Source organism: Passer domesticus, chromosome 3 (genome assembly GCF_036417665.1).
Source record: "Passer domesticus isolate bPasDom1 chromosome 3, bPasDom1.hap1, whole genome shotgun sequence".
Taxonomy (NCBI): domain Eukaryota; kingdom Metazoa; phylum Chordata; class Aves; order Passeriformes; family Passeridae; genus Passer; species Passer domesticus.
This window is the reverse complement of record NC_087476.1, coordinates 103,476,729-104,417,904: the sequence shown is the minus strand read 5'-3', so window position 1 is coordinate 104,417,904 and position 941,176 is coordinate 103,476,729. Positions and strand designations below refer to the sequence as shown.

Here is a 941,176-nt window from a genome sequence, read left to right as displayed (position 1 = left end):
AGCCCTTCTTCCCCACCTCAGCAGGATTACTACTCACATCAGCAAACTTGTGGTTCCTGAAGTGAGACTTGTTACACTTGAGCAGCTGTACTGCAAGGTTACAGTCCTGTCGATAGCGTTCCTGCAAGAGAGGGCACAGGTGTGCAACACTGTCAGACTCACCCAAACTCTTACCCAAAAAGGCACCAACTGACCAGATACTGTTTGAACAGAAGCCAGAAGAGGCATCTGATGAATCGTTCATGAGGGCACTGCCATTCCCCTCTCCCCATACTTTTATGTATTTTCTTACCTCAGTCTTTCAACTCCAGTCCTTGTTCCTGCATATCCTCTGCCAGTGTATCAAGCCCCTCTCCCTCTGGGATTTTAACTATCCCCAAAAATCCCACTTTTTCTCCCCCATCCCACAGCTCAGCTCTATCTAATGATGCAGACAGATTGGAAGGAGTTGAGAGCAGTTAATAGAGACAAGCACTGGATCCAGGAACTTCTATATTAATGGTGTAGAAAAGGCATCAGCTCCCTCCCAGCTCTGGAGTGAATGACCCCTCCTTAGGTACAGCCCAGACTCAAGTCAAACCCCAACCTTAAAAGAGCGAATACATCAAACTTGAAGATCTGTTCTTCCCTCAGACCCCCTTCTGTTTGTCCCTGCTATCCTGTGCAGCACTTTCATACACACTGGAGTCATTCATGTGCTCCTTTACACTAATGTCTTTGAACAAAAGGAAAAGCCCACACCTCACACACTTTCACAACCATTTGCAGACTGACACTTACATTGAGTTCCTCCAGCTTATTGATGGTGGTTTTGGCATCAAGCAATTTATTAGTGAGCTCTACAATCTCCCAGTCCAGCGTCTTGCGGTCCATTTCTGCCTTTTTAATCTGGGATGCAAGAATACTGGGTTTAAAACTCCCTAGCACAGAACCTGGCTGTACCACCCACCTCAGCCCAAGCATAGCACAATGACATGTTCAGCTGGGATACAAAAAACTTACAGACAGACAGAAACAGACACAGACAAGGGAGACAACCCTCTTCAAAGGAAGGTGATTCCAAAAGCCAAATGGGACCAGCTGCTCTGCTAGCTACAGAGACAACAGGTTGAGTCTGAACCTCCTTAATGCAGTATCTCTTCTTGCAGCACCAGCATGTTTCCTCTCTGCCCCTGGTTCCCATGGTGCCTCACAAAAAGCTAGTGGCTTTGAGTGATCAATCCCAACCTGCCACTGAAAGCAAAGACCTCTGAGATTGATACCCAGCCGTCCTTCCTGGGGAAACCAAAACAAGAATACTGCCAGAAAAGACCCAACAGTCAATACTGAATGGACAAAAAGGGGAATGCACCATCTTGCAAGAGTTTAAGCCTTGCTCTCGTAAGTAAAAGGACCTGTTGCTTCATTTGAAGTTCAGCTAATGTCCTCCATAAAGCAGGCAACCTTGCCTCTTCAGACTCCCTAACAGTTCAGGTACAGGGCTGACAGAGCCTCAGATGTAACAGCAAAGAGGGACAACACCTCAGAACAACTAAGCTGTCACTGTCTCAAGAAGTTCTTCCAAACTGCCCAAGGGTGTTGTGAGGCTGTGACCAGCAGGGCCAGCTGTGCATCACAGGTACAGCACAGCAACAGGCAGGCAGATAAGGGAGCCAGTACTTCAGCAGTATGCAGCCTCTTCAGGCACCACAATGAATAACTGGTAGTGAATATTAACCCAAGAAATTCAAGTTCTGGCACCAAAGAAATCTCATCCTGGGCTACACAGAGCCAATCAGCACCTCATCTATTTGACTTGCCTGCTCACAGCTCAGGAGGGGAAGGAAAGGGAGCAAACAAGGCTCACAGCCATCCACACCTTATGCAGTGCTGCAGTTTATGGGCACCACTTCCCAACATGTCATGCTCCAGCTGGCTCAGAGTCAAACACTCTTAAGATGGAGCCCTGCAAGCTAGGACCTGCTGCATCTGCGGGCAGCTGCTGGATACCAGGTGAGCCCTCGGCTGGACGAGGGCTGGGGCCCCTCCATCTGAGATGGTGTATGTGGGACTGACAATGAGACCAACAGGCCGAGACACGTAAAGAGGAAAAAGGAAAAACACACAAACGAAAAGACGCAACTGCAAAAATCCAGCTTTGGCTGAGAGAGGCCTGAGAGGTGAGTGCGCCCAGAGTGTGCCAGCGGCAGCGTGGGGAGGAGAAAGAGAGAGAGGGGGAGGGAGAGAAAAGAAACAGCCATGAGTGTTATGAATGCACACAACAGACATACACGCACATTGGCTCTGCTCTGACTGCCCCCGTCCTCCCAGGATGACCACCCCAGGAGTAGCTGACACATCCCTGGCACTTTGAGAGGGACTGAAGCAACATGACGGAATACCATGCAATTATGTTGTGAGGAACCAAAGCTCTCATGCATGACCAAGTACAGGCTCAGTAAATCAAGAAAACCACTCATGACACCAGCCAGAACGGGGAGTAGATGATCATGGCCAAAACCTCACCCCTCACCCACTGCCACATCTGCTGGGTAAAGACAGGGCCCCTTCCCCCATCTGCTCCTAACACATACTGGTCTCTTGCACCTCATCTCTCTAGTGACTTAACAGGGCACTCACCAGGGCATGCAGCTTCTCTTCCAGGTCTTGGTTGGTTCTCTGGGAAGCAGTGTAGCTGTTCTGCAATCTATAGAAACAAGTTTGTATGCTTAGGAATGGATCTCAGGCACCTACTCAAGCTGGCTTCACAGGTGCCAAGAAAACCACCAACTCTGGAACTCATAAAGACTGCTACTAAGACAACCAGGCGTATTAACTATGCTTCACCCCTGACACATGATGGCTTTCAGACCTCAAGTCACTGGAGGCAAGATGAGGCTGGCACGGTGAAAGGATCCTGCAGGAGGGGATGTAGATGACTTTGGAAGACTCCTCTGAGCTATGTCACATCTGAGCACATGACCGGTGACTGGCACTGATTTTTAAGTGAGGTACTTTTCAGGTAAAGCAATGATGTATTTTTCGGCAGCCACCAGTGGCTTTTTTTGCACACATGCTTACATCCCACAGATGAAGAATTCCCTGTCATCAGCCTTTCATGCTGGCAGCATTCCTACACTGTGCCTGGGAAGAAGTAATGGTTGCAGAGCCTTTATCTCCCCTCGAGTTTGGAGGTGCACCTTTTCAAGGATGCAGCACACCTTTGATTTGCACAACAGGGCACAACCTGCTCACGCCAGCTGAGGGAGTCTTTGGTGTGAGGGATCTTTCTAACTCTATCCCTCTCATTTTCTTTGTCATACCTACGGAATTTGTCCTTGAACTTCTCCAGCTCCTCACGGTTTTGGCCCAGTTCCATCTCCAGGTAGTCCTGACCTGACTCCAGTTCCCTCTCCATTGCCTCCATTTTGTTAGTCACGTATGTCAGCCGTCGACGAAGCTCCTCATTCTCATGCTGCAGCAGCCTGGGGCAGGAACCAGGAGCAAGGTACCACTGAGTGCACAAGGAGTATTCCACACCAGCCCCCCACCCCACTGCCCTGCACTAGAGCCCCAGAGCCCTCACAGGGGCCCCAGGAAGTCAGGAACTGAACACTCAGGAAATTCCAACGCATGAAGCAAGAGGTACATCTCTGTCAGGACAGACAGACAAACACTCTTGGAGCAGGGGCAAAGAAGTACATGCCAGCTGGCCAGCCATAGCTCCTAGCTCCCTCTCAGGTTACAGCGCTTGCATAAAGACAGATGAGCTGCACAGCTTCAGTGTCCCTCACTGATGAATGAAAACCAATCAATAATTTATCCCAGTCCAGGTTGGATGAATAGAAGGGAAAAATCCTCTCTCCATCTCTGTTAAAGACTTCATCTACTTTCTTTCACACCCACCAACTCCTCTGCCTGCACCTGCACTGGGGATCCATGTTCCCTCCTCCTCCAGCGGGAGGGACATGCAAGGCACAGGTTGGCAAGGCACAGACCAAAGCTCTGCCCACACGGCCCCAAGAAGATTGAAGATGTGAGAGGAGCCTGCAGGGCCAGTCAGCTTCACTGCGCAGGTGGCACAAGCAGGATGTGAGGAATCAGCACCCACACAGTTGCAGTATGACAGGCATAAAGGGGGAGCAGGACACTTACTTCATCCTTTCTGCATCCGTCAAGGGTTCCTGCACAGGGAAGAAAACAGCTGTGAGATTCTTTTAGAAGAGTTGGTCTCTCACACTGTCTGTCCTAAAAGGCAGTCTTGGTGGCTAGACCCTAGCTGTGACTCTTCCTCCCCTGCCCTGACAGTTCATACTAGGCAAGCTTTGAACTACAAGGATTTGTATACACTGCTCAGCTGCCTGATACCAAAACACACTGTGCTCTGGTTCAGGGTAGAAGACTAGAAACCACCACACAAGTTAGGCAACTTTACCCTCCCATGGTGCAATCTCAGCATCTCTTTGGTAACATCACCACCTTAGCAGGTCTTTCAGCTTCCTCCACATTCACAGCTGGTGGGCAGCAGGAATCTCACAGGCCAGCATACACAGGATTCACTAGTCACCACAGCAATTACTTGTGGGGCCCCTGAAGTCCCACAAAAAATCAGGACTGAGAATCATTTGGGAGCTGAAAAATGTGGCTACCAATTATATGACCCAGATTGTGCTGCAAAAAAAGGTTTCTTTATGCAGACCTGAAACCAGCCACTGTAACTATTATAGGATAGCAGAAGAAATGCTAAAGGCCAGGAAAGGCTGTAAAAGAAAATGTTATGGGCAAGATCCCCAGAGATAGCTGGTGCAGGGCCCTGCAGAACAAGGAGACAGAGAGCAGTGACAAGAGCACACAGCTCAGCTATTCTGAACTCTCTGTGCTAACCCATGAGATGGCTGCTGCCTGCCAGGATTGCTGGGAGATATTTAATTAGCATGAGAAACAACTTTTTTTTTTTGTGAAAGCCAAGACTCTGACCATTCCCACAAAGTTCAAAAGGCCCATGGATTATTTTTGGTACTTGATACCAAGAGCACTTCACAAACCCAAGTGCACCCAGTGTCACAGTCAGCTCTGGTCTGAGAGACCATGTCAGACAGCCAAGGACAAGGCTGTTGAGCTGCTAACAATTCCATAAAGTACACCATCCCAGTTCTGGCCTTAAGACATCATGGGACTGCTTTCTTTATTAATTCACACTTTAAAAGAAAGGTCTTTAACACCTGTGTTTACCCTCCTGTTCCTAAGGGCAAAGCATCAATCTATTCTTTTCTTACCTCCTGACTCCACATGGCAATTGGTTAATTCTGATTAACTGCCTCCCCTGTCCCCACATATACACAAACAGCAGATGATAGTGACCAGGCAAAGGGGATAATGTGATTCCTATTAATACAGGGTAATGGCATTGCCTGAAAGCAGGCTAGAGAAAAGAGGAGAAAGCTTAAACGACCTGAAACAACCATCATACAAAAATCAAGTATGCTGAGGCAGCCAGGCACGGGGCACACACAAAGCACTAGGAACATCCCAGCACCTCCTGACAATGGAGCTGCCTGCCTCCTGCACACGCCTACTAGTCAGCAGCCTGAAGGGCCTCCAACCACCAAACACCCGGGAAGTTTGCAGCAGGGAGAACAGCACCAGTTTCTACCTTCCTTAACTCCTGGGGCCAAAGGGAAGCTGGTTACTCCCAGGACTATATACCCAGCCTCTAGCACAGCCATGAGTGGCTCCCACAAGAGAGCAACTTCTGATGATTAAGCACCCACAACACGAGGTCTGGGGGCCTGCTCTCAGTCTCTGCCCTGGCATTACAGACTAGATGAGATCCAGGTAGGGGTTTGGCCTTTGTGAGAGCCCTGCCTGCAAGTTGGTGACCCTGGCACCTACCTTGTTTAGTGCCAGGTTGAAGGAAGGGGAGGATCTAGATGGGGTAGGCCCCTCCTCCCGACTCCAGCATGTTGGAGTGGAGCAGGATCCTTTCTCTGGGTAGTTCGGCTCCACTGTATGCTTCTGCCCAAGCTTAGCACACTGATGGTGTGGCTGTAATAGCTGTGAACAGGGACTGCTTTCATCCCTTCTGCCCTCTGCACTGCTTTTCCATGAAGACAGTGAATGCTGCTGCCCAGAGGATGTCCCTGCCAGCCCCAAGTCTGCCAGCTGCTGCAGCTCATACTGACACAGATCTACTACCCTTCTCTCCAAGGAAAGGAGTTTTCCCTTACTGTCCTTCCTCCCAAGGACAGGTTTCTTTCTTAGTCTGGAAACTCTCTCAGCTTCCTCAGCATACTTTCTCTGGCCCGAAGCCATTCCCAGCCCCTCACTTTTCTTTTCTGCTTTTCTTCTGCTTGGGCAGGGGGATCTTTCAGTTGCATGCTTGGTTTTGACCCCTTTTAGGCGACCTTCCCCTTGGCCTTCTGGCACGGAGCTTCTGGGGAAAAGGGGAGAGTTCTGGTCTTGTTCTGCTCCCCTGGTCTCTCCCAGTGAGCGCAAGCGGTAGGGACTCAGCACCCGCTGGGTAATCTCATCCAGGAATTTGGAGAACTGCAGTTTTTCCTCTGTGATCTTCTCCCTGCGCTTGACAGAGGCAGGGGCCCTGCTGCTGCTTTGCTCCAGGGAGCGCTTCTCCCTAGGGCTGAGGCAGAGCTGAGGATCACTGCATTTGCGTGAGCCACGACCATGGCAAAGTGTCTCTACTGAGCGGGACTTGCATAAGCTCTCAGGGCATGAGCCAGTCATGTTGGTCTGCTTCAGGATCCCTTTGAGAGGCAGGTGTGTAGCGGAGACACGGAACTTCCTCGGTGTCAGGACTTCAGGAGGCTCTTTAAATATAAGTGAGCGTTCCAGGCTTCTGCTCTTGAAAGAGCAAGTGGGATGGTGTCCTTCATCTCCAGACACCAGAACTGTCTCCATGCTACGGCTCACAAATTTGCTGCGGTGCCCACGACTGCGGTTCGGGCACCGCTTCCCACTTCGCTGCCCCATCTTCCCACCACGCTGAAGTGCTGGAGAGACAGTCTGGCTCTTGACGTTCAACTCTGCTCTGCACCCTGCCACTTCCTTCTCACTGCTGGACTCCAGGGACCACGATGAGGAGAAGTTCAGGTTGCAAACCTCAAACCCCTCTGCCTGCTCGAGCTGGCCTGCCTCGGTGTAACTAAACCCTATTTGCTGGTGCAATGGTGTTAAGCCCTTTGTCACCCGGCAAGTTGTTACCTGACTCTGCTCAGCCAAGATCACTCCGTCCTGGTCGTCACGAATGATGGGCACCTCATGTCGGATTTCGCGATGCTGCGGGGGCGCCTTGCGGTAAGGCTTCTTTGACGGGGCTGTGCTCGACATCCTCCCACCTGCGTGGCTCCGAAAGCAGGTTACCTACCAACAGCAGAAAGGGCACAGAACAGAGACTTGCGGCTGCTCCATCGAACCCTGGAAGTGACCCAGCAGGAATTTGGCTCCCCTGAAGTCCCGGAGCAGGTCCCCATGCAGAGTGCTAATAGAGCAAGTAAAGGATGTAGCCACAAGCCTTGAGCAGCAGCTGCAGGAGAGGGAGCAAAGTAAGAGGCAGCTGTGTCCTTCTCCCAGCTAGGGAGAGCAGAGGGCTGGCACATCCTCTCCCCCCTCTACACACGCTCACTCACGTAGTTGTGTGTCCGGATTATATATAGCAAATGAGAACAGACCTCACAGCAGCATATTGATTAGGCTCTTTAGGAAAGGCCTTTTTCAATATGGAAACTGCAAGCCTTACAGGCAGCACTGACAGCTGGAGCAGGAGTTATTGATCATGTCCTGTCACTGTCAGCAGGGACTGTGTGGGAGGAGACTTCAGCCATTAAAGAGCCCAGAATTTTTTGGCTTACACTGGGACTAATGCAGCAGACCACACGAGATTTGTTAGGAGGAGAACTGATTACTCTGGCAGAAAAGACAAAGACAACCCCCAAGTCACAGGTGGCATCAAATTAGGGAGTAATGGTTTTGACACCTTGGTATTTAAGGCCAGATTTTGCAACACAGAATCACAGAATGGTTTGGGTTGGAAGGGACCTTAAAGATCATCTCATTCCAACGCCCCTGCCATGGACAGGGACACCTTCCACTAGACCAGGTTTCTTAGAGCCCCATCCAGGCTGGCCTCAAACCTCCAGGGATGAGGAGTTCACAACCTCTCCAGGCAACTTGTTCCAGTGCCTCACCACCCCTAGAGGGAATAAGTACACAATATGCAGACATGAAGCTGTACCACTAGTGGAAATATTTGTTCCCTCACCCTAGCTATGCTGAGATTCTTCCTGCTGCCAGAACAGTACAAGAGCAAAAACAGGGTAGAACAAAAGCAGCTGTCTTGTATACGTGGAAAAACACCTTTCTTTCCATCTTCTAGGTCTGCAGTTGAGGGCAGGAAGACTTCCCTACAAGCACCCAAAATGTCAACCACCCTGCTGTACACAAGACAAGAAGTCTCAGAGCTATCAATCAGGTGCTGCAGAGCCCAGTACCAGACTTTCCTCAGTGACAACAACATATGCATCATTCATAGCTGTCCTATTTGGAGTAAGTGCCAAATTCTTATTCCCCTTGCAAGACCCTACACTCAGCAACTGACCTGCAGCCCTTCAAAGTGCAGGACCTGTGTCCACTCAGATCACACTCTCTCCCCACTTCAACAAGCAGGGCCACACAACTCCCTTTTACATACCTGAGTCGATGGCTACCACAGGGCCTGGAACAAGCCGACTTCACTCGCTTTGTGTGTTGGACAGTGGCGTTTTACATGGTAAGAGTCTAAACAGAGCCTTGAGAATTCTCTCCAATTCTTATCTAGCTGCCTCTTTTGACACCCAGAGTTCCCCGAGAGGAAGGCAAGTGGGAGGTGTCTGCACCAAGCACAGAGCAGTCCCAAGCCATAACAGGCTTTACACTTCACAGGTACATTTGCAAGCCATCCTTCACTCTGCTATAAACACGAGCTCACAAAAGTTTCTCACACCTTTCCACAAACACAAAACTTCCTAGGACTAACCTGTAAATCTCTCTTATCAGAATGCTGGGAACTTCCCCTTGCTGCAGTCATTCCTTCAAAGTCCCTTTTCCTAAGAAGACTCAAGTAGATGCAGAGATCTCTAATATTTTAGAAAAATTACATCCATAATAGTGAACACACATTTCACTGTATTCCTAAGCAAACAGATAGGTCTGATTTGCTGGGAAGACATTTCTCTCTTTCAAAATGAAAAGCCAGAAGAAGGTTTGTAAATGGGCCGCTATCAAACAGGTGATCTAGGGGACTCTTCTGTCAATTTCTGCCAGGCTAAGGACAGGAGATGTGCATGAAGATATGCCCAGATGAAATCACAATCATTTCTCTAGTTCATAAGGATATGAGCACTTACCAGCCTGGGCTTAAATTCAAAGCCTCATGAAGTCAGGACACTCACTCAGATGACCTGAAGAAGAGAAACCAATAGCTTAGCATCCACCAAAACAGCCAGCTTGAAATCTCATCCCATAAATATGTAATGCATAGGGAATATTTATAGCCAAGCACAACTGGGATGGCCACCTCATTCCAGATACGTGCCTCAACCCACATCAGATCTTCTGAAAGTAAAGAAAATGAACTTACAAATACCTGGCCACACAGCCCAGCAAGAGCCAGAAAGGCACATGGCAAGGAAATATTCAAGGCACTCAGGCAACTGGAATCACATAAACTCAAAATTCATGAAGCAATGGCTTCAAAGCAACGTTGGTTCCAGAAAGGACTAAACAAACCTCCTTTAGAATGGGACCCTCCCAGCTAATCTTCCCTGCCACTGCAGAGAGATGCTAACTGTGAAGCCTTCAGTACAGAAGTTTGGTGATGCTAACAATTATCTCACTCACCCTTTCAAGTCAGTGTTTTTCACCCACAAATGAGCTGGCAATTATCAGGCTTTTGTTTGAGCCAAAACATTTGTGCCTAGAGCTGTGATAACCCACATCTCCACAAGGGAGGAGGGCAAGCTACTCTCTGATTGCCATCAAGCAATATATCATACTCTACCTTGCTGTTAACAGACTTCTGTAAAATATCCAGCCAACCATGGATACGAAACAGGAACAGACACAACCTTCCTCTCTGGTCAAAGCCTGGGGTATTTAACTGAGGTTTTGTCTGGGATAGAGTTAATTTTCTTCCTAACAGCTAACAAGTGCTGTGCTTTGGATTTCGGATGAGAATAATGTTGATATCACACTGATGTTTTAGATGTTGCTAAGCAGTGTTTGCATTAAAGCAAAGATTCTTCAGCTTCTCACCCTATCAGTGAGTAGGATGAGGGGCACAAGAAGCTGAGAGGTGACATGTCAGGACAGCTGACCCCCACTGTCCAAAGGGATGTCCCATAGCATATGGTATTATGGTCAGTACACAAACTATGGGGAAAGGTGGCCATGCACCACCGCTCAGGAACTGGCTGGGCATTGGTCAGCAGGTGGTGAGCAATTGCACTGTGCATCCCTTGTTTTGTATATTCTACTTATTTTATTATGATCCCTTCCTTTTCTGTCCCATTTTGCTGTCAGTATCTCAACCAACAAAATTTTACTTCTTTCCAAAATCTCTCCCCATTCCACTGAGGGGTAAGAAGTGAGCCAACAGCTTTGTGATGCTTAGTTACCAGTGGAAATCAAACCACAACAGGTACCCATCACTACAAGAAAAGAGTTGGGTTAATCTGGGTTAGTCAGCTAAGAGAGTAGCTTTGTAGCCATCACTCTGCCACTGGCATGAGAGTAAAGACTTCAGTAAAGCCTTCCTTTCCCTGAAGCACTGTTGCTGCTGTGCTACTTTTTCCATGTCAGTGGCATGAAGCCCTGGGAGGTGGGACAGGAGGCAGGGTGTGGAGCAGCTATACACATGCAGGGAGAGTCAGACTGAAGGTGAAAGGAACAAGCAGGCAACCAGGACCATGCAAAATCAAGTTCTGCCAAAACAAATTGAAGTTCTGGCCCTGCCCCAACAAGCTGTCTGGCCACTTTCCTCGCTACAATGCTGGAGTCGGGTTTCAACTAGCACACAGAAAAACAGCTTCACAGCAGTGGAACTGCTCTGTGGGGCAAACTGCAAATTATGACAGGAGAAAGAAAGGGAGAAAATGCACCTCCAGGAAGGATCAGACCAGCATAGCTTGAATCTGCTTTCCATCAACTCCCAGCAGAAGCTGGTTCAGCATCACGGCGTAACCACCAGCCACATGGCAGGCAGACAGACAGAGGTTTCCAGGAACAGCTGCACCCATGGGTCCATGCATGTTTCCACTGCAGCTGTGCTCAGAACAAACATGCCAAAGGCATCCCTGTCTCCCAGCACACTGTTCCTCAGGCTCAAACAGAACTATCCTGCTTCCTACCCTAGAGGCAGTAACTATGCTACCTGCCATCTCATCCCCACTTACCTGGAAAAGATACAGGATTTGAAATCTACCCTCATGATCTGAGAATTTCCATAGATAGTTAAAAACTCACAGAGCTGCCAGGCAACTTTCCCTCAAACAAGGACTTACAGATCCAAAGTGACGACGTGTCCAAACATTTCTGGTCGTTTGTCTCCGAATCAGCTTTCTCCTGTAAGTATTCAGCAGCATCTGGCCAACAGCTCCTGAAACATGAGAAAGGAAACTTGGTGTCAGTCACCTATCAGCACAAAACATGGAAACAACCAGGCATGCTCAGAGCAACCCATAGCCAGGTGACAGGGCAGAAGTCAACAGCAAACTGCTGCACCATCAGACCACTATCTAATGCCAGGTAGAATGCCTTCACTGTAAAAGCTCCAAGTCTTCACTGCATCCCAGAAAGCACAGGTATTTTAACCATCTCTTCACCAAGCAGGATGCCTGTGCAGACCAGTAACTGACCATGGAAAGGCAGCTGGTTTTTCTACATAGCTCCAGGGGTCCCTGCTTCCCCACCTGCATTCCTGTCCACCATCCAGAATCCAATTGCTGTCATTCTGCTCCAACCACTCTTCCACACAAACCTAATTTTGTTTTGCAGACATCCCTGCAGTGAACAGCACAGCAAAGGCCTCCTCATCTACAATAACTGCGCATCTCTTGCGGCCACAGAGTGAGAATCCTGAGGTGGCTCGATTCACCACACCTCTGTTCAGAGAGGAGCAGATACTCTCTGCAGAACAGATGGACCTTCTGCTCCAAAGCAGAACTGGATATAGGTAATATCCAGAAATAGAAGAAGGCACTAATTCTGCTCATCACACTATTCACAAGTCTCTCTCTGAAGGAGCTTGCTGTCAAGTCCACATTAAGACTACCCTGCAGAAGCTCAATTTTAGCCTGGAGCTACAGCAGAAGGCAGCTCTTCAGCTATTTCAATTAGCACTGTAATACAAGAGGAAACTAAAACTCCTAGTTCTTTTTATCCATCCTTTCCACCTCTCATCAGTAATGCTCCTTAGCATTTACAGTCATCTTTCTACCAGTCTATCACCTGCAGTAGCAAGTCTATTGTCTTCTAGCTATTACCCACTGTTGTTCCAGTAGGATTTCTTAGGTCACTGACAGCTTCACTGGAATGGCTTACTAAGGGCCACGAGGCTCACACTGACAAAACACACAAACTCTTTCTTCACAGGGACACCATGTCCTGGTTACAGATGAGACAGAGTTAATTTTCTTTCTGGTAACTGGTACAGTTATGTGGTTTGGATTTGGGATGAGAATGATGTTGGTAACACTCTGATGGTTTAGCTGTTACTATGCAGTGCTTACTCTAACTCAAGGAATTTTCAATTTCTTGTGCCAGTGACAAGGTGCATGAGAAGCTGGGAGAAAGCATAGTCAGGACAGCTGACCAAGCTCAGAGGGAGCACAGTCAGGACAGCTGACTCAAAACAAGCAACAGAATATTCCATACTTAATGGCACCATGCTCAGTACATAAACTGGGGGGAGTTGCTGGGAAGGGCCAACTGCTGCTTGGGTAGAGGCTGGGCATTGCTCAGTGGGTGGTGACCAACTGCACTGTGCATCCTTTGTTTTTCTTGGGTTTTATTCCCCTCTCCTTCTCTCCATTACAATTGTTATTATATTTTACTTTATTTAAATTATTAAACAGCTCTAATCCCAACCCACAAGTTTTACTTTTTTCCAGTTCTATCCCCATCCCCCTGGGAGCAGAGGGGAGAATGACCAAGTGCCTGTGTGGTGCTTGGCTGCCAGCTGGGATTAACCACAACACTGTGACAGGGTGCAGCTGCACAGGCAGCACACAGGCTTGACCCTAGCTGACTTTGCCAGAGAGCACCCCTCAGTGTAAAATCCACTTGCAGGGTAGTTCTGTTCTCTGTGTGATCTGAGAAAGCCAAAACCTTTACCACACACCACAAATAGATGTCATCTCACACTGAATTGCTTAAGACAGTTCTGTGGGCCCTCTACAGAATAAACAGCCACTTGGCATGCATACAAAACCACATCACCACCCATGAGCATTGCTTTATCTCCAGTAACAAGAAAGAGGTCCCTAGCAGAGAAAGGAAGGTTCAAACAGGAATGCTTTGGACAAAAAGGGAAAGAACAGAAGAAATAAAAAAGGCAACATTTATAGGCACCTAGTGTCTTCCTCATATTTGGCAAGTCCCTTGAGGCCTGAGGTAGCCAACACTTGGGTTCTAAGATGCACACAACTTCTGCCTGCTTGTAGTTGCAGCAGCTGAACACTCCCTGCAAAGAGGCAGAGGACTTGCAGGCATTTCCTCATCATCATCTTCTCCTGTGTTGCCTTTTCTGACCTTATAAAACAGCCTTCTTACCACTGCTGAGGGCCAGCAGGGTCCCTTCCTCAAGGGAAATACAGTGATTATGATGCAGATACAGTTTCTTATTTCAGGTACTGTATCACCTTTCCAGCTTTTTCCTCTTAACAGCAGCATTTCTTTAGCACTGCTGTTTATTCAGAAAGATAAAATTGTATTAATGAAAAAATACATTCCATAACACAATCACAGTCACATTTGTTTCTAATGCAACACTACAGAAAGATTTTTTTTGTGGCTAACAGCGTCAGCACACTCCAAAAACTTGCAGATACAATACCTACAAGTAACAAAACCAAATGTCCTGTGACATAGATCTGATCACCACAGTTAATCTGGAATATTGCTCTATGTGGGCCAACCTATATTTTGCATGCATATCCAATACAGGATATTGGCACATCCTGCTTTAGGAGGTATCAATATTTCCTAACTTCATGAAAAGCAAACACAAGAGTTTTGTCTAGTTGCCTTCCTGTGCTTATGGATAGAGGAAACCTTAGATTTCAGAAGTCCCAAGACAGACTACCTGAGAAGCTGCTCCAGAAAGCCTGACCAAGACAACTAACCAGGGAGATGGACAATGCAATAACTGCACCAAGGGATGCTTGTCCAGGACACAAAAACAAGCTGTGTGAAATTAAAAACAGCACCTGTAGACTGCTGGTGCCAAGCACAATAGAAAAGGACTGCAAGGTTATTAAAGGGCCCTTTAACATTTAATGAGAGAGATCTTTTCATTCAGAGAAGGCATCTCAAAAGAATGCTCAGATCCATTCTACTGCTGGCTATGTTGAAGCTCATTTTTAAAATAAAAGGATGACAGCTCCAATGCAGACTCACATCTCAGTACTGCTTGTATGTTAATGCTCACGATTCACATCTGAGTAATAGCATTATAGGGACTCTTGGATTAAAATAGAATTTCAGGAGGATTATTGCTCATTCCTGCTTTTCCATACCAATTAACCTTGACTTAGGCAGAAACCTCAGTTCCCTGCATGGGAACAATTCCAAGAGCTGTCAAGAAAAAGGGATCAGGCTAGCTGTTGAACAACAGTCCATGTAACAAGCCCTACTTAACACCTAACACATTTCCAAAGAAAATGAAACCCCTGGACTCCAGTCATACATAGTTCCTGTTGAATGGAAATACCACAGGACATATCATGTATCAGTCACATCCACTGCACCATGCAGAATTCTCTTAAAAATATCAGAATCACACTTTTCTTACAGTCCTGCTCTCTCCTTCCACAATACAAAGATCTCAGTCCCATAATTCAGTTGCACTCCACGCCCTTAAATGTGCATTTTATTATCTACTCTCTGCTGTGTCAAGAGTAGCTTAGCTTCCCTAATTCTTTTATAGAAGCCAGGACTGGTCAACATTGACCAAGAAATGCTAGCATCACTAACATGTAACTGGAATAGAATGCAACAGCTGATTAACATCTGAACAGGAACAGGACAGGAAGCAAAGGACCAGAATTCAATCCCCAGAAGGAATGTTAATGGAGAATAAAAATACCCAGGGGAGCTTTTGACCAGGAAATGAGCACCAGCTTTTTAATACATACAAAGCATAGAACCACCATTAATGGCTACACCTGAAATGGCACAAGAGCCAGCTCAGCAAAAGGTCATTTACCAAACCACCTTTAGCACAGACTACATCAAGGGCTAATGACAGCTTCTCATTCAGAACTGCTGACACACCAGAAGCGTGTTTAGTTTGTTCAGTGATCCTTCCAACTCTCACAAGGTAGTTTAGGCTACAAACTTTCAAAGTCTCTTCATCTCAGCACGCTGGGTTTCATGTCCTTCCTCACTCTGTCTTCTTACCTGTTCTTTTAAGATCTCCCATGAGAAGACTTCTGGAATATATTGCTCAGAAATTTAAAGAAATACCAGAACATTAGATAAAAACTCATGGAGATTAGGAGAACTCTCAAAGTTTCTGAAAGTGTCTGGACCCAGCTGGAAAAAGCAAATCTTGATACTCTAACAACATGTATCTGGATAAAGCTGATACTTCACGTGAAAGAAATTTGGGAGTTAAGGCCTTAAACTTTCTCCAACACAAGCAAGGGAATGGCTACCACAAGCAACCATTTGAAGAGAAGTGGAAGAGGGAGATTTCTGTAGAAAATCATCATGCAGGAATTCCTTTCCCAGATCTCTGTCATATCCTGTGCTGTGTAGGAGGGGAAGAAGTGGGGGAAAATCATACATTACCTCCCTAGAGCATACAATCAAAAGGCATTTAATTAGGACAAGGTGGAAGCAGCTTAAATTTTTCAAGGGCAGACTACTGAAGGGCAGACTCTCAGCCCCTGTAAGTATTCCCTGAGTCTCACACAACCCCCAGCAATTAATATCAGCAGTCCTCTTGTTTCAAGCTTTGGTTCAGAAGTTCTGGGCAAACAGCAAACTCCATCTCTTCAGTGCCAGGAACTGAATGTCACTGAGCTGCCCCTCTAGCACAGACACAGCAATGTCACAGAATGCTCCATTGCTGGAGCATTCAACGATACACTTGCCACAATCCACTCCCCAAAACATGCCCTCTGTCCGAGACTCTCAGTGATGCACAGATGGCTGACACACTATGCACTATCTACACAGTGGGACAATGGAGCAGAGGACATTATTTGCATTATTTACAGGGGACAGATGGACAAGTTGCTACAGTGACCTAGCCTACAGAGCATCTGCAATGCTGAGGAGGCGCTAAGCCCAGCTCTAATGCTTGCAGGTGCTAACAAAAACAAATTCAAAAAATAAAACAGCTCTTTACAGCAGTCAGCTTTATTCTGAAACGTTATCACTACAACCACGCTTGCAGAGTAATTCACATGCCAGTTTTGTTCCCACAGAGCCTTTACCAGCAAGCAGAACATAAGATGTATTGACTAGATTTATCCTTTTCAACCAGAAAGAGAACTGGCATCTGCAGTACTTACTTATTCCTTGGCCATAAATTCTGTATGTGTGTAAGTCACCACATATAGCAGGTGGCACATACTGTTGGGAGACACATCCCAGGAAGGAAACAGTATCAAAATTGGGTGACATTTATTTCAAGCTATGTACGAAGAAAAGTAACAAAATTCAGCTCAAACCTGCGCAGCCATCTGATTTTTTTCAAACATTAAACATTTGTGCCAGGTTTTAAGATGTTGCTTTTGCTGACTGAACAGACAGGACACTAACCACATTGCAGGCACTTTTATTGGTAGGCAGAGGACAAATCTTAACATTACAGGGGTCTCACACCTGCTCTAGACAGGAAAAGGCCTCATTTACAAGGAGGATCAACCTACGTTAACTGAACACCACAGCTAAGAATGACCAAGTCGTACAAAGGCTCACAATGATCAGTTTGCCCATCCTCCACCCACATGCACCACAACAGGCTCTTTCATTCCATGATCACATGGCTGCAGCCAAACATGACAGACTGTTCAGCAAGTAATAAAAAGGATCAGCTTTTTCCCCAAGGTCTTGTCTGCATATACACTGTACTAAATTAAATTGACTTAGAAAATAATATAAAGCAGTATAACGCTCCTGGGCAAATGTTCTTAATTCAGTTTAAGAGCACTTTACATTGAAACAACTTAAGTTAAATAGATAGATACAAGACACAAACTAAATTAAGGATGCCTATACAGGAATGCTGCACTAATATAATCACAGCTGTCTCTAATCTGATTAAGTTAAATCAGTACAACTTCCCTGCAATGGCAAAATCCTTACTGATATTGACGTTAACCCTTTTTTGCACTTTTCTCCTTCCAAAGGTTTTGTTGGTTTTGTGTTTGGTTTGGGGTTTTTTCTTCAAAAAAAGCCCAAACCCACAACAGTGTGGCCTCTCTCACAATCTAAATAAGCTAACTACACTATACAAGGTATATTAACACACTAAAGGTCTTGACATTTATATGTCCTGAAAAATTTATTAATCCAAATAAACACTGTAACAATGCTCAAACCAGTGCAGCTTAATATTTTCTTTACTTTCCCCAAGCAAAATGGAAAAGGTGATCAGAAATACTCACACTGTACATTGTTTTCCATACTCCCACACAGCTTTTGCTTGCTGATGTCCAACATCCCTGGAGCAATTCTGGGAAGACAATGTTCCCCACTTGCCCATTCCTAAGGGTATGGCTCACCAACAGTTTATCTGAGCCAGCTGGAGTGTGGGGTTAGAGCAGTTATCTAACTGCCCCCAGGCACGGTCTCACTACTGACCCTCTTCTACCAGCATATGCTCTCCTGCTAACTGTGGGGCAGGCACAGGCACAAACCAACTCCTAGGTCACAGACCTAATATGCTACAAACCCACACTCTAACATCATCTCTCATCTCCTCAGTTCCCACAGCGTTTCCCCAGGAAACATATCTGTCAAAATTGAATTTCAACAATTCTAAAATTAGTTCATTCCTTATTAAAAACTATTCGAACTTTTCCTCCTGGATACCAAGATTAAATTTATCTTCATTCTCTTGGCACTCTTTCATCCCTAGCCACTTTTTCAATTGTGTCTCTTCGAGCTTACCAGGCTTCCTCACATCCATACCAGCAACACAACCACTTCTCTCTCCTCAGGGCCACCTCCTACTGCTGCCTCTGAGCTACTGTGTGTAGAACTAACTTCCTCTTCAGTGCAAATTTTCCAAGTTTAGCACAGAAAGACATCATCAAGCATCCTCTCAGAGCCCCTTGCAGAGAACTAAATCCCTCATTGGCCTTCAGAAACTAAATGGTGCCACAACTTTGAATAAAGTGGAGAACTGTCACTTGAGTACACAGAGCAGCTCTGAAATCAACCTGAGTTGTAAGTTCTTTTCTTTTTTTTTTTCTTTTTTTTTTTGAAAGCTGTTTTGAAGCCCAGATGACACAGCATAGAAGATTGTAGATACACAAGAGTTCAGCTGCTAAGGGAACCACACTTACACAATTTTTGTTTTATAAGATTTAAACTTCTATTCTCAAAGGGCTGCAGTATATTTTTGCAATAAACTGTCTGGTATTAAGACTCAGATTCACACTGGTGCAACTATAAAGTTATGTGGCCCCACACCAAGTCTAGGATTCACTGTCACCATAAATACATGCAAAGAAGGTAGGAACAATTTTCATTCCAGAAGTAGAGGAATTGAGGCACTAGGACAAAAAAAACCCAGTTTTCTACACTGGTTTTACATTAAGTCGCAAGTTGAAGAAAAACAGACTCAGCTGTCATAAGAACTGAAAAAAAAAATCAGCAAGACAGTCTTATTTCTTGCACCTAAAACAAGAATGATCTGGGATAGAAAAGAGAAAGGAAAGTGTGCATGAGCTAAACACCTACCTGACAGCAACTGAGTTGAATAGCTGCAATTCTTTATAAGAACAAATAAAGCAGCAGCCCTGATCCAGCAGTAGAACAATATTTGTACTATACTCAATTTTTTTCTGCTGCTGGGGTTTAATCCCAGCAAGAATTGTTTTGGTTTAATTAGCTTTTCCCTAGCAGATGGTCAGATATGAGAGGCAGAGAATGGCACAGGCTTAACTGTTGGGTGATTGTGCAGCTGCATCTGTAGCTGAACAGTTAAGCATGTCCAGGGGTCCAGCTGTAGTTTGCATGACACAGGCCATCTCTGCCATTAGCCAAATGTCAGCTTCCTCTTTTTCCAGATTATATATCAGACAGAGGCACATCCAAAGGCAGGCAAACAAATAATATGCAGCATTACCACCATCCCCTTTCTCAGACAAAATCCTCAAATCTTCATCATCTGGAAGTCCCTCTTTCTTTGGTGACAGAAGCACATTCAGAAGCATTGCCATGGGAACTCAAGACATCTTCTGTGCTATTCATCAGAGAAAATTTAGCACAGAAATATTTTATGATCTCTATGGCACTGAATACATACAGCAGTCAGCTGAAGTAGAACTAGTGACACCAGTGTTGTGTGAGGATAGCAGTGGGGTGCTTTCAACCAAGCTGCCTGAACCTCACATCCCCTACAATAAGCAATAACTTGCTGTAAGCTGGCAGGGAAAAGCAGAGCAGCACTTAGAGATGCACAGTGGTGTTTGAGGAGTAAAACTATCCAGCCAAAAGGATAAAAGAGAAAAGGGGTCATCACAGCCCTTTCCCAAAGCTGATTATATCCTGGCCCTTTCTCTTTCCAGAGGTTACTAGTGGCGTTGCTACCGACTCCTTTGCAAAGCAGGATTCCTACCAGGCACAGAGATCTCCCACGTAACCCTGCCCACAGCCACTGCCTACTTTGGAGGCTAAAACAAGTATTCCTGATTGCCTTCACTCAGCCTCTGTATCCAGGCACAATGCTGAGTGTTAGAGCATCCACTCCTGTACACTCTGGCAGTAGTCATCTCAACAGGCCACAAAGGCAGAACAAGGAGATTGCTTTCAAATCCATGCTTTTGGCCTAGCAGATCCAGAGCATGAGCCACGGGCAGGGACAAGCACAAAACTTGTCTCAACTCTGTAAACAATACAGCAGCATGGTTCCTGATGCAGCATGTAACCCTGGAGCATCTTTCCTCTTTTTTGTGGTGTGGTCCTGTAGTTAATCTGCCTCAGTTTGTTTGGTTTTTTTGGGTTTGGTTGGGTTTTTTTAATGATTCTCTTAGTCTTCAGCACCACTGAATTACTGAGAGATTTCATTCTGAGTTCAGTCACAGAAATATAACATGGCTTAATCCAGCTTAGGAAAAACAAACAGATCCACCCATCTATCTTTCACTGATGACCTGTGTAAAGCACGCAACTGACTACGGCTCCTCTCTCCCTGTTCCCCTGGGCTCCAGTCATTCCTTTTAACAGCAGGATCCCAGCCACAGCAGAGGGGATTCACACCTCCACCCCCTGCCCTGCACAGGGAGGCTGCCTGTCACCAGCAGTCATGGGCTGCCTGCTTGTCCTTCTGTACATACTGCATTGTACCTCCTAGGTTCACCTTCCTCCCTCGGAGGGGGATAACCACAGACTCCCCACTTGTGACCAAGCTGGGCTGCAGCTCTTCCCTCAGACACAACTTCTCTTTGTGGCAGATGAGTCAGAGAGAGTTCCCATTAACTACCTCCCTCCACATATATCACCATTGCTGTTCTTCAGCTGGAGCTAATTACCAGCATCAATTGTCTCAAGGGGCAATTGCAGCAAAGGCCCATCACTTCAGTTTTACCACAAGGTCAGCTTCTCCAGTCTACTTCACATCTCCTGCCTGGCATTGCTCTTGTAAAGCTGAAATGCCTTTACCACTGTTGTCTTTTGGGATAGCATAAGTCCATTTATTATTCTAAGATTAAAGAAAACCACCCCTTCTTAGTAATTCTAAACAGATAAGCTCCTCCCCTACACAGGGCTCCCTCCTGTAGATCCCCTGTAAGTAAACCCTATGCAGCTCTTCAGAGAGCTAGCAGGGAATGAGAAACAGTTGAGCTACAAGTGAAAGCACCTATCCTCAAAGGGGCCCTATAAACCCCAGATATCTTAAATAAGGATTAATAACCCCCAGATATCCTAAAGAAAGCAATCCACCACATTCCAGATACCTTTTTTTGTCAAGTGTGAGACAAGAACCCAGAGAGCTAGCAGCTCACTGCTAATGTAAGGCAAAGACCATGGAGGAATGCCAGCACACAGCCAGGCAGATGCTGCACGGACAAGGTGTTTGCTCAGGAGTGAGCTGTTCACTCACGCCTTCAGCTCATGCAGCTGCACGAGCACGGCTCTGCCGAGCCTGTGACTCTGGACTAAGGAATGTCTCAACTGGACAAAGAGCACATCTGCTGCCGGCTCAAGGTGCCCAGGATCACACCAATTCCCAATTTTACCGCCCAGCCGTAGCAGTGCCTTCTGCTCTCTATTCCACCAGGGGGAGATCTAGCTACTTGGGAGGGTTACAGCTCTAGCCAGAGGAACACATACAGGAGCATACAGGAGCACAGAGGCCTGGATTCCTATCCTTGAAGTCCAGAGCAGGGAAGCCAAAACAAGGACATAGTGACTTTCTCTCCACAACACATTAAAACTCACTGACAGGATGGAAAAAGACCAATAATCAGCTGTACTTCCTCCTTGGCCAATGTCACATCTATTTCATTCTTATTCCCTCGCTCCTTTCTGGGCAACTGGAAAGTGTCAGCAGAAGCAGTATGTAATCCAAAACAAGACCTCCATCTCTGCAGCCACAGCCCGTATCGCATGACAAAGCTGAAACAGGCAGTATGGCAATGATTATACACACTTAAATCAGCAAGCATCAGTAATCTGCCACACAACTCAATTTTAGACTTACTTATATTTTGCTACTACCTCCTGCTGCTGCAGGGCATATTGTCCAGTCTACAGTACAGAGGAAGGAAAACGAAGATTCAGGCAACACACTCACTCAGCATCCAGGCCCTAACAGTCACATATGGCAGCTAGTTTGAAATGAAATGCACACTTTACATGAAACCAAAAGAGAAGAGAGCCCAATGTGAATAATTTCCAACTGTTTCACAATGCTAAGAGCGTTGGAACAAGAAACATTCCCTTAAACACCTATCACTGAGATCCTGCTTTGAAAGTGACACAGCCTTCTGGAGAGGGTGGCAGGACTTCTTTATGGTGAGCTCTGCAGTGACTCACGTGGTGAGTCTAAAAAGCAAAAACTAAGCTATAAAGCCAGAGAACTTCTGAGAGCAAATTCTTTCATTCCTGCTACTATCTAAGGATGGCAGTTAGGAGGTCTTCTGCAGAAGACTAACTTTAATCAGGAATGACTGGTAGGTCACAGAATTCCAGGCTACTAGGAATTGCCAAAAGGGAAACTGCAAAAGATCCAAGCAAATGGGGTAATGAACAGCCCAGGGCTTACCCAGAACACAGAAGATGTCTGCTGTTACTTCCACAAGCCTTGCCTATGGGCTGCCCATAATGACACTACCAAACAGGACCACATTTTCCTGTGCCAGGCAAATGAAAGAGTTGTAGAGAGGACAAGGATCGTTTGCATGATGGGTACACAGCAAACCAGTGACTATCTCAAAACAGATATCATGTCAAGGATCTCAAAATAACAACTACATCCTGATCTGCCATCCTTCAGCAAACTCCCTGTCCTCAGTTCTTGGGGTACCAGCTAGAAAAAGAAAGATTTTCCAGAACAAGTTGGAACAGAACATTTACCCACCAACTGGGGGAAGCACTCCTGCCTGGGTTAAATCCCAGAGCCATTCCATCTCCAGGCAGACATCTCGTGTACTGAGCAGAGCTGCATAGCACGAACCACTCAATCATCTACTGATTGCCAAGAGCACACAGGCTGCAGGGGGGACCAGCCAACCTTAATTGGCCTTATCAGTGTAAATTAAACCGTACAACACACCCAAGCAAACAGTCAGTTCCTTTGGAGAAGCAGGCATGAGTTATTTTGCTGCAGCTATAAAGGAAACATTGCTGCTAGGACATGCCCCTGGAGTGACTGTGCCGCTCAGCTCTCCCGGTGCATTCCTGGGGTTGTTTAGCATGGATTCAGCTCCAGCCTTTCCACAAGCAAGAAGTCTGAACCCTGAATGCCATCTGCAAACACAGCCAGACTCCACCTCCTGCATGCCTGCAGGCCACCAGGTGTGGCCAGGAATGGCACAAGCTACACACTAAACACACCTTTGATGTGGAGCTGAAAGCATGTAGCCACGGGGCATGAACAGCACGCCGCCCGCCGCCGTGCTGACTCCCACTGCAGGAATGCGGCTGCAACCACAGGCCAAGGAAGGCAAACACATTGCATTCCTCACCAGGCAGAGAAGGAAAACAAGTAGCAAGCCCACACACCCACCCTGCTGACACCCGCCATGCTCCCTCCCCACGCTGCCTGCACGGCCACTGTCAGGACCTCAAGGACGGCTTCAGCCCCGAATTCATTTGTGCGAGGGTCAAGTTCTCCAGGCAATTTCTTGAGCCAACGGGACAAGATAAACAGAGCAAGGCAGGAGAGCTCTCAATTGGGCATGCAAGCCACAGAGAGACGTGCTGCCACCCGCGCTGGAAAGTAGCCACAGTCCAGGGCAGGAACAGCTCTGTGCACTAGGCTGGGAAGGGAATTTCCCTGACTTGTCCTATAAGACAAGGGACAAACATAACACTGAGACCTCTTGAGCTGAGGAGGCAGGGCTGAATAAGAAGTTGACTTTGGGCAACAGGGATGCTTGAAAGGATCCAGATCTTTTTCTACCCCTAGAAAACCATCCTTCCTTAAGTCAAGTAGCTTTTCTGGGATGGAGGCACTTCCTGAGTACCCCAAAATCCTTCTGTAAATGCTTGTCTACACTGCCCACATACACAGATTTGACCTTCACTGTACAACATTCCTCCACCACAGCACTGACACCGGGTCATTTCAGTGATCAAGTGAAGAAAAACTTAATGTAGAAATATCCAAGACATCAGGCAACCTCTTATCTCAGAACCTCATAATTTTAGAGCTGCAAAGAGTCTCTGTGCTCTAGTCAGAAAAAAAACATTATTCCTCCTTCATGAGACACTCCTACAAATCCTAAAGCTTTCCAAAGAATTTGCATTCTCAAATATGAAGTTACTCTGAAGGATGCCTCAGATGTGAAACTGTCAGCAGAATTCTCAAGACTATATTGTGAACTCCCCACACTGTGAATCTGCACTTACTCTGTACAACATAAGTAAACAACCCACTCCTGAAAACCTTAAAAATCCATCCCAGTGCTAAGGACTAACTCCGAGTCTCAATAGCCAGTGCTCTCTCAGCACCAAACAGGAAAACCAGCACTCTCAAGAGCACTGCAGCAGGAATATAGCTGACTTCCATGTAACAGACGCAAAACAGTGTCAGGAAATTCACAGAGAACCAATTAAGGGCTGAAACACTGTAACCTCTAGGGAACCTCCAAGGGGAAAGGTCACTGTAGCCATAAGCTCCAGAGACATACCCATGCATCTAGCAGGCTGCTGGAGCAGGAATGATTTATAAGGCTTGCGGCCCAGCTGCTCCACACCCCACATGTGCATTTCAATGCCCTCACAGAGGGAAATGATCTGATATTAAGTAACAAGACCAGACCAGACCGAGGTCCAGCAGACTTTCTCATGCCTGTTGAAATTCAAGGCCTCAGGCTACCTGTTCCCTGCATAAGCTGCAGTAGCTCCAGTACTTGGAAGAATGAGGCATGGAAGGCCAAATTTACCAATAGATTTATATCCACAGATATAAATAGAAGCCTGGCAGGATTTACAGATTAGGTGTCTAAATCACTGCATGCAGGAGAATGGGCTTCTCCCCTTGTAACTACTCCATACCTCTCCAAGCCTAGCCACCAAAAGAAAACCCATTTTAGACAGGATGGAAGTCCCTGCTGTTCTACACATTGCCAAGGGCCATCCCTGTGCAATCCTTTCCATGGTGACAGCACCCAAACTCCACAAGTCTCAACAGTGCAACCTGCAATGGCTGCAGCTCTCACAGAATGTAGGTCTGCCTGTTTCCCAGAATAGGAGCTGCCTCTATAGCCTCTCCTCTCCCTTCCCCCACTACGTCTTTACTTTTCATAGACTCAACACTGTTTCAAGGTACCCTCATCCTGCCACCGGTGGGTGGGTGAGTGGGGGAAAGGGGCCCTTTATAATTGTAGTGTTGCAATCTGCCAGCCCGGCCAGGCAGCCTGTTCCCGCCTGCACTGTATTAAATACCTTATAACTGATTACACCCCCATGGGGCATGATTAGCAGTCTTCAGAGAACAAAGTCTACTTTCATAAGAATAAGAACAGACACGTACTGCTAACCTACTACACAGCTGGGCAGGTGAGGAAACAGGGAAGAAAGGAGGGGGGGGGGGGGATGAGTTAACTGTACTAACTCTATTCCTCCCCTTCCCTATCCTGGCTGAGTTGATTTCCATTGCCCTGAACAGTAGGACCCCTCAGACCCACACCACAAGAGTCACATAACAAAAGCTCATAAACAAACTGTTGCCAGTAGAAGTCAGGCAAAGTCCTAACCCGGAAAGGCAGGGCCTCGAGGCATTGAGCGGATTGAGCTTTGCTCTGGGTGACAGCAATTCCTTCACATCAGCTCCCAGGGAAAGGGAAGGGTGAATTCCAGCTTCAGTACCAAAAACACGGAGAAGGAGGGAAAGCTCAAAACACGATCACATATCCACGCCCCTCTCTAACCTCTGTATCCATCTGAGAGGTCTACATAAGTAACAGCAAAACATCCCGTTCAATCTGGAGGTTAACAGCTCTCCAGGTGATGATTTTTTTCTTGTGGGGAGAGAGGAAGTAGCAAAGAGGAGGAAAGCCCTCTCCATCTGAGACAGGTAATAGGGATCCCCAAACATACACAGTCCTTATGCATTGCCGCAACAAAGAACCAGCTCAATGGAAACTCAGCCAATCTGACATGAAATGACCTACAGCTCATTAGCAAAGTGCCTTCCAAATCTCAAAATGCCCACACAAACAGCCACAAATATATTTGGTGCTATCTGGCCTCCATCTCAGCAGATGGAGCCTTTCCCCAAAAGCAGTAAGAAAAATAAGCCTAGGATCAGCCCTTACAGCTACTCCTCCCAAAAGCTCCAACAGAAGCGAGCACAGCAGAAAGCTCCAGGAACATGGTCTCATTTGAGAGAGAAGCCCATGCAGAAGCTTCAATAAAACAGTAAGAAGTCTCCTAATTGTGTCGTATTGGAAAAAATCACCTGCTTTACCCAGAGCCCACTGCCTCTGCCCGTGGTCCCACGGATGCTCATGGCACAGTCTGGAAGCACTCGCATTCAGCTGATGCATCTAGAGGGGACACCCTGCTGACACATTCCACCTGGATTCTTACCCAACCCACCCAAGAAAGGATTTGTTAATGAGTAACCAACCCAGCTGGAAATTATCTACTCATGTCTGCTTTACTCAGCAGCTGGTCCTTCAGCCAGCACACACATCTCTGAACTGTACTGTCTAGTGCCATCTGTACAGCAAAACCTGCATGTTCTCTTTATTACAGGAAGACTTAAAGGTACCAATGTAGGTATGAGGCTGCGATGTACTTGCCATTGATATAAAGCATCAATACATTAAGAGTTCCATTACCAAACAGATTGTGCTTTCAGGGTTTGGATAAATGGAAGCTTTCACCATAAACACGAGTTAGTCATTAGAAGCTGCAGGAGGTAATTTAAATTATCGCAGCCAGCACAAAAATAGTTTTCCTTTGGGAGCTGAAGTTGCAAAGCTGTAATAAATCCAAGTGGCACAGTAAAACTTCTTATAAAAGCTTAAAATTAGTTGTGAAGCCTCAAATGGCCTTGCATATAATTTGATTCTGCTACCGTGGGCTAGCAAAAGGGAAATCACTCTTCACACTGTAAAAAACACCACTGAAAAACTCTATCATCCTTCGGCTCCTAGGAGACAGAAGAGGTAGGCTTACATTTCGTGTCTCTATATATATGTGTAAAATACGTAGAAATAATAAATATATAGATAAAATGTTAAACCCACAGAACTAACAATGACTTGTTCAATCCCACACAGTGCTGGGCAGCTATCAATCAGCCTTCAGAGCTCAAACTGGAGCATTGCAATCCAAGGCTGCTGCACCCCCACAGATACCCTGTACCCACCCCCATTCCCAGAGTAAATTGCCTTCCACTGTCGAGAAGCACTCCTGCTATTCCAACACTGGTATTCACCACCAGAGCAAGAGACCCTAATTTAGCCCCGCACGGGCCTTCTGCAAACTGCTAATCCCCACTCCACAGCTGCTTTTCAAATGTACGGGCATGAGCAAACCATAAACGATTTATGGCGCGTGGCAGGAAGACTCCTGGCTCCCTGCGTAGGCGGGGTTTTGGGACAAGATCATGCTTGGACTAATGTTTATATTGCGAGCTGTCAGTCAGGCAGTAAATCACCTCTGGAGCTGCACAGTAACACAGCCCCATCCAGCTGGGGCCTTGACGACTCTGAATTCTGTTACAGCCATTTCAGATACACCAGGGACCTATTTGGAAAGGCATCGTCTAATCATGGAAAAAATGAATACGTTTATAAGTAGAAACTACCAAAATTCTGCAGCCCAGCAAGGGTGATTTGCTTTCAGGAATCAAACCAAACTGGTATGAGATGTTTGCCAAAAATGACGCTCCACATCAGTCGTAGAAGAAATTGGATTGAGTGCCTACACAGACATCAAAAACAGAGTGCATCTCTAGCAAAATGCAGTTACCTGAGAAAACCCTTCTGAGAAAAGTTTTCATTTCCCAGTATTCACATAACTGTAGTGTAAGGAATGCTTAAATTTTAAAAGGGAAATAAAGATATTTTGCATACTTTAGTACACACGACACTTTCTGCTCAGAAAAATAAATGTGCTTAAAGGCAGGATGTAAGTTTGAAGTCCATTCTCAAGAAAGGTTACTTAAAACAACTTAATTTTAAGCACAAACGTCCTGTCATTTTTCATTTTTGTCCCCCATTTGAAAATACTTTTCATACAATACACTGGGTACGAATCTCCCAAAGATAAAAGAGAAGGGAGAACAGTTTTCCATAATGAAAAAATTATAAATAAAATACTCAAGGGAAAAAACCCAGAATAGTAGCTTTAACTGCAATCACTATTCAATTGTGAGAGACCAGATTTCAACTCATCTCCCTAGAATATTTTTAATCCTCCTGCTGGGCAGCAGCAGAGTCATCACTAATGAACACTAAAGCTGCAGGAAGAAATCTGATGCAGGAGACAGAGCAACAAGGCATCTCTGAAAATTGCAGAGAGCTTGTGAAGTAAGACACATGCAGGTCCAAAACCAGTTACTCTGAGTAGCATATGCCAAAATCATGGTCAAAAACCTTACAGCCACAACAATTATCTAATTATTACCTTGGGAAAATAACTTATATTCTTTTGAAACAAATGCTATAAAGTAAAACTCGCCTCAGGCTTTTTATGAGCCTCTGTGTAATTCCTCAATAGTTAGAGAGACCACCTTATCTGTCTCTTTTGATTTCAGAACCATTTGTGCATGAGTGTTACATTAACACAGCTGGACAACTGAGCCTTTAACACAAGAGTGAGAAGATCCAGTTATGACTCCTACAACACTCCCAAAGCCAGCTTTATCACAGAGCTAAAATATAAATACAGAACTCAACCAAAGACACAGAAGTCACTGTGGGACTTCCAGGTCTGAATTTACTAACCCTTAAGAAATCAAAAATTTAAACCAGTTGTCTTTTGCTACCAGAAGCTGGTCAGATACTCTCTGCCTAAAAATCAGTCTAAGTCTTGCAGGAAAACTTACTTTCCAATCCCAACCATTTCACTTTAACAGCAAAACTTCTGTGAAAGTCAGTAACTGTTTATTCTCAGCTGTTAGCCCTGCCACAAAAGGGTTAAGGACATGTGCCCTAAAGCACATGTTGTTCCCAAAGAAGCCCATAGGGCCCATACAGGGATCGTGTGCTTCTGTCTCTGAAAATACACAGACTCTTCCCTTCAGTTCCCCTTGCATTTAGGCAAACCTTACAAACACACAGCTTTTTATACATATCTTCATGCCACTGCCATTTATCTTTATTAGCCTGTGCATCAAATTGAATTTATACCTACTTGCAGCACCGATGATTCTCCTGATCCTCAACAGACTGGACATGAGCTCAGGACACAAACTGTCTTCACAGACATTAGTACACTGAGGCTCATGCTACAACATACCAGAACTCAGCCTTAAAGCCCTGCCTTTCAGACACCTTACTGACCAAAGTCCACAACAAGACTGCAACGTGGAGAGGCCAAACTCCACACATTCTTTCCCCTCTAACAAACAAAGGGAAGAAGCAGCAAGTGCTCTGCCTGACCACTCAGCATGAAAAGACAACAGCTGCATATCTCCACGTTTATCAGTAAGGCAGTCCTCCTCTAGGAACCGCACTATCTTTCCACAGACCCTGCTCGTCACCAGCTTAAAATCCTCAACTACCAGGACTAATCAGAGCAGCTGCAGTGCTTTGTGGATTTGTTCTCTGGTTGGTGATTTGTTGTTTTGTTGGTTTTTTTTTTTCCCTAATGCAGTTACCACAAAAAGCAAGGTCAGCAAGCAACCTAACATAGCACGTAAGTGATTCAATACCTTGCCCCTGACACACACCAATACATTAAGGTGGTTTAGTAGCTGCAGCAAGAAGCCTCAGTGGACAATTGTGGAACACACTGCCATTTCTTGAAACTTTTAACTATTAAGAGATTGGATTAGGTCTGAAAAATACACCTTCTAAAACAAGCTCTTTAACTAAAGCAAGTCTGAACATTTCCACTCCTAAGTGCTTGATCTTTTCTGAATCCCGCTCAGCTCTTAGCCTCAGTGCTATTATGTGGTAGTGAATTTCCACAGATTAGACATCATGTGAAAATACTTTAAAATCATTATTCAGTTTGATGCCTATCAGTTTTACTGAATTGCATTCACCTCAACTGAAGAATACATTCCAGCTCCTTCACCCCTGTACAGCAGTCTTCCTCAGGCTTGGCATCCAGCATCATTGAAAAGCAAAGGAAAACTGAGCCCACCCAAGTGATGCTTATATACTGCATTCCAACCATTGCAAAGCTATTCTCACACTCCTACATGGTTTTCCACGCCATTTCCTTCCTAAGAGCAGCTTGTCCCAGGAGGACACTCCGGAGAGGCTGGCTCATGTCATTCCAACTACAAAACATCCTGCAAGCTACTGCTTTTGGCTCTCTCTGGCTGAGTATATTTGGAATAAAACCATACATGAACATCCTGACAACGAAGAGAATGGTTTCTGAGAATGGAACAAACAACAAAGCAAAAAAGAGAAAATTGTCATTGAAGTAAAAAAGATTCAGGCAAGGTTAGACGTGACCAAAACAAGGAAATAGTTCCTGGGAAGCAAAAATGGTGAGGTCTCAGCGTGCCCACTTGCCTTGAACAAGGCAGAGCCTGACTTGCACTCACAGCAACTTCACTATGCTACAGAATACACAGGACAATGGATCACACAGCGGTCTGCTTCATTTTGAAGTCAGAGCTTGAAACACTCTTTTCATTTCTCTGCCACCGAGCTTTACTAAAGCATTCAACACCACAGTATCCAAGCATCTACACAGTTATGGGCTCATCCTCAAATCCCTAGTGAGACTAGTGTTAATCTTTTCTGAGCAAAGAATGAAGAGTAAGGAACAGTAATGATCTGAACACAATAAATCTGTGGTAGAAATCAGGAATCTTTCTGACCACAGCATCGCCCTTCCCCTCCAATGAGCTGTAAAGGTATTTCAACTTTAAAAAGTAACATTCTTCCTACTACAGTTACAGACTCAGCCAATCTAGATCTGAGGAAAAGCCCTCAGGTAGGGGAACTGGCAGGGAAACAGGATGGATGATTTCATGCCCTAAGGCATTTGTCCTGTTTGCATAGTTCCTCTGCAGTCCTGTGTAAAAGAATCTCAGAGAGGATCCTATTTACCCAGTTACTGGTGATCTGAAATGCACACAGCTGGCAGGAACGCCAGCAAAGCTCAGGGTGTCATACAGAAAGGAGACACCTTCCCAAACAAAAGCCCTCAAGCAAGGAGATGAATATACCCAGTTTCAGGACCTTAAATTTACTCTCAAAGCATTAATCAAGTCAAATGGTCAAGAAAATCTGCTCTATTATGAGAATTCCAGATCCTGACAAGCCCAGTAAAAAGAGCAAGATTAAACAAAAAGGTGTCAAGCCAGATCCTCATTTACTAGCAGAGGAGTCCTACCCTCAATCTGTATCACATGCAGGCTCATTTGAGACCTCTACATGTTGCATTTCTCCCAGCAAGACATAAGGCAGAGAGCTCTGCTGTCACTCTGTGCTGGAGAAGCAAGGTCCACAAATACATAACTCAGAAAATTAGTCAGGACCTAACCTCCAGAACTGCTTCTTGGGTCTACACTGCAGATGTGGTGACACATGGAAATCTCAGAATCCAGGGGATTCTCTGTAAAACGTGGCAGACATTTTAACAGGTTTGGGAGCTCACCTTCAGAAAAACCATCAGCCTCTACGACTCACAAGCATGAAATCAACTACCAAAAAATACAGTTACATTTTACTAAAACTTTCTTTCTTTGCTAACTTTCAAATAGCTTGGCTTTCTTCACCTTTTTAAAAACCCCTTATATGCCACACCAGGTGCCACAAGCCCTTTTTCCCAGTCAGCTCTGATACCATTCAGACCAGCATGCTGAACAAAAATCATCTGTCCCATCTGACTTGATTTGTTCTGCTTGGGACAAGAAGCAGGCAGACTTGCAAAAGACTGCACCTTTTTCAAAGCTTTAGCCTATCTCCCTGACAAGCTATACCCTGACTGTGTTTAGAGTGGATGGCAGAGATAAGAGCTGAGGGTTTGCTGGCTGCAAAGCAAGTGACTTAGCAGCAGCCAACAAACAACTTGAAACAGAGTGGAAAAGCATGCAAGGTCATCTTTAGTTCAGAAAGCTGGTTTGGAGAGTGAAGAGGCAGCAGGTCTTGGCAAGTAACTCATCCCCTCCTGACCCAATGCCTTGTTAATATTAAAGATGAAGATAACCATGGGCTGCCCTTTGGAACTCCACTGGCCCTGCTGAAATGCATTCACGAGATTTCAAGAGCACTGAGTGCCTGGGAAGGAATGAAAAATTTGTCTCAGTACCACAGCTAAGACCTGGTAGCTTAAATGCTGGTTTAACACCCAGAAGCTAAACCACATGTATGCAAAGCACTGCTGGGATATGGGTGCTTTCTGCTGTGATCCACCAGCACAGTTGTTATCAAGGTGGTCTGACTGTGTACAATCAAAAAGCAGCTGCTGGGTAGCAAACAACAGCTCCTCTAAACTGGATCTCAGCAGTGAGTTCGGGTACATCTGCACCACCCATCAGCAGAACAGTTAAAATTTGTGTGGAAAAACAATGTGGTGGAACAAACAACCTGACAGAACACGGGGGCACTAGAACCACCTAACTTGGACATTGCCATTACTGCAAGAGCAGGATCACCAGAAAGGATTTCATTTGGATTATGGCTGGGCAGATCCCTTGTGAATTACACAGGCAGCACAGCTACTTTTGCACTGACAGAGCACATTTCAGACTGCTCTCCCAGATGGCATGTCAAGAGCACTGGCTTACATCTTTAATTGAACTTTTCTTTCCAGAAGCTCCTGCTGAATTTCTCAGGGTCACTCCCATTTCACTGACACCCCTGGCCTCTCAATCCCAGCAACACAGGCCTACTGAAATGCAGAGAACACCACAAAGAGAGCCACTGTTTCAGCTACGTGGTTCACATGCTCTCAAAAAATTCAAGCAGTGGTACAAAAGGAGCACAGTCTGACTCAGCATCAGCTCATTCCTGGATTTCTTACCTGCTGTCTGAAGATTTAGTAAGGATTCATGGCTTCATTTTATATGGGCCCTTTATGCCGGTTCCTTCTCTGGATCTGTAAAACAGAAGGGCACAGCTCTGAAAAGCTTTCACTGGCACAGAACCATCTACCTGTGATGGATGATTCTTTTCAGTGGACAAGATCCACCTGGCATCTCTCACATCTAGGTCATTCTCAGCCCTGCCAGATCTGTGCATCATTTGCACATCCTACCAATGGAACCTCATGCACACCCAAAAATCTGTGTGTTAGCACTCAGCCCTTTGCTCTGCTCTAGGCAGAGGGCTCAAGCTCAGAGCCACAAGCAGTACAGCATTTACTGTTCACCTCTTTTCCTTTAAAGCCTCCCCATGCTCCTAGAGGCTGCACAGTGCTTCTACAGGGGGAAGCATCCCTTGCACTAGAGAGGATGTCCTGAGACATCCTGGCAGAGAATTTCCCATTAACCCCGCCGAGTCTGACACCAGAGGAATGCTGATTCTTCCCTTCCAACCCTGCCTCTGCCAGAATCAGGGTTACTCTCCAGCTCTTTAACACAGCTGCTGGCCCAGACTTGTTCTGCTTTGCAGCTCCTACTCCAGCAAGGCTCCCTGCAGAGACACTGCCTTCTCATCCCCCACACCACCTAACTCTCCATCACTCAGAAACAGCTGCACCCTGCCTGGACCAGGTTCTGCGTGCGGATCCCGTGCCTGCTGCTCCCTGACACGGGTCTCTCCGCGGCAGGAAGAGCTCCGTAACGCCCTGATGGCCGAGGCAGTGGCACCACCACCCTTCCCCACGGAGCCCGTCCCTTCCCTGGGGCCGGGGCTGTGCCCTCGCCGTCCCCCCGCACCCGGCCCCGCCCCACCTGGCTGACCCCCCCGGCCACGGTGCGACCCGCCCGAACCCGCTGTCCTCGGGGAACTCTGCAATTCCTCGCCACACACGTGGCAGAAAGGCCCACCCCGCTCGCTGGGCACCGTCCGAAGCCCGCGGAGGCCCAGGAGCGCAGGGGGCCCCGCCCGGGGCTTCGTCCCCAGCCGGTCGCGCTCCCCGCTCCCAGCCCCCGGAGCCCCAGCCCGGCTCTGACCCGGTCGGGCTCGGCTCCACCAGGGCTCCCAGTGACTTTGCGGCCGGTTCGGCGCCGGTTCGGCCCCGCCTCGGGCCCGCCCCAAACTTTGCCCCCGCCCGGCCCCGGCCCCGCGCTCTCGCCTCAGGCCGCCATTTTGCCGCGGGGCACGCCGGGTAATCCGGCGGAATCCCCACGTCGCGGCGCGGCTGCGTCATCGGACGGCACGCGCGGGGGGCGGGGCGGGGCGGGGCGGGGCGGGAGGGGAACTGCCAATGGCAGTGCCAGGGATGGGACCCGGGAACACCCTGAGGGAACTGCCAGAGCCAGGGATGGGACCCGGGAACACCCTGAGGGAACTGCCAATGGCAGTGCCAGGGATGGGACCCGGGAACACCCTGAGGGAACTGCCAGAGCCAGGGATGGGACCCGGGAACACCCTGAGGGAACTGCCAGTGCCAGGGATGGGACCCGGGAACACCCTGAGGGAGCTGCCAATGGCAGTGCCAGGAATGGGACCCGGGAACACCCTGAGGGAACTGCCAGTGCCAGGGATGGGACCCGGGAACACCCTGAGGGAGCTGCCAATGGCAGTGCCAGGAATGGGACCCGGGAACACCCTGAGGGAACTGCCAGAGCCAGGGATGGGACCCGGGAACACCCTGAGGGAACTGCCAATGGCAGTGCCAGGGATGGGACCCGGGAACACCCTGAGGGAACTGCCAGAGCCAGGGATGGGACCCGGGAACACCCTGAGGGAACTGCCAGTGCCAGGGATGGGACCCGGGAACACCCTGAGGGAGCTGCCAATGGCAGTGCCAGGAATGGGACCCGGGAACACCCTGAGGGAACTGCCAGTGCCAGGGATGGGACCCGGGAACACCCTGAGGGAGCTGCCAATGGCAGTGCCAGGAATGGGACCCGGGAACACCCTGAGGGAACTGCCAGTGCCAGTGCCAGGGATGGGACCCGGGAACACCCTGAGGGAACTGCCAGTGCCAGGGATGGGACCCGGGAACACCCTGAGGGAACTGCCAGTGCCAGGGATGGGACCCGGGAACACCCTGAGGGAACTGCCAGTGCCAGTGCCAGGGATGGGACCCGGGAACACCCTGAGGGAACTGCCAGTGCCAGTGACAGGGATGGGACCCGGGAACACCCTGAGGGAACTGCCAATGGCAGTGCCAGGGATGGGACCCGGGAACACCCTGAGGGAACTGCCAGTGCCAGAGCCAGGGATGGGACCCGGGAACACCCTGAGGGAACTGCCAATGGCAGAGCCAGGGATGGGACCCGGGAATGCCCTGAGGGAACTGCCAGTGCCAGTGCCAGGGATGGGACCCGGGAACACCCTGAGGGAACTGCCAATGGCAGTGCCAGGGATGGGACCCGGGAACACCCTGAGGGAACTGCCAGTGCCAGAGCCAGGGATGGGACCCGGGAACACCCTGAGGGAACTGCCAGTGCCAGTGACAGGGATGGGACCCGGGAACACCCTGAGGGAACTGCCAGTGTCAGTGCCAGGAATGGGACCCGGGAACACCCTGAGGGAACTGCCAGTGCCAGGGATGGGACCCGGGAACACCCTGAGGGAACTGCCAGTGTCAGTGCTAGGGATGGGACCCGGGAATACCCTGAGGGAACTGCCAGAGCCAGGGATGGGACCCGGGAACACCCTGAGGGAACTGCCAGTGCCAGAGCCAGGGATGGGACCCGGGAACACCCTGAGGGAACTGCCAATGGCAGTGCCAGGGATGGGACCCGGGAACACCCTGAGGGAACTGCCAATGGCAGTGCCAGGGATGGGACCCGGGAACACCCTGAGGGAACTGCCAATGGCAGATCCAGGGATGGGACCCGGGAACACCCTGAGGGAACTGCCAGTGCCAGTGCCAGGGATGGGACCCGGGAACACCCTGAGGGAGCCGCCAGTGCCAGTTCCAGGGGCCGGGACCCGCTCCTGCCCCGGGACACGGGAACACCCTGAAGGTGCTACCAGTGTCAGTGCCAGGGTCGGGACCCGCTCCTGCCCCTCCCTACGTGTCCCGTGTTCTGAGAAAGGACCCGACAGCCTGGGGCGTATCCCAGCCTGTCGCTAGGGAAACAGAAACCCAACCGTGGGACCAGGTGGAGAGGGAGGGAAAAAGGTAGAGCAGTAAATGGAGAAACCCACCTGAAACCCCCCAAGGACAACTGTCTGCTTCTTAAAGGAGAGGTGCTGAGGACAGCGTGTGCCAGGCAAGAGCTAGTCAAACCCTGACACAATTTGTGAGTGTCCTTTGGTATTCATTTGCAAAACCTTCCACTACGTTGTCCTAGCCTTGGTTCTTTGAAAAGTCAGTACATTTTAATTTCTAACCAAATCATCCCATTTATTCAACCCTGAGTGCAGACAGGTACTTTTTCCATTGCCTTTCATGCCCAGCGCATAGACTTACTCACCCACTGCTTCCATTTCCTGTTATCCTTTCTTTCACAAACATCTCATGAATTGATGATTCACACAGTAAACAATGGAGCCTAGTTCTGAGGAAATTTGCCCAGTTCAGAAAAGTCCTGATAGAACTTACATGACATTCTTCAATGTACTACTACATTTACAAAGCCCTCGGATTTACATTCAGGTATTACCAGGCTCACAGTCCTGCAAACTCTGCCCAAATGGTCCCCTCTCTTACACAATAAAAGACAGGTGCTCAGCAGGACCCCACTTCCACGACCTTGGGAATATTGTGCAAAAACGTCTGCTGAGTGCCCAGCGAGTGCCGTCTGCACCACACCACGCGTCAGCCAGGGATATTTCGAGAAACTCTTCGCTGCTTGTGCCCCCATAAATTCTCCAAATCCTCCCTGTGCTGGAGTCAGATAACAAGCAGAAGGACAATGGCTCCAAGAATCCAGGCTGCCCATCTGCTCTGCACTTCCAGATTCTTGCTTCCACAGCGCCAGCTGATGAAATTTTCATCGCTGATGAGGTTTCTCATTTCCACCGGGTCTTGCTGCCCTGAAGCCTTCACAGCTGTGGTCCGTTCAGGTTTCCGTGGGTGAGCACTGATGGCAGCAATGATTAGAGTACTTGGCTCTCTTTTTTTGTGATTTGTCAGAGTAGGATCTTCAAACTTTTCACAAGTCTAGGTGAAATAAGCCCTCAATGAAGAAGAGAGAGGGATTTTCAGATGGTCTTGTCATTTACTGCTTCCATTAAACTCAACTCTTCTCAAAATGAGATGTCAAGGTCAGACCACCAAAGGGAGAGAGGAACTTGACTTGGGCTGCCTGAGAACCAGTCACCTGCTCTGAGCACCAAAAACCACTCTTCCCTCAGACCCCAAAGGCCTTGATTCCCAGTCCTGCTTCCTCCCCACATACATCCTCCCTGCCTTTCCCCATATCCGCTCTGCTTGTGAGCTGGACTCACCACTGCCCTGAGCCCAGAGATGTGACATGATGCAGAAGCATGACGCTAGGTTACATTAGATTCATTTATATAACACCATTAATGCCAAAGTGCAGCTCCCTGCTACAGCCAGTTGCTCGCCAAAGCCTCTGAAGTTCAATTAACAAGCACCAGGTAATCTAACACTTGACTCCCAATAATCCTTTTATTTTAAGGGGCCTCTGGCGGATGTAAAGCCCTCAGCAAACAGTCCTGGAAGTACATTTGAGATTCTCTCAAATACCAGCTGAATTTATGACCCTTAGTGAAGAGCAGGGAGGAATCTCTTCAAAATACTTTCCAGCTGGCAGCACTTTATATAGACCCTTGTAACTGAATAAAAGGAACCCCTGGAGGGGCAGGTGCCACCCTGTGGAAGGACAAATCCCTCTGAAGTGCCTGTGGTCTTGGCTAGTGAAAAAGCAGATGCCAGAAATAATGTCTCCCCACCAGAAGAAGGCAGTGCAGGCTCGGTCCTCTCAAGTTTTCCATCAAACCTGGTCAAGTGAGGAAGAATGCGGCTGCTGGACAGCCCCTTGGTGGCTGACTTGGAGGCTGTCACCTGCCTGAGAGATGCAGTGGTGAAGGGACCTATGAAACACTTACCTCCTCAGCTACTTCTCTAACTCCAGTTGCACAGAGGATTCCCCAGTAGACATCAGCTGGGAAACCCTCGTAGGCAAAAGATGTTTCTTGGATGGATGAGCCCACCAAAATCAAAAGACCTGCGACTTAGTTTGAGCAGTGTTTTCACTCTGAGATATGCCAATACAAGAGGAGCCCAGCATCCAAAACTAACAGCACTTCAGGAACAATAAGATCAGTGAAATAGTGCCAGCCTGTGACAGTCAAACAAGTCTGTGGATGCCGAATTGGACAGCCAAACACCTTCTGCCAGTATGCCTGGAGCATACACCTACCAGACAAATGCAGCCAACCCACCAATAAAACAGTTGCTAAAAACATACCCACGTGTATAGTTCAGGCCATCCCACCACGTAAGAGTGAGGGCTGGGACCCAATTTTGAGTTTAATAGAGATTCAGCCCTCAAAAAACCACTGGAGTCTTTTCACAAGCAAACAGCTTCCCTAGCATCAGTGGCAGAAGAACAAAACAGTGCTGACCCAACCCAACCCACCCCAACCCAAAATGCTGTTTGTCTTATGGGGCTGCCCAAAGGCACCCACTGGGGCTGGGATGTAGCTGTGCTGGGCACTGCACAGAAAGACAAGCAGACACAATTTCCTGCCCTCCAGGCTCTGAATCTTTTGAATCTCTCTCAAAGCACCTCTGTGAATATGAAATGGAAGGCAAAAGCAGAACTGGGGAACAATGACAAAAATCCACCATTGCAGCACCCCGGTGCTTGGCACAGCTCGGTGGTTTCATGCCCTCATGGGTTTGAGCAGAGCACGATGTACAGCTCACACTGGTATTTCAGACACACATAGGAGCACTTTCCCCTAGCATCTGAAGAATACACTGCACATCAACACTTGCCCATTACAATTGCTGCCTATGCAAGTCTTCTGTGTATTTATAAATGTGTGTATATAAAAATAGAATTAAATAAATATATATCAGTGACCCCTGCTGGCCATTTCTAACTAGCCACAAAATTGTGTAGCAACAGTGAGCTCTTCCCTCTAGCCGAGGTGCAGTATTTCGATGTGAGGCACAGAGCACAGAGCCTGTTAGAGGTGTATTTGTGCTCTTTACACTCACTTTGTGCTGGCTGCATCACTCCTGGGGGCAGGCAGCTGAAATCGGGATTTTCTGACCTCAAGTATTTGTTTGTGGCATCCCACTCATTTCTCTGCTCACCGCCAGCTCCATGCCACGATCCCAGCTTTTGTATGGAGCCCTGTACAGGTGCCTTCAGCTCTTACTCTGCATAGTTGCAGAGCTCTGCAAGGGACCAGGGATTGGGCTATGACCTTATAAAATAGGTATTTTTTCCAGAAAAATTCAATTCCCAGCTGGGACCTACACCACAGATACCACAATTCCTCGAGGTCAGCTCCCTACAGCAGGAGCTGCCCCAGCACTGCACAGTTTCTCCTCCTGGCAGCCTCACCTTAGCCCCACCAAAGCTCACTGTAAATTTTTCACCCCACTGGGTGCTAAATCCAGCATGAGTGCTGCTGTGCAGCAAGACTGAAGGGCCCTCCTGGACTGGTGATTTACCGTGGTGAAGGTGTGGAGAGAATGTGCGTGACAGGCAGGATGGCTGCTCCAATGCAAGGCAAAACCCCACGGGAAGAAAAGGCTTCCCACTGTGTCAGCCTCAGACCAGGACTCAAGGGGCTCTGCCTCCCTTCCCCTTCGTCAAAACTTGTTTATCTTGTCATGCTAATAAGGCGTTTGAAATGAACTGAGTTAAAAGTATGTGGAGAGGAAGGGGGAGGATGTCTTCTGGGGCATATGGGGAGGCGGCAGAGGGCTAGGTGTAACACCAGCTCTCCTTGGTGTGTGCAGGCAGACAGGGCTTCACCCAGGTGTGGGCACAGTGCAAGGGGAGGACACCACACACTGGTGTGCAGGGGTTGGCACTACACTGTGGTACACAACTGGGGAGGGAGTAGCTGATCCTCCAAGCCCTCTGAGGCAGAGCAGGGACTCGTGGACTCTATGATGTAGACACACATGGCTGTGTGTTGTCTCTCAAAAAACCCTTCTGTGTGGCTAGCATGCACCTCCAACTCACAGAGACTTTTTTTTTTTTTCATGAAATCTGCAGCACTGCTCTCCCCGTGGAGCTCTTGGTGTTTATAGGGACGGGTCCAGGCAGGCCAGGGAGGAATTACCTTTCCCTAGGACACGCTTGGTGCTTGGCTGAGCACACCGCTTCTCCGCTTCACGGGAGCTGCTGAAGGCCAAGGAGACAGTCAGTCTACAATTAGCCTCCCTCCCAACACTCGTCCACATCCCCTGGGGCTGCTAATTATGGACTCCTCTGTAGCCAGGGTTCAAGTCTTTCTAAGCACAGGCCATAGTTTCATGAAATGACCTTGACATTCTCTGCAACAGGCTCGCCTGCCAGGTTTCACTGCAAACACCAAGATGTGCCATCCCCTGTAAACACCCAGGACCAAGCTCAGAGGCAAGCACCGAGAAAGCACAAAAGATTTGCTTCAAGAGTCTCCCATTAAATGCTTGTGTGCTCCTGGTGAGATTAAGAGGTTTCATTGCTAGAGCTGCCAGCTGGAAAGGCAAAGGGAGACCACATAGCTGGAGATGGGCTTTGAGGCACCCATGGGTGTGTGCCAGCAAAGGGAAAGCCTGGCAGACATCTCCTTCCCACTCCAGCCCTTCCAGACCTCCTCCTGGCAGCAGGAGGCAGGTGGGGGGAACGGATACACCCCTGAATCAGTGCCCTTGGGAGAGCCCTGACATTAGCTGTTGTACGTGCACCCAGAGGGAAGCCAGAAATCACAGGGCAAAACAAGATCCTACACCTTCTCATGAACTCATAAGGGTTTTTTGAAGGGGATTTACTCAGCGGTTTGAGCTGTGGGGACACAGGTAAAACCTCTTTTCTCTAACAGCCCTCCATATATATGTCTCTCTCTCTTCCTCCCTTTTCAAGTCTAGGTATTTTTCCTCTAGTATTTAATCTTTCTTTCAATTTTTTTTCCCCCTGGTACATTTGTCTTGTCGTGGATTGAAGTACTGAGGGTGGATTTGAGAAATCTGTATCTCAAAATAACATGTGACTTAAGCTTACTTTTGCTGCTCCTCACAGCAGGTTTGAAGGCTGTCAGGTACTGAACTCGGGTCCATCACAATGCCACGTGCATTCTCCCACACTCAGAGGATCTGTTTTAGTGGAGCAGTCCAGCAGGCAGTCAGATCTTAGTTAGTCCCAGCAGAGCAGCTGCCTGGAGGCCAGTTGAGAGTGCAGACCACCCCTCAGGAGGCAGCAGCCCTGGTGATGAGAACTCCCTGCATCTGGCTCTGAGAGGATGAGAAGCAATCTGATGATCAGAAGCTTGGATGAAGGCTGACACTTGGCTTCAAGCAGCTGGGAATCACCTCTCCAGGACATCTCACAGGCACCACCAGGGCATCCACACAGCTCATCCTGCCTCGACCTTGCTAATGGTCAATGTGTGCAGTGGGTATCATGGATGGTGCCTACCCATGCCCAGCATCCTTTGTCTCCCAGGGCTGGGCCTGCATGGCTCAGGGAAAGGTACAAACATTGCCCTGCACAAAATTACTGCAGAATCTGCCCTTGTGGAAAGCTGCTCCTTATACCATTGCCTAGAACTCATCTTCAATGCCCTGGAGCAAGAGGGTTTATAGCTCTTTGGAGTTCATTCCTATTTATTCTCATTGTCTAGTCAGGGTTTTTTTAATGAATGCCTTTTCTTGTTACCCAGTGGCAATGAGTTCACTGGATCATCAGTGTTTAGGATGAAAGTAATCCTCCCTGTCATTCATTTTGATTGCACTTTTTTCTCCTTTTGCCTTATATCCTGGCAGGTGACAAAAGAAGCAAATAAAAGAAGCTCATGCCAAGTCTAGGCAGTGCTCCCAGATACTATGGGGTCACAGGGACTGTGACATCGGACTTGGGCAGCATTCCTGGAGGCTTTGGGCAAATACAAAATACATATTGGGGTAGCCCAGGATGGCTACTCTTAGTGCAGTACTGGAATGTAGGAAGGTGAATCCAAGGGCAGCTCCCATTCCCTGAGGCACCCCTTTGCAAAGCCACCAGGATGGAGGAATTGGGTACTTCCAAGGGACATTTCTGGTGGTTTCAGCCTAGGAAGATTTGAAGAGTTTTTGGAGGCTTAGCTGCACTTTTGCCACCAGAGAGCAAAACTTGGGGCAGGATAACACCAGACAGAGTCACCAAGACCACATCTTGTCCTTTTTTCCATCATTCCTCAGATATGCCATCAGTTCCACTGCTGAGTGCATGCATTGCTGTCTGCCATGCTCCACAGTGTGGCAGAGCATCGAGATGGTGCAAATAGTGAGAAAAGAGCCAGGAGGTTTTCTACCTTCAACTCCCTCCCCCCTCCCTGCTTCTCTTTTGCCTGCCCCCTCCACTTCCCCGCTGAAGGCACAAACACCTACTGCCCATGGAAGCTATTTCTAAGCAATCCCGGGCATCTGGGGAATGAGGCTCTGAACAAATATCAGAGCGTGTGTGTGCAGAGAGTGCACACACATGCACACACACACACACATGCACAGCCACGGTGCTGCTGCAAAGTCAAATATAGACCTTGTGGAAAGGGAACAATGGCCGGGGTTGGGTTACATGGCTGTAGGGCCAGCGAGCTGCTGTTTGTTGTGGGCTGGGGTGGAATTGGAAAAGCAAGGGGGGTGGGATGGGGGAGAACATTTGTTTTAACCTAGAGACCCCGGGCTGGTGCTGTGCGTAAGGCGGAGAGGGTGACCCAGGGGAAGAGCTGAAGAGGATGATCATTTGAGTTGGCAGCTCAGAGGTTTTTGCAGCCTTTCTCCAGCTTCTTTGTGCTACTTTTTTGCTTTTCTTGAGGAATTAGAGTGAGCAGGAAGGGGTGAATTTCTCTGGGCTTCTGCACAGGGAAGAGTTTCTGCTTGGAGAAGGCTTCTGTGTGAAGAAGAGGCAACATTATCTGTTTTCTCAGCCCACCATCTGCTTCTTGTCCCTGATGTCTGGCTGCCTCCAAGGTGCAGGTTCCAGACTCCGGAAGAAAGGGAAGCAGCTTCAGCTGGTTTTGACAGGTAATTCCTCCCTCTGTCTGTGAGTGGTGACGGTGTGTTGGGATGATGGCGGGGGAGGGAGTCTTCATCTGGCATGCATTGGAAGGAAAACCATGACAAGAAGTTGCTCCAGTCCCCACTCCAGGTCCCTGCTTTGGGGGATTTCCTTCACTGGACGGAAGAGCCATGGAGGGACTCTTATGGCTAGGAAAAAATCCTTCCTAATTCTGATCCAGCAGCTGTTCCATCTGAGACGCCTCTAGGGATGGCACGGCAGGGATCAGAGCCTAGTAGAGCAGGGTCTAAGCCAAGCACAGGAATCCCCTCAATGCCCACTTCTTGGGTCTGCAAATAGAGCTGCTCTGATTAAATAGTACTGGGCAGTCCACGGACTGACACAGCGAACCCGAGACACAGGATTGTGCCTGGGGATGGGACTGGGGCCCTTCAGTGTGGAGGAAGGAGTGGACCTGAGGTCCATATTGCATGAGTCTCTTCTCCCTCCTCTGTATTCCCTTTTTACTCCCATCCATCCCTGCCTGCTTCTCTCTGTGATACTCACAAGCAAAGCCAAACCTCAAGCCACAAAACACATTTCCTCAGATATCCCATCTTCTGAAATCCCACCCTGGATTTTGTTCTTCATTCCCCTTCCTTGTGGCTCAGATCTTCAGCAACCAAGTTTATCTCCTCAGCCGGGACAGCCCTCACTTGTGCAGCTCTCACCTCCAAGAGAGGCAGCACAGGGAGAGCCACGTGTCCCATTCTGCTGCAACCTGGCCCCATCTCCCTCTCCCACAGAGCTCGTGCTGTGGGCACAGATACTTACGGATATCAGCATATGTCAGGGTCCCTCTGCAGACCCCTCCTATCAGCCCATTCAAACGCACACACGGCATCCAGAGGGTTTTCTTAGGCACGTTTAAGCAAGTGAGGTTTAAAAGCACTGGGGCAATGACGTTGCAGTGCAGTGCGGTCAGGGCCAGGGCAGATCCCAGCAGAGGAATGCGGGAGCAGATGAGGATGTTGCAGGAGGTAGTGCTCTATCTGACACAGCTGGTGAAGGTATTAGGATTTCAAGGAGGAGGTGAGGGTGAGGCTGAGCAGCCTACACTCAGTGTTGGAGGTGTCGCCAGTAAACTCTTGGCCTCCAACCACAACTGGCAAAGAGTGCAAGGCAAGGTGTTGTGGGTGTCAGAGCAGAAATGTGGATGGTTGGATGGTTCCAGGTCCTAGAGCTGTAGTGATGGAAGGAGAGGCTGTCTGGTTTTAAACCAAGTACCAGAAGCTGTGCTTTGTCTTCAGCCTTCCCCTCTCCTTTTTGCTGTAAGCTCCAGACATGGTAGGAATCAGGGCTCAAAAGCAGGCTGAGCTGGCTGTGAGGGATGGCGGGATGAGAATGGATGTAGAATCACAGGATAGAGCTGGTGCACACCTGTCTCATAAATATCTGAAGAGCTGATGGAACAACCTAAGCAGGAGGTTTGTACTTCTCCGTTCCTCTGTCTGTGGGGTGATAGAGACAGGAGGAGGAAGAGGGCAAGGAAAGGAACAGGGCTCCTGGCTGACAGGACAGCAGGAAGGAGGCAGGTCCTGCAGAGGTGGGCAGGGTGGTAGGCCCCCATTTTATTGCTCCATCACGTTGTGTTGTCCAGGCATGCCAAGGATGGGGCAGGGGTAGGGGTCCCTGCTCAGAGCTGGCAGAGACCTTGGCTTTGATGGGGTTGCTGCCTGGGCTCTTACTGGGTCTGGGACCTGCAGAGATGCCCATGGCTGCCATGGGGTGCTGACAGGGCTGCAGAGGGCTGGGGGGACTGGAGAAGGTGAGAGCAGGGATGGTTGAGCTTTGTCTAATGAGATGAGATGGAGTGTGAAAGCATCCATTAAGTGCCTGTAGGACATGGTTCTTCTTCCTTCCTGGTGAAAAACAGCAAACCTTGTGGTATACAGGGGTGGAAAAGAGCTGACTGATGTGAGCTTGTAATCTAATTAAGGATTGCTAGGACCTTTGAAGGTGACGGCTGTGATCTTGTCAAGCAGCAGAAAGGCCATGCAAGGTGAGGAGGAGAGCGGGCAGCTGTTTCATCTGAAGATGTGACAGCCCAGACCCTCTCCCACAGTTGCCTTATTGTTCCTTATTGTCCACTGAAGTGCTGATGTCCACATCTCATGAGTGGCAGCAAGAAAAATACTGGGGACCACAGCTTCTCTGGATGGCTTCTTTTTTGTGGGGTGGCTACTACAAGTTGAGCCTTTATTTTAAGGATGGGGCTTCTTAACCCTACAGTTTGCCAGTGGAGGTGTTTTAGTGGACCCCGGAGACATCAGGGAGGGGCTGCAGGAGGTGTTTTTCCTTATTCGCATTATTTCAGATAATCTGAGCAAAACGAAGGCTCGGGTCATGGCGCACCTATTTCTGAGCGGGGCGCCAGGCTGGGAGGCTCAGTGCCCCGAGCCCCTGCCCAGGGGAGAGCAGCGGGCGCTGCGGCCCCGGGCCCCGGGCGGGGGTACCCCGGCAAGGGCGCGCCCCCGCGGGCATCGCCGGCCCGGGGCAGCTCTGCGCGCTGTGCCATCGCTGCTGGGGGCCGCGGCCGGCCAGCCCTGGCAGCCGCAGCTCCCGGGGCGGTGGGGGCGGGCGGGGCCGTGCCGGGGTCCCCCCGCCCCCGGCGGCGGGAGCAGGGCAGGGGTGAGCGGGCCGGGGTGAGCGGGCAGGGCGGGCCGGGCCGGGGGCTGCCTGCGGTTTGGGGCGGCGGGAGGCGGGATGTCCCGGGGAGGGAGCGGGGATGTGCAGGCACACGCAGCCGCTGGCAGGCGGCCGGGGCTGCTCGGCGGCGGCGGCGGCGGCGGGCGGAGCGGCGCGGCACACGCGGCGGCAGCTCCCTCCGCAGCCCCGCGCCTCCCAGCCCCGCCGCCGCCGCACCGGGCATGGCCGCCCCCCGCCGCCGCGCCCCGCGATAGCCCCACGAGCCGCCGCGTCGCCGAGGTGAGCAGGGGCCGGGGACCCGCGGCGCCCCAGCCCCGCCGGCCCCCCTTTCCCCGCCGCCGCCCCGGCCGCAGGGGCTCCGGCGGGGTCCGCGGAGGGTCCCCCCCGGGGGCAGCCTGGGGTGGGGTGGGATGGGGGAAAGGCGAACCCCCCGTGGCCGTGCCCCTCCGGGGGGCACTGAGGCTTGGGGTGATCCCAGAGCCCCGGGGGAGGGGGGCGGGGGGACAGGCGCGGCGAGCTGAGCGGCGCGGCATCCCCCGGGATCCCAGCCCTGCCCCGGAGGGGTTCCGATGGCCTCCAGGCTGGGGGCAGTGCCTGATAGCCCACGTCCTGCGGATGTCCCTGGTAGTCCCCGAGCGCGCAGAGGTCCCTGATACCCTCGAAAGGGAGGTCAGTAGACTCGGGGGTCGTCCTCGCAGCACCCGGAGGTCTGGTAGCCCCCAGCCCGGCCAGGCAGAGGTGGACGAGTGGGACGGAGGGAGCTCCCTCTCCCGTGTCCTTGTGACCCAAAGGCAGGCCTGCCCAGGTGGGAGCTGCTCACACCTCTCCCGGGCACCAGCTGCCGCCCAGGATGCCGGGGTCCGGGTCTATCCCGGGCGTTCTGGTGGGAGCAGCACCCACGGGGTGACTAGGTCAGGAGGCCCCACTCCTCGAGTGGGGAGCAGTGGGGGAAAATCAGCCTTTGCAATGGGGAAAACAGCCTTTGCAACGGCACATGATCGGAGCTTGTGCTTCTCACAGCCCTGAAGGAACATGATACTCACTCTTCAGCCCTAAATTATTTTATAAGTTTCATAGCAATTGCTTCACCCTCCTCTGAAATGCAGCAGCTGTTTGCCACTGCCCAATGTTTAGGGGCAGGAGGTGAAGGAGGGTCCTGCAAGCATGTTGTCAAAGGGACTGTGGGGAGGGAAGATGCAGCAATCCGTGGTGGGGTTTGGCTGGGTCAGTGGCAGTAGCATTCTGTAGCCCCTCTGAAAATGCTGCATCCTTCGTTGGTGGTGGTTTGTTTGCTGGAGAGATGCTTCAAAGCAACAGCATTGCTTTTATGGGCTATTTTGTCCAGTCCAGGCAGGTGAAGCTCTTAGCAAGGACCCCAAAACCTCTTCCTGCAATGCATGTGTACGTGTGAGTGGGAGGACTTCTGTCCTCACCTTAAAAGTCTCTCACTCAACTATGGACCAAACATAACCTTCCAGAACTGAAGAGTCAAGCTGAAAGTGGAATGGCCCCTGTTCATCACACCCACGCAGCTGGATAGAGTCTGCTCCATACCTTCACCGTTCTCTTAACTGTTTAACCCCTCCCATCTCATTACAGTAATATATTTATGATATCACCCTTGAATTTCCTGCCCTTAACAACCCCAGAAGGCTGGGAGGGAATGAAGCATTTTTGGAAAGTATTTAATGCTACTTCAAGAGGGCAGGAGGCGGTCGGAAAATAGATGGGTGCAGGAACATCGGGCTGACGGGGCTCTCTGCAGGACAGCTGAGGAAAAGGACTGCACCTAGTGAGAGGTGTGCTTCACATTTCCTGCCTGGGGCTGCAGCCCAGCTCTAGTGCCTGCTGCTGCACTCTCTTGCTTGGACAGTGAAAGAGGGCTGCTGTTTTCTGCCTGCTCCTCTGCTAGATCTACTGGACTCCCTGCTCTCCTGCAGGGCTTGAAAAGCAGCCTGGGCACTGTGGAGAACACTCAGCCCATCCATTCATGCAAATGTGCACAGCAGGACCTTATTTAACACGAAGCTGAAGCGTCCCAGATCTAGGGAGGGAAGATGAAGGTCCCACAGCTGGGTGGGTATTTCTGGGTTTCTGATCTGACAGCAGCTACCAGGGCAGGTGCTCCAAGATGTGCTGCAACAGCCTGAGCTATTACACACTCAGGACTGAGTCTGCACACTAGGTTCTCCTGTACACACATTTTCAAAAGCTTTTTAATTCTTAGTGCCCCAACGCTGACTTAGAAGAAGGAGTCTGGATGGAACAGAGGGGAGTGTGGTGACAAGGCTGTATAAAACTGGATGGTTCAACTCAAGCTGCCATGCAGTAGAGAGGAGCTGTGGTGTCAGCCAAGGGATTTTGCTGATCTTGCTCTTTTTCTCTCTGTAGGTGTTCATCTCGGTGGGGCCACACTGACCATGCTCAGGAGCTTCTGTCTCCAGCTCATGTCCTTGATTTGGATCCTCTTGGCCCATCACCAGCTTGTGCAAGGTGAGTCTTTGTAGACATGGGTCCATCTTTTTCATATCCATTTTTCCAAACCTGTCCTTGGCATTGCTGAAGTCTCCTCAGTTTTCCATGCAAAATAGAGATGGTCTGACTTGGAAAAGCAGAAAATGCTGCCTGGTTGTTAAATCACCTGAGTGTGACACTGGAGGCACCTCAGAAACTCTTGCCCACAGGGATGGCAGTGCCTGAGCAGACTGGCAGAGACATCCCTGCTGCTCTCTTTCAGTTAGGGTGAATGGGTTCCCAAACCAATGAGCTTGCTCAGGGGGAAGGAGGTCCCAAAAATGAACAGCTAACCCTGGATCCAGTGAGACAAACTCCTTTCCCAAAGATTAGTTTATTCTATCCCTGCTCTGGATAAGCAATGAATTCCCAAAGACATGTGCCAGGAGAAATGGTTACAAATAGGAAAGGTGGCAATTCCCAGGCTTGGGGCTGAGCAGTCCCAGGATGCTGCTCCAGCTCCATAGTGACTTGTTTTAGGAGGCTCTGACCCTGTGCAGTGGGACCTGCTGCCTCACTGCAGCAAAACTGCATGCACAGGGGATTTCTTCCCCTGCTCATTCTCCCAGGCAGCACGAAATGCTGCTTGGGAAATCCTGAATGCACCTCTAGGCATGGGGGCTTTAATCTGTTTCAGTCCAAGAGGGAGGGGCTCAGGTAAGGACATTCACCTCCTGGGCCTGGCCTGCACAAGACTTGCACAAGACTTCTGGAGAAGCCTCCCTGCTTCTTGACATCTGCTCTAGTTCTGCTGCTCGTGGAGCCAGAGTGAACCAGCTCCCCTGTGGAGCTAAGATGCAAGCAAGTGATGGGGAAGAGAGGAAGGTGGAGATGAAAGGGAACACCTGGCACAAAGGAGAGGATGAGAAGTGGCACAGTGAGGCCATGGCTCAGTTACAGCTTCTGTGGCTTTTAAATAAATAAACAGAACTGGATACCTGGCCCCATGTGATGCCAAGTCCTTCTTCCCTGTACTGGGAGGGGAGTGCTGGCAACCAGGTCCCAGAAGAGGGCAGGAGCCCCTGTCAGACCACTCTGTGCCAGAAGCTGTCATTGGAGATGGTGACATCCTGGGAGGTAAAGAAGAACCATTCTTTCCATTTACATTCTTGTACCCCTTGCAGTACTTTGCCCTGAGCTTTCCCACCATACTTGCTGCCAGACTGTGGGACTGAGGTCCCAAGTGGGTCAGTCCCTATTACACAGCTTGTCTTAATGCACGGGCAACCCCAGCTCTTGCCCAGAAGGGCCCAAAATCTAAGGGAGGCAGCAGAGAAAAGGTGAGAAAGATGACCAGAGACTGGGTAGTTTTGAAGCAGAGCCCCATTTCTCAATAAAGACAGTGTTACAGACAATGGACTGTGAAATCTTCATTTCTTGTGTGGTATTCAGTGAGTGAAAGGAAGGTCTCCCTTACAGTTCTGGGGAGAGGTAGGCTGAGCACTTAAGGAAACACCCAGGGCCACGGGCAGATCTGGAATCATCTATAGTCTCTGCTTAATCCAAGTGCCCATGTCTCTTGTCTTGTAGGGGATGACTGCAGTGAGCGCTGCAATCTTGCCCACGGCTGCTGTGACCAGGATGGGAAGTGCAGGTATGCCTTGTCGTGGGCTCTGGTGCTCCTGACTAACTGCTCTCCCTCCCTTGACACCGTGTCCCTGGTGCCTACACCCCTGCCCCGAGCTGAAGCACCTCCTTCTCCACTCACCCACACCTGGAACCGATGACTCTGCTCTCTTCTTACCTGACACCCTCTGGAGTGAGAGATTTTGATGCCTCAGCCTCTTGCTGGTCACCTCTAGCCTTTGCTCCAGTCCTTGCAGGGTGCCCACCTTCACACACTGACCACTGTTATTCTGCTCAGCCCTTTCTGTCTAGAGGGAAGCCTGGCCATGCCTGGGTGATGGGAAGCAGCCTTTAGGCTCAGATATGATGGGGGAAAGTCATCAGGCAGCAGGGCAGGCATAAGGGCTGGCCAGCTTGCTGGGCCTCCTTGCTGATTGAGGTGGAGGTGCTCTCCCTGGGGCATGGAAGAGAAAGGCTTCCAGCCATGCATATAACCGAGGGCTTCAGGGGTCCCCTCTCAGAAGCCTGAGCTGTGGTGGGGATCTCTGGATGTTTTTCATAAAGGGTTTACCAGCAAGCTGTGAACTACAGCAGCAGAAGTGCATATGGTGGTACTTGGCATCCCAGCTCCAGCTGGCGCCCAGATCCCGCAGGGTCCAAGATGAGAGCCTGACCCTGCACTTCAGCCTGGGAAACACCACATGACTGCCCTGGGCTGCCACAGCCCCACTGCCTGTTGTCCCACTCTAGGGCCATCTGGAGTCCCCGCTCTATAAGGCAGCACCAGGAGGCAAGGGCTGGCTTTGGGCTGGCTGGGACACGTGTGGCTGCAAGGGGACAGACTGCACAATGCCACCCTGTTCTCCTCACCAGGGCATGGTCAGTCCCCTTTCACAGAACAGCCCCTGGTGTCCCACCACACCTGGGCCACTTCTTGTTCTTGCTGACTGCTGCATCAGGCTGTGTCCAGCCCTGGTTTGGCCGGACCCCGTTTGCAGCTGCACAGAGCTCCTCCCTGAGCCCTTTCAGCAGCTGTGGCTGGCTGGGCGAGCAGGGCTGCAAAGCCCCAGTGAGAAAGGCCACATGTCACCATGTGGCAGGTGTCCCAGCCGCAGATCTTTCTGCACGTGAGTTGCTGCTGCTGGTTTCAGGCCTCCAGACCATTTCCTGAACCTTGTGGCTTGGCAGTACCTCAAAATCACCTCAAACTCAGGGAGACTTTGCTGCTTACCTGACCCCCTTCCTGGCAATTTTTTAAGCTCCCTTTTAGAGTAGTGGAAGAGTTGATAGCACCTGCTCTTTGCAGGTACTGGGGGGTAGGGGTGTCCACATCCCTCTGCTCAGGGCTGTCCAGGTATGAATATATTTCCCCAGACATACCAGACACATGGTATCACATCCAGTCCCATTGAAAAGCCTCTAATTAATATATATGTGTGTGTATATATATATATTTTTTACCATTTTCCTCACTCCTCATCTCTTTGGAACAACATACAGATAACAACAGGCATCCCAGGTTTGAAAGTGCAGCTGTGGGCTAGCCCCAAAAAACTGCAATCACCACACATTGTGCTGAAATTAGCCCCAGCCATGAAAATGAACCCCCTTCCTTACTCTAGGAACTGTGTTGTTTTCATTGGGTTTCATTTTGTGCTGGTTTGAGTATATCTTGCGTTGTGGCTTGGTGCCACCTCCACTCAGCTCTCATCTTGTTATCACTTGCTTTCTGCCTTGGAGCTGGCAGGTCTGAGGGATGCCTGCCACTGGAGCAATGCAGCTTAGCTTTGCTTGGGCATTGCCACTGCCCTGCCCTTCTGGGGCCAGAAGGCTCGCTGTGTGCTGCAGGCTCTCCCACTGTGCTGCCCTTGTGGGCTGGCTGAGAAGTCTGTTCTGCGCACCAGCCTCAGCCAGCAAGGTTTCACAGCTGGCTTACAGTGCACTCCAGACAAAAAAATGACACACATTATTATGCAGAGACTAGCAGTGGAACACAGGGACCTCAGCAGCCTCCTGGCCCTTTCCCTAAGGAAGCTCAGGGTTAGGGATGGGTTTTTCTCTGCCTGTCAGAGTGGCTGCCTGCTATGGGAGGTAAGGGAATTGCTGAGCTAATGCAGCGGTGTGTACGGAGTGGCTGGTTGGAGGAGAGCAGAGGGATGTGAAAGTGAAGCTGCTGAGCTCTGCTGCTGGCCACTCACTCTCCCTGGCTGCAGGGGTGTCTGCTCCTGCTCTGTCTGCTTGCTTCCTTGGACGGATGAGATGCCAGTACTTACCTCTGGAGGAGGGAGCTAGGAAGTCCATGGGGATTTTGTGAGGGTTTCTGAGCACTGCTGTTTCTGTAGGAGCCCTGCACAGCACACAGACAGCTTTTCTGCAGCGCCTGCCTGGATTTGATTTGATTTGATTTGATTTGATTTGATTTGATTTGATTTGATTTGAATATGCTGCCATGCCCTGTCCTCCTGCAGGTGTGACCCCGGCTGGGAGGGGGAGTACTGCGAGGAGTGCGTGCGTATGCCGGGCTGCCTTCACGGCACGTGCCACCAGCCTTGGCAGTGCATCTGTCACTCCGGCTGGGCTGGCAAGTTCTGTGACAAAGGTGAGTCGTGGGCTCGAATCCCTGCCTCTGGTGCTGAGGGCAGAAGCCCAGCACACCCTCATGGATATCTCAGCCAGCGTAGCCAGGTTGAGATGGGGTGATGCCGTTTTGGCTGCTGGGGAGATGGGATGTTGCCTGGCAGCCACAGCTGGGACCATTCCCTTCCTGCAAGAGAGATCAGACTGCTGTCGCTTGTTCCCTGTTTGTATGGCAAGAGCTGGCATGACACTGGCCAGCCTCAGGAAATGGAGCAGATGAGCTTATTGCATTTCCCGTGCTGCATCAGGACTCCGAGCAGCATCCCCTGCTTTCCCCAATGCTTCCTGCCTTCAGCAGGTGGCTGGGGACTCCCCTTCTCCAGCCCCAGGGACTTGTCTGTACCTGGGGGTCTCCGCTGGTCAGACTGTTGGCATGCACTGCATCTTCACAACCACACAGGCACTGCACTTCTGTTGCTGCAGGTGCATATTGGAGGGGAGAAGAGAGAAGCTCCTGCCATATCTCCATCCCCAGGGGGTTTGGTGGGTTGTGTTTGCACTGAGTTGGCCACATCAGCCCTCTTTTCTCCCTAATTCACACCATTTTTTTTCCCCTCAGACATACACATCTGTGAGCACCAGTCCCCCTGCCAGAACGGGGCACAGTGCATCTACGATCGGGATGGGGAGTATTCCTGCTTGTGTCCAGAAGGCTTCCACGGGAAGGACTGTGAGATGAAGACAGGGCCATGTGAGAAGGCAGGGTGAGACACTGCAGTGAGATTACAGACAGCATTAACTTTGGGTCACACACTGCTAACTGGAGGCCCAGCTTGGCTCTTTACATGTGAATTTCCATACAGTAATGGAGATAAGCCAAAATCATCTTTGGCTTTGGTTTAGCAGAGTGCAGTGCACGGCCCCACCAGGGTAAGGGCTTTGTTGCAATCTGAACAGATGTCCTTGCTGTAGGAGGATGGGAGTTTGTTCATCATGCCTGGGACATCCTATCTCCTAGGCAGCCAAACTGCTGTAGGCATGATGAGCTGACATCCATGATGCTCTTGGGGAGCATCAGGAGGGCATGTTTCCTCTTCAGATCATTTGGCTGAAGACCCTCCCTGGTGGGTGGTGGGCCTGTGCACAGCCACAGCCTTTGAGAAGGTCCCACAGCCTCCCACTCAAGGAGACAGAAACTCCCATCCAGTCTTCTCCTAGAGATAGCTGCCTCTACAGAGAGAGCTGGACACACTGACCATGCAAGCAGCTCTGCGTGTTTACCTGAGGTACACCCCTGGGGTAGGGGAAGCTGCTTGGTTTCTAGGGCCATGACCTGTCCTTGCTCTCTGCACACAGGTCTCCCTGCAAGAATGGTGGGCAATGCCAAGACGAAAATGGCTTTGCCAGTAACTTCACCTGCCGGTGTCTGGCTGGCTTTGTGGGGGCTCTCTGTGAGCACGACGTGGACGACTGCCTGATGCGCCCCTGTGCCAACGGGGCCACCTGCCACGACGGCGTCAACCGCTTCTCCTGCCAGTGCCAGGTGGGCTTTGAAGGGCGTTTCTGCACCATCAACATCAACGACTGCGCCAGCCAGCCGTGCAAAAACGGGGCAAAGTGCTATGACCGCATCAATGACTATGACTGCTTGTGTCCTGACCGTTTCACTGGCAAAACCTGTGAGATATCCGTCCCCGAGCCCACCTGGTCTCCTCCCTACCACCCTGCAAACCATGAGAATGCTGGAGGTGTGAAAAGCACCACTAGTGAGACGCCGGAGGTAACGCAGCCAGAGCCCATCAGGACTGTGGTCACAGGGCGGCGTGTGGCCAACCACAGCGAGAAAGAGCCGGGGGGAGGGTTGTTGAAAATCTCTGTGAAGGAGGTGGTGACCCAAAGGGACTCAGGGCTGAGTGAAGCCCAGCTAGTGACAGTGCTGGTGTTCGGGGTGCTGACAGCAGTGCTGGTCCTCATCACTGTCCTGCTAATGCTGAGGAACTGGCAGAGAGGCCGTCAAAGGTCAAACTGGTGCCAAAGCCCTTCTCAGGCTGCAAGAAAGCTCCAAGACCAGGAGTGTCAGGTGGGCATGCTCAACACCATCTTGATTGAGCCAAGGAAGACCACAGAGCTGTGAGCTGCGAGGACTCCGAAGCAGGCCCTGGCAGGTCATCATGCTGGCAAACCCCTCGAACTGCGCCCTGCGGAGCCACGTCGGCACCGACTGGGCAGCGGGGAAGGGCTCCCAGGGCAGAAAACATGTCAACAAAACCTTGGGCGTTGAGCATTGGTGTGATGGGCCTGCCTGGGTCTGAGCTGTCTCCTGTCTGGCTGGCTCAGCTGGCACGCAGGGGCATTTGAAGGCAAGGCTGTGCTGGGCCAGCCCTGCAGGGGAGCAGTGGTGTGCTGCCCGCAGCAGCCCGTGCCACACAAGCACTGCTACCATCTGCTCCAGCACTCAGAAACAGGACACGTAGTGCTGAGGAGGGCACAGCCCTCTTGCAAGCCCAAATACTGCCAGACCCTTTGTAACTCCTCTCTGTGACTACGGGAAGGGGCTTTATCCTCATTTCTGCTGGTGTTGGGATGCTTCTTCTGGGGCCTTTGATACAGTTGTGGCTGCATGGGTCTCCCTGCCACAGTACTGTATGGGGTAGTTCCTGGCTGTTTCTGGAGGCTGTCATTTCAGATGCCATGTCCCTAGGGAGTGAGCAAACACCCTTGCTCCCTGGCCTTGTGGTTCTATGAGCCAGTTCAAAGAGACTTCAAAAATCATTGCAGGTCTCATGCCCTTCTTCTGCCCTGGCTGATGCACCCTCCTCTTGCTTGTCAGACTTGGGGGTTACAAATGGGTTCTGTACTTTCCTCCTGATAATCCAGGGGTCTCTTTGACTCACTTACTAAGCCGTCCTTTCTGGTCTGGCCACAAATGACCAAGATCCTTTGCCTCTGCAGTGTGCACTTCTGCCTCACTATTTGCTCTCCTCTGGGCCTGAGCTGGTCCTTCTCATGTCCTCATAAGTGAAGCTGGAGATGGACAAGGCTGTGCTGTGGCTGGTTCAGGAGCAATAGAGGATCCAGGTCCTCCTTTGCTGTCCCATTGATTCTGAGGCAGGCAGCTATCTCTAACCTCAAATCACTGCAGCATTTCTCAATAAAACAAAGGCTGAACTCCCCACAGTGGATGTGAGCCTGGGATGTGCACAGGAAACAGACACAAAACTGCCTTCTCCACCATTGCTAAAATATGGCTAAGAGACAGCAGATGGTTAGGTCACTTAGCCTGTGTAAAAGATCTATTCCTGCCTGTGCTGGTCTGGTGTGCAGCAATCAGTGTCTCTCCCCCAGGACCAGGGATTTCTGTGCCTCCTCATGGGCACAGGTGGCTAAGCAGTGGGGCAAAACTCTCCACAACCCAAACCCTACTTGTAGGGCTTGTAGGGCTGCAGAGCTGGGTTCAAGGTGGTGTGAAGTGAGCCAAGAAGTGACTGCTCAGGCAGGAGTGAGACCTGGGAGAGGGGACTGAGGCTTCATCAGAAAGATTATTTTTTTAATACATGGATGGATTATGTACCTTTATCAAATAAAACAAGTACAAGCTCAGAAACAGTGTATCAGAGAATCATAAAACGTTGTAGGTTGCAAGGGACCTCTGAACACCAACCTCTTGCTCTCAGCAGATCCAAGTAGATTGGGTTGCTCAGCAACTTGCTGAGTATCTCCATCACTTCCCTCAAGAATGCAAAGCCAGACCGTGGCAGCACAGGAGTTGCCCTGCATTATTCTCTGTCTGCAGGAATGGGAATGGCTCCTAGTTTCAGGGAAAGGAATGGCACCTATCCCTGGACAGCATAGCAAAGGTGTGGGCTAGGCATTGCCTTAAGAATGTTGGCAAGAAGGGGTCCCAGGTGCCTGTGGCAAAAGGAAGATCCTAAAACTGAAAGCAGCTGTGGGTTTTGTGCAGCTGGGAGCAGGGCAGGAGGGACAGAGAATTTCCCCTGAGAGGGTGGTCTTCAAATAAACTAGCCTTAGAGGCCTTTAATGCAATTGCATTCTAGCCCCTTCAGGGAAAGGCCTTCTCCACTGAAAACCAGAGGAAAAGTAGCAAGGTCCCTGGGTGCAACCTTCAGGGCTTGGAAAAGCCTTCTGGGAATAGTAGAGAGTAGGTAGGGTTGTCTTCCTGTAGAGAGGGCCCCACTCTTGTATCTCATAAGGAAATAAGTGTCTGTTGAGGAAAAGGGCCAAGGACCTGAATCAACAGCTTCACAAGCATATTTCCACTTTATTTTACATTGTATATGTCAGACTAAGTCTCAAACTAAGAGTTCCTGATTCTTCAGTGAGTAGAAAATCCCTCTGTAATCTCAAAGGGAAGCCTTGGAGAGGAGCAGGATTCCACCAACCAGGCTTGCATAAGTCTAAACAGAAGGTCACATCTTCCCTACTAAAGGAAAGGCCACAGTGCCATACTCCTGTCCCTGAGGACACACAGCTGCTGCCTGCAGGCAGGAACAAGCTCCTCCCTCACCTCAGCAGCTCCTGGCGCTGCAGGAACAGGGCTGGTGTCTGAGGTGCAAGGAAAGCCAGGCACCCAGCTGGAAGGGCTGCCTGGGCTGAGCCCAGGAGGGAGATCATAGCTGCCTGCTGTGCAGGAGGTTCTGGAACAAGGATCCATCTTTCTGGCTTAGGCGGGCAGGTGAATCCAGCTCTGCCACTCTCCCAGCTTGCATCACCAGCACGCGGTCTGAGTCCAGGATGGTGTTCAGCCTGTGACAACAAATGCCAGGACACACGTTGTTGGATCTGAGGAGAAGCTTTGGATACTGCTTCCCCTGCTGTTAAGGGCAGCCCAAGACATGCCCAGCATTAGGAGCTGTGGAAGATCTCCCTTTGCACTCAAGGTGACAGTGCAGCTCCCCAGAGAGCCTCTGCTCACTGCTGAAATGCAGCACCTCTTAGGAGAGCATAGTGATGCCTTCCAGTTCTGGGCATGGCAGGGCACCAGGAGTGCAGGGGGAAGTTCTGTGGGGGGAAGCTCAGGGCATACCTGATTCTGGGGTTGCACAAAATGTCTCCATCCCTGCAGGGGTTAGTGAGTTGCTTTATTTGCCCCAACATTTCCTCACCTGCCACCTCCCCAGGGCATCAGCTGTTATTCCCCTGCAGTCTACCATCTTTGCTTATGCTACCACCACCACTGGATTTGTACTTGCCAGACAGCCAACCACAGGACCCACTGCACACATATGTGCCCAGGTCTGCCCAGACTGCCAGCAGAACAGCAACCTCTGGATAGGGAAGACAGGACAGCAGGAATGTTTTTGCACAGTCATGCACCATTCAGCCCTATGAAGCTGCAGATCACAAGGAAGACACTATTCAGGATTTGAGCAGGTAAAAGGCATTATGGAGTTCAAGACTGGTTACAGCACTGGAAATGGCTTGGAGGGACAAGAGACAAGTACAGAATAACCTCCCCTCCTGGATTTTACCCAAAGCTGAATGGCATGGAAAAACCATGGATACAAATCAACCCCATCATCACCTTTCTCTCCTTACTGTTCTCCCCCATTGCTCTTTGTCCCATGGAAAAGGGGCTGGAGCCATCTTCAACTCAGTCTTGCTGCTTTGCCTTCTGCCACTCCTTCCTCTGCTGTTTCTCCTCTTTAATTACTCCCCCATCAAAGGTGGCCTCCCCACACCCAGCCCAAACACACACCTCAGCCCACAATGCCCTTGCATTTCTACTCTATTTATGCCTAACATCCCTAGTGTAGGAACCACATTCTTTTCACACTCCTCCTGCCTCCCTCCTACATAATGTATTTAACAAGACCCACTTGATTCACTTGCCAGGCCCAGCCCACCCTGCCTGTCATCCATCACTCCCACTCCTGTGCAGCAGGACATCAGCCCCTGCCACCTGCTCATTTGATTTTTATTTTTGTGGTAACCTCTGTGCTTTGGAAACACCCTCCATACAATTGCATAACCCTCCTCCAAACACTCCTCCACTTGGCAAGAGTAAGAGCAGAGAACACCACCTAATGCTGATCCATCCCTTCTCTGCAGTATTCATGTTTTGCCCTCCTCACTCTGGCTGCAACCATCCACTGATTCTACTCTCCATCTCTCAGATGTGAGACAGTCACTGTTGTCCTGTCCTGCCTGGGCAGTGTCTATCTCACTGGGATAAGGTGCAGGCTGGAGCTAAAACTCAGGATTTTGGAAGACACAACCATCCAGTGGCTGGCTGCAGCCCTTTGCTGCTGGCTGTCCTGCACTGCCCTCTACTGAGCCAGGGACACCTGCTCCTCCACTGGCTCCACATTGCCCCTTTCCATAGGATAGTTTTCCATTATGCCTCGCCATAATGTGGCAGAACCACAAGGAACAATTCACCTGCCCTACTGATGCCAGCAGGCAGTGCCCAGGAAGAGAAATCTGTGACAGGATGTTGCATTTTGCCCTTTGCTGGCACCAACTTCTGGGTACAAGAAGTTGTTCCCAGTACCCAGCAGAAAAGGCAAAAGGCAAGTTCCAACTTTGGCACTTGAAAAGCCTTATCACAGAGACCTCTGTGCTCAGCTTGAGGCCCAGGCATGGCACGTGCAGCCACCTGTCCCGTGAGTGGCAGGATGACTTTGGGCACAGAGGTTCTTCCATACCTGTGAGCAATTGTCAAAACAGTTTTGTCAGCGAAGCGCTGGCGGATGGTCTGCTGCAGCAGCTGGTCTGTCTTCTGATCCACACTGGCTGTGGCCTCATCGATGCACAGCACCTGCCAGGGACAGAGAGGGAAGGGAGCTTCCAATCAGCACAGCAGAGACCCCACTCCCTGGCTAGAGACAGCCTGAGAGGTTAGCACAGGGTATGTGTTCCCATGACACCTCCAGCTCTGCAGTGCTCTGCTCTGCTGTCCCCAGACAGCCACCAGCAGGTCCCCTCCCCCTTGCTCCAATGGAGGCAGTGAACTCACCTTGGCCTGTGTCAGGATGGCTCTGGCCAGACACACCAGCTGCCTCTGTCCCACAGACAAACTCTTTCCCCTCTCTCCCAGCTCGCTGTCCAATCCACCTGCAGGGATCGAGATTAGCAGTCACCTGCATCATCCACACAGGGCCCCAAACAGCTCCACCAGTCCAAGATTTTCCCAGTAGCACACAAAATCCCCATTCTGCTCAGGCCCAGGCCTTAGGAACTAGAGCCTTTACACTTAAAAATGAGCAACATCTGGCACAGTTCCCTTAGAATTAAGGCCTGGCTTATCTTTCTGCTACTCCTCTAACCCACTGAGGCCTGGTCTCACCAGCAAACTTCTGCCACCCAATCCATCACCTGCCAGTCCATTTGCCTCCAAATGCCACATAATGCCACTGGCTCCCACTGACCTGTTCCCACACTGGCTCTAACCTTGCCTAACCCATTCCCTACTGCATCCACCTCAGCTCCCTGCCTGAGCTAAGGCCTTCTCTCCTCTTGCAGAACACGCACTCATCAGCTGCTTCTCAGTGGTTTCCAACTCACCCATCTGAGTAACAGCATCCCACAGGTGGCACTGCTCCAGCACCTCGCGGAGCTCAGCATCCATCCGTTTTCCTTGGGGGTCCAGGTTTTCTCTGATTGAGCCACTGAACAAAAATGGATCCTGCGGGATGATGGCCAGCCTAGATCTGCAAGCAAACAAAAGCTGAGGGCTCATGGGATGGGTTCTGCAGAAAAGCAAAGATCTGCTACTTCTTTTTTCATGGGTTGTCTTAGTTTGCTACAAATCTTAGAGTCACAGAGATATAGGTCACATATTCAACCTGGTTTCCTTAGCACAACTGTTGAGAAACAACAGAGAGACTTGTAAAAAGCTACCACATTCAGAAAAGGGGGTGCCAAAACAGTCAGTCCTTTGCTCCTCACTCTTTACTTTGGCATCCAGCCACTGACAGCTCTCAGCTACCCTTCACTCTGCTCAGCCATACCTCAGCTCCTCCAAGCCCACCAGCTGGCTGTCAACACCATCGAGGAGAATCTGGCCTGATTTCATCTCCATCATACGGAAAAGGGCCAAGAAAAGGGTGGATTTCCCAGATCCTGTGCGACCCACAATGCCCAGCTTCTCTCCAGGGTAAACAGTGAAGCTCACACCATCAAGTGCATTAGGCAAGCCTGGTCTGTATGCCAGGACCACCTGCTGGAACTCCACAAGCCCTTCACTTGGCCAGTCAGCAGAAACCTAAGAGGGATACCCAGGTGAGAAAGGTATGATAATGACTGATTGTCATCCTCAGCATCACCTCCCCACAGTCCAAGCCCCACCCTTCCCTTTAGACGGTTGCTTGGACTCTGAGCAGAACCAACACACAGCCCAGTCCCACCTCCAGCCCATTCCTAGGCTTGTTCTTCAATCACAGCTTGTTATCTAGCACCCATTCTGCTTCCCTAATCCTTCCCATCACTCCCACCTTCACAGTTTCTGCTGGAGATTCATCCTCCCCAGGAGATACACTAGTAAAACATGAGTGATCAAGGTGGTTCCTGTGGTGAGGACCCTCCACCCATTCTCTGAAACCCCGTGGTCTCCCCAGGGGACAAGTGCAGGGCAAAGATCCAGAAATGGGCCAGTACCAGAGAACACATTTGAGCTTTTACCTGGACCAATTTATCCTGAGGCTCCATGGGGATGTCTGTGGTGTACTCCTCTGTCCGCTCCACACTCACCATCATCATCTCTGTGTGAGTGAAACTGTTAATGAGTTCTGAGAGCAGGTTTGTGACAGACAGGGCATATGATAGTGCCAGGCCCACAAGTCCTGTGAGGACAAAAGCACAAGCAAAAGTGTTAGTGGCAGGGAAGCAGCTGACATCTTGGTGGGCAGACAAAAAAAAACAAAGGAAAAGTCAGGACTGTGAAGTCTGGGGTCACACTTGAGGTTGGGGACACACAGGAGCAGAGACAGAAACTGAAGCACTACACTGTGGGTGACTTGCTAGCGACAGGAAGCAGGAGCTCTGGATCTTACCCCAGTGTAGGAAAATGTGTAGCTCTGGGCTGGGAGAGGAGGAACCCCTTGGGCACAGACTAGGAGTGGACACAGATCAGTCTCTGGCAGCCCACCTGGATTTCCCAGCTGCTTCTGGTGCTGGATGATGGCAATCCCTGCTATAGCAGTAACCACAGCAACCCCAATCATCTGCAAGCGGATGTCCAGCCACTCCATCACTGTTTTGCTGGCAAAGAGACAGCGCTGGTTCTGCTCCAGATGCAGCTGATTCTCCAACTCAAACCTGTCAGGCACACAACAGAGATTTGCATCACTCAAATTCCTCTCCTACTGCCCCGGACAAAGGGCATTCCAGCCACCCTATAACCAGCCCCACAAGAGGAAGGCCTTGACCTATAAAGCCAAAGCTCTGAGCTCTGTCTCTCTGGGTGCTTGTGCTTCCTGCTCACCTCTTTGCTGCCCGCATGGCTCGGATAGTGCTCAGTCCTGAGAGGGTCTCTGAGAAGTGGGTGTAAATGGGAGACAAGGTGATGCTCTGGAGGCGCTTGAGCTCCCGGGACGTGAATCGGTAATAGCGCTGAACGAAGAAGTAGACTACAGCCAGAGGGAGCAGGACCAGGCCAATCCAAGGGAGGCCATAGGTCATTATCACCAGCATGCCCAAGAGCCCGTAGATGTTGGCTAGGAAGATGTTGAGGATAAATGGCAGGCTGTCATCCACGCAGTACACGTCGGAGGAGAAGCGGTTCAGGATCCGGCCTGTTGGTGTGGTGTCAAAGAAGGTGACTGTGGCCTGGCAATAAGGGAACCAGACAGTAAGAGCCAGTCAGCTGCGCTGAGATTCAACCCAGAACAGTGTGCAGGAGAGCAGCTCCAAGGGGAGCAGATAAGGCCACAAGGAGGTGGCCACCACAAGCCACTTCCTTACCTCAGCCTCCACAGCCAGCATCCACTAGCAGCCAAACAACTCACATATTGTTTGTATGGTAAAAGGAAGCACTCCTCCTGCATCAAATGGCTGACAGCTACTGAGAAAGCAGGCACTCAGACACCATGATGGCCCAATAGTAGTGAGGCAAATCTAATCTGAACTTCCATCCCCTAATCATAAGCCTGAGGACCCAAGGAAGCCAAAAACATTAAGTTAACTGACATCTGCCAGCATCAGCCCTAGATCTTGCTTAATAACTCCTTCCAATCTCATCTAAACCTGAACTCACCATCCTGTAAAAGCTACTTTGACTTGACTGGCTATACATCTAAGGCTAATGAGTGAACAGATACAGGTGGGAGCTGTAAATCATCCTTCCATGGAATGAACAGGACACATTTTGAACCCCACTCATTGGCCCCTTGTGCTGGCTGTGGTGCAGCCCTTTTTGAATACAGTCCTACCAGCCAATACCAACAGAAACCTTAATCTATCTCCCACACCCATACTCCCAGCTATGAGAAGAATGGCAGCTTGCAGGAGCCTCAGCCTGCTCTGGACTTTGTGCCCATTACCTTTAGAACCCTTTGGAGCAGTCGGTTGTGAATGACAGTGGCAGCACGGAGAGCACCACAAGCAAAGAGGAAGGCCCGAGTAATGGTGAAGAGGGAATTGGCCCCTGCAATGCTCCCATAAACTATCAGGTAGAAATTCACATCCACTGAGCCGTTGGGAGGGGCTGGGGTCTTGTCCAGATCTTGAATGGGGGAACTGGAAAAAAGGAGGAAGATTATGAATCTGCCAACATCTTCCTGACAGTAAACTCACAGACAGGGCATGAGAACCCAAGACCATACTCCAGGGGAAATCAGGACACTTTAGCCTGATACTCCTGTCACACCCCTTTGGCATGCTGGGACAAATACTCCAATTACTATGCAGCTAGGGGTCTTCCATCAGTCCCAGACAATGTGCCTTTTTGGCACATTATCAGGTCAGGCATTTTGATTCTCTTCGTCAAAGCAGCCACACATATTCCCTGAAGTGAAGTGGTCAGTTTATCTATCCCTACTCTCCAGGATCTTCACAGGAAATGCACTTAAGGACATTTCCTGCTCCCTTTGGCACCTCTGGACCATATTCACTTACACAAGCCCAGCAGTGGAGAAGAGAAGCAGCTCTGGGGAAGGCAGGGAAGCTGAGCAGGCCATCACAGAGGTATTTGCTGTCTGGGATATGCTGGAGATCCAGTATGACAGCCACCAATCTGAGATATTTCTGGATGCTACAGAGAAAGACAGACTATGTAAGGAGAAATTCTGCTTCTGAATCAGCAAACATGAAGCTGACAAGCTGAAGGGGAAGCTGCTGGACAACCTTTTGCTCAATCTTGCTGCTCAGTATAGTCTTCCCCATTAGTAGTAGAGCAGGAGCAAGGGAACAGCCTTGAGGTGCAGCAGTGACACAGCACTGCTACAGAGGTGAGTGTTTAAAGCCCTGCTGTGTTTCCTTCTGGACTCCATGCAATCAGGGAATGAGACAAAAGGAGAAGAGTGTCTAAAGAGAGATGTGCTGCTGGGTCACTGCCTTACCTTGCATTAGGAACAGTGAGAAGAGGATTGATATTGCTAAGCAGCTGCCCATTGCCATCCAATAGGCCTTGTACACCTGAAAAGCCACTGCCCCTTCTTTCTTCTCTTCCTCCTTGTGGATGAGATAATTGTTTTGGGTTGGTTCTTCTGCCTCTGTCTTTATGGCCTCTTCCCGTCCCTGTTCATTAGGGGCTGTGGGTATGGATGTAAAAGCAAAGGTCAGTGCAGTGTTAAATTTTTCCTGCAGCTGTTCTTAAATGTGAACAGAGCAAGTCTAAACTATGAGGCACACTTTTTTTCCCTCCTCTCTTCTCTTTCAAGACAGGTGCACCACCCCTGGCAGTTCTTCATCCAAAACTGGACTACAAGTGGATCAACAGGTTCAAATACTGCTCCAGACCAATACCCAATGATATGTGAGCCTTCTGTCCTTCTGTGTATACACCACCCACATATCAGCACTGCCACAGCAGAACAAGATGATGGGAGTTCTGCTCTAAAGCCAGCATCCATCAGGTACAGGTTCTGTCTGGAAGGTCAGCTATGCTGTCCCAGCTACCCTTAAGCTCATCAGGAACAGACCTTTATCCTTATCCTCCTTGTCTGTATCCTTGAACTTGGGGAAGGCTTCAACAAGTGGCAGGATATCAGCTGGTGTGCCTGCAAAGAGAGACGTGCAAATTCTTCAGCATCTGTGAGGAGCAGGTGACAACTTTCCACCTTCCCACTGCCTCTTGCTCTGAAATGACCCAGTTTTGTTCTCTCATAAGACTCCTTAGGTCATACAGCAACTGTACCCTTGAAGGTTCTGCTCCATTCAACCTGTTACTCTTTCTGCCTCATCAGCTCCCCACATCTAGGGCTGTCCTGTTTTATCTGTACATCTGCACATTCTCTTCCACCCCATCTTTGCACACATGCAGTGTTTTCAGTGTCCTCTTTTAACACTGGGTTCCCCACTAGTTAATCCTAATCCCCTCAAGCCATTCCAAGACACAAGTGAATGCCTGAGAAGACAGTGTACCTGTCTTAACTATCCTGCCATTGTCCATCAGCAACAAGGCATCGGCCTTCTCCAGAAACTCTGTCCTGTGGGTGCAAAGGACCCTGGTCTTATGTTTGAGAACTCCAAAAATGCATTTCCGCATAATATGGTTGGCTACATCTGCATCAACAGCAGCCAGGGGATCATCAAGGAGGTAAAGTTCTTTCTCCTGGGAGGGGGACAAAAGAAAAAAGGATACAGCTGCTGGCCCTGCTGAAGCAGGCAGTGCTGTAAAGTCCAAGTGTCTCCATGTGGCAGCACCTTTAGGCTCAATGTGCTTTAAAGACATGCTACCAGAACTCACTGCACAGCTGAGTGCTTCCAGACTCTTTATATTTGACTCAGCAAGATCTGCCACAGAGTAACTCCTTTATTATTTACCTGGTAAACAGCTCTGGCAAGGGCTATTCGAGCCTTCTGTCCCCCGCTGAGTGTCACACCATTTTCACCCACCTCTGTCTGGTCACCTGCTGGTAAAATCTGAAATATTCAAGAAAATAATTTAGAAAGGGACAAAAAACTGTTTTGGGACCCAAAACCAGGACACAGAGGCCCCTCTCCAGTCTCTGGCAGTAATTTCTAAGGCTGACACCCTACTAATAGCCAAACAATGCAACAATCTATACACTGGTTCTACAGACAACTGGGAAGGTTTATTTATGCAACAAAAATCTCTTACACTCCAGAATAGGGTGGTCACATCTTAACTAACCATTGAGATCAACTTCTGGTCCAAGGTAACTGCACACAGTAATCTTCTGTGAGAACAAGAGCTCTGCCTGCATCAAAATTACGCCAGGGTCCTTCCAAACAGCGTAGCAGTAAAAATGACTAAATTTCAGTATCTGGAAATAAGTTTCCTCTTAGTTTGGTAGCAGAGGTGTATTTTACAAAATCTCCAATAAAAATCGTGCTTTTACAGAGTATTCATAGGTCTGGCCAAAAAATAGGTGCTGCTAAAACTTGGTACTTCAGAAAATCAGGCATTAGCTTACAAACTGGGAGAAGTCTAGATTCCTACCATATATACAGCCAGGTTTACTGGCTAATACAGTCATAAACCTCAAATTTAGAATATATGTCAGGAGCACTGACTCAGCCCTTCAAAACCCCATAGAATTTGCTTCTGATCCTCCCCCCAAAAAAGCATAAGCTGCTGACAGGTTCTGCCTGAAAAACCCAACAGTCATCAGCTCTGCAAGAACAACTCCTTTCCCCAGCATGAAGAGCTTTTGGCTCAGCAGCAGAAGAAACCACCCCAAGTGCTACAAGAGTGACTTCACACCTTAAAGAAGTATGGGCACGCTAGGAATGGTGTGGGCTTGGTAATCAGAGCAACACTGTGTGATGGGACATTGGAGCAGCAGTCTACACCCTGAAGCAATAAACACTGATCCCATTGGGGCTCGGGATGGATGCAAAAGCCTGCCAAGAAGGCCCAGACAGGTTTCCTGCCTAGGCACTCACATTTAGGTCCTCGGAGAGGGCACAGGCTTCCAGCACCTCCTCGAACAGCCTGGCATCATACTCCCGTCCAAAAAGGATGTTTTTGCGGACAGTGGTAAACTGTATCCAAGGCTCCTGTGTGGCCAGACCAAACCCTTGCTCCAGGTCACAAACGTACACTCGTCCACCTTGTCTGCAAGCACAACAGAAGTGGGTATAAAGGGCAACAAACAAAAACTGCTGGCAGGTCAAAATTACCCACAAGTTGGGATAGCACAATTCTCACCTGCCGTGGCATGGAGGGACCAGGCAAGGAAAACTCTTTAGGCTACTTACTTAATGAGCTCTCCAGTGATGGCTGCAAGCAGAGAGCTTTTGCCAGAGCCAACCTTCCCAACAACGCCCAGGAGCATTCCCTGCAAAGGGAAATGAAAAGAAGCAACCTGATGTGCTTATGCTAATTCTTGAGCCACATGTAGCCTGTAAGGAAGCTGACTGCTAGGACCATCTCATGTTCAGCAGGGCAGCTGGGAACAGTTGTCAGGTAAACCAGACTCCTGATATGATAGGACACAGATTTGCAAGGTGTTAACTCTAGAGCCCTGCTTTGTTCCCTGCCCAGTTGTCTCCAGCAATAGTAGAAAGCAGAGAGAACTAGTTCATCTCCTGTCTGTAAGCCATGGATGTTCTCTAGAGCCTTTCAGTGTCCCGTGCCTCTTGACCAAGAGAAGATTTTGATGCACAGCTCCTAGACTGAGGAAAACGTGCCACCTCTGCTCCATTATTTTTATTTTCCAGTATTTTTTCTCTAGTGCCATTTTTCTGTATTACCTCCCATGTCCTTGCTCACCTTCCTCACTGACAGGTGCTCGATGTGCAGTTGCAGAGTGCCTGTGGATGAGGGCTGACTGGTGCTTTCCTCCTGAACTGGCACCCATGAGAAGGCTGCACATTGCATCTCCATGGCAGTATCAGCATCTGAAGGGCTATCTACAAGTGAAAACCCAAACAGCAAAGCACTGCTATGAGAAGACCACAAAATTAAAGGCACCTGGCATCACAAACATCATCAGTTTTGTTCTGAAATGCAGAGACCATGGATGTGGCACTGCATGTTGCCCCTAACTCAACCACAGAATGAGACTCTTGCCTACTGACTTGCCCTTAAACTTATGCATCCCTTCTTCCAACCCTTCTGTCTCCAGCTCACACCAGACACACATGGCTGTCAGGGAGACACTGTAAGGATGTAACCTGCTTTTATTATTGCTGAAGGTAAAAGAATGGCAGGGAGCTGACCAAAGGCAATGAAAGAAGGAAAGGGAACTAATATGGCTCAGGAGAGGGACAGCCACTCAAGCCTTTTGGCCACGTGAAGCCAAGTTTGTTGATGGCTTCAGTGTCACAAGAGCTTTGGTCGAGGACAGAGCTGCTTGTTCTACTGGGACATTGTTGGCTTTGTTGGGACACGCAGTGGCTTTTGGTTGATAAAGTGAAATGTTATAGCCTTGTCTCCTGCTTTCCACAGAAATTAAGAGAAGTGTCTCCACTCCACCTCTACCCAACTGAACATCTTGAATCACAGGGTGACAGCCAGCTGCCCTGCAGCAGTGCCCCTAGGCCTTGCTCCTCAGCTCTCTGCTCTGAATGTCTGCTGGCCAGAGTCTCAGGCCTGACAGATTCCTTAACCGTTACCTAGGGCATAATAAGCTTCCAGGTCCTGGTCCACGAGTTCAAAGAATTGCTGGATTCGATCCAGGGAAACTTTGGCCTCCAAGATCCCATTCAACACCCATGGGAAGGCATTGAGGGGTAGAATAAGCATCCCAACAAGGGCCAATGCTGTGAACACCTGCAAGGATAAGCAAACAGCCATGAGCTGGAGCCAGCACCTCCCCCGTATCCTCCAAACATCTTCACCAGTGAGAGCCTGAAGAGCTGTGGAGAGACATAGCTGGGTTTATTTCCCAGAGAAGATGCCTCAGGATTGCAGATCCACTGCAGACTGTGTTCTGCATAAGTCAAGTCTGGACCTCTCCCTAATACCTACTCACCTTTGTGGCAGTGAGCTGGTGACCCAACAGGACATAGGTGACAAAGATGGCAATGGAGACAACAACAGGGAGTGCTGCCCACATGTACACGCACAAAGCATCCAGGTAACTGATGGCCCGTAACTTCTGCAGCTCTTTAGCCCGACAGGATTTTATCTTGGTGCTGAAGTGCGTCTCCCAGGCATAAAACTTGATCACACGAATGCCACACAGGAATTCTGTCATTAGCTGCAGGCAACGAGGAAAAGAACATCAAGCAAACAGTGCCCAGGCAACCTGGGCTGTGCCTGGGTGTGTAGCTGTCTCCTGCTAAGGGTCAAGACAGAGATGTCAGGACCATTTATTACTAACAAAGGCATAAACTTAAGTAACAGCTACTGGAAACTTTGTGCTCATCCATCCCACCAGGTTTTTCAGCCACCCATGCTGTGCACAACCAAGGAAAAGGCAAAATATTACACCACTTTCCAAGTGAAAGATGAACAACACAGGTGAAGGGATGTGTGGAATTGCTAGCTCCAGCCTGGATACTATTTACTTGTGTTGACTTGACAGTGCCTTGAGATAACATCTGACTCTCAGGCCTGGTCCTGCCCTGACACAGCTGGTTTGTATCCAGAGCCTGGCTGGTTCATTTCCAGAACTCTGGTGCCCCTGCAGGATTGGAGTCCTTTCATTTCTGTTCTCAGGTCAGCATATGTAGAGCAAGCTGACTGCGTCTCTGCCCAACATTAAAAAAAACTAACAAGAGAGACTTTATTCAGCAAACCAGTCTTACAACAGTTGGAGAAAGTTCAGCATAATCAGATACTACTCTGGTAGATGCACCTACTGTTGGGAAAGTAAGTATTTTTAAAGCTGCCAACAGTTCTGACAGGGAGTTGCCCTATGTTTCATGCTTCCAAAGCATGAGTGAAACTGCTGTCCCCTCAAATTAGATACAATGCTAAAAGGTGGGAACCAAGTGTCTGACATGTGGAGAGACAGCACTACAAATAGGGGAAAAGGAGTGAAAAAGATGACTGAAAGTGCCATACAAAATTACATCCATGATCATTGCCTTTGTCCAGACTGACAGCCACTTCATCACTGATGGCATCACTGGAGAAATAGGATGGATGCATATCTAGAGGAAGCCATCGGGAGTCTTACCTTTACTACACACAGAAAAGAAACTTGCAAGGGAACCTAAATTAGGGGACAAGATAAGCATTAAAGGTTCATGATCTTATGGGTGGTGAAACTACATCACCCTGAAATACTTTTGACCAAAAGGTGTGTGTGGGTGTGTGAGTGCCCCTTCTGACATTTCTCTCAACAGCTGTGATTCCATTAATCTGCCTTGGACCATGGCTAGCTGCCAAGAAGCCAACGTTCTGGGACAAACAGGGGAAAAATACAAACTCAGAGAAACACCAGTGCCCCTCACCTTGACTCGTGTGTCCTTGTGTTTTAGCATCTGCTTGTTGTTCTCCATGATGAGGTTAGCTATGATCTTGTTGATGGGCACCAGCAGCAGAGCCAGGGCCACGCCTCCCAGAAAGGCTATCCCCACTTGCTGGTACAGGAGGTAGAGGGTAATGCCAAGCTGGACGGGCAGGCTCCACAACTCATGGAAGCTGTAGCAGAAGTTGACCAACCTATTGGTGTCCGTGCTCATGAAGTTGACAATTTCCCCCAGAGTGAAGCGGGCAAGGCTGGTGCTGCTGACACGCAGAGCCTTGCGGTAGATGGCGGAGATGACGGCGGCCCGCACCATCAGCGCCACCTTGTTCATCTCGTACCTGAACTGGCTCCGCAAGACAGCGCCCAGGAAGGAGCCAGCAAAGAGCCCAAGGGCATACAGAATCCCATGGCTCAGGGGCTCCTGCCGTGACTCCATGAAGTTCACCAGCAAGTTCAGAAGCAGAGGACCTGAAAAATTCAGCAGACTGTCAGCCAGCTGGAGAAGTCCAAGGGTGTAGAAACGAAGCCCAAAGGCCGCATGAAGGACGGACAAGAGGCGCACAGCTTCCTGGGCGTGGTGTGGGCTCTCTGGAGCACCACTACTGCCATCACCTCCAGCAATGATTGGGCTGGTAAGAGACACTGTCTCCTCCTCTGCTTGCTGAAGAGCTGCCTTCTTCTGCCAGCAAGAGTAGAACCGGTCACAGACCCTGGCAGCCCGGAGCTGGCGAGGAAGCACGTAGACGTCCTGTGGCTGGTTCAGCTTCTGCTGGTAGCCACGCCTCATAAGGGGGTTCATCCAGGTGTAAAAGAAGCGTGAGAGCCAGCTCTCACCATCTTCTGCCACTCTCTGCTGGTCAGGCACTGGGATCCCTGGCTCTGAGATGGGCTGGTCCTGTTGCCAGGAATGATTGATGGAGAGGAATTCTTGCCTGCCAGCAGCGGGGAAGAGGTAGCTCACCACATAGGCAAGCAGGGAGGCCAGCTGCAGACAGAGAATGGCGAACCTGGAGGAGGCACCGGGGCGGGCAGGGGTCCAAGCTGTGCCACTCTGGCAGTACCACACCAGTGTGATGATGAAGGAAGGTAGGGGAAAGAGAGTGAGGAGAGCCAGGGCTGCAGGGCCCCTGGTAAAGCTGTGAATGGACCTGCAGAGCACGAGAAGAGCGAAGCCATGCACCAGCCATGTCAGGGCAGCGGTGCCATTGGCCAGCACTTCCAGGGACACAGGGCCCAGCTCCTGCTGGGAGATGGTGGCTGGGATGGTGTCAGCAAGGAACAAGCCAGCAAGTACAAAGGAGGCAGCGATTCTCCACCTCCAGCTTGGCCTGCAAGGCACACCAGAGCCAGACCTTGAGGAGGAAAGAGCAGTGAAAAAAATCACAGTTGGAATTTCACGACCTCTCAGTCAGTACTGTCCTTTCTTCCTCTACTCTTTCCCATGTTTGTACATCCACTCCTACTTAACGTTCTGGATGTACCTCCCTAGATCTTTAACTTTTTCTGACTTAGGCATTGCTAAACTACATCACATCAATATAGCCCACTCTGGTCAACACCAGAGATTTAGATGCTACCAAAGAAAAACATTTCTTTACAGAAATTTGTTTGCAAACTATTATTTTGTGGTCAAATCAAACTCCAGTCCTTGAGGATTAACAACAAGAAAATAACATAAATTTTGAATTATTAAATTCTCTCTGTCACATCTCTGACCCTTGATTTCCTTGTCTGTTGGATTTTTTTTTTAGAAACATTATTTTTATCACTGTGAGTTTCAGTGGTGCTGTGCTTGTAAGGTCTATAATCTATTGCCCATCCAAAATACTTCATTATCACTGGATTCTCTGGGGCCTTTCAGTATCACTGAATGTTGTCATGTTTAGGAAGTTCAGAAGAGGGTAAGCAGAAAAACAATTTTGCATTTCTCTAAACTCCTTATTGCCATATATACATCTTCTATGCCACCTTGGATTTATATCCTCTACCAGAATACTCCCAGTTTCCCCAGTCCTCACTCATTGAAAAGTTTCTAATTACTTTCTGTGATTTTATGCCCACAATCCCCTCTATTCTTTCTGCATTCCTTTCTGTACACTGAATTAAAATGGATGCTGACAAACACACTAGCATTATAATATTGTGTCCTTCCCTAATTACACATTCAGCACATGATAGGGAGATACAATTTCCAGCCTTTCCACCCCACCTCCAGTCCTGCATGGTAATCAAGAGCCAGATGAGTCAGTTGTCATACCTCGGAGTGCCAAGGAAGCAGGCACTGACCACTGCAAGGATCACATGAGGAATCACACTTAGTGTCAGCTGGTTAAAGCAATGGCCAACGCTGCCATGAACCCACACAGGGAGAGGATCTTCTGGGCTGGTCCCACACAAACTAGCCAGGATGTTCTCCATCCTCTGCTGGTAGTTCAGTGTGAGAGACAGGATGCCCTAGGGTAAAGAAAATGCAGCATGAGGTAAAAAACATAAGAACTACAGCCCCAGTCCAAGATGGAGTGACGAGTAATTAACAGAGAGCTAGAAGCAAGTTCCTGGGTCATAGTCCAAGCTCAGCTATTGTTCACTCACTATCTTATAATCTACTTCATAAAACTATCAGGCTCCAGCTGAAAATAAATTATCTTGTTTATTCCCTTAAGTCACCCCAGGACCGCAATGCCCTGTGAGTTTGAAGCTTTCTTATTCCCAGGTTGATTTTTTTCTTTCCCATGGCAAGTTTACACTCTATAAGTAGTATAAAGAAGTATGGATTGGCATGAAAAATATTTTGAGCTGCTTAAACAATAACCTATTCATTGTATTCACAAGACTTCCCACCAGGGTACTCCTTAAGGCAGTGTAACACGAAACACCCAAACATTCCCCAGGCGGCAGGGGAGGATGCCGGTGCCATCCTGAGGAGCAGGATCCCTGTGAGCTACACACGACTGGCGAACCAGCCCGCTCTGCGTGCCGCCCCGCGGGCTGGGTGAAGCACCCCTGGCACTGCCCGCGCTTCCCAAGGGCTCTTCTGCTCGCACCAGCCCGTCCCATCTCCCGCCCGCGGCCGGCTCAGCGCCACGGGCCGGCGCCGCTCCGAGCTGGGCGCGCAGGGGGGGCCCTGCAGCACCCCCGGCACGGCATCCCGGCACACGGCACCCCGGCACACGGCACCCCGGCACACGGCACCCCGGCACACGGCACCCCGGCACACGGCACCCCCGGCACACGGCACCCCGGCACACGGCACCCCGGCACACGGCACCCCGGCACACCGGGCCCGGCCCGGTGCCAGCCCGCGGCGTTCCCGCCGCGCGGGGCGGGCGCTGCGGCCGCCACGTGCCCGCGCCGCGCGCCCCCGCCGCCCCCCGGCCCGTACCTCGCTCCCCGCGGCGCGGGCCCCGCGCCCCCTGGCGGCCCGGAGGACGCGCCGCGGCCCCGGCAGGATCCGGGCCCCGGCGGCCCTCTCAGACTTCAGCCTTCCCCTTAAAAAATACACACGACCCAAACGAAGAGCTAGGCTCCAGCCATGAACGAGGGTGATTTTCCCCAAAATTCCTCTAGTTCTGTCCTGGTGATCATGTCCCTCCCTTCCTTCTCCTATGGTTTTTGGCTCACAGACGTCAGATGCACATTACAGACTTGCACTGTCACCGTGTCAACCAGCACAGGAATATTTATGGACCACTGTGTTATCCAAACATCAGCACGTATAGCCCAGGCGGTGCTTTTACAGCTATAAATGTACTTTTACTGGTACAGCATTCTTTGCTTGCAGGCAGTACTACAAGATGAAAATAACACCACTATAAGAGCATCTTGCCAATAACACATCAGTCTGCTCACAGTGGCAGAGGTCTCCTGGCATAGTGAGAGATGGTGATGTTAACCTGACACAACCATCTGAATAACACAGGGCAAACTAATCCTCTCTGGTTTGCCTGTGTTGTGTTCAGTGACTGTCTGGAGCATGAATACACATACAAGCAGCACCACCAAAATGTGACACTCGTTCTTTACTATATGAGTATGTTGCTATACTATACATACTCTTATATTAACTATAAGAGTATTGGGTTGGGGGAGTAAATGCACAACTTTCCAGATGAGAGAAAGTAAATCTGAGAGGACATCCAGCTCCATCTGCTCTGGGCTGTTATACAGTAAACAGGAAAGGGCTGTTAATGTCACCACACTACCAAGCCATTTTAGCTGCTACTGGTGATTTTTATAGCAGATCATCTGAATGCTTCAACTGTCCCAAACCCTTCCTCAGTACTCTCTTGCCAGGGAAAATAAGCATATAACCACCACAGGTAGAAAACTTTACTTTCAACATGCAGCTCACCAGAGACACAAAAATCGTTCTCTGAGCTTGGAGGTGTTATCAGTGCAGTGCTGAGGAAGGAAAATATCAGTGGCATTCCTGAGACAATAGAGCAATCTGGCTAAGGGAGTGTGGAACAGCAGCTAAGAGCAAGAGCTCAGTGACCACACTACTCTCTAATCGTAGCTTCCTTGAAAGGAGCAGGAGAGTGCATTTTCTGCAAGTCTCTCTCTCTCTCCCCCTCCCTCCTTGTTTAATAATCTTTTCTCACATGCCTGACAGCAATCTTTGTGTGTCAGGGTTGAAATGTTGCCTTTACATGACCAAGCTACTCATACTGTACACTGTATTTGGCCAGCCTGCTCTTTTCCACAGGTCAGCCAAAGGTTTCTAGACTCAACTTTCCTGAAGAGGCCTTGAGAGTAAGTTTTATGTCCTCTCTGCTCAGGGAAGCTTCCCTTCAGTGAAAATGCTGTGAAAGCAGCAAACTCTCAAAACAGCAAGTAGGGGTTGTGTGAGGTTGAAGCACTGAATTGCACACAAGTGAAGCTGATTTCAGATTTCATGGTTCTGATGTCTTATTTATTTCCAAATGAAAACAAACAAACAAACCCAAGCAATTTAAAAATGTCCAAAACCAACCAAACAAGTACTTTCTGTGTCTTAATAAGATATCAGAGAAATTCTCAGCTAACAACAAAGGACAACCTTTCTCCCCTGAACTAATCACTCTCAGAGCTTTTCCATTCAGCCACTGTGTATTTTAGCATTCTCTTTTTTCACGTGCTGCATCCTGCTTGCTCATCTCTCCTAACCTCTTCAGGTTCAAAACCATTAACTTTATCACTTCACCTGAAAGATGGAAAACTTTCATGTGCCACAGATTCCTTTTTGGCCCAGACAGCATTGCCTACACTCATTCGGAAAAACAAACACAAAGGGTATTAAAAAAAAGAACTCCAGGAAAATACCAATCCACCCCAACTGATCTGAAATGACTTTGCCTGTTCTGCATAAGTGCATTTAAATAGCACGACAGCAAGAATTTAAGTAGATATTCCTCCTTTTCCTGCTTCCTTTTGGCTATTTCTCCTGCTCCTGAATATTGCTGCCTACACCATTTACTGCTACATATTTGACAGATTTAAGATCTGCAGGCACATGGAGTGGTGGCTATATTGCATACGAAGTACCTTGCACACTATAAATAATCATACACCTGGCAATTATAAAAAAAATCAGAACATTCAAAATTGAAAAAAAAACCCCACAAACGTTGGGTTTAATTTAATCCACCCCTAGAGGCCATGCAGGCCAGATTTTATTCACTATTATCCAGAGTTTGTTAATGCTCTAGGTTGATAAATCCCAGTGAGGAAGCACTATCTGGCAGAGGGAGACTGCCCCCCCTTTTCTGATGAATTTGTTTTGTAACAGATTACTTAATACCAATCCCAGGACTCAGGGAATCAGTGTAGGCTGCATGCCCATTCCACTTCCCAGCTATAAGTAAATATTGAGCTGAAACAGAAGCCAGCCTAGACAAGCCTTAAATTCAGAAATATCAGCCTTGTAATTATAGATGTAAAATCTCTGAAAGCAATTGTCTGTTTGGATGTGTTTTCTGTGCTCCCAGCCAGGACTCTGCTATCAGTGGAACCATCCTCAAATTCCATGACGACACAGCCGAGGAAGGTTTGATTACTTGGCTCAGTCCAAAATTTTTCATGAACAGGCTGCTTTGCCTGGACCTGAAGGCACAAAATAGATATTGTGCCCTGTTTTCCAGGGAGAAATTTAATGCCAAGTTCAGAAGACAGATGAGTATCTTCTACTGCATCTCCTCATGAGAACACCAATTCTGTCATAGAAACACAGAAACTGCCTTTGTTGTTACTCATAGCCTAGCCATTCAACATTAGATGGTTGTCTCATGCCCCGGATCTAGTCTTGACTCAGACAAGAAGGTAAAAAATTATAATTAAGGTATCACGTTTTTCTCTTTACTGGTGTGCTTCTTAACCTAATGGTCCAACCTGAATTAACTTCAATTCTGATTTCTGTTTACTTGTTTACACAAAGCTACTCCTAACTTTTCTTATTCTGTTCTTTCTGAATGTCATTTGCTTCCCTTTCTTATTTGGGGCCTAATGAGCATTCAGAGATACCTTATTACCCCAACATTGCCCTCAGCATCCAATTAGCTAAAACCTCTGCAAGCAGCAGCTAATTGCAAGTTCAACTATGAGCCTTGGAATTCCAAAGAGGAGTTCAGGAGCTGAACTTCTACCAGAACAGACTGACTGGCACCTCTGTCATCCACCGAGAATCTAGAATACCAACTGCAGGGATGTTACAAAAACCTCTGCAAAGCAGGTAAGGACCTTGCCTGACTTTTTAAATCCCTGAGACAAACTGCAGTGCTTCCTCTTCCAAAGATGTGACAAGTCTCAATTTGCTCTGCACCATTGGGCCCAGATTTCAGTACTGATTTTAAGAATGATTTAACTGGATCCCACTAGGGATGCTCAGTCCCTTTAAAAACTTAGCTTCGTAAGGGATGTGGTTAAAAGATGATACTACATCTAGTTGAAAATTAGTTTATAAATTGCAATTATAAATTGTAATTGTAAGGCAATGCTCAGTAAGATGACAAGGTGCTAGAAAATGTTAATGAGCACTGGTCAGTCTCCAACAAATGGAATTTTTCTCTTAGGAACACTTTTAACATCACACACACAGAGTGTTTGCTTTCTTTCTACCACTTCTCCCATGAGCAATTTTCTTACTGATGTGCAGATCAGACACTTGAATGAACTTTCTCTTCAGTTTTTATTATCTGGATTCTTTCACCTTCCAAATGCCACTGAAATCTATGATGAGAAACCACCAGAATATTTCCTGTAGACCTCCTTTGGCTACAAGGCAAAACAGTTTGAAAAAAAATTATTTTCTGGCATCTTGCAAAAATTTTTAGTTATTAGATGCACAACTAATAGAGAGAACAATGTAAAAATGTTTTGCAGAGTTTTTTGGGCTTGTGGCTTTTTATTTGTCCATTTAAAAACCAAACTATAGTTAAAAACTGATGTAAAGAAAGCAACAGCATGGAAGAGATGTCCAAAACTAAACAAATAATTTTTCTCACTCTTTTTATCACACTCAGCTATTTTTATTTATTTCAGTTGGTGAAACCGAGTGCTTGATGCAGACACCTGACACTAAGGCCTGAATACATGTTCCTCCTTTGGATAAAGTAACAGAACATATTGAACATATTTGGGTAACAATATATGCCTTACACCGATAAACTATTTGCATGGGATCCACCACAGAAAAACAGAGGGGAAATTCCAAAATACACATCAGTTTTGTGGTTATCTTAAAGTGTTCTGCTTCTCTGGGCATCACTGAGTCTGCTGTTTAGGGCAGTTAATTGGAACAGGTCGAGCATCCATTGGTCCCACAGGAGGTGGGCTCACAGTCTACTGCACATCCACAAAGATAAAAATCTTATCCCAGGAATTCTTACAGTTGAATTAAGGTCACTGATAAACACTGCAAGCCTTAGGACAGAAAGGTGAAAAGAGGACAATGGTAACAGAAAATAAGTCTTTATATAGCTCATGCTTATTTTGATGACTGAGTGCATTTCCTGAGCCTGGGTAGTGATGCACTCATTCAGAAAACCTTAAAGGGGGTCAGTTTTAATACAATTGTGGTAAACCACTAGCAGCAGAAATACCTTATCAGACAGATCACCATCCTGCTGCTCTTTAGTGCTACTACTTATAAATAGTATACTTCAAAATGGTGTGTATGTTCAAGCAATTACATTCCCAAAAGCAAGATTTCAGCCAAAATGGACTGGCGCTTCAAATAAAATCCCTCACATGTCATTCAGCTAAGAACGAATTACAAATCAAGATATAAAAGCTTGTGGATTTTGGAAACGAAGCTGAAGAGCTTTATGAGAGCCTTCATTTCTCTGTTTTCACTTCTTTTGACCGCTACCCCATCTTAGTCAACTGAAAACCCCCTTCCTCTCTGGAGACAGCCCCAGAACCACGGAAGGGAAATGTTTCTGGAGACACCTCCCAGAAGCACGGAAGAGAAGTGCTCCCGGGGTCGCACGGGAGTGGAAGCTGTCCCGGGCTCTGTCCCGGGCTCTGTCCCGCTGGAAGCGCGGTCGGTGGCCGGCGCTCAGGTAGGAGGGAGGATGCGGGAAGCCATTTCCCACCCTGCCATCCCTGCTGCCTCGAGCACGGAAAGTGGTTCAGGAGCTTTGTGAGCTGGAGGCTCAGCCTCGGCACCGCCGGATCGATCAGGCAAGGATGGCTTTCGAACACGCTTCTGCTTGAGGGCAACACCGCCTGCACCGACCTGCTCCACAGCACAGTGCGTGCGTGTAGGGGAGGGAACAAAAACCAACAAAAGCAAACAAAAAAAAAATCCCAAACAACAGAAAACCGCCAAAGCCGAACGTGCCCCAGTCACGGCCGTTGGGGTCCGAACGGCGGAGAGAGGTAAAAAGGAGCTGCACAGCCGAACGCGGCAGCTCCCGACTCCCGCCCCACCGGCGGCCGCCATTTTGTGCGGGCGTCCCCAGGCACCGCCCCCCCCGCCCGGGCTCCCCCTCCCGGCCCGGCTCGGGAGCGCGCAGGGCGGCGGGAGCGCGCACGCCGGGGGGGCCGGTCCGGAGGAGCCGCGGGACCCCCGGGCCGCTGGCGCCATCATGTACCGCTCCGGCAGCGGCCGCTCCGGCCCTTCGTCCTCCTCCTCCTCCTCCTCCTCCCACCGGCTGAAGGAGGGCGGCTCGTCGGCGTCCCGCGCCTCCCGCTTCAGCGCATCGGGGCCGGGGCCAGGCCACGGCCGGCCTCCCCCGCCGATGCCCGCCGCCGCTTGCGCCGCCGCCTCGCCGCCGCGCTCCGCTTCGCCCCGTCCGCCGCCGCTCCGCCGCCACCGCTCCCCATCGGGGCACCGCGGGCCCTGCCGCCGGTCCCCGTCGCCGCACCGCAGCCGGAGGTTGCCGTCGCCGCCGGGAGGAGCGGGGCTCGGCGGGCCCCGGGGCCGCCGGGGCAGCGAGCACGGAGACGGCGGCAGCAGCCGGGTAAATACTGCCGTGCGCCGGCGGGTCGGGGCCGGCCTGCCGCTCGCCCGGGGGCTGTCAGAGCCCCAGAGCTGGCCCGGCCAGGTCCTTGCAAATTACACCGGCCCCGGGCGCTCCCTGTGCGGAGGGAGAGCCGCAATTTCCCTCTATTCCTTAGAGAGCCAAATGGGAAAAAAAAATGCATTTTAAGTGATGTTTTCCCACTGCATTTTAATTGCATTTTTTCCATTGCATTTTTATTTGTCTTACTGGCTAGAGCCATTTTAGAGAAGGTTGGAAGATGATGCTGTCTTTTCTCTAAGGCAGAGGATGGCATTTTCCTCCATTTAACACATTGGGTTGTGTTAGTGCATAAATATCGTTTAACTTATGCGAATACAACTTTTTGGATAGCATGTTGAATGAGTACTTTGTCTGAATTCTTCCTGCTGTCACGGCGGGCGTACAAAGAGGGCTGATACCGATTTATATCTTTGAGAGGTATTCTTTGGTAGGCACCGCTTTGTAGCTGGGGCTGTGCACAGGGTATTCCAGTCTTCTCACTTTGTCTTGGCAAAGTCTGACTTGGGCATGCGAAGCTGTTTTGGTATCTGTGGTGGATGGCATCTTGGATGCAGGCACCTTCGTAATAAATCAAAGTGTGAAGACTTTTTTTTTTTTTTTTGCGTGAGTGGGATTCGCTGACTTAGGTTTCTGTTCCTGCTCCTTGGTGCAGTGATTGTTGTGTCTGGTGACTCTGAGCTGTGCTGTGTAGTAAGTCCATGGTGCATTTGCACTACCATGGAAGAAGAGATTTCCCTGCTGGGGTACCCTAGGCAGTGCTTGCATGGTCACTCAATCCAGGACACATAGAGTGCAAAGAACGGCATCCCCTCCTTTCCCACTGCTTTGCAGGATATTCAACCCTCTCCCCTGTGCTCAGCCTGGATTTGTGAGTTGCGGGGTGGGCTGATGTGGGGGAACAACGTAGCTGAAAGTCGGTCCAGCAAAAGTGTGTTATCTGCTGGTTCATCTCCTGGTGGGACTCCCGAGGGAGAATGGGGGTTGCCCTTTCTCCTGGTGATACAGGTTCTTACTGCATTTCTTTGGAGCTGCAGCCATAGGTCATGGGTGATTGTAGTGGCATTAAAATTCAGGTTATTTGTGTTATTTCTTATTGAAAGGTGGGTTGCCCTGGAGATGCAGGAAGATAATGTTGTCTTGGACTGTTAAGCCAAGCCAGGCTAAGCAACTTGCCTCTGGCCAGTTGTTTTCATGCGGTATTTCACCCTTATCTCCATCCTCTTTTGTTTCCTGTATGGTAGACTTGCAAATTGCATTACTAATAATATCCACGATGAAAATAAGTAGTTTTTAAAAAGGAAATGTTTTTCTGTCTGATTCATATAAATTTGTGTTTGATGATGTGTTTGGCTTGATGGACAGTTGTATGTTGACAACTGGTGAGTGGAAACCTGGGATACGGGACAGAACTTTCTTAAGCTGACTTCACCATCACTCAGTCTCCCATTTCACTGTATCCATGACAGGCTGTGAACCTGTGCTGCTGTAACAAAACTTTCAGAGCTGACTGTTGGTGGTTTAGACTTTGAGAAATTTGATGTAGGAGTTTTGACTAGAAGCCTCCTACTCCCTCATTGATTGGGGGAAAGGCCACCAAAAACGTCCACTTTACACTAACATTATTTTTGACAAACGCTGCTCTTCTGGTGTTACTTTGCACCCTCCTGGCTCAAGTTAAATCAGTCACCTCAGCAAATTGTTACAGATTAATTATTTTTTCTTGCCTGTTCTAACTTCAGAGAAGAATTGAAAAACTAGAAATTAGGCATTAGCAGGTTAGCTGATGCTGTACTGATGAGCCAAATGGATTTTTTGTTTATTTACAGGATTACTGCATTTAAGGAAAGCCCTTCTGTAGGAAGCAATTGTCACAATAAGAGATCTTGAGACAATTAAATAGAGTTCTTCAACCTATATTGTGCTGACTCTTGCGTTTGCTAAAGCCCAGTGTAAGTAATTCTTAGAGTGTAAACATCCACATTTTTTCCCTGGAAGCTTTTGTCCCCCAACAGGTGTTTGACTGACAACTGACACTACTTCTTCAAAAGTGATGTTACAAAGCATAAAATACGTATGTAGGTTTGTTTTATTTTTTAAAAGTACTGTCTACAAAAGTAGTGTTAATTAGAGAATGATAAAGCTGGGATTATGCTGTCATTTTCCAAAGAGTGGCATTAAATATGATGGAAACAGAGCAGACAGCAGATATGTTGGGTTATCATGACTAGTTAGGGTAAAGTTTTAATAAAATTTTTGGGATTTTATGACTTAAGACCCTCTCTTCCCTTCAGAAGCTTCAGAATACGAAATGTGAAGATATGGGAAGTTACACAAATATATCAGAAAGTGGGATTTTGGAGCTGTCACTGAAAGGACATGAATTCAGAAGCCCGAGGAAGAGGAATTTAGGTTGCAGCAAGAAAAGAGGACTTGAAAGGGGAGTATATGCATAAGGGTAGGAGATGTAATATGTAGAATGAAGACACTGATGGAATAAGGGCATGGGGTTGAAATGGAGAAAATAATTTGGTTTTGTACAAGTTCCAGGTTATTGTCCCTATCCTACAGCAGCTTTAGAGATTTCTTACTAATTTTTCTTGTTTCTGGGAGTTGTTTTGGTTTGTTTTTTTGTTGTTGTTGTGATTTTTAAAAAGTATAATTATTTGTGAGATGGAGTACATGCATTTCCAAGTTACAGCATTGTTGCACATTTTGTTGTGCATAACTGAGATGCTGGCAGTGGAGCCATGTATAGGGTGTTTTAAGTAGGAATAGTGTTAGTTTCTTAATAGCTGAGGAAAACTTTGTGGTGATTGTGGAGAACACTGGAATGACAGCAAAGGTTTGGGGCAAGTACTGAGAAATGTTATTGAGGAGAGGAAGGTCAGGGCTTTACAGTGAGAGATTTTGGCAGACTTTTATTTGTTCTTGCAAGGCTGACACGTGCTGCTTTTATTTATCCCTGCTGACCTGCGTGCTTGTTCTTTTTAAAGGTTTGTTTTAGCTTCTTTGCTTTCTTGTAAGAAAATTGGCTGAGATTAGAGGACTGGAGCATGTGGGGTCAACAGAGGATGGAGAAATGACAAGGAGGTATGCAACCTGTTCAGTAATATGGCAGTGGTAACTGTGGTTTAGGTGGCAGAACAGGAAGGGAGAAAAATGTAGTGCATTGCACACATAGGTATGACTAGTGGTGGTATTCAGTGCTCCAGATACAAAAACCTTTTAAAAGTGGAACTTCTCCAGTTCAAAAAAATACATTACAAAATCATGAAGTTCTAATATTTGCCGCCATAATGGCCATCTCTGGGCAATTTGTATAGATCAGTCATGAGCAATCCAAACATCCCCATCATTCTGAATGTAAACTGTTTCTTTCCTTTGCCCAGAGTTTGTTCTGGGATGTAATCATCACTTCTGTGTCTTCAGTGGAGGTGATTGTCATCTGTGTGCCCACAGTCTTGATGACGAGAAGGTGGCCTTGAAGATTGTAATTCATTGAGGCAGCCCTCAGAATTCAGTGTTACAATGGGCCCAAGTCAGGATGTGTTTGTATGAGACACATGCACCTTGAATATGTTGTATCTCATCCAGGCTGTTGCAGGATCGTATTGTGCTGGACAAGACAGTTGGTCTTCAAAAGTCATTAACATATGTTCTGATAAATGCTGGGATTCAGCATAATGAACAAAACAGAAGTCACTAATACCTTAGTGATCATTAATACCTTAATCACTATTACCTTAGAATAAAGCTATATGCACAATGGATTCTAGTAAAAATTTGTACTGCAAGTGGATTTTGTTAGGTAAACTTGTAAAGGCATTTTTTTGCTTTTGTTGGAGATTATGTACTGTTCCTTTGGTCCCTTGGAGGATTGAGCTGAACCTGCTGCATGTTCTCAGGGCGGATGTGGACAATTCAGTGCACCTGCTGCTTGCTACTGCCATTTTCAGCAGTGAAAGTGGTGTGCAGTGCATGACTGGTTTGGCAGAACTGAAGCTGGTTCACTGCTTCGTGTTAGGCAGAATCTATATTGTGTTGGTTTAAAAAAGCAAATCAAGTATCTCTGCCTTTAGGCAGTCTCACCTGTTTTTTATGGATCTCCCCTTAACTCTGTTCACTCCTGTACTCCAGTGCTATATTGTAGAAGAATGTGGGGCATAACTAGTTAAACATAATTTACCAGTGATGGTAAATCACTGTGTAAATTTTGTGTACTGTGTATGTGTATGAAGGAAGGTCTGTGCAGAGGCAGTGAGCTTAGGTCTTCTCTGCTGTAGATTTTACAGAGGCCACTTTATTTAGTTTACTCTGGTTTATCTCTGCCAGCTTTCAAGAATGGTAATGGGAATTTTAGACCCTATAGAAGGTTTCTAGTGGGATTGGTGTTTTTAGTATTATGTTGTGCTTTTCTGCTGAAAACAGCAGGAGGTGAGAAAAACTGTTAAAAACATCACTGCTAGGAAAATCTTTGTTTACACTGGTTCATGTTGTTACTAAAGTTGTAAAGGGCCAGAAATCCAGACACTTTATTCAGAAATTCCTGGCACTGTTTTTTATGCAATGTTTATTTAGCTGCTTCTTCTCTACAAAGAAAGGAGAACAGCAGCAAATTTGTGACTTTGTGACTTTCTCTTTGGTTTTATATCTTCCAAAATGGTGCTTTATGAAATGTCTTTTTGAGTTGAAAATTTCTAGATAATTTAAATATAGACCATGTTATCAGCACCTGGGATGAGAAGTTGAATGCAGTCAGTACCCTCCCCTTCCTTTAGTAACAAAATAGAATTGAAGTATTTGGAACAGTTGTTCTTCTAGTTTGATTTTGTAATTGATCCATCCCCCCAAGTCGAATTTATTAAGCAGAGCAGAATCACTTTCCGTTCTGTAGCTGAGATGAAAATCCCCTGATTGATGGGCTTGCATCTTTCTTCGATTTACAGAGGCGTTCACCGAGTCTGCGCTCGGAAGCTTCCCTGGAGCACAGTTTGCGCATTACCGTGGGCAATGACCGCTATTGCATTGGCACGCCGGAGCGGAGGAGGCTGCCCGACAGACTGGGCTCACCAGCTGATAACCTGAGTGACAGGTATGGTCCTCTGCAGCTGGGGATTCACGTGGGTGAAACAGCCTGGGAAGGGCTCTACTGGTTGAGATCAAACATCTCATTAGCCCACTGAATGCCTAGGGAATGAGGGTAAGCATGTAGTGGTGCTTCCCAGGAATATTCCCCCAGCCTCTTGCAAGTTGTGATACAGAGAATTCCTGAATGAAAGTCTCTGTTTAGAGTTACACAGGCAGAGACATCTTCTCTAATTTTTGTCAGCTGCTTCTAAATCCCATATAAACTAAGCGTGCACATCATATATTGCAGGAGGGAGTGTGATGTCAATCCCTTGGGTACTTCCTTCCCCTTAAGGGTGGGATGTCACATGGAGAGACTTTATTTGACATTTCACTGCTCCAGTCACCTTCTGTTTCTTATGAACCTACCTCGTCCTTACTGAAAGGAAGGTTGTTTAGGATAAGGATAGTGTAAAGCTTCAACTTCCTCACTTACTGGGAGAAATTGTCTACTTTCCTGATTTTTGAGACTAGTCTGGAAAGAAACTCTAAAGCACCTTGAAAGATATTATTATTTTGACTTTAAAAACATTGAAGAAGAATATAGTCAGACAGTCTCATACATTATAAAGGAAATGTTAGAATTCTTAGGATCCCTTGACTGAAATTTGAGAGAAAGCGTTAATGGAGAGAATTATTTTGTGTTAAAATACTTCACTGCTGTGAACAGTGAAGTGTAAATATTAGTAGATACAATTAGGAACTCTTTGCCTTCAGTAGGAGAACCAGTATAATCTGGCGAAAGAAAGAAAATTGGAAAACTGCAAATAATTCTCTTTGTCTTGAATTGCAAATTAAAGATGGCATAGCTTGTGCCCCAGAGCATACAGTTGCACTTTTAGGTCAGAGATAAACATCCAGCACAGGAAAAACCATTACCACTTCCATTTTTGATGCAAATATCATCAACTGTTTAAAAAAAAAAAAGAGAGGGAAGTGAGAAGAAGAAATTAATTTCCTGTCTTTCTCAGGTGTAAAGTTAAGTTTCAGCAGGTGCAGAAAACCAAATGAGAGTTTGGTTTTTGGTACTGTCACTTTTATGCCTTTACCTCAGTTCTCCTGGCATCAGTGTTTGATTTGTAAATCCCCTGTGCAGTTTGAGTGTGTATGCTCAGGGAGAGTACAATGGTTGGAAGGAAAAGGAAGTGATATGTTGGGAACTGGCACTTATCTGGCAAATTAGGAGCATTTGAGGACAGGGGATGGTGGTGTTGGTCCCATTGCTTCATGTTCTCAGGTGAGATTTTAGATTTAACCTGTTCTGTGGTCCTGATGCATGGTTAGAAGTAACATCAAGTATAGCGCAGTTTATTTAATGTAAGAGTGATTTATTTAAATCACAAAAGTTGACTTCTCTATTACAGAACCCATAGATGTGAAACAGAATGGTAAGAATAGACTCCAGAGAAGGTTTAAAAGTGACAGATGAGTTAGAAGAAGATAAAGTGAGACCATGTAGACTTTAATCTTTAAGTGACTTCCTTGTATTTGTAGTGTAAGTATGCAAGAACTTTGTCTTGTTACATTTGCTTTTTTTTTGTCTAATCTGTGCTGGCTGCACTTTTCTGAGTGATGCCCATTGTTCAGAAGCTTAAAATATGTGACGACCAAGTCACCTGTTAGCTTTTCCTAAATCATCTAGGTACTATTTCTGAATTCTAAGTTTCCACACTGCTAACCATTTTATTTGTTTTCAAAAGACATATGGTTTTTGATTAAGGACATTGTTTATCAAATATTTTTCATCATGTATTTTTTCCTTTCTCTGAGAGGCTGCCCTGATACCGGGATGCAGACTTTATGTCTCTCACTGGGCTGTAAAATGGTCTTTATTGTTACTGCTCACATTTTTATTTTTCATGTGATATGTTCTCATTCTAATTAAAAAAAAGGCAAAAGAAAAAAGTGTTTCCTGAAGATGTCTTTTCAAATTTTGAAGTAATTGGAGCAAATAATTCTGAATTTAGTTATTCTCAGCTATTTTTGCTAACTACTCTACTATTATTACTATTACTCTACTATTATATTTCAAGCAATCACTTTGACACATTATTCTCTGTAGTTTGTAGGGCCTTGGGATGGTAGAGAGGTTCATTAGTCTATAAAGGAAATAAAATACCAAAGAAGGGAAATCAGGGAGGCTTTCAGAGTCTCTTGCAGCAGTGGATTTTCAAGATACTCGAGGAGACTTTCTTAGGGTATGTATTCCCATGGAGGTCTGTCCTAAAACATCTGTAAGAACTTGCCCCGTGTTTCTAGGGCAGCTGGTCTCCTGCACATGTCTAAATAGGCACACTGAATGCTGCTGCTCTGTGTCTTCAAGGTCACCTAAGCAGCTTCAGTCTCCTGCTTGGACCAATAAGTGTTATTTTGTCTTCCAGAATCTCAGTCTGTCAAAGTGAAAAATAAAATCTTTTTCTCTCTCCCTGTCTTCCATCTGTTAGGCTCTCAGTATTTTTAAGACATTCTACTACTGTCTGAGCTGGCACAAGCTATAGAGAGCATCCCACCAGTTCTTTCATCTGAGGTTAATACAAAAGATAGACCAAATCACTGCAGAGACTTGGTCTGCATTGAGCTGTGCTCTGAAATAGTGTTTTTTGGCATGATATCAAGAGTAACAGTTGGCTAGAATATGAACAGCTCATCTGACTCCCTGTTCAAAGACTGTGTGTTAAAGTGGAGTCCTGTTGATTGCTGGCAGCAGAATACCACTCTTTATTTCTATTTCTGTGTATATGAATAAACATGCTAAAAAGTAAATTACCTTACACTAGTTGTAGGTCTCTGAGGCATCATGTGTGTGTAGCCTGTGGTCTGTTTTCCATCTCTGAAACTGCAAATTCCAGTGATTCTTGGGTTCTTTATTGGTGAAGGAATTGGGATGGTCACAATACCAATGGGATACCACTTGTATCCTCTCTTGAGGTTGCAGTAGCTGGGAGTGGACATCACTGGCTGAGAGCATGCAAAAATTAAGAGGGATGTAACTCTGTAGGACTGTATGCACAGAAAACATGTTTCAAAGAATCCTGTAAGGCAAGTAATCATTTTTCCCACAGCTGTATTTAATTTTCAGGTTTTAAATTTGTATTTTATCTTTCAAAATGTATTTGGAATGTCTTGCTAGTTTTAGTAGATTTGCTGTTCCTTTCTTTCCAAAGTGTGATTAAAAATTCCTGTGCTTTGTTACTGCAGTCAGTTTGAATTGTAGGTGACAGCTGCCAGACATGCATCTAAATAATTTTATTTGCACAAAAATCAGCTGAAGGTGTATGGTTAAACACAGGTGTTGCTCCATCAGATGTGTCCATGCAGCTTGTACAGGTTTATCAGGCTCTCAGAAAATGTGCCACTGGGAATAGACATACCTTTATGTAGGCTGTGAAAACAACATTTGTTTATGAAATTTAATTTAGCTATTTGTAGATATTTTTGTGCTTTTGGAGGAGGTGGATATGTGTAGTTTGCTGAAAACTGGAAAGATACCATGTAATACAAAGGGTACAGGTACATTCCAGATTTGTTTTATAAGATGTATTGGACCAATAAAGTATCTAGTAAATTCTTTGCAATGATGCAAGGTAAAGTGAAGTTTTTTGGTTTTGTTCTTAAATATGCATGTGTAAACTATTAAAATAACCAGGAAAAAGACCTAGTCTGTGCATCTCTGTTATTCTTTAGTCTGTTGTGAATAACTGGGGCTGTAATTTATTTGCAGATTTTTTTGAAGCTGTCTTCTGGCATGACTTGATTTGTCCCTTCTCAAATCTATGGAGGGACCTTATAGAGTAGGAGGAGGTGATTTTTGTGGATTCAGGCCATTATACATAGTTTATTTCAAATTGATTCTCTCATGAAAGAGTCTTCTGTCTCATTGATGTCACTTAGGGAGCACATTTTCTTTCTTGGATGATCTTGCTAGATTTTGAAATATCAATGAGTGAAACCAGCAGCTGGTAGCTTTTAAAGTGGTTTGGTTTGTTTCTGCCTTATCTAAAGAAAAGTCCCAGAAAAGTTTTTAGGTATCAGGAAAAAGGCCTTAGTCAAAACAGTACCCCTATTTGTAGGTGTCTGTAGGAATTGGTCCAAAAGTAGATACTCCAAGAGAAGAAGCTGGTTATTCTGATGTTGTGATAGTTGCACATCCACTATGTGTAATAATGCAGGGGCTGGCACAGAAGAACTATACCATTACACTTAAATCACCTTGGTTTATACAGAAACTGAGCTTCTTTTTAGTTACGGGGTTCATGTGATTAGTGACAGTGCTGTCTGCATATCTGTTGCAAAAGAAAATGTTGGTAGAATTTGTGGTCTTTGTCAACGGCTGAAGGTAAAAAGAGGATCTGGTTGCATTTGCCAGTGTGAAACTTGGAATAATTCATAGGAAATCTGACCTCGGCATCTTACTGGGAGAGGCAAGGAAAGGGATTGTGGTCTGAAATATGATAGTAAGGGGTTTTTAAAACATGTAGTCTCTCACATTCACAGAAACAAATCCATCCTATCCATTTTTCAAGGCTCTAATTCCTCAGTATGAGTTGAATTGTTCATGTCACTGCATTTGCAGGTAACTTCCTAGGACAGGATGTACAGTACCATTACAAATAATTCTCCCTCTCCACCCTGCATTTTAAGTACATAAAATGTTGGTTCTGTTTAGTAAGGGAGATGTTATTTTGAAACTGGTTTGGAAATTTCTTACCCTTGAGTAGGAGTAAGACTTTGTTTAATCTGATTCAAGTGCTTACGTGTTTCTCTCACACAGGGATGATGTGGCTGACGGTCCAATATTCACTAAAGGCCTCACGTGTCCTCGCGGCCTTGAGAGGTACCCAGCTCATGAGGATCAGCCGTCGAGTCCCTTCCTTCCGAGGCATGACGAGGACTACCGCAGCCGAGACGTCCTGCACCGGCCAGAGTACAGTCCACACTATGGCCGTCGGGAGGAGCTGCCTCGAGCCGACAGGGATGGCGACAAACTCAGGAGATCCCCCTACCCACTGAGGCCGGAGGAGAGGGGACGAGAAATAAAGCGTCCGCGGTATGAAAAGGATGAGAAGATGCATGGTGTGAGTGGAGAGCATCAGGGTTTCTCATCAGGAACACGAAACTACCGCAGGCGAAGCCGCAGCCGTAGCAGAAGCCTGAGCCCATCATACCTGAATGAAGAATTCCGAGAGCTTGACCGTGCAAGGAGGAAAAGAGAAGAAGAAGAGCGCAGTCGAAACTTGAATCATGATATTTCAGGCAGTGGCTACACGATCCCTGGCTTGACTAACACATTACAGACTCCTGAGCCTCGGTACACATACAGGCCTGAAGAAATCCCACCCATGCCCAAAAAATCTATTTTGAAGAAACGAGTAGAGATGGAAGTAGAGTCTGCTGTTCAGGTTTGGTCTCTGTGTATCTGTCTACATGCTTCTACTTCTCAAAACAGTTACTTCATGATACAGAATATTAAGTTTGATTTCCAGAACAGGAAAGCCAAATCTTTGTTTCCCTTTCCTTAAGAGGACAGGTATCTTTCTGCAAGGTGGTATAAGTTTGAAATCCATTAGAAACTTTAAATGGTTATGGCATTTAAGCAGGAATCATATATATATACACCTATATATATATATTCACACACACACCTATAAATAAATGAATAAATAAATAAATATAGTCTTAGAATAAAATGTGTTTGTGGAAATTCAACCCATGAGGCAGAGATCTGGGCCAGCTTTCAAAGAAAAGCTGGCTCTCATAGTACCACAGGCAGTTAGGATATTGATTGAAGCTCTTCCCCTGTCACAGTGTATCTTTCTTGTTTCTTTATAGACTTAGAGAACTGCCTAATGCATCTTCAGTACCTCTGTTTGAAAACAACTTTTAGATTTCCTTATTTTTCCCTTTGAACTATAGGCTGGGATCAGCCCTACTTAATTTGTACCAAACCTATACCAATTGATTCTCAAAATTAGAGCAATGGACAGATAAGTGGCTGTGACTACTGTGATAAACTGGCTTTTTGTGTTTAACACATCGCTTTGATTTGCCTGTTTTACTGATCAGTGTTGGTTTGACAGTGACATATTTATCTCAGGAGTGCTCAGATACTGAGCATCCCATTCCCTACCTATTGCTGGAAATGCTATTTAATATGGCATTAATTATGACTATCTGAAGAAGTGACTGAGACTAACCCCAGTGTAGTAGTTTTTATCTGACTTAAGGTATTGAAATCCTATGTGACTATGACTAAACTCAAAGCATATCCAAAATGATATAACAGGATTTCAATTTAAAAGTTTCAGTTCTTACGCTTGCAAAAAGTTTGTGAAATATTATTGTGATTTTGGTTATTCTCTGAGATAAGCATTCATTGTTGGACATGGCATTCCAGGATCATCAGGCAACTTGGTTTGTAATCTTTTGTGTTCTCTTTCAACTGCATATTGTCTCTTCTAACACTTTTATTCAGCTGTGAACTCTAGGAGAAATGAACACGTTCTGTTGTTCTGTGAGGTGCATAGTACCTTAGAAGTAAATAGTATCTTCTCTCTTTCAGCCCGAGAGCTTTTCAAGCAGTCCAGCCCCCAGCAAGGATCTTCCTCTTCTTTCTAGTCAGTCTTCTTTGCCCCAGACCAACAACATAGCTCCTTTTGCTTCTGAAGTGGAAAACTTTCTCAAACGGTTTAACAAAGGCTCTCTTGTGGAGGCTTCAGACAAGGAGTTGCATGAAGGTTTGTGTGAGTGGAACCCACTCTCTGGGCCTCCCAAAGACAATTTGGTGTTTGAAGAGAACTTTGGAAGCTTCTTAAGTCACAAAGAAAAAGTAGAACCCAAGGCAGAGCCCACTGATCGCCATACTGACTTCCTGCTGCCTCATGAGAGGGCCAGTCAGGATGGCAGTGGTTTCTCCCGAATTCTGGGCATGATGGCTGATTCTGTCAGTGCTCAGGAGAAGAGGAGGCGTAGCTTTCCTGACATTGAGGACGAAGAGAAATTTCTTTATGGTGATGAGGATGAAGAGACCAAAACTGAATCTCTCCCCATAGAGAAGCCCCCGGTAAGTTGTGGCAATGAGATAATAATACAGAAAATGAGCCCACCTCCTTCTCCTGCTCCAGCTGTCAAGATGGATCCTTTAGAAGAGCCAAACGCAGAGTATGCAAAGATCCACGACTTACTCAAAACCATTGGACTTGACATTGGTGTTGCTGAAATTGGAAAACTGGCCGTTCGTACCCAGGAGCGCCTTCACGGCAAAAAGCTGGCGTCTCGTTCTCCGGAGCGCCGCTCTGCCGACACTCGCCGACTGGACGCCTGGGAGCTGCGCCGCAGCCGCAGTGACACCCGCTCTCCTGAGTCCGGCCAGCAGCGCTCAGCGTCACCCCCGGGCTCTTTCCAGCAGCCCAAAGATGCAGCCTCTCTTCAGAAACCAGACTATGCTATGGACAAGCTGGTGGGACAGGAGATAGCTCTACCTGCACCTGAACAGTGTCTTCCTTCTGTCTCTCTCATTCCTGCAATTCCACCAACCCCTGCTAGTTTGCCACCTACACCTACTTCTGTTTCCCAGTACCAAATTCCCAGCTATTCCCACTACACTGCTGCTCAAATGCCCCAAAACTATGCCTCTCCCACAATGGCTCCTCCAGGATATGATGCATATGGGCACTATATGGCATATGCAGCCTCTGGGTGGCCCATGTACTCCCCTGCCCAGCAGCCTAATCCTACGCTACCAGAAGCTCATGGTCTTCTTACCATGGCCATGTCAGCAAACCCCACTCGTCCCAATCTCCGGGTGATTGAGACAGTCTCTCTGGGAAAGGATGTTCCTGATGTAAAAAGAGATGGTTCTGTGCTTGTTCAAGTCCCTACCACTCCTTCTCATTCCAAAACACCCCTTCGTCTGTCATCACACCCTCTGAAAAATACCTCAGAAAGGATGTCGGATGAAAAAAATCGGGCAGCTCAAAAGCAGAAGGTATGTGAGGTATTCTGATACTTCAGAATGTGTTGGATTGCATGATTGGTGGTGTGGAAGCTTTTTCTCTTCAGGTGCATCTTTCTTTTTCTGAGTTGCTCCAGTTTAAAAATAGTTTGACCTAGTTTACTTCTGTTAAAGATTTCTAAGCATTTGTCTGTATTATTCCCTGACACTTGTAAAAAATGCATTTTAAATCTCCCAAAGTTGTATGCCACTGGCTGTGGCAGAACAGATGAAATCAAAAACAAAGTTGAATTTCTTTGATCCAGCCGAAATCTTACAGAGAAAACACATGGTGGCCACAGCCTGGCTTTATTCTGCTGAGAGTTAGGTATTGAAATACCTGAAGATATCTGGGGATATGTTAAAATCTGAAGGGACAGTGTAAAGAAAATTAAATGGATTTTCTTACTGATGTCCAGTGGCAGAACAAGAGGTCACTGAAACACAGGAGGCTTCATCTGGACATGCTATATTGTGCAAAATACCATGGTTATACCTGTCTTAGACATTCTTAAATACATACTAAAGGATATCATCATTCACCATCACATACAATCTTCTCTCTACATTTGTATTAATTCTCTTACAAAAATCACAAAATAAGAAGAATTTATGGGAAACTACTTGGAGGCTCTGACACCAGTTCAGGCAATACATGTTAGTGTTTTTCTTTTCTAATTATCTTGGTCTGTACAATAATTAGAGAGTAGTGGGGAAGAATGTATTTTAAAATAGGAAACTGTAGTTACATAATTGTCAAAGAACTGGTTGATTCCCAAAAGTTGTTTGAGTTTTCAGACTGGTGTCCACTTGGTCTTTGTTGTGAAAATAAGGGCATAGAATTATATGGGTATGGGGGGACAATTAAAAATCATCTCGTTCCAGCCCCACTGCCATAGGCAGGGACACATTCCACTAGACCAGATTGCTCAGAGCCCCATCCAACCTAGCCTTGAAGACTTCAGGGCTGGAGAGTCCACAGTCTCTATGGACAATCTGTTTCCATGCCTCACCATCCACATTGTAAAGAAATGCTTCCTTTATATCTAGTTTAAAATCTACCCTCTTTTAGTTTGAAACTGTTGCCACTTTTCCTGTGATTTACAGACCTTGGTAAAATATCTGTACCCATTTTTCTTTCAAACCTCCTTTAGGTATTGAGGCTGCAATATCATCTTTTATTATAAGAGCCTTTTCTTCACTTGTATGAAGTGCTATGTCACCAAATAAGTGAGCTTCCACTTCTTGCAGGAAAAATAATTTCTTCAGCTGAAACAGCTGAAATTTTATTCTTAATGAAATTTAATATGTTTGGAAGAGCTCTCTTGGCTAAAGGTGTGTGCTTTTCTCCTGCCCTGACATACCTTGGTAGCTCATCTGTGCATCTTGGTAGAACTTCTAAGGCTTTGTCTGCACTACAGAAATCTTTTTCTAGGGCTTAGTCCACTGGTATTTTGCTGGGATGGTTTGGAATATAAAAATTTGGATGTTCCACTTGACGCCCCCATGCTGCAGAAAGCTCAGAAGGAGAGAATGGTGCTTTGATGATAAAAAAAAGCATACAAAGCCAAAATAATAATAAAAAAACTTATTATGTTGTTTAAGATGTAGCTTAACTGTGTTGATAGAACTACTTCAGGAAGGATTCAGGGATCCTGCCAACATTGGCATTGCTGTCGTAGAAATTATTGTCTAGGGAAGTCAAGATGACTTGTTAAGGGAGGAGTCTGTAGTAAGCTTTAAGAGCCTTGTGAAGGTAACAAAATTGAGATTTGTGTTGAAAAATGAAGCTGGAAAAGAAACTGAAAGAACTTTCCAGGTTTCATTTTACCATATTGCTTTGTTTCCTTCTATGAGAATCAATGAAAACCAGTGAAAAAAGGATTTGTGAGCTCCTCATGCCACTGTTTTTACCTTATTGAACAAGAAACAAATTTCATCCTGATGTTTTATGTCAGATTGAAGCAAAACCTAACAGCTAAAATGAGCCAGAGTCAAAGCAGATGGCAAGGTGAAGGGCTGTGTGGGCTGATGGAGCAGGCTAGCTGTAGAGATTCTGCATGAGTTTTGAGTTTCAGCTACTTGTCATTGATCTTGATTAGCCCTGTAGAAGATAGTCAGCTGAGCCTAAGGGCATTGGGAAGTGCTGCAACAAACAGGGCAGTTAGAGGAATACACTGCCCAAAAGCAAAAAAAAAAATTGCCCACAAACTGGGTTGAAGCATGACCACACAATACAGTTACTTTCACATACAGAGGGAGAGGTGTATTTATTGTGTTAAAATACTCAAGAACATTTTGGGAATAGCGAGCAGTGTTCTGTGTCTGGAAAGCTGAGGTCTTCCTGTTATTCTTGCAAGACTGTTTAACTTGGGAAGAGAAGAAAATCCAGACACCTTCCAATTTATTTAGGTGATAGAAGAGAGAGAAAAACTGAAGACGGATCGAGAAGCACGGCAGAAGAAGCTTTACTATCTCAAGACTGAATTGGACAGGCTTCGTAAACAGCAAGGTAAAGTGCATTACCACCCTCCCTGCCCCTGCTTTTTCCTTCCCCCTTGGGATGTGTCACAAGTCCTGGTATCTAACAGGAGGAGGAGAACCAAAATAAGAATAGTCCATAATGTATTTTCATACTCCTGGCAATGCACAACTCTTGAAAAAGCAGTGACCTAGTTACTATATTAAGATCAATTACATCAAAATTTGAGCAGACAGTTGCTCTTGCATCTTCTTGGCTTGATAAGCTAAAGGAATTGTACTTTATGCATTTTAGTGCTTCTTTAGAAGAAGTGAGAAATAGTGACTGAAGATGTTATTGTGCCTTTCAATTTTTCATGAAACTTATCTGGAGATGGAAAAGTCCTCTCTCAAGAGAGCTAATTTTTTGTGTCTTTAAAACTTGTTCGGTCCAAGTAAATACTTAATTCCCTCACCTTTGGAAAATGATACTTTCAGGTTAGAATAGGCAATTTAACTTTTGCTTGTTTTGTCACACAGGGAAATAGTGATTATAAATTGATGCTCTGGAGGATTGTGGTTCCTCTCTTAGGGTGTGTGTTATGGTAATCCTTATGGAGGCACATCATGCAGATTTAGTGATGCTGTACCTGAGAGTCAATTTCATCTTTACAGTGAAGATTTACCCATAATATTTTGTATTAGTATTTTACTTGTTGCTGGAATTATTGTACAGATCTAAAGTCAGTTTTCCTGTTGCATTTCTGACTCTTCTGCTTCCTTGATTGGCTCAGGTGAGATGTTGAGGAAAAAACGTCGTGAGAAGGACGGACACAAAGACCCCTTGTTGGTTGAGGTGAACAGACTGCAAGAGAATATTATGAAGGAGATTGCGGAGCTGCATAAAGAATCTGATGCAGCTGACAAGAAGCAGTCTGAGCTTGACAAAGTAGCACAAATCCTGGGGATTAACATATTTGAAAAACCCCGGAAACCATCTGTGGAAACTAAAGATTCCTCGGAAAAGAACAGCAAGTCAGAAAATGCAAAAGGCGTAGAGAAAACATCTTCCTCCAACAAGGTAAAGTCTAAAAGTTTGTGTGCTAATAATTTTAATAAGAGAAGAGGGCACTGGGCAGACAGCTGGTCCCAGACATTTACTAAAGGATCATTTGATGTCATTTGTTACCACATGTCATACACTGACTTCGATGGTGCATGCAGGTGATAGTCAATGCATCAGTGTATATATAATGCCCCTCAGGTTTTGTGCAGTTCAGCACCACTTACTGTTTTTATTTTGGTATTGCTGAGGTGTTGGTTGGATTGAACAGTATCATGACTGTGTATAGCTGTTTGGTCTCAATACCATGCCAGGAGGACAGACTTTTTTTTTCTCCACAAAATTTCTGTCATGGCCTTTCAGACCATGTTTATAGGAGTGTTTATAGCAGCAAAGCTCTCTGAAAGTTGGGAGCATGTCGGTGTTCTCACTAGGTAATGATAGTAAATCACAAGACTTAAAGATGATGGTCACCATAAGATGTTTTTATGTACAGATATTCTCTCTTCAGAAATGTCACTATGCATCAGTATGGTCTCTCTGGTGTGGTCTGTACTGCTCTGGGCTGGATGTACCAGCACAGGCTTACTGCATTGCAGAAGATCATTTTACTTTGAAAGTAGGATGGATACTACCATCTGAAAGGTTATGCTTGTATTCAGGAAATCAATTATCCTGCTTTTCAGATGTTTATTCAAATATGTAACAGAAATAGCTAATGGGAAATTGTAGATTAATTTTGTGTCGATCTTAGCATATATATTTTTTGCAGAGAGGAAAATATTAGTAGGGTAAGAGGTATAAGGAAAACTGAAATGGCACTTCATCAATTTATCTGAAGGGAGGATGTCAAGAGCATGGAGCCAGGTTCTTCTCAGTGGTGCTGAGCAATAGGACAAGAGGCAATGGGCAGAAACTGATGCACAGGAAGTTCCAGCTGAATGTGAGGAACAACTTCTTCACTGTGTGGGTGACTGAGCACTGGAACATATTGCCCAGAGAGGTTGTGGAGTCTTCCTCACTGGAGATATTCCAGTACCATCTGGACACAATCCTGTGCCATGTGCTCTGGGATAACCCTGCTTGAGCACGGAGGTTGGACCACATGACCCACTGTGGTCCCTTCCAACCTTACACATTTTGTGATTCTGGATTTCCTCCAAAGCCACTCAAATCTGTTTATCCTGTAAAATTTTCCTTATGCTTTATTGTGGTCTGAGAACTCATTAGGTAACTTTAATTTATAGACTTGCTTTTGGTTTTTTTTTGTTGTTTCTTGAAACATTTCTGAAGTTTACTGTTCACTTACTTTAACAAATCGTTTGCTTCAGTCACCACTTCATAAAACTGAAGTAGACAAAAATGTTAAGTCCTACATTGCATTAAGGTATATTGTTTTCTTTTCTTGAGATATGGCACATGTGAATATATTTCTCATTATTTTAATTTGCATTGTCTGTGTTGTCCAAACCTGTAATGACTTGATTTCCTTTTCATAGTTCCTTATTTTAACATGGAAAATTGTGAGTTCTGGACAGGAACATTTAATATTTTCATACATGTGTAGGCACATAGGACACAGCCTTCACATTGTAGTTCTGATTAACTTTTTCTCATGAAAAGAAAGATGGTGCTGGCCTTTCAACACTGACATTGGTTGACTCTGCCAACCTGAGGGCAAAAGCCTTTGCCTTTCTGCTTATTTGCAAGGCACCTTGTAGTCCCTTGCTGCTGATCCTGTGTCTGTGTGTTGTAGTTACACAGTCAGTGCAGAGGTGAAGCCAGTGTTGCTGTGCTAAACAGGCAGATCACCCTGTCTGGGCTCTAAATAGTAGCAAATTATAAAGGCATCTTTGAGCTGGGGTAATGCACAAACTGGAGTTAAGAGTGGGCTGTCACCTGTCTCTCTGAGAAGCATTGTCTTTTTAAAGTTTTGATTGAGATAGTATTTTTATAGATGTATGTCTATAAATAACATAAACATTGATGCTTGTGTGACATTGTGAACATCCTTCCATGCACATCCTGCAGATCATAAGCTGATCTCATTGTTCAAGAGAATGTCTGCTATGTTCTTGCTGACAGAATACGTGCAAATATTCCTGGGGTCACTTCTTATTCTGCTACCAAGAACTAGATTATATTGGGATATGGATATCTGTGGGGTGCATAGTGGCCTGGCTGTCTCTTCATTCTTTGATTTACATGTGCATGTTGTGGGGGGTGGTGTTAAGGAATTTAACGTAAGGCAGATGTTATTTGACAATTTTGAATCTGCTTGAATAAATTTGTTCAGTGCTCGTAGTGAATAACTTGGAAATCATGCAACCAACTCGAGTCTGCTAAATTAACATGCTGTTCTTTCCAAAGTGCCGTGAAAAATGGTAATATGATGGACTTTATGCCATTGAAAACATAACTCAGAACTCAAAATACATCTAGTACTATTGTAATCTAAATTACGAGGGCTCATTCATGGTATATTTCAGATAATATTTGTTTTGCTACAAGTTTAATTTAGTATTAATTTTGGATAGAGTCCTGAAATGTCTGTATATCAATATATGGCGTCTTTCTGTACAGATCAATGTAAGTGCAAATATCACATGTTTAAATCACAAGATCCTTCACCCTGTATACTTAGGTAATTAACAAAACACCATATTTCTTTTATTATTAAACAATAAGTTTTCTGGAGAATTTAGGAACACTCAAATAATCTGATAAAACTGATGGAGTTAAATACTTTTAGTCACCTGATTTTTCTTCCTTTTCCATTCTGCTTTCATCCAAACTACTTTTACAGTAATTTCTGAATGCCTCTAGGGGAACTATTTGAGGTCTTCTGGGCACTGTTTGGCTAGTATGGTAAATTTGAACTGTTATGTGAAACCAATAAAGTGGGAAAGGGTGCATGCCAAGGGAATTTGCTCATTTGGTTCCTTGATTACCTACAACCATCCAGCCATTACATCTGGGACCCTTATTGGAAACTCTTCACTGCAGCCACGCAGCATCTTAGTCGGCAATACCAGCTCTCTGAAACAGTGGAATTAACCTGGGCGCTGAAAAGCAGGTGATATATTTTTTTTGTGTGTATGGCTTCTTCTGGAGGCAGGTTCTGAATTCTAGAGCATTTTGTCTGTCCTGCCTTGTCTTAGAGAAGTGTTTCCTTCTGTTCAATTTAGGAATCAAAAACTCCTAATGAAAAATCGAGAGGTAGAAGCCCGAAGCCAGCAGAATCCTCTTCACAGTCCTCCAAACATCCTTTCCAGTTGGCCAATATTTATGAATATTATGATGCAGGGAACCACTGGTGCAAAGACTGCAATACCATCTGCGGGACCATGTTTGACTTTTTCACACACATGCATAATAAGAAACACAGACAGGTATGTTGCAGGCTTCCTTCACTAAGTGCATTTCATATTGCTCTGAATATTAACACTAAAACATACATCACAGGACTACATTTTACAAGAGAACCTGAAGTAATAACGAACCCAAGAAGTAACTTAGCAAATTATTTTCCCCTAACATTGGACTTGAGCAGTTGTACAGCTACTGGTGTATTCCAAATAGTGTAAATGGGGTCTGTGTTCAGTTTGCTCAGGTTTGTCACTTGTGTTTCACATGTTTACCTATTCTTTGCAGTCATTTACATTTTACACTTTTCACAGGTTATTTTGTCATTGTAAATTGCAAAGTGGGAGGGAAAAGAGAGGAAAATAAGTTGTTGTAAATATTTGCACGTTGATTTTAATGTTCAGTGTTCTAAAAGGATATTAAAAAGGAAAAAGACAAGTGTACTTGCCTTGCTAGTGTAATATATGAGCCTATATACCTCTGTCACTGTGCAAATAGACCCTGGATCCTTACAACAGACCTTGGGCTTCGAAGACCCAGAGCGAGACCAAACAAGAGTCCATAAAACGCATTGATAAGATAACGGTTCCTGCCAAAGGTATGTTAATTTTTATTAACTCGGCTATCATCCCTCTTTGCCCTCCAGCACTTTGTCCCACTTGTTCAGAGAAAGGAATTTTTAAAACTTTGCCTTGGTGTAGGAGCACATATAGATACTGTATTATTAGGAAAAAGGCAAATTATTTAGTTTCTTGACTGTTTTTGTATAAAAGGTCTTGAAGCAGGACTGTAGAAAAGTGTGGTTTCTTCTCTTTTTAGAGATTAGTTTTTTATTTTGATTACCAGTTGTCTTTCGGTGTAGTTCTGAAGTAATTTTTGCCAATATATTAGAATTCAGAGCATGACCACAATAGTTGGCAGTATTTGGGTAGATCTTGCGCAGTATTCCACACAGTCTTGTAGTAGACTTTTCCATTCAGTACATTTTTAGCAGAGGTCTCCCTGAAAATTGACTGATGAGTACTTGTTATAGTGCAGATACAGAGAATCTGAGACAGACATATAGAAGGAACTGTAACTGAGCTGAAATTTAATATAGGATTTAAAATATGAATGTCTAAAAGGCCTGCCAGTGATCAACTCATTTTATTAATCTGTTACATATTTCTTGTAGTGCCCACTAAAGAAAAATCTGCTGTGTCTTAGATAACTGTTGCAGGTTCTGTGACACAAGGATGCAGTCTTGCTGAACTTCAACAAAAATAATTGTGTTCTGTTTAATAAGCTAGATATTTAGTATTTGAGCAGACTATACCAGAAAGATGGAAAATAGATCAAGGCTGTAGGAAATGTTAACCTACTTGAATACTCAATTACCTTAATACCATGAAGAGCACTTTAATCTTGAACCATAGTAATAAACTTCTTCACTTTGCATGTTTGTTCCTGGTAGTGGTGGTTCCTATGTAACTGCAAGGAGAGCAGCATTTACTGTTCCAAAAAGAACATTACTGGAAGTTTTGCTGTTGTTCTTTGACCAACTTTGTTAAGAGCTTGGCATGTATTAGGTTTTGTTTCTCTGATAATTTTCTTTGGCCTTTTCAGGCTCTGAGTTTCTGATTCCCATCACTGGATATTATTGCCAGCTCTGTCATGAATTTTTTGGAGATCAGATCTCAGCAGAGCAGCATGTGAAAAGTCATCCCCACAATGAGAAGTATAAGGTTGGTAACTGATGTACTAGGAAAGAGACATTCCCTACCTTAGCTTCTGCTTGTTCAGTCTTCCTTGCCTGAAGAATGACATTTAACTCCTTGGAATACATGTATTAAGTTATCTTCACTACATTCTACTGAACTAAATAAGTGTAACTTCCCACTACACCAGTACATAGAGATATTTTATCTGCATGAAGCTGAAAGTGACAGCACTGCTGCAAGCAGTTTATAGTACCTCAGTTTCTTGGCAGGAAGAAGTTCCCTGTTCTCTTAGCATTGAGATGGCACTTACTGAGCAAGTCAAAACTGTCAGAGAGCTGCATTTATTTATTTATTTTTCATGGAAATGAAAAATGGTGGCTAAAATGTTGCTGATTATTTCCACAGAAACACATAGATGAAAACCCACTCTATGAAGAGAGGAGAAATCTGGACCGTCAGGCTGGATTGGCTGTAGTTCTGGAAACAGAGCGCCGGCGGCAAAATGAGCTGAAACGGAAACTGGTTGAGAAACAGAAGGAAGAGAAGGATGAGAAAACCCCAAAAATAATAAAGAAGGAGGAAGTAAAGAGCATCCCAGAGTCAGGAGAAGGGAATAATGAAACTCAAGGCAAAATGGATTCTTCTGGGCGAAAAATGGGTATCACAGTAAAGCTAAAGAAGGAAGAGAAGACAGAGGAGAAAAAAGAAGAAAAGAAAGAGGAATTGAAAAAGGAATCACCAAGCCAGACCTCCTTTGGGAAATTCAGCTGGAAAAAGACTGAGAGAGAGGATAAAACTCCAGGAGCTATTCCAAAGGAAGAGAATACAGAAGGAAACAAAGAGGAGAACAAATGTCAGCCCGTGAAATCCCATATCAAGCCCATTGAAATCAAGCTGTCTGGGAAAACTGTTATTCCACACACGAGCCCATGGATACCAGTTGTTTCCACTCCGACACCAACAAAAATTCTCCCCAATCTACCAGTCCCCACCATGATTTTCAGGAAGTCTACTACTGCAACAGTTAGTAAACCACCACCTCTGAACACCTTTTTATCCATAAAATCCTCTGGAACTACCACCAAACCACTGCCAGTGGTAAAAGAAACAAATGCAGATCTTCTACTGCCTCCGGATATCATATCAAAAGCTTTTGGAGGAGAAGAAGTAATTTTAAAAGGCTCAGAAGAGGATTTGAAAGCAGCAGAGAAAAATGAGTCTTCTCAGACTGCAGAGAAACCTCCTCCACCTCATCCTCCCCCAGCAGTCCAGCCAGCAGCTGTCATCCCTGCAGATGAAGTAGCTCCAGGTGTGTCTGAAAGTGAACAGACAATGTTGGCAACGCCTGTGAGACCACCACCACCTTCAACTACTTTCAGTGAACAAGCAAAAAAGATAGAGAAACGAAATTCTTGCTTGGCCACAGCCAATGCTAAAGATCTCTATGATATTTTCTACAGTAGTGGTGGAAAGGGTTCAGCTGACAGCAAGCTTGCAAGTTCTGCGCTTCCAAATGGAGAAAACCCTAACTTGACAAAACCTGCAGATTTATCTGCAAATCACAGAACAAATAGTAGCTCATCCTCGTTGAAGGAGGATTCTGAGAATGTGGATTCCTCACAGTGCAATAATCAAGTGACAGGGAGTTTGGTTCCTGTTGAAAATCAGGCTGAAATGAACAAGAAATCACTTCAGTCTCCCCTGTCAGAAATTTCAGTCACAGAATTACCAGAAAAAAACCCTGTTTCTGGTATCCAGATGCCTGCAAAAATTGGGCGTGTTGATACAGGAGGTGGAGAGCAGGCAGGCAGTCTGGAATTCTGTGATCTACAGAAAACTGAGGTCCAAGAGAAGGTTGGACAGGAAGATGGAAATAAAACTCCAGTTACAAACACAAATATTCCTGGTACCTTGGAGACAGAGACAAAAAACTGGGAAATAAAAGCAGTAAAGCCTAAGCATAGCCTACATGCAAAGACTTTGTTACCTGAGACACAGAACAAAATTAAAAGTTTGGGAAATTCCCATTTGGTAAATGTAAATGATAACTGTAGAACTCACTCAGAAACTGATAGTCCAGACTTGCTCTGGGGCAATTCTAGAACTAGTAATGGAAAAGAACAGATAGTCACAACTCATTCTGGTTCTGATGAGGTTGATGCTTCAGAATTGATAGAGGGACAGACAGAAACTAAAAGTACTCTATTAGAAACTCAAGAAAAAGTTCAACCTAAACCTTCAGGCCATATAGTGTTAGATAACCAAACCCAGAAGCAGGGAGTTGAACGGTTAGTCAGTACCTGCTCAAACATTGCTGAACTCAGATCCAATCTGGAATTAGCAGCTGAAAATGAAAAAAAGTCATTAGGACACACTGGGTCTGATGCAAGATTAGATAATTTTCTTTTCAAGAGACCATCAGAGGATGTGAAACACATCAAGATTCCCTCCCAGAAAGCAGAGCTTGAGTTGAAAAGCACTGATTTCAGTTTGGGAGACAACAAGGTAAAACATGAATGTTTCAGCATCCTTTCAGAAGGACTTTTAAAGGAAAATACAGAAGAAGTCACAAAAGTAGAAACTATTGCGTCCATTAAGCTAGAGTCTAGTAAACTTAAAAAACTGGGCATTGAAAGAACAGTGAATGAAACAGAGATTAGTGATATTGTTACATTGACTTCTGGTAGTTGTGAAGATAAAATTTGCACACGGATTTCTCAGAAACCTATGCTGCAGCCTGGATCACAGACCTCAAATAGTGACACTACAGAAGTGGTCATGCCAGTTCTAGAAATGCAGGGCATTTCACCCACGTCTGAGGTACGTGTGCAAGTGAAGGACAGCAAAGATGGCACTGTTGAAATGCTGTCACTAAGTTGTGACAGAGGCAGCACAGAAAGTCAGGCTTCTGGGTGCGTGCAAACTTTAATGCCTGGGCTCAAAGAAACACATGGGAAGGTGGGTGGCTCAGGAGGCAAGGGAATGTGCACCATCCAGAGCAAGAAGACTGAGCAAACAGAAGCTCCTGACGGTAGTTTGGAAGCTACGGTGAATTCAGGAATTGCTGAAAACATAGCAGAAAGCCCAATGGGTTGAAGTAAACCCAGCCAGTCCCAATATTTGAGGAGCCAGAGCTGGGATTATGTATATGGTTTTTGTTTGTTTTTCTTTTTGTTCCAGCTGAGATTTTTGGGTGTATTTTGCATTCTGTGGTAGGACTTGACTAAAGTGAAACGTAAGTCATCAGAAGGCAGTCACATACTTTATTCTGTATATAATTAATTGTGTAAAATGTTTTTTCATGTGAATTTTGTTGCCAATTTCTTTTCTACACTCTGCTATTAAAATGGAATCTCGTTTATAATGCGTGCGTCTTCTTTATTTTGGGGGCTTTATTCTTTGACCATTCCTGGGTGATTTCCAGCTCACCCAGTTTGTGTCAGTAGCACCGTGAGTAGCCCAGCTGCTGAGACAAGCTCAAGAACAGCAATTTAGAACTGAGGAAATGGAGACTTGCAGAAGACCTAAACTGAAAATTTCTTTGAACTGTAATGCATGGGTTTGTTTACTTTTGTTGTTTGAAATGCAAGAATGTGTTTAGAGTTGATTTTGTTTGTCTGTTTATCTGTCTCTGTGCTTTGTAATTGCTGTTGTATTACATCTGTACTTAAGGTGTTTCACTGTATTGTATAAGCACATGTATGGATGCCACATCACTAAGCGAGGGGAGAAAATCTGTCCCGCCTGGCTTTTGGAGAAGAAAACTAATCGGTAAGGCTCTGTGGCCTGACACCTGGACCAGACATATTGAGGTCACTTACATGATTTGAAATGGGCTTTCTTTCATTTTATTGTGATCCAGTAACTATTTGTGTTAAATCATTTAGCAGCTGACCAGCTCTGAAGAAGTAGAAGATCAGAACCCTGGTGTCAGGAATTGGACTCGCTTCATGTGATACAGACACATGCATGCCTACCCTGAATGGTCCTTGAGCTATTGAGTGTGATGGTTCTCATTTGTATAGCTTGTTAAAGAGTAAAGTATTAAATGTGTTTCCTTGGATAAATATAACATTTTTATTTGTAAATTGTTTAAAAAATAAACATATGGAGGTGAACAAGGCTTTCTTCTTGGTTTTCTTTTTTTCCTTAACTCAGTAAAAGTGGTTTTCTTTCAATTAGTTTCTGACTCCTGTAGTAGTTGATGAAATTGAGAAACTGTAGGGGATGAAGATACTCAACAGTTAGCCTGCTCAATAAAAACCAGTTAATTCCCAGCTGAAGTCAATGGAAGGACTACTGTCAACATCATCAGTGGAAGTCTGTTTGAAGTCCTGAACCCTGTGTAAAACCAGAGGTGGGGCATCAGGGAGGGACCCCAGAAGAGCTTGAATTTCTGTAATCACTACCTGCACATGGACCTCTGGAGAACGCAAAATCACCATTTCTCTTTGTTTGCCGTGACTGTGTGTGAAGAAGGTATGAAATGTTTCTCAGAGTCTTACGGTGTTTTCATAGCAGAAATGTAAGAACTGTCTAAGTTGAATTTGGAAATCTAGTATAAATGGTCAAGTCAACAGTAAAAAAGGTAATTAAGAAGGGAAGAGAGTTTTGAGAAAATCTCTTTGAGCTGGTTTTATGATAAGCAGTTACTGCATTGAATATAGGAAGTCTTTGTTAGTATTGTTGCCCTACTTTTATCAGATAGCTGATTGACTGTCAAAACCAAAGCAAGCAAGGTTTGACATGCTTTGATAGTTTAAAATGGAGTTGGGCAATGAGTAGAGATTGCGTAAATCCTGATTTATAAAAAACTCCTTTGTAGTTTCTTCTTGGTTTTCTCCTGTATTTTTTATCATATACTTGAGTTTGTTTGTTTGCATGTGACAGATAAATTTTCCCCCATGTTTTCTTTCCAATTTTTTCAGTAAAATGCTTGGTCTCTTATAAATCCACAGAGGAGGAGGGGAATTGATTTTCTTACCTGTCTTGTATTGAGAGATACAAGTGCAGGGAAGGGAAATATTAAAGGGAAGGCTGAATTTTTCTAGAATTCTGCACTTTAGATAGTGCTGTTTTGAAGTACACACATGCTTTCTGGTTAGTTTCCTTCTGCAGATTGGTTTTCATGAAGGTTTCAGTGCATACAGTGGCAAACAGTAATCTGGACAGTCTTCTTCAGACAACCTTATTCAATGCTGTGTTATCTGTGTGGAACTTAATTTTAAAAGTTAACTTTATTTTTGGGGAAAGGACAATATAATTCTGTTATCCTTGTTCTGTGCTCTGCAGTTGCTTCTACAAGTAATGGTAGTGGTCAGTGCTGAACATGAATGGTGAGGAGCTAGCCAAGGGCAAGCAAGAACTTTGCAAAGGTGAAACTGGAAGTTGTCACCCCATATATGTCTAAAGCTTTCCAGAATCTGAACTTTCCTGTGGTCTAAATTAAATGCTACTTCTCTTCATGCCCTTTAATCTATCCGTGAGAGGAGGTAGGGCTCTTTACTCCTGGAAGGAAGATTAACTCGGTCTCTTTTGGGGAAGAAGTAATCCTTGAACGTCTGGAATGGACAAGAACGTAATGGGTGGTGTAGGTGATGACATCTAGGCAGATTGGCAGACAAGAGGCATTTGAGACTGTAATTTCATGGAATGGCATGTATTTTTATTTATGTATTTTTTTCTTTCTTTTTTTTTTCCTGTTTTTTTTTTCCCCCTGTGGTTTCCAGAGGCTTGCAGTAAATGATTTATCCACTGTACTCGTTCCCTGTGCTGGCAGAGCTGTAGCATAGTGCACTGACTGGGAAGCCAAATTTCTAGGCTGGCCTTCGACTCTTCCAGATCCTCAGGAGGAGGGGTGAGTTAATGGGGATTTACTTGTCTGTTTGAATGGTGCAATACATTACCTCTCCTTCCTGACATGCTTCTCCAAAAACTGCATAAAGCATAAGAAGTTACCTTTTTCCTGGTTTTCAGAAACCTTCTGATAGGAAGGAATCAAATGTAGTTTGAATGTTTCTATCTTTACACTACTTCAAACCAGGCACAAATACCTAGTAAATTTAAAGAACAGTGGACTAACTCTTAAATAATTTGATGCTGTAACCTTTAGTTTGACATGGTGAAGGCTGGTCCTTTCTCCTGGATTAAGTTTGTTGGAACACCAAGCTTGATTAAGAAGGAGTGGGAGAAGAGACATAGAAAAGCTGCAGTCATCCTATCAATTTGTTTTAAGGCCAGGTGGATTTTTAATTCTTCTGCCAGTCTCTTTGAATGTACATTTGGAAAGGAGAAGAAACCTTCAAATGTTTTAGGCAAAACACAGCAATTTTTCTTGGGGTAGTCTTTTGAGTAGGTAAACCTTGCTTCTAGCTTGCTGGAATCTTGTCTTTGACTAAGTTTTAACTAAGCAGTAGATAGGCTTTTGGGGGGATTTTTTGTTTGGTTTAGAATTTTAAATAGCATGTGAGCAAGGAAGAAATGTAGCAACCATCATTCTGTTAGTAAATTTTTTCCAAATGTATTTGTGCTCTAGTGGTAAAAAGTATAAGTAGTAGATTAAGATGTAAGGTCTCTGCTGTTCGGCAGAATCATCATCATGTTTCTGGAATCATCATCCCTGGAAGTGTTCAACAGACACGTGGATGTGACACTTGGGGACATGTGTCAGTGGTGAACTCAATGGTGCTGGGTTAATGGTTGGACTCAGTGATCTTAGAAGTCTTTTCCAATCTTTGTAGTTTTATGATTCCTTAATTTTTGCCAAGGGTGGAAATAAATGCCTAATTCTTATCTAAGAGAAGCTTCACAAAGAAATTAAATTTTGTCATGGAAACAGTAGGAAATGTGGGCAAAGGTGAATTATTTTTTTATCCTGGTAAACTCCAAACAGTTTTTAGAAATACCTATGAAAGTAAGTGATGATAGCAGAAGATAAAAAAAAAAAAAACAAAAAACACAACCATCCACCAAACCAGTGCATCCCAAAGCATGACAAAACTATATTTCATTAGTGCGGAGGGCAAGAGAAGTCACCAGACAGGTTTTGATGTGGCACCTGATGTAATACTGTGCTGGTTTATTATTCTCTCAGAGCATTACAAGAGGTTAAAGGGGGCAAAATCATTCTCTGAGACAGACCTCAGTCCTTTTGTGCCTGATGCACAGTATGTGCAAACAGCCTACGTGCCAGCAGTGTGGGAGTACAAAGCAGCCATAAAATTTATTTGACTTGACTCCTCTGCTTGTGTCTGGCATGAAAAAGAAGAGGGAGAAGCAAGTTCTGGTTGCTAGACTATCCTTTCTGTCAGCTCTTTTCAGACAATATGGACGTATTCATGTTTGTAACCAACTTGAGCAGAATAACACAGCTGCAGACTGTTACATTCTGCCTTAGAGCAGAAATCCAAGGCTCCACAGTTTGAATTAGTTTCTGGATTTTGTTTTCTCATCCCACCTCCACCTCTTCTTGGGCTGTCATCTTGCTTGATGAGAAGGCTGATGACCGTATGTTAGCAGTTCTAGGCTCTGGTAAAATGAGTCAAGCTGCTGCTACAATTCCCATGAAGCTGTCCATCAATGTGGATGCAGAGAGCAGAGCCATTAGAATTGGTTGGACAGGTGGTGGAGAATAGCTGAACACCTGTGGGAAATAAAACCTGAATCAGAGCTGCTTCAAGGCAAGCATTATTCCCTTTTCCAGCAGCCTGACTGAAGAATCTTCATTTTACAGACAGTAGAGTATACAAGGTAATGTTTTAAATTCTTAATCAAATACCATTTTTGTTCAAGAAGCTGCTTTTGTGGGGGAGTTTCAGCCAGCACCTAAGAAACACTGAAATATTATGAGCCATTTGTGTTACCACCCTGTTTAATTTGCTTACAAACTTTAGATGGATGTGGAAACAAAATAACACTTTAGAAGCCATGGTAGCTGTGATGCATGAAATAGCCCTGTAATAGCTATCTGGTAAAGAAATTATAGGCATGGTCTTCATATCAGATCTCACATTAAGCTGTATTCATATCCTGTCAGAGATTAAAAAAAAAAACAGGAATTAAATGTAAGTGCCAATAATTAGATGAGAGGAGTCTTGTAGCTAGGCACCTGCAAGATGGGTATATCATGCTTGATTAGTGGGGGGAAAAGAAAAGTCCATTAGCAAAGGAATATCTGTCAGTGCATTTTCTCTTAAAAACTGAAGGCTAAATGCAATTAAACCCATTTAATATGTTGTTTTCCAGGTACTGTTTAAACTTCATGTCCTCTACAAGTTAGTTTCACATGTTATATTGCTTTACCAAGGTGAGGGAATGGTTCAAAACCAGTGTATCCCTGTCGTGTCCAAGCCAGGGTTACAAAGGTAATTCACACTTCTATTGTATGTATTCAGTGGAATGAAGTCATGCAATGGATTCACTTTGGCTGTGTGTAAAAAACATCCCATATTTGCATTGCTAGAGCCCTTCATCATTCACTTTTGATCTGTCTGGCATTTGATACAAGATACAGGCACGACAACCTGTCTCAAGCTGCTACAAGGTCTACAGAAGAGAGATCATCCAAGATAGTGAGTGTAATTACTTCTCCAAGAGTTGAATTTGTGCGTCAGAATACAAGAAAGGCTTAAAGTTTGAAGGTTTATTTCAGGTTTGTAAGATAAAACCTAATGCTTTATATGTTTAACATCCTAGACTAAAGCATCAAATACATGGCTTTTAGTTATCCTACTTCTTACAAATCCCTTCTCCCAGTGAACTGTCTATCTTCACAGTGTGTTCATTGACAGCTGTTTTCATTTTGTATTCCCTGAAGGTGGGGTAAGTGAAGTTCTTGTTAATAATACATCCCTTGGGGTGGATTAGAGTGAAATGACACTAAATTACCAGTGTTTATAAACATACATATATATTTATATATATATGCCAGGTTTTTTTCAGAATAATTTGGTTGCAAAGGATGGGAGGTATGTAGGTTTGATTACTATCTGTAGAAATATAACAATACAGACACGTAAAAATAACATGTAAGAAAATGTAAAAAGAAAAGAAAAAAGAGAGAGGACAGGTGAAAGCCTCAGAAATTAGTTTGAGGGCACTTTGGGGGTCTCTGTGGTTTATGACACCTTCTAAGACATGACAGCAGATTTTATGCTCTGTCTTGAGGGATGAACACCTTCAGGCCTATGTGTGAATGTCCCAGTGCTTCCCCAGCTACCCCACTTCCAGAGGGTCTTTTTATCAGCCTTGTCCCTTATCTGGCTCAAACCTCATCTGTAGCCCCCTCTGCACCTGGGCTGTGATGATGCACATCACAGCAAAAGCACCCAAGTGGCTCATGGTTTGAGTCATTGTCCACTAACATTTCAGTCTAGCAGCTTGCCAAATTCCTCCCAGACCAGCTGTTTAGCTATTGAAGGGTTTTGATGCAGAGGGGAGGGAAACAATTAAAAGGGCCTAAGATTTGGGATTTTAACAGTCAAACCCACCAGATGCTCCAGCAAGTGGGATTTTAGAATGAACTTATTTTGCTGTAAAAAATCTTTGCCTCTTTGTCTCTTGATTACTTTCCACAGGAGCTAAGAAAATGTTATCTTGAATTGCCAGACTTCTGGAAACCTGTTCTGAGAAGGTGAGTGGAGATTTGCATGACTGGAATGGTGTCTTCTGCACCTCTCTTTGAAGGGCACATTCTTTTTCTTCTAATTAATGTGACTAATCAGTGAAACTTTCTCTGTATTCTTACTGGTAAACCTGCTGGTCATGGGTATTTCTCTAATTTAAGTTCTTTTGCCAGCATCCAAGAAGACTCTGTATGTGTGGATTCCTTTCTCTCGATTAAGTAGTGTTATTTTAAAAACAAACATTAAACTTTTATGAAATTATATAGATTCCTGAGTGTTTTTTGTTTAAAAATTATTCTCTAAAGAGGATTTAAAAAGTTCAGGCTACTATGAGGTATTAATAGTGGCAAGAGAGTGTGCTGGATTCTGAAGCTTCTTGATTCATAGGACCTTTAGAGGCCTTTCTGTATCCCTTGGAAAAGCTGCTTAAAGTAGGGGAAAAGGCTTTTTAAAGCTCCTGTCTCTATACTTAATTTGGAATCTTGCAGCTATTTTTGATCTTAGCTACCCTGTTAAATTATTCATGCAAACTTCTTTGTCATGTGTTCACAGAAGTGCCTTGTTAACTCTTGTCACAAGTATTTCATCTCAGGGGAAGTGGTGTTGTGTTTCACCAACAAAAATATCCTGACAGCAGCTGCCAGGCATGTAAAATAATAAAGACAGCCCGCGCTTATTTTTTTTCCCCAAAGATTTATTATAACTGTTGATTTTTCTTGAAAATAATGTGTGAGAGATCACTTTACAGTGTGTAGGTAGACTCATCCTGCTTTATCTATGACTAAACCCCCACAAACTAGCTTGTTGCTGCTGCTCAGGGAAGAACATTTTAGAAATTCTTATTTTTGCCACACAAATTTCACACAGCCAGTCATACCCATCAGTGTAATCCTAAGTATTGAATTGTCAGCTCTTAGCTTGTTGTGTTTTAGATCCACTTTCTCCTTCCTTAATTGCTGCTGCAGAGGCTGACTGGTGAACTAATTACCGTAGCATTGACATCCTTTGGCTAACAGAGGTGAATCCTGAATCCAGGGGTGGATTCAAACAGCCTGCCTAGAAGGGATTGCTTGTACTTGAATCATAATTAAAACATCTGGCTGCTGTAGAAAATATTAAGGAACATGGTCTGTACAGCTATTGAAAAAATTATTTGACACACAAAGGCTGCATTTTAACCATGTTCTTTAGCAGAAATTACCTCCTGCCTGCAGTAGAAGTGTTGGTTGGAGTTGATAAACCTGGTAGCCCAATAGAAGTGAAGCTGCCTGCATCTTTGTCTCACCAGGTCCAGGCAGCATGAGGGCTGTGTGTGTACTCCCAGTAGGCACACAAACACACCTCTGTGTGTGCACATGGCCAGCCACACAGGCAAACACATGTAAAACCAGAAAACTCAGAAAACAGCACTTCTGCAAAGCAATGCCATAATCTTCTTCTCCTCTCTGGAATGAAGGTCTGCAGTGGAACATCCAGAGAAGACATACAGCATGGGCCTCCTTAGTAACAGGACAGATGCTCATTTATCCAGTAGCCAGCCCTGGATCCTTGTTCCCTCCAGATGCAGATACTTGATCATGTGTCTTAGTTTGGAAAGAGAGGTGTCTGCTAAGGAAGGCAGGAGCCTCCCCTGAAATGGAAAATGTAAACCACCTCCCTCTGAATTGTTATAAAATTGAAATTAAGGGGCTCTCGAGCAAAAATATGGGAGCAGGAATAACAGTTCTTTATTAGGGAAGAAAATGATAAAATAAACAATGCAGTAAACCAAAACAACATTGACAGAGTCAGAACATGACCTGACACCCTGTTGGTCAGGGTGCTGGTAGCAGTCCAATTGGAATTGTGGCTGCAGTCCTCCTGGAGTAGCAGTGTGGTTCTGTTGGAGTAGAGATCCTGTAGAAAAGGGTGTGGTCTTCCTCTGAAGATCGAGTGGAAGAGGCAGCTGTTCCTCTGGGAAATCCAGTGGAGAAGCCGTGTCGGTGCTCCAGATGTCAAGATTATATCCAGGTAGGAATGCTTGACTCCTCCCTCTGGGCAGAGCATCTCCCAATGGGATGCTGTGGTCCTTATCAGTTGTGCATTGGCATTCAATAGCCTGTTAGCAGCAGATGTCTCCCTGGAGGGAGGATTGGTTGTGTTAGAGATAATGAAAACTGCCCACTTAACAGAAGACAACTGCCATACAGATGGCAAATAGAATAGAATTTGCTTGGCAATCCAGGACATTATGGAAGACCTCAAGGCTCACTGCCCCGCTCAGCTTGCTGGCAGCCCCAAAGAGGCACCCACAGCCTGGATCCACTCCATGACCAGCCTTGGGCAGGCCCGCTGCCCTGGCACCCTCTGGTCTCTGATCCTCTCAGGCAGAACCCATGGCACAGCAGCAAAGACTGAAGAAATTCCGGAGAGCTGAAAGTAGTCAGAGGGTGGGTGAGTGGTAGGGGAAGTGTCATTTGTCATTGTCCTGCTCTTGGTCTTTCATGGGATCTGGTTTCCTTCAGTACTACCAGCAGGCCAACCAGAGCATGCTCTGAGCCAGAGCTGGCATTCCTCAATACCTGGCAAATCCAGCTGGCAGACAGTAGGCTTTTAGCTGTAGCACAGTGGCTGGATTCTTTTGTATCCAGACACTGAAGAAACTGCAGCATCCTCATCCTCAGAGAAATCAGTAAAAAAATCGATTTTGATACAAAAGTGCTTAACAGCACTTTACCACTCTGCACTTGGTAACACTCATGTGTGTTTCATGCTGTTCTGCAAGTACAGATTTCATATTTCACGGGATTTTTGACAATCACAGAGCCAACCTGAGGCGGGGCAGGACCTGAGGTGGGGTGGTGTAAACCATGTGGAAAGAATTGGTTTGTAATGAAATAAAGCCTGCCTTAGAGTTGTTGTTTTTGGCTAGCTTTCCTATGGAAGTGAGGTTTAAGCCATCAGGGTGTGTCTTCAGTGACCTGGGCAAGTTCAACAAGCCTCCTCCACACTGATGACAGGTTCTTTCGGTGCAAAGCTGAAGGAGGGGCTGCAGCCTTACTTTATTAGCTGTGAGAGAATGTGCACAGGAGGAAGTCGTTTATCTTCAGTCAGAGCTCACAGCATCTCAAACACCAAAACCAATCACAAAAGGCAAGTACACAGGAAACCAATTGTCTTTGTTTAATGACAACTGGCATCCAAGCAGTGGAGCACCTCACACCTCTCAGAATAAATATATTTGGGCAGCAGAGCCTCAGGCTGTGCATGGGCTGCCAACTTCCTTAACCTGTATGTAACAGCCTGGGAGCACCTGACCAATATCCACCACACACATCCCCATCCCTCCAGGGCTCAAGGGGCTGGGAGGGGTTTGCAGGGCTCCCATGGAGATGACAGCAGCAGTCTGGGCTAGTCTTCTTCCCATAGGAGAAACCAGCCTAGATGGCTTTTCCAGTGGTGGCACAGTGCAGGGAGTCATGTATGGCTCCAGCCAGGACATGGCAGTCAAGCTGCCTGAGGGACATTGGACTCCCAGTCCTCCAGCTCTCTGTGAGTGAGGGCAGGGAGAGAAGTAGGTGTAACAAACCTACCCCAGCGAGAGAACAACCCAAGGAGAGCTGAACTCAGTTCTGCAGCTTGACAGGTCTGCAGAGCCTTGTGTAGCCTAAGGAAATCTATCCCAGTTACAGCCCTTCCCTGAGCCAAAAGCCCAAGTGGCTCCTGCTTTTCAGAAGTAATCTGTCTGCAGAGCTCTGGATCTCACTGTGCAACAGCAAACTGCTGAAGACAATATTATTTTGTTCAAGAAGCACTTGTACTCAAAAACTGTCCAGTATCAAAATTAATTTCTTCCAGGGGGGCCAGGATGCTGCACAGTGGCCATTCACACCTCCCATGCCTCCAAAATTTGCATGATGAAACTATGTTGGTAGGAAAATAAAAAATCATGACTGATAAGAGACAATGACAAAGCAAAGCTCTCATCCCTGTACCCAGGAGAAAATTGTAGCTGCAGGTTAGTATCACACCTTCCAACTGTTCTCCCCTGCCACAAGATCCTTGTTTTCCAAGAAACTGCTGGTCCTCACAGCACAGAAGGGACATTAAAGCAGTTATGGAGCTGAGTGATACGGACTGGAGAAGATGCCCTCCAAACTGTCCCTGCCCTGCAGTGTTGGCACAACTGAGCCCAAGAGAGAAATACATTTATTTGTTTCACAAGGCAGATGTCATCTGCTGGGTGCCAAGATGATTATGACCCTTCTGTGCCAATGCTTATCTGAGCAGTAAATGTAAGATGACAGCAAATGTCCTCCTGAAATTAGCACAAAATCCTCACTTCTCCACATGTGCAGATTCAGGAGTGGACTCAGGAACAGTGTCAATGTGACAAAAGGAATTATTTCATGTACTGCTTGCTCCTGTGAATGCTTTTAAACCCTATATTTAGGGCAAGAAAAAAGAAGGCTCAGAAATAAGGGCTAAACATTCTCATGACCACAAGCAGCAGCAGCAGCTGAGCAGGGTCAGGCTGTGGATGTAGTGCCCAGCTTTGTGCACTTCCACCTGTGCAAGCGAGGAATCATTACATAAAATCAATCATTACATTAAAACAAACAACAAAAAACAAACCAAAAACAAAACAACAAAAAAAACCCCCAAAGCACAATAACAAAACCAAAACCAAACAGAACCCCCCAATTAACCAAACAAGCAAAAGGCTGCAAGCTTTCAGCAGCAGTGTTGAATTTGTGAGGAAACCCACCCAGGCAAGGCTCCCAAGCACAACACCTGAGATGCTTTGAATGGAAAATGAATGGACTAAAGGAAAATCAGGTAATTCTCACAGGACAGCAGTGACGAGGCAGCTTGCCAGAAGCCTTTATTTCTTTTCTTTTTAATAAATTTAAACGTGCTGTGGCTATGCTGTACTAACCACCATACAGCCAGAAGCAAATACACAAAGCAGAACACCAATATTATTCCCTTGACATTAAGATTTTAGTCTTAAGGAGGCAATTTTCCTCCAAATGTGTAGATTGACATGTCTTTAGTAGTAGAACTGGTGACTAAGATCCCTGCTTTTTATTCTCCTACCTATCTTGAGGCTACAAGATCCTTCATATTTTGACTGCTGCTTTTCTTCTTTGTGCCTGACAAGAGCAGTTTCATGAAGAACATTGTGAAAAATGCGTATTTTATGACTGGCTTTTTGCAAATATTAAAATTATATGTGGTATGTTAGAAAGTTATGCTGTATTAATTCTCTTAAGTAATGTGTTGAATATAGTTTTAGGTTATAACATAATGTTAAAACAGAAATGTAAGATACTCTTTAACTAGCTCAAGAAAGAGATGAGATAACCAAGAAATTCCTTGCACAGAGATAACAGCGACAAGCCCCAAGAAAAGAAATACTGCCTCATTATCAGAAAAGACAAACTTTCTTCCACCTCCTTTTCTTTGAGGTGCCAAGAGGATTAAGGAGGAAAGCTGACAATAACCAGAGAAATCCCTAGTTTGAAAGGAATGTATGCATCATGTATGAGACATATGAATATGCAAGAGGCTGTTGCTTTTAAGGGTTAATCCTCTGTTAGCGAGCCGTGCTTTTTTTTAGGAAAGCACCTGAACGTTCAAATTCTTTGCCTTTATTGTCCTTTATTGTCCTAACTCTGATTGTCCAAATTCTTATTGCTCTAATTTGTATTACTATTTTTATAACCATTTGATCACTATTAAACCTTTAAAATTTTAAAACAAGTGATTGGCGTATTGCACAACATGACTCCCCTCCTGCAGCACCAGCTCACATCATTTTTGGCACGAGTGCTTTTGGCTTTCCCTAGCATGGCATTAACCATCCCAACACATCCTTTTATCCTTCCAGGGCTGCTGTGTCCCCAGGATTATCCCCTCTGGCCCCATACCTGAGCTGGCTTTCCTACCGATGTGTGAAAAACGCCAATCACTTGTTTTTAAAATGTTAAAAGTTGAATAATAATAAAATGGTTATAAAGATAGTAATAAATTTAGGGTAATAAAGATTCGGACAATTAGGACAATGCAAGACAATAAAAACAAAGAGTTATGGACAGTCCAGGTACCTTTTTCTGGGCAAAATAAGCCCGAAAAAGGACCCACGTTAACAGAGGATTAACCCTTAAAAGCAATAGCCTGTTGCATATTCATACATCTCATACACGATGCATAACTTCCATTCAAACACAGGATTCTGTCTGGTCACTGTCAACTTCTTCCTCTTAATCCTGATGGCAGCATCTCCATGGCTGAGCGAGGCAGGAAGAAGTTGGTTTCTTCTGATAAGGGAGCAATAAATTCTTTTTCTCTGAAAGATTTAAGTGTCCTGTGGTTGCTGTCTCGGTGGGAGTACCTCATTCCTCTCTTTAAAAAAAGTATCTTACATAGCAGTTTCTATTTTAACATTATGTTAATACCTAAAACTATATTTAACACACTACTTAAGAGAATTAATACGGCATAACTTTCTAACATACCACATATAATATTCATTTTAATATTTGCGAAAAGCCGATCATAAAACACGCGTTTTTCACACGATGGATGTGCAGCCACGTGCACGGCTTTCCCTCGGAACACGGAAAGAGTGCCCGCTGTTACACCCGAACACAATTTAACACCATTCCTAGGGACGCTTCCCGAGCGCCGCCTGAGGGGTTTCCCCACAGAGGGAGCGGCCTCAGCGCCCCCAAACGCCGCTCCAGCCCGCGCCGCCAGGCCACGCGGCAGAGGGGGAAGCGAGAATTCTAATTCCATGTAGAATTGAGCTGAATCGGCTTCGATTTATAAATTTTATTGATTTTATTCGGCACCGAGCGCCCCGGCGAAAGGCTCCGTGGCGCGCAAGGCATGCCGGGATTTGTGGTCCTGGCCGCGGCGCTGCAGGGTGGGGACGCACTCTCGCTCCCTGGCGCGGTTTGACCCTTCCGCCGCCCCGTCCTCTCCCCGTGCCCCCGCCCGTTGCCGCGACGCCGCCCGCCGCAGCACATTCCTGCGCGGACTGGCGGTGGGCAGGGAGGAGTGCTGCTTCCGGGTCTGCCCGTGCCGGCGCCTGAACACAAAAGTGAGATCCTTGGCTCGTCCCGGGCTCCTCTCCCACAAAAACGGCCCGTTCTCCGGCCTCGCGCCGGTGCCCCAGTTTAACAATAGCGCTCCGCTCGGCGGATAGGCGGGGACCGCCGCGGACGGGGGCGGTGCCGGTCAGGCACCGGGGAGGGCGGCCCGGGAGAAGCCGGGTGTAGAGGGCGGCCGGGGGCCTGCGCGCGGCGCTCCCCGCCCTGAGATGCCAGCCCGGCAGTCGGCGGCGCAGCTGCGAGCGCGGTGCGTGCGGCTGTGGGGCCCGAGCGGGGCGGGCACGGCAGCGCGGGGACGGGGAGGGCGGCGCGGCAGCTCTGCCTCCCCGCACAGCGCGGGGCGAGAGCCCAGCCTCCGCCACGAGGCCGGGGTGGGCTGGCGAAGGGGGGCATGGCGGGCGGTGGGAGGGCGAGAACCGGTGGCGCTGAGTCCCGCTGTCGCGCAGGTCCGCCCCTCGTGCCCCGCCGCAGGATGGAGTTCGAGCTCCTGGAGAACGACGTGCTGGAGTCGCTGGAGGACCTGGGGTGCGTGTCCGAGCGCCGGGACCGGGCCCTTGCCGGCAGAGCGGGGCTGGGGAGGCTGCCCCGGGGCAGACGGGAGGGCTGGTAGCCGCACGGCCCTGGCGAGTGTGCCGCTTCTCCGTGCGAGCTGAGCCCCTCATCCTGGGGTGCCGCCGCTCTGTTCTGCACAGCGGCCCTGGGAGGGTGCGGCGGGATAAAGAGATCGTCAGACAAGAAGAAAACTTTCGGGCTTCATATTTAGTGGGGGGGGGGGGTGGGGAGGTGAAAAGAAGTGCAAATGAGCAAGTGTTTTTCTTCTTTATATTTTTTAAAGGGTGATATAGCCCAGGAAACTTCTGCTGTGTAGACCTGTTACTTTGTCAGAGTCAGTAAAAGTTGCATAAGTATCAAAGGGAGAGCATGAAATCCTGCTGTAAGCTCCCATGTCTGTAAACTGTTGAGAGTTCAGAGGACAGGCAGCTACAATTTCACTTCTACTGCTGGGTCTGTGCAAACAGCTGTATTTACTCACATTGGCCCCATTCCCATGAATCACTTTGTGGCTAGAGTCATTATGCTCCAACAAAGATTGTATTTCCAGGCTAAGTTAGTGATGATAGTTGCAAAGCTTGACAAGTAGGCTTCTGTTTTAGCAGGTATTTCTCTGACTGAAACATGAAAAGGCAGCTCTGCCACAATGAAAACTGTGATTGGCTTCTTTTTTCTGTCATATGTTTGAAAGAATACTAGTGGCTTGAAGGAGTTGTGATTTGTGCAGTTGCAGACAGAAAGTGTTGTTGATTTTTGACATAAGTAAAGCAAACAGTGAAAGTAGGTGAACAAATAAGTTATATGAAGCAAAATTGACAGCAGTGAAACAAAGAAAATGTGGAGGATGAAAGACATGAGACCTCAGCAATATTGGTAACGACTGGGAAAACCATTGCATGTGTCTGAAGGACTTTTGATTCTTTGTGTCTGGAAAGACTGGGGTGGTTGGGGCTTTCTGCTTTGGGCAGTAGCTCTGTGGTCTTCATGGTTCAACTTACTTTTTCTCATCAGATACTGAAGATATTCCTAATATCTCACTTGGTTTTTTTTTTCCCTTTTGTTTCTGTAATTGTGTTTGAGGTGTTCAGGTGGTGGCCTCTTGTCTCGTAAATCAGTTTGTTGAACTGTTGAAAAAGCAAAGAGATGGGACAGCACGATGTTACCAAGCATAGCTCTGGGACATGTGCCATTGGCAGAAGCAGAAGGAAAAAGCTGCTTGCAGTTAGGGATCTGCAGGGTGGATTATTGGCCAGATTGATGTGTAGCTGAAGAAGTCATAATTATAAGAAATAACGCGCTCAAGATGTCACCTCTCTTAAAGGTGCCTCTAGAAGATCTGAGCAGGGACTTGACTCCCAACCCTGCCGAAGCAGAAGGATTGCCATTGCTTCCTTTCTACTTTGACCTATAACTGGATGCTTCTGTTCTGAGTCCCAGATGTTCCCAGACCTGCACACGCAGGCCTGGGATGTCTGTGGGATGGGACAGGAGCTGCTCTGATTAGCCCCTTGAAGCCTCCAGCCTAAGTGGGCATGCAGGAGGGTTGTAATACATGAGATTACAGCTTCCCACCAGCTGACAGCAGATTAACTGTGTCACCAACCAAGCTGCTCTGTGAGGTAAAAGTTATTTTTGAGTGTGGCTTCTTCCTTTTACTCGGCTGAAGCAACAGGCCACGACGGTGAAGGCCAAATCCTTTGTATGTGGTATTAAGCACAGGAGCAGAGTAAGGAGAATTTAATTTCAATTTGAGATGTCTTTTTATTGCTGAGGTTTGCCAAGAGTTGCCTGGACTCACTGGATTTTTGTGAGGTAGTGGATGACTTCACGTGGAATTCCCAAGAGAGATTTTGTTCGGTTATGAGCACTCTTGGGTATCTTTCTCTTTTGGGGATGGTATATCAAAATAATATTGTACCTGTTTTTTCTAAAATATTGAGGTAAACTCTGACTTGTGGTTCAGCCTGGTTAATAAGGCAGCCTTCTCCCTACTCTTCATTCTCCCCCTGAGAGATTATCAGTACACAGGTGTCCTGAAAACGACGTTTTCTGAGATCTGATCTATAAACTCATGCTTTCTTTCACGAGGTCTGATTTTTGGCTTACTTGGTTATGCAAAGAACCAATTCCATTAATTTTTCTTGTTTATATTTAGGAAGGTTGGTTTTTTAAAAGATTATATTGTTGTCCAGATCACTTTTGTAATACTTCTGTTAAAGGCTTTGTTTTGTAAGGCAGCCTTTTCATACGTGATAGGAAATGCCAGGAAAGATGCACTTGTTCAGCAGTAATTATCCAAGATGTAGAGCTCAGGAAGGATTCTTTGGGACTGCAGTTGCCCTGGATAGGTCTGTTGTCAGTAACATCTTCAGGAGGTGGAGGCAGAGGAGTTGCCGCTGTAAATGGTAACATTCTCCAGGAGGATACCTTTGATGTTATGTTGTGACACAGTCTCTGTGATGGTAAGTCAAGGTGCACAGAAATTCTGAGTTTACTTTGAAGTTTTCAGTGTGGTTCTTGCTACACTTCAGTCCAGGAATCACCATTCCATGAGATCAGCACTGCAGATGTGTTGTGGTTGTAGCTCTCAGTACATATACAGCATAAAATAAATCTGTCAAAGGACATTTGCCACAGCAAACATTAATAAACTGTGCTTTTGTTTGACTTCTCAGTTACAAAGGTCCATTGTTGGACGAGGGAGCGCTGGCTCAGGCAGTCTCCCATGGAGCCAGTTCTCCTGAATTCACCAAACTCTGTGCTTGGCTGGTGTCTGAGTTACGGCTCTTCTGCAAACTGGAGGAGAACGTGCAGGCCACCAACAGTAAGTAGTCATAACTCCAGCACAAACGTGCACTTCATGTGTGCTCTTGCATGACACAGAGATTAGGGCTGGCCATGTCTGTTGTACCAGGGAGTGTTGTCTGCACACTGTCAGATTTTGGATATTTTCCACCTCAAATTTGCCTAATGAACAGCCAGTAGAGGTTGAAATAATAGTGGTAGTCAAACAGTCTTTCTTCTGAAATTAGCTTTTTCTGTTAATTTTTCAACCATATTGTTTTTTAAAGTTCTTCGATGGATTTAGGGAAACATTCATGCTAGTGGGGTTTTTACAAGATCGTGAGAATACTTTTATTTCAATGCTTCTATTTCTAATTTTGTTGTCAGTATACTACTTTTTAAGGTAACATTATCATGACTATGGTAACCATATCTTCTTTTTACTCTTATTTCCATTAACTCTGTGTTTGCTATGAACTTTTGAGAAGGATCCTGAAAATGATTGTTTTTCATTTTGGTAGAGGAAGCAAACTGTAGCTTTCAGGAAAAAAAAACTTAATTTTGGTCAGCTAGTCATGACAATCTACAAGATTAGATTATTAAATTGGTGTGCTAACCCATATTCCTGAATATCCAGTATATTAACTCATAATGCCTTTATGAGCTTAGCTTTGTATTTACTCAGTGGCCAAAGGTTGCTGACTTTTACCTCAACATCTGTTACTTCCCTTTCTCTCTGTTTTTGACATATTCATTCTTTCTTCTTTGAGTGTATTTCATATTCTTTCTCTGTAACAATACAGTATCTCACCCCTTCCAGTAGTATAAGATTCCTGTTCTTTGTTTTGTGTAAAAATCCAATCCAGAAGTCTTCCAACACCTATCTCAAATTCTTTAAACCACAGTGACAGAAACATCTTAGCTGGAGTACCATGAAGTCCTACCTTCATTTTGTATGTCTTGAGTTTAGGAATAACATACATTTCAGATTGAAGTCTCTTTCCAAAAAATAAAAAAGTGTTATTTCTCATAACTTTTTTTTTTTTTAAGCTAACAAATTCTGATTAGTTTCAGTAATTTTTGACAGAAATATTATTCAAAAGTTTGGTTGATGTGACTTCCTTATTTTTAAAGGATATTGATGTGAAATAAAATCAGTTGACAAATGTGAGCTTACAGGCAGAAATAACAGGAAAAAGTGAGAACTCATAAGCCATATTTATTATTCACAATAGTTTTTAATGTCCCCTTTAATTGTAGAAGTTGCTTGTGCCTGTCTGTTGTAGCTTGGAAAAGCTGCCAGTGAAACATAATTTTGTATTAATGGAGCATATCATGGTTCCAGATAGATTGTGCTGTGTCTTGGAGGAACCCAAGAAATGCACTTGGCCTCCAGTAAAATTGGGTCTTAATGTTAAATGACAACTCGAGCAAAATAGGTATTTTTTAAAATAGCTAATTCATTCTAATCATACCTCCTATATATTAGCAGTGAATGAATTATTATTCTTTTCTTTCTAAGGTCCAAATGAAGCAGAAGAATTTCAGCTTGAAATGAGTGGGTTGCTGTCTGAAATGAACTGTCCTTATGCATCATTAACATCAGGAGATGTGACAAAACGCCTTCATAATCAAAAGAACTGTCTCTTGCTGCTTAGTAAGTTAAAAGGGTGCTTGCAAGCAAACCTGATTTTCTGCAAGATTTATGGTATTGTTTCTTACACTTAATGAGATACTGGATACTTTACCACAATGTACTACAATGTAGTTATCTAAAAATATGCATTATTTTTACTGTAGTTCACAGCATCAGAGTATTCTGCTTCTGGGTTTACCAGTCAATGCATACCCAGTATATGAGGGAAAATATCTGAGTGTTAATCTTTTTCACATTCATGAGCAAAGAGCCTGTCCTGTTACTTCTCAAAAGGCACAACAAAGAGGGAATTATTTGAAGACTTCTGCCAGGATTTAGCCACTGAACTCTACTTAGCATGGTTGTAAAAATGACCACTAACATCAGACACATCATAATTTTAGAGGCTCCCAGTGTGATGAGTTGCAAGGTGCAACAAAACTTGCATTTTCCTACACTGGCAGCAGTTGGAATTGTTAAGAAAGAGAGAATGTTTTATCCCAACTCTTAGTTCTTTTGATCAACATCCTTAGTAAATAGCTTCACTGTTGCTTTCTCCTGATTGAAAGGAAATTAACATTAGCAATGGTGATGTCTTCCCTTTTCCACCCATCAGATCTCAATAGCTAAATTGTTTTTTTTTCTCCTTATGAAATGTTAGAAGAGAGGAAATAGTACTTGAGTTTGTAAAAGGTGTGTGATACTAATTTACATTACAATAAAAAAATACAAGCTTGAGTTAGAAACTGTAGTACTAATTTTAATCTAATTTTAAATCAAGATGAGTTAATGTTTTATTTGCCTCCTCAGTTGCTGCTGATTCTTTAACTTTTCAAAACAGAAATTTAGTTCTGCCTTTTTCTGAGATACAAGAAATTATTTACAGAGTATGTTCCTGTATTTCAGCAGTAGGAGAAAGATGATTAGACTTAATACTTCTTATAGTATGTTTGAAAATGTCAGATGAAGTGAGGTAGTTGTTTCATTTAAAATAGTTTGTAGCTCAAACAATCTTCTCTTCAGCTTGTTTTCTGTAAGCCAAGCCATTCAATAAATTTGGCTTGTCTGTGACACACAGTTTATCCCAGAGGTCCTTTGTGATGTACATTTTGGTAATATAAGGCTGTGTCCAGGCTGTGCTAATGAACTCTGGTATCCCATCTGGCAGGAATGCTGTGTTTACTGTCAAATTGAAATTGCACTAGTGCCAAATTCCTTTTTTGTGTACCACCATAGTTGCATGGCTTTCTTTAGCTGAGTTAAGTGAACTTATTAGGTATCCTGTTGTATGTGAGCCATAAAAGTATTTTTTTTCAGAAGAAAGAGGATGACCCTCTGTAGTGAAATGCCAGGCTATTTTACATTTTAATGAAATGCAGCACAGTTTATGTCATTTGGAAGATGTAGCAGTATTGCTGGGAGATGAAAGCACCAAATAAACCCAAGTAGTTAGGATTGATTGTCCTAATGTGCAGCATCACTAGAGTACAATGTTAGGCACGAGCATCTGCAAAACAAAAAGTACAAGAGTTTCAGGCTGGTTCAGCAAAGTTGTGCAAAAAAAGAATTGCTATCTAAAGAACATTCATCTTAGTGGGAGACTTAAAAATTTCTGTCATTGTTAGAGGAGGTTGAAGATAGCTTAAATGTGATCTCTACATTTTTGAAACAAAATTCTCCTGCTAGTTTTTTTCAGTAGGCCTGAAAAGAGTGTAAATGATTGAAAGTTCAGTGTGAGAAAAACCTGTGTAAAGTGTTGCTGAAAGAACTTGCAAAGGATGCTTCAATGTTTTATGTATTCCAAGAATCTTTTTATTTATAAGGTATTCTGTATCTTTAGCAGATGACATTCTAGAAATCAGTAAAATGCTGTCTTCTTTTCTTAATCTTCTTATCTGTCCAGTTTTATAAATAATAATATTTTTTGTATATCTGTGGGTTTACTTCCCTGCTCACAAGTGTGTCTGCAGTATCAGTTTTTCTTATTTTTAGAAGTGTTTGTGTATGTTATTGCTATGGTCACTCACTATGATTAATGAGAAAAGTATTGTTAAACTTGTGCTTTTTTTTTTTTTTAAATTCACACCTTAAAGTTGTGACACCTGCAAACAAAAGCTGTTTATATAATTGTAAATTTATATCACTGTAAATGACACCTGATGCTGAAATTCTGGGCATGTACTGTGTTCAGAAATTGTGATTTTGATTTTTCTCTTTTTGTTTGATGAAGGAGTTACATGCAATAATAGGCTCTTACAGTTCTGATATTGAAGAAAACTTCAGCCATTCTAGTTTCTATTCCATCAGTTACAGCTTTCCTTTCTGAAGTTACTGTAAACATGAATTCTCAGTAGTACTTCTCAGTGGGATTATTCTTCCATTCTGCCTTTTGTGTGGGCAAGTAGAGGAGATTCATCTGACATTTCACTTCTCTCTACTTGTTACCTTGCTTGTTTCCTAGAGCCTCAAGAAGTGCTTGCTTGTCTACCCTAAAATGCACATCCAGTCCCTCATCCTGCTTGTTTCCATCTTCCTAGTTTCTTGTGGGAAAAACCTGAAGGAAAAGAGCTGTGCTCTCTTGAACTCTAGGATTAATACTTGTTGGAATCATAGGGATTTTTTCTAGGCTTTAGTTGGTTGTACTAAACCTTTCCTCTGTTTGTTGTGTTTCTAGCACTGAACTCAGTAATTGTAAATACGAGTGTTCTGGAGACACAAAATTTCTATCCCTCACTCTATCCAAAGCAGTCAGTTTGCACATTTGTTCGTTGTAAGCGCTCGACTTTTCACTGGCTCTAAAGTACCTCGTTTATATCTGATGGTTAAATTTAATTTTTTTTATCCCAGCATACCTCATCTCAGAACTGGAAGCTGCCAGAATGCTGTGTGTGAATGCCCCTCCTAAAAAAGCCCAGGAAGGGGGTGGCAGTGAAGTCTTTCAGGAGCTAAAAGGCATCTGTATTGCTTTAGGCATGTCCAAGCCTCCTGCCAACATAACCATGTTCCAGTTCTTCAGCGGAATTGAAAAAAAAGTAAGATCTAAAGGAAGAAAAATTTGAATATTTATGATGTTATTGTTTTGATGGAAAATAGTTCTGCTACCTGAGTGAGATTTGTCTCTTGTGAAACTCCAGTGTTTGAATTGTGAAGGAGAATTAATGTGTGTTTTACTGCCTGTACAAAGGGGCAGAATTCTGAAATTGTTTCAAAGGCTTTTTCCAAGCCAAGGCATGAGGTCAGGAACTGTTGCTATCACTGCTTTCCAGGGTGACTGCTCTAGGTTTTGATGCCATCACTTGTTGCAGAAGACATAGCAAATACTCATCTTAGGCCTTAGGAGGAATGTTAAAGAGAAATGTTTTTCAAGAAATGCACTTAAACAAATTTGTATGGGAACATAATGTTTTAAAGATGTTTTGGTTAAAGGTGGTGTAACTAAAGTAAAACTTAAGACATTCTCCCTCAGCCTTCAACATTTCTTGTGATTCCATTTATTTTTATTCCTTACATGTGTGTATTCTCCAGGCTGTTGTGATTTTTTTTAAAAATTAATTATGAGTAAATTTTATAGATCAGAGAAATTAAAAGGAGTGGACTGTCCTGTACACAGACCAATGGTTGGGGACAGAAAGCTTTTAAATCACTTTTAGTGACTTAATTTTCAGGATAGGGGAGAGCAGAACAGCAGAAGACAGCCCATAACTTTAAAGAACAGGGATGGGGCCCTTCTAATGCAGAATATTCTGTGATTGCAAAGTTCCTCAAAACACTTTTGGAGTTTGACAGACCTTTTAGTTGCATTTTACTTAAACAAAACCAAGAAACTGAAAATAGTGTTTTCTTTTTATGCATATCAGTTTGGTTTGACCCATTTAAGAAGAGGAGGAGCATTGTTTTGCATTAGAAGTCCAAGGTGTAGAATGAAAGCAGTTTGTTTTCTGGTTTTGGAATTATTATGGGCACTACACAGACACATAAGAAATGCTGTGCCTTTATTTTATATAAAAGGTAAAAAATAATAATGGACAATGCTAGGAAGCTTTGCTGTTGAAAGAGACTCTCTAAAAATGCAGGATATAAAGTAGATTAAAATCCTTTAAATCTGGGGCTTCTTTTATGTTTTCGTAACGTACTTGTCTTTTACATTGTCTAGTAAGGTTCAATGCATATTCTTTCAGGGACTTATATAAACCTCCCTCCTCCTTAACCATCCTTACAGTGTAGTGAAGTGCAATCAAGAATTTCTAACCTACAGCTTTAGTAGAAATGACATATAACTTATATATACACAAGTCTGAATACTTCACATTAGCAGTATTTGAGAATGAGAAAGTAAAGCTGACTAATAACTGAAAAAGTTATTTCACTTTGTAAGTGAAAATACATCACAGTGTTCTTGTTTTTAAAAAGTGAGTCTTAGAATGGCAATATTCTGATTTAATGTGTGAAAATCAACTTTTTCTTCACATATATGTAGTACAGTTTGGAATAGGATCTTTATGTAGTTGGCTCTCTTTGTTAATCATCCACCACATTAAAAAAAGGAGTTGTTGATATTGAATGAACTGCCTCTGCTATTTGAAAGCACTTAGGTTTAAAATCTGAAATAAATTTGGCTCAGTACCATTGGAAAACCAGGTCACTGAATGTGTTAGATCACATGCTGGAATGAACAGGTTGGTGTTTTTTTTCCAAACTACTTTGGAAGTTTTTATCATTGCCACTCCATTTCTTCCCCTTGGAGTCCTAAGAAATTTTGAGATGAGATAGATAATTTGTGTCCAAATTCCTAAAATGCAAGACAGAGTTAAAATTTCATACTAAAGATTTTTCTCCTTTTGATTGTAAAGAGGGGTCCTTCTTTGGGTCATGTTATATTTTACATCATCTTAAAATAAGCTTTTTGATACAACTGTGGGTTCTTTCCTGAATTAAAGAGATGATGTGTAGAATAATCCCTCTGGCTTAAAGAGTAAGCAGTACCTCATGGTGTCTGTTTTTGCTGCTGATCTATTCTGTAGTCCCTTCTCTTAATTTTTAAATCATTACTGCTGAGACTACCAGAAATCTAAAAACAGTTGCTTTCCAACAGAAGTGTGCTTGGCTCTCTGTTCCAGAGAAAATAACTTGATATTGGAGGTTGCTGTGTCATGCCTTTCACTGTCCAACAGTCCTCTCCTTTAATCTGAATCTTGTAAAACTATTTTTTTAGCCAAGGCTTTTATTTTTATATGTCTCCTAACAGCTGAAGGAAACTCTAGCAAAGGTTCCACCTAATCATGTTGGAAAACCTTTACTAAAGAAACAACTGGGACCAGCTCACTGGGTGAGTAGTTGCATGTATTAGAGCCCATTTCCCCTTTTCAAGTGTACAAAGTATTGATCCTGATTCTGTGTGTTGCAAAATGATTTTTCATCTTTCTGAAGATGAGAAGATAATTTCTTGCAGTATAAAGTATATTTTGGTGCAATAAATGTGCAGCAACTGGTAAGATCTTAGGCTCATCAATCTCTGGGTCCTGGTGCAGGCTAGACTTTTCCAAAATGAGAGACCTACAGTGATGGTGCTGAGCAGCATCCTTGTGCAGTAGCTTAAACCTTCCTCTCCTGCCCTTTACCAGCACTGTCTGTGTGACGTAGTTCTGATGAGATGGTGTCATGTCTGCTTCTGAGGCTTCTTTTCAGTTAAGCTGTGGGTCTGTTTGTATGTCCCCCTCTTTAGTCACTTGGAGTAGTCTGCTTCCTTCATAGCCTCTCCAAGAGGCAGTGAGTATGCAGGTAGGAGCTGGGAGAGACCTTGTACACCCAGGCTGCAGAGCTGTGATCTTCCCCAGCTGGGATTTGTCACCTCCTGTACTAGGAGCATGGTGCCTGGTTAGTCACTGCTGCTGCACCAGGCTCAAAGCTATGGCTGCTGCTGCAAGACTTCAGGTCTCTATTGTCTCTCTCACGTAAGGCTGAAGCACATTTTCCCCCAGCAGTCTGCTTCCTTCAGTGCTTGTATTGTTGAGACTGAAGATGGGCCCTGCTGCCCTCCCTGCAGCCAGGCCCCTTTAAATATACATATTATTTCTCTGATGGTGCATATCTTACCTGCTGCTCTAACTAAACAACTGTCTGCTACGAGGTGTTGCCAATGATGACTTTTTCCTATAGGGCACTTTATTGTTTTGCCTGTGTGTAGATTGTGCTTTAATCAAGAGCCTCTTGCAGTACTTTACGTACTTACACAGTACTTATCTTTGCTCTATCTTCATGCCTTCTTAAAAAGTAGAAAGCTTAAGGATAAACATCCTGTTTCTTAGGAGTTATGTATGCCCTTGCTTCAGCTTGTTGCCTATATATATATATACTCTCTTCCATTCACATAGTTTATTAAGTAGAAACACTTTAATCTATATATTGTTTGCAAATTTTTGTTTCAGGAGAAAATTGAAGCAATTAATCAAGCCATAGCCAACGAATACGAAGTCCGAAGAAAACTGTTAGTCAAACGTTTGGATGTTACTGTGCAATCCTTCGGCTGGTCAGACAGAGCTAAGGTACAGACAGCTTGCTGTGAGCTTCTGGTTGATGGTAACCCTTTATAATAAGTATCTCTGGGAAACTGCATCACTGTTTTGTCTTTCATGAGTCAAAAATAATCCCAGGAGTTGTCTGGCTTTGTTTTGAGTTTCTAAATAGCTTTATGACAGTGGAAGTTGAGTAAAAATATTTCACTTAGAACTGTTGGATTTTAAATCAGTCTGTAAAATGAGAAGTCAGACTGTGTGTAACTACACACCAAAGCTACTGGAAAAAGTAGAGATTACTGATCCTGCTGTGTTCAGAGCACCATAATGTGAACCATTAAGTGCTGTGTCTCGTGTTATGGTAGAAAAGCACCTTCCTGTTGGCCATCCCACATCTTTGTGCTGTCCACAGTGATCAGATTTCCGTAGCTCAAAGTGTGTCTTCAATCACAACTCTACAGATGCACGTGAGAAAAGCTGCTATGGCACTGCTTGTTCTTACCTTAGAGACAGAGTAATGCTTTATTGTGCTTCTTTGAACCATGCAAGTGGCTGTGACATGAGATCTGTTCTCCCTTGAGTACGTGATACATATTCTGCTTTTAGAAATAATTGCATGATTTCCCTATTTCCTATGTGTCAGAAATTACAGGATTTTAAAAAATAGTACATATAATTTATTTTCCAGGACTAAACCAGATCTGCTAACGTGGTGTTAAGTATACAGCTGACAGTGTTTGAGACAGTTATTAGTGCTAAACTGTGACACATAGAATCACTGAGTGTTTTTTTGTTGATAAGAGTTTTTTCAAAAAGAAACTTGACTTTAATAATAAACTGTGACCTATCCCATTTTGTTTCATCATCTGAGTAGGACTTCTACTGGTGTATTCTCTGTTAAAACTTGTATTCTTCAGGTTTTTTAGTAGTTGACTGAAGAACTAGTTGACTGTTTAAATGTTTTAATAGCGAAAATGAACAAAAGTGTTTAAAAAGTGTTAAAAAAACCCGATTTCTAATTGTCTTACTTTATCTTTATCCATGTGGTTTTGTGTTTTTTCCTAGGAATTCTCAGATACTTTTGAACTTGACTAGCTACACAAAATATTTTCACAAAACCCACAAGTTGTGTATATGCACTTACATCTATTAAAATGCAAATATTTTTTAGAAGCATAAAAATAAAAATTTGGACACTGTTGCTGTAGTATTCCAGACATACAATGCAGTTTGTTTTCACAGTAACTTTTAGCAAGATGATAATTTTATTTTTTATTTGAAAGGTATCAGAATATAATCGTATGACTAAATAGCCGCTTCTCCAGATAATGGAAACACCAGGAAAAAAAACCCAAAAAAACAAAACAACCTTGCAGTCTATTATTAGGGATTTTTTTTTAAATTTAAAACTTCCAAGTTTCACCTAAAACAGTATCATAGGACCAAAATATTGTGCTCAGAGCTCAGTCAAACTTACCAGGGAAAAACACACTAGTACTAGAAAAACACACTGGTGAATAATTTTGCTTCTCCTGCTTTTAGCCAGTGCCATATTCCAGTTTTCTGCCTTTGGATGGAAAACAAGATTTTTTTAGGATTTTAAAATGTGCTTCTAAGTTTTTGCACTGTTAAGAGATGTTGGAAAACCTGGTTTGGCTGTTCCCACTGCCATCATCTGCATTCAGATGGCAATCTGGTTTATCCTTGCTGCATCACTACAGTCTGTTGATAACTGAAGAGAGATGTAACTTGTGTAGTAGCTCATGTATGGTAGCACAGCTTTCTCCTGTGTCTCAGCTTGAAAACTTTTGAGGTGTTCAAGAAAGCCAGAGTGGTTAATACTGAAAGGCAGTAGAAGAGACATTGCATACAAGGCAAATTGAGTGTAGGATCTCATTTCTAGCTCTGCCAGGCCTCTTGGTGCCTTGTCTTTGTGAAGAAGCTGACTGGAATGAAGAGTGAAACGAGTTAACAGGACCTTCTTCTGCTGCTAAGTGCTGGAGATGGGTGATGCTGGCCCAGTTGGAATGGGTGCAGGTCAGGGTGAAGGCACAGAAGGCAGAATGGAGGCTAAACACAGATGTTTTTTGCTTTCAGTGTCTTCTGGATTGTAGCAGTAATTCATGTAACTCTATGGCACACTTCTATTCTGTGTTTGACTGCCTGGGAGTAATACAGTCTGCATGTATATGTTGTTGAAATTGTCACCTCATTGGTGTCTTGGCATTCCAGTCAGAATTGTGCTTCCTATTTACTTAAGAAATTAATGTGACAAGTGCTAGTTTGATTGAATTAATCCTCAGTTATAAAGTGGTTCTCACTGATTTTATGTTAACTTTTTGTTCTGTTTGCAGCAGTGGCTTGTTATTCGGTGCTGATCTTTTCATGAGATGTCCCATTGCTTTAACTGACTGGGTTTTATTTTTCTTTGCTCCAACAGAGTCAAACAGAAAAACTGGCTAAAGTCTACCAGCCAAAACGTGCCCTCTTATCTACTAAGTGCACTATATCAATTGCAAATCTCTTGGCAGCTCGGCAGGATCTGTCAAAGATTATGAGAACGAGCAGCGGATCCATCCGAGAGAAGACTGCATGTGCCATTAATAAGGTACCTTTGGTGACAAATGTCTTGTTCTTTTAGGAATATTTAAGTAACTTCAATGTAGTAATAAATCCCTTTTTTTTTTGGTCAGGATTGTAAGTGGAATTTGGAAATAAAGACTAAGATACTTGGTGTTTATATATTGCAGATAATGCATCAGTTGTGTCCATCATTGTGGACAGTTTCAGCTGTTGAGGTTCACAGTGTCCCTTCTCTGGGGCAGTAAAAATTGCTGAAATACCTTGGGTTACTTTTAGTGGGAGTAGTCCTGCTCTGTTTTACCAGAATTATTGAAGCCATTACCCTCCTGCTACCTGATTCTGTCACCTTGTCTAAAATAGCATCTGCATAGTAACTGTGTTTCTGGTCTGTGTAAATAGAATGCACTAAAATCACAAGGCAAGGATCCCACAAATTAGATTGCCCTGGGTACATAAATAGATTACAGTCAAGTGTATAGTTCTAATAATGACATAGGAGAAAAATTATTTAGACTAAAGAATTTTCCTTGTTTCAAAAATTATGATTTTACAAGAGTAATAGGCTCAAAAAAGTATATATGCTGAACTTGCAGCTCAGTAGCTATGTACAGCAGCATACTTGGTGCTTTAAAATTGTGGAGATAGGTGCATGCTCTTCTACCTTTTGAGTACCAACTGTACCTCTGGTAGAGTTCTAATTAATTTAGGAGGGAACAGTGGTGTGCTGATTTGGCCACAGCCCATTCCACCCAAATAATCTCTGCACCTTTTTAGTGTTGTTGTTGTGAAAGAAATGAAGTAGTAAGACAGGTTGACTATCATCAGACTGTATGTATGTTTTAGTAGGAATGCAAGTACTGCCCTGCTGCTGATGTATAATCTGTTAATTTATCTCCATCAATATTAAATGTTTTCCAAGATAGCAGCATGAAATAGCAAAGTAACCTACTTCCACTGAAGTTTCTTTGTTATGTTGCTTCAAAACTTCAAGCAGTACAAATGTCCTGTCCCATTTTGCCTTGCTAAATTTTTAAGGTCACACCATCATTAGACAGGTAAAGAACTCTAGAATCTTGTTCCACTCTGATTGGTGCTGTCTCACACCTCTCTGTTTTTAAGTTTCTGTAATGAAAAACAGAATTTTTTGCCCTTTATTTACCAAGTTAATGGTTTCTACAGGGATTCAGAGCACTAGTTAGGAGAGAGAGTGTGTTGCATTGTACTTGTGCTTATTTGAGTTTAGCACTCTGCAGTAATAAAGAGTTAAGTGAAAGACTGTGTTGGTGCTGCCCATGGTGATGTGCCTGCTGTTTGAACACAACGCACAGGTCTCCTGACTTGTCTTGTCAGCCGTGCTTCAAGTACTAGATAATCCCTGTTTAACTTTATTAACTGGACTCAGAGGTCTCTCACATTCAAACACACAAAATTTGGATGTAAAAACCTTGGAGTGGCTGCTGTCTGTGGTGTGTCTCAGTAAACATGGCTCTTGTGTGAGGTGTCACAGCTCCTATGGCAGTTTTCCCTTTCCCTTTGCAGGTGCTAATGGGCAGAGTGCCTGACAGAGGAGGAAGGCCCAATGAAATTGAACCTCCACCTCCTGAGATGCCACCGTGGCAGAAAAGACCAGAGGGTGGCTCGCAGCAAGGCGGTGGCAGAGGAGGCAGAGGTGGCTACGACTCTTCCTATGGAGGGCGGGGAGGCTATGACCACGGAGGTCATGACCGAGGAGGAAGAGGAGGCTATGACTCATCCTACGGAGGGCGAGGAGGTCATGAACAGGGAAGCCATGATCGAGGGGGACGAGGAGGACGTGGTGGTTATGATCATGGTGGCAGAGGAGGAGGAAGAGGAAACAAGCTTCAAGGAGGCTGGACAGATGGCGGAAGCGGTGGCTACCAGGATGGCGGCTACAGGGAGAGCAACTACAGAGATGCAGGTTTTCAAACAGGTGGCTACCATGGTGGTGGTGGCTACCAAGGAGGAGGCTATGGTGGCTACCAGTCGTCTTCTTATTCTGGAAGTGGCTACCAAGGGGGTGGTGGTGGTGGTTACCAGCAAGACAACAGATACCAAGATGGTGGGTCCCACAGTGACCGAGGGGGTGGGCGCGGAGGAGGGAGGGGTGGCCGTGGCGGTCGCGGTGGCCGAGGAGGTCAAGGAGGTGGCTGGGGGGGCAGAGGTGGACAGAATTTTAATCAAGGAGGGCAGTTTGAGCAGCACTTCCAGCATGGAGGTTATCAGTATAATCAATCTGGCTTTGGACAAGGAAGACACTTCACCAGCTGAGGCTGCTAAAAATTTACACTTCAGCAGAGCTCACATAATAGAAACCTGGTTTCAGAGGCCTGACTTAAATGCTGCTTGAATTAGTACAGGTATGTACACAGCAGGTGGAATCTCTTTGGGTGGGATGTTTTGCATAGAGCAAAGCACAATTTTGTGTGGATGAAAATTGTCCACACCCCACCTCTACCTGTCTGAATGAAAGACATTATCACTACCCCCTGCACCCTAAACATCAACTAATAGCCATGCTTTTTGGATGTTGGACTGGCTCCTTCTGCTCAAAACACTTGTTCTAAATATGCCTGTTGTGTTTGCCTTCTATTTTGATTTGGAGAAATACCAAGACCTGTCAAATTTGTCTGTTATAGACACAGTAGAACTTCTGCATTTTGCCCCCCAAATCACTGTTGAGTTCCATGTTCTAAACCAGTCTGGAGTGTTGCTTTTCTTCTTGCTGACCTCTTGTTTCAGTCACGATGCCGTTACGGCGCGTGTGTGCGCGCACAGGGAACTCCTCTGCCAAGTGGGGTTTTGTGTTATCTGAGCTCTGCTGGGGATGCCATGTTCAGTAGCCTTATCTCCTGCTAAACCACGTTTTCCCACCTGCTCAACTCTGAAGACTGACCGCCGCCAAAATCTGCAAAGATCATTTCAAACTAAGCTAAATTGTGAACCGATAGTGTGTGTAGGCCTGTAGTTAGGTGTAGCAATTCAAACTGACCTGCATCCATCCAAAACAAGTTGCTCCTCCTCCAAACCTAATTTTTACTTGAAATCAGCTAGAAGAAGTGACAAACTGAAGTTTATTTTATTTGCAAGTTAAATACCACTGGCTCAGCAAATTTAGGGCAATTTGTTTTGGGGGTTGTCTTTTTAAAGAAATGCACTACGGCCTGGGAAGATTAGTTCCTGCCTGGAGGAAGCCCTTTTATTATTGCTGCAGAAAACAAAACCTGGCTGAGTTTGGTGTTCTAATGTTTGGGTTTTTTCTTTACTGAAAGCCACATAATGCTTCTTGCTGGGTTTTTTTGTGTACATAAACATTGTCAAAAAGCTGTGAAAGAAAATGGCTGAAGGTGTGCTGTTGTATAAAAGGTGAGCAATAAAAGTATCTGTATGTTCTGTTTGCTTTAGTTTCTTTTCCTTGACAGTGAAAAGCGGTTGATACAGTAGCTGGGAATTCATGGGGATTTCTTCATCTTCTTCATCTCTTTTTTTATTGTAATCTATTTTATATTTTGTAGTTGTCCCAGCTGTATGCATTCTGCCCTTTCAGGGGCTGTCAGAACAGCAGCAGGTGGGAGGAACTGATCTTCAGTTGCTCTGATTTTTGTTCTGTTCCTCCCTCTGAGCTGGTTGTAACAGCTCATAGTACTCTCTCTTGCTGTGTAAAGTTATTCTTGGGCTCTGTGAGCACGTCTCCCATGTTATGCTCCTGCATGCCATGTGAACTTGGTATGCTGCTTCTGGGAACTTCCTGATGCTCTCCAGCCTTGTGGAAATGTAGGTTCTTGCTACCATGCTCAGATCACTGTAGCAGAGGCTGTGATGATGGCAGAGGCTACCTGTTGTGTCCTCAGGGATGAATCCAGATTGATGTAGGCAGGAGGAGTTCTGTGGCTTACAGTAATAGCATGAGTATCTGAGAGTATCACTGTAATGCTAGTGTTGCTGTAATTCAAGGTAGTGATGTAAATAACCTAAAAACCATAATTTAGAGGTGATTTGCCTGTATTTCATGCCACAATCAACCTGAAAATCTGTTTGATTTATTGCAGCCACTAGATGCTGCTAGTGCTTCACGGGTTTAGAAGCAAAGGTCCCTGAGAAAGGCACTTGGGAATCTGACTTAATGGCTTTTCTCCTTTAGTGTTTCAAACAAATTTAACAAGCCTGATGAGGGAAAAACTTTCTGTATTGAATTCATGTCTTTGAGATCACTGATACAGATCTATCTGTGTCTAACACCGTTCAAATTATCAGCATCTAAAACTGAATGTTGCTGCTTCACAAAGGTCTATTGATGATTTCTTACAGCAGCAATCTCCAGAGAAGGTGTCTCCCCTGTAATATTTTGTCATGACCATTAGCTGGTGACTAGCTGCATTCCTGCAAAAATAATTAGTGGGATGTTTTTTAAGAATTAGGGTTCCTACAGTGGGGTCAGTCCTGGACTAGCAAATGCAAAGATATTGACAAATTAAAAGAGCCTGTTGCTGGGAATGTAGTCTTTTCAAGCTGACAGCTTCTGCTTTTCTTCACACTCCTCCCTGCAAAGAGGATGGTGCTTTCTGCAGTGCATTAAGAGTGCTGTAAACGTGTTCCTAGCAAGAGGGGATGCAGGAGGCTCTTCAGAGAGCCCCTGCTCGAGTTACATCAGCACCTTCAGAGATTGGCAGCTCTGGCACAGAAAGCAGTTGCTCTGCAAGACTCTAGCTGTTGCTGCAGTGGAGAGTCTCACCTTTGCACACTGTGACATGGTGAATTGGTGCTGGGGTGGGGTAGGAGCTTCCCCTTCCTCCTCCCAGATAGCTTTTTCACATCAAAATACGTTCCTTCTTCCTCTTCCAGGACTTAGGGTAAGCCAAGTCCCAATTTATTCCTGTTTGAGGGGGAAAGTTAAAAAAAAAAATCAGAAGTCAAAACCAGGAGGCTTTACTCTTCCAACAGGAAAGAAAACACTTTGCTTCTGCCAGCTGTTGTTTTTCCTTACTCTATTGTTTCCTCCTAGTGTGCTGTGACTTCTTTGTTTCCCAGAGAAAACAAGCTTTGTGTATGTGGAGAGAGCAGCTTTGATTAATGAAAGCAAACAGCCACTGCTTTGTTATTCTCTGTATGATGCTCTGATATTTGCTGTTTTCCAAACATGGTTTCTACACTGCTGCACTGGGAGGAATCTCTTAAATAGAAACTGGGAGAAGAGAGATGGGTTGTGGATGTTATTAGACTGTGGTGGATTGGATATACATGTTTGATTTCATTGTGCATCATGATCAAAAGCAGAACTCCAGCAGACTAAAAAGGCAAGCAAGTGAGGGAAACAGTGTTTTTCCTCTTGGCCTTCCTGTTCTTGCCACTCTTCTCCCACAAGCTGTAGGCATCTTGTTCTGTTTTTTTCCATCTGCCTTTTTTTCCTCTAGCAGCTTTTGTTTCCTAAAGGCTTTGCTTGCATTGCCTTTCCATTCCCTGTGTTAGGATCACTGTCTCTCAAGGATTGTCACTGTGCAGTAACAAAACTATGGGGAGAGACAGCCACACTTGCTTCCCACAGCAGGTGCATTACTACCTGACTTGGAATACCATGATCCATATGCACTGTAGTCATAGCTGGATTTTCCTTGCAGGTTTGAAGAAGAGATAAAAATTTATTTCTACTCTGAGTAAAGGAGTACCACAACAAGGGAAAGTGGGTCAAACTGAGCTTGCACCATACATAACTCACCCCAGAGAGCCTTTTGGCTTGTAGCTGTTCCCTGAGTAGTTTTCTCTTTAGCTGGCTGGAAATCTCTCACTTGATGAGATTCCTCTACTTCAGCAGCCAAAATCCTGGCTCCAGGTGATGTGCCATGATGGCTGATGGCTCTAGAGAGGCTCCTCAAGCTATGGATTAGGCTTCTGAGCCAGAGCCTGTGGGTAACCTGCCTTAAGGCTTTGGATGTCTGTCTCCAGGAAACTGCAGCTGAGTTCAGGAAAGTGACAAGTGCCTCAACCAACCTCAGGCTCAGCTAGAACCTACAGGCTTACCTGTCAACTATCTAAGATAGAACTGGGGAGAAGGGAAGCAAGATTCATGGCAGCAGATATTTATGAGTAATGGTTGGAGCTTGAAAAGTCCTGTGGTGTAGGAGTATTCCCTGTGACAGGTTATGCACCTAGAAAAGTAAAATTAAACTGCTGCAGTGGAAAGAATGCTGTGGGGAATAAGGATTATCACTGGGATCTGATGACTTTTGAGCGTCCAAAAGGCTTGTGTCAATTCTTTTGGTACTAGAAGTTAATTCAGCTCCCTGTTAGGTTAATGAAGACCTGCAAACAAAAGCCCTCAGATACCTTTTTATTGCACATAATTTAGTCTTAGTTCTGCCACATTTGGACTGCAGTAGAGAGTCCAAGTGTTGTTCACTGTTAGGCTTGTGATTCTGCTCTCTCTCAACTTCTGATTTCCCTGGACAACAGGAATAGTACAGATGTATCAATACATTTGTAAGGTGTTGAGCAGGATTTAGCAGTCCCAAACAAGCTGGCTCATGCTGAACTCCAAGGTTGCTTTATCAGTCTTCTAGCAAACCCTTAGGTTAGAGTCACATCAGTGTTGTGATTGGAGAGCAGCATGCCAAGGTGTTTTCCCTGTGTAGGCTCTCGACATACTCATGTGCTTGCTTGGTTCAGGTTATGACTTTTCAAGGGGACATGGTCTGAAAAAGCAAGTGCTATTACCAGCTGTAAACATTGCCTTCTCCCCTCCTTGGCTGAAAATAAGTCACAGCTCTAATGGCTTGACAAACAAGCGTAGAAGGGAAAAAATATTTTTCCTTTGTGTTTACTTGGTGCTTTTTATAGCTCTGACTGCTGTCAGTGTCATTGTTTCCCCTTTATTGTCCAGTAATTTCCTCTCTTGTCCACGTGGGTCTTTCCCACAACAGAGGAGAGAAAAACAAGTACAAAAAGTAGGAAAACACTATTGTAATACCAAAGAAAGAGGGAGTCTGCCTATGCTGTGGGCAGGTGGAAGGTCATAACTCGTTTTCACACATGGAGCAGAGATGAAGGTGATAAGGCCTCTTTAAACTTTCCGGCATTAGTTCCACTCATGGAAAAAGCAGACTTTTTGGCTAAATTTCATACTGCCCCAGCGGTAGCCTTTTGCTGATGGCTTTTCTGTCTCCTAGGACCAGATTGTCCACAGCTGTAAACAGCACTTTAAAGTTCAGTGCACAGATTTTCCAATGAGTTTACCCTGTTGGCTGCAATGCTTATTTTGAAAATCCAGATCAGTGCTGATAATTCAAAAACTTTTTCCAAAGTTGCATCCATTTATTCTATGACCCTGTCAGCTCTTTTGTCAAGGCTTTCTTGAGAAGTACTTGGAATTATTTTTTGTGCTGTACAGACGTTTTCATCAGTTAGTAGGCTGATGTTGAATGAAGCAAACGTTGATTAGTTTTTCTTTGCACTATAATAGTCACAAAACAAACAACCCTGTTTCTCCTACCTCTACAAAACCAACCTTCCTTCCCTTCCTTCCCTTCCTTCCCTTCCTTCCCTTCCTTCCCTTCCTTCCCTTCCTTCCCTTCCTTCCCTTCCTTCCCTTCCTTCCCTTCCTTCCCTTCCTTCCCTTCCTTCCCTTCCTTCCCTTCCTTCCCTTCCTTCCCTTCCTTCCCCTCCTTCCCTTCCTTTCCTTCCCTCCTTTCCTTCCCATTGGGATCCCCTTCCATTCTTGGTGTCACATAGAGAAAGAGGTCTCTTAGTGTGCTTCTTCCTGCATTTACTCTTTGTCTGTCTTGTTATTTGTTCTCTGTTTTTGGTGGGGTTTGTTTTGTTTTGGGTTGGTTGTTTTTGTAGGGTTTGTTTTGCTGGTTTTTTCCAGCCTCTGTCCAGTATACTTCACATGCAGCTTTCTTTCATATGAAATCTGTATTTCCTATACAGATGCCTAAAGCTTCTAGAACTAGTGTCCAAGGCTGCAAGGATCCTCCTGTGGCTGCTCAGCCAAAGGCTTCTGGGCTTCCCATAAGGAAGACCTTGGGGGAGCACGTAGGGCATGCTTTCACTTTGACTTCTGTAGAGGAGTCCTTGAGCAACAGCCACAGAAGTGACAGGCTGTTTAATTTTGGAAAAATGTAAAATTTTAGCTAATGGCTGCCCGTAACCTTGCTCTGCAGCTCAGCTCATCTGCTGTACTGAAAGGAAAATGGCTCACCTTTCCCAGCTGGGGAAAATCCATGCTTCAGACTAGTTCTGGTCAGCAGGCATATTCTCCCTGCCCCTTCCCGAGCCTTCACCTGCCTGAGGAAGGTGCCTCTGAGAAGATAGCTTCTGTCTAGGAAGATGTTTCTTTGTGAAGCTGGGTTATTCTTTTAAAGCCTAAAAGCTGAGTAGGACTGGGGGTGGGGGGCCAGAGGAGGGCAAGACTCTGGAGAGGTTTAGAGCAGAGGAGAGAGCTGGGGTTCAAACCTGACTTTGCATTTCCCTCTGAGGGAGCCAGATATCCCCCTGACTCCTTGAGAAGCACTCAAGCACTTTACTCCATAAAGTTGGAAGCAGAGCTGAATCTCCCGTATGGGCAACATGAGGCTTTGCCGAGGTTTTAAACAAGCACAGAAAGTCCTAGTGGGTTTGGCTCAAACAGCCAAATAATCTCTTACAGGGTCCATGCAAGCACTTGCATTTTTCACCTACTCTTGTTGCTTGTATTCTTTGGCATTTGCAGACCAAGCTGTAAATAAGATTTGACATAATCTTCCTTCTTTCCACTGTGTGGTGTTTTGGAGAGTTTGTTTTTTGAACAATCCCTAGGTCTCCCCCCGTGTTTTTTAAAAGATCCTGAGACAGGAGAGAATGGATGGGTTGGAAGTATCCGGCATCATTTGGGATTGTATCTGACTTTAGCTACTTCATTAATCCAGCATTCTTGTCATTATGACACAGTTTCTCCTGGACACTCTCCTGGAATTGCTGTACTTCTAGCAGGCAGGATTTCACCAAGACTAGCAAAGACACATAGATCAGGCAGGAACTCTCATGGCTGATGCTTTCTGCATTTTGTTAAGCTAGAGAGACCAAACAAGGAACTCTTTGTTCCTTTGCCTAGATTGGGTAACTAAAATTGTTTTTGTGAAGAAAAGTCTTTCCCTTGTTCAGAAAAAAGATGTCCACTTGAAATAAGAAAAGAAAAAGATTTTTAAAATTACCTATATTCAGGCCTCCCCACAGGGGGAAAAAAAACAACCCCTCATATCAACTTCTTAAAAAGTTTCTTCAAGCCCTGTGAGCTCTCCCTACTCAGATTCTTGTTGTGGAACTCGACATTCTGTAAACAGTCTGTGAATGCTTTTTTAATAAATAATTGCATTGTATAAGATAAATCTTTGTTTTTAAATACCCTTTTTGGGCAGTGAGGGGTGTGTGTGTATGAAAAATGGTTGCATTTCTACCCAGTTTTCTTGTTTTCAATTTTCAATTTCTTGTACTGCCAATAACACGCTCTGGGTTCCCCTTCCTTAAATGTCTGAAACAAAGGGTTTCCAGCTGTACCAGGTGCTTGAAATTTTCACCTATTCTTTCTCAATTTCATGAAGAATTTCAGGAAGAATTTCTTCATCATCAGGGTTGTAAAGCATTGGATGGTGACTCCACCACCTCCCTGGTGGAGTCACCATCCTTGGGCATGTTCAAGAAACAACTGGATGTGGCATTTAGTGCATGGTTTAGTTGACAAGGTGATTGGTCAAAGGTTGGACTTGCTGATCTTATAGGTCTTTTCCAACCTTAATGATTTTGTGATCCTCCTTGGAGGCTCCATTATTTTGCTTAGCAGGATCAGTTGTGTGAGCCTGCAGACTATCCTTGATCTGCAACTGCAGATAGACTGAAGCTACCAGGCTTGCAAGAGATTTATTGATGAGATGAGTAAGTCAAGAGCCACAAATAACTTTTAAAAGCCTGCAAGAAAGGAGCTGAGGTCTACAGACTAAATGCTGGTCAAAACTATGTGATGTCAAGAATGAAGTTGCTCATGAACATTTCATTTATAGAGCATTAAGAGGCTTATCTCAACAGCCTGGATGGTAACCAAATGTGTGTATTCAAATTCTCCGGCGCACCGTTGTCGCGGTGCGCAAGCTGCGCGCTGTAACGGTGGCTGTGCGGGCAGCCGGCTGGGACCCAGCCCCTGACCCACCACAGGAAACCAGCACCTTGCTTTGCTCGTGCTTGCTCTTTGCCCACAGAAGTGCAAGAATGAAGTGTGCTTCTGGCCCTCGTCCTCGTTTGGAAACCAGTGCTTATTTCTCTTGAATTTACAAGAGTAAAGAGAATGGTTTTAAACATTTTTTTTTTTATTTCCACAGATTTACTATTTACTATTGATACTGGTTGTGCTGGAAAACAAACCTGAAGGATGCAAACCTGGGCAGGTATCACGTAGTCCCAGTGGACTTTACAGTCAAATAATCACAGAGGAGTGCAACTGTCATTTTTGTGTTAGGGAAGTCTATGAAATTACTCTCATCTTGAAGGATTATAATCTGTTGAAGGGTGCAATGAGTTGAATTTTGTAAGACATCTTATAACTGGGTTTTAAATCAGAGTGTGTGCTACATATGCACACACCCACCCCTGTTGTTGTGGGGAGATGGGAAAAGAAAGCTAACATGTGTGCCAGTTTTTCAGCTTTGAGCTTTGTGGTGTTTTGTTTTTCTCTCTTTCTCCAGATGAGCACTGCCCTCTTTCAATAACTTAACAGTTCTGGGAAATTCAACTTCAAACCAGACCATTATAATTCAGGTGATAGATCCTACCTTAGCAATCTGCTGATTTGGAGATTGTTCTTCAGAACATTTAGTTTTAACATGTACAGCTTTCTAACCAGAGAAAAGTACCACATCCACATATATACACAGACACAAACACACACACACTTAAAACTAAAGTGTTTATTGCATGCTAATGTTACCATAATCAGTGCTGGCAAAGGTCACCCTTCTCCACTGTGGTGTAACCAGAAAAACACATAGTGTCTTGGAATTCCTTCAGTCTCAGCCAGCTGCTGCCTATTTGAAGGATCCCCAGTCTGGGAACCGATATCACTGTGCTGAACACCAAACGTTCACTGCAGCAATGGAAACATGGCCAAAATTCAAAACCCCAGGTGCGTGAAGAATTCAGTATAGAGGATTTTGTGAGAGATTTTTGTTTGAGGTTTAATCAACATGCACACCTACTTCTTTCCTTAAATTATCATTACAAGCCTTGGGAAAGGAGTGTTATTGAACAAACTTGGATGCTTGGCTTCTGTCCTCACCATTGCTGTTGCTGGCAGTCACACTGAAATGATGCAGTGCATTTAAAGAAGGCCGAGTATATCCTCACTGGCATGTGGAGGAAGTTTCCACAGAAGTCATGCAAAAGAAAACACTGAGCACAGAGATCTGTGCTGCTGTGGCTGGGCGATGTTCATCGAAATGGCTTATTACTTGTGAGAAAATAAATAGTGCCTTATAACACCTTTCAGCTAAGAAAACAGGGCAATGGTTGGGTTTAAAAGGATGAGGTATGGGAGCACTCCTTATGGCCAAATGTGGTCTGTGACAGTCCATCAATACTTGCTGTAGTTGTCATCTTTAGTTTTCTGTGCTTCAGGGTGTGCAATCAGCTATCCTGTAAGCAGAAGAAAACATTTACATACTGGCAGAGATGGTCAATAAAAGCATGAGGCTTTGGAAGTATAAATATTATGGATGACAGCAACAGACATCATCAGATCAATGCCCTGCCCTGGCCTGGACCCCTGTATTTGTCAGAATGGTAATTGTGAGTCTCATGGAGCCCTGAACTGTGCACTGCAAGGGTACAACAGCACACAAGGTGGCCAGATATCCACCAGGCCATTTTAATGGTTTTCAAAATGAGAAGTAACCAACTACTAAAAATCATACACTGACACCAGAAACCAGACTGCCAGTTACGTGTCTTAGTGCACGTGTAGTGCAGTGTAGAAAACAGAGATCCGTGGATGATTTAGCATTCTTCTGAAAGTGACTCTTGTGCAAAAAACAATGACAAATTTGAATGAAAAATCATCCTGAAATCCATCAAATAACCCTATGAGACATCAGACTATAGCAGATTTTAAACTGTCTTGGCTTCTTTTGGAACTCACCTCAGATTCTTGTCTTTCTGGGAGAGTTTCTATTCCATTGTGATCCTGTATATCCTGTGGGGCCTCGGCTTCTTGCTCTACATCAGCCTGCATGCTGGGCTTTTCATTCTCCCACTTTGCAAAGCCTTTGTTCTTCCCAGCTTTTCCGTGGAATTTGGACTTCATTTTGGGGAAAGTATGGGAACCTGAATCATTCCAACCGGGCTCATGCCAGAGTGGTTCTGTCTGTGTTGCTTGGCTGGTGGTCACCCGCTGCAGCCGCACGGAAATTTTCTGTGAAGAGCCAGTGACAAGGGTGATAGCTCTGCCATCAAGGTCCTGGTGTTCTGCAGCAACACTGGGAAATTCAAACACTTCATCTTGGACTGAAAGAGAGGGTGGAATTGTTTTGTTTAAGTATTCTGATGTTTACAAAAAGGTAACAAGCCTCGGGGAGGGTGGGGAGGTAACCCCTTGTATGAAGCTGTGCTATAATTATCAATATCCTTATGCTGCTTGGAAACTGTTTCTGACACTGTGTGCACAGATCTTATTGCCTCACCATCTGCATGCTCGGGGGGTAAGACAGTGCTAGAATTGTGCCCTGTATCTCCTTGCTCCTAAGTGACAAAAAAGGAGAAATATAATTTCATTTCTTTTCAGCTGGGATAGAGGTGTTGGTAAGGAGGATAGTGAGCCTTAGATAGGACACTAAGGCCATCACTGGAGACAAGGATGTTTTAATCTGAGGAGTGAACACAAGCCATAGTAAAAAAGGACAGGTGTTGCTTTGTGTGTTTATACAAAGGAAAAATTAAAGATGGCAGCAAAAGCATTGGCCATTAGAGAGGATTCCAGAAATGATTTAAAATAGGAGAAAAACTGTTCTCACCTGGAGGCAGAGATGGACTGCTAGGCAGAGACCCATGGTTGCTGCCTACTGAAGTTCCTCTGGAAAATTTCCTGCAAGCCAGCACAAGCAGGTCTCTGCATTGCTTGTGACAGTTGGCACCGCAATCTGTAAAAAAAGAAATTGTCAAGTCATCAAATGGAAAGCTACAACTATCTGGTAATCTCTCAGGGCTATTAGCAGGCAGACACCAAGAAAGGACTTTGAAGGAACAAAAAGTTTGACAGAAGTTGTGAAGGATGTTACAGAAATGGATCACTTGGTGTGAAGTGCATTACAAAAAAAATATGGATCATTTCCATGACAGCCATTAGTAGAAAAATGGCAGCAGAAGAGAGAAGATGATATTTTAATAATAAAATAGTCTCAAGGAAGAGATGTGGAATGATATGATCCTGTATAAAACTTCTGCTCCACTGCATGAGTTCCCCCAAGAGGGGGCCATTATTTATTTGGCTGGCTTTTATTTGACCCAGCAGGGCCCATTATAGTAAACAGGTTTGGTTAGAAGACACCAGAGCATCCATACCCTGAGTGTCTGGAAGGACTGCTGGAGGTCTGTATAGACTACTGTAGTTTAAAACTAGTCTAAGTAGCTCAGTGAGCAACATTAGCACATGAATGAGCTCTGCAGAAGTGTTTTATTCACTCAGAAAAGACTTTTTGAGTATCTGCACTCCAAGCCTCTGCTGGGATTTAAATCACTGTGGAAATGTCATGACTAGGTGCATTTATCTGAAGTGTGGCTGGAGTATGGATCTTATATGCAAGAAGGGGCTGAAGGGTGGAGGATGTGCCCCAAACACAACCTCTCTCTCCTCTGTGTCCTTTTCCATCGTTTAAAAACTCCCATCTCCCTTATTTCTCTTCTGCTGCTCCATAGCTCCATAGCCTGACATTTTGTTCTAGGTGAGCAGATACACTAAAGATTCCTCTAGAAGTGCAGGACTCCTATCACTTGCAGACCATGCAGTCTACCTCATTACTCACAGTGCTGGGGTAAGCAGCAGACCTGGAAGAAGGATCTCCCTCCCTCCCCCTGCTGTGTTCAAACAGAGGATGACAGCTCTGTGCTAAAGGCAGAGCTCATCCCTAAAGGGTGTCACACTGCAGTGATGCTGGAACACAGAGCAGCTGGTAGCTGCTGCAACAAAAGGCAGGCACCCTCACACTTTTGGCCGCTGCAGGATCTGGGTGAGCAGCTCTGCTCTCCTACTTTCATGCTTCATTGCCTGTAACTTTGACTTTACAGAACCACTTTTGCTCAGCCTCCACTGGGCCGCTGCTACAGGCAGTGATGCAGGGCAGAAGCTCAACTTTCAGATCTCAGATTGAGTTTACAGGTTGGTGTGACAAAACTTTACCTTCCTTTCCTCATCTTACCAATAAAACTATAGACTGCAACCAGCCCTTTCAAAGCTTCTAAGATGACAGTATTCAGGAATATCTGAATTACATGTGTTGATCCAGCCATGGACATTTTCCCCATCCCACTCTGAGGAAGAAGTTTGTGGCTGGAGAGAGAGACAGGAGTATGGTGTATCCTAAAAAAAAATTACTGTGGATTCTTTATCCTTCTCCTTGGAGTTTGTGTAAGACTAAGTGAAAAGAGTACAAATGTGAATCTTCCCCTTTGAATAACTGAGATGCAGCTACAGCTATGAAAATCAACACTGCCCTTCAGCCAGAGTTGGGCTGCTTGAGAAATAAATAGGTCCAGTATTTAAAAGCCAATGAAGATCACTATAAAGCCCTTTTGGGTCTGAGCTGCTTAATAGAGTACAAGTACTGCATAAGAAATTAAGTGTTTTATGAAGGCAAGGGAGAGAGATGTAAGAGCTCTAGCATTTTTTGTAGTTGAATGTCTGAAGAACATCTTGCAATGAGATCTGCTGGGCAGTCTAGGAATTAAATATTTCTCTATTTCTAGCTCAGCCACTATTAAATTGCATGTAGGCTTCACTACAGGCACATGGATGTACATGGATGTACACACTGTTGCCAGCAGACTTTTTCCTGACCTGAGTCTCAGGGGATATATTTCAGGATCTTTCAGTGTTAGGATAAGAACACCTGGTTTTCAAATTTACAAGGTCTTTACTGGTAGAAAGTTACAGCTCATGGAGTAAGGGGCTGCTTTGGACCTTTATCTCACAGAATCTGTGCATTCCTACTGCATTCTAATGCAGTAATGTGCATTCTGATGCAGTGAAACTTCATAGTGTGCCAGCAGTCACTGCTCATGGACAATACCAAATGTAGATGCAAGATGTGTTTGAACATATGCCATTTTGGTTACAGGTATGGTTGACTAACTGGTATTACAACCCACCACCCACAGCTTAAAAAATTCCTTGTAGTATTTATTTACCTTTACATTTGTAGCCTTGTTTGATTATACCCCAGAGCTGCAAAGAAAGACAAAAGAACGTCAAGGAATCAGAAAAGAAAGCTGGAAGGAAAACAAGGTCACAATGAGGAAGTACCAATGGCTACAAAAGCACAAACAGGATACAACTGCTCTTAACACCCTTCCTGTCAGGCAGACCTCCCCCTCTAGTTGTGATAAGACTTGTGTGGCTTCTCCCTTACTTCTGCTACTTACTTGTAGTAATGGGACTACCAGAGAAGGAGAGACACAGAGGAATTTTGCTTCCAGGAATGGGTTAAAATGTGCTGTCATGTCAAGCTTAATGAAAACAGCAGAGTACTTTCTTCTGCTTCTAGACTCCCTTAATGTTATTTGCAGGATAACTTCCTGCGTACATCCATTCTCCAGATGCATCACTGACCCATAACATTCAAACAGAGCAGAAGAAAACACCACTGGGGATAAAAAATAGGTTTTTGGTTCCTATACTGTTTCCCAGCACACCTATATTGCCATAGCAATCTGATTTGTGCACCTGCCTTTTCCAACTTAAAAAAAACCCAACCCAAACAGATGAAGAATGAAACAGGCAGAAAAGCCACTAAATTCAATCTTTGCCTTTCCTCAGAAGCTGTTCTTGTCAACATACACTTGCAACTACCAAATGCTAAACATCCAAGGGCCACTGTGTGTGGTCCCACTTTTGGGAAGCTTTCACTGCCACATGAACAGGATTGCTTGGAAACAGGGAAACTCCTTAGCAAATTGTTTTCTATGTACTCAGAAGCACTGTATCTACAGCCACGGCATTATAAAAACAAGCATTTCCATTCTTGAGAGGCAGTGAGAGGAAGGGGCAGTTTTTCTAACTGTAGCATAAAAGGAAAAAAAATGGGGACTCTGGTGTTTATTTTTCCTGAACTCATTCAGCAGGGAGGGTGAGCACATCCAGGCAACTGAAACTGCGTGTGGCTCCTCACCAGATTTATAAGTATCCATGCACAGAGAGCAGTGGGTGAATATGGTCATTAAAGAAAGGCTCAAAAGGAAGAGATGAAGATCATTCAGAGTACAAAGGAAAGAGTAAAATAAACAGAACAGAAAGATTCTGGGTGAAAAAAACCCAACCACCCCATAGACTGCACAAAAGAAATAGCAAGCAAAAATGGGGCTCTGGAGAGGGCAGAAATAGATTAGACAAGGTAGAAGAATGGTGAACAAAATGATAGAAAGGACAACAGTGGGAGCTGGGTCCATAGAAGGCCTGTGGCTTATTCTTTTCTTGCTAATGCCATATATGTGCACAGCGAATGCAGTTGCTGTGCTCAGGCAGCAACTGGGAGCAGCCCCGTCCCTCCTGAGAAAGCAGAGATGACCTGTTTTCCCAGATCTCTTTCACAGGATCCCTGTAAGAGACATGGATTGTTACTTGTTTCATTTAAGCTCTAATCTGTTCTCACTGCAGGCCTCTCTACTCACTCCTCACCTTCTTATCTCTGTACCTTCCTCCTACTCAAATTTGGCACCACTGTTGTGGCTACACACCACAGTGGAAGCTTAGCTGAAGTGTCATGTCACAAGTTCTGACCTAAAGCTTTGAATGTGTCTGACACAGCTTTGCTGCAAAGCTGGCTTGAGCCAGCTCCAAGGTAAGAGGATCTGTGCAAATTCAGATTATAAAGCTTAGCAGGATGGCCAGTCACCTACCCTGCCACGTGGTGCAACTCAAGCTGTGGAACGGAACTGCGACTGGCCATGGGCATATCAACTTTATGCTGCTTAGTGGCATTAGGTCTTAGCCTGACCTTCAAAGTTTGTAGCGTTCTAATAACTGTGTGCATTGCACTGTCATGTCAATTCATCCTGCTGCATGGTCAGTGCACATTATTTTGACTGGATAAGTGCATCAGTTTGAAATTAGGTTTCCACCCGTGGATGAGTAGCACTGAAATGCAGAACAAATATGCTGCAGATTCTGTAGTTGGTTCCTGTCCTATCAGTCCAACTCATCCACAGAACAATGCCAATGACTTCAGTGAGCTGACAGGAAAAATGACCTTATTTCCATTTCCTGTACAACCCCTTACTCATTTGTATTCCTGCACTGGATGTAATCAGGGAGACGTGAAAAATCTAACAATGGCCAATTAGAGAATTGATGCAGGAGAAAAATATCTGCAGGAGAGGACGTTTCAGGGCAGTCCTTGGGCCTTGCTTTGCTGTGGAAGCCTTCCAAACACGCACTGAGTGTCACGAACGCAATGACGTCTTCCCAAGGCAGCCTGGAACAACAGGCTCAGGTCGGTGGCTGTCCCTGCCCCGTGGGTCTGCTGGAGCTGCCACCAGCACACTCCTACGTCAGCACTGACCATGTCACCGCCAGAGCTTCTGCAGCTCTGGCGGAAATAGGCGGAATTCCTTCTTGCCCCTGGCATGAATCAGTGGCAGCGGATGCGATAGGGGCTTCAGGCATCCAAACAAAACTGACACGTCGCAAAAGGAGTGAGTGGAAAATGGGAGCATGGGCTAGAGCAGGAGCCCAGAGAGGGTCTGAAAGGAGGCACGTTTTTGTGCTTTGCAGTGCTGCTGTTGTTACTTTCAGCCATGAAGAAATACTGATTAGTGGAAAAGATCATGGAATAAAGTTACTGCCGAGTGCAGAGGCAGATCTGTTCTGGAGAGCAGGGACAGGGTCTGAGTTTACAGCCTGTTATGTGAGCCACACACACACAAACAGAGGACATGGCCCTCTGCCCTTACTGCTTGAGCTGTCTAAATGTGGACATTTGATTTCAGCCAAATGCGTCCATTAAAGTAACTTCTGTATCATAGCAATTCTTTACTATATTTGGGTTGAAGTGGAAAACTTAGAGAAGGTTTACAAGCAACACAAATGTCCACAAAATGAATCCTTTCCCAGATATGTAAAGAGCACTCTAACAAGTGATATCTGATAAGCTGTGGCTGAGAAAAAAAGCAAATTAAAAAAAAACCTCCAACTAATAAATTTTAAAATTTCTTATCATACAGAACTGCTGGAAGCACTTTTGATTTCTTTACCACATTAGAAGATCTGTTAATTCAATAGAGGGAAAATTAGGGCTGTTACAGCCATTCAGAGAATTATGAACATATCTATGTTGCCATGTGCAATTTCCTGAGAAAGAACAGCTTTTGCCTCATCTACATCCTCTGCTCCAGACATCTATTTTCCCTTGAGCTTGTTTACATGGGAAATCAAGCCAAATTAAAGAACTTAAGATAAACCAAGTGAGACCATTCATATAGTCTCTAACACCCTTTAGCTAACATAATTTTTTCTCCCCAACAGAAATTCTTACAAACGGCAGTTTTCAGAAACCACTAAATCAAAACTGGATAGCACAGCTACAACATGAATAAATGTTTTGTGCTTCTGCACGCCGCGAGATATTATTTGGCCAAGACACTTTAGCAATGTATGGAGCCAGTTCCACCCCATACACGTTAAAGGCTAAAAGTCATTTTTATTATATGCTATTATTAAAATCATACTTACAAATCCTGCACAGTGCTCGCAGAAAGTTGGTTTAAGGTAGGTCATTTCCTGAAAGTTGTGAATAAACCCTGGTCCCATTTTACACTGGAACTGTGATTTAGCTCTTAGAAAGTAAGCCATCATTTCTTCTTTGCTTATAAGACCATCTCTGCAAGGGAAATAAAAAGTAGAGTAGATTTGTCACTGCTCATGGTACTGAAAAATTTGGGGTTTTCTCATTGCAGAAGGCACGCAGCACACAAAGCACATCCTTTGAAAGAGCTGCAACAGTCCTGGAGGGAAAAAGCTCTTACAGCCTTTGTGGTTCTTATATTTCTTTAAACAGTAACACTGAACCTTATTATCTCACCTGTTAGCAGTATGAGAACATAGACCAGGCCACTAAATGAAGGAACTTGACTTACTGCTCACACAGAACATGTGTTATGCCTCTGGCTGGCCATCAGCCTTACAGTCAAAGAGGTTCTGGATACAAAGAATTATCAAGCCAAATTGGCTAGGAAATGGATGTTATATATACCTTCTAGAGTACTTGTTACTCCCTCTGCTACGTGCACCCATTTTCCATGTGCTGTCAGAACTTATTTGTTTTATCAGTCTGGTGCCTGGTCTGGATAGAGTATCTCCACTGCAGTTTCACAGTACTCTGGGGTTTTGACTCAGTCCCAGCAGGAAATTGTCATTAAGCTATTACACAAATGATTTTTAAATTACCAGGTAAAGCAGGACTCCAACCTAGGACTTAAAGAAGTGACTAGAGTATAAGAATTTAAATGATAACAGAATTTGGCTTTCAGTAGTCTTGTCAGGCACAAGAAACTTGGGAGACACTGTTTCTTCAATATTTGTATTTTCTGAATTTTTAAATTAAGGAAAATGGGAAAAAACCACCACAAAGAGATCTCCAAGCTTACTGGTCTTTGTCCAGCACACAGAAAGAGTCCAAGAATGGGAAGTTGGCAGCTATACTCTCAAAGTCTTCCTGAGATATATAACCATCATGGTCATGGTCGTAGTTCCTAAAGACAGACTGGGGAGAAAAAAAAAATAATTATTGTACTATTATCTAGCTTATCCTGAGTTTGTAGCAGCCTCTTCAACATTATAACCACATGTAAATCAATGTTTTATTCAGCTATTCAGATGCTCTGTTGCATCTGTTTTATTCCTTTTATTTTCCTTAGTATTTCAATATGCATATTATTAGACTCTATGGGAAAAATGGCTGATTTAAAAAAAAAAACCTTGACATCAGCATTTATCTAATGACGATCCTCCACACATCTTCACACATAATTATTCTCGCTTTACTTTTCTTCTTTGATGGAAATGTCACTATAATTCTGCCCCAGGTGATGATATATTCCCTTTGCTTCATTAAGTATATTTTTAGTAATTAAAAAAAAAGAAATAAAAAAACCCCCAGCAGCTTTCCCATGACTATTTCAGATGGTTTTGGCTTCATTTTTCTTTTGGGTGGTCACCTCTACTCTGCCACAGTACTGTTTCAATCTATTTTGTTTACTGATATTTTGATGCCGCAACCACGAGCAATTTGTGTCTAACAACTATTCTCTTCCATCAACCACCCCAATCCACCACCAAGTAAAAACAGATATGGGATCAAATTTAAAGGTCACATAGAGTGAGGGGTGCCCTCCTTAGCTGCTAAGGAGTTACTGTGATGTTAAAGCTACATGTGATACTGATGGGAAAAACACGAGTGCTAAAGTCAACATGGCTATCTGAGAGGCTCATTGTGAAGTACAGGCTCCTTCATTAGATTAAAATGTTGTTGATGAAGACATTACATCAATGTACTGAGACCCCTGAAAGGCGTCTGGAGTGTCTTTGTTTTAACAAGAACTTGATGAAACCCATTTCTATTAAATGACTGTAACCAATGACTGGCAGACCTCAAAAAAACATCATAAAGACGGAACTAAAACACAAACACAAGTAGTATTCAACACTTTTTGTAATAAAAACAATGGCTAAAAGCACAATTCAAAGCAGCAAGTAAACAACAAATACTGGCAAAGTGAAAACAGCTGTACAAAGTGGTGTCACCCTTTTAGTAAGCTGTATCCATAAAAGCCCAAACCATGTTTTAATCCTGTCAAACTCAAATCATATGTCCTGAACCAGGCCAAAATTGTGGAATGGGGAACTTCAACTCCCTGAACTATAGGAACAAACATAAACTCCCACCCAGCTCATTCTGGAAAGATTAGGGAGTTGTGGCAGACTTCCTATTTTACAAGCTATCAAGGAGAGGTTTGGATGTTCACTCATTTTTATCAACACATATGGCACTGACAAAAGCAATTCAGGAACAGCATGTGCATTTCTGCCATCCCACATTAGAAGAAAAATGAAACTTGTTTTAAAAAAGAGCATGTACAAAAAGTAAACTACAAGATATATTTGAACTCTGGGTGAAAGAAGTGAAGAGTTTGTTTAGGTTATCTTAACAACATAACCCCAATTAGTGATCTGTAACACAAACAAAATCAGAATTTAATAGTTCCTCCCAGACATACTTATTAATTTGTAAAAAGGAGAAAGACAAGTTCAGTCTCTGCAAAGGAATCTGGGGGTGTTTAGCTTTGTTTATATTACCTAGCACAGCATATCACCTTCTAAACTGGGGCTAGAAGATCTCAGCTCTAATTCTGCATGACCTCGTGTCCACATTTTTAAAGTGACATCAAGACAACGCTATCTTTACTATACATAACATGCTCTGGACAGTAAACTAACAGCATGTTTAAAACCAGAAATAGAGTTTCTGGAAAAGTTAATTTGACCTATTAATGTATGAGACCTTATTTCTGAGTTGCTTTCTTTTCAGTTCTCTGTTACCAGACACGAGCTGTGTGGCTAGAGCTGCAGAAACTAAACTTTGCACTCTGAAATTATATTTGCTAGACAAACCTATTAAACAGCAGCCAGGTTTTGGATGCTTCTGCAAGTCTGCTCATTTGCACCCAGAAACCTGTTTACTAGTCCATTGCTGATTGCAGGAATGAAATAGATATTTCTGAACATATCAGTAACAGCTCAAATTTTTGATGATATGTCTGAAATTCACCCCAACCATAACAATCTCATTATAAGCTTGAAATTAATTATCATGATGAAAATATAAAATCTACCATTCTCTTAGAGCAGTGTGATGGTCCAAATACTTACATCCACCAGTTTCCGGATGTGCTTGTTGATGACTGTAGGGTCAGGTTTGGGTACCACTCCAGATGCCCACTCCAGTGGCACTACTGGCTTGTTGGGGGTGGTCGGGGAGGTAGGCTGCTGAGAGATGGATCAGAACACAAGGATTTTCAAATCTCAGTTAAAGAGATTAATTTCCAGTAAAAGCAGCTCAAAATGTCAGAGCTACAGCGGCAAACTACTGGAGTACTTGTGCTGTAAAAATGTGCTTAACCAAACATCAGGCAAGGTTTTTAAGGGCTGCTCGTCTTCACTAACAGCTTCAGCCAGGCTCTCTGTGGCACCTCACAGCTCCACTGCCACCCAGGGAGCTCAGCAGCAAACCCCCACTGACATCTCCAGAGGGCTCAACAGCAATGAGACTTGAAGGAAGAGGGAAGGAAGCAGGGTCTGTACGGTTTGTGAACACACTGGGCATCAGAAATAGGTAAGCCCAGAAACCTGATTTGCTCCTTTGTAAAACCTGTGAGGAGATCAGGACAGTCTGCCCCCAGCTCCCTGCTGGAGGGACCAAGCCCAGAAGCCACACGAGGAACTACCTTAACCTGAATAAGTTCATGCTCCTGCTCTGTGTGCCACCAGCAAGACAGCAGGATGCAGAAGCAGGGCAGAACTGTGCTCAGCAATCCTGCTGGTTTCCAGCTGACATGTGCCAGGATGCACAGCTTAATTCATCTAAGTAGCTTGAGCAGAAAGGCTCTAATCTTTGACTTGTTCTGCAGATAACACCAGCCATCCAGACTATTTTATTTTAAAAATGTCTTGGTCTTGACAAAACAGCAGCTGACGGCTCACTGGATGCACAGACTTCACAACATGACTCTCTCCATACCACTACAGTGCTTTGGGAGCAGCTCTGGAATGCAGCTCAGATCCTTCAAGTAGAAAATATAGGACAAACCTGAACAAATTTTCAGGTAAGGATTCAAAAAATAACAAATTAGCATGGACAATGCTGCAAGACAAACTGGCCTTTCCCTGCATCTGCCACTGGACATCTAGCAGGTAAAGCTGTGTCAAGCAGAAAAAAATCAATGTGTTTTGGATCAGAAGGCCCCTGTGTTAGCTGATGAGCAAAGAATCTGGGTCTCATTTGTCTTGCTCTGAATTGGTGTGACTGGAAAGGGAGACAATTAAGACATGTAAAGATGTTACATGTATCATTGTGTATAGCAATGGTATTGTAGACTTTGACATCCAGATGAGAAATGGTCACAGGTTCATATTTGTCTGTGTTTGGTTGGAAAAGAAAAAAAGGGTTTGTTAGTGGGTTGCTTTATTAATTTGGCTTTTCCTTTTTCAAGTGTTAGAACAGCTTTTATCAACACCTTGATAGATTTTGACCCATACAAATTTAAATGTGCTTGAGTAAGTTTGGGAGTAACCTATATCAACAAAATTCAGTTTTCATAAGAAAACACCCCTATACCAACAGAATTCAATTTTCGTAAGAAGTACAGTGAATCTGAACATCCAGCTCTATCTGCCAAAAGCACAGACTCAAAGCATCTGTGTTGAAAGTGTCACTGTGGTGCTAGACTACCAAGACCTGACAGAGAGCTTTTAACATCTGCTGGTCTGAGTGCACAGTGTCAGAAAGATGCTGAATTCACTGGAGCCTTCCTCTTCCTTCTGGGCTATTTCATTTGAAGTCTCATTAAAGTTTTATGGTTTTTTGACAAGTTGCAATGAAATCCTTATGTTACTGACCACTAACCAAAGGGAAATATTTGTTCTTCTATTACACTCATAGTCTCAAATGAATAACCATGACTTTATTTATGTATTTGAAATGCATCCTATGAGGAAAGGTGCTAACTGGCTGTCCAGAGACTACCAAGCTGAATTTATTAAATGTTCCAGAACACTATCTGACCATGCAGTTTGTGATTCAGACTGTATCTCCCATTTATTTCACCAGCACAGGGACCATGGTATTGAAGACTGAGAAAGCATTTTCAGATGTTTGCAAACACCTATGTATTTTGGCATTGAAGTGAATTCTACTGAAAACAAAAAAAAATTACCTAAGTGCATCATCAGTGGTATAATTGCACCAGGCAGATTTGTCCTCCAGATAACAGCTGTATTAGTGTGAACTCCTAACAAGAAGATCACTAATGGGCATGGAAAATCAGACACTATGACAAGGAGGTGCTATACCACAGCTGGTGGTCATTTCTCAGAGTTTTTTTAGGCTGCTATACTGTCTGAAGGGTCTACTCCCAGTTTTAGCAGAAGGAAAGTCTTGCTCAAGTCCCTGTTGACAGCAGACTGATATGCTAACAGATCAGCTCCACTTTTGCCTCGAAAATGATTGCAGCAGCATGAGGCATTTCCCTCACAGTGCACCTGCATGGGAGTGGTACCCAAATAACAATAAATCAAGGAGCAGTTGGAATGACATAACTATGCTCTCACATTGCCTTTGACAAATTTTTCCACATACAAAAGCCCTACAGATTCTTTCCCCTGTAATAGAGCCTGTGTGCTTTGGCACTCCATCAAAGAGAAGAAAGCTTCAAATAGTCTGGCTTCTGTCGGTTCAGCTGCAGCTTTTTACCCATCAGGGTGCTGCAACAGCTCAGTGTCACTGCCTACTCATTGATCCTGATGCAGGAGACTCCCACAACTGCTGGGCACTGTTAAAGTTCACAGCATTGTTTCTATTGCTTTTGTCCTGCTTAAAGCTCAGGCTGGAGATCAAAGCAGCAATGTGATAATTTTCATTTACAGTAGCGGTCCATTAGTTCTTCCACAGCATAGGGCTGTGGCATTTCACCTTTGCTGGCAGTAATGAGAGCATGAGGGACCCAGAAGGACTAAAATAAACAGCTGTTGTGGTCAAATCATATCCAACAAGGGCTGGACATTCAGTAATAAAATTTCAAATGTTCAAGCTGAGCTAGTGTTTACTGTGGAAATATTTATTAGTTTCCTTATCATTGCTCATGATGCATCACTGGCAGCACACACACATAGTCCTCAAACTGGTCTCCAAGAGTGATTAACAATTTTGAACCCCAGAGAAGACTTATACATGGAAATTTAAGGGTTCTGATCCTTGCTGGTTTTTAAGAATGCTTCAAAACCTTAAAAAGAACTGGAATGCATCATCTCAGACTCCTGGACCTTCCTCTCACACCCTGTGAAGAATTTCCAGCCTGTCTCAGCTTCTGATGCTGTCAGACTTGAGAGGTCTCAGCCTGAGAGCATCACAGGCTGGATATGAAAGGTAATAAGAACGTTAATACACTGAAGAAATGCTCAGAGGAAAGTGGAGTCCCCAGTCTTTGGCAGGAGAAGAAAGTGAATTATTAATACCTGAGTGGAACTCAACTATTAATTATGAGGTTTATCCGTATCCTTTGACTTTCAAGAATAAAGAAAAATGCATGAATGCAGCATTATTTTTAGTTGCACATAACCAAATAAAGATTAATATCTATTCTCATCTGTTTAAACATTGCTTGAGAGCCCAAGAGGCAGCCAATTATACCTAAGCAAACAGTTTTAAAATACTACAGTAATTATTTGCTTTGCCTTAAACAAACCTTTTAACTCAGTGTTATTCTATGTAACTGCACCAGCATCCAGAAAATCAGCTAAGGGTCACACAATAAGTAATTGATATAAACTTATAAACTTATAAAGGATTATATATCTAAAGCAGAACTTTGTTTTCCAGGACTTGCAGAGGTTTTGTTGAAAAATAATTAACAGTGATATCTGGCATGTTCCACTATTTATTTTTCCCAATATGCACTAAAACCTATAAATAGTTCCTGTGTTTTCTACACAAATATAATACTAAAAAGCTTTATATACACATGAATAAGGAAACACATTAACTGTCATTTAAAAATTAAATCAACAGCATAAGCAATATCTCAAAATGCAGTAAAAGATGACGTACAGATTTGGAGTTCCTTGGCTCCAGCACCAGCGAGAGCTTGTAGATATCATCCTCAGTGTGGTAGAGGTCCAGGGACAGCTATATGTAAGAAAGAATGGAAAACAGTAATATTTACTAGTCTGGGCTGGATATTACAGGCTTTTAAGCTGAGATATACCTTCCACTGAAGGCAAACACAACATTTTGCTACTCTGAGTTTGGGAGACAGGCCAAAGCCTCGTGCAGCTGCTGGGGAAGTGGATTTCTACAGAGAGAACACAACCCAGGCTGGTGAAGAACACGCTGCTGCCATGTCAGGCACTGCTCTTGAGGGCTGGCACAACCCTGACCCCAGGGGTGAGAGGGGCTGTGTGCTTCCCTCGTGCACAGAGGGACATGGGCTCCAGAGACCACCCCTACACAAACCGCTTTCTTCTAGCAAAGAAGGGAGAACGCAAAAACTTCAGCACAGTAGTCATAGAGGGGCTAGGCTGGAAGATTTCGGATTTTATTCCAGTCAAATTTTGTTCCTCAAGAAGGGTCATAGTAGTGCAGCTCTTCTACAAAGATCAGCCCGTAGAGCAAATGTCTCTTTGCAAAACCCTGGGCAGACAGAGGCCAGGGAGAGGCAGGCTGGGTTTGCCACTTCTGTTGATGCAGAAAAGTGCTCCACTGAGAGCAGTCCCAGCTTAGCCTGCTCCTGGCTGCCTCTCAGCAAGTCAGGCAAATTGCCTTCCAGCTGTTTCTAGATAAGTGAAAGATTTTTCTATCATGTTCTCATTCTTTTCCCTGGAGGATTTATTGAGAAAAAAAAAGAATGTACATAAATATACTTAAAGTAGGATGAATCAGTTTTTACTTTGGCAGCTGGGGTCTTGCACTGATCAATGTCTGCAGTGAACTCCTCCTCCTTTGGAGTGATGAAGGAGAAAGGTAATCAACACTGCAGCTAATGTTCTACAATGAGAGGAAGCAAACACTGCATGTTTCCTGTGATCATGTTCCTGCATTAACTGGCTTTGAAGAATTTACACGATTTGAAGTTATCATCCACCTTGCAAATCCCCAGTTAAGCTAAGATTGAGTTAAAAGGATTTTTTGCTGCTCCCAAGCAGACAGATGGAATTACAACTGACTAAATAACTGTGACAGGTTATTTTTAGAGAATCTGAAGTGCCAAGTAAGTAGCAAGAAGGACCAGTAACACCTACTGCAAAACCACCTTTAGGAACCACTCTCTTTTAGGCAAAATTTTGTGTGATGAGTAAGACACAAGCCGTGCCCTTTCCCAAGATAGGTTCCCAAAGCAAACACATGGCTTTAGAGAAGTCTGGAGATCACATTATTCATTTTGTCTAGCTGAAACATTGCTGATTTTTGCACGTTGTAATTAAGGGCACAGTGAAAGGCTGTGCATCCTGTCCTGCAGGTTCCTTTACCCAGCCAGCATGCTGCTGTCACAGGGTTAGGTAAGGGCCTGTCCTAAAGACAAAATTGAACCAGAAAGTGCTGTAGTAAATATTGTCCATGTGGTGAGATGTTCAGTGACTGTATTCTGAGGTTCCTTGGTGGCATAAAATAAGCAGCACTCAGGTGGAGTGCATGATGTAATCTGGTCAGACTGGGAGAGCAGCAGTGGTAGTTCAAAAGGTGTTGTCTGGCTCCTGTGAAAGAGCACAGTTTTCTCAGCAGGTCAGATGAGCTGGGTGTGGATTTGGGAGTGGAAATGTATTAGTATTTATTGAGCAAACTTGTATCTCTCCCTCCCTGAATTATCTTAAGCAGATATAACTTCATTAGGCACAATGTGTAAGCACGCAGTAGGTAATGTATTGTCTAGGTCAGAAGTTTCATACATTAGCACAAAATTACAAGCATGATGATTATGCAGTTATGTAAGTATTCATTTTATATTTTATTTACAGTTTTGCTATGACAAATAAGGTATAATAAGACTTTTCCTAGAATAAGCTTTACAGTGAGTTTCTGTTCTAATTTGACTATCATTGCTATCCTATTTTTTTTCTGAGCAATTTGGAGGGGCATTGAGAAAGGTAGGGGAGTGATCAGAAACACATGACTTTTTTCTTTTTTTCCTAAGTGGAACTTACTGAACACAAGTTAAGGAGGGTGACTTTCAATTTGATTGTTTAGGTAGTTCTCATTCTCTTCACCAGATTGTACAAAAGCCTGGGACTTTCCAGTCATTTGCATACAGTCTCAGAACAGGTTAGATAAATAGATACTGAGGGATTAAAATAGCAAGGGAAAAATGGTGGTACCAAATAGGTTTTAATATTGTTCATACAAATACACTGTGGTTTAGCTGAGAAACTGAGATCCACTTCCAATCCACAGAAAGTGATGAAATATGTACCCACAGGTTTTTATTCACATTGTGCAAAAAACCCAAACCAATGCACAGCAGGTAAGGTTAAGAATCCTTACCAAATATAAGTTTTCTAAAGGCAAAAAGCTGTTTTTCCTCTCTGCTGCACTGCCAAGCTTGTGTTTAGGTCCTCTTTCACTACATGTCAGCTCCACATGGTACAGAACCAGGTACAAGATTCAGTGAAGGTGGAGCAAGTACGGCCAGCAAGTCAGGAAAGGAGGAATAATCACAGACTAAGAGAAACCATGCACTAAGAACTGAGTCCATCTTCATGTCAGGGACTCTGGCTCACTGGAGCTGAACTGTAACACATTTACTTTGCTTGCCCATGTAACTCAGACTCATTTACACAGCCCAAGTCAGGACTTGCATCCCTCTGAGCTTTCGTAGTCTCCTGTGCCAATAAACCTGGCATGTGTCCCTGCTGTCCATACACCAAAACTTTCCCTTGTTTGTGGCATGCTAACTTTCATGCAAAATGCTGACTTCTTTCAGCTTGCTCAAAGCTAAAATTCTGTGAGCTAGAAGCTGACTTTTTATGCTTACAAAAAGATGAGGAGGGGTGTGGGGATGGTTGAAAGCAGACTCTAAGTTTGTGTGCAGATATTTAAGGCACAAGAAAACCAACTTTCCAAACTGTTGACCCTTCAGCAGCTACCACTGAAACCAAGAGTCCTCTTGTTCCCCATGAACCCTTTTGTCTAGACTCAAAATAATATCTTTAAAATGCCTGTAAGCCTCTTGAGGACTTGGCCTGAAGTTTACTACCCACCTCTCACTCAAGCATTTAACCCAAGTTCTTACTTCATAGCTCTTATCAAAGTCACCCCAAACATCACCATTTCCAAGCCACTTGAAAGGTATCATCTCTCTTAGAGCAAACAGGACTCTACCACTGAGGAAGAGAAAAACCTGGCCAAATTCCCACATGCCCATGAAATGCCCATTTTATCTTTTTGTGCAAGTTGTTGGACTAGCAAACCAGTACCCAGTGATTTACTTGTCAAGCAAGCACAGGCCAGGCTCTTGCTAAGTGTGGTGTAAAAGGCAACACTGCAAGGGAGGGAGGCCAGGCAGGAGATTCGCACATTGCTTATCGGGACAAGGGACCAACTAAAAGCTTGCCCAGATAAAAGCTGCTCAATGGCAAAACAGCAGAAGGGAAGAAACAGTTGGGTCAGCCAATTCACACACAACTGAATGGAAAGCATCCTACACATTTATATTCATTTACTAGATTTCAAAGGGAGCTTCTCTAAATAAGGTAAAGATGGAAAAAATTTTTACAGTTGACATTAGAGAGATAAGACCTAGCAATAAAAGGAATTGTTAATTCTTCACGCTCTGAAAACTGAAGATGATGTAGGCAGCAGGGGAGGCTAAATCTGCTAATAGACCATTTGCACATAGCAAGGTCAACTGGTCTGAGTTGTCAGTCCTTCTCAACTTTGGGCTGCAACCCTTTCCTTGTCCTCTTTCTCTGAACCCAGCCAGTGACTTAAAACTTTCTTTTCAACAAAAATATAGAAACATTTAATCTACAATATAAATCCATTATTTCTATTTAAGAGACTAGCATTAAAAAAAAATCTTGTATTCATATACACTGATAAGGACAAAATCTACATACAGGAAGAAAAATGAGAATATTCATATTATGGTATGTATCAAAATTCCAGTCCAGGAACTTTTGATAGAAATTTGTTATTTTTTCCCTTTCCAGAAGTCACTATTTTAAATCAATACTCCCACACAAACCCACTTGATCCACAACTACACTTGCAGTGACTGATGTGAAGACAGAATCACCCTGGAAATGTCTTAGGTTACCTACACATATCTACCTTATTTATAACCCCTGATCAGGTCTGGAATCAACATTGCAGAATGAAACTTCATTTTTTTCAATCAGATTGGCTCAACTGTAACAAAGTCAGCAGAGTTATATTATGAATGAATGCATCAGAATATCACAAGTGAGAAAGTACCCATCATGTACTCAATTGCTTCTCCTAGTAAATGGAATACACTGAAAGAAATACAAAAATACAAATAAAATCCCTGTCATTTTGCTGAAAAAAAAGAAAACAAGAAAAAAAATTGAAAAACAGATAAGCATGTGAGCTCAGGCTGATACAATGATGAACATATGAAGACCTGCAAGGTCTTAAAAAAATCTTTAGCTTTCTGCTCCTTTTGGAAAATAGGCTGTCACCAAGAAGAAAGAGCAGCTAATGAAAGTGGTAGCAGCAGTTCAGCTTCCATCTCTCACTTCACATTGTCTAATTTCTATCCTTTTGGACTCACTTTTTTTTTGCTCAGTTCCCCAAAACCCGAGGTTCCACTTCCCCTTATTCAAAGCCAAGCTTGTAAGAAATGGGAAAGGGAAAGAGTGTCACAAGAAAGCAGCTCTCAGTCATTACAAAAACAAAACAAGACAATAAATATCTACCTTTATAACTTTTGTACTTCAAAATTCAAGTTAAAGGATTGTTGTAGGGTTCAACATCTGGTGCCTGCTCTTTCCTGTCCCACTAACCAGGATTAAGACTTGTTCCCAGGTTGTTCCAAACAAGGCACAAGGGAAGAAGGTTTTCCAAATTCCCCAGACTTTCCCAGTCCTCATTACACTGAAGCCATAGGTATATCCACACCAGTTTGGTTTCTCCAAGCTCAGGCTCATATTTGTCAGCTTCCTTAGCGTAAAGCTCTGTACCTGATAAGCCCCAGTACAAATCCATCACATTTTTATTTACTGGACAGGAAGGGTACTGTGTCACATGGAAAGCAAAACCAGAATGATGCTCAGGCTGGAATTTCTCTTGTGTGTTGATGCCAGCATGTCTCCCAGTTGTTCCAGAGGAGACATAAACCTCCACTCTAAGTACTCAGAACTGAATTTTACTTTTCAAAACTGAGATAAAAATATGCACTTAACTTTATAGATATGAGTATTCCTACTGATACTCAACATTTGAATCACAGCAGTGAATTGAAACACGTTCAATACTTACGGTTAGCAGGTTAATTAAATCCAAATTAGGCTCTAAATGATGAGAAGCAGTTTGCAGAGAAACCAGTTCACTCAAGGTGATGGAGAGCTGCTGCATTTTCACTATGTTAACTTTGTTCTCATCTATCCAGTCAGGAAAAATGACATGGACAGCAATCAAGTCTTTCAAATGGACTCCTAAAATAGGAATTTTGAAGCCAACACAGTCAGCAAAAGCCTTGCGGTAGTTGCAGTAGTTTCCATTGGAAGAGACCAGCTCTGTCATTTCGTTCCAGTCCTACAAACAGCCAGAGAAGCAAGTCCCTGTGAAAGCATTCATTGCATTTCTTTATCTGTTTTAAATGAGCACAACTCTTGTCAGGATGTCGACAGTGTTAATTTTCTCTCTGGCACAGGCAATCAACCAGAGCATCTCTGTGAACTTATCCTGCTCCATCAAGAGGAATGCAACCAAGTGCCTTTCAGGATGCTCTGCCATAATCCAAATGTGTGCTGGTGAGACACCTGCACTGCAGAACCCATCAGACCTCAAAGAGGTGATGTTCACCTCAATATGTCTGCATTCTGGAGTCCATCATACCTTTGTGACTTCCGAGGACAGATGAGAATGAGTCTCTTTCAGGCGAGAAATAGAGCTGTGGCTTAGACCTCCCACAACTGCCATCAGTGTGTTGAAGTTCTGGAGGTGAAGGAGCTTCTGCAGGAGAGATTAATCATGCAGAATTAAAAATTAATGAAATACAAGCAGCAGCCACTCAGTGTCACACGCAACAAGTTAAAGGAGACAACCCAACATGGTTAAATCAGTAAAGCAGGGCACATAACAGAATGGTTCAGCATTTCATTTTTTAATTAGTTTAGGTCCAGAAGAAGCACACAGTAGTGACAGCTGCCAAGTGGAATATAATAAAGAAAATGATTATAAAGTTATGTCTGCTAGTTAAAAAATGCAGACACACCACACTTGAACAAGTAACCTCTAGTGGTGTTGAACAGGCTATTCACTGAGGAAATAACACAAAGAGCATCATGTTTACTGTAATCTCCATTTATATTCCTGCTTTGTATTGGAAGAAAAAGGCTCATCTGCAAGACTTACCTGTGCAACATTGATAAACTTTGTGATTACTTCTGCTCTTTGCTGGGGTGTTGGTTTGCTGAGAACCATGAGCTGGACCCATTTAGAGATACCATTAAATAAAGCAATAGATCTCTCCAGAGTGGGATTGTTTTCCAAGCAGCCATGGATCACATAGCTTTGGTAATCTGTGAACTAACAGAGAAAAGACACTTCCAGTAAAACAGTGGACAAACTGGAGAATCAAATTGAAACTTTGATACTTTTCTTTCTAAGGCTCCTCTTGTTTAGAAAGTGACCATGATTCAGGGTCAGCAGACCCTGCTGCACAACATCTCCTCCTTAAAATCTTTTTGCTGTTGTTTTGGTGTGGCTTTTCCTTAAATGTCAACTTAGAACACGTTTGTGTGTCAGGAAATACAGAAGCCTGCAAGATGAGTGTGATCTCTACTTCCATCTTTCCCATAATTTGCTCAACACATGTTATTCTGTGTAATTATATTTGACACCTTCAAGCCAGGGTACTGTATAGGATCCCAAAAATTAAATTTCCCTGAATGTTTGAAAAACAGTTTTCAGCTGTCCCTTAAATGGAAGTTTTCAGTAATTTAGAACATTTTATCTTGTGTAGTGAGTTGCTAGTGATGCCAGATGAGATGGGGTTAGCTGATCAAAACCAGCCTGCTAGAAAAACATGAGGGCATACTCTAACACAACACGTGCTTGTCTCCTAACTGCAGATAGACAGTGTTTCAGTGTTCAGATAATTTAATTTTTTTTGTTATAGTTAACGCTGCCCTTCCTTCTCCCCCATTTTTTTAAAGATTAAAACCAAACACAGGATTCAGACTAAACATATTCTACAATTACATATATTTGAGAGAACAAGTGGTACAAGATCAATTAACTCTCACTGGTTGCAGAGAATCACCTGTGACAGCAAAATTCAAGCTGAAGATTTAACAGAGAAGCTAGAAACAGCAAGGAAAAACCAGAAAATTCATTGCAGGTTTGAGTTTTCTTCCTGGAATCCCCAAAGGAATTTAAATGCATCTTAAATCTAATTAGAAATCCATGCCTTTTTTCTTGTCCTTCCCTCCTTCTCTGAGGTTAGCATTGCACGGATCACAGTAGGTGTTTTCCTACGATTTGAAGTCTAGAGTAATTAACCTTTGAACATTATTAAGCGACATCAAAAGTGATTCTATTTAGACTGGTCTCAGCTCCTCATTGATCTCTTTTTCCTTCCTCCCTTGAACCAAACAAAAAAAACTCATACATTTTTCTTAGTTTGGGAGTTTGATTTCTCTCATGTTTCTGAACACTTAAAAAAGTCTCATTTGTCATCTTGAGAACTTACTGCTTCCATTTGTCACCCGATACAGTAACATCACATAACCCTTTCATATGGATATTTGCCAGCAGAAATCACAGCATTTCTTTTGGCATTTGTCTTACTCATTTGTTTTGTTTTAGCTTCAACTTTAATTTTCATCCACTTTTGCCTCTTGCCCTTGTACAATCCTCTGTGAAAAGAAGCAACTGTGCCTGAATTTCCCTCAGCATCAAAAATCATTAGGCACAAAAAGGTCCAGGAAGTGCATGGCTAAGTATATGGAGAGAGTATAAAGATTCACTACACTGAAATGTTGAGAAAAAAGTCACAAATGTGAAACCATGTGAACACTCTTTAAAGACAGGCTCCTAATTGCAAGTGACAAAGTTGTGGGCTTCTTACAGAAATTCTCCTAAAAGATTTATGCTCCAGAAAAGTGAGATGTTCAGCTAGTTCAATGGGCTCCAGATGGTCAAACAGCAGGCAGGCTTTTCCTTTCTTGGAAATCTTCTTCCTCTGTGTAACTCTTCTCATCCAGTCGTAGGAAGGACTGCAACAGAATAAGAATAAGTCTCAGTTCTGTTTGGGTGTATTGTCAGTGCAGCTCACAGCTGGAACATGTCGTGTAAAACTGACCACAGAAGGACCATGAGACTTCTGCTCTGTGACACCCAGCACAGTGCAAACACTTGGAATGAGACCTGTTCAAGAGTGCAACAGGAGCTGGGAGTTTTGCAGGCATTACTCCAAGTGATAAATAATAGCAGCTTTCTACAACAACAAAAGGACAACATATTCTTCCCCATGATACAGGAAGACATAATTAAGGATATTTAAAATACAAGAACAGCTCAAAACAAATTCTGACACAGAGTAAAAACATGCTTGAATAACATCAAGGATTAATTTTTCCTCTGTAAGTCCACAGGTCCCTGAAGTAATGGAACAACAGAGACAGCCAAATACTGTGCATATGCCATATTTTAAAATAAAAGCTACAATATCAGATGAGATGCAAAAGAATGTGTAGTGATATTTTAAAAGCAACTTTCATTCCAGATTGTCAAGGAAATAGTAGTTGTAATAATTTTGATGTAATGCAACTACATATGTGAATGCTAAAAATGATCCAGTTAAATAATAGAAAATATTGCAAAAAACTCGAATAGATTATGGATGAGAAGACAAGAAAGCTTTCCTGAGAAGATCTAAGATTTAAACAGCATACCAGTCACTACATTGATTGCTATTTTGTATGAAAACTTGTAGAAGAAAAGTAATGCTAATCACTTAATTGGCACTTGCCTTGTCAGAAAAATAATTCATTTCCTGTTTATATGAAAAATTTACATACAGATAGGAGTCTTCTCTTTACTGTGTAAATATAACTTCAAATTTTTAGTGGCTTCAAATTTAAAGACAATTTTGCAAGTGTTTTTTTTGCTCTCTTGAGACCAAGATGGGCCTTAATATTTTTGTACTTTGTACAGAACTAAGATTCTGCTGTTCCAGACACAAAGATGTCCTTGACATGACATCCTTACATGCTGGAGATATCAATGAGATGGATGTGATCCTCATATCCAAGCTGGCTGGCTACTTCTTGAAACTCTTCAGTCAAACGAATCAGCCCAAGATCCAAGTTAAACTCTGCAGGGAATTCCAAAATCCAGTATCTGAAATTCAGAGACAGCAGTTAAGAAATGCCCAGAGACTCAGGTATAACATTCAGTGGCTGCGTATATTTTACACACACTTTTTTCATAGGACTTATTTCAGGTCCACTGTTTAGACAGAGGGAGTGAACTCAGCCTGTTTCCTCTGTAATTATTTGTGACACACAAGTGGCAAAAGCCACTTTATATTTTAAATTTTTTTGCTTAACTCACAACAGCACAACAAAGCAGCATTCTATTGAAATGCAAAACTGAAGTGGTGATTCAGGTGAGACCCACAGGAGGCACACACAGTGTCCTGACTCAGGCTGCCAGGACACCCAGATTACATTTGCACTTAGCCCCTGTCCAAGTGAGACAACTTTGTCTGCTCAGAAAAGATTTTTCAATGAAAATGCAGACGTGCATTTGGGTGGCAGCTCCACCAGGATAACTGTGTAAAGCAGATGTAAGCCACATAAACTTACATGCAAAACATGCAAGCCCCTCCTCTATGGAAGGGGGAATGGAAAAGGCTTTATCAGCCCTGACTTCTGTAACCCTCTCATTTTCTTCTCAGTGATGTAACTTCATCCAGAGGAAGGAGGAAAAAGCATTTGTTTGAGTGAAGCAAGTTTGTGATTACTTAAAAATTCATTCTTTCTCTTTTACAGAGAAATGTTCCTACATCAGAACAGCCCAACACATGAAAGCTTTCCCATGGAAACAAGGTCAGAGCAGCTGTTGCAAGGTCTGGAACACACCCAGTGTGTAAAAACCTCGGCGTCACTAACACACTCCTGTCACCATAAATTATGTAGGGATTGCAAAGGACTGCATGAACTGAAGTCTACAACCCTGAGACAATTTTTTTCTCCCACACTAAGTTACAGCTGGGAGCAAAATGTGTCTCCCGTCTGTGTGGCAGTGAACTTGTTGCTCTCTGGGAGGCTGATAAATCATAACACTCATGAGCCAGATTAATAATAACTCAAGTTTGCTGTCAGCTTTTGAGCTCGATGCAGTTAAGTGTCTTAAAAGCTGGATGGCTCAACTTAATTGTTTTAAACACACAGAAATTCCCTCTTCACTGTAGAATGGAGACCAAGTGAAAAACCCAAACAAAATTACATTGATAGAATTAACAGAACCATAAAACCAAAGTGCTAGAAGACCAGAAATGTATTTACCTCATGAAGTAGCAGATTTTCAATCTGAATTCATTGCAGTTCTCCCCATCAGCATCTCTGTAAGTATGTCAGCTAAAGAAAGCTTTGTGTGTGTGCCTTGACTCAGCAATGTTGTTTTTATTCACTGGAGGCTAATACTAGAGCAGCTGAATTTACAAAAGTATTAAACTTTTCTTCTAGAGATAACCACATTATGCCTCTGATTTTTCATTCACTTTCACAATGTCTTAGGGGCAGAGACTATTTCCTGGCTGCCCCTTTTTTTCCCCCCTATCAAAAATGCCTCTGTTCTACAGGTCTGAATATTCTGCTGAAAAGCTTCTTGCCAGCTCTGGCTAAGCAAATATGATAATAGTTATGATTACTGAGTTAAGAGGTATAAATGATAGGTACGTACTTAGATATCACTGAAAAGTCATAGTACTCAAAGGTCAGCCTGCTGTGATACACTTGAAAAATTATCTTAGCCTCATATTTACAGTAATTCAAGGTTGATGCATAGTTACTATTCTTGTACATACACAGAAAGCCTACAAAGTCTTTATGTGAGCATAAAGAAGTTCATGAACTTCCACCTTCTAGGTTGAAAATTCTCCTCTAAACCTTGTCATTAATTAATTGGCACATTTTTACAAGCAGTCAGGAGAACAATCTGCTTTGGACACTGTGATGCCAACTTGCAGCACTTTGTGAAAGGATATGTGGACAGAAGCTTGCCAGCCAGCTCTGTCGAAGGCAGATACCACCGGTGCATTAAAAGAAAGGTTCTTGGCAAATGGCTGGAGCACGGGTCTCCTTTGTCATCTGCAAAAGAGAAACAATGAGTTAACCCCACCACAGAAGAGGGGAGCTTTTACTCTTCAAGCACAGTCAGACAGAAGGGATCAAAAGTGGAAATGTTGACTCGTTATCTAACAAAAGGGTAGGAAAGAACACCAGAGCACAAAAATGCCCCTTGAACAGCAGCTTGCTAGAATGCAGTCACAATTATTTAAACAAAGGAAAAAACCCAAACCAGTTCAGATAACAGGCCACAGCTGAAAAAAATAGGGCATGGGCAGCACTGTGCTAACTTTATATAAAGACAGTGTCAGCAATCTAAGGGACAAATCCAAAATTAGTCCATCAAGAGGGCGGGAAGATGATTTATGTACAACTACTTCCAATATTTATTTTATTGCAGCCTTATAGCTTTAAGTTAGCAGTTGAATTATTTTGAAAAATGGATCTGCTTCAAGCAATTCAATGTTAAAGCAGCACCTGGCACCTCATATCTGTGCCCAAGGTCACATCTCCAGCTGCCTAATAGAGACTCTTGTGTCTTTGCAGTGTAGCCACTGAAACTACACAGAGTTATTCCCTGGCAGATTGGCTGACCATCAGTCTTCCCCAACATCTGCAACATTAGATTATTCTGTCTGTCACTTTTTTGGGAGGCAGTAGATGATGTGATGTATGAAAACAGGAGCCACATATGGACTGTGCTTGTTAAGAAATTGTGTATACAAGGAAGAGACACTATTTCCAGACAGCAGACAACAAGTGCATGGGACCTGCTAATACTTAAATGAAGTTCTGAGCAACCAGTTTGATGGTGGCCTACAGAAATGGATGTATGGGATTCACTGCAGCTGGTAGCAAGGCCTGTCCATCCATCAGTTGTTCAATCTCTCTCACCTCTAGATGCTTGTTTCTCTCCACATGGCATATAAAATTAGTACTTCATTCCAATCAAAATCTGTACTGCATCTCCAAGGAATCTAAATGTAGCTTTGTGAATTAAAGCCCCATTTGAAAACACTTAAGATCATCCATGAACTCATTTGACTGTAATGTGACCAATAATCATGATTAATGGTGTTATGGATCAAGGTCTTTTTCATCACTTCTTTCCCTCAGATCTGGTACCTCACATTCTAACAAGAGTAAAAAGATTACATGAGCCTTAGGTCATATTCTTACCAATTATTGCATGACGATTTGGAAAACCTTTAAAAAAATGACTGGTCAAAACCACAGCTGTGTAACCACTCAAGACAAAGATCAATGCCAGAAATAACTCCTTGAATAATTCATCTAAACATTTCTCTTGGTAAAGGCCAGTATTGTAAAAACCACCATACCCACAATTGTGCATTATCTGTATTAAGAAAATTTAATACAGTATGCATGTGATTAAAATTCTGGCTTGCATGATTCTGAGCCAAATTGAAACATGGAAAATTTTACAGAACAGAAATGTTCTTAGCCAAGAGAAAAACTGGCTAAACCAGAGAACAGCAGGACTTATATTAAAAGATTAATTTCAATAACAAAATAATAAAATATTGAAAGAGCATACCAAACATTTCAATACAAGTGTTCAAAAGCTCATCTAATGTTGCAGCCTTTCCAAGAGTGTTTGACCCCATTGTCTTTTAATCGTTGTCAAAAAATAAGAGACATTTTCACCAAGTAGAAGGATGCTTCTTCAAATGCCCAGCTTTTTCACTTTATTTTGTTGGTTGCATTCTTAGCTGGACTTCAATGAAAATCTGAAGAAAGTAAAAGAAATCATAATTATATGACTATAAGGAAGAATTCTCAGGATGCAATTCTTACAGTTCAACTCATCTTTTCTACAAACTGCTTTTTCCCCCACATGAGCATGTGAAAGATAGCCATAAGCTTTCCCTACATTCCAGCTTGTGTTTTTATGCATTGTCCAATTGTTTGTCCACTAGCACAAAATAAATCCATAGCTGGGGTGATAAAACAGAAACCAGATGGCAAACGAGGGCCTGCATGTACAATGACGCACATTTTGTTCAAGTCATTCTATTTACACTTGATAAGTCACTTTTTGTTAATAACTCTGCTTTTATGTTTTTAAGCATAACCATTTTTCCCCCTGAGGTTACTGGTTCATGATAATGCTAATGGTCTTAATTGGCACAGAGCACATAAAGTGTTTAATGAAGTTCATAGCAAACATTAAACTAGCAGGCAATTTTTCTGAGGACCATAAGATCAGCTTTTTAAAATAAAATAAATCTTCCCACAGTAGCTGGGCAGTCACAGAGACCTGAACACATACAAAAACTTCTAATAATTTTATTATACATCTACTATGCATTTAAATATCAAATATCCGTTTACCTGAAGATGCACAGAATACTCTGTTACAAGTTTTCAGAAGTAATTTTACAGGTTATATGTAAAGAACAAATCAGTACTTTATTATCTATCTGTCACTACTGCCTGATCACACCAAGTGTTTGAAATGTGACAAACAAGTACATCCAGCAACTTGTCTAGAAAACAATAAGCAAAGAGTAGAACTGAAATAGTCCTTGAAGTGAAACAACAGGAATTTAGGAAATTCATTTTCAGAAGTCATTGCCCATAACATCAACTTTTTAAAGCTGGTCATGCAAAGCACTGATGAACTGTATACCTGCTATAATTCACCTGCAAATGCCAAGTTTTCTAAACCAACTGTAACACAGAATTCACACTGCAAACCCTGTCCTGGTAGGGCTGGCATTCTTCACCCTTTTTACAAAACCACCCTGGCCCCCTTGCCACTGGCCAGCGTTGCAATGAACACAGAGTGACACACTGAGCTGTGTCTCTGTCTGCTTGCAGCCCTGCAAATGCCACTGTGGTCTGGCCACCCAAGGGACACCAGGCAGTGGCAGCTTTAGTGGCCCTGCTGGTGCTACTTCAGCCAGCCAGCTCACACCCACAGCACAGGCAGGCGTGCTCCTTCTTCAGCAGAAGGCAGGGCCAACACATCCTGACACCACTCCCAGAAAGAGGAGAAATCCCTTCTCATTCAGGGCAGGTCTGCACTGCTGAGCTGATCTGGCATGACTGGCCTGCAGCTCCGTCAGTGAAGTCTCTCATGTTCCAAACAGGCTTGGCATGTGCCAGCTGCTCATTGCTGGTCTATGCTAGGTGCCACCTGCACCTCACCTCCATTTAGGACACCACTGACTGGCCAGGGGTGCTCTGGCAGCACAGTGCACTGCATCCCAGCACCTGGAAAATGTCCTGCATTGGACACTTCTTTATAGACCCAGCCTCTGAGTCCTGCAGTGCTGAGCCTGTTTGAAGCATGCAACAGTGTTTTGCTTGGAAGAACTTCAAAATATTCTGTTCAGCCAAAGATGCAAGTCCTGTGGGGAGTGGCTGAGAGAGCTGGCATTTTTTAGTCTGAAAAAAAGGTGGACTTAAGGGACACCTTACCCTGAAAGGAGCTGGTAGCAGATGGGGGTTGGCCTCTTGTCCCAGGGAACAAACAAAAGAATGAGAGGAAATTGTTCAAGTTCCACCAGGGGACAAATTTAGATTGGATATTAGGGAAAACTTCTTCACTTGCAGGCTGGCCAAGCACATGCTGCCCAGGGAAGTGGTCCCCATCCCTGGAGGCATATAAAAGATGAGTAGATGTGGCTCTTAGGGACATGGTTTGGTGATGGACTTGGCAGTGTTTTGTTTTAAGTGTCTTAAAGTCGTCTTTTCCAACCTAAACAATCCTACGATTCTGTAGCATTATTTTTAGCTGTGTTCCTACAGCCAGGTTCTTTCTGGTCCCATCCAGCAACGAATTCAGACATGACACTCTCTTCCCTGAAGCCGAGAGGATCCTGGAGGATGTAAGCACAGCTCATGGAACAGGGAGTTTCTACCAGTCAGTGCACACACAATGCCTCAGTCCAAGCCAGCCAACAAGAAACTTGATCAGAGAGGTGCAAACATTAAATCCTGCCCCTTCCTCCTAGGTGGAAGAAAGCACTCTCCTCTGAATTTGGTGGTGCAGAGCCCTCACTTTAAAGAACATGTCTGTTTTTCTAGGAATCACACAGAGATGCTACTTGCAATGAACAGAGGGGGAACTAAACTAATCCTTTCACACAACAGTAAACAGTAAACAGTTAGTCTTTCTTCCCAAGACTGTTTATGTATCTAAAGTGAAAAAATTAATAAGTAATCGGAGCATTTGTTTGGTTTGCTTTCAGAGTTAACCAGCAGCTGTGCAGTGTTTTTCAAGATTACAACCTTGTACGCATAACTTTTGCTAGAATTGCACTTTGAACATTTTTTCCCCTTTTTGACCAGACCCAAATCCTTCTCTAAGTGCTTTAATAACTGGTGTAATTTTCACAAAGCCAGCTATCTAGCTCTTGCAGATTTATCTGACTTAGGTTTTCTTTCAAGAGGAGAAAAATAAAATTATTTGCCATTTCAAATATTTTTTAGTCAGTGCTTAAAAAAATGAAAAGGGGGAAAACTATTGCATTTTCTGTCTAAGCCTAGAAAATTGCTGAGCATGAGCTGTAGAAAAGATTTGATCTGGCTTTTGAATTCTGTTGGCATTACCATCATCCGTAAAATATAGCATAGGACAGGTCATCTCTGTCTTCCATTGACAACAGTATAAATGCAGCCATATGGTAATTAACAAGTAATTCACCTGGGTAAAATTGAAGGTTTGGTGTTTTTCTTCAATTTTACAACAACTACATGAGTAGCAGACACCTAGATCCTGACAGTCCAGAGGTGTCCTGCCAGACAGCCTATCTGACTTCTAAAGGTCAGAGCATTATTATTATAATGCTTCTTAAAGAAGAATAAAGCATTTCCACCCAGTGAAGAACTGGCTGACTGGGTCTGAGTCAAAACCTGCTATCACATCTCTTGACTGCAGACTCCAAAACCCACAACCATTGCATCATTACTTGTGTGATCAAGCACTGCTGTTCTACTAAAACAATAAGGAATTGTCTATAACCATGCCACAATGGTATCCAACCACACACCTGTAGAGATGGATGAGTAAAATACAACTCTAAATATCATCTACATAAATTAAATAAACTATATTCTGTAAACAGTTCAGTGCAGCAAAGACACAAAATTAAAATAAAATAGAATCATCACAGAGGATTTTTTAGAAATAAACATTTTAAAAGTTTGAAATATGTGGCTATTATTAAAAAAATTTGATTGCCAAAAATGCAGTTGGACTTTCAAACAAAGATAACTTTGAAAATCTCTGCCTTCCACTGCTTTCCAGCATAACACTTAAATATCTAATTGCGATCCAACTGTTTCAGGGAATAATTGCTCACTAGAATGAAACAAATAAATTTTTGCCTCATAATGGAATTATGAACCCAATTGGGTTTACTGTGATTAACATGGGCTGTTAAGGACACAAGAGGCACACAGTCCTCCACAGCCACTCATCGTCATTTCTTTATCAAGCCACTTGGAATGACAGTCTTCCCTGCAAGTCTTGCTGCTAACCCACCCCATGCTGGGAAGGGATTTCAGGGGATAATCAGGAGTAGGTGAAGACTGAATCAGCAATACCATCAACATAGACCTTAGCACTCACTCAAAGCCAACAGCTTTTTCTCCTTCATTTAGACAATAGAAACAACCATAATATCCCTATGAACCAAGTCACGGTGTCAGGCATGTCATGCTTTATTTTATGCAATATTTCTATCATGGGACGTGCACTTGCTCCCTAGGAGGAAAGCAGAAACAACTGCAGTGATGTGCTTAGAGGTTAGAAGTTTGCCATGGACTGAACTACAAAACAGAGTTCCTTCCAAGTCCTGCCATCACCCCAAGTGCCACATGCACATGGTTCATCTGAGCAGATGGGTTTCCTTAGTATTTTGTGCAGTGTAATTGCATTTTGTGTTCAACATTTTGGAAGTCTTGAGATGGTGTTATTGTGGACTGTCCTGATAGATACTTGAAACAAGTATGTAGGCTGTGAGCTCTTGAGACAGATGTGGTCAGGTGCAATACATTAGTTTTTAGAAGAAAAAGGATACCCTGCTAGCAAACTTGTAATCTTTTACAAAAGCACCAAGTGATGTAAACAGCATGAAGCCAAGGTTTAAACCAGTAAAACCAAAAGACTTCAGTTCTACTGCTGGAGGTTACTAAGGGGGGGTCCACACCCACAACCTACAGCAGTTTAAATAATATTAAAATGTCAAGCCTGTACAAATCCATGTGTGGGCACTCCGTGTGTGGATTTCAGGCAAATTGCATCGTTTACAGGTGCAAGCTAAATCAATAAGCCAGTTTTAAATAGGTCTAAATTTGACATATGGGGTAATATTTATTCAGCTAAATTAAATTCAAGCAGCTTTTTAGTAAGGCCAAATTAAATGTACCTGTAGTATTTCCCCCATTTATTAAAAGTGGGCTACTTTCCTTCTACTTAAAGCCAATAAATAGTGGCACACACAGAGTCCCACCTTGCTACAGAGGTGCCTCTATGGGTCCCAGTTTATCCATAAAGTTTCCAGACACCCCCACACACAAGTCTCGTATTCTTTACAAGATTAGGATATTCTTGGGTCTTTAAATAAGCCAGACCTCCCCTCCTTCAAGCCTACAAAACACATCAGTGAATGCTTGCATTAAACAGCTTCCATCTGGCAGCTGGAGGACTGCTAAGTGGGAGCAGCTCAACAGGGAAATGCAATCAGTAGCAGTATGCAGAAAAAGAAGTTGAGAAGAAATCATGAGTCTCATGAGACAGTTTAAGGATCCCTTCCCTTGCTACACCTCTTTCCATTATTCTGCCTTGATCAAATCCAGGGCAAGCTCGTCAGGACAGAGGTCATCTGCTACCCTGTAGATATAATGGAGGCTCTCACAGTAAGACCCTTTCCTGTTATTAGTCTCCACAAATATTAGTGTAATTACCATAATAAGAATCCCAGCTGGGACTGCACCTTTGCCTACACAGATGCAAGCAAGACATCTGTTTGGGCTCAAGTCAGCACAGATCTTAGGTTGCCTACTGTGTGGTTCCTGGAGTTTGTTCTCTCCCAGCAGTTTTGTATTTCTTGTAGCTGGTCAGTACCAGTTCACTTATTACAGTGGTCTATTTATTATTTATCCTTTATTTATTACATATTTATTATATATATATATAAAAAACATATATATATATATATATATATGTTTTATTTATTACACAGTTCTATTTCTAGAAAACTCTGACCGAGTGACACGGGGTCAGGTTTCTTCAGGGTGTGATACAGGCAGGAGCTGGACACAGGACAGGGCAGAGATGCTGGGCTGTCAGGGAGCCCAGTGCCATTGCTTGTGCCCAGCCCATGACCTCAGCCACCACATGCAGCTGGCTGCAGGATGGCACATCTGGCTTGCCAATGACATTTGTTCTATGGAACAGGGACACAGAACAAGGGAGACATTGTGGCACTGCTCCATGAATGCAAGATACAAGTTATGCTGTGGGCAGGAGAGAAATGAAAATGGAATATGGGAGTCCTGGGCTCACCTGACTTCCCAGGGCCCATTCACCTTCGTTGCACACCTTCAGATCATAGTTACACAATAAACCACAGTGTCTACAGCCGATTGCTTTGATTCACTTTTTTGTTGTTTTTGGATCAAAGGGAAACTTCAAAAGACACTGAACAACAGAGTGGAAGTCTGTCTTTGAAAAGAAGATAGGACAGGTGGCTGGCTGAAGCCAATCCTTTGGTGAGACAACCAGCAGTGCACGAGGTCAGGGTTTGTACTCAGCAGTTTCTCTCCACTGCTGTTCCCTTCTCACTCTGGTCCTATGCTCCAGCATGGGTTCTCTGTGGGCCACAGTCCCTTCAGAGGACTTACTCTTACTTAATCTTCCATGAACTTAGCAATGGGCCAGAGGCTCTTTAGGGAAGTTCCTGCTCTGCCACAGAGCACCTGCTTGTCCTCTGACCTTATTATTCCCTCTCTTCTTCCCTCCTCCTGTCCATTCCCTTGTTTTCTCTGTGTTTCCACCCTCCTCAGAATTTTCTGCCTTTTCTTAAATATGTTTCTCCAGAGGTGTTACAAACTTGGCTGATGGTTTCAGCTGCATGGGGTCCCTTGCAATGACAGCTGGAAGTGGCTGTGTCTGACACAAGGCAGCCCCTGGCCTTCTCCCACAGAGGCCATTCCTGTAGAGTGTCTGCTCCCAAAACCTGGTTGTTTTCATCCAATATAGCCTCTAAGGGAAGAGCACTTGTGCCTTAGCACAAAAGTATTCAAGTTACAAATACTCAAAATATGTTTTATTATGCTTAATTTTGAGAGATGGCTCCACTAAGCTTAATATTTACTTTCACAAGTCACCCAATCAACACAGAAGGGTATCATAAGCCATTTCAAGCCCTAGACATGTAGTTTTTGATGAAAACAGACATTAAATTAATAGGGCCACAGGTAAGAGACCAAGTGGATATATGTATCCACTCCCATGGACTACCCAGGTGTTAGTTCAGACCCACACACATAAGACCATGGTGTCTTGTACAAGTTCATAAATTAGTATATGGAGTACAATACATGCTGACCTAAGGTAAAAGAGAAGCTTACAGAAATCATGAGGAATGCCAATGGACAGTCACACAACCAAAAACTTTCAGTAATCAGAAAGTCACTTGATTAAGGCTTGAGCTGCTTAGATACCATTTTGTTTATCATTCTTCCTGAAACATAACCAAGGGGGTTTCAGAGACAACATAACACCTCTATCACCACCACCCCCCGGTTTTCTCATTATAATTCACCTAAAATAATAGACAGCTCAATAACTGGATTTGTAAAAACAACAAAGGTTACATTTCCAATTGCAATACTAGCATTTTATCGAATTGGTTATCTACCATACTTTAGGTTTGTCCCATCCACTTCTATATTTGTTTCCTGTATTTACTTTGTTGGTATTTGCCTCTGTAATTTAACTCCAGCTAATAAATTGCAGGAAAATCTCAGCAGACATCCTTGGTTTTTTCCATATACTATGCTGATGACATCTTCCACTTTCCATGGGTCAAGGTTGCCCAGAATGCATCAGGTTAAAAGGGAGAGCTAAGGAAGACTTTAGTTTGTTTTCAAAAGAAGGAAAACTCCCAGCCATATTTCTCAGTAGATTTGTCATGATTTTGCTATTCCCAGTAAAGTCAAATGATCAACATTAGACATTTGATTAACACTGTGACACCAGGGGTGCAGGTGTTCTGAGAATCTTTGTGCTTCAGACACATCAGAGATCTCCAGCACCGAGGGAGAGGACAGCAACAGCAGTAAGAGTTTCACACACTCTAACTCAATCTTTTTTCAGAAGCCAAGCAGGACACCATCAATACCTCCTACAAGTTATGCTACTGCCTGTAAGCCTTCTGAGAAACTCTTGGCAAGAGTAAGTCTGCTTTGTTAGTCTAGTCAAGTCAGGGTTAAAATACATCAGCATATATTCACAATTCAATACACTGTTACATGCCTGTAATAAGGCTGGTCCAGCCCAAGTAAAAACCAATAATTTCAGTTATTTTTAAAAAAATCCAGGGAAGTAATCAACCCTTCAGTTCTGAAAGACAAATCCCCAGAATATTTATTACCATATATCTGTTACAAAATATTTTAATATTTTATTATTGTTTACCTTAACCAGCTATGTTCTCTTCAAGACAAGCTAGAAAAATCACATTTATTAATTAGATTACTAAGAAATCCTAGGCCCTATCTGCCTAGACCTTCTCGTATGTTCAGCTTGAAAATCTACCACAACACTTGTTATGTCTTATTTTTAACTTGGCCAAAATTTTTCAGTAGTAGCATAGTCCCTGGGCAGTGACCTCTTTCAAGCTATGAAATATTCCAAGAGTTAGGACAGTTTTAGAAATCAGCACTGCTTTTAGTTTCACACAACTTTTCAATCAATTCTAAGGCAAAGAAGAGTCATAAGAGCATGTAACTCGTATTAGAATTCAGTAAGTTATCAAGGTATCAAGTTCTTGTCTAATAAACCCATAGCTCCTAAATAATTTTTTCCCTTAGAAAAAGCTTTTTTCATTCCATATCATCCTGTAATTTCCAGTTGTTTCCCTCTGTGGACTAATTACTCATGGAACTTTCTGGGCCCCACGCTGGGGGACAGCCACACTGCAAACATCGGTGCCACCCTTTGTAATGATGCCACAGGAATTACAGACACATATGGAGCTTCTCAAGCCCACCAAACTCTACAGGCTTCTGCTGGTCACCCAAACAGTAGAGATTATAGCTGTGTCCCAAAAAGTAAAATTTTAAAACACTTCCCCTCTTGCACTGACCATGTCTGCAGCTATGCATCAAGGTAAAACAAAATCATTATCTGCAGTCACAGATACCACTAGGCAGAATTCACCACCTCCTGCTTACCTGCTATCATTTTCAGCAATGATGATCACATTTGTTTTCTCACTCTTTCTGGTTCCTGGCCTTTCCCAAACTGAAGAGCTGCAGCTACTGTACATCTACTAAAAGCAAGGATATCACCTTGTGAAAAGGGGAGGCTAAGTGCATGTTCCATTTTTTCTTCTTCAGTCCTGTTAACCCCTATATTCCCTCACATCTCTCCTATGAATTCACAATCTATACATACCCTAGTGTGAGGAGTGGGCTCCCTGTGTAGTGAGAGCAGTTTTGCTGCTGACCTTTCCTCCTGTGACTGCAATCAAAACCTAGATTGGCTTCAGAAATGTCTCGACCACATATTTACAGCCTGGGAAGTACTTATCAGCGCCGTAAATTGAGGGCAGCAACTGGTAAAACAATAAAGGCAGGAAGAGGCTTTCAGAGACTTAAGTAATGGGAAACTGGATGTCTGAGATGGAGCAAGACAGAGTTAAAAGGACAGGGGACAGGACAGAGCTTTGGCTGCTTTCACTCATTTGGCTGTTACTGTGCATTTGTAATCGGATAATCCTTTGTTTTCCCTTTGATGAGCATAGAAAATGGTTCACATGTAGCTGCTATTTCCCCACAGACCTGTTAATAGATCCCACACGAGGAGTGTGGCTGGGCCAGTTGCTAATGGCCAGCAACCCTTCCCGGTCCCTGGCGGCAGCTGCCATCCATGGGGAGCCCTTGCTCTTTAGGGAGAGAATGCAAATGGCACGCTAGGAAGGGGTGACAGACACGCATGGCACAGACAGACAGACCTGCTGTGTGACCCTTGGAGCCCATGCAAATTGCAGCCTCCTGCACGCTCACACAAAGCAGGGCGCCTGGCTCGGGTGGTTTTGCAGCTGCAGAAGTCACCAGTGGCTCACAGGCAAGCAGGCCTGCAGGGAGCTGGTAGAGTGAAAACACAGCCCGAGGTCAGGAGAGAGACAGTATCTTTCTTTTTGGAATTCTGTCAGCAGATGCTGGGCATCAAAATACATAAGCAGTTTCTCACCTCTGGTTATTATTTTTGAGTTTCCCTTGGGAAGATGGGTGAAACAATGGCAGCTTCAGATTTCTTAGTGATGAAAAGAGATTTTAAACACAGACATACAGTGCTTCTTGGGCCACTTCAGAGTTTTTTTAAATACTAAGCCTCCAAGAGAGAGGAGCAGCAAAGAGGTTATTAGCTGGTTTCAGTGCATCTGACTAGATTTTGTACTCTTTTTTTCAGAGGTAACAAAGCAACCATCAGTGAGCTGAGTAAACTTTGCTTCCTCACAAAGCAGTCTGCTAAGAAACATGCACTGGTTAGTACAAACGTGAAGAAGCAGCAAACCTCTAAAGCTGTTTGTGATACAAGAAGTCTACAGAGTACAGGATATGAGAACAGTGTCCCCACAGTACAGGATATGAGAACAGTGTCACCTATATTCCTCTATCCAAGCTCTTGGACCAGAGTGAGTTTTATTAATAACCACATACCTTCCTAACAATAAGACAGCTTGCAGCCAACAAGTTAAATGCCTTCTTTAAAAAGCGAGTAATGTGCTGTATATAAAAATATACAGAACAGCAAGATAACTTGAAAAAGGGGAAGGAGCAGTGTAAAAACAAAATCTCATAAAAAAAGAGGAAAAGCGTCTCACAGTTCCTGCTTTAATAAGTAATACTTCAAACAAGCAACTTTGATATTTATTTTGCCAATATTATTTTGGCAGTTATATATTTATTGCATGAAAAAATATCTAACACAGGATTGAAGCTACAAAAATATCCCACTTCCACAGACACAGAACACACTACTACCACAGGACTCCAGAAAAACAAACCTTATCAACACCCTTTGGTTAAGTCTGCAAAGTTCATGTCTTAAGATAAGATGCAACACTGTAATTCTTTAGAGCTCATGGATGCTATGGATTCACCATTATTTGAAAAGCAGCAAGAGCAGTTGCTGTAGCTGTAACAGCTGAGAATCACATACTGCACCCAGTACACTTTTGGTGTGGTAGATAAAACCCTGCCAGTTAATTGGTGGTATAACAACTTTGCAGTGGCCAGTTCAGACCATCCCAAGCAACTTGAAAGACTCTTATTGAATTAATCCAAACGTGTTTGTTTTGAATTCATAGAGGACACCCATAACTCTTTACTCCTTAGCATATAATAATCAAATTTAAAGAACCTTATCAGGATTTCCTTACAGATATGCTAAACTCCAGTAATTAAAAAAACCCATATATATATATATCCTGCAGCTATGTAGTAAAGGTAATATCAAATGAAAAATGTGGTCAAGTAAAGGGAAGAAATTAAAGGGTGAAAGATCTTGATTTAAAAGCTGATTTAGAGGCTTAGAGACTTGTTTTTCTTCCCTCAGTGTTTACCATTGAAAGACTGGCTGCCGTCCTTTTCAAGCTTACTTACAGGAGCAAACTATATTTCTATAAGCACTGGTAAACCAGGTAACCATGCTCAAGTCAAATTTTACACCAATTTCTAATTCAATATCATTAAATCAGTTCAAGTATTCAAAAAGGAGATGGTTTTGAAACACAGACAAGAGGCAAACTTAAGATACATTAATCTGAAAACCACATCTCTTATTTTAGTTCTGCAACATGAGCTGAGAACTAGATGCAAAAGAAGGATTAAGAGCCCAAATCCTGGTTCCCATTTACTTCTACAGCCTGATGCCAGGGGTATGTTGCTCAGCCTGGTCTCCCACTTCTCACCTCCTCACCCCAAAGGCGACTGTCTAGAGCTTGTAAGCTCTTTCTGCACTCTTGATACCAAAGTCTGAGTCAGTAACATCAAGAAGCTCCCTCCTTAGGCCACTCCTAAATCCTTTTGGGATCTGTACACATGAAAGTCCCCTGCCTTGTCTGTGTTAAGCATCCTTTAGTCACACCTAACATGTCAATCCCACACTACATAGGTGCAGTCACGATGCCCAAATTCTTTTTCCAAGAGCTCTGAACACTCCTTAAAGCTATGAGAGGTACAGGACCAACTCTTCCAGCTAATGGAAGGATTGCAGACCTCACACTATCTTGGCTGAGACTAGAGAGGAGATTTATCATCCTCAGAACCTCAGTTTAATTCCATATGACTTGAAATAATGAAGTCTCTTTAGTCTGCAGGGAGCAAGCAAGCAAGAGCATGACTTGTAATCTAAGGGGATGAGCATTCACTCAAGAGGAGGGGAAAAAGGTGAATTCTAGTTCCTGCCCCAATTCCCACTTAAGATAAAAATATACAGACAGTCAGTCAGTAGGGCAGGGCCTGGAAACCAAGAGTTTTAGGAAGGGTGGCAGCTGTTCCAGGAAGTATGTGTTCATGAATTCAGCAAAGTAGAACATGAGTAAGCAAGCTAAAGCAGGCAAGACATCTTTAGCAGAGGAGATTGTTAGTCTTTTAAGGAAGCTATTTCATGAACAGTGTGATAAGGCTGGAATGTCATGGCTATTCTGATTTGGAGGACAAAAATCACTATATATATATATATATATATATATATATATATATATACAGATAATGAGCTGACTCAAGCCTTAATTCAGCAAATTCTTTCTGATGTAGTTTTCTCCACTGGTAATCAAGTATGAATTTGCATAAGCTGGGCTTTTTTTACTTCCCACTAGCAACACCAGAATTTTCCAAACACCAGAAATTTCCCAACAAGCTCTGGGCTCAAACAATGCATTGCTGTGAAACAACCAATTTACCAATGTGTGCCACACAAACCAGCACCAGGATTATGGACTGGGTGGACCAAAGTGAATTATGGGTTATGAATAGAAGCCTTTCTGTAATAATGCTACTTCAGATCAGGGAAATTCAATTTGTTGAGAGCAGAGTTTAAGCTGGAGAAATGTTCATCTTTCTAAAGAACATGAACAAGAACACAGCATTACGACAAAGAAGATATGAACCTTTGGTCATGTGTCAAAGGCAGCCTTATCAACATGTTTAGCAAGCATGCAAATACCACCCATACAAGCCCTATTCAGTTTATTTGACCATATAATGTATGACTTACTTAAATTCCAGTCTCTAAGACTAATTTCCATGTTGAAAATCTTCAACCTGTTTCAGGCATGGGGAGTAAAATATACTTCAGAAATAATGGAGAGTCCTTGTTCATCTCAAAGATATTGCACTCCAGACCCCCTTGCACAAGCCCATCACTGCTCTGAGTGGGACAGGTTTCCACAGAAGGGGTTGAAAAGAGAGGCAGTTTTAGCAGGAGTGGAAGGGGTTGTAAATGGAAATATACTGATATATATAACATGTAATATCAATATGTGTATATCAGCTACTGTATATTAAGCTTGGTATGACTTTTGTGGTAGTCCAAAGTAAACATACTCCTGGGTCATTAACATTAAACTTATGTTAATTTAAGATTATACAGTTATTTTCTCTTTGCAGGAACTAAATATACGAGGTCTCTGAACAAGAATAGCTCAGGTGTCACTAATTTTGCACATATTATTATGCCTGGCAGGTTCTGAAGATGCTGAAGCCCACTCCCCTTGCCTGAGAAACTCCACATCATTAGTAAGGAGCATATGCATAAATCACAGGTGGGAGAGTACTCTGTAGAGAGAGTCAAACCATTTCACTTATTTGAATGTGGTCAAGGGGAGCAGTTATTCAGAGAAGTGAGACAGCAGATGGCCACCAAAACAACCAGAGCAGTTCTCAGGGGTAATTGTATTTTCTGCTGAGCTGTAAACATCAGCCTTGTGGGTATTTCCACACACCTACACGTTGATCCACACACTTAGAGGTTAGCTGAGCTTTCTGATGGGATCTCTCATGAATTCAGCTCAGCAAATACCTATGTATTTGCAGGATTAGTCTTTGTAGCTGAGCTGGACTCACCAAATCTGTTTTGTTGATGTTGCTAGTGCTTGTAGCTGTTAATCTTTTACATCCATTACAAGAGAAAAGCTCCCCCCTGTCACAAAACCTCTATTCTGGTGGTTAGGTGGTTTTTAGATATGTTATACCAATAAGAAAACCTATTAATGAAAAAGTACTACTTCACTGGCTATTCACATTGAATAGAAAAACACAGAGAAAAGCAAAGAAGAGCAAAACCAGAAGACCTGAGAAATTGTTTCAGGCTTTTGATTCTAACTCTAAACCTTGCTATTTCTGACTTGTAAGAAAGGGCCAACTTGAAAACAAATTTATCAAATTCAGCAGCAAAAAGTGAATATGCCATAAATATGTTAAAAGGAAACACTCAGTGCAAGTTGTTTAGAGTACCTGTACAAATGTATTGTAGCTAGGCCTGGGTGGCTTAGGAAGAAAAGAAAACGACACAAGTGCCCTTACAGTATTTTTAAAAGTAGTTTCCTCTCTTTATTCAAGAATATCCTGGGAGTGGCTCCCTGGTACAATGGCGTTTTCAACTAGAGAGAGGGGCTAGCACAACTGCAGCTGCTCCTCAGTGCATGTTTTGATATGGAGCAAAAATATACCCACAAGAGAACTGCCAGGCTTCCCTGATCATTTCCTCAGAGTAAAGGGAAAAGATTTAACAGGAATCTTATGATGCTGTCAATGATCAGGGTCTGCAGTGAGCTTCTGCACAGGGACAGCAATGTCCTCACTGTTACCCAATGTCCCATACAACAGAATAAAAAACAATTCAGGAGGAACTTTCAGTTACATATTGGGCTTTCTAGAGGCCCATCAAGGGGAAATGCAAGGGCAGAGCCCTTCCAAACAAAGAATGCTGAGATTTAATTAATGTGCTTCATGCCTATGCAGACCTGCCTTGACTTACATTAACTTAATGAGGGTGTATATTCAAGAAGCTGAGCATTGTTTTTTATGAGATCAGGATTTTATAAAATAGTCTAAAAAGGTAGTGGTACAGAGGCTGTGTTTTCTGCTCAAGTGCAAAATCAGTGTGTGCCCCAGTGGTGCTCCATGTCTAATGTTGCAGTGACAGATATTGCAGTTAGAATTCACGAGAAAAGCCAAAAAGTGAGGAGAGCCTGAAGACTGCACTTATTTCTCAAAGTACACTGGCTGTGTTTAACAGTAAATATTCTTGACAAAATGAGTTAGTGATAAGGATTGAAACAGTTACACTCTTGAGAATCTTGCGATGGTGATCAAGTTTTCTTCATTTTGTGGACAGAGAATTGAAAAGTCTCATCATGAGCCCTGAATTTAATTCAGAATCAGATACAGTAATGACAGCTGGAAGCTGTAAATAAAGCAGGGTTTTTTTGTCTTAAACTTTGCAGATCCAAGTGATGAGTTATTCTCCTTGATTGCAAGTTACCTTTATAACCAACAGTAAAGAGGCACAAAACTGAGCTCTCCCACCACATTTCTTTGCGACAATTTGCTACCACTATAACAAGATGTGTTAAGACATTACCTGAAGACAAGTTCAGTAGTGCAGTTATCCAGTGTTTACTTTGTAATCATCATTTTGTCTCTTTTAAATTACACCCAATTCCCAGCTGTGCAGGAGAATTAATCAGCTGCACAAGAGGTGTGTATAGGTGGCTCACAGTCCAGCAGGTGCAGAGCCATGTGGCTTTACATCAACCTCCTGCACCAACACTGGCACTGTGCTTGTGGAGAAGCAGGGAGGAAGAAGTTACAGCAGGTATGGACTGAGCTCATATCTGTTTTCTGGTGGATTTGGGGTTTAACTTTTGTTTACAACAAGTCCTGGCGAGTTTGCTTATCACAGAGCACTCATTACAAATACAAAATACAGTGTCTGCAAACAAGGACACCACGGCATAATCTTACTCAAAATCAGAATTCCTACAGTTCTGAAGAAAAATAAACTTATTCTGCGATCAGTAATGAAAAGTGACAGGAAACAAGTTATTCTCCCTGCCCCACATGGAATGAGGATGGGGACAGGCTGGAGGGGCCCCATTGCAGCCAAGGTGCCCAGGGCGCCATGGGCTCCTGAGACAACACTGGGTACCCCAGGAGCTGTAGGCCTGCTCCATTAGTGGTGTTCCACAGCATCCCCATGGGATGCTGCAGTGTGCTGAGAGTGCTTCAGTTCTTGGTTCAAAGGCAGTCTACCCTTGGAGACACAGGCAGGAAGCCACACAGACTTCTGGTTTTGTGAACAATTGAAACCGATTGACATTTTCCCATAAAATTTCCAATTAACTGTCAAAATCATAAACTATGGTTTAAAAGAAAAGTCCTCAAAAATTAATGTTTCATTTTCTTATGAAAGAAATATTTCAAAAGCTTATTCTTCCAATGTTTAAAGGAGAGACTGCATGCAACCTGTCAGTTTTTACTCTTAGACCTTCCCCAACAGGACCCCACTGCTCTGTCTGCCCCTCTTTAACCTTCCCCAGAGCACCTTAGTCATATCACATATCCATCACTCATTCACCTGTTCCTGTTCCTCCTAAGTCTTCCTCCAAAGAAACCTGATTCATCTCTATGTAAATAATTAATCAAAACTTCCTTTTTATGTATCCTACACTCTGGTTTTGAAAGAAAACTTCAGACCGTAAGAGTCAAAAATTATCAGACAGGGACATCAATCATTCATGAAGCAAAACCACAAAACATGCAAGTATCCAAAAAGAAATTGAACTAAGAACTTAGAAATTTAGGAGACTCCCTCCCTGTTTTTTACATTTTTTCAATCTTCACAATCTAATTATGCATTATTATTCAGAATGGCTCAATAATATCTTAATCAGTACATCTTCAGTCTTCCTGCATTTCTCTACTTGTACCTTTTCCATTAAAAAAAAAACCAAACCCTCTCTCATTGACCCTCAGAAAGTAACCAGTCACAAGCAATTTTGCTCAGATTGATCATACTGTTTTGAGGGAGCACCTCTATCAATTCCTTACACTAGTACTTTTAAGGCAAACACTGAAATTTCTCTATACTCGAGTTGCATCACCACCTATTGACTAGCTCTACAGAGAAAGGAAAATACATAATGTGCAAAAGTCATCATAAACAGCCTCCTCCCTCCATCATCTGAGTAAATAAGCACCATAGTCCCTTCCTGGCTAACACGAGGGTAAAACACTTTACCTGCCTTGTTCCTGCGAGACCAAAAACAATGCTGTTGATCACAGGTCAGAAAAATGCAGGCAATCTGAGCATGAATGACTGCTTATCAGTCAAGTTTCAGAAATATGCTTCACTCTTTCAAGCATTTTTATGAAAGGTCTAGGATGAAAATGGGACAACGACAAAGCAGTGACAGTTTAGGAGAAAAAAAATCAAAAACAGAGAAAATCACTTACTGTACTTGGTTCTGCAGAGGTATTCAACACAAACATCACCCTTCCTTGTCCAGCTGCCAAGTGCTAAAGCATGAAATGAGCAGCTGTTTCCTTCAAGCTGGGGCTGTGTGTCTTAACCAGTCACATGCCCCTCCTGATAAATCTCACTGCCGTGCCAGGAGGTTAGAATCTGAAGATCATTATTCCCCCTATTAGAAAATCCTTTTCATAATAGCAGCCTTTGCTAAAGCATTTGACTGGAACGCGGCACTATGTGCTCCATAACTTCTGGTTTTTTGTTGGTAGGTTTTTTTTTTAATGACTAACACCAAACTGTAGATAAGCCTTAATCGACAGTAGGGGCAGCACAAGTGGAAAGTTAAACACATCCCCGCTGATGGCTTCAGGGTTTTTTCTGACTTCAGATTTTGCTGTGTTTTAGTACAGGATTTTAAACAGCAACAGTAAAATTTAAAACTGTTGTGTTCTTAATGTCTTTAACACCAGGCCACTCCAGTGATCATGCAAATTATATGAACAATCCCCACTTTTTTGGGGATTAGGTGTTCTTAAGGATAATATTACGATCTTTTATGTTTGGACAGTAGAGTGATGAATATTAATACTAGAGATAATTTTAATTTTGGCATCTGACGTTTTTACATCACGGATTATTTGGCTGTATTTTGCCAGACATTGTATAGTCAGACTGAGACAGACCCTTTGAGGTGAGGACTATCAGTGTAAACAGAGAGACCAAAAAAAAAGCATCCTTATGCCCATGTTCCCAGATGTAGGACAAATGAAGGAGAAATGCTGAAAGGAAGAACAAGAAAGGAACAGGTTTTGCTGGAATTTTCCAGGGTGATATGTAGTCACACATTACTGAAATTCACCTGAGACTTTACACTTAACTCCCTTTAGCTTGGTCACACATTTAAAGATATTTAGGTATTTAAAGAAAAAAAGGCGTATAGTCAATGGTATTTCAAGGGTGAGGTGCAAAAGATCATTTTCTGAATTTCTGAATTTCTCCTCCCACATATAGGATACACTGTGCTGAAACCCTGGCAGTACTGCAAAATGGCGAGATTGGAAGTACATCACTACAGGACAGGGTAATGGTATTTGGATGTTTGGTAAGCAATCCAGATCCTGCAAGACAGCACGGTCTCATTGGATTACAAAGGGCATTGTAGGGTATTTTTCTGAAATGCAAACTGCACCAATAGATAGCGCTGCAATCAAGATTTGGGCAAATTAAAGGAATTTCTCAGAGCCAGGTGCCTGTTTTTAAAATGGTTAAAATAGAATAGCATATCTAACTGGCACACCTATCAGAGTCCAATGAAAGCCAGCAAATCCCTGAAGATGAAGTCTGCAGTGACAAAGGGTAACTCGGGTCGCTTCCTTCGACCTTACCCAGCTCTTCATATTATATAAACCAGCACATGGTTACAAAACCATGCAGCCACCAGTGCTGCCAGCATAGCCTGGAGCAGGGAAGGAGCCCTTGTGCTAATTACCCATGCCTGCCCTTGTGAGCTTCTCCTGTTTCCTGGGACTCTGGAGAAACAAATTTCCAGAGAACAAACTCCTGCCTTGAAGGAGCTCTGGCAACCGGGCCAGGATTGGGTGTATCCAGCTTGTCCCAGCCTGGGGGCGAAGGAGCTGTGGGATTGGGGTTCCTCCTCCAAGAGCCTGAGCTTTGTATGAGACCTGGCCTCCTCTTGGCCCGAGGAAGGTCAGAGCAGAGGGAGGAGGAAGGCCTGGGAAACAGGGAATGTTTGCTGCAGGTGTGTCCTGGTGTGCAGTCAGGCTGGCAGCACCTCAGCCAGCTGCTCCAAGAGACTGTCGCAGGGCATGGGGCTCTGTGACCCAGCACAGCTGCTGAGGAGGCTTTAAAAAGGGAGGCTGTAAAAACCAAGAATTCAAAAATGAAAAATAAACCCACGAGGAATGAGATAATTTAAATTTAGGCCACGGAGGAATGGTAATTTCCAAGGGGGACCGAGAGCTGCCCTGGCAAAACTGAGTTGGAAGTTCCAGCAGGCCCTGGCCATGGATCACAGAACTGGGTGCGAGCACCTGGCCTCGCTCAGACAAAGGAGAAGGCACTCACTGTGCTTTAAGGCACAGCCCATTGACCAAATGAGTTATCCTTGACAAATGCCATTTCATTTCCCCTAAAATGCACTGAGATCAAGGGCAAGAGAACTTCACATGCAACTTTAAAATTAAATTAAATACTAAATTTCTTTACAACTTTGAGAAAAATTACTCCTTGTTGATGCTGAAGAAAACATGACTGAAATGTGTTCCAAAATAATCTATTTGTCCACAAATACAATTTTTATTACTTTGTCCATTTCTCTGATTATGCAATATCAACTGCACTCTTTTCCATTTATCAGCACCCATTCATATAATTGATTAAATACAGGTAGTGCCTGGGCCATTTGAAATAGCACAGAGTACAATGTCATCACTCTGCACTGAATAGCTGTCTCTATTTCGTAGCCATGCTCCACATAGGAACATAATTTGATGATAATGACTGAATGGCAATATTCTACAAACAACTTGGGATACACTCCCTAAAAAGAAAAGTAGCCTTTGTACTTTCTGAAATGAGTAGCCAAATAAATTGACTTTTATGGATCTGTAAATACTTCCATAAACTGCAGTTTATGTGGGAAAAAGTTTATCTATCCTCATGCTAGACAGACAGCTTCAAGTCATTGTGAAACAGAACAGAGAAATAATTTGGGTGTAATTCCTGAAAATCAAGGTCTTTAAATTTTTGTGGAGGTTTTCTTTTTTTTTTTTTTTTTTTTCTATTCTTTCCTGTTTGTTAAAAGAAATACTGACATACAAAAGAAGATCAGGTAGTTAATGCAGCTACAAAAAAATTGTGTTCTTCCATCTATCAGATAGCATCTTAAATATGAAAAAGCTTTGCTGTGTGGAATACAACAGTATTCTGCCTTCTCTTTCTGCTGAGAAAACAAATGAAGACTGGATTGAAAAGGGTGCATTTCTTTCTCCATGGACATTCATTTGTGAGCAGGACACGATGATCCTTGTGGGTTCCTTACAACTCCAAAGATTCTATGATTAATGCCTCAAATAAAAACTGACAGATTTCTCAGCCATGCTGAAATGAGACATGAGAAGTACTGAAAAGAAACAACAAAAAAATAAGCACAGTTAGCACTGAATTGTGATAGGAATGTGTAAGGTAAAATTTTTAATGTCACATAGTATAGATAGCTTTTAGAATAGCCTCAAGGAACTAAAGAATGGAACAGCTGTCCATTTTGGTTTGGGTTGAGATCAGGAAGATTTCTGCTTTTACTGATGCTGGATAAATAGATCCAGAGCCTCTCCTTATGGTAGGAGAGGGTTTATTTAATGGGTTTTTTTTAACTGCTGTTTCTCTCTTTCTATATTCTATTCTCCATATGGCAGTTATGGACCTCTGTTTTGTGGGTTGCCTAAAAATGTCTCTTTTCTGTTAACATGTTCTTCTGGAATGTATGGAACAGGTGCAAGACTCTCAGTGGACATAAATGTCAGGTTATACTAACTGCAAGTCTGTGTTACTACATTTGTTTACTAAATGGCTGCACTGTATTTGGCCTTTTAGGACACACAGAACTCAAACGTAACAGACAAACTGCCTGCTTTGCTGCTCTGCCTCACTGTCCAGACATTACATAGCCTTCACTATCAGCTGAAGTGAATGGAAGCAGACCATGGAAGCCTTCACCAGACACGATGCTTTATAAATACCTAAGTCTGACTAAAGGGGCTGCTATAAATAGTGCAACAGCTCTTGCACACAGCTTCCAGCTGAAGGACATATGAGGGGCATATCAGATAGGAAATTTTGCTGAAAATACTGCATATAAGGCTCTCAACCTTACCTTACATTAAATCAGTGTTAAACATTTATGGGCAATATTACATCCCTAGCCATCTAAGTCAGTTCCAGGCTCTTCAATGTAATGCTCTAGGGGGCACAGGAGTACTGCAAATGCCCACTGCACTCCCCTTTCGTGCCCAAGGGTGCACCCAGTAGTCACATTACCTCTAAGAGACTAAGAGTTGAGAGGATCAGTTATTAAATTAGGGCATCCCTGGATATAACTCTTGAAATCAATGCTTCCTTTATATCATCAATTAAATGTCATAAGGTGAGCCTAGAGCAATGCTTAGAGGCAAGGCTGCTGCTTGCTTTTCATTGGAAAACAGTGCCCATCAATGATTTAAGTATATGAGAAGATAATAATTTAAATGGAAGTTTGATATGTTGTGTACCCATCTGAAATGTAGAGTTTGTGAATTAAGCTAAAATAACCAATTCAACCCAGTTATAAGCCTCTGACAAAGGTTTTCATTTTTTACTGTGACTCCTGAATTCTCTGGGAATTAAGCCACTTGCCAGTAGTCTGTGCCCTCAGTGCTCATCATGCCACATTCCAGAGGGGCTCTGGCTTGTCCTCTAGGCTGTCTTTCTGCCACTTTTGGATGGGTCTTAGTTTTCTCCTAGGCACTTGGTCTGTTTAGTGGAAAACCCAGAAGCAGAATGCCTGGAATGGAAAGGATAGGAGAGGGAATGGAATGGAATGGAATGGAATGGAATGGAATGGAATGGAATAGAATAATCTCAGTTAGAAGTGACCTGTGAGGATCACCTGTTTGGATGAACGTCATCCAGCTGTAAAGAGCACACCTATAAGAGTAAAGGAGAGAGGATCCAGGAGGTAAAGATCCTAGGTGGAAGGGTGAAGCTTAATGATAAAAGTGGAATGCAGCCTTTTCTCTCATGTACATTACTGGTGGGACCTCCCTCCTTTTCCTTCTTTCCTCCTCTTGATGTCCACCTTGGAATCTGTACACTGGTTTGTGGAAATGCTGTGCACTCACAGCTGCAAGTTAATGGGAATTGTATATTAACTTATGTGATATTTTTTTAAAGAAGTATAGGGACATACTAGACTTTAGGGATTACAAATTTGGCATGAAAAATGGGGGATGGTCTTATTTTATCTCTGTCTTTGGTTCTCAGATTTAGAAGGGGGATGGCAATGACTGATGGGATGAATGAAAACCTCAAACCGACTCAAACAAAAATACCCCCATACACAAGACAACCCTTATCACACTTATTCCTGCCTTTCCAAAGCCCACAGTACTCACAGAGGAGCTGGAAATTCTCAGTTTCTTCCTTATATAGATGTGTAAGAAATTTTAATTATTAAAATTGTTACTATTATTGTAAGAGTACTGTTCTTTATTTTCTGTTCACTTTACTTGATTTTGTTTCACCTTGAAGTACAGAGGTGGAATGAAAAATAAAAGTTGTTCTGCACTCTGAATGCTAAAGCAGGCTGACATCTCCCTTGCTAAGAGACAGGGTGAAATTGTGCCATGCAGTGATAGCAGGCACTAAGGACAGCTTCTCTAGCAGTGACAATAGACCCATGATTGCAAAAAACCAAAAAACCAAAACAACAAAAGCTCTTCATTGTCGGTTACCAACTACATTGAATAGTTAATTTCCACAGGGTGGATATGCTCATTTCAGAAACAGAGCTTGAAGAGTGTTCAGTAATTCTAGGCTTAGATACAGTAGCACAAAAGCACATCTGTCATAAAGGTGGTTTTTTTCAATACTGTCTAGATTGAAGTTTTCTAAACAGACTTGTGTATTTGGAAGAGATTTGTTCTCCAGGTTTCCTTAGCCATCCTCATGGTGAGTGATGTGCTGAACAAGGATGGACATTGCTGTGATGTTGAATGTACAGCAGCTCTCAGTTTTTGTTGTCTTTTCTGCATGGGGTAAGTTTGAACTAATCAGTAGTTCCTTTACCATTTAAAAATCTCCAGTAAGTATGGGTTTTTTCCCACACTTGGTGCAAATGAATACAAGAGACCAAGAATATGACATCAGGGCTTTTTTCTGAGTTCTTAATGACATCCTCTCTCAGACTTTAAATGAAATTATAGTTGCTCAGAAAGTCTTCAATTTATATTTAAAACATATGTTTTAAAATGCATTTACTTCTGTTTTACTGAGAGTATCTAGCTTACTGCATTTTACTTGTCTCTCCTAGTGTAAGTTCAACTGCTCTCAACTTTGTCTTGTATAAATAATTTCTGAGAATTATTTTCACTCAAATTTTACAGAGAAAACAAACAGAGAAAATATCTGCCAAATTTGTATTACACATGAATAGCAAAAAAGTTTAAGTTTTTTCACTTTACTAATTTTGACAAACATGTTGTCACCACTGATGTCACAGTGCTTCTTGGTTTGGCAAGTCAGTCTTTCCTCAGTGACGCAGCTCAGGCTGGTACTGAGTATCTAAATACCAGCTTAGAGCACTACATGCCAAATTGCAGCAGGACATAGTCCATTTGCATTGACATTGCAAGAGTGGAAACAATGGAGACTAGTAACAGACCCAGAAAAGAGGAAAAAAACCAAGCCTATTTCCTTCTTCGCTCTGACCTTTTTTTAACAGTTTCTGTCAAAATACTAAAAAATTAATGCACTGCTCACTTATGAACAGTAGCATTTTTATGCACTGTAAAGTGAGGCATGGATCACAAATGCCTACCTGGACAGAACTGTCAGGCAGGATCTCCACTTACTCCAACACACAGCATGTTTGTCAGTCAGACTCTGATATCCAGCAGCCTGATTGAAATTTGCTGCAAATGTCTCAGGGTTCATGCTCCCAGCTTACTCTGGGATGAGTGAATTTGCATGCATCTCTGCCTTCCTACTATGTATGAAGCATTCAGTGCAAAGACAAGAGAGAGTCTATTGCTTCCATGCTCCTTAGTTGAGAGGAGATTTGCTTATTATAGTTACAACACTTAATATTTTGTATGACAGAGCCCCTTGGGGCCAAGGTCTCTATATATAACTGCTGGATTTATTGCACTTGTTTTACTCTGGGGCCTTCTCTGTTGTTAGTTCCAGTTCAAGTTCTTTTAGTGTTATAAGGACATTATCCTCCTCTTTTACATTTTTACTGCTTTTAACTATTGCTTAAGACAGTTATTCCTAATGGAATATATCTGGATGAAAAACATTATATCAGAGTGATGTGCTGGGTCCAGAATTCCACACAGACTGTGTTCAGTATAAAACCACAGCACTATATGAAGGCAGTTTGAAAGTTCTTTTTCATTTTTTTTTTAAGAGAGAAAGAAGAGACTATCCATGCTTGGGAAGGAGGTCAAGCAGCATGGAAAAATTCAGCATTAATCCACTTCTCTCTCTTGCTGTTCCCGTTTATGAAGTTATGAAGCATATTTTGTAGTTCAATTGAGACTGAATTTGGTTTTCCTTTTCCCTTTAGTAATGACCTCATCTTTGAAGATTTATCTTTGTCTCTAGCCTTCCAAGATAATTGTGGTACGGTAATAATCCAAAATAACAATGGAACACTATGCTGGAACACTATGCTGGAAAAAAAGGTGTGTTAGAATATAAAGGATTCTAAGAATGCTGAGCTGTCTAAACAGAGATGTTGGTACTCATTAATTTCTGCTCTTTCTAACTCAAGTGAATTACAGCTCTATAATAAAAACAGTCATTAATCAATTAGTGAGACAATGCCAGACCCGTTAGCTTGACTTCAAATTCCTCCATCCAGCCCCTCCAATGGAGTTATTTGGTGCATGGCTGGGCCATGCTGGCAGAGCAGACTGCACACAGAGCTCTGTGTCACACCAAAACTGCTCTGGCTGCTCACTGCATTTCTCCTATCTGGACCAAGTGGCACATCCTCCTTGCAATACTGGCAAGAGGGTGGCCACTTTGCATCTTCATTTTCCTGGGGCTGTGTGGTGCTGCACTACAGAACCATTGGAGCAGGGCTGTGTTTTGCACTGTGCAGTTTTTTGAGTCCAGAGTTTGTTTGGGACCATTGTGAGAGATGGGTCTGCAATCATCCCTAGACAGAGAGCTGGGAAGGGACACTTCAGAGATGGCATCCACATGAGAGCAAATTGCTGCACTGAGTTTAGAGAAGAGCAGAGGACCTGAATCTACTTCTACATAAGTTAGAGTGTTTGTCATTTCCCCCTGCTGCCAAAAGCTGTGAAAAGCTTTTCCTTCCCCTAGAGTACCCATCTGCTTCCCAGGAAGTACTATACTAAGTAACCAGGAGATTACCAACCCTGAAACTCAATTTACATAAGAAGAAGATAAAGAAGATAAAGACAAAAATACTTCTCAACACAATTTTTTTTGTAACCTAAGACATTAAGATACCTGCATGATCAGGTGGACTTGTACTCCAAGACAGTCTTTCTTGTTCCCCCTCTTCTTTTTTTTGTTAATACCATATATTGTACATATCCTTCCAACACCACTTCTGCTGCTGTGTGTTCATGCAGCAGAAATCCACTGTTATTAATCCTTGGAAAGGAGACCCCAGGTCATGTCTCCCACTTTTTCTCATCTGTTGTTCAGATAATCAGTCTTTTTAAACTGCCTAGGTGTGACCAAGTAGGAGATTTGACAAATTCATTCTAGATGTATTTTTCTATTTGGTTAATGTAGCTATGTTTCATCTGTTCCTGAACAATGGCTCCTTATTTTTTACCACAATTTGCACATGGTCTGGGGTAAATGAGAGAACTTTAGGTAAAAAAATATATCTGCACTTTGGCATAAAGCTTGATTTTAAAGAAGCTTTTTTTGAAACCCATGTTTATGCAACAGTACTTTTCTAGTCCACTAGAAGACTAGGAAAGCAACCAAAGTAAAGTTAATGGCTTTTTCTGATAGCACAGAGACTTCTGGGAGAAACAGTCCATCCTCCACACACACACTGACCTTCACCCTTGTGCAGTAAGTTGGTGCAAAGCCTGCACATTTAATTCCCATTTGAGCTGAAGGATTTGTGTCAGCCTGAGCAATTCTCACTGTTGTGGATTGCTACTCACGTGTGTAGAACATTGTGATCTTCCCCTTAAACTTTTATCCATACTCTTCTGTTGCAAGCAGGAAAGCTTTTGGATTTTGGATATGAGAAATGGTGAAATTAACATGCTGTGTTTGTAGTCAGACTGGATGATCTAATGACTCTGCCAGGCTTTAAATTTTATCAGTCTGTTGAAATAATTTTGCTTGAAATCAATGAAACTATCCATATGCTTAAATTTAAGCACCTGCATAAACATTTCCATGAGTCAGGATGCTATTCAGCACATAGTTATGAGCTAGGTGTTTTAAACATTATCAACAAAATTTATTTGTTAACACTAACAATTCTGTTGTGTTGAACAGCTGCATCTCTTTGTAGAACTATTCTGATGCTATCCAATACTGAATGTTGATGTCTTAATGTGTTTTAACTGGGTTTCTTTTCATGTTCCCTCTTCCCCAGTTCTGTTTCTTGAGTGACACTGTACTGTAGACTGTACATGAGTTATTGAAAAGTCTTGCTTTGACTACTCCAAACACTTGTAATTCTGTGCTCTTTTTTCCTATAATGTTAGTGGGCCCTACTAAATGGTGACTTGGAGCACAAAGCTTCCTTGTAAGAGTGTCTGGTAGTGCAATAAGGGCTTAGAGAGAAATTAAGATGCTTACACTGGAGAAATTGCATGAGGAATAATAAATCTTACTAAACCTGAGCTAGCTTTGCAGGAAAGCATGGCATGACTTGTCACCCAAAGTGCATTACTTTTTAAGTCATGTGATTTTTCTTCAAGTCAGTCAGCTTTCCTGGAACCAGAAATCCATACTGTCCACACAGTAGTGACAGCTGACTGAGGTATTTATTTGACAACTCTAAACCTCTTTAATTACGTGGTAAAATAATGTCAGGGTAGGAAGCATGTGAACCTCAACTTCCTTCTGGTATATCAAATTCTCATATTTAATTTTTAGCTTGGAGCTTTAATAATTGCAGCTCTGTTAGTACTTGTGAACACTCAAAAGTGTTTATGTAGAAAGAATCTCCTGCAGAGTAATTAGACCCTAGCAGGTGGTAAGATTTTATAAGGTGCTGGGGTGTAAATTTCATTCTAAGCCTTCTGAAATCACAGAATAAACTAGGCTGGAAAAGACCTTTGAGATCATGGAGTCCCAGCCTGTGAGCAACCATTACCTTATCAGCTAAACCATGGCACTGAGTGCCTCATCAAGTCTTTTTTTAAACACCTCCAGGGACAGTGACTCAACCACCTCCCTGGGCAGCCCATTTCAGTGTCCAGTCACTCTTTCAGTGAAGTATTTTTTCCTCACAATTCTATTTATCCCAAATAGAGGGATAAAACCCTCTATTTGCAAACTTTGAACTCATCAACATGTGAACGCTTGCAGTTTAGAAACAAATCTTTATATGTGTGTGTTTATTAAGAGTATTAATTAGGGAATTTTGAAGTATCATCTGTAGTATTTTTTCCAAAGGCAAATGTGCATCAGTATGCTTTTGATCACCTTTCCCTGTAATCTACAATGTAACTGGCTGATTTGTAAAGATCTTCTCCTCATGGCTAAGGAAATGTTTCTGTTTTGCTACATTCATGCAGTGCTACCAAGCTTTAAAATAATGTGGTGAGTCCTGCTGACCTGAATAAATCTGAATTATATGGCGTGTACTGTGTAGCTGTGTTACAGTCGCTGTGAAACCAACATCTCATGAAAATGATTGTGTTTATTCAAAACCAGAAACTGCAATGTTTACTAAATTTTTAAATTAAACCACTATTTTTTTCTGTTTCTGTTTAGTTTTTGTGCAGGACAATCAGTGACTGAAATGGAAAACAAGGAATGTTACCTGCATGAGAGCATGCTATGCTAGTTACTCAAATTTCATTCTAAAGAGCTTTCTCTTGCAAAGCTTCTAGTTTTACTGCCATTTTAGTCTTCACAAGACCAGGCTTATAACCACCGAGAACTACTGTAAATTACTGAGAATCACTGTAAATGCTGAGTACTTTGAAATCACACCAAGAAAGGCCCTATCCTTTCCATGAGCCTTGCCTTACTTCAGCTTCATTGGGATTGCTGCTTGGCACCTCCCTGGATCAGGGTTCAGCTGACTGCTGCTGTTTACAATTGTCCTGTCGAGGCTTTTCACCTACATGGGTGACATCCTGCCTTGCTATCTTCACAATAGCAGACTCTAAACATAATAGCATCCTATGGGGATACAGTAGAATAACAACACATCACACTTCCTTTTTAGTCACCAGCAACTTTTTACCATAAACCACTAATCCTAGACAACATCTGAATAACAAATTAATCATCTGAATAGCACATGCTTAGAGGCAATGTGTTAACACAAATGAGACTAATACAAAGGTCATTCTCACAGATCTTTCAAAGAACATGAAATTTGCATGATGAAAACCCGAGTCTGTTATTCTACAGCTTCTATTCTGCTGCCTGCAAATCACAACAGTGTTCCCTTCGTTAGAAGTGCAAAGGACATGTTGAGAGTTGAAGAAATCAAATACAATCTTGTAAAACTCAATTTTTCCATCTTGGAAGTGTGTCTTGTTGATGGCAACTCAGTGAATTAATGTGGTGTGTAAACTGATTATCTTAAAATGAAGTTTTTTACACACTCAGTCATGATAGCGTGATATTGTGTATAGTACCTGAAAGAAATTTTCAGGTACTTTAATTCAGGCTAAGTTGCTACCTTCAAGTTTACATTATAAGACTAAATTATCACAAAACTTGCATTATATACATTTTGATATATTTCTATATTCCGTATTAATAGCTCTTGTATAAATATATATTTAATATACTTCTCCCTCCCTCTGTCTTTCTCTAAATCTATATTTTTAAGTGAATGCAGAATTGGCATCACATTTTCCTTTGGGGCACAGATTTACCACAACATTTCTCTGGTACTTAATCACAATCTGTAAGATGAACATGACACCAGTCAGGAAAACAGCAGTTATGTCATGGATTTATGGCAAAGGTTTCTTTTGCTTTAGAACAGTTCTGAGGAATCCATGAGTGAATTCAGATTTCTTTATCTAAAAATCAGCCATCCTGCTAAACCTTTATCTAAAAGTCAGTAGCCATTCCTTCTCCAAAGCTCATTCTTTTTTCCTGTACCAGCCTGGCCACACCTGAGAAGAAGTGGAGCATGCAGCAAGCAGAAATGCCAGAAGGAGGCACTTACCTTAATTTGACAGGTATCCAACTTGCATCACTCTCCTTTTTTCAACGAGTTCTTCTCAGGATATGGAGATGCTGAGGTTATTTGCTCCCAGCAGTGTCCTGCCCATGGCTCTTCCACTCAGCAGCCCTGGAGAGAGAAGCAGGATTGTGCTCTGCTCCCTCCCAGCAGCTTCACTGGGGCTGGGGCTCCTTTCAGCTCAATTAGTTCTAGATTGTTTGGCTAAATTGCAGCCACACTTCCTTCTATTCTTTCCCAACTTAGTTTTCCTGCCTCCAGTGGTGCTTTTTCCTTTCTTTGGGCTATAAATAGGCCTGTCACAACACAGTCTACAGCAGTAAGGAAGGCAGGAAATGCATTTAAACAAAGGAAAGATCTTAGGGGGTTTTGCCCTCCCCTGCCAATAGAAGTAAAAGAATTTGATAGGGATTGGTCTGCAGTTCTCTTTGCATGAGGAGAACACTTGCTCAAAAACATGCTAGGATGTCATCTTTTGTACTCCACAAAAAATGAGGAGGCACACCAGCAGTAGGCCTTAGTGTCTTGAGTAATTACTACTTCTTTAAAGGATTTCATTATGGTTAAATATTTGAATTTCTTTGGGATTGGAGTGTTGGAAAAAGAATTTTTTTTTTAGCTTAGAAAAGAGGACGAAATTGGCTAACATGTTTTAAGAAGACAAAATATGTCTAACAGGATGTGCAAATCTTCCATGGTTAAGAATGACATTTAAAGTCTATGAATCTTCATTTTGTCTGAGTACTCTCTTCCTCAAGGGAACTTATCCAGTAGACTAGAAGTGTTTAAGCAAACTAGGTGTGTTTACATGCAGGGAAACAGAATTGCTATGCATGTATTTAATGAAGATGGCTGTGCAGCTATAGCTCTCAGATGGCAACTATGCTGAAATCCTCAAATATGTTCCATTAATTAATTTGATATGCCTTTTAAAAAAAAACACAATTTCCAATTTAATTATTTTCAGCTTAGTGGTCTTAAAGATACATACCAAGCTTCCAAGACTCTCTCAAGCCTGAAAAAAAAATAATTTAATGATTTTCAGATTATACTCAGTTAAAATGGAATATAGTGTGGTATTTCTTTATCTTTTTGCCCTATCCCAACATTTTCTGTTCTCAAGGGTACATGCCTTTCCTTCACTTTATATAAATAAAGTAAATTGCTGTAAAAAACCTTTCTGCTGCTTTTTACATCCGTAGTTTTTATGTTAGAATAGCTGTGTGTTTACTGAAGACCCTAATGAATGGTTTGGGATTGGTGATTATTTTAGTGGGAAGGTAGAGACTTGAAAGACAGCTGGTGCTATGTGGATGAAAAATATTTCTTCTGTTTAAGATTATACAGATGAGGGGTCAGGCTGGAAGTGGTGAGAGTTAAGGACCTGTGGCACTTAAGGAATTTGGAGAATGTTAAACCTTTTGTTTCAGATATTATGTAGGCAAGGATTGTGATTGTTAGCCAGTATGCTGTTTGTATACAAACTAGTAAATCTGTGTTATCCTTAGGTAGACTACACGATGCCAGAGCAATTTCTATAAAAATCATCTTCAGGAAAGTTCCTGCCTTGTTCAGAACTTTGCAAAGATCCTGTCTGCCATGACAAGAAAGTGATTGTTTATGAAAAAGAAGAGACATACTAGTCGTGTGTGAATAAACATTGTTGTTGGTTTTTTGAGACTTAATAGTGACCCAGGACCAAGGTTTTCCTTGAAAGCACCTTTTAAAATAAAGTTAAACAAAAATGGAATCTTTCAAGCAAAACTCCTTTCAAAATCAATAATTTAATTTATAGAAGGACCTGAAAGTTATAATACTTACAGTACATCTTTCTTGTGTTAATAATCATATTTAGGATAAAGCTTTTGGAGGATGTTGATCTTTGCAGATCATGCTCAACAAATCTGACTAAGAGAAGTATAATTCTTTGTAGTGAACAGTGGATCAAATACTAACTTCAGCTGAAACACAGAACTAGATTTTGCTTAAAAGATTCTGTCATGGATAGGACTGAAGGCAGGCTGCAGTCTTTCTGGCTCTTTTGGACCCCAGACCAAGGCTGAAGGACTGGCAATGTGTAAAAGATGGAGCAGCTGTGGAATAGGCTCTGTTTCTGAAATGCAAATCTGCTTAGCACTAATAAACTTGCACATACCTTTATTCAGATGTAGTTTAGTTGAAATCCTAAATCCTCTCAATGAGTTACCAGTGGTTACAGAGTTGAATTTGCACCACACGTGCTCTGTGTGCTGTTAGCACCAAGCAGTGCCAGAGCCCTGGAGAGGCTTAGCCTGGAATAGCTGCTTGCATTGTGTAAGCACCGTGCCAGCAGAGCCCAATTACACAAGATTGCTTGCACCGATTTTGTTGGTAGCCTTTCTTTCAAAACCACACACATATTTTCTCAGTGTCATTCAAAACATCTCCAAACATTAAAAATAGATTACAAAGTTAAAGCAGAATTACTCTCCTCAGTCGTTCTGACTTTGCATGCTGGAAGAAATTCTCACTCAGTGTGCAAATTTTCTCACTGCCACTGCACCATTTCAGTCTTGAGGAGAGTCTGTTTTAAAAGAGTTTTCACTGCAGACTTTCCCCTGGGAATTGATCAGGTAGCTGGTGGAGCAGGGTGAGAAGTGACCCTGGAACAGGGTGAGAAATTGCTGCTAAGGGCAGATGCTTGTAAAGTGCAGTGAATTTTTCCTGTGTCAAAGCTGCAGAGATGTATTTTCTCTATCTCATTTTTACTCATCCTTATGCATTAGCCTCTAGGACAAACAATGATTACATGAGCAGATACAGGGAAACACTCTGGTGTCCAGAAGTTTTGGGATGTGCTTGGTTCCCTGGAATTCAAAGCAGTTCATTTACATTCTGTGCCCTGAAAATACATGTGTGCATGTGTTACAGACATAAACAAGCCCTTTTCAGTGACTTCCTGAGTGCAGATGCAGCTTCTTCAAAGTAAGGACAATCATAAATTCCTCACCACAGGATACTTAAGACTGAGTTATCACATGACAAAAGCACTGCTTTTTGCTGGACATCCCAGAAGGGCTTTGCACAAATAATATTGATTTCTACCACAGAGCACCAAACATGAATTTTTCACTATTCACTACCACTATTCACTAAACATGAATTTAGATGCATTGATATGATCTCCCCTCACCACTTCTCCATCCCCTTCCCCCTGTGCTGATTGCTGGGCTAGTTTTAACTCTGCATCTGGCCTTTAACAATTGGAATGCTAACAATGGTATCCAACTTCCTGTGAAAGTTGAATATGGAAGATTTCAATATAGCTTCCAAAATAAAAAGCTGAACTACCTGAACCTTCTCCTCTGCTTTTATGCTGCCCCTCCCTTGGGCTGCTGAGCAGCATTGTGTAATGCCACTCTTTCCACTGACATCAGTGGGAATGGGTTTGACATCAATTCAGCATGAGCAGGGAAGCACACTTTAGTGTCTGTAATTCATTAAGTAGCTTGAATTCCTTATTCTGTTATTCCTGTCCTTCTTACCTCCTCAGTTGTCTCCTTCTTGCCTTCACATTTCATTGCCTCGTGGAATACGTTGCACAAAATTACATAACTTTTCCTGGTAAACTATACAGAAAAAGAAACAAAGAACTAGTTTTTATCTTCTATAGCTCTTGTTTAGTCTACCTGACTTAACACCATGAAAATCACTTGTCTCAGTAATACTGAGTACATTGTAAAGACTTTCCTTTTGATTTCTGATTCTGTTAAACACAGATGGTCTTTCTGGACCACAGCACAGGCTGTGGGCCAGATCCCCAGCTTCTACAAATTGGGGCTGCTTCATAAGCTTCAGTGGAGTGACACTGATTTGAGCTGCCTGAGGAATCCTGCCAATTAGTTTTAATGTATCTGTGCCAATTCACAGCAGCTGAGGAGCTGTGGGTTTGAGGGCCTTTCTAATTGTAGCTTATGTTCACTGTATAGAAGATTTATTGGCTTTCTTCCCTCTGCCACTCAAGCAAATCGCCAAAACATAGACACATCCCAAAAGATCTGCTGCTTACAGCCATGGGGCAAGGTGAAGAAATGTTCATGGTGATCTTAAAAAAAAAGGAAGGGAAAACCACAGGTCAGACCCAGGCTGATTGTGTCCCTGTGTGTTTGTGGCCTCCTGGGTTTAGCACAGCTGGGGGCTACAATCCCTTATGCCATAACCTATCTCTCTGTGCTTTTGGTTGGTTGTGTGGTCATGAAGGGTGACCACAAACAGAAGGCTAATTTATTCTTCACCTGCTTGCTTAGCAAAACAGAATGTATATTTTTTCATTCCATATGTTAAAGAACATGTCTTAAACCTGATGGCAGCATAATAGTGAAGATTAAAGTTAAAACTTCCCTTACAGAATGTTGACATTCTTAAGGCACAAATCTTCTGTACACCCCCACCACCTTTCTCTGTGATTGATTTCTTTACAATCAGGAGTTTAAAGTTTTTAGGGGTGTAGTGACAGCAGGAAACATTATCTCCATGGTATTGATGGAGAAACAGAGTAATTTGCCAAAGGTCTCACAGGAAGTAATACTTTTATTTGGAAAGCTTATGCTGTTTGTTGTTCTTGCTTTTAATTTTTTTTTTCCAATTGTATTTTGTGTTTCTCCTGTTCCGTTTTCAGTCACATCTTTATATTCAAGGTTCTTTGTGTGCTACTTCTGTCCTGCTCAGGGTATGTCTAATTTGGTTTGCTTCCAGACAGCTCACAATTTCATGTTGTTTCCACTTGTAAAATGTTCATGCAAGCACCCATGTTCTTTCTTTCCCCCTTCTGGAAAGCTGCTGCAAACAAGTGCCACATTACAACACTGTTTGGCAAAACTCTCCTTCGTGCCACGATCCTCCAAAAATGTCAACACTGTTGCTGGAGGGCAGCAGGAGGTGTTTTGTTCCAGGAATGTAAAAGGGGCTACGTAAAATTTCAACAAGTTCTTGGACTGTCAGAAATTCTCTCAAACAGGTTCTTCTGGTAATGCCCATCTTTGTGGGTGGTGTCTCTGCTCTCCTGACTGCTCAGGATGCCATGCCAGAAATCCCCATTCCTGGTGACATCCCGTGTTTGTACAGGGTGGGCAGCTGCTCTCACTGTTACTAGTGTTATCTCATTTATTTGCATACTTTTTCCACCTCTATCCATCTCATTTTCCCATTTGATACCTCTGTTGAGAGAAACTCTTTTTTACAGCACTTGGCTCAGCAAGGTGTCTGTTTTTGACTCCCAAACACTATGACTCAAAGGTATTAGTAATGGGTAGATGACCTCAGGCAATACAGTCCTGCACTTTCAACTTTAGATATTTTCTACTCTTGCATTTATTATAATGTGTGTCTTTTAGAACTGATGTTTCCAAGGGAAAAAAAAGTGAGAAAGCACAGAGCAGTGACAATTTTTTTCCTCCTTTATATATAATATATTAAAGAAAGAGTGATAATATATTTTACAGCTAATGCATCCGTGGCAAAAATACTTCCTACAGGAATCAGTTGACTTTTTCATGGTTGCTACAAGCTGTGTGCACATCATTTTACTTATCCTCAGAGTCAGATATAGACTAGAGAAGAAAATAATTTTAAATGGCTAAAATATTTCTGCTTTTTGTTTGGGATATGGAATTAGGTTCTTATTTACACTAGTTTCACTTAGTTATAGTTCATTGACCAAGATGAGTTATTTCCCCATATGTCTGTATGAATTTATTCTCCTGGTTTCCTTTGCCACTATGCCAAGAGGTGAAACCAACTGCTGACCAAACATTTTGGATTTCAAAGGGTTGATTTCCTGCATCTGCCAGAACAGGGAGACAGGTTAGGTTAAGTTGTGCTAAATGTCTTTGCCTGAGTTTATGGAAAGATTGCAGACCAAGTTTCTTTGCTGCCATTTGAGGTAGGGCAGCCTGTTCTAAATGGCTTTTTGGGTATTGCTATGCAGTTCTTTGTTGGAGCCTGAGTCATGCTTACAAAACTTGTGCTCTTCTGCTAGAGCGGTGGGTTGAACACCAGAAATGCTACCAGAACATGTGCGAGGAGGGGAAGTGACTAATTTGATTGCCACAAGGTGACATTTCTTCAGCGCCAAATCTCTCTCCCTTGCACCTGTCTTGAGAGCAGATGACTGCTGCAGTCTCCTCTTCTAAAGGGAAGAGGAAGAGCTGCTCCACCACGATTCCCATCAGGTGCTGTGGTGGCTGTCACCTCCTGGCTGGTCGTGCTGGAGGGTGAGCCCCCCAGGACAGGGCTGATGGCAGAGAGAGCCGCAGATCACGAGGTTTATTCAGTGACATCAAGGATCACAGTGGATATCTGTTTCCTTATGTTGGGAAGATGAGTGTCTGTTCCTTTTTTTTATTCAGGACTGGTTCCAGAGCAGTTAATGCTTTCCCTGTTTCCTTGTCCTGCATGTATGAGCTAGATTTACATGAGCCAGACCAGCTGTTCTCAGCCTGGGCTAGGAATTTTGTTACGCAGGGAGATTAAGCAGTTTATTTTTCATGCATCAGGAAGAGCCCTCGGAGTGTTAGTGAGCTGGACTTGTTAGGTGACAGCTTCTACCTTAGGCTAATGGCTTTTCAAAAATAGCCATTGTTACACTTCATTGCTCCGCGGGAAACTTGCAGCTTCCAGAGTGCTTTTATGCCGATTTTGGGTTCAAGCTTTCCCGTTCCATCTATGTTCTTCTTTTTGCGGGGCTTCCCGTTGCAGAAACAAAAATTCTGTCTTGGAGGGGTTTCATAAGACCAGATTGCCTCTGGGAGCTGGGGCTTTTCTTAACATTCCTGAAAGGATTGCAGCGCGGCACAGCAGGGGCTGCGCTGACCTCTAGTGACAGGCCAGGACAGAAAGGGTCTTTGCTGTTCGAGCAGCTTCCCTCGGAGCATCCCCCTTCCCTGCAGCGTTCAGCCCGAACTAATCCTAAGGGCTCCATCTCTCCCACAGTATCTCCAAGCCTTTATAATATTTGATTAAATTTCTGTCCAGTTGTTGAAGAGCTGGTGTCGGACTCAGATCTTCTTCTGGCTGTGCAATGGCAGAATTATATTAATTTTTATTAGTACTTACTAATTATAAAATGAACAGATTTTGCAAGTTGATGATGCTTCATTCCATTTATAATCCTACAATAAAATTATTTATATGAAGATAACTAACCCTTGAAACTCAGATTTTAAAAAGCTTGTTTTGACTCTTACAATTTGCCTTTTAACTACATTTCAGTCCATACGTCTTGTTGCCAACAGGGGAGTTGGAAGGGTTCAGTGAGATACTACTTGTTATGAAACACAGAGAAAAAGGTTATAATTAGCAAATGTCTCTAGGGTTGCTAGATCTCTTTCAAAAGGTTTTAGACATTTCATGCCTCACAGTTTTAAATGTTTTCATTTTTAAAATTTTGAAGTGTTAGAAAATTGCCTATAAAGTGGGAGCAGAGTTGTTCCCTGTGTGAGTCACTGAAGTCAGATGAGTGCACCAAAAATCGAGTTGCACCAAAATTAGGTAGGACAGTATTCATATTAACAGATACTGTCAACTGTACTTGTACAGAAGAAATGAAGAGATGACAGTGGAAATCACAGGAAACTAAACCAGAAACATTAGAAGCATAAGGGAATCAAAATGTGAGAGAGACACTGCAGGGACCTTTTTTTTGGCCTGCCCTGGAGCCCGGTAGATCATGTGCAAGAGGCTTTTGTTCGAGGTCCTTGCCCTTGAGTCCTGGATGCTCCTGGGTCCCTAGGACCTGCTTTGAGTTAGGTGTTTAGACAGGGAAAATACCCCTATTGTCCTTGGGGTACACATTTGCAAGTGTTTTGTCAGGTCTCATATATAGTAGATGTAATGTGTTTAGCAAACCCTCAAACATAAACTGAATTTTACTGGATGAGGTAAGGGCCATTTTGGCTAAAAATAGTTATTGCTGCCTTCTGGTGGAATAACCCAATACCAGAACTATTACCAGATGCAAAATTAAAATATATGTCTCAATGCAGTATGCACTCAGTAGTGAAATCCTCAAAAGCTCCCTATCATCTGCTTTGGTTTATCTCCAGTGTGCTACAATGAACCAACATCATAATCACTAATACAGTTAATGTAGTTCCTTTTTTCCTTAGCAGCCTAAGGGAATTCAATAATAATAATAATTCTCCTTTTTTAAAAAAGAAAAAGTATAATCATGAGCAAATGTGAATGAAAATTCCATGTTCATTCAGCTCACTGTTGTGCACAGCAAAGGATTTCCCTTTCCTGTCTTATTTTTGAAACTTCCTTATTCTATGTTTGCTGTTCAGCTCAGTTTGGTGATGCTGCATGCCAAAGAACACATTCATTGCTAAAGGCATGTTTGAAATTTCTTGCTTATGGTAAAAGAAAGACAAAGATGCCACATCTCTCTGGGTAGTTTTGCTACTTGGTGGTGGTGGCTTCTATTCCAGTGAGGAGAGGGATCACTGGGAGGGAAATGATCGGTTTACCTTGGCAGAAGGGCTTCCCAAGTACCGGAGGGCAGCTATCGATTTCACCACATGCCAAGTCTTTATTTAGAGACTGAAAACTACTTTTGTGGCCTCCAATGCCAACGAACAGGAAGGATGGGATACATGAGATGCTGAGGCTTTGGATCACGAGCAAATGACAGGATGTGCTGCAAGCAAAATAGCAAAAGCAGGACTTCAGTGAAGACAGCTCCTGGAAGAGGGTATCAAATTGAACAGAAAATGGGGAATGCCCTTGTGCCCTGAGATGAGCTAGGTGGCTGCCTGCAGCAAGAAGGACAGATGGGTTACATCCTGAGAATAGTGCCCACTCACAAAGTTACAGGGACTGACCTGATAACAGTAAAGTTTATTTCAGTTTTAGTTGAAAACAGACAATATCCTGCTGGGGATTTTGGAACATGTCTTACCCACTCTTCTGGGCAGCTACTGCTGGGATGAGAAGTGGTAGAAATTGAACTTTTAATGTGAAAGAAACAAAAAATCTGCTTAGCTGCACTCAAAACTTTTCTGCCAGAGACATTCCTCATTAGACACACATGGTGGGATTTTTTTCAAAAGAGTTTGGCACAGCCTTTTCCCTGCTCCCACTGGAATCCATGTAGGTGCCACAGGTTTCAGTGGGAGGAGAGCTAAATCAATACGGAGTGCTTTGGAAAAATGCAGCTCAGAATGGATCCTGGCAGCCTGAGTAGATAGGGATTGGAGGTGATGCTGACATTGTCACGTAGAAATTTTCCATGCTGGCTAGCATTATCCTCTCCATCCTCCTCACTTCAGAGCTAATGGAAAGCAGTGTGTGGCAAAGCATGACTTGAGGGGAAGGGAAAGTCAGTGTGAATAAAATAAGAATACCCTAATTTCCTCTCTCCTCTGTGTCTTTTATCAGGACAAAAATTGCAGAACTTCCCTTCTGCCTGAGGTTGCCACTTAACTCTTCAAGAGCACAGGGGTTAATTGCAAGCAACAGCGCACATTGTGCAGGCTGCTCCTTCTGGAGGGGATTCTCCTGATGTGGGCTGAGCAGGCTGGGGCTCTGCTCTCTCCAAAGTGCACCTGACACATGCTCAGGTGTGGGACAAGTAGGGGAGGAGGTGAAGTTCCCTCTGCCCCCTTACCTATCTCACGTAAGGACAGGCAGCAGAGACTGCTGTGCCAGGTTGCATGTCTCATGGAAAAATGTAGCTTGGAAGGGACCTCAGGAGGTCCCTACTGCAATCTCCTACCTTGGGCAGAGCAAACTTGAGACACACAGCAGTAATTTCTCCAGTCTAGAGAGGAAAGAGCAAAGTGAGCACAGACCTCAGATGTATGTGGGACAAAACATGCAGCCTGAAGACTGTAGAAACCAGATAGATATTTGGTGATCCAGTGGTCTTGAAGGAAACCTGACACAGCTGGCATCCTGCATTTCTGTGGTTTATGTCATTCTTTCCCCACAGGTAGGAAAATCTTTTATTAATACAGGTTGTCACAGGATACTCCTGTTTCATTACATGTTCCCTTGTTGGCACACGGGCACTGAAGTGGTAAACGTTGGTGAGGGGTGAAGTGGTGCTTGGATTCAAGATCTTGCACAGCTGTGCCAGCTGTGGAGGTGGTGCCCCACATGGGTGCAGATTTTCTAGTCCTTTTGTTGTGTGAGGTTATTCCTGCAGCTGAAAGTAGTGACAGTAGGCCAGTCCTGTAGTAGCCTCTGTTAGTCTCACAAGGTGACATTGTCACTCATTGAGAAACCTTCAGCAAGTGGCTGATTTTCCTCATTCCTTCAGTTATTCTGCTTCTCTTTTGGATACTCAGCTTCCCTCGGTAAATTTCAGATCTTCTGATAGAAAAAGGTAGACAAATACCAAATAATCACAGAATCAATCAGTTTGAAAAAGACCTCTGAGATCACTGAGTCCAACCCATGGTCAAACACCACCATGTGAACTGGACCATGGCACTGAATGCCACATCCAGTCTTTCCTTAAACACTCCCAGGGACAGTGACTACACCAGTCATGGCCTCAGAAGTGAGCAGTAGCCTCTGTTACACACAGCAATTCACCCCTTCTTTGCTTGAATGACTCCTTAATAACTCCTTTGGCCTGCTTGGTGTTAAAAGAGGCCCCAGCAGCACAAACTGCCCTTCAAAGTGGGTGGCATTGTTAAAAGAACAATACTGTAGTGTCTTCTAGAGGCAGCAGCGGGGTTCCTGAGTTTGCCATGCACTTTGAAGGAATGCACTGTGGTTTAATTGCTGCCCAGATGAGGCCTGTGACATGCTCTAATTGGGTCTGTTACCTTTTTTTTTGAGGAATTAGTAAAGCGCCAAAGCCAGGAGCCCCTCCCCTGCCAAACTCAGATTCAACCCACACAAGGGTGATGATCAATGTGAGCTAATAGGTCATGACAACTCCTTCGGTGCCTTTAGCATTCTAGGACTTCTCTTAGTCAGGAATTTACTTGAGTATGTCAGTTGCCACTGACTAGCTGAATATTTTTCATCACTCTCAGTTTTGTCTCTTGGACCCAAACCATCTGTCCAGCTGTGAGAGTTTTTTCCCAAAGAATGTTAGCGTTCACTTTGATAGTTTTAACACTGGCTAATTTTTTCACTGAATAGCATCTTAACATGAAAGTATCTGTTCATAACAAATAACTTTCTAGCTGAAATGCACGTAACTTCAGTTCCATAGTAACTTCATTCTCATTAGCACAGCAGCATTAAAAGGGAACTAGCAAAATTCAGTTCTACCATGTCAGCAATTTTATTTTTTGTAGCAAGGAAATGTCTGCCTGAAAAATGACTGATTTTTTTTAGAGGATCCATATGGATATATAAAGTATTGGTGCCATTTGGTATAAATTGTAATCAGTTCCAGATTCTGCTGTACTCAGAAACTTGAATCATGGAACTGTACGTGGTGGTTTCTGTATTTTGAAGGCTCTCACCTAAACCGCAGTTCTTGTAACAACTAAAATGGCTACACCCATGGTGTCCAATCCCTTGTCTTAATCATGTTAAGAAAATGTTTGTTTAACTATGAATCAAAATTGTATTCCTAAGCCCTGCAGCTTTTCAGGTGAAATGACAGAACCAGCCTCGCTATACTGGGGCAAAGTAGGTGGGCTCCAGAGGCTGAATTTCACTTAATTCCTCCAATTGTGGTTCCTTTGTCAAAGCATTTCTGAAGGCCTGGAGCCAGGCAACGTGGAATACTAAGCACTGGGATGTAAGCGGGATTTAGGCTGCTTGGTCTGCTTTTGGCTCCCTGTGTGTGTTTTAAGGCATATTAGAGGTACAAAGAGGTGGAAGGGAAAGGCACAAGCACGCATAAAGTCTGCTGCCTGCTTATATAGTGTCTGTGATTGATAAAAGTGTGTGGCTGTAATGAGCACATGGCTATTGAACCAGCAGAATGTTTCAACCTTCATTCAGGGCTTGGGTCAACTGTTGCCCTCTTGAATTAGGTAGGGGAGATGGAAGATGGCTGGACACACCAAAATGTTTTTTGTGAATTGTTGCTAGCAGAAACTGATAGGTGAAGAGACAGTTTAGGTTTGCTGGGGGATTTGTTATCCATGGAACCAGAGGCAGTTCACCACTCTGAACCTACTGGTAGCTTTCAATGCCGTGACCAATTTCAGTGATGTCTGTAAGGCAAACCAGAGCAAAAGGCCAGCACAATCTGAGGTCTGTGAACTTTGATGAACAGCTAGCAACAAATGACCTAACTAATCCTCCCTGCTGAGAGCAAGGACAACATTTGGCAGCAGTTGCACCAATGCATCTGCATCTGTCAGCCTGTCCTGGCACTCACACCTGCAAACAGGTGCCACCCGGGTATGAATTGATGGAGTACTGGGATGCTGAGAATCTGAGGCTGGGGTGAGAGCTGCAGTGGTGGCTTGGGCCCTGGGCTGTCTTGCAGAGATGACCACAGCTGGTTACTGGAGCAGGAGGAGGTGAGAGTCTGGAGTGCATTGTCTTGTCCATGAATTTTCATGGTGGCTGAGAGCAGCCCAGGGCTCATCCTGAACCCAGTGAAAGGTTGTAACTGTGACCTGGCTCTTTACTCAAATTATAGGATTAACCTCAAGCAGGACAACCAAGAGCTCTTTAGTTACAGCATGTACTACCAAGACTAGACCTTCCTTCCTTCTTCCTTAACCACAGCAGGTAAGCAAGAGTTATTTTTGTGAGTGCAATTATAGACCAGCTCTAGTGTTTGCAATCCACCTCTTTTTGACTAGAAGAGTAACTGGCCTTCCACCCTCTCCTGCCTAATTCTAGAAAAGTAAAGAGAGCTCAGCACTTCACAAAGAATCTCTTCCCTAAAGATCCCTCTTTCCAGAGGTTTATTGAGAATGTTATACTACATTTTGACACGGACTTTAGTAAGATCTACTGTAGTGCAGAACTGAAAGGGATAGAGCTTATGATATTTTCGGTTCAGTGGCTGACCTGAATATTGGAAAATAAATTTTATTCTGAATAAAAACAAGTGGTAGTTTTTTTTTGGGTTTGGTTTTGTTTTTTTTTTTTTTGGTGAAATGAGAAATAACCTAATTTTTGGACAATTGGACTGAATTTGACTCACTTTAAAAAATCTCAAGTTATCCTTTCTCTTTTTAATGCAGGGTAGGTCTAGAAGACACAGCAAAACATTTCATGTGAAAAATATGAAAAGGACCTGTTTCAGGATTTCTGAAAGAAACTCTTTCAATCTGGAGAAGGTCAGAGTGAAACATCTGTCACTCTCCTAAGCTCTCTCTCCTTCCACTGAAAAATAAGAGCTGATGGGAAGGTACAGTTCATCAAGAAAAGGAAATTCTCCCCCTTCTCTTCAGTATTTCTGAAAACCAGGCCATCATACTGTGGAGTGTTATTTGCAGATTTAGTGGGAAACATGCCTAAACCAGGAAAGAAAAAAAAATTCCATGTGAATCAGCTTCCAAGTCAAACAGTTTCTGTAGGTCTGTGTTTGAAATCTTCCCCCTGGAAGCCTAACTTCAGGCATTAACTAATTCAGGTTCTGGTCTTATTAAAACAGCATGAGAAGGAAAAACCAGCCAGACAACTCCCTAAGACTATTGTAATGTAAATTAAATCTAGTACTGAGAGGCTAACTGTTGTAAACACCTGAGGGCTGATTCCTGTACAACAAACACACACACAAAAAAAAGGGGAGGGGAGGAGGAAAGGAGCTAAAATTAGCATATAGTACTTTTTTTTTTTTTCTAAAAAAAGGTGATTTTATTGAGTTGTAATATACAGCTTTAATATGTTAGGGTAATCATACAAGATCTCTCTTGTGTTCAATTTACATATTACAATAGAGATGTGAGCTAAAATCTTTTGGTTTAATGTACAAAAGGAATCCAATGTTGTCCACTAGCAGCTTTGAACTTGGCAAGAAAGGTTCTAAAGACTTTAAGTGCAGTAACAACCATACAGGATACAAAATGAATATAAGGACTTTTCGCCAAGGTATATAAAACATTTGAAAACAAATGGTGCCTGCTCCACAGGGCAGACAACTAGCAAATTAAAAAAAAAGTCACTGACCAAAGTTCCAGGGAAGGAGGAGCATCACCCTGTGTAACAGTTCTTATAAAATGGACTAAGAATATCTGTATCATAGAATTTGTACTGATCAGAAAAAAGGTCTGAAAAGAAACAGTAGGCAAGGAAATGAACAATCAAAAAAATGACATAGTAATATAAAATATTTCCATCACTATTTAAATGCCAAATTTATCAAGCAATAGTAAAAAAAATCCAAAACAAAACAAAAAACAAAAAAACCAAAGCTCTTCTGTTTCAAATAACAGCACTGTTTTTGATTATTTTCAAAGATTTTTTTCATGAACACACTATATACTTGTTTTCTTCATACAGAGCAATGTGTCCATTTGGTCTGTCACTTCAGTGAAGCCGATAAACAACCAACAAATCATGTCTCACCTTTGATACACTTTAACCCTTTTCTCCCCTTTTGTTTGCTACTCTGGTGCCTTCTCTTCTCAAGTTAAATACATTTCTTCCTTTTCTTTATACAGTGCAGAGTATATGGGCTTAGGATATGGAGATTTTCCTCTACTCCAGTTCACTCTCTGGCTCTGAGTTCAGTGGTGTGCAGTAGTTTGGTTTGTCTGAAGGCACGTACCCAGGGAGACACAAACACTTGTAGGACCCTTCCGTGTTAATGCACTTGGCATTCTTGCAGAGGGACATCCTGTTGTTCAGCTCGTTGCACTCATTCACATCTGCAAAAAGGAGACATCAAAAGACACATGTGCTAAGTCTGGTGTGTAGTTAATACTCATTTAGTTCCAGCATTGTTAGAACTAGAACAATCTGCACCAATGCCCTGAGAACTTTATTTTCAGTTCCGATTGGGTAGAATTAGGCTGGGCCAAAGTTCTAAAAGATGAACTGAAAAGAGGTGGAAGTTATCATAGGAAATCAATAGGGTATTAAAGGGCTTTAAACTGTTACATTACCAAGTCCACATTCAGCCCAGCTGCACAACAAAATTAAGTAACCACTTACATGTGTTTATCTGATGACTGAAAAGGAACTTTTAAGAAAGAATCTCGAAGTTCTTAGCACAACATTTGTATTTTACCAATTGAATACTTGAGGAGCTGCTGGTGCTGTCACCTGAATAGTTGTGAGGACAAACTACCTGCACTCAACACCACACTGCTTTGTCCTGACATGCACAGCAGCTACATCTTTTCCTGCTAAGGAGGCCAGCTCGCCATGAAGTCCTGAAGATTACAAAGCACATAGGCAGCTCCTCCTCATAGAGCTGGGAGATTTCAGCTGTGTCTCACAAAGCAAAATGCTAAACAAGATTAGTGCAGACCTTAAACTGAAATAATCACACAGTTTGTACCAGGCTTCCATACTGAAGGGCAGTTGTTTTGCTTCATCTTCTCACCGATATTTGCTGTTCCCATGTTTAGTTGTTTTAATTGGAGATATAGATGCCTTGGTTAATAAATGTGCAGATTTACTAGTTTGAGAGTGAGAGAAATAGTTGAGTGTGCTGACTGTTGAAATCTATGAAAATCAGGGGCCAAACCTCACCAGCTGGTTATATGCATATTTAGGCAATCACTATGAATCCACTCTGAAAATCCACTCCTAAAATCACTCTTCTGCTCTGGATCCAGTTCCATCCTCCTAGCTTACTAAAGCCTTTGAAAAACATTTGGTCTGTACACTGAAGTCTTGATATAAGTTTAAGCTTCATTCCACAAATGTGTGTTTGTTCACTTTAACTGAACACAGCTGTGGTGACCAAGATGCACTGAGAAACACCAAGATATTTTTGTAACAATAATTACTAGCCTTTGCAGTAAACAAAACAAAGCTTGGATCTTTAATACAATTCAGGTGATCATCCCTAAATCCTTTGTTCGAGGCCTCCTAAGGTCAAGTGACTGAGTAAACTGAGAGATAACAGGGGATATAACAGGTGATATGCTATCCTCACCAACACAGGTCATTTTGGCCATGTCCAGGTGATAACCATCAAAGCAGTCACAGGTGTAGCCCTCCTGGACTCTTACACATCGGCCATTTTCACATCCATTCAGAATACCACATTCCTCTGCTTGCAGCTCCTCAAAGCTGTTCAGGAAACCTGGGAGGAAAAGGAATTGCAAATAAGTAGGTTACAAAGCTATTGAATCAGTATACCCAAATATATAGTGGGAGACTGAAATTCTCTCAGAAGTTTACTGGAATGGGACTTGACTTTGCAGAAAATAGGTCAGCTTTAGCAGAGCTGCACCATCTGGAGTTTTAAATGTACCAGAGAAGTGCTGTGATATGTTTCAAGATGGAAACTGAATAACTCGGTTAACTCTTAAGTATTATTTTGTGTTAAAAAAATCTGTGATTTTTTTGAAAAATGGAAACTCCATAATTTCATTGTTTATTTTTTAAAGGGTAAGTCAGTGTTTTCTAAATAGCACCTTTTATTTCAATTGTTATGTTTATCAGCCTTCAAGGAAACAAGTGGTCACGCAATTTGGGAAAGTTTCTTAAAACAGGATTGTAGAAAAATAAGGTGTGTGTGTGTAGAGGGGTAAGAGATGCATTATAATTTATCCAGAAGAAAACATATTAAAAAAAAATCAATCCCAGCTGCCATAAGGAAAATAAGAAGAAATCAGAGACTGCTTTCCTGTTGCGGTTTTTCGTTAACAGCCCTTTGGCTTGTGCCTCAGTGACTGGTGCCAGTACAAATACCTATAATCTACCAATTCCTCCTTGTCATAATTCTAGATGGTGAGCAGTCAAAGCTCAAAGAGTTGAGCTTTTTTTTTTTTTTTCACCTCTTATACAAAGAGTTGTCTTTGTATTCAGTGGTTTGTATAATCACTTTTTGTGCTCCCTGCCTTAGGGCTTTTGTGACAGTTATGCTTTTCTATGTAAGGAAGGATTTATACTTACAAAATTATTTTACATTCATTATTATTTTACATTTTCACATGTTCAGAGATTGTCTGTAGAACTGAACTGTTCCTCTAAGTCGTAAGTTTTTTTCACTAGCTTTCTGCTCATGGAGCAGTGATGTAACAGGACTGCAGATGGCAGCCCATCACATCAAACAGACTTCTGTGGAAAAAGCTGAGGATGTTTGAGTCATAAGTTTAATAGCACAATGAATATAGAGGGGAAATTGGAGCTGGAGTGGACTAGAGTAGGACATATCTCTCCATGTGTCCTGTAACAGGCAGTGGCTCCTCCAATAAGTTAGCAACTTATTGAAAAACTGTTTACTGGTTCATATTGCAACAGCTGTGATACACATATCTGCTAAGCTACCTAGGAATATGATTTTCTCCCTTCCTTATGTTTTTTTTTCTCTCTTGTCTTTTCTTATTTACTCCATCCTGTCTTGGTCCTTGAGGCCCTCTTTTCTACTGACCTGCTTTTTCCTTTCCTACTCTGCCCTTTCCATACCTTTGTCCATTTAACTTCCATACTGCCATGTCCACTGCCCCTCTCTTTGACTACAAATACTGTTCCTATCCTGGGTTTCCTAGCATGGAGGGCTTCTGAGTAAGGATCAAGCTGGTCAGTAACAGGCTAAGTGGATTCTGAAGACACTGAACACATAATGTGAAGTAAGTACTTGCTGACAGATGTCACGTCTCAATACACAGGATGTATACAAGTGTACATTAAATGGGAAACACTGCAGCCTTTTTCATGAGCCTTGTAAATCACTTCTCAGTGCAATAGTATTGAGGATATTGAGCACCATCATGATGTAGGTAACCAAGTTTCATTACTTGCTGGAGTCCTCTGGCAGAGCTTGTAGAGGGCTCAGGAGAGACCTTTAAAATAAAGACCTTTTCTAATTTAGAAAACAGTGCCAAGAAAGGGAAAGGAGTCCTCCCAAACACAGAGATATTTTTCAAATTTAAAAAAACCCCCCATAATTTATTAGAAATACAGCTTATATGTAGGCATATATGCATGTGCATAATCATATGTACACACATTTTTTTCTCTCCGTCTCTATCATGAATAAAGTATGTTGTAATTTTAACTAGCTAAAACTAAATGTATCATTCACAGCAAGTCCTACTTCACAAAATATACTCTAGTTCAAAACAGCTCGATGGGACCTGCATGGTAATTCTGAGGTATGCATTTGCTTCTGTAGAAACTGAATGCACAATGACAAATATTGCCCTGAAGTACTTGGCCCTGCCATGGGATGGGATGTATTGTTGTATTCTTCACACAGCTGCAGAAGCATTATAATCTTGAAGTCTCTGATGTCCCAGACAAGATGCCCCATCTGATTCAGTGATAGGATGGGAGCAAAAGGCATGAGCTCTGTCCCTCAGTGGTCAGAACTAGATGATCTTTAAGGTCCCTTCCCACTGCAGCCATTCTATGATGTGGTCTCAGCTGTGGATTCAACACTTTCCACAATTTATCGTATTTATTTACCACTAAATTATATACCTTGTTTATGCCTTGTGAAATGCTTCTTTCCATATTTCTTACCCAGTCAGTGCTCTGGGTTTCATGGAGTAACCAGCAGTTTTTAGCAGTGTGACATTTCAGTTACACATCAACACTCAGTAATGCTGACTGTGGAAGAGCAGAGTCGCAGCTTGCAGACTATACATATGTAAAGCACAAGAAATTACAGCTCCTTCTGATACTTCCACTTTTCTTCTCTAAAACCATGATAAATTGAATGGATCTGTACAGGTTGCCTGATTTTGAGGAAGATGCTGAAATCTGTAAGCATTTCTCTCCTGCAAATTTTAGCAGTCAGCTGGGCCCAACCTAACACAGAGCCCTGATATTCCTCAAGCACAAGCGAGATGCTGTGTACAATTCTCACACCCTGCTTGGCAGGCACAGCATCCAGCCTGAAGTCCACACCTCTGTGTATTCTCTAATCATACTGTGCTGTACATTTGCTCTGTTGAGCAAGAATGATTTGCATGCTCTCATTTCACTCATGCAAGTTCTGCTGGGAAATCATGGAAAGATGAAGAGTTTTTTTGTTCTTCTAAATTTAATGCACTCTGGAGAAAACTGTCCCATGCTCCAAAGGAAAATCAATTTGTGAGAAGGAAAATTGGCAAGCCTTTTGACCTTGAGCTGTATAACTGTTGGTAAACACAAATTTAGTACACTTGGCACAAACTGTTTCACTAGATTAAAAATTAGTTGTACACTGAGCCCAACTAGACTCTCATACAAACCTGGCTCTTGAAGTGGAACACCTCACTGAAAGCTAGTGTCATAGGAATAACTAAAGCATAAATAGGCCACACTACCCAGAAGCAAAGAGAAGAATGAAACTAGCTACAAGGAAAAAAAACTTGAAGTAAAAATCTCATTTCAAGTCTTTTACATAAGAGAGAATCTCGCTTACGGTCTTCAACGAAGTATGGATTGGTTTCTGGAGTGTAGTGCTCCTCAAAGTCAACTAAAGCATCCTGTCCATATGGCCGTCGAGCTCCTGGAACAGGAATGTTGCACAGCTGGGCGTAATCCTCTGAGGGGGGAAAGAAAATAAGATATAAAAGTAAACACACTTGTAACACAGGCTGCATTACATTAGTCCCAGAGAGCTGTGGTTCATGCTTGCTGGAAATAAACTTATCTTCCTAGAAACACCATAAATCTGCAGAAAAGATAATTTCCAGAAAGCATTCTCTCTTCAAAAAGGATGTCATTAAAATGTTAATGAGCCAAATATATACTATTAAGTCATAATAGGGATAACACCAGGGATAGATTTGAGTCAATAACTGTACAAAAAGTTATAGGTCAGGTTCTTCTGCTCTGCATGGGAAGCAAGAGCCAAGGGATGCTGTGCATGCCACTGCTGATACACTTCTCTCCAGGGCTACCTCTGTTTATACTCCTCGTTCTGTGGAACAAAGGCTACCCCAGACCATCATGGCTGCTAGCAGAAACCTCCCCAAAGGAAGTAAATTGGGGCAGGTACTACCAATATTTCTGGCACTGGCAGCCAACCTGCAGAATTCAGCATGAAAAATACTTCTGAAATAGCCCACACTTATCTACAAACTGGGTCTTCAACCCACAGGCTTGGAAGTGTGAGTGCTGTTCCAAGTCTCCTTGGCTGTGAAGCTCAGAGCATAGGGAAACACACAGGAGAAAGAGTCACATCTGATTTTGTGCCTCTCTCTAAAAGCTGGACAACACAAGTTGAGACCAAAGCAGCTCTTCATTTTAGGTGTCAGAGTCCATGTCTGAAATGCTTATGCAGAGTTTGAGTCTTTTATAAATCAAATAAAGACTGTGTCAATTCTGTTCTACTACCCTTTACTAAAAGACATACAATACAATTTATTTGAAAACAGAAATATTGTTAAAATACAGCAATCCAGGCACTCCCTTACTGTTGCTACAGTCTGTTTAGCTTCTGGTTCTGTGAAGATTGCCTGGTGTTCTGAGAATCAGGCAGAGAAAGGACGGGAAAGAAAAACCACCAAAAGAGAGGGAGGAAAAAAAGCCCTAAGCAGATACACAATCCAAGAATTGCAGATGGTTGCAGAGCCAGAAACCTCATGCTGTGTAGAACTGTCCCAGACAGCAAATAGTTGGATAAGTCCAGACTGCCTCTAGACAGTGCAGAGCACAGCCCTACTTGCTGTCCAGCACTGTAATTTTATTTTTACAGGTAGTATCTCCTCCACCTGGAATGATTTTATTTTGTACTGAAAACACCAAAGTGTTCAAATAGTCTGTTTGAATTCTGTGGTCAACAGCTTGGCCCTTTGAGAGCACAAGACGGAGCAGTACAGGCAAAGCTTGTCTGTGCACACCCAGGGCTGCCATGGCTGACAGTCCAAGTCTGCAGCATGAACTCCCAAGAGAACTGAAAAATCATTGTAAATCCCACCACATTCTGCTGCAAGAACAAAGTGGTTTCCTTTGAGGTATGTCCTCCAGAATGTATTTATATACAGTAATAATATTCAAACACCACTTTCCTCTCCCAGAGAACAAAGCACACTGCCCAAGAGCAACATCCCAGGGCACAGGAAACAAAGCCATCATGGCAAAATAAACTACATATAGCAAAGGTTACTTACATCCCTGACTGCACAGCTTCCCACTGAGGTACTGTGATAATGAGCACAGTTTTAAGAGTTGTCATAGGACCAGAAACACCCCATTCTTTCTTCCCCACATCTAACCCCAGATTAACATCCACGCATAGGGACAGCTTATCATCTCAGAATGATCCCTTCATTCATATGGAATGGACACACAGGACAGCTATGCGGAATAGTAACAGCACTTTCTCACAGATGCCCACAAATGTTCTTGGCAAAGGAAATCTGTGTTCTACCACAAAATACTAATTCATCTGGCTTGTGTGGAAGAAACTACCACATAAATACAGTCAGTGAAAGGCAAAGGGACAAGCAGCTATTGCGGATCTTAGGGATCACTGCCTCTTCCACATGAATGTGATCTGATGGGGAGAGCTGAGCAGAACCTGTACACCAGCTTCCCAGATTACTCAGTGCTAATTGTGCCATTAGTGATACTGGTAGTATAAACAGTGTTTTAGTTCTGAAGAAAGCAGTTGGAACTTTTGAAAATCCATAGAGCTGGAGCTCTCATGTACACGAGAGTTGTGTTGTTTGATGATTGTGCAAGCCTATTTTATATTGCATGGCCGCCAGTGCAAAGTTGTTCAACATCTAAGGAAGAATTAAGAAATGTTGACAACAGAAACTTGTCTCCTGTCCCACTGGTCTCTGAAAAATCAAGTTCTGAATGCCTGCATTTTTAGGTCTTATACCTGTAACACTCTCTTAATACTGTATGTTCTGTTTAGCTGTCCAAGTAGTATAGACTAAACCCCTTGTCTTTATAATGTGTTGATTCAGTCACTAGGTGCTCAGGCAATAAACCCAAGAGGAGCAACAGCAGCTCACCTAAGAAACCAACAGTAGAAATTCAGGACCAGTAACAATGGTAAGTTATCTATTCCACCTTTCTCAGCTTGTCTTTTTCTTTCTTTTTTTTTCCTTTTTTTCCCCCAGGGAAAAAAAGGGTGCGCAGAGAGGAGAGTACAAAGACTGAAAAGTATGCAGGGGGCCACAATCTGGAAAGGTCATCAGAACTGGTGTTTTGAAATAAGGTAGACTTGAGACTTGGATCCCTGACAGAAATGAACCCATCATAGTGCCCCTGTGGAGGACAGGACAAGTTACAGCAATGACACTTTCTGTTGTTTTAAACTTTCCTCCTTGTTATGCTATGTTCCTACAGTTCAAATTAAAAACAATGTATTTGGGGTCACTGTGATGTGTGTTGGTTACAGTTTTCCAGGGAAGGGAACTACATGGATAGTGCGCTGTAGGATTTGTGGGTGAAAGCATGACTGTTGTACAGAAACTTGCAGGCAAGTATTCAAATGGGAGAACAGCATGACATTGCCCTTGGGAGATGACAACAGGAGACTGAGATCAAGAAGGTGGTAAGCGGGCAGAGACCAAGACAGAATATGTAACTATCCCTGAATGACAGAAGCATTTTATGTCACAGAAATCAATGCTCACTTTGAAGTGAATCTTTCAAGTAAAGTTGAAAGAAAATATTCTATAATTCACAATGAATGAAGAAACCTTTTTCTATATGGGTTTATTTTTTCTGTTCACTCATCTCTTGGCTGTGATCAGGGACAATATAACTACAGTTCAAGAGAAAAAAAACAAAACCGCTTTGTTTTTAATATATCTTAGTCTACATTGGTCCATATGTTTCTAAGTTTTTCTCATAACTTGCAAATGAAGCATACAGACAGCTTGTTGTATAACTTAGGGTGGCTATTATAAAAGGAAGCTGATGTATGCCTCCAAAAATGTAAAGGACATTTTTAAAGTCAGAAGTATTGCCTATTAAACAAGTGTTAGGGGATTACATCTAGACACACATGTGTACTGGCACAGATGTTAGCTGTAATTGGTGATGAAAGCTTGGCTGACAGAGATGACACAATATAAATTGTATGGACTGACTGGCTTTTAGGTGCTTGTTAGCAAAAATGCAGCTGTGCAAATGTGCATCTGATTTGCATAGATAGTTGTAACTGAGCAAGCCCTTGTGAATCTTACTGGCACCCAGAGGCCTAAAAATCCTAATGTCAGAAACATTATTCCATATTTCGTGTATTTAAAGCAAAATATTATATAAAAGCTTTTCCTGACACAACCATTAAACAACTACACCACAGCCAGTCCAGCTCCTGTCCATAAAGAAAGCTTTATTTCTGTTCCAGCTCCTCAGAACTGTCACCATCACACACACAAATTAAGCCAAGACTAAGAAACCAAGCCAGATCCTTCAAATTATTTAAGAATGCAACAGTTTCACCAAAGGTTGTGGACATCAATCTAAATTGGTTAAGTTTATGCTGTCTCAGGAGATTGTATCATATGAGAACCAAAGCTAAAGGTATTTCTGCTCTATATTTAGATCATGCTATTTTACAATTTTGAAAACTTCATTGATGTTGCCCATGGATGGATGCTAAGGTTTGCAGTGAATGGCAGTGATATATATTCTATAGCACAAGAAAAAAGGTCAGGGTGTCAGTCTTAAAGGTTATTTTTCATTAGTTATTTTCATTTTTCATATATTCATATCCTTTAATGAACACACTCTAAACGAAATCCCTGAAAAAAAGATTCACAGTGGATGTAAAGCTCTTGCTAAACTGAAATAATTACCAAATTGATTATCTCAAAACCTCTTGGTAGTGACCTTTTGTTCCTCTACTAATGCTGCTCGAGCTTCCTAAAATGATCTTCCCATTCCTTTCGCTCCAAGTAGATAGTTAAAAGTTGTAGTAAAAGTCAGGTTGTTTCTGACAGAACTTTGCACATGCCTGACTCCTTGCTGATTTCCATGTGCACTTGGAATGTGAGGTTCCATGAGAAAGAACCTTTAGCCAAAACTACTCTACTCTCTCCTAACCTTCAGAAAAAGCACTGAAACTCTGCATCAACAGAAACTAAATTAGCCAAAAATCTGCACAACCGAACACAAGAATTTGAATGTTCAAGGCCCAATCACTTCAATATTTTAAGCCCAGAGGATAGAATCCATTTGACCAGTCCTTATCACAAAGGAAGGAGACACAATGCCATCCTAAATGGAAAGATGAGCAATGATCTACAGAAATGAATCCAGTGCCTCCCTGCTGATCTTTACCATCCCAAAAGAGGAGAGATGAAAACTCATGCTTTACACACATTGGCTTTCCCTGTACTTCCAGATCTACATGAGTGACATTAGCCAGAACTTAAAGGGAACACTATGTTCTCATAATGTGGAAGCTCAGCCCAGAACTAACTCATAATGTTTACAAAGGATACACAGAGTTCCTTTGTAACAAAAATGCAATCCAAACAATCTGTTCTGCCAGAAATGGGCAGAATTCAACTCCATGTAGGCATCTCTGAACGTCTGCATCTGAATTAGTTGTTCATTGTCCATTTTAATCCATGGAAAGAGAGAAACACTTCTAGGACAGAATCTCATTGTAAAGCATGTGTCTAGAACAGGTCAGGGGAATATATTGCTCAGGATGCTGATTTATCTTTCCTGATGGAAGGAAAAACTGGCAGCACTGATGTGGGTTTCTGTATAAAAACCACAATATGAAATTGTCCAAGAGAAATCCTACATTATACAACACCCCAGGTGATCCACATTACCCACTACTCTCAGCGTTCTCCCAGCATGGATTTTGCAAATGGTAAGGTGGAGATAAAGATAAACTTCAAATACAATATGAACAGCAGTTCTTTATGTGACTTCTAATCCGACAGAACATCTGAAACATCTACTGACTGGAGATCTGTCATTGTCTTTTCTGCAGATCTTCTAAACATAAAGTGGTTCCATAAAACCCCACAAAGTCATAGAATTCAAAATTTAAGAGTAGAAAAAAATATTTCTAAGGATACACAAATAAGCAGGCTGATAAACTGAATGCTGGTGCCTTTTCCAGTTGCCTAAGAATGTGTTCATGACATTATCTTAGTACTCACACCAACAAAAATGTCTAAGTCACAGATGTAGTAATGTACCCCCACTCTCAACAGTTATTAAAACATCTGCTAAAGCTGCTGAGTCCCAGACCTACCTCACCCTGTTTTTCTGTATGAAAGCTTCCCCAGGCAACCAGCTACAGAAAAGAAAGTACCCTCCTTAACTGACTGACATCTCCTTAGTTCAGGGGCTCCTAATACCAACCTTACCAGCATCTTAAGGTGTTACTGAAGCAAACGTGGTACTGTTCTGTAATAGCCTCAAAACTATAATTTTGCAATCAAAAAATAGGCTGTCTCTGTAAATTAAATGCTGACCCCAGCATACCACATTACTCAACATTTTCTAGCTGTTAGTTCTATCTCCTCTCTTCTAATTTCCTGTAACCATACACCTAGCCTAAAATCCATTCCAGTTCCCTAAGGGTCGCACAGGAGTTTCTGGAGTCTCAGAACATTTATAGTTCAGGTCCTACAAGTTCAAGTTAACTTGAGGTATATATGGCTTTATTTTAGATTTCACATTTTTTTCAGTCTGGGCCAGTTGCTCTGTTTTCTGGCACAGAGGCTTTTACCCAGCTACTAAACCAACTGGAGCCAGCTACCAGTCACTAGACCATGGGCTCTGGATGGTGAGAGTTGGGCTGGTAGGCACTAACAGTAAATTGACCAAGGAAGCAGAATTTCCAAAGGCCAGGCATCCGACATGTATTTTTTAGGTGGATGCAATGAGAAAGGATGTTTTGCTGTTGTTTTCTAAACTGAAAAGTGTCCAATTTTCTAATTTTCCTCAACTTGTCAATTTCTACAGATTGCCAATGACAAACCTCAAATAACACAGAAGTTTTTAAAAAATAATTACTAAACTGTTATTACTGTTCTTTGGGCAAATAAAGACTAATGACACTGTGAGCACAGAGAGAATAAACTTCAGTAGCCAACATTTTGGTACTGATGAAATCTGTGAAAGTCTTTATCCGCAATGATGATATAGTAAAATAATTGAAATAATTAATCGTAAGATAATTGAATGTAATTGAAGACAATGTCTTTACATTCCTTGTTTGCATGAGTCAGAGGTACTCAAGCACAGCACTACAGCTCATGTTTGCAGTATTTTGATCAGGACTTTGAACCAACATTTTGAGTTTGTTCTTCAGTGTTGTCATCAAAATACTTATCAGTCTTACTGTTGTGATGATGTTGCTGCTGATATTTGTTGCAATATCAAAAAATGCTACTTATTTTTGTCTCAGTCTCTGAATGTTTGGAGTAATTTCAGTGGAGTTTGTTTAATTAAGCACTGAGTAGTAGTTTTTAGAAACAGTAGCAACAATTAAGTTCTATTTCCAAGCTGATATAAGATTGCATTTCTTTTTGCTTAATATGGATAAATTCTTACAAGAGTGCTCTATCTTCTCACTGGTTTTTTTGCTGGATCCTACTCAAACAGCATATTTAAATCTTGTAATGAAAAATGGAAGCACTTTAAAGACAAGTTGGGTTAGAAAAGCTAGCGGTTATTTTTAATAAAGAATTAATATCTTTAGAAGGGACTTGCAAAAGTATCACTTATGGTGGTAGGCCTGTATTTCCTTCTTTCTAAGAGTGGTGACTAGATCTTCAAATACAATGGAACTATAAACAAGGTAAAAGGAAACCACAGATCTGTGCTATATTCAACTCATTTCATGGTGAAAGTTTTGAGGTGGCAATGCTTTTCACATCGGCAGGTCTCCTTTAACATGTGTTAAAAATCTTCAGAATGCCCCAAACTGGGGAAATAAGCAAACACCTTCAGTAGTAAACCTGGCCAACACAATACCTAAGTATTTAAAAATGGAGAAATTCCCAGTTCCCCAGCCAGGACTTGAACCTGTGACCTGATGGCCTGGAGGCGTGAAAGCGCTCTCTTGAGCCAATGATATCACTTTAAGTGCTACAGACTGAAGACATGTCAAATGAATCATTTATTCAGTTCAGTCAGCTTTAAATTTTTCTTGGTAAATGTTCCTGAACACAGAGAAAGGCTTCCAGGTTTCTGTGTGGGTGAGTGCACATGCGTGTGAGGACAAATGAGCACATACCATCTCCACTATGAAATGAGAGCTTGCGTGTTTGTTCTGATATAATAAACATTCAATATGCTTTTATTTTTAGCTATGTTCCAATCTATAAGGATAATTTAAAGTATTTGGGATCAAAGTATGCCTCAGTTGCAGTTAAAGCAGATACTTCTCAAAGCAAATGAAACATCACATAAAAGTTATCTTGTGTCTGGAGGGAAAAAGATTTTATTATCCAACATAATGCTCTTCAGCTTTGACTAAGGATCATCCAACTGATGTTTAGGATGTTATCCATTGGGAACCTCCATGTAATTATTAAAATTAATTTCTCAATTTTCTTCGCAGAGCTATTGGGGATTTGCACCCCACTGTTGGCACAGGATCCAGAATCCTGTGTTCCAAATGACCAAAATAAATCTAGTATTTTCAGACTGAAATAGTTCCAATTTCTTTTCCTGCACTTTTGTTGAAATTAAAAGCTTCTGGGAATCCTCCATGATTGTGCTCTAGAGGAGAGTCTTAGAATCTGCAGCCTTTGTTCTGCAGCTATGTTTGAAATTTTTCATCTTCCCTTGTGAGGCAGGTTCTCTTTGCCTGACCATGTTGGTGGTCCTTCTCTCCTTCTTTTCAGATTTATCCTGCTTTAAATGTAACTAGCTAGAAATCTCCAGAAGTAAATCTTGTACCTAATTTAACTCTAACAGGAACAGCTTTTCTTTGCTCTCTCAGGATTGCGTGCTTGTATGACACAGATGGGTCACTCTCACCATGTGATGAACTTTGTAAGAAGAAAAACTCCTTTAATCTGCTCAATCTTTCCACTTGAGGAGTTCCAGGCCACAGCAATGATTCTTGCTATTAGCTGTTGCCCTGTGTTTCTCTTTCAAATATAGGGCAACATTACATTTCTTTCCATTGCATTTGTTATTCTAGCAGGTATAGTAATTTGATGTCCTCATATAAGATTTGTTCTGACAAAGACATTTCAGAGATTTCCAAATCTTATAAATCAAGCTGCTGTCATGCCCTGTTTTTTTTCTTCAGTCTCTTCCTGGGGTAAGCATCGGCCAGCAGTTACTCCAGCCAACATCATCAAAATCATATGCTTTTTTTTCAGCTGCAGCAATTCCAAAGCAAACTCAAACAAGTAAAGATATCTAAGAACAGGTTCAAGGACCTTGCAAGTAAATTATAAAAGCATACAACCAAAGAAGGCAGAAACAACCACATTAATGCTTCACTGAGCTTCTCTACGTAGTTTTTTATTTCCTGGGTTTTTCCTACAAGTAAAACACGTATTGCTTTAGCCACAACATTACCATTAGGGTAACAAAGACCCAAGTGAAAATCCAGGAATGTTCACAACAAAATGCTTTACCAGTGCAGGTTGGTATTCCTACATGGAAAGATATGTCACTGAAAGACACATTTATAGTAAGAAAGCTGCATCCAAACTAGACCTTGGAACAGTTTATACAGGGGAGGCAGGAAGTTTGCGTCATGCCACCAGACTGTGTAACCAGGCCTGATGTATCCCAGGCAAAGCATGACGTATACCTATGCTGCTTCCACTAGCCCCTTCTCCAGTCCCCAGAAATAAATCTGAGTGTCAATGACATTCTCTCTGTATCCATTCAGCTTTTGTAGTCACCACAATTAACACCTTCCACCTGAAGTGTCATGGAAGAGTATCTGATTTCCAAACACGTAAACAAAATACAGTCTTTTAAAAATACAACAGCCAGCTTTCTATTTAACACTAAGACATATTCCTTGGGAATTTTTCAGTCCATGTTGGTAACCCATTTCCCTTAACCTGAGGGGCTAGGGGTTTTTTGTTCTTTCTCAGGTCATTGGCGCAGGTACAAATGCAAGGGATGGAAGGGGTGAGGTGCTCCAGGTTCTGGGCAGCGGCGGGTGTGTTTCCTTACCTGACTCCTTCATGGGACACAGCGCGCACTGCATGCCCCAGGCCTCCCCGTACAGGCAGCAGCACTCCGTGTACGTGGTCTGCTTCCCAACCAGCGGCCGACTGCAGACAAAGTCATCGCTCAGGTGCTGCCAGCAAAGGTCCTGGTAGACCTCAGCTTCTTCAGTTTGTTCTGATGGAGAAGACAGGATTAGGTCATCATCACAGCACTGTTATTTAAATATGATGTTGGTATAATGATAAATTTTGTAAATTTAGATTAGAAAAATATCTTAGCTTTATAGACTTTGCTGAATACAAATTTAAGCTTAGAAGTCATGACCTTTTTTAAGTGCTTGAGGTGGCTCATCCCTTGAATGTTCAGCTTTGGAAAAATCTTAAAAGGTTCTGAGTTGTCACATTAGGCCAATTTAAAAGCACATTGTGTTGGATATTCAAAACCAAGATCTTTCTAAATCATAGTCATTCCTGAGCACTTAACAGGGATTCAGCTCAGCTCCCATGGAAGTTAACAGAGCTTGACAAAAACCAGCATTGGGAGAGAGGTGAATGTTTGGGGAACTCCATCCACACAATAGATCTTTAAAAGTTGTTATTTTGTTTTTCTTATATTGCCGTCAATGCATCTGAAAGAACTTTTACAACTAGGGCAGAGCTGAACAAAAATTTTACATGGGCTCCCTGGGAGACTGGACAAATACTTGGAAGAGAGAAGCCCATTAACTAAACAGACAAACTACATCAGTCTCAGGAAATCCCCTGAGCTGAAAATAGCTGGAGGCTGAGAGAGCGCTGGGGAGGGTGAAGAGAAGTATTGTTTATCTGCCCTCCTGGTCTCTAATCATCCACTTACAGCTATTGTTAAAGACAGAACACTGCTGTGAACTACTGTCACATTCTTATGAACATTAACAAAAATCTGTATTTTTGTCAAGGCTGGAATATTTCAGAGGCATAATAGTTTTGACACAGATCTCAAAAGAAACCATTCCCAGTCCCAGCAAGTTCTGATCACTGCTGATCAGAAGGAGAGGAACTGTAAACTTAATCTTCCACTTGGAATGTAAAAACCTCAGCACAATTGTTTTGTGCAGACATCTGCAAGGTTTTGATTTTGTTCCAACTCAGAGTGAAAAATAAGTATTGTCACAAACCAAGGTTCTGTTTTGTCTATGCATATCCATTTACTGCATTTTTACATTATTCATTGGCGAGCACAGAACTGAAACCTCGCTCAAGAACAAAACTGAGTTCTGAAAGCACGAAGGTGATCACAGCTTAGATACCTATTCTACTAAGAGCTTGCCAGGCTATGCAGTGAAAAGCAGCAGTGGGTCTCTGCAACTGACTCCAAATTCTGCTGGCAACAAAAGAACCAGCCTGCCCCCTCCCCTCTGCGTGAGGGGGACATTGCCAGTAGCGATACAAGGCGTGAGTGCTCTGTGCTGGCTGAGATGATCACTGCTGTGTCAGCCGAATGTCTCATCACAGAAGACCCTTTGGGCTCTTGCATTCTCTTCACATCCTAGACGAACCCAAAGGACAATCCTGCCTTTGGTTTGTTTAACTGAAGATGGAACAATAGGAATGCTGTGGTTCTTTCACAGTTCCACGCAACAGGGCAACCACATTACTCCTCAAAATATCAGCCTTACAATTTGGAGTGATTAAAGCAGGCATTCAGTCTGTATTCCCATTTCCTTTTACAGAAGCATCTCAGGAAAATTCACTGCAAGTTGCAGGAACCAGAGGTCTGGATTTATGGCTATACAGTGCCAGCATTAAATCAAACCCATTGTAACGATTCTTTCAAAGACATGAGTGGCATAAACAAAGCTGTGCAGACTGCATAACACTCTGGATTTCTGAGAGGTTTCCATGAATCTCATAATTTTTTTTGAATCTCTAACATTTTTTTCTCAAATAAGTGTCTATTGAAATTAAAAGAACACACAAAAAAGTTACTTTAACAGCAATGTTGAAGTGCACAGCTTGAAACTGTGAGCTCAATGTACTTTCAAAGTTAATCAATTTAAAGCACACACACAATTTTAGCTATTTCCTCCTATATCCTGTCATTCCTGTTTTTATTTTGCCTTGGTGGAACTGAATCTCGAGACTTAGCCTGCAGCCAAACCCCAGCCTTACTGAGACAGCAAGCAGGCTGTGCCTCATTACCTACAAGGCTGGACAAGGCAGACGCAGAGCTGGTGAACTGGCTGAAGACTCCTCAGCCCGAGCCTAATCTCACAATACTTCCAGCAATGTCCTGTCTGTATAGGCAAAGTGGAGCACTGTGGAGTCCTACATCATGGTGCCTTCTGGATCAACAGACGACGGTCCAAGCATTGCCTTCCAAAATCCTCCAGAAGAGCAGGCTCATCCAAGGATGACCCAGTCTAAGCTTAGACTTTGGGTCTGTAGCCATGTCAGCACCACCTCGTAGAGGTGTACTCACTTCAGTAATATGTATAATGGATCATACCACTTGAATCTGCTGGTCTGATGCATCGCTTTTCTGTTGCGTCCAAAACCATTGGGTGTGTACAGAAACAGTTGTAAGATCCTTCTGTGTTAATGCACTGGCCATCAATACAGCTGTTTGGGTCCTGACATTCATCCGTGTCTTTAAAATGGAAGGAAATGTATCAAGGAAAGCCAGCACAAAGTATTTGCATTGTGTTAATCTATGTTTCTATTTTCCTATATTAGGAGCAGACTTCCCTGTGTGCCTTCTGTAAATGACCACAAATACCCACTGCTGGCAAAAAAATCCTGCCTGTGCCCATGGAGAAGGACAGACATCTGAAGGATGCTGACCCCTGATCCTCAAGACTTAGGGAGCTAGTATGGAGAAGTACTAGGGAGGATAAAGAGGTTTGTTGGAAGGGGTGCAATGCCAGGAATACCTGCACCCAGTATAGCAGCTACCGCTTCCCAAATTCCTCTCTTTTTAGGACAATACCAGCAGGCATTAGAGGTGGGCATACTCTTATGATTCTTCGTGAGCTTATCAGAAGAAGGGATCACGTTACCTAGCCATGGTAGTTATTTTTCTTAGTTTGTCTTGGAAAGCAAAAGCTGAAATTTAGCTCAAAGGGAAGAGCAGGCCACTTCAGATAAATTACATTTAATCAGCTAAAATCCCACCCTTTGTAAAGAATAATCATAGAATCCCAAGGTAAAAGGCTCTCTTATTACAGTTGCAAAAATTGCTTCCTTTCATTATGCTAATCTGCACATTCTACATGGTTCTCTGCTTACAAAGCAAAAGCCAGGGTCATGGTCATAAGTAATTTTCAGTTGAATACCAGAACCAAAAGAGTACAAGGTTGTGCAGGCTAAAATGAGCTTATCAATGACCTCAACTGTAATTTCACATTGCATATTAACCCCTTGGGGAAAATAGCTGTCCTTGAAACAAAAAAAAAACCCAAAAAACAAAAAAGTTTGTGTTACTTTGATTTAATATAGTAAACCCAGAACACTTACCAAATGACAGGTGAGCTTCAATATACAGGATTTCACTGTTCACCCCATACACAAAGAAGAGAAGGCTAAACTGTACCGTGGCAGAGTGAAGCAGCAGTGTGCATGTAAGGAGGGAGCCCCCTCTGATGACTTTGTGCTGCCTGCATTAAGGCTGGCACCAGCTCTTGACTGTGCCCTCAAAGGAGCACAAAAGGCTGTTCTGGAGATGCAGACTCCTGGGATTAATTTGCTGAAAAAGGAGGCAAATCAAGCAAGCCCTGCTCTACATGCCACAGCTATGTCATTCAGAATGGCTGCTCAGCCAAGCAGAAGGAAGGGAAATGACCCAATGCATCTTACAAAACTGCTACAGGAGTCCAGAGGCCCAGTGTTTCTCCCTTTACTGGAAATGCCACAGTTCTGATGGGAATCCTGCTGTAGGATTCTGCTTGTTTTGCCCATCTGCATACCATTACAGTGACAAGACCACTTTAAATAAACTTACCAAAGCACTGGAGCTTAACAGGGTCATAGTATGTGCCTTGTTTGCAGTAGCACTCATAACCTGGCTGTGTATTCAAACAGAAGCCATTTTTACAGATTTCTTGTCCAAAGAGTTGGCATTCATCAGCATCTGGAGAGAAAACATTAAAGGCTGTGTTACCACTGCTATTACGATGTCATGTAGACAAGCAAGATGGAATAAATCCTATAGACTTCTCTGTTCAAGCAAACTTCAGTTTAAACAGAAAATCCCAGGAGCACAGATATCCACAGAAAAAAACGTGCTCAGACAACTGGTGTGAAAGAGGCTATATAGCCAGAATGGAAAAGGAAAAATTGTGGACTGTTACCTCCCCTTGTCAGAATTAAGTGGCACACAGAGACTGGAATAATCTGCAGCTTTCCTTTCATTCCTTTGGTATCACATTGCCCCTAACTCTAATCAAAACAGATGAACAATATAGCCTGTATTTGCCAATATAATTTGCTTTACTGAAGGTATTCCCACCATGGATCTAATCTAAGCACCCCATCTGGTTACCAAACTAAGCAGTTATGCTTATGGATGGACTCTGTGACTGCTCTTTTCTTTACACAGAGTTTGGTGACTCTGCTGTGCATGGTAGGAAATCTTCCTGTCTGCACTGCTCATGGCTTTGTTGCTCAAAGCACAACTCCAGTGCAGCCTTCCCCCTCACAGGACCAGTTGTGTCTGTGGCTGAACACAGGGTGGCAATCACTACAGAACTAGTGACGGCTGACAAAGAGACTCTACCAAGCTTTCACATGAGGCTAAACGTGTTCAGGGAGGTTTCATGGAAAATATATGCCAGCTCATATATTGCTTTTCACAGTTGTACACATTTTTCCCCAGTCTTATATTTATGTATTTGTTACTGTTGGAATTCCATTCACTTCCTTTTTTCCAGCCTACTTTTCATTTGCTAGACCTGCTCAGAGTAATCTGTTAAAGCTAGGTTGGTAGTAAAAATGGCAATAAAAAGCACAACTTAAAGTAGGTGATTCTTCTCTCAATACCAATTGTTTTAATCCACTGTCTTCTATATATTTACTCCCCATTTATTCTGGGGCACCACAGATTTTATCCAAAGCTGTACAGTAGTTTTAAAGATGAATCATTTAAATGCTTCTTTTTTTTTTCCAGAGGAACTGAAAGATCTAGAAAATTATTTATTTTTACATCCATTCCAGCCACTAAGTGGCTACAAACATTAAATATTTTGACTGCTTAGCAGCAAGAATAATGTACAGATTAGTAAGAAATGTCATGTTCACATCTGTGTTTTTCCTGTGGAACATGGATTTGTGTCAGGAGAAAAATGGGAAAGGCTGGAAGCAAAACCAAGGAAGGTTAGCAGGCTATTCACTTCTGACAGGTAATTCCAATAAGAAAACAGGAATTGCTCCTGCAAGCAGAAGCTTGTGGACAAAAGCAAGAGTGACATTTAAGCTAATGTAACAGAGAAAGACCACATTACAAAAAGAGCACATTAGTAAAAGTTATTTATCTGTTTACTGTTTGTCTTTGTGCCATTCCTAAGGTTTTACACCAAAAATTTACTGAAAAGGGAAGTCTTATTATGGCAGGGATTTGTGCCCAGGTGAACTATTTCCACATTTAAGTATTTATAGCAGCTAGAGATATTACCAACCCTGAGATAGCACAAAAACAACACAGATTTTATCTGAGACTAATTTGGATATGCTGCACAGATAGCAAGTTCCAAACCCCCATTGTGAATGTACACAGAAATCTTAGGTCTGTAAAGATAAACAACGCCCTTAAACAATCCCTCAACAAAAATATTCTCAGAGACTTTAAGATGAGCTCTGTGACTGTCTTAAAAATTATTAATATTGATGGCTACTTGTCAAAACTGAAAAGAAATTTTGCTGATCTCACTTTTCCTTCTTGGTGATAGCAGCTTCCTCTCACCCACATTCACCAACTTCTATCACTCTGTTTTCTTTACTACCACTGGACTACCACCTGTAATTATTCCATGAAGTTCTGTAATGAAAATATCATTGCTTAACTTCTCTTTGGTTTTAATATTCATTCATCCTTGCAGGCCAAATGTTCAACAGAACTCTCTCTTCTCTTCCAACTCCTCATACATATATTTACAAGTTTAAGCTGGCATTGTATTCCATATGTAAACAAGTATCTGTGGTTTGTGGTCACAGCACCTATTCTCACAGTATATAGCACTTAGTAGAAATTAAACCAGAATATAACAGAGTCTGTGTAATTGACATTCTTAACAACCTGATTTTCAGTAATGTTTTGTACTACAAACTGTTTTTATCACCTAATAAAATTTGAATTAGTATGCTTATATTCCTGGTTCACATTTCTAGTCAATCAACTACCAGAACTTCTGAAATAATTAAACTTAATACAAATCAGTACTGACCTTTGTAATTCTGAGCAAGAAGCCCGTAAGATGATTCTCCAGAGGGAATGAAACCTTTTCCTTCAGGACACAAATCAGTAAATTCAGCTGGGAAAGAAAGGAAAAAAAATGTTGTTAAGAAGAAGGTATTCACATATATAGTGTTACATGTATTTCAGGGTACTTTGAGATATTAGCCTTGTTTGCATCTATCAGGCAATCATACACACCTTTAATTTAATGGGGGACGTTAAATGAGACAACCTGACTTTCCCCTGCTCTCAGTTTGCAGAGAAAAAACCTAATTAGGGTGCCTACAGCATCACACAGCTCCAGGCAAACTCATTTCTCTTGCTTTTTGGCAGGAGAATGTGGTCCTTACTAGGTTTCATGGTGCACTGCAGTTATAACAATACCAGTAGCCAAATTATATTAATTAAAGCTAGCATGGGCCTCTCTGAGCTGGGCATACTCCAACTGAGATACAAACCCCTGTCCACATTCTTCAGTCCTCATACAGGAAAAACACTAATTGACTGCAACAGGAGAACATGGTGTGCATTACAGAGAGAAATTATTTCAAGTGTCTTGGAGACTATACAGAATCAAACAAACCTATCCAAGCAGAGAGGCCCCTTTTTCATTTTGCATTTCATTTCAATTTGACAGTTTCTAAGGTATAGTTAAAACAGCAATTAAACATGATGATGCATTTCTGTGAAAAGTAATCTTTATCATTTAATCTCAGGTTTACACGTGTTCCCTCTTATGTGATTTTTTTCCAGCTGGATTCTGAATTTCAGCCATCCCTGTTTATGTTTCAAGTACTGTTTTTAAAATTTGTGACAAATATCACATGGCCCTGTTTGTCTAATTTAATATTAAGAGGTTAAATAATGGTCTGCAGAGAACATTATTAACTGATGTTCTGTAAGTTGCAAAGCTGTAAGGTGCTGTAGAAACAGCACTACAAAGTACAGCTGCAGTCTCAAAAATGTTGCAATGGTTACCTTTGTTTTTCAGCTTGTGGGAAAAATCTGAAGTGTTACCACAGCATCTGGAAAAAGCTCTTGTGAGAATCCATATTTGCTTAAAATCACTGTTCTGTAACATGCTCTTTTAATCCCTAGGGCAACAGCAGAGAAGCCAATGGATTTACACCATGTGCAAATTATTCTTATCACCCTTTCCTCCATGGAGTGTTCCTATGGATAAGTCATGACTAAATACTACAAAATATGGGATTTAATGGGCAAGCCTTCTCTAAAGGCTAAGCACACTCTGTTAACACAAACACAACACTTCAAAAGCTTGCAAAGGGACAGAAGGCCTCCTCTTACCAGTTCCAACGACAGGGCATGGGAAGATTTCACAGTTATCACCCCAACCAGCACCCAAGGTACAGCAGCATTCCTGTTTGGTTACATTGGACGTAAGCACGTTGTCACAGAAATTAGCATCATTCAGATTGTAGTAGCACTCCTTCTTTCCATCTTCCTGTTGATCAGCCTCTACTGGCATTTCTGAGGTAGAAAAGAAAACATAAACCACACAAGATGACACATGAAATTAGTCACTCTTCCAGGAGGTCAAAAGAGCAGAGAAGAAAATGGCTAAGTACAAATTTTGGTTTGACTTCTTGACATTAGAAAGAATGGTGGAAGTCGATGACTTTCCTTTTGCTTTTTCGGACCTGTTCTCCAACTTGACCATAAAAGGATTCCTCCAATTTGCACTTCTATGATTTTTAAGCAATGCATGAAGTACCTACTCTCATGTTCTGCTACTAATGGACATGGCCAGCTTTTGACAGGATGCTCATATGAATCCAAAAGCTCTTCACAGAAGTAAGCAAATATTACAACCTCATTTTTTCAGATAAGGGAGCAAAGGCATGAACTGAAAAGACTCATTTTTCAAAAGAATGAGCATTTACCACCCCTTTTAATTTCACTGTGAAAAAGCATGCTCCACATTTGAATACAATGCCCTTTATAATTTTTGCAAAAGTAACTTACTGACTCCATGGTAAGGAATATAATACAGATGTCAAGTTAACTGACTCTGTGTTTTCCTTTAAAATAGGAATCCAGCCAAGAAGGCAGATTTATTGCCTTAAGCACTGAGTGGGTCCTCTCACAATATTTATATGGACTGAAGGCAAAATAGTTGTCCCACAGATCCAATAAATACCCTATTACTATAATAGTCAAAGACCTTTTACAATCAAGGCACTCCTAAAATACACCAAGAAGCAATTTGGAAAAGAAAACCTATTTACAGCTTCTGTGTTTGCAGAACTCTGTCTAGCTAACATTTCACTTCACAAAAATTATCATCAAAGGTTCAGAAGTGGGAACTAACATGTAAAATTGTTATTCACACTTGATTGATATGAAAAACTTTTCACAGACCATCAGTAAAGTCACCAATTTCTAAAATTTCCTATGCTCACATTTATCAATCAAACCCAAGACTTTATTCAGGAATTTTAGATAGATAAATCTTGAGGCGATTAGCTAATTTCCTTTTTAGCTAGGGAAATTCTTTATGCTTAGTACTTAACAAATATTTAACTCACAAAAAAACTATGAAAATTATTCCATGTTGGCTGATGTCTCACTCTTTGAGATTTCACTGATTTTTACTCAGGCTCTTGCACAATAAGGTAAGCATGAGACATTTCTCAAGAAACACAGCTACTGAGGCAGGAATCAGAACCTCTATTTTATAGAATGGCAATGCATTTCAAGATGCTACTGCAACAAATGCTGGCTCCATAGTGCAGCAGGAAAACTGGAACAGAGTTGCTACCAGAGTCATGGTGAGATGACTCACACAACTGGAGCACTGCAATGGATGGCTGCAAACCCTTGAGAAGGGACAGGCAGGGAAAGAGAGACAGTGGGGTAGCCCTATGTGTTAGAGAGTGTCTCAGTTGCATGGAGTTGAACAATGAGGACGTTAGGGTGGAGTGTTTATGGGTAAGAATCAGGGGAAAGGCAGAAGAAATATTCCGTAAGTAGATGGGATAAGTCTTATGACCCCTGGCCCTTACTGTTGTGGCAGGCTTCAGCATACCAGATGTCTGACAGAAAATACAACACAGAGAGGAAGCAGTCTGGGAGATTCCTGGATTGTGTGGAAGAGAACTTCCTGACATATCTGGTGAGGAAGCCAACCAGGGGAGGTGCCCCAGGTGACTTGCTGTTTGTGAACAGAGGAGGACTGGCGGGTGATGTGATGGTCAGAGGCCATCGTGGGAAAAGCAATCGGGAAATGACAGTGATTGTGACTCTTTGCAAGTGAGGAGGGGTGCCAGCAGATCTGCCACCTTGGACTTCCAGAGGGCAGACTTTCACCTCTTTAGGAGACTGATTGAGAGACTCTCTAAGGCAGCAGTCTAAGGCAGCAGGGCAAAAGAGTCTGGGAGGGCTGGATGTACTTTAGGAAGAAAACCTTAAAGGTGCAGGAGCAGGCCATGCCCATGTGTCAAAAGATGGGACAGGGGGGAAGATGATCAGCCTGCCTGAACAGACAGCTTTGGCTGGACCTTGGGAAAAAACAGTGAATCACCTTTGAAACAAGAGGCAAGCAACTCTGGAATGGGTTTTTAGATCTCACTTAAGAAGTGTTTGTGAGGTGGGAGCTTGAAGATAGTGATGTCCAACAAATGCTGAAGGAATTAAATGAACTTCAACTCTTGCTATTTCAATCTTATTATCACTGCCCACCCACATTCCCCAAAACAGATGGAGCAAGGGAATTTTAGTGAGCATACAAATACCAGATTCATTTGGAGAAAAGCAGATTTAAAAATGTCAGCATGGATTGCCTATTATTGCACTTCAATAGTATGAACATGTGTAATAGTTCTTTTGGTTTCTAATTAGACACAGACAATTGGATTTACTCCTATTTTCCTCAGAAAAGTGACTTCAGTTTTGGAAGTCTGGCAGACACCTCCATTCAAATTCAGTATAATGTTGCCACCTACAAGGCTTTGCAGTTTTGCCAATATAACTAAATCATACATTAAAGGATACACCCAGCTGGCTGCTTATTTCAGCTTTGTTAATTTAGCCTGTGGTCAACCCTCATCTGATAATTACAATTTTCCATAATGTGTTGAATTTCATCAGTTGAGGTGGTTTTGTGGTATCAGTTGTTATCCCAATAGGAACTATATTAAGACTATCATATCACAGAAATGCAGCTGAACTAAATCTGCCATTCCAAGGTGCGAGAGCAGTACTTCAGTCACCAATTTATACATTTTCCTTGGCCATTTGCCATCTGTCTAGCTGAATTAAAGCCAAATCTTCATTAGAAGAGAAAGCATGGCTTTTTTGATGCTGTTTATCAGAGACAGAACACCAGAAGCTGCCCTGGGAGGGAGGGGACATAGTCTCATCATGTCCTTGTTTATTCCCATTTTACATATGATGTGTTGGTTTCTCCTCCCATTATCTGTTCAGCAGCTTAAATGGCTGTTGTTTACACAGCTGTAAGCGAGGCTTAGTCAAGAAGGTGTCATGAATGTTTGGAAAGCAAATGAGACGCAAACCTTTTTTTCCTTTTTTAACCAAGACCAGTCTATGTCTACAAGCTTATAATTTCTCTGTCATAGATTATTAACCATTTAGCAAACAGGCTGTCTCTGAAAGTGATTTCATTAGGTATGTTGATAAAATACTATAAGAGAATGAATCATTGTAGTTTGGGTCTTTTTTGTTAGAAAATGTAAAGTATCTATACCTAAGACATGCTGGTGAAGGAAAATAATTTTACCATATTTTTGATACAACTGTTCTATCAATAGCCTATGAGAGGAATTCTGTATAGCTGCTGCTGGATTGGATTCTGAAGTATTTCTTAAAAATAGATTTATATACCTTAGCATAAACATGATCCTACAATATGCTTAGCATATGTTTGATGCAAAAAAATGCATCAGTAATATAGGATTCAGTGGATAATATGGATTAGCATATGCTTAGACTTCAGCATATACTGAAATATTTGCCTAAATAGTGTTCTGTTAACAACTGTGATCTGAAAAAACCCAAAACACAGAACTGACAGGATCTTAAATACTGCAACTGCATACCAACAATGCTTACAGATGCAATCAGAAAACTGGTTGCAAAAATGAAAAATAGTCATCATAACTTCATGACTTCTAAAAACTCAGCAAATGATAACTCTGAGCAAACAGCTTGAGTAAGAATTCCAGTAAGAATTCTCACTTCCAGAATCTGACTTTCAAGAATACAGTAAAAGTATATTGGTATGTGCCTATTGTCAGGGTGTACTTGTTCAGATTTCTCAACTGACCCCACATGTGACAAGCTAACACGTGTGTGTACAGTGCATATACATGCATATATACAATTCAGGGATTGTTCAAGTGATGCACATATAAAACTTACAGCTAAGACTTTGACCACAGACAACTGAAACTCACTTAACAATTAGAAAGCCCGTAATGTTTAGGAAATTCAGAATCTGTACTCATGCACCAAATTTTTAGCCTTAAAGAACCTTTAGGATCAAATTTATTAACTGTTACTTGGCAGACTGAATTTTTTTGTGCTGGTGGTTGGTTAGATTGTAGGGGGGACTAATTTTCTTTCAATATTAATCAGTCTAGAAGGGACTTACGGTTTTTGCCACCAAAACCATGATTTTCACTTATAAATCCCAACTTAATTACTGTTAAACATATTGCCATAAATAACTGGTTGTATTTCATGAAGCCAGGAGAAATCAACGTCTAAATTAGCTGTAGGTACCTAAGTGGGCCCAGGTACCTTAGTGGAGATCTTCATGGTGATGCTGTGCCTGATGCACCCTGGGACAGAGTTGCCCTCCTGGCTGCCAGGGCACTGCTGACTCTTGTTCAACTTGCCATCAACCTGGACCCCCAGGTCACTTTCTGTGGCACTGCTCTCCAGCATCTCATTGCCCAGCCTGTCATTACATCCAGGGTTGTCCCATCCCAGGTACAGAATCTGACACTTTCCCTTATTAAACTCCATACAGTTGGTGGTTGCCCAGCTCTCTGATTTGCCATTGTCTCCCTGCAGGTTCTCTCTGCCCTCAAGGGACTCAACAGCTCCTCCCAGTTCTGTATCCTCTGTGAATTCGCTCTGTATCCCTTCCAGTCCTGCATCCAAGTCATTTATGAATGGCAGGGCAGAGAAGAGGGGAATGAGACAATCAATCCTTGCACAATTTTTTGCAGTTTTTCGGGTTTTTTTTGACTGGAAAGTGATAATAGGGGCTTAAATTCCTGATAGATACACTGGGAGGATTGTTTCAAGGCACAGCTAACAACAGACAAATTTCCAGCAAGTGGAATCTAAATAAAAGGAAGTCTTGAGAGCCCTAAGGGTAAGTAAAGAAAAGCGTGAACACACAGCACTCCACAAATCCCTTGGCCTTTAACCACATGTAAGAAAAGTGCTAAATTAAAGTAGCATTTGAACAAATGTCACCTATTTGCATTTCATACAAGGGGGGGCAAACATTTCTTTATGCACAAAAATGAAGAATGAGAAATAAGCAAGACCTGGGTGAGCCAGTCTGAATTATGGATATCTGTAACAGGATAACAAAGATTAAGTTCTTCCTCTCTGCCTTCTAAGCTGTGCTTTTCATAAGCATGGTGCAAACTAATGCTGACAGATGATGTCCATCTGCACCACGGGAGCTCTGGAAGCACCACGCCTGACTTGAGTACGTGCCTTGTCAAAGCTGGAGAGGATGTGTGGCTAATCCAGCATTCTTTGCAGCAAGAATAATTTATAAGAAGAACTAACAATGTCTTTTCTTCTTTCACTTTGGAAGAAAAGAGGAGAGTAAGACATACTGCCATTTTGCCTTACTCTAGTCCAAGACCATATGACGTAAAGTACTTCGCATTAGCTCCTTGTGCTTTCCTATGAGAGATCTTGATGACCTTATCAGAGAAGAGACAGAGGCAAAGCATGTGTTTTGTTAGAGCCTGATGAAGCCTGGAGGGGAAGGAAGAACAGTTACTTTCCAGACTGATCACAGCAGCGCTGTGCTCACTGCTGATAGCATCATGGAACAAGTACGGACAGTGGAGTATCCATCTGTTTACAGTACAATCGGTCATACTGTGCTCTTCATCCCCTTCCTCCCACAGCAATGTTAGGGTATGTCCTCAAATGTCCCTTGGATGTGAGTTCTTTCTACATGACTCAGGTCCTGTGCTAATTTTTTAGTTCTGGTTTTGTTTCATCAGCTAGCTGAGCTCTCCTGAGTACTGCCTCCTCACAGGCCCAGAACATTCATCAATCAGCTGTTAATGATATTTCACAGGCAACTTCTTGAGTGCTGCTGAGTGCTGCATTCAGTGATCTAAATATTTGTGACAATTAGGTCATGGATATTTCAACCCTCCTTACAAGACTGAAAGATCATGAGTGATAGGAGAAAATAGCCACAGCCTGGAAGCTGTAAAGTCAGCATCCTGGCAAAAAAGCCGATTCCTCTAAGGCTTTCCGGAAGTTACATCAGCCTGCAGTGTAAGAAAACAAGGAAAAAATACCAAGATTTGCATTCTGGAGGGGAAAAAAGCTGTGCAAGTAAATCCTGTCATTTCTTGTGCTCTTTTCACCCTCCTGTGAATTTGTTCCTTTCGCCAAACTGGATCAGTATAGAAATGTGAAGGCAGCCTTAAGAGCTCTAAACTAATTTTCAGTTAATGTATTTCCAGTAGTATTTTCAACACCCAAAACACTTTATAAGAAAAGCTCAAAGATCCAGTAAAATGGACTAGTAGGAAAAACAGGAGTAAACCAGGCAGGGACTCTTCAAGAGAGACTGACAACAGAGGTAGTTTAACACCAATGTAGTGGCTTGGTTTTTGCTTTCCCAACAACCTTCACTAAGGACTAATATTAATTCTAGATAATGCTAATAAAGTAAGGCTATTGTGCTGATTTTGGCTGGTACAGAGTTCTTCACTGTGGCTGGTATGGGTTTGGTTTTTGGATTTGGGTTGATAATACAGGGTTTTTGTTATTGCTGAGCAGGGCTTACAAAGAGCCAAAGCCTGTTCTGCTTTTTGTTCTGCCACACTGGTGATGAAGTTGGGGGTTCATGGGAGGTTGGAAGGAGAAACAGCCAGGACAAGTGACCCAAACTGACCAAACGGATATTCCAGACTGAATGACATCATGCTCATTATATTAAATGAGGAGAAGAAGGAGGAAGAGGGGGGATGTTTGGAGTAATGGCATTTGTCTTCCCAAGTCACTGCTATGTGTGATGGGGCGCTGCTCTCCTGGAGATGGCTGAACACCTGCCTGCCCATGGGAAGCAGTCAATTCCTTGATTTGCTTTGCTTGTGTGCATGGCTTTTGCTTTCCCTATTAATCTATCTTTATCTCAACCCATGAGCTTTCTAGGGGAGTGAGTAAGTCGCTGCCTGGGGCTTGGTTGCCATCTGGGGTGTAACCGCAACAACCAAATATAACTCCTGGTTTTAATAATATGCTCCCTTAAACATTGTCCAAGTATACTAATGGGTGTTTGTAAAAGTTTGGACAAAAACCGAAATCACTCAGGCCATAGATTTGATTCCGTATCAGATTTCACTCATACTGTACATTCAATGAGACCATTTACTCTTACCTGTAGTAACTGCTCAGTATTACTGCCAAGTTTGTTGATGTATAACATTTAGAAGGTGCTTCTGCTATATTTTCCCTGCTAATGATTCACTGATAACATTTTCTGTCCTAGAAAAACCTCCTCTTACGCACACACTTTCAAGACAATGACGAAGTTTTAAATTTTCCTCCTCTAGTTAAAGCAACACTGATACTGGAACCAGCTTTGCCTTTCAATGGTTCTGTGTGCAGCTGAGATCGTGCCAAGCATGCAAACACCCGCTGGCGTTTTACCTGGTGAGGTACGGAAGCGACACTGCCCGGTCATGGGATCGTACTCCTGGTTCTCGTCAGAGCACAGACACAGGAAAGAACCGTCAACATTTTCACAGAGCGCTTCGCCACATACTCCACTCAACATTTCACATTCATTCACATCTGGGGAAAAAATCCAAAACATAAATCAACTGAGACCCACTACCGACTGTTCTTTTATCTGCCGTATCTGTGCCAATATTGTCTGCCAGATTACAGATGTGATCTCTGGGGAAGGATTAAAAACTCACTAATACCTAAGTGGATTCATAAACAAGTAGTAAGTCCTTTGAAATAAAGATCCCTGAAAGTCACAGTACAGTTTATAGACTATTAATGTTGATTAGGTGCTGATTGTGGACCAGAACAGTTTTTTTTGTTTTTCTCATTCTTAAATACTTGCTTTTCTGTCTATTCTCTTATTGGGATTTAAGACTCAGAGTAATTTAATTTGTTTTCTTATCTTTATTATCAAACTTTCACTAAACTCAAGGAGCAAAATGAACAGGTTTTGTTGAGATTCAGACTGCACTACAAAAAAGACAATTCATTTTCCTTCCCAAAATACCATTTTTCTTGTAAACAACCACCAAACAAAGAATTCCCCAGTCCCACTGCAACAATATATCTATGCATGGACTCACAGGCTGCTCTGGGACCCACAGAAGTTGTGCCCAGGTCACCCAGGGACCACTGCTGAACACTGCAAAATCCCTCCCTCCGAAAAATTCCACATATTTTTAACTTGGATTCCATACACCTGCTAACTAGCCAACCTGAAATGCTTTTTTGACTGATAGAATTGTCTGTTGTTTAAGCAAGAATTACCAAATACTACCAAGATCATTTAACATTACTTTCTTTTTAGTTGCTAACGTTGACGTTTGAAAATCTACTTCTAATGAGAGAATCTCATTAATGGACAGAAATTATGCTGGTTAATATCAGAAATAGTAATTTCTGTATCACAATTCAGAAACTCCTATAACTGAGTGTGGTCTAACTTGTGAAGTAGTATTTAATCCTTTTTACCTCTTGCCTATCAAAATCTGAATGAAGATTGATTTGTGTGTGTTTTTATACAAATATGGATTTTAACTTAGAGTTTGCTCACATTCAAAAAATGCATTCAGATTTTTCTTTATCTTTTTACTGGATTCCTGTCATAGGGAATAAGTCTTCTTTGGGGAACACTGCCTAGTCAGGAACTAGAGACTTAATTTTTCCTTAAATTGTTTTGGCTGATAACTGGCTTCAAAATTTATAAGAGTATTATATACTATACAGTATTATACAAGAAAATAAATTAACAAATGCATTATTTTGTGGTTCCAAATTACTTCAGTGTGAACTCAAAATTAAATTTAGTTTCACACCATCCTTTCCTTTCCCCTTTTATTTTTTACTTTCTTTGCTTCATTTGTTTTCATCCATGAAAAGTCACAAAATATACTTTGGCATGTAGCAAAGTAAGTGCAAATGGCACAAAGAATTTTGTAACAAAACTACTTAATATATTAGAAAATGCACACAAACACTCTGTGAAACTTCTAATTCCTCCTCTCTGTTTGGTATTCCATTTAGGTCTCTGTTACTGGTAAATGTGCTTCATCCTGAGTCTGGCTTGAAGAAATTGCTTAATGAATACCTCTCCTTGATCTGGTATTAATTTTATATTACAAACTTGTGCTGCCTCAAGTGGTTCTCCAGCCATCACTATTAATAACAGATATGGAAACCTATTAGTCACAAAAGAAATGTGCAGTATTTACACATCTACAAAAATCCCACATCATTTCAAGGTGATAGGTGTCTTTCCTGGAGCTGGAAGTTAATGTTAAAATCTGCTTAAACACCATATGCCTAGGGAGGTGCCATCTAATTCAGCCTGGCTGCGCCACATTCCAGATGTTATTTCCTGCAGGGGGTAGTGCAGGGTTCTGCTTACTCAGCTAAGAGACTAAACAGATGTAGCACTTAAATAGGCTAAGATATTAAATTCATGCTATTATATTTGTGAATGGTCCTGATATCCACAAACAAGGAAGTTTCTTGGCTTTTTTAAAAGAAATAAGTGGTTCAGCTTATTTGCTGTTGGCTTCTGTTTGTCCTAATAACAGGTTTTCATTAAATAGATACAAAGTAAAGTTTACATCTGGCAGAAAGTTCAGTGAGTAAAGAAGAGCTCAACCCTATTTCACTAGTAAGTGGCATAACTTTAATAAAAATGTCAGAAAACAAAAATGTGAAATGCGTTTTGTTGGAATGCTGTTCCAGCTCTCCTGAGCTTTGCAGCAGTGAGTACCAGCACCGTGAGCTCACCTGTACACCCCTGCCCATCCTGTGTGTCCTGGTAGCCTTGGTAACAGAGGCAGCGGTAGGAGCCATCCATGTTTTCACAGAACCCGTGGGTGCCACACACCGTGCCGTTCGTACATTCATCCACATCTGCAAGGAAGAATTTTATCATCAGACAGGCTGTGTGACAGCCAAAGGCCGACATTCACAAAGAGTGCAGAACACCCACAGATGGGCCACTTTGCAAACAGATGCAGCTATACCTCAACACATTGGGAAAGAACACAAGGACAAGATGCAAAAATTAATGGAAGCACACAAACAATTTAAGAAATTCTTTCAGTGTTAGCTTTGCAGTTAGCATGCCAGCAATGGTCACTTGCCTCCACCAATCTGTTTCACCAAACTTGCTAACCACAGCATGATGTTACATACCACAGACTAAGGCATGGCTTAAATAATTTCTCTGACTGACTTACAGATTCTACCAGTGCAGTATTATACAGTCAACAACATGAATGAAACTGAACTCACTGTGCCTACAAAAAGAGTTCAAGGGTATAGCTACATCCCCTGTTCAGAAGTGCTGCACAGATATCATTCTGGCTCTTTGTACAGATCACAGTTTCATAGTGTAAGTGGTAAGCATCTGTGGACTGAGCCTTCTGTCTGAAGTCCTGTAATTCTACACGTACAAGTCATCTTACTCAGGTACACAAAGTAATGCCAATGCCAGAATGTCTTCTGTGCTGGCCTTTTCATTTTTAGTTCCAGTTTTGGTTTGCTGGCCTTACAAGTAAGTCCCTTTCACATGTAACTGTGTTCTTTGACTCAGCTGCCCATCAAATTACAATGAAGCAGAGCTGCTTGTGGCAGACTGTGCTTTATTTTTGTAAGTGTATTACAAGTGCTAGGAATGCATTCTTTTTATCTCCACTCAAAGTAAGACCTAAACCCAAAACCCTGGCCATATGTGGTCATGAAAGATGTCATGAGGTGCTTTTCAAGAGGAAGACCATTAGCTGAAATTGTGAACTGCCAGGACACTAGGATTAGTACCTTATGCCTTCTGTATTCCTCTGCAGTCTGAAGCAGAGAAATTACTGCTGTATTTCTTTCCTAAAAAACATTATGCTGTTAAGTAAGGCTCCTGTCTGCTTTCCTTCGGCATATTTCCTCAAGGGATAATTGCATTTTAAATGGGGAATAAAGTGATTTGAGCGCTTGTTATTGCACATTTTGGTAGCCCTTCATGTGATGGAGCCTATCACCATTTTTCCTCCAGTGAAGGTCTTTGGCACTCCCTAAACTAAAGAACTGCTGGAACTGAATCCTGCAGTGCCACAGAGAGAAGCCTTCTCCAAACAGGTGAGCAGCACCTGGTGCTTTTCTGTAAGGACAAAGTAGGGCTCAAATGTAGTCCTGCCTACTCCTCCAGTTCTCCACAGCTGCGTCAAACAAAATCCTAGAGAACTCAGCAAAGATGCACTGCATTCTTATCCTGACAGTACTCACCAACCAAAGACATTTTTACTTTTAAATTTTGTTTTATGCTCAGCTGAAAGGGAACTCTTGATCTTTGAACTCTGTGGTCACAGCCCCCCAAGCTACCAAAATTTGAGCAGCACATCATTACCATCCACACCTGTTATCTATTGTGCTACCCTCTTGCAACCCAAGTGCTCAAATTTATCTACACAAGCTTTGTGTGCTTCAGGGACTGGTGTTTTTGGGATCTCGAAAACCAGGTTTTCCTGTGTGCTGTGGTGGGGTCTGAACAGGTTTGGAATCACATGTAGACTTTTAAGGCCAGAAGAGTCTATCCAGAACCTCTTAAAAAGGCTAAAAAACCTGTCTCTGGCAATTTCTGTACCAATGGAACAAACTGAAATTTTAACATTTTTCTCAGAAAGTCATGTAGTTTCATGTTAGGGTGTTTAAGTGATGGAAAACTCACTTCTCCTGTTGAACTGATCCACCGGTTAACAAACTTCAGCCTACATACAAAATGCAGGCAAAAACTGTATGCACTAAATACACCAAAATCTAGGACACATCTATGACTATAACTGATGATTATAAAAAAGTACTTGCAGATGAAACTGGCAGAAAAATTTATTTGGTTTGTAAGTTTTGTAGTAAAGATTTTAATGGTATTTACATCTTGATTTATTAAGCAAAGGAAAAATATTCAAGGAATTTATTTTAGAAAGGGCTATTGTATTTGGCAAAGAATACAATAGCCAGTGTGCTTATTCTCAAGGAATTGAATACAAAAATTTGGACGGTTTCTGGATATTGAACTTATTGAAACCTACCACAAACCCTTCCTAGTAGAATTAATTCAGCAACGTGAATAAGCAACTTATCTGTTTTAAAGACTCTCAGAGGTGAAGGGTCAAGAGCTACTTTTTATACCTTTTTCTTTTCAAGTCCCCACAGTGACAGAATTATAAAAAGATGCATATGGAGTTACTGGGAGGAAGACAAAAATTGTTTACAGCTGTGTTTTTCTGGTCCCTCCTTCTTGCTTTAATTACATATTAAATATGTAACGCTGTGCACTGTCCCTGCATTACATATTTAATATTAATAGTCTCATATGATCAGCAGAGTTTCACATATCTAGTAAAAAAATCTGAATACTCTGTCTCTTAATCAGAAAACTCTGTTAAGAAAAGGAATTCAAAATGAGTAAACAATGGTGGCTTGACTGCCTGGAATTTCAGACAACACATAACATGGTGTTTGTGCTTTCAGTGAACAACTATGGTTAAATAACAAAAAGTTCCTGAGCCACGGGACAGTTACTGTTAAAGACCTACACAGAAGAAACTACAACTGGACATTTCAGAATTACCCAAATTACAGAACTCTTCTTACTTAAAACCTAAATGTTAAAGGAAACAGGGGAATGGTTCATGCTGCTGGTTCTTCACAGGTAAAACAAGGTCATTGACTAAAAAAGCTGCAGAAACAAAACTTGTGATTGTAGCAAGTGTCCTAATTCAGCACATAACACAACCACAGAAGACAGTTTTTTTTTCTAAAAAGTACAGTCTGAACATCTTCCGGTGCATGGGATATTACAGAGAAGGTCCGAGCACTAAATATTTTTCCTTGTCTAGACAGTTCACTCAAAGGACTCTTTTTTACAGCCGGAAAGGACATTTGTTTCTTTAATCACCCCATAAAGAGTGAGACTTGTAATCGGCAATTCTCTTGCTACATGGAAGCAAAGTCAGGGGAAAAAACTAAGTATGAAACTAATATATCCTATGTCTATAGAGTGACTAAAGCAGTTCTCTGTAATTAAAACCTATTTTAGAATCCATTAATCAGTGCTGCCTGCTTTAATCAAAAGGCAAGATGTGTGCACTCGCGCACACTTTTTTACAGTTCAACACTGTACTCCTGTTTTCTGACAACCTGAACAAGATGAAGGCAACCTCTACCTCAGCCACAATAATTAAATCTCACTGCAATCTCCTTACTTAGCAACATATCTGGAAGAGGAACTGGTTCCTAAGAGAGGTCTGTAGTGATTAGAGAAGCAGAGCTCTGATTCTGAAACTTCCAGGGCTACCCATAACATGCATACATAAAAAGGAAGAAGTAGAGATCAGAGAGCTCTGATGGGATAAGTTTTTTTAGACTGCCTGTTGCAGCAGTGAGAAGCCAGTGAGAGACACATGGGATGGGACATGGAGACAGAAGAGATGCTTGAGGCAGAGTACTGACTTAAACATCAGAGAACCTCTAACTTGAGGTTTTGCCAACACATTTGACTAGTAGCCAGCTGGGTAAAACACCATCTTTACACGAACCCCAGAGAGCTCAACAAGGAACTAAGGAGCACTCGGAGAGCCTCCAGTTCAGAGAGCCCGGTGCAGTCAAATTTCTCAGCCTGGGGCCAGACTGCAGTGGAATGTCACTGCTGCAACAAAAGTTTGTCTACACCTTGGGAGAAGACACAGTCTCCACAGCTGTTCAGTTTACTTTGGCCAATGGCCACAAAAACTCCACACCAGAACTAAACCACATGAGGTCCTTAAATGTTTTATGCTGTTGTTGTTTCAAACTTGAAAAAAACCCAAGTCAAACTCATACAAAAAAAAAGTCTGGAGATATGGAAAATCTGCTTCCCAGGTACAGAGAGGTGTGTGAATCCAGGAAAATTTTCTCAGGTTCTTCCTCTGATGGTATAAACAGTTATTCTCACTCACTTAACTAGAATTAAATTCACAGAGGCACTTAGTGTAAAGAACAGTAGCTCCTGCGGCTGGAAGCCACATGCTTTCTCAGTATGTCACACATTCCTTTTGTTTCGTCTTGCCTTTGAGCATGAAGCTGACACCACTACAAATATTGACACTGATGCCATCAGTGCTCCCTTAAAATGAGTTTTTTTCAAAACTATGGAGTTGTTTTTATTAAAATGACAGAATGGAGAAACTAATTGTGGTGGAAAAGGAGTGCTGCTGCTTCAGAGACTAGAAGTACCCTTGCTTTGCCAAGTTATTAAAATACTTTTCCAAGTGCTGAATATGAAGTCTGATCTGTATTCCATACACAACACCAATTACTTGTGAAGCATGCTCAACTGGTTTTGTACTCGTTTTATTCTTCATTAAAAAGTTCCAAAACTAGTCACAATCCTGGAAATAAGATTTTGTGATTTCATCTTTTTCTATTTAGTAAAAGTTTGGCTTTTTCATTCTAATGGAGATTAATTTTGTATTACTTCATCACATATGATAGCAACCTTTCCCTGGAAACTGATATTTTATTAAATGTCAGAGATGCAGAGGAGCTCATTGTTTCTGGTACATCTCCTAACAGTAGACGGTAATGACTTTGGATGGTTTTTTTACAGTTGTGTTCCTTTTCAGTTGTGCTTTTTTAATTTCTGGGAGCTTGATTTCACAAGGTTAATAAGCGTTCTTCAAAGTCAATTTTGAAATTAAGTGTTTGGCTTCTACAAAGAGAAGGTTGTATTCTTTTCTAGCCACTTTTTTCCCCCTCTTTTATGGCTATGCTCAAGAGTGAGGAAAAACACCTGCTACTACTTTTCTTGCAGAGCAATTGAAGACATGTGGCCATATCCTTCCCGAACACTGGTTGAAAGGTATACATGCTGATCAGAGAGTCCACTAACTGCTTTGGAATTATCCCCATTACTTAAAATCATAAAATACTGCCTCCTCCATGAATCAGTGGAGTTACTCAGATTTGCTCTCTGCAGCCTCCTTGACCAGGCTTTTGTCTTGGCAATAAGAGAATATTTCTTTCAACTTATGCCATGATTACAAAATGAAGTAAATGTTTGGAGAGAAAAAAGCACTAAAGGGCACTGGAGAAGTTTTTATAATTATCAATAATAATTAAAACACAAATGGTGTGTTTGATGTTATACTATATCTAAATATACAGCACTTATTCCCTGACATCAACCATAGCAGTGTTCCTGCCAGCACAGTATTTCATTTCATGAGAGATCACATTACTAAATATATGGCAGGTTATACGCCAGCTTCAGTAATAAAGCTGTAATGCTCATTTTCCTCTGGTATAAGCAGGGAGCTACAACAGTCAGACACAAGTTTCAGTGTACTTCATCTACCAAAGGAGAAATGTTTTCACTATAGTTCACTAAGCGAACTATGAGAGGAATTAACCTGTGAAAACCAATCACATATGGATTTACTGGCCTATAATTTGGGAGAGAGAATGTTGCTTACTTCTTGGGTGCTTGAGATCCTCTTCCCATTGGTTCTAAGACTGAGCTATCATCTGCTCAGTGCTTCTCCTCAGCGTGCATCCAGCTGAAATACTACCATATCATTTTTTCCCCTTCTGAACTTTTCTGACAAGACTTACTGTCTTGAACACTCCTCTCAACCATTCAATAGCCATTCTTAATCTAGTTAGGGAAGTGTTTATTTTCCATCAGCATCACTGACTTCACAAAGCCACATACCTTCTTGGTATCACTGGGCACAAGTGTCCTGGTTTAAATTCAGTGGAGGAGAGCAGCATCACTTGCAAACGTGTGTACATCAATATCAACAGGATATATTCTCATGACATAGCAACATAAAAAACATAGTTACCCTGAATTCCAGGCTCCTGGTTGATGTTTCTATAAAGATCTAATTACTGCTATTAACTCCACTTCTGCCATCTCAAAATGCCTGAAGTTCTATGATAGAGCTACTGGATTTCACAACAACTTCTCACTGGAGTTACTGTTCTGTTGCTTAATCTGCATATTTTCAATAAAAGTTTAGACAAACAAGGTTCTGTTGTCTTCCACACAGCAGTGACAACATTCAGGTAGCTCAGGCTTGCTGATAGCTTCAAATTAGATAATCCTAAATATTCAAGCGTGTCTTACCCATAGAAACTTAAGTGGCAGATTTTAGAGTTAGTAGTGACTGACTGACTACTTTTCTCACCCTCCTAACAACAGCAAATCAACAGGAATGAATTATTATAGCTTGTCTCACCTTCGCATGTTCGGCCATCTGCAGACACAGAAAAGCCCCGCTCACATATGCACTGGTAGGAGCCATCCGTGTTTAGACACTCTCCATGTGGAGAGCAGAGGTCAGATCTCTCACATTCATTGATATCTGAAAGCACAGAGACATTAAGAGCTTTGCAAATCATCACAGCCTTAATATTAAGCCTAAGTTCAATTAATCTTAAAAGCAGCTTCTATTTCCACTGGCTATGTAAACAGTGGTGTGAATGGCTCATCTTCCAGAGCAACCAAATCTCCTGGGATCACTTTTAAACTCTGTATAAATATCAGTATGTTCTGCTGCATCTTACTCTTGCTACATCACTCTGTGATGAGGATGAGCAGAGAGTGATTTGTGGGAAATCAGCATAAGCCCCACCCTAGCCAACATTTTTTCTGTGTTACAGGTATTCTCAGCCTCACCTCACTGCTTTCTGACGGCTGCACACTGGTCAACTTGGGCATCTGACTCCACATGTTACTAGCAGGTTTGGAGCTGCATCTTTCTCAGAAGGCTGATTTTACATAATTTAAAGCCAAATGCTCTTTCTTGCTGATGGGGAGTGGGAATGATCCCAAAAGATTGCTATATAAGAGTTTATCATAGTCTCTTTTGCTTTGTTCTATTTTTAACTTAGAAAGCATTTTTTAAACTTGTGAATCTGAAAAACAAGTATTTCCTTTTGATTGATGTCTCATGTTAGCAACCAAATCTGGCCTCAGAACTTAAGGACTTTATTATTTCATTAAGTTATTACCAATTCTATATCAATTATCATTCACATTGTAATTGTACTTCTGTATTTTTTGCTTTACAAAAACCCATTAAGAAGCATTCAGTACCATGCTGAGACCAAAGACAAATTTACAAACAAAACTGACCCATGAGGCTTATTCATCCCTTATCCAAACACTAGAATTTCTCATTCTTAACTGTACTTTTTTCTGGTTACAGCAATCCAGAATCTATCAAAGTAGCCAGCAATTTGATATACTTGAGAAATTATGATTTCAAGATCATCATCTCAAGACCATCCACTATAGAATTTTCTCTAGCTACAAACTGATTCTACCTGTGTGTAAACCTTCCGATCAGTGTCCTGAAATCATGGCCATAAGAGGAAAGAAAAGAAGGAGCAGCTTGGGGAAGTTGTATCTGCATGAGGTGCCTAAGGAAAACTAAGTGCACTGTGCTGAACATGACACCTACATGTATAAAGCTTTCTCTGAATTCATAGCAAGTGCAAACCATCAACTACTTCCTGAAGCCCTCTGAAAGTTGGGAATAGTGGGAGATCAGCAATGACAAGGACAGTATTGTACTTTCTCATAGTGTACACAAGACTCAGCTGTCTTAAAACTGCCAGAAAAATACTGGAAACTGAACCAGCTGATTACACAAAGTAGAATGATGTATTAAAAAACAGGAAAACAAAATTACCAGTGTTAGGGAAACTGAGTATAATACCTCTGAAAGAGCAAACTGCAGTTTCTCGTATTTTGGAGTCTTTTCAACTTTCTCCTTACCAAAATGCATATCCCTAACTTCTAGTCTAGTCCAGATTCAACTTGCAGACACTGCATCCTGTGATAAATTTGCCAGTTTAATTCAATAGATCTCTGTTTGCACTGTCTGTCCCTTAGCTGGCTCATAAGTGCTTTCAGTTTTGTTACATTTATCCATTTAAAATATGAGGCATATATCTACTACTTTAGATGGCAAAGTGAAGAGATTAGAGGGGTATCAAAGCTGCCATTGATTTCAGCTTGCGGTCAATTCTCTTCCATCTGCTAAAACAAGGTCTAATACAGCACTTCTGTATGCTGAATGCAACATTTTCTGAATTAGAAAGCACTCACATAGAATACTCAGAACTTCTACAGGGAATTTAGTGTTTGTTGCAGAAGACCTTCAAAGTGAATGAGCTGGAATCCAGTTTCTTAGTTCAAGACTAAACTGTGCATAAGTGAGCAGCAAAAGCAAAGCCCAGTCCAGTGTTCTGGTCCTTCAGCCATTTAGAACATGAACATGTTATCACTTTCCAGCTCTAATACCATGGTTTCTGTCTCACAAAAATGGTGGGCAAAAGTGATGAGGCATGCCTGGGTCTTGTGCCAACATGAAAATGAGATTGTTCAGAACTAAAACCTGGAAGTGTTTTCCTGGGTTTGGCAATGCTGACTCAGTTCAGATAACACATTCTCTTCCTCCCCACCCATCCTCCACAAAGTACTGCAAGTATTTTATAGAGGCAATATCTAATGTGAGTTGATGCGAACAATGCAGTTCTTGTTACAGCTCTGATTCATAACACATACTGTCAAAATAAATGTTTCCAGGATTCAGGAAAAAGCAGCACTGCATCTCTGTTAGTTCTAACAGAGATTCTTTTCAAGTTATGAAGGCTGAAACTTCAGCCTCTTGAAATAATTTCTCTGCATATATTTACAGAGAGAAGAAAATGCATGAGAATAGAAAATAAGAAAAGCAAGAAAGTACTGCAAATGATAAATGAGTTTCTCTTCCTTAGCATGATCTGTGACTATCACAAGTTACACTTACAAACCTGCACTTTTACAATAATGATCCAGGTATTCTTGACACCTATTTCATACCTTGACATCCCCTATTTGCTATCTGCTGGAAACCATCTGGACAAGTGCATTTGTAAGACCCTTCAGTGTTTATGCAGCTTCCTCTTAGGCAAACATTGCTGTCTTGAAGGCATTCATCAACATCTGAAATAAAAAGGCAACTGAATTATTAGATGATGTCAAAACTGATGAAACTTTTAATAGTTTCAACATAACTTGAAGCAACTGTGTGCATACATGGAAATCAAGTTTACTACGCTTTAAGATTCTTTGTTATTTTCCCTTCATCGTGTCATCAAACTTCTCATATTTCCAGAGGGCTTTGAAATTTGAGTTTGTATATGATTTACTCCTAGCAAATATGACTGATCTGCCATCTGCATCTATCACAAAAGCACATCATAACAGTAATGCAGTTTAAAAGAAATCCAAGCTGCACATTTAGAAGACAGACACAAAAGATACCTACTAATGCAAATTTAAAATAGTCTTCTTTGGACATGTTTAAACCTCCACACAGAAACCCCTGAGCTGAAGTGACCTGACTCAGGCGTGCCCCTGAGAGCAGGCAAGTCCAAGCAGAGCTGGTGTGTCACACCAGCCAGGACGTGCCTGGGGACACTGCTCACACCACAGCCCCGTGGGACAGGGACCACACTGTGGGCCCTCCTGTGCTGATGGGTGGCTTTTCATGCAGCTCACCAGATGCAACACAGCCATTTCAGGCTTTTAGCAGCTGGGTCATGCAGCTGAATGGCTGCTTTTGCACAGTGCTGCACCCCCGCCATAAATCCAGCTCCAGAGTCCAGGCACACAGGATCTTGTTTCCCAGCTGCCTATACACCATGTTCAGGATCAAGCCTCAGCCTGTACACTCCGCCCTAGTGGCTCGATATCCATGGGATAAACGGCTGACACATAGCAGGGAAGGTTTCAGGATACAAACTAGACACGAGATAATGAAATATTTCAAGAACAGGATGCTGGCATTGTGTCCACCTAAAGTCTTTTCTTCCCGTTGTCTTTCAAAGGACTTAAAGGCAGCACAGTGGAGGAAACAGAGTACAGCTACTATGGGTACAGGACTAAGTCAGCAAGTGCCGACATTCCAGTGATATTATACAGTTTTGGTTTCACTGCAGCTAAAGATCACAAGGTATTTGGTGCCTGTGCCTCTAAGTTTTAAAAGCAAACAGAAAGTGAGAGTTGAATCAAAAAAACTGTCTCATAAGCAACTTCCCTCAGCCTTCACAGAACCCTATTTAATAATCTACCCAGTCTATTGCTTTGATAGTGTAGTTAGCTTCCTTTGAAAAACAGTAATCAAAGACTTTTCCCAGTACCTTTGATTAATCTGAATTCTTAAGTGTGTATTTTAGCTGATTAGAATTTAACTTTTTCCTGTGCTGAAGGAATGAATAGCAATTGTAATTAAAAAGAGGACATGACCTCATTTCTATATGTGTCTTTGGAAGCACATGCTATATCATTCTCCTTGGGATTTAATTTATTTAATAAAAGTAAGAAATAGGGATAGCTTTCTTACACAAATGAATATTTTTGAAGATAAAATTGCACTTAATGTTGACAAAGTTGTGACCTTTAGATAACCACATGTTTTATAACCATTTTCAACTGCGAAATAAATTGTGGCTTATTTAAAAAGCAATTAATTTTGACTAGGAGCATGAGAAAAATTAATGAGTCCCTTGTGCTAAGTTAATGCCAAGTCTCACAACAAGAAGGTATCTTCTGCCAAATTCAGTAAAAATGCATTATTTTCCATATAGGATGCAAACCTCCCTCTCTCTGATGCAACTCTTCATGGACCCCATGAGTGCTGCATGAGAATCCTCAGAAAAATCAGAGGCAGTAACTCATGCTTGAGGCATTCGATGCTTTTTTACTACCCTTTACACATGTATGTCTTGAACATTTTGGCTAGCAAAATCTCTGAAACCTCTAGGAGAACACTGGACACTTATGCTTCAGACTTCCTCCCAGTAACGCAGGTTCTCTGAGATGCCCAGCCTGTAAGTAAGTCCCTCTGGAGCACATTCCCACTCCCTGTTGGTTCAGACAAGGCCTCACAGGTGCCCTCACACGTCATGTTCCCTCTTATTCAGGGCAACAATGAACAGAAAGTCTCAATGTCACTTCATCTCAAGAGCAAGATGCCGAATGAACAGACTTAAGGCAGAAGATAAACATGCATGTGGGTGTGTATCTTGAAGATATACTGTATGTATGCTTGTATACATCGATGTATACAAGTTATTTGCAAATAACTTTTATTCTTACACAAGTAAAACACTGCACAAGGGCTTCCAGACCAAAACTTCAGCCAGGGAGTTGCAAAAAGCACAACTGAAAATGAGCACACCATAATTCTGTTGAATTCTGCAATACCCCTAGAAGTTTGCCCAAGTTATAATGATCAAACCAGCAAAATGCTTCTTGCATGCAACATCTGTAAGAAAATATCTGCACCAGAAGAAAATCTAACTAAACAAACACATTTCTTGCAAGTAGTTTGCTAATTACATTTGTTTTAAAGAATCATACATTTTTGGGTATCCTCTGGTGTGACAAATGTCCATACCTGGGGGTCTTTGAGAAACTGGACAAAATTTGAACCACTTTGTTCTTTCTAGGCAATTGTGCTGTGCTATGCCCACAGTTTTTGTCATCTCTTTTCTGCTTTCTCTATGAAGTGTTATAAAACATTGAGGTAAATAGGTTAATCCAAAAATCAGAGGCCATTTTGTGGAAAAACACTGAACGTCTTCTTAAGGTGATTTTCTCTTCAGTTTCCAAGGTGCAAAAAACAGTCTACAATATGCTGTACTTCAGAAAATTTTGAAGGGTTATAATGAAAGCACAGAAGAACTTCTTCCATTTCAAGAGATTGTTTTTGCAGGACTTGCAATATTTACAGAAGTCTTCAGCGGACAAACTGTGGCTACAGAAATTAACCACTCTGTCACTGGGTGGAGAAGCTGTAAATTTGGTTGCAGATTTTAAATTAGACAAAGATCCTGGGGTAAGGGAATGGTTTTGCACTTTTCCCTTGTTTGATTCAATCCCTCTTCTTTTGTCTTGAAAGTGTCTAAAACTATATTGTCTTGAAAAACTGCCTTTGAGCAGGATCAAGAAAAAGTTAAAGCATGGACCTATCCTGACAGGCCAGGTGATGGAGAGCTGCAACAGCTGCCATGACTTCTTGGGCTGTTTGAAATGCACCAAAGCAGTCTGAAATCTCATCTGAAGTCTACTCAGGGCAAGTTAGATGAGTAGTCATCAGGAACGATACCATATTATCTGTTTTGTCTTTAGGAGGCAGAAGGACCTGTGATCCATTACACCACATTTTTCTTTGATTCTTGACAGAGTATCTCTACATCTGCTGCAATTCATGAAGATCTTGAAACCAGATGAGAGCAAAATTACTTGATGCAAATTTCTAGTGCATTGCATCATCTGCGCACATTTCTTGAAGCTGATGCAAGAGATGCTGGTACACAGCATGAATGATGAGAAGACTGTGTTAAGTTCTTCCATGAACATATTCTCCAAACAGCTCAGGACCAAAGACCATCAATGTGCTGAGGAGATTTTATAAGATATTCTTATTCTTTGTTGATGAGTACTTTAAGAGATGCTGTCACTCATGAAATGTGGACAATCCATTATAATCACTTCTGATAGAGTCTGTTACAAGTTTGTCTTGAGAAAACAGCATTTGGTTAGCCCAGGGGGAACTGTTCTTCTGCCTGCATCACTTGAAGAGGAGAATTCCTGACCTATTGCTGTGAGGGAGAAGGTGAGGACTCCCTTCCAAATGCTGTGTGGAGGATAACCTAGCAGCAGAACTATTTGATAGAACAGCAGTAAGAAGCTTTATCTTGCAAGGTATCAACAGTTACAGAAAGCACACCAGAGACCAAAAAGCTTTTATGAGCTAATGCCACATGTACAGTGTAACAAAGAGCTAATTCTCACTGCGAGTGTGAGATAAGAAAGCAACTGAGGTGGAATCTTTCCTGGAGCTTGCTAGTAAGTAATCTTGCATTCTCAAGGTGATCATGAGTAGTGCAGCAGATGTACCATATCAGATGGTATAGCCAACAACAGAGAGGAGGGAGTAGCTTTGAAATGCTTCATTTGAAAAAAATATCAGCTTGCCAATTACTGGACAATTAAATTGTTTCACTTGAGTGATAAGAGAATGTTTTTTCTCTATAACACAGCATTTCTTTCACATCTTTCACTTCGTACTTTTGTTTTTGAAAGCTCAGTACCTAGACTGTATTTTGAGGCAGTGCAAGCTGTGAGCTCCAGTAGATCCTGCTGGAACTTGTCATCTACTAAATACTTTCTCTTGCCAGTGCACATGTGTGATTGTGGTGGCTGGCTGCAGGTTCCCAAAACCAGCTGGAGAAGAAGTTTGAACTAGCAGGTCCCCACGAGAATAGCACATACTGGCAGAAGCTTTTGTAATACAGAGCCTCTGTGTCAGAACTTAAACAACAAGGTTTGGAAAGGCTGACTTGTTCTCAGTAATAATATCAACTGGTCTTCCAATCTTACTGTTGGAAGCACATGTCCTAAGTTTTTGTATGAGGAAAGACGACAGGGACTGTTTCTGAGAATCCATTAAATTTGTGGCTGTGTTGATGGGAACAAATGGTTGGCAGTGTAGAGAAAGAAAGAGAGGCAATATATATTTCTTCTCCATTCTTAAAAGAGTTCACAGCTATAGCTGAAATACTCAAGATCTTATTGAAAAAAATTAGTCAGTAGCTGAAGTCCCTAAGCTTACCTTCACACTGATCTCCAGCAGATGACAACGCGTAGCCTTGGCTACAGATACATCTGAAAGATCCCTCTGTGTTCCTGCAGCGTCCATTCGTACAGAGCGATCGCTGCTGGCATTCATTAATATCTGCAGAGACAGTGAAATGGGTAAACATCTGAAAATACCAATTACAAGTGGCACAAAGATCAAGTCTGAACAAAACAACAAAGCACAGCATCAGTATCCAGTACTGCTTAACTTGTTTGTATTTATTAAATACAGACAATCAATGTAATGCATAAAATTATATGAAACTGCAGACTGTGTTTTCCTTGAGATGACTGTGTACAACATTCTCTCCTGTAACATCAATTTATCCCTCATGCACAACTGGGTACACACAGACTCACAAATACACACACACGCTGCCTGAGAGCTGCTTTTGTTTCTGTTGTATCTGGCAGAGGTAACAAGTCAGCCGCTCCAGTGAATCAGCAAAACCCACAAAATACTTTCCAGCAGGATCACCACCTTTTAACAGGGTGTGGTTTTCAGATGCACACTGACAGGCTAATCCCCTATTAAGTTAAGGCTCTTTAAAATTCTTGCCTTGTAGCAGTATTAATCATCTAACAGTGGGGAAATGTCTCTTTGCTTCCACAACACTGCTAATCCCTCTGCGCTTCATTTCTCATAAACTGGGGTCAGCCTGAGCTAACAGATGGATTTGAACATCAAACTTAAATTTTCCTATGGAAAACTCAAAGTATTGGAGGGAAGTGGCAGTTTGAATTCAGAATATAGCACATGCCTTGTTTGAGCTAGGAAGCCTATTTTCCCTCTGTTATTTGTAAAATATTCATTAAGAAGCAGTATTTGAATTGACATGGCAAGTTCTTGGTCACATCTAGCATTTTGGCACAGCTGGATGTCTTTCTGGAAATACACTTCAATTCAAGCAGGAGAATGTTACTCAATGAGGTTTTTCAGGTCTGTGTTATGGCTGAACAGTCTGACCTCTTAAGTAACGGTTCCTTGCAACCACAGAAGTGTAGAATTTAAGGATCACTGAAATCTGTGGGGCTCCATGAAGCAGCTGGGCATGTGTACGGGTCCTCACTTTAGAAGGGTGCACTTTAAGAAGAACAGTCTGCACATGCCAGCTCAGCTTGGCAAGGGCTCTTTTCCATGAAAGGCTCAGAGGAAGCAGTCAAATTTTGTCTACATATTTTCCCCAAGATCAGTCTGCTGTATGTCCTGCACAGCACATTTAACTCACTCAAGACACTTAACTTACACTGATGTTTTGTTTCAAACTTCCTGACAAACTTATATGAACGATCATTTAGTTTTACTGTATTATTTTTAGCACTCAGAAGTCTGAAAGTGGTGCTGTACAGAGACACTTAGGGAAGGCTGAGAGAAAGGAAAAAGAAGGAAATCCAACGTCTGACAAGAAACATGTAGGTTTCTGTGCACTTCCACAGCCTGGAGATACTGTCCCAGATTTACACCATTAGGGAAAAGTTTCAAGTACCCTCTAATTAAGGAGAGGAATAGTCATACCTCCTGTATATGCTCTAGGTTCTCCCTCACACTACTTCACTCAAACTTCAGACCTAATTTTGTTCCACTGGAGCAGTCCTGATGGGGATTTTAGACGTGGAAGAAATGTGGAAACTGACACTTTGGAGGTTCAGGAACCGTTCCCAGGAATACACCCCCAAGCTCCCTCTCTCTCAGTGTACTACTGGAAACACAGAGACACCAGTGCAGGCGGGGTTAACTGCTCAGTGGTAACTGACACTGCTGGGCTCCAAAGGGGAGCAGCCTAGGTTTTTTGATTCCACTCACCCACATGGTAGGGGAAAAAAAAAAAAAGAAAGAAAGAAAAGCAAAAGCCACTGTCCTTAAATCTCTGAAATGCCAGATATACCACGGATTTTGCAAAAATTCCAGTTTAGCAATATAGATATTATTACATGTTCTTGACTGACTTTATAACACATGTCAAAATCTACAATGTGATCACAGAAACCATGAAATGGAAATACACATTCTTACATTTCTGTGTTTTTAGCATCAGTGTTGTATATTTAAAAGCAAGATTAAAAAAAAATATCTAAAAGGTAAAATGCAACCTTATGGATTTTAATAATATTCTTTCTTACCTTCACACTGATCCTTTGATGCAGAAAGTTTGAAACCCTGGGCACAAAAACACCTGAAGGATCCCTCTGTATTTTCACAACGTCCATTTGTACAGTGATTTCCATACTGACATTCATTTATATCTGTGAAAGATATAGAAAGAAAGAAATCAACTAGGGTACAACCACCTTTCAGTTGAGCTTGGGAATATATTCAAATTACATAATAAGCATGATTATTATTCCTGAAGAATTTATTTCAATGGGATTTTCGCACTTCATGCAGGTGCCTCTGTAAGGCTACTCTACATACTCATCAAGGAACTTAACTGGATTATGCAAAATCTCTCTTCCTAGTCACAAACCATCCTTTATTTAGAAGGACGTGAAAGCAGCTTTTATTTCCTATAAGCCTATCCCAAGACATCTACTTTCATCCTTCTCTGAAAGGTATTAATTAGATGAGCCACTTTCTTTAGCCAACATGAAAATTGCTGTGTTGCTACTTAGCAGTAATTTTCAAGAATTCCTTCTGAATGCAATTTGTATAAATCAACAAAGCCAAAACAAAACCAAAAAAAAAAAAGGAAACATATTTTGCTATAAATCCAGACAGAATTAATTCTGTATTGTAAAATAACAATTACTGGTCTTCTTCTAGCAGTGGTTTTCAAGGAAAAAAACATTTAGTTTTCTGATTTTATTTCTTTATTTCACGGCTGCAGTAATCAGCAAATGTCCTTCTTTTAAGGAAAAATGCTATACTGATGCAGGAAAATAACTACTCTTTGTTTTTATGTGCCAGAAATCATATTGCTCCCAATTATCCTGTCTTTTGCCACCACAAAGCACACAAAACCTATCAGCATAAAAAAGTGCTAATTATTTGAGGCACTTGAGCCATTTAGACAGCTGTAGCACAGGGAGAGGTGGAAGATCAGACATCTTTAAACCATCATCATAAGCCTTATTAGCTATTGTGAATACATGCAGTAACTATTTTCTTCACATGTATTTAGAGGCATGGCTCTTTGCAAGCTCCTGTACCACCTGCCTTTGGCAAAGCCCATCTTTCCCCCAGACACAAACGAAATCACCTTTATCATCCACATTCCCTACTACTCTCAGTTCCTCACTTGAGCCCCTAGCTCTGTAAATAAGATGTCCTGCTGCAGCCTGGCTAAGCAGAGATTACAGACCTACAGGTGCTGTGCTATGGCATTCAGTAGGTGTTACTCCTTATTCCTTTCTCCAAGGCTTATTTCCTACCTCACTACTATTGCAAAATGTGCTTGCTCTACAAAACACAATCTTTGCTCTCAATGTACACCATCAATGCTCTAACTGGAGAATCAGTTCAAACACAGAGAACCCAATTCAAGCACACAAATTTCCAAACAAACAACAAAAGTGCTTCTTACAGATTCACTTTCATCTCCAAGCTGCTTGACAAATAAACCTGGAATACTATTTCTGAGTTTTGGATGAAACTCAAAGATCAAGAGATGCCCCCATAAAGCCAGCAGAAAAGCCAGGAACAGAACTTAAATTTTCTGAGATGAAATCCAGAGTTATAACTGATTCTGTTGGTGCTCCCTACAGTAGGGCTAGAGGTATTTGGATTAGCTCTGCTTACCTCTGTATTAGTTTTGGTATCTTCTAATGGGATCCTTAAAACTGTACATGCTGAATATTGACAGTTAACCATGCAGCTTCAAAACCCACCACACTGATAACCATGAGGATGAAGTGATCTAGAAAGTTTTGTCAATGTATTTTTTATATTTGTTCATCAATACACAGAAGTGTGCTTTAGATACATCATGATATCTGCCTTTATTTGAATGTGAAAATGTGCAGAGAGAAAAATTGAGTAAAAATTAATCAGTGGTTGAAAGTAAACTTAAAAACCAATTAATTATTTCAAATAGTCCCTCTAAAACACAAATTCACTGGGGAACCTGGGACAGTGACAATTTCAAGACAATGAGGAGGCAGGCTGTGCAGGTGTCCTTTTCCATTTTTTCCAACATGCATTGAACATTAAATACCTAAACTCCAGTTAAATGTAGTCTACCCAAGTTTGAAGTGAACTGATTGACTTGGCTTAATGAAACAGAAATGGCTATGTTCCTGGCTTTAAACCCTGGAAGATTACAATATAAATGGCATCAAAGATCTATCTGTAGGATTGTTACATTAGATTTTCTATGGCATGAAGTGCAGGCAGAGGAATGAAGTGAGGTAAAAAAATACTGAAAACAGCACTGTGTAAAAACAGAAGAGCTGCAACTGATCTAAACTAACAGGAGAAACAAATGAATTTATGGAACAATGTATTTAAATACCCTTCACAGAGAATGGGAAATATTTTCCTTTTTGGTGTATTTAAATGGTGCCATATTGCAGAACTACAGATTTAGGAAAAATTGTCTGCATTACATTTTCTAAAATATGTATGGCTCATTTCCAACATGATGTAAGCCTAGGATAAACAAAAAATGTACTGATCACATCACTAATGAAGTGAGTAAGAGTGCCTAGGATTAGAACATTTCATAAAACAAAGGAAAAAAGAGAAGCTGCATGCAGTAATACTAGGAAAAAAATTATCACTTTAAACCAAGACATACTCCTTGCATGACTTAATTCTGAGCAAAGAACTGACTTCTCTCATTTCCCTCCTACTAACCTGGTTATCAAGAATGAAACAACTGAAAGTTATGTCAGGGAATATTCAACCAGGCAATTTTCATAAATAGGTACAGAAATAAAGCTTAATATTGGGGAAAAAAGCCAAAATTAGGCCAACATTTAAAAAAAAAAAAAAAGGAGTTAAGTAAAAGAGTTCTAACAGAGTACATATGCCACATTCTTTGCAACAACACCACAAATCCAGGCAGGTGTGAAGCAATAAAACAAAGATCAGTGTGGAGTAATTTGTGTAATTAATTTTTTGTAAACATTTTGTAGCTTGTTACAACTCCATTAAAATCCATGAAACTACCTGAGAAATACATTCCTCCACAGTAAGTCAAATGACAAGGCCAAATATGCAGCTATGACATGGCAGACCTGTTCAGACAGTATGACTTCAGAAAACAGGGTAGTTGAAAACGGTGTAATCTGCACAGAAAAATTGGTGCTGAGGTTCTGACAGCCACACCACTGCTTCACTGCAACTTGGCTCTAATCCTGATCCACAGATCAGCATCACACTTGCAGCTGGAGCACAGCAGATCCCAGCCAGCAGCGCTGTTTCAACCAAATCCTGCTCTTAGACTGCTTTGTGAGCTGAATCACAGAAGTGGGAGCCCTTAGAGAGTAAGCCATGGCAGTACACTGACAATGTGCCCTACAACAGTAATGCAAACACCCTCTGTGTAGGTTGTTGTACACGTGTTTAGGTAACATGGCTATTCCAACAATCACAAATTATAGGGCATGTGTTTCATGGAGTGGGCAGGAACATTCACAACAGATAGCAGATCCTTTACAACTGATGCTAAATTTAAGTTTTTGGCAGTGTCCCAAAAAGTGGCACTCAAAACTGCAAAAGATTATTTCCTTTTGCACAATGGATTAGTTTGCTCTTTCTTACCTCAATTTCAAATAGTCAAAACTGGTTTTGAAAAAAAAAAAAACCAAACTACCATTTACAAGCAAATCAACAAAAGTAAAACGTGAGAAATCTGTCCTAAATGCCTAAGCTAAAGTTACACAAGGGACTTGAGGATATGCTAATATTTTGCTAGAAGTACAGATAATAAAGGAGTTTAATTAACATGCTTTGTGAGCAAAGTCCCATATTCTACTGAAAATCCTGAGTCACACTGATGTATTAGCAGTCACTTGTCTTTCCATTTCCAAACAACAGCCTACTAGAATTTCACTGACCATAGATCCTCTTTCTGTTCCGTATTTTCTATTTCAAGAATTTTGTTTTGTAATTATGTAATTTGTAGTCTAGATTCAGTGCTCATTTCTCTATAGTAAAACAAGATTTCCTCTTCTGTACTGTGTCTGAGAAGATAAAGTAATTTCAAAAATCTCATATTTTCAGTTATTCTTGAATGAAATGGGGACCCAGGGCACAGTGCTGTCATCAGGTCAGTACACTGATTGAATATGAAATACAGCACCTCAGAACAAGAACTATAACCAGAAAGACAAAGAGCACCAAACATACCATGGCACTGTCCGTTCCAGCCTCTGAACCCCACTCTGCAAGGAATGCACTGGTAAGAGCCAGGAGCATTAAGGCACTGTGCATCTGGACAGGTCGTTGGAGTCAGGCACTCATCGATGTCTTCAAAAGAGAAGATAAAAGGAAATACTGGTCAAAGCCATAGAAGAGCACTGAACAATAATCTGGTTAATCTGACTCTCCTTCTGTGATACTAAAGCATTTAAGGAGTTGTGTAATTTATCTGGTAGAGACACAGGAAAGAACAAGTTCACACAGATTTGTACCAGCAAAGGGGCATCTCTGAGAAATATACTATATATACACACTAATATATGTGTATTATGTACCTCATAATACATACATCTGAATCTGAATTCTCTGTTATACTAAAAATCTTTGGTAGGTCTTCCAGAACATACAATACACCAGGTATCTGGCTACCACAGGTAAAAATAGCTTTCCTCATGTTTACCATATTGAAGCGCCTGAGATTCTTCCTATAGTAAGACTTTGGCAGTTCAGAGTGACAGTAAAATTGTAACTCTGGCTTCCAAAAGCAAAGCACAATTTGGTATTCTCCAATGCTGCAGAGTTATTCAGCATGCAAGTGCTATTGGGACTAAAGCCACGATTGTGTGAATGAGACTCAAAGATGCTTACATGGAGAAAGGAGTTAATTTTATCTGAAAGAAGGCACAAGCCACATCCCTGGGGTTGGCAAAGTTTAGGGTGAGAGAGGGACTTTCTGCATCAGGTAAGGTCCTAGATTGCCCATGATAAGAAGAGATAGGTCCTGAAAAAGTCATGGAACTCATGTTCAGGCTCTGAGCAAGAACACTTCTTATCCTGCCCCAAGGAAACCCAGAATACATCCAACATATGCAATCTAGAGGAGACTGCACACAAAAAACAACATTCAAAGATAAGTTGCTGTTAAGTGACCAATGATCAGAAGATACAGGAATTAAAACTGTGTAGGCAGCCTCCTCGCAGTCTGCTTGCATGTGTGAGATAACTTTATAATATGGTATTTGATTACACAATAATTATAATCTTTCCCATTAAATACTTTCTTCATGCAGTGCACAGAACTAATTAAATTGTCAGTCACCTCTATACTCAGCTTCCTAAGCTTCCCTCCTTTTCCTGCTCCAGGCCTAGCAGTTTTGTCTTCTGCAATTAAGGACTGCTACCTTGAGCACAGATCATCGGGAGGGAATTCACTCCTAGCTTTGATAACAAGCTCATAGAACTCAGGAGCTCCCAACACTTGCAATTTAACTGCAAGTTAAATGCTCCAAGCTTGAGAGAATTGAACATCCCAGCTCCAAACAACTCACTGGATGTAGGCAAATCACAATTTTTCATAGAGTCACAATTGTCCAACTTAGAATGCTTTCTTGTAAAAACACCAAGAGGCTTCTGCAGCTGCTACAATGCAGACCTGCAAAAGTTTCTCAGGAAACTACTGTGGGAATTTATTTTTTACTTAATTAACAAAGAAAATTACACTTCTGTTGTAATTTCTTCTCAGAACTGTCTGGACTGTGTCTGTCCTCAAAACATAGAACATGAATGATGTACTTAGTACAGACATTTTTAGTCAAAATAAAACATAAATGTGGCAAACTGTAAAAAAAAAATCACAAGAAAATTCTCCAAGAATTCCTCATCCTATGCAATGATGTTCAGCTATGACTACAACACTGTTTTACATAAACAATAGAATCTACAAGAACACATATGTACTCTTCACAGTCCCCTGGCCAGGCCTGTGACAGACCTTGTGTGAGTACAGCTTGAAGGCAGAATGAGGATGAGGCAAGGAACTGCAAGTGAACTGTGAGTATTGTGTGCAGCTTGGAGGATTCTTGCTTTTGTTTTTGAACTGTGGAGGGGGTGGAAGGAAGTTTTTTGTGAAATCAGAAATCTGTCAGTGGAGTGATGACACGGTGAAATAATTCCCCCAATATGTGATTTCCTTGGTTTGATGGATTAATGTAGGAGGATCTTCCCCTTAAGCAACCTTAAATAACTTCCAACAGAGAATCTGGTTTCAGAAATTACATTCTCTTAAGTAAAATTACAGAGGACTACCACCACACTATTTAAAATACAAGTTAATTAACAAATTTGATGTAGTGTAATAGTCTGATTTCTAGCCTAACTGAATTACAGATTCCCTAGTCACAGAGAAGAGTTACAAAGACTAGTTGTAAAAGTAGAGTCTGTGAAACATTTAAATAAATTTAAAAAAAATGGAAAGAAGACTCTTAGCATTGTTCAGAGCAGCAAATATATCCATGGCAGCTTTAAGTTGCTTATTTGCCAGGCTGTCCTATGTAACTTACACTAAAGGATAAACAAAATCATGTTTAAAATGAAATGTCTTCTTGGGGTTTTTAGTTCACCATTCAAGTTGAAAATGAAAAAAATACCAGGAAAAAAAGACCAAAATATACACTAAAAAGTAAGCTGAAGCTTTGAAGGTCAGCTATGCTAGGATCTCCTGAACATGAAATATCTGCTTGATACAGATATTAAAAAGTCAACCTATCATTTGCTACCTGATAGAATATAGGGAAAAATAACTTTTATTTATTTTTTTTACAAAAACTTGGCAAGCAGGTAAGGGCTAACAATGAAGTTAGTGATTCCATGGCAAGAGATGATAAAATGGCTGTTCCAAGATGGTTCTGTACACAGTGGGGGCACTCCTTTGCAGCATCTTAAATTTAAATAGCAGGAATTGAATTGCAGTTCCAGACACCAAATAATGACAAAGATTGAAGAGTACTCACAAAGACTTCTTGTTTAAGATTGCACCCTCTGAGATTTGCCCCTTTGCAGCTCAAGCTGCAATGCAAAGCTTCCCTTGAATAGCAGGGAACATTAATCATTCCAAACAGCAGTAGTTTGGCACTGCTTTTGTGCTATCAATAAATGGTGCTATGAAGTGCTATCAGTATCAATCACCACTGCCACTAGGGAAGAGTCCAAACCTACCTTCACATTCCCCTCTCCTGTTCATTTGGTATCCACTATCACAATATTCACATCTGTATGAGCCAAGAGTGTTTATACAAAATCCTTCTCCACAAGTGTGAGGTCTTGAACATTCATCAAAATCTGCAGGTTACAAAGAGAAGAGAAGCTGCTTTACCACCAAAATATTGAACGCTTGTATCTCCTCAAAACTCTGCTTTAACTAAACACTGAGTAGTAAGTTTGGATTTTTGAAGCTGTTTGCAAGCCACCTCACTATTTGTAATCACAGAGAGAGTGAGTCTGAGAAACTGGCAGGGTACAGAACGTGGCCTGGGAGCATCCCAATGGCTGCAAACACAATGTGAGTTGCTGCAGGTATGCAGTGCCTAACCTAAGGCAGACCCCAACCCCTTCAGGCCATGTGTGTTGCTTTGTGAAGCCTCTGGCTGTTTGCAGTTTTATTTAAAAATATGGTTTGTTTCAGCTTCTACTCATTGAAAGAGTGTTGAATATTTGTATCTTACACAGCAGGTGTTTTTACTAATTGATAGTTTTCCTAAACACTGATGTACTGAATAAATTCTTGTTTTTCAACAAACAAATATTTGGAAAAGGAATATCAGCTAAACAGGTGCTTTGCTCACCACAACACCAGGTGAGAGACAGTGAAATATACTTCCAGACATCAGTCCAGTACCACTGACATTGGGGAAAAAAAGAGTTGAAAAGGGGACTTTAGGAGGGTTTAGCTATGCTTCTTGAATAATTTTGATATTTTTATTTTCTATAAAGGAGACTAGTTATTACCAATGCAGTCAGTTCCATCTTCACTGGCCATGAATCCAGCTTGGCAAATACATAGGAAACTTCCTTCTGTATTTTCACAGCGTCCAAGGGAACAGAGATGTGGTGCCTGATCACACTCATTAATATCTGTAAAAGAAATGAAAACATAAAACTATAGAATAGAGTATATAGTTGTGATTCTTTTTGTGCATTCTATGCCATGCATTTGAAAAGACTGATCTTGCAATTATTTAACTATTGGAAAAGGTATATATGTTTTCTCTCAGAGATGAAAAAAAAGATGGATTAACTAGGTTTGGTTGGAGAAAAATGCTCTTATTGGCTTAGACTGTAAGAATATTGCATTGGCCTGAAGAACGTGACATGATTACAGCTGAAATCACTACACTGTGTGCAACATGAGCACTGCAAGCATGGAATGTTAATAAAATTTGGATGAAATAAAGGGATTCTAAGTTGCCATTTGGATGTGTTTCATAATTTATTTTTCAATACTATAGTTGCACCTGACAGCATGTGTTACAGCGTGAAGCTACTGAGCTTTATATGCTATAAAATGTTCATAGCACCAATCCGTAGATACAATACACCCTTTCTGATCCAAGTTACAGAGGAACCAGCATATTCTGAATGAAATAAAGATACCAATACAGCTGCTTCCAAATCCGAAACGGCTCATGTAGGACCCCTTTGTGCTCTGCCTTATGTTCATCAGAGAATCATCATCTAGAATTTACTAGGTTAAAAGGGGATGGAGACCTTACTTAGCAGATCTCTCACTGTGCTTCTGGGCTGTTTATGATATTCTTTCTCTTTTCAGTAGCAGGCTGAAAGGAATGACCTAACAAAATGCCTGGGCTTAGTCTGCCTGCAGAGCTGGTAGCTGGGTAAATCATTGTGAGAAACAGGCACATTTCTTCCTAGCAGTTTGACTTTTAGATACCTGATACACAGCTGCGAGGAGATGGTCTGCCTAATCACTTTTTCTCTCACATCACAATGGGAGACGTTTTCATTCCATTTCATTAAATTCACACTCATTTCAGAGCAGCTGAATTAGGGACTACCTAGCAAATTTAATTTGGCATTAAAAAAAAAAAATCCTTGCAGTTTGGAAGCATTCAACAGAGGAAAGAATGCCTGACTGCTCTGTAGAGATTTCCCCTAACCAGACTCTTGATTTCAAGCATTTCAAAGCACGGTTATTTCAGATTTTAGAAAGCGCAATTTCATACCAATGCACTTTGTCTGCTGATCATTAAGCTTGTACCCCTTGTAGCAGATGCAAGTGTATCCCACAGGCAAATTAACACAGTGTCCTGCTCCACAGATATCAGGATTAACTGTACATTCGTTGATTTCTAAGCAAAGAGAAATTTAATGTTAAACTTACATAGTTCAGTAAGTGCACAATACCCTGAAATCCAGGTAGAAAGCTCAGTATAAAAACAACTGTAAATCAAGTTTGCAACTCCTGAATTTCTCTAATGGATATCTTATCTGGAAGAATCTAAAAACCATCTGCGCTTTTCCTAGTGACATAATCTTATGTCCCATCCAAGGTCTATAAGTCAGTATATAAAATTTAAAGTAAAATGAAGATAAGATAAAACAAAAAAATACATATGGCTCAAACTTTGCATCGCACATTAAGAAAGTAACTGCAATGGATCCCCGATTACAGTGGGTATCCTGATTTACAGAATACTCATCTACTAATGCCTTGGATGTATTTTGGAAGATAGGGAGATTCAGATACGGGCAGCATTGGATGCTAAATCCTTACAGCAGTTTTAGAAATTCCCTAAGTATACGTGTTACTGCAGAAAATACTAATGACTGTCTTCAGTTGTAACAAATACTGCAGTATGGAATCGTAATTCCCAAAAAAAGAAGAAATTAACTGTAAAGAATTTTTAATCTAGACTATTTAGAAAAAGGTCACATTTAAATTTAACTAAATTTTAAATTAAAGAAGTAAGACACTCAAAAACTTTTCAGCTTGAACTGCAGTCAGTTTTTTTAAATCCGGTTTAGGATTTTGTCCTACAAATCTTACTGCACTTCTACTTTATTATCGCTGAACAATATATTGATTTATAGTACACAGCAATTTCTAGTTCTACTAATTTTCCTGAGAAAATAAAAACCAGAACATGGAAAATTACCATTTTCCTTTTATTAACTGATGTGAGCTCCCAGCAAGGTAACTTTCTCTCCCTATAAAGAAACTGGGAGCTGGCTGGCAGAAGGGACACAGTCACAGAAGAGCTGACTTCCAAATTCTAGTTTGATGATCACAACTATTTCAACCTTTGTATGGGATTGATTAATTGTAATTACAGCAACTGAAGACAGCAGTTGAATGCTTACATAAGGACAGGATACTTTCTCTACTCTTACAGTACATTCAGGAGGATGCAACTGCAGATAGAATTGTACAAACAACTGGGTGATTTAGACCCTGTGTGCATTGCATCAATTCAAAAGTCCATTCCTGCATGAAGGAATGCCATTTTGAAGAGTTAATTTTTTATTAAAGTATGTGAAATTTCTCCCTCCGAATGGAAACCAGGAAACCTCTTTGTAGGCCTAAATATCTCTACCATATACAAGATATGCATTTTACAGTATTTACCAGGATATTGCAATCATTTCAAAGACTGTGTTCATTCTGGTTCATTCTAACAAATGTGAATTGTAATGCTCTCATGTATACAAATATGGTACATTCACCTTTTTTTTTCTATATGCATAGCAAAAGAAATTTTGATGTCTTTTTGACACAGCTGTCATTTAGACAAATTTCAGCTATGGCAGGTGCATTACTTGCATTTCTGTTATTTTCACTTCTTGATACATAGATGTAGATGAGGCAACTCTAATACACCAAAAAAGGATGGAGCACAAACATCAAAATAATGTTTCAAAATGATCTTACAGTAATGTCTCACCTGCTTTTTGTAGAACATTCTGATCTACATCCCTTGAACTCTACATCCCTCAATGAACATAGTCATGTATACTTCATGAAAACACATGTAAGACTGTCTCACAACCTGACTTGTATTCAAGAAGTATTCAGTTCTGGACTTGCCCTGCAGATCTGCAAAGAAAATCCAGAACTGAATCTGAGGTGAATGATTAATTTTATCTTCTATCCTTTACTAGTGCATACAAAAATGGCAGGTACATCCTGGAAGGACCTGGTCCTGGCTCTCTTGATAGCAGCCTCATTGTTTTGCTGTTCTGCACTTTCTCCAGAATATTACTCCTGTTCTACAACAATGTTCTCTTCACTATGGTAATTCAGCAACAGCACAGAACAATAGTGTCAGGCACTCAGCAATTTCATAATTTATTGCAATTCTAAAAGAGAAGTACAATACCTGTAACCTGAGTAGGTGCAATAACTTGACTTGCACTTGAAGTAGAGACTTCGGGAGCAACTTCAACAGGCAAAGGAGGGGATGTTTTCTCAATCACTACTGTGTGACATGGAATGGAAATCAATTACATTCAAAAAACCTACCTTAAAGCATTCAAAAAACATAACCCTTAAAGAATTCACACATGAATAAGCTAGGCACTATAGAGATTTTTGTTTATTCTGCTTTGACCTACAGTAGAAAAAAAACCTGTGTAATTGGTGTTTTCATCTTTCTACTGCTTGTGAAAAAAAAACACTGAGGTGCTAAAGAAAGCAAACACAGTTGCAAAACTTTTGCAGCAAAAGTTATGCACAAATCTGCAAAGAGCCACCTAAGCATAGTTTCCTCTTGAAAGGAGTACAAGGCTTCACATCTACTGACATTAAAATTCTCATGCACATAATCCAGGATACCATTTCTTCTTAAAATATGTCTTTATCTCCTAAACAAGTCACCAGGCCAATGCCAACCTCTCCATTCCTCCCACTTCTGCTTCTATGATTTTTTTTTATCATGGAGAAATTGCTTTTGAAGCACCAATCATTTTTTCATTAACCTCTGTTAGAATTGCTACTTTTCCATTATTTTAAGAATTGTAAGCACTCTCTCACACTGAAAGAAAAGATAAAATAAGTTACCTGGAAACTGTGGATGCAGGTTAATTGTTGAAATTCCAGGAGAAAGCTGAGGCTGCCCAGGCTCCAGATAAGGCTGCTTTTCTTGATCAATGGAAGCTAATTCCTAGAACAATAAAAAAAATATAACATCCTGAAAAGATTCTCTCAATTCTCTTAATAGCTACCCACAAAAAACTCCTGGCTTGAGACACTGCTAATATTCTCTCATGAGTGGCTTTTGATAGCAGATCATTAATCACCACAAATTTAAACCTGAATGAACATGGAATACTATGTTTATACAACAGCACACAATTTAACATTGATTTTACTTGAAGCAGCCATTTCCTAGAGCTTCTAAGTGTATCTTTGGCTTTGTCCCTCCATAATTCTCCCATTCTCTGCTCTTTAATTGCTTACAAATGGCATTTGAATGCAGTTCACATCACACAAAGGTATACAATCACATCTAAGTGTCTGACAACTGTGAAAGGTTCCTTCTTAGCTACTGAACCCATCATCTTATTTTCACAGAAATGTTAGATGCTTGTATGTTTTTAGGAAAATTAAATGGAGCACGGCTGCAATTATTCACAACAAATCTCATTATCTCCAGCACAGAGAACCTGAAACCTCCAGAATGGGGGACTTCACACAGATACACACTTGCTCTTCTCCAATGAGCACAGTACACCCTAAACAATGAAATTAACTTAGGCACTAATACCAGTCTCATAAGCAGGTGTCGTAAATGCTTCTCAAAGCTTCATAACGTTTCTCTCTGATTTATTTTCTCTAGCTGTTAGTATCTGTGTCTCTTCTTCATACTCTCTGCATTTTTCATCATCCTCTTTAAAATACAGTCACCAGAACAGGACAGAGCAACATATACCAGACCCCCAGTACATGCCTCTAAGGGAGGTTAAAGTAAAGTAATCTCTTTCCTATACCTCACTACCTGCCTGCTGTTGTACAATATAACAACATGAGCTCTTTTTGCCTCAGCATTTGAGCACTAAGTCCACAGTGACTTGTTTATTCATCATTAATACCAAATCCTTTCACTTATCTGTATCCCATCTCATACATGGTCTGCATTCTAATTTCTACATAAATTATATCATGTTTTACCTGATCAGGAGCTGCAGTTGCCACTAAAACCAGAAAGAAAAAAGAAAATTAATCACTTTCCTCAAAACATTTTATTACGTATTTAGTTACATTTGAAAGTGGTCGCTGTCACCACGCAAAAATTCAGGCTCAAACCTCATTCCAAAATAGTGGAAACAAGAAATCATGTTCCTGGAGCAAGTGTAAAAACTAACCTGAAACCAGAATAAGATTCTACACACCTAATGTAGAATTCTACACACCTAATGTAGACCTAAACAGTCTAATGTTTATTTACTCAGTATTCAGCTCCCTTGTAGATGTCTTAATTGTTTACCTGCTTCCTCAGAAAGAATTTGACAAGCACAAAGGTTATTAACTCGCTGATGAAACCTTTTCAATTCCTTCCAAGGAATTACATCTGTAAACACTTTAAAAGTAAATTAATGTCATAATGGTATATAATTTGCCACTAACAAATTTGCAAGATTTATCAAAGAAAAAAAAAATTTAAAAATTTATCTTTTCTTTAGACAAGTAAGAGTGGTTTGGGGTTTTATTTCCTCCACAAATATTACTTTTTTTCTGGGAAGAGTGGTAGTAATTTCATATAAATTCTTATTTTCCATTGCACCTTTCCTTTTTAGAATTCATAAATATATATGTTTTTTAAGTCTTACAAAAAATATGTACTATTTCCGATCATAAAAATGACTGAGATTAAAGCAGTCTCGCTCTCTCTCCACAGTGTCAGCACCTGGCAGGACCTACCCACAACCTGTGGGAGGTAAATCCCGAGATGCACCACACTGGGCACCGTGGCATGCTCTGCTGTGGGCAGCGGCGCCTCTCCGCCCTGCACTGTCTGCAGCTGCCATGCAAAGAAACAAACCATGGAAGACACATGCACAGAAACAGAGAAAGACTAAATTGCCCCACTCTCACCTTCTTGTACAGCCATCTCAGTCTCACTTTTCTGTGAGAAGGTCAGTGCCTCCACTGGCTCTTCCTTTGCTGGGAGAGGTGGAGGAGAAGTACCTTTAGCAACAGGTTGAGTAATCGGGGTCTTGCCAATGGCAGGTGGCTGTACTCTAACTGCAGGGTGATGATATAGCTTGTTTCTGTGAGGGCCAGAAACCGTATAACCCATTCCACCAGGGCAGATTTCCTTAAAAGCAGCTAGATTTGGGATGGGAAAATATTCCTTTTAGGAGTCTAAAAGTGCAATATGTTGACATAGTGGAAAATATAATGACTACCACTAAGAAATTTAATCTCATATTGTATAAACATATTCACAAAAAACTTCTTAAAGAGAAGCTATGCATAGCATGCTAACACGATTGAGCATTCTCCCAAAAGCATGTTCTGGCTGTTTTTCCCAGGAGGTTTCCACTCCAGTTTACCATTTTTCTTCAGTTATGCTTATCTGTCAATATAGCAAGATATTTTTTTTAGTTAATCCCCTCCAAACAGTATATCCTTTCTATGTATTAACTTAAATGTGCAAATAGTCTTTATCATCTATACTGCATAATGAATGAAGATCACTACTGCTATCATTTTCTTTTTTGTAGAAATCAAAGGGAAAAAGCTCACCAGCCCTGCACTAGAGAAGCAGATCACTATCAACCAGTATCAACACTGGCCCAGAGGATCCCACCTGACTACATCAGAGGCCTCATACCAGTCCAGATCCAAATTCCACTGATTTGAAAAAGGCTGGCTAAAAACAAGATGAGGATCATAAGAAGCTACTTCCAGAATCACTACTGGAAGAGAGGGGAAATAACCTTATTTATAAAGCTGCTACAGAAAAAATTAATTAAAGTCAGGCAACAGCACTTGCTCTATCTCTACAGCTGCTCTATATAAGCATCATGTTTTGCTGTTCTACTGGAAGAGTAAAATGAGAAAGAAATACAAGTTCCTCCTCCTCAAAGAGAATAGTTATACTCCTGACAGGGTCAGGGAGACCTTTAGGAGTCTTGGGGGGGCAGTGCTTCATTGTCCTTATTGCTCTAGGTAAAGCCATGTTGGGATGAAAGAGAAAAGATTTAGTCGCCTGTGTGGGAATTCTTATGGCTGCCTGAGGGATCCGTCAAGTGGGGCATTGGTAAGTTCACAAATCCTGCTTTGAACACATCAGGGTTTTAAAATGAATTAGCATCTAAAATAAAAGCAGAAAACACTAGCTAAAAGCTCTCCAGAGCTGAGTTAAACTATACATTAATCAGTATGCATTAACTGCACAATGTGTTCTGATGGTGTCTTAGCAATAGAAAACATGAAGGGTCAAACTAATTAAATTGAGTGGATTCAGAATAAGGAAATACTTTTTACTGGGACATCTAAATATCAAAACATGCCATAAAAACACTCAACTACTGAGGGTGGGGATTCTGGTCAAAGGAGTAAGACAGAAAATTTGATGTCTGTCCCTTCAGATGCATATTTAGGATGTCCCTTCAGATGCATATTTAGGATGCTTCAGATCATTCTTTCAAATGAAAAATAGAAATGTGAGCCTTATTCTACCACAGCTCTGATAAGAGCTCTCAACACTTGGGCACACAAATCTGGTCTCTCAGTGTCTCTTTAGGAGATGATTTACTTTGTATGAATATTTTAGAGGCTTTTATACTAACATGGGATGCTGCAGTAAATACATTACCCCCTTCTGGAGTATCCCACTTTCACACATTTTTCATAGAAAACTCTGAAACATTATGAATTTAACCTGTTACAGAAAGGAACATGTTTTAAATCATGCAAGTATTCATTAAATGGGAAAAGCTCACAAAAATTTTCTACTAACGGATTTTCTCTCTAAAGTCTTTTCATTAAGAAAAAAATCACTAAAATAACCAATTCCATATGATACTCAGTATATTTTTTGTGACTGTATAGCAGTCAACATAAGGATGTATTCTGTGCTCTACTATATACACTATTGGGCATAAAGCCTCATGCAATATTCTCACAGATGTGAAACACCTGTACTTAAATTACAAGTCATCTCATAAGAATAAATTTTTTCTCCATTAAAAAGCCACAGAAATATTATTTATCCAAAAGTGTTTTAATGGAGTTTTAAAAAGCTGATCAATGATCTAGTCACCCAATGGAAACAGTGGCTTTAAAATTCTATTGAAATGCTCAAAACTATTGGTCACTTTCATTTCTGTAAGTGAAACTTCAGGAAGTAAGGAATCTGCTCATCATATCTCACAATACCTCTGATAGTAGCTGTGGATTTCCCAAAGCAACTAGCTGGTTTGAGAATGTAAATCTTTACAAAATACTTCAGAGAAATACATGACCTGTATCATGATAGTGACATCTGCAGCAGCAGCTTCAAGTGGATTGTCACTACAAATACCTGGGCTAAAATACTCGAGAGACTGGACATGTATATTACAACAACAAATGATGCTGCTAAAACAGATTAAGTTGATCATATATTCGGGGAAAAAAGGCAATATTAAATTGATTTTGATTGAAGACTCCATGTGCATTTAAGTTTTAAGCAACATCAGGGAATAACAAGTACTTGAAAACAGCGATTGGTATGTGGTATCTTAATATATAACCTGCCAAAGTGAGAGTAGTGACCAAGCAGGCTGATATTTTTGAATTCCTTATATATTTAAATAACAGCAGAATTCCAAGGGAACATTGATAATAGAAGAGAGCTTTATGTATCAAGTAAGGAATAGCACATTCCTCAAAATGGACGGTAAAATATGAAGGAAGGTGAGGAAGCCTAGATATTAACCATGCATGTCCTACTATCTGTAATACAAACTACATCCCATGTTGCTCTGCAACTGAATTCTCAAAGGCTGCCATCGTTTCACCAGAGCCTTTAACAAATGAAGAGTATTCACTACATTTTGGGTTACTTTTCTTCTATCTAAAGTATATCCTCTGGTGGTTGTTTTGTTGTTTTGTTGTTTTTTTTTTTTTTTTTTAAAGCATGCATAACAAATGAGGGGGCAGGGGGCAAGAGTGTGTTTTTAGTGGGAAGTTCTTACCTGTTCCTGGGAGCGGACACTTCTCACAATGTGGGCCCCAGGCTTTGCCAACACTGCAACAGCAAAGCTGCTTGCTGAGCTGCACAGAAAGAGGATGCATGCATTGCTTTCCTGCACTAACAAACCGGTAGCAGGGTCCTTTCTCTTCAGCAACTACAGGGTTATCAGCTGCAATGAAAGTGGAAGAGAGGATGGCACTGTTCACATGAAAAGCAAAACAGAGAAATACCACTAGATTTCCAAAACCACTTAAACAGATTAATATTCTGTCAGCAGAAGTTTTATTTCAAACACCCATCTCGGATGAGAATCACAACATTAAAAATTCTTATTTTGCATCAAACACTCCTGAATTCCAGCTTACTCTAGATCAAGGATAAGAAGTATTTGAAAGAAAAACAACAACAGAAAGTAAATTCAAAACCAGGAGTTGCCATGCTGCCACAATAAATAGTGAGAATTGTCTATCTCACTAGCACACAGCTGCTGAAGATCAGCCACTGGCACTACACAGCTGTGCCAAGCTGTAAAGCCAGAGGAATGTCCATCTATAACTAGGCTATGCCAATAAGTCTGCAAAAGCTTTAAGTATCATACATTACTTTTTTTTCCTAAAAGAGACAATTACATACCTACATTTTGTTATGCTTAGTTGTAATGTGGAAGAGCCATAAGCTGTGATTAGTATGAGGTAAGAGAAAGCTAAGATCCACCCAGTTTTCTAATTTATACATCCACACTAACATAAAGTTAACACTTCTGGATAACATGTTCACATAACTCAAAAAAGACAGGCACCTGATTTGCAACATGACATGTAAAAGCAAAACCAAAACCCAACAACCAACTCCTTTCTTCTGGTGTTCAACTGCAAAGCAGAATGAAGTTCTTCAAACTGCTGAGAAACTCTCAGCAATTGAGTGTTATTAACTAGTAGCATAAGATAGTTAAGCTAGGAAAAAAAAAAAAGAAAGAAACTCACCTATGGCTTTACTATATATGGCTTTACCTATACTTTATTTTATAAATGTAAAGATAGCTCAGAGAAAGCACTTAGGATTATAGCTATTTTTCACTTGTACATATTCTTCACAAAAAAACCCCATTCTTTACATTGTCTTTTCTTCTTATAGAGGTCATTGATTGTAACCAAAGTAAAAGCCAACTAATAGAGGGAAATATTTGCATTGATGTCATTAACAACTTTTTCCTTCTCCTAATTATCTCTTAATTTTCAATTCTTCTTAATTAAAAGGAAAATGTGCCAAAGACCATCCTGGGCTAAATCTTTATTAGTGGAAACAGCCCAGATCAAAGCTGCAGAGGTGGAAAAGAGGAGAGCAGGATACAAAGATGATTTTGGCCAAAACTAGCAGAGAAGGGGAATAAAAAAAGTGAAAACTCCAGGCTCCTGAAAAATGTACATGGGAGCTGGAGATGGCCTTGAAGATTTGGTGACAAGAAAATGAAGAAAAGATAAAAAGGATCCTGGGCAGCCACTGGTAGAGACCAAGGTTTCCAGGACACAGAAACAGAAAAGAGGCAGAAGCACAAAGACTGAGGAAATAAAGAAAATAAACTGAGAGCATGAGTTGGGGACAGAAAAAGAAAGTTGTCAGATGAGAATAGTTGGGCCCAGTCAAATAAATCTTCATTGGAAATGTAACTAAGTATCTAATTTGGTACTTTGATTAGCAGTATTACTTACGTATGCATCTTGAGAGGGTAGGATCTGGAACAAATCCCATTTTGCACGTACATCTGTAGCTGCCCATGGTATTCAAGCATTCACCATTAGGGCACACTCCCTGTAACTGACACTCATTGATATCTGTGGGAAAATTAAAAGAAAATCAGATGCTGAAACATGTACTAATATTTTTCCTTTTTCAGAAGTTCTCTCTTTTTTAAAAAATATATGAAGGATAACTGTTACAAGTTAACACTCTAATCAACACTTTTCCCCATACTGACATGTGATTTATAACCTTTTAAAACACTGCTGAGAACATAACAGAAACACAATTATATTTATACATCATTCTTAAGTACTCTGAATTAGAAAAACAAATACACTTTGACCGGCTTATCAACCCTTCTTCTGACTAGATGACTGCTTGCAGAGCTCAACATAGCTCACAAGAAACACGTTTTAATCAATCTAGTATATTTTACAAAGGGTAGAATATGCTTGCCACATTTAATACATATCTTAGTATTTATATTTAAGAGTGCTCAATGCTTCATTATGTTGAAAGAAGCACAATGCAAAAACATCATCTGTAGCCCAAAGGAACCTGATGGCAAGAACACACTTCAGGGAGCACAGAACACACCTGACATGGAAAGAATTGCAGCTATGGCAGCAGCAACACAACTTTTTAACAATTATGATGAACCTGAGTCAGCAGTGCCCTGGCAGCCAGGAGGGCCAACCCCGTCCTGGGGGCATCAGGCACAGCATCACCAGCCAGGCAGGGGAGGGGATTGTCCTGCTCTGCTCTGAGCTGGGGCAGCCTCACCTCAAGTGCTGGGGGCAATTCTGGTCGCCATAATGTAAAAAAGACACTAAACTATTAGAGAGTGTCCAAAGGAGGACCATGAGGATGGTGAAGGGTCTTGAGGAGCAGCTGAGGTCACTTGGTCTGTTCAGCCTGGAGGAGACTGAGGGGAGACCTCACTGCAGCTACAGCTTCCTTGTGAGGGGAACAGGAGGGGCAGGCTCAGATCTCTGCTCTGTGGTGAGCAGGGACAGGACCTGAGGGAATGGCCTGAAGTTGTGTCAGGGGAGGTTTAGGTTGGATATTTGCAAAAAGATTCTTCAGCCAGAGGGCACTGGAACAGGCTCCCCAGGGAAGTGACCACAGCACCAAGGCTGACAGAGTTCAAGAAGGGTTTGAAGAACACTCTTGGGAACCTGGTGTGACTCCTGGGGATGATGCAGGTCCAGGAGCTTGACTCTATGATCCTTGTGGGTCCCTTCCAACTCTGTGTGTTCTGTAATTCTGTGAACTGCTTTAATAAAGTTTGCTGTTACTAGGCCACCTGTGCAAGTGTTGCTTTCAGGGTCTGACTGAATAATCCTCCCATGCTCCAAGCATTCGGCCTCAGGTTTATCTCACACTCATGGTTGCACTTGTAGTTCACTTACTCTTAAAACAGGACCTGTCTAATAAGCATCTGGATACCATTTGTAACTAAGTCAGTCAAACTAGGATTTTATTTCAGGGGACAGCAACAACATGGTTTGCACTGATAATCCAACTGTCAAAATAGTAACAAAAATAAAATTTAAAAATCCTCTAATTCATAATTATCTGTGTCATAAATTGCAGTCCCCTCTTTCAGAAAAATTGTGAGAGTAGATTGAAATACCTTAAAATATTTACACCTATTATTTTTCCATCAGATTTTTCCTCCCTATCTTCAAGGCTAGGAAACAACACCTACCCTGCTGGGTAAACAAACTTCTTATGGAAGTTAGAAATTCCATCAAGTTCTTTGAAAATTAGTGATCATTTATCTAAAATATATAATATTTATTATCTTTCCTTTTAGCTTTTATAATATCAACCTCATTATATTTGACCTCATTGTATGTTGCTTCCTAATTCGACACCATCACTAAGGGTAAGAGGTTGAATACACAAAATGTAACAGATATGCCAAAGTTTGCATTTGGAAACCTATAGAAAGAATCTTTCTTGTTCATTTTTCTCCATACGTTTGGCTACCTGTCCCATGCACAAGAGTTTACAGTACAGCAGACTCTGGCAGTTGCCATATCAGCCACATTTTTTTTTTCCCCAAATACTCAGTATTGAGCTTATCCTTCAGCTCTTCCAGTGCTCTACCTAATATAATATCTTGACACCACCTGGATAAACTTCACTTCTATGCACTTATGCGTGTGACAAGGAGTAATAATTTATATCCTAGGGCTTTGGATGAAATGTGATGGAAACCACATGAATTACAAAGGATCAGCTCTGCCTCAAAGGAATTTTCAAGTGAAATTCCCAGACTATATGACTTTCTGACCTCAGAGGGAGTGGACTATTTAAAGAGGAGAATGGTATAAGAAAAGAGAAGAAAAAACAGCTGAAATATTTTTGTACAGCAGTCTACTTTTTGTCCCGTCCAATGTTTAAGCGGGATGACATCCCATATAAGAACAGGAGGATCTTATTTAAGGATTGCATTAATACAGAGTATTTACCAAGCTAGACATTTTCACATGCACTTGAATTTTATGAAGTTCTTCATCAGACTAGGTTCTTTCTATTACCCTGAAATCTCAAAATATTATTGAAAGCATCTACACAGTCCAAACTGACCCCAGAAGTTAGATTATCATTATTTCAGTACCATTATAATTTGTGAGTATTAAAGAAATGAACTTAAATCTTAACAATTAGCAAACTAAAGACATTATTGAAACATCTCTAAATAGAAATATAGTGATGCTGCTCTAAAGTTGTTGGGAAGAAAGGGAATATTACTAATGTTCTATTTTCTAAAATTAGGCTCAGCTAGGACCTGATGGAACAAAAGACTGAAATATCTAGAAGTTAATACAAAGAGAATACTGGAACACTCAAGAACCCTCTATTGAATTTTCTATCTGTTGGCAATTTGGGTTATCAGACCAGTCTTCAAATGCTAAACCACAAAATGATTCTACTTGCTTTGAGAAAGCATTTTCTCTGATGTCAGAAATAAGCTAGAGGAAGAGATAGTATCCTTTACTCTGAGTACAGGAAAAATGTCATTATCTAGGTTCATTTCAAAATGAAAATCCTTAACACAATTACACAGATTACACATACACTTATGAACAAAAACCACATACAGATTTTGCAGGAAGAGGAAAATACAGGAGAAAATGATACACATAATGAAAATAATTTCTCTACTTCCTACATTGTAATATCCACTTTAAAACAACTTTCTCCCTTTCCAAATTCTCAGTACACGTTTTTCTTTACAGGAAAAGTAACATATACAACTGGGGAAAATGGGGACTGTCTGCCAGGCGACATACATAATGTATCACTTTTTTGATCACTTTTCTGGAATTAGAATTAGCAGAAATACTTTGTCTCATGAAAACAGCATTTAAGTTTTATATCAGTAAAGAAGACTGCTCATTTTAAATAATGACAATTTGACTTAGATTTTTCAATTCTTATTTTCAGTAAAAAGACTAAGTCTCTTGTTTGTTAACCATCAAAATACTATTGCTATTTACATATGTGTCAGCATGAAATGCATGGCACTTTTTCTTTCTATCTAGGACAATAATTCTACCCTTCTACATGTTTTTAAGCAAGGTAATTAATTACATGCCAAGCAAGGTAAGTAATCACTTACTTAACATAAGTGTATTTGTATTTTAAATGCTAAAAATTATTAATGATGCATTCTTCACTTACAGATAATATAACTTCACTCATTTGCACCCACCTTCATTTTAAAGAATGTTGAAAATATTTATATATGGATAAACTTTATTATTTTAATATTAGAAGTATAAATGTTTCAAGGCATTATTTCCTGGAGTGGCTGGTCTGTGGATACATGGGATCATCCTACAATTCTTGAATATACAGTCATTCTTTTTTTGAAATGGTTCAACTATTCTGCAGGAAACATTCATAAATGCTGTCATTATTGCCTCAGTATTCAATCTCTTTACAGATGAACTGTTCTTGTATGCCTTGTACTAAAAACATAATTTCCCATTCACATGAGCTCTGCTATTGGTATTTAGTGTGGACACTGCTACATTTAAGTACCAGCTTATACATATGTGACTATCACCTAACATTCCTTCTAGAGTTACTGATACAGATATTCCTTCTGCTAAATTTGTCCCATTTTTAAAGTTAACTTCATTGTGCATGTGCCAGTGCCTCAGCATAACCAAATTACAGTGCATTTTAATGCCTCTTTTCCTGGTCATGTCTACTCAATGAGCTCATAGAATATGAGCTGATGCTCTATGCTGAATTACACAAGCTTGTCTGGGGATTCCACAGAAACAAGCCAGAAGCTGATAAAAAAAGGAAAAAAAACCCCTCAAATTTTCAAAAGAAACATACATATACATAGAAACAGTGTTTAACAACTTGAGCAGAAAAAAAAAATTCCTCCCAGATTTACTATCCACTTCATTTCAGACTGTGGTAAAAGGCCACCTATCCAAAATGTTTCCTAACACCTGCCAGCCTGCCCAGCTGTGCAAATTGCATTGGAATCAACTTGTTCAAGCAGCTCAAAAGGAAATCTGATTCAATATTAGCAGACTTTTTTTTTTAGCCCTCTATTTCTTGTATATGGACATGAAAAATATTTCAATTTTACATTAGTAAAGGAGTAAGAATTCATTTGATCTATTGTAAAAACTAGAGAAAAATGTCTGAATAATGTCCTGTGCAGAAATACAAACTGACAGCATGCTTGAGGAGTATGATCAAATGAGTATTTGAGTATTTGATCAAAAGCCTTCATCTACACAGAGGAACTACTAAGGGGCTAGGTAGCAGTACTATAAAATGATACATATGTAAATAAAGCTTTCCAAAGACCAACTCAATATAGACTTTCAGTTTTTGAGAAAAGGAGAGCAATTAAGTTCCATTGCTAGAAAGCCTCTGTTCCAGTGATACAAAAGAAAAGAGAATTTAAACTAGGAGATATTCCACACAGCACCTCACATTGCTGCATAAAGAATTCTCCCAGTAAGCACTGTCATTCATAATTTATGCGGAACTGGTAAATAAATAATTGATTTTTTAACAGTTGGTGTTTGCTAACATGAATGACTGAATGACAGCCTGACCCTTTGCTGTTACCCTTTAGTACTATCCATGCCAAATATGTGGAACTAGTCCTTGGCACACGGTGTCCCTGGAATTAGTGGTCCATCCCATGAAAGCCTGACTCATCCTCACAATCAGTTGAGATGGCAGTGGAAGCCAAATGCCATCCCAGGGGCCCTGGTGGTGACTGTTCTCACAAGTTCACCCAGAAGCTGGTCACAACCAGGGTTTTAACAGTGATGCTGCAGCACTGTACACATGAGGCTGCTGTGCCTCAGCTCCTCCTGTACCCTTTTCTAAGCACAGCTTGCTATATGGTGAGGTCAGCCACCACGCTGTCCAGAGCCACCACCGTGCTCCCAGCTTCAAACAACCCAGACACGGTAACCAAACTGCTGCTAATCTATCTCACTAAGGAGAATTTAAAACAGGGCTCTCTTAACAACAACAGTTGGTGTTTGATACCTTCCCACACATTTTTATAGGTCTTCTGGGTGTTAGGTCAGCCTGCTCTCAGAAAATGCAATGTGTTAATGACTCACTGCCACTGAATTTCCTGGTGAAAAAAAGCAAGCTGTAACAGCCATTTTCTAACTGCATGCCTGTCTGCTTATGTGGAGAGTACAACTAGGAAGCCCTATCTTAATGAATTAAGAAAAACCCCACCAACAACAAGAAAAAAACAACCTTCAAAACCAACCAAGCAAAGCAGGAAGGTGGGAATAATATAAGATGCTGTTCATTTAAACAAGTAAGCACACAGTAACATTGAACTTGTTATAAACCATGATAACTATACAGCTTTACTAAGTCCAAAACCAGATTCATCTTCAAAGAACTTTATATCCATTATTAGAAGATAAAAGATGGGGATAAGTCAGATAACAAAAAGAAAATTTACTTTCCCCACCTTTTTTTTCTGCTTGCTTTTTATGAAGGTTCACAAAGAAATTTTATTTGAATTTTTGTCCAGTGCAAGGCAATCATCAAGGTTTCATACTAGAAATATCCCAAAGCACTTCACTAGAATCTTGGTCCACATGTATTTAACACAATCAGATGAAGAATTGTTTTTACTCATGACCACACATAGACATTTGCTTGGGATGACATTTGCATTTGCTTTAGTATCACCATACTAAACTAAATTTTGTTCAGTTTAAGTGCAGGCAACAGTTAGTATCACGTATTTTCTTCCAGTAACTGTGATTTAGAGAAGGACTAAACTCCAGAAGAAAAAAATAAATACAGGAAGCTTCTGAAAAACAACCTCATCCTTATCTGTTACTCTTCTCTAAACAGTTCTTGCTTGCCTAAAGATTAAAACCCCCAGAGATTTTTCAACATCTCCACCTGTATTTCCTCAAGTACGGATTTACTTGTTCAGCTCTCTTACACTGCACACTGGGGAAATGCCATGACTGAAAAAGAAATGCATCAATCAAAACTTCAAATTCTGTCCTAAGATGCTTAAATTTCAGTGACAAGCATTTTCACACCTAATGGAAGGTTTCCCTCTCACTGATGTAAAGGTGTTTTTGTACAGAATAGTACAATGCAGTAGAATCTCTTTCTCAGCTGAATGACAATACACAGAACACTCTGCTGGAGGGGAGGATGTGCTGCAGAGGGTCTTAACTTCCAATATTCTGCTTGCATCCTCCAATTCTACACTGGCTTTTCAATTAGATTAAAACAGTGTTTGTGACTGCATTAGCTGCTGTCCAACAGTACGTTGGTTCTTTACTGGAAACCTATAAGCAACTTCTCTCACATTTCCTTGAGCAATGTTATACCTAATTCAATCACATCCAGGAAGTGAATCATTTCAGCTTTAGTCCAGGATTAATGACATTTAATACAGCCTGAGTATCCTTTATCCAAGAATAACAAACCATGCTAAGTGTAAACATCCAATCCTAGGAAACATTCCTGTGCCTGCTTAAAATGAGATCTGTACCTGTCACTTTCTGTTGAAAGAATATGCTTTGCTTGGTTACTGTAAAACATGACGAGTTATTTACTACACCATAAAGCCCCTTCAATTTCCCCTTTTACTGAAATACCAAGCAAATATGGAAATGCCTCAGAGTCTGCTTCTGTTCTACACATTAACAGGCCAACACAGCCTGAAGGTGATGGCTGCTACAGTTGAGCAAAGTGCAGAAGGACTCATGATCAGCAGAGAGCTGCTCTGCTACAGAGCACCCTACAAAAGCTGATGGCTGCAGCATCAGCTCTGCAGTGTTTCCCTTTGGCAGCTTCCAGCTGTAAGGCTATTTAGGAAGAGAAGTTCACTGTGTTTTGGCTGTGTCAACCATTACAACAGCTTCCCAGACCACCCAGGCCCAGCTGGCCTAATGCAGAAATGCTGAGGTGGTGTAAAGCTGTCTGCTCTGCCTCCAGACTAGTAAGTCATTGGGACACACCGAGCAAGGCCACTGCCCACCCTTTTCAGATAGTGAGCAATGTCCATATTTGGTCACAGAATGCTGGAATTTGAAACATTCCTATAAAATTAAATTCATTCTTTCATTTCCAGGCTTAGCACATTGAATTTATGCTTACCAAAATCATTGCTGTTTGGAAATTTTAACCACATTTAAGTATTATGTTAAAATTCTACAACCGAGCGTACATGTTTATTACTGTGTTCTGCAATCTTCTGATATTATATTATTTAAATCTATAGATTCATTTTAAAGAAAACATTTTTACTCAAGAAAAGCAATCTGTGAATTAAGAAAGGTCAGGGGTTACTGCAAGAATTTTGAACAAGGTAAATGCAAAAAAAAATAGCCTTTGTTTTTTGAAAGAAACCACTGCTACTATTGATTTAATAATGCATTCAAATTTCTTTTCAGGAGAACTGACAGTTTGGAAATGATAGGTTCCACTGTCAAAATGGGACTGGGAGTTGATTTTATTACTATTTTATGCTGAATTAGCTATAAAAGGCACTTAAAATTTTCATAAACAAAGCTGAAGAATGTTAAGTAATTTAGTATAAATTAAAAAAATAATCTTCTGAAACAATAGATCTCACTTGTATCATTGAGTTTGCTATATTACAAATTTGGTAGGTGATTTTTGATTACATGAATTAATATGACTCAAAAAACAATGAACAAGTCCTGTTTTCAAAGTCACATTACATGCACTAGAAGCAAACAACATATAATTTCACAATTTTTAAGACAACATATAACAAGCCATGGAAAACTAAGTATGCAACTGCTTTCAGCTAAGACAGTCATGATATCCAGAAGGTTCCTATAAAATTTGGACCAAGAATAGGAACTTCTAGAAGCAGGGATTTCAAGTCAGACCACCAAAGACCTGGTAACTTCACTGAACTGTGCAGAATAAACTCGTGGCTGGAGTTGTACTGCAGCCCATCTCACCCACTCTGCCCCAGGTGGCTGCTGCTGGAGGACACAAGCAATCTCAATAGCTGACTACAGGCCTAAGCACTGTGGAAAGATAAATTTCGCAAGGGGGACTTCTACACTTAGCTCTGAAATCCCACCACTATGCTTATCAAAAACTGACTTTGTTTAAATTGCTAAGTAATAAAACCAAATGAAACATATTTGTCCCCTTCTGACGCAAAGAGAACAACTTGCCATTCAATAAGACCCTTGCACCCTTAAAGCACTCTGCTGCATTTAAGCAAAGAAAGCTGTCTAGATCAATTATATACTAATTATAATTTGCCAAAGTATTTAGGCAACTTCTTAATTAAAAGTGACCTAGTGGTCAGTCATTAAATATTATTTAGTACTACTTGCCTTGATAGATGTTTTCATGCTGTGCTTTAATATGCATAATAAATCATGCTGTGAATTTAGACTGGAACATATAATTTATGTCACCTGTGAAAATTTGATACATTCTGGTAAGTTAAATACCAGGCTTCACTGTGAGTGCCATCTGACTGACTGAACTCCAAATTGACTCAGTATGCAGGCATCGGTTTTAATTCTCCTTGTGAAATATCAATTACAATCAATTACCTATTAACACCATAGAAAATACTGTTCCAATTGTTTCTGCTATAGCTACATTAACCACTACTGATATCCTCTAAGAAAAATACAATATCCAGATTTTCCTGCCCCCATTATAGTTGATTCTTTCAATAGTAACTTGATTAGTGAGAATGAGAGAAAAAAGAAACAAAAAAGAAGGTTTTCTTGCTAATTAAACTATTGCAATGCTTTTTAAAATCACAGAAAAAACAGTTGCTTATTCTAAGAAATGACCCACTGATTTCTGTGAGCCAGCAGAATAGCAGCAGAAGAAATCAGTCCAACTCGTTTTGTGCCTTTGCGTGGAATTTACCGGAAAGCCAGTTTGCAGAGCCACGCTTCTCAAACACATAATCAGTGTCCAAACAGCAACCCAGCCCAGTTTCTGGAGATACATTTATTTCTCACTATGATCATCACAAAAGAACTTCTTTGAAAGACGGTTGTTGACTTAGTAACATTAAACAGCATTTCTTATTAATGAAGCTCTTTTATTACTTAAAAGGAGGAAAATAAATATACAACATGCAGAGAAAACAAATTTATTACTGCATTTTAGGGACAAATGTAGGAGGGAAGAACACACCTTCAAAATTTATCTTAAATCATGATGAATCCAAGGGAAAAGTGCTTCAAGCCCCCCAAGCATGTGATTACAGAATGTGATCTATCAACATACAAGTACTAGTTTCTGCAAAGCTCATAAACATTTAATTTTAAGAATATAGGGACTTTCCAAGAACTTCCATGCACTTTTTACTTCATTGCAAAACAACAAGTTTTCAGGTATTTTTCTAGTTCTTCAAGATAAGATTTCTAAAGTGCTCTGCTGGCAATATGTTAGTTTCCTGAAAAATGAATCCAACCTTTTCACCAGCTGTTTTTTCCATTCTATTTCAGTTTTCCAAGAAAACCATTAGCAGACTAAGGAAACAGTAAGTATAACTTTAAGCAGGGAACCAGAAATTAGCATTGCATGTGGATTCTAACAAAGAAGTTGCAACACTGATAAGCTGTATTTTGGCTCTAATGACAGCCTTAGGGCATCCATGTGTGTACATGTAATAAATCACCCCATTGAAAAGATAATTACTGAGGGGGAAAAAAGATTTCTTCATAGTAATTACACTAAACTTCCTGAATTAACATACCCACAGATGGTTCTTTGTGGTCCTACTTACACATTAGAGAGAAGAATGCTTGATTACATTAGTTCACTCACTTGAAAGGAAAAAAATTAATGATCTGGTAATTATTCATACTAATACTCCTTAGTTGGTGAAGCCTATGTAGACTTTTGACCGCAAAACCAAAGAACAAAAGGTTAATTAGGCTTTTAGGCCTGAATTTTCAAAGGCAGTGAAAGTTGGACAACATCTAGGTGAAAAAAACCATCTCTTTTAGCTGCAGGCAGGGATTCAGAAATATATCCCCATTACTATTTGGTCTGGCAGCCCTGGCCCTTTCTAAGCATGGACACAGCATGTGTACCCTTTCAGCAAAGAATAATTTAATTAAAACTTACACTTGCATATGGACATGCTGTTCCACTCCCTTCCAATTTAATTGTAAAGGATCTTAAAGGAATATGAATACTCCCACGCCAGCAGCTTAAACAGTTTTCTTCTACCATCAGCGGCTGTCTGTGTTAGTGATATGGACAGCTTTCTCCATTAGCCCTGGCTTCTTCTCTCCCAGAAAAGCATGTCTGCTTCACATAAACAAACAGGACACTTCTGGCTGACCCATTGAGAAGCACATGCTAATGACCTTTTCAGGGCTGAAATGCACCCTGCCAGCAGCTTTCACATAAGAAGCTAGCTTTCTTGAAGAACGCTCAAACAGAGGTCAAAATCCTGACCCTCTGAAAGAAAATGGTAATCTTGTTACTTCAATAGGACTAAATTCCATCGTGGCTTTGTTTCATGGGGATTCCTTTTCCCATTTGTATCTCCTTATTGGAATGTGTTAGTGAGCAAATTACAGAGGAGCAATTTAAACCTCAGAAAAGCAATAAAGGGATCTTTCAACAGAAAGTTAGGAGATTGTCTCCATCCTAAATTCATCAACAGTCTGGTAAAATAATCCTGCTATCATTTTATGATTAAACACTACATTATAAAATTCCATGCATCAACTACAAGTTGATAATTAGAGTCTACAGCTCACTCTCTTCTGGGACAGTGACAGCAGTATAAAACAAATTGTTTAAAGCCTCATATTTCTTCCCGTTTTAGTCATGCAGTACAAAAATGTGTCGGGGGAAGAATTATCAAAACCCAATGATTAGCCTACCAGGTACAGATCTATTTCTGCACACTACTGTGGTGGTACTCAGTTCCCTCTTATGCTCCTACCCACAGATATGTGTTCTCTCTCTATCAGCCTGTCACTGCTGAGTGAAACAACTTTCTGGCCTATTTCTGGCAACCTTCACAACAACCAGACCATTTCTAACTGTCCATAAGCCCTGAAAAAGGATCTTAGTTCCCATGAAATAAAGTTTGCCAACACCTAGGTTCAATCTCTTGAACCAAACTGAATGCCCTACTCACCTTTAAATGCCTGCTGGGTTGCTGCTGTCTGAAACCATTGTGTGTTCTGTGGGGTATACATACGACTACTGAAGATATCAAAAGCTCCTGCCTCTCCTGGGTCATGCTCAGAGGGTTGCATGAGGGCAATAATCCATCATGGCATCTTCTAGACACTTTCCAGGGTCAAAGTTAGAAAACCTCTCTTTTGCAGACTCTGAAAAACCTCATGACTTGTTCCTCGTGGAACAAGACAATCTCTTTCAAAATAGATGGAACTGTCTTGCTGAAATACATCCATCACCTGCATGTTCAATTTGAGGCATAAAAGGGCTGCCCATTTATATCTGATACTCGCTTCCTTCACCTTTTCACTTTGCAGTCCTCATTACCAAATTGCCATCAACATCTCCCCATCTCTTTTGTTAAGAGGACTTTAGTCTTCCACTGCAGAGCAGGGAACAAGCTCTTGAGATGCAATTGGCAGCTCTCCTCCATTTACTTTTTTAGTGTTTTGACCCATCCAGACCTTGCCCCTACCCTGCAAGCTGGTAAACCACTAGGTAGAGTCCTGAGCAACAGGTAGGCTCAGGTAGCTGCAGATAGAAGCTCACATCTCCCTCAGCAGTGAAACAGCATAATGTTTGTGTTTAGTGCTCTACAAATATTATTTTGGTGGGCAAATAATGTCTTTCTGCAACTGGCTATTGTACATTCCCTTACTAGTATGCAAAGTGAAAATTTTCAGTTAAATAAGATTAAATTTATGTCCAAAATGCCTACAAATATCCTTTAATATCAACTATTCTTTCATTTTATCCAGCTCTCCACCAGCACTACTATTTGTTGGGATCTCTTTATCCCTTGCAGTATCAACACTGATCAAGAAACCTGGCCACAGCAGTATCAGCTTCACTTGAACTTGTTTTCCCTTTCTTCCCAAATCTCTCTCCTGAATACTACTGCAAGATTGCTTACATCATCTCACAGCTCCTTGTTCCTGTTTACTTGTGCTGTGCCAAACCAGTCAGACAAGCAATTAAGCTTTTTCCTACATCCTCACCAGGCACCTCTGTGCAGTGCTCCAAGATACATCGAAAGAATGAGCATTTGTCTGTGGCCATCTCTTCAGCTGGTCAGACAGAGATGCTACAGACCAGCAGAATCCAAATGCCAAGTGTCTCAAACCTTGCTTTGTAGCTGCACGATCATGCAGACCCCACAACTCTGTATGTTTTGGTAACTTCTGTATTTGCCTGCAGGCAATAATAATCTCGAGTAACACAACTAGCCTGTGTCTAACTCCATACATCCTCACCTGCACTGTGCACATTCTGGAAACAGGTGGGTCACTTTACATGGCAGCCCAGTACTCATTCTTTTCATCTCCACTTGCCAGAGATGTTATCTGGCTTTTCACAGTACTGTTGTGCCTAGTCTCTGGAGTCCAGAAGAATTGTTCTCTCATTACTCTACACTTTCATCATAACAAAAATTGTTCTGCATTGCTCCTTTCATCTGACTTAACTGAATATGTCCACAGATTCACTGCTTAACAAAAAAACCTGACAAAACAATGTATTTCTACAGAAAAACAAAGTAAAAGAATCCTTATGAAGTCATCTTTATGCATCATCAAAGAAAATGAGGGTATACATAAAAGTTTCAGAAGTTATTTTCTCTGGAGGAAAAAAATCTCACAGAGTTGTCAATATTTGGAAAGAGTCAAAAGTATACTCAACATTTTTTCCCAAATATAAATCAATGGACCAGATTAATTCATCTAAATCATCATTATCAAATAAGCTGTCACAGAAAGCCAATACTAAAAATAAACACAACCAATTTGGGTGCTATCATACCTTGACAAAATGTAGCATTGATTCTCTTGTAGCCTTGTGGGCATTCCATCATAGGACCATATCCATGGTAAGCTGAAAAAAACCAAAACATAAGTTAAATACTGATAACTTATATCCTTGCAGAGTCTGACAGCTAAATTATTATGTAACTATATTAAAAAAATTGTAAGGCTTTGTGAAAAAATGGTTAAGCAAAAAAGACAAAGAAATTAAAATTAAAGGTTGTACAGGCAACTTTAATTCCATCTTTTTAAATATGGGTACCACTAAAGTCTTCAGTTATCCAGTCAAATTTGTGTTAAAAAACAAAACAAATCTTTGAAATCAGGATACCTTTCATTCTATTTGTTCAGAAATATTCAAATAATTACTTTTGCAAATCAGCTACAAACACACCATATTTGGAAAAGATAAAGTGAAGACTCATTATGGAAACATCTAGGATTTACCTAACAGAGCTGTTGAATTTCAGAATAATAAACTTCACTTAACTTACTGGCTGATCAGTGAAAACAGACACAGATATAACAACACTGCAAAATAAATACTGGACTCAATTTTGCCAAAGTAGAAAGTTTTCAGTTAACCAGCTTTTTATTTCTATTTATTGTTTTTTTTCCTCCACTTAAGGTTGCTTTTCAGACTACAGAAAACCATTTATTGATTCTTAAACATCATAAATGAGAGCAGTAACTTCTTTGTATGGTTATGCACTAAAAGCTAACTTCTTGGCAGAGCCCAGTACTTTATTAAGCATATAGGACTAAACTTTTGGCAATATGATCACATAAATGCTTTTAATAAGAGTCAAGAGAGTTTTTCATAATTTGAATGTTACAACAGAGGTACCTTACATTTTGTCAGATCTTTTGTTTCATTTCAAAAGTGTTCCAAATGTTCAACAAACCTCCCCAAAACCTACCAGGTTCATTCATTTCCATCTTTAGGGTATATGAACTGTCAAGACAGAACAACCAAGTTGCCATTGATTGGCTTCCCTTCACACAATGCCCGAATCACACATTTATCCCTGCAGCTTACTTTAAAACTGGCACTTGGTTGATTGTAATGATGGAAAAAAAGGAAAAGGAAAATTGTTTTAACTAGTTATAAAGCTTTGCCTATTATTTGGAAAAATTTAAGTGATGATCTTGAGTAGCAGGATTTGGAGTGAGAGTTTTATTTCAAATATCAGTGAATAATTTAAAATAATTGCTTAAATAAAACACAGAGTCTCCTTAGATATCGTATAAAGTGTAAAATGATTAAACACACATAGTAAAAATACAGCAACGTTATTACAGTTCTGAACACATACTTTTCCATCTTTACACTGACTACAATAATTTTAACACCAACTACAACGTGAAAATTGTGCCTCTCTACTCAAGTGGCAGCTACACATTTAGTTTCCAAGGAAGATTTTTCCAGTCTTTTCCTAATGTTAATATTAAAACTAGTTGAAATTGAAAGGTACTTCCAAAAGCACAATGCATTAGTCTACTTCTGGTCCCCAAAAGTGTCAATGAAACTCCTAGTACTCATGTTGGCAGATTCAAACTCACAATTGCACTCATTACGTCCTAACTGATTTGTGTTTCCCATAACAGACCTGCTTTGATCCACACTAAAACCAGGAGAGTCTCTAACTTTCTGTGGGCAGGAATGGTACCCTGTAGTGCAGACTGCTGAATGAAAACAGCTCCCATTTGTAGATGGAGACCAGCCCATAATCTATGCCAGGTCTTTTCCAGGGCTGCAACACATTTTCCCTCCCAGGGTGACTCAGCTGCTCTAGAAAGTGCAGTGGTGGACTGAGGTCAGATATTTTAACCTTTCCCTCCTTCCTCATCCTCCTACTCCCACAACAAACAGGAAACTGGCAGCTCACTAGCAGCTGTTTTCTTCTTTTCAACAAAGAGCAGAAATGTAAGCAAGTCACAGCAGAGAAAAAGCTTGTTCAGTGATGGCTGCTGATCCATGTGGGAGCTGGATGGAGTCTGACATAACTTACCCTTTATTCACCTAAACAACATGTTTGCAATTACTAAGTTAGCAAGAAGCCTGACCAATCACAACATCCCCCATGTAACACAGAAAGACTCTTCTTCTTAAAAGCTGTTTTCTGTTAGAAGCCCTGAAAAATGGAGATCTGTTCCAAAACTTCCTTTGGTTTTCAGTAATACTGAACAACCCATGAACTTAAAGACATGGCAGCTGTCTCAGGTCAAGGCACTTAAATCTGCAACAGGACAGGAGCCCTGACTGAGCAGTGCCTGTTACTCAAAATACTCAAGTCCTTACAAAGATGACAGAACCCTCTCTAAGACCATGGGAACAAGACATGCAAACTTAGGCATGTCCTTAAGTAGTTGATTGAAGAGGGAAGTACCTGCTAGTGACACTAAAGTATATGCTTAAATATTTTGCTGAAGTTTTTAACCCAGAAATATTTTCTGGGTTATGCAGAAGATCACAACCTGATTACATATTATTATAAAAACATGTCCACTTTTAATGAAGTTTATGAGGCATAAAACCATAAAAGCAAAAGGAAATCTGTTTGCTTCCAAAACATCTACAATAAAAAGGGTAATACCAATTTAATGAAATATCAGGTCAGAATTATATGGGAAGAATGTGGGACTAACTTAACTTGTTGAGACACATGTGTAGATATCACTTAACTGACAACTTACTATTTATTGACTCCCAAGCTTTTCTATCCAATATCATATAAATTTATGTATACAATATATGCATATTCCTCTTACCACTGAAGCATTCTCAGTGTTGCAAAATAAAAACATTTGATTAATATAAATCCTTCAGCATCTACTGTAGATTTCCATTAAAACGTCTAATAAATTGACATTTATCTTTGGAAATTGTTTACTCTACAGAACCATAACACTTTGATACTGTCATGAGGTTTAGTTTGACACCTATGCCCAAAAGATACTTTGACCTACATCCAGAAGAGATTTTTGGTTTTCAGGTTTTGTGCCAAAGCTTAAACTGAACACTTATAACATTTTAAGATGCTGTAAGATCACTTAAACACCTGCAACACACTAAACGTATCACCTTCAATTCTTAAAAATCTAAAAATTCACCATTTGCATCCATGTAGAATTGCCATAACATATGGCATGATTAAACAGCATCATGCTTAGACTCATTCCTTAAAAAACATACATCATTACTAAGCCTTTGTGACAGATTCAATGAATACTCTTGAAGCATACACCTACCAAATCACACTCTTGATATAATGACACTGTATTTTAATCTGCATAAAATACACAGTGTACCCTTCTCCTCCTCCCTTAAAACACTAACATACAGTGAGAGCTCCCACCTAGAAAAATGAGAAATGTGTCCTATTATGTCTAGAAGACACAAATCCTTACTTTCCAGGAATGCTTTAATCAGAAGAAGAGGATTATTCCAAGTGGCACCATTCTCTGTCTCTTCCTGAAATCATACAGTTACATTAAAAAAACCAATTCCAAATTGAGCCAGAAAGCAGGAGTGAGCATGACTCATACTGTGAGTAATTAAGGGCTCTGGGAAAGAGACTGGATCCATGATCTGTTCCAAGAATTGTTTCTACATTTTATGGGTTAGGGCATCTCCTCATAGGTATAAAATGTAGATTAGAAACTATTCTGGCAGATAAAGGAACTCTGAAGTGTCCCATCTTGAGCAAGCATGCTAGTCATTAAACTTTTTTATAACAAAAGGACATTGCTCATCTCATTAGCATTTAAACAAATTATTCAGTGCTTTGAAAAAAGAGTGGTGGACTTCCTTTTAGGAGAGGTTTTTAGGTTGAGTTTAAGCACTTCAGTGTACCCACTTAGGAAGCATCTGTGGATCAGAAGTTTGTCACAGTTTCCCTGTTTGCTTACTTTTAACACTGTGCTGAGCACCATGCCAGTAAGCAGCTGCCTGATCTACACATCTACTGTGGATTCCAGGCTGAGACAATCAGTATTTTACCTGAACTATGAAGAACTAGCAAGTGTGCTTCCTTTCAAACCAGGCACCAAAAATTTGTATTAGTAGTTCCAACCAATTTTTGGTTGAAACACATTTCAGGCTTTTGTGATTTTTCTCATAGCAAACCTACATCCCAAATAAGCAACATTTCACTTGCCACTATGATTCCGATGAACTAGATTTCAGCTGTAGCTCAATTGCATTGCCTGAATGCTTCACAAAATCTGTCAGGCTGGTGCTGTGACCACTGCCCTGGGGAACTGTTCCAGCACCCAGTCACCCTCTGGGAGAAGAACCTTTTCCTAATAACCAATTTAAACCTCCCCTGACACAACTTCAGGCCATTCCCTTGGGTCCTGTCACTGTCACCACAGAGAAGAGATCAGTGTCTGCTCCCCCTCTTCCCTCACAAGGAAGTTGTAACTGCAATGAGGTCTCCCCTCAGTCTCCTCCAGGCTGAACAGACCGAGTGACCTCAGCCATTCCCTTTACAGCTTCCCCTCAAGGCCCTTCATCATCCTTGTTGCCCTCGTTTGGACACTCTCTAATAATTTAATGTCTTTTTACATTGTGGATCCCAAAGCTGCCCCCAGCACTCGAGGTGAGGCTGCCCCAGCTCAGAGCAGAGCAGGACAATCCCCTCCCTTGCCTGGCTGGTGATGCTGTGCCTGATGCTCCCAGGACAGGGTTGGTCGTTCTGGCTGCCAGGGCACTGCTGGCTCAGGTTCAACTTTCCCTGCTCTCCAGCCTCTCACTCTGCAGTCTGTACAGAAATCCTGGGCTGCCCGGGGCCAGGTGCAGAACCTGGCCCTTGTCTTTGTTAAATTTTATACAGTTGGCATGTATGCTCCTTTTAGAAACTGTATTTACATGCTACAGGAATAAAATAGATAACTGAGTCTTATTAACTGTGACCTTTAAACAACCAAGGAGGCTCTCTTTCCAAAGCATGTCAGAAGATAGACATATTCAAACGCACAAAATGTTTCAGAAACTAGCAAATCAAATTGAGTCACCATAAATTTATATCAGAGTCTCCTATGGAAGGAGGAGTCGGAGAAATAGGAATAATAGCAGATTTTCTGCTGGAATTCTGTTTACATCCATATCAAGACTTTCAGAGAAACACACGCTTCCAAAAAATCAAACACTGAACATATTTCCAGCATTGCTATCTGAATAACAGGGTCCTTAGAAGAACTAGGTAAGAATGACTGCAATTTAATGATCTATTTTTGGCCCAGTAAATGCAGGTCCACTCCATCTGCAAAACAGAGATCACGTTATCTTTTCCCATCTTTTATTTAATGCTGAAAATATGACATGACACAGAAGTATTCTTATTCCCGTGCAACAATAATGTAATTCACAAAAAGTTCAAGAGATTATCCTTACCAATCATGCAAATAGTTCTAAATTCTTTTCTCATTATAATACGATGTCAAATCATAATAAAATGCTGAAGAAAGTCTTTGTCATTGTCTAATTGTTGGGGAAGATATTTCAAAAGCAGAGGAAAAAAAGCAACCAGCAATTTAGAGCCTGGAAGACTTTGGCTCCAAACATGAAATTTCATCTGCAGTCCCGAGAGGTCACTGCATTCTCTCCAAGCAGAAACTGGCGCCTCTATAATTCAAGATTTCTGTGCAAACTTAAAAAAAAAAGAAGTCCAGCTGGAAAATCAATGTGATTACTCTTCCTGCACTGAGTAAATGCAACAGTCCATCACTGGCTCAAAGGAGGAAGAAGCAGGGGAAAAAACCCTATGATGTCAACTTTGCTGGCTGCACCAAGCGCCTGCATATTGTAACTCTGCTGGCATGCAAGGGAATTCCAGTTTCTACAACCTGTCCCTAAATCAAATCATAGCACATTTTTTCTACTAGGTTCCTTTGGTATTTTTCCCCTCTGAAAAAAAGGAAAATACTAATTGAGGGGGAAAAGCCACAAGAATAACAATAAAATAGCACTTACACGGCTTCTTGGGACATTTCTGGCATTTGTTAAAACCCCAGGAAGTACCCACGGTTCCACAGCAGTCTTCTTGCTTGGAAAGGCCAGGAAGTGCTTTGCCACACTGAAACAGTCAGGTAAAGAATACTCTGGTTAATGATACTGTACAACACTCACTGCCAGTACAATGTTCTTTTTCAGTCATTTTGGGTGAACCTCTTGCTGAGACACTGAAGATTGAGTGGAGCTCTTAACTGGACTTAAATGGTGCTCACACATTGCAGAAGCTCTCTACACAGGTATGAGTAAATTAAGTGACATTATTACCTTTCCCCATGACACTTTGAAAAGGAGAAAAAAACAGAAGAAACCAGTATGACATAGGAATGAGTGAGCATATTTCTGAGGTAATAACTCACCATTGGCAGCTATCATTTTCATTATAAAAACATGCTTACCCACTTTTTCAAAAGCTATATGAATTATCTCAAATACCTTATTATTTCTGAGGTCAATTTCCATGTCTCCACCAATCAATACCATACTTGTTATGCTTTATAATGATAAGACTATTAATATTTGGAAGCTTAGAACACCCTAGTTATTGTAATTTTCTTCCATTTTGCATGGTAAAGAAAGCTTAAATATATTTCAGCTTCAGACATTAAAAAGACCCCCCCCAAACATCTAAAGATGCCAATTAGGCATACAATGGAACACACAAAGCCCAGGAGAAGTCCACAACAGCTGCACTTAGTAATACTTTCAAAGCAAATGTGATATAAATAGGCACTGCAGAAACAATTCTAATGTGCTGAAGTGTGAATCCTCAGTATGGCGTGAATAGACTTTCCCTAATCTAACTCTGCTTTCTGACAGCGTGTAAACCTCTGACCCAAATGTGCCTCGCCACATAGCTTTCAGCTCAAGATAGCTGCCTCATCCTATGCCACAGGCTGTGCTCCCACTTAGCTGGTAACAGAGTCACTCTGCAGTGCACACACATGCTGAATGCACAGGCACTGACAGCTTCCTTCAGCTTTCCCAAAATTTTTCCAGTGTGCTCTTAATCATACTGCCACACAAGCCAATGATATTTCTAAAGCAAATTTACCCTGTGTAGCTTTACAGTGTGACTACTAACAGGACAGCAAGCTACTCTACAAGGGTTCTGACTCATCAGAGGGTCCCTCTGCATGGGGAGGCCCAGCAAAGCATCATCCCAGCCATTTTCTCTGTCCCTTTTTCACAGATACTCCCGAGACACATCCTGAAGTATCTCGACAAATTAAAAGCAGCGCCAGTTCACTATTTAAACAGCAGACTGCAGCTCAGCATGTGCAGCACGTGATGCTTAGATCTGTCTCAAGGGATGTGTGAGAAGTCTGAAGTGTCTTTCATCTCAGTGACAGCCAGCCACACACGTCCAAGTTTTTAGCACCAGAACAACTTGGCATGGCTATGGTGTGCCCCTGCCTACTATATCCTAACATATCCATGTTAGTATCACCTGTACTTTGAGCCTCAGTTTGGCATGACACATGAACAGCAAAAAGAACAGAGTGGCCAAACAGCTTCAAACAGACTGCTCTGTTATTGTGCAACTTTAGGAGTATATTTTCACATTACTGTCTGGAGTGGGTCTGATGAAAAATTTTCCTATGTTGCAAGGGATGGGAAATGGTCTTTGCCTGGATGGTATTTGGCTGTGCTAAAACAGTGGAGTATCTCAGCAAGTCCCACCTTTCAGATGAATGCCCAGGCTTACCCTAGGTGAATGCATATCTCTCAGCTGTCTTGCACTCCTCTGGACCAGTGGGATTAATAAAAGGCTGACCATTAGAGTCCACTGAGTTCTGCTTCCATAAGCAACTCCCAGCCTGGTACTTCAGAAATACCATCAAGATGCATAAACGGGGAATTCTGTACAATTTCCTCTGCCATAGGAACTCTGCTGTTTTCAAAACTGAAATAAACTCTTCCAACTGCCCCAAGCTAGAGGATACACAGATCGTGCTGCATGTCCCAGAAGCTCAAAAAATCTTTCAACTGGAGAGTACTCATAGTGCCTCCTCTATGTGATTACCCTAAAACCTTAGACAGTTCAAGTCACATCTTTACACAATGCTGGTTTTCTCAACGTGCCTCCCAGGCAGGCATGCTCCAGGAAGGACCCTTTTACTTAATAACCACAGCTACCTTTGCTTTATAGATACAGATGCTCCACCCCTTTTCTAGAGCTTCTTCCAAGACAGAGAAGACACTTGCTAAAGTCATGCACTGTGGCTGTTATTGAGTCAGCTAAAGCATTTTGCACCCAGCTCTTCTCTCCCCACTGTACCTCGGCTTTCCAACTCTCCCCTCTGCAAAAAGAAATGGGAGGAATCGAGGCTGGGGTTGCATCTCCCCTTATGATCTCAGAAATGGAGCATTTGGGCAGTGAGGCACATTACCTAACACCCAGTGTTTCTCTTCAAGGTCAAAACTTCAAGGACACATCCCAGGAGCTTGCATGTGTCAAGGCAAGATTCCACTAACATGAGAGCCAACATGTCATCATGAACTGCCCCCCCCCGCCACTTTTTTTTTCTCCTTTTCCCCAAAATAGAAAATGTGTAATCTAATAGTAACAAGCTAAAAGAGAAGAAGGAGGAAAAAAAGGAGAGGAGAAGGAGGAAGATGGACTAAAGCCCACTTATAATTTAGGTGTGGTGCTACAGTATTTGTACTCTACTGAAAATCATGATCTTTGTGGTCATAACTTTTTCGAATTTCCATATAAAAATCATGAGCAAAAATAAGGATGCCAAAGTCTGAGTCATCTGGCAACTGTGGTTTGCAGTTTTGTCAGTAAAAGCTGGCAATGATTAAAGCTGCTGCTCCCTCTGCCTCTATGGTGAATTAAAGCTTGAAGAATCAATGATAATTTGGTTAACATCCAGATCATTGTAGAAACTGGGCAACAAGGAAAAGCAACTCCCACATGGGGCTCCTATTGCCTTAAGATCTGTGTAATTTTGGAGCTATGCATCACAAAACATGAGTGCTCTGCAAAGTCCTAATCCAAGCAGAAACAGAGTTCTTCTATGGCTACTAAACCCTGATTTCCCTGGTACATATAGTAGTGCTTCAGATACTCTAAACACTCATGGCACTGCACAAACTGTTCCCCAGCCAGCTATGTTTTCTTAAGGTGCTCACTCCTTTCAGCAACCTTAAGCATATAGGAATTGGAGTTCCATTTCTACAGGTCTCAAAAACTTTTATAGGTAATTCCTTTCCACTTCAAAAGACTTACACACTCCCTACAACCAAGATGAACTTCAGACAGTCTTTTTCAGTCTCTGACTCACAAGTGACTGGAAAAGTCACTTGGAGGAATTCGTAACTATTTTTTAGTTTGTTTCACCATTCTACACAACTCCAACATATACTTATGAGCCTAAAATAAGCAGGAAAGCTAAACACAGGCATGCTGGACTACTCATAAAGATAATGCCATTCTTTAAGCCTAGGTTTACACTTTTCTATCCATCATCTACATCTACTTTTAAACTAATCTAGTCTGTATTCTTGAGGGCTCCTGAAAAATAGCACAGATTTTCATGAATGATATCTCTGTCATAAGCTTATGATTTGGAAATAAGTCTCACTGGTTCAGAAGGCAAAGAAGTCATGAAGGTTTGGTATAAAAGAGCTCAACTGTGCTGAAAGAGGCTCAGCAGTAGCAGCAGTATGATGCACACATGGTACTGCTATAAAACAAAGTTCTTCCTGGGTAAAGCACTCAGAGACACTGAAAGTATTGTTTCAAATCCACATATTTTTCCTCATGCGTGCCTGGGCTCCGATGCCAATATTTTATATAACTGAAGGAAGTACTGAATATTCCCACTGGAAGACTGAAATTCTGGCTGACCCTGTGCTGGTGCACAAAAGCCACCCCAAGCCACATCACCTCTTTGTTACCCAGTCCAGACCTCCAGCCTCTGCCCCATCTCCACAGTCCTAGAGTGCTAAGCTGTGTACTGCCACCAGTGCTGCATGCATTTTCCAGTGCCAGGGAAAAGGAAGGGTTATATCCTTGCAACTCATCTGCTAAGGCAGCAGAGGAAATTTATTCAGCTCCCTGTAAAGTGCAGTAGGGAGCCCAGTCTGGCAATTACTACCAGGGCAACCGCAGAGGATTCTGGTCAAGGGACCACAAGGTTTCCTGGGACTCCTATTCCTGCATGACCCATCTACAAATCCCTGTCACAAGCTGTTAGTTAAAACCACAATACAGACATAAATAAAGGAGTGTCACATGATTAACTATGATTGAAATTGATAGGTGCTTTGCCTGAGCTAATGACTCTGGGATTCAGCTCAAAAGACTGCATTTCACATACCACAATAGCACAAGTGAATGGATACACTGTTTAACTTTCTGCAAACTATTCAACAGGCACAGACCTTGGATTGTTGCTTCTTTTTTTTTTTCCTATAGGAACGACAAACAGAGCAAGAAACCTCAAACTTAATACACTGTATTACTGAAACAATTAACAGACATTCTTAATTAGCTTCCTGACCAGCTGAATGACAGGTTGTTACAAATGAAGAGTGTTATCCCATGCAGCACTGGCTCACTAACAGGCATTGTCTCACAAGCAGAGGATAGAAACTTAAATACTTCCAGACTTTCCAGAAGAACTGGTAAAGAATTTGTTTTGGCTTAAGCAGAACATTCTTCATAAGCAAGTAAAAATTGTCCACCTTTCTTCTTTTTGAGTAATTAAAACAATGTTTGGTGTTTTTGGTATCTGATACATCTTTAATCCTCTGATATTTCAGAGTATTGATCTTGCAAAGAAACTACTGCAAATGAAACATTAATCCTGCAAATGAATCTACACCAATTTCTGACAGTCTATTTGTTTAAGAACTTCAGAAGCCAAACCATGAGCTTCAAGGAATTCCAGACAGTTATTTTATTTTATGAGATGGTATTTTAAAGACTATTCTAAAGAAAAGAGGTTTTAAAAGTGCTCTAAGAGAAAAAGTACCAGTACGAAGCACAGAATTGTATCATTTCTCCTGCCTAAAGAAGATAAATACCAAAGTTCATTTCACACAGCTGTCAAAAAAAGAAAATACCTGAAATTCACCTCCCCAGGAAATATTTTCTTAAATCTGAAGTTCGACAGGGATGCTTATGCAGTTGAATGAATAACTTCAACAGACATATTACTGCTGTCATCACCTCCACACTACGCTATGATTGTACTGCACACAGTAGCATCAGTACTTTAGGTTAGGCTTTAAACACTATCAACACATTTTGCTGTTCTGATTTCTAACTCAAGAACGTTGATGTCTTTGTTTAATATTTCCCATCATGAAAAACTCATCAACTATCTAAGCCCAGCTTTTAAAAACTGTATGCATATTCTCAAAGGTAAGTACCCAGTCAGTGTATGTCCATGTCTGAATGAAGTAAATGCTTAATCAGAATCTTGCCCATGATACAATGTTGATAATTTCTGACCTTCTCCAGCTGCCACCTATCACTTGGTTTTATTTGGTATTCTATTAAGTCTGACAGCAGACAGAAATGTGTTGCTCAAACCAAAACAAACATTTCCTGTAAAAGACATTGCTGAAACAAAGTATTAAATAAACTGTCTCCATAGAAATTTATCCCACTTAAGATGTTGGTTAACTAATATCTGTTGATCAGACATACTAAGCAGCATTTGAAACACATTTGAATGCATATATGAGAGTTTTGATTGCACTGAAAAATGGACAATCCTTATAATTTTCAAAAGTCCTTGCTAGTGTTCATCATTAATGTTATTTATTAAACCATTTAAATAATTAAAACCAGTTAATTAAACCCATTCATCTATCAAAATATGCTTCTTTTGTCTGCTATAGATGCTCTATTGTGATTTTCTTTAAGATGATTTTTTAAAGTATCACTATAATCCACCAAATTTCACTTCATGATACCAAAACAACTCCAATTCAGGTGTCCTTTTGAACAAAGCTGTAACAAGTATGGACCCTTTTCTGCAACACCTTTTAAAGCACTTTGCAAGGGAAGCACAAAGCATCACGCAGCAAACCACTGGATAGTGAGGAATGGAACATATACCCATAGCACCCAACACAGCAACCTGGAGCTCACTTGAATTTGAAGTACCACAAGAAGAAGGGGGGATCAGAAGACAGTATTTCTGACATTCTTGCAGTGATTATTTCAGAGCAGTCCAGCTCCTCTCAGCAGTTACATGAGGAGGAACAAGCATAGGCAGACATGACTTCATAGCCAGCTTCTGTTCTGGACATTTTGCTATGTGTTCCCTTTATCAAGGAAAGCAATTTCAGTATCTGTCTCTCTCTAGAATAACAATGGTTTTTAATTTTGGTTTTAAACTACAGATGCCGAGATCACTAGAAGCCTCCTTCCATAAACCTAACATCCAAAAATGTCTGTGGAAGAGAACAGCATTACATGTGAATCTAGACAGAAAGAGCCTGATTTAGATGAATTTTTTGCAGTACCAGCTTCTTCAATTTCCTGCTGTTTTGCAAATTTTTTTACATTGAAGCAAAGAAGAGCCCCAAACAACTCTGAGGAAAAAAAAATCCCATTTTTTAGTGATAATACTGCAATGCAGTAACCATAGGAAAACAGAAAACACATGAATATACTTAGTAAACACTTCAAAGTGGTCTTAAGGGGTGAAAAAAGTAGTGCTCCATTATCTTTATATGGATTTTTATGGACAGTAGGCAAGTGCATTATTTTCTTGATTTAAATGTAAAGAAATTATATGCAAAATCAACAGGATTCAAGAATACCAACACAGCCTTTACTAAGTACACCACTGACGCTCTAGAAGGGTTTTGGGAAATAAGATATCCTGTGTCATAATAAAGGCATTTTTATTAGAGCTAAAATGAAAATCATCTGAAGACGAGGAATTAAAGAGGAACAAAATCTTCCTTATTTGCTTGCTTTCTAAGTAGGACTTAGTGAATCAGTGCTCTAAGATGACCAGTTCCTTGGATTTCAGAAATAAAGGACCGCATGGCTGTAAAATATTTTCAGGACACTACGCCCAGTCTCCAGCTTTTGAAGGCACCATTATAGAGTGCTCTCCAAAAGTTACTGCTCTCCATCTTAATTGGGATTTTTGTCCTACTGCTTCCATTATGTCTGTTTCCCAACTTCAAGTCTCTATTTCTCCTACACCATTTTTCTATGTAACAATGGGCAAGTTTAGGTAAAGGTTTGTTTCCTATATCTTTATGTCAACAGCAAGTTTATGGTCTGCAGCTTAACATGGTTTATGATATACCCTGAAAAAAATCTTTGTGGTACTAGGAAAGAGTTTGATGAGCCACAACTTTTTTGTGGGACGTATCATTGTGGGCTACCATGTAATATGATACGTTATCCTGGAGCAATCACCATTAACATCTCCTAGAGGAGAAATAAATGCTGAGTGTTCCACTCAGAGAAAAGAGAGGCAGCCAGGAAAAGTGAATTGACTTGAGAAAAAAACAGAACTATTTGCTTCCTATAATATCTTTTAAAAATTCAAATAGTAATGATACTTTTGTAGTTTTCTTTCCACTTTACTTCACAGTGCTGAGAAACACATACTTCAGAAAACAATCACAATTAAACAGCACATACATACATACATGTGTACATGTATTTACAAAAATACAAGTCTTTATTTATCTATTCTTATTAAACTGGGAAATTTCATTCCTCTTGTCCCTCTACTCTCCCTGTCCTTCTGAGCTGGTAGACTGACATCTTTTCACTCACCTTTTACTAGCTTATTCTCATGGTTGCCGTCTTTGGTTACAATCACTTATGATACCACAGACAGCTAAGGAAAGAGGTCTGAAAAAAATCCTATGTCATTAATTGTGTGAAAAGTGATTGTAGGCCTGGAAATATGACCAGATTCTTCAATTGTCTGTGCCCTAATGTCCTCTGAACTTCAGTTCAAGGTGGCTCCAGCTGCTTAAATGTAACAGCACGCACTTGCTTAGAAATTCACTGCAGAAAATGCACTCTGTCTTGGAAATTGAGTGTCCTACTGGTTTTGAATGAGATACATTAAGGGAATTTAACTAAGGTGGGGCAAGGAAGAATGTGGTGGGAGATGAAAAATATTCCACAGAAGATTATGAAAAAAACCTCAGAGCACTAAAATCAAAGGACCTGTAACTAAAGAGCAGCTGAAATTCAAGGAAGAAGAAGGAGAGAAGAAGAGATAGGGAGAAACACAGAAAAGGAGAAGTTACACTTGCACACAAAACCACAAAAGAGATCCTGATACAGTTTTAATCCTGTGCTTTTAGTGTAGACCAAGAGTAAGTTCAGCAAAGCCCTAATCAACTTAGTTGATTTGTCTACAAGAGGCCACACACAAATCCTTCAACCAATCTGCTCTACAGAGAGTAATCTCAGGATCCCAGGATATTTAATAAAACATTTCTGAAGCCAAATACACAATCCACCCCGCAAAAAAATGTATAAACACTGATGATTGTTGAACTAAGTATGGGTATCAAAATTATCCAGCATCAGCTCCAGAAAGGACTTGCAACACATTGCTACTAATAGGGAAAGCTCATTTAAGTATCACATCTGAACAAACAGAGAGAACCCACAGAGATATCAAAGCAGATATGAAAAACTGAAAAGCTAATTCTTTAAGAGTAGGTCTATTAAGCACTTCAAAAACCCCCATCTTTCCCAGTTCAAGGCATATTTAATATTAACATTAACATAAGCATTGACTGGTTGCAGGAAAAACAGTAACATTTCAGATTCAAAATTGAAAGGTAAATGAGTCACTTAGATCTATATTTGACCTATATTTATGGCAAGGTCTTAAATGAATGTTCTACAAAATGCCATTCTATAACTCCAATTCTAAATTGAACCATCACTCTAACAGAATGCCTCTGAAATCCTTACTATGCTCTTCTTCAAGTTTGACACTGAGCAATGAAATTTGTAAAAACTGAGATCATGCACTGTTCTAAACTAGGAGGCAATACCCTTTCTTGAGTATTTCCAGGGAAATACTGAAAAAAAAGTTATAAAAATTGGGGACTAAGCATTTAGTAGGATTCCAAGTCAGATATGAGAGTAATGCAAGCTTATTTTCCCTTTTCTCCCCCTTTAAAAGGAGACAGGAGATAAAACAGCGTGCACTCCAAAGAGTAAGACCAAGAAAGTAACTTTGTATTCCTTTATATATGAGTACAAAAAGAAATATCAAAAAATAAAAAAACCCAACTATTAATTATCACACTTATTTCCAGATTTTTAGGATTGCACATTATGATGCCAAGCTTCTTAGATGGCTCATTTTAGGAAATAGAGAGAAATGGTCGTAAACACAGGCCCTGTTTCATTTTTCCATGTAAAATCCATTTGACCATGTGCTTTAATACTTGTTGAAAAAAAAAAGATTTTTACATGCTTGAAACAGACAAGCACAAAGAACTCACCAGTGTAAATTAAAACTGTAGATCCCAAACCAATAATTTGAAAATTACTAAAGTCTAGCCTTTAATGTTCCACATGCAAACTTAACTCTGGTCTTCTAAAAAATCTTTGATGTGCAGTGACATTTAAATCAACTCCCTCCATTGGATTTTGCAGAATCTTTTTTTAAGCATCCTCATGTCAACTTGTTAGAGATGGCAGGAGACTGAGACTAAGGAACTTTGATTTCAAGCTCAACATTCTGCCCTCAGCAGGTGGAGTTCAGTACCTTAGGACCTGACAGCTCTGTCACCCTCACCCTGCTTCTGACTGCATCCTACTTCTGCTCCTGTCTGTTCCCCAATCCTGATCCTTTCCAAACTCCTTGCCCATCTGTGAGTAAGGGATTGAGGTCTCTTCCCTCTTTTTTTTTTTTTTTGTGGGGTGAATGCAGGGGTGGCACACAACTTAAAAGCCTTTAAAAAATCCACTGACAGCTGGAAGACACAGCCAGAAGAAACACTTGCAAAGGGCATTTTGCTCCAGTCCTACATCTCAGGAGCGATGGGTGATGTCCCTTTGAGGGGAAGGCACGCTCTGTGCCAGTGAATTCTTTGGATAATTTGGGTGCCAACATCTAAACAGCATTTGTGAAATATACTGGAAATACATACAATATGCAATGCTTGAAAATTGGCTAACTTTAGGTGCATATTACTGGAAGGACCAAAAGCAAAGCAACCCTTGTGATAAACTTAAAACTCACATGTTTGATGATAGAGTCATAAAGTATTTTTTAGCCTGAAAAACAACATATTTATTCTCTAACATTACCTCCCAAAACAAGTGATTTTTCCTAAAACCTCACGCATTATTTCAGTCTGAGGCATGCATTCACCTTAAAGACATTTGATCTGAAAAGCCAAATTTCAAAAAGGTAATAAGCAATAAATAACAGGATTTTACTGACTTCTTAATCATCTTTTCACATATCCTTATAATCTCTCTCTCTATATATAGATATATGTATATTCAAATATATATGCAAATATAAAACCACATGCTTTCAGGATTGAAAGAAGATACACAATTTTGAATAGTTATATGAAAAACATGGTGTGAATATACTATTAAGTGAACTAAGGTTTTAATGTTCTAGTGAACAATCAGTTGGCTTTCATGATTTTTTTACACCATTCAATGGTCACATTTCAACAGACTCAAAATATCAGTCTAAAATACTGTAAAACATATAAAGTTGCTGAATAGGAATTTCCATGAGAAAAAGAAAAAGCTATGGAAAAAATAATTGAAACCAAAATGTCAGGGTCCCAAGTCCAGAAAATAAAGACATGATCTTGAAGGAGAAAGAGGTTCAGAAAAATGTTACTTAAAAAAAGGTTACATTCTCAAAATAATTTTCTTGCAGAAAAGGATGTCAAATGTGTCCTTTCCCTCCAACTGTTGGATTTGTCAATTTTTTTTTCATTCCTTTAATAGAGTTTTAAAGCTACCTGTCTCAGCAAGCCTTAGCAAACATTTCTTACCTGTGTCCCAACAGTCTCCTGAAAGCAGCGCCCAAGCTGAGTTTTAACTGAAACAGGAAACATATGAGGAATGGGTTGTTGATTTGTGTAAGTTGTATGTCCTTTCTGGGTCTTCTGATACGGAAGACCTTGGTAAGAGACCTGTGGATGTACTGGCTGAGGAACTTTCGCTTTTTGTCCTGTTGATGTGCTGTCAATCCTTGACACTTGGTGGATCTGAACTGAGGCTTCAGGGGGATGTTTCACATGGATATTCACTATGTTAGGAGGGAACTTCACTAAAATAATTGAAGGAAAAACACATAAGAGAAATTGGTAATAAAATATGTGAAAAAGACATCTTAGGCACCTCTAAGACATTTCTTTTTTGTACATCAGAATTTTTTACAGAGTGCCTTGAAGTGACTGAAATATAAATGAAGCCCAAATTTGGGGGTTAGGGGGAAGGCTAAAGAACACATTGAGTCTCATAAACAAAGCAAGAAAATGAAAAATCTTCATGAAAGAAGGAACAATATTATAGGATTGTAAAGACTGCAAGATAAACATGGATGTCCAAATTGGCTGGTATCACATTAATATTTGTGGTCATACTGTGTAATAAGAATCCCATTCAAAGTTCCAGAATTCATACTCTACTAGGTTATTTTTGGATATATAGTAAGCTTTATTTTCATTTTCAGATCCATCATCTTTCTCTGGAACACAGAAAAAAGATTCAGATTTCATCCCTTCATCTTTATATACCTGCCAAGTCCCAAGCTCGCCCCTGCAAGAGCTGCCAGCATCTCAACCATCTAAAATCACCACTCCCTTTGTTGAACTTTGAATTCGGGGTTTGGCAGATAAAGGGGGAGGAAATGATTTTCAGACACTTCCGTTTTTAAATATGGTTGCAGTTGTAAGTCTAATCTGGGTATGTAGACTGAGACCCTCCAGTCAATGAAATCTGCCCAGAACTGCTTGTGACCCCTAAGCCTCTTTTCACTGGAACACAAAATGCCCTTTAAAGTAAACCAAATTATTATTGGGGTGGGCAGGGTGGAGAGGTGTGTAGCAAGCTGTGGAGTTTGTAAGCTGCATAACTAAGTTATCCTTTCTTATGTCTGCCTGGGCCTCTCTCATCAGCAAGTACTGCACAGGCTACTCAAGGCCACACAGTCCATCAGAGGCAGCACCCCTTCCAAACATCAACAGCCAAAAATACCATTTGATACAACTTTCTCTATAATGCACACTGCATTGTTCAGTCTTCTGGATTATCTCCTTGTCTCTTGAAGTTTGAACTGTTCTTTAGAAACTTGATTAGGTATTTTCTCAGGAGGCATATTTCATCTATTGGAGCGACTTGAAAATTATAATATTTTAGATAAATGCTTTTGGTTTTTGACATTATTTGCATTTCTCTAGGCACATTGTCAATACTTATTGGTCTCACAAAGGACTTCCTTAAAAGAAACAGACTTATTTTTATACTGACTGCATTGTTCCATTTACGAAACTTGTCAACATACTCAGACAGAAACATCAGGAAGAGGATGGTAGAAAGTCAGCAAAATATGTCTGTAGGGTAAAGATCTTGCCTGTAACTGAAAACAACCCACAAGCAAAATGTATGCTACATGAGGTCTGCCAGAGGCAAAACCACAGGGGAAAGTTTCAGTGTGACAAGCAGAAGTAGTGAGGTCCTCTTCAGGTTGTTAGACTGGGTTCAGAAGGCAAGACAAGACAGCCTAGTCTGTCTGTAAAAAGAACAAAACTCACCCCAATATTTTTATGTATGAAGAGGAATCCCTTCAACTAGTTTCTCTAGCTGCTAAATCTAAAAAATATAGTGATTCAAAAGAAACAGTGATTCAAAAATATAGTTTCTCAAAAGAAATCACTGAATTTCTCTGCTTCAGTGTCTCAATCCATCCAGAGATGTTCAGATGCTGAAAACATCAAATTTAGGCTGGGTTCTCCCATGCAGTATTATTATCACAATCCTCTCCAGGTCTTGGATCATTGCCTAGATGTGCTCATTTTTATTTTTGCCAGCCATTTCAGGATGAATTGTTTTATTCTTTCCTTTAAAGAAATAAAATATTCATCTCTCAACAATCCAACATCCTCATTTGGACACGTAAAGAGAAGAAAAGGCATTGTGACTGCTAATGATTCCTATGAGGATTTGAAGGTTGAGAAAAAATATTCAAGATGTCAGACTCTTTAGCAATGAGAAACCTAATGTGCATTTTAGGAGAGAATCTGAAGAATAACTATGTATTAAAAATTTGGGGCTTGTGGTCCACTGTATTGTCTAAAATTATTTCATCTGGAATTACACAGGCAGAAAAATAAACTGATGTTCTGCTAAATGTTTAGGTAATTATATTCTCTTCTTCGGATGGAGAAGATACTCAAAAGTACTTATAAAACATTGCATTTCCAGGATACTGTCAACAGTTCCTTCACAGCTCTGTCCTTTTCTGAATTACAATGTTAGATTATATTTATCACAAATATCTTTTAGCAAAGTTATTCAGAAACTATTTGCCAGTAACTGAGCCTCCTCACAACTTTCCCTATATATTTTTTTTTAATTCAGAGATACCAACCTTGAAGAGGTAATTTTAAAATAACCCCTGACCAAAAATCAATCTGGCAATTCAAACAAGCAAATAAAATTCACATTAGGTCCTATGTTGAGAATCTGAGTTGTAGGGGTCACTTTATATGGACAAGACTACACCCAGATAAAATACTACCTAGACCCATAGGACACATAAGAAATAAATGCAACACTTCTCTTCAAAGTAATCAGAAGTTTTCACCTCACAACAAAAGTATGAGAGGAAACAGTAATCCAAAGCTGAATGAACTTTCATGCTTCAGACTGTAATGCATTTCAGACTTTAATGCTGTCTTTTTCACAGCATTAGCAGTAGTAAAACCTTTTTTTTTTTTTCCCAAATGATATTGTTATTTGGCCTGGAAGGAATGTTCTATTTAAGTGAATCATAACAAGGCCTATCTACACTAAACAGTTCACCATAAAACCAACTTATAAGACTCCACTAAGTCACGCAAGATAAACATGCTTTTATTTTTAGTTTTATATTAGATTTAAGATTGTTTATGTTGAAAAGCATGGTCTCTTCCCTCCACTAGTAACCATGGAATCACTTGAAGTCTCTGTCTAGGTACACTGCAATTTATGGACTCTGTTCAGCCACAATCATTGTCTTTTTGAAGAGGTCTACACTTCTGCAAGAAACCCCCTGCATTATCCCTTGACTCTGCAATTTGGATTAAATTGTTGTACCATAAAGCAAAGTAAATTTACCTACAAACTCTTTTCAATAAGACTGTTATTTCTTATTATTTCAGTCATTGAGGAAAATACCTTCACGTTCTGGTGAGCTCATGATTCAAGTCGTGGTCTCAATATTTGATATGTGTAGATGTTGCACTATTGTTACTGGTTAAATACTCAAAATAATTCATTAAAACCAAGAAGTTAAAAATACCTCTTAAGAAAGAAGTTACCTTTTACACCTTGCTGTCCAGACATCATCAGTGGTAAAGTATGAGTAGAGTGGATAACTTGTGATCCTACAGCCTTGTTCACCTGTTGCGGGTGGTGGTAGAGTTTTGGAGAACTGGCAGTCTGCACAGGAATCTGACAAAGTTTTCCAGTGTAATTAGGAGGACACTGGCATTTATCTCTAGAACTACACTGGCCTCCATTCATGCATGGAAGGTGGCAAATAACTGAAATGAAAACAGAAATAAAAATTTTGTTAATGACTTTAGCTTTAGTATTATCTGACCACATATCATGCACAAGTTGAAGAGGAAAGGAACAGGGTTGGAGAGCTTTGTTCTTCTTTCAGACATCTGAGGAAGGGCTATCCATCTGACATGCACTTTTAACTGCCTTCTGGTAGAACCACTTCCCTTCCCCTCCCTGTGATCTCTGATCTCTACCTTGTTTGCATCTTCTCTCCATGACAAACAGAAAGCAATTATTTCCTTAGATATCCCAGCTATTTTCTGTCATGATGCTACTAAGCAAGACACTAAACTAATATGGTGTCTGGCTACATCTCTTTTTCACACTTCAGTACAGATACTCTTGTATTTCAGCCTCCTGTTTCTGAAAATCCTGGACTACTTACCCTTTCCTGGAAGTCTGCAAAAAAACTCACCCAAGAATAAAAAGTACTGGGGACAAATTTTCCATTTTGACTTTAAGTCTTGGCTGTTCTCTAGAAAACTATTTCTTGCAGAGTATTTAGATCTTTGCTTAACATTTATTTCTCAGATAAAAAAAGTAAATTTGTATCCACCCATAAAGATCACAACAATATCAAGAGATTCTACTGAAAGGATTTCACAGACAAACACCAAAGCATTAAAACCTTGTAACTCCAATATAAAGACAAGGGTAATTATTTCTGTGCTAGCTAGCACTTGCACATCTACAGGAATATAAATTATCAGACGAAACATGAAAAATGTCAACATCAAATGAAAAATATCTCTAAACTCAGAGGTACATGCAGTAATAGGCGTAATTCAGCACTTTCTAAAAATATAATGTGGAATGTTATAATCAATCACAATGTAAACGAGCTGTCAGAATTTCCAAGAACAAAATGATGTGAAAACAACAGGAAAAATACTGTAAGTTTTTGTTCAAGACAAACAAAGGTCATTTTTGTCAGGAATCAAATTGTATTTGAGAAATAGAGTTCGGTATCCATTTGTCAGATTTAAGATAAGTTTCTGACTTTAAAAAATAAGAACCTTTACAGTAATCATGGCATTTTGCTGGATTGGTATTGCTTGGTCTGTAATGAATTACAATAAAAATAACCAAGTGTAGATAATTCAAGGTAATTAAGAACCTAGTGCTCATTATTCCAATTGCTGTGACCTCTGGACAACCACAGGGTACTACTATTCTGAATACCACAGAAGCATTGGAAAAGGAACCTGTGTATTGTGTGCTGCAGGAAGACAAAGGAAAACACTTAGCAGCCCAAGGAGTTCTAACCCAGCTGTGTAATACCCTTGGGCCAGGAAACACTCAAGATACAGCACACTCAGCCAGGCTCATCACAGAGCAGGCTCACATTGCCCAGACAGGGTCTGGAACGCCAATGCCTGACTGCCGGATAGCTCCACGCACCATGCAAACTGCCAGAATTGTTTTTTCACTGTGCTCTGCAAAAGTATACTTGATACTTTTCTTGTTTTATCTTATATTTACATTTAATATAAACTGACTGAAAGTACTTCAAGCTGTAGCATTGTGCTTATGGTACTAAGTCAACCTTGGAAGGCTACCCACGACAGCACAAGCCTTACTTTTTTGGGTCCCAGCCCTTGTTGGGACTTATCTGAGTGTGTAAAAGATATCCTTACAGAACTGCTGTTATTTCAGAGCAAAATGAAGGAGGGCTGACCACAGCAGTGACTAAAGCATGACAGACAACTCTCTCTCTCTCTGGTACCATTTCTTCCTGAGCAGCCGCAAACAAGCGGCTGCACTGCAATAGAGACAACACACAAAGAATTTTAGTGCTTTTAAACATATGCCTGAACAAGGTTGAACACCGAGGTGGTTTTCATGCAAAGTAAAATCACACAATGAAACAATATGAAATAGCATTAAGCGGGGAGCAGTTTGACGTTTGAAGGAAGTACAGTGAAGCAAAGGCTAACAAGAATAGTTTCACTGTGGAATTCCTTGAATGCAAGAGGTCTACCCTATAGATTTTCCTCCCCCTCTCTCCAGGGTCGAGGCAACAAGATAACATGCAAAATCCACCTTTTAAAAAACATAAATTTAACCAGAATTTCCACCCAAATATATTAATTTCTTCTGTGCTACTAAAAAGCAACTCCTGCAAAGCAATTGACATCTAGAAGATCAAACTGCATGGGTATCTCTGCACCACCAGGCACTCTTCACATGTTCCTCTCCTGCAGGAATCTGGTGGGTAATGAATAAATAAGTACATGAAAAGCTTTGGTTTTGAGCAAAAAGTTTGCACTAAAAATACTGGGAAGGAAGATGCCAACAGAAAAGAGTTGGTTCCCGCTCCTTCTCACACCTGTTTGCTTGGATATCCACCCAAACAATTTGTGCAAGTAAGTGCAAACAAATTACAATAAACGGTCTAGTGTGAGCATGCAGTGTAAATCACTCAGTTAACGGATACTGATTTACATCTCTGGCCTAATATATGAGAAAGGAAGTTTAAGAGAGAATACATGAAATGTATTCTGAGAATATAAAGTTCTGTAATAAAAATTCTAAATTCTGAAATATACAACTGTAAGTTCAAATCAGTCATGCAAAACCAAATAGGATGTAATCTCCAGGCTAAACTGAAAACTTGACAATCTCAAACAGTAAACATGAGAACTTAAAAAAAGCAACTTCAAAACAAAAGACCAAAGTTAAAAAAAAAAAAAAAAACAAAAACCCACACAACACTGAAATAAAATTTCTGATTAATTTAAATAGGTATAAGCAGTCACACTCTTGTTTCATGATTTCTTCAGGTAGTTTATGGCCAGGAGAAGGAGCTGCATTTGATTGTTACACTGGTGCTGGAAATTACTGTCAAATAACCTCACTAGAAGTGGAATATACACACAGACCATTTGAGAACAGTGAGCTGGAGGAACATAAGCTTTCAAGCAGAGGAAGAAACCACTGCTGTTCCTTGACAAGGCTCTGGGAATCTCTATTTAACAAAGACCAAAGAGCCCCAGGGGAAGGACCACTTAAGACAGAAACAGGACATAAAGCCAGGGTATGTTTGAACAGCTCAACCTCTCCTGTAAGTTTTTTTACTTTGTTTTGTCTTGTCATTGAGGCAAAAAAACCTAAACAGAATGGCAGAATACCACCAGAGGCATAAGGGACATTCCAGACAAAAAACAGACCCATGCTTTTTGGGAGAGGCCATTTGAAGATGCTGGGTTTGCACCTAAGTTCTCAACTGACATTCAGAAAAAGGGTACACTGAAGCCTGATTCTCACTGGCCTTGTTATCATTTCTTCTGAAAATAAGAAAATAGAAGAAATAAAAGTATCCATTATGGAGTGAAATCAGACCTTGATAAAAATGTGAAGATAGGTCTGCATAGGATGAGAAGACATTTCAGTTCACATATGGGTATCTTACAAATTAAGCAAAGGAAGTATTAATAGATCTAAGAAAGGCAAGAATTTCCTCACTTGGGTCTACTGTAAGCTAAATCTCTCAATGGTCTCTTAAGGAACAACCAACATATGACTGAACAAGCTTAATTATTTTTCTGACTATAAATGAACACACATCCTTTAGAAACGTGGAGACAGGTTTAAGAAAACATGAACACTTTGAGTATTCTTCCCATCCTTGGGCAGTTAATTGGTAATAGCAAGCTTTGATTGCTCTGGCATCCAAAAGCCTTAACTCTTCCCAGTCTGGCACAGCTTGCTGTGTACCACTGTTCAAAATGAGCCAGGCAGTGAAGGTGCATCAAGATGCCCCCAAAGAGAGTCTCTGAATGGCTCAATGCATAGAAAAAGAACACTTGCAAGATGATTCCAATAAAGCTGCCACAGTTATGAGTCGGAAACACTAGTACAGGGCATGAAATCATCAACAAAGCAGCTAGGAAACCACTGATAAATACAGTTTGTTCATGTAATTAAATAATCTAATTTGTTTTCGATACTCAAACAACCTCAAACAACTCCAGATAAACTCATTTAATCAAGTCCAAATGTTTTCATTTAATCAAAACAATATGTAACAAAACAAATTCCAAGCACCTAAAGCCTCCTAATCCTTAAAAAATAGCCCATGCTTACCCAAACAAGCCCTTAGGATGGAAGGAAACTCCCTTCCTGTAACCAGTGTTAGAGAAAATGAAGATGGGTTTTGAAATGTTCCTCATCAGACTCTCCAAATTCCTTTTCTTTTACACCTCAGGGAACGTATGAGTTTCCCTCACCACTCTTTGCCTTTTCTACTTACATGCTATCAACAATTCAAGCGTAAGCACTATTCAATCACACCAATAGGCTTGCCAAGGAAAACCTTGAACTGCTTATGTAGATTACAGTATTTCCACTGGATGCACTACAAAGAGCAGATTAATTTTGTCTCTGAGTACTGCAGTTATCCAGCATTACTACATGCCCTCCAGCTGTTTGGGCATCTTTCATCCACCCTGTTACTAACCACACAGAAAGCAGACCTTTGCAGACCTACAGAGTACAAATGTCACACTGCCATATGCAACATTCTTATAATACAGTGCTCTGAAACACAACAACATTTGGGTAAAAGTTGAAACCCAGAGGTGCCACATAGGGATCTGCACAATTGCTCTAAACTTATTTCCACTTTCTAATTGCAGCAACACTTACAGCAACTCAAAAAAGGCACAGAGGAGTGAACTACAGTAGTGATGTTATCTCTCTGGTTTGAACTCTTCCCTACCTTTTTTCCCCTCTTTTTCTTAACTTGTGGTACCTCTGCTTTCTAACTAATTGATCCTAAACTCTTTTGAGATCTCTGGTTGTCACTCAGAGGTGTTATGTAAAGAAGTTGCAAGTTAAAAAATAAATTACTTCAGAAGCATTCAGATAATCTTGGTATCACCAACTTGTGCTTGGGGATGCAAAGGGAGATGAGAAAAATCTTTATGTAGCCTTAGAAGTATAATACCTCTGCATTCATCTCTGAATTTATCCTAATGTTTATATTTTGACTTTTAATATAAACATTCCATCGCAACAAGAAAAAGCAATTTTAAAACGTAGCAAGAGCTCCAGCATGAGATGTAAGAATGATTTTTTGCTGCTCCAAAAACATTGAAACACCTCTGTAACACCACTGAAAACAGTGAAGTGATGCCCCACTCCTGTGACTGGCCTAGTTACATGAACATGATACTGAAGGCATTTGAGATGTTTCTTCTGGAAGGACGTAAAATCTGCAACACTGCGGGGAAAAACTTCAAACAGGAACCTAGCTCAAACCTAACTGTATGATAAAAAATTAGGCAGGTACTAAACCAGGTTCCCAGCTACTGCAAATTAACACAGCTACTGACTTCATTAGAATTTGCCTTATTTTTAAACTAATGCTACCAAGAGATCTTAAAAAAAAAAAAAGTAATGCACACCCACTTGGGAAGGGGATGATAAATACTGCTATTTAATCAGATAAGCAAACCAAATGACTACCAAAATAAGCAAGCTTTGTGGAGCTATTCCAGTCTGGATCATGCATGTTTTTTGGAGCTAATTGAGGCTACATTGGAACATCCTGATACTAAAATTTGGGGAGCAAGTTCAGATCATAAAGGGCAAGGCTGCAATATGTTATAAAGATATACATACCTTTGAGTGAGCACCATGATCAGTAAGAAATCCAGAATGAACATGCACTAGATAATTTCACTCTACTACTTATCTGTGTTCCTCCATTTTAAACTCACTACTTTAAAACAGCTCAGGAAGAAAAGCTGGATGTACATCTTCAAGTACACAACCTGAAGATGTGTACATAAAGTCAACCAAGAGACATCCAATACGTTCCCAGGTATTTCATTCATCTCTCATTGTGGGTCCCAATGGGATGGGAGTCTCATTGGCCCTGTACCACATCTTTCTAAACTCTTGTGATAAGCCAACTATCCTCAGAGTGTGAAATGCAACACAAGCCTGTTGTATAGGTGCCTGACATGATCGCCATCTGACCAACAGCTGCCAATAAAACACTCATTGTTACAGTCTGGAAAGAACAGGAGAGATGGAAAGAACAGGAAGGATGAAAAACAGTCATAGAATATCCAAATACTATCAGAAAAATTCAATGCATGCTGTGGCACAGAAAATGGCCTAAAGCTGTGCTTACTCAATATAGAAAGGGTATAGCAAAAATTATGGTAGTTGCAAAATGAATGACAGGAGGATTCTTACTAACAGGCATGATGCTTAGTCAATCCTTGCTAACTCTGCTTCTAATACTCTCAATATCTGAGATGATTCAGACACTATTTTGGGAGGCAAGGAGACACTGCTAAAGAGTCATCTGAGTCACTCCGACAATGATCATAGGTGAAGAATTTATTGACTTTATAGGACATCACCCACATATACTGAGTATATCACAAGAGTTAGGCTTAGACTCAGTATACTAAGAAAAACAAAAAACTCCCACCAGTTGCTGTTTATCAGGAATTAATGCTTTACAAATGGTAAGAGGCAGGGTGAGACCTTTGAGACTTTTGCTAACACATAGAAAAAAGCTACTCCAGACACATTTTTGGATTTCTAGAGTATTGATGTTTATTTTCCTCAAAAATAAAATAACTAGGAAAAGCTGGCTTTGGAACGGTAACAAGTTATCCCCTTGCTTAAAACAAGTGTGCTGCAGTATAAAAACTTCATAGGTACCAATTTAAGCAGTCCTGCATAACGTCTTAGTTGCCATTGTCAAAGTAGGAATACTGACATCAAGGTGCATGGTGTCAGATGAAAACTACCCTTCCTAAGTTCCCAAGGTTTTCAAGATTTACCCTTCTGTATATGTTTCATGTGCCTGAGCATGTGTAACACTAACATGTGTTTGTTAATGTTGTTGAAACACACCCATTTTCAGTAGAACAAGAATTCAAGAGAAGGACAGGTAAAAATGAGCAGCAAGCATCTTTATTGCTACAGGATCCTTCCAGACTATATTCTTCCCTTCAGGTGCCTGCTGAGCAGCCCTACCCACCTTTAAGGAAAAGAGGATTAATGACTAATTTGACCATAATGACACTGGGCTGTCACTGCTCATGCACTGTTACAATCTGAAGACATCAGATATTGCCAAAAAACAGACTGGACTATCACATGCAGTAACAGCCAGTAGCATAAGGCAGAGAAAAGAGCTCCTCCTAGACATCTGACTACTTGATTACCATCAGACAAAACAGCTACACCTTCTGAGAAACACTGGCCATGCTTCTGTTATGCAAAGGCTCTGAAGACCACAGAAGTAGTAAAGCTGACACTGGCCAGGGACATCAGCTTCCTTACAATTTCTGGCAACTGAATAATAGATATTTAAGCTGATGTGCTGGCTTCAGCTGGGGTAGCGTTAATTATCTTCACAGTGGCTGGTATGGAATTGTAATTTGGGTTTGTGCTGACTATAGTGTTGATAATGTAGAGATGTTGTTATTGCTGAGCAGAGCTTACAGCCTCTTTACATGGGCAAAAAGGCTGAGGATGCACAGGAAACTGAGGGGAGACACCAGGACTGGTGACCCCAAATGACCAGAGGGATATTCTGGACCATACAACATCATGTGTAACATCATGCTCAGTGTAAAAAGCCGGGGGAAAGAAGGAGGAAGGAAGGGACATTCAGGATGATGGTATTTGTCTTCCCAAGAGACTGTTACGTGTAATGAAGCCCTGCTGTCTTGGGAGTGGCTGAACACCTGCCTGTCCATGGGAAGCAGTGAATTAATTCCTAGTTTTACGTTGCTTGCATGCATGGCTGTCTGCTTTCTCTATTAAAGACCTTCATTTCAACCCAAGGGTTTTTCAGCTTTTACCCTCGCGATTCTCTCCCCAGATCCACTGATGAGCAAGTGAGTGGCTGCATGGCTGGGGTTAAGCCACAACACCTGAGATTCATTCCTATTTAACCTTTGGTGCCTTCTTGAGCCACACAAGTAAGAAGTGCTGTTATCTGAGGTTTCCTGGTGTGACAGTGAAGACAGGCTTGCCCAGCAGGCCAGTAAGGACATGCACAAGCCAACTTGCCATACAGGTGCATCTCAGCACCCACTCTCACAACTAGGCTCTTCACTGAGCTATCTCAGTATGGTTTGGTGAGCCAGATGAACCCCCAAACTTAGACCCAAATGGTCTATGAACACTGATTCTCTGCATCCCACCATACCACAAGACATCCTCCAACAACAAAATTATGTTTAAAATAGAAAAAGAAAAGCCACAGAAACCATAGTCATTACAAAAATTTCCAAACATAAGAGACTGGTCTCTGATTACTGCAGCATTACCACAGTGCTCATTTTGGGGTAAAAACATCTACAAGAAGAATAAAATAAGAACAGACTCTTTAAAGTGGGTATTCATTAGCATACAAATAGCAGCTCATAATCCAGGCATTCACGGAAGAGTTAAAAAACATGAAAAACACAGGCTATGATTTTCTGGCACTAGCTACATCGCTAGAAATTGGAAAGTTTTCTAGGGAGTTGACCTTGTGGTGGTGACACAATGTGAGAATGGAATGGATATTGTTCAGAGTTTGAGTCATAAATTAGGTCATCAGAGACCAGTGAAAAGCTAGAGACTCAAATCCTGGAGTTCTGGGAGAGAAAAGGAGAAAAGTCACTGCTAGCAAATCAGAAGGATAAAGGTTACTCTGCAGAGAATGTACAGTTGGAAATTAATTTAAAAAAACCACAACTTCACTACCCATTGTGGTTCTTACAACCAAAACAGATGTATAAATTGTCGCACGAGCTGTGCAAACCCAAAACACAATCAATGCTCTGCCTGGCCATGTCCAGTTCCAAACAGCTTAACCATGCACCAAGTTTCCCTGAGCTGTGTACAACCTCAATGAGAAGCTTCACACCACAATGTTGTACCCAGCCCTGTGCACTGAAATGTGTACAAGTACAAAAAAATCCCTTTTCTCCCTTGTCACACAAGGCTTTCTGTGTAACTCTGGTTAGACAGAAGATGTTCTAGCACCTACATTTATAGCATCTAACATAACAGACTGACTTTAATACGTTCAAACAATAAATAAGAGAGATACAATGGACACTTTAACTTTCTGCTTTTCTTTTTTCAGCAAAGCAGAAAGGTAGTATTACAGCTTATGTTATGAAGCTGGTCTCCCCTGTTTACCAGCAGTTTCCAAAGCAGGGTGTGCTCATCCCACACAGGGGGCCACAAAATGCAGTGGGATGCACGAAAGAACTATGTTTTGTACCATTAATAAATAGAATGAGTTCTCAAAAGAGTTCACTTAGTCCATTTTTATCCATTTTTACTTTCTATTTTGTCTATGGTTTATAATGGACAAATAGATCATATATACAGTAGCAGGTGTATATAATTTATAAATATATACATATTGGAGAGAGTGTTCAAAAATATTTTATTGACAGGAATGTACAATCATTTGGAGACCGCTCCCCTGTACATCCTATGGATGGAGACAGTCTTTCTAAGAGAGAAGTCAAAGATCTAATTTCTAAATTATGAGATTAACAGCTGCTAAAAGTTCCCCTAAACTTGAAATACCTGAGTAATATCAAATACAAAAATTTTATTTAAGAGCTCATCCTAACATCTTTAAATTAAACAGAAAACACAACCAAAATGGATGAATAAAATATAGATGAGAAATACTCTGAGTTCATAAAACTCAATCATTTTCCTGTGCAATTAGAAAACATCCAATTTTACTTCTATTCATTGACTAGCAGCCCTCAAGACTTTGCAAGAGATTAGTGGGGGAAAAAAAAAAAAAAGAGTTTACAGCTCCCATAGGCTTCAACTTGATTCACATTCACAAATCCCTGGCTGAAAGTTCATGGTCCACCCACTTAACAGGTCTTTATGGATATATAGAAAACTCACTGAATTTAATTGTGTACATAATGAAGATAAAGTTCATGTTCCAAAAGAAAAATCCAGGAATCCCAGTGCCTCTGCAAAACAGGACTCTCAATTACAGTGATACTCAAATCTAAGAGCTAATTACAGGTGAAATGGTTAGATGACACTATACAGACTACACAAGCACTGAGATAAGATTTATCTGGAGCAGAATAAAAAACCAGAACAAGCAGTAAAAAGGCTGAATGGGGAAAGACTCTGATCAACAGAGCAGTGATAGCTGCTTGCTTTCTTCTGACTGTGCTAAACCCAGAAGGACACATTTAATACAAATCCATTTGCTAAGAAATCTATTAATGATAAATGCCATATTTTAACATGTAGAGAAAATTTTCAGACTCTTTCCTCTATACTTGCATAATTTAGAGTCAATTTCTTTTTTAAGTCACAGTTGGCATATACTTGATCTTCAGTGAGGTGTGTGCAGAATTTAGTTTAGCAATAACATAGTTATAGCTGTAAAAGATAGTGTATCTACATGAATATGCAACAATTTAATAATTCAAATAAATGCACTCTTAGTTCTTTTTTTACAGCACTTCAAGTCAGACATACATAAACTAATCTCTATAAATTAAAACCATATACAGTAAAATAAAACATTATGCATTTTAACTTTGTGTTCTGTTTTGCTTTAACTTTGAGGCAAACATACTCCACATGTTTTTGAATGGCTGCAGGTGTGGATTTTGTACCATTTCCATTTGTGGTTTTTCCTATGACTGCCCATCCAAAACTGTGTTCTCTGCAATAGACAGTTTGGGGAGTACTTTGAGAGCAGATGGACTTTTGCTTTATGGTGGTGGTCTGAAGTCTTTAAGATGAGTGGAGTGGAAGGGAGTGGAAACAAGTTGCTAACAGACTTGTTTGAGTTTAACCTCATTAAAATGAACAATATCTTTTCTACCAATTAGCATCTCACCTCCACTGGAATCTGAGGCGAAGATGTCAATTTTGAATAACTATTTTAAGGTTATGAACAAAGAACTCACAGATGCTGTATGTTCCATGGCAGAAACAAGAACTATTTTTTGATGACAAGTTCCGATAAATATATGGGGGGAAAGAAATCATTCTTTTTGAACAGATGTGGATATCAAAACCAACAAAATCATTAAAATACAATTTTTCTTAGTAATTTGAGCACTGGAGGCCCATAATTGAAAATGCATTAAAATCCTGAGCTTTGCTCAACCTATAGAATGGTACACTTTAATTACAGGATAGAATAGTAGTGCACTACTATTTCAGATTAGAAAAGCCTATACTATACTACCTGGACTGTATGTAAATTAATTCATTCTGCTGTCAGCTCAGATTCATTTACAGAAAAAAGGAGGCTGGAAAAAAAAAAAGTCTTTTGAATTCATGGTCATAATTGGTTCCTCCCAAATAATTTTGCATTGGCTCTTCAGGCTAGGAAATACCTTTTTCCTACTATCTTCCACAAAGCATAGAATAATTTATAATAATAATCCTACCGTTGTCATTATTTTAGCAACTCAGTTCACTGTGTGAGGAGAAATACTTGGCCTTCATTTTGCTACAGCTATTACAATCTTGCTGCAAGAATATTTCTAGAACAGTCATCATTTGTACAGATTGAATTTCAAATTACCAGATAAAGCAGTAGATAAATCCCAATATCCTTTCCTTATTTTTTTTCCTGAGACACAAACACTAGCAGACTGACCAACTTCTTTGACTACTGTTGAAGCAAGTTTAAAAAGTTATTCTATTAGCCAAGTTGTCCAAGAAGTCTGAAGTTTTCATGGGTATATTAAAGGAAATAATATTTCATTTGACAGCAAAAAAAGCATAAACCAACAAAGCCTGATAAGACACAAATTATAATTACTGCAAGAACAGAAGAAACAAAGGCTAAAAGGTAGCTACCAGAGACAGGAAAAGAACAAAAGTGATAATACTAAAGGAATAATAAACTTCTTGCATCACAACTTCTTCATATTTGCAAGTTCAAGCACAAAACTCAAGGATATTTCAAAGTAATACTTCACTGTTGTGTGACGTATATTTACTAAAGAGAATATTTACTAAAAAACCCCCATGAATTATATACTGTTCTTGTGCTATGTAGTTATTACAGAAATAAGCTTCTCTTCAATTAGATTGTCTGACGGAACACAAAGCTGAAAATAAAAGCACTTAAAAAATTAAAATCACTTCTGGCTTATGTTACCAAGTGAAGTTTTAAAAATCTCTGCATGACATGTGTTCGCAATTATTTTAAATCTTCCACATGTCTATCTGCTACGTCTCAGATGAAGGCACAGGAATAGTGTTTTGCTGGGGCAGAGTTACATAGGTCAGATATGATGCGTTACCTACACAGGCTGACACCATTCACCAAATAGCAAACACCACTTCAAAACAGAGAAGGAAGTGTCTCTTCTAACATGTTATCTTTCTAGCAACTCTTACTAAACCAAATAAAAGAGCAAAATATAATAAAAAACTGAACAGTGTGTACCTTACAAACTGCCAGAAGAAACTGTGACTGTAAATTCCAATAAATCTACACAAACACTTCCACAAGATGTTAGTCTTTTATATGCCTTTACATGTCATCAAATTAGCTTTCCAATGCTATTTTAAATATTCCTTTTCACCAAAAGGATAATAGAAAATCCCGCTCAAACATCAGTCTTACAGTTCCTCTTCAGTGTAGTTGGACATGCGCAGTATGTATCACAAGGAGCAAAGAATTGGCAACTTTAATACCAAATGGTGGCAAGAAAACACCAATCATTTCTCTTGGACTTTCTGTCATACATAAACTACAGATAAAGACAGTTGGCTGGCTTGCCAATGGACTGCCTTGCTTGCATGCAATTGCAATTTTTAACCAACACTACTCTTCCATAATGCCTGAAATGCTTGAAGAAAATGCAGTGCTAACTTCTACAACAGTAACATGTAACTAACAGTAATTCATGATCACATAGGTCTGAATAAAATTCAGGAATTCTGTCAATATTCCGTAAAATAACTGCTTTAATTTTTCACAATTATAAATAATTATGCTTACTAAATTCTTTGCTAGAGAAGAAATTCTGTTAGAATAATAATTACATAGTGGGTCTTCTTACTAAATTTCCTTTGAATAATCTATTGGTTTAAAATATATTGGTCAAAATTTCTTTCACTGCTTTCAACAGAAGCACAAATAAAATTTGAGCAAAATGCTTCTGCTGCTTCTTGAAAGTTTTGGTCTATACGTAATTGGAAACTTCTGGACAATCTCCATTATCTAAAAACATTTACACAGTGCCAACACAGCAAAGCTGGAAAATTTTTTGATAGAAAATTACAACAGGAAAAGCACCAAAATTCAAGAGGCAACATAATTTGAGCATTATTGTAACAGAGTACAGAATATCCAGGTCATTGTGATCCATGCAGAAAGTTCCAGAACTTATAATTAAATATGAAGGACCAGATACATTTTCACTTAAGACACCATTTGTTCACCTGAGAAGGCTTCAAGGTGACCTCACAGCAGCCTTCCAGCAGCAAAAGGGGCCGACAAGAGAGCTGGAGAGGGACTTTTTACATGGGCATGGACAGGACAAGGGGGAGTGGCTTTAAATTGAAAGAGGGTAGATTTAGATTAGACAGGGGAAGAAATTCTTTACTGTGAGGGTGATGAAGCCCTGGCACAGGCTGCCCAGAGAAGCTGTGGATGCCCCATCCCTGGAAATGTTCAAGGCCACGTTGGATGGGGCTTTGGGCAACCTGGTCTGGTGGAAGGAGTCCCTACCCATGGCTGGGGGTTGGAACTCTTTAAGATTTTAAAGGTCCCTTCCAACTCAAACCCTTCTATGATTCTATTTCCTTGTTCAACACAGATACTGCCAAGTGCTCAGACACAACATTTTTGCAGAAAGATCTGCACTTTCACTGGCAAGCACGCAACCTTGACTTCTCATTTACAACAGTTTGAATGAATCGCTTTAAATGAGATGCAGGGCTGCAAATGAACAGTGAATATGAACCTAAGTATTAAATGTCTGCTTCCTTTACTAAGTTCTGTCATTCCTGTTCAATCAATAAAGCATAGATCCCTTGGGAAAAAATAAAATGCAAATCTATAATTAAATAAATATATACAGCAGTGGGGGTTGGGGGGGGAGAATAAAAATATTAATTTGGGCATTTACTAATTCCTTATTGCTTCATTTTACAGTTACAAATTAGTCATTGTCCTCCCACTCCTTACAGGAAGAGAATTCATTTCAAAATTGGAATGTGGAATAATTTTGAGTAGAAACAGGACATCTCACTGAGTAACTTCAACACTGAGAGAGACAGAAAACTCATGTACTGCTCTATTCCTATCCTTTCCTATGTACACTATCAACCCTGTTTACAAGCCTCAGCAGATATATCAAGACTGAAATACCATATAAACTGCACATGCATCAATCCAACAGAATAATAAGATTCATCTATTCAGCAGAAGTTTCCACTCAGATTAAATGCTTTCATTCTCCTAGCCAATGAAATATTGGAGGTTTGTAAGCTTAATTGCAACATATCCCATTCACAAAATGAAACTGCAAAAAACCCCAAAGTTTCACTGAAGCAGCCTGGCAATCAAAGAGGTCATTCCTTTCAAATACCAAGCTTTCATCACCTTAAATTGCTGTGCTAGGAGCTATGCCAAAAATCTCAGCTACCTGAAAAGCAGCAATCCCCTCAGTCCATCCCTTGTTGTGGGCTTTTGTCTTTAATGGCTTAGCCACATTGCATAAAATTTTCAAGAAACAGGATTTGTTCCTTGCCCGGGCTCGCTGCTACCAAACTTCAGCTGAACTGACAAACTGAGCACATTTTAAGAATCTGAAATAATCCATGACAATGCCTGAGTAGCTGTAGTACAGGTATGGCAACTTATTCTCTCTGAAAATGCAGTGCTTACAAAGTTCAGCATAAAGTTGAAAAGAAACAAAAAATTTTACTCTGGCTCATAATTGGAAATAATTTATTATTAAGAACAAAGCAAACTGAAGTCTAATTAATCTGTCATCTGAGAACCTGAATTCAGTTTTGTGTACCGGAATGCTGCTACTGCAATAGAAATGCATTTTAAACTTTTCCTAATAGGGCATGTGACTATGTTCTCTGGTTTTAGGAAGAGTAAATATTAAAAAAAAATACTAAAAAAGTGCTGGTCACTGCTTTAAATATGTATTTCCCGACATGACATTCTGTTTCATGGTTGCATTTTTAAACACCAAGTCATCTAAATAAGAATTTCTACACATTTTGGATTAACAGTAAGTAAAGAAGTTTAGAACAGGGACTTCAAGGCAAAATTATACATTTTAAACAAGTAAAACATAACGCAGCTGTTAAAAATATAACACAAGTTAATGATCTTAAAAGACACAAATTACTTCTGCTTTATGTGTCAGGAGATACCAGGACAAGCCTAAGCTAGTGAGAGGCACTAGTTAGAGAACAGATATGAAAAATTATTTCAGTAGTATTTTAAACTCTGATTCAAAAGCTCCTGAAAACTGTGATTGGTGAAAGAATTCAATCTACAGGTATAGGATTCCTCTTCTCTAGTTATTTAAAAGTTCATGCAGCATTTTTATTTTTATTTGGAGAGCCTTTAAGTCCTAGTTCAGACTTTCTTATTCTTCTGTGAAAATGACAATACCTAGAGCTGCACTAAACACTTCTTGTCTTTTAAACTTATTAGGGAAGATAGCTAACAGGCACGCTAAAAAATCCTTATTCATGTGTAGCAACTTGCTTTTATACGTTTTTCAACAGAAGATTCCCTTATCTTTCCATCGAGTGCTACAATAGGCTGCTTTTGCTGAATGTTTCCAGCAGCCCATTGTACCCAGTGCACCAGAGCTGCGTAGCCTGAGGCCAGGAAGGAAGGTGTGGAACACGTCTTCACAGGTCAATTTCCACTCTCCAAGTTTTCAAGTATTTGAGAGGAGGTCATGTTACAGCACAGATTTACATAGCAGACAAATTACATGACTGCCTGTTCTCAGCATTTCATAATTTCAATAGAAAAATTAGGTCAAATGAAAGGGGGAAGAATAACCCTATCCTTTCATGCTAGTCAGAAAATTAAACAAAAAACTTATTTAGCTGGGGTTCTTGCCAAAACCTTGGTAAAAATCTGCACTGGCAGTAAACACAAATTAAAAGTGTAAGATTTACCATTCCTTTACAAATTCTTTTTTTTTTTTGTTTCTCCAAACGACCACAAACAAACCCCCAAATTTGCTCTATTCTTGTTTTAAAACACTGGTTTTGCTATTAGTCCAAAACACATACATTTTTACAAACATGCATACTATGAAGGAATGAGTTAGTAAAGGGCTTTCCCCCACAGCCTGACAGTGTAGTAGGAGCGTTAAAAGAGGGAACTGCTCTATCATCTGTCCAGAAGAAAAGAATAAAAATTTCAAATGGCCTCCCCCCCAACCCTCAGAGCATGAAATACACTGCACTTGAAAAATGGCAATATTGGCCAGCCTCAGCACTGCCTGAACTCTATGTTTATTCTAGACAGAGACTAAAATTACAGTGTTCATATTTGGCATTCTTTAACTAGAAATTCGCAATTTTTATTTTTTTTTCAGAAAACAACACTATGATATTTTCAGGATAACTACAAAATTACTTGCCAAGAGCAGCTCAGGGTATCATAATGTGAAATGACAAATTTGAAGTGTTTAGGTATGTACCCATATAAGTGTATCTTAACTTACAAGGTAAATAATTGCACACAAATGCCTATTAGTATACAGTTAAAATATGCTAATCATTATCCTAGGTAGCTTTCAGGATTTGTTTCAACAGAGTCAAAGACTTGCAGGGTTTAGTCTGGCATTTTGTTGATACTCTTACTGAGCAAGCAGAAAGAATAAACATTAACAAAGAAATTACTGGCTTCAATAAATTTAATTAGGCTTAACATTATTTCAGTTTCTAAAAATGCCAAATATGAAATCCGACTTACTTTCAGCAGTAAGAAAACTTTTAAGCTGCTGCATATTTAAGAAGGGTTGTAGTTTTAAGGAACTGCTGAACACATTTTTGAAGACAGAGTCACTGTTAGCTGTTCACTAGGTTTTATGTACATTACATACATATTAAACATGTAAAAAAGAGGAAACACAACTTTTTGTGTAATCTGTGATTTTCCCCATTTACTAACACAAACTCCTTCCTTACTGAGGGAGGAATTTTACTGAAAGCTTCAGCTTAGCATCCCTGCAGCTGAAAATTCAGATGAAAAATATGAGCTTTTTTTCTCTGACACAAAAGGAACTTTTGGGAACATTTCCGAAGGACACCAGAAAGCTTGTCTAGCATACAATGGTTCCTACTCAGCAGAGCCCTCCAAACAAAGAGGAACAGATACACAACTGGTATTAATAACAAAACATCTCCTCCCTCTGTTAGTCAAGAGAGGACAGCTAAGGACAAATACTGTTTGAGGGTACTTACCTACTCGGAAGTTAGTGGCTGTCAGAGTGTCAGCAGCATGGCCGTTTTCACTGATGAGGGTGGTTGTATTTCCCTTCTCACAGTTGTTCTGACAGTTGCCTTTGGTACAAGTCACTTTACAGATGCTGGGTGTAAAGACCACCTTGATGCGACCAGTGTGATTTCCCACTGTCAGCGGAGGCAAAGAAAAAAAGAAAAATAAACAGATCACTTTGGTATCCATTGATTTCCTTTGAAAAGTTTTTGGGAAAAAAAAAAAAGGCGCAGAGGGGGAAGGCGACAGGTCTACAGGAGGAGGGCAGTCTGCAGTGCTCTCTCTCATAGATCTCCAGTGGTGTCTCTGAAACAGGAGTAGGAAGCTTAGCAAACAGAACTCCGGGATCTGCTCCAAAACCACATTTAAAGTCAAGTCACTGGAGTGGGATTAGTAATCACAATGCTGCACTTTATTCACAGGCAGACAAAGAGCAATACCAAGGGCATGACAGCTTAAATAGCCAACCCTGACAGGCAGATGTAATGTAAAGAGCTGGCTGTGCACCTAGAGGTGAATAAACTCTTGTGTACTCCTACATACTTTTCCTGTTTCTGCACTTATTAAGTCACTATTTGTAGCTCAACCCCTGGAAACGTTTTAGGCATGCGGCATGTCTGAAAACATCTGTCTCAAATCTCCTGGCACCCCAGCCTGAAGTGGTCAAAACTTGTGACGCAGCCGCCTCGACCCATTTTTTCTTCACAGTTTTTTGGCACTATTTTTCCACAAGAATTTACATATTATAGACTGAGCTCTACTGTCAGCCTTTGTTTTAGCAATAAATAGCTCAGAGAAAAGAGTGAGAAGAATCAGTGCTTTAAAGTACCGAGATCAAAGATTAAAAATGCCTGGATTCTGGTTTTTTTATATATTTCCCTATAGTAATTTTTAAAAACTTGAATGTAATAAAGACTGCACAAGGACTAATTTGCTATTAAGTTAGTTATAAGAATTTCTTGTTGCAGAATTATATGTAAAACCAGATGTATTTGATCCTACATATAACAGCTGAAGACAAAAACTGTATCAAAACTACTTATTAGGAAAAATAGGGAAAATAATAGATTCCATTAAAAAAAAACCATTTTGTCCTCTGCATACTACTAATAAATTCAGCAAGTTTTTCAAAATATATCATAGCATCTTTGTGGAAACTATTAACATGTACTTTCATATCAAACCTAAGAATGCCAAGAAATGATGCACAGAAAGAGAAGAATCTTCTTCCTGATGTCATAGAAATAAAAAAGTTGCTGGATAATTGCCTAACCTAGTTCATTAAATACCTTTCAGACAAACACTTTTTTGAAAATATCAAGAAAGTCTTACAATTTTGAAAGAATATAAAGCCTCCTTATTTCTGGCTCTTCATAAACAAATAAATTTAAGCAATTTTGCAGATTGTTTTGTCTACAGTAAAGGCATTGGTCTATTTGAACAGCAGCTGTAGTGCAGATGCTCCCACCTTATTCTCCATAAACAATGCTTAGAAAAGGAAGAGCCCTGACAGACACAAGAATAAAAAATTTTGATCAAAGGCTAATATTGTGATTTAGAAGACATCTTGGATTCTAAGATGCCACACATTTCTTACAAAAATGAGTACACTTTAAACAGATATAAAAGGACCTATGAACTGCTGAGGGTAGAACTGAAGCTTTGGTTTTTTAAAGCATAGCTTCAAAAGCAAAATTGCCATATTTGTATTTTACTTGCATAGTTTTAGAGATACATTTTTTTTCTATAAAACGGTCCATTTTATGTATTATATTTTTAGACGTTTTAGCAATACTTTTCCTTTAGGATGTGATCTAATTATAAAAACAGGGATAGTTGAGTCAGAAAAAGTCAGTCCTGCCTACACTGTAGAAACCAGAATTGGGGGACCCAGACAAGCTTTCTGGCTCAGCTGAAAAAAAAAAAAAATTCTGTTGGAAGGACAGAAAATGCAGAGTCAATATGACTGCAAACACTGAAACTGAATGGCCACATGGTTTGCATTGCTATGGCATTGGGAAGGAACATGGGGGAAAAGCAGAGGCCATGTGGGTCTGATTCTTCTACCTGACACCCAGAGATGTTTTGTACAAACCAAATACACCTCCTACAGAGAAATATTCTGTGCAATGTGTCCACAAAGAACAGAAGGCTTGACCATATTCCCACCACAGCCCCTGCCACAACCATGGTTAATGAGTTATAAGAAGTACTGCCATTTTCTGTCTAGCCAGGAGACGAGAATGTGACATGAATTTGTGCAGGGACAGACAGACAGGTTTGTTATCCTCACCTCCAGAGGGATACCTTTCAGTAAGTCTTGTCCCCTCAGCTCTGCTGACTTGGGACACAAAGCTCATGAAGACAATAGTGTTGTTAGTGCTAAATAGACCTATTCTGCAGTTAATGCATTTGGCACCAGCAATCCAGAAGAAATATCCACATTCAATAAAATGTGATATTTGTGAACCCAAGCAGCTCTTTTGAATGTGACCCAACTTAATGTGCAATAGATTGTCTGCACACCCAGCGACAGCCCCATAGTTATGTTCCTGAAATAGTAAAGATGAAATTAAATCATCATTTAATTCTCCTTCACAGTATTCTGTACTATATTGTTGAGTGCTGAGGTACAGTAAGAACACTTGGGCATAGTGTCCACAGCAACAAAAAACTTTAAAATAATTTTTATCATATAGTTTAGATTTTACCAGAAAATCCTGTAGCACAATTGTTCTAGTAAAAGAGATGCCTTTTTATGAGAGTCAACAGAAATTGTAGTGTTTGCTTCTCAATGCTTTTGGATGAGAATATACTAGTATCTAAGTTTGGGAGTACTAGTAGTCAAAGAGTACTTTCAAAAACACAGATCAATATCTAGAGAGCTAAAGAGTAAAACAATGCTTAAATGTAGTTTTTCAAGAAGAAGTCTTAAAAACAACATGATGGAAGCCCTAGCTCCCTACAAATATTCAAATCATTATTCAGCAAAGCTTTTCATAGAATATCCTGAGTTAGAAGGTACTTACACAGAGTCCAATTCCTGGCCCTGCACAGGACCAACCAAAGAGTCACACCATGTGCCTGAGAGCTTTGTCCAAATGCTTCTTGAACTCTGTCAGCTGGTGCTGTGACCACGTCCCTGGGGAGCTGTGCCAGTGCCCAACCACCCTCTGGGAGGAGAACCTAATTTAGTGCAATACAACCTAAACTGCTGTATTGCACTAAATAGTTATTTAGTTATTTGCACTGGGTGTTTGGTAATTTGCACTGTCCTCACTTGTCTCCCATTGGCTGTTGCCCCCTTCCTCCACCCCACCTTCCCCTCAGCTCAAAATCACCCTGGGAGAAGGCCACTGTCTCTCTTCCACCTGGGAAGACACCTGGACAATTTGGTGTCTTCTGTTAATAAACAGGACCTGGTCCTTAAGTGGAGAAGAGTGCTTCTTGTCTTTTGCTTTTTGTCCTATGTAAGATCATGTGAGCTGGGGTCCATAGCTAGTCAGATTGGACCTGAACAGCCCACCAGACACAAATTCTTACACTAAACCTCTCCTGACACAGCTTCAGACCATTGCCTAAGGTCTGTCACCACAGAGCAGAGATCAGAGCCTGCCCCTCCTGTTCCCCTCACAGGAAGCTGTAACTGCAGTGAGGTCTCCCCTCAGTCTCCTCCAGGCTGAACAGAACAAGGGACCTCAGCTGCTCCTCTTACGGCTGCTCCTCAAGGTCCTTCCTGTTTCATGGTCCTCTTTTGGACACTGTCCAATTGCTTTAGAGGCTTCTTATAGCATAGCACCCAAAACTGCATTCAAGAGCACTGACCCTAAAATGTAGCCATGCAGACATCCAGTAGTCACCAGCCTGATGTAACCCCATTTACTACAACCCTTTGTGCTTGACCTGTCAGCTGGTTGGTGAACCATCACATTATGTGTTTATCTAGCTGTTTGCTAGTTATTTTGCTGTAAAGCAAATTCACAGATATTCCAGTTTTGATAGTTGCAAAGAAAGAGAAATAAGACACCTTCATATTTTTTAGACATGGGAAGATTTCCTCCATCTTTCTTAGATTTATGAAGACTGTAAAAACACTTAGCTTGTTCTACCTCCCTAGCAGGCAACAGCTTTTAACTTCAATTCTTTTAAAGACATTTAGGATGGATACAAAGCTAATTACGGCCTCTGAGCTTAAAAACTAATCAGTGTTTGACGAGGTGATTCAAGAGAGAAATGTCACTATCATTCTTTTCTGCAGTTGCAGAGAAGTAAAGAGTACTATCCTCACAGATTCTGAGGCTTCGGGACCTTAACAGTGAGCTTAATACAGGCAGATCCAATTTGAAAAAAAGACCACAAGCCCATCTCCTGAATGGAAGCTTTTAGCAGAAACTTCAAATTTAGACTCTTGGACTTCCTCGAATCTCTTCTGTATTCCCCCCACCCTGCTTTCTCCAAAGAGGAAAATTCAATTCTACATGAGAAACCGTCCTTCAATATCTGTTAGCTGATTTTGCAGTATTAATCTTAAATCCCACAATTTCATGCTAGGAAGGGACTGGTACTGCTACAGCCTTGACCTCTTTTGTCTTTGGACTAGCTCATATTAAAGGACAGTGTATTTTTCAGGAAGCATACAGAGTATTTTCTTCAAACTCCAGAGCCTCTAATGATGATGCCATTGTGACATAGGCATGACAAAATCTGCAACCTAGATTACCTCAAATCCATTTTTGGAAAAAAAAAATTGATTATGCTACAACAACACATCTGCAATAATTATATATATATAGACAGATGTAAATCAAACTCTTCTAGACCAATTTTAAACATGTGGAAATGAAACACCTCACTATGCTCCTAAGTATAACAGCAGACTGAAGAAATACAAATAAGAGACTAGATAAACCAACAAGCCTAATGAAAAAAAAACCCCAAAAGTAGAAGATGCAAACAACAAATAAATAGCAAAAACACTGAAGAAAATTACCAAACTAGAGACAGATTTTTTGTTTTAATAAAGACAGGACAGTCAAGATGATTAATGCCAGATAAAACTTCATCCCTCAGCTAGACAGCAAATTCACAATGAGATTCAGCCAACAGCGCCATCATCCTGCCTCCTAGTCCAGGCTCACTTGTACTTGAGAGCTCTGTGATACATTTGTCAAAAGACATCAGTGGAAGAACGTACCCGTAATTTCCCAAATCTATAAAACTCTTGAGCCAGATTAAAAAAAAAAAGGATGTCTGGGTAAAGTGATGAGATTTTAGTTGAAAGCTGGCACGATATGTATGTGATTTTTATTCCATCTCCGTAAGTCACTATGATATAATATCATGAACACAGCAAACCCCTGCTGCAATAAATTTATGATTTAGCAATAACTGCAGGAGAACTGGAAAATGCAAGCAAAAGGATTTCTTAATAGAACTCTTTCTGCACCCACTATCCATTATGACAATTTTTGCCCCCTGCATTAGCAAAAAAAGTGAAGTAGTTAAGACAGTGGCAGGTTTTATGTCAGGTGGCACAAGAGCTTACACGAGCCTAGAAAAGAATTGTGTATGGGGAAGGATTCCTCCTCAGCCTCCTGAGCTGCTGTGTAATGCAACTCAGACTTTGTTTCCTTCTAGAAGAATTTCTATAAACATTTCTTTTCCTTGGGTTTATGGCTGCTGTCACAGCTCCAACATTCTGACAGAATAGCTGCAGTGGTGCTCAGATGATTTGTGGCATGTCCCTGTTTTGTAGGAAAACAATGGGCTAGCAACACTAGTGAAAGCAGGACTGGTATTCAGTTAAATAGATAACTACACAGGTCAAGGGGGAAACGAGAATAAAATCTCTTAGTGTCTCAATAACATTGATGTTGTTTGTGTGATGGTTTTGTGCTTCACAGTGATCTAACTAAAAGGATTCACAATAAAAAAAAAAAAAAAAAAAAACAAAAAACCCACAAGCAGTGGCTTCTACCAGCTGAGTACACTGGTACATAATGTAGCTTATGGACACATGTCCCATATTCCTTGTACACAGATTTCTAAAACTGCTTTAAGAAGCCAGTTTGGGAGGGTTGTTCTCATTGTTTTGGTTTTTGTAGGTTTTTTTTTAAATGCCTTCACTTATGACAAATATCCTAAGGAAACAGAACTAGCAGAACTATAGACATTCCATCAGTACCTCTAGTAATGATATACACTACTCTCTTTTAATGACATTCTACTTCTGCACTGATCCCAGTATGTTTTCATATGTTTATCTACATAGTGTGTCATCAGATCTGAAGACTCTATTTTAAAATTACATTCTCTTCACAATGAGAATAGATTATTTCAGGCTATTTTACATTTTCAAATTATAATCATGATGCATGAGGAGAGCATTTAAAATTGAATCTTCTAAAATCAAACCAAATTACCTTTTAAGCAGCTAATACATTCACCATTTTAAATTCTTTGATGACCAACACCCTCTCTTTTTTCTTAGCTAAATGCTGACACAAAAAACAAAAATAACACAAAAGAAGCAGACGGAAATTACTTATTTCCTAAAAAAGGTGTTTCCCAGTTATTTCATCGATCCACCTGGTTTAGTCCTTACACTAGATATGCTTGTTCAGCTAAAATGAAAAATGACATTGTATAAAAATCAACCACACAAGTAAGATAGCTAAGCTCTTAGAACTGTTGTCAAATGACCTCTTAACACTCTTGACAACATATGAGGAAGTTCTGTCTTTTCACCACTTAGTCATCAATTTAAAATAAAATTTAAAACCTCAACCAAGCAATAAAAACCTAGTTTCCAAAGATCAGAACAAGTTGAACTTAGCTGTCATAGAACTTAGAAATAACATAATCTAGAAGATTTATAATGCTTGGAGCTAAGGAAAAAAAAAAAAAAAAGATAAAAAAAGAAAAAAGAAAAAAAAGAAAAAAGAAAAAAGAAAAAAAAAGAAAAAAAAAGAAAAAGACACACTTAAGATTGAAATATAGGCCAGAGGCAGATCTGTCCTAAATTTCTGATTACACATTGAGAGAAGTATAGGCTTTAAAAGGTACAGAAAGGGCTGAAAGAGATTCTGAGAGGTCACTCAATCTCCCCTATCTCCATTTTCCCCAGGATAAAACAGCAACATTAAACAAAAGGCTGCAGACTATCTTCAAACCCCTTCTATTATGCAGATTCCACAGCCTCCCTGAAGAATTTATTCCAGCACTTCAACCTCTATTATTGTAAAGGTATTCCTAATACGTAACCCACATTTCCCCTGTAGCAACTCAAGCAAACTATTGCTCTGCTTTATCTACAGCAAACTTTAACAAAACATTATTCCTCTGTGGATCATTTTCTAACGTACTTGAAGACCACTGCCATCAATCTCCCTCAGTCTCATTCTGACCAGACCAAAACCATCTAAACATTCAGTTTAACAGCCCGTATTTTGCAGATCTATATCTTTTTTTGTTTTGCTTTTGATACCAATCACTTGGTCTTCATCTTTGTTCACAAACCCTGTCTAAAACCACACTATACTGCAGCTGAGGTCTGATCAATGGTGGGGAGAGCAGCAGAATTACTTAACACAGCTTTACATAAAATGCTTCTATGATTTTAATCTATTTTTGTATCCCAACAATGCACTGATACTTCACACCAAGAACGAATCTGCAGGCTAGGCCAAAGGGCACACATCTCCCAAATGCCTTTCTGATCTGTTGATACAGATATCATCCCAGTAAAACACATATAGAACATCCCTTGCACAACCTTAGCAGGACCGAACTCAATGCTTACTCTGCTCTGAGCACTGGAGTAAAGTCTCATGCATTCAAACCTTGCCCATCTAAAAATCATGCAGAATATAAGTCAATCTTTCTGCAACAGTCACAAGCACAAACAAGTCTGAAAACTACATGGATTAACTAAAGGCAAGACACAGCTGTTGAGTAATTTGATTTTTGGCTTCAATATACAATGCCTACCTTTGCTCTTTGCAGAAACTTGGTTACTGCTCCCTAGGTCACCTCACAGCCAGTTCTCTTTTCACAAGCATTGGGAGAAATTAGACATGTCAATGAAATTAAAAATAAGATGATCCAGATTTATTTCATCCAAGATCCAATGCCTTCCCTAATGCTTAAGAGTACACCCGCAGTTCTGCATGAGGTGAGGTGTATGTGTGCACATCCACCCAGTCAAACATTTTGAGCAAGATGACAGCATGGCAAGATGATTTAACATGTCTAGACAGCTGTAGGAACACATTATTGAAATGTAATTAGTTTAACACTCCTACTTTTTGTTATTTCTGTACTTCATATTTTTGCTGATTTGTATGATGTTATTCATGTATTTCATTAGTTAATACAACTTAACCTTTGATATTTCATCACTTCTCAAGTACTCAGTTCTATTGTCTTGATGCAAACTAAAAGGCTTCCAAAAAAAACCAAAACATGATCCAACTATTTAATATGACAGTAACTGAAGAGAGATATGCACTGATATTTTTGTTGCCATTCTTATTGCCAAGATTGCTATTACACACACTTTTCTAGACACCTATTTCTGACTAACCATGTCTCTGCATCTTCACATCACTTCTTCCTTCTGTCTTGCTCAGAAGCTCCTACCACAATCTTCTCCCTGCAATCAGAACTGAGCTCTCAGACTTCTTGCTTCTATCTTGTCCTTGTTTTCTCTACCCTTTAAGCCCTGCTTGCTTCTTCAGCATGCTTGACAGACAGGAAAAGAACTCATTTCAATTTGATGCTTCCAGGAAGCATCAGGTAGGAAGCTTCCAGGAAGGAAGAAGGTAACTGAAAAGAAAATAACTGAGAAAGTCTTCTCCCCTTCCTGATTATCACAGGGATACCATCTCCTCCTTGCTTCCTGTCAAGGAATAGAGACTTTCCACTATCTTCCTCATCACCACCTCTACCAACCTCCAAAACACTTGAAAATTTTTAGTAGTCTATGCTAGGAGAGGCAAATAACCCACTCTTCAATTATCTTAATCTCAGTTTAAAATAGAGATGAGTGTGAACAGTGTACTGTTTAAAGTATTTACTACAGCAACACTTGTTTCATTCAAGTAGGTTTCCTCTATTAATTTTGACAAATTCCAAAAAGATCTCTACTATCTGCAACACAGGTTTTTTTGTGTTTTCTGTGGATGGCTTCACTTAAAAGTACCAAAGGAGCATATGCAGGCATAAGTGCTGAGATTGTTTAGAAAGACCTAACTGTGTTTACATGCCACAAGCCCTTTGCTGATAAATTCTCTCACTGACCCAGCCCTTTAGAGCAAGAGAGGAATTCACAGAAATTACATTCAATTTTGTCCTGAGGAAACCCATAATGTACAAATCACACATAGATTTGAAATCTGAGGTCTCTGCCAGCAGGTTTTATGAATCACCTTTTGTCTTCCTTGTCTTTTTGACCACTACAATGATTTTTTACATACAATCGTCAGGCAATGAACATCCTATCTTAAACTACAGCCATTCTCCCTGGTAATGAGATACATAAATATTATTTCCCTTCACATAGTTGAGAGTGATCCACAAAAAGGTACCAACCCAAAGAGAGCATGCAGTGTGGTTTGATGTCTGATAGAATGGCTTCAATTCATTTCAAAAAACTTATTAGGCAATAATTCTTTTAATCTGAACTGCATTTATTTTTCTTAAATAAATTATATTTAAACTAGATCCACAAATGTTTATGATGATAAATAGCTAAATTCTAGCCTCGAGTTATACCACTTAGCAGTCCTAGGTCTCTTTTCCAAGGGATGAAAGAAATTGATTGCATGGAGCAAGCAGAGCATTGAATAGGAGAGTGTCCAACCCATTCTGAAGTAAATGTTGATGACCTAAGACTGCTTAGTTCAAATCTTTAGCTCAAGACTTCTTAGTTTAGGGCTCAGACACTTTTCTTTGAAGAACTACATGACTTCACCACAGCTGGATTCCAGACACCACTATGACTGCTCTATAGCAGTCCTTGGGGAGCTTGATCCGGCAGGAGAGTTCAGCTGAGTGTACTTCTAAGGATAGGCAGGCAGTCTAGTGCTTCAGCTGCAATTTCAAATATGAATTACGCAAAGCATTAGCACCCAGATGGCCTGTCTTTCCCAGAGTGAAGTACTTGTCCTGAAACAGAACTTCAAGCTCTTCAAGAGTCTCATGCTTGAGCTCACATCAGTGCTTCAGGTTTGGGGCTGGATACTACTCCAGCTGTAAGCACAGCATTCAGGTGAACAAGCCTTCTTAAGCTTCCATTCAAATTATCCAGCTTCTTAGGTACCTAAGCACACCTGGACCCAAAAGGCTTTCACTTGAGAGATATGATAACAAAGGCCCAAAAGTCACATTTAGACACAGACATACATCCAAGGCACAGAGTTCGTGTTACAATCCTCATCTCAGCTGTAATAAAGCAGCAGTAACTTTACAGTTCACCACAAGCAATTTTCCACTGATAAAAGCTGCTGCAATGCACACTCTGACAATGAAGTCAACCTCTTTACACACAAACTTATAACCATAAAGGAGCTTTAATATTATCAGCTAAATAGTGCCACTGTCCACTTTATCAGCAGGACTCTTTCACAAGGTGGTCTGAATTTGGTGTTATAAACTGAGAATGAGACTCACTGCCACCTGAAATTATGTATACATCTCAAGTTATGCCTTTTGCTTAAGGTTATTATTTAGATTTCTTTCTTGATAATAATACAAATATTAGACAATAGTATTACAAGTCTCAAGCTGGAAGAGCATTTCTCAAGAAAATAAATTCTTGAGATAGAGTTTCCCCCTCCCAACATACACAACTCCCTCAAATGAGAAAAAAGCCTAAATTGCAAGAGTCAATGTTCATCATTTCTAGGAAGAATAGGGAATAAAAATTAAATTGATATTACCTTACTAAAATATATCCACTTGACATTTCATTTCCTGAAGGGAAACAACCAAAAAGCGCTAGGGAACTCAACAAACTGTAAACAGTGACAAAGGACAGGATATAATGGAATTCAGTTATAAATGAATACAGCCGCCTCTGCATGCTGAATCACCATTAAAAATCTTCTCTCCCAGCAGTACATGAAGCCAAGATCTTTTTTTCCCCCCCTAATTTTCTGAAGAAAGGAAAAAATGACAACAGACATAAGGATGTCACTGATTCTGAAATCTCAGCTTCACAGGGTATGAACCTTCTTACAGTCTTTTTTTTGTCAACATTTGTTCATTCCTTCTAGCATAGGCAACGGCACTGACAGAAGAGCACTTTCACATCTCCTATGAAGAAAACCAGACTCGACTACTTGCAACAATCAGAATCAATTCTTGATATCAAAGACTTGTATTACAGCAACTCTGGAGTTAGCCAGGCTAAGGGACTTTTAATGTTTAAATATGTGGGTTCAATAGGTCTCTATATCCACCTAAATTAACATCATAAAGACTTTCCCCTACAGAATTTTCTGGAAAACCTCTTCATATCTTCTTGAGAAATTTTTTGCTTTTGGAGCCAGTACTCTTTCATCTCAGAAACTGAGATGCATTTGTCTCAGTCTATGTTTTCCCAAAGCAATTACATGCTTTGAACTGATTTTAATTCTGTTTGCCAGATCACCATGTTTTTCCAACATTCCTCCTCATTCTGCTGTATATCAGTCTCTGTACTTTAAAGCATGGAGATGAGAATTCATTTTTGGGTGAATGCAACATTTAAAATAGTTTCTATAAAAGCACCAGCAACCTCTGTCTGTCAGACAGACATTTATTTTCTAGTAAGCTCTGGGCCATAAAATCTTTTCAGAGTCCAGAGAGAAAAATACAGTACATTTTGGGGGGGTGCTGATTTTCTGACCTCCTCGATTGTGAGCCCTTTATGGATACACAAACAATCATGAAGACAGCTTAGCAAGGGTGTTGCTAGAATGCCTGCAGCAACAGTATACTGAGTTAAATAGCTTGTATTTATACAGAGCTGTTCTGTCTCCAAGGTTTTCAAAGAACTCCATAGTCTTTTATAATTGCTAAATAAACTGTATTCCTTTGTAGTTATTTTTTCAGAATTTGTCACTCTGTTTTTTGAGGCAAAAGAAATGTTAATGTGAATCTACATAACTCAAATGATACCTAGAATTTAGCCTGTTGTTTCCAAGTCCTGCTGGAATCAAAAGTAAACTTGAACTGGCTGTTATGAATAACCATACTGTTCAATAGCAGGAAGAATAATTCTCTTAAATGGCAGAGAGGAAAAGAATGCTTCACACTAAAATTGTTCTTTGAAAAAGCCCCAGTGTTGTTTTTGACTCTGGTGCTGACAGCAAGAAAATTTCTTCTGAAACTTTTTAGCTTGTCTCTGAAAAATCCCTTCTGCCTCTGGAATGAGAGCACAGGCTTTGACCACACATGCATTTGAGAAAACGAAACAAAAACGTCCCCAACATTTACACACTTAAATCCCATTCCTTTGCAATTGACTATGCACAATTTTAGGAGCACTACATGAATGTCAGTTGCCATGAGTGACTGAATCAAATTTGACCCTACCTTCCCTCCGAATAGACTACATTGTAATTGTTCAGTTATTTATTAATGTTAGTCTTCTAGGTGTTCATTCTGGTTTCATTCACCTCATTCTGCTGGCGGAACTTTGTTCAGAGTGTAGCCTTGAGATCCTCCCTTATCTCCAAATTTCCCAAAACTTCTAGTTGGGAATACTACCACTGTGTAATATCCATAAATACATTGATATGCACAAATTACAAGGATCACAATGCAATGATCTAGTTAAGCCAAGCCAGAGAGAGAATTATTTTGCTGTTCATGAAGAGCAGTTCCACAAAGCAATATCAAGAATGGTGGAAAGAGTATCTGACCCAGTGAAGATCAGATGGAGTTTTTCCTCCAGAGAACTTGGGTAGCATGTCAAATCATACAGATGCATTTATATGTAGCACATATAATCTCTCTGTGTGCACTTTTTAAAGCAGTAAAATATTTATGCTTTTTGTAGCTGTTTACCCATACTTCCTGGCAGGGAAATACTATTATTATGAAGAAAGTGTCACTTAATGAAGTCAGAATGGTGCAATTCCACAAAAATAGTTTAAGTTGGAATTTCAAAGTGACACCTGGGATTTGCTCAAACCAACCTCTGAAGTCATCAGTGAAGCCAGCCTATGCAATTACATATGATCTTACAGAGGAGCTTCACTAACTTACCAGCGTATTGTGCTGTCAATGTAGGAAAGCTCTTGTTATGCCACATTTGGAACAGCGTATTCTGCTCAGCACATCACAACTCTTAAGTGCTGGGACATTTTCTTCCACATTAAGCTTCTTTCATGTATATAAATTTATGTAAAATATGATGCAATACAATGTATCCACAGTTAGGAGTTACACGACTTTCATATTGTTTCAGCTTCATCCTTACACAAGAATTTAAGAGTTGTCCACAGAACCATGAGCAGATCCTAAGAGTCCAAAAGTCATACTGCCATATTTGTCCAACTTCCAGCCACAAGACATACAACTAAGACACAGTAGGGTGCTGCAAGCCCAAATTATGTAACCTTTACTACTTAAATTCAAGACATATTTTCATTTACTACCTAAAGTAGAGATGAGTTCTCTTTAATGAATTTTATAAAGAATTTTGGTGAAGACCAAAACAACCCAATCTACCTAAAAGAAAGTGGTTTTCCATTGTACTTGATTTTATCAACTTAACATGTAACTTCAATTGCAAAATTCACATACTTCTCACATTGTCTTTCTGAAAAGAGAGATTAGTCTCATTTTCTTATGCTCCCTTCTTCCTTGGGATAACTTCAGACTTGGGATAACAGACACATCCCTTATTTACTTCACATAATACAATTCCTGTTGTAGGTGAAGTACACTTGAGTTTTTCTTCTGCTTTCAGTGCATTCTGTGGTTGCCTCAGTAATAATTAATACATTTTCTCAACATGCCTCCAAAACAGGGAAGTAGCTGTATCATCATTGTGCTTATGAGGAACTGTACCCTGGTGAGAGAGTGTACAAAATTGTCCTCCACATGCAGGCAACACCAGACAACTGATTTCAGAAGCAGAAATTTCACTACTTTCAAAATATGCACAATGCCACTAAACACTAGCCCACAGACATCTCAGGCTGAAAAATGAAGTGTGTATTTAAATGCATTTTCTGAAGAACCGTATAGCAACCAGAAGTGGATAGAGTAAATCTGAGAACTTCCTAGCCTCTTCCTGCTGTAAAAAGCAGTTCTCACAATAACTACGTTGAAAGGAATTCCAGACTACATTTAGAATTTGTTTACTATCATACACATTTTAGACCAATAGAAACCACACAAAATTCCTGTAACTAATTTTGTTCAGCACTGCATTTATAAATCCAGGGACAGAAACACTGATATATAGAGGATTCATGCTCAGATGACTAGTGGATACTATTCAACAGTGCTATTAAGGGATTAGTGGGACATGTCTGAGATAGATGTACCTGAATTACTAAAAAAAATCTTCCAGCTGTTTTATGGACGACCAGATTGAAAATAGAATTTTATAGCTGACATTTCTGTGCTGCTGCCATTGCTACTATTAGAGAACTTTTCACTCTGAGGTTCCAGACATTTAGGCAGATTACAGGTGAAGTGACTGTACTTTTAAGCAAATAAAAAGATCCCTTGAGAATTACTCAGATTTTGTATCCCACAGGACAAAATTCAAAATGCTTGACAGCAGCAATGCTACCTGTTACTGGCAGGTACTCAATTTCGCATCCCAGGGTGACTTTAAATGCAACCCCAGTGGCTTGCTGAATCTTCAAGCTCTATTGATGTGATCCATAACCTTACAGTAAAATTCAGCTCAAAAGCCAAAAGAATAAACTATTTACTGTTTTTAATCAGAGTACTATACTGCATGTTCTGAACATTATCAGAGAAGTGAAACTGCTTACACATGCACCAGAGTAAAAATTCCAGAAGGCATCTTGAATTAATTTTAATTGAAAAATGTTTAATGTGATTTAACTTTAATGTTTTTTACCCCAGTATATTCAAAAGCTCATCTGACAACACTGTGATAGGGCATTTAAAAATTACTGACTTCCTATAAATCAGAAGATGCTCAGAAGCACCTGGTCATGTTTGGTAGTTTTCTTCCCAGTGCACCAGTACCCCACATCTCATTTGTTTCTGTCAGGAAGACCTGTCTCTAAAGGTAACAAAATACTGACACTTGCTCCAGTTTCAAAATACCCATTTTGTATCACTGGATTGAAACAATCTATAGAAGTCCAGAAAAATCAAAACCAACTGCCGCTACAGCTAGAGAAGTAAGTTTATTCTATGGGGTACATTTTTCACAATTGCCAGTCTCTGGCACAGCGCTAATATTTCGAAGTAAAGTGCATAGAAATGCTCATAAAAACCCAACAGAATGAGTAGCTTTGCACTCCATGTTAATTGATAGCTATGAATTCTTGGGCAATGCTACCAAGTATTATCTTGCTACTATTTCTTCTCATCTTTAAAAAAACTTTATTTAATGTTACCACCAAAAAAAAAAAAAAAACCCAGGAAAAAAAAAAAGTTGTGAAGCATTCTGTACTAACTTTCTGGCTTCTGCTTTAAAATAAAGTCATTATGTTTTCCCCTCCTCTTCTTTTTCAAGTATCTCCACATGGCCATTACCAATTCCTCTGCTCAATGAAGTAAGAGGCTATCCCATTAAATAAGATTATACATTTAAGACCAATAACAAAACACCATGAGATCATCAGCCACTCCCATAAATGAGCCAGACAATGAACACCAACCATAAGCATGAAATAATTCACAGGGTTCATTCCTGATCAAGACAAGACTAAGAACTGCATATTCATGGTTATCACAGAACACCTGACACAAAGTTTCACATCCTAATCTTACCTCACCGCACTTAATTCAAACATCCCTAACATTAAAATACCAACAGCTGAAATTTAGAACTCAGTTTTTATGAAAACAAGCAGTCTTCTAATCTTCAAGTTCATCCCAGCACCTCCAGAAACCAGAAAACCCAAACAGATATGGCTGGCCAAGTTCTAGGTCTCCAGCTCAAGCTAGGAGTACATAATCCTTGGACTCTAGCAACACAGAGCTTGAACTGCACTCTGCACTAGCAGATATCTAAACTGCTTCATCAGAAGTTGCTGTCACTGACCCCCACCTCACAAATGTAGGAAACAGGTGAAACAGGTAATGGGACTGGTTTTTAGGCTGACAGAGAGCTCAGAATCAGAAATTTTGACACCATCCAAATTGCTTGCATTTTACCTCTGAGTCAACGCTTAAGTCATGGCTGACCTTATCACGCCACAGAAACTCTTTTTACTAGTTGTCCTCTGGCTGTTTTAGGACTCAAAAGCTTTTCAATAAGGGTAGAATGTTTTACTAATGCACTGCTCAATAAGGGGCCTCTTAGAATTTGATAAAAACCACTCCAGTCTTCAGCTCCTGGTTTTCCTTCTCCTAGTCATATCCCTCAGAGCACTGTAAGTAACAGTGGGGCTCAAATAAGCTAAAAAGAGCTAAAAGCACTGGCTCCCTCATCTTACAGCTGCATGGAGTATTTTCCTTATGCTACCATAGAAGAAAAAAAAAAACCTCTCAGAATCCATTCATTTAGTGGCAGCTTGATACCTGTGAGTACCACTGAGTGTATTGACAGTGGAATGACTTAAGCAGCCTGAAAAACAGAGCCAAAAGGAAAGATGATTTTTTTTTTTTTTTTTGGTCAGAATCCAACCTGAAAGTGTTACTCCAAATACTGGAGAACTATAAAACTTGGAATTTGTAAACTCTGACTAGTAAGAGTCACAAGAGGTGGTCACAATCCAATCCTGGTGGCCATTTTAACTGAAGGAAAACAACTGCTGACTGGAAAAAAAGAAGTATTATCTTATTTACAAAAGAGACTACTGCTTGATGTTGCCAGTGTGACTAAATCTTTCTGAAACTTCTAAGAAAGGGAGATAGTGAAAATGTTAACTGAAAGACCTCCAGCTACCCACTGTTCTTCCCATTAGAGCCAATAGACTCATTTACCATCAACAAACTTACAGTTGAAGAAAAGGAAGCAGGGAGTTGTATTTAAGTGTAAATGGACACACCATAAAGATGTGCAATGCAGAAATGCAAATATACACAAAGAAATTCTAGGTAAAGATTTAGAAGGAAAGGCTCTTCCCCAAAACCTCAGCAAAACACAATTCTTTGTGCTACAGCAAAGGAAGTCTGTCAGGAGACTGCAAGTACCTTAAGGTCTCAATGTTAATCAGTCCATTATTCAGCTGCAGGAACTTTTCTCCAAATCAAGCCAGCAGACGTTCTGTAATACCTAACCCATAATTCATCAAGCTCTTAATCTTCTAAGCCAAAACTTGTCCTCAAGCTCTGCACACAACGGGGCATGAGCCAAGGCCACAAGCTGGGCACCTACACAACCTTTTTTTTTATAAATATGAAGCAGAAACTCTCAGGCAGCTCCATACTGTGCAGAAGTTCATAAACACGTAATAAATTAAATATAGAGAAAATAGTCACCAGTGAGACCACAGTCCTGAACTCCAGCTTTCCAAAAAGATATCCATCATACTGACACTGACTACACTCAGAGATGTGCCTATTCCAACAAAGCATTTACAAAGCACCCTTTTCTGAAGAAAAAACTATTATCTAGAAATAACATGATAAATTTTCAACAGTGAATCAGGTTCAATTTTTTTTCTCATCCACAAAATCTGTTTTGTTTCTCCACAAAATTCAGAATATTGAAGCATCTGCTAATCAAAGAATTCTCACGTAGAGTTGTTTTAACCTTTCTCTGCCTTCAAGTGTTACTGCAGAAAATTTCAAGATCTCAAAAAACCGGGGAGTGGGAGCTTTGTGGGGAGGAGAGAAGGGAGTGTGCTTTTTGTACTCACATCGCAAAGGGGATGCAGGTTGATCCTGGCCCAGCCTCAGTGGTAATGAGCCCTCAGTGGACTGCTCTCCTGAGATCACTTTTTTTACTGGATAGTATTTGGGCTTAATCACATATTCCTGTGTTTGGCCATGATGAAGATTCATCATTAATGTCTGAGATGAAAGGGGTATCATCCTGTTTTGGAAAGAGATAGAAAAGACAGAATAATGTAAGAATTAATAAATTAGACTTAGAAACTACTTGTAAAAAAACTGAAGACAAATTCAACTGTACTTTAAATTCTCAAAATACATTTTGGGAAACATACAACCTTAGAAGTAAGCACCTAATTTTCCAAGCATTTAGCACCTTCATTGTCTTGTCAGCTCAAACTCCTAAGAAAGAAAGACTACAGGGATTATATAACTTTCTTTTTGACATGGCAAGAGAAATATCATGGACAGCTCAGAAAACAGGGAGGAACAGGGAAAAGCCCTGATCAAAATGAGTTGCAGCTCAAATTTGTTAACACACAGAGCTTTCCAGACAGGTCAGAGAAGCAGTAATGCATTCAAACCTTATTCCATTTATTACAACTCTCATTCCATACAAGATATATTAAGTAGAACCTAAACCCATCTGATTTTCCCCTTCTGTTCCCAGAAATCATTTCCTTCTTCACCATAACCCTCCAACAAAAGAGCAAAGCACTGTCCCTCTTCCCCTTTTTCAGATGTTTCCCACCTAATCACAAGGTTTGTGTCCCAGAGTCACATTACTTTGCCCATCCACTTTCTCTTTGCCTGTACTTGAACATCTCTGACAAATGTCCCATAACCACAGTTGTCCCATAACCACATGGCCTCCCTTAACAACAAAACCATTTTCCCTTCCTGCTAAAGAAGAAAATTCCTTCAAGCTCAGGATTCCCTCACTGCTAATCCTGACTCATATAGCTAGATTCCTCCCTATGACCTCAGCTTTCCACTGCACAAGGCCTTACCAACTTTCAATAACAATTGCCTCCTCTCCCTATCAAAAAGCCCATGGTTACTTAGCAGCCATCAGCAGTAGGAATAATTTATTCACTAACAAACTGGCCTTCACTCTTCCACCAATTTAAAAGGCAGCAGATTGGGCAGCTCTTAGCTACATGCAATGAAACCAAAAGCTGCTTTGGGGCCCCAAGGCTGAAGAATCCCACCACCTAGCAAGTAATGACACACTTTCAAGTAACAAACCTACTAATAACACGCCTTCAAGTAGTCCTAGCTAGTGCAGATCAGACTGTAAAAACACACTCCTTGAAAGTAGAATAATTTACTAACCTAATAACAGTGGCTATATCAAGACTACATTGTCCTTTGCTCAAATGAAGGCATACAGAGTGGGATGCTGGAAGCCTGCTTTACTTCATTCTCTACTGAGAGTCTGTAACTAGTTCGGTATTCAAAAATGGAAAAATGGGAAAAAAGTTATGAGATTTGAAACAACCATCCCTCAGAGCCACAGTTCTGCAGGGTAAATAACCTCTGAGAATAAGTCATGAACCCTATATTCAAAAGGACAGCTGAGCAGCACTTCCTCACAGAGGTGAGACTGCAGAGCTTCAGCTAAGAACTTATATGACTACAGCATTGTTTTCTGACATGTGGAGCCTGAGCCAGCCCCTATCTCCAAAGCAATGCCTAACTCCTTGGTCATGTTATTCAAGATGCTTAGTAACTGCTGTAGCAAATGGATTTGTGGTTAGAACAAACAATGGGGTTTTGTCCTACACAGATGCTCTTTTTCTCAAACTGATCCAAGTTAACAAGAGCATTCATTAATAGTGACATTCTAAGCCTCCGACGAAGAATAGAAACATAACTGCTCAGGCTGTCTCCAAGTCAATAGCTCTAATACACTACTTACACAGTCTCATTACATTCAGTAGAAGTCTTTTTGCCAGACTAAGAGAAAATACTGGATTTTCTAGGTTGTCTTTAGGGTTCCTACCAGAAGAGCAAAAGAGAGCCTTCACTGGTATTGGAGGTCAGGCTTGGAATTCAACACAGTCAGACAAGAAGTATGAGTGGGAACCCTCACAGCCCGAGATAAAGCTGTAGTCATTGCCTGCAGTACTGCTTACATATGAATTTAACTTCTTTGAAGAATCACTGCAATCACTCCTGAACAACTTCTTTTTCTAATGGACCCCATTTGATGTTCTATAAGGACATCTATTTCTGGTTTTTCACATAGAAGAGTGCCTATACTGAATGTAGAAGTGGGACTTGACAGCAGAGACCAAAATACTAGGTACAGATGCTGCCATTTAAGTGGCTGAGTGTTTTCTGTTAAGGTTAAAATCAGTTGTAAAGCATTACAGAATCCCAGAATGGCTAAGGTTGGAAGGGACCACTGGTGGGGTCAACCTCTGCTCAAGCAGCGTCTTCCTAATGACCTCTGATTAGCAGTACCCTAATTACCCTTGCTGCCCTCTGCTCAAACCCACTGCTGGAGCTCCACATCTCCCTTGTCCTGAGGAGCCCAGGGCTGGACTCAGCACTCCAGATGTGCCTCACAAAGGCTGGGCAGAGGGGCAGGATCACTTCTCTGACCTACTGACAATGCTCTTCCTAATGCACCCCAGGACACCATTGGCCACAAGGGCTCACTGCTGGCTCATGGATGGCTACACCAGGACCCCCAGGTCCTTCTCCACAGAGCTGCTTTCCAGCAGGTCAGACCCCAGCCTGTGCTGGTACAAGACCCTTCATTTGCCTATGAACTTCAGACAGTTCTTCTCTGCCCATCCTCCAGCCTGTCAGGATCTTTCTCTACAGCATTCTGGGGTATCAGCCAGAGATATCTTCTCAGTTTTGTGTCACCAGTAAACTTGCTGAGGAGGCATCTACCCCTTCATCCAGTTCATTGATGAATGAGCGAACAATATGGGGCCTGGTCAAATGTTCTGCCATTCAGACAGTTCACAAACCACCTCACTGTCAACTCCTCCAGCCTGTACCTCCTAGTTTGCCTATGAGGATGTTGTGAGAGACAGTGTCAAAGAGTGAAGTCCAGGTAGAAAACATTCACTTCTCTCCCCTCATCCATCCAGGTAGTTTTGTCACTGTAGAAAACAACTGGGTTGGTCGAGTGTGGTTTACCTTTAGTGAATCCATGCTGACTACTCCTGGAAACTTTCTGGTCTTCCACATACTTAAAGATGGCCTCCAGAACAAGGCACTTCATTACATTTCCAGAGATTGAGGTGAGGCAGTAGTTGCCTGGGTACTCCTTCTCACCCTTTTTGAAGGCTGGGGTGACACTTGCTTTCCTCTAGTCCTCAAGCACCGCTTCCGACTGCTATGACCTTTCAAAGATGACCATAAGTGGCCTAGCTATGATGTCTGCCAAATCTCTCAGCCCTCATGGATGCATCACATCATGGCCCATGACCCATGGATGTCAGGCTTGCCTAGGTGATCTCTAACCCAGCCCTCCCTGAAGAAGCAGAAGTCTTCCTTCCACCATTCCTTTCCTCTGGTGTCCCAGGTCAGAGATTCCTAAGGGCTGGTCTTGTCAGTGAAGACTGATGGACAGAAGGCATTCAGTAATTCTGCCTTCTTTGCATTCTCTGTTACCAGAGTCCCCACTTCATTTAGAAACAGGCACACATTTTTCTTAATTTCCCAATTGTTACTGATGTTATCCTTGGACAGGTTTTTAATTCCAGATGGGCCTCAGCCTTCCTTGTTGCATTTTTGCATACTCTGACAGCACCTCTATTTATATTTTAAGTGTTCTGTCCCTGCTTCCTTCTCCTGTGTATCTTTCACTTGTGCTTGGGTATTGACAGGAGTGCCATGTTCATCCACACAGGTCTCTTGCCTACTTTTCTCAATTTATTTCTCATGAGGATACACCACTTTTGAGCCTGAAAAAAATAATCCTTGAATATTGACCAGCTGTCTTGGATCCTTCTTCTCTGAAGGCACATTCCAATGATATTTGTCAAGAAAAAGTCTCTGAATAGGCTAAAATTAACACTCTGGAAGTCCAGGGTTGCAATCTCAATTGCTGCCCCTCTTCCTTCATGTAAGATACTGAGTTCCACAATGTCCTGGTCACTGTAGCCAAGGCTGCCCCAATCGTCACATGTTCAACAGGGCCTTCCTTGTTTGTTCATACTAGGTCCTTTTAGTTTTATTTACCCTTTATCTTTCCACCCATCCCATCACACTGAAGCTCAACTGTCAGCCTACAAAAGTCCATCATAACACCTGAAATTATTAAAAAAATGTTTAAGAATAATGTAAAAAACCCAACAACAAACCATGCCACACCAAAACCATGAACGCCCTATGTTGGAAGCTAAAATCTTAGCCACTAGAATTTACAAAGATTGCCTTTTCCATCCTTCTCAGGTATTATAGTTTTCTTCCTTAATTTAGTTTGCATTAAATATTAATGTTCTAAATTACTGCTAAGACAGCTTTGTTTTCCAAGAGAGGCTTACTCAGTACTACACTGGAAAGCTGTAAACTTTATGAATCCAATTCTTTAAAAGAAAACACCTCCACATGATGTGCAAGTTGTTAATTTTTGTTTCAGTGCAGACTAAACTGCCTAATCGAAATCACCAAGTTATCTGCTTACAATAATCACATGAAACCAAAGTTAAGACTAGTCTAAATTGTTTTTCTTAAATACTTATGCTCAGTTTGGATGAACTTGGCATATAACTGACACTAACTTAATAAACTTGACAAAAACTTTCCATTGCTGAAGCGTACACCAGGCAGATAAACAAATGTCTAAGTGCACCTTCAACAAACAAACAATATGATAAATACTAATAAGGATACAAGACCACTACAGAGGAAGAGGAAACATTTTTAGCTGTCATGCAAAAGAAATGTCTCTTGCTTGATAAACCAGAGAAAGAATGTGATGTATTAGAATAACTCTGGCAAGCAGAAATAAGATCGACAACATTTGGCATGAAAAGTACTGTCTAGAGTAAACTAAGACAAATCTCAATCAGGTTGCTTTCTTTATTTTATTTACTGTAAGCCTGATGCTCCCATGCCTGGCTCCTAGCTAGCAACATTTCAGAAAATATGAATTGTTAACACTACTGCTTCATGCAAACATAGAAATTTAATTCCTTCTTCATTACCTCCTCCCAAAGTCACAATGAAAAAGCAAAAGGAGAAGAAAACCAGTATTTTCTAAAACTATGAGACAGTAAAGAAAATATGCAGGCCAGTTCAAAAGGCATGGAAATAGAACTAACCCCCTACCCCCCCATAAATTGTTAAAATTCAGTTGCTAGTTCAGCCTGACCTTTGCCAGCTGTTTCCTCCTTACACTGCTTCTCTGATATATATACATATATATAGATGATTTTTTTTAAGATACATGAAAAAGTTTAACTTCCCAGCTTATGATGAACAGATGAGATTTCTCCAAAGCCCTTTACAATATCATACCCATCATGAATCAAGGATGACCTATTTCAGAAGGTCCTACCAGTAACCAAAGATGAAAGGGATAAGCATTCAGTTTTTCTTTATTTTCACCATTGCAAAAGACCTACAAAAATTGATTTTATGTGCAAAAATCTATTTTTAGCACATATTTAAAAGTCCTCTCCCTGAAATACAGTGCAAGTACTGCAAAACAAGCACAGAGACCTGTCCGTCTTACAATAACAACCCCACAATGTTGCATTAATATCTTCTTTGTAAAACTGCCTTGATTTATATCTTTGCAATACATTTTTTTTCCAGGCAAAATTTTGCAAAGATAGTAGTTTGGAGATAACGAAATAGTTTTCAAATAATACCATCAAGTTATTAATTCCTACTTTTTTTTACCACCTTAAAGAGTTAGAACATTATTTACAATATAAAAATATCTTCTTCAATTATCATCAAATTGATTTGGTTTGTAAATGAGGTAATACAACAAATACAACAAATTTTAACAGAGATATTTAATCTACGCCAAGATAAAAAGGAATTCAAAGTTGTTTATAAAGGTTCACACAGAATGTGAAACATTAACCTTCATCCCCAAGTACCAGTTTTGTCCCTCTTACATGTAATTTCTGTAGTAAAAGCTTGTCCAAGACACTTTCAGGGATTATTTAACTCCTAAGTGTTTGCTCATAAAGCTAGTCCTGTATTTGCAGGTTCAACTGAATTGTTCATTGGCTGGATCCCATTTGCCAGCATAACCTGGTGTAAGAGCTGAACTAAAGCTCTGTGAAAAAAATCTCTCTGAAAAGAGCCCAGCTATGACTCCATTGATGCACCTCATTTTTCACATACAACATAAACTGAAATGTGCAGATTACGAACATTCTTCCAGGTCTCTAAAGAAATACACTGAGTTTTCCAGAATCATAAGCAATGACTGGTTTCCTAGATGTCAAAAAGCAGAAAGAGCTCTTAAGGCAAGAGAAATGTATCTGTTGGTTAAATATTCAGGTGCAGAGCAACAATACAGATGCTCGGTCACAGGAGCTGAAGGAAGCTACAGTTCTCACAAGTTATGCAGCAGCAGGCAAGCATTCCTCATGTAACACAGCATTCAAAGACTAAACTTGAAGAATATTCCTTCTCTAAAAACTTAAACTATAAATGGCAATTTTATCAGTAAAAAAAAGGCAACGTTTGCCTACTGCATATTTTCATTAAAAGAGGTATAAAAAGTTTGCCCCACCCTACTCCCAAAGTGCCATCAAGATACAAGTGACGCCAATTTTTAGAAATCTTTTTATAGTATTAAGTCTTAAGTACCCTAAACCACCATTAAAGAAACAGTACGCATGAAAGCTAGAAAAGGCTGAGACAATGATGAACACAAACCAGCTGAGTCTAAGTCTCACAGTAACAGCACTTCACAATCTTCCATTTTCACCATGTGCCAAATGAACAACTAGGAGTCACAAATTATTTGTTACCTCATGCATACTTTCACTAACACTTAACCAATGAAGCTCTTCACAAATCCAGACAAATTAATTTGCCATCTGGATTATTCTATATAGATTTCCAGCCATACATGTATCTTCAACTTTCCAAACACCTCTTATCAGTAAAGTTCAAGGAGGCAAAAAAGTAGAAACTCCACAACAGAAAACCTGCATGTGTTGCTGACTTGTTGTTGTTCCTCTGCTTTTATTGGTTAACTCTTCATTTTGGGCTTTTTTCTTGTTGTTTTCCAATATGCTATATTGGTAATCCTACAGTCAGGTAAGATTTTGTCACTATCAAACTCAGCTTTTAAAGGAGTGGCTGCTAATGTCACCAACACCCGCAGTAAGAAATTGCCCTTCAAGCATACACTATGTTGCAGCAATGAGTCAAGATGAAATTTGCTAGTTAGCAGAGACTTAACCACAGCACTGTGTCAGTTCAATACACTGTCTTCAGTAAATTAATGTATGTTTTTCCCTTTCCTGTTTTACATTATATTTTCCACAGAAAAATTGTGTTTGTTTCCACAGTACTAGTGGCATGTTACATTGACACAGGCTCATAAAAATTACTCGGATAAAGACATTAACTAGTGATAGTTTCTCATCTGTCAACCCATGAGACAGACTTTGGTATTAGAAAAGCATGTTGAAATGACAACTAAAAATAGAAACAAACTCCCATAATGGATGTTATACAATAAAGGCAAGTGAGCACAGCAGCTGCGAAGCAAAACCACACATCACTAATCCACTCAAATCCTTGAGCACCTTAAACAAGAGACAAAGGAGACAAAGAGCCCAGTAGCTCGATATAATCTATTTGAAATTTGAAAAAAATGTTGAAGATTTCTATTACAAGAGATTACTAAGAAATATTAGATTATTAACAGTGCTGTAAGCTTAAAATAGGCAAATATATGGAACATAACATTCATTTTTTGAAAATATATTATTTATAATATATCCTTTTGAAGTTTATTAACATATACATGGTTTGATAATACCTCAGTTCAGGTTAATAAGTAACTTAAAACTATATGCACTTTTGTTACAGTAGCTAAGAAAACCCTCAATTATTATTTTGTCTTCCAGACTAGCAATTACAGTCACACAAGATAAATACTCTCTGGGAATACACTTAGATCCTTGTCTGCATTAAGCAGAAATCTGTCATTTAGGAATATAATACCTAAATAAAAGTAAAAATGATAGTAAAGAACTGAAAACCCTGGCCTATCTTTGATATTCTGACAGGTTAATTCATTATTACAAAAAACATTAATGCAAAGAGCAAGTAACTACCCCATCAAGTTTTTGCAAAGATGAAGATGGATTAGCAAAAAATGTTTTCTCACTACTGCTTGTTATGTCTGGAAAATGTTTTACAAGTATGATCTTGATGGTATAAACAGTTTCTCAGAAGGAGTCAGATATAAAGGAATACATCATAGGTTTATAACCGTTTTATAAATTAGACCTATGTACAAGTAGGAAAATATACAAACCTCCAAGACAATGGTGGCTAGACAAGAAGAGATGAAGACTCTGAGTGCCTGGATTGCAGAGGAAATTGAGCACTGATGGACAGGACAGTGTGCATCAGAAGCAACCAGCAGTGTCACACACATAAGTGATGCCTGCCACAACTGCAGCCAAACAACCAAGAGACTCTCCCATCAGCCCAGTGAAAGCTTCCAGCATACAGAACTGGATCAAAAGACAAAACTCAAAGCATTACTAAGGTGCAAAGAGCTGAGACAAAATAACAAGGAAGGCTTTTAAAGGCATTGATATTCACAAAGCTAAGGGTGTCCAGAAAGAGCACAGGTAGGCAAAAGCCAGACTCTGATTCCAGAGAAAATTCTTTAGGGAATACACGAGAAAAAGACACAAAATAACCCTAATAAAAAATTAACTGCAGTAAGTTCTAGACTAAATAAATACTTTTTCCACATAATGCATAATCAGAACTATGACAAGCTATAATTATTATTGCTTTCAAGAATGCCAATGTAATGGTTGATGAGAAAACCTCAAATTTAATTGAGATCACAGAAAAAGAAAATCAGAAATCTTTATGCTTAAGGATATCAGTTTCCTAAATCATAAAAAATGTAAACAGACCTTACTTCTCTCCTGCTAAAGAAGTGCCAGGTGTGCAAGTTGGAGCACTTTATCCCTCTGTAATACATACTGATTTCTTACATAAGCAACTACAAGCAGATGTATACAATACTGACTTTGCCCAAGTACTATACACAAGAAGTGCTCATAGGAGAACAAGTTATGTCTTCATGTTTGAGTGGGAAAATGGTCGCTGCACTTTAGGAATCTTAACCACATTTACTGAAGGCTTTCTAAATTTACTTGACAAGAAGCATAATTTATGATGAGCAAGCCTTGAAAATTTCAAGATTATATCCAGACTCCCTCTTCAGTATGTGTAATCATCAGCAGAAGCTTTTCCTGGTATATTAAATCAGCAGTAAGTAGCTCTGATGGACTGTACTGGCTACAGCATACACTCCCTAAACACCACAGGGGCTGCTCTTCCTAAGTTACACCACAAAATTTAGCAATCCTAAAGATGGAGGGTCAGAAAAACCCCAAACCCCAAAGTTTATCCAAGTCCTCCACAGCAGTCACCTAAATTCAAGTGATGAAACAATGGCAAGCTTCCTACCACATCTGGGAAGTTTGGAAATGATGCACAACAAGAACAGAAGTACATGTTGTGCTGTAGTCCAGAGTGAGAAGATTAGTCGTGAAAAGACTTGGGCATAGAAAAAATATTTGCATTAGGCCAAGAACACTTTTAAGATCTATGTTTTTAAATGTATAATTACTTTCTTAGCTGAACTAGATAAACAACTCATATGATCTATTTCTTCATACCACAAAAGAGCAATAAAGACTGTCCTTCATATTAAGTCACCCCCAAAATGGAATGCTTCCAGCTGTGGGCAGAACCAGAGAAAGGGGGGACAGCAGCAAGCAGTTACACTTACCAGAAGCCTAATTTTGGGATAAAGGAGCTTCCAAAACCTTGAGGCATATATACAAATAGTTTGAACATAACATCACACAGAAAAATATCTTCTAATTAACAAGATCGTAAACTTATGCAGGATCAGAGGGCAGCAATTTCAAAAATTGTTAGTGAATTGTAGTTTGTTGAAATTCAGCTAAATAACATTTTGTTCACTAAAAATACATATATATGATGCATTATAACTGTGTGTTCATCATGTATTTTCAGAAAAATAACATGCAGAGAAATAGCATGTTTGTACCTACACCCTTTTTGTGTCAGTACAAGATCCCTGATGTAAAAGAGTCACGTCAGTAAAGCTAAAGACCAGATTAAAACTAACAGAACTGATAAAGCATTTATTCACTATCATGACCTAAGAAATTTCTCTGCAGCGACAACCTTGACAACAGAATAACAAAAACCAACATGCTTTATTTATACTTCTATTAGAGATAACATCAAAAATAATCAAACTCCACCACAATGCTATTTATCAGCTTATCAAGCTTGTTTCATAATGGAGACCAGCTATGGTAGATTTTAGCTACATGACTAATCGCTTTAAGGCTTAATAGGAGCACTTTAGGAGTATTTCTGTATTGGCTTAGTGTCCCAGCATCAGGAGAGATATAACATATTTCTTGTCATTTCAGACATTAAAGAAATAAAAAATAAGTTTAGTACATCAACAGTAGCTGTTGGCATATATAGATCACTGCAACATTTCATACATCTAGCAAATCTAAAAACAGCATGCAAAGAATCTAGATTTAAAAATAGGCTGGTTTTCCTCATTTACGTGCTTAATTTATTACTGCCATAAAAAGACTGGTTGCTTGAAAACTGTCTTAAAATAATTATTCTGAAAGCAAACCCAGATAATATAAAGACAGTAATATTTTTGTCTGAGAAATGTTCATGATTTTCAGCAAAAATTACAGGACTGAAAGTGAGTGTAAATTTCAACTCAGTAGTGCCTCAGGTCCCCACTGCTAATGATCCCAACAAATGCTATAATTATAATTAATATCATAATTATGCCCTAGCTCTATTTCTAAAATAATTAGGTAAAAGGTAAGATTTTCCAGTGCATTGAGGTAATGGACAAAAGTGAAACTGTATGAAATTCTCATTTTTCCTACCAACAGTGCTCTTTACTGAGCCATACATATTGCTCCAGAGACAGAGAAGTTTGCATAGAATAAGCACACATTTTTTCTTTTTCACTTCCCCATCTGTAAAACAAAGATCTACATCACCATCTAACAAGAGACTGCAAAGATTTTAACAGTGAAAGGTTGGTACACTGCTTAGTCCATACGCAAAAGAAAACCACTTAAGCTGGTTTCATACAAGCTGTTTTCCCAGACACTGGCATAAAATCCTGATTTCACTGAAGTCAACAGCAGAACTCCAATTTATTTTATTGCTGGCCATGATTTCATCCCAGGATTTTGTTACTTGTCAGACACAGCTTTGCATCATTGGACTTTAAACCCATAGATGCTACATTCAGCGGTCTTTATCCTGCCTGGGAATGCCACAGCAGAGATTCCTCGTGGTTCCTAACTCCAGTTCCTGAACCTCACATTCGTCACCCTGGAAGGCAGTGAAATGCAAACTTCAAGAACACTGTATCCCTGACTTCAGCCCTCGATCAACACAGGGATAAAGTATGTGAAAATTATCTAATTCATTATTTTAAAAGCAAGTCCACCTACAGCTCAAATTCAGCTTGCAAGAAAGCAGCTCTGAAGCATTTCTAACATACGGCTGAACCAACAATGTCTGGAGGAACTTGGAGCTCCCATTCCAAACCACTCTGCCTACTTTAAGAAAAAATAAAAATACTGTGACCAAAAGCCCAGACTGCATTCCAGAGGTCTAGGAATAGCTTGTTTTCCTATTTGCAGTTGGTAAATTTGAAGTCTGTGAGGCATTCCTCTGGTTTTTAAGGATGTCTCCGATTTCTCCTCAAAAATTCACTTTGCTTCTTTCTCTACATGCAAAATTTTGATCTCCTTAGAACTACAGGCTTTGTTATATGAAATATTTTTCAGAGTCACTTTTGAGAAAATGTAATTCGGTACATTCCTTCTTCTGATGCTGTCCCAGTCCTTAGTTTTGGTACAATATACCAAATAAGTATACACAACACCAGGCATTTATTTTAAGTTGCTGAAGCTTGTGACTTACAGGCTCATGTTATACACAGACATAAAAGTAAACCACATTTCACAATAATTACTTCTTTTTCTCCCTGTTGCATAAGGGATGGTTTTTTAATATCAGCTGAATGCTGTCATTCCAACAAGTCTAAACTATAAAAAGGACAGGTTATAAAGTGTTTGAAATTACATCCTTAGGGCTCAATTTAGAATCTTCTCCTCACATTCTTTTGATTTGTGTGTTTCGTTATTGAAATTGTCTGCTAGAGTTCTTTTTCTATCCTCGTTAATGAGTTCAAAGAAATACAAGCTTGAACTCCTAAATATATTAAACTTAATTTAAATTATCTTAAAACATCCAGTGACTGCTCAGCAAAGCAGAAAAAGCAGACTGCACTTCTGGAAATAGTACACTATTTAGCTAGGGAACTGCATGCATAATGAATCACAAAATAAACATCTAATTAAAGAACACCATCAATACGTGTTTCATATAATTTCAATTTTTTAAAGCTGCTTCATCACAGTAACATAGAAAAAATAAAAGAAAAATAAAAACAGAAAAAATAAAATTAAAAACTGAAATTAACTATTTCTTAATTACTTTTTAAAAACATTTTCATGACATACTATTTATGCTTCTTTTTTTCCTAGGGAGGAAAATAAAAGAAAAAGCAAACAATTATGCACCTTTCATAAAGAAACAATTCAGATGTACAATTCACCTCTAGAAACTCATTTGTTTATGGTATAATTTGAAAGAGCATGTGTTATGACTAAGTTTATTAACTTGAAAAATTTAAGTACAGCATTACCCTCTACAATTCTATAACAGAATTCTGAAAATTAAAACATGGTTTCAACAGCACTGAAAAACTATCCTTCATTTGGCTATATTTTGGGCTCCATAGAAAAAGATAAAATTATTCTGTTACTAAAAGAGACATCTTAATTATAAACCAGATCAGAATTTGTATTTTTATATAATATGATTGACAGTGACAACTTCCTGCCAAAACAAACAGAAAACTTACTGTTCAGAATATTTGCATAGACTAATACACGTTGAATCACAAAACTGATTAACCAACCTTGTGAACATACTAAAACAGACAACCTGCAAACAAAATCTACTGAGTAGGAGGAATATAAATAAAATAGTACCATCTCAGGATCATTGATAATAGACTGTGTTTTGGAAACATTTTGTGGTGCCAGCTGGTTTGTGAATTACACAAACTCAGCAGCCTGGCTGAACTTGTTCCTCTGAACTTCGGGAAACTGGCATTCCTGCCAAAGAGACATGTTGGTTCTGCATGAGCAAATTCACCTCTACCTTGGTAAAGCAACCAGGATGTCCAAAAAATCTGGATACTACCATGAAACTGACATTACACATTCCCAGGCCACTTCACTAATATGAATCATGATGAGACTGAGCACATTCTTCCTGTTTCCAGAACTTGAATATTCCTGTAATTGGCTAGTATTTCTCAACACTCCTTGAGTTTTTTGGCAGGACTTAGCACTCAGTGCTATTTTTGGAAATTCCAGCAATAAATACCATAGGTACCTACTCTTATACATAATTTAATGATGAAAAGAAGTAGCTGTTTGGAATCCCTGGGCTTAACACACTACTTTTGAACAAAGAGTGAAAGATGGAGCGGTTGCCACTCATCTCCAGTACTTTAAACACTATTTTGAACTCAGTTTGTTCAAATGCCTTCCTTCTCCCCAGTTGATCACATCCATGACTGAGGAGCAAACACTCTCAGCTCCACTGTGCACAGCCAGAGAAGAGTCTGGGGGAATGAAGGCCCTGGCTCTGCCCTTCCAGCTGACTGGAAGTGACCCGAGTCCTGCGCTCCCTGCTGCAGCCTGGCTCCTGTTCCGAGCTGGGCATGGCTGCATCACCCACAGGCACTTGTTAAACCCGCAGCCTGCCTTCCAGGGGAAATAGCCAGAAATGGATTCATGCAAGACCCCACTTCCTTCCAGCCACGGGGAGATACCAGGAGCATCCTGCACACACAGTTGTCTTGGCCACGTACCCTTCTCATGATAATGATAGGCGACCACTGATACTTTTAGGCAGGCAGATGACAATCCTCTGCTGCCAGTATCAGCCTCACAGGACAACAAACTGGGCCTGGAGGCTGGAAATGAAACACAAGGTTGGGAGGGGGGGAAAGAAAGCAAAAATCTCCACATAGGAGTCACAATATACCTATGTTATTTGGCTTTGGATGCTCATAAGCAGAGCTGACTTTCTGACCTTTTGGAATCCTTACAGCCTGCTGCTTCTTAGCTTGTAAGAAGTTTTAGCTCATACACAGAGTTCTACATACATGGAAGTATTAGCTGTTATAGTAGAGTTTTGTTTTCACAATTAAAGCAACCTAGTTACAGCAAAATATCTCCTGTTCATACTTGTTATCAAAGAGCAGCTTTTTTTTTTTAGTTCAGCTTGAATAAACTATACAGCACAAATATACTTAAAAATTAGCCAAGAAATATCCCAACTATCTTCCTTGACAGAAATGAAGATAAAATGTACCAAGCACCTGAAAAAATACCCAAGTTCAAACTACAGGACACAGCAATTTCCTACTACAATTAATCAGCTGGATGATGAGAGTATTTTGATTTTCAAAGTACCCTTAAATTTGTTTGTGCTCTCTGTTTTGTAGCTCACACCACGAGTTGCTGTAATTCTTACAAGTTGCTCTTGTTCTCTACTATATGAAGCTCTGCATTTCCCTAGTTCTGAATGCTATATTAATAGCTGTGAAATAACACACAACAGTAAAAAGAACAGTATTTTATAACAACATACCAAAGGGTAAAACTGGGGCTGTACTTCCAGCCATAACTACTTTTCCTGACTAGTGTAGTTAAGAACTTCAGATCCTAACTACAGCTTCTGTGAATGCCAAAACATTCTGTATAAGTCTGACACACAGAGTACTGCATGCAAACTGCAATAATTTAATTTTACTAAATTATAAAACGATTTTAAAAAACAATTACAATATATATAGTGCACAACAACTGTAATTGATTTAAGCTATATAGGATATTGGGATTTTCTGGTTTCATTTGGTTTTTCCCCCATTAACACAGGAGGGGATGGGAGGAAGAGAAGCAAAAAGGCTCAGAAAAGCCAAGAGTTGACATTTGAATCTTACAATAGAGACACATATTACTTCTTCAATTCTCTGTAACAAGTTTCACAATTAAATGTTTTCAGAAGACAACCACTGTAATTCACAGTTTAACTGAATCTAAAACTATTTAAGTGAGTTCCATAGCCCCAGCCAAAAGCAGCTATGGTTCCTCATAGCACAAGTTTAAGAGCAGAGCAGAAATAACAGTTCTGGAAGCTTATGTCAAGCACGCTAAAAGCTGACAAATAAGCCTTTTCTAGCAAGCACTACCATGTTAAAAAGATTTTAAGAGTACATGCATACTGTTTTCTATACAGCTAGGAAAGCCAATAAATCTGTTTTGAATGACTGTAACTGCATTATACTCTAGGTACCAGCAGGACGTTGAATCAGAACAGCAACAACTTCCGATGTGAGTCACTGGTATTTTAGAGCTTCACAAATACATTCAAGAGACACAAACCCAGGAGAGCCACACCAAATTCAACACGTCAAGGAACCTGACATCAAGTATGCTCATGGCTTATGATCTACCCCTCTCAGCATCAAAAACTAACTCCAGCTTTGAAGCGAACTTTTAGAACTAGAAACATTTAACCAGTTTTCCCAGGGTATTTTCTATCTAGAACCATGCAGCCACCACAGACTTAACAGAAAGAAATGTGTGGCAATCAGCAGCTTTTATTGTCTCTTTGTTTTCATTCTTTTAAACTGGAAGCATCTCCCCCCACCCCATTTAATGAGAAAATAACTACTCAAGTATTTTTTTAAATGTCATTAGGTAAGTAAAATGGTACTATTTAATCATTTGTGTTAGACATGCAGTGCAAATAATGTAATCTAAGAAACGGGAAGTTATGCCCACTAAACTCTGAACCTTCAAGTCTAGATACATAACTCCTGTAGCCTTCAGGATATGTTTTGTAATGTACATGAGACAAGTCTTTTGTCTTAAATGACTTAAAGCTGTAATTTGGCACTCTTGGTCTTGTTTCAAGAAGAAAAGTTTCTTTACCAGATATTTCCAGCTTGGAAGAGAATGAAGATTCTATTTATGACTTTAAAAAAACAAACAGAAAGCTAAGCAAACAGCTGTCCTATGTTTTAAAACTCTAACATATCTTAATCAGGATGAATATTTTGCCCATTTAAAGAAAATTAGATTAATTAGAAATGTTGTAGAGTGCCTGTGAAGCACGTCAGTTTCAAGAAGGGAGCACAGCCAATGAAAGCAATGAATGTTCATATTAAATTGAGAGTCATCTAGTTTCCATAGCTACTTTTTAAACAATTGCACGCTCTTATCATTTCTTAGAACGACCTTGTTTACTATGAATAACATTAAAACGGCTGTTCTCAGAAAGAGCTACTTAAAAGCATTTAGAAAAAAGTACAATCATCAGCAGCAGCCACTGCTTTAAACTTTTAAAGAAGACTAACAGTTTTAAAATACAAAAGAACAGTAGATAATGCATTCACCTTTTCCATAATATTACTTTTAACAGAGGATAAGCCTTACGCATCTCAACCTGGATTGCAATTTTGCCATGGGAAACACTTCAGAAACATCCAGAAGTGTAGAAATTACAATGCAAGGATCATACAGGCCACATGGTCACTACAACAAGTGGGAATTAAAGAAGAGATGCTCCAAGAGTGTAACAAACATCTCAAAGTGAAAATTTGTCATCAGAGATCCCCTCAGGTAATTTTTGTAAGGTTTTGCTTCATTTTCAACACAATACAAGGAAATGCCAATTAAGCAGATGGCAACTATAAAGTCTCATCCTGGTATGAATAAACTATGCATCATGTAGAAAAAGCAACATGGTACAAGACTACACATGACAACATGATGCTGCCCTGTACAGAGCAGCCCTGACAGCATGCAACATCACAGAACTCAGGGCTTCCAGCGACTTCTATTCACCTCAGGGACTGTAAGCCTGGGACTTTCCACTCACTTGCCATTCCCTTCAAGGAGACTGTTATAAAAAGGACTGACTGACTACTCTGGAATCACCCCAAAATTATCTCCTTTACAAGGAGCACATAGAATTACCCTCTACTCTTTCAATTATAGTGGAAATTGGCAATGACTGAGAAGAACAGAAGGAGGGAAAGGGAAAAAAATTAAGTAATTACATTGCTGAATTTATACACCTCTTTTTCCTTTTACAGTCTGAAGTTCTTCAGTCTTCATCACCTGAATTCCCGTTAGAAATGTTCTGACTGTACAGCTGTGGGTTATATTTATTTCTAATATCACTTCCAGAAGCACATCAAAAGACAATCCAATTTAGGAATTCACTGGATTTCTAAATAGAACATTGGAACAAAATAAGTTTATAGATACAGCCCTCCAGGGTGCAACAGAAGGAAAACTCTTCAGGATTCAAAGTGTACTCTACAGTGAAAAGCCGCTATAAGCCACTGGAACAGCAAAAGGGGGAATGGGGGGAGTTGGCTTCTTCTTAAGGATCTGCGTGTGTGCAACAGCTGGAATACCCAAACAGGCATTACATAATAACAACAGAAGCTGTTCAAAGCAGTAAGGAGGCACAGCAGGACTGGAGGTCCAGTTGTCCTTCAGTTCAGAGCTTTGAGGTTCCAGTTCAGGAGGCAAGACAGACACCAGAGCTTTTGCTCCACTATATAAATGTATATATGTATTTCTGCTTCACCATTATTATTAATTTGGCAGTGGCATCGATTCTACAACTACCCTTGTCCATCATGCAGAAACCAGAACAGCATCCATTTCACAGTAATACTTAAAATCAGATTATACATCAATTGAACATTAAGTCTTTTGCTACCTTTTCCACATAGATGTTATAAAATACAAAATGGTCCAAGGAAAGCGCTCACCCAGTGTAAAACCCATAAAAGGTAAGAATTTTAAGCTCCCAAAAACCGTCACGTTCTAAAAGTACTTTTAAAAGTCCTTAAAGCTAATGGGATTCTAGACTCAGATATTGCTACCCAGAGGCAATTGCTGAAGATCACCAAAGTATTAACTTTGCTCCAAAGCAATCTGAGAGTGTGGTTCAGAAATCAGTTGAGCAGTATCCTGTTGGGAATGTGTGTGTGGAATCACAGTGAATTTCTTCTTTTAATGTAAATGTATTAAGACTATAGATTTTGGAACTAGGAAGCTAATGTAAGAACAGAAGTATTTACTGCAAGTTTACATCTTGGTTGACTGTTTCCCCTACCACAACTTCAGACTATCAGACTACTTCTTAAGAACTTGATATTTGTAAGATATTATTATTAAATATTTTGGAATCATGTATATTACATAAAGGCATTTACTTCTTAGTGTTGTAATGACCTTAGATATTGAAAAGGCAGGGGGCAAATGAACTGAGACAGGGAATAAAGAACAACATTTTACAATGAGGGTGATAAGGCAGCATACCTGGTTGCCCAGAAAAGTTGTGGATGCCCCATTCCTAGAAGAGTTCAAGGGCAGATGGGGCTTTAGATAACCAGTTCTAGTGACAGGTTCCCTGTCTATGACAGGGAAGTTGGAACGAGATGGTCTTTAAAGGTCCCTTGCAAACCAAGCCATTCTGGGATTATGTGAAAGTGCCAAATTACAGCACATTTGTCCTGTGTACTAAAATTTAACACTTTTTGCTAAGCCTGAACAAACAAGGTGGCAGAGCCGTTGACAGTTTTGCTGTCAGCTGCTCAGAAATGGTAAAAATATAGGGGACACTTCAGAATTGTCAGAAACTGGAACAGAATGCTGCACTATGGAAGAAAACATTCTGCTTAAAGCTTGATGGAAACTACAATCACCACAGAAGAATTTTTAAATCAGAAACTGGGAAAGAAAGTATACAGCTCTAAATGATGCAGTCAACTTTTAGTCAAGTCAGCACACTCAAGTAAAGAACAAAGCTAGAGTTAGTAACAAACAGGTAACAGTGAGAAATGGAAAAAACTGAAAATTATTTAAACAGTGTGCTTTTAAACAGGGGAAGCAACTGAATCAGATGTGTCTGTGCTTCTACATGAAGTCTTATAAATTCAAGAATTAGAACTGAAAAAGAATGACCAGACTTACCAGGAAGGAATCATTCCTATCTTAGGAAAGCAAACCTAATGGGAGGACTGGGAAAAGTCCATGTATTATCCTGGACATGAAACAAATCACCTGGTGAAGGAGTGATGCTACTTCACAAAGAGTAGCCTGTCAAATTAGATGAGCAAGTTAACCATATCAATCACTAACAGAACATCTCTGTGATCTGTAATTTCAATAAAAAGGAGAGAAAACACAGCATTAGGACTACGTTCCTAGCTGCCTAAGATGGTGACAGCTCCTGCAGTGCTGTCACAGACAGTGCGAGCTCTCTACCTCACTGAAGGTAGAGTCAAGAAACAATGCTGGTATGAAATTTCAGTTACTCCCCCAAAGAACAGCAAAACACTAAACCAGAATGTTTAGATGTAATTAACATCATCTTCAGGGATCAGCTCATTCAGGAATGCAGAAGAAAACAGTAAAATCTTGGTTTGGCCTAACCTGTGTACAGGATCCAATTCAGATACTTCCACTGAAAAGATGCTTTCAAGAGCAAGCAAAACAGAGTTAACAAAGTTGAAGGGGAAAAAAGCCAAAGATTCTCTACAGCACTTCATAGCTCCAAAACAGAAGAATGAACACAAAATGGAAGCTAGTTCAAAAGGTTTAATGAACTGGAAAACTGTCCAATAGTCTTTTAACCCAATTAAGAACTCTATTAAAGGAACACATGCAGAAGAAAAGACCAAAGAAGACAGTCCCAATTAATTCTTCTCATCTAAGTTCACAAATGCACTTAGAAAGGTTCTTACATCTTTCTCGGTGAGGGATTCTCAGGATCTGTTTCAGACTGAAGCACGAGACAAGGTGGCAGAACAGACAGGCAACACCAATAGATTATTAGACCAGATAATTCTCATACAAAACTTGTAGAAGTTAAACAAGATTCTACGTATTCTCTCTATTTTGTAGTACTCTGGGCACAACAAAACCCAATCGAGAAGAATACAGTAACTTTCAACAACAACAAACCCCACACCAAAATTAGATGGGCTTTAACTTTCCTTAGTGCTCATGTGCAACACAGGTTTTTTGTATAGTTTGTTACAATTCATGCACAGTACCTGGAGAGGTTAATCAAACACAGTAGGTTCTTAAGAGACTGACTGGAATCTCAACAGAGCTGTTTTCTCTCTCTTACTGTAATGAAGCTTGTCTGTGTTGGCTCCCTGACAGATGAGTTGTGAATGACAGGGGAAGGGGTGGAGGATTCTCCTACAAGCATTTACTGGATCCTTCCTTCACACTCAAGGTGAAATTAGTAGTGGAAATTATTCAACAGTATGGGCAGGCAACAGTTTCCCTGCTAGTACTCCAACACTGACCACCCTTTTCTTGCACCAAAGCTTTACTCAGGCCAGTGATGTCATACATACACATAAAACCATGAAACAACTGGCTGTTGCCATCACACAGAATATCCTTCTTCTCTTGTCTGGAATAGGCTCTGGCTGGCTTGAGATCCCTGTTGGCTCCCTATAATTTAAGTCTCTGTATCAAAAAGATTTTATTTCTGAGAATCCTTTTTCTGTCAAAGATACTAATGAAAAGACTGAATATCCTCTAACAGCTGTTTGTGAGATGTTCACTTCACCAGAGGATAGCTAAAGCGTGGATAAAACAAGACGTTCCTGCAAAGGCAGGCAACATCATCTCAGGAAAAAACAATAATTTGAACTATAGGACTGCAGCTGCATCCCCTGAGTGCCTTGCATGCTGCTGCAGTAATGATATTTGATATTTTAAATGATCTTTCCAAGATATCTCTGCATTTCTGGTGGACACAAGTTCACTGTACATGCACAGTATCTGACATGGCCAGATGCTATCTGAGTCCAGTCCATTGAAAAGAAACTGTGTGGAACTCTCAACAGAAGTAAAATGGATACTTGCGGCCTCAAAGATTTCAACTCAAACAGTTGAAGAAATCTGAAGAAACAGTGGTAGATATCACAAATGTTCACATTTAAAAGGTCTCATAAACCAGTCATTAGAACAGACTGGACTTGGTACACTAAAACACTAAAGGCTTCCTCAAGGCAGTTTGCCATAATGATCTGCCCACTTCTCACACCACTGTGAGCTAACAAGACCTATCAAATGATTAGCCCACTTTGTAACAGTCCCAGAGGTTTTTGCCTTTCACACCACACTTAAGGTTATAGTGTTTAGACCCAAGTCCGTTAATTGGGTTGTCCCAATTAACAAAAAGTACTCAGTCCAACAGAGGTAACAACAAGTTATCTGTTAGTTTAATGGATTAGCACGAAAACGCGCACTAGCACAAAAAAGGACACCAAGACAAGACTGACATTATTGTCATCAAAAAACCATCTCCATGCTCTCTGCCAACACAAATGATCCCAGTTCTGAGGGAGACCAGTCGTTTGAACTAAACAGTGACTTCAGCTCCTGCAGCCTGATGACTACATTTCCCTAGAATGATGAATGGAGGTGCTCTTGAGGGCTGACTCAGTGCCTGGCAGCACAAAGGGATGAGTAACTACCTTTGAACCAGTTTTTCTTTTCTAGCACACATAGATCATAGCACTGCCAAAGACTACAGAAGCGAGAGTTAACCACAGTATCAGGATCTCAAAACACTGGTCTCAATTTACCAATAGTTGATGCCAAAGATCCTTTTAGCCTAGTGCTCCTGCAGCAATGATATTAACCAGGCCCTCAACTGACAGCTCAGGTCTGTGTTATCAGTCCCCAAACAGTTCTGATCTTCATTAGGAATTGTCCTCCTTCATGAGGACAGAAGATTTCAGCAGTAAAAATGTAAATTCATATGGAGCCTCTATGTACATAAGGAGACCTCTCCTTGCAGAATGCCCTACCATAATAAGAAAATGTTAATTACTGTTTTAGAATTTCTAGAATGGCATAACTGAATGATTATGTTGATGTTTGGGATCAAGGATATCCAAAACAGCTGATCTTCCTCAGAGCAGCTATTATAAAGTGCACCTAGGACGGAGTGACTGAGAAAGAGAGGCATGTAAATTTTTTAATCCAGAACAAATTTTCCAAAACTTCAATAGCAAAGCAAGGACTGTGGCTTATTCATTATGAGCAAATTCAAGTAATTAACTTGGCTAATGAGTAAAAATTGTTCTAGAGAACAGCTTAGAATGTCTGAGTTGGAAAACAGCTGAGATGAACGGCATAGGAGCAGAGGTTGTACATCCCTGGTACCCTTGGTAAAGGTACAGAGCTGATCACTAATTCATCAGCTGCCAGGTCATTTGCTCTAAGCAAGAAGTCTGAGCAGAGAAAGGCCACTGACAGTCACCCCAACAGAAGAGAAGCACTCCAGCACTGCCCTTTCTACACCACCTTAGTTTTAGCTGGACAATTTGCTGCTGCTGTTTTATTGCCCCATGCTGAATCCAACACGTCAGCAGAGCAGGCTGAGTTTGTGAGGACAGCTACAGCAATTCAGGGGGAATGGAAGGGAGGATGTAAGCACACAGACCGGAACAGGACATGACACATCATAAGAAAGAGAAATAAATATTCTATTGTTTTATCTTTAGATTTACTAGTTACAGGGATAGAATTCAGGAAAATATTGTACTAAAAGAGGGCGCTGCTCCCCTTTGCCCCCAGCTGTACTGTGGTACACAACAGAATTGAACAGGAAGATCCCAAACAATTTCAGATTGACTGTGACTTCACCTCATTTGTATCATGTCTATTAGTAATCTGCCCACAGAAGTCATGAGACAATACAAGAGAGCTCACATTTCTTGATTTGCATCCATCATTTGAAAAGAGGCTTTCCCTCAGTATTCAACAGCAAGACAATTATCCACAATGAACAAAAGAGATTGTTAACGAAATGTGCTGCCAATAAATGACATAATCCAGTGAATTCAAACCACTCCTCTAAAAATTCTGGCATTCTGCAACATGAAAATAAACCGTAAGTAGAAGGAAAAGCAAAGCTTGCCACCTACTGCCCAATGACATAATAGTATGTACTATCTCCTTTTAACAAAATCTCTTTTCTTGACACAGAACACACAGAACTGCATCTTCAGGTGCTTCTTTAATGAAACAAAAAATATGAAACCAGCACATGGAATATCCAAAATCGGTCTTTTCTATAAAGCCACTTATGAAATACCTAACAAGCCTGAAAAATAATTTATCACAGCTTCCAAGCTGACAAAGAATTCCTTTAAATATCCTCCAGTGGTGTTAGAGGCTCTAACAAAGTCTGTCCCCCAGCTGCATGGTAAGTTTTAAAGACAGTGCTTTAAATGTAAAAAAAAAAAAATAAATTACTATAGATAAAGCCAATCAGAAAAAAATTTTTTATCTTTACACATCTGGAGGAGATATTTTCAAAGCTATAGACTACATTTGTTAAAATCAGGGCTGTAGCAAACACTGGCTTATTGCAGATACTTTATTTGTTCTACAAACTTCATGTCTGCATCAGAAGTGATGCTTGGTTATGTTTTCAAAGTACAGAGAAATTCCCTTCAATATCTACAAAGCTTTGTTGAACTATTGCTCCAAATGTATTAATTTTCCTAACACATCACATATAGCAAGTAATTTTTGAACAACAATAGGTCCTTTGCTTAGTGTAGGAAGTCGCTTAACTCAAAGTCAAGTAGTCATAATTCAGTTGCCCACAAAACTTCTGAGTACACCTGCAGACATACCTTCAGAAACAACACTGTGCTGCACACTGAAATGAGACAACAGTTCACATTCTGGCCCTCCAGCACCACTCTCGAAGGCTATGGATAATTTAGGGAAAATTAGATTAAGGGGAAGCAAACAAGGATTTACTGCAGAGTTCCTCTAATAGACTGCTGGCTGGTTACAAAGGCTCAATGTGTATTTGAACAATAACACCAGGAGAAGAGCCCCCTTGCTCCATCTGCCTAGTGCTCTTCACCAGTTACACAAAAAGAAATACCAGTCTCCGCAGGTACTGATGAACAGTAACCCCTAAACTTTAGCACAAGACAACATGAGCAATAAACTCCTTAGAAACTGTTAGATTAGCAACTGATTACACTTTGTATAAAACAGTAATTTTGGATTTCTGGGCAAAATTGATCCAAGTACAAGGGTACATGGCATAGGTAAGCTTTATGGAACTTGGGTAAACTGGAAACTGCTTCTCAGTGAAGTACTTGGACTCAAGCACTGAAGAAGATAACTTCACTGGAGATGAAACAAATGTCTCTCAGGGTTCCTAAATCATGAGCAGAACAGTCTATTCATAACAATGAAATCAATGAGGCATTTGTAATTAATCAGACAGACCGATTAAGATACTGTCTGATACATCTGCCTGAAGATACAACTGCTTTTGTCTAAGGCCAGTCCACATTATCTTAATGAAGACTGTTAATCCATCTAGTTAGCATTTTGCTAATGTAGCAAATAAGACTAAGTAAAACCCCTGAAGAGGGCTTCTTTGTGTCTTTGTTATCTATTTAATAAGGTTATTAACAACCAAGTCTCAATAGTGACTGGAAGTTAAGACAAAACCAAAAGTTATATTGATACACAAGACATACAAATCAGCTAATAGGAGCAGCTAATAGTTGGAAGGGCTAATAATTTAAAGGGCTTTCGATTAAAAATTAAGCAAGATTTATGACACAAAGACCAAAGATAGCCACAAATATTTTCAAGTTCAAAATATGCAAAACTGAGGAAAATGTCCCTGGTTCAGTGATCATTTGATCATTATTCTCACATTGTTTTTCTTCCTTTGCAAGTTAAAGGTACAGATGTATTTTGACAGGAGCCAGTTTTCCAAATCAAGCTACTGAGCTCTACTCACAGCCCTAAAGAAGGGAACGAAAAATCACATGAAAACTATTCCCACTTGCTGCAAGGAAAACACCTATTTGCAGCATTGATTTTATTTGAGCCACACCCCATAATCATTACTGTGGCACAGTAGTTTGCTTCCAGTAACCAGAATGGGTTACTTTTATCTGCTTGGCAAAAAAGTCTCAGTTAAGTATAAGATTGTTGCATAATTGTTTTACAATCAAACACACTCGCTAACAGAGAAATCTTCTTAACAGCAAAGGTTCTGAATGCCACTATGTTGTGAGTGACACAACAGCAACATATCAAACCAAGCTTTAACCATACAAATGTATTTTTGTGAAACTGAAAACGCACTGATATGCTTTCCAAGAAAAGCTGTGCTCCTTCAGCCCCACTAAGCCCCTGGAAAGACATTCTTCTGATAGTTTCCTAACATCTCCTGAAATAACTGTTTGATGATAAATAGTATAAGTTCCAATAGTTACAGAAAAAAAAGCAAAACAAACCAAAAAGCCAAACAAAACCTGAAAAAGCCACTTTGGAAAAGAACAGACCACACTGCAACACAGCAACAAGTAACATTAAAACCCCTCATTAAAGCCCTCCCCACCTATGCATTCAAACACTGAAAGGTCATATATGTTTTTAAACTAGAAAAATAAATTTTTTAAATGCTATGGTTTGAAATGGTGGCTTACTGTCTGCTTTTCAACTGAGCTGACAGCACCAGTACAGCTTAGAGGCAATTTTTTTTGAAAAGCAGTGCCTTGAAAGCAAGACAATGATTTCCACACACATGGAATTTGCCTAAATCACTGCACTGACATACAGGAGCATAAACATATTCCAGTAACAGTCCAAAAAAAGACAAATTTCATGACAAGTTAATTAAAAGTTAACTTTACCTCATGGAGTGTGCACAAGTTGCTGGGATTGTGAGAGGGAAGTGTACATTGACATTCTCAAAAGGAATGTGCCTTACAAGATAATATGGATAACTGATCTGCATGAACCCTTTATAAGTCTATTAGGAAGAACATGAATAGGTTGATGGCTAATAGGGTACACTGTGCTTCCTTGCAGCAAGTCTCTTGTTGAAAACACTGTGCAAAAGGCATCTCAGAATCCACCCCAAAGAACTCACAATGTAAAAGCTACTTTCCTGATTCTCCCTGGAGCCACCTTGTGCTAGCAATCCTAAGACAAGCACACCACAAGTTCACTACACACTAGAAGTCTATACTGAAGGGGTGCAGTCATCAGCATAACCTGCAGACAGAACGCCAGTTTTTCATCTCTCTGACACAAAGCAAAGAGCCCAAGAACTGCTGGAAAAATCTCACCTCCAACCACTAGAGTTAAATTTTGCAATCTGAACAGTAACACACACTGCTAATACAAGCTCAAACAGCTCTGTCACTGGGCTCTAGGAGGCCAGAGCCAGAAGCTCACAACTTACAGAACAAAGCTCTGAAGCACCAGGTGGCAATCCAAGGTTGTATCTCTGTGCAAGATTTGGCACCAAAATGGCTGGAAAGCTGCCCTACAAAAAATGGGGATCCTGCTGGATGAGTTGAACACATGCCAGCAGTACATCCTCACATGAAGAATGCCAATCTCATACTGGGTAGCAGCACAGTCACACAGCTCAAGGGAGTGATTACTGCCTCCATCATGCACTCGTGAAACCGCACCTCAAATACTGTGACCAGTTTTGGACTCCCCAGATCAAGACAACAGCACAGTGGAGCAAGGCCAGTAGAGGGCCACCAAGACTGTCAGAGGCTGGACTCACAACATAAGAGGAGAAACATTTCTCAGTTCTTAAAATAAAAAAAAAAAAAAAGGAATAGCTCAAGGGGATGATACTGAGATCTACAACTGCCTCTTGAGAATCTGTAGAGGAGGATGAGCCAGACTTCTCAGAGGAATACAGCAAAAAGACACAGATAACAAATGTGCAACAATGGAAACTTCACCTATAAAAGGAGAATACTTTTTTTCCTCGGGGCAGTCAAACACTGCAAGGGAAGCCTGCAAATACTGGAGATCTCCAACCTTGCAATCTTGGAAGTACTCAAAGCTCAAACACACAAAGCCCAGAGCAATCTCTTGTAAGTAATCCTGCTATAAACAAAAGGTTGGACCCGATTGCTTCATACTTCCAACCTAAGTTTTATCCCTGCTGTTCTTAAAAAAGTTTCCTTAAAAAAATAGTCAAGGTCTTTTTGGACAGAAGTTCAATATTATCAAGAACTTCCATAAATTATTTTCAAACAGACTTTACACTTAAGTTCAAGTGCAGGGCTCTTGTAAATAAAGAGTTTCTCTTGCTCTGTACATCTTTAGTACAAAACTATCATAATGCTGGTGAAAAAGGATGTCCTCCAGATGCTACTTTCACACTAGCTTCAAAAAGCCTGTCTTTAATCTTTTTTAGACCATCACCTGATACGTCATCATATTAACCAATCTTAGAACCAGAAGTTCTAAAAAATAAATCATATGCAGTCAAAGATACAAAAAAAGAACTGGTATACAAGAGAGAAAATAGCCAAAAGAACAGTCTCTTATACTTTACAGTGATCCTCAGACCACAGGAGTTTGCACAAGAGAAAATCAATAATCTCTAGAGATTTTAAATATATATATGTAAACATTTAACTTACAATTATATATTATACCAAGCATGCATTCAATTTTCTGTTATGACTGTCCTACGTTGTTGATTTCAGTAGGGTCACAACAGTATGCTCAGTTCTTCTTTCAGGCATGTTTTTTCCAATATAAATTCACACAGATTTGCCATCAACTAGTTAAAATTAGGGAAAAATGGTTTAAACTGGAAAAAATACTACATCATTGAACAGAAGTCACAAAACAGCTTGACTACATCAGCTGATAGGCTTACTAAAATTAGCAGGCAATACATCTGCCTGTCAGAGCACGGGACCAGAGCCAGTGACCCAGGAACACAGGGATGGAAGGGACCTCTCAGCAGAGATTTCTGGGCACATAAGGCACACCAGTAAGTCCAGCTCTGTCACCTGGAGTCTGTGTGTTTTTATGAGCTTTGCTTTTTCCAACATTAAAGCAGATTTTCACATTTCATCACCACCTGCCTCCAAAGGAGGTTGAAGGAGCAATGCTGCGACACTTCAGTGTGTTACTGAGCTCCAGTTGGTTGATGCTGTACTCTTTCTGGTGATCAATTCCAAAACTGTACTAGAAAGTTCCCTTAAAAACAAAGTTCTGCTCACACAGATGGTAAATGCACAAAATCAAGCTGTTGGAGCTATCCCGTTGCCAACAAGTGAGCACACAAGATGTGAAAGGAACACCCAGAGTTACTGGAGAGCTATCACAGGAATTCAGGCCCACAAAGCATGCCTGTTACTGAGATCAGAATTCCCTACAGGTTCCAATAAGAAGCAGATTTTTGTTTCTGAAACACCACTTGTTTTCAATTACAGCCATCTATACCTTCTGCTAACATTTTTCTGAGATGAGACCTTGTACCTGACAGTATATCCATCTTCAGAGCACAGCTATGACAGACCTGCTGAACCCAGGATATTCCAGGAAATTAATCTCTCTCCAGCTTTCCTTCTGTTCAGCACTTTATTCTTCAAAAAAAGGTATCTGGAAAGAAATAAATTAATTCCCTGCTTTCCCAAATATCATTGCCACCATGATCCTAAGAAAGCATGCATGAACACATCTTGATGACTGAAGTTGGAAAAGTTTATATAGCATTGCTATATAAAACAGAAAAAAAATGACAGAGGATGACAAAACAGAAGCTCTGTAGGAGCTAAATTGGGTGTTCCAGGTTGGGTTCTGCCCTGGCTCTCACCAGTCCAGTCCGTGACTGCAGAGCAGCAGTGTCCAGATCAGCATACCAACCACACTGACAGTGTGGATGACTCCACTTTCCAGGAGTGGGAAAAGGAAAAGCCATTCCAAAAGTCTGGGCAGCCTCACACAACACACAAGATCATAACATATCCAAAACTGCATTGAAACAGGAACTAGCCTATCTACCCCTCTCAGTGTTAGAGACCTGACCTCAGAAGGATCTCCCATCCTTGTAAATTGTCCCAATAGTCATACATGGGAACTACCACTGGCACTCATTTCAACAGCTGTATCTAAGCATCCACCTTCTGCTGCACTTGATATAACAGCTTTGGTTTGTGCAGCCCTTTTCCTTTCCATCTCCAGCTCCTACACCTGGCTTCAGCCAAGGTTATAGGCTGGCTTCTCAGGACTCCAGAGACCCAGTTTCCCCATTTTCCCATGCCAATATTAAGCTGATTGAAATAGATTCATCTTCACGTGGTCTCAAAGAGTAACAGTTCTACCTGAAAAAGTCACTCTGCAGTTAGGAGAAAATCCTAGGCTGAGAAGGCTCGCAAGAACAGCAGAGCCCACTGCACATGGAAGCATGGAGAGGCACTTTGGATAGCAGGTAACAGGTGACTGGTTTTGTCAGTCCCAAGTTGCTTCCTTGTGATGAGGTCTGTGATGATGTCTCATGCAAGCAGGTAAAGAGATTTCAGTGAAGCATAAAATGCTTCAGGTATTCTCTAGACATACTTTGAGCATCATAGCCCAACAACTATCATAGTAGCACAGAAAAATATCAACTACTTTTTTTTTTTTTTTTTCCCCCAAGAGGAACCCTTTATCCCTGACATTATTCCAGGAATAATGGAAAGTAAGCCTTCTCTACAAGCTGCCACAAGCCTTCTGAGTACACTTTTAGAGTGCTTAAAAGATGACAACTTTTTTTTCAGGCAAATTAACAAATTACATTCCTTTATCTTTCTTACCCCTCTTTTTTTTTTTTTAAGTATATTTTACTACCCAATTTGGACAACTGGCCTTTATTGCAACAGAAAGAAAAATTCCTTGAGAATGCTTTTGTGTAGAGGGAGGGAGAAAAAAAGTATACTCTACAGGAATCGGTACTGATAAGACAGTAATTGTCTGGCCTTTTTGAACTGATTTGATGCTCTGCTCTTTATAGGGCCAAGCAGAGACACCAGGTGATGAGTCCAGCTGGTATGGAGAGGGAGGAACAGGAAAAAAGCCTGATGATTTTACTGGAAATTTCCCCTTCATATAATATATTTCCCATTTCAATAAACCTTGCTTCACTGGTAGGAATGAAACAGGACTCAGAGTACTAGGAAGTACTAAAACTGGGTAGCAACTTCTCTGTCTTTCAAGACTGTGGATGCATTTGTTCCTAAAGCCCTCAGTGCTCTATCTTCTACCTTTCTCAAAGAACATACTGGCTTACAGCTTAGAACTCCATGGGAATTCAGGTAAATTTCTCTTAGTATTACACAAGACATGTAGGAACCCAGATGAGGTTGTGGATCCACAGTTAGTACAAAGAATTAGAAGGGTTTAGGAGGAAAAAAGCCTTATAAAGGGGTTATGAGACAACAAATAACACTGGGAGTGTCCATCACTGTTCTCAGATGTAGCTTTCCAAAGGAAGTGGCACTTTGTTGTCAGGAGCCTGTGACAACTCAGTGCGGAACTCTATAATGACACACCACCCTTCTACATTCATTTTTACAGTTTTGAACACAGGAAAACACAATTTATCTCCTAGTCCTGATTGTCTTGCTCTGAAGACTAGAAGCAAGACAGACTATACCTTCCATAAAAGCAAAAGCAACCTCTCCAAAAGCAGCTTACAGGACAGAAACACCTTTTGCCACTGTCTTCACCTGAAAGTGGAAGGACAGCAGTTGCTGATAACACCTAACACTGTTCACGTTCCACTTGACTGCCACCCTCCTGTGCTCCTCCCTCCCCCCATTCAAATGGGGTCTTGAAATAAATTAAGGTCACACACATCAATAAAAACAACAGTACAATTAGAGAGCTTTCAGACTCACATTAAGTATTTAAAGCTCAGAGAAATAATACCAGAAGACTGGCTAAGTCACCAGCTACTAATGAAGCAGAGAAAAAATTCTCTAACAAGATGGGTGTTTTCTTGCTGCTTATGGCAGTCAGATACAAACCTGAACCTCAAACACAAGCAAGCAGAAGTATTCATTGTAGCACAGCCATGCATGCTTCTACTAAAAGAGAAAACATAATGCAAATAGAAGAAACCAGCACAGAACAGGAGTACCAAATCCTACTCTCCTCGGTTACACAGCGTGTCAGAATTCCATGTCAGACTTTGTTCTAGGATAAACTCAAAAGGTCACCAATGTAAATTAAAAATAATTCCTCCAAAATTAGTACAACAGTATCATTCTAAGGAAAACAGATGTTGACTGATACCACGGGATATTTTGTTCAGGTAAGGAAATCTGGCTCATAAGTAATAACAGTCTAAACATCCACTGAAATCTTACAGTTAAAACAAGAAGCTGTTTTAAAAAATCTGTGACAGTTTCCAAGTATGAATTTTGAAACCACTTGCAAGGAACAGCATTTTATAAATCTGACATACTGAACTTCTTTGAAAGCAAAGAAAACACTTACTGTGGTTGTGTTTGCTGAGTTAACCCAACAGGAGGCTTCTGCTTGATTGTGAATGCCATCTGAGCCACAGGGCCAACCTTTGGTGGGACCTGCACCTTCTGAGAGAAGCTCTGCTGGGCAGCCTGCTGGGGTATGGGCCACGGGGGAACAACGGGGCTCCGGCCGCCAGGGGAAGGTGTGTCTTGCACGACTGTATCCTCACAGGAGCTACCTTTTGTTCCTGGTTTACACACGCAAAGCTGAGGTCGCAGGCACATCCCTCCATTTTGGCACGGTGGTGCACAGTTCGCTAAGAAAAGACATTTTAAAAAGTACCTGTGAAACAAAGCACGAAGGAAAATGCAAACCCTCCCCACAATAAAAAAGGGCATTAATTGATTAATTGTTAATATTAACTGGAGTAGGAGAGAGCAACATTGCTAAGCTCCACAAAAGATAATATACAAGTTGGTACAGCTTTTACTGATTTCTAGCACATCAGACATGCACAGCATTTGAACAACTTCAAGAACTGAGATGCTGGATTTAAAAAATAGGAAATACACTACTTAACTTGAGAAATATAGCATTATTTCAAATCTTCCTCCTTTCTGCTCAGCACGCCTTCTCCTCATACTTTAAAACCCAAACTGCATCTGATGAAACAATACTACACAGATATAGAATTCTACTACTGATCCGGGCTGGGATTCATTTTACTATTTTAAAATCAGATGCTGCATAGGTACCTAGAATGAATCCCTACAGACATGTTATAGATCACCAAAACACTGCAGGGAAGCGTGAAGCAATTCACCCCTTCCCCCTCTAAAACCCAAATGGCATTCCCTGCAGTACCCCCACTGTAAGGGCACAGGAGATGAGAACTGCTGCCACAAAGACACTGCTACACCTAGGAAGAAACAGACAGGCACTTGTGATTACCCCAGACCAGCTTCTATAGATTCTTTGTATCATCAGTGAAAAGGGATCAGATTCTTTAAAATACACTTTGCCTTCAGAGAGGATTAATGACACTGCTTTACATAGCTCTGTCTAGTGACTACAGAGGGAGTCTGAATAACCAGCCTAGACCCAACACCCAGGTCATGCAGCACCAACTCCACTATGAATGAACAAGAAACTTGGAGGAGCACCAAATCCCACCCAAAACAATGGAAAGAGGGAGGAAGAAAAGCAAAAGCAACTGCTGATTATATATACATAATACTGCAAAGGTATGTCTATCTCAAGGATTTATTTATTTATTATTTATGCTGAAATTTGCATCACAGAAAGATGGCAAAACAAATTAATTATCTTAAGGACACAATATAATATTAAAAGAAACAAAAAAAATTTCTTCATTATTCACATTGAAGATGGTATACAATGAAGCATGTATAAGAAAAAAACATGGCTGAGCTACTTAGTTCCTACAAAGTATATTTTTAACATTGTTAATGATACTTTAACACTGACAAAATTATACATCCAGTGATAATTTTTTTACTAAAATAGGTAAGATAATATCTTGAACTATAACATGGGGTTCTGAACCATACTCAGATACATCCAACTGAACTATTATTAAAAAAAAAATCTGCCCACAGCCCTGGCCCAAATACTTGACATTTCAATCAAGTTCCAATACATTCTTCTATACATTAAAAAAATGCACAAGAATATATATGAATTAACTCATTAGGATGGGACTGTGTTAGTTTGCAGACCTAGTTTATCCACTGGCAGGTATACCATATATACCAGCTGCACACAATACCAGAATTGCCCTACAACTTAAACCTGAGTTTTGCCTGGGATTTTTCACACACATTTTCCCCTCCATGTAAAATTTATCTTCTTTTCAATAATACTTAGCTAGGCTACCTTAACTGCATATTATGCACCTCCCTGGCAACACAAAAGTAATAATTTTCCCACTCCTATTTATTTATTTATTTTTGAGACTCTGTCTTGTCTTTGAGTCCTGGAAAACTAAAGATAATTTTCACTGTAAATTTGAGAAGGGATTTGCAACAAGCATATGCTGTAACAAATACGCCAAATAGTCCTTGTGCCTTATTTATAAAACCTAGATTTTGATAGAAACAGTGAAAATTGCTCTATATGCACATGACTGAAATAAATAATATCTTGGAAAATCAATTCAGAAGTCCAAATTCTAGTTAAATTTCAGTAGCCTTGGAGACTCCTGAGACCAGAATAGTGACCCCATCACCTCGGTCATTTGTATGGAATGTGCAAAGATCACAGTAAAGAATTTGGGCCCATTTGAGAGTGCTTCAGAAAAATATCTCAAAAAAAATTTCTTTATTAAAAGCAAGACTTTCAAAAGTCCCATTTTTACATTAAGAAAACATTAATATATTTCTGGAGATTTATGTACATGTGCCTATATTAACCTGTAAGTTTGTCAAGAAAATATTTAAAAATCAATGACAACACAGAAGTAAGCTAAGAAGACCACACCAAAAGTCAGTATGATATAAAACCCATTCCGGTAGGACACTGATTATGGCATGTCTCCTCTCAAAAGTGAAGTAACAATGTATACATACACAAAAGACAACCCTGGAAAGACTGCAACTCCTTTTCCTGCAGTTAAGAACCAAAGTTGTGATTCAGAAGCCTACAAAAACTTGAGTTTCTACTGATTAAAGTGAAGTTTGCAGTGAATTTAAAACTATAAAGCGAAAAACAGAACCTGTTTTGAAATTACCTCATATTTTTTGCCCACACAGACTTGAACATTCTTCCTTCACTGACAGTAATGTAAACCCTGAAACACATTACATGTACATGGAGCAAATGCTCTGCAGGACAAACTGCATTACTCAAGCTGGCCTTTAATGAAAGAACAATCAGGAGATCCAGCAAGTATGTTATAAGACCAGTGACAGCAGGTTGAAAACCCCATCCATTAAATTTTCACAGCAATGACCCTTTTGACTGAAGTCCTTCATTAATGTGGCATAATAGAAGATCACAAAACTGGATAAAAGATCATGTTTTTAGGAAAGAATTAAAATGAATATTTTAATTGACATAATACAGCAGTTTAGTTTCTAAAATGTTCGAGACAGCTGTAGTGTGCCAAATGAATGACCTAATTATTTTGTTTGAAGACAACAATAATGGCCCATAAAACTGAAAACACCAGTATTTTCCATAAAGCTAGGCTTCCAAAACCTGCAGCATGGAAGCATTAAGTTCAAAACTGAAGAGCAGGCCAACATACTGCTGTTAAAGGCAATTGGCTTCATCCTATTCAATTCAAGGAGGTCATGACTGGAAATTCAAAATGGAGCTTGGCAAAGATGCAAATAATGAGACTAAGCTTAGTGGGTCAGATTAAAGACCCACTTAGTGCAGTGTTTTCCCTCCATTACTAAGGTGGATGCCTAAGGACAGGGTGAGACACAATAACATTTTATACCACTACAGCTTTTAAGAATTAGAGGCCCAGCAACTTCCTGAGCAAGAGTGCTGGTTTTGTGTTTAATAAGTCTCAACAGATTTTTCTGTCAGAGGTTGACTGATGTGCTCTTTGAGCTACCTCACTGTAACACCCAAACCTTGCAGTGCCACGGAAGTCAGCCACATTGAAAGGCCAGGCAGAGACAATATAGCCAGTCTTCCCTCACTTTCCAGAAGTATGGTTTGTGGTGAGGTTGACCTGGGCTGGATGCCAGGTGTCCACTAAACTGCTCTATCAGTACTCAGCTAGACAGGGGAAAGAAAGTAGACCAAAAACAACTCATAAGTTGAGATAAAGCAGTTTACTAAAGCAAAAGTTTGTGTGCACACAAGTAAAGAGAAAAAAAAAACAAAACAAAAAACCAACAAAACCCAGGTTTATTGGTGGGGGAAAGGAATGTTGGGAGAAGTTGCTGGTGCTGTGCCAGAGCTGCTCAGCAGTAGCCAAAGCCCTGGAGTGTTACCAACTCCTTTCTAGGGACCAATGCAAAGCACAGCTCCAGCTCAGCCAGACCCAATGCAGCGGGAAAGGCACAAGCATTGTCTTGGGTTGGTTGATGTTTTAAGATACATACAATCTGTATCTACTGAAAATAAAGCCACAGTGACACATTTGCTTTGGAAGTACCTAAGTCACAAAAAGCCCAAAACTGCACACCAAAATGCTCATCCTTCTTATACATCTTTCCCTACTCAACTACTGCTCACCACTCTCTCAGACACACTACAACTGGGTTTGACAAATGCATATCGGGCCCATCATGGTTGTATTTGTGACATTCTTTCAGAATAACAAGGGTAAAATAACATTAATGTTAGGTTTATACACACCCCTTCCAAAACATCTTATGTTGGTTTGGGACTAATCTATACATACACACTTTTCAGTCCGTGTGCTCATGTCATTACAGTTAAAGTGTACATAAATATTTGCAGAAGAAAGACCTAAAATGAAAGATTTATAATAGTTTCAAAACACATAAATATTTTAAAACTTCTACATATACAGAATGTAATTTGTTTCAATATATTCCAAATTAAGTATAATTCATATCTGGAATCAGTAAGCATAAAATGCTGTCATTTATGGAAGGAGTTTAGATAAAAATTTATATTTTTCCCTTCAAATGAATCAAAATACAAGTATAACCGACTCCACTTGTCCTAAAAATGTTTGTATTAAAGTAATATTGAACTAACACTAATCCTTGTATCAAGATCATTACAATCTCATTCCTATGCTAATCACTTATTTTAACCTTCTCAAAAGTAACAACACATTTACAAGTTTACTTCCCTATGGAGAACAGAAATGCACAAAAATGTATTTTTCAGTGAGAAACTCACACTAAGCAAATTTAAATATCCCAAAAGTTTTCTGCACACAAATTTCTAGCCTTTTAGCCTCAGCTCCAACCTTTACGTATTTCCTTTAACAAGCAACTGCTGTTGGTTTGTACATAAATGTTCCCAAACATTTTTCAATGTCAGTCCTGAATTTCTAATACTTCAACACAACTACCATAACAGTGTTGTGAGTCTTATGCTATTTCTAATGCACCTATCCACCAGATTTCTTTCATTTTCCACATGAAACTTACCCTTTTTTTCCTCTCCTCTTGAGCACACATAATAGTTTAGCACCAGTTTAAACAAATTTCATCACTGTGCACATTGGCACAGTATGCATCAACTTCTCCCACAGGAGTGTGTAAATCCTGTCAGGCACAATACATGCCAGAGGCCAAATAATAGAAAATCCAGCAATTGGAAAGAGGATTTTAAGCATAGAGCTGTTTCAGATTCTAGCACAAAAATGCATCAAGTTTACAGAAAGGGGAGAAACCAACACTATGACATGGATACATCTGTGCTGAGGGCAGTTTTCAAGTTTCTTTACATGCAACATAGGAATACTGTTAAAGGCATAACAAATACTGCCTTCTTGCATGAATGCAAGATTTTTATTCCTCAAGCACAAAAGGAAACCAAACCACAACTCATCTTGGTTGAGTGCACATCCTAAACAAAAAGCTGTGATACAAAGGCACCTTTAACTCCTGCCGGGTTAAAAGACAGAGTGATGATCCCCCACCGATTCCAGAAGAAAAGCAGTGAAGTGCTTTCCTTGGAAGGCAAAAAGCTGTGGGTTCTGAAAGCAAAAAGCCATATTCTAGTTTGCCTCAGAAAAATCTGAATATGGTGCTGACATCCTGAAGAAGAGCAATGGGTTTTTTTAGAATTTCCTGTTCTCTGAACTACCCTACTACTTAGCTCGCCACTTAATTATTCCCTTTTACTCTGAATACCCTTTTAAGTTTCAAGCCATTGTCAGGACTGAGGATGCAACTGGAGTCTAGAAACCCAAAAGTTCACTGAATCTAATGTTTTTTTTCTGGGAACCTAGTTCTCTATCTGGGCATCTGACACCCAAGAGGTTTCAAAAATTGAAAAGTTTACCAGAAATGTATCCAGTAATTCTTAACATTAATTGAGAATGAAGGAGAGAGGAATTTGCAACCAAGGGTGATACAACCTTGTTGTAAAACCATTCTATATAAAAAAATGTTGAAATTACTTTTGTATAATCCTAAGAAATTACATTAACTGCAGAAAACCTGTGTGACCTCTACACTACTAACAGAGGTAGTATTACAACCATCTGTGTCCTTCTACGCAGGAACTTGTTTTTATCATGACTATATGGTCTTAAGGAATTCTTTCCCTAAATATACTTCAAATGAAAGCATGTGTTGGAATTCTTTGCTGTCCACTTCAAACCATCAGATTCATTCCCACAATGGCAAGTAAACATGACCTCCAGGAAGGGAGGGAAACAAAAAACAATGCTTTTAGCATACATATTTCTTTCAACACACAAAAAAACAGTTTCTCCCTTAACCTAATGGCAACATAATGTACTTTAGTAATATTATATTCTATGTATCTCCATAATATAATCTCTGAATGCCAAGACTCAGCAGAATTGAACAGCAACTGTACTCAAATACTTCAAAAGCTTAACTTCAGCAAAAGGATGCATTATTCTATCAGTGACAAGAATATAACACAGTTTCGTACTTGGCATTTTCATTCATGTTGTGTTTACTGGAGTTTATATTATATAAATATTTAAGACTGTACAATCTGAAAGACATTTTAAAGTGTTTAATTACAGGAGATGATAACTATGCATATTCTGACAATACAAACATTTCCCATGCTACAAATCCCTTTATCATTCCAGTGCCCACAAATAAAAATGAAAATTGTTCATTACAGAATGGACTAAGCCAAGGAAACCAGCAGATTCACATGTTACACACTGTTTTGCTGCTTGAGTGGTTAACACTCCAGTATGCAATCCTTTTTAATTCTCTGAATGTTTCTCAGTACAGTGGCTTACTCATTTTGTTATAAAATACTTCACAATAAATTTGCAGGAAACTGAACAAAGTAAGATAAGCTCAGTAAAAAGGCGACTGGAAATATTTAACTGGATGCAGGATTCAGACAAGTGTTACAAAAAAGAGAAAGGTTAGAGAAAAACCTATTAATTACAGTAGAGTAGCAAAACAGTAAGTACAATAAAGTTTTCCCTAAATTCAACCAATTCTCATTAAGAGTTCACAATTCAGTTGAGCTTCTCTGAAATTCCAGGTCTAAACTGTCATCTAGGGATAATAAAAACCTGATCTCAATTATAAAAACCAAATCTTGCCATAGGACACAAAGCAATTTCCCACATGCAGGGATTACTATCTGCACTTCACAAAAAGAAAAGAACATGCCCAAGCAGACCTATTTTTAGCTCTGTATTTAAATTAACATCTTGCCTTACTAAATGTAAAATGCTTGTTCCCCCCTGTGTGCAGTCATAGATGTGGAGAAATGCTGAAGATTTGCTTTCTTTCTTTAGTCAATGCACAGGATCTCTTTTCTAGGTATAAATTAGACTACACAAGTACTGCTGCTTTTAAAGGCAGAACAAAAAGCCACCTAAAGAAAGAAACCCCAAACATCAGTCCAGCAACTAACATATCAGTTACAGAACACGGACTGACTTGGCCACCTGAACCACCAATAACCTGTTAATACCCAGTACTCCAGAGACTGAGCAAGGAGACATTTTAGGGAGGTGTGTGCCCCTTTTCACCTACCCTCCACAAATCCTACAGCTCCCAGGCAATCCAAGCTTCCTTTAAGGCAGGATGGATCAGTTGGCACAAGCAGCCCTTCGTGGTGAAAGCTGCACTCCTCTCCAAGCCTCACAGAGAGCAGAACCCCACCCCTCGCTACAGCCCTGCTTTTCCCAAGGTTGGGATCTCACTGATCCCATACACAAAGCCACTTTGCAGGACAGGAAGGAGAGAGGAGCATGCCCCCTTCCAGCTCTTCCCTCCTCCGTGGTCAGGAAGAGTGGCTGTAAGGAGAGAGGTGTAAGACTACTACTGTGAGCATCAAAGTATCACTCTCTGGCAATACCTCATTTTGTTCCTGCACACTGGGCAGAACCAGGGTAGTGCACAGCTGAGGGATGAACCACGGCTTTCCCTGGCACACACACAGACTTCTACTCCACTTCCAAGTTACACACTGAAAACAAACAGCCAACAAACTGAAAGGGAGGGGAGAAAATAAAACCAAAACACCTCAGTTTTGTGTTCCTCCTGATTCTCTATTAAGAAGGGAAGCGTTCAGGAGTTTTTATCCACTGTAGATTTACCACAATTTTACTGCAGGTCCTGCTTCTTTTGTTAACACTAACTGTTGCAATGAGCTGAACAAGTCCACTATCAATCTGCTATCTGCTCCAGTGTGAGAGCACAACATCTTGACAAGTGTCTTTTAAGGTTCTCTTTTTTCTTTTTTTTTGTTCTGTCTTAATTCTATACACACTTGTAGTGTGTATAAGAAACAGACTATGTACCATTATGAGCTTGTTTCCAGTAAAGTCCCCAGTGTCTCACAAAGAGAAGGCTGGGTAGGTTTCACTTCATACTAATTGTGGACTTAAGTTTCCTCACCAAAATGAGGGAATGGCACATGGCATGGTCACGTGTAGAGCAGGCAGAGGCTAACAACTCCCCCATCTTCTCACAGCTCTTTTACAGCTGGGTCTCACAGGAGGGAGGCTGGCTGCCAACCATGGCCAGGAGACAGACATTGTGCTCAAGGTCTGCATTACTGCTGATTCAGGTCAGCCCCTCCTGAAGCTGCTGTACCATTTGCACTTACAGAGGTTTAGTTTGTGTTGTGGGACCATCTTTAGGTCTATGCACTCCATTCCTTTTAAGATGCAAAGAAAAAATATGTTTAATGAAAAGCAAAACTCAAAACATGAGCACTCCAAGAACGCATCTAGTGTATTTCAGCCTCATGTTGGTGTTCATTCCACAAGACCAGACTACACCTTGCACAAAATAAAACACTAAGGCCTGAAACACACACGTCCTGGGCCTCAGGTCATCAAACCCAAAGGGTTTTGTCTACAACCATCTCCATGCTGCTTGCTAATGTAGACAAAGACTACAAGAATTTAGAGCCTGAAGTTCTACCCCCTTCCCAAGGGCAGTAGAGTGAAAAATAAAGCAAAGTAGAATTGCCTCCAAGGCCTAACAAGCCCATTTCCTGTACATGAAATTCAAAAGTTTTATTTACATATTACAGCAGCAAGCACAGCAAAGGCAAAACCAAGCTTCTCAAACTTTCAGTTTTTCAATTCTGAATTGTTTAAAAACCACATCAAAGGATAGATAGATCAAAATGGAGTAATGTATAGGTCAGTCACATGGGGTCAAAGTAGTTTGTCTCTTGAAAATTCAGATATTAAATTTTGATTTAGACATAATTTGAAGGAGATTGATATTGCTTTTACTGAGATGATGGTCTAAGAATGAGAAGAAACAACATTTGGAGACAGTATGTTATAGTTAGGCTTTGTATACACAATGTAAATAAACAGAACTTGGTAAAACTCAAAGCCACAAAACTGATTAAGCACAAGCCTCAGGAACCAGCTGTGACCAGAAAACCACCAAGAAGCACAGCTGCAAACATGTGAAGTACTCGGTTCTGATGAGGAAAAGTACAACTCTCCTGGATACCCCTTTCTAAGGGCTGAACTGAAGGCAGAAAAAGAGTAGATTCTGAGCAACCCACATTAAAATATTTAGTGATACAGAGTTTTACACCTAAACTGGAGGACTCCTGTATATTTCTAAGTTTCCAGGTCGGGATCCTAACCTATTCCAGGACAAGACCTAAGCATGCAATCTTTCCCTCACCTTCCCCAAGAAATTCAGAAGCATGAGCTGGAAGCAACTTAGGGCACGCTCCATGCAGGTGATCTGGAGCCCCTGGTCACGCTGTCAGGTGCCCACGTCCTGAAGGAGATACAAAGCTGTAGCATGCCTACTCAGCTGTAGCAAGAAGTGCAGCTCTGGAAATTTAGGGAGGAGGTGGCTCAAATTGAGCAGCAGCACACAAGCAGAAGCCAAGCCAGAAACTGAACAAAGGGGACCCTTCCTCAGGGCAAGTATTCACACAATTTTCTAGTCTCCTGCCTCTACAGCAGCAAGGATCTACTGTTGTGTATTTTCTTATTCTGAAAACTAAATTAAATGTCTATAACATCTTTATTTAACATTGAGTCAGGCAGTCTTTAAAAAGAGAATTAGCAAGATAATCTTTTAATATGAAGAAAAAATCAATTCTTTCCTGATTTCTTATTTTCTGATGATCTTCCCAAAGCACCCAAGCGCATGACAGACAGCTCATGATCTAACTCAAAGAATTCAGTCCAGTTCCAACACCAAAGTACTAGCCCTGGAATACATGCACGCACACACACACCACCTTCAGCTAAGACTTAATAGCCTTTTAATCTTAATTGACAGTGACGGCACACCTGGGTTCTACAGCAATTTCTCTCCCTATAGGAAATTTATTCTGAATGTGTTCCTCCAAAATCCACTTTCTCACCTCTTTTCTCTATGAGCCTTTCTTACACCTTTGCAGCAAGGAACTCATGCCATTAAAACCTGCTAGCTCTCTCCTTCCCATTTTTTTAACCCTCCACTTTACATTGAGATCACTCGCAAACTGCTATTAATACTCCAGACAAAACATATTATGCATTTTACAAGGGGTTTACTACTACAACAAGGTGGTTCTTCTCATTTAGCTTTTCAAGATATCGGATTCTCCATACAATATATTATTTTCTCTTACATTCCCATAGGTCCTTGTACCATTAAGCAAACAAAACCAGAACAAGCAGAAGAGCATATTCTGTAGAAGTAGTTTTAACTAACAGAAATTCAGTAGTAAGTAATGAAGTAGGAGACAACAGCTTTCAACAGGATAAACACATATTTGGGTGGTGGGAACTCCTGATTTTCAGCACAGGCCTTCCTGACAGTTGTTATAACTTGTCCAAGTCCACATTTAACTTATGGTTTAATTTCCGTAAATGAAAAAATAAAAACCCCACACTCTAAGCTTTACTTGCCTTACAGACATGTTACAGAGCTAATTAATGTTTCTATAGAGCTCTGTTATGCAACAAGTACTAACAAAGCATGGTGTCTCCAGCCTTGGTGGTATCTCATTACTGCACTTGCACAGATTATAACCTATGATAACTACGACTAAAAGACAATCCTTGTTCTAAATGCTTTCACGTGCTTCTGACTTTCCAAGATGTTTACTGTTGTGGTTTAATTTTTCCCACCTTTGTCTTTACCAAAAGGTGGATGTTCTGAAAGCTTCAGAAAGGTTGGTTTTGATTGTTGGGCATCATATGCCCAGCATAAAGCAAATCTGAATACTTCTAATGCTGAGTGTTATCATTTCATCTTTTTAATTAGAATGATGCAGCTCTTAATAATTTAAGTCACTCTGAGTTTGAAAAAAGTTCTCAAAACTTTACAATGTAAAACTGAAATCTTCGGGACAGAGGTGGGAAAACCCTACATGCATAAATTGGATATGGTAGGCACTCTCATACAGTTCACAGGAAGACAGAAGCTCACCTTCTGAGGACTGTCAGGCTTCCAAGAGAACCCACAAATGTAAACACAACAGGCAGTTCAGCTTCGGACTAAAGTTTAAATAAAAGGAATTGCAAAGTTCCCTTGCCTCCTCCATACAGATGCTGCCCTCTGACCTGCACAGAAACTTTACAAACCCCCCCTGTTGCTGCTGCTGAGGGAAAAGTGATGTGGCTGTCACTGCTGCCAGCCAGCCTGCCACCTGCCTGGACAGCAGCCACCCAAGGGACAGCAGCCACCCAAGGGACAGCAGCCACAGCCTCACACGTGAGAAAGCGGGGCTGGCAAACACCACCCAGCCTGGCTAAGGGAAGGAAGGCAGCCTGGCTGCAAGACCAGACCTCCACCCTTCACCCCCTCTTTCTGAGGGTTCCAGGCAGGCTTATTCACACAGGTGCAGCAGAGCAGAAACACATGCTGCTCCTTCCAGCCTGGGATTACACCTGAGCTAATAAACCTCGCTGATCAGAGCTGGCTCTCAGCACTCTGGTTCTGGAAGCGGGATGCAGACGAATGGAAGTTGGCTCTGGAAAGAGCCAATATGGGTCTGGGGTTTATTAACTCAGGCTTTGCACCATGCAAAAGAATAAAGTCTGGCCCTAGAGACTAAATAGCTTATTAAAGTGATACTGAGCCTGAACTAATAAACCCTGACAGAATCAAATCGACTTTGCATCAAGTCAGCTCAGGTATGCCAGCATCTGTGGCACAGTTAATCCACTGCTGCAATAAGGCACTCAAAACCAACAGAGCCTGCTATCTGAATTTGAAAAACTCACTTACAATTTTACACATTTGTGAGGAAACAAAGTGGTTAACTGTTGTTCAGTTATAGTTTTTCTTTTCTTCTGAAACGAACATCAGGAGCTTCCAGAAAAGGTGATATCTGGCTTTTATGACTGTGAGCTGAATCAAGTCAATGCTATCTCATGGTTTGCCTAAGTTACAAAACAGACAACTTCAGTACATTCAGTGCTTCCCTTGGCCTGCCAAGAGAGGGATGAAACTGAGAAGATCCAAGCCAAGTGTATTATACCACTGCTAGGAGAAATTAGAGTAGCATCACAGCAGGGAATAAAAATATTTAATGCCAAGGAGAGCCTAATATGAGAGGCACAAAATTAGAAAATCCCCCCACCTTTCTCTTAACTTTGTCTCTGCTACTCCATTCCTCCAGTAACGGTATAAACTAGCCAAGTAATTAATGGATTTAAATTAAATTCTACACAGCTATCACATAAAAATCCAATTGTCTGACTTGGTCCTTAGTGAAGACTCTAAAAATTTTACGGAATCAAAAAGAAAAGCTAAGTGATAATCAGAGAAGTGAAAAAGACAAAGGACAAAAAGGACAAAAAGCAAAGAAAATGACCAAATTTACAAACAAAAAAGTTGCCTGGAAATGAAAGTTACTAGAAGACAGAGAAAAAGACATGAAGAAAAAAACCAAAACATTGTTTGGGTTTTGTTCAAAATAGTGAAAATAAAATTGGTTGACAATAGCACAGTTCAAATACACTTTTCACTTAATGTCCAGAAATTACTACAAGTTTTGGTTTTATTAGTCTTTAAGCTAAGGTAGGCTTTATTAAGTTCTCCAGTCAGCCCCAAAATACCACTGTAAGCTGAAGGAAAACATTCTAGCACTTGTAAGGTGTTAAACAAACGTGACTAACCCACCACAGCAGCATGTATTTGAAAATGATAATTTAGAAGAGTATCTTAAATACATTTCTAAATTAGTAGGGAAATGGTGAAGTTTTGTCCTTAACTACTGTCATAAAGTCTTTGCTTCTTAGCAAGAGGTCCATGCAGGTCAAAGGTACTTGACCTTAGTCAGGATTACAAAAGTGATTGCTCCCTATTGTGAAAAATCCCACACAGGGACAAAAGCCACTGGAAAAATAAAAAAATCTTGAAAGCATTGTTTACTCCAACTCTCTCAGGAACAGCAATCTGTCCTGCTGAACTGCAGCAATATTCCCAGATCTGCCCAATCTCACAAGAGTTTCCTGAAGACATACACCCTTCCAGTCTTTCCTGACCTTGTGACATCACTCCAGTTTAGCCACTTGCAATCATTCTGAGTCTTGCCTAAAGCAGCAGAAATTCCTCTGCTTTCCCATTAGAAAGAACAACTGGAGCATAGCAGGATTGGCTCAATCAGTGTCATTTTATGCACCTATTTTGTGTTTCTAGTTATCCCAGTAAAGGTACATCACTCTACCATTACCAAACCCACTTCTTTCACGTTGTTCAGTGCTTCAAAAATTCTATGTGGTGAGCACAGGATAATTCATGTGTTGTATTCGTAAAGGGACAGGGTGGGTAGATGGTGATTCCTTGCTTCCCACCTGTGCTCCTCTGGTATATCCCTTACCCTGTTAAGCCCCCCATCCTAAAGACTCCTAAAACACAAGAACTGATGGGGAGGGGATGCTCACACATCCAAAGCCTCCACAAAGCTCTCTCCAAAAATGTCATTATCTGTGCTACGAACAAATGCAAGAGACACCCGCTATTCACCTTTCAGCAAAGGTGAAGGTTAGGAAGGAGGGATTTAAGGACGGAAAGAGTGTTAGATCTGTCCTGTTAGATCCATTTAAGGATGGAAAGCGTGTTCTGTAGCTGTTCTGTAGCTCAGCCAGCACCTCTCTGCCCACCGACGATCCCAGCACCCACCACCTCGCCAGGTGCCAGCCTGGTCCCCTCGGGTCCCACCACACGTCCCTCCCCGCCCGCAGGGCTACTCACGTTTGATGCACCGCTGGGAGCCCGTGGCCTTGCTCCAGCCGTGGCAGCACTGCCCCCCGCACACATTGACCCTGCGGGAACAGCAAACAAGGACCAGTGTCCGGCGGGGCACCCCCGCTCCCCATCCCGGGCCGTGCCGCGGGGCGGGCGCTGGGCCGGGAAGACAAAAGGCGCGAAGAACGAAACCTCCCGATCGGACTCGACGCCTCCTGCGGGGCGCGGGGCGGCGCGGACTCCCGTGACGGGGGGAGCTCGGCCTCACGTACCGGAGGGCCCCGGGGCCGGGCAGGTAACGCCGCGGAGCCCCCGGAGCCCGGTTCAGCCCCCCGCCCTCTCCCCCCTCCCGCGGCGGGGATGCCGGTGCGGCCGGGAGCTGCGGTGCCGGAGCGGGGGCGGTGCGGGACGGGAGGGCGCCTTACCCCGGCAGCGGCGGCAGCTGGTGCTTCTGGCGGAGGGGCAGGGCGGCGCTGCTGTTGCCGTGGGGGCCCGGCGGCGCCTTGAGCCGCGGGCTGAAGCGGGCCGGCTTGGCGAAGGAGGAGGCGTGAGCGGCGGAGTTGGGGTGGAGCGGGCCGGCGGGGCCCAAGCGGAGCTGCACGGCGGCGCTGCCCGGCTTGCTCATCCGCCGGCTCCGCTCCGGGGGGCCGCCGCCGTAGCGCGTGTTCAGCTGCACATTGAACGTGCGCTGCTGCTGCTGCTGCTCCCCCCCGAGGAGGGTCGGGCGCTGCTGCCGGCTGCCAGAGGAGCTCCCCCGGCCGGGCTGCAGGACGTACGTGATCCTCCTTAGCCTGCCCTTTTCGGAAGCTGCGAGCCCTGGTGACAAAAGCGCACAGGCAGCGAGGAGGAGGAGGAGGAGGAAGCCCCGTCGGATCCGACCCATTTCCACAGCGCGAGCCCCTACAGCCGGCGAAGTTCGCGGAGCCGCGGTGCAAGGGGTTCCTTGGTTCCGCCGCGGGACGCGTGTGCGTGCGACCTGCGCCCGGGGCGCGGATCCCTCCTCCGCTCGCTGCCCCCCAACCTGCTCCGGGCGGGGCAGAGCAGGAAAAAAGCCTCAGGATCCTCCCGCCCGCCCCCCAAACTGTTAGCAAAGTTCAGCAAACACTTCGCCCCGCAGAGCAGGAAAACATCGTTGGAAGAAAGGAAGCGGCGGGTGCGAGCCGAGCTGCGAGCCGGAGCGGGAAGGGAGGAGGAGCAGCAGGGGAAGGGTGTTTGCTGCAGGGGGGTGGTCGCAATGGAGAGCAGATGTCTCGGTTGCCGGAGCTGCCAGGGGTCTGCCCGCGTGTGTAAGGCACGGCCGCGGAGCCGGCGGTCCCGCAGCCCCTCTTTAAGAGTTTCTCCGCGAGTGAGCGTGTGCGGGGGGCGGGCGGCGGTGCCCCTGCCCCGGTGCCGGCCCGCGCAGCCAATCTGGGCCCCTGACGTCAGGGGCGGCCCGGCCGGGCCAGGTGACCGCGGGCCCGGGCCGGGGGCGGCCGCGGGCCCGGAGCCTCGGGAGTACCTGCTGGAGCCTGCCGCTGCGCCTTGCCCTCTGCCCGAGCTGCTGGGGCAGCGTGCTCCGGCAGCAGCGGCACCTTTCTGCTGTATTTCAGTGCAGGTGAGGCTTTAAAGCCACAAAAGCGAAATATACCTGCTTCGGGGCTCGAGGGAAGCGCTTTACACGCCTTTAGGGTAAGCGCATCACGCCGTCTCAGCCCGATGAGAGCCGGAGGTTGCTCTTTGCAGGATTAGGAGGGACTGTATTGTTCCTTGTTTTTCTTTATGTTCGCAAAGCAGTTATGTATTAGTAAAGAATGAGATACAAACCACAATTGTATGCTTGTAATTAATGTATAAGCAAAACTGCCCACGTTTTTCTCCAGTGTGTCTTAACTAACCTCACCCTTTAGCACTGTAAACAAAAAAACAAAGTTCACAAAATAACCCGAAGGTACATCTTTTAAAATACTCAGAAGCTGATGTGTCCGAGTTCTTTCCAAGAAACTTTGTGGAGAATCAGTTTGCAAATCCAATAGATTGGAATTCAGGTCCTCCTCCCAGGGTTCTCCTCTGCTCTTTTCCAAAGCTTTAAGGACACTGACCCCGGCTCCAAACTGACGAGATTTTGCTCTTAAATGCTCTTGGCACAGCTACAGAGCCAGCAAGGGGAGCAGGAGGGTTTTAGGTTGACTCAATTCTAGGCAAAAGCCAGTGTTCAGAGCACAACACTCCCTTCCTCTTTAGTTCTCATCTATTTAAAACTGCACAAAAATAAATAGATGTTTTAAATAGATGAGAGTTTGGAGCTTGCTATAGTCACAGTGTAAGGGATCCACATCCATGTTAAAGGCTTCTGCTCCTGTACCTCCAATGGTCTGGATTGAAACCCAGTGTTTGAAAAGAAAAATGCCACAAGTACAAGTACTGTGGGTATTAGAAATCCACAGTGGATTAAAGGAGAATGAAACTGTGGTGCTTCAAAGAAAAACTGAGATAAAGCCTAAAAGTTTCCAAGGCCCAGGTTGAAGTTAGCTGGGAAGGTAACTGAGACCTCTGCCTCTTCTCATAGCAAACATATACATCTATTGTCTTTTTAACTGGGAAGACATTCCCAGCAAGTGAACTGTTCAGCCTTCCAAAAGCTAATTACTGTAAATCCCAACTATGCTAACTGTTTTTACAGTATTTAGGGAAGCGAAAAACACCTTGAAACCAGTGTGGGGAGGTGAGGACTGAGTAAGTTGTGAGAAACTGACGTGGTACTCAGGATTGTTGCTCTGCACAAGGCCGTTGTCCTTCAGAAGTTTTCCAGAATGAGATCACAACTCTGTGTGTGGCTGGGTTTGTTGAACAGAGGGCAAAAACTGCATCATTCCACAGCAGAAGCCAGTTGCTTTTAAGAAATGTGAGGTTTAAGTCATGTCACGCAGGGGGCAAATGTGGTGTATTACTGGCTACTGTACAGCAAATGGTAAGGAACCTCAAGGGAAATATAGCCACAAAGGTGGATGCCTTGCATAGAATCACTGAGGTATAAAACTATTCTTGAAAAAAGCATTTAGTATTATCTGAAATTAATTGCTAGAGATCAAGCAGTCCTCACAAATTTACATGGCAGGTCTGATTTTCAGTGTACTCTCTTTTTTTTTTTTTTCCCCTCTAGCAAGGAAATCCACACTTTTCCATTTGTCTGCTATCTGGTGTTGCTTCTTCCCTCCCTCCCCCTCCTTCTTCTCCACAAGGTCCTGGATGTTAGGGACCAGGTTTGGCTGCAGTAACACATCAAGTTGGCCATGTAAGTTTTAACAGCTAAAAGAGGACTTCAGTGAAGACTGAAGACTGCGGACTAAACCTCAGCTCAAAATTTCTTCACATGTAGAAGTTTCTGCTTCCAAAGGACAAGAAGTTAATCCAGCACAGATTGGCATCAGCCTGGCCTTTTAAAATCAAGCCAGGTGACTACTAAGGTCCTTAGATTCTTCTTAGTAAATGGTGTCACTGCTTGTGGGAAACCTGCTCTGGCTGCCTCCCCAGCTCCTGTGGAAAAGACACGGACTTGAGTAAGCAGTGACAAACAGGAATTAGTATCTCACACCACCTTTCAGGCACGGCCCTCTTTTTGAAGAAGAGTTGGTAAAGCAGATTGCACTGTTTCCGTTCTTGTCCCCTGTGGTTTGTGACTAAAGGGTGGACATAAGGAACATAAAGTTCCTTAGTCTGTACACCACCCACCAGAGGGGCAGACCTCTGGATGCTCTGCTGTAAGGGTGAGGCTGAGAAGGGCACAGCTGGCTGGAAGATTGGGAGCAGGACAATGCAGGAGGCAGAACTGCTGCCCTGATGAGATGGCAGGACTGCTTCCAAGTTTAAAGGCTTAATAGACAGGGCAGAAGCCAGTTTGAGAGCATGAGTATGTATAAGAAGAACTGAAATAGCATTGTTCAAACCAAAATAAAAGGAAGAACTAAACTGCCATATATGTTTTTGCTCAAGTCTCGTGACTTTGGGGTCAGTCCCGTGAGTTGAATGAGGAAGGACAATAGTTGTGAGCTGGCAGAGCTGGCAGCACCCAGACCTCCACTGTTCTTTCCATCAAACAACTGTTGCCCTGCCTCATGGAGGATGTGTGTGGTGCATTGGTTCTCAGGCACAGGGATCTTTGCAGGATGCTTCAGTGAAGATGTGCAGTTATGCTGAGGGTAAAGCCATCCGAGCACAGGTGATTGCTGGGCCAGCAATAAACATCACAGTGCCACTGCACGTCCCTGTGACTCCATGTCCACACTGGCCAGGCAGTAAATGGAATGATCAGCAATGCCTGATGTGTCAGCTATAGGATCAGTAAATCCCTGCTGATCTTGTAGATCCACCAGGCAGCAAGTCTTGGCTTGTAAGGAAAGCTGGGTTGGAAGCTCACATTTAACATCAGAGTTTGACAAGGCTAAATGCTGTATTTAGCCTCAATTTTGGCTATTTTAGAAAACTTTTTACAGTGCTGTAGCTCCATTAACTTCAGTAATATTACTTCAAACTTCTTTTGAGCTAAAGGAGGAAAAGCAGTCTATAATTTTTTGTAAACTGAGAATCAGCTGGAGACCTGTATTTGCTCTTTTCCTTTTCTGTACTATACAATTATCTGAAAAAAAGTCCTGTATTTTTCAGTCTAAATTACACTTTAGCCATAGTTCTGTGCAGGTAACATGACTCTCATGTGGAGAGTATTTCTTTTGAACAAAAGAAAACAGCTTGGTCTAACTGTCATCAGAGCAGGAAAAAGAAGTAATTGGTGTTTATTATGTCACTAAAGTAAGTCACATGTGACTCTGAATGCATATGTGATTTGCAGAGTAAGACCATGTAGATATAAGTATCATTTCTGCATGCTATTTTTCAAACAGAACTGTGCCTTCCAGCTCTGGTTGTTGTTTGTTCCTTCAGGCAGAAACTGCAATTACTCTACAGTTTGTACTAATATCCTGAGGCCTCAACTGTTCCTGAGTGTTACCACAGTATAAATATCATTAATGATGTTTCACAAAAGGACAAGTCCTGCTCACTCTATTCATGTAGGCACTTTAACTCACTTCCAAGGAACTCAGATAGTCAGACTAGGCCTGGATGGATGTGTGAGCCTTTGGAAGGAAGCAGCTGAGCTTTGCTGTATCCATTCATTACTGGTGACCTTCTTTGTGATTTGGAGGTCTCTAATGCCCATACTTGGCACTTCCCAGTAATTCCAGACTCACACTACGGTACCTTGGATAACCGACCTTCTGCCTCCCCCTTCTTGGATTTCCTGAATCCAGGATACATGAATGTGCCTTCCCAAAGACCTTCTCTGGAGGAACTCATCATCTCCCAAGCAGGGACTGCTGCAGTAGGCGCTGCGCACAGCCCAGGTGACAAATCCTGCCGGCTCTTCTGACCGCAGGCACATGGCCCTGAAACAGGCCAGCTCTACAGGGGCCAAGGGACTTTCATGATGAGCTTCATCCATTATTATGGATTCACACCTTGGAGCAGTACAGATCCTGTGTGGCACTCAGTTTCTGAGGCAGACAGATTAGCGTGCAGATATTCCAGAGCCACAATCTGTATGGGACAAGAAAACAAAGTCATGATAGTGGGGCTAGGGGGTCACCATTCCCACTCTGCTACTACCAAAAGAGATTGCAACAGGGACTTTTTTTTCCCTTGCAATAAGTCACACTGAAAGTTGGATCCTTTTTGCAAAAGTCTGATGCCAGTCTGTCACCACTGAGCACCACCACATCCAACAAAATACGCACTTAAGGCAAGTAGGAGTAGGCTTCTTTATAAGTTAGTGACAATAGCTGTAGTAAAAGAAGTTGTGTGGATTTGTAGTCTTAAATTTCATTTTACCAAACTAGCAGAAATCCCTTCTAGAATATTTGGCAGTTTCGCAGTCATCCTCACATATGGAAAATAACTGATTCAGAAATACAAGATTTTTTTCAAGATATGAAAATATCCACACTGTGCTGCTGCAATTATTCTTCCCCTCAAGGAAATAAATATACCTTGTCTACAAAACAATGAAAATATCTACAGAAATTTTTTATTACACTATTCCTTACAATTGTTTGTTTCTTTGTACAATCCCATGTACACCAAAAATAAATAAACTGCAGAGGAAATTAGATGGAAAGAACCACAAAAATAAGAAAATACATACAATTATATCACTTTACCTTAGGAGCAGACATGTTTAAACTAACATGTTATTCACAAAAGCAGAGTAAATATTATAACTAATATTTGAAAACTCTCATAGTGTGACTATGTTGTATGCCAAGAATACTAATCTCTACAAAAATAAACTTCAGCAATGCACCCTGATTTTTCAGTGTTGCACTGTGTGCTGCTCAGACTTTTGAAAGCTGAAAGAAAAGGAGTGTCTACAAAATAAAGCTGCTTCTGACTGCAAATGTCTTAAAGTTTTCATAATTGTACATAATCTAGGCAGACCAGCAAATCAGTGGAAGTGAAGCAGACAGAAGCAGTATGAAACTATGGAAAGAGGAGCCATGGCTCCTGGGAGCACCAGCCATGATTACCCCTGCAGCAGCTGCTGAATAACCTGAAAGGTAATGTTTTCACAGCCTTGGCTGTTTGGTCTCCCCCTCTGACAGCCTGGGATGAACTTGGGTGGACAGCTGGGGTATCTACTGTTCAGTTTAACCTTGCTTTGCATGTCACAGAGACAGGAACCCGGCCCTGTTTAGCACCTGAGCTTGACTGTCAGGGTAAAAATTGTTTAAAAACCAGCTGAGCACACAGAGCAGCTGATCCTGGCTCTCTGAATTTAAGAAAAAAAAGGGCAGAATACTACTTCTAATGATGCACTTGGAGCAGCTCCCAGAACACCAAAGTTAGAGGCTGGTAGAGTGTGTATAGGTTCTCTGTCTGCTGCTCCTTCAAGGTTTGTGGTGGAAGGATGACGAAATGAAAATTACAAGCTGCTTTTTTTTTTCCCTACATTTTTTAAAGTAGGTAGGTAATAAAATGCTGGGCTTTCATTTCCATCACTTCTCCTCCAATAGCAAAACGTGTCTGCAGAGATGTTTAATGTCAGACTGTAGTGTGTCTGTGTTTTACATCAGCATGCTTAAACACTGACCCTGGTCTGAGCAGAAGGACCTTTGAGGGTCCCCTCCACCCTTAATTACCATTAGCATCTGTGATGAGGTGTGGCATCATGCCTAACAAGCAGCCTCAGGTGGAAACAGGCACAGCTGCCACCCATTTTGGTCAGAAACCAGTTTCAAGAAAGCAAGCCTGCAGGGTAATAATGTACAAGACTTCCTGGTGTGGGCTACAGGTGAGAAGGAGATTGAGGACTGGAAGAGCTAGGATGGGATGAGCAGATGCCAGGTAAACACCTGGGTTTACAGATAGCACCAAGCACAGTCTGAACTGATCTTGCCACCAGGCAGGCTGTTACATAGCAGTACCATAGAGACACACACCAGCCCAGCACCTGCGCTGAGAAAATACAAATTCAGTCTGGTCTTATAGCAAAGAGGCTCAGCCAAGAAGGGCCTGCTAGGAGCTGACTGCACCAGATAATCAAAACATGGTCTCTAATTAGCCAGATCAAAGTGATGTGAGCGATACTTGACTAGAATCTTTCTCAGGTTATAGTCAGTTTTGCAGTGTTCACCTGAGCTTAACAAAAAACCGGCATGATTATGAAAATCGTAATTTTTCATCCTCCCTTAACAGCTGTATTTAAAACAAGCCTCTATGACCGTCAGATTGTTTCAAACCTGCCATCGTAATTCACCTTGCCTCCCTGAAGCAGAGGCAGATGCATCTAAACAGCAGAGGGCTTGTGCTCCGTGCCCGGCACGGCCTCGCCACCGGGCTGGGGCAGACCCTGCCGTGCCCGAGCCACGGAGCGCAGCCCCGAGGGGCAGCCCGAGCCTTCGGTGCCTCCCTGCTCCCGGCGGGGCTGTCCCCGTGTCCCGGCAGGGCGGGGCTGTGAGCATCCTGCGGGCTGAGCGCTCCGATGTGCGCGCCTGGTGGGGTGCACGCATCGCCGGGAAACTCCGGGGCACGCCAGCAGCAAGCAGAGAGTCCTTCAGCGCCACACATCAGCATTCCTAGCAGAAAAAAAAAAAAAAAAAATCTGAAGGATGTGCCTCAGTGCTAAAGAGCCTGTCTGTGAGTGAGATTCTTGAGTCACATGTAGGTGGGCTGTAAGGAGAAGAACCATTATCTGTCCAGAAAGCAAGCATTTGGAGCATGAAGTTTCAGCTCATGCAGCCTCTTTTTCTCATTTTGGTTGTGTTGACTTTTAGCCAGCAGCACACAAAAAATTCAAATTCTCTAGATTCAGGATCCTAGTGTTTTGTTCATATTACAGCTTAAAATTTTGAAATGAAAATGAAAAAAAAAAAAAGTAGGCAGATTCCTATCCTTTTTTTCCAAAACAAATGTAGCATTTTCAAGGACCACAGTTTCGACCTATCACTATATGTGCAATCTTGAACTGAAAAGAAGTAATCTGAAGACAAAAGGAATGATCTACCTCTGCACAGAAGCTTCTCATCTGTTCCTGTTCAAAGCACATTGATGTCCATCTCTCACTTAAAATCAAGTAGTACCTTTACTCCTTCAAAGCTGAGCTAACCTTTGCTGCCCCTCATTTTCTGTAGGGTTGTAGCCATGGCTGACAAGGATCAGGATTCTGCTCCAGGACTGTAAGTTTGATGATTTCCAGAGTTGATTTAAAGGCAACTGCAATTATGAAAATCAGAAATTATGACTGCCAACAATTTAAACTGAGAGGAAAGCCTCCCCAGTCAAGGAAACCTGAACGAAGGCCATATGTAAGTTCTTAGTGCTGACTGGCAAAACCACCAGTGGTTTTTTTGAGTGTTTGCCAGTTTTGTGAAAGATACAATACATAACATTTTTAGGGTCTGCAGGAATCTCTTGTGATTCTTTACAGTTCAACTCATCAAGTACTACGGCATTTTTGTCTTCAGTGTTTCAGCATTTAAAGCAGCTTTTCTGAGCCAAAATTGTACAGCTCTCCAGTCTTGTCATCTACTATCATGTATCTTTCAAAGACTAGAATAGATTTATACCAATTGATTTAGCTCTTCTCAAAGATACAGTTAATAAATTGAACTTTCACACCTGCCACCTTTTCTTAGGCTTTCTTAGTCTTAAAATGAGGTGGGCTTTTTCCCTCTGAAAGAATTTAGGATTCATCTTCATTGCAGAGAGGGTCTCAGTTACTTGACAATACAATTAGGTAGAAAAAGTCTTTTTACAAATAGTTATGCAGAAGAAAATATTAACACAAGCTGCTTCAGTATTTCCTCACAATTTGATGTAGGGCTTGTAAAGGGAAAAAAAAAAGAGGATCCATATTATAACTCACCTATTAAAAGTGTTTGTTTTGACTCCACATCCAAATTTCATCTTGTCTCTGTGATCTGCAACTTTTCAGGCAGGCTGTGCCTGAGGATTAGGTTCTACCCTGCTCTAGAAAAACTGGGGAGTTTTCTTAACTTATGCATGTTTTAGGTTGCTATTAAGAGCTCTGATCAGCACATCAGGGAAGTAGGGGGGTTTTGTCCTTTTTTTTAAAACTTGTTTTTTACAGATGAGCTGAGGCTCAATTTGCATTTAAAATAAACAAACCTCTTTAGCAACTAATTTTCTAGCATATAACCCTTTCCAAATGCTTCCACAGCCAATTTTTTTCAAGTACCCATAATGATGTCACCAGACAGATAGCTTATTATTCACATTACAAATAAAAATAGTAAAATAGTTTTGAGTGAATTCTCTAAGGAGCATTTTGTTAAGGAGAATATGGGTATCATATTGTTGAAAGAGCTCCTAGGAATGGATCCTTAAAGCAGGGAGAATTTCTCCTTATTCTTTGTTAAGTGTGCCTACTGTAAATAAATGTTTGATGGTTTGTCTTGTGTATTGAATGAAAATGAGTTCATGTGACCATCGAGTTAGGCATACATGTTGAATTCTTCATTAACTGATTTTCACAGCTAAAAATCCCCATTGTTTAAAGCATCTTTTTCCTCTCTGGCTGTGCAATAATCTTCAGTACATGTTAGCCTGTGTCATGAAAGCTTATCTTCTCGACAAATGAGGCCTCAAGTTCTCTCTCACTGGTAAAGTAGTTTAGCTCTATGCCAAGCTGGAAACCCTAACCCTCCCCCAGGGGTAAATAAAATCCCTATAAGCTAGAGTTCAAGTTGAGCAAGTTCTTCACTAGCTACTCTTTCCATGAGTCACACACTTCTCTTCTGCAGAATCTGTCCAGCTCCTTGTCTCAGTGATATAAGATCAGCATAATCTGAATTACTCTTCATAGCTGAAAACAATACTAAATCCTAAAACTAATGAGAATAAAAGCCCTCTGCAGTGACAAACCAAAATTTCTTCTCCTTTCCTTCTGCAGTTTTCTTCACTCTTTTATTCTTCTTGCTGTTTTTCCTAGGTCTTGCTCTCTAATCAAAACAACATGCTTACCTTTTCATATTGATCATTTCTAAAGCAGACACTAATCTTCTTAATGTTTTTCCATCAGGGAGATGCTCTTCTTTTCTTATACTTTCTGATTGTGTCTCCATCAGGAAATGATGCTGTTGGCACGTGGTAACTCCTCGCAGCACTCCAGTGTAGAAGGCTTAGACCAAACCACAGCAGTGTGGTGGATGACACAGAGCCTGGTTTCAAGGGCTAGCACCGCCTGCTGAAGTCCACTTCTAATTTGAGTAAAGGTTCTTATATTGGGGAAAACCTAATGCTCTGAGCATACTGTCTGATCCTGTAATCAACCAGTCTTGCACAGTCTTAACAATTGTCTTAACAATTATATGCAACTATGGTTCTCACAGTGTAATTCCAGTGAGAACTATAAAGAAGAAAATGTTTTTACTTTTGTGACTTACTAAACCAGGAACACTGACTTGGAGAATAACCTATTTTATCCAAAGAGGGATGTAAAGTACAATGATTAGCATCTTCCAGGCCTAGGTGTTATTTTAGGAGGCTACATGAGAAACCTTTCTTCAAAATAAGAAAATAACATTCAAAGTAACAGAAAATGCTTAAACTGAAAATGTGGGTGAGAAACCATGAGTTAGTTTTCATTGTAGTGCTGAATCCTCATATTGCCAGCCCATCTGAAATACTGTGCACAGCAGAGCAGTCCCAAGGGGGACTTTTGATTTTTATTGGGTATTATGGTGATACGTGCACAAAGGTTTTTGTGTTGTCAAGAGAATCTTGTCAAAGACAGTAATGCTACTGAACTGCTTGGAATGTTCTCACAATTTCATTTTCCAGGATATCTCCAGAAGTGTAGCTGGTGATGTACAGGCATTGTAGAAGATGAATGATGTTCTCCTGACCTTCAGTAGCAGGTTAAGCCGCTAGGTAGCCTGTTGAGTCCAAAAGGAGTTACACCAATATTTTGGCTGCATAAACCTGTAATTTAAAGATGTTTGAAGTCACAGGATTACGAGCATACTGAAGTAACAGAAATTATGGCACAAAACAATTTCAACTTCAGGCAATTAATTATTCTCTGTTTATCTCTTTGTTTTACTAGGCCTTTTTTCTACCTATACGTTTTATGTTATACAAGAATAAATTCATTAGGATTTTTATATAAGTACATGCTAATGTACTTAGAGGAAAAATCAAAGCCCATAACAGGTTTTACTTTGTTTTGAAAGTACAATGGTCTGAAAGCCAAGGACATGGTTTAGGTTCCCTTTTATTGCTTTAGAGTGCTGCCTGGCTTTTCCAAACCATATACATAAATATGACTAGATAACCTGGAGATAGGAAAGCACTTGTTTAAACATGTGCATGCCCACAGCACCACAATTTACAGAAACAGAGCTGGCACCGTGTTCTGACACAGAAATTTAGGGTTGCACCACACTTACTGAACAATTGCTCTAATGTTTGAAATACAATGGCTACACTGTTTTGTTTCCAAGTTCTTTAGGAAAAATCAGTACCAATTTTTGGGACCATAGTACCTCTCTAGGTACTATAGAAAAGTATTCAGTGTATTATTTCTCCATTAGCTGTTACTTGTTACACTATAAAAAAAAATCTTCAAATTAAAAAAGAAATCTTGAAATTAAAGCTTAGGCACAACTAACTGGCACTTAGGGAAAAATCTTTGAAATTCAGTGGAAATGCTGTAGTAGCCTGTAGATTCAAAAGTGGCAGGTGGAACACAAACAAATAAAAAAAAATCTCTAAGTTACATATACCAGTTTCATTGTTACAAACCAGCAAGTCAACCAAGCACTTTGTTTTATGAGGTGTTACAGAGTCACAGGAAAAGAGGTTAGAAGGCTGTACCAAATAGTAACAGTGCAGGTAATGGAGAAAAACCCCCACATTTGTCCCTGTTAGAAGCCAATTCCCTGTGCTGGTTGCAGCTGTGATATACTGAGATATACTGTGTAAACCCAGCCTGGTGCTCCTCAGCCCACAGAAGCTGACTTGGAATGCCCCACAAGTTTTCCCAGCTTAGCCTCACAGTTTTCCCCTCTGTAACTCTACATGGACCACGGTCTGGTCACTTCTGCACGTGAGCAGTTGTGAAAAAGAAAGATTTTGGTGGCATGCTCATCCAAGCTTATTTCTTGATGGCAAATCATACTTCTGCTTTGTTGGTCTCCAAAACTGATTTTGTCATCCTGACTCAAGGAGAGCACCTGTGTGGGACAAAGACACAGAGCACACAGCTGCCAGAAGTATGATAGGAGGTACTAACCTGTCAGGAAAGCTCCGTGGGGCTCTAAGAGAAAGAAGAGGTGCTTAGCTGTTCAAAATTACCTTTTTTTGAAGGAGACACTGAAAAAATATAAGCTAAAAAGTGATATTTTCAGCCTTGGTCTCTGCTGCATTTGACTCAGGTAGGCAGAAGTTTTGATGTAGTTACAGGAATGCTACAGCATTTTTTTTTTCACTTATACTTCAGCAGTTCTCAGCAAAAATGTCAACTTATCTGGGTTTAAGGTGACACTGCTGTGGCTCATTGTATCAGGTTCATTTGTAACACTGTCTAGTTCTATTAAGCAGCTAATAATACTCACACCTATGCAACACATTTCATTTATAGACTTCAACACACTGGCACAGCTGTACCCCCATTTTACACAGGGGAGAAGTCGAGGAAAGCAAAGCCAACACTGGACTTTCTAACACACACTGCAGTTTGGGTGGCAAAAGGATGTCGGATATTACTTGTTTTTTTCCCTGGTGTGCTGGAAAAGGGTTTAATTAGGCACAGTGGACTTCAAGTGTGCAGCCATTTATGGGGCTGAAGGCTCAACAGGGTTCCCAAGTCTCGCAGGCACAGCTGGTTGTGTTTTGGGGGCAGGGGCTCAGCCTGAAGTGTGAAAACCTCCTACTGCCACAGCCCCGGGCACAGCACATCTGCACCCAACCACAGCCTGCTCCCACCTTACAAGGACAAGCAGAAACACAGAGGGCAGAGACACACAGCCTCAGAAATGTTGGTGGTATGAGATCAGAGGGAATGTGGAGGGGAGACTGTGAAAAGAAAAGGGAAAAAAGCAGAAACTTCCAGGACACCGTGAGAAAATACATTCAGGGAAGAAGGCAGGGACATTCTACACCTCATCTATGAAAGTTTTGACCCAGCAAAGAACATGAGCATTGCTTAGGTGTCCTTTTAAATTCCAGGAGCTGGAATACGAAGATGCCTGAGCTTTGCAGTCTTAACACTTTTCCACTCATATGTCTGTCTCTTTTCTTGCCCTGGAAACATTCACAGAATTATAGTCCAGTTCTCCTGAGAACCATGTCCAGGTAAATGGAAGCATAGCAGGACAGGAAGCCAGCCCCATTCATTACACAAGAACAAGGACCATAAAGCACGATCCCAGGGTGAGACTGCCAGCAGTGCAGTCCTTATTGTCAGGAGCAACCCAATCAGCCCTGGGGCACAGGCATACCAATGTCATTTTCATAGCCTCCTTTTCACTGCCCCACCACTTCTTTGTGAAGCTGACACTCTCTTTTAATTTCCAGCCTCCATTTATGCACCACCTCTTTATTGTGACTCCCTGCTTTCTGTGTGAGATTTTTGTTTCCACCTTAGCAAAGTTCAGGCTTTTCCTGAGTGGATAACATGTAAGTCGAGTTATCTGCACTTCACTTCCAGATTAATAACAACTTCTATGTTTATACAGGACTTTATATCCAGTGTGCTTCCTAGTACCTTGTAATTGTTAATATAAATATCTTTTACAGAGGTGTAGACAATGGTCTTGTCTTAAGTAACTAAAGAAGGTGTGATGTTTAAGAATTATTAACTAGACTAATAGATTTATCAGTTAAACAACTAAGCTTTAGCCTTAAAAAACATTTAAATAACATAGCCTTAACATTAAGACTTTTATAATTAGATATATTAGAGAAAACACACTTCAATAACATTTTAGGAAACACCAAATATTAGAATATTTAGTCTGACAGTGAAACTTATCAGTTTAACAACTCATGAAATATTGACATACAGCTACTTGACAATTAATCACATCCTGGCTCATGTATTGAACATGAATTCACACTGGACCCCTCTATAGAAAACAAAATACTTTTTATGTGGTTTAAGTTTTAAGGGATTTGTACATTTACCAGTTAAACTGCTACGTAAAAAGAAATAAAATTAACAATGAGCAGAAGTATACTCTAAGAATATGCTATCAGGTGTCCAAATACTCAAAAAAGTCATAATCTGACTCTTTCTAAAACAGTTTAAGAAAAGTCACAGCAGCTGTTAGGTTCTGATTTCCTTTCAAAATTAGATTATTAATTTAGATACAACTAGAAGGTAAATTTGGCTATGCCAGTTTAAGTATCAGTCTCCATATAATGTTATTGTTCCCTATTTTGCAACAATTCCCTAATTGCAAAGAAATTCTAAGTTGCTGGAAAGCTGTGCCATCAGCCAGCTGGCTCAGCCAATCAAAACTAGGATTTTCTTTTTAAAGTTAATATTGCCATTCATGGCCGTGGGCTGCGTGCGGCTCTAACCCAGCTGTTCAGGATAACAAGGGAGCAGACAAAGGCATGTTTCACCCTTTCAAACCTTGCTGCACTGCTTCTGCTTCGTTTTTGCTTTGGAAAAAGATGGGAGGGCATGTGCTTTTGGCCGGGGCACAGCCCTGGGAGCTGGATGAGGGGGACACCCCAGGCTGGAGCAGACACCTCCAAGGGCTCCCCTCCTTGCCGGGGCTGCTGTCCCCTGAGCACTCATCTTAACCCATTCTGAGCAGAGAGCAAATTTCTGCCTAGTGGTTGGGAAGGGGAAAACCAAAACCAGGCCCCTGCAGCAGTTTGAATCTTGGGTCATGTGTGAGTGAGTGATGGTGCTCTCCATGCTGTGCGTGGGGCGCGCGCGGGAGGTGCGCACAGAACCCTAAAAACACCAGACTGGAAATGTACTGCAGAGTCAACAGCAAGTGAAATGTTTTCAGAAAATCCTAAAGGGAAGAATGGAAAAAAAGCAGACCAGCCCTCTGGGAACTCTGCTTTCCTAAGTCATAAAACCTTCAATTTTCCCCGTCTGGAAAAGCTGTCCACAATGCTCAGAACAATATGCTTTTATTTTTAGCCTTTTATACCAAATAACCATGAGGGAAAAAAATACCCAGTGTCAAATGTTGTGAGTGGGCAAAAGTACCATCTTGTAGTTAAGATAGATATGTTTTTAAAAGCTGGAGTTTGAGACATGAAGTTGAAATTGTTCAACAAAGTTTACAAGTAAATTTAATATTTCAGGAACACGCTTATGTCTTTAGCTAAAACATGTTTTCAAACTGCTTTAGTTTTATATGCTATGTGTAAAAAATATTTCATGTTCTTCACTTTGAAATTCACAAAAATTTCGAATCTTAAAAAAGTCCTGAAAAATGGACATGCCAAATGTGTTGTTAATAAACAAAAAAAAATTATTTTATTGAATAAAATGGCTTGAAATCAAGCCAAAGTTCCAAAATGGAAAGGAAGATACATTTTTTCTTCTTTTTCTGAAGGCATCCAACAGTGCAGGAATGCTTTGTTGAAAATCTAAAGATGGACAAATAATCAAAAACTTGGTGGAGCAGCAGACTGGATTAATTAAGCCACAATTAACTTTGTGGCCCTATTTGGTTTTGCATGGTCACGCAGTATATTCATGCGTACTGCATCTAATCCTGCTATCACCAGATAGACAAAACTCCAGACACCAGGAATTTGGTTTGGCTAAGTCAAGCACAGGGACTTATTTCAGATGCTGATCTGTTTCTTAAAAAGAAGCATTGTTACTTTTCCCTGTGTATTCTACAGCCCAACTCAGCTGAGGCTCAGTTGTGTGGGCGTGCTCAAGGCAAACCTTCAGACAACACCCAGCTATTGCAGAAATTTATAAAGATGGTAATGAGGCTTTGCCTGGGTGTGTTGCTGTATCTGCAGCTGAACTGGGTCACAGACTGAAGCTCCTGGGCACCCTCCCAGCTGCTCACTGTTGCTTTTTCTTTTTTTCACTGCCAGAAGTCACCCTCTTTTGAGATCTGCCTCTGTCACTGCATGCTTAGGTTGGCACCGTGAAATGACACAATTGTCATTGTCAGGACTGCTTTATCACTGGTACCTCTCAGTAGCACTCACATTACAGACAGGGAAGAGCAGAGTGAGCTGCCTTGGTCACTGGGCTTGCCGACCCCTGCCCCCACCAGTGTGACTCAGGCTGCTGCAGGAGTTCAGAGTTTGCAGCAGCACAAAGTCACTGGAGGCACTTCTCGAGGGGCTGGCAAATCCCTGTGGGTACACGAGCCCCTCTTTGCACCCTTCCTGAGAGATGGAGACCTCTACTCCAGATCACTGGGCTAGACTCTATTCTCAGCCTCTGCTGTGCCATAAATGCAGACCCTCTCAGATGCCAGTCAAAAGCAACCTTTTAATTTGGCACAGCACAGGATAGGTGTTTAGGAACAGATACAGACAGGGTTTCACTGCATTAACACCTGTGGCAGTGGTTCCCAGAAACCTAACAAACTGTAAGGGGAAGAGGTGATAAGAGGCAGGGTAGTTTTGGCAGCCTGCCACCACAAACTGGTGTATGCTGAATTTATGTCACAGGCAGATCCTGTGCAAAGGTCACAGCAAGCTAAACATTAAAAATCCTAAAAGGTCCTTACACAATTAACATTTTAAATATAATGTATATTATATAAACTGCTGTGATTAAAAGAGGCCAGGAACAGGGAAAGGTAGCCTGCAGCCAGGATTGTGCTAATTAAAGTATACAATAGAAATATTAATCAAGTGAACTTAAGGGTGGGAAGCAGGCAGGAGAAAGGGGGAAGACATGACATAATCCCCTTAGTACCATGTGATATTCCAGTGCCCTGAAAAACAGGACAGGCAGGCAGAGAGAGCAGTCCTGCCAGCCTGGCTGGGAAAAGCTGTCTCTACTCAGGCAGGGGTTCTGCCTGGGCTGAAAAGCCACAGACAACATCTCTGTGTGTCCATGGTGAACACCACAGCTGGGGTACTGCGGCCTGCAGCATCATGAGCCCATGAAGGCCTTGAAGAGGATGCTGTCCAAATGTAGCTTTAATAGGGAGTTTAGCTTTACTTTTTCCTACCTTAGCATTACAAACTGATGGTCTGAAGTAATCCCTGTCTTTAAGGTGAGTAACCTCACACGTTAAAGCTCTCTGTTCCTGCGAGCATGGCAATATTCAAAGCTTTTCCTGTAACCAGCGTTCCTACCTACATTTTTCAGGATACCCCTAATGATAATATAGTCATCCTCCTCTTAGTCACAAGGCTGTTTGGGAGATGGTATCTCTGGGTCTGAGTGGGGGAGCATCTGCCAGCAGAGTGCTTTAGCCAGGAAAATCCTCTGGCACCGAGGGCGAGTCGGGAGCCTGCCAAGTACAGAGCACTACAAGGGAGTTTACAATGGAGCAATGAAGCCTGTGCATGCTTCTGCCTTCCTTTGCCTGCTGCCATGGAGGATCATCCTTATGTTACAGCCCAGCTCCTGGCTTGTTTTGTTTAGATCTACCAGCTCAACTCAACTTCCTTTTCTGTCCTCAGCTGATCTTGCTGGTAAGCTGGGCACTTCTACTGAAAAATCCTTTTTGTCTCTATTCCCTCTTCCTCAGCACCACCCTTGTGTGTGGCTGTGAAATTCCTTACTTAATTCTTTCTGTCCCTTGATCGTGACCTGACATCTTTATCAGCCTCTGATGTTCAGGTTGCTGGGCATGCAGCACACAGCACCTTGGGGCTGGGTTTCCCTGGGCTTTCCTGGCAGCCTGGGGAGCTGCCAACAGCAGTAGTGAGGAAGAAGGATGGAGAATCTCAGCCAGATTCTGTCCATGAGTACACTATCTTACAGTAATTAGGAACCTCACAGCAGCTTGGATATACCTGCCATTTACCCTCTGCCCACTACTCACTTTACTCACTTGCATACTGTATTTTTCTTAGCTTTTTTTTTTTTTTCACTGATCTTTTGAACAGTTTTTTGGAGCAGCTCTCAGTACCAATGGTAGGATAAATAGGGCAGTCCTGTTCAACTTTAATTAGTAGTTTGCAGCAAGGATAGTATTCAAATATCAGCTCTTACTATCATAATTACATAAACTTTCTCGCATGCAAGCACCCAGTCAAAGGAATGCATATGCCCATACCAAAAGTTCTTTCAATACCTTTACTGGCATCTGTTATATATTGCCCTGAACAAAGAAAGAGAATGGATCTTTTCAGCCACATAGCCATTCATACCTAAGGTCTTTGTTTCTGGGGCACAGGAATGAAGCTAGTCCCCAGGAAAAAAAAAAAAAAAGGTTAAAAAGACCACAATGTAATCTTGTTTCCCTTCATGATTAACTGAAGTTGGGAAAAAAAGGGGTCTCTTTCATGAGCCTTAGGTTGCTGGAGACATATTGGAGTCATGCTGCTCCGTCAGCTGAACAGGAGCTCCCAGGGTGAGATGCTGCTAAAAGAGACAATGCTGCTCTTGGATACATGAGCAGATACAGGGGTTGGATCCAGTAGGATGCCTATCGGGTGTCTGCACACAGTCCTGAGCAAATACTGCTGGAATACTGTCCTGACCTAGTGCCTGCAGTTCTAAAGGGATGCTGATAAACTACAGTAACTTCAGAGAAAATCCACAAGAGCTTCTAACATGGATGTGACCAATCTTCCTTGTTCTATAAGCTCCATACCAAAATCATTGTTTGAATAAAAGCCAGCAAAGGGGAATTCCAGGAATAATCAGAAGAAGACAAAATTGGTGCCCTAGGAATCCCACTGCTCACTGCTTGTAGGGTGAAACAAGGCCATGATAGAAGATGGGTTGGGCACTCACCTCTTCCATAACCATGCCACAGTCCTGGCATGAGTTGCACCTTAACACTTCCATTTCATGTAGCTGGAGCACTGCTAATCAGTTACCTGGAAAATAAACATAATTTATGAGAAAGCCCAGTAATTACGACTATTTAGCTCATCAAAATGAGGTTAAGGACTAAGTTCAGAGTCTGATACATAAAAAAGACTTTGATAACAAGACTTTAATAACTGTTTCAATTCAGTAAAGGAGAAGGACTCTGAAGGTTGGATATGAATAGTGTCTTCATTTTTTAAGGTAAAAACCCCCTATTTTTTAAATAATACAGCATTTGAAATTTGGAAAAAGAAAGTTCCATAAAATCAGCCATAATCTCATTTTCATTTTCTTTCTTAAAGCCATTATCCTCTTCACAACCCTATGAGCAAGTATTGCTTATTCACATGGTAAATGGCTGTACCTGTATAACTAAGAGAAATTTCATTAAAAATATTATTTACTTAATCCTACATTGAAAAGAACAAATAAAAATTTTCATACCCATTTCTAACTTTCTACTTTGGAATTATCTATTTATGACATAGAAATTAATTAAACTGGAATAAAAACCCCATACCCTAAACTCTGGCAGCTTGTCTCTTTTCTGATGGCAGCACAAAGCTACTGACAATACAAACCTACCAGCACATTGTGCAGGGCCTTCAAACTTACTACAGAAAAAAACCCAACCATTCAGAAGCCTTTGGCCAGGATGACTCCTGCTCGCAGTTTTAAAATGTCACAGTGGCACAAAGTGATTTTTTTGCAGTCCAGAGGCATGCAGAAGAGCTACTAGGAGATGGAGAAAAGCAGGGGATTCTGGGAGGCCAACACTTGCATTACAAACTTTTAAATAACAAGTTTTATGAAACAGCACAATCCCTCTTCCTTGGCTTCCTTGAGAATGGGCTAATAGGAATCACATGACAATGATAAGTGCTTCAGCAACCATTATTGTGGCTAGTGGGGTTTTAAAACAGCAACAGAATTATTGTATGTTTCTATTAAATCCTCTTTGTCACCATTGATAGAATTGATCGAGTGCTCTTCAGCGAATAAACACATTGGTGAATGACTCTTTTTCTTGGTCAGCTGTTGTGTTGACAGGACTCTTTTATCCTTGGAGTGGCAGATGGTATGTGTGGCTGCTGGGAGGCAGCAGACAGAGAGTCAAGGCCAGGGCTTAGGGAACAGGCTAAGAAATGCCAGTGGAAGCTTGTGCAACGTGCAAGACTCAGCCAGATTCAGAAGGGAAGGAGGAGCCCTGTCTGGTGTCTGTTGAGACTGATTTGGGATAGCCATTGGGGTTATCTTCCTCATGACAAAGATGATAGCTGCTTTTAAAGATGCCATAGTGATTTCAAATGTTTGATTTCCCCAGCAGTTTCAGAAACTGTCTCAACCTCCTGGAAATCGGATGCCACTGAAATACCTTGCCACAGACGACAACACCAGCACAACAGCAAAGGGAAATGCCACTTTTTCACATGCAGATGTATTAGAGGAAAATGCATAGTGCTAAGAAGAGTCTTCCTCTAAATTTAAATGTTGCATATCATAACACTCTTGTATGTCCAAATGTTTGGGTATTTTTAGCACCAAATTAAGAGGAGGCACTGAAACCAATAAATCAACCTATGCTTGCTTTCTGTACCTCCCCATGCCTCATCCAGTATGCCTGTGGTTTCCAGTGACCAGAGAAAGAGCAGCCTGTGAAATTAAACAGGTATTTTGTCCTCGGCAGTAACCTTTTGTTTCCCATTTCTCCCTAAGGCACCGTCCTGCCTCCAGCAGGGGCCCAGCTCTGGCATTCCAGCACCATCCCTGCTCCGGAGCGCCAGCTGGGCAGGGAGAGTTGGTGCAATGAATTTTGCAGCTACTCTCTGTGTGCACCCGTCAGTGCCACTGACCACATTCCTGGGACCTGACACACACTGGAACACCTCTCCTACGCATTTTTCTCCTCCAGTTTTGGCTCACTCCAGTGGTTTTCTTAGAAAAACGAACAAACTATGGTTGTATTACTTTAAAATGTAAAGCAGACATTTTGGCCCCTCAGCAAAACATCTTTAGAGTCAAATACTGTAGAAATGTACACAAGATATTTTGACCACCAGAGGGGGCCTGTATTGTCCCAAATTTAAAGTAAAACCAGAAAAGCATGTTTTAGGAGAGAAAGAAAACAACAAGTATATATTTGTACCAGGGTAGCACCTACAGGCTTGAAGTAATGATCCATTCATTCCCTGACATGACTTTGTGTGGGATGAGCAGGGAGTGCTATCTGGTAGCCACTCCATCAGCTGTGCTCAGAAGGTGTCCTACACAGGAAATTCTTGAGGAATAACACGAGTTTTTCTGTGAACCTGTATGTGAAATACAATGAGATTATTTTGGCTGTTGCTTTTAGCTGCTGCCTCCCCTATGCCTCAGTACAAATAATGCTGTAGGTGCAAGTCAAGTTTTCAAGGCTCTCACCATATGTCATGGTATTAATATCCCTGTCTTAACTTCAAATGGGACATTTTAAAAACATCAATATTTTATCACCATTTTGCATAGATATAAGACAGGGTTAGGTATCCCAGTTAAAGTACAAAGAATGGACTTCAGAAATAAAGTGTCCACTTAATACTTGTAATTATAGTGAGAAATCCTAGCACAAAATTTAACATGTAAGATTGGAAAAGCCTAAAAGAAGGCTTTTTCACCCTAAGAAAATGAACTGATCTACAACTGAGAGATACCAGTACCTACTTAATTATTTATTGTATATTTCAAAACTACTTGTTTTCCCTTTGTCTCCACTTTGTTTTTTTATCTGTGCAGAATGAATACAAACCTTGTGTAACGCCATACCCCATGCTTGCAGTCTAAAGCAACTTTCAAAACGCATTCATATATCATCATACTAATAACTAGGCAGCAGAAATTAGAATCCAGCATTTAATGCAAATAATCCTGTTTATGTTCTGTGACTTTTACAGCAGACCATCTGTACAAAACAATGGAATTAACACTACCACAAAAAAATTTAAAAAGATGGGAAAGTTACTGCTGTTTCAATAGGAATTGACAATCATGCATGTTCTTGCTTGGAAACATTGTTCAAAGGAAACAAATCTTCCAGCTGAAAGCCTCATTCCTAGAGTCATCCAATAACACATAAATAGGACCACTTAGACACAGCATTTGTCCCACACTCTAACTTATTCATCTATTTGTAGCGGATATGAGAGCTTGTGGGTGGCCTGACATGGTCCTCATTCAATTTTATTTAATTACTCACTTGATTTCACTTGAAAGAACTATTAAAATGGCATCTTAATTGCTCAGTGTTATCCAGAACTTTTTCAAAGCCCATAAACTGTCAGGGATTAAAAATGATGTCACTTTTCTGAATTTCCTATTCAGAGGGGAAAAGAAAAAAAAAATCTCCGTTCAAGCCAAAATAAATACGTAAAAATACACAGCCCTTGAGGAGGGGGCCAACTTTTTTCCTCCCCCTGTGCTGCATTTCTGCTGTGAGCAGCATTTGGGGAAAGCAGATGAAGCACTACAGGCATGAAGGTTTAGGCAGGAGAGGAAAGTCACATTTGGGATCGTCAGATCCTGGATGATGGGACTCTACAGCCACAGCCCACTCCACCCCCCAAACACAGAACACTGCCACCCCCGGGTAGATGAAAGGTCCATCCAGCCCAATATCCTGCCTCAGACAGCAGACAAAGGCAGATGCATAGGAAAAGAATATAAGAACAGGGTGCATTCAGAGTGATTCCCTCTCCACACACCCCCCTGTTAATATCCTCTGTGTTTCCGACAATCAGGAGTTTAGGGATTTCCTGAGCCATATGCTGCATCTGGACCACTGGTTTTAATAATCACATAGAAATAGAGACCCTCTTCTGCAGGGGCTTGGCTGTAACTGCAGCCAGCCCAACACAGTAGCAGCCACAGTCAGTGGCTGTACTACTTCCCTGAACCTACAGAACATTTCTTCCTGTTTCTGACCTTCATATATAAAAATGCTATAAATTCAGGATTAGGCCTAAGAAGAATTCATAGCCATTGGACTTTATAAGATAGATTATGCCATCAATAGTCTTATTAAGAAATCTATTAGGTGAGTGGAAAGCCCTGTTTTTACATGCACAAACACGTGAGCTACATCTGCAAGCAGATGTTAACTGCAAGACATATGGAATCTACCCCTTAAATATCTTACATATCAGAAAAGTTTGGTTAGATATTTCATTCAAGTGTACTTCAATCTATTTGGGAACTGGAAAACTAGAAAAAAATAAAATAGATAAATGTTGGTACAGAAGCATGGGGCACTAGTTCATTGGGCCATTACTTCTTTGAAGTGCTGCAGATTCCTTGTATAGCAGACTTCACATAATGGTGATGAGGACCAGCTCTCATAGATCCAGAAATTAGACTAATTTTTATCTTTGGAGAAGGGAGAAAGGCAACAGACAATACCACCTTTTTTGTGCTTGATGTCCATGCATAGCTTTTTCTTTGTTTAATTAACCAATTTGAAAGAAAAAGTGTATTTCTGCTTTAAATAAAATCATCTCCCTTTCTTCTCCTGATCAAATGCCACACACTTTTAAAAAACAATATTTATTTTTATAGAGTTAACTCAAAAATAACTGAACTCTGGAACCTGGCATGCAAATAGTTCTAATCTTAGTGTACACACATGTTCGAGCTTGAAAACAAATAGAGTAAGATAAAAATAAAGGTGTTGGTAATTCTGAATATGGCTGCTTGGCATCTGTTAAGACCTTTAGAATGTTCTGATTTAACTCCCCCATATTTTGTGACCTGACACAGATACACCTGCCTGATCTCGATGCTCAGAAGGCTCTGCAGAGGCAGAGGACAATGAAGGACAGCGATGCCTCACAGTTATCCCAGCAGAACCTTGAAGATAGTGAGGGAAAAGAAAGAAGAAATTGCCTAAGCACAGACACACTGGAGAGTGCTTTCTTCTAAGAACTGCAGCTCCCAAATACTTTTGTTGCATTTTGCTACTTTAAGCTCTGCAGTTGATTCTTTGGACCTATACAGTTCCAGTCCCTCAGTGTATCACAACATACATTGAACTGGTCACACCACATTCCATTCCAGTGAAACAAGAGCATCACTGACTAATTTTATGATAATTCAGCTCCTGATTCATCAGTGTTTAGTTACATGTTCACCTTCAAGAAAGAAAGATCTCATTTACATACCCAAGTGGCTTACTTAGTTGGAGTTTAGTTTGGAGTTTACCTGCTCCAAAATCCATAAACCCTAATGCTCTTCAAGGGGAGTTGCCAGTATTTTGAAGCTGCCTAAGGAAGACTCAAAATTGAGGCATTGCCCCAACATCAGGGTCAGACATTCCATCAGGTAAGGATGTGCAGGTCTTCTCTATTGCTCCCTTTCTTTCTCAGCAGCCTTTAGAGAAGTCGAATATCTTCAAGGAGCAGGGATCCTCTCAAAACTCTTGCTGTCTCATGGAAGACTGTAGGCAGTGGAAATAATGCTCACTGCCTTTCAATCTCCACCCCTTCTTCTTTTGCCCTTCTGCCCAAACTTTTCTGCATTCCCCCCACAATCACCAGTTCTGCCATCCCTGTGCAGCAAGAGAGTCAGTGTGCAGGGCAGGAAAGGGAAGACAATGAACATGGGGAAACCAAAATCATCCTCTTCTGTGGACTCCCTTCAGTTAAAAATGCAAGAAACATCTCTCCCATCACTTTTAGCAAGCGTGTTACTTTTAAATGCTACTAACTGAGTTCCACGTTGCCAGTAAATTCTTTTAAAGTCATGAGAAGTACTGCTATAAAGAGAAATTGTCACAGACTTTACCCACTGATGCAGCGAGTTAGGATTGCCAGAAATGACCACCTGCATGTCCCAGGCTGTGACTCCTGCTGGAGCCAGTGGTTACTTCACACAGGGCTGTGCACAGCACTCAGGAGGTGTCCAGCCTGAGCCCTGCTAGACTCATGCTGGGTTTAAAGTTAAACATTAATTCATTGAAAAGAAGAGAATGGGCAGTTCCGGCTACCAAGCAGACACGCACATGTAAGTAAAATAGGTACTGACAATCTTCAGAGCTCCTGAGATGCAATGGATAATCCACCTGGAAAGTCTTTTCTGCACTTTCTGAGAAAGTGCACTTAAAAGATATCTGAATTTTCTGAGCATGAAGCATGGACATCTTCTCCCAAAAAGATACAAATATTGAAAAATTTCAAAGCTTGTTTTAAGTGTAAGTTGGATTTATTATAAAGAAACATGTCTGGTTTATAAATTAGAATTTGTCTTTTTCTTAGGCATGAGTTAAAAACCAGAAGAAATGGCTCAGTTTCCTCTGTGCTTAGGTCTGTGTATACATAGACACACCTACACACAAGAACAGCAGCCATAACACATGTTTTATCATTTGAAAAGCATCCTTCTCTGGGAAAATAATGACAATAGTGGCTTTTCTAATTTCATTAATTAGAACTCAAATGGATTCCAGTTTTGACATAGCTCTCCAGAAATGTGTGTTTCTGCCTGTGACTTACCTGATTTACATTCTATGGCACCTGAAGTTCAAAGAGTCATTCATCTGTGCATCACCTAGTGGCACATGTTGACTCCAGACACAGTCCTGCAAGCTTGCACCACTCCCATCAGTCTCAAGAACTGTTTTCCAAAATGCAGCAATAACAATTCATTTCAAACAGGACAGTCCAGTAGCTGGAGTTACACTGTAACCAGAACTGTCAGTGGAAGCAGCATATTTTCCAACTAAGAAATTGCTGATCACTTCAGGCCTATACAAAATAAGGGGGAAAAAACAACCCAACCCCAGCTAATTAAAAACTTGCCTTGCAATATTATGGTAAAGATGTTTCTTTTTTATACTTTTTTTTTTTTTTTCTGTTTGCTGCTTGCCAGATGTTAACAGGATTGCAGCACATTTGCACAGCTCATGGAGATTTTTGACTGTAAGGTTTACAAGAGACATATAAAATGCATCTCTAGCCTCTGACACAATTTATTTTTAACTAGCCCAAGTGAAAGCACTAAATTTCCCTGCTCAGCACTTGAGGAATGAGTATCTGACAAGGAATGCAGCACAATTGCCCCCAAATAACTTTGCCCTGACCCACCAAACACAAGGATAAAACAAATGAGATGGTTCTTGCCCCTCCTCCTTTTCTGAGAAGTCAGCATTCTCCACTGAAAATAAACCAGTGTCAGTAAGTGACAATTCTGGAATTCTCCTTGGGAGTTAAGTCCCAGCTGAGAGACTAAATCACTTCATGAGAATGTGTTCTATTGCAAAACATTTGTATCAGGGTCCCATTGCAGTATCCTTGGGTGCATTCCTTTTTTAATAAAATTGACATTTTATTCCACTTAGGCACATCATAAAATTGCCACCAAATAATACTTCATGTGGTAGTTCTGTAATAACCAAAGAGGCACTCCAGGCACTTTATTCTAAATGTTAGTCCTAATCCTCCAGGCAAATAACGGATTGTAGCAATTTGGGTAGTCATTGGAGCATAAAAAAAAATGAACTTTTAAAAATACCTAATACTTAAAAAGCAAACAAACAAACAAACACACACAATAGTTTGCTTGTCAGAACACAAACAACTTCCCCACAAAACATCTGAGAAAGAATGAAAAGGCAGAAGTTTAGACAAATCCAGTTTAGGCATTGTGTGCGAGTCTCTGCCTGCAGTAGGAAATTTTGATGCTTTCCTCTTTTTTACTGACATGACTGATATTGCACCAAAGGATCAACAAAACAAGCAGTAATGTATACAAGAGGAGACAGATTCAGCAAACTGAAAAGCATTCCCTGTTTTCCTGCTCCAGGATAGAGGATACCATAGCTGTCAGTAAATGGGTTAAACCAAAACTACTGAGAAACCAAAACTAGTGAAAAGCAACTGCAGAGACAAACACTGGCTGTGTGACAGGGCAAACACAGACACAAAGCCGAGTTCCCCAGGTCAATGGCCCCATCTGCACTAGAGAAATGATGACACTGCTGTGTGTGTTAACTTACCTTGTAGAAGGCAGAACCCTCCCATTTCAGTCACAGCTACACAGGTACAACTCAAATTTTACTTGTCACCTGAACTTCTCCCAACTTCCCCTGAACACAGAAGAATACATTGTCTTGGAATCATTAAACAATTTTAATGTGTCCTTTTCTAATTAAGTGGTTGAAAACAAAAAAGCAGACTGACCCACACATGCACCAAGACTAATTTCCCCATTTTTCATTACATTCCCTTTTTTCCCTACTTTCAGATGATGAAACCGCACAATTTGATCTTTCCTTTATAGAATGCTTGACCACATTTAGACCCTGGACAGCAAGATACCCCAGCTAACACAGCCTGGGGGTCACTGCTGAGGTGCAGGCTCTGACCAGAGCTGCCCCATGGACCAGCCTGCTGGGACAGCTATCAAGCCCAGCATGACTTGACCTGGTCTCTTCAGAGCCACGTGTCCCATGGCATCCTGCAGCTATCCTGGCTCCCAGAGGCTTTTACCCATGAACCTGGGGGAACAGGACATCAGATGCCCATGGACGGCTGCGCTGCACTCCTACTGCCAGGTTTCTGCCAGACACAAGCTCAGGCTCTTCCTCAGGTCAAGCCAGATACAGTAAGTGCAGGACAGAGCTCACCTTTGTCCAAGTGGTCAGGGCAGTCATTTGGGAGCGGAGTTCTTGTCTTGGTATCTATGCCAGAGATCATTTATAGCTTCTTTTTAATAAAAAGACATATCATATATACATATCCACCTGAGCTTTGGTCTAATATCTGCTGAGGGTGGGTGCTCTCAGCTTAATGTGAGCAGTGGCACATGGTCCCAGTGAGCAATTTGAGGGAGTCCAATCCATGTTTGCAGCAGCCTGATCCAGCTGGCTTCGTGTTAGAGGTGCTCAGCTTGCTGATTGCACTGTGCCCCTTCTGAGGGCTGCAGGACCATGCCAAGCACTGTCAAAAAAGTGCGTGCTGCTGAAGCTCCAGTCAGAGGTGTGCAACATAGAAATTCAGACACCTCAAAAAGAGATGGACTTGATGACTGTAGGACAGGGAGGAGCAAAGTGTGGGCTTTGTATTTTGGGTATTTCCAGTTTGAACACCTATGCCCTGAAGCTCAAAGCTCGCAGTAAATCTTGCATATGTTACCAGACAGGAAGCATACCATTAAAATTAAAATGGCAAAGTACTAAAGAGCAATCAATTGGACGCTTCATTGAGAAAATACTAATGAATTCTGTGTGCCCAAAGTTCTTCATTGCAGTATTTGAAGATCATTGATGTCCTCTGATATCCTGAGCTTCAAAATCAAAATGTCACTAACCATTTCTTGAATACTTTTCAGCTTTTCCCTCCTTCTAGATGGAGAATTTTCATCAAAAATTTGTTGCTTACCTAAGACTTCATATTCATGCTGACTCTGTATGCTAGAAAGGAGATGAGAGATATCAAGCATATCTTCAAAACATATTTTCATCCATGTAAGATACAGAATCACGTTAGTTACCTTTGTAACCCCAGCAAAAATGACAAATCATGTTTCTGGTGATAGAAGTGACCAGACATACTTGGTTTCTGTCAGCTCTCCCAGCTCTGGAAAGAAGAGACAAAGAGTTGAACCACTGTTTTCTCTCTCCTCAGATGTAGCTCTTATGTGTCAGTGTGGTGGCTATGTTAAATCACAGTCTCCCATAGGATATTACCATTAAGGAGAGGCACATGGGAAACCAGTAATTGGTACTAAAACTTGATCTTTCACCTCTGTTGCTGGTAACTCAACAGATCCCCTGTTTCCAGGCTTCATGAGATACTTCAGCTTTTGGAAAATGTTCATGCATTCTGAGCTTGTGACACACATTTTGGTGTTAATCTCATTTTGCTGAGCTCATATCCTCACCTCAGTGCAGGCACTGGTGTTCACATTACAAAGACAGATGCTTTAACACTGGACATAATGACATAACAAGATCCCATGGCTACAAAAGAAATTTAGGTAAGTTCAAATTGTAAAGCATGCATATTTCTGCTGTGAGGAAATGAAGCATTTACTTCAAGTTTGTGTCAATACTGAATATTTTTACACCTGGCTCAAATGTTCTAGGTACAAACCAAGAACTGCAGGGTGAAATTCTATGGTTTGTCCTATAAGGAAAGCTGAAAGAGATGAATATTTTTAACCTCTCCTGCCTTTAAAATCCACCAGTTCTTTGACCTGTGATCAGAGTGCCAGCAAGTTTTTTGGAAGTGTTCTCCAACCTATTGTTTTCAGACTATTAAAATTTTGTAATTTTGAAAACATGTACCTGTTTTTTAGTGTTTGCTCCACTTTCCTTTCCTTTTTTTTTTTTGGAGGTGGGGGGGAAGGGTTGCATTGGGGAGGGAGAGGGAAGGATATGAAATTTAAAAAACCCAGCTTTCCCTGAAAGATCTGCTTAAACTACTAAATGATTTTGTCTACTTTGGAAGCAACCCCGGGTTTTATACATTCATTATAAGATAGTACAAAGAATTTCCTACCATTGCTTAACTTTGATTTGTTCTGAAAGGCAATTAAGTACCTTCTTTCAAAGATATTCAGGTGACTTATTTCGGCAGTTAAAAGATACTTCAAGGGGAGCATGTGCTAAACATCTCTGCAGGCATTGCTTACTGTGTTAAGGATTTACTCAATATTTGAAAAAGTAGACTCCTATTCTACTTTTTGCTTTTTTTATTCTTAATTTTACAATCAGCTCCCTCCAACATTGGCCATTTAACATTCTGTATATAATGTTCAAAGTAGATAAACCATCTGAACTAATTTCCCCTTTGACTTCCTATAATCTAAATAAGTAAATCCATATCTTTTTCATCACCTGTCCTTCATATGGGGAAGAGCAGAAGGTAAAGCTCTGTCCTACCAAGGAATCTGCAGACAACTGACTTCACAGAGAACCCCTACAATGCATAATTCATTTTCCAAACAAGATCCTGCCAAACCTGGAGAGTTTGTATCTAACAACATCCTGATATGATTTTATCCAGAAGAATCATACCATTATTATTCTTGGCCTTGTTTCCTAAGATATTGAAAAATTGTAATCATGATGTGTCTTCCCCTAATAACTTCTGTGGACACGGCCAACTTCAATTGCCTTTTGAGAGGAGCAGAGATGTCAAATGTGTTCAGTTCCACAAGGCTGTTAAACTGAAATGAGGAGAAGCTCCACTGCAAAATAGCAACAGTTTTAGACATCAGTAAATGTGAAATATTGTGGGAATCCAAGATCTGGGACAGGTTTCATTGGCATTTGCACTGCAGATCAGGCAAGATCTACCCACAAGACAGAAAGTTATGTATTAGAGCTCAGTAATGTTGCTGCCCACAAAACTGTCTTCCTGTAGAGTGACATATTTTTACATCTTTCCTAAGACAAAAGTGTTGGAGTAGTCCCAATCTGCTGCACACCAAATGGCTGCCTGCATCTACCATCCAGTCTGCCTGGTAATTCCACAGAAAATATTGCCTCTGCCTCCTGAGAATCACTGCTGCTATTCCCTCTCCCCACTTATTAAGGAGAGAACCTGAAGTTCTACTGCTGTGAGACACTTCAGCCCAGAAGCCATGGATTGAAACTTCTATCCCTATGTCACGTTATGTGAGCAGGTCCCACAGCTGGTCTCCAGCCCTGCCTCCCAAAAACAGCTGGACAGCTAATCACACGAGCTATAAAATCTCATGCAGTAATTTCATCACAATTATATTTGCATTATTTCATGACATTGTTATAGCTTTGGTTTGCTGTTGGAATTTTGTGTCTCTACCTTCTTTTCTTGTAAGTGAAGTTCTCGTCTGCCAGCTAAACAACACACAATTATGCTCTATCTACAAGAAGTATAAAGCCACTAAAAACACACTGCATTGAAAAATGACACAGTCAATCTGTCAAGATTTTTCCTGGAACTGATAAATACTAGATAGACTGCAAGAGAAATTGAAAATAAACTTTAAAATATGGCTCTAAGAGCAAACCAATTTGGACAGTCTTATGGAAACTTAGAAAATCAAGTTCAAGCCACAGAGATTTAAAATAAAAAGGCAGAAAGAGCAGATCCTTAGGTTCTGTAAACACATAGAACATATTTGTTTTGACTGAAAGATTTCCCACTATATTTTTAAAAATACATTTACTTACATAATACAAAATTGTATGTACAAGGAATAATATACATTTTATAACCTGGTATCATCCATCCCATCTCTCAGATGAAAACCAATTGCACTATATGCCTTAAATATTTTGTCACTGGAAGTTTAGCTAGAAAAAACAAATGACTAACAATCTTATTGTTCAGCTCTTGAAAGAATTCTGGTTTTCATTACAGCAAAGAATAGTTATAAAAGCTGCATTTCAAAGACTGTGTATGGTACCACAGACTGACATTAGGTACCTAAATGAAACCCATGGTGAGAGTAAATCATAGCATATTTGTGTCCACAGTCACTGGATATTTGCAATCAATTAGTATGGAATTAAAGTCTCTAATAGCATCTAGAGCACGGACAGTCAATCATTCCATCACCTTCCTTTTGTTCTTAATTAGTTAAGATGACACAGGAAAAGCTATCTCTGGCATTGTGAAGCCCTATATATGTAGCCAAGCCACAGCTTTTGTGATTCTAAGCAGGTCATACCAGAAAAAGCCCAGCATATCAAGGGTGGGCACTAGCCATGCAGCACCAAACATCCCACAAATCTCATCTGTGTCCTTCCAAAAACAAGTGGGCATGAGAACAGAGATGGAAGCAATTGGGAGCGCACTCTGTGATCCTAGGTGTCTCTCCCCACAAGCAGCTGGCAAAGTAGGATACTTCAGCTAGAAAGGGCAAAGCAGAGCCAGGGAAAGGGAGCGATGGGAACCAGGCATGCTCAATAGTTATTTATTTCTACAGCTGTACAGGAAATTTCAGCTGTTGGCAGCCTGCCTTGGCAAGCCACACCTTGTCACCCTTTCTGAGCAGACAGAAAAGAAAGAAGGGGAGCCAAGTGAGATCCCTCTGTGGGTTCAGCCACCAGTCCACCTGGAGCCAGCAGTATCTGAAATGTGATGTTTGAGTACCTGCTTTGCTTTGATTATGGGTTAGAGATTTCTGCTTCACCCTCAAATTGGGGAATAGCTGTTGGCCTAAGTGCTGAAATGGCAAATGCTGGTAGGACTGTGAAACACATAGAAAGGTTAGATGCTTTCCCTTCTCAGCATGGGAAAGAGCTCAGCTGAAGAACTCTGCCCCATTTGGACTCCACACTTCACAGATGGAGCCAAATGGAGATAGCCCTGAGGAGAGTGGTGGAAACTAATCTGAGGTTCAGAAAACCTGACACACAGGGAAAGACAGAATAAACAAGTCATTTAGAGAAAAAGGCTGAGAAGAGACTTGAGAACAATCTTTGATGTATAAGGCTGCAAAAAGAAAAGGAGAGGAACAAACTATTTTCCAGGTCCAGTGTAGACAGGATAAGAAGCAATATGCTTCATTTGCAGTACAAGAAATCTGGGGAAAGGAGTCCTCTAACAGAAAAGAAAACGAAACACTGGCGAGTTTGTCTGGAGAGCTCATTATGGGCGGTATTTAGGAACAGACCAGAAAGATCTGTATGACAAAGTGATGTTGGTTTAACGGGTCCTTCCTTGGGACAGGGAGTGGACTTCACAACTTTTCTGAGATCATAGCTTGAGAAAACTCTAAATGAGGTAAACTGTGTGTCATGGTGACACTACAGACCCCAAGACATCACATGTGAATGAAGGTCAGCAAGGACTGTGCCATACCCAAAGGCCAAATGGATTCCTTGGCACTTCAGCAGAGCATTGTGGGTACTTCTTTTGGCCACATTCTTCTAATGTGTGTGAAGCATTACCTACTGACACTCCCTTCCCTCTGCAACTTCCAAGTGATTTCTGCTTATCCGGGAGCTGATTCAGAGGACGGACAGTCTTTGTTAGGTCACTGTTAGGGCCTCACTTGGCCTCCTTTCCCATGAGGGAGGAAGTGGTCTGGGAAAAAAAGTCGCATCCTCACAATAGCTGTTAGAAATCACAGCTTTTTGGAGGGTTGAGACAAATCTCTTATATCTGCTTCCAAATTTAGATTAACAGGGACACTGAGCATGTCTACGGTAAGCAGAGGCCTGGAATGAGAAATAGACTATTTCTTAGATAAGTTAAAAAAAGAGGACTAAAGAGAGCCACATCACACATACCTCCTGTACTTGTAAAGGGGCTAGGAGCCTTCTGGCCGCTCCCAGCTCAGGTGAATCCTCTTCTTCAATCAACCCCACACCAGCAGGAATCCTTCCAGGGAGGGTTGCCATGCTTTTCTGTGTGCTGGTGGGACAATGTCCTTGCCCTTATTCAGCTCTGCAGGAAGTACATTTTGGTGAGTGCAGCAGTTTAAGGAATGTAGGAATGTTAATTATTAGAGCTTCAAAAGATACAAGTTCCAGTGGGCTGGATTCCAGGGCTCTGAATGAAATGAAAACCTCATCTTGATCTCCCCTGGCCCACAGTTTGGGTTGTTAGAGGAAAAAAAGAATTGAGTACACACACAAGATGGTTTACCAGCACAAAACAACAGTACACAGCTTTAGGACTTCGAACATTTTAAAGTAGGAGCTGTTGTTGGGCAATGTTCCTTATACAGATTTACCCTTCAGTGCTGTTAAGAAAATTCCACTGGAAGATTTCAATGTTATGTTTATAGTGCTCTCCTTTAAAACGGATGTAAACAGATCCCCTCCTTCCCTACTGTTTGTTTGGAGCTCACATTTCAGTTCCTATGCTGGGACCATGTTATATAATGGGTGCCACTAGCACTCTGAATGCCATAAGCAAAAAAGAATAATTCAAAAATATATCAGAACTGAGTTTCTCTTTCTGGAGTTTCTCGTCAAGTCCCACTATAGTTTCTTGCTGTTCCTCCCCCTTTGCAGAAGAATATGTAAATCTGTTATTTTGCCTCCCTGTCTGTCTGAGGAAGCCTGTGAAAGAAGCAAAAAACCCCATGAGCTATGTTCATCTTCTGGCTGCTGAAAAGCTGTGATTTGAGGCAGTGGATGTAGGAAGAACAGCACAAATACTTCTACACCTCTGGTTACACAGGTAAGACAACACAATCCAGGGCAGAAGTTCAAAATTTGGTCTGTTTTCCTCAGGCTCCTACTGTGGTACACACAGACAAAACTAGCTTGTTTAGGTTATGATTAAGATTATGAGATGGCTCATCTAGTAAAATATGAGACCAGAGAGTATCTGAAGGAATATGAGGTGTCTGCACAGAGGGAAAGGAAGGGTAATTCATTCCCCCATGAGAGCCTACATCACAGCTGAACACAGAAGAAAACAGCACAACCACATTCCGTACTCTCAAAAGCATTTTTTTCATTGAGTGAGAGGAAAAAAATCACATGAAGATGGACTCAGCCATGGATGCACGCCTCCTCCTAATAGAGGCAGACACATGAGCTTCCTCTTGCCAGCATAATGGTGCAAGCTGTCTGTATTTCAGATGGTGCCAATCTCCACCTCTTTCTACTCTTCAGACACTCTGTTTTAAGAAGCACAGAGGTGAAATGGTTGGCATTTCTGAAGGTCAAAACCTCTGGTACTTATTGCTAGCATGTGACATGTCTTCTCCTCTCCTGATGGCTGCAGGAGAGGAGTGCCAATGTGTCTGAATGGGTGTGGCACAAGGTAGAACTACGAGCCCCTGACTCTTGTGCTATTTCTTACCTGCTGGATGATCTGGGGCAAGTCACTTCAATCTTCTGTGCCTCACCTTCCCCATATGTGAACTGGTGCTACTCCACCACAACTCTCTAATACCTCTCCAAAGTCTCTGGAAATAGATGACTGAAAAGTTCTAGATACTGTGAGCAGTTTATTTCCTCAGCAGTTCTGAAAAATTGCATGGGACACTCTCACAAAAATACAAGTCATTTAAAAGAAGTCAGGAAATTTCCAGCAGTTCAGACTCCAAGGAGAAGGAGTGAAGTCCAAACCTAAGGATCTGTCTAGTGAGAATCCGGAGTTTCTCATTTAATTAAAATATAGACAGCTAGCTCAAACTCCACTTCTTACCTCACTGCCTGTGACTAATTCACAAGGGTTCCATAGCACCCAAACAAGGGAGGATTTTCTGTGAGTAGGTAAAAGAAAAGTTTGAGGGAGGTCTCTCTGGGACCTATAAAAACCATGCATATTACACTCTCAACAAGTTCCAAAAACATCAAGATTGAAAAATTGCATTTCAATACAGCCAAGAGTTCAAGTACTATAAAAGCCATGTACCATTAAAATGTACATTTGTATTGCATCACTGAGGCAGAGCATCAAAGGATACATTAGAATTTTACTTCACTGGATTTAATATAGGCATTGCTATATTCTGGCTGCACTAGGACTATCTCTTTATGACTGCCTTTACCATCCAAATATATACATGAAGTGCTAGAAGTTGTTTCAGTGGACTGCACTGAAGAACATAATTCTTAAAAAAATAATAGTGCATACTTTGCATTTGACTGGATAATTACCTATGCAATTATTAAGGAGTGTGCAATTGTGAAAACTAAAAGATTAGACTTAACATTTGCCAGCACAGGCTTTCATAGTAGGGCTGAAATTAAAATCTTCTGTTCTGAGGTGAAAAACTATGAAATCTGGATTAAAGGGCATAGTTAATTAACTGCTGATGGTGGTAGTTCTACGGTCTCACCAAAAGAAAAAGACAAAAGCACTATTTTGGGGAGATATTACACATCTGCTGTTGAGCACACAACATTGAAAACCTCAAAATAAATCATCAGATCTGCTTTCTCTTATGGGAAAAGCTTTGAACCAGGGTTTTCAGGCACACAAAATATCTCTGATATTCTGCAGTACTGCATCCTGTTATGCCCAAGTTATTTTCACTAGACTTTCCTACAAAATTGGAGCCTATGTGATCATTCATTTTGTGTTCACCTGTGTATTCATTCCATCCATTTCTTAATGATATTTCCAACCAGCTTCTAACACTGGTAGACTTGTAAATGATAACCAAATTCCTCCTTTTTCTTCCTGAAAATAGACAGATGCATAGAGATGCTATCAGAGTCCTGGCTCTGAGAAAACTTGCAGTTGTGAGTTCAAGATATGAGAGAAACCTCATGGGAGAAATCCCTTATATAAACACCCCACTGATGGGAAAAGCTTTGCCTGGGGCTCACATCCTCTTAGATAGTGAAAGTCAATCACCCATGAGACAAAAAACTATAGGAAACCAGGCTTCATTAGTTCTGCTGCCACAAATTTACTTGTTAAACAAAATGGCTGTTCCAGGATTTCTGAAGAAGAGCACTGTACTGTGGGCATGCACAAGTCTGGTTTTTTTCCCTTTTTCACTAAGTACTTCTGTTTAATAAGCTGCAAGTTGTCTGCCTAACTCACCAAAATGTACAGTCTCACTCCTATCAATAGCAAGACAAACTGGTGACCCATGAAACACATGAGAGTTGAGCAAAGGTTTGCACAAACAAACCATGACACAAATCTACTGAGAACAACAAAGAATGAACAATTTAAACTACTTGACTACTTTGCCAACACATGATGCCTGATTTTTAACAAGTAAATCTTTAGCAGAACATGGAGGGGAAAAAACAACAAAAAATCCTGAAAGCAAGCTGTTCAAAATTTTCTTTTCAGCAGAATATAGTGTCCTAAATTTGCAGCAGTTGTTTTGCATGCCAAAACATTTGAAACAAGATTAATTATCAGAGAGCAAACTTTGAAAACATAGATAAAAACCCCCAAGCCTAATTTGATGTCTCATAGCTGGTCAACTCAGAAATGCAGTATACAAAATCTTTAACTTTTATTTCTAATCAAGTGTTGTGGGTATACTTTTTTGTTTCTTGGAATTCTCACTTGTTTTGGGAGAGAAGGAAATTTAGTCACAAAAGTCTCTCTGTGCTCTTGATGATTGGCATTCTTCAAACACCAAAGCAAGTTACAAAACTGTAATAATCTCTCCTTCAAATTCTGGATTTCACACGCACACACACAAAATACTCTCAACATCCTGGAAAGCTTCTGCCATTGTGATTGCACCAACATTCACAAAAACAACTTGGAGACTTGAGCCAGGGTCAAAGAATTGGATCTTTTCTGCTCTCCAGTATGACCAGTCTGAAAAAATAAGGCTCAGCAGCCTTCTTCCCTGGTGGTCTGTTAGTATGGACACATACAGGTTTACATTTTTCAGGTATGTTTCAGGAAGCAGGCTACAGACTTTAAAGAAAAACAATCCAAATTCACCTCAAACCTAGTGGACAACCACCACAGACCTCACCAGACTCTAGCTCAAAAGCCTTAGAAAACAGAGAGGGTGAATGTGACCACAGTCCAACATAGGAAATATGCACATTGGTATGGACAGAGATCCATCCACTGGGTCTGGAGAGCAATTGCTTGAAAGATTTACTAATTGTCCCACACCTCTTATTTTTTCATCATTTTCTTATATTTTTATTTTTCTTCACAAAGAAAGTACAGTCTGTGAAGGTCTGCAGTCACACAAACCAAGTTCCTCAGTTTAGTCCCTAGTCTATATTGTTCCCAGTTAGTGGGTTGACAGGAAAACACTTCATGGCTGCAGCCAGATTAATACTGCTGTAGATTAATATTTTCCTTACCCTTCTTAAGCCTCACTTAAACCAAGTCTTTACTCTTTTAAATCCTCTTTCTCTAAGCCTTTCAAAGTCCCCATGATCTTTCTCTTTGCACCTTAAAACTTGATTCAGTTTGCTACCTCCACCTTTTCCAGTTTATTTCCTTACCATGAGAGCTGCTTTATGTCTTCTCACAACTTCCTGTCCCATTTTCAGTTCTCTCCACCCAGATTTTAAGGAACAACAGAATGCAGGAAGTAATAGAGGACCAGATGAACTACAAGGAACACTGATATTGGGAAAACACTGAGAATTCTCTAATTAAAGAAATATCTGCTAATTTTTTCTAGCTTTTCTTTCTCTGTCTCACAGAATGCTCTGCCCCATAAGCAATTTTCCATGTCCTGTGCTGAGCTGACTGGTATTGCTTCAATTAAATGCAATTTTCCATTGAATGGAGATGTTTAGATAGGGGATTTTACCACGGGTCTCTTGAATCCCAGACAATTACAGATTCTTAGATGATGTATACATGCCTCTCTTCAGTGTTTACAGATTATTCATCAAGCCATTTTGCAATTTTTTTTCATTGTTTCCTTTTTTTCAGTACCTTTGTTGAATTGCATGGATATATTCCCTAATCAATCTTTGTCTGTAACTCAGTGGTTGAGTGACCAGCCCTGGGAATATTCAATAGATACATAGGGCATTTATTAGGGCCATGATTTAGTGGTGGACTTGGCAGTGCTGGGTTAATGGTTGGATTTGATCATCTTAAGGGTCTTTTTGATCTAAATGCTTCTGTGGTTGTAAATGGTTAACTAACACCAGAACCCTCACCACCTAAACTCTGTGGCACTTAAGCATCACTACTTTCAGTTCTCTCACCATTTTTTAAATCATATTGTTGCATACATTCAAGCTGATTTCAGAATTTGTACACTGCATATTCCACGGACCTCTTCTGATTTAGTTGTTATGTAAAAATAACACAGTCAAATGTGACGAGGTCTGTTAGTGACATAAACAAGGGCTATGACTGGAATGGCAATAAGCTATATGTAGGCATATGCTGATTGAAAAGAGAAATGATCCACAAGAGTCCGGCATCCTGTGAAACACAAATGAAGGCAGTAAGTGCTCCAGTGCAGATATCTGATCCTGCACATTCCAGCCTATCTGGGACCTTGATCCTCTGATCCCCCCCTCTCCTCCCTTCTCTGTAAATAACATTTCTTATTATGAACTACCCCACATCTGGCACAGGATTGCTCATGCCAAGCTGAACTACACCCTTCCCCTGGGGAATAAGGTCAGGAATCATGATAAACACAGCAGTATAGGAATTTGACACCTTATAAAATTTTTGTTTACAAGTATTAGCAGTGATTACTCAAAAAAATCTCAGAAAAAAAAGATGAAAAAAAGTTAATCAGATATGTAGACACAGTAATTAGGTTGTAGCCACTACCAGTTATCAATTTACCCAGCAGTCTGTGTCTTTAGACTTCTGCTGCTTTTTTTCTAAGGAAGCAAACCCCCTGCAGTCCTGAGAGGAAAAATATCATTTAAGTACCCTGCCCATGCAGCACAGAGCCCTGATTCAGATAATTTCTTACTCCCCAGAAAGAAAAAAAAACAACAGGGTGCCTTCTGGAATATATTCATTTTGCTTCCTAGCTTGATACTAGATATGGAGACCATCTGAACTATCCACTCTTGTAGTCATCCCTTAACGCAATTGCTCCAAGAATAATCCCACTGGGAGCAGACTGCCGGAAGACTTGTGAGCTTCTGCATCTTTCTATGTGTGGCATGGATGGCCAACTACACAGGAACACCAGAGACACCATCTGGGAAGAGGTGAAGAGCAGCTTCCTCAGCCTGGTTGCTCTGGATGAGCAGAGATCCAGGGCAGGTGACCTGTGACACACACAGCCATGGCAGACCTGCTCGGTCACTCTTCCAGCCTGGAGCTGACACTTCTCAGCTGAGATGGAAGGACCCTGGTGCTGCCAAAAAACCTGCTGCAGTGTCCCCAGCCTACAGTGTGCTTCCATCCACTCCAGTTTATTTGCAAGTACCACCACCATACTTAAAGTGGGGAGTTGGCTGTTTTCTATCATCCAATACAGATGCTCACCCCCAGTGCACGGCCACAAACAACACACACAAACTCCCCGAGGCCCTGGAAGCCAGAGTGCACCACACCTGAGTCACAGTGATCCTTGCAGGGTGCCATCAGCTGCACAAAGTTGGACAGGGAAGGCCTGACATGCCAAAAACCAATCTCTTTCTTTCACTCAGAGTTTTGGCAACAAAGACTACTTTACGGCTCATGCTTTCTACATTTAGAAAATTCTCTCCCAAGCTGAAAACACCACTCAGGGACTTTCCAGACTCTTCAAAGCTATTGGAAACAGCAACACCATGTGTCCTCCTCCACTCTCATCAGAGTTATTTAGGAGTTAGTTCCTCTGGGCTCATCTTAAAAATACTCAGAGCACAAAAATAAGTCATGCCTGAAGGTCAATTAAATTGAAATCTTCCAAACAGTGTTAAAAGTGCCCCACTAGATGCAGCTAAGAGTAAGGTCTGGGATTTATTTCCCAACACCTTTCATATAGCTAGTCAGTACTATGCCAATTTCAATGGGAAGACATGGAAATATTCCAGAGTGTCAGAATTTGAATCTCTCTTCCTTTCTGTGTAGAGATGTGGACAGACGGACAGAAATGGTGGCAGCATGCCCATCACAAGGTTGTGCTCCATGACCACGGACACATAAAATGGGGTTGCAGAAGAAAACAGCTACACATTCCTTCGCCAGTCAGCCAGAGGATGAGTCCCTCTGCTGTCAAATTTACAGGTTCTTTACAAAGCAGACAGCTATGGCCTGGCTGTCCCACCAGTGCTGTCAGCTGTAGCTGGAATATAGCACATGGGGGACTGCAGGCATGCATGAATTTTGGACTTCTATTTCTTCCTACAAATTAAACCCTTTTACGGTTATATTTCTCTAAAGATATTTGAGCCATTAATACATGTTCTGTGCAGCTGCATATATTATGCATGTTCTTTGACTGTATATAGAAGTTACATCTGCTATATTCACCATCTGCTATATTCTCAGAGAAATGTAGTATATAAAAAAAATTAAGGTGGAGATAGGAGCTGACTAAATGAATGCAGAAGATTAAAATCCTTCTTCAGGGGCAGAAGAAAGCAGTTAATTTTAGTGGTTACTACTCACTAGCAAGTTTGATTACTTTATGGTTTCCATCTCTTTACCCTTTCCTGTTTAATTATTCTCCCTTATCAGTCATTTGAAGACTAAAACCTTCAAGCCTGGCTTAATTCAGTCTTGTCCTCTTTTATGTTTTCTTGTCAAGACTGCTGTTATCTACTACTTCTTCCATCTGTGGCTTATTTTTCTGTCAGGGCAACAAGCTTCTCTTTGTCAGCTCCCCAAGGTCACTTCTGGGACATCTTCCATATGTATAACTACATCTAAAACCAATGGGTCTAAGGTCACCTGCAAAGCCCTTTGCTTTTTACAAGGCCTTACCTCATATCTCCTCCAGCTGCTCACAGGAGTTCACAGTAATTTGTACATAAAATGAATGTACCAGAAACTGACGTTCTCATTCCTCTGCCTATTTGGCAATTCTTGGGCTGTGGTTTTCCTGGAGTAGGAACTGTATTCTTCAGCTATGTCTAGACTGGTCAAACTAACAGTGGCTGAGCACAGACCCACCCCAGTCATTGGAAGGATGGCCTCTGGCATGGTTTTGGCTGAGGCCAGCTAACTCTCTTCCAAGCATTATGTTGGCACAGTTCAAGTTTGGACATTAAGATAGGCCAAGGACCATTCCCAGCTGAGTCCCATTTTTGGGAGAGAGAAGTGTTTCTGTGCATGGATGTGAGCTCTGCCATGCCATCCCAGAGCAGGCTGACATCCTACCAGACGTTCCTGTAATTCCCAGCTCTTGCAACAGGGACTGCTTGGGATGTGTGCAGTGCCCATGCCTGGGGGATCTCAGCCGTGACTGAGATCTCAGCTTGCTGCCTGAACCTCAGCGATTAAACAACGGATTTATTTTTCCATTCCTAAGATTTTATGAGTGCTTAAGAAAATATTTTCCTCTCCCCCCCCCCCCCAACATTACTTGAGTATCCCTTTCGTAAGGCACAGAGGCACTTCACTTAACACTTCAATGAGAAAACCCAATTCCAATCTCCCTTTAATTTGAGAGAAGCTAAGAAAAAGGATCAGAAGTCTCTGCACTCCCATTCTCCTCCTTGAGCCACCTGCATTGCCTTTGCTGACTCAAGGGTTAGCAGGGAGTAGCCAAGTCTGCCAGGGACTTTCTGTCCAAACTCTGCCTGTGAAACTTGTGGGTTCCTCTTTAGGAGCTACGCTGGAGCAGTGGGACCTGGAGAGATTTCCCAATTTCCCTGATTCCAGAAGAGCCATGCTGCAGGGGAAAGGAGGGCTCTGGGGAGGTGCACAGCCTCTCAAAGAGCACACTGAAAACAAGACAGCTGTTAATGAGTTGCAGCAGAGAAGGTGTGCAAGGTGGTGATTGAAGGCAAGGAAGATGCAGACCCAGCAGCTGCAAAATTTGCACTATTCAGAAGGTGTTCCCACGATGCTGGAGGGAGCAGGGTGTCAAAGATCCCCTTCACGTCACTGCAGATAAAAGCTGTTATTCCTTCCTATAAAGCCCTTCTCAGAGCCCAGAGAAGAGAAGGAAAGATAAATAAGAAACTGGAAGGCCATTATCTATCTCTTATGGGTCTTTAGAAAGAAGAATTTGGTGGCAAAAGCCACAAGTAAGAAAGAAGAAAAGCAAGAATGGCTGGGCATGTCCCCTGCTGTGAACAACAAATATTTCAATGCCTTATCTTGGGCACCAAAGTGCTGGAAGACAAAGAAAAAGACTGATGCCTGGAAAAGTGGGCATCTTGTTCCTTGCATGGTTCTGACAACAGCTCGTGGAGGTTTTCCTGCTACTGTGGCTTAGAGGCAAAAAAAAGTAAATAGGGATAAGGAGAGTATGTGCATATCCTTATCTAGATTTTGTTCATAAATGAGAAAAGTCTGAAGAATAATTCAAAACTCTCTTAACTGGGATTCTTAGTGAGAGCATTGCTACATCATCCTTTCCAACCGCAGGCACAGAGCTGAGCCCTGAGATCTTCCAACTCCCATCTCCTAAACCCCCCCATTGCTGCACTGCAGTCAATATTTACGAGTGAGACTTATAAAACAATTTTATACCCATGCCCTCATTCTGCCACAATTAAACACCATCTCCAGAGCTGTTCTGAGATCACTGATGGTATCAAGAGCAAAAGGGACAGTAATTTGTAAAGACGTGTTAGCATTGTTCGCCTTTAAAAGGCACAAACCCACACACTAATGTGCCCTCGCACACACACAATTTTGCCAAGCATTACAGCCAACGTTATTTTTAAGCTTCTGTCAAATAGATGCATGACTGCTGTGGGGATTTTATATGTTTAAAATGTCTAGTATGATTTCAGATATTTTCCTCTTAAATATCTACTTTTTAAAAAAAATTATTTATCTAAACATGTTTTGAAATACAAAGCCTAAACGCATTTAAGCTTGCAGAAAGGCACATTTAAGGCTGACAAGACTAAGTTTAAGTAAGTTTGAAGAATCACTGCTTTTTCAACGATACTGTTCTTACTATGCTGGGTTTTGGCCTGATAAATCTACACACACACACAGAGGTAACTTTTCTCCACTGCATCCAACCAGAGTATGCAAACAAATCAGGCTCACATGCAGAACAAGTTATGAGAGCTACTGTTTTAAACTATGAGGCCTCAGTTTTAGGAAGCATTCTTTACACTACAAATCCTCAAGTGAGTAGAAAGGCTGTTTCTCCAAGTTTCTCAGGGGAAGTTCATGGCCTCTGCATTTGACAGATCAAAATAACACTGCTGCTCCATTCCTGAAGTGGTGATGCAATATTTTCACTAGAGCTCTCAGAGAGAAAGTCTGAAGAAAAAAACCAAAACACCCTAGATTAAATTTCAGTAACAATAAATCAAGGCATGAATGCTTGAAACAACTCAAATGCAATTGCTTGTCTGCACGGATACTACCTTGCCATCCCATAATACAAACCCCATTTATTTTCACTGATGCAGAACCTTGCTGTAGAAATGTCATTATAGCAAGAAGCAGCATAAGGGAGGATATCAGGTTTTCCTCTGTATTTATGCCTTGAAGGTAATAATATCTGCACTACATCCAAAACACAAGCACGTAGGATGTGACAACATGTCCCAGTTGTTGTCACTGGTGTCACAGTAAGCTACCCTCATTGCTGTCCCAATACTTTCACAAGAAGTAGACTTGTATGAAAAATAAAAATTTGCAATGTGCAGAATAACTTCTAGTACGAATGCATGAGAAAATATCTAAATACCTTCTGAAGTTCCTTGGCTCAGCTCCCCAAGCTTCCCCATGTAGCATCAAACTGACCACTCAGCTAAAGGCATTAACAGCAAAACAACACAGGATTCAACTGCTTTTAGGGAAAAAAAAATTGCAAAACTTTCCTTTTAGAAACCAAAACAACAAACAAATCATCCCCCCTGGTATTCACAAAATGGTATATTTTTCACTCAGTTAAAACTCATAGAAATAATAAAACTTTAACCAGAAACTCTAAAATTTAGCCTCAGGCAGAATGCTTGAAAGAGCATAAACCAAAAGCTCCCACGATATCCACAACAGACTTGGTTATAGCCAGTGATATTATGCAGCAGGCACTCAAACACTGCAGTGGCAGGTGGGAGCATTCACATGCAGGAATGATAAATTAGGAAAAAAAACTCAGTTTCAGACATGTTACCTTGTGAAGCAGAACATTCCAGATTGCTTTGCTTTGCCTCGAGGTGGAGGGAGGATCACTACAAACAAGAGACATGTGTGCTTGTGTGTTCTAAGAGTGGTCTGCAATACCTGCAGTGTTAGGCAGTTGATGTAACCCAATCAAAGCAGAAAACTCTTGGTTTGAGCATGACACATTTAGGAGTATAATAGACACAAGATACCAAGGAAAGACGAGAAGCAAAGGTTTAACCTCAGACTGAATTTTCATCCAAGATGCCCAGGAAACACAGAAAAATCCTCAGTACCAATCTTCCTGATTAATAGCTTGCCAGAAGTTTGCTACAGTTCTGATTTGGAACGTATCAGAATCTGTATTTGACAACTCTTTCTGCAGTGAAACAGCACGTGCAGGCAGCAGTGACCAATCTTACTGCCTGTGCCACCTCTAAATGGTGTCCTAGCACTGCGTGACCTTGGTACTATCACAGCTTCATTTTCATTTTATGGACTTCACTTCTCAAGCTATTTCTATGGCCAGCTACTTTTTTCTCCTTCTTCCATTAATTTATAAATTAGACAGGACTCAATTTACAGTTCTGTTTGGAACTGTGTAAGTTATTCTACATCGATTCTTTACAACTGGCTTTATCCACCTATCACATTTCTTAGAGGTAAAAGAGGGCAGTAAAAGCCCTTGTGAAGTACAGACCAAATGCAAGGCATACTTCAGCTACAAAAAACCCTTCTCTGCTTAGCATGACAATAAATTAATACTACAAAAATTATCTGATTTGGTAGCTTGCCAAGCTTATGAATTACTTGCCTGTTTTTCACTTGCTAACAGAAAATGCAGACTGACTGACGCTGTGTTCACTGTACCTGGCTTTAAGACTGCATAGAATTTACAGTCAAATTCAAAATCTCTCTAACAGGACGTGATAGCATTGACAATAGCAAAACCTGAGCCATGGAAGATGGACTGCTACAAACAAAACAAGTAAAAAAGTTGCAGGTACCTCTGGAGCATTCCCTGACAGACAATCCCTCAGGCCACATGGGCTGTTATAAGTCCTGCAGTACGCTGGTGTTTGTGCCTGAATTGGTTCTTTTAACTTCAGGCTATTGCCAAACTGTGACTTACTTTTCTCTCCAGCTGCATCTGTTTCTTCTAGTTGGTCTGCCATCTCCCTCTGGCAATGTATGGTCTGCTTATTCACTGCTTCAACTTTTACTAAGGAAAGACTTGTGCTTTCCTGTCCGATGAAGAGTGCTAATCGTTTTTTTCCTTGTTTCAGCAGTTCCACAGGGACCATCATCACCATCTCTGGGCTGCTGTTCCTCCACAGTCTGAGTTTTCTGGCAAACATTCATGGCGCTCTTAACTCCCCTAAAACATAAAGGTCCTTGCCCTCTGTCTCATCCCCAAGGGGCTGAGCCAAGGCAGAGGGGGAAAATGCCCTTTCCCCACTCCTTCAAGTAACTCTCATCTCAACACAAACTAAATTTTTCATGCTGCTTCCAGCTATTCTCTACAATAATTGCAATCTTAAGGTCCTTGCTAGCATCTTTCCTATTCAGACCTTATAGACAAATCTTAAAGAAGCAGGGAAGAGAAATTACAGGGAGGGGATGGTGAGATTGTATTGCTGGAAAGGGAAAAAATGAAATTGCTGTGAAGCAGAAGCACACAAAGAACTATAAAAATTAAGAGTGCTTTTCCAGGGACCAAAGGTCACAAAACTGGGGGCTGAGAGATCACAAAGATGGGCAAGTCAAGCCTGTGGCAGAGAAGGTGGAGAAAGAAACACAAAGGTAGTTTCCGTGCTTGTAGGATCACCATTCCAGTAAGCGGAAATTGAAAAGAGATCCTAAGCAGGAAATATCTTTGGAAGTGGATGTAATGATTGCATTTAAGACAGAAAGAATAGGATGCTCATCTAGAGATGACAGTGGAAAAGAGATTAATTGTAGGGGTTAACTTCTAAAAGCAACTTAAAAAATGTAGCTGCTTCATTTCAGCAGTGATGTCATTAATAGCCTAACTTGCAGTTTTGAAGATTCATGCTGTTAAACCCAGTTTTCCATTGCATGGCTCTTGGCTGGTACTTTTTTGCCTGGTTTGTTACACTGATTTTTGGCCAAGAACTCTTGTAGTTGACTCACAGGTTACTGAGGTGTAAAATAAATAGGAAAAAAATTGAGAAGGGACATATGACATCACCGGTGATGAAAAGGTTCTTGGTGTGTTCTGAGAAAACATTCAGGTCAGAGTAAACTGGAAACAGAAAAATGGACATTCATACTTAGGTTAACTTGGAAAACAGTTCTATAAAGAAGGCAGTTATTTAACACAGATTTTTAATCCTAAACCACTCTGTGGTTGCAGAGAATAATTTTAGATTTATATCAGTATTAGCGGATTAAATTTGTAATAGGTCTTTCATCTAACTCAGCAGAGAAGAGCAGCAATTACTTGACTTGGCATCCTTGTCTTGCTCAGTGAAGAGAGCCTGAATCCACAAACTTACTTTTCTTGCCTTAACAAAGGAATCAAAAGTGCAAAGGAAAAAGTGCAAGTGGAAGGACAAATGCTATAAAAATAGAAAAACAAACCAAACCAAAATGTCCAACAAGATAGCTGCTGCTATCTGACAGCTTTCTTTGTTTGAAGGGCAGAAACAAATTCACTTCAGCTACAGCATATAAGCATATAAGCTGCTACCAAAAGCCAAGTTGTCTCCATTTTCAGTAAGGAATTCTAACAACATGCTGTTAAGTTACAAATTTTCAACTCATTTGCAGAAAACCAGATACTGTCACTAATTATGATTAGACCTTGGTCTTTGAAGGACGTTAATAGCTAAAAAGAGAACCCTGTGCTACTATACTCAGCCCATAAAGGATAACTCTTTTATTAGTGTAGCTGAAGGATTAGTGGAAATGTTTGTCTAATGAATGCAGCTACTATATTTGAGCACATGCCTGAATAAGCTACTGGTTGACTGAAACCTATCTATTTTTAAGTACTCCTGAATGCTACAAAAACTTGCCCAACTGCAGTATTACACTGGATTTTGTATAAATGCAAACATTTTATTGCCAGTGAAATTCACCTTATTTGCAAGTCTTATGCCTGAAACACATAATGTAAAATGTATAGGAATGACTTTCCTTCATCTGGTCTGATTTCCAGTCTCTGTAATGCATACAGCTTTCATGAGATGTACCTTTTTGTAAAAGTACCTCTTACACCTTCAGAATTAATAACTGTTTCTGCAACAGACACAAGATTTTATACGTATGTGCTTGTTTATACATGTATACATATAAGCTTACAAAAATATAGACATAATATAAACAAAAAATTAAAATAATTTTTAAAGTAATTTTTGAAACACAAAGTACTGGTTTGAGTAATCACACTGAAAACAACTCCATACAGTTGATGGCAATCTTTTCTTCTTTATAGTAATGTATTTCCTACCAAATTCCAATTTATTTTTAAGTTCAGAGAACCCAAGTTGTACCCTACCAGCTGTTACCTCTTCCCTATTTTGTATGCACTTCTGGTACAGAGCTCTGCATGAATGCAGATGAAGAAAAAATTAGGTACTGTATATTTTAATTTGTATTCCTCTGGAAATAGAATGAGTTCGTTTAGCTTCCTTTTATCTCCTGAAATACATTATGTCCATCTGTACTGTCAGTCACTGATATTGAGACAGAAATACTGAACAGAAGAGCTAAGTCAAAACAATTTCAAAGAGACTTTACAGCTTCTCTAAAGTAGGGTAAAATTAATACCTGGGAGTTTTTTCTGTCTTATTTATTTTGAAGAGGTATAGTTTTAACCAATGTATGTACACATTCAAAAGCTGATCTTGCAAATGTGTCCTCTGTATTTGATACAAAACATGCACCATTTTTAGAACTGAAAAATTATTCAAAGCTTTATTTCTTTCCATAGCTCTAGTACAGAGTTCTGCATGAAAGATGAGATGAGAGCTGCTTGCCTTTCTGAATGCACCAGTCAGCATGGTGGAAGGACACCAGGGACAATGTGACATGGAACACATTTACTGGCCTGTACTCGGGATGACCTGCCTGAGTCAGTGTGGCCCCACCAGCCCTAGGAACACTCACTTCAGCTCATGAGTAATGTTCCAACACCAAAAAAACTTCTAGTACCACACCCAGCCTGACACAGCCCTTTGGGTGAATCAGAAGACCTTCCCTAGGTTCTAACCACCAGGGGCTGAAAATGAACCATATTAGGTCAAAGACATAATAACAAACCCTTTCAGACCACAGAAATTAATTCTTCTTCATACATCATACTTCCTGGCTTATACTCATGTTCCAAACTCTGAGACAGTTGCTTTCCCTGTCTGGGTCAAAAGATCTAGACTCATTTGTTTTACTTCCCTGTCACACCACATTAATGGCAGACAGACACAAAAAGGGGGAAACCCCAACACTTCTGAAGTCAGAAAGACAAAAAAGATAGGAAAGTACCCAAAGTTCTACTGCGAACTGTAAGCCATTCCTGCAACTTACTTCTTAATTGAGTCCATGCTACACTAATTAATAATAGGTAGCATGTGCTGTACATAGAGCTTTGAAAATAACAGAGGGGTTACAGAGGTATTTGCAGACATGACAACTGTATCAGGAAAGGACTGACAGTTTTGCTAAACTCTCAAGGATTCTGTAGCTGTCATGAGAGTGATCCAAGAAGACAGATGCTCCCCATAAGATGGAGAGCTGAAAAGTCTGAAGTCTGTTTAGGAAATTATTCTTCCTCTTTCAATACTAGCCAGATTTTTTTTTTGACAGCCAGAGCTTTTATAGAGACATTGTCTTCATGACAATAGTCTCCTAAAGCTATTCTGAACCAAATACTGCTGGCATGAACACAGAATATCAGTACCACACAAAACTGACATCGTTTTTGTGTCTGGAAAGTTTTAAAACTGTGATGATCTCCAAAGAAACAGTATGGGCTCACCTTGTACCCGAGGAAGATAAAAGCACCACCAATACACAGGAAGAGGTAGCAAGTACATACCTGGTAGAGATTTACATCAGGTGCTCAGTCTCATGGATAAAGTGGCTGAAGTCTTCTGGCATCATCTGCTCTGAAAAGTCAGACTCTTTAATGATGAGTCAGCTCCTGCCTTGCCATCTTTCACACCATGTATATTGTCTGTACATATTTCAGTTGTGTATTTATGTCTGTGCAGGCATCTCCTCTCTACTGCATTAATTGTGACAGGAAAACTGATGTGCTGGCACAACACCAGTCATCCCCCTCAAGAGGAACACCCTGTTTGCTGTCACCAGGCTTTCCCTGTATTAGGTGAAAGACAAAGCTGCTTACATTCCATGCATCTACTAAAAGAGGCACAAATGGGGAAAAGACCTGTGCTGAGAAAACATGTGAAGCACTTTAAGGAAGAGACACTGAAAGAACAGAATGACTTTTTCACTTGACCACCTCAGGCAGAGAAACAGGAAGAATTTTCAAAATAATAAAATCAAAGGGAAAAGGACTCAAAGGCTTTTTCACTGACTCTTCTAATACTCCACATGAAGTGTTAGCTTCCCATCTACCTTTTTTAAATGGCAGGCAGAAACCATTACACAAAAAAGAATCTGGCTTTATGTTCTGCACTGCCAAACTGCAGCTATACAACTGTCTCAGGTAGACTGAATAGAATTACTGTCTTTTAAATCAAGACAACAGAATTCAAATCTCATGTTTTCAAGCTAATCATGGGGTATAATTCTGGTTCAAAATTTGCCATAAGATTACTATAAAAATGGAAGATTTTTCTGCCACTGAGCTATTCCACATCTAAACCCTTTCTTCCTAAAACACTTAGTGCTGGGAACAAAATAAGAATTTTAAGGATACTTTCTTTTCCTTAGTGAATAAGGTTAAGTCATATCAAAACATAATGAGATATCAAAAAGCTGGTAGTGGTTCTAGTCTGTCACAAAATTCTTAGCCTTTTTTTTTAGTCAGGTTGACTCCTCATTACATGTACAAGCAAAATGGAAGCAGCTAAAGCAAATTTTCTCTGCAAAAACTTATAATGTCTCCTCTCTTTCTGGGCAATTTCAACAAAGAAGTGTTTTGGGGCCAGTTGTCCTTCATTAACATTACTAAGATGGCAGTTTCTGTGGGAACCTCATTTTTAAACATGAGGTTCCCATAGAAACTGCCATCTTAGTAATGCTAGTGAAGGACAGCTGTCTGTCAACAAATACTGTCAACAAATAATTTGTTCTCCATTCTAGGAAGCCTGACAAAGATGTGCAGCTTTACAATGTGTCAAGATTGTTTACCTCTTCATGCACCAAAGCACGCATGTTCTGCTGCTTCAAATCAAAATAACTGTTTGGTTTACTTGTACCTTCTGGCTTTCTCTTCAGGGAGAAAATTCTTACCATTCAGCAACAGATCATACCATAGACAGTACAAAGCCAGAATACAGATAATCACACCATTCTCATAGGGAAGAGCAAGCCAAAACCATATATGTGAGGGAATTATTTCACACAGCTTTCTGGAAAACCCTGAAAAAATCTTATCTTAAGAAGAGCAGTAGCAAAGATGCTGAAAAATGAAACAATGCAAAATAGTCTAGATGAAAATAAGACGCTTGGGTCTATGTAAGTGAGATGTAAGTATTTCAGATTAGATTGCAGTTTTATTGCTGCCTCAGTGGGGGAAATCCCCCTGTCTATAAAAGACCCAAATGAAGTACCAGTATACTGCCCACAGGATACAAGTTATGTGTACTGAACAAACCAATACAGCTTTAAGTAGTAACTGTTTGCAAATCCTAATGCAACAAACAGCCTTCTACTTTAACTGTATTACCTGAAGAATAAAAAAGATTAAATTCTTGCTCTCAGGACCCCACCTCCCACCCTGGAAGCAATTAACAATGAATTAAAATGGGAAATTGGATGGGCTCAGCTCCCACCTCTGCTGCTTGCTTCTTCATCTCCTCCAGACCCTGCTCCCCCGCTGGGCATCCTCCAGCATCCCAGCACCAAGGTGGATGAAGCAGGCAGAACTAATCCTCCATAATCACCTTACAAACATCAGCAGCTCTCTTCCAGGAAATCTGAGACTGAAGAACCAGAACATGCAGCTTTGTAAGACAGTGAGACCAGGTAAGAAAGAATCTTAAAAGGCAGCCGGAACTTTGAAAAAAGCTGACCACAAGAACAGCACTGTACAGAAATGTGTTTATTGAGGATGTTGTTGCCTGAGAGTTGTTACCATTTCATCAGCAAAAGTGGTGGTGAAAGAAACATGTCATTATCATCATCCCATCCCAAAATTTGGTCCATATGTCAGCACTGGTCTCTCAGCTGGTTGCTCAGCTCCTGAAGTTCAGCAATCATGTTGTCCATAGCTGTCACCTCATCAGCTATCTCACTGTGAACCTCATTACTTGTTACATCTGTGAAAAGTTGCTGCACAACAAAAAGAAATATTTGTAAGTACTTTATAAATAAATACCTTTAAAAGATATATACAGTTTCTCTTTCAGGGAAGAGACAAAATACAGGAAGCTCATAATCTCTATACTGCTTTTCATAATTTTGTAAACTGTGGTGGTATTTCTCTCAAAGAAAGGACATTTTGTGGTTAAGCAACAGAAGTTACACACACACATATAGACACATATCCTGCATATAGACCTGAAATCTGTGCCACACACCTGATATTGTGCCAAAAGGGTCAAATCCTCCTGTGGACATGAGGTTTCTGCTCTGACCTGACAGCCTACGCTGACTCCTGAATCCATTGAAAGTAAAAGACTTTTTCATGAAACTCAAATTAGAAGAGCATCTCACATTCTGTTGCTGCAGTTTATAAGCCCACCTGCTGATAAACTGGTTGTGAGTTTTAATGACCATTTTCCCCAGTGTCATGTTCTGTTGCTTAATTTTCTCCAAAATCTCAAATAAATATTTTTTCACATTTGATGTCAAGACATGCTTGGGTGGAGGCATTCACCTGTGTGTAACTAGTTATGCCAGAAATAACAAAACACTGCAGAGTAATAAAAATTGTTCTTAAAGACCTTAAGACATTAATAGAAACAAAAAAAAAGCACATAACTCGTGAGCAATCATAATCTTCATCTATTTAATATTGAGCCTGTGTGAGGTATCACTACACAGAAATATGGGGAAAGGGGGACACTCTAACATATGTTTTTCCTTCATTATGTAAAGGGAGAGTGATTCACACTTCATCTGACACAATCACAAAGCCTACATTTAGAGACAAAAACAAACTGAGAAAACAAAAGTTGCTCTGGAGTACATCTGTATATCAGTATATCATCAAAACATAATGGGATAATATGATATGCATATAAACAAAAATCTACTTAAAAGGCTTGAACTAAGGTATTCACTGTGCCTCAAAACAATGTTGTCACTGAAATCAAGAAGATCTTATACAAAAATAGGAGCATATTCATGCTACAACTACAGAACCTTTGACTTTCAGCCCCAAAACCTCACACTGGCAGTGTGACAGAAAAATTTGGTTCATTATGGTAAGACTGGTAAATCAATCAGGATGATATAATTATTTCCTCTTTTTAATTTTTTTTTCTGCACAGTTAGAGAAATCTATTCAGCTAGAGACAGCCCAGGGAAGTTTCAAGCACCATCATTCTTTGGGCTTTGTGCCCCATGTCTGCCCAAAACAGTGCTCACATTTCATGCATTTACACATGATGTCAGATCCAAAAGATGCACTAGGACAAGGACCAGAAGAGTGCCCACTGTGCTATTTGCCACAGCATGTGACTACCCAGAAAAGAGCCCAGTAGCAGCACATTTCTGATCTGCAGCCCTTGGCAGATTGTGGGTGCTTCGTGAGTCTGGCACAACACAGGAGCTCAAACACCAAGAGATCCTGGAAGCAGTGACATTGTTTCACCTGTTCTACTGATTTGTTCAAATTGCATGTCCTGACTACAACATTTTGGAATTTTATCTTTTATCAGTTATTTTCACTGTTCTTTTATTCCTCCTGAAATATTAACTAGTGAGTCTGTCTGCTCTTAGCACATTTTTAAAGTGCTTTTTTCAGCTGAAAAAAAAAAGAAAAAAAAACCCCAAAAAACCCAAACCCGCACTAATATTGACTCACAGGGCAGCAAAATGAGATGCAGTCAAGCTTGGGCAGGCATAAACAGTGCTAAACTGTTTGTGCATAGGATCTGAGAGAAGATGACTGAGTTTTTAAACTACAACATACTTTGAACATTGAATATAACTTGAAATTCAAAGTAAGATGACATCTTGGAAGGGATGCAAAACCAGTGAGTTCACATAAAATGTTTCATTTCTAATATGACAGTTTTCTCAGAAGTACCATAGAACCATTAGCTGCCAATAATATAGGTGTTCATTTAATTAGCGCCTTTGGAACTTAAAATAGAATTTACTAGACTCATACACTCTTAATCTTTCAGACAATTCATGATCTTTCATAATATGAACTACCTGTACTTGTATTCATATCATTTATGTCATTTAGTGCTTTCTCTACAGTAATACTCTATCTATGCACCTTTTTTAAAGTAACAACAAAAGATGCTGTCTCTTTTTTCAACACATTTGAAAGTCTTACCTATGCCTGTATCTAAAAGCTGAGTTACAGCTTGTGCTTGCTTATGCAACTTTCCAAGGCTTTTGTCCTTAAAATTAAAGGACTTAAGAGAAAATGAGCCAGGTTTAGCCCACTGATGACAAATCAACACTTTGTAACACAAGCACACATCATAAAACTTCACCTCTGAGATTCAGAGTTGCTAATTCCACAGGCAGGAAGAATCCCTCTTTAAGACAAGATGTGTATTTTAACAGAAAAAGTATGATTCAAATACGATGATTTTTTCAAGTAATTGGTATCTGAATTGGTATCCACAAAAACCAGATTAAAAATTAGTTCTGTCTTATAATAAATAACTCTTTTAAAAAGAGTTATTAAAACACTCCAAGTGATGCAAAGCAATCTTGACACATCTGGGCCTTTTCTGCAGGTTTAGATCCATTTTTTCTGAGAATGCCCAGTTTATCCCACAACTACTCACATTAAAAACAGGTCTTTGAAATGACTGATTACTTTCAAACATTCTAATCTGTTTGCCCAACATTTAAGTTCTATCTTACTCTACAATGTCAATGCTGTCTCTTAGACTAGCATTGCAATCAAAACCTAGCAGGAAGAAGGGAAATAAAAGTTTACTTAAAACTGGAATCCTCAACAGCATGGAGATGAACATTACCTGACGGTGCACTGTGACAGGCAGGTATTATTTGATCTATAATTGATTCAAAACAGAGAAATTCTGGCAAGAGAACAAAGATTCCTAGCTGTCAAACAAAAATTCCTACCTTTCAAACACTCCTACCTTTGCCTTGGATGACAAGCCACGTAAATTGAGCCGAGCTGAAGAAAGTATCTGCAAAGCTTCCTGATTATTAGATTTGTTCTTGCTGCATTTTATAGCCACTAGAATCCAAACACAGAAAGACCCCAAAACAAAAAAGCATTACCACTCTAGCAATAATTTTTAAACAAAAACATTTAATTAAAGATCTTGATACCCTCCACAGATGATTTGAAATGTCATATCCCCTCCAAAAAACCAAACGGTAAAAAAAAAAAAAGCCAAGTAATTTTGAGAAGATAACTCTAAACACAACAGGTTATCTGTATCCTTTTTAAACATAAGTATCACAGAACAGGGAATAATCCTAGTAAGTTTCATTCATTTCCTGACTAGTACACTCAATCAAACAATTTATGTGATGATCTGAGGACTGAGATGAACTGCAGATGCATTTTCACTTGCTTCATGAAGTTGCTAGATCATGAAATTAACTGATTCCATATTTACCAGTCATATGTTTACTGACTCACCCTACACAATTTCTGCCTCATTACAAATATATTTTTGTATGCAGTATCAGGATGATACTCTCTGTTACAGGACTCCTAGTAGTAGGAATAAATACAATAGGTAGAGTATTATTTTGCCACTAAGCTTAGTAAATATTTGTTACACTCTTATGAAAAATAAAAGGGAGAACATACCATGTGCAATCTCTATGGCTCCTTTCACCACTTCCTTAAAAGAAGAAACATCTTTCTCCCAATCACTTGATTGAATTTCACATTTATGTGCCTTAGTGAGAAACTGCAGTGACTGCAAGGAGGAAAAAAAATTTATTAGTACGTCAGAAAATCAACTAGGAAACTAAATTAGTTTTAAGTATCTACAAAATTAGTGGTGAATCCAGAAAATGAATCTATCTTTACTATACTTGATTTCCTGTGAGTTGGAGTAGTGTCCTCCTCTGCAGCAATAAGCACCAGCTGCAACACAGATGTTCTTCACCAATACTGCAGCTCAAGTATGAGAAGCATATAAAGTAACATGTGTCTAATTTTTATCTTTTAAAATTCTGTCTAGACCTGATGGATGTGACCCATGTTTGCCAAGTCATCATAATTAAATGCACATGAAAAACAGAAAAATACTTGTATTCACACTTCAAACAGCAAATTCATATCTAAAATATTATAAGTGAATACTTCAAAGCTTTCTTTCTGTATGTGTAATCTTGGGAAATATGGATTTTATAGATGTAGCTATTAGTTGCCATACTGCTCTGGTTCTCAGTGTGAGCAGGAAAAAAAAAAGTAAACATGGAAGGAGGGCCCCATTAAGGTGAAAAAAAAATTAGCAGAAGAAATTGATTTTTGCTTTTGAATTTTACTTTCTTTTTACAGCATAAAAAACATGAAGCAAATACATGCCAGAAGTTACATGGCTTAGTTTAATGACAACTCTCCAGTTACCTTTTTAAAGAGCTTAAGTATAATATAAAATAATAAAAAAAGTTTCAGTGTGGTACATATACATCAGCACAGTAAAGACTTCTGATTGTAAGGGTTGTCACCCCAGAAGTCTCCACCTTCTCTCTCCCAGCAGAGTTCCAATCACAATGACACAGGTGACTGAACTGCTCATGCTGTTGTAACTAGCAATAAAGGCATATTAAGTCAAACCAGAGTGAATTACTTTTTTTCTTCATAATAACCTGGGTTACAACTGGTAGTAGTTCTGGCAAACAGAGGCAAGAATTTCCAAGAGAAGGAGCAACAGTTTTTACAGCAGTCTCATTTCAGTCTTCATATGTCTGAGTCAGAGCAGCAAATTAGGGGGGGTTTGCTGACAGATGTCAAGGAGGGGAAGGAATTCAAAGTCTTGTGGGCTGTTTATTTGCACTTCTGGAACCTGGATTTATCCTGAAAGGCAACAGTTATGAGCTGGGGAAAGTTCAAGGAACAGAAGGGATTCATAGCCTGGGATGGATCAGCAGGAAACTTGAAGGCTGGAAAGATTCTTGAGTGGGAAAGGTGTGGACTGGACTGCATCCAGTGTAGGGAAGAAAGAAGTACTGAATGAGGTGGCAGTTCAGATATATTGAAGTGTGCAAATAAACATATGCTAAGCTAAAGAAAAAAACTCCAAAACAGAACCACAAGCCCAACACTTCAGTAATTTTACACTCCTAACTTGCAAACCTTGTCTGACTTTGATTCAATTTACAAAGCACTGCTGTGAATTATAACTGCAGACCGTAGTGATTCATGTGGCATCAGATGTATCAGCAGAACAGAAAAGTAAAAACCCCCAGCAACCAAGACACTCTTTTACAATAGCCACACATACAACATTTTTCTTTCAAATTCAATGATAGGAACAAAATTGGTTAAATATAATTAAACCTGCACTAAATAAGGTGCAGAATGGAAAGGTATGGAGTAAAGGTCAAACCCTACATTTGTAAGGAGGCGCATGACACATTTAAAGGTTTGTTCCCATCTCTTTGTCCTTTGATACTACAGTATAGTAAATAGTGCCCTTTTAGAATTCATTGACCTTTTGCCTAATGTGGCTGACTATATATCTTAGACTATACATCTAGAATTTTTCTACAGATACAGTTATATTCACTGAATATCTGACTGACCCATGATGGTGCTTGTGGCAGTAAAGCTAATAAATACTGGTTTTATCATTTTTACTTCGTAATATGACATCAGAAATCAGAAATTATTTGGTGTATTGCAAATTAATTTTTACACTGTAAATTAATATATGCTGTGGCTTTAGGCAGTTTTGCTCTTTTATGATCTGGATCTGTGGTACTGTCATACCAGGATATCTGGATACATGTGTAAGCATACCTTAAGTATTTATACACATCATTCCACCTCGCAGGCAAGCTAGACTGTGTGTTCCACAACCAGCCTGATTAGCAAACACAGTTAAAGTACTGTCTACTCTACAAATTGAAACCATGTTTTTAACTGGGTTAGTTAAAAATACTGTGATGTAACCAGATTCTGAAATGATTACATTCATAGTATAGACAGGGCCTCTGCTGCTTTGCATGTCTGAGTAAGAATTTGAGGATATATTACAGGATATTGCAGTGTCTGTATTTCTGCATTCTGAATAGGCCAAATCCCTTTTACCGTTCGGCTGTAAAAAAAATAGGGAAGACAAAAGGGAGGAATTTGAGGCATAACAGACACCAACAATGACTAAACAAGGCTCTTCACAGGGCAGAGCACAAAGAGACAATGAGCAAGGCACAAATGATTGTAAATTTAAGCCCACAGGAATACAATTCGTAGGCCTAACCATCTTCCTTGCTTGATATTAAGCAATCCTCCAGAGAGGCATTTTTTGCCCAGGCCAAAGGCATACCCCATTGGTGAACGTATACTGAATGCTAACCTTGTGTATTTTCAACTTCAGAGAAGACCTGATGACCCTTAATTATTTTCGAACTGTGCAACGCTATTTGAACTTTTTGAAATTTAACATCAAATGCAAGCACACTCCAGCATACAACAAAGTAAACACTTCTAGCAGCGCAGAGTGGTTATTCTGGAAATGCAATCAACTTAATTCCTTGGGAAGTGATAAGGACAAGAAATGGAAGTTAACACAGCAAAAATAGTGATGGGTAAAGAGAAACCAATGGTTCAACAGACTAAGGATTAAATATCATTATTTAATTCCATTTTAAGCTAAATAAGGACAAAAAATATTCTACTTTGGGTACTCTAACTGTGGTGTAGGTTATTTTAAGTTCATTTTCCCTTAGTGATTATAAAAAACACAGATGGCTTATGCTGCTACTGGATCATGCTTTTAAGATGCATTTTTTTTCCAGAAGCTGCAATATCCTATCTCCTGAATCAAATATTTCAATTAAAAAAAAGCCAAAACCCACACCACCATTTGATTATAGACGTTAGACTGTTGCCAAGAAAAGTTTCAGAATACAAATTTAGGACAATACACATATGCTGTGATAGGATGTTTTGAAATGAAACACTGGTGAAAAAAGACATTTTTCTTCTCAAGTCCAAGAAAACTGATGTAAAACATCATGCTCCTACTACACACGTTTTTGTGTGTAACAAAAACGTGTGTAGTAGGAACATGAAGAAAAGACAATGTACTTATAAAAACACTAAAGCAAAACAGGTCTGGAACAAAAGCATGTTCTATTAGAGCACTGCTGTTCTTACCTTTTCAATATCTTCATTACTATCATTCTCTCCATTTCCATAAAGCTGGGCATAAAGTCTCCAGATTGCCCCATCATTTGTCACTCGTGAAGTGACTCTGCCCAAGAGCTCTTGCAGTTTCCCCTTCATTCCACTTGATACCTCTCCAGCACGATCTGCCGGGCCATCCACTACCGCTCTGACCAGAATAGCCAACACCTTAAAAAAGCAGCAGGAGAGACTTGTTATTTAACACAAATCAACATCAGTATATATAATGTTATCTGTAATATATGGTCTCTATTAATGATTATGCCAAATGGCAAGTACAGAATTTACTAAGAAATACACAATGGAATTCAACTGACTTAAACCTCATCTATATGATTCCATGTTGGTGCAGGTGAAGAGGCCAAAAATATGAGACAGAAATTTGGGTAAAGGAAGCTGAGGCAGAAAATATCTTATAGATATTTTCACCTTCTAATACAGTTATAAAAAAATCAGTAAACAGGCTGAGCCAAATTAATTCAGGTAATGGAAGACACTGTTTTTTACAGGACCTCTATTTAACAACCTACAGAAAGTGAAAGATGTATGGTGGATAAGATGGAAACTGGAAAGTGATGGAATATCACCTTGAGAATCTCAGTTTTAAATGCACTCTTGGAGAAGTACTAGTCAAATCAGTTCCATCAAACTTTTCTACAAATACTCGTTAGTGGCCATACTTTTTGAATCACTGGCTTGAGAATGTGGGATGTGACCTGCAGAAATGCTGAGCACGTGCAGCTGCTGGTGGGAGCTTGGTTTTGCATGTAAAAAACTGCAACATCATGCCAATATCTGTGTCCCAAACTGGACACAGAAAACTAGAAAACAGTGTCATTTTGCCTCAGTTTCTCCTCAGCAAAATAAGAAACAGCAAACTTAAATCAAGGCAGTAGATCATACAAGGAATTAGAAGAAAATAAACCCCAGAAAAGCTGTGGCTTATCAAGTGAGTAATACCTGTCCTGTGCAGTGGAGGAGACACAGAGACTGGGGAAGAAATAAGATGAAAACATAATGGAAGTTTCATCAGGCTTGCATTCAAGATAGGCCAGTAAGAGCAGCACAAACACCGTCATGCTGGCACTTCCTCACTTGTGAGCCTGTCATTTGGCAACTTTAACACTTCAACATTTTTGTCCATGTGAAACTAAGACAGTGAAATCTCACACACAGTATTAATACCAAGATAGTAATAAAACTAACTTCAAAGATGACCTGTGAAATAGCTGCAAACCCTACAAAAACACCTCACAAATCAAGATGCAGTTCACTAGCAGAAAGTAATGCAAAAATTGTGACAGTATCAAAGTATATCACACTCAGAACAAAAACCACACCCAGTTTAGCACTTGTGATATGTCACTTTCCTAAAATAACTTTTCTTCCATAGAATTACTGAATTACAATGTATCCCAAAAAATAATGAAAATTCTTGGCAGAGCAAACCAAATCAATCAAAATGGCTGATAATTATATTAAATAAATCAAAGTAATACAAGGAGTGGAAACAAATATACATCTACCTGATATCTTTTCAGAACTAATGGTATCACAGTGTCATCTGAACATTAATTAAACAGTTCCCCTCTTGTCCTCCCAAAACCCCAGCAGTTGCTCATATTCCTTATGATATGACAAACTAGCAGTTCCTTCAAGATCTCTTAAAAGTCACTTAAGGTAAGAGAAAATATGATCAACTATTAATAGACCAAAAGTTCTCAAATTTATTTATATATTCATAATTTGGAACATAAAGCACCAAATCCCATCATTAACCAGGTTGTCTATGTTAGTTGCTAGAAAAACACCAGCAAGTGTTGATATTTCCATTACTAAAGCACTGTAATAAAAAAACATAGGTGCAAGAAAAACACTAAACTATGTTCTCTTTTGACAAGGAACTAGAACTGGTCCTGAGGATTCACACACAGATGTATGACTTCCTAACCAATTTCTCAGTTTAACAAACGTTAATCAAAGTCCAAATTTTAGTTCATGTGAATATCATATATAACCATCACAAGCTTTAAAGCTTTTTTTAAAATATCATTATATATTATATTCACATTAACTATTTTCTCTATTGCTCAAGCAATAGAGTCTTGACTTTGCTTACACTTCTATCACAATAATCCATTTCCTCTTTTGTAATCCATCATGTAAGCTTTGGCACTACAGCAGTTAAAATGAAACTAGTGTCAAGACCCAGATTAAAGGGTCCATTAAACAGTAATGAATCATTAATGCTTGGTTGTCCACACTTGTTAAATAAAGTTATTTCAAACTGCAAGTGAATTGCACTAATCATCCAAAAGTATTAGCAGTGTAGCAGAGCTTTGCATTTTAGATTGCCATAAATCTTAAAATTTGAGAGATTTTAAACTGTCATACATACTAAACTACTACAGCAATGCTCTGTTGGCCCAAGATACCAAACAAGCTGTAGGGGATTTTTTTGGTTGGTTTTCTTCATGTCTCTTTTAATGAACTGGGCTCCATATGGCCAGAGAGTTCATGTTTAGTATGACATCACACCATCTGCATTCCTCCTTCTCCTTCACTTTTGTGAACAATGTGTTTACTACAAACTGAACCAAAGACACTGTGAGACAAAACCTTAGAAATAAACCAAGTAATTTATAAATGCAGCGATTTTCATCAGCTACTCTAATTTCAAAACTGTTCTCCAAACAACTCCTTTCACATAAAAATTCTCTTGGTCAAACCATTTTCAGATGCTTCAGTAATACTAATCAAACTTGACAGTGCTTAAGAAGGATGAGAACCCTCAGATAACAGATCCAAAATGACAAATTTTCTGTGAGCTCTCCCCATTCCCCTTCCAAACTAAGGATTTTATAATAAAGACAATTATCATTAGTGAGCTACTTAAATGAAGCAGAGCTCCAGAAACTATTAATTCCTACCCTCACTTCAAAATTCCCTTGGAACATGCTCTTGGGACCTTTAGTTAGAAATGGTTTGGCAACATGAACTGCTGAAATGAGGATGTTACTTGATGGAAAGGGTACAAGAAAAACTTTGCTAGAATCTCAATAGCACAGAATTGCAAAGTGGAATTCTTTGTCCATACTTCTGCATTCATAATCTTTGACAGCACATAATGAAGATATGGTTTCTGAAATACTGTATTGAAACAGTTTTTCCAACCACAAAATAATTTTGTCATTCACAAGACTGTAACACTCTGAGTAAAAAAGGTTGACGGCCTCCATAAGCACACATGTGATGGCAATTAGTATAATCAAGAATTGCAGAAACGTTCCAGGTACATTTAATCGCTCATATCAATAATTCAGAGACCAAACTGATGATTATAATAGGTAAGGCTTTCTCCTTGGATACTTTTTAGTGACTGATTTACTAGCGGAAACTACGGATAATTCAGTTAGACTTTCTATTTTATTACATAACACATATATTGAAGGTTTTCCAGATATATTTCTCAGCTTTTTGAACATTAAAAGATACATGGAAGTGTGAAAAAATTAAAGAACCAGCAAGGAGAGAAAGTAAGAAAGTGTGCTTTCAACATTTATATGCAATGCTAGCAAACTGAGACTTTTAAAACTGTCCTTTGATGTAATGTTTTGCTGCACTGTTGCTCATTTATAAAGAGCTCCTTACCTATTCCTTGTCCAATTCTGTCTGTAGAACCTGTGCATACATACCTTCAAGCTTCATGATATCATGATCTCAGAACCTTTGCCACAGGGATGGCATTGTTAAATAACCAGAATAGCACAGAAGAAAAATTTCCCAAACCTGTGTGCTGTACTCAGAAGACTGGCACAGAGGACAACAGTGGCCTAACAGAAATCACCAACAGGAATCTGAATGCTTTACTATTATTAGAAGAAATCAGTGATATAAAAATATGACTTCATGCTATTCTGAAATAAATTAAAAAGTGTGATGTAGCTACAGAAATCAAGGGCATTTCAAATTGTATATTCAATTGCACACTTGTAATCGATACATTCAGTCTCACAAGGGGTATTCTGCAGCAATGATTTTGCTAAAAGCAGTTGGTTTTCACAAAGAACTGGAATCCATGACTCTACTTGTTTCTTCCAGTCCTGCGCTTTTTTTTTTAATTCTTACCTTATTTCTCACCATTATGTCATGTAGCTTAGTAGTCTACTGACTAAAATCTATGATGACTACAAATACTAAATATAATCTGAGAGAAGATCATACTATGTTGAATGGAAACAATGGTGTATGTTTTCATTTACTCATGATTTCACATTGTCAAAATACAATTGCACAAGACGGTTATAGATCATCCCTATTCCAAACAGCCCAGTTAGAAAAAAGGAGAGGCTCACCAATTAATGGTGAACTTTGTAAACAATTTCACAGAAGCTTTTATTTTTATCTGCTTTTTTGTTTTGCTATGAAAATACTGTCATCTTCTTTGCAAGATAATAGTTTCAAGCCTGAAATTCTCTAATCAGGCCCTGAGGTTTTTCTTGGCAACTAGTAAAATCCTCCTAATTGATGCAACTCTATTAGAAATTACAATGAAACCCATAAAACACTTCACATATCAGAAGCCGAAGTTAAGATGCAAAAAGAATTTAGGAAAGATATCAAAAACTTCTGTAAAAGTTTTAAAAGTTGTATAAGAACAAGATGAAAATAGTTGGGCAACAAAAATAGAAATTTAATACAAGCAATATCCTCAAATCCTTCAATAAAATGTATTGCATAAAATTTGACAAATAACAGTAATAGGCATCTGTATCATCTCAAAATATCTCAAATGGGCAAATATATGTAGAAACCTCTACTCCTAGTCAGCTGTCAGTCTGTTTTAAATAATACAGTAGACCCTAAAAATGCTAATTTAAGTAGCATATTTGAGAAAAATATTAGTTGAAAAAAGCCAACCGTCTACAAGATGCTCTATGACAGGTCCCACCAGTACAGTACTCTAGCTGCCAAACACACTAAACTTTATCACATATAACAGTTTTTCATTGACACTCTTTGGTGTTAATGTTTAATGTTTAGCTACACCAAACCTGAATTATTTTATTAATACAGAATGTTATCCTGTGCATGACTGGCTTTACTAGTAATAAGCATTGCACTCAGGTACAGTTTATTATTAAAAAGTAATGTGAAAAAAGTATTTAACATCCCTATCCCCCATGACCAAATGAGATGTTTCCACAATTTTAACTGATTCTATCTGCTCTCTCTCTCCTCATCACTGGACTCGAATTCCCAGGAAAGCTACTTTTTTATGGGACAAGAAACAAAACATACTTCTGGGATCCATGAGCAGCAGCAGCTGGTTCCTCTTACCCTGGTACTACACAATCTCACTAAGAGCTCATAAGCTCTTCAACCAGATCTGCTAATTTTGCAAAGGCTCTTGAAGGTGTTTTATTACTATCCTTGAGAGATTCTTTGGCTTGCCTTTCATATTCATCTTGCTATTTTCACTGAGTGTGCAAAACTCTGCTAGGATCTGGACCTGGTTTCAGGCAAGGCAGCATCCCAGCTGAAGCTGTTACAGAAGGTTCTCTGGATTTTGTCCAGACCATATATTTACAAACACAAAATTTAACTGAACTGAACTACAGTAAAAAATGAGCAAAATAGATCTTATTTTTCTTTGTTCTGGTTATTAAGAATCAATATTAGGACTGTAATGCATTTAGTTCATTTTCAAAGCTCATTTGTGGAATATTCCAACACATGGGAAAAGCTTCCCTTTCTCTCAACTAAATAATTGATATTTTTTCTGACCCCAAGATATGCAGGAACAAAATGGAAAGATGAGATTGTGCACTGCATTTTATATAAAAATAGGTCTTGAAACTGCAAGGCTTACACATGTGCTTTCACAAAGTCTGATGCAATCTGGATGCAAAGGTTTCCACTTTTGTCCAGTTTCATTTTAAATATTTATTCTTAGAGTCCAAATCTCCAAAACTTAAATCACTTGCCTACATAATTTCATTGGCATGTGCACTATCATTCCTGATACCACTATCAGCAGCTACCAGCAATCTCTCTGTCTCTGAACAAAAATTAGTGAACATATGGGATGACTACATATGAACATTTCCCCACCTGTGTATCCTTGTACTTTTCTTTTAAGTCCATGAGCCGGTGATAAGCTTTAATTGCTTCTGAAAACTCTCCAATGTCTGTACTGGTGAGAAGATAGTTCTCCCATATCTGCCAGTGCTCATAGTTGCATTTGAGAGCTTCTTGGAGAGTTCGAAATGCCTTGATCCTAATCAATAATAAAAGAATAATATAAATTATTACGGAAGATTTCTACACTAAAATCAGTTGGCATAGCATCAACTAAAAAACTGCTTATTTTTAAAAATCATATTTAGAACACAGTGCCACGCAAAAGCTATTGCTTGTAATTTACAACACTGATACTTTCTTAATCTGTCTTGTAAACTATTGTGTATTAGTTCATACACAACAGTACACTCTGTAGCTTGAAGTAGGTAACTTCTCTCAGCTCTTGTAATTATTTTTTTTTACGAAAAATGTATCATAATTTTGCCATCTATGTCAACATATGCCTTTCCAAATTTTTAACTGGAACCATGAGAAAATAATCTTACTCATGCTGCAGTTGTAACACACATGAAAAAATGAAAAATCACTGAGTTCATGATAGATGCAGAATGGTATTGACTTATTTAATCACACATTTTTTAATCACATTCATTTTAAACATTTGCACATGGCAAACATGCATATCCATTGCACAGAAGCCCAACATTTTCAACCATTTTTATCCTTAGGTCAGCTGGAAGGTTCACTTACACCCTGTGATCCCTGATGCTGTGCTGCTCAGTACAGATGTGTCAGAATGGCCCCAAACACTACCAGGGTCCTTCTCCAAACTCACCCATCTCACACTAACAGGATAAGTGTTATGGAATAAAGGTGGACAGCACAATTCCTATAAAATCATCATCAAGCTAAAAAGCATCTTTAGTTTTTCATATGCATCCACTGCAGTCGACTCTCGACCATTTCCTTAGGAGAGCAGCAATGCCATCCTCTGATAAGAAAATGCCATCTGAAGCATGTGTTGCTAAGTTTTGTGAGTTTACTGTTTAAAGCCTTAAACATACTACCAAAAGTTGCAATAAATGTGAAACTTTAAAATAACCCTGCTAGAGAATTGGAATGATACATTTCCTTTTAAGAGACTAAAGTTGGACAGTCACTCTCTTAGATGGACAGTCACACTCTTAGTTGGACAGTCATAATATGTATAAAACCACAAAGGAATGGATTCCTCTAAATTAAGATTGAAATGAAGCTTTCCTAAGCTGGTAAAAAAATCTTTCGTAAGGCACAACAACACATATCTTCTTAATAAATAACATATAAAGCTGGCCTGTTATCGAAATATGCAACTCACTTGCTCTGTATTGCATGACTAAGCTGTTAAAAGTGCTTTCTCTAAAGAAAGACAGCCCAAAGAAAATGTTGGTTGAGTTTCAAAAAGAGGGTCCAAGAGAGTGTAAACATCCCAGCCAAGAAAATGTAACATCTAGTTGATCAGGCCATTAGAAGTTTGAAATAGCTTGGTCAGGAAAAAACATAAATAACTGCCAATCTAAGGCCATGATATTAAGAGTTATCAAATAGACACAAAGCGAGTGGACTGATAGAGCAAAATTATATAAGGAGAACAGCTCATTTGGCATAGTTAGAGCAGAACAGTCTACATGCAGGATCTTCCCCTGTTCACCCCCCTTTTCTCTCTCTTCTGATATATTGATACATGTAAGGCTGATGAATAAATGTTCAAAGAGTTGAGTTCTCTCCACTGTTAACAATCTCACTTCAGACCCCAATTTTAATAGATTAAATTAGAAAAAAACACAGTTCTGTTCCTTCTGTGGATTTTGCTACAATGGATGCTGGGATCTGCCACAGCTCTGACAGGCTGGAAGGTGCCCTGCCTGACTCATGTATTGTTTCTGCAACTGCTCTTCACCATCTGCAGGGTTAGTCTGTATCATCTCCCCTCCTTTCCTGAAAATTAGTAAGCTATCAGGAGGGCAGATGCCAGTAAGATGGAAATGTCAAAGGTAGTCAAGATAGCAAAGGGATGGGGTGGAAAGAGTATTCCACAAATCATCACTCTTGCATGTATAAAATCCTCTAGATTCTCAAAACAAATCCCCTGTGTATTTAACCAATCACATAATGATGGAGTATCCTTAACCAGTTAAGTAAATTCATACCCAGACAGGAAACAGTAGGCAGTACAAATGCATTATCTGGTGCTGGAAACCAGAAATCTTTCATACAAAGGACAGAGGGCCAGTCCCAGTTTATTCTGAGAAATGTGAGACCTAGATTTCAAAGACCTCCTGGCACACAGAACCAAAGCATGGAGTCTGTTTTCATCACAATTAATTTTTCTGGAGGAAATTCAGAATACACAAAACTTGTGGAGTCTTAAAAAGCAAACAACCCCAAAAAAACAACAAAACCCCTGTCCTTTGGGTGTGAGCAAGTTTCTTGCATACACTTTTCAAAAAAATGTACTTATGTTATATTTGCCTGTTGTCTGAGACTCTGCCAAGCCTTGGCCAAATTCACGATCTATGAGTGGGCCTATTAAAAGCTTATTTGGAGTAAAGCTGTAATTTTTTCGAAGGAGTGAAAGAAAGCTATTAACTTAAAAATCTTAATTTTGTTTTCCTTCTTTTTAAATCCTCACTCCACTTGTTTGGTTTTTTTTTCTGGCAGGCTTGAAAAATAAGAATTTATGTATCCCAACACAAATTATTTAAGTGTACTGCTACAGATATTCTCTGTTTTGAGAGAGAGTTAAACTAGCTCACACCCAGCCTTGACCTATAGGTGACTTTGATTATTTGTGTAAATAATCAAAGAGGTTGCTATTACACAGCAAGTAAAGGCCACATTCGACTATCAACATGTAATCATCACTTAAAATTTACTGTACACTGAGTCCTATCTCACATGATTCCTGTGGGAAAAAAAGCTCAGTAACATGCCCCCATTTATTACTTTTGCTACCATATCAAATAGGTTACAAGTTTTGTCTGTATTTAGTGTGTTAGATCACAAGAGTAGATTAACAATAATAAAATTCAACCAGTAAACTGAAATTAATCACTCAGCAGTTTTTCAGCCTTGTAGCAGATTAACAGACAGAAAATAATTTTGATTAAAAAAACTTTTATGAAACAAGCATAAGCCAGTACACTGAGCATCTGACATTCTGAATTGTATGGAAAGGAAGTAACAACTACCACATGAACTGCACATACTCAAGGCACTGCTGAAGATGGAAGGAACTACTGAAAACTTAAATCAAGCTCTTGCTTTCTATTACTTTTTAGCCTTGTGTAGTTATTCTAACAATTAATTTTCTCCTCCTTCCTGCTCCCATTGACATATCTATCTCCTAAGTCTATATTACTTTTTATTTTCCTATGTATGTTTATAAATTTACACTTTTATACAAGCTTACTATTCTCTCTTTTTTTACTTTGCCTCCTGACTATATAACCACATAAAGTGATTTCAAATAAGATTTTAAAAAATAAATTATCTTATTCTTTCGCTTCATTCTCGGTAACAACTTATAATATGAAAATTCTTAAATATTAAATTCTTCCAGGTAAACTTTTATTACAATGTGTTGAAATGGAAAATAAGAATGGCAGTTCACTTAGGTCTAAGTATCTTGTATGAATCATTAGTTTTGAGGGAGAAGAGTAAGCCAGCTAGCATGTGTGCAGATTTCCATCTGCTTTTGCATAAAAAAAACCAAACTATCTGGTTTTCCCTTAAATCTACTGAGAAAAATATCTTATGAAATTACATAGGCCTGAATAAATAGTTTGTATGAAATGGACATATCTTCTTAACTTCATGGTCAAAGTAGTTTTTATTATTCATATTTATTATGAATATTTTGCACTGATTGTACTTACTACATCATAAATACTTCTAACAAGAAAAAAGTGTAGAAAGAGGCTGCTACTTGTATAAAAGTTACAAAATTATTTCCTCTAAAATAAAATAGTTACTACTAATTCAAACTGGGAGAGAGAACTAAAGGGCTAAAAATTGCAAAATATGAGTTTAGCAACTTTTAATAATAAAAAACTCAATGTAAGAAAATGAAACCACAGTTATTTGTTTTGGAAGCAGTATCTTCTAATTATTTTTAAGTACTTACTTCTGTTTTAATCTGATATAAGCAGTTGATAAATTGTTCCAGGCCTCAGCATTCTGGAATGATAAACGAAGAAGTACAGAAAAATTTATTCACCTCCATTGTGCTTATTTGCTAAAAATAAATAAGTGAAACTGCTGCCAAACATAATTGATGTTGGTAATCACACATATTGACACCTACCTTCTACATGGCAGTTAAAATATTGCATTGAAATATAAATTATTATGTTTAAAATTCAAATACATGAATATTTGACTACATCAGCACCAATCAGGTATATAAATATCAATTAACTGCCTTAGGGTTGCGATACACTAAGTCAGCTCTTGCCTTCAGTCTCAGCTGTAAACAGGCACCCTCTTCTAGGATCTAGCTGGGATGGCTGGAAAGGTCAGTGCTCCCAGCAGCTCCTCACTTCTGGAAGCCAGCTGGAAGACACTTAAACTGCAGCACTCTGTGTTGCTGGACAGCAGGGATCTGATGTTCCCTAACACACCTCAGGTAAAACCAGCAGAGATGAGCAGAGATGATTCCTGCCCTTTGCTGACACTGCTGTAAATGTGAAACCCCATCATTGAGCTCAGCCAAATGACAGCTAGAAATAATTTCAAGAATAGAGTCTGAGCACTGCAATGTAGTCTGGTACTGAAAGCTATCCTGAGGCTTAAGGAGCATTTCACTCATGCTGGGAAACCTTTCTGAGACTTAATTAATGAAAATGGTCACTACATTGCTCCAGCTGCAGACGTATAAAGACAGGTTTTGCCTCCAACTGAGAGCCAGTCCAGCACCTTTTACTCATAAAACCCACCACTTAACCCATGGAGAAGTCAGCTGGCTTAGTCATATGAATACAATTAAATAAAGGCCCTAGAGAGATAAGTGAATCCAAGTAAATTTACTGCACTGAACAACGACAAAAACCCAATATATTAAGTAAGAATTCCATTGATGTCTTTATGTACATTTTTTCCCCTAAGGAAGTTATTGCATTTTATAATAAAGAAAAAAGAATACTCTGTCACCTCTCATTGCTTTCTCATTCTTTTCTCCAAGAGAAAAGAATGAAAAACAACAATTTCTACCGAGTAGATGGCATTAACTCTAAGCAACAAGCTGACAGTCAGGCCTTCTGGCAAAAGTATTGTCAGTGTATTTCTCAGGTAATTCAGCTGGCACCTTCACTGTCTCAATGCACATTCAAACGACAGTATTGCATACATGCATGCCCTGTAAAAAGTGCCTCAGCTCCATTCTCCCTGTGCTCCTGAAATATACAGTTAAAAATTTACTTGTCACATGTAAATTTGACTTTTTTTTTTCAGGAGAATTTTACTACTTAGATGACTAAATATTTTAATATCATTTTTTTTTTAATCTCTTTATCTCTTCACAATTTAGTCATTCCCATTTTTCTGTTTTAGCAATGTGTACTAGCATAAAGGAATTTTTCAAATATATTTTAGCATTCACATACTAATACTTGGACAAAGTTAAGTACTGGGTAAGTATTTTTAGGATGCCTTGTGACAAAAATATACCCTTCATGAACAAGCTTAATTTATTCAAAGGGCTAAGGTTTAAACAAGTTTTTCATTATTACTTTGCTTGTTTATAATGAAAACATCCTTGCTGCTTTTAGATAAGCCATCTGAATAATTTGTTCAAAAGTACATACATCTGGTTCCAATGTCACACAGCGCTGAAATGCTTTGGCAGCACCTTCGTAGCCTTCTAAAGCAATGTATGCACAGCCCAAGGAAAACCATACACCTAGCTGGAGAGAAAAAATTAATGGTTACCTACATACATGGATATTTTAGCACAAAAGAAATAATTTGGCCTGGGAAAACACACAACTCTTATTGATGTTTACCTGTCTTCACCTATAATAGTATTGTACTGGAAAAAATAATATCCTGTATGTTGATTAGAGAAAAACTTTCAGTTTGAAGTTTTAATAAATATGGATAAACAACGGTGTTGACTGCATGAAGATCACTTAATCATTTGTGAAGTGCTCTTTTCATTTACAGAACAAAGTGATAGCATTTTGTTTTCATTTGTGAAAAATCCACATTTACTTTACACTATTACAATTAGGTCAAATGATACTCTAGGAAATGTTTTTCAAGGTAATAATATTTTATAAGAAACATCTCAAATGACCAAACGGAACAGTTCAAAAATTATAGTTCTTTCTCTTCTCAGAACATGGACCTTCTCAAGTTTCTATTGCAATGTTTAGATAGAAATGTACTTAAATAATGCCTTGCACAGAGAACGGAACTTCACCAGTTCAGTAATCTTGCATTTAAAGTCTTTAGTTGTTACAACCAAATACCTCTCATCAATAAAGACTCAACCATGGAGGAGAACTCAGCACCTCCCTTTTCCATTCCCCCTTCTCAGGGAGATGAAGAGACCAGTGAGGTCATATCTCAACTTCTTTTTCTACTAACTAGACAAGCTCGCTCCTCTCAGGATGTTCCTTCCAGTCAGCCCTCTTCCCAGTTTTGTGGACCTCCTTCAGATGCTTTCAAGGACCTTCACATCTTTCTGAAATTGTGGGGCTCAGAACTGCACACAGTGCTCAAGGTGAGAACTGCAGACAGCAGGATAATCCCTTCTTTTGACCTGCTGGTTGTGCTGTGTTTGATGCATCCCAGGATTTGCTGCCCTCTTGGCTGCCAGGGCTCCCTGCTGGCTCACACAGAACTGCTGTCCAGTGGTATGATGCAAGGGAATGGTACAAAGCTGCACCAGGGGGGGTTTAGTCTGGACATTACCAGTGTCTAAATCACCTAGAGGGTGGTTAGACACTGGAACAAATCTTCCCAAAGGTTGCTGATGCCCCAAGGCTGCCAGGTGTTTAACACACATATGGTAAATGCCCTTAAAAATGTGCTTTAACTTGGTCAGCCCTGAACTGGTTAGCAGTTGGACCAGGTGATCATTGTAGGTCCCTTCCAATTGAAATAGTCTGTTCTACTCTAAATACTATCAGATAATGGCATAAATTTTCATAGCTCTTCAACAGCAAGTTCCTGATTTGCCACATGGTTAATTCACAAAGAACTGCAAGCTAACCAGTATTACTTATTATAAAAGTTTTATAATTCAGAAAATTATTAAACCCTAAGTACATTAACAGAGTATTTTCTGACAGCATTATGCTTTTTAAATGCATGCAGTCAAAACAAAACAGGACATTTTATAAGGTGCTGCAAAATCAGTCCAGGTACTACTACTCTACTGCAATAAATTCAGCCATTTCTCCATTCTATACGCCAAGGTCAAAAAGAACCCCTAGTTTTCCTAGGGAAGTTTTTTTGAGAGGGAAAGAGGTGGAGAAATGGAAGATGGAAAACCAGGTTACATTAACTCCGTATTGCACAACAATATATTACTTCTTGAGGTGTCTGTTTAATGTTTATATTCTCTTGTGTTTTGGGTACTAATTCTGAAGCAACTAACTCAGATAATTCTGGTTCTCCTTAGGAAATCATAACAAATATTTAAACAGAAAAATATTAACTTAATTTTTTTTAAAATCAGGGATTTTACAAGGTTGAGGATAACACTGATGGCTCATAAATAAGCAGCTTTTACCTCTACAAACTAATTGCAAACTGTAGCAAACATTCTTACAGTTCTCTCCACTTCAAACTCATTTTCCTGTCTCTGAAACTCAACTAATATCTGCTCCTGACTTAACTGCCATAAAAATTATCGTTAATCTGCTTCAAAGTTTAGATCCCAGAATACAAACACATGACATTGATCTTTGTCAGACCTGGCAGACTGGTGGGCAAGCATCACAATACTGAGAAAAGAACTCAACAAACTTTTGCTTATGCAAAGCCCATCCATGGAACATGTGGATAAATAGGTGAAGATAGAATTAGCAACTACATCTGGCCTGGGCAAACATGAAAACCTACTTTTCAGCATTGTCAACCTGTCACTTTCATGACTCATAAACTCATCAATCAAGGAAGAAACTCCACATGAAGAGAAAACTATGCTTCTCAAATTTTAGAGGGCAATTCTAACAGTAAATAATCATACAGTGAATCTAATTTTTTAGGGCTCTTTTGTCCACCAGCACTCCCACATGGCTGCTGTCTCATTAACTCCCCTTTATATTCTTTTTAGTTCAGTAACTTCTGGACAGGAAAAGGGAAGGCAGAGACTGGAGTGATCAAGTATGAAATTGAAGGTGAGTTCCAACTTTATAGTTCAGGATACAAGTTAAACAGTGCTTCTGTAAAAACTGGGAGGAAAAACAGTCACTGCATATCTTATAAACGTAATGAGCAACAGCAGCACAGTATCCCTTCTGAACTGTGCAGGCTTTCACCACTGGAGAACTGACTGTGTGAGCTCTTTGACCTCTGGAATTGTTTGTCAAGCCTTGCAAGATGTTAATAGTGAAAGTACAAGAGAAATGCATCTGACATCCACAGTCGTATACTAGAAGAAGCAATTCTGTGAGCAGCAGTGCTAAAGAACACAAGTTCCAGGTATATTTGAACTGCAAAGCTTTCATTTCTTTGTGGATTGCCCAAAGACTGAGAGAGTGATTGGCTTATATAGCAAACACCTACCTCAAAGATCTCAACTATACTTGACCATCTGGCTAAAAAGTACACAAGATTAAAGGAGGGTTGACAGAGAATTATTTTATCCATTACATATTTTGGGGAATCACTTGATGCAGTCTAAAAATCTCTTCCTTCAGAAAGGTTTTTAGTAACCACAAAAAATTAGAATTTCTTTGTAACAGGGAGTCTTTGTTTACCTGATAAATTATTCACAATTCTGGGAATAAGTTAATAATTTAACTAATTATTATTTTCCTTGTGGTAAAGTCCTTGCATTTAGAATCAATTTCCATTCTGCTTTTGACCCTCAAGATGCCTTAGAATAGGAAACAATTAATTTCTGTAGTCACAGAACAAAGAATTTAGGAGACGGTTATGTCAATCTGCACTATCTAGCTGCTCAATCTGTTTGTTTGAAACAATTCAACTGAATCTCAAAAAGAGCTTCCTAAGCAACAAGAGGAGGAAATGTTCACTTTCCTATATGGACTGGCCTATTTTTCTTAGATTTCCTTTCATTCTAAACTTCCTTTGGAAAGGATACAAAATAAAAAAGCATTTCAGCAGAATATTTCTCAGTTTTGATCCCTGTAGGCCATCTCCTGAAGCCCTTTATTATCTGGAAATCCTCTTGATTTAAATAAAATTCCTATCTGAGTAACATATATTTTGCTGGCATTTTTGGTCATTTTATTTTCCATTCTAAATATAAGTTATCTGGAGTTCATTTGAATAAGAATAGGACTCTGATTTATTGGAATAAAATACATCAGCAAAATACAAAAAAAGGTTCATGAAAATGACTTGAAAGGCTGGAGGCACTTAAATTTTTTCTAAATCAGAAGTCCAGTTAGTCACATGGAACTTAAAACAGCAGCTTCAGCAGTGCTCTTTGAGGGGCAATGAACAGAAGGAGGAATACCCTGCTTTTGCATGGGCCTAGAAATGGCTATGAGGAGCACAGTTTATATACATAAATAACCACAAAGCTTTTTTAACTTCTGAAGACCTTCCACAGGGTGAACCTTATTGGGATGGGATGTAGTGGCTGAGAAACTGAAACAAGATTACAAAAGTTGTCTGCAGAATAGCTTTCAAATATCAGCAAGAGAAACCAGCCTCATCAAGAGAACTCTTTCCACTGTGGTTTCAATTTTGATGCATTGTTGTACTAAAAGCTACTGTCATCACAAGCATAACACAGTGCTTCTCAGTGACTCCAGAACAAGAGAGACCAGAACACTCGAAAAACATTTCTGTGAAATACAGAGATGAGAATTTGTAACTCAAAGCCAGGGCAAACACAGATAGGGCAAAGGAGTTTTTCATTAAAATCTGCATTCCTCTTGTAACTGTTTTGCTTTATACCTTGTTCATAATTTATTTCATGGTAATTATTAATTTGCAGTGGCTTCATCTCTTTGAAAGAGCTCTACAGGCAAAGATTTACCTGCATGCAAAGACCTGGCTGCAAAAGGATGTCTTCATTTCTTACTACCATTTTACCAGTCTTCCAAGCACATGGTGAAAGTTTTGCTAAGAATAGTAATAAACTCTTATTTTGGTAACTGTGCCCACAACTGTCTTTTAAGGAAGTGCCATCATTCAAAACCGAACACATGAACTAAAACCAAAGCCATATGTGCATAATTTCCCAACCTGCATAGGGTTGATCTGTACTGAACGTTCAAAGCACTCCACACATTCCCTGAATTCCCGGTTGCGGAGATGGAGGAGGCCTTTGGAGCGCTGAGCGCGGGCGCTGCGGTGCCTGGAGAGCTCCCAGGCCTTGTCGTAATACTGGTGGTCTTTCAGAACATCACCAAGCAAACAATATAATGCTGGTGTTTCCTTCTTCTCCAACTCCCGCCTGAGTATTTCTTCCGCCTGTTAAAGAGCAAAGAGAAATCAACACAAAATGAGACTATTTATTTTCAGTTAAACACCTACCTGAACAAATACTGCTTTAGCACCTTGCAGTCATCAGCTGAAGATTAAGAAATAGGGCTAGTGAGGAAACGGTATCTTCATCCAACACAGCACCAAGGATAAAGTCTAGAAAGAATCTGGTTCCAAATTGATGCTTAAAAAATACTCCAGCATAATATGGTGGCTTTTGGTTTAACACACCAAGGAAAATTAAACCATAAAAACAAGAAAGAGCTTACTCCTTTCTTTACATCTTAGGCATGTATTCTGTCCCAAGAACAAATATCAGTCCAGGACATCAAACCTACACCTAATTCACGGCAATGACGTATCAGCACCAACAAGGTATCTGCAACCCTAGAAGTTCATAATTTTTAAATGTCCTAGTAAGTCCTCCTGCAATGACTCTCCTTCCCTTTTCTCTAACTGCCCTTCTCTGAAAATAATGATTTCCATCCTATTGTGTCTCACATCGACTTTCATACTGTTGGTTGTGGAAATGCTATGCTTCTGCTTAAGACGCAGAAATTGTAAGTTTATCTAAATGTTTGAAATAAAATATATTTGAAATATATACAGCTTGATGAAACAAAAGTCACAGGCTGTGCCTTCCAGACGTCTATTATGGGCTGTAACAAACTTTCAAAAGCTATTTTTTCAGGACTACTATCTTTGATCTAACAATAAAATTATTGTTTCTCTTTTAAATAAGAGATAGTCTGCTTTCTGTGGCTTTTTGAAAGGATAAATACACTGGACAGATGATCTCTTGTTCAGACGGAACTGTTACCTCAGTCCCCCACCGCAAAAATGTAACATACACAATTCAGATCAACGTAATTTTTCTCTTAGAAAATATCTACTTGAACTATCTAAATCAAGAAAAATCCAACACTGCCTGCCACAGAATTAAAGTTCAACATTGCAACTCCAGTAATTCTTCCATCATAGCTCGTTTACCTAAAAGGAAACCTGATATCATCTCTGCATCTAAATTATTACTGCTTTTCTTGCATAAGAATTGCTTTCTTTGACCTTCAGATGATTTTTAGAGAAGCAAAATCTTTTACTACCATCAGTAAAATTCATCAAATCTATCTGAAAATAATCTTAAGAAAAATGCTTGGTTTACCTTGTTTTGAAATATTTAATGCATAGCAATTTTAGCATCTCATTCTTACTATTATTTTTGTAAAGTAACAGTAAAGTCTACAAATATTTCAAGTGCACAAGTGTGAAGAAGAGTTTACATTTCTAGAAGAATATTAAAATTAGCAAAAACAGAATCCCATTAAGAAGAAAATTGGTGGCAAATTATTAGGAAAATAACTTGATGGCAAGTGTTTTTAATTGCCTGTGAAGCAGCTCCCTAAATACCGCCAAAGAAACTATTATTAAACATTTAGAATTAGCCCAGCCAAAGCAGAAAAATGTTGCCTGACTAGAAGACTGTATTTAGAGAATCATAGAGCAGTTTAGTTTGGAAAGGAATTTGAGTATCATCTAATTCCAGCTCCCTTGCCATGAGCAGGGACACTTTCCATGACACCGGGTTAATCAAAGCCCCATTCAGCCTGGCTTCCAGAGGTTTGGTTAAAGCGCGGTTTACTTCCTCTTAACTGCCTCCATTAGTTGCTACAACATATTAATAACAGACATTAGAGAAGATTTTTCTAGTCTAGAGCAGAGAGAGCTGATTTTTTGCAGCAACCACATTAGACACCAAAAGATAAGGTGAAGTTTTGTTCCCATTCACATTAAGAAACAAGACTGAAATGTTGCTGTACAAAGAGATACAAGGTGAAAAGTGCATTGCAAGATGCATCTTCACCACTTCCTCTGCAGGGCACTCCCAAGCTCAGATTGCTATCATGTGCAATGCCTAGACTGGAAAGACAACCACTCACTAATGGTGTTTCACATTTAAGAGCATAAAAACATCATGTTCTGGTCTAAGCTTACAAGAATTCATTGCCAATATAAATACTTCAGCACACAGATAAAACAGAGAATTAAACAAGCAGAAGTCTGACTTTTTCTTCATCTGATTAGCTATCTGATCACCTCTCTGGCATGTTGTAAACATTTTTATTACTTAAATCTTTAAAGACTAGTACAAAGATCAAACTAAAAGAAAACCCCTGTGTTATCAAAATATTTGCCTTCTACAAAACCAGATTAATACTGGAAAACTGGATTTCTCATTTTGCCTAGGATTTTGTGGGGGTGGAAAAAAGAAGGATTTTTCTCGTTCTTTTCTCATAAGTTTGTGGTAAAATGTTTTTAAAAAATCACATTAAATCTTTGCTAAGAATCCTGCTTCTGCAAAAACAAATTTTTCCTTAATAACAAATATTATCAAAAAATATCTTTCACGCAGTGCATGTAACATAAGTAAAATAAATACAGCCAATGGAGATTTATTCTTACTCATTAAAGGGATATTAATTATTAATAAGCATGTTTATAACTGAAAGTTATAACTAAATTTAGAAAGATATTATATGAAAATAATAAATTAAAATATAACTTTAAAAAAAAGAATATGTATAATCCTCACTGAGTGAATCAGGTGCATTTATAACACCACTGGTTTTTCACAGCATAGTCTGCACCAGAGTGGATGGAATTCAATACTAACCTCAAAAGTCAGCTGATTTAAACACAAGAAAGATTTAGACTCTTGTCTTCTAAACTACTATGAGTGGTATGGGAATTAAAAAGGCAACAAAAATGTGCAATCAGTAAAGAGGGGCCCAGTTTAAACAAAAGGTGGTGCCTTTTCACTACTCACTAAGTAGACTCCTGGACACCAGATTCATGATGCATCCTGCATCTGGCTTCCCAACCCTAAATTTCCACTTGCCATCCCATCCATGCGTTCCCATATTTTAATTTTATATATTTCCTAAAAGACCCAATTAGCCTCACTTTTCACTGATCTAGCAGTTCTACTATTTTACAATTAATTCCTTTGCTAGTTCGAAGTATTTCCTAAAAAGTATTTTCTCTGCTTGCACATAATCTACTTGGCTAACAGAAAAGTAGCATGAAGAAGTAGTACAGACGAGCATGGAAAAAGGCAATGAGAGAAAAAGAAAAGCTCTTTGGTTTTCATTTCATCTTCCCTGTAATTTCATGCAAGAGCCTGGGTGACATATTTCCTCCTCTTTCCTAGCTTTGTAACCACATATAGGAATGCTTACCTGCCTTCTGTGACTGCTACTATATATAGTGGAAATTAATCAAATTCTTGAATGAGCTCATGTACTAATCAGTGTAGTACTGTGTCACATCTGGGAAACCATACCTGACTTTAAAGGTGAGCTTTTGAGATCTTGCCATAATTGTGTTTCCTCACTCAAATATTTTGAGGTATCTGTGCCATGCAACACACAAAAAATAACCCTGTAGAACATGGATTGCTGGGATGTGTTGGTCTAAAACCAGATTCTGTATCATGCTCTATACTCTCAAGAGATGATGGAACGGAGATGGGACTGAAAACAGGCTGTTGTAAGATGGAATATCTGTCTGATGCCAAATGGCAGATCTCACTAATCTATCAAAGGGCATCAGCTACCACGTTACAGAGCTCTTGCAAAGGAGAAAGGCCTTCAAGTGGAATAACTAAAAAGTCACATCTCTGGTTCACCCTTTCTTTTTCTTTTAGAAAGGAAATAGTACCATTGTTAGGTGGAAGAGACCTGTTACATCTTACACAGAGCTGTCCAATGTTAATAATACTCTTGAGACCTCTGGGTACTTCTTACAGTTAAAAGAAGGGAAAGGGGCACTTTTTAACACCAGTTCTCACTATACAAACAGAGATGTCTCCTTTTGCAACAAGTCTGTCAAAGGGATACAATGAGTAAAATAATTCAGTGAGAAAGCCATAGCAACTATCAATATACTGTGCATTCAGGTTTTATAATAGTTTTTTTCTCTTTGTTGTGTGCCATTTTCCTCATTACTCGGCACTCTATTACTCTTCTGTTGACTCATGTAATAATATTAATAATAACCTGAACTTTTGTTCAGGTTATAAAACAAATGAATACAGAGCCATATCTAGTAACAGTAACACATCCTCAAAAAAGTTTGCTAAATGTCAGCAACATCTTACTCTGCAAATTTTGTACTGCTACATGATCCTGTTATAACCAAATGAATTACGTATTTTCCAACAGCACAATGTGGAGCTTCACATGGCCTTATCTACATGCTCTGTTTCTTTATCGGTAGGTAATTCCAAAATAGGAGGAAACTTACTTTGATGTGTAAGTACTCGTCACATTGGTATTGCTGATTTTTCAGGATTTAAATTTAGGTTTTCTATATAAAAGCATTTGTGAATGAAAAACATAGAGAAGTTTATTAAACAGTTTGCTCTTTTGCACAGATATATGCTAAGCCCATTAATGATTTGACCATCTAGTGGCCAACATACTACTCAGTAGATTTTTGTGCATTTCTACAAAAATAACTACCAGGTTTAATAACATCAAAACACTTTTGGTAAATATAAGCAGTTGACACTCTGAACACTTTGCAATAAAGAGCACAGATATTCATCCCCCTCGGTGCACAGCTACATGTTTCTAATTTTCTGTCTTTTTTGGTCCAAAACTAGCTTTCTTCCAGCAATTCTGTTATTTCATACTTACACAGCATTTTCTCTTTTTCAAAGCACAGCACAATCCCTCATTCTAAAAGCATTTCTAAGCAGTTTCCTGTGTCAGATATCCTGTCCTATTCTCTGAGTGCCATTTTCATAACTCCCTAAGGGCAGCTTGTGAATGTAACTAGGACAGAATGCATTTCCAGGAAATGGAAAATATTGACCTCTATTTCTCCACTGTACTGAGAAGATTGTGATATTAGCATGCTATCCCCAAGGCATGCATAATGTGGCAAGAATTTGCCAGCAAGACATATGTGCCAGTTTATAATGAACAAAATCCAAGCTTTAGTGCATGACTATTAGAAAAAAACATGTAAGTATAAGGCATTCTGCTTTTTTTCTATCAATTGAAATTATATATCTCTATTCATTAAGCTTAAATTATATTAGACCATAATCTTTGTGCTTGTGGTATCGTAAAGACACATGTACATCCATACATTTAATTTAAAGAGAGGGAAAGGAAGGGAAAAAAAGAAAAAACCCTATTTTTATCTGAAATTTGATATTTCTGAATATCTATATAAATTCTGAAAACACTGCTTGATAGTGTAAGTTCCTGCAACACTTGTTGCCTGTGTAAGAGTTTGGACCAGACAGAGAACACAGTTAAAGTTACATACAAGTAGGCATTGCTTCCAGGTATGATTTTCTAAAATCTTCCTACCAGTGCTCTAATAGTAAAAGCAAAACAATCAACAATAGGAAGGCTAGTATAGCCTGTTGCCAACCATTTTAAACAGTTATGTCACTAATATGCAGAGTTAGGTGATGGCTTTTAATTGTCTTTTGAGCTGATCACACACAGTGGTAGCAGTGCTAAAGAAATGATGGAGAAGTTCAGGAAAACATCAACACAGACTTAACAAGTAAAGTCTTTCAATCTTACACCACTTCTTGTCTCAAGTGTTTCATTCTGTAATTTGAATATGTTAACATTAAGCAATTACATACATCAAACACTGATGTTACTCTATTTAAAGTGTTTTTAAAAACTACAGCTAATAGTTTGAAATCTAGTGTGAAAGAAAATTAATATCCCCTCCAAGACTCCATCATGAATGACTGCTACAACTTTCCTGAAATGCCCACACTGCTGTTTATCCATAGTAGTTAACAGAATTATCCTTGAATATTTTCAAGGATCACTATCACAATCTTCTCTGCATCTCAAGTTGCTTCTTATTTACCAACTTCTATTTCATGTGGCTATTACTCCAAGTCAATTCTTTTAGCATTCACAGGTTATGACAAGCTCTCATGTGTCCATTTTTCCTACGCAGATTTTCCTGTGGTGACACCCCTGTAGTAGTGAGTGTAATTAGTGATTTGCCAGCTAAAGCCAGAGAGTCCCTCACCTTTCAGATGCTATTTCAAGATGGGATCTCAGCTACATGAAACATTTTTCTTACCTTTCCATGCTGTCCTGCTCTTTCATAGCAGATTACTGCATCTTCCCACATTTCCAACTCCTCGAATACTTGTAAGGCAGAGCTGGTGCATCCCAGCTCAAAGAGTAAGTTTGCAAGCTGGCGCTGGAAAGATAAGAAATGCCAGGTAACTGAAAGTAGCAAATAATACCTACAATTTAAGAAGATGTTAGAGGCATTTCTGACATCAACAAGAAGCAGATAGATAATACGGAATTATTCTCCTGAAGCTTCAGGTTGGAGCCTCAAATAGTGTATATACCTCAAAAACCCCCCCACCAACTGAATAAAAATTGTTGTGCTTTGAACAATTTAACAATATAATACAGAAATAGAAATGGACATGGCAAGAATGAATTGACAGAGATGAACTTCTAGCCCTTAAATGAGGCCCATGTGGCTGGAGAACAGCTGCAGCAGGATGTTGGGAATGCCGAGTGGGAAACAGAGGCCAAGGAAGAGAATTAAAGCCCCTTCTAGCAATGCTTTTTCACAGTAATCTGCACCTGTGGAGAAACAAAGATGGAGAAAAAGCCTCTGATACAATTCTGTTCAGTAGCTGTGAGAAATCACTGTCCCAAACAGCCACTGCCAAATGGAGTTGGTCTTTACACAAACCAATATTGGATTTGAGTTTAGGTTTAATTCCCTAGTTGAGTTTTCCTCACAGTTCAGTCAGCCTCTTTGTTATTTCAAATTCAGCTATTATTTCAGTGTACTAATGAAAATAAATGAGTAATGTCTTCAATCCAAAAACAAACATGACTTTGAAAAGTCATCTTTGGTCTTTATTTTTTAAGAGAAAATTAAAATTGCAAATAGGTTTTAACTTTGAAGTAAGAGTGACATGCACTATGTGTTACAGACAGACAAACAGGTTTGAAAAATAAATGGGAGCATTCTGTGTATGGACAGCTACTTATGCCCTGCACAGTTAACCTCTGCAGTGGACTTGGTGATCCTGAATGGACTCAGTGAAATTCTCTACATATGTTATGAACCTATCTTTATTGGTTTGGGTTCAGTATCTGTTGCAAATCCAAGGAGTTACTAGAGGGGAACAGACTAGGAGTAAAAAAAAAAATAACATCTGGCTACAATTCTTTGATATAAATATGTAATAAACTCTGAAAACCTCTTTGTTAGCTTGATATTAATCACTAAAGAAAAAAAAAAGTTTTGTCACTGTCTAAAATTAAATATCATTAATGTTTTAATTAAATTTGCTCAGTTATATTTGGTAAAATTTATATATGTAATGTGTCTTCATTACTATGACTAGAAGATTGAATCATCTTTCATTATAAATCCCTATTTTAGCATTTCTATCTTTGGCTTAGAAAACTGGCTTGGACTGAAAATGCCACTCTGACAACTGGAAATGAAAACCATATTTGATCGTTATATTGCAAGTGGCTGTTGAAAGGTTATGTAGAAAATCTTGAGAATGCTCGGAGGAGATATGATTGGTTAAAACAACATACAGTGAGATTAGAAATCAAAAAGGAATAAAACACCATTAAAAGTAAACCAACATGAATACCTTTGGAGGTATGCAATTTTCTTGAGTTTGCTAAATACAGCATAATCAGATAAGACTTTAGTGTGTAGATTTCTGTTCTAGAAAATGAAGATGAACAGTGTAGTTATCGGTATAAAAAAATCCTGTCAGTACTAGTAAAAGAGGGGACTATCTCAAAAGAAAAGTTTTTTAAGCTCAAGCTCTTCAGTGTACTATTGACTCCCAACCTGGCTGATTTCACCATGATCAACTTCCCACAATGAACTTTAAAATACAAGAAAGATGCAAGTAACAGTAGCATAAGTAAACCAGTAATAAAAGGTAAGACAGTGGCAAGTTTATTTTAATAGGAGATATCTTTGAAGTTTGCAAGTTTTAGTCTACTTTGTACTGGAGGAAAAAGGAAAGTAAATAAGAATTGCACTAAAAAGCAATTACTCCTGTGCATGCCAGAAGAAGACATCTGAAAGCAGAGCACTGTAGAACTTGATTTCTCTCCAGAAACACCTGGTGTATGTTCAATTATGTCTTTATTTCTACAGAGTTTAAACTCAAAGTTGCATCACACTCACTTGACTTTGGAGTGATGCAGCATCAAAAATAACCACCACTGACTCTGAAATAAATATTGAAATGGGATTGTTTCACACCTGTATGGCCCAATGTGGAGGCACCTGACAACAGTAGAAAATCTTCATGCGTTCAGACACTGATGTATTTGTATTTTCAAACTGGTCTGCAAGTGCCTGTAAATGCAAAGCATATACTGATTTAGTATTTCACCTAAATCCCCCATAAATTCAAAGTATTCAGAATTCTAGGCATTTTTGACATACTGGAGAAATTATAATCAACTATTGTCAATACCAGGAATAAGAATCGAATTTAAAATCCCATGTAAAATACTTTCAGATTCAAACTGCATCAACTATTGCAGTGACTCTACCTAATGCATTTCAGTCCTTAAGCTTGTTTTTCCCTAAGACAAAATTGATGTGCTTTAGGCATGACATTTCTTATTTAAAAGAGAAAGACAAACATATTAAAGTGGACCATGGTTTTGGAAACAGTTCTAATACAGAATAAATTATTGTGACTTGGCATACAATTCATTCAGGCTATTTTCTTTCTTTTGGTGGAGCTTTGGATTGTTGAAATATTTTCTTCTGAAGCCCTTTGAAAGAGAATGGTAACTTCACAGAGGAGAACTGCACCACTATTTTCTTCTCTGAAAATTCACTATGAAGTTATTTAAATACAATAGCAAAACCCCCACAATATTAAAGGAGGCTATAGCCAGAAAGGCAGTTAGAAATTTTAAGGTAAGGGAGAAACTCTCTTCAAATGCCAGTCACCATTAAGTAGTAAATTTAAGGACAGCGTATAAATAAGGGAATATTAAATCACTTGTCCTCACATGATTCATATATCAAAGTCTCTTTAATAACTCAAAGACTTACACATGGTGCTACACAGGTCAGAATTTTCTCAGTTTTCTGAAAATGAATGCAAAGATTCCCAAGTAAAAGGAAAAAATTGATAGGATCACTTCTTTCCCTCTCTTTCTAAACCCAGCTGTTGATATCAATAATGCAACTGACAGCTGCATAAAATCAATTCTGTGATTCAAGCTCCTAAGCATCTTGTAATTGTTGTTGATGTTAATGGGACTTACTAAATGGCTTCATTATTTTAATAAGAAATCACAACATGAAGCAGTAATTTAGGTTCTAAATTGTTGCTTAACCTCCTAATTTTAAATTTACTAATATTTCACATATTTAATCTTATTCACATTCTTTTTCATGAAATTATCTCCAGAAGCCTGTTCCTACAGACTATCCAGAAACCTGTGCTAAGCAAATGGCTGAGATGTACTTGTAGTAAGGAAAATGACACACTAATAAAATTGCATTCCTTTACACAGTTTCAGGCAAACCAAAAGACTCAGGTTAAAAATAAAACTTCTAAAGTAATACTTTTTAATTTTAGAAGTTATTTGAATACAAGATATATAATACATTACATTTCTAAGTTCTTGTTCTGCTGAAATGTTCTAATGTGATCCAGAAGCACATTTTTCTATACTCTGTTGCAACAAAAATTAAAACCAAAAAATTGTCCAATTCCTTGGGTACCCATTTTATGAGACCAAACAATGTAGTAAAATAAAGTTGAAAAATTTAAAACCAGTAATTGCTCTAAGCCTTAGAAAAGCAGGAAACTCCTAAATATGTCCTGCAAAATAATTTTTTGAGGAATACAGGAAATGAAAGGCAAGAAATGTTTTAAGTGTATCAAAATAGTTTTGGGGTTTTTTTTTAACTTTTTGTCTCCCCCTTTTCTAATTTCTATGTTCCAACAGAAAAACTGAAATACAAAGAAAAACATTTTTTCAGAAGAACGTATTTTATTTTAAAATGTGTGGCCATATCTTTTCTACACTTCTCAAGCAGAAAAGCCAAATGTAAGTGACACGGAGAAGATGATTGTTAACAAGTAGAATTCTCCCCCTTCCCAAACCCAGTACTGTACTCTGTTCAGAGTTCTAACAAAACTGAAAATGAAGGTAGAACTTATGAATATTATACATTCCTTAAAAAGAGTAAATAGCAATGAATTTAGAAGTCCTAAAAAATCTATGGATAATGCACTCTTTAACACATTGAAAAAATAAGCTCTGAGAGTTCTGCCTACTATTGAAATATAGAAAATAAGTTACTCAAACTTTGAATTTTGTGTTTCTGAATAATGCTTGAAGAAATTAAATTTGGGCTGCATAATGGCAAGAAAATGAGACTTCTACCATTATCACACAGCTAATATCTAGTAGATATTAGATCACAGCAAAAAAAAAAAATCAGTGAATTCAACAAGTGAGCACTATCAGGTGAGCAACTTTTCCATTAATAACCTTCAACATAAATACGCTGTAATAAAAAAAGTATGTAAATACAGAATACTTGCAACACAGTCAGATGTAAGATTTTGTGACTTAGTTTAACTCAAGACTCAGATTCCTGCCTTGCAAGTTGTTACATGGAAATAGAGCAGAAACAAATTAAAATTCACAATTCTAAATGATATGAGTTCTTCCACAGGCAACATTTTAAACCATTAACAGGTTACTCTCCCACCACATAATACACCCTCTTCCCAAGGCTTAAACTGTCACAGCAATGAGTTCTAAAGTCAAAAAACACAATACAGAGATACGTTAATCCAGTCTGGACACAACAAAACCACATAGCTTCGATGGAATTTTATATCATGAGCAAAGTCTACACTATTGCCACATGAAAGCAGGAGAAGACAGCTCTAGAAACTACACTGTGTTTTTCCCACCTCACACTCCAATGCCTGCTCTGACATTAAGCACTACAACAGGCAGCCTGTTTGGGAGAAGCATGCCATGCTAATTTGAAATGATCACAGTAGGGCTTTTATTACTTTACTTATCAACCTCAATCTAATCACTATTCTAATCAATCTCAGCTGCTGATTATCCACAACTGAAGTATATAAAGCTTGTAAAGGACTTTCCCACCTTGGACATAATTTTCCTGTGTTCATTCCCAGTGTATATTCTTGCTTTGCTTGTATGTTCAACATATGTGCAACACCACTAAGGTCCTCAAGATAAAATATCAGCTTTGATCTTCAAGCCTGACCAAACTTCAATGTCTTCATCCGCTCCACATGTTTTACCATCCTTATCTTCAGTGGCTGACTGAGTTAGAATTTTTCTTTTTAGCCAGACTTTATCTCTGTGTTTAATCTCTGGAAATACTATTACACCCTTACAGTTTCTGAGTTGTCATTTTCCCACAACATTATGCTGTTGGATTTCTCAACCTACTTACAGTACAGTTTTTAAATTTGTTATTCATCCAAACGGTCTGAAATCCCTCCCTCAAAGAATTGTTCCTTTAGTTAAAATATAATCTTTAGATTGCTTTTTGCATCTAAGGTAAATAAATGGCAATTGGCAATTTCACACGTTTCTTTCTATTCTTAACCTCTTTATTCCAGATTAAATAGTTTACTTGCTTTAAAAAATGTCCCTTACATATAATACTAACTATATGTAAACATTTTTTCCCATCCATTTCACCTGAAGGGTGTCCTGATCCAAGCTTACTTAGGGGAAAAATCCCCCCACAACCAAAAAGCCCCAAATTCCTATCTTTTGAAAGGAGCAGGATATTTAATACTTGTCAAAAACTTACTGGAAATAGCGTAACACCTTACTTGTGCAGCAACTACTTAATTCCATCTGGATCTCCCATCTCAAAAACGCTGAAGATACAACTACTCCTCTCCCAGTTTAACATTGCTGGCAATGTTAAATGGTTAAATGTGGCAAATAAAAACTTCCATTTTATCCATGCAATTTCATCTTACTTCTTCCCACGTTTTCACATCAGTAACACACAGTGTGGCTGCACTGCTTTGTCCTTTACCTATCTTTTCCAACAAGAGCATTTTCCAGTTTTAGTGTTCCAGTCACAATTGTTCCACCCGATTTCCTTCATCTGTGCAACAGCTTGCTTCACAGTCAGTGTTAATCACCATAGCTTGTTTATTTTGTTTTCCCGCCTTGTCCTACTGCTAACCAGGCATCCAGCTGTTTTCCACCAACCACACCCTATTTAAAAACTCTAGTCTTTATTTACCATGTTATTACCTTACCATATGCTATGCATTTACCAGTACTGCTATCTCCACCCTTCTTTTATTTCCTCATACCCTTTGATTAATCCTGGTACCCCTGATATCCCTCTTTATTTATGATTTTATAGACAGAAAGATCAGATAAGTTTTTTCTAGACTTGTGTGTCTCGGTCTAGAAATCTTGTCAGGCTGCCAGAATCAATCCCTAGTTAATACTTCTGGGAGTCCAGTGGGGATGGTCCACCCATGAAGTCCTCTCTACACGAATGCTCACACCAGCCATAAACCATTATGTTAATCCATAACCTAATCCCAGTTGACATGGTGTCTGTGACATTATCTTGTCCTGCTTTTACCCTTCTCTAGCACCTCACAGCTGTCTGCCTCTCACATGTTTTTACCATATTTGACACAGATTTAGCTTGATTCATGATGAATGGAAAGTGCCTTTTAGTCTTTTCTAACACAGAAACTCCAGACACACTTTTCATTAAATTCTTGTAATTCTAGGGTTCTTTTTCTTCAATTTCTCCCAAGTCTGAAGACTCCTGAAAATCCCACAAATCACCCTGACCTTTCCATGCTCTGCCTAGACAACCACTTCCATTTTCCTTGTGTTTCTTCCATTTCTGTACATTACCTCTGCATGACTTATAAGCAGCAAGCTGGTGTCACAACTCTCCTGCTCTTGTATTCTACCTGTTCCCTTAGCTACTTACACAGTTTATACACCTATTGAAGTATCAAAGTATGGACACCAGCTGTGAGACTGCCTGGTGGGTCATGGCTTTGTGTCAGGAGTGCCTGATGGCACCAAGACATAGTTGGAATTGTTCAGCTGCCTGGAAGAAATGCGTCTGGAGACAAAGGGGGGAAAGAGGTAAAAAAGAAACCATTTGTAGAGCAAACAAACCTGCTATCTCACCCACACTATGGTTCCTAAGAACTTAGCAGGTGTACAGCTCAAACTGAACTGAGCTCATCTATGTTATTTACTCAAAAACTAAGTAGAGGAAAGCTTTGTAAAGCTTGTAAAAATAACAGTAAATACATGTGCAACTCTGGTTATGGAATTACGTAGTTCTTATTTTATTCAAAAGCTTACTTCAAAAATTATGAATGAATAGGAAAATTTATCATCAAAAAGCTCCTTTGATTTCCTTCCACAGAAGTCGGTCTCACAGACAGTTTCTACTGCTTAGTATTTATGAAACAAAAAGTGTGTATTTTTTTTAGCTTATGGAACATAAAATTGTTGTGGATCCTGTAATATGTACAGACTTCCATAAAACCTTCAAAGATTCACTGATAAATTAATTCAAACTTTCACGATATTTAAGACTTAATTCTATATGCTTTAAAATATATTTTTGAGGCAGTGATATTAAAATACTTGTTTAATAGGAAAATCTACATAATTCTTGCAGTTTCAAAACATTAATTTGCTTTTTTATTTTTCAAGTTGTCTTCTGCCAAGTTACATTTCCTAACAATAAAGCCTGAAAAATGCTGCAGAAGAAAGAACTACAGTCCAAGTTAATTTGGGATGTATTACAACAGTAACTGCCACAACAGTATACACAATAATACATAAACACAGAAAAGTATTAACAAAACCTTCATGCTTCATGAAGAACATATACATAATCAGTGTCTAAAATTCAGAAACTATATGCCTATTAGAAAACAGGTGACAAATAGAGAGAATTAAATACGCAGAATAATTAGATTTTTTTAACATTTCTTTCCTCTGAAATATGTATTAGGTATTCCAAGCTTTTATTATACTGTAACTATTTTAGTACCCTTGTGCATATGTAATTAGATCTTGAGTTACACTCCTTTGATAATCTTACTTTAAAAAAGCATTAAACCCCAAATTTACATTTCAAACAACACACTTACTTCAACAGCTCTTTGTCAACCCAAGAGCTCCTGAAACCAAGACCACCAGTACAAACTGAGACATGTGCAGACTTCTAAAATCCAATGGTCAAACTTAAACTACCAGTGAAGCAATGTCAGAAATTATAACACTAATAAATGTTTACATATAACAATGCAGTAAAGTTTTGCTTAATGTGAGACAGTAATTTCTGGCCTAGTCCAAACTTCATGACAGAGATTATGACAAAATAGTGATAACTTTATTGATTGCCACTTTTATCACTAGAGGAATAGATACAAAAACAGCTCATTGGGTCATATTACATTCAACCATTACTCAAAACAGCCTTTGACAGTTCAGACAGAACTTCATTGCTTGGAAACTAAAATGACTTAAAGGAAATAACAAGCTATCCTTTAAAAAGCTCACAGAGCTCACAATTATATATTTCTGTTAAACAATGAAATAATCTCTGAATACTTAAGAACTAATGTATCAAAACACACAGAAAAAAACATTAAGCAAGGATGCATTTCAACATCAAGAAGAATACTCCCATTCATTTATCTAATTTTCCAAGTGGAATTATGACACTAAATACTTGAGGAAAATTTATTACATTGATCACTATTATAAACTGTAATTTGTAATTCATGGAAGCTTAAACAGAGCATTTCTTACACAGTGCAAAGATGCTAAGCTGAAGACCACTACTTATTGGAGATTTTACATTATTCACATTCTCAGGAGGATAAAAAGGTTCTGTGAGAACTCTGCAGAAGTTAAATGTTTAAAAGCACAAAAATATTGCCTCTTTTTTACACCTCATTAAAATACAAGTCTTAGTTTCATTAAAACCTTGTAGCCTTGAAGACTTGTGGTTTTGCTCATTTTGCAAATTCATCCTCTCAGTCATTTTTGCAATCAAATTATTGCTTGTTAGGATTGACCTCAATTGGTGTTTTTATTTAAACCAACTAGAGCACTGTGTATCACACTGCTCCCCAGGAATTAAAAACTGGTTTAAAATTTATGAAAACTAACTTTACCACGTTGCATAGCACTGACTGCCTACTTTGTATTGCAAATAAAAGTCTACAGGGTATCTGGAACACAGAAACTGAAAAGATTTCAGGATGCTTCACAGAGAAAAACTACTAACAAGATAATGCAACTTGAAACAAAATTAACCGAAACATTCAAGTAGAAGACTTTAGGATGCACATTTTCAAACCTATGTCTGTTTGCATTGAAAGCAGTGTTTTACCTACTTTGTTCAATGCTTAGGTAAAAACTTCTTCATAATATGTAGTCACTACACTGATAGAAGAAACAATGTTCACTGACCCAGGTTACTCCTGGGTCCACAAATGGAAAATGGTCCCAGTTTCTAGCAGCTTTACACACAGAAGGAAAAATGCTGATTTCCTTTAACTGAAATGAAAACAAAAATTTTCTATGCATATTCTCTCAAATCAGAGTAATCCCTCTTTAAACAGCAGACTAATCCCCAACTAATACTTTGCTTATTTTTCCCTCCCACTGTAGACTCAATGGAGAAATCTCTCTGATCTCTGAAAACAGGAGGTCTGCTGGTACTGGATTCAGCACTATCTGCCCCACAGCAATGTTCTAGTAGCTGACTTCGATGAATTCTTCAGCTAAGATGCTCCAGCTCTCAAGGCTGTAAGTAGCAATAGTACTGAGTACATAAGGAACATGTATTCTTCTCTGCTATGTCCTTTTTCTTTCTCCCCACTAAACAGCTAAAGAAACCTCTTGGCACCAACAATTCCTCACCAAATACTTAAAAGCTTAAAGTTTCTAGGCTAAGAGGACTGCTAGCAGAGGTTTTTTCAGGACAGCTTTCTCTGTGGCATCTGCACACAGGCTTGATTTCACTGTCAGCTCTTGACTCGAACCTGAGAATAATGCAGTATTCACTTCAAGACAGATTACAACTAGATAATTTCCTAACATGGTTCAAGTTTGGTGCCTTTAAAGTTGTTATTCCCTTCAAAAGCATAAGCAAATAAACTCTTTTTTAAAAAACAAAGTTTGTGTTAATTTTGTGGCAAAGGAGGATCTTGCTTGTAGCCTTTAATAAAGATCTGACTGTTCTTGCACCACAAACCTCTGTTTTGGTGCAATCTTTCCTCCCCAGCCCCATCACGCATTACAATAACTTGTTATGGAGAGTAAGTTACATCAAATATTCCTGTTTTGTAATATATAACAGATCTATTCTTTGAGAGATGCAGTTCTTCCTAAGAAAAGCCAAGAACGGAAGGGGATAGTCAAGCTAAACCCTTTAATTTAATAATTTTTCTATGCATTATATAATTTTTAGTATGGATATAGTCATAAACTTTCATAACTACAACCCATTTGATCTATCCTTGTATTCCAACTGGAATACCCTGCTCACAAAAAATAATCTATCCTGTACTTTTCCTGTTGCTGGTAGAGTTGAGTTTACCTACCATATAGCACACATTTGCATTTTGCCATAATGTATATACACAAGCAATTAAAAAAAAGTCAAAGTATCTGTAAATAGCAAAAAAAAAAAAGGCTCACTTGAGCTTTAATATAAAGCATAAGTAAACATAATAGGAAAAAATATTCAATATAAACATTTATGCATGGCAAAAAAAAAAATTGTAATTAGATGGTAATTTCTGAAACAACAAATACTTTAAATAAAAAAAGAATTTCAGAGGAAAAGTTCTTAAGACTTATCACTAATTGCAGGCATGCAAACATTTACAGCTTCCTACCTAGGGCAGAGACTGGATGTTATTCTGCAATACAAAAGAAATATCAAAGGAAAAAAAACACAGCACAAAACAAAATGCCATGTATTCATGTAACTGTTTTGGTGCAAGTGCATTTGGTTTTGGTGCAGTCACATCAAGCATAATTCTTTCATGTACTAAGATACCTGGAAAAAGGAAAAAAAAATCATGTCTAGTCTTATCTAGATACCCATAACCTGAAATCATAGAAATTCTGCTGCTTTAATTGCCAGAAGCTCTTTTTTTAGTAATAGAAATAGTCTATTTATCATGGGGGTTTTTCGACCGCAAAGTGCGCTTTTGCTGTTACCTGTTTTTCAACCATTTTCATTCATTTGAAAACTTCAAGAACATCTTTACTCATTTGGTGAAGGGGACAGGAGTATAAAGGGAAAAGACAGACAAGTTCAGTCTCTTTTTTCCTGAATCCAGCCAGAATGTCTCAGATAACATCTTGGGACACCCACTGTTTTCCCTCCTCACAAGAAGAAATTTTTCCTAAGAATAGCTGCCCTGTACAATGAAACCTTGACTGATACCCAGTAGTTTCTGTTGAAAAATTACTTGGCAGGAAATAAACATTCTTCCAGTAGCTGAGCCTGACCCAGAAACCATACAGTGTATGATGGTAAGTACATTAGAAATATGACACACGGGCAAAGCGTTTAAACTTTAGCTATCCCAAAAGAAAGCAGTCACATGTAAAGAAATCTGTTTTCAATATATGTATTTTCTGGAAAGGCATCCAATCCAGTTTTTCACATGTTCCTGGAAAGCTCTCTATACATCAGGAAAAAACAAACAAACCCCCTATCACTCTCTCTTAGTCACTGATCTACTCACCAAAGAGGAAAAATAAACATCTTCAGTAACAACAGGTTTGAAATCAATTCAATTTCCAGTGAAAATAAAAACACTCTAAATGCATTAAATGTTCCATGTCTGATTGTATGACATATTCAAATACAAGTGTTATCAAGCTCCCCTAAAGACTCTGCTCTTTATTAAAGAAGGAGGAATCCACAAAAACACAGTTCTTTCCACAATTATATTTGGCACACAACCAATCAAAAAAACTAGACCAAACGAAAAAGTTTCAGTCAGCTGGATAAAGTTTTATGGTCTGTGCTGGTCACTCACACCAAACTGACTGATGGACAGAGACAAGACAGCAAAGAATCTTCTGCTACTTCACTGGACTTACCATACAAAAAACCTTGCCCAACAAAACCATGTACTATAGACACTGAGGGACAGCCAGGATAACAGGTACATCCTTCACTCTGTTAACAGTCTTCAGTTGCTTGAGCACCATCAGTGTGGACTGATGGTACCACCAAGTCCAAGGTACCACTCCTGCACTGGAGGCAATTTTTTTGCAGATCTGCAGGAAAGAGTAGCATGCTGCTGCCAAAGGAACAGATGCCCTATACTTTCAGCTAACCCTGTTTTACTTGAGATACTCTAAACTGAGCCAGAGAGAGAGTACTGAAGGGCAAATTAACTCTTTCACCAGCAGCTACCACCACCTACTTCCTGCTACCATTTTTTTTCCAGGGGAGAGAAGAACTTGAGCTCAGGAGTCTGCTGGGCTTCATTCAACCCTCAGCCCGCATCCTTAATGGAGAGCCAGAGGAAAGAAGGCAGATTTCACACCAGAGAAAGGGCAAAATGGAGCTTGGGAGCTCCTGAAATAGTTAAAGATTGCACTATAATTTGGCATTTTTGACCTTCTAAGTGTCTGAACCTTCAACATTATTAATGACCTTGGCTCATGTGCATTTCACGCAGGGGAAAACAGAAAGAAAGCAGAAGTGCTCTGTGTTAGAATCATTTACTACATATTTCTCTTTCTAGGCAACTTCAATGTTTTCCCAGATATGTATCTGGAAAAATGGGCAGGTATAGCACAGCAATGTGCATAACAGCTACAAACAAAAATATTTATGCCATTTAAAAATCTAGTTCTAGCATGGAAAGTCATATTACTTACAAAAATATCTCTACATTTGTCAAAATTCCTGTCTTACCACAAAACCACAGTGCCATCATTTAAAATATTCAGTCAGAAAGCAATACTATAAAAAAAACTGGGCTAACTGCAAAAGTAAATGGAAATATTGAAAAGAACCATTATCATATCGTACTCAGAGGGAGGCTGGACACCAGACTGGGTCCCCCAGGGAACTGGTCTCAGCACCAAGCCTGGCAGGACTCAAGAAGCATTTGGACAATGCTCTCAGGCACATGTGGTATGACTCTTGGGGATGGCCCTGTGCATGGCTTGATGATCCTTGTGGGTCCCTTCCAACTCAGCATATTCCGTGATTCTGTGATTATAAAACTCTCCACACACCAGTCCCAGTGATTATTTGAATCAATGGTCACTAAATCAGTTTGGAAATTTCAGAAGAGAAATATATTCCTCAATTCATAACTAAAGCCGTAAGAGGAACTAAATGAGTTGAATTAGGCCAGCAAAATCAATTCTCTGGTTAGAAGCTACATCTAGCACACGAAGTTTGCCTCTCCAATCAATTGATTCTTTACATACTAGATTCTCCAAATTTTCTATCTCCAAACATTTAGAAACCACAGCAGTCACCATATTAAGCAGGGCTTTTTAACAACCCAACCCTCCTTGTAACTTACCAGAAAGCAAAGCCCTTGGCGTGATGGAAATTCTTTCAATGGAAACATCTTTTAGAAAAAGCAGTGCTCACTCTCCACTACTCCATCACAATTACAAACTAATTTAAATGCATCAGCATTTTCATTCCACATGAAACTAGTTCTTATTTTTGTAAATGGTACAATAATTTAATCTAAAAATCTAAGAAAAATAACATTTTCCCTTGTTAATTACACAATAGTTCATTCTTTTCTATTATATCTTTTCCTCAAGCATTATTTTCCATCCCTATTTCTGTACTTATCTCACAGGGATTTGTCGCAAGTATAATGACCTTTTTTACAAATCCCTTCTTCCCACTTTCTGTGAATTCATATTCTCTAGGTAAATATTACAAATCTCTACAGCTTATACTTCAAAGTTCTGCTGCAGAAAACTGATCTGCTGAAATCTTACTCTTAATAATGTACAAGAAACAAATTTTCCAAAGAATTCTCCTTAAATATCCTTGGTGTTGACCTCTATAATAAAAGTAAAATATTTCCAATGTACTGTGCTGAAACTCTAACTCTATTTGGCTCTACAAACACTTGCCCCTAAACACCTGAGAGTAATTCTTTCCAGTTTTTATCAGATTTCCCACTGAAAATGTCCTTTGGAACTAAATGCATTGGCCTCCCTTAAAATCACAGCTTGTATGCTGACCTGAGGAAGTAAAATATTTATTTTGTATCAGAGGAAAAGAAAAGCCCTACTGACAGACCATTCTGTCTTTTTTTTCTGAATGAATATATATGGGGAGGACCAAGGACCACCAGTTATTGGGACTTACTAAGTTGTCTTTGACCTATTACCTATTCCAACTATTATGAATATTACAGAACCAGTATTTCCATATTCATTCTCTATTGATACTTTTAGAACTAAAAGCAGTCTTCAGTCTCATTTCTTGTAAAGGGTAAAGCAGCTCTAAAATACCTTCTAATGAAAGAATTTTTCAGAACAATGCTGGATCACTTTCACAATATTAAAAGACACACAGACACAAACACTTTTATCAAAAACATTTACCTCATTGTTATCATGTAATTTCCCTGTTGTTTTTGTACATCTTCATTTCATTAAAGAAGAAGGCACTATCTACTATATGCATGACTCTGAATTAAAGACTGAATTCATTATCTGTCTTTCAGTACTGTTCACCATGGTCCTGGAGCTTCTGGAACTACAATAATCAATGCATTTACTGCCTTTTCATTGCATTGAAAAACTCATGCATTTGGCAGGCTTTGCACAGCAAGATTCTGCACAGAAAACAGAGAGGACAAAGAGAACTGCTTTAATTTATTTACCTGATTTAACTTCTTCCCTGTAATAAGCTGATTACCACTACTGAATTGTAACTCCAAAACTATCATAATTTTATATTTTTGCTGCATATATTTTTATTGTTCTGGAAAATTATTAATAACTGAAAAAATGCAAAATTAATCTGTCTCAATTGGATTTTGAAAAGCCATTTCATGCAATAGCTTCCATGTTTTCAATAGACTACTACCCTAATCAAACAAAATAAGGATACAGATTTGTGTCATTGAAAGTGAAGAATGATTGAGCCAGAGAGAACTATCACAAATTTACGCATTTTGAATTAAAAATAATAAGCAAATAATATTGCTGGGGTTTTGTTTCTTTCATTTATCTGGGTTTTGCTGATTTTTTTTTATTTGTATCTTTTTTTCTCTTCTTTTAAAAGGTGAATCTTCATTAGCAGTGAGAATCAGACTATCCTTCAATGACACATAGCCTTATTTCTGTCATCTTTTTTATTTTTTAATCCAGAAGGATTCAGTGTAAATATGTTTAAGACAACCTATCTATCTTTAGTAGAGAATTCCTGTTTTGTTTTTTAAAATTTAAATGTTGGAGTTTGATAAATAACATTTTTCATGTCCTAAAATAAGAAGTCAACTTGTCCCTGTTTTAAAGACTTTTTAAACTCTTAAATGAAAATGGAAGTGTGATTAGCAAATAAAGTAAATGTACATTATGATCCAAATTAAACCAAATTACATGCCTTGTAATGAAAAAACAACTATCAAAATGAGTTTTGCATTTCAAATTTTCTCTTTTCTTACAGATATCTTAGAAATGCACAGGTTCTATTTATGCATTAAAATTGATATATATTAGGGTTTCAGTCCCAATTGTATAGGACAAACACAAAAAACATACCTTTTTGTCCTATCAGCTTCCAAAGAGTTTCTCAATTCTGAATAATTAGGTCTTAAGCTATGAAAGAAAACACACCTTTGCACCTGCCTGGCAGCTTCTGAAGGCTGGTTTGCCCTCTCAATTCCAGATGCTTCATCAGTGATTTTAACCAGATCATACATAATATTGTCCTTTAACTGCAGCATCACAACATATCCTGCTGGTATATTAGTTGAGATTACTGACTGTAAGTGCAATTTAAAACATTTAGTAATGAAATATATAAACCTTCATTGAAAGATCATTGTTTCTTACCCCAGTTAGAACCATGTTAACACTTGGACTTTAAACTTTATTGTTCTACAGGTAGTGCCTGTATCATCAATACAGATATTGAATGTATAAAGATATTAACATATTTAACCATTCAACATTTAACAATTCCCTTAAATTACCAATTTTAAACGATTATTCTACATTTATTAAGTCTATAAGAAAAAAATAATTTATCACTTCTTGCTAATCTTCTTTCCAAAAATGAGCATTTAGAAAAATTACACTTGTTTAACTGTCCATCTCTAGTAGACCTTTTATCTAAGGTCTTTCAGTCTAGTTTAGGTCTTTCAGTCTATTTTTTGTATACCAGTTAAAACTGTTTAATTTTTCTATTTTATATGGTAGAAGGCTGGAAAACTACTGCCTATACAGGATTTCCCAATTGATTTTCTTTATGATATTCTGGTAATTCATTCTTTCCCACCCACTATTACTTCATCTCCACGCAAACAAATTCATTCTTCACTTTAACTTATTCCTTAAGTATCCCCTACATGTTTAAGTAATCTCAACATCTGAAGTTTTATTCATATCACCATTACTTCGAATTTAAAAATTATTGAGGAAGAGACTACCTCTTGAACATAATGTATCCATTTCACCTATATAATTACTTTAATGGCAGGAAAAAGAGAAGGCCAAAATTTTGTAAGGCATTTACACAGAAGAACTTCAGGCACTGGACAACCAATAGTACTTAGTTTTTGCCTAACTCCAGGTGAACTTCTAAGACGCAAAATGATGTTGACAGTTTTAAGGAAGCATGCTGGGACAGGAGTCAATTAGCATGCTGGAACTGTGCATATCAGAATTTTTTCTAAACCAAGTCACATAGCAGATTCTTAATGTGCATGTTTTGGTTCATTATATCAGGCCCTGCCAATGTGCATTTCACTTTGAAAACAATACTAGCCAACTAAGAAACAATATTCACTTCAGTTGCTCACAGACATTTTGCTAAAAAAAGCTTATATTTCTTTATAATAGGGCTCTTGTAGTGGGTGGGGAAGAAAAGCACATAAGAGGAAATGAGTCGAACAATCCCAAATGAAATACAAAGCATTTTGATATCAAAATTAGCACAAAAGAGGTCAAGGTCATGAGTGGAAGATAACTGGATTCATGACCATCTGACGTAAGATTTCCTTTTTGTTTGAAACACAGAGCCAAGCAGCGTACCAGGCAATTTAGAGCATCCCAATGCAAGCGCCCTTTGCAATGTTTTGCTGCAGTCAAACATTACCACCTAAAGAAACATGGCAAAACACATGAGGTCTCCAACAGCACAGCAGCATTACCAACTTTTAAAATTATGAGATTACTGTTATTTCTGTACAAACACTGAACGCAAAGTTACTGAGTGCCAGTGCTTAGGATATGGGTTTCAATGTTAAAACCTGTTAAAGACTTAAGCCTCCACTTCCAGCACAAAATCTTCAGAAAAGTACTAGGTGTATTTTATCTTCTTTATGCCATTTACACTTGTTTTTACTTATGTTACTTACATGAAATATAATTTTATAGTTATTGCATTTTCCTTATCAAGCAAGTGTACCTTCTTGAATGTTTTTGTTTTCAAAGCAAAAGTTGCTTCACCTGTCAACTATGTTACTTTTATGATTTATCGAAAGATGTAAGCAGAATTTCCTCTGAAGTCTGTAGAAGAAGCTAGATTTAAAAGTTTACTTAATGAAGGGTGGATTTAAAACCAGACCACTTGTTGTACTGCCACTGGTGAACAGCAGGTAAAAAACACTTCGCACAGTGTGGAAAACCCACAGAGGAACTGCGTATGGTTCAAACTAGTATGCGTGGGGTAAGTTCCAAGCTGTTTTGGTTACACTGCTTTTATAGCTCCCAAATCAGTTTGATCTGGAGGAAGACAAAACAGCAGACGGTGCTGAAAAACAGATACAAAGACCTCTTGCATGAGCTCTGCCTTCTGTTTTTCACTAAAGGAAGAAGGACAGGAATAAAGAAAAAAAAGAACAACTACCACCTTCAAATTCAAGTTAAATTACAATATAGAAGAAGCAGACAACTGCCTTGAGATAAGGCAGAGTCTGGTTTGTAGTAACTGGCATGTGTGCTGGACAGTGTGACTGTCTAGCAGCACAGGGCTATTTCAAAATATTGTTAGCTTACCTTGAGGTACCTGTAATGACACTTATGAGATAAAACCATAAAGATTCATCTATTCAAATGTAGCAACAGCTGTATGTCTTCATCCATTCAATTTAGCAATAGACAAGAATAGTGTCTCCTTGTTGCCATCTGGTCTGTGGAACTAATTATTTTAATTGTTCAATTTGTTCAAGTGGAGTTTATAATGTTTATGCCTTCCAGAGCAAAGCTTAGGCAGAACGATGTCAATGTTTGTCCTGGTATTCATATTTCTCTTTGCAACTTCCTGTCATCACTTTATCTATAAAAGAAGTGCAGTATTACTATTCAATATGGCTTAAGGATTCTCCTATCACCACTTTTCCAAATGTCACAACACTGAGTGAAGAGAGTCTAAAGGGAGAAAAGTCTTCAGAACTAAGACTCCATGGGAAACATTTGGGAAAAAAATGGAGGCTTCATATTTTTGGCTTCTTTAAGAAATTGCATTGACACTGGAAGCGGAACAGCTCAGATGTTGAACATAATTGTCAAGAATAGTTGAGAAAATATGAACAAACTTTAGCATAGAAAGAATGGTTTCATTCTTTCCCCCATACCAGCTAATAGCACTGACCCAAACTGGCCACACCAAGAGTGCAGTAGAAAACTTAGGTGGAAATCATTACCTGGAAAATTAAACTACTCAATATTCTCTTTTTTTTTCTAGTGGTACAAAAGCACTTCAATTATTCCCAAATAACTCTTGGCAGACTGGATCTCTAATTCCCCTTCCTCCCTGTCCCTTCCAACCCATAATCACATAGTAGAAGAAAAACTGAAGGAGTCAAGCATCACCCCATTAATTATTTTGAAGTGTGCTAATGAGTTTGGTGTATTCCAGACTCAGTTGTGTCATGTAACATCTTCTGTCAAATATGTCACCTGTTTAAGTAAAATGAAATACATTCTGGAAATGTGTGCCTTGAGACTGCAATCATAACCATCACCAAGAGGTCACTCTCTTTTGAGATTGCTTTCTGAGGTAATAAGGTTTATTTCTAGTGTTCTGGAGACCTTGTGATCTTGTACAGAATTCAGTAAGGAATTAAGGAATGGTTTTATAAGACACCTGGCTTTTCTCATCTTCTAAAATACTTTTTGGAACATGTGTTCTAATAATAAATGCAATTCATAATAGTTAGGAACTACTGGGATATCAGTGCAGGATCTCTACAGGATAGAACAGGGCTGTGATCCACTTATTACCCTCCTGAAGGAAATTATTTATATCTCTCTCAGTTCTCCAGTACATCTCAGATCCCAGTAACTTTCCACTAAAACTTTCAACTTGATGTGAAACAAATTTACTAAAATTAATTTTCTCCTCCTTCCTCCCCTCCCCCATTCCACCCACAAATAAAAGCAACTATTAAAATCTTATTTAATGTACCCCTAGAGTTCAAGAGCAGGTTAAAGAACAGAAACAGTAACTCCTAGTACAGAGATCTAATAGTTTTGCTGAACAGACAGGTGCTGTCATTCCCTTGGTTATGCTACATGTCTCTCTCCATTACTCCAACTGTGGTTTGAGAGGCCTGACCAGAAAGATACATGACTTGAGAAGCAAAAGAACAGCAAAAAATCTGTTTGCCTCAAACCTCTCTAGATGAGCCTTTTGGGAAGAAGACTGCTTCCCTCTCCTTTTTGAACTCTTCCCTTAAATGCTAAATTTGTCCAATGTAGAACCCCCACCAAATAACAAAAGGCAGAGCAAGCAATTTGGCAAGGAAGTGACCGTTTACTTTTGAAAACAAAAAGGATATATTTCTATGATAAATGTCATAACTTTCTTGCATAACCATTTAAAGCCCATCAATGTGAAATTAACAATACAGCAAAGTTGTGTTCAAGCTCATAAAGCTCAAGACACCAGTTCCGCTAGATCTCTATCAGCCTTCTGTTCGATCTCTATCAGCTTTTCCTTTTTACTGAGGTACATAATTTTTTTTAGATTTGAAAGAACTGAACATTAACTAGCACATTTCTTTAGTAAGAACAATTTTAACAAAAAAATTCCCTTTTTTATACACACAGAAGAACATTAGTTGCTGGCGAAAATGACACTCTGAAGTATTATTTAAGTGCAAATTAAAGGGCAGTTGACAGAATTCCCAACCACATACATCTGTGTATGACTAAGGAAATAAAACAAGATCTCATGTGACCTTTCAATCTTAGGCATAACGATTAGCCTATAATATTGCTAGTCTGCTCCCAGCTCTCCTGAAGTCTTATTAAAACACCCTTTTCAAGACACATTTCTCTGCCCCAACAGGCAAATTCCTCTACTGCCAAGAAAAGCAAGCAGGAGGGAAGCGTATGAAGCACAGCGTATGTTGTACGACGTGCTAGGAAAGCCAAGCCATCGGCTTGCAGGCATGCTGTCACCAGGTGTAACGAGCAGCAGAGAACCCAGCCAGAAAAGGGGCCCATAACAAGCTGATAAAAACTGCAAATGTAGAGGTAGCCAGTGCAGCCACTCAGGTTAGGGTAGGATACACCTGGGATATCCCAGGTAGGATAAACCTCAGCAGGCTGCTGGAGTACCAGGCAGCTTCACCTCTTTCACTGCTGCCATAAACAGCAGTAAATAAAGGATGGTCTTGTTTCTATCCCACCATTTTAATTCATTTTGCTTCACTCTTAAAAATACTTTCAATCCACTGAAATGGAAGAGTAAACCCAATTTCATATATCAAGAAGCTACAGTGGGATTATATTCCATGTATTTTGAACTGATTTCGTTGTGGGTGGGTTTTGTTTTTCTTTTGTTTTTTTTTTTTTTTAAACATCATCCCCCACTTTTCTCATTTTTTCATAGCTCCTAGATCACTAAAATTTCCTTTTTCTCTCCTGTCCTGTTACTTGAGCTCTGACTGCACTTTCAGCAGTAATTTGTGGCTTAACAGCTTAGTTCAACCTGTCTTTTATTATTAATAGTTTCTGAATTACTTTCTTACAATAAAAGGTAGGTGAAGATCTCCAAACTGATAAAGCAAGAGCAGGTTTCTGGTTTTATCAAAAACCTATCCCCATTTGTTCCTGTTTTCTCCTTCCCATTTTTGTTTCCACCCTAGTACTTCTCACCCTCCTGGACCTTCACCTCAATGGAAGAAAAACAATCACACAAACTTAAAAATATCATACTGCATCCAGAGACACATTTTAGCTGGCAGTACCTTGATCTGCATTTCTTTGCATGTTATACTCGTCATGATTAAATATTCGAGTGGAATGTAAAATAACTGGTTATGCTTTCAAACGCTGTTTCCTTTTCTTAGAAAAATGGTTGAAAAAATTACTGGTTTTAGAAATCTTTAACCTTAGTTTTGCAGATCCAAACCCCATTTAAGCAAAAACTGAACAGAGACAATCCGCAGCATCCAGAAAAAGTATCATCTCCTCACTTGCAGTTAGCTACTAGGCTGAAGTACATTCCAGAGTACCCAAAATGATCATTTCAAAAATCACGCCAAAGACTTCATTCTTAGTAGTTCAGATTTTTTAAAAAATCAGAAAAAGGTTTTGAAATGATCATTCCAATTCCTCTTGAAGTTTCCCAATTAGAAAAAAAAAACCAACAAAACAAGACTTCAGCAAATTTATGAAAACTGTTTGGCACAACATAGGGATATATTTACTATTTTAGCCAGTAGATTTTAACCAATGTGCTCTCATTTAAAAAAAGAGATGCAAATATTTTCAAGCAAAATATTGTAAACAGACATAGCCAGTCCTACAAAAAAAGGTAGTTGAAAAATGCTTTCTTTGACAAACCAACAATGTATCCAGGTTCGCTTTAGGGCTGAAAAGCAGCACACGCCATATACTAAAAATATGTTTATCAGCTGCAGACCCAGTACAATGAGCAGGTGAGGGTGGAAATGAGGAAAGGAAGAAAAATTAGAGTAGAATAAGACAGCAGAGTCCCAACATCACTAAGTTAGAGCCTATTATGGCTCATGCACTTTTCAGACAGCCCTAAAGGAATGTAGAAGATTTACCATGTTTTATTCAAGCCGTTTTACAAGAATTTTTATAATTCCTTTAAAAGATTGATATTGCAAAGAATCACATTTACGCCTCCCCCTTAATCTAGCATAACTAATCTTTCTACAGCACTCTGAACTAGTAAACAATGAAATTGTAAAACAAGAACCCATTAAATCCATTTGTATAAAAATTCTGTGGGTTTGAAATCCATTTTCTACTGATAAATAGCTGCAGAATTCACTCATTCTTTGGCATCCTAATGAAAATTATACATCAGCATCTTCATGAAGATGATTTATAAAAAATTACTTGTACTATGTATGAAAATAACACCATTCATGGTAGCTTCTGTGATTCCTTCTTAGCACTGTTAGAAACACTGATATTAAAAAATTTCTGATCCAATAGAACTCAGGAATGAAAATCTTAACTGGAAAGTTATTCAAGTTATTTTATTAATTTAACACGTATAAATCATTAAACAACTTTTAACTGTTTTTGGAAACTGAGCTTGTTACCATCAGATCAACACACATACGTAATTGCATCCAAATGACCAGAATGCTCAATGGAAGTAAACATAAACACATTAAGATTAAAGGAAATATTTAAAACCACAGATTCTGTGTCTACTGTGGGGTCATTTCCCAAAATGTCACAGCCCATGCTAATCAAATCCTTTGCATTACTGCAGTTGCAGCACAAGAAGTCAGATAAATGAACTTGCTAAGAGAACCCCCTCATGAAGACTTCTGTCATGAGACTGTCAAACTGTCTAACATAACAATTTCCAGTACTCAGGTTTAATCAAGCTAGACAAAAATGTTGGAGGCACTCCAACTCTTTTATGGCTTAGGGCATCAAGGATCCTGAGATCACTTCCCAAGTGCCGTCACATTCTACATCTCCCAGATTTGGTATCCTGGCTTCCCTGACAGTCTCCTAATGAATGACCACAGGAAATTCCTCTACAGCAACTCCATGTCTTCATCAGCAAAAGAAAAATGCAGCAGCACATCCAAAATGCCCTCCTTCAAAGACTCATGCATCATAATGATTTTAAATGAAACATCAGTTTTTCAGGATTTAAATACATAGTGCCATAATGATAATTTTTTACATTCCTGGCTGTTTTAGCCAGCAGGAGGTGTTGACCGATAGACGTAGACAAATGCCTGCTGCTCATGTGTGACAACAAGACTTAGCTGTACAAAGATGACAAAGGGCTAACATAACTGTAGTATGAAGGTGAAAAAGAATCTAAAAGAATATTTACAAGTACTATAGACCTTTATTTTGAAAAATTTATTTTTAAAAAAATCCTACTGGATGACACATTTCAGGATTTTAACATTTCTTTTTTGTATTTGAGAAAAACTTATCTTTGTTTGGACTGAGATTATTTAAATATTTACTGCCTCCAACTTGCAATAAAAATAGTAATCACCAGCTATCACATCAAAATGGTAAATTGAAATTGCTGCTTTATTAATGAATGTGTTTTCTTGTTCTCACAATATCAACGACTATTTAAAAGTTTCAGTGTTTTATAGAGCTGACTTACTTGAGAAAAAAATAATTGAAAATTTTAATAGCAGTGGCAGCTTCATGTTCAGAAACATCTACATGTACTTCTCAGATCCTAAGTCACAACCAACAAGTACAAAAATAGATTTTAATTTCCATCTTCCAAAACTTGTCATGCTGTTGAAAGTGATGATTCATTACTTGTACATATAAGCTTATCTCACGACTAGCAGACACAGAAGGATTTGTGCTTTATGCATCTAATTTAGAGATATAATTAGAAAATTATCTCATACAGTTTGCAGGGAGGAACTTCAAAACCTCCTAACTCCTGCTGGTTTGAATTTGATTATATATATATATATATATATATATATATATATATATATGCATACACACATCCATATATTACAATATGGCAGCTCAGAAGTCTTACCTGAGTCTGCTTCATTGCCCGTTCCATTCTGCGAGTGCTTCCTTTCTCCAGTTTGGTCCGAAGGAGCAAGGCTGATGTCTGAATGGCCCAGAACTTTGGCTGGGAGAGCAAGCACTGCAGAGTAAAAGAACATTTTGTCATTACTTCACTTTTAAAGACATCCAAAGACAGTAAAATTTTTAACAGTGGTCTCAAGCATGAAGGCTGTTTCCTATTCTGAAAGTCAAATATGTGGCTGGAGGACTTATTTGATGAACTGAGGGCTGTACAAATTACCTTCAACTATTTTCAACATAAAAAGTGGCCTTCAAAACCACTTCCTCCTTCTCAGCTATGCACTGCTATGTTTATATGTACTCATATGGCACATAGGCCAAACTGCACAAATTAAAGTGGCTACTCAGAATCAAAGGAAAATGAAGAATTTGATAATGGGCTGACTGGCTCAGCCTTTTCCACACCTGCATACTGGGTAGCTGTAGACAGCTGCAGGGATCCTACTCCTAAGGCTAAACAAATCCAGCTTTCTCTTGGCCCCTTTTCATATGCAGGGTGCCCTGATGCTCACATTAACAGCACTTCCACATGAAAAATGCTGAATTTACTAAGAATCTGAAGAACATCAATTAATCTAGAACTTGCCATGACATGACAATGACAGGAAGAATTTTTGACTTGAGTAGATGTATAGAGACTATGGAATAATCTATGTAAGCAGCTTTCCTAAAATAATTTTAAGTTATCACTTGGAACACACTGCACTGATGCCAGGAACTCAGTGCCAGTCTCCAACCACTGATTTTCAGGAAAGTCCAATAGAAGACATGGAGCCAGTACAATTTTGGTATCTCTTAATAATTTACAGACTGCCTGGACTATTTCCAGTATGGTTTTAGACAGAATATACCATTTCTGAAAAGTGAGACAGCAGGAAAGCTCCCTTGCTAATTTTATTGACACTGCAAATACAATCCATCTTCTCTGAAAAAATATATTTGTCTATAGATATTTGTAGACTGGTGAAAAAGCCCCAGTGGTTTTATTCTTTCCTCTCAAAGATCTCCCAAAGCATTAAAAAGCATAATTTCCTCATGGTTTGTGTTTAATGCCTGACAAATTTCTGTCATGTTGTAATCTGGTTTTGTTTTCCCTAGTGATTTCAAAGGAAAGGAAGCACAAAGAAACAATCTAAAAAAATATCCTCCAAAAAAAACTACAATAGGAAGAGAGGCAACAACAGAAGAAAAAATGAAGGCAGTGTGAATGCTTGCACAACCAAATACCAACTAATCCTATCTTTTGTGAGCAAGAACCTCTGCATTGACTCTTTCAGGACTTCTCAGTCTTAAATTAAGAGGCACCCAAAGGCCTCTATACTGTCCTCTACATTCTGAGGATCTGGAATTAATTAAAGGAACACAATCACAACATTCTCTATTCTGTGGACACTCAAGTGCCCTTTTCCAAACTATAATCACTAAATCTGTTAACTGATGTATGTCCTAGTTCTGAGAGCTATCTCTCCCCTGTCTCATCAAACTTCAGTCAAATACCTATTTTAGCTTCACCTTAAGACAAACACAAGCAAGGTTTTCCTAGCACAGGACATTGGTGCCTGAGTTTATTTTTTAGCAGCCATACCAGATAGCTGCTAAATCAAACACCTTAAGGAATTACTTAGGCAAACGCTGGAACCTTAAAAGCTTATTTTGTGGGACAGGTCACCCTTTTCCCCATTTCTCTACTATTAGTATTCTGTCATACTATTTAATTTTTTATTTCAAGGGATTTTTTTCTGTGCTACCTGGTGGTAGATACCAGTATTAATTTTGCAAAAGAACAATGACAACTGAAAGTCTTGGCTGATAACACTCCTAAAAGTATTTTCAGGTTTGATTACTGCCCTTGTTCTCTCACTAGTTCACCTTAGCAAGTGGCCCATGGAGGGCAGAGTACAAGGTTTCTTGTCCACAGCATCCAGCTCTGCAGGAGAACCAGCAGCCCAGGAGAGCCTCTCCTCTGTCTCTGTGTGCACCTCCCACACCACCAGCTAAGCAGTGATTTAAGCAAGCATGCTGCATGAGCTGTGTATAAAGTCAGATAGGGAGGGAGGAAAGCTGAAGAGCAGAAGGGTGGAAGACAAGGAGAGATAATTACGTTTCACTCCTCTGCAGGAGCAATGACAAGTTGTATTTTGAATAGCAATCCTGCTTTCTAAATGTATTCATGAAATAAAATGAAAGGTATACCTGCTGTAAAATTACAGAAGAAAAATTTAATTTTTCCAACAGTTTTACTGATACAAAAAAACATTGCAACTGCACAAGAAAACAAGAAGCAGACCTAGATTGCATTTAAGAAGCACTTGTAATTTTGTACTGATACAGAGCTCACAATCCTGTGCCAGAATTTAAATGCTCACCTTTTCATTGCCTAATTATAATGTTTAAAGCACCACAAAAAACCGAAATAATACACGCATAAAGGGCACAAATGTTTATAATTAAAGGCTGTAAAGAATAGTTTCAGAACATCTTACCATAACTATTAAGCAAGCTTTAATCTTATACCCAAAATGTCCAAATATTCCAGATAATAAATACTTTCTCATAAGATCCAAAGCTTTATATTTTCACCTGAAGCTAAATCTAGGCTCAATTAATAGGACTACAGATTAAAATAAAACATCTGGGGGGAAAAAAACCTTAGTCAAGAACATGTAATTTTTGTCAACATACTTGAAAGTTCATTATACTGCATCAAGGGCAGCTAAGAAAATTAACAAAATAATTCTGAAGCAAAACCACTGTTGAGAACCTTCACAAGTCATCTTTTTTCTTACTTTAGGGAAAGAACAATAAAATAAAGAAAGAGAAACACAGGAAGATTAGACAGGCTGAGAAGAAATGAAAGGACATAAAGTTATGCAACATTTTCTGCACAGAAATAGGATATTTTCACATGGGAAAAGTCATTTTCCAAGTCTTTCACACATTTTTTTCCTACAAACAATATCATCCTCTCCCATCATATCAGAATGCAAAAAAGGAGATGACCAAAGAATTACACAAACCAGAATATTTAATTCAATATAACTTCCTTATACGACTTTTAAATGAAACAAGATGATGCTGCAGGTCTTAATAACAAAGTAATCCATTATTGTACAACACTTACAGCTGTGTAAGAACAAAAGGCAAGGTTTGTTCTTGGAACAAAAACTTCTCCCAGCAACCTGTTGCAGATTGCTCTGGAAATTTTTGGTGCCCTATCCCTGGATGTGCCCAAGGCCAGGCTGGAGGGTCTTTGAACAACCCAGACTACAGGAAGGTGTTCCTGCCCATGGCAGGGGAGTTAGAACAGGATAGCCTTTAAGGTCCCTATCAACCCCAACCATTCCATGATTCCAAGTAATACCTGAATTGTGAGATAGAAAGGTGACATTAGTAATGACACCCATATCAAACCCAGCCAAAGATTTCTGTCAAACCCAAAAATCAGGTACCATTAACAAACAATTTCAGCCTCAGTATTCCGAACTTAACCTAGGTGTGAAGCACTCCCTGATCACTCTTACAGAAACAGAGAAAGAACTGCATCAGTCATCACTTACAGAAGGTAAAGATTGGTCAAAGCAACTCTTCTGCCTTCCTCCATCTACTATATTAAAAAGTTGGAGTTCCTATAGGAATTCTTCCTGCCATCAAAGTCAGGAAGAGCTTACTTGGGCATATAAGACATGCTAGAAACCGGGAACAGGGAAAGATGATTCTTGTTAACTGCAGCACTAATTAATTTTCATGTTTTCTAGTTTTTTCCTTATGATAAATCTATGCAGTAAGGCTACTGTTTTACTCCTGAAGCTTGCTTACTGATAAACTAGTAGCCTAGCAAAGTACTGTGATTGTTATGATCGAGCTATCATCTGAAAATGGACTTGTAAACTAAGCAATGTTAATTGCAACCAATTGTGGAATTCCCAAGAATTTGCACATCAGTCCATCAGTGAACCAAAAATATTCTGCTTATTGGCCAAATTGCCAGGATGTGGTGAAATTATTTAACTGAAGTCACAGGCATGAGGCACCCTGAGGATAGCCCTGTTCCTCTGTCATGCCTCCAAACATGACCCTTAGTTCAGATTCAGCCCAGGTTATTTGCTAATTTATTTTACGTTACAAACAAGCACAAAATAGTGGGGAGGATTTAGAGATAAAAAAAGAAAAAAACCCTCCTTTTTAGTTCCTTATATTATCCATTTCAGTTAACATACTTCAGGAGCTTTGTTGTTTACTTTTCCAAAAAACCACACATTAAGATTTCCAAATTGCTCATGTGGATTACCTCATGTCTACTTATCAATAGTCATGTTTCATGTAACCATGTATATCTTTATTTGATGATTTGCAGTAATTCATTCAGATAATTAACATGAAACTCCTATTTCTTCAACACATCCCAGGGCAAAATGGCAACCTTTTAACTCATTCTGTGCTTTGTTGTAAAATGAGACACTACCGCAGCTTCTTTTCCACATTTTATATCCTGCACAATAATCAGGTGAGTACATAAAAAACCCACTAGTATGACCAAGGCAAGAACAGAGAAAATGTGCATTTGCCTTGTACACATATCTGCTAACCTCTGCTGAATGATTTTATAACTGAAAGCTAACTTAAAAGTGTTTAATTTGTTTTTATGTACACAGCAAAGAATCGGCAAAAACTTCTATGAAATTAATTACTAAGAACAAGAGGAAAAAATCAGTATAATATTAGGGAGAATGTGCTTTGCTTTCCACGTTATTCTCATCCAAATAATCTAACACTTAAGTTTCTGTATAACTAATGCAAGTTTTTATTCTAAAAAGTTATGTTCAAATGACACTTATTTAATTTGATTTTTTTGGAATTTTCTCCTAGCACTCAACTGGTAACCAAAAAAGCATAATGAAATAAAATTTAAAATAATCAACTTAGAGAAAAACCTGAAAGATGCCACATTATTGTGGAAAAACTTCCTTTCATTAAATCTATGTTTTTTCAACAGAATACTGTTTCATAAAAGATATTTCTTACATTTCTGGAAAAAAGCATGTACAGAAAACTCTGCCCTGGAAAGAAGCTAAATTAACTTTATGGAGTTATTTTTTTAATTGCCTAAGAAAGATTAAGGCAATCCAAGGGCTAGAGGGATGCAAAAATAACAGAAGTTTTGAGAAAAGTCCTTAAAATATTAACTCCTTCACTAACCAATCTCAAACACAGATGATCTGCAGTAATATTGGCAGCATCTGGTTGAAATGGGATTTGTAACGTTAAACAATAATTCTGTTAGAACCCTATAAGTTAAAATAAAGCACATTTGTGACTAAGTGGTTTCCAGTACCAGTGCACTTTTTAATGTTTTACTGAAAAGCACAAGTATCAAGAGGGCAAGAAAAATACTGAATTTCTAGTTACAATTAAGCAGCAGAACCATGGCTTGGCAACAGAACAAGCCAGTTAGTATGACCACTTTTAGCTTTTCTGCTTAGTGTAGGAACATGTAAAAATTTCCTGTTGGCTCAAACAGATAAAGTATGTTCAAATGAAGTATACATACCTATTCTGCTGTACATGCCCACCCCAAAGATTTAAAATAAATAGGAATCAATAGAAGATTTGACTATATGGCCTCACTAACAAATGTATGATGCTGAGGTTTCACAGAGCTCAAATTCTTCCTAGTAGTGTTTTTATTCTTATCACAATACTCAATAGTTTACCAATCCTTCAGTGACCACAAATTAAGAGGAAAATATAATAACTACACATACACACACAAACCCTCAAATCAATAAACAACTAAAATTCATTACTGTTTTCTAAATAGGCATAGTTAAACGGACAAGGAGTAGTATTTGATGTTTAAGCTGATTTAATGTGTGTGACAAAGGATTGCTTATAAGCACAGAATGCTGTTGTGCTGGTGAATATAAATACTTTAATGCAAAAAATTGCTCAGCAACCAGCTAAAGGAGTTTATCTCCTTGTATCTATATTTAAATTTAAAGTTTCTATTTTGCAATTATCACAGTACATATGCTCTTTATACACAGAAATGAAATTTCCAATAAATCTAAAAATGCATTCAGAATTGCAGAATACTGAATAACAATTACAATAACAGGTTTTTTGTCTTTGATATACCATTATCCTTAGCTCAATGCTACCCCCAAGACTATTCCTTATTTTTCATTGTTTTTATACACAAATCCTCTTTGTTATGTGTAATGACATATAATTACTGTATGTAAATCTCTAAATGCATTTTTATGCAACTGCATTGAAATGGAACCATAAACTGTGTATCTGTAAATGCCCATCTGATTCATCCCAGACAAAGACTTAATGCTATCATTTCAGAGAGCTTATTTTTTCTCGTACTAACAGGGGAGCTCCTCCAGAGTCTTCATAAATCATCATTTTATTGAAATTGAATAATCTGAAGTTCAGACAGAAACAACTCCATTCTTCTACACTTAAATATATTAAATACTTTTCATTTCTCTGAGGGCATCACCTTAACACATGACAACTTCACTTTAGGTTCAAAACTCAAACAAAACCTGACAGCCAATAAAGGTTTCCTCTTGGACAGTAAAGGAAGAAGTAGCAACAAAACACAACACATCAAATTCAAGCCTATTGACTTTACTGTTTCTACAGGGGAAATTCTACTCATGGAATCCACAGAACAATCCCCAGTTTATACAAAACATCATAAGCACGTGACAGTTCTAAACAAACAACACAGGTTAACTTGGGAACAAACAAATAGGATGATGAGGTAAATTATTTCAAATCATCCTCTCTTTCCAGCTCCTGTCATCCATAATCATTGGCATTGCAGACAACATTCCAAAATTATATTTTTGGAATCTGCACCACTACATAGGATGGCAATTTGAGCACCTATAAATTCCCCACTTTTGTAAATATAATGAACAAGAAATATTTGATTGCATATGTCAGTAGTTAAATACAACATACTAATGTTGAACGAAAAATATATTTGGGGCATCTGTTAATTTGTTTGACAGCAAAGCTTCAGATAAAAAAATTCTAGCAACTTTAGCATTGCTTTAGATATGAGCAATCAGGCTGTATATTCTGCAGTCACATTTTACTAGCTACAAACATCATTATATTTTCTAAGGTCCAACAAGAGAAGAAATTACATTAGGATTTCACTCCAGATGATTCTTGTTTCAAATGGATAAATTTGAACCCTATTTGGTATAATTATGCCCTTGGAGAGCCATATAAACAAGATACAGGACACGAAAAAGGACAGTAATATTCTTATACCTTGAGAATGCAAAGGTTTCGTAAATACTATGAAAGTGGATATGTTTAGTGGCTAGCAGGAAGGAAGAGAAGAAGGATAGTCTAATCTATGCAGAAAATTGTTCCTAGCATGGACTAACCAACGAGCTTTGCAGATTGGTTTTTGGTTGTTTTTTTTCTATTAAAAATATCTAAACAGAAGGAAAACTCACACCAGTGTGTATTGTAGTCTACTACATCTTTCCTCCTCAAGGTCAAAAGCAATGCTCAGGTATTAAACAAAGATCAAAGGCCCTGTCGGTATGTTTAACAATTATCAAACTCTGTGCTGTATATGCCTTAATAAATCTCTTTAGTTTCATACTTTCATTAAACATGAAAACCTGTCCTACACTTCCAGTCATTCTAACAATTTTGGACCAGAAAAAATCAAAATATTATCAACTAATCCTGCAAATTAGAAGTCACATCAACATGTGAACAACTTCAAAATTTCTGCCTTTTTCTCTGAAATGGACTGCAATTTCAGGTGCAACCTAAAAAGCATCTTTTTCCATATGGCTTGGACAAGTAGAACTTAAAAACCAACAACATGCAAGGAGTTACAGATTACTAATTGATTTAACAGTCTTAGGGCAAAACTAGCAAGACAAGGATAATTTACATTTTTTAAATTTGCAAACATGACAACTTGCATTATACATTTCTAATTAATTATATCTCAGGCATTATTCCAAGTCCTGTGTTTGTGTTTCATTTCAGTGTTGCATGAAAAAAATGTGTTATTACTTGGTTAGGTCTTAAATATTTTCTTGCCTAACAGCATCTAATACAAATTCTACACAGCACCTTTAGAGCATTATGCCAAGATCTTTGCACTGAAATAACAAAACAAAAAATAAAGCAATGCTTGAGCCTGTATGAAGTGCATTAGCAGAAGTTCTGTATTTTTGTTTATTAGGTCTCTCAGTGTTTCAGTGAGTTGTTACATCAAGACAACATGCTACAGAGTCAATTGTGATAATCTGTGGTTTCTTTAAGGTCTCTTGAAGTTACCATGATTTTTAAAAATTCTCTGACTGGCTGTTAGGCAAATGAGAGAGACAGGCAGAAATCCTGAAAGTATTAAAGTGACAGAGGAGAAAATTTACTTCCTGAGATTTACTTGGCTGAGACATCAGCATTTGCACAGTACCACTTTCCAGTACTGATTTAATATTCCATCTATTTCAGTAGGTTTAGACCACACATCCAGCATATTTTTCACCAAAATCCAAAGCTATTCACTCAACTGCATGACAGGGGTTTATTTTGGTCCATAAAACTAATCCTGGGACTGTTGAACTAAAATAGCTTTTCACCACAACAGGTGTTAGCTGATCATTAGCAGAGCTAGGCTTAAAGCTCTTAACCACAGCCATTAGAAATACCTCTTGGTGTTAAAAAGTCAAGAGCGAGGCCAAAACACCATCAGTGATCTGCATCAAGGGACTAGTTTAATTAGAATGGCATTTTTAAAATTCACTTTGTCTAGTCTTGTCTGGTAGCCTCAGCACTCAAATTGTAACATTACATCATTGTAAATACAGAGTACCTTTTGTTGTCTCCTACCACTAAAGCAAGAATACACTATCTGTTTGGTTTCTTTTTTTTCCATTACTATGTACTTCAGTGTGTTTGAATGAGGTTTTTTCATATAAATAATTTCAGAAGCTTGGATAATTTAATGGATATGGAGTAAAATATTAATTATGAGTTTTTTAAAATGAAACATATGTGTACACACACATACGGATTCCTTTTTTTAGTTTTCATTTTTCTTTTTGTCCATACACAATTATAAGGCAAAATGTTAGAAACCTATTGGGTAAACAGTTACTTTTTTACACTATACTAGACCGATCTAAAAATGAATGCTAGACTCAACAGAGCAGCAATTATATTGCACTTACCTAAAGGCAATTTAATGTTCTCAAGTGTCTCATTTAATCTTAGTCCACAAGTGACTGACTCTTTCTCTGAAATTTATTGTATCTGGAATTTATCACATCTGAAGGTACATTAAATACAATATAAAGAGTTATTTTGTAGCTCGCTCAATCAAAAGTTAGAAGACAATTCTGGAATAAATTTTCTTCTCAGAAAACTTAAAAAATATCCCAATATATGAAGGCTAATGTAATTTCATTCAACTGTATTTTCCACAGCTTTTTTTACTCCACTTAAATAGTGTTCTGCAGCAAATGGGTAGGTCTTGATAGCATCCACCCACTGGTATCCTCATATTCTGTCCTGCTAATCATTCTAAATATATTTCCCCTCCATGGCACTTGTTTTAAGCAGTAATTCTTATTCTTTCTGGTATCTACCTTGCAAAGGGACAATTCTTGCTTCTAGGCAACTATGTATGCTAGATCAGCTTGGAAACTGTGCTGGCTTATGTACCATTTCTACAGTACCTAGAAGTCCAAGGAATAAAAAAAAAATCAGGCAGGAAATCTTTTAAGTTAGTTCTATTATGTGCTCAAAGATATTGTAACCAACCTTATTAGAACTAGCAAGACAATTCATTATCTTTCTTCAGCCATCTCTTATACCTTGCCTTAAAAGAAAGCAATTGTGGTTGGAAAAACTCAACACAGCCTCTTCTCAGCAACCCTTTCCTTTGTTAGTCAATACTCAGACTCAGCACAGTAAGCTGACTATACAGCTGAAAATCTCGACTGGGAAAAAGGATGACTTCCCAAAAGAAAATACCCTCAGACTTTAGAGCTTCTTTGTTCCATTTGTTTTCATTAGCAAAGGAAACATAGGAATTATTCTAGTAAAGTGAGGCTGCCTTACCCTGGTCTTGGTTCTTCTAAATAACATTAGTCAAGAGAACATCCTGACAAAAGTTGGAGAACATCCAGCTTCTTTCCATTCTCCATCACCATCTCACTTGAAACCTGAATAATCTCAAGTCCTTTTTGCCTCTTCGGTGAATTTTATTTTTGAAGAACACAAAGCAAAAAGAATCATAGAAAAGGTCTAGATCTGCTGCTTTTACTAACAGATCTAAATATGTTGTTCTGTTATTTTTCTCTCCTTCTGATTCCATGTACACCTCCTCACATGAAGAACACCAGTCAGAACAACTCACTCTCCTTCTCCACAACCACACTTTTCAGAAGTGTAAAGGGAAATGGTTAAGCACTATTAGAACAAGGTTCATAACCAAACCTATGAAATGCCATAGCTGTTCCTTCTCCCTCTTATACTGTTTATATCTTCTGACTACACATCAAGAATTTCCTCAGCTTTTAAGCCGGATGTTTCTATGTTTTCCCTTGGAAAATCTGTCTCATGCCATAACCTGCAACTCAGAAACACCTAAATATTGCGTGTATTAAAAAAATTAAATAAAAGTGTGTCCTTTGACATGAATATGGGGGTACTGGAAACAGATCTCTGGTCAGAAATAGAAGAAACACAACCACATGATAATTGTCTTCCCAGCTAGCTCTGAATGTAGCTCTGCAGATAAAACTGGAATGACAGCCCAGTGTCCCCTACATGATACAATTCACGAGGAAAAAGATCAGAGAAAACAAGCACTAGAGAAAGCTTCCCTTTCAGAGGAAGTCTCATATGTTCCACAAAAAGAGCTGTGTGAAAGGAATAAAAAGATCTACGCTCACTGGAGAATTTTCCTTTTTTTTTTTGTGGAAACAAAAGACTCAACGAAAGCTTTGTATGGATTCAAATGTAACAGAAACATGAAAAACCAAGCTCATATTAGCCTGCCTGGAACAAAAATATAATAAAAAGTATAGAGACTTATAGTGAGTTATAAATATGATTCTTTGCTTCCATACAACGCAGTTTGTGACTTAACTTGCATGCATGCAGGCACATAATTTGCAGAGAAAGCTATGGAAGACACAAATACCACAATTCCATGTAATTTTATACACAATGAAATAATCAACTCAGATCAGGATTGGCTAGGAAAATGTTTCAATGCTTTTACCCCTTTAGGTTTTTCTACTGTCTAATAACAGTACAAAGATATTATCAATCAAATTAGTTGTTCAGTTCTACTTAAACAACCAAAATGCAGATGTATCCTGGATGTCGAGAATTATCTAAGTTTTCTTTCAGATTAACAGGCATTGATGGGCTGATATTTAGCAGGTTTTTAAGAGCTTGATGCTCTCTTATGATACCTTTCATGCCCTCATTTAAGACATAAAAGAAGAAATTTTTATGCTATTGCCTAGTTTTTTTTAATGTTGAATTTTGGTTTGTGTTTTTATTTTCATTTTAAGAGACTATGTAAGTTCAGAAGTAAGCTTTCCTTGGAGGTTCTCAATTTTTTTTTAGGAGAAGAAAGAAACTAGAGAAGAAAAGGAAATGTAATGAAAAAAGAAGATATTGTTTTATTTAAAGGAATCAGCTTTCAATGACTAGTGAAGGATAAACCACATAAGATATGGCTCCCATTTTCACTTAGAATGGAGTCCAGCTATATGACTGACACTTGTTCTGTTGTGCCAAACACATCACTTATTCTGTGCTATGCTGCAAACAATTTCAGCCAGATTTGACTGTAGTAGCATTGTTTTTTTTCAGGTCTGTGGTTTGGACTTACTCCTGAAACAGCATAAGTACAGACTTCCACACCACATCACAGTACTGCATTTATTTCCTAAGGCCCAATCTCAACAGTAATAAATCACGATTCTGCATACAAAAGACTAGACTTTAACTCTTTGGTACCAGTGATAAGGATTTCCCTAGTTATTTAAAATTGCTCATTTTATCTGCTCAGCCTCTTTAATTTCACCATCTGCGCCAAGATTCTCAATACATCATGTGATCTTGAGGTTATAACCTGAAAACCAGAACAGCTTTTTTTTTCCTTCTGCACAGGTAGTAAAATAGTGAATCTGGTTTGACAATGGCTAGATATCATATTTAAAAAACAGATGATTTCAGGACTGTATGCAATGGTACAAGCTATCGGCAGACTTGCAATCTTTTTAGTCTCAAGACAAACAAAGCAAATGACTGACAAAAAGGCTGAAATTTAGAAAATCTGTGTCAATGGAGGATATTTTCTAACTTGTTAGAATCGGCCACGTGGGAGAAGTAAATCCTACTCCCCTTGTGAACTACCATAGTAGGCTCCTAAATCCTCTGTCTTTCATGCTCTATCCCCATTCAGCCTTGCCTCTCCTCTGATAAAGAGCATTTTTGGAACAGACAGTGCTATAGGTTAACTCATCCTCTGCTGATAGAAATTTATTCTTCAGGGAGACAATCATGACTGCTAATCTTTCCATTTGTTACTGCTGCCTGTGGCTGCAGACAAAACCCATCATTTCTCAATACTTTCTTTGGGTTGGTAATATTTTTTTTTTCCCAAGTAGTACTCCTTACTCAGCAAAATCTGGGTAAACCTACATATTAAGGTTCACATTCCCTTTTTTCTGCTTTACTTGCTTGAACTTTTCTGGGCAAACTCATTGCTTTCAAAACTCCAGATCACTGGAAAAATTCTTTAGGCCTGACAGATCCTGAATCCTTATGCAACTGACCCAGGGTGGTGGGATTGGTCTGTTCTGCCTGCCTACTGACATTTATGAGCTCACCACTATGTTTTTTTCTACAAACTGCCAGTGATACTTCCTGTTTATCTGGCCTATCAACAGCCTCTGGAAGAATGCTGCTTTATATACTGTTGTTATCTGATGCTGCATAGATCTGTACTCTAACAGCAACTTTTATCTTTAATTCTACTATGATAACTTCAGCACAAATATCCATTTACAATAATATCTTTAAAATACCTTAACTGAGAATCTTGTGCAGGAAGAGAATATAGGATAGCAAAAGTACTTGTTCTCAGACAGATTTGGATCACAACCATAAAAATTACACAAAACAATGAAGCATTAAAAGTTCCCTTCACAGCCTCACTAGAAGGCTTTAAATTATCTTCTTAAAAAGAACTAATTTAAATGTTTTCATATTTCTTAAGTTTAACATTAGTCAATGGCACAAAAAGATTAACAATTGCATACAACTTTTACATTATAAAATGCACATGTACCATTTGTGAACCTGTCCTATAATGATGTTAACTAGTAAAAATCAGCTACCCCATTTTCCTTCTGTAACAGGCACAGTCAAAAAAATTCAGGAGTCATTCCATGCCTAGACTAGTAATTTATAGTAAGGCTGCCACTGACTTTATTATTCATCTATGTCAGAACAAATTACAGAAGTTCTATAAAACACTGTCCCAACATTCAGTCTGTAAGAACAGCTGTCTGTAGAACTGTGAGACACAGCAAAAGAAAAACCACACAATGCCAGACAGGGCTCTACAGGGCCCTGTTTACATGGTTTTTCCCCATTTTGAATGCCAACAGGCACCACAGGAATTCTGCCTACAATGGTCCCTATGATTCAGCAGTCTACACTCTACAATACCTGGTGTTCACAAGTACTGTGACATGTTAATGCAAGAGGCATGCCTCACTCACTGCTTGGTGGGCTAAGGGGAATTAGACATGGCTGGAGATGACTATTTCAGTGAGATTTCTAGGATGGCCTCAACAGTTTCCCCAGCAAGATTGCATTAGCAAGTCTCAATGTCCATTAGAAGATACTTGATTTCTGATTTCATTCAGTTCCTTCCTGACTTCACCAGCAGAAATATTTTGTCTCTTTAAAGAGCTACTGCTCTTACATGCAAGAGCATCAGCACACTGGCTTTTAACCAGTGCACACTGGCTTTTAACCTCATGTGCAAAAGTTCAGTTCCCAGGGTCAAAACAAAACTGCCACCTTGCTTGCAGAGCCTGAAGACACAATAGTCCTGAAAGAAGACTAACTCCTTAAACAGCACCCAAAAGAGAGGAAGGAATGGAGTAAAAATAGTCAGCAATACCTTAGCAAGAAAGAAATTAGGGAAGATGAGAGCAAGAGTGAAAGACAAACAGGAAAGCACTGACAAAGAAAGGCTGAGAGGACTATGGCATGGATGAGTATACAGAAAGGGAAGCTGACACAAGCACAAGTGGCTGTTCACAAAATCCTCCACAACTAACACTAGTGGGGGGAAGAGTGAGAGACTGCTGGGGAACATGAAGTAAAGTGGCCAAAGTGAATAACATTCCTAAATCTGACAGAGTTGTGAAGAGAGAAGCTACAACCCGAATATATTTATCAGAGACAAATGGCAGTGCCTGGGTTGTGCTTTGACTTCAAAGAAGCTACAAGCATGAGCTGTAATGGATTAAGATTAAAACACAACAGTCTAGGGTCTGACCCGTGTATTATGCACAATAACCAGTAGTTATTAAAATCACTATGAAAACTGGACAAGGAATCATAGAATGGGTTGGGTTAGCAGTGACCCTTAAAGGCCATCTAGTCCAATCTCCCTGCAATGATCAGGGGCATCAGGTTGGTCAGAGCCTCATGCAATTTGACCTTCAATGTTTCCAGGGACGGGGCATCCACCACATCTCTGGGCAACTCATTCCAGTGCTTCATCACCATTTTCATAAAAAATGTCCACCTTATGTCTAGTCTGAAGAAGCTACAATGACATTTTACTTTGACAAATGAAAGAGGCAATCTTTTTAGTTATGTACCCCTATGGTTTACAACTTTCCAGCTTTATTACAGCTGCAACACACAGAAATAAACACTTGCCTACTATAGATAATGAAAATACACAGAATATACAGACACAAAGATACACACTGCAGTTCTTACACAATAAGCTGTAAGATGAGAACTGAGTCCTTGCCCCAGCCACTAAATGTCCTGCTTGCTTTCTGACTCTTACTGCTAAGCTACTAAGAGCTTGAGACCATGCAAGCGCTTCAAAATAAAAACAATTTTCTAAATATATTTCATTCCTTTATTCCAAAATAGTAATGCTTTGACAGATATGTATTAAACTAAAAAGCAAAGAAAACATAATTTCTAAAAAACTATAAAAAACCAAATTAAATACAATACCCAAGCCATATGCTTTCCCTCCCCTGGTGTTACAATTATGAAATCAAACATCTAATCTTACAGCACAGAAAAATCTTCCACAGACTATTTATAGTAATCAGTAAAAACTATTTTCTTTCTCATCTTTCGCTTAGACTAGACAGAATTCATTCGAGAATGTGTTGGCCAATGTATTCTGACAAATGTACTTAAGAAAAATATAGCTGACACAAGACACAAAGTCTTCCAAGAAGAAGAAAAAAGCCCAAGCTCCAATTTAATTAATGCAAGACATGCTTAAGAATGATATAGACAAGACAGAAAAATCCCAAATATGTCAAAATATATCAACTAATATCTAGTGTCATGATTTTTATTTCTGTTCAGAAAGGCCCCAAATCTCAGCTTCCCAGATAGAAAAGCATCAGTGTAAATATTTTAAAACATTTTTGCAAATTGAAACATGCAGAACATGATGCTTTTAAACATTTTATTGGCCTTTATTTGAATAGTCTTCATAACTAACAGCTCTACTTGCTATGATTAATGCAGCCAATCCAAACATGTCAAAAGTATTTATGTCATACCATATTATCATATATACTATATTCTAGGCATATAAGTTATACCAGAAAAAAGCCTGAAATTTCTCACAGTAATCATCATTTATGTCATTTATGAAACACATTGTTTGAACAGTCCACTAAAAGAGCTGGCATGGGTACTATTTCCTGATGCAATGGGCTAACCTTCATCAACAGAATATAAACCTTTCTAATTCATGTATTTGCATTACTGGAAAGTACTTTTCATAAGGCTCACAAACATGGCATGTGAATTACCTTATGAAGGTTTCCTGCATATCTGATGTTACAAATACATACTACAAATAATACTTTGCTTTACTGGTCTGTAAATTATACCAGTATAAAAAAAATCTGTTTCTGGACGAAAAGAAATACAGCTGAGCAATGGGATTCTACTGGCAAGAATAAAAGTTTTCCCCCTTTAGTCATACCATATGTTATCAGTATTTGAATTCAAGCATTCTATAAATACATGCAAAATGTGCATACACCCTCTATACAAATGTATTTAAATGCTTCACAAATTAATTTAACCTTAACACCTTACTTTCTGGCCAACAACACTTCAAAATTCCATTTTTCTATTTAAAAGTGCTGCTTCTGATAAAAGAAAGAAAATACTGTGGAAATACCAGAATCAGAGCTCCTTAATCTTTGTCCTTCTGTAACCTAGAGGGCACAGTGTTCTTCCACAACATACCAAAGCCAACAAACTCCTCATACAAGGGCAGGACAATGCACAGAACCATCACCAAGATCACTGCTCAACAGAACAGGATTTACTCAAACAAGGACAGCTAAGCAAGTAAAGCAGTATTTCCATGAATAAAAAGTGTGTTTCTTTGGAAAGTTTTTTTTAAAATAATTACTCCAAATCTTTCTCCACTACATTTCCTTTCAAAAGCTCATTGGTTTATAGACTTAGAACTTCATTAAAATTTTTTTTCCTCAAAAATACTGAACTGTCAATAAAGGTACAAAAGAAAATACCAATTAGAAACCCTTCCCAGCAGCTTGGCTACCTAAAACTTAACAAGAAAAAGACCAAAGGAAAAAAAAAGAATTAAGGAAAGGAAGAATCATTGGAGCCATTTCAGTTTTTCATCCCCAATTTTGGGGGAACAGAAAAAGAAAGTCATGCAGAAATGGGGTAATAAGGTAGTTTTATTACTTATCAAGTTTGTACTATATTTTTCCTAAAGTAGCTAGAATAGAATAGCTGTAACTGACTGCATCCAAAAGATCCAAGAACAACAGGATGGTGACATTTTACTGATGACAAAAGAATCAATGAGTATCAGATTTGCACATTTCAGACACCTTGGGAGGGACTGCAATATTTCATGACTGCAATCAAAGACTATGACATTATAATCAAACCTATCTTAAAGTGTATTAAGTCACAAAAAATATGTTACTTGTTCTATATTTCATCTTTAACATAGACCATAAAGATTGTTTGGTGAACTGATATGAAACATATTCTACTTCCAGTTGAAATGTAGATATGATATCATCAGAGAAAAGTAAACTCAAGTTGTTTAGACACTAGCAAACAAGAATTCAACCACCTTTATTTTTTTCAGATGCTATGAAACAAGCAAGATTAGAGTAACATTTGAAGTATTGGGTTAGGAAAAAAAACAAATAAAGGGATGATATTTAGGTAGGCAGAGAAGACCAGGGCAAGACATTATGATAGCTACATAATTTTTAAGAATAATTCTTCCTCATGCAGTAGTAAAACAATAAAATATTTACTTTGAAAAAAGGGAGGATTGGATTTATGCCTTGTTTAGTTCATCTGCACCCTCCCTAGCAAAACAGTCACTAAATATAATGAATTATATACAGAATATAAGTCACTAAAGAAAGTGACTGCTAGTACTGGTAACACATGAACTGATCATCACAACATCACCAAAAAGGGGTTACTAAGCATCAGACAGAATAATGAAAATGTCTTATTTCCTTCAAATGATACCTCAGACAGCATTCTGTTGAATAGGGGGTTTAATTTCACCTTCTTGTTGCAATGAGAATTTTGTTGCTGAAGTAAATTATAATAGTTGTAACTGGTGAAGAACATGAGAGGGGGAAAGGAAGCCTGGGACATGTCAACTGGCTGTCAGAGAGACTGCTAAAAAAAATAAGTGAGCTGCTGATAGATAAAGGAGGAGGGGGAGAAGAAAGGGCTGCTGTGGGAAAAAATGTTATTAATTTTCATAAAAATTGTCTGCTTTACTTCTCAAACCCTTAGACAGGCAAAAAAATCTATTAATATTTAAACATGATTTCTATGGTTTTTTACCAGTGCAGTTACAGTGAGTCCACTAAAATCTATTGCTTGAGTAATTCTGTACTGATTATCCAAAGAGCACAGCATGCTAGAAAGGAAAGGCTATCCCAAATTTCTTACTCAGAAAGGCACACAATAAATCAGGAATCATCTCTTGCAAGATATAATTCAAGCAGAGCTGAGGATCCCACTGACTGAGGGAAGAATGCAGACCACAGAGGAGAACAAAGTTGAAAGGGATAAAAGTGTCAATTATGCTGAAATCTGATACTTTGTAAAATAAACCAACTTCAGACAGACTGTTACTTAATCCCAGTTTTGGAATGGAATGCAATCTTCACCCCTGCCCTGCAACACATGTACTACAGCACCCAGTCACTTTACCCTAAAACATTTACATGCAGCAAACATAACTGACAACAGCAGACCAGTCTCCTACCCACAAAACACTGCAAACCCAAGTACCAGATGCTTTGTGAACAAGCTTCCAAGAGATCCACTGGAGTCTTTGCACATGCAGCAGAAAGAGGCACTGCTACACTCAATCTGATTTCCCAGTACTGTGTGATGGGCCAGAAGGCATACATGCACTAAATTAGCAAGTGTTTAGATCCTGACATTCCTGTAAAATGATTCAGACGTTTGAATAAAGTCTTTAGAAGAAAAAAAAATAAATGAAAGGAAAAAAAAAGAATGGATTAGCTTTGAATTCATTTACTTTAAAAAAAGTCTCACTAGTAACTAGAAAGGCTTTACTGAGAGAAAGCCTTTGCAGTGTTAGAGAGAAAGCCTTTGCAGTGTTATAATCTTGTAACCAACAGAGGCTATTCAAAACGGGCAACACAGCTTAGAAAAGAAGTGAAAGAAACTTTTTATAAAGCCACAAAAGTTACAGCAGTAGAGACACATGGCATTCTTAATGAGCTTTTCAATACTCTTGCTGCTTATAAAACATAAAAAAACTGCAGCCATTTTCTCAGCAGAGAAAAATGCACTGCTTTTATTTAAGCTATATAAACAACTTCTCTTTAGAAACCAAATTGGCATGTTAGTTTTATAGAGTTTTGATAGGAAGGCTTAACATTAAAAATATTGTATGCCGTGATTTGATTGCTCCCTAGTTCCACACTAATATCGCCAATGCCATAGAAAAGATGAGAAAAACAAAGCATTTCCATTTCCACCTTCCACTCCCTCCTCCCAAAGCCCCCTTCAACAGTGAAAAGCAGGGAAAGTATTCATATATGCATATTCATACACACACACTCAATAAAATGTGCACTGTAATCCTTCACTGTGATTTTCAAAGGTACCATACAACATCAACTTCTATTACACTCAATAAATGCCCACCTCTGGAAAAAAAAATATCCAACCATTCTAAAATTCCTTAATAAAAACAGTCTCTTATAGAATCAGTAGCTCAACACTGAGGAAAAACATTCCCATCTGGTCTATCTTTGGAATACACAGTATTCCTTGGATTTTGCAGACTCCTTCCACATTCTCCAAGTCCTCCATCAGACCTTGGTATCTCAGTGTTATGGGAACAACTTCATCATGATACATTGTTTTTGTTAGAAGGTGGTAAATAACTTCAGTTTTGTAGTCCAAGCAAAAAACAAGTTATTAGCCTGGTTTTTTTTTCCCCTCTTAAGAAGCTATTCTCACCTGTTCAAAACGTCCAGAGAGAGAAAAACTGCCAGAGCTTCCTACTCCCTCTTTCACCACTTAATAAAAAGCCAACTGTTCAACTCTCCACAAATCCTGAGAAGCCTCAGAACTTTAAGAAACCAAAGCAACTAAATTTTCACGGTCCCATTTTTCTTCCTTCTCATCTTCCACGGATTTCAAAGGAAAAAAATATGGGTATAAGACGTGGGATGCACAAAGCAAGACTTCTCCTTCACAGTTGCTGGTTACTTTCTCTTCTCAGTCCCCTACAGGTTAATACTGCCACTCAATGTCCCTTGATCATAATATACTAATAAGGGAAAAGAGTAATATTCTCCCACACTGGGCTAAGTGCTCATCACATTTACCACAAAAACCATTTCTCCTGGACTGTTCAAGGGCTTCAACAGATGGAATGGGTACTTTTAAGGATAGCTGCAGCTCCTTAATCTTGGATATTTGTTGGACTGTCACATTAGACTATGAAACATTGAATTGTTTTCCCAGTATGTAAACTATAAGCTACAGTATAAGATTTCTATTAAGTTCCAAAAACTTGTATTGCAGAGTCTAATCTTATTAGCCTTTTTTTCCACAGAAAACATTTTTCTCTTTTGCAAGAGGAAAATGCAACACCATGCAGTATTTAATATTTTCTCTATTTCTCTGCAAGAACTGCATAATATTAAAGTTATAAAATATAAATAAAAGGAATATTTATCAGTTCTTAAATAGATGTTTCATGTGTTCCTGGAACTTTTTTACAATTCAGAAATAGTTTGCAGTCCCTGGTTCTAAAACTTATGTTCACATCACAAACATCTTTATAAAGCCTAAATGTAATTCTGATGGGTTTTTTTTTAATATCACACACACCTACATAGCACTGCTGTTCATTTCATCTCCTTTTTGGTATAGTCTGACCTGTATTACCTATTTGAAATAATGCAAACAACAAATATTTAATGGAAATTATTTTAAGGCTTACTTTTGCTCATTTCCAAAAAGGATTTTTTTTCCTAAAAAAAGTATTTTGGCCACTGATTTACAGCTCAGTGATGCACTTGTGCAATTCTAGGGAAAAACTGCTGACCAATATAAAATGCAGCAGAACTTCACTATTGTATTTTTACATTAAAAATAATACACTGAAATTAAAGAAGGTAATGAAGCCCATTTAAGCACTGGAAAACTAATTTGGGGACCTGGGAGTAAACTAAGCTACAAGATTTCAATGTAAAAGCAGCACTGATTTAGTTCTTCAGTTTCTTACATTGTCTACTTCCTATATCCTACACAGAAAGCTCCAGCTAAAGATTTCATTAAAAGGAAGAAAACAGTAATTCTAACACAGAAGCACTAAGTCTCACTACTGCTTTACTGTCCCACCATCCCTCTCCTAAAATGGCTTTTGAATGCAATATTCAGTTAGGTAATCAGAAAGTTCACCAGCTACAAAACTGTGTCTCTGATGTGGCTTGTGTGATATTTGATTGCTAAAATATATCTTAGCTTTCTTACAAGACCAAGTGCTTACCAAAATAGATTTATTTTTAAAAATTTATAGTTGTTACCCTAAACTATTAAGTGTGAAAAAAATAATATTCAATCCCCTTGAAAAAGAAATGTTTTATTTTGTGTTTAATCTTATGCTAAAATGTAGAATGCAAGCTGCATTACTTCTCATGTAAAGATACTGTATCAACAATTGAACTATAAGGAGAAAAAAAATCTAGTGCATCTAATTTCACTTCTGGATTAACATCTTGAAAGTTGAAGTACTAATACTGAAGGGTTGAGATTTGACTAGAACATCTCAAAATTTAAATCCAAATTCTTGTTACAAGAGCTGCTATCCCTATCAATGAGACTACATACACCCTTCACAAGTTGCTTCAAAAAATGAGCAACACTGAAAGCAATTCTTTGTTACAAAAGATAGTGCTTTTAGGACAATAGCAAATATTTCCAAGTGACTCCAGTAAATTAAAAGCAACAATCCTTTCTGTAGTTGACTGCAGTTGCCAAGCAGTGAATTAATAGTGTTATTTTTAGCATTACAAGTTATGTTGTTTAAAAGATATAGATACAGATATAGATATTAATATATAGGTATCTCTTCCAGATCCAGTAATTTTCAACTTTTACATATATAAAAGGGAGTTTAGAATGTCAGTTTTCCAAACTGCACGTAGTACAAGGCAGGATAACATCATCTACATGAGATCCATTTGATCATCCTTTCCCTCTTGTACTACCTAGATCTTAATTCTCTCTGCTTGAGAGAAATTGCGTGTCACATGCACTGATTTTACAGTGCCCAAAGCAAGAGGATCTCTTGATGACACACTGATCAGTTAAAAATGCCTTGTAATTTTTCAAGTTTCGTAAGATAACTTGAAATGCCTTGCTTTTCTGAGGGAACATGAATTTCAGCAGATATCAGATGAATGCATGACAACCATCTAACCAGCCTGCAGATTTAGGAATCCACGTGTAGGCTGAGAAGATGCCTGCTCACACACACACACAGAGCAGTTTGATGCTAAAGAAATTATTAGAGCAGCATTGATACAGTGCTCATTTGCTTGTTTTGGCAGTATCAAAGCTTAGTAAATACCTTAAATACAAGTGATAAGAGCTATGGTGCCATTTAATTTACTCAGCTAGCAGATACTGTAGGAACCAACGCTGTGTTAACACTCCCACCAAGGCTGTGTTAACATGGACACAGAACATCCCTACTGCCAGGGAACACAATGATGGATTTGCCTCAATGACTCAGATCTGAGACACAGAAAAGCTCAGAGATTTCATTATGAAATTCTACAGTGATTATTCACAATTACAGGCTCAGATGCAAGAGCCACAAAAGGTACATTTAATGAAAAGAACTCATATAAGCTAATATCTAATCTCTGCTTTTGGCTTCCAGGAAAGATCTGGGATGGTGTTACCACAGATCATACTTTTTCTTTTTGTGTCTTGGGACCATAGGTCAAGATCAAAGGAGAAAGTAATTCTATTACTCAATTGTGTCCCAACATCCAATAATGGAACATTAAGCAAAAGTTTAAAAGAACACTATTCTGATACCAAGAATTATTACTCCTCAGTAAATTACTATAGACTACCAGCTACTTCTTTATGTCACTGCTGTTGACTGAATTTTGCATTACTAGTAAGAACTACATTTCTATTCATCTACTGCCATAGATCTTTCTTTATGCTTCTCTGAGCACAAAGTGATAGAGAAGACCTACAGATCTCCCAGCTGTTTCTCAAACCTGTGGTTGCTGATCTTACAAATGTGAAGCAAGCCATAGCTGACTTTGCAGCTCTATAAAAAATATAAGTAAATAAATGAAAATATAAACTCCCCATAATCATTGCAATAAAATAATTAAAGATTAAGTTAATCAGCTGTCCTGTGATTTTTGAGGGATCAGCCACTAGATGGCAGAAAAATGCAGTTTGATTTTCCCATCGTGAAGAAGAATTCACCCAACAGATCTCTTACATCTCATCTAACAGGTTACCTGTCAAGCAATGCCAGATAAAGGATGACAGGAAGGCTGATTATCTCTTCCCAAGTGCACAGCCTACATTGATTTTTCTACTCTGCTATAAAACTTCAAAAATATTTAAATGTTGGAAAACTCAAATGTTAAAACAGTTTAAACCCCATACCTACTTTCATTATTCTGAAAGTAAACCACCACAGAAGTAGGGTCAATTTTGTTAAAGATAGTCTATTATCAAAATATCACTGCATTTAATATAAAAATCATAGTATAGATGGAGAAGTTATCTCAAGATTCAGGTATATAAAAGCTGGTATATATATTCCACCCCATAATGATGTAAAACTATAGTGGTAGTGAGGAGACTGAAGCAAGTGCTATACAAAAATAGTCCACAGAGTCTGGAAATAAAATACGAGAAGCAAGATTCCAAGCTTTCACAGAAACCCTACTTCAATAGTTTTATATACTGTCTTAACATTATGTTAACAACAAAAATGGCAGGGTTTGTCTTAATGAAATTACATGCATGTCTTGAAACTTCATACATTTGTATTAACATTACTTTTGGAGGGAAAATTGTATTGTAATAGTTTACCATTTTTGAAAAAAAGCTTACAATACTCAGTCCACCAGTTTGGTGTCACTCCTACAGGCTTCTTTTACATGTACGTTTCCTTACTTTATATATGTTTATTATTTCTGTAATCTTTTGTTCCCCTTTAATGGTCATCATTCTTTAATAGTCTTATTGGATACTTCAATTACTACAACAGGAGAGTGGACAGTCTCATTTTTTTCTACATTTCAACTTTTTCCTGCTGTCTATTCCTACCTTTCAGGGAAAAAAAACCCCGAAAACACCAAACTCAGAACAAAACTGTGGTTCAAAACAAAATACTTCAGAAATTATATCATGAAGAATAACAGCACTACAATCATTGTCCCAACAAAGAGAAAACCTACAAAACCCACTGATTTATAGCAATTCATTCAGGTCCTATATGCATCCCCTCTTACATATACTGTACTAGCAGAGGAACCTAAAAACCAGTACTTTTAAACCAACCTATTTTATATTTATCTAGCAAGATTAGGATTACCTTTTTTTACAGATAGAACCTCCTTTTACAAAAAACCCTCAGCCAAATATTAACACAGTTAATCTTAGATTATTGTCCTTGATCTTTTCACAACTGTCCATTATAAGATTCTAGCTCAAGTGAAATCCAAGGGGTTTTTTCTGAGATCCCATAATCTACTTTTTCAGAAGACACCACTACAGCAATACAGTCTCTTACTACAAGGCTTAGGTAGGAAAGCAAGTCCTCTTTCCTGCAGCCAAACTTCAGTCTAACATTGTGGAAAGTAAGCAAAAATGACAAGCACTTCTCCTTACCTCCTCCCATCTAAACTAATGTTGAAAACCCACAAAAGCAGAAAAGATCAAGGCAGGAGCAAATTGTGTCCTAAGTAAAAAAATGCTAAAAAATAATTACATAAAAAATTCTGAGAATTTTCAAAGCTTCACTGGAAGTTACAAATTTGTTCTGCATCAAATCAGCCACTGAACTGGGAAGAAATGTTCTGTCTAAGCAGAACATCTGATATAGACTGAATAAATCTGACAGAACAAAGCGAAAATTGCTTTAGAACTCTTCTTGAATGCTGTTTAAAGAAAAGCACCTTCAACACTAATGTCACAAATAGATATTGCTGTAAAATTATTAAGTCGCACATTATGCTATAATTCATATAGTGAATAAAACTTAAACACATGAAAATGCTTTGTATGTGTTTTTAGGTAAAATAATATCTTAGATGTCAAGTTTTTCTTGCATGATTATGGCTGAGAATAATGTTAAAATTCAGCATACTTTCATTTCTTGAAATAAGAAAAAAATTAATGAAACATCTGACTACTAACACAAATTTGGTTTACAAACAGTTTCCTGATTAGTGTGACTGACACATTATTGCCTGGTACTTAAATATTAAGTGAAAAAATGTTTATTAAGCGCCAGGTAAGCTACTTACTGAAGTAAAAGCAAGAAGTTCCTCTTCAGTTAATTTGTGTATGGGATTGTTCTTTTGAAAGTCTATACTGTAAAGAGAAAACAAAAATAAAGCAATGCTGATTTCATCTTTAGCATAACATTATTCAGAACACATTTTTCAAACTTTCAGAAATCTGAAGGACATTTTGGAAATGACAAATGGGAGTATGGTATGTGCAGAAAATTACCTAGACCTAGAAAACACAAATAAAGAAACATTTAAGGGACAAAGATATTTCCTAAGTACTTTCCCAACACCACCCTCAAGTGAAATGTCTTACTTGGTTTAAGCTTATGGCAATAACAATTTCGCTAATCCTAAAAAAAGTTTAAAATCTATTGGTCGCTTTTACAGAGATCTGTTTTGAGTTAAAATCCTATAACTAATTGAATGCAGATTCTACAAATCAAAGAAGTACTAATGCTAAAGCAGTGCTGAAGGGTAATCTCAGACAAACACCCACCTAGTCACTCAAAATACATGACCACAGGAGTCCATCTCTCACTAACCAGCATTACCATTACCCTGAAGTATTCACGGGGGGAAATCAGAAGAAAACACAGAGGTGAGAATTAAAATTATTTTACTGAGAGTTGGATATGCTTGAGAGATGAAAAGAAATCTGGCGTAGAACTCTGTGTGGGTGCGCTCATACAACAGCTCCCCAACATTTACAAACATACTACAAGAGATATCACCAAATTGCACAAAACCAACAAAAGCTATAATTCAAGCTCCCTGTTAAAACCAAAGATATCAAGTGAATATATATCCTAAACTGTACCACAGATGATGGATCACCACCAAACCCATATAATGGCTATATACATAAACCCAAACTTATCACACTAAATTCTGCAGCAGGTTTCATATTCTAGGCTAAAATTGCAAAGATACTTATTGTGATAACAGGTTACAGACTGAAATTATGTCCTCTACACTACTTAACTTACTTTGGAGATTACTTTGCTTGATTATTTAAGCATGATTCCTTCTACTTAAATGCACACAGATTACTCACAACAATTTCTAGAAGGTGGCAAGGAGAGCTCTTCCAGCTCTCCTTTCTGCACCCTCTCCAGACAGATCGTTACCTAGTGTGTTCCCCTGACTTCCCATGATGGAGGTTCCACATACACTTTATACCATTTATGCTGATGTTTCATAATACCATCAGCTTCAGCAAGCTATTTGACTGTGGCCAAAAGGACAAAAAGGAAAGTTTTTTAACTATTACTTCAATACATTTTCCCTCATCTCCCCACATTAAAATAAAAAGAACCTTATGCTGCTGGTACACTGTTTTGAAAGTTTTAGGTAACATTGCTAGGAAAGAAATTCTGATAAATATATATATCCATATATAGATATCTAGCTCACTGGTTTTTTCCTGCCTTGTGAAAATTTTCATGCAAACAGTAAAGTCATAAAGAATTTCACTGCTTCAGGTAAACATTTTTCCATATCTAATGTCAGCTGCTAGCAGACAGACTTCTAGTTGTCTGGATGTAGTCAACTCAAGACAACTGACTTCAGGTAAACAACAAGTTTCTCTATGCATGGGGGGAGGGAGACAACCAAAAAAAAAAAAAAAAGAGGCAAAAAAGGCAGCAAGAAAATATCAAGGGTTATACCAATTCAACAGCAGTTAGGCAACCAGAATGTTAAACGACATGACCATAGTTTTTGAAAAGCACAGGTAAACTAAGGGACAATTAAGTTTTGACAAAAGTGGAACTTATTTTTTATCATCCTAAAAATAAATTGATTCAAGCAAGAAGGATTAATCCTCTTCTTATTCTAGATCAATTTTTGTCACAGCTTTTTGAAGCTCATAGATGCAGCTCTTCCAGATCAAAACAGTGCTAAAATAGATCTCTGATTTCCATTTCTGCCGCATCCATTTACAAAGCTTGAAGACAAATAAGTGCAGAAATTTAAGGCTTGAAAGACAGGAGAACAACTAAATTGTTTTAATTATTTTCCATACTGAAAATAATCAAATAAAACTTAAAATTATTATTTGAATCTGAATCTAGAGTAGAACTGTACCTTAGTTTTAAGCATTTCTAATGACTGTGGTAGCTCTTGTCTCACTACTTTATGAAAATTTAATTTCTATGACCTGTATTTGTTCTGGTTTCAAGGACAGATAAGCCAGTCCATCCCAGAGAATTTCAGGAGCTGAAATCTGAGTGGAATTTAGAATCTGCTGTGTAAGATGTATGATGAAGGATCTTTTCATAACAATATGAAGAGAAGTCACTAATCATCACATCATTCAATTTTGTACGCTATTTTCTCGCCGCTCTTGAATCTTGTCTTAAGGAGTTTATTTAAATAAAAGAGGGAAAGAAAAAAATTAGAAACTGACATTCTTTAGACAGATTAAAGAGAACCTTAGAGTAAGATATACTGTGCAGCAGAAAAAAGTATTTTCTAGTAAAACAGCAAAGCTAATTGTCAGTAGCTTAAAACCAATTCTTAAATCTGATTAGTCAGGTCTACCTTGACAGCCTAATGGATAAAGTATCCAGCTTAACTAATGATTTACAAACTTTGGGACTTAATGACCCATATTTGAAACAGTGGAATTAATAGCAATCAAAGCATCACTTTCTGGATTATGACTACATACTTGTTTCAAAAACTGATTTTGAAAGATGAAAAACATTAAAGAACATTGCTAAAGCTATTACAAATTAAACAGCTTACAGGATTTCTAAAGCTAACTTATTAATTATTAAATGAAGCATTTACCCTCCAGAACTGCAGTCCTCATGCATTAAAGCACAGAATTTGCTATAGAAGAAGGCTTGAGAAGAATGATTTGCTTAAAAGTCAATGCTAAATGCTTTTACATGTCTATGCTTCCTCACAAACTGACATACCAATAGCTGGTATGAACACCAAGGATACAGCCAGCAATTCAATCCTAACCTCTACTCTGTTACAAGAAGAATTCTCAAAGCTGGCATCCTACTACAACACCCCTTCTGCAACATGGCTGGATCTCAATTCTTGTGTCCATCTCTGAGACAGCTTCAATCGCTTAATGTTATCCCACCCACTAAATGGCATTTACCATTCCTATAGGGAAGCAGCACTGAATTTGGTTTTTGGTTGTTTTTAGTTTTGTCTTGCCAAACTCATATATACACACAACTGGCAGTCAACATGGTTCCGAGCCACTGCTCAGAACATGACAGTGAGGGTTTCAAACTCATACACTGTGATCAAGAAACCTACTGTGCAACCAGCCAATGTAAAACTCAAATTGTACCCTTTAAAAAAAAGAAAATAAAAATAAAAAGAGCAGTAGGCAAATTAAAACTTCCTTCAGAAGGGAGGAAACAGGAAGGATTATATAACCTGAACATAAGACAATACTGCATTACAAAATGAAGTCCTCATGAAAGTGGCTCTCAGGAAGCGAAAGGCTTTGCCTTCACTTGAATCAGAGTGTGGAAAACTAGAAGTGAGTGAACTAAGAATTTGTGTCAACCCACTCCTCACTACATGATCCTCAAACTGGACCAAAGAGATTCCACCATTTTGCAACTCATAGATGGGAAAAGTGCTTTGACAGTCAGTGACGGTGAACACTGCACCAAAGTCACTAATTGGCTATATTGTACTCCTACATGCCATAACTTTGGATCCTCAGACCTCAAACCTGCCTTTTGTTCTCCTTTGCTACTTACATGTTACATATAATTTCTATAAGTTAGGGGAAAAAAAACAAGGTACAAAATCACAAGGACTTTATATTATAGCTTTTAACTAGCAATGGACACTGAATTTATACAAGTATTCCCATTTTAGTGAATAGCAGGGCAATGTTTTGCTTCATGGTTGATCCTCACAGGAAGCTCCCAAGTGCAGAATCAGAAACAGGTTTTCAAAAGCCACCAAAGTGCTATCGCTGTAGGGTAGCTAACGCCAGCTGATATTTGAAATGTAATTAACCTGAAGCACAAAGAATATAAAGCTTTTTAAAGATAAAACAACAATATAACTATTAATGAAATATTGCTGAAATTCTGAACTAGACACTAAAGCTCACTGTGAGAGAGCTGAAAATGTTATCCATCTATAATGCAAATCTTTTAGCCAGACTATATAATAAGGAAGGAAAAAAGTCCCATCAACTCACCATTTCATTATTTCATTGTAACAATGATTCATGCAGTTGTTTGTTTGGGTTTTTTTTAAAGTAACCATAAACAAACTTACCATATTCCAAGGATTACAGCAAGCTCTTCTGCACACAAATCAGGTACCTGGTACTGATCAGCATCTGCTAATTTTATCTCATTAAGTACTGTGTCATCATTTAGATCATAATTCTGTTGGAAGAAAAAAAGAATATTTTTAAATAGATAGAATTATGCCTTCAAAATATGAAAAAATATAGACTTGTTTGAAAAAGGATAATACTACCATTAAAGAATGTAATGTAAAGCACAATGGAAAGTAATTTACCATTATGATAGAATAACTAAGTAATGAAGCCAGTACAAGGAATTATCACCCAAAGCATTTCTCCTACAAATATACTGTTTCTTATGCATGAGGAACAGCATTCAGAGCAACTCTAAGGTTAGCTAATATCAATTTTCTATTTAAATAAGCCTCAAGGCATCTTCCCTTTTCAACCTGTTGCTTATTGAATTATCAACAATTTAATCCTCTGTTATATATGTACAGACAACTGGAACAGATTGATGTTATGGTCATTAATGTGGGTTTTCAGGCTAGCCACCTTGGACATACAGGAATTTAAGGATTTCTGTTTAAGTATCAGTGAAACCCAACTACATAAGTCATGACTTCTGTCAGTAAAGGTAAATTTAAAAAACACATAAACTGAAAAGACCTCACTAAGCCAGCATGTTCTGAAAACATTTGCTCCTGGACAACTACCTGTGACTTTCCATAAAATTTCCTCTGGAACACACTTTTACTTAAAGAGTCTTTGGCTTACAAAAAAACCCATGTAGTTCACTGTCTATTATTTATTTAACTTAAAAGAAGAAAATAGTATAATCTATGTCTCAAAAGCATAAATCACTATGTTTATAGAATCTGTGTTTGAAAACAACAAAAGATTTCCTTGGCTGCAAGCAAAGAGGAAGCAGCTGTAATACTACTTCCTCCTTTGCAAAACAAACCCAAACCAAAACAACTGGTCCTGAAACCAATTATCATACTGCTGGTTTTTAGTTACTCATAGTAGTTTTTACAAACTATTAAAAACAGATAATGGATTTATATTAACAGTTTTTCAAATTTCCTATTAATTTCCCTTCAGTGTCCCAGTAGTAGCTGTTTCTCATTCATATCTTCCGTTGGCAAGGTCAAAACGAAGGTCCACAGAAGAACAAAGAGCAAACAGGAATGCTTTGAAGCGGGTTATATGTATTTATCAGCAGTATTTTATCACTACACAAGTGAAAGAAAATTGTGATTTGACAGAGAATATGAAGAAAATAAGTTTTTATTTAAACAGGATAAGGAAGATATTCACAGTTTTAAAATCAAATTTATTACCATCATTTTCTTCTCTTACTACATTAGACTATTGAAGGATTATTTACCACTTCCAGTGGAAAATTATTTTAGAACTAGTATAATGATACTTCATCAGGTGTAACATAAATTACAATTTCCTCCTTCAGGCCTAAATAATTTTCAAAATCTAACTTGTATAAATTGTACTAATTACTTTAGCTTCACTACGAATACTGATCAATTGAACTCAACTGAACTGTATAGCAGAGCTTTAAAGTGTGACTTCCATTCCTAGATATAAAAAGAACTTCCTCAAAACATACAAACAGCTGTGAATTGTTTAAAACTGATCAAATTATTTTCACATACCACTTCATATCAAGACTCCTTATGCATCATATCAAGCCTGCGGCTTTCCTTTCACGGCAACTGACCTGGGAGCAAATACTTCCGAAATTTGTGAGTAACTGGGAAAAAACACTTAATATCCCAGTTAGGAACTCTGAGAACAATGCAACCTATCATTTAGTTCTAGGTAAGTTGTAATTGAAGTCTATAACTAAGTGTGACATTGACCAGGCAGCCTCCCCTGAGCTCTCACTATCCTATAAGGGGTTGCCATATGTAGTTCTACCATAAGCCTAAGTTGTCAACCTTGTTTCATCAAAACAAATGCAACACCAAGGATGTGGTACTGGGCAAACAAGAAAAATCTAGATTAGTCTCCTAAGATATTTATGCATTCAATTTAGAAATAGAGAAGTATTGACAATTTTTTTGCTTAAGATCCCTGCTTGACCTGGAAGTCTACCAAGACACAATATTTTTTAATAAAGGCTTTCCTACTTGAAGTATAAACTTGGGACCATAATGGCTCAATTCATCTCTGGCTTCTTTAAAAAGTTCAAATAAATTTAAATCTCCTTATGAGGGAAGAATGCCATCCTAAATCAATAAAGTGGTTCTCAAGCAATTTATAATTGAAGTCATCACGCACACCCTTAAGATCAGTAGGATCTACTCACATAAATCATGCCACAGGAATAAGCAGAGCAATTTCCTATCTTTGCACTGTAACTAAATACGTCTGTCAGTCCACAGGAATCTCTGAAATCCTGTGATGCCTTGCAGGCTACTTTGAAAATCTGCCTCTCACCTGTTTTCCTGGCTCCATCATTCTTAGTCACCAAAAATTAATGCATGAGCTGTAGAAGATCATATTTGCAAACATGCTCTTAGTTGAATAGCCACATCTGTCTTGCAGACATTCATATGTTGTTTTGCCCCATGACCTTTAATACCAGGGAAACTACTGCCCCACAGTTTTTCCACAAGCTTTCAAAAACCCCAGCTAAGTTTCTGAAGGCACAACACACATTTCTCTAGCAGACACCCAACAAAAGCCTCAGAACATTTTCATTTTAAGAAATTAAAACAATTCTTCTCAGACACATACTATTGTCAAGCTTTCTAGAGGTGTTGGAGCTGGACTTAGTTCACTGTGAGGAAGGAAGAATCCATCTGTTCTTTGGACATCCAAAATAAGCTGTGCAACGTATTTTTCCTGAAATCGTGTCCTCTTCCCCAAAGCACCTGCAGAAAATATTTTTATATTAAGGAACACTAAAAACCAGTTATCTAATAGTATGCTAGAGAGTTACTACCAAAAAAACCCCAGAAAAAAATAGAGAAATATATTGAGAATTAACCTATAAAATTTAGCAGCGGTTAGCCTCTGCTTGATCTCTTTGCAGTGCTCTCACTGCCAGCAAACATACAAAGTAATACACATTACAAACACACAAACACAGCTGTATAGGTCTTGCAAAGCTGCTTTTAATTAAATTCCCCATAACCCAGCATTTTGAAAACTCATAGTCATCAAGTTTCATCACTTCCCTGCTTATTTCCAAGCAATAAACCAGAAACAATTGTTCAATTTGCCTGCTAGAAGTTAGTGACTACATGGAGATATTTATGCAAATGAAAATCCCATAATATCTTACAGGCCATCATTTTAAATATTTCAAATATTCATCTGAAGAGTTAGATTCTTTGAAGAAGGATCACAGACATGATGTTACCAGAATATGGCATGTAAGATACAGTAAAAGTAATATTGGGAGTGAGTGAAACAGCAAACCAGTGAAGGCTCCATAATGAATTAACCAATATTCAGAATGCACAACGTGAAACTCCACTCAGTGTTGCTTCTTCAGTTCCTTATTGGACCACTGACAATTTTTATTAGTTTTTAAAGGGGTAATTAACATTGATACCAAATTGTAAGGAAAAACACATCAGTTCCTCTTGTTAGCAACTTGCTTGCAAAATGTAAAGAAATAAAAGAGTAATTTCAGGACTGTTAACTTAAAATAACAGAATTTTGGCTCCTAACAAGAGCGAAAATTGAACTAAAAATTACTCTATAAAATTTGAAGGTTTGCTTGTTCATTATTACTGTGATACAATGCTCAGACAGTGTAAAATGGAGGAATGAGAGCTAATCCACTGTTAGCAATCCATCTGCTGTTCTTGCAAAACCAATTAAGATGACAAAGTTCTTATTTTTGTGATAATTTTGAAAAATTTTCAGTCTATAAAATCTTTGAGGTAAAGGTGCTTGCTCATGTGACAAAGGCCTGAAGATGAGGCCATGGTCCATAAGCCTCATCCAGCAGAAGGACTGAAATGGCAGTCACACACTTTTCTTCCTGAAAATGGAAAGAGATGAGTAGGGAAGCCAGAAATTAAACTGATTTCTCCTTTTCTGTCAATTACCCCTTTTAGTGGAAAAGCCCTGTAATAAAGAGTATATGAAGAAATGAAAAAGGTTGTAAAAATATCACTTTGAAAATCACACAGCACACTGCAGAGAGTCACACTGCAAAATACTGACTAATGATTCATACTAATTTTACATAGTGGCATTCAATTCTCTATTTTAATATTTCTTGAAAACCACTATGCTGTAATTCACTTCCTTTTATGTCTAACTGCCTAAACAGCTGAAGGAAACACTTGCAAACTTATCCTGGACACCAATAAAATTGCTTACTACAACTCAGAAACTGTGATTTGTTTATGCTCTCACACCTCCCACCCCGTTTTTTAAACCTAAGAATTCCTTGTTATTACAGGGACAAAATACTGGTTCTTATTTCAAAAATATGTATCACATGTGTTAGAGCTGAGAAAAAATTTCATTGGTTTATACCACTAGCACCACGGCAGTTTTCAAGGCTGGCTGGATATTGCCTTGAGAAACCTGAATGTACTGGGAATTGTCCCTGTCCTTGATCTTTAAGGACCCTTTCAACCCTTAACATTCTATGGTATATCCTCACAAAGTAAAAGGAATCTACACAGAAACTTTACTTTCTGTTGCATATCACAGGTCCCCAGAGATGTGTTACTGGGTATGAAAAGAACAAACAGATCTCAGAGTTCAGCATTATTAATCCTCTAGATGTGTTGAGGTTAAATTTATTTTGGATTCCTACATATGCAAGAGGGATATTGGAAGTTGTTTTGTAAAGTTATTGATGGTTATGACTCATTGTGAGGGGCATAATGATGCTTTTCAATAAAAGATGAACACGATACATATTTGGATTAATGGGACTTAAAAGTGCACACAAACCAAGCGTGATTTATTCACATATTACTGAAATAACTCAAGAAAACATTGGTCCTAAAATCTCTGTTTTAAGAACAATATATACTTCCATGCTGTAACACAATACTCAGCTAGTAAGGATTACAACCATTAATGCATATAAACCTCTCCAAATCCTTTCCTAAAAAGGAAATCCCTCCCAAAAGCCTTAAAATGTCTTTGCTAGAGATTGGATTTTTACATTAAACCAAAGTCTTTTTCGATGATGCAACATTCCTCCCATTTAGCCCAAACATGCATGTCAAATGAATTTGTCTAGAATGCCAACAATTCCCACATGTTCAGTTCAGTTCATTTGCCTTCAGGTTAGACATAACTATGTTAATAGATTTATGGAGATAAACCACAGAACATTTAGGAGTTTCACAACATTTTTCCAAGATACTGTATCACCACAATCTTTCTCTGGGACTATCATAACCTCTTGGTAAAGTAATAAAAAATACAAATAATTCCACTGCTTCCAATCTTTGTTTGCCTTCTCCAAACAAGAAGGTTTTTTCTAAGTTAGGTTTAAGGAAATTATTAATCCAAAATCTGAAGATCTCCTTTAAAGGAAAAAAAAAATCCAGTATAAAGACTGTCTCTTTGATTTTACTTATTCTTAGGTAATTGTATGTTTATGGCTAGAGTACCATCATAGGTACTGATGTTTTCAATTAAAAAAAAGGCAAGAAAATTTTTGACTCATTTTAAAGAAAGTACTTTATAATACCAAGTTGGCAATAAATGCCACACCTGGAACACATCACATACACAGATTTTGTTGCACACAGGGAAAAGAGGATAGGAACAATTGAAATGTATAGATTTCCTTCAGATATAAATTACTATATATTATTTCCATTACATATCTTTCAAAGTAAGCTTTTAAAACCTTTGAATAAATGAGCATGGATTTACATGTAATTTCTGAGTGTTTGTGTTTCTTTGGGTTTTATTTGGTTTTTTGTGTGTTTTAGGGTTTGGGTTTTTTGCTGCTAATGGCTCAGGGGTTTTTTAAAATTAAATTATTGAAATGTTTCATGGTATAAACAGGATTAGCAGGAATGCAGGATTAGCTGCAGCTCCAACCTAGATATGAAGGAGCATGAGACTTGTGACATACAGGGATATAGTAAGTAAGGAAGGTGCCAGTTTAAGGTCCTTAGCTCTTTCCACTAGTAAGTCGACAACAAAAAACTAGATAAAGATTTTTTACATTTCTACTCGGGTACAATCATAAATTCTCATACAGAAAAGGTGTGATTTTATGTCATTTTGATTGCCTAGCAGGACCAGCTAGACCATAGATCAATATCTGTACATGTAATATTTTTAAGAGCAGCACGCTGATCTTCCTGACACCACAGAATAGGTCCTGAAAGGATAATTATAAAGTCTCCAGTGACTGAATCCTTGTGATTTCTGCTTGTCAGAAATTTAACCTCCCTACTTATTTTCTGTGATGATACCAGTCCTGACGGTGACTTCCAAAAGCTATTTACATGGGGTAGATCTAGGCTAGTAGCACAAAAGGTGAAAGACTACATCAAATCATCATGCAGACACTTTTATAAGTGTTTCCAAACAAAACAAAACAAAAAATATTCATTATGACACCAGCAGATGCAAGTAGACATAGAAGTTGGCATGAAACACTAGAATGAAGGATTATGATACCCCAACTCCTCAAATAACCATTCAGGAATGATTTTTAAACTAGATGTTATATTTCTCTTCCAAGCAATACTAAATCTTGGAAGACAAGTAAGACCTAAATATTAAACATCAAGTACAGTTATTTATTCCTTGGATATGTCACAAAAACCCAAGAAAACAAAAAAAAACCAAAAAAAACCCAAAAAAAAAACCACCACAAAACAAACAAACAAAAAAAAAACCAACAAAAAAAACCAACAAGCCACAGGGTACTTTGATGCAACCAATCATCTTCTTAGACTTTACAAGCAAAACTTACCTGTAAGGTTAATCTGCAATTTTGTTATGTCTTTAGCCATATTGAAACAGTGTTTAGCTTTTTTATATTCATAGTAGAACAAAAATGTATAGGCAGACTCAAGATGGAACTGAACTGCTAAGTGCCAGCTTTCACCACCTGTGAACAAAGCCTCTGCTTCTGTCACTGCAAATGAAGAAAAAGAAAAGAGATGAGAATGCAGTTCAGGAAAATGGTATTTTAAAAATACATTTAATATACCATGAGAGAAAGTCTGTTGCTCTTTACACCTTCACACATTTAAAAATTTACTGACAGTATACAGAAGATGTGATTTAAAGCATTTTTCAAGTTCTATATCTAAGGATTATTACCAGAAAAAAGAAAAGTTCAATCTTTGCTTATATTAAAGAGCAAAGCAGAACTGGGAAATAGCACCTCTGCAGAAAACAAGCAACTCTAATTGTATTGGACCTTCTAAAGAACATAGAAACAAAATATTGAGCTAATAACACCCCTTAAGTAGGAAGCTTGAAATTAATGTTTCAACAGCAGATCAAGCATTGAATGGTGGCTTAGGATTCGTAAGACATTTTCTGTTTGGTTGGTTTTTGTGTGTTGAGTTTTTGTTTGTTTGTTTTTTAAATAATTATTGACTTCCTGACTGATAAAGATCATGTTCTCCATCTGCACTGGGAAAAATACCTCTGTGAACATATCTGAACTCTTTAGCAAAGAAGACTTGACATTTTTTCATTCAGCATAAAAGCATCTGTATTTCTTGTATATTTAAGTTCTATCAAAGTACAGTAAGCTACAAGAGAATATTCCTGCAAATACAGACATTAGATTGAAAATTATTAATGCTGATTAGTCTTAACTGGAAGTGGGTTTTTTGCTTCATGCTTTATTTCTGTATTTTGCAAAAATATTTAGATAATAAGAATTCCAAAAAAGATTACAGCATCACAGTACTTAAAAAGGACTAGTTACCCAGTTATAGCACTGAGGCTGCTCAGTGCTATAATGGATGCTTAATTTTTCAAATAAGCTTTATTAATGGTGTTAAAAAGTGTTAACTACTATAATGGTGTTAACTACTATAAAAATAGTATTATCAAGGAATTTTTAAACATTTTCTCTGAATTTTTTTGATTTTTTTTGGTTAAATTAGAGATTGAGAGTCAAATCTAGCACAAACAGATTTTACTGTTTAAACCTCCTAGGCTTTTTTTTTTTCTGTTAGTACTTGTTAAAGTACTCAAAACCTCAAAACCTTTCACTTAATATAGAAAGCTGCTAAGTCTGAATATAGTTTTAACATAGCTTTTTAAATTCACTAAATCAAAATTTTCATAGATAAATCCTGCCTAGTAACAACTTTTTCAAATACAAGATTTTTTTTTTTTTTTTAAAAACCGACAAACTAGTAATTTAAAAAAATACTGGACATGCAGGTACAAGTGGAAACCACACAAAAACACAACTTTTGAATGGAGTGACAATATCATTTCAAAGGAAAAAAAATCAGGTATAGTGTTTAATCATGCATTACAACTAGATTTTCCGCAGTAGCAAGTTTCAATGAGCTGAATACAAGATTACTCGTGCTAAAGCCATAGGATGAACTCAAATGGCACATGGAGAAGCAGTCTTACCACTGCCTAAATACCATTTACTCACAGTGCTTGATAGGTTTAGGCACTTTGAGACTTCAAGGACCTTTGAGGAAAGCTTCACATCATTACCAGTACCGATGTAGTGGCCCAGAAGCACTGATATCCCAAATTTATGACATCCTTCTGGCACCCCATACCATGCTTGGCACATGGCCAAAGGGATGGGAAACTGCACAGAGTCCCATTGGTTTTGCATAATGGCGGCTTCAGAACAGCAGGGAATCCTTGCAGCTGTCTTCTAGTCAGGGGACTGACCTAACACTTGAGAAAAAATTAATCTCTCCTGAAATCTGAAGGTCTTTTTCTCTAGTAACTAACACAAAGTTTTCTTGAGAAAAACTCAAGAAAATGCTTGCTTGTCTTGATATAGACAAGCAAATGGGTTATTCAAGCCCTACTCAAAGACATAAAAAGGCTTAAAAGTATTTATTTTACAGAATATGAAGGTACTTGTTTGAAATAGCAGATGGCTTCAGTGAGAAAATAAAAAAACTGGCAAGAGGCAGCAGAAACTATCAGAAAGAAACTCACTAAATATTCAGGTGTATTTTACATCATCTATCTCTGAGAACCACATCCAAGAGTCTCAAAACAAGTCACTGTCAAAAAACCTTTGTTTATGATCATATTTGCATCTTAGAGGCTGAAAAGCAGCATGTCTTACAAGTCCATGGCAACTTAAGTGAAATTCTGTTCCCTCTCTAGTCATTGCAGTTACCTAAGTGTCTGATAAGCATTTTAACAGTTTTGACTACAAATTCCCCTCCCCTATGATATCTTAGAAGAGATGCTGCAAGCCAATAAAACAAGTAATTAGAAATATACCTTGTTTTATACAGGCCTGGGCAAGAGTAAATAGCTCAGGTGATCTCTCCTCCAACAACTGCTGGTGAATATTTACACATCTTAGAGTCCACCAAGGTAAAGTCTGAAAGAAAATATGTATACTTCAAGTTCATAACAAATATAGACCATTAAGAAAATAAAAGAAAAAAAAGAAAGTGGTTTTAAAATACAGATTTTGTGTTCTATTCAAATCTAGTTCCTAAAAAATACAAACCTGTCTAAAATAGCTGTTTTATTATAAAAAACAACCATAACCTAGCGTAAAGAAGAACATATCCAGGCAGTTCTACAGTGCTCCGAGGGTTTGATGGATTTTCCCTCTATCAATTTCTCTAACTCGTCTTTGAACCCTGCAAATCTTTATTACCATCATCTGGTAAGAAATGCTGTGAACAGCAGAAAAAAAGGCATACTTGCATACACTTATTTTGGAGCAGCCACTTGCTACTTTGATTTCATAGCTCCTAATTCTTGTAACAGAAAAGGACTGAAATAAAACCAAAACCCCAAATCCACATGCTTCCTACTTATCTTTTTTTGCATCACATAGATTATTTTAATAGAAAGCCATGATCTCATTCTTCAGCAATCTTCCAGCTGAAGAGTCCTAAACTATTTAGTTACTGTATGTATGGAAGCCACTCAGTATTTCTGATAATCCACTCTCATCCTTCATGCATTTTTTCCTGTTCTGTTTGACCTTTTTTTATTTCTTCAGGTGGTAGCATAAACGAGCATGAGAGAGGCAGAACAGGAGCATAATTTCTCTTGAGAACGCATTACAATCACAACTGAAAGTCCTCATGCCTGTATGTTGAATTTCAGAAGGGCAAAGATTTTACTGAACTAAGCAATCACTCTACAGCTGGCAGAGCTGAACCACAGCCCAGGAAATACCAGATTTTAGAAACCTTTGTACACAAAGCATAAATTCCCCACAGCCTCTTAACCTTTTCTCTAGTTGTAACAGGAGAAAATGCATGGAAAAGTTAATTTTAATACTCTAGTCTCAAAATTATACTTAAGATTATAATCTGTGAATGTAGAGCACACCTCTCCAGAGGCTCCAATGATTGCTGTTTATTCTGGTGCTGCTAGCACACCTATCGTTTTCTATGAAAGATGTTTGATTGCTTTAGAAGCATCCATTGTCTGAACTTTTTAAGCAGGTATGCTTCAGACTGACCTAAGGGTTGTGCAGTATTCAAGCACAAACATCTAAACTAATTACATGGAGCTGATTCTAATGTCCCTAGAAAGGAACTATCAAAAAGAATAATAGCATCTATTTCCAAGAGCAATGAAAGACGACTTTTGGTATCAAGCTGGACAGAGTAAAACACACAAACAGGCTTCATGAAAGAGGTCAGATCCCAACATTTCAGCATTTATTTAAAAACCTAAAGGCAATTTAACGAACAAGTTTCAAATTACTTGAGTTTAGCTTTATACCATGAAGTTTTAATTTTCCCACACAATGGAGTATCCACTTTAATGATACAATGTCCTGAGGCCTTATACTTACCACTTAGAAATAACAGAATCAATGAGAATATATTTTTAAAGTTTCAGATAAACCAGCTGAGCTGTGTACAATATTCTATTAGCAATGTTTTTTGGGAGCCAAGTTGAAAACTTGGCGGAACGTTTTTAAGCATTTACTCTTACATGTAAAGTAGCATACAGGGCTTCATTAATGCTTTAGATAATACATTTTGAAGCATTTTACCTTGTTTTAAATTTATGTGTGCTACTATTAAAGCAGCAAAAGTATTAAGAGGCCATCTTTGAAGCAAGCTAAAGAAAAGAAAAAGAAGAGCAAGCTTTAATTGCTACATCAACCTGTTGATGAAAGTAGTTCCTATCAGCTGTTGCCTTTAAACTACTATGCAAACTTAATGTAGTCAAAAATAATTGAACCGCAACCCCGTAGAATAAAGTTCTCCATTATGTCATTCTTAGGGGAGCCATCAGGGGGATTTTCTAAACCAGGTACATTTTCTGTTTCCCTGACTGACCCAGTTGCTGAAATTCAACAGCACTCATCTGTGAATAAGAGGGAAGATGATGGAAGAACTTGGCTTCCAGAAATGCAGCACAGCCAACATCTCCCACACAGTTTAATTCATCACTCATACAAAGACCCAGCTGGGAATGGAAGTTGTCAGCCAAGCATAAAGACAGGCCATGTGGCATTTTGATCTCTAGCCAAATTCTGTTCAACTAGAATTCAATAAAGAGAAGTTGCTGCTGTTAAAAGTCTCCCACTTCCAGAGAGCCCTGCTACCAACCGGGCTGCTGCCGAACTACAAGGGAGGTACAGACCCTCTAAAGATGCTTCATGTCTGCTTGTTTTTAACACACACACACACCAGAGATTTAGAGTTAGAATTCATACAGTAATGGTTAACAGTATCCAAAAGCTTGTTAAAAAGGGTATAGGACACGTAAGCTGCATTACTGGGCATTCCCAGCTTACCCCCAACAAATAATATCACAAAGTATGTGTCTTGATAAAGTCGGCTGTATTGAATTTTCTAATTTTTCCAGCTAATGAAGACACCTTTCCTCTCTTTTGGGGAAGACAGTGAGTAAATAGCTTATCTTTAAGAAGATACTTGTGATCAATTGCAATCACTTTGTCCTAACTGTTAGAGGGAAGAACCTCAGAGCTACAGGAAAAGAAATGAAGTCAGAATGATTCAATGAGGTATGAAGAAAAGAACAAGAGAACCAATTAAGCAGTAGCTGGCAGTCATAGTCATTAGTCACATATTTCTTACCTGGAGAGATGTGAGTTTGTACCTTGAATTCACAAGGATTATCCTGGCTACAAGCAGCAAAATAGGATGAGAAGTCAAAGTATAAACTGATTCACCATCTAGAACCAACATCTTCAGAATAGCTGCATGCAGTACTTTCGGCTAAAAGAATGGGGAAAAAAAGACAACTTTCAGGAAACTTAAGTTTATTAAAAAATAATGTAATATAGAACAGAAAAAAAAGCTATTAAAGTATTTAGGGAAAAAGTCTGCTCAAAATACAAAAAATTGCCAAAACCCAAAACCAAAACAAAACCTAAACTCTGTCGCTTGGAGTCTCAACCTTTTACCAAATCATGGTAAATTCTGCACTGTTTCTTGCTGTCCTGATACACAGCATCAACATAATCTGCAGGACACTGATTTCCTCCCACCTAAAATTCATGTGTCATCCAGTTGACTAACCCCAAACACATTCCAATAATACAATCATTCCGCTGATGTAAGGAGAAAAGCTTGGTAAATCCATTCAATTTGCAATCACAGAAACAAAACCATTTTGTAATTAAATTAATCCTAAAGCACTGAAATACACTAGTGTTGTCAGTATGTGTTATCATTTTCTTTCCCCAGAGGCAGCTTCCTGCTGGAGTGGCATCAAAGCAGCAATATCAGAGCCCTTATTCCCTTTGTCTGATAAATAAAAAACTCTCTCTGCTTTGGATGCATTCCTGTATGATGTTCTCTGCAGTAACTCTTTCACTTAATGGCCCTGAGGTAGCTCTCCAGGGACTCTCTCAGCAGTGATTGTCATCTGACAGTCACCTATTCTCCGCTCCCTTTTAATGCAATAAAAGCATTTGAGCAGTTTATCTTCAGGTCAGGGAGATTCCCATTTATCAGTCTATTCCTGGTTCTCATGACAGATTTCCTTAATGAACAAAAAAATAGGGTTTTAGTTTTCAGTTGGTATAAAAGGGGCAGGAAAAGGGAATGGAAAGGAGAAGGCAGAACAGAAGGTTACATGACAGCTTGCATTGAAGTCACTTGCCTGAGAAAGATTCTGAATCAGTCTACACAACCAAGGTATAAGTTACTTGAATCATATTTCAGCTAATAACATAATTCCTGAGTTATTTGAAACTATTTTCAATACCTGTATCAACAGGTTACATCAAAGACAAAAATTGTTAAGCTATATGAATCTCCAACATCACTTTTCAATAACAGAGTAATCTAAGTTTATTCTATTATGTTTATACTGATTTACTGTGGGGTTTTTCAGTTTGCATTAGCATTGAAAATACTTTTATCTTGCAGACAATGATTTGGGACAAAGGGGAATTCCTGTATGACATCATTGCAATCATTTCAATCCCACTGTGGAAAATGATGATCACAACAGTCAGACAAACCACTTGAAAATAAAGGAAAGGAACTGCCAACTGGAAATATACCAGACCTATTGCATCTCTGGCCATTCAGAAAGGAAGAACCTTATCAACATCTCTAATTTTGAGAGGGGAAAGTTATCAATCAGTACTTTTAAAGATTAATTTTTCAAATACACACACACACATAGCTGGACACTCAATAGAGTTTTAAGTTTAATGTAAACTTTTTCCTATCTGCATGTTTTTGATTCTTTCTATAATCAAAGTAGACCACACTTAAAATGCCCAACAGGAAAGCAAAAGAGATTTGTTATAAAACCTTTTTCAGAAACAGCCTTGCAAAGCCAGAGTTATGTGTACTTGTTTAAGTACTGTAGTAACAAATTAATGTCAAATTCACATTTCAAGTCCTTTCACCAAAAACTCAGTCCTGCTACTATAACATTAACAAAGAATGAGGGAGGAAGAACTGAAGGTTGATGACATATTACAGTCTTGAAAATAAGCCAACAAGTCCCAGAGTAAAAGAACTGCTATCTTCTATTTTAACAAATCCATGTCCTTTTCCATGAAATAAATCCCATCCAGAAAAGCAGACATCCTTCACCTTTAGCTGAGAAAGTCTAAACCAACATTCCTTTTTCCAGCCTATGGTCAAAGACTGCATTATCCATGCAGAACTCACTGCCCTGAGGTAGTCTTTACAGTGAGAGAATAGCTACAAGTCAGTAGTAAGGCGTAATGGCTTCCAGGACTGCAAAGTTAAGAAGAGAAGTCCACCAAAATCTCTAAAACATTGGCTAAGATAAAAAAGAAATTCTGAGCTTGTGTTCTTGTATTTAAACACCTTAATATATAATGTGTTGAACCTCTCTTGTAGCTCCAAAATTTCATTTATCTCAAAACGGCCACAACCCAAGACTTGCTAATGTAATGCTCCTTACTTAGTAAGCCTGGGTTAAATTTTTGAGTCTTTCTTTTCTTCATCAAATTTGACATCACAAAGTATAATTATTTTATTCAGAAGTAATGTTCTTAAAGCACAGAAACATATACTAGATAATTACATATAGATAATTACCAGATAATAAACACATACTAGATAATTATTCTATATACTAGAAATACACATATACTAGATAATTATGTTACATAATAACATATGCAGAGAAGTCCCTGGAGTAGTCATCCAGCTTCTGCTGGACCTGCATGTGGTTCTGTTGGACCATCACAAATTAACACACAAATTAAGCTCAATTCACTCCAGATCAATATTTTTTAAGCTCTGAAGCACAGCTATTTCTATATTCAACTTACAAACTTAATGGCTACTTTTTAGTTACTACTACTAAAGCCCTAAATCAACTGCAAGCTGGACAGTACTCCTGCATATTTCAATTTTTACAGTATTTCAAAAGTATTTCACAGCACAACTGGAGCAACCTGAGGTAATTATAAAAATCAGAAGAAAGCTCCTGCCATTCACATTCAACAGCTCTACAAATAGAGTGTATGAGAATTTTAGTTTAGGGAATTAGTGTTCTTTTCTTGCTAACGGTATTGACTAGAAGCAAAGTGAGCATTCAACATGCTTTTACTTATATATTGAGAACCACTCTGGCCTTTCTAACATTTCATAAGCTCTTTCTGTCTTGGGGATCCTTCCCTTGTATATAAAAAGGTAAATGCAGACAGGCTAAAGGCCTGCCAGGCTAAAGGCTCAGGAAGACTTGATTAAATGGAAGCAAAGGTGAGGTGAAACAAATTACAGGATCAGGAAGCTGCTGCCTGTGGCTACTAAGCCATTTATACTGGGCTTCTCATATTTTTAAAAATACAAAGCCTACTCCACAACAATTAGTCATTTAGCAAAGCTAAGGTGATCTACCTTTCACATTAACAGAGGATGTACTGAGGTTACCTGCCAAAGGTTTGGTCCTTGAAAACAGAATTACACTCTTTAGACTTGAAGGCAATGGAAATACTGCTTTCGTTTCTAACTGCTTTTCTCTTCAACTTTCTGAAAAGGAGGGAAGATTACACAGGAGGCTGTCTACAGTTTTACAAGTCAAATCACTAAGAGGTAACCTATGGAAAGTCTGGACCTGAGGTCCAGACTAAAGATAATCATGGTGAGCCCGTGCAAGCAAATCTTGCCTGAGAGCTCTATGTGTCATAGAAGTACTTTGGTTATGAAAGCTCTTGCTCACAAACCCTATGAGGGTGGCTTTGCTCTGCTGTTAAGGGGTATTTTTGAAGCGATTGCATTAAGATTCCCTCTTCTGTTCTATACTCATACCAAGGGAATGCAGGGCAAGACTATAGGTTACTTAGCAGACTATCTTTGCTTACAATACTCTGCCCCCAGATTTAGCCTTTATCATCCATCCTTATATTCCCCACAAGAGGGAGAAATCTGCATAACTTTCAAAGCCTGTATCTTGCTGGTCAAACACAGACTTTTTTCTTCCTGGCTAGTGCATGCTAAGCCAAGCATCTGGGCCTGAAAAATGAATTCACAACAGTTTGAATTAACCAGACCAAGGATTCATACTGGATTTGAGATAGTACTGCCACATGGTACATTGGTGTTTTTCATATTAATTATGACCATGGCTATAGATACCAACGGAAGCGTGGCAATATTTCAGTCTCTTCCAGCAAAAGGATCAAATAATGCATTAAAGATAGGAGTAATAAAAAACATAAGGAAAAAAAATTGTTCAACTTCATTCCAAAACTTTTTCTTTGGGGTCAGCCTGGAAGCTACAAAAAGAAGAGCAGAAACTGTTTACAAATGTATTTGGAGGACTCCTACCAGTTGTTTACATGTATTACCAATTAATAGAATGAGATCTTCCAGATGGAACTTCTTACTGTTACCAGATATATTCTACTTGTGAATATGAAATCACACAACAAATAAAGCAGCAAGCAGCTTGTCCTCTCAACATTCTTAATCATCAGTGGTCTTCATTAGTACTACTACACATAACTTTCCAGTTTGTCCACTAAAAATACTGAGCTCAGCTGTATGAGGTAATACACAGAAGCTCTGAAACCTAAGGGAGAATAAATATGCTCCAACTTCAACAGTTTTGCATCTTTTATTGCCTTACATGCAGAGACAGTGACAACTCTTTTAAGACTCAAGGAGCCCATTACTATAAGCCACTTATTTTAAGCACTGAGCTCATTAATAATGTTTTAGTCTAACGCCAACAAGTTCAAAACAAGAACTGCTAATCCACTTTAACTAGAATTCAGTACTTTTTAATCTTCTTTTACCACATTCACTCATTAAAAAAATGCAGCGTAGTATCAGTCAGACTATTAAGTGGTGTGGTAAAGTCTCACAGTTATTTTAGAAAACTGAAATACATTAATAAATAAAATGCTACTTTTGTGTGGACTCTGAAAATCACAGGACATAAAACCAAATCTTAATAGAGTACATGAATGTAACCATAGTTTAGAGAGAAGGCTAGACTGAAGGAGGAAAGGGAAATAATAAATACATACTCATGAATATTGTACACTGAAGACATCCAAGTGGCCCCTACTAGCAACTCATCTTAAAGAGGCTATTTTATTTATTCTTCACTAAAATTAATTAAGTCTCATGCAGTCTTACTGCACTCGTAAGAAAAGAAATTAGCTGGGAGCAAAAATGAAGCTACGTCACTGATCCAGAGGTGAAACTTTCCAAGGATAGAAATGGCAGCAGTTATATACCCTGGAAACAAAGACTAATCCAATAAAGTGTTCTAAAAATAAGAGTAACAGTTTTTAAAATATTCATTAAATAAATAAGACATTGTAAAGCTGAAATTTAGTGACAATACTTAGAGCAAGCTAAAAGAAGCATGAAGACAATTTTTTGACCTTGATGTGGGAAAAATCATTTTAGTTTGAAAACCTGGAAAATGGATGATCTGTTTAAAAAGAGATTGTATCAGTCTTGATGACAGAATATAGAAGGTTACAACAGATGTAGAAAGTTAAGAGTTACATTTTTAACCCACATTTTCTGAATATCTGTGTATGCACGAGAGGAAAGCTGGATTAAACACAAAAATGTCACTATTGAGTTGTTCTTTTTTACAGAGCGCTCATATACTAAGAATCCTTGGAATGAAAAGTACATTAAGAGAATTCAAAATATAATTCAAAACCTTTTGAATTAAGACTTTTAATAAAGAAGAGAACTGGATATTAGATTTTAGCACATAAGTGCATAGTGCTCTTGGAAAATAAAACAACATTAACTTGTCAGAAGACAATACATATAGCAGTAATAGAAATAAAGGTAAACTTCTGCCTGAATGCATAAATAGCTAAACCTTGAAGAATATGGAAGTCTGATGGAGCCCTCATTAGAAATAAAGTATGTTTTCCTTTATAAGCTCTTGCCAGTTTAGTTTCTGCAATACCAGCTCTGCATAAACAAACTTATTTCAAAGCATCACACTCCCAGCCACTGCAGAAACATAACAGAAACCAAGCAGGAGATCACGTATTTCTTTACTCAACAGGGAATTAGTATCTCATTCTTCCAGACATTAAATGAAATGGCCTGGAAAAAGAAGGATTTGGGCTGCCCTAATTGTGGCCTTCCAGTACCTGAAGGGGACCTACCAGAAAGAGGGAGAGAGATTATTTACAAGGGCATGAAGTGACAGGACAAGGTGGGGGGCTCAAAACTGACAGAGTAGGTTGAGGCAAGGAAATTCTGTGCTGTGAGGGTGGTGTGGCACTGGAACAGGGTGCCCAGAGAAGCTGTGGATGCCCCTTCCCTGGAAATGTTCAAGGCCAGATTGGTTGGAACTCTGGCCTAGTGGAAGGTGTCCTTGCCCATGGTTGGGGGCTTGGAACCGGGTGATCTTTAAAGTCCCGTTTTATGATTCTATGAAATGGTTAATAGAAATTATGAACACTATTTTCCAGGTCTCTGAACTCAGTCAGTGACAGCAGTCCAATGAGCATCATCTTGGGCTGCAGACTGCATTAGACTGCAACCTGTGCACACACACTAACAGAGAATATAGAGTTCTCCAGTAAACAGAAACCAACATTTGTAAGAATATTAAATATCATAATATTGAATATTATGAACAAATTATAAAGAGAATCAATTAGATTTTTACTATATATAAAGGCAAAATGAACTACCTTTCCCTTCAGAAGTAGCACAATTCAAAATTTTTGCTCATTTCACATCCCTAAAGGTTTAGTACATTTGGTTTCCACTGCTACTTATTTAGTAATCAGAAGATGAGATTTGAATTTCAAGTATCAAAAATAATGTGAAAAATAAGCCTATCTATATGTACTGTGCCAGTCCTAAAAGATAAACCAAATTTATAAACATCTATTCAAAAAAAACCAGGAGCAATACTGTATCTGAATTAGTTATTTAGAAACACAACCTTGCAAATGAACCTAAGGCAAGACTTTATGAATTATGGAAAACATGCCACAGCACAGCCAACAGTTTTACGTGAAACTTTTCATATACTCCAACTTCCCCTCATTTCACAGTTTACAGCACTTACATTGCTAATGGTCTTAGTGAAATTCTAAATTCCAACTTGTGTATAGATTTAGCATTAACAGAAACTACTGATACGTTCTACACTGACACATTGCAGTAGTCAGTATTTTACCACAGCTTTAATCCCAAGAGAAAAATCAAGAAGCTGTGCTAAAACCCCATGTGAGAAAAGTCTGGATTGTGGCACTGCCGTGAGGAACAACACAAAAATCTCACTAAAAGAAGTTAGGGTGTTGATTAGCAATCTACATAAAACAATGACAAAATAAATGGCAGCCCTCAGTTTCATCCCCTACATTCCGCTTCCAAAAGCTCTATACAGATTAGCATTTTTGTACTAATATTATCTCCACTCACTTGGCATTCAGGAGCCTAACAGGATACTGAGCATCCAAATCTACTGTTACCATCTGCCAAACATGCTGCTATTTGGAAGATATGCAACTTCTACCTTACCTTAAGGAGAGGAAATTTCTAAGCCATTTATAAACATCTTTCTTTGATCCAGCTAAGAATGTATCCCAAAATAAACACACAAAAAAGTTTATTGACTGCAAATGCCCTTGGAGTAAATGCCTATATTAAAGACATCTTCTCCATCCAAACCCAACATTTCCAGCAGGAAATACCTTCAGTAGAGAAACAGTAACTACTTTTAGGACACTGCTGATAGAACTGAAGATGCTGCAATAGCAGCCAGTAGGATTGATGATTACAGCAATTTATTCTAGCACCCTACCTTGCAGATGTGCCTTCTCTGACACAGTGCTATGGTTACCTGTGAAAAGCAGTTACAATAAAAGTACAGCTTATTAAAATCCAAACCTACCTCGCAGAATTTCTGTAACAATGCAGGTGGCAAAAAATCCTGAAGCTTTAACTGAACAGGAGGCCCAGTCCAATTGCTTTGAACAAAGAGCTGCAAACTCCCCACACCAAGCAGAAACATCAGCCTCTGCCTGCAATAGAGATAAGAACAGCAATTAGCAACATATTACATTTTCACTTAAGGCTACAAAAGCTGATTAAATCTTGTGCTAGCTCAAAACCTTCAGCTTTAATAAAAAAACAAAATCACTCTCCTGTGAGAGGGTAGAATGAATGGAATATTCAGGAATGCACATAGGAAACTAAAAGTCCTCAAAACATGTTTGTTTATAAAGGTTGTATCTAATGCCAAACATCTTGGAAGCAGAGTTCATATATTTCACAATTTAATGCTACACATAACTATCAGGGATCAGAAGACTTAAAAAGGATGCAGATAACCCCATATTTGCCTATTATATGGTTGTTAAGAATTTCTTATGATACATGTAACTCTCAGCATTTTCACAGAAAAAATACTGCATTAGCCTAAGTTCCAAAAGAGCAAGTTTATTTTTGTTTTGACATAACTATTTTCACTCCCTCTAATGAAAAATTTAATTAAATGAAAAATTCAGTATACTTCCTCCAAGTTGGTCCAGACACTTTGACAGTAAATAACATCTAATTCATTGTGGCCTTTATTTTAAATAATAGTAATTTACTGAAAGATGAAATTAAGAGACTTTGTTTAATTTCTGAAACTAGGTATGGCAAAATGTTCTTTATCTACAAGACTAAGCTCATTTTACATTACTATGATTTCTTTAGCAAATAACCTATGTGGTCTGCAGAAGGCAGGGCACAAGCTCTCATAATTTAATGGTTAATTTAACAGGCGTAGACTTTCAAGATTTATATGCAAACATCTTGTTTGTTTTATTATACTTTAATGGCTCAGAACCTTATTGACAAGGGTCCTAACACATAGAAAATGGGCCTCCTAATGACAAAAAGTTAGCCTTTTAATTGTGCAGGTTTGATATAAACACTGATATGTTAAGGAGCATAATTGAAACAGAAAAACCTAGTCCTTTCTTTTTGTAAAAGCAGAAACTTAGAGATGTAAGAGCCCTCCAATCAAAACAAAAAAATAAAGTGTTATACAACCCCGTAAAAACTAAAGTAAAATAGAAAAGCCACACACAAACAAGCAGCTGGTGGGCAAGAATGCAACAAAAGATGCAGAACAATAGGAAAGCAGGGGTAGGGAACATTTAATTGAAAATTAAAAGGAAAAAACAAAACAAAACAAAACAAAAAAACAACAAAAAACAAAACAAAAAAAAAAACCCCAAAAAAAAACCAAAACCATCTTTCAAGGCAGTCAGAGAACAAGGACTGGCATAAATAGTTCTTGTTGAACAAGACAAGGTATCATTTCCTGGCTGTCATTATTCAGCCAGTAACTATCTTCTAGGAAATGTGAATATATGAATTCATAACCAAGATCACCATTAAACTTCCAAATAACTCAAGAACACAAAGCACTAACAATTATTGCATACTAAGTTATTACCATTACACATGAAATATCAATCTTGGTATAAATTTCCTCATTTTTCTCCCATGATAAATTATACTTCAAAACTCCTGAAAGGTAACACAGAACAATCGACCATTCCTGCACTGTGATTTGACATTCTAGTCTTTTGAAGATCATTTTCATTATTTTATAATTTATATTGTTTCTACAAGTAACAATTTATTTATTTATTTAAACATTACTGATATCTATGTGAAAAGCAAACTTGCTTGAAGAGACAGTTTTATCCATGCAGAATGCCTTGGGAACAACTGATAACCATATCCATTACTTTGGCTGGGACACTGTTTTTCCACTGTTTAATTTGTCATCACCAATTTTTTTTTTCCCCATTTTCAGATTTGTGACCAACTTCCAGTCTCCTTATCACTCACTCTGTATCAGAAAACCAATTTCAAGCTGTAATCCCCGCAAATGCTGGACTCCTTTGCCTATCCCCTATTTTTTTTCCAAGAAAATGCATTTTGTGTCCTGACTGTCCTTCACACTCACAATGCAGACCTGCAGATGCTCACCTCCCAAAGGCTGCCTGAAAAGCAACACAGAGACTGCTGCAAATGTCCCCCTTGCTAGGGTGATGCACATAATTTTGCATTTATCCTTAGATTTATGTCTGTATCCATTAATCTCATTTTTCCTTTCTCTGTGTGAATGGGGGTTTTGCTGCCTTTTTTTAACACTGTTTACACTGAGTCAAATTGTTCTTCATGAAGCAGAATCACATGCTTAATATTCATATTGCTGTATCAAATGCTCCTCAAAAATAAAGAACAATAGTGCATTTATATTTTAAAAAAATGGATGTGCATGTAATGCTAGAAGTTACAAACAAAATAAAAGAAAAAATATTCAATAGCCAGGTTCTGCTTAAGAAGTTACAGGTTTCTTCTCTTTTTAGTGATGCCATAAATTGCAGAAGAGTAGCCCAAACTATTCAGTGTCTAACTTTGCTATTTTTTTTTAATTCATGAACATCAAAGCAAGCTGCACAAACAGCAAGAATGTCTTCATTTTCAGTTTTCATTCCATACAGCACACCAGTTAACCAACTATCAGATGTTCCATGAGAAATACCAGAAATACCATTCAGTGTTCAGTTTGGGAAATCATAACAGGCTTTATTGTATGGACTTCTTTTGCCAAGTATTTATTTATTTATATATTGAATAAGGTAGAAGTAGTAAATACAGGCTCAACAAAAAACAATGCTAGAGTTAACTTCCTTCTTCATTTAGATTTTGGAACCTGTGCACCATTTCTTTCCAGTCTTTTGAATCAAACTGTACGTCAGGCAAGGAATGCACCTTCCTCCTATGGAGCTCAGGAAAAAAAACAAAAAAAGACATTCCCCCTCCGCATGATTAACACATATCCTGTTGCTTCATCCTCCAAATTTTGCTGGTTAAAACACAGCCATGAAGTTACATTTTCTGCAGAAACTAGCTTTTAAGCATTGAGATGAGTAGCAATAGCAGGAAAAAAGTAAAACAAAAAATATCCTATTCAACACATTTATTATAAGGAATGCTTAATTTTTAGGACATTAAGGCTTTAAAGTGCCATCGTGAAAATGTGTCTGGGGCAGAGAAAAAAAAGGCAATCAGTTAAAAGGGTAGAAAAGTTGCACCAGTTTTAAAAATGCTGTTAAGTCATTTTTGTTACAGAACCATGGCTTTGAAAGTGGAAAAAGTTACAGATAACTTGTCCAAAGAAATTACCATCTAGATCTAAATTTTGAGCTGTTTTGCCCTCAAGCTGCTCAGTTTTAACTTCAGAAAAAGAACTCCTTAAAAGTTCTTTTAACACTATTACAAAACCGTACTTTTCACTGTTTATATCGTGCAAAACAGGATAAGATTCACATTATCCAACTTTCTCTTTCCAATTGAATTAAACTCCTACTGTGTTTTTAAATGTCCAGAATTATAACTTTCAATTCAAGAAAAAAATTATTTTTACTTATCCCATCTACAGAAAGTCACAAGAAAATCAGTGTCTTACTGAATTTTCTGGGCTAGAACTTAAGAGGTTTGCTGCATTTCCTTTGAATCACTCAGTGGAAAAAGAAAATTACATTTTAGGCATTAAAAAATACAGAACCTCCTCCCAGTTTCATCATAACCAATACAAAGTCTGGATACAAAGGTTACATAGGTTCCTTCCATAAGGCCTTCACAGGACATAGGGTCTGCAGGCAGGAAAAATAACTATGTAACACACCCCAGAAAGTCACTGGAGACCAAGACAGTACAGGCCAAAGTGCTGTGCAGCGCCTACCTAAAATAGGAAATTATCTGTATTTCAGACAAGCAACTTCAGTAGAAGTTTCTGTATAAGAGAAAGTTACAACTTAGTTCCTTCAGCCCCCAAAACTTTTTAAATTATTACTAAGGAGCTTGAAAAATTCACTTGGATGCTACAAACAAGTGTTTTTGGCAGACACTGATAGGTTTTGAAGACGCTTTGCTTTCACTTGGAATAAAACTTCAGGCTATAATTTTGAGCAGAAAACCCTCTGTCTGCTTCTGAAATGCTAAATATTGCAGATCTGCCTCCATATATTCTGGCAAGGGGGCTTCTAATACAGCCCAGAGCTGCAGAGCAAAAAAGAAAAACCACAAAGACCATGGAGCTGGAGTGTGAGCAGCCAAGGAACAAATTCCTTTGCTGTCTGCAGTAGGAGTGCACTATAACAGGATACACATAAAGTTCCACTGATATAGATTGTGATCACTTTCAAGAAGCTGAATGGCTTTAAAAGGCAGCAACACATATTTGAAGCATTAATTAAGATCAGGATTGAGTCTGTTTTAGGTCCTGACTGATTTTTCTTTCCTTGTCACATTATTCAAACTACCGCAAAGTAACAGAATCTAGAAATATTGAAAAATTTATCCAGCTAATATTTAACAGTAACAGCACAACAAAGTAAGGTAAAAAAGAAACGAGAAACACCAAACAAAATTTTTAAAAAAGCATGGGAAAAACCTCTGAACACTAACTCAGAAGGCAGGAGTCCATTGTATTGTGCACCACACCAGAAGATGAGTTTTTGACACACTATGATCATAAATCTCAGCTCAGTTTTTCAAACATGCCAACTCTTTTTTTTTTCTCTGATATTTTAGCAAAAACCCTTAAGTTTATGTGTGTTATATCAAAACACACATATTTGGACGCTGCCAACACCAACTGGTTACAATTACCTTCCTCTTTTACTTTTAATCTTTAACTTCTCTTTTTGGTAAATTTTTTTTACCTTTTAAAATATCTGTATATATATGTGTATGTATATATATATATATATATGTATATATATATATATGTGTGTGTGTGTGTGTATATACATACACACACATATAGTTTTCTGCTTCTACTATCCCTAGCATGTCAGATTTCAGTCTGTTCATCATTTACACAGCAAACTGCAAACAGTAAATCCAAACTCCTTAACAGCAACAATTAGCACACAGAGTACAATTAAGAGAGACTGTATCAGAGAAAGTCTTGGGAAGAAAGCAATTAATTGATGAACAGCATCCATAAGCAACACCTTACTCATTTTTACATTAAGAAGAGTAGAACAACCTCAATATAAGTCAGACTTAGAAATACAGGCATTGCTTGGACAGTAATATTACACAGTACTTCATGCAGCCACATAAACATTTCAGAGGGAAAATTGTTCATTGTTTGATGATACATGGCAAAATGAATTTACATGTGTGTGACTTTTTTATACCAGAACCTTCTGAGGTAATCACTGTAAATAAAGCCAATGTCTTCAACAAACCCCTGTATCACAACACCACTGTTTCTTTCATTGGACAGTAATGAACAGATGCCCAAGAAAGTGGGGGGAATAACACAAGAAATTTGTTTTCTGCTTTCCTGTCAGTACAAGGATTTTGAAGGCCCTATACAAATTCTACATTTTTAAAATAGCTTTTGTAAAAATCAAACATAGCCTCTATTAAACTTCCATATAATAAATAATAATTTCCACCTTTCCACGTTATCAGCCTCTGCAGAACAGTCCAGGTATGTCAGAATCTGCTTCTCCAAGTAAGCGTCAATGCTCTCCTCTGTCACAGAAGACCCACTGAAAACATTCTGAACTGTTGAATTTGAAAATATTGCCTCATATTTCCCATCAAATATCAACTGCAACAATGATCCGCTTTCTGGAAAAGAAAAAAAATAACACAGAAATCAGTGTAAACTTTCAAACAATTTTGTCTTTCAAGACCTATTAAACATATTCAAATTAAAATATCTACCATTCCCCTTCTAAAGAATCTATCTTCATTTACATTGCAGGGAAAGTGCAGTCGCACTGAAACTCAAGAGCAGCACTGGCAGGTGTCACTTCATTCAAAACAATTTGTATTAAAGTTACAGTGAAACACAAATGACCAGATGAATGTAAAACAAAAACTTGCACTGAAATTTCAGGAAAAACAAATGGATGGCCTTTTAAAATACTTCAATTATAACAGCAGGATGTTCTTCCTTCAAAACATTTTAAATGAACAGTAAACTCCTATAGATAAGACAGTAATTTCACAGACCAGACAATCTACTTAGGGGAAATGCAACAAATAAAAATTATTCGATATTTGCAGAGTTCAGAAAATAAAGCCTTATGCAAAACTGCAGAAACTGCTCAGTCCTTCATTTACAAGCTTAAAATACTGGACAATGGGCAATGAGATTTTATCTTTATGAAATAATTCTCTCCTACGGTAACTATAGTGCCTCAAAGAAAAGCCTGCACATGGAGCAGATCCTTAGGGGTAATTACTAAGGTGGATTCAGACCCATGACTGTTTCTTAAGCCTGATTTCAAAACAAAGGTTAAGTCAAGAAATGCTATGTATTTCTAAGAAGCGTCAGACCCCTCAAGTTCTTGACCCAAGCTACAACTTTATTCACAGAAGCTATCTTCACATGTGCTACAGTGCAATCAACACAGCAGATGTTGGAACAATCTGGCCATGTTAAAACCTGCTATTCTTGAGCAAAACCATTACCTGCCTACCCTGCAGCTGTGGCTACAGCTCATGCAGATGCACTAACAGGTTCCTGACCAGATGATGCAGGTGTTGGTGATGGCTCAGCTGAGGAAATGCAGAGGTCTGCACAGGATAAGTGCCTCACCATCAATCTGTGACTCCAGCTGGGGAGTGCAGCTCCCTGCACTCACATCAGCAGCCGAGGTAACCAATTTAACACTGGCACAGCTGTGGATGCACACTAGCAGCAGCTGTGCAAGGAACTGGTATGAAGACCAACCCCAAGCTCATCCAGCTAACAAGCACTTTAAATTTTAGAAATACAGGAACACAGAGGGCAGAAGCACCTTCGATAACAGCAATGGATGACCCGGTAGGAATGGGTGACAGAGACTCATTCATTCTAAAGTCTCTGCACCACACTGTTGACCAAAGTTTACTTCAGTTCTCCACAATGAGCTGCTGAATGACATAAGAGATAATGTGTGCCATGTATTATTTGAGAAACACTTTAAGCTGTACCTGGAAGGACATATACAGAAGAATAGCAGTGGTTCCACAATGCTGCTCACATCATGCCCTCACAGAGAGCAGAAATAGCAAGAGAGTTTTCTCCAGTTTATGCTTTGGAGAGACTTTCTCTCACCAAATGACAACCTTTCCATATTGGATTATAGTTGCCCAGATAGGCAATGCTGTAGAATAACAATGGGTTGTGAGGACACATGATGATGAATGAGGAACACTGAAGTTCTTCTCTTCCCAGTAACACAACTGTAAGCACGTAAAACCTGCTTCTGATTGTCTGTGTAGCTTTTTATAGGACACTGTACAAATTCAAGGTCACAGCTTTTAAATTTATTTTCAGGATCATCAATAGGAAGGGTTCATGTAAATGATGACTAAGAATCATCACAAACCCCACAATTTTCTATCTCCAATGCAAGATGCCTTTCTTCAACAAGTTTTCCCCATATCTTATAGAAGCACACTACTTAAAGCACCTCAAAACAAATCAAAGCTAACAAACAATCCAACAAAAAAAGTAATCAGAAAAACTCCACACCACAAACAGCATGCACAACCCTTGTTGAAAAGACAGATGTGACAGATGTCAGTCACATCAACGACCATTTCTGGACAGTACAATGATTTAAGTTAAATGAAAAGTCACATAAGGAAATAAGACCTGATTGGCTCTGTATGGCTCTTTTCCAAAAATCAGTAAGTGCTTAGGTAAGGATAAATGAGATTTTCAATGTGCTACAACATGGCACATGACTGGAGTACTTTAGTCTGCCTGAAACATGGAAGTACAAGACAAAGGTTGCATTTTAAGAGCTGCTGTGCTCCCCTGCAGGGAAGCTGGGTCCAACCAAGTCCCCTCAAGAGACTATTCTCCATGGATCCCTCAAGCAACTGTGACCGAATAACTAACAAATACAGACAGGCAGCTCGTGCCAGACTCTTCCTTCCCACGTTTTGCTCCAAGAGCGCGTTCCACCTCACAGCCCAGTTCCAGCAGGCAGGCAGGCAGCCTTTCACTGGAGGCAGCCGGAGGGAGCCCCGCGCTCAGTGCCTCCCGAGTGCCGGCACCGAGCGGGGCCAAGGCTCCCTGCGGAAGCCCGGCCGCTCCTGCCGCTCCAGCCTGCCAAGCACCCTGCCTCCCCCACCCCGGCAGCTCGGCGAGGATCTGACACGGCGCCGCCGGAGACAACGCCCGGAGCCGCCAGCCGCGGCCCGGGCTCGGTGCGGCGGCTCCGGACAGGACAACGGGCGGGCACCTGCCCCGCGCCGGGCCGGGAGCTCCCCTCACCTGCGGCCGCGACTTCGCCCTGCTTCCACTCCCGGGACTCTGCGGTGCTGAGGAAGCCCCTCAGCAGGGCGCGCTCCAGGGCCAGCATGGTCCCGCCGCCCGGGCCCGCCCCGCTCCCCGGCACCGCCGCGACCCCGCAGAGACGCGCTCGCTGCCCGCTGGAGCCCTCAGCCCATGTGCGGGCAGCGGCCGCAGGGAGCCGCCATGACAGCGGCGCGGGGCACGCCGGGAGGGCGCGCGGGCCCCGCCCGCCCGAGCCGCCGGTGGCGGCGGCGTGAGGGGAGAGCGGGCAGGGCAGGGCAGGGCTAGGAGGGAGCACGGAGGGTCAGCTGGTCCAGCCTCCATCGTGCCGCCTTCCTGCTCAAGCGGGGCCATCCCTGAGCAGCTGGCATGGGATTGCATCCAGGCGGTTCCGGAGCATCTCCAGTGGGGCAGACTCCGCAGCTTCTCTGGGCAATCAGTGCTCAGTCACACAGTACAGAAGTTCTTCCTCACATTCGCCTGGAACCTCCCGTGTTTCTGCCCTCTGCCTCCTGTCCTATCGCTTGACCCCACTGAGAGAGCCTGGCTCCATTCTCTTGATATCTCCCTTCAGATATCTGTACATCCTTTCTGGAGAATCCTCTGGGATCCCGGCAGGTGCAGGCTGAGGTGCCCAGCTCTCAGGGCAGGCAGGGCAGGATCGTGCTTTGGTTTATGCGGGTGTTAATTTCAGCACCTGTCCAAACACAGGCTTGATAATATTAAAATTAAAATTCCTATTGTGAGATTTTGTGCTTTTTTTTCTTCAGGGAAAACCACTAAAGTAACATTTTTTTGTGAATAAATAGTTGCTAAGTACAATTCCTCAATAAAAAGAAGGAATATTTCGCTGTCTTCCTCACCTCTGCCAGTTCCCCCAGTGTGTGGGGTTTCACCCTTACAGTGCATTTTTGGGAGCATCTGGAAGCTGCAGCAGGTACGTGGGCAGGAGAACCCCTGGCAGGATCGGTGCGCTCCCCACTGGCGCTGGGCTGATTGTTACTGCTGGTGTCACACATGGTTTGGGATGTGTGTCAGTTGCCGCAGACTTACTGAAATCTGCTGCTTAAGTCAGCTTCCCTAAACTATTTAAAGAATACACGTTTATTTCTCAAAGAATCTATATGCTTCCTTTGCATCTAAGGGTAGCTTCTGCCAAATGCCTCAAGGGGAAGAAAGCCTTTGCAGGGCTATGTAGTGCAGATTCAAGGTTTTAGCATAGTGCTGCTTATTATTTCTAAGCAGGAAGTATATAATCAAAATTTCTGACACAGGAGTTTTCAGAGAATAACCTTCATTTTTAACTTTTTTTCTGAGAGTGAGAAAATTATCTATATGAAATGTGCTACCGTGGTGTCTGAACTAGCACATTTAATATCACCTTACAAGATACCTGTGCTGCTGTATTGATGCAGTATTTATCTTCTGCTGCAGGGTGTTTTTGTTTTTTTTTTTTCCTAAAGCCTTTTGAAACAGATCATTTCCTTGTGGACTACCAAAAAAACCTGCTTACTGCAAAAAAATATTTTGTAAGCTTCAAGCAATTAGTATTCAGCATAGATTTATTATTATGACATTTTAACAGTGAGCTGCTGTTTGTAAAAGTTGCTGTTACATGATTTTTAAACTGATCCTGAATTCTCTGTGCCAGTCTCTGGTACTGCCAGGGAGAGAAGCAATTGTGCTGTGTGCCATTTTTGAGCAGCAGTAGATTTGCTGTTTGAGGAGTGGGGAGGAATTGTCAAGGAAAAACTGGCTCATTGGCATACCTGGATGAAAATTTGCAGGACTGTGCAACCAAAGTTCTGCAATTCTAAGGACATTTGATGCACCTGGTGAGAGGAGGGGAGATGCAAGACTCATATGGGGAATTCTATCAGTTTTTCTTGTTTTGGCTCTGTCAGTTCAGTCAAGTTATATCCCACTAACCACCTGGACTCTGTGATTCATCGTATTTAAGGTTACATCACCTTTGTTACAGTATCACAAACTTCAAGCTCGTTGGAAGCTTGTGGCCTCAGCTGAATGTTCAAAGTATATTCTTGGATTTTGCTGAGTTAATGCACAGGCCTCACTGTCAGGAGGGTGGGTCCTCAGAAGGCTCCTAGCATATCTACTGCTTTTCCAGTTTTACACTTTCCAGTTTACAATTTAAGAATAAACTTAGACTTGCAGTCTCCAGGTGACAAGGGCAAAAGAACGGCAATTATTCCAGCGCTGTTCCTGGCAGATATCTCGGGCAGGGCATGGACGTGATGCTTGGCCTGGGTTGTGGTTCCTTCACTGCACCCACCAAGCAGCTCTGCATCCCCTGGCTCTCTCTGACCACTTGGCCAACTTATGCTCTTGCTTCACCAAACCCCCAAGAACAAAATCACTGGGCACTCAGAGAAGTGGAGGAAAAAAGCTACATTTCAAATGTGCTAAAATAATAGAGGCTAGGGAATTCCTCTCTTCCTCACAACTTTGTAAAGCAGTAACAGCTAGTGTGGGCCACTGCGCTACAGGAAAAGAAAGTGGTTCAAACCACTCTTTGCAAATGTAAATTAAGAACATGGCCAGTGGCAAATAACCCTGGACAGCTCTTCTCTGGTATTGTGGCAACTCTTCTAGAAGCTGACATTAATCTTCATTAATCATTTGGAAAATACTATATATTAATATATTAATATATTAATATTACTGTAGCTCTTTTTGTGTGGTATCCAGAATGAGTAAATGAGTATAAAAAGAGGAAGTAGGTCTTCAGTAAATACTTACTCTGTCTGTAAAATACAGCTTTAATATTTGAGGTGCAGTCTTCCCACTCGTAATAGGTTAGTTTTTCTAAAATTCAGCCATTTAGTAGAAAATCTATTGCCATTCCTGATGTCCATGAATATGTATTTGCTGACCATTTTGCAAATGCTGCTCTGGTTTTTTTCCTCCTTTTCTTGTCATATCAGAACATATCTCATCTGAACTTTTAAAAAGTAATTATTACCTTGTTAGTTAGCAGAAATTTGCTCTGCCTCAACTACATAACATCTGTAAGTTTTCAGATGAAGAAACCAAAGCGTATGGGGAAATAATTCAATTTACTGTTCAACAAAAGAATTCCAAAATTACTCTTTCATTAAATAAGCATGTCATATCTGCCCAAGTAGACATTTGTAAAGTATTTAATGCCTTCTTATATGAGCTCATACAGAAGCATTATTTTATAATGTCTAATTTTTTTATAGACCAACATTTTTTCTTTTTGCTAGCTTCAAAAGGAGAGAAGAATTGAAAGTGAGATTTAAAATATATTAAATGGTTCTCATTAATTGGATTCTCTTTGGTAATCTGAAGAAAGAAAGCCAAACAAAATTGGTCCCAGTCACACTACATCACACATAAATTTTAGCTGAAACAGGTAGAATATTTTATTAAAACTACATGATAATTTTAATCTCTTTAGTGCACCCCAAACATGATTATATTTTTGCACATAGAATGTGCATGGTTACCTGTAAGCAGAAACATGTTTTTGAGATTACCTCACATTGAATGAAATGAGTTAATAGTTCTGGCTCTTGGATACATTTGTGTCACAACCAGGTCTCGGTGGCTGCAGTGCTCCTGCCGGGTCATCCCTGTGGGGCTGTGCTGGCACCAGGCGGGTGAGTTCATCAGAAACACGGACTGTGACAGGCAGCAAACAACGGGGAGGTGATGAGTTCCTGCTCTGGAGATTCCAGCTGGATCCTTGATTTATTGTCTGTCACCTGGGAGCAGCGAAGCTCTTGGATATCATCAGCACCAATTGTGCCTGAAAATCACTCGCAGGGATGCTTTTTATGTTGGGCCTCCAAAATCTGGGGCATCTCTGTGACTTTTGACTTCAGTAAGATTTGGCACATGACTTAGAGAATAACGACCACTGGTCATTCCTGGTTTACATGTAAGATTTGGTGAGTTCTGTGGATGAAATATGGCATGTCATATTAATATAGAATATTCCATGTGAATCAACAGAAAATACCAGATATAGGTAATACCCTAAAATTTCCCATTGCTCACAGTATTGCCAAATAGCACAAATATCAAGTTTGATGTTTTCTATTTGTAAAATGTCCCTTAGCTTGGACTTCTAAGCAAACTAGGTGCAATTTCTCTCTATTTTTAAACACAGGCACAAAAATGTTTGTTCCTGTATTTTCTGCTCTTCTCTGAAATGGGTATTTTGGATGAGGAGGTATTTAGTGATTGGGACTGTGGTGGCCCATATGGCAGAGAAGTACCTTTTGCCACCTCAATTTGAATTTGTATAAGTAAAAATTCAGCATAGCTTTGCAGTGTGATAGAATTATAATCGTAGAGGAATAGAAGTTACAAGAACGAAATGTTAAGGAGACCTCAAATTCTGGAAGTGTCTGGAAAAGACAGAAATCCAATTGTTCTAGTGAATTTAATTTGGATAATCACTTGTGCAACATTTATGAGAAGTTGATGTTTTATGGTAATTTCAAATGTTATTTTGGACAATATGGGACATCACTGGGGATGCTGTTGGTTCTCCAAAGTTTGAGATGGGCAAAACTGACTGCAAATGCTGGAAAGAAAAGGGTTCTAGTAAAATAAAGAATTAGATTATAGCGGAGGGAAGTAGATGGAGAGAGACTATTCACACTAAAAATACCAGTAGATCTCAACGTCCTTCAGCAATCAAAAACCTGCTCTGAAATGATTTCTCATATTCTCTATAATGAGTTTCTCCCTAAATCTTTGAAACTACTAGCTTCTTTGAGGATTATCTGTCCTGGCAAGAGCAACAATAAGATAAATGTTCTCTTTCAAAACCTGCCTCAACACACTTGTCAATATTTACCATATATTTATAACTTGACACGGTGAAGGATTGATGAGATCATTACAGTGGATTAGGATGACTCATTTCCCTGTCCTCCATGACTGCTGCTGCTTAGCTCTTTACTTCTCCCGACCGCCCAAAGGAGAAACTCTGACGTGTTCTGAGCAGGCTTCCAGAGACTTGGAAGAAATCAATCCATTCTTTTACAGTCCTTGAAGATGTCCAAAGGATTCTTCTAACAAATTTTCTGTGTAAAACCAGCACTCAAGTGATTTTTCATTCATCTTGCAGTTGTTAGTCATTAGACTCCACAAACATTAGGAAATTTGTGTCATTCACAATCTCTTGCTTTCCACAAGCAAAACTCTAAATATCAATAAAATCAGAATTTGACTTTCACTTCTGTACAATCTTTCAGATCCTATGGTACAGTGAGTGGTACCATATTCCAGTCCTCTTCCAGGTTTGCTGTGGCAAGTAGGATGAAAATAATTTCCTATAGGTTTTCCCACTGTTCTCAGCAGCAGAATTATGCCTTACTTTTGTGGCTGTGGGAAATTCTTTCCTCTGTCTGATGTTGTAGGTTTAGGAATATTCTGGTAGGGTTATGACTAGAACTGTTTATGATGAGAAAGCACTTTTTATAGCTACTGTTTGCCTGAACCCTGCTGATCTATTTATACACCCAGTCTGTTCAAAGATGATAGCAATTATTAGTGAAAATAGATTAGGAAATAGTGAGGGATTAGCCCATGTCTACAGGCTAATTTTGTTCTGCCATGAAATCAGCTGCAGGGTGTTGTGATCATACTTTGAACAGGAGGGTAAAAGACACATTCATACTGTTCTCAACCTATTCACCTGAAAGAAAAGCAGTTGCTTTGGACTTACATTGTATCTCAGAGGAAGAGCTCTTCTTGTGTAGCTCTATGAATTAAAAAAAAAATATTAACAACAAAACGGTTCTGGGTTTTGGTCCTTATCTACTCCTAATTTCAGGATATTTTTCTGAATTGCCTAAGGCTCTTTTTCACTATATAGTACCTCTAGATTTCCTGATAAAGAATGATCTGAAACAAATACAGACATTTTACTAAGGAGCAAAAGTTGTCTAAATCCGGATTTGCAGTAACAAATTTAGAAAATAAAATATCTTGCAAGTAAGTTGTTAGACACATAGGAGTCTATCAAGAGCTGGAGAATACTTTCAATCTTTGTATGGATTCACACACAGCAAAAATATGTTGGTGGTCTGACATCCCAGAGTGGCTTTGAATTGTCTGAATCACCAAGCTGCATCATAATGACTCATTCTTGTTGCGTACTGACATCCCTGCTGGGAAAGAGCTGCTGTCTCTCTTGTAGCAATTTCAGCTGGCACATTTTTGTTTTCTCCTCCCAATGAAGTTTCTGTCCTAACAGACATCTACAGTGGAGGAGAGGCATTGTTTTGCAGGTGCAGTAAGTAATGTATTGCTCTATTAGAACCAGGTATTCACTCCTCCAGTTTCTAGGGATTTTGTTAAAACTGAATCCTTCCAATGCCAACACACAAGAGGATAACACAAGCAGAATGCTGATTTGTGCTGTTTGTATGTGCCTTTCCTTTATAGATGTAACATCTAAACCCTTTAGAATAAAGCTGCTAATCCTTTAAAAACAATCATAACACAAGCAGAATGCTGATTTGTGCTGTTTGTATGTGCCTTTCCTTTATAGATGTAACATCTAAACCCTTTAGAATAAAGCTGCTAATCCTTTAAAAACAATCTTGTGTGCAGCCACCAAAAGAAAAGCCTTTGTAAAATAAGATGATCAGCCAGTGCTACAAAGTCTTTGTCTTCAGTTCCACTCAGCTCAGAGCTGTCCAGCCTGGGATGAAATGGTACTTATTCCATGGGTTTTGCCACCATACATCAATCCTCATTTAAGTGGACCAGGAATGGCACACATAGAGGAGATCCTTCACTGACTCTATGTTCTTCTAATCTCTCTGGATGTACGTGGGGCATTGTGTTCTCAGGGCAGATCTCCAAATTTATGCTGAGGGCAGGGGGAAGGGAACTCAATACATCCTTTTTCCAGAGATTGTGATGATTCTCCCCCCACACACCATCCTTATCCTCTATAACCTTAGTGACATAGCAGGTGATCTGTCCTTCCACAAAGTTGCTAGAATCGTTGCTCACTGCATTTTTCACAAGGACTTTTCAGGTGAATGTTAGTATTAGTGCCAAATTCTTGTCAGCACACTTGGGTTAAGAGCATATGACTTAATGTCTGGCAAAAGTCCTACAGGATTTGTTTCTGAAAATTGATAAGCCCTCCCAAGTTGAGGAGAGATCAGGCCAAAGAGGCATAATCAAGTGCCCTCCTGAATAAAAACATCCTTTCTTAGAACTTCCAAGGAATATATTTTGGGTCTCTGCTGCTACCTGTGTCTTGATAGTGCTCTTAGATCTTCTTGTCCAGACCTATTTTTCTTTTTTAACTCAGTGAAGCCATGTCTTGACTTTTCTTACACAGGAAATGGAAGCTGAAGGGTTTTTATTCAAATTTTCTTTTGGAGTTGGCAGTAATTCTAAAGCTGAGCTATAGATTCATCATTCCTATGCTGGATGTTCACATGCCATTTTAACCTTCAATGCAGATAAACTTTGTAAAACTGTTTAATTTTTCCTTTATTGTCACAAAATAGGTTCTTTTTAGAACCTATTTATATATTCTGTCTTCCACCAAGAGCTTTGTTTAAATTATGAAATGGATATTTCACTTATGCCTTACATTTTAATGATTAATTTTTTTAAATTGGTGAAATCAATGATATATTCATTGAGGACATTTTAAGCTAGTGTGTCATCACAGGACCTGTGCTCAGAAACAAATAAATTTAAATTTCTTCACCCATAGGAACAGGTTAATTTTTTTACTGTGTGTTTTTCTGACAATGGATAAAGCGTCATGGAACCAGAAGGTTCTTTTAAATGTCTTATTTCTTACCTGTTAATCAGTAATTCTCAGGTTCTGTTTTCTTTGTCAAATTTTGATATTTTATTTATGAACTAGCCTGTGAAAAAAGAGTAAAAAAAGGGGAAGTTTTAGGGGAATTCATTATAGTCTTCCCATTTATAAATAGTTGCTGTAAAAAAGACACAATGCTCAGCACACACTTGACTTTCTGGTCTTCTGATGCTGCAGGCTTTGTCTAAATGATCTCTGGATGAAGGTTTTTCCATGTGATTTTGTCTCCTCTGAGGTTTTTCTCTGAGCTATGAATCCCCACGATATGAGATGGCTGCATTCACATTTGATGACAGTGAAATACACATTGCACAGAATATGCTGGCTTAACTTTTGTCGCTATAGACCTTTCCTGGTCTGCTCCACTGAAGTGGCAGTCAGGAAAAGGGGGACAAGATCTATCATGGATTAATAGATTTTAAACGATGTGTCCCACTTGCAGTGCTGCTCAATCATACTGTAACAGTTTTTAGTGGTTTTAGAAAAGTTATTCAAAACATTTAGTCAAAGGCTTCTCAAAAAAACCCCAACAACTAAAATGAACCACAACTAAAATGAACCTTTCCTCCTCTTCTTCCTCTGCTGTTTTGGCTTGTGACCTCAGTCCCCACGCTGCACCCAGGCAGAGCCCTAAAATGAGTAATAGGTCTCATTGTGGGAGTGACACCTGCATGACCTTAAAAAGATGAGACAGAATTACAGCTTTGGTTGGAAATGGCTGCTGCTCTTTCTTCGTGGTTTGTTTACCACCATGTATTATTCAGTCTTAATGGTGTTTCTTCTGCTGAAATAATGCTTTATTACTTTTCAATAAACTTAGCAATGTAAGCAGCCATTGTGTGTTGCTTTCCTTCTTTTCTGTAGATAAACATACTTTTTAATAGTTGAATTTAGTCTGCAGAGTTGACATTGAGACTGGCTGGCACAGAGACAGATTCAGATAGCATGCCAGCATGTTACAGGTCAGGACTTAATTTAGTTTGGCATCTAGTGTGGATGGATTCTCCTGTAATGTCATCTTTCTGCTCCTGACATAGAATTATAGCTAGTTCTATTTACATCTCATTTTCAAGTCACAAAATTCCTGCTAGTACCAAAAAGACAAAAAAGGCACGGGATAAAAGATAGTGCCCTTGCTATAGTTCAGTTGTTTCTAGAAGAAGGGAGGTGATGTTGGGGACCTTTGTCCCACTCTCTTAAAATAAATAAAGGTAAGGTAAGACTTTTATCCCTAAGTCACCTAGTTAGTGTAGCAATACATGTTACATTGCACAGCCCACCAGTTTCTAAGAATGGTTTGGGTTGGAAGGGACCTTAAAGATGATTGAGTTGCAACACCATGACCACAGGTAGGGACACCTTCCACTAAACCAGGTTGCTCAGGGCCCCATCCAATCTGGTCTTGAACATTTCTCATTTAAATGAATTACTTGCTAAATTTCTGAACTTAAAGGAATCTGCTTCAGGTATTTAGTATGTGAAGCCTGAGTTTTGCAGAGCCTATAGGTCCTTGTTAGAGAGGTAACACCAGCCTATATTTGTAAGCAATATTGTCTCTTTTTTTGTTTTGTCTTTTTCCCCTTCTTCTAGTTCCTTACCTTTCCTTGCAATGATTTTTGTTTTCCTTAAAGTCCTTCTTGACAAAATAACAAAATGCATTTTCTCTGTGTGTGTCTCTCTCAGTTAATAAGCCATACTGTCCTCCATTTCTGGCAGTCAGGTTTCTGGTGTTTCCAGGTTTATAATCACTTATTTGGGAGCTTTGCTGCTGGTTTTCTTTTGTAGTATTTGTATTGTCTTCTCCTTACTTCTTAATGGGATTTGAGCTTTATACACATGGGATCTTTAATCACCATTTTTTGGCATCTTAACATCTTGAATTAATTTAAACAGATGAAAGAGATCAATAGGTAAGGTCTTAAATATCCTTGATAGCCAGATGCTCCTATATTTTGCATGCAGAAATCTTCCATCTGCTGTCAGGCTGACAAATGGACCTAGTTTTGAATGTGTCCCCTGTTTACTTTAATGGCTGAGCATTCAGAGATTGCAAATTCTGTGTTCTGTCTCTGCACTGAAGTGCATGGGCTGAAGTAAAGGACAGCTTCATGTTTATTATGTAGTACATATCTGATTTAGATGTGTAAAATAGTTAGTATTGTTATTTTAAAAACATTTTTAAGTAACTTTAGACAAATTCCAAATGCAGAATCTTTTAACTGCTTCAGGCTTGCACAAGTGGCACTAGGGAGAGGCAGATGAGAAGCTTATTTCTGTACTGACTTTTGAACTCTGGAATTGACAATGGAATCATTTGTCACTTGTGTTCCCTAGCATTATTTCTTGAATTTGATATGCAGTTGGTGTAAATCAAAACTTTGCTACCTTGGCTACAGAGATATTTCAGTTGGTCTTAGATATTACTGCATTATTCCAACCTTTCTCAAACAAGCTTAAAAACATCTGCAGTAGGTACTCTGTTGGCTGATAGCATTTATGGTGGTGACTGGGCTCAAACCACACAGCCTGTCCTGATGTGGGAAGGTCCCACACCTGGAATATACAGAATACCTGTTGTCACTCTGTCAAGCCTAGTGTTTGTTGACACACAGGTTGCAAAGTAATGCAGCATGTGATAGCAAACTTTGAGACATTATAAACTAATCTTATCATCATACTACTAGATCAGTGGTTATAAAATTCAATGCATAAATACCATAAAGATTTTATTGTTGCTTAATGACTTGGAAATACGAAAAGAAGTAAATCCCACGGGTCTAAGCACAGCCAAAATCTCTGCCAGCATCCAATTTGGAAAGATGCCATTTAGCCTCCAGGAAAAAGGCCTGCCAGCAGCTTGGACTAAGAATGTTCACACTCATTGCCTAAAAAAATGGGCAGTAGACTTCAGACTATTGGATTGTGGTAACACAAAAATGTATTAACCAACCCTCATAATAAGATAATGCCAATATCTTAGTCCTCCATGTGACTGAAAATAAAGGGAACACTTTACATAAAGGGGCAAAAAGAAGTTCTCCAGCCCCTTTAGTACTGTCCTTATTAGCCTGATTTCCTAGGGAAAACCAGTCTATGCAGTCTTATCTCAGTGACTGCCCTCAGTTAAGACACTCGGAAGGCACGGGCATCATTCAGCTGAACTTAACAGAGACATAACTTGCCTCTAAGATTAAGTTTTTTCTAGGTTTGTGAAAAAGCTGGGTAGATAAGGGGAAGAGAAAGATGACAGCCACAGTTTGGATCCTGTGTGAAAACTTTTGTATTATTATGTAAAAGAGAACTCAACCACAGGAGGGTAAGAGATGTGGAAGAAGGGAACATTAAAGGCCCTGAGAGCAGAAAAAGCTTCAGTTGTAGCCTGCAGTCAGCTCAGGCACAAATCAGTTGGAGGCCACACTCATGAACCCTTCTGTACACAAAACTCCTGATTTAGTTATGGCACCATGATCCTTAACATTTCTGCTTACAGCACCACACATTTGGAAACTGTTTACTTCTCCCAGTAAGTTTTTCTGCCTCTTAAATTCTTTTTGCATAACACAGGGATCTTTTGTCCTCAGACCTATCACTTCTTTCCTGTGTCATAGCACCCATGTTACTTCTCTGCTAAACTCTGCTGCCTGTGACAATGCAAGCTGCTGTCTTAATTAACTTTTGTCCTGTATTTCAGTTAGTGGTATGACTTTATTTTACAACCAGCTTACATTTAAAGTTTCTTTTCATCAATAAAAGTGTGCAGCTTAAAATCTCCAAATTCCAGTTCTAAACCAGGATTTGTTTCTGTAAATCATGCTGGTGTTTTCTAGGGAAGAAGAGGAAGATGATTCTGGTGTACTTTTCTTTGTAAAGTTCTTCTGTCTTAGTAATTGTGGTTTTAATCACTGTCAATATGCCCCAAACTTTCTAACATGAGGAATGCTTTGCTACAGGTTACTAGCACAGTTCTGAAAGAAAAAATTCTAAAAGAATACTAGCTAAAGTGAAAATGTGAGAGGGAGACATAAAAGGCTGAACATTTTCTCTGTTTAGTCAGATTTGCCAAAATCCTTGGATTGCAAAGTTGGCAACGATTTTCTTTTGGCATCTGCTTAATAACACTTGGGATGGAATATATATTCTTACTGAAATACCATTGATTAACAACAGGACTTAATAGGGGTGTATGAGTAAGATATGTAGCATCATAAAAAAAAAAAAAAGGAAAAAGTGAAATAGTCCCATAAAACAGCCTCACTCCTGCCTTTGCAAAGGCCAGCTGGATGTTGACATTAAATTCTGTATATTTCAATGAAATCAAAATTTAGTGCTACCACAGGGGCACCTTCCTGGCAGTTCCCAGCTGCAGCAGCACTGGCTGCTTCCCTCTCACATTAATGCTTCCTTTGGACCCAGAAACAGCTGTGAAATCCTGGAACAGAGCTTCTTTAAGAAAGGCATTCCTGTTCCTCACTGCATAAGTTACAATTTTTAAAATGCTAATGGAGAGGGCAAGGCTTCAGTCTTTGGATGACTGAGGTTAGAATTTTATTTTTTTGAAGCAATTGTAGCAGATTAAAGCCAATCAGAAATAACCACATTTAAAGGATTTTCCTTTGAACATTTATTTACAATACTTCCTCTCAGGCATCAGAGCTATAGTGATAACATATGTCAAGTATAAAATATGTTGTGTTATTGCTTTTCTGTAAAAAAACCCTAAAGCAAATTAGAAAGCATAAGATCTCACCACTCTTCAACTGCAAAACTTGCACAACTCCTAAATCAGTTTGTAGCTGGCTTCACATTTCAGCCCAGGAGAATTCATGGTAAGAATGATTCTAGGTGACATTGAGAACTTCTGAAAGAACCCACCAAGAACTTGGGGCCAGCCAGGCTTTTCTCCTCCTTGTCCTCTCAATAGAACAAACCCAGCAACCATGGCCAAAAATAACCATGGAAAAAGACATACTGTGGAAAACTCCAGTCTCTCGAGGACTCATAGAAAAATTGTTTGCAGAGTATGACTAAAATGTGAGTTAGGTGACTTGTTTTTCCTTCTTTAAAAAAAACCCCAAACCCAGATATCCTTCTTTTGATAATTTTGTCATCCTAATGTGCTTACCTATACACCAGAAGTAAAAGCAAGACAAATTCAAGTACATGTGTGAGTAATGAATCTATTTCAAGATAGAGACACAAAGGATCAGCTCTTGGAAATAATGACATCCCAGTACTTCCACAGTCTTCACAGCTTTCCTAGGCATGAGTGGATTCACACCTTCTGTGATTTGAGGCTTTTTCAAGAAGACTGAATAAAACAAAATTGAAATTTAAAAGCCAGTGCAGCAGCAGTCTGCAGGGGTTCCTTTAGCACATGCTCCAGAGCTATTGCAGTCAGATATCTGCTCTCAGAAATTTTACAGCTTTCTCAGGTAGAATATCTGCCTCTGAATTCTCTTATGGTTTTTGAAAATGATCCTTATTATTGAAATGACTAGTTAAGAGGCAAAGACATGTCTCTGACAAATATTGCCCTGTGGTGCAGGACACTGGTTTTACATGTCATTCTGGCAGCCAGTAGATTCAATGTGAGAAATTTGGCAAGTTCAGCACAGGATAATCTTCAATCTATGAATATCTTGGATGAAGCCACAGGACAAAATAAAATCAAATATGACTTATCTTAAATGTGATTCATCTGCATTCAGTCCATGTAAGAAGACAGTGACAGTTTTTCTCTGATGCTAACAATGCAGTTCAGTACCACCAGCTTGAGCTTTGCTTAAAAACAGTGCTCACATCACAGAGCACTTGCAGTTTCTCCTATTTGTAGATATATTTTTTAATAGAAAACATTTCAATAGCAGTTTTTTAAGCTCCTTTCTTTTTGCATTTCCAAATCTGTGTTGCTGTTTGCTCATACTAGGGTTGTGCCTCTGCTAGATCCTGATGTTCCACTCTGTACAAATACAGCATAAGTTTGTCACTTCCAGGGAAAGCCCGATTTTAACACTGCAGTCAAGCTGCTTTGCTAACTCATTGCCTGGGAAGTAATTTTTAATGGCCCATATTAAAATGGGGACCAAAAATCCTCACTGCAACAGAAGATTTGGGTAGCAGTCCATGCTATAGGGCTGGCAGGCAGCAGTAAGCCCTGGCTGCTCCTCAGGGCTGGTGAGGTGGGAGAGGAGATGGAGGGGACAGAGCTGGGAGGGCAGGGCAGTGTCCCCCACAGTCAGGGCCCACAGACCTCAAAGCCCTGTCAAATCAAGGGCATTGCAAAACTCACCAGGTCAAGCCAGCCCAGAGGTTCAGTTCAAGAGAATCCACAGCTATGGCAGAGGCAGAAACCAACAGCAGCTCAAGCCAGACAAAGGCTGCTAGCCCTGGGCTGGGTTTAAATAATGCTGCTGAGCCCGCAGGAGCAGCTACAGGAGTGTGTGGAAGCTGCAGGTGGGGCTGGTCAGGCTTGTCAAGACCCAGACCTGTCAGTGCACTGGGGGCTCTGACCAGAACCCTTTCAGTGTTTACGATGGGAAGAGTTGTTACAAGATACACTTGGAGATGCTGTGGAGTGCTAATGTAGTAAAAGGCAGAGAAAACAATGGTTTTTTAAAGTCAGCTGGGTAAACAGCTGCATCTTGTTGGATTTTATCTGTTTAATGAAAAGATCTGAGTGCTACACAAATAATGGAAATTGCTGCAAACCCTCCATGTATTTACAATCAGGACATTGCAGGAGCTGTCAGGGTAGATCCTGGAAAAGGATGAAAAGAAGAGTGCTAAGAAGTGGCATTGCAGACAGGCCTGGAAGGGTTTTGTTTTAGTTTGTCCATAATGCAGTGTGAAAGACAGATGAATGTGTTTGTGGAGGAAAGGGTAAACAGGCAATGGAAATGAACGTTGCTGTACCAGTTTCCTTAGATGTGTATTAAAAACTCCAGTGCCTTGTTCAGGAGGTGATGAATAAGGTGAGAGAGTGGACATATAAAAGGTCTGATGCATTACTGTTACTGACAAGGAAAATAGTTATTAAAGGTAGCATTTTGTGTGGAGAGTCATGTTTGGGAAGACCCCCCCGTGTAAATTGTGGCAGCTCTGCTGGTAGAGGTTAAGCATCTGGACAAGAGGTTCAGTGCTCGACCAAGACTCCTTTGAGGTCTGCTTTATTTCTTTGGAGTGCAACAGAATTTTTCAAGCAAGTGAAACCTAGTCCATGTTCCCTCCTCTCCCACAAAATTTACATTCTTTTCTCAAACCACCTCCTGTTTGTCTTGGAATAAAGAGCATTTCAGCCTCATAGCTCAAAAATAGGGCAGATGGTGCCCTTGCAGAATTGAAATAAGATATCAGCATGTTGACACCTGTGAGGGAAATGGGTAGAGCAATTCTGCAGTGCAATCACTGGGATGTCAAAAACAGAGAAAAAAGAAATTTTACTTCAGCAAATACTGCATAGAACAGTTTTGTAAATTGCTTAACATTGTTCTTTGGCTTACCACAGTGCACTGGGCAGAAATTATTAGAGAGAGACATATATACAAGGATTTAAAGAAAAAAAAATATTTCTACATGTAGTAGGTTGAGAGAATTAGAAGGAATTTAATATATCCATAGCTGGCAGGTTTAATTTGTCAGCTTTTAGCATGGCTTTAGAGGGTAAGAGGCCTCAGTATTACTTAAAAGCCCACGCTTTCTTTATCAACATCAAGTAGTACAGAAGTTTGACTACTCAGTTTTTTGAAGTAAACACAAAGTTGACAGCTACAGTCTGTTCCTGCACTGAATGCAACCTGGAGAATGTCTGCATGCAATTCTCTTCTTTTATGTTACCACTGTCATTGCCATTTAAATGTGACATTAACATATCGCTGAAATTAATCATTGTTTCAATTACTGAATTATATTTTATATTTTCTTAAAAGGGGCAGAAAGGTAAAGAGCATAAAAAATAATGGAACACATTTAGGGTGCCATTTTAGGGGGAAAAATTGTGAAGATTTTACTGTTTATCTAGAAAATACTGTATGCTTTAAGAGAATTGGGCATCCAGATATAAGTTAAGTCCTAAACACTAATTAAGTAGCCTAGAGTGGTCGGCCTCACATTACCAGAAGAGAACATTTTTTGAAAGACAGAAGTCAAGCATTGCCTGAGCAGGGAGAATATAGAAAGGAAAGAACAATGCAAACTTTGGAAAAGTTAATGGTAGTTTTTGCAGTGAGAGAAAGAGAAATGAATAGGAAAAATCTATGAGCTGATAAAGGGAGTCATGCAGGGAAACAGCTCTTGAGAATGCAGTGCTTGAGTTTAAATGTTTTAGTGAGAGGAATTCATAAATGAGTCAATTTTTTTGGATCTGATTCTGAGTTTCTTGGGAGTCAGCAGTATAGATTTATACCACCCAGATCCTGACTGATTGCTGCCAAGGGTTGGTCTCATATAACGTGGCATCCTCCAAGATGCCAGGGAACCAGTGTACAGCTGGAGATTAACCCCTTGATACTGCACTTCAATCTATTTCCTTTCCTCTGTACCAGTATTGAGAAATTAATGAAGCTCATCAGAAGGACAGAGGCTGTGTCATACCTGCCAGAACAGGGCAGGGCTATTTCATTTGATTTTGCTTTGCTGTCATGATCAGTGGGCTGGCATGCAAGTACAATATGGAAATGCAGTCTTCCTTTATGAGGATAAGAAGAGAGGGAAAAATAAGATTTTTTTTGTCCTCAAGGTGGTTGGTTTTAATTGATGTGTGATGTGGGAGACAGTAGGATTCCTGGACAGTATGCAGAAGTATGGAAAAAGAAAGATTTTTGTTCATTTTCTTTTCTTTTTGCTTATTTTCTTTTGTTTTCTATGTATTCAGGAGGCTTTACTGGTGATATTTGTTTAGTTTGGTGTTTTTTTCATTTTGTTTTGGTTTTTGGTTTGGTTTGTTTCCTGTTTTGGTTTTGGTTTTTTTCCTCCTACACTGTGTACTGAGATTTTCCTGGTGCAAGGTCATTCTAGTCATATGCCCTACCCCAAAAATGTATTTCAGAGCCCATCTAGAGAAATTTAAATTGGTGAGCTAATCAAGCTGAATAAAAATTAATAAACATGACTGGTAAAAGAATTAGAAAAAAAGAAACTAACCTTTTGTAATAAATCACATTAGTTAGAGGATCTATTAAAATATATACATAGATTTTTCATTCTTTTGGTTTTTTGGTTGGTTTTTTTTTTTTTTTACAGCAGAGAAGGAAACTGAAAGTTATGGGTCAAGGCTGAGATAAGGCTTTGCTTGCATGAGCAGCTGAGCTGGCCAAACAGGTCACTGCCTCTGAAAATGAGAGGTCTCAACACCCTGCCCTCCTGCCGTGCTTCCATCCACACTGCCCTGTGCTTTCCTTGGAGTTTGTAGTTCCTGACAGGTGCCTCTGTTCAGGCAGCTTCTTGTCAGGTTGAGGATGGCACTGTCACAGTGATGGCAGTGTTGGATGAGCACCAGGGCTCAGCTCTGGAGTGCTGGAGACCACCCCCATTCATGCAGCAGTGACCTCCTAGGCCAAGTCAGGCCATGTCACAGGACTGTGTGTTGTGCTTCTGGATGAAATGGGTAATTAAAACATTTGTGTTAACTATTGTGCATAACATTGTACTGAAATTTTACATTTTACAGAAATAAACTGCCCCAACCAAATTGCTTCTCCTTTGGAGTCAGGTGTTGTAATTTGAACATCATTAGGAACAAATAATGAACAAATCCATACTTTTGAGGGTTAATTCTCTTTTGCCTAAAGTAGGTATTCTGCATTATGGTATTTGTTTCTTCAGGGTGTCTAATTTCTAAGTTAAAATATAAAAGTCTCATGTACAAAAACCTGGCTTTGAAGTTGCTGACTGTGAAGCTGAAAGAGCCTCAGCCCTGTGGGACCCGTTTTAAGAGCTGGATGAATGCTGAGGGGCTATCCAGCCTTCCATTTATCTGTGTAGGAAATGGATGTTTTTAAAAGGGACTTGCTTTTTCATTGCAGCTGTTCTGTGTGGGCTGCTGCACACCTCGGATTAGATCAGCTGTGTGGAAAGAGAACTGCTCTGCCTCACCCAGCAGGGCTGTGCTTATCATTCCATGGCTACAGCAAGGGGGAGGGATTAAAACTGTGGGAAACAGATTTTCAGCTGTTTCCCCAGTTTGTTTTTCATGTTTTCTCCAAAGGAATAAAAAAGAGTGACTAGAAAAACAAAAGGTTTGAATCAAACCAGAACCGGTAATTTCTTCCAAACCTTGACTTGAAATCCTACACAGAAAAATGGGGAGTAATAGCTTTGACTTTTAGCTTTGGTCCCAGTCCTTTTCTGTGATGCCATATACACATATTTGTTGTACCAGGCTGCTGCAGGATTTCAGAAAACGGTTGCATTTTGGTTAAGGTAGAGGCTGTAATTCAGACAAGGTTTCTTGCTTTTGGAGGGGGAGAAATACAATTCTATTTCTCTCCTGTACTGCTGCTTCCTTGTTTGAGGATTCTTATGCACACAGCCAAATTAGATGCTAAGCTAATTTCAGTTTGTATGTGTTCAACTATATGTGCCTGTACAAATGGTAAACGTGAAACCCTGAATTTCAAAACCTGTGCTTAAAAAAGGGAGGAAATTAAAACTTGCAAAATTAATTTTTATTTTAATAATCTTTTACAAACTATTAGCTGGAGCCTGATTTTTATTCTAGAAAGGTTTGGGGTTGTTACTGCACCATTTTTAAGCTGTGTGTTTATTTTCTCAGTCTGCGTCAATACACTATTTATGTCTATTTAATGAGAATTAAAATCAAATTTTACTCTTTAGCAGCTGACATCAATCTTGTCCCCTCTCTCCCCTCCCTTGCCCCCCATAACCTTTAGTGCTAAACAATGTTCTAAAAGGAAAATTTATTATATCACCTATTTTGATTCTCTGACATCATTCTGTCATGGCAATAAAGTGATTTACATGGAAAAATGTATTACCTCTGCTTTTAGACAAAATGAGTTTATGATGATTAATGGTTTTACTGCAAGTATGACAGAACCTGGAAATGGCCAGCCCTTTTAAAGTGAAACATGACCTCTGCTCAATTTTCCTCCTTTTTATTTTCTTCAGTTATTGTAAAATGGTTTTGGTTGTGAGTAAATTAAAATGTAAAAATTATGTCTTGTAACTGAAGTAAGCTATAAATGCTGGGGTGTCCATGGCAACATCATTACAGAAATAGAGGCAAAAGGGAGAGAGAAATCAGCTTGAAGCACAGAGTCTGAACTATCATGGTGGCAGGGGACTTGGATCACATATTCCATGAGGAGTCAAAGTCCTCAAGGAAGGCACATGTTTAGTTTGGGGAAGAGTGGGCTAAAGGATGATCACCTCCAGCTGTCCCTCCTGCTCACCATTCCTGTGATCCTGTAACACAGTTGACTTTGGGCAGAGAACTTAGAATACAGAATGGTAAAATAGTATTTTTACACGAAAGCATGGAGAAAACAATATTTTCTGATGCCTTAAAATGACATTTGAAACATTTTCTTTAGCTTCATACAGAGCTATATTTTTCCTTAGATATCATATAAATAACAAGTGATACAGCAAGGCCTAAACTAAGATGAGAAGAAGATGCTGCTTAAGAACTCTGAAATATTTTCTTTACATATGTTAACTGAACTAAAACCCAAAGGCCATTAAGGCAAAAGCTGTTAAACTATGGAAAAACTTAAATTCAGGAAAAACATAAACAGTGGTGTTTTTTACCAGGGGGCCTCATGGAACAAAATCATTCTGCTAAAAAGAAGGCAAAGGTTGAGATGAACACTGGCAATTTAATCTGCATGAAGGCTTTGTATCATTCACAAGATGTAATATTTGAGAACGAATAACTTTTGTATGACAGATCAACTCCGTATTGCTTCTGGACATTTAATCCCAGGCCGTGATGGATGCTTGGCACTGAGCACTGTTCTGCTGCCTCAGTGGAGCCTTGGTGCCTCTCAGTGTGTTGAAATGTGTAAAATGAAGTATCGGGGAAAAATGAAAGCTGGATGAATTTACAGTCATGGCTTGTCCTTAGTGACATTGATTGGAAAACTGTCTTTGAGAGCACACTTGGCAATGGAAAATAACTTGCTGTTGGATTCTGTGCATGAAAAGGCATTTGCAAGTAAAGCAAAAATGTATTTTAGGTAGTGATTAAAACAAACAAGTCATACTAACATTTTCAGGAAGACAGCAGTATCACAACAAGCATTTAAACTGTGTTATTTTTATTCAGATGATTAATCCAAGTCTTCCATTAGGCATGCATTGAATTTAACATTCTACTGCAGTTCTCTATATGCAATCTAGAAATTTCAGCACTGTCCCTCATTGACTTCTGCTACTAGTACAGGCTCTTGAGAGCTCTTCAAGACTAAACTGTCTTTCCTGACTTACACAGTTATCAGGAGCCATGTACTGTTTTCTCCCATTCTTTGTTCAAATGGCTTGGCTTTTCCTCCCATATAAGTTATTGTTTGTTCATCTGGCTATTTGTTTTCTAACATGAATTTCCTTGGAGGGAGAGCTAGAAACAAGTGAAAGAAGGTTTAACACATTAGTAGGCAGTGCAGATACAAAAGGATATTTTATTCTTTGGCTTACCTTTGCCTCAGTCACCATTTGCTCTCATCAACAGCAATTGTTTGAGTCTGGGTGTACACAGTGCACATTTATAGTGTTGTTTGTTTTGGTTTCTGTAACTAGAGTGAAATTTGTATGGAGCTAAATCAATAGCTGGATGTAATTTACACCTTGTCTTCCCTGTTCTGTCAGATTGATCAGGTGTCTGTTAGACTCTTCATGCTGCTGATGCTGGAGTCTCCCAGGGACCCGGACTGGAGCAGTGTTTCAGTGTCTGTGTGACAAGCCTGCACACTCTTGCCTTTAATGACCATGAGGCAACTGGGAGATGTGTAGAATTGAATCTGATTTGTTCCCCTAGTCTGAGGTTTCTCTAATGCTTTGGGACTTCTCCAGAATTCCACATGCTATGTCAAAATTCAGCCAGCCAGATGGTTGTATGATTTCTCTTGTGACTGCTGCTTTGCTGGAGGCCAGCCCCTGCGAATTTTATCTATCACATCAAATATCTCTGGTTGAAACTGTCTCAAAATACAGTTGAGATTTGCAGTGTGACTATTTGGTAGCTGAGAAGATGGGTCCTGTTGGCAAGCACAGCATCTCCTTTCCATCAACCCTGCTGCTGGCTGCTAGGTTTTGATGTGCCATGGCACCTCCATTCCCTCTTGAATCACTGTCCCACAACGTTGCCAGCAAGCAGCTGCAAGGTTGTTGAGACAGCCTGAACTGTGGCTATAGCCAGGATGGAGGCAGGGACTCATCCTGCAGACCATTCCCAGCCACTCTGCACAGGGATCTGGCACCCTGGATTCCCTAATGCAAGAATGCTGGTGCTTGGCTGGGCTGGTTGCACATATGTGATGATGGTGGCCTTGTCACAGCCTGAATTAACCACACTGGTTCCCTCCTGCAGTGCTAGAGGTGCTGTCATAGTCCAGGCTTAGAATTGTGCTGCACCAGAACCCAGCTAAGGACACCTTCTTACACACTGCTTAAAATACTTGTAGAAGTAAGTTTATATTGAAAACTCTGGAATTATCAAAAAAATTTTGATTGAAAAAGTTTTGGTAGTTCGCATTAATATGCTTATTCCTAACCTAGGTATGGGCGAAAGTTTTCTGTGGCTGAAAACTTGGAATTTCAAGGTGAGAGAACAGGACTTCTGGAGACATCCAAGCCATTGCTTAGGAGTACATGGTAAGACATTTTCTGTTGGTATTCTGTTTCTGCATCACATGCTTGTTTAAATATCTTAATGAAAACAGAAAAGATGGAACCCCCTGCCAAGTTTTGCTTTTCCCATTGCTTTCCCGGTAAATAAGAAAATCCTTAATGAAGTCACACAGAATCTTTACAGATGGCAAACTGATTTTTTTTTATCATGAGATTTTCAGTTTGTTTTCATTTTCCACATTTGCACTCTTAATGCAAAAGGTAAGTAGCATTAATACACTTGGAGAACTAAGTGGACCAGGTTATTTTTTGAGGGGTAAAACCTGGGCTCTGAGGCAAGAAGACCAGAGAAGAGACTGCAGCCTGCAGAGATGACAGGTCACAATATGCAGAACTCTCTCAGTCAAGACGGAGAATTGTGGTTTGGGATTTGATTTCTGAGCCTTTATTAAACAGAGGCAGTGGTGAGATTATTTGGGAGCTCTGCTACAGTAATTCAATGGGCAGATAATGTATTTTCTGCATTCATGGTTCAGAATAAAACAATGGCAACAACCAAATCTCTGGAGAATCAAAATGTTTTTACCTGTGATTAATTTTAGTAATTGTGGAGCTTACTTTCACCCCCACTCAGCTCAGTCTCCTTCAGAATGCTCATTGTTGTGATATAAACGTCCTATTGTTCCTACTAAAGCTGTCACTGTCACTGGAGAAGGAGAGGAAAAATACAGTTCAGGAAACATTTTCAAGACTGCCAGACCAGGTGCATTTATAGATGGATAGATATGTATGTGTAGTACATACATATTAGTAAAAAAACCTGAGAAATAGATCTGAAATACCTTCTGCACCTTGTACTTGTTCCTTATGACAAGAAAACAGGAAAATCTGTCTCCTTTCTTTTGTAAAATGCTTTTAATTTCTGTTTTCTATAGAGAGAGCTGACAATCCAAGAAGGTGAGTCCACTTGGTGGTGACTGGCTTCTGAAGAAACAAAAAAGGAAACACCTGTAAATCACACTAATAAAAGGCAGCATGGAGTTATAAAATGCAGAAGGCTTGCCTTAGAAACTCCAGCTAAAAATTGAAACCTAAATAATTCTCCTTCACAGGGATCAGAATAACATAGTATAGTTCTGGCTTAAATGGGTTTGTGTTCAGGTATTATGGTTTACAAGACAAATTAATAGTATGGCTGTTTGCTTATCAAGTTGTTTTCCTTAAGATGTAAAACAGAACATTTCTTAAAGTGCCACCAGAAACATTTTGGGGAAGAAAAGTAATAGGCGACATAGCTGGAGAAAAAGACCATTTTGAAGTCATGTTTTCTTAACAATGTGATCCTGCCAGAAACTGAATGCCCTATTTGATAGAGCCATCAAAAGTAGCACGGTACATTTCCTGTATTGTATGGGAGCTTTCTCTCTTTTTAAAAAATAAAATTTAAAGCAAAGAAGAGATGCTCCACTGCTGCTAAATAGAACATCCAAGCACAGCACTGGCACACTCTCACTGAAGCTCCATGGAAGTGAAAGCAGCCCAGTGCCTTACCTGTGGCAGCAGAACTTTACCTGTGGCTGCAGAAGAGTCTCCTCACCTGGCTGGCAGAGATGCACAGTATCTACCTTGAGCTTATGGAAAAAGATTTACAGAAGAAAAACATTTACAAAGCCCAACCAACAATGCCACACAGGTTACTGCAGATCCAGTCCATCTATAGTCACACATATTTTATTCTGCTTTTACCTAAACATTTAACATGTAATTACTGGAGTGAAACTTGGAAGTTGTTTACAGCTTTTATGTTTCAAATTTTGTTTTCTTATTTTTCTTCTTTTCTAGATTGTCATATTTGTTTCTTCCTGAATAGGAGCGGCAGAATTACAGAGGAGCACTAATCCATACATTTATGCACATCTTTCACCCAGAGGAAATTCCAGAGGAAACCATCAAGTCCTGCAGAGGCACCATCATTATGTCTGCATACGGAGAGTGCTGTGCTACAGCTGCAGAGCAGAACGTTCAGTGTGCAGCAGTCAGTGAACAAGGGCTTGCTCTCATGGAGCACAAGGTCTCAGGGACTGCCCAGCTGTTTCCTTTTCTGCAGACACTGGCTTCACCAGTCAGAAATGCTTGGCATTGCTGTCTGTGAAGCACCACGAAACACTCCTGCCTAACACTCCTGTGGTGCCTTACTCTTCCTCGGGCAGAGTGGCTACAGCAATTCCAAAGGCTGGTAACATCCCACACTACACCACAGAACTGTAGTGTCAACAGTCAATCCTGGGCCAAAGGCAGCACCAAAAAACATGGAGTAAAATTCCATAATTTTCCATCTAACTAGGAGCTTGCTGACCTTTGCACTTTTGAAAATAGTATCTGCTGAATTTTAAAACATTTTCTACAAAATCATCTTAACAGTGAAAACCACAGGATCTGAATGGATGGTTAGAAACTGTGATCTGTCTGTACAGGTTTCTATTCACTCTGATGAAATGGTAAGAGATGAGTCTCCCACCTCATAGGATTTACTGTGATGTTACTGCCAAGTAGCATAGCTACCTTGTGTATTTAAAAACCTAAAAATGTGTATTTTGTATTTGTTGCCAAGTTGACAATTTACTTACTAGGCTGTAACACAGTTGCAATTTATTAAGGATTGAATCTCTGCATTAATTTGGTACAATACCATTCTAGCTCATATTAGAGCAAAAAAAGGATAATTGGTATGTAGATGCAAATTAGAGTTTAATATCCCATGCAGCTGTTTACATCTGCTTAATTAAGCAGCAGTGACTTCACATTAGCATTGCTATGAAACCGTAAATACACACTGGAGATAAAGGTACAATCATGTTAACCACCTTCCTCATGTCAAATCAGTGCAAGATGGGTACTTTTTGTTTCAGTCTCGTGTTTTAATGGTAAAGAAAAAAGTCTTCACGTTTAAAGAGGATCTTCAGGTTCAATACATTTGGTTTTGGTACAAGTACCAGGATTTTAGAAAAAGACTGTGCTCCTGTAGACAGGCAGTTTAAGCAGTAGATGAAGAGCTCTAATGGAAACTCCTAACAAACATAATTGGAAGTCAGTGGGTAATTTTGCTTTTGGAGCATTTACAGGAGTATCGCAGTCCTTTTGTACAGTAATGGAATGTAAGTAAATACCCATCTGGAAAAATGCAGGGCTGTTTTAACACTGATGAAGTTCTAACACTTGGATTATGTGGCATAAGCTCTTTGTTTCATGTATTTACCAGCAGTTCTGGCACAGGGCTGCTTGTTTTGCTCTTTGACTAAGGACCCCTGAAGTTCCACAGATGTAGCTGAGCTGATATTTTGAGAGGTATGTACAATCAGAACAGGCCTTGGATTAACACAACACATCAGTAGAACACAGAAACTGCTCCTCAGCCAGGACTACCAGAACTGTTAACCATCAGCATAAGAACACAACCTCAGTTGGTGCCATTTTTAATGATTAGAAATAATACATTGTAAAACAAAAAGTGAAAAAATTCCAGCGTGATACTTATAAACAAAGAACAAATAGAAAACAAAAATTTTCGGTTTTGCCTGATTTATAGTATTTATCATAAAACAGATCATTAGTCTGAGGTAATACCAGTATTAACTTTTTAATCCTTCAAGGACTGCTCAAAAATTAATAACAATGATAGCAATGCATGTTATGTTAAAAGTGAGACTTGATTATTAAATCAAGCAAAATCCTTACCCTTTTAATTAGGGATCTGTGGCTGCAGGTGTAAAACTGGAAATAAATCTACACCGTAGGAGCTACAGAACACCAGAGTCTTGTGTGGCATGTCAGTAAGAGTAAGCTGAGTATGTAAAAATCAGACATTTCAATACAGTAAAGACTTTGTTCCATAATAGCCCTTAAGAAATTTAGAATACTGTTAGTTTGCATAAAATAGCCAAAAAAACCCCAACTAATTCAGAAGTCCAAATTTGGCATGAGGTAAAACCATGTGCATTTATATATTTCATCTGCATTTTAGATTTAGTAAGCATAAAATTAAGCATGTTGACTGTAATGAATTCAGTCATACAAGTGCAAGTCTTCAGCTAGAATGTATTTTATGGCAGTTTATTTAAAAAATGTACCAGTAAATCATAAAAGAGGGATCATGTCCATTTAACGTTTATTGAAGTATACAGGAGGTTTTCTTTAGAATCAAATATGAGCATGAATATATGGCCAAACGTAAAATCTATCAAATTCAGTGAAAATTTTCTGACTTTAAATAGTAGCTGTAAGAATGACCAATATATATTCTTTGTTACAACCGCCCTCACTCTACAAGTAAAAAAAAAATAATAAACATTCAGTAAACATTCTTTCCTAAGGTAGTTTCCCTTATATATCAGTGATTTATCCATTTTTTGTATACATAACTTTTTAAACATACCAATCAGTGGTTCTCACAATTGAAAAATAAAAGCACAAAAAAGTTTACACTCTTGTACAGGTAAATAAAAGATCATTTTTAATTAAACTGTATATCCTTAAGGGCATAGTATAGTTTCAATTTCATTACCTATTACATAATTAACTTCTTACATACAAATATTGACATATTTGGCTTGTGCTTCAAAGCCGTTGTGTCTACAAAGTCCATGTCAATGCAACTCATGACTTGAAATCAGTGGGGACATCTTTACTGCTGCTGGGTTTAACCTGCTCGTGCAACATGGTCTCTTCTGAGCTTGCTGTGGCACTGCATTTTTCTGGGGAGTCATCAGTGTCAGGATCCAATCCTTCAGGACAGGGAAGTTTTAGAAGTTCTTCCCGCAGCTGAGCTGTGTGACGCTGGATACACAAGAACAAGTCAGAGTGGAAGGCCACAGTTAAAACAAAACTTTTACAACATTAGACACTATAAAGCAAAAAGAGGAGTAGGTAGAAAAGGCTTAATTAAATGTACTACTTCGATGTCTGGATCAACTTCTCCCCTATATTTAAGGTACTTTCATTTCAGTGACAGAATAATTAGCAAGATCTGCTGGGGACAAATTAAAGGTGGTCAACAGAACTGCAGCCAACAAGCGCATCACTATAAATGCTACACTACTGGTCCTGCAGCTGAGTCATATCTGTGTTCAGGGGTCTCAGCAGAAACTGGCTTGGACTTGGTAGGTCATACAGTCAAACCAAATTTATAAAGAATTCATGATGAGACCTGTCACAGAGACAGATATGCAGAGATTTGTATACTGATCACAGTAACTTTGTTTTGAAGACCAGTCACACTGAAAGAATGGAAGTCTGGCAATAGAAAAAAGAAGCCTTTCTAAATTTGGGGTTTGCACCTCAGGGGAAATAAAACCTCAAATATGAAAAACAATATAGCCCTCTTGTCTGTGTGGTCACAAAATACACAAATAGTAATACTTGGGTAGGAAGGCAGAAAATATTTTTATGGTTAGAATGATTCAAGTTAACACAGGACAAAACTGATTGTAGCTGACCACAATTTATTAACTCCTTGTCTACTCTAAAGCTTGTTTTCTGGCAAGGAATTGGTTGTAATACAACTTTATCATTAACCCCCACCCACCCTCAGAGTGAACAAAAAGAGCTATTATGACAGAATATTCTGAGTTGGAAAGGACCCACAAGGATCAAGTCCAGCTCTGAAGAGAATGGCCCACAGCGGATCAAACCCACAACTTGGGTGTTATACCAGCACCATGCTCCAACAACTGAACTCATCTCAGGGTCACTGCATCCAGCTTGTAGTAAAAATACTGAGGAAGTGGAATGCACACACATTGCCTCTCTTGACAACTGGGAAACTGAGATTTGTTACAAACATCTCACCTTCAGAGCTGCGGCATGATGGGACATGGTCCTGCCTACCCGTTTGTCACTGCTGTACTGCTGTATGTCTGCTATCCACTCCTCACACTGAGCCATGATCTCCACTCTTTTCAAGTAGAAGTGTTTGTGGATGACCTGCAAGAACACATTCCCAATGTAACATGGATGGAAGAACCATATACTTTAACAATACCAAATTTGCAAGACCTCTGTGGGTCTACCTGAATAGAAGGAAAAAAAGTCAGTATGAAGGTAATTCAGAATTGAACCAGACTGGAGATGAAATTGAATTTCTGTCCTCAGAGATTTCCACAATCCAACTGGAAAAAGCCCAGAACAACCTTTTCTGAATTCAGCTGATGCTGTTTTGCAGAGTTCGATAGTCTGGATATCTCTTTCAGTCTGTAGGAATCCACTGTTCGTGTGCAGTCTGCCATTTCAGCAGCCACTTGCCTTACCTGGGTGCAGGGCAAGCCAGTGCCAGAAATGCACCAGCAAAGCAAAGGGGAGAGCAGAGTGCTGCAGCTCAGAGCTGGATGTACTACACAGGCACGAAGCTGGGACAGGAGCAGAGCTACACAGAGACAGTGCTGAGGCTTTCATTGTTTCTGTCCCTGCCCTGTTTTGCTGGAGAAGCACAGAGCAAGCAGAAGCACCACGTCCTCCCCGTCACTAAGCACAGGCTGCCTGAACAGAAGATGTGCAGCAGAAACACTGCTGGCAGGAGGAGCACGGGGACATTACGCGCTTCTGCAGAGAGAAGGATCACAGCAGCTGCTCCCGAGGGGATGCAACCACTTTGCTCTAGGCAGAGGCAGCACGTTTGGGGACACTGGCATTCTCAGGCCATGGCAGTTGAGCTGCCCAGTTTGGATGTGAGCCAGTATTTGACTGAAGAGTAATTTTGGTATTGAAGTACATATTTGAGTTTAAAAAATCCAACCAATCAACACTCATACAAAGTTGTGAAATTCTACTTGGTGTTGGCTTTCTCTTACACAGTTTTCTGAAACTCTGAACGGTGAAGGCAACAATAAAACCAAAGAAATTTTATTGAGCACAGAGAGTTCTGGGCCATATTGCAACATAATTGGAAAAATAATTTTTCCCTCTAGAGGTTAGAGAAAATAGCTGTCTGTCTAAAGAGAAACTGCATATTGAAAGCGTAATTGACTTCAATTCTGGATACATTCCTTAAATCCATAATGGAGCTGGGAAAAACTCCCAAAGACTGGCAGTTTAGATCTCCTGAGCCTACCCATCATTTAAGATACTGAAGACAAGACTCAGATTTTAAGACAACAGATCTCAGGATCTCTGTTCTCAGACCTCAGTCTTCAGTATGAGTTTGCATTTGTCACTGAATTGCTCATCACTGTTAAGGTTTCTAAGATAACGGTACAAAAACCCCAAAGGTCCAAACAAAAAGGGAATCTCCCAAAGAAGTGCTCAGATAATCTGAGAGATGCATTTCCATTCGGATGGGGCAGTGGACGGACTCTAGCATTGTTCCAAAGCTGCCTTTTTCACATCAGCAGGGTGAGAGCTGCACTGCAGAATAAGAACACAATTACTGAGACTCTTTAAGAAAAGTGCAGCAACAATAGCTGGGATTCAGTTACCAAATGGTGTAAGACTGCATATCCTTCACTTCTGTGTACACGTGAGAAGAAATGTGGAGCATTATTGTCAGGGAGGCCACTGCTTTCTTATATATTCAATTAATTTAATCTTGCTGTGATTTGAGAGCACCTTTTGCCCAAGGGAAGCCATTACATTAGCTAGAAGAAAAAGACCTATTAGCAGAAGTTATTGGATTATGTGTCCAGATATTGTCTTTATCATGCATGGTCTTTTACTTATTGAGTAAAACATTTAAGCAGTAATTCTGAACCAACACCACCACCAGGTTTTATTTCATTAATTCAACATCCCTACATACACTGCACATCCTTTTTTACCCGCATGTGGATAAAAATATCTTATTCCACAAGACACAGTAATTTTAATGAAAAAAGGTTTTGCATTCCAAAGCATATTTTTTACAATATCAAGAAAGGGATGGGAGATCAACATCTCAGATGCCACATCCAGAAATGTGCATAAAATAATTAGGCTTTTTCAACATTTTATTATGCAAACAATTGAAATCATAGGTGATACTCCCAGATGGTTCCACGCTTCAACACTGGCAACAGCCGTAGTAGTTCAGAGCAAAATGTGGTTTTTTGGAAATATTTGCTGGTAATAGTGTGAGATGACTCATGTTTGACCAAACATTTTGTATTCATATTCATACAGATTCTCTTAGTGTTTCTTCAGCTTTTTTTCCCTTGAACTCTTTGCTGTATCTGTTCAAGCCCCTGATATCTAACTCATCTGCTTTGGGAAAGGAAGTGAACTACAGACACTGAGAAGTCCCTAATAATGAAATTCTTCTAAGATGCTACAGGTGAGCTTTAGTCTATTTTCAGTACTGTAAACAGTAAAATTAAGCAATTTGATTTATTACAATATTTGTTTTTAAGACAGCTTGAATGCATGAAGGTTAGCGCTGCTTTCAGCAGCATCAAGACAGTTGTTTTCAAAGGCACGGGTTTCTAGTGCAGATGCTTTGTGGACTTTTTTTTAAAGTATATTTCCAATTTGCATTATCTTGGTGTATCCAAAGTGTTTCTTAGTATTTACTTCAAATTGATGATCCGTGGGACAATACTGCCTGTTATTTATGCAGAGTATGGAGCATGGAGTGCCCCTCTGTAGGGCTGACCAACAGGTGTTACAAGCCATATAAAAGGCCCTGCTCAGTAACAGGAGTGAGCTAAGCTGAATGAACCATGTTTTATCCAACTGTGCACCAAGATCCTGTTCAGGTCAGTCCCACTTTGCCTGCATTTCTCTTTCCTAGAAGAGAATCTATGAAGTTTGGTGAGGCCTTATTCACTTCAGTCTCTCAAGTCAGTTGCCACAGGTTAAAACAGACACCTCATGCATGATCTTACCAAATATTTGCATTATTCTTAATGCTCAAAAAAGAGAAATACTGCCTTTCACAAAACCTACCTCCTTAAAACATGGTGACGGATTTCTCATTTGTTCAAGCATTGCCCACTTGACCGTTGCCTGTCGGATATTTCCATCATATTCTCTGGAGCTCTGGGTACCACTCGGAGTACCTCGCGATCGTTCGTAGCCTGGTTCATTGAAGTATGGTTCTGCCACCAGTATTAGGGACTGGACAGACACCAACACCTGTTAAGAGAAGAAACCAAATATTAAAATCGTGCTACTAAAGTATTCTTACAAATACACACAGCTCTGCTCACCTTGCAAGCAAAACCATTTCTGTGGCAAAGTGCTCCCATTTGTGATACAGGCTAGGTGCAAGCAGGGAACATCCACGCTTTCAAACCTAAACTGTCACTACACACAAAACCACCGAGTCCCGTGGCTGTGTATTTAGCTCAAACACTGAGAAAATGACAAATGTAACTTAAAACCCTGAAAAACAAACATATGGATATACGTAAAAGAAAGTATTTAAAGGAAGACACGTCTGATTGTGCCCTTTTGTGAAAGGAAGTGTATTTGTCAAGTTCTCAACAATTTTGCTTTTTTTCCCTGGTGTTGAGCTTACTAATTCTTCTAATTTTGAACTAGATGGAAATGAAAAAAAGGAGGTAAAATGTCATGTGAACCACTGAAATTAATCCTGATCTAATAATTTTTTTCTTTCAAATGAATGTTCTTTGCCCTTTAGTTTCAGATTTTACAAACAATACTGTGTCATATGCCAATGAAACAAAATCACAGTATTTTTCTTAAGATAAGGGAAAAAATCCTTTCAATACTATGTGAATAAAGCACCAACTATTCAATAATTAGGAAATAACAATTTTCCTCCTTTCTATTTTACTATCCAGCACATGTGTAAATAGATGCTTACATAAATTCAATGCATTTAACTACATACTCAGCTATTCCTAATAAAACCCAAAGAATTATCAGATACATAGGGCTCTTAGGTATCCAAATGTACAGGTACTGCATATTCATGATTTGAAGACTTGCTAGTTTTTCCAGTATTAAAAAGTTTGTCCCTGTCAATTTCGTTTTTTTACTAAATGAAGAGCAAGTTTTTGTTATGTATTTAGGACTAAGTACACCAGCGACAATTTTAGGGATTATAGTCCTGTGACACAAACTTCCAGAAGTGTAAAGAATTCAACCAAGGTGATTTGAACATGTATATTTCCTCAATTAGTGAAAAGTTGATATGTTACAGACCTAGGAATGGCATTTCCAGCACTGGGCATACTTAGGTGCAGATATACCCACATGTCAGGGCAGCTGTTCCTGGAACTGACTCTCCTTCCAGTCTAGGTACAACTTAGAGCTTTAAAACATCCCCTAATTTGTTAATTTGGATATGGAAGAAGAGTCCTCCTTTTTCTTGGTGGATGCAGAATGTACAGCTCACATCAGACAGATGCCAAGTCAGCAGCAATCTGACTCTTCTGCAGGCAGTGCCCTGACATCCACAGCTGTGCTCTGTGCTCAGAAACTCCTGGAGTTTCTCCTGTAGCAAAGCCAGCACAGAAGGGTTCCAGCTTCCCATGTTCTCTTGTGATGGTTCCTCACTCCACAGACACAATTCCAGATCAGTAACTTCTATCAAAGCAGCAGTCCAGGTGCCAGCTGAATGACACAGGTTACCCTCAGTCCCACCAACACCTCACAGCACCCTCAGTCCTTTAGGTGACGTGGCACTTTGCCCTTGTGTGCTGCTTTCATTACACAGATGGGCAGTCTAGGGCAGCCAAGTATTTATCCTGATGGACTGGACATGCAGCTGTGCAGTGGGAGATATGAACCAGCCTCCCTTGTTGGGCTCAGAAGGAAAATTAACCAGGTTTTTCTGTTTCTCAGGCTGGTGCTCCAGGCAGCTGCTGGTACTGTGTGCACCATCACAGTCTCCTGTACCTTGTCCTGCACTCAACTAGAAGCAGCCACAGTTATTTAGTGTTAAACCTTAAAATGTAGGTAATGCATTAAAATGTACAGAATGTGCCTCACAAATCAGGTTTCATCAAGCAAATGGCCATACAGATACCAAAAAAGACAGAATATTAATGTAGAAGTGCTAAGTCATGGTAGAGTGACTTCAGGGCCAAGGCTTTGGGTATCGAAGGTGATCTCTGTGGCTTTTACATGTCTCTGGAAGAAAAGGATTTTGATTTTTAAAAATTTTATGTTTTAAATATCTATTTTTTTAAAGTAGCTATGGTAGAGAAATTTGACACTGCAGCATTGGACTTTCTGGGCCTGAATAAGCAGTCGATACTTTGAATTATAATTCTAATGAATGAGAAACTCTATACTGATCTTCCAGTTTCACTGGGTAATAAAAATTAATTTCTGAAGTATTTTGGGTGGTCTGACAATAGTTCAATCTCTGAGCCAGAAAAAACATGTAGTGCTTAATTCCTTCCACGCAATTTATTTAGTTCTTCATCTGTTTTCTATTTAATAGTTGTAAAGTGTTTTTCTCTCAATATGGTGGGGATGAGAAAACTGTTTTCCAACAGTTTTCTTACTATTCTCAAAATGAAACATTGAAAGAAAGTTTATAATTTAAAACTTCCATGCTACATGTGATTTCTAACAATCAAATCTAAGATTTTAATGTAAGAAAAATTACTTCAGTGAAAATAAGACTCCCTAAATACTCATACCTTTCTCCACTGATTTTACAGTTGAAGTCCAAAATTGCAGTTCATCTCTTGATTAAGAATTTGGATCTTGGGAGACTTACACTTATTAAGGAAATGTTGGATACCTATGCCAACGTGATCATCTCTTGCTGATCTTGAAGCTGAGTGGTAGATTTGCCAGGAAGTTCCCTTGATTGTTCTGCCTTCCAAAGAGGAGAGCTAAAGGCTTTGCAGTGATACCAGCTGGCTCCCTCGGCTTCCCTGGATTCGTGGGGTTTGTTCCATGAACATGTGGGTCCAAGCAGCTTCAATACAGTTTCCTCTACTGTGGGTAATTCCTCATTCTCACACACCTCCCTAGTGCGGGCTCAGGGACAAGGGAAAGCAGGTCTTACCCTAAGAGTGAGGCAGAGGTGAGCTCTGCCTTTTTCATGCCCTTGCCAATAGGTTTCCTTCCCCACTGAGCAGCTGGAAAGCCTAAGGAAAATGTGTTCTTTTGCTGCCAGCATACTTATGAAAAGCTCTTCGTGTTCATCTTTATAACCCTCAACATTTTCAGTGCCATCTGAGCTTTAGTTTCCCTAATTTCTCTCCTGAATGATTGGTGAATGATTGGTCAATATCCTTTTATTTCACAGTAACCACCCCCTCCTTCCACCTTTTCTTGCTTCTTTTTGCATCTGACCTTAGGCAAGAGCTCTTTTTACCCACGCTGGCCCTCTGCCTCACTTGTCTGACTTCCACACACTGGAATAGACCATTCTTGAACTGATAAATCAGGAGACTGATAAATCTGCTCTCCAAGGCCAAATCCTGAACAAGCTGAAATCTGTTCTGCTGAAGGCAGTAATTCTATTATGCTGAAGCTGTGCAGTCTTCTAGGATTTGGAACAGAAATTGTACCTTGTGCTACATAATAATTATTCCAAACTGGGAATAAATTCAGTAACTGCCATAGGAAAGAAGCCATTGCAGGCTTTACTTTTACTTAATGTCTTTGCTGGTGAGTCAGTGCATGTCTGCGAAATAAAGCTGAAAATTATAAGGACTGCATGCCCTAATAAATTCTGCTCTAATGTAACACTAATTGTTATTGAACAGAGCATAGCTGCACTTCTATTCCCTTCATCTTTATTCCTCTACTCAGCTCACCTGCACGCTTAGGAGGAAGGCTACAGTCTGCACTAGTGTACTTCACTTTCTCATCTCTCAGTGTGGAACCTCTTTTGTCTTCACCATAAAAAGCTTGTGATAAATCCACATGATGAAGTCATCTCCCAGTCCTTTTTTCTTTTTAATTTTTGAAAATAAAATAAACTATTTGAAATCATCGGAGCAGAGCTGGTGCAGGAATAAGCTGCACACATGAACAGCTGCTCAAGACCAGACCAACAGAAATATTCATTAGAAAGAGCATTTTGAAGAACCTGTCTCCTCAGCAGTGTTCCTTTCTTAGCATTCAAAGGACATTTTCTGGACTTTTGTCTTATATATGCTTATTTGAAGATTAGTCTGGTTTAAATGTTCTAGAAAAGGAATCCTTAGGACCAAGAGACAACTTACTACTCCTAAGTGACATTTGAAGAGAAAGAAGAAATTGCTCACCTGCAAAAAACTTGATGTTTGGGGATTCCATTTCTCTTCTGGCCTCCCATGCCATGTGTTAAGTATGCTTAAGCACACCTGAAAAAGTGACATTGTTAATACCACAGACAAATATTAAGACAAAATTGTTCTGTGTGGACAGAACAGAATATTGACATTACATTCATTTTTAAAATAAACTTTTTTACAACAGCATTCTAAAAACCACCTTGTAGAAGGTGGTTTCTGTCACACAGACTATCAAGAAATTGGAATTATTCCTTAACTTTTGTGACTGATCAGGGAAGTTTATGTTGTTCTTGAATCTTATTGCGAAATGGAACAATCCAAGATGGGGAAAACAAAGAGTCAAAGCAAACAGAAGAAACTTAGAGGCAAGTATTTTCTAAGTCTTAAAAACTAGAGAAAGACAAATGGAGATAAAGTCTCCACTAGGAATTATATTCTGCATTCACATTAATAGAAAGCGAATGGAGAAGAAGAGACAAGCACTCAGCAAACCTTCAGCTGCAGCTGATATGAAGCACACTTAGTCCATGCAAAGGGTATTTCAGCTAGCCAGAACAGGTTTCTGACTGGTTCATTTAGCAGAAAATGTTGGAAAAGAACATTTTTCTGAGTCAAATTACTTGCTTTTTTGGTGTAATTCAACTCATAAAGGCTGGATCTCCAAAAATCTGCAAGACTATTTAGAAAGGAGGTAATTCCCACTTGAAAGTGGCAAATCCCTCTGCATTTTGTTCTGAAGACTGGTATTAAACAAAGAGCTTCCTCTGTACTTTGGGAGTGGCTGATCCATAAATTGGTCAGAAAAGGAAAAAACTGTTTTCTGTTTCACTTCCTTTTTACATCTAACACAGGATCCCAGCTGACCTACCTTGCCATCATTGTAGAGGTTTGGATTAAATCTCACGCTGTGGCCTCCAGTTGTTTCCAGATTCACAAGTGGAGGGGAATTTGGATAGTCTTGTGGGAAATACACATCAAATTCAAAGCAACCATTTGCATATGGGGTGTCTGCAGGACCAGTAATGAGAACCTACCAGTGTTAAAAAGAGAAAAAAAAGAACATTTAAAATCCCCACCCTCATATGTATCACACATTTGAGATTTTGTAAGTTATATGAAGCATTTTATTTCCACCTGCTGTGTAGCAGGAATTATTATTAGACCTCAAAATCACACACAGGCTGTTGGTCTCTTCATTCTGATACTGTGAGTAAGCAAAGCCCTCTGCAAACACTCATTTTCCAGAAAACAAGTGGAAAGCAAGAGAGAAAAAGCTGAAAACTCTTTCCTATTGGATGCTATTAACAGAATGGTTTTTTTCAAAATACAGGTCCAGAGGCAGTCAGTGTACTTCTCCATACCTACTGCCTGCAACTTCAATGGTCACATGTGAAGATATGTTTGGACCATAATGGAGCAATGGCACTAAACTTTCCCCTTTGGAATAGCTGAAAAAGAAGGAATCCTGTTCTCTGAAGATTTCTTGGTCAACAGAGCACTCCTGAGCAGATGGGCTCTCCCTGCCCCTGCCAAGCTGCTGAGAAATCAGACTCAGACTCAAATACTACCACTTACATTAATGCTGGACAGCAGTTAAAGTGGATGTGAAGTATTTCTGGTTTTTGCTAAGATTTCAGGCACCTTCCTGAACACTTCTATGCCAAGCTGAAGAGAGAATCAACCCAGCTTTGCTCCCTCACCTTCATGATGTCGAGGCGCTCCTCATCACAACGCACGAACACGCTGGAGGAGGAGGAGAGTGGCAGAGAGGTTGAAAGGGTCACGGCTTCCTGAGCCAGGCGCCGGGCCCTGGCAGCGCTGTTGGCGTCGCTGGCGTTTTTCACCTGAGACATGTAGTGGTAATTTACTTTAAAAACCAATTTGCCGTCATCGTCCTCGGAAACCATTTCAAATGTATCTGGAAGAGAAAAACATTTTAGTGCGTCAGGAAAGGAGGGAAGTTTGTAGGGGATTAGTCTTGGAGAAAGATTATGATCACTTGCTATACAAAATCTGCAGCACAGCTGCCAGAGGGAAAAGCTCCCACTTCCTACAATCTTCCTAACTCCTACTCTTGGCATACACTCCACAAACATTCGTGAGGAAAACCTCTTGCAAATACAACAGCAAAGAAATGTGACTGCAAATGCTGTCACTGCAACTCCAAAAATACTCAGCATGTTTTTGCAATGGTTTTATAGCTCTTTTTTGGATAAGATATTGTTAGTTCCTTATTAATTTTTTTGGTAACACGTTCTTTTTATGGCGTTATGACATTTTCCAAATGCAATATATTGCACTTCTTGAAAAGACACAATTAACTTTATTGCAGTTTCATTTAAAAACACATTTTGATTTTAATTATTTTCTATTTTAAAAAATAACATATATGAGCTTTATATACTGATAAATAAATAAATAAATAAATAAATAAATAAAGCCCATGTATGAACTTTAAAGAAGTCAAACATTTCAATGTAATTTGAGAACTGAAAGACTCACAAAAAATCATTACTGTAATGAAAATATGAACACCATCACATCACTGAATTAATCTGGTCCCTTGAATTACCTTAGTGCATGCTTTAAAACATTTCTTATTAGTTCAAAGAGTGCATGAGTTGTACCATTTTCCTCATCTGAAAATTATCAGTGGTCATGTATGTAAGACAGTCGTTAATTTTAAAATAATAAAAGATTCTCTTCTACAGAACACACATTTCTTCAGTGCCTGCTTTCTAAAACACACACATTCACACTTGTCAACCTACCAAACTGCAGTTTTTTCATCACAGCCACATACTTCTCTTCAAGGGATCGCAAAACAGACAAAGGCTTGGGCTTCACAGCAGCCTTTTTGGAGTATTCAGCCATCTTCTTTTCTGTTGTGTCAAACATGATGATTATTTGTAATTAACTATGTAATTCCAAGAAAAGCACAGCAAGTGTTGACATTTTATGGTTACATTCTTTCACAGAGACATCTCAAAACTCGGCTTCACTTAGGATATACAAATCTCTTTCTCACTACTGTATATCATTATCTGAACAGCTTGGAGTAAATAAAGATCATAATCTCAGCTTAGATATAAGTCATGACTGCTGCTGCTTCTTTGAATATTCTTTTGTTGTTTCTTTTAATTTATCTTTTTAAAATTTCAAATAGGAAGTATGACATATGCTTGTGTGGATGGCTATTCCCCCATGCATTCCTGGACTCTCCAAAATCAGGAGCTGATTATGCATACCATCAAAAAATGCACTCCCCTGATTCAGCTACTTAATCTTTAGTTTATATTGCTAGACAACCAGATGGTCTTTTGAGGTTCAACTCATGTTTCATATTTTAGTTCTGCATTCATATACCTAACGGTTAATCCAATTAATAAGATTTAGTTTCAACAGAAAAGTTTTATTACTGAAGGTCCTGTATTTTGTTTTCTGCCAAGAAAAATAATAATAAAAAAGGTGCTACATAATTGTGCTGGAAGCTGTGAGGTGTACTCTAATTTACTTGAATTATTCTGTTTCCTTGATCAAAACACTTAAAACTTCCACAAGGTTCCAACCACCTTTGAAAATGCAGTCAGCAGTTGGGGGCAGGAGGGAAGTGTTTTGTCTTGCTTTTAAGCTGATTTGTAAGTTATCTGTAAATGGCTGTAGAGCACTTAGAGAAGTGTTGGTGCTTCACCTTGGTTCGCTTGGCGCAGGCTGGTGGTCGCAGCATAAACGATCTCTGCAGTCTTTTGGATGTCTGGCACCAGGAGGGTCAGTCCCTCTGGCTCCTGATCCGAAGTATCTGGTTTTACTCCTGTTTTAGCTTTGTCTTTTTTAGACCTGTATGGGGCAAAGAAATAGGATAGAACCTGAGGGAATATCTTTCAACCAGACATACAGTATCCAGTGTATCTGTCAACAGGGAAAAATACCAAAGATAATGGATTGAGACTAAACCAAGCCTTCTGAAATGGAATGTGTCTCTGTACCTGCAGGTCCATCACTGAATGCAGCAACCAGCAGTTCCAACACTGAACATGCTGCCTTTTACAAACAGATGTATGAGCAGTGAAAATATGAACACAAAGCCAGCAATTCCAGTACAGCAGTTTCTGCTCCAACATTTCAGGCCTGCCCTTCAGGCTGACCTGATGTCTGCACACCTTCACATAGGATTAGGAAACCTTATATAAACCATCTAACAAATACCATGTCATGAATATGCACTTCATCCTTGCAGGTTCTTGTGCAAAATTAAGTCCTAAATAGGCGACAAAGTGCTCCTTCCTATTATACAATACACTAGCAATTACTGAAAATACACTAATGGTAAAACTCTAGGAAACCTCCAGTAAAAATTCACAGCATGTAGATGAACATCAACCCAGGCACTACAGGACCGTGGGTCAAACACAAATTTGGTCTCTCTCTGCAGTTCTTTCCTGGGCTACAGAAATGTAGAGCTTTTATTTCAATAAAGAGTTTAATGCAACATAATTTTAAAAGCTTTAAAATATAAAAAGCATCTAGGTTACACTGGATGTTTATAATCAAAGTATTGCAAATCAAAATGTTGATTTAAACACCTCAAATTTTTCTAGTTATTTGAAAATGCAATGCACATTCAAATGCATTTGCATAACACCGTTGCTTGATGGAAGCTAGCTGCATTGTAATCTGAGATACATTTAAATCTTTAGATCCAGACAATCCAGTCCTTACTAGCATAGATAGACAACTGCTGAAATGAGGACAAGGATATTGGATACTCATGTAACCTAAATGTGTGTATCTAGAAGCTTCTGTGTTTTAAGAGCCAGCATAAATTTACACTGTCATCCTGCAAAACTTGGGAGATTTTAATGCTAACAGAACCCAAATTATTTTACAACAATTTCTATACATTTGCGTTTCAACAGCACTTGTTTGTTTTGAGACCCAAACAAGTTCAACAGCCAAGATAAAGTGGCTTTGTCCTTCTCACTAGCAAACCAAGAAACTATCTACATGAGTAAAACAAGCATTTTCATGTTTTGATATAGCAAACGTATTTTGCCCACTAAAACCTTTCTGTGTTTTAATCTAGACTGAAATTGTGCATAATGAATGACTCTCTAAACTATTCAGTAGAGGTGATTACAGTAGTACTGAATATGGTCTCTGAACTGTACCTAATCAAATGAGAGTATCCCTAGAGAGCATTAATAACAAAACACATTACTGTAGCATGGTCCATTTTCCCTGTTCCAGATTTAATCCAAAAAGATGTTAGCCCATGGCAGACTTCAAGCTATTCTGAGCTTTCAGACACTCAAACTTAGGAAGAATCTGAGGCATCACAGCCAGCCCCAGGTTGCATTTGAGGAACACTGCATGACAAATAAGCAGCAGCTGCATCTCTCATTCATACTTTTCAATCCTTATTATTGCATTTTTCCTTGTGGAAAGCTAGGCCAATATTTTTCAAATAACCTACTAAGCACCTTCAGAAATACATATTCAAACCTACTAAACTTCAGTGATAACCTGTTTTAACATCATGCACATGCTAGCAGCTACCAGTCCCTAGAAAGGTATACAGATTTGGTCTGCCTGCTATTGATGCAGAAGCCTTAAGCCATTTGCTGCAAAACCCTTGGAGAAATACTGGCTGAAGTAAAATGTCAGTGGGCATTATGCAAGAGAAAGATGTGTGAAAAGCAATACAAATGTGCTTAGTGAAGGTACCAAAAGTAAAATGAATTCTTATAAATTAATTTTCAAAACAGTGCTCCCGTGGCCCTTTTGTCACCCACTTGCTTTTACAATTTGGACCACTTGTTTGGTTTTCCTCCTTCTACTTGGTCTTAGAATCAAAAAAATCAAGGTATTGGCCTCATTAAACAAAATGCTTCACCACATGCTTAAAAACAGACACAGTGAGTTACTGACAGCAACTACTTCAGCAGACAAGGAATATATATTAGTTGAAGCAGCAGGGAAAGGAGACATTTACTCAAATGCAAACTTTCAGTACCAAAAATATTATTTCCTCTTGTTCTCCCTGCTGTCCACAACACTTCAGCACTTTTGAACTGTATTCTTGTAACATCTCCTGTGCCACCAGGTAAAGGAGATTCTGTCCACTGCAATCACAAGCACAACAGAAAACCCCTGCCCTGCCTCTCCTCAAAAGAGACTTTTGAAATCCTGTGTTTGCAGAACAGCTCTACCCTGACAGCTGCGGTTATCTGGGGCTTGTGTGAGGGTCTACATTATCCAGCTGCCACACCTGGGGAAGAGCAGTTTAGGAAGCGAAATGCAGGAATAACACAAACTCAGCCACACCTCTGCCCCATCCAAGTCTCATTTTTTGACCTTGACTCTGCGTAATCATGGATTTCAGCCAATTTCTTAGTGAAGACAAGATAGCTGGTACACAAATTCCCAAAATTTGACATACTGTCTTATCAACATTCAGCTTCCTAACAAAGTGTTCCTTGTATGTTCTAATGGTTAGTTAGGCTAAAGGTAACCTTTACCCCCACTTCTGGGAACAAACCAACTGATATTGCCATAGCATGCAAGACTCCTACGAATGATGACATCCAGTTTTTTCTTCCCCCATTTTGTCTTCCTACCTTTATTTTATTCAAAAGAACACCAACTCAGTGTGATCCATCCTGCACAGTTTGTGAGATCACAGAATCACAGAATGGTTTGGGTTGGAAGGGACCTTTAAGATCATCTCATTCCAACCCCCCTGCCATGGGAGGGATACCTTAAACTGGATCAGGTTGCTTAGAGCAACCATTCCGGCCTTGAACTCCTGCATGGATGGGGCATCCACAGCTTCTCTGGGCAACCTGTTCCACTGCCACACCATCCTGAGAGCAAAGATTTTTTATCCTAAAACCTAATCTAAACCTACTCTTTCATTTGAAGCCATTCCCCCTTGTCCTGTCACTACATGGTCTTCGTAAAAAGTCTCCTGCAGGCATCTGCCTCATTATTTTATTCTTTACTTTAGCATTATTCACAAACGTTTGGTGAAATGTAACAGTACTTTACAGTTTCTCAGTTTTTATTTACAGTTAGCATATGGAAAATCAAGTAATTCCCTAGACTCTAGATGGGAAAATCTGTCCAAAGTTCCCCAGCCATATGTACTCTCACAGTGATGATAATTTTTAAAGCTCGCAGAGTTTTGGGATCTGAGATGGAACTGAACACCCCTGCAGATATGAACTATTACACTTAATTTTCTATTTCTTTTGCATTAGAAGACCACAGCAGCCCTTTCTGAAAACATATCCTTAAAATATGTTTATCATGGCTATTAAATAATGCAATTTAAAAAGAACAGGTGCACTCTAAGATAAAAATCTCGCACAAAACAGCTGTGGAAATGAAGGCGGAGGTGTGAATATGGTCTCTGTATCATCTCCCTCATGTAACAAAACATCCTGGTCTGAAAAATCTAAAAGCATATTCTGTTCCATAAACGGTATGCTTATAAAAGGGCTGAGACAAAAATGTAACTCAAAGCCCGTGACAAAGTTCAAAGGGTTTCACATATCACCAAAGCACGGGATGATCTTAGAGCACACAAAGTCAACAGAGTCACTGTGAGGGTTCCAGTCCCTCAGGAAGGTCAGAAGGCCTCCATGAGCCCACTGAAGCCTTTGGCTGCTCTATGGACCCTACAAAATAACTCCTTGGTCAGGTTCAATCTTGCAGTCCTCCAGTGCCAAAATTACAGCTTTATTGAAGATGATAGTCCTTGAACTATATCTCAGTGTGACCTGAAACACATGGTATTGCCTTATGCACACATGGGAAAAGCAACCTGGTGACTCCTCTGCCATTTGTGAGCATGTATAATGTGGGCAAAGCCCACTATTGGCTGAGAAAATACCATTCTCCCTTCTTGCTGTCATCTCCAGGGCTGCAGTCCTGCCTGCATTCCTTCTCTCTCCAAGCTGGGTGATACATGGGTGATCCAGAGGCAGCAGCAGGGCCCAGCTTGAGAGAAGAAGCTGCTGGGAACTTTACAGCTCTCTCAATACTTTATGCAGGAGGAGACAAAATACCAAAAGTGAAGTCATAAAGCCAGTAAGATGCTTCAGCTCCTTCCTTGCATTCTATCAGCCTGCAGAGAAATTTCTGTATGCAGATTAACTACAGTTTAACAAACTCCTGAGCTTTAATGCAGGAAAAACCTTTATCTAAATGTTATGACTTCCAGAGTGGAGGAGGAGCCAAATATTAAATTCAGACACAGAAACTTACCCATACAGTTTTTCAGCCACTGAAGAAAAAGCAGAGAAAATGTCAACCCATATTTAAAGGGATGACAGTCACTAATATATTTGCTAGAAAAGACAGCAGTGTACATGCTAATAATTTAAGCCATTAATTTAACTTGTGCTAGAGATGACAGCCTTCTCTTTATGCTGTGCTAAATGAATAATGAATTATACACTCCCAAGGCAACTTTAATTTTCAAAGTCAATACTAATACTTACTCACCCATGCCTGGTACTTGGAGGTAAATGTGGTGACACAGAATGATATCCCTATCAAAGCATTCAGAGTGCCAAGGAACCAGTCAGCCCCTGTGCACCACAGGGACAGTGCTTACAGCACAGGGCTGCTTAGTCTTACTCTGGGGTCTTGGGATAAAACTACCCTGGGTTTGCAACCACAGCACTCATGGACTCCACATTCCTTCCAGTAATTCACACTTTCTTAAAACAAATCTCCTCAAATCAGGAAAAACAGGCAAGGGACTGTGACTTTGTAAATGACCACTGGTGAAAGCTAGTAACCTCTTCCCAGATGGCTTCACCTACCCCATCCTGGGGCTTGAAGCACTATTTACAGACATTAAGTGGAAGCATTGCAAACCAGAGGCTGCAGGGCTGCTCTGCAGACAATCATCAGCTCAAAATGTGAATTTCAGCATGCAGTAGAAGGAACTGATAATTGTTTTTAAAAGAAAAATAAATTAAAACAAATTAGTCCTTGATTCTCTGGGCCCAGTTCTAAAGAAAATATTTTTTTGTTTGAAAAATGCACTCTTTCACATAGAAGTTCTCCAAGATAGCAGCACAGACAATGAAAAGCCACAGCAGAGAAAATACCTCAAGCCCACCTGGTTGCAGTCCAGCATCCCCATGAAGCACAGTTAGGAATTTTAGAGGTACACTTGCTAGACAACACATCACACAAATGAGCCACCATCTCATTTTGCCATTTGGATAACCATTTGCCACAAAGCTCACCCAGCAGATGTTGGTTCCAATGAACCTGCTTTGCCACACATGAGCAGCTCCCTGCAGCAAAGGGCTCAGCCATCACAGCAAGCTCCTGTGTCAAACTCAGCCCTCGTGGCAACTCATTACCCCAGCCTGACTGCTCTCCAGCCACTGATGGCTTTGACTTCCTAGCATTCAAACAGTCATGAGAAATCATCTCATACCTAAATGTCTTCTTCATTACCCAGAAATTTCCCAATTTTCTAACAGAATACTGTGGCCCTTGAAAGTAAGGGAAATTCAATGCTAACTGAAGTCCAAAACCAAACTCTTCCCCTTCAATTCTGGAACAAAGTGGACACTCCCAGTCCAACATGGAGATGACATTTGGCAGACATGCAAGTCTGCTGCTCAGAGGATGTGATGTTTTGCCTTTGAAACTAGAACCCATAATTTTGGGTTGTTGTTCTGCCAATTTGACCTAAAAGGAACAGCAGATTGTCCCATTTAAGAAATTCATGCCAATACTTGCTTATATTTCTGGCATACCTTCAACTAAAATGCTGAGAATTCAAGCCTTCCACCCCAGTGACTCCAGGCTGTTCAGGCTGTTGATGTTTTCATCCTTGTCTACACACTGCTTCAAAGACAAACTGCACTATGCTTAAACCACCCACTAAAAGACAAGCTTTCCTTCTGTGCTGGTATAACAAAGTAATATAGGAAAATTGTACAGGTAATGCACAAAGAACTAACCACAAAATTCTTATTGAATCCATGTAATATCAAAATAATTGTGACTCTAGAATTCTTTTTCTTTGCTTCCAGATCCCAAGCTGGCACTGAAGAACTACTCATACTGTATTTACTTTATGAAATAGAAAAGAGCTTATGAACAGAAGATAGAGGTTCCCATGGCCATTAAATCTGAGGCTAATGGATGACCAGAGTAGCAAAGAAAAAACAGTCAGCAATTCTGATGGAGAATTACATACACAGGTATTGGAAACAGATTACACAAAAGCCAAATATCTTTCCTATTTTGTGAAGATTACATATACTATGAGAGATATAGATAATATTGCCATAAAGCACAAGCTGACTTTTTTAGGTGGGTATCCAACATAAAGAACTGGGTTTTGTCCTTCCCAGTTCTGTTTCCTTTGCACTACACTAGTAAAACAATCCCACTACAGGTACCTTACACACTTGATAAGCAAGACTTGCAGTCTCAGTCAAGAGGGATTGGAGAAATTGATGGGTAAAGTCCAGTTCATCAGGAGCTACTAGAAAGAGTTCCCAATAATGAGATTCTTTCTCAAAAAGTCTCTCAGGTAATGGTTGGTAAATATTCTGATTTAACAGAGGGAGAAAGAACATTCTCTACAAACCTTTTCCTGACATTCTATTTACCATCTTCCTGTTTCAGCATATGCTTAGGGACAGCACTAAATTTTGCAGAGCAGGACAGGTTATTATTTCTTAAGAAGCTGTCTTTAAATTGGAAGCAAGTAAACAGAATCAAGAAACCAACTAATTACTGGAAACAGAAAATTATTAAAATAAATAAATGAAAATTTGTATTGCAACATTCATAGTTATCAATAAAATGACAAGAGTATGCAAATCTACCAGGTTATGTCTGTCATACCAAAACAAATCCCTGTCAGATTTGTAAACCAGACAGATACATACAAATACAAATCTAGATCAAACAGATAGTATATTCTCTGGATGGCAACATCCACTCAGACAAATATAGAGAATTCAATCTCCTTTCACTTCTATATTCATAATAAGTAAAAGCACATGTCCTGTTCCAGCCAGAACAGGGTTAATTTTTGCAGTATCCAGGACCCAGAGGTTACTGTACACCACCTCAGACCATTGCTGGGGTAGGGGAAAGGGATTTTCCTCTAAGACCAAGGGGTTTCCTCTGGTCAAGTAAGTGTAGTGGAGGGAGCAGTTGGGTGGTGCCAGTTCCACACTGCAGGAAGCAGCTGGATAATGCCTGTTCCCAGCTGGAGGGAGGAGTCAGGGTGGTGTAGCTACAGCTGGGTTGAGCTCTGTGATGAGCATTTCTGCATGTGAATCACTCTCTTGTACACTTTTGTTAATAATATTGTTGTTGTTTGTTCTCTTATCTCATTGCTGCTTCCAGTAAACTGTTCTTATCTCATCCCATGATTTTTACCTTCTGTGCCTCCAGTTCTCCTCTCCAACCCACCACAGTGGGAGGGGAAGGTGGGAGCCAGCAAGGGGCAGTGTGGTTGGAGTGTCTCAGTGGAACACCACTCCTAAAGCACAAGCACACAAGAGTTTCCATGAAGGGCAGGGCTGATGAAGAGCTCACCTCAGTCGGTTGGTGTAGGTATCTACACAGGTCTTCATTTTAGCCAACAGGGTCCCCACAGAAGCTTGTGACTCCAACTGCTCTTCCTCCTCCTCGCTGCTTTCTCCTGACAGAGGGAGGAGCAGCGGCACCATGGATGTGCAAGAGGCAATAGCACGGAGCAATTCCAGCAGAGCTCGGTACAGGGGAACGTGGCGAGCCATATCCAAAACTGCAAGAGACAAGCAGTTCACCAAAATTACTCACATTGGAGACCCTCTCACTCCTAGGATGGATGTTTTAAATTGAAAAGCTAGATTTTAGTAATTATTAAAATACTGATGAGATGTAATGATGAAATACAGTATTTTGTAATTGTCATTTTTAATTTGTGTTGTAACAGACCTGTAAAGAAAGGAATTTACAAGATACCTGTAAAACAAAGGTTAACAGAAGACACAAGAGCACAAAAGTGCTAGCAAGGTATGGAACAGGATTACTGCATGCTATATTCATTTCTAGTACCTCAATAAACAATCCTGGCTCAAACTATATGCTGACAGTAACAGGAAACAAAAATCTATGGAGGAAAAAAATTGTAACCTATGGCACAGCATCGTAGCATTTGCTGAATCTAACAGCATAAGCAAGTATAAAGACTTTCACAACACCCACTTTACTTACAGTCATTTTCTCCTTTGGGAAAATTTCTCTGCATTATTGCAAAAATATTTATGGTTCTTAAACAAATGAAGTTATCTATTCAGTAGAAGTCCAGTTTTGCTTCTTTTCATGAAGTAAGGATTGTTTTAAAAACCATTATGTATCCTTCAGGGCATGAAAATTTTATCTGCATATATATAAACCACAAAACATTAAAGATGAGTAGGAACATATATTAGGCAGGCAAACCTCACTGTCTTAGTGCTTTTCAGTGTGATATATATGTGTTACAGAAGTAACTGTGGGTAGAATATAGATATCAGCTCCACTGATTAGGAAAGACAGGCAGAGATACACAATTCTAATGGATTCTCTAGCACCACATTGTTTATTTTTCTTCTCCACTTGTTTGGACAAATATGTAATGGATGTAATTTCAACTGACTTTGTATCATTAACAGAAATCCTGAAAACGTAGTAATAGGCAGATACTTTAACACAGCTGCTTCCTTTGCCCCTAGGACATGCTATTTTTAACCGAACTGCAGAAAATATTTGCTCTAGTTTAAAGTATTCACAAATGACTGAGTTTATGATAAAATAAATTTATTCCTTTCCCAGCAAAAAACGCCAGACAACAAAAAGCCCCTGACAACTTGCATTAGGACAGAACAAAGCACAGAAGAACTCTTTAATGTTTCATTTAGCACATCTCATCCTCCAAGCTAAAGCAGATCACAGACTTTCAACTCCTGTCACCAAACCCTTAGCTCTAAATACAGCATGATGGGACAGTATAAATAGCCAAGCTAAATTCAACAAGCCAGTTTATGCAGGTTTAAGGCTGGATTTATCTCTGCCAGGAGTTCTTTGATCAATAGCTTACTATTTGTCTTTTGAATCTATTAGAATGACACAAACTCTTAACTGGGTGAAATGCTATTGAATAGGAAGAAAATTTACCAAAATAAAATATTAATCTGCCAGGCCTGGTATCATGGCTCTAAAAATAACCCATGTCAAAACACTCCAAATATCTAAAGCAAACTGAATTTAAACACTGACATTAAGAAAACCAGTTTCAAGTACCTGCTGATTCTTACCTTTACATATATATATATGCCTCCATTTTTTATGCTCAGTCACTAGTGAAGAATGGTTGCCCACAAAAAACACCCCACAATATGTAAAAATAAACACATATAGATTGGATGATGTGTGGATTAAAAAAAAAAAAAAAAAAAAAAAAAAAAAAAACACACACACACACAAAAAAAAAAAAAGAATACAAAAGAAAAAATAATAGAAAAGGAGGACAGTGAAAAAGGGCAAGCATAAAATATATCCTACCATAGCCCTGGCCAGAAACCACCTCCCACCTGTAGTGCTAAAGACCAAGTGGCTCCTCAGTTTAATCAATAGCTGTTTATTATGAGGATAGTGAGTGAGGGAGAGATATGACCTCTTAGATAACCACAACATTTCACTCTGGAAACCTTTTATTTATTTATCTAAACCATGAAATTTTCATGAGACCAGAATACATAATTCCAAATCCTTCAATGCTGGCTTCCCCTCTCCTTTGCTAAATGGATAGTTAAGTTCAAAATTACCATCATGAAGGGAACTGAACCGACATAACTTTAAAGTGGGAATGTTTTCCAGAGAGATGGGAGAAATTTCTGGGAGAGATTTCTGAAATCCAACTCACTTGCACTGCTTTGCTATAGTTCCCATGTGAAACAAATGAAATGCATTCACTTGGCTTCAATTTAAACAACCTTTTAGGGAACAACTACTAATTTCTTTTACCTTAATGCCAGACTCTGTGAAACTCAATTTTTGGTACCATTATGTGTTCTATGCTATTTTTCTCCTTTATTATATTTACTAAGAATTGTGACTCATGCAAGCATATTTTTCTGCCCAAAATGCCTCAACTCCCTTCCATGCCCAACCTAAATTTCCAAAATGTTCATCAAGACTGGATGCCTAGACAAATATCAGAAAAACTTGCTGGAAAGAACCCAGAATTGGCGGATTACTGTTTATTATCTTTATCTCGCGGTTCACCTGCTCCTTGTGCCTACTTTGCTTTCAGCTGAAAGAATGCCAAACTGATTACAGTGTATGCTTAGTGCAGACACAGCTCTGCTTTCTGAAGGAGGTGAAGAAGATTTGAGCAGCTTGTTGAGCTCTATGTAATTTTTAAGACACTGCGTTTAAACCACTAGGACAACAGGATACTCTTTTGTAAATTACACCCCTGTCCCACATCTACTCTTTGCTAACCTGTGCACCTCTTCCTGGTGTGACCAGCTGCAACTACAGATGCCTCAAGAGCAATTTTCTGGACTAAGAGAGGCTTAACATGTCCAGCAGCATTCCAAGCAGAACTTCAGTTCAGGCTGTGCCACTCACACTCCATCATTATTCTCACTGCTTTTAGTGTTTGCAGCACATATAGTTGGGATTTCTGAATTAGGTTTTTATTTTGGATATCATTATGTATTTCAGAAATATAAATATAAATTACACAGGTTTATAATAAAAAAGGTTTTGATCCTGTAACAAGGTCCTTTAGGGGAACTGAATTGAAATACTACCAACATGAATTAAAACATAAAATACAACCTGCAAATTAAAAAAGCCTATCTCATAAATAAATAAAATAAAAGCAATGGAACTTTTGGAATACTGTCCTCACATACAGGTATCTGGCCAACTAAGATGGCAACAATTTGGATTTCAAGCAAATATAAACTTCAGGGAAGAACACATGTTAAAAGTAAACCACTGTATTCTTCAAAGTATGCTCTCCCTTGGGAACATATCCAGCTTTTTTTGTCTAACTCAATTGAGCAATGAAGGTGTATCATAACACTTTACCTGAATTAAATATGATAGCTTTTCTTATAGGAACAAAAAAATCCAACACACCATGAAACAGAAACAAATACTACTGCTTATACCAGGCCTATAATTTGAATACCATTAGGACATATTTAATATGTCAGAATCTTTTCATATGGGTATTTTGGTTATGCAAGAAGGCTCCAAAAGCCTTTGATTTACATGGGCACGCATGTAAGCACACCAAACTGCAAATACACAGCATTCCTAAGAAAATGAAAATGGGAGAAAAATGACAGATGGATATTTATCCAGGAGTCTGTTCTCCCAAGGACAAAAGAGTTACTAGATAATGACAGACACCTCTCACACAGAGCTCTGTTTGGGGCTCTCAGTCCCCAGCGCTGAGTACACTCACAGTGTCCTGGCTGTCAGCTCCCACCAGCTGTGGTGTTTGTCACATGTGTCCACTTTTGTGCTGTTTGCTGCCTGATTCTGTGGGTCAGTGAAGTGCTGAGGAATGTTCAGCTCCCAGCACCACAGAAGCTCCTGCTTGCTGACTCTCAAACAGAACTGCTGCCCCAGAGAGCCCACCTGAACTTCTGCTGGGATTCCTGAGCACTTCTTCAAATGATTACTGTACGACACATACTTACATCAAAATAAAAGATTAAATTATTTCATTTCTAGACTCAAGGCAGGGATTTGCTCTCAGGTTTTATCCTGCTTCCAGAGCTGTCAGGATAGGTCTGCCTGGTGACAAGGTGGTGTTTCAGAGAAGGCTCCAAAACCAGAGCTGGGAACTGGCTTCTGCACCACCTGACCCAGGCTGCTTCCCCCACAGCCTGCCATGGGATGCTCAAACTGCAGAGTGAATACACACCAAGGTCCCACCTGCTGCCTACACCAGCAGTTAACCAGTTCAACCAGCAGAGCATGAAGCAGAGCACAGGCTAAAAGCAGCAGCTGAACCTGGAGCAGGAGCAGGACACCACCATGGCCCCTCTCTGGGGCCTGGAGGCAGCTGTGACAGCCCAGGGTGACAGAGCAGGGCAGGAGGTGACAGAGAACAGCAGGGCAACAGCACCAAGGGCGGGTGGCCAGACGATGACAGCAGTGCTCTTAAAGGCTGGAACACCAGTGGTACCACACATATCTGTTAACAGCAGCATTTTTATCACCACCTTTGTTTTATGAATTAAGCAATTATGAGTGGACACCAAAAAACGGGTCAGTGTCTTACTGTCCCTGATAATTAGCAAGGAAGTTCAGGGGCAACAGGCAGCATACATATTTACTCACAATTCACGTCAAAAAAGTACCTCAGGTCTAAATTCATTCTGCTGTACTTGTGAAAAGCAGAAACCTGAGCAAGGTCATTTGTTAAGATAGGTAGGAATGACAAACATCTGGAAAGCATCTCATGGTTTAGGGGGAATTCGGCCAGTCTCTTGCCAATATCTGCAACTTAGAAAGATGCTGAATGAAGGCGAAATAGGTAAAAAAATAGAGACTTCATTAAACTAAATCTCCCTTATATGCTAGTAACAATCAGTCTGATTTCTGTGGAAGGAAAAGGAGTATAGCTGAAGTTGTGTTAAGAAATCTTGGGTTCCACAAACTGCTGAGCATCCTGTCTTTTGAAAACTGCAGTCTTTCATATGCCCAAACATCAAGGGATATTAAGGCATTTTTGAGAATTTTTAACCTATGCCTACTTATTCCTGGAAAGCAATTTATTAACATTTAAAGATCATGTGTGATTTCAGAACATTTCATTTGCTTTCCACAAATCTATTTGTTCGTCACTAATATAGATCTATTTCTTACAAATGTCTAAGACTAGCCATATCCAATTACAACCTTAATATAATGAAAAAAGCATACGAGGGCAGGTAGTTTCACAGGATCAAAGTATCACCTTAAATGTAATATATATCTGTAGCAAGATAATGACCCAACTGAGTCTAATACTCCTTTGCTTTCTTTTAATATTATACAATATTCAAACAAAGAACAGCCATGCCTAATGGCCCATTAAATAGACAGTACTGAACAGCAATACATTTTTTTGCAATTGATTTAACATCCTCAGTTCAACTTAACTGGCTACGAATAAGATTATTTCCATTGCAAAGTGTATTGAAAACATCACAAAGAATATGCACATTTATTCTAAAATGAAGCAAACTATTAATATAGCACATCTATTATATAAAAAAATCTTCACACTTTACAGCAAATTAAAGAGACAAATACAGAAGAAAAATTTGTAAGAAAATGATGAAAAGTTCTTATTTACTTGCATCTAATGTCAAGGCCTTCCTCACTGTGATTCTCAGTGTGACAGTACTAGGAATTCCTACCCCAAAGGAGCCTATAAACTTGATGTAAAAAAGCTCCCAAGCAGCCACTTGAGGAAAAATAAAAAAATCAACACCTTTACCAGTGTTACAGCTATGACAATGCCAGATGCAGACCCTCCTTGCTTCTATGCTCTGAGAAAAGCTGTCTATATATGCTCTCAATCTATCTCCTGTATGTAACTTTCATTTTCTGCACTCATTATTTAAGGACTTAGTGAATTTCAGTCATTTTAGAGGCCCACAGAAGTATTTTTCTTCTGTACAAACTTGTTTTACTTTGGACCAATACACATGACTGATGCTCTGCCTTTGTTGGAGGAAAGAAGGTTGTGCTGGCAGCCACAGCAAAACTGGAAACTCTTCCAAAACTACAGTCCTTTTATTTCTTTTCTCAGAGATCTACCACTGCAAATATGAGAGAGACCATAATAAATGATCAATTAAAAGGAAGGAGCTGAAAAGAAAAATGTGTTCAGGAGAGAACCCATACAGAAACCCCAGAAATAAAAGGGAGGCCTCCTTCTTGCACGGGGTAAAGTTTCCAGTGACCCAAGAGATGCCTCCACATTTCATTTCTTATTTTGTTTTGGATTTATTTCAATAAGATGTTTTACCTTTCTGAGAATTATGAATAATTGTGTTTTGTTAAATATTCATCCTAGAGTAGCCATCTAATCCTGCCTCAGTTTCAAGCAATGTGAAAGATAACCACCAGTCATATGGAGTAATTGTATTATAAAACTGTTTTATTCATATCATGCACAAATGCTCAATATTTACTACAGTGTATCCAAGTCTCCCCTGCAAAACCCCCAAGAAAATATAAGTGTATTCTGAGTGACCTATTTTTTCTTTCATGATAATAAAATTTAAAAGACATGGCATCATCAGCTTAAGAAGCTCAAAGTAAGATAAGACATTCTTAATTACCCTGCAACTTACTAAATTTTAAGACCAATGTTAAGATCACGACTACAGTACCATATTCACCCGGCAGTAAATTTTTCATTTTTATTTCATGATTTTTAACCTCCAAATAAATTAAAAGTAAGATCCAAAAGTTGTCAATTTTACACCATTTCATGCTTAGTAATTAGTGAGAACTTTTTTTTGATGCCTCAGTATGTTATTACCCCTAGCCATGATCAGATTAAAGACTTCAGGATCTCATTATCATATTAAAGACTATCAGCTGCTATGAGCACCACTGCTCAGTAAAAAAACCAAAACCCACCACACAAAGGGAGCACTAATTTTGTATTTCTAATTAAAACCTTCAGAAGACACAGTCTTGTGTCCACTTATACTGCCAAGCATGAGTGAGGCACTCTGTCCTTCCTACAGGGCCACACACCCTTTTGCTAAATATCTGAAAACTGGAGCTGTTCTTCAGCCCCCATTTGCTGCATCTTTGCAAACATATGATCTATGAATGCAGTCCCTGCTGCAGGCAATAGTGTCGGTTCCAAATACGTCATGCTCGGCTGCCTCTTGAATTTCTGTTTCAGAATCAACCCAGGGCAAGCCTCTTTTATAATAGGCCTAATTAACACCCTGTGCTCTGCTCTGCTTTGATAGAAAAGGAGATTGCCCACAGAGTAGCTCCAAATCAGATCTCTAAGAAAACATTAGCCTTTGAGTAAAAATAAAACAAAAGCTTTCCAAATATTGTCATCTTGTAGTAATTTAATTAGCCTGACATTTTGTTCACTTATTTTAAGATAGGAATAACACCAGCATTTTCACAGTACTGTTTTCAGTACTAGGAAAAATGACATCAGGACAGATTCATCGCTTGAATGATGAAACAGGAGAAAGGGGTTAAGCACCCTCACAGGCCATGAGTCACAAAGCCCATGTCAGAGCAGAAAAACAACACAAGAAGGGTGGGCCTCTGAATTTAATGGGTACAGTGTCATGCTCCAAATTATTACTATTATTGTTCAGACACAACTTGAAAATTTTGTCCTTCTGATGTCAGCACTGAGCCCATTAGCAGTCAAAAAAATCAGGCCAAATGTTAGAAAAGCTGATAATAAATTATAAATTAATTACTGAGGCTGCAGTCATTAGTATCACTTCAACACCATGTGTATTGCCCCCTTTTATCAAAGAGATGGGACAGACCTGGAAAAAAGAGAGAAGGGTGACTAAACAACACAAGGTACAGAATGAGCTGCTGCACTATCTAAAACGAAATAAAGACATTGCAGCCTCAGTGACTAATGAAGGGTATCATAAAGACATTGCTTCTAAATTATGAGTGGTAAAAAAAGTGAGTAGAATTGGACTGATCAATACATTCAAAGGAATGGGCACACCATTAGAAGAAATCGTGCCATTTGTACAAGAACACACACTACACAATAGATCACTTTTAAGGTTTAGAAAAGCTTAGCGCTAAATGTCAGGGTAGTAAATATTATCACAGGTTCAAAAGTAATTGGGTAAATTGATGTAAGAACAGGCCATCAAGGGCTAATAAATGAGGGGACACCACCCTTGGCAACATACTAGCAATACCAAAGCAGCATCTGCATGTCAGCCCCATCTCTATATTCTCCCTGTTATTGTCCACTATCAGTGATAAAGTGGCAGCCTAACAACCTTGGTCTGTCTTGGCATTGCTATTACTGTGTGTTCTAGGAAACTTGGGAAAAAAAAGTGTAACTGCAAGAGGAAAGGAAAACTGCTCAATTAGACAGGCAAAATGCACTGCTCAGGGAAGTGGGTCAGTCATCCGCAGCACGGTAATGAGCACTCGACACGAGTGCTCTTAACCATTTCTGGCTTGCTTATTTTTTAAAGAACATTTGATTTTGGTGAAATTGAGTACTTTCAGGAAAGTACTCAAGTCAAGTCAAACAACACTTTTCACACATGTATCCACGAATCCTGAAAAAACCCTTTGCCAGAAAAAGTGCAAGACATTATTTCCTTAGGCCAATATGTACAGTTCAATAAGCAAGACACAATTTCCTGCATTTGAAAGGATGGGAAAAAGAAGCCGAAACAGTACAAAAGACATGAAAACCAAATTGAGCTTTTAAAGCATAAGTGACTACTAAAGCCACACATGATGCCCAGTTTTGGATATGTGACTATTTAATGCCATACTTTAGCCCGTCATAATGGAATCCACTAGGGATCACTCTGTGCCCTTAAACAGAACTCCAAACAAACCTGAAAATGTGGTCAGGTAATGGAGAGATTCTTCTTGCAGTTTACAGAAGAATCTTATATGGGGCTTGGGAATCTATCATCAAGCAAGAATAATTCATGAAATCTAAAAATGTAAAATTGTCTATTAATTGGTTTTATTTGATTTTAAGAATGGCCCAGTAGGCATCAGTGCAGAAAGACTGTGAGCAAAGTCCTAAAGAGTAAGCACAAACTGCCATGGGATCGAACCCCACCACAACTTTTAATAATCTCTCCTCTGAAAGAAAGCTGGATTTACCCATTACCAGTTCTTAAAAACAACAAAATAGGTGGAATCCAATTAAAGCATAAAGCTCTAACCAAATCATGTTTGTGTTACAATCTAGAAAACAAGCGGTGTTGTTGGAAGCATCAGTGCTCCGGGAATGTTATATATTAACAAACAAATAAAGAACAATATAGAGAAAGGCATAAATAAAAGATAAACTAATTTAAAAATATATGAAAAATGTGAAGAAAGGCACATATAAAGACATTCAGAGACTGCATGAGAATAAATTGTTTGCCTGGTTAAGGGATGAAAAAAAACTTATTGCTAATACAACTCACTATGGCATTTAGTAAGATAGAAAGGACCAATGATTTCTATTTGAGGTCGATGTACTAAAATAAATCTAATAATAAAGGTAAGCTAGAAGTGTCAAATTCATCTTCCACTCAGAAAAATAAGAGAAATATTTTCTGCTGAGAAAAAGACAAGATTTAAATATTCTGCAGAAAACATCTTTCTTAAAAAAAAAGTAAAAATAAGTTCAAAATAAGGAAGGAGGTGGAGGCTTGCTTATCAAGTCATCTTAAGTGTTCTAAGTGTGCAGCACTACACAGAGATGAAAGGAAAGATATCACTACCCTTAGAATGAGAATTGGGATTTCTTTATAAAAGTTACATTGGCTTTCGTCATCCCTGCAATGGAGAAGGAAATAGTGATTTCACTATTTTTGGCAGAGGAGTGGGCAAGCAGCCACCTTGAAATGGTCCTCAGTCTGAGCATTACCTCTTCCAGGCCATAAAACAGTCACTAGTATTTTAGAATAAGATAGGAATCAAAAATAAGATGGAAACCTGCCATTTCATTGCACATGCTGCAGAAATAGATACAGAAATTCAAAATTAGATAATGAAGTTGTGGAGCACTTTTAAACCATTACTTCAGCAGATGGAAAAAGGCCAAGATTTGGGTCTTCTGCTCTGTCAGCAGAGGATACCAAGACTGTTACTGGAATGAAAGGATGTGTGATTGCTGCGCTTGATTTTTTCCTGTATGTGTGAGCACACCTACAAGATCATGTCCTCAGGGGATAAAAGGAGACTACTTAAGCATCTCATTCTGTATTCAATATCTAAGTATTTTGCTTGGCCAAGATAGCAGAGCTACTGTGCATATGCAAACCAGAACTTTTATCACTCCAGTGTATTTTTCAGAGAATAGTTGGTTCTTTAAAATACCAAGATGGACTTTTAGTAAACACACAAAGAGCATGCTGAAAAGTTACAGCTTCCTTGAGTCCAAGTTAAATGAAAGGTATTTTTGTATTTACTGCATATTCAAAGTGCCTTAGAGTGCAAATAGCTCTTATGTAGTAAATATATAAACCATGTGATAGGAAGAATCATCTCTAAGACTTCTGGAATAGGAAAATTTTCACCTTCCTGCAACCTCATGCAAGTTCCTGCACCACTTATTAAAATGGATCATCCTCCATGATGCTACAGCAGAGCAACAAAAAATAACTCAAAATGAAATACAATATTTTTTTGTTAATAAGCTGCATTATCTTGATGTCCTTTAGAGAGGGCAAGAAGATACAAATCCCATCATAAAAAAAAATCTATACTTTGTGTTGGAAAAATTTGCCATAGACTATTCCTTCAATCACAGGGATCCACTTCCTTGGATTTGTACTCAGGACTAAGAATACCCTCAGAGGATAGTAAGAAAGGAAACACTCTGAGTGGGAAGTGTCTGCATAACAATATGGGAAGTGCCAAATACATTTACAATGTTATATTTTTGAAAACATGAGAGAAAAAAAGAACACAAAAGAAATAAATTGCAAATAAGGTTATTACTGGCCAGAAAATGAAAACCTATGACTTGACTAAATAAATAAGACTTTCAACTGCTGAAAATGAAAGCCAGCCCTCACCTCAGTAAGTTCTTCAAATGCGTATCAAGACACACACCCCAGCTGACAAAACCCTTCCCTGAAAGTACAGTGAGCTTGCTCTTAGGAAAAGCAAAGCAAAAATGTCTAGGACAACCCCTGGCAATCTGTTCTGCACATGAACAGAAAGGGATTGTTAGGGATTTCTTTAGTCAGAAAGGGATTTCTTTTGTCAGGAAATTCTTAGCAGCTTATCTAATTGTGCTGCCACTTACTACTTGGGAAAACCTCTAATATGTAGAAACACAAAATACTGAAAATGCGTTACTTAGAGTTCTTTCAGAGGTCTCTTGGGTACCTCAAAACATTTGTGTCCTGTTAGTGTTTACTGTATCTTACCAGGAAGGCACAAGAGTTAAAAAAGAAGGAAGGCAGCACATCAGACATTTCTGCTATATAGGAACTGTAGGACATGCAGTATGGTGTCACATTCTTCTCTGAAGTTTTCAAAAAAGACTGAGCCTGTTGGTAATGAGGCATAATTTTTACAATTAATTCCTAACGCCTCTAGTAAAATCTGTGAATGTTTGTAGCATGTGGCACTGCAGAGCAATCTATTTCACACATCCACCACTCATACTCCCAACCATAATCACCAAGTCTACATGAAACCACTTGAGATGTACTGTCTAACTAAAGTAAAATAAGAAAAAATTGTAGGACTGGTAATATTATTCTGGAAATTTGGAAAGATGCAGTGTGGTACCTACAATTTTAAAGGGCTGGCTGAACACCTTTACCAACTACCCTCAGAGGGGAAACCAAACCATTACTTACAGACTCCCAGGCTTGTCCTATGATACAGGGATACAGCTACCAGTGTTGGATTCCAACTGCTGAAGGGAAAAAGGGAACGCCTGGGTGAAACACTCCAGAGCCTTAGCAAAGAGATAAATAGCCCAGGAAAGCCTAAGGATAGGCTCCCTCCACACTAAACTTCACTGCCTTGTGCCTTGAAACAGGGCAGTGACCTGCACTGTTTTCCCAAAAGTGAACAGCCATCACAAGATGCTGATAGTCTATTGGCAGAGGGAATTTCACTGAACACTCATGGCCAAACCCACACACTTTTGAAGGCAATGACCCAGGCCTTTTATTTCTCAAGTGAACAATTAAAAGTAAGCATACAGAAACCAATCTCAGGAATGAAAGGAGCACCAGCTGCATCTCATGTATGATTTGTTAGCTTCTATGCATCCTTGTATCAAGGAGGAGCATCTAACAGTACTTCCTGAAAGTTTATTAAGAAAGATAACACATCTGCAGGAGGCAGGAAGGCAAACACCATGGCTTCATTTCCTTTTACATAAGACATATTGCACAGTGGAGTGCAAGGCATAAAGGTCTGTGAAAAAATATATCTCTGCTTAGTATCAGAAGAGTTATGTCTAAGTGGATCTAAAGGGGAATAGTAAAAAATTACTGGTCCTTGGGAGGCAGATACAGATACATAAGCAGTCTGTTGCTCAAGCTTTCAAGAGTGATATTACCCTATAAACACAAAGGTCCAGAAATCCAAAGTGGTCTCAGATGATGAAGAAATTTTGTTTACTTAGCTTTTCAGGACTGTCCTGTAAAGCACCTTCAGAAGTGTAGTCATTAATTGGAAAAACTTCTGTTATTTAAGGCTCACAGAAAGAAACTGACAGACAAAAACCACACCCCACTCCTGATTCCAAAGCAAAATACTCTATCATTTAGGCATCAGGACAAAAAAACATATGGATGAGCAGAAGGAAGAACAACATGGGATGTGAGTAGCCCCACTGATATCTTGTCTTTACCCCTCCTATTTCTCACCTGACATTTCTTGAGTATCTTAACCATGAAAATCCTTTTCTTCTGGAAAATTTAATGGGCACTTTAATTCACTATGATCAAGTGAAGGGGCCCAGAGGTCACAAGCTAGTCTGAGGTATGCTCTGTACTTGCAGCTGCAAAATATACCACCAGCTGAAAAAATCAATGAAGATCTGCCAGTTCATGAATTTATGTTTAAAAGCCATATAAAACAATGTGCAGTACAGGAACAGATAAAGATTGAAGCAAAGTTCCAGTGTCTCACTGAACTTTGCTAGATACCAATTTGCTGAAAAAAATACCTCCAATTAGCTCTTTGTAGCAAGCCTCAGTCTTTAAAAGACCAAGTGCTTTATCTGTCATGCAATCCAGTATCCAATTACAAATAAAATTTAAGCTACTTCATTCCTACAACTATGCTTTTAATTTTCAAAGATATCAATGCCACGATGTTTCAATACATAATTACTCCTTATAAATTACAACAAATTTCTGCAACACAGTAGAGCTGAAGCTACAAATTTAGGATTTGTTCTTTCATAAATCTTTTATATGATTAACCAGTCAAATGGATAATCAGTTTTGACATTGAAAAAAATTCTGTTATAGTTCTAATCCAAAAGCAGTATCTGTTAGAAAACAGTCTGCTAATTTAAATGCTTTGAAAATACAAGCATATATTCCTATTCCTTTGCAATAGGAAATAAGAGGTTTTGTGGGCTAATATTTTCATCCTTTTATTTCAAAACTATTTCCAAATAAAGATAACAAAAGAGAAGAAAGAAACATGTAAAAGATGCTGGGAGTGTAGTAATCTCTAGGTTTGTTTTGTTTGTCATGATCAGTCATCTGAAAACGGGCAAGATGTGTTCTTTCTCAGATGGTAAGATACTTCAAGGACTTTGGAGAAAGAAGAAGTTGGTGTAGTACTGCAGTTCCCTGAGAGCCACCCTCCTGGACTATGATCAGTTCTCATTACTCTGCTTGCCCAGTAAGGACTCAATATTCACATACTGGACTCCTCTAACACACCAAAATTTATGAAGAAGAGAACTCAAAAAACTGATACTTGAAAGCCCTAATATTCCTATAGAAGCATGAAGCCTACAGTCAAACATTGTAAAAGAATGGTCTCAAAAACCTGCTGTCCTTGATTAAAAAACCTTTCTTGAGTTGCAGAGAACAGCACTGAATCAGAACTGAAACACTCCAGAAGTTACTAACCACTTTAGAAAGGTACAATACCCATACAAGAGATTCTTTTTGATATAAGAAGAGAAAAATGAAGAGTGCCCAGTGTCAGAAGGTCACCACACACAGCTGGGGCTGAAATCCTCACCTTTAACTCAGGAACATTAATCATCAGTCACTGACTTCTGAATTGCTTCTGCACTTGAAGACTGTGATTTAAATACTTCTTTCTGAACAAATACATGACATGTCACATGACACCTTCCAAAGGCTGTTTTTTCTATTGTCAAACTTAGCACTTTTCTTGACAAAATAGCAGTGTCCATTCTGACCATGGTCACAGGAATTGAGCTTGACCAGTACCAAGAGAAGCTGGTGCTGAAAGAGTTGTGGCAGAAGTGGTACTACTTCACATCCATTTAATTGACTTCTTAATACAGAACCATTTCAGAGCAAGGGGGAGAAACTGGAACAAGAACATTTTTCCTAAGCGAAAACTGACAGGTGGGAACCGACTGGAGAAACTTCTGTAGTTAGTTATGAGAGAATTCTGAATTTTTCCAAGGGTACTTTGGGTTGGCATCTAAGTTACAAAATCAGGAAAACCCTCAGACAATAACTGAAAGAACAATGGAGTTCCTCAATCAGAAGAAACACAAGATGAAGTGTACAGCTGAAGTGTCAAAATCATCAAGTCAATGCTGAGTTGAAATACATAAAAAAGCCACGAAAGAGAATAGTAAGAAAGCTAAATAAAATAATTCGTGTTGTTTGTTCAGATGCAGGACCTGAGTCCTTCCTCTTTTTTTCAGCATGAGAGTAAAATAATACTTTGAAACCTTGCCATGCCTATCACTGCTGACTCAAGGGCATCACACATCAATCTGTATCATAAAAAATAGGCTAACAGCTCCCACAAAGGAAACAGTATCTGTGTTATCAGGAGAGAGAGAAAAAAGAAATAAAAAAACTAAAGAAGAAAGAAGGAATGTGGCTATCCACTTTTTGCTTATGCTAAGCCAACCAGTTCATCTTAATTTATGCATACTATTGCATCTCCCAAGAGACACAGCTTTGCTCTATTGTTCTACAATTTAACTGAAAAACCACCAGACCTCATAAAGGAAGTTTGTGGAGGTTGTTGGAGAAAAAAACTAGAATGCATCACCCTACAAAATACATTTGCTACCTCATTCCAAGTACTTTCTTTCATCTTAGGGAAAATTCAGAACAACTACAAGGGAAAGTTGTCTTCATGGACAACTGATCTTTTGGATTTCACTAGAGCATTTTAACCGAAATAGATTTCAAAGTCTAGACATGATCTGAGTAAAAACTCAGTAAAACTGAGTAAATACTATTTTAATTTAAAAATACAGCATATAGAATGATTATAGCATACACAAAAATCCAAATTCTACAAATTTATAAAAATACATGAGGAAAAATAAAACATACACTTAAGAGAACTTGCTTCTTTTGCAACTGTGATGCTCTGGGTGTGCCACATTACTCGTAGCTGTAGCGTGCAGCAGGACAATGATCATCGAAGGGTCAGGACTGTAAATTGTTGAATTTATACCACGGAGTTCTTACAAGATAGCTTGGCAACTTCCCCTGAAGTATGAATATCTTTAAAATATGACATACATTTGTACTGCCTAAGGTCTATTCCCATGCAATAGAAGTGACTTCAGCAGTAATGAACAGAGTGACCTCTAATCAACCAAATTTGCCCTGCTCTCAGAATACCACATAAATCAGTTACTGAGGAGTTGCCAAAGTCTTACTAAGTGCTTGAAAGCTCTTCCTAGATGGAAGTAACAGAATTAAATTTAGGATGTTTTTGGATACCAGTGTCCAAACTCCACACACTATATAACCATGTAATGTTCACCCCAAAACAGGTGGGTTTATTACTGACATCTATAAAATGTACTCCCAGACTTTTAATGTTATTTTATACAAAATGTAAAGTATCTCCCCATCTTTCCAAATATTTAGTGTTATGGATAAATCAAGGCCTTTTCTAATCACCCTGCATTACTCACTTCACTCATGTGAGAAATCTTGCATGAAATTTTCTCTCCACACTGGAGATGCTATAAGGAAGTTATTTGTAAATGCCAGCTTCCACCTAACATGGATGAATTCCTTGAGTTTCCTATAACTGACAAATGTTCTGACAACCTTTATTTGCTTCTTCTCAAACAGTAACTCTTTGCAACCACTGACAGCTTAAGCAGCTACTTCCCCATCCTTACTGTGCCGTGCTGGAGCTTTATTTTTGGCTGGCTCTGTTTCCCAAACCCATTCACGTCATGTCCACACCGACGTGCAGAGCAATGCAAGGGCAGGATGCGAGGGAGAAACGCCGTCAGCCCGCGGCAAACGCTGCATCTGAATCACACTGTGCAGGAGGCAGCTCTGCCCCTCACCTGTGTGCAAAGGCAGCCCTGCCTGATTTGTTTCCCCCTGAAATGCCAGTTGCAGCACAATTATAAAACAGCAGACCACGATGAGACCTCAGCCATGGTAATAACCAGGCCAAGAAATGTTTCAGGACTTTTTTTCTGCTCTCCGTGGGTACATCGTAATTAGCTGCAAAGGCATCATTAATCTTTAAATAAAATATTCACGTTGCACAGTTTTCCTCTTTCACAAGGGAAAGGGTTTTATTTTGAACATGTGAGGGTTAATACAGTACAGCGGCTTGAACATTCTGTTATTGCTAGGTGCTGTCAGCAACGTGAATGGTCAGAACACACAGGTGAAAAATTCCCCCATCTTTGTATCTCTCAATGGATCCAAATGGATACAGAAATACATTCAAGGTACACAGACACAAAACAACTGCAAGAACAACTGAAGATGAAGCAGTGTTTTCAGACAAAGGGAAGAGCTTGAAAGGAAAGAAAAGATCATATACAAATATTAGAAAATATATATTTAAGGAAGCTATGGTGAAGAGATTTAACCTAGTAAGTTTATTCCTCTAGAATCAAACAATTTCACTGAGGCAACATGACTTTTGGGATACAGGGCAAATCACATAAAAGCACCATACAACTCACAGTGCTTCAAATGTGGTATGTACCATTAAAATAATGCACATGCAAAATATGCAGTTTTGTCTGTTACTAAGAAACTAACAAATGTACTTAGACACTTGGGAAAAATAATGATAAAAAAATGTAATTAAGTTGAAAATGGAAAGAGTTTAAACAATGATTTTACTGTCTTCTGCTTTCTCTATAGAAGATTTTTCAACACTGCATTTCAAACAATGCCTTGTAACTCCTAAAATATGCTTTTCTGGAAAATGATTAAGGTTTTCCAGTTACATCCCTATTGTTCAAACTCAATTTGATAAATTGTATTTTGATTTTTCAAAAACATACACAAAAGTACATTTTTGTACATTAGAATTCTGACTTGCTTGGCATTGCAAGTATTTTTTACAAAACAAGTTTTCTGATATATTTAAAATACAGCTGCATTCACAGCAAGAAGCTATGCTACACCAATAAAAACACATTGCATTGGTAGCCTTCATAGATCAAAGTGACTGAATAAAATTATTTGAAATACAGCTCCTTCCAGAGGCCATTAAAATTGTATGGTTTTGGTTTTTTTTTTTTGTTTTTTTTTTTGTCTGGAGAGACTGGGAAGAGAAGACTTTACAGAGTTCTCCCCCCTTTCCAATTGGGCAGGAAAAAATTCCCTCTCTGATTTAAGCAGGAAAAAAATTGTGCTGATGTTTCCTAAGAAATCAGAACAGGATTATTTTTAAGTGTTTTCATTAATTACATGGTAACCTGCATTCTTTGGGTGATGAATTAAAGAGGAAAAGCATTTATTTCTCATAGAAACAATTGCCTGTCAAACAAAGCATAAAAAGACAAAAGGCAGAAACACTGTTTCAGCCTGAATGCCTTAATGTCACCATTTGTCATGCAGCACTTGCTCAGAAAACCCCCAAGTACAGTTAACTCTGCTCCTCTTTACACCGTGCACTTTCTCGGCTGGTACAGGATTAAAATGTGCCCGGCCTGCCGATGAAACAGCAGAGCCATCGCACATTGTTATGCAACTCACTGTCTGCAAGGGTGGCTCGTAGCTCCTTCTTTATTCAGCAAGTGCCAAGTGCATGTTTAATCAATGTCACAGCTCACCACAGTGTGCAACTAAAGCCACTGTCATTCCTCTCCTCAGATTTGCCTGGCTGAGTTATGCAATGCTCCGAAGAATACCTTGGAATTCTTTCCAGAGGCTCTGAATGCAGGTGGGTGACAGCGTTCCAACTACTGCCAGCAAAGCAGACCTCTTTCCATCCTTTTTCAGGCTGGACTAAAATTACATAGTGTGACTGCACGTAGTTCACTGCATTTGGAATTACAGCATGTCAACGTGAGAAAGCCTCTTCAGACGGCTGCCACAAAGAGTACATCAAAGGCTGGGTGCTTCTGAAGTCTTAATAAATAACTAAGTATAACTGAATAAAACCAGGAGCTGTTTGTATTTTTTTTTAAGACAAAAGAGAACAGCATGCATTTTGTTGCTCTGCATCAGCTAAGGAAAAAAAAGCCTCAATTTTAATGAGAATTAGTCAACAGTGAGGATCATTATGAGAAAGAGCTTTACTGTCTTTTCGACTACACTTGCTTTTGTGGATTACTGAGAAAAAACACCAGCCATTTGGAAGATTCTGCAACATTATTATCTTCACTGATAAACTTCTTCATCAAGAAACTGTACGTGCTCCTATCTGGTCTGTCTGAGAGAGGAGAGCAGCTCCTTCATGAAGATAAAAGCCTGGCTTGCCACTGAATCGACGAGTAAGAAGCATGTCTGATGACATTTTATTCCTGATGCAATGTAGGGTAAGAAATACCTCTTTTTTTTTAACCTTTCTGTAAGATATGTTCTGAGCTGATGACATTAATTAAGACTCACAGCAGAAATACCTTAATCTCCAACGATTAAAGCCATTTGCCAGGAGAGAAAGATGCTATTGCACTATAAAATGATTGTATATCTTCAGTAAATTGGAGTGATCTGAACTAGTAGAAATCCCCATCAAATTTCTGATCAATAAAGCTAAAACAGCATCGCAGATTACATACAAGATGAACATACAAGTCACCAATGAACATAATTTTACAGGGAATATGTTTCTAGAAGATATTTGACTGCAGATTAAGAGTACAAGAGCAGCTAAGTAATAGAAATGAGCTGTCAACCTCACTTCTGCAACCAAAAAATATATGACAAATCATACATGCATCTGTAAATGTCTACTCGAATTCTTAAACTGCATAGAATGTTGTTACTACAGAAGTACTACCATCCTGTGGCATACTGCAATGATCAGCATACATAACAACCACCTTTATATTTGAAGAGACAGACATTTTCTGATAAATGTTTACTGTTACATGGATGTCCAAAAGCTGATCTGTTAAACATGAAAAAGGATAAGATCTCACTTGCAATTGCCTGCTTGGGGCTTGTGAGAAACAATTGTGATACTGTATTAAGGAAGCATATTTTCCATGTTTGAAAATAGCAGGCATGAATATTTTCTACTGGTATTTTTACGTGGCAGTTAAATATTTAAGAAAAGCTAAAAATGCATATAACCTCCCCAGGCATTTCAGAGTATTTGACAATGCTCACATATCTGCTTTCACCAGTACCATCTTTTATAAACAAATAAGCTGGCTTAAGATACATTTTAAATGTCTTTTGTAATAAAGCATACTAACTGGCTTGAAGAACCAAGCTATTTTTCACTCCTTTCAAATCTGTACCTACAGAACATTTATTTTTAACATGAACACGTTCACACAAAAAGAAAACAAAAGACAAATGCAACTCAATAAACGCAGCATTAAGAAATGTTGTATGAAGAACTACAGAATTGTTTTCAAAAAGATTGAAGCTTGCATGTTTGTCAGACCAGATTTACCATTTGCTTTCTTTTTTCTAGCTAGCTGCCAGAATACTGGTGAAGGTATTTGCAGGAAAAATGGGGACCTCTGCCATCACAACACTAGAAGATGTAAAAAGGCAAGAGGAGAAAGAGGAAAAAGAAGAATCTATTTTAGCACTGCTTGGGATTATTGGAACTGTGCTCAATTTATTTGTTATTGTTTTTGTGTACATCTACACTACACTTTGATGACATTTTTGAAAATCAATTGTACAGAACAAAGTGCAAAGACCTGCAATGGTAAGGATGATTTCTAAATTTAAAGCAAAATCCCCCACCACTCTCTGAAAGGAGTATCAAAAACATTCCAGAGTGAGGTGTCTGGCTAAGGGTGCTGCATCAATGACTGCAAAGTGTACCTATGAGCCCAGCTAGGGTGCTAAATTACGTAAATGAAGGCAGACCAAATACAACATTTTGTTGGTAACAGATGAAATCTGAAGAGCAGGATCAGAGAAGGCACTGTTTTATTGCCAGCAAACATGCAAGACAGAAACACAGCCAAACACTGAAAATAATCAGAACATAGAAGAGATAAACTACATCTATGAGTAACTATAAGCAAGTCCCATGCTTTCTATGGTTTTGTGCAGTATGTCTCTTCATAGCTGAGACCAGAAAACAGGCAAAAGGGTTTTTTATTTTTAGGCCACCATAATTTAGGCTTATAACTTACACTAATGTATAATGAGTGTGGAAACAGGAACGCTGTTATACTAGAAGTTGTAATATTATAAATAAAATTTTAACTATTGACTATATTCTGCAGCATTTTTGTTAGTCTTGTGGAAAGCTGAAAAAGGTTAGATTTTCTTGCCTTTACTAAATCTGTATTTGAAATCATCATGCTATACTAACAATGTGCTTTTCTAATTAAAAATACTTTAAAGTGGTGTGAAAAAAAGAATAATTTTAGTACTTCTTTTAAGACATATTAATAATTCCAATGACACACTAATACATATTCTCTAAATGAAAAAAATCTTAAATTACATTTTCTATATCACCATTTTTAGAATGTCTTTAACAGAAGCCAAATACAATTCTCATGTTTTCACCCTGATGCTTATTTTCAAGTAAAACATACCATGCAAGGGTTCAGAGTGTTGCATGGAAAACCTTTGTCCAGAAGACTGTACTCTCCCTTTCTGGACCAAGTCCTGAAGAAATTTTCCCATTTTGCACTGTCTATGACTGAGGCCCGAACTGCAACTCTTAAGCATACTTCACAGAACATACCATTTGGCTACTGAAATTAGTGAAAGTAATTCCACATATTTAATTAAATCTACATATGCCTTTAAACTAGATCCAAAGCTGTGGACAGTCTGAGACCATAGAATTTTTTGTATACATGAATGTATCTCACATGTACCTTATAATGAAAATTACTTTTGAGAGCTTAGGATTAAAAACTCATTGAACAAACAACATGAAAAAAAAAAAAAAGAAACTGATTTTAATAAATACTTTTCTTACTATTACCTGTGCCACAGGAACAACAGAGCAGCTGCATTTCTGAGTATCAGCTCAATTTCTTCTAGGCTACAAAACTACATCCAGTCCCTCCATAAAATGACATGTGAAGAAATACATCCCTTACATAGGTGATAGCTTATTAGTGTATAGAATTTGGTAACTGCTAAGCCAACTGAGCCTTTGGAAGTCACTTTGAAACATGCATAGAATAAGGTCAGGGACCTAGAAGAGAATGAATTTGGCAATGATATTTCAGTCAGTTGCACACTGTAACACTGACTTATGGACAAATGAGGTGGAAGATGGTATATTCTGGTTTTGCAGCTCTGAGTCAATACTGGCTCAACTAGAAGAGATGATAAACAGGGCTGAGGCTGCACTGGAAGGAAGTACATGCAGACAAGAAAATTTATTCACCAGCCACAGTCTTCAGCAAGTCTCTATTAAATGTATACTTATTTTCAGTATATGAAGCACCAAAGCATTCTGTAAAACTAAGCTACATTCTAGAGGAATTATGCAGGTTACTAATGTTTATTTAAGACTACAGAACAGATATTACCATTATTATTTTTTCAATGTACTTCTTATATCTACATACTTATGGATATTATTGCATTTAATCTCATAATACCAGGATATTTGAGATGGATCTCTGAAATGAAATATTACAAGAACCTGAAAAGTGAAATTCAGGTAGAAATTACTGCTGTTTATTTTGATCCTGAAGTTATTTAAAACTTGTCAATTCTGTGAAATAAATAAACAGTTTTATTTCGTATCATCTCAGTGCATAGTCTCTTCTCGAAATTGTGATTCAACTAGTACAACAGCATTACAGTGAAATACTGCACCTTTTTTTTGTAAGCTCTTCAACAGCAAAACAGACAAAAACCAATCCCAAAATTATAACCAAATGTGGCATAGGGTCAGTATGATTTCTTTTACCAGTGAATGAGCTCATTAACATTAATGAAGGCTAGGAGAATTTTTTATTTCAGTAATTACATGCTGTCTATCTAAACTGCCACTGTACTTCTGATTTCATTTATAGCAAAGGTTTTGATCTTTAGAGGGAAGTCGCAGGGTAACATTATCATTAGACTGCCTCAGCATACAAGTTACATTTTGTTTAAAACAGCAATGTGATATCCTTTCTTAACAGGTAATACCTGCAGGCTATACTCATGTGGACCTAAGTCTAACTTTAGTTAAATGAGCTCTAATAAACAGCTTCAGTACTTATACATTTAATCCGATATGCTTAAGAATTTCACCAACCAAAAATATCTTAATGGCAACTACCTCTCATTATACACAGCACAAATAGTCTAGGGAAAAGCAGAGTTGCATGATGATTCAACATCTACACTGCAGCAGTACCGTCACACCTTCAGTGATGGACAAATAAAGAGCTCAGTGTACCTGCCTCAGAGTACTCAACATACTCAGTTCAGTGGGACTGGAGAACTTGATAGAAAGTAAAACAACACCATGCAGTGCCTTGAGAATAAGTGAGATTGCTAGGAAAGAAATACTCTATCTTCAGCAGACCCACTAGTGTAGTTCATGGTCTGAGGCCTGAACAGTATCACTTCGATGGACTAAACTAACAAAGGTACATCAAAAGAGGCAGAAAAAAGAATGCAGCACATTCATATTCAACAGATTTGTCCAAAGTACTGATTAGACAAAGTTCACAATGAGGAATTTGGCAGCAGGATAAGGCAGCACGACATTAATGAGTCCATAAGTCTATGATGTGGTAGTATTTGGTAAACTATGAAAAGTGCATTGAAAGCAAATACTGGACTCTCATCAAGTGGAACACTTTGGTCAGTAAAGACAATCCTTTTAGCAAAGCCCTCCCACAGAAATGCATCATCTGTTCTCTGCAGTCAAACCCAGGGAAGACTAAGCTCATGTAACACTACAAGCTATGCTGACCACATCACATGGCATTTTGTCCACCAAAGAAGGAAACGTGCCTAAGAAAGGAGCATGTAAGCAAACCCCAGCTAAAACTACAGTATCATCTGTTTCCTGTAAGCCTGGAAATTCAAACAAGGAGAATTCAAGCAGAATTCTGCAACTTGCTATGAGGTCTGTTTTCCAAGGCAAAGGTGATAAACCTCTCTTGATATTTGGCTTTAAACAAGTCTAAGTCATCTCAGGGTTTGCTAGATACTAGTTTAACAACAAATCAGTAGAAAAACTGATTTGATTTTTACCATGAAGAGACTACCTAATATTGTGGTATTGACAAATCCAAACTTCACTCAGCTTCTTACTGTTCAAGCCTATTAAAAAATAGACAGTCCTTGCCCTGTTCTAAAAAGTCACTTGATTCCCCTTCTGCTTCATGATTCCTTTCCACTGTCTTGTCTCTGTAAATCTTGTTAGCTACAAAGACTATTATACATACTGCTTTCTTCTCTCCCACTTGCAAGTACTATCTTGTATTAATTTCCATTAACCTATCAGTCAAATAACTCTTATTTGTATTAGCAAAATCTAGACCTTCAAGACAGTCACGTATGGTCACACGTTTGCTGGGAACCTCTTATTGTACAGCACAAATTTTATTACTGTGCATTTTGTTCAAGAAGAGAAGTGTTCACATTTGAAAGAGTTCCTAAAATCTTTCAAATGAAACATGCTGTATACAAGACAATAGTGAAAAGATTTTACATGATATTTTGTGTCAAATGTGCATATATGCATGGTAATGAATACATGATAAATGTTTCATGATACAGAAGTTAAAAACTACATCAATTTTACAAATGTAAGTATGAATTAAGTCTTAGGAATAAACATAGGTATAATAAAAAAAAATCTCATCATGTTGCAAAAATAAACCTTCTCATTTACAGAATGAAAGACAGTAAAAACCACAGTAATGCCATAACAAGACATGAAGCAAACACCAAAAAAATTATCAAGAAATGGTGAAGTTTACAGCAGCTATTGCCCCTTGCGACAAGAGCAATCTTGCATACTAAGGAAAGTTCTTCAAAGACAGATAAACCTTCCTCCTCTACAAGAAAAAAAGCAATTATAGAAATCAATTAAAGTGGTCAGAATTTGCAAGGACTTCACAATCACCTCACTTCGATGCAGATGAAGCTGCAGAACATATCAGAGCAATCTGGTTTGTACTGATCTGGTTCAAGGTGAGGTTTCTAAAAGACTAAATATTATGTGAGCACTGCTTGTCTGATCAATATTCCTTTTATCTAGAACTATACAGATAACAATCTAGTCCATGTATGTTTTGGGCAAATTAAGCAGGATGCCAAAATAAACTTAAGCAGCAAAAATCCTAGATAGACTTACCACTGTGACACAGGCCAATCTACTGAAAAAGCTTTGCAAGCTGGATGTGCTAGACCTGTAGCCTAATTGAATATGTGTAAGGAAAATACAAAATTCACATCAATACCAGAATACTTACTGTCTTATATCACCACAGAGTTATCAGCTTGCTGTGCAATGAAAGGAAAAAGCATGCCTGCAGCTTCATAGCACATATTTTTATATCAAAACTCTTCCCCTGCCTTTATTTTATGTCTATGGTAGATACATATAGATATGTGAAGATCACTATTATTCAAATAATTACAACAAACCTAAAATCTGGCAGAATACCTTCAGTATAAGGGTAACCTTCATCTGATCCTACCAGTACCCACTCAAACCTGAGAAAGTTATAGGGTTGTTGAAAATCGTTAATTTCTGTCATCACTGTGCTGGGCACAGCTTGTTCCTGCTCAGGTGCCAGAACCCAGGAACATTCTGTTAGCATTCTATATGCAATACCCTAATTTCTCAGACCAGCATGTTACAGGAAGAGTGCAGTTACCTGCTTATCCCACATGAAAGTACATTTTGACAGCAGAAGTTGCACCAGTCTGAAAATTAGAATACATATACATGCTCACTACTACCAATGCTGTTCCCTTTCCTACTCTCCCTAGACTCCCGTTCAGCCTTGCTAGAAAAGACACAGGTATTCAAGGTAAGTTTGAAATTAGATAAAGCTCTATCAGGAAAGACTCACATGTGTTCTACTACATTGCATTGGTCTTCAATATTTTAAAAACCAAAATAAAAATAGTAGTAATAATAAAAAAGTAATCTCTGTATTTGAAATGTTTGAACCATAAATGCATCAAGGGGATTTTTTTTTTTCAGTCCCACAAGCATTGTACCAGAACCTAACACAGCTTCAGAGCTTCTCAACCTGCTTCTCTTGTGTTAGCTATGTCTCCTGACACTCAGCGTCGGTGACACTGAGAGCCCCAGCATTATGTGCAACTTGCACTCATTAACGTGAAAATTATCTGTCTGCCTTTCAACTCAACAGTAATTACTGCACTGGAATGATGCCTTGTTATCACTAAGACAAACTGTTTTCAGGGCTTCCTTCTCAACTAAATGCATCTGACTCAAATATTGACAAAGAGAAGACATTCTTTCCAGAAGTCATCCTTTTTGCACATTTCCCTTTCGTACTGCTATCCTATTGTGCTTCCAAAGATGAGCCTGACTGATGCAAGCTTGCAAAGTTATCATTTTTAAATCCAGGAGAGCATTGTTAATTATAGTGCTGTATAGGCTTTTGAACAATACAGCAGGAAACATTCATATTGCTTTGATCAATCAAAGGATAACAACCCTTAGATTTTACAGTTCTAAACTTCAATAGAAATAATCCCATTCTTTGTGAACTTGTAAACAGAAGGGTAGTTTTCATTTTTTTTCTCTAAAAAGCAAGGCTTTGCTTTGCTTTATACAGTTTAACTGCTACATTGCTCACTCTTTCCTAATTGTTAACGCACAGGCACAACATTTCAACACCACCTGTCAACCACAAACAACAGCAGCTCAGCAGTGGAAAACATACCTAAAATAAACATTTCACCAAAAATTTGCCTCTTCTTTGTACGTTGAGAAAACAAATGGTCCCAAACTAGTCTGAACTTCTCACCACCAGCACATATCTCATCTGTCCTATCAGTATCTGACTGTTCTTTCCCAGTTAAAGGTGACTTCCACAGACAGATACATTCTTCTATTGAAAACAGGAAAAAGCAATTTCAGCAGCTGTGATTCATCTGTAACTCAGGATCACCTGCTTCATCCTTTAGATAACATGGCATTTTTGCCAGCCCCTTCAATGAGTCTTCCTTTTCCTCAACAAAGAAGATTTTATAAGTATCTGTTAGAAAGATTACTTTATTCTTTTACTTTATCATTTCCTTCATTGTTTTACATTGTATTTTCAACTGCAATAACAAGCTTGGTCTACCATTAGTTCATTTTCCTCACTGCAGTATGTGCCAAACAGAACTAACAAATGCATTACAAAATTAGGGTGAGGTGTCAATCTGCAGACTAACAAGTGAAAGATCTTCATATTTTTATTTTTACTATAAGACCCCAGTAGACTTTTTGAACTAGTTCCATTCCATCACACGAGATTATGTAATGCCCTACTTATTACAAATTAAAAGAGCCACATTCTTGTTTTAGTTCTAAGTAGCTTTGCAAATAACTTAAGACAGGGATGATTTCTCTTTTACCTCTAACATAAAATGTATGCTGTAATTCAAGGAGCTATAACTCTGTTTCATGAATTCACATCACCACACCCTCCAAGAGGCATCCCAAAGAACTGCGGAAATGTGACAAACCCATTAATCAGTTGCTCCAAAAACAGGGCAGGCAAAATAAGCTCCAAAACCAAATTACCCAGATTTGCAACAACTCCTCCAGATACTTCAGGATTAAATCCATCTTTATAAACAAGTAACTTAATAAAAATCCAACCTAAGGCTCATCTCCATACTCAAGCCTGTCATCTAGTGAGACTGAACATAAATCACAAACCCAGTCTGCTGATTTTGTCATTAGTTCCGCACAGGCATTTGCTTAATCCATACTGCTTCACACCACCTTGTAAAACTGAAATGGTTTCCCCAGCCAGGTACAACATACCAGATGAAAACTATCAAAGCATCTTTGTTTTAAAAGTATAAGCAGAAATTTGATGAACTCATTGAATTAATTCGCCTTTGCTTTAAAAAGCTCAAGAATTTACTGGTTCCCATATATTTGAAATATTTTACAGTTCTGATAAGAGGCTTATTTTTGTACTTCCTAAATAAAGGAAAAAAGCTTTGATTGAAGTAGAATTGCCCTTTGTGCAACATTTATCAAATTCAGGTACGCATTTCCTCAATTTTCTTTAAAATTGACATTTTTCTTCACACTAAGTTTCATGGCCTTGTATAAAGTATTCCTTTTCTCTGTGTATCTTCTGTAGAAGAACTAACATGTAAACTTTTCAGAAGAAAACACCATTTTCCTGTTAGTTTCAACAGCTGGAGAATTGAACTTCAATTTTAAAGAGCTATTGCAACAAATGTGGGAATTTCAACAAGATTCTGTCTCATGATTCTGTTTTATTTTGTTTTCTAAGGCTCTCAAGTGAATGTCCCATTAGTAAAATTCTAAACTGGCATATGTACTGAAACAAGAACCACCTGCTGTTTTGCAAAAACTAATTTGACAGAAGCAAGCAAGCTTTGATGTTGGAGGAGGCAAGGACACGTTACCTGAGTCGTTGCGCAGGTACGACGACATGGCTGGGATGAGACAGGACTGGCTGAGCAGCTCCAGGAGAATGGATGGAAGAGCACTGCTGTTTTGGCCTCTCCCCTCATGGCTTGTTTGAGTCTCTTCATTTGATGTACTCCCTGCAGGATTTATGTAACTGGCAAGAACCTGAAATACACCAAAGTACTTAATCAAAACTGATTTATTTCAGTCCAAATAACTTTGATTTTCCTTAAGATAGATGCCCTAACACTTCACTATCTGTTTTGTGAATTCAGTTCTGGTATTTATTTCAGCAGGCCAAGAAGAATTTCTACACGGTTATTAGATTATTCAAACTTTGGCTAATGATGAAATTAAGTAACTGTTATAATTCTGAATTATTCCAGGAGATCAATTAATATGAATTTTGACAAACCTGCTGGAGTTACTCAAAGCAAGAGTTTGCCAGCTCAGACCACTGAGACCTGCAGCTGACCAGTCCTTTTCACTTTAGAACACCAAGTACAACAACCAGCGGCAGGACTTTTCTTTTTTACAACTGCAAATGCTTCAGGTATTTTTGTAACTTCCTTTGGGATGGGACTTCAGGGTTTTCAAATGAAACACATCTGAGCACAAGAGTTACCTGGAGGAACAACTACTCATGAGCACTGCTCTTATGTGAGTAAACAAAGAGCAGTGGTGGGAAGGCACCCCCCGACTGCACACCCGCCTGTCCCAAGGGTGCCTGTGCCTGAGTTCACAGGCCCTCACTGGGTGTTGCAGACATAAGGGTTTCCATGGCTCTGATTTGTGCAGCTGTACTCTTAGCTTTCAGTCCTAGGGACTCTATTCACCTTTTCAGCCTCTTTTTTCTTTCATTCACCCTCTTTGTTCTAACCCCCTTATCCATGGTATTTTGCTGCAACATCTTATTAGCAATCTGTACAACAGAATTACTCTAGACCTTTCTAGAGCAGGGAAGTCTGCTGTAAAACTGACTGACATGTTCAGAAAAATGCTACTTCCTTCAGCTGCTGAGTGCCCTTAGCAAATGCCTCCTTAATTCATGACTTATTACATTCATAGCCAAACCTCTCCCTGGCAGAATACAAAATACTGCCTGGAAGCTTTGCTGAGAGTAACTTAGGTGATTTTCCTCTTTCTTGCATAGAAAAATGTTTTCAAATTTTATTTATTGTACTTTTGCAAGGGATATGACGATTGTGCCATGTAATCCATAGTGGCTAAAATAACTGATCATCAAAATGGTATCTTCATCAGGGTGTGGGCGTTTTCAAAATTTCATCCCCTTTGTGCTCTAAACCCCAGTAGGTTAGTTAGTGCTTTTGAACTCAGGATTCTGTGAATTAAAATTTTGATGACCAGATACAATCTCATATTCCCTACATTGATCCAAGATAACAGGGATTGGCTGGATCTCATAATGGACTGAAAAGCCTGACTATGCAGGATCCTTCTCCTAGGTATTTAGAAGATATCAGAATTTTACTAAGATCTAGATGTTTACTGAAGAACTACTATTGTCATGTAACTGACATACTCAAGATTTTCTAGTATGTATGAGAGATTTTGTTATATTGACATAACACATTCATGAACACCAGTATCAACTACAGGCATTTCGTTAAAGTAGAGTGAAAAGTATGCAAGAAATTAATAGGTAACACTGTTTGGCACGTAAGTTCTGAAGTTTCTTTTCAGAACTCATAACCAGGTCTTCTACGCAGCAGCCTAGTGACATCTGAAAACAGCCTTGCTCAAAATATGATCTATATAATTTTCTATTAAGACATTAAGTTGTCTGTAAATAATTTTTGCCCAAAATATTGTAATTACTCTACTGTGTGACTGACAAAACTCGAGTTTTATTATCCATGCTTTAAATGCCTCTCATTAATCAAAATTTCATAATTGCACACCTGTAGAAGGCAGGTCACATGCTCTTCTTCTAGTCTTTGCTTAGTCAAGGCTTGTTCAACATCCCATCCTGAAGCTGTAGAGCCTGTTCCAAATCCTGTACCCTTAGCCCAGTACAACTGCTGTTCTTCTGTTGATGCAGTATTGTGTGTACTTGACACCTGTGGCTAAAGTTAAAAAATAAGAAAAAAAGAAAAAAAATTATTATAATTATTTAATGATTTCATCTTAGTAGCACTATCTTTAAAAAGCCTTTGTTATGCAAAAGAATGTAATCCCAGTTTATTAACTTTCTAAAGATATCATCAGGATCCAGTGAAATTAAAGCTTTCCATAGGAAAGACTGCCACAAATACAGAGTCCTGGTACAGGTCAGCAGGAGACTGTTGAAAGTAGTTCTTCATTTTGAGTAGTACTGTAAGCCCTTCATTATTCTCTTTTAAGATACTATCAATGCTTAAATGTTGAGAGGTATTAGAATGCTACTTAATCAATATAATTCTAAACATCAGAGCTCTGCAATTACTGCTGTTTAGAACCTAGTCAAGTCTAATAACACAACGAGATGAAGGGGATGGGAGTGGAAATGTTATCAAGAGAACAGAATTGAAATATTAAGATGCTCAAGTACTTATTGATTTTGAATAAATGCTCCAAAATAACAAGAGGAGTAAGTTACACGTATGGCTCTGACACATGATCTCTGAGTCACTAAAATACACATTACCTCCTCCCTAGGTTAAGAGCAAGGGAGTCAGTCTTCCTTAAAATTTTCTAATAGCACATTTTTCCAACAGTGCTTGGTAACAGCTAAAACAGCTTTTACCAGTGGTGTACCTCAGTGAATTTAGCAACATAACTCCAATATTACAATGCTTAGCCCTCGTGAAGTAGTGTGGAAGTATTTACGCTAACTTTGGAATTTTAGCAGGTCATTGGTGAAAAGGATGCAGAAAAAACTCTTGATAAGCATTTTTTAACTGATGTTTTCCTATTTGCATATTCAGCATCCTAAACAAAAGTGACTTGCTACTTTCATTACTTGGTCATAATTAGCTGGAAACCACATCATGCAGTATTTGTTTTATGGCTCTGAAAAGTTTCATTTTCTGTTCACATCTTCTTCAGTGACTTTATTAAAGATTGTATATGAAAGAGAAGAAACGATGTATGAACAGACTATAATGGTAAAAGAAATTATTACCTGTGAAGTATCATACTGACAGTAGCCTTGGATAATCTTTTACAGTGGCAATGCAATGTGTCTTGGTGATGAAACAGCTGTGTGGTTATTTTCATGTAGACATTACTCATGAACATGTTGTGCCTTTAACACTCAAGAGGACTTCCATGAGCACTGAATTAAAGCACTTAAGGGAGAACTTGGCCCCAGAAATACAAGCCTCAGTGCAGGCCTGATGGATCCCTAGTTTCAAGTTACCATCTATCACTTGATATATATGAATTATGAGAAAGCAAGCTATTTAAGGGGTCATGGTAGCACTGAAGCAGAAGTAAGAATTAATGGTTGCCCCTTCTCTCCAAACATGCAAAAATGCTAAGGTGTTAATGTGTCAGCAGCCTGATACCCTATTAGAAGTAGAATCTCTCAACTTCCCCTTGCATTTCATTAGCCATTAAAGTGAATTATTCTCAGGCACAGCTTCATCTCTTGCTTGCTCAACCCTTCATCAGTATCAGAGCTGCTAAAATATGGACAGCCCTATATTTTGCAAGTACTAATCCACATTCAGCCACCAGGAAGCTTCTACCAAAATAATACTAAAGAGAGCAAGTCATTAATGGTTTTTCTAAACACTTTTACAAACAACTGGTACTTTATGCAGAAATGGTAACTTACAGTCCTAAAAACAAAATCAAAATATACATATTCTGAATAGAGGGTGGTATAACAGTGGAAATACATTGAAGAAAGTTGAATTTTTGAGATTAATTTGGGATCTTGAGTATTATGGAAAATTTTTCTCTTTAGATCTCATTTAAATATCAGTAGAAAGATTATAACGTAAATCAATGCATTAATTTATTAATGTTCACAACTCATTTATATTTGTGAAGTATTTGAAAGGAAATCGTTTGTAACCAGGAGTTTAGATGATGAATGTTAAATAAGGTAATGAGGTCATACCATCTAATGGGTATTAAAAAACCACCATTCATTGACCACTGTGCCTCTCCTGCCCTGAAAAAGAAGCTCCTGTGAAAGAAACTGATTACACCTTAATGCCTCAAGACAAGCCTTCTTTCTCTGGTTTCATGATTACTATGCTTATTTGCAACACGCAGGGACAATTACCTAATCAGGTATGTCACAATTATTTTTAAAGCCTGCTAAAATTAGGCTACAATCAAAGCAATGAAACTATTTTCTTTTTTTAATTAAAACTCTTAGCACTTCTGGGTGGTACTTCCTGTGCAGAAGGTACAACCAGGCGGGGGTAACCTTACCTCTGCCTGGTTGGGACTTGAGTTGGGCACTCTGGGTGCGTGGTGGCTCAGGGCAGAGAGGCAGGCCAGGATGAGATGGATGGCGCCGATCTCCAGCGCCATGCGCCTCAGCAGCACTCCGTCGTCCGTGGTCAGCGGCGTTGTGCTGAACAAACTGCGCAGCACGTGGAAGGGCAGCGTTGGGAGCACGTTTGCTGAAGGAGACTGCAGGATATGACCTTGGGTGGAGAAGAAAAACATCAAACCCACATTTTCTTTCAATAGTTCAGTACAGCCTGTTAATCTCTGCAATAGTTTATGAACATACAGAAATCTACTAAGGACTTAAGCATTCACATACAGTAAAGCCATCTATTACTATGTTTCTCTTCCGAGAAAAATTTCATTATGAGGAGAGTGTAGAAGAAAGAATGTTTCTTTATTTTATTAATAGATTTGGTAAAGAATCAAATTTTAAAAATTTGATTTGCCATTTCCAGGGAGAAAACTGGTTTGGATTAATTTTTAAAAAACATATATATTTTTAATCATTGCAAATACAGCAAGATAAAGAATGCATGTGATCAGCTAATAGCAGCTCAGCTGACAAACAGCAGTAGTTTATCATATGTAGGATTCTCTTCTGTATTCAAAGTATGAATCAATGCACTGACAAAAATCAATTTTCTATTGAAGTTGAACCCATGGTGAAATGCTAACATAATTTTAATTAGATGAGTTGCATGTATGAATTTTGTGCTACAATTCTTTAAAATTTTCACCCCTTTCCATTATGAGCAAAAATTTTCTTTTAAAAGCCATACTTCAAATAATGGAGTGACCTATTAATGCAACACACTGAGATATGGGAAACTGTCTAAATTTTTTTCTTGTATTTAACAATACATTTCACATTCCTTCCCCAGTGCATATATAAAGAGAGACAACTGACAACTGGAGATGCTTCAAACAGTGAAAATACTTTAAAATAGCCTACTCTGTCCAGACTTTTGCTTCCTAATTTAAACATTTTATTTTCTCCCTCATTCTTAAGAGTTTATCAGCTATATCAACATCCAGAGATTTAAACAAATATGTCTGTATTTGTGTGTACATGTATCTACACACACACATACATCCACATAATTCGTATCTACCTGATACTCTTTGCTAAGACAGTAACAAGAAGAAATTCAAAGTCCTCTGACTGGGATCTTCAAAAATAAAAAAAAAACTTCTGGAAAATAAGCCCATCTGATAGAATTCCATAACTACACGCATAACCAAATCAAAAAAGGGAAAATCTAAACATTTGCACATTATTTATCTCTGCAGACAACTGAATCCATGTTTTAATCTATAAGCCACAGATTTATAACTGTAGCTCTTCAAATTATGCAAGAAAGTAATGAGATTCTACACATGTGAAAAGCTGCATTTCAAACAAAAAAGGAAGTTATCAATAGTTTATACAGAAAACTCATGTGGATTACTGTGTACAACTGAACACACATTTTGTAGAGTTGAATTCAGATGTTCGGCAAAGGGAAAAGAGATATTGGCTGTTTAGTCCAGCTAAAACTAAGGCTACGAGGGAATGCAATTCCTGTCACCAAATGCATTGGAGAAACAAGAGCTATTGGCAACTAACTGCATACAAATAAACACAGAAAACTAAAGCTAAACCCCTACCCATCAAGAAAATTATGTTCTGGAATGATATTCCAATAGCAGTAGTGGCTGCACACACAGCTACACTACTACAAAAAAGAAAGCAACTCAAATTCTGAATGTCTCTTTATTAAAAAAAGAAAAAAAAAGCATATAAAAATTGCCTGCAGTAGTAAGGGACTGGGACTACTCTAGAAACTGCACACAGTTCTTCAGTTATTTACCACTCAGATTAGGTGAGTGTAAGCAGCTAGATTTAATTTTTATTGCCCAGTTTATTCTTGTCTGCTGTCCCGAACCTAAATACTAGAGAAATAAAAAAACAAGCAGAAGGGAGGGCAAATGAGATTTTCTTGGTTTTCCACCTGGTCGTATGAGGTCCATGTCGCACACCAGTCTACAGAGTGCTAAACAGACACTAACTTCTGATGATTGCAGTCCAGAAAAACCAGCTCTCTTTTCAAAGTCATAATCACAGAATCTTGTAGATTGGAAAAGACCCGTGAGATCATCAAGTTCAGCTGTAAACCTGACACTGCTCAAGAGCACCACTACACAATACCCAGTGAAAAGAAATGCTTTAAACGCGTGAAACCATATTTCATACACACTCCTCCAGTTTTTCAAAACAGTAAAAAACAAAAATATTAGAACTATATGCAGAATTCCAGGTTCATTTGTAACAATATTTTTCCTGGCTTGTCTGTTTATTCTTTGAAGAATAATCGGTTTCTCCCTCTGAACTCACACCATCAAGGCAGAGATTCTGTTTAGGCGATTTAATTACCATAATCTTTAGATCTTACTCTCCTTTTCTAGAACATTATTAGATGGTTTACTCTACATCTCTTGTAGCTTTGCTCTTATCCATATTTTTCTGCATTTTTCTGCATTTCTGCAGAATTATAGGATGTTTGCACAATTAGTTGAGCATTTCCAGCTACTTGGAACATTCTGTCTGAAAGCAGTCATTTTGACAATGTCATTGTAGGTTTTATCAGTGCTTATTTTACAATTACTCTGACATGAGACGAGAACTCTTGAGTGCTGATTATTGTGATAAAACTTTGCCAGACAGAATTTAAGAGACAAGAGTTTATCAAAGATGCCTGCAATGCATTTCTGCACAAATCAATTCTAACTTCCTGATAAAAGCAATACAGTGCAAATAAATTTAAGTAACATTATCTATCTGTGGTCTACAAAGAAAGGTAATAATTACAGCACATACTTCCTTCACCATCATCTGTAACTCCCAACACCAATCTCAACAGACACTGAGCATGTTTCCGTTCTTTTAGCAGCACCTCAGCATAGCCCGGGAGACGGAGAAATAAACCAAAGGCAGCCAAAGAATGTGCAGGTATGGGAGACATAGTCTGGACTGTTGACTTGATCGGTGGAGGTTCTGCAGCAATTGTTTCTGGTGCTTCATACACCAATTCCCCTGATTGTTCAATGGTAACCCATTCAAACTGATCGCTGTCCTTCTGTTTTTCCTGTGTGGCTGATGTAACGACTGGAGTGCTCACCTTAACCAACAGAAACAACAAAGAAATTTGGTGGTCATTCAGTTAAACACCTTAAACAAAAATTCTATTATAGTAAGGATCTAAAAGACATGCAATTTAACGTAGGACACAATAAAGAAGTCACATTAAATACTCTACCATCTGTAGATACAGGGACCATGCTAAATGGCTCAAAAGGGCATACTTGTTGCATTTTCAATACAGTGCTACAAAGCTGTGCCTACACAAGCAAGCAAACATATTTTGGCAACCTAAAATCCTCAGTTAAAGTGTGCTGATTAAACACAGAGGCATAAGAGACACAAATTACTCTGAAGTAAATACAAAGATTAATTTATGTACTATACTGTTAAATAAGAAATGGCCCTTTATTTTTAACATTAAACACTGTGAACATAAGTATTTGATTTTTAGTTACATATTGCAAAAAGAAGAAAAATTAATCGTAATGACTTGAACAACAAAGAATAACTTCCAGCATCTTAGCAGTTGTGTAGCAACTTGTGATCCTTTTGAGTTTTTGATTGATTTGGCAGGCTTTATTACTATTATACTCTAACAGAACAGTCTGTTTTATGACCAGAGGACTGTGCAGTCAAGCATTATGATGGGAATTAGAGTTTAAGGGGGTAATAGCTGTACAGTGCCCCAAGACACAATCAAACTATTTAAATGAAATTATGACACTGAGGTCCCTCTCATAATTAAATGTCACAGAGGTTTCAGGCTTCATGCTATTCAGATAAACTGATTTGATCATATTTAAAATTTTAGTACTTATTACCAGACTGATCTAAACTGGAGAAGATTAATATGAAAAGCCTTTACAGAAATTATCCAGAATACCAAATTCCTAATTTAAAGTCAAAGCCATGTTTTACTGCATTTATTCCAATTATCTTCACATTTCTCCAGTGACTTGGAGATATATAAAAGTAAAATTAAAGAATTAAGGGTCTGGAGAAATCATCAGCCTTCACTCTGAACAGTCTGTTTGATATTACTGTATTTAATTTTTTTTATGGTTTGCAGAATTCTTATTCAGTATTTGAATCTAAACATATATCTCAAGCTAAGAACAGTAAGTTCCCAGGACTGTAGAAAAAGAAGGAAAAAAGGAATGAAATTTCTCATGGCCAGAAGTTACCTTTCGTATCTTGCAGAATTCCATATATCAGTTTTCTTCAATACAGAGTACACGTTATCCCTCTTGGAATTCATAATACAGTAACTGTTTATGTAAATACTTTTCCTTAACTTGTAATTTTTGAACTGCATTGGTACTAGACCTCTAAGGCCTTTGTAGAGCTATTTAGAAAGGATGCACATTAATTATTCAGTCTCACTACAGGGTTCCTATGGTCGTCATAATTTTATAGTCAAGATACTGAATAATATACTCTTAATTCATACCCCTGGTATGATACCCTTAATTCATGATTAATTAAGTTTCAAAGGGAATAAATATTATTTCCTGTTAGGAGTGTCAGCCAAAAAATTCAAAAATATAGTCAAATAGAATCTAAATAATTCACAGGTTATTTTGTCCCCTTTTTAGCAGTGTGTAGTTAAAACAGTACCCAAAGGAGTAATTCCACACTAATGCCATTACTGACACTTTTGAAATGTCTATCAGTGCATCCAGTGGAATTCTCTATATTATAAGTAAACAAATATATAGCTATTATTTCTTAATATTAATATAATTAAAATGATACTGTTATTTATTATAATAAAATGATATAATCTGTTTTGAGAACTGAATTTCACTTAGCCACAAAAATATCTATGAGGCACACTTGAACAAACAATTAAGTGATAAGCAAGTATGCCTTTATAGCACATCAGTAGCTTTATTTTACTGCACCCTCCAAGATATTTTAAGTTACCAGAAGCAGCTTGCCTTGGTCCCACAAGGCCATGGCTACTCAGGCAGTCTGTGACACAGAAAGGGAAGCACACAAGGGAAGTACAGCTGGACAGAGCTGTGGAGTTATGCACTTGCCTCTCGGAGTCTCTGTGGTTGAGATGTCCCTGAGGTGTTAGAAAGTCTCTTTTTCCCAGCCCAGCAATCGAAGGAGGAGTTGGGATTCCTTGGCTCTGCTTTTCAAGGTTGTTTATTTTCTCTTATCTAAAACATTCTTTCCCTGACCCGCTGCAGTCTGTCTAGCAGGTCGGTTTGTGGCACACTGACTGTCCTTGGGGTGGTGTCAACATTTTATACTAAGAACTACGTGTACTTTATTTACAATAATTTTCCAATACCTATGACCTATGTTAGACAGTCTGTCTCTACTCTGAACCAATCTAAAAGTGCCAGCATCACACAGAAGATGGAGGCTAAGAAGAAGAAGGAAGAAGGACAGGGCACGCCCAAATCCCTCCATCTTGCCTCCTGAACCCCCATTCTAAAACCCCAAAATTCTACTTTTTCTACTGTGACAAATTAACTATCATTCTACTTAAACTCTCGTGGCTTGTACATCATCACACAAAGTTGGTAATTTTCCTCTGTGGGTTAAAATCAAAGCCACAGGTGTCTTTGACTCTGTGCCAAGGTCTCTGAGCCCCCTGCCAGGGGCTCGAGGCATCCAGGGCAGCCAGAGGAATGTCGTGGGTTCTGACACTTGCCTGTTTTACAGTAACTTCCCCACATAACTGAGAAGTTCAACTGAGCTATAGAGAAATACAAGGAAAATACTGTCCTTAAACAAACAAACACAATACCCTCAGCAAGTTTTCCAACATTAATTTTTTCTACTCACTTGTTGAATTACGTCAGGATAAAGCATAGGGAGTCTCTCTGCAATAAGAGCCAATCCACCCATGCCTGCAAAAACTTGCAGTGGAGACTGAATGGGACAGGTTTCAAGAAGTGATTCATCTAAAACTGCATCCATACACTCATCCCCAGGACTGATGGCTTCATCTTCAGGGCAAGGTCCCAATAAATCTGCATGGTCTACAAAAACATACATGTAAAATAAATTAATACATATCATCAACACTGTGTTAATTTCTTTGTCCTCATTTAAAAGTGGATTTCAAAAGTACTGGGTCCGTCTCAAGCAAAGACTGAGCCAAGAACCTGAAATGAATACAACAATAACAAAAGAAAATAAAAGTGTTAGTGGCATCTTTTGCCAATGACAGCAGATCCATGTCAAATTCAGCATTATTTATACATGGCTACATGTTAATTATTAGAATTTCATGTTTTATTAGAATTTGATCTATGCCTTCAAGACTTTGCTAATTTTGGAGTTATGAAACTCTTTAACACTCTTTCACCAAAAGTTAAGTGTAGGTTTGTCATTTTCCAATAAGGAGTTTATAGCTGAGGAAAGGAAAGATAATCTTAACCTTAAATTAGTCTTGCTTCTCACATCTCCTCTAGGTGAGGTGTCAAAATGACCCTTTGCAAAAGCTAGGAAATTTAATTCTATTCTTCCTCATGAAAAAAGATCATGATCTGGATTTGTAACTTTCTACTAGCCTCCAGCCTCCTGGTTTATGACTAAGCACCCTAGTATCTTGTACAATAGACAAAAAAAATGAACATTCCATGCACTTACGCACACAAGTATATACAGAATATACAGAACCCTACCACAATTCCTTACTGCCAAACATCAGCCCTCTTTGCTAATTGCCAAAGGCAAACTTCAGTGAATAGTCTATATTTAATCTAAAAATCTGTTTTGCAGATAATGTTTTTAAGCAATGTAATGCAGGGGTCCTCCAAGTCTTCACAGTACAGCCACATTAAAAGGCAGGAGAGATCAAGTGGTCTTAGTATCTCTTCACTGTGAACAGTCTGACACCCATGATAATCCCTGGTTATACTCCAAATCCATAGCACATATGCTATTATTTATTATATACTTGTAAAAGCACAGAAGCACATTAATAATAACTTGTGCAGCTACCAAAACAAATTTTTTTATGAAAAAATTTTAAACAGAAGACGCTGTTATCTTTTAACAGATACTTCATCTTTTAAAACTGTTTCTTCCTAATTTGAAAGGGAATAGGAAACAGCAGGTCCTTCCCCATCCTAATTCTCATCTTTAAAACATGCATCTGTGTTACAAGGACATCACTGATATGCTGTGGGAGGATCACACTGCTTTGGAATAATATGATCAAAGTGTAAGATTTAATAAGCTTAAATCAGGGACATGTAGGAATACGCACATCAATTCATCCTACTTCAAACACAGACTATGACTGTCTGTTTGGAGAAGTCTTTCATGAACAGACTACGAAAAGGTCACAAATACCTTCAAAGCAGGATAATCCTTGTAAGAAGATGTCCAAAAGTAACACTTTCAGTATATACAGCTTTGATGTCTACTGTTCTAAAGGACACAGAAACCTCTGTGGAAGTGCTCCTTTCTCTCACAGACAGTGGGTGAGGGTGTCACAACCTTGCTGGTATCAGCAAGGAACCGCCTTCCACCACACATGTGGAGGATTCCACCTCACTAGGCTGAATGATTTGCAATTCAATTGCTTGCAGTGGCATGAACTGATTGGACCACAAGAAATGTCAGATATCCTTCATAATGATGGTTTTAAAAGAAAGATTTTGACAAAAAACCTCACCCCTCTGATTTGCAGTGTAAAAAGCTGTAAGCTTTCCCAAAGAAAGAAAACAAGAAAATATAAACATAGAGATATTGATAAAGCATGGAAAACTGCTTCTCTTCTAAAGACACTTGAAAAGTAAGTTCTCAGTGAGTATGGCTACAGGCAGATCCTTTCATTGTGAGTGCAAACACAGTATCATCTTCAACATTCACTCAAGGAGTTACACTTACGTATGCTTCTCAAGTCCTTGCTTTCGTTAATTTTCTTATAATCTAACTGAAACCATTTCACCTTCATGAATATTTTCCAAGTTTTCAGTGAAGTCATGCACTTCAGCTGTGGAAAACTGCTGATCTCAAAAAAGACATTAAAGCACTCAGAAAAAAATGTTAATAAATGACACTCTTCCTCAGATAGTAGTAAATGTAGCACTAGAGACACCATGTGAAGCTATAAAATCTGTCCAGCATGGTCTACTTTAAGTAGCAAGTAAAGGAGCACTGGTATGTAAGAATGATTTCTCTAGATATTACAAACTAGTCAAGAAAAATCAGTAGCTCTGACCTTCATTATTGCTGAGTTGTGATTGTGAATATAACTAATATTTTGCTGTACAGCACCACAGATCAATGGATTTGTAATGATAAGTTCAAATTTTCAAAATATTTATCTCAAATTTAAACAAAGAAGAGCACAGGAACTTAATAGAAGTTCAGAGAACCTTTATATCTTCATACACAACTTTACTACTAAATTGAACCTTCTCTAATGATTTGAGTTTTGCTCAAATACCAAAATATTTATTGTATAGTTAGAATTTAAATAAAGAGCATAAGTAAACCAAAGTCTTATTTGAAAAAGACACGTCTCTCACTAGTGTGAGATATCAAGAAAGTATTTTTTTTCCCTCAGTTCTGTTACTTATCTTTTCTAGAAACAGACTATCAAGTGAACAGGTTTTAAAAGAAGCCCCCATCTGAAAAGAACTAAATGATTAATTTTGGAATTCCACGGTGTGTCAGCACTCTGATGATCAGCAGATCACAATGAGCTTAATTTCCAAGTCCCATTTCTCTTACCTCTTGCCTAAAGGAATGATATAAAAATATTTCAGAACAGATTCCTGGAATAGATCTCCTCCCTTCCCCAGCAAGTACATAGCAAGCAACTGGCCAAAGTATTATCAAGAAATAAATTATATTAGAAAATGTTAAACATTTTTAAAAGCTGGAGTTACAAGACCTGCTTTGATAGCTTGAGAGAAATCCTTATTTTCAAACAGCACTTTGTACCTAAGATACGGCAATAAAAATTTCACAAACTTCTCTAACTCATATGGTTTCAAACAGCTCCTGTCCTGTATTACTAAATCTGCCCTGGTTACCAGCACTAGTAGAGAGAACTGATATACATGTAAAGAAATAAAATATAATGTATCTATACAATCACATACAATTGCATCACATACAATATTACAATGAAAAAAGAAAAGTGAAACCAGAGCAACCATATTAGAGCATCTTATACATAAAATTTAGGCAGGCAATGAATTTTTACTTTATCACAAAGTTTACCTCTTGTCTAAAAAAGAATAGCTCAGGAAAATCATCCAAGAAAATACAAAAAAAACCTGCTGTGTCTCATCAAGAAAATCAAAACAATTATTGTCCAAAATAAAAACATTTTTAAAAAGACTATTCCAAAAAAGTAAGAACACTCACCTTTTTCTGTGTGAAGACGTTTAAATGAGTCTGTTTTTGATAAGCTTGGATCTGAGATTACTTTGGAACCAAGTTTCACTGTCAAATCTATGGATCTGTATCCTTGAGGGAGTTTGCGGTCATACAGCAGAGTCAGGAGCTGGGCAAGTGTCATTTCAGCTGGTAATGGCTGACCTAGACAACCAAAGCATCAAGTCAGAGGAAAATTCTGACTGGGTGATTTTAACATACACATCCAGGTGCTGTTCATTACTTGCACCACAGAAGCCAGGTAGACTAAATATCATCTGGCTCCAAACTAAGGCCTTCATTTTACCATTTGCTCTCTTGGGAAAAGGGGCCCCATCAGTTTGGAACCAATCATCAAAAAGATCTATGCCAACATTCCCTAAGACACCCCTGTGCTAAGATCACAAGCACTTGGCACGTTTAACAAATGGCCAAGGCTGTAATTTGATGTGCATTTTAAGTGGGTAATGGCTGTCCCCTTCTACTAAACACCACCTATGCATCACCCTTGAAGTGTGGGAGCATAGAGGTGTGTGTAACTGGAAGGTAAAACGGGTGGTATTGACAAAAGTGGAAAACAAAGAAACTGGCAATTCTTTTTCAGGCCTACTAATCTCAAACCTAGCTCACTACTCCTGTCAAGACAGCAGAAAATTAAAAAAAAGAAGGGCACTGCGAGGACCACTTTTCTCCACAGCAATGTAGACCTGAAATGCACATACAATACAGTCCAAACTTATTACTCTAATTCAGATTTTGGCCACTTTGTTGATTGCAAATATGTTCTTCCCTGAAATTACAAGCTAATCTGAAGGCAAAAAAATTTTGTCCGAAAACAGGTAGATTTATACATGAAATATTTTAGAGTTGGATCATATAATAGCATGTCCATTTCATCTTGATTGTACTTAATCAAGTAAAACAACATGTAAGAGCTCCTTAGTAGAAACCGTTTCTTCAACTGAAGATTATGTGTTAAGAAAAAAAATTAAAAATGCCTTTCCAATGTGGAAGTAAGTTTTCTGCCGTTTTTTACCCACCACTGATTTTCTTCACATGGCTTATTTTGTAACAACTGTCTGCTTTGCAAGACATGAGCAGATCACAATACAGAATGGTTTACATGACCATCACGAGACAGTCAACCTTTACCAGCTACATACTGAAATCTGGCACTGGGTTTTGATCTCATCTCCAAAACAGCAGTATCATAGATTATTGGAAGAGACTCACAAGGATCAAAGACGAACTCTTGGCACTACACAGGACAGCCCCAAGAGTCACACCATGTGCCTGAGAGGGTTTTCCAAGTGCTTCTTGAACTGTCAGGCTTGGTGCTGTGACCACTTCCTGGGGAGTCTGATCCAGTGCCCAACCACCCTCTGGGGGAAGATCCTTTCTCTAATATCCAACCTAAACTTCCCATCATCCTCAGGCCATTCCCTTGGGTTTTGTCACTAGTACTGGTCACTGGAAAAGAGATCAGTGTCTGCCCTTCCTCCTTCCCTCATGAGGAAGTTGTTGACTGCAACAAGATCTCCCCTCAGTCTCCTCCAGGCTGAACAAGTGAACTCAGCCATCTCTCATATGGCTTCCCCTCAAGGTCTTTCACTCTCTTCATTGCCCTCTTCTGAACTATCTTTAATAGCATTAATTCCTTCTTATATTGTGTCACCTAAAACTGCCGCCAGCACTGGATGTGAGGCTGCACCAGTGCAGAGCAGAGTGGGGCAATCCCTCCCTTGCCTGGCCAGCAATGCTGTGCCTGATCTGCCCACCCTCCAGAAGAGCCTGTAGCATCTATCATGGCACACCAATCACTGGACTCATCCCATCAGGTTTTGTTCATAAATTTTAGATATTTTAATCTATGATCCTGCTAATAATTGCTAGAGGATAGCCTCAAAGCTGGTAATTGAATAGTAAGTTTCAAATTTAGGGATTTTTGAGTGAAAATGACTTTCATCAGAAGTTAACCACTTAATTCCATTACCTAGATCCAGACAAGAAGCTGTTCTGCATAATAATGAAGTGTTTCACCCATATTTCTGTCTTTTATTCCTAACCTAAGTCAATTTCTTCCTACACAAGAGATTGCCACTCTTGCTATACCATATCTGATATACAAGGAACATGCCCAACTGCTTAGGACATGCTGTGTTTTTAAAACACAAATAATATTCCTGAACTGGTAAATCAACCTTTCAGAGAGCAATGCAAGATGGTTGCCCATTTAGAACCTGAAGTAATAGGGCACTGATACCAGTTCTGCCTTGTATGTGGAAGAAAACCTACGTCACCTTTCAAACCCACCCCACTTTCATTTGTGAGTGGAAATGTTTTGAGAGATTTTTTAGGAACAAGGTACTGAACTTCAAGGGAGATCAACATAATTGCCACTTTTTTCAGGCTGCTATGATCCTCCACTGCTGCAGTTGCTGATGTTATAATGATTTCCAGTTGAAAGATGTTTACCAGCCCAGAAGGGCTCCACACTTCCAAGATGCTAATGCCCATTACCATTGTAACAACTGCCTGATCATGTATCAGCCACTGAAAAGCCCATAATTTTGATGTTTAAAATGTATTTCTAAAGTTACCTGGTAGTAGTTTATGGTACAGATGAAAGACTGGAACACTAATGGTCTTGCTGGAAGATTCTCCTCCTGAGGAAGAAGTACCAACTTTATCTGCCATCACTCTTCCTCGCCTAGATGGCGGACGTGGAGGGGTGGATGAAACAGCTCTTTTTGACTGAGATTTCAAGCCTAGTACAGAAGAAAAAAAATTCAAGTTGTTCTAGTATTCAACACCTTCAGTTAGGTAAGGTACAACATACTCTAAACCTTCAATGATAGAAAAATGTAAGAACTTTACCTCACTGGCTAATAAAATACCAGAATAACATTTATGTATAAAACATATTTGGATATAATGCCAGCATTTTTAGTTAAAAGGCTGTGCATTCTCCTCAGCCCCACACATAACCCAAACCATAACTAAATACCATGCACAAAAAAACCAAAAGCTAGTATGATTCTGCTCTCATTGAAGAGTGTCTCACAACGGGCCCTACAGCAAAATGTTTTCAGGCTGTCTTTTCACCCGAAAGGAAGACAGGCAAAATTTTCCAAATTGACAGATATTTCAGCACAGATTATAGATAATAACCCCTTGTCTTGCCTACAAAGACTTTAGCTGCAGTACTGACAGTACCACATGTGATGAAAGGTGTCTTTACATATGCTTTCCAAGTTCCCCGGCCCCAAAACATTTGAAGTAAGCACTACATGAAAATTAGGAGGCAGAACAGCTACATAAAAACTTACTGTTATTACACAGCAGTACTGCCTTATCTTAGGACAGCTCAAGGTGACTTAAGGTACAGCAAAATTATACTGCAATCAGTCCCCTTCTGTGCAGGTGACAGACCAAGGTAAAAAGCCAGCAGGTCAAGACACAGACAATTACTACCTTATCACTGTCCAAGAGCTGCCACAAAACAACATCCACACTTCAAATGCTGTAATATGTTCTGGTTTCATCTGATCATTAGAAGCAGCTCAAATGTGCAACACATTGTCCAATAATCTCAGTACACTAAAGTAGCTTGCCTCAGGAAGATTGGGCTGCAAATACCATCTTCTCCCTCAATTAATTTTACCCATACATAAGAAGTTAAATATTTGTAACTTCTTGAGATTCTGAGGACACTAAAAAACCCTCAGAATATATGAAAAGTTCATGACAAAATAAGAAAATACTTGACAAACAGGTAGAAGAAATAATGCAAATTAATTTAAGTTTACCTTTAAACTCTTACTAAATTGGAGAAAATTGGAAAAAAAAATATCAGAAAAACTCTGAAATCTGCTTCTTTTTAATAGAGAATGGGCTGTATCAAGCAGTAGGATAAGCAATGAAAATGGAATTACATGGCTGAATATACTATGCCCTATCTTCCAGCTTGGCATATTTTTGTTTCTTTCTAGATTTTTTTTTTGTTTTAACTCTTTGCTTGGACCTATTAATATTTTAGCTACTACTAAAACATGTTTAACATGTTTAAGTGGCACCTACTGTAACTATCTTGTCAGATAAAGATGCTGTAATTAACATAGCTATGTTGTTTTAAATAGTTCAAGTTCAGAGAAACTGCTGCCCTGTTTGACATTTGTGTTAAGTTATATCTACATTTAAAAACCTGAAATAAAAAGCTTAAGAAATATTGGTGCCAAAAGTCAAAGGAAATCAGCATCTCTGCTTCATGTTTCATGAAGTGTGAATGAACTCGAGATACCTCAATAGTGGCAGAAAGCTAGATGGGAAGGGAGTAGTTTGAAGTTCATTAATCAACTTCAAACTGAAAGATTAATGACTTCTACAGCCATCATCTGAACTGCAACATTTGTGTACCACTGCAAAATTACTATGTTCAATCTATATCCAACAATAGGTTTGCATTTCTGTAAGGAAATGGGCTTACGTGAAAGACTTCTGAAGGTTCAACTCAGTAATTTTTATAAACTGAATGCTTTGAAAGGAACTCCAGTATTAGTTGTTTCCAAATGGAATAACATGGTTTTATGCAAAAATCTCCATTTGACAGTTTTTAGCAGAGTACCATTAGTTGTTTTGCATATTTGCATATCCATATATTTTCCATAACAAAATATATGGATATCTTTTATTTCCAAAGGATATTTTCAGAAGAGAGGTGATTAAACTCTGTTGTACTAGCTACTGCAAAAAGTAGAAGCAATAATACCCTCCAAGCTCCAGGGCTATCTTTAAAAAAATGCTGTAGAATACTGTAGCAACATCAACCACGAAGATATCACTGACACATATATTTAGGTGTTGTGGTGAATGCTTCAAGTGTGGGGACACGAGGTTTGACTTCATTTTTCTCAGAAGGCTGATTTATTATGTTATATATTATATTAAAATACTACATTAAAACTATACTAAAAGAACAGAGAGAAAAGAATGATTACAAGGCTACAAAGAACAAGAATAGAATAGAATGCATAACAAAATCCTGTGACTGCTCACAGCCTTGGCACAGGTGGCTGTGATTGGTCATCAATTGAAAACAATCCACATGGACCAACAGAAGATGCACCTGTTGCATTCCACAGCAGCAGAGAGTTATTGTTTACATTTCTTTCCTGAAGACCTCAGCTTCAGGAGGGGAAAAATCCTAGGAAAGGATTTCTAATAAAATACTATAGCTACATTTAGGTGTACATAGATTTGACAAATTTGTCAAAGTATAATCTGCTAGAGGCAGGTGTTTCACCAGGAATCAATCTTTGCTGCCTAACAGTCAGTTATATTACAATTGTAGTACCAGGTACTGGGAGATATTTTCTTTCCTCAACACACATTGATCCAACCAAAAAGATCCACTTTATAAAAGACAGAAGAAAAAGACATACCAGAAGCAACAACAACGCTGTAATTGTCCTGAAATCCGTTTTCTGCTTTAACTTTTTCTTTCTCCTCATAATTCTTCTTTTCTTTATCTTCCTTCTGTTCATTAATTAGCTTAGCTGTAATACTGGGTGTATCTACATGGGGATGGAAAGGACAAGGACAAACAGAGAGAGGAAAGAAAAGCATTTCAAGATACTAAGTTGATTTTATTAGTTTCTAAGCCATTAACAAGGCCATTCTCAACTACTGTAACATTTCAGAGCTCCAACACAGGCAGCAATAGTCTTGCCAATAAGTACAAATTAATTATTACAGTAATTCTATCCTCTTCTTCCCCCAAAATTCTGTTCTCTGACAATTTAAATCTGTAACAGTTTAAAACCATTACTTGATGAGTCAAGTGTCTTCACATTAAAAAACCACTAAACCACTGCAATCAACCAAAAATGAGATTAAGTAAAAAATGCCTACCCAAATCCAATGAACCAAAAAACCCACAAAAAATCTTGACAAAACAACAAAAGCAAAAAATCCAACAAAAAAAGAAATACCAAGATTTTTTTTAAGGACAGCTGCAGACTTATTTAAACAGGTTCTTGTATTTGGGTCTGGGTATCTCTTGTTACATACTGATCCAATTTCAGAACTGGTAAATTCTCTTCCTTTGAAATTGGAAGATGCCTGAAGTACATTACGCAGCCAAATCTTGAGCTGTTTGCATAAGAGAACATTAGATTACTGCACTTCAACCATTTTGGTTCAATAATTAGTGTAGATCACAACTATCAGTATGTTATTAAATCTGATTTATTAAATCACTGATGATTGGTGACAATGGACAATTTAATATCCTGTATGGTACAACACTGGCACCAAAATGGTCAAGTAATTCTCCAATTGCTTCTAACTTGATTCCACACAGCCACAGCAGCTTTGAATACAACTCCAGACCTAGAAGTACTATCCAGCTACCTTTAACTGTGGGCCACCAGTGGGTGAGGTGCTGAAAGGGATGTGGTTTGGCTGCTTCGAAATATGTTATGATTTGTGCCTGAAGGCATTAGTCTGTATTAGAAAGCACTGGAGACTAAAGAAAGATACAGAGTATGAAACTACTGCTACTGAGGACTCAACATTCACACACACACTCTATGCATAGATCTGCGTGTATATATACAAACATGTGTGTATTCCTATATACACACATACAAATGTATCTATTTATAAGATTGTGTATGTTTTTGGCTCTTAAAAGATTTTCATCATTATTATTATTAGTAGTACTATTATTAAATTTCTGAGTTGCTCTAGTTCTGTCCCGTGGGCTTAATGTCCTCTTACTGCTGGGGAATTTAAAGGTCATTAATAAAATTATTAAAGAAGGTTAAACAATGATATTTAAGCTATTCAGCGAAATCCAGATTTGTTGTTCAGTTTTCTGACTCCAGCAATAACTCAAGGCTAAGGTGCCTGAAACACACAACAACTGGTACGCATCCAAGCAACCCTATCTGCTGTGTACTGCGTATTTTCTTCCTATGGTGAAGGGATGCAAGCAGAAGACCTATCAATGATTTTAGGATCCCTTTCTCCCCCTCTTTTTTTAAAAGCTGGGGAAAAAACAGAAAATGATTAAGGGTCTTGTGATTTATTCACGCAGAAAGTATGAAATGATTAATTTGAGACATTAACAGTAGTCAAGAAAAAAAGAAGTTAATCCACGGGACAGATTCCAACACAGGATCTTCATGACTTCCTATTACTGTAGAGGTGACAGCCTTTTCTTTATTTTCTACCCCAGTCCACCCCTTCTCTCTCATCCTAAACACACAGCTTGCTCCTCTTATATTCAAGCCTTCCTTACTCTATCCTAACCATGGCCCCCATAGAATGCCACACAAGAACCACAAAGCCAAGGCATAACAATGCAGTAGCAAACTCTAAAGTTGTGGTGCCCTGTCAAGTCAGCACTTGACCATTTTCGATTTCTGACATGACAGTTTACCACATCATCACATTCTCCTCTCCAGACCTTATTAGCACTGGCTATCAAGCTGACAACAATGCACCACTAAGGCAGCTACTCAGCACAGTTTATGTCACTGCTCAACAACTCATCCCTACCTCGCAGGAAGTGACCATCCCACCCATTACAGTAATGAGATCCTTGTGCAGTTTGTGGTCAGAAAAACCTTAGTCACATTTCACACATGACTCTCTGGACAGTAAATAAATATAGAATTCTATCAGAAACAGTAAGTTATTCCTTGATAAATAAAATACAAGCATTTAGCTATGAATGGATATTTTTCTATTAATATCCTAAAACACATCTTGTCCTAATATTCTGCTAAATAACATTTTAGTACTTCTATCAGCTTGTTAGATCAAATTTACCACCCCAACAAATTTGTAAATGTAAAAATTTTCCACAGATACAAAAAAACAATAGTTGCTTTTAACTCCATGAAGACCTGTCTCATAAATTAAAAGATGAGCTACACTGAGTTCCAAAGAAGTACACATTCAAGTAAACCTACATATAGGAGCATACATACCTAGTCAGATGAATGGGCAACTAAGTGCACACCCTTCAGTGCCCACCTCCCATATGGCAAAAACATAATTGCTCTAATGATCTTTGACTCTTCTTTGGTATTACAGAGTATCACATTTTAAGTATAAAGAGGAAGTCCTGGATTTACTTTTTTTTTAAAATTAGACATATATAAAACTGATTTTTCATTTAACATGTCCAAACAATTTTTGCTCTACTTATTAGTAGATAGAGGAGAATCAGCTTGCATCTTGCCTTGCTTTACCATGCTCTGGCATGGACATGACATCTTCAGTATGAATTCTACTCTCTAACTAATTTAAAAAAAATTATTAACCCTAATCTTTAACATATACTTCTGTTTTCTAAAATATTTAATAAGCACTAAAATTAAAGGTGAAATTAATTTTAAGAGTAAGATATGTATCATTTGGTGTCACAATCCATATTAGGGTCTGTGAAAGCCTGATCAACAAAGTTCCCTACAGACAGGTTTGTCTCTCAGTGTATATTGAAGTAGTATAACTGAATGTACTAATATTTAAAAAAACAAATAAACATATTAATACCTTAACATTATCCTCTCGCTGTGCATAACTTTAAAATCAATAGCTGAAAGTAAATTATACTTTTCATTTTCCATTTAGTACGCCAATGCATTTATATAGCAGACAAATGTATAACCATAGAAATTAGATGGAGCCTTTATCAAGGTCCCTTTCACAGAACATACATCTCCATCTTGAGATGTATCACTAAGTTCCAGGATATTTAACTGACAAAATTGGGGAAATGTAGTGAATGGATGAAAGACTGTGTTTTGAAGACTGATATTTGCAGTATCACTTGTATGGTCAAACAAACAACATCAGATTTTTTTTAAACTGCATTTAAAATAGAAGCAAAACAAAACCATGAACTACTGCAAACTTGCCTGACACACGATCAAGAACCTCTGCTAAAGTTGTTGAGACAGGCAAGTGAAGAGTACGAAATTTGTGTCCAGCTCCATACATTGGATGTTGAATTACATGACTAGTAGCATTAATTCTACCTTTGTACAGCTGAAAGGAAAAAACAGTCAACATTAATTATGACTTTAACACTGAGAAATAACTTAAACCACTATGTTCTTATAATGCCACATTAGCTAAGTAAAGCTAAATTCTTAGTATGCCAGAAAAGAAAACTAATACATCCTTCAAATTTGGGGGTATACAGTAAAAATGCATCAAATTAGGACATGTTTAGTTTTTGTAACTCAAAATAATTTGTTTTGAAAGCCTACAATATTTTTAGGACCAGAAACAGTATGATATCATCTTTGCTTTAAAAAAACCCATCATTTTACATAGCTGTAATATGAGAGAAAAACTGCATACCTGAGACTTGCAATTATTTAGGAAACAAAAACTTAGCTTTGAAACTAAATATCGAAAAATAACAATATACTTTGAGTAGAGAAAGATGATGTTTTTCTGTTGCTCTGACATGAGGAGGAAGTTTATTCTAGACTTAATATCTACTTTCAGTTATTATGACAGGTACCTTAGTCATGATTAGTTAAACCACTGCAAATATTTTACCATAACCTATTTTAGACAGCCCTGAGACCTGTTTATTAATATGAACTTACAGGACCCATTTATTATTGTGCAATGCAATTTTAAAAAAAAATGTGCTTCCTGACAACCACAACTGAGGTTCTGAAAAGCAGTTTTGGCAAGAACTTTTAAGATAAAAATGGGGAACCAAGCTTTGAGAGGTTATGTTGCTGGATATTCTAGAAGTATATCCTGTACTTCCATATTATTTTTAAGGTTTCTTTTTGCATCTTAGAGGAGGAATCATCTCAGTAAGTACAAAATTTCCCAGTGTTTTCAATAGAAGAAACTGAACTATGAAAACTTCAAGACATTTTTTCTGTTTTTACATATCTACTAACAGCTTTCTGTAAAAATCTGTTGCATGTAAAATCATTAACAGAAAACTGATGTCACCTTCACATTATCAATGGACCCGTTAACAATTACTCAGCCAAGTTAAAACATTTAAATGTTTGTGCAAAAACTGTATTTGTGCCTCCTTTTGCATTTTACACTATCCAACCCAGTTTGCCTCTGATAGTTCTCCTGTGGTACTTTACTCTGAGATGCAGAAACCAAAGTAGCAAATACTTTTGTTTGGATGGGAGTATCAGATCTTTTAAAGAAACATGTGGTTTGACCCTATTTTTTAGTCACAGCCTTCAATGGAGAGCACTTCAGACATCAATTGTAATTCTGTTCCAGTGAAGCATGTGGGACCATAAAGCATACATCTGCTTTATAAATTAATTCACATATTTGTCACTCAATTTATTCATGGCATTTTGGCTAACTGCTCAAGCATGTCTGCCAATTTTGACTATGACTGATCCTTAATGAAACTGCTAAGGACTATGGACCAGATATTGTATCTATATTTATTGCTAGTGTGTAAGGGTACTATTAAAAAGCCTTCTGTAAGATAAATTTCAGTTGTCAGATACTTTAAAAGCAGTATAGTTCCAACAAATATTTTGTGTTATTGTAACACAGTGCCTTGAATTTTCTTCTAAAATGATGAGTTACAGTTCAATAGCACTTTCCTTTCCAAAATTCCATAATGTGTACAGCAGTAAAAAGCTGCTAATATGTCAAAATTGAATATACTCAGACTTAAGATTTACAGGCTAAATTTATTCCACGTTTACCATACGCTATCAAAAATTCTTACTGGACAAGGTGACTGAAGAAACAAAGTCACTTTCTCATCCTCCAGCATCAGCTGCAAAAAAAGCCTCCTAATAAATCCTGAAATATTTCCAGAGGTTGGGAGGTTCCCACGCTGAGGAGAGGACTGGAACAATTCACAGAGAACCTGAGAATGCAAAATGATATCAGATTTTAAATATTTCTACATTTAGGTCTTCAAAATATAGCTCTACACAGCCAAAGTAGGTAGTGCCCAAGGTCCACTTTCAGTAATCACACAAACCTGCTCACAAATGAGCACCACTGATGAAAATACCTGCAGCAAATAAGGGCCTTAATATAAAAGTTTAAAACGCTGACTCCAGCATCAAAGTAATTGTAAACATGGAGATGTCTCAATAAGATAAAAAAATGAAAATAAAGTAGTTCTAAAGCCAGCTTTTGAATCCATAAAGCAAACATTTCCCATGGCATAATGCACTATTACTCCCAGCCATTTCGGAGAACTGACTCAATTTTTTACTGAAGCCTACTTCTTCCTAGAATGTCATCATTTTTAATGCTGAAAAACCATTTTTTCATTATACTTGCATTCAGCTAGGTCTGCAAGGTTAATGAATGTGACAAAGATAGCTGAATCTGCTATAGAATGCCAAATGCAAAGCCATATTCTGCAATACCCAGTATTTCCTTGGACACAGGTTGCACAAGCAAACTTCCCAGGAAATCTCCTTAGTTTACTAATATTAAATATGTGTGAAGTTTGCTGTTCAAATTCCATTTCACAAAAGTTTAGCCCTATCCAATTAAACAGCCTTTTGGAGTTCAGTCTAAAGCTTATTTCTCTAAACCAACAGGAATACTAATCTATACACAGGACTGGACAGCCATGCTAAAACTTTTTATACGTTTCAGACTCAGATCAACAAGCTAACAATTTTAATATAAAATTTTTCCAGTCAATGACAGTTTACAAAACCCCAAGTTAATATAAAGAAAGGTAAAAAACATAGAAATTTTTCAAAGCTAGCCGTAGCTATTAATTAAAACATTATTATTTTTCTCTCTCACCTGCGCCATAAGTCTCTGGTTATTAGGATGGCAAGAGATGCACTGGAGGAAGAAGGCAACTGTTGCATTTTCAATTGCTGTCCGCTGCTGAGTGGTCAATCCTGTGGTTACAGTTGAAGAAAGCAAGCTGGACCTTGCACTGGTCTGTTGTGCTGTCATATTGTGTCCTCCAGAGGTAGCACCAGAATGGCACAACAGGAATAAAAGTGCTGTCCACAATGGATTGACTTCAGAGCCACCCAACCAATCCTTCATCATGTGGCTGTTGCCAACTTCTGTCAGAAACCTGAGAACAGGAGCAACCAGGTCTGCTGTGATGGGCATTTTATTAAAGTGCTGTGGAACATGGTGCCTCCTGAGCCTGTCCTGGGTGATATCCATGGATTGTGCAGTGCAGTCAGAGCTAGAAGTATGGTTAAAGCAAAAACTAGCAAGACTTCTTACCAGCAGTGAAGGCAAACCTGAGTCCAGTAACTGCTTGATAGCTTCAGGAGACTGAGATGAGGCAGCAAGAGTAGCCAGGTGAGACTCTGTTAGTGCAAGAGGGGCTTGTGCATTTTTAGAGTCATCTGTTAAAGATGAGCTAAGGTCCTGCTTTTTGCTGTCATCGGTCATAGACAGTCTATGCTGACACTGCATCGGAGGAGGAGTGATACCCATCCATCCCATCAGTAAAGAAAAATAATTTGGGTGGATGTGGCACATGGAACAAAGCAAACTATCAACAGCTTTCTTCAAAACCATGTTGCAGGGAAGAGACATGGACCAGTTAAACAGTGACCTGTGGAAGACAGAAAATCGTATCAATACATAGCCTGCCAGTTATTTTCCCCTTTTTTATCACTGGTTCATACAACATTTTTGCACTTTTATGATTTACTATTACAGAAGCTGCTGTGAAACATTCAATGCTGAACTTGGAAACTTCTTCTGGATCAGAGTAACAGCAGGACACTTATTACCCAAAATGCATTTCTCAACAGTATGTTTAAATTTCTTTCACCATATTGTATTTTAAATAGATATAAACCAGCTGCACACAAAAACCAGATTTTGGTCTTTCGACAGCTGTCATACATCTCATGCATTTTTAACCAACTGCAACCTCTTTGTTTTGTCAATTCTCCAAGCTGCAGCTGTCAGGGTCACACACATGACCCTATGTGTGTGTACAAAGGTCATTTACATGAAGCTCTCAATTCCTTGTAAGAAATTAAAGTACTTTAACATGTTTCAAAATTTTTGAAAATTTCCCTTATTAGGCATTTTCTTAAAGATGCTGCAAAGAAATGAAAGGAGCAACAACCTTCTTGGTTGGACAACACACCCTTGTTATCCTTACTTGACCTAAATTTAGGACACGAGTTAACAACAGAATTATTCCTCAGTGATTCTAAAATTCCACCTCCTTTGGCATCACATCCAAGTACTATTTGTTTCAATGCTAATGAAAGGCATATGAGTGCAGAAACTAATTTAGCTCCTGTTATTCAGCTTAAATTTCAGAAGGGGTACTTGTAAAGTAAAACGATAATACAGACTTGTCCAGAGTATGTGAAGTACTTTAAAAAAAGCCAGTTTTCCCAACTGCATTCACAGTATCTTGACATCACAGGTGTTACATTATCTTAACATTTACATACAGAGGAGAACATGCACTTCACGCCATTGAATGCTAAGTTTTCAAATTAAATTTGGATGTATTATTGTATCTTGCATTTCCATTTGAAGACAAGGTTTGTTTTCCCTCCTTTTGGATGGAAATGTTATACTATGTTTAGTCTAAGGGCACCCTAGGAACTCAAGGAACTCACTGGGTCTAACCAAAAGTTGGATTTATCACCAGTCAAGGGTTGATAAAATCCCTCCCCAACAGAAAAAACTCATCTCAGTGGCTAAATGATCTATAACTCTGGAAAAACAGTCACAATTTCCAAAAGTCCATATGTTATAAAGCTACACTTAACTCTTCTCCAACTATATATTAACACAATCCAAACGCCAAAATCTTCTGGATAAGTTCATGCTCTATGAAAAATAAAGGTTTTTTCCTAAACACATATTTAAAAATAACTAAGGGATTAGCATCTGTTGGCCAAAGCAAAAATACTGAAATGGAAAATGGGGATGATGGGAAAATATTCCCAAGAACAAAGTGATTTATCACATGAAGGAGAAACCTGGAGCTACAGCTAGAATCCATGACAATATTTCAAAAGTTACAATATCAAAGAAGATGAAGAATACACATGAGAAGTTACTTTTATTAGAAAAATTATTTGCCCATATAACTCTGACAAAAAAGCTTTTACATTTATTAAAGAATATATTTTATAATTTGCTCCAGATGGTGGCCTCTATGAGTGATAGCTTTATATTTGGCAGGAGGTAGGGGAACAGGGTCACACTTGCATACTCAAACTAGGTACAAACTGTCATTTCTCCCTGTGATGAAAACAACACACTTTCCCTCCAAAAGACAGGAATTCAGCTGTGAAACCCACTTTTATATAAATCTAATTGGGCTGTCCATTTTGAAAAGTCCATTTTTATTAGGGTTTTTTCTTGTTCAAATGATAAAATGTATCCTGAAAATGTATTTCTGTTAAAGCATATTGCTAAAAGGACTAATTGACATGCAATTTAAAATCCATAAACAGTTTCCAAAGATGAACAAGCTCATTTTGAATCAAAAAATATCACCATCACTGTATCACTGAAGTGTCTTTGGAAATTGTCTTGCTTGAAGTCATGTTGCACATATGTAAGAGCTCTACATGCTTGTACCTGTAACTATAACTTACACACTTGATGGTGTTTTAATGTCTGACTATGCCTAAAGGAGACTGGTTGTGGGAAAATATGAAGATTTCCTAAGGGCAACAACAAAACCATGTGCAAAGATCCCTTCATTAACTGCAACTGCATTCAACACTACAAATCAAAAATGCCTGACTAATGCTAGATACAGTAATTTAACAGTCATTTTTCTATAAACCATGTGAAACAATGTTATGTGTCTTTTTTGTTTTGCTTAAACGAAAGAGATAGTTAAGCAACATATACAGATGGTTAAGCAACATAAATTACAAACATTATGTCATATATTGTCATTTTGGGAATCACTAAGAGTATGCATTTGGTGTTTAGGGAGAACTTCTCTTTAGAATGCATCAAAATGAAGCAAGTTCATAGTTTAATATTCACTCTAGATTTTGTGCATTCATTTCTTTTAGATCAGAGTGGCCAGAACAGAAAGGAAAACTCCAAAACATATCCACCTTCCCACCTCTTAGCTATCAGTTATAGACGTTGGATACTGTGATGAATAAAACAATACTTCTATAACAGCATTCTGATGAAGATAATTTATATGCACTGTGAAAATTACTGCAAACAATTTCAACAAGAACAGTCCATTTAAAGACCTCATGAACAAAGCCATGAACCAGCTTACCTTTCACATATATGCAAGTATACACAAGGATCTGCAGTTTCATTTCAGATTTTTGGGTCTTTAAACATGATTATACCTGGAATATGTGACGTGCAGCTTTGAGTTTATAACTACAAAACTATCTGTTTGGATATCTTTAGGTAGCCACTCTATCAATTAGCTTCGGGTATGTCACTTTCCACTACTATTTCACAGTAAGTATCCTTCAAGTTGTATTATATCCATGAACAAAACAAGTTAAGCACAAAAATAATGGGGTGCAAAATTTTGCGTGACTTACTCAAAGAGCTCCCTGTCCAGCAATGCTGGCAAATCATATTCAACAAGCAATTCATAACTATGCCACAGAATTGCTGCTACACAATGCAGGTGGGAAGGAGATGGCATCAACAGCCCATACTCTCTGGTTGAGCTGTTGGGACAAATGTAGCTGACCCGGCCACTTTTTTTCATAGCTGCAACTCTTGCAGAATCACTGACCCATTTCAGCAATGCTTGAATTCTGTAAGACAAGATGATGTTGCACATTATAAACGAGCAAAGAAACACTTAGAGTCAAATCAGCTTGCTGGCTTTTTTTGTAATCCAATTTACACATTTATCTCTTTGAAGTAAAGTTCGAGAGTGAGCTCAAGCTCTTTTTTCTCAAGACTCAGATCAGGGCAAAAATTAATTTAAAAAATTTATCTTGGACAGCCAAATGTGAACCTTCTACAGACAAAGAAAATATAGCAGGTATCTGAGTCCTGACTATTTGAGAGAAAAGTCAGTTGAAAACCAAAGTTTTATCACATTTATAAGAGCAGAAATAGAGGGACAGCATTCCCTGAAAAGGATGAAAAGAGCTAGGACAGAAAACTGGGAGACCTTATTCAGATTTCTGCATTTCCATGCTGCCTCATAACAATCAGATTCCAAAAATGTTTGGTTTTGTGAACTACTATCAAGCCACTGTCTACCAGGTTATTTTTTGTATATGCTTCCATATGACAACCCAAATGACATTACCTATCTTTTGTTCCAGGGTCTTGAGTTGTTCCAAGCTGATAAAGAATGTCTATTGTGGAGTCAGAAGAGAGACCATTTAATCTTCCAAACAGTAAAGGGCTATTCAGATCTTGCCGCATTCAAAAAAAAAAGGGGAGGGGAAATAATAGAAGTACTTACATACATATTTTTAAGTGTTTCAATGACAATATTAAGTGTTTCAATTGCAATATTAACATTGAATTAAGCTTTCCCATTAACATAAGGATGAAATTTCTAGACACACCACTGTCTCAAAACTGGGCATTTTGTATGTCCAATGTAAGCTTTACTATGAAAGGAAAAGCCATTACAACATCCATCAGACACAGGACTTAGAGGTTGACATAGTAGGGCTTTCTTCAACATATTCCAAAAAAGACATGACTAATTCCAACAGAGCTGTCAAACCTCTTGCTTGACAGAAGTAGACACTTTTTTCAAAGTGTCTTATTTAACTCCAATTTTCATCAATGGGATTACATCTGAAGATTTCCACAGATTATTTCCTATTCAGCTCCTCCTCATTGTGTTCATCCTCTGCCCTGCCAGAAAGTACTTTCCTATCTAACAACATTCCAGCAAAACACAGGAGTCTATGTTGAAACCGTAACTCATGGCAAAGTAGTTACAGAAGCCATTTTTAAAAGAGTGTTTTCTGTTAGCAGTCTCAAACCAGGAAAAATTGGGTTTGTTTTCTTTCATTTAGAAGGTACAAAACAGCAGAGTGGTAAACCATAAATACAAAACCCCCATTGCACTAACACAACAGCTTCTGCAAAATTTCACTATGGGACATAGAATGTAGTTGTATCTTCATTATATACCTCCATACATAAATATTTTTAATGCTTAGTGCTATTCAGAATTCATACTGTCCTACAGACTATTGCTGCACAAATTCTGCTGCATTAGTTTTCCTTAGCAGCATTTGTGGCAGTGCTCTTTATTTTAGGACACACTGTGCATCCTACACTTCTTCAAAACCCATCTAATTATGAAAAACCAAACAACCCTGGCTGCACTGCTTTATCATGGCAGGACTACCCACATACAAAGACTGTGATACTTAGAAGCCCAACAAAGCACAATGTCAAGTTCTAGCAGCCCAGGTTCAGAATCAAAAAGCAACATGCAGATATACTGTATTTGTACTTTTATACAAGCAGTGCTTTTAAGCAACAACTGAAAAGAAATACACTGCACTCACCTGCAGGATCACTCCCTGATGCTGAGCAGTTTCTTAGAAGAATGTCAATCAATTTTAGGCCAATTCTGGTGGACTGAAGCCCAATTTTCACCAGCACAGCCTCAATGTTTGGAGAATGCATGCCACAGTAAGGGGACATTAGTAAAGCAGCACATGTCTGCAACAGATTAGCAGTGGGTGCTGCAGCACTAGCCATCATTCCTTCCAAATCACTTATGTGAGTGAGGCAGTGGTGTAATAATCTTAACCATCCAATACTGAAAAGAAAAACAGAAAAGTGAGCTAATGTATTATTTTATTGTATTATTTTTTATCTGTAGCACAGCTACGTGTATTAGATTACAGGACAAGTACTGCAGGAAACTTCTGTGACATGATCAAACATCATCTGAGCAAAACAAATGACTGAATTTAAGACCACAATGAAATACACATTAGTAATGCTGTTGCAATCATTGGATTAAGATTATAAGAAAGGCAGGCTCTGTGGGCAGAAAGAGTCTTAAGAGCCTGCAAGTTTTATTACTAAGGTTTTTCAAGATTTGTTGTTTCACACACATTTCTTCCAACAGGAAGAAATTCTTCCTTGTTGAAGGAAGGATGAAAGGGAATGTGTTTATATATGGGGATGGGTATGGGGCAGATTTGGTTTTTATTGATTGTTGGCTTTTTTCTTCTTTCTTGGGTTTTATTTGCTTGTGTATTGTTTTTTATTTACATTAAAATGAGTGAAAGTGCAACAGTAGTTGGCACTAAAATTATATACCTGCACAACTTCCCTGACATTACAAACTTCTAGGATCATATATATTTACAATAAACTACAGTGAACCTTGGAGAACCTTAAAATACATATAGAAAAAGCAAGGAAATCAAAAATGTGTTAGCTACTATATTTCCATTATGTCTCTCATTCTTTGACAAAATCGTTCAGAAGTTCTTTTAATAATAAATCCTGAGAAATAAACCTATTGTAATCAAATCAATTTGGAAACACATCTATTAGACTTTACACCACAATACTATTCAAACTAGAATCATGAACAAGATGGCAATCTAAGCTGTCTGTGAAATAAATGGCATCTTTCACTGACAAGTTCTAAACTAGCAGGTTGTTTCCACAACTAACCTTTACCACAGTTTTAAAAAATGCAACCTTTATTATAGATCCTAAATTAGGCTTACAATTTAATTTTAGGAATCATTTACTCATAAATTAATTGGATTCACCAATTAAAAAAGAGTAAGTTCTCTGTTATGTCTAAAATAAAATTTATGCCAAGTTTATTGAATATGTTTCATATTACTATCAAAAACTATTTACTGTTTACTATAGTAAAACTACTATGTTTTACTGAGATACTTACAACATTAAGCTGAAAGCTACAATAAAACATTTCAAGAAATGAGCAACATGCATTGACCTTCTTTCTTTAGATACTGGTTATTCTTGTGTGACTTTATTATAGCCTTTTCTTAAGTAAAAATATAGTATAATTTGGCTATAGTAATTTTCTTCACGGCTATTTAAGACCAAAGACCAATTTCAGTCATACAGCTTTTATAAATACACATTGAAAGTATTCATGTTCTCCAAATTTACTTATGCTCTCAAATTTTTTCTCTGCAAAAGAAAGGTTTTTTTAAACTTTCCCATGTGCTCTTCAAATTTATAAACATTAAGGTTCAAAGATGAAATATTTAAAATTAATGTGTTTTTACAATTTAGTAAGCTCAATTTAAAAACCAGGAAATCTTAAAAATCCACCCAGTAAATTACATTCCAAGTTGGAAAATGCTGACACTGTAAGAAAATTCCTTAAGTATTCATTTATTTTTATTTTTAAAATGAGTAAGAAACTCAAAATGCCACCTAACCAAATAAATGCTTTTGAAAAGAAATCTTGCTGATATGCCAGAATCATAAGAACCTTCAGCTCCTATTTCTGAAATGTTTGCAAACAGCAATATTGGATATGACTTCCACAAAACATTCCACCATTCTATTTCTACTCCTGCTACAACACTTATGTAACACCGTTGACTTCTGTAAGGATAAGAAGTATTTTGGCACTCCATTTTTTTTTGACAACTGCCTACCCATTAAAAACACAAAATGCAACTCAAAATGCTTTCCTGTGCTTTATATTCTCTCACCATTGCAGGGACAAAACATTCCCTTTTACACTTGCAGCCTAAGCGTGCTACTAAGGAAGGCAGAAGTACTGCTAATATTTCTCTTCATGTTGAGAAAGAAAACCAGGAAGAGTTTGCTACTGAAAGATCTGACTCAGAGAAGAAAACACCATAAAAAACCCGAACCCTAAACCATGAACTGGCCCCTGACAAACAAACTGTCCCCTGACACAGGAGCCTCACCTTGTTTTGGAGACCTGGTCCTCAGAGGGAAGGAAGGGATTGTTGACGGTGGCAGAGGAGGTGTTTCCAAAGGCAGTGAGGCCCAGCAGCTTGATCTGGGAGAGCCCCAGGGTGCTGGCATCCCGAGGGCGATGGAGACGAAGGCAGACAGCTGAGGCAACTTCAGCTTTTACCAGCTGGATTTTTATATAGGTGAGACCACTCGTGATAACAGGAGTTGACAAAGGTAACATATTGACACCATCTGCACTTATTTCAACAGATACTGATGAAGGGCAAGCTACAGAGTAAGATAAGAAGGTTTAACACTATTTTAAAATATGTACCAGTTTACCTTCATCATGGATACGCGGTCAACACTTAAAATTCAGAGAACAGAATGACTGAAATTATCTCAGGCAGACACTAGTACAGAACTGCAGCTGGAGAACTTGACCTGGGAGATGGCACATGTTAAAAAGCACAAGCATTTTGATACATGGTATATACAGTTTATTTCAAAGACTTCAGAGGAAGAAAAGTCCTGTTACGGAAAACAGTTTCCCTATCTGGGTTACAACAGCAAGAGCTGAAAATCTCATGTTTTTTCCCAATTACCATAAACAAGCATTTTGCCTGAAGAGCCTTAACCAATATCCCTTTCTCACTGGGCAAAGTTTTGGTGAGCAGGACAAAGTTTTTTGACATATTTAACATGAATGGCACATGACATATTTAACATGAATAGCTAGAAAACAAGCACAGGCAGGGACTTCCATTCTCAAGGAAAGCAGAATTATTTTACAGGCATTACTCAAACAACCTCCCAGCTTTAGTTCCACTGATTACACTCTTTGTATTGTATCCCAACCTTCACATTTTTGAACTGGCATCAACATCAGTGGATCTACTTACTTGCCAGAGAGGCCAGGTGAGGCTGGATGTGGATCTCCTTGAGCAGCACAGCTGCAGGAAGGTGAATTGTGAGATCACACCAAGCTTCCTCAGGTAAAAATATGTATGACCATGCAGCAGAGCGAGCCCGTCGGTGGGGAGGAGTAGCCTGCAACAGCACTTCAGCAGGCTGGGCAGTGGGGCTGCTTGAGGTGATTGAACCTTCAAAAACAGCACCATTCATGTTGATTAGTAATGTTTATTAATAAAAATCAGATTGATTTACAACCTGAACTGTGGAAAACACCTTTTTTTCCTGCCTCACCTCTTTTGCTTTATCAATAATATCCCATGTTTAATGCTCACTGCCCAGTTATTTTCTTTTACTCTGAACTGTTTTAAATAGGCAGTTTACATATCCACATGCATATGTATGCCCTTGAAATTTGCTACAGGAGAATTGCTACCAAAATTCTAAACTTACTCTCAAGAGTACATGACAAAAACAAACCAAACAGAAAAGTGCAAGTTAAACAGCATGCTTAGAACTTGAACTCAGTTAATTCACAGTTAACACATTTTAAATACTAAAATAACATACATTACTTAAAAGCCAACCTCTGCAACACTTTTTCTTAAAAAGGTTTCACATGAAAACCCTTTTCTAAAAAAGACACCAGAAGGTGAAAGCTACAATGAAACATTTTAAGAAATGAAGAACATATATTGAACTTCCTTCTTTAGACACTGGTCATTCTGGTTATTCTAAAAAAAACTGACCACTGCTGCTTCTTTTTCTACTCCTAGTATAAGTTAAGAATGATGAAGGAAGATGTAGGCTGTCTTCTTTAGAAGGTTACAGGGCATACAAGACCAGATGTGAGCTGTTCCAAACTCCAGCTACGTGGGGTGTTTTACTGTAAAGTAGCTATAGCCTGACCCCACCACTAAATGTCTAACAGCAGCTGGACATGGGTAAACTTTCATCCCAAAATGAATTAAGCCCATCTCAGAGAATAACCATCTGATGAGAATCAAAATGTACTATATAGACTACCAAATGATGGGAATTAGAATGTAATAAGTGAGGGCAACCAGAAGGTTAATTTTAAAAGTACACTCCTGATTGAAAGTCAAATATTAAGAGAGATGTCCTCATTGCAGAATATCAAGAACTGCAGCACCTTGTAAGCTGGAAGATAAGGTAGGCAAGAACCTACCACCATACATGCTTAGGATTTTTACTATTTAAAGCAATAAAGAATGAACACTTGCAGGATTCCTAAATTTACCATTCAGACATTTGTGAAGAGCAAAGTAGAAGATTTCCAGTGGCCCCTATTCTACCAAAGAAACCTCTTTTTATTGTCTTTCACAATGCCATTATTTTTGACACTCTTAAATTTGAATCACAGCACTGACTGGACTGCTTTCTCATTCAACAACCTCTCCAGAAATTTTAAAATTAATCCCCTCTTGTCAGTGATACAAACTGTATGAATACATTCAAGGCTGCACCAGGCTAGTGGGCAGCAACAGAAAACAAAGACACTAGTACCGAAAAGGAAAGCCTTTGTAAGATATTGCAGTACCACTACCTCTTAAAACACACACATTTTACTTAACTGGCAGCCATTGTATCGATATCAAAGCAGCACTGCAATTCTAACAAATGCTCATGAAGGCCACATGAGAGCATCATCAGTAATATCAGCTTTATGCTCCAGCTTCACAGAGCTCAGGCTCATTCACTATCATCCCACCAAGCCACGACTCTGTATGAGCTCCATCACAATTGATGTGCCTTAAAAGAAGTTACTGAGTCTTATTACATCTAAGGCAGATGGTGATCTGGAAGCAGGCATCCTCTAGGGGAGGAGAAAGGGGCTCACTTTGATGCATGACTTCATCAGACATGGTTCACTTCCTCTCCTTCTCTCCCCTGTCCACATGAGGTCTTATTACCTGGGGTGGAGGGGACTAACCTCATCCCTCAACATGCCCTTGGAACACCAGCAACCCCTCTCAAAAGAAGATTTAGTAGTACTGGAACATTTGATATTATTGTATTACTTTTTGTTAAGAACTTGATACATATTGAAATGACTAGTAGATTGAAGAGAAGGAAGCATTACTCACCCAAAGGTGCAAAATTGTGGATTCCTTCAGCATTATCAGGCTCAGAAGCGAGCACTCTGGCTTTCAAACTGCTGTCTGTTGCTTTGGTGGGACCAGAATCCAGGAATTTCATAATAGTTGAAACCATGCTTCTTGCTGTGTTAACAATAGCTCTTGTGCTTGTTACCATGTTGTTACAGATAAGTTGAACACCACCTGTGTATAATGTGGGCAGATAGAAAAAAATACAGCTCAGAACCACGCAATAGATTACACACAAGCAAAGGCCTATTTAGTTACCTGGCCTTGTTGACACATATATGTATTCTTTAAGTGCCAAAAAAATCTAAACCAAACTTTTCATTTGATGTGGCTGGAGAAAAGACATTCTTACCCATATCATGGAAGGCCTTCAGTGCCTCACTTGTGTCCAACACTCGTAAAATGAACCAGAGCAGTGGCTCAGATAACTGACATGTGGCAAGAGAACCCTAGAAGAAAACCAATTAAGAAATATATGGTTTCATATAAAATTAATACAGTAGACATTCAAATAACAGCTCTCAGCCTCCCTTTTTAGCAGGCAAAACTACCAGGGAAGAAATGCCACCACAGCTGACCTCTCTGCCACCATATGCAATACCATGTTCCACATAGTTCAATTCCTTATGCAGGCAAAATCTTTGGGGTATGGAAAAGCTCAAACTCAGGGGATGAGCATCTTCATGGAAATATGAGTACTGAGCATTAGAAGAGCCCAAATAAATGTGCTTCTCACTTGCACATAATAAAATATTTGTTCCATCTTCAAGCCTTTAGTCTGAAACATTTACAGGAATGTCAAAATGTCCTTAGAGAAAATTCCTTCCCTCTGCCACAGGCAACAGAGAGAGGCTTCCTAACTTCAGCACCCAAATGAAGTGAAGTTGTACAAATGTTAACATTTCTTTTACATAGCAATACTTTAGTTTTCTGACCTTACTACTGATTACAGAATCAACTACTTTGAAGGACAGCAAGTCTCAGGGAACTTACCTGCCTTCCCATGTACCCACAGGCCATGTAGGTAAGAATAGGCTGAAGCATCACTTGAACTGTTGTTGCTTTCTTACTAAGTGTTGTCAGGATAGTGAACAACCCGTCTCCAACTGATATTGCATCTAAGCCACCATGAAAGTTCTCATGTTTAGTCAGATGTAAGCCACTTGCACCTAAACGAAAGCAGACCGTTCAAAGGTCATAAACTGAGACCTAACAAACCATTAATAGCACATAAGAGAACTCAAGAATATTAAAATGTTCATATGGATTTTACAAAGTAAAAATGGAAAAGTTTCCAGGATCATATGACTTACAATTAGTGCTCCCAGATATGTATAAATAGGAAGACTTGACCCAGGAAGTCAGGAAATTTAAATCAAATCAGACCATAAAAATGAGTATAAATAGTGAAGGAAACAGGGTAACTACAAGGGTTGAAATCACTCTTAGCTAGAATCAACTGACATTTAAGATTGATCATTTTTTGACAATAATAAAGTTTCCTTGTGCTGCCAAAAACCTCCACAAACATTTAACACACACATTTCTATCAGAAATACCTCTCCTGGAATTCTGATTCTCACTATTAAAGCTCAGGATTTATTCATTACAATTTTTTGAATATTAATCATCAGCAATACTGACTATACATTGCTGAGGTTACAGACAGTAAGCAAAACACTACCCTTCCCATGGAAGAGACTACTTCCATAAATACAACTGCCTTACAAATCATAAGACTGGGATCTGGAAGAGCTGTTAAAAGTGGTCTTAGATTTAAATGTGTGACAACCACAGAGTAATCCTGTCCCATTTAGAGAAACTGTACAAACAAATAATAATAAAAATCAATGTGCTCAAGTGATCTTTGCAGCATGTCTTAAAGAAACCTTTTGGCAGTCTAACTGCCCGGTGTTGCACTTTGGCCATCTTTAAACTATCAAGAAAGCAAATATTGATAAGCAATGCATGCAGAGGAACAAATAAAGTAGTCCCAAGACCCAGACTCTGTCTAGCCTAGAAGAGTTCAATGGAATGAATGTAAGCTGGATTTGCTGAGAGGGAGGACCTTCAGGTGAGGACAAGATAGGACAGGAGGTGAATACTGTTACTGGTATGATTTGCACAGTTTGTCATTTACAAAGCAAAAAACCCTAATGGAACAGACACAATGGTCATAAAAGGAAAAACAGAACAAAAAAAGTTTAAAATTCATGTGGCAACTGAATTCCTCAGGGCCATCCTGGATCCTGACCATCTGGATTGCCAGATGCAGTAAATGAACACTATTAGCATAAATTTTGACACCAGAGCCACTACCTATCAGTAACATTTGTAGACATCTTCTTGTTTACCTATCCTGGTAGCACCTTTCCATACTGCATTAGTTACTACATATTTATTATTATATGCTGTTAACTGATTGTTGGATCCTATGTAACACTGGCTGCAGTCCTGCAAAATGGTTTTTTCACAGAAATAGTTCAGAGAGAGTTTAATATAGTTTTTCTTGAAGGAACTAAACCCACAAATAGCTGTATTACATCTTCCCAAAATACATGGACAGATTATTTTCAATAACCCGTATTAAAAACCCTTTGGAAGAACAATCCATTAAAAGGGATCAGCTGACCCAGAACACTAATTTCAATGAAAAACATTTTGAAAAAACTATCTTTCCAAATTGCCCTTAAAAAATGCAAAACAACTGCCAGACAAAAATCAGTGGTTTAGAAAGACATCAAAGTTGAGAAGACTATCTGAATTTCACTCTAAAGAAACACATACTCACAACAAACCACCATTCCCAGAACAAACTACTTTCAGTGTTCATAGAGGATTTGCAATATGACATCAACTACCCAAAGTGATGAAGGAGATCCTCTGGAATTAATTTCAGGAAGGTTCCAACAGCACAATCCCAGCTTGTCAAATCTTACCTCCTGTTTAATTTTACTACCTAAGAGATAACTACCTTTCCTCAATTGCTTTCATGCTGCAATAAACCACTGGTCTAATACTCATGAGGGCTCACTGAACAAGTAACTGTTTCCTGATAATAGCATTGGTTAAGTTTTATATCTGCTTAAAAGAGGCAGCACAGAAAAGGCCAGAGCAACTTCCTTCAAGCAAGAAAATCACTATAAAGAGCACCAAATTTTACAACTATTACACCTGAAATGGAGTGCACGTCTTGGTCTATCCTCCTGCAAAATCTTTTGCACATGGAGAAATCCATAGTATTTAAGCCAGTGGTTTAACTTGTGTAAATAAATTCTATGCCACCATCACGGCACAAAGTAAGTCACAAAAATAGGCAGTCTGTCTAAAAAAATGCACCTCAGATAAATGTCTGACAAACAGCAGCTTTGCTTTCTAAGTATCATCATCTCCCTTACTAATTCATAGCAGGAAGATCCCACTCACAAATATATGACTGCAACTCCTAGAACAAGACGTTAATGTTAACGCAATTTCTGGTGAAACAGAGGAAAAGTTTAGGTATTCTATGAAAGAGACACAATTGTAACTTGTATTTTCCAATATGATTTAAAAAAGGAAAATCATCCAATCCAGCAAACAACTGAGGTAAGATGTCTTGTACAAAGAAGACTCATCCTAATTCATACATAGACGCATGTGATGGCCACAGACTGAAATATAGGAAATTCCACTTAAACATAAGAAAAAGGCTTTTTCTATTTTAAGAATGATTGAACAACATAACAGGCTGCCCACAGCAGTTGTGGAGTTTCCACCGCTGAGGAACCAAGGTACTGAGCAACCTGCTCTCAACTGAGGCAGACTCTAAGTTTGTGCAGGAAGGCTGGATTAGACAATATCCAGAGATCCTTTAACGTTAAGCATTCTGCGATTCAGCAAATTCAAATGTCAAACACATTCCCGTTTGGTTTCAATTACTGTCTCCCACCTCCTGTTAGGGGCTTTTTTCATGCATCTGTTCCCCTTTAGCTTTTTCTCTGTCACTTTTTTCCTGTCATTTCTGTAATGCATTATTTCACATCTACACCCAGCTTATGAGTTTGCAGAAATTTTAAACGTTTCACCACCCGAAAGACCTTCCATGTTACTCAGACAACACCTACCAATAATCATGGCCATAGCACTGCTGTTACACTGGCCAAGCGCAGACAGAATCTGGCTCATAATTTGTTGGTTGGCCAACACCAAATCCGCCACGTATGCAGTTGATCCTTGAGTATTAGGGTTGCTTCCATTGCCATCTTTGCCTCCCGAAACCTTTTCCTCATCAGACACACTGTCTGTAGTACTGCTTGCTACTGGAACACGGGCACTGTATTCTCGGTTACTGGAAAGCGGCAGCTGAACTAAAATGTTGATCAGCTTTAGTAAATCAAACATGAGTTGATCCCTTGTCATTTCTCCACAAACTGCTTTGGCATCACCTGGACGGATAATGTTGGCAAAAAGCCCCCCAAAACAGGCTCGGGCACCCACAGAGCTGTCTGAGCCACTGCGAGACATGACTTTGTCTGAACATGTGATGTAATGATGCACAAGAAAGGTGATCGACTCAATTACTGCAGAAATGGTGCTAACTGATACAACTTCAAAATTCTGTTCCAGGGTGAATTCCAAGAGTTTCACTTGAGCATCCAGTGGTCCCTGGCCTGTCTGGAAAGCACCCCTGAAAGAAAAAAAGAAAAAAAAAGAAGAAAGAGAGATATTACGAGTTATACAGGTTTGGCTGTTTGAGTATGATCTTTGTCCTCAATTTTAAGGATTCAAAAGCACACCAGACTTCCAATACATAAAAATCCAGCTATTTTCAGAAATGCATGTGGAAGCAAAATCTGATCTTCCACCCACATCAAGCTTCTGTAATTTTTTAATATACTGGTCATTAAACAGCCTGCAGAACCTGCTCATGCCACCACCTTCCTGATACCACGAAGGATTAAGAGGTTAACTTTTAAAATGGATAGGATTCATCTTTTAGTTTTGTAATTCAGAAAATTTTGTAGGTAAATACTTGGAACAGGCTACATACAGACTGAACAGTTCAGTTCTTGGTGAAAGGTTTCCTACATATGCAAGAAAAACTCATGCAAAGCAGCCAGATAATACTTTAATATCATGAGGATTATTTAGTTGCTAACAGGAAATCATGACGGATTTTTTTCTTCCCACTGATTAATTTTAATCAAACTTTTAAAATTAAATGCAGAACAAACCAGTTTATAGAAACAGCCCTGAAAAAATATTTGGAATTTAAGTAATACTAACAGTAAAATACCGCTTTTCTTTACAATTAATCTTATGCTCAGACACAGTACAGTCCCATAATTATCTGTGTTCCTAGAAATAACAATGTAAATCCCCTCCTGCTGCTTTGCTTCCATATCATGGCAATTCACAAAAAAAACCCTAATGTGTTTCAAAAACTACACTTTCAGTGGTTTCATTAGCTTGTTTTAAACAAATGCTGGCCTGCAGACACACACTCCAAGATTCACTGTGAATTAATGATTTTATTGTATTATGACATGTCTCATAGAAATCACTGATCATCAATATAACCTGATAAACACCACTCCTATAATTTAAGTTACAAAGGTAAAATCTCTTGGAGAAGAGAGAAACCATTTTCTGTTAAGATTAAATAGATAACACAGAAGTGCCACCTACTGGGAGCCCAGAACTGAGGAAGCTCATCCCTAATTATAGAAGCCTCTGTCTGGAGATGAGCATAACATCAATACCAGAAAGAAATGCTTTCTAGTGTACTTCAGACTAAACAATTGCCTTATTTTCAGTGTACCACTGGAGACAGAATCTTTTGCCCATCAGCCTTGCCTTGAAGAAGCAGAACTGTGAAAGATGAGCCATAAACTCTTCTCTCTCCCTGGCCAGAGGCACTTCTCTACACTAGTAAGCATCAATAGGCCCCAGGAGACTGGGACAGAGTGTTTTCCACTGTCATGTGGAGAGAACAAAAACCCACCAAAGATAAAGCAATAAAAATGCATATTGCATAAATACAATTATGCAATCTCACAACTCATCCTACCATGTGAGAAAAGACATCTGTACCATTTTTACAACCTATGAATTTCTGGAATCTTTCATTAATTCAGACCTCTCAGAATACTTTTTTTAATACATAAGCTCATCAACGGTGTCCTTACTTTGGAAATTACTTCAACAAGATTTAAATAAAATCAGTCCAACATTTCAGTGCCTCTATTGACACTCTCTTACAAAGACAGCTGTGTGTGAATTCCAGATGCATTTTTCCATGTGCTAGGAGCAGCTCTAGGCCGGCTGCTTGTGCTGTAGCAACAATGATGATTTCCATTGACACCTAACTTACAGAATGACAAGGCACATACACATCTGAGTTGTGATTCACAATCACACAGATTTTAAAGAAAAGGAGGGTATGAAAGAACACAAACGTGTAAGATTTACCTTTCTGTTGAAAGTATATGTATTAATTTCAATAAAAATTCACTGAACATCTGAGGACAAGTTGAAGAAAGGTGCACCTGCAATCGAGTAAGAAATTCTTGCATAGCTTGTGTTGCTGTTGGCCCAACCTAGAAAAAAGACATTTTAGGAAGAATTTTATATAACTAAAATGTCTTCAATAACATTAACATCTTCTAAGAACAGGGAAGTATTGCATAGCTTTATGTACTTTTTGAAAATTTTTAGAGCATCTTTACAGAACTAATATGTATCCATTTATATTACATATTTTTCTATTATTAATCATGAGCCAAAAGCAAGAAAATCAGTTCTTTACCTAAGACTTGTTTTTCAGGTTGAGACTATTTCAGTAATGCAAACTATACTCCATACAGAATCCACTTCTGTGCTAATGTGAATGTTTTTCACAAACTACATACTTAAGTAAATACTTCAATGACACTGTGCAGCGTCCTGGAAAGGACTATGTATTTTCTTGAAAATTTGCTGGAAAAAAAACCCCAAGGAACTACCAGGTGTTTTCTGTCTCTGAAAATGAGACTCCTGGCAAATACTACCTACAATTAAGTTCACTTGGGCTTTTTTCAAAACACTATTTGTAGGTTTTTCAAAGATGGCAAAAACAAGAAAACATTAACTGAAATTAGGAGAGGCAGCAGATACCACATGAATTCAGAAACAGGCAGAAAATGAAAGTATAATTTTAAATTCATGAATTCTTAGATATTAAAACTTAATCTTCGTTGGCATTTTTATCCCAACCCAACAAGACTTTGGGAAAGTAACTGAATGGAACATTTCATTCACATATGGCATCCTCTCCCTGTGGCTAGTCTCCAGAGAGTTGTGAAAACACACCAGCACTACTGAGAGTGTATCAACAACATGAATTTCCCTATGGCTGCTCTTCAGAACCAACTAAGTCTATAACTAGAAGAAGAAACAAGACAAGGATATAATACATTGGGAATGAACACGTATTTCTGTCAAGTGCCTTGAAATCCTATTGCAAAAAGTTTTTCTCTTATTTTAATTGCTCCTTACCTGTGGACTGTGTTGATTTGTTCCATGAGGGTTAGTGCCAGAAAGAAATTTCACTAACACATGAATAAGGTTGGGATCTGACACCAACAATTGGGCAGTACTTTCCTGAGCTCCAATGGCACTACTTGGACCAGCTTAAAAAGAAAGACATAAAAATTACATGTGTAATCTTAAACATCAAGTGTAAATCAAGTATTTTTAGTGCAAAACCCTTATATTTATTTCATGATGCGGAAATAGTCTTAGCTAAAACAGGTACCAAAACCTGCTTACTCAGGACCATAATTGTGAGTTTTCCACTAAGTACAGACACAAAGCTGCAAAACTGCCCAATCAGTGTTCCAAGCTTGCTAAGGCAATATTTCTGAAAATCTATATTAATTTTGTAGGTGCAATACATACAGACATTTTGATTTGTCTATTTTTTTTAGTCCAACACTTCAATAAGGCTCAAGTGCATTTTTTAATTTGTCAGACAGAGACCAAGTGTTCTGTTATCCTGTAAACAATCACAGTATTTTTCTTCTTGGCAGATGCAAAGACTTATCAGAATAAAATTGTAGGGAGCTTCAGAGATAAGAACTCTGAAGACTGGAATTTGAATTAAAATACACCCTTCAGTGACCAAACAAACAAGCTTTACTAAATGTGAAGTCTTACTCTTGCAGTAGTAGTATACTGAATCAGTTCAAAACCCTGAAAAAAGCAGGATATGAAACAGATCCTGCAGAAGTGGGACAGTGCTTTTTGATAAATGTCATCATGTCAATGTTCTCCCTTTCATGACTGGCTCAGGTGTAGAACATTCCTGGGGGAGTTACAGGGACATTCACCCACAGGCCTGAATGTGTTCATCCCTTCTGATAAGGTGTAACTGACTCAAGAGTTGACAGCACACATGCTTGTTAATTGAAGGTAGTTATTCCAGAGATCAGGCCATGTTCTGTTCTCAAATACTAAGAATAAAAGCAAAGTCTCAGTTTGTGAATAATAAGTCTCTTTCATTAGATTTTTACAGCTCTACTTCTTCACCTGATGGCAAAAATTTCAGCAGATTTTTGTGAGACTGATTTCTAAATATATCATCACAGAAAGGGGACAGAAAGTAAAAATTTTAAGAACAAAGTGCATCTTAAAGTCAATGACTTGAAATGGCAAATATGAAAAAAAGATACATAGGCAACATTTAAAAACTACTTTAATTTCTATCAGTGTTGTGGCAAAATCTCATTCACAAAGTGAGATTATTTCTAGTGTGTTATGGAGCAATATAGAGAATGTGAGATATTACTGGTATGCATAGGGAAATGAAATGGCTGGATTTCTATTTTAACAGATTCAGCTGCTGGGGGCTTATTTTCAGATAGCTTAATAAAAGCAGTGACTGGTGCCTGCATATTTACAAAAATATTCCTACTCTGTCAGAAAAACTTCAATCTCATTCACAGCAACTTAATCATTCCTCTCTGCTATTTCTTCTCATACTACAAAACTAATTCCCAGAGATCATTAGCTAGTCCTAAAACGTTTTTTGGAAGACACTGACGACTCACTTACAATGACATTTTGTTTTACCATAAGGGTTTCTGTTTCCCATGGTACAAGCAATTCAAAGAGCTCACTCTTGAAAAGCCCGAAGTTAATGGAGAACAAAAGCACGAACATGACAAAAGGAATGTTCTGAAAGTCTTTGGATGGAATCAACATTTATTTGTATATCACTAAAACTGTCAAACATAAGAAAACCAACCAACCAAACTTACCATTAAGCTGCATATTTGTCATGAGTGTTAGGCTGTGAAGCACAAGGCACCACGTCCGGAGTAAAGTATTAGGATACCATGCCAGAACTGACAGGAAGCTAGTTACTGAAGCTGTCAAGAAAAACAGTTTTTTCCAAGTTTTAATCTTCAAGGTATTACTATAAACTTCTAATTTTCACTGCAAGGTGCTATGCTGATTATTGTTATTAGTATTATTGTTCCTTGCATTCATTTTGTTTTGACCAGTGTTGTCACTGTTCCTGCAACTACTGTTGCATGAAATTAGGAAAAGAAACCTCACCAACACTTCACAGGAACTGGCCCACTGAACTCTCTACAGCATACAGACCCGGACAGCTCAAAGAAAATGATGCAAAGAAACTGGTTTCAAATGTTCTCATGAAAGTCAGTGTACCAGGTTCATTTTATCAGGCATTAACATTTTGGATTATCACAACAAGATACCACAGATTTTCTTAATTACATGTGCAAGAAAAAAAAAATTCAGAATGTCTTCATACTACAAGTATTAGAATTACTAGTCTGATGCTCAGCAGTAATATAGCTTTCCCACTCTGCCGACCCCTTTGTTAAGGGAGGGATCATAGCATGGTACAAAGGAAATTAAATTCATCAGGAAAGTGCATACAGCTGCACAGTTCATCTCAGTCTAAGAAGTGTATTTTAATAAGTCCTCTTGGGAATAATTCTGAGTTAAGAACCACAAATTTTACCATTTAATTTCTACTAATTTTATGAAAATTAAACAAATCAACTCTCAGTTACACTCTAGCAATGTATTTTCCACTTTAAGAAGAAAACGAGACCACAAGTTCTTTAATAAGAACACAGAAATTATCTCAACACTGATCTTAGCAAAAACACTTACTGCAATACTTTTTGCTTATGAGCAAAAATTGAGTATTTAAAAAAAAACCCAAACCCAAACTTATTTCCCTTATTTAATATATTTTACCTTGGTTTAAGGAAACAACAGGTATTCGGTTAGCATTATAAAGGAAAATATCAGCACCACTATCTTTACTTCCAGAGGAGCTGGAATTCAGGCTTAATGTGAGCCATAGCTGCAACAGGGATTCAAGCTGAAAGAAAGGGGGGAAAAAACCCACTATGAGAACAAACTCAGAACCTCAGAGCACCAAAATTTTAATTTTAAAAGTCTGATTTACATTTTCAGCTGCTACTGTTTCACTGTACACACACACACTCTCTCCTTCACTGGATTTGAAAATTCTGGTAAACATAATATTCAAGGCAAATCCAGCCTAACTAGCAAACGCTTCTGCTATTGTTTTTGTAATTGATTTCTTCCAAATAATTTCTCTTAAGAACTTTCTTCAAACTTGTGTTAAGAAAATGAGGCTTTACACACTGTTCAGAAATACCTTTATCATAACCCTGTAACTGTAACACATACAGGTAAGCTTACAGGTTTGCAAGGAAGCTTTTGGAATGTTATTAAAATGATAGTTTTACAGTCAACCAAAATTATTCAAAAGGCTCATTTATCTAATGAGAAACCTCAGAGACACTGATGCTTACTCTGAATAATTCCCCTGAGGAAAATAACTCTTTAGATATTCTGGGGAAGCACCAAGGATGTTTAAATATCTCATCCAAAATTGTTTCTCAATGTAAAGAACAATTGAGGGATGGAGTCAGCCACTCCATCAAAATATCAAGATGGAGTCAGGCACCTAATCATTATATATATAGCATGCATGGCATTCCTTTGTATGAATCAAGAAAAGCATTGCTAAACCAATGACTTTTCAAAAAACAAACTTTCAAATTTCCTATTACCATACAGGATCATTGGATAATTCAGACTGGAAGGAACCTTTTCAAGTTATCCAATCCAATCTGCTCAAAGAAATACCAAAGAAGATATCAGACTTTGTCACTTGGGGGTTTATTCAACTGGGTTTTGAAAATCTCCACCAATCTCCATTTGTCATTAACTGTCACTTAGTGACAGTTTTCATTAATAAGCAAACAATTATCATTCAGAGGACACACAAACTTGTTTTTAAATATGCAAATGCATGCCAGTTTCCACTGCAACAAGCAATGTCCACTTTCATAAAAGCTTTCAGCACTTTATTACATTATCAGTACTGTTGTCCATGACATATTCACAAGCAATGAAGCACATAATCTAACAGATTACTTGAATCCTAAGTAGCAAGAAGTAGAGGAAAACAACTCTCAAATTTAGAGATAAATACTATCAGAACATTTAAAATTCAAAATTTTCTACCTGAACATGGTGGACTTGCAGCATGGAAAAGAGTTTGTTGAAGCATGCACTCAGCATAGGTATAGATGACAACTGCACAATCAGCTGGGCATTTTGGTTAGCAGCATGTAATCCCCTCAGCAATGAATCATCTGTGCCACTGGGAGACTGCGTCACTAGAAAACAAAACAGGGTACCATCCCACTATGAGTTACTCTGAAATGTTGCCAGAAGTAATTTCATAACTATTCCCTTACGATTTATACTTAAGTGAAAGACACTTTTTCATAATTTAGAAGAACATCTTCAAGGTAGTGCTCAGTTGAATTGGACTACTAAATGCCACAGTAGTGTCATACTTGAATATCAGACATTTCCATCTTCACAAGAACTGTTTGGAACTGAGTCCACACAAATACATTTTCACAGCTATTACAGCAGTGCCCTAGTAACACAACGCTAAGACAAACGATTGGAACATTTCTTTCATGCATTACAGTCCAACTGTTGCAGACAATAATGAACTTCCAGAGAATAAACTCTGAAGATCACTAAACCTACTCCATCACTACATGCTCAACCAACGACCCAGAGGGCCACAAAGAAACACATTTTAACAAGATGGGCAGCACAACTCACTGAAAAATGGTTCAAAAGTAAAACACTGAGTGTTTTTGTAACATAAAGCTCACTGAACAGATGAGTTTGTATTTAAATATTTTCACTTTCATCACTTAGTAGATGTAACTGTCAAATGAAAAGAGCTTCCAAACACCAAAAATGAAGTTTCACAAAGGAAGCTTAATATTCACTTGCATCTAGACTTAAAACTGAAAATTTTCCCTTCTTTGTAGCATAATCCACATGCATAGTTGACTTTCACAAAATGTCTTAAATACAGGCATGTAAGTTATTCAAAAATCTCAATAAAGAACTATCTCTAAAGTACAGCCTAATAAGAAAACTCCAGCAAAATGTAACTTTTTCTCAGCTACTGTCTACAGTAGCTGAGAAACATTACTACAAACTTCAAAGCATCATGATCATTATGTGAAGAGAATGATTTGACAACATGTAGTTACATGTAGGAGATGTGTTGGTTAATGCTTGTAGAATGGAATCAGCCTCCAGTGTGGACATCATTTTCAGCATCAGCTCAGCCTGCTGCTCAAGTCCAACTTCGAGACGTGCATCTAAAGCTACAGAAGGGAACAAAAAAAGGTAAAACTGTGCATAGCAAGGACATTCATAATTGCAGAATCACAGAATATTCAATCACAGAATTGGAGGGGACCCACAAGGATCATCAAATCCAACTCCTAAGAGATATGGGCATTGGACCCACAGCCCTGCTGTTATTAGCACCATGCTCTGAACAACTGAGCTCATCTCACATTTAATTTGCTCCTCTAACTTTCTATAACATTCTTACAGACCTGAAATATAGAGTTATTAAAATACTGTATTTCTCTGAAACACACCCATATTTCTTTCCACACTCACTTTACTATCACACATGACAATCTGCATATGTTCAACTCATTTCTTCCTAAGGCAACAGCTCTCAAATGAGAACCAAAAAGTTGGTTTTTTCCCAGTGTGGCAGAAGAAAAATCTATCACTCAGTTCAGTAGTACTCCTACAAATGAAACAAGTATGCCACTTCACTCCTTTGGGGTAGGGCCAACTAGAAAAGAGCTTCCAAAATTTCCTGAGAAAACAGGAAAGATTTAAAACTGCCTATAAGTGCATTCCAAAATGTTAGAAAGTAAGATTTTTCTGCCATGTTGGGCTTTTTTAAATCTAAGTTTCACATTACATTCTCTCAGTTGCTACAGGAAAAAATGGCATATATAAAATATAATTATTTCCTCTTAAAGGAAATAGATATTGTTAAAATAATTTCTTGTCTAAGAGGTCAAATACAGTATTACAGAAAAGAGAACACGAACAGAACTTTAATTCATTGCTTACCTTGAGAGACTGATATGCTGACAGTTTGTGATCCATTTTTCTCTGTAGTTACAGGTGGTTTTGCAACTGGAATTCCAACACCACCAATGTAAGGATTGTAATTGTAGGTGCCATATTCAGCACCCCAGTAATCGTACCAGGTGCTGCTTATAGGCTTAAAAAACAAACAAAAAAAACAAAGGAAAAACAATAAATAGCAAATCTTTAGATTGCCGGAAGTTTTTAATGACTAACAACAAACTTGGAAGATTAAAAAAAAATTAAACCAGAAGACTGGTTCCAATAGCTTTAGAAAATTGTTTCAATCCTTACTGCAGTATAAGCTACTGAATCCTTAGTGATTGTCAAAATCTAGCAGTGTAGTTACCTGCCTCAAAGATTCAAGAAGCCAATTTGAAAATGTTACCGTCAGTTTTTCTTCCCATGTTTGTACCACATTGTAAATTTGGAAGTAGAGTATTACACAGATATTTTGAGGAAGTATTTATCATGACAGAATACTATGCTATACTATTGACTGTACTAATTAAGTACCTTGAAGCCTCAGTGAGGCTCAGGGACTATTTGTACTGGGCTCTGAAAAAGAAACAGCTGAGTAATCTCTACTTGTGTCATAATTTAAGACACTAATAAAGCATATGGACACAAGGAAAAAAGTAATGTAACACTGTATAAAGGCAATTTGCATATGCTGGTCTTTTTAATGGTGAGATCCAATACCAATTGTCATTTTACAGATATGGAAGCACATATTAAGAAGGATGAAGAATAAGAAGTGGGTTTATGGAATATTTTTGGTAGACATCAAAGCAGGTAATAGGTAATGAGATGATAAACATATCTTAGATGAAGCTGACTAAAGAGTACTGCCACATGACGTGATAAGAGAATAGAGAAGGCAGGAAATATCAGTAACACAGAAATATCAGAAATTCAGCAATAAGTGTAATTTTTGGTGGTAGACTGAGATTTAAAGAAAAAATCTTTACATGACAGGTAATGGGTGGAAGGACATATGAGGGAATACAGAAAAAAAATCAGTGTTTTATGAGCAAGTGGTGAGACAGATAATCCAGGTTAATTCAAACAAGAGGTTTAAGTCAATAGTAAGAGGCATGGCAAAACTCCAAATGTCATCCTTCTAAACAAAGAAAAGAGACTCAGTATTTCATTATTAATTGGGTGTTTCTTTAAAATCTAAACATTTTTGGTTTTCATTGACAATACTGTAATTGTACAACACATGTATATTTAGCCTTCATTTTCAGTATAAAAGTACTTAGCAATTTTGTTGATCCCCAGTGGAGTAAATTTTGGAGTGAGTTGCTTCTCTTCATAGTCTGAAGCCAATCTGAGCACAAGCTACTGGCTTCCTTTTTTTAAGAACATTATTAACAGCATAAACTCATCTTAAGATCAGTCACAGAAATGGTGCTCTGTTCTTAATAAAAAGAACAAGACTAGATCTTATTTTTCTATTATGCTTTTGTTGTCTTCAACATGTGCTAAAGTGTGAGTAAACTCAAAACCTCTAGTTTACACAAGTATCTTCATGCAAAAGCAAAATATTTTGTGGTCAACTGAGAAGTGAATATTTACATTTTTTCCTGTAATTTCATATTAAACATCATAAAAAACTAGCAGCAGGTCTAAGATACCAAATACTACTACTGATAAAGTGTAAGAGAGTAAGGATTTTTCTAGCTCACATGTAAAGGTTATCCTGAAAATTTAGGTGTGACATACCTTGAAGACTTTGGCTGCAAGGGGATCTTTTTCCAAATCAATATCCAAAGGGTCAATATCAACTTCCATCAGATCTTGCAGTAATTCCAGATCAATGTCCTTATCTTTTTCCAATGATGACAAGGGTGGAGCACCTTGAATCATTAAAGAAGTATTAACATTAGCAAGTAAAAATTACAGAACAAGGATGTATAATATACTTAACAGATAATTTTACCCTTTTTAATATTAAAACTTTGTGGAAAAAGTTAAAATATGCAATCAAGTTGCCTTTTTAAAAATAACAGAAAAAAATAACCATTTTTTACATGCCAGATGTAAAACTAACTTAATTAATTACTCAATCTGCCTATATTATCCAAAACTATTTATGCTATCACCAAAAAGTCTTTTACTGATACCTTGATAGATGAGTAATTTTTTTTTTACTCTTTTCAATATACAGAATAATGAAATAATTTACCTGTGATGTCATGTGTCAAAGGCTCATCTATGGTTTCCACTAACTGAACAGTGGACTGCTGGAGAGAGTCATCAGAATCTCCAGCTGAAGCTCCAGCATCTTCTCCCAAAGGACTTTCTTCCATAGCTTCAGCTGCTATAGGTGCCAACAACTCTCCTAGGTATTAAATTAAGCAGACAACTTCATTTCAAACTTTATTCAATTAAAATACATTACAAATTAACATCCCAGTGTCTACACCACCTGTATTTTTTTCTAACTCTAAACCGTCTGGGGGCATTTCTTCACTCTAATTGCAATTTTAAATCACATTTTTGCACACTAACCTAAATGTTATTATTTTTTGGGGTTTTTTTTATAATTTACACTGTGTCACCAGGTTAACAGTGATAAACTGGCCCCCAAAATACTAGAGGAAGAAAGATTCAAGTGCAAGATACCCTCTAAAGAATATGATCTTAAAACAAACCTGCTAGAATATCCTGTAGCATACAAGTCAGAGAATACTGAGCCCATGCTCCTCCCCAAGAGATGTCTCCTCTGTTAAAGTCAGTTCCAACAAGAAGCAGCAACAATCTTTCTAATTGAGTCTCATTTACAATCTCACATAAATGAATTGTTGGTCTTGTAGCATTTGCAATTCTAGCAAGAACCTATCAAAAAAAAAGAAAGATAAATATATGCCTATTCATAAGTACATAATAACCTTATTTTCTATGATTATTAGATTTTGCTTACAAATAAATCAGGTATTTTTACCAGTTCATACTTTGTAATTTTAAGAGTGTAATTACATGAATCTATGTTTTTTAGTTTTTCCATGCAATTTTGAAGCCACCATATTATAAGTCACACAAAAAGTGACAGATCAGAAAAACTACTTCACTAGAAATGATTAGCAATTTTAGTGCTGCAGCTAATTCTCACCATCAAACAAGCAAAAAAGTAGTAATAAAAAACTAATTTCATGTGGTTACTACTGCAGCTACATAGTGATGTTCCATATTCTGTTTACCTTACAAACAAACAGAAGCAAATCTGCATGACAAGTAAAGTCCATGGACAAGAGAAAGAGTGCCAGCTTTTGCACCACAGAAATGCAACGTTCGTGTGCCAGTGTAAAGGGAAGTGGTTCAATCTCTGGAGTTTCCTTTGCTGTTGATACTTCTGTATCTAAAGAAGAACGAGGCCATTCTGCAGTTCGACGCAAGCGTATTAAGTCCTTGAAGTGCTGCAGAAATTAAATTTGAAACAACAGTTACAGTTTTAAACTGACCTCTAAACCCTTTCCCAATGAATCAGTGTGGCCAGCAATAACAGAGAATGTGGAACTCCTTAAAAAAATAGTAGGAATTCTAAAAATATATGAGAATCTGGAATGGAATTAAGGCTCTACTGGCAGAAATTTGTTTTGGCAGCATGTTATCTCAGATGACAAACACATATTCAAATTCAGTTTTGCAGAAGTGCCAATTAAGCCTTATGTATACCTTAACACATATTGAAAATACATATTTTCAAAGTTTCTTTCCTATTTCCACACCTGTACATAAAGCTACAGTTACCATAAAGCAAACTGCATATAAAAATAGCCAGTATGGAAATGTACTTTTACAAGAACACTGACTTTTCAGTTCTTCACATCTGATAAATCACCAAGAATTTATATTTTCTTAATACTGCCATGATACAAAGTATGCATTAGCCATACCATAAATTGAAATTGGTTTTTCATCATGGCTCTTAACTACAACCTCTTTGACAGAGGGCCTGCATGCAATGGAGAAAGGAAAGTGCTTTTATTAATCCTCTCATCCACCAAGGGCATTCCTTTAGCAGCTCAGTTCATTGTATCAGCTACACTAGCAGTCATCAGATAACAGAATTACCTCTTATAATCTCACTTAAGCCATTGTCACTGAAGTAGCCAAAGAAATAACTATTCAGTAAGACAAAGGTTCCACTTTCTCCTAAATGCAGTACATGTCTCACATCACTCAGCTTGTCATAACTAAAAGTGATTAGCAGGCGAAATAGCAAAACACACACAAAAGTCAACTATCAAGGATACAGTAACACCTTAACTACAAGAAACTACAAGAGGAAAGATCTTTAGTTCAACATGGGTTTTTTATACAACATGGCTACTATAAAGTGAAACTTAAAACAGCTAAACAGCACAGCCAGTAATTCATTTAAAAATGCCTCAAGGGGCCACCAGTGGAGCAGCCCCCTTGGTATCACCTGCTGGAATAAAGCAGAAGATAGTGCAGGAAAGAACAGCTCATGACAAGCACAGTTAGTGAAAACTTAGGGCTTTATTTTTATGCTAGTGATTTTTTTCCCATAATTACTAGAAATTCTACGATTTCAGTTTAGATTGCCTGTAAGGTCCAACATCATGTAATCACCTTGCACAGACCTATTTTCAGGCATCCTAACAGACGTGAATACTTCTTGAACTAGGGAGTAAATATTTCAAGAGACACCTAAGTCTGGTAACTGGAAAGATTTACACATTTTTTGTGTTCCCTGCAAAGTCCACCTTGTCATTGTCTGAAATCCCTAAATTTCAGCATCTCCCCTCATAGCCGAAACAATTCTTTAACTACATCAACAACTCTCAATATCTGGGGCTTATTGCAAGTTGCCACAACTGAAGTGGTGGGTACCTTCAGGAAGCTAAAGAGCTTATGACAAACTTCAAAAATAATTCTCAAAAGTCATATTTATTAGTTTGGAAAGACAGACACTGGCATGATTATTTTCTGATTACTCAACCATGAAAGCATCTAGAAGAGCATCATGCATAAAAGCTAGCCATATAAAGTACTACTTTATCTCTCTGTTGCTGTATGTTATCCAAAGTTTAATGACATGACTGGCATCCCCAAAGCTACAAGTTTATTAGTAATTTTGGCCGTGACTACCTAAAAGAATCCCGTAGAACAATAAACTATTTTTCACAGAGCAATAAATTTCCAGATGGCTGCTTTTTACAGTATTAGAATATACTTGATAGCAGCCATGATGAAACAACTTTTTGTAATAAGGTCAAAGTAAGACAAAAATGACTTTGCAGGAACAGGTCTCTTCACATAAAGGACAAGAAGTCAGTTACAGTTTCAGAGCATCATACCTTTGAAGTAGCCTGCTTTAGTTTTGCCTGTTCTACTAAAAGTTTGTATGATGATCCTTTGTTGCTTTGTATTTTCTCTTTTTCCATCTGTTCCACCAAAGCCTTCTGTTTTGCTTTTAATAAGTTAAGTTGCTAAAAGAAAATGTTAATAGGAATAAATGAAAATTTAAGCAATAAGATGTTAAAAGGATCAGTATGTTCACATGATAGCAATCTTCAGTTCAAACTGTAACTTGAGCTTTTAAAATACTTTTAAATCACAGCGTAGGTGCTTGCACTCATGTGTACTCAGATTTATGTAGATAGTACATTAAATTTGTTGTCCAATAGAGTACAACAGTACACTCCAACATTTGTTTTTCTAGCAGATCCCTTGCCCCATGGTTTTAGATGGATGTCAAAGAAGTTAGGCAGCCTTTAGCTACAGAATCAGACCTATGCAAAAGCAAGGCTGAATGAGTCCCAATGCCAAAGCTGTTGTTTTAAGAAATCAGATATCCTATAAATGAGACACACTTCTGTGAAAATAGCCACTACCATGCAGGAAGTCACCTGTTTATGATGCACGAGCTGCTTTCTGATCTTTCGGGAATACAGTCTATCGAGGCTACTGTTGCCTTTAGTAGACCTGCTCAGACTCTGAGTGTGAAGGCTATTATTTATAAAACTCCACTGGTTTCCTAATGGAAATAAAATTTAAAAAATTAATCCATCTTATTAAACCTCATTTAACTCTAGAGAAAAGCCTTTATGTTTCAATGGTTAGCATCTCCATATACTAAGTACTAAAGAAACAAGCTAAACTGAACTCTTGGCATTATTCAACTATCCCCACGCATGGTAGTATTTCTGTGTGATATTAAAATGCAGTGGTACCATCTTTTTTTCATTATTCTTAGAACATATAGGCAGGCAAGCAACTCTGTCCTAAGTAAAAATAGATAAACATCTTCATAACATAAAAGGTTTATTTTAATATTTAGAAAATATGTTAAAAGAAAACAATAGCTAATCAAAATAATAACAATGATAATACTGATAATTATAATAACAACAATACATGGTACACATTGTTATTACTACTACTACTACTATAATGAAATAAATAAAAACCACATTTAAAAATAGTAGATACAAATACCAAAACATTTATGAAGTCATACTGCTGGCCCTTTATCACAATACAAAGTGTCTCAACAAGGTGCTCGTTCAATTGTAAAGCCCCAGTCACAAGGCTTTTCACAAACTAAAACCAATCCTGCGCTTTTCATTTGGAAAAAATGCAAGAGATTATATTTATAAGGAGATTTGGATGTAAATAAGCAGACAAGAACAAAAATAAAAAGATCACAACATGCATTTTTAAAACCTCTTTTTTCAAGTGAATAGAAAATGCATTTCAGGTATTTGAACAGCTCCCAGAGCAACACCCATAGAATCAAGTTTTGATAACAGATGTAATGTACCTGTCAAAAAGCGTTCCCTCTCTTTTCCATTCAGAGGTTTCTTGGCTGTGGCTGCTTCATCTTCAACAGTAGCTACATAATCCAGCAGTCTGGACACCAGCATTACAACCCAACTGATCATGGGAATATCTAAAACTCCTTCAAAATAAACAAATTTCAGTGCTTTAATAAATTTCTGAAGAAACAAATGTCACATATTTCACTAGGCCACAAAGACTCTACTCCCGTCTTTTTGTTTTTTAAAAGGAGAGTGAGAGTCTGAGCACTTATAAATGAGGAAAGAAATCAGTATAAAACTTAGGTGCAAACAAAAATGTCATCGTTCCCTTAGTCTGATTAAGTCGGATGTCAAAAGCTTCACCTCAACTGTTCAAGCTAAAAATTAAGCAGCATTCTTCTTTAAAAACAGTCAAAAATTTAATGTCTAAATTTCCTAAATAACAAATGTATAGTGACAGCTGTTTGCATTAAAGCATGTGAAGTAGATATAAAATTCTACAGCATGCAACTCCTCCATCAAGCAGGGCTCCAATAAGATAGTTATAGCCATGCATACTGATACCTCCATCTTTGCTTCTCCATGAGTGTATTTCATGTAGCTATCTGAATAAGTTGCAGGAAAGCCAAAAGTGACTTCAGACTAGATGAGCCACACTGGTGGTACTAACGACTGGCTAATGCCTATTTCAGTCTCACACTTTAAATGCTGTACTTTTGTACAGGCAAAAAGGAAAAAAACTTATCTTGCACATCATGCAAGAAAAATCTTTGTGCAAGTGGAAATCCTAATGAACAGTTCCAAAGTGAAGTCATGACTGCTCAACAAAACCAGAAACCTACAAATAATGACCACTTAATTACAGTCATTAAGCAAATGGCATAATTCTACAATATCAATACAGCAAAGACATCAGCACTAAAGGTTACACCCACATTTTCATATCAGTGTGCTGTGCTGAGCCACATTTAACTACACTGTGCTTTTCATGCACTGACCTCAAAAAAGCTGTAATTAATTCAGACTATTATTAAATGCAGATCAAACGAGAAAACTAAGGCACAGAAATGATCCATCCAAAGTCACATGTAGCTGCTGGCATCCAAGCACTAGGATGCAGCCTGACTTGTTAACAGCAGTTTCCTTAGCACACTCAGACAGAAAGCAGCCCATGCCATGGAGGCAGAGGAAGGACCCCAACAGGTCCATAACAGGACCTGGACTGGAACCACAGACTAAATTGCAAGAACAGAAATGAGGCGCACTGGTGACTGCTACACACCTTTTTGGTTGGCAGAATAAAAAGAAAGGATCCTGCTGTAGAGTGAAGTACACACCTTTACATACTTCTGTTAAAACAAGACCATTTATTTTCCTTTTATCTCACAAAAAAATCTCAGCTTCTATCCCTCCCTCCCTCCAAATGTATTTTGCTTCTTCCTTTTTTTGTCTTCTGGTCTCAACGTTTGTAACTTCTCTCCACCCCTAACACTCACCTCTTGCTCTGATTTTCCTTTGCTTTTTCACTTTTTCCCCAGTAAGTATTCACCCCTTTGACCCTAATTTATATGTGACAGTTCTCAAATAGGAATGTCTTCTGCCATACCTGATGCTTCCACCACACATAATGTTGCCCTAGTACTCACCTGTACTGTCCAGGAGGAAGGAAGCTGGAAGACCAGCAAATAAAGCTCTGAAGTATCAGTTACTTCTGCTTCCTAAAGTCCTCCATGAGGACAACTAGTAAGGCAAGAGCTATGAAAGGAATTGGAAGCTGTGGGGAGAGTGCAAACAGAGGTAGAGGAGATGTAAGCTTGGGTTTGCCTCAAACTAGTTAGAGACTATAGCAGGATATGGCCCCGATAGAGAAAGCACATGGCAGATCAGTGGGAAGCACTAGGACAGCTTCTGACCCCAGCTGTAGGACTGTTAACATCAGGACACAAGGGAAAACTAAGGACAGAGTCTCAGCTGGCACTTCACAGACCTCACAAGGCTAAGAATTTTAAACTTATCTTCTATAATGCTTAGCTCTAATGCTATAACAAATAAAGTAGCCTAGGGTGTGATGTTTTCAAAAAAAAGAATTTGCATCAACCTTGGGGTAGTTAAGAGAACACTCAAAGAAAATCAAGTTCGCCGGATATAATTTCAGTAAGTTTTTACGATCAAAAAAATGTAAATTCCTTGTAATTACAAAAAGCCCCACAAGAACAAACTGTGTAGCTGCAGAAACCATGCAGATACACTAAACAAACTTGTTTTGGTATCTGTTTCACCTCAAAAACTTGAAACTTACAACGGAGCTCATGAGCAAAAAGGTGCATTTCTGTCCAAACCAAATTAAATTCCAAAGTCATTCACTAGAGCTGTCTATACGATGAATGTTCCCCCCACTCTGCCAAAGCTTCCTAGCTGAACTATAAATAATCAAATAGATTTTGCACAGTTTTAATGAGGTGGGGGAAGGAATCTCTTTTAGTACCTAAAGAACAAGAAGATTAATCACATTTTAAAAGACAACTGTGTTTCAGAAATATAGTAAACAAGCAATTTCTTCCTTTAATACACCAAAAATTGTGAGTTAGTCTCTCAGTTTTCTAGTTTATAATGAATATGAAAATAATCTCCCAAATTAGAAGGCTACCTTCAGTTCTTCTGTGCACAGGTAAATGAGGTTGCAGTGGTGACAGCAGGTTATCCAGGAGATTAAGTAAACTTTCTAAAACACCACTGTTGCTAAGCGATCTTTGGCCAATGCAAGAAAGCAACATGAAGACCCTAAAAATAAAATTCACATATTTAAGACTTTATTTATTTTTCAGAATCAGTAACATCCTGTAACCCCCCTTATATAACAGTATTGTCCTAGGCTTTCATCTGAGACACAGACAGGTTGCTACAAAAAGCAGTACTGCAGCCCAGCAAGTAGACTGGATTTCACATCATTGTTAAGGTTAATGCAGCATTTTAGGGTGAACATCTCTTTCACCCTCAAGAGGTCAGCAGAGTCTTCCACATCTGAATCAAGATCTCATCCATTTTATTTCCTATTACATATTACTGATAGCAGGGAGAGAGAATGAAATCTATGGACTCATTCTTGAATTAATTAATTTTAAAAAGATATGAAAATATAGATGTTGCTGTTCAAAGAAGGCAGAAAGCCTCTAAACAGCAAATATGTTTGATTAAAATAAAATGTTAATATTTAGAATATTAAAGACCTCAATCAATAATCTGAAATAATCAATACATCTAGCATACAGTGCTCAACTCTTTATATTCTTGCTCTTATCTCAGTGCAGTCTTTTGCAGTGAATGCTAATAATGCACCTTCCAGTCTTAATCCTAAGTTCAAATACTGGAGAAGAGCAGCTGATGAGGGTACATTTAAGCCTGATGAAAGAGAAGGCCATTTATCACACTGGACAGTAATCCTGCTACGTATGTGAAGATCTCCAAATACGAAAAAAGCATAAATTTTTGTGGGGTAAGAGCCAAATAGGTGCAATAAATAACTGCAATTGGACATTTATCATCTGCAGTACTTTTCTGGGTCTTAAATCCGTAAAAACCATGGATAACTACCCTTCAATCCCATTTTGTCAATTCCAGTGATAAGTTATGAATAATGAAATTACTTCACTGATCCACAGGTAATGTATCAATATAGATTTATACCTTACCTGTCTTGTGGAAATATGAGAAGTTGTTCTGAATTGTATAATTCCTGCAGTACATTTGAGAGGAACTGGCCCCACCACCTTTCACCTCCGCAGAGCTGAACCAGCAGGAGGCCAGTATGCAATCGGATCTTGGGGGTTCCACTGATGCACAGGTGTTTAAATAACTCTTCACAAGCCTGAGCATGAAAAGTACTCTGCAGAACCACAGGAACCGAGTGCCCTTTTAAGAAAAGAGAATACCTCTGTTTAAAGAGACAATGACTTGAAAACATAGGAAGAAGTTCACAGTAAGTTTTTGAAACTACTACAATTAGACTAATTGGCACAGGAGTAAAGGAGGTGGGAGCATATGAGGAGATGGTGAGTAGGTAACTCAAAGACCAGGCCATTTGGTCAAAACCAAATCAGTACTGTGTCAGTGCACATATCCCACAGAATCTACATGAAACAAAAACCAAACCACCATCATGTTTCTGTGCCAGTTTGTTCTAAAAATCACACAACAACTTATCAATGGAATAATGTTTTGTTTTGTTTTGTTTTTAAACACCACCAACTCCTACACAGATTTTTCAATTTCAATTCGCCAAGACTTCTTTCAATGGAAAGCTTAGGAAATAAAAATCTTTACTAGATATCAAAAAACATGAACTAACTAGAAATACTGTTTTTATGAGTTCACTACCACCACCACTCTTGAGGCAACTTCTGCTTCCTCGGCCCACTTCTAAGTGCTTAATCCACCCCCAGCATTGCACAGGCCTCAGTGCTCACAGATCCTTTCACAAGGTGATTCTGCCTGTGAAAACCAGTCATTAGTCATGAGTATTCTGCCTGGGCAGATTTTTGTTACTTCAGCAAACTGGATCATCCCAGGAAGGATCAGATGACTATCTGAAAAAGGAATATGCAGCCAGGACTACACAAAAGCAAGAAGGACGTTGACACTTTCTCCTATCCATTCAGGAAGTTGTTAGGCCAGCTTGGTGCCACTGGTAAAACTTTACAATGTATGCAACAGCTACTAAAATCACAGCAGATGCAGCTTAGAGCAGCCTGGTCTAGTGAAAGGTATCACTCTCCATGGCAGGGTGTTGGAACTAGATGATCTTTAAGATCCTTTCAAACTCAAATACCATTCTACATTTCTATGATTCTACATCTCAACATAGTTTAAAGGCTTAATAGTAGAAAAGTGCAACTCAAGAAATAGAAATACTTGGAAATTGTTTCTACTAACATGACAAAAAAATAAAAAACTCAAAAAATACTGACCATTGGACGAATGAAGCAAACTGAGCAAAGTATCCAGTAGGTATCTAATGATGGTGCGTAACTGTTCTGTGGATGACATCTGAATCAATTCTTTTGGATCAGATTGTTCCTTCAGTGTTTTCCTGCTTGCACCTAAAGCTACTTTGAGTCTCTGAACAGCATGGTGAGCCAAGTTGAGTTGAAGCTGCAGCTGAATGCAGTCCTGGTAAGCAGAAAATACTCTGCTGTCCTCTTCTACTGCCTTGTCTGGCTTTCTCAAAAAGTACTGGGCATTGTTAGCACTATTGAGTGGTGGCAGGTCAATACTCTGCAGAAGGATTTCTAACCGATGGCAGGCCAAATTGTACCTAAAGGGAAACATTCAAAAACCACAACTCAATACACATTAGCAAACTGCAATACATTTGACAATCACCCTGCCAGAAGCCAACTTCTGGTCCGTTGTCAATGCACTGTTAAAACAGACACAAAAAAAACCAGTGTAGTCTTTAGTCTTTATTATTGCTATAAAGACATTCGCAACAACTCTACAAGAGCCGAGTATTTTTTGGTCTGAAGAATATAATGGGAAGAAAAAAAATCTGTAACATTATGATATCCCAGTGGTTTACATTAAAATAATTAGCAAATACACTTTTTTTTTCTGCTAACCTGCACTGTATGTCTTCTTGCAATGCAACCATCATTGCCAAATGTTGATCAATTTCTGGCTGATTTGCTGATTCACCTTCTCCTCTGAGGGGATCATGCATCAGTTTCAGCTCATTTTCATAGGGTAGGATATAGGTATGACCGTAATAAAATCCTAATGGGATTTTTGCTCTGGCATTTGTGCTACCATATCGACCAATAACAGTGATCTGAAAGAAAATGCAGCTATATTGTAACACCATCAAAACAGGAAAAATAAACACTAGTGTAAAATACATTAAAAATTTATAGCCAAAAAGAGTTTGGTCTGAAGATAGCTTAAATGAAAGTTCATGTACTAACAAACAGCAAGATGTTAAAAGATCCTTTTACCTTCATAAACCTGCAAACTGGGGGCGGCAACAAGTCATGTAAAATAAGTGAATGTGTGCTAATGTCAGTAGCCACTACCAGTCGCCTTCCATCCACTTCTTCTCCTAAAGTCCAGATGTCAATGGACAATGAAGCCAAATCTCCACAAGTGGGAATCAATACATCTGTCAGTAATATAGGTCTTCCAAAATCCAGGGTCACAAATCTTCTTGCTCCTAGGTTAGAAAGACACAGGATTGCCTGAAAGACCAGTGTGTGCTAACCAGCAAGACACGTTACTTCTCAAACAATAAAGCCATTTTTTATGTATTGTTTAAAAGGTATATAAAGGTTTATGCATTGTTTAAAAGGTATATTTGTATACTTGAGGCTAATAATAGCTGCATAATCCCAGAAATTCTCACTACAGCTTGAACACTGAGAAGAAAATTTTGGTGTCAACTTAAATGAAGCTTTTTTCTGCATTACTTTTGAACAGGTGCTCTGTTCAGAGATCCAACATATTCCCCAAGACTCCAGGATTTTTCAACTATCATTAAGTGCTATGTCTTAAACTCATAGGTATTACAGAATACAAACTGAGAAATATCTTTACTCTGGAAAGCTAAGAGAGACTGTAGCTAAGCAACTTATTAGAAGTCTCAGAAAACAGTCCATTGCTTACTAGAAGATGTATTAAAACTACTATTAGGAATTGTGGTTTTTACCTGAGTGCATTCGCTCTATAATAATTGACTGATGAGGTGGAGGTTGAAGAAAATGTGAAGCATGAGATATTGCAAGAGCAAGGCCAGATCCAAGTGGAGCCTGAGGAGTGGAAAAACATCAGTAAAATCAAGTGATTAAAATCTATGCATTTATTGTGAGCTTTTAAAGATGTATCATTTTGACAACACTTCACTACACTTAGATTTGAGCACGAACCACAAAAATATATTAACTACTAAATTCAAAGGATGAATAACTCCTTACACAGTTAAGCTAGCTCAAATAAAGAGAAACCCTATGAGGTACTGTAACAATACTACCTTGTTTTTGCAAGTTCTTTGCTCATGGTATAAGTTTAGCAATACAGTTTTCACATCTCACCCAAATAAATATATATTTACAAGCACTCAAGTACAAATTAAGATCCTGGTAATGCTTACAGCAACTTGTTTCTCTAAGAAAAAGAAAATAATTACCGTTCTAGACTTGCTTGTATTTTTGTTATGTGCTGCAAGGTTAACTGTTGGGGGATCAATGACTGAACCAGGAAAAAGCTGAGCAAGCTCTGCATTAATGACAGCAGAAACTGCTTCATTAGGTGGAGTCAAAGGTGGAGTCATGAAGAGAGGAGTTGTTTTTGGTGTGGGTGGAATGACATCTGAAGGATGAATGAAGAACCCTGGAGCTGCTACTGTATTAGAAGGCACAGAGTTGTGAACAGGACCAACTGCTGATGCTGCTGCTGCCGCTGCTGCTGTTGTCTGATGCAGTTTTGCTTCCAGCTTAGCTTTCTGTGGAGAAGATGAAAGCAATGTATGTAGCAGATAATACTACTTGTGAACATGGGAGTATTGAGCCACAAGTTCAACTTCGATTATACAACTGGGGATTCGATAAACCTAAGCTACCTTCAATACAGCCAAGTTGGATGACCAACTATAAGCTGAAAAATTAAACTACTAAACTATTTAATTTGACTCACAAGCTGAGAAACATGAGTAATTATATGGAATAATAAAAATAAAAAAATAAAAATCCTACACTGAACAGCAAAGTAGAGTCAACAAGCCAAGCACTGGCCAAGTAAGAATGGCTTTATGACTGGCACTTCCCTCCACCCCATGGTGAGCAACCATGCTTTTCATTTTGGTATGCTTTTTCAATTCAGACTGATATACTTACTTATGAAGACTTAGGTTTTATTACAAACTCCCAACCCACCCTTAAAAAGACAAAAAGCTAAGTCTGAAAGACCAAAGCAGCATGGGAGATGCTACCATCACTTTGCTAAGAAGGGCAAAGCGGAGTGCTGAGCAGTTCCTTCCTGAAATACACTATGGATAAAAAAAAAAGGCAACTAGCTCTGCAACTACCTTCTCAGCTTTCGAAGTTTAGAGACAGCACTAAAAAGAGCCAAATGGCCTCCAACCTGTTGCTGAAGCTTCAAAAGCTGCTGCTGTTTCTCTTGCAGCACCTGGAGCTGTTGCTCGGCTGAGGCCATTGCATGAGAGAGAGACTGCAAAGCTACCTGGGCTGCTGAACTCAGTGCTGTCGAGGCTTCCCCAACTGTTCCAGAAGAGAGGCCACCAACTGCTGGGGTAACCCCAAAGGTACTCACTGGCATGAAACAAACAAACAAAATAAAACACCTATGTAGAAATTATAAAACGCACCTTTAATTCCTTATTAATTGTTCAGAGTGATGCAAAAACAAGGGAAATATCTTTTCAATCCAGTTCTTGCTACAAGGTAACATCATCTTGAGTTACAAAGTATATGGTTTATAGACTATACACTTGGTCGTACATGTAACACTTGGATTACAGAAAAGCCACCTATTGCTCTGGAATTCTTCCACCACAAAAGCTTTTAAGGTAAAGATGCAAGCTTGTATATTATACTCTCCAATAGAAAGAAATGGATTTAAGTTAATATTTTAAAAATTTACTTTGTTTGCTAGGATCCAAGAAGTTTAACTTCACATACAGAAATTATTTAAGAAAAAACAAATCACAGACAAAACATTTCAACATTTGCAAAACTACAAGCAATCAGTTAGTCAAACAGTGCCATTATGTTCAATTAAAAATGTACTATGGAACTATGTTAAGTAGAAAAAATGAAAAATTGTATATACCAGTAAACGTACTTGCATCGTCCCTTTCTATTCTAGTTCCATCACTTGTTGAAACACAGGTGAAGTGCAGAGGTTCAACTTCCAGAAGTCCAGTAAGGGAAGTAAAACTACCCTCAGCAGCTGCACAGCTACTTATTTTCCCATTTCCTGAAAAAGAAACATGTATCTGCAGTCAGCCAATGTTTTCTTCATAGAGACATTTCAATTCATGAAGTGTCAAAAGGGACAACTAAATACAATGCATATATTTTATTAGTTCATGTTGTAGAATAAATATCTTAACATTATCACATCCTCAATATAAATGGGGATTTGCTGTCAAATCTGAAGAGAGCATATTAATAAGTCAAATTGTCAACCGTGACAGAAGCGTAGTATAGCCTTCTTAATTCCAGAAAAAAATAGTTATATGGATGCTCTATTCTTGTTACACTGAAAGCAAATTAGCTTGCAAAAATATATTGATATTAACTGAAAGGAAGAGGAAGAAACTGTCAGACCAACTAAGATCATACACAAATTTTGTATAAAACCCAGACTATTAATCAATATCCAAACAAATTCACAGAGTTGTATGGAGAAAAGGACAGGAAGGAGAAAGATAATAGCATACAAGAGAAGGAAAGGAGTCACTATGACTGATGAACACACTTGCTATGAAAAGAATTTCATAAAAATTATCCAGTTCTTTAGGACATTGCAGGGCCCACAGATTCACTTACGAATTAACATGAGAAGATAGACACAAATATACTTTTGCGGTATTTTACCTCCTCTCAAACAGAAAAAATACCTCATTAAACCTTTATATTTAAGTAGAAGAATGCCATATGGCAGCTTCCCAACTTCAGAAAAAACACTTAGGTTCCTCTGCCTATGTGGGTGTTGCTAGCCTAAATGAATACTAACACAGCTCACAGAAGTTACTTGAAAGAGGTGACAGATGATTCCTAGATGACTGACCCAGGGAATGAGAGCAGCCTTTCTGTCTAATCTCTGCCCTGAGATATTCCACAGGATAAGAAAATAACAGATTTAGAGGCTTTTTCTTCTTGTCCTTAGGCCACAGGAAATGTAAAAGATACCATGAGCAAGAGGCTTCAGCTTGGTTGGAAAGTACAGAATCACATCATCAGGAAAAGAAAACACTATAATAGAGATTTACCAATTCTACCACAATCAATCACTGCTAAACATACATACCTGATAGAACATCAGACAAATCAATTTCATCTGACTGTACTCCAATACTGCTGTTGTACACATTTTTACAAGAAGAACCACATATTTCCAAATCAAACAGAACTGGATCAAAAGGTGAACTGTATAATCCATATCTGCAAATAAGACAAACAGCACCATTCACACAATAAGAACTCACACAAAATTATTTACAGTAAAAGACCAAGTATTTTACCATCTGGATTTATTATATTCCAAACTATTCTGTTCATTCATTTGACACATCTTAGAAATTATCACTTGCTTATAGTTCATTAAAATTATTTATTTGATGGCATTTTCAAACAGCTAATAATGCTAAGTAGGTAACTCTTCATTACTAAAGGGTTTTGAAGATGTAACACTGTCCTGGAAACATGACACACAATCACACTAGATGTGAAAATAGAACTACAAGCCTTATACTGTGAGCCACGGCAAGATACACACCTGCATATGGTAAATGAGACATTAGTCTGAAGTCAGTAAAAAGACAATACTGTTTCAAAACAGCAGAAGAAATTCCACCTCAGCTTGTTCTTCCAGCTGAAGTAAGAATTAAAAAAGGAAATGCTGCTGGGCATACCAATCAACACTTGTGATAAAGACCTCAACAGAAGAAAACTCACAGCATTTACTATGGCAGTACTGGAGGACAAAAATAGCACCATCACTCAAAGTAGTCCCAAATCAATTAGGGTTTTATAAGCTAAATTCCAAAGTAGTATCAAAACCAGTGGGGTTTTTTGTTCGTTTGTGGTTTTGGTTTTGTTTGGAAGTGGGTTTTTTTGTTCTGGGGGTTTTTTTAGTGTTTACCAATACCTATTACCAGCAACTGAAAAGAGGAAAAAAATGGAAATCAGGCTAAATTACTAAGCCAGAGCAGAAAGAAAGAATGCATCTGTATAGACACAAAAGTGAAAAACATAACTCTGGACTTTGGCAAGAGACAGAAGAAATCTGAAATATTTTCACATACACTAGCAAGGGCAGTAAGTTCTTCCACCCCCTTTTCCCTCTGCCTCCAAGCAGTTTCTCTTTTCTTTACCAGCTGAGGTAAAAACCCCCAACATGCTGAGAAGGTTGGAATGTTTAAATGTCTTTTTGATCAAGTAATTACAAAAGTGTAAATGTCTACATGAATACAACACCAGCAACAAGGTAAAAACAGATTCTAGACTTCTCTGATTGCCAAAATGTTTCCACATTAGCTGGGGTCAGTGCTTTTGGCCATACAATACTATGACTGTAATTATCAGAAAATGATGAGTGATCTTACAAAGGGCAGATCATCTGAAAATTAGAGATCAACCCCATGTAACATTACGTTTTCCAACCAAGTTACTTAGAAGGCATCAAATTTAAAATAACTTTATACTCAGAATAACACAGGATAGACTTGGTTGCCCTTTACAAGGCATGGATTAGACAGGACGAGTGCATCCTGCACATCTGACAAGACTGATGTGTTTGCTGCCGGACCTTTTTTTGCACACCAGCCAAGACAACATGCTCCTGTAAAGTGGCTACTAAAACACACAAAAATGCTCAGGCAAAATTCAGTGCAGTACCTTTGCAGCTTGCTTTAGACATCAGATTTAAACATTCAATATATCAGGTCAGCTCAACACTAACACTGATTACTTACATGTTTTAAATAGAGAGTTTGATTTATTAAATAAGCAGGTGATAAAAGGTCAAAATTCTGCAAGAGCATTTTAGAGTAGAATCAGAATTTGAACATACTGCAGAGGGTTTAATTTATTCTGTCCAGCCCAGATTTATTTCAACAAGCATAGTGCCTTTTACCCGTTCTTTAGCAGCAATGATCAAGTTCACAGTTCTGAGCTTCATTAGCAACCCTTTTCAAAGAAGTATATACAAGGTACACCAACAAAAAAACCAAAGACTAAATCAAGAACATAATGTAAAAACTCAGCAATCACCTTACTCATCTGTGCAGTAATGAACGCAAACTACGTGAAATGCCTCTTCTGTTTCATCCATGAGAGCCCTCAACTAGAATAATGTGCAAAATTTTGTGTACCACAATGCAAGGAAACAAGGACCAAAGAAGCTGAGGGAAATGCTTTAAGAATGACTACAGATCTGGAGAATACAATCAAGATACAAATACACTCCAGACATCCAGAATTTGTTTAGAATGATAGAATCTGCTCTCCAGTGCCAATGTGGGGAGGACACAAGCACTAAACAGAGCAGCAGGACAGTTTTCAGATTAGATGAGAGCAGGAGACAATTCAAGTGCAAATGATAACGATACTTAAACTATGTGACACCTTAAAATATTTAGAATAATTTAATTCCATGACTACATGAATCTGGTACTTTCAAGAACACGCTGGAGAAATTGTTTTAGATTTGCCAGAGAGAAAACCAACCTGGTTTTTTGTAATTCAGTCAAAAATCCTATCTAAAATCCCTTTTCTGTTGTTTTATGAACTGCAAATCATATAACACACCCTACTGGCCTTATCCTTTCAAGTTTTACTTGATTTATTGTACCACATGATAGTAAAATGAGTATTATTTTCCCATGAATGCACAGATCTGTTAATTAGACATCTGCTTTTAGCTGATTACCAGATATTAGCCTATTGCACCTGGGACCAAGGATAAAGAGGAAAAACACAATAGTATAAACTCTGCAACACAAATGTACACAAAAAAGATACAATACAATTTGAAAAAGAAAAGGTTAGGGGAAAGTGATGGCTGCCTACTAATTTATCAAAAAATAAACACAAAAACCAAAACCCAAAAATTACAGTATTATCTCGATCCATAGACATATGAAAGAAAGGCCCACAATTTTTTCCTGAATTAGTAAACTAAATCAAGAAATAGTCAGTCCTTGCTAGAGAGCTGTTGTAATCAAATAAGGGATTTGCTGCTACTCTTAAAACTACCTAGAGGGTTATGGAGTTAAAAGAGAAAGCAAATTAAGTTTCAAGAAGAAAATCAGTAAAACACTATCTAGAAACATTCAGATTATCTAAGTGTGAAGGACACCAAAAATGGGCTCACTTCAGAAACCTTCCCTTGCCATGCAGACAGCATGTGCTCACCAGAAGGTGATCTGAAATGTCACATGTACCAATTTCAAAAGTGGGCAACTGGAAAGGAGGAAAACCTTTTATTTAAGATATGCTGTTTAAAGAAAGTACTTGGAAGCAATTTATACAAAGGAACAACTCAATTCCCACAGAAAGGTGCTATTCTCATGTCAAGTATAATTTTCACTTTTTTCTCCTCCGTTTGGTCCAATTCACTTATTTTTTCAGAATTCTAAATTTCTTCAGATACCATTTCTATTGCTGGGATAAGTCTTCTAATCAACTGTAAGGACTACAGATGAAATAAATTAACAACTAAGTGGAGGAATGCAGTAGACAGCAGGATAAGGATCCAAATATAACACCCGAGACTAAGTTTTTATGAAGTATTTTGGAATTATAGTTCTTTAATAACAAAAGCAAAAATTAACATATATTCTCCCTCTCCTACACCTTCCCTTACTACATTTTCTATTATATTTTCAATTTTATCTGAAAATTCTGAACTAACCTCCACCAAACTTTTTCTACCTTCATCTTGCTTGACTTTGAGGAAAACTCTTGCACCCAAACCACAACTGAAAGAGATGTCAAACAGCAGCATTTTTCCTTCACCAAAATGCAGCTTTGGAAATTGTTACCCAGCTGAACCATCAGAAATTTCCTTTTCATATAATGTAAATCCAAAGTTAAATGGCCAGTCAGTTCAGTATGGAAAAGATGCAACATCACAGTCCTAAATTACAGTGATATGTAACTCAAAAGAAGAACCTGCATTCCCGGTAAATTACTCCAGGTCTCTACACTTAGAAGTGCCTTTGGAAGAAATAGGTTAAATGTACTGTCAACTTACTGAAAGACTATAGCTTTGTGAAGCACTGTGCCAAAGCAAAACTATTCAGTATACTTAATTCCTTCCTACAGTCAAAATATGACATGATGTGTTAGTCCTTACACTAAAAATCATAAATACTAACTTAAGCATTGCACAGACTTCAAACACCACATAGATATTTGCTAATGTAAAATGTGACATAGCAATTAAATCCAACTTTAATTTTGCACAAGTTAAAACTGTTTTCAGAACTTTAGCAAATTAATCCTTGCTCAAACAAATACAGCAAAGTGTAACACACAACCTTTTTCAGAACGCCAAAGGATGGTGTTAGATGGGTCTTAGGCTTGTTTTTATTAAGTTGACAACAAACTCATTCTTAGTACCTTGTTTGAAGTAACGCTTCCATTGGTGTTAGGCGATCCTGCAGCTGCCGCGACACCGCAGTCAGCAGTGACGCACAAGCTGTGCTGCATCCTGCCAAATCTTCATCTTTTACATAGTTCAGCAATACAAAATACCAATACACAGATCCTGCATTAAAAAAAAGTTATTTCAGGTGAAACATGATATAAATTTTTCACTGAGAAAGCATACTTTGAAGGATAATCAACAGAAGTGATCATTATCTAATTGTCTGAATACAGACTAGGAGATATTCTACCCCTTCCCCTTCCTTGAGAGGCTTCATTAAGAATCATTCTGCAATCATAAGTTTCTACAAGTACTTCCAATTCTCTTATCAACTAACACATAATTGAAGGAAAAAAGGTTTCCCAAGAGACAGCTTTGCACACTTCCTTCATTCTTCCTGCTCACAATCATTAAAATGCTCTTGATACATTAAGGGGCTTGGCTAGGGGTTCCAATCTCATCAGAGACAAGCCATACTCCAGAGCCAACTCTTTCCCTCCTTTCATCCTCTGTTTCTGGCTACTGTCTTCTTAATCTGTATTTGCTGGAGGTACAGCTTCCATACAAATAACTTCTGGGAGCGCAGCACTGTGGTTCTGTGCAGAAACACAAACTTCAGCTTCCTCCTTCTCCTTCCCTCCCTGTGCATTCCACACCCTCTGTAGCACTGTGTTATGTGTTTTGACCTGGGTAGTAGCACAACAAGCCTTTTGGAATGCAAATTAATTTTTCTATAAGACTCATTGGTGATGCCAAGCTAGAAACAATTCAACAATATCCTAGTGTGAAAAGCAGGCCTTGCCACCCAAAATACAAGGGTGAAGTCATCTTCCCACTCCATCTGGCATTCCAGATGATTCAACAAGGTGCTAAGAGACTTTTACACTGCAATATAGGTAAGGAAGAAATTTAATTTAGTTAAAATTTCCTTCTAGTGCAGAAGAATCAGAAGTGTAATGCTAGTTGGACATCATTTGGATAGCCAAGTTTCCTGGCTGTCTCCTAATTTTAAAAAATAACAGACCACCCTGCCTGTCACTTATGTCAACAGAACCTGTTTTTGCTAAACATCTTTCAGAATTATTAGAAAACTTACTTAAATTCTTCAAAAATGTCAGCCTTCACGCTCTGGTTTAAGCAAGCCTATTTGCTTAGAATTCCACCAAATGCAAACGTCTATTTCATGACCAGACCACTCCAAGGAGAATTTTGTACTAACTGAACAATTAACTCATTCTAATTTCACAAGAGAGTCCAAGAGAACTCAACAAACAACAAATGCACCGTGTATGTTTACAACAAGAAACACTGCATACGTACCACCTGTGGCAGCAGCAGGCAGAAGAGGCATATTGTCGAGTAAAGCTTTTAGAAGAACTGATCCAAACCCTTGTTGACTCAGGTCACACCTGCCATTGCTACAAAAAACACAGACACTTTAACATTTAAGGAAGTAAGAATGAAGAATGAAATCTCCTCCAGGAGATGACACTGAAAGACTGGTGTTCTTTGCAGTCACACCCTAAACACATATTTCCTGAACAGAACATCTACCAGGTCTTGTTGCTTTATGAATTCAATGCCAAACAGCAACAATCAAAATGTTCAGTTCAGAATGCATGCAAATCCCCAAAATACATGTAAAACAGAAATAAACAAAAATAAATATATGCAAATAACTAGCACTGACCTGATGCATAGTGCAAGAAATCGTGCACATTTGTGAGCTATGCTCCGCCCAGCTTCAAAGAAGCAAACACGTATAATATCAGAGACACATTTACGTGTTTTAGAAAGCAAACTGTCATTTCCTTCCTTTGAGCTGTGAAAACAAGTTGCATACTTTAGAGAATAATATAAAACTCTTTTTTTTTAACCAAACTGATAGTGAGAAACAGCCATGATAATTTGAACATAATTCCTCCCTTACCTGCCAGGGCCATTTGAATACACTCCGGCCAACCAACAAAGTGTGTCGAGTACAAGACTCTGAGCATGTTCTGTAGTCAGACCATCCTCTGTCTTCTTGCAAAGAGTGGTGAGCAGCTTCTCATGGAACTCTGAAAACTGTAACATGGCACATCGTTGAACTCTGGGGAGGAGGGGAAAGAAAGAAAACCAGAATTAACCAATATGGCCATTCTCCAGCTTTGGATCCTGTCTTCAGAGCAGCAAAAAAAGAGAACGCTAGATCAAAGTAAAAGCAGTACACAAGCATATGCAATGTTTTCTGTGCACACATTCCCAGTCATCCTACTTTCTGCTTACAGAACTTCCTACATTACAACAGATCTACCAAACGTCTATGAAGTTTTTCTCCCTATTAACTTTTCTAGAAACTTCTAAACCTAAACAACTTTTACCATCTACAAAACTCTTAACAATTGCTTACACAATACCTCTTTGCACCCTCGTTGACCTCTTTAAGCCCATTACAGTCAGTGCCACCACTGCAGGGTGGCAGCTGGTAATACACTTTAAATACAGTATTCTATATTGTATCTTGGTCTGCAGTACCAAACCAAAGACTTCAACCACTTCTTTGTTAGCTAAATTTGATTCTAAACTTTTGGACAAATAATATCATTTATGCTGTAAGAAACAAGGCAATGTGGAAATAGAAAGGTAATATGCTTTCTTCAAAAAAATTTTGTTTTAACAAGAAAACTGATTTACACGTGCCTTTTGAAGTCAGGCAAAAAAACCCACTCTGCATAAAATTTCATGCATGGTGTTATTCTACCACAACTTTCACATCATAGTGCCCTCTTACTTGCGATTTACAGGATTTTCCATACAAAATAAGCCTATGAAATAACAACTTGAAACAGTATCTTGACCTGAGCTATTTCAAGAACGAAGCTTTTGATGAGAAGCATAACTAAAGCTATATTTCTTCAGAATTAAAAACCACCTACTAACCTTTCCTTTGAAATTGAAGTTTTTTTAAATCTTCTAATTGTTACAGAGACTTCTTGAAGTAAGTCACAGCCTCGCAGATTATCTGATTTTCTTGAAGAAGTAGTGGCTTCAATTTTGCTAGATGGCTTTTCCTTATATTTTTGGGAAAAATAACATTCATAAATCACATTGGTTCTGATTTATTTTTATACCTTGTTCAGTGAAATACAAGCAGTTTGCTAAAATCTCTCAGTTTGAGCATTATACCAAAATAAACAATTTTTATTCACTAATTGTTTTAATATAGAACAATACACATGCACACATACACACCTTCACAGAAGGATAAGACCTATCAAAGACTGAAAGTACTCAAGGGAACAGAAGTTTCAAAAACAAGTGTTCAGAATGTGAAAGTGGCAGAACAGACCTTTTCAATTCAATCTGCACAAAAGAAACAACTTAGAAATGTTGAACTCTAATTCTTGAAGGTGTCAACACAGTGTCACCTTTTTAGAAAGTACTTTTTAATGGATCTTAATTCTGCTCACAGCTGCTTTGTTTTGAGATGACATGAATCATACCAAGTCTACAACTACCAAACGTATCTTCCTTGGATATTCATTACCTTGCTTGCTGCAACTTTTGCCAACAATGAAGCAAGTGAATGGCCCTTGTTCGTCTGAGGCTTTAGAGGAGGTATTCTAACCATTGGTCTAATGCCACCATTGCAGATTTCTTCTGTTCCTCTGTCATTCACTGCTTTGACATGAATTAAAAATGAACGATACTTGCCACCAGCCATGCCTAAAAGTAGAAAAGAAAAAAGGAGGAGGGAGAATTCACAGTTTAAACAGATTGTAAGTTGTAAACAGAACAGATCAACCATGTTAATTACAGTAGCTCACCATCTATTTGAAACAGCAACTCACTATGGTGTTATACAACAGAAATTGTCAATGTAAAAATAAATAACAAACCTATGTCTGACTACAGAAATACAAGATGCACTTCAGTCACACAGGCTTCATGCAAATAGTAAAATAAACTGGCTTACCTTTAACAAGCTTTGGACTTGTTAGTGTCAACATTCCAGCATGTCCTGATAGATCAAGTCCAGTAGCCAGCCATACTGGACCACAAAGTATATCTTCCTTGTGTTCCTCCAAAAATGGACACAGTCTAAGACCTTCCAATAATATAAGTAATATGGATCTGAATTAGCCATAATTAAGTCATAAAATCTGATCACTTGCATGGATTAAAAATGCACTATGTCGAACTCGGATCACTAAATACATAGAACTGTACATTAAAAAAGACTTGAAGTTCACTTTTAAGACATTTCCCAGTGAAATCAATAAAGGTAAATGACAGTTTTAGAACCATTTTCAGTTGCATTTCATGGATTAATATATATCTTGACTGGCTTATAAAAGCCACAAAATACACAACTGATGAAATAAAGAACCAATATCTATAGAGGTACCATCCTTACTGGGTCGTTACTGAAGCAGGACAACACTGTTTAAATACAAAACAATATGAATAATAAATTTAAAATAAGGATGGCTTTCTTTCTTCTGTAGGATATACAAATTACTGAAATCATCTTCACTCATCTACTACTCCTTTCTCAGCATCAAACACCTCCTTTCAGCACTTTTATCACCCCTTTGATCCTTCCCTTCATCCTTTCTAACCCTCTTTTCTTGGAGTCATAGGGTCATAGAATAGGTTGGGTTGGAAAGGACCTTGACAGTCATGCTCTAGATAAGGCTGATTACATGACAGAAAAGAAGGTGTAAAGTAAGACTGTTGAAAGGACCAAGAAAAAGATCCATCACTCTAGAACTGAGTCACTCCAACTGTCAAATTTTAGTCTGCAGCTCTCCTCACTCAGACCCACTCAGTGCTTTCACTGGCTGAGATATTTTGTGGAAGAGTGCTAGTTACCAACAAAGTTATAAGAACAGGCACAGTGTGATGTGGCCTAGTTATGAATTCTTTAGGTTCTGTTCCTTATTGGTTTACTGCAGCAATCTCTACAAAAGCCAGGTATGCAAGGAAAAATTATGTTAAAACTAGCCAAAGAAACAAAGTAAAACAATTAAAAATTAAATAGCAATTTAAATTAGAAAGGTGCCATATCAATCTACTTGATTTCTAAATTCAAATAAACATTTAACTGCTTGTAAGCACCAAACCTCTCTAGTAGTTTAGGACATTTCTGGTGTGTTTGTGTTTAACTTTCAACTCATACAGCAAACAGATAAAAGAGAATAATAACCTTGAATACAGCTGAGAAATTAGTCTATTTTAATGTCTGAAAAATTTTTGCAGAGGAATTCAAATTTATCATTAAAACAACAAAAAAGCAAGGTCCTATTTTAAGTGAAGTAAAACAAGATCAATAAAACTTACATTGTGGTTCCTCTACATCCATATACTGCATTTCTTCACTGAATTCTGCCAGTCCTGGTTTTCCATTTCTCTCCACTTCTATATTATGAGCTGGAGATAAAGGAAATGCAATCTGTCTATCTACTGCTGCTTCTGGAAATAAAAATATTAGCATGATTTCAAACACTGCTCAAAGCTCAGGAAAAAAGAAGTGGTAGTTTTCATAGCAAAATTATCAACCTTCTGCCCACAGCAGTATTTCTAATACAAACCCACAAGTATACAAAGACATGTTTTTCATATGGATTGAAGTTGCAGCAAGTAGTTAAAAAACAGTATTTCTGAATGACCTGTAAAGAACCTGTTTTGTTTTAATACTGCCCAAATTCTTTTCCCCTAATAATCAACTGCAGACTACTCCTAAGCAATTAGATTCCAGTATTGAAAGTTTGATAATTTAAACCTAAAATAACTGGATTGCTCCTGCTGAACATCAAACATTATTTTGGTAATACTTAAACATAGCCCTTTTTCCAATTAAATGGATCACATGAATTATAGATGAAGAGGACATGCAAGCAAATTAACGAGAAGCATATACAGTGAATTAACTGCCAGACCAAAACCATTAATTCCCAAACAGAAGAATTATGCCTCTGGCCTTCCCATTACTACACACTACGTATTTAACTGTTTCCAGAGCTCCTGTCATACAAAAAAATGACTGAATAAATTCTGCCCTGCACATCTTCCCTACATCTCATAGTCTTACAATTTTAGTTCCTTTCTCTCTCCCTCTGGAAGGAGAGAAGTTGCGGGGGGGAGAGTTAATCTAATTTCAGTCTGAGGTTTTTATACATTTCTAAAAGCCAAACAATGTTGAATATTACTTCTCCCTAAGACTGGAACATTTTGGTTAAGATCTATCACATATATAAATTACCTAGCTTTGTCTTCCCTTATAATGAAATCATTAATGTCCTATTATTTTATTCCATAGTGCAAAGAAAAAAGGGAAATGTCATTAAAGTCCTTTTCCAAAACTCAAGAAATTGAAAAAGGGAAGGAAACAACTGCAATGCAGTTACACTTGGAGAAGATGTTGGTTAGTTGTGGATCTCCAACCCTATGAATAAAAAATAAAAAAGACTTTGCCAAGGCTGCCTTTCAGGTGCTCTCACATTCCCCAGACCTTTCCAGACTGTCTGACCCCACATTTGATGCCTTTTCTACCTTGCAACATAAAGAAGCAAATTCCAGTACATTACATGCAAGGAAGTGAAATGTCATTTTCTGGAAGAGCTCTGTCACGTCTTCTGATCAGTATGCTCTGCCGAAAAACATTCACAGAGAGCTCTGGCAATTTAGTTCACAGTTAAATCAAATGTCTCCAAGGAATTACCAACTCATGGAACTGTTTGTTCAGAAGTGTTTAAAATTGAAGCATTAAGGAAAAGAGTTTCGCTTTTCCTCTATTGTTTTGTTCCATAGGTGAAGATTTTCAAATTAATTCTGATATCCTGATCTACAAATGGACGGAAATCATGCTGAAAACAAAGGTTCCATTCAGGAGAGAAACATGGACAATCTCTTCTGGTCTTTTATTTGATGGAACAAATTTCTTATCCATGTTAAAATTTAGGTTTTATAGCAAGGATTAAAAAAAAAAATGAAGAAACTGAAAGAGCACCTGCTGACTGCTGTCCTGCAGTCACATCTAGCACTTCTGTTAAATCTCAACCATCTCAAACCCTAAAAGAATAAGTGCTTCTCAAACAATATTACTATGCTAGAATATTTTGTTCTTGGGTTTACAACCAGTTTACAGTATTTAAGAGAGCATCTCCAGCACACATTTTTTTGTTGTTAAACACTGGGGGATGCTACAGAGTGAAGTTTTATGAAAGCATGTTAATGATCTTTGAAATGCCTGTATTCCTTTTTGAAATTTACTGTTACTCTTGTGTTTAAGTGGGATGGTCTTACTCAGCAATTGAAAAAAATAGGAAAAGGAAGGAAAAAGGGCTTTCATGATGATGCTTGCTGCTCTTCTCAACACAATTTATATCCAGCGAGCAATTTATTAATATCTAACAGCAAGATTTCTCTGAAATAGCCAGAAGCTTTTGAAAAAGAGGTGGCCAGATGAAGATAAGCAATTAATGCCTCAATAAAAGGAGGTGCAGCATGTAATACTTTCCACGCCTAGTAGACAAGGCAGCAGGACATGAAACAAATGCTCTCACCACAGGAAAAACCCAGTGGAGGCACTTCCACATCAAAGAACTGACTTTTCAATTTATGCTACCCCCTCACAGGTTCCCTGAGAGCTAGCAAGATGCAGAGTCCAGTTAGGAATCTTCCCAAGGCAAGATCAGTCCTAACTTTGGTCTATTCTGTCAAAGCTGCAAGAATAAAAGGTGAAATCATACTGCAGCTTTCATATAGCTTAGTCACTGAGCCAAATGATGAGAGAATTCCCAAGGAAGCCATGGGATTTTTTACTTCCATCAAGAAAAGCCTTGCTATTTTCTCACTAGCAAATAATCTCCTTCTGTGACTTGGAATAATTTAGTTTGTTTTGTTGTGTTTTGGGGTTTTTTTTAACTACATTGAGACCTTAAAAGAGCACCATTTGCTTAATCAGTCAATCTCTAGGATGATTTACAATCGACAACTTATTTTTAATGACTGTAGGATTAATGCAGTACAGACTTATAACTAAGTTCAGTCTTTTTGAGCTATGTACTTTTATTTGCATAAATGTCAAGATTTTGAAACTGTTTACCCAGTTTGTCTCCCCAATTTACATTCAAGTATAATTGGAAAGAGCCCATGATACCAGGAAACAGAATAAATCAGTAAAAGTGAAACACACAATTACAAGCAATTTTTCTCATATACATCACAGAGAATAATGAGTTCAAGAAAAGAAATTATGTTTTGAAAGATAGCCTAGTTTTTTCTTACCATTGACTTTCCCTAAGCCTGGAGCTTTATTTTTCAGTAAAGTCACTTGAATTTGGGGAATGTTTGTGATGTTTGAATTCAAAACAAATTTGAAGTCCACATGTCCAACCATACAGGCTTTTGGTAGAACTAGTTCAAAGACATGCTCATCCCAGCTGTTGCTGTCAGGAAAAAAAGAAGACAATGACCCAGTGTAGAGAGAACATTCCCATCATGCAGGCAGCATCACACAGTCCATTCTGCATCTATGCACACTCTCTTTAGCAAGAAGAAAAATTTATTTTGCGTTAGTTGACATCCATATGAATTTCTGAAGAAGTCTTTCAAACTTTAAAGCTTGCAAGATAACCACATTAATTTTGTGAAGATGTTAAAATGCCAATTGATATGACAGAGAGAAGCAATGCTCACATAAAAGCAGAAGTGGAAAAATTCCCTATTACCTTTACCGTAGAATTATAAACAGCACTTACTTACTTCCACGGGAAAAAAAGTACAAGAATAAAAAAAACCAAACACAACACAACAAGAAGATCTATCAATTAGTGAAGTGTATGAAAGAGTGATCAGAGATACCTACCTTGTAATCTCTTTCAAGTTACCTTATCCAGTGTTTAACACTTAACAATGTCACTTTCCAGTGGCACAAAATCAACATACAGGAGACCCAAAATAATATTTTCTAAGTATTTTTAAAGCACATTTGATAATTCATAGAGGATGAAAAGTGCTTCTTACCAGGTGGACACTCAAAAGCCTGTGCTGTGCAAAAGGGTGCAGCTGTCTTTTACTAAGTCACATTTTTGTTTTGAAGACAAGTTTGGTTTACACTAAAAGTGTAAACTTGAGACAAGTACCCCTCGATGATCCACTCCAGTTTGATAAACTGGGGTTTGCAAAAAACAGTTCAAACCGAAGAGCAATGAAAATAAAACTAATTATGTGTCAATTGTCCTGTTTGTGTACATTTTTAAAACTAACCGAACTTCCTGATCTCCTTCATTTAGCAGTAAATAATTTTTTTAAATTTAACTTTGCTGTACTTATTTAACTGTATAACTGAGAATACTAAGAAACTGAGTATGCTGCTATAAATATTTTTGAGACATCTTTCTAACATCTAATTCACAAATAGGTATTTTAACTTCAATAGCATGCTACACATAAAGTATTGCGCAGAAAACCATTTTAATATAGATTAAGGAATGGTGCAAATGTATTTATTTCTTTACAGTATTATCTCTGATGGCCAGAACTCCTTCAGGAACATGTAATACAACTTAAAAGAGCTTTCAGGTGCAAGTAATGAAATGGCTCGCCAGCTTTCCAGAGCTAGCAGCACAGAAACGCAGAGATTTTGAAAGAAAAGATGGACAGAAGCAAGAGAATTTGTGGTTATGATTCAAGAAGGAGCAGTGAAGAATTTTCAGTTAACTGTACAAAGAACACTGGTGAATAAAATATAATGAAAATTTATCCCACTGCTCTGGGGGGAAAAACCCCTAAAATCTCTGCTAGCAACTGTAGCAGTAAATATTTAGAATCACTCATGCCTTTCCTCTAGCTTGGAGAACATGTAATCCAGTGCCAAACAGAGAGATGCTTGGGGGTGGTTTTTCATATTATGCAAAGCATGGGCTAAGTGAGACACTCAAAGGAGCCAGACTTCTGAAACACAAAGTAATATTCTGCTCAACCAGTTTTAGTTAAAGATCTGGTACAAACCCAGAAATTAATAATAAAACACTTTGTCTGCAGCAGTCTTTTGTAGTCTATGTGTTGTATGCAATGCACACAGTCATAGTGAATTACAACTGTTATTTGTCTACCCCAGAAATCTATTTGTGACAGAAATGAGCAGCAGATCCTCAATGGGCACATATGAAATAAACAATCTCCATGAAGGTCTCACATTAATCCAGCAGTTAAGAGATCTTCTTATACCTCTGACAATAAACTTCACAATCTAATTCTGTCATTAGTTAAAAGACTCCACTTTAAAGTTTCCTTTCTCATTGGTTTCTTTAAGTACATCCTTTATTCATGTGCAAAGCTTCAAAGTAGCAAGCAATTAATTTACTTCCTTGTTATTTTCTCATCTATTAGCACATCTATCCTAAATAGATAAACCAATGCAAAGTCTTTTAGGAACTCTTCTACCTTTGAAACCCTTCTAAATGTATAGCATCTTGCTAAAGAAAAACATACAATCCATACAGTGTTCTAAGCACCATTATATCATCATTGTCAACTACAGGATTATTTTTCCAACATACTTTTTCACTGCTTTTCTAGAACATCTCACTGTCTGATCTTCCACTACAACTGAACATCATTATCTACCTCTTCCTTCTTTCATATATTTTCAAATAAGTCACCGTAAGATGACTACATCCTACATAAATTTGAGATCAAGCCAGGAAACTCAGATGTCACTGTTTTATCCATGCATATAAGGAATTTATATACCTCTTTTAAAAGAGTTAACCTCATTTAACATTTCAGTTACTTTACATCTGAGGGGACAATACTGATATTTAGATAATTCACAAGGTAAACCACACTCTCCTTTTCTTTTTCTTTGCGCACAGTCTTTTTAAAATAACAAAGTAAGATTGTAATACAATGCCATTTTCTAAAATACAGTTACAGGATTATCTTCTTATCTATTTGAGAAACAAAAGAATTACCATATCAAATTGCATTACTCATCCATCTAACACTGTAACCCCACATCGTGATAGGTATCAGTATGAGGCACTCAAAAAGGAGATAAAAGGAGCCTTATATTAAAGACCAAAAAAATAATCCAGAAATCAATCAGTTTTTCTTCCCAGATAACTTTTACTTAAGAGCTAACATGGCTTTCAATCTTAAGACTCTTCCCTAAGAACAAAGGGACTGTAATTTAATAATTTTCATCATGAGTCATATAGCAGCTGTCAAAGATTTCCAGTACTAAACCAAAACTTCTAACTTTTCCTCTTTACAACCCTGTTTTATTTAGCAGCTGGCATAATTATTTTCCTCTAATGAAAAATATTCATAAGCTCATTTTCCACTTATCCCCTTCCAATTAACAGCTATTGCCTTCACTGCTTGCCTCCTGGTAACTTCATATCATAGCTTTTTACTTTTCAACTGTTGCTGAACACATTTGGATAATCAATAGTTTTAACTGGAAAATTTTTATTTTATTTTGCAAGTTATTTTGCAAGGAACCAACTCCCTTCCACTTGCTACACACAGAATATTTGACTTACATAAAGCAAAACCACAGGTTAAAAAAAGGCTTTAAAGCCTCTAGTGCATTGCAAGTTTTCAATTGTAGCTTATGAATATTTATTTAAAGCTCGTCCAGCTCCTGTTATGCGTCAACCCTGGGAATGCCTGCATCTATTACCTGTTTTGCCACCTGGAATGCTTCATTATCACATGCTATCTTTCAGTTATTAATATGAGATGCTTTTTTGGCCCCACACATGGTCTCTTATTTTCACTCTACGGCTATTTCAAGTCTACATGACAATCCAAATGTTAAACATCAGTGGAACAGATGTGTAGCAGTCTGACCTAAAAATCCTGTAGTATCTTATGCACATCCCTTAATAAAACAAAAAAATATTCTAACTATATTGTGTTTCTCCAACCATTTTTCACAAAACAAACCTACGCAAAGCTACTTCAGGTAGGTTTTAAGCAATCCTTCAAGGAGACTGCAACACTGCTGCAGTCATATTTAGAAGCCCGGAGGAATTCCAAGTTCTCATGTCACATGTGAAAAATTAAGTCCTGCTACACACACCATCTTGGTGCAGTTCATTTAAATGAAAATACTGCCTAAACCTTAGCACTACTAGGGTTCTGGAGTGGCTTTATATATGTTTCATATATAAAAATTTAACTTGAATAGACATAAAACCAGATTTTACCTTCATATTTTAAAGTAAATTACAATACTATTTAATTTAGGACAATTAATCAGTCACACTGGCACCCACAGTTTGCATTTTCTGATTAAACAATGTACTAAAAATGTGTCTACACATAAGAAGGGTAAATCAGACTTTTACAGAAACTATCAAAAATAGCTCTAATTCTGGCAAATGTGCCTGTCTATGTAATGTGATGACCACATTTGGCAACTAAAACTCCACCAATTCAAAACCTGACTTTTCAATTTGTTTCAAGGTCCACAAAATGCCTCTGGCAATCTCACCAAAACCTATACTGTGAACTGCCAAATGGGGATTATCTTCTTTGCAAACACATGTTCTTAAACTTGTACACTAGTTAAAAACAATGAAATTGCATGAGATCTGTGGTTGTACAGCTACACCAGCTCGTTAAGCAATGCACACAATGCCTCGTGCACTGTTCCCCTCTGTACCTGTCCGTCTGCAGCTTCCAAGTGCGAGTGTGCTGAGCTGCATCCCCGTGGTGCTGCTGGTGCAGGTGCTGAGGGTGCCGCCTTTGCTGCTGCTCCTGCTGGACTTCCACCCAGCAGGGAGGGACAGTGGCTGAAAACCGAGGTGTCAAGGTCTCAAAACGGGTCAGTTCCACCAGGGATGTCAGTGTCTCAAGGGAGAATGGCTGGTCCACCAAAAGATCAACTCCTGAAGAATTACAGCACAAACTTTCATTACAACATAGATATTCTTTCCAGAACGTCCGATAAAAAATACTCCGAAATACATCAGAACTGCTATAGGCAAAATTAACTGCAAGTCATATGAAGGTTTTTTAAAAGAATAATAAACTCCCCACCCCCTGAAAGTACCACCCTAAACAAACAACAACAAAAAACAACTACAAAAAAAACCCAACACAAGCAACCAAACATCCCAGCCTTGAAGCTTGCATCCTTTGAAGGCAGTTCACTTAGAATAAATTTTCTAAATACTGAGAGCTCTGAGCATGCTGTCTGGAATTCAGCCAGAGGCATCAGGAATAAGTAATTAGCCAGCTATACTTTGAAGATGTAAAGCTGATTAAACACTTTTTTAATATCCCTACTGACTCAGATAAAAAAATTTATTTCATAAAAACAGACAAACAGAATTACTATGCATTTTTATCACTGTTTAAAACATTACTTTGGCCTCTGATTATCAATATTGACTTGTTTTATGGTGGATTACTAGAATATACTAGCTTTAATAGGTACTCCCAATTTACCTTAAAAGAGGGGTAAAAGAAAAACAAACATGATTTAAGCACTTAAAAGACACTGGGCCTGGACAATTATTTTGTCTTCCTGTCTTTATATTTATGCCTTGTACCAAGGAAACAAGGACATTAATTGAAGTATTGAAAACAAAAATATCCCAGGACCTAAATGAACCGCAAGAGAAACCAAAAACTGATAATCAGATTTCCTCAGACATACAAAACCCCTAACCAAGCCCCAAACCCCCAACCAAACCAAAAACAGAGAAAAACCCAACCAGCTAACCAAAGAACTCCCACCAACCAAACTTGAGGGAAAATAAGACATGCGCAATGTATATTTCCTACTATTTTGAGCATTTTCTCTTAAAAACGTGTTTTGAAGGAGAAGCTTTTACTAGTAAAGAAATCATGGTTTTCAAAAGGAGAAAGTTTGCTACCTGACTGCTACTGTCACCACTCGGGGTGAGGAGATAATGCACCAACACAAACACCACCCTCGCAGTAAAGCCTGAACCTAAAGAGTATCTTCAAAAACAGTCCAGGTTGACTTGGAGGTGAGAGGCTTGGACAGGTAATAAATTCACTCTCATTGCAACTATAATAATTTCTACTTTTCAATTTCAGAGGCAGCAAAATGCCAAAGAAATTAGAAATACTTTAGAAATTGAATTTCAATAATACAGCAAAGACCATTACTTTTTTAACTGCCAAATGTGAACCTCATTAGCTGGATGACACTGCAATGAGAAGTGAGATCATTGCTCAAACTGTACAACAAGCCTATCTTTGAGCAGACTGGATTTTTCTGCTTCATTCTCCTTCCTCCTCCAACAGAAACAAATCCAAATTCAGAGTATTCATAGCAACTACATACATGTAATCAATGCCTAAAACTGAAAAATTAAGGACTTAACTTTCCACTGCTGTCAAGTATACTTGGCTTCTTTTAAAAATTACAAGACTTTGATTATATTCTAACAAAGTGTTATAACAAGACAAAGTTCTAACACCAAACTTGAAAACAGGCTTTAAATTGGTCAGTAAGACTAATATTCTTTTTTAACTCACTTTGAAAAAAGGCATTATTTTAGATTACTTCACCACAAAAAACCCTTCTGTTCCTTAGAAGGAAACAGTAATCTATGATTGCTAGAAGATTAACTTATTTTCTCTTAAAACAATAAAATTTAATATGCATCCAAGATGCAAATTCAGGCTAGAAAATAAAATGCAAGAAACACATTTTAGAATGTAAACAACAGAGAAAAACAAATGCACAAAGCCCACAATATAAAGGAACAATGTATGAGTAGAAGCTTCTGCTTGCTGTAGGTTTTCATTTCCCTGAACAGAAGCCTTTCTCTTGAGCTGTGTCTCTGTCGGAAAAATATGCTAAGACAGAAGTGGAAGAAAACACTTTTTCTGTTTTTTTAGTATGTAAGACCAAAAGAGAAGCAACACTGACATTATAAATCAAAGGCTGATCACGATCCACACAAGCATTGACAATGTGAGTACTGAAGAGGTTTACACAGCCCTAACAATCATTCTCATCTATGCTGAGAGTCCTGTATTATTGACTTTAGTATCCTCAAGAGTTCTGCAACTATTTGGTTCAACAACTCCCACCCAGACCCTTCACTTCAGCACTGGTTTCCTGTGATTATTAAGCTTCTCTCAGATCTTTTAGTGACTCAGTTTGACACCACAGCAAAATAGTACTCAGTTTATCTGAATGATTCCCATGTACCTAATAACTCTTTGGAAAGTGTTACAGAACAAGACCAAGCAATACTACAATGTCTAAATTATATGACTACTTAAAGGAGGACCTGCAGCTTGTGGATAACCTAAAGATACAGCTACTTTTACTTTGAAGTCTATACATAAATAAATTAATTTCTTATTCCAATAAGTCATATTCAAGGCTACACTGAAGGCTGGATGGGAACAAGATAAAAAAAAGAAAAAAAAATTCCCTTTATAGTACTGGCAGCATTTAAACAGTAATGATCAGCTATTTGACTCATAGTGATAAGATAGAGTTACCGTTTGCTTGGAAGTCACTTATCTCTGCTGATAAGCTACAATACAGGGAGTGCATCCCCTGAAGAACATCCTTGACTTCTATATTGTTTTTTGCTTATTTGCTATTAGCAAAAGAAGGGTGCAGAAGAAAGCCATAGACTTTTTCCCCCACCACATATGTACAACACTTTATTTTCTAGTGATCTTCAAACTTCAGGAATGGCTTCTTTGGTGAAAAAGAGGAGAAGCAGAAGAAATTCAGACCCTAAAGCAACTGCTGTAATGCTGCTTTCAAGTAGACTTACAATAAAAAATATCTCTTCCTTCCATTGACTGACTCTTGAGGAATAAAATTGGGGTCACACAAATATAGTCTGCCACACTCAAAATCACACCAAGAGATTGGAAAAAGTCAAAGTGTTTTGTTTTGTTTTTTTTTTTTTAATCAGGAACTGCAGAAGTGTTATGCTTGTACATACCCAGTGACAGACATACAGCAACTACAGAACTCTAACTTCAGGCAGCAAAAAAATTACCAAGCAGCACGCTATTAAATAATTGCAAGTCACGTTCAGATGCAGCTTTCAAAAATGACAAAAGTATTCTGATCCATGTACACATGTGCAATTTACCTGTAATGCCTGGACTAGAAGGGTTGGATAAGGGCTTGGTGCCTTCTGATGACTGGTCTACACTTTTGGTAAGGGATCCATCTACAAGTATATCAGCTTCATCGATGTCATCGCAGGTCCCTCCAATCTGAAGGAAATGAAGTTCTCCACCTAAAATCATCACAGACAACAAAAGAAGAAAGTTTGGACAGGCATACAGCTAAATTCAACTCACAAGACATGCTTACACTTAAACTACTATGCAATTATGACAGCATTTATGCAGGACCTGAAATCAGTGAAATTGTACAGGACTTATTTTGCTTTATTACTACTAATTTTTTTCAGGGCAAATGCAAAACAGAACTACAGAAGTACTGCAGTTGCAATTGGCATCAAAAAACTATATTGGGGGATGAGTTTTAAAAGACAATTAACAACGGAAACCTCAACAGAAACCAAAAATCTTAACCATTATGACACTTCCCATAATCCAAATTATGCTTATAACAGAAAATATTCTACCATGTCAAGTGAAGGCCTACACTACCTCATCTGTACAGAATCCCTAAACTTCATTTTAAAATTAAATATCTGAAAATTAAACTAATTTCTCTGAATTCTCCTAACTAAGGAGCTCTCCCCATTATTTCATCAAACCTAGAATTAAAACACTGATCAAGTCAACAGACAAAAGAGCAAAGTTCAAAATTTTCACTGGACACAGTGTATTGATAGAAGTTTGAAATCATTCAAGGAGATTGCCCATTATTCACCACTATGGATACACATAGATCAATTCTATCATTTACAGAGAAGCCAAGGAACCAAAGAGTGCTAAGATCCAACCATTAACTGCCAAGTCCAGCACTAAGCCATGCCTCTAAAAGCCACATCTGCACATCTCTTAAATACCTCCAGGGAGAGAGACTCCACCACTGCTCTGAGCAGCCTGTTCCAATGTTTGGCAACCCTTTCTGTGAAAACATTTTTCCTAACATCAAACCTCCCCTTGAGCAGCTGGAGGCCATTTCCTCTCATCCTGTCACTTGTTATTTTGGAGAAGAGGCCAACCCACACCTCACTACAATCTTCTCTCGGGTAGTTGTCCAGAACCATAAGGTTATCCCTAAGCCTCCTTTTTTCCAGACTAATCAACCCCAGCTCTCTCAGCTGATCCACGCTCCTCCTTCAACTTGTGCTCTAAGTCACTGAGAAAGAATGTTTAACTTCACATGCTGGGGGAGGGGGGTGAGAAGAGCTGTTTCCAGTTCCAGAAGTTACAAGAAGTCGAATTCAAGAAATAGGATTCAAGAGGCAAATCCAAGCATAGGCCTTAATGTGATTTTTCTGAAAAATTATCTGACTGACCTTCAGCATCTGACTAACATTATGACAAACCCTGTTGTACAAAATATCCAAGTAATTTGAAACAAAAAAACTGAGAATAAAAATGTAATAGAACGCCAAGATAAAAGCAGGTATATGTCCTGTACTGTGAGGGGAGTAAAACAGAGTGAAAGAGAGGCACAGGGACAGTGTGAGGCACAGAGAAAAGATGTGAGGCACAGAGGGAACTCCCACAGTTTGGGGTTTTTTTGAGATCTCACTAAGAAAGGCCTGACAACAAATGGCTTTATAACTCAGTCTTTTATGAAGATAGAAAAACAAATTGCTCAAATGACCAAAACCGTCAGAACAATTCTATGGACAGGATGAGTACATTGTGCTGTGGGAAAATCCAGGTCTAGGTAATGTACAAAAGTAGTATTCCTGGGATCTGAAAGGATGGGAGATTTTCTCACTATATTTATTTATCTTTTCATTCTATCTTCTCAAAACAGCTATTCCATTAAGCCATTTCTTGGTGGGTCTTTGCTAATTGAGATCCACTAAGAAGCCTGTACCTCCCCTCTCAGTCTCAAACCACACATCCTTGGTGCAGAACAGTAAGTACATCCCAAGCAGACCTCAAGAGTGGAGGCGGAAAAAAATAGTTCTAGCAACTTAGACTTTTGAGTTTCCTTGAAATTAAACAGTTCATAAATAAGCAATTTTCCTCAAACTTCAAAGAGAATTTGAGACACATTAGAAAATACAGATGTTGACAGCTTCATTTGGTAGTAAGTCAAACCTGAGCTCGTTTATCACTTTGTTTACTGCTCAGCAGCAAAAATGTCCTTACCATTTTTTCCATACAAGAGAATAGTCATAATCCCTGCATTCCTGAAAGATTCCAACACTTTTCCAAGAAAAAGTCTGTGCTAAAATTGAGATACCTCACTTCCTCTTTTTTGTTTTTTGAAGGGTTCTGCAAAGAAGTTTACCATGAACTTAAGTTGTACAGTATTAACCTCTGCTTATGCACACTGTTCCAAAATGATGTAGCTGGCTCTGCCTCTGTATCACAAAGTAGGCATTTCCTCTCACAGAACATCCAAAGATGATTTTCTGATGATGCATGCTTCATTATTAGTTTCAATGATATTATAGTTCCAATAGTCAAGTGCCAGTGAAAAAAATCTGTGCAGAAAGCAATGTGGTTTTTTTTTTAGTGTTTTTTTTGTTGTTGTTGTTGTTGTTGTTTTGTTTTTGGTTTTTTTTTTTTGGTGTTATTACTATTGGTTGTAGCACTATGTTGAAAGAGCGACTCGTCCAGTGCTTTCTAATTCTAGCCAGGGAGCAAACATCTCAAGTAGTAGTTTATCTGAAGGCTCCCCTGCTTGCATCACTTCAACAGAGGCAATCAATATTTCTGTTGTACTACCAAGAAGATATGAAAGTTGACACTGACTTACTTACTTATCACAAAAGAGACAAATTGGAAACTAGCATCATTATACTTCCTTCAAAAAACAGGTAACACAATCAAAACATTGTTAATTTAATTCTGAACTGTATTTAAAACCTGCAATTCAAGAACCTGGTGGCAATACAAAACGAACACAAGAATCATTAATTTATTCAAATAAATCATAGGCTTCTTTCTGGCAAAACAGTTCCTGGTTACAGGAAAGCAGCACTGGAACAGGCCAGAGAGCATGCCAGAGACTAAAGCTACTGCAGTCAAAACCAATCAGGTGAGATGTTCCTGCACTCTAGAAGGAGTTTGGGAAGAGTGACACCATTGTCATTAGCAAATCACAACACAATGACAGAGTTGAACAATACACAATTAATTAAAAGGAATTAGAAAACAAAGCCATACCACAGGCAACTATGCACTATAATTTCTAGTCCCCTCCTCCTCTTGTCATTGTTTAGTCCTAAATATGCAAGTTCAGAACACTTGAAAAATGCCATCAAGAAAGCTGACCCAAAACCTCACTTGGAGACACTTCAATTTAAACCACTCTAGGAGATTTTAGCTATAAAATTCTGCCTCAACTTTGAAAAAATAAAATGCAATTGAATACGGACAAGCGAAAGTTACCATGCCTAGAAAGAAATATTTAAAAGCCCTGTTACAGGATGGGAAAAAAAACCAAAACAGCTAGACAGCAGTTCTGTAAGAGAAGTTCTTGTCAGTCAGATAATAAACCTCATTCAATTTCCTGCTCAAAAGTGCAAACATTCCACTATGTATACACACACATGGTATGTACAAACTCCAGAGCTGGTTGAGGAATTCATCTGTAGGATTACTGGGCCTGGTTTTGCATATCTCATCAAGAAAGTTGTGGACTGACTTGATCAGATCTTTTGGAAGGGGAAAGTAAAGGCTGGTTTTTTTCTTCTTTTGTAATTTTGAAAGGATTGGAGATACTCAGCTTGAGAAAATAAATGGTTGGAGGAGGATAGCACCTAAATAAACCCTGTCTTTCCCTCCTTTTGTGAAGAAATCTCTTTGCCATATTCATAATGGATGGTACAACAGATACGACTCTGGTGACAAAGATGACAGAGGCTAAACACTAGTGAAAAAAATCATCATCAAGGAGAGCAGGCAGCAGGAGAAATTTCATGAGCAGACGGTTAAATCTCTGTCTTGAAGATGTCTGAGAATGGTGATGAGTACTCTGTTTCTGAATGGGTAAGTATAATTGACCTTGACTTGAAGATGAGATCTTAGCATCGCTTCCAATACTAATTCTGAAATGGAAAAAAACTTGACCTCTCTCAAATCCTATTAGACTCCATTACCAAAAAAGGCAGAAAATTTAAATACTGAATTGATTCCTGAACTTCAAAAACTACCTTATACAGGGCAGACAAAGCCTAATGACAAGGAAGACACAAGTAAGATATCCAAATTAAATCAGAAAGAAACTACAGAGTGTGACTATTGAACTATTTAGAAAGCTGCTATAAATTAAATGCATGAGATCTGGGGGAATCAATTCTCAAATGTATCCAAGTGCCATCCAGTTCTGCTTGGCTTGCAGGTAAGAAATATCAGCATAGGCAACTCACTCCGGACATACCAAAATCCAGCCTGAAAAAATATTTTTCCAACAAAAGGGCGGGACTAAAAACTCTTGTTATATTGTAGCACCATTAAAATGTTATAATGTAACAGATTCAAAATTTCAGGTGAGCACTATCTAGCAATAAGAAACTATATCTGACCCTCTTAAACACAAGATAATAAATTTTAAATATCAAAAGACCACCATGGAGCAGTATCTCTATTTAAAAACAGTACCTGCTGCCTTGTTTTAGAATAAAGAAATTACTTATTTTCTTACTTATTATTTTGAATGCCATAAAAGCAGAGTTTAGACTCTCTTACTCATGACACAAGAGAAAACATCTGTACCCTCATATGACAGCAGACAAAGCACTGCTAAGAGAGATATTAAATATCTCTCTTAAATTAAATAATCTACTTTGGCCAAGGCAAAGAGAAGAAAGCAAAATTCCAAGAGATTAAAGTTCACTATGTTTGCTTAAGAGAACTAGAACCAAGAACATACTTGCACACTTTCCCCCAGAGGTCAAGCTCAGGTAATCCTTGCAGAAACAGGTAAATACCTGAAGCTGACACCAAGAGGTAACATTCTGAAATGTGGCTCACAAAGATGGATGACGTCAAAAGCATCTCTCCATAAAACCACTCCAGATCTGAAGCACCCATTCACACATAGGTTTCTTTTTCAGTCATATCTTAGAGGCAGCTATGAAAAAAATTTATATAATCTACCAATGAAAATAATACATCAACAAGCAGGAGGAACAGAAGAAAATGCTATTTTGCATTCAGAACTTTCTGACATTAAAGTACCTCTTGGTCTACTCCAATGTCCCAAACAAGCAAACAAGAAAAAATACACTGCTCATGCTCATTTGCAACATCATCCAAGCATTTCCAAAGTATGTATGCTCCAAAACTTTCACTTAAAATTTTCATTTATGTCTTTGCACTACAAGCTCCTTTCTAGATGGAATAATGTTGAACACATCAGTGAATAGAGTTATTCTACTTTCAGTGTATCTTTCTAATGCTGTCAGACCACAGGCATTGTCCCACTTGTGGCAGTAAACCCAGAGGAGCAAACACCTCTAAGTGATTTGTGAAAAAGCCTAAGAAAATAGCACTCAAGGAAAAAAAAAAAAAAAACAAACAGCACAACCCTCCATCTTCAGCCACCTAGCTAAGCAGGAAATTCTACCCATTTAAAGCAAAAGTTTAAAGGACGACTATTATTCGAGACAAGGAAAATTATGCAAAGCTAATTTCATATACTAAGCTATTCAAACATACAATAAGATAGAGGATTTAAGAAGTTCTATTACTAGTTGAGGTTCTTGATTTGCTTTTTCTTCTAGTGCAACTGAATTTTATACCTTTTATGCCTTATTTATAACCTTTCAGTTCAGTCATTATTTTACAAGTGATGCAATTTGGCATAAATATTTTGACTCTGAGGCTTCAGACACACCTAGCATCAGATCCTGAAATTCAGACCTCTTAAGGACATTGACCCTTAAGTATTTATGACGGCTTTGGACTTAATTTCTCAAAAGTGAGAAAAATGTAACAATGACTGATATGCTCAAAAAGGAATAGAAATTGAAAGCCTCTAAAGACATTTAAGCAATGAAAATAATGAACTCCAAAGCCCATGGTTGAGCAGAAAATAGAAGTTCCATACAGAGGTATAGTGGATGTAAATGAACGATAAGAATAATCAGTGGATTTTTTTTTTTTTAAGTAAACAAAGTACTATATACAAAAGAGGACCCTTGCAGGCTGACTTGACACCTATAGAATATTGGGCTACAGAAGAAAAAATATCCCAAAATTTCAGTCATCTTAAGGGCAGCATGAACAAAAGAAATTTGAAAAAGCTATTGATAAATGAATAGATGGGTATTATAATACTGAGAGAGATTTACTGCAAAAGCAGAATGATGTGCTTGTCCATTACAAGGAAGATGGAAGTATTCTCCAGTCAGTAACAGAGATGGTAATTATCTAGGCAGAGACAAAATACTACTACACACAGAATAAATGCTTCGAGCTCAAGAGACGTGTACATCTTAAGCTCCACACCCCAAAGAGGTTTAGGTAACACCAAAAGCTACTAGAATATGATTATCATACACACTAGCATTGGATGGAAACGTACCATGCACAATAAGCTCTTTAACTTTTATCATTAATCTTAAAACACAAGAAAGGCAAAACAGATTTGATGAAAGAAATTGATAGTAATAAAATTCTAGGAAAAAAAATTCTGTTTGGAGGTCTTTTCAATGAGATTGCAGTTTCAGTTTGATACAGTCAAAATATTATGACAAAAAATATTGTCCTGGAGTGACCTTATGAGGCTTGTATCCCCATTTGTCTGTTTAACCCAGAAATAAGTTCTGCACCTTTAAGGTTGGTTCTAAGAGTGGAGTGGGGGAGAGAAGAAGCGCAGAGTTTGTTATCAGGAACTGCACTCACTCCTCCACATTCCTGCTCCTGCAGCACAGACAGCGAGGGAGAGCTCTCCTTTGCTTTTAGTTAGCTTTTAGCTAGCTGAGGCAGAGAAGTTCCCTGGACTGTGGTTTTTATTTTTCTTAGAACTGTTTAAACCTGCTCTGGACTGAAAACCCAGAAGAGCACCTGGAGCTCACACCTGCGGCCCACCGGGCCTGGCCTGGGCCGCGCCAGAGGGACTGACAAAAAACTGAGTGAGCTTCAGACTGCCAAGGGGACTTCTGAATTTGTCATCTCTTCAGACTGGCAGGAAGTTTTGTTGTTCAATATTGTCCATTTTTTGTGCTGGTGAATGCCTTGCCTGTTAAATAAACAGGTTTTTTCAACTTTTCTCCAAGGAAGTCTTTTCCCGAACCAGTTGGGGGAGGGCCCACTTGAATTTGCTTTCTAGAAGAACCCCTTTGAAGGTTTTCTCCCAAATTTGCCCTAAACCAGTCTGGCTCTAACACTCACACATGGACATGATATGATAGAACAGTGTTCAAAGGCATTAACCTTTCAGTTAGAGTTCCATTTGAACTAGGAAAAAGCACTCATTATTAAATACAGCTGAAACAGTTTAATAGATATTTCTTCAAAAGCAGTCACTGAAAGAGAACAATTTAGTAAATATGAATGTTACCCTTGGGAATATGCAAACATAAATACTAGTTACTAACTTGCAATGTTTTCATTAGTATTTAAAAAGCAAATCTGAAATGCCCACTTCTAGAAATCTTTGTAGGCGACTGAGAAACTTGGAGCCTTTAAGGAAACTGAGATGTTTACAATAGACTTGGCTTTATTTGTTGGAAATAACAAGTAAATCTGATTTAACAACTGCTCACAGGAGGACTTTATAATTAGTGTGACACTGTCAAGAAAGAAAAAAGGTATGAATTTCAATTCTTCTAGTAAAGAAGAAGCTCAACATAATATTGGTGGGAATTTATTTGAAATGCATAAACCACGCCATCAGCTTAGCCCCTCTGAGAGCCTAAGCATTTCCTCCACAGCTGCAATCAACTGCAGATGAACTAAACAGAACACTGGGACATGGAGGAACTCAGCTGGATGATACCCAGAGCTGGTTCCAGTGCTCCAATGTGACACAAGGAAGCAGGGAGCTGTGTGCTGCTTTAGGGACTTTTACAAAGTAGTTGTTACCTGGGCTTGAGTTACACTCCTCTCCTACCTGCCCCCCCCCACCCCCCAAAATGCCTTGTGTTCATTTGGAAAAAAAGAATACCACATCAATAGTCTGGCTCTAACACTCAACAAAGTACAATCCCAACTGCAAAAAGCTGAAGCAGAACCAGAAGCATGCTACCTGAATGAAAATACACTGGGATAAGGTATGAAAGCATTATCTTCTCTGCTCTCTTGAATATCATCAATTACAGGCAGAAGACATTTTTCTGAAATGGGATTTCTCTATCACAGAAACAATTACACACAAGAATCACTTTTATTTGTTTTGGACTTAAGAAAACCTGTGCCTCTTCAAGAATTAAGACACTTGCAAGAATTACTGCCATTCTAAAGATTAAAATTGACATTTAAGGCGAGGAATTAACTAGAGTTCATGCTTCCTAGACCATTAAACTGTATGTAAATTCAGTAGAATTTGAAATTTAGATTCTAAATTCTCTAACATAATCCAAATACAGTAAAATCAATAATTTAAAAAAATTTTGAACAAAAATCTTACCTTTGGTGCATGCACATAATCTGTCTGTGCCCGAACAGTATATCACAGAGACAAACATATCTGGTTCCTCAGTGCCCTCTTTTTTAGGTGGCTCCACTTTGGCCAGAATTTCAAAGTTTGAAAGATCTAGTATTTTTACATATCCTCCCTGAGTAGTTATTACCAGGTGCCCAAGAGTAGAGATCTCAGATCTTCTCTCTCTCCCACTGCCATTTTTAGAAGTTAATTGTATTTCCTCTACAGGCTCCTCACAGTCGTCCTCTCGATTATCCAATATATCTGGTGGGAGCAAAATCATTGAGGTAATTGTGTCTTGGGGGTCTTTGATATGCTGGATTTTTACTGGTTCCTCCTCTAGAGTAACAATTCTAGTGGCATAATTCATCTTATAAAGCACTAGGTATCCACCACTAACACTTCTCTGCTCAGGCTGAATTATTAAAGGAGTTGGTACATCTGCTGGTGACTCATGCTGGATTACATCAATACTCGTGCCATTCACTACAGCAAGACTTGATTCTAGTTCCCCCTTCCTTCTATTACATAGTGCCGAGTTTAATTTATTTAAATTATTCAAGGCCTCTACTTGATTTATTGCACTCAGAGATTCAACAGGACAAGTCCGCAGTCCTACTAACAGATGAACTCCATCTGCACAAGGTGTGATTGAATCTACACACAGGTTCTCCTCCTCTGCAAACTTGGGCAGACGCAGGCACTGAACCAAAGTCCCAGGCTTGGGAACCATAGAGCTCCACTTGTCCGAGTCCGGAGAGGTCAGATTGGCTGCAGCATCTGCAAACTGCTGAATGTAAGTCACAGGGGGGTCCTGTAACAGCAACTGTTCCTGACTGTCCAGTTCCATTTCAATGATCTGTGGAACTGTGAAACCATCATCATGTATACTTTTACTCATAATATTGTTCATCTGTGAAAAGAGTTTTCCTGCTTTTTCATCAGACTCCTTAATGCTGTACAGCAGCAATACAGGCAAAGTCCTCCTTACCAGAGGGGAATTCAGTTCTGAGTTAGTGCAGGATTCATTGTCAGTTGATCCCTGTTCTGAGACACTCTCATCTCGAGTCCTGCTTAAGCCATCCAGTGATCTCTGAGAGTTACTGCTAATGGGAGAGGTAGCAGGTGATTTGTATGTTAACAGACCTCCAGCTAATAAACAAGGAAAGGGAATGTTGTGTTGTTCTAGATGTTTTTCCTTCATCTTTTCACTCTTACAGTTGGCCAAACAGGGATTTGCCCCAAGTTCTTCTAGATCTTTAACTGTGTCCTCCAAAACATTTGCAACAATTTCCCATTGAAGTTTTTCAGGTTGCTGAAGAACGCTGAGAGCCGTTATATCAAGGCTGACTTCCATAGTTTCTTTTTGTGATGTATGCCCTTTAAAACAAAAACATTTAACATAATACAAATGCTCAAAAGACAAAACAGGAATCATACTGCATATATTACAGTTTGTTGGAAAAAAAAGGATCTTTTTCTACATCTCAATCTCACACTCTTTTTTCCCCACTTGGTAATCCTTACTCAAAGATGTAAACCAGATTATATGAAACATATATATTATATGTAGTCCTCCCTCCCTCAAAATTTCTGACTCAACCTCTAAGAAAATAACACAAGAACACCATGCACAGCACTGTTCTGCTTCCATATAAAATCTTTATTCAGGGAGAAATACTTTATCAAAGTGCATACCCTTAGGGAAATAATCAAGACACAGGAACTCTTTTGGCAATCCCCAGAATTTAAAGGGTTTCATACAGCTGTAATTTGTTCCTGTTCTAAGAAAGTTATTTTATCGTAGTTTGTGTGCTTTATTGACAGCAAGATAAGCAATGCTTGTTGTCAAATAAGACATTTTTTAACTAACAATGTGCAGTTTTTCTTTTCTCCTGCATGCCATCTCTCCATCACACACACTTAAATACTGGTACTCCTTTCAATAATAAATCCATTGAAAAGTCCTTTTCCAAGGAAAACTCTTTTCCTTTTTTCTAATAGTGAATATAATATAATCAGTTTTGACAGGGTTTTTTTAGAAGTCTGGAAGAAGAATTTCCCCATTCACCTCTAAACTATTACATATATATAACAGGTCAGAATAACCTACCCGTAACAGATTCCGATCTGGAATGCTCCTCACTGTCTGAATCCTCCAGCAGGTCATCACTGAAAAAAAAAAAAAAAGCATGAATGACATCATGTACATGCTAACTGCATGCTTATTTTAAATTAAATTAGTAAAAATTAAAAAAAACACAATGTGTACTATAGCTGGCCATTCCTTTTAGCCAGCATTATTCATCCACTGATGAGCTCCTCACAGACACCACCAACAAAGACTTTTTCCTCCATTATTGAACCAGTACACCAGATTTCTTTTTGCATCATTCTACTATTGTATTTCCTACAGGGCTAAATGGAATTAAAATTAAAACCCGTTCTCAGGAATCTCTCCAAGAAAAATAAAACCATATAATCAGGACACCTAAAAATTAATGTCAATATCTTCAAATTCCTCGAAATCATCTCTGGAAAGTGGAGCTGACAGACTGGTCTTCAATTCTACACCGCAATTTTGTAGCTAGTACTGAAACAAGGGATGAACAGTGTTGTTGGTTTTAAAAATACTGCCACATAAATCTTTTTGTCATAAAACCAGATTCTGTTCAAGACACCTTTTCAAGAGAAATAGGTCCCTGAGTAGTTCTAAGAATATTTAAATAATTAATGCACCTGACTTTTCCAATAAAATAAATTATTTCCTATTACAGGCTCATTACACACAGGAAGGACAGTAATCCCTTCGCAGCTTCAGGTAAAACTACTCACAGTACCAAGTCAGATCCTCAAACTTCAACAAACTGGATGCTTACATGCTCATATCCAAGAAACAGATCTTTGTGGGGTAAAACCTGATCAACACTCACTTCACAACATGGCAGATACAATTCAATATTTTGATTCTGATCCAGCTTCCCCTTAAGCAGAGAAGTGATAGTAAATTCCATCTAGGATATGTGAAATGGAAGATGCTTACTTCTAGGCAGTATGATTGCACTGTCCTTTATCCAGCTCTTAAAACTGGTTTAATTCTTTAACTATTAAGGAGTTCCCAGCCCTAAAGCTACACTAAGAGTCCAGGCAGTTGCTGATGTTGCCCATGTCAGCAGAAGGGCAAACTTCATACTTGCTCTGCACTACTGCAGATATCACACTAAGCTTAAAACCAAAGATTTTTCTCCCTGTGCATATAGCAGTATTGTTACCTTCTTCTTAATGCTGAAGAAAAAAACATTCAGAAAACTAGCAAGTCTCCCCAGTCAACTTTTGTTCTAAATTTTCCAACAGTTATTCACTCTATTGATCTTTGGCAAGACCAGACAAGAGTACCCAGTAACAGGCTGCATGAAGCATGAGCGAAATACTACTTTTTCTCACATCACACTTTCTAAACACTGACACACCCTCTAGCTTATCCAAACCCTTGCAACAGGACTATCTAATTGTTTAGAGTCTGTATATGTGTACTAAAAGTATGCAAGGAAGCACGAATTCCTAGCACATCCACACAGTTTATTTTCAGAATGACATAACCAGAAATTACAGAGAAGCAATGGGGAAAAAAAGCATGTTCCAGAAGTCCATGAGGAGCCTTTACTTTCAAACCCTGAAATGTATAATCCATAACTAAAATGAAAAGCTGATCCAAAATTATATTCCTTTCTCTTTTTCTCTGCCTCTGAAACATGAGCATAGAACATGAGCATAGATTGCAATGAGATCTGCAATCTCTCTGATAGTGAAGTAAAAAACTGGAACATCAGGAAACTGGCTTAAAAAACAGAAATTTAGATTAGTCTTTTTCAAGCATTGAATTGTGACTAAAAGCGTTGAAGAGTGACTAAAAATATTATTTCCATTAAAAGAATTACCAATCTTATGTTTCACACAGCATGACTTTGTTAGATGGCATTCACCACTTACACAGAAGCATTTCGTACTTCTCATTTGGTAGAATGGCATACCTGTCTCCTTCTAATTTTGGTATGTCTGAGCAGCTAGAGGAATCTTCTAACCATGCTAGTGTTGGTCTCCTTGAGTCAACCCCTGAGCTCTGTTCTCCTGATAACATAAGTTGCTGCACAATAGCGGGATCATATGCATTGATTTCAAATTTTAAGTGGACCTGAGAAATAACAACAAAAAACAGAATAGGTATTTGATTTTGAATCAAGGTATGCCTGATCAGTAAATAGTAAGCGATGAAAAATAATTGTTCATACTGCCTACCTTCATAAGTTTGGAAACATCCCATATGCAGATCTTTCCTCGTTTTGTTGCAGCAGCTAGAAAATGAGGGCAACTTCCAGATCCAAAGCAGGTTATTCTGTCAGTGCCATCTGTGCAGGGAAATTGTGCTGGACTTGTTGCCAGTGTGACTGAAAGAGGTACATTCTGAGTGTGCTCACCCTTGACAAATGGGCAGTTTGGGGAATGTCTCTCATGTTCAGACCTTTCCAGGTTAAAAACAAACACAGAAAACAGCCATTTTTAACTGTGAAAACTACACACAGCATATACAAGCTAAGCCCTAAGAGTGAAGCTGAAACAGAGCTGTTAGAACTCTATTGCAGTCAACCATACAAGAGAGTTCTGAAGTTACTAGCACAGATTTCCCTGCTGATTGTCAATAGCAGACTGTATTAAAGACTTTGATCACTCAATGTACATTCATATTCTACAGGATCAATCTACACAATGCTCTTAATATAATTAGTCCACTACAAAAATTATCTTTCTATAGGCAGTAGCCAATCATGTCCCCATGAAAAAAGCCCAGATTAAATTACTGTACATTAAAACTCTAATGTTACGAGTAACTTTAGAAGCAATGTCCTGTTTTTAGTTTTACATCCACAATTAAAAAAATCAAAACTCGAAACAGTCCTGAATGTCACATTAACCAAGAAGCATAGAAAAAAATGAATCTTGATATACAACTAAGGCAGAGACATGACAAGAGCAATTACACAGCTACAAAATGTCTTGAAAATCGTAAGTGAAAGGAGTAGACAAAACCTATGAAGATAGTATTACAAGGAAAAGTTTCCAGCCAGTCAGGAATCTGATGTGTTCAAGAAAAGATTACAAATTACCAACTAATCAAGAACAAAATTACATACATAACTCTTTAATTAGTGTAAGGTCCCCCATTTCTGTCACCATCCACAATTTTAGATTATTCAGGAAACTAGTAATGGATACTGCAATTTCACATAAAAGGCAAATATGCACTACACAGCCATGGCAGTTTTTGAACCTGAAAGGAGATGTAGTCACAATCAAATAGAAGTTTAGATCCCTGCAAAGAAGTATTGGCTGACAACTCTCAAGGAGCAAGTTGAAACGAAACAGCAAATCAGAACTAAGAAACAAAACCAACAACATTTTTTTTCTTTTAATATTATACAGAAATTTGATACAGTACCTCAAATATTTTTGTGACTTGTTCCATGGAATCATTTTGCAAACCCATTCTTGTCAATAACTTACCCTAACCTCACCAAAAATACCATTGAGAAATGTTGATTTTTGTCCTTTGAAGATTTCTAACCTCTTCAGCACAAAATTAGGTGTACTTCACACATCGTTAAACTTACCAAGGTTCATCTGTAGGCTCCCAGCACACCAAGCACACGCTACAGGTAAAGCACATGGCTCTGTCATCTCCTGAAGAGGCAGGCTATGAAAATAGGAAGAAACACTTGAAATTTATATAGATATATAATACAAAACACTTATAACTAGGGTAATTCTTTCCCTCTAGTGACACACTAAAGCATCACACCAAACATATAAAAGGCCACAAATTATATACTACAAAGTGGCAGCATTTCACATTAAAAAAAGAATACACATTACTGTAGAAGAGATCCAGAACTAACTAACATGCAAGTCATTGGATGCAAAGTACAGAACAAGAACAGAAATTACTTTTTTTTTCTTTCGCAAAAGTTCACAAGGTTCAAAAAATTTAGAACTGCAGCAGAATACATGCTTGGATAAACATGAGTTAAAAATATTCCTACCAATCTCTTAGGATATAAAGTATTCTCTACCACTCCTCTGCAAAGAACAGTTGTTACTAGCTGAAGTAACTGAGGAAAAACAATCAAAATTTCCATTCTCTTAAAAGTTAGCATTTTCATGACCTCATTTCAAGACATGCTTGGGAATATGCAGATGCAATTCCAACATATGAATTCCCTGCATTTCTCCTTCTGTGCAAGTTTAAGAAATCATCCAAAAACTTCATCCATCTATCACACTTTACAGCTGACAGAATGAAACAGACAATATTGCTGTCAAATGATAGGCACTGCCCAGCCATCACTGTCTAAATCCATACTATAAATATTTTTTTAAAGCACAAAAATTTCCAGGAATGAAAAATGGAATTAAGCAAAAGTAGTGGAATAAAACATTGAGGTTGTATTTATTCACTAAGCCTAACAATTTAATGTGATCTAGGACCTCTGATATAATAAAATTCTACTAGGAAAGTATATTTAGAGAACTCCAGTGCCAAGCTTACTGCTTTTTTGCTTTATTTGTAATATAAAGGGGATTATTTACATAACAATCTAACAAGGAGAAAGACAGATTCTATGTAACAACCAACTTCATCTCTATTACTGTTAACTCAGATCAATCTGATATTTCAAAAAGTTTTATATGCTGAAGTTCAGAACAGTATTTTCTATGATCTGTACAAAAAAAAAAAAAGAAGCCAAGTCTAGGCATCAAAACCCCTTGAAACTTAAAAAAAGAAAGAGCTGAATGACAAAGTTTTTATGGTTTATGCATAATTGAAGGAGTCCATTAAAAAAAGAAAAAAAAACCCTACTAGGAAATTTCACCACCTTTTTAACCCTTCCCTCCCACCTGGGGAACAAATGCTAAGAACAACTAAATCTCTCACCTGGTGATAGAATCCAGCTTGAGCCATAGGATCTGGCTGTGCCCACCGATAGCCCACGTGAGGCCATGAAGTGAATGTCTCCCGTCTGTTAGCTTCACTGTACATCAAAGACCTAGAAAGGTGAAAACCTCTACATGACCCAAAATTGCCACTAAAAATTACAAACCCAAACTATTTATAAGACTTTCAGTGCTTTAGTAACCATTAAAAATAGCACAAATAGTTACCTATAACTTACACATAAAATTATAATTAACTATTACAGGAAAATTATAAACTTCCCTCACTTGGGTGCTTAAAGTACCTCCCCAGTAAGGTCCACAACCTATGGACCTTAAAAGCAGGATTAAGAAAATCAGCTTCCAGGTAGCCTATTTGATCTACCTGCAGAAAAGCATCAGATCAGAGCTATTCTGCCTTGAAGGCAGGTGGAGAAGCTAGCCCAACAGAACTGCAAGAGAGTTGGATTTTTTTTAAACATGACAACTACTGTAAAAATTTGGTGTCCTTAGTTAAACAATATGAATATGCACATTTAAAAATACTCTAAAGTGATATTTTAGGCTTAACTAAATAGATGGTACAGCCCTCCCCCCGTCATCACTCACTACATACAGTAATACTTCTAAATTTTAAACTACTACATCCCAAAATATGAACCCCTCTGCAACTCAACAGTTAAGAGAGCAAAGAAGTTCCTCTCTTTTCCACCTTCACTCAATGCACATCTCTCATCTGCAATAGCACATGAGAAATGAGTAACAGTTTTTCTTTTCCCTTGACAGACTTTTGTTCTCCCAAGAACTAGGGCTGTTAGATGGAAAGGTGCCTTACTTCCTGTTTCTGCTTCTCAGTTTCAAGAGATTTTTGCTGTCTTATAAGGGAAGGAAAATATTAAACACTTCCTGACAAGGAAGTAATCCATTCTCACCTAAGAGCTATCTTAATTTGACATTATACCCGCTCAAGAAACAGATCTTGGGAGAGCTCTAATCAAAATAAAATGTGGTGAGGTACAGGTAGACCTGAAGGCTTGGGGAAGTAAAGCTAAGAGATGAAATCAAATTCATTAAATTATTTGAGGTGTAAGAAACAATAATACACATGCAAGGTAATATTTGTACACTTTCAAGAAAGAAAAATTTTAAACTTAGGAGATTTACCAGTGCTCTAACTAGTCTCAGCTTATGAAGTCTCAGCTTAATGAACCCATTAAAATAATGGGCTACTTGCTTGTGTATACATTACCACTTGGATCAGAAAGAGATGCAGCAGCAATCTGAGGTAAAATGTTCTCTTACCCCAAACATGTAGCAGTTGACTAGAGAGTTCAGAAGTAGCATATATATGGTCTGAAAAGGTAACTCCCTAAACTTCTAAACCATAAAACATAAGCATGACTCTTTCTTGTATGAAGGAAAAGCAATTGACTTCAGGATACAATGTAGTATGTATTTAAGGCTTCAATTCTTATCTTTCTTAAAGTGTATGTCAGGATTAAGAGCAAAGTAAATTTGATTTGCATTAAAGTTGAAACCCAGATAGTCTTGTGGTGTCCACATAGGCTTTGCTAAATTCACCAGTATGAATGGCACAGCATGCATTAAACAGTTCATTAGCTGTGTGTGTAAGAGTAACAAAGTACAGAACAGGACTAACTCTTTGGCAAGTAAGTTAAAGTCATCTAAAAACTTATCCTGATACAATTAAGGGGTCAAATTCATCACTTATTTTGTGTTAACATACCTGTCCACAGATCGCCCAGGTCCCACACCGAGCTCTGGCCGTGCGCTGGGTAAGAGGTAAGATAACCTATCCATCACAGAGGATGCTACAGGTAAGGCAGCAATATTTTGATTTATCTTCTTGAGTTCATTTACAATGGCACTGGCGACAGACTTCAAAACATGATGAGGAAGGTGGAACGTAACCGTTGCCCACTAATAAGAAAAAAAGTGTCCAAGTTTTAGTATTTTAACATCTTAACAACAAACAGATCAGAAGAGTGTCAAAACCAAAACCAAACACATGTGATACCAAGAAATACAACAGACACACAAAAGCAACACGAATGTAACACAAGGAAAGTAACCTCAAATTTAAAGCTCAGTTGGGTTTATTAGTTGACTTTATCAGCAAGAAACTAATCTTGTTTGTTCTCTTACCAAATGAAGCTTCACACATAAAACTAAGGAACAGATAATATATTCCACTGTCTTCAAACAAAATCCACCACACTGAGTCACAGATTTTAGACTTGGGAATCCATGTTAGACAGTACAAAGACAAATTCTTACCTTTGCAACTTTATGATTTGCTGCTGTTTCATGTGAGGTATTTTTTAAGCCATCCTTCAGTTGTGTGATGAACAAATCATATCCCTCTGTGCTAGAAACATCTACTTTTTCTATGCAAGCAGATAATAGCTGCTGAGCCTAAAACAGATGTGCAAGGGAAGTTAGTGTCCACACTCAGTAACTACAACAGGAATTATGCCTGTTTCATTACTCTCAGAAACGTCCATTGTCAGATCCTATTTTATCATATATTATATTAGCATAATTCCCATTCCAGACCTGAGTATGATGTTCCAAATTTTATTTCATAGGCCAACCCACAGATGAACTTCAGCAATAGTAACAGCAATTGCTACAAATTCTCTCAAGGGCAATACTACCAAATGTTAAAAAAAAGTCAGTCATAAAAGTTAAAACAAGATCTACTAAAGAAGCAATGAGGAGACATCTATTGCCCAATCCTTTCTCTTCAAAAGGATTCATTCAGCTTTAACGACAAAAAGTGACAGCAAAAACAAAAGTCTTGCCATTTTCTGAGTAGCTTTGTATCTTCAAAAAGGTAGGTAATAATGAGAACAACAACATTGCAATAAAATTAGAGATAAGTTACTTACAATGCTAATACAGCAAAGCTGAAAAATGAAGCAAAGAAAAACCCAGGCCAGTTTAGAAGTTAGTTCTTAAAATAATGTTAGAAGTTAGATCTTCAGAAATAATGCAGCTAGAAAAGAATGCGATAATCATCCATTTATAGATATTTTCTTCCAGGTCTCATCTGTTTTCAGCTTATCCCTCTGTCTGCTAACTTCATGTTAACAGGTAAGATTTAAAGGAATGCTTATTGTGCAAGACACACAGTACTCTAAATATGCTGTTAGGTGGGTTAACATCTGAAAAATATTACAGGAATTCATTCAAGTTACAAATACAGGGAAATATTTCCCAAGTACAATGGTCAGCCAATCCTTTAAATAGACACAAACTGCGCAACACAGAATGGACCAAAAGGCCTGTTAGTTATGTCCTTGGGAAGTTCAGGGGAAGAAAGACTGAAATAAGGCAAACCAGCCCCCTAGCTAAGGTTGTATCAGAAAAATAACAGATAGACTGTGGAAGTACCTAAATTTTAGTGCTCTATGGCAAATTCAAAACAGCATAGAGATTGCTTCGTAGCTTGTTAACGCTGACAACTAGAAATGCATAAAGGTGCACTGCGCTAACAGCAGATCAAGCTGCTTAAAAGTCTACTTAATTTAAGTACAAAAATTTACAGAAATGTTCTCGAGACAAAAAACCACTAAACACCCCTCTTTGGATGAAAGTTCTTGACCTTTTTATGACGAAAGAGGTGGACAGATGTGTTTGTATGATATTGGTTCAGTATTTACTCAATTTTTCCAAGGTCTGGGTTACCGTCTCTTTAAAAATAAAAGCACTTGAGATTGATAATGTTTTGCCTCCTTCCTCACTGATCTGGTGATCAAACTCCCAAAGCTATTCCTACTGAACTCCACATTTCTTTTTCTACAGGAAGAATCTTTACAGAGAAGTGCTGTAAATAAGGGTCTGCAAACTCTTTAGAACCAAAGAATCTTTGTGCCCAAAACTGACACAAACTTATAGGTTGTATTGAACCATGCGAGACTGCAAACCTGTCACAGCAGATCTTACAGAAGGAAATCCTGACCTCTGATACTTTCTTTCACACTCAGCCACGCATACCAAGATTCTTTAGTAACCCATAAAGGGTATAAAAGCAATGCCAGTGGGCAGCAAGCATCAGGAACCTGGAAATCTCTCTTCAAAGACCTCTATGAAAGATTTTATTGCTGTTACTCCTACTCAAGTCGCATAGTTAAAAATGTCACATATAACATACATTCTTGATTCATAATACATAAATAACTTACATCAATGCTGAGGATAAACAAATGCAACAAAATCCTAAGCATTACACTCTAAGCAGAAATGTCTACATTATCTTCTCTTAAAGAGATACTAAATGCCCAAATCACAAAGTACTGTGTTACAGCTGATCCAAACATAAAAGGGAAGCCAGGTTTGCACAGAAAAAAGTCTTTTGTTAGGCCAGCTGACCTTGCTAGAAAACTTAGTTTCCAGCTCTAATTCTTCACATGATGGAAAACCATGTTACCCGATTTCATCTTTCTTTTCCTGAAAGACTACAACAACCAATCTGGGATGCCTAATAGGCCAGACTGACTCCTAGAAGTGCATATAGATTCCATAGACAAGCACTGACAAAGATGGGGAAATGAGTCCTTATCTCTGGTCACTACAAAGCTCTTTCTTCTCAAATAATGTGGTCTTGAGGCATGCTATTATTTGTTTGAGGTACAGGTAACTGTGAAAAGCTATGGCCCTATAACAGCTAATAACTAAGAAACTTTTCCATTACATGGTGTTAATACCACCCTAGAAACTCGAGAGTCAAATGTCTGGTTTCAGTATTTCTGACACAGTTATTTACATAGCTCTTTTCGTGTCCCCCTCCACATCTTACCTCTGTAACTGGCAATTCAAGCTGAACCACGTCATCTTGTTTTGAAACAGGCGTTTGCAGAGCTGTGTCTAACAGTAAGATGCCATTGAGATCTTTCCTACATCCTACTGCGTAATCGTCCACAAAGATCACTTTATCCACAGCAGAAATATACTGACATTTCACCCGTCCACCTGGTTTAGCTATAAGGGAAAGATAAAATGCAAGATCTAATTAGAAAAATACTTTTATAGAAAAGACCTCTAATTTCTGTTTAGGAAAGTAATGTAAAACTTTGGCAAAATCTTTACTTTTTCAGATGATCAAAACCTAGCATTTTAGAAACCACAATTTTCACCAACTACACTAAAAAACAAACTACCAAAACCTATACATCCCATCAATCACTACAACCATTTTATTCCTACAGTGGAAGGCATTAATTTAAGTCCTCCTCCTACCAGGAGGCCTCAACTAGTGTTTTCAATCTTAATGCAGATGCCTGGTGTACTTGATACTAGCTGACAATCAATAGTAAGAACAAAATTGCACAAACCAGCATGAACAACGAGATAAAATTGCTAAATTACCATCAGGCTTACTAACAGCCCTTCATCAAGCAAAACAACACTTAAACTTCTCAAAAGTAAGTACAGCATGCAACATATACCTATGTGCTATGTGTTCCCTGAGACACTCCAAAAGCTCATTTCTGCTCAGTGCTGCACACGGGATGTTAGCAACAGGTCTGAGGAGTCTGCCACCAGATAAATAAGAAAAGGGTGTAGCAATGGATTTTATACCCTAAAGTGTTTAGTAGTGTTATTTGTCACTACTACGTGTCCAAAGCTGGATAGACTGCAGAACTAAATGTAATCCATGTGAAATGCTACCTGCATAGAAGGCAAACTGCTTTCTATCACACACAGAGTAAGCTGCCACTCCAGAAGCAGATTGTGTGTGTGTTATAAATACATGGACACATTCTCCAATGGCAGCTGAAAATGCTGCATTGTCAACACAGAAGTCTTCCTGTCACTCACGAACAAGAGTTTCACCAAATTTTGCATTAATCATGTCCTGTCCATGTTCTCCTCTTTCCTCAGACACTAGATACTGGTTTTATTATAAATAATTTAAAAAATCACCATTTTGGTAGCTAGCATACAGTAAAACATCCAGGTAAGGACAGCTACATAATTCTGTCATCTTCACACTTTGGTAAGAGTTAAATGGAAATTAAAACTTCTGGAAATACAGGGCACATGAATCTGACCACATCACATTTGCAGTATCCTCTCTTTGAAAATGCAGGTAAAGAACAGTTGTCAGCTGCCCTTCTCACCAAGATTTTGGAAACAATGACTCATACTCACAGAACAAATGACATATGCCTTTGCCTGCATTGAGTATACTGCAATTGTAATCATTGATACAGCAGTCAGAAACACTTGCAGAGTCTGGAATCACTTGATATTTGTGAAGTCTTTGGTCCTTGCTCAGCAAAAAGAGTTCTCTGAATGGTAAATCAACTAATTTCAAACTGTGTTTCTGCCAATACACTGGAGTTCCTCACACAAGGCTTTCTACAACCAACACAGCTGCAGGCAAGGAAGTAAAACATTCTACAGGAAAATAAGCTTTGCAAAAATTCAAATACAACTTTTAATATCTTTAAAAGTATAAGTTTCAACAACATACTGGAAACTATTATGCAAATAAACTGAACAGTATCTGATGCACTAAACTAGAAACCTCAGTAGATTCTGATGATGTTTGCAGACTATCCAGAGTGATCCAAGGGATGGATCATTACAGGACACTTTCTTTAACACATCACTTCTCTCCTCCTTCCCCCTCGAGAGAAAATGGGAAAAGCAGCTCACCCTTTCTGGCAGTGCAAACACCATGAGCACTTTCTTTTGCACTTTCCTTATTTCCTGTCAAGCACAGGAGTATGCCCATGCCCTGTGTCTAGGAGTTCAGCAGTCTGTAGGAGTCGCAGTCATTGTGGCTTTCCAGGCTAGACCATTCTTATTTTCTGTAAGTGTAATTTCTGTAATTCTGTAGTGATGTTAATGAAATCTCATGTCCAAAGCAGCAAATAGCTAATATCCTCTGAGTAAATGGTTCAAATATTTAGAAGCCAATGAAGATAACTAACGAGACAGATAATATAGTATTTCTGCTCCATTGTAAAACAAAGTAAGTTATAACTACAGAACAAAAAACACATTGTCTGCCAGCTGTGATTTTTTATTGTGTGCTGGCTAATATTCTGGTTGGTTGTACTGATAGAAAGATTGGCCAAATTATCTCTAGAACGTTATTTACAGTTGCTGTTTTTATTTTATTTGAAGCACATAAAAACAAAACGGGCTCCCTTAGCCTAAGTCGATGGAACTTCAAAGAAATTATTCAATCAATATTTAATATTTTTCCAAAACCCAGAGGAACACATTTTGTAACTGACTAGTTTATGCTAAATAGTTTCTGAGTTGCTGAGAAGCTTTTCTGCAAATAGGAGTTTAATTTTAAAAGTTCACAAAACACATGTCAAGATAATTCTAATACTAGTCACATACTGTAACACAGTCTACATATGGCTGACCATATGATTATAATAATAGATTGAGAACCAGGAAATCAACAAATAGAGAAGTCACCGCTACAGAAGCAGTAACCTAGAAGTTATGCCTAAAAAAGTTAAATCATCCTAAAGTATTGTCAGAAGTGTTCTTTTTAACTCAGGATCAATATTTTACAATGTGCTAAAGGACTCTGCCAATACCCATTGGAAAACATACTGGTGTCCCTCTATCATTATGTCCTGCCTGTCCAGCCTAAGTTTACTGGCAATAAATAGTGATCTGCATCTTCACAAACCACAGCTGAAAAGTTTCCTGTAAAATCACTAAATTATTTAAGCTATATCATCAAAACCCAACTGTTTTTCTCATTTTAGCCCCCATTGCTTTAGCTGTAATTTATTTTGGGTGGTAGGAGAAAAAGCAGTCATTCTTAAGTTTTTGATGATTTTGCTTTTCAGTCTTAGCACAAGTAAATCATCGCTTCTCCCAATATCTCCAGCCTATCTGCCTAGGATTAAAAACAAAACAACACACAAAGAAGTCATTAAACCTTTTGTCAGTTCCTACAAGGAAACCTGGCAGGCTGCTAGCATGCCAGAAGTGCAAATCCAATAGCATATTACACTGTGGTATGTCATCTATCACAACATTATAACTAGCAACGTAAAAACTTAAAATAAAACCAAACAAACATCAGATTGCAGAAATTAAGAACCTGAGAAAAGGAACATTTCACCTCCACCTTCTTTGTTACAAACAACAGAGACCAGCAATTTCCTGTGATAGAAATCTGACCCATGAGAGTATCGCAGAAAACAAACTTGTCTGGAGAATTCATAACAATCTAAGCAGCATCTGGCATGCTCCCTTGCCTATGGGCATTAAGATGAACCCAACCAATTAGAGAATTAGCCTTGCATTTCAAGAAGCAGAACAATGAAAAAGTTTGCCTCTACCTCTCTGCTAAAGATACATTCAGCCTCAAAGCTATAGAGCGTAAGAGAAGTGGCTGACACCTGCATATGCTTCACCACCGTCATGAAGAGATAGAGATTAATGCTGGCAGTAACACCTTTATCTTTTGTGATATTGGAAAAAGTTAATTCACCTAGAAAACTGCTAGCCTGGAATAGTAGTAAAACATATCAAAGACAGTAATTCTCTTGACAAGAAGCTCCCAATACAAAAGAGCTTAAAAATAATTTCTAAATTAAACTAGCACTTACCTGCAGCTATTAAGTAAGAGTGGTCAACACATGCATCATAGCACTGATTCCATAATGCTAAGACCCAAGTCCAATCAGATACATTATGTGCAGCAATACCAGTTTCTGGCATTTCATTGCATCTGCCATTATTAATTGCCATTCTGGTAATTAATGACATCTGCCATTTAAATTAAAATATCCAAACAATATCTCAGTACTAATTTCAAAATACTTGCAAGCATGGAAAAAAATAAATGAACTAAGTTGCAGGAGATCAAAAGCCCTATCTATTCCATTGATTTTGTACCATAAGTTTTGAGCATCAAACTGTTTAAAGAGAATCCAAAACTCAAGAAAAGGCCAGATTAGTGAACAGCAAAACTACCCTTTCCATCTGGGACAAAAACACTTCCTGCTAGACCCTCACTTCTCACACATTTTTCACATGTACCTGGGTAAACAACCTTATGTATCAGTTGTCCTCATTTGTTACAAAGCAAGTGCCTTTCTTGTTGCTACCACCTCATGTAATCACAACACCAACTGAAAGTTAGCAAGTATAACACCTAATTACACACTAGCTAAGCAACACATCTGCCAAGGCAAGCATGCCAGAATACTTGCAGTTTGAGAAAGCTCTGCAATACAAATAAAATTTAAAAAAAAAAAAAAAAGGAAAATCCCGTCCTAAAGTTCAATTTGCTGTCTTAATTTGCTATATTTGCAGAAATCTATTTGGAACTAATACTAGAGAAAATCACATCTAGGGATGAGCAAAGGGTTCACTATGGATAAGCAAAGGGTTCACACAAAAGAGCATAAAGAGCAAACCACTGTAAGTCTGGTCTAAAAATAAAGTTGTCTCCAAATTATTTCACATCAGTGGCTCCCAAATGAAAGAAAGACATGGTGGTTATGAACAGTTGGGAACACTATAATGAGAAGATATCTAATGGCTGGCCAAATCAGGCCATGACTGCTCATAATTACTGAATTTATCAGTTATAGGTTCTCCCTTGTTCCTCCTCTTCTCTTGCTCATGTACAACCCCTGTGGATACTTCAGCAGTGTAGTTTTATCTTCCAGGTCCAGGCCCAGCCCCTTATTTGCACTAAACATCACCTCACCAAAGCAGTCTGCTGTCATCACAAAGGCACTCCATGAACCTCTCCTTTCCCCAAAACAGAAACATTCTCAAACTTTAGGAAAGGAGAGACAGGAAAATATTAGAGAAACACAAGTTCAGGTTCCTATTTTAGACAAATTACATTAATGGCTTAAACCAGGTATATAGAAGCAACATTTTCTTTTAGATTTCACTACATGCACATACTTTCATCTGCCACATCAGCTGGAAGCGCTGTCCAAAATGATTTAATCAAGAAAAAACACACTAGAGCTGAACCACGAAAGAAAATTAAAAATATTCTCCAAACAGCAAGAATGCTGAAGGAGACAAATACCCAGATTCACATGACAAAGTGCCTTCAAACTCACTTATTTGCAAAAACTGGATTTAGTTAATAAAAAACAAGACATGTGATCTAAAGTTTATCTTTTCCTTTAGTAACAAGCACAACAGAGTTGCTTCAGTATCAGTTTCATTATATGATAGCTGGTTTTAATAATCCTTATTAATAGGAAGAAGTGTTATCTGGGCCAAAGCACTGGAGACTGCCACATGAATATTAACTATATGTGTCTGCTCAAGCAACTGCTCAGAGAAACCAACACTAACACTTAAAAGGTTTCAGGACATAAACAAAACCCCACTGAGATAAGAGTTCACATCTCACCCACTTTGCAGGCATAAAGTCTTCTCCCACTGTACAGACTCAAAATGAGAGTGAATCAGCAGGAGGATGTTGCTGAGCTCCCTGTGCCCGTGCCCTTTGTGTGGTTTCAGATCTCCATGTATCTGACATCACTGGCATCACTTGTATGTACAGAACACAACTGCTCACACAGCTTTATGCCGTTATCCCAGGAACAAACTAGGGAAGATTTCACAAGGTATTCTAGAATCCTTCCTGTAAGCCCCAGTAAACTGTGAGAGTCTAAGTCCTGGCAATTCTTCTACAAACACCTCACTTCACATTCATATTCTTCTTCAAAATTTTTCTTAAAAGTGAAAAATGATGAAAAAATTTCCAGAAAGTTTTCTTTCAAAGGGTGCAGACAGACAGATTACACAGCTTCCACCCACAACCAGGCAAGGAACACTTCACAGCTCAGTAACAGGAAGTTCCCGTTCTTCAAGCGCTAGTGCCATCACAGCATTTCACAACAAAGAAACTCTGCCAGATGAAATTTTACTACCAATTCCTCTTTTGGTCCCTAAAGTGGCATCTGAGTTCACCCATTATGTACCCTGCAGTCTCTGCAACAGGAGAAAACTCCACATATGGCACTTTTTGAACTCCCAAGAGTGTTTGGCAGGAAATGGTTTAGCTTCTCACCCTTCCAAGCTCCAATATTTTAAGGAGATTCCAAGACATCATGCTCGGGGAAGCAGCAAGTTCTCAAAAGCAGATGCGTGGGTTACAAGGCAAGTGAAAACCTGGCTGCATTGTCACGTGCAAAGTTAGTCATCAAGGATACAACACCTAGCCAGTTATGAGTGGCATTCAACAAAGCCTGATACATGGTTCACTGCCTTCACCAATGGTTTGGATGGTGGGACACACTGCACCTTGATGTAAACTGTGGATGACACCAACGGGAGATGACTGAGGGCAACTGATGCATTCAATGGCAGGCAGACCCTGCCTTTTACAAGGATCTCAGACAGAGGAACAGCATGACACAAATCTCCTGACGTCCAGTGAAGACAAAAGCATGGTCTTACACCCAGCATGGGATATAACCCCATACATCAAGAGCAGCTGGGACCAACTGTCTGGGTGGCAACCCAGCAGAAAGAACTTGGGGATCCCGATGGACAGGCTGAACATGAGGCACCAGTGCATCCTCTCAGCAACAAACTGTTACCATAGAGGGGGCCACAGGAAAAAATCAGTCTCCTCTAATCAGCAATAAGCTCACATCCGGAATATCAGTGCCATCTTTGCTCCTCCGTCTGAGATGTGAGCATATATGTGACAGCTCCATGAAGGGAGTACTAAGAAGTTAGAGGGCTGGAGAACACAACACGTGGGGAAAGACTAAGATAACTGGGCTCATTTAGTCTGCAGAAAAAGAGGTTTAGCAGAAAATCTAACAGCAGTCCTCCATTACTGCAGCAGTAGCTCAAAAGCTATTTTAGACTGCTGAGTTACTACCTTTCTCTTTTGGACATTACTTTAAAAAAACTGTACTGACCAGAGAGGCAGGCATAGTGGATCAGAGGAAAATGCTCATAACCCCATATTTTGCCCAAGACAGTGGTCTAAACCAAGTGCTTAGTGAAGAATTTAAGAAAGGTAATCTACACAATGGTTCTTTCCTGTAACACTCTCAGCCTGAGCCAGTTTGTACTTAGGGACCTTCTGACCCAAAAGGGATTTTGATTATGATAATGACCTGACAGGTTGTTCCTCTACCACTTTGTCCAACACTGTTGTAATTCCACAAACATATAGCATCCACGATGCCCTGTAGCCAGGAGCTCCATATTTTACTATTTCTCATAGTTACTTCCTTTGATGCCCTCCCCTCCTGTACTTGAATAATTAACTTCCAATTTTCATTTGTCACATGCTCTAACTCTCTCAACTCCCCATTCCAAATCATCCCCATCATCTTTTTCAGACTGAACACTGTTTCACATATATAAACCATTTATTTTACATATATAAACCATTCCACACAGTAATTTTCTAGTTCTCTCACACTCTTTTTGACATGGAAATACGACACATATAGACACTGAAAAAGGACATATAATCAGATGAGTTCTTGACAACTTGTCTAGCACTTGCTTATTCAGTAACAACTTGAGCATTTAGCTGGTATTTCATACTCATAGCACAAGATCTCATTCTGCCATTATGAGTTAATTCAGACCCCAATACACCAGGTTACACCACCACTAAATTCTTATGAATATTTCAAGTGTATTAAATGCATTCTCATAGTCTCCTAATAACTACTACACAGGGAAGCTGAAGCAGACAGACTAGAATCATGCACATTTAAGTTATATTTAAAAGTGAAACTATTGTTTAGTTGCCTTTTCAAACTCTTCAGAGAAGCCAGCAAAATTAAAAGACCTTGTACTTTTTAAACACTTATTTGCAGCATAAGAATATCTGAACACGGTGATCACATAAGTTAAACCTAAGTTCTGTCACTAAAGAGGGACATTTAGAAAAGCTACCTTAAACCTGGCCTTGCCAGGCACCTTCTGTAGGTATTGGGAAGCCAGTCCCTCTAGAGATTCAGAATAAAGACTCTTCCATTCCCATTATGGCATGGCGGGGGGGAACCTAATATTATTTGTTGAAAAATGCTGATCTTTCAACTTCTGATTCATAAAAGCTATAGAAAACTGATCAGGAAAAATCCACTACCAAAAAAAGTTTAACAAGCAGTGTTACATGTCATCACTTACATCAGAATATAAATGTAGGATCCTGCAGAAGACAGGTCAGCTAAGTCTACCCCACTATTTCTCCACATTAACCGCACTGCCTTCTTATTCTCCAATTAAACACTGTATTTCCAGTCTTCAGTGCCATTCTCCCAGCTTCCTAACCCTTTCCCCATTGCCATTCAGGCACTCCATCACAGTTCTCAGTGCCACCCTTCACCCTCCCAGCTCTTCCTTTCAATATGGAGTTTTTCACGAATCTTTGTAGCCTGTGGCCCAGTAAACAAGAGTTGACCAAACTGTTCTCCTACAGCTGCCAAATGCAACGATGAGATGCCGAGTGCTTCATGCTCAGTCAAATCAGGGAAGTGCAGTGGATCAAACAGCTTTCCCTCCCCAGACTGCACAGGGGCTGAAGAAGTGCTGACAGACTGTATGCTATGCAAGCCTTTGTTAACCAGCACGTCACTGGAGATGCTTTCATTAATGCTACCAATTTTCAAGACAACTTAAGCTCAACTTAAGCAAATTCCCTCTTAAGCTACACATTAAAAAGTTACCAATGCTTACTGAATGGTCCAGGCAAATAGCTCAAGAAAATTTTAAACATAATAGTGTTTATACTGATATTGATAAGTTATTGTTTCCATAATTTAATATTTCTAAACTTTTGTTATGCACAATGTTTATTGACTATCATCCTTATCTGTGCAACATGCACAGGAATCTTCAAAATAAATGTTCTGCAGTGTTCCTGTCTACTTTTTCACTAGCAGAGTACACTGGGTCCTTAACAAATCTTGATATTCTTCCCAAAGACAAGGCAGCAAAGGACTTGCAAGTGTTAGTATTCATCTGTATTTCACAAATGAAAGAACTCAGGCCAATAGCTGTTCTTTCTTGAAACTTCTACTCAGTGACAAGCACTCATCTGGTGACTGCAAGCAGTCACTGCAATTAAGACAGCATTAACTATTTAAAGGACAGCCTTCTAACAGCAGAAAGCAATACTGCAGCATCATTTAAGAACCATCAGGAAAGTGAACTAACCCATGTGTAAATATTTTATTTACAATTTTTTTTTAAAATTGTGAGAAGTTACAGATCCCACCGGAACAGACAACATGCAAAAAGCTATCTCACAACATGACCTGGGACAGTCTGATACACTCGGAAGTTGTTCATGACTCCACATGATTGCCAGCCTCATCTCTATGTTTAAGGCAGTCTAAGAAACATTTTTGAAATATGTCATACTGTTCAGGGAAAGTTAAAGAATACTTGTAAAAGCAAGGATGGACAGCTTTGTTTTGGGATTTGAAAGTAACTCAGGAAGAGAACCTGAAAACAAAAAATCAGACCTAAACATTATTAAAAAAAGAATTAAGGTGAATCTTCATCTAGGACAGATTTTTCTTATACTCTATCTTATAAAATTTTAGATGTTCTATTTCACTTAAGTTATGGATACCAGTGCAACAGCAACCATCAAAACAGTTATAAACAATGTAACTAAAGACTCAGAAAGTGGTTCTACTGGGCCAGCTGACATTGTGGTGGGCTGCCAGAAAAAGCCAACCATAGGACAAGAGAGTATGTTAGATCCAAACCACTGATCACCAGCACATTCAGAAAAGTAAAATATCAGGCTTTTAAAGATGACTAGGCTGGGCAATGAGTAAAGCCCTCTTCATGTTTTCATTACTTCAAGTCCACCTGCTTTCTTCCATAATGTTCTGGACTTGTACTATCAGTTATCTGTCAGGATAGTTTCTGCCAAGTTTCTTCTACATCTTATACAACACAGTACACAACATAACTGGGAGTGAGCTGAAGGGTTTATCACACAGGCATATTAAAAGCTGTCTTGACCAAAGTTGGACAATAATCAGCATTGAGGTGAAAGTCAGTTTTTTTCCCTGAGAAACCTTCATATTAATGCGAAATGCCTTAACTACCTGTAAGACAATTAATTAGGGCAGGCAGTCAAAGTTCAAATCCTGACACAAATATCAGTACAGTGTTTCCTCTTCAGGTCACTAAGAAGCATTTCAGGATTCACCTTCCTGCAGAAGACCTTTTTCAAAGTCCATATGCAGAGGTCTAGGAAATTTCTGATTATGTGACATTACAGCATTCTGCAACCTTAAATAATACTGCACTGCTGTTGCAGTGACAGCCATGAATCCATCAGTCCAGATATGAATGATCTGTCAATAAAATGAAAAAATGTTGTGTGATCATGCCTGGCAACATAATATATACCTGCATTGCTGCCTGTTATGACTTCTGAAGCCCTGCACAAAACATGGACATGCAAACATCCCTTTAAAGCTATGTGATAAGAAAAGATATCTAATTTTACTCTATTCTAGCTTCTGCAGAAGATAATCCAGATGTGCTTCAACAGAGCCTGGAAATATCAATTAACAGCATTTTGACAGTTTGGCAGGATGCTGGGTAAGTATGAAGGGATATCCGACACACCGATTAAGCTAGCAGACAAATGGAGCTCACAGCAGTCTAGAGCCTTTGCTAGTATAAAACACTGAACTCAAACCTAACAGTTCTCCTAACCTGTTTTCTCAAATGCTTAAGGCACCTCATGAATGATCTTAAGACCACCATCATAAATGAATGAAACAATCTCTTTAAAAAGCATTTCACCCAGATTAGCAGTCACCCAAGTATGCTCAAATCTAAGGTGGGCTGTAGCACAACACTAGATTTGACAACATTCTCCATATGATGAGAAATTCTGTGTTAAGACCAAGGGGCTTCATTACTATTATTATTATTATTATTATTATTATTATTATTATATTTGTTTCATAATGGAACAAAAGAATACAAGAAACAAAAATATGGAAGAAACTAGCCCAAATTCTGAGGAATTAAGAAGAACTTGAGCAGTATTACCAGTGAGCTTCAAACAGCTGAAAATGTTGATGGTATCTTCAAATAAATCAAGTGTAGGATTGGATGACAGAGTATCCCAACAGTTTCTCCCTAAAGATTATTTTAAGTGTAAATTCCCTCTATGACTTCCAAGCAGCAAAAGAGAATCTCTTCCTCTTGTTTTGCCTTCTGCACCACATGGAAGAGAAAGAAATGGATCTGGGTACCTCTTAAGAGATTTCCAAGGCACCATAATTTAGACAGCTGAGGAAAAACAAGACTTCCCAAAAGAGAACTCCAACAGGCAATGGAGTTGAACTTGCTGGCACAGGTGAGCCTGCTGGGCTGAGATCTATTTACTTCTAAATTCTTCTGACGGAGGAACAGCCCTTGAGGGCCTCTGATGATAAGGCAGAAGCTCTGTTTCCCCTGCAGGAACTGGTATATGTGTACCATGAACAGATCCTTCCCTGTACAGATTCAGAAGTCTATATTTTGATTCCTGTTAGGGCCTCTAGAGTAATTTAGAAGGCCTTAGCTACAAAACACTGTGCACTTTAGCAAACAAGGCTCTGAAGTTACTGCTACATGAAATTAATCTAGAAATACCTACTAGAATAGTCACTGTCCATCTGATAGTACATTTTAGTTCCTTATTTTAATCCTGCCCAAGCTTTTCTGGAAGTTATAGCACTCTTCCAGTTCAGGCAGTTTTCTTACTTTATTTGTAAATAGAAGGGACTGATAAATCAAACACCTCTAAGAACACTAAGAGAGTCACTCAAAATGAATCTGGAAGTTTGTTTTGATTCTTCAGGGGGTTTTTGTCTCACTGTTTTGGTTTGCTTCTTTTGAGACCGAGGAAAAGACTCATCTTTAGCACTGTATTTGTAGATTTGTCATTTATGCTCTTTTGGCTACCAGTGTTCAACTTGAAACTGAAACCACAGAAATATCTAAATGTCTAAGAGGGAAAATAAAGTACTTGAGAGACTTGCGTGACAAATTCAAAACCAGTCCTGACTAACCACTACAAGCAAATAAACAGAAACGCAGAACATCCAGAAATGACAAGAATTTTCCTTGCACTTCCAGTCTGGTTCTCTGAAATGCACAGTGTGCATGCAACAGTCTTGACAGAATAAAAAGGACAACCTTGTGACCAGGTAAGACAGAGCTTAACATTAGTGGTACCTGATTTTCTCCCTACTTTCATGCACTACCAGGCTCTGGGCTGTTGCAAATGCCTGGTCCTCTTGAGCAGGCCTACAGGGCTCATACTGGAAACAGACTAAAGACGATTACACACTTTCAAGAGACAGAGCTGCTGAAGATTCAGCATGGTCTAACAATCCACACTGAATTCCTACAGACTGGGCTCAGAAGAACATTAGATCACAACATAACCCCACATACATTAGATCAATGAAGTTCACACAAGCAACCGAGGCACACAGACCACATTCAAATGTCTGGACTCCATCTAGAACTGAACTGTCTTCTGGCTGTGAATCTTTTGCCTTGCTCTTTTACACACCAAAGAGCAATCTGCATTTCTATTCTAACGAAGGCAGCCTCCACTGCTCTACCACATTCAGCATTCCACAGGTTCAATCTTTTCACAGAGAATGAGCTCAAAGCTTAATATATATTTCCGCAGTGAACTGTGACTGCAAATACAAAACACACTGAGGCTTGGTGGTGTTTCTTTTCCTCCCCTATCCTGCCTTGATAGGAGAATCTTTTCCTTGCTCTGCTTTCTAGAAAGAGGCCTGCTACATTTTGTTTTTCTTTGGGACAGCATTTCTGTCCAACGTAAATCTTTTGGCAAGGCAGAAGACCTGCAGCCTCAATTGCCAAGGAGGACAAGCAGTCTCCCAGGAGAGGCAGTTTTAATTCCTAGAGACTCTATTTTTAGTTATAGTACCAGAAGTCCCTGAAGCAACAATATCCTTTGACCTGTCATTTATGGCAGGGGAGGGAGCACACACAGAATTGGTCTACAGGTCTGAGTGTCCAGCTACTACTATCCTACATTAATGAGCTCACACTGTACAGTGCAGGCAGACATCAGAGAGCAGCCAAATTCCCTTCTCCCTCTCTTCCCAAAGACGGAAGGAAGAGAGAGAGAGAAAGAGTGAAAAGGATTGCTAATAGCCGCAACAGACACCAACTGCTGAGATGCACCAGATTTCTGACAGGCATGCCAGTCTGAATCCATAAGAAAATTCATCTAAAGTTTCTTCAAACTAAACTAAGGTTATCATTTTTTCCCCAGTAATAAAATTATCAGCTCTACGGCACAGATAAAATTTGGGTAGATTGCAAGCAATTCTGCTGTTTTATGTGAGGAGGAGTAGAACCCATCTTTTACAGCCATGCTGTCACAGAGAAGACTGACACTAAAGGAAGTATACATGATTGAATGTACGTAACAGAAGCAAAGCAATATGTTATTTTCAAATAGTTACTATTTCGGGGAGAATTTCCATTAGCATTTTGAATACTGAGTCAAATCCTTTGCAAGGATTCTATCACAGCAAAGTGTAGAATCACTTTGATTTACAGATCACTTCCTTTTCTGTATCTGAGAATTAAACATCTCCTACACAGACAGCCAATTACAAATTAAGTCCTCTAGTCATGCCTTCTTTATCCACAACTTAAAAGCAATTTTAAAATTTCTGCAATAGCTTGAAGAAACAAAGTTATTAATAAAAAAAGCACTTTCAGAGACAGCATGGTAGAAGGGAATTATAGAAGCAGAGTGATCTGAATCCTGAACAATGCAGGAAACACCACACAAGAGCCTCATTCTCCATGCAAGCAACTGACAACAAAAGCAGCTGGCACCTTCTTAATAATTCCACAAAACTATTTTTTTTTCAATTGCCCCAAATGCTTAACCTTTACATACAATGTACCAACTTTGAGCTATGAAAGGAAATCAGCAATTTTTGTCCTGTTCTCTTCAGTTTGACATTTGCAATACAGTTACTGGTTTTCAAGGTGAAAGTGTACATATTGCCTAGGCTATGGCATTCCCATGCAGTTCTTGGCATTACTGTACCACTGCTCAGGCAGCAAACAACCTTTCAGCACCACCACTCAGCAAAGCAACATCTTATTAGCAGCACACAACTGTAAGGAGAACACAACTGGGAAGAAGCCTCTCTTTCTACTCCAAGGGCTGGACTCACAAGGCGACAAATAACACTATCCACTACCCACCGCCAATAGTCTGACAAGTGCCACAGTTTAAAAGCCATTAATGAACAAGGAACAAAAGCTCTTAATGGCTTTTGGATCTTTTTCTACAGAGCTAGTTTATTAACAGTGCAAAATCACTGTTATGGTCAACAAATAAAGTTGCTTCATAGTTACGGAGATGCTACAGTCTAAGCCTCTCCAAAGCCAGTACAGTCATGCCTCCTGAACATAATAGCAGGGATATGGTTACTATCACCACAGACAGTCAAGATACTCAACAGCCTGAAGAACTATTCAACACATACAAAAATGTATCACCAAATAACTTCATGAAGGATTCTGATCTTAAATAGTTTTAAGCCATAGGACAAATTACACTTTTAAGCAGTAAGCCTTCTTAAAAAAAAAAAAAACAAACCCAAAACACAATAAGGCTCAGTAAATAAATTATTACAGCATCACATATCAATAAGAACTAGAACTATGCCTGTCCTGGCTAACATGCTGTATCTAATCTTTGGAAGTTCAATGCCACATGAGCTACAACAACACCTGCAAAAGCAAAATTAAAAAATACAACCGTATACATCGCAGCCTTCCATCCCCATTTAATCTTTCAGTAACCATGCCGGTATGTTTTACAGAAGTAAAACGCCTCGGCGCTGTCTACATCAGCATCTCTGCCCCAAAGAGTGGGAACACAGAACCAGAGGCTCCGGTTGGAAAAGAGCTCTGAGATGCACCGAGTCCCCAAACACCACCACGTCAATGGACCGTGGCACTGAGCGCCGCGTCCAGTCTCTCCCTAAACACCTCCAGGCACGGCGACTCCACCACCTCCCCGGGCAGGGAGGCCGCTCAGGCCAGGAAAAGAAAAAGGGCTGACAATAAGCCGGGGGGATCCTCCGGCATGCAGGGCCGGGGCCGAGCCCGGCCGCTCCTTCCCGGGGCTCCCCGAGCCGCCGCGACACCTGCTCGGCCGCGCTGCCCGCCGCCCGCTCACCGCCGAGCGCCGACGCCTGCAGCGTGGCCCCCGAGGTGCCGTCGATGACTTTGATGGCGCCGCGCGCGGTCACGGCCAGGATGGCGTTGAGCGCCGGGTGGTAGCACAGGCTGCAGAGCCCGTCGGCGTCGCAGCGCAGGCAGCCGTCCCGCAGCAGCAGCCACTCGCAGGAGCCCGGACCGGGACCGGGCCCCGCCGCCGCCGCCGCCGCCGAGGAGCAGGAGGCCGCCGCAGCCATCTTCGCGGCCGCCGCCGCCGCCGCCCTCAGGACAAGAGGCCCGCGGAGAGCCGCTCACTGACAGTCCCTGGAGCCTCCGCCGCCAGTCACCATCCGGGTCCGGGGAGAGGGGGAAAGGGAGAGCGCCCGCGTGAGCGGGAAGTGACACAGCCGCGCCGGATGCGGAACCGAGCGGCCGCGGCCCGGCGGGGGGCGGGGGCGAGGGGCCGCTCCGCGAGGGGCGGGGCGGCGCTGCGCGCATGCGCACCGCCCACCCCGCGCTGGCTCCGCTCCCGCGGCGTTCCCGGCCCGCGGGGTGCGATCCCTGCCCGCGGGGTGTGATCCCGGCCCGCGGGGTGTGATCCCGGCCCGCGGTGTGTGATCCCGGCCCGCGGGGTGTGATCCCTGCCCGCGGTGTGTGATCCCGGCCCGCGGGGTGCGATCCCTGCCCGCGGTGTGCGATCCCTGCCCGCGGTGTGCGATCCCTGCCCGCGGTGTGTGATCCCGGCCCGCGGTGTGCGATCCCTGCCCGCGGTGTGTGATCCGCGCCCGCGGTGTGTGATCCGCGCCCGCGGTGTGCGATCCCGGCCCGCGGGGTGCGATCCCTGCCCGCGGTGTGCGATCCCGGCCCGCGGTGTGCGATCCCTGCCCGCGGTGTGTGATCCCTGCCCGCGGTGATCCCGGCCCGCGGTGTTTGATCCCGGCCTCGCCGCTGCCGTGTCGTTACTGCTTCGGACAAACCCTGGGTCGTAAGCGGGCGCGCTCGCTCGCCGCCGCCGCCCCGGGGAAGGCGGAGCGGGGATTTGTCTCCTAGCCCGGCTCCCACACCGGTTGTTTTTGACCCCGAGTGTGGCAGGGCCCCGGTGCAGTGGCCCCGGCGCGGGTGCGGAGTGACAAAGGCACAGCGCCTCTGCCCCCGCAGGGCCGCTGCCCTCGGGAAGGGTGTCCCTGGCCCCGGAGCCACTGCACCCACGGGCGCGTTCTGCTCTGAGGCAGTGCTTCAAAAACTACTGGAGTTTAATGAAACATTTTGTATTTTGTTGAGGTTTTCCCTTTTCATCCACTAAAGCACCAATTCGGTTTGTATAGCTCAGCCTACCTGTACAACGTTCCTTTATCTGCCATAGGTTTATTTGATCTAAGTGACATGTTACACAAAGCCTTAGGCTACTGATGCTCTTAAAGCTAATTTTCAAATACGTTTTCTACGGAATATCTTTATTAAAAGGACCCCAATTAGCACAGGCTTCTCTAGCAAGGAAATGTTTAAAGAAATACAGTGTGTGAAGAAAAAATAAGGAAACCAAACCCATATGGGTACGTGTGCCACTCAGGCTCATCAAAATTGTCCTGAGAGCAAAATGAGCAGCTTTTAAGCTTGCTGTAGTACTTCAAGCAAAACATTAAACACCAGTAAGGATAATGATAAAATTACAGCAGATCTCAAGCTGCATGTTGTCTCGACAATTGATTTCATCAGCTTTTCAAGTATAATTTTTCTGATAAACAGCAGAGTATGTGTGATGGGTAGGAAAGAAGATGTACATGTCTAGCTGCTCTCTAGAGATCATTCCAAATGCCTGCCTCACCAAGTTGTGATATCCATGTCACCACCCCAAAATGAGGTGTTGCATCTTAGAAAGGCTTTTTTTTTTTGCTAGATGGACACACTAAGTGTCCAGTTTTGACAGACTTGAAGTAGTATGTTGATTGTCACAAGAACTTTTTATAGCCTCAAAGCTATTGGTATATAGCATCAATATATAGGTGGCGTGCACAGGAACATGGATGTGTCTTAAATCATCAATATTAATTATTCAGTATTAAGTCAGTAAATATAAATGAGCTTCATAGATTCTGTAAACAAGTTTAATTCAAATTTTTTATAAAATACATCTTGTATTTACACACATACCTCATCTAAAAATATGAGTTTGTTGAATGCAAAGTTATTACAAATTATCAGAATAATTTGAGAGCTGTTTGTATGTTTCTTGCACAATATATGCAACAAGTGACCCTAAGATACTAAGATTAAAAGGTGCAAATCTGCATTTGGGTACAAAATATGTACTATATTAAGTGCATTATCTACATTGCATGTTACACTTGTGCCAAGTCTGTGGAAGGGAACAGTTAAAATTCCAACTATAAATTTCACAGAACATTACTGGAAAGGGAGGTATTTGGGGATTCAACAGAACATTCTTGCATCTTTTCAATATTCACAGTTCAGATGCACAGAACACCTCATGAACAACTATGCAAAGAGGAACTAAGCTTCAAGCTGTCTGACAGCCTAGTAACCTAAATGTGTTCTTGCCCTTCACCTTTGTGGGGACAGAAGTTAAATGCATTCACAGGGGCTGGGTGCACTCTTATAATAATACTTGGGTATTCCTGTTAAAAAAAGAAATATAAGTCATGAAAAAGGAGGTAAAACCAGATTATCATGCAAGATTCCAGAGCTAATATGCTATGCTTTTTTTTAAAATAGACTGTAACTTCCTTTTCTTTTTTTTAGAATGTGGTATGAATGCTCTCAAAAAACTTGTAGGTAAAAAATTAGCTACTGCTGGTATAAACTGATTTAGTACAAGTTTCCATTAATTCCACCACAACTTATTCAGAAATCAAAAATCAGGTGAAAAGTCAATCACTACCAACTTTTCTCTTTTTATATATTACAAACTCAAGTATTACAATACAATTTATGTCCAGCACTAACTTCAAGTGGTTCTGTTTAAAACCAACACAAGAATCAGCCAGAAAGCAGACTGAGTAAGCTAAAGGTTTTGGAAGAGCTGGAATTTAAATAGGTATTTTGTATCAGTAATGACTGGTAAAAATAAGTTATCAAGCTGGCTAGTTACACAGTCAAAAACTACATTTCTAATATGGAAATAGGTCCATCAGGGATCTAAGACAGCCCTTGCTATCACCTTGTCACAGCTGATTTTTATTTGCAGCATTACGAAAAAAGAATGGGGGAGGGGGCAGGAAGAATGGGAAATGCTTTTTCTCTGTTGCCAGAAAAAAACCCCAAACCTTCAGAGCTGTTTGTTGATACTAAATCCTGAAGATTGCAAATGCCTACGTTAGTACCATAGAAAGTGAACTTCAGTGGACTTCCCTTGTGAAGAAATATTACCATAAGGACCATTATATAAGCAATCAACACAGCACACAGGAAATATTTAACATGTCATCACATTATTATATAATCATTGGAGAGTCAAAATTAGCAAGACTCTAACTGTTACTAAGGCTGTAACTCTGCCTTGTTTAGTGGAGGGAGAATCTGGCCTTCCAAATCTTTATTTCTCTTTACAAGGGATTAATAGTATTGGCAAAAAAAAAAAAAAAAAAGGTATACATGTTAAATACCATGCTATTAAAAGCAAAACAGAGCAAGATGTTGTAAAACATAGTTAGGGAAGCAATATTTTTATTTTGTCATCATAAAATAACATTGTTTAAAGATCACACAAATTTGATAGATCATCTTTTTTTTTTTCTTCAACATTAGGCCAGAGTTGAGAAATGTTCACCCATTTCTCTGTAAATTTATACTTTTAAGTAAAATAATTTGATTCTCTAAATATGCACTTTAATTAATTATGTCACACAGTAAGTATCTTGCTCCTTTGGTCAGAGATAGTAAATGAAAACTTCAAATACTTGTATCTTCAATTTTTAAAAACCCAATATACATCCTTAACCAAGGAGTATTTACGGTACACACAAGCCATAGATACAAAATACACAGTATATACATGTTTTGAAACAAATTGGAATTTATAAAAACTCAACAGCCAAATCACAGTAATTGAGGCACTAAATTAAAAGTAGTATCTTTTTGTCTTGATTATACAGACTATTCTGTGAACAATCAGGACTGTTTCATAAATATATATTATCTACAGAATCTGCTGTGCCAAAAAAAGCCAGCTGTGTTTAAGCTTAAAGGAAAAATTGCACTTTGATATTGTTAACAGTTAACTTCTCACTTTTAATTCTTGAATATAGTAATCTGGTCCCAGTGCTTTTGGCACAGGTATTGAGTTGCAGTTTTGCTACGCTTTGTTATAAAACACAAGGATCTTTTATTTTGTTCCTTAAAATCTGAAGAGTCTTAAACAAACCTAGAACTTTGATACAAATCTATATAGCTACAATTGCTTCATTAAATAATATACACAAATATGTTCTTCCATCTTAAAACATCTCAACAACTGCATACAAAACAGTCACTTGTGTTACCTCCAGCCTTCTTAACCTTACACATTATCAGTCTGCAAGGGACTGAAATATGGTTTCTGGCCACATCTTACACTAGATCACACCCCAGTATACAAGGACAGAAAATAAATGTATAATAAAAAGATTGGATAAATTAGAAGGGGTTTCTTGGTCTTGAATTCTTCGCCAACTAGTAATGATGCAGCACTGTATGCAGCCCAGAAGACTCCAAACAGCTGAAAAAGAAGATGAACAGTCTTAGCTGACACAAGAAAGTCTCTCCAAATACCACAGTAAAAATCACTTCTCTCAGTACAACACAGAGCCAGCTATGGAAGTAGTGCTTGTCACAGCCCAAGAAATTTTGGCCATGTGGGGCTTGTAATGCATTTTCATACAATTGGTGCAAAGATAGCCTTGCAGAGATTCACCCTGAAGTGAACATAAGGCTGTTAGTAGTAATCAAGTAACAGAAGTTTCATGAACGTATATTTATTCTGAAGTTATTTATTAGTTAACTGACAAGTTAATGATTTATGATCTGACTATAATTTATCAGTAATCACAGATTATCAAATCTCAAACACAGCAATTTTGTTACTTATCATACACTCTAGTTGTACTTCAATTATACTGTCTGTCAGCAAGCTAAAGGGACAGAAATAATGAAATCAACAGAGCAAACCTCCAGAAAGTGTAGAGCTTAGCTCATAACAGAATTTATCAGTTAACCTTCCCAGGCTCAGCACTAACTTTACAGGCTACTTTAAAGGGTGTTAAGATGTACTGGAAATGTTCAAGAGAGTTATGTCGTTCTGGGATCTTTTAAAGAATGTTTCTGGTTCCATAAGAGGTGTCCAGCAGCAGGTGGTATAAGGCAGGTTATTCTTTGTGCCTCACACTCCCCATCTCTAAATCTGAACAATCCTTCTCTGCAAAGGCTACGGAGAGCTTTGTACCACTACCCCTATGGGGAGGTCTCAGAACAATGACTAACATCATATTCATGCTGCAGTGACTAAAAATAATCTGGATGATGGGGGAAGGGAGAGAACAGCTTATTTTCAGATTCTTCATTCTGAGGTTTAATTATGCATTCTCTTCTCAAAATGAGAATCCCTTCTTTTTTTGCAATGCAACTATTAGAGCACAGTAAAATACTTAAATACAAGCTACTCTAGTAACAACAGGTGTTGTTATAGCAACAGCACTGTATATTCCCAAGCACTCAAATGGAGCATTTAAAACCACATTCACTTTCCACCATGCTAACCAAAAGGATCACAGAGCTCACTTTGTAGTTCTGAAAATTTTGACACATCATTATGTTTTCCTGAGCAGATTACCTGAAGTGTTAAGAAAGTGACTTAAAAATAACTAAATTCTCAATAGATTATATGAACTTACTTTTATTAGCGTAGAAACAACTTCAAATGATCCAACCACCAAAAGTACAGGTGCTATGACAATGAGGGGAAGTAGGGAATATCCTATTACACCCAGCACTTGGCCATAAGCAACCTGAAATTTTCAAGCACATAAAAATAAGCTTTGCAGTACTCAATCTCTGTCACCAAATACAATTCACTCTTGTAACACTATGAATAATGATTATGTGTTATACCCATGAAATTTCAGCTAAAGGAGGATTGCTAGTAAAAAATTTGGTTTTGTATGCTAAACCCCAAAATTAGAAATACGTTAATTTTTTTTCCAAAATGCTATAAATTATCACTTTCAAAGGAAGCATTTACATATGATGCCCAGGAGCACAGAACTGCAACAGACCTTTCAAGCACCAGCTGTAGTCCTGTCAAAAGTAGCAAAGACATAATTTTCTGCATTAACATACTCATATCCATTATACATAAATAAATAAATACATAAAGCACATCAATGTTTTTGGTGTCCACAGAAGAGTTAAAACTTAATCCCTGTAGGCACAGAATTCTGATTTCCAGTTTCAATTTATTGAGACTATCTAGAACAGAGTTGTTCCAAGCACTTCCATAACTACTTTTAGCTTGAGAAGGAAATATCTCATTTTCCCCTACTATGGTCTGAAATGTTCCTGTTCACAGCTAGGCTTCTTGGCTTTAACAGCAAAAGTAGTGCCATCTTGTAAGTATTTTCTTGTGGATGATGATCCTTCATGACAAGATTTGCAAACTTTTTCTCCAGTTTATACATCTGATAATTTCCCATGTTGAGCCACAAACCAGATTGATTTAAGGGCCTCTGGATTGTGTTGAAATGCAGAAATACCATGCAACCACATTTGTAAAAAACTTTTTTTTTCAAAACAGCATTCATACAAGAAGACTCTAGCAATTATGATTAAAAGGAAAATTTTTAAAAATTAACTAAATAACATAGGACCTCTGCAACACTGGTGCATCATTAATGCAATATCCATAGTAAAAGTAGAAAAGTAAAGCATCAGTGAGTATTTAGCTCTTCACAACACAGTCAATGCATTTTATGCTGCAGATCCATTTTAAGAAGTTTTATCCTCCTGACTGTTCCACTGCAGCTGTCTGTGGGCTTTGCTCTAAGACATTTTTTGTTGTTTATACCTGAATTGCTTAGTAAGTCAATTTGTAAACAGCTCAAGCAGCTATTCCAACCCTGCTGGTGCAAGCAGCTGGAGGAAGGGATGCAGGCCACAACTCCAGCTGGCTTTGCAGTTGAGAAACACGCCCTGGCTTTCATACTTTGGTGGGTTTGAACTGCATCAGGCCAGGGATGAAAACAAACACTGGCAGGTGCTTTACACACAAGGACATCTAACTGCTGTTAGTCCCCATTAAAAAAAAAAAAAGTTTCTATTTAGTCCAGTGACCAAAAACTTGAAAGCATTTCTCCCCCAAGAACAGACTTCAGCTCTGGATCACAGGAAGCTGCTAGAATTCCTGGGATTCACAGCACTAATTTCCAGACTGTTAATCTGGAAGCAAGCACACCATCCATTGCACCAAGAGATTAATTAATGATCTCTGCATTTTAGACTTCATTTTGGAGACTGAAAACTGAAATGTTGACTTCACACTTAGCAATTGGATCCATTGTTATCTGGCTACAAGATCCAAACCCAAGCACTATGAAAAAGCACTATGAACTACTGCTGAAAAACATTGTCAAGAGACTTTACCTCCCTCTACATCCTTTGCACATACAGGTATACTTACTTCTCCTCCAAGAACTCTGGCCAGTAAAAAAATTGTCAAGGATCCAAATATCCAAATAGTTATGATCCAAGAAACAACCTTGAGAGATAAAGAACAATTAATTTATATGAGTAATTGTCATTGTGAAAAAGGAAAATGCATTTCCATAATTTCTTTCACTGGAGTCAAGGATTTTATTATGCAAAACTAAATTGTGAATTGTGGCAAGAATAGTGTTTAATATCACAGTGTGTAATGAGCAAATCAAGTTCAGAAGTTACATTTACAGAATCACATTAATGGTAAATTTCGTGTACACGGAATGCATGTGCAATTCTGTAAGTACTGTAACAGGAATAGGAAGTTGAGTTAAAACTACCCTAAATGTCTTCATATCCCACCTATTACAAAATATGGACTCAGACAGTTTTATAAGTCAGCCCAACCAATACAAAGACTTGGAATTCTCCTTTCACTTATAAAGATGCCATTTCATCCTTTATTCAGACTGAGAACGCTCAGAAGACATAGGACTTTAATTCTCAGTGGAACTTGATGATGATGATGATAACTTAATAAAGAGCCTCAGATTCCTGGGACCAAGTCTGTCATTATTTTTTCTTGCTTCTTTCATAGTTTTGCTCTTAAACTACATAAGGAATCCTAAAATCATTCTCTGGCTTAAAAAAATCCTTCAAATTAAGTTAGCTGGTTTTGGTGTTGAGCTACTGGGAGGACCAGAAGTAAAGCTCTCCTTTCTGAAATGCCTTTTTAGAAGGAAACAACAGTCTTAAGTCCAGACTTTGTATTTCCAAACATACAATGACTGAACTTAAAAAATTAAGTCAGTATTCAGTTCTATACTTTACTTTTAGAAGTTCCATTTCAGGCCTTTCATTTCCAGAAGAATGAAATAGGAAAACCAGATAAAAATCACAGCAGCACTAAAAACAATATAAGTGGCTTCATTCTATTTATGAAAATAGCACATAACCTCTTTTTACCTCCTGTTTTCCTCCACTGACTAAAAGAAGAGGACCAGATTAAAGGATTAGAGCAGAAGTGCTCATCCCTCTCCAGTTCAGAGCCCACCTTTGGGTTTGTCTAGTCCAGCATCTAATGTCAGTCATCCTGTTGCTGACTGCTAGCTTTCCCTCCTCATACATATACAGCACTCCTACATCCATATGGTAAACCCACTGCTCCCAAGAAACATTAGAGCCAGCACTCTTGCACAGGAGGTACACAAACTGCAGGAGCTGGTTCCTCTGTCACAGGGTCAAGGAATGGTCCTTGCTTTGCCAAGGAGACAGGTGAGTGGTCTACCCAGAAGACTTGAACAATAAAGTGGTTTAGTCTACTCACTTCAAGCCTCACAGAGACAAGATACTGAGAGTGAATTCTTAGTCAGCATTTGGAATGCCATATGGAAGCCAGAGGTCCCAAAGGGAATGATTTTATCCCACCATTCACAAGAATCCTTGCATAAGCACATTCTGCTGGTTGACATACGGCTTATTGCCACACTTGGTCACATTTAAAACAACTGTAACCACACATTTAGTCAAAGATTTCCAATGCAGGAGCACCTAGGCTAACATACAAATTGTTACATAAATGATAACACTTCCTTATTTTAATTAGAACATAAAGAAAAAAGCTAACATTGTTTATGGAAGTCAATTACATATGCACAATGCCTCTGAGTAGCTATTCACCCTGGAGTTCAAAAGGAATTATGGAAAAAGTCTATTGACCAGAGGAAAGTTATTTGATTGTAACTGAGCAGGGAGGACAAAATAGCAAACATCACTAATGAAGATTAAATACACCAGATAACAGCAGCCATACAGTATGAATTAAATAAGCAGCTTTATTTGTCAGGAAATTAGAATTCATGCCATCCAAAGAAATGCTTTTCACTTACATTTTTTAGTAATAAAAAGCAAGTTAACAAAAGGTCATGATTAAAATGGAAAGATTCACCAATATGACTATAAACCCATTAGTATCAATCTGGTTCCTCTAGAAACCACATTGTTCCTTTGTTTTACTGTATAAAAACAAACCTGACATTTCATCATGATTAACTTACCCGTGGGCTATTTAATACATTCCTAACTGCTGTTTTTCTACATATTAACTTGAGAAACAGCACTTGAAATGCCCCACATTAGTATGTGAAAAAAAGACTTTCTACCTACGTAAGAATGCAAATTGCTTAGCAATCACATTCCCAAATTTAGTTCAGATTTCTTTTTAGGCAGAGGATTTATACCTACCTTAAATTGTCCATATAATGAAATCATTGAGAAGAAGAGGACAACTGCCAGAGGACCCCAAAAGTCTGGATTGTCTCTCACTACCTGCCTATTGAACCCAAGAGATGGCATAGGCATCAACACACATCGAATTTTGTAGTAAATATCCTTCAGATCAATGTCGAGTTCTTCCCTGAAATTGTAAAGCAAGTAAGCATTACTATACACAACAGTAATAAAATAAAACTAAAAAAATAAGTACAGAGGCAAACAGTAGATTTATAGAGCAAGTCTCCTGTCAGGCACAAGGCTTTCTGAAGCCATGACTAGCAAAGGAACAGTTTATCCACAGTAAAGCACCACCATAACTTCATGCTGCATTCAGTAACTGGTGGGACACAGTTAGATTTATTTAAATACTCAAAAACAAATTACATGACTGACACCAGAAAACATACACAGCATACCCAGACCAGGCTGGATGTGGCTCTGAGTAACTTGGACTGCTGAAAGGTGCCCCTGCCCAAAACAGGGGGGGTGGAACTGGATGATCTTTAAGGTCACTTCCAAACCCAAACCTTTCTACGATTCTGTGATACCCTGAGAGTCTGCATTAAGATAGGAGGGGTTTTTTTTGGACACATGTGACATATTTGTGCCATTGTAACTACAAGTCAAAGACATGCACACATAAAGAATGTCTGTGTATTCCTATGCCAAGCATTTTGCCACGAGCACACTTACTATAAAAATATTTATTTCAAATTCTGCAAGAAAGAATACCATTACATTCACTAATCTTAAACCAGTCCAAATAAGTTATATAAAACTATTTTTTTTAAGAAAATGGAATTTAGCTTCCTTCAAGAACAGTAGTTGTCAACAAACAAGTTTATGCCTACTGTTTAATTTCTGGCTTGTGTCCACTATGGGTAAAATAAGTAGAAGTCACTTGCACTAGCAGCAACATGTATCAACACATCTTGCCCATGTCTCATTGCCTTCTCTGCTTCCTGTTACAAACTCTCTGCAAGCAGATACAAATTCTGTAGAAGACTCTTCTGCCCAGGACTCTCAGTTGGTACAGGCTGCCCTGACTGTACTAGCCTAACAGGGCAGGAATCACTCTTCCCAGGTAATGGGCAATTCCATTCTTTATGTGCAGAACCTCAGCCATGACTGAGGAACTCTGAAGAGCTGCAAGAGACTTCCAGCAGATGTACTGCTCTACATTTAAGAACTCAGTGAAGAAAAATATAGAATTATATCCTAAGTCCATTTACGAAAGTTTTGTTCAAGGCTTTATTTTTTTTTTTGGCTTTTTCTTCAGAAAAGGTAATGTGAGAAAAAAAATGTAAAGATGTGATTCACCACAAATTCTGTTTAAAAAAAAATTGAAATACTGTAAATTCAGTCCCTCAAGGCAATTTTTGGATTACTATTACTAAAGCTACTTTATAAGTGGTATTACTAACTGGTGACTAAGTAACAAAAATTGTTCTTTAACCATCCCTGAATCTAAGGAACAGACTAGAAGCATCTATTTGCCACCATTTATCTAAAAAGGATGTTGCAGACCTATACTTTACTCTGTAGACTGTGTAATACAAATATTTGCTACATGGAAATAATAATTTCTCATTGTCTGGGTCTTCTGACAGCTTCTCATGTGAATAAATTGTCTTTTGCATGAAGCTGACAAATACATCACCTGAAAGTGATGGTAGTTGTATCAGGAAACAAGGGTCTGGAGTAAGGCTGCCCCATGAGAAAGTAAAAAAAATAGTCTCACTTGATTGAACAAAACATTTGCACTGTAGCACTGCACTGGTGAACTTCCCTTAGCAGCCTGTTGCTCTTTCAATCCTTAATAGGATTCAGATTGTAAGAATTCATTATGACACGTTGGGAATATTCAAAACAACAAAATTACACTAAAGTCAGAATTCCTATGTTGCAATCTCACTACACAAGTTTGTTTCTTAATTAAAAGTTAGAGGTTCACAAAACAGACATTCAGACAAGAACCTACTTCTGCACAGTTTAATTTAAACCAGTTGTCCAGTAGGACTGTCATTATTAAGCTCTCCACACACCTGTTGTCTCCCAACACTCTCATGTGAGTTCCACAAAGTACTCTCTGTCTCACTCCAATTTTTTAAAGCATCATTATGTTTAATTCACAGGAAAACACTCAGATCGTGAGAATGAAGTTGCTTAGGTGCAGAACAAGGACCAGGCTGCCTGACTCACAATGTAATAACCTTAAGATACAAACTTTCTTCAGCCAGCCAGGTTTCTATGAACAGAACAATGGATGCCAGACTTCCAGTTTTAAGGACATTATTGTCCTTCAGCACTAGCACCCTTTTAATCTAGCTTTATAGTAAAAGGCAGCATCAAAGAGTATAAAGTTTGTGCTACCTTGGCTCTAACATCCCTACTGTAACAACCATGATTCACAATGCTTTTGCTTCAGAATAACTGACAGAACTGACTGAGATTTACTTAACAGGAGTCTTCCCACGGGGTTGTCTCACTCTTTGATTCTTTCACAATATCCAGAAACATGAATGCAAAAGATACAAAGAACACAGCCTCTTTTTTTGAAATCATTACAAGATCAACAGTTAGAAGCAGAGAAGCCATATAGGCTTTATACTTACAGAGACTGAAATCCATAATGAGAAACAATGCTTCCATTCTTGCACCAGAAAACACTCATTGGTCAAGTAATTTGTCAAACAGAATTCTAGTCACAGCACAAGGCTGTGGGACAATCAGAGACTACAAGTTGTTTCTTTTCCCTACAGAGCTAATAAAGATAGATAACCAAAAATAATTACAACATACAAGAGTGGCTTGTTATCTTCTAGGTCATCATCTTCCACTTCCAGAAGCCAGCCATATCCTCTCTGTCTTAGGAATGTAGTTGCAGTAGATTCTTTGATGAATTCTCCTCCAAGATTCAGCTTAACATCTGGAGTTGTTATGGAACCACTAAGATCTAAAGGAAAAGGGAGAGAAATATAGACCTTTTTATGTCTTGCCAAAAACCATTTGATTTTAAAAGTACTGGAAGATAAACAACAAACATATGAAGCTACATGTGCTGGTCATGACCATAAAACAGCCAAAACTACAAAATAAAATTACACTTTCAGAGATACATAATTTGAAAGTGTACTGGTGGTTTTATTGCAATAGTAACAATGTTGGGTTAGGTCTCAAATACCAGTTTTAGCTTTTAGATGGGACTCTTGTTTTATGACACAGTGTTGTGGGACAACAGAACGGCTTCCATTTATGCTTTAACATTAAGTGTTTAAAGGCACAAAAGGAGGACACTACTAAGAATCTCACCATTCTATAAATTGTGGATTATTTAAAACTTTTTTCTGATCATACTCTACCTCTTTTGGCACCCATATTTAATAGCAGCCTTGTTTCAGCTAAAACCACTCTCTGCTTTTATGTCAAAATTTTCATAAAAGGAAACCATTTGAAGATGTTTTAATTTGTAGCCTGCCTTCAATGCAGCTGAAATGTTAGAGAAAGAATGCTATCGAGATCCTTACGCTCTAGACAATAAGAAGTTATGCAGTTATACAACTTCTTTGATATACTATGATCTTTTTCCACCTCAGTACTAAGCAAAACAAAGAGTAATTTAGCTATGTTCTGGTTGGTTTTTGCAAAATTGCCAATACATTTTTTTTCTCATTTTATTCAGTTATATATAGACGGAAAATAAAAAATAGTATAGGAAAATAAATTAAGCAACTGATGAAAGAAAAATATATATAAGAAGGGAGTAATTATTCCTTCAGGAAATAGTGGATTTCCATTATCTGCTAAGAAGGAAAAATCCAAACAGAAACATGTAAATATTTTGTACAAGCTTACTATAAATATATTGAGAGCTAAATAAAATATCTTTTGCCTTATCATCGTGTGTTTTTCACACATAAAGGCTCCTCAGCACAAATTTCCCAAAACACCTAACTATAGCAAGTACTTCTGAAACACTCACAGAGGCACATCAGGTCATATTTGTAGATTACATTTGCAACATCCTCTTTGGAAATATTACAGCGTTATGGAAACAAAATTGGTACAGTAACAGAATCTTAATCTCTTCAGCCAACATGTCTTAGGTGTTCATCAATCATTCAGTATCACAATTAATTCAACAGAATTCTCCTTCCCAGGCCAGCTTGCTAGGCCACTCAGATTCAAGTTTCTCCACAAATGCTTTCCAGCTATTTCATAATCATGAGAGTTACAGCTCCATTCCTTTGGTTCTTGGAACACCATCTGCACCGGGCCCTGGTAAAGATCACTGTGACTTAAAGCAGGAATTTCTCTTTGCTCTTCCCAGTCCCCATATGCATACACCATTCTCACCAGACTCAAACAAAGCCTTCCTCTGCTGTTTACAGAGGGAGGAAAAAAGAAAAATCTTAATGCCTGGGCATCAACCTGAAGGCCCAGAAGCTTTCTCTTGATTGGGGAACCCTAATGGCATTAAGAAATACTTGTTTCTGCTACAAGATAACACTTTTTTTGCAAGGAGTGCTACTATGTGCATAAATACAGCTGCCAAAAGAAGCCAACACAGCAGTCCAACCAGCCATGTATTTCTCCTTTCTCAGGGTCCACTAGCAATCCATCCTGAGGCACAGAAATTCCTACACAAGTTCTATTTACCAAGACTCCTTTTAGCAGTCGATGAATACCTGCAACCACACTTCTGAATTATAAAATCTATTAACATGATCTGAAGTCTGCCTTGCAAGACAAAAGCTCCAGAAACCTGGGGGAAAGGGACTGGTCACCTCCTTCTCTGCAGGCTGTTTTGAATGAGATTTTTAACTGCAGGGCAACTGGAAAATCCACCAAGAGCTGATGACATTGATCTCTCCTAGTGAGAGTCTGGGTGCCTTCACTGCTACTGTCTCAGGCTGAACACCACAAAAGCAAAACCAAAGTCTCTCAGATGCCTCATTTCAACAAAGCAGTGTAGAAAATCAGCTTTCAAAACAGTCTTGCCTCTTAATTTTGAAAAAGCAGTACAAGAGGTAAAACCCCAAATAGAGGGCTCTTTCTGCTGTGTCTGGTGACCTAATTGTGAACATCTCTCCAGCTTTCTTCCAAACAGCTCCCACAGAAATAAGATGGGGAAACAGTACAGCTAATTTTCATTTTTTCACATGGACTGAGATTTGGGAAACATGCAAAAATGTGTAGTATTTTAATTTTAAAATATCAAGATGTTTAATTTTGCTTATGTTTTTCTTTGCTAGGGTAGGTCTATCCAGCACTTTGAGGACAGGACTACACTTGAACACACAGGAGATCACACCTTGTTTGTGTTCATAAAAACCACAGAGCCAAGTGTGACCAGGCTACACTGGTCACACAACACAACCTACCAGAAAGGTGGCTTTACTAGGTCGGGTTCAGCATTGCCCAACAAATACTCCCAGAGAAGAAGCAGAGAGCTCAGAGGTACATGGATTCTTTTTCAGGCCAAGGTGAAGAAAAAAAAAAAAAACAAAACAAAGGAAAAGGAACGACCAAAAAAAAACCCCAGTAACAAAAAACCCCACAGCTACAACAGTACTGTTGGCTTGTATTTCTTTTCAGAAGGACTGTGAAGTTCACTAAAGAACAGGTATTCTACAGTAATTTCTCCACTTCAGCAATTCCTTTCCAGGGCGGGACACATGAGTAAGGATTTATACGATTCCCTAGTCACAATTTTAAGAGTAACTACATACATGAAAGTAGAATTCTTGTTATTTAAATGGGGAGAGACCAAAAACTCATTCTCCAACAAAGTAAGTTTGCACGATGTGACTCCTGTATGCTCATTTTTGCAGTTTGAAGGCGTGCTGGTACACCACTGCTGTTTGTGCAGCAGTTTGGCAGCAGGCCACACTTCACCCCCTAAATTACGTACACAGCCTCCTTTTCTCCTTCTTGACTGTGCCGCAATGAGACACGGCGCAGACATTTAGCACATTACAGCAAACGTGAGCATACGACGCAGTCTTCGGTAAGACAACACGGTGGAATTCCAGCAACAGGGCTGAGGAGCGGGCAGTGACAGCGGTCGCGGTTATGTCACGCAGCCGGGACAAGCTCGGCTCCGTGCTGGAGCAGCCGGGAAGCGGCGCGGCCGGGCCGCCTTTGCCACGCTGGTGCCGCCGCCGTGACGCGGCCGCGGCGCTCCGCGGCAGCGGCCCCGGGGCAGCGGCCAGCTCGGCCACCCCGCTCCGCCCCCAGCCACGACACCAACCGCGGGGCCGGCGGGACGGAGCCCGGGGAAGGCCCCTCCTGTCTCTGCGTTCCCCGGGGCCCGGCCGAGCCCCTGCCTCGGGACAGCGAGCGCGGCCCTGCCCGCGGCCCCGCGCTCACCTTCGGCGTCCGCCGAGGAGACGAAGGTGAAGTCCCCGCTGCTGGGCGCGTAGAGCGGCGGCTGCTGAGCGCCCGGGGGCTGCATCTCCCCGCCCTCCGCGGGGGCTGCGGGGCCGGCGAGAGGCGAGCGGCTGCCGGGGCCTGGGGCCTCCCGGGTCCCTCCTGCGGCGGCGGCGGCGGCACCGAGCCCAGGGCGCAGCCGCCTCACGGGGCGACAACAAGCGGCGCCGCCGCTGCCATTGGCTGCTCGCAAGGCGCGCCCGGACTGGCCGCCGGGGCTGCAGCGCTGACTGGATCGCGGCGCTGTCCCGGGAGTGAGGTCACTTCCACTCCGCCGCCAAGCTCCGCCTGCTGGGCCGAGCCAACCTCCCTACCTCCCTCCTTCCTTTCCTTCCTTCCTTTCCTTTCTTCCTTCTTTCCTTCCTTCCTTTCCTTCCTTCCCCTGCCTGTGAGGGATGTTTGTGACCGACCTGCAGAGACACCTGTGTAGCACTAAAGAAGTTGTAAAATAATACAGTTGAGATGTCGCCAATCCCTGTTATAATAAGAAGACAGACAATGGATCTGGTTGTGATCTGTGCATTGAAGAGTCAGAAAGTGGGATCTCACTTTTCCTGTGTTCAATGACTTAACAGAAAAGCTCCCAGATAACTCCGCCTAGGGTAAATCCATCCCTTTGCTCCCTACTGAATACCAGCATTTACTCTGAGGACACTTTCTTCCCCTGACATCTTAATGAAACAGGATTAAATGTGGCATTCGTGCTACATATATTTGATTCTATTTCATACATAGATCTCATTAAGTGCCATGGGATATAAATATAAAGGTATTATACATCAGAAAAGTTGCAGGTCCAGAAATAGCATTAGAACAGTGGTATGATTTGTAGAAGGAACCTTCTTTTTCATATATATCCCATTAAAGGAAATCACTGACAGGCCCATCTCAGAAAAAATTGAAAACAAGTAAGATTCAATCTGCTTTTTAAGGAAAGAACATGACTGGAAATTCCTACTTTGCCATATCCAAGGATCACTCAAATTTGCATGTATATCAAATATGATTTGGGTTCAGGTTCTCTGTGGACATTTTACAATTATCAGTTTCCTTGCAGCAGCAGGAAAAATCACCTATAATTGCACATAACCTATTTTTAAATCAAAAATTGTCTTGAGAGTAAAAAATGTCCCTACAGGTACTTGTATATTCAGATTTTCCCTTTTAAAAGGTGAGCAGTCAAGACATCTGTTAAGAGCACCTCATTTTCTTAGCTCTTATGTGAAACTTCTTTGTTACAAGACCTTTGCAATAGGCTTCTTTCAGTTTCTGAAAAGAAACTTTACTCTTTACTCAGTTATAGCCAGCCTTTCAGAGTTCAAGGAGGTTTTGGATGATACTTTTAGTCATATGGTTTACTGCAAGGAGGTGGGAATTGGACCTGTTCATTGTTATGGATTCCTTCCAATTTGAGACATACCATTATTCTATTATTATATTTAACTACAGTACTATGATTGTGATGTTCCCTGTTGTTGTTGGGATGTCTTGGATGCTTCTGGAAACTGCCCTCCAGAGGATGCCAGACAGGTTTATTATTGGACAAATTTCAAAAAATGAAATCATAGAATTATGGAACCATTTAAGCTGGAAAAGACACTTCAGATCAAGTCTAACCATTACTTTAACACCACTAAGTCCACCACTCAACCATGTCCCCACATGTCACAACTACACTTTTTTGAATGCTTCCAAGAATGGTGAATCCACCACTTCCTTGGACAACCTGTTTCAGTGCCTGACCACTCTTTCAGTGAGGAAATTCTTCCTTTAGCCAATCTAAAGCTCCTCAGGTGCTTGAGGCCATTTGCTCCCATCCTGTCCCTGGTTGCCTGGTAGAAGAGGCAGACCCCCACCTGGCTACACCCTCCTTTCAGGCAGCTGTGGGGAGCAACAAGGTCCCCCCTGAGCCTCCTCTTATCCAGGCTAAACACCCCCAGCCCCCTCAGCCCCTCCTCACAGGACTTGTGCCCCACACCCTTCCCCTGCTCTGTTGCCCTTCTCTGGACACGCTCCAGCACCTCGATGTCCTTCTTGTAGTGAGGGCCCAGAGCTGGACACAGCATCCAAGGTGTGGCCTCACCAGAGCCCAGTACAGGGGGACAACCCCCATCCCCCTCCTGCTGGCCACACTGTTGCTGATACAGGCCAGGATGCCATTGGCCTTCTTGCCTCTCTGGGGACATCACTGTCAACCAGCACACCCAGGTCCTTTCCCCCAGGTGTCTTTCCAACCATTCTTCCCCAAGCATACAATACTGCAAGGAGTTGTTGGGACCCGAGTGCAGAGCCTGGCACTTGGCCTTGCTGAACTACATACCATTGGTCTTGGCCCACTGATCCAGCCTGTCCAGATCCCTCCCTGGATCCTAGACTCCTTTCTTAGTTTGTGGGGGTTTTTTTGTTTGTTTGTTTGTTTGTTTGGGTTTTTTGTTTTTGTTTTTGTTTTTTTTTCTTGGTTTTATTTTTTCTTTTCATTTAACTACGTATAGGGATGGCAACAAAGAGTGCCATGTCAAGGAATCGCTTGCACTTAAGGCAAACCTTTCACTTGTCTCATTGCAATTCTTATTTTTTGAGATAGGATTTTAATCTGTTTAGTACTTGCCTCCTAACAAGAGCAACACATACAAAACTAGAACAAAACTTGGTGATTAGGGGCACAAAAGTAGTGTACCTCTTGATAAACACAAGTAGTAGTCCTCAGGGCACTGTAAAAGGATGGGAGGAGGCAAAAGTGAAAGAGATGAAATATCACACTGAATCAGCTTTGAGGAGGAAACTTGGACAATGGTAGTTAATGACAGAATATTATGCAATAAGATGAAATAAATGCATATTTTATTAGTGTGCTGAAAAGGAGCAGTGACAAATGAGGCTGCATGACAGGCAGGGTGACTAGTTCTGTCTCTCCTTGTTTCATGGTTTCATGCACTGGACCCTGTGCTATGCATGTGCTGTATCATTTTCTAAGTATAAGTGAAATGCATATAGGTTGATGTGGAGTAGGAGACAATTTTGTGACACTGCTGGTACCTAGAAAAGACGAGATTTTGTTCACTATCTGGAAATATTTTCTGTGTTTTCGCATTGTCCGATTCTGACTGTGATCTCTGTATGAACACAAGCACTTAAGTAATTTGATTTCTCTGATTTCAATAGACTATTATAAAGACATTAATTATCCTTCATTATCTACTTTTAAATACAATTCTGATAAGATTAAGATTAAAACTTGCTTTAATTATTTCCTTTTCTAGGGATTTTCTGACCAGCTGAGATCCAGATGGAATTTTGCATCAAAGAGACACTGAAGGAGACAAAGGATAGATGTTCTGCCCATATCTATGTAAAATAACAGTGAGTGGGTTTTTAAGAGTTGCTCTTCCGGATGCTCTGTCATACGTGAGTAGTGAAGGATCAAGAAATCCACCTGATTCAAACACTCTGGATTTTTCTCAGAATTTGAGATATTCAAATATTCAGATTTTGGTCTCCTCCTTTCAGCCTCCTTCCCTTCCGACTGTAGAGGAGCAACTCTCTAGCCCCTGCCTGAGCTGTGCCAGCGGAGGGCACTCTAGCACTGCTTTTTCCAGGTCAGCCCTTGTCCGGAGTTCCAGTTCAGGTTTTTTTCCTCTGTCTGTGTGTGTGTGAAGTGCTCGAAACGAGATGAGTAAATTGCCTTTAGTTATTAAGGCCCACACCACATGTCAATATGTGAGCAATCATAAAGTGTTCTGTTTGGTCTGTTGAAGGTCAGGGTGTCTCTGCACATAGCCTCTCTTCCATGTATTTTAACTATTGGCAAAGGCTGGCTTCATTCCTACCACCAGTGGGATTTTGCTTTCCCTCTGGCTTACCGTATGGTGGAAAGGGAAAGGGAAAAGGGAAAGGAAGCATTGAAACAGATTGTAATAAGCTGTGCTGCATAAAACTGCCTTTTTAGATCATCACAAATACAACCTGTCTGCCATTAGGAAAGGCTCCTGTTTGATTTAAATTTTAGACATTCAAGAATCATACATTATGTGAATTTATCAAAACATATTGTAATGCTTACTGTGTGAAAAGGAAATCAGAACCACTGATGTTAAGAGTCATCTTCTGATTTCTTTGGGAAATTTGGAGCCAACTGGCATGACGAGGCAAGTAGGCAGACTGCTGTGGAGTTTTATTCCTAATGTCTCAGAGTAATATCAGATTAGGTTAATTGTTATAAATCATTCACTTTGAAATGGCTTTTGAATTTGCATCTAGAGTTGTTAGAGCTTCTCTTGGGCCTGCCTCACTATATCTAGTTGCTTGAGTCAGTGCTTCTCAAATTAGTGGGGCCTGGCTTCTTGGAACAATATGACTGTTGGGTTTAGTCTTGATATCAAAGTCCCACAATAAACATCTTATTCATTAATTAAAGTTACCATTTTTAATGAAACCATTAAAGAATGGATTAATTAAATGCATCATAGATACACTCATTTCTTCTGGTTGCAGAAATATTTGCTAACTGGACCATTAATTCTGGACAGAAAAACAAGCTTTTGATAGCTGTATCATAAAATTTCAAATACTTATGAACTGGAACTTGCTTTACATCAAGAAACTGTTCTCTAATTTTTCTGGCAACAGAATGGCATTGCACAACTTACTCTGTAAGCAAACAAGATATGAAGTAGTTGTACAAGGAGGAAATTTGCAGGTACTGTCTCCATATTACCCTCAGGTAATAAGAGACAGGTTTTGACAAGCACTACAACACTTTGCTGCTTACTTGTATTTTACACCACAATAAAGTATATTGTGCTGAGAATGTGAATGTTTTAATAACCTCTGAAGTTTGTATGCTAATACAACTTGAAAACCCTAGAACTTATTTATAAAAGTGATTTCTTACACATTTGTGCTGAAGTTGTGATATGCTCTGTATCCTAAATGCCACAAAGTATCAGAATGCTCCTTTCAAGTTAGTAACGCATACCACAGCCAAGCTGATCTGACAGACTGACCCCAGAACTGGCTAATCTGCATGCACTGCCATTGAGACTGCAAAGGTGACACAGTTCCCCTCTCTGACCTACTGCTGGCTTTCTGTGAGGTCAGTCACTGGATACCAAGGTTGAAAAGTTTGAGTGTTTGCTAGTGAGTGATTGCACACAATCCAGTAACTGAAATGGATATGGTGATTCATATGTCTGCCTTTGATGACTTGGTAAAAAAATGCTTCTCCTGGATTTGTTCCACAGGAAGATCCCATTTGATCTTCTATGAGTTACTTTCTTTGGGCTGAGGGGTAGTTCATATTGATTGCACCATACAGTACCTGATCAGTAGGCTGTGTTTATCTTTTTATGCAAATAAAACTTGCCGTATAATTGATGGCATCAAAATACAGACAGCTGTAGTGTGTGAGACAGTAAAGATCTAATTCTGTCTAGCAGTTTGCTGTGACAGAGGCATTAGAAACATACCAAACATACAGTTCAGCTAAGAACGTGACCTGTTATTTTTTCACCATCCCCTTCATGGTTGAAGGTATCAGAAACATGAAAAAGCTATGCTTATTGTAACTACTGAGGATGCCATAACCTACATCTCCTTGTGAGATGAATTCCTGATGAACTAAGTGACCTTGAAGAAATCCCACTACGCAACTGCTGTATCTCCAGAGATGCTGTGGAAATTCTAGGTAAAAATAATAATAGTAAATTTACAAATTAAATATGAGTTTTGAAAGTCAATACATAATTTTTGTAACAGAAAGAAAAAAACTTATAATTCTATGGTTCTAAATTCTTTGTTGTTCTAACCAATATGTTAACAGATGGCTTAAACAACAGAATAGAGGATACACTTACAAAATTTCTGATGTTACTGAGTTTCAAACGCTTTCAAACCCTGTTGGAATACAAAACCACAAATCAAATTGAATGTACTTAAGAAGTGATTCAAAAATAACAATAGGGAATTCATTACAGACATGTAAAAAGCTGTAGCTGGGAATGAGTCATCATTTTCATTAATATAAATGGAGGTCTACCTGTGTAGCAGATAAAAAATGAGGCTCTTTTGTGAAAGACTGGAAAAACTGTGCTATTGCAGAAAACATGTGCTGGTGAGTCCTGAAAAACAAGTCTGTGTTCAGCCTCAGTAGGATTATTAAAAAAGGTACAGAGAAGTTGAGAGAGAAGACCAAGAACAGCTAGAGGTTAATAAAATGTGACTTATGAGAAATAGTTTTGTTTTGTTTTGCTTGAGAGATATGTCTGAAAAAGAGCTTTCCCAGTGGACATACAATCTCTCATATTCAAGAAATAGTTTTCTCTATAACCACATATTGACTCAGCAGCTTGAGGATTACCTGGATCTCCTTGTTGGCAAGTGGGACTGCAGTGAGAATAGTATCATATCCTCTTCTGGAAGAAACAAGTCAAAAGAAATTAAGGGAGAGCAGACCTTGTACTACTCTCAGATCCAGACACCTGTAACACCCCTCAGTTTTTAATTGATTTCAGAGAGTGTTCACTTTATCTGTGTGGTTTTTATGAACTCATTTTTGTTAGCTCTGACATTAACTATCTAGATTAGGGAAAGCTCTTAAGAAAAAGTAGCAAAATCTGCAACCTGATGAATAATAGATAGGTGTTTTACCAGTGGGTTTTTTCCAGTGGGATAGTGTAGTTGTCTGACCTAGAAAAAGGAAACTTTTCCTACCTGCAGGACATTTCTAGTATAGTTACATCTCTGCAATTCATCATGTGAAAATTTACTGTAAAGGCAGAATATGCCAATTAAAACTTAGACCTCTAAAATAACAACAGAATGACTAGAGGATATTAGTCTACAAAACAGGGTTGGAGTAGATGTAAACAGAAGCTATTCTGCAGTTATTTGCCACAAATGAATTCTTACTCTAAGCAAAACAGCAGATAGCTTATTTTAAGTGACTTTGCCATCTTTAATATACCACCACTTTGGTTTGCAGAAAGAAGTCACCATTTATTGCTTTCTTTCACAGTAAGCCATCACATTTAACATGTGATAAGACTTGACATCTGGTTATTATAACAAAGTTGCAGATGTGCTCTCAAGTTCAAGGTGCACCTTCACTTTACAGGAAGACTGAAACCTTTTTAGTTCCTGGTGTAGACAAGTCAGAATGAAGTCTCCAGGCCCCAGAGTCCACAAATGTCCCAGGAGAGCACCGTGCACGCAAGGCAGCTTCAAACACAGAGGAAGAAATCAGACAAGTCACTTGGTCACCTCTGTAAAATGTGGTGGCCAACAAAGACATTGTTCTTTGCTTCCAGTGTGCCTTGGAATGAAGGGGCAGGAGCACCTGTGGGAGCTGCTGTTTCACTTCTCCAGGCACTGCTAAACCATGGGTGCTGCTACCCATGGACCCATTAACTCTCTGTTACCTCTTTATGTGCACTTGTGCTCGTGGGCTCTGTTTTGTGCTGGGCAGTGCTTCAGAGCTGTTTTATTCAGCTACTTTTGCCCTGCCAATTAAAAGAAATAGAGCAATTTTCCTGTAGTTTGGTTCCTTCAAAGGCATTGTTCCAATTCAGCAAAGACCTGAATTTACTGAAAATGTGTAAGTTATCTGTATAGAGAAAATCTGACATAGTATAATTTTTTGCCCCAAGCAGAAAAATCCTATATCAGATATATAAATCAAAAGTGGAATAAAGCTGAGTAAAATAGAATAATTGATTTAAAATTGCTAGGTTGCATCTGTGAAAACAGACACACGGATTTTTGTAGTAAATACTTATTTTTAATTTTGACATAGAACAGATATCTCAGCATAATATGATAAAGAAGATATTCTCATCAACATATAAGAATTCCAATCTTTTCAGTTTCTTAGATGCTTAGCAGAGTGACTTTGTGCTTGGTCAAAATATGAAGAGCAACCAAACTCTTGGTTATCCCTTCATCTCTCTTCTCACAGCTGAATTTGGTTTCTTCCCCTTCTACTTCCTCAGAAGACTGTGCTTCTCACCAAAGTCTGCAGCTAATGTTGTTTACAGCAGAAACAATGAAAAGTTAGAAAGACTGTTTTTATTATGTGTCTTCTTTTGTTTACTCTTTATCACTGCCACCTGATCCTCCAGGTCCAGTCAAATCCTTTGCACTCCACAGCTTTATTCTGTAAGAAAATACAAGTAGAAAAGCACACACTCCATTTTCTGGTGGATATTGAGTTGCAACATACTGAGTGGTTTTTGTCTTGACATCTATGACAGCTAAGACAAATTATACAAAACCAAAAGATCTATTAGGCCTCATAATTAATGTACAAGGATGTGTACAGATGTTTGAATCAATCAAATGAAAGGGCTTCATTTTCCATTTAAGGGCAGTTGCAAAAACTCATCTCTAGAAAGCTGCTGACAGAATAGTGTTAATGGCTGTTGGTGAACCAGAAGAAAGTGTGTGCAATCCAGGCAGGGAGCCTTGTAAGAGCAAAATCCTGAACAGATGGTAAAAATTCAGTCCTGGAGCTTGAAGGGAGATGGATGATCTTTTTTGGGTTTTTTTTTGAGTACCTACAGAGAATCTTAGGGAGCAAACCAGAAGCTCTGACATGATGCTGAGAAATTAGAATTAACAAGAAATATTTACTTTTTGCTTCAGGTTTCTGTGCAGTTTTGTTGCCAGTTGGCATTTCAAACATAATAGGACCAAGCTGGAAATGTGAGCTATAGAGCAGTCAAATTTTGGTGAGGCTGAGAAAGAAAATAAGAGCCAGATGAGGGCTTATGTCTCATGCTATGCCAAAAGTGAAAGGACTGTGCAAGCCCTGAGGCAATCTAATTCCTAGAGCTAAAAATGGGAATGTAAAGTTTTTTGGTAGGGAAAAGGAAGGAAGAGAACTGGAAAACATAAACATGCCCATGAAGTTGCAAAACTGAGCAAATGATGCTGTTCAGATAGTTGAAGATAAATTTATACAATTTTGATTTGGCAGTGTTATCAAATAAAACTGTTGGCTTCACTTGTTTTTAGCCTCTTGTGCTATTCAGCCATACTGTCCCTCCCAGTCTTAAGATCTTCTGTGTTCTGTGGAAAAATTGACAAAACCACACGTGACTTAATGATTGTATTAAAGGACTATTCTCTTCTTCCTAACATGTTATGTTGTCTTTTATCCCAGAGTGTCATTTTTCCAGAGGGAGAACATTGCAGTGGCAGCTTTTTGCCCTCACTTTGTGCTGATGCATGGAAATACTCTAGTGCATAGCACTAGAATATCAGGCACTGGAAATGTGAAATATTATGCTGTATATAAAATTGGAGTATGTTCCACGTCTTGTGAGATCAGAAACAAGTGCCATTAACTGTAGTCTTTGGAGGGAATCCTTTACTTATACTAAGTAGTGGGAAAGTCTTTCTTAGGACTGCTGGGGGGGGGGGGGGGGGGGCGCAGTGGGAGAAAGCAAGCAGCTGAAGAACAGTGTTTTAAACACTTTTAAAAAGTGGTAAGTGAGCCTTTGGAAGATAGTTCTAAAGAGTAGTGAGTCATAGCCTGTGGATAGTCTCAATCCTATCAGAAGAAAGGCATAATGAGACCAGATCCCAGTTTTTCCATGGTGGCATAAGTGAATAAACTTATATTATATAAACCAGCACATTTCAATAATTCTCTAAAGTATTTTGAAATTAAAAATTAACCATCAGTGTCCTCTTCTTCATCCTATAAAGCAAAGGAGCTGGGGACATATACAGCTGATTTTTCAGATTTTCTCTGTTGCTTTCCCCAGTTTTCTTCCACAGTATCTTGGAACCACATTCTTTTCTGTTTCTATATGCTTGTAGTGAGCACACTAGTGCTCCCTGCAAACATGAACAATTTTAGGTTTGTTTTTATAGCCTATCCCCTTCCTTCCTAAAGATCTGATTATTAACAAGCTGAATTATGACATATTCACAACTTAAAGATAAAAAGATGCTGATGAGATACTTAAAATGTCAAAACACAGACATATAGAAAGCAGGAAACTGCACCCTACAGAAGAACACTGTTTGTTGCTACAAAATTGTTGTATAGTGTGGTACAATACAGTGTGCTTTCAATGATTTATGAACGATCATTTAAGCTGCCTTCTCAGCCCTTTGGACCTGAATTAGCCTCTTGATAGCTCTGATTAACTTGGCCCCCTTCAGTCATATAATGCTGGTTTTGCTTGTAGATAAGCAGCTTTTGGTTCGTTGTATTTGGACTGTTTCCCACAAGTGGTATAAATGTGTCCTTAATGCTTCTTACAAGTTTGTTAATAAGATTAGAAGGATGACTGTAATATTTGTTGATTACTATCCAGTATACTGCTAATCCATTAGCAGTGAGGAAAGGGAAGTGCACAGCATGGATTTGAACAAAAATCTCAAACAGTAGCACTTGTTAACTTTCAGCAGCTTATGTATTTTATTGTGCTCATTGCTAATTAAAATTCTTACACGGAAAGCTTGCTTCACCCTAGGCTTGACCTGCCTCATATGATGCACTGAGGTGGCAGGTTCCTTGAATTAGGGTAGTTTGGGCATGTGACAAGTATTCTCTGATCACCTTCCTTGTTGTGAGGCTCTAATGACCAGCTAGCACGCAAGAAGTGTATTAGCGTCCTTACTGTGTGAGCTCTCCTGTGTGAAAACATATTGGGATTCAGTAGGAAGGAAATAAGGTTGGGACTATTTCTAACCTTCACATCTGGTGTTGAGATTTATTCCTCTGCACTTGTTCTTCTTTAACTTTACTCTTTTCTCCTCCCTCTCCTTTTTTTCCTGTGAATATTCCCTGACATCCTTCTCTTTGAAACAAAGAGATTTTTAGCAAAATGTATTTAACTAGATTTTAATAGTGATATTGGAATGGTCAGATTACTTTTGTGGGACCTGCAACCGCTCAAATTCTTTCAAGACTGGGACCTCAAAAATTAGCTTGAGGTCTGGATCAGCTGGTGCCACCTGCCACAATGTAAAAATATGACAATAGGTTTGTTAGTATTAAAACTCTTTTTTTTTTTTCTCCAAATTATAAGGATATATTAGGAAAAACAAAAAAGTGTTGCTTCTCTTCAAGCCTGTGAATATCCCAGTATACAGAGAGAAATTGCAGTAATCTGGAGACGTAGAAACTTAGCTCCATAGCTACTCCTGTCCTTTGTCTAGACACACAGACATCTCAGAAGCTTTACTCACATTCCCATAGGTTCTCTACTCAAAATTACCCCAGACCACTCCCAACTGACAGTTTGAAGGTAGGAATGTGGAGCATACCTGGCTCCCTGCAGCCAGTAGCAATAGTGCCTTACTGAGAAATTCTAGAAGCTCATGCACTGAAGGTAAGAGGGTATGTCAGCTCACACATAATCCTAAAAAAGGCCTAAACAACCCCTATTCTGAATTACATATTAGAAGATGAGAGTGAGATTGTGTGCCTGGTGGAAGCAAACCCTTTCCAGTATGACATGAAAAGAAGTAAGAGTGACTAGGAGATTTCTTCCTCAGGCTGTAGGACAAAACCAGTATCTCATGAAAGCCACATCCTGGAAGATGAGTGAGTACAGCAACATCTCCCAACAGTCAGGGCAGCAATAGCCAATTCACGAGTACATATCTGCCCCAGACCTGAGGCAGGTTGTCAACAGCAGGAATCACCTGAGCCAGCACCCATAGGCATTTGCACACAGTTCTGCTCTGCTGATGTCAGTGGGAGTTTCTCTGGGATCTTCTGTGGAGCCTGGGCTTTGCTGCTCCTTTGCCTCCCCTGAGTCTTGAAGATGCACAGCCTCATCTTTCACAGTGTACTAATGCTCATCTGTGCTGGCACAGAACCACCCTTAAACTGTTGTACTCCTTCTGCTGTCCACAAGAACATAAGAATAACCTCTGTGAATCTTCATCAAAGATTCTATAAATATTTCAAGCAAAGGAAATTTAATTACTGAGCATCTGCTCTACATAATATGAAAAATAACTGACTATTGCTGCTAGATTAGAAATCAGCAATCACTCTTCACTACTAGCTTAATTTCAAGCAGGAAGCTTCTTATTTATGTCAAGTTGATGCAAGAACAATTTGCTTTTTCATTAAACCTTGCACTGTTTTCATTTTTAAGTCTCATTTGTCCCCTAAAAAAAAATTACAATAACATTCCAATCTACACTTTGGACATAGAGGAAAACAAGATTTTTTTCTTTAAAATATAAAGTGGTCTTCACACAGTGTCCACTGTAAGAGCACATTTGTTACCCAAAACGCTAAAATAAATATGGAAGGATAAATTGAATGTAAACCATCGTGTCTCCTGCCTTACAGACAACACAGAATATTTCCTTTACAGACTTGATTAACAAAAGCTTTTGACAAACGAAAACAGCTAATTCTTTGAACTGTGCTTGGGCCAAAACAATTCTATTTAACAAGGGCTATGAGAAAACACTACATTTACAATTTGTATATTTGTATACTTGCATGAGCTTTGTATATTTCTGGTTTTAATTTTGGAGATTCAATATAATACACATAAAAAAAACAGGTACTGAATCACCTGTTTTTTAATAAACAGCATGCACTGGAACTTTTCTGAATGTATATGAGCTAGTTTAGATAATGTTCTGGTCCACTGCCCCAAATAAATTATAGGTCAGTCCATTACATTTATTAGCAACCTCTGGGTGTCACTGTGTCTCTACAAATACAGCTAAAACGGGCTTGATACTATATTAAGAAAATAAATCAGTTGCATATAATGCCTGCCATTACCGTGGCTCTTTATGGAACTGTCTAGTTGCTTATTCTCCTGCATATGTGAAACTCTTAACCCCAAAGTAATGCACAGGTAATGATAAGAAAACTAGAAGTCAACTAGGAGATTACCATAGGAAAAAGATACTCTGCTCTTTTTACATTCTGCAACTGTGACTGCTGACATCAGCACGGGCAGTGCTCATTTTATATTTCTTTCTTTGCAACACATTGGCTACAAAAAAAGCTACCATACCTTTTGCCCAAGCTCTGCAACTGTTGTGTTATTAAAGCCTCATACCTTACTGCATTTAGAAGCTGTTCTCCTTTAAAAGATTCATAGTGGCTATAAATATTAACCTCAGCATGGAATTCATCCTGTAAACAACTTGTTCTCCAGAAGGAAGTTCTTTCTTCAGTGAATATTTTTCTAAAAAAGATTGATTATGGCACACAACAGCTCAAAACTCTGGTTTTCCAACCCTCTGTTTCACCAGCAGCTTTCAGTCTGACATGAAAGCAAAGCCCAGGATGACTTCCAGGCTTTGGACAGATCACTGTACACATTACTCCCCTGAATGCTTCTCAGCTATTTAAGTTTCACAAGACAGAGTGTCATTGTCAGGGAGGGTTACCATGCACTGCTTGCAGGGGCAGCAAAGAGAACCTCACCAGCAGCAGCATCCCAGCCTGGAGCTGAGCTGCACTGAGCTCCTGCCAGCAAGGCCTGGCAGGTCATTGCAGGCCTGACGGTGGGAAGAGCAGAGGCAGAAAGAGGTGCTGCTGTCAAAGGAAGGAACCTGGATCCAACTTGTCAGGATACTTTAAAGCCCTCACTTTCAAGTCCAGGCATATAAGTGGCCTCTCAAAGTCTTTTTCCATAAGATTCTGCCACGAGTAATTGACTGGCACATATGCAAAGCTCAGAAGAAATATGTGGTGATAGTTTCTTGGCATTTCTGGACTTAACACCAGTATAAGTAGAAAGTACTGAGACTGGCAGATAATTGCATCTGAGAGTCAACATTTCTTTGGTCTTGCTGCTATGGTTATCAAAGAGCAAGGACAGAAAGTGCTGGTGAAGTGCTTTCTTTTTTCTTTAGAGTCAAATTATTGTGATATATGTTTAGCTATCTGAAGTATTCATGCAAGAGACAGGCAGCTGTAGGTATCAATGACACTATTTTGATTGATCAGTCTCAGCAATGGAGGCAGAAAGGTCAGTGTCCTGATGAAAATAGGAGAGAGAAATACTGAGTGTGACTTATATGTGTTTTATCTTCTAAATTCTGAATATGCATTAGAAACATTCTCTGGTGAGGAGCTGAAGCAGCTATGCAGTTACCTGTTCCTCTGTGATGCCTAAGCAGTTGCAAGTACTGGGGCCTTGTGGTTGCAACTAGAATTGCCTAAAACTTAGGCTTTTGTACTCCTAAACGTGGACTGTTTCCCCTCTGATCTGGAATGGAAACTACAGGCACTGTCACTCCCTCACCAAATTTCTTCTCTCTTCTTGCTTTGCTTTTGTTTCTCTCTTTTGCTTTTAAAAAGCAACAGAGCTGACTTATCTCCGGGGGGTTCCCCATCAGGTTTGCTGCTGCTGCCCTGCAGCCTGGCACAGCACTCTACTCTGTGCCAGAGAGCACAGGACACTCAAATGCCCCCCACCATATCCTGGCTTCCCAGCTCCCAGACCCAGCTCAGGGAGCCAAAAAACTCCAGTGTCTAGCTGTAGCATCCAGTCTCTGCTGAGGAGGGGGGAGTTCTTGTGACACTCAGTGGGAGTTGAGGCTCCCAGAGCTCTTGGGTTCTGTGTTACAGCCTGGGAGGTCAGCTAGAAGGGAATCTGCCAGCTGTGTGGGCAGGGGACTTGAAATTTGGGGACCTGTAACCATCAGCTAGCCTAAAGAGCAGACACACCACGCAGAGCCAGGTGCTGTTTGGTCCTTCTCTTTTCCCATACAGGTTTTGCAGAAGTGGAAATGATAGGAGCAGTCCTTTTGCTACCAGGATGGAGCCTGTGATACTGGATCATTTCTGCCTGGTCTTCTTCTGTCAGGAGGGCTGAGCAATGGACCTTGCTCTCTGCAGAAGCTGTCATCAGCTGCTGTAGCCCAGATGCACGGCTGTGAGGACAGCAAGCAATTAGAGGGGCTTCTTCAGATTATTGTCAAGTGGTCTCTCCTGCAAACCACCTTTCTGTTCACAAACTGTAAACTTTGTGTCTTCAACTCCTTCCAACTTAACTCCTTTTAAGCTTTGCTGGAGCTGGCAAGAGTTCTAGACCTTTGAAACACAAACTCCTGAACTGCCCTCTGTCCATGAATTTTCAGAAAACTAGGCAAGTTTTGAAAGGAAATATAACAGTGATTTGCAAGAAGTTTGTTGAAACCAAACTATTTCCAAAGAATGTGTTGGTTTTGACAGGTCAGGATTTTCTACTGTCATTACATTTTGTTCTCAAATTCCTGAGCAGCTCCATTCAGGTCTTTGTTCTGGTTCAGTGACAGCAATGAGATCATCATCCAGTCATGCTGGACAGCAAACCCAGTTTTGCTGAAGTTCCTTTCTCCAGCTGTGATGTTCTACTTTGTGAAGTGTCTCACCACTTTGCAGTTTGCATTTCAATTTTCCTTTTCTTGAAGGGAAAAATCATAGGATGCTGAGAAAGAGGAACACCAAAGGCATATGTTTGTAATGACATCATCCATTCAAATGCAAACAACTCCAAGTGTTGATGACATTTTTGGAAAGGGTGGTTAAAGTGACTATTTTAAGCCAAACAACAAGAAATCAGTGTGTTTACACACTGCCTTCCTCCATTCTGCAAATAGAGAAGCAACTTCTGTGGATGTGTATCTCTTGGTTGAAGGCAAATAGGGGCTGTAAGGTAGGAAATGACAGACCTAATAGGAATTTGCTGACATTTAACTCACATGCTGTGATTAACCTGACATATGCTCAAATACCCTGTAGTTAGAGACTCTTGCAACAGAGCTAAGAGGGATCTTCACCAGAAGCATCCCTTTTCAAATATTTAGAATTCCATTGTGCAGGTTTACCTCTGAGGTCTTACTTGGTTTGCCATGTTACAGATGCTTTTATCAGCTGTGTTTCTTTTCTATCCCACCACTGCAACTCTTAATGGTGTGACACAGACGATATGCATTGATTTACCCCTAGATCCTTTCTTTCATAAACTATTGCTAGAGTGTCCTTTCATTTTATTTTTTTATGTAATAATTTTGAATTGTGGTACCAGACAGATATTATGATTTTAAAACTGCAGTCTTAGTGCTAAAATCACCACCAAGAGCATGCATGCTGAGGTTCTCAGATTATGTTGGTTTGCACCAAGCTGTGTCAGAATTATATAGAAATGGTCCCTGTTTTGAAAAGGTCTGTGGGTAATATTGTTGAATCAGCAAGATTAATATTTTAATCCATTACATTTCAAGTGACTGATAAAATCGGATTCAAAGATCGTGATCCAAACTGGTCTCAGAAGTGCTTAGTTCAAGACGAAGCAAAATATAATGGGACTTCCTTCTCAAGGCTATTTCTGATTTAGCTTGCTAAGGAAATAAGCTGACAAAGCATTCTGGAAGTATTAAACAGGAATTTGGTACTATTAAACTTCACCTGGTTATTGCTTAGATTTGTCTTCACAGTGAGACCCAGTGCAAACTAGTCATAATTCAGATGCAGTCCCAGAATTTTCAGTCCACTTTTGAGCAAGAGTAAACAGGGTAGCAGCTGTAGAAGTCCACTATATGCCAAGGAAACTTGCTAAAACATGCATAATTTTCATCACTTGAGACAAAAAATAAAAAATGAGCCAGCACCTAGACTTGGGACTTTGAGTGGGTGGATTTGAAAATCCTTACATTGACTGACTCAATAGTGAGCTTCACTGATCTGTGGGCAGAGGGGGTTACCTTACACCGTTTTGTAAGGTACAGTGAGCAGCAGCTGCTGGTGGATCAGGCACTTCCAGGCCCACCCCTCAATCATAACTGAAGAAAGCAGCTAAGAATGAGCTTTCTCTTTCTCTGAACTTTTGTACACAGACACAAGATTTTTTTCTGAGCTTTGTGGTTCACTTGATTCTGTCTGCAAAGCTCTGTGATAGAAGGATTTACAACAAACTTCTTTACAGGTCACTTAGGACCCTTTAAAGTACGTAGCAGGTCGGGAGCTTATTGCTTAAGTTTCATGTGACTCATGCAAATAAAACTGAATAATAACAATATCTCTTGAACTCAATAAACCTGGAGGACTTTTAGATACAGTTAAAATGGTGCAGAAGCCAGAAGTATTATTAAAACTGATTAATCTCAGTTAAATTAAACTCTTTTAGCCTGAGAAGCTTGCAGCTGGTTTATGTCGTGGTTACTGTGACTGCAGCATCCTGATGAAACCAATTTAAGCCTCCCTTATTCATTTTTCTGCTGTGTTATAGCTGTCATCAATGTATAGACCCAGAGCTAACCTCAAGGATAGCTTTTTTAAAAATATAGGCAAACTTGAGTTTATAGCATTTGGTTAAACATATAAAAACCCCTGTAAAATATCAAGAAATATCTAGATCCTCAGCTCAGTGTGAATTCAGAGGATTGCCATAGAAACAAGTGTCAGTTTTTCATTTTGGAAGAAACTAGTGAATTCAAGCAGCAAGTTAAATAATGTAGAAGATGAGTATGAATGGCTTCTTAACTCTCAAGAAAAAAATTTGCTCTATTTATAGCATAGTTTCCATTTTCTCTGCTTCTATCTGCTTGCTTTTCAATAATTTACTTCTTCACTAATACAGTATTAAGTGACGTCAGTATGCCCTGCTCTGCACCAGCCCATCAAAAATATGAGTTTGGGAGATGTGCTTCTGAGGTCAAATGAAGAGGGTGCATGAAGAAGATGCTCAGTCTGAGGGCAGAGGGAGTGGTGCTGACATGATAGCTCACACTAACAGTTCTGTGACTGATTTGGAAAATGTTGTGTGATGGCACCACTGCACCAATGACAGTTTCCTTCCTGAGTCTGAGATGACGCCACATAATTATCCCTCTGCCTAGAAATAAAAGGGCAAGTTGAGTGTTGGTCCAGTTAAATGGTTCCAGGAAGGGAATATCTCACTGGAAGAAAGGGCAGTTGCAATGCAGAGGATCCCATTTGAATGTGGCAATGCATTACTGGGTGAATGACCTCCTAGCTGAAAACAGGACATGGGAAAAATCTCTCATAGTCTTTGAAAGGGGCACATAAAGACAATCTCTTACAGCGAGGTAGCAAATAAGTGAGAAGGTAGAAGCAAGGTCACAAAGGCAGTGATAGTTCTGGGGAGCAGCAAGTCTCCAAAATCTATTTATTTCAGTAATAATTGATTTTAAAAAAGAAATAAATTAAACAAAGGAAAAAAGCAAGCAGCTATACAAAAATGAGAACTCTGAAAAAAATTACCTAAAAGGGGCAACTAAAGAGTAAATGTTTGCAGTTAACATGAAGACTATTTATAAGCAATATTTCAGAGGCTCAGAAGGATGGCAGGACTTCTACCACACAAACTTCAGGTATATCACATTCCACCCTGAGCCCAAAGCAATGAATTGACATGATTTAATATCAGGTTAATGGAAGGTATTTGAAGTAAGAAAACAGGCTTTCAAATATCTGAAGCTACATTGAGAAGAAGAAAATGGAAAATAAAATAAAACCTGGCAGGTTAAATATAAATGCATATGAAGGCAGGCTGGAAAAGAGTTTGAGGAACAACTTGCAGAAGGCATGAATGTCATGTAGATTATTTTTCAAATAGATGAACAATAAAAAGCCAGACTTAAATTTAGCAGGGCAATTGAAAGCCAAGTATAAAAAGGAGTACTTAAAGAACACAAGGACAGAGCAGAAACAGTAAAAATATTTTGCTAGTTGTGCTTTCTTTGGAGACTTTGGGTGTATTTCTCCATCAGACTCCTCCTTCCTAGCAGATGAATCTGAGGCTGTGTCACAAACTGAATTGTTGGTGGAAGTGGAACTATCAACAAAATAAATAGTAACAGATCACTATACCCAGATGTAGTTCAGAGCAGAGTTGTAAAGGATCTCAAGCTTGGAATAACTAAACTTTTAACTGTTACATGTAATGTTTTGTTTATCGCCATCTCAATGACAGCTGAAAGGAATTCTTTACATTTGTCAGAAATAAGAATTCAAGATTATTGAACACACTGCCTAAACAGGTAAAAACAGTGGTAGAGAACATAATCACCGAGCTGGAAAGGAGGTTAACAGTGAAGTGGCAAAATTTGCTGTTGCTACTGTATTGTTCAAGGTAACCAAAATCAAAGCTGACTGTGAAGATTTGTTGACTTCTATGATGTTATGGTAGTAAACAGAACAATAAATGAAACTGAATGCATAAATGTAAAGTAGTGCCTGTGGGAGAAACAATCCTATCTACGTGTTAGATTCAGAAGCAGTTGATCACTCAGGAGAGAGATTTTGAAAGGTATCTTTACTAATGAAATATTAAGCTGCTAAAATTCTGAGTATTATTTGGAACAGAGTATGGCATGAATCCACAGTGGACCCAGAACTCATTAGAGACCATCATCTCGAAAAGCATATAGTAAAACCAGAAAATATGAAGACATAGACAAGAGGGATTCTTGAAGCCAGACAATGTCTTCCACGAGAGGAACAAAACACAGCTCAGAAAGCAATGGAGAAATGCTGTGACAGATGTCTGCAAGCAAAGTAGCAAAGGAAAATGAATAGAAATTGGAATAGTTATCCATTGCCTTTTCTGTTATAAGAAGTATGAATATCAAATAAACCTAGCAGGTGACAGATTAAAAACAAACAGAAAAGAGGCACTTCACATAATACATCCTAAATCCTTAGTATTCCTGAGCTGAGTATGCACCAGTGAAACATCATTAGATACCCTCCCTATTGTTATATTTGGATCCTTCCAAATATATCAATAGGTACTCATAAGACTTGGAGTCTGAGGGGTAGGATGCTGTTCTCATGTCCTAGGAGAAGGTTATTCTCGTTCCGTAACACAAATTAATTTCATTCTTCTCCTTTCCATTTTCTCAGTTTATTTGCTAAAGACTCTTATCATGTCAGCAAAATATACAAGGACCTGGAATTCAACCTCTGTAGCAAGAGCTTCCCAAGAAAACTGGGGATAAGAAGATAAGTTTAGTTTCTGTTGAACTTCAAGCAGAAGTCCTTTTGGTAAACACATATCTCCATAGAGAAAACATCCCTTTTAAGGGAGACCAGTATTAGATTACAGGGTATGTGACACCATTTTTCCACATTCCAGTTTAACATTCACACAAGCTCTTCCTCCCAGATGTGACATTTCGCCTGACACTTACTGCATGTCATGCACTGGCCTGAAGGCAGTAGGTGAAAGTGACATGGCATTTAAAGAAAATGTTCCCGCCAGTGTTGTCATGATCTGCAATCATGGAAATCACTACCGTTTATTTACAGTGGCTTGGTTAAAGATCTGTACCCGGCCCAAGGGCATAAAGCAGTGACCTAAAGTCTTAAATAGAATTTGACTTGAAATAAAATAAAACAAAGAAAATATGTCACAGTGATAATATTTGAAAGATCTGCTGAGTGGCAAAATAAACACTGCCTCTATTTATTTTGCTATCATACCATGGAGAACATGAAACAATTTGTCATGCTGGAATGGTGATACTTATGAGCATCTTTGGGATCACTTAAGTTACATACATGAAAACTTAGTGGAAAGACACAAGATCAAAACCATCCCTTCTTTAACTTAATGATAGAGTCAACAGTAAGTAAATAATAATTTCTCTTTCCTTTCCCCAGCAGTCATTAGTCTTATTTATCTCAGAAATTCCAGCTATTCTCAGTTTTAATTTAATCTCTGAAATAAAATCTTGTAATGTTCACTAAGAAAGCATTTTTTAGTTATTTGCATATTTTTAAAAGGAGTTTACAAATATATGGATTGTTTTAAACAACTGCATTTTAAAACATACCTGATGTTCTACAAGGGTAGGTGGGAGACGGAATTATGGATTACAATGATTTCCCTTTGCAGATGTGATAAACAGGCTTGGGAAGCAGATAAAACTGTCCCCATGGTACATTCTGTGTGGAGGTTTGGAGGACAGAGGACTCCAGCAGTGCCGTGCTCCAGCTGCATCCCTGCAGCCCAGAGAGCAGCCAAGGGATGGAAGAGCAGTACCTGCCAGGCAGAGCAACGAGCCCATGGGGACGGGGGCTGGAACTGGCACTCAGGTGCAAGCTATTCTCTGACTCTCTCCCTTAGTATGTGCCTAATCCCATTGCCAAGTCATGCCTCGCCTTCGGACAAGGAGCAAGTCTGTGTTCAAATGTGGCCCAATGGATAACAAGGGTCCACCTGTGATTATGGGGAATTTTCTATCTAGTCCTCCAGGGTCATGTTTCTGACTGCCCAGTAGATGGGTCTGAAGATACTGACTCTTCTGCACAAGAAGAACAGAAGAAGCAGCCCAACAACTTGCTGTTCTAACAGTTACTTATTTAAGGATGTAAAATCAAGCCAGAATTACAAATCCGTTCTTTATTTTGTGTATCATTGTGCTTCCACATTTTCAGCAAATAAAGTAGGACTGCTCCAGACACTCTCAGACATGTCAAGGCTACCACACTTGCCATGTACACCACCAAACATTGAACAGAAATTTTGCAGACAGAGCCATAGATAAGATTCTCAGAGATACAGTGCAGTGCTTAGCAACAATGAAAAAACAAATCTACAATATATAAATAGAAACACTGTCCATGATCTGGCGGAAATAATTTTAGAATTATTTAAAGTAGAGACAAGTATGCAAACATGAACAATATGCAAAAAGATTAATATTCAGGGACCAGTATGAGGAGAACAAAGCAACTGGAATAGTGTCTGAGTTTTATGGGGTTACAGAGAAGGTAACAGAACAAATGGCCTGGTTCTCAGGGAGCTGCATGAGGACTTCCAAAGTGACTCCATTTTATATCCACAAGCAATGGTAAGAAAAGGATCCAGAAACAAAGGATAATCTACTCAACACTGAAATTCTCAACTCCTGAGCCATCAACTCTTTCCATAAATTCAGTGGCCTGTTGCTGAAACCTTTACATATCCAGAGCAGGGTAAAGAAAAAGGAATGGCCAGGAGAAACATTCTGAAAGGTGGCTTAGTTATCTGTTTGGGAGATTTAAAGAAATGGAGAGAGAACAGGAATGAGCCCAGGGCAATGACACTGCTGAATGTCTTGTCTTTTTTACACAGGCTTCTCATTAGACCCAAAACTCTGGTCTGAAACAGTAGGAGTCAGCAGGATAAATGTACTGTAAGAAACACATTTTCATCCAACAGTTCAAAAGCCTCATTAAAAATGGTAAAGCTTAATCTGTCCGCTGTGGACTGTAGCAGCAGACAGCATGGGTGGGGCCTCAGTGCAAGTCTTGGCTGCCTGTTTTTTTAAGGAGCTTGAATAAAGATATTTATTCTTGGAAGAAAATAGGTCAATTATTTTCTATGGCAACTGGAAAATAAACACACAAACTGCCAGCAAAACATCTATCCCCTGGTTTGGTTTGGTTTTTGCTTTTTTTATTAAAGACCAAGTAAAAGGTTACTTTGTAGTATTCATTCCTAAACTATTTATTCAGCTAAATTCCATGTTGGCTTTTTACAGCTTTGCAGAACAGTTCACATTGCTGGAAGCTAATGGGATGAGCCCCAAGAACTGTGGTGGAATCTGAGCTTCAGCCTGAGCCCAAGCCTAAGCCAGAGCCAGGCCACTGCTGAAAGTGAGTGGGGAGAAATTTCAACTGGATGCTCATGGAGTAGGAAATGTGAATCATGAGCACTGTCTCACGTCTAGCAAGATTTATGTGTGCATCATTTGTATACAAATTAAATTTACATCTTAAAAGATGTCCGCACTACTGGGTTGTTGAGGTCAGAGGGAAGGTACTTACTTACTTCCCTTGTCTCTGCAGAAGCCAGCACTACTTGCTTTCAGCAGAGCAGCCAGCCTGCACCTCATTCACTTCTCTTAAGTTTGAGTCATCTTGGTTTCTGTAGATAGGTTTTTCCTTCCAAAAGTCAGAGGGTTTCCTTGGAGGGTGGAAAGAAACCTCCTAGCTCCTTTCAAAAGTAAGCTGACTGACTTCCCCAGCATCTTTTCTCCCTTTAACAAAAGCAAACCTTAGCTGCTCTCGGACTATTTTGAACTGCCAGTTGTGCATCTCCCTGTCAGTGTCTCTTCCTCTCTATTGTCTGTGGGTGATGTGCCATGCACTGATTTGTAAGAAAAGACAGGTAATATATACCACTAAGATCTGTACTTGTCAGCTGAGTTTCAGATGTCATTTCTTACATAAACTTAAAGTAACCTAAATTATTTGAGTTGCAGGATTCATTTCAAACTTACAGTCAACTGATAAAGCTTTGCAGGAGTACAGCTGACATGGGAAGCCAGCCTATCTTCTTCATGGGGGAACTCTGAGTTTTCTGAATTATTTTGAGACAAAAGGATTGAAATGGTAGACTAAATTTAAAGTCTGCTTTTGTGAAATAATAGTGTCTTTGAATACTATGAAAAAGGGGCAGCAGTAATGAGATAGTAGACATAACACTGAAACATAAAAATATGAAAATTCTTAAAAATATCTTCCCCTTCCCCACTGCTACTAGCAGCAGGTTTTCATCTAAGCAGCTGTTAGATTGAGATCTCTTTAGATCTGCCAGCTGGGAAGAAAAATTAGTAATGGATTCAATCACACATCTTCCAGGCACCTTGATTTACAGTAATGTCCAAATCCCAGGAAAAAAATTAAACAACCTATGACAGCTTCTTCACTTACCCGTTCAAGACTCTCTGCCAGAACCTTAATCCAAGAGTCACCTCTCCAGGCTTCCCACAAACCTACACAGCAGCTCTATTCAGGCTGTTGAGGCTGCTTTTCCTCTCTCTTCCAGTGTGTGGTCTTGCTCCTTGTGTCCCAGAGCCATATCACACACGCAGGCACGCACTTACACACACACTCACATGTGCTCACACATACTTTTCCTAGAACCTCATGCAGTCAAAGTATCTCTGCTCAGAGCATTCAAATTCCTGAGCAGCTTTGTCTTGCCTTTATTTTGTGTTGAATATCTCTCAGTGCAAGAGTCCCACAGTCAGAAAAAGAGTGAGAAAATTCCAGCCTTGATCTGGAGACTATAATAACAGGCGTTCTCAGCCCTTAAAGTGGGCAGATATGGACTCCAGTTCTCTCTCATCCTACAAAAGTGCACTGTTCGTTGTACCCTTTCTGGTATGCAGAAAAAGATGTCTCTTTTTCATTTGAGTGCTTTTAACAAGGGGACAGAATCAACACCTCTCCTTTCTTGCTCCAAGTGACAGGGCACTGTTTCTCCCCAGGTTCCTGTCAGGGCCCAGCAGGTCAGCCCTCTCTGTAGAAACTGAACATGTGGTGTATTAGACATCCTTTGGTGCATATTTTTCTGAGAAGGTCTGTGAAGGATCATAGGTAAAGAGGCATGAAGGGCTAGGTGACAGCACCTATACTCCCAATTTAGGTTGTTTCTGAACATGAGTGGTATCTGCTTTTAGGTATCTAACTAACTTCTGATCTCTAAGTACTTTTAAGATTAAATATTTTGAAGCAGTAGGTTTTCTAGACCTCCTTCTCAAAATTCCTGCTTTTGTACGGTCTAGCTAAATTTTAGAAAGTTTGTACAGTTCCTTTGGTTGTGATATTCCTTTTCAGTCAAAATAGAGCTGTTTACCTCAATGATATTAATCCTCATTTTTTTCCCTTGCAAATAAATTGGCATCAGCCCCAGAATCTGTGAGCCACTGAAGAATAATAGACTCTTACTCTTGGGTAATTTTAATAAGCAAAGATGGTAAAGAGTACTTAGGTTTGAAGAGCAAGATCATTTTCACAGTTTCCTCTGTAAATGCTGAATGAACTGTACAATACACCTTTGTGAAAACAAACAAGGCATGAAACTTTTTCTCAAACATCTCCTTTACTGACAAGTTCTTGTGAAAAAGGGATATTGTTAAAAACATGAATTCTTGTCTTCCCCTTTCTCATTTATACCATCAAAGTTTCCATATACCCTGTTTCTTCTTTTCCACTACTGGAACTCACCAGAACCGATGTTGTTTCCAGAGAAACGCCTACACACAGGTTTGTTTAAATTACAGTTAACTGGGGAGACAGAAAAAAATGACAACCTAATTAAATCTTGCAGTTTCTAGTGGCCTAGATCCCATTTAAGCCATGCCTGCATTACACTTAGGAGGCATAAATTTGTTGGGCAAGAGAGGAAACAGGGAGAGATTTTTGTCTTGTTAGTTTTCATTCTTTGTTCATCTACCACAGCTCCATCACTTTTTGTGTTCCCAGAACATTAATTTGGTGGTACCTCTGAGGAGTCTGAAAGAAGATGGGAAAAAAAATGTTGTGTCAGAATATGGCAGGAATGGCTGATAGGAAATAATGGAAGAAAAGAGGAGAGGAGGTTAGCTTTGTGACTACAGCTGGCTAGCACAGTCATACAGACCAAGGATAAAGCAGTGTCCCATGTCCAGACTGTTCCAGTGCAGACTGCTTGCTGGTGATGGAAGGGAGAGCCCTGTCCTCTTCCCCATTCACCATGTCCTCCTGAGATACCATTTTAGATGTGTAAAATTGCCTTCAAATACAGATAAAATTATACTTGAGAAACAATATTTCATATCAGCAAACCAACAATCTGTCTGGGGTTTTCACATGTGAAATGTGTATTTGAACATTGATAAATACCCTGCAACTTCCTGAAGATTCTGCATACTGGAGAGTTAATTAGTTACTCATCCTGACTGAAATTCTCCCTGCAGGCTGATGTGAACAGTTTTAATCATCTACATATAATGCCTTGCAACATACAAAATTTTATTCCCAAATACAAAGAAGAACAATGGATGTGGCTTATTACTCATGTTAGTGAGTAATTACCACAGAGTAGTAACAAAAGGCATTTGGGGAAGACAATGCAAGTGACCACTAAGGCTATTTTTGGTCAGTGTATCTGCAGCATTGAATAAATGACTCCATTTGGTTTGATTTGCTGGCCAGCCACAGTGCTAAATGTTAGTGTGTTCCCAGCAGCTCCTTAATACCTTCTAAAGCAAAACTGGGATGTGGGATTGGGCACCGTTGTGCCAAGTGAAAATCCAGTGCCAAAAGCTCTGTGCTGTGTGTGCCATTAGTCTGCTTAGGAAGGAATCTGCTCTCATTTCCAAACAACCTGACAAAAAGAGGCACTAACACTAGTGGGGGCTTTGAGCAAGATGCTAACTAGTGTTTGGAAGTGCAGAAAGAGGAGAGACAGAGGAAAGAGAGAGTAGAAGTTTTGGTGATGCTCAGTTGTGTATTACCAACCAGAAAAGACTTCCTGAGAACAGTGTTACAGGGTTATGTTTTACTTGGCTGAACTGAGCACTCCATTAGGTCTCTATTTATTTGGATTCTCTAATATTTTGATGAGATGCTAGAAGCTTCAGGAAATTAAAATGAGCAATATTTTTAGAGCAAGCAACATCTTCTTTTTGTAAGCCCTTCTACCAGCTTCTCCCACAAGATCCTGAGACAAGGAACAGGAGGTACATCTGTTCAAAAAGTCTGCTGAGGCTTGGCTTTCTACATATGAGGGTCTGTCTTGGAGAAAGCAAAGACATCAGAGCCAGCCATTTAAAGGGAGTAAGATGAAGTTCAAAGGACTCTTTAAATACTGCAGGGAAGAAAGCAAATTTGCTGTTAAATGAGTCCACACTTATTTGGAGGCTCATGTAGCTTAAATCTAAATCATAAACTTTGGAAGCTTTTTGCCAGCTGGTGCAGACAGGGTATATTTACTAAGAAGCAAAAAATTCCACATGAAGAAGGAAATGAACAGTAAGAGATAAACTTGGAATATTTGAGAAAACAATAAAATTAAGTAGAAGACAAGCACTCTAACTCAGTTGATGGAATACCTTTTTGGGAACTGGGGAGTTAATCCATTTACAGATAACGTGGTATTTTCCAAAATACATTCTCCTACATGTAAGAGCATTGATTTGGTGAGAAGATTAATGTCTTACCAATGCCATGTTTATATTGAACATTTATAGCTTTATGTGACTAACAGAATGATTTATTAGTGGCTCTGAAATAGTGTAAACATGTCATCCAGATCATTGTACAGACTTGTACAGTACAAGTCATGAGGCTTGAAAGCAGTGCAGCAGAAAGGGACTTGGAGTCCTGGTCAGCAGAAAACTGTACATGACTCAGCAGTGCCCTGGCAGCCAGGGGGACAAACCTGTCCTGGGGAGCATCAGGGACAGCATTGCCAGCCAGGCAAGGGAGGGGATTGTTCTGCTCTGCTCTGCTCTGCTCTGCTCTGCACTGGGGTGGCCTCACCTCGAGTGCTGGGGGCAGTTTTGAGTGCCAAGAAGTAAGAAAGATATTAAGTGATTAGAGAATGTCCAAAGGAGGGCAACAAGGATGGTGAAGGGCCTTGAGGAGCAGCCGTATGAGGAGCAGCTGAGGTCACTTGTTCTGTTCAGCCTGGAGGAGACTGAGGGGAGACCTCACTGCAGTTACAGCTTCCTCATGAGGGGAACAGGAGGGGCAGGCACTGATCTCTGCTCTGCAGTGACCAGTGACAGGACCCAAGGGAATGGCCTGAAGTTGTGTCACAGGAGGTTTAGGTTGGATGTTAGGAAAAGGTTCTTCACCCAGAGGGTGGGTGGGCACTGGAACAGCTCCCCAGGGAAGTGGTCACAGCACCAGCCTGACAGAGTTTGAGAAGCAGAAGTTTGACAATACTGTCAGGCACAATGTATGATCTATGGGGGTGTCCTGTGCAGGGCCAGGAGTTGGACTTGCTGATTCCAGTGAGTCCCTTCCAACTCAGCACATTCTGTGATTCTATGATTCTACATGCACTACACGGGATCTCTAGTATCAGATTTGGTATTTACATTTCTTAGGATAGAAGATAACCATGTGATTCACATTTCTAGAATCATTACTCGATGCAACAGTAATAGAAAAGAGAGAAGAAAGAAATATTAAATGAAGAAACTTAGGATAAAACCTAGGATTTTTAAAGGATTAAATTTACTTCTCACTGCAGCTTATTATGAAGTCTTATCAGCCACATGGAAAAATGCACTCCCTCTTACCACTCTTGATTCTACACCCAGAAAGGAAACCATAAAATAACCTTTTTTTTTCTTTTTTTTTTAAGATGGCATCCAAGATTGTTCTAATTAGCAGCAGGAGACTGAAACCACACTAGAATATTGCTGAAATATAAGCTTAAAGCATTTTGGAAAAGAGCACAAAATGCCTCAATATGCTTCCTTGTTTAAGACTGAAAATGGAATAGCTAATTTATTCCACAAATCTGTTTGTGGCAAAGGCTCATGCAGTCCTTTCCTTCAAAATGGTGGAAAACTGCAGTATTTAATCAGTGGAGAAATAAGCTCAAAATTCTTTCAGTATGACTGAATTCCTATTCAGAACAACTTCATTTAGAATATTTTGGCTGATATGATTGAGACTTCTTACTACCTTCAGCACAGGAATACAAAAAATTATTGCCAAGAACCAGTGTTATGGGAAGACATGGGCTAGCAAGTTCTAACTTGCTATAATAGGAGACCCCGCTGTGTTCTTCTGTTGAAACAGAAAGCTGCAGAGTTTTTGTAACTTAAATGTCCATGTACTTTAATACTCTAGAGGTACAATACATGTAGTCAGATGTTTCATTTGATAAACTGCCAATGCATATCTCATTGTCCACTTCTTTGGTAGGAAAAAAATAAAGTATAGATGTGGGTAGGAAATGTAACAATCCTCATGCAGCTGTACTCAAACTTGCATCCCTGGAAGTGCTGACAGTAGGTAAATTTGTATGAGTTCTTGAATTTCTTATCTTTATCAGTCATCAGGCCCATCAGTCATGATGAAAAAACATTGTTAAAAAGTGAAGTAATGCAAAACATGTGAGACCCAGAGGGTTTTCAAGGAGCCTAGGTGGTCTGCTCACCTTTCCTGCACCACTCACATCTTTATTTGTTTGTTCATAATGTTGGAGGAAGTTTCTGTTTTCTGGGAACATGATAGGGCAGACATATAGCTAGCACTTACACAGGGTTAACAGGGCTGCAAAAGTCCAGAAATAATACCTTGGGATAATGTGTAGTCTATGAGAAAGAGACCAGAAATTGGGCTGAATGACACCCTTGAGCTAAATCTGTTAATTTTTCACTGGGATTACTGACAAATTTGACTTCTCTATATACATGCAGTCACTATGAATTTCTGTAAGACTATCTATAAAGAGTTAGTACTAATAACCTTAAAAATTCACTCCAGTGTTATGATATTTAAATAATCATTAAGATTTATTCAAACAACATACATGGGTTTGATTCAATATGTCAGTCATATTGAATCTGTCATTATAGTCATTCCTACAGCTTTATCCTGCCTGTACACATGTAAGAGTAAGAGGAGAATAATCATAGAATCATTATGAGCATATGCAATCTAACAATGAAAGACAGACAAACCTTCTGCTCTTGTAATTTCTAGTTTCATTTCCACATTGCTGGAACAGCTGTCAGACTAATGATACTAAACAGAACTGTAAGAAATATATGAAAATTATATAAAAGAACATTTAGGTTTTATTGTGATGGCCTTGGAAAAAAGGAATAACAATGTTGTCTATAAAGCCTTAATTCCATCCCTTCATATCCATAAAGTAGAAATAATTAGAAGCTCACATATGATTTCATTCTGCAGGACTTCTATTTCATTCAGCATGCTGTATCATTACATTTGTCAGTGACTTCTCTAAAAAACTCATTAGATCTTTGCTGTCCTTGCAAGACCTTAAGCTATTGAAAAGAAGCTCATTTTTCCTGATTTTTCACAGCAGTAGTCTGCAAAACCCTTTGTGAGCTGGGCTTCTGAAGCCCAGGGTGGGGTCAAAATCTTTGTTAGAGCCTTCAATTTACATCTACTTAAGTCTATGAATAAGCAAACTTCGCTTTTTGCCTGCCATAAATGCCACGCTCTTTGAGACTTTCAGTTGTCACATATTCACTGTTAAAACCAGTGATGAGCTATGAACATCATCTTCAAAAAAACAAACTCCCTGGTATCTACTGATAGAATGGATAGAGCAGAATTCAGCACTGATTATAGCTTCTATGCTCTAAGACATTGTCAGCACTAATCTTTTCCCAGGGTTGAGGCCTCCTTTCTGCTGCTTCTTTACTTTGATTATATATCAGCAGTGCTAGAATTATTTATATAAGATTTTACAGTCATGTGTATCATAAAGTAAATGTGCCACTCATTTATATTGAAATTTACAGACAATGTCAATATTATACTTCTTCTATTTTGCTCCTAATAGGAAATCAAATTGTAAGGCTTCAGCACTAATAAATGTAATACAATTAGCAGTGCTATCAATTCTGAATTTTTTTAAGAGTTCTGCAATTGCTGTTGTTCCCTGAGATTCTCAAATGCTACAATAATGATACTTAAAGACTGCAGGTGTTTTCGTACTGAAAAAAATGTGATGAAAATTCCAAGCATTCCAGTCTGGAGGGTTAAATTTTTAAAATGCAGAATTAAAATGGTAGAAAGAAGCACTTAAAGAGAACCATAAATCCATTAATACCATTTGATTGCAATTTTATTTGAAAGCCCATCTCAGTTTTGGGGGATCTGCCTCCATTTGTAAGAATGTTTGATATATGATTTTTTATTGAGAAAGATGAAGAGCAGTAAAACGGAAGAGAAAAATTAATTGAAAGCAGCAAAAAGAACTTGAAAATGTTACTGCAAGTTAAGAAAACAGTTCATCCTAGAAGAACAGGAAAAAAACCACCCGTTTATCATATTTCTTAAGCAAGATGAGGATTGCTGTAACAGCTGGTGTGGGCTCAACTGGTTTCAATCCCAAATGAGCTCTTCTGTGCAGCTATATGGGACAGGAGCTAAAGTCTGGTAGGCAGCAGATTTGAAAATGGCAAGCAGATTTTTGCTCACTGGTGTTGAATTTATCATATTTTCATTCTATTCAACACCACCAAACAAAATGATAAATGATAGCTACTTACATCCTACATTCAACTTTCAGTCATAAAGCTGTTGACAGTTTAAGTAGGCTCTCCTTGACAGATATTAGACAGCCATAGATTCCTTACTAAATCACCTGATTTTTTTCCTGATCCCAAATTTGCCATCCAGCCAAGAACTACTTTTGCAGCTTAGTGCTGTCAGACAAGAGCATGAGGACAAACTCATGTTCTTTAATCTTGTCACTTACTTTAATAGGTGACACCAAAATCCTGTGGATATTTTCTAAGCTCTGAGAGCTCAAATATTCCTAAGATAGCAGGTTCCTGACTGCGGCAGCAGATGAAATACAATGAAAAACTGAGAGAAGGAATCTCTAGTTCTTACACCCACCTACACAAAACTGGCTTCTGTATAATCTTTTAGGATTGTTACACTTTGGGCAGTACTTTTAGAAGCACAGGGACTGCACCCATACACCACAGTGCAACTGAAAGGGTTAAGTCAAGGCCCTCTTTCCAGAAGCTCCCTGTACTTCAGTAGCAAGAGGCTTCATAAATAAACAATTTTGACAACCCAAAATCCAAAGGAAAAAAGGTGATCTGGAAGGATCTAACATGGCCTGATCATGATAGAAGAAGCAAATTTATAGAGATACTGTCCAAAGCTAAGAGTAATAGTGGAAAAGAAACATCTGCCTGCCCCAATTGCAAATAAATTACATTGGACTGACATACTGTAATGCATACACATAATTATCATGTTGCTTTAAAAAATGGAAAGAAAATGTCAAGAAACATGAACATTTTTGATAGCAAAAAATTTAAACAATAAGCATGTATTATATTAACCTCTAAGCCCCATATATTATATTAACCTCTTCAAAATCTGATTATTATTGACATTCTGTGTACCCTTCAGCTCTGATAGTATTCATACACAGACAATAGTGAGCCTGGCAGCTGTTTTACCACCATTTTAAAAGTGGCATTTTCAGGCAAGGACATGCATAACAACCTAGTATTGCTTCTTCATGTACTGCATGTGGTTGAATCAGACCCATTTAACTCTTAGCCAGTGTATTTCTTCCATAAGATCCTTTCCCTGTAGTACTCAGTGACAGTAAGGGAATGACCTCTTTGATATGCATTTACTGATGTCTCTCAGAGACATGATACTGTTTGCATGGCCAAGTCAGAGCACCACTGGGAAGGGATGGCCCTCTCCTCTCAACAATTTCTCTTCTCAGCAGCCTCACAGACAAAACTTGTCAAAGGCTGTTGCCAGAGCAACTGAAACCTCTCACAAAATAGCATTTCTGATGTGAGACAGCTGTGGCCCTGGAAAATAGAAAAGCAGCTATTTTTAAATGGCTGGTGTTGAAGTAACTGGTTGTGAAAATGCCATACTATGATAAACAGTACTAAGAAATTACAGTTTCAAGGGTGGTGGAATCATCTCCTGTAATGCTGCTTTCCTGATAAATAGAAAAATAATCTACCAGGCAGTGGTTATGAAGGGGCTTTTAGGATAAATTCAGCTCTTCTCTCCATGGATGAAAAAAGCTCTTGGTATTGTAAGCCTAATAACTCAACTATGAGACAAGTTCAAAGGACTGGCTGAAAAACATCATGATATCTTCATCAGTTTCCCATGCATCTGTCCAGGGAGCAAGAAGGGGCAAGCAACCAAACTGTGCAGAACCTGAAGAACAGCAATAGAAAAGAGGCTTTTGGGCCTTGAGGTTGAGGACTATGAGTATGCCTTATCACTTTTCTGTAGATGCTAAAAATAACACTTCCATGAAGGTTTCTTTTTCTGTTTGACTTAGCATTCAGAGCAGATGTTCAGTGAAGAAGCAATTCCCTTTCAGTCTTTAGCCAGAGAAGATGCATTTAACTTATCAAAAAAACTTTATCAAGTTTTTTTTTTAAGTGACTGAGGACAATCTGAATAATAATTATAAATACATCTTTCGCCCAGTCATTAATTCTGTGGATTTTTATTTCTTTTTTTGGGCTCAATTTCAAGCTGAAGTTGGTGAAGCTGTTGATTAGGAAAAGGTAAAAACATATATAAGCTGAGTTATAGCATATACAACAAGTAGCATTGAATTATTTGACCAAGCTATTTTCCATCCTCAGATTGCACAGCTTCCCCATATTTCTTATGCTGCAAGGCACATGAAGATATAAAGGCAGCTACTCACACTGCATACTTTAATACTTTACATTCAGAAAAATTGGCTGGTATTGGAAAGTGGCTGTGATTGAAGAGAATTTCTGGGGCAGCAAATGTAATTTCTCATTTTCCTTGAAGCTGGAAGCAATGACAAAGAAAAGCTGCATTTCTTACAAATATCATTGACACCCATAACCTCCTTCAACTCCGTTACAGAAGAAAATGAAGGAAAGAATGGTAGGATTAGAAAGTGAACACTGACTTTTGAATTTTTCTCATTGGGGATATCAAACTGCAAGGTGCTGAGCTTGATGCCTGTTATTAGACCAGCCCTATTGATTTCATTGGCCCTAATATTTTACTATGTACTATTTATTTCAAATTCCTTCCCTGAAGATTTTGCTGGATTAGGCTGACAATGTTTGATATTTGCAGACACTATTTCAGAGCTCTCTCACCTGTGTATTTTTCTTCAGAAGACATAACTGACATGATACTTCAGATGTGTTCAGCTCTGGTTAAGTTTCAAAGTCTTCTAACTCCAGATGTCATGATACATATGTCATCTGAAAAAAAGTATTATTCTTCACAGGAATATTGGTAGGGTTTCTGAAGAGCTTAGGACCCTATTATGCTACCATTTGTCAAACTAATTGAAAAGTAGCTTCCTATTTCTCTTCTTCACATTTAAACGTCATCAGTACTCAGAGGCATATCTAGAAGTATGGAAAAATGGATTTTAGTCTCACAGCTGTGTCAATCAGGAGTCAGACCATCAAAGCTAATTGATAATATCAGCTTTGTTAAAGCAAAGAAATCAGCACAATAATCTTGAAAATTGTTAGTAGGAGCTTCTGGGAACTTTATTTTGATCAGACTTGTGATCAATCACTTGATGTCATGGTTTCCTGCTTTCTCTTCTTCTTCTAAGAGAAAAAATTTTTGTTTCCTTTAGCATACAAGATTATCAATATTTGCATTGCACACATAAGTTATGCCTTTGCTGATATCCCACTTCAAGGATCAGGAAAATAAATGTGTTGTTTTACATAAAATGTAGTTCACTACAAGCCAATGAAAGAGAGTCTCCTAAGTGGCAATTTCTTTATGTGGTTCTGAGCCATTTCCATTTGAATCAACTTAATCTTACATAGTTTATACATCTGTAAAACAATCACTGTTAGCAATGTTTGGATACAAATGTAACTACAGGACAGAGTGCATTTCAAAATGTCTGGAATGTAGCTGTGAATACTTTTCTAAATGATATCTCAGCTGTCCAGCTTCAAAGTGGCCCAGCACCAGAGCACTTAACTTAGAGCATTTGTGTTTACTAAACTTGTAATTTCTGGACATTTATTTGAAGAATCCCTGTGCCATCAATGTTGTTTCTATACTGATCACTTTTAAAGACTGGAACTTTGATCACTTTATTGCTTGTTTAGATGATACTATCAAAAACATCAAATGGCTGCTACATAAGGGAGACGTGTCTATCTTCATTTTCTCATTTCTCCACTTGTAACAAATTAAGGTCTATCCCTCAGGTCAGCTTGCATAAATTGAAAAAAATAATATAATTACAGAAACAACTCCTCTTACCCAGAGGTTGTTGGGGGTTTTTCTTTTGTGCGTGTGTTTTGTGTTTTTTTTGCTTTTGTCTCCATAACTACCTGAGCCAAAAAACAATGGCATAATAATGTACATGCACCGTCTAAATTATTAAAAAGTGTTTCAGCCCTTTGATCTCATTGTTTCTATTAATCCAGCACTCTATTTACTCACATGGTATTTCCTTGCCTCAGACATGATGATTCAGATTTGCACATATGCCAAGGCCAGAAATGAGAATGTTCCAGTGGCATTTCATAAGTCTTCATTATCGAAGGGGAGATATGTGTATCTACTGAGCCAGTTCTGAGGACAAATGCTCAGACAAGAAGCAAGAATTTACAGAATCTGAATGGAAACCTTCTGTGTCTACCAAATATCTTGAGATAAACTCCTGAAGTACCTTTGATAATGTCAGGAAATTAAGTGAGAATTTGACTTCTGTCTTTAGGGCAAACATGGGTTTGCTTGTGTGTTAATAAGCTGAGCCAGTGTGCTATCTGCTGGTTGTCAGGAGATCAAGGTCCTCCACAAAAGGACCTTTGAACCATTTCCTCTGTCTTCAAGAGCTCCTTCAGACAACCTGTCTGGGTGAAGAGGGGAGAAAATGCAGGCTCTCTTCATTTCCCACATTTTTCTCATAGTAGACTGAAATAAAGGGTCTTCTTTTTGAGGCCCGTAGTTATTAAAACCCTTTTTACCCTGTTCACTGTTCAATCATGACTCTCCTTCCTTTGCCCCAAAATTTCCTTTCCAATTTAAGTTGCTTTAGCAATTGGAATCTGAACATGTCCTGAAGTTGTTACTTTTCTAGTGGGTCATGAAGTCCTGTTTGCAGTTATTGGGTGTTTTGTTTTAAACAGAATATATGCAAACACTGTAATATTTTCTGTCTTTGAAACACAAGAGAACTTTTTTTTCTTTTTGTGAGATCCTTATCATAAATTGGTTTCTTGGACAGGAATATTCACTTGGCATTAAGCAATATAAGGGACTTTGCTTTCACTCAGGCTGCTTTAGCATATTTTAAAGGCTACAGGAAATATTCTTTCTATGATTTACACTTTATCTTGATTGTGCTACAGTATTTCCAAAACAATATTGAAGGATGTTCTTTTGTGGTAGCTAGGAACAAAAATAACTTGTTTAACTTTTGAGCTATGTATACTTTCTTGGCAAAGATTAATTCGAGAGATGGAGAAAAGATAGTTTTTTGCTCCAAGGAGGGGTTTTACTCTAGCAGATTGAATTTTGTTTCAAGTACAAACTTTATAGTTTGGGTTCAATTATAAGAACCAAAACTTGGAGAACTGACATGTAGTTGGCTATTTTCCATACTGTTGGTTTGACAGGTTTTTTTAAGTCTTGGTCACGCCAGGCATCGTAGTGTTTGTCCTATATTTCTTATTTTTGGAAAGGAAGCTAATCAAGTGGTATATAAAACTCAGCATGGAAAAGATGAGTAATGAAGAAGAAAGACTTTTGTTGACCCTAGCTTCTCCTGACTTGTGTGCTGGGGTTTTTCCCTTTTTGTCTCTACTGCAACCCTGGGTATGGTCATAGAAAGAAGACTCTTTCCAGAAGCCTGATGAAAGGATAAAAATAATCTAAAACATGGCCTTCATCAGACCCATTCTCAATTTATGTGCAGAGCCCTGGCAAGGAGGAGCAGTGGCGTGCCAGGGCAGGGGAGATTTCTATACAATATTGTATTACGAGAGTTCAGGGCATCTGAAATTAACTGGCATTTGTACACTTCAGGAGGCTGGGAATTCACTGAGTAAAAGTATTTTATGAAAATTCATTCTATTATTAGAATAGCTTTGGAGAAGGTTTTTGACACAAAATCATGGCAACTGTGGGATAGGGTTCTATTTGTTTTGGGGTTTTTTTTAAAGCAAGTAGTAATAGCTAGATTTGTCCAAATGGATACTTTCTTTCCTCTTTATTGCAAACCGTGAATGTGGTAGTCAAGCTCATAGGAGTCATGCAATATCTCTTCTGCTTATGTTTTGTTTAACTTTCCTACTGCCATTTAAAAAACAGTATTATTATTAAAAAATTCTGAGATCTTTTTGAGGTTTATGTATTGAGCTGAAGTGCAAATTTACTTAAAAGTGAAAACAACAAATAGTATACTGCAAATGTTCATAAATTTACACTGTGATTTTTAATGGATAATTTTTGCATTAAAATTCCATTCCTTCCTAGTATTTGTGCATCAGTTACACTCAGCAAATTAAACTGAGTGTAATTTGAGGTGGAATTCCTACTATAATGACCTCTCTGACCCCTGGTGATGGTCAGTGCATACTGCCCAGATGTGCCCAGCTAACTTCTACCCCACTGACAGTCACACTTGCTTCCACAAGTATACGAATTCTTCCTGTTGTCATAGGAACTACTTCTATTCCAAAAGAAGTTGGTTCATTTGCCATGCTTCCCACTTCCTACAATGCTTCCCACTTCCCAAAATGTGAAAATATGATATTTCTCTCACCATTTTTGTATTGCCCTCACACATATTTCCAGCACTGGAAAGGATATTTGGCAGATCAGTGGGTCCTCTGTATGCCCCTTTTGAAATATGCTCCCCCTTGGTGTTTGCAGAGCACTTCCTACAAAAGCTGGTACTGATTTACCTATGAATGCAGCTGGGACCAGAGCAGCAAGGTTGGTACTTGCTGTCAATATAATGTACTTGCTTGCAAAGTAGTTGCTTTTCTTCCACAAAAGCTATAGAGGTTTTAAGCACATCTGCAGTGAACTCCTGTCAGTCTCTGAAATGCTCATGCTAATGGCCTGTCTCCATCATATGTACACTGGAAGAATATAGGGAAATATGGAGTATAAAATAAAAGAGTACATATTTCTAAACCTTCTGAACATGTAACATGCAGTAGTCCTGACTTAAAATGAACCTTATGAAGGAGAATTGCTGGTGTGTTTGTGTGCCTGCATGGTTAAGGCAGACTCACTTTCCTCCCTCTTGTCCCCCTTTGGCTCTGATAAGAAAACAGTCCATATTTAAAACACAGTTTGGCAGTTACAGTTGAAAGGTGGACTTGTGCTTACAAACACACTTAAAAAGGTGTCAAATTGTATTTACACTTATTTAACTGCAAATTTCTGTCTATTGAAAAATTTAAATGTTTTCAGTCAAAGTCTGCTTTTCTAGCCTAGACAAGTTGGAAACACTGTCCTCTCCAAAACAAACATTTTTTTCTATATCTGACCTACCTTTAAGAATTTCCAAATAAGCAGCTATTTGTCCTGTTTCTGGTTTCAATCAAGCCCCAAACCAACACTTTTATATTTCATAATGCTGAAACTGAAGACACTAAATTTTCTTTGTATGTATTAAGATGAGCACAGCATACTAATCTTAAGTTGCAGGGATACAAACCAGAAGTGCAGTACCCAGAAATCATTGATACCCATGTAAATCAAAATTGGCAAGGTCTGCAGTTTTTGGGTTTGCTCCAAAACTTTAAGTATTGCAAAACAAACTTCTTAGCTAGGAATCTTAAAGATGCTCAAAGAATTAAACATTTAGAGAAAGGAAAGGCTGTACAAATATTTACTTATGATTATTACTGTGGTACTTTCAGATACAGCCCTTCAAACACTTAATAGATGTACTTAACTTTAGTGGGAGTACTTCCACTGAGTCAGTAGAAATATTCATCAGCCTAAAGTCAGACACAGATGCATTTGCAGGGCTGGAACTTTATGTTTTGTATGACTGGTATTAAATTCACCTTCCAACTGTAGCTTTAAAGTTCATTTCATAATGGGACTCCTGGGGAAACAAGCTTAGAATAATTTATGGTCCTGGAAAAATATTTTGAGTTCATAAATAATGTGATAGAGGATATTTTCAAACTTTTGAATAACTTTTCCATTAAGGCAGGTTTAAAGACTTGTTTAAAAGAAACATGAAGCTTGATTTAAACATTGGAATACATTGCCACAAGGAAGGGTGTATACGTTTATATTTTTATGAATTAGGTTTTGCTGAATTATTTTATTTACTCCTATCCTATTTGCATTTGTAAGGGGCTTATTTTGCAAATCACACAAAGACAAAGCACAATTCATGCCTGAGATCATCTCCTGTGAAAATGTACGATATATTTCTTGAATCTGAAATTTGGGCATGCTTGCATGATATATAAGTAAGATAATTCAGTACATTGGGGCCCAATTATCTTTGTTTTTTGTCCTTTACATTGTTAGCAGCACTGATACAAAATCTGTAGAAATCCATCAGGTCACAGTGCCACCTGCCTTGGTAGCAATGATGTGAGGAGAGCAGCACTGCACAGGACCCAGCCTCCCTGCTGAAACACAGCCCTGCTCATAAATCCGTGGTGAATGGGGATGGCAGAGGGGGCCATAAACCCCTCACTGAGCTGTATGCAAAAGCAGGATCAGATCTGAAGCTTGAAATGCAGTGCTGAAGGAGGTACCTAAGAGCAAAATGCAGGAAAGTGACAGTAAAGCCTTCTTTTATAGGACAGAGCATTATAGGCCAATTTTATAGGACAGAGAATTATTTGCTGAGAGAGAGAGCAAAGCAGTGGGCTGTAGAAGTATTTGGGAAGACAGGATGCAGTGCTAACACTAAATCATCTTTTTGGGTGAAGTTGGTTGCTTTTTTTTTCCTCAGATGATTTCTAATTTTACTCCTCAATTAAATTTAAACTTTTAGAACTTTTCTATGAGGCCAAGTGAAACATCTTTGTCTATTTCCACACAGTTCTAACAAACCTGAAAACTCCCACCCAGGAAATATTTTCCCCCACTTGAGGAGGTATTTGAGGAAGGGCCATACAATGTAAGAAGACAGAAAACTAACAGGCTTTTATAAAGACAGAAAATATTTAAAAAAAAAAAAAAAGAAAAAAAAAACCAGAGAAGACCTTCACCACAGATTTCATTAAATAATCATCCTGGGAATACTGCATAAAAAGATGATGACTCTCCGTTCTATCCTCTGAGACTGCCTGGTAAGGACCACTGGAATATGCAATTTAGTAAAAACAGCAGAGGTGTTTTAATGCAGCCAATACATTATGGTTAGGAGGTAAGGGTTTCTAATGCAAGAAGTCAGGACAAATAAAAGTGCCTGCTGGTATAAAGAGACTAAAATTCTTGTGTTTGTCTAGAGAAGATCTCCCTGAGCAATATAGAGAGGTGACCATAGAACTTTTCTCTAGGACCTCTTCCAAAGCACAGGGAGTACTCTGAGGTCAGGAGGAATAAATTCAGAGATGGGTAAATGCTATACAATACTTAGAAAATTACAGACAATGTGGTCTAAATTAAACAAAACACTTCTCCAGCCTCTGGGTTATCACTAAAAAGTGCAAAGATTGTTTAAAGCTACCTTGCTTTCCAAGATGCCCAAATGCTGTACAGTTACTTTCTTATTCTGAGTATATTTATTGGCCACATATCTGAGAGGCAAAGGAACTGAACTGTATATAGACACAGATCTACTGAACATGTTTCTACCATCCTCCAAGCCATTTCATTGAAAGGGATGCAAACTTCCTCATGAGTCTGCTCCAAATGCAGTCACTTGGTCAATCAAACCTCTATATGCTGCATTCAGGATTTTTCTTCCTAGGAGAGGATGAGTAATGTCATGACCAGGATGTACAAAATTCATGTCTAACTATTGTTTCTGTTTTAATAAATACTGTTTTTATATTTTTTATCAGTAACTTTATGACTTCCATAACAGAGTTTGTAAGATTTAGAGGCTTTCTAACTAACAGGGATCTATATATACATGACAGTATTCACAAGCACTATTTTACTTTCCAGTGACCACAACATTTACAAGAGATGAAGTTATGGGTAATAACTACCAAATAAATTAGTAGCTGCTTAATGAATATTCTTGTCTTTACTAAGGCTTGAGATACCAGAATACTTAGGTACTCTTTCCTTTGCTTTTATTTGCTTCAAGATGTTTGAAAGGTTATTCTGTTGAACACTATAGAAAAGCAGAACTTACAGGGAGAGGCAATATTTTACATTAGGTCATCTGACTATTTTATCTGACTATATTTTAGACCAAACATTAAAAAAGATAAACTTTGGGATCAGACTCTCTTCTTTCTCCATGTCACTTCAAGCATTGTTTTGAGGCCTACACTTTTTTTTCCATGGCATTATAGCAGTTTTACAGAAGCAAAAGAAAATTGGTACAGATTTAATGGGTGAAACAGTGTGAGTCACCACAGACATTGCTTAGTGGCCTTATTTTCAGTGAAAGACAAGTATTGATGATTCTGCTAATATTTTCATTATGTATGACTGTGCAGAGCACTGATTTAGGTCCTCAATTCCACCAAAGAAACCAGAAAAAAAATCCAACAAAACCTATCAGGTCAGGGCTGTGACAATATAATGGGCTAATACAAACCTTGTGTCTGACAGACCAATGCATGAATTAGAGTAAATGAAGATGTATTAATCCTTGGCAGAACAGATTAGTTTCAGGTCTTACCTTAAAAAAGCCATGGCTAGTAGGGAAACAACAGTTCAGATCAAGACACAGTTTTGTTTTTTTAATATACACAGTGACATCTACCCATATGTGGCTTTTTGAAGACACAGCAGAAATAGAGGAAATTGGGAAAAGGAAGAGGAAGGAGGAAGAAAGCAAAGATGGAGATTAAGGAGTACCATATGCTATGCCAATGAGATCAGATACAACGCCATCATGTTTCCTGATTAAGGATTTTTAAATCCTCATTGTAGGGTAAAATGGCACAACATGATTCTAATTTGTTAGTAGATACAAATAACAGCGTAGACAGATCAACAGTAACACAGCTAAATCATGAGTGGAAAACAACTGCAAAAAGAACGTGTCTTACAAGCTAACACATTGAGAAAATAATCTAAAACATATGGAATGCAACAGGAGGAAATAATACTAGAAACAGAAAAGGATTATTTGTAGGGAAACAGTAATGCTGAAAGGAGTTCTGTAATAAAGAGGAAGGAGATTCCCCGTGTCACCAGAAATCTGATATCATTACTTTCACAAGAATAGAGTGTAAAGGGAGAACAATGTGACAGAAAAGGGAAGAGAGTCTGATGAGGACTTACTGCCTTCACAACCTTCATGTCTCTATGGGGAAGATCTGCTGATCCATCTATCAAAGAAAGAAAGGATATAAGCAACCCAAAGAGATGAAAAACTAGAAAACTCCAGGGCTAGAATGTCTTACCTTATTCATATAAGTGGCCTTTTGAAATCAAAAGACAAATACTATGAGCAAGCAGATGCAGTTAGACCTTCAAGAAGTATTTGCATGTGAAACTTAGATTTATTCAGGTAATGTGCTTCACTGAGTCACTGAACTGGGACTCAGAAACACTATCAATAATATTTCCAACTCCCTGGCTACAAACTGTTATACATGCTCGTTTCTGTGAATACTTCCACTGCTTTTCTTGCTTATTTATTTAGTTTGAAAACCCTTTGAAGCAGAAACTTATTCTTGCTGTGCAAACACACTTAGCCAGGGACATGTTTTTGAAGAGAATTTCTGGGTAAAGTTATCACACATCAATACACTTTGAAGATAGCCTTTTAAGCACATATTCACAGTACAGGTTACTTGCCTTAACATCATCAGTCAGGTCTAAACTCCACTTCTGTTACCCTCTTCTGGATTAAAACCAGAAAAAAGCAAAAGGTTATGTTCATCTGAGAGGGAGATCTTTGGATTAGCTGGATTTGAGTAAAACATTGTAATTTCTCTACTTAGCTGGAGGTGTAGCTTTCCACTATAATATTGTGTACTATTCTATTATCAGTTCATCATGACAAATGAAATAGTATGCTGGTACAAGAGCACTGGAGATAATTAGGCAGAAAGAAAACTTTCCCAGGAAGTCTATGAAGTTTAAGATTTCATTATGAATGTCCATGGAATATTCTGCTGATGCAATTCAATTAATTTTTTGACCAGAATTACCATGTGGCCTTGGACAGCTGTGGTTAGCACTAAGCAGCATAAAATAATGAATCCTAAAGCATAAGATTGCTTTGTCAGCTGAGTGCACAAGACATGAATTCCCAAAGAGCCTCAACAACATCTGAGATAACGGGAGAGAAATATTTCAGAAAAGCAAGTTGACAAATGTGTATACTAGCATGCACACTCCAAGCATTTTGGAAGGAAATGTTGTCTACAAAAGACTATGATTTGTTCTTAAAACACCATTCCTTGCATAAAATCTTTTTGTACCTCTTCTATCAAACAAGTTAACGTAGTGCAATTGGCCGCTACTCTTTAACACACCACTGACAGCCACCTAATCAAATAGTAGGTATTTGGAGATAGTTTTATAAAATGCCTTATACATTATTTGGGCAATGACACAAAATTAGAAAAGTCAAGATATTTTAATTATATTTTCAGTTTCAGGCGTTCTCTCTGGTAGTTACTTAAATATCAAGTGTAGTGGGCCATTTACTCTCCTAACTTGGAGCCATGGTGGGGCTCACAGCCTATCAGACAACTAATTTGGTTTTAGATCCATTTTCTTCTCCTCTATTTTTGAGTGACCCCAACTACTGCTCACAGTATTTTTTTTCTGCATGAATTTTCCTCTGACCCAGCTCTCTCCATCTAAGCCAAAATATGAATTTGTCTTCACACCTTGCCTTCTAGCATTTCTCATTTCTACTTGCACAAAATATTTCCTAAACTGAGCTGCTGGGGAGAGATTTTTGATGCCATGTAAGAAGACTGGAAGTGCATCAAAGGGCCCTGCAATATTGTATCTGGTGGGAGATCTATTCCAGTGCTTAATTATTTTACAGCTGGGAAATCTTCCCTTGTGTCTGATCTGAATTCCCTGCACTGCAGTTTGAGCACACTTTATTTTTTCTTGATCTCCAATACACAAGAAGAACAATTTGTTTCTAACCTTTCCACAGTGCTCTCTATGTGTTTAAAGACTGTTCTCACATCTCTCCTCAGTTCTCCCTTCTCTAGACTAAACAAACCTCATCCTTTCAGTATCAGAATTCAAATTTTCTGGGCTTTTGATCATCTTTGCTGCTTTTCTCTCATTCAAAAATTTCTTTAAAAGGGCTGCCCAAGGCTTAGTAGAAGGCTCCAGGTGAGGTCTTGCCAGAGCTAACTGGGAGAGTTACAATGCATACTTTTAACGTCTTACTCATTTTTGTTCATTAGTCATTATATTCAGTTTATGATCTACTAAATCTCCTGGCCATTTTGCCCAGAAAGGCCATTTAACTGTTTGTTCTGCATCTTTTAATCATGAAAATAATTATTTCAATGTTTATTACTTTGTGCTTGTCCTTACTGAAATATAATTTATTTATTTAGTATTTCAATATTAAAATAAAATACTTTTCCTCCCTAGTGTCTAAGTCACTAGTGGAAATGGTGGAAATACTGATTTAAAAGTAAAAGAGCTTCCTTGAACATGCTTAGCACAGTCTTCTCTTTTGAAAGAGTAACATTAATAACTAGCCTTTGGGTACAGTTTTCTAACTAGTTTTCCAGTTCCCATGTTATGAGATTTACTCTACCATCTATCCCTGAGTTGCTTATATAATCTGAGACCAAATTAAGATAACTGTGTACTGTTTCTCTAGTATCCACATGGCAAATTACCGTATTATAGAAGGAAATTAGATTAGTACTATGTCACTTGTTCTTTATAAGCTCATCCTTCTATTAACTTATTACCCTGCAGCCTTCTTGTAATTATAAATACATTGTTTAAGTACCCAGTTTGATAGTTTTCTGAGAAGTTCAGTCAACCTATCTCTCTTTTAAAGAAGAACTTTAAATTTCTTTTTCCATGAAACCAGGGAAAATGACATAAGGCTTCCTTTGAGGGATCCACTCAACTCTCCTTGGTACAAGCCACAGCAGGATGAATTCCAGAGTTGGTGACAGAAGGGCACAAATAGGCAAGAGTGGTTGCTCTGAAGACTTTTCAGGTGACCCTGATACAAGAACTGTAGAAAATACATCACAGAAAACACACTTCACTCCTTGTCTGCCCACCCAAGGCTGAACATGTTTGACAGGTTCCCTAACACTATCATAAAATCATAGAATCACTAAGATGGAAAAGACCTCTAAGATAATCAAGTCCAACCTTCTTTATAGCATTAACCCAAATAACAGGAATTTTAAGCTATATTGTACAGAGTCTGAGCACCTTTCCTAATGGGATCCTAATGAACCAGCACATTCTGGTGCAAGCCACTATGAATCTGGACAAATGCAAGTCATTCTTCCCTGTACAGGTGCCTAGAGTCTCTCAATGCCAGCTCCCCAGCTGGCCTCATGCTGCATTACATAGGTGCTACTTGCTTCCAGTTTACCCATTCATTTTAACTCATCATTTTGATAACATCAGTTTCATTCTTCATGCTGCCCACCAGCTGCCCCCATGCCAGCCACATGAGACTGTGCCACTGATCCACTGAAATGAGGCAGCCATGAATCACCCTTAGCAGGTATGTTCCCACCTCTTCTAAAAGCAGCTCTGGAAGTGGCTGTGAGCATGCAACAACCTGCCCATCTCTTTCCATATGGGAGACGTGTGACACTTGCAAGCAGGCAGCAGCCAGCCTGCCTGGGTATGCCAGTGTTGTGTTAGCTCCCTCCAGGTGCTCAGGCACACAGCAGCTGCATGCTCCATTAGGCATGGTCCCGTCATATCTGGGCCATGTTTTCAGGTTCACTGGCTGCATAGATAGTGAATTTGGTCCTAAAAAGAGCCTCCCTGCTCTGCCCCACAGGCAGCATGGGTAGGTCTCAGGGTTTCCTAATGGCATCTGAATGTCCTGCTGTAACTCACTTGGAAGCCTGTGTATGCAAGGATTTGGGCCAGTTCACATCGAATTACTGTTACAAAAGTCTGAGCAATCACAGAAACAAAAATTCATACAAATTACTTCAAATATACACCAGATACATATTGTGACTTCAAAAAAAGTCATTAATGATCACATTATTTTTTCTTCTTCCTAAATAGTTTTCTACTGGAACAGTTTCCAAATACTAAAACTTTCTTTGATGTAAGAATGTGCCTGAATCTCTGACATTTTTTAAGGGAACCATGAAGAACAGTTGCTGATTTTGAACAGGATGCATATGTTAAATATCCACATTCTTATCTTCAGAGATGGTGCTGTAGGCTGGAGTCAGGAGGGTAATAACATAAGACCTGATATTGACAGGGGACAATAAACAAAATCCTCGTAACATCAAAACAGTTTCATAAATGACAATGAAAAAAAGGTTATGAGGAACAGACTACTTATTTGAGTCCTTTGCCATCCTAAAAATTTGAATGACTAGTAGAACTTCATTACTTACACACCCAAGAGTCTAAGTATGAAAATTGCAAAAGGATCTTTTAGACTCAATTGTCCAACCAAAGAGAGCTTGTGTAGAAATGAGGTGTAAAGATCTTCCATTAATGATAGTGTGTTTGGCTTTTCTCCATATGTAACAAAAACTTTTCTGTAATGTATTTTCTAGCAAGCATGTCAGAATTCACCTTTTTCTGTAGTTTTATGGCTACAGAGAAATGCTCATGACAATACAAGAATAACCCAGAGAGTGTATAGTGAAGCAAACTTCTGTTCTTAGTTGTTGCTCCTCATCCATTCCTTCAGAGATTCTCTGAGGGAATGAAATATTCTCTGCCTTAAGTTACAACTTTTACTCTCCAGTCTTGCATCATATCACAGGGAATTCTCCAGTTATTTTTGTGTTTTCTTCTCTTTTGTTTCAGGCTTTGTAATCAACGACTTCAGTAGTCTGCAGTAAGGGTATACATAAGAATGTATGACAAATACAAGAGAAATTAATTAATGTGCTTCAGCTCTTTTCTACAACTATATGCACATACAATATGTTTCTATTGGACTTACTCTTTCATTTTTGTGTTGACAGAAAAAAAGAAATTGAACAACTGCATCTCTTCCTTTGTAACTTTTGAACTGCTCAACTCTATGTTTGTATTGATACTGTGTCCAAATATGCAGTCAAGGATTTGATTATTTGCAAAATAAAGTGACCTTTTTGAGTCCCCAGAACTCCCCAGATTACAAGATGCTTACCTGCCTAAGGATTGAAAAGACAGATTTATTCCAAAATAACTCAACCCATCATACTATAAGATGTATTATTCCCTCATAATAGGGGGGCATCATTAAAGGCAATGGGAAGCTTGTTAATAGGCCACTCTAATGTGAGTCATTAAATGGGAGAAACTGACACACAGAACTCTATCTCAGCCATTAATCAATATAAGAGTGGACTCATAATTACAGTCTGTGAATGAACAAAGTTCTTTCAGCAATTCACTTCTCATGAGTTTGGGAAATGGCAAGATTAGGGTTTTTTTTCTAGAAACCTATGCCAATCTGTTTTACACTAATAATTTTTCATTTTTTAAAATCCATTTAATCACTGGTGCCGCTTTGAGTTCTGGCAACACAGTGAAACAACTATCTTAGCTGAGCTTTCAAGGCTGAAACCAAACGAGTGCAGGAATCCTTCAGTGGCTTACACAGCTGTGTTTTAAGTCTGTTGCAGAATGTCTCTCAAACCTCATCTTGACTTCCCAGTCTCCCCAGAAGATCTCCATAGCAATGCCTATCAAATTCTTGGAAGAGAGGTAATTCAGATGGCAAAAAAGAGAATGAAGGTAGAAAGCAGGATAAAACTCTCAACAAAATGAGACCAATGAAGGAAAGGGCAAAAAAAAGCCTTTATCTAGACAGAGATTCCTTTCAGCATCTGACCTCAAGTTTTGGGATAAAGTACTGCAAAGTCATGTCCACATCTTTTATCTTCTTACCTGGCCAACAAGATACCCACTGACAAAGGTAACAGCCCACTTCCCAGCCTTTGGTATCTCCACAGTAAATTGTTGGCCTGTACTGCTGATGCTACTTCAAAAGGGAAAGGTAATATTTATGGAATGATATATTTTTCATTTTCCAACTAGAAACTTCTTTTCAGAAATAATAAGACACTACAGCATTGTTGCAGAACATAAATCGGTGTGAGAATAGAGTACTTGCAAGCACATCTGCTCACAATTCATGTTGATCCTAGGCCTGAGGACAAGATGTGCGAATGTGGAAAGCACTATTTCCAAGCTCTTAATTCACTGTCTGTGATCAATGGCAGCAATTATTTGCCTGTCAGATTTCTACATGAATAAAGCACGATCAGGATACACTCCCTATCCCCTTGGTTCTCTTTGTGCGCAGTATGAAACAATGTTCTTCAGTGTTGATATAGGTTTCTCAGCCAGCCAGAACACAAGTGGGGGTTCAGAAGTCAGAAAATACTTCAGCAGGGACACAAATTTGTTTACAACTCAGAGGCTGAGCTGTCAGGACCAATCAGACATTTACTGGTCAAAGAAAAAACAGTGTTGAGGAAAGAAATGCCAGAAGTGGAGAAGGGAAAAGGAGGGGAACACTAAAGAAAAAATTAATTCATGAATTTTCATGTGAGTAAAACAAATTACTGAAGATGCAGGTTTCAGGGATCCATTGAGAGTTTTCCAAAAAACAGACCTATCTCTCTGCTTGTGCAGGTCCCCAGTGGTGTAACTCCTGATATGCCACTTACCCAGGTATGAGGCATGATGAAGGGCTTTAAATACTTGGAAAGAAATTATCCAGTGTGAGCCAATTTTTATCATTATTAGAGGAGATTAGATACTGCAGATAAAGCTCATCTTTCTCCTTGATGCTGTGTCCCTGGAAGTGCTCTGCAATTGTGCCAAACTCACCTATGAGTAGCTCCATGGCCCATCATTTCCAATGATCTATGGCAGCTTTGTGGTTAAGGCACTCCACAGCCATTTCTTACCTCTCTGCCACTGACTTCTCCTGACAAAACACAAATTTCTCAGTGGTTTAGCTCCTGATGTATAAAATGAAATGTTTTTAGCAAATACGTAATAAAGATCAGCCCATTTAAGATGTGTTCACACAATCCACAAAGTGTTATACTTGGGGGAAAAAGAATTCTGACATAAACAATATGTTTGTGAGGCAGGAAAAGTAGATGCTTAATCTCCTGTTCCTGTCCAGCACCTACATTCCCATTACCAACACAGATGGTATCTGTATCTAAAATTTCATGAGTGCATTAGAAAAAACCTGGACAAGCCTAACACATACCAGAGACTGAAGTAATGCACACAACTATCTTGTTGGAAAAGAAAAAATAAACACAATTATCTGAATAAAACCAGAACTTGCAATACTTAGATAAGGAGGCATACCAATTTTTATTTGAATGAGTTACCAATTCAGTGCTCATATATCTACTTAAGCTGTCAAAACATTACATGCCATGGAATATATTATATATATTAGATAGGTCAGATTTAGGCCACTTCCTTCCCACATACAAAATCAGAGATGGTTAACTAGGGCACAGATTTTGCTTGTTCATGGCCTCCCATTAACCTACTCTCAACAATTCCTGTTGTAGGAGCCAAACATAAAGAGTCAGAAGGAATATTTTATAATTTTTGTTATTACTGTTATTTTGTTGTTGTTGTTATTACTGCCTATCAGTCTGATGTTCTCTACGCTTTCCTCTGACAGAAGTCCTTAAACAGCCAGGCCTGATATGGAGCAGATGACTTAATCATTTGACTACATCTCTCACTCTCCATGAGTTGCCTGAGATTCTCATGCACTTCCTGCACATTGTTGCAGTGTCTCTACCACTCTGTGACTTCCCACACTAGAAGTATTAGCTTGACCTGTCTACTGCTCTGTAATCTGCAGCCCAGCTGACACTTGTACACGAGGCTGGGGAAATGGGAGGAGATTAGGATGCTCTGAAGCAGATGAAAATTACATCTCAGTAGGGCTCAGAAGATAAGAATGAAAGAAGGACCAAGATTCTGCCTCTACCAGTGCCTAGGAGATGCTATTCAAGGAGCACATGTACTCTTGACCACTATTTCTCTATTACTCTTCCAATGTCCAGACTCATTGATTGTGGAATTCCTGTTAATTTTCTTTAATATAGTATTAGACTAGTTTTTCAGGAGTTCCTAGTTCCTTGTATCCAAAATTTGTGGCAACAAATTTTGGGATGATGAAGGGTTTGGTGAGTTAGCAGCTCTGCATTCACTTCGTTGATTGCCTTCACATTTCCCACTGAGTATTCTCCACTCAGAGTTTAGAATTAAGTCCTTTAAGTCTCTTCTTTTAATTACTTGACATCCTTGATCACTTGTCCTGCCTTTCTTTGAATCTTTTGCAACTCCACTATAACTCCTTGTGATGTGCGGATCAAACATCAGACAGTGCCCACAGTGTGTGAGGTTTTGTACGGCAGCAAAATTATGTTTTCTGTTATGTTCTTGATGCCCTTTGTGATGAATTTATATTTCCTGTCGGCTACTACTGTATCTTAAGCTAATGACTTCAGAAAAATGTTGGTGACAATTTCTAGCTCCCTTCCCTGAGGTAAAATTGCCAATTACAATTTCAGAATCCCATAAGCACAGTTTAGACTATTTTTTCCCCAAGATTAATTACTTCACATTTTTCACACTGACATTAATTAGATTTTTTTTTCCACTCACTCAGGTTTATGAGCTTGTTCTGGAAAACAGGCCTACAAAGAACACTTCCCTCAACTGCAACTGCAACATGCAACTGTGTGAAATCCCTTGTGTGGCTGGAGCACCTCCAGCACACAAAGCTCTTGCAAATATCCTGCAAAGAGGCAGCTCAGTGCACAAGAACATCCATTCTCCTACCTGAACAGGCTCTCAGGTGCTGGGAAAGCAGGAAGTTGAAACACCTGCTTGCTTAGCAGTGATTGTCTGCATGACTGTATATATATCTTACATGAGTGTAAAAGAGTTCTTCAGCCATTTCTAGAATGACTAAATTGTAAAATGCTTGTATTTGAGTGGTTGTGATTTAATCTTTAGGTTCAAAAAAAGGGGGAGAATTTCCTTGCCTGAACAGCTATGAGAATTTTGCAGCCCAGTGAAGAGTTCATCACATACCTTCTCCTTCACTGGCCTCTCTGTGGAGTGACAGCTGGTCTGTCAGCTCCTCTGACTATTCAGTTTGTTTGTTCAGTCCTCTGGGATCCATCTTTTATGTCAGGCTACTCTTTTCTACAGGGACATCGGAAACATCAATTCCTCTGTCATGTCCATCTGGATCCAGAAAACAGAAGGTAAAGGAAGCATACTTTACATCCTGTCATGAATTTAAGCACTGTAGTGTAATATCAGACAAGAAAATTAATTTCAGCTATAATCACAGAGCCAGATTACATCACTGTTTTCAAAATTTCCCAATGTAAGTCAGATTTAGCAATGAAAAGTAGCAAAATAAGATTTGTAACTGGTCAGGGAAGATAGGAATGTCAGCAAGAGGAGACATGTAAGAGCCTGTAAGAATCACACAAAGGGCTGTCAGAGTCAGAGTAGCAAACACCCTTTGGACTCCTGAATCTAGGAGCTAAAATAGCTGTACACAAACCAGTTGCTTTGATGGTCAGTGCTTTATGTGCTGCACAAACCTTGATTCCTTTCAACCATTCTTTGTTTCCAAAGCTTGTACTGAAATTAAATGCTTCAGAAACAGATTTTGCAAGCAACATTTCAGTCTTCAGTAAACTATGTGAAATACAACTCTATCTTCTAGTGCTCTCCTACAATATGGAAATTACTCATTCATCATCTTCATAGAGTTTGTCTTCCATTTTAAAAAAACACCACAATAAGATTATACCATAAAAGACAGATGATACATTCTGCCTCAGGTGGCCACTCCTAGAATCCCTTTTCCAGGATGACTTAATCCATACTCTAAATTAGCATTCCCTGGAAAAACTTACCTGTTTCCCCTTAGGTCCTGTCTCAGCATGCCAGAAGCTTTCAGTTAAAGCTTTCTCAGAAGTAGAGATGCCTGCTTCTAGGGCAAGGCCCCTCACACAAACAGTGCCAGCCTCTTACAGGACAGCAAGAGCCTAATCTTATTTCCTGACTGTGACATACGGGGAGAGGCTGAGAGAGTAGGAATTGCTCATCCTGGGGAAGAGATGGCTCAGAGGGATCCTCTCAGTGTGTGTGTAACTCTATGATGGTAGAGAGCAAAGAAGACAGAGCCAGGCTCCTCAGTGGTGTCCAGGGAAAGAACAAGAGGACACCTATTTAAATACAGGAAATTCTATTCCAACGTAAGGAAAAGGGCTTTTTCACTGTAAGGCTGGTGCAACATGGGAACAGGTTGTCAAGGCAGATCATCAAATCTGTATCCTTGGAGAGAGCTGAAAACCCACTGGGACATGGCCCTGAGCAGCTGCTTTAGTTGACCCTGTTCAGAGCAGGGAGGTTCGGATAGAACAGCTGGTGAAGGCCCTCTCCAAACTCAACCCTTGATTCTCTGTGAGCACTCACAGGCTTGCAAATATTAAGCTCACTGCTTGGCTTTCTTGCAGATTTGTCACAGGATATTCAAGGGTTTGAACCCTACTCTCAAGCATGTGTGTTTGGGACATTATTTATATGGAGACAACTCAGGAGAAGAGCAATAAACTTGAAACACACAGGTACAACTTATGGTTGGACATCTCTGTCACATGCTTTCAGGCTGGCTTTCCACCTGAGAAAAAAAAGGCAAAATGCCCCAGAACCAGCATAATAGCCATGTCTCAGCTGTGTAGGACCATATCTCAAGAAATAATTTGCATTTACTGCACATATATTTGCCTACAAATTTTAGTGGGCCCTGCTTAAGCACTCTACTGAATCAGGACTAATATCCACCAACAGTAACAGGCACTTCACCTCTACAGGGTGACCTGCTTAATTACACTAATACCTTTTAAGAGATTTATTCCTCTCCTGAGGTATGCATTTTCCCTGGTGTTTTAGGAAAATCTATGACAGATATTATGATGTGTTAAGTGAACTGTTAAAGATTCCAAATAGTCCCAGATAACAAAGAACACTTTTTCTTTAATGTGCTTTAGAGGAGTAAAGTAAATATATCTGGAAATTTAAGAGCACCCGTTGAAGTGTTTATGAAGTTGTACATGAGCTATTTGGTTGTAACAATGCTTAACTGTAATTTAGTGGTCTTATTTGCAACACCTTTTTGGGGGGTTTTATTACTTTTTTTTTATGGGACTAGGCAATTCACAGTGCTGTGCCACTGTGAGAATCGTGCTACAAAACTGAGATGCACCTTTTGTTGATTCATAAAGCAGTCTGGTTTCTGCAATAGTTCTAGGAATCCATTGACACAAGTGTGTGTACAGACACCTACCAGCCTCATGCACACATCCTGAAGTAACACAGAAGGTTTAGGCCAAAAAATCCCTTTGAAGGCATTTCAATTTCCTCACCAAATCCATTAACTATTCATTTCCAGAAGAATGCAAAGATGAAACCAGAGTACAAATACTGCTAATAAACATACCAGAGCTTACTTCTCCATCAGATAGTGCAGAAAATAGTTGTCTTTCTGACATGACCACGGTTAGATGAGTCCAGCACCTGTTGTAGAAAAATTTGGTAACTATTGAGCATGTTTTTCTAAAGCAGGTGTTGAACTCCCTTGACCTTATTCACATCAGCTGGACAAATGGACAACTGCTTTTCACCAAAAAAGTCCACATGTGTGACCTTGACATATAGTAATTTCTGTGATTTTGAGAAAGCCCAGTAATTCCTGAAATTCGCAGCTTAATAATTTCAATAAAGTGAAAATCAGTCCTGAACTCAACACTTTCTCCAACCTAAACTTGAACTTTACAAGGTTTTTGATTGATTAGTTTATTTGATGCCTTTAATGACACCAGTTCTCATTCTATTATTTTTCTTTTCAGCCATCTGGAAACTTATAGCTGATCTCTTCCTTAAACATCTCCAGATACACTTGTTTTTCAGCCTCAGCTGCTTCTGAAATCCTTGCCACCCTAACCTCTATAATACCATTCAGCCCATGGCTGCCTCTAGAAGAATAATTTCTTGGATATTATACTATATTATATTATAGTAATTATCTTTCCTTACTTCATACCTCTTCCTCCAGGAAGGGTAAGCAAATTTGTCCCCTATTGTAACATATGTGAAAATCACATAGTGAGTAAAAAGACTTATCTGTGTAGACATTGTCCTTCTGATTTAGGTTTTATTTCCTCCCTAGTTGTAATAGAGCTAACCTTTTCCAGAGGGAAAATATACTATTCTATATAATGCCTTTCAGTTAAAGTAGCTCACAAGACTTTACTTTTTTTTTTTGTAATTTTCAGATGTTTTGTTCCAAAGACCAAATAGTTATGCCTTCCATTTACAGATTACCCAGTTGTATTGAAAACAAACCCATTTTAATAGATGTATGAAATCATGAAATAATATTTTAACTTGTTTTCAAATCATTAAAATTAATTAACATTTATATTCAAGTAAGAGATTAAACAAACTTCAAAGTGTACAGCAGTGTCTAATAATGTTCATATGCACACACAAAATAGTTAAAGACCAGTGTTTCTAAGCTATTATAATAGAAATTCTGTTCCCAGAGCAAACAGAATTTTACTAAGATTAATTAATGATCTCTTGATTTTATTCTTCTTTTTCTGATTTTTTATTTTCCCTGCCCCTAACTAGCCCCTTGATGAACAGAAATAAAGCAATTTGAATTTCTTTGGTTAATTTCATGGATACCCACTGTGAGCCCTATCTAAAAGTTGTTTCATTCAGAAAAAAGATCATCATGAGCAGGGAATTACTTTTATATTTTTCAATTTAAAAAGAGGATATGAATTTAGTTCAATGTATGGGCTGTTGGTTCCTAGGATTTTCAAGATGTGCATCTTGTGAAAAAAAAAAATTAAAATTATTTCCTCCTTTATCTATGTTCAACACCAAAGGAAAGAAAGCAGTCTTATCATGTGTATATTGAACTGGGATTTGGGACATTGATAGAGCATGTGCAAAAGAAATGTCTACGTTCTTTCAGAGTCAGCACTCATGGAATGAAAAAGGTTACTAAGCCTTTCTGAAAAGAGATATAGATAGATATAGATATGGATATAGATATAGATATAGATATAGATAGATATAGATAGTTGTAGACAGATATAGACACTTTCTTCTTTTCCCAATCTTTTTGCTTTCTGGTATAATAGCTAAGTGTTTTGGAAGGGAACTACTTTCTCCTTCCTGACACAGAACTATTTGTTCTATAACTACTTTAAAAGTAAAAACATGCAAAAATATAAGTAGACTACAAAAAGAAAGGGAATGTATGTGTTGATGTGGTGGACTCTTGTGAAGCGAGTGAGTTATTTTCCTTCTCTTTTTCAAGCAGTTTTCTGGTTTCACATGCACAATGTGAGGCCCAGACACATGGTGTCTTCCTCCCTGCCACAGGAGCAGGGCTGATTCCAAAGGCTGTACTCAGAACATTAACATGCCTTGTCCTCTCTTATTACAGGTGTTTCTTATCTCGGTTTTGTTCTTGCTACCAGACCTTCTCATTTCAGGTCCAGTGCCTGTACTCCTGAACAGCACCACCTCTTGTGATGGCACTGAGGTTAGTTAGTTCTCACAGGCAGAGCACATGAGCCCCTCCTATGGCAAGTGCTTTAGCTGACCATATTTAAAAGGCTTATAATTATATATTCCTACAAAGCAAATTTGATCTCGTGTTCAGTTGGGTACAATTTTGCCATGAAACTACCCAGCCTGTGTTTCATTGGGGCTGACCAGCAGAGCAATCAGCCAGGCAAGGAGCAGTCAGTGGATCTTTGCAGTAAGTAAAGCAGTTCTCACAGTAGCACAGTAAAGCAGTTCCACTACAGCAGAACTCACTCATGTGTCAGTGAGGGTCTCTGCTAGATAACAGTCCTAGTCCGTGGAGGAGCTGAATCTGTCCCTGACATGTCAGCATGGAGCTTTCACTCCAGTGAAAATAGCCCCTTTTTTTCTGAAAAAGTCATACTCAAGACTTCTCCTCGGTGTTTTGCTGAGTAGTCCAGTTTCTGTCTTAGTTGAAAAATTATTCAATGATTTTTTTCTGCCAAAAGTACTCTTACATGCTCTACATAATCCATGCATTTTTAAATGATCTGGAAAGGATGAAAACCACAGAATTTTTCCCGTCTTTTGAAATTTGTTTTTCAAGGATTGTAAAGGTCAGTTACCTCTGCACAGAAACTGTCTCAGTGGGTTACAGATGATGCTAAAACATGTTAAGCATCAGTAAGGCAAGGCAGCACAGTATGATCTGAAGCTCCATTACAGCTCAGAGAATGCCAGTGACCTCTCTGTAGGGTGTTTTCATCTCTGCAAATTGCAAAGCTGCCATCTGGACTCCATTCACCCTCTCTGTAAGAACACTACACAAATACAGATACTTTGAGGCCCAAAACAGCTCTGTGATGAAAAAGAGAGTCCTTCTGTCTTGATTCATTTAAAGGACTCCAGGGCCGTTCTCCAGCTACACAGCAGTGTGCTGGAGGTGCTGCCTTGCAGTCACATACTGTGTGAATACATGTATAAGCTTTCAAAGACTTTACTGGTAACTGAGATAGTCTTAATTTGTGTTGCCTAAGGGTATATTTGCAGCTTTCTCCCCATCCTTTTTCTTCTGAGTCCCTGAAAATGTGCAGGTTTCATGAGCCAAGAGGAACAGCATAGTGTCACTTATGTGCACAGCCTGGCCCTCTGGGGAGGGCTGCTGCGGGAGCAGGGGTGCTGAGCACTGCTGCAGGTGCTGTCCAAGCAGAAAAGCCCCACTCTGCTGTGCCTGCACCACGAATCCTGGAGCTCATATACTGGTGAGTGCCTCCTCTATTCTGGAAAAAGAGCAGATATGCAGCAGCATTGCAGACAAGGCAGCACCAGTCCTTAGGGTGCTGCACTGCTGCCAGAAGTGCGTGTGGAAGGATCCCAAGTTGTGGCCAGGGTTTCTCGGGCAGGACAGCCATCAATACAACTGCAGACCACCCCACTGCTTGGCAGCCTCTTTACTGCTCCATGGTCTGAAATTATTCAGACCTGCCTTTGTGAAGCTTCATTTAATTTTCACCTTGTAACACAACATTTTCTATTTCAAATTTTCTATTGCAGCACTGCTACCCAGTCAGAGCTTTTGTGTTAGGCTTGCACTAAGTATTTAACTCAGTACTACATTTAATGAATATCAGCTACCTTTGAACTAAAGATTTATTTAAACAGCACGTAAAAGAGTACTTTTGAAAATACAAAGAAAATAATTACTGAGAGGGAAACAGGTAGAATTCTGTCCCAAACCAAAATGAGATGTTAAACATCTGAAACCAAATTCTCTTGCAAATATACAACATCAAGTGTTTGCTTTATTACTATTACATAGAAGGCTTATAACTTAAGCCTCAGTCAGAAGCTCAGACAGTACAAATGCTGGGCTGCAGCAGCTGGATTTCTGGACCTGGAGTAGGCATTTAGGGGAGGCAAAAAACATTTTCCATCTACTCACCTTCTACACAACTCCTGCTTCTCTAACAATTTAAACTAATAGAGCACCTGGCCCCTACTGAGTCTCCATCTTATTAGAAACACATTGAGTCTGACAGCTGCTTGGGAAGCCAAGAACCACATTCATCACTGGGGTATCTCATCTGACATCAGTGAGATCAGAATTTGGCTTTAATCTTCCAGAACGCACACGATTTCTACTCAGGGACCATGTGAAAATTAACTTTGACTGCTACACTAATTCTACTGTATTTGGAGAAGGACGCTGAATGTTTCGCTTTGTTCAAAACTTTTCTTAATAGCATTTTACTTTGCAGCAGCAGATAGGGCTGGGCCTTCCCACCACTTGTCAGGAATATTGTGCCTGGAGAATAGTCTGGCTTCTTCTCACTGAAGAATGGAAACTTGCTATATGTTATTTGATTTGTATACTCTCATTATGTTTTGATTTTGGCTGCTGAAAGGAAATAATTTTGTTTAATGGAAGGAAAGTGTATACAACAAGATATAATAGAAGAGACAATTGCATATTTACTGATTGTTTGAAATTACTTTTTTCTTAATCTAGACATCTTCTAGAGAATCCTTTTTATTTTTAAGAACAGTTTTGAATGAAAGGAGAACTTCTAGTAGAAGACTTTTTACAGTTAGATTTTCCTTTTAACTGGATTTTGGGTTACAATTGGATTTTTCATTCATAAAATTAAATAGCATTTTGTTAATCTCTATGGTGCAAAGTGTAGGCAATGTACAACTTAGTTGTCTTCTACTCTATGTCAAAAATCTGGTCTTTCTGCATCAGAACTTTCAGTCACAGACCTTGTTTTGCAAGACCTGATTCAGATGTATTTTAGATGTATGCACTTTGAAGACATGTCTCTGATAACTTAATTTGCAAACTGAACTTGGAGCTGAAAACCAAAATCATCTTAGTACTTTGAATTCAGCTAATGTGGCACTTTCAAAAATTTAGGATGGTACTGACAATAAATTAAATAGGAGATTTCTCTCTCCAACAGAGGCTAAACCCACAAATGCTGGACATCCCTCCTTCTTGCCTGTATTTGTGCATGCGTGTGCATGCACATATATATTACTTGGGCAAAAGTTGCTATGTTTTTTTATATCAAAGCTTCTCTAGCTACTCAATCATTTTTTGTTGTTCCACAGATTGGGAGTGATAATTGCTGGGAGCTCTGAGCAATTGACTTTTACGTAATTATCATAAAATCATTTTAATGGAATATTTCTTGCATGATAAGCATTATTTGCAAAGTAGTTTGATGTCTTATAAATGACAGACTTTTACTTAATTTTTCTTTTCACTTTTTTTAGGAGGGAAAATTAAGTAAAAAGAGGACACACTGCTAGACTTATGTTATTTATTACAGAGTTTTAACAAACATTTTCATAAATTACTAGTGACACAAAGATTTACATCCTGCACTCTAACTTGAGCTTGCTCTAATGATCTTATCTATAAATAGTTTATGGCATCGGAAAAAGTGGAATTTTCTCTGGTTTTCAGCACAAATCATGCCCAGAACATGTTCTTTGGCATCCTGAAAACCAAAACAGAACAAGAATGTGTTTCTTAGTATGAAATAATAATCTAAATCGAAGCATGTTTGCCCTCTGGGGCTTCTATTCTGATTTTTAGTGATTGCCAAGTGTCTTTATAGATGACTGATTTGGTGAATGTTCTACCCAGCATTCAGCAGTACAAACACTGGAAATATGTCATTGCATAACATTTAAAGATATGATTTTAGCAATGAGACATAAATATGAATTGCAAATAAGAAAAAAATTAGAGGACTTCATCCTCTAAAGTGTGCAACTTATTAGGAACCTCCCAATATGTGCTGTTCTACACATGGGAAAACCTAGTCCAGATTAAAGACATAAGCAATCTAAGCTTGTCTACATGGTGTAAATCTGGACCAACCCCCATTTGTGCCTTCTACAGGTATTGAAGGTTTTTATGGCTTTGGAAATGGAAAACTGAGAGAACTACGTGACTGAACAATTGCCTACAAGGCCCAGAGAATGCAGATCATTAATGCACTAAATGTGATCACATCTCACAGCTTGCTTGAAAGAACCATCCACAGGTAAAAAGCCAGAATGCTTTTAAAACAAGCAAACCCAAAATTTCACTTTGGATCAAGAAACGGTGCTATTAAAGAAGCAGGTGCTACTCAGTTGTTGAGAGTTAGACTGCTAGTGGGAACAACAGCCTCAGATCATAAATAATAAGAAAAAGTAATATTTATGTCTATCTTGGAGGCCTACTCAGTAAAATATATGCAAAATATGTGAAGTTCTTATTCACAGATTTAGGATTATACTTTTCATATCCCTTTTGCTTTTGTGGGATATTAGCAAAAGCTCTTCTCATGGTCTTGGAAACATGAGAGGAGATCCTATATTATGGCATGGAGAATGGGAGAGATTTTCATACATTTTTTTTAGATACTATGACAAAACATTGCTTTGCATATTGTTAAATTTCAAAAGCAGAGCCCCTTTCTTACCTGACCTGAAATACATGTTTATCTCAAGGCAATGCATATCACAGTTACTGAGTAAAATCAACAACATAAGGCTTTGTAGGTACTCGATTTTACAGACTTAGCAAAATTATGAGATATATAAATGTTAAGAGGCTACCTAAGATATATTATAAATTTAGTATTACTATGCTTTAATCTGGAAAAAAGCAAAATGTTAGTATCTGTCAGTTGATATCTACAATTGTAGTTGCCCTAAGGTCTGATAGAAAAGAGACTTTTGAAAGCTAGGCCAAAAATATTCTTTATTTGAATAATGAAAAAGATCAGTATGCATGTATGCAGATGAGAATGCAAATGCCTTTATCTTGCTTAAATTGAGTGGGAAAAGGCTCAAATGAAGAGTGAAGTGATTCTGGCAATTTGTTGAAAGCTTGCAGTACATAGGCAATGCCCTCATGACAAGTAATACTGGATGGGTAAGAAATGGATATCCACAAAATTCTGGAAAAAAACAGCAAAGAAAACAGAGAATTGAAATCCTGCCATGTGTAACTGTTTATATATGGATTGAATCTATCCAGTGCCAAAGTCGTTGGGTCTACATGTTGTGGAGGAGCAGAGGCTACTTTATTTTCATGTTATAACTATTATCCCATTTTAATTCTCTAAGAGCACCCCTGAGGGTGCTACTTCGGTGTGTAAAATACAGTACAAACAGCAGGACTTCAGGATTTGGAGCCTGCACACTTTTTGTGGAGTGACTTTTACAAACAGAGTCCCCTCACACTCCATTCTGCCTCTCTCCCTACCAGGTGTCTTGTTGTATTTGTGGGGTACCTCAATGGAGGAAGGAATGATGAATCTGACTCCATGTTCTCAGAAGGCTAATTTATTATTTTATGATATTATATTATATTAAAAACCACTAAATTATACTATACTAAAGAATACAGAAAGGATACTTACAGAAGGCTAAAAATATAATAATGAAAACCTCATGGCTCTTTCCAGAGCCCCAACACAGCTCGACCCTGATTGGCCAATGAGACAAAACAACTCACAGCAGAAACCCAAGGAAACAATCACTTGTTGGTAAACAATCTCCAAACACATTCCAAAGCAGCAAAACACAGGAGAAGCAAAGATAATTATTGTTTTCCTTTTTCTCTGAGGCTTCTCAGCTTCCCAGGGATTTTTCAGAAAATATGAATGCGACAGTGTCCAGTGCCTTTCATTCTTGCCACTTATTTGTTGCCAATGATGATTTAAAGCACAAATTAAGGTTACAGAGGCAGTTGTTTAGTTAGAATGCTAAAGAACACTTCTTTCCCCATTTCTGCTGGCAAGATCTGCAATAGCATTTTGTGATTGTGGTGTATTTCTCACTGCTAAAAAAAAAAAATTCAACCTGTTTAATTCTGAAGTCATAGGTAGCACTGGTGTCATTTATTTGTAAATGGCCAGCAGAAAAGAAGACAAAAATTAACCTGTATGAACAGCTGCTAAAATTCAACTTCTGCCTTCAGGAGGTGATTATTTTCAGTTCCTCAGGGAAAGGTGATCCTGTTGTCAGGCCTCTTCATCACTCTCATACAACATCCCTAAAGATTCCAGTTACATGGAGTGTACACCAAGCTTACTGCAGTGACGCAGTCTGACACCTCTACAAGGGAGTGCAGTCCTGCTCATCAGGCACTACAGAAAATTTCTGCTGCACATGATCAGGATTTCACTGCTCCCATCTTTGTGACTAAAGGTACTACTCACTGCAAACTATGTTTTCTTTCAATTTACTTTCTTGGAGTTGCTTCATTTAAAATGCTGGGAATATAATTTTTACCAGGAAAAAAAATTATCTCAGTAAACTGAAAGAATGCTGGAAAGGAATTTGCTCCATCTTTCTCCCCTCACAGTATATATACAGAGTATTAATCTTCAGACAGGCAGAGGATGATAACTCGTGTGAGCAGGCATGCACTACAATCAACAGTGATTTAATTCCATTCCAGTTCTAACTTTTAATAACATAATCCCTTCCAAGTATCATTAATCAAATCCTTGTTTAGGAAATACCAAATTAGTCGCTGTTGCTAAAAGGTCATTGATAGATTTTCATATTTCAGAGGAATATTCCACTCCTGGTTTCTTGTTCGGATTTGGTTGTTGGCTACTAACTTTTCAGCAGGAATGTTACAAAAGGCTTGTTCAGCACATCTCTATCTTCAAACTTGAGGCGGAAGGGAACCATCTGCAGAGCATAAAGTATCCTTGGCACGACCGTGATCTTGCAGGCAGCTTCTGTCGAATCCATGAGAGAGGGAGCTGGTTTCAGTGCCTGTGATTTCCTTCTAAATTATTAGAAGTTAATGTAGGTTACATGAGTGACTGGGGTTGTTCTGGCATGTAAGTAATCTAATTAAGGTTTGATGGCTAACTGAATAATTGTGGTTTACTAAACAGTCTAGTGGGAAAAAATAAATGGGTTCCATGCCGAGAAAGAATGTGCAACAATAAGACATGATTCTTCACTTAGGAACTCTACCTTGAGTTACCCCAGCGAGTTCAGTGCAGCTTCTTAAGGAAAGGAAGGAAAATTTTTAGCCTGTTTTCTCTCTAATCCCATTTATAGTTAATATACTTACACTCAATTTATAGTAATTTTCTTCCATTTCTCATTTTGCAGCTTACTTTCAGTGGGTAATATTACCATGTTTGGACAGACTAGGTACCATACAACTTTGCTGCCCATTTTGTGGCTTCCTACATAGTAAGTATCCTGCAGTGAATATCATGTGTTTGCACAATTGAAGGAAAAATGGATTCAATACAAAGCATGGCCATTTGTAAGTGTGGTTCTGTATACGATCAGTAGAAAACTCTGAAGATTTGAATAATTTTGAAAAAGGAGTGTAAGGAGCTTGTTAGCTGCTTCATGAAATGGCTGCTCCATTAAACTTATCTGAAATTGCGCTGATTTCCTACAAAAATGTCTGGCACCTGTTTCAAGCTGCATTTTTTGTGGCCTGATCACAATGTTCAGAATGCAGTGGTTCACAGATAGCATCGTATTTTTCTAAGTGAATGCTTCAGTCAAGCTTTAACTTTCAGTCTAATTCATTGCCTGTTAAAGTCAATGCAGGGAACTTGAAAGATTTGAATAGACAGTGAATGTACAGAAATGTTAGAGAGCTCTTCTTAGAAATGCTCCTTTTAACACCACTCTTACTTAACTTAAAAATTGTATTTTCTTATCTTGTTCCAGGATTAAGCTACTACTTAGGAAAGTTTTGCAGCATTCCTAAGAAATATGTAGAAATCAAAATATACCAGCTAACCTGAAAGGGAAAGTAACTTTCCTGGGACAATTAATCCAATGGATGGTAAAATCATAATCTGAATTAATAGAGACATCTGCCTAAATCTCTAGGCTACAATTAAATACCTTTGTCCCTAAATGCCTTTCTAAATCAATTTCTTCATTTGTAACACTGAGGATTACATTACATAGCAAGGATTATGTCATGCTTTTGTCTCTGTCACCTCATATGAACATGCCAACTAAAGCAGGTGTGTGATCAGGTAAGTCTGGGGAATGTTTTCCTGGAGTAGTTTATAATGAAAAGGTTCTGACAAAGCAAGTGTCAGTGACTGCAGTTATAGTACTAATGTAAGGCTGACTAGGAGGACAAATGGAAATTTTCTAATACATTTGGGTGCACTTGTATTGATCCTTTGATATAGCTGTGCATCAGAGAGTCATCTCTGCAAGAATTAACATGGACACCAAGAAGAGGATTATATTTGCAGCAGCATGCATTGTGGTAACTATAGTTACTGTGCTGTTTCTGTAATTTGCAAACAGTGTACAGTCTTTTTCAAAAGAAAAGATCATGTCAACAATGGATAACTTCATCTCTTTTTCCTATCTTGATGGCTTAAGACAAGGAAGTTGTTTGGGGTTTTTTCTTGACTTATTTTGTCTTTGAAGGTTTTTTTTTTCCTTTATTTTTGCCTGTGCTCCTCATCTGCTTTAGAGTATTCTTTCCTATTTACTCTTTTTCCCTATGTGCTAATGCCTTCACATCCCTGTTTTCTTTATCATTCCCCAAATGTTTCCTTCATCCTGCGCTTCTATTTTCTTTCCATCAGTGGTTAATTTGAGTCTCCATTAAAGTCTCCCTTCCTTACCCATTCCTCATACTTAGCGATGTTTGCCTCAGTCTCTAATCTCTCATAGCTGCCTGTACTTTCTCTATAGTGGTTTTCTATTACACTACTTCTAACATTGCTTTCATAGTCCTCTCACTCCCCTATGTCTTTTTATTTTTCCCAGGTTCTACTGTCTTTAAACCCCTCCTTCCTATCCTAAACAGAGTAAATAGTTTCTATTCCCTGTTTTCAGTTTCGTACTCTTTGGCTGACATCATTGTTTCCATGGCTTTCCTCCCTTCTTTTGATGTGTCTTAAGGCTGTCAAACCTTCTCTTCTCTGCTCTTCCTCACTGTCTCTTCTGGTCCTCCATTCCTCTTTCAAAACTCTGCATGTCACACTTTTCTCTGCATGGCTGCCATCTCCTGTCAGTTCTGGTTATGTGTTGTGCGTTTTCACAATTGGCACAATGTGGCAAAGGAGATGTTTTGAAGAGATTGCTGCAATTCAGTTCTGAGACCAGGCACTGGAAAGACAACACAGCTCCTTCAGTAGGTAAGAGTGGTGCTAGATGTGACAGTTTGATTTAATGAGGTGAATATGAGCACATCCCATGAACACACCCCTGTCTTAGAGGTGCTTTTCTTTGTCCTGAACAGTTCCATTCATGTGTCAGTACTAAATAATTTCCTAGGCCACCAACTTTACTCCAATCCTGCAAAATTTCAAGCAGATTTCAGCCTTGTGCATGCTGAAATACTGCAATGGCTGCCCTTGCACTTCCCATACATGATTTCTGCTTCAGTGTGTCTGATTTTTCTTCAGGCTTTTGAACCTTAAGTTGACAGATTTCTAGAATGAGACCAACTTTTACACTCTTAGTTCAGTCAACCAATTTTTTTTCTTGATGTCACTAACTAAAGAAATTCAAGGAGTATTGAGCCTTGGTGAAGCATCACAATCCGATTTTAAAAGCCATGACAACCTGATGGCAGAGTATCCTTGCATTTTATATTAAAAACTACAATGTAACAACATGTACATCAAATTTTGTTCTGATCAGCCAGCCTCAGCCTGCACATTTTCATGCCTTATGGCAGCAGCAATCTTCAACATACTTAAATACAATATACCTAATTCTGAATAACAGTATTGAGAGAATAATTCTGTTTCTCATCTTTGAGTAAGGTATTTCCCCAGTGACAGATCAGTGGAGCTTCCATAAAGAGAAATCCAAGTGTGTGTGTGGGCTAAGCTGAAGATTTCCTTTTATCAGTTCATAAGGACAATATATTCCAACACATCTAGCAAAAAGCTGGAATGTTCACACAAAGGCCTGGAAACACTGTCATCACTGAGTGGAATTCACCACAAACTGCAGTTAGAGAAACAGTTGCTTGGTTTTTGTGTCCTTTAAATAAATTTAACACAACCTGCCACTGAAAATAACTGGATTTCAGTTATCCTAACAGGGGAGAGTTTTCTCAGCTGAAGGGAAAAGGAGAAGCATTTCCCTGCTGCTCATGACTGCCAGAACTGTTCTTCCCTGAAGCTGCTGCTGGCTGAAGTTCCTGTTGTAAGAGATCTGTGAAGCATATTATGAGAAGAAAGCTCAGATAAGCACTGATACATTTTTCTAGTGTGCTTGAATGTATCAGTAATAACCATGAGATTGTAACCTGGTGAGCTAGACTTTGTGCAGCTGCCAGACACAGGAAAGTTTCTTCTGTTCAGTTTCATTTCATTCTTCTCTCTAGTTTCTAATAAAATCAACACTACTTTCTTTAACATAATCTTGTTTCACCAGTTGATACAGAAGCAGGGTGCTTCCTTGCTCCAAATGAACTTCTGACCTCTGGGGTGAGAGCAGGGAGGTAAAAGATACTTGGCCTGTAGCACTTTGCAGCAGATATGAAGGCAGGATATCTCCAAGATGCTGGTGATAGTTAGTACACAAAGCAAGTCAAAAAAAGGGAGGGATATGTTGGCCACAGGACCAAATAGTGACAGGTGTCAAGAAGAATTCTCTTTTACAGTGTCAATATTCTTGGTTTACTTTGTATAAACATTTGCCCTCTGCTGTCCTGCAAACAGCAATATTAAAAACACATTTTCAAACTATATAAAGAATCACAGCTGTAGGTGGTTATTCAATAAAAGATATTTCATTTGATCTGGACACATGAAATGAAGACAGATGACTTATCGAAAAAGCTTCTAAAGAATCAATCTGTGATAGTGCATAGAAAGATATGGAACTTCATTAGGACAGTAGTCTCAAGTTTTCCTTAATGAGGTGTATTTGGCCACTGCCATGGGTTTACATGGTGTTTAACCAGGTGTTAAACATGTGAAAAACTTAACTGCAATCTTTCCACAGAAACATTGCCAAACAAAGATTTAAAGAAGCACAATAAATGAAGTTCAAGATTATTATTCTTGTTTCCTTTAGCACTTTATTTCCTTCTGAACCATTTTGTGTGTGTTTCAGTGTCAGGTCTGGGAAACACTATGGATTTTCATTTGTATATGGGAACATCAACATTATAAAAAATGGCCATTTCCTGAATAAGCTGGAGACCTGGAGGGCAGCAGGCTTCCAGATCTTGGAAAGCACATGTGTCATTCCATTTATATTACTTTAGCTTTAATGTCCCAGTTTCAAACCTCAAATCACTCTGGAGTCCAGAATGTGGAGGCCTGAATTATTCAAAATTACTGAAACACCATTCAAACAGCTTTTTTCTATCAGTAGATGTTTTGGCATGAGGATTGGGAGCTTTATGTGAAGGAAATTCAGCCCCTGAATTCCTCTTCGATAACCAAAGGACATGGACACTTTTCTTTCCTTCCATGAGAAGTCCACCAGAAACTACAGACAGTGATGGTTGGAGAAGTTCAAGGCCTTCCAAAATTTTGAGTAAGATTCCCCCAAACTGCAAGGTTTTAAAAATAAAATACACTCTTCATAATTGCTTGATATTTACACTCAGAGATCCTATCTACAAAAGAAAGGTACAGTTTGAAAACTTCTGTACAGGTTGAAAACTGAATTTAAAGTGATGTAAACAAAACATATGCTTTCTGAACACATATTTTTTCTAATTTCTAATGTATTATTTATTTATAATATTTATTTATAATATTTATTTATAGAACAGCTAACTGAAAAGGTGTTCTAAATTTCACTGTCTGTAAGGAAAACTTGGGACAAATATCTTTTCAGTCTTGCAAAGTATAGCATGACAAGTTAAAATTGGAGTTCTTATATGTCCTGATGGCAGAAGCGACCAAGGACACCACTGAGTAAGATTTGAGAAAATAAAGAATTTTTAGACGGGAGATGATTCTTCAGCTTTTTGCTTAAATGCATAAATTTACATCTTTTGCTATCTCTGTTCAGAACAGCTTAATTTTAAGGCATTTGGATATCTAAACATAGGGTGTCATTTCCTAAGATAGTCCTGGTGTTGTGTGCTCACCCACAGTGAAATCAGCCCTTGAGCACTGTAAGAGACAGCGAGGAAAACTCTTTTAAACCCAACACAGTACTGAAGAATGTGACCACATTTATTAGCAAGAAACTAGGCTTCCCCCAAGTAAGAGTCCTGCTCAAGACATCAGCAGAGGACAGGGAGCTAACCTCTATCCCTGCCCCATGTAAAGCCAGCTGTGTCTCTATCATGGTACATCCACAGAAGGGCCTTCTGTGCACGTGATCAGAAAGCCTCAAGGCCTACTGTCAAGGCCTCCCCTCCTCTTTGCTTTTACAAGCAAAGTAAGTTAGATCTTCAGCCCTTATCTCAGTTCATCTATAGAAAACATGAACCTTAATGCCTCTCAATCTAATACAGAAAGCTTTTATATTGGGCTGCAGCATAACTGTTGCAGGAGTGTCCAACAAAGTGTGCCAGTAGAAATCCATTCATATTTCCTATTTTAACAGTCTGTAATTTGAGTGTTTGCTCTCTCAACTGCCTTCAAATTATGCCAATTTCTTGAGATTAGAGTCTAGGCTAAGTATTCTCCATGAACAGATAATACAGTGGATCTGTTTTAGTTGGAATAAGGTATATATTTGAACTGATTGCTCATTGCCTGAAAGAGCTATTCAGCTGGCTATAAAGATTGTGGTTTTGACATGGGAATGTTCCTGTGGCATTGTTTTACATAGCAGTGGCTGAATCTGAAATTTTAGATTCTCTTTGGACACTTCAACTGTGATGTGGTTTGAACTGGAGTACCCAAGGCTCTCTTTGATTCCCTACCAAGGGAGAAATAAAATATTATTGCATGTTTTCAATGTCCAAAGACGTCTACATTACTTTCTACAGAGGATCATCTTGCTATGTTACAGGTACACTTCCTTCCTGGTAAGTAATGATGAGTAATTGATATTTCTGCTGCAGGAAACTGAATTAAAGGAGTCAAGCTTATAAACTTGAACTTAATCTAAATCACTCACTGGAAAATGTTTCTGTTTGCATACAAAGTGGTGACTAAGTTGGTAAAAGTCTCTTATTAATCTGGTGTTTCATATACTGACTCAAACCAGAATCATGGGAATATCCCAAGACCTCCTCAGCTTCAGGCAAAGCAGCTTAGAAATTAGAGAAGGAAAAATGCATTGTGTGTGCTGAGTCCCATATCCCACCCAAGTGCACTTAAGACAAGTAAAAGTTCCTGAAAACTGTAGATGAAATGGGGATGTATTACAAAAAGAAGTTTATGCACGTGGGTGGATTATTGAATTCCTTACAATAAAATTATGTCTCCTGACAGAAGTAAGATATTAATGAAATTAGCTACTCATGTTCATGACCATGTAGAACTAGAAAAACACTGAGGAAGCACACAACAGAAGACTCCGGACTTCATTATTTAATTCTTTTGATAAATAGATATGTTGCTGATTCAGAGAGACTGATATATTGCAACTGCTGCTGCAGATTAAGTTCACAAGGCACTGAGCACTTTTCAGACCATCTTATTTACTATTAATTGTTAACAAAAATTAGCTAATTTCAGCTAGTGGGGAAGTTGAAGTTTACTAGGTTTCATCTCACATATAGTTGGAGCTTTATATTGAAGGAACTTCTGATGTATACTTTTTGCTGAGTTTTTACATTTATAATGAATCGGACATCTTTGAATCATGAATGAGCAACAGCTGCAAAAAGGATTATTTGAGCTTTTCAGAGTACACTGTGAAAAATATGGAACTGCTAAAGCCCATTTTTGACTATTCTTAGATGAATTGAGGCAAAGTTTCTCTTAGAGTTTTGTTTGAGTGTGTGCTACAGGATTTGGTCTAGTTTTGACTGTCTTCAGTAAAAACAACAGTGCAACTGGTCTGTTCTTTGCCTGTCACAACACAAACTGTCCCTTGAAACAAAGATCTACACTGTCAGCTTCAGCATGCTGTATGAGTTAGTATTGACTGTAACTCTGCTTAGTCAAGAACATAATAAAAAAATTCCAGATAGATGGAAAAAAAAAAGAGACTTAGGAATGAAAAGATTCAGTTGTTTAAAAATAGATTGCTTAAAAATCCTATGTGACTATTTTTAAAAAGCTGCAACAGTAATACTTTGACAACTAAAATAGCTCTACTGTGCAACTTTTGCTTTATTCTGACAGAATGGTGTTGTGTTGAATTTCAAGACTGACCCTGGAAAGCATCTTAGGTGGCAAAGCAAAGATCAAGGCGAATGTCAAATTTCTCTAATTTATATCTCTCCAATCCTTTCAGAGTCTGGAGGCAAGATGAAGTCTGACTGGATTGAAGGTATTACTTTCCCACATATGTCTCATGAAGAAATTTTCTTGGAACAAAGAAGATCGTAGAAGAAAAATCCCCTATTCTATTTGGCTTATTGTAAAATGCGCATATGTACAGTGTAACTCTGGGGAGGCTTTTCAAAATCTCTTGTTTCAGACAGATACTCATGACTGTGGCAGGTATCCTTAAACAGTGAAACTGCTATCAGCAAATGACCCTCTTCTCCAAGATCATATGAATGCCACTGTGCTGTGCTGAAAGAAGGAAGTGGGGTTATATTTCACTTAAGGACAGAAAGAAAGCTGGAACTGGTTTCATATTTTCCCCCATGTTTTCTTTTCCACTCTCAGTCATATCTGTATGGCTGATGGTTAACAGGGTGCTTTGCTTCTATGTGAGGAAGCATTTGTTATTGCTTGCTCACTATTTTCCGTAGCAACAAATGTCTCTGTTTAAGATCCAGCAGAGATGAGCAAACAGAAAAGCCTTTAAGAAGCAATTTGTAAATGAAGCTAAATTAAACTTAACTCTTTCACTTTAGTTGTGCAGTCAGTATTAAAAAATTTCTTATCAAGTCCCAGAGTATTAAAAAATGTCTTATCAAGGCCCAGAAGGCCATCAATATTTAATCTCAAGAATGGACATTTTGGGTCAGATCCAGTTTCTCCTATGCACAGAAAGCCATCTGTGCCAGCACAGGGTAGTAGACACCTACAGAAGAACACAAAAGCAGGAAAGGCATGACATGATAAATGCCGTACTACAGTATTTTCTTTCTTTCCTCCCCAACTTCCTTCAAGCTGCAACTTAGAAACTATCTTGACTAAAAAAGGCATCTGTGTTTTTAAATGCAGGTGTGTAAAAAGCAGGTAGATTGAAAATAATTTTATCCTTTACTTACTATATTACTGATAAGAGACAAATCACAATCCAGTCTCTGTGTTTGGTTACAACCTGCCCTCACGGAACATGTAAGAAAAAACAGACACAAATCTAAGATGGGAATCAGACACTATTCCAAAGGTCCAAATAATTTACTGAGCCTTTTAAAGCCACAAAATGAATATAAAGTACATAGCATTAAAACATCTATATTGAAGACATCATCTGGTTTCCAAATAATTAGAAGATCAAGTGAATTGCAAATTAAGACTCATGTCACACTGCAAAAGGTGAAGTATCTTGAGTATGAAGACATAATCAGCACATGGAAAAGGCTACAAAAACATGGCTAAGGATACACATAGCAAATGGTTTGTGTCCCTGCCCATAAACTGAGGTACAGGACTTTGTGCACAGGTCCTGCTCTTTCAGCAACATTAGGTAGAAACAACAGCCATTTACAACCTGCATTTCTTTATAATCCTTTTCCCCACCACAGACATTACCTACTTGGTGATAGCAATAGTAGCTGAGAACTTGAGCCAGGTAAAGAGCACTACCTGCACAGCATTTCCTGCAAAGGATTTGGAATTCAACAGACCATTCACCAGCACTGCCAGCTCTCATAACTTTTACTGAAAGACATTCCAAATGTGAAGGGTGCTTCCAGCCCTAAGTCCCAGAGTAATTTCCTACATTGTATTAACTGCACTTTTACCTTCCTTTCCCTTATGTCTGTGTCTGTTATGACTGCAGAGAAAACCTTGAAAACACATACACTAAAGCCTGAGAACTTCACAAATGAAAATAATTACCAATTTTTAGCTCCCATGATTACCAACCCAATCCAGTTTGGGTAAGCCTTGTTCAAGCAGGCCTGCCAACACCTCAGAGGGTTTTGACTTTCCATCAGCCTGGTCTTTTTCTTCACAGTCTGTCCAGACAAGGGTGCTGTCACTACTTGGAAAACAGAAAATGCCCTAAAGTAGTCATGTTGTCACTCTTCAATTTAGAAAAACAAAAAATTGCTTTAAAATAACATTTAAAATAAATGTTAGCTAATCTCTGTTTGCTCACCAGCTGCTTCTGGATTTACAACGTTAATTTTTCATTTAGCAGAGATAGATTTGTATTTCAAGTATGACGGTCTGGTATTTCTACTTTTAAAAACCATTACAAAACATACAGAGGTGGTTGTAAATACTAGTGCAACATGCACAGTGAGAGCAGCAGTGCTCTGCAGAAAAGGGCACTGAGTACATTAGGATCCAAGGAAGGGTAAAAACTTCAGTCCATAAATAACACCCTATCTTTTTCTCATCTCAGTTGGCATGAGAACTCTATTGTCTCTCATTTCTGGTTTTAGTCAGCTTTATTTTCATGGTTTGTTTCACCACTAGACCCACAGAGCTGAATAGCAGCCATTTTACACATGACTTAGAGCTACTGTACTGTATCAAAGTATCTATGTAGGATATTATAATTAGGATTTTTTTCTCTGCTGCAAAAAAACTGTGGTTATAGACAGTTTTAAATATGCCCAGTGATTTATGAAAATATCAAGTGACAGTGAATGATAATATATTTTAACCTCAAAGTCATCAAGTATGTGAAACAACAGACTGACAAAAAATAAGTAGTAGCACACAAAAGAGAGTAGGGAAGAAATTAAAAATGTCCAGGAATGCACACCTTCAATTTAAGTATGCAACAGCAACAAAACAAAAACAAGAAGATCCACAGAATTCCACACTGAAATTTGTGTAAATAATTTCTATTTTCAATATCCAATTCAACAGTCTTTCTGTAACATCTACATGTATAGCATGGGATGGTTTTGCAGTCACTTATGTTATACAACTATCTGTTTCTTGTACTAATTCCTATTTTTTTTACCTAGCAGGTCAACATGATAAACATAAGATAAAAATAGCCACCTAAAGTCTGAATCAATTCCCAAAGTTTCTTTACATGTGGCTGGAATCATTAAATCCAGACCCACTGCCCAAGTCCCTCGGATCCTGTGTCATGTTAGGGCTGCCATCTTTACCACCCATGAGGCCTGAGCACCCTTCACGTCTCACGTGCCCTTTCACAGACCTGATGTGCACATGCACAGGAATTTTGGCTTTTTACCACATGGCAAAGCACAGCTTCCCACCTCTGGCACAGCTCAGCCAGGCCCTGGGGCTGCACCCACAGGGATGCAGCACAGCAGTGGGCTCCTGTCTTGGCACCTCAGCTGGGCTGAGGGGTGTTGGTGCCATGTAGGCCATGTCAGAGCTCCTGGTGGCACACAGGACATGCCACAGCTCCTGGTACCATGCAGGCAATGCCACAGCTCCTGGTGCCATGCAGGCTGTGCCAGAGCTCCTGAGCCTGCCAGGACACCCAGGTGCCACAGTGGGACGTGGTGCTTCAGCCCCATGAGCCATGCAGCAGCTGTCCCTTGGCAGCCATGCACCCAGGCATAGGCAGACAGTGCTCAAAAGCAAATGAAGGAAAAAACAGAAATTCAAATTCATAAATTAAAAAAAACCCCGAACCCTCAAACTATTACAATATTCTTACCCGTGGAGCGGGGGGGGGCTGCTCTGGAGCTGCCTCTGCTTCACTTTGGGAAGAGGAGTGCTACACCCGGGCCCTCACAGAAAGAGCGGGAACCCTGAGGGACACCCTCAGCTCTCCCTTCTCCTGGCTTCTCTGGGCTCCCACCATGCTGCTGCCTTCTGGAACACGACAGGTTCTTCCATTTCAAGGTATTACATATATTTTTTACATTCTGATTAAAACTTAAGAGTATGGTTTCAAAAGCACAGCCGGTTGATCTGTAGCTCACTGCTGCCAAGGTGGGGTGTGTGTTCCCCTGCTTCCTCCTCCCTCCTCACCAACACGCTGGTGCTGGCAATTGCCAGAGCCCTTCTTATGTGCCAGCCCTATTAGCTAAAATGGCAAAAGAAATCCCACCTGAAATACACGTAATGAAAAATTAAATAGTTCTCTGCCATTCTAGAATTAAATTAGAATTAGAATTAGAATTAAATTCACAGCAGGGCCTGAAGTGTGCCAGACCAGGTGTAAGAGGTGTACGGCCGACAACAGGACAAGTGGGAAGAGGGTGAAGAGATTGTCTCCTCTCAGTTTATTGAATTTCAGTCTTTATTCTACTTTGAACTATTTCTATTTCTTAACTCTGAAACCCTGCCATAGCAGCCTGGCATTGTCAGGCCTTTCCCCTCAGTCACTACTATATGCCAGCCAAGGGCTGCTGACATTTGGGAACCTGGCTCAAGTATCCATCACTGTGCCTCTCCCTTCTCACAAGGGCTACCAACAATGAGCTTTCTCCTCTATAAGACAAAAAAAAAAAAAGTTCCTAGGACAGGAATTACTTTTATAAAATTTAGGAAACTGATTTTACCATTATGCTACAATAGCTTAAATTCAGCCTGAGCCTCTTTTGTGAATGAAAACTAGAACCCGTCAGTGTGGAGATGTGCACATCTCCAAGGTTTTGCTCTAAGAAACATCCTTCTGGAGAAGAATGTTAGCTTCCCCTGTACAAGACAACACACTGATACAAATGTCTGTAACTTTTCTAATGTGGAATGTGAATATTTTTCTTTAAAATCACCCAAAAACCATGAGGGAAAAGCTGTGCAGGAGAAAGCATTATAACTTGCATATGGATTAATCCAATAGAGCGTTCATACTGGCATAGTATCAGAAAGCTCTTTTGGGTGTGATAAAATTTAGCAACTAATTCAGCCTATCTTTTTATCCTTTCCTGGAAAATTGGAGAGAGCAAATACATTGCCTTTTAGCATTGCTCTTATCCTTCTTCCCAGCCCACAGACAGAATGGGTTTTATCAGTGCTAAAGGCAGATTGAAGAGCTTCTAGAATAAAGGCATAGGGATAGCAAAATGCAGTGGTTGAAGTTTAAATCAGCAAATTTACAACAGGAAATAAAACACATTTTTAACACTGAGGTATGTAATTACTGGAGCAGTTTACCACAGGCATGTAAAACTCAGCATGTTTTGCACTCCTTAAATTTCAGCTGGTTGTCCTTATAAAAAAATATTTTCTTCTGAAGTTTTTGGAGTAACCGTGGAAATTGTCAAATACATTAGGCAGGTCAAGTCAGGCCAGACCATTATAACCATCCCTTTATACCACAAACTATCCTCTGTACCTAACAAGCCATAGCCTGATTGCCTTGAATGACTATAAAAACCTATATGTTTTCTAACAAGCTGACTTGAAAACCGAAGCTGGAATGTGCTTCCCTGATTCCACTGAAGAGCAGATGCCCAAAGCAGTCTGCAGAAAACTCTGAATTTGGAAGAAATTCTGCAGCTGTGGCCAAATACATTTAGTTCACCTTACATGACTATGGATTTTGCAGAAAGTAATCAGCTCACAGTAATGCAAGTGTTATAAATCTTTTGCTTTCCAGTTGCATTTAATATTGGCCACTTCCAAAAGAGTATCTGGAAAATCTTTTTTTGCCTCTGTTGGCAATTTCCCCAAGGAGCAAAGACAGAGATGTCATTGATTTTAATTTCACTAAGCGTATTCATTGTAATTATCCACTGTCAGAGCCAATGTTACCCAAAAAAAGATAATTGAAACATAAATTAAAAAGACCTGACAAGTGTCAAGTCCTATTACCAGTTGACTTGAATAGCTGCACCTGATATGGGATATTTCTTTTTGTCTAATGTCCACCTAGAAATAAATGTTCAAAGGGAAAATTTGATAGAACAGAAATAAGAAAATTAATACACTGTAAATATCAATATATAATGTAAAACTATACAAGATCACTTAGCAACAGTAATGGAATTAAATCAATATTCTGGCATCAGCACTATGTATTTCAGGACTACAAGTTTTGCTATTTTCCAGACTCTTCCACCTTATAGCTGCCCATTAATTACCTTCATTTGTCAGCTGGCAGTACAAACAGGGTACAAATGTTTAGTCTGCTGCTTGTGTTAGTATCTAGGAGCTGCAGTAGACAGAAGGTTTCCAGAACTCTGCTGTATAATCACCCTATGAAATTGCTTAGCTCTGATGTTTGTTAGCACTATTAACACGTTTTCTTTTTATTCAAATAAAGTAACAGATGAAAATGACTCAAGTCAATATTGGCTTGTTTGCATTCTTAACAAAACCATTTTAGTGCAGAGCAGTGATTCCGCCTCAATATCAGGTTTAGATGTTCTAACTTACAAGGTACATTTTAGCATGCACTTTTAGGGCCAGAGTGATTTACACAGTGGAAGATTTGCATAAGCTGCCTTGTGTTCCCACCTCATGAATAACAGTGCAGCAGAAATGGGGTGAAAGCAGGTCCATAAAGCAGACTGCTCTGTTGGTCTTCTCAGGCTGTGAAGCAATAGCATACTGAGACAAGAAGCACATTGAATGTCACTGCTGTGCTCCCACCAAGAGAAACAAACTTGATCCTAGGCATTGGCTCCCTCAGTCACTTGGTGGGGCAGAAAGCAAACCAGAGTATAAACATGTATATGCACAAGAGCTTTCCATCAAGCCTGGCATTGGACCAGGCTTCCTCCTTGCCATGTAAACCAGCCAGTGCAATGCATCACCAAAACTGGAGATTGCATATTGTGCCATTCCTTTTCTGAAGTACCCAGTTAGCAGCAGCAGACACTCCAACATTGAGGGAAATCCTAGCAAAAGGCATCAGCAAGGACCCATCTTCTAAACTTCTACTGACACCTTGTTTGGAGGTACCTTCAGCCTGTTTGGTCACTCAGCCAGGACTGTAACCCTGTCAGCATTCCTTGGACTGGAGCTTTTCTATGAGCAGCATCATCAGTTGCTTTTAGTGCTACTTCTTTTTTTTTGCCATCTGGAAGCTAACCAAATAGATACAGGTGAGATTCAGTCCTGCTCCTTAAAAGGCTTTCCCGAGCATGACAGTGTGACTATTTTGATTTACTCTTGCTTTCTCAGGCTCTTTTTACACTGCAGCTGCAAAAAAAAAAAAAAAAAAAAAAAGGGTAAAAACATTCTGGAAAAAAAAAAAGTGGAAATTCAATGACCTAGTAAATTTTTTCACATAAAAGCCACTACCAGAACTGGCATATTGACCTAGTTTCTCATGTTGCAGTAGGCTGGTGTGATGTAACAGGCAGATATGATTGGTACCCTGATCTTGCAATGTTTTACAAATGTCACCTAGTATCAATAATTAATATTTTCAGGACTGGTCTTGAAGTCAACTCAAATAAAACTGTGGGTCTTCGCAGAAGAGAGAATGTAAGTGGCCTTTTCTGTCTGTCCATGTGGAAGTACCCACTTCATCTTGTTTATGACAACTCCTGAAGACAAGCAATGATGCCAGTTTACTTGTCTCTATACATCAAAGGAAAATGATGAAGATTTCTGCTTTCAGCCTTGTTGCATCTGGCTCTTGCAGAGGCAGCCAGCAGGTTTATGCAGCTGAGCTTCCCTCATTCATTTTACACATATTCTTTTTGTCAATATAAACACAGATCAAGGCTAAAATGTTTTACAAATGAAGCTAGAGACAAAAGAGGGCAGCTGGTCCCCAGAGGGAGGGTTCGAGCCTCCAGGTCAGACAGATGGAGAAATTTCCTTTTTGTGTTCCAAAGGTTGTTGCTATGGAGACCAGTTTTGCTTCAATGAGGCTGTGGGATGGACTGGTTGACATATATGCAATATTTCTGCTACTAAGAAAAAAAGAAGCACAAACTGCGAAGTCTTTATTGGGATAGAGGACAGAAAGCCACTTACAAGGGTCTTTTTAAACTGCTGTACTTGTTCCTACTGACAAAAGTTAGTAACTTTACTATTTGTCTTCTTTCCTTTGCAGTCAATTTCATTTCAGAAGGAAAGTGTTGCTGTGAATGGCAAGATGATACCTTACTACCAGCAGAAATCCAAGGTAAGCACAAACTTTCTCAGGGACCAGCTCTCTAGATAGGCACAGTCCTTCCTTTACAAGTTCAGCCAGTAATCATTCCAAACTTAGTTCTATCTGTATACTCTCTAGCAGTAGTATGCTTTTACTTAGAGGTAGTGTAAATGAACATGAGCTTGTTTCACCCAGATAGGGCTCCTGTCTTACTGAATAGTTTCAACAGCGCTTTTAAGCAGAAGTTGGTTTAGAGCTTAAAATTTCTATTTTTACATTTAACCTTCCAGCATTCTCAGTCTTGATTTTATTGTTTCATGTTGACATTTGTATCAATAGATTTGACATTCACATCAGTTGTGCGACTGAGGTTGCAGGACCTCTATTGTGCAATCTATTTTTTCCCTGTGATGATCTTTCTATGAGATAAATTAATCTAGATGAACATTTCCTAAAAAGGAAAACAGAGGACTTTCCACTGCAGCACTATTGAGAATTAAAAGGTCATTCAAATCTGATATACTTTAAAACCTTTTACTATTCTTACTGTTCTGATTAGAAGTGGACTGTTTCACCAAAATAGTTTGATGCAGGAAAGGCTGTTGGGTGGACACCCAACCCGTATGTAAATGCTGAGATACCTAACACTGCTTCTCAAATAAGTTCTACTTGAATAAGCATGTTCATCTGCACTAAGGAAATTCTGTCAAAGCTTGTAGCAGTAAAACTAGCATAGATAAGGCTCCCCTAGCAATCTATGGCTCATCTAGGAATAATAAACCATCAGCCCTTCCCCTGTTCCCCGAACCTAACTTGACAAAAGAGTTGTAAAATACCAAGGAAGGGCATTGCAGGTTTTATCAATGAGTTTCATTCTCCTACCAGATGAAGTGAAACTCCCTTACCCAGTAACAATGGTGTGTTATTTCCTTCATTTGGCGTTGGTCCTTTAAATTTGGATGCACTTTTTGGTTTTAACCTTTAAAATATATCTCCACCAGAAATATAAAGTGGTTTACAATATACACTTGAATAACAAAGATCTTTCCCATTGGAAGAAAATGTAAGCATGTGAAGCAGGCAGATGGCAAAGGAGGATTAAGGAGCCTTAATAATTTATTTTCAGTTCATTTAAGCTCATTTATTTCACCGTAATAGACACATTGATTCTCAGTCTACAGGGAAGTAAAAGTAAAAATGGAATATGTCAAGACCACGTAGACCCCATGTGTTTCATTTCAACAATTGTCTATTTGTAATTCTTTTAACAGAGATTAACAAAACTTATCTAAATAACCAATTAATTCAATTATACAAATATATATACATATACATTTTACATTTATTAATGCATTTTAATGTATTTACATTTACATTTTACATGTATTTACAGCTATTTACTGATTATACTAGGAGAATATAAGTATTATTACCTTTGATTACACAGGTGACATAAACTGTTTGGTTCCTTGATGTTCTTTTGCTTTATACTTTTATGCTTGGAGGGAGGAAAACCTAAATATTAAAGATGTGCTAAGAAGGGTGTCAAACTCTGAAAAATGTGTCAGTACCAGCTACTCTTCCTATTACTGGGAAGGAGTAGTTTCCAAAGAAAGCAGGTGAGTGAGGGCTTGTGACAGATGGAGAAAATTAAGGCTTATTTAGCATGGCTGTTTTCCTGAGGTCAAAAACTGAAGAAAGAACACCTGGAAAAACTCTTGAAATGGCCTAATGTGCCAGAATTTGCAGGTCTTTTGTAAAATAAAAGGTAATTTTGTTGTTGTTGTTGTCACTTTTTATTTTGGGGGGAGATATAATAATGTTCTGCGATGCATTGTATTTTTATGGAGCATTGTTTCATAAAATCATCACCTCCTCGATGCTGAGCTAGTAGGAAAGAATGGATTTCATTGTAATGTCACTTAGATCTCTGACTAACCAACTCTGGTTTCTTCTCACGTAATTACTCATCTCATCCTCAACTATTTATATCTTAGAAATACTTGGTTTATTTTTCCCACTCAGAAGGAATGCAACTAGAACAAATTGAAAACAAAAGGAAAAACCCAAAGTTGCTTCAAAATGAGTGAGCATGCAGTTATTCTTCTGAAAACACTTTTAGCTCTTGATAAATTATTAACACTTAAAAAAGAAAATGCCTAAATCATCAGAGATTTAACTGCAGACTTTTTGTGCTGAACCTTTTTTTCCTTTTTGAAGGTTTATAGAGAAAACACTGCTTTGTTCACAGTGCATTAAATCTTACTGCCTGTAGAAATTATTTTGGAAGATATCATGTTTTAAATAGGAGTTTCCAGTAATTTTTCTGCTTTACTTCTTTGCTTGTGGGACTGAGCTTCTAATCAGTAATATACAACAGGGGCTTCAATTCTTTCAAAGCTGATGTGTTTTACACCCTGGGTATGATGTTCAATTTCTCTGACAGTTTCTCTGGAGAATTTCTGCAATACACAAAGCTGGGGCTTCTCAGTGCTCAACCAAAATGAGTCATGAAGTTGCTTCACACACATTTAAACTTCCTAACACCTTCACTATTCATATATCCTAAATGTGTGGGGACCATTCTTTGCTAACAAAATAGTATTGCAGCTAAGCCACGGCAGTTCTCAGCAGCTGAAGATCTGCTCAGTTGTCACATATTGCTATAATTCACCTTCTCTGTGATAATATTTGCATTATAGCTATTAAAATCCATTATAATAAGACATGTGCAGGATTTTTTGCTTTACGAAAGAGTATTACAAATAGAAGCTGTGATATTACACTTCATGGTTAACATTGAGATCATCTGGGCCCCAGAAAAAAACAAAAGGATACACTCAAGATAGGCTTTTTCCCCCTTCACAATGGCATAAAAAATGAGAAATTCTGTCAGGAAATGAGGATCTCTCAGAAAATGAGAATCATCCACACAATATGTCCACAGCCACTGTGGCTTTGTCTCTGATGTGTTTCCATTTCCCCCAGTCCTGAGGAGGATCCTTTAGTGGTGGCTCATCTATATCAGATTCCAGCCTTTCCAGATCTGTGGGACCTCACAATACCTCATCAATAAAGGATGAGATGGAAACTGCATAAAAGCTCTCTGAGATTTCTTGCTCCCACAGATGTGCAGGTGGAACGTAGCTCAGGTTAATCCTTGTACGTCATGAGGATTTACAGGAGACAACAGCTTCTGCAACAGGAGAAGCAGAGAAGCAGCTGTTTTGCTGCTGCAGGCTGGTCATGCTGCAGGAGGGTGTGCAGCACAATACTGTACTAATAGCTGGTGGATAGTAGCCAGGTCTACAGGGTCTTCCTTTCAAATGCACAGACCTCCAGCTTTCTGTCAAAGTAAAATCAACCACTGCTTTGGGAACAGCCAGCTGGAAATGAGGGAGTCACAAACATGGCCTTGTAGCAAGGAGAGGGAGATGCTGTAGAGACACATCTAATTCACACAAATGCCCAACAACATTTAGGTTCTTTCAAGCATTTCTGTACTGGTAGGTTTCAAAATAATGTCTCCATAGGCCTGAGACTTGGCTTCCCTTTCAGAAGTAGGTCTGATCACAGAAATCTGCAAGTTCAGGAGCTCAGGAACTGTTAGGCAGAAAAAAAACACATCTGTTTTTGTAGCCCCTAGCTGGTTTGCTACATGACATACTTTCTATTTTGCAACAAAAGTCAGGAGTAGCACCACACTTCACCACTTTTCAGTCTGTAGAGGTTTCTCACTTCATGCAGGATGTAGGAAATCAAAGTCCAAGGCTCCAGCAGGCTCTACCAGCACAAATTGGGAAGCTCAAACACTGGTGAAATCTCTTTTAGGAAATTGCATAGTCATCTGTATACAGGAAGGATGAACTTAAATCAGAATGTTTTCAGAAAAGAGCTGGGAGGATTCTTAGGGAATAAAAGGCCTTTTAAGAGATTGAAATAGAGCAGCTTGTTTAGTCTAGCAAAACTAAGATCAAGGGAGAAAATGAAAACTGATGACAAATACACTGGTGAAGAGGGGTAAACACTAGGAGAAAAAGCTATTTAGGGTAAAAGACAGCACTGGCATAAGGGTACAAACTGACCCTTAATGATTTTAGAATGGAAAAACCAGAAAGCTTCTACAAGAGTGAAATGCTGGAGCTATGACAGCAGCAGTGGAAACAAAGGGTTTAAGATGGGGTTTGACCTTGCTATAAAGGGGTCTCTAACATGGGACCTTACTTTATTGCAGTTTTATCTTTTTAAGACCTAGTCTACAAACAAACATACTGAAGTAACTCCAGCCACTGCCTCTCCAGCAGTGAGCAGAAACCTTCACACAGCAGATTGATTCCACAAGAACAATGAAATTAATCTGGCTCCCTAGTGAGCAAGAGAAAAATGGACTTGGCTTTACTGCATTTGGAATTCGTTACTTGTAGGACTAAGGAAAAGCTTCAGCTCTCATTGCATTAATAACAATACAAAACTCATTTGCTTGATTTCCTACATTAAGTGTTGTAAACAGACAGACAGATTGTGATTTTAATGATATTTTTTTTATTTCTGCAACTGAGGAAAGATAGAGAGTGGGGGGGGAAAGTGTAGTTGGGGTTTTCATAACTAATGTAGAGTGTTCATTTTAAAAAAAATTTTGAGAAACATAGGCAGGTACCTATCTTGTATGAAGGATTTGTCAACATCAGTTTCACTAGGAGAAACCACCAGCAGTTTCTCCTAGGGTATGTGTTCTTAGACATCTTAGGAACGTAGAAAAATAATCACAAAGCTACAGTGTTTTGCACAGCTGTATTAATAAATTACTTGGCAAAAAGACTTTGCCTTGATATACTAGCAGGCTCACGGCTGTCCCTAAAATACTCATTCTGATCTACATCCAGAGACTCTATCTTAGGCTTCTCTCATGCTGTTATTCTCATTATTCTCATGCTGTTGATGAAATTCCTTCCAACCCTCTAGTTAGAACAGATAAAAACAGTCTTTAAAGATAGTGTCTTTGTCCTGTCCTGTTGCTGATCCAGAGGTGTCTGCTTGGCTGCCACATTTCCATGCAACATAGTGAGGACTTGCTTGGATATGTCACTTTTGTTAAAATTACTGGCTCTTCACAAATCTTAAACAAACAGAAGCAAAGCATTAGAGTCACATGTCTTTATGGTCAGGTTTAGATTTGCTGGTTTTAAATTCCTTGATATATTTTGTCTGATCAGAAAGAAAAAAACTGTTCATCTGGTACAGTAAGTTATTGTAGGCAAACTGTAAAAATATCAGCTATTCTCTTTTAGTGTATTCAGCTAACGGGTAATCTTACCCAAAGATCTAAACTATTTATTTATAAAACACAATTAAAAAATGATCTCTGGTATAAACCACTTACTGTAGGAAGGATTTGGGCCAGTTGGACCAAGCAGTGCATAGAAGAGAAGGGGAAAACAATCCTATAAATGGATGAGATTAAGAAGACTTATGAGATCATCTTGAAATTTCCCCAAGATAAACATGAGGAATAAGTTACCAGAGAAAACAAGGGGAGCATTCAAGAGATACCTGATTCTTTCTGAGGTACACTGAATGATGTTACTCCAGAGTAGGATCGTGTCACAGTTAAATTTCAGATCCATGGTCCAAACTGGGCCAAGTGGGAAACTTCAAAGGTCACCTATGTATTACTGGAAATATAACTGTGGAATTCTGTGAAAATTTCTCAACTCAGCATTCATTTCTGCAACCATTCCTTGTGCTCTAGACTGCTCAAAGAGTGGTGGCCAATACATGCTTAGTCCTTTACTGTGATCTTGATACAAGGAACTGGAGGAGAGAGGAAGGGGGCAAACCCAGAATCACTGGAGCACTATAAACTCATAAAGCTTCCTACAGAGAGCTCTGTTTCTGATTGCATTCTGACAGCTCCTTAGACATATAAATAATATATATTGAAACATTAATTATTCCTTCATTCCACAGGAGGTAAATGTGATTTCACTGTAAAAATGAGTTGACAGATAGTTAAAAGAAAATTCACAGAGCACCATGGACTCAGCTTATTCTCAGGCCATGTTTACAGTTTTCAGTTTGCCAAACACTTTTACATACAGTAGAGAAATCCTAATTTCCTCAAGCCTAACTGGTATTGTGAGAATCTCCCCCAAATGTAAATTGTTGCAGCTTTATGGATGGATTTGATATATTTAATTCTTTTTTTTCCTTATCTTTATCAAGTCTGGACATCACTGAGTTTTATAGAAAGTATGTGAAATGCTATTTAAAACAACAGCTTACATTGTGGAGAGAAGGAAATCCAGCAAAACTATGTCATATTTTGCTTTTCAAAGTGTTCTTTGGCAGCTTAAGTTTTGAACTCTTGGTTTATTCAGTTAGAATGTCTAAGGATATTTCCCAGTAACACAGCTTTCTAAATGCAAAAAAAGCTTCTTATCTTTTTTAACTCTCCTACACCATGCACACATTTGTAACTAGGAGAACCTAACTGGACAGGAAAACACATTCAAAATAAATGTAGATTTAATCAGGAGATGTGACTGAATAGATTACTGGGTGAGTTTGAGAAAGAAAATGCTTAAGTTCAATATTTCAGATTGGGCCTCTTCCCTACTTTGACCCCTTCATGTTTTGCATACAAAAATGAACAAAGCTGGCTGACCTGAAAAGCTGGGACCTATCCATTAATAATTGTAATATAAATTTAATGCTGGTAGAAAACAGAATGGAACAAGCAGGTATAGAATGCCAGTAGGTGTATATGTTCACCTCCCTTGAATGAGGACTAGTGGAAGTTTGCCATCCCAACAGATTTACCCCTAAAAGGAAATAGTTCACAGAATCCAAAAAATAGCCACGCACAAGCCCAATTGCACATATCTCTCCCTGACAGTGATGAACTTTTTATGAGATAGTTTAAATTACCTCTTTGAGACATTTCCTAAAAAGGAAGAGACAGAATTGTCCACAGCAGATTAAAAGATGTCTAAAGAAACAATGAACAAACAGTCCAAAATTGGACTCTGTAGTATTTAAATTTATTTGCACTTAGAACACATCTGAATATTAAAACAGTAAGTCAAGTTCAGCATCAATTTTTTATTTGCCTGACTTCCTAGACTTTTGTGTGGGTTACAACAGAGTACACAATTAGCCTGACTTTCTAAAGAAATGCAGTTTTGAAATCTCAGTATGGATTCATATATGTATGAGATCCTGGAGTAATTTTGGAAACATTGGCTTGTTTCAATCAGAGTGAAAATAAGCAGCTGGACAACAGAGGGAGACCCCTCCAATATGCCTATACTCTCCCAATGCAGAAAAGGGTGTATTATGAAAGGAGACCTTTTTAGACATGAGAGAATCTACACAGGATTCTGTTATTTGGGAATGAAAATATAAAAGCTAAATCATTAGCAATGTCAGTTTATTTGTATGAGTGTGCATACTTATGTCTTAAAATGAATATAATGTTATAGGTTGGATTTTATTCTATACTAGAAAAAGCTGCATTATCCAGTGGGTCAGACACTAATTCATGATCTTTTCTCAGATCTGCCCACTGGCATGATGCATCTTCCAACATGCCAAGGGCTAAATGGCTGTAATATATTGTAGTAAGGAAGATTTCAGAAGGCACCTTGTAAATACAAGTTAACAGTGAAGAGGGGACATTTTTAAATCACTATTCCATTTTTAAAACTACAAGAGGACCCCTACAAATGGAAAAGTGTAGTTTCACAGAAAGCAAGGCACAGTGGGCACACTTTCACCTGAAACACTTCACAAGGTGCATAGCAAAAGGGGCAAATTCCAGCAGGGGAAAGCTTTAGGACTGTGCATAAACTAATGTTCTCTTGGGCTCCTGTCTATGGGGTGTGCCCAGGCAACATCCTGCTTGAAATCAGAGATTACATTAATTTTCCATTCCTATGCTCAGTTTTCAGTAGAAGAAACCAAACATATGTGGCAGAGCAGAGCTTGGCATGCTTTAGCTTTGTTGTGATGCTGTTCCACTGAGGGCTCTTAACTTCCATGTGCACTGTCTCTGTTGCTCAATGCCAACAGAGTCTGAACAAATTTCTAAAGTAAGTGGAACAGCCTACGGAGTTTTAAGTTGCTTAAGGATACTGAGACTTCATTAGCAATGCCACAGCCTCCTACAGATTATGGAACAGCTATATCAGATCCAATTCTTCGTTGCATGAAGTGCAAAGTAATCCCCTTTCTATATGACTGTCTCTCATCCTGATGAAAAGATTTGCTGACAGGATGCCACCCCACATGCAAACTACTTCGAGTTTTCCTCTTTTCATTCAATAACTGTAGGAAAGAAAAATACCTTCTGGTTACTCCCACATCAGGGAGCAATCCACGATACTGACAAGAAGTATTTTCACGATGCAGCAGTAATTAAGGATGTCTCTTTCTCTTGCTGGCTTGTTTTAGGAATAGTGGCTCCAGGATAGTTTAAGGTTACAAATACCATTAGGGTAGAATGTCCCATGCCACACTTAGAACAACTTAACCAGAGAGCCATTTCATGGCGGTCTGATTACACCTGTTCACACTTAACTGATACTGCACAAATTTGAGCTCTCTGTTGCTGGCCATGTGTTGTATTGTTTCTTGAACTGTGATGACAGCCAGGTTATTCTAACTGCCCTCTAGACACAGGATGGGACAGTCCTAGTTCCCCACCACAGTTCCAAAATATGAAACAATAATAATCAAACAAATAAGTTAAATGCCTTGCTTGTGATTCTTGACAATTAGATTTACTGCAGCCATCACTATCATATTTTGCCCTCTGTCCCAAGTTACATAATCATATTGCCTTATGGTTGATTACTGTTGAAACTGAGAGCAAAGCCTAGCTTTTTTTTCCTTTAAATGATACAGTTTTTCATGGGAGTTTAGAAAAAAATATTAGTTTAAGGTGTTTATCATTAAAATCTTATACAGTCTGTTAAACATAGGTATTTATAATTCCATGTGGTGTATAGTCTAGTAAAGCACTGCAGTTCCATATAACACTCCTTAGATACCCCAGCTAATGCTCTGAGGCTAAGCATTGCCCTCCAAACATTTTACCTGCAAATATTTTCACCTAAGTCTGTGCTAGAGCCAAGAGAGCCTAGAAGTTCAGGTAAATGCTGTAATCAGAGAAATCTTCCTCTTTTCCTTTGTCTGTCAGTGTAAGAAATGGTATTCCTTAGTATGCACTCCTTTATTGTGGCTGCAACCTCCACAGCTCTGCCACAGTATATAGAACACACTATAGAACCCCAGCTGAAATTTAGTATTTTTGAGCCTTACAGTCAAATAATTTCATATGGCAAATGCAACCCTGTGGAGGCAGATGGTCAACCTTTACAGTTGTTTGTTAATTTGCTCTCTCCAACTGCATTTTTCTAGTGAGAGCAGTTTGGACGACGTAGGAGGTGATGTAAAGCTTTTCCAAATTTAGAAAATATTTGATGATTAACCATAAGTACATGAACCATGAACTGCAGATATGTGCATCTGCCAGGAGAGGAAATAGAAATATCATGATTAAGTATATTCCCACAATTTTTCCACCAGATGAAATGTAGTAGAAATTAAGGAGAAACAGTGGAGACACAGTGACTATATCCCCAGAAATTCTTCTGTACTGCAGCATAGTGCTTCAGCAAAGAGGAATAGGTGGAAGCCCTGAGAGACAATGACAACAAGCTACAGTATCACTCAGAAGTTTAAAGTACTGGGTGACACTCTGTTTTCTGCAAAGAGAATAAATATTAGGAAACAAACCATCCAGTTATTACATTATAAAATAGATGTTAGGGATAGGTTGTTGGGACTCCAAGTGTTTTAAATTATTTCTTTTATTCTGATACTGATTTTAGACAGGTTTCTAAGGATCCTGGTATAAATGTTTTCAGTTACGGAAATGCTTTTTCCTTCCAGTTGTCTAAACATAGTGGCAGTGAGCATGTTTCATAATGTTATTCTTAACATACATTTTTCTTTTTAAGTGTGCAGTGTATCTGTATGCAGCTAATAAGTAACCTAGAGCTTATCCTATGCTATAGAATGCATTTTTAGTCCATTTGGATCACAGCCTGTTGGGGATTTGAAGATATGGGGACAACCTTGGTTGTAGTGCACGAGATGGTTAAATCCTGGATCTTGAGAGGAGGGAGACAGGCAAAAGCAAGATCACAACCCTAAAATCCAGAAAAGTACACTCTAACCTGTCAAGAATATGCTCAGAAGAAACCTAGGGGTTGCAATTTAGGGCAGAAGAGGGATCCAGGAGAGAAGTTTTATTTTCAAGGACCATCTCTTCCAAGCTCAAGAAAGGTGACTTTCCTGACAGTGAATCTTGAAGGATTTGCCATGGCTCTTATTGGGTCTAGACCCTCAGGATATGTGCTTGCTTCTTCCCATTGCAAATGATGGGCCCATTCCTGGGTGTCTCCTCCCACACGTTCCCACTGATCCAGCTGACTCCAGCTGACATTCCAACAGATAGCTCCTGAGGACCAAATGACGGTGAGCAGTTCCCACTATGGCTGGCTGTGGCTCTGGGTTGGGTCTGGGCCTTACTTTCATTAGGTGCAACCAAGCTGAGAGTATATATGGAGAAGTCTGGTAAAAAACCAGGAAAGGCCGAGGCCCACTGGCCTTTCACAAGTGCATGAGACCATCTTTATAGCGTAATGTGACAATATCTGGGGAACATCTGCGGACTGTGACCTCAAAGCACTTAGAGCTGAAATGATGCCACAAGGGACTGCTAAAAAATCTACTTGGCTAAATGCTGACATATGGTATCTAACTTGGTGTGAATTTTACCTTTCCAATATGTGGATGCAACTTTCTTCTTCAGTAGTATTATCATCTAGCAGATTGTCTGTTAAAACTGCAGCATTTTTAGCAGGGCAGTTAAGTGCTCTGGAATAGCAATGGTAATTTGTTAAGTGAGCAAAAGGCTCAAAAGACTTTCTTTTGACTGATGGTTCCATCCTACATAGCAAACAGCAAATAGCCCAAGGCTCTTTCATTTGTACTGAACCAAAATCTAATTGTGTGTTCAGATGGCTTTTGTGACTATCTATGAGTCACTGAAGATAATTACTTCATCTCCAGATCAAAAGGATTACCCACAAAATTCTGCCAGAGGTTGTCAGGATTCTTAAGTCAGATCCCACCCCATCCACTGTCTCAGGATGGCTCATTTCATCTCAGCGCAGGGCCTTCAGTTCTGCTCCACTGACGTCTGGTCTCCATCCCTGCCATGGCTCGTGTTTCACCCTGACAGGAGGTTCTAACAGAAGAAAGGTTCCTAAATATGAGATTATCTCAAGAAGCAAAGGAAACAGCACAGGCTAGAAGTTAGTCACTCAAAAACCTGAAGTCCTAGTTTCTCTGAGCACAAGCTAGAAATATCTTAGGAAATTAGGAAGATAAACAGCTTGAACAATGTGTAGGGTCATACTACAAGGTACCCATGAAAAAGAACATTATCTCTGCTGTAAATATTCTCGGAAATTAATTTCTCTCTGGGAATACCCTGGTATAAATCTGAATCTGTGATTTTACTGGAGCAATGTTAATTTATACTTGGAGACAATCAGTCCATTTGTAACTGCTATAGGGGAGAAAATAACTTACAATATTCAAAAGTAAACAGAAAGCATTAGGTACTTCCTTGATTTTCTAGCACATGTAAAACGCTAATTAGAGAGAAGCAGTTAGTGATTGATCCAGTCTCATATTTGGAGCCAGGAAACCTCTTTAAAAACACATAAAATGAAACTGTTATAGGAAACAGATGTATTGCCATAATTTGTATTCATAGGGAAAAGCAAATAGATGCAAGCAGACCAGCTGGGTCACTAATTTATTAAATGTACAACAGTTTCTTTCTCTCCCTGGAATGAAGTCCACTGTGTCTTTTAGCTTCTTCTTGAATCATTCAAACTTTATTTGGTCTCATGACACCTTATTTACATTAGACATCTCAGCTGCTTCTGATTCTGGTCATGAATGACATCCTCAAAAAAGCAGACGCCCTAACTGTCTCTTCTCTCACTAATTTTAGCAAGAAGGAAAAAAAAAAATCGAGCCAGTATCTTCCATGCTTTTCTGAAACTTGGCCTTAATCTGTTCTTTTTGTTTGAGAATTTCCTACACAAATTAGGTAACATCCTCCAGGCTCTAACCTTCTTAACTACCTTCCTTGTTAACACCAAAAAATGCAAAAAGGGAAAAGGACCAAAAAAACCCCATCCTTAAACAAGGTTTTGACTTGTTTATGACAGCCTTTGGATTTTGTAATTTTCTTCCCTTTTCTGTCATGTTAATATAACATACAGTTATTTACACCTATTTGGCAGCAAACCCAGATGGTGCTGTCCTGTACACACTTCGTACTGTTGTGGGTAAACAGGTGAAATGAGATAGATACCTTCAGCACACTGAAGTTTCAAGAGAATGAATTCAAGTTCAGGGTTCCTGCTAGCCTCCTTGTCAAACTGCTTTCCATCCTTCAGTTGAGACTTGTTTTGCTTCTCAGTGTCTGGATTTGGTCCTTCTTAGAAACTGACAGAGATCCATGAGTACTTCCCAGCATTTCACCAGCTCTCTACCTCCCACTGACACCCTCAGCCCAACACTGATCACCTCACACTGGCTGGGGAACTGGCAGGAGTTCCAGGGTTCTTGAATTGAATGATTATTGGACTTTCAGGTACATTTTTCTGTTGTGTTGTGTGTAGCTCAGCTTGCAGGACTATACAGATGTGAAACTTGGTAAATACCTATGTAGGAAGCAGGCATATGCCCCTGCTTTCTTCTTCAGCACATTTAGATTACATCGCTAGGCCTCCACTGTAGATCTGCAGTTAGAAGTGATGGGAAAGTGCTTTCTGACATAATAGAAGGCTTTGTGAAGCATCTGTGGAGCTTTCTGTGCAGTTGGTACAGTTAGCACACTTTTCCCGTGGGCACAGAAAATTGATGCAATATCCAAGGCAACTTGGAGATATCTCTCTCTCTCCCTGTATGTGCATATATATATATACATATATATATACACATATATATATACACACAATTGATGCAATAACCACAATACCAACTTGCAGCAGGAGATTGGCTTTCATTAAACTGACATGTAGCTCCTCCTAGAAAGTCTAATTTCAGTTAAGAACTATATCGAGACTTCAGAAGGGCAGAACCTTTAATTTTTTTTGGAATTTAGATTTTGATCTGACAAATTTAGATTTTGATTTTGGCAGATGAGATGCCAGATCAGATTACACAAAGCAGTATTTTACAGAAGACCATGTCAGAACAGAAGCTGGGCACATTTGACTTTGCATCTTCTAGGTCTTTATACGTACAACTGAGGAGATCTGAACAATTCAGGGATCCAGCTTCTTAAGGAAGAATCAAGACAGCTTTAAAGAAATATGAAATCTGCTTTTCCAGTGCAAAGGTTCTGTTCTTGACATGAGGAAAGGTTCTCCACAACACAGTAGTTTTTTTTTTTGCCTGGAGCAATGGCTATTATTTTAGTTCAGACCACCCACCCTCATCACAAGACTTAAGGATTTACAAATTTAGAAGAGCAATGACATAGAAAGTATAACACAGACCAAAAAATTCTGCAATAGTGGGACACTTTTCAGCAGCCTAAGCCAGGAAATAAAGTATAAAACAGGACAAAGCAAAAATTACATGCCTGCAACAGCTGCTAATATAATCTGGTTTTGCTTTCTAGAGAATACTTTCTTGGAAAGCCCTAAAAGATGATGACATTCTATCCAGCAAATACTTTAATGTTCTAATCATGGTATTTGAAGCTGGTTTACACAGAAAAAGTCTAATTCCCTATTTCACCCAAACTTCCCCTATGCTAATGAGTGACAGATTTTTCCAGTGAAAGTTTTGGCTTAAATTCTCCTTAGGTTCTAAATCCCCAAGTCCCATAAGAAATGTGGCCAAGGAGAGCTTTGAACCTGCTTTCTAAAACAGAAAAAGCACCACAGTCATCACCATTCTTCTTGGATTATGAATAGATTGGAAATTTGATACAAGCTTACACACAGAGAATATGAAATTAGAGGCAATTAAACATTATCTTAAAAATAAACACAGTTCTTGGGCATTCTACATCTCATTTCCTCACAGGAATAATATGGTAGACTGTGCATTAATGAGACATGCAGCTATAATAACAGATGTGTTTAACAGGGGTAAAGATTGTGTTCCTAAACCATGCTGAAGGAATATTATTATTTGGCATTAATCCTCTAGAAATTTTAAGGATAAATGATATGTACTAAATAATCCATGACATACATGTTCTTATAAGAATATACAGATAAATAAAGTTATCTAATGAAGAACAGTCTACAAACTGTGTTGGGATTTTACCTAAAGACTTCAGTGAAAGCTACTGGAACTCTGCCACTAACTTCACTGGGCCCAAGGTAAAATTCTCCTATCCTCCATTGCTTTAATATACATTCCAGAGGGTCCTAGCTGCTTGGAGTTTGCCCTTAAAACCTCAAGAACTAAACTGGAGAAATCAACTGAATTAAGTTAGAATTGGCTTCTGCAACTAGTCTGTTTCTTTATAGCAGAAAACAAAACTTTGTGTTTTGGTGAGGCTGTGTAGTGAATCACAAACACACAGCAATTTAAAGGGGTTTTTTATTGTATTGCACAAGGTTTATGCAATCCATGTAAGTACTGTATTGAAGGATCCACATTTTGCAAACATTGGCTGTTGCTGCACACATCACTAGCATTGTGAATAACCAGTGCCTTCTTCAAAAAATGAAATAACCAGTTGCAAGTTTAAGCATGTTGTGGAAATAAATGAAGAAAAAAGCAAGGACTATTAATACATATTTCTCTTCAAACACACAAATATACAGTTTTCAGAAGAGCACCAATAATGCCAAGCAAATATTTTGATGAGATACTGTATGTGTAGGCTCTGCAATAAAAAGCCAATATGCACACAGAAAATATATTTCAACTTTTAAAATAATTTAACCATAATATCTTGCATGTGTCACCTGTTTACAACATAACATTTCATATACAATGTCAGGCCCAAGCCTCAACTTGTGTAAATTTGTGCATACTCATTTAAAACAGCTGAGACTCTGGACCAGGTATTCAAGCTGAAAAAGCCTTCAAACTGCTCACATCTGAACTCAGAGTGGTAGTGTAAGACCAAGGAAGTAGTTATGGTGAATTTATAACAGAAATGGTACTATGGAAAAGGAAGAAAAACACTATGAAGCCCTCAAACACAAGGTTCTAGAAAGAGGCCTACATGTAAAGTGATATTGTAATAATTTATAAAAGTGAATAATTATTATCAGTCTCCTTTCTGACATTAAGAGATTCTCACATATTCAGAAGCCTGTAGAAGTGAAGTAAGCAAATGTCACAATCAGTATCATCCTCAAATGCTGTTTTTTAAGTTTCTGATCATTAATACTGGTACTTCAAACATTTTATATTTGCTGAAACTGATTTTTAAAATTTACCTTTCTGATATGAGAATTTAGTGTAATAAAAATCATGAAAAACAATAGGTAAAAAAATAGTATTTTAAGAATATTTTTAGAAAACTCATCATACAACTGCAAATACAGCTGATTTTTAAGCATCTTCTTTTGAACTATGGTCTTTTGTTTGTTTTTAAGTGAATCACTTATAAAGAAGCAAGGGAGTACCAGTTCTAAGATTTATTCTTGTCCATTACATTGAGGACCTCATCCAATAGTGAGGGCCCCAAGTCAAGTTGTAATGAGAGAAGAGAGCCTGCAAGATCTGAAAGGGATTCCTCTGACTTAGTCTTGGTTAGTTCACATGAAAGCCGACTGTCATCCAGTAAATCAACTGTTTGCCAATCAGTGCATCGTTCAGAAAAGCTGGATGAGTGACTGTCGCTACCGTTGGTAAAATGTGAAGAAGAACCATTTTGCTCCCATATGTCATCTTTGTACGTTTCTTCATCCTCCATCTCTTTACCTTTCTCCTGCAGTTTTTCTTCTATTACTGGCTCACAGCTAAGCCTCGGATTTCTGGATGACCTGATGGATTCTTGCTTTGAATTAAATGTCACTGGTGACAATAAAGGCAATGTAAGGGCTTGAGAACCCCCAATGGCAGGAAGGGAAATAGCATTTTTGAGCACTGGTGATGGAGTTTCTGTAAACATGGATTCAGAAGTGCTGTTTGCCCTTAAGAATTCATTGTGGATACCAGACTGGCTAACTCTGGTTTCACCTTCATTTCCAGGCAACAGCTCATAGTTGCCCTGCAAAAACGAGATGTCTCCAAAAACATCATGCTGTCCCTCTTTTCCAATGTGTATGGTATGACGAAAATCTCCAAGTGGAGGACTGATCATATCAGGAGATAAGATATCCCTTAGTTTGAATTTCTTCCCTTTCTTATTGTTAGCAGCTTTCAGGTAGATGGGTGTCTTGGCTGGCATTTTGCTTGTAGTTTCTGAGAGAAGTAGTTTAAAAAAAGGTTAGGGAAGGAGAAGCCTCTTACAAAGCCAGTTCTTCTCAGGAGACCTTCAGTGTTAGCAATTTACATTGTCATTTTGAACCACTCTTGCACACAAAGTCTTATTCTTCTGATACAGAGAACTGTGAAGGTAAATGTCTCCCACATCAGCTCTTCGCAAGGTAGAGCACAGGTTTTGGAGTCAGGTACCAACCAAATGCCCCGCTAATTCCTCAGCTTGAGAAAACCTGCATGGGATACAAAATCAGGTTATCATTAATTTATTTTTCATGGTTCACTCAATCTTGTTTTTAGCAAACCCCAAAATTAGTAATGGTACTGACAGTTCCAGCCTGCAGATTAGCTTTATGATGTTGCTTCTCTTCATTAGGCAAGATAAAAGAGTTCAGATTAACAAGGGCCACCTAACCTTTCTCTGACTCCATAGCTTTTTTAGAAGTCAGACTTTTTAGACACAGTTGCTGAGCACAACTCATTTGATAAGTATCATTATCTTAATCCTTCTTCTCCTTATTATGGCATTCAAAATGCTGACATTTAAGAGCACATGCAGAAACACATTTATAACATTAAAAAACATTAAGTTTTTGGTAGATCCAGGAAGACTGACAATCATTCAGAAAACTGTTTTCAATATGGAGTAGACTCCCTTGATTTAGATAACTGGGTAATCAGATTAGCATTCAGATACTTCCAGTTAGTGGTGGAACACTCACAAATTGTAACATTTCCAGTAATTGTGCCCATTTAAACAAATAGTTCTAGGAACTAGAAAAAAGAGCTCTTCCAGGTTTTTATAATTTGTTAGGAACATCCAAACTCACATGCTTTAGAGGAGACTGATTCTTGTGACTATATTCTTTAGGCTACATGAATTCTTCACAGCAATTAGTTATAGATTATCTCATGAATTATGCAGACCACGAGGCCACAGTGATTTAGAGTTGCTCTGTGCAACCAGTTTTAACAGCCTTTGCAAACCGTGTTGTCCTACTAGAATGTGGTCTTTGAAAGGCCTGATACAGCTAACAAGGGCTAACAGGCTACTAAGTCAAAAAGCTATTGAAAAACACTCTTCTTTAATAGTTTAATGGCATATTTCTTTCTTATAATGTTAGTTCCTAACCCTTGGACACTCTCAGAATGAATGTATTTTTTCTCCTGGACATTTTTATACATTCTTCTATTACGTCCATGCACCACAGATCGCCCATCTCATTAGAACACTCAGCTACTTTGTCCATCACCACCCCCACTGTGCAAAGGAGATTACACAACAGGACTGCTCTACACCATAAGAGGAGGGAAGCTGGCTGTAACAAGGGCTACTTTTGCTGCCTTTTACTTATGCCCCGACAGGGTTTTTCCTTCACCAAATTAAGCCCAGTAAGAATCACCAGGTTTGAAACTTAGCACTGTATGGCTACACACCCAGGATGTCAAGAAGCATTTAGGCATTTTAACAAATCGTTTAACTACAGTAATTAGTTCCTACAGTTGGGTACTTAACTCTGCATCACAAGGGGAACTGGGAGTCTAGCCAGGTCAGTGCTTTGGTTTTTTGATTCCCACCAGGTAGCTACTGCAATTTGATAATGTTGAAGAACCCTCCCCCACAAAATATATCAGATGTAAACAGGTTAAAGTTGAAATACAAAATAAGTTCAATAATTTACGAGGGCATTTTATACTTTTAACATCAATTTTGAAAGTACAATTGGTTGCATCAATCAATTAAAATCACTTCAAAGCTTCCTTCTACACAACAATAGTAATTCATTAGGATCTACAATATACTAGGAGATTCACATTACTCCATGACAGTACTGCAAGATACAAAAGTAACTCCTAAATAAGATCTCTACGTGTGCCACCTGCAATGGGAACAGAACAGATTAGTCAAATCAACCTTGCAGTTTTAAAGTCTAAAATTCACTGCATTGTTCCCCCCCGTTTATTACTCTGCCCGAGCAACCCATTTAACTAAACAAAATGTGCTCAACTCTACAGAGAAGACTATTATCAAACAAAGATGAATGGCGAGGTTGATTTACAGTTATCTAGTGGACTCAGCTCTATCTCACTTCCTAGAAATAACAGGCCAAATTGTTTCTGATTTTAATTTCTCATTCTTTAAGGTCTTTTAATTTGAATGAATGACAATATAATGATAATGTAGTCCAAAGTCATGCCTGTTGGTCACTAGCTAAAAAACGAAAGACAAATGGTAGTTCGTTCAAAGCTTCCACCACTTAGGATCTGTATCAAAAACCATTATAACCAAATTCCACAGGGAGGTTTAAAAAAAACCTGAAGGACACAATGAAACATCTGAACATCAGGAAATACTAAAAAGAAAATGTAAAATAACTCCTAGTATAAATATGCCATTTTGACATACAAGAAAACACTGTATTTTATTTAGCTCATTGCTCAGGGGGAAAAAAATACAAAAACTCTGAACGCAGTACAAACTTTTGGATATCCAAATCTCCTTCAGTTCTTGCACTACGAGACAGCCCCAGTAAGGGGCAGTGTAAAACCACACTACCTGAGATGATGCTGCAAGAGACTCCACCACCAAGAATTATAAACCTTCTCTTTAGAGCAGTCCCTTTCATTGTGAAGGCCTTGCCTTCTATTTGGCCAGTGCAAGAGGCTTTACATTTAAAGAGAAGAAACACATGCTTAGTGCAAGCACCATTTTCTCTGCTGAAAACAAAGGCTACTCTTACTGCAGATTTCAGTACCCACAGTATTGGAAATCTGCCAACTACACCTTTAAAATAAAAGGGCTCCCTTCTCAATGGACAGGCCTTCCATGTACAACATAACATAGCTTCAGAGCAATTGTATTTCGTTTCTGCATACCTATCCTCTTTGTCAACTACTGCCTAAAGGAGGGCAGATTTTTAGCTACTTCAAACAAATAAATCTGAAATACTAAGTCTACAATACTATTTTTATTCATACTTAATTTACAATTAAATAAGGAAGAACCCATATCAATATTTAACATATAGTATACATACACACACATATATATAGTAGTTTTTTTAGTTAGAAAAAAATATAAATCAAAATAAGGCAAATGAAAAAAAAACTAACAAGACTAAGTCTCCAGCTCAAATCCTAGAAGACAAAAAAACTAGTCCACCAAATTTTCCACAAGAGTCTTAACACACTCCCTGCACTCCACAAGATTTAATGGAATCTCAAGTGCACATGGGCTAAGAGAAGGGACACAACACAATGCAATCTAGATATCATGCTACACAATAAATTTCTCCTTGTCTTTAAATGAGACCTTTTTCTGATCTTACTGCTAGAAGAGTCTCTTGTTTTGACTAATTTCAGCTCAGTAACTAAGCGATTGTATAGCTAAATTGGAAAGCTGAATGAGAAATTACCAGAAAACCAGAAGCCTGCAATCCTGGACTGCCAGCCTACAGTGGAAGACCTTAATTTAAGAGAAAAACAACATGAAAGGGTTTTCATTCCAGTTGAAAAGATATACCCTATCCTAACAAGATCCAAGCATGAGCCAAACCAGAGGAATTTCAGCCCAGTGAAAATTAAAGTTTTCGTTTGGCTGTAGTGCTTGCTCATTTTCATTCCTATCACTTCACACTCTCATATAAGTATTTTGCTTGGTAAGAGAGACTAATATTTTTAGAGGTGCTTCTCAATCCGCCTTCTGTCCACTCAGCAATCATCACCTTCCACACAGCTCAAAGTTTTCCATGGATGCCTTAGCTTATTCCATGGTCCATTTTAAAAAGACAGACTATCAGCAAATATCTCAACAGCTCAACTTGCAAAGACAGAGACAAATAAGGGTCAATGTGAAAACTTTTACTTGTGCACACATCCCAAGAGACCTAGATACTTTAGCAAAGAAATTAGAGAAAGAAAACCACATTTCCACAGAGCAGAGCCAGAAGCAACTGTGTCTGCTGGGAGGCCTCTGAGCTTTCTATGGGGCAATCCTTTGCAAAGGCTCTGCCTTTACGCATCACGGACTAGAAGCACATGAAGCTCAGAGAAAGGCCTTTCCAAAGCATAATTTAAAATATAATTGAATTACCTTGTGGAGCAAGTCAGTTAGAGAAAACTGAGTCTGTACATTATCTAAATATCCAAATGAAAGCAGAGTAACACAGCAAAAGGCAGACATAAACTATGCAACAAGCAGCTGCAACTTTTCTACATGATGAAGTATCTGCAAGCATAGAAGAATTAGACTTTAGGGCTTCATTTTAGATTTTAGCTATCAGTACCTTTCAGCAGTACAAACAAACTCTTAAGAACATCCTGGTCAATGCTTTTACTTTCACTATGTCTGAAACAGCATCAAGTGTAAAACATATTTTTATTGGTTTTATAACAGGGGCCTTAAGTCATGCAGTCACAGTTCTGAATGCTAGTGAAACACACTCCCAGTTAGCCTCAGGTACAAGAAAAGCATCACAGATGCACCACAGAGCTTACCTCTCGTGTTTCTGGGGACTCAGGTGTCCTTATTAACCACCAGAATCTGAAGACAAGAGGCCACAAGTCTGTCCACTTCTAGACCATGGCACTAGCTCTCCCCTTATAAAGCCACTACCTTCTAAGTAGCTTAAACCATATCAGGTGCTAACACTTCTCCCTCCAGCCTGTTTATCTAAATTTACATCGTTTATAAGAGGTACAGCCTTTGAATTCATCTGTATTAAGTCAACTTCCCTTGATCAGTTTAGAAGTCCTTGTCTCCTTTGCTTCTCCTTTCATCAACAAATTGGCACCTTCCTGATTAAAGTTACAGATCTAATTACTTTATAAAAACAATCAGGCTAAACACACTTCAGTTCAACTAATTTTCAACTGCACTCAACTCACTCTCCTGATCAATTCTTAACCATTTCATGAAAGAAAAAAAAATCCCAAATCATTCCCACAGCTACAGAAGCACAGGTCAAGAGAGAACCTGACTCTATGGCACAGCTGATTAATTTCTACATTGCCCTGAAAAGACAGAGATGCCATGTGCTAGCTGTGAAGGTGTTTGTCCACCCTTCTCTTAAAATTCCCCATACATGCAGACTACATTCATTACTTTACTTCACAGAGGTCAGTTATCAGAGAATAGGCACCTAAAGTGTTCCCTGTTCTAATTAATAGAATAAATTATTAAGGTGGGTCCTGATTAATAGAATAAATTATTTTATCTATTCTAGCTACGGAGAAATTTTTAAAAAAATTTAAAAAATTAAAAGGCAAAAAATCATGTAAGGATATATTTTGACTTCCCTTGCTATAAAACTTTTTTTCCCACATAAATCAAAGACAAGTAGTACACCAGCTGTGAGTTGTCCACTTGAAGAAGCATTAATTGCCACTAAGTGTAAGCACAGAAGGGACAGGCTGCATACAGTGTCTTTCTCAACAGGTATCTTCCATTTCTCCAGTACTCTCCTGTTTTTCCCTCCCTCCCTAAAACCTAGATTCACAAACAAAGGAAAAACGAGTTCTTGATTTTTAATTTTTGTTGACTCCTTTAACTCTTGCCACCCTTCTTCGCACTCTTTCAAAGAGACTGACCTCATGTAAATCATGTTAACCAATGCAGGGAACACTTTCAACTAATTTTAAACCATTAAAGTACTTGTATATTATAAGGAAATGAACGAAGTAATTAATCTAAGAGTTTTTATTTTAGCTTGTAAGAAAAAGAAACAAAGGAGAGCAAACCTGGTTGGGCGGGGGGGGAGGAAAAAAAAAAAAAAAGGAGGTCTAATATGAGCAACTAGCCTCAATCTCCAGTTATTATTTTGTTCTTTATCAGTCTGAGATTACAAATGCCCTTTATCAACCAGAAACCTTCATCCTTGTTATGGTACTTGAACACTAACCAAGTTGTTTCGCAGTCATCCTTTTTGAACAAAGTGAACAGGGGGAATTCCTCATGTGGTGATAGTGGGGGAATAATTTTAAGCCTTCTGGTATCTCTCCCTCTCTCTCTTTTGAACCACCTCCAATTTTTCAACGTTGTTTTCCAAGCAAATCAGAATTAGTGACAATATAATTCTCCCTACCAGCATATATGAAGATAAAAATCACTTCTTTCTTCCCATTACCACTGCCTTGTTTATAAACAATATCATACTTCTGCTCTTATTCTCACTCTCTTACAACAGGAATTTTCCTGTATTTACAGGGTAGAATTATATTACAAACCATTTAAGAATTCTTGTGCTGGTATAACAAAAACAAGTTCTCCAAGCAGAATAAACTATACTGGAAAAAGTAGAATTTGTTATCCTTGCCTTTTATTGGTTCAGAGTGGGCATCTCCATTTGAGGTTTTTTTTTTTAGGATCAATACACAAATATATCAATTGAAGCAACAAATTTTGGCAGCACAGCCAGGGGCGGTGCTCAAGTTACACTGTTTGTCCAGTAAGACTCTACTCCTTTTCTTGGAGTGAGGAAAGCTAAAAAGCTTTCCAAATTATCATTCTCCAGCACATAAACTGGATTTACATTCTATAGGATAAAACACAATGCCATACTTCCAAAAGAGAGAAACATTTTATTTCAATGTACTCAAGCTGTGAATCCATAAATCAGTCGAGCTTTCTCCATCTCCCTCACCAATATACTTCTTCACCAATATCTATCACCTGCAAATTAGTACTACAACAATTTTGTGCTTATTTGGGAGATGCTCATAAAAATACTATGCAACCCATACTGTATAAATAGATCTCTGCATTCTATCAGTAGAAATACATCCCTCTTTGATGCTGACTTATTTTTGACATTTACTCTGAGATTCTAAATGTTTTTAATACATGCTTTGTTAACACTGTAGAGAACTAACATTTTTAAAATCTGTTTGTGATGCAATAAGAAAATAAATGCCTTACACAGTCTGTTTTTGCAACTGTGCTTATAACCACTCACTAGAATACTTTAATTAACTCACTCTATTTTATCAAGCAATTTTTTTTACCTTTCAACAGGTTTGAATCACAACTTGCTCTGAGCTTTGAAAAGTTAGCATCTTTTCTAGAACAATAAAAACCTTTTCTTTTCTCCTCTTCTCCAGAGACAGGGATTTTACGAGAGCATCGTATTCTGCTGTTCAGCTTCATGGATTGAAACAGGTCTCTCTTTACTACCTTCTCCTTAGCTTTGTTGGCCGGTACATTCACACATACATTTAACAGCATATAGTTCATTGGCTTCCAAAAACTGGATGAGTGCAAGCCCGTGCAGATTTAGGCAGAGGTGCATGTCAGTACAAGGTGCAGCACAGCACGTTAATATAATGCAGCCAGGCAGCCAATGTGAGCTTATGCTACATCAAACAGACTGCACGCTGAAGCACAGTCACACATCTCCTCCTACAAAGTCACACATCAGATGAGCAAAGAGCTGGGTACCATAAACTCATAAGCCACAAGATGGACAGGCTTAAAAACCTGTCCATCGGTTCTCTTCAGCCATAGGGAAAAACATGAAATGGGACAAAAAAAGAACTCCTCCAACCTGAGCCGACGTGCCACCTAAAAGCCTGGCAAACTGCTCTGGTTGAAATCTCAACTGTCCCCTGTGATGTCAGCCAGCACTCATCAGGTCAATTTAAGTGGATTAGGAATCCACACTCCACACCCTTTGTGATTCCGAGCAGGTTAGCATAGATGGCTTTCTCTTTTGACACAGAGGGTGTAGTGCCTTAGCCCAACTCTGCTTTCAAAGCCTGTTTAAGAAGTTCCCACCTTGGATTCCTTACTCCACCTTGACGGTTCCTGGTTCTGCACGGCAGTTCCTTGTACCCCTCGCAGACAGACGGACCTACAAGTCACACTTCAAACCGGTCACAGCCGCAGTCCTCTCCACTGACTCAGTTTACAGGACAGGCTTAGCAACAGCTGCAGCTGCCCGACGGCAGTGCTTCAAGAGAGTTCGAGCCCAATATAACTTGCTGTCAGAAAGGCATTCTCTCCTTCCCCCCTACTGTGTGCACACACTTGACCCCTTACAGGCCAGTTCAGCACACAACAAGGTGAAAACTAACTAGGGAAGGGGGTCTAAAATCACAAGGCTTGGCGTTACTCTCTGCTGTAAAAAGTCCTTTCAATAGCTAAGCTATCTTTTGAGACATCACTCTTAGAAAGCAAGGATTTGTGGCAGAAGGGCTGGGCAATCCTTAACGGTCTCTTCTGCAAGGAAAAATGTCCATGGAATTACATCTAGACTTTATGCACTCCTGATGCAAAAATGGCTTTGTAGCTCCACTTGTTTCTGTCTTAGGGTTCCCAAGACTGCTGTCATACTGAAGTTTTTCTAACTTTATTTAATATATTCATACTAATTTCGGAAAAGACCCTTAGTTTAAAATTTCCGTAATTGCTAGCTACTGACAAAAGGCAATCTAAAATATAAGGATCCTGCAAGGTTTCAAGAAAAAAAAAACCCAACCACCAAACCCACAAAACTCTGCCATGAACTCCTGACCTTCAATTCTCAAATATGCTTCATCACTAAGTCAAATACTCCTTATCATCTCCTTGAAACACACAAGTGACATAGGCATATCACAATCACCAGTTCTATTATTCATTTTTCAGAGTGTTTAAATAAGTATTGACCATCTTTAAGTGGCTGATAAACTAGTTTTAAAACAAACTTGAAAGTCAGGGAGCCCTCTATAAGCAAAGACTAACAATGAGGTAGCGATATATAGATACAGAAAAATCTCAAGTTGCACAGGACTTTATTATTACAAAGAAGAAGGATGAATCTTGTGCCCTGTTGCAGCTCTGCCTCCTTCAGAGAGTTGAATGGTCATCAAGATGAGAGCAAAGTTGATGGGGTAGATGGAAGAAAGGAAATGCTTCACCTCACTGAATTTTTGGTCCAACTCACGCCCACTTTAAAAAATGGGGCTGAAATCAGAGTAAATAGGCCTTCTAAAATTTTGTTATCTATGTTCAGTTTCAAGTATATTGTTACTACAGCTAAGGTTTATCAACCTTATATGAAACAAAAGGGAAAACCCAGAAATTACATCTTCACAGTGAGTTTATACTCTATTTCTAACAAAACAACTCCACTGTTTGAAGGCACCATTTGAGCAGGGGTAAGAATCTGGAAGAATAAGTGACAACTGGAAGACATGTCATATTCTGGTGCTGCTCTGCAGCTTGTCAGTGACACCTGCAACATGCCCCAGCTGACAGGGATGCACCACACTGGACAGCAGGGAAGGGGTCCCCCCTTCCTCCCAAGACATTTCGTTCTCATACCTTGCATCGCTTTGTACTCAACTGATCAGACTTCTTTTTTTTCTGGAATATATCAAGTAGTGTCAGGGTGAATTCACACTTTGTGCCAATAGTCGTATTTCACACACTGCTCTTAAAACCAGTCAGAGCAAATGAGTCTAATTTGAAAGAAATTAATATACTCAGCACTTGTAAAGAGGTGTACTGTCAGAATATTCAGAGTGCACACTGGCAATTCAGTGCTAAAGCTAGTTTACTGACTAGCTGCTGATATTTCTTTCAAACTCTAAATCCCACATATTTAATTAAACTGTCCAAAATACTGTTGTCTCAAATCCCACTAAAGCCACCTTCTCAACGCTCAGGGTTTACATCAGCTAGCACTCAGCACCTATCTTTGCATTATTGTAGCCATATTTCAAAAGATAAGTATAGACCTAAGACAAAGCTTAAGCCAAATGGTGACTGAGATGACAGCCCTGGTACAGACTGGACTTCAAGCTCGCATGTGAGGCAACATGAGAGGATCAGTAAATGGGCCAGGGAAGCATCTTGTATCCAGTGAACCCAAGCAGACTCGGTGTACTGCAAGTAAAGTCCCGTCTTTGCAAACTTCTGGAAAAGCATTTTGCAGACATTCATTTTCTCTCAGCTCTCTGTAGGGGCTCCTGCTTAGAGCTTTGCCTCGAGACTGCAAGAGAACATAAATCTCTCTGTTCAAAGGTCAATATTTCCAAGTGCTCCAAAATGGACGTTTTGTTTTCAGAAGCAGTGTCAAGGGAAGGCATACTGGCGGCAAAAAGAAAACTTCTAGTGGGCAGCCACATTAGGGTAATGTAATCATGACTCACGCTCCTCACCCATTTCCTGACTGGGGCTGTGCATGATCAAAAGAAAGCCAGCCACAGCAATGCTGCCGCTCGTTAATGTTAGCTGGCCTGAAAGGATTACAAACTACCAGAACACAAACTCATTGCAGAGCATCCTATTTAAAGCCTGACATAAATCGACACTGACAAACACAGTGGCGTAACACCAACCAAAACAACTTGCCTTTGTTGCGAGAAGCAAGTTACAACTTTTATGATGATTTCTCCCACCCGAACCAACCCTCTCACACACCTCTGAAACCCTGTAAATCCTTGGGAGGATTGCTACTTAGTATCTAAACACACGCAAGACGCAAGGACCTGTTGGAGAGGATCACACCGAACTCAGACTGCCGTAAAACTACCACCTCCCCAAAAAGGCTGTAAAAGAACGTACAGATGGGACAAAGCACAAATTGGGCTTAAATGTCTCCCACCTTACAAGAAAAGCGCTGCATGAGGCAACTTAGGTCTCGATGTTCCCCTGCTGAGCATCCCGAGTGAAGCGTGTGCTTAATGATGAAAACTGCTGCTCATTTGTATAAAGACTTCTTCGGCAGAAAACAGATTTCAGATCCTTGTTGGGACCTTGGTCACATTTAATTTGTTCCAAAACCCACATTAATGAAAATCCCCAAAATAAACAGATATTTCAACAGATACTAGGCTAAACATTAGGTAACACATGCCAACACCCAGCTGCACCTCTCTGCAGCCCTCACAGGCCAAATAGAATCACAGATCAAGTCAACGAGACAACTCTTTTCCCTCCCTCCTCCCTCAAAAGCAGAGCTAGGAGCCTACATTTGCAGGTCCCTTTCACTCCTTCACAAATGCCAAGTAAGTGTTAAACACGCTCCTCAGCATCAGTTACTTCCAACAAGGGATATCAAAACAGAGAGACTGAAGTTGACCATTACATACATAATCCATTGTCAAAACCACTGTCTATAGATTTAAGACAGATCAACAGTGGCATTTCGCTCTCAGGATACTGAGGAGAACTATACCAGGTGTCTAACAGCCAAATTCATCCCAAATTTAACTGTCTTTTTAGTAATGCCTCAGCTCACCATTTAGTAATCTCACCCTTCTGCCTCTCACATTAAACAGAGTAGAAGGGGTCAACTGGTGGGAGTAGCAAAGTGTTGCACAAGGCAAAAGTTATGTTTAGGTCTGACTAAACCAATACCAGCTAAGTGTACTGAGCCTATACTTTATCCAGGTTGCAGTAATTACTTCAGAGTTGAGAGAAGCTGGTTCTGAAACAGAGCACACAAGGCTTTATATTGCATTGTGACACTTGCTGCTGGACTGTTAAAGCTCTGTTCATCTTGTTCATACAACTCTAGCAGCACAGAAATTAGGTGTAGCAATCCCTTTGGGCATGGATGCACCTCGGTATTGACCAAGAACGAGCTGTTACCACATGCTGCAAGTCCTTCATGTACCAATTTATACATCTGGTATGGAGAGCAGTGGTGTGTAGGCAGAAAAATAAAAGAACATAATTCTGGGACCTACTTTCCCATGTAAAGGGCATATTTATTTACTTAATCCTTTAATAAGTAGGGAAGATGAAATGCTACCTTACTGCAGGCTATTTAAAGCAAATTTCTAATGGTTCTTGCAAGCTCCAGGGAGTCAAAATTCAAGCCATAGGGGGAGCATTACGTTGCTTAGTGTAGTTTACAATTCTTCAAAAATTTAAGAAAAGGTGACACGTTTTAGAGTCCAGGGCACACAGCTACAGTGCTGACAAAAACTTCTGCTGGGGGAGAAAAGAAGCAAAATAAAACACAACAACAACAAAAGAAACACCGCAACACCAATTCAGAAAACAAAAGCAATGTAAAGATTGTCAGAAACCACGCCACCTAAATAAGTGGACAGGTATTTCTGATTTTCTTACTGTAGGCAAAGGAAGAGAAACTGAGGTAAATTTCCTTGTCCTGAGTGCAAATCCAAACCATACCCAGCAAAAAATCCCCACAACATATAATAGTGTAACAACGCATTAGGATTGCATTAATTTAAGGCATAGTGTGGGCCTCTTTTCTCTTGTTCATATGATTCTTTTACAAGAGATAGCATCTGTGGAAACACAGGCAAGGAACAAATTATAACTCCCTGAACACAACAGCAGAGACACTATACTTAAGAAGTTTAAGAGGGCATCAAGGTCTCAGTGTTGCTGCTTCAGTACTGGACTGGAAGAAAATACTGGATAATGCAGGGCCTGCTCCATAGACCCTATGGATATAGCTCCCTTGGGAAGGAAGAGAAATACCACAACTGAAAGACTCTGAAACAGTTCCAGCAAGACATGCACAGTAACTTCCAAAAGGAAGATATCACCCAAGTGGCATTCCATCTTTCCCTCTGTACATGCCTGCCAATCTGGAGTCACCAGAGGTATGCCCCTTCTGGCTGCAGAAGCAGCGGGCAGCATACCTGGGCTTCTTCCTTGGAGCCCAAGGAAATCCTTACTGCAGGAAAGTATTAAATAGTTCACAAACAGCTACTAAGTCCAATGTAAAAAGTAGTTCAGCAACACCCCTACTGCTATAGTTATAGGATTCCTAAGTTAAACCATATCCTTGAGTAAAATGGGATTTTGTTGTTGTTTTGTTTGTTCTCTCAGACCACAGCACTAAAAAGGGTTAATCCTACAATAATTCAAATTAAATATATATCTTCTTAAACAAAAATCCAGCCCCAGATACTGCTGTTAAACTTTTGCTATTCCTGGAAAGACCATAACCCATTCACTTGAGAAGACAAAAACGGGAAGAAACAATTTAGCATGGGAAAAGGAAAAAGGTGCAAACAACAATGAAAACAAAAAAACCCCTGCACCTAGTCAGTAAACTACAACTCTCCAAGTACAACACATTAGCAGCTTGCAGGAAAACAGTTAACTTTTTATAGTCACCAGGTTCCCAGATTAATGGCTCTGATTGAGTTCACACCTCCAAAGTGAGTGTTTCAAACCGTCTGAAACAAGCCAGGCAATTTCACCCAGGGTGCCAAGAGGCTGAAAGAGCATTACATCTTAAAGCAAAATCTCAACTTTAAAAACAAAAAAATTGTGAATAGCTGAAAAATCCAGAGACTCTTAATCTGACTTGCATTTGGACTATTATGCTCCCAGTGACTTATTATCCAACAGAGTGCTGTTTTAGAACTTGATTAAGACTAATACATAATAAAACTTCCTTAATACCTCTTGCTAATTACCTTTCTTATGCAGAAGACACAGAAAGTTTTTGCATTTGTTTTATCAGACGCCAAAATATTTTTCTTGAGCTTTCCACTGAAATTCTGTCATTTCCTACATACCTGCAAATTGCCATTTGCTCCTGAGTCAAACACTTTGCTGATAGCTTTAAAAACAACTGTGATAACTCTCTGAGTCACTAGTTTACATCTTTTCTCTTTCAACAGTAATTGAATCAGTATAATTATTGGAGGCTACATTGCAAACCAGATCAGAATCAAAACTCTTGCTTTACTAAATATATGACAAGATACAAAAACTGGTACATGTGCAATGGAAGGACAACTTGCAATATACACAACTTTTCTTTTAGCCCAGTACATCCACAGAAAATCACAAATATTCTTTTTTTTTCCCCGTCACGGACTCTCAGATCACCTATGAATTCTTACACAGCAGCTTAACATGCCTGATTTCATAGGAGATTCTCTCCATTTGCAGGCCCTAAAAGGTAGTGCCACTCCCAAGTCAGACTAATGAAACAAAATAAAATTGTAGCTTTTTTTCTATGGGAATTTGGAGTTGTGTGAGCTTTTTGCTCAGCAGGATTTGCAGCCTGGATTACTAGAGAGTGCTCTTTAAACTCTTTGCTTTCAATTGACCCATTTCAGTTCAAGAACTATCTTAAAATGATCTGCACTGGAAGACTTAGAATTATGGGGAAAAATCAACAGGTAGATAATGAAATTGAGGGATGGAGTGGCCTTGATCAACTGTGTCCTGATTTCAGCTGGGATAGAGTTAATTTTTATCCTGGTAGCTGGTAGAGTGTTGTGCTGTGTTTTAGATTTAGGGTGAGAATAATGTTGATAACATACTGATGGCTCGGATGTTGCTAAGTAGTGTTTACACAGAGTCACTGGCTTTTCAGCTTCTCACCCCACCCCACCCCAGCAAGTGAGCAGGCTGGGGAGAAGCTGAGAGGTGACATGTCAGGACAGCTGACCCCCACTGTCCAAAGGGATGTCCCATAGCATATGGTATCATGGTCAGTACACAAACTATGGGGAAAGGTGGCCATGCACCACCGCTCAGGAACTGGCTGGGCATTGGTCAGCAGGTGGTGAGGAATTACACTGTGCATCCCTTGTTTTGTATATTCTACTTATTTTATGATTATCCCTTCCTTTTCTGTCCTATTAAGCTGTCTTTATCCCAACCTATGAATTTTACCTTATTTTTCCCCCAATTCTCTTCAAATCCCACTGGGTGGGGAAGGAGTGAGCAAGCAGCTGTGTGCTGTTCAGTTACCTGCCAGGTTAAACCACCTCAAGCTGGTATCTGAACATCAGCAAGCCACTTGAGTTTTAACAGCAGCCCAAGTCATGTGCTCAAGATTAAAATGGAAGACTAAATCACAAAGGCCACAGTTTCATGAAGGAAGACTGTGCTCAGAAACAGAGATAAGAAGTCAGAAGAGTTAACCAGAGTTAACCTCATCCTCTTGAGCTGTAGTCATAAGGGGCTAGTGCAATTCCCTGCTGCATGAGAGAGCACTGAGAGGTCCAGTAATTTTGTATTTGGCCATTACCACGTCCAGTTGCTGTAGCCACAATTCCAAGAGGATATAATGAAACAAAAGGAAGTTCCAGCAAAGCCACAAGACTGACACTATCACTTACTTTTCACAGAAGCGTAGAAAGGTTGGAAAAGACCTTTAAGATCATAAAGTCCAACTACTTAGCTTCAGTTTGCCAGACTGCAGCTAGTCAAAGCAAGCACAAAGGAAAACATGCATTTTTGGAACAGTAAGAACAATTTATTTAGGCTTATGGTAGATTCTCTGTCATTTCAATATTTGTTAATTTTTTTTTTTTTTAAGAAATTACTATTGTCTAATTCAAACAATTCAGGCAGAGCCAGAAGTCATACTGACACAAAACTGGTTAACAATTCAGGAAAGGCCTACAGCTTGTCATAACACAAGTTCCCAGTGGTCTGGTCTGACCTTTATCATTCAAGATATCAACAGTATATTCCCCTAAATTCATGGCATTTCTCTTAAGAATTAAGCATTTGGAAAAGTATTTTTATCTCAGTAAAGCCACACTAAATTTTTAGAGCTTTTCTGCCCATAGATTGTGTTTCTTTGCCTATCAAGATGATTATGAAGGTTGAAAGGGCAAATCCCCTGGAAGTTATGAAAATAGACCTCTCATCAAAACTGTTGTGTTTGAAAAGTTCTCATCTTTCAGCACAAAACAGAAAGAAAAAAAAAAGTAGATCTCTGTGTTGGACACTACTTCAAATCCCACATGGAGAACCAAATAAATTCTGTCCCATTAAATCACCACGAACAGTCTGAGATCTGCAAGCTTTAAAAGCTGTTCTTCCTTCGACACTGCGACCAGAAGGGCACCCATTTCACAGCAACTTAGCCTCTTCAAAACAAACAATAAAAATTAACATTTTAAAGTACAACTGTCCAAAAGGGGTATCTAAGATCCATCACCAAGTGGAATCCATGTCCAACTACAAATACTCAGTTTTGAAGAAAAGCACAGTTAAAAAAATTGTAAGTGGCTTCATTCACTTTCACTCAAAAAAATCGGACACAGTTGTTGAATTTGAAAATACAACTGTAACTTCTTTTCAAATCACATCTCCTATGTATTATTACTACTGCAAAACTTGACTCTGGGACCATATTTGTACTTTCAGGATACTTATCCCAAAACTACAAACTTTGAAATTCAGAAAACCCAGTAACTACTGCCAGCTACCTCAGCAGATGGATTGAAAGAACACACTGAATCAGAGCACCTGAAAAATCATCTGGTACCATTTCAGTCATGGATCTTAAATGTACACACACACACACACACAGAGGCAGGTGCTCCTACTTCTGCAGATAGCACTTTTATTACAGAAAGAATGCACACAATTTCTCAGATGATGCCTTTTTAACACATCCACCTACACTTCAGCTGTCTTGAAAGCTTCCATTTTAAGGTTTATTTTCAGAGTTGTTTATCAATATCTGACACTGCCATTCAACATTTTCCATCCTCTTCTGCAGCCATCTGTATGTGTTTGTTTATTGGGAGGACTAGAAGGAAGTGGGAGAATTTTAACCAGAGTTTTTAAACTGTTTCTCTAATGAGATAAAACAAAATGATCTAATTCTACTCCCTAGCTGCACCATAACATCCTTTACTCCTACAGATACGCAAACCATCAAAATCCACAACGTTGCTAACAGGCTCTGGCGCTTCTCTACTTTTAAATGTGTCTTCTTCTCCTGTCATTCTGAATTACCAGAAAACGGAATGCCAAGGTGTTAAAGTGTATAATTTTTTACAAGATTCAGTAGCTTTAGTGTCTGACACCTAGAATTTCTGAAATCCACTCTATTGAAAATATCAGCCCTCATGCTTATATTGTTCCATCCCCACAAACAACTCAGTTGGCAGGAATAGCCATCAACCCAAACTCAGATCAGTGATGGAACATCTGCATAAAAACCAGAGATGTGGAACCAGGAGATGGAGGACAGTGGATGTGGGGAAGGGATTAAGGTTTATTCACAGATGCAAGGAACAAAGACATTTACACAGGCTTGATGCAGGAAAATTGGTTGGAATTTAGCAACAGGAGTAATTTGCATGTTTAGACTGTTCATTTGGCCATTGAAGCCTGCTTCTTTCCTTGCAGATTTTTCAGTTACATGCAGATCATGTATTTGTATTTTCAGAGATTATTTGGATACACTTAAAGATGTACACTTGAATGGATATACTGTTCATACCAAAGGCAATGCCAAAAAGCTTCCAATTTCTCTGTTGTTGCTTCATTAGATAACAATTCTGTCATCTCCTCTTATACAGCTGTCAGAGCATCTCCCAGTAATCAGAATGTTATACCATGCCCAAAATACCTTTTTTTCCAATTTTTATTTCTCTACCAAGGTAGAAGCATGGTTGTACTCTCAAGGCAAAATAACTACTGCAACTAACAGTGAAATTAATTCTCAGACAAAAATGTGGTAACTGTCCACAGCATAAATTGCATGATTATTCAGCACTTCCATTTGGAGAGGCAGGTTTTATTTCTGCCCTCACAAATTCCTTTGGGAATTCCTACAGATTAATATCTTTCTTGGACTCTTGCTATTCTAACTTTTTTTCTTTGGGACCAGAAGTATGCATTTTTAAGAGAGCTGTACAGTCCACTGCTATCAAATGGATTACTTTGTTGTCCTTGCTGTTGACCTCAGGGATCTTATCTGAAAGACTCCAGAGGCTGAGATGGGTATTCATACTGCCTGAAGGTACACAAAGAGAAAACCAGAAGAAATACAGCTTCTCTTTCCACTAAAATCACAGCAAGCAAGTGGGGAGGGACATGCAAAAGAGAGCAGCAGCCATACAAATTACTGATCTGCTCAGTCCACTTGGTTCCTAACAACAGATTTTCTATTCAGTCTTGAGGACTTCTGCATGCCACTGATTATTTTACATGTTAATAATAAGAAACAAGTTAAGCAGAAATGCTAACAGTAATGAGCAAACCTTTTCATTTAAGTCTTTCATCAAACTGACTGGATGCTACCCCTGCCTTCTAGGCAGGATGACCAAACTGAGCAGTGAATTACTACAAATTTGTATTACTGCAGCATCACACCCCTAACCACAAGCCAGGCATCCAGTATATTAAGAATTACACGCACATAAAATGACAGCAACAAAATCTCACAGAAGACAGTTCTCCAGCTGTTGTTTCTTTTGGGTTGAGGAATATTAACAGAATTGTAGCTGCTGTGAACATCACCTTCCTCCTATTTCACCTTTCCACTCCAACTGTTTGGACTGAAGCAAAGCACAGTCCTGTATGCCATATATACAGCCTATGCATGGACATGCTACTCATTCTTCACTTCTGTATTCCCATCTGGTTTTCAACCAATCAAACAGAAGAGACCCCCCAAGATGTATTACATCTTATGAACCATGGTTATTATTCCAAGGTCATCTGCTACAGGAGCTATGAGCAAGCACAGAACAGCCCACACTTACACTTGACCAAGAGCAGTAATCTATGGTATCCAGAGCAGAAACACTGAGCTGCATCTGACATGCAGGACAATTAATGGAACTACTCCTTTCTTGTCCCTCTTTCACTCACAATGTAGTTCTCCTACTGTTCACACTTTCCTTAAATTGGGCTAACCCCTTACATTATTTGTAGGAGCAATGAATGTATCCTTCAAAGGGAAACACCAAAGACTACATAGCCACAAACCATCCTCCAGATGAACAGAGACAAATCATGGAAAAGCCAAAGAAAAATGCCTTTGCAAGGACCACAGTGCTGGGGAGAAATGGCACGGCTGGCCTTTACATGGCATGACAAAAGGCAGAACCTGCACCTTCTTTTCACCCTCACTGTGGCATGTGCAACTTCCAGTTTCAAGGATGCTTTTGTTTTTATTCTTTGTGGTTACAGAAACATGTACTCTCAAAAAAAACTGTAAGTCACATTAATGCTTCAAATGACATGGATGGACCTCATAAAATTTCAACGGATTAGGCTATCATTTGAAATCTGAACGTGAGAATACTGATCTAACCATCCTCTGAGAACAAATTTTAACCAAACTGAAATGATGCTTTAGTTCCAAAAAGACAGTTTATCAAATAATCCACAAATAATATTGATGGCAATTCCCCTGTAAAATATCATTAAAAGCAGTGGCAAGAGCGCCTTGAAAAGATCCTGTCACAATGAGGACAAGACATTTATGGTGTGCACCTTCAACACAGCAAAGAGGAAAGAAAAAACAAACCAAAACATTCACTTTGGACATTCACCTAAAGTCCACCACACCTTAGACTAATCTGTGCTTCAGTTTCAGATCTAATTTACCCAATTTCACAAATAAACAGAATTTAACTAAATCAAAATATGCACTGAACCATATTAACTGAGTTGAAAAAGTAAAATTAGAGGTTTCTAAAAGATACATAGGCCTTCATAAAAAAGATGTATGTAAATATACACAATTCAGGCTTTACTTAGGTAGGACTGGAGATACACATAAGAAAGAATAAAGAATGGGACTTACTCCTGATCAAAATATCCTGATGGATAAAATTTAAAAGGTTAGATTTAGGAAGTATTACAACAAAGAACATTTAAAAAATTGTTCTGGCATCATAAATGATTTTTAAGGTTTGAAATTACTGAAGAATTGATTTTTTGGGTATAATTTAAAAGCTTTCTGAATGAGAAGAGATCATAAGTGCTGTCATATATTTCTTAAGAATATAAAGGAAATATAAGAAAAATAAACAAAAAAGTGGAAGAATATAAATAAGTACAATAGTCCCCAGCAACATCAGCATTATATTCCTGTACATCACTCGGTACTAGTGCATCTCTCAAATACTAGAAAAAACACCTGCACAAACAAACCTGTCTACTACACAGGAACTGACCTACTCACATAGTTTGAGAATACCACCTTCTTATAAAGAGCTTAAGGAGCTTTACTCGAAGAGGAGAAACAGAGAAAGTATTTATCAAAGCAGTAAGATCCATTAGCTTCTTCTTCATTAGGATCTATTATTCATGCTCTTTCAGGGATTAGGATTTCTCCTGGTGAGGATGGTGACTGAGAGCTCTGCTGGCTAGGGAGCTGGTTTCACAACCTCTCTGCAGAAAGGCTTCAGAGATGCTGACTGTGGTAGCAGCAAAAGCACCTTTGATCCTCCTTGCAGAGTATCACTGAGAATTATGAACCCCATAATTAGTGCTCTACATATGATATTTCTAAGGTTACAAACACAAAGTTAGAAAATCCCAAGATTATATTATTTGTGGAATCATTTGATTCCATCACCATCTGCACTACCCAAACTAAGACAGAGCAGGGGCTCCAGCTTTAGCCCAGAATTTCAAACAGATCTTATTTTTTTGCTATGTCTCACCTAATTCACCCCACATACTACATAAGGCAAGAGGGCTATGAAAAGTAATATGACCTTAATGCACTTCTATATCACCATTGTGATATATTGACCATAAGTGACTTAATGCACTTATGTATCACCATTTTCTACAGGCTTTTGCCAACTTGTGGATACTTGCTTTTACCAGAAAAACTTGCTTTTACCAGAGTTTTGGGTTTGCTTGACTTGAATGTTATACTGTATAGATTTCTTAGCAGGGAGGGGAAAAAAGGAAATTTCAGACTAACAGTTTGCTTTTATTTACTATTTTTATGTTAGTGTCTAATATTCATAAAGCAAAAAAACCCACATTTGGAATGAAGACTGAACACCTGTTTCCTCTGTTTTAGGCACAACACAAATCCTCAGATACATATAAAGTTTCTATAGCAAAACAGAGAAATGGACTTGAAACACCTGGTATTTCAAAGGGATGAAAAAAAAAATACACCAAGCCCTACATTTTAGATCTTCCAAGCAAAGATATGAAGTAGTATTTATTTTTAGAAAGTTCTTACAGATGACTGAAAAAAAATTAATTGCCATGTAAATGTACCTAAACAAGCTTGCAGACCTGATTAAGCAAGTCATACCTAGTCTCAGCTTGTCATCAGCTCTTGTATCTCTGCAAAAGGTCAGCTGCTGTTTATATGTAATCATAGAAAAGTTCACTTAGCTCGTTCAGAATGAGACCCAGTACAAAAACTCACAGTATCAGTCCATTTAATTTCTTATCTAACATGCTCCCCGTTGACCTTTATGATAAAAATCAAAGCAGTGTATCAGATTTGGTGAGCTCTTCTCTATTATTCCGTGCAAGGAAAAACAGCATGAACACAACATTTACATAGTTAAGTTGTATGTTGTTGCTTTACCACACACAGTGGGGGTTGAAACCCTTAATGTGGCTCCCTGGCATTCATGAGATACTAGGTCATCAAGTTTTAAGAGTGTTGCAACACTCGCTAATTTCAAAGATAAGAATAACTGTAATTCAAATTACTTGTGCTAAAAATACTTTTCAGTAAAGTGGTCTTGCATTAAAAGCTACTAAGATCATGTCGATACAATCTAGTATGAGCATTCAAAAACGACTCACATTTTCAGAGTTTCAGGCACTAAAAGTGCTACTTGGCTGTAGGCTCAGTCTGTAAATGGCCTGCAAATGGCTCACCCTTCCTCTTTAAAACACAACACAAAAGGAGTAAAATACATTCAGCAGTTCACTAGCCTCTCAAAAGAAAAATCTTACAGTTGCTCACAAAGATTATTGACTAACTGTGCTCTTGTAGACTTGACTAGTGGTAAAACCATAAGACAAATATTTGTTTCTATACTTGACTATTTATTCCACAAATATCAATGAAACTAAATAAAGGTATAAATACATCTTGTCACCCTAGCCAACTCTGTCCTCTTGTAATCATCCCATTTTATCTTGGCAGTGTGTTTCCTGAGGCTTTATTGGGTCTTGATTTAACCCTTGAACTATGAGGAAGTCAGTCTTGTCAGCCAGTCCCAGCTGCTCCCATCAGAGTCACCTTCCCAGCAGTCACCATGCTGCATCAACATCGCTGCTCAATAACGTCAGGAATGTCAATTATGAGTGGAAATACAGAACAGTGTAAAATATTGCAAGTAATGTTCATCTGCATGAATGTGTCAAACTGAAATATTTCTTATTTTAACACAGCACGAGAAGTGTGTCTCTTCTTCAGCATGAGCTTTACTTGAGCTTATGAGTAGTTGCACCTTATTCTGCCATCCTGCTTCACACTTGACCCAGGATGTTCTGAACTCGGCAGAAGAGCCAGGACTCTGTTCTCCCTGCTCCACCCAGATACATCCCTTAGCACCCCCGAGCCACTATCACTGCCTACTGACCCGTCTGCTTCTTAGGGAGAGGAAACCATTCAAAACCAGTCCTCTCTACCCAGCAGCCGAACACAATTCTTCCCACATCCTCATTTTAGTTCAGACTTTAGGTTATTAGGGAAATTCACCTTGCTATCACACAAACAAACAAACAACACCTTCAGCCAACTGCCTTCCCTATAAGCACTGCACTCATGGAGATACCTCGGTTTTTAGGTACAGACCACCCAATTAGTTCAGTTTTACCACTGGGGGAAGGAGAGTTCTCCATGAGATGGTTCAGATCTTGAGAAAATATATTTACTCTGACGTGATCATAAGAGGGGGGGGGAAATAGATGGTTTTATTTGTTTGTTTCCAAAAAGTAAAATTTGCATGGAGGAGGGTGAAAGCCTGTGGTGTTTTACATCAATATGAAAGGCCAAACAGGCATCAGGTGACCTGATGCACAGCAATTCTGTTAACTAGGGTGAGGAAGAAGATGAAGAAGTGGTCAGAGAGCATTGCTAAGCCCTGGGACACACACGGTCTCACTGGCAAGAAGTAAAGAAGAAACTGACAGCAAATTCTGCATGGCAGAAAGAAATTATTTTATATGCAAGTTCCCTTTTCTTCCCCTATCTGTCAAAACTTGGGCAGAGGACCAGAATTTCTTCTAGAAGAAGCCATCTAGGTCAGAAGACTATAAACCAAAGCAGCCTCCCTAATTATGAAAAGCTGAGAGCAAAGCATGTTCTGCCATGAACTGTGGCTTTTGTTGGTTACAGTAAAGCTGATACAAGTGGTTTGGAACAGTTTTGGATGCCTCTTTCAAGTCAATGTGACATCTAGCCGCAGCAGTCAAACAGGGATGGTGCAGACCCACGCTGCCGCTGCCTCAGGGAAAGAGTGGCTCTGGGCTGCCTCTTAGGTGATATTCATCTCTTTCTTTTCTAAAACTCACCCAGGCCACCTCCTGGTGATTCAGGCTGGTTTTACCAATCACAGAAGAGGGGCAGAGGTAGTTTCTGCAGTCTGGCTTTTACTTCTGTGGATGTACAAGGTGCTCCCCAGACAACAGTAACTGTGATTACCTTTAATCTAAGGAGAAGATAGGCCCTATTGTTTCCTTCCCAGATACCGCTGGCTTATGCTGAGGCCAGGAAAAATCATTCCCTTCCACACTAAACCACCGACCAAAGAACCTGCTCAGTTCCTCTCCTTCGCATGCTGTAATGCAAAACAAATGTTCAAAGCTAGGAGTGCCTCCAATATAGGAGTTTTCTCTTGCTTTTCTGAATGTTTCTGCTGAAAGACTATTTGTAACACACCACAGAGTGCAAGTAAATCTTACTGCTGATGCTAAAACAGACTGAAGCCTTTCAGTACAAGACACTTTAAAAATAAATCCCTGCAACAGAAATCACCTGCTGATACATGCTTTTATGTTTAGCCAGCTGCCAAGATGCCACATCTGTCACTTCTTGTTTCCAGAAATGTGCTTTCCTTTTCTGTAGGCAACGAGAAAATGCTGCTTCTAGAATTGCGCTGAGTATCATGATGCCTTTTTTGGTATCTCTGTCATTCCTCTAAACATCTGAGCCACGGCACATGGATTATAAGATTTCTGGTAGTGTGCATCTAGAGAATTGTTCAGCTTTAGATTTTCATACCTTAAACCTTCTGATTTTTTTTCATCTACAATTTCCTGAACAATGTTACATCCTTACAACCTATATATAACTGAAATTAATGGTCTATGCATAAGTCCTTGCCTCCCCCCGCCCCGATATTTTGCAAAGGAAAGTAAGAGATCAAGATCGTATTTGTTACATTAAACATTTCATAATAAGACTTCTTCCTATTTTTAAAACATAGCAACAATCTACAGTGACGCAAGTCCTAAATTAATTGCTTCCTCTATTTTGGTCTCTTTTAAATTTCAACTGAAAATAAATCAAGTCCTTTCTATTAATCTACAGCCCGCATTTCTTCATCAGCAGCCCAGCCTGAACTCTTAGCTTGACAAGCAGCACCACACCGGGTACTGACTTGGCCCAGCGCAGCGCCTGCCCTGGCTGCAGCCCCAGCCGCGCAGGGAGCAGCGCACGGTCATTCTCAGCCCGCGCAGCAAGGCGCGGCGCAAGGGGACACAGCGCACAAAAAGGAGCGCAGCCTGTTTCGGGGTGGGTGTAGGCTGGGTATGCCTTCTGCCTCCAAGGCAAGGACATAATATCAGGTATGCCAAAACACACTGGGATGGAAATTTAAGCCGATACAGGGGCGAATTTCCGCTCGGAATTTCAGTGATGTAGAAGCACCCCGAGTCTTTCTAAGCGACAGCTCGGGCATGAACCTCGCGAGCAGCCAAACAAGGACATTAATCGGTACTCTCTCTGGCTGCCCCGAAACGCGTAGCCTCCCTCCCAGCCCCCCGAGCGTGCGCGCTGCGGCCCCGCCGCCGCTCCGCAGGTCAGGAGCGCAGCCCGGCGGTGGCGGCCCTCCCGCTCCGCGCCCGCTCCCCGACTCACGGCGCTGCCGCTGCTCCCGCGCCGCTCCTGCCGCCCGAGCTGTCTCCCTGCCGCCGGTGCGGAGCCGGGAGGGCAGCGGGGCCGCCCCTCCGCGACTCGGGCCGAGCGCGGCACCTGCGAGCGTCTGTCAGTGCGCGGGCGGCGGCGCCCCGTGTGCCGGGGGCGCGGCGCGGGGCCGCGGGCGGCGAGCGGCTGCCGCGGGGAGGAGGCGCCGCGGGCGGGGAGGGCGGGCTGCAGGGAAATCCTGGCACCGCGGAGCGCCGCCGGGGAGGCGGGCAGGGAGGCCGGGAACAACCACAGTAACAATAAAGGGTTCCCCCCACACCTTTATTTTTGAGCTGTTTTGCGGGGGTGGGGGTGTTGGGGACAGTCCGAGAGGCCCTCCCTACACCCTGGTAGTGTCCCGGTGAAGCGCTCGGGTGGACAACCCCCCTGTCCCCCGAGCACGGTCAGCTCCGGGGGTGTGCTTTAAAGCCAATGATTTTTCACCCAAACCCTCTTGCCCCTCACCTCCTGGGCGCCCCGATCCGTCAGGGGTGAGGCTCAGCCCGCTCTCCTCCCGCCGCACTCATTCATCCCGCCTGTCCTCCATTATTTACGCGTTGTTAAAGAGCGCTCGGGCTTTCGGGACACGGCGGTCTGCGATTTGCAGGTAACCGGCAAATACTGCAAGAGGCGGCGCGGCGCAGGGGCGTCTCCTCCCGCGCAGCGGCGGGGCCGGAGCGGGGAGCGGCGCGGAGCTGCTGCGCGGGGCGCGGACCACTCAGCGCCGGCCAGGAGCCCTTTAATGACAGATTTAAGGGCACCTGCCCGTCTGTTTTATACAAGTGAAACTGCCTTGCCCGGAACGGGAAAGGGCTCAAAATAGCTGTTGGCAGTCCAGCAGGTTACTGACTAGGAAGCCCATAAATACTGTGCTGATGTTATATTTCTTACAAGTTCTTTGGTTAATCCAGATAGAGACCCCGGCACTGGTCCACCTCTCGCAGTGACATCCTCCCAAAGGTTTCTGTTGGCGGGTACCTGGACTCAACACTCTGCGCCTGGCAGTTTTACCGAAGGGTCATTTTTCAAAATGTTACTTTTGGCACTGCTGTACAAGCACTGCATGTGCCATTACTGAAATATTAAGTGTGGTATATACCTTACCCGGGCTAAGATATTTTTCTAAATATTTGCATAATTTTCATTGCATATGGTGTTTTAAAATCAGTGTAAACAGTGGATGCATTGTATGTAAACTTGTATACTTAGTTTAAATTATGTTTACATACCTACATCTGGGTGAGATAATTTTCCCCTTTGCTCACTTTGCATTGGAGCACTCTGACCCTAAAGCACTTTACCACAGGGTAATTGTATTTTCTTTTTTTTTGTAAATACAGTACCCAAATTCAGAGAACACGTTCCTTTCAAGGTGTTAAGACTGTAATATTCAGCATGCCTGCAGACCACTTATGCCCTTATGCATACAGGGTGATGTCTCTGGGCAGGAAGCATCATGCCATGCATGGCCCAATCCTGCTATCTGAAATGAAACTTACTGAGAAAATAGTGTCCTCTCACATTTTTCACAGTTTCTCATTGCTGAAATATTTTCAATTCAGTGAAAATAGTTTTAACCATTTGATTTACATATCATAATGATAAAGAACCCCACAAGCCCTCCATATGTCATTGAACAGCCAAGGATGAAGGAAGATGCTTGCTCCATGGGAGCAAGGGCTTTGTGCAAGCAGTCCTGCCCTGTGTGCAGGCTCTCAGGTGGGAGCAGGCAGTGGCACAGCAGGTGGCTGGAGGCTGCTGCCCAGGGGATTGGGATGGCTCTGTGCCATCTGACAGTACTGGAGGCATGGCCAGAGACTGCACAGTTCCAGTAATTCTTAAGTGCTATTGCAGAAGCCAAAGTAAATTTGAGAGCAGCCCAGAGGCTGCTCCCAGTTTATACAAAAGGACAGTCAGAGAAAACAGCTATTATAAAGTTTGTGTAAGCAAAAGAAAAAAGAATTCTGTAATAATTCCTGGCTTCTTTGGATACTTTTCCAACTTAGCAATTATTCAATTATTTATGCTGTGTGAATGCACTCCATGCTACCTTTCATCTACCAACTCTATGCTTGAGACTAAGTTCTCATTTAGGAACCTAATTTAAGTGGTTTAAAGCTTTTTAAAAGGGACACTGACAAGATGACATTGCTCTTACTTCCTTTTAGTTCAGGAGGCACATCTGTGTGGCCATGCATGTGTGTGGCACCATGTGCTGAAGCTGAAGAAAATCCACACAACTGTTTCTGAGGACAAAAGAAGCAGACACATGGATTCATTTGCTATAATAACAGGCTGGCAACACTTGACAGTAGCTCAGTCAAAAGCTTGTTCCAGTCATTTTACATATCCCTGCCTCTTCTGAATATTTCCTTGGTTCTTCTTTCCAGAGCTGGGTTTCAAACCTGTGGGCCACTGTAGTGTGCTACAGTTGGTTTTACTCAAGTTTCTCTCTTGTGCCCTTTCATGTTGTGACCTCTTGCACCTCTGATCTGTGGCACCTGTTCCAGCCTTTCATTCTTCATTCCTTCTTTTCTGCTTGTCTTTATCCCACCTGAAATCATGCACATTTTAACTGCTTTACTCCAGCCCTAAAAGCCAATTTGAAGATGCAGCCATGCCATTTCTGGTGTCTTGTACCATTGCTCTTACCTTATCCAGTTCCATGTTAGTCATCCCAAGGACATCAAAGCCTGGCTGCAGCACTCTGCACTGCACCCAAGTGTGCCATCATAGGCCATAATGATACTGGTTTGTTCTCTTAGGTAGGAGCAAAGCACATATTAATAGGGAAGTGATATGTGTACCCATCAATACCATTTGTGTTTTAAGGCAGTAATGGTTTAGAGCAGAGTTCTAGTTTCTCTGCAGAAAAAAACCCAATCCCTTTCCCAAGATAAGCATGTTATGGGAAACACTGAAGCCCACACATGTAGGGGTCAGAGGCAGAACCAAGGTTCCTAGGAGAACTTCAATTATGATTTTCTTCCACTTCTTAACAGCTAAAGTATCAGAATTATTAAAAATATGCAGATTTTTAATTGAGCACCAAAAAGGAGTGAGGGGGTCTTCTGTTGTTAAGTCTCTTGACTTTGACAGATTTATGCCTTCTCTCCTTTTAATTTCAAACCTCTTTTATTAGGAATTAAAACTGGAGTTTAAAGTAAGTATCTGTTTAAGTGCTTTGCTGAATCAGGAGAACTTCTATTCGTCATAATATTGGGCTTATTTATATACACCAGCTTAAGTGTGTGGTGCTTTTGCTCTTCTTTTAGCTAAAGGTAGACCTTGAGTTTAGTAAGGATTGTTAAGCAGTCTGTTCTGCTTTGGAATTGTCTGTTTAAAAGGTTTTATGATCTCTAAAGTACACATGACTAACATAAGCTCTGGAAATTAAAGTGTTAAATTATTTAATGTAAAAACTTTATAATACCAACACAAACAAGAAAATGTGACTAAAACCTTTATCAAAAATTCCATTTTCCAGGGTTCCTGAAGAATGCATTCTGAAACACTATTGCTAAATAGCATTTAGCAATGCTATCTAGGAATGGTCTAAATATTTGGCTCTGTTTTAGTAACTCGTAGATTACCAGTGCACACATATCCAAGCATACTACATTTCTGATAATTTACTTCAGGGAGTGACTATACTATAGACAACTATAGAACTGTAGGGTCAGAACTGAAGGGACTTTGGAGTCATCTACTCCACATTGTGCCCCAATGGAGCATCAAGCACTTACTGCCATGCTCTTTTCCTGGGCAGATGCAGACCCTTTAGAGTTCCCTAAAATGGGCTGCTGCATAGTGCATACAAATCTCACTTTTCACAGTCTCTCCTAGACCCCCGTGGCACTGTGGGCAAATTGGTCAACCACATACCCAGGATATTCCTTCACATCTTCATTTATCCTCTGTTCCTGAATTTATCCACTGGTAGAAAATCCACAACTCCTGAGGTAGACCCATAGTCTCATTTTTTTCACTATCTGTATTTTTTCTGTTTTCCCAACAGATACACAACTTACATCTTTTCTTGGCTGCAAACCAGTCTAATTTCTTCTCTCAATGACCCCAGAGAACAGTGGGACGATCTTAATAACAATCCTATTAGGAGTCTGTTATTTTCCCCAACTTTATGCTCACTGTTTGCTCTTACCAAGTGAAAACAATGATCAGTGCTACATAATAAAGCTTCTTTTCATTGAGATTATTACACAGCATTGGAAAGCAAGGATATGATCTGACTGAGGGAAAAAGTCTTCTGCAACTTGTTTGCCACAGATTATTTCTGTAACTGTCACTTTGGGAATTTCTATAAATAAAATCACTATCACTCTTCTGAGAAGTGAGCATTTACTACCATGTTTTAAGCGATGAAAAAATACAGATCTGTTTTTCATCTAAATTCTTTATATATTTGAAATCACTCAGAGAAGAGAGTCCAAAGAAATGTGGTTTAGTTTGACGAAAAGAAGCCTCCCAGTGGGATATTTAACAGAATACCTAGAAAACAGTGTTGAAAGACTTATAATATTTGGAACCCTTTTTTTTCAACTCTTGTTCCATGACCTCTGATTTCCAGAGGATCATACTTGGCTTTAACTCATTGTCCTCTGTGGTGATAACACTTTGGACTCAGGGGAGAAAAGAAGGACTAATTGACCCACAGTTTGAGCAAGGGCTTTGCCTGACCTTGTACACATTAGTGATGGATGTTTGACTTTCAACTGTTTTTGATATTCAAACCTTGCACAAGATTTGGCTTTCCTAGTCTGCATTTTCCCACTGCATTGTAAAATGCCAAGTGGAAGGATGGATGTGTGCAGGTACCAGTCTTCCCCCCCTTCCCAGTCTTCCCAGGCTGCCCAGTAATGCCTGGAGGAGTGCATGGAGTGATGTGGTGATTCAGCCAGTGGACGAAGGTGGTAGTTCACTGATTGCCTCAGAGCTTTTCCTTTCTCTTTTCATCTGCTCTCTTGGTCCTCTAAGCTCAGAGCACTTTTCCTTGCAGAACACCTCAGGGAGATGAGGACAAAAATTCCGCTGTGTTTGGTGGGAGGGCATGCAAACAAGAATCTAGTGCCAGACATGTGCCACTGTCTGTGATCAACAGCAGCTTCAAATACATCACTAAGTAATTTTCTTTAAAAGGACATCAATGCTTGTTTTAAACTTACAAGGGGGAAAATAAACCACAAGTCATTTGAAAGGATATGGCAGTAGCTCTACATAAATGCAATAAGTGGATAGAATAAATAGAATGAATAATAGTGTTGGCAATGCATACTCACAAAGAAAAAGAAGAATAGAAGAACAGCTCTGCAAATTATCTTGCTTAACATGAAAATTTGAGCATCACTATCAGCATTTAGGGACTAATTCTGAAACTGCTGAGTAGTCTCCCATTAACTGCTGTGGGAGTTGAGAGCACCTGGCATCTTGAGAAATTGGGCTCTTTGGCGGTTTTAATTTAGTCTGACAATAATGCTGAATAAAAATATTCTTGGGGATAGCCCACAATTATATAGCATGAGCTCACTTCTTCATTATAAAATGTGAGCTGAAGCCATTCATAACTGCCAGCCAATATTACAACAGGCAATTCCAGTTTTTCATTGCATGGGAAAAAGCTCTAGCAAGCTTTAATGAGTTTCAAAAATAGCTGCCACATCAGAAAATTGTAATGGTGCTTGTTTTTCTAATGTGAATACCTGTTCAGCAGACATCACTTAAACAATGGCATCCAAATAGACCAGGGCATGTAAAGTAGCTACTTCTATTTGTCAGCTGCACACCCATTGTTTTCAGTCAGAGCCTGCAGAGCAGCTTCAGCTGTACATTCCTGGGAAGTGAATAATATCAGTTGAGATTACACTACACCACCACATCTATTACAAGCACATTATAAAGAATGAATATAACCTAATTAGGAAATGCTGAAGTCGGCTGGGTGTGGATGTGGGCTGGGGAAGAGTCGCTTTACATGACCTTCTCTTACTGAAAATGAGAGTTCACAGAGTATAGAGCAAAGGTAATAGTGTAGATTTCAGTCTCAAATCCAGATATCACGTGTACATCCCATATTCCTCATACCCTTCCCACTAAGCTAAATAATTGCTCCTTAAGTTTCACTTCCATTAAACTCTTTTGTAAACAGTTTGGGAATCCAGCAGGACAACCCAAATTGGGTTATATTCCTTCTTTTCATGCAGATTAGAAGTAGAGCTCTACTCCGGTTTATAGTACTGGAAGGAAGAGCTTGCAGAAAGAGGTAGGGAGTTTCATCTTAACTAGATAAGTAAAGAGGCAAGCTCTTCCAACAGCTTCATGGAACCTTCCTCTTCTTGTGAATCTGACTCTTCTGACACCCTTTCTAGTCTGCAGCACAGGGTTGTTTTATTGCTTTCTGCTCACTGCCTTACCACAGCATCACTGATCAGCAGGATGGGATTTCACAGCTACAAAAATCTGCATCAGCTGCCCCCATGTCTGCATGTTGTTAGCCAGGCATGCTGCTGGCTAACAGCAAGTCACTGAGAAAATGCCTTCAAACGTGTCTCATGTCTTGCATTTACCTCTTGGTTCCAAAATGAAGGTTGCATTAATGCCAACAGCTGGAACAGATCAGTGCTCCAAGTTGGATTCCTGCCTCACCACTGATTGGGACAGAGGTTGCAGAGAGAAAACTGCAGCATGCCAAGCTGAAAGTAGTTTACTGTGTTTATGGGACAAAGTCTCATCTGTACAGGTACTCACAAAGGCCAGACCAGTTTTCCCACAGCACACCACAGAATGGTGCAGTTGAGCACACAGTTAAAACCAGTAAATACAACCTCAGACATCGCGGTCTGCCCATAACTGAACACAGTGCCACAGCAGATACACTTGGGCAGAGCTCTGCTCTTCATGTGCTTAGAACTGACTAAAAATCAACAACTACACATTTTCTTTGCCATTAATATATTTTTGAGGTTCTGTTCCTACCAGAAACAAGGGAATGATTCATGTTTTCTTGTGTTGGCTTTTGCATATTGTTTAAGGACTATGAAATTGATTCTCAGTTCATTTTACCGTAAACTGAGAATAACTATTAATATCAGTGACATGATGCTGGTGTGAAATTATATGCAGGCATCACTTAAAGAAATGCCTTTACTAAAGAAATAAGGTTGCCTTTACTAGACTTGGAACCAAGTCTGCCTCTACTTATTTCTTCTCACAAATGAGATTACTGCATTTAAAATGCAAAATAAAATTACCTATTCCACAGTCCCACAAATATTCTCTAATTCACAGTTTATGCAATCCACAAACCAAGCCTGAAACCACCAAGACCCCCAAGATTGTAAAGATCTGACTTCTTTCCTGTTCTCCAGTGGCCCCAAAGTGGTTGAGAGAAGTGAGTTGCTACCTTGCTTTTGAAGCACTTGTTTTGAACCTGTTATCTGTAGGCCCCTGGTGCCCAATTCTGAAGGTCTTATGATAATTAAGAAGAGAATGCTTATTATCAGTAGGTATGGATCTGCACAGGAAAATTTTTAGGAGTTTGCAATTTGAGAAAGATGGAAGTAACTAACCCAGGACACACCTTTTTGTTACACACAGTAAAAATTTATTATTTATTTTAGATTGAAAAGCATTAGTAGAAACAAAATACAAAAAAGCTTTAAAATTGTTATCATGGCAAAATCTGAAATATCTTTTCTAAAGATACCTCCACTTCGTAAGATACCTAGTGCACTTGCAGAAAAATGTCTGGAAACCTAATAACAAATATAACTGGTATGCGTGTTTTAATTTTCATAATCTTCACATCAATTATGGTAATGTTTTTTGCAATGCTTCTGTTATATAATTAGATGGCCTGCCGTCTGGCTAAATAAACAATGTACCATATATGATTAAAACACTGATCAAATTGAATCAGATAAAAATATGACAGTGCTGCAAAAATTCTTTTGCTGGTGATAGTGTTGGGTTTTGATCCTCAGACAAAAATCCTTTCATCTGAAGAATTTAACCATCTTAACTCTTTCTGTCCTTTCCTTGCCATCCCACACATACATAAATATGTTGCCATCCTGGAATATCATTTGGGAAGCAAAGGGATTAATCTTTTTAAATGTGTAAACAGCCTACAAACTGGCCATTAACTACATGCCAATGGTGCATTGTTAGTGTAACAAGAAAACACCCACTTAATTCAGGTAGGAATTTTGTCTCCACTGGCTTGGTCCAGAATCAGGTGCTTATGTTTTAATTTTGTCACTTAGTTAATGTTTTAAATCCCATTCTGTTTTAGCTAATCTATTGGGTTATTAAGAGTAACCTCTTAAGAAAACTGATATGACTGGAATACATATTTTATTGAAGATGTGCACCAAACCTTAATCAGGTCTTTCTGCTGAATGATGTAGTTTGTTTTTCTTAAGTAACCACAACACTTAGAGGTTTTTATTTGGGACCTGGTATGTTAAATGTTGATTTTTTTTTTCCTATTTGTCATTTGCTGTAGGTGTATTAAACTTTATTCTGTCTGTCAGAACTTCTGGAGTGGAACAAATAGTCAGTTAGTAACATCTGCCAGTTTACTAGAAACACACAGAGTATTTTTGTTACAAATTTTCATTACTTGCAGTGGCCAGTGCTCTGAAGCGTCCAAAAACAGCTCTCAGATTGCTACACAGAGGTGTGCATTAACCCAAACCAGATTATAGGTTTGAATTCATAATGTCTGATGATTTTTTAAAAGTACAGAGGTTTGTTACAAGCCCTCCTGTAAATGCAGCCAATATAAGGAACCTTCCCAGATCTGAGCTAGCACTCCATAGAGAAAAGAAAACTACACTGCTCTGCAACCATTTGTATATTCAGTCTCTCTGAATACTTATACAATTTGTTGCATGAATCATTGCATTTGACTTCTCTGTTTCTGTTTAAGGCTATAAATCAGAAAAAAATGAAATTGCTTCCAAAATCTAATTTTCCTCAGGTTTGATCTGATTTTTAAGAAGTGAGAGTGTTTTTATTTCCCATCAGCTTTGTGTTCCTTACAAATATTTAAAGAAGACTCATTAATCTTCAGTTTAATGGTGGAGCTGCATCAACTTAAAGCTAGGGTATTAGTGCTCAGCTTTGTATTTCCAGCCATGCGTGGTTGTCTTGTATTTCTACCCTTGAAGAGATGACTTTTCTTCTCAGTCTATTCCATTTTTATGTGGACTACTAACTCATGTGCAAATCTCAGTTGTATATTTTATACAGTTTTGGAAAACAAGACCTTGGAACCATGGGAAAATGTCATGTGATGACTCTCCCATGACATGTCCAGCTTAAAAAATGCATCATTGAAGAAAAATGCCAGAGCTGATTACAATAAATTCCTTAGTGAATTCCATCAAGAAAGGAAGTGGTCTTACTCAGCGTTTGCTCATAGCCAACCAGTTCCTGAAGTCCTGAACAAAGATTTACTCAGGCTTCAATTTGGTTGGATGTGCACACAGAGATGCAGAGACAATCCTTCCTGAAGGAGCTCTCAGCACTTCAGTGGCTGGAAGAAGGGAGGAAGGTATCAGCTGGGAGGAGACATGAGCATTTCAGTGCTTTCATATTTACCTTTGTTTGGTCTTGCTTGCTATTGTCTTGTGTTTATTTTAAAAATGAGTCAGAATTTATGGAGCCTTTCAGGAGGATGTCCTGCAACCTGTGATTCATGACATCCTGCAGAAATTGCGTGCTGATTGATAGTGCCTCTCTGCGTGGAACTGCACTTCCTAGCTGTGAAACAGAACAAGTGCTGACAAATCCTTGTAATGTAATTCTGTGATCTGCAGCCTACCAGAGAATGGGTCTACCCCCCTACAAGGCTTCCAGAGTGTTTGGGAGTGCTCTCGGGCCTCACAGCGCCCATCCCTCCACACACACTGACCAACAAGAAAGAAGGGGTCATTTTTAAAGTAATCTGAAAAACTGTTGGATATTTAAAACTTTGAAATTAAAGTTGTTGTCTTTAGTCAGTCACCATGTCTAACACTCCCTTCTGTGGAACAGTCCCAGGGATTTTGCCTGGGAAAATGCTCTTAAAAGGAAAATGCTCTTAAAACCAAGATCCTAAACTGATGCAGCATGCAAGCAGTGGCTTTATAGTTCATTATTAACTCCTATGTAATGTGCTGGTACTTTTCTGCTGAGATTTGGCAAAATGGGCCCTAAACAGGAAGTCCTGGCTGGGAATCAAATTCTCTTACCAAAACATAGTGCCAATGACATTATTATACATGCCTTGCTGTTGTGGGAACTCCTTTTCTGCAAGGTATAAGAGTTTTACGCTCCTCAACAGGAATTACCTGAAAGGAAATTATTGACCAGAGAGATAAATACTGATCTGAACTGAATCACCTTGCAGCTAAAGAGTAATTTCCGTGGGTGCGACATGACAATGAACACTAGGGAAGAGTCAAGAAACACTGAACTCCTACATTCCAGCCCTTGTAGTAGTTCCATGTGCTGTAAATAACTGTGGCTTCAGCAGCGTAGAACAGGATGTTGTAAACTGAAACACTTCCTAAAAAACACAATGCCTGCACAGGTGCAGTGAGCCAGCAGGATGACATAAAGTGTTACTCTGTGACGCTCATCCTCAGAAATATATGTGATTCTGATCCCTGTGGCCATAAGAAACCCTTTGGCCACCTTTTCTCTTAGCATTGAAAACTCCAACATGTGAAGAATGTTTTCAAACAGGATGACAAGGCTACATCCTGTATGGATTTGAAAGGAATTGGTTGCAAAAAGCAGGCAACAGCCCATAATATCCTTCCTGCTCGGTTGGCCCTCCTATCACTGCTGATATCAATATGGGAGGACCCAAATAAATAGAAGCTTTAAATTTCCCCTGTTGTGCCACATTCCTATTTGGCATCTAAACCCCTATTATTTGCTATCCAATGGGGAGACAAATGGATCATCGATTAGCTCATGGTGTGTTTGAATTGAGGAATGTGAGTTTGCGAAATTGCAGCACCATTAGGTCACCCTGGGCTCTAAACTGCTACAAACCAACCTCACCCCACTGATTTTCAAGGGTCTTTCCCATTTCCTGTGAAACACAAGTATCCATGGTGAATGGATCTGATGCATCTAGGCTGTGTCCAGGCTGAGAGCAGATGCCTGCATTAGTATCCAGTGAGGATCCTGATCTCCCCACAGTGCTGTCATCTTGCCCTGAGCACATGGCAGCTCTCTGCTGAGTTTCCATGTTGCTTCCAGCAGAAACCAGGACAGGGAGGAGCCAGCATGTGTCCAAGTTTATCTCCCATACACAGCTGGGAAGTGCCTGGGCTGCCCTGACCCATGGGATTGGAAGTGCTTCTGGATCCACCAGTTCAGACAGGCCTGAGGCTGGTTCTGTGACAGCTGTTTGGTTTGACAGTGAGAGTCACCCCTCTGTAGGTTCAAAACACAAGCCACACCTCGCCCTTGTTTGTGTCTCTCTCAAGACATCCAAGCTCTTTCCAGCATCCTTGTGGTGCTTCCTGACCTTCCAGCAGAAATGACCCTCTAGTACCGGGTGCCTTTCTCTCTCTCTGCAGCTGGGGGTGGACTGGGGACAGTGGGTGTGCAGGAGCACAGCAGTGCCTGATTGCTGCACAATGACTCCTTGCAGTGATGCTGTGCAGCCCTGGGGGGTTTGGAGCAGGACAGGAGCTCCCCTCACGTGCTGGCATCCCTCTGGCCGTGTGGTGAGGGTCTGCCGGGAGTGAAGTGAGCGACCTGCTGCACTATTGGGGGTGGGTTTGGCATCGGTCCCACCAGGGCTCTGCTGGGGGCACCTCAGAGGGGAAGTGGGAACTGGATTAAATCTGTGTCTGACTGCAGAGATTTATGTGTTTCCTCTTAAACGTCTCACAATAATTGTGTCACTTTTATCAGGTCATCTATGTCTTATGTTTTCTCTGTTTGTTTTTCCAAGTTTTGAAGAGTGAAAAGAGAATTTCCTATGATTTCCTGGGACAAGATTTCAACAGTAGCCGTGTCTTTCACTAATATGCTTTTTGTCAGCAATCAAATGTGACTATCAGTATTCATTTCCACAACACAGGTCTCATAAAGAAAATGGCATAATCACATAATGTGGCATTTTGTATTGTTTAATTGATAGAAGGGAAAAGCTGAGATCATTTACCATTTCATCATCCTTCAAATTAAAAATTTAATGCTTTAAGCCTCTACCCAGAGCTTTTCTTTGTTACTATTTGTTACTAGGTTAAGGAGAAAAGGAGTAAGTATGGGACAGGCCAAATTCTGATATAATTATGATCTTTAAAAGGGCTGATTCTGCTTTCATTAAGCATAGTGTAAATTAGAAGGAAACTCCACAGGCTTCAGGGGAGCTGAAATGTAAAAACATCCGTGATAATATCAAAATCATAGATATTTATTAGAAACAGTGCTTGTGTCTGCCCTACATCACCATGTCATTAATTTAGTTTGAAGAAGGTGCAGACCAAAAATCTCAGACTAATAGTGATCAATTAATTCCTGTTTTCTTTTACATGTATTTTTTCTTCTTTATATTAATCTACCTTATATTTGGACAATTGCACAATGTAATGAATAAAAAAGGAAATGAAAGAATCTGCGCTAAGTAGATAACATTGTACTTTAAAAGCAAGTCCTTAATGTAGTACACTAAGCTAAGGCACTGACATGAAAATCAACTTTTAAGTGAAGATTAATATACTTTTAAAGTGTTCTCTGTAAAACATCTGTATCTCCATGTATATCAGAGGAGGTAACTAATTTTTTAGCAGTGGCCAAGTAGTTCTGGATAAAAGGCTTAAAACTGGACTTTTAAACTATTATTTCTTTCATTAATTGGAGTGGTGAACAGGATCAGAGCTGATGAGTCATTGCAGGAGCCTTCTGGAATGTTGCTCCAGCTGTGTACTGGGATCCACAGGTGCACATTTCTTGGCCTGGATATTCAGAAGTGGTAGGGAGGCATTGAACATGCAGCAAATTCTTACTAGATGGAGAATATTATCTCCAAAGGAGAAGGGTATGGTAGCTAAACTACTCATGGTGGCATACAGTGCATATTACAGTATGGAAATACAGTGATTTCTGACCTGATTTGACTTTGTGCCTTGGTTTCTTTTTTTAGCAGTCCAAATACAATAACACACTAGTGAGCAGGACCCAGTACCAAGAGATTCCTTGAATGTTTTCCTATAGTTTTTTTGGTGTTTTTTTTTTTTTTTTTTTTTTTTTTTTTTTTTTTGCCATTTTTGCCTTAAGCCCACACTGAAAGGGAAAGTGAACATCCTGGGACTGGAAAGCAGCCAAAAGATCAGGGACTTCTCACCTACAAGAGTTTGTTGTGGAGCACATCAGAAAGCATGTGCAAAAGATGTGAGCTATTGTTACTCAGTTTGTAATTGAAAAAGTGGAGTCAGATCTGTTGTGCTCTGTAAATGATTCTGCTTACAAAATTCAGTTTACCCTCCTAGTATCACCACTACTCCAAAAAGAATGAAAATTATTTCTACTTTTAAACACCATGCATTTTTACTGTGATTTGTACTTTTTTTGTACTTTTATTACATATCTTTGGTTTTTCATTATGAACAACTATTGAGATAATTTCTCAGCCGTTCCTGCTAAGGTTTTCTTTAATCCCAAACAAGAGAAATTACAGTTGTATACCTTTAATACAGTTTAATGCCTTTAAGACCTTTCTGACCTGATCAACAGAAGAAGGCAACTGTCATAATGTAAAAAATATGCAATGAATCTGAATTGAGTTTCATCCGGCTCTGTCCATTGATATACAACAAGACTTTTGATTACATGATTGGATAACATGATTCCTTACATGACCTTAAAACACTCATTTGTGACAAGTAGCCATTAGCAGGACATGCTTCTGCAGGAGGACTTCTGAAAATTTTATTAATTTCCAACAGCAATAGCACACATTAACAGTTGTGAATGATCCAGCAAAACTGCCACTCCTAGCACATTCCCTTTTTTGTTTGCTTTCTGTTTCAAAACATGTGCCCTCTTTCTTTCTACCTGGAAATCTTGCCTGGGAAATTTTATCACTTTCTATATTTGTCTGGGATTTTCAGCCTTCCTGGAGATTAATGGTGAAAGGTCAGATGGTGTTTTGCATATGCCCTGAATTGACATGGGAGCTGACAGTTTTGGACCTGGCTTCTGTACAGTGGTAAAAGACTTCTGTACTGTGTGTGGACACACAGTATGGATCTATACCTCACTCACCCAATGCCTCCTAGTTTGGGAAGCACGGTATGATACACCCTGTGCAATCAGTTTGACACTTATGGGAAGAATTCACTTTAATTACTGGGCTTTGTGGGGAGGCAGGAGGTCTAGGAAATCCCAAAGATATGTATGTTGGTGCCACACAGAGATAAAGCATCCGTGGCAGAGTTCACCTGGTCCTATCCTCAATTGCACATTTAATCAACTCTGATACTGTACTTCCAGTTAATTAGACTTGGTTTCTTGTGTGTTTTCTCAAAGACAAGCTCTCACTGGAGATAGTCTCATTTCTCGCTCAACCCAGCTCTAACATTTTTTCAGGACTACCAAAGACTTAGACACAAAGACTTTGACACAGTTTCCTTTTGTGGCTTATTGTGAATCCACATTAGACAATTATATTTGAGATCTCACAGAAATCCTGGTGATCTCCCGTGACAAGATCGTTCATTCTGTGGCCTGTAGAGCACATAAATATATGACCCTCTGAAACACTGAGGTGTAGTTCCTTTTCCAATTGACTTATTTTAACTGGAATTTAGAATAATCAGCCATTCTGGGTTTTTTTTAGATTTATGTAATTATATAAGCACCACTAAGACTACAAATAAAGCCTTAGATGATTGTGAAACAGCAACAAGAATCCAAGAAAAACTCCAAGTTACCAGAAGAATGTTCACTCATGGATGGAAAGATAAATATTTCTAAGACTCACATCATAATTTTAGCAGTATCTGAAAGAATGTTTGTTTTTTTCAGTTTATCTTTTACCTTTGGTAATTAGAAGTTATGGTTCTTGCCTGGAGGAACTCCGGTTTCTATTTAGCTTTAATTTCAGTGCATGAATGGAATGCAGCCTTCTGTGCAAAATGCACATGCTGCCCCATGGCTTTCTCATGACTGAGGATGTGTTTGTCTGGTGCTTGGTGAGCTAGGGCTGAAAATAAATCCCAAAAAACCCTCTACATTTTGGATTGTGCTCCAAATCTATTCCATACCTCCTTTGCTTATGGAGGTATGGGATAGATTTTTACATAGATATGGCTATAGGTATCATTTCCATATATGTGAGCAAGGTAATAGATATAATTACTTTTTAATCATGGTTGAATTTATACTCATTACATGGTTTTGCTTCATTAACTCTTTAATTCCGAGTTTTCAGTCAAAAAGAGGTTCCCTAGCCATTCTTTTTCAGAAAGGCTATTACAAAGTAACAAAGATAAACATTAAAAAGGGATAATCATCTTTTGCCAAGATCATACATTCTAAGGAATTTAGTCAGTTTGTTTGACTAAAATGTTTTATTTAAAGTAATAACTGTTTTTATAGCACACCAGCTCCCTTCCCAACTAAGCTACTTTGAGATCTGTAAAAGCAGTCAGAAAAACAGATGATACCAATTAAAACTTTATCAGGAGCTGGTTTACTGTGCAATTTATTTCATGTAATTGCAGAACTCAGGCATCCAAAAATAATAAGATAGTTTCTCCCCAAATCATAAGAATCTAAGTAATAAAAATGTTGAGGCTGTTTTTATTCCTTGATGTTAGATACACTCTGCATGACCTTCTACCTAGTCTGTGTCATACCTTGCTCTAAAAACAGCACATGATATTGTATTTCATTCTTCTTAAAAGTTCCCTGTGTCCCTGGGCATTCAGCAGGTCTCTCTGACGTATCATCAGTTCCTGTGCAGTTTTATTCACATCAAAAATAGTTGTAAGAATCCTTCCATGTGTGCATTCAGTCAATCAGTGCGAGTTTTCTCATCAGTGTGGTGTGTGCACAAACATGTATCAGCAATAGCTACTACGAGGCTTTTATGCTAAGTGCTGTTTAAGCAGTAGTTGGTATCATGTTTCTTAATTTAGCCTTACCAATCCCAACATTTTGCAAACTCTGGATCAGACCTTGAGGTGAGGCTACAAAGCATGGTATTAAAAAATAAACAAATGTACTTTTTTATTTGTGTCTTTTTTTATAACTTATCTTTATAACTTATTTAATGGTACCATGCGCTCATTCTTTTTGCAGGACAGAATTACAAGAACCATTTTTTATGAAGTGCAGTAAATTTCATAGATATAGAGTGAAAGGCTATGTTGGCAGCTATACTGTAGCATCATTTGTAGCACCATTTACAATGTTCATGCTTTCCTACCCTGCCAGCTATATAGAAGGACATCCAAAGTGAGGCAGGGGGAAAGATAGAGTAGTCTGGCTAAAATGTGCTTGAGAAACTGTCACAAAATCAGTGTCTAGTTCACAAAAAAAAAAAAAAGTTTTTAATTTTAGGTGTAGTGCCGGGGTCGGCTGTTGCTTGTCTCTGCCCCAGCACGGGAAAAAGTGGTTCTGGGTAGGCCGCGCTCTCGAAGAAGGAGTCTGGACTCTTGCTTTCGGTCTTCAGTCGAGTTTATTATTTCTTATCTACAAAGATTTTCTGTCTGTCCAGCCGAGGTCTGTTCAGCAGGACAGCCAAAGGCACTCTCCCCCGCCCACGAGGCGGTTGTCTCTTTTATAATGAAAATTACGTATTCGATATTTACCTTTACTTCCCAATACTTTCTGCCCTTGTTGGCAAGTGTACTCTTTCTATGAACCAATCCACACATGCCAACATCATCCTGAACATGGATGCCAAGGAGAAGAAAGAAGAAGGACAGGGCACGCCCAAATTCCTCCATCTTGGGACTCCTGATCCATGTACAGAATTCTAGACCCCCCTGTACAATACATAAAACCCCCCTGTACAGTGCATTCTAACTTAAGTTCTAACAAGTGAATAACATCCCCTCACCATTTAGACATGAAATTCTCTCATCTCTTCACCTTCAGGTGTCATTTCTTTAAAAGGATCAAAGTCAAGCCACCAGGTACTTTTGGCAACATTCCAGGGCCTCCGAGCCCCCCAAGGGTTGTCTCGGTAGCTCTGGACATCCGGAGTGATGTACTGAGTTCCCACAGTGTAGATTCTGGATTTTGGTATGTACTTAAAAACATAATGAAGAAATATAAGTGAAGAAGGAATAGTCATTTCTTACTGAAAAAAAAAGATTAAAAAGCAAGCCAACAGATGTTAAATTTCAAGAATATATCTAATTCCTAGAATGGCATGCTTAGCATGGAAATAGGCAAAGTCAGCTATGACTTCTAATATTGTGTTCAAGTATTTATAGTGCCTTTATGTTAAAACTGTAGTGGGGATATTTTTTAAAATTTTTAAAGTTTGGTGCCAAAGTCACATTTTTATTGTTAGACCAAACTATGGCTGCTAAAGGGCTTTCTTAGTTTTGTCTAACAAAATCAAAATGAAAATTATATTACAATATTGAAATCAAATATAGTGACATGAACTGTTAGACATTGAGGGCTGAATAATATCCTACTGGAGAGTTTAATGCTGATAATAATACTGTGCATTTTTTGATTCAAAGCACACTTGATTATCAACTAACTATCTACTGATTATCAATTATTTACTAATATATCCTTTCTGACATAGAAGTGACTTCCATTTAATGCATGGAGTAATTTGGGTGGATCTGAGTTAGCTGACATTACATTCTGATTCAATGATACAGTGAAGATCAGACTTCAAATTTCTGAGCACTTTATCTTCCACTGGCAGTTAATAATTTGATACATTTATGTAACTGGGTAAATGTGAACAAAGATTTTTAGTAGTTAACCTGTATGATAAAGGATAATTTTTCATTAATCAAGTACTGATTGAATTTGCTCTATCTGACCTGGCAGTCTGCAGCCTGGGTTTTCTTGAGAGTTTCCATGGTTGTTTCTGTTAAGAAAAGTGAAGATAAATTGCTTTCAAGCTTGAAGTGTAGCTTTTTACATTCACTGTGCACTTCCAGACAAGTGGAAGTGATTCCACAAGTAATGGGGGTCGCTGAACATGAATTCTCATACTCTAATCTCAGGCTGTAGTGCCATCATGCACCTCACATGGTAAGGTGGACAGAATACATTGCACTGCTCTAAATATAAACTCTGGAAAACAGAATACAAGAGCAAGACACACAACATCTCTACAGCACCAGCTTGCCTCCTTTGGCAGTGACAACATCACACACCAGAAATGCAGTAGCTCTGCAGATGGTGGGGGGACACTCTGGGAACCAAAGCCAGGGCAGATCACTGAAAGCTGAATGCTTAACTCTTCTTTTTGTTCAGACAAATCCCAGCTCAGGTCAGTTACACTGAGCAGGAGATACTTCACATGAGCCATCCCAACGTCTGTAAATATTTTTCTCCTTTCTTCTCACTTTCAATATGACTTGCATCTATTTTACCATCACTAAATGTTGGAGTTGTTTCTGCAGGATACTTCCAGCTTGCTCATAGTTTCTGTGGTGGTAGGAGAGTTTTTATACCAGTGCAGGCTGGTTATATTCTACAGAATAATGTGTCAATAAAAGTCTTGTTTCTTATACATGTTTAATTCCCCTCTTGCTGCAGGAACAGCTCTGGCAAACTGCTGCTCAGTTTGTTCACCATTCCATACAGGACTGAGTACAGGGAGTACTGCACTTTAAACCATTAGAATACAACCCCAAAGAAAGCAATTATTTCTGCTGTTTACTTCCCAGATTTTGGACACCTCAGAGATTATGTGTGACCAAAGCATTTCTTTTGAGGAACACCAAACTCAGCCAGAGAGTGCCTCCAGTTTGCAGCCTGTGGCCGTGACTATGGTAAGGACAGGCAGGGGAGGAAGAGGGAGCAGGTTTGGATTGAAATAGCAAGTAGAGCTGCCCTCCTCTCAGCTCTGGCTGCAGTGTTTTTCATTGCATTTGGCCCTTGCAAAGCAGGAGCCTCTGACCTAATCATTCAGCAGCTTTATTTGACTACATTCTGTCTCTCTCTTTAGGAAACATGATTACTGTGTCCTAAATGCTTCCTAGAGTCTTTCATCTTTCCTCTATCTAATTAATGCTAATTTCCTTGATGGTACTCCTAAAGTACAGTTGGAGCCTGGATGTAGATTACAGAGCACTTTATAATATCAGCAGTAAATCAGACAGAGATTGTGAAGCACATATAATATGCATTTCCTGAGAGTTGTGAAGGGTGGGACTTTATCTTGCAGTGCATTAGTGCCTCTAAGATTGTGTAATGCTATAAGGCACTCAGTTATCATGACTCTTGGTTGCCTGGAAATCCTCTTCCATTACACTGTATGTCTATTTCATTTTTGTAGACAAATCAGTTTGGCACATGTTATCCTGAAGCTATAAATTCTGTCTTTTAGACAGTTTTCAAGAGTGATTTTGCCAAGGAGCAAAATATGTTGAGAGGAATACAGAAGGCCTTAAATCATCTTCAGGGGGATCATCCTCATATTTTAAACCCCAAAGCATACCTGAGACATAAGAGAAGAATACATTTTAAAACTAAAAGATATACTCAACTTGCACTGTAGGAGGAACAATATTATTAAATTAATGAAAAGAAAATTATCCTCCATTTTAGAGATGCTTTCCTCTAGTAAGAAAGGTATATAGGTTATTTGGTTATTTTTAGTGTAAAGACTATATAACTTTAATATTAGACTATATAACTTAAGCCAAGTCATGCAGCCAACATCAGTCCATGTACAGCTGAGAAATTTTTCATATGACAATATGTGACTTGGACAAGCACATTTCAAGGCATATCTGTGTATGTACATGCAGAAGTGCAGATGGAATTTGTAGAACAAGCTCTAAATATGTCCAAAATGTTCTAAAAACCAAACCTATCCTGCAAATCTGATATAAACTGTGCTCCACTGTCTGGTCACTTCCAGTGGTGGAAAGCAGAGATGAAGTATGACTCTTTTGGTCTTGGTTGTATTATGTCATCACTTCTTACTGATTAGCCAGGATTCTGATCAGCCCAGGGAATTCCCACAGATTTAGTCTCTGCTATTCTGAGCAGCAACTCTTTGATGGCAATACAACGCTCCCAGTACAGTTTACAATTTGACTCAGATTACTGTTATAGCTCTCAGTTATAGGATTAGCTCAGTTTCTCTCTATTTTCTGCTACTGCCAAAGGTCAGAAAAGCTGTCAGTAGATCTTCCTAGCTAAAATACAGCATCTTGTAAGATCCATTCAAGGAAGAAAAACTCGACCAAAATGACACTTTCTTCCAAACTTACCCATGATTTTACCTGAGTTTTTATATAGATTATACAATGAGAACAGCATCAGATCACATATATACAAATTTAAGGGAAATGCTATATTGAGCTTAATCCAGACATGTTTCTCTGAGCCATCATATATGAAAATACTTTCATTTTTTCAATAATAGCTTAGCTGCAGTGACCCAAACCCAAATTATTTTCAGTGTAAACTATAATGCCCACATTTTACATAATTTGTGTGTTATTTCACTTAAAATTCTATTCCCTTTTAATGAAATACAGTAGCTGGCTATTCTACTGAAAAAAAATCATTAAATATTTCCATACTGGCTTCCAGATTGTCTGATGTTTTTGCCTGGCAGAATACAGTGCATCTTTGTGTGTTATTAATGGGCTGAGCTTCTGGACAAGACCATGCTTTTTGCCACTGCAGAATTTCCTTACAAACAATGTGCTGTAAACCAGACTGGAACAGAAGCTTTCATATATCCAGAGGACTATTTTTGACAGAGTAAGTAAAGTCATCTTCATTAGACAAAAGGTGAAATACCTATTTCTTCCCTTCAGAGCATAAATTAAGTATTTAAAAAAAAAAAATCCCAGGCATTTTAGCTGTTGCAAAACTTCGAGGAATGTGGAAGGCTGTTAATCTTCAGGTCTGGTCTTAGGCCTGAATGAGTTCTCCCCTCCTTTTGGCTGTGAGATGAAGGATAATGGTGTGAACACTGCACACGCAGAACTACACAGAAGGGTTGCCAGATGTGGGTGGTGCTGACAAATCACTGTCAAGTGTTAGAGGAACATTTCCAGGAGTGCTGCAGGCTCTGGAATGGGAAATGTACCATTCCCAACAGCACTAGAAGCATGTGAAATACTGCTGAATCCCCCAAGCACTCCTGAGATATCCCAAGAGCTAAGTACTGAGATAGAGCATTTCAATATCAGGCACCCTTGGTGCCCTGGCACCCAGGAATGCTGTGGCAGAGCAGTGCAGATGAGTGTCTGAAGCTCAGCTAAGACCTCTCTGTACTTCATGGCATGCTCAGCACAGGTGGTGGAACTGGAGAGCAGCTGTGCCTGGCCCTGTGCCCAGTGGGCAGGAGCTGGTGGAGATGGCTGTTCTCATATGAAAGAGTTAAACAAGAGGTTTCCTTGGCTGTGCATCTGTCCCCTTAATCCTCACTCCTACAGCTGAACATGTCTTCTGAAATGAAGGCAATTCATAAAGCTGTCTAGAAACTGTCAGCCCTTTGAGATCTTTATACTACAAAGACACTTTTTAGGGAATCTTCCAGAGATTGTCACCCCTGAAGCAGAAATAAACATGTGCCTTGGTCTCAGCTGCAATATGTCATGGGTAATGTGTTAAAGCTGGAAAAAGGGAGTTGTGCTGTTGAACCAGCATGTGAGTTGTTGGGGACTTAACGACACACTTTCTGTTGTGAGAGCAGGGTGCAGAGCTTGGTGTGTGTGTGTGGGCAGCTCTGTCAGACAGGAATAGAGGAATTTTCTGAAATTAGCTGATCTAATTTTGCCAAATGACACCATGTCCCCTAAGAGACAACAGAAAGGTCTCATGGAGCTGAATATTTTATTGGCAGCATTTCTGGCTTCCTTCATTCTAGAATGATTTGAATCAGGATAAAAACAGATGCAGGTGAAGTGGCCCCCTGAATCTTTTATTCATGAATACAATAAAAGACACAGCAAGAGTCACTCATTTAAACAGCCTCAATCACATTCACTGAATTTATGTATTTAACCATCAGCAATCTAAATTATTTCAACCGTGCTCCTTCCCCATTTTTCCATTCACCTTCATCCAAAACCTACCCTCCTGCCTCAAGACTTCTAGGTTTTGAATAAAGAAAAGCAGTGTTATCTGTTGTCTATCAAAGTGAAGATCTCCAACTCAGTATAGGATGAAAACTTGTGAGTGTGTCCCTAGCCTTGACAAGGCTTCCTGTACAAAGGTAAGTGTTTCAGTGTTAATTTTCTTAAAGGGAGAGGGATGAGGATATGACCAAGGTGGACTTGCATTACCTGACTGCTTGGCATACGTGAATCTCTCAAAATTATTTTGTGCACAGTGGCTGCCCCATGCTTAGAAGTTTCATATCCTGGAAGGAGATGTAAAGAAATTAAAAAAGAAGCAGCAGTGGTTGAGTAAAAAAAGACTATACGAGGATATGAAAAACTGTATTGTTTTTTTAAGTAAGAAGAGTGTTTATTGTTTTTTAAGTAAGAAGGTCCTAACATAAGGTCTGCAGTGGAAGAAACAGCCTGTCTTTTGTGACAAAGTTGTTTGGGTTTTTTTTTGGTTTTTTTGGTTTTTTTTTTGGTTTTTGTTTTGTTTTGTTTTCCTGGAAGTTCTTCACTCAACATTGCAAGAAAATATCATTATTTCTAATCTACTCTAACAAGATGAAAATCCAGGTTGCTTTTTTTTCTTCAGCTGCGTATACCACCAGCAGCCACTTGCTGGAAGAGACACCCAAAGCTCGGGAACATGCTGCGTGTTCTTCAGCACCATCTACTGGTCCGTGCCCTATCCACTGCTCGGGCACTGCATTGCCTACAGACCTTGAGAGAGTCAGGAAGAAAGAAAACAACTAAAATCCTCCAAGAGGCTGCCCATACATGGTAAACCTAAAGACTAGCCTGGCTGAATTGGTGCTTAAATAGATTTAAATTCTAATAAGAAACAGTACAAATCATCCATTTGGAAACTGTGTAATTGAGCTTGTGGTCATACATGTCCCCTAACAAAAACATAATGAAGGCCAGGGATAGAGTAAAACAGGTCAGAGTAAAACAGAACTCATGAGGTAATGGAAACACAAGATGAGGTTATCTGGGCAGGGAAAAGCTACAGGAAATGTAAGAAGATATTAACGTAGAAAAGAGCTTTTGGAAGCTGAGACAGGATGTATTTCCTGAGATCTGTGCCTTAAAAATTATATTCCTGAACAAGCTTGGACTGTTATTCTCTAATTTTGCAATACGTTTTTAAAAATATAAAACTGATTAAGAGAAGGTGTGACTGTTTTTGAAAAAGTCTTTCGATAAAGAAGTTTAGACCCCTCTGACTAGAGCAGCTCTATGTACTCCTTCAGTGAGACAGATTTGGGGCTGAGTTTATTGACTCTATTGTCCTCAGAAACTCTGACATAAAAACAAAAAGGAAAAGAAAATTTGGAGCACAACTTGCAGACAGTGAAAATTATTGCAACTCACTGACATTAACAGCATTTCCCGATTTGCTATATTGGAGGAACATTACACTCTGTTTGATGCCTTTTCTGCCGCTGGAGTAAACCCAAATTCAAGCACAACCACTGAGTGAGCCCTGAAATATATTGAACAAGCTCAATAATCTGTGTTGCCAATTTTCAGCATTCATTTAATTGGCAAGTGGTAGTGTGCCAAAGGTGTTCCAGACAGTCAGAAATGAGGCTTTCCCAGTGTTTCAGAATAGGAAAAAATAGTAGAGAAAAATTATATAACATAATGTGCTACTGACATATTTGGGTAAATACTTGTTAATTGTGTTTGTTTGTTTGTTTGTTTGCATACCTACAACACTATCTATTCACAAAATCAATACAGAGAGAAAGGTATAGGCTCTTCTCCACAGCACTTGATATCAAAGAAATCTATTCTAATAAAAATTCATCGGTAAAAGACTTCCATACACATCTTCCTACTCACAGACATTGCTTCTTAAAAACTTTCTAAATAACATTGTACTTGACTGTAGCATCAGCAAAATGTTGACAAAATGAATATTTTGCAGCATAAATTTGCAGTGTCTCTTCTTGATGGCAACACCTTTTGAAAGGTATTTCAAAGTTTTCAGCTTGGTCTTATGAGAACAAAATTTAAGAAAAATACCGTTTAGCATCAGTGCTTGCTTACTCTGTTGTGGCAAACACAAATGCCTCCAGTTGCTAAAGACAGGATAACTCAGTTATTGGTTGTACCTGGGGAATCCAGCAAGCTGTACTTCCTCATGACATGTACAGGCCTGTGAGCTTTGTATATTGTTTTCTGAAGGTGTTATTTAAGGGAATACAAGTACCTGAGACATCTTCCAAAGTTAATGACTGTAGCTCCAATTGATAGAAATGGCCGTATGTGTGGCCAACAGTTTAATACAGATGTCAGTGGATGAACAGACCATGGGTAAAGCAAGACTGGATGAGAAGTGAGGTTAGGGAGACGAAGGATTGAAATTAAAAGAGCCAGTAACATTCTTTGAAAAGGCAATTCATAAAGAATGGGCAAAGGAAGATTTAGAAATAGTTAAAACTGTGGAAAAGTTTTGCTCAGAAGTTATTCTGGAATTGATACAGATCAAGTTGTTTACTATTTATGTACTTTAAAAATACTAAAAGAAAACACTGGAGTATGATTCTGGGGTTCTAAAACATTCAATTCATTCATCAGGCTCTTCCGTTGCAGTGCAGTTTTACCACGCTTCCAAATTTAGTCATTTTAGCAACTACAAGCTTAGAAAGTTGCTACTGTACTTAACTGAAGATCAGAACTTGGCAACATATGATTCCAGATGGCTTTAAGACAGATCCAGCATGCCCAGATAGAGCTGAAAAGTGTTTGGTGAACATATGGGCGAGTGAATTGCTTGTAGATTTTGTGATACATTGATAGCATCACATTTCTGGCAAAAGACAAACTACTTGTTCCCATTTATAAGAAATGAAAGCATTGGTAAGTATTTGTCTTGGATGACAGAGAGTGAAATGTGCACCAAAGAATTTCCTAGCAGCATCTATAACTGAGGTAGAACAAATCCTAGAACTTTGTGTGAAAACATAAAACAAAGAAAGCGCACAGCTGGAGTGCTAAAGCTGGAATTTGGCCAGGACTTAGAGATGTAATGATAATTGTCTTCTTTTAAGGGCTGCAATTCAGTGTGTCAGTCAGTGTTACAATTTGGTCTTTGGCAGTTCAAAGTGCTGTTTCAAGCTACCACGTCTTCCATCCTCCAGGGACAAGTCAAAACGTGACCTTAAATGAAGGTGCTGTTCCTGGGTCTGAGTGTAATCAAAGAGATCTGAAGATTCTGAGAGTCAATACCTGAGCAGATGGCCTGTGGTAGTAACAGATTTTAGCTCCTATTCCCTTCCCATTCAGTGTTTTTACACATCATGGATATCTTTTGCTAGTACTAGCACAATATGTTCTGTATGCAAGTAGCAGAGCCCAGAGTAAGATTAAGGAAGAGTAAAACATGCCTCCCACACGCACACATGAAGGATGGGATTTTTCTGTGCGTATCAACAAAATCATCCAAGAATTACAATGAAAGGAATGTAGCTTCCTGTTAATAAAGCCAAAAACTCGTGGCAAGGAATATTCCAGAGCTGACACTCCTACCTTTGGTTAGTGTGGGGACATTTGTGCACCTGGAGGATGTTTAAGCAGAAGGGGAAGGACTCCTAGTGAGTACTCACTCCATGCCACGAGCTCAGCCAGCCCAGAGTCTCCTCAGCTGCTCTGCAGTAATGCCTGCCAGGAGGTGTTGGCCCTCCTGGCCCAACCCACACCTACAAGGAATTACCTCTGGTTCACAAGCAGGTTGCTGTCCCAGGCCCTGCTCCAGAGTCTGCTTCATGCACTCCTTCAGATGAATTCATGTACTGCCAGCTCTAGTGAAAGCCACTTCCATTGCTGAAGTGGTCACTGGATAGACAGACAGGAACTCTGAAAGAAGATTCTATTGAGAGGTAGGGTCCTACAGCTCAGTAAACAAATCACAGTATTGTAGAAGGCAAATAACTATTCTAGTAGATGTATTCTGTATCACTTCCCCTCTGGTTTAAATGTCAAATAGTGGATGACTCTCCAGAGAAAACACAAAAAAACAAGCACCCAGTGTCTTATTTGCAGACTTCCAGCCAAGTCCAAATTTCTGGGTAATTCAGCTACACTGTCTTGCTGCTGGGAACCTGAACACTGTTTAATGAGTCAGGGTAATTACAGCTATGTCCTAGTGACAGTTCCATGTTGTTGGAGATAGGCAGGATATAAGAGGATCTGAAACAGTTTTATAGTAAACAGCGTTAATCGGAGAGTTGTTGAGAAGATTCTGTTGGGAGAGCATGAAAAACACAGCATTTGGGAAGAAAACAAAGTTGGAAATTTCTTTTTTGAGTGATTGGTAAAAGGTTAGGGCTGGACTACTTGTGAAGCATTCTATAATTTTAATTAGATAGAATTTAATAAAGTAGTATTCATTGACTTTTAACTGGAAATTTTGTTGCTCAACATGGCAACATATCCTTCTGTTAGTCTGAAGATCTGTGTCTCAGCCTTCAACAGGCTCCCATGTGCTTCCACTCCAAGGCAAAGGAGCACACAGGAATACTGTCTGTGATTCTGCAGGGAACAGGGATACAACAAAAAGTGTACGTAATGCCCACTTCAGTCAACACTGGTATCGAGTGTGATTTTAGGAAGTTGAAGAATATTCAATAGCCTTGCCTATTAACATTTTAATGAACCGATCATTTTACTCTAGAGGACTGTTCACAGTCACAAAGAAAATTGAGTTTCTTACAGTCACTGCAACTGTGCTGTAATAGATAATTTAGCCAGAATACTCAATGATATCTCTCCTGCATATGGCATGTACAATAGAAATATAAAAGAATTTACTTAATGGAAGTTTTGTCTTACCTGAAATCATTTCACCTTTTTAGGACAATATTTGTGGGAACAGAGGGGTCATTCAAAAGGCATCATCCATTTGTGGAAATGAAGAGTACAGGTTATTATACTTAATGCTACTTTTAATTCCTGGAATGGATATTTGAGCCTGTTTCTGTCTAATGATACCTGAGAGTTTCTGGAGCCTTATGTAAACTCAGCCTGTGGGCCTAGATGAAGCATCTGAACCTATGCTTAAAATCACCAACTCATCTGAAGTTTTGCTTAAGCATTCAAGCACACCATCCACTGTACAGCTAGGGCTCACTGGCACTAGTGCATCATAACAAGTGGTCAAAGTAATTTCAAAGAATTCTGAATGTCAAGAATGCTTTGATTTGCTTTTATTTCCTAGCTCCCTGTAAAAACTGGCTTTTTGCCTTGCTTTTGACTATGCTTCACTAGCTATGAATCAGAACTTTAAGTCTCAAAAGGACAACAATGCAGCATTAAAATAAACTTAAATTACTATCCTTTGGAAAAAAACCAATAAAACTAGCATGCAGTGTTTAACAACTTTACTGAAAAGTCCAAAATCACTTATTCAAAAAAGTGCTATCTGAATTGTAAGAAGGAAAAAAAATTCTTATTAATTACATGGTTCTACTGATCATTTTCAAGAATATAAGTTTTCTTTTCTTTTTTAAAATTTCTAGACAACTGGGAAAATATGCATAATACTGGAAGCTACCCTGCTGGGATATGTAAGTAAACAAATTTTGGCAGACTAAGTTGTTAATTATTCTGCTTGTTATAGCAAGGTAATTACAATTCTTGCTAAGGGTGAAGAATGACTTTCATAGGTATTCAGTAGAATTTAATAACAACGTAAGAGCATGTGAGCAAGTTTTAATGATGTTGGATAGAGTCAACTTCAAAGAGTGGGCATACTGAGGTAATTTAATTAAAAACTTATGGAATATGTGGATAAAATATGCTCTTGACTGGTTATTAGCCAAGAACATGCTCTTGACTGTCTGTTAGCCAAAGTAACATGTATATGGTCAGTCTGCAAAACAATAACAAGAGTGTCCTTGTAGCAAAAATGGTAATGGTTGAAAAATGCAGTCAGAAAAACACTATTTTTAAATTGTGAATAGAAGACAGTCAGTCAGCCTTTGGCTGCTCCTATGCATATCCTAACTTCATCTGAACAAATAAATTCTGATATCGTCCATGCTTTTCAAATGCAGACTGGAGAGCTGAAAGCCACTTAAAAGGCTGGCAGAGGAAACAAAGAAACCTGAGCAGTTGCATTTTTGCTAGGAATATCACTGGTGAGGTTGACATATAAACTGTGAGGGTTGGACATATACTCCAAACCAGAAGGGCACAGGCAAATTTCCATCTGTGATAGCAGCTCTTTACCTGAAGGCATCCTCATCTGGTACAGCAGTCATTACTGCATCCTAAGCAGGTGCCCTGACACTCTTCTTTCAAAGCTTTGCTTTTGGACAAAGACTCTTACAGGAAAAATCACAATTCAGTCCTTCAAAGGGCTTCTGTTGCTTCCTGAGCAGCATGGTGCACCTGGAGACAGCAATTAGGAAGAGGGGCTTGGCACATCTCTGTAAAGGCAGGGATTATGCAGTGGTGCACACAGCAGTAACTGGAGAAAATGGGTTTCTATTAAAGGAAAGGGAAAGGCTGGAAGAATAAGATGCTGTTGGAGATGAGGGCTTTCAGCAGAGTCTCTCCCCTATTCAGAGGCTGGGAGTGGTTATTGAAGGAGCAGTAAAGAACGGTGAGAAGAAAAGCAAGGGTGCCATAGAAGGTTGTTCTGTGCAAAGTAGCCACTGATGGTTTCAAATATGTAAGGCAGAAGATCAGGGTGTAATTCCACCTGCTTAACAATGCATGCTGCTCCTCCTGCTGATCAGGTCTGTAGCTAGATTAGCAAATTTTGTGATCCCCTGCCTCAAAAAATTTGTGAGCTCCCCCCGCCAAATTTTGTAAACCCACTTGCACAGCAGGGTGCGAAGAGCGTGGTGCTTGGCTGACCCTGGGTCAATGCACAAGTATCCAGAGGAGGTAAAAGTTGAGTTCTATCTGATGGTGGCTTGGAGTCGTACAAGGTCTTGGAAGAGGTATAAACCAGGGAACAGCAAAACAAAAAAATTATCTGTGAAATGTTCATCAACAAACATGTCAAACCAGATTATGATTACCCAGAGAAGGGCTGGTACATCAAAAAGGAGCTTGGCTTTCTGATGAGCGCGGCTTGCTGCGTGTGGGGTATTTGGCAGCCGTCTTTGTGGGAGACTGCAGAACTTGCCTAGAAGAAAATATGGTGAAGGGCTATTTTCAAAGAGCTCCGCTGACCCCACAGAAGCTATTTGTGGCTATGATTTCTGTCATATTCCTTCATGGCATTTTTCTGTTTGTGTGTCTTCATGTGGTGAACTGAGATGTGCTAGAGAGGAGGAAAAGTTCATTTCAAACTTGCATGTTGAAACATTTAATACAGCATGAACTTATTTTCTCTTTAAACTAAATATATATTTGTGTACATTAAAAAAGTGCTGATTTTAACTATTTTTGTTTCTGATCTGGGATCTCAAAGGGCAGTCATCTGAACAAATTTTTGCTTTTGACTGAGCTATTATTACACCTTAGAGACCTGAATGGTTCCAGTGTGTGAATTTGAAGGTAATTTGACAAGACATGTGGAATCCAAGGTAGTAGAAATACAGATAGAGGCTCATTTTCTCGCAGCAAAAAAAATTAAGAGCATAACCTGGCTTGAAATGCTGACTCAGCAACAAGGTGCCACAAAAATTTCTTTCCAAACATTGTGGCATCTGTTAATGCCAGGAAACCTCACAAAAGTTAAAGAATGTGATTGAGATGTTCAAAGCAAGATTCTGAATTCTACTTCTAGCTCTGGTCTATGCAGAAAAAGAAAAGCATTGATGTTATATGGATAGGTCTACCTTGCTGGCAAAATCCAGTAGCATGTGTAGAAATAATAATCAAGACTCAAAACTCCAACATATTAGCACATGCCAGTAACTACACTAATAACTTTCCAAGAATCCTGGCCATGTTAGTTTACTTTTCAGCCGTCCCAACGGCCAGGCCACCGATTCTTCTTGGCTGATGCAGCTGCAAACACCTTCCCTCATTTTGCCTTGATGCTAGTAGCACAGTGGAAATCCTGAGATCAGTAGATTTAGATATCTAAAGAGGGAAATTGATTTGCATTTCATTCTGATGGTATCTGAACTTGCTGCCATACTCTGGAGAATGTATCACGGGTGCTCATTGGGGCAGCTGTGCACCCCCACACTCTCCTGGTGTCTCTCTCTGACTCAGAACACGCTCTGTCACCTGGGTGGCCAGAGATGCTGGCAAATGAAAGCAGCATTTCAGAGTGAGTACACGGAAATGAGGAGGTGGTAATGCAAATGGGTAATTCAGAAGTAAAAGCTAGGTAGTTGTTCAAAAGTAATAATTAAGATTTATCATGTGTAAAATTCTCTCACCACATCTAAACCAAGGAGTGTTTTGGAACACCTGTGCTTTGCTGTTGGAAGCTCATTTGAGCTGGAAAATTCTTCCTCCAGAGGCAATTTATTACCCATGTAACGGATGCTATTCTGTTGAATATGTAGCATATTGAGGTTTGGCTACCAGTTTCACTCTTTCAACGCAAAGTGAAAATAGAGAGATTGTGGGTTTGGAAGAATTTATTTTATTGATGTGGAAAACTGAGAATTTAACTTGGAAATTCTTTGATTAACTCCTGATTCTGTTTATGCAGGGAAAAGTCTGTTAATGTTGGAAATTAAGTTCAAATGTGTTCAATAACAAATTCCCTTCTTCAGAGGCAGTTCTTGTTTCACCTTTTAATGGGACACCATTCCCTGAACAAAAAGTCTGTCTTTCAATAGGCTGCTATCAAGATTTTGTATTTTCATATTTTACAAAGTTATATACTTTACAAATGAAAAAAGTGAAGGTTTGAGAGGCAAAAAGGAAACATTTGCTCTGTCTTACTGATGTGGTTTTAAACTGTTGAGAACAATTAAGATGCCATCAGCTCTGAAAAAAAGCACATTGAACTGTGTACTCTGAATCAGATTAAATAACTTGATTTTTGTATGAACGACTTGCAGTGTATTTCCACAGTTTTAGAACACACTTCCCTGGAGTGAATGCCTACCAATCTGACTGATGCAGAAGATTAGAGAAACTATAAAACTAGAAATCTAATAATTTCATCTTTTCCTCCTAAATGCTTATTTGAAAAAATATTCTGGTTTCTTTTTGTATTTTAATTTCAGTAAGCACAGGAAAACAGGTATGACTCTTCATTCTGTGTATAGAAGTGCAAGAAATTACCTCATTAGACTGTTCACATTTATCTGGTGTTTGACTCTTGTAAACCACATACAAGACATTGTGAAAAGACTAATCACAAAATGAAATTAATTAATATGAAACAGCTGTAGTGCAGTCACTGGTCTTTAAATTTCAAATGTTCCAAAGTGATCAGAATTTTACATTCCTTGTTCTTGTTCACCTCAAAATGACAATGGCAAGTATGTTTCTATTATCAATTCACAGTGGTTTGATTTACACTGCATTTAATTACAGCAGTTTTGATATTGTTCTTAGTTTTGAATGGATTGCAAATATTTTTCTTGTAAAATGAAATATAAGGGTTGCTTTATTTTAGCTGCAAATTAATAGGAGTTTTTAAACAAAACCAGTTAAAAGGAAATCAGTTTGATTATTCCCTGATGTGGATAGCCCAGATAAGATTTTGTCTTGAGGCCAATCATCTACCAGTCCTAAAGGAAGAACTAGATTTATGTGTTCTCTCCTTACCTCCTCCTTTGTACATTCATATTTGGATTAATGTCTTTGCAAATGTTCTAGGGAAAATGCCAGATCTGCAAAGACAAAGAACAGGTATTGCTATTTTTGCTGTGAAGCTTAAGTTTATATAATGCAGAATGACAGGCTGCTTGTGCAAATGCAGCCGTACAAGTAAACAAAGTGGAAGGAAATATCTCAGAAGCCTACACCAGCAGATAAACTTAGCCATAAAAGGTCTGGAGAACAATTTGTGGGCTTTAAAGGGTAAGTGTTGAACTAGAAATTGGTGTGTTCATACAGTTTGTTGCTATTGGGAGAAAAAGAATAATAACAGTACACAGTACTGATTGAACCCATTACTTGAAGGTAGTTATTAAGGCAAATACTGAAAACCTATTAGCTCAAAGGCATGTGGTGACATGTAAGGGGCTTATCAGAATTGTATCATTCTGTAAACAAAGTTGCATATCTCAGATTTCACAATGACTGCTTCAGACATGGTCTTTCAATTAAAGCACAAACTCTGCTAGTATGGAAGAGACAGGTCGCATTTCAAGAATTGTTTATCAAACAAATATAAAATCAGGGCTATAGGTTTGTTTTGCTTTATTTCTTTCAATTTTAAAATTTATTTTAATGCTGTATTCATAATGTGAATTTCATGTGGATTATATGGATACTTTGTCATTTGTATTTGTCATTCAGGGTCCTTTTCCAAGGCTTGTTATCAAATCAGCTGCAAAAGCTGTATTTGCTTCCAGCTAAGGTGACTGTCCCATTCTTGTCACGGAGGCTTCCTAATCACTGGCTTCCAAAAGCTTCAGTCTGCAGATAATAAAAAGAGAGAGACCATGAAATAAACAGCAGGGTTTCCCCTTTCATACAAGACTACATGTGTTTCCTGATTTATACAGGAGTGAGGAGAATTGGGTCTGTCTCAATTTTTCTTCTTCACCCTCCAGTTCTTATTTCAGTTCCTTTCATCAGCTGTGCAATCGAAAACAGTCTTCTTCCAAGCTCTCAGCATGGACAACAGGAGGTGTGAGAGTCATAACACATGATAATGCCAATTAAATCTCTATTCTGTATCATTACCATATCCAGCTTGAAGTTGCTCTTTCCCTCTTGGCTGTTTGTTCAAAAGACATTGTCTTGCTGCATAAACCTGCTCCATTAATGGCCCCAGTCCTTGTCTGAGGACAGTGACTGCAGTCACCCTGCCATGGGGGACACCTCCTCATGCCTGAGGTGGTCAGTGAGTGACTTTGCTTTTTTCCACTCAGCATTGCTTTCTGTGTTGCCATTCAACTCAGTTCTCCCGCTCCTCTCATTGGGTCTGCCTTTGCACTCTTTAACTTATTTGCACACTCTTTTGAGTGGGGTGGTGGAATTACCTTGACTTCCAGCACTAGCCTTGATTAGTGCACAGAATTCACAATTCTCCCAATTCCCACAGTAAATGCTGTGCACTTGGGGTCAGTTTAGAACCAATATACAAAATGGCTGAATGATTCCAGGTCACCATAGAAGCACAGTGGGGGCTTTAGTTCCAGTTCCCACATCCTAAGTTGCTTCCTTAACTTACTTGGTTATTTCCCCTCTCCTGTGTTAGTGCTGGAAAGGAAGCGGTGCTGGGGCTGCTCTTGTGCCTTACTCCTACAATGGGTGCTGTGCCCTGCAACCTCACCATTGCCTCAGGTACCCCCATGCAGGGCAGAGCCTTACCTTAAATAAACTTCATGGCATGCAGCGAGCAAACCTCTCTGATCCTCTTACAGTATGCTTGTGCAACAGCACAGAAGTTGGCACGCATTTTTTCTCTTATGAGCTTACCTCCAGGAAGATGAGAAACCACAAGGAATCTGAGTGCTTTGAACATAGGCTTTGCATGGAATTCCTACCATCTCTCCTGATAAACAGTTGGAATCAAAGTTATTTTCAGATGTCCCCAAAGAATATTTTCAACAGATTGCTGAGATCATGACTGATAGCTTTATTAGTAAGAAATGTAGTTAATTGCCTGTTCAGCAGCAATAAAAAATATGATGGCACATATTTTTCAGCCAGATCTTTCCTACATTTTTTTCCTTCCCTTCAGACTTTCCTCTGGCACACATGAATGAATTAACTGTGCAGCCCTTTGCCATTGCCAAGTTCCTTCTTATCCTGCTTTGTAGATGAAAAGATGAGGAATCTATGTATCTGCTTTGTATCTCTCACTGCAGGCAAGTGTCCCCATTATCACCAAGAAACACACTGAGGCTTGGTTAGGATTTTAGGTACAGCTTTTCTGTGTTCAGGCTCAGGTCAGAGCTCAGCAGGCTGTTGCCAGCTGGATCTAAACCTCATGACCACTTGAGGAAGACAGGCAGTATTCCAGACTTGAACATACTAAGCTACTGTGACACTGGCATGTGTGCCTCCTTTTGATCCATTTTATCAAGCTAGTAAACACAATTGCAAGTCTTAGGTCTTGAGCAGGATCTTGAATTCCACAGCCAAACACTACATTTGCAGAAGTGCTGAATTAGTCTCCTGGTTGTGGCTGGAAGGTTGAATGTTAGTATTTTCAACATGTTCTGCAAATCAGGTCATTCCGAGGCATTTGAATTTACTATACAGTTTTCAAAATCAGGGCCAGGATATTACTTTGAAAAAGTAATTTTTTATCCGCTGTAAAATCAGTGGCACACAGAACATTTAATACAGAGAAGGGCCTAGGCTGGAGATTTCTAAATACATAAAGTACTTAATTTCAACACCACAGAGACAAAATGAGGGCCATTCCTACCCCTGCTCTGCTATCAGTTGGCTATTTACTTGCAACAGGAGGGCTCTGATCTGCAAGTTGTCTCTATTAAAAACAAATAAGGATAACACCTAATCCACTACCAGCAGTCTATTAACAATGTTCTAGGCTTGAGTATGAATTTTCAAATGCAATTCAGGTGTGACTACAATCCATACAGCACCAACATTTTTCATCTTGTACATTCTATATGTGAGACCATTATGGTAGGCTTACTGGAGTTCACATCTAACAGGACTTCCATTGAGAAAAGTGCTTTTAAAAAGTTTTGTAAGATTCTCCACACTTTCCTATGGATTCCTCTGTAAAATTGTTGTTCTATTGGAACGCCATTACTGAAAACAGCTGTCCTCTTTCCTTTGCTCTTAATATGAAGGATAACTCAGAAGAAGATGGTATCTGCTTTTAAAATACACAGCCTTTGAAACTGGAGATAACCAAAATATATGGCAGCTCTGACATTACAAAAATGAATGACGAGTATGAGTGTCACCTCTCAAAGAGGTGACATAAGGTGACAGAGCTTTGAAAGTAACTGAAATCAGAGGCAATAGCTGAAGTCTGTGGAAAGACTCAAATTCTTATTTAACTGGGAATTTCTCAGTGATGGACATTGTCCTGTTTGCTGTCCAAAAGCTTCCATCTGATTCTTTACCTGTCTCACATATCAACAAGATTATCTACAGAGAAATTTGGTAAGAAAAAGGGGCCCAGATTTTTATTTTGCTTAATTTTATTTCAAGATAGCTTCTGATGGTCTTGTTGAAATTGAAATAAACCTGGCTGACATTTATGTAAGTTTCCAGGTAGTTTGGATTAGGTATAATAGTTGAAAATAAAATCTGTAAACTACTTTGACAGAAAGTGTAGGCTCTTGGCTGTTCTGCTGTAAGGATTGTTCTTTGCTATGTAATGTCTGCTAAATGCAGCAGAAATGGCTCTGTGACTACTGATGTAGTGGGTTTCAGAAGCCCAAAATTTGTTTATATTGAGAAGAAATGTTTTAGCAGAAGTTATTTTTACCTACTGTTTTAAAAATACTTCTTCTCAGAGCAGCAGAAAAAGGGATGTGTTGCTCAGCAAGCCACAAAGCATTATTTAGTCCTTAATTTTCTTTACTATTTCTTACTTCTGGCTCTGCATGCAGCTTCCGTGGGTGCAGGCTCCAGCCTTAATGGCCAAAATCCACTTCCTAACTGCTGAAGAATCAGGCCCTACTGGCACTCCATTGCATTGAGCAGGAAAGAAAATATCCTGAAAGGTGCCCCAGCATAAGGGAATGGGAGAGTAAGTGTAAATAAAGCAGAGGCTGGGCAGACCAACAAGAAATGTTTAACATTCCATGCTCTCCACAAAGGGCAGGTCAAGGAAAGGGAATGAGTGGTTGGGATGAAGCACATGCCACGGATATTTTTCAAGCACATTTCAGCAGAGTATATCTCGTCACGTAAACATCCACAACAAACAGAACAGCCTTGTTCTTGAACGTGGCAGACCTCCTGAGGTCCCTCTATATACAGAGGAGATGGGTCTCACTATGCAGGGAAGCCACAGCTGCTGAATTCGCAGCTGCAGTTTGAATTCACAGGCACAAATTATACTGAAAGTGCTGGACATTCTCAGATATGGCCAGCTGAACAATTGCTTGCTCATGCCCAAGTCAAACCAATGTATTGTCAAGCTATGTGTGCCCTGTGTCTGGGCAGGTAAGAGGTGGAAGAAGCGAATTTGTTGTAAGTCATATCTCAGGGTTTGGGGGAAAGCTAAAAACCCCCTAAATTAAAGTTCCATATGTAGCAGGCAAGACTTCTTCTTTCATAGTGGGCAAGACTTCTTCTTTCTTATTCTCAGGTGCAATCCAAATTAATTTAATGAAAATCAGTTATTAAATGTCTTTATACAGACTTGAAACAACAGTTCAAGTCACTCAAGGCTTTGAATTTGTGAGACTGCAATGATTTAAAAGTCATAGGAGATTAAGATTATGTTTATTTTTGGTTTATATTGAAACTTAACACATACCACGTTTAATAGCAGTTGGGAATGCAGACATGGGTCTTCAGAAAGCTGCAAAACCTTCAGCAGAGAAAAAATACATCTATGAACTAAACCCTTATGAATCAGTGACTACCCCAGCCTGAGAACTGCCATGCAGGCATATGGAAGCCAGAGCATGGCACAGAAATAGTCTCACTCAATAGGGAAAACATGAACTGCACCTGCAAACAACAGTATGGAAAGGAATTCTGTGAAGGTCAGATACCCACGAGGAAGACATCTTGCCCACTTGCTTATCTGGAGATTATTTTGTTACCATTGTTTGCCCTGCCAGGGCAGGACCACCAATTGCTCTTGAAGATGCTGAAGTCTTCCCCAGGCATCCCATGAATTCACACCATGCTCCAGCTGCTGCACGGTTCAGCAGCAGCCAACGGATTGCATTGGTTGGCATAACTTTTATTGATGGGGAGTGAGGGAGAGGTAACTACATTGGGACTGCAAATCTTGACTATAAGGGATTTCAAAGCAACAGAAAAAAAAAAATGGAAGAGCTTTCTTAATTCCTCTTTGTAAGACTTGAACATGTCCCAGGTTAGCATTAATAGTTCTCTAGAATACCATACATTTTTGGATGCCATGCTTAGAACTACCTCTGCCTTAGTGTAGAAGAATGCTGTAAGTCTATTACCTGTGTCTGTCAGAGTAACCATTTTCCTTTTTTAAAAATCTTATTTCTTTTTAAATTTTTAAAATTTCTTTATTCCTTTTCTTTCTTTTATCTCCATATAATTCATATTAGTAGCTATTCTGCCTCATGTGCAGTTTGAAACATCTTATGGGTAGCTTGCATGGTGATGCAGAGAGAGGTAAGTTTCCTGGAGTCTAAAAGCTTTAGCAGACAGGCGATTTTTATTTTTTTTAAGATGGTAGGGTTCAGAAATCTAGTGGAGTTCATGAACCTATTCTTCCTGTAACTGAAACCCATGTTTTACTCAGGGTTGATTCAATTTTTAAAATAAATGTTTTCTTAGTTACAGGGAAAGCCAGTTCTATCTATAAGGGGTAGAATAACACCCTTCCAAAATCCATGTGTCATAGGTGGGTGGCCTATATGCAGGACATGCATGCACACAAAATCTAGCTTACAGTAAGAGAGTTTTCCTCTCCCCATCTGTTCTCTCCCCCCTACTCCCTTGCCATAATTTCTGTCACCTTTCTGCCTTCTCACTGAGCTGTATCAACTACTGTATTTTTTAAACTAAGTTTGTGGGCATTATTTTCAGTTTCTCTAAATGGAAGCTGAGCTTAGATCTCACCAACACAGATTCTTTGTCCAGTTTCTATTGAAGTACTGTTTACTTTTCCTTAGTGGAGTTGGGTGTCTGAACTTGGAATACTGGCACAAACAGAGTGATAAGAGGTTCTTACTGCTTGGGCATGTCCTCTATCCAGTCTGACTTACCAACAGCACCTACTGTCCTGAAGCATCTGGAATATCTGATGTTTCTGCAGACACTCAAATGGGGAGAGTAGGGACATGTAACACAAATATTTCCAACATAATCCTTGCAGGAGTGGAAACATGGAAACTTCTTATGAGTGCTCTCCAGTCTTTATGCCTGAGTCCTTTAGCCCTTTTGCCCGCTGGTGTGTCATCATTCCCAGGAACAGATCTCTTAGGGCAGCAAGATTTTTCTTTTCTTGGACTGTGGTTATACACTTTGTATGAAATTCCTATTCACACTGGGGAAAATCCATGTACAGATCAATGGCTGTGCAATCTTAGGTATGCAGTCATCTGCCAGGAGCAGACACTGATTTAGTTCATAAAACAATGGAATTACCCTCTGCAAAAGGAAGAGAAATCATTAAAAGCATGTTAAGACATCAGACAGGAGAATGTAAATAACCATACATAACAGCAGCTGGTCCTGATCAGGTTCCATTCTTTGATCTTTAGAAACATGGCTATTAATTAGCAGGGTCAACACTAAGCTTTTTCTTGGAACAATGATCTTCTGAACCGCCCAAATGATAGATAGCTGCTTGCAGCTTTGCTATGCTAAGCTTCTTGGGAAGGATTCTTCAGATAAATGGGATAACAAAATTACCTTAATATAAAGGTCTGAAGTTAGGTCACATTTGCAGTAGATAGAGGATACATTTTATTGGCAACCAATCCTGAATCCTTTGAAATCATGTATGGAATGAGTTCCAGTCATACTGAAATTGCAGGTAATTGCTACTGAGATTGCAATCACTGCTTGACATGAATATCTACCTGTTGTGCCAGGTTCCATCTGGCAACATAAAAGTCACCACATTAGGGACTCTAAGGTTGCTGAAACTCTCCTGTTAAGCTGTATTTCCATTTTGCACTACTGATTGGAAAAATTTTCTTTGAATGCATTGGATAAACTGCAGAGTCCTACTAATGCCCACATGATTGGACCCCATAACAGAGTGCAGTATCAGACCCTGAGACTGGTATCAAATGCAGAACAGTCAAATCCTAAAGCCTAGCAGCAAACCACATGGCAAGTGTAAAATCTTGAACACAAAATATATTCCAGAGTGGGGTCTGACTAGTCTCCAGCATGCAGTTTCTGATTCCACTTTGGAATTCAGCAGCAAACTGGAAAAAGTTACATCTGCAATTTAATTGTGGGTCATAAAACTTACAGGCAACATCTTTCTTGCTGACATGGTATAATCACACAATATCTTTTCAATGAAAGTCATAGCAACATGCGTGGAGGGAGTCTACTGAAGGAATGGAAAATGACCTTGGTTTCTCCTATTTTCAATCAGCAATAGAGATGAGAAGTTCAGAGTATGTGATTATGTCTCTCCTGTCACAAGACATGCAGGAACTTGCATATATGTTTGAGACAAGCACAGTTGGTCATAGAATTAAGAATTCATCTTCTACAATTTCCATGGTCAAATGATCAGAGAATCATGGACATGCCATCTTATCTAACTGCAAATGTAGTTTGACAGCAAATAACACATCCTCTCAAAAGGATATGTAGTCAAATACACAAACACTTCCTCCTATATCTGACTAGACAGTAGAAAAAATGTAAACACATCTGCCACTGGTTCATAGTTAAGGTCATAGTGGTTGCATAGTTGAGAAGTATTTCATTGGATGTCATGAAGGGAAAGATGTGGTCCTGTTAAGAGTAATCCTTCCTGTTCCTTCGCACACATTGCAGAACCATAAGATTATGTCCTGTTTTAAGTATGCAAACTGGCTTTCAGATTTCAGCAAGGTCTTCACCAATTTATACATCCAGCTTGTTCTCCAGGACCTGTCAGTTCCAAGGCAGAAAGACTGATGTCTCTGTGGCTGCTTGCAGCACCAAGGAGCCATGTCAAAGCACAGTGTCTGGCTCTGTGCTCCTCACTCTGCTACTGTTTGTTCCTTTCACAGCCACACTCTATGCACACATTACTTCTGGGCATGACTCACTGCCCACCTCTCTCAGGAAGAGCCTCTCACTGAGCTGGGGCTCACTGGGAGAATGTTTGTGACTGTGTCCCAAAACTGAAACATTTACATAAAGTGCTTGATTTGATTAAGAAATGAGGTTCACGAATGCCTCAGCCACCTGAGCCATACTTGTTCAAAGAACCTAACTGCAAACCAGCAAATGGTGGTAGGAGTTCTTTAATCTGAATTTTGCAATTCATAACTAACATGAACAGACTTGAGTTTTAGGTGATAATTAGATGCAATGCTAGAGCTATATCTCACTTTTGAGTCCTTTGCAGATAACGTCAAATTATTTACCTTAAAATGGGTTAATATATGTCCATTTCCTATGATACTTTTCTCCTCATCCTCATTCATGTCTTTTGTGCAGCCCTGTAAACTGTAGCAAAAACTTTATCAGCTCAGAGTGCCTGTGGCACCCTGCCTGCAGTGATGCTCAGGTGCATTACAAGTGGGAAGGAAGAGAAAACTTCTAAGAAATAAACCCAAATATTTCTGTGAAGTTTGTTCCTCTGTGTGGGGGTGGAGGTGATGTATTCCTTTCTCCCTTGGTGGACCCAAGCCCTGAGTTAATAGTATCTAACTGTGAGGGGATAAAACATATAAATATTGTGTCTGCCTACACCTTATCTGTTCTCCCATCATCCATGGCTTATAGCTTCTGGGGCTCCTAAGTCTCTATCTCCAAAAAGCTTTATTTCTGCCCAGGGGAAAAGGGGCTAATAGATTAAAAATGTAGGGATGTATTTGGAAGAGTGAGCCCTGTAGTTCTTTCTGCAATTTTACACACTACTACCAACTAGTTCATAGCAACAGCTAACAACAGGGACTTCTCTGTGTCCTCTTCAGTCTGAATGCTAAGCACTAAAAACAGATGCTAATTGTATGGTTCCAGAAAAAAAGGAAAAGAGCATGCTGGGGTGACTCAGGACATATTCCTACTGTTGTGCAAGGACAAATAGTGTTTAGATATGTGGAGATTTGTCTGTGGTTAACTGTGGCTTGTTTGGGGCAGGAGAGGGGTATGCATGTGTATGCAAAAACTCACAAGCACCACCCTGAACTATTTTAAGTCTTGGAGATGAAACTGGTGATTATCTTCTAAGCTGTTAGCAAATGGCTATTCAGTGCCATGGTGGGACAAACTGAGCTCAGTGACAAATAAAGAATGGGATAATAAACAGAATTTTATGTCTCCTTTGAAGCATAAAACTTGCTACAAATTACATGTCATTAAACAAAGGCATAAAAACTTATTGGAAAACAGAGGGTGGCAACACTTCCACAAAAATGTAAATGTGACTCTGATGCATATATTTTTACCTGAGGGAAATCAATGCCTGTGAAAACATTCAAGACAAGAATGCTTATGAAAATCAAAACAGTCAAGGCAAGAATTTATTACCCTACGATTTCATTTTTTTATTGTATTCTCAAATATCCAGCCAAGTGATAGGAATGCAATGCTCTGGGTTGCAGTCACCCTTCTTTCAGTGCTTGACTGTATGCTCTGCCAAGGAACTTAGTACAACTTTTTACACCTCAGGTTAGACACTTTATTTGTAATTAGGCATCTAAATAGTTAGCATCATTGTCTTAGTGAATAAGCACATGAACAGAAAACTTCTTTAGAAAAGTTAACTGAAATTGCTAATTTAGGTGACTTGCAAGTACAAAAGTTTAACAATGGTGTAGAGAGCTTTCCAGCACCTTCAGTTACCTTAGTCAGAGGAATTGTTACATGATATTTTATGCTGCAGCTGGTTTTTCTCACTGTAAAACTCCATATACTGGAGTCAGGTTATTAATTAAGAAATATTTTTTGGCACTCTGATGTGACTTATACCCCAAAAGAACCTGTAGCATGCTTTGGTTCCAAGCAGTTAGCTTCCCCAGGCCCTTTGAAGTGTTTCCTTGAATGTTTGAATAACAAAATCTTTCACAGAAGGGTTCCTTGGTATGGTTCTTCCTTGTCTCATCTGATCTAAAGTCTGTCTTTAGGGCATCTTCTTCACCTTTTGGTCAGACATAACTATTTCTATATGCTCTGAACTGCTAATAGGTTTGTTTATACAGACTGTAAGTGGTTAGCAAGAAGGAAAGCTATTTTTACAGCCATTAAAAATTAAAATCATGCTTCTGACATCACTTTACAAACTAAGCCTTCAGGTTATGAGGTCTCATTTCTTGCAGTGAAATGTCAGGTTCATTGCTAGACATTATGCTACTCTCCAGTTCTAACCTCCAGGCTGCAAAGTCCTTCATTACAACCTCCAGAGCAGACAGGACTCTGCTGTCAGGTTGAAGCCTGGAGTGAAAGGGGAGCAGCAGGTTATAGTGGAGGAGCCCTCTGGGACCCTGCAGCCATGGGAAGCTGCCTGTGGTGTCCAAGGCCATAAGAGCAGTAGCAATCAGCAACTTGCCAGGTCACCAAAAGGCTCCTAATGACACAAGGCCACAACTTGCTGGTCTCTGGCTTTGCAGTCCACAGTGTGACTGTCTGTGGATGGGAGGAATAACCTTTATGTTTGGCCTGAAGATATTAATTTATTTTACTATAACACACTATCCCATCAGGGCTAGGTATGGAGGCACAATCTGTACATTTACATGAATCACTAAGGCAATTGTGACCAGAATATTTGTAAGAAATGTCTCTGGCAGGCCTAAGGATTTCCAGTTTCTCTGCCTGTGTACATTTGGGGGTTGCTGGTATGACTGGCAAATGAAGAACCTGATATAAGAAGAAACCAAGACTTGTTTCCAAACTTTTAGCAATTTTATGGCAATTGCAGGCACAGAATAAACAGTGACATCCTCCTGTGCTAAAGGCAAGCTGGGTACTCTGCTTGTGGTGTCCTCTAGTATTAGGGGCAACATCTGCATTGTCCTGCTATTTTAAAGCTCCAGATGCTGTTAGGCTGATACCTGTGAATGTGGGCTTTTGTTAAAAAAGAAAATAGTAATTTAAAAGCAAGTTTTCAATATGATGACAAGAAGTTTGAAATTGCAAACCTTAAATGACCTCAAACCAGAAGGCAGCAAAGTCAATACTTCTAGTTTACTTAGAACTAGAATTTTTTATCCAACTTTTGGTGGATGCCCAGAAATGGTCTCAGTTTCAACAAGTTGTTTGGCTTTCCCTGCACATGTTCTGCCACTGGAACACAGTGTCCAATGTCACTTCTCCTACCAGTGCTGCTGGAGCGAGAGGGTTTGCCACTGTGAGTTTCTGTTTACACTGGCTGCACCATGGCTCATTTTTGTGGTTCTTTCCCTCCTTCTTGCCAAATACTTAGGTTTCCCCTGCCAGAAATAAGAAGATGGGGTGAGTGAAGGGTTATGGGGTGAGTGAAAAGCAAAGATGGGGTGTGTGATGACAAAGGGAGTAGAACTGGGAAGTGTGGGGAGAAATGAAGAAGAGGAAGCTGAGATATTGGGAATGCATGTAAGACTCAAATGGTATGTGTCATTGAACCTCCAGCACTTCCAAGACAGAGCTCTAAACAAGATTATTTTTGTCTGGTTACTATAAACCAATAAACAGGAAATGTGTTATAGTAATAAACAAAGGACAGGAAAAAGGAAACACCACTAATCAAACAGGAACACAGCCTGGGAACATGAAAAAGGAACAAACAAGAGGTATGTTTTGCCCAATTCTCACTCAGGATTGAGAGCGGTAACAAGTATGACAAAACACAGGACAAAAGAGAGGCACTTGTGGCAGGACAGAAATGAAAACCAGCATTCTCAGAGACATTTTGGGCCTTGTTTCCTGCGAGGAAAGAGGATGGGAGCTCTTGATGCAAACTCTAGCTGCTGTTCTACCTCTTACACCAGAAGTTTTAGAAGTGTATCTGCATCCACGTATGAAATTGTAACTACCTCACCTCAGATCTGTCTCGTGTCTTTAGCACAAATTTGCATCAACAGAATGAAGCTATTTAGCATGAAAACATGTTCAATGCCCAGCAGTCACCAGAGCTAGGCTGTGTTCATGCTGGATGGAAAGTGAAAATACAATCTTTTTTCACTGTTTATACAT

The 941,176-nt window shown here is 39.5% G+C and overlaps 11 protein-coding genes and 8 long non-coding RNA genes across 61 annotated transcripts in view; 7 read left to right on the top strand and 12 right to left on the bottom strand.

The window, feature by feature from the left end:
- The window catches only part of TJAP1 (tight junction associated protein 1), a 40,172-nt gene extending 5,623 nt beyond the window's left edge, over positions 1–34,549 (bottom strand). The window contains exons 1-11 of one of the 12 annotated variants that reach the window (XM_064414843.1): positions 34,480–34,549; positions 33,265–33,339; positions 11,532–11,626; positions 9,378–9,431; positions 7,198–7,356; positions 4,135–4,163; positions 3,303–3,464; positions 2,620–2,686; positions 2,123–2,152; positions 781–888; positions 38–121 (exon numbers count right to left, since the gene is read on the bottom strand). In XM_064414843.1, the coding sequence (XP_064270913.1) occupies positions 38–121; positions 781–888; positions 2,123–2,152; positions 2,620–2,686; positions 3,303–3,464; positions 4,135–4,163; positions 7,198–7,323 (606 nt within the window). In that variant the 5' untranslated portion in view covers positions 7,324–7,356; positions 9,378–9,431; positions 11,532–11,626; positions 33,265–33,339; positions 34,480–34,549. The other 11 variants (XM_064414842.1, XM_064414844.1, XM_064414845.1 and 8 more) reach the window with 11 other exon arrangements.
- Positions 881–16,981, top strand: LOC135297367 (uncharacterized). Of its 2 annotated transcripts, none has more exons than XR_010359379.1 (2): positions 881–2,159; positions 8,369–16,981. It is a non-coding gene; the product is annotated as an uncharacterized LOC135297367 (long non-coding RNA). The 2 variants fall into 2 exon arrangements; XR_010359380.1 differs by lacking the exon at positions 881–2,159 and adding an exon at positions 7,351–7,486.
- Positions 34,550–46,015: 11,466 nt separating the features above from the next.
- On the top strand, positions 46,016–55,612 carry DLK2 (delta like non-canonical Notch ligand 2). Of its 2 annotated transcripts, none has more exons than XM_064414837.1 (6): positions 46,016–46,165; positions 48,575–48,676; positions 50,228–50,291; positions 52,732–52,862; positions 53,460–53,604; positions 54,197–55,612. In XM_064414837.1, the coding sequence occupies exons 2-6, from the start codon at positions 48,604–48,606 to the stop codon at positions 54,972–54,974; spliced, it is 1,191 nt and encodes a 396-aa protein (XP_064270907.1). In that variant the 5' UTR covers positions 46,016–46,165; positions 48,575–48,603; the 3' UTR covers positions 54,975–55,612. The 2 variants fall into 2 exon arrangements, with proteins under 2 accessions (XP_064270907.1, XP_064270906.1); XM_064414836.1 differs by lacking the exon at positions 46,016–46,165 and adding an exon at positions 46,304–46,462.
- A 754-nt stretch (positions 55,613–56,366) lies between these two features.
- On the bottom strand, positions 56,367–73,476 carry ABCC10 (ATP binding cassette subfamily C member 10). The gene is made up of 22 exons (XM_064414835.1): positions 73,160–73,476; positions 72,605–72,801; positions 70,331–71,699; positions 68,902–69,129; positions 68,543–68,699; positions 67,698–67,837; positions 67,184–67,263; positions 66,869–67,040; positions 65,783–65,881; positions 65,381–65,570; positions 64,939–65,016; positions 64,357–64,548; positions 63,914–64,049; positions 63,340–63,535; positions 62,283–62,626; positions 61,947–62,116; positions 61,481–61,641; positions 60,811–61,064; positions 60,365–60,510; positions 59,817–59,914; positions 59,506–59,618; positions 56,367–57,604 (listed from the first exon to the last, which is right to left on the bottom strand). Exons 2-22 carry the CDS (start codon positions 72,763–72,765, stop codon positions 57,469–57,471), a joined length of 4,620 nt encoding a protein of 1,539 aa, XP_064270905.1. The 5' UTR covers positions 72,766–72,801; positions 73,160–73,476; the 3' UTR covers positions 56,367–57,468.
- Positions 73,477–79,140: 5,664 nt separating this feature from the next.
- ZNF318 (zinc finger protein 318) lies at positions 79,141–108,517 on the top strand. Of its 2 annotated transcripts, none has more exons than XM_064414833.1 (10): positions 79,141–79,787; positions 84,797–84,942; positions 89,749–90,376; positions 91,537–92,961; positions 95,380–95,479; positions 96,222–96,508; positions 99,679–99,882; positions 100,355–100,454; positions 101,462–101,580; positions 101,962–108,517. In XM_064414833.1, the coding sequence occupies exons 1-10, from the start codon at positions 79,413–79,415 to the stop codon at positions 104,650–104,652; spliced, it is 6,075 nt and encodes a 2,024-aa protein (XP_064270903.1). In that variant the 5' UTR covers positions 79,141–79,412; the 3' UTR covers positions 104,653–108,517. The 2 variants fall into 2 exon arrangements, with proteins under 2 accessions (XP_064270903.1, XP_064270904.1); XM_064414834.1 differs by having other exon boundaries at positions 79,142–79,787; positions 91,537–92,037.
- Positions 85,336–91,637, bottom strand: LOC135297356 (uncharacterized). Its single transcript, XR_010359373.1, has 4 exons — positions 91,505–91,637; positions 89,732–90,142; positions 87,745–87,935; positions 85,336–85,886 (listed from the first exon to the last, which is right to left on the bottom strand). It is a non-coding gene; the product is annotated as an uncharacterized LOC135297356 (long non-coding RNA).
- Positions 108,518–118,247: 9,730 nt separating the features above from the next.
- On the top strand, positions 118,248–135,754 carry FAM98A (family with sequence similarity 98 member A). 2 transcript variants are annotated; one of them, XM_064414832.1, is made up of 9 exons: positions 118,248–118,266; positions 118,723–118,801; positions 121,504–121,652; positions 123,135–123,269; positions 126,096–126,280; positions 128,494–128,574; positions 129,674–129,790; positions 132,201–132,368; positions 133,883–135,754. In XM_064414832.1, the coding sequence occupies exons 2-9, from the start codon at positions 118,749–118,751 to the stop codon at positions 134,630–134,632; spliced, it is 1,638 nt and encodes a 545-aa protein (XP_064270902.1). In that variant the 5' UTR covers positions 118,248–118,266; positions 118,723–118,748; the 3' UTR covers positions 134,633–135,754. The 2 variants fall into 2 exon arrangements, with proteins under 2 accessions (XP_064270902.1, XP_064270901.1); XM_064414831.1 differs by lacking the exon at positions 118,248–118,266 and adding an exon at positions 118,446–118,523.
- Positions 135,755–143,271: 7,517 nt separating this feature from the next.
- RASGRP3 (RAS guanyl releasing protein 3) lies at positions 143,272–204,630 on the bottom strand. 10 transcript variants are annotated; one of them, XM_064414823.1, is made up of 20 exons: positions 204,313–204,630; positions 200,774–200,899; positions 180,541–180,700; positions 180,318–180,415; positions 171,442–171,634; positions 169,804–169,904; positions 169,101–169,165; positions 167,800–167,931; positions 166,658–166,805; positions 164,941–165,114; positions 164,422–164,538; positions 163,843–164,118; positions 158,458–158,535; positions 154,506–154,622; positions 152,225–152,340; positions 151,311–151,458; positions 147,773–147,809; positions 145,384–145,509; positions 144,513–144,877; positions 143,272–144,010 (listed from the first exon to the last, which is right to left on the bottom strand). In XM_064414823.1, exons 5-20 carry the CDS (start codon positions 171,509–171,511, stop codon positions 144,002–144,004), a joined length of 2,079 nt encoding a protein of 692 aa, XP_064270893.1. In that variant the 5' UTR covers positions 171,512–171,634; positions 180,318–180,415; positions 180,541–180,700; positions 200,774–200,899; positions 204,313–204,630; the 3' UTR covers positions 143,272–144,001. The 10 variants fall into 10 exon arrangements, with proteins under 10 accessions (XP_064270893.1, XP_064270894.1, XP_064270891.1 ...); XM_064414824.1 differs by having other exon boundaries at positions 180,318–180,412; XM_064414821.1 differs by lacking the exons at positions 180,318–180,415; positions 180,541–180,700 and adding an exon at positions 201,780–201,803.
- A 9,904-nt stretch (positions 204,631–214,534) lies between these two features.
- On the bottom strand, positions 214,535–400,035 carry LTBP1 (latent transforming growth factor beta binding protein 1). 8 transcript variants are annotated; one of them, XM_064414813.1, is made up of 33 exons: positions 398,810–400,035; positions 398,391–398,461; positions 384,103–384,391; positions 352,339–352,514; positions 334,294–334,461; positions 316,596–316,820; positions 313,065–313,342; positions 302,028–302,130; positions 296,049–296,120; positions 282,506–282,628; positions 280,798–280,965; positions 277,706–277,939; positions 276,782–276,804; positions 275,672–275,774; positions 274,992–275,087; positions 272,838–272,963; positions 271,603–271,728; positions 270,814–270,936; positions 267,808–267,927; positions 263,640–263,762; positions 261,493–261,615; positions 256,692–256,814; positions 254,059–254,184; positions 247,574–247,699; positions 245,231–245,374; positions 237,632–237,814; positions 236,313–236,399; positions 233,876–234,004; positions 232,385–232,525; positions 229,901–230,071; positions 220,230–220,352; positions 216,807–216,956; positions 214,535–215,568 (listed from the first exon to the last, which is right to left on the bottom strand). In XM_064414813.1, exons 1-33 carry the CDS (start codon positions 399,265–399,267, stop codon positions 215,399–215,401), a joined length of 5,001 nt encoding a protein of 1,666 aa, XP_064270883.1. In that variant the 5' UTR covers positions 399,268–400,035; the 3' UTR covers positions 214,535–215,398. The 8 variants fall into 8 exon arrangements, with proteins under 8 accessions (XP_064270883.1, XP_064270886.1, XP_064270882.1 ...); XM_064414816.1 differs by having other exon boundaries at positions 274,992–275,090; positions 313,065–313,111; XM_064414812.1 differs by having other exon boundaries at positions 274,992–275,090; positions 398,810–400,033.
- Positions 400,036–405,838: 5,803 nt separating this feature from the next.
- LOC135297351 (uncharacterized) lies at positions 405,839–436,792 on the bottom strand. 3 transcript variants are annotated; one of them, XR_010359366.1, is made up of 10 exons: positions 436,739–436,792; positions 432,122–432,278; positions 427,387–427,472; positions 426,521–427,306; positions 425,891–425,980; positions 424,389–424,640; positions 420,032–420,179; positions 417,793–417,878; positions 407,017–409,853; positions 405,839–406,486 (listed from the first exon to the last, which is right to left on the bottom strand). It is a non-coding gene; the product is annotated as an uncharacterized LOC135297351 (long non-coding RNA). The 3 variants fall into 3 exon arrangements; XR_010359365.1 differs by having other exon boundaries at positions 426,521–427,472; XR_010359367.1 differs by lacking the exon at positions 424,389–424,640 and having other exon boundaries at positions 425,891–427,472.
- Positions 436,793–450,696: 13,904 nt separating this feature from the next.
- TTC27 (tetratricopeptide repeat domain 27) lies at positions 450,697–563,537 on the bottom strand. Its single transcript, XM_064414811.1, has 20 exons — positions 563,316–563,537; positions 560,491–560,668; positions 554,901–555,030; positions 547,145–547,285; positions 544,341–544,443; positions 541,858–542,022; positions 537,675–537,811; positions 534,941–535,053; positions 530,684–530,750; positions 505,231–505,344; positions 483,217–483,312; positions 481,027–481,149; positions 474,661–474,888; positions 470,073–470,171; positions 468,395–468,447; positions 464,260–464,425; positions 458,116–458,313; positions 454,594–454,705; positions 453,908–454,008; positions 450,697–450,941 (listed from the first exon to the last, which is right to left on the bottom strand). Exons 1-20 carry the CDS (start codon positions 563,401–563,403, stop codon positions 450,819–450,821), a joined length of 2,535 nt encoding a protein of 844 aa, XP_064270881.1. The 5' UTR covers positions 563,404–563,537; the 3' UTR covers positions 450,697–450,818.
- A 60-nt stretch (positions 563,538–563,597) lies between these two features.
- On the top strand, positions 563,598–587,475 carry LOC135297350 (uncharacterized). Of its 3 annotated transcripts, XR_010359364.1 has the most exons (6): positions 563,598–563,954; positions 564,107–564,273; positions 566,919–569,626; positions 584,735–584,830; positions 584,923–585,018; positions 586,837–587,475. It is a non-coding gene; the product is annotated as an uncharacterized LOC135297350 (long non-coding RNA). The 3 variants fall into 3 exon arrangements; XR_010359362.1 differs by having other exon boundaries at positions 563,598–564,273; XR_010359363.1 differs by lacking the exon at positions 584,735–584,830 and having other exon boundaries at positions 563,598–564,273.
- LOC135297348 (uncharacterized) lies at positions 566,719–577,661 on the bottom strand. The gene is made up of 3 exons (XR_010359361.1): positions 577,481–577,661; positions 571,171–571,237; positions 566,719–567,278 (listed from the first exon to the last, which is right to left on the bottom strand). It is a non-coding gene; the product is annotated as an uncharacterized LOC135297348 (long non-coding RNA).
- A 976-nt stretch (positions 587,476–588,451) lies between the features above and the next one.
- Positions 588,452–761,948, bottom strand: BIRC6 (baculoviral IAP repeat containing 6). 5 transcript variants are annotated; one of them, XM_064414806.1, is made up of 74 exons: positions 761,551–761,948; positions 746,131–746,312; positions 743,607–743,744; positions 743,056–743,249; positions 741,310–741,421; positions 739,988–740,070; positions 738,618–738,840; positions 738,353–738,513; positions 736,435–736,493; positions 734,307–735,701; positions 725,710–725,859; positions 722,268–722,493; positions 717,878–718,038; positions 714,929–715,060; positions 713,562–713,693; positions 713,133–713,311; positions 712,526–712,656; positions 711,534–711,695; positions 711,294–711,425; positions 710,924–711,021; positions 709,576–709,723; positions 705,260–705,393; positions 704,057–704,203; positions 703,349–703,536; positions 702,396–702,710; positions 701,919–702,018; positions 701,212–701,426; positions 700,840–701,048; positions 700,189–700,535; positions 698,914–699,133; positions 697,872–698,005; positions 695,227–695,364; positions 694,313–694,440; positions 693,761–693,892; positions 691,637–691,852; positions 691,091–691,274; positions 690,622–690,777; positions 690,159–690,292; positions 688,413–688,566; positions 687,521–687,637; positions 686,460–686,614; positions 685,155–685,281; positions 684,179–684,289; positions 682,416–682,549; positions 681,351–681,478; positions 679,004–679,566; positions 675,891–676,066; positions 675,250–675,346; positions 674,877–675,071; positions 672,759–672,959; positions 671,865–672,144; positions 669,486–669,742; positions 668,258–668,366; positions 667,530–667,751; positions 663,793–664,573; positions 662,744–662,887; positions 660,921–661,050; positions 657,432–657,563; positions 654,591–654,758; positions 651,982–652,155; positions 648,433–648,629; positions 645,367–645,667; positions 642,486–642,703; positions 640,019–640,183; positions 638,093–638,261; positions 609,756–609,966; positions 601,858–602,003; positions 600,938–601,048; positions 599,867–600,084; positions 599,035–599,196; positions 598,158–598,235; positions 593,902–594,090; positions 590,839–590,973; positions 588,452–589,827 (listed from the first exon to the last, which is right to left on the bottom strand). In XM_064414806.1, exons 1-74 carry the CDS (start codon positions 761,786–761,788, stop codon positions 589,648–589,650), a joined length of 14,568 nt encoding a protein of 4,855 aa, XP_064270876.1. In that variant the 5' UTR covers positions 761,789–761,948; the 3' UTR covers positions 588,452–589,647. The 5 variants fall into 5 exon arrangements, with proteins under 5 accessions (XP_064270876.1, XP_064270878.1, XP_064270879.1 ...); XM_064414808.1 differs by having other exon boundaries at positions 668,258–668,306; XM_064414809.1 differs by having other exon boundaries at positions 703,448–703,536.
- Positions 627,919–630,751, top strand: LOC135297345 (uncharacterized). The gene is made up of 2 exons (XR_010359360.1): positions 627,919–628,878; positions 629,988–630,751. It is a non-coding gene; the product is annotated as an uncharacterized LOC135297345 (long non-coding RNA).
- Positions 761,949–765,198: 3,250 nt separating the features above from the next.
- Positions 765,199–778,177, bottom strand: YIPF4 (Yip1 domain family member 4). The gene is made up of 6 exons (XM_064414804.1): positions 777,861–778,177; positions 774,291–774,444; positions 771,459–771,630; positions 769,198–769,275; positions 767,417–767,530; positions 765,199–766,245 (listed from the first exon to the last, which is right to left on the bottom strand). Exons 1-6 carry the CDS (start codon positions 777,943–777,945, stop codon positions 766,108–766,110), a joined length of 741 nt encoding a protein of 246 aa, XP_064270874.1. The 5' UTR covers positions 777,946–778,177; the 3' UTR covers positions 765,199–766,107.
- A 4,195-nt stretch (positions 778,178–782,372) lies between these two features.
- LOC135297344 (uncharacterized) lies at positions 782,373–831,247 on the bottom strand. 2 transcript variants are annotated; one of them, XR_010359359.1, is made up of 4 exons: positions 831,167–831,247; positions 828,739–828,894; positions 783,773–786,069; positions 782,373–783,599 (listed from the first exon to the last, which is right to left on the bottom strand). It is a non-coding gene; the product is annotated as an uncharacterized LOC135297344 (long non-coding RNA). The 2 variants fall into 2 exon arrangements; XR_010359358.1 differs by having other exon boundaries at positions 783,525–786,069.
- A 1,935-nt stretch (positions 831,248–833,182) lies between these two features.
- Positions 833,183–841,246, top strand: LOC135297342 (uncharacterized). Its single transcript, XR_010359357.1, has 4 exons — positions 833,183–833,287; positions 837,182–837,326; positions 840,412–840,495; positions 840,991–841,246. It is a non-coding gene; the product is annotated as an uncharacterized LOC135297342 (long non-coding RNA).
- Positions 841,247–870,149: 28,903 nt separating this feature from the next.
- Positions 870,150–897,438, bottom strand: CDC42EP3 (CDC42 effector protein 3). Of its 3 annotated transcripts, none has more exons than XM_064414761.1 (2): positions 897,282–897,438; positions 870,150–872,240 (listed from the first exon to the last, which is right to left on the bottom strand). In XM_064414761.1, the coding sequence occupies exon 2, from the start codon at positions 871,973–871,975 to the stop codon at positions 871,214–871,216; it is 762 nt and encodes a 253-aa protein (XP_064270831.1). In that variant the 5' UTR covers positions 871,976–872,240; positions 897,282–897,438; the 3' UTR covers positions 870,150–871,213. The 3 variants fall into 3 exon arrangements, with proteins under 3 accessions (XP_064270831.1, XP_064270832.1, XP_064270833.1); XM_064414762.1 differs by lacking the exon at positions 897,282–897,438 and adding an exon at positions 896,772–896,972; XM_064414763.1 differs by lacking the exon at positions 897,282–897,438 and adding an exon at positions 876,505–876,640.
- Between the last annotated feature and the right edge of the window lie 43,738 nt (positions 897,439–941,176).

Bases quoted from the DNA above. Each gene is read 5' to 3' on its own strand.
- DLK2 (XM_064414837.1), top strand. From the start codon at position 48,604: ATGCTCAGGAGCTTCTGTCTCCAGCTCATGTCCTTGATTTGGATCCTC. The intron at 50,292-52,731 runs GTATGCCTTGTC...GTCCTCCTGCAG, and splicing joins GACCAGGATGGGAAGTGCAG to GTGTGACCCCGGCTGGGAGG. The intron at 52,863-53,459 runs GTGAGTCGTGGG...TTTTCCCCTCAG, and splicing joins TGGCAAGTTCTGTGACAAAG to ACATACACATCTGTGAGCAC.
- ABCC10 (XM_064414835.1), bottom strand. From the start codon at position 72,765: ATGGAGAACATCCTGGCTAGTTTGTGTGGGACCAGCCCAGAAGATCCT. The intron at 65,882-66,868 runs GTGAGTGCCTAG...TGAATATTTCAG, and splicing joins CCCTCTCCGAGGACCTAAAT to ATTTTACCAGCAGGTGACCA. The intron at 63,536-63,913 runs GTAAGTGAATAT...CCTTTTTTCCAG, and splicing joins TTCTCCACTGCTGGGCTTGT to TTCCCCCATTCAAGATCTGG.
- ZNF318 (XM_064414833.1), top strand. From the start codon at position 79,413: ATGTACCGCTCCGGCAGCGGCCGCTCCGGCCCTTCGTCCTCCTCCTCC. The intron at 92,962-95,379 runs GTATGTGAGGTA...CAATTTATTTAG, and splicing joins GGGCAGCTCAAAAGCAGAAG to GTGATAGAAGAGAGAGAAAA. The intron at 101,581-101,961 runs GTTGGTAACTGA...TTATTTCCACAG, and splicing joins CCCACAATGAGAAGTATAAG to AAACACATAGATGAAAACCC.
- FAM98A (XM_064414832.1), top strand. From the start codon at position 118,749: ATGGAGTTCGAGCTCCTGGAGAACGACGTGCTGGAGTCGCTGGAGGAC. The intron at 121,653-123,134 runs GTAAGTAGTCAT...TTTCTTTCTAAG, and splicing joins GAACGTGCAGGCCACCAACA to GTCCAAATGAAGCAGAAGAA. The intron at 129,791-132,200 runs GTACAGACAGCT...TTGCTCCAACAG, and splicing joins GCTGGTCAGACAGAGCTAAG to AGTCAAACAGAAAAACTGGC.
- RASGRP3 (XM_064414821.1), bottom strand. From the start codon at position 171,511: ATGGGGTCAAACACTCTTGGAAAGGCTGCAACATTAGATGAGCTTTTG. The intron at 169,166-169,803 runs ACATATCCTTTC...TTTAGCTGACAT, and splicing joins TGGCTGGCAAGCTTCTGTCC to ACTTACAGAGATGCTGATGG. The intron at 164,119-164,421 runs GTATGATGGACT...GGCTGTTTGTAG, and splicing joins TGTCCTCGGAAGTCACAAAG to GACTGGAACGAAATGACAGA.
- LTBP1 (XM_064414812.1), bottom strand. From the start codon at position 399,267: ATGGGTCGGATCCGACGGGGCTTCCTCCTCCTCCTCCTCCTCGCTGCC. The intron at 247,700-254,058 runs GTGAGACAAGCT...TCTTCCTTGCAG, and splicing joins AGATGGCCGAACATGCGAAG to ATGTGGATGAATGTACGAAC. The intron at 215,569-216,806 runs GTGAGGATAGCA...TCCTTTTTGCAG, and splicing joins GGCCAAAATGACCTGTGTTG to ATGTGAATGAGTGCAACGAG.
- TTC27 (XM_064414811.1), bottom strand. From the start codon at position 563,403: ATGCTGGCCCTGGAGCGCGCCCTGCTGAGGGGCTTCCTCAGCACCGCA. The intron at 560,669-563,315 runs GTGAGGGGAGCT...TTTCTTTTCCAG, and splicing joins GGGCGAAGTCGCGGCCGCAG to AAAGCGGATCATTGTTGCAG. The intron at 458,314-464,259 runs GTGGGGAAATGT...TGCTTTTTTAAG, and splicing joins AAAAGTACAAGGATACACAG to GTGTTGGCTATTCTGGTCAG.
- BIRC6 (XM_064414806.1), bottom strand. From the start codon at position 761,788: ATGGCTGCGGCGGCCTCCTGCTCCTCGGCGGCGGCGGCGGCGGCGGGG. The intron at 736,494-738,352 runs GTATGCCATTCT...TTTTTTTTTCAG, and splicing joins CCAAAATTAGAAGGAGACAG to TGATGACCTGCTGGAGGATT. The intron at 640,184-642,485 runs GTAAGGTTACCC...TTTTAACTTTAG, and splicing joins CAAGTCCCAACCAGGCAGAG to CCACAGGTGTCAAGTACACA.
- YIPF4 (XM_064414804.1), bottom strand. From the start codon at position 777,945: ATGCAGCCCCCGGGCGCTCAGCAGCCGCCGCTCTACGCGCCCAGCAGC. The intron at 774,445-777,860 runs GTGAGCGCGGGG...CTTTTCCTTTAG, and splicing joins CTCCTCGGCGGACGCCGAAG to ATCTTAGTGGTTCCATAACA. The intron at 771,631-774,290 runs GTATGTTGTAAT...TTACAATTTCAG, and splicing joins GAAGATAACAAGCCACTCTT to GGAAGAACTCGACATTGATC.
- CDC42EP3 (XM_064414761.1), bottom strand. From the start codon at position 871,975: ATGCCAGCCAAGACACCCATCTACCTGAAAGCTGCTAACAATAAGAAA.